Source organism: Phalacrocorax aristotelis, chromosome 1, assembly GCF_949628215.1.
Source record: "Phalacrocorax aristotelis chromosome 1, bGulAri2.1, whole genome shotgun sequence".
Classification (NCBI taxonomy): domain Eukaryota; kingdom Metazoa; phylum Chordata; class Aves; order Suliformes; family Phalacrocoracidae; genus Phalacrocorax; species Phalacrocorax aristotelis.
The window spans coordinates 90,348,520-91,501,952 of record NC_134276.1 but is presented as its reverse complement, the minus strand read 5'-3'; the positions used below and the strand labels follow the sequence as shown (position 1 = coordinate 91,501,952).

The 1,153,433-nt window shown below is 39.3% G+C and overlaps 2 protein-coding genes and 3 long non-coding RNA genes across 8 annotated transcripts; 2 read left to right on the top strand and 3 right to left on the bottom strand.

Moving 5' to 3' along the window:
• Nucleotides 1-38,498: 38,498 nt before the first annotated feature.
• Nucleotides 38,499-71,519, bottom strand: LOC142059106 (uncharacterized). 4 transcript variants are annotated; one of them, XR_012661205.1, is made up of 5 exons: nt 71,320-71,519; nt 71,027-71,231; nt 57,113-57,299; nt 43,681-43,990; nt 38,499-41,876 (listed from the first exon to the last, which is right to left on the bottom strand). It is a non-coding gene; the product is annotated as an uncharacterized LOC142059106 (long non-coding RNA). The 4 variants fall into 4 exon arrangements; XR_012661203.1 differs by having other exon boundaries at nt 38,499-43,990; XR_012661204.1 differs by having other exon boundaries at nt 38,499-43,990; nt 71,039-71,231.
• A 7,436-nt stretch (nt 71,520-78,955) lies between these two features.
• Nucleotides 78,956-81,658, top strand: NR0B1 (nuclear receptor subfamily 0 group B member 1). The gene is made up of 2 exons (XM_075097450.1): nt 78,956-79,836; nt 81,125-81,658. The coding sequence occupies exons 1-2, from the start codon at nt 79,242-79,244 to the stop codon at nt 81,367-81,369; spliced, it is 840 nt and encodes a 279-aa protein (XP_074953551.1). The 5' UTR covers nt 78,956-79,241; the 3' UTR covers nt 81,370-81,658.
• Nucleotides 81,659-82,646: 988 nt separating this feature from the next.
• LOC142052123 (uncharacterized) lies at nt 82,647-97,996 on the top strand. The gene is made up of 3 exons (XR_012658724.1): nt 82,647-82,729; nt 93,629-93,712; nt 97,760-97,996. It is a non-coding gene; the product is annotated as an uncharacterized LOC142052123 (long non-coding RNA).
• Nucleotides 97,997-213,569: 115,573 nt separating this feature from the next.
• On the bottom strand, nt 213,570-984,203 carry IL1RAPL1 (interleukin 1 receptor accessory protein like 1). The gene is made up of 11 exons (XM_075097466.1): nt 983,166-984,203; nt 894,144-894,249; nt 566,120-566,399; nt 497,174-497,360; nt 495,031-495,184; nt 380,899-380,973; nt 243,994-244,126; nt 241,919-242,064; nt 230,864-231,007; nt 217,389-217,559; nt 213,570-216,072 (listed from the first exon to the last, which is right to left on the bottom strand). Exons 2-11 carry the CDS (start codon nt 894,223-894,225, stop codon nt 215,354-215,356), a joined length of 2,091 nt encoding a protein of 696 aa, XP_074953567.1. The 5' UTR covers nt 894,226-894,249; nt 983,166-984,203; the 3' UTR covers nt 213,570-215,353.
• On the bottom strand, nt 675,962-683,166 carry LOC142059113 (uncharacterized). Its single transcript, XR_012661211.1, has 2 exons — nt 678,496-683,166; nt 675,962-677,666 (listed from the first exon to the last, which is right to left on the bottom strand). It is a non-coding gene; the product is annotated as an uncharacterized LOC142059113 (long non-coding RNA).
• Nucleotides 984,204-1,153,433: the final 169,230 nt, after the last annotated feature.

The following is a 1,153,433-nucleotide window of genomic DNA, read 5'->3' as shown; positions in this document are numbered from 1 at the left end:
TAAGAGTTCTCCGTTAATATGAATGCTTAATATGAATGTTCCCCTTTAATATGAATGTTGCGTGCATGCCCTTGACATACTTGCTAGATAATAATAACAATAATGTCTGTATACAGCAGGGTAAAACAGGGTACTTTTTGCCATATTATAAACCTACGCTGCTTTAGTGGTTTCATCTCATTAGATGTAATAATTCTTTTTTCAAAGTCACTTGAGCTATAAAGCACAATAGATTTGGGGGTGTTTCAGGAATTACTGGATTTCTTTACATTCAGAGACACCTCCCCTACCTTCTACATACTTTGTATAGAATCTAGTGGAATAACAGTAGCTGAGGAGAGACAAAGGAGCCCTGAAATGCAGTTGGTATTTCAGATGTATCAATAGTTCAGTCTATGGCTTTACAAACCATATGGCTTTACAAAATTGCATTCCATGGTAAACAAAATGTCCTATGCTATTTCAAAGATGAGAAGCTATTGAGGAATATGCTATGGGGTTGCTAATCCTCATCAAATATTACATTAATAAAAAGATAATGGGAATTTACCTTATATAATCTTTAAAGACAAATTTTTTTTCCAAATTTTTATTTTGTTGTTTTCACCCCTTGGAAGGAACCTATTTGTTTTCAGAAGGGTATAAAAGTCCTGGGATCACTATTTGGACTCTACCATGCACGGGCAATAAGAGACCTTGCTGTTTATTACTCAGTGAGATCTCCTTTTTCTTTCACCGTTCCCTGATGTGTGAGGAGCTGTGACTTTCATTACCTGCTGTCCCTCTGGCTGGGATGCAGAGGTGACCCATTCACAGCTTTTTCTTGGAGACCTTGTTTTCTCACACATCTTGCTGCTACATTCGCTTGTGACCATGCCAGTGCTGTCAGGGAGCTTCCAGCTCCCACCAACTCCTTCAAGGCAGTGGCTGCCTCTCACTGTCCATGGCAAGCCCTGCCTGCCACTGCTCATTCCCCTTCCTGCATAGCTCTGCTATGGACACCTCCAAATTCCTCTGACCCCCCATTTGCCTCTCATGTGGTCACTAAGAGGGTTTTTCACACCAACCAACTTAAGGCATCTAGCGTGCCGTGCTCTCCTTAGGCTCCTCAGAGAGCAACTGCTGCCTCACCTACAGAGATTAGGGAGCTGTGCCTCCAGTGCAGCTGGATACAGGAGGTGCCTAAAACTATTAGAAGGAACAGCTGTCTTTATTAGTTTCCGAGATCTTAGACTACATTATTTCAACTTATCTGACATATGAACATGGCTCTTATTGCTATTATGGCTGCAAGTGTATTGATCATAATAACTGTATAATTTTAATTATCGCAATAATAAGAGTATATAGCAATAACAACAATATTAGTTATTTTTTCCATTTAAGTGAAAGACTTTATATTCTAAATATGGTAATATTTACTTTTCTACCACAGAAGAATGGATTGCTTTCAATATAGGCCAAGATTGTTTCCTAGTTAAACCCCTCAATCCATTTTTAGGAACACAATTACCGATTCTTGCTACTCTTAACTTCTGACAATAGGTTCATTTACGTGCTTACAAGGAGAAAATTTTTATAAATCTTGGTTTTCATTTTTAATGATGGCATAACTATCTCAAATTCATCATAAAGAATTAAAATATAATTTTCTGTTTATAGAGTGCAAGCCATGCATTTTCCTCAAATGAACATTAAATGTATCGCAGCTTTTACTGAAGTGTGACAGAATGCCACTCTGCAGTAAAATTTATGGTTAAATAAATAACAAACAGCACTGGATAGGGGAAAACGAGCAAGACAATCCAAATAGTTCATTCCAGGGACACTGCTTTTTTTCTAGATAAGAATTTCTTATACTTCATACTGATAATCTTTATGCATGGTATTTCACTAATGCAAAGAGAGAGATTAGAAACAGTCTTTCAACCTGCATTAATCTTTCATTACACAAGGAAACAGTATATCGTATCCAAAAAAAGAGCAGAAGATGCTATTGGCCAAAGACCCATTCAGATCTTCAGATTACTAATAAAGGAGAGACACAGATTCAGTAACAAGTTAAAAATTAATAGAATGTGCCTTGCCCCTTTTTTAATACTTTGTTTTAGGCATTCCTAATGGAGAATAAAAATATCTGTTGTATTTGTTTTATCTGTTGTATGCTGGCGAGGGTGTGGCAAGGCTGGTAATCTGGGAAGAATATTCAGTGACAAACACAGCCCTAGCAGGTGGCCAGTGCAGTCCAACTTTCGGCCTTTTGGGAAGATAAAGGTAGGGCCACATTCTCTACACTTCCCCATATTCTTTCAGGAAAGATAATGCTTTGTTCAGTGTTCACCTCAAGTATAATTCAACTCAGATTTCAGACCCTGCTCATAAGGTTATAAGTAAATTAATTGGAAAACCTTCTCCCTGAGAGTTATGGAAGTGAAGACCTCATTGAGATGATACGCTTTACTCATATCCTAGTGAGAGACAATGAGAGACTGAGTGGGATACTAGCAAGCACAGGCTTATCTTTGCAACAGCAGCCAAGGAAAAGCATCATTAAATTCTCTAGCCTTTGCTTCATTAGTAGGTAGTGCTTGTATTGACCACATATAATAATAGCCAGGAATGGGAGCTTGGCCAAACCTCTGTAGAAGTGGGCTGTGATGTGGGAGGCACGGATCACATTGCCGCTGCATGGGTTTCCCTGCAGACACAGCTCCCTCAGCTGCATTTTGTTTCAGTGGTCTCTCTTGCAAGTCCAAATGAGAAGATCCTTAGGAAAATGGCATCAGAGGCAAAGAACTGTTTTCCTGCTAACTCAGGTTGTATCTCGGCTTGAAGCACAAACCTCAGCCATTAAAGTTAAAACCAAGTGGCTGGCAGAGACGGCGCCATCCCTTTTAGGATGGGCTACAGCATGACTACATACGCCTAAACTGAGTTACTAAGCCCTTCGATTAATCAGAAGATTTGCAAATAGCTTTCTTAGCTTTGATCTGCTTGCTTTTATCCTTTTCTTGCTGCTTTGATGGATTGCCCAGACAGGATAAGCAAGTGACAAGACAAATACTTTCAGAGGTGGGAAAGTAACAAGTTCGCAGTGCAGAAGATGCCTGTCCTTTAGTGCTGCAGTCTAAATTTTAATTTAGGAACTCTTTTTTCTGGGAAAGAGCAAAAGGATGTCACCTTTCATCTGGATAACTGGATGTGTTTAAATTAGCATTTTAATTTGGATCTGGAGTAAACTTTTGAAGCAACTCTCTCAACCCTTCTTGCTTGTGGTGCTTTGGTGTGCACCATGGGACAGTCACAGGGTGTGTGGACTGGATTTCCTTCAGCTGGAACCAAACCCCCAGGAGTGATCCAGGAGCACACCTACTGTGCTTCAACCACTAACGGGCATTAATGGGCTCAGCTACAGTTAGACTGAAGAAAGGACACTCTGCCCTCAGAGGGTGAATGCCAAGTCTCCAGCTGTAATGGTTTCACTCTATGAGAAGGTTCCTATTGCCCTATTTGACTTGCTATGTGGTCGTAAGCAGATACAACATTTGTGAATAGTTCAAAGCCCAGACAGAGTAAGCAGTTCTTATTTACACTGCAATAAAGCTGTTGTGCTGCTTCAGTGTATATATATAGAGAGAGCACAAATATATAGAGGCACCTCAGGCTGGAGCTGCTTCTATCAAAGACAGACTTCCGTAAGACCAAAAAATTCTGAAACAAAGAGGAAATCAGGATTCCTGCATGGGGAGAGCAAATCTACTTTGCTTTCCTTGTTTGGAAGTGAGTTGCGTTATTATCAGTTAGACAGGCAGACCTATGCTATTTTCTAGGTGCATCCAAAGACTGCATATAGGCACCAACAGAAAAATCACATTGCTAGAAAGTGATCCCATCTGCTGCTGCAGATTTCACATAACAAACAGAAAGCCAGACTGAAGATCTAGAGCTTGAAATCATGTCAAGTGTGGAGGAGCAGAGGAAGACACTGAAAGTGGAAGTTCAATGGCTTACGAGGGTAAGACATCCAGATAGTAAAACAGAACATTGTGACACTGAGGCACGCAGGAGCTACAGGGCCTTGAGCAGCATTCAGGGAGGCACTGACAGACATTGACAGATGAAAAGATGATCAGGGTTGCTGCAATTGTCTTTAGCAGAAGTACCAGAAGTACCTGTAGCATTGCTCAGACTAGGAGAAGTGTCAACAGCTGACACACATTTCTGTGACTGGTAATGACAAGAGTAACATCCATCTGCTTATCAATCGGGGGAGACTCCTGTTTGAAATCTGAACTTACGCTGTCTGCCTGGTTTTTTTATCTTGGGCCAAGATAATGGAAACAGATGTAAAGGAGAAACGACAAAATATCAGCTTCCTCTGAATACGGTTAATGGGGCAAATGGCTACTCTATGTAAAACTTGATTTACAAGCTCCCTGAGAAGGTGGTAACAAGATCAGTGTGCATGTCTTGAGCCATCAAAGAAGAGATTGTGAAATTTTGCCCAGCTCCTCTTTAGACCCACAAGACGTGCGAGTGCTCAGCACCTTTCTGAAGTCCAGAGGGGATGACACAACCTGCTGTAGACTTTGGTGATTAAATACAAATATGTAAAGTCACTATAAAATGCTTTCCAAAACCTACTTTTACAGTCTTAATAGTTCTGTTCAAGGCTGAAAATAACTCTTGCTCTTTCATATGAAATTCATTAAGATGCTAATTAACAAATCAAACATAGTTCATTTAACAAGGACACAGTAAATTTTATTTTATTCAAAGTTTCACCTTGGAAAAAACCAACAATCTGCTCAAATCACACAGGACTTGCAAGTACTGGAAAATATGATACAAAAGAACTTGTGAAAATCACACAGCTGTACTGTTTCACCACATGCCTTCCCTAACTAGAAAAAAGAGGGTAGAAATTAAGAGTCCTGTTTTCTCTGCCAGTATTAAGCAAGGACTGATGACAAATATTATTGAACTGGATAATAAACAGCACTCTCTGTAATCTTAAAAATAACTACTACAATGTGGTAAAACATTGTGGCTCTATTAATTATTTGAATATAATTATTTGAAAAAAGCTTATTTTCTTTTAATTCTATGGGATTTTTCTAAAAGGTGAAACTATTTTTATACTATTTAATACACTTCAGAGAAAAATTATTCTTTCTCAACAGAAATTTCAGGGGACTAAAAGCTATTCAAACATTAATCTTTCGTATCATGCATCATTAGCAGGGCTCAAAACTCTCACATTCTACAAGGTTTTGGAGCACAGCTGTAGAATACCCAGAGCACACCTTCCAGTAGCAGAAATTAAGTAAGTGGTTGCATGGTTTCATAGAGATCTCAGCTCTATTATGCAAAAGGTTGCTCTCTAGAACAGAATTTTCACCCTTTCTGTTCCAGACATCAGCAGATCAGGTAAGCAAACACTCACTTTAAACCTGTGCTGGCATTGTTTGCTGGATCAGGACTGTAGCTGTGGTGCTTGATCTCTAGCAGAGCATTTCTGCTCAGAGGCACATGGAGATTCAGACAGGGCTGCCAGTGAAGTAGTACTGATTTTGTACCAGCTGTATTTATTTAAAAAAAAAAAGCTGTTAAACTCTTCTGTCATCTTTGAAAAAAAAAAAATCAAGGAACTCCCCCCAAGAGCCTTTTTCTTTGTAGCTCTGGGTACTCTGATTTGAAATAGAGTTTTACAAATGTACTCATCATAGAGAATTCTGAGTATTCCACTGGACATATATAAATAAATAGACAAAAATGTTCCTGTTAGACAATGAGACTTTAAAGACACAAAGAGCATTCAGGACTTTTTATAAGGCTGAGGAAGAAATATGTGAAGGAAAATGCCTACCATGTAACTGGTTTTTCATAGGTCAGAATAACCTCCTGAGTCTTAAATAATTGCTTGCGCAACTGTGTAGCCTGCTTGTGATGGAGGAGAGGGGGAAATGAGGGAACTAGCTGATTCCCTCTTTTCTTTCTCTAGAACTTGCTTACCACACAATCCTAAAATAAACTAAGATGAAAGGGACCTCTGGAGATCACCTGGTCCAGACTCCTGCTTAAAGCAGACTAGTTTTGATGCTAGATCAGGTTCCTCAAGCTTTGTCCAGTCCAATTGTGAGTAGCCATTTCACCACATCCCTGGGCACCCACCTACCAGCAGCACCAGCACTCGGCCTCTGTTAACCATAGCCCCAGGCTGAGTCTGAAGGAGCCTCTCAGGAAATGTATATCCCCTTTTCTCAAAGGATCAGAGAAGTTTAATTCTCCATCCCTTGCAACTCCATGTAGAATAGCTCCCCTGTCTCTGCTGGCTATGTGAAACAGAGATTTGGAGATGCTCAACCTCTTCCCATCCAATACAGTGAGGACCCTGTCCTGCTGCTTGCACACAGACACATTCTTGCTAGCTCAGGTAGCATAGTTTGAAGTGGTAAAAAAATGCGGTCTCCAATGCAGTCATGTCAGCAGGACTTCCTTACACAGCCAAAACTGCATTTTAGAAACATACCTTCCATTCCCCAAAATTCATGGCTTTATTGTGCTGGCTCTTCTAACAGAAACAATCCACAGACCTACCAGTATAACTGCAACTGTTTTCTGCCAGGGGAAGCACCTCCTAAGATAGCTTCCCTAAGATAAAGAGGACAATTTATTCTAGGAAAAGAATGCATACACGAAAATGACACTGATGCAACTGTACAGAGGGAGCAATAAGTTTCCTCAAGACCGATTCTTCATGGTACTTTCAAGACGGGTTGCCTGAAGTTAGAACCCTAAATCTATTTACTGGCACATAGACAAGTGACCTGATTTTCAGGAGTGCTTAGCGCTCAGCAGATTCCCTAGGAAAGAGTTTACTTTTTAGTCACTACTGCCACTTTCAGAAATACTGCAACACAGACAAATCTGGGTTGCAGAGTTTCTTCCAACTATTTACATATGGTAATATTTTTCTCTGCTCATCTTGCCTAAAAACAGAATAAATGCTACCAGTTTCATTGATTTTCATTCCCTTAACTGAAAAGAACCCACCATGCTTAAACAGCATCCCACAGTATGACTCTTCTCTAGCATCTGGGAAATGGTACAATCACAATCCTATCCCATGCAATATATGACTCCTCCAGGGAAAGAAAGTCAAGACCACAGGTAATACATTCTTCTTTTCTAGCTATTATAGACATTATTTAGTGCTGCATGCAACTTTTTGTTCAAGTATTTATAAATGGCTTTGACATGGTTGGGGTCACCAATTTGCTCTTCAGTTGCTAACATGACAGAGCATATACATGTCACTCTTCATTTAGGATTTCTGGCACTGTCTCAGATTAGTCCTAATAAAATATGAAAACAGTGCATTGTAGATTGTTACTGCATGGAGATTTTTGGAATGGTACATTAATATCTTTTCATATAGTTTTACTTGCTGCTACTTGAACACGATGAATAAGTCTGCCTGCTCTAGTAGGCATTTGTTGTGTTTTTTTTTAAAAGTAATTTCTGACCTTGTTCGTGTTGGGTTTTTTTAGCGTCCTTGAGCTTAGCTTTAATCTTAAATAAAAGCACAAGAACTGCTACATTTTCAAAGACAGAGCTGAAAAGCCATTGACAACAAATATTGTAATATTTTTATTCCACTTTACTGAAGTCTTCTACTTGTTAGGAGCTCTGATTCAACCAAGCTAACAAGGTTATCAGATTATATGTCTATTGTCTTGTTATGATTTCCTTGGCTGAGTTCCTGCAGTAAACAATGCTGATGTGATGCTTTGTTCAAGTAGCAGAACTAGAGGGAGCTGATGGGAGGGAACGGTGTGGGGATGAGGGTCACAGAGCTGTCAAGGCCTCCACAGCTGTGGTGCGGCAGGGAGTGCTACCTGTGGTCAATATTAATCAGTCTTTTGCTACATGTGCTCTAGATGTGACTTCTACATGTGACTGCCAGTCCATGACAGCTGGGAAGTCAGGTCTGGGAACCTGCAAAACATCCTCACAGGGTAACAGAGACTCAAGAAAGCAGGACATTGCAGACATTATTTATCCAAGCAGACACATGCCAAAAACCTTTAAAGAGAGGTAACTAAAACCATTTAAAGGCATTAAACCTATGTATTAACTTAAAAATACATTTCCACTCACCTCATCATATACCAGAGTGCTCAAGGTACAAAACCAACCGTTTAAATTACCAGTAAAAAGGAAACAACATTGCACACTACCTTTTCTGCTCTTCTGTATAAATGTCATGTGCATTCAGATTTCTTCTAAGCACTGTCATAAACTTGCTGTCTCCCTGCTGGTGTAATTAATATATGCAACTGTTGCTATCTAAATAACAGAGGATGCCAGGGCAGCAGCTGCACAGTTGGAGAACTCACATTAGCATCATGCCAGTTGGCTTGTCATTCTGGTCGCTTTTGGACTGTCATGATACTTTGAGAAACAGAAAAAATATTAACTCTTTCTACAGTGTCATCTGGTAATATGGAAGTAACAGGAGTACGTCATGGGACTATGGCAGGATTTACTACATTTGGTATTTAATTTTTTCTGGAACTGTGTATGTGGAAGCACATGAGCCATCATGAAAAACCTGGATCCCCTTTCCCCTTCTTCCTGCTCCCAGCAACTTTCAAGCAGCTGATGTTACTGTTCATATTCTTGCTGGTAATTAGTAATTAGTTGAAGACTCCAGGGGGTCCCCTGCCGGTATCAAAAAGAGAAAGGAGGCCTTGAAAATTTTTAGAAGTATTATTCAACACCTATAAATGCTAAAATTTGGGGTGTTTCTTTGAACTTGTTATGACTGAAAGACAAAAAACTCACTGTGTTCAGCTCCACACAGACAAGTAAGTTGTGGCCAGCATCCTGCTTCTGGATGGGATTGTTCAGAAATTGTATTCAAACATGATCACAGTTTTAACACACCCATATTACTGCTGCCTGTGGGAAAAAATGTATGCTGACTAAGACCAACAGCACCATGACTTGAACTGTGTGTGAAGCAATTAGCTTCAGTGGGATTTTAGCAGGTGTGAAGGCAGTGCCTGGCCCCAGCGCCTTGTTCCGTAAGAGTGTGGGCCTATGGCCGTGACCCCAGCACCCTCCCCTCTACATTTCTCCCCTGTTTCTCCTCCACTGGTGGCTGCTACTTGCCTCAGGGGCGCCTGCCTGGCCCCCTGTGCTCCCTAGTGGGTGCTGGCTGCCCCTCCTGTTCTCTGAGCCAGCTGGAATAGGCTGGGATCAGCACAGGGATGGCTCACAGCTTTCTCCTGCCTGGGGACCCCGCAGACCCCAGCTGGCCCTGCTGTCCCATGGGCACATGCAAACTGTGCCATGTGCCTTAGTGTTTTAGCTCCTTTTTCCTCTTTCTTTTTATATATGTGCTGATTTCCTGTAAGTTACCAACATTTTTCTTCACTGGCCTCATTTTCTGAATTATCTTTATCCCTTTTGTAAATGCTTTTTCCAGGGGACACTGCCTCAGTTTGAGCTTGTGACTGCTAAAGTCTTTACATCCTCTGTGGACATTGTTCCTCACTCTTTTAATTAAATTATAGCTCAGACCCCACTCACTCTCTCACATCACTATAGCTCTTGGCTTCCTTTAAAATAAAAAGAACCAAAACAAAAACCTGACATTTAATTTTGGTTGGGTGCTTTCAGAGGAAGCGTAACCTGGGAGAGGCAGGGAGCACGAACAGCCCTGCTGCGTGCTGCCCGCAGACCTCTGCTGCATGCCAACGCACCTCAGAGCTGCTGCCAGAGCACCTGAACTCAAAAACGCCAGCGATTTACCAAAATAAATTACTTCAGTGCCTTCAGTACCAGGGGCAGGCTGGTGTACTCCACACCCTTTCCACTTCTCTGTTGCGTGGTAAGTTTGGAGGCCGAAGGCGGAGTGAACCCAAGGGAAAGGAGGGTTGATTCCTGCTGCCCTACCACCCACAGGGTGCCCTCCTGGGGTGGCACCTGGCCGTCCTCCCCACTTCCCCCAGACAGGACCCATCGCCTGCCCATCCCCTTCTCTCCCTGCGCCTGGGAAAGAGTCACCTGCGCTGGAGCGGTCCACGTCCTCATCCAGGCATGCCTCTTGTTCTCCAGTTAGTATTTTAAAAAAGCCTGCTGTAAAATGCTAATGAGGGCACTTCCAGACTTCTTTTTTGCATAGCAAGGCTCTCACTGTGTGCATACCTTGCACAAGAATAGCTTCATAATTTCAAAAAAAACCTCTGGCTCCTGAAAAAGCCTTGCTGGGTCACACTTGTTTCAGGCCACTGCAGTAAGGTATTTAACTCTGAGGCTGTTTGATGTTGCTTGCTTCCTAACACTTCAAAATCTATTACTCACATGAGGACTTCACCAAAATGTCTTATCCCTATAGGAGCAGATAACTGAGTGATTCAGGAAATGGTGATCTACACAAAGGGCACCAAATGCTTCAGCAAAGCTTTTGAGTCTCCAGTCCCTTTGAAGATTTTATTTTCAAAACACAGGAAAATTGTGGTGTGAAAGAGGCATTACGGTTACAGAGACCTGGGTAAGTACTTTGTGACTGCAGAGTACGGGGACATTTTAGTCATTTGGGTTTCATGGTCTGAAATCCCTTTTGAAGAACCATGCCTCTAACCTTTCAAATCAAACACTGTGGCATCCCCTATGGCCACCTATGAGACACAACCCCACCCGTCCCCCAAAAAAACCCAGCCCAACCAAAACCAAACCAAAACAAAGTGGAGTGAGAGAGAGAGAGAGGAAGAGAAAAGACCATGTTTCATGGGAAATGCTTGGCTAGTAGCAGTCCTTCAAAAAGGATCTGGGGACTACAGTGGGTGACAAATTGAATATGAGTCAGCAATAGTCTGTTGTGAAAAAGGTATACTACCAATTAGGATGCACAAACAAGGGCATTATTTTTAAGGCATGTCAAAGACTCCTTCCTCTTTGCTCAGCATACAGGGACTTGGCTGTATCTGGCTTTGAAAACTCTGCTAGAAGTATGGTGTATGCAGAAGAATAAAAGGATGACCAAAGTGGTTCTTACATTGCTGGTAAAGAAAAACACAACAAGTGGGTGCATTATTCTCCATTCTACAAACGACAGGAAGTCACAAGCTTAATTTGTTACAAAAAAGGTGAAAAGACAAGATGGACAACTGTGTAGTAGTAAAGCAAATTGCCTTGGGAAGTCAAGGGAATTCTGTTCATGTAGGTTTTTAAAAACAGGATAGACATGCCTCTGGGGGGACTGACGTATACAGCTTTGGTTTCTCCAGGCAGAAGAGGAAAACCAATCTGTGTAATTCCCAATTTGCTTGAGAGTTTTAATTACCAAATTTCCAGGTGAAAGGGAACAAGCTGTATTCTGTGAAGTCTCCTTCACCTGTTCAGTTGGGTCTGGAAAGGGAGACAGTTGGGGTATTATTTGTTTGTTGAAGTTAATTTTCAGTTTTCTACTTGGCACTGTCCAACCTAGGTCTTTTTTTCAATACATCCTGAAGTGGTTTCTATGTTCCCGTGAATAAGTATTCATAAAAACTAGTAGTTGTAGATGTCACAGAATCACAGAATCACAGAATCCCAGGTTGGAAGGGACCTCAGGGATCATCTAGTCCAACCTTTCTAGGAAGAGCACGGTCTAGACAAGATGGCCCAGCACCCTGTCCAGACGACTCTTAAAGGTGTCCAACGTGGCCGAGTCAACCACTTCCCTGGGGAGATTATTCTAATGGTGACTGTCCTCAATGTGAAAAATTTCCCTCTGGTGTCCAATCGGAATCTCCCCAAGAGCAACTTGTGTCCATTCCCCCTTGTCCTCTCCATGGGACTCTGTGTCAAAAGGGAATCTCCTTCTTCTTTGTAGCTGCCCCTTAAGTACTCGTACATGGTGATGAGATCCCCTCTGAGCCTCCTTTTCTCAAGGCTGAACAAACCCAGTTCTCCCAGCCTATGCTTGTATGGCAGCCTTCCCAGTCCTTCGATCATCTTGGTGGCCCTTCTCTGGACCCCTTCCAGCCTGTCCACATCCTTTTTGTATAGCGGGGACCAGAACCGGACACAGTACTCAAGGTGTGGCCTGACAAGCGCTGAGTAGAGAGGGGGTAATGACTTCTTTCTCTCTGCTGGCGATGCCCTTTTTGATACAACCCAGCATCCTGTTGGCCTTCTTCGCTGCAGCAGCACACTGTTCGCTCATGTTGAGCTTCCTGTCCACCAGGACCCCCAGGTCCCTTCCCACAGAGCTGCTCTCCAGCCAGGTGGATCCCAGTCTGGGCTGCACTCCCGGATTATGTTTTCCCAGGTGCATGACCTTACACTTCTCCTTGCTGAACTTCATAAGGTTCTTGCTGGCCCACTCTTCCAGCCCGTCCAGATCTCCCTGCAGAGCAGCTCTCCCTTCTGGAGTGTCTACTTCCCCACTCAGTTTGGTGTCATCAGCAAACTTCATCAGGCTACACTTGATCCCATTATCCGATCACTTACAAAGATGTCGAATAACCTTGGGCCCAATATCGATCAGTGGGGTGTCCACTAGTGACAGGTTGCCAGTTTGAGAAAGAGCTATTTACCACCACCCTTTGGGTGCGGCCTGTCAGCCAGTTCCCCACCCACTGCACAGACCACTTGTCTAGACTGTAACACATTTGTTTAGGAGGAGGCTGTGGGAGACCATATCAAAGGCCTTGGAGAAGTCCAGGCAGACAATGTCTACTGCCAGCCCCATGTCAACAAGGCAAGTCACTTTGTCATAGAAGGCCACCAGGTTTGTCAAGCACAAGGAGGTAAGTCGAAAGGGGTAAGTCCTCAGTGGTAAGTTGAAAGCAAGCAGGAATTTTTGAGATCTGAACTTCGGATAAGGATACTTGGCAGCTTTTTGTCTCCCTGCATCCTTTAGAGCAAAGACTGTCTTGGAAAGATGGTGGGCAAGAAGGAAGATCCAGGGAACTACAGGCTGCTCAGCCTGACCTCCATCCTTGGGGAGCCAATCTTCCTGGAAGTCACTTGCAGGCACATGAAGGACAAGAAGGTGACTGGGAGCAGCCAGTATGGATTTACTAAGGGAAGATTGTGCCTGACCAACCTGATTTCCTTCTCTGAGGAGAAGACTGACAGCATGGGTGAGGAGTGGGTGTTTACTTTGCCTTTAGCAACACCTTTGACAGCGTCTTCTATAGTATCCCTAAGTCAGTGAGTTATAGACTGGATGGTAAGGTGAGTTGCAAATTATCTGGACTGTTGGGCTAAAAAGATGGTGATCAGCAGTACGAACTCCAGCTAATAGCAGGTTAATAGTTATGACCCTCGGGGTTCATAATGGAGCCAATATTGTTCAATGTCTTTCTTAATGATCTGAATGTCTGACTCTGGGAGCAGTCAGTATGAAGGAGGAGGGCAGGTTCATTCAGATGAACTCAGACAGGCTGGGGAACTTAATGAAGTCCAGCAGAGGACAAAGACAATGTGCTGCACCTGGCATGGAATAACCCTATGCAGCAGTACATGCTGTGGGTTGACCGACTGAAAAAAAGCTTGGCAGGAAAGGACCTGACAGACAAGAAGTTGAACGTGAACCACCAGCAGGCCCCTGAAGCAAAGAAGACCAACAGCATCCTGGGAACTCTAGTGACATGATCCTTCTCCTCTCTCTGGGCACTTCTGAGACCACAGCTGAAGTCCTATGGACAGTTTTATGAAGTACAACTACAAGAAGGCCACGGTACAAGAAGGACATTGGCACAAGTCCACCTCAGAGCTACTAAAGCAGTGAGGGGGCTGAAGCACACAGTGTGTGAGGAGTGGCTGAGAGATGTGTCTTTGTTCAGTCTGGAGAAGAGATGGCTCGGGGGGGGATCTCACTGCTACCTACAACCACTTGATCAGAAAACATGGAGCCAGACTCTTCCCAGAAGTGCACAGTGGGAGCATGAGAGGCAATGGTGAAAAAGGAAATTCTGACATGATATAAGGAAGAACACTTTCACTATAAGGGTGGTCAGACAGCAGAACAGGGGCCCAGGCAGGTTCTGAAATCATCATCCTCCGAGAGATTCAAAACATGACAGGGCACAGCCCTGACCTCCATCTGTTGGGCCAGATGGCCACCAGCAGTCCCTTCCAGACCACAGGGTCCTGTGATTCTGTGAAAAATGCTGGACTGGAGTATCCTTAAACAATTTGCTTCACACAGGGTTTTGTTTTGTAGATTAGGATGAGTAAAGGACAACAATATCCATGCAATCCTTCTGTTTGAAGCTAGTATTTAAATGAAAACTAAATGGTCAGGCAACTGGGGATTAAGACGCTTTCCTAATATTGAGGCTGCTATCATGTGGTATAAGTAAGTAGAGAATCTACCAGTAAACATCGATCTTAATGACGTTTCACCCTCATATCTGCTCCCTAGCTGTGCCCTTGAGAGGTACAAGGAGAGACAAAAGACATTAGATGTTTTCCTTTTATGTTTGATTAGGCTATACTTGAATTTCTTAGCCTTTTCTATCCTGGGAGCATGTTGGTGTGCATCCTGTTTTGCAGGAGGTGATATATGCCTGCTAAATGTGTATCTTTTCCCCTGCCTCCCTTCCCTTCCTCGCTTCTATTATAAAGCCAGGAATACACAGCATGAGTCCATAATTTATTTAATATTATTACATATGTTTCACAACACAATCTGGCTGGCTTGTGATAACTAAGCTACCAATCTTCAGGATTCAGCAACAATAAAGGGTATCATTTACTTGAAACAAGTTTTAATTTGAATCACAAATTCTTTCATGTCTGATTTATCAGCAGTGTGTTGTACGGTAAGGGCATCCAGGAGTGAATCACTTTCCAATTCAATACTACCGGCTTATTGAAATTATGCATATCATACCCTTTAGGCATTTCAAGTGTACTGCTGAAGTTTCAGTAGACAATTCCACAGCATGCAATATTATTAAGATGAGCTGGTGCTTTATTTGAAGTTCATGCCTATCAGTCGTAAGGCTGTGCCTGGCACATGGCTCTGAATGCAAAAAGATTTTTAGAATAGTTTTTTTTCAAGTTTTTGAAGGATGACTACCAGACAGAGTCATTTGCAGCTGGACACAGATGACACGCCATGACCTGATCAGTGAAGGTAACTTCTTCATATATGCACTATAGAGCCCAACATAATCTCAAATGGGATAACCAAACCTTTAGGAGCAATCACATACAGAGTTTATAAACTGATTAGGAATAAGCTAACAGACTCAGGTGAGATCTGAGCTCCTGTCACATTTTAATTCAAAACTCAAACCAAGGGAAAAATAACCATCGTTCATGACACTAGAGTTTGGTACGTTTTTTAAATTCTCCAGCATAGTTTCCAAGCAAAATGAAGTTTTTGTGAGTTTGCCATCTGTCTGTAAGTCCCCCTTAAATATTTTTGAAATGTTGGACAATTTCAACAATGATAAAGATTTAATGGCCTCAGAGAAGTTATGTTTCTGTCTCTGGCCCGCATATTTTATTGTTCCAAGCTATTACTTCTGATTGGTCTCACGCAGGATGTGCTTCCTGGGCCAGAAATGAAAGAGAAGAAATCCTGTAAGAGATGGCATTCCTATAATATTTCTTCCCAGAATGAGACAGAGGGAAAAAAAAGTCCCACATGTATGCTCTTCTGTGAGACTCTCAGCATAATTTTTTAGACTTCAGACCTTCATACACAGAGACACACAGGTGCGCACTCACACAGATTTTGGTTACTTTCAGTGTTCAGTGAAATCTAAAATATAAGATGTAGTGATTAGTGTTCCTGTTTTTAGACCAGAGCTGCTGTGGGGATTAGCTACCAACAAATAAAATAATAAAACACTGTAAAAAATTCTGCAAAACTCTGGGCAAATAAGTCTTTATTGGCAGACCTCCCCTTCCAATTTCTGTCTTGTCTACCTAAATTGTAAGCTTTTCAAGAAATTCTCAAAATACATTTTTGAACAAATGTTCTTGATATAAAGGAATGGGACAATATGATTTCATGTCATCTCAGTTTTGGGGACCAGGGCTTGGAAGTGCAATATTCAGGTGACCTTCCACGGCAAGTTCAGAAAGAGTATTGTGCTCTTTCACCCTCTCAAGTGGCTAAGAAATGAAATAGGTTCTCTAACTTTGTGTAAGGTATTAAGATATCTTTGGCAGTTATGATGAATTAAAATATAGTGCCCATGTGTACCTTCTGACTTTGGCCTTTCTTCTTTGGAATTTGGCTTGCCGGACCATGACTCAGACTGAGTCTGAGGCATAACTTAAGGTTGTTTTACTTCAGCCCTTTTGCTCTCCCTGAGAAATGTTTAGCATGCTTCAATGTAAAGATTATTTTAGTTCTGGATCTGCAGGTCTCTCCCGCAGCCTTCTGGAAAAGACTCTGAAGTGCTTCCCTGGCTTCAAAGTAGGTACAACAACAACAACAACAACAAAGTACCCAAGCACCCGAGGAAGCAGCACATTTTGATAGTTGTCTGTCTGCCAAGTTAAATCTTCTTCCTTGCAGCACACAAAGTCAAAGGTCGGACGACCTGTGTACATTTGAGAAGGTGTTGAAAATGCCCATGATGTCACTGCACGAGTGGGATGCATTTTTCTGAGATAACATGATGTGGGTTGTGCCGCGCTGTTATACTATCATAGACGTATGTTCTCCTCCTTGCGTATACGCTGTCGTGTCCTATCTTGTCCTTTGTCACTCTGATTGCCGTGTAGGCCAGCAGAGGCAGGTGGGAGACTAAGTGTGTAGTTAGATAATAACAAAATGTTCTTTCTAATTTATCTGTGTGTCCAGTCTTTCTCTGGTGATGGAAATATGATGATGAATTAAGTTGGTTTTGGGTTTTTTTTTTTTCTGTTTGGCACTTCTACTTATGAGTTTTTATGAAGAGGTATAGCCAGACACGGACCTGAAAGTCTTTCCCTTTTCCCAGGTCCAACGCTCCTGAATTTTGTGCATATTTAAAATCAAAGCTGCATCTAAGAATGATAAACAATGCCTATTTTTACAAAAACTCAAATTAAAAAAGGCCTTAAGATGGAACTGTGCATACCACCAATATTGGAAATAATGGAGTCGGGGTGAAAAAAGCTGCCTTATACCATCTGAGGACCTTAATCCCATGCTGAAATCCATCAGACTGCATTTCGAAATCCAGGTTCATATTTAGTGGCTTGTATTTATCCTATGCTTTCTGTGAGTAGAAGTTTTAAAGAACGGAAAGACACTAGGCTATTTATATCAGAAGTTGCTTTAGTTTCTTGTCTGTTATTAAAGTGAACACTAACAGTAATTTTGTGAGATGCGAAGAAATTCTGCATCTGACAATTCAGTCCTGAAGGAAGCTGAACAGAAGCACACGCATATTATCGGTGTTCTTCATGTCACTAGCTATATACGTTTGTGTATCTCCCCTCACCGTATGGCAGATTAACAGCAGCTTCACAGTGTCTTAGTGCTGAAAGCAAAACGACGTTGATGTTAGATTGTCTTTCCTCTTTAATTTTTTTTTAAATTATGATTTAGTGACCTTAAAATTCCTTTAGAATAACATTTGATTTGGTTTGAACTGTGAGTAAAAAGTAAAAGGTTAATGCATTATCAGCTCATTCAACTGCTTATGCTAAGCTTTTCAGTTTTAATTATCTCTTTCTTCTTACAAGATTAACCAGAAATGAATGAACAGAAATGCCAAAGCTGAATACATAACAGTATTAATCAGCTGACTTTTTTGTTTGTTCTGCTTCAGATTTTTATTCATCTTAAGGAAGATGAACAATCATACAGATACAGATGTTTAAGGCACTAGGCTAGCCTGTGATTTGGAGACTCATTCAGTTGCTTGCTCTGAAATACACTTCTTGTATGACCTTAGGCTGTTGTAAAATGAAGACAACAGCACTCTGTAGCTCACAGAATGTTGTGAGGATGAATACATTAGATATTTTGAGCTCCTTCAAATGGATGGGGATTGGATAGGGATTAGATGGGTAATAGAGGTAAACCATCAGGGTGAATTTATATCTTGTTTTCTAAGGAGGAAACTAGCTCTTTAAAAGCACTGAGGTGATCACTTAATTAATCAGTAAACCTCAGTTTCAGTGTCAAGTTCATGCAAACAAATTGGGAGCATAAATTCCATAGAAAGACAACAGGTTTAAGTTTTCAAACCTGTGGAAAAATAGACCTTTTTTCTTTCCCTTGTCCCTATAAAATATGAAAGATGGCTCTATTGCAGTGTAAAAATAATTATCAAGATTTAGAAGGAGCTTAATACAATTTCGGTTTTCTCAAGTAAGATCTTCTGTAACACCACAAGTAATTTAAGTAATTTGGACTTGTGCCCTGATAAAATAAACTCAGGCATATTAGAAAATAAATCCTGGGTTGGATGAATGTGCAGAATGGAATACAAAAGTCAGTTTATTCCTCCAAGTACTAAACAGCAAAGTTTGGATTATCGCAGGAGACTAATGAACAGCAGATTACCTAAAAATGAGAGCTCAGTGCAGAAGCATAAAACAAACGACACACTATACTGAAGAATCATGATTTGTTTTAGAGACAATCTCATTTGAGTTTCTGTTAGTACTTGTAATTGATTAAGTATGGCCTTAGCATACTTGTCAGGAAGAAAAACTAATAAGCTTGTTTTCATGGTATCTAGGTGAACAAGGTCAAACCAAAGCATAAAATAAGATAATACCAATCCTAGTGTAAATATGAGAATACTTTAGAGGCTAGTTAAAATACTATAATGACTTTTCCAAAACACATCTCTCCTATGAGAGGTTTGAATGATATTTTTCTGCTATCCTTAAGGGTATGTGTTATCCACAATAAAACCCAGAAATTGTCCATAATAAAACCAAGAAGATGTAGTTCTAAAAATAATAAGTATTTATTGTTTAAGCAATCAAACCTAGCTTCTCTCCCTTAGAAAGGAGAAATGCTGTTTATTTCAAACCCTCCAAATTCTTAACTAAGCAATGCTGCTGTTGATGCTGTTGCAGGATGTGCCTGCTGTTACTAATGAACAAAATAAGAAAGGAGACAGTGTTTCCTAAAATGTACTGTATTGAGCACTGCTGTCAATTAGGATGGCAGCTGAACTACAGGAACTGCAAAGTGCGGCAACACGCAGCTCTCCCCTTCGTTATCATTGTGCTGGCTCTGATGATAGCTCGCTCCATGAAGTGCTTCGGGTGAAGGTCCAGTGCTTTATTCTGTAACATGGCTAATGTTAGCCTATAATATAACATAGTGAAGAGACTGACTTTTTGGATCATGGCAATTAGTTTATTCCCTAAATTATTAAGATGAACGGTTACTGTAATTGCTGTCTCAGCTATGGCAAGTGCAGATGCTGTTCTTTGTATGTTGGAGCCCTTTAAAAATCTAAGTAATTTGCCTCAAGTATTTTCTATTTTCTGTTTGTTACCTTGTGTTTTCATAAAGTGCCCTCTTGTCCTTCAAAACAGGAAGGCTTGGTTGGCCCTCTCTGTTCTCTTCAGTCTGTTGTATAACTGGCTCATAGATTTTTCATGCTTTCTTCCCCCAAACTGAATAATTATTTTTTTTAATCTTGTTTTAAATGGGAAAACATGCCCCCTTAATTTCTGTTCATCATCCCACAGTCCCATTTTGCCTTTTTTTTTTTTTTTAAGCTTGGTTTCCTGAGGCTTGCACATGCAATCTCTTTCTCTGTAGATATCTGCATACCCTTATATGTCAATTTATAATGGCATTCAATTCGCTGACCAATTTTATTTAAATTTGTCATGGGACAGAGGTCTCAAAGACAATTAGTTTCCTATAAATAACTTTTAAACAAGTGCTTAAGAAAAGGTAGCAATGTGACCTCACTTTAGCAGACATCAGAGAATTCACACCTGACAGGGCTTGAGAGTGCTCCTGGGGAAAGTCTTATACAGAGGAGCTTCGATGTCCATCTGCAGACAGAGCTCATGGAAGTACCTGTTTTTTAATGAGGGGCCCAGCTGAGAAAGAATGAGGAGTTGCCAGCAAGGACTGGAAAAATACTTGTATTTTCCCTCTGCTTAACCTTAAATAGCTTTTGAAGTTTTGTCTTTTAGCTCTCTGCTGTGCAGTAAGGGGCCAAATCCACCTATCGTCCAGTACCTTGTGAATTCCTTTAATCTAACAAGACAACCCACCCGTACCAGCCCCACATGGCCAACCCCCTTGCCTCTAGCAGAAAGTGAGACCAAGGCGACTCTCAGGGGCACTGGATACCTCTGCAGCCCAGCACAGTAATGGCGACAGCTGCAAGGAATTCAGAGCCGTGAAGGTACCCTTCGCCGTTGCGCCTGCTACTGAATTTGCTCCATGTTAGTGCCAGAATCAGGAACCTGCTAGCAGTCATAAAACCTCGCAGCTGCAATGGGGACAATGCCAGTGCAGCAGAAGCACTGTGCTATGAAATAAGCATATGTTTAATGTGTAAGTGTTAGGAGGTGTTAAACCACTTCTGAAAATGAGTGCTACCTTGTAAGCATATACTCACTTTAGATCAAACCAGATCACATTTTTCTTTTTTATACGTAACATACTCTATCTGTTAATTCTGTAATAATAATATTAATTCTGTTCTGTGGGTGCAGGAGAGTAAAAAGGGTCCAAATGGAGAAATCTATATCATTCAACAACAGTCAAACTAGAAATACTAGAGGACGTCAAAGAGGATGATAATGGTCTCTGTGTTGCCTATATGCATCCTTAAGGAATATATTGCACTTCTTTTTTTTATTCTTTTCACCTTTTGTCTGATATTCTTACTACTATGAAATTTCAGCATAGGAAATATTCTTGATTATGCCTGGTACTGCTACATGCTTCTTTGTGTTAACCTTCTACAAGAGACGGCGCTAGAAAAAACGATGCAAGGACAGAGCCTGTGAAACTGAATAATCCTGACTCATCTGAGCAGTCTCAGTAAAGACAATTTTCCTAACAGTATTTTTTGCTATGTATAAAAATAAAATATTTTGTTTGCTTACTCTTTTTTTTTTCATACAAAACCTCTTCTAACTGCACATGCTGTTTGATAAGTAATTTGATGCTTATTGAGAGAGGCTTTACAATACAAGTAGTAAAGAAGATGCCATTTTCATAAATTTTTTTTAAAAAGTTGCCTATTTTCACTTGAAACATACAAACTGCTTTCACCTTTCCAGTCACTAATACTGGTAAGGTAACACGGATCAGGAAACGTATTTCCTTATCTTTCAGGGCCAAAAGGTTTTATCATAGTTAGGAGACAATGTTACATTAACCTAAAACTTCTGCTGTGCTTAACAGAAAACAATTTGAATTATGTTTTAAATGTTTACTACTAATTATACATAAGAATACAGCTTTTATTCTAATTACATCAGCTGTGATAAGGACTTGTAGTATAGGGTGTATTTAAAACTATTACACCCATTTGTAAATATTTATCGATTTTTCTTTAACATTAATTACCTCTGAAAACACATAATCCAGGTATGCATTCAGCTCTTACTGTACAAAATTTGCCAGCTGGGCCCCTCCTCAAATGCCAAGGGATGTTTAGGACTGGTCTGGCAGGATCTGCAAATGGGTAGGGTAGAGCTGTCAGCCATGGCACCAATTTACCCTTCATACAGATGACCTGCTATCTGCTGGGACTCTGCTGAATTCCCAGAGAAGTCAGTCTTACCAGCCTGCTTAAGTAGGTAAGACTGGCCCTGCTAGGAAAACGAAGTCAAGGCTGACTTCTCTAGCAGTAGAATTGAAAAAAATTTCAACATAATTTTTTATTTTGACAACTCCAATAAATGTCTTACATTGCTTACAGAGATGCTTCTGGAGCAACATCCCCTTGAAGAACCATTAGAATGACTATACCTTTCAGAGTACCGTGTAAATACTCCCAAAAGAAAATAACATTTGTAGGAATAAATATAATTATCATGTTAACATCTTTGCAAAAGCTCAACAAATCAAAGGTATTTTATTTGGAAAATAACATTGGGGTCATATATAAAATTAAAGCAATATTTTCACAGTTGGAGAAATTTGAATGAGGGCTTTTTTCTATAACTCAAACAATTTAAGTAATTTTGCCTTATCTCCACAGTATTTAGAAGAGAGTCGCATACGAAAACCATCATACAGCAACAGATTTCTTTGGATCTGTTTCCATAACTTGTGTTCATTTAATGTAATTTTGTAGAGACAAATGCCCTGCTGCTAAAATGGCATAGCCCGCCTAAAGCCAGTGCATCTGCAGTTGACTCCCGTTGAGGAAATACTTTATAGCATAAGAATCTGAGCATCTTCCACATATAGGTAGTAGCTATCTATGTAGACTCCAAGAGGCATGCAGTCCTGAAGCTTTCCTGTGAACAGGAAAACCATTTGTCTGAAGCCAGTACTAAATGAATCAGACAAATTCAGATCTATTACTAAGAACTCATATTTCAAAATGTGTCCATGTGCTTTTTTTGAAATGTATGAAGTCAATGTAATTTTATGTTATAATGATTTAATTATTTCTATTCCATAGATTTTGCTTCAAAAATTAAGATGTTTTAAAAGTTGCTGTAACAGAAAGACTGTCCCTTTCCAGAGACTAAGTGGTAATGCTCATCTGGTCTTTGGGTCAACTCTTCTTCTGGCAAGTTGGAAGTTTTTGCATTAGTGAAAGGTCTAGGGAAGTAGAGCAGGGAAGTACAGTGAAGTGGTGATACTGTTCAGAGTGTCAATGACAGAGCAATGATGTGGATGGATCATCTGTCAGAAACTCAGGTAAGGCTGCACCTGCCCTGCTGAATGGACTGGGACAGTGAGCGTCCTGTTTCCAGAACAAGTACTTGGCCTACCAGAAGCAACATGGCTCCGAGAATAACACCTGCAAGACTCTTGTATCACAACAGAGAAGCTTGCCCAAGTCAGCAGACAAACCACAGAAGAAACAAGGTGAAACATGTAGAAAAGGGAAGTACTGGTCTAATGGCTAGAAAGACTCTGCCTTCAGGAATCTGTGATCATTGGAAAATACTGTTGGTTTATGAGAGGAGGCAAAGTCTGGGATGCTGTATGGAGCAACACTCAGATGTGCTTAGTAATGCCTTAAAATGTCTGTTGGAGTCACAGCCCTCAATTATCTGTGAACTGTGCAGAGCAGTCAGCCTTCTGCCATCTGCTTTGCATGGTCCCGGGTGTGTCATGAGTGGTTTCAGAAGTGGAAGGGTAAATTGAGATTTGGTATTACCCATTCTGCTTCTGACACTGGAACTGGCTTAATATCATTACCTCAGTGGATTGCACAGTGCATGCCTGCCATCAGGCACTGAGTTCAGACTTCTTTTCCTTAGGGGAGAGAAGCATCTTTTGCCATGAAGACGATCAACAGTCAGAGTGTCCACACCCATGATTCTGCTAGTGAAGGCTGCAGGAGGGTGTCATAGCATATCAAATATTCTCTATTCTCCATGAATAGGTAGTGTAAAACAAACAGCTCTGGTGTCTATACTGTCTCCCACAGCATTCTCCTGGAGAAGCTGGCTGCTCACGGCTTGGACAAGTGCACTCTGCGCTGGGTTAAAAACTGTCTGGATGGCCGAGCCCGGAGAGTGGTGGTGAATGGAGTCAAATCCAGTTGGCGGCCGGTCACGAGTGGTGTTCCCCAGGGCTCAGTGTTGGGGCCGGTCCTGTTCAATATCTTCACTGATGATCTGGATGAGGGGATTGAGTGCGCCCTCAGTAAGGTTGCAGACGACACCAAGCTGGGTGGAAGTGTTGATCTGCTGGAGGGCAGGAAGGCCCTACAGAGGGACCTGGACAGGCTGGGTCATTGGGCCGGACCCAACAGTATGAGATTCAACAAGGCCAAGTGCCGGGTCCTGCACTTGGGTCACAACAACCCCATGCAACACCACAGGCTTTGGGAAGAGTGGCTGGGAAGCTGCCTGGAGGAAAAGGACCTGGGGGTGTTGGTTGACAGCCAGCTGAACATGAGCCAGCAGCGTGCCCAGGTGGCCAAGAAGGCCAACAGCATCCTGGCTTGTATCAGGAATAGTGTGGCCAGCAGGAGCAGGGAGGTGATCATGTCCCTGTACTTGGCACTGGTGAGGCCGCACCTCGAGTACTGTGTGCATTTTGGGCCCCTCACTACAGGAAGGACATTGGGGTGCTGGAGCGTGTCCAGAGAAGGGCAACAAAGCTGGTGAAGGGTCTGGAGAGCAGGTATTATGGGGAGAGGTTGAGTGAATTGGGCTTGTTTAGTCTGGAGAAGAGGAGGCTGAGGGGAGACCTTATCGCTCTCTACAACTACCTGAAAGGAGGTTGTAGCGAGGCGGGGTCTGTCTCTTCTCCCTAGTAACAAGCAATAGGACGAGAGGAAATGGCCTTCAAGCTGCGCCAGGGGACGTTTAGGCTGGATATTAGGAAAAACTTCTTCACCGAAAGTGTGGTCAGTCATTGACACAGGCTGCCCAGCAGGTGGTGGAGATTCCATCCCTGGAGGTATTTAAAAGAAGGGTAGATGTGGTGCTTGAGGATATGGTTTAGTGGTAGACTTGGCAGTGATAGGTTAGCGGTTGGGCTCAATGATCTTAAGGGTGTTTTCCAACCTTAATGATTCTATGATTCTATGTGCCAGTGAATATGATCTCCTTCCTGCCTATCCTCAGGAAAAATTTTGGGGGATGGATGTGCCACATGAAGTGCTTAGCACAAAACTTGTGTCTGGAATTTGCTCTTCAAGCAATGCCCTAATGAACTAAAAATGCCATGTTTTCTCTGGAGAACCTGAGCTCGTCCAGAAATTATTTCAACCCTTACTTCTTTTGTGACTGCAATTACATCTAAGTTTTGATTTCTAATCCATGTATTATTATTATAACATAGAATTTATTGAAATTCAGCTGTGGTTACACCCGAAGGGCTACTATTTTTTTTCTGTCTACCTATATCCTGTTTCACATATGTTGCCAAATGGAAATTAAGAAAGCTCAGTATAGTAAGCACAGAGAGAAAATCTATGGCACATGTTGTATAAGAGCTTGCTCTAGGAGGTTACAGTGGTTCATTTTAGCTTCTGTGAACATATGAAGCTATTACTTACAGTTGTAGTACCTGGTAAGACAGCCTTATATTTTCTCTCATTAGCTGTTTTTTAATAAGTATCAATGGTTTCATGATGGATGTTACCTCCCTAAAGAATTAACAATTAGATTTTTCAGTTTCAGGGCAAAAGTCAGGGAAGAAAAAAAGCATATTGTTGTGCTTTTACAGCTGTTCACTTGAGAAGATTTATTGTTTGGGTCTTGGAACAGTGACTTTAAACAGGGCTAGAGGGCAGTTCTGCTGTCAAAGCTCTGCCTACCATGTACAAGCATACTGCAATCTGGAGAAGTTTAAACAAAAGAGAAATCACATGTGTATGTGTTTCAAAGGTATGTTAGCCAAATTGACTTAGAGATTATCAGAGTCTGGTATTTAATTTTTTTTTTTTTTTTAGGTTTCTTTGCGCATGGTCCACTGCTGCCCAGAGATTAGAGCAGAGGCCTTCCTGATAGTGCTTGCCTCTCTATTCAAGCATCCCTCTGCTCTGGATAACAAAACTGGAAAGAGGGTGTATATCTCCATTATGTACTCATCCTTCTCCCTGGCAGGACTCGAACAATATGGAGGAAAAGAAAGAAGCAGTTCCTGATTTTGTAGTGTTTGACTTTGACAAATAGCAAAAGCTGACACTTAAAGTAAGGAACACTAGAAAGGTTTAAAGCTAGTACCATTCCTTCTTTTTCTTTTTGTCTTTTACCAGAAAGCACTAGGAAAGTGCTTCTTGGTTGGTGATATTGCTCATCAATCGCTATTGAAAGTCTGATCAGGTGGTGAAGATACCTTTCAGCCTGCAAGAAGGATTACAGTGACAATGACTGCTTTTGGGACACAAAGTAAAATTAACTTCTAGGTTATCCCCGTCAAGGACCATTAAGTCCTGAACTATGAGGGACACTGTGAACAAGTCATATTTTAACCTCCTGTGAGCACAAAAGCAGGCAGGTTCTTCTCCTCCCCCCAACAAATCTGACCTTCACTGAAATTTATGTGAAAATAAAAAAATAAAGGAAGGCTGCAGCCCTGCCAAACTCTAATGAGGTGACTCATTTTAATTACTGGTATTTGGAAATCAAGTGGCCTGAGTTTTATTTGATAGTTTGTTTCAGGAAGAATGATTTAAGCAAGCTCCAGAGTTGCAGCACCTTTTACAGCAGGTGTGAAGCAAGGCATTCATTTTTCTTTTAACAGTGTCCTTGTAAGCATAATAACAATTAGGAAGCTAGGTCTTCACATCAGAATCTCCTGTTCTCTCTGACATTAACTCCTCAGGCTAGTTCATCACTTCTCATTTTCTCAACAAGTCTCTCAAATACCAGTTTCAGTAAAATGACATTGAACGACATTACATGTACATGATTTCCTTAAAAGCAAAACACGTAAGAGGCATAGACAGCTAAAACACACGCACTGTTAATGTAAGCTTCTTAATTAAGTGAACTTCTTTCCTTTCCTTTGAATGCTTCCCCCTTATCAGCTTCATTAAGCCAGAATTTCCACTACACCAAAATAGTAATTCTTCGTTCTATGTATAGAAGAGCTGAGGAAACAGGAGCTGTCTTCTGAGTGCAGTGGTGGGTTTCCTTGCTATTGCTTTTTTTTACATAGTTTTCTTCAAACAGATAGAAAAAGAGATTGAAAGGATCACAGGAATATGTAGTAGCAGTAGTAACGCTATCAACTAATTCTTCTAGAAGTCACAGTACATTTGCTCTTTTTACAGCTAATCTAGCTGTATTTTAACAGAGTGACTTTTCATACATATAGTCTGTCTTTAAAAGAGCACAAATCAGCTTCAAAAGATATATGAGTTTGCAGTGCTATCTCAAAGAGAGATGATGGACTCTTTTGAAGATAATTTTTCATTACTGTTCAGTGTTTCTGATAATTTTTTTTACAGAAATATAAATTCACATTTTCAAGAATAAGTAAATAAGGCACAGCTTTCAGATTTAGGGTGGGGAGGAGAGCTTAAAATGATAATTAATTTGTGATTCTTAAGTTTACCTAGGACCCTGGAATTATTGTAAATATTTTAAATACATTTACACTATATTTTACACTGATGTTTTCAAATTTGATGGTAATAATTTCTACTATTTCTATCACTGAGGAAATCACACCAATTCAGACCTTTAATGTCAGCTTTTGAAACTATTCTGTACATCATCCAACAACAGTAGGGGATAACCAGCGTATTCCTGTTTGTTTTGTAAAATGTGCTTTAAAAATGATAGGAGAAGTGAAGTTGGCACTTTTTATTAAAACCTATGTTTTCTTCATTGCATATCAGACTGAAGGACAAGACCAGTGGACTGAAGTACATTTTTAGACTGTTCACTAAAAGAACTTCTTAAAAAGAAACGAACAACAAATCAGATTTATAAACACAAAACATGAAAAAATGCTGAGACTCTCTAGATATGAGATGGAAGTGAATGTATATGTGTATGTATGATGTGCGTTGTTATTTCATTTTGGGAATCAGCTGTTGTGAAAAGAACAGAATATATCACAGCAGCAAGCAATATATATTTTGATATGGCTCATCTCAGCTGTGCACTATAGGTAGAGGTTTTGCAAAATAAACTCATTTTCCTTCTTTTCCTGTGTCCTCATTTCCATGAGAACAGGAGGTGAAAAAATGTCATAAAAACTAAAAAACAGGGAAAGATTTAAAAATTAGCTTTGTAAAGAGAGGTATTGAAATAATTTCAGGAAGACATCATTATAGTATATTAGTCTGTATGTTCTTAAACTTACATTTTGAAAACCAGTTAGGGATTATTTATTAAAGGAAAGATTTTATGGCAAATCAAATAATCAAACACATTCTACTGACAATACATAATCATCTCATTATAAAGAAGGACATTTCATCTTCAGTTCCATACAGATTAAAAGTTCTTTTCTTTAAATGCTCTTCAATACTCGAACAATTTCAAGTTACATTCTAAAGAGTTTATGAGGAGTTTACTGGCTCAAGTAGAAGCTGTGGAATACTACACATTGCATATGACTCCAGCTAACTGCAGAATCCTGAAGCATCTTCCTTTAAGATAATTTTTTCCACATATTTTAAAAATATTTTAAGCAATAGTGCCTGGCTGAGAGGCTCCTCTCAGGCTCCCTTCCTTGGTGCTTCTTCATAGTTAGGTTTGAGGAACTGTCATACTTCTGAGCAACAGCAGCTCAAGCTAGGATTTAAAATGGAAATACACGGCTATGTATTGATCAGAAACATATTAACACACACCTACTGTTCTTTTGGATAGGCAAAATTTTTACTGTTATTGTTTCTTTGGGAGATTCTCCTTATAACCCATCTATTTGTAGGCTGATATTACAGGCTACATTTAAAATGTTAATGCTGTAGTTCCAATAGCTATGCTTCAAAAAGCTTCAGAAGTGAAGCTTTCTGAAGAAGGCGGCTGGGTCCAAGAATGGGTCAGTACTCAAGGACCACTTCCTCCAAGCTCAAGATCGGTGCATCTCTAGGAGAAAGAAGTCAAGCAAAGGACCCAGGAGGCCCACATGGATGAGCAAAGAGTTTCTAGAGAAACTCAAATGGAAGAAGGAGGTTCACAGTATGTGGAAAAAGGGACTGGCCACTTGGGAGGAATATAGGAATGATGTCAGGGTATGCAGACAAGGCAGGCCAAGGCCCACTTGGAATTAAATCTGGCAGTGCATGTCAAAGATAACAAGTAGGGCTTCTTCAAAACATCAGCAGTAAAAGGAAGACTGGGAAACTGTGGGCCCACTGCTGAACAAGGAAGTGGCCCTGGTGACGCAGGATGCAGAGAAGGCAGAGTTACTGAATGCCTTCTTTGCTTCAGTCTTTACTGCTAAGGCTGGCCCTCAGGCATCCCAGCCCCCAGAGGTGAGAGAGAAAATCTGGAGAAAGGAAGACCTACCATCAGTTGAGAAGGACTGGGTCAGAGATCACCTAGGCAAACTGGATCCTCGCAAATCCATGGGCCGCGATGGTATGCACTCACGAGTGCTGAGGGAGCTGATGGATGTCCTTGCCAAGCCACTCGCCATCACTTTGAAAAGCCATGGAGGACAGGAGAGGTTCCTGAGGACTGGAGGAAAGCCAATGTCACTCCAATCTTCAAAAAGGGCAAGAAGGAGGACCTGGGAAAGTATAGGCCAGTCAGCCTCACCTCCATCCCCAGAAAGGTGATGGAGGTCATCAGGATGGATGGAGGTCCTGGAGGTCATCTCCAGGCATGTAGAGGAAAAGAAGGTTATCAGAAACAGTCAACATGGATTCACCAAGGGGAGATCATGCTTGACCAACCTGATAGCCTTCTGTGATGGCAAGACTGGCTGAGTCAACGAAGGGAGAGCTGTGGATGTTGTCTATCTTGACTTCAGTAAGGCATTAACACTGTCTGCCATAGCAGCCCCACAGGCAAGCCAAGGAAGTGTGGGTTAGATGAGTAGACAGTGAGGTGGACAGACAACTGGCTCATCAACAGAATTCAGGGGGTCGTGATCAATGGAGCAGGGCCTGGATGGAGGCCTGTCACTAGCGGTGTTCCCCAGGGGTCTGTGTTGGGTCCAGTCCTGGTCAACATGTTCATCAGTGACCTGGACAAAGGGACAGAGTGTACCCTCAGCAAGTTTGCTGATGATACCAAGCTGGGAGGAGTGGTTGATACACCAGAAGGCTGTGCTGCCATCCAGTGAGGCCTGGACAGGCTGGAGAGCTGGGCTGAGGGGAACCTCATGAAATTCAACACAAGCAAGTGCAAGGTCCCCTGCACCTGGGAAGGAACAACCCCATGCACCAGCACAGGCTGGGGTCAGACATGGTGGAAAGTGGATCTGTTGAGAAGGACCTGGGAATGATGGTGGACAGCAGGTTGACCATGAGCCAGCAATGTGCCCTTGTGGCCAAGAAGGCCAACGGTATCCTGGGAGACATTAAAAGGAGTGTGGCCAGCAGGTCGAGAGAGGTTATCCTCCTCCTCTACTCTACCCTGCCCTAGTGAGACCACATTTGGAGTACTGTGTCCAGTTTTGGGCCCCCCAGTTTAAGAAGGATGTGGAACTCCTTGAGCAAGTCCAGCAGAGAGCTACGGAGATGATCAGGAGGCTGGAGCACCTCCCTTATGAGGAAAGGCTGAGAGACCTGGGTTTGTCTAGCCTGGAGAAGAGAAGACTGAGGGGGGATTTTATCAATATTTATAAATATCTAAAGGGTGGGTGTCAGGATGATGGGACTAGGCTCTTTTCAATAGTGCCCAATGCCAGGACAAGGGGCAATGGGCACAGGTTGGAACACAGGAAGTTCCACCTGAATATGAGAAAAATCTTCTTTCCTGTGAGGGTGCCAGAGCAGTGGCACAGGCTGCCCAGGGAGGTTGTGGAGTCTCCTTCCCTGGAGACATTCAAAATCCACCTGGATGCGGTCCTGTGCCCCCTGCTCAAGCACGGGGTTGGACAATATGATCTCCAGAGGTCCCTTCCAACCCCTACCATTCTGTGATTCTGTGAATAATCCTATGTCAGATCTCAGTTACGGAGCTACCCAGTAATTCTATACTGAAATTCTAAGAGACTCCAGATTCATTGATGGTGTAGTTAATCAGAGCAGTGAATGGCTGAAAAACAAATTACACAGGAAGGATATGCAATATGTACAGGTTAAGGTAAGGTGCTAACATTGCTCACTCTGAAATAAGCAAAGCATATTTTACACATTAAAAGGGGGATGAATATTAAATGGTCAACAATTACATAAGTGCCATATTTAACTGAAGTACTCCTGTCCACTATTATAAGAAAAAATATTGGAAGTGAAGATTATAATAGGAAAATGTGGGAAAGAGATGGATATTGCAGCAGTGTTTTCAACTTCTTTAGTTTTGAATTTAAATTATAGTCAAAAATCACCTTATTTTCAGTGAAGTAAAAGCTAGGAAATGGAGCAGCAAAATTATGTTGCAACAGTTTCTAAGAGAGAAGATCTCCACTTTTCTGCAGAATGGTTATTTGCACCGTTATAACTACATTCACATTTCCGTTCCTGCATTTTTGGAGGACTGACATTTTCCTGGTGCACAGTATGAATTTTTGGGAAGGTTAGCAGATAAGCTTAGACGAATACACTGACAAAATAAGGTGAGTCTGTTATATGGTAGATCTTCTGTTGGGTTGATGGCTCTCAACTCTCAGTGAGCACCTAGTGTGCTGCCCATCACTACTGGGCTTTGGAAAAAAAGAAACAAAAAACAAAGGAGGGCATTACTTCATAATCTCTTTGGATGGAGATTGATTAAGTAGGAGCTTAATTTCCCTTATACAAAGGGTAGCTTAATCATTGTTCTGATGACTCTACTTTCTCAGCTACATGCTCCATTGATTCATATTTTACTTGCATTCTTTGGCAGAAAGAATTTGATACTCAGTTTTGAGTTGAGTCTATATTTCAGAAAAAGGGTACTGAGCTAAGTCTGATGACTTTGTTCAGCTAGAGATTCGTTAGTGTCAGGGGTCTTGTGATGTACACACCTGTCCTCTAAAGCTGTAACTCTGCTCTGAAATTGAATAACTGCATAATTCACGAAAACCCACTAATACAAATATTGATGGAGATGATTTCTCCTTTGGTGACGTACAAATTAAGGAATCCTGTTAAAAACCATGCCACCGTGTTTTCTAGCACTGGGAATGTCAAAAGACTGATAAATTTAGCTTTTCCCACATTTTTTGTTGAATTTTGAGAAATACCTAATTCAGTTCTTGTAATACAAATTGTATCAGGAAGAAAAAGTAAGGTAGAGGATTGACCTGTGTTTATTGACATAGTGCTATGATGACATATAGCCTGTCAATGTTAGGTGCATACTTATATGGCCATTCTGATGACATGCACATGAAAAGAATGATTTTTCACATGAGGTAATCACCTTGAATTATTCAAAGTGCAGCCTCTTCCTTCCACATCTATCATATATTACTGCTGGGTCAGATAAGTCAGTGTTAGATGGTGGTGACATATTTCAGTCCAAAGTGGGCTTTTAAAGATGAATTATAAACCCCTAAAAATAAAATAGGAGTTTATCATGGGACCTTCAACTACAGAAGCACTAGTAAGCATAATTAATACTGAGCTCAAGAATGGGCAATCTGCTGCAGTCCTCCACTGGAGAAGGAATACTACATGAATTAGAATGCCTCATGTAATGAAGAGAAAGAGATTTACTATTAACATAAACTCTTTCTGATTCCATTATCTTCACCTCCAAATCTGTATCAACAACCATAGTGATATCTATGGAAGGAATATGATAGTTGCTCAGGAATTCTGAAACAAATACAATCTGTGCTAAGGCTACAATAGGTAGCAAGATACCAGCCTTCAGTTAATGGTCATAAAAGATACAAGCACCAGAAATTAATGGACGGTTAACATCAAGGATGAAATTGGGATAATTCTACCTGTGCTATAGCTTTATGGAGGGATAAAATTGGACTGGCCTTGTCACTCAATCTACATGGACCTGATTAGACAAGCTGAGAACAGGTAATAGGAGAAGCACCCTTAAGATCAGGCTGAATCATAGCTCTTTGGAAAAGCACTTTTAACAACTAAGAACTCTGTACAGCAGGATTTATAAAAGAGGACCACCTTTTATTGGGCTATAATGAAACCCTGAATGTCAAACCGACCTTGATCCTCACCCATGGATTCCTGAACAGTGGATTCCACTCATACTTGACCCATCAAAGCACAGCTCTGAATTTTTTACACACCTTGCATTATTCTTGTATTCATATCCATAGTTGCATGTGTACTATCACATATATTACTTACCAAAGAGAGGCAACATTTTGCTGTATTTCTAAATAAACAGAAGCACAGCTAAAGTTTACTGCCAATTGTATTTAAGCCAACTGTAGATCTTTATTACCATTCACAAATATCAGCACTGGCTAACTGGAATATCTGTCTAAAATATGGGTAAGTTTTCTTTGAAAAACAGCATACATGAAATATGAAATATTTATTTTTAAACATGCCTACATCTTTTTCCTCTTTTCGTCTAAACAGTCTGTAAAAATTAAATATGGGGAAAGGCAATAGGAAATCTTACTATTTGGGAAAAAATATAATACAAAAAATGTTTTAATTTCTTTTTGAAATAGATTCCCACCAGCCTCTTCTTGCTTCTTCTGCAACCTCCACATTACATGGAGCATGCGGTGCAGCTTTCACATATTTGTCTATTTTAAGTGTCCTTTATCCTTTTTTTTGGTTCTCATTTATACTTCCCCTGGCCACAAAACACCAGGATTCCCTCCACTGCACCATATAAAATGATATAGCTTTCTTTGTGTGCATTTTTTGCTTCACTTTTTTTTTGATAGCTATGGGTCTTAACTTTTTAAGTACAACTTGTTTCGCTATACTCTTGTAGTAGAGAAGGGGCAAAGTTTAAAGGGAAAGGGGATATCTTTTACTAGAACAGCTAGAAAAAGTGTATGGATTTCCAAAAATACAAATGTCAAATGTAACATAATTGCAGAAAATTTCCTTAGATTATTTCAGGTGTAACAACTTTATAACTGCAAAACCACAAACATGGCAGTACTAGAATATGCATAATGAACAAAGAATCTGAATCAAGTATCTTATTTCAGAAGGACATATTTTATATTTATGTTATACTGGTTGACAGGGAAATGAACCAGATATCCCAGTCAGTTTTAGTAAAAAATTTTCCTTTAGTACTTATACTATGCCTTGCTGTTATCTATGGTGGCTGTAACAATGCTACTACTATTTGAATATAGCCTTCACCTTGACTGAGCTTCATTTCATTGTTCCTCCTGTTTTCTATATTCTGTATCTCTTACTATACCTGTAACTTTGTAATGTGTTATTGCTATTTCATTTTGCTAAAGCAGCTACCTATTTTTCTCCTTTTCTTTAAGCCACCTAGCACTTGAATGTATAAAGGCTGAGCCTTGAATTTTGGTACAGTTTGGTACACTGTCCTTTTATCAGACAATCATAACCTAGCTATAGGCATATGCAACTCTATTATTGCTGTAATCTGAAATTACACTGAAAAAATACTGAAAATACACTGAAATCTCTGCAGGTCACTGCAAAAGGCTGAATGCCAAAGGACGATTTTGAACATTTAAACACTCTGAAATGTTTAAAAGCTCCATTCAGCAGTCTTGCTCACCTTGCACCTTCGAGAAGAGGGACTTGGAACAGAACTTTCTTTTTTTAGATCTATTTTACCTCCTAAAGTATCTTAGAAGTTTGGTTTAAAAACAAACTAACAAACAAACAAACAAACACAAAAAAAAAGCCTTAAAGCCTCAGGCATATTATTCTGCTTGTGTTTTATTATGTTAGGATGCCTTATTGAGGGCCTCAGAAACAAACAAGGAAGAAAAGACAGATGCATGTTCCGTTCTATCTGCCATTTCATGTCGAAGTGAAACAACTCCATGAAAAGCAGTAACTTCTCTTCTCTGCAGACAACATGATCACTGACACCTCAGCCAGTGCAAAACTTTTGTACTGGCCAGAAATTTAATCTGCCTTTAGAGTTTTAATAAGATGGTTGCCAAGTCCCTAGAACTGCCACTCTGCCACACCTCTGTTAACATCAGCAGCAAACTGAGTTTGTGTAAAGCCTACTGGGGATACCACATTGAGAGAGGTGCTGCTCCACATGCTCTGTCATAAGCCAGTGTAGCCAGAAATTGTTGCGTTTCCAGACAGGTTCTAGAAATCTCCCCTACTGGACAAATGACCTTTAACCTGCTTTTAAAGACAGTTTAAGTCTGTGATGGACAATAAGAACTTTTATTAAATTGCTGCACTGGAAACTTTAAAATCCCTTCTCATTGATGAGATACATGAAGCAATTGGTCATGCCCTCTTACTGTCTGTCAGATGAGATCTGCATGAGTGAGGTTGGAAACTGCAGTAGCAGCTATATCAGCTAAGTTGCCTCTATGAAACAGCAGACTTTACTCCCCTGGCCATCACTTCATTCTCAGAGGCAGTACAAAAATGTAGAGAACAAAAATACTTACGGAATGAGGGAACGGCCAGCAGATCAGGAAACGAGATTACAAGCTCCTAGTGAGAGAAGGAGGGCTGAGTAAGCATGGAACTAGGAAGCACATCTGGTTTGGCAGGGAATAGGGAAGGGGCTTGAAGTGAACTCCTGCAATAGATGGGTGATAGGGGCTTTTAACCTGGACATCTCAGAGGTTGTGGATCTCTGTCTGTGGAGACAGTTTGTCCTTCAAGACCCACCTATAAAAAGCCCTGAAAACCCTGGTCTGAACTCAGTGTTGAACATAATTTGAGCAGGAGATTGAACTAGAGATGTCTCAAGGCTCCTTCCAAAATTAATGTTGCTATGAGTCAATGACAGCTGTACATGTGCAGATCTGTAGTGGGAGTGCTGTAGCACCAATCGGCCTGGGCAAGCTGCGCTAACTGTGCAGGTTAATCTGTTACAACAGATGGAGTCCTACCCTTACCACAATTATCAAGATGGCAGTGAGACTGCCTACACAGTTAGAAAGGAGAATGTTGTGGCACAGGAAACTGAGTATGTTGACGCGCGGTGTGTGTACAAGGTGTTTGACCTATAGAAGCAACAAAATACACAATTTTCTGCTTAGAAACACACATTTAATATGTCTTGGAGAGATTCTGCCCTTTGCTTTCTGTCTCCCTCTGCTGCCTGAGTTTGAGAGGACTGGCCAGACCACCCTCTGCATCGCTGACATGCAGCTGCTTCTTGCCAATGAGCTTATGTATGTTACTATTCCATGGATCCAGCTGTGGACCATTTTCCTATTATCTACTGCTTTTCCCAACATATTTGTGCTGAAGCTACTGGTACCCTTTTATTTGATGTCATGTTTATATTTTGTGACACCTATTTCAACTTCTGGCTACTGTTTCATTTTTCACACCTAACCCATTCTCTTCTCCACCAATCGATGTGTTAGTTAGCATTTACTTTCCTTGCATATATTTCCCCTCTCCAAAATATTTTTGTTAGTTTGTATCAGTTAAAGTTTGTTTAGCTTTCTTTCAAGGATTTTTTCTTTTTCTTCCACTTTTTCTCAGCATGAATCACAACAGGATTCATAGCCAGTTATTCAAAGCCGGTTACATATAAGTGGTACAAATGTAAGAAAGCTGTTTAACTTGTCACCCTTCTGAAAGCCTATCGCCACCTGTGAGAACATAGTGTGTAGACCATATATGGCTGCAATACTGTTCAAATTTCATCATATTGCAGGTAAGATACTGTAGGCCACAGCCTTGACTAGACCATTCATAATGAAATGTGACAGAGGAGATGGAGAACCCTGTCATCCTTGGATTCTATATTACACATTGTCATCCTGTCAAGTCAAATCTAATATAAATGAATCACATTAATCAGAAAATGTGAATTCCTATTTGACAAGCTAAAGGAGCATAACATCTTCAATTAGACTAGCTACCTAAAATTAGCTACTGACACAAGCAAGTATACATGGTCAATTTGCCTGCCTGAAACTGAAAATCAAGTAAGACATATTAGATAATAGATAGCCCCAGAGCGAATGCAAGGCTGTAACTCATCCAATGGGCCATGCTGACGTCACATGAAATCAAAATTAATTCAGCTATATATTCAGTTTGGGGTCATCTGCTGGTGTATGATTTATAGTACATATTTTAACCTTAAATGCTTCAGGCTCTGTTCATCAATAATTCAGTTCTTTGGTTAGAAAAGATGGTAGAAGCTGAGCTCCATCTTGCAGGTGTATTCTTATATCCTGTGCTGCTCTGGGACCCCAACTATGAAAAAATGATCACAGGCTTGATAGGCCTTCTATTTTTGTTGGTGCAGTGTACAGTAGAAACACATTTTCCACAAATTTATTGTGACGAAATAAACGGAGGAAAGAGAAATAGGGAGAATATACTGCAGATACACATGAGCACAGGCATAAGAGGCTTGAGTGTAGAAGATAAGGAAGGATGGTTTCTAGATGCACTCAACCTGAAGCTGAGGCTAGAAATTGCTGAGAACCTCACAAGGTAGGGTGCTAGCTCATGATCAGATGATTGCCCTGTGTCTGCCAAGTACTCTTCAGAGCCCTGTCCTTGGAGAGCTGTAAGTGTGTGTTCCCTTTTCAAACTGACAATACAAGACCAGATTTTGGCACCCCTGTGCTGCACAGGTATCAGTGTTTAGACTATCATTAGCCAATTACTGACTTAGAGATGTGTAAATCTTCTTCTCAAGGCTGTTAATTCTTGCTATCAGTGTGGCAGAAAGAACTTAAACATGCACTAGACTCTTAGCAAAGATTATGAGGCATTTCTAACCTTCTTCACAGGGAACCAGAGCTAAACACAGAGGATAGATTGCTTTTCTAACAGCTTGCCTTCTGGATCTTCAGAAACTAAAAGAAAATGTATGACACTAAAACCCTCTAACATTTCCAGGTTTGGAAAAAAACTATCTTCCTTCCATAAAGGCCAAGCCATAATAATTATGGAAATAATAATTACAGAAATAACAAATATCAATTACAATCCAAATAATAGTCCAGCACTCACAGCATCAGCTTCCTTTAGGCTTGTGCAGCCATGATAGAGTCCAACTGACACAGAAAGCTCTGTACCACAGCTAAATAAATATCTGCTCTCTCCCTTTTCCAGTTGTCTTTATTGTTAGGCTTCTTTTCCCTCTCCCTCATGTATTCCTGGTGGCTGTTTTTCATATTTTTGTTTTCTTTCTTTCTGAGAGTAAATTCCTCAAAGCTGCCACAATCACTTTGATCTAATATAGGCTACTTCCATCTTCAGTAACAGCTTAAACTCCTTGATTAACCTAAACCTCAATTAGTCTGGCAGGTTAATAACTTCTAGAGAAATCCACTTCCGATAGAGAAGAATAAGCAGACTAAAGCTGTATAGATTTGGAGTCCTGAAGGGACCACAATGATCATGTAGTTTGACTTGCTGTGCAATGTAAAACATCATCATCAAGCTTTACACCTCTCACTGTTGTCATGTGTTTTAGAGTGAAGGGTTTTCTCTCTAGTTAGTTTTTCTAATATGTCAGCACCTCTTCTCACTGTGCAAACAGCTACTTATCTTCACTTTAAAAAGGACGTTAATAAATATCAGAACTTGTCCTGTGACTTTTCCAGAATGGCCCTGCTAATACATTAGGAAAAAAGAATGGCCAAAGACAAAGATTAAATACTCTGGATGTGAGGTGGGCAGGCAAAACATTGTTTTCCTTATTGTAATTAGGCAAAGACTAACAGATGAGACAGAAGCTTGATACATGACGAGACAGTGCATGTGTGTTGGGCAGATGAACATCCCCTTTCAAATGTCTGGCTGCATCTACTGCCTAACAGAAATGCAAGATTTTTGGTGACATAACAGGGTAAGGGGCCTCAGGAAGTAACTTCAGATGCCAGAAATAACTCATTAAGCCACCTCTGTCCACCCACCCCAATACAATGTTGAAGGGACACTTTGAGAACAGAGCATCAGACCAGTTGTGTGACAGATCAGTTGTTTCGGTGGAATTTATCCATCCTGCAGGCTGCAGACCAGTCTGAAGAACTGTTTCAGGGCTCAGACACATGAATGACTTACAGTAGCCCACTATGAAATTTTCCAGAGTGACTTCATCGTGCTTATCCTAGGACAGCAGTCTAGGATGAGACGAATGATGGCAAGGGTGCCTGTCTCTCTGCACTGACCCTCTCTGAAGAGAGCCTTAATTACTTTGATTAGGCCTGCCTTTTATTTGAGATAAATTTCACCTTACGCTCACATAAGGTGTGAGCTCATCCCTGTTGTACTGCTCAACTTAAGTATCAGAGGTTTGTCCTGAATAAAGGAACGTATCATGCAGTTATATTGACCCAGATGATGAGCAGTAATGTAATAGGCAGGTACAATCTGTCTGTCGGGTCTTTACAAAACTGAGTTCTTACAGCCCTTTGAGAAGAATTTGGACCTTTGTCTGCTGTGTCATCTTTGCTTTGAGAGTAGAAGTTCTTTATAGATAGCACTTTCAGCCATAACTCATTCAAACAGTGTACTAGCAAAATAGATAATGAAGAGCTTCAAAAATATATTTGTGATAAAAAACGAGGAAAAAAAAAAGGCCTCTAATAACAACACCATTTATTCTTTCTTGGCAGGGATACCCAGTATCTTTGAAAAGCTCCAGAAAATCCCACCACTATGGGAAGAGTTTGACCCAGATTGGATCCCATAGTTAAATCATTCAGCAGGGTTCAGACACTGAAAATCTCACTGGAAAGTTTGCTTTAATCACAGGGATTTTTTTTTTCATGTACTTGACTGAGAAACAAAGATTAACTGTATACATAAAAAAGGAGTGCTGTAATTTTCCATTTCAGTATCTTTACAATTTTCAATCAAATACCTCCAGCAACTTTTGTCAGTTTTGCTTATGGCTTTTAACAAGTTAGTTGAAAACAGAAACAGGCTTAAACTATTTTTTTACTCCTTTAGACTTTATCTTTTGTATTTTTTTTCTCTTGGTATCTCTCATAAATATAAAGATAGCACTATTATTATGAACTTCTTATTTCTAGTGCTTCCTTGGCAGACTGCTCCCCTCTTAGTTTCACTGAAGTTACAAGAAACCCTATGTGGAAGTGCAGAAAGAGATGCCAGAAAGCTAACACAATTTATTTTAATTAATTATGAGCGATGCCATTTAATTGTGAGTTATATAGCAGCTCACTTGAAGAGTAGGCTGTTCAGGACTTCACTGGTGTATTCCATTCTACCACAAAAAATCAGTTCTGGCCAGAACTCTGGGACATTTTCCAGAATCTTAATTACCTGTGTTATTAGCAACTAAAAGGCATTTCTACTGTTTTTATATTAATTTCTATAAGCAGGAGAACTTTGTCACGCCTATTTTCTGACTGACAATGAAATAGTCAGCCATAAACACCTGCAACTCTACGCTGTTTGTATCTGTGAAATGACTGCACCTAATTGCATTTACACACTTTTCTGAAAATGGGATAATATATATGGTAATGTAAATAGGATGCTTTACAAGTTTTCTTGCACTCTTCACTCTTCTTTTATATTAAAAGAAAACAGACATAATTGTTGTCGCACTGTGAGTTCCTAGTTTTGATTTCCATATTTCTTAGACTGATAGTGCGATTAAAATTATATTAAGAAAAGGAACAGTTAACATGAATCAAAGCCAAATGATGTTTGGGGTTCCACTGTTTGATTGTTATACATAGAAAGGAGGCGATACTGTCTTACAATAATTCATTATATTATTAGCATGGATCATTAAAACATACATTCATCATACAATCTCCACAAACTACACTTACATCAGCAAAAAGAATTCCCCACACCAAAGTCAAAATAACATCATGACAACACCAACAAAGGTGGTGTTGTAAAGGTATTATTGTAAGTCAGAGATATTCATAACCTAGCAAATGATGAGAAAATCATAAAGGGTCTAGCAAAAGGGATCTTCAGATTTTCAGCATCCTTGCATTTATCCTTTTCTAATACTTCACAGAACTGGCAATTATAAGGAGGAATGACTATGCAATGTTAATTCCAAATATCTAAAGTGAACATTGAAAAAAAATCAGAAGATATTATTCTGAGGAAGTAACTTATCAGACGTGTCATTTCACATAGTTGCTAGAGCTACTATGAAGACTGGGCAATGGGTCTGTAGAATATCACACTAAACAATAACAATTTCCATAGATTTTCAGCCTCTTAAGTGATACGATCCCACCTGTACCCAGCGTAGAGGATCTACTACTTCTGCTGAAAACAACAGCAATGCAAGGCATGAGCACCTTGCCAAATAAAGCCTCCGAGTCTCTACCTTGTTTGCTTATAAGGAGCAATGGGCAGGCCTGCCCTATTCCAGTGAGCCTCCTATGATTTTGGTTCATGTTTTAGAAACCTCCCCCTCCTGGAGTTTGTGCGGAAGGATTGCTCTTCTACGGATTGCCTCGGTTTCAGAACACTAGGCTTATGTTGTAATAAAAATGGAATTTTTGTATTAAGACAGCTGTTAACATTCAACTCTCTCTTCACAAGTATGGGTTTTTACAACCTTGAGAATAAATATATCAGACTGGAAACAATTAGAAGTTAAACATACATTCCTTTAAAATTGCTAATGACTGTACTGCTCAGAAAGAAAAAAAAGGTATTTTAACTGCCTTTATGCCAATTATGGATTTGAGAAAAAAATAAATACAAGAAAAAATATATTAATTTGACCGGTATTATAGGCACTGAGGAAAAAGGAATTTTATAGGCTTGTTCCAAGATAAGGGAAAGCTTGAAGAATTTGAACTACCGCTTCCATGACCAGTTTTGTTAGATTCTGAGTGCATGGTATTGTGCCAGCATCTGGTCTGAATGAGACAAAATACAGCTATAAAATGTATTAATTGGAGATGTCTGAGTGAGTCAAGAAAATCTCATGTTTACAGAGTGCTTTTATCATGATAATGAAACATCTTTAAGTGTATTGAAACACTATGCTTTCCTTCTCCCTTTTCCTTCTGGAAATTCATCCCCTCTGGATCTCAGATTCCAGGCTTGAAGAAAAAACAATGTTTGGAAAGGAGAACGCAATATATTCTTTCCCCAGAAGAACTGATAAGAGAGAAGAGATAATTCTTAATCAGATACGGTCTCTGGTTTTAATCACAAAGTTCAGAAGATGAGCCTGAATATTTTCAATGACAAAAAAAATCAAATAAGACATTATAAAATAAGATTTTAAAGTCATTTTCTTTCTTCCACTTAGGTACTGACTGTGCCTTAGACTTTCACAGCTGTTTTGGATATTGTCACCTAAAGAAGGAAACACCTAAGGAAAGTGCTGGGCAGTCCTCCAGATTAGCAGTTGTTCCTGTTTCCTGACTATTGTAATATCATTAATATTCTTTTTTACTCCTGCCCAATTAAGCAACCTATGTTTCAATTCCTTTAATTCAAAGGGATTTCCATTACAGCTGTATGCATGTGAGGATCTTCAGTTCTCACACAAACTCTGGAATCCTTTGTCAATGACCTCATGGATTAAAGAAAGAAAAACAAAGACTGAAACCAAAAAGCCAATCATCAACAGCCACCAATATCAAAATAAACTGTCAGAAAAATATAATGGAATGGCAAGCCTCTGAGCTGGAGCCCACAAAAAGCTTCAGAGCTACTGAACTGAAAAATTAATAAAACTCAGTGGATATTTCAAAAAGGATGATGCAGTTTTCACCTATGTAAACGTCTGTGACTTTAACGATGTGACCATTGGTTTTATCTTCACCAAACCAATGACAGATCACTGACTACAGGTAGCCTATAAAACCAGGAAATATTCTGACACCTAGTTCTTTTCCATAAGTGTCTCTCCTCTGTAATATTACCCACTTTTCAGACAACTGTAAAAAGTTTAAACCTCCTTGACCTGTTCATTGATGACTGCAGCTTTGTGCTCAGCCTTTACACTTTGGCAATAAATTTTGTTACGCAGTTTTCTTCCTTTTTTTCAGGCACCTTTTGTACCTATTTAACTCGGCTTACAACAGGGCAAGTGTTGGAGGGCCAAAGCTAAAAGCAGGCACAAAAATCTGTCCACAGTCAGAGGAGACCTGGAACACTGCACACTGATGGAAGATTACAAAGTGAGCTTCACAGACTGGATGCATCTCAGCCACTGATAATGCAGGAAAGATACTGGGCCTGTTTGCTGAATAAACATCACATGGAAGTCATAGAAAACCCTGATACGGCTTATGCAAACGTCCACAGTAGGTTTGACAGGAAATAGATTCATTTAATGAGCTTTCCATTCATTTACAATGTGATTATTAAGGACAAATGAATGTTTCATTTTCTCAGTCTATGTACTTCAGGTAATATATCTCACTGTAGCTGTCAGCTCCACTTAGAATATGACCTTTAATTCATAGGATAACAAATAATGGAGGAAAGGTCTAGGTAACAGGTATAAACTTATTTTTGGAACTGATAGCTTGTCTGTCTCAGGCACTGCAGCTTCTCTCACCTCTTCAGCCCCAGAAAACCCACATATTCTTTAGTCTAGCCTTAGTTTTCTCTTGCTAGCTTTCAAAACAGAGGGCTGCTCAGAAATGGTTCTCCATAGGATGCCAGTCCTTTCTGCAGCTGCCCTACAGCTCGCTCAAACTGTGGCTTCCCTCACCTTTAATACTTCTAATAAAATCTCTCTTGCTGCTCACAGGATCTCAACTACAGGAGGAGAAGCCAAACAATGCTAATTTTTATTTTATCTGCTTTGAGGTAATTCTTGAAAAATGCAGAATGGCTGAACTTCTGCTTTAACTTTGATAAAAGCACTAGGACAGTGACTTTCCTAATGGCAAGGCTATTATTAAAAATCATAGAAGAGGGTTTTACATGAAGTAATTTTATTTACCTGCAGATTAATGAGAACTTTATTGGCAGGTGCTCTCTTCATTCTCTCCAGTGGCTATGAGTGTCTATACAAATAGTATTGACATTGATAGAATTTATTCAGTCTTGCAAAAGCAAAGCAATGAAGTTAAACTACATGGTTAAACCATATCCTTTCTTCTGACCACAACACGTGGTTTATCTTAGAAAATAATAATCTACATATAGTCATATCTCTTTTTACAGAGGCTTCTCATCATACTATCCTTAGCAAGGCATTCTCATCAGTTGCTGAGGAATCTGGCACAGAAGCATGTTGACCTGAGAAAAGACTGAAAGGGAGAGGAAATAACAAAATTTTAATGCTCATATTAAGACTGGTATTGGTATGCGAAGAAAACACGTTGTTATAAGACTTTGGCATTACTGCTCTTTGCAGGTAGGTTTTGTCTCAGTAATTTTGAAAGCTTCAAAATACAGTTTTTCATATATTATTTTTTAGACATTTTTAATGCTTGGTAAAGACTTCAGACCTACTGATGGGAATGGATAAAGCAGGTGCTATGAGTAGCTTGGATAAAAAGCTTAATGGCTCTCTGGAGATGTATGGACCATCATGTCTTGCATATAAAGTCTTTGTGAAGTACTTAAAATGATGTTCTGCTTTTTCTATCCAATGCCATAATTCTGTGTGCAAATTCACAATAAAGTTTTTTTCAAGAAAAGAACTGGGTTTATGTTTCACAGAAAGCCTATTCTGAAATGCAACCTTAGCTGTAGAATCACTCACAGAACTTTTCGATATCTACATATCATTGTCAGTCATCCTCCTCAGCATATTAAAGAACACACACTCGATACCTTTATTTTAAATAGAATTGTACAAGTTCTCACCTCTTGTTTTTTTCTTCTTTTGCAGAAGAAGTTTGGTTCAGAGAAGACAGCAGAAGCAGAGGCTTAGTTGCCTTCTTAGAGCAGAAAGAAATTTAAGAAAAGCTTTTTTGACTAAAACTAACAGTGTAAAGAAAAAAGTATAAAGAAAGTATAAAGAAAAGATTCTCATTTGTTTGTAAGCTGATGTTTTTCCACCGAAATCAATGAAGCTATGTTAGCTTCCTGTTGATCCTAAAGCAATTTCAACTGAAATTTAGAATGAAATGAGATTACATGATGAGATAACATGATGTTATTTCTTTCAAATAAATAATATTTCCTATCCCTAAAATGGAAGGTAATCTGCTTTTATACCCTACCACAGCAGAGAAAGACTTATTTTAAGGTAATTAACAACAGGCAGTACCATAAATAACACAAACTAATCAGGCTAGCACTCTGAGAATGGTACGACCCTGGCAAAATGCATCCTATAGTGTTTGTTGATATTATATATGTGGGTAATGGACGTAGAGAGAGGTGACTTTTGAAGGACACTGCTGCTTGCAGGAATAGTTTATCATATATATCATATTTATATCACATATAACATATTGAAAGATAAGAATATGAAGCCTTTCACAGCAACATATGGGAGCTATTTTGATTAAGGCCTGGGCAAAGTAAAATTACTTCATTATTTACTGATTGAAAGAAAAACAATTGCTGCAACATAATCCTATTGACAAAACCTGCATGGGTGCATGGCCTATCAACAACATAAACAATTACAACACTAAAATAAGTACGCATTCAGGCCTTGAAAAAGACAAACTAATAATTTTGGTTTTAGCATTAACACTATCACACTCTTATGCCAAACAGTCACCAGGTTAACAAGCATTTATTTCAATTAACTGATGAGAATAAAAAGAAGTATGATTAATCTCTGCTGTCCTTCAGAAGTACTCCAAGCTGTGATCAAAGGACTCTTAACACTGGTTCCTCCTTAAAGCAATACTATTGTTGGTATCACTAGTATGTAGGACAGAAAACAGTCAAGGATTTTTTTATTTGGTCCATGCTGAAATAACTAGCACTTTCCACATCAGAGCTGTCATGATCAGCTTCTAGAGTGTCCGACCCGAACCAGCTTGGCAGCACACAGATTTTTTAAGCAAGTTAGGACTTGGACATTACACGTCAGATCCATGAGCTTACACAGTAACATGCTTTACGGTAAAATAATTTTGGCTATTATCCAGGGACAGAGGTGTGTGAAATATTTGATAGTCCATTATCAGCTGTCACTCCAACTGCATTTTAACCTGCTTTCCTAAGGGAAAAAAAATAATTAGGCAATCACCCTAAATTTGCTCTCCAGCCTGCTTGGCAATACCTCATCTCAGTAACTTTTAACTGTTTGTCCAATTTCAACAGAAGCTGACACAAGTCAAAACCACTACATTCCTGTAATATGTGAAGTAAATAAGTGGGAGCAGTGGGAAGGAATGCTATTAATGGTCCTGCTTCAAAAAAGGCTAGTTTGCGTGTTTTTCTCTCTTTAGACATCAGAAAAATCTATACTGGCACCTACTCCTGAGAGCCAAAGGCAGATTTTGTTTTATTTTTAGCTCACACTGAGAACACTGTGTGGGACACATGCTTGTGCCACAAACAGGAAGTATGTAAACACTTATTCTTGGGGCTTTTGTCTCTCCAAACATTTCAGAAGTGCTTTACTCTCTGATCACCCTAAACATGCTTTTGCAGTATTCTGGATGTCCTCCAAGAAACTCCTCAGGCAGTCTTTGAAGCAGTAATCCAGAATTTCGTTTTGCAGGACAGATTCATTATGTTACTGAACAGATTCTTTAATGCATTCATTTAGCAATTCCCAAGAACAGCAATTTCAGAACTAAACACACAGTATTAGAGAAGCTAGAGGAAACGCTGTAACTCCACCCTCACAAGTATAAGACGACTGGAGCAGCACTTTGGGAACTCCACCATCACAGGCCCCTGGAACACATTTGGACCATACAGCACCTCTACAAAGATCAAGCGTGTATGGATTTCAAAACTGTCTTCACTACAGAATTCCTGTTCAAATCCACAATTAAAACATTTCTTGCCTTCAATACAAAGATCACAATTCTTGATAAGACTTCACTGTTCTCTTTAAAGGATTTTGAGAGGGAGTAGAATTAGTTTGGTCACATAAAAATTCATAAAAAATCAGTAGAAGTCCATCAGCATTTGGACAAATGATGTGAAGGAATCAGAAACTCAATCAGCTGTGACGGATTCTTCAAAAGCCTCGTGAGCCATTTAGTGCTATCACAAAGGCAAATTTCTTACAAATAGTAGATTATAAGCACAGCTAAGTCAAACTACAGAATTTACTGTAAGGCTAATACTCATTGTTTCATTTCCTTGTACTACTTGTTCAATGACTACATTTCCTGGATAATTCAAGAAAGCTAAGTATCTCTCCATTTTTCACACAATGAAGGGTTTTTTGAAATATCATACATATGTTCATCTTGCAATACAGTATTACAGCCAAGAGAAAGAATTTTACTTAAATAGAAATTGGAAGTTGGTGTTGCATTCAGCAGTGGTGTCTACAACATCAATAAGAAATATAAAAAGATGAATAGGACAGGTGAGGATGCATGAGCACATGTGCAGTGCTGGATATCAAAAGTTTCAAAGAAGTAACAGTGTGGGTAGTGTAAGAGTGACTTTGAGAGTTAACCTGCTTATTAACTTTTAAAATTAAGCTCTGTTAACTGATTCTTGGAAAAGTTTTTAATGGCTCACAGGTTTAACTAAACTACTTCAACATGCTGTAATAGCAATTTACTTTGTTGCAATTTATTTCACATAAGAAGCCTCTGTAACAAAGACTGTTAGTGACTGTTGTTCAGTCATTGGAGGCATAATATAACCTAGGGGAAGAATCCATTTAGAGAAAATAGTAAGTGACACAAAAATCTGTGCTTCAGGCTACTAAGGGTGTCCTCAGTTTGAATGCAGATGGAGTTGCCACTGCTGTCTTCTCCAGAGCTGAACCTAAATTTGCATGCTACCCAAAATAAAGAGAAGGATGTAGATTAAATTTAGGAAAGATAAAAACAAACTCTAAGCTGACGTTTGGAGTTCTTCAAACCATCTAGCACTGGGCTAATTCTGTTCTCATCATTATAAGGAATGCTGGGGAAAACAGCTGGAAGGGGTCACTCAGGCAGTGAGCTCTGTCCACTCCTGTTGCAGAGAACATTGTTATACAGACCCATAAGTATCTGCTAATGGATGCAGTTAGGACAATGCCAGTGTCAAGAAAATAATTCCTAATGCAGACTGTATATGAATCTTGAGGGAGAAAACGATGCATGTGATTGTCCGGTTCTTCATGGATTTGCTGAAATTAGAGTTTTGTTAAGGCTTTTCACAGTGTCAGCGTCACTGTTGACTTCATATATTACAGATGTCACATATGCCGTGGCTTAACCCCAGCCAGCAACCAAGCCCCACACAGCCCCTCGCTCACTCCCCCCTCAGTGGGATGGGGGAGAGAATCGGAAGGGTAAAAGTGGGAAAACTCATGGGTTGAGATAAAGCCAGTTCAATAGGTAAAGCAAAAGCTGTGCGCACAAGCAAAGCAAAACAAGGAGCTCATTCACTGCTTCCCATGGGCAGGCAGGTGTTCAGCCACCTGCAGGAAAGCAGGGCTCCATCACGTGTAACAGTTACTTGGGAAGACAAACGACATCACTCCGAATGTTCCCCCCTTTCCTTCTCCTTCCCCCAGCTTGATATGCTGAGCATGATGTCATGTGGCGTGGGATATCCCTTTGGTCACTTGGGATCAGCTGTCCTGGCTGTGACCCCTCCCAGCTCCTTGTGCACCCCCAGCCTGCCCGCTGGTGGGGTGGGGTGAGGGGCAGAAAAGCCCTTAACTCTGTGTAAGCACTGCTCAGTGGTAATGGAAACATCCCTGTGTTATCAACATTGTTTTCAGCACAAATCCAAAACAGCCCCATACCAGCTAGTGTGAAGAAAATCAGCTCTGCCCCAGCCAAAACCAGGACAACATACCTGCCCAATTCAGTAAGCTGCTCAAGAAACAGTCTAACTTGTGTTTGCCATTGTGTGCAGATTCCTTATGAATAAGCAGTAACTGTTCATCTTCTTATCTATATTTGTGTAAAATGTGGTTTCAATAGATGGGTTACAAAATATTACATAAATACAAGGGAACGGAAAAAGATTAATTCTCAGTTTGGGAGCAGAAAGAATTTTATTTGCAGAAGATATGTTTTGTTTATGATAGTCTAAATTAGAATACTTTTTTTCATTAGTGTCAAGTAAGAGTGCATCTAGCTGCTGTGTTTAGTTGAGTCTGCCTAGCAGAAAAGAGCATTTCAAAGTTATTTTAATGTAACAGACATGCCCAGTATTGCAGGACAAAGGAACTAAGACATGAGTTGATGACCTGATGAAATCAGTTATCAGATCTAAATCAAGAAAAGTCTACAGATGAAAATTTATCTTAAAAAGCGCGTCTCAAGAAAGGGGTACTGAAAAGACTGCACATCATGTCCTTTCGGGAAAGAAAATCCAAAGACCAGGTCCCTTGTCTGGGGACTATGTAAACTCTCCTTTGTCAGCGGAATTGCAAAGCCTGCAAGGTCAGTGGAACAAAGAAATCACCTTGAAGACACACCAGACTGAAAGAGAACTGTACGATATGTTGACCCACTCTGTGTAATTTGATTTCTTCCCAGGCATAATGACTAATTTCTCATTATTGCATTTTGATAAAATAAACTCCAATTCACTTTCTTCTCTCCCTGGTTTTAATGATTTCAGAATAGCTAGCAAATCACAAGTATCCTATTCTGCAAGTTGCTTTCACCAAACACACTATATAAAACTTAGTGGGGGGAGGATTTAAAACATTTTCAGGATTTTCTGCCATTAAACACTGACTTCTGATTCCTCTCTGGTAAGATACAAGTGCATCACCCAAGCAGAAGTAAGTCAACCCTCTTTCACCTGGCCTCCAAGAGAGATCTTATTTGCCTCCTAAGTTACAAAGCAGGCAAACCTTGAGGCAGGACTTGAACAAGATGGAAATTGCAACACCTGGGATGACATGAAGTAGGTCTGGGGAACATGCTGGATGTTTGGGTGAGAAGCAAGCTACCTGACAGAGAGAATCCTCAGAAGGGACCTTTTCTGCATCCTTCAGCATTACATATCTCTGCATATCACCACAGTATTATGCGAAACCTAATTCTTTACAGGGAAGCCAACCTTTGCACTTTCCCCTCCCACTAGTGTATCAACTGCACCAGTCAGTTTGCTGTCATCTATAACTTGCTAAGGGTGCACTCAATCCCACTACCTGTGGCATTAAAGAAGTTGCTAAATAGTATTGGTCCCTGTAGGGATCCTTGACGGACACCACTCATTACTGGTTTCCACTTTAACATTCAGCTGTTGACTGCATTTCTGGATGCAGCCATCCAGCCAGTTCCTTACCTATTCGAGAGTCCATCCATCAAATCCATCTCTCTCCAAATTAGAGGTAAAAATGTTGTGGTGGATCAAAGGCCATGTAAACAGAAATGCTCCATTCATGTAGTTCCAAACCATCATTGACTTCATGTAGGAATAGGAACGCTACTAAAAAGAGTAATCTTCATATTGAACATTCCATATCTTCAAAATTTACTGCACTTAGCAGAGAGAGATCCAAAGAGAAGTGTTAGATTTCACACTGCAGTCAACTGACGATATTGTGAAGGTCTTTGTGATATTGGCTTTGCTCTCCTGGAGAACTGTTCCATGTTGTTTCTGTCTTGAGGCCCTTGAGTGTAGCAAAAATGCCCTGTGACTGGGCTACGAGCATTTCAGCATATGTGGTACCTGTGGCTTGGTAGGTTACACACAGACTGACTGTCTGCAAATGGTGATACTTTTGTCCTAGCCTTCAATTCAAAATCTCGCTCAGCACAAAGTTATTTTTAACACACACTGAAGAAATATATGAGAAACTATGCATGATGATTGATGCCACTGTGAAAAACTGCATGCAGAGGAAGAAGCACTGCCCTTCTACTATGACTGTCTCTTTCCTCTAACAACTTTATGCTTTCCAAACCCAAAATAGAAAATATTGGAGAAAGCAAAGACGTTGCCAGCTTCTGCTGGCATCAATGCTTTTTCTGCTCAGCCTGTTCCTGAACCCTGCCTGGTCACATAAAAATGTTCCTTTTCTGAAGAGCTGTCTCCCACTGCTGATTTGTTTCCGTTGTGGTTTAGCGGCAGCTCAGCCCCACACAGCCGCTCGCTCACTCCCCACCGGTAGATGGGGGAGAGAATCAGAAGGGTAACGCTCGTGGGTTGGGATAAGAACAGTTTAATAATTAAAATTAAAAGAAACAACAGTAGAAATGCAATGTAAAGGAGAACAACGAGAGGCGCAAAGCCCCGGGGGAGGGGGAAGGGAGGGGAGGGGAGAGGGGGAACGAACCGCCGGAACAAGCCGCACGCGCCGCAGCCGCCCGCCGACCCGACGCCGCGCCGCTCCCGCGCTGCCACTGCCCCCCCTCAATATACTGGCCATGGTGTCACGTGGTATGGAATGAACCTGCCGTTGGCCAGTCGGGGTCAGCCGCCCCCACCATGGCCCTGCCCCTTCCAGCCCCCCCTGCCACGCCACGCGGCAGAGCGCGGGAAGCTGGAAAGGTAGCCGACCCCCACAGTGAGGAGAATTAACCCCTTCTCAGCCAAAACCAGCACAGTTTCTCTTACAGAAATCCAGTTTACTCTCTTTTTCTCCCTGGGTTCTCTATTTAATAGAGTTCCAAGAGCATCCTCTACACTGAGAAATTTTAATTGTTGAAATGTAGCCTTAACCTTTCTTCCCCTGGAAGAATTTTGCTACAACAGCTCTCAGGCAACAGCTGTGTGAGGGGTTGATAGGAAACATACAAAGTAGGAACAGAATCATGCTATATCTACATTAGCAAGTACTGCTAATGTAGCAGCACAGTGGGAGCCAATGTGTAGAATAAAACACTGATGAGGATTCAACATCAATACTATATGCATTTCAGGGGTTTTCCTTTGGGCTAGCTCCAGTTTGGTCTGCAGAACCAATCCCATTAGCAGTTGGAGAGCATCAGGGAAGAATCTTTCAGTTCAGCTCCACTTAGAAGAATCTAGTTTGCACAGTCCAAAATTACTCTGCAATGCAAACCAAAACACAGTCTGCAAGAATAATGAGGAGATGCATTTTGAAAGTGTCCATCTGAGCTGAACCAAAATACTGACTAGACAGCTGTACTAAGTTCCTTCCTTGAACTTCTTTTCTTCCTCCTTCCCCCCATTTTATCCTTCAGAACTGGGTGTGAAGCAAGCTCTCTATGATAAATCAATAGAGTGATCTCTTTAACAATAGCACCTGTGATGGTGGAAGGAACAGCTGAGGTAATATTATTTTCAGCTCTGTTATACTTTTCCTCTCTTGGTTTTCTGTTTAATATTTGCAGAAGCACATAGTACAGCACTGTCTTGAAGAATATTTTTTTTAAAAGTATCGCACAAAGACATATCACAAAAGACCAGAAGAAAACAGCTAAATCATTGTGAAAGACTATGTATACAGGAAAGGAAAATATATTTCAAATACTATATTTAAATTTGATATTTATTGTGCCTATATACTATTCTGAATATTTGTGAACTGTTAAGGATGTCTTGCTCATTGGTATCAGGGAATTAGCTGTTTCTTAAGAAATGTGATCAATAAATTCAAGTAAACTGGCAGAGCTGTCTAAGTTAAAAAGAAAGGAAAATAGTAAACCCATAACTGTCACCAAAATTAAGTTAGGAAGGAATGGAATAGCATCAGCTATTAAATGAAGCTAGATTTTTTAACAAGGAAAGCAAGCCAAAGATGGTAGATACGTATTCATACCTGTTTGCCATCCTGGGCAAGGCAAATGAAGCAAAATTTGCATTTTAGCTGACACACATGGTAAGAAGAAAGTACAGAAGTGAGTGTGACTTGAAACTTGTCACTCAGAAGTTCCAGAAACTTGGAATGTCAATTAATATACAGACAAAGGTGAATTTTAAAGTAACACTCTGTAAACACATGGAAAAACATATTTCCTTCAGAAACAGACTGCTCTGTAGCCTCAAAAAGGGGCATCAAAGCTGGCCCTTGAAAGATGTTTGCTGTTCTTACTGGAACTGCTGCTTTTACTTTTCATCTCGCCTGCACTCAACCGCTGAGGAACCCAATAGGGAGAATGTCACAAGAAAATCTCAGGACACACTACAACTAAAGTGGCCATTTTTCACCTCAAGTCATTGGAAGAAATTCTGAACAAACTAATCAATTAAAAATGAAGTTGATTACTTTTTCCCTCATAAATGTCACCAGTTTTATTACAATGCTTCAAATATTTTTTTATTGATAATGCCATTTATTGGAAGAGAGCTAACCTGGGCACTGACTTGTTTATCTCTGATAGCACTAGACTGAGCAGTATAATTGTATTGATACAGCTCAGCCAAGCAGCAGATTGGAAATCCACACTATCCAAACTATTACCAGTTTCACTATATAAGGTAGTTCACTTAGAGCTTTTTGGGGTATATCTGTGCATAGCACTTCATTCTCCTGTGCTCTAGCATTTCTGAAGAGTTTGACTACATTTTTGTGAAAACAAACAAAACGCCAAAAAAACCTAAGCCAAAACAACCTGCACTCTGACCAACTCTACTAGGCAGTCATTAAAGAGATAGGCTCTATATTGCCCATCAAGGGTCTGCTACAGAAGGAGAACAAAAAGGCAGATGCATTTTCCATAAGGAAAAAATAACCCTTTTCGTACATCTGGTTGCAACCATGTCAGCTGCCTGCTGCTGCCTGCTTCTTCTTTCAGGTTATTTCCCCCAGTAGCCTAGGCCCTCAGCTTCTTGTCCAAGCCCTCCTTCCATGGCTTTAGTCAAGCTGAGCTGAAGCAGTATCACGTGTTTGTGTTTTATGGGGGAAATAACACATCATGAGGCTGAACTGCAGTAGCTTGTCTTAAATTTGCAACCCCCAGTGTCTTCCTCTTCCCTCAAAAAGAAAACAAACCATGAACATTCATTGCAAGACCTCCTTTGGATCATGTAGAAGACACACCAGCAGAGATATGTTATTGAATGTATGCATGATATCTAAACCTATAAAAAGCCAGTAGAGCTTCAAGTTCAAGAGATTTTACACTTATGATTTTTCTGTCCTCCATTACCTTTCCTTTTCAAAATCCATATAAAATCCAAGATTTCCAAGCAAAAGTTTAGAATTTTAAAATTGTGCAGTATCGTAGTTTAAACATGTGGAAGACAATTCAGATTTCAAAATTTTGAAAACCTCATTAAAGTTTTAGATGCATGTTTACTGCTACACTTTTTTATATGCATAAATACAGGCTGACATCAGCATACCCATGACAGGCTGTGCTAAGGAAGTAAAGGGATTCAAGACACAGACATCAGAAAAAATCCAAAATCAGACACACAATGCGTTACTACACATGCATTTCTCAAACAGATAAAAAGTATAAATTGGCAAGAAATTTTCATAAGAAAGATGAGGTCAGCTTGCCCTTCTGTGCTATTGAAAGCTCTCAGTCATGTAAGGCTAAGAATACTCTAATAGATTGAATTTATTGGTTGAAAAACTTTTTCCCTTGATGGAACCAGATTAAGATTTTCCTGGCCTTGAGAGAAAGAAGCAATTAACTAGGAGTTTTCACTCATCTACAGCCAAATTAAGGTTGGTCAGGCATGCCATTTTAGTATATTTGTGAAACAAACATAGCAACAGTAGACTAACTCTTGAAGAAAAAAATTATTGAATGCTGGGAAACTGGCTGTGTAATTCCAAGACCTAGTCCTTCCCATAATGAAGTTCTTTGCCGGCATAAAATTTCATACTTAAAAACTAAAGACTCTACAACTGCATTTGGCCCAAATAATGTCAAGTTATTTTTATGAGTATCAATTTGCTCTGTAAATTCCCTAAAGAAATTAAAGAAACTAAGAATTAAAATTTTTAACTTTTCATCATAATTACTTTTGAAATGGAGAGAATTAAACTAACCACAACCAAGAAAACTTTTAGAAAATGTAAATCCTTATCTACTTGGGCTGTTTACTAATTTAATCAACTAAAAAGTAATTTCCCTCAGCAGTTTTCACACATTTTCATTAGTGTAGATCTTAATTCATATGTCCCTGCATTTTGAGAAGAAAATGTGGTCAAACTCTTCAGAAATGCTAGAGCTATTTGGGGTGTATCTGACCTTATACAGTGAAATCAGTAATAGATTGGATAGAGTGGTTTTCCAATACATGTCTTGACTGAGCCATACCAATACAATTATAGTGCTCAGTGTAGTGCTATCAGAGATAATCAAGTCATTGCGCAGATTAGCTCTGCCCCTGTTAATTTGTGCTATGTAGACTATTTCCCACTGAAAACCATAACTCTATTATTGGAAGTAGTTGGAACCCGAGTTTCGAATTTTGTCCAGTTCTGGGTAATTTCCAAAGTACATTCTGAAACCAAGGTGGATTCAGAGAGACTCCATCTGATTTTCCCTAAAATCTTATTCACTTCATTGTTTTCATTGTTTGATATTTTGCTCAGTCTGGTATGCTCTGCTAATCTTTTTTTTTTCTTTTTTACTTAGATCTATAGCTTTATTAGCAAACAATGATATTTTTGATACTGCCACATAACAGTTTGCTGTGCAAATACTGTCTTCTTTCAACATGTTTCCATGAGAGTCAACAGGTGTGAATTATGAGACTGATAGTAAGAATTTAGGGAATGCCTAGAGCTATTAAAGTAGTAGTAGATCTCATATCTTTTACCTTTGCCTATGATAACATATGAACTCCACCTAGATTTGCTTGTAATGCTTAAAAAGAAAGGTTAATGAAAACCAAATGTTTGTAGAGATCAGTAACTGAATTTTCTATAATTAATATATTTTTTCTTTAGAGATTACTACTGCATATCTTGGAATCATAGTTCCAGTTAGAAACCTGTTCACTATGAAATCTGTGAATATCAGCCTTCAGACAAAGTCCCAGCTGCAAGCAAACTTTCTATTTCATAGTCTGAAAAAATTGACAGAAAAGACTGTAACTGTTCATATCTAATGTCAACAATGTGGAAAATATCTTGAAAAAGATGCATTTCCTTCTTTCCCTCCTTCCTTCCTTCCTTTCTTTCTACTGGGGGTCATTTCTTACCATACTGACAGACCTGCATGTACTTAGAATTTAGTAGTAAGAGATGATTCTTCAGCACTGTTTGGAGGCAATCACTAACCAAACACAAGGTATAACACTTTGTAGTTCCTCTCTGGAGCATACTCTACAAAGACATACTTTTATATTTTGAAGTCCGCACATGAACTGTTACCACAAGACACTGTTAACAGTTGCCCTTTCATGTTCTTTTAAATATAATGCAAATCCTTATCCTATTTGGAACTGTTTTGGTGATCAGGAGATAGCAAGACATCCTGAAAATAAACAAACTTTTGAAGTACCATCTAATTCTGCAGCGTGGTAATATTTAGGTTTAAATCCATTTTTATAGAACACCTGTTTTCAACGGTGTGGTACCAGCTGACCATTTACATTTTATACACCACCACAACTTTCTTACTGCCAACCACAGCATCTGCCATCCCCTTGCAGCTCTTGTTCTACAAGACACTGGTCAGCCAAAACACAAGAAAAAGCAAACAGAGCTGCCAGAAGATGGACTCTGCACAGCAGCTAAAAACTTTGGGATGCTTAGAGAACTGCTCTGAAAACAAGAGAAACCCTGCACGTTAAAAAAGTTGTCATGTTCAGACATCAAAATTTTTGACTGATGTCTATTAAAAGGCAGAGGAATACCTACTCCAAAGCTTATTTTTAGTCACTTGAGTTAGCCACCGCTGTCTTTTATGTATTTCAGAAGCTGGGTGTGATTAGTGTCAAAGCCCAATACTGTCTAGCCAGTTTCTTTTAGATATTCTGCACATGGAGGGTGTCATGTTTGATATCAAATCTACTTATTTAAAGATTATATTACACGGGATTTCTGATTTAGCAGAGTGATACAAAATATATTGTATAATTCAATACAAATACAAGTTACACTTAGCAAAATGTATATACGGCAATTGCAATACACAGTTCAATCACAATACCAATGTGATTCCCATTACCAGTCTCTATAATATGCTCACCATCATGATGCCAGTATGCCCAGTTGCCAGGAAAGCATAAGTCAGTTGAAGCCAGCTCAGGCCCATTGCTCTCTTCAAAATTCTTTTGTTAGTTGTTCAGGTATTATACTCTATGTTAGACTGAGCCAGGCATTCATATCCCCCCAGGCTCGTCTGGCTAATCAGGGACACATTCACACTCTTCTAATGAACACCCAGAGAAACATTTACAACACCAGTTCATCCACTCAACTGCTAATAGCAGCTTACCTAAAACAAAGGCCACTGCCTGGTCCCCTTGGTGTTGAGATAAGCCAGCTTCTTCGCAAAAGCTGTGGTCAGTCACACCCTGCATTGTTTCCTGAGCTTCATGGGCACATCTCCTTGCCCATCTCCTCTAAGCCTTCTCCCACTGCAGGATTTTATTTGTCAGTAACAATCAGTCTTAATTTGTAGGCTTAAAAAGAAAATAATCAGGGGGAGTAAATTCAAATACAACTGGAAAACATGGAACAGAAAGTGCTAGAGTCACTGGATAAGGAAAAAAAATAGTATGAATATAAACGTGATAAAGCTGGAATTTTGCCATGCTCTTTAGGTCCTGTACAGGAGCAACCTGGCCTAGTAGGTGGAATACCTCCTTCTGAGGCACGTTATTCGTAACTTGTGTCACCTCTTGGCATTACAGCTGGTGAAACTATCTAGTGTCTATATAAACCTCACTGAGTAACTGTCTCACTGTCATGAAGAGACATTTTCAAAACATCCCTCTGTGGTAGAAAGATATTAGTCCCCTTTCACAGACGGGAAATTAAAGTCTGAGACAGACTGTTTTATCCAAGGTCAGTCACAGTATCTGCTGTCTGAGCTGGGGTATGAACAGACATCCCCGCTGTCCTACACCCATACAACTCCAACATCCCATCTAATTCTATCAATATGTTTATATTGAATATGACCTTAATTTAGACTTGATGTCAGCTTAAGCTGCTGCTTGCAAGCCCCCTTGCAAGCCTGTAAGGAGTTAACATGGTTGCAGCTAAAACTTTCAGTAAGTGCGAGTTATTTCAATTACAGCCCACAACAGTATGATTTTTTTTTTCTCCAAACAACAAGGACATAAGTCTCTACACAATAACTTTTTCAAATAATTAAAGATAAAACTAGGTCAATGTCAAGGATTAAGTGGTACAGCAACACAAAGTTAATCAAAGTTAATATTCATCAGGAGAATAATCACATTTTGTTGTGTTCCAGACTATACTTTCAAATGAAGTGCTAAAATGGAAATATAATAGTGTTTCACGTTATTTCTTTTCAATTCTTAGCAATTCTGCCATGAGCTCTGCAGCATCACGTCTTCCATTCCATTGCTGTTAAAACACCTAATACCACAGGGGTCCATGATTCCTGTAGTACAGTAGAATATGTTAGGTCTAAAATCTGAAATTTATACTGCCAAATTCACATCATTAAGCCAACTGTATGGAGCTTTTTAATCAAGGTAACAGTTATAGAACTTTCAGTTTGCATATCCATAATTTTCATTTTCTTTGCATTAAGAAAAGTCTTCAGAAATAAAAATAGACAAAATATCTTACTTTGTGCTTTAAGATGGTGATTATCTAGAGTACCATTAACACATAGGAAAAAATACAGCATCTAATGACAAGCAGAAGAAACAGGTGGTAAACAGAAATAAATAAAGGTACCGTTAGGAAAGCACAATAGACAAATTTAATTCACTATTATATTGTGAATTTCTGGAATTCCTTCAATGCAGTGCCAGCATTTTTGTTAAACAATGCCTTTTTTTTTCTTCTCTGAGGAACATTATATTTCTATTGTCCTTGGTATCTTCAGATTTTGTTATTATGAAATAATTTCAGAAGAGTGTTTCTAGTGAAAAGAACACTTGGCTTGTCACTGTTCTTTACTTTCTGAATAATGTATTTCATGTTTTTAAAGGTCATACATGGAACTTTTAATAAAAAAAATGTACTTTAGTCAAAATCCCCTTACTTAGGTGTACAGTCATAAACATTTTTGTTTTTCATTTTTGTTTACCAGACAGTCAAAGCATAGACACTGAGATAGAAGCTGAGCTTTTCTGCTTACGTTTTTGAGCTGACCATAGCAATTTTTAAATCTGAGAAAAATAAACTCAGAAAACTGTCATTACAGTCACTAAGTCAAAGAAATCAAGGAAACTGAACAATAAAAGAAGCTGATACAAGATACCTTTTTGCACTGCTGAGTTACAAGGAAAAAGGCAAATCACAATATTACCAACAATGTCCTAGCCTCTCTTGTTGCTATACATTATGGTGATGCAGCTACTGAAAGCCACAGGATCTTAGGAACTGTTATGCACAACATCCAGGCAAAGCACCATTAATGCTAATGGAGCTCAGAGTAGCCCGGGACACCTGTAACAGAGGCTATGAGCTCCTCTGGAAAGCAGCCTACACTTTTACAATTCCATGAAATACCTCACAAATTCATAACATGATACAAATTAACAGAATCATATTTTAAACATAAAATGCCTCTGCTTTGAGTGATTGCTTTTCCATAAAGCAAGCATATCTGTCTATTCTGTACTTTAAATCTCTGCACCTTTGCTCTTTACCTTCACAGCACATCACAGTTATAATGGCATACAACAATATATGTGTGCTATACTTGAAGCCATTAGACTGACAACTGTGTACCATAAACTGCTGTCTAAAAATATCATTGTTAATGTGCTGAAACATTATCTTGTTGAGGTAATTTAGAGCTATAACACATTTCCCTTTATCTTCCCTGTCTCTAAGCTCTGTGGTGCAGTTCTCAAGCACTGTACTTCTATTGTCCAATGATCATCACAAAAGCAGGTATACAAAAAGGTAAATTTCAAATAAACAGAAATTAAAAATTCACTCAAAGAACTGTGTCATAAAAACAACTGATGTTGTGCAATAGACGTTTATGTGATTCAACAAAGAGCTGTGCAAGCTAATCAGAAAAAAATAGTGATTTTATGCACAGTTCATGCAGTATGGATGGGCATAAAATTGAAGAAGTGGCTCTAACATGTAATAGGAGTTTGCTTTTTTATTCTATTGCTTAAATTCTGACTCCTGAGCTGTTGGATAAATTTCATTTTAATCTCATTCTACAGCAGATACAGTTTAAATTATCTGCTATTATTTTCCAAAGCCAAAAGAGACTATAGTCTTAGCAGTGCAGGATTTGGCATACTTAAGATTTTAATGATCTACTCTGAAACAGTATTTGTGAGTAGTTGGAGGATTTACATACTAAGAAATATGAAACTCTGCTGTATGCTTAATTCTGTTATTGACTTGCTTGGAACAGTAGATAAACCACACGTACCTGTTTCTCTTTCTGTAATTCATTATAAGCAGTAATGAAAAGGACAGCCTTTGTCTGTCCCTAATTTACAACACGTAAATAAGGTATTACAACCAATTAGTAAAATGAGGCTCTCATTTACTGTGGAAAAAAACCCCAAACAAAACCCAACAGAAAAACAGAGGAGTAGAATTCCAGGATATGTTGGTTTGAGTAAGGAGAGACTGATTTTATTTTATCTTTACACAGATACTAAACTACCTGCCCTCTAGTGGCTATGCTGAACTGTTTTTCTAAATATTACTAGCCTCATCACTAAGACCACAAGTTGCTAATTGTATTTTAAGAGACATATTATAGTCTAATCACAAAATCACAGAATGGTAGGGGTTGGAAGGGACCTCCGGAGATCATCTTGTCAAACCCCGTGCTTGAGCAGGCACACCCAGAGCAGGGGGCACAGGACCGCGTTCAGGCGAATTTTGAATATCTCCAGGGAAGGAGACTCCACAAACTCCCTGGGCAGCCTGTGCCACTGCTCTGGCACCCTCACAGGAAAGAAGATTTTTCTCATATTCAGGTGGAACTTCCTGTGTTCCAACCTGTGCCCATTGCCCCTTGTCCTGGCATTGGGCACTATTGAAAAGAGCCTAGTCCCATCATCCTGACACCCACCCTTTTGATATTTATAAATATTGATAAAATCCCCCCTCAGTCTTCTCTTCTCCAGGCTAAACAAACCCAGGTCTCTCAGCCTTTCCTCATAAGGGAGATGCTACTGTCCCCTGATCATCTCTGTAGCTCTCTGCTGGACTTGCTCAAGGAGTTCCACATCCTTCTTAAACTGGGGGGCCCAAAACTGGACACAGTACTCCAAATGTGGTCTCACTAGGGCAGAGTAGAGTAGAGGAGGAGGATAACCTCTCTCGACCTGCTGGCCACACTCCTTTTAATGTCTCCCAGGATACCGTTGGCCTTCTTGGCCACAAGGGCACATTGCTGGCTCATGGTCAACTTGTTGTCCATCAGCACTCCCAGGTCCTTCTCAACAGAGCTGCCTTTCAACACATCAACCCCCAACCTGTACTGGTGCCTGGGGTTGTTCCTCCCCAGGTGCAGGGGACCTTGCACTTGCTTGTGTTGAATTTCATGAGGTTCCCCTTGGCCCAGCTCTCCAGCCTGTCCAGGTCTTGCTGGATGGCAGCACAGCCTTCTGGTGTATCAGCCACTCCTCCCAGCTTGGTAGCATCAAATAATGAATAATGAATCAGCTGCAGCTTTCACTGGAGTATGGACAAATTCTCTACAAATAGAATTTCAACAAGTAACTTACAGACAATAGGTATAGAAGACTGGGTACTCAGAAAAGTTTCAAAGTCATCTACAGCTGCCTATACACTAGTGGCAGGCAGTTTGGTAGTTACATGAACAGAATTTGCCCTTCCTTTGTTGCTGTTTTGAGAATAAGCCTCACAGGCTTGTAGGAAAAGGAAGAGAAAGCCAGCACAGTTTCATAATGTCCTGCTGATAAGAATGTCTGAACTATTACAGTCTGTTTGAAAATGTCCTTGGTGCTTTTACTTAAGGTTCTCTGGGAGAAAGAAAAGTCAAGTCCTAATAAATCATTCTTCTAATAGTAATGATAGCAAATAGAACTGATATCAGTCAGCTTTTGTATATCAGGAAAAATTGCCTCCTGTTTATTTTAAAATGACACAGTTGAACCATATCTGCACTGTCTCGTCTCACACATTTTCTGGAGAAAGGGCTTCTACTGCTCGTTATTTAGTAAGGGAATAATAATAATAATAACAACAACAATAATAATAATAATAATAGTCAGTGGAAAATGGGCACTAGAAGCCTTGCATGTAGATATTCATAGTCTTTCTACCTATGACAACACTAAGTTGTTTGAGACAGTAAGTGAAATGCACGCTGTAGTCCCACTTCAACAGTGACGCATGGTCTAGTCTGCATTTCTCTTTACCCAGCAATGACAGGAACATATTACTGTCTACTAACTGAAAAATGGCCCAAGCATTTTTGTTTACTGATGAAATGTTTTTGAAGGAGTGAAAAAAAATTCACCCTATTGTGGTAAGACAAATGGGTTTGAGTTAGGTTGAGATAGGCCTGGCTGGAACAAAGTAGGGAAAAGCAAGCTTGAATAGTGAAAGCTACAGACAACCCTGAACTAGGAATCACAAGGGAAGAGAAGGCTGAAGATAGGGTTACTGTCTTGCTTTTTTTTCTGATTATCGGTATATATTTGAAGTCAAAATCCAGGAAGCAAATGTGTCAGACACAAGAAAAAGTGGGGCTTTTTCACAATACTTTCTGCAAAGACTATGAACAGTATTTGTGACACACATCATTCTTGCTGAGTTGATACGGTAAAAATGAAGAAATTTAGTTCCACTATAGGTTTTCCAAGAAAATAACTGCATTAACAATAAGAAAGAGGAGTCAGACTTATTTTTTATTTGTTTGAGCATGTAGAGAGGATCTGACTTAAATATAAGCAAAAGATTTAACAAATGAAGCATCATATTAAAAAAGCTGGAAAGGAAAAGACATCCTCTAGGCTTCTATTAAATCCAGAAGAAAAAATGATCAACTGCATCACTACCACAACAGTCCTTGCTCAGAACAGAACTCTGTGACAGAGCCAAACCCTTCCTCATGTGGACACACAGAGGGAAAGAAACACTCTTTGTTATTGAAAAAACACATAACTCTGCCTACATTTTTGGCCAGTGACATGCAACAGTCTTGTCCAGAGATTCATATCCAGTGAGAAGAAAGAGAAGTTAGTTCATTTGCTCTTTGCATGGAGACTAACTAAAGCATACGGCCTTTATCCTCCCCAAACCTGAATGCAGGAGCAACCTGGTTTTACTGTTTACATACTTCATGGCAAAGTCTTGTTCATCTCAGTACATATGTTTCTTCAGAGGGAAGGTTAAAATGAGGAAAAAAAATTATAAACCAAGAAGACAAAAAACCCCAGTGGATTTGCCTCATGAATCCTCTTGGTACAATTTAACCATCAGTTGATCAAAACAAATCGTATGTGTAGACATAAAAGCTAAATACTAATGGTAGAGTATGAAACAGCATAAACAGATTCTTGGGTACCTTCTGCCTCCCTTAGGTCCTTATCAGTAAAAGTAGTATTACAGATTTCAGAAGAAAGATATGGAGCACAGCTTACTAGATGTGACAAAACTCAGCCTTAAAAAAGAGAAAGGAAAATTAATTTGTTGAAATATGAGAATTCTGCTGGACAAAAAGCACACTCAAATTGAATGGATTTAATCTATACACATTTACAAAGTATGTATATCTATAGATCTCTATAATTATGTAAAAAATATATGAATATATTTTAGAAAATTGAAAATCAAGTCTGATCAAAAAATCCTCTAAGAATGAAGTGCTGTGAAGACAGAATGAGAGCAGGATAAGCAAGACTGAACCCTGAGGTGGACAAAACCTGAAAATAAGACAGTTACATTGCCTTTAATAACAACAAGCTGTAAGAGCAAAGAACATGGAGAAACTTGTAGGCTTTGTCATCTGAACTTTGAGATGCCAAGAGTGTTTTCAAGGTCCTTAGTGTGGATGCACACTCCAGCTGCACCCTGAATCCAAGGCGTCATGCAGTTGTATCAAGACATGTTTCAACCCTAAATCATCCCCTCATCTCCAGTGCAGCTACTGAAGCTATCATCACGTTCTTATTTCTAATCTGACCAATGTGCGGCAGAACCAAGGCAATTTGTTTGTCAGACTTTCTGTAACTGCAGGCCTGAATGTCATATGGATGATAAACTTTTGTAGGTAGTAAAAGAACTGTGTGCATGAAACCAGTCTCTGCCAGTGCTGCAACCTGTCAGATATAGAAATGCATCTACTATCAGTTAAAAATCAATACTTCTAACCATCTGGGTGGAGAGCATCCAATTAAAACAAGTGAGAATATACAAGGAAGTACATTATTTCATTTTAGTAAATTACCCTTTCTTTAAAAATGAACTTAATACTCTGGTCAGAGTAAAGATGCACACAGATTATTTAGTATACACGAGACACAGCCTAGTGCCACATAAATGGGGGGGGGGGGGGGGCGGAGAAAGCAAAATTGATTAGATCTCTAGTTTCTCTATTAGTAACCTTGGGTTTTTTCATACACAGCATATTGTAGTGTTTCTACAGTTCCAAATTCTAAGTAACAGAATGGTCTAATGTTGTAATGAGTATACACGCTATGCAGAACATCTCTTCTGCATTCTTTTGCTAGAGCTTCTTTTGCTCTAAGATCCCCTTTGTGCCATTCCTATCTGTTCCCAGTGAATGAAGCCAGGGCAGAAAAAGCCCAATAAGACAGGCAGATTTTCTCTGTTTCACCAGTGAAAATGTCTGTTAGCAGAAATGCAGCTATGAAATTAGGAATAAACCAGGACAAATATTCAAACCTGTTTGAATCTTTTGTTTGCATTTAGGTATTACAGGACTAAATTGCAAGGCTATGATAAAGAGGTGAAGTGAGAGAGAGAGGTTTCATTTAATTTAGTTAAGTCACAAAGGCATGTTCTCCAACATTCAAAGTTTGCAAACATTATGCTCAGACCAGATTTCTTGAATTCACAGAAAATAATCTTATGCCTAAAGTTAAGCTCTGAAAGAACTTTCCATGGGTTTGGGCCTTAAGTAATGTAGCAAAGAATCATGATAAAACACAGAATGTGAAATGGAAAACTAGAGACTAACTTGACCCCATAAAGGTAATATGCAATTAATATGAACACTGGTCAAGCTTCTCTCCCCCGATTATTGGCTGAACACCTTTTATGGCTTGGCTCACCTATGCCCTTTTTTTACTGTACAGGCTCTGAATAAATGAATAAAAAAATGCAATCAGAGGATTAAGTAGAAAATAATTCAAGGACATCAGAACCATTAGCCATAAAATAAAATACTAGATATTGAGGGAAAGGACTGAATGCATAGATGGATCGATGGATGGATGGATGGGTGGGTGGGTGGATGGGTGGGTGGGTGAATGCATGGATGATGGATGTCTCTCAGAGACAAAATAAAGTGAGCTAGAGGCAAATCTTGGTGTTCATAACCTTTCAGAACAACTTTCTGGCACAACTGTTTGTCTGAATCACACTGCAGGTCATGAATTAGTTTTCAGTCACTCCTGTTATCCCAATGTTTTTTTCCATCACTTTCTAAAATAATCCATTTTCTAGGGGTTTGGGTTTTTTTTTTCTTGGTTGTTTGTTTGGGTTTTTTTTTTCCTCCCCCTTCCCCCAGTCAATTTCCAAATCAATGGATTTGATTCAGTGTTCTCATTTTTTAACCAAAAGATTTAGGGCATCCACAGACTGGTAAATTGAACATTGAGCTCCTGGTTCAAACCATTTACCTGTTCATTTTTGAGAATACTACTCCTGTAACACTGGGAAAAGGATTTGCATTCTTATTACACACTTCTGTGATCTAAATAAAAAAGAAAGTCAAGCTGGCAGAGAAGGTTCTATGAAAATCTTTCAATCTGATAGTGAATCAAATGAATCTGTGTTGCTCTGTGATCTGCGCTCTAATTGCTTAGGGTGTTTTAAGAAAGCAAACAACTTTTCATCAGTCATCAGATCTTGATCTTTTCAATTCGTTAATACAGTCATGATCTGCTTCAGAAACACCTGCATTGTTTCAGAATGGTTGAAGTACATCCATATGGTGATATGTTTGAATACATATTTCCGAGGCAAATTTAATATCATACCTGGCTTATAAACCTGAAATTTATGGAAATTGCTTCTTTTCTCTTTGCACAACCAGAAGGAAAAAGCTGGTTTGCTTCTTGGACTAGTTATTTTCCATTGCTTTGGGTTAAGTACTTAATTCTCAGCACCAGGTGAAAAGACTAAGTGTGTGAGACCATATGACCATTGAGGTAATGAAGCTACTTAAAGTGGAGTGTAACTGTACCAGTTCACTGAAAAAAGTCAACAAAAGAATTCAATCAAAAGCACTCATTTAAGGGTGAATGGAATGGAATGCAATGAAAAATTGCATACATTTTTCTGACTATTTGGTGTTCAACAAAAAAAATCACATATCTTTTACATACAATTAAGTACCAAATAAATCTTTTGATATTCAGCAAAGAGTCTTATCTACTGGGAAACTGTGGATATGCTTTGACAATACAAATTTTGGTCTGCCTACTTATTCTATGCATGTTGTTTCCATTCCCTTCTGCATGGCTTTTGGCCTGCAATGAAGAAGCTAAACAAATGTACAGTTGCTAAAGCAAAGAGCAATGTGTTTCTCTCCACATGACTCCAAGGTTCATTATTATTATACCTGTTTCCATGAGTTCACTATGGGACTGTTAAGCTGTACTGTTTCACTGACCAAAATCACTGGGCTGAGTGGTTTTACATGCCCTGATAGTGGATACGCGATATGCAACAAGGTTATCACGCAGGTACAGATTTAAATTGGGAAAATAGCGTCACTCTTTCTTCATCAACTCACTATTTATCACTGAATTAAAACACCGAAGTTTTCAGTCATTTTTAGCAGTGAAATCAAGGATAATAGCATGTAAATGGTCTGTATTAAGTTAGAGTCTCACAATGTTGGCTTTTTTCCTACATAGCATCCTTGAGGATATTACGCATATGCTTAATTTCAGCATAATGCTAGGTTTCTGCATTGGAAAATCTCTGTTGCTTGATCTTCTTGTTTGTTTGTGTTTTCATTTAACTTAAGCAACATAACATAAAGAACTAGAATACTGCTCTGATGGCTGTAGAGGTTTATGAAACAACAGGCTCTCCTATCCGGCTTTTCTAATGATATTTTCTTCGCTCCAGTCCCCCCTTCTCCAGGAACAGTGCATGTTTTCAATAAGTGCGTCATGGATGTGAGAGAGTATCTTCTATGTTTTGGAGAAAACTACTACAGGTATGACTGAATCCTGAAGTTAGGCACCCTGTAATGGCTACAGAAGCATTTTCAGAGAAAAACTCAGGCTTTAGAGAATGAACACCTGCATGAAACCACCATACAAGGAAACAAAGATTAAGGAAAGTGGAAGGGGAAGTTTTGCAGAATTTCATCTGCCCTGGAATATTCACTGGGTGGAAAGGGCTTTGGCATGTCATCAGTGGAGGACAAATAGGCCAATATTCCCAATGGTGGTACTAGAAATGCTGATTACTCCATTGATGTTAACTTCCACTGTTTCTTTGAAAGTGACACTTTGATCCAGAACATTTAATAGCCAGCATGATTCTGACCTTTGTGAATACTGCTCACATTTCTCAATGCTTCATTGATGAGGAAATTGGCTGACCCGTTTCAGCTGATTAGAGGACCTAGCTTCCAATTGCGTTTTGTATGTTCAGCCAAATAAACATACCCTATTGAATATGGCCTGCAATATTTTAAAATTAAGGTGTATGCTAGGCCTGGTGTAGAATGGGGAATGAAGCAGGGAAGCCATAATACATGGGATGAATCTTAGCCTCATTGAATCTAGGGGAAAATTTGCTGCTGGCTTAAACAAAGCCATAATTCCATGGGTAGTTTTGTTTCCCAATTCTATTTTTGATTTGCTAAGTAACCTCAGGCAAATAATTTCACCTCTTTGTTGCTTGTTCTCTCTGGCTTTGATCCTCTTCAGTCAATTGTGATAGTCCCTGTGCCAAACTGTTGACAGTCTCTTACTGCTAGCTACAGAGTTCCTAAGCACAATGGCACTCTTATCTCAGTCTTTAGTTATCGTCATCTTACATAAATGCCAATATAAAAGCAGACTGTATCAGAAAATCCATGAGCACTCTATATTTCGACTGGGGCCAGTTGCAGAATTGCTGGGGATAATGATGAGTACTTACACATGAACCCTCACTGAAGAGAATCTTTTGATAGCTACAGACAACAGAAAACACCTCATACAGAAAACTGCAGTACTCTGAGACGCATGGCATTGAAAACAGTGTATTGATACAGAATACCTATAAGCCAGACAAAGTGAGAGAATTTAGAGTAGGCTTTCTTACTACATTCTTTCCCTTGCACTTATAGCACAGATTACAGACGATATGTCTGTTTCTGTGTCACAAAGCCTACTGCATGTCAACACTTACTCAGCGCAGGGCAATTTAGGGTGACAAGTACTACTTGAAATATGTCCTTTAACTTTCCTTAATTGTCAAACTTCAAGAGTTATCTTAAAATTAATTTTGTTGCATTTAAGGTCCAGCTTTATGATGATATAATTTATTTTGGACATTACCTGTGACATTGTTCTGCCTGTCAATGGAAACATGAAAGAATATCATTATAATGAATATCCATGGACTCACATAAATCACTCAAAGTACTTCTGATATGCATGGAGATTTTCCATTGACCCTGTAATGACTTTAATAAAACTGTTTCAACATGAGCTGTGTCAGCAACAGAGATATGGAATGATGATGTTTCAGCGACATAACCTCAGCTTTTAAATGTTTTGGGAAAACACTGTTAATTTTCTTTTGGTAGTGTATCATCCTTCCTAGATTACAGTCTCACAGTACAGCATAGACACCATATGCCAGGAACACATGGGATTTCCTTTTTACGTTGCTTCATAACATCAGGGAGCTGTGGTTATTACTTGGATCAAATCAAAGATATTAGGAGTATGTCTGGTCATCAAAATAGAGATGTGAAACCACTGTAACTTTAATTTAGCCATAGGAATGAAGGTGATATGACTGACAGCCTGGAGGACTTGGATAGGGACTGTAATTTCCATCGTGTCATAATCAAGACTAAAACTAGTCTTGTTTAATTTTGTGGGGTGGATAAAACCTTAGGGGACTGTCTTTGAACAGTAGGAGGCATCACAGTTTTACATCAATGCTACCACTGGTGTAATTCCAGTAATCAGAGAAGAATGCCATGAATCAGGGGAGGGTTCAGCATCTACCATGGAAGGGAATCAGACTCTTCATATCCTTTGGTAAGTGAGACCTTGGAAAAAAAAACCCACTCACCCAGTTTCAGTTATAGTAAGGTAAATTTTCTCTCTCCTCTTCCCAAATTTTTATAGTCTAACCTGCTTCAAAGTGCTGCTCTTTGCTTACCAGGAAAGACTGGAAAAGATTCAGGCTGGCTATGACATAGAAACTTTTGTAAGAACTGAACTGCTATGAGATTTGGAGGTGGAAGGGAAGACGTCTGTTGAGAGGAAAATGAGGTCTCCAGGGAACTTCTGGGATTAGTGTGTGTAGGGGACTAACCCTTGTCAAGTCTGGTAAAGAAAAGCAGAGAGTTTTGCTTTAGGAGAAGTAAAAAGCTACAAGATATCAGATTAAGTTTTCTGTGCTTTATGTGGGAACTATTATTGTAAAGAACAACACAGCTAAATAAAAGTAAGATGTCATACTTCAAAACAAAAGTAAACATGGCTGTTGTACTCCAAACTATCCCTCATGTAATTTCCAGAAGTTTTAGATAGTAACATCTAAAATCAGCAACATACTCATTTCTCATTCTCAGGTCATGGTCCTGGAGTTCTGAGATTGAAGGTAATTATGTGATTTACTGTGTTACAGGTGTATGGAAAAAAAACTTGTCGTTGAAGAGAATGAAAGATTTAACCTGAATGTGTTTCTGGATGCAAGAAAGAGACAACGAAGTGTAAACAATGACATTTCAGGGTATTTTTTTCCTCTCTCTGACATAGATCCTCTGCCTGGTGCATACTGGTAAGCAAAATAAATGATGAAAGTGTCAAAGAAGGAATTCTCAATCTCCCTCTTCTAAGGTAACTGCATTTTCAAAGCCAAAACCTGAAAGACATGCCTTGAGATGATAGCAAAATTAGTGAAATAGTGAAATAGTCACATTTTACTGAAATTTTACTCCCAATGTTTAATTAATACAAAACAGTAGAGAAAAGGGAGTGTATGCAGTCCAACATGTACAGGATATGAATAAACAAAGGCTTCTAAGTCCTGTCATTTTCTCCTGCGTTGCTTTTGCAGCTAGTGATAATGAAAAGTGAAATTATCTGTGCACGTGACTCTGCTGACCTGGCTAATTTTTTTCCTCAGAAGTGCTGCTTATGATATTCTCTAATGATGCAAGGTCACAGAGTAAGCATTGCAAAGTAGTATCAGTTCAAAGCTTGGGGTGCACATCTGAGATGGAAGTTCGTGGTGCAATAATATCTACAACCACACGTACTAGAAGCTACACAGTAGAAGACACAATGTGTCTTAACAGCTTTGCAAGAGGAATTATACTAAAATCGATGTACGACTGGAAAAGTGAAAGAGGGCATCTGAGAAAAAACATATAGAGCTATTGCCAAGAAGTAATACGAAGGAGGTGATAATAGCTAGAGAAAAAATTTACAAGTCAAACAACTGAAAGATTTGAGAAAATGAAAGAAAATTACTGTAAAAGAAGACATACATTTGACTACTGTAGTAAGTCACTGTGTTCTAGCAACACCATAGAGGCATTTTGAAGAATAATTGGCAAGTGTTGAAGCAATGTTAATGGTTTTGCAATTCTATCCACAGTATCTTAATACTTATTGCCTGTTTAACAGTTGACGATTACCACTTTAAGGTCCTGAAATGGCTCGAGTATCCATACCTTAATACCCAGCACAAACTCGGAAGACGTTTGCAGCTTTGCCTGCATTCTTTACCAAACAAGACTGATTCACAATTCAAGTGCTTCACTATAGGCTTGCAATTCTACTTGTCATTACATTTCTTATTTATACTCTACCTGCAAACCTACCCAGCTGCATCTTTGTTTAGCTGATTCTGAGAATGCCTAAATTGTCAGAGCCAAGAGTACTTCTGAGCTCTTTGACCAGCAATGTCCAGCTCCTGATTTGGGTGAACCTCAAGCATGCTGCACTTCCTCCTCTTCCCTTCTTATTCCTGCGCCTGGCTGTCCATGTGTCAGGAAGCAGCAGGAGCAGCCTTCTCTGCAAGGGAAGGTGAGCCAGAAGCTGAGGATCACAACAGGGCAGACGGGCTGTTTCCTCATCGACAATGTGCGCACTGCCACAGTACCTCAACAAGTAGGGCGGAGCAGTTCCAGTGGCAATGACCAGGGTCAGCTGTGGTCCAGTGATCAGCAGGCAAACCTGTAGCAGGTCCAAGGTCAAGCCAGGAAGTGAAGGCAGAGGGGTCAAAATCAGGATGAGCAAAGTACAGGGCCAGGCATGGGCATATCTGCATCACAGCTCAAAGAGCAAGGGTCTGAGCACAAAAGGAACTCCTGAATAAAGTGGGAGAGACCCCCAACAAGCCTTCTCACAGCTCTGTCTCACACACCTCTGATCTACGGTTACACAAATGCATGGCTTGAAGCACTGGCAGCTAAACCCTACCAGCGGGGAGAGAGATGTTGCAGAACTTCTACACCTCACTTAGGGTCATTGCACCCTGTGTACATGGATTAAAAGAAAAGTAGAGGGTATTGTGGCCAAGTCCCTGATCTGGACAAGGTCAACACGGGGATCATGGAGTACACTATAATACACTGCTCTGTCTAGGTCCAGCCAAAAGCAACCACTCAGGTACAACATTCTTGTACCTGGTAAGACATTTTCCTGAGTGATGTGACATAACAGTTAAAACATCAGCATTATGCAACACCAATAAAGGCCTTAACAAAGTTAAAAATTAAATGGACAAATCACACTTATCAAGAAGAGTATTTCCATCTCGAACTCAAAGGATGCCTAGGCATTCTTGGATGATGATGATCAATGGTGATGAAGGGAAGTAATCCTAGGCCAAAAAAGCTCTCCTCTTGGATTGCTGAACCTGTTTATATAAAATGCATTATAATGCAGCCAAATGCAAAACTGAAACAAGAAAGACAACCTACCTCTGTTAATAAACAGCTGTTGTGGAAAGAGGGAGATCAGACAATCATTTAGGGAGTTGGAACAGACAAGCAATCTAACATGAGTTCCCAGTGCAATAATGACTCAAAAAGGCTAATATGATCCTTTAATGTATGAGGCCTAGAGTAATGAATGTGAGTTGAGGAATGACTAAGGGTGTTAGGAATTGGCAAAACTGTTTGAATGGCCACAAATGATGTCAGTGGAACACATCTTAACAGAAAAAAAAATGTTCAAAGAGCTACTTACAGAAAGAGAAGCTCTGTCTACAAGCTAAAATCTGTTTTACTTGTTAAAACAATGAGTTACTATTGACAGGGACAATTCCTGTGTTCTTAAATTAGTAGGGAAAGGTATATCAGGAGCCTAGAAGTCATAAACTGAATCTGGAAAGTAGTAGCACGGTGTTAATTTTACATAGTGAGAGCGATAAAATCCTAGATAAACAGCTAGTGGGGTGGTAGGCTTTTATCTCTTGGACTGAATTTTCAAATAAAAATTGAAGGGTTTCCTGCAGAGGCACAGAGATGAGAAGAAGTTGCAGGTCAGTTAACAAAAGCTCAGTGTTTAACAGTGCCTTTAGGAAGTCCAACTAAGGGAGTTGATGGTTCCAGCCAGCCTTAAATTCTCAGAATCTCAGACTAGCCAAGTGTGTTGTCTGGCTGCAGCTGATATAGATTAAGATGTTAGCACGTCTCACTGTACTTTGGGCTATCAATGACTGCAAGAACACTAGATGTACTAACATAACTGCCGGGACACTCCCTAATCCAGTTTTGCTGAAATGATCTAGGTTAGCAAAATGCCGTCTTTAAAGAGGTAAGCTAACTTGATTATTTTGTCAAAAGTGAAGATGTAGTCTATCTCGTCTGCCAGCAGAACAGAATGCCAAATGATTTTCCTGCTAGCTACAGAATGTATATACATTTAGAAACCTGGCGGGTTGTGACTGAAGCAAAGAATGTAGCCAAGGAACTGCAGAAGTTATTTAAAGATCATAAATATTTGAGATACAGATTTTAGATGTTAGGGTGAACCTATAAATCATCTATGCATCTGCCAAACTCATGAAGAATGGTAAAAAGGAAATTAATAATTTTCTAATACCATAACATGAACCTGATTTAATGAGAAATTATATCACTGATTCACCAGAAGGAGAGTATTTTTAAATATTCAGCTTGGATGAAATACGTCTGAATTGAAACCTATGGAAAGATGTACAGATTTTAAAAGCCCTCACATTGATTTTCAGATAAAATACATGCTAACTTATAAGCTTATTTAAATATATTTTTTTTTTATTAGCAGCATATCCCATGATATTACTTACAAATGTATTTGTGAACTTGTCAGTCTCAGACAATCAGCTGCAATAACGTATGTATTTATACAGAAATTTCAACTTAAGAATTGGTGTAATGATACTTAGTGTCCTATTGCCACAGAGTGCAAGGATGTGTTTTATTCTTTATGCCACAACCTTGAACAGTGCATGAAAGAGCTTAATTTGTCAGCTTTTTGCCTGTTATTCATCTGTTGTTCTGTATCAACAATGTATTCCTCAAGGCAAACAAATGTAACAAGCTCAGGAATTGAAAGTTATTTCTACATTAATATTTTATAACACAATTCCCTTATCCAAGTGTCATTAGCAAGAGTACAGATCAATTTCAGATGGTATTTAAAAGATTAATTTAAAAACAAAGATTGCTACAAGCTCTCTCCTACCCCTAGTTGTTCTCCTCTCAAGCTTTAGAGTTTTACCTCCCTGAGGGAACATTCATTCCCACATGGTGGCTGAGTGGAACAATGGCTTGCAGCAGTGGTCCTGCTCTTTCCCCTTTCTCCTCCCACCCCGGGAAGGGAGGTCAGGCCACTCCTTTCCACCTGCTCTGGCACTCATCTGATCCCTAGCTGAATGAGTCCTGTTCAGTAAACTGGCAGAAAACGACATGTTCTTCCCTGGTGGGTGAGTTTTTTTGCTGATTCAGTCAAGCAGAATTCTGCCATCTCACATGAGTGTTACAACTTGTCAGGCTGGGCAGAAACTTCAGAAGCATTGCTGGGGCAAATAGCATTTCAATGTATCTCATTTCTCTGCTACCTCTCTTGTAATGACCGTTATAAAAATACTGCCAGCTTAGTAAAAGGGTTTGGCTCACCAAGGAGTCAGGTGAGTGCCAGAGCCGGCACAAGGAAAGGAGTGGCAGCAAGTGCGTCTGTGGGAGTCACCTCATTCAGCTCTGGTGGGCTACTAGATTGGCTCATCTGGTCTTATGGGACTGCACCCCTAAGCATGCCACACTGGCAGGTGTTTGGGAGCTGTATGAAGTCACTTTGGACAAAAAAAAATATTATTCTTATATTTAAACACTGAAATGGCCAACCCCCAAAAGCATACCTAACTGGTTTTAGATTGCTGGGCCAAAGATCAATTAATCTTTTTTAATGGTAAGGAGCTGAATGCCTTTAACTGGAAAAAACTTAGTGTTGCTCTCTTCCCCTAATTTTGCCACTCTGAAATCTAGTTGCATTAGCTAAGTTGAATTAGCATATGGGTGCAAGAAAAAATGGTCTGGGGTATATGAAGGCATCCTTAAATTGGATATCTGCCAGTGGAAATAGGACAGTGAAATGCATGGTCCAATAACAGTAAATTTAAATTCAGGATTCCGACTTCTGTATCCAAAATGCCATGGCCACATGATGCAAAGCACTGATCTGACTGAAAAAAAAAAAATTCCCTTTTGCAGGTTCAGGTTTGTTTAAGGTATGCTGAAGGGTTGATTTTTCATCATTACAGTTTATACCAGATTAGACATCACCTACTTTCAAGCAGCTGGCAGAAAGGTCTAAAACTGTTATAAACTCATCTTTATATACTCTGGCTAATTCTATAGAAATGCCACCGTATGCTCATCCTGATCCAGAACAAACACATACTTCTATGTGATCTGGTGATGGAATACAGTAACGACATTCAAGTCACAGTCTTAGGGCAGCTGCAAAAGCTCTGCAAATTCAGGTCGGCATCCCCTGGCGGGGGGATACACATCAACCATCTTTGGCTCAGGCAGCATCAGTGAAGCTCTCAGTGTGCTCCTCCCAAGGAATCCATTGCCCACCAAGGAAGGAGGCAACAGTGCCATCAGGAATGCATAGTACAGCATATAGGTAGACCGTTTCTCAAGGTGATACTTCTCCCTTAACACCCACTTATTTTCAAGTAAACAGCCCAGTAAAATAGAACTATGAATGGTGGTCAGTCTAACAAATGGACAGTCACGATGAGAAATGCATGAAAACCAGCAATATACTTAAATTCCCAAACCTTGTTTTAATGGAATATTTCTTTTACACAAAAGACATCTTGCTAATCATATCCTCCTAACATATTCCACATTCAACCCTTTTTTTTTTCCAGAGAAGGAGTTACCTTATCTTGTGCTGATCACCAAACTGAGTCTCAGTTTTACATCTGAAGATCTTTATTTTTCAGCACTTATACTGGAAGGAATAGTAGGTATTTAGAGGATATCAGGATCCAGTTCATCACTAGAAAAAAGGCTCTTTCTCAAGCTAATGATGCACTAAAGCACTGATGGCATAAAACCAAATGCTTGTTTGGTCTTGTTCTGAAACTGAAGTCTTGCCCTCTGGCCGAGAACCAAATGTGCTACCAGACGAGTGATACAGAGACACTGAAGAGCAACATGAAACAGTAAGACTGCCAAGACTGCACTGTATCACCTTCATATCCAAGGTTTTTGTCTGAGTTAAAAAAACCCCAACCAAACAAACATGAAAAAAAACCCAAAACAAAACCCAGAACAAAAACAACCAAAAAAGCCACAAATAAATAAACCTTTGTCTGGAAGCATGTAAGTCTATTCATGACTGCACCACAGGGAGCTTGGTAACATGTAATGTTAGATCTTTTAGCAGAAATTGGACACATCCACTTTTTGCTAAAAGTGTTTTCATGCATTTTCCACCAAAACATAATTACCTGTCTGTGAGGGATTTTGTTTTCTGTTTGATTTTAAATAGAAAGCCTTGTTGCCTCTAATCTAGCTTGAATGCTATGGACAGGCAGAACTTAGACTTGAAAATAGAGACTGTTCAAATTGCTAAACATCAATTAGTGAAAAGACTGATAAATATTTCTAGGACATTCTTGATGTTTTAGCTGGGAAGTAGATGATCTACCCTGAATAAAGTGCCATGTACATTAGGATACACTGAGATACATTAAGAGTTGGAAAGAGAGAAATGAGTGCTGAGATACACTTATGAGGGAAGAAGGTATGCTTATAACTACAGTAATGTAATTTCTGGCACTGCATAGTAAATGAAGTTTCAATTTCAGTATGGGATACCCATATTGACATAGTTATCAAAGACAAAGCCTTTCCATGTAAGTTGGCTTAGAAAATGAACTCTGTCATTTTAGGACAGTAGAATTGCATCTATATTTGAGTCGTTGAAAGAGAAATGCCTTGAAAAATCAAACACCTGCAACCAATATTGCTATATCAGGGAAAATTTCTATTGTAGACCTGGTATAAAAGTTAAATATTGCCTTTGTCTATGGCCCTGTGTAAGCTGCATCCTCTCATGAGCAGCGGCACGTTTCCACAATTGGAGTCCAAGGTTGAAACTGCGAAGGTAATGACCCGAGTCTCAATTGTACCATGCTTTTTCATAGATACCTTCCAAGTTACTAACTCATAAAAACCAGTTAGATTCCACAGTCAGTCTAGCATATGTACCTCACAGAAGTGCTACTGAAGCCAACTAAAAGCTTAGGGACACTGACTTTCTAAAACTTGGCAAGATTTATCTCTGAAATTAGTGGATCCCCACCCCCTAAAAAAACCCACAAACCAACACCCAAAAAAAAACCACACAAAACCAACTAAGAAGGAAAAATGCTGAATCAGGCAAAAAGAAAACCTCTAAAATCCTGGCATAACAATGTTGAGAAAACAATGAATATAACAGGAAACAATCTAGAATGGCAAGGAAATGTTCCAGACAAATAAGCGAGTGTTTTCCCATTAGCAGTGATACTTTTTAAATATAATATTTGTTAATATTTGATATTATTACATTTGTTTTGGAATTCTAAGCAATTTTTTTTCCTAAAGGATGTTTGGTAGAATGTCATTGTTTTCTACTCCAGGAACCCAACTGACCCGTCTGCAAACTGCAGACATCACTTCTCTGGTGCAATGTAACAGTTCTCCACTACTGCAAAGCCAATAAAGGGCTTTATTATATTTGGGTCTGTGGAAAAAAAAAATGCATTTCATAGCTAAAAACAAAGGTATAATAATCCAGATTTTGGACAACATGCATTTGGAAAACAAGGTTTACTTGAGGCAGATAACTCACCAGTGCTTTATATAGCTTTATATAAAAATGCCTTTTGTGCCGTTTGCAAAGAATATCCCTTCTGAGTCCAACTGTGAAGAAATACTTAGCGGGAAATGACTATATTACTCTATACCTATGTAAGCTAATAGGGTAGGACTGACTTCACAGGGAAAAGAAATGGCTGATATCCAGCCTAAAGTGATTTTGTTTCTAAGAAATCCAAAGCACTCAATGGTACTCGCTTAAAAAACATGCATACTTTTATTGAAGGAACACATGGCTTTCCAGGGGTGATTCAGACACCCCTTGGTAGCAGATACTGATGGAGCAGGTACAGAAGGTTGCCTGCAACTGGGTATTTTCTCTAAATCTGTGCCAAGGTTCTTCCAGATCCCACGAAATGTAAAATGTTTCTGTTTTAGCCCACGTGCACACAGAAGTAACTCTTTACTTTCTGTAGCGATTTAGTACTCCTCTCTGATGCACCCACTTTTAGTTGGTCCAACTGAGAAAGTAAATGTGCTTATTTTGCACTCGAGTAAAATCACATTTGGACAATCACTATTCCCTTGTCCCTCCTGTGTAAAAGGCCTGGACGGATTATTTCCTTGCTTTGGAGTCTATATGTAACTCAGAGGAGATGGGTCTCATCTCTTAAGTCTAGGAGGCAAGATTCACTTCAGGGCAAACGGAGCCTTAAAGGAAAATTGAAATGTTTTAATCCGATGGATGGAACAACGTGAAATCAAAAAGATGGGCCATGCATTGCAAAGTAGATGAAGGGAACTATTTATGGGGGGTGGTTCCACAGGAGATCCACATAGGTACTGCAGGGGTGTCAGCACCAGGGCACCCTGACGGAGCCTTGCTTTCACCCAGCCTCACAGAGCCACCCTGGTTCGGGCAGGAACACGTCTGCTTCTCCCTCCCCGCACAGCAGCGCTAAGGTGTTAAGGAGGCACATGGGCCAGCATCCCTTAGGACACGCACATGCTAAAGCCCTTGATATCATTAGCTGCGCCTCCTTTTTCCCCTCCTGCGGGAATTTTATTCTTTGGACCAGTTCCGCCCTCCCTGCTCACAGTACGCCTTCCCTCCCTCCTGCCTCAGGCCGCTCGGCTGCGCATCGGGAGGGCAGCGGGGTCGCCGCCATTTTGCGCGGGTCTCTGGGGGCGGTGGCGGGAGCGGCCCCGCACGGTGGCAGCGGCAAAACGAGCGCCCGGCGCCAGCCGCCTTCCTCCTCCCGCCCTGCCTCCCCCAAGGAGCCCGGGATAATACAAACCGGGCCGGGGGCGCGGGAAGCGCGGGAGAGGAAGGCCGCCCCGCCGTCCCGCACTGGGCGAGGGGCGGGGAGCTTGGCCGCCCATCACGCCGCAGCCCATAGGCAGGGGCGGCCGGCGCGCCGCCTCCCTCCAGGCATCGCGGCCTCAGGAAAGGAGAAGGAGGAGGGTTTTCTTTTATTCTATTTCCGCCCCCCCTCCTCTCTCTCTCTTTTTCAGCCAGTGAAGAGTGCCTGCCCCCGTGAACTGCTGGTACAGCGCCTGCGGCTACGCACACAGGCTGCCGCCGCCGCCGCCTATAAATAAGTTCAGAGCCGGGCAGAGGGCGCACAGTGCGCGTCTCCCGCCGGGCCGGGCCGAGGCGGCACGGACACCCGCTGCCCCGCCGAGCCTCCCGGGCGGCTCGGCCCGGTGCGCCATGGCGTGCGTGGAGCGGTGCCGCTGCTGCGCGGAGGGCAGGCGACACGGCAGCATCCTCTACAGCATCCTGAGGAGCGCGGAGCGGGCGGCAGCGCCGCCGGCGGGGCAGGGGCCGATGTGGGGGCAGGCGACCCACGGCTGCCCGTGCAGGGCGCGGCGGCGGGTGTCCCTGAGGAGCCCGCAGGTGGCCTGCAAGGCGGCCTCGGCCGTCCTGGTGAAGACGCTGCGCTTCGTCCAGAACGTGCCCTGCTTCCAGGAGCTGCCCCTGGACGAGCAGCTCCTGCTGGTCCGCAGCTGCTGGGCGCCCCTGCTGGTGCTGGGGCTGGCGCAGGACCGGGTGCACTTCGAGACGGTGGAGAGCGCGGAGCCCAGCATGCTGCAGAGGATCCTCACCACCCGGCGGCTGGGCGAGCAGCCCCCGGCGCCGTGCCGGCCCCACCACGGCCCCGCCGCCGGCGGCGGCGGCGGCGGCCCGTACCCGCCCTCGGCCGGCGAGATTCAGGCTATCAAGGGCTTCCTGGCCAAGTGCTGGAGCTTGGATATCAGCACCAAGGAGTACGCTTACCTCAAGGGGACGGTGCTCTTCAACCCGGGTGAGCGGCCGGCGGGGGTCTCTCTCTCGGGGAGTGGGGGGGGAGCGGGCGGGGAGATCCTCCCCGAATCCCCAGCCAGGCGGGGCGGACCTGGGTCTTCTCCTCAGGGGGAAGGGGGTAATGGAGGAGGGGGACGCGGAGCAAGGTCTCACGCCGCTGTCCCCCTCTTCGGGGCCCCGGCTGGCAGGAGGGAGCCCTGTGCGGCCGCCCCGCCTGCCGTTACCACCAGATCGGGGGTCCCGGGGGCTGGCTCCTTCCACAGAGGTTTTTCACGGACGCGACAAGCCCGAGGCACTCTCTGAGGGGAAGGTCGGAGTCGGCGGCGGCTCCCTGCTGGTTTCCGAGCGGGGCGCCTGGCGGCGTCGTCTCCTCAGGGGGAGACGGTCGGAGCGGGGGGACCCTCCCGCCGGCGGCGGCCCCCGGCCCCCGGGGACGGCGGGACTCAGCCTGCCCGCCCCGGCGGGGCTGCACGCCGTGGAAGGAAAACAAGGCAGGGCTCAGGGCTTCCAGGAGCGAAGTGCTGTTTGGGCTTTGCGGGTGGCATTTATCATGGTGGTGGGGGGGGTGTTTTTGCCATCTTTCATCGTGGAGACTTGCACACATGCAGCTCTGCCGAGTGGCTTACCGGAAAGGCAGCGGGCCGGTTGGGTACGGCACTTCCTAAGTATGCCGCTACCGCCTGAAGGTGGGGTATGGCTCTTCCTGCCCTCGCCCTGGCCAACTGTTGCTTAGGCTTTCAGCCTAATTTCCCTTTCTCAAGGGGAAATTCTGCACTCTCTGTCCTTCAGCGCCCTTCCTATGGCTCAGCAGGAAACGCTATGTCGTACGTTGGAGTTAATGCTTCTTGCCACTTGTAACCTGGAGCCGCTCAGGAACAGTTGTCAAAAGATGCCTTAAACGCGAGTGATGCGTTTTGTAGAAGTGAACAAGTTAAGTTTTTTATTGTGTTTGTCACTGTAAAGGTGTTTCGGAGAGCATTCTTCACGCAAAGTTTTTTGTTTTATCAGCTAATTTATTTAATACTTCAGTGAATGTTTGCAAACTTATTTCAAGTTTGCGTAGTGAAGAATAGTACTGAATGTCCAGAACACCAAAATGATAAGATTCTGAACTGCCCTATAAAATTTGGCATGTTGATTCTGCATACAAGACTTCCTCTGGCAATTTCATTTGCTTCATTTCTTGAGTGATAGATACAATCTGTAAGCTGTTAGTAGTTGCTCTGTAAGAAGAATGTTGTTTTAGTGACAAAACCCATGTAAACAAAATAATCTGTTTTTCTTTTCAGATCTACCTGGACTGCAGTGTACACAGTACATTGAAGGGCTGCAGAGGGAAGCACAACAAGCTCTAAATGAACACGTCAGACTCATTCACAGAGGTGACGAAGCCAGATTTGCCAAGCTGAACGTTGTTCTATCCTTGTTAAGATCTATTAATGCTAATGTGATTGCCGAACTATTCTTTAGGCCCATCATTGGAGCAGTGAACATGGATGACATGCTTTTGGAAATGCTTTGTGCAAAATTATAAAGGTGTGTAAAATGAAGAAAATAAATCCAATGCAAAGAAAGGCCTAGAGCAGAATAGTGTAAAGTACTGTAAATAAACTAACTTATTGTTTTTACATAGATAGTATTTTTGTATTGCATAATAAAAGATTCTTCAAGCTCTGAAATTAATTTTTATTAAACACAGTGGTTTTGGAATAAGATTACATCATCAAAACAAGCTTTAAGGTTGTACAGAATGTTCATATCCAAAGTCAACTGGCTATTCTTTTACCATGTCTCTGAATAAAGATCACACTTACTATATTGTACTTTCAAAGTGAGTAATCCCTTCTTTTTTCAAAATAAGCAGCAGCCTAGGTTTGCATTTTAAACATCATTGGCATACAGAAGGGGGGATGAACAAGACATTTACTTCACAAATTTCAGTAATATTAAAATAGTGTACTGTAGCCAGTTCTGCTCATAGAGCTATTATTTGAACTATCAAAGGCTTACTGCAGTCAGCAAGCTACGTCTATTGACCTTAACAGAGTTGAATTCTGTAAAGACTATTAAAGAAAATATTTACCTAAGGTTTTCTTCCATATGGGGAAGATGTGTTAGGAATATTTTGAGACTGAAAGTAGCTTGGTCAACTCTTAAGACTTGGGGTAAAACATTCCGTTCAACACATGTTGGGCTCCAGGAGAATAAAGTAACAACATGCAAACAAAAACCTCTTAAAAATATCCAAACAGCAAATGCTGGATAGGGTCAGGAGAACTGCGGTGCACTCCATACTTTTCTTTGCTTTTCATTTAGGTAATTGCTAGCTAGGATTTCAAAAGCCAGATTTTTCAGGCTACTTATTCCTATAGAAATACAAAATTATGCTGAACCATGGTGTACTTTTGGTACATCCATCAGGATTTGTCAGCTGACATGAAGGTGTCTTAATTAAGGATAAAGCTTACATATTGGATTTTGGTGGTTTTGTTTTTTTTTTGGTCTTGGACTTGATGCTTTCTCCCAAAGGAGTTGGGATTTCGGGGGGAAAAAAAAAAAAAGCTCTTTTAAAAGGGAAAATCGGTGATTTAAGGGAATTTGTTTCATGGTGTTCCGTTCTCTGTGTGCAGTTTTCTAGTCATTCCCCTGGGAAATATTGGTAAAAAACATGGAAGTGTGACAGTGTTCCCGAAGTAAAAGATATCAGTAACTCTATGTATCATTCACATACATATTAACCACTAGCAATAATAGGTGTTTTTTAAAACACAATTAGTAAAGTTGAGGCAGTTACTTTCCTTAACAGGAGGTGTGGAGAGGAGAGAGGAATGAGTTTGAAGAGCTTTCTCCTGCTGCCACCTCGCGCAAAGGATAATCACAGCTCCTACACTCAGGTGAGGAGCGGGGGGGGACTCTCGTCTTGTACCTACCCTACCTTTGGAGAGGTAGCCAAACCTTTCTAGGGGGGCAAGTTCATCCATAAGTAGTATCGCGGAGGTCTGAATTGCCGTGGCAAAAAGAATCTCATCATGGACTAGGGTACTGCCACTAAGCAAACAAAACAAAGCAAGAAACACAACCTCCCTCCTGCAAAGCAATGGTGTAGCTTAAATGCACACTCTTCAGGTGCTCACATAACTGGATAGAGTTGTGTGCCCTGAGGAACTCCTCAAAAATTCCAGACAACAGAAAGTACATCAGTAAAGTGCTCTTCACCACCAGTTCAGACTTCAGACCAGCTGAGACCATGGTAGAGCAAGCTTCTTTATGCTTTTGTATGTACACACACAAGCATGTAAATGTATATAGCAAATATAAACATACATATGGAGACTATGTACTGAGTATGTATAAATGTTCTGTGAGTTTACAATAGCTTCTGAGTTTATCTAACATCTCGGTAACATAAATATATGTATATGTTTCTCTGTAAACAGCATATGAACTTACAGCTGTTAGTTTTCAAGGATGCCTGACAAAGAAATCTCTTCACAAAAGTACAAAGAACGATGATAAAATATTTAAATAGTGGTTACTGGTGGAAGGTGAATCTTAGGGAAGCCTTAGGTTAAAGCAACTTCATCGCCACTGCGGATTTGTTAATATGCACACTAGTGTTCAGACTTTTCTGCTGAGTGGCAGAAGAGGCTTGTTGGCAGTACTGCTGACAATGAATTGTAGTAGCTGAACCTTGGTCACAGGCGAGGATTTTCAGCTGAGCAGTCACCTTGAGAGAGTTTGGATCTATTGTGCCACTGAATACAGAAGTTTTCTTGACTCAGGTGGACCTGCTTACATCTCCAGGTTTGATAAGCAGGAATATCCCCCTCTGAACCAGTTCTGTATTCTGCTCAATTTTCTGAAGTTGTCATGAAAAGTATTGCTTCTGTGTACAATGAATCCACCTTGAACTTGCTGTACTCTATCATATTCTTTTAGACCTACAATACTGTTAGTAATTTTGCAGTTGTCTACTCAATCGGAAGCACTTGGGTACAGTAACTTGGAAATCTGAATGGGAAAACTGATTTATCAAGGCTTTCTGCGGGGAACTACCAAAAATAGTGTCTCTTCATAGGTCAGAGGAACAGGAATGACAAAGCAAGAAATTAAAGAGACTTGTAGGAAGAACCAAGCTGAAGACTTGGACATCCACACAGGAATGGGACTAGTATGGTTCTGGAACAGGGTGGGGAAGGGTCTGATTTTAGTGTCGGGACAATGTGCCAAGAGCTGACTGGAAGCAGGTGGAGAGAGATTGTAACTCACAGGACAAGCCAGAGCTTGAGCAAAACGGTGCCTGTGGGAGTACTTTGTGTCAAGTCCAGAAAATATTGCAGAGCAGGAAAGAACCTACCCCAGAAGCTGACGCAGAGGAGGACACAGGCATCCTCACCAACCTGACGGGGCTGGATGGCTTGTTCTCTCCTCCACTGGTGCATCAGCTGAAGAAGGGTCGATAGCGGCAGCTGTGCAAGCGCAAAGAGCAAGCTGCTCAGCCTTTGTGAGCTTACGGCGCTCGCAGAAGTAAGCAAAACTACTCCGTTGCCCCAGACTTTTGACCCTGGGTGCCCTACGGCACAGTTTTCCACTGCCTAGAAGTACTGGGCTAGATCCTTTTCTGCCCCTACTCTACCCTGTGCAGGGTAGGTGAACTCTGAATTGGATAGCCTACATGGCCACGGCTGCTGCTCTGACACAAGAGGTGACCTCTCTGGACATCCCTGGCAGCAGGGGTAGGACAACCTGCTGGAGGCCTCAGGCAGGCAGGGGAGAAGGGAAGGCTGGGCATAGGAGAAGGGTGCACCCATGGTAATGTAGCCTTTACTAGGAGGAGTGGGGGTTGAGACCCTCCCACGGCTTCAGGTGCCCAAAGGAGTAGTATATGAGACCTCTGTTTGTCAGCTACTTTGGACTCCTGTGGAGGTAAAAGCCTGCCTCCAGCCCGTCTTCTGCTGAGCAGTGCTGCACTGTGCTGTCAGCTCTGCGCTGTTAGACGCAGCATAACATTTCTCCTCGTGCTCTTAAAAGTACCAGTAAAGTCTGCTTTCCAGTTCAGATATTAACATGATTTCTCATGATTTTTAAGCATTCTCTCTGTTTGCTCTCTATCCCTGGTGTTCTGGGCATGAATCTTCTCATGAGCATGGTTTGGTTTTTTTTCAGCCCTCCAGGGTGTTAGAGGCATTTTAACTAAAAGCAGCCTCCCAGGCAATTTAATCCTGTAATCCCCACAGTGACTGTCTCAGCTCGATAGAAGCAGTGCTGTATGAAAAGCCGTTCCCACCCACCTCAGCGGAGATGCCTATTGCTTGTGGTCAGGACTGCAACACCAGCAGTCCAGACACCGGCTTCCAATCACAAAGCACCATTCGGCAGAGGTTACTGCTGTGTGATATCCTTTTCACCGGAGAGATCTGAGAAAGGATAATTTAGAAACCCACTTTCATTTTTAGTTATTATGGTTATGTGTGTTTCTTTTAGATAAGAAGAAGCATGGCATTTATTTATAACCTTACTTTTCTAATTTAATATATAACCTTTGCTTGGGTAATCTTTCTAATAGTTTATCTTAAACTTTGCAGCAGTTTGCTGTTGTGGATAGACTCTGAATGCTGTTAATGCCTAATAAGCAGTAACTCTGCTCCCAAAGGTGTGGTTCTGCAACTTAAATTTTCTTGTTTTGAAGTGGCCTCATATACTGGCTTGAATTTATTACACTGTCAGTCATTTTAATTTCTCTTCAGACAGAACTTACTCCTCTAGTGGACCTTGTGGGCATTGCAATATATGGCAGAAATTAAAATAAAATAAAATAAATTAAAACAAAATGTCAGAAAGCCAGTTGGTGCTGTTTTCCCTTCATTGAAAAAAAGTCCCAAACAGTGTAAGCAAATATTATATGGAGACGTTTTGAAATTTTGAGATGCAGCTTGAGATCCGCATGCACATATTGCCTTAGCACTCTTAACATTTATTTTAAATTGTGGAAGTCTAGTATTTTAAAACTGAAATGTACACAAGTGAGATTCAATAGCTGAAACCACTAGAAACTGGCAGAGGAACTTTGACAAAAATGTCCTTAAATCAACAAGCACTGTGAAGACACAGGGCTATAACTTATTAGATGGTACTGTGTGCAAATCCACAAATCATTCATGTTGTTGGTATAAATCAGTAGTCATTTCACTGCTTATGTCAGCAATCAGATTGGCCCAGCTTCTTTTAGATATTCACACCATGTCTAGATGTAGGTAAATAACTGCACAGCTGTTAATGCAAGCACTCATGATATACAGACACCTGTTTATACTTAGGTTATTTATTTATTTTATATAAGGAAAATTACACTAGTTTCAGGTTCAGGAAGAAGAATCTGTCCTTTCATTTTATATTACCACTCACTATTTTGTCACATAGGATGAATTTCACCTCGCTTAAACTGAGGAGACTGAAAATTTGAAATCCAGTCTAGTCCCGACAGCTAGGCTCCGTCTGGAGCGAATGGAGAGGCACAGAGACCTCCAGGTGGCGTTTCATCCCAGCATACCTATTGTAGGGTGGAGTTGCTGTTCGTACTTGGCAGAATATGGCTAGATTCAGGTTATACAATGAACTGTCTGTCACTGCAGTTCGGCAAAGTGAGACTTGGAACCTTTGGAGTCACCCTCAGTTCTGGAAAAGCATTAGCCGCCTTCTTTCAGCTGCTGCTGTAGTCCAGCTTCTCACATACACATGTGTCCATGTATGCACACACATACAGTGCAAAATATAGCAGGACAATTCATATCTTCTTTTTCTAGTGGGGCTGGGATAAGAGAAATAACAAAAATGTCAGTAAAGCCTGAAAAAGTAGAAGAGATTGGTATTTGGAAAGGAAATTTTCATGTATGTAACCACATTCATGCCAGGAGCTAGCAGGCCTACTGTTCCAGGTTTTAAATAGAAAACCAATACCTGCCAACTTTAAATAAAAAGTAGGTAAAGAAAATTCATTCATTTCTCAAAGAGAGAGAGAATCCTTTTTTTTTTTTGTCTCAGTTAATAGATCTTTTTCTTATTTTTGAAACTGGAATAATCAATTAGGACTGAGTCACCAAATGACCAAAATGATCAGTACTGGAGTGAGGATGCTTTTTTTCACTTTTTCTTTTTTTCTGGTTTTTTTTTTTTTTTTTTGTCCCTTTTCCTATCTTATCTTTACCAGGTCAGGAAGCCATAGGAAGAGATACAAGTCTGTGTTCAAAATGTTGCAATGTAGCAGGCAGCAGCCATCCGGTATGCTAATCCTTTGTCAAGGATTCTGGTGTCCTGATGAACCAGAGCTGGGGGTGATCTTTAGGGAGGGCTTCTGGGAAGCTGAGGAGCAGCATTGCATTTCTAATGTCTGGAATGATTAGGGTGAAACCCTCCTTCTCTATCAGCTGACTCTCAAATAAGGTAAGGAGAGCAAAATCCTGTTGCAGGTAGGATCTGAGCTGTTCTGGGCTGGGAACATCAGCTGTTCTCAAACAAGGTGAAATGAGTGAGGAAGCCTTTATGACCTGCACTGTCTAAGTTATTTCCATCCAATTTCCAGGCAAGCTAAACTGCGCAGAAATTGAGGGATGTAAGAATGATGGCTGAGCAGGCTCTGATAAAGAGGTTCCAAAGCTCAAGAAGTTGCCACTTTTAAGCTGATTTGCAAGAGCTTCTGTCTATCACTTCTGTGATATCTGAATTGCAAACAGAAAACTTTCACTGGCATTTGCTATGGAAATACAGGAAATATACAGCCCAGTTAACATGCAGTAATTCTTCACATAGGGGTAAGTGGATCATCCAACTGAACTTTGTGATACTTAATGGGAATCTGCTAGAACCACTTGTTATATCTAGAAATTCTGTTCAGGAAGAGCTCAGACATTAGGCCTTCAGCGCAGTCAGAAGAGTGGGGAATGTGTCTGGGCTCCTGTGCCTGGATGCACACCCTGACTACAGCCCAGCTCTGCTCCGGGGTGAAACCACAGCATGTGTGCTAGCAGTTTCCTCTCTCAGTTCTGTCTGTCCTCCTCCTTACCTGACAGTGTTTTTTGTAGGATGGACAACAAATGTGTGGGCCAAAAGTAAGTTGTGACTCCTTCCAGTTAGGTTGCTGAGCTGGACAGCCAGGAAACTAGACTGTTGGAACATGGTGCAGCTTGCACCGCTTACTCAGGTTGTGTTGTGGAAGGGGCAGATGGCTGCTCTTTTCAGTACTGAGTGATACATGATTCTGTTATCCATATCTTTCCCTTTTCGTCACTTCCTCACATATTGGGACAAATATTTGAAAGTATTTGCTACCTTATTTATGGGACAGGCCTGGAGCCTTTATAAATGCAAAGCAGTTACTGATAGCACAAAGTAGGCACTTAAAGTTTTGCCTGGCTCCCAAAGAACTCAGTATGCATGGACTTGGTATGCTCTCAATGTTTCCTTAATATAAACTGTAGAAGGGTAATTCAACAAAGAAACCCTTTTTCTATCAGTTATTTTATTACAGAACAGTAAAGGTGACAAGAAAAAAAAATGAAGAGAAGCAGTAAAGCTGAAACAGGCTATAAATTACAGTGGGTGTATACTCTGTTCTTCTAAATAGTCATATGGCTGGAAGGGATTTCGGGTAGTCTTCTAATCCATCCTCCTGCCCTGAAAGGATGAATTATATAACATGTCATACCTGACAAGAGCTTGCCTAACCTGTCTTTAAAAGTTTCAGTGATGGGGTCTCTAAGGCACCCCCATTCAGTCTACTTCTGTGTCACTACCCTTAAAATTCAAAAGTTGCCCAGGCACCTAAGGCATCTAAGCTGACCCTTCTGTATTGTAACATAATCCCCTGTTTTCCTAACTTATTCACCAACCAGACGGATAAACTTTATGGCAGAAGATCCTTGCATATTTGAATATATTAATCTTAAACAGAATTTTGTGGAAAGCTACTTGCCTGGATTCTTTCAACCACCCCTGTTTCATAGAACTCTTACCTCCTCTGGACACCCATTTGGCCAATACCATTCCTGAACTACAACTTACAGATTTTCTATCGGAATGGAAAAAAAAGAAACTTATGAATTATATTATTTTACAATTAATTTACACTATTTTGTCATAATATTTTTAAAAGCACAGTGAATCCTTTATAGATAATATTTTTATACTCATTTCTTTTGTACCAGTCTAGCACTTTCTGATAGTCAATAAGTAGGGTTAAAACATATTTTCCAGCTGCAGTTCTAAACATTCTGCATAGATACGCATTGCATTTTGGTAAAAGAGAACACTTTTCTAACCTCATGGTTGTACTATTTGATGTTAAAGGGAAATGGATTTGAAATATCTCTTGGATTTTTTTTTCTCAAAGTGGTCTTGACACTTGTGAAATTTAAAAACTAGACTGGTCAAAACACTTAGAAATACCCTAGAGGGACTGTTCTTAAACTGTCAGTGTGGGTGGGTAAACTCGGTGGATGGGTAATTTTCAGTGCCTAATTACCTTGAGCCTATGAAATGCAGCTTGTGACATCAGTTCATTACAATATCAGTATGTGCCATTGTCTCAATGACCGTTATTATGTTTTCCTGAGAGAAACAGGTTCCACTTAACAGTGTATTTTAATTTACTTCTTTAAACTGTCTTAAACAATAGAAGGGAAAGAAAAGGAGAAAGGGAACCAAGTGCTTGTGTAATGTAGCAGTTCTGCTGGAATTAGTATGCAGGGAATATGAAAGGAAAAGAGCTAATGTCATTTGCAACGTGCCCAAAGAAGAATGCTTTACATCAGAAGTTAAACACTATCATTACTGCAGACCTTTTACTTCACAAATAACACAGGCTTTTGTGCATCAGAAATTTTGCTAGAGAGAAGGAAAAATGAAATAAAATAAAAAGAAAGCAGAAAGATTAAAGGAGCATATGACGGCTGCTATAGAGCCTGGCAAAATCTGCAGCACAGCAGGTCCCTCCGTGTCTGCTATGCCATACTCTGTCAAAAGCAGCTCCCAAATGTGGTGAAGGAAATGTTAACATTTCTAATCTTGGAAACATTAAATGGTGCCATCTCAGTTTCATCAAAAGCCTGTAATAAAAAGCATCCAGAATGCTTTCTCTCGTGAGAGCTCAGTGAAACACAGATGTTGCTGCTCCATATTTTCCCAGAGACCCTCACTGACTCCTTTCACAGAGAGTCTGGTCTTCCTGTAATCCCATCACTGCCTCTAACAGCAGCCTGCCATTTCCATCAACATTTTGCTCCGCAGAATTGCTGACATCGTGCAACACTCTGCTTTTCTGCACATTAAACCAGTTAAAACTAAGGCAGTAGTAACATATCATTGCTATTGCTGGGGAAGAAAGCCGATACTGTTCGTATGCATCCTATGAAATGAGAAAACAAACCCCAACTGAAGCCTGTTTCAGAACTTCCTTACAGAAATATAAAAAATCATAGCCCAAAAGGCAAGGAAATTACACTAATCAATATTCAGCTTGTGCCTGTGAAAGAGTGATTGGGATCCGTGCTGACATTTTCAAAAGCTTTCTTTCTTGCTCATGCACTTTTCAATAACAGGCTTATTTTCCCTTTCTCTTGAGACTGGAATAACCACTTAAGGTTTTTAAATATCTATGGATTTTTTCCAATAATCTGCACCGTGAATAGTAATCGTCTTCTATATCTTACAGTGCTGCTTCCTGAAAGTCAGCATTTTTAGCTATTATGTTCTGTGACATCCTTTAGTATTCCTTGAAATCTGATTCTTTTTTTTTGATCTCTGTTGATGTATTATTTTTTCTTCATTTAAATAGTTTTCTCCCTCAAAGTATTTTGCATATGAATATTAATATAAAGCAATGACTCCTGTTGAACAACACTTTCCAGTACTATCATATGCACATGCAATCACATCAATTTTGTGTATCTAAGCAAGTCCTCATTAATGTGCCTAGCTATTAATTTAGAAGAGCAATCACTACTTACACATGGAGTTTTGAAAGGTAGACATACAAGGCAGTCTTTGCCCCTTGAAGAACCTCCTTCCGTTTGTAACTGAGCTCTGTCTGACCTTTCATAATTAACACTTTAGCGGCAGGATGTATTAAGATGTATGGTGGTATTTCAGTAGTTTTAATGGGGAATTTAAAATCTGCACATTATGATTGCCAGCACTGAATGAGGATCTCATGGCTATCATGGTGACCAATGGACTTGTGGGGCAGACATTACTTCTGACAAGTGAAATAAATCTGTCCTGTCAACAGAAAGGACTGCATTCAGGAAACTAAGCAGCAGGCCTGCTCAGACTTGTTAAAAACTGATGTTCGTTCTGTTAGGAATGAATTGGAAGTTCCAAATATATCATGATAAAGTATACCATACCTGATCTGACAGCTCAAGGGAGGCAAGGCTGCTGCCACTCTGTGTTCCCACGTTCAACTAGTAGTGAAGCTGAAAATGTATTCCCAGCAGGTACCTGCGCACAGAGCACACGCATGCACCACACGTATGCATATACAGGCAGACAGCTGGCCGTGCAGGTCACAGACGGACACTCAGGGCATTCACAAAAGAGGGACAGCACCAACAGCCTTGTCGTGGTCCCCCCTCTGGCTGGGCAGGACAGAGGACCATTAGTGGGAGTGTATGTACATACACACAAGGTGGATCCATTCAGCAACTAGTCTTACTCAGTCTCCCCAGCTGATGGCACCTGGACACATGAGCTCCCAAGCCTGCAGCTCCTCTCCAGTTGCTGGCACCACAGAACTCCAGACACAGACACACACACACAGAGGGTAAAGAGACCCTTACTAGAAATCAGTTAAAGGTGGACTTTAATAAGGAGATAGGCAGACTGTGATGATCAAGTGCAGGGCAGGGCCAGACAGCTGCACTCACCAGCCCTGGCTTACATGGACCCTTTTACTCCCTTACCTCTCCATTTGTTCCTCCCCAGATTGCCTAAATCCCTCCCTTTTTCTCAGCTTTGATTCCTCCCTTAAACATGCCATAGTATCCTAAAGCAATCCTAAAATGTTCTTCCCCTGCATCCCATCATGCGTCCCTCCCACAGACAGCAACCGCCCTTAGTCCAAAAAGTGATCCACAGAGCTGCTCCCCATGACTCATGGTCATGGGTTTCACACCTGGACACTGGAGGGACATAAGCAGGGTGCCCTTCCCTTTGAGAATTCAGTTTGGGTTTCCCCATGGCTGCTGTTGTGCCCCTGTGCTCCTCTAGGCGTCGATGGTTGATGGCTCCTGGGATGGGCCTGGCAGTGGCTGGGCAGGGTATTATTTTGGCTCCCCAGATCCATTGTCTCTCTGAGCACTTTTGCGGGTGTGCAGATGAGCTTTTATCAGATAACCAAACACATTCAGTTTGTCTTGTAACTACAGTGACTAGAAACTCAGTAAGACTGAAAAAATACATCATCTGCAAGAGGATAAAAGAGCTAGCCTATCCTAAACACCTGCCTTCTGAGACAAATTTGATAGCCGCATGCTTTTATTTTAGTGGTATACGATAGCTATGGCCATTCTATTAAAGATAAAATTTGCATTATCTCCTGTCTTTCAAAATGCACTCCCATCACTACAGAAAATATTTTTTTCCTGTATTTCTTTGCAAGAATGCAGGATGACAACATCTCTTGAATAAATTTTGGTAAATCATAGATAATTTAATCACCAAAATTACATCAGTTATCATCCTGTCTACATTTGTTAGTTTTGGGGGCGAGTTACTAAGGAGATGTGATGATGGTGTGTCAATGTGTGCAAAGGCAGCTTTTGATTCCTAAGCACTTCATAAAAGTATGTTCCTCCATGTAACTTCAGTGTCATTCTTACCTCCTCCATTGTACTTTGTCCAATTCATTTCACCAGCAGACAATGTGAAGCAGAAAAAATTCAATGATCCACTGTGTAATTTCAAAGCAGTGTCAGTAGGTTAGCAAATTCAGGCTAAGACGAGACCCTTAGTATACATTCATGCAACTCACTGATTTTTCTACAGGCAGGAGAAGTAACTTGAGCAGAACTTGGCCCACAGCGTGACCGACATTTCACACAGCCATGGTTCCACATCACCTACCCCCCATCCTCAGTGGTGTTTCAGCATAGCTTCTGAGCACCAAACTCACTTTCCAGCTTCCGTGCACAGCTGTGGTGTGAGAGAACTCAGTAAAAACCTCCTTCATGTTTGAAGAGATTAACAGAGTTTCCTAAGTGGCAAATGTGTTGGAAGTGGATCTGAGAGACACCTACCCCAGATTGCAAAGTAATGTTAAAAGCAATGGGTAAGACATGCTGTCAAGGACCTCAAAAATGGCCTTTTCTACTCTGCTCCAGAGCAGTCCGTATTAATTCTTGTTCAACACTGTGTCTAGAGGGTGTGCAAATGCTTCATAGAATAGTAAACTGTAAATCATGTTATATTTACCTACATAACATGCTGAAAGTGTTCCCAGCTGCAGTGAATGACTAGTATTCATGTAGTAGACATGTAGTCATGACTAGTACCCAGAACAAAACCCCCTCTCTTCTAATGCAGATAGCCTCATCTTATTCTCTGCAAAATGCAGTCATGGCTGTTTTACATTGACAGCAGTTCTAATTTGCTCCTTTTGAAAATGAAACGGGAAAAAGCAGGCAGAGTATAATGGAATTGCTTGAGCTGGAAGCTAGACAGGATATCAAGGCTAGTACTGGAGAATATATAATAGGATTTTCAACTGATAAGGAACTTGATCTTATCTCTGGTCTTCAAAGGAAATACCTCTAGCAAGCTGGCATTTGCTACCGTGGTGAAAGGCATGGATGTAAGGAGCAGACCCGAGGGAAGCATACTGCCTGGTGAGTTACCAACACCTACACACTGCAGCATTCAGATTTTTTTGGAAGCTTCTCACCCAGATACTATCCAGCCCCATCTGTGCTCAGCTTGAGAGCTCTGCTGTAGCCAGAGCTCAAAGCTACAGGCCAAATTGGAGATGCATGAGCTGATCAAAATTTCCTCTAATCCTACCTCAAGAATAAGTGACTGAAATTAATTCCATCAACTCTATAGGTTTGCAGCAGTGCCCCTGGCACATTCAAGCTGATTGGCTTATTGCCATAATGGTTTCAGAAATATACTGCACTATAAATGCATGAGTTCTTCACAGTAGCGCATTACAATCAAAATTCCTACACATCTATACCTGCTATTATTTAAATCGCTCACTGCAACTCCATTGAACGTGGCACTTTATTACAATGGATTCTTAGCAAGAAAATCAAATAGGAGAGGATAAAGGGATAAAATTGCAAGAAAATGAGAGCACATAATCAAAGAAAAAATTATATAACGCTTTGGGATCTCCACTTTTATCCTCACAATATTAAATCATTCTCTTCTAGTCGGTAGGGGAGAATCTGAATGACTAAGAAGGCTACATGCAAGTTTGCAATGCTGAAATAGACACTAACAGGTGAAAGAAATCATGACTACTTCAAAATCATGATTGAGCCTCCCAGCAAATTCAGCATATCTAGGATTTCATCCCAAGTGACTAAAAATGTCCAAAAAGAATTCCAAATAAGTTTAATACATTTTCTTACTCATAACTTGGAGCACTATGTAAATCATAGCCTGCATCTAGAGAGGGAGAATAGATTAAAAAATATGATCTATATCTACTGTATTTTTCAGGGCTACCCAGAGTAGAATGTCTCTAGGGGACCCATTCAGCAATCCAGCTGCATGAAGTCTTCTGCAGTCTGCAGCTATAGGCAGCACAGGCCTGTGACTCAGCTGATACTTTTGCTTTTTCCTGATATATGGGCCCTAGTGGCTACCTTTCTTAAGATGGAGCTTCTCAGTCAGAAGAGATAAATCCTCTGAGAACGTGCAGTTCTATCAATATTAAAGTTTCAAGAATTGCATGCATTCGACAGTAATTTTATTTGAAAAGGAATCCATTATTTTTTTTGAAAGTCAAACATCCTTCTCAAATCACTGAAACAAGATCCATTTTTGTTTTCAAATTGCTTGTCTAGTTTTGTCTGTAACTTTACATTTTAACTCTGATGAGCACCAATATGAAATAGCAAGAAGTAGGTTTGATTGACAGACAGCATTCTTCCCCTCCCCCCTCAATGAGCTCTTTTGCAGATTGTGTAAAAAAATGCTGTGTTTCATTGCTATTCAAGATAAGGACAACTTTGAAATTCTCTGTGAAACAGACTTTCCATATTTTGTACAGCTTTATAATTAGATTTCTCTTTAATTAATGTCAGGTGAAATGTTTGGACACATTTGGAAAGTATTTCCCGTTGGATATCCTTTCCTGGCTAATGATTCTCCACCTAGTCTACATATGACCTTACCTTGGCCTCTCTCATGCATTCTGATCTTGGAAGAGACTCCTCAAAATCCCACAGCAAGAGAAATTATTTAGTTTAAAACCCATGATGATAAGGTTTCCAATGGCGTATTAATACTTAAATTATAATAACCATCTTTATATTGTCTCTTCATAGTCCATCTGACTGTGCTATTTTCCATTTAATAACCCAGCTGATTTATAAAAAAAGAAATTGTTAGTGAAATCTAAATTCTCTAAATATCTAATTTCAGTGCTTTGTTTACACTAACTAGCAGACAACTGCATGGCTGTGTAATAACCTGCTGTATGCCTCTTTTTTGTTACATTCATTTCCCTCTTTTAAAGATCCATCCATATTCTCAGATATATAATAGGAACACATCCATTTCTTGATATCTTTGTTGCTGTTACATTTCCGTGCCATTTCATTGCTGACTGTTCCTGAAGACTCAAGGGCCAGAATCACTTTATGCCTGTATTATAATTCTTAGGCTCAAAGCACTAAAACTCAAGATTTTGTATATTAAGAAAAACATTTAGTTCCTGTCTGCATATCAAATGCAAACAGCAGAATATGTCAGACTTTTTCTCCATTACTAAATATAAAATCTTTCTATATTGTATCTCAATACTTTCCAACTCTTGCAGGCATTTATGTCTCAGTAATGTTCAAGTAATGGACTTGAAAACTGGAATACTTCTCAGTTTTAGTATAAGCTGAAGTTATGCTGAAGTTGTATTGCAAGAATAAAAAAGAAAAAGTGAGCAGTTGCTCTGTTGTCTTTGTATTCAGTAAAATCTTTGCCATAATCATTTCCCCCCAGCCCTACCCCCCACTTATAAAGCACTTGACATCTGAACTGTTTAAACTTTGCCATGAAAAAAAGTGATATTATTACCTGAACAAATACACTTTGTGACTTTGCAATAAAAAAGGGCTATAACTGAGATCCATGAATTGCTAAACATCATTTGAATTATGCATGCAAACTTTATGGAACATCCTATCAACTGATCATCTCCTTTTTGTCATTTGATGCATATTAATTTTATGCTCTACTGCTTCAGCTGCTATTTCACTAGAATGTTTACTGCTGTTTAAGGTATATTCACAACAGAAATAAAAGTTGTTGTTACATGCACATATTCTTTTCCCCTTCAGCATTGTAACCTGTGTAAAATTTATTTACTTCAAAATTAAATACAAGAAGATAATGACAACAAAGTTGTAGCTTTTGTGATTATACAGGTATATTGTATTCTTTTCTTCCAAGTATTTTTTTTAATTAATTTAAAAATCAGCAATGGAAAAAACCCTTCTTAGGTTATGATCTGATTTTTTTTTTTAAAGATGGGAGGTAGGGGAAAGTTGGGAACCAACAGAATTGACTTGAGCCAGGCAACACATAGACAGATGACATACATATTTCACTCAAAGCTCCTGGATTTTTCAGGCCTAAAGGAGAATTAAATTAGATGTGTGGAATTCATATATATAGACATACCCTACCCAGACAAAGTCCTCCCTCAGTCCATCCTCAGACTAGTTTAAAATATCTGCAGTTTCTAAAGTGATATTGCAAGAAAGATGTAATTTTCCTTTGCACCTAAAAATCTCTATTTCTCTCAATGAGGTGCTGGATGTGCAGTCCTATTTAAAAAAACCCAAACTTTATCTAAGTGTCCCTGTGCCTTCGAACAGCATAAGAGTGGTCAACATTAGCAGTATCATTTGTTGGGAGTGTACTTTTGAAGTGAATTTTCCAGTCACTCCCATTTACCATGCCTTGGCTCACACCGTGGACTGATCTTGAAGAGCAGGAGCTGGATTCCCTCCAGATTAAACTAAGCCAGGAGGTGAGGTCCAGCTGCTTGCAGGCATCCAGTTCATGGGACTAGGCTAGAGTTAGTTCAAAGCAAAATATCTTTAAGGCCTATAGCATTAATAATAGCTCTTTCTTCAGCACAATGTTTCACTCTACAGTTCCTCCTGTGCCGCTCTACTTCTGGTGTAGGATTGGTCTTTGACTTGTCTTAGTTTCTACAACAAGCAGGCTTTGCTGCAGTCCTGGAGCCTTTGTTGTCTCCTGACACACTCTTGTCAGCCATCCCCAGCAATAATCCTAGAAAGCTGGTGGAGAAAACCAAACAAAACCAAACCTGGTGATAATTGGTTAAGTTAATGCTTTACTAAGTCCGTTTTGGAAAAGCTAACATTTCACATACTCATTGGTTGTGGAGATCATTTCCCTCTCTCAGCTTTGATTTTGATGCCATACCAAGGAAAAGGAGAATGAAATATCCTTTGATCTTGGTTATGCCCATTTTGCGAGAAAGGGAAGACACTCTTTGCCCCTCTCTTTTCCTATTGCCTTCTCAGAGTGCATGCACTGAACAAATCTTGCGGTTGATACCATGAATAATCTTCACAACGCTATGGTCCATCTGGCTTTATAAACGGGCTGGGTCAAAGCACTTGCAAATTTGATCCTTTAGTGTAGGTATGATCTCCTCCATTTTGTTATCTTCTTAGCCTGATGGATGGAAGGTGACGCTTCTAACTAACAAACCAACGCTTCCACAGGGAAACGCAACTACAAAGTCTGCATAAAGAGATGACATCTACATTTCCATGATTACCATAAGAAATTAAAAGAGATAACTACGGGCTACAGGAAATACATAAATAAGGTATGTGACCTGGAAACCTGAGATATCCTGGGGAAAGGAGGGAAGGGGACCCAGCTTTTGGTAACTGAGCACCACCAGTTCTGGGTGTTACAGGGCAGGCATGGATGTGGTCAAGGCCAGTGGTCACCTGCAGATCACCCCATGTTAGCCAGAATGGCTGAGTCACAGTGATTCCCTCCCTGGGAGGTCCACTGAAGGTCACTCAGTCTCCAAGATGAATGGAAAGTGATGAGATGCATCTCAGAGTCCTGAGGGAATTGGTTGACATAGTTGCCAGGACACTCTCCATAATATTTGAAAAGTCATGGCAGTCAGGTGAAGTCCCTGGGGACTGGAAGAAGGGAAACATTGTGACCATCTTTAAAAAGGGTAGAAAGGAGGACCTGGGGACCTACCGTCCTGTCAGCCTCACCTCGGTGCCTGGGAAGATCATGGAACAGATACTCCTAGAAGCTATGCTAAGGCACGTGGAGGACAAGGAGGTGATTCAAGGCAGCCAGTGTGGCTTCACCAAAAGCAAGTCCTGCCTGACCAACCTAGAGGCCTTCTATGATGGAGTGACTGCATCAGTGGACAAGGGAACAGCAAAGAATGTCATCTGTCTGGACTTCTGTAAGGCCTTTGACACAGTGCCCTACAGTATCCTTCTCTCTAAACAGGGGAGATTTGGATGTGATGGGTGGACTGTTCAGTGGATAAGGAACTGGTTGGATGGTCGTGTCCAGAGGGTAGTGGTCAATGGCTTGATGTCCAGATGGAGACTGGTGATGGGTGGTGTCCCTCAAGGGTCCTGGGACCAGTACTGTTTAATATCTTCATCGATGACATAGACAGTGGGATTGAGTGCACCCTCAGCAAGTTTGCAGATGGCACCAAGCTGAGTGGTGCAGTTGACATGGCAGAAGGATGGGATGTCATCCAGAGAGACCTAGACAAGATGGAGAGGTGGGCCTGTGAGAACGTCGTGAGGTTCAACAAGGCCAAGTGCAAGGTCCTGCACCTGGGTTGGGGTATCCCCCAGTATCAATACAGGCTGGGGGATGAGGGGTTAAGAACATCCCTGCAGAGAAGGACTTGGGAGTACTGGTGAACGAAAAGCTGGACATGAGCCAACAACGTGCACTTGCAGCCCAGAAAGCCACCCGTAACTTAGGCTGCATCAAAAGAAGCGTGGCCAGCAGGTCGAGGGAGGTGATTCTGCTTCTCTGCTCTGCTCTGGTGAGACCCCACCGGGAGTGCTGCGCCCAGCTCTGGAGCCCTCAGCACAGAAAGGACGTGGACCTGTTGGAGCTGGTCCAGAGGAGGGCCACAAAAATGATCCGAGGGCTGGAGCACCTCCCCTATAAGGACAGGCTGAGAGAGTTGGGGTTGTTCAGCCTGGCGAAGAGAAGGCTGCGGGGAGACCTTATTGCAGCCTTTCAGTATTTAAAGAGGGACTGTAGGAAGGATGGAGGCAATCTCTTTAGAAAGGCCTGTTGTGACAGGACAAGGGGTAATGGTTTTAAAGTACAGGAGGGTAGAGTTAGACTGGATATAAGGATGAAATCTTTACAATGAGGGTGGTGAAACACTGGAACTGGTTGCCCAGAGGTTGTGGAGGTTGTGGAGGCCCCACCCCTAGAAACATTCAAGGTCAGGTTGGACAGGACTCTGAGCAACCTGATCTAGTTGAAGATGTCCCTGCTCACTGCAGTAGGGTTGGACGAGATGACCTTTAAATGTCACTTCCAACCCAAACCATCCTATGATTCTATGATTCTATTTTGTATGGCACACTGAGGCTAAATGTCCTAGGAGAAGTGAAAAAAAGAACCCCAAACCTTTTGAAAACTGTTTTGTTTTGATAGTTATGCATAAATCCAGCGGTTCCCTGTATTGCATGTACTCTTCTTAGAATATTAGGCATATTCCTGTAAGTGAAAGAAGATATGCTGCTGCCATCAAAAGATACAGAAGAAATGAGGAGCATCTTGTTAAACACAATCACTGCCCTCAGAGGAAATTTGTGGTATTTTGCTGTCAGGGTTTAAACCAATATGAGCATGGCTTCTCCTCAAGCAATGTAATTTGTCCCAAGGGGGTTTAACTTTTTATTCTGTTTTCTCATGCAGTATTTCATGTCTGCTGTTTCCCTTACTTCAGTGGAACACTAAATTTCATAGAAGTGTGTCTTTTCCTTTCTAGTGAAGTATTAGACAATGTGCACTTCAGTCTGTTTCAGAAAAATAAGCAAACCAAAGAGCTTGTAATAGTTTCTTTTAAATAAAATACTTTCAATTTTTGAAATAAAACTTGTGTTTTTAATTGGTAAAGGAATAAGGAGTATGAGTCTTCTGCTGTGATAAAAAAAATCTTGAAATGTTTCTTTTTATTCCAATGATGATGTGGGGACCACAAAAGGCATGAAAGACATAATGAATCAAACTGCATACCTGAATTAGGAATACTTCCGTTTTAATTGTCTATCCTGTTGTAAATTGCCCAAACCAGATATGAAATAGTTCTTTCATGCCTGCTTCTAGTACAGGGAAATACCTCAAATACAGTTCATTTGGTAAGTGTCCTCCGGAGTACTGTTTTTTTTAAAGTATATGGAAAACATAGATCTGAAAGTTCAGTTATTTCAGGATAAGCATTTATATTTATATACTTATTTTATTTTTGTAAATACAAATATGTAATTAATTTATGTAAATATAGCTGTATTAAGATACATTTATATAAAGTTATGTGTTTGCATATATTTACATTTATATGATACTCTTGCAGTTACTTTTTATTCCAGACTCAGTTTGGAGTCTAATACCATAGAAACAGTAACTAGCAGGAACAGTAAAATAGCTGAGCTTCTTGTTTTGGCTTTTGCAGCCCTGACCACACGCTGCTGCACTGTGATGAGAAGGTCTGGCCCCTCACAGGAGTATAACTGCAGCACATCCTGCATGCCTCTTTTAATTGCTGAGGATATGCCAGGCCCTGTCCGCTCACTCTCTTCAAGGTCTGACACCTCTCTTTTAGCTGCAGTGTCAATTTGGCTTTGATTTCTTACTGGATCATCACATACATTTTAGTTCTGTGAAATGGTGATGCAGGATAATGTCACCGAACACTTACTCTGCAAGTAAAACTAGAACAAAACTTACTTATCTCCTGCTTTGGGAAACCGAAGCCACTCATTTTGTACACCCACATCCAAAATTTTGATTCATGTCTTACTCTGAATAAAGGGGCTGCCTTACACAGCCAGGAGGGTCTCACAAAAATGTATAAATGAGCTGAATGTATACAGGCATTTGTGTTCAAATTTACAAGAAGGGTAGAATACCATGGCTTTGTAACACAGTTTTACTACATAGTTCTGGTAAGGGTCTGTCGAATGGCACCTTCCTGCAGACAAGCTGCTGAGGAGCAGGGTACTTTATTGTGTGTGCATGGGAAGGGGTTAGAGGGGGTGGTTGGAGGATGCCTTTGAAATCTATGCCTAAACTATCTGAGGACTCATTCTTCTTTGGCATCCATTTAATATCATTATCAAAGCCTCCCTGCTTATGAGACACTGTGCTCTCAAATCCCAGATCTAAATTCCATTGTTTTGCCTTCTTGCCAAATTTCAGACACTAATATACCACTAAGCCACTTTTAAGACATTAATTTTCTTGTAAGCTATCTGTAGCCTACTGAGAAAGTACAGTGATCTTTGCTGCACTTGTAGTAAAGAAAACAAAACGCATTAGAAGGTGGCAGGGGAGAGAACAGATCACTGCTTTTGGGGAGCACAATTAAACAGATTTTCTTCTCCTCTGCTTCGGTGTGGCAGATGTGAAATGTGAAAGTGGCAAAAAGCAGATTTTGTACCTTAGGCAGTGCTTTGAAAACCGAGCAGGTGAAAGAGTCAATGAGGTGCTGCTAAAATATTGGAATGCAGGGCAAGGAGTGGGAGGATTTGCAGTACCAACTTTTGACTGTACTTGAAGGCCCTGTAAGTACAATTTTGAGATAAACAAATAAAGATGTAAACAAATATATCCTGAAACATGAAAATTACTGGGGACTGACAAGAAATGCTCATTAGCATATGGAAATGAGAATTTTGCAGACACATGGGAACAACAGCAGCAGTAAATGGTATTAATAAATGGATTGTTTATCCATCACCTCATCTGTTCACCTTCCTCAATGTTTTCAGATGGCTTACTACAGCAATAAATAAGAGTTCTGTATGCTCAGAAGGATACAAAACACCTCTTTGACTTTCCAATCTTAAGACTTAAAGGTGTTATTTAGTATATATAATAGTATTCAGGTGCTATTATTTGTCAAGCATCAGTAAAATATTTGGCTGCTTACAGGTAACTCTCCAGATTTTATGCTCATTACTGGCTTTAATCTATTTTGTAGGGTAGGCAGGACAATTTTTGCTTTGTATTAGCTTCCTAAATCCTCAGTATTTTTTTTTCCATTTCATTAATTAATCTCATAATTTTTTACAGATTTTCCAAGAAACAGTTATTGCAAATTATTACAAGTAATTTTATTGTCTTCCTTATAATTTTTTTAGGGTAGCTGAATACTTCTGTTACTTTACCTCAAAGTGATCCTGTTTATATTAGTAAGCTCTCCTTCCCCTGAGATAATATTGTTTCCATGTCTACTTTCTAAGCCTATGATTTTTATTTAAACAAACAAAAAAAAGAACTTGCACATTCCAGGAACATTTTCAGAATGCAGTAAGCAAGCACTTCAGAGCAACGAGGGGAAATGTCAAAATGTAACAGAAACTTAAAAATAGCTTACCGTTTAGAAGGAAAGAGAAGCAACCCAACCTACAGCAATGACACAAGGCAATCACCTTGCTAGATGCTAGATTTAAGAGACACCAATGAGAAAAGGACGCTGGAAAAATCCCTGTCAGAATGCAAAGCCATACTGAAACATTCAGTGATACCTGCAGGGAAAACTAATAAAGGAGATGTTACTGGGGCAGAGACAATCTGACAAATTGAAAAAATTGACATGATTCTGTCACTTTGCTTCTAGGTGCTATTATGGTTGTGTGGTAATAAAATACACATTATTTTAAACAACTTTTTTGAACTTAAAATTTAGTAGTATAGTAAGTCCCTTGCTTTAGTATATGAAACTGTCATTCAGCTAAAGAGTTTTTCATTCAGAGTCCTTTCCTACTCCACAATATGCTCAAATATAGCATTAAAAAAACCCCTACTTAAATACTGTATCTACTCAAATACATAATAAAATTGGATTAATTTTCTTGTTTCTGCAAGAATCTTAAAAGACCATTTGAAAGACTTTGCAAAATAATTTAGTCCATTGTAATTAATTAAAATTCAATAATTAAAAAAATCATATCTATATATAATTTACTATAAGTAATTAAAAGCCTGATTTAATCAATTGTAGCTATGATCCTGGGGACCTACGCAGACAAGTCTAAAAGTTTGGTAGCATATTTGAAGAAATATGATAAGCAACAGACCTAAATAAAACTGAATCTTATCATAGGAAGCTTATGTTTTTTCCCCAGTAACAACAGATTTGTAAAGAAAATTAACATTTCTTTCATCGTCTGAACTTTGAACTTTTGTTCCTGAATATTTCACTATTGGTTAATTGCAATTGTATTGTTTGTATAGACTGTAGCGCACAAAAGATTTTCATTACCTATTGCTCCATATATTTAATGAATTCTTGTCTTTTGGCAACTGTAGATACTCTAGCTTTTCAGTTTTATAAGTCCACTATCCTTTGGCAAATTACTGTCAAATACCTAATCTTCTGAAGAAGAAACATAAACAGCCTGCACTGTATATATCATTATAATAACAAGACCTCTATTTGCCAGTTGACCTATTATAAAGGCTTACAGGCTTCATTGGTAAGTCTTTTCATATAGTAAATTACCAAAAAAAAAAAAAAAAAAAAAGAGAAAAGAGAAAAAAAGAAAGGAACAATATCAGCAGTATAAATTTATTGTAGATCGAAAAAATATAAATTATAGTCTACTAAGCTATCCGGAAAGACTGCTGTGTAGGAATATGTAATTTAACAATAAAGATATGTAATAATAAGGGGAACTCCTGTCTCTGTGACCCTGTACTTTTAAAATTTCATCTTCAGTCAATTTTTTATGCACATCTCCCTGGTGCATTCAAAACCTCTTCGTGGCTGGCAGGGGTTCACACTACTTTCTGATTCAGAATGACCCAGCTTCTAGCCTGTGAACCATAGTGAGCTTGTGAAACTGCACCCTTTAACCCCTGCCTAGTTTCCACTTTCAAGTGATGTATAGGCACATGCCAGGGAATAATTATCCACTGCTTAGGTGGGGGCTAAAACCTACTTTTTGAACAGTCTGCTTTCCTCAGCTCTCTTCTACAGGGCTTGGTTACATGAGGCACCACTGCATCCATTTGAGAAGAAAGGATGGTGAGGATAGTCATCATGTGTTTCTGAATGTGTTCCTACTAGTTGTAGTTCCTAGGAGTTCATCCTAAGTGTTCTTCCTAAAAATGGCGCTTAGTTCCTACTAGGTGTAGGTAATTACTGACAGATAACACTGAGTTGTATAACCCCATATTCACAATATGCCTTGTAAAATACAAAGAGTTCTTTGTTCAGTCCTTCGTATCTTTATGTTTCCAGTGCAAGGAGGGCAAAATCCTGATGCTGCTGAAGCCAAATAGCTGTTCTGCTTTTGCTCCAGCAGGGCCAGCTCTTAGGCTCCCTATTTCCCTTAGGAATGCAGCTGCATTCCTGTCTGCAACCAAAAGCAGATTTTCAGCTTAACTTTCAGGTAAAATTTCAGAAGGAACATGCATTGACCCACACACACACTGCAAACACCCTTCCCAAAACTATTGTATATTAAGCATGATGATGGTGTCATTTATTTCTGGATAATGAACAACATTTTAAAGAGAGGGATTTTCTGCTGTAAAAATGAAGTAATAATAATGACAGGGGAATGGAAGTAAAAACTGATGAATAGTCAGGGACATATTTGAGTGTGGTGAAAGGATATTCAGCTACCATTTATTTCAAGGTTAAACTACCAAATGTTAAATGTTCAAATATGACTACAACTGACTCAACAGCATTATAGATGAATAGACATTATGCGATCAGAATTCATTATATGATAGAAGGATGCTGATACACACACCCAGGTTAAAAGGAGTGACAGAAAGACTAAAACTAAAAGGTTTGTGACAATGTAAAAGTGCATTTTTCTAAATATTTTATTGAGAAAGGCCATATTGGATCTACCAGCATAAAGGATTGTATAAAATTCATGACTTTCAAGTTCTGCTTCTTGTTCTGACAAACCATCTGACTAAATTACAGCACCAAGCAAGTATTTCAGGACAGAAATCAGGCCTCAAAAAAGCTTAAATTGTCCTGCAACACTTGGTGTGATTCTTCTCACCCTTCCCCCACTCTTCCACTCATTCCCAAAGAAGTTCAAAGGAAGGCTGTCCAAGGCTTTTTCAGCTGACTGTAGGCAGCTTCCATACGCTCGGGTTTTCTTTCAATCCGAGCTTCCCTGAATGACACCTTGTGCTGCAAAGGCTCAAAAGGGGCAGAACCAACTTCTAAATTTTAATGTTTTCTGAGGCAGATCCAGTGCTGTTATCTCTAGCCTGACAGAGATTATAAAATGAAATATTTATGGGTAGGGTAATTTCGGCTAGTGTTAGCTTTTCTGAAAAGCGCAGCCGGAGGATGGTAAACCCTGTAAATTTTCTATGATTTTTTTTCCATTAATTTCTGCTATAGTTTAGCATCTCATAGTTCACTCATGCGAATTTTACATACACAGAAATGGTATTACAGTTAATTTAGTAGGAAAAAATTATAGGAAAAAAAATAAAAATGGACTAGTCAAAGGAAAGGTATTAGACAGATGAGAATGACAAGAACAAAATGACCAGAACATCAGTGAATATATAAACTCTTGGGATTACATTCTTGGTCTTCAGCATCTGTGAAGTGGGGCTTATACAACAAACAGTTTTTCTCCATTCCAGTTTGGATTCAATTGTGACTGCAACAGTTTTAGTTTCAGTTCCAGTACAAACCTATCAGAACTTTGAAATAGAGTTTGGTTTTTGCTCTTGTCTAATAAAAATAAAAATAGAACTAAAACCCTGCTGTCTGTTCAACTCCCTCCTACCATTGCTCTGAAATTTGACTTTTCAAAACATGCATATTTTTAGATGGACTAGGTGGTGGGGCGCTTTACTTCTTCTAACAATGTTACTTTAAAATTTGAGTCTGTGGATCATGTCTTTCTAAAGAATAATTTGCATGAGAGCCAGTGTGTCCCACCATGGATGAGATTACTAGATAAGTAAAAAACTTCCCATAAAGTAGGTTCTATCATATTTGAAAGTGGCTGGCATATTTGTCAACTTGAAGATAATGGAATATCCATTCACAGCTCCTGTTATATTTCAGATTTTTATTCCTGCAGTACACTGAAACACACCCCTGATTCATCAACAAAAAGTTGAGTTTACGCAAGTTATTTACTGTCAGTTCTAATATTAGGGATTTACCTTTGCATAATACCGACTACTTACGGTGCTACTAATGGTACTATGAACATGGAAAGGTCTAAGTAATAATAAAGGAAAACACTGAGCTTTACTTTGGTCAAATTCAGTAGACTACTAATCCTCTAATTCTGCCCCCACATTCTGATTTCTGAAGAGCTGATTCCCTTGCATATCTCCATGTTTTAGCTGTCTTCACTTAGCATTCCCATCCAGAATGGTTGCTATGCTCCCATTCATAGCAGCAAGAGAATATGTGAACCATATTAAGGACAGCAGCAGGAAATGCAGATATGTTCCTAAACAGAATATGGGCAGAATATTTTCCTCAAAAAGCAGTGTTACTTTTTAAGTAACCAGAAACACACATCAAGAATTGAACAAGCCCATACACAGTGAATAACGTGGCACATCATCTTTATTGATTAACACTTCCAGACCAGATATATGTAGTTCACAATACAAAACATACCTTGCATTAAATTTCAATTTGCTCCTAAAGTCCCTAGCGGGGACAAAACAGTTAGGGAAAAGGAGAGATATATATATATATATAGTCTTTGCAATAAAAATGGTCATTCAGTACTATGACTTTGCAATCTAATAATGTTGAGTCAAACATGAACATTATCAGTGATGATAATAATGAGGAAAGGAGGTAGGGTGGCATCTTACAAACAGCATAAAGCTATAAAATATTTCTACCCTGGAAGAACAAGCTTAGCATAACCCTTGTCCCTAAGTAGTAATCAGTCCTGCTGATGTCAAACTGAGATAGGGCAGTAAAATTTGCATTCTTTTGATTAAGAGAGCTGGGATTAACATTGTAAGTCTCCTCTGATTATATCTGAGAAAAGGGGAAGTTGTATGAGAACTCCAGAGGGAATGTGATAGCCTTTAAATGAACATATTTTAAATGGAAGCTATCAGGTCTCTCATTCCTTTGAAGGCAGAAAAAGGAATAGCTTCAGACCGGTACCATGCGAATCTCATGCAGCTTATCTGATGGTCACTAACCACTTCAGGGCTGCTGCCATTCTAAAGGTCAAAGGAAAATGTAATAGAAGCAAAAGAAAGTGGAAAACACTGGTGGTGGGCAGCACACACGTGGCTGTTCAGAATATGGAAGATTCCTGAACTGAATAAGAGAAAAACATGAAGTCACTTTTATGATTTGTGCTGACGTATTGCATGAGTAACAATGAGAATTAGCTTTTAGGCATAAAACAAAATAAAAGAAAATACAGAAATCCTATCCAACAACTTTGGTGAGAGGGACTGTCTACATTTCTGTCTCTTATAAAGCCAATTACAGACTCCTCACAACTTCAAAGAGTTGGAGTATATGTAGGGACATCTATTTGGGTGTTCCCCGAAAAAAGGTAATAGACTCATTCATGCAATCATGTTTATCAATTCCTTTTATCACTGTGCAATATAAATTCAGATTGACTGAAAAATCTTTTTACTCATGTTCTGATATCTTCTATTGTGGCAGTCTTCTCAGCCTCCAGGCCTGCATGCCTATCTTTTGGGGTTTTTTTGGGAAACATCTAGGAAGATAAACTGTTTCTGCACATTATGGTGGAGAAAATTCTCTGCATAGCCCATTATTTTGCTTAACACTAATTATGGTTTACTAGACCTTTGTTGGGCTTTATTTATTCCTTTGCATTTGAGATTTTAGTATTGTGTTAGAATTAGTTCCTGCAGGCATGCTCACTTTTTCTACAAGTACAGGTGTAATGGGTGCACTGAGTCAGGAGAAAGTCCACTGTACTTGGTTATCACATCCCTATTAGCAGCAAATACAGATGTCTAGAGAATGTGTACAAGAAACAGTGGACAAGAATTCAGAATGGAGCTCGGAAATTTAGGGATTTCCTTAAAAAAATTGCATCCAGACTACCCTTTTTAATAGTGTTTGAGATCAACTGCTCCCATCTGTGCAGTGGTCTAACTCCTTTCTGAACCCATATAACCCTGGCTCCACAGTAGCCTCTGGCAGTAAGTTCCACAAATCAGTTGTGCTTTTTGTTTATTTAAATACTCTTTGTAATAATTTCTTTGGTGCCTAGCAGGGACATTTTTCTTTCCTGGTAGTAAATCATGGATATATGTTACTGATTTGAAGTCTCCTCACCACTGAAGATTTTTTTTTTAAATTTCTATTACAGAAAGAATTATTTTCTTTTCAACATGGAAAACTCTTGCTCTCAGAGCACTGTGCAGCCCTTCAGAGATTTCCATTGAAAAATGCAAAATGAAATACTCCTCCAGAGAAACCCTCAGCTTGTCGGGCATGCTAGAAAGAACCCATAGCCAGAAAAAATAATGGAAAATACAAAATTTATTCTGCGCATCCCCAACAGGTATTCAGATACATACTGCAGGCTGCTGAGAGACGCTGTTTTAGCTATACATGGCTGTGCCCGAAGGAGACGACCGTGATAACTAGCCCTGTTCAGGGATACAGGAACGTAGCCTGTAGATGGCACTGCTCCCTCACTAGTGCTCTTTTCAAGTGAGCTATGACTCCCGGTTTGTACTAAAGACATTATTTTTTCTCCTAGGGACATGTTTACTTTGCGCATCCTGAGCCACAAACAGAAAAAATGAGCTCTCCTTCAATGTGGTATTAGAAATGAAAATCCTGCTAAACCTTTAAAGACCGGTATGGGCCATGTTTCACTTACCTTTTGCATCAGACTGCTCATACAGTTTTCATAAAATTGCTCTTCCTGGTTCAATGGACTAAAGCCCTTGCTTTCTGTCCAATTTAGTGTGGAATTCCTTTGTTTCTTAAAAAAAAAAGGCTTGTCGGACCCCACTTTAAAAACTTACAGATCTTGCAGTAGCAGGAAGACTTGAGTGTTTAAGAAAAATAAAAATAATCTTTCAATTGATGAGCAAACAGATGAATTAATGAAGTAATAAATTTACACACACATAAAAAAGAAATAAAAGTAAACAAATGTGCCCTACTTCAACCAGCAGCCTATGTTTGATCAGAATATCACTGGAGATACAAAGCTAGCAAGTAAATTGGACAAGGAAGAGTTTTCTTCTCTATTGTCTGAAGTGTGGCACATCAGTAAACAATGCTGGGCTAAAACTTTAACACTAGACAGTGGCAAGGGAAGCAGCATACTGTAGTAATTTGGTGGTTGCATGCTCTCCTTTTATTTATCATAAGCAGAGATAGCAGTAGTGCTTGCAGCTAATATTTCGTAATGTTTTCAAGACTAAAGTTAGAGATGGTTTGCCTAAGTTACAGCATCTCCAGTTGTTTCTTTGAAGAGCCCTATTGTCTCTGTTTAAATTTTAAACAGCTGATTTCAGTTTTCGCAGAGGACTAATCTTGAGGACATAAAGGCGGCCATTACTTTTGCTTGCTTATTTACACTGATTTGACCAGCTTATGAAGCCTTTCAAAAACCAGGTTCTTACATTCTTGGCAGGACTCTTTAGAGGCTGTCTGTAAAAATCTTGCAGCATTCAGTTTGCACCAGGCATACACTTAACTCTACAGCAGTCTCTGCAGGTCATCTGTCTTGAGCATAGCTTAAAACAGAGGACTGAAGCTTGCTGCTGCAAGTACAGGTCCTAACACTGCACAGGCAAAACTGCAGAGTCTGCCTGCCTTAAATGGACATGCACGGGGCAGGATACCAGCAAGCGATTTCTATACTACCTCCGGATCTCAAGTGGCTGATAGGAATAGTCGCATTTAAGGGCTCCTAATAAGGCAGTGACAGATAACCCGTTTTATAAGGAGGCATAACTGGGAAGATATGTGCTGGTTTTGGTCCCCACATATGCAGCACTCAGTACGGAGGCTGTAGCCACTTTACCGTGCTGCTTATCACTAGGAGTTTGCCACATCCGGGCAAAACCATCTCCGCTTCTGCTCCTTCAGGTACCCAGAAGAAGAAGGGGAACCCCAAATTCCTGTCTTGTCACATTTCTTTCATACCCAGTAAATTGTAAACCACTGGCAAATTGGGGCCATGTCTCCTATCGAAGACAGAAACTCTTAATGGTTAGTTTGTCCGGACCTTAGCTAGCCATAACTGTCATTGAAGTTAACTAGCAGACTAAAGTTGAAAGCAGATTGAATCTGAGATATTCCTGAGAAGTTGCTATTTCCATCCTTGGACTTTTCTCCTCACACTCCTGCTACTCTGTTTCTTCTCCCTGCTTGATTTCCTTTTTCCTTGTGTTCGCTTAATGATGGCTGCCATCTCCCTAGGTCCCACTCCTCACCACAAACAACTTTACCATTTTCTTTAATGGTCCTATTTGAATTATCTCTGTAAATTCACCAGCATGACAGAAGTGTTATTTTGCTATCTACCCGAACTGTGAGCCTTGCTGATTTGTGCTAAAATGAGTTTTAGATGACAATTCTTTGTTCTATCTTTTCTACAGAATTCACTGTTCTAAATGTGTTACTTTGGGAAGAAAATAAATTTAATATTCTGTGCTTGAGGAACTCTTGGAAAAAGCCAGTACCCCATGTGTATAATAGGGAGATACTAATCCAAACAAGAATATGTCTGTTAGACATATGAAGGCATTCTCTATGCATTCGCCTTTGAAAACCTGTCCTCGTCTCCCCCATCCCACCTTGTTTCCCTCTGGCTCATTCTAATCTGACTTGTCTGAAGTTTCCTTGAGCCTTCCTTACTACCCTCTCTTGACTTTTCCATGTCATGTCTTTATATGGTAGATGAACAGTGTTCTTTGTGCCACTGACAGCTTTTTTTTGTAGCTATCCCTGTGTTTTTGAACAACACTTATCTCCAGGCAAAACGGCTTTTAACTGGATTTTTTAAAAACAGAAAAACAACAAACCAATTTATATGCTGTTGCACACTGAGCTTTTTAAGCAAGAAGGAAAAGGAAAATATTTAGCAGGGCTGAAAGGTAAGCACTTCAGATAATGAAAGGTGATTGAAAATTACCATTTTCTTTTAAAGGGAACAACTGGACTGAGGTGTTGGGAACAACTATTGTGTCAGCTAATATTATAAGGAAGAGTAAAGCTTAACTTACTGATGCGCTAACAAGGGTAAGTGCTAATTGCCTTTTAAAATGAGTAGGCTTTAATACAGAGCAAAAGAATGTTGACAAAGGACTTGAGAAACTATGACTTGCACAGAACTGCGTACACTGTTTTGTCAGTGGTGTATCTAGGGTTGTTTTGTCAAGGGTGTATCTAGGCAGTAGAGTGGGTCAGAAGAGTAAGAATAGGGGAAAAAAGAGAATTGCAAAGTGGCCATGCCCCACTGACTACTCTGCCTTGGTTGACATCCTGCAAAGTAAAGCTGGCTTCTGGCTGTGATTGTGAGAAAGTTTTGGGGATGTGGGGCAGTAGGTGTGGCTGTGGAGAGGTAAAACTCCTCTTGGAAGTATCAGTTGTTCTTTCCATCTCTCCTGCCCTACCTCTGGTCGCAGCAGGAGTGGCAAACCTGGTTCTCCAGGATCCATTCAAATCTGATGCTTTCAGAAAGGAAGAAGTTTTTCTTCCAGCCCTCCACTGAGACCACCCTCATAGCTCTGCCTCTTCCTCTGGCTTCTCCTGTCCCTGTGGCAAAGCAGACCCACCTTGGCTCTGCCTACTTGCAGAAGCAAACCACCAATTCCGCTTGACTCTGGATTTATATCTTTGCAACTGCTGTGAATGCATTACACACTGTATAGAAATAGGTTATCAAAACTAGCAAGTCAAAGGCTGTCAAATGACATAATGAGAATTACTGGCAATTTTTTGACATGAATTGTTCTATGTTAAAGTCCAGAACTTTCTGTAGAATGGGGTTTGGTTCTTTCTTGTCTCAGCCACCACTGCAATGATGTCAACAAAACAACTGTCAAGCACTGAGATACTATAATGGAGATAGCTATACAAAAACCTGTGAGGAAATTAATAATGCTTTATTTTCATAGCAGGGATTTAATAACATGCAGTAAACAAGGCACAAGGCCACTGTTAAACAGCAAAGATAAATATATAGTATAAAAACACATAAAAATGCACACACAGCACATGTAAATAAATACATCTATAAAATAGTTGATTCAGTTAAAGAATCATCTATTGCTGTTAGTGAAGTTGGGTTCCTGTGGAAAAAAAGAAATAGTATGCAACATGTAAATAAAGATAACCATATCTGCAACATCCAGAACTAGCAGTAAGCAAATTAAAATCATACTTGGTACCCAATTCTTACCCAGTCTTTAACAATGATCTTTGGGATTTTTAAGTTTATTGAGCGGAAATTGTCATTTTATAAAAAGAAAAAAAAATCATGTTGCTGTTGCAGTCTGTATCTCTGTTCCAGAGACCTAAGCCCTCTGAGATGACAGAATTTCAGATAGAGGAGATAGCCCCTCCTCAGCAGAGCAACACTCAGCTAGGGGCAAGATGCTTCAAAGCGAGTTTCACAGTTATCAGCTGATAGAAGAGAAACCTAAAACTGGAGTCCCGTTTTCTGTTCCAAGCTCTGGGCATATGTTCTGCTGGGTACTGGTTCCTCTGCTTGTTTTTTCTAGTATCACCACCTCTCCCCTGCCTTCTTCCAAATTTTCCTCCCCCAGTCCTCTCTCCTGAGATGCCTCAGCTTCCCACAAACAGTGCTCACCTTCCCGCTGCTGCCGTGGGCTCCCCACAGTCCCACATCCTGTGAGATTATTCCTCGGTCCAGCCTTGGATGGCTCCCTCCTTCCTGCATGAGACCATTCTGTGTTTTGACTTTGCCACAGTACTTGCCAGGCAAGAGAAGGTTTAGGACAAGAAAGTGCAGGTTTTTAATATGCTCTCACAAAGTTTGAGAGAGAGACAAGAGGATAAGTTTTCTACATTTAATTTAATTGCCCAAGTTTCCTCCAGCATACATGGGAACAGTCCCTGCAGGAAAGACATCCTCAAATCCTCATAGTCCTTTGATGCAAGATGCTTTTCTTCCTGCAGAAAGAGTGCACTTACTGTTTCCCCATCCATCTGGGTTGAGAGGTGAAGAAGTTGTTTCCAGCTGAACAACCTAAGTAATTCTTCATATTTTCAAAAGCTTATGTTAGTCCAGATGTCACCGTATTTTCAGGAGAAGGCTCATAGAAATTACAAAAGCTGATCCTAATATTGCCAAATATGAAACCACAGCAAAGCCACAGCATTTTAAAAAAAAATATTTCCATATTTTTTAACATTGGTTAAATAATGTGTTTGACCTAGCCGAGAATAGACCAAATTTAGAAAGAATCACAGAATCACAGAATCCCAGGTTGGAAGGGACCTCAGGGATCATCTAGTCCAACCTTTCCAGGAAGAGCACAGTCTAGACAAGATGGCCCAGCACCCTGTCCAGATGACTCTTAAAGGTGTCCAACGTGGCCGAGCCAACCACTTCCCTGCGGAGATTATTCCAATGGTGACTGTCCTCACTGTGAAAAATTTTCCTCTGGTGTCCAGTCGGAATCTCCCCAAGAGCAACTTGTGTCCGTTCCCCCTTGTCCTCTCCATGTGACTCTGTGTCAAAAGGGAATCTCCTTCTTCTTTGTAGCTGCCCCTTAAGTACTCGTACATGGTGATGAGATCCCCTCTGAGCCTCCTTTTCTCAAGGCTGAACAAACCCAGTTCTCCCAGCCTACCCTCGTATGGCAGCTTCCCAGTCCTTTGGTCACCTTGGTGGCCCTTCTCTGGACCCCTTCCAGCCTGTCCACATCCTTTTTGTAGAGCGGGGACCAGAACCGGACACAGTGCTCCAGGTGTGGCCTGACAAGTGCTGAGTAGAGCAGGATGATGACTTCTTCATCTCTGCTGGCGATGCCCTTTTTGATGCAACCCAGCATCCTGTTGGCCTCCTTGGCCACAGCAGCACACTGTTCGCTCATGTTGAGCTTCCTGTCCACCAGGACCCCCAGGTCCCTTCCCACAGAGCTGCTCTCCAGCCAGGTGGATCCCAGTCTGTGCTGCACTCCCGGATTATGTTTTCCCAGGTGCATGACCTTACAATTCTCCTTGCTGAACTTCATAACGTTCTTGCTGGCCCACTCCTCCAGCCTATCCAGATCTCCCTGCAGAGCAGCTCTCCCTTCTGGAGTGTCTACTTCCCCACTCAACTTGGTGTCATCAGCAAACTTGATCAGGCTACACTTGATCCCATTATCCAGATCACTTATAAAGCTGCTGAATAACATTGGGCCCAGTATTAATCCCTGGGGGACTCCACCTGTGACAGGTTGCCACTTGGAAAAGGAGCTATTTATCACCAACTGAAAAAGGGCCTTATAAGAAACCCTGGACAAATTTAACACTAGAAGATTTCACCTCCCCTATGTTTGTTAATTAAATAATGATATATTGATTATCTTTACCTGCACATCCTTTAACATTTTCTTTGGATTTGGAAAATACATTTGCAAGCACAGATGTAAAGCTACTGGTGCTGTCCCATGGAAAGAAGAGGGTAGCTTTGTAGTAAAGAACTGGAAAGGAGCATAGCAAATTAAGATTTTGGAGCTCCCACAAAAATAAAATTAAGGATGTCTTTTAATCTTTCCAATATTTGTTTGTCAAAATACAAACATTCTTCTATTTACAGCTTATGCTATTCTTCTAAAATAAAGGCCCCCACTCATAAGGGGAAGGAAAGACAAGTCACTAAAAACTGAGCTTACTAGCTGCAGTTAGATGTTAGCCCCCTTGTTCCTTTAGGCCCCTTTTGAACTCATAGATCTAACTTGCAAGCTTTTAACAGGAGTTACTTTTTGTATTTATTGGGTTTATTGTCCGCTGATTTTTGCATTCACAGTAGTAGAGGAATGCTAAGCTAAGCTTAGACTGACTCCTATTGAAAAATAAACAATAGACAACTTGTAAGTGCAAATGGGCATTTTGATGTATGCCTACACAAAATCTGCCTAAAAATGAAAATGTGTATTTTCTTACAAGAACGTGTATATCTTCAAAATGCTGTCACAGTTTTAAACATTCTGCTTGTAGCTATGTCCTCAATATCTTAGGTCTTTCAGTCTTCCATGTTTCATAATATCTTGCTTTCCTATCTTAAATTACAGTATGAAAGCCAACTGTACAGCATACCAAGAGGGCAATTTTGAAAAATAATTACAAATCAAATTAGCGTCAGAAAAACTGTAGAATTTAAACTATTCAATTTCTGTATTTATCTACCTGTCTGTCTGTATGCCTCAGTAGGTAATACCTGAGTTCCAAGAAAAGCAAAACATTTTTGTCATCTATTCAGTCAGTTATACAATGTCCAACACTGTGATATTGTCCTCTGTAGTTGCATTTCTGTATTATCTGCAAATTACTTTCTTTGCTATGCCTTTAATAAACCCGGTACCAATAATGACACATGCTGTTTCTCTGAGACAGGCTGAGGCTGAGAAATATGCAGAGCATGATTAATTAGCCAAGTGAAAGAGACTACCCAGCTGACAAAAGTAATCATTGGCCCAAATGGCCTTTGATGTCTCAGTGCTTTTGGCCAGAGGGTTTGGCAACAGCATGAGGGGGAATGCTAAAATAAACTACAACTAATGCACATATTAATATTCTGAAGATAGACTATTTTTACTGCAGATAAAGTATGCTTTAAAAGAAGCCAGTTCATCTGTTATAAAGCCTGGTGGATTCAGTATTCTGGGAAAAGAAAGAAGAATCAGTACCTTAATTTTTAATAATTTATGCTCCATTTCTACAGTAAAAAAGAAGCACCTAGACTTTTTAGTAGAGTCAATATATTTCCAGGATCTGACACAATGTTAAGCCCATGTGAGGGTAAGTCCCACCATGTGGCAGTCAGCTGTAAGAGTGATACTTTTTTAGTAGTGATAAACCAGTTTTCGCCGAACTGAAATACCACATACTTCTAGAAACAAGAAAATTGAAAGGCTGGAGCTTTGAAAACTTATATATCAAAAGAGTGATCATTAGCCTCTATGGTTAATGAGAGAAAAAAGCATTTCTGGAGAGTTTCGATATACCTGTCTTAGATACACATTTGAGAACAGACTGAACAGATTTCTGGCAGTGCTTCTTTTCTTCTCCACTGCTACGAAGAGACTAGATGGCTCACCACGACTAGCTACCTGACTTCGTAGAAGTTAAGTTTGGTGAGATGAATCCACAACAAGGACATTGGTGCAGTGGTTTGTAATATGTGCATGTGTATATACGTATATTATATATTAGTGTATTGAGTTAGTATTGCACAAGGCCCTATATAATGGGGTCATGACTCTTAGTTGGATCTCTTGTCACCACAATACAAAGGAACAGAACAAATATACGTAGTATGTAAAGGGGCTAATATTCTGCCAGAACGTCTTAAACGAGTTTGTGGAAACAATGTTGGGAAACTGCTGGAGAATCCCAGGGGCTGCTATTACCACTATAGGCATCTCAAACCACTACCAGGTGCTTCTCATTGGAGTTCAATTTTGGTTTGGGAGTGTGCTTTGGACTTGAATCTTGTGACCAACCCCACCCAGTGTGCTTTCATTTATACCACAGAGCTGTCTCATCACATGAACCGGGTTCCTTTGGGTGAAATTAAAAAGGGAGAGGTGCTCCAGGAGTGCACCTAAGGTGCTCCATCCATTACAGGGTGTTTATTCCACAGGGCTGGGGTAGAGCTATTCTGAAGTAAAACTGCAAAGCACATCCTGCGTGGATGCTACCCATCTGTTTTTCCTTTTGCTCAATAGATCTGCTCTTGTAGGGCTAAGTGAGCTGATAATGTAGGCATAGCCATTACATACTGTAGATTGTGGCTGTTCAGTCATGCCCATCACAAAGTTTTACTCAGAACTGCATGTGTCACTTTTGCTTGTTTTGTTAGAGGAGCCATGGTGAATAGGAAGGTTATCAGTCCAGTGAGCAAAAAGAGCCAGTTTGTATAGCTGAACCAGCCACCTGGATGCAAAGATCCTGCTTGTCTGTAGAAGGATACCTGATCATTTCAATTTAGTCCTGACATGCATTCAATGCTTGGCTTCAAGTATTGGTCACGTATTTCTTAATAAAGTATTTTACTCAGTAATTTGCTTGCATGCAGTCCATCATGTGATTGGTCATGCATGTGCCACATCACTTTGAACACAATTTGGTCGTTCCCTGGTCTGCATATCCCCCTTTAAGTCCCACTCTTTCTGTGGCTTAAAAAAGACATTACAGGTATCCTTACAGGATTGGTATAGACTCAGCAGTTTGCTGTGGTCAGTGTCTTCCCTACTGTCGTTCAGCTGTAAGCATTTAACCACACACATGACTTAAATTCTTTTCCACCCAATGTGTCTCATCCCCTTTCTGCCAGTTCTCTGTTAAATCACAGCTGTGAGAGTAAAGTGCCCTGAGCTGCTCTGAGTCTGTATAGCTCACCCACCGTATTAAATGAGAGTCTTGGCTTTTATGTTGCTACTGGCCTTTGCCTTCTAGCCTGCATGGTGTAATGGAGTGACATCCTAATCTGTAAGTATTGAAAGATGGGAAAATGGTAACGTTTGTGACAAGTGAGATAAAAAGTGAGTCCAGCTTAGGTTTGGACTGTGAGAAACAGGTGGTCTCCGTTAATACTCCAGCACCATCTCCTGTATAAAATTCGACCAGGAATGCATGTACCTAAGTGTATACATAATGACATATATAAAGTACAACAGAGTTAACCCCATATTCCTTAGGAATGGCTGATTTACAAAGTGCAGCTCAGCCTCATCCTTCCCTGTCACAGCTTAGAAACCTTTCTGCTAAAATCAAATGTAGTCCAAGCACCTAAACCAAGCCTGACTGAGTCAAATGGCAGACTTTGAGAGAAGACAGTCAGGCTGTATTTTTACTTTAAAGACTATAATAAGCATCAGCTTTAATCTTTGCACAGTGTATTGAGGGAGCATATCACTGCAATGCCTCCATTTGAGAGTCCTCTGCCACAATTATATACACTGTGACATCTTTGTTTTATCTTCCCCACGGATACAGATGCAGCCTCAAGGCCAGCAGGTCCTGAACGTATGCAAAGCAGGAAATGGTGCCCATTAGCATGCAGCAAAGAGCAGCAACCCTTTTACTTGTTTTGCTGCAGAAGTCACAACTATGTAAGACTGAAAATGTAAATGTCATACTAGAGATTTACTGATAAACATAACATATATTGTTGCTAAGATCCTGAGTAGACCTGCAGGCATAAAAATCAGATGGCATAATAAATCATGACTTGAGAAATTATGTCTTATTTTAATACCATTAACTGCCATTTTGTCTAAGGAGGATTTTTAATTAGGAAATTAGAGAAATTAAAAATGCAGAGCACCAGCTATTGCTGTCCAACACAGACATCTCTGATTCTTTGGAAGCTGACCTTTGTTGGATAACTTACACTTCTCATCTGCTACCAGAAACGACATAGTGACCTCCTTGGGATTTAGATAAAGGCAAAACATTTAAATTTGTATGGTCGTGGTCTTCTCAAAATTAAAACATTTTTATCAATACTTTTGAAACCTGTGGAGTAGCTGTCAGATCAGCACTGTTAAGCCAACAAAGCTGTTTTCTTCTGCCAGCTTGTGTTGTCTTAAAACAACAGCCCTTTTATGCTGCCCTGTCGGCCTTGCTCCTTTTCTCTGTTTCAGAAAACACCTAAAATTTAAATGTGGAAGGTCAGGGAAAGGCCATTGTTTCACTTACCTTAGTTGTGTTCCTGAATGCTTGTTATTAATTCTTTCCCGAAACAAACTGACCCACCCTAATCTACTGTTCAGATTTTTTTTTTCTTTTAAATTGTGAGAAGGTTCTGCAGAACATTTGATGTTTTGCTGGCTAACCAGAGCAATACCTCGGACATTCTTCCTAATACAGCTACAAAGTATCTACCTTGTGACGCAAGTGAGAGACCAGAACAGTAATTAGGATATAAAGAATTCCACTATGCCGGTGTTATTCCAGTCAGCAATGTCTAATGAATGAGAACACAAAGACACGCAGCAGCTGTCAGATGAATGCATGCCACAGTGCAGAGCAGCTCTATAAATGCTTCTGAAAGATTTATAGACTTCTGTTTCTATTCTGGTGTTCTGTGAGCATATTTTATTTGGAGGATAATGTAGGGGGAGATGGGATAAGGGTGGAAGAAAATGAGATCTGAAATTAGATCACAGATTAAGATGAGGGGTAGAACTGCTCATGAATTATCATGGGCTCATAATAGAGCTACTGTATATTCCACACTCCAGAAAAGCACTTAATATGTTCTTCTCAGTGCCACGGTGATTTTGGCTAAAAAAAAAAAAAAAAAGATGGAATTACAGCTCACCTTAGCTAAGTACACATTTGGTAATTAATGCGTATTTGGAAGTGTTGCTCAGAGCTTCGTTACACTTGTGAAGCTGTTGGGCTGTTGTTCTGGAAGCCTTTATACTGGGAAACACATACATGTTGCAGTATGTTCTCTTAAAGATCACAACAGGTGTCTGTGCATGAAGCCGTGCCTGCAGGACGATTAAGGCAGTGACTATGACTGGAGCATATGGCCGTGGAAGATATATTTGCTTCTTTTGAATTGTGTTTCTTCTCATTTCTGTCTGGCATTCTCTGTCAAGTTTCCACGCTTAGCTTTGTCAGTCTTCATTTCCCTATTAAGGCTCGCTGGGAGGAATTCAGGTCTGGAAATCTCTCTCTAAAACTTGCTAAATCAGAGCTCAACTAAATCACATTCATCTGTACCTGATCTTTTTTGTGACAATAATAGCTTAGGAAAGGTTACCAGGAGTTACCTAGTTTATCACTCTGTACCAGGGCAGGATTTGCTCTCAGTGTTAAAAATGTGCATGTTTTATCTAGTCTACTCTGGAGTATTCCTAATGGGGGTCCCCCAGTTACCTCTGTTGGCAAACCTTTCCATTGTCTAATTGTCCTTGCTTTTAGTATTTTTATTCTTTATGTCTAACCTAAATTAATTTTCTTTCTTCAAGTTTCAGCCCATTACTCCTTATTATATTACTCTTAATCACTTGAAGTAATTCCTCCAGATATTATATGTTATTTCTCCTGAAGTAGTTAGACACAGTTATCATATCTGCTCTTTGCCATTTTTCTCTCGCTGTACAGGTTACATTCCTTTCCTGTCACTTCACAGATCATACCTGCTAAGCTATTTATTGTTTTTTTCCACTTTTCTTGCCGCCATTTTCTCTAATTTATTCCTGTCATTTTACAGTCAGGAAGCCCACCATACAAAGCCAAGATAAAACCTGTTAAATAAAGGAAAAGTGAACATGGAATCTTATTTTGTAGCAGCCATTTTAAGAAAATGTTTTGAAGGTTTATCAAGGTATTATGTACCTAATTAGTCACTTTTATGAGTACTGAATCACTTCTGTGTCAGCATAATTAACTTACGTTAATAAATCTAATAAATAGTCTGAATAAACCTTCTTAAAAGTAAATATATCATTTAATACAACGTTTTTGTTTGGTGTCCTGGCAGAATCAGTTAAAAACTAATTTAATCTCATGAATGCTGCTGGATTTGTAATTATTCCAAGTTACACAAATAGTCTTGGAAAGAACAGAAATTTTGAATTAAGAAGGTTGTAGATGACATTCAACAGGAAGAGAGCAAATATCCAGGTGGCAAAAGTCAGCTGATGCCAGTAGAAAGAACTGCGCCTCTGTCAGTGAGGAAGCAGCCCTCATTTATGTCGAGAGTGTCCCTCATTCTGCTTCAAATTGAGAGAGTCATGTGTCACAAAAGTCTTTATTAAGAAATAAATGTACTTAAAAGTAAAGCTTTGATAATCTTGCTTTGTATGACCTTATTTTGCCCTTTCCTTGAACAGGCAATTTCAGTAAGCTGCTTTTTGTTTCAAAATTGGTAGTAGTGTTTTAAAACCACACCAGAACTCTAGCCAGCAAGGTGGCTGATCAGCAGCAGCTTAGACGTGGCCCATAGCAGCACTGAAAGGCTCTGGAGACCAGATGATTATCTCAAATGCTTCTTGAGCAGTTTCCTGTCATCCAGAGTGAACTTGGGAAGGTTTGATCAGGAAAGCTACAGCAGGGAGCAGCCCTTTGGTGTTACCACTGGACACTAACATCAGCACATTCTCTTCACTGAAGAGTTTATAACCTAAATATAAGACAAAGGACAATTGTCAGAAGCACATTTGGAGAAACTGCTGGTTATATCTACTTTGTGTTCCCAGGTTCCGGTGCATGCTGGGTTATGTCTCTGTGATGGGGGAGGAAAGACAGGTGGGTGCACATCTCTTCCACTTATAATCATGGTTTCTACTACCAGAGAGGAGCCATGGTATATTCACAGTATCCTTGTGCTGGAGCATAACAGACCTCAGCCAGAGGAGGAGGTCTGGCCTGTTATCTAGTAGAGTTCAGAAATGCCATCATGAAATTGCAAAGAGCACTTGCTAAATTCTTTTTCACTTTGTGTAAATTGCAGTGAAGTCTGTAAAAGAGACTTCAGGGATTTCTTTTTCTTGTAGTCCAAGAACAAGAATGATAAGAAGAATGAATCACCCAAGCTGTTGCTTCTAGTGACAGGTTTCAGGATGCTTCATTGCATGGCTTTGGTCAGAAGAATGACTGTGTTTTATATTTTAAAGAAGCAAAACCAGAAAGACATACTAAAGTGAGACTGAGTTTTATGAATTTGCATTTTGATGCTAACCATAGATTGTGTTTTTGTAAAAATCATTGCAATGAAAGTGGCTTTTGCATTTGGGATTTTGGTTCTGGTTTGTTTGGGCTTTTTTTGTGGTGTTTTTTTTTTTTTTTTTTTTCAGAGTTAACACACATGAAGGCTCCCACATTGTCTTTCTTTCAGTGGAGTCATGCCCTAACCAACATTGCTTAAATAGGCACCTCTTATAGAGCAGTGCAATTACATGGTCAGTCTTGCAGCTGAAAGCATTTGTATATCCTCATTAGAAAATAAATTTTAGCTTTAATCTCAGGACCATTTCATACTGCATTAGTTACACGGCCCAACCCTTGGAAGGTGCCAACTGTATGTGACTTCTTAATCAAAACCTAGCCTATAGTATTTGCAAATGCTACACATGCCATTATAGCACACTAACCATTTAACTCCTGCTGAAGCGATTAATTCAGGAGACACGTGCCTGTTTGGCTGCTCACTGGAGCTGGCCTGACCTGAAGCATATGTTATGTGGACGAGGGAAACAGGATGAGAATGCGTGGGTGGGAGACCAGACTGAAATTGTCCCAGATTCAGGTCCTTAGAAAAGCAGGGAGACCGTTTCATGTAATTTAATGGCAGCATACCATGCTGGCAGCTTGCAGTGATTTCAGAAAACACAGTTGAGAAAAATGAAAAATCAACAAATATTATTGTGCATTTGAAAGCAACTATAATGCAGACAGAGCTCAGCAAATGGATTGCAGTTATTTAGGATCTGGGGAGAGCTGCTCATAATGCAGAGCTGAGCTATACATGCTGTTATTCTGCAATAGCTGATGTGTTTCACACCTGACCAGATCCAGATTTACTTTCAAGAACAGATATTTCTATCTATAATAATCAGTCTGACTCTCCTTGCACATAAGTCATTAAAAAAATAATGTATTTCATCATCATCATGCTCACTGGAAAACCTTGATTTGACTCAGAAATGTAGATCACAATAGTACCCTAAAAGCATGCCATTTGCCTGATAGGCAAAGTGAACATTCTCAATTAGTCTGAAAGAGAAAAGCTTAAAAAGAGAACAGGAACAAGAATTGCAGTATTCAACAAATAACATAAGTGGAATTTTAATCCGCGCTAAAGTCAGGTTTCAGTAGGGATACTGAAATGGCAGGTATGGCTAGAACAAAATCACTATGTCGTCACACTGTTCTGAAAAAAAATCTCTACATATGCCTCTATATGTAAGTCTAAAATAGCATACATCATGGAAGAGTCTGAAGGAAAACTCCTTGCTGGGGAGGATCTGAATATGGTTTGTGTTTCACCAAGAAATGCTGACATGCCTCCCCTTTGTTAAAAATAACTCATTTGTATAACTGCTTCATAAAATCAATACATGAAAAAGTTTTTAATAACTTTTTTTGTAGATCCATAATTTATGTAAATAATTTTACATGAGAGAACAGACAGTAATTTCTGGACTAAGAAAAAGAAACAAAGTAGGTCTTACTGGAAAATGTTCTCAAAACTTCTTTCATTATTACTGTTAGTTCCTTCTGTCATTGTGATCTGGCGACATATTTCACAGTGTTTCATTGTTTAATTTCTAAGGCATTGGCTCACGTGTATTTCAAACATACAAGCATATTTCCAAAATTTTTATTTGGTAATCAGCTTAAGATTAATTTACTGTGGATTGTGCCACAATTTTTCTAAAATTCACCCTATTTGGAATACAACCTTGACTTAATTGGTGTTCAGGTATTTGAAAATTTAGGATGGTGCTAACTTTTCAGTGCTATCAGTAAAGCCACATTGGATTTTCTGAAATTTCTTCCAAATTTTTGTGCACATATTTATTTACCTTTAGTCAACTGCTGTAGTTCTGATAAGTAACTAAATTTGAGTTTCAAATACTACTTGCTGAAGGCCTTGGGTTGGCAAATGCCATTTATATAATTAACAACTTCTTCAATTTCGTTTTTCATTATTTCTGATGGAAAAGAACTAGTAATACACAGGAACTGTGATGATGCAAATTGAACAGATGGAATTGGATGAAAATGGCATAAAATTCTGTTTAATTATATTTTTTTCCTTTTTATTTCATTTTACATGGAAAGAGCTTAGTTTTTTGTCCTTTAAATGAAAACAATGAAGAGGATTTTGTAGGAGATAATAAAATTTAATAATATTTAATATGAAGTAAGGCGTTGTGAAGTAACTCAGTTGTCACTGAGAATAACTTTTTAGGGAAGTCCTCCACTATACTCTCCCTCAAGGATACAGATAGGGTACAAAAGAAGCAGTCTGTTTTCTTGCAAAATTTGTTGATATTTCCACAATAAATGTTAATGTGTTCATCAGTCTCAGAAAGAAATATTGCTTGTTTTTTTTTTTCATGTTCCACAAACTTGGAAACAGCAATAAACAAAATAATATTTGGATAGTAAACTCTTTCAGAATGATTAAGTCATGATTGTGCTCTCATTTGCACGTTTATAACAGCAAATTTATAAATCCAGATATTCCACTGCATATTATTCCCAGCTTATATTACAGGAGAAAAATTAAAAAGATCATTTATGGGTTTTCTTTTTCATACCACATTAAGTAGAAGCCTTAATGATCTATTCCACGGTAACATCTGGAAGTCTCAGTTAGATAAAACGCTGTTGTGTTAGGTCCCCTACAAACATATGGTTGGAAAAAGTCCAACTCTGAAGGAGCTCTCACTCTCAGAAATGCTTGAGGAAGGAAAAATAATGATTCACTTTTTGTAGCTGCAGACACGAATCACAGAAAGGTGATGTGACTTGCCCAGGGATATACACGCAACCTCTGGCAGAGCTGGGATTTATGCTTTCATCTCCCTGCTCAGTGCCTTAATCAGAAAACCTTCATTCCTCTTGCAGCCTGAAAGTGACCCAGCTTTGCTGCAAAGCATTTCTGGTTTTGAGGAAACAGTATTGTCCAGCCCTTCTGAGCCCTAGTGTTCCTTGCAATCTGTCTGCATGAGCTCCCAGTCCCAAAATCTCCCTTGATGAATTGGGCTGAATTTAAATTTGAGGGTCGATTTGCAGGATTCACAATACACAATATAAGACACTGAGGGGCTTTAGCACAACTGTGAGAATGTATTTACAGTTGCCATCACATACATTAGGTGTAGGCACTGCCTGAGATCTCTCAATCGTTAAATTAGAAAAAAAGTGACCAAGTTTGTTTTAAAAGCATTTCTTTGTTTGTACTCACTTGTATAGTTCTTACCCTGTGTTCTCGGCAAGCTATTCTGTTCTTCTGTAATTAATAAATTTGTATTCTATACAATATAACAGCTGGGTTTAGTTCTTGTTGTTACAGCATTTCCATTGATTACCAGCCATTGCCGTACAATAAGGTTTGATATCATATCAGGGTGAGGGGGCTGAATTTCTCTGTGGTTGACATGCTAACAGCAAGGTTTGAAAGGGCAAATTTTTAAAACAGTGAGCAAAATGATTAACATGAGACTGAAGGGCAAAGTAATAAAACTTTAAAACCACTAACTAAGGCTGGAGGCCATGTAAGAACACTGTAGTAGAGGCACAGATGGTGTGCATACCGATGAGCAGGAAAACATAAAAGAGAGAGCAAAACTGTGTGGCTAAATGGAGAATTATGTAACTTTTACTGGGGCAACAGATGCATTATTTTCTAAAGCAAAAACCTACTGTAGACAGCAAAGAGAAACTCAGATGGAAAGCTATAGTAGATTCACTCCCAAAAGAAAATCAGGGAGTGAAGCTGTGAAAGAACAAATAGCGGAAGATTGAAAACAATGAAGTGGCAATGGGAGATTTTGAGACACAGAAGGGAATTATGCACCTGGTTAGCACTTCTGGGAGGCTACTGCTGAGATTTCAGAACCTCCACTGATGGTGTTGAAAGTGCCTATAGTAATCTCGTTGGGTTGTCTTGGCTGAATGCTGAAGTATTACAGACATCAGCCCACGACCTCTTTTCTTCTCATCTCCTGAAGCCAGTGAGCTTCTTGTCTTCTGCCTTTGGCTCTGAACCAGGTGTGTTGGTCAAATTAATGACACACAGAGTAATCACTCCAGAAGGAAATTTCTAAATAACGCCTTTATTTTCAGTCCAGCTAAAGAATGGATGACTCCATCCACGTTATAACGGTAACAAAGCATTCTGCCCTTCTATTTTCCTAATAGTGGTATCTTCTCTATTTAAAGGTGATAGCTCTTGCCATCTACAAAGATAAAGCTAAGTACAGCAGGGAAATATGCAAATTTTCTGTAATTGCCTTGGAATAACTGCCACTGAACCTGTATTTTCATTCTAAAGGTCGTGGATACCTGCAATATTTACCATCATGAATACTCCCAGGTGATTAATAAAATGGTATTTATTCTGAATCCATGCAGCCAGAAAGTCCTGAGAGCCACATTATTACACAGCACCCTTTTCTACTTGAAAGGCTCAGGTCTGGATGGGAATACACTCCTGGGAGTGTCAGCTGGACATGTGGGAATTAGAGCAATAAGGAAGGTCAGGCAATCACAGAGGTTGCTGAACCAACATTTCCTTGTTTCCAACAGGTCTTCTGAAGCACCTTAAAAACCTCTGCTCATTGGTTAAACTCTTAAATAGTTAGTGTCTCCAGGGAGCACCATCAACAGATGCTAATTACAACTCTCGGGTTGCTATTACTTAATCTAGCCTATCAAATGCACTGCTTCACAGCAATAGTAAAGATTTTCCATAGAAACTGAGAAAGTATTCCCAATCCTTCTGTATAACTTTTTAGACGCAGTGTGGCTTACTTCATAATATTTCTTTGAGGCATCTCATTCTGGTCACCAGCTGTGTTCAGATCCTCAAAGTCACTTCCTAAGTTTCCTTCATTTTTAAGTTTATTGCTCTTCTGCCAAAATTTAATCAGTTCTTTTATCCCCCTCTTTGCTGTTCAGTGCCTACATATGTAGAGCTCTTTTTGCATCTCCAATTTAGAAAACATTAAACATTAGCAATATCACCCCTTCTGTTCTCAAGCTGACACGGTACTCCTTGACCCTCGGGTATTCTCTAAGCCTCTCAGCTCTGCATCTGAACTCAGCATGAGGAAGTGCCATGCACAATGGGAGAAGCAAGGAAAGGTGAAATTAATTCCATTTCACATTTGTCTGATATTATACTGATAGTAATTGACCCATGTCCTTGTGGATGCTGCTCTTGGGAATCTGCAACTGGATCGTTACCTTATAAAGATGACTGCTGTTTTATTATCCCTTTACTATGGTTGCAAAATAAACTGTCTAAGTATATGTATGTGATAAACAGTACTGCTGAAATGATTCAAAAGCTTTACAGATGTCATTGCGGTCTATGTTAATGGGGATGTTTTCAGTAGAATTTTATTTTTATGTGTGGCTTCAAATTTCACAGCACTTTAAAACAGATTAACAATGTTAGAAACATGGGTGAAATATACTTAATGAGGCTATTCTGTGTCAAAATTAAATCTCTGCCCTTAATTCAGTGGCTGCAACTGCTGCATCCTTTCCATATTTTAGGCAGGAGGAATGAGACCCAGTGCCACAACTTGGTCAGTGGCATTTATTGAACTTTATGCTATTGTGAAGCCATGTGCTGGTGTCTGAGGTCTGAACACACTCTCTGACCCCTGTGTTGAGAAAGTCCAGTTATCTATAGGCCTCTACCTTCCACACATAGTGGAGATACAGCTTACTGGACCATGGCATCAGTACCTCTCCGGACGTCGTGGAAGGCTCTCAGCAAAACCAAGGCAGAACCCGGCTATGAGATTTGGTAGACAGCAGTATGACCTGGGCTTAACAGCTGATACTCTTATTAAAATGATAAAAATAACACATAACTTGGTTGGTCCCTGCACATAACAATTCTGAATTCACTAAACTATACTCATTGGGTGCCTTTTAATAGGTAACACATTTCTATCTAAAAGTGCTTAGTTCTAGTAGGAAATACAGAAAACCTTCTTAGGAGACAAAAGCAGCAACAGTATATATGAATGATTGCTAGGTGAATCACTCCGGTACTAAAATATTGACAGCAGTCTCTTTATGTGTTTCTCCACCTTGCAACAGGCTCTTTATCACAGGCTTTCTTTGTTCCATTTATAAATCACCAGATACAAGCCTATCTTAGATGTCTATCATCCCAGCACTTTGGGTAATACTGCTCTGTCAGAGCTTACTTGGCTCTGCTGTTGCAGCGTACAGCTTAGCTTGAGACCCTCCTTCCTGCCATCCTCTGACAGACTGGCCTCTTACCGCTGCAAGGCCATTAAATCAGGGAGAGGGCAATAAGCGGGATACTCAGAGTTACTGAGAGTGGCTTTCTTGTTGCTTTGTCTTTCCCTTCCCAATGTTTTTCTACTCTCTGACCAGTATGCAGTCATTTATGTTGACTCCCAAAATGATTTTGAGAAATGCTGGGTTGAACTCACTCCTGTATGCGTTGACATAGAATCATAGAAAGTTGAGCTGGAAGGGACTCGCAAAGATTGAGTCCAACTCCTGTCCCTGCGCAGGACAAACCCAAATTCACACCATATCTCTGAGGCTTTGTCCAAGTGCTACTTGAATATTGTCAGGCTTGGAGCCATGACTGCGTCCCTGGGGAGCCTGTTCCAGGGCTCCACCACCCTCTGGGGGAAGAACCTTTTCCTAATGTCCAACCTACGCCTCCCCTGGCACATCTTCCTGCTATTCCCTCAGATCCTATCATTGGTCACCAGAGAGAAGAGATCAGTGCCTGGCCCTCCTCTTCCCCTTGTGAGGAAGCTGCAGACCGCGATGAGGTCTCCCTTCAGTCTTCTCTTCTCCAGGTTGAACAAACCAAGTGACTGTAGCTGCTTCTTATATGGTTTCTCCTCCAAACCCTTCATCAACTTCGTGGCCCTCCTCTGGACACTCTCTAGTAGCTTTATATCCTTAATGTACTGTGGCGCCCAAAACTGCACACAGCACAGAGTAGAGAGGGACAATCACCTCCCTTGCCTGGCTAGCACTGCAGTACTTGATGCACCCCAGGGCACAGCTGACCCTCTTGGCTGCTGAGGTACACTGTTGGCTCATGTACAAGACATACGTTCATGACATATGGGAATAGTTCTTGGTGTGCCCTGTCACCACCCCTGGCTCAGCTCTGCTCCTCACAGAAGGACAAGGCTGCTAGGGAAGGTTCTTGCCCCAGTCTGTCTCATGGCCCCTGCTGCTACTGACCCTGGCCATGCTGCACCCTGATAGAAGACTCATGGGTTGCAGGTGGGAATCCAGAATGGATGCTGGTAGCTCTGTGCTGATCATAGACCATGAGGCTCTGTTCGCAGAGGATAGGAAGAATACCCTGTGGGACAGTCATATAGATTTGTTTTGTTTTAGCCTTCCTTTCAGAACTGCTTCATATGGTGAAAGGATGATCTAAGCAGGCTAGCAATCATAAATAACACACAGAAATAAGAGAAAAGCATCAAGGGCATGGCTGCTGGTGGATATTTATGGCAAAGGAATGGTATTTTAGAGTGGATTTTGCTGCTTCGTTCATCCAGCTCATAACCTTCTTTCCCTGCTTGAATATCCTTCCCAAGAGCTCCTCAAAAACCATCTGCAGGCTTGACAAACTGCTCTGCTGGTAATAACATCTCATTCTCTGTCTTTAGTTTTTTCTGGGGGCCTTGTGATTGCTCTTGATTGTACAGCATGCCCAGACAGGTAGTCATAAAGGAGGAAGGAATAAAGGGCCTTTGGAAAGATAAAACCTAGGAAGGAGCTGCCTCTGCCATTGCCAAAGCAATTATTCTGGGTCTTCCCTCCATTGTGTCTCTGAGTAGTTCCCGGGACATTGAGGGGCTTGCTGCAGATCACAGGGATTACTCTGCTGGCTGCAGCTCATTTTTGGTTGACCTTTTCTCTGGTACACCTTAGATGCAGGTAGCGATGAATACCAGGATGAGTGGACTTTGTATGGAAGCTCTGGAAATATTATGGTGTCTGTGTACAGGGTTCTCCATAGAAAATGGTCTGTGTGGCTCTTTCAGATGAAAATTGAGCACCACTTACCTCTAGAAAGCCCCTAAGAGCTATCTCCTGATTAGATCTTTGCAGTGCCAGATCCCAAAGACACAGCCTAAGTTCAATATTTCCTCAATTTGTGAGGGGTCTGCTAAATACTTCTTGTTGAATTCCCTAGCTGAAAAGAAATGACACCCTAAAATGTTTATCTTCCATAAGTTACTTCTAATTGCTTAACTATTTCCCAAGCACATTTTGTTTCTATGAAAATAACTATTGGTTACTTGGCTTTCATAGATTGGCTAAGTGTTGATTCTTACTTGTTAATACAAGTGTTATTTAGCATACATAACATTAAATTCAATGTAACTACAGTAAAAACTGTATCTTGCTGGGGTGCATGTGTCTGTGTATTATGTATGCATCCTGTTATGTTACAGCAGATTGTGTAGTTTAATGGGCAGATACTGTATAGAAGTCTCATATTCATGGTTTCCTTTTTAAATGAAATTAATGAGCCAAATAATAATAATGCTAAACACATAGAGCAAAACAACTCAACAAAAGAAGTTTTCATGATTAAAGCTGGTGAAGATGCAGAACTGTGTCACTTTCGGAAAAAGAAAAAAAAGAGGAGAAAAAAAAAAAGGAAAACAAAAAGAAAAAAGAAAGACTTGGAGTGAAAAATATTCCTGGATCAGAAAAAAGGTACTAAGAAGCATGCTGATTAAAAAATGAAGTGCACTTGCCTTTAGATTGTTCCAAATTCTTTATGAGCCAAAAAACCAAATCCTACACGCCTAAAAGTTCTAAATATTCAGCATTAGATAATATTATCTTCTGCAGAACACAACTACTGTTTCCAGCTGGTTCATACCAGGACTTCCTAAATGTTCAGCTCCCCACATCTTCATTTCCTCCCTGGCCAAACTTGATGAAGTATAGTGAATAAATAGAGTTAATATTTCAAATATTTTAATCTAAGTAAACTAATTACTTTTGCTTAGTTAGAGTCAAGAAATCTATACATAAAGCTGTAACTGTTAGAAACAATATTGTTTCCAGATGGTATACCTTGGAAAGCACTTCACTTAAATTTTATAGGTAACATTAATGAGTTGCTTACTGATTGAGAGAGTTGCCTAAATATACTGCAGCTGTAGAACCGAGAGCCTGAGCCTTCTCAGTTCTTGCGTTCCTTTGAAGAGCGTATCTCTTAAAATATTCTAAGGTTTTGAAAAAGCAGAATAAAATACTTACTGGAAAAAATCTTGAAAAATATTAGTTTATGATAGCAATATTAATAATTCTAATACTAAACCAGATCTTTCAATCATTCATAAAGAATTTATAGGTGAAAGCAACCTTTTTGATTATGGAGTAGTTCTTAGTCCTGCCAATGAAAATTCAGTCTATGCTTTCATGTTTTACAAGGTACAGGTTGTGTATCCAAATATTTGAATACATCTCTTCATCTATTATCTGCATCTATTTTATCTTTATATTTATTTCCAACCTTCACCTGACATTCCTTTTTTATTTTAAACATTGGGGAACCAATAGAAAACATTACCTTCTTCTATATGCTGAAGAACATTATTGTTAACTTCATTAATGCAATTCATAAAATCTTTAGCTTTTTGCCAAGAAGTGAGTTTTTAAATTAATTTGGAAGTATTCACAGAAGAGGAATTGCTTTTCTTTGAATGTTGTTGCAGAAATTCAAGCTCCATTTGCAAAAAGTTGATCGTTATTGTGTAAATTTTTCCATTATCCCTACTTTTAAATCTTGTAATTAGAAAAATCAAGCTCTTGTCCCACTTCACAAGCTAAAACATTATTTTCTTCTGCTTTTGTGATTACCGTGAAAAACATCTTCAACCCACTTCAAAAAGATAAAGTACAGCCACAGCAGGATTGTTGAACAACTGAAAAATCTTGGACACCTATCCTGTGAGGGGGGAAAGTATCATTTACGTCAACATGTTTATTGACTCTTAGTTGCAGAGACAACCATCCCTTTTCGTATTTTTCAAGCTGCAGGGGGACCTGCTTTATAGCGGTTAATGGAGCTGTGGGGTTTGGGAAAGGAGTACCTATTGCTGCACTTCCTTGCAGCTGATGGGAGTGACGCAGAAGACTGTCTCAGACTTGGCCCATCTATGAGTACTGCTCAGCTACAGCTAGCAACCTCCCAGCAATGGTTGCAGCGGTGGGAGGTTAGAAACCCAGCCCACAACAGACCTGTTTGCATTGAAAGTCTGACACAACAAAAGGCTGGGCTCAATGAGTTACATCATACTACCAGACCACAACTTTTAGACAAGAGACTTTCATTGTCGCTTAATCAGTGTATCTAGCAAAAGCTGAAAGATTTATCCCAGTGCTGGCTGAAGATGGAAACTGGTATTTTATCCTGGGTGACAGGATTGTCACAGAATCACAGAATGGCAGGGGTTGGAAGATCCAGAGATCATCTCGTCCAACCCCCCTGCTTGAGCAGGCACGCCCAGAGCAGGGGGCACAGGAGCACGTCCAGGCAGGATATGAATGTCTCCAGGGAAGGAGACTTCACGGCCTCCCTGGGCAGCCTGTGCCCCTGCTCTGGCACCCTCACAGGAAAGGAGTTTGTCCTCATATTCAGGTGGAACTTCCTGTGTTATAATAGATTACTATAATTTCTGCAGATGCTTCCACCTGGGGTTGTGGACTTCACCTGGTGACAGAGCCCATACTGTTATTTGAAATGGCCTACTGCATGTAAAGTTTTGTCAGCACTCAACCCACCAGCCACTGAGGCAGGAGTGGAGCAGCATGGCTGGCTGAATAGGTATATCAGGAAGAAGCATCTTTTGGGAGTCTTGACAAATACATCTAGGAGTATTCAGTCTTTGTCTCCTTTGGAAATGTGGACCTCCTGAGGTAGTATTGTCTCCACGGAAATTATTTTGAGCAGGTTTATGCAGTCCAAATCGGGTCTTTCTAACATAGGCAATTTCATTTAGAAATAAAAGCTGTGGATAATGGTGGATATTTTTGCCTAAGGATTCCACATGCAAACAGACATCAATGGCCAAAAGAATGCCTTGTGCGGACTTTATGGTGTCCTAAAGATGTGAATCCTGGCAGGACTCTGTATTATGAAATTAACAGTTGTGCTGCATACTGCAGGACCTTCAGGCTGAGGAAACTGTGGGATACTTGCAGAAACACAGCGAAGGCCTATTATCACCCATATTCCTATTTGCTTGTAAATGTGGGAAATAACAACAGGACTCAACAGAAATTCCTCCGGTTCATGTCTGACAGCTTTGTAGGCTCATGCTGCTCAGGAAGACCAGTAACAGCTGCACAAGAGGGACTACTCATAAAATGGAATGAACAAGCTTTGATAAAGGTGGCAACTGCCACACAGGTTTTCTGATCTTGCCAGGCAACATTTCTTTGACCCAGTGTCAAATTGAAACTAAGTAAACCCATCTGTGAGGTCCCTCAGAAGGTCAGTGGGCCCTCAGAAGTATTTCTGGAAGAGAAATGAGAGCAGTGCTGGACACGGTGGTGACTGGAGTCAGCTAGTGAATGGCAGGGATCCCATCGCGGATGACTGATGCCAAGACAGTGCGGTACAACTCAGCCCTGACTGAATGCTGATGACACCAGTCCATGCCTCACAAAATCACAGAGTGCATTCAAGTTGGAAGGGCCCTCTGCAAGTCATCTAATCCAAACACCCTGCTCAAAGCATGCTGCAGGGTAGACCTCATATAGGCATATGACTACAGAGAAAATAACTTGTATGCTGAGATTCCTAAGGAATACCTCCTCCTGTATTTTGTTATACACTGTAAGTTTCAAAACAATTTTCACCCTACCTATGGGTGTCTTGGAGGTGGTTAGTGGCATGGAACCATGCCAGGGGGTGTATTGAGAAATAGTTCCCATGTTATAATTAAATCAGAAGCTATTTCTACTTGACAGCAAAACTGATCATATGAGCTCCCAAGAAATCCATGCATGCTGATCACAGATTTTGCATGGTGTTCATGGCTGGATTCCATGAAGGAAGTGAATGACAGAATTATGAGCAGCATATTCATTTATAGTCTGGCAGCAGGCAGGGCAGAAAAACCAGCGCACCCATTATAGCAATTTTTACTCAGAAGAGTTAACCTTACAACCACCTCTATGCTGAAAGTCTGAGTCTTTGTGTGACAAGCCACATCACTCCATGCTGCAGGTTCAAATATTGCTAGATGGATAGCAATTCAGGCTGCAGGTGGTCAGCTGGGCATGCAGCAGGTGAGACTGCCTATAGCATCCCCCAGCCGGGGGGAGCAGCTTCCGTGTGCAATGGACTGACCAAGTCCAGAGCAGAGAGAGAGCTGTTGAACTGAAACGAGAAGTTATGGTAGTTATCCTGGCAGTTCTGATAAAATGACCCATACCAGGATACTAATTTTCAAGTTCTTGTTTATGCCTGTTGTGTTCTTTTACTGACTTGTGGAAAAGTGAGTTGAGATTGTCATCTTAAAAGGCAGCAATAAAATCTGTCACATAGCTTTCTTTCCAAATTTCTGTAGCATATCTTCTGCATTCTCACAGTTTAAATCTGAAAAGTTAAAAAAAAAAAAACCAACCTCAAACAAACAGACTTCTCTTCCAGGAGTATAGCACCTGGGTAGGTAAGCTGATGTAAAAATATCTAAACGTGAGTTGAAGGAACATCCAGGAGTGGAGTGTATTTCATAACCCAAATCATCCCAAACTTCTTGCATAGCATACAAAATTAGTATGCTTATGTCTACACTTTCAGTTTTAGACTGAGGTCTTTCATGACCCTTCTGATGCAGGCCAAATCTTTTCTTTGTTTTGTGTTAGGACCTGAAGTATGCCGGAGTTATGAGGTGAATCCATGCAGACCTTTCCCATACAGAAAGCTATTTTATGTGTTAGTAAAATACGGTATTTTCCTTTATGCTTAAACTAGAATGATTAGCTTTCTGAACAGGCTGGTAAGATTAGCTTTCTGAACTAACTGGTAAGAAAAAGCAGTGAGGAATGTCTTAAACAAAATTCTACCTCTATCCATTATGTCCTTGCTTGTAATCTTATTTTCAGTCAGCTCATTGTCTTGCTGAGTTTCAAGAGGCTCTACATATACAAGCTTCTTCTTGTGCCTAAAGAAATTTGACTCTGAGATCTGGTTTATTTGCTCCTCGATGAGAATTTTATTCTCCTGCCACTCTGCAGCATCTAGAACCGTTTCTCTCCTGAGCAAGTTCATCTACCCTCCAGGGTATACCAGCTGCTGATTTTATATTTCCTTTAAAGGAATGAAGAGCAAACAATCCAGACTCTGTTCATCCTAGTCACATGTTTTTGAATAAAATTTATTATATGGTGACTGCTGAGATTAAGATTATTTGTGTTGTATTATATTCAAGTGACTTCCCTATCAAAACCAAAAATATTCCTGTTTCATTTAAGGCTATAACTACCAAAACAAAAGTGCAGCAATTAAGATTTCAGTAAGTTATCACATTAGAGTGTATCTGTGTTGTATTGAAAAAGTGACAATACCCGACAAATGTACAACCAGGAGTCCAAGTAAGACCCGCTCCCTCAAAACCACTTACAAAGAGCTGAAGACTAAAGAGCAAATGAAACAAAGCAAAACCTTCATTACAACACTCCCAGTCTGAATACAAGCATAAAACCCAATCATCCTGCTTTTTAAATCTGTAGATTTTGGTATCATGCCAAGATAATCAAGATAATTGCCAGCTTGTTTTTTTTTCTAACGTTAAAATAAAATCGTTCAGCAGGCTTCTTCATGGTAATCAGGAACACCTCACATCTGCATTATGAAATGGACAATTTAAAATATTTAGCTTAAAGCCACAATGCAAGACAAATGGCATCCTGTATTTCACTCATCAAAACAACAGGACACCTGACTGCAAAAAAAAAAAAAAAGAGATCATCACATCAAACAGGACAGCTGGCCATCTCATTCTAACATTTGAACTGCAGATATGCTTCTCAGCTTCAGTATTATCAGGTAAAGGCCAGGAATGCCTTCTCTTCCTTACTTTAGTTTTGGAAATGAGAAGGCTTTGTCCAAATTTCTGAGGAGAAATATTTCTTGACTGCTTCAGGACATTGTGTGCTTGTGGCTGTATGGAGGCAGAGGGTGTCCGATTCTACAGAAAGACCAAGTGTAAACTCTCAAAATGAGGGCACCTCCCCCCACTTGGAAGCCACCATCCCAAGCTGAGATGAAAGCTCTAACCTTCTCCTGGCCAGAGGGACATTCCTTGGTACTATTACACAGTGTTAGCTCTCTCTGGGACACTGTCCCATCTGTTTCTGAGGTTGGAGAAGGACGTCTGGGATTTTGTGCTCATCCAGATCCCCTGTCACTAAAGGACAGGTGAAAGGTCCACGTGCGCAGGAAGGCTGTAGAGTCGCTTTAGCACTTTTGCATGCTGCCTAAATACTTAATTATTTCTTGAGTTTGAGAGGAGCTGTCACCTACATGCTCCGTATCCTGATACACAAAATAACCTGAGGATGTGGATGATCTGGGTTCAAATCAACATTCCAGACCAGAAAGAGAGAGCTAGTCCCAACCCCAGTCTTTTACATGAATGAGTGAGAGCCACACTGGAGCTGCCTGAAGGCTTTTTTGACAAATGTTCATCACACCTATAGCTTTCTCATGGAAAGTTTTAAATGTTGAAAATTTCCATGTTTAAGGGACTGTCAAGGTGCAGCATGGCTGGGGCAGGCAGCAGCAGGGTTAGTAGGGGAGGGACCTGCTTCAGTGGCCCCACCCCACCAGAGATGGTAAGCAGAGTTTGGCTCAAGATGGTGATCATGGCAGGAGTGGCAGGGGCAGACAAGGGACTGGGCTGGGTACAGGGTTAGCAGTGACATAGCTCAGGTCAGGACCAGGGAAAGGCCTGAGCTTAGAGGAAGCTCCTGGGCAAACAGGACGAAAGCACATGAAAGGAGGCTACTGGTGAAGCTGGTCAGGGTCGTCCAGACCAATTACTGTGCTCAGGGCCCTGACAGAAAACTTGGTTCAGAAATACTCATTAAAGTCAGCACCAGACTAAACATCCTTTCATCTCCTACCAAAGGGTGATGGTGGTAGGCAAAAGAAGAGTGCAGAAGAAAATCTGAAACCTTTTGCCACAAATGCAAATTAAAATATGTTCAAAGCAAAACATGTGCATTAGTAAAACATATCCTACTGAGATAATTCAGCATATGAGATTACCTATACACAAATGCAGCTGAAAAAATTGTCTTCATCATTTTCATGTAAAATGAAATAGACTAAAATCTTTTCAGACCAGTATGTAAATCAAACCCTAAAAAAAGTCATGCAATTGTTGACCATCTGCTTGCAGGGAATGTTTTTGACTGTGACAAGCTATTTAATGATGTTGCCCACACTAACAATGCCTCTGAATTAGAAGAGTCATGTGCCTTGTAACAGTTTGCTCTTATGTGTCTTTTCCTAAATACCTTTACTGCTGTTGTTAGACCCTGACACTGGAATTTATCCAAAGAAGGGTGTAATTAAAGCTGGCTGAGAGCTCAGTTCTCAGAGCAGAATGTCGAGCTTGGTCAGATGAATGCTGTTTCAAGCTCTGCCAATGACCACTGACTGATATCTCAGTAAAAGGCAACATTTAAAGTAATATTATGTACCTGGTCATGTTTTGCAACACTGTCCAGAGCTTATAAATTCTTACTTGAACCCAATGTGATTTACTTTATCCTCTGTCACATAAAGTATGATTACCCAGCTTATCATGTGTAACTGCGAACATTGCTCATAAGATTATCCACTTCTTTTTAAACTCATCTGTAGTATATGAAGGCTAGAGCTCCTCTAGCAGTGGATTGTAGAAAGCCTATCTAAAATTCATAAGTTATATTCACTTAAAATACACACACTTGTTATTAAATGTATAGCATGGCTTACATGATTGCAAGAGAAGCTGAATAAGAGATTCTGAGTTTTCATTTCAGGACACAACATGAAAGAAGGTGATATTATTGTTGACACATGGCAGCAGCTGAAGCGAGCCCTAGGCTCAGGGATCTAACTCCCGAGGAAAAAGAGTAATGTCAACCCCATGTAGCAGGATTTCTGAACTGGTGGATAGTATGTAGGATGAAATTCTCCAGACTTATCTCGAATCTTCCTGGGATACTTGGGTTTGTACCTTAGAAATCAGATTAGTGGGTTTTACAAAAGGGATGGTTTAGTCACCAAAAGGGAAATAAAACAAAAATGAAGGATCCAGCAAAACTTATCTCTAAAAGGGTTCTGGGGCTAGCACCATCTCATGCATACTACAGTCAAGTCCTTCTGTTGTTAATTACTTGCTTGGCTTGCAGTAGAACTGAACAAAATGTTCCCAGTAATACTCCAAATGATGTGAAATATGCTTGTTTCTTAGGTTTCATTGCAAATGAAATCATTACAGTGGTTTTGTTGAGATTCACAAAAACCTTTTGAGTGAAAACGGGTCTTTGTTGAGAAGAGGGGAATTGGTATTTATAGCAAAGGCATTGAAAAAATGCTAGTCTCTGCCATTCTTACACGAAAGACAGTAAAACTCGCCTGAGCTTTATCGTGTATTCTCTGATCCTCGAGATGAACCTCAGGAGTTATAAGCATAGCTGGAAAAATGAAACATGAGACTCTAAATGATAACTTATCACATCTCACCTTGCTTTATTCCTACTACTTATAGCTAAATTAGTAAGAGAAGAGAATTAACTCATTAAAGGGGTACAGATGATGCTTTACAGAACTTGAAAAATCTCATTACTTGCATGCAAGAGAGAGTAGGCCTAATTTGCATTTATGCAAATCCACTGGAAGAAATGCAATTATACTAGCATAACTTAATGTGAAGATGAATCAAACCTGATGTCTTTCCTTATATCTTTGGGGAAAAAAGCTGGGTTTCACAAAGACCCTTTAAGGTGAAACTTAGGGTTTCTAGTTGATGGGTTATTTCAATGTTTCTGCCTCAGGAAAATGATTAAAAAAACTCATTTTTTTTTAGAGTTAAAGTGGGGGATTTACTGGGTGTTACTTTTAGGTTATGTGCATAGTGGTCATTTATACTTTGTAACTGAGCTAGCTGGTCAGCAAAGCTCAGGTTTGGTTGGGCCACTCTTCAAATTCTGCCCTTTGCAGGGTCTTTTAGCAGGGACTCAGAGATCCCTGGCCTGCCTGATATCCAGCACATGGTATCACCTCAAAGTCCGATGAGAGACTGCACAGTGCTGGGACTCATCCCCACAGTGGATGAGTGTGCCACACACACATAAAACAGGGACCACAATCACAGTTCCACTCACGTACTGCCTATGGCTTAACTGGATCAAACATCACCTCTGAAGGGAAGTAACCAGGACCTAAGTCCACCTTTGGCCTGCTGCAGCCCAGCGGTAGAGCTTCAGCCTTTTTCAGGGGTGATACTGTTTGGAAGACAGAGCAGTGCCATGCCAGCACGGGGATCCTGAGCCAAGGCTCTTGGCTGCAGGCTGCATGCTTCAGAGCCTTTCTCTGTGCTGCCTTGTTTCCCACAGCATATCAGAAAAGCAATGCAGTCAAGGTTTTGGGAGACTGGGGGAGGGAGGAAGGAGGACTAGTTAGTATGCAATTAGTGGGTAGGTACATGTGCTCACCTGATACTAGAGTCCCTGTTTGAAAGACTCACTCACTAGGAGTAGGCAAAGATGGACAGATGCTGTATGCTATCGCAAATGCTCTTGATCCCTCACCCAACATTCCCTCCATCCTTACAATCTCATTTGTCCCCCTGCACAGAGCACCTTCCCTGAGGCTCTTTGCATCTGGAGACCACATAACTATTCATTTCTGTCATTCTGCTTATCTGATCACTGCTTCTCCCACCCCTCTCCATATTTTATATGCTTAAAATAAAATTTTTTTGAGAACAGGTGTTTGAAAACAGTTATCTAGGGAGATGCCTCTCTCTTCCCTAAGTTGTCATTGCTAGGGAACAAAACCCTGGAAACCTTGGTCCCTGTTTACTAGTCTGAATATCACAGACAACTAATTTTTTAAAAAAGCAGTTCTTCAGGACATTCCTCCATATTTTTTCCTTGCTGAAGTTATTATATGATGTTCTTAGTTGCAGCCATTTCTCTGGGGAATTTTTGAGATCGGGGCAGAATCGAAAGAGCTGTCACTCATTGAAATGACTCCTTAGAGTCAGCAAGGAAATAGTTATCTGGAGCTATATTATTTTCTGCATTTCAGACCAGATTTCTAAACCATCATTTTGCAGAACAACTATGTTATCACCCTATGTCAGAAGCAAACATTTCAGCAAGTAAATTGGGCATACTGTATTCTAGAAATAAGGGTCAGAAAAAGGATGCAGTCTCCAAAAGGTCTACCTGAACTGACACTGATGTGTATCTGGCTGCCTTTCTTATATATATATATTATATATTATATATATATAATTTATAAAAAGGTATATATTTCTATATAGAAAATATATAAACAGAGATATATAAACGTATATCAACAAATATATCAACATATATATATGTGCCTATATCAATCTATCAACAGAGATCCAATAGTATGTGAGAATAGAATCAGCTTCTTAGAGTTGGTTATTTTATGCAAACAGCAATTCTAATATATAATTGATTTTAAGATGGGAAAGAAAGGTCATTAAATAATCTCCAGCATAACACAAGAACATTCAGAAGCCACCTGTGAAGCTCAGAAATCATGGTTACAATAACATGCACTAAGAGGCTATGCCTACATTTCAGCGTATTCAGCTTTATATTAGTTTAGCTCAGGTACCAGAAGCAATCTTGTGAGATACCAAACATATTTTGGTGTTTCCTGAGGTGTGTGTTCCTGAAGATATACTATTTTTATGACCCATGCTGGTGTATTTATAAATAGCTCAGCTGCCTCTAGGTGAGGGTGAGGCGTAGACAGGTTCTGTCCTTTGATATGCTTGGTTTAGTACATTAACCCAAGAAAAAGGAAACCTAATGGGCACTCTGACCCAATTGCCACAGCACTGCAACAGCATCCTTGAAGGTGCTGCAGAATCCAATCAAAGGTTCTTGTTTGTATTACTAGTTCAGCCCCATCTTTTTGGCAGGAAAATTTTAACAGGTAGGTAATCCTGTACATGGTTTGTACATAGTGTCAGAGACATAATAATGTGTAAAAACATAACTAGAAGAGTACTGTCATTTGTTGCACTCTGAGAACTAAATAGGGATTAAATTAAGTAACAGCACAAAAATCAGCAATAGGAATGTAGAAGTCACCTTATCATAATTTGATCTTCTTACTACATTACCTCTCAGCATAATCTCATATACAAAATGACAGATTTAACCAAGTTACACTAGTTTAAAACATGCATAAGTTTCATATGTCCTCTTACACTCATTTACCAGCCAAATATAGCAAACATGATTACAAAATTTTCATAGAGACTTTCACGTACTGCCTTAGACAAGTAAACACTCTGTCTCATTGTTTTGACTTGTGAAATAAGAAAATGCAATGCAGAAATCACAGTGGGAGAATAAATGTAGTATCCTTCAATGCCATTTTTACTGCCACTTTTCTGTTACCGAGCTTTAAAGATCCCCTGGTTTTGATCTGTGACAAAAAAACTGTTTTAAAACCAAAATTTCTTTCCCCAATGAAATTATTGTTTTTAAGCAATTCTCCTCTGGCTACCATGCTGGCTGTCCATATGTAACAACATGTGATTAAGGTAACCTGGGAAACCAGTATTAGCAGATGTAAAGGTATACTGTTTTTCATCTTTTCCCATTTCTTGCCTTGTCTCGTCTCAGAACTGTTGATGTTGTACATAATACAATTCCTGCTATTGAACCAACAAATATAAAGATGTTATAATACTCAGGCTACTGGGGCAGAAAGGTTCCTTCTCCAGGTGTGCAGAGAAGATATGAAATGCACCAGGGATTCAGAACACACACATCTATACCGCTGTCTCAGGAATGAATAGGGAAGATGTTTTTAGGATAGCTGCAATCAATGGCAGTTTCAGCTACAACTAAAATGCTGAAAGCAGGGAACAGAAAACGATTGTATGTACCTATACTACCTGCAACTGGGTGTAGGCTGATTAGTTTGATCACCACATACTAAACTTGTGCGTGGGTGAAAAGACCGTCCTCTTGACACAAAGACAAGACTCTGTGGTGTGCAAATTAAGAGCTGACCAGAACATTGGTTCAAATACAACTGCTCTTTTCTAAATAGCTCTACCAAGTTGCTGTTGTCAAAGAAACAAAAATTAAAATAAAATAAATAAATATAATAAAGAAGGAAAGAAAATTATTTTTTCTAGAAGCAATTATAATATTCTAAGTGTATCTGATATCTGTGACATTGTGTTACATTACTCCCCAGCAGAGTTTGTTGCAAATTTGAGTCTACTTGAGTGGGTTTGCAAGAATTATATAGAATTTCATTGAATTATCCAGGCTTACTGAATTTTAAGTCTTGCTCCACACAATTTCATAGTGAAAAAGAGTATGTACTATGGCCATGGTTCTTGTGTGGATTTGATCTCTGTGCCAGTTTTGGCTGTGGTACTGTTAATTTTCTTTATAGTAACTAGTAGGTGGCTGTGTTTTGGAGTTGTCCTGAATACAGTGTTGATAATATGCTGATGCTTTAGGTATTGTTAAGCAGTGCTTACACAGCATCAAGGCCTTTTCTGCTCCTTACTCCACCCCATCAATGAGTAGGCTGGGGGTGCACAAGGAGCTGGGAGGGGGCACAGCTGGGACAGCTGACCCCAACTGACCAAAGGGATATCCCACAGCATATGGCGTCATGCTCAGTATATAGAGCTGGGGGAAGGAGAAGGGAGGGGAGAATGTTCGGGGCGATGGCGTTTGTCTTCCCAAGTTACCGTTACACGTGATGGAGCCCTGCTGTCCTGGATATGGCTGGACACCTGCCTGCCCATGGGAAGCAGTGAATTAATTCCTTCTTTTGCTTTCCTTGTGTGCGCAGCTTTTGCTTTACCTATTAAACTGTCTTTGTCTCAAACCATGAGTTTTCTCACTTTTACTCTTTTGATTTTCTCCCCCATCCCACTGGGGGAGGAGTGACTGAGCAGCTGTGTGGGGCTTCGTTGCTGGCTGGGGTTAAACAACAATATCTCAAGAATCCCTATAGTCCTGTCAACACCTTAGAGGGAAACACCACTGAGTCTTAAATTTATAATTAAGCACATGCATTCCAGTAGTAGCTTTGATCTGCAATCTATCATACTGTACAAACACTATTTGAAACAATTCATGGAAGAGGTAAAATAAGCATATAATGATAGGGTGTCAACTGCATGGTAACATGGTGGATTTGAGGGCTTCCCTTTCTAGGTACTCTGCCTTTCAGGTATGTGTCTCTTCCACTAGCAGTGGTTCCCAAGACTGTGCCACTAGCCCAAGTATGAGCCTTTCCTAAATTCAGTGTCAGTGGTGGATTTTTATTCCATTTTATATGCCTCCTTCCCTCACCCATTGTCTGGATGATTTAAAGACCTAGTTCTCCCTTGCTAGCTTTTCCATTTCCTCAGCTGCCACCTAATCTCCTCAGCTCCTCCTCCCTCCTACAACTTTAGTTTTCTTAGAAGTATGAAGCACACATAACTGATGAAAACGGAATGGGAAAATGGAGATGGAAAACACTAATTTGGTGTTATCTTTTGTCAACCTCAACCTTTTAGAAACTCATCAGGGAAAATCATATTGCTTAGGCAAATTTTAACATAATTTGTGAGCTACTCTAGCACAACTGAGTTGCATGATCTATTCTAATATATCCAGAGCCGGAAAGGACCCAGAAAAATTAAAGGCCCAGATGGAGATCATGGCTTGGTCTCCAGCAGACTGTGGATTGAAATGTGGAACTTTGCAAATTTTTGGATCTTTTCTTCAGCGTGAAACTTGAGAAGAAGGACACCCACCAGCATACTGTTCATATCCCAGAAAAGATCTGAACTTTCCTTGCATCCCACCAGGAAGCTGCTCTGCTCCAAAAAAACTGGATTCCCAAGGTTTTCAGTTCACCTTGGGAGGATAGGCTAGTCAAATATAGGGGGAAAAGTGAGTTTATATAACAGATCCCTGGTGCTTTCAGGTTAAGAGTCTGGCCACAAACATCTGCCAATCCATACCTACAGAGCTGACCAGTGAGATTTGTTAGATGAACGAGAGATAGCACAGGTGGAAAGCTACAGTACTCATGGTACTCCTTTGCAGGAAGAACAAATGGCCAGTACTGGGGCTTGTTACTACAAAGGAGGCTGAAATCCCATTTCTGCTCCTCCAGAAATCAAATACTGCAGACTCAGCAGCAGAGGGTTTCTCTTTTTTCATAAGCAAGGCAGCTGGACCAAGCAATGAAGTGCTGTTGGTGTACTTTATTTGACATAGCAAAAAAACCCTGGGAACTTTGGGAACTTTGTGGTACAGTGCCAAAAGGCAAGCGGGAGCTAGCTTCAGAAAAAATTTCTTTGTCCCCCATCTCAAAAAAAACCCACCCCACAAGGCAGTAAGGGAAGACTGTGGGAGGAAAAAAAGTCTGACTCACAGCTGAAACAAAAAAGTAATGCAAAAAGAACAGCCTCCATATGCCATAATAAAGAGACCCTATATGTCTTTAATTAGCTCATTGTAGAAGGGTGTAAAGCAGGTAGAAGAACCCAGTATGGAATTATTAAATCAAATGGTATTAAAAAAGAAAGCAAGGAGGAAAGAAGCTGCTCATGACACAAGTTGTGCTGTTAGTGTGACTTTCTAAGCAGAAGGGTAAAAGAAAGGGTCTCTAAAGGGTAAGGAGCAAGAAGGATATAATCGAATAAAAAAGTTTGGACATGATTTGTTGTACTGGAAGTGTCCATAGGAAGTGGATGGACATATTATATTACTACAACCATCATTTTGCATACATGTCTGTATTCCTGAAGAGGACTTCTCTTTCCATACCCGTACTCCCTTTCAGCTCTCCAAACACCATAATACCCCACGTTAAAGAAATGTTAAAAAATGATGTGGTGTAGCACAATGTGTCAAAATGTAGACATCAAGTGTAACATTATCCTGACATTTAAAGATAAATGCCACTAATTTCATGCTGTATCTATCTAGCCTCTGCTATTATATGATCTGCAATTCTGTAGCAAATGAAAGGGAATGAGCACTTCAGGTACTGTAAGTGTTCTTGCTGCCGCACGCCATCAGCATAAGTTATACTTTTCAGCTCCACTCTTACAAAAATGACCTGCTAGATATTTTGGCACATGTATGCTTTGTGCTTCTTCATATTCCTTTGAGTTGCCAAAACAAAGGCAAAAGGCAAACAGGTTTTAGAGACCATGGCATAATGCATTTAAACAAGTTCAGCAGCTTTTGGGAAAACAAACAATCACAGAATAGTATAAGAAACACAAAGAGTTGCCTTTGAACTTACTTGTCTCCCCTCAATGCAAATGGAACGGGAGAGTGTTATGGTAACGTCCTCTCTCCCCCTCAGTATGAGCTATTCTAGATAGTACCTGACATGACTTGGACCCTAGATGACAAGTATTTACTGCTTTGGTCCTTTTGTGGGTTTGCAGGGGTTATACTCTTTTACTCCTTTGGCCTGCTGAGCTCTTGCATGGGGGAGAAGTGCAGAAGCTCTTCCTCCAAGCAGAAAATGTCCCACTGGTGAGTAGGTGAAGGACTTCTTGCAAAATCTCTACTCTACAGTATTTTCTGCTGTCTTCATTAGCAATCAGAGTAGCTGAAATTACGAATAATACTGAAAAAAAAGATCTAAAAAGCAGAAGATGTAAACTCTTAGTCTAAGGCAAGGGAGAGCAGTGTAAAAATTGCAGTCCTCTGCTGGCAATACAGCCCTGGGTGCACAAAATCAAGATGGACGATACAGTGCTGATTTATCCCTGTTGTACCCTTTGCTAGCTAAACTACAAAGCTGACACCTTCCTGGAAGGAAACATAGAGCTTGCCAGTTATTTTGGGTGTGCACTTTAAAATAAATAAATGCTGAGGATATTAACAACTCAGAGACTGACTTGTGAGGGCCATCTCCTACCTTTCAGCATCTTTGAGCCTGTCCCTGTGATGCATCCCATCTTGCAGAGGGACAATTTCTGGTTAGTAATTGAGAGAGTAAGCTACATGTGAGCCAAGTGGTTTCTTATGAACATATGGTATCCATATCGGTAGTGCAGGGACTTGGTATACAGTTTGTACTAAGCCACTTAGATCTGCAAGTACGTGACAGCCTAGCACTTCATGTAGATCTCCAAGTACCCTACAGACTAACACTTCACATTTGCTTTGCACCGAATGGTGGGAGCTGGATACGGAATAGGCTGTTGCTGAGAAATGGTGAACTCTGATGCTACCTGTACGTAAATAAGTGAAAGGATGCAATGCAGATGAGAACAGGATCTCACAGTCAGGACTTGTCAGTCCTTTGCAATTCTCTACACACTGCGTATCTAAAGAATTAAGATAGGCAAAGCACCACTTCCCTCCTAGCTTCAGTTGTATTTTGATGTTTCTGTTTCCACACTCCCTAGTCTCTTAGACAATTTACCCAACTGTAAGAAGGCCCAAAAGTGGCAAATTCACCCTAACTTAAAAAGCATAAAAAGTTCACACAGTACATAAAGCTTTTGTTTACATTGTATGTGCAGCAAAATAATTTAAAATTAACTCCAGCTGTGAATTCAAAGTGTTGCAGTTAAAAATAGCATGGGCTTTGTATTTCAGAATTAAAATATCATAAATTTGATTTACACTAATTTACTAAAATTTTAGATCTCTGCATTTTGAATACTGAATTTGAATGTTGTAATATCTTAAAATTCATATCTTTGTTTATTTGAATAGTTTTTTCTGATATTGCCTGGATAAGTCTGGAGTTTTTATTCCTTCCTCGCATAAGCAGTTTAATTTAGCTTTTAACGAAGATGGTTACGCATACTTCATGACTCTCAAGAGGGAAGAAACTCTTCAAACAGTAAAACATAATCTGTGGAGCTGCCTATGAATATGACTTTTTGCTCCCTTCTCTTTCTCCACTCTCATATCTGTCAGAAAATTGAGACAAATGGAACTCTCCCAGTTTGGTCTGTCACTGGGAACTAGTGTTTAACAGGTATCCAGCCACAGCTGAGAGTTTCTGGTGGTTTCACATCTATCACCCTTCAATCTCCCCCATTCATCTTACTGCAGTCAAACACACCAACCCTTCTTATATAGCACATTACGAATTATTGTCCCCAGTTCCTGCAGCTACGGGGCTTGATAAACATAGATGCATTTATTCCTACAATTCAGTGCCAGCAGTGAGGACCCAGCTTTGCTGCAGCCCAAAATGTGGGCAGTGAGCCAGCCCCATTTCCAGACCCCAGTGAATGAGTGGGGGCACAGCCCCATACCTACATCTCTGGTCTGAATGGTGCTAACTTGCATCCTCTTTGTCTGGAGCCTGATAAAAGCTGGCTTGAAACTGTCTACACATGCCTTTTGGGAATAAGCTTGTTATAATTCAGTGGCTCTTACCCATATTCATGGCTTATTCTTCCTTCTGTCAAATAGCATCACAGACCACAGGGTTGGAGGAGCCTGTAGGAGGATGTTTTGCTCACTTCTCACCTGCCCCAGGCTCTAAGGCAATATCTCATTTAACTAAAGAAAAAAAAAAAAAAGAGAGAAGAAGCATAACTGTATAACAGTTACTTTACAAAAAGGAAAAAGACCAGATGCTTTCAGACATTCAGAAGAAAAACAAAAAAACCACCATGTTTTGGTGTGTCAAATTCTAAAAGAGATCTTCTTTTAAAATATCCATTTCCTGGGGAAATGCTAGGAATTTGTAGTGTCTTTTGAAACCATGGCACACAGTTATCCTATTTAACTACCTGTGACATTCAGATCAGCAATATGGAAAATATGAGATAAATATCAAGGGCTTGGTCCTGCCCTTTGGTACAGCAGTTGAGCATCACTTCCAGTTGTTTAAAATCAGCTTCTGACTGCATACGCCCTCGAAAAGCGGGAGGAAAAACAGGAAAAACTCCTTTGGCTGTGCACATCTCAGCACAAATGGTGATGGCATTTTATCTGGGAATTGCTGCAAGTGATTTTACCTTATTTTGTTATGTGAGAAATTTGTTCAGTTTTAATTTACACTGCCAACACAGAACAATAATGCCACCACAATGAAAATATAAGAACAGTCTTTGTAAAGTAAACAAATCCAGCCAGCCAAATGAACAGCACCCACACAACACAGTATCTCTCAAAATCTCTGGCATTGTCCTTATTTTCTCCCAAGCATTTTTCAGAAATGTTGGTTATGCTTTTTTTTTTTTTTTTTAACATGATGCTCGTTCCTCGCACCATTGAGTTTGACAGAGATCTGTATTTTCAGAAAAATGGTTTTAAAATAACTCATAAGCATAGTTTGGAGGCAAAACACATTCATTCATATGTCTGAAGGTGCCTTCTGTGTCTGATTTCATTCACCCCAAAAAATCCAAAAATTACCCTTTTCCTACACATGACCGAAAATCCATAATATCTGCTGTAATGGAAGAAATATAGAGGAAGGAAGAAAAAAAGAATGAGTAAAAGTTGAAGTGAGACAGGATAGATTCAGACAAGTAACACTAATAAAATACATGAAGAAAATAAAGGGGAAGGGCATGAACAGAGTAGAGAGCAGAAAAAATGATGTACTGAAACAAGTTAAGCAAAGAAGTTAAAAATCTGATAAGGGAACAGAGATGACAGAAACACAAAAGAAAAAGGAAAGAATTAAGTAAAAAATATTCCAAAGGAGAATCAGAAATCCAAGTGCCTGTTCCTTCATTTCTGACACAATCACTATTTTTCCATTTACTTTGATGGGAATGAGATAAGACTCTTAATGAAAAGTAGGGAAATAGAAAGTTTTCTTGAAGATGAAGGAAAGGCAAGAAGAAAATGCTCCTAGAGAAAAATAATGAGAATTAATTCAACATTTTGAAGATGAAAAGTACTCTAAACCTGATATATATTATTACGGGAAATTGTAAAGCTCACAGAAATTGGGAAACAGAATTTATCACTCTATTTTAACAACTTACAGTGGTTTCTCTTTCTGTCCTAGAAAAGGTCTCTGAAGAAGTGCTGAAGTCAAAGAATCTCAGCTTACAGTTCTGCCTTTTGTAAATTTTTTGCCTTTTGTCTCTTCTTTCCTCCTCCTCTCCCTGATAAAATGAATTGAAAATGGGTCTCACTCTCTGGAATTCACCTGGTCATTGATCAACAGGGTATGTGGCATTATTGTACTCCTAAAGTATGCTTAGAGGGCACAGGAGAAATACTTGCCAGTTAAAGCTGCTTCTCTGTAGCAAATCTGGAAAAAAGATTAGTCCCTGACATGCCTCTGGGACTGAAAATATTATTTTTATTATTATCCTCCTGTACAACAGTGTGGCATATAAATGTGATGAGGGAAACGCGCTTTGATGCTGTCATTGTACAGGCGCTCCAAGTCTCAGTGGTCCAAACAGAAGGGAGAGTGTAAGGATAGGAGAGGGAAGAAGTAAGTGATATATCCAATTCAATGGTGGAGTTCAAAACACACCCCAGCACAACCCTCCCACTGATTTTGTATGTATTTGTATATGTATATTTACTTATATTTTTATATGTTTATATGTGTTTCTTCTTATATGTGTACGAAATGTCCGTCCTCCCCTTCCCATTGACTTTGCCTCTCCATAATTGCAGTTTCCTCTTTTTTCCTCTTTTGTAGCTACTGAAAGGGTGATAGACCTTCATAAAGGGTGATAGACCCCAAAAAGTAGTGGGTGATATAGGTAACTGACCACACCGGGGAAAACACGAAACCAGTAGTCTGAGAAGCCCTGCAAGATTGCCTTGGGAGGGGAGGAGAGCAATGGGCATCAGCTGAAAAGGCAGAAGCACAGAAGGCAGCAGGGTCTGAGTTGCAGAAGGAGGCAGAGAAGACAAAGGGGAGTTTGGATCAAATCCCTTTGCTGAGAGGAATGAGTATGAGCTGGGCTTAATGACAGCGCTATTAAGTGAAGTGTTTCTGCTGCAGCAAAGAAGCAGAATGTTGTAGGAACACATGTTTTGCTGGTAGGGACAGAGAGGAATGACTGGATTTCTCAGATATGTAAGAAATAGCAGCAGGATTTAATGGCAATACTGAGGGGAAAAGAAATGAAGAGAGAAGTTAAAAAAAAAAGCGCCAACATTGTGACACTGATAACTACGGGAGATGAGAGAGCTGCCAGTGGTGACAAACAAAGCAGAGGATTTATGTGAAAATGTGCAAGTTAACCTCCAGCAAAATGTGAAGTATCAGCAAAATCTGGGAAAGGAAGTCTCTATTGGATTACTTATCTTGCCAAGGATCATCTACATGTTGTGGTAATTAACTTCTGAAGTCCTCAGCTTCAAAACATTTTAGACACCTACATTCCTGGGTTTTGCATTATTCCCTGATTAACCAACAAAACTGCAACTTGACTAATTTTGGTTTTATCTGTGTGACTTCCTGGGAGCTGAATGAATTGATGAAGGGAAAACAGCATTGCATAAGGTTGAACTTGAGAAAGTTCAGTCTTGTAGTGAAAGCAATCACTTTAAAATAACTCCCGCTGTTTTCAGTACATTTTAATCTAACTTCTGGCTAAAAGTCAGCCTCTCCTTAGTGACTCAGTGTTTCTGTGTTTCAAGTGCTCCTTGTTGGCTTCCAGCTGCCGTTACTCCTGTATGAACTGTGCTGTCATGATAGGAGAGGAAAGCAGTTATATGGGAATGCCTCAACATGGCATTTGCCTTTCTTCCAGACACATTTGTGAGAGGGACTTTGTGTTAGGTGTGGGTAACTAGAGTCTCACGGAATGAAAAGACCTCAGATGAGATCAGTGCTTTAGGCTCTGGTCCCTTTCACAGTTTGCAGTGCTGGAGAGGTATGAAAGTAGTCTATATACTACAGTCCTTCCTGGAGAGGATCCCCCTAGAGCAGAAATTGTGGAAATAGTCAGCAGCTCTGTGGAATGAGAAGTTTTAATGACTCCTTCTGCCTCAGTTTGCCATTTGAAAAAAATGAATGCTAATTTACAGAGATATTGTGGGAGGTGACCTACTTAAGTTTGCAAACCATTTTCCTTTATGATTTTTAAACAGTGTTATTTAGCTAGAATGAGGGCACTTGTGAACAATTGTAACCATACCATGGGCTTGAATCCATAATTGTAAGGCATCTTTTGTTTAATAAATTCACACTGAGAGCATTTGTATCACCTTCACTGGTTTCAAGTACCTTAGTGAAGGCACCAAACAAAATACATGCCCCTTCTTAGTGAAAGACCCTTCTTCTCTCATTGTCACTTTACAATCCACACAATAACAGTTAGTAATAGTAACAGTAATAGTAATAGTAATAGTAGTGGCAATACTCATCATCATCATCATAGTAATGAAGCCCTCTGGTTTTTGTGACTAAGAATCTTCCCACTGATTTCTATGGATACTATATATAAGATCAAGTCATCTAAACTTAACCTCCTTGACTGGATTGTCGTATAAAACTTTGTGCAGAACTGTTGATGTCACTGCTGTAGCAGGAATTCACAAACTACAGCTTTAAGAGTCTAATGACCTCTAAAGATACAAAAAGCCATGGAGTCAACTGAGATGTTGGTTTTGTGCAGTTTTTCCCAAGCTGTTTCCCCAATAACTCAGTGTTCCATAGGTGATAAATGCTAATTTCTCTTTTTGTCCCACAGGAACCAGTGACCTTATCATGTCTTCCTTTTCTAACATCCCCCTTTTTCCTGACTGATGCCATCCACATTTTTCTCTCAGATTGTCTAATTGAGTAGCATAATTAAATTAAACTCAGAGCAATTATTTCCAGTCTAGAACTGCTTTAAAATTGCTACTTCTATTTCAGACCTAGAAATTATCTATTATTTTCCTCTGTGTTTTTCTACAAATTTAGCATGTGGTAGCTCAAAAACAGTTATCGCCTTTCTCAAAAAACCTTGACTCACTGAAATTATTATCACCCTAACTGTATAAAAGAAGAAAAAAAAAGAAGACATGTTTCTGTATTTTAGACTGTATACTGATTTTTTGGAAACATTTTCTATAATCCCAGTTGCAATCTGCGCAAAGGATAGAAAGGCCTTGTTCTGTAAATAGTCAGACTATATAATGCTGACAAAAAAGTGAAAATGAAAATACCCGGAGATGGTCAATCTGGGCATCAAGTTTCTGCTGAAGCCTTCAAAACTCTGTATCTGATTGGAATTTTGGCTTTTTTTTTCTCTATATACAAGTACAGTTGTGAAAAGAAAGGAAAATTAGGACATCTATCTAACCCAAAAAATGTAATCACAACAAATGTAAATCCAATGAGCACTTCTGGTAGAAGTCTACATATATAAATGTAGATATCTTCGTAGTATGCTCTATTACATTAGTCATTGTGACCTGAAATAAACATTTGCAAAACTGCCTACTCTGGTTCAGTGTCAGGACCAAAATAAAAGTAGGGAAATAAAAGTCTTATAAAGAAAAACTGTGTTTTGGGGTAGCAACTGTTTGCTTGTTTGTTTGTTTTGTCTAAATCACATAGCATTACTTTTTCTTTTTTTTTTTTTATTTTTGCTACTATCATATATCAAATTCTGAGTTAGTAAATGATTTAGTTTCCAAGCTATGACATTTAGATTTTTGGTTGTTTAAGTTTCCAGGAAATATTCTTTCTCTGCTGTTCCTCAGGGAAGTTAAAGAACAGCAAAAAGAGAAGCTGCAGTCACACTTTCTTATATCAGACCCCACCCCTGCAGCTGGTGGCAAGAGCCTGGCTTGAAGGGAACTTGTGGGAGCAGCACTGGGCCCCAGGGGAGGAATTGCCCAGATGCTGTTTATGCCCTGGGCTTGGTGGCAGTTCACCCCAGCTCGGCAGTGCTGCCATCCTGACAGTTTCTGCTGTCAGCAGATCTCTCAAGACTGAAATACAGCCCCATGATTACTCTCATTATATCTATTATCCCAGATCCAACCAGCTCAACACAGGAATAAAAAATCTGATGCTAATTACTCCCTAGTTATGACTGTTGTGTGGTAACAAATTCTTTCCTATAAGAAGCCATATCAGGAAAGCTAGTGAAAGTTTAAGATAATATAAATGAAGTGCTGACTTGCTTAGCAAAAAAAAAATTGTGTCTCATTCAGCTTTTTAAAGAGCAAAATTGGCAAGAGCAGAGAATCCCTCGCGTGTCTGCATGCCAATTCCACTTGTTTACTTTTCTGGCACAACTGAATACCCACTAACCCTGCTTCTGAAAGATGTTTTATTTTGGGATCAGACTCTAGATCACAGCCCTCATAGTAATTTTTCCAGTGTATCATGAATGACGAGTATGGGCTTGATACGCTAACAGGCAATTCAGATACTAGTAAGCCCACCTATATCAGCTAGGTTATGATTCCCTTCTCCCTTTTAGTTTTATACACTAACACAAGAAAGAAACTGTATTGTAGAGGCATGGGCATGTGAAAAACATGCCACGGTGTATGAATTTACAGAGAAGCAATTAATCTATAACAATTGCCCTGGGCAGACTTCTCTCCTACAATGTGTTTTGGGGTAGCAAATACTGTTTTCACTCAAAGGCAAGCAACTTAACATGAATTTGCATTTACCAATGAGTAATTGTGAAAATGACCTGACTGTAAATTCACTCTCTAGATTGCTTTGTGGTAGGTCGTTCATAATTTCATATATTAAAGCCTGAATACAAATGAATCTTCAGATCTTCACCTCTCTTAGCAGCACAAGAAGTTGCTTATATTGGGAAAGTTTGTATGAAAAAGTGGGCAAGTTATATCAATAGGAAACACTGATACACTGGTATAACTGCGTTTACATTGGCATTGTGACACTATATTATTATCCCCTTTCATGTTGCAATCAACACAGGCTAATGCAAAACTTGTGCATAGATTGGATCTAATATATATGCTAATGTGCAATAGAAAACTACCCCTCCTCTGCTTAAAATGATGGAATAATATGTACACAGACCACCTCTATAAGCAAAAGCCCCAGCATTTGGCTTTTGAGTGGCCCCATGATTACTAAAACAAAGATGGATTGAAGTTAATTTGCACACTGTCACCTTCACAGAATTGACTGCTTGTATTTTATGTGTGCCAGATTTCTTTGTAGATTGAAATACAGACTAATTTCCTAAAAATTGATCCACATTACATGACAGTAGATGAACAAACAGCTAATGAGCAGGTCATTTTTCCTCACTGAAAAGCAAACAAATACAAAATAAATTATTTTCTTTATTATTTGAAGGGTGATTAACAAAGAAGTTCCTTTCAGATTATTTGAAATGCAAACAGTTTTATTTTACATGCCCCAAGTACCAACAATTTAATGGTAGGCATAGTCCTAATTTCAGCCCTGGTGTTTTGTCAGTCTAGCACAATGTTCACTGATGGAGGATTATAACTTTTTTGGGCATCACAAAAAAATGTGAAGACCTGCAAAATGTTAGAAAAAGCAGTACTTGTCTATTTGCCTAACACCTACTTATACCAAGAAGAGGAGATGCTGTTGTCACTGCTAGCCACAGATATTTGTGTAAGGATATGCCATGGGTAAAGCAAAGTGCCTTGGAGTGCTGCCCCTAGTATAGTTCCCACAGGGCAGAGGAATGAACATGTACACCCACGCTGAATAACTGTAGAGGGTTCTCACCTTCTTGCCCTGGGGAATCTGATCTCCAGCTGCCCCAGAGATTAGCTGATAAGGAGATACTCTTCTCAGAAGTCTGAGATGCTCTAGTACATCCAACATAACCTGATACTTAAAAGAGCCAGGTGCGCATAGGAGCAAAAAGTCAATGACAGTGGCAGGGACTTAGCACCTTAGGCAATCAGGCTTGCAGGCGTTCTCTTAATCTTCCCACAGGTGGATTAAGTGGGACACAGGCCTTAAAGAGTTCAAAGCTCTTAGAGGAACCGGTGTACTTTGTCATTTTTTCAGTTCTGCACTCTTTCTCACCTTGCATTTCTGACATCTTTTCTAAATAAAACAGTAAGAGAAACAGCCTGCTCTGTAGCTGGTCTCTCTAGTTTAATTAAAAGCTTTATTTCAGCTTTGTACACATTGTGTGTGCTTACTGGCAGCAGTTTCAGCAAAGAATAATACTGTCTTCAGTCCCACCAGTCATCTCCAGGTCAACAGCAGGGGTCTGGTGGAGGAGCAAGAACAATTGAGAATACTTTCCAGCTCCATTCACTCGCATACTTCTGTTTCATCTTCATCTTTGTTTTATTTCTTCCTTCTCCCTTTCTGTATAGGGTAAGATCTTATGTTCTGCACTTATTTTAACAAGTGTCATGCCTTCTATATAAATAAACACTCGTTTTGCTTGTCACTGCCCAACAGCAGGCTTCCCTTAGACTGAAAATGATGCAGTGGTTAAGTAGAATTACTTCTCCAAATTCTCCCAAATGGCTTGGAGTGGCTACAGTCTTTGATGACTTTACAGCTGTTTCATACTCACCATAACTCTATCATGCAAAGGTGCTGCTTGCTCTTCTGCGTCTCTGAAAGTTTAAAAATAAATTTACTAGGAGCAAATATATATATATGTATAAAGCTCTCTCTCTCTATATATATATATAAAGCTCAGTTGTCCTACAAATTCTGGTCAATCCTAACGGAATCCAGCTGGCATGAGACAATGACCCATATGGACTGCATGTGTTAAGAATATCTGAAATATCTGAAACAATAATATCCCAAATGCCAATGACAGTCCCACATTTCAGCCTCTCACCTTCAATACATTGCTCCACTGCAGCTCCATTCTTTTTTGGGTCATGCCAAAGTGCTCGTTTTGCAATTCCTAAAGCAGGATGCCAAGTATCATGGACTAGCTTTCTGCTTGGATTTGATAGTTTCTCTCTCATAAGCACTTGATGTTCACTGCTAGCTTTGAATGGTAAGCTCAGTATAAAATGGTATTTTCTTTTGGTCCCAAATCTGTTTACTTTCTTAGTTTTAAATATGCAAATTTGGCCTCAATCCCACAGATTAGTTTGAACAGCATTTATCTTCAGACTGAACCTCCAATATGTAAAAAACTTTGATCTTTTTTGGTGCATAATAGATCTTATAACAGGTTCAAGTAGATTAAAAATGAATATTTTTTGCTGGACTAAAAGTAAAATCAATAATATGGTAGTTATGCAAGTCTTTCTGTTTTGTAACCCATTCAAAAGCCATCTAGACATGGTCCTGGGCAATCAGCTCTAGGTGGCCCCACTTAAGCAGGGCGATTGGACCAGATGGCTTCCAGAGGTACCTTCCAACCTCAGGAATCCTGTGATTATGTGATTCTTAAGGATTAAAAGGCAGCACAAGAAATGAAGGGAACATCTCAGCATTCTGAAGATTTTAAAAAGAAATTGTCAAGACCACAAAGATGTTTGGTCGTTCTAACATAATGACACTTTTCTGTTGGTGGGACTCAGATATTGCTGGGTTTTGAGGAGCAGAATGATGTTAAAAACAGGAGGATTAGGGCATGTTTTTGTATTCTTACGAAACAAATTTTTGTTCTTATCTCAAAAACAAATCTTTTAAAGAGTTTCTCCCAGACAACCAGGAAAAGAGGGATTTAGTATCAGGATTTTCAGCTGACATATGAGCATGTGTAAGTTCTATGCAATATTAGGACTTCCCACCTTTCTTATAAGTTGTTATACTAAGGGCTTCTTTTGGATTAGCCATTTCTTTTGCACAAGGCTACAGACTAAAGTGGGTGCTTTCTTGTGATGTGAGGTTAACTTCAGGTAATGGTTCATCCTGTTCTGTTTCCTCATATCCTTCCTGTTATATTTCCTCACATCCTTCCTTTACAGTGAAGGCATTGGCTGATGTACAAAGAGTTCCAGCCAAGAAAGTATTTGATTTTTGTCTCCTGAAAAAGTGAATGGGATTTCTCACTAGCTAAATTGTGTCTTACCTCTGAAGACACTGAGGACATGGGGCACTTTATCATGTAAACTCAGGAACTAAAGGCTGCTCCTGGATTTAGCTAGGTTAAACAGGCATGGAGGGAAGACACTGAGGTTCAAGACCCTGGTCTGAATGATAGAATTAATTTGGAATGTCGAGCTGCATGTTTCCTCCCTTACCACTAAGCTACTGACTACTATGGGGGTGTCTACCGATGGGTGGTTGGGTGAAGGGGAATACCAGGAGTTCAAACACCAAATTGGGAATATTTTCCAAGCACTCTGAAAACAGCTAGGTTGTTTTTGACACATCAACATGTTCTGATTAAAGATTTAGTCAATGTTTTCTAATAGATTGTAAAACTAAACTGTTGGGACTTATGGGATATAATATTAGGAGATTTTTACAATGACCAACAACATTAATTACTATTCTAAAAATCAAATGTATGCAATTACAGTTCAAAACTAAAACAAATAGGGCATTTGTACCACCACGTAATACTTATCTAAGACACCAAGCTGGTTACTTTTGGAAAATATTTGAAAGGATATTCTTTCTAATGACAAATTCTGCAGTTATCAAAAATAAAGAAAAGGATTCTGTGTCAAAGAACAGATTTTAGGGCAGCTGCAAAATGGTTAGGGACAGGGGTAGACACATTTTACAAAATTAAACAATTAGCAGTAATTGTTTAGAATAATTTTGGAGTATCATTTTCTGATTTTTGACTTCAGTAGTGATTTTGTCTAGTGAAGAAAAAAAAATGCAAATAAGGACTGAAGAGTTCTAACCACTTGCTGCCAAAACAGGAGAGACACAAAGATGCCATAATGAGCTGCATCTTATTGGTGCCTTCTTTAATGCAACTGCTATGGCTGAAAGCCTTAAGTGCAACAGATCAACAATCCTATTCTTTTAGCCCTGCTGGCAATAGCTGAAGAAAATCCACAGTCAATACTTCAAACAAGGACATATCTTGGGCTTTCGATGATCTGGTTTATCCAAGTCCTACCTACACTCTATAACAATCTATGTCAACTATGTCAGGAGAAATCCACCGAAATAGTGCTGGTACACGTGGTAGAATATGTCTGTGTCCTTATGTGCAGCACCTTGCAGAGCACAAGGACCATAATGACAGACTCTGCCTTAACTCAAAAAATAAAAAAGTAAGAGCTGCGGCTGTGTGTGAAAAGCAGACATGTTTCTTCGGTAGCAGAGTGAAGAGCAAAGCAATATAAAAATATATTTGTGACTGAGATTTTACCTAACCTCAACAAATTTAGTCACAGATGTATAGATGTGTTTCAGAGAAGTCAGGAAACGAAAAACTGAGATTACAGTTTGTTCTGTCTCCCAGTCACCAGTCTGTCCTCAGCCCTTGTTTCTGCTGAAACCTTGCTGACAGGCCCCATTTTGCCGCTTGAGCTGTGATAATCTGTTTCAGTTCTATATCCAAGACAGTGTTTCTTCTTCAGTTTCAGTAACTCCAGGTGATCAAATCCCTATTTCCTTTCTTTCTCATCTTTCGCCTGTCCATAACACTAATTAGAATCTACCTTGATAGCAGATTTAATGTGGGGCTTCGAAAGCAATTCTCTTCAGCGTACAGACCTCCTCGGGGAGCCTGTGAGAGCTTTTCACTTCCCATTGTCTTTTTATCCCTAATGAAGTCACAATAACATTTATATGTTGTCCCAGACTGATGTACATATTTCATGAGATGGCTAGGGGTGAGGAAACTATTGAAGTCTTCTCTTGTCAGTCCCTGCTCTGCATTGCTAGCATAATCAGATGGTCATGGTGATAAGTTCAGTCTTTTCCTTCCTACAGCACACTTGGTCCCAATATCCCTCTGTTTTCTGGGGGAAAGGTTTAGTAAGTGGTGGATCTGCTCCTGGAAGAAGAACAGCATGGTGACAGCCCTCAGCCAAACCTGTGGAAGCCAGCTGGGGAGCAGGGAAGGAGGATGGCAAGGCTGATGGCCTTGATGCGTCATTCCCAGGGAAGTCCATGTGGGGACACTCTGATTCTGTGAACACACAGATGCTGATGTAATCAGTGACAAAGGAAAGCTGGTAATAACAATTATAATTGCATCAGTACTGTTTTGCTCAAGTGCAGTAGCTTTTAACTTCCCAAAACAATTGCAAATGACTCTGTTTCATTAAGTGATTAAAAAAGCCCCAAAAAGACCTGTGCATAATATGAAACTGTGTGCAGCATGTGCTGTGTTCGGAGTGCTGCCTGCAATCACAGACAGGTTCAATCCAAGACAAACCATACTGAAAAATCATTCTGACGGTGTCTAATACTTCTTACAGTGTTTGAGGAGACAGAAATGACTTTGGACACTGAAATAAAATTTTTTTCTCACTTTGCAATGTATTTTATTATTCTCATCACATAATCAATCTAAAGGCTTGTTTGAATACAAGGAGACGTGCCATTGCTCTGCATTGAGAAAGATTTCTTACTCCAAAACATTCCCTCTTGCTACTCCCCTGCCTGAAGGAAAAAGTAGATAAAGCAGCCTTCTCACTGCTTGCTTTCTCTCTCTCCAGACAATTGTTTCACATGAACCTGCAGACAAATGTTCTGCCTCTTTTCTCTTCTCTCCTTTCCTCCATTTGCTTTTGCTCTGGACTATATTCGGTACCTGAATTACATAAAGAGCCCTAGGATGGGTGAGGAAACACAGCCTGCTGTGGGGCTGCCTCAGACATAGTCCTGGGTCTACTCTCATCATGGGTGCAGAGTCCACGTACCATGTGTGCTCCAAAAGAAATTAGGTTTGGGAATGGAAAGGCAGCAGTCATGTCAAAACAGTACTGCACTGGAGCTAGTGAGCCTTACTCACTGGCTTTTTATCTCATGATTATGCTGCTTCTCCGACACCACTTAATATCTCTGCTTGAATACCAACAAGGCTGCCCTCACAGGGAATTTCTAATGTAATCTGTGTTGGCATGCGAATGTCCTTAGTGACCATAATTGCGATTACTGCAGATACATACATATAGTATATGCATAAATTCACACACACCTGTTTGTACACTTATATGTACATACATATGTATACACCCACACATTCGTACACACATGCATACTCATACCCTCCCTGTCAGCTGTAGCGACACAAGCAAACCAACTTTATGATCAGTGAGGCAGATTAACCATATATGTAACACGAACAGAGGCATTTGCCTGATGAAGTGGAACAAGGAACAAAGGTAAATTTTTTGATTCAAAGAGAGTATCTTACTGCCCACAGTATAATAGATAGGCATGTTGTTCCACCTTCTATAATGCAGCTAAGTCTCTCATTGATTTGTACTTGGAAGTGTCAGAGTTCATTTAAATAATTGTATAGAAGAGGGGGAAACTTTTCAGAAACAGGATTTAAAAGCATTTACAAGATTGAAGCAAGGAAGGGTTGTTAGTGAACAGGATCTTCTACAAGGAACAGTAATTTCAGTTCGAACAACACCTCCCATAACTGTGAAAAGAAAACACTTTACAGAGAGAAAGCTCTTCTATATTCCACAAAATCAGTTCTTAAAATTGAATCTAAGAAGTTAAGTGTTTTGGTCTGGGAAAGTTGCTTGGTAGTGTTTGAGGTTTCCCTGACCTTTACTTGCCTAAGGCAAACTTTAAGTGGAATAAGCACTAACTGTGCATGTGTGCATCACCATATATTAAGAAATAAAATATTCCTTTTATCCTTTTATTTGTGCTTGTGAATTAAATATTTATGAAAAAACATACTACTTGATCTGATGTGTGACTTGTGTTTTGTTTCATGAAGGAGACTGCAGCTCAATTCGTCCTCTGTAAAGCTGCCAGATTTGTTCATAGAATCGGCAAATATAAGACCCTACTACATGCCAGCAGATGTTTTTTACAGTGGCACAGGAATTTGAATGATAAATCGAAAAGAGATCTTCCTGTTCTGCAGACTGAGTAGATATTACAAATAAGCTCCTTAAATGTGAAGACCTGTTTCTCCCAGGAGAACCGGCGGAATCCCCAGTGCTCGACCCATGCCAGACATGGTTAGTAAAACACTGGAAAAGGGTGTAGAGTAGGGAACAAGTCTGCACAGGCCAGGGAATAGAGTGGTCAACTGAATAGTCTTTGCCAATTCTTCTTTGATGAGATACCGTCAAAAGGAGAAATCATGATGAAATTAGCACCAAAATATAATTTTAAAGAAGTTTTCGTGAAGGAAAATGTTAACAATAGAGTCCTTAAATACTCTCTATCTTCCTGGCTTATGGATGAAAATTCAGTGTAACCAATGAAATTCTTCTATTGGACAGGAAGTATATTTGAAAAGGAACAGTTTTATTCCATAATGTTTAGTCACTCCAAAAGTTTCAATATTTTGTACTTCATGTTGCATATCATATCACTTAATCTTTATGAAGATGAGGGTTTTTTTCCCACTTTGCTCATTACTTGGTGAAGAAATGAGAGGGGTGTAGTTTACATACAAGTGCTTGGTGAAATTTGGATTATGCACATGAAAAATAATTACTCAGATCCAGAAATGTTCATGATGACTGTGGGTACTATAATTTTATGAAGGTGTGATTGACTTAACAGCCACCCAACCGGACAAGCAGAATCACAGCTGGAGGAACCACGTTTCCAAGAGCAAAGACAAAAGGTCTCAGGAATAGGGTAGAGGATAGGAATGTAAGCCTGGTCATGGAAGCAAGTAGAAAAGTGTCCTGCTGTGTTTCTACCACAGAAATAACCTGCTGGTTAACATGCTTAGGTGGGAATGCTCATTTTGCCCTAGAGCAACCTCTGTTTCTATATCCAGCCCGCCTCCTGCTACTGCCTCTAAAGTCCATAATCCTTTCCAAAATGCACCCTTTCCCCTCAGAGGCTACCTTCATGACCTGAGTTTGGTCATACCCTCACAGCACCAGAACACCCCTCACACACCGTCCTGTCCTCTTCCCAAAACCCCTCACACTTTCTGTGCTGGTGTTACCATCTGGGGAGTCCCTTCTATTCTTGGTGGCCTGCATCAGACCTCAGCACAACACATGAGGTCGTGGGTGGGTGGTCTTGCGTATTTTATAAAACACACATGCACACACACACACACACAGAGATACTTATGGGGTGAACTGGAGGCTGGGAAGAGGAAGGAATCTGGGTAGGATAAGTGCTAGCCATGCTCTCGATGCTACAAGGCTGCTTATCGAACTCTCTTTCAGTACGCTCAGTGCTGTGGCCTTTAATATTCTGTTATGCTTTTGAAAACTTTCAGTCATGAAAAATATTAGTCTGCATTTTCAGACATTAGTCTGAGAGTCCAATGCAGTTAGACACTGAGGAGAGAAAGGAGGGTAACTGCGAAGCATCAGATACAGTCAATCATCATGTAACGTGTGACACAGTCCAGCGGAGAAGGAACGGTAAATTACAGCTCTTCACACCTTGCATTAAGTTTGTGTCTGCTTCCTGATGAACTGGCACAGCCACTTTGTACCAGGCTTGCAAAACCCATGGGACCTACTCACAGGGAATTTTTCTTCATAATCCAAAAGAATTATCATATAAATTCTACTGTAAGGATAGGGCTTATATCCTCATGTAATGTGATCCTTTTGGGATTCCCCTGTGTTGTGGTTTAACCCCTGCCCACAACTAAACACCACACAGGTGCTCCCTCCCACCCTCCCTTCCAGTGGGATGGGGGAGAGAATCAGAAAAGTAAAAGTGAGAAAACTTGTGGGTTGAGATAAAGACAGTTTAATAGGTAAAGCAAAAGCCACGCACACAAGGAAAGCAAAAGAAGGAATTCATTCACTCCTTCCCATGGGCAGGCAGGTGCTCAGCCATCTCCAGGAAAGCAGGGCTCCATCATGCATAACGGTAACTTGGGAACATGAACACCATCACTCTAAATGTCCCCCCCTTCCTTCTTCTTCCCCCATCTTCATATACTGAGCATGACGTCATATGGTATGCAATATCCCTTTGGTCAGTTGGGGTCAGCTGTCCCGGCTGTGTCCCCTCCCAGTTTCTTGTGCTTCCAGCAGAGCACGGGGAGCTGAAGAAGTCCATGACTAGTGTGAGCACTGCTCAACAACAACTAAGGCATCAGTGTATTATAAACACTGTTTTCAGCACAAATCCAAAACACAGCCCATACTAGGTACTATGAAGAAAATTCACTTTATCTCATTTGAAACAAGGACACCCTGAAAAACTGAAAGGATGTTAAATATTTTCTAGCAATACTTTTCTAAATAAAAGAAAAATTTTCTTTAAGTAAGTTAGTTTTTCTAAAAAGCATGGTGGAACATTTTGGATCAAAACACTTAGCCAAGAAAGCCTACATTTTTTCTGTCTTAAATCTCTGTACTCCAATTTTTTCATTTTTTCACCTTTTGAGTTGAAAGGAAAATAAATAAAATAAAGGTATGAGGAAATAAATGAATAAATAAATAAAATCAGGAAATAATGAGTTGGATAAGTTTGAATTAAACAGTGTTGAAGCATTATTTTTTATTTGGAAACCAACACAAAGTCTTTCTGTTTTAAAAGGAAAACCACTATAAATAGTAAACTTTTCATCAGGTTTGAAAAGTTATTTTACAGCAAAGAAATCATTGACAGAAAAACTATAAGCAATTCTTATTCCACTGAAGTCTATACTACTTAGCTTGAACTACCACATGAATTTTACAGGTTAGCTGTAAATTGTCTAAAATAAACAGTTCCTTTCATCAGTTTAGAATCTGACACTTCGCAGTTGTGTAAGTTGGAATAAAGAAACGTTCCAAAACGATTTGTTTTATTTACCAACTCCCTACATTTTTATCTTGTTCAGTTCATTTCCACTAAACAGTTCAGTTCCAGTAAACAGTCTTAATCTTCTTAATTAATCTCTCTGTGACTTTTTTATGCCTATAATAATTATTATTTCTTGTCACTGAACAGTCTCAGTTTCTATAATGTTATATTTAGTTTGGACAATCAGAGCCAAATACAGTATTCAGTATGTGGTTGTACAATTTTATCTGAAGACTTTATAGTTTCAGGATTATTTCTATACTGCTATTTATGCTTCTTGCGAATTTCCATGAGCATACATGTATTTTTACCACCACAACTACAACTGGAATGTGGTTTATTTTGAATGTGAAATGATCTTTTCTATTTAGCTAAGAGTTCAGTTAACTTAGACCCCTCCAAATTTACTGGGATAAGTCCAGTTATTAAACTACAGCTCTGTATGACATCTAGCTAAGTAAGTAGCTTAGGAGTACCCTTAGCCTTGAGGGGGGTGCTTCACCTTGGACTGGTGCTGCCGTGCTTTCCAGTCCCGTCTCTAACTCACAAGCATTGCTACCTGTATGTTTGTGAACACACCCCACAGTTACCCTTTTGCCCTGCTGAAAATCAACCATTTTTTCTACTTTGTTTTCTGTCTTTAGTTTTTCCTAATCCTTGACAGTACTTTATCTTTCATATCATGACAACTTATGTTCCGTAATAGCTTCTTGTTGTGTACTTTTTCAGAAGCTTATGAATAATATCTGATGAATCACAGATTCAAACTGCTCTGAGTGTGCAGGGGCCATGAAACAAAAAGGGAATCAGTAGATGAAAGTAATTTTGAATTATGTCAGTAAATCCAAAACTGACTAAGCTGCTTCCTTAAAGAAATACTCTGCCCACTGCGGAAGAGACATAGGCTCTGACAAATGAAACAAGGACTGAGGATTTTATTGTGACATGGGCACTAATGCACCTAACAGTTGAAAAGCATCCCACCTACATGTCTAAGTTGAGTCACTGTTCTTAAGGCTGCAGACCTAGGTCTCTGCGTCTGATGGGTGGTGCTGGGAAGGGCACAAAAAAACATGGGAAACTGAAGAAAGATTAAGCACAGTCCTCCTACTGTCTAAAGCTTATCTCCACAGATATTAGTGACCAAAAACCTTTGACAGGAGAAGATTTGTAGAAACACAATGGGAATTATGATTACTGCTGAGGGCAAGCTGTACCTTACTGCCATGTAATGAGCTGTTAATATTTATGTTAATGTAGTGCTTGAGGGGTCCAGTTAGAAGCTAAGTCTGCATTTCACTGTGTGCCTGCACATAGAAAGCAGGCGTCTTGAGGAATATTTCAGCCACCTAAGATTTGGAGCCAAACCCATCGTTTCCTTCTCCCTTGCCACAGAAAGAGGGGCTATGTACATTGCCAGGTTCAGCGAGCCCTTGACGGTCACCAGAAACTAGAGTGATAAATTGGGCTAATTAAGAAACAGTTCTCTCCTTCCTTCATTCACTTCTCCCACATGTCAGAGAAACTGTGGCATTTTGCTAAAAAATACACTTAACAAACCCATGAGGAAGCAAAGTGTATTTTACCATGAGAAGATATCACAGCGTCTTCTGAAAGTTGTAGGTCATGGACTTGAAAGCCTAGGTGTACCTTAAGGGAGCAGCCAAATATTAAGCTGTCTTTTGCCAGATCCACTGTAGTTTCCTTACTGTGGTGACCTCTGAAGCATTTTTACCCCTGGGGTCCTACAACCACCATGTGTGAAGGAGAGGGAAACCCAACCCAGAACAATCTGTACTGGGAATATACTTGTCTTTCTTCTATTTATCCCTCAAGGTAATTTAAAATTTCTTTTAAGCCTTGAAAATAGCATTCATCTGCCTTCCACTTTTCTTTTTAATGTTAATTCTGTAATGAGATCTTTTAATGCTCCAGCTCTCCTCCTAGATTTTTTCCCTTGGTTTCCCTAGTACATATCAATGCAAACTCTTAAATGAGAAAAATACAGAGATGGCTGCCAAAGTATCGTCTGCAGTGGAGAACCTATAGTAGCTGCAGATTACATAGGCATACCCAAAGTAGCTCTAAAACTTGCAAGTTTGGATGGTAATAACAGATGCTTCAGTTGCTAGGACTTATTGGGCAGCTTTTATAACCCCTGTGGAGTCCCTTGCTGCTGCTGCAGACTCACCCTTGTCCAGTGTTAAATCCATAATGAGTATCGAATTAGCCAGTGTGACTCCATTTCTAGGAGATGCAGTGGTACCGTAGACTACAGTGTAGACAGAACCAACAGAGACGATAAATCACTGCAAGTAGTAAAACTGTCTGTAAGTTAAGAATACAGAATTAAGCTGTTCTCACCTGAAAATTTCCATTACAAGGATGAGAGCTTTTCTAAAACATAATATTCTTGAAGGGCAAAAAGACAGTGGTTCCCATGGTGATGAGAAGAAGGATATTGGAATGAAAATGTGGAGGTCTCTCGAAATAACTAGCAAACAAATGATCAGTAATGTTGATGAAATGGTGAGTAAACAGAAGTATGGAAATATGTAGTTGAATCAAAAGAAAGGTACAAGATATGGGCTGCTCTGAGGGTCAGGAAACATTGTTTCATGATGGTTAGATACATATGACTTTTGTGTGTGGAAAAGCTATGTTCACATTAAAATAAAAAGCATAAACCTAATTTTTATTGCTAGATATGGATGTATATTTATCCTGAATTGTTCTGGTTCTAAAGAAAAAAAAAAATCTTAATTTTGTGTGGAAGTGGTTTATATTACGCTATTAAAGTCCTATTTTAACAACCTGTCGGAAATTGCCACAATTATATTGCCTTTTTGAAGGTCATCAAATATACTGAGTCTGAATTTACACGTTGAGATCATAGTAATGGTAAAAAATTTAAGACCAATCTTGAATTCTTGAATCTACAAAAATGTTCGATATAGTACATCCAGACTAATGCAATATCTATCTGTAAGCAAATATGTTGTTAACAGACTATTTCTGTAACATTTCTCCCTCCCTCCTCCCAAGGAGTTAGTGCACGATAGAGACTCTATACATTTGGACTTTTAAATAATACAGTTGCAGCATGGTAAATCACCAGCTAATTTTCAACTCTTCAGACATGTTCAATCACCAGATCTGAGGCATAATGAAAGAATGACAAATCATTCTGTGATTTTGCCAAAGAAACCAGGCACGGAGTCACATGGAGAGGACAAGGGGGAATGGACACAAGTTGCTCTTGGGGAGATTCCGATTGGACACCAGAGGGAAATTTTTCACAGTGAGGACAGTCGCCATTGGCATAATCTCCCCAGGGAAGTGGTTGACTCGACCACGTTGGACACCTTCAAGAGTCAGCTGGACAGGGTGCTGGGCCATCTTGTCTAGACTGTGCTCTTCCTAGAAAGGTTGGACTAGATGATCCCTGAGGTCCCTTCCAACCTGGGATTCTGTGATTCTGTGATTCTGTGATTCCATGAAATCAAATATAGATAGAAAATTATTTGGTAGAAGAAAAAATGTCTTTTAAAGGAAATATAAAATTCCTTCCAGTGTAGGTGGGAAAGTGATTGAGAAAAAATATCAGGGAGCTAGAAGAGAATAACAACCTGATATCACGTATCCGTATCTATAACTGGTCAAGAACTTCATGGATTAATCTGGTTTTGGCTACATGAAAGAGAACTCTTTAAAATGCACCTTTCTTCTTTGAGTCACCAATAACCTGGGGAGAACACTGCAGGGATTTGGGGTAGCATGGGTACCGTAGGATCCACTGAAGCTACATCAAACTGCAGATCAACTTTAAAACATGAGCAACTTTCTTGCTTGCCTCATTGTTCCTCTTCTATGAAAAATCCACCTGACTTTGTCTCAGACTCTGCCAGCTTCTGATGGATTTAACCAGCCAGCCTTATTCACATCTTCCTGCTTGTCTATTTTCCTGCTTTTTAGGATCTCATGCAATTCCCAAGAAAGAGCATTTAGAATGAAATCTATCAAATGACCTCACACAGGAAATAATCCATTTTATTTAATTTCCTTTGCCATGGATTTAACTTGCAGACTATATATACAGAATCCTCATCTTGGTGTACTAAATAAGATCAAAGGTGACTCTGACTATTCCGCATTCCTTTGAAAAACTAATCTGAATGATTATGCTTTAGACAACTTCTCTCCTAGGAGGCTTTTCTTTAATGAATCATTATTCTACATAGCACAGGATCTGTTCAACAAAAATAAACCCAAGCATCTTAGAATTTTACAGCTGCTACAATTAAAGAGACATTGTCAGGTCAAAATTTTCTAAGACCATGTGGCAGAATAGTTTTTGTTAGACATGTATATGTATATGTATTAAATTTAGTGGATCAGTTAAGAACATTTTCAGAAATATTTTAAATCCAGGTATCGTTTTCTGTTACCAATACACAAAAACTGAATAGGGAACCTAATTCAGTGTTCATTATGACCAAAAGCACTTCTGAGTTCATTGCTTTGTTCAAGCAGAATGCAAGAAATGATCTTATGAAATGATAGGGTCTGATCCAGTGGAACTGAATTAAAATGAATTGAAAATTAAAGTGAATTGAAATCTTTAAGCTCTTTGTCCTTCAGCAGGTGATGCCGCAGCTAGTGGTAGCATTAGGAGCATCTGATTTTTTCTGAAAATATCTCTGGTCAAGAATATCCCTTTAGTACTCCAAACATGGTAGATGTAGGTACTAAAACATTCAAAGTATTGTCATGAAAATATTCATAAGACTAGTGCTTGAAAAGACAAGAATCCATTTTCCGTTATCTGATTTCCTTTAAGAAAATATGTGGGTAAGTTTTCATGTTTATTTATAGCTGCTGCTTTCATTGTATCTTGCTTTTTTATGTGCCATTTCATACATTATGCAGGAGCAAAAATGAGACAAGACCCAGTGAAAATTTGGCTACAGAACAGCCCTGAATTTCACTAACTTAAATCTCCTGAAAGGGCCCTGCTTTGAAAAAGTATATACTTGCTGTGGCTGGTGAGAGAGATATGGACAGGGTCAGGGTGGTACCCAGGGGCAGGCTGGGCTCCCCATCGGCCAAGGAGGCCACCATTGCCTGACTTCTGGGGAGACCGCTGAAGAGGCACCACTAGGGGTTTTCACACATAGAAAACCCATGTCTCTGTGGCAATAAAAGGAGAGCCATGTCTGAAATACATCCATTTTTCCCTGCACAAGGGAACAAAGCACAATGGCTTTCACTCTTATTATCCAGAGACCCTTCAAGTATTACTGCAACTAGTCTGATGTACAGAATTTCCAGCTGTAGGTAGTTGATGCTTCCTCAGGCATGCCATTGATACGGCACTATTCATAGGATGCTTTCACAGATTAACAGCACTGGATATGATTGACCAACTCTTACCCCTCCTTTAAAAGTCTAGGGACACCCTTTGTTTTTAACATCTGAACTTCCAGGAATTTAAAAAAAAAATAAAAAACACACACCCTAATTTACATGTCTATTTCTATTCTTTTTTATCCAGCCAGACTTCAACCATGAGAAAGATAATTTTATTCATTTAACATTTGGTTTCACCAGTCTTTTGTAACTTTTTTGCTAGATGAGAAAGTTCCATAAGGCATTTTATTACAGGTATTAATATGACATCTGATTAATACAGCCACCATTATAATTACAAAACCCTTGTTCCAAGAAGATAATTACATTTCATTTTCTTTTGATTCAATTATATTCATATATTACACTTGTATGTTAATTTTCCATTTTAAAATGTTACACTATGATAGGAAAGTTTGATTTCATTGTAATTTGGAATGCTGTTAAAGATTATATTTGATCAACAGAAAACATATAGCTGTGTATAGAATAACCTGCTGTTACCAATACTACTATATTTTTTCTGTAATTTGTTACTTCCAGATTTGGCCAAAATCCACAAGAGTAAATGAAGTGCCCAGTAAAATGTTAAAAATGAGTCACTTTCTGCTGCATGGCAACTGATACTAAGCTGGCCAAGAAAGACATTTTACATCTACATTTTGTGTAGATTCTGTGAACAGAGTGGGTCTAAATAATAATTTGGGTCACTTTCTGACAAATACAAGAACACTATCATTAACATTTTAACCTAAGCAAAGTGATAAAGTTACTGAGAATAGTGTCTTATCTTCAGTTGACCTCTTCGCGCCGTAGTTACCTGTCTTGGGCAAAAGAATGATGCTAATCTCCAAAGGGCATATGCACACACAAGAAGTTCAGGGACAATCCTTAACATAAATAACCTCCCGTGAAAAATGTCATACATGCAACATGCACTCAAATCGCACTCTCAAGGCACTTCCGACTGTGGCAAAGCTTTAAAAGCCAGAGACCTCATGAGAATGTCTCTGGGCAGAATTAACTATGCCAAGATTTATTTAAAGTAGCACAATAGAAGATTGATGAAATCAAGGTTGTAAGCATGCAAGTTAGATTTTTAAAAAATAATTTGAAGGCTTTTCCTTTTCCTTCCTGCCCACACCAATCATTTTTGTTAAAACCCTTTCATAGGGTGTTCTGGAAAAACACCAAACTGACATTTTGGAGACATTATGGTCTCTGCATGTGCACAAAACAAGGAACAGCACAGAAACAAAGTACAAATATCAATGTGCTGCCCCAGAAATGAAGTGTCAGTCTGACTCTGAACATTTATAAATCAAAGAAGTGTGAGATTGCTATCCACTTGGAGTTTTCCCCTCCAGGGTACCCAAAAGCATACCAATTAGTGCCAGTTGTGCTGACAGCTATTCATTAAGTCTATCAGGAAACTGCTCTGAGGTTTAGGGGTTTCATTAATTCCTCTATAAGCATCAGAACGAGTGCTTTATCCATAGTGGTAAATCCAAATGCTTCCTTTTACGATAGCTCATGTATGTTTTAGTGTAGTCAATAGAAATTTTGTTGGGGGTCATAAATGGCAGAATACACCGCTTGCTTTGCTCTTGCCTGCTGAAGTAAAGCAACCAGCACACATTGGCCGTTCTGACCCTAACGGTGAGTCCTTTTTTTGTCTGCACATCGTAGCAGAATCTCAAATCTCACCATGCACATACTGGGCTTGAGCATGTGCTGCAATCTGTAGTTTTCAGGGATAAGTTCAGATCATACAGGCAAGCAAGAAGAATGACAGGAAGGAAATTTCCACTCTCGAGGGTTTTCCTATACTTCAGAGAAAAGCAATAGGGATTTTTGTCCCTCCCTGCTCCCCAGATGGGTGCCCTTAGCTCCAGCTGGCTCACCCTGCAGAGGATCTTCTCTTGTGTGGCAGTATTTATCAGTGCAGACCTCGACTATTTTGTGCTCTGGGATTCAGCTGCCTAAATTCTCCCTAGCAACAGAAATTACTATGGATGATTTTCCTCTTTAGCTTATGACATGAAGGATGAAAGTTTAACACTTGATACTTTTTCCTGACTGACATCATATGGATGTTATTATTTTCCACATAAAGCTCAGTTTTTTGTATGACAAGCTCAAAACTTTTGAGCTTTGAGTCCCAATGATTGCATTTTCCTCCATAAAGAAAGAAACTCTGAACACTGTATCCAATTTTTACTTAATATCTTTCCTTTTTTTCCACCACTTAATCTGTTTTATAAAATATACCAATTTGCAATGGCATCTGCTATTTTGTATATTTTTTAATCATTATATATGACTTGTACATATGTCTATCATACAGTCTTTTTCTCATAAGCACATTAATCATATGTGGCCATTGCAGTCCTTCACAAAAATATTATTCAATTTTTGAAGTTATTTTTGTTTCTTATATCTTAATGACTTCTTTTTCTGTGCTATAACTTAAGGCAGGATGGCAGAACTGAAAATACTGTTGGTTCTACGAAAGCACCAGTAATGGATATAGTCTAACCATCTCCATCTTAGCTCATGTCTATTTTTCTTCTTTATTTCATCATGTTTGTAGAACATTGGAGTTAAGACTTTAGACACAGAAAATAAAGTTTGTCTTGATGCAAATAATGTACGAATGGGCAATATTTTTTCTTCTGAATTTTTTCCTTTTTAACAAAAGCGTTTCAGTTTACTTTTATTCATTCAGATCTCAAGAAGTGTTTATTAAACAAAACAGTTCCCCTATTCTGGTTGTGAATTCTCAACTTTCAAATCTTCCTAAATGGGACGTGCATGTTTATTATTAATAACCCTAATTTCACAGCCTCCTCATTTCCACATTGTCGTGATCTTACATAACTTTAACTGAAATGTGTGTGCATATACATATACACATATGGATTACAGGAAATCAAGAACTACTTAATAAAGTTGTTTGGGGTTTTTTTCCCCTCTTAAAGCATTAAATATTAATATCAAGCCTGATCTCATAATTTCAGAAGTCATTGTGTAACTTTTCAGGATACACTGTGAAATTCCCATTGACAATGATGGGAGCAGAATTAGTTTCATGAACCAAACACTTCTGAAAACTTTGTAAAGACTCCACGTGTACAAATGTTTGCAGGAACTCTAGAAGGGAGCCAAGGCTTTTATTTTCTCCATTTACAATTTGCTAATGCATTAAGCTGTATTAGCTTTGAAATTTTTTCAGATTCTTAATGTTTATGACAGATTTTTCTGTCACTTTTCCTCGGCGCTGGAAAAACAGAAGACTTGAGAAAACATTTCATCATTCAGGTGAGTGTAATTGATATCTTTTTTTGTCTAGCATTTAATAAAGCTTTGAGTTGAGCTGCTGAGCTCCTTCTTAATTTTCTTTGTTATTTTGTAATTGTTATGCCCTTATTTCTTTTAAGCGATTCAGAAGGTGGTCTTGAAAACCAAGAGAATAAGGATTTAGAAAGAAATAAAAGCCCTATATAGGCACTAAAGCCTTGCATTACTATTTTTAAGCTGTGTTACTACCTTGCTGTCACAGGTTTAGATCAGCCTCAGAGGGACAGGATGCCAGGGAGGGCTCGAGCTGCCCATGAACACGTTCCCCCTCCAGAGACCACTGCTTTAACTCTTTATTACCTCTGAATTAGATTGTCCGCACAGGATGCAAAAAACCTCGCTCACCACATAGCCTCAGGGCAATATCTTGGACTATGTCTAAGGCCAGTTAGGGTCTGTTACTGGCATTTCATGCCTTCTGTTCTTCCTCCCCAAGTGTGTTACAGAAATGTGAAGTTAGGGGCAGTTACTCACAAAATTTGTCCATTGCTTCTTTGTTTTTCCAGCTCATTCTGGATTAATCTAGCCAGTAAGACCTGAGCAGATATAATCCAGGGCCCACTTTCATGAGTGGTGTTTTTGGGTAGGCTCTTCCACATGGCAAATGCCTGTAAGCATTTGGTATTTGACTGTGGCCATTTTTATCTAACTAAAGTCCATTTCTCAATGGCGTTTGTTCTATTGCATCTGTGTACTCAGGTGACACCATGTATCCACAAAAGAATTTTTAATTCTTAGAGGAAAACTGTGCTCCTGCAGAGAAATGTAAAAGCAGGAACTAGCCCTGTGACTGGCAATATTTTGTTATAACCCTGATCTTTTCCAGTGCAAAACATTGAGATTCAGCTGATCACTTTATCTGTGAAATTCTTCCTTATGCCAAAAAGTACTATGGGGGGGGGGGGGATGGACTCTCTTCAAACAATACACGGGTACTACTGCCAAAATGTCTTTTACTTAAATAGAATTAGAGTCCACATTTACTGATGAAAGTGCTTACGTGCGATGAAAGAGCTTCTGTAGTTGCCCTGCCTTTCTGATTAACACTTCCCAGCTACAAACCAAACTAACCAGAAGTAATGAATTTTATTTAACAGCTCCAAAACTATGACAGAAAATAAGATTTACAATGCTGGAAATCTTTCTCCTTCTCCTAAAAGAATGAAATTCTTGGTCTAAAAGACAAAAAGCAATAATTTCTTAAGTCCAGTTGATAATAGGCACTTGAACAAAACATAAGTAGGAAAAGAAAAAAAAAAAGGAAAGAAAAAGAAAAAAACCCAAGAGTTGCCATGAGAGATGCAGGTTTCCATTCTTTTAGGAGCCACAGCCCTCGGTCAGGCATCTGTGTACTGAGGCTCCCTTGCCAAAAAGCGTAAAGGAACAAGCAGAGCTGCCCAAGGCAGCTAATAAGAGATTTTGAAAACTGAGCACCTCATTCTTGAATCTGGTTTGAGGTTATGAGCTTATGTTGGTCCTATTTTATAATACACAGAGAGGTGCATGTCTTCTCAGGTAGAGAGAGCAGAAGTGGAGATGGGTGGAGGAATGACAAGTTTAGGAACCCACATCACTGTGGTGCCATTGACTCAAGCAGGGACCCTCTGCCTGCCTGTGTGCATGTGCCTGATGTAGTCACATAAGAACAGCTGAAGCCTTGGCCCCGTTTTAGCCCATGGGAGTTTATGCACTGACTTTAATGGAAATAGGTTTTCAGTCAGAACTAGGGAACTTCTTTCACAAGTACATTTATTAGATTGGAATATAGTTTCCCATAGGAAGTGTCAAAGGCAATAATACTAACTCACTTCAAAAGCTTTTTTCCGTTCAGCTTCTGTGATCCTATGAATATTTTGGTTTCCATTTCATTTACTCTAATATATTTTTAACTTCAGCCTTAAGACTAAGAAATTGCATGTGTTATATGTTCTGTTTGGAGACACTCTTACTAAATAGCACATATTTCACCAGATTAAATGAAGCAACATTTTGTTTAATAATAATGAGACTAATGAGAAAATTGGTAGTGTATATGTTATATGTATATATATGTATAGCCAGAGCGCTAGACCCAGCTGATAGAATAACGTAGTAAAATGGCATTTAAATTTTCAGTCTTACAGGGAATCATGGTGACATTTCCAAACAGATGTTACTAAATGAAGGATTTCAATTTACACACACACACACAAAAAGGAGGAATAGGTCTGATTTTCCAACCAGCACTACTTCAGAAAACTTCAGTTATGAAGACCATTAGTCTGACCTCATTTACCAGCACAGAATTCACTTAAAACTGATCATAGAAGCAACTTATCTGTCATGCTTTTTTTTTACCACAAAGAACAAGAAAAATCAAATCAATATAGTAATGGCACTAAAATATCCTCACTTTTAATAATTGTTTTTATATGGTAACAAGAAAGAATGAAGTAACCAATGAAGTAATTACTTCTTTCTATCTGATCCCCTTTTTTGTAAGAAAAAACATTAAAACCCTGAACTAATTATTTTAAGATTCTTTTACCCTGCCTTACTTTTTACATCTTAGAGACAAAAAATTGATGTGTTCAGTGAAATAATTAACCTAAATGGTCCTCTTTTCTGCCTATATTCATGTGAAGTGTGTTGAAGAGAGAAACAACAAACAAGTCAGTCAATGGACCACTGTAGAAATTGAAACCTTTCTATTCTTTCCCTCTTGGATGACTTACCCTAGGCTGAAAGGAAATAGAGTTTGATGCCTTTTCTAACAAGTTTTTAGGTACGGTTCCAGCTGGGCCTCTACAGCAAGGCACTTAGAGGCGTTTGTATTCTGTTTCCTTCCTTCCTCCTATAAACTGGTTCTATCTGAGTAGAGCAAAACACTGCAGAGAGTGCTCAGACACCAGTGTGAGGATCCATGGAAATGTTGCTCAAGGTAAGTGTCCTCCTGAGCTGGAGTGTTTACAATTTCATAGGCTGTCACTGGTTTAAGCTGCTGTTAAAGTCAGGATTTGCATTAGATGTAGGTTAAGGGAAGAAACCTGTGGAGGATGCAACGTGCAGGGCAGGATTAAAGTCAGCATTTGCATTCGCTGGTTTTTTGAACGGTGTGCCTCTCTTCTGCAGTGAACAGAAGTGCCTAGCTATGGCTAAAAGTGGTGCTGAATTCTACTGCATCTACAGCTGCATACACATGTTTATAGCTGAATGCTGTACATGTTAATGCCAGAGCTATGAGACCCCTCTTTGGCTTCCAAAGTGTACGGAATCTGTTTGTGTCTCAGAGACACGGTAGGACTTCCAGAATTCAGCACAAGTCGTCCATGTTCTGTGAAGGCTGCTGGCTCGAGTCCAAATTCCATGCTTAATAACACAGTCCACCTCAAAACCAGTCCTTTCTTCAAGAATTTAAGGAATTACAGATACGGTACTCACTCAGCTCCTTCCGTTTGGAACTGTTCCTGAAACCTAACTTCGATTCAGTCCTAAGTCAAGATTTAACTGTGTGAATACATACATGTGTATAGATAAATATACCATGCACATATATACATCTTTGCATATACGCACACATGGAAACACATCCTCATGCAGCACCGAGACCACTATTAGCCTGGGAAGGACAATAAAGTATTCAAACTACTGAGAGTTGCCCTCACCCAGTCTGGACTAGCAATGAGCCTAACTCACTCATTAGTGCCTGCTTCTCCAAAATGAATCCCTAATGCTGGATTTACTGTCATTGGGTTGCAACCCCTGTGCCCCTCCCTTAAATATTCCTGTTGTCACTAATCTTCATCCTAGTACTATAATTTAGAGTATTATCCACGTAGGCACTTCTGGCTCCAAGCCTAAGTATAATCCACACTACAGTCAAATTACCATTATAGTAGAGGACCTCACTGTCCCCTTAGTTAACAGTAATACATCTTTACAAATCCTTACTCTTATCCTGTGGTCCTCGGGCAAGAAACCAATCATTTCAGCTTCTGCTGAGTCATAACTCTTGAGTCTAACGCCAACACCAACATGAACTCAATTGCTTCCAGAGGTGCATTAAATCCTGTCTGCTCTCAGAACTGTGACACAACTTTTTGCGCTTTCCAACAGCAGGCTTCATGTCAGTCTCAGGTCTTTGCACTTCCCAATAGGAGAGTGAGGTCTCTTGCCTTTAACCTGAGCCTCACCCATAATGCAGCTATAAACATAATCAGTCTACAACTTTCCACAGATTACTACCACATCTCTGAAAATTAGAACTGATTTTAAATTATTTGCTCCTGCTGATGTCCTTGATCCTAGTATTAGTAGCTTGGTAGGATCTAGAAATTAATGTACCTGATCATCTGCTGCTTTCAGCCTGAGACCTGATCCATAATACTCCAAAAGCATAGTCCAGTTGCACCAACACAAGATAGAACCATAAATCTTAACCTTAGCTCCTGTTGACACCCAGACTCTTAACCCTATAAATTTAGAAGCATACAGTAACAAATCTAATTCCTGAACTGTAATCTGTCTCTGAACACCAAGTACCATCCTTTGCTTATTCATCCTCCAGCAATCCTTTCTTGTTCAGGACTACCTTCAAGTTGCAACTACACTGGTGCAGCTCAGCCCAACCCTGCAAGCGTTGTACCTTACTTCCATCAAGAAGCAAAAAGTTTTTCCTCTAGTCTCTGCACTTACACCAGAGATTATCATATTCCTTGTTACTAAATCTAAACCTTTGTTTGACCATAGCAATAATCCTAGCTCTTCAGTCTTTCCTGCCCTGGAGGTCATCTCCAGGCATGTAGAGGACAAGAAGGTTATCAGGAGCAGCCAACATGGATTCACCAAGGGGAGATCATGCTTGACCACCCTGATATGGTTTAGTGGTGGACTTGGCAGTGATAGGTTAGCGGTTGGACTCGATGATCTTAAGGGTCTTTTCCAACCTTAACAAGTCTATGATTCTATGATAGCCTTCTATGATGGCGTGACTGGCTGAGTCGATGAAGGGAGAGCAGTGGATGTTGTCTATCTCCACCTCAGTAAGGCATTCAACACTGTCTCCCATAGCCTCCTCACAGGCAAGCTAAGGAAGTGTGGGTTGGATGAGTGGACAGTGAGGTGGATTGAGAACTGGCTCAACAACAGAGCTCAGAGGGTCATGATCAATGGAGCAGAGTCTGGATGGAGGCCTGTAACTAGTGGTGTTCCCCAGGGGTCTGTGCTGGGTCCAATCCCGTTCAACATCTTCATCAATGACCTGGATGTTGGGATAGAGTGTCATCAGCAAGTTTGCTGATGAAACAAAGCTGGGAGGAGTGGCTGATACACCAGAAGGCTGTGCTGCCATCCAACGAGACCTGGACAGGCTGGAGAGCTGGTCCGAGGGGAACCTGATGAAATTCAGCAAGAGCAAGTGCAAGGTCCTGCACTTGGGGAGGAACAACCCCATGCACTAGTACAGGTTGGGGACTGAACTACTGGAAAGCAGCTCTGTTGAGAAGGACCTGGGAGGGCTGGTGGACAACAAGCTGACCCTGATCCAGTGATGTGCCCTTGTGGCCCAGAAGGCCAACAATATTCTGGGCTGCATGAAAAGGTGTGTGGCCAGCAGGCCAAGAGGGGTTATCCTCCCTCTCTACTCTGCCCTAGTGCGACCACATCTGGAGTGCTGTGTCCAGTTTTGGGACCCCATTTTAAGAAGGACAGGGAACTCCTTGAGCAAGTCCAGCGGAGAGCTACCAAGATGATCAGGGGACTGGAGCATCTCCCTTGTGAGGAAAGGCTGAGAGACTTGGGTTTGTTTAGCCTGGAGAAGAGAAGCCTGAGGGAGGATTTCATCAATACCTATAAATATCAAAAGGGTGGGTGTCAGGAAGATGGGACTAGGCTCTTTTCAATAGTGCCCAATGACAGTACAAGGGGCAAAGGGCACGAGTTGGAACACAGGAAGTTCCACCTCAATATGAGGAAAAACTTATTTCCTGTGAGGGTGCCAGAGCAGTGGCACAGGCTGCCCAGGGAGGCTGTGGAGTCTCCTTCCCTGGAAATATTCAAAACCTGCCTGGATAAATTCCTGTGCCCCCTGCTCTAGGTGTGAACCCTGAACTGAGCTGAGCCACAACTTCCTCATCCAGAAATTATTGGAGATACATTAAGTTTTTCTGTAAGTTTTCATCATCTTAGCCAAAATAATATGATTTAAGCAGAAACACTATTTCTTTAGACATTGCTGCCTCAAACTCTAATATGCTTTGCTGAAAAATGGACCCTTCCTGGTCCAGACAACGATATGATACTTATTCCTCTCAGCCAGAGCCTTCTCACCAGCCTTGCATGACCTGGTTTATTCGTTATTCTTCTTTCTCTGGATTGGATTCAAGACACAAACCTAACTGCAATATTTAATGTAGCCCAGTGACCTGAATTCTACTAAAATATAAACCAAGCCCAATCCTCACCCAGAAGCAATTTCACATCATCTATGAATGCTCTTCCTTCCAGCTTTGCCAAGCGGATGAGCATGTGGTGAGGTCAGACAAGGTCTTATTGGTGGCATTGGCAAGATTTGAGTTAGAACTAGATTTTGCTTTACAATTTATGCCAGCAGGGGTTGGGAGGGAATGAGGTTTAATATATGAAGGCCCTAACCTTCAAGCTAACCAGCATCAGAGGCTTAGCCAGTGATCGCTCAGAAGACGAACAGGTATAAACATATAATCATGTATAAATTGGAAAGTTGTGTAGATGCTTGGTTTAGTTTGTATGTGAAATAGAAACATTGTAAGTTTTTGCTCTTGGTGGGGGTGTGTGGTTAGATTACTGTTCTTACAGCTATCTATATAAATTATCAGACAAAGTGATGTAAGTGAAAATCCAATGGGGAAAATTTTGAAAAGCTCATCTAACTAGCAGTGTTTGTGGCTTGCTCAGGAGTAAGAATTATGCTTCGATATATCAAACATCAACAAAGTTCAACATTTGTTTAACTTCTGCAGGAAAGAAATCTGAAGTAATCAAGCAGGAGCTAGCTGTTTGACTGGAGGAATAGCTCATTGAGTTCTGGGATTATTTGGGAGGTTGCGACTTGACAATCAAGACACTACTGTTTACTTGACTACTACCTCTATTAAATATGCTTGGCTCCTGCCTTTATGAATGCTACCTGGGTCTTTTCTGAAACTGAAAAACTGAAAGCACATGTTTCTGATTTTGGCAACCTGTTTAATTCTATAATGCCAACACAACGGTCTCCAGGGTAGCTGAAAGCTATGGCCAACATGAAGCCTGGGAACTGGTAGAAAACTGGAGATTTTAATTATAATGCTAGGATTTCATCAGACAGAATTTGTGTTAGAGTTCATAATTAAGACTGGCACTCATGACTGCTGCCCATCAAGGGAGAAGAAGTTGGTTTTCCTGCTGGAGTCTGTAAAAGCTAGGGGAGGGCACCGGTGCTATACACATATAAAAAATACATCCTGACTCTGTGGGTCTGGCATGAAATAGAAGCACTTGGTTCTTTAAATCCTGTTAATTCTAGTCTTAACCCAAATGAAGTTACAGTGCCACCACCCATCAATTCCTAACAGTGTCTTATTACATTCACCTGTGAAAAACTCCTACCCCAGCCTCACAGGAGTAAGAAATAAATCTCCCAGTGCCTTCTTGCTCTCCTGTCCCCTAACTCTAGTCTTAATCTATCCATGACAGTATACAGCAGGATCTGTCAGCAAAAGAATTAACATTAAGACAGCCATATTAGTACTGTGACTGACTTCTCTGAAAACGACCAAGTACTTTTTGTCAGGCTGGGAGCTGGGAGGCGATACCTGCTACCACTGTTAGAGCTGCAATAAGATTTAGAACAGCAGAGCCAGCTGTATATTTTGGTCCTTCTAAGATCAATAAAGGTCGTTGATGACATAGCAAATACCTTAAGCAGAATTTGGGAGAAGGATGAATTATAATGGTTTTCATTATGGACAGGGTTAGGTGAGGAACAATCCCATGCTTCTGCCTGAAAATGCTGCATGTCTAACTATGGTGAGCAATCCTGGAGCAAGGAAGGTTAATCCTGGGGTGTTTGAGGACTTCCATATCATCCCTGGAACAGGAAGGAAGGCTGGCCTGGATCCTGCAGGATACAGGGACCTGTTTTTTTTAACCCAGGGTTTGAACTAAGGATAGCAGAGGCTGAATAACTAGATTAACTCCTGGATTATTACTGCCAGGTTCAGTTTATAATTAAGTCTGAGCGTGTGAGGGGTGAGTGCTTTATTGTGTTAAGGCTATGTTTAGGCTCGTAGTCAGAATTTGGAGCAGTGGAGGTAGGAGAATTAATGTTACATATGAATTCTGCATGGCACACAGAGCTGGTCCTTTTATAAATGTTTTGAGAAAAGTTTTAGGTTAGATGGAGCTAATAAACGACTGTATTATGTGTAAGTTTGGCATTAGGCTTTAGGAATAGAGGGAATAAAAGTTATTGTATTGCATTGGGCTAAATAAGAGTGAATGCCTTCAGAGGTAAATGTGTTGTGATTTCTGCCAAAGGGAGAGTTGCTGGTCGACTTTGTTGAAGGCAGGGTTACCTCTGAGTCAGACTTAATGTCAGTCTTCAGGAAAATAAGCTGAATTTAACTAGGGGTTAGCTTAATTGCTTCACTGTATGAGAATAAGATAGCATCAGGTAAAAAACACATTTGGGCTTAAGATCCAGATAACTGCCACTGGAAGGAGTAGGACTGGAAAGTACTGAATAAAAGTGAGCTATATGTTTGTGATTACTGCCTGGGTTAATCAAGGCCATTATAGTATTATGTTCTTATTCTAATGCCAGAATTTGGCTTAAGGTTAGCATCAAATCTGACCATTGTGGTTCACTGACAGAATCTACAAAACTTGCAGAGCTAAGATGAAGGTCAGTGCCAGCAGTGGCATTTGGCTTTTGATTGATATTGGGACTCAGGAAGGTCACTGTACTTGTGTGTTAATGGTTGTGTTAGGGCAGGCATTTGAAACAACAGAGCTAGGTTTATTGATTGAATTGGCAAGATTACCAGGGCTAGGATGATGTCTTAAATAGGTCATACTTAGTGCAGGGACTAACAAGGATTGCTGCTCTACTGTGTTAAGTTTGTAATTAGAACTTGCTGTGTCAAGGACTAAAGAGCTGAGGCCATCAGGCTGGAGAGGAATCAAACTGAGAAGACAGGCTTGTTGTTTGTTCTGGACGTAATTATCCCTGGGCTGTGGGATGCGTGATAGGAAAACTATGTAGATGAGGCTCCATTTAAAAAGAATAATAATAATAAGGGTGGGATAGTCCAGATGATGGAAAAATTCTAATAACCATGCCCTGAAACTGATTGCGTAAGCTTGTTGCTAGTCTTAAATTTATAAAGCTCTGACTACCCTGAATCCTTTTCACTTCGGAGCTGGAAACGTTGCCTAGCTCAAGCGCAGTACAGCAAACCCACATTTTTCCTGCTCAGGTACAGCACTGAATTCTAGCTAATAAGCCTGAAATTCAGAGCACTGGACAGCTCTGGCTGGGCACAGACTCATTCTGCACCTGAGGCACATCAGGACTTATTATTTCAGATGTAGCTGAGCTTGCCCTGAAATATTTTTGTGTTGTAAAGCCTGAACTTCTGGTGAGTTCTGGAGCAGATCTTGGGGAAAAATAAAACAACACAAACCACCCAAAACCCCCAAAAGTAAAAAAAACCCACCCAAACCACAAAAAAAACATGATACAAAAGTTGAGAACACAACTGCAAATAACTTAAGAATAGGTTATTTTACAGACATAGTGTAAATATTTTAACTAAAATACTGCACGTGTGGTACTCAGTTGCCTTCTACATATATGAATTTGGAAGAGGACTTCTTTCCTAATGTTTGGGTTTTTTTTTGTGAAAGTAAAGCGAACAACAAGAAGAATAAATTATATTCAAAATTCCATTACTGCAAATACTAAGAAAATATTACTCTCTGTCTTTGTTTCAAAATGAACTTTCACTTTAAAAAAATAAAACAAATATTGCTAAAATCCTAGAAACTTTCAGTTTTGCTTTGGCATAAGTATTCTATATGTAGCCATATAGTAGCTGAAAGTATCTGAATTAATGTGTGAAATCATATAAAAGGAAAAGAAAAGGTCCCAAACACTTCGCAAAATGGTTTTAAACACTTGTTTTAAAGAAAGGTAAACTGAAATAAAATTAACTTCTTGCTGATTCTCTCCACATTCAGAAATAACATGATGTAATTTTGGGAAGGATGTACTGCCTTTTGCATATACTGAATAGCTGAAGCCTACTTGAAAACCAGAAGAATTCAACTGGGTAATCATTAGGGATTCTTTGCCTTTGATTCTGTGATGAATGAGAATGGACATTTGTAGCAAGGCAGCACAGAAAATCTTCATTCCTCCCCATGGTGAAATGATAAAAACACTGGGTGATCTCCCACTTAACGTTCCACGTGGGGCAATGAGACCTAGCATGGCGCCCAAGGCAGCAGTGGTTACATTGATTTTACCTTTTCACTTTATCACTGGTACCTACAGTATTGCAAGGAAATTAGCAGAGCAACGAAAGTCATGCAGTGCTCTGGGGATTATTATACTGTAAAAGACACTCTACCTGGTGAGCCACTAGCGGCCCAGAAGACCCTGGTTCTTCGCTGACTCTGCTCTCCTCTGAGCATCAGAAAGCAGCTGATGTGAGCATTTCCAAGCAGCTCAGTCAGATTATAAAACAGCATTGATAATGATGTTTAGTTAATGAGGTTTGGGCTCGTTCTAGTTGCAAATGTCAGGGACGAAGCTGGGAAGGAAGAAAAGCCAATGGTTAATGATGAACAGCATTGACCTGAGCACAGAAATCTGACCAAGCGCCCATTCAAGTCAATGGGGTGATATCATAATATGTACATCCTTAAAAAGTGAAAACGAGGGAAGAATTAGGACTTGAAAAAAGAAGTTAGCACTGATAGAAAGATTTTTAAGGGAATTTTCGTATCTGCCACAAACGTTTTAAGTAGACACTGAGAACAGAAGTTTTCTTACAGAACTATGCTTATCTGACTATTCAGCATATATTACAAGTTATGCTCCCTTTTCAACTAGAAGGGAGAGATGGGCATCCTCAAAATGGGATTAATTTCTCCAGGTTTAGCTGCTGCTTTACATTTGGATGGATTACTCTCTAGAGATACCTTAGCCTCCCAAGTTTGTTTAAAGTAATAATGGAATAGGGAGGAGAGTGTGCATGTTTTTACCTGGCATTACCTGTTTGATTGTTGGAATTGAACCGTAATGTTTCAGTTGCAAGCACTCCAATATTAGTATGGTAACAAGTTCAAAGAGGTCATAATCCTGTCTCAGACAGTTTCCAAATTAAAAAAAAAAAATCTGAGCATCAGGTTATATTGTTTTGATCTTTGCTGTAGGGAGCTAGCTAGATCTTCTACAGAGTGCTTCATTCCTTTCTCACATTATTAGTGCATTCATCATCTTACAAGTGCATGAAAGTACTTTTGAAAATAACATATGAGGGCTGATGCTCCCATGAGGCAGTACCCTTTCATGTGAGGTCAGTGTGTTCCTGTTGCTGTATGGTAAACCTACTCATCTTTCCAAATATGAAATGATTTTCTAAAAAAAGTCAATTGTAAAACAATCTTAACTGGAGTAATGCAGCCCATGGTAATGAAGGTTGTTCCCCAATCAAATTTTTATAATCTTGTTCACTTAAGTGAAAAGTAATGTGCATTTATCAGCTATAATCCTGATCTTTCAAAAATACTAGTCCAACAGATATTAAACAGTGCCCAGTCACACTGATTTTATGATCAGATAGTTGCATTTCATTACATGTACTTTAGTGTAGAATGATTGATACTGATGTTTTCCAGAGTTCATGTTTGCAGGCAATTTTATTTCCATTTCATAACAACTTTATTTTGTAAGCACAATGAAGGAAAAGGAGTGGTTATGTCTCTGTTCCCCAGTCAGGTATAGCAAGGTGAGCAGACCTGGAGAGCAAAGCAGCTGGTGCTGAGCACCCCATGTCCATGGTACGCACATTTCAAGCAAGAGTAGGAGGAGGTTTCAGGCCACGTCTTGTCTGGTTCCATGGACTGACCTCCCACTCACATGTGGGGCGCATTAAGTGAACTCCTGGAGAGTTCACTGAAGTTCAGTTCTATCCAAAGGGAATTCAGATCAAGTGCTCTGAACCACCCCTGTGAAGTGCACCAAAGCATAATAAACAGGGAGCATTGGAGGAACACTCCTGACCCAAGTAACACTAGTGCTGAGGCTCAGTGAGAATAGGCCTCAGGAAAGTACTAATAAGTATAAAACAAACATTGTTTTCACTCACTTTCAATTTTGGAGACATACGAGTCAATTTACCTCTCACTGTCACCAGCTGGCAAGTGAGATGAAGTGAACAGATTCCTTTCCAGTTTGCCTATAAACATCAAATTATCTTAATCTCCTTAAATTCTCCTCAGTGGGATTATCACAGGAGATTTTGAGACTTAGACTAACACTTCTAATTGCAACCATAATACCACATATCCAGACGTGGAAATACTGTCCTTATTAGGCAAACAGCTGTAGAAATAGTCCTTTTCTTACTGAATAAATTGCTGATGCAGAGTCAGGTTATCATTTTTTTTTCTTTATTAGCTAGGGGTAGCTGATAAGTGCTAGGGGTAGCAAGGCATTCTGGTACAAAACTGCCAGGCAGCAAAGGAAAGGTTTTTCCTTTATGAACTATTGAAAAACTAATACCACCTATTCTATCTGTTCTCACAAATCTTTGGTGCAATCATCAAACTGGTAGCAACAGAAAAAATGCATGATATAAGAAGCAGAATGTTATTTGAGTTGGATGTATAACACCTGGTCTGAGGAAAGAATAAAAGATGAGAAAATTAATTAAAAATATGTTCAATTGAATAAATACACACTATGGAGATGTCAATGCGAAAAGGTCTTTTTCTGATTAAAAATTTTACTGAATTTCCAAATTGTCCTTTCCAGACAAATGCTGAGGAACCTCTGTTGTGTATTCACAATTTCCTGGATGTCCTAGAACAGATTGATGGCAGGCATCTTACCATTATGTCACAAGAGATAGTTATATATGAAAAGAAAAAAGAAACATTTTCTCAGCATGAAAACTGCAGGTGTATTTAAAAAGAAACTTATTTTTAATACAGTGTTGTTGCATTTTCTTAATAGGTAAAATATGTGTGATCAATCACTTAGGCCTAAGCACTCAAATAGATTTGGAAATGCTACCATTCACCAGATTAGCCCACAATTACACTGGGAATATGAGTTTAAATGCTCTCATTTAGTTAATAGTAACATATTATGATGCAATCAATACAGAGAAGCAATTGTTTACTGTTTGTGATAGCTAATGATGTTTAATTCTGAGAACTAATGACTTGGATAAAATGAAGAGTAAAAGAAGAAATCTAATCTGTGAGTAAGGCAAGTTTCAGTTTCATAAAACTGCAAACTGTTCAGAGAGTGAAAGACAAAAAATGCCACTACAAATATATAATTTCAAATTAGAGGGAGCTTTTTAAGTATTGCAATAAGCAACAAAGAATGATGAAAAGAAAATTTGTGTTAGCCAAAGCACAAACGAGGTTTTTACCAAAGTGTAACAAAGTCTCATAGAAGCCACTAGAAGGTCATTTAAAATGTGCAGTTTTGGCTAATAAAATTTACAGCTATGAAGGATATTTAGTTCAAAGGATTTCATGTGACTTACAAGCCATGTAGCCATATAGAGTCCATCACAAAATTTTAAGTATTAGCACCTTTAGCAGTTAATATTAGAGACAGAATTGTAGTGTTTATCATCAAAACCCTGGGGTTTTTTTGGTTGGTGGGTGGGGTTTTTTTTTTTCTCTTTTTTTTTTTTTTTCTCTGGGAAGACATGCTGAACAGACCATAACCTCAAATGAAGCAGCAAATACTATTCTTGTTTTTATAGCTAGTGATCATACTTGCTAATCCTCCCATGTCAACTTCCATTTTGTCTTCCACAACCTACTGCATTCACTTGTGATTTGCTCTGAGCTTAATTACCTATCAAAATAAATAAAATGCAATAACTTATTGGTACTAGATTGTCATGGTAAATATCAGTTAAAAGTGAGTTATTTTTTACTTTTAAAGTGGTAAGTCAATAAAAGCCAACTTCATTCCAGAAAAATAAGCAAACCAACAAATTTTTATTTCTAATGCAGAATTAAAATATAAGGTGCCATTGTGGTTAGTGATCTTCTGATGCACACTATGCTTGTGCTTTTCAGGAACTAATGGATCTGAACCTTTTTGCTATTTTTGATTTAAACTTCAGAAGAATAAAATCTGAGGGAACGTAATCAAACACTGAGATTAACAGGATTCTGATTTGTTTTTTTTCTTAACACAGACATTAGCATCTTTTTACAACAGGCGCAGTATTGGAACTTGTCAAGTCAGCTTCCTGTTAGGGAAAAAAATTATCAGTGACATGGTACTGGGGTATGTTCTAAGTATCACTTTTTTTATGTAGATGCTGTGCATGTCCTTTGTAATGTAGACAGTCATAAATGTCAAATTCCATTAGAGGTCACCTCCCAGGTGGGGTAGGCTGCAGAGGAGGATGGGTAGCTGTGGGCAGCCCCAGCCATGACTGCCAGCCAATCTTGCCGTGATACACACAGGGCTTTCTTCAGAGTCCTCAGCTTTGACACAATACCCAAGGGCTGGAAGTAAGTACCTCTAAAATTCACTGTGTTCTAGGAAATTAAGGCAGGTAGCTGTCCGCCTTCCCATATCTGACCTAAAGACCTAGCTATACAAAATCTAGTAATGAGAACACATTTTTTTCTTTCAAAGCCTTAAAAGTAAATGCTATATGCTTACATGTAAATGTCATATAACTATTCCCATTACAGTTTTGTCTTCAGGAGGAAGAATGAAGTTATGAAAATGAGTAAGAAATCACGTGACTGCAAGATTGATTTCCTGATGACCAGGTTGTTCATGTTTTTAAAGACTAGTTGTATCTACAGTGAATGCAAACCTAAGCTGAAGAGGACAGGAGAAGAGGAGAGGAGGGGAGGGCAGAGCCGCACTGTCCCCACTGCTCTTCTTGGAGCTGCCATCAAGGAGTGGCAGAAATAATTCTGATGCCTCTCCAACGCCATTAGGCGAATACACACTGCCTTGGCATACAGGGAGAGCATCCAGACTGCAAGATACTCTTCAGGGACCACAAGGCAATCTAAGCAGACTTCTGTGTTTTCATATTTGGATGCTCCTGCTCTAGTTTGTAAAGATGAAGGCAATGGGTTAAACACATCCTTCTTGTAACTGCTCTGAAACAGAAGAAAATTCTTGTCCAAGGATTTGAAATGACCAAGATTAATCCTTTATTCATAGTCTAAGTTCCTCCAGAAATTTGGAAAGGTATTTTTTACCACAGATTAAAGAGAAGCTAGTCTTGGAGACAAAAATCCAGAGGAGGGGGAGTGAAAGGGGCAAAAGAAATGAAGATTGGCATGGAGCTGGGGGTTCTATCCTCGGCAACATTTTTACTTGCTTTTTTTCATTACTAATGTAGATGTTTCTGTTATTTCTGGCAAAACCTGAAATACTACCTTTGTCTCAGCTTTTTCCTTTCATTAAGGGTTCTTGTGGGATAATTCTCTCCCTGAGCTCTCCATAGCATATAAGTGGAAGGCCACTGCCACTGAAGTGGAATTATTTTTAATTTAAAAAGTCACTTACATTTAATCCAATTATTTCTGTGATATATTAGGATATGTATATTAACCAGCTATATGTATGGGCTGGTTTCCAAAGAGATTAAAGAAAGTACTGATGTATGCCCACTGTTGTTGGGAATATTCCCAAAAAGGCCTGTCGTGTTAGATCATTCATTCATGGCATGCAGCTTGAATTCATCTGAGTTCCAGCTCCTGACAGACATGACATTGCTGCAGCCAATATCAGGGGGTTTCTAGGAAAGGTTATGATAGTCTTCTGTTTTTGATGCCATTGCTGCAAGGGCATTTGGAGGTTTCACAGAACACTCAGAAAATCAATTTCTTAAGCATGTGCTGGAAAATATCCGAAGGGACACAACACGCCAGAGGTTTTCCCAAGGAGGTGCTTGCATGGGTCACTCCAGAATGTGGCCCAAGAATGGCTTTGAAGTTATGCAGAAACACAGCAAACCTGGTAGCTAGATGGCCTCAAGGCAATTCACAGCTTTTCCAAAGTGTGACCATGAAAATAATAATCAATCCCTACTACACACTAGAGACTGCTCTGTTTTAAACCCATGTTATTCCATTTCACCTAATCCACTAGTAACACCATATGTGGAAACCATAGGCAAGACGTGATAAAAATTTACACAATGGAATTATGTAGTTATTTCACCTGAATGATACTCCCTGTTAATTCACCTGTGCATTAGGTTGGACACTGGACAGCTGCATAAGCAGTAAGGTGGTTAAGAATCAGACCCACTGCGTTTTATACATAGTATAATTTTTGCTACTGTTATATATAGCAAAACAGGTGCATCTGATGCTTGACAAGCAGGGAAAGAGCTACTCTTAAAACTGCCAGCAGTTTCCATACAGCTCTTTTAAAAACTGTATGGACAGTGTATGCCAGTAAAAAGCAGAAGTTTCAGCAACTTGGTGGTTGGTACAACCTCACACTGAGGATGACTTTCCATTCCAAATCCTTTGAGTGCTTCTGGCATGGCCCATAACCAGGCTGCTCACATCCCTCCCTCTATTTTTCCCAAAACAAGACCAGAGTGTTTTAATCTAGATGGTGACATGGTTTATGGAAATAGTCTATCACGATGTTCATTGCTTTTCTGAATTTAGGCTCTCAGCAAAGCTATGCCATTATGCTCTAGCAAATGTATATCACATTTCTTAGTAAGGATCATGTCTAGAGTATTATAGTGACTGAAAGGGATGCAAATGCCTGCTGTGCTGGACGCAAACCAAATGACAGCCACAAAGGATAGTTTAGTTTGCTGCTGTTTTCTAAGGGAACGTATGCACATAAACAGATAACATTTAATACTGCTGGTCACTTAAGGCAATAATTTTTAGAGATATGCTATGTTAGTAATATTAAATATAGTCTGGCTTTTGTTCCATTTTCTGCACTCCTCAACTGAAGTTTGGATTCTTTATTGTCATTGGAAACAGATATAAACTCTGATAGAAAGTGATTAAGCTATATGTTTAGGGTAATTTAACATTTCAGAATTTTAGAAGGTTCAGGTTGTAAATAGCTGTAACAACTTCAATTCTTCTTAAAGTTACTTTTAAATTTGAACTTCTACTCATGTTTAAGTTTCAAATGATAAAAGCAATTAAGTTTTATAAATTTAATAAAAGTAATTAAAATAGTATATTTAAAAAGATAATCTTCTAGATAAACTGTAAAAACATGAAGTTTGTTGTTTAGTTAAGTGGGACTACTGAAAATTGCTTAGGTCACATATGTGTTATAATTTGGTAATTGCTGCAAAATTAGTTTGAAACACTGTATTAAAGGTTCTCCAGGAACACAATGTACTCCTCATTCATATGAACACAGGAATGATCACAGAAAGAAATTATGACTTTGTTTATACTGCTTATGAAGGGGCTGGGTTAGGTTATGCTTTATGGTAGCCTGAGAATTACTCTTCCGCTGTTATCAAAATGGATTCGTTCTTACTGGCAAGCAGATGACATTGGCAGATATAGAATAGGGGAACAAGGGACTGATCAGTGTTACATTAAAAAATCATCCACCTCAAAAAGCAATGAACACAGTTCCTAACAACAGTAGCTTCTGAATTACCTTCAAAGTACATAGTCTCTTGTGAAATTTCACTCTGACGACCCTAATTGGCAGACTCTAATGCCAAGCGTGCTCCCAGGAGGTGTGTTCATATTCATTATAGCTGGAGCAAGAACAGTCAGACAGAAGAGGGCATGTGGGTGCTGAGGCTAAATGAGTACTATGAAGACAAGAAAAAAAATACCATTAAAATATATGTACATACACGTTTTTAGATTTAATTTTGCTGCTAATTTCATGTAACAAGAAATTATGTGTCCATTCTTCATGCTACTTGGAGCTACTTCAGAGTTTTCTTTATTATTCGGACACTTACCCAATGATCATTTCATGCTTACAATGCTTTAGGCTGATGCTGCATTTGCTCAGATCAGGATCTATCTGTTCTTTTATTCCCCTGGATTTCATCTTTTTGTGAACCTTTGATATTTGTGCTACAATAAGTTACTTCTTTGCAAGATACGGAATGTATTCTCCATCCAGTAGATACCAGAAAGCTTTAGCTGGATGCTATACTTGGTGTAAACAATTGCTGAAATCACTGTGCCTCACTCACTCTAGATACCTGTCAGATCTGAGCTTGCTCGATAGCACAGAGCTTGGGCAGACTGTTTACAAGGCTGCGTACAAGAGAGATGCAAAACCTAACATGGGGAGCTTAAGTCTGAAGGCAGACTTTACTTGATTTTTACTCCTCTGTTTGTGGGACCAGTATAGTAGTCATCATTAGTGTTGGTACAGTACTATCCAAGAAAACAGGAAGCTAAGGATAGTAAAAATAAAGGGGTTTCTGAAGACAAACATTGAAGTCAGAAGCAAGAATTTTTGTACTATTCTTAATCCATACCATGGTTCTTTTCAGTGCCTATGCTATCTGTGTCACGGTAAGTTTTAATAAGTTATGATTGCTGTTTTTTCTGCATGTATCTGAACCTAATAGCAATTAAAAGCCCATTAAAATATGTATCTATCTGACTCACAATAAGTTAGAAATTATTACATAGTCATCTTCATCCACTTTAATATATGAGTTCTTGTGTTTGTTTGCATTATTATTCCTGTCATATAGTTCTAAATTCTTTGTTCCTGTTGGGCATACTCTTTGCCCTTTAATCTTTCAGGAAATTCAGGAAGGGGGGAAAAAAAACATTAAAACCAACTCACTTTTCTTCTATCCAAAGAAAAGAGCTAGCAACACATTCTGAGGCATTAAAGGCAAGGGCAGGTATGTCAGGCAAGGGAGAACAGGAAAAGATTTTTATTAATGAAAGTGAAACATTCTTAAAGGCAGGTGGACTCAATATATTTTTCCTTTTAATGTCTGAACATCTACAGAATTTTTCTCAACTGTAAAGCCAGTAAATTAATGAATAAGTACATTTGTTAGGTTTTTATGGAAACCCGCTACCTTTTCATAACAACAAATAAATTAAATGGAGAAAAGCACAATAAAGTAGTATAAAAAAGGAGGAGGACCCTAGGGAGATTCTAACCTCTAATCAAAGCTGTAAGAAATCCCTCCTGTTTGAGACAGATTCTCAGACATGCTTCTCAAAAGGCAAAAAAAATCCCACCTACGGGATTTTCTGGATCCTCACCTCCCAGTGAAATCTTTGCATGTTTAAGTACATCTTCTCAGGTATTAATCTTGCAATTTATCCCATTCAGGCATTGTTGCATGGATTTACAATGAAGTCATGAGGGAATTCTAGAAACTCAGCAATTATCTGGTGTCAAATAATTTAAAAAGTTGTGTCTAGGTTTCTTAATCTCCAAATAGAAACAGATTGGAAAAAACTATCAGTTGTATATATTATCTTGTCTTATAGCGCTAAAATTTACTGTTACTAATTTACTTAATGGTTTTGGAAAAGTGCATGTTCTTCAATGAAACAATAACTGAAGACAACAAAGAACATTACAAAGAAATTATCCACAAAACAAACAGAAGGCTAAATTCACTGGAAAAAAAACCCCACATATTCTGGGATCCAATGTCTTTGGCTGTCCCACGTCGCTTGGGAAAAAGTAATAGTTAATTGGCTGGAGAGAGTGAACCTGCAAACTTTAAGCAAAGTGGGAATGGAATGAAGGGAGGAGGGATATGAATTTAGACAGCCTGTTCATAAAGAAGCTCCTCACCCATAGGCTACAAAGTAATTTTTCCTATGCTTTCTTTGGACTATTGAATATTTAATTACTGCATGTGAAGTGGAACAGCTTCAATGGAAGGAATTTAACATCCTGCCTCAAAAATCCTTACCTGATAATACTTAAATCAGTCCCATCATTCTAGGTAGGAACAGAGGAGGAACAGAGCAAAGCTTTCACAACCCTTGCACCAGTCTGAGTCTCAGAGGTAGTTTTCATAGACGGTTAGCTCAGGGACTGGATTTCTGTTGGGGACAGACAAATTTTGCTGGCCTGAAGGGAAATGTCTAACCCTGAGAGAAAGATACACTTTATTATATGTGCTTGTTCTCATTGTTTCGTATCCTCTGGCATAGATGTTCATTACTCCGTGTGCTGTTTTCTGTCATTCACCTTCTTAAACACAAGGTTTTCTTCCTGCACATTGCAAAGAACACAAACCCTTAGGAAGGGCTGTGAATGTCACGTAGGTAACTGTGTACTGTAAAGATGGGCAATGCATGGACAGTCTGCACTCTGAGACTAACTTCTCTTGAGCAGTCCCAAATTCCTCCGTAGGGACACAATATACCACCTGTGTTTTGACAGGAGGTAGTGACCCCGGCATTGAAAGACCTAGTGAAGGGCAGGGCATACTAACAAAATTATTCTTTTTTTTTTTTAACTTATCCATCCAGCTTGAGGTTTCAAAATCAATCTTCTCCAACCTCCTTCTTCATTCTTTGTAGTAAATGTTCTTCAGGTCAAATCATACCCCTGTGTATAGTTTTGTAATCCTGCTGATTTCCCCATTCCCTTGGAGACAGCTGTGTAGTCACATTACCTTCATTTTATGTCAGCTGTGGCACCTGGGCGACCCGAGGACATCAGTAAATTAGATCATTGCCTCAGATTGACTTAGACTGCAGTTTCTGTGGAGAAGCCTCCACTTGTACCCAGCTGTAGCTGGCTCTGCAGGACTGATAACAGCAGAAGCAATAAAATCTTACATTTGTTACCACATTTAACAGGTATTACTCTGAATAAGTATCAGAAATGATGCTGCTTAATAGGAAGAAAGAAACATTTTAAATCTAGGCACTTTGCAGAGCCACCTCCCTGTTTTCTGCCCCAGTACACTTCGAGAATTTGATTTAAGCTGACGGAAGATAAGAAGATTTAAAATAATGCCTGACACTCCATCCATAATCCTCACAGTGGTACCATCTTCTTGTCCTCTTTTTATTTAGTTTAATACAGTGGCAGGTGGCAAGGACATGTTAGGTGCCTTCACTTTAGATTTCCTGATTCTGTTAGACTGCTGCGGTCATTTGCATGTCATTGGTACACTTCATAACAAAAAACATACTTCCTCCTGTGTGAAAAGACAAAAAACAACCACAAAGAACAAAGAAATAAATTCTAAGCTGTGGGCGTGGTGTTAAACTATGCAGGATAATAGATAATTGAAAGGTGCTTCACCCAGGTGAAGCAAGCCAAGATAAATTTGAATGACTTGTGCAGAGATTTTGCAAGTGAAGTATTGAAGAGTTAAAATTCAGTTAAAAGTACCTTAACTAGTTTTTTTTTTGGCTATGATTATTTGGTCAATATAAAATCTAGATAAACAGAGTATGCACATTTTGTGCTTTCTAGAGAACCACAACCATCTTTCAATAAGATGCTGACTGTGTAACCACTGAACCTCACTAAACTGGCACTATTTTCCTTGGTAAAAGGCAAAATGACATCTTACAAAAGAAACGGGAAAGCTTCCAAACAAATGATCACACAGTCTCATTGCAGATCACACTAATGAGTGTACTGCATTTACCTGGCAAGGTTTTGGTAGCAGTGGGGGATGTGAGAAGATGCCAGAAGCTTCCCCCCATGTCTGACAGAGCCATTCTACCTTGTTCCAAGATGGGTCCGCCAAGGGCCAAAGCTAAGCTAATCAGCAATGGTGGTAGTGCCTCTGTGATAAAATATTTAAGAAGGGGTAAAAAATGCTGTGTAACAGCAGCTGGGCGAGAGGAGTGATAATGTGAGAGAAACAACTCTGCATGCACCAAGGTCAGTGAATAAGGAGGGGGAGGAGGTGCTTTGAGTGCCAGAGCAGAGATTCTGCTGCAGCTCGTGGTGAAGACCATGGTGAGTCAGACTGTCCCCCTGCAGCCTGTGGAGGTCCACAGTGGAGCAGATATCCACCTGCAACCTGTGGAGGACCCCATGCCAGAGCAGGTGGATGAGCCCTGAAGGAAGCTGTGACCCTGTGGAGAGTTCACGCTGGAGCAGGTTCCTGGCAGGACCTGTGCCCCACTGGAGAGGACTCCATGCTGGAGCAGGTGGTCTGGCAGAACTTGTGACTCAGCAGGGGACCCACGCTGGAGCAGTCAGTTCCTGAAGGACTGCACCCTGTGGGAAGGACTCATGTTGGAGAAGTTCATGAAGGACTCTCTCCTGTGGGTGGGACCCCATGCTGGATCAGGGGAAGAGTGTGAGAAGGAAGGAGTGGCAGAAATGAAGGAAGAAATGAAGAATGATAACAACCCCCATTCCCTGTCCCCCTGGGCTGCTTGGGGAGATGAGGTAGAGAAGTTGGGAGTTAAGTTGAAAATGGGAAGAAGGGAGATGTGGGGGGAAGGTGTTTTTAGTTTTGTTCTTATTTCTTATTATCTATACTACTCTGTTCTTTTATTGGCAATAATTTAAATCAGTTTCTCGAAGTCAAGTCTGTTTTGCCCATGGTGGTAACTGCTGAGTGATGTCCCTGTTGGTATACTGACCCATGAGCTTTTTATCATATTTTCTCCCTTTGTCCTGTTGAGGAGGGTGAGTGATATAGGGGCTTGGTGGGCACCTGGTGGCCAGCCAAGGTCAACCAACCACATGAAAATGTAAAGAAAATCCAAGATTCTACAGGAATAACTCCACAATAAATAAATAGATAAAATATCTGTAGCAGCATGGATAAAGATATGTGAATCAAGAGAATTTTCAGCAATGCAGCAAATACAGTTCAAATCAGAAGCAAATATCTTCAGTTGTCTGTCCTCAAGTCTTGTCTTGAAAGCTACTAATGTTTGTAAAAATTGCTCAAAGTAGCATCTGAGTATCTCCACTATAGAGGAGTGCCTCAGGTGGAGAAAACACCAAACAGCAACACAAAGGGATAGTTTAATTTTTTGGAAATTCTTTATGTGTTAATCCAGATCCAGAACTTTTTTAAGATACTCAAAATTCTTTTCAACAAAATCAAATAGTGTGACCAGAAAACCATGGTATTTTTATGTAATGGGAAGCAGGGAGGCCTAAATCATGTCTTGGAAAAGCTTGTTGGTTAGAACTAAAAGAAAAGAAAACAACCCAAAAAGCACACTGACTGTTGTTTCAAATACAAAGTGCAAGATTTACTAAGAATTACTAGCCTTTTATCTCTTGGTTTTTTTTTTTTTTATATTACACTACTAATAATGTATTTTTGTTTCAATTTGTGAATTAGCTGGGTCTTATTTTAAGAAGGCACACAGTAGATCTCATGCTTTGCTTTTTGCTTTTTTGCTTGTAGTTGGCTGTTCCTTCAAACACATGAAAAGCACATTTCCAAATATTACTTGCGTTGTTCTTTTGTGCCTTCAGTTAATCCATAACCTGTCATGGTCTGATATTTCACATCAGAAGATGCTGCAGACTTTGAGAAGCATATGTGTAGATTCATGTCCCAGTTCAGTTTTCTCTGGAAAATTTATAGTAAAATTAGGTCAGTAGTTGGACTGAAAATGCAGAATAAACTACTGAAAATGCCTTTCTTATCTCTTTAGTCTCAGTTAAGTCTGCTGATATACAAATAAGGAGAAAATAACAACCAGAGTTCAGAATTCCATTCATGGAAAGTTTTGTGTGTATGTAGTAGTTGATATTTTTTCTTTCTCCACTAGTGAATTAAACAACCAGCCTATCAGTAATATCATACTATTGAGCTGAAGGCAGCTACTTTCTATATACTTCTGAATATAACGTTAATCCTTTCTGTCAAATCAAAATACATTGATATTTTATTGTGATATTATTTCAACTCCTACAATCAAGGAGAGTGCCAAGGGTTCTGCAGGCTGTTCCAAACTCCTTGCTATCTCTTTGAGGACAGAAGATACTACAGCCTTCATACTTGACTGTAAATACACAAGTAGGTTGACTGTCTAAGAACTCATCTGATACCCATTTTGCTGCAAGCCATATGAAGCTAAGCAATGTTGAAGTTGTATGTCTGTAGTCTCAAGTGGCTTGCAGTCTCAACTATTCAAAATTGTAAATTAGGCCCCTCTCATCAAATTCACAAGGCATTTACTGTTAAATAGGGAAACTTTCAGGTCTCTAAACCTTTAGTATTTTCCTACTTAGTGTTTTACAGATGGTTTTTGAAATAATGAAGATTGGGCATTTTTTCCTAAAAAGGATGGTAAAATTATCCCAAAATATTACCCTCTGAGTGCTAAAGCTTTAAGATATACTCAAAAATTTGTGACACTCATTATAAGATGGTGAGAATTAGCACTTTCTGCCCTCGTTTGCAGTGAACTGAAGGAAGAGCTGGGGAACACAGCGACTCATCTACACAAGTTAATTAAACATTGCCTGTAGTGGTCTCTTATCTCACTCTCACATTGTTAAAAGGGTCTCTGGCATGATTTTGCTCTGGGCCACCAAGGGACTGTCAGTGCCTGAGCAAGTCTGCCTGACTGTTCCTAATAGACAATTTGGGTAAGGCTCCTATTTTGGATGCCAAAAGAGTTTAATAGTACCAATGCACTAGTTGGCCCCAGGGCCAAAGAATGGGCCCAGTAACTGTTTGATTTGCTGGTTTCAAGGTGACCAGCGTGTGGAAGACTTGGGAAAACATATGTGGAAAAAGTATAGTGAAGAACAGTAGACATTGGGAACACTACTTCCTCAAAAAGAATAAACAAAGACCTCACTAAGGAATGGAAAAAAAGAGATACATACTTGCAAAGTTAACTTAGAGGTCTCTCTGGTCAGGTAAAATCAACACTGGCAAAAGTCAAGCTGGGTTAGAGCTTGCAAATGAACTTATACCATAAAAATAGTCATATAAAGAAACAAGAACAAGAAAAGACATCCCACCTCCACCCCCGTCCCTGCTACACAATAAGAATGGAGCAAAGATTAAAGGCAGTGTTGGCATGAATCCAACTGTAAATCAAAGCTTTGCTTTTTTTTCTGGTACAATTGATGATGGAGACTAGCAAACTATCCCAAAAGATAATAGGAAAGACAGTCAGCAAATGGAATTACTAAGTCCAAGACTCAGGTAAAACTCAATTTGGAGATACCCATCCAAAGGACTAAAAACCCTGCACATTAAATCTAGGTCAAATAGTAAGCATTGTTACTACATTTATGAGGTTGATAACGGTACCTCTTGGCTAAATAATTGGAATTGCAGTACCTACATTTCAGAAATGGAGAAAAAGCGACAACTGAGTACAGACTCCTTTATCTGACTTCAGCAGTCTGTAGGATTCTGGGATATTTTAGAAGAGACCACTGCAAGTTATGGAGGCAAATAAAAAGGAAGTTGAATAGCATGGGTCTATCATCTATGCATTGTGCAACACCGTTCAGGTAAGGCCTCTGGTTTTCTAGAAAATGGAAATAAAATAGAACTATTCAATCCAGATTTCAGTAAAACATTTAATATGATGCTGCATGGAAAATTGTTAGTCAATAAAGATAAATTGATAAAACAATAGATTAAGGAGATAATGTTGGATTATGTTGAAAAGAAAATCCTTCAGGCAAGACAGACTGGTAATGGAGCTCTTAGATCAGTCTTGTGGACAGTCTTATTATCACCAATGCCTTTGCTTTTAGCTGTGCTAAGGAAAAGTTGTGATTCACAACTTTGGAATGCACTGTTAATAAATAAGTGTAACAATAATGATATGCACAAACATCAGAAGAGTTTAAGACTTAACTAAAGGCTGGAAATTGATGAAAGGTTATAACAACTGCCTCCAAAAAAACCAACAATAATAATCCCCCAATCCCAATTCCTTATGTACAGAGTTCATAGTTCATCATGGGGCAATTCTGAATCATGTTAGATCTCCATAAAAAAAAGATTACTGTAGTCAGGAAAAATATATTCAAAATAGAGATAGATGTACCAGTGATGTTTTACAAAGCTTTGGTGGAAGATTTCTAGCAGATCGTTAACAGGATACTGCAGCCTCAACCATATTCAAGAAAGGTATTTTCAAACCAGAACCATCATGGAGAAACCTGAATTATGCTGAGGGGGAAGACTGTTACGGGAAGACCTGACCAGCTTGTCTTGTTTATCTTAATAAGAACGAAGGCTGAGAAGAACATGGATGCTACCTAATACTTTATTACTTTCTGTATAATCACGCAAAAGAATGAGAGAATTATTGGAGCATAGAAACAACATTGGCACAGAAACAATATAGTTAGAATAAATGTTTAATGACTTCTGAACAGTAGAAAGTGATAGCCTGGAAGAATATATCTAAGAGAGAAATAAGAACAAAAATTATTTGGATTTAAGCTTAGAAGTACCACACTGGGTACTTTAAGTAACGACTGGACTGGACATCCAGTAGTGTTTGTCCTAGTGCAATATTTATAGGAGTACCCTTTATTTCTACTCAGTGGCACCTTCTAAAAGCTACCTTGAAGCAAGCACCAAGCCTTTTTTGGACTTGTCTGGGCTTCTTCTGTGGCATGTCTTTTTCATAACTGATAGAAGAGGTTTACACTTCTACTCCACAGCTTTGCAAACTATTTTCTACTATGGCCACATTCTAAAAGGTATTCTAAGACAACAAGGATCCCAAGAGAGAATATATTTTCCCAGAAATAATTTCCCAGTTGAAGGAAGGGTGGGAAAATTACTTCACACCCACTGTAAATTCATTCTTAGTTCTGGGAAGAGGGAGAAGCTCTCTCCCTCCTATGGTTAAGTCACCTACAAGTACGAGTCAGGTGGAAAACCAAATTTTTTTCTGCTGTTTCTGTGTGGATGTGTTTTTATCAAACCTAGTATAAGGATGAACAGTTGCATAAATTCCTGATCTATGAGCATAATCTCTCCAGGAACAGACCTATCTCTTTCCACGTTGAAATAAAAGCTCTGTAACACTACCACTTGCGTTTCAGATTATGCTGATGTATAAACCATGTCAGACAGCAAATCTTAAAAAGTATCTACTTAAAGTTAAATCAGCTTCAGATCACAACAGTTTTTGTAATGTGGTCCATGTAAGTTTGAAGGCCAGACCTCATTTCTCAGACCCACAGCACAAGCTCTGAAGGGAACCTCCAGCAACTGGCATTTTATTTTAGCAAGAAAACAGAAATCAAGGGTGAAATATCCTTCTCTTTTTCAAGTCTGATGGCTTTTGTCACTTTTGAATCAAATCCTGGATGGTATTTAAATATTTGTTTGAAAGAATTTCCACTTCTCCCATTTTTAATTAAAAGTTATAAAATGCATTATTTATCCAGGAGATTAGATCAGAGCCATTCCATCCTATTTACAACAAAGACAGCCTGTAATAAGTCCTTGAAACCCCTTCTAATCTATTATATAAATATTTATTTAATCAGTTTTAAAATGCTAATTATTTACCAGAGAGACTGAGGCAACTTCTGCAAAGTTACTATGGATGAAAACAGTTTTTGAGGTTTTTTTTGAAAGTATCATGTACTTAATAGCTTGAAACAGATGCTCAAATGTTTTTGGAAGATGCATATTTAGGTTATCTTTTTATTGTATTTCATTTAGCTATAATCTAAGGAGATTTTTTCCAGATATCTATTGATTATATTAATTGTTAATTAACTATTTGCTTAGAAGTGTATGTACTGTGATTTCAGTTATTACAAGATATGCTGCTCTTCACCATTACTTAAAATTTCAAACTAGTCTCTGCTTTCCTACCACCATATCCTCACTTTTGTATACCCAAACAAATATACACTCCTTAACTTCACAACCAATTTTCCATAACGAGAATGTCCTCTTAGATGTATCAAAACAATCAGGATATCTAAAGCAAAAACCATCTTCCCAGAAGACAGAAAATATGTGAAAGCCTATCATTAGTAGTTCCATCCAGATGAGTTTTGGAAGTTAACTTGGAGGAAGCCACCTCTTGCAGCAGGAAGTGTAGAGATAGCTGAGCTAGCACCACTTGAAGGAGTTCAAACGGTGTGGCTCAGCATTGTCTATCTCACCTGTCTGGGGCCAGAAACTGAGGCCAAGCAGGGAGCAGCAAGGTATTTATCATGTGGGATGAGATGTCAACTGGCATAGGAGGAATAGCTCCTTTTCTTGCACCCTCTTTCATGGTATTTCCCTCCTGTAGTGCTTTTGTCTTCTTTCCATTCACTCCAGTACCTGTGGTGCTACTATGGGGTGCAGGATGGCATCTGCCAGAGAACAAAAAGCTTGTGGTTGTTGTTGCCAGTGTATCCAGTGCTGCTGACAGAGAAGCCACAGTATATTGGCAAACCAAATAGTTGGGCTATGTTGCTTCTGACAGCTGTCTTCACCATAGCCAATATTAAATCTGATGACAGTCAACACCCAGTTTCTCAAGACAGAAATGAGAGTGCCATATAAAGTATTCATAAAGGCCACAGGCTTTGTCCTAGCTTTGTCCTAGATGTCCTTGTTTAGTGCATATTCCTCTGCAATATAAGTATGGTGAACATACTAAATTGGTTAAGTTTCATCAGCATTAATAGCCTGGAAGAATAGCTATTTGATTTTGTGGCATGCACATTGATTTAAAAGAAGGAACCCATTCAGAATGTAATGGGAAAGTAAAACACTTTAAAGATCTCTGACTAATTTTCTGGAGCCTATTTTTCAGTCTCTAGACAAAGCATTTAGACATCACTTCTCTGTTACTGTTTTAACTCCTCCGTGTGGATGTTAGTGTTATTCTCAGTACTGTAGTTCCTGTTCTGCTGAAAAATATGCTTGCTGCTCATTTTACTTTTGACGTTTGCTTTCACTAAGCTTTGAAACTACTCTGTCTGTAATCCATGAGTCTATTTCAGGTGAGGATGTGTTTCCCAGACCTTTTGGAGAGACAATGAAAACTTAAACTATAATTACAGGTCTACCTTACATTGTAATGCCTCTTTTTCTTATTGTCAGCATCACCTTTTGTAGTATATGACTATCAGGGTGTCTTTTATGATTCTTAGCAGGTTGTTTAACAGAAGATCTTGTATATAGTCCTCCAGTTGAACTAAACAAGCTCTCTACTTACAAACAACAGCTTTATTTGCAGTTCAGTGGATACCATAAATACCTGAACATTTAATTTTCAGTAATGTATGTATTACTTCAAAAAACATTCTAATCTCCCTGATGCAGTAGGTGTAGGCTCACAAATGTGTGAACAGCTGCATTTCACACTCTGTTCAGAACCTATGTTTCAATTACAGATACCTCACTGAATTCCTAAGAAGGCAAAACTAGTACTTAAAAGACACATTTTTTTTTGTTAACTACCAAATTAAATTATCTGTGCAAAATAAAATAAATATGAAAAAAAGAAGAAATAGAAAAAGCACGTTGGTAAAAAATACAAAGGGGAAATAAGTACTCATGAAGGAGAGGGAAAATCTGTCATCTAATCAATAAATGAAATTTACTATAATAATAATTTGGTGATCCAAAAGACCCTCAAAAGCAGAATTAGTTTCCTACGCTCAGGAACTTTGTTTCCAGTATTTGAGCTACATCATGCTGAAGGGGAGGACTGTGTGAGGATGAGAGCTCACAGCAGAAGAAAAGAAAACAAGAAATTCTGTGGTTTTGTCAGGAAACAGAATTCATGAAATGTAGAGTTCCAGACAATGACTTTACATGGTGCTGGTCAGCAGTCTCCAAGAAAGCTTTCCAGATGTGCTCTAAGTATTTTTATCACTACTGGAGCTTGTTGGTCCTTTTTCTCTTTCTGTTTGTTTGCCTCTGTCTCTGTCTTTCTCTCTCTTTATTTATTTATCTTTTGGAACCAGGACTTCAGAGTGCTTTTCCAAGCAATTTTCTTGTTTACTTTCTTCTACAACTTGTGGTTGTGTCTATTCAAGCATGCAGCCCTACATGGCTTCCCAGTCTGTTTACACATACATAATTTTGGGAAGGAATACCAGCAATTAATAGCATTTCTGCATTTATACTTGTCTCAGTCATGAGTCTAAGAACTGCAAGGAACGCAGAATAATGCAGTAAAGAATACAGCCCTTTGTGTTCCTGATTTTTTAATGTCTGTTTAATATCAATATTTTAAAAATGTAACTAGACATACATAAATATTTTTTTGAATTTACAGTGGATACCATGTTTCTGTGCACTTGACATGCTGGTAGTTGAGTAATCATAACTCTTACAATGTCTAACAGAATGTTAAATATATTTCCTGCCGTCATACCAGGCCAATATTGATATTGGTGAAACCACGATCATTTAATCACATGATCTTATTAATATTTTGGTTAACCAAGATAAAAATCTAATGAGAAGTAGATGCAGTTCAAAGAGGGGCCTGTCTGTAGAAACAATATTTTGTAATAAAGGTCACTTTGACTCCAAACTCAAGCCTGCAGATGCAGAATACAGTGGTTATATTAAAAATTTATTTAAATACATGTTGCCGCAATGATCCAGTTGTCATGTCTTAAAAGTCTTGTGATAGTCATAAGTTACAAAGACACAGGGTGGTCTGTGGCCTGAGCCTCTGGAGGAAGAAGATCACTAGCTCTTTTGCCAACTTAAGCACTAGCTGTGGCATATGATCAGCCTTTGTAAGTGCTGTTGTACCACCCTGTTGCCAGTCTCTTATTGCAAGGCCCCAATTTTTTGTGTCACAGAGGTTTAAATTTGGAGCAATTCCCCTGGAATCTGAGGGGATACACAACGTAAAAAAAATATGAAAGTCTGGAAACAAGTTAAGTGTTTTTCTTGTCTTTCAAAGAGTTGAGGATATAAGGGTCTTAAAAGAAAAGCCAAAAAGAAGGTGATTGCAGTTCATGAGACTAGTATAACATGGGTATAAACCCATTGTATTGGATAACAACACTCCTGTTTTATGACATTGCAGTTGAGAAGAGTAGCCACTGAGCTTACAGTCCGTTTGGAAAACCAAGGAGGGAATTTGTCCTGACTCAGGCATGATGTCGTATTCAACAAATTTAAAAAAGAAAAACATTCATCCAGGTTTTCAGTAATGACTTTTTGGACATTTTTCTTGTTAGCTTTCATTTGTACAATGACAACATTGCTGTGATTTGAGCTACATTCATTCACTATAGTTCCTGTATCAGTCAGGGTCTTCCACTCTGCTCGCACACACCACTGCTAAATAAATTATTCACTACCATGTTTCTCCATTCCTCTGTCACCCTGTGGTTCCAGTGGAGCTAAACAACCATAAAACGGGAGTGATGCAGTAGTAAGTCATATACGTATGTGGACACCCACACATGCATGCCAAGTCTTTCCCTCAGAGAGTTATGAGGCTGCACTACTTGCTTTACTTTGAGTAAATCCATAACCCTTCATGTTTGTAAGAAAAAAGAATACGCACAGAATACACACATCCTAAAGAAATATCCTTAAGAAATAAAACAGCAGAACAAGATGAAACAACAAGAAAGAAAATACTAATAGAGAGATATTTACTGTTAAAAGTATTCTTAAGCAAAAGGTCGGGTTCTCAGCTGGTGTAAGCTGGAGCAGCTCCATTGCCTCCAGTGGAGCTGTGCCAGTTTATCCCATACATATACTCTGGCCCAGTATGTCCTGCAATTCAAATCACTGAACTGAAATCTTCAAAGCCTTCCCTATCATGCTATTAAATTTGTATTGCTATTAGCAACAATTTCTTTTAAAAAAAGTTTGCATACGCAAATTATTCACATTGCTTTATTTTTCCTTTTTCAGTTCACAAAAAAGTATTTCAAGTTGTCATAACCTTGCATTTAGCCAGCGAAAGCGTAATCTTGAAAGGAGAACATTGTTTACAAATTGGACACATACCCTGTTTATTTTTCTCTAAAATTTGCACACCATAAAGCAAGTAGGGTTTTTTGTTTTGTTTTAAAACCTTCTTCAGATATAATTATACAAAAATATTCATATGCAAGTAATAAAGAGGTTTTTTTAAACATCCAACTTTTTTAAACCTAAAGCAAAGTCACACCAAAAGTTTTTTTTTTGTTTTTTTTTTTTTTTTTTGTGTGTGTTTTTTTAATCTAGACAAAGTACACCTTGTGCTTTAACAAACCTACGGCATCATGTGCTCTTTACAAGGATTCTAGTTAATATGATCATGTGTCATTATCCATTAAATAATGCAAAACTTGCCTACTTTTGTGGATTTTATTTCCTTTAATCTTCTTTTTTTTCCCCTCTGTGTGTTATTTGTGTTTGTATATGTGTGTGGAAAAGTTAAGGCAAGTGCAATCAAAGTTACAAAAATCAATATTTCTATTGCTAACATGTGCAGCATTCATATTTAGTGAGTGATGTCTTTTCTCCTGTAAGCATAAAAACTGATGAAAATACAAAAATGTTTAATATGTTATAGTTGTTACAATAAGCTGCTCAGTTTTATATACCAGGCTTGGTGAATTTCCCAAAGGTTAGGATAACATAAAACATGTCCTTTTTAAAGTAACATACACTGAAACTAGGTAACATTTTGATCACAAATCTCTTGCTTCTCAGCAATGTGTATAGTATTACTACAAAAATGCAGTTGCTTTTAGCTATGACCCATCTAAATTTTTTTAAAAAATAAATATAAGTTAATCTCTTTAGGTAAAATATTTAATATACAGTAGGCATAAATATAGGTTGATGCATCTCTACTTAACATTAGTGTTTCTATTTTAGCTTCAGTGATTTTGCATGAAGTGTATAAAGGAAGAGGCATATTCTCCAGTTTTTAGTGATATCTGTAGCCTTAAAGAAAGCCTTGGAAAGAATGCATATGTTAGTCTATTGTTTATATAGCAATAATAATGTGGAAAAGACAATGATGCTGAATCTTCAATGAAATTATAGAATAACCAGAAATCCATGTTTGCAAATTCTGGGCCTGATTCTGCTCTTTTTTGCACCAGTTATACACCTTGTTAATTCTGCTAAAATGAGCAGAATTATATTTTAATTCTATCAGCCATTAAGAAAATTAAGAAGAATGGTCCCAAAGCGTAGCATGGCACTTGTTTGTTTCATTCTATCAATGCAAAATATTTTAAAGTTGGTAAGTATAGATTTATATCTTCAAAGTATGCACATGTATTCAATAGCAGCTACGGAGCATTTCAGCTACGGTTGTTCCCAGAATTACAGAAGGCCAGATGAGAGCTTTCATAATAAAATGCCTTACCGAGGTGTTTATCCAGCTATTAACTTTGAATAGAGCACACCCAAGAAGGGACTGTTACTGCTTGAGTTGTGTTGTGCACTCTGTTTATAGACAGCCAGCTCCTCCTGAGCTGAGTAAAGTAACTAAATAAGATTAAAAAAAACCTAAATCCCCTAGACAAATTGTGGCTGATAAAAAGATACTGCAGCTGACGTTAGAATAAAACTTTTCTCTGCAGACCTTTATTTCTTTATTTGTATTACATTTGCAGCTGTTCTGTAAAAGTGAAGGCAGTGAAATTCTTCTTCTACTATTGCAACTAGGCACATGTTCTTTCTTGTAAAGGTCTTTTTGGTCATTTTGCTTTCTTATCTTCTGAAGAAATCACAGTTATGTACTATATATTAGTAAGATGTTTATCTGTTAAATGATGCATATGTCTAAGTTCATATATTATGAACCACCACAGGACACTAGGAACAGCACAGACCTAATAGTGTGCTTTTCTTGCAAAATCCATACATGACTCAAAATTGCTATGAGTGACAGCAGTGGATATCAGATGTAATGGTGGGAAGATAATGTAATTCCATTTTACTGTAAGAGCTAAGATTGGTGTTTTGCCTTTTAGCATCCTCAACTCACTAAATGTGTTGGCTCTTTCACCACTGCCCAGCACTGGGCAGCTGTCTACTTAAACCTTATTAGCTACTGAACAGGGCTAAAATGAAAATGATTAATGAAACTGTAAACTTCTACAAGGAAACCAAGATGTTATATTAAACTATTTCTGAGTTTACTGACTAATATAATAATAAAACCTAAGACCATATCTTTACAGAACATTTAGAATGTTATAGCTGGTGACTGACTAGGGCAGAAGGACAGGAGGAGGAATGGGAAAAAGGGGCAGATTTGTGTGTTCTAATCAGCTACTTGAAACGATCAATGATGATATTATACATTTCCATTGATTCACCTTGACTTTGAAATATCTGATTTTATTTTTCGAGTCTTAGGATAACCTTAGCAAGCCAACAGATGGCAATCAGAAGTCCAAAATGAGAAGGAAACCTCATGTTTCTCACAGAAACCTGGTCTCTCAGTGAACATATGACATCAGACTCACTGTGTCTAAGACTCCATATATTATGGCACCTGAAAGCACCATTTTCACTTTCTAAACCTCTTTGTTGGAGTGTCTATGAAGTGGAGAACTGACTGAAGTGGGAGCTGAGGAAACCCAGCAGCTCTTTGAACACATGCAATATGCACAGGTAGGAGATTTATTCCTGATGTCTCTATGTTTTTCAAGATCTTGAAAGGAGTGTGGCAGGTAAGATGCCCAAGATGACTGAACAGGGAATTCTTCTTCAAAATTCCATAAAGAACAATTGGCATGTGTCGTTTCAAGCAGATAGGGTATTTCTGCTGCTTCTCACTCCTCAAATACCTAACAGTAAAAAAACCCCAGAGTGTAGGAGTGCTATTTGCTCTATGGCACTGAGAGCTATTCACAGTCTCTTTTGTTTAGGAGAGTGAAGAGGTAAGTGGTGAAAATAAGAGATGAACTGTACTGACACTAATTATTACTTACAATGATAGGAACTCTGGCAGATATTCCTATGATTTGATTCAGGTAGATCCCATCATCTAGAAAAAACATTTCCTACCTCTAACAAGGCTATATAAGTGGCTTGAGATAGCACCCAGGAGGTGAAGAAGTACCTGGCAAATTTGGGTATGTAGAGTCCTACAGGCAAAGGTTGTCCATAATCTCCTGTGGCAGCAGGACTAGCTGAGTGCTAATCATGCACCACTTTACCTTGTCCTGACATGAGTAGGAAACATCTTTGCTCTACTTCTCCCTCCCCTAGCTACGTATCAGTGTCACAGTGCCACCTTGAATTTTTATGAATTTTTATGCTACTTGTTTTGTTGTATTGTACTATGATTAAACGATTACAAGTGAAAGAATCTATGTATAGGCATGAAAAATGTATAAAGTGCTTTTTGTGTAACTAAGATTTGAGAATTTTTCCCCCAGATACCTGCACATTTTGCAAAGATTCACGTGTGTTGCTGAGGTAGGCATAGGTTGGTGATCCCAAAGAAGGAACCTGATGTTACTGAACTATTTTGCTAAGATAGACGGAGAGACAGTTGTGTTGCTGTTTTCCTCTCTGCTTTGTATTTACATAATTGTTCCATTTGAAGTTGTCTGGATTTTAAGAAGACAAATGTACGATGTTCTAATGTGATGCTGAAGGTACACGTATAATAAGAGTTGTTTAAATTTTCTACTGAAATGTCCCTAAGAACTTAACTAGGGCTGCAGTGAGCTGTTCACCAGAGAATATTAGCTCTGGCAAACAATTCCTTCGAAGTCTGTAAATTCATTGCCGCTTGTGTTTTAACCTTACAATGAAGAATGGGACTTTCTAAAAAAAAAAAACCACCAAAATCTCCCTGTGATTTACCTGTCATCTAAAGAATGAAAAGAAAATTTAAAGCAGTTTCTCACATAACTTCCTACAAAACAGCAGGAGAATACAACCTTCCCAGAAAAAACAAGCTCTTAAAAACCAGGTTTAAATAGGGTTTAGTCATTGCATTGCTGTTTTGCTTTTCTTTGTTTATTTTTTTTTTCAGGTGTCTGTGCAGACCCTGCGGCTTAATGGCAGATGCATGGGTGAAAATATTTTGATCCCATGACTGACCTTTTTAAGACTTTCTTTTTACTTCACAGTAAATCAGAAGGTTCAGGACAGTATCAGGATGTTGCTTCACGAGCGCTCTACAGGGATGTGGAAAATGCTGTGCGAACTGAGAACAAAAATAAAAACGTTTTACAAATGAAAGCTTTGCTCCTGTAAGTCTCTTCTCAGGAGAGAAGACATCTACTCACCCTAAGCATCTCTGCAAGAAGTTCTCATATGTACCCCAACCTGAGGGTTCACAGCAAGCTTTGTGTGCTTCTACTTTTAATACAGCCTGCAAGGCAAACGGAGAGGAAAGGGAAGGGGCAGGATGGGATGGGATGGAAGTTCCTGAGAGGGAGCTCAGGTATGGTGCTAGCTGACTGAGGTGGCACTTTCCCGTAACAGTCATTTCGTGGGTTGCACACTAACCCAGTAAGCTAACCTCTTCCTATGCTCAGTGCTGGCTTTTATTTTGCACACTGAACAAATGGGAAACACTGTCAGCTGTTTCTGCTCTTCAGGCCGCTTTGCAGTGGGGGACTTGTACTCGGTCAGCTGAGGGCACACATGTTTACTGTCCCTAACATCAAGGTTTACTGCCCACCTTCTCTGTGTGTTGCCTATAGCAGGTAGAAGAGTAGCGATGTGCTGAGTCTATAGTTCCTTCTGCACCTACCTGACATAGGAGTAACTAAACACGATGGCCAAAGGACCCTGTGTTCTCCCTCTCTCCATGTGGGTGTACATAGTGTCCCCACCGCAGAGCTTCTCAGTCACAGCTGTGTGGTACAGCCCCTGACTCCAGCTTGCACTTCTTTATCTGTCACCAAATGTGTTTGAGAGTATGGGCTTGGTAGGTATTAATTTTCCTGGGATGATTTTTATATTTTTGAGGGGGGGTAGAAAGAGATAATATTTGATAAAAAGAGAAAGAGAAGGTTAAAAAGCACATCCACTTTACTTTTGGAGTGGTTTATGTGTTCATTCTGTCATGTCTTGACGGTTAAGAGAGATGTCTTTATAAAAGATATAAAAAAAAAATCTCTATCAAGTGCTTAGCTCTCAAATTTTTCTTCACATTTTTTTCCTAATACAAGTGACCCAGAAAAGATATATTTGTACTTTCTGTAATCTCAGTACTAGATAAAGATTATCTATTTCATTTAACATTTAGAACCTAGAGAATCATGTTACTCTAAATCCACCAAAATAAAAATATTTTAATTGACTATTGAATATTTCTAAAATTACATTATCTAGTATACTGGCTATTTCATGTAAGAATGCTGATAAGGTTTTGGAATGAGGCTGGTTGTAATAACAAGTAGAATACTTGCCTTCAACAACCCTCAGTCTCAATGTACTCAGTTTTTAGTAACCTGAGCAGCTTCAAAATTTGTAAATTTTCTGAATAAGGTATCAGGACTGCCTTTGTAATTTCTGCTCTAACTACTTCATGAGCCTATGGACTCTTGACCTCCTACCTGCAGAGTTTACTAGTCCAGAGCAAAGGTCAAAGTTTGTCTTAATCAGAATTTAAGCAAACAAAAAGCATAGGAAAACTCTTAATAGCTGAAATATTTCTGTTAGTTTCACTCCCTGGGGCAACAACTCCAAGTTCTGGAAAATCAACACAAGGCCAGCTGGAGAAGTTCGATGCTGCCAACACATCCTCTTGGAGGATATAGTCAGAGTCAATGGAAAATAGCCCAGAAAAATTACATCACAAATGACAGCTCAGTATCCACGCTAAATTCAGTGAATCTCAAATGAAAGACACAATGGTGTTCTCCAACCTCCATTCAGTGGGCTATTTAGGAAGTGAAGAGTTGTGATTATACAGAAAAAATGCAAGGGAACTTGCAGCATTCATTATACAAGAAGACTCATTGTTATGAAATTGCTTGCATTTTTTCTGATGCTAGTCACATTAATCTTTTGCTCAGCTGAGAAATGGGTTAAAAAATGTGTTCTAATAACAGCAAATAGGATAAGGGGTGGGTGTGAAGGAATATAGTTACTCTGGATAATAAATTTAGCCTTTTACAGAGATTTTTTTAGCACTGACAGATTTCTGCCATCCCCTGTATCACAACAGTAGAAGGCAAACCAAAGATTCTCTGTGCCAGACTACCAACAAGTACAAAATCCTTGGGAAGTGTATTAGACGTACAGGGACATATTTGTGTTGCTGATCTGTCTGAATGGGAACCAAAAAAGCCAGTTGCTTTATGAAGGTCAGCCAGAGTACAGAGCTTTACATGAAAAGAAATGCCACAATACAGTCAAAACACAGGTGGGTACTTTGACCTTTCTTCTCCATTGGCCTTTATCTTATTTTTGAGCTTACTTTACTGCCGTGATTTTTATTTCTTCTTTGGATTTTAATTAAACTCTCCTTAGGCTTGCTAGCCTGATATTGTCTTCTTTTTTTTTTTTTTCTTTAAATTTAAAAATGAAGGAAGCCTGTTTACCAGCCAGTTTTCCCCAAACCTCACTGCTTTATCTATAATTTAAATGTGTCATTAATGCACAATATCCAAGTAAAACTTTGTGAATTTTAATCAGGCGGGTACAACAAGCTTTCCAATTATTTTGAAACTGATTATCACCCATTATGTAACATACACATGGTTTTTACAGCTGTGCAGTAATAGAAAAATCTTAGTTTGCATCTAAGCCTAACAGTATTTAGCTCTGAACTAGATCATATTGAAAGTGTTTGATGTTGGCTGCCAGGTGAGAACTGGGTCCCTACTAAAGTGCAGAAGACATTTTGCTGCTGCTTATCTTGCAGCCAAGATTTCAGCTTGTCAGAGACTGCAAACATGAATTTCTTTTTCTCTTTGCTTTTCCAATTTTCTTCTCCCACACAGCTCAATCTTACACTCATTCAACTTTCTTAGTTTTACTCTCAAATCATGCTGCTGCAACTGAGAACAGAATCAGACCCAGCAACACACTTTGCCTTCAAAATAATTAGCTGCATACTGTACAGTCCCCCATTTCTGTCCAGCTATATGTGCTGTCTGGAGAACCTACATACTGAATTTCCACAGGTTGTGCAACAGAGTCCTTTAGCTTTATATCAAGGACTACCCTGATTATAGAGAGCCTTATAAAGACAAAGCACCACACTTGGAAAATTCATGTGCATAGAATCCACGTACAGCCAAAGTTATTGACCAGGCAGAGCAAGTTTTTCCGACCACCACACTGTGCAGTTTTTAAAATAAAGTGCTATTTGTTTATGGCTAAACCTTATATGTGGCTATTGCATGCACACTTCAGGCTGCATTGTCAAAAACGGGAACAACTTCACCAAAAAAGGATGGAGCCTAAACACTAGGGTAATAACAGGTTTAGTTTTTTTTTTTTTTTTTTTTTTATTAATTTTATTTTGTGTTCCAACAGAACTTTTTTCAAACATAGAGCACGTGAGCACACAACAGTTTCCTTCACTGTTCCCCACACAGAGCTGTTCATAGAGGAGGAATACTAAGGAGGAATGTTTCTAAAGCTATAGACAGCTTCTCCATTTATTTCAGGTTTTGTTTTGTGGTTTGGGGTTTTTTTTGTTTGGTTGTTTGTTTTTGTTCTGTTTAATATTATGACAAAACATTATAAGACAAAAATTTTTTAAGTAGTGTGAATATCAAATAATGTCCATCAATCCCTGAATCATGCTATTCAAAGTGCTTAAATCTACACTAAAAATAAAACAACAGAAAAGTACTCCCCATGTGGTTAAGGAAACATCTACTGATCGTCTAAATGTGACTGCGGTCAGATAGTTATGCTCTACATTTATTCCACATCCCAGTCTTTACCCCAGGGCATGTAAAGGGGAGGGAAAGGGGAAAAAATAATGCATTGCTTTCAGAGGATATTGGTGTATTTGGCATCCAGTTGAATAAAGGAAAATGCCATCAGTTCCTGACAGGTGTCTGTAAGAGCAAATAAAAAATAGCTTTCTTACACTATGAAAATAACCGAATGTGCAAATCTCTCTTGAAATTTTATCTGGCCTGGTAGCTTCATTTCCATTTTGTGGATGTATGGCACATGTCCAGAGGGAGACACCGTAATAAAGAACAGATTGTAGAAAAGGACTTGAGCAAATTGTCAGAGAAATAAACATTTTTAAGCAAATAAAAATCATTGCACATCCCAAAGCTCTATTAGCTTGTTATGTAGATACTGAGATTTCTTGACTTTTACAACAGGAGCGTAGTCATTTCCTCCCACACTCTCAGTTCTGGATTACTCCCACAAATGTCCCCCAGACTGCAGCCTGCCCACTTTCTACACATCACTTCTCATTAAGAAGACCAAAATATTATAAGCTGTGCTTTTCTCATTGTGACAATTGGAATGAGCAAACCCCACACATTCATTATATTGGCCAATATCATTCAGCTACCATAAAAATACCTAAAGCTAATTAATTCCATAAATAAACTATAACATCTGTTTGCCAGGATACCAGTAACATTTCTGCCAGGGTAAATCAAACCCATGACTATATGACAGTGTGTTGCAACCGATAACTCTACCCCATTTCCTCTGCTTCTGCTAGCAGAGACTAGCAGAGAGCTTGGCCTGAATATGTTGTAGAGCTACAACACCACTCCTCTTTCTTCCTAAAACCAGAAAGGACTTTTCCATTATTTAAAACATAAGGATGAGTAAGATGCTTATTTCATTTGACTTAAAGATGTCCAGATGTAAACATAGTGTTTCTTTTTTTCTTCCCTGGCAGCCGTGGTACACACATTATTTGCAACTCCTCAAAGATAGAATCATACATAAAAAATACAACTAATTTATTTATTCATTAAAGTGAATAAATTGCTTTTAATACTTCCAGGTCTGATTTAAATATTAATTTTGTATAAATAAAGTTTATTCTGAAAACAATTATATTTGTTGGTATTCATGTCATTTTTTTCTGCCTGAGTTCTTACTTAAATCATGTTGAAATTAATGAAGTTTTACTTATCATTACAAGCTAAAACCAAACGAAAGAAGATTTCTTAATCCTGAATATATCATTTTAAAACAAATACAGTTTTTGGAACATTAAAATACAAGGGGACTCTGTAATCCACAGCAAAATAATGTTTTGCTCTTACTTTTTCAGAAAATAACACTTTCTATAATACAAAGTGACAAACCATCTACAATATTGTCTTTTTATTCCCCTTTGGTTTGGAAGTCATCACTGTAAATATCAGCAGGACTCTCTGCACTTCAGTGCCTATTGCCTCACTTGTTTTACTTGCCTGACATTTGCAAATTATCTTATTTGCAGGATTTTGAAAGGGGGAAAATAAAAAGTTAAGTGCTTAAAAATAAAAGCCACAGCCACATAAATAATTTTCCAGGAAGTGTTAAAAATAGGGTTTGCTTTTATATTTATAAAAGGGATACAATCAACTCATTCTTAAAATCATAATTAATAAACCAAACCCAAGAAAGCAAAAACCAAACCACCTCTAGTTTCTACACACTCTGTAGTGACTACTGTGAAGCAACCGATACAGATTGGGTATATTCAGTTGTTTGACAGGTATCTACCAAGTTACATGTTAGATGATCAGGCTGTAGTGTTACCCCGAATGGGGGTCATTATAAGGGCAGAGAAGGAGCAGTGCACATTACGGGAGTAGAAATGAAACTGGAGCTCAGTGAGGGATGGGGTCCTTCTAAGAACAAATATTCTCCAAAAGAGGTGAACTGCAGCAGGCATGGCCTTCAGGAATCAGGCTAGGCAGGCCAACAAAATGGATGGTGCTTCTGATATCAACATAGCTTTGTCCGAGCATTCCCAAGAGAGGTTAAAAACAAACAAACAAAAAGTCTAAAACTATACTAATGAAGCAAAAAAGTTTCCTATCTATACAGCAGTCTCTTCATTTAAAAAAATGTAAATATACAAATTCCAATGACATATAAAACAAAGTCAAAAATGTGAATGGGAAGAGACATGGGTAAAACAGGAAGACTGATGCTACAAAGAAATTGCAAAAAACATATGTACAAGACCCTGTTTTTCCTCGTATGTTATCGATTGTTATGCATGTTTAACAGCAGCAGTCGAGGATGTAGTTCCAGGCACCGGACTGCAGACTCAGCTCCTACTCAAGGGGGTTGACAGCCCCTTACATTCCGGTCACCAAATGACACTTGATATACTGGTCTCCCGTGGCAAGAGGGGCAGTATCGCACTGTTTGTGTGAGCCTCTTCTGGATTCTGCTCCCTGTTAGTTTTTGTCTGCGGCCGCTGCCCATTTATAAGTGTCATAGGGATGTTGCAGTAGGTATGCTGGTTACCTATTGAGGTAAGCGGCAGGGTGCCGGTAGGAGGTACATCGTATTCACAGCTTCGATAATAGTGTTTCTGGCGCATCTGTGAATGATATGTGTTATGAAAGGTGGAGCGCAGGTCTGGATGGGCAGTGGCAAGAGCAGTGGAGGTGGCAGCAGCCATGGAAATTGCGGAGACTGTCTGCAGTTCCCCAAAGGGCCCCTGCTCACTGACATCTAAAACCTGCTCGTGTGTGATGGGTTCAATCCTCTTAAAAGGCATTTCGTACTGTAAACGTTTCCAGAACTTGGAATTCAACTTGTTGCATTTTGGTCCATGCCATTTAATGACAGTGAGGAGCTTGATGGTATGTTTCAGGGCCTCGACCTCCTGGTAGTTCATAACTCCTCGTAGTTCACTGCATTCAATCAGTATCACTTTGATTTCACCCGTGACTAACATGTTTCGAAGCCTCGTTTCCAGTTCAAAGATGCTCCAGCCTCTTCTTACCACATAATTTGGAGTCATGACGATGATCAGTCGCTTGCTTTGGTCTACACATCTTGCCACATCTTCAATGTAGGCTACAAAATAAAACAAGCACTCAAAAATCAATCTAAGACAACACTCTGCTCCCATAGACTGGGGAGAAACAACAGAGGCAGATCCTTGCTCCCAGAAGACCTCACTGAAATATGCAAACACATCACTTGCAAAAATGCCAGGTTGGCTTGCCAGGACATAGTCTTGGTTAACCTGCTCTAAGTGGCCCTGCTTGTGCCTGGGTATTGGACAAGATGACCTCCAGACTTCCTTCCCTTCCAACCTCAACCATTCTGTGATCCTACAAAACATCTATTCCTCCATGTGCTATGGATTGTGAGTTTCTGTTCATGAGCTCTGGTTTTGTATCAGTATCTATACCTTTATTGGAACAACTGTGCCTATCACCATTTTTTAACTTTAAAAAGGCGAGGTCATCCAGGTAGGCAACAGAGCAGCAACTATGTGCTTCAGGGCCTCAGTCTCAAACCTAAATGATACTCTGAGGTGTATTGTAGGGTTAGATTCTTGTTTTCTTTTCATGCTTCCACCACACACAGTCACAAAAAATGTTGTCTTCTGCAAATTAATGCTTAGTTTGCTGTAGATTTCAAAAATATCCATGCAGTTATGTTTGATGTTGTGCTTTGCCTATACCAAGCATCCTTTTTTATCTTCAGTAAAAGACACTGAACTTAGTAGCTGCCTGTATGTTTACACTAAAGTTATGAAGGATACTACAGCAACTTACAAAAAATTTCTATACATAGGTTGGAATAGGTAAAGGAAACATGAAAAAGGTCTACTTGCACCAGCTGGAACCAATTTTAATTTTCAGTCTCTCAGAATGATTTAGTACCCCCATCTACATTTATCTGCAGTGGACACTAACAGGATTCACTGCTTTGCTCTGCTGTAGATGTTATTATTCAATCCTTGCCTTGGTCCAAACACAACTTCTTCCTCCCTATCTGAATTTCTGTAATAAAACAGAATCATGGATATCATTCCAGGCAAACTCTAAGGACTAGAAAACAAAGGCCTCTCTATTTGTTCCTAGATATGCAAGTGCTCAAAAATCTGTGAAAAAAAATGTTAGTCTCATTCATTTCTTTACTTATGCATGCACTTTCTGCACTCTCACCTTCAATCAATACAATACAATTACTAAAAAAATAATCCTCTTATCTGTTAACAACACATTAAGTATGTTTGGTGGCTTATCTTCATCATTCCCTGAGTTGAGGGAGGAAAGATGACATTCTGAAGGAGTAAGCGTACAAAAGATATCAAAACAATCACTGCAATTACTGCATTTGCTGTTTAGGAAACACACAAGCATAAAGATGTGACTTACTTCCTGTGGGAATCAAATCTCTGTCTGGTATGAACAACTTGTATCCATAATGCTTTTCAAGCATATCTGGTAGGATCTCAAGAGCAAATCTTTCTTCTTCTCCAGTTTCTTGATTCCACTGGTCAGGATCCACTTTGGTATAGGATAGATATGCATCATAGTCTTTGTTGTCTAAAGAAAGAGAGAAAGTAAGTTAGTTTATCCATTATTCTTGCAGATTTCCTAGATAATTCCCCAGGAACTATTTCTGGAAGAATTTCCCAGGAATAGGAAGTTGTTTAGATAAAATGGCAAGATTTTACCCAATCTCCAGTTATGAATCAATTCACCTTTTCTGTTTCACCTGGAAGAGGTAATCCTTATTTACAAACACACAAGGGAGAAAGGACACATATCCATAGACTGAAGTCAGTTTGTACATAAACATTGGTATAAGGCTCCCTATGAAGGAAATCCACTCAACTGTGGGGTGACCGTTTGTGAGCGCAGAAGAAAAAGGTCGCTGAAAAGAATTTGAATTCTTCTCTAGCTTTAAAAGGGAAAAACAAGGAAATACCTAAGCTAATGTACAATTGCCTCTGTTGCGTAGTAAAAGCATTTCAGTCTTAGCCAGATATTTACTATAAATTTAGGGCCTGGGGCTGAAATGTTCTAAGTGTATGTGTATATTTACTTGTAAAACTCATTGGCTTTCCAGCTCTGAAATTATTGCCAAGCTTAAATCTTTGCAGCATCAGCTCCTGATAATGCAGTTTAAATCTCTTGAATTCTATGTGCTTACATTTGCAAATTTAATGTTGCATTAATGTACATTTTGTTACTTAACAGCGTGTTATTTCATCTCAATATGAGAAATAGATGTGCCTGTTTCTTAAATGTGCTTGGTGTACCTACTTGAAAGACTGAATCAAAAGAGCCATCATTAATTTTCATTAGGAGGTCAATAATGCCAAGTGCTCTGGAACTAATTCAGTGGAATAAGAGGTCACGTTTTGACTTTTGTCATGAAGAAAGCAGAAAGAAATCAATGGCAAGAGTAATGAAATGTTAACATCCTCCTAAGTCTCTCGACAACATTATGCACAGCCTATCAAGAATATCAATTGCTTGTAAAAGAGACCTGACTGAATGCTCAACTGTGTGTCATAAGTAACGTTACATTTCTTCAGTGCTGGCTTCAGTTGTTTTGCTGAGCCACTCCTTTCCTCATTTTACACCTTTTTGTACTCTGGTAGCATTATTTGGAAAAGACTGCCAAATGCAGGATGGGTGCAAAGGGTGTAAATCAGGTTAATGAAACAGTGCTAATCTTGAACAGTCCACTCTTCCTTCTGAGGATCCATTCATACCATGCTCATTAACATTTGCAGATGACAAAATTAAAACAGCAAAACTGTAGCTACTTTCAAACTTACCAAACCCATGAAATGACTGTGTGCTCATCCTGTCCCCTGCACGCTTTTTTGTGTAGTATTATCTATTGGATTGTTATATCCACAGAAACCAAACCAAACAAAACCAACAAAAACAACAAAAAAGAAAAATAAGAAAAAGAGAAGCACAGCCTGCTATGGTGCACTCTTTCCGTTACTTTCCTCTAGAGTATTTGTGAAACCATGATCCTTCACAACAGACAAGCACCTAATGCCTTTGACAATGCCTTGAAATAACACTGCATGGATCAAGTATGAGATAGAGGGAGATTACATAGCAGGTTTTTGTTTCTACAGTAGGACTGTGTTAACCCAGCAACCAAGTTAACACACAGAGAGGTCAAGAGATATATGGGGAAATTATGACAACTGACATACGGTGTGACAAATGATGATGCGGTAATAGCATTTTCTGCTGTCACCTTAGTAATGGTCATAACCATAGTACATGCTTGAGAGCAGTGTTGCTCTGTTGAAAGTCGTTGAGGAAACATATCATTTCTCAAAGGGACAAATAATAAGAAATAATGCAGTGTTCAAACTGATTTAAAGGCTCAGAGTATTGTCTGATAAGATGGTTTGCACGTTCATTCTTAGAGGGAAAATTATTCATGCTATGCCACTGTTTTCTTGCATATGTAAATATTGCACCATTGCATTTATTTGAAATACATGTTTTTCATACCATGGAGGCTCCAGCATTTCCACTGACTAAAACTACATTATCCTGTATTGCAGGGAACATTTTTTTCCACCATAGGTCCCTATTTTTCATAGTATTTGAAGGGCCATGAACAGCCAGGGTCTAGGGTATGCCTACACAGATGGGTTCAGGCAGCCATGAATCTATTCAAATTCCAGTCCAGCAAGATGTGCACTCCAGTTTGGGAAACTGTTAGATGCATTAGCACAGTGGTTTCCCTAAGCTATTATACTCCCCATCTGTCAGTTATTTTTAAGCTTGTTTGGTGAAAAGTAAATTAAAGTTCAGTTTACAGCAGAATTACCTTATGTGGTAATTTTGTTATCTGATGGGCTGACATACTGGCATGAGAAGACAATTTGCAAAATGTGAAATGCCTGGGATGATCACATATACCTTTGTTTTACATCTATGATATTTATGTATTAGCTTGCTTTTAGTTAATTAAAATTATTTGGGTTACATTGCCAACTCTGTGAAACATTTTATGAACTACAGCAGGCAGATAGCTACCCAATCATCAGAAGCTCTCTCTTCTTTGATGTGATCAAACAGCAGTGGCATTATTTACTATTTTCTCTAATTGTTATGGATAGTCAAAAAATGTAGAATTTCAGTTGTAATCAAAAACAGGAGAACTCGTAACATTGTTGAAATCTCGCATCTCCAGGAAAATATTTAAACACACAGTAGATAACATATCTCTGTGTGGTTCTTCTCAGTTAAATGGTCCACCAACTCCTGCTTGTAAGGGGTGGGACAGATGCTTACATTCTAAAGAACATTTCTGATCTTAATTAATGTTTTTTAATGCGCTGTCCCAATGGACTGAGAGGGAGAGATGGGAGTCTGCAGGCATCCGGATCTTATGGGTGAGTCAGACTCTGGGAGCTGGGGCTCGCATCTTTCTGGTCTCTTGGCCATGTCACATGGAAGCAGGAGGCTCGTGGCTTTGCTCTCAAGCCCTTTTCTCTTGGGCTGTTTTCCATGTAAGCCTTCCTTCAATCGACACATCCAGGAGTCCCCAGACTCCCAGCAAGCATGCAGGAAGCCCTTCACAGCTTTGTGTTTTCCAGACCATTCACTAGAACAGGTAATTTACCTGTGAAAATATTTGGCGTCAGCACATCTGCTTTTTCCAAAAAAAAACCCGCTTCATCAGAAAATTCCTGATCTGCTCCTAATCATGAATCAAGTCATAAAGGACTTGATATTACTATTTATATTATGTAGTAGTACAATAATTACTGACTTGGCTATGCAATAAGTTCAGATAGAGGCTGGATTTATTATTCAGTGTCAGAAAAAAAAGGCAAAAATCCAAATTAAAAACAAACAAGTCTGGTGGCAAACTAAGCTTTTCTTTAAAATGAGAATTTCCTTATTTCCATTCATCAGCAAACAGTTAAGTCTTCTATCCAAGCACCCTTGGAATGAAAATGTGATTGATTGTTGTTTGCACTTTGACTTTAGATATAGATTATGCCATTTCAAAGATTTGTTTTTGTCAGGCTTCTGTGCATTAGCAATAAACTGGAATATAGTTACTCATTCCCTGTTTCCTCCCACACTTAGGAAGAAAAATACCTGTTAATAACCAAAGGCAGGGATGTTGATCATTTAATCTGAAACTTTTCTTCTTTCCCATGGAGATTAAGAGCAATTATCTACATATACTTTTGTACCTGAAAGCACTGTCATTCCCTTAACCATTTAAAGATTCTTTTTTTAGAAACATATCAGAATAAGTTTATCTTGCATTGCATTGCAAAGCTGTATTATGTAATGGCTGTCCTTTAATTTAGTGAACACAGCTGAGTGTCACATACAATATCATGCAACAACAACGCTTTGAAACGTGTTGGTGTAATAAACTTCCTCTTCCCATTCTTTGTGAATGGATAAGTGATATTCAGTTATGTGGTTTGTTTCAGTTATGTAGTTGGTTCCTGCTGCCTACAGGTAGTGTATAACTAGGATGGAGTTCTTCAGCTCAACATACTCCATTTCTGTGAAGTTTTGTTGTTGAAAATATTGAAATATTGAAACAAAACCTAAAGCAGGCTTTGTACGGCCAAGTTCAACTGACCTGATGCAAAAAATGTCTTTGTTATTATGATGTAGATAACCATGACAGCATGTGGAAGCTCTGGATTATTTCATCACGATGGCATCAAATACAGCCTGTGCTCAACGTACGACGCATTCAGTCTGAAACCACCAGCCTTTGATCAAAACAGACTGTGAGGTACAAACATTGCCATATAATTTTAACCATTTTATAGAGTTGAAAGCAAGGACACTCAGTAATGGTCATGGAGCTCACCACAGGTCTGACAAAACTGTTTGGATCGACCTTAGGGGTAAACACTGAGGGTGAAATGCCAGCTCCATTAATAGCACACGGAAACATTGCTTCATTTAGTTGCCCAGGTTGTTAGCCAAATCATCTGTTGCAACATTGCAACATGCATTCTTTAATGTTGTCCATTCCTTTAGGTACTCAACCAAATGTAGAATAAGTTGTCATACTCTCTGTAACTTTCTAAAGTGCTAATCCAGCGGAAGTGTTATGAACTTTTAGGGGATGAAGTTGCAAACACAGCTTGTTATTCCAAGGACGTGCTCAGCAGCAGTCACTTAAAGGCTCAATGTAAGCATAAAATGAAACCTAGACTCTATATGCATCTACTTTGTCACATGCAAATGAGATCTTTGGGTAAGTAAATTGCTATCAGACGTCCAAGAACTCATCTGTATGCATGCTCTTTTAACAACTCACATGAAGAAATGGTAAGCTGGTGCCTACAGAAAGATAGATAAAACTTCCTCTTCTAAAGGGACCAGCAAACAGATTAAATTTTGAATTTGTATTGCAGATGTTCTTGTTCTCTAACGATTTCCATGTTGCACCCCAAGAAGCCAGCAGTTTGGGCCTTTGAAGGTTTATTGAACCTTAAACATTGTAGATATTTCTTCTAATGGGGAACAGAAAAATTGTATATATGGATGAAAAATTTAAAACAATAATTTAAAAAGCCTTCATAGGGTTAGTGCTTTCTTATCGGCCATGTTCAAGCAGATGAAAACTCTGATTTTCAGCTGGTATGATATGTTTTAGCACAAGACAGATTAATAGATCAAAACAAAGAGAATTCCCACAATGTCATATTTCATAGTGAATCTTATTTTAATTAAGCTGTAAGACCTAGACACGAGGGTCAACCCATGCCTCTGTGCATCCTGAAATCTTCCAGAGTAATTAGCAGTGCCTTCAGAAACATTCAGTGCACTGAAAGCAGCTGACCACTCGCAGGCTGTTCTGCAGCTAGATGTAGGTGGCAACACGTCTGGCTTCGGCAGATCTTCCATTTCTATATCAGCAGGGAACTGGACAGCTGATTCCCCTCCTTTGCCAGAACACATGGCAGCCTAGTGAGGACTGAGATACTCATTACTGGAGCCTAGGAGCAATGTGTTGATTTAACTTGGAGTTTCAGGATTTCAAGTGGGGTTCTTAGAAATGACATACTGGATCCTCCCAGTGCTGCAGGGAGTTGGAGTCAAGCCGATGCAGGAGGCTTTCCTCTTTAAAAAACGTGCTGTGCTCAGGAAAGGTTGCAAAGTACTGAGCGTTGAAAATTTCCCAGAGACTGTAGCTGCTTCAAAATTATAATGACCATGGCATTTCATAATCTGTATTTGTTTCATTATTTGTGGGGCCACATTTAATGTACACATTGCAATAATGTTCATCACCCTTAACGTAATGAAAAATATAATTTAAATGCTTAGTTGAGTAAAATGCCCAAATCCCAAGTCTTTCAAAATGCTTATACTTTTCCTCACACTATTTACTGTTGCTTATGAAGCTCACCGTAACATTTTCTTTTATTTTTAAATGTCAAGCCCTTTTAATGTTAATAATAATTAAGAACTACCAACACTAGCTTTTTTCCATGGCAAATTATTTAAGTGTAGCATTCCGAACCTATCCTTGTGCAGAGCGGGTAATGGTGAACTGGAGGGAGGCTTTGTAAATGCAACACTGTGGAAGAAGTTAAAAAAGTATAATCAATGCTAAATAGGATCTGGAGTATTCTCCATAGCACCATAGACCAGGACACCATAGGCCAGAAAAAAGAAAGGGTCCTTTGTATCTAGTAGGCACATTTATAATAATATTAAAGCAATGAACACACGTTTCTTTTTCCTTCCTTGTTCCCTTTTATTTCTTCTTCCCCCCCCACCTTATTTAATTTTGAAAGTCTAAAGAACAAGAAGAAATAAAAGAAATACCAATTTTAAAGTTGATTTTATACAGACATTTATGAAAACCCCAAGACATCGATGCTGCGTTTGACATTTCTTGAAAATTAGGAGGAATTCCTGGCAGATAAAAATTCAGCCAAAAAATAACACAATGACATGATTTCAAGTATAAAATAAATTCTCTGTGTCAGCTATACTTTCCTTGGTTTTCTATAATTGCAACTATAAATTTTGTCATTGACAGATACACAAGATAGAATATTAGTTATTTAAACTGAATAACCTGTTATTAATTTTTCTCTTACATTTAGTCTAATTCTGTATTCCTAACTAAACAAGAGTGCATCTCAAACGTTTCTCAGTCATTCTCACTAACATGAAAGTTTAAACATTACTACTACTGAAGACATTCTATTTTCAATATAAAAAACTGACAAAGCATTAATCTTAGATGTTGCTCTTGACAGATATGAAAACGCAGAAGCCCGTATAAGAGTTTTAGAATATTAGAAAATTATTAAAGTAAAGAAAGAAAAGATGGTGATAGAAATTATTCTCTTGGTTGCCATGAATTATTTGCAGGTCAGTCACCAAGCTTAGAAAAAAAATATTATGAGTACATATTGAAAGACTGAATGTTGACTATGTAGCTGGAAACACAGCATAGCATAGTAGTTATCTATGAAAGACTGGAAGAAACTAGCTACTGTTTAAAAAAGGAGAAAATAGGAAGAAGCACTAATAGTGTCATGTAAACTCTGAAAATGGAAGAATATAATTTTTTCTATACCAAAGAAATTTCTAAAATAAAAAGTGTCAAGAAGCGATGCTGTTATTATGGTTCTAATTCAATAAAGTAACTAGTTACTGTATAAAATACATGATTAATTTTATCTATATTCCTCAGTTCTGTTGATCTCAGTGACAGTACTTGTATCTCTTCATTGGGTTAAGCATTTTGAAAACTGGAGCTAACAGCCTTCACCTAGGCAAAAACAGTGAAAATTTAAGTAAATCATTATAGATATAAACAAAACTCAAGGGAGAAACGGCTTGGAAACAGGCTGTCAGTCTAAGATTCTTGGAATCAGATGCCAATATGCTGCGTTCATCTCACCTACCTCAGAAATCTGCAACGTGCTTTGGTCTTTGATAAAAAAACTTCAAAGCTTAGAACCATTTGACAGAGCTGCTGATTGAGGAGCAGGAGATATCTCAGTCTTCATTGATTTTATATGTTCGTCTTTTTTTTTTTCTACTTTACATCTGGACTTTCTAACCTATAACAATCTTTCAGTTTGGAATATAAAGATGTTTTTGGTGATACTGTTATTTCACTTTTTTGTATAATGTTATGCATGCACTTTAGATGCTATAAAATAGGAAGAGAGAAGAAAGTAAGAATTTTTCTTTGAATTAGTAAGTTTCAAGGACAGAATCTAGAAAATCCCATATTCAACAGAGACACAAACTGAGATTTTACTGTTTGAATAGTAGATCAGATGTAAATAAATACCATAAACAAGTAGAGTTAAGAGAAGCTCTTCTCCGACAATAAAACTGTAATTAAATAAGAGGAAAATCCCTTTTTGTAACCAGTAATACTTAGAAAGATGAAAGGTGCACTTTTCTAAAGGTGATTTTAATATAATTTGAAATTGATAACCGTAGAGCAGGATTTCTTATTGCCACAGTTTGCCAATAGCCAACAAGAATACATAAGCAGTGGTGAGGCTGCGATTGCAAACTTATTCTCTAGGTCCCCGGGGAAGATTCTGTAATTGCAGTCACTAACTTCAACATAATTTCAGTCCAGCTACACCTGCATAGCATAATCATTAACACAAGAGCTTTGGTGGTGCCTCAACCATTGGTAAAAGTTATGTTTGAAAGTTAGCAGCTAAGGCACGCTGAAACATTAAGAATCTCAAAGCATTGCCTTTCCTTGCTGTGTAAGAGGTTTACTTCATGAAACCCAGGAAAGCACTAATAAGTATATCTTACCTGCTCTTGTACAGTTAATAAGACATTATCTGGGCAATCCCATAGGTCTGTCCATGAACCCTGCTAGTCTTTTGCAGCTAAATAGTAGTAAGGACAAAAATCATGATTACCTGAGGACTCCCAGGTGCAACAGAGACTTCAAAGCAGAAACGGTTTCATCAGTCTTCTAATTTGAGCATTGATTTCCTTCCCCTCAGTGAGCAGTAGAAACTCGTCTCTTAAGAAAGTGCAACCAGCACAGCCAAGAAACAGCCACTACAGATGTCATGTATGAAATCCAAACAAGATTTCCTGAATTTAGACAGCTCAGAAATGACAGATTTTAATCACGCTAGGAGCATTCTGTTTTATTTTAACAGGGGGCTAGGGGCTGGGAAAGCAGCAACCTGCAGAATGGAAAGTGAAGCCCAGAGGAACCCCACAGCCCTGGCTCCCAGGTGCCTGCCCTGCCTGCACCCCAGCTGCACAGAGGCTCTGTCTTCCCTCAATTCATCAAGGTTTCCTTGGCAAAGAAAGCTGAGAATAAGATCGAGGACACCACAGAGAACTCCTGTCCGACGTTGTAGAAACAGCTGATGGGACCTAAAGGTACCAAGAGTCATTGTGAAGGTCATCATATCTGCTCCTAAGCAAAGCTTTCAATCTAGTTATCAGCTGCCTACGGGTTTTTTTTTTGCTCTTGAGCCTAAAGCTTGACTTCTAGTCAGCCTAGCTGTGAGAACGTATATTTATGTAAATTTCGTTAGAAAATTATTAACAGCACATTTGTTCAGACTTCCTTATTAATTTCTAGTTTTTTATTCTTATCAATTTTAATGCCAGCCTCTTAATGTAAAATTTCTTCTTTTTTGTGACAGTGTTCACCTCTTGCTTATTAATTCCTCCATACAAAAACTTCCCCAGTTTAAATGATTACTAATGTACCCAACGGTAACGGTAAGGGTTAGTGCCTGCAGGCTGTTTCTGCCATTAACTGTACCATATGCTCTTTTCTCTGAAACTGAAATCTGGAATGTAAACACATACATCTAAGTTCATGATTTTCAGTAATTTTGCCTGTCTGACCATGCCCAATGGCTTTCAGCCTGTCATCTGTAGACTTGTGGATTTATCCTTAGTATACCTCAAAGTTGGCATACGGACTTCTGCACATCTACTAGAAACTCTCAGGTATTGAAATGGCAAGAAAAAGTTGAAAATAGCTCTTTTGGTGACTTTGAGCCTCCTGGCCGCTTTAAGCTAACATCATAAACGGTGCTGCTTAGAGAAGTGGTCTGACTCCCCTCTCCACCCTCACTGCGGCTGTCATGCCTGGGGACTGATCCTTGCACAACTTGATGAGCAGGAGCAGTCTCGCAAGGGAGAAAGTTGTCCCAGGTAAAATCCTGGGAAAATTTCCATGGATTTTAGGAGGCCCAGCATTCAACTTGTGTGTAAGTGAAGAGCTGGTTTCTGTACAGTGGTGCTCTCTCTTCTGATAAAAATAGCCTTTTAAGGTCACAGAGTGCAAGCTAGAAAGAAGTCAGGGCATGTGTTGATCGCAGGTACTTGTGAACATTTGCTTGCATTTTTACTCCTCTCTGTTGAAGTACGATTGTTTATCAAGTCATTTAAAAACTGGGGAAGGCAGCAAGGGAAGATCCTTCAAAAATAAAAATACATAAACAGTAACTGCTAAAACACTTCTCAGAAGATGAACATGGTATAAAATCTTCTGTGTTGGAGCTCAATGTACAGCAAAATAGAAGAAATCTTCACTTCTAAAAGTGGCTTTCACTAATAATGTGTTAGTCTTTACCACGCATTTTATGGACAAGTTTTTTTTAAAATAAGATTTTCAGTTTAGAGCTGCAAACCTAAAAAAAAAATCGCCTGATACTTAACAATGACTCAGAAGTTCCCCATAAAGTATCTATTTTGAAAAATTTTGTTGTCTTCAGAATAATAGTGGACCTTTTTTTGTTTGCATAGCACTTCAAGGTATCATCTTCATTGTCTGTGTGGAGAGATCTTGAACTGAAATTCTCCACTTAAACAGAGTTGGGAGTTTCTGACCACCAAACTTGTAGGGGTGACTTATATCTTTGAGACACAAGGTCATGTCAAACACCAGCAGGTGAGAAAACTATTGCTTTGCCAAGGGTCAGAGTGTTGTTCTTGCCACTGTGCTCCAGCAGAGCACAGATCAGATCAGTCTAGGGACCAGATCAGTGAGGTCCCTAGACTAAACATCGGCGCATCACGTTGCATCATACCAAAGGACACAACACAGTGTCTGTCACATGGTCCTGTGGTGTGAAGTCAGCTCGCAGGCAGCTGGAAAGTATGGGCAAAGAGCAGGAGGAAAAAGCACTAAATGTGAGCTGCACTTGATTATATTCCAATTTAGTAGGAAAGGTAGGGAATTAACCATGGAAACAAAAAAGAGCACATCAATACCCATTTCCAGGAGACAATAAAGGCGAGGCTGAGCTAAAGGGTTTGCAGGAGAGAGAAAAAAAACAGAGCGTCTGGTCCACAGGATGAGAGAGAAGATGAGAAATTCAAAGCTGCAAGTCAGAGAAATGAGGAATCAGCAGCTGTGATCACTTGCTTAATCTGCAGTACCCCTACAGAAAGTAATATATTAAACTGCCTTAGATGTAAGGGTTAAATACTTTGTTTTCAAAAGTTTCTCACAATTTACCCATTCCTCCCACAGAAATGCGTATAGCCTGAGAAAAAATTGATGTGTCTAAGGCTTGGAAAGGAAAGAGGAACTATGATGAGATTTGACATCCTGAAGGGCTTGTTCTCTGATCAGGGAAGAAATGAAGCATTGCATTTTAAAAGAGATTTTCAGCTGAAAATTTTAATTGGACCTCACTTTTAAAGTGTTTGAAATCCTCTCTAGATACAATATAGTGCACACAAAAAAAGCCTGTGGTATTTTGATGTTTGCTTATCGACATGCTGTCCCAAAGTATGGCAGAACATGGTGTAAATTATGAATAGCATGTGGGAGATCTGCTGTTGCACTCCAGGAGATGTGGTTAGAAGAAGATTTTAGAGTTCAGCATTTTGTGTCTGTCAGTAACAAACTAACCCAAAGGAAAGGATCTGAATGTACGTCTGCAACTTATTTCTGCACAAGCCATGGCTTGGTCTTGGTCTTCTGTGGGGCATTTTCTCCCCGTCTTCTTGCTTTTGCAAGAGTGTAAATGAAAGAGACGGAGTAAAAAGTCCAGCTGCAGTAACTTCATTGGTGCACTGGGTTTTATCCATGTTGCTAGTATATTGAATACAGTAGAAGCTACAGGTTTCCATTAGGAGTCTGCAGGTAGTATTTTTCTTCTTATATTACTATGGTTAAACGCACAAGCTATCAGTGCTTGCATTGATGATCTAAGGAGAATCCATACTTTTTCTTGTTTAATAATAAACTTTGCTCAGAAGAATAAACTGAATAGATATTGGTTGACCTCCTTTTGAATCCCAGTACAGTATCCTTTAGAGGTTGCTTTTTTTGTTGTTTAAAATGTGTGATTAAAGTATTGTTGTTCCCAGGGTGACCAATGTTTGGGATGGGAGGAGGGAGAGGCAAGTGTGTAACACCTGGTAGAGTAAGTTTGCAAATGAATTGGGGTGATTTGAGATAACAATAAATGACAGCTGTAAAAGTAAGAATTACTGATATTGGAGAGAACACATTAAATTGCATCTATTTAAACAATTATTAATTGAGCTATTTCTGCATAACTATTATTAAATTCACACAATTCATGCAAGTAAGTATGCCCATTTAAACTGGGGGCTGCTTTGTGGAGAAGAGAGGATCTCAGCTCCTGGAAAAAAAGGTGCCTGCCAAAATCGTCCATGAGTTACAGTCCCTCTGGGCCTCAGTTTCCTTCTCTGTAGAACAAGTAGAATAACCTGATTTTCTCCCCCGACTGAGCTGCTATATTAATGCATCCTTTCTGTAAATCCAGTAGGATACAAAATGTTCTAATGTTCTTGGGCTTGTTTTTCTGAGCATTTTCTATTTTGAATCCTTGTGCATTTTTAGATGGGAGGCAAAAATGGGTCATTCCCTAGTGATCGTATTATGGAATTCTTTTCCTTATATAAGGACCTCTAATTCTGCTGCTGCTCTTCTCTCTTATCAGTGACAGAATTGGCCAGCACGTTTTTTATCAGTACATATTTATTTTAATATGTCACAGAGGCTTCTGACCACAGGCCAGTACCTTGAACTGTAAAATAACTTTTATTAGTATTTCAGTAAAAAAGAAGGTCCTGTCACCAAAGACGTAGTGGTAGCACAAGACATCAGGAACTCTGACCCAAGAAACCAAACCTAATTAATCAGAGCCTGCAGCTCAACCCAGTTTGCTGTTCAACAGCAGTTTTGATTAGTAGGGCTAGAGGCAAAGACGACGTTTTTCTTCAGTGTTTAAAAAGAGAAGAGAAGAAAAGAAAATGCATGTATACATTTGACACAAACTGGCGCATACATTGCAGATTACTTTTGTTTAGGCTTGGTGTCCTTGAATCACAAAACAACTTTAATGGCCATTAGTTGCTCTCTCAGTGATTAAGTAAATGAACTCAAGAAAATGAACTGCTGGGTACATTCCCAAACACTTGGCACAGTTTATTGAAACTGATCCGTTTAAACAAGAGGTAAATTGAGATTCACTTCAACCTCTACCTGTTTGGCGAATACAATTAGGTAAAACACTCCCTAGCTTATGGAGAAGTGAAACTGGCTTTCAATACTGACAGAAAGTGAAAATCTTTAATGCATCAATGTTGGTAATTTACATTCAGCGTCGGGACTAAAAATCTAAAAGACATGGGTGTCTTCTGGAGCTCCAGAGAGCTGCACGTACATCAGCTCAGCAATCAATGCTGCTAATGTGCTGTATGAGGAATGCATATTCAAGTCAGTGCCTACTGCAGTGAGAAATAAAAATTGCAGTTGTTAACGCATCTTGAACTGAAATGAAATTTGGGCTGTGGTGGAGAGAAGTAAAAGACAGGCACACTTAGAAAGTAGGAAACATACTAAGAAACTGCCTTACCTCCATCTAGTTCTTCTGCTCCAAAATGATTCCTGTAGAACAGCATAATCTCTATCTTGTAACACTTGTAGATAGTCACTAAACAAACAAGCAGCAGCAGAATAGCACCAAGCCCACCAGCAAGCTCAACTGTGTACATCAGCTCTGCAAAGAATTACAAAATGCAATAACATCCACATTCCAAACCAGAGAAAGATTAGCAGCAGACCTCGGACTTACATTAAACATTAAAATAATGACTGATGGATTATTTATGTATTTATTTTGTATAGATCCCTTGAAGAAATAGCTAATTGACAGGATTTTTTCCATTAATAAATCAGTTTTTCCCGTGGCACACCTTCTGAATTGCTCATTTTAAAACTAACAATTACTGGCAATGTGTGTGTTTATATGAGTTTTGCATATATATGAAGAGATATTTGAAAACTCTCTTCCTTCTCTCCCTCTGTAGATAGATCACAGTTTGCTTTACACAGATAAATGTTGACATTCCACTAACAATGAAAGCAGAGGTGACTTTTTCTTTTTGCTGTAATGCAAACACAGCTCCTGCCTTATTCCACACACAAATAAGTTGAGTTTTGGCTTACTGGATAAGATTACATTAACTTGGTTTCTTTTTTTTTTTTTTTCCAAAATAAAAATAATAATAATTAAAAAAAAACACAACAAAAACAAACATGAGAGGTGTGAAGACAAATTATCCAAGGAACCCCACAGCCTCAGATCTCAGTTACATGTTAATATCTCTGACATAGTTTCCCAACAATCTGCAGTTCATCTTTACTCTCCACTTTCCCCAGTTAGGGTTGGCCTATGTGTAGTCACAGCAAACCATCCCGATTTGTCTGTTCTGACATTCTCAGTCAGACCATGACCCCCTGGTGTCTTTTCTGCACTCTGCCACTGGAGACTCACATGATGGATTGAGACCCTTGCCACGTAGCTCTGTTCCTGAGGACAGGGACTCTGGTCAAATGTGGTCACCACTGTCTACCAACAGCAGTATCCTCAGTGGGGCTGCTTATCAGTGCATTAGTAATATGCCATCATGGACTTTCACACCCCCCAGTCATAACCATTGCACACCCAAGGAAGCTCACACAGTTATATGGCATCCATTTTGTTGTTACTTTTTATTTGCTTACTGACTGAAAACTGGCAATGTTAAAAAAGAAGAGTGGGAGGAGGAAGAACATTACTAACAACATTGCAATCTGAAATGAGAAATAGATGGTATATCTTAAGACCACCCATACTTTTCCAATATCACTCAGTTTTGAGGAATGCCAAGAAATCAAATCTTGGAAAACCAAGATATACAGTATCCTTTTCCAGTGGGCAGCTTCTGAGTGAAGCAGGGTAGGCCTGAAGTAACCTTTATTGTGTGTGTGTGTGGCTATGTAGATATGTTACTCCAGCACAATACAATTCAATTAGAGAAATAAAATGTTAGAGGAAAAAGCGACAATCCCATTTATTTTGACTGCGCCTACTGAGAATCACACATTTTTTATTATTTTGAGGCAACTGTAAGAAGATTTCATTGCTCTCCAGAAGACACTAAAAGTGTAATAAAATAAAATAAGAAGGCATTTATATTCCATGTCATTCTCCCCCAAAACTGTGCTGGAAACTCCTTTGTGTTAGATATTTTTAAGACCGGCATGGTTATTTCAGACTTCCAATAATTTTCTGGTCCAGAGAGGGGAATGTTATTAAAAACACCCAACAAAAATTTGTTTGCATAGACAAGTAATACAGTATTTTAGAATATAAATGGAAATGGAAATTACTCTGCACTGGCTTACTATACCCTGTTTATCATTTTGTACTACAGGTGATGCAGCTGTTCAATGGTAACTAGAAGAAAGGCTTTAATATTCCAGGTTGCTAGGCACAAAAATACTCTATTGATGTGCCTGCTGTTATGACTCATTAAAGGCAAGGAAAAACTTTACAGCTGGAAAACAAAACTTTTTCCTAAATTAATGATTTGGAGATTGAATGGAAAAAATAACTGCAGGTAGTCATCTGTTCTCTGTCACTGTGCATGAAATCAGACTAATGCACTGCATCACTGCTGCCATCAGAGTGTCCCTCATAGTCTTCTAACACACACGAAACTGTCCTAAATTAGGCAACCAAAGCAAACAACAACATTCTCTAAGTCACCCTGCAACGTACTAGAAATTGTCTTTTTATGTGCTGCTGCCAAACCCATCTTGATCACTTATGAGCACAAGGATAAGGTGGTTCTTTCTTAAAGAGCTTTGTTTGCAAAGTAAGTTTCGTGCCCTATCCACCAGCAGAGCAAGCTTGTATTTTCCTCCATGCTGGACAATGTCTATCAGCACATATTTGTTCTCTGCCTTTCGTGCTATTTGTCAGGGTGCAGAGGAAGAGAGGAGCAGCGATTAGCCCGGCAGACTGCTGCATCCTTACACCCAGCTCTGCAAATGCCTCAGCTAAACCCCAAAGCACTGGATGTGGGGCACACGCATCTGTGCAGCACCGTGGAAGGTGGAACAGATTGGCCTGGGCACAGCACCACACCGAGCTGATTGCGTTCCGGCCTTGAGTTAGTGTTTCTGCAAGATGCTAAACGATGCCCCATAAGACACTGGCTGGCGTTGACCAGCTGCAGGGATTTTGTGAACAGTGTTACCCTGTGTTGCGCTGCCCTGAAGGTGTGAGGAGCTTGGTCCTGCCTCTGCTGTCAGCCCTTCACGTGACTGAAGCCATTTCAACATTTCTGTGCCTCTGTTTCCCCAATGTGAATTGGGGAGGGTGTGTCTGGCTCCTTCGTAGGAGGGGTTACTCCAGAAAGGTGCTCTGTGAACACCAAGGGTGTTGGTGAAGTATATGTCAACGATAATGCAGTGACTGTTAAAGCTAAGCTGAAGTGTAACAGGCAGGTTAGAGTGTAAGACTACTTTCACAAATTTTTTTTTTCTGCTGCTTTATTCTGCCTTTTGCACTGCGATTTGAGCACAGTTGCTGCAGCAGGCATTGCAATCCCTTTGAAGTGTGATCTGTTTTTCCTGCTGAAATTCAAGTTTCCTGTAGTGGCTCCAAGCTAAAAAGATTCAATTTCAGCACAATTCCGCATCAGAGGGGAGAGACAAAAAGTGCAAACCTTTTAAAATCTATTTAGCCTCTGTATTACGTTGCTCAAATTACAGACCTGGCCCTCCTTAAGGAGCTGAGGCTGAATGTAGAAAACAGTAGAGGAAAATTACTCGGCTAACCCTTAGGGGGACAGGCATTCTGTTAAACACAACAAATGAGCAAGTGCCATGGAGTTACATCCAGAAGCACAGCAATCATTTAGTTACAGGCAATTAACAATAGTCCTCCAGTAGCACAGGAACAGTTCTACTCCAAGGGAAAACACATTGATTACTGCTGCAGTAGTAGATTGGTTTCTGAATAAATAGCTTCAATTTAAAACAAGATTTGTTACAAGCATTTTGACCAATGGCTACAATTTTTTTTTCCTTATCGGGAGGCTTTGGCCAAGCAACCCAGTGAAAGAGATGGCTAATTAAAACAAAGTACGTGTTCTCTCTAAATATCTGGCACAATATGGCTGGTAATGAACACACTTATTTTATACTGATTCTGTCCTAATTACTGGGCATATTTTTAGGATATATCTTTGATCTTCACCTCACTTTAATATTTTATAAAATTCCTTTCACTGTGTCATGCAGGTAATTCACTTACCGTAGCTGGAGTCATAACAAGAAAGTAAATAAAAGCGTGCCTTCAGAGATTCATATCTTTTGACTTATACAACTTGCTTCAGGGACTTTACATTTAATGACTGTGATAATTTAAAATTAATCTTATTCTATTCATTAGTCCAAATACAGCTGAGCTACTATGAAAAATAATTGTATTTCTAACATTCTTTTTTTGTGATTTATAACCCTTCAAGGACATATGATTTATAGCTGTGTATTTGATTTCCGAGCCTTTTTCAAAATCCAATTACAGTCTATCTAAGGTTTCAATTTTGCAATCACTTACGCAGATTGCTTAACTTCATGGACTATAAGTAATCCCTCTGAAGTCAACAGGACTATTCACAGAGCTTCAGGTTAGCACATACATAAATCTCTACAACTTTGTGGCCTAAACTCATTTCCATTCTCTCCTTGTCCTGGACAATTTAACTCACAAAGCTACAAGGTTCGGCTAGAGATAGTTCTCAGTTTGTCTAGGTATACTCTCATAGACATCAATTATTAAGTGAAACATAAAGGTAATGAATATAATTTGGAAGGGGAGCAGTCAAAGACAACACTACAGCTCTCATGGTGACACCTGAGGGAAAGTAAAGAAGGCAGATATTGACAACCAATGCAAGACTGATGTGCCATAACATGCAGCTTTGGTTATAAACAGGTGTGTTTCTTCTAAAGGAAGAAGGAGGCTGGCTAACACAGGAATACTCTTCTGAGTGTCATTTCAGACATCAGCAATAAACAGTTGGTAGAATTTCGGTAAGGAAGAAATAAACTTACAGCTTAAAAAAGGATAAATATATCCTTTTTTTCTCTCTCTCTCTTTTTTTTTTTTTTTTTTTTTGCTGCTTAATGCCGTATTCATTACGGCATGGCTGTGAAACAACTTGTCTTTCCAAAGTATAGCATATTGAACCACTGCTTCATAAATCATATGCATATCCAATGAGCATTGATATATAAAATAAATTCTCTACCTTTTAGGATTTTTTGTTTGTTTGTTTCAACGTGCCAGAGAAAATCTGTTTGTATTTAAGGTACGTAGATTTCTTTATGGATACTGTTGTGAATAATTACTGAAGGATGTTATGGGACAATGATACTTTTGATAGCAGTAGCAACAGATCTGGGATGTCCATTAGCCTGGTTATGAAATCACTTCTTAGCACAAAGTATATGCTTTCTGCCAGCATAAGACATGCATGCCTGTAGATGTCTGCAGAGCTGACTTAAGGTGGCTAAATTTAGTTGCATTTTCTAATATGGTTTACAATGCAATAGTTTCATTTTATTTATTAGAACTATTGAGACCTAATTTTCTCACTTTATTTTTCAGATCAATATATAATATATATCCCTGATTCATCTATAAAAAAGAACCAGTTGGGTTTGGGATTATATGTACATATGTGTATATGTGTGTAAATACAAGACAGGAAACTTGTTAACTTATTCATTAGTATGGCAGGCAGCATATCTGAGCCTTGGTGGTGTTGGATTTCTCAGTGTTATTAGAATAGAGATAGTAAATTATTATAATAGGAGTATATTCTTACTGATGACATTTTTATTTCTTCTGAGAAGTGCGGGATACCTGTTCCCAGCAGGAGAATAATTACACTGAGGATTTCCAACAGTATGTTATCTCAGAAGAGGGTAAGTTGAAAAGAACATAGATGCTGCAATGTTACTGAAGTTTACTACATTTAAATACAGAACACTGCATTTTGAAGGCAGTTAATACTTCAGGTTGAAGGAAAAAAGTCGTCATGGTGCGGAATTGCATTAAACTCTGGTTAGCTTCCCCAAGCAAGCGATTTGCGTATGACACAAAACCTTACTGATTAGGAGAGCTTCTATTTGCTTATTGCACTACAGAAATCAGACAGCCCACACAATTACTTCTTTTAGATCTTCTGAAAGAAATGAATGTAAGAATCACTGGGAGGTGTTAAAATGTGGGGAAAAATGGAGTACCAAGTTCCAAGGATGTAAGATCATAAAACATACTGTTTACATTTTTTCTGAGGATAGCATTAATGAATAATTTAGCTCTGCATGGATTATGGGAACAATTTGTGACATTTTATTTTAAAATATTTTCATCCTTGCCAATCAAGGTTAGAATTGCACTTAGACATTATATAAAAAGTCGAACTATGATAAAAGTGGTACAAAAGCTGTTTTAAAAAGGAATCTGTTAAACAAACCAACTTGTTTGACACCTTGTCAGAGGAAAGTTAGATTTAGGCACATGCCAAGTAATCTGACTAACCTTTTTACTGGAAATGTCTTATTTCAATTTTCTAAAGGATGAGAAAAAACTTACTGGTGAAGAAAAAGGTCTTATGAAGAGTTTCTGTCAGGTGGTAGTCTTTAGTATTCTACTAATTTACTGATTTTAAATGAGATTGAGTGTAAAAAGAACAGCCATTTTTGGTTGGGTTGGGAGAGTAAGGGAGGCGATACTCAACTTTTGGCCCTATGTCATGAACCTTTTGGGCACTGAACCTTTGCACTGCCCAGCACAGTGACAACCTGAAGGCCTCTTCAGTGGCCATAGGGGGATGAAAAATCAATTCCCATCAAATCCAATTTCAATTCCAGTTCTAAAACCTGGTGAGGAACTCGGGAAGGTTTTTCCCGCAGTGCATGATAAAAACTGAATGCTTTATACAATGGAAGATATACACGCGTATGGTCTTAACTGACCAGTGGGTCAGAGTTTTACAATAGTTTTTCTTCTGCTGAGACTCAGAGATTTGCTGGAATATTCAGGTAATTTGGACTAATTAACAGAAGTTAAAATATAAAACTCATTGCTTTTATATCTCACATGATGAGCTCCCATTCAGAAATTTCAGAAGCATCGTGAAGCTTTATGGCAAAGAGAGCTATAACACCCTGGTTTCTTTGCAGAGGTTAGAAAAGAACTAGTTTCTTTTCTCTCTTAAGTCTTAATTGTCACTCATCACTACCACTGTGTGAAGTTGTGTCCTAGTGACTGAAAATGCTCATGAGATCAAAACCTTAACTTATTCAAGTCCTTGAGTAATGAAACAGATTTACACTATTATGTGAAAGACACTGTAATTTAAGGAGCTCGTCAGCAATTCCATTATTTTTAATAACTGTATGAAGAAAATTCAGAATTACTTGCTATTCAGAATTTGCTATTAATTTGTACAGGAAGTTTTAATATGATGTTTATACATTACTATATGATGAGTTTAAAGTATGCCTACATATCTGTAGGTTTCCTCAAGATGTATATCCTATAGGAAATATTAACTTGTTTCTTTTTCAAATGTTATTCTCATGGGCAATTTCAAACAGAATAAATTTCTTCTTCTAAACAATTTATTTCAGTGAAAGTCTTTTTTAGTCCTAAAAGAAAAAAAAAATTGTTTTAACCATCCCTCATTCTCTTCTAGTCAATAAGACCCATATATGTCCACTGAGAACACTTATGACAGAGGAAAAAACACCCAAAACATAGAAGAGGCCCAGAAGAAGAAATTAGGCAGCACTGAGAAAATGGGAAGAATGGAAGGAGATACTTTGACAAAAATGCATAAAGTATGTTACCTGCTCTTATTCTGGTGTCTGCCCATGAAAAATACAGGTACAGTATTAAGGTTTTAAAATAATATCAATAGCACAAAAAAAATAACGTCAAGACAGAATTTGAGATTATTTTTGCTTTAGAGTTTTAGTTGCAGATATACAGACAAGAATTTGCATAAAAATACTCTCATAATTATTTAACAACCTGTATTTACAACATAGTATATGACTGAATGAGACTAAAAAGGTTTTGATCCAGCATGAAAGTCATACTTTTCAATACCTGACATTGTAAAAGAGCATTCTTTCTCCTTATGCATTATATTTTTATCTACTACATTGATAGACGATAGGCTTGTCTGGTTGAATTTAAAACCTGTGAAAAAATAGAATTATAGTGTGTGAGCCACCCCTTATATCATCTGCAATCTGTGGTCTGTCATTAATAAATTTGTGCTTAGCTGCTGTCACTACCACTCTCAAAATTAATTTCTAAAAGGTTCCTCTACCTGGCTGAAGATTAACTTGTAACTGCTAGAGATGATCAATGATAGCTATCACCAATAAGTAACAAAATCAGCCTTAGATTATAACAAGTAGGGTTTTTTTTCCTCACACAAAAGAGAAAATAACTTGATTATTGTAAAGGTGATAGAAAGAGATTTGGCCAACTGCTGGAGGAAGGGAATGAAAGTTAAATCTCCTGGGTTCTGATCCCTCTCTTTTTCTGATTATTTTTGGACAAATTTTGTAGGAATGGACCAGAAAATGAAACAGCATCAGCATTGTCATGCTTAAAATGCTCTACTGCCTTTAGCTCTGAATTAAATGCTCCCTACGCACAGTATCTGAGGGAAGTTAGGAGCCTAAAAATTGTTAGCTGGCTGCACAAAAGCATAGATCACAGGTTTTCTCCACTGACAGTGAGAAAGTAAAAGAAGCTCAGGAGAAAATTGGGGTTTAGCTCCCTGAGATGCAAAGCGCTGGCATCTGGGCAAGAGAGAGGTGTGAGAGGCCTCAGCTTTCTAACAGTGATGGACCCCAACCAGCTTCGCTTTTCCTGCACAAGTTGTGCTGGAGAGCGGGAAGCTGTGTTCTGCTCCCCTCCCAAAGTTCCTCTTGGGAAAGGGGAGGGTCTGGGCTTCCTGTTCCAGTGCCACATCAGGGAAAGAGCAGGAACCTCCTCTCCCTAGCTGAATGTGCCAGGTGTTGGTTTGTGGTGGAGACCACCATCAGACAGACTCTGCTTGCGTTTTCTGCGAGGTAAATGTGTGTGTCCCTATTGGGCTGACCAGCAGGAAATGTGAGGAAGATGTATCCAGGTTTTGCTGGTGATTTGGATGCTGAACTTCTTGCCCTTTCAAAGCCTGTGTAATTGCACACATACCCAAAAGCTCCCCCTGGAAGTTTAAGTTTACAGGGAATATATTGACCAGGGAGAAACAGCAGTTGCAAGGGTGTTTGAAAGGCTTATATTTTGTACTTGAATCCCCACTGCAGCATTTAGCCCTAAATACCTCTTTCCCAGGAATGCTCTTTGTTCAGTAACACAGATTTCTGCTTTCCTGTCCCTTCTGATCCTGGTGATAACGTACCACATACGCAGTTTAAGAAGGATTATAATTTCTTTTTCAGGTATCCAGTGAACATTCCAGATTCAGCATATTTGTTGGCTTATACTGCTGGAAAAAAAGATCACTGACTAGAAAACCTGCCGAAACTAATACATCTGCAAATGCCTTGGTGTTCAGGAAGCAGATTTACCTAATTGTTAGGTCCCAATTGTTCTAAGTGAGTCAATAATCAGAAATTAATAAACAGCTAACTCATTCCTAGCAGAGACCAAGTGTGGATCTAAACAAGGAAACCTAAAATGAAATGTTGTCATGGTGATATACAGGAGACTAAGCAAGCAGCGCAAAGCTCCTCTTCCTAGGAGACCTGAGAGACTAGCTCAAATTTTTATCTGTCATGGTTAATTTATCATTTCAGTGAAACAGTTGTCAACATGCAAAGTATGTAGAAGGCTTGTAACAGGTACTTTTTGTTTTTCAGGGACACAACAGATTTTGTTTCCAAATCACAATTTCAGATTCAGCCTTACTTAAAGAGGAAAAAAATATTTGGGGGAGTTTTTGTGATTTTTAGATTTTTACTATTTATAAGGTAATTAAATATTGATATTACTTCCTCTTAAGCATGTCATCATGAGGCCACCTACGGTGGTGTGTTTGACATTCTGATTTCTCCAAGAAAGGAAGCAAGGAAGATAGACCCTTGCAAAATTTATGCATGCACGCTGTTCCATTAAAAAGCTGGTGGTCACAGAACAGAAAAGACTTGTGTTGTCAGTCTTGGAGCTACATCTTGTACGGAAGGGAAAATAAGGACTCACCATCAGCATATGACTTAATATATGTCAGTTAATGAAGTATTTTTAAGCCTTAAAAATTTTTTCTTTTCAGAGTTCCATGCACTAATTTCATTATTAAAGACAAGCCATTGGGTTTCAGTGTTTGTTGGGTTAAGCACTTGCTCTGTGTTCAGATGTCTCTGAATTAGGACTATATGACTACCAGCTGGTAAATTGTTGAGGTTCAATTACTTAATAAGTTAATTTCCCATCTCAGTAAATTCAAGAAAATATGGCAAATGCCAGGCTAAGCAGAACATCTGGTTATTTACATCTGCATCTCTCAAGAAGGAATGACAAGGGTTCAGGAAAATGGCTACAAATCAGTTCTATTCAATTAATTGGAGGTACAGAAAAAATATATTTAAGTAAATAAGTCACTATCTTGATTTACAGCTTCCTTTTAAACTCAGACAGGCTTTGCATGCCACAAGACTAAAACTGGGGAAAACATCACTGCTTTGATATAAAGAGAGATGCCACAAGTAGTTGAGTACCCCAGTAAGAATCTGGTTTGCTCACCTTTACAAACAGTCCAAAAAAAGCACAGTAATGACAGCAAAGAACAGACACTGCTCCTGATTATTCTTTGCTCTCTTAACCCAGCAGGATGCTGCATGAGGGTGGGGCACGTCAAGCCGAGGCATGCGGAGCACCCTCTGGGAGGTAAAGTGAGCGAAGTGGATCTGGAAACCTCGCTATGCGAGAGATTCTCCACCTCTCTGTAACTATCTCCGTGGGAGGTGGCTGTGGCCATTAAGCAGGCTGGAATCATAGGATGTGAGTGGTGCGTAGAAACAAGAAGGTCCTTAGAAGTTTCTATCATGATACTTCACTCCAGAAATGTTGGTATTAAACAAATGTGTAAGAAGGAAAATGTCCACAGTCAGGCTATGCAGGAACTCCCCTGGCATGGGGTGCAGGTGGCATTTCTGACAGAAGTGGAATGTATTTTTGTTAGCTTTTATAATATTTTATTTTATTTCTTACAAAATCAAAATTAAAATTATTACAGTTGTATTTCCTGTGGCTTCCTATTATTTTTTTCCCTGTTGAGCCTTTATTAGTTTTAAAGTTCATTAATTATTAGATTCATCTTTTATATAAATTTAATTAAAAGGTGTTACTGTATCTTCCCCTGTGACAGCCATAGTTAACAACAACCTCTCTGTTTTAATTTGAAAGTTGTACAAATACCCAGGGAAAAATAATCATTACCTGTTAATATGTCAAGATGCCAAAATTCATGCTTACATCAGAAGAAGCTCTACAAACTGCCCCTATAATGTATCATTTTATGGCAAAAAGCTGCATATTTACCCCTTTTATGTAGAAGAATACTGGCATGTCGGCGTCCATTTCCATTCTCAACGTAGCACGAGTAATTGCCCAGGTCTGCCTCTTCCACAGAGTCAAGAATCAATGAGATTGAAACCTCCTGTTCCCCAAGATGTTCCTTCAGAACCCTGAGAAAAAAGCAACCATCACTGCTATTCTGCTTTTATCATAGCAGAGAATTATCTAATCATGACATAATAGTGTTACTTACAATTCACAAGTCTGTGGCTTCAAATTTGGCTATGGTTTGATGAAATCTTAATTAAATTATATCATGCCCTTTTCTTCCTCACTTCTAATGAGGAGGTTTGTCTTTGTAAATGTTAATGAGAGCTTCAGTTAATTGTCTTCTTTAAGCAGGATGATGTGCATGCTGATAACATACTATTGCACACTCTGATGGAGACCCTGATCAGTACTATGTGAAGTCTTGAAATGTTAGAAGAGAGAAAAGTGAAAACAGTTGTTTTGGGGGTTAGGGTCACACTAGGAGTCTGGGCCAAACACAATATTTGTGCACTTTCTGAGGCTTTTCCAAAAACAGTGTGTTTGTGCCAGGGTCTGAAAAATTGTTGCTTGAATGTATTATAAAATTTGACTGTGTATTATAAATCACTAGAAGGAACTGGCATACCAGAGGCTGCTCATTCACACAAATGATAAATAAAAGACCTGCTGCATACAACTCCACCTGTCTTTGCATTGCTTTCTTTACCTCTTAGCAAGACCATCGGTGGTTTTAGAAACCCAGCAAAGCAAATGACAAACTGCTCTAGGCTGCTCCCTCATGTCACACCTGTCAAAAGAAGTGGAAACCAGTCTTCCTGCTTCTCCCTCCACAAAACAAGAAAGTTGTTAGGAGGTTCTTCTTACCTTTTTATCAGCCTTCAGAGTGCTAAGTCTCTGGCTGAGGGGGTTAGAAAAAGCTTTAAATGTGAAATACAGCTGATCTGTTTCTTGTGTGCCATTTAATGTATTGGTCTTGAGCTTTATAGAATAGACTTGAAATACACTGGGGTGAAATATGCTTCTTTTTTGCCTATATCTGGGACATGGAGATGACCTTGAATGTCCATGTAGCCTTCTTGAGCTTGGTAAAGGAATTATCTCTCTTTGGTTACAAGGTTAAGCTGAAAATGCATGTGACTTCATGGCTTTTGATGAAATAATAAACTTCTATGTAAGAGGTGAAGTGTAAATCAGCTCATTTTGTTCTGCTGTAGACAATCACTGTAGGTAACACATCTGTGATTATTTAGCTTCTTTTGTAATGCACATTTAGATTTGCCTTCATTTCTGGGTTTATTCGAGATAGATAGGCACAGTGACATATACACATACAGAATTATAAATGAAAAGCAATTGCTTCAGATCCAGGTAGATAATTCATATTGGGTAGGAGTTGGTACACTATGTCAAGCATGTAATTCACAATACAAACCCACTTTTTTCTTAATTTCCAAATGAGGCAGCACTTTTAGGAGCAGTACAAGTACATGATGTGAATTGCCAGATCCTCTCTAAAACAAGTATTTCAGCAGATATAAGCAGCCCACATAACAGGATGCTTGGCTCTCACAGGCCAGATAATATCCCAGGAAACTCATGTTTTTTTTCCTTGGAGAAAAGAAATCTAAACATTCCAAAACAGAAGCCAGACTTCAGCATTTATTTAAGGCTCCATGTTTCAAAAGGCTTCTTTTGAGCTGTTTTCTTTGATGTATTTTTTTTCTTTATTTCATCCTAGTAACTGTCTTAATGGTTCTCATTGTAGATTGCCACAGTTTGAAAAAGTCACTATGCAAATTCCAGTCAGTTACGCTATGGTACTTGCCCGGCAGCTATCCTGCTTTTGCAGCTCTCTAACATCAGATCTGGCCGAGACATGCATTTTTCTGTTCTCTACTGGTGGAGTTGAAAAGATAAAGAATGGATGTTGCAAAAACAGGGCTTAGACCCAAAGTGTTCCTGAGTTAGTCTTTGATAACAAGTATTACATTAACTATCAAAAAAAAAAAAAGATATTTACTGAAAAAACAAAATGCTTTTTCTTTTACCTGATGTCACTTTCCCAGACTCGACTATCATCCAAATCTTCAATAAACTTCTCCCCTTTCATCCAGTAGATTAAAGGACTGACATCTCCACTATATCCAAAGAAAGCTCGGCAGGTTAGATTAGCAGAACTGCCTGTTACAAAACATGTAAGAAAATGTGTTATTTCAAAATTTGTAAAAAATGTTTTATTTTTTAATCAGTTGCTTCTGTTGATTTAAGAAGGTTTGTATCTGTATAGACCCTCAGTTTCCAGCTGCTGTTGGAAATGTCCAAAAGTATCTACTTGTCTTGTAACTGTTGTTCAATATATTTTCTGAAAATAAACACAATAAAAATGAAATTAAATGTTACATAAGAACAGGATTCCTTTTGTATTCCTTCACTAAGTTTTATGTTTGGTAAGGAAATGAAAGACTGTTTTTTCAAAAAGAACTAACTTAACCAAAGATTTCCATGTTGTCTCTGAAAACAGATAAAGGTTAGGTAAAATAGACATGCAATCGCATCTGTGCTAGTTCAGCTTTGCAATGGTTTCCGAAATGAGGCTGTTAGATTCCTGTAGAGTACCATTTCCAAGGGAAAGCTGTAGGAAGATGTGTGTTCATTGCTAAACTATCTTTGCTGAAAAGTATTGAACACTGAAACTGAAAAAAAGAAGACGTAAACTCATTCCGTCTTTTGTGGGACACATCTCGCTGTATGAGTGGGAATAACCATTAGGTACACACAGCAAGAAGCAGAAATTCTATATATGTGCAGTGTTACTTATTTAATCATTACAATGAAAATTAAAACATGTAATATGCCTTCACTTCGGTTTACTTTCATTGCGTAGTCTTACCTTGTGTTAGTACCACTTCGCTGTGGGGTTTCAACTAGAGCACATACAGGGATTGAAACTGTACTTCATGTGTGTTTTGTGTGTTGGTTAAGATCAGATAAAACTGTACTGTGGACAGCCACAGAGTTAAAGACCTCCCATTCACTGCTGTAAAGATGTTTGTCTCAACATGCACCAACCCTTCTAAACTGCTATATGGATTTGTTTAGTGGATAATTACACAGTGATTTAAAGAAGTGTTGTGATTTAAAGGATGTTTTTCCCCCTCTGAGGAGAGTATTTTCATGGAGTGTTTATTACTGCTGAGACCAAACTCATATTTTATTTATACTTTCAATTTTTTATCTTAGGATTTTAAAGCTGACTGACCACAGCTCCTGGAAAAAAGAAATAAAAATAAAAAGCACTGTTAACACTACTTCATTCTGTACTGAGATGCCATGAGAAGTCCATCTGGTTCACTGAATTTCCTTAAAAATACACTGCTTTGGGTCAGGACCTGGTCCTTCTCAAACATTAATATTTGAACATCTTACTGTTTAGTATGATAACAAATCCAGGTTGTTGTATAACAAGAAGTTTAATTATTTAATAAATGTCTTATTTATCTGAAAAGATTTGTGGTTTTCTGTAAAAGCATCTGACTCCTCTACCTGGCTTGAACTCTCACATCCATGCCATAAAAGGTGCAGAATCAAAAGTTTGTAATTAAAATATGCAACATCAAGGCAAGTACCATCTATATTGCTTTCACAAGCTGTTTAGGAACTGAGTGGCTTTAAGTCATTACATGAACTTTTGGTTGGTGCAATACACTTTGCCAGCAATGCCTGCTGAGAAAACAGGAGTATCCCAGAACCTGAAACAGGGATGGAGAGAAGAGTCACATTTATAATCAAAAGATATGAAATAAAATCTCTGACTAATGAGACATTTTGTTAATGTCATCTTATTTAGAGCAAAGTTACCAAAATATAAGCTGAAGATCTTCAGCAAGAGGGCAAAAACTTCCTGAAGACAACTGCAGCTCTTGTTTCCACACCCTGGGGAGCAATGATCAAGACACCTCTCCAGAAACCCACCTCTTCAATCTCTACACAGCTCAAAAAGTGCCTTTTGGAAGCACTGGAGAGAAAGAATTTTGCAGTCTTGAAAGGGAATGAGATGAGCATTGGGATACTGCTTAATGTGAGTCAAGTACATGAAAACCTGTAATAGAACATGATAAACTTCCTGGTTGTGTCCAGGACATTTTCAAAGATGCAAAGCCAGTTTCTTATACGAGTTGCATAACTCATAAACTACCTCTTTTGTTTTATTTTTTATTTTTTTTAACAAAACCTTCAAGGATTGTGAATATCTAGTTCAGAGCTATGACATGCCTAGTAACCACAGCACTGGTGGACTACGATCACGCTGAAGACAAGAAAAGGTACCTTCACACCCAAAGCAAAAACATACTCCTGTGATATTGGGATAAACCCTATGGCTTTATATACCAGTCCTAGAGGGAAGAGTGCTACCTAATGCATCACTGCCACTTCTTGGGCTTTTTCTGGAGATTTCCCACCAAGTCAAGGCGTGGCTGAAACTTTTTAGCTTTTGAGAGCTGATAAGATCACAGCTGGAGGGACTGTAGCTTCTGGCCAACTTATCCATGATTCACAGAGATTAGGCACCACAGGTGCTGACCCATCAAAGCTCTCCAGGCTCCTGTAGCTAACAGGTACCCACTGTGAGCTGTTTTTTGCACTGTGCAGGCCTCTCAGCCTTTTACAGGTGAATATCAACATGCATAGGCATGTTTTTTAAAAATAAACGTATTTTGTTAATGGCAAAAAATGTTAGAAAATAAGAGTTTGTAAGATTAGGGCCTTTTTCTTCATTAAATTCTTAAAGGATTTTCTCCCTTAATATGTAAACATATATTTAAACACAGAATCCAAAGTTCCCATTCATCATGAAATACTTACAGCTGAGAAATAAATTAGGAAGGATGTAATGTCTTTTAGTAGTACTGTGTTGATTAGTCGCTGCGCAAAGGCCATTAGCAGGCCAGGTGCTCAGCTATAAATTACCTATACTGTCTACTTTGACCAGTCTTTACAATAAGCCAGTGGGAAGTTCATTCTCGGGTCATCAAGAAAGATTCAGTGACCAGCTAATGACAAGCTGTGACCATTAATGAGGAGGTCTGTTACTCCAGAGCTCTCAGCTCTTTGCAGAGGACAGTGGAGTTCACCTGGTGCAGCAAAGATGCTCACAGAACAGGCACATGTAGGTAATGGACAAAAGCTGTCTGAGTGGACAGAGTATTTTGGGAGCATATCTTGATCTCTGCTCCAGAGCTGCCCTCATGTGAGTGACTGCGTGCTGTAGGATGGGCTGCCTTTTTCCCTAGAAGTGTACTTTTGAAGTGAGCGGTCAGAGGATGCTGAGTTTGGCACAGAGCAGTTGCCCTGCATGGCTGTCTGTTTTTAGGGAGTCTCCATATTTTTAAAAGCATGCAATATTTAAGTAAATAAATAAAAAAGCTGCTTTGCTTCCTGTGTAAGCTAATGTACAAAGCAACCTGTCAGCCAATTAATAAAATCACTCACAGTTAACCCTCTCTGTGTGCTTCCTGTGCTGAGAAAAATTATAGAAGTGATTTGAAAACTGTAAAAGTTTGATGGATGGATATGTAATGCCTTCTGTGCCATTAATTTAAATTTTCTGTAAATGCTGGATTATTACACTTTTATAGTCTACCTTTGAAGGAATTTAGATACACATTTTGAATTAGCTACTAGGGAAATCCATATCTCTCTCTCTCCATCTGTCCCTTTGCTGTGAGATGTTGTAAATTCTTGAGAACATTCTGTCTCAAGTTAGGTCCCGGGTAAACAGCTCTTTTTAAGGACCCTGGAAAAGTCCAAAGGCATGAGATTAGAATTAGTAAGTCTAACTGGTAGTGTTGGGGTTTTTATTAACACCCCCTCAAAAACACAACAAAACCACAAACAAACCAAAGAAATGAAATACCCTTAAGAAAGGATAAAGAGAAGAATGACACTTTTGGCTTCTTAGTATAATTATTTTTACAGTAAAGTAATGCAATAAAGACACTAAAAATTAAGTTTCAGCTGCATATTTCTCCATCACCCTTATTTCTGAAGATGAATATGCTTTTACTGTATTGAGCCAATTTTTGTAAAAACTGGAATATATAGCACTACATGTTCCTGCTGCTTGCTGTGATAAAGTTGCACTGTCAACTCTAGCCAACTGGGTTCAAGCTAAATTAATCAAAAGCTCTTTGCCATCTAAACTGAGAACAATTTTCGTTACACAGTATGCTTTCAAGTACAGCAGAATGCAAGGAGAGACCACAACAAAGTGTACTTCCTTGAAACCAACAAATCCCTTCAGCAGAGCAACACACTGTTTTTGTGTCCATTTTCTCTAATTGGCAACCTTTGGGGCACTTTGCAAACTACTGCTATGGGAGCCTATATCCAGGAGAGGGCACTGTCTAACTTCTAAACATTTAAAAAAAAAATATGAAAGTAAATTCCTATTGTATTAGCTCTAATTAAAAACATCAGCCTGCTAAGAACCTGCTAGTTGTAATTAGCAAATAGTGAAAGTTTTGTGGTTAGTGAAATGTCATCTTGTATGGCCAGTTTAAATTACACTTGCACCATTTGACATATAAGTTAGCATATACCGTGATGTCGCCCATTCTAGTCTTTGATTTAACAGATTCATCAGTGAAAGACAACTATCTTTGTTGCAATCTTTGAAGCAATGATAATTATCAGACATCTTCTGCAACCTCTTTTTAGAAGAATTCTCAAAGATATAGAAGGGAAGTGTTTGAGAATCATGACCAGCATCTAGTAATATGGAGGGCCAAGAGAGTGGAAATGTTAAGTGTACTGAAATATGGAACTTTCTTTTACTGTACAATGTAAACCATTTATAAAACTAATGCACAGGCAATACCTACACTTATAAGTATGTCATTTATTTGTAATGTTAACACTTCAAAATGAAATTATAAAAGGCCAAGGCAGATGCATTCAAAATCTCTCACACCGTTCTTTCTGTTCATGTAGAGAAAAAGTACTAGTAAAATACCAGTCTTCCAAGTGGAGAGATAAAACAGCTGTTAAATTCCTAGGTGTGATGTATAGGTGGCAATTCTTACGAAGTCAATGACCCACTTGTTTTGCCAATGTCATCTGCCAAGCCCAGCAGGGAGGGAGGGTAGAAGCTGCTCATGTTTTCTGAGAAGTCTCACGTCCTAAGACAGTTCTTGAAAGCTTTCATGTAAACATGATTAAGGGGAGAAAAAGAAAACTAAACAGAAAAATAAGGTACCGTATACTTTTCGGTCCTGAGCCTTGATCATATGATCATATTCTAGGGATTTGTAATTCTTCCCTTAGAGTAAGGATGAATTGCAGACATTCCTCTTGATTCCTTCCTTGCCTGCACAAAGCATCACCTACTGCTATGCTGCCCTCTAGTTTATTTACATATTTTCACACCTTGATGTCTTGTACTCTCTTACCAGATCGCAACTGTCTTGCTGTATGTTTCGTATAGCAGGTTATGCTAAATTAAACAAAAAAATAAATAAATGCTGTTTTGTGAAATATAATGGCAAGCTGGGAACTGCTAAATTCTAGTCTCATCACTGAGTGGTATGTTGTGAAGTCTTTGGCAAGGCATCAGGTCTTGCATTTGTACAATTTTGAAGAAGCAGTGTGCAAATTCTCTCTACTTTAAATTCAGTGGATGTAGGTTTGAAAGGGCTGGGTATTATCATTCCACTAAATATTATCATACAAACATCATACAAAGTAGCTGAATGTGATTACACAGCTATATCTCTTCATTAATATATCTGTCTATATTTTGCTATGCTGCGGAGTGGAATGTTGATTGCACAGGGCTGAATTACATATTGAATAATTTCTTCAGGCCATCAATGTGTAAATCCAGAGTACACACACACATTCATCCACAAAAAAAAAAAAAAAAAAAAGACACACAAAAAAACCCCCAAAACTAGCTGAAGATTTGCAACAAGATCAGAGAAAGATTGTAGTTTTTGAACTTTCCCTGAATTTGTAAGTATCATTATTTACAGGAGAGGCTAAAAATATCTTCCTTTAATGTCTGGGTTTTGGGTTGGTTTTTTTTATTGGTTGGTCGGTTTTGTTTGTTTGTTTGTTTAAATTGGAAATAAAAGTCTGCTTCTTACTCATTAGGTTTTTCTTTTTTTTTTTTTTTTGTTTTACTTAGAAGCTGGCCCTCTTCAGCATAGGGCTAAACTTATTTGCCCACATATAGTAATTTACTGCCACGTAAAAATCCCTTAACCCTACAAGGCTTCCAGCTGATGAATTACAGTTCAACAGCAAGACAGTTAATGGAGGTGTCTATATGTTGATGCTTACATATTACCTGCCATTAGCCCTGAGATATTTCAGTCTGCAACACTTAATAAGGTGCTATACTGAAACATACATGGTAAGATCTAAGATTAACCTAAGAGTATTAAAATTTTTCAGTGGACTGCTTCATAGGTTGTGAAGGAAAAGAAACCCAAATCCCTTCTGCTTTGAGTAGGCTCTTTAGCAGCAGGACTGTCAGAGGCAGAGTCAATGAAGACAGCAACCACCACAGCAAACTGCAGAAAAAGAAGTGATGTATGGGACTTTGGGCTCGAAATGCCCAGGACATCTCTCAGGTACATATATTGTTAAACTAACCTTCATTTCACAAGAGGTAACAAAACCCCTGAACCAATAATCTTGATTTTCCTAACAGCAGGCCTCTCCTCTTGATAGATGGTAATGTCAGGCTGATAAATTACTTGTTCAGCAAGTATTTTTCATTCCTTCCTCTTCAGAAGTAGAGGCTAGAGTGGGAGACAACAACTATCACAAGCATAAAGCAAGATTTGCTAAAGAAAAGGAAAGTCACTGAAATTGTTTTACAAGCTTGACTTAACTTTTACTCCAGAAACTCATATTTTCTCATGGGGTTTTTTTAGACAAATGCATTTCTCAAACACATTTTTCCTGTGCCCTCTCTGTCAGATCAAAAAATAATTTCTGTTTTAAAAGCTTAGCTGTTTTTAGATATAAGTCACAAGAAAATATCCGAGGTAACAAAATACCTGCAATAGAAAAAAAAGAAAAAGAGGTGGCTCTGAATGTCAAACTTCACATGTTTTTTAGCTCTTACAGGCTTATGACTTGGGAGCTTTAAATCTGTCCACACCGTTCACAGCTTAATATTATTCAGTGTTTTGTTTCTGGATTCTTTCTTGACCATACTGCTTTTGGCTATGGTGCTTTGGCTTTTGCATTTTAATGATGCTACATGGTTAGAAAACAGGTTTAGCTAGAAGCCTGAAGTTTCCTTTGCATAAAGGAGTCCCATAAGGACTCCCATAAGGAATCCTATATGGGAGACCATACTTCTTATGGTCTCTCTCTGTGTCTTGAAAGTGAGGCAGGTAAGTCACACACCCAGGGATGCCACTGCCCCTCAGCAGTCTCTGACCGCCAGAACGGCCTCTTGTGGCTTTAGCCTTGTGAAGTGCTGCCCCAGGTCATGTTTTGGGAAACTCCTAGAAGAGCAGGAGAGGTTTCCTGTTTACCTTTTCACATTTTAGGGAGGTTAGGTTAGGCAAGAAAATGAAAATAACTCAATGTGTGTCTCTCTGGTAAAGAATATTTATTTATAAGAAATATATTAAGAACTGTAACCTCCTGTAATTCTGTAGATGACTCTGGGCCCCAAGAAACTACAAAGCTGGAATAATTTCTCCATTTATTAAGGAAGAACAGCTCTCACAACATTTTCATCATTCCTATACAAACCCTAGAAGCAAAGCAGCAGCAGACTGAAAGTAAGATGTAGACGGCTTCTCTGGGTTAGAAGGCAGCTGCCACTAGACCTGTTTTGCTAAGGAGCTACTTGAAAGTAATGATAAATGCAGTCCACCAATGCCTACAATCACAGTAATTTTCTAATATAGTACATTTGCAATAACACAGCTCCCTTTTCACTTTGCTTTTGTTTACCTGTGCAAGCTGTAGAAATAACTGACCTTTATTTACTTATTTATTTTTATCCTGTAGAGTGTTGGCCCAACAGATGAAAACATTCAAATCTCTCACCATGGAGGCTTTGCTATAAATCCTGTTTTCTTGTTATTTCTGAAAAGAATGTAGTGGGTTTGCTTTGGTCTCTTGTGGGTGCTAGTCCACGTCAAAAACTACTGCACGTAAATCATGGCAAACAGCTGCAGCCCCAGTACCTTCTCCCAGACTCCCTCTCAGGTGCACTGCACAACGATTTCTGTACAAGGGAAGCGCAGACTTTGTCCTGGATTCTAGATAATGATAAATCGTACATTTTTTTCCAAACAAGGTTAACTCTGGGGAGCTGTAGTAAACAACATACTGTGTCAGATCACACTTAAACAAAAATATCAATAACAGGTTTGGCAATTCAGTTTACATACAAATTGTTGGCTCTTCAACCTCTTGTGGCTATTTCAGCACCTGACTCTTCAGCCAGTTGATTTCTTCAGACATAGCACTTAATGAACAGCATTAGAAACTGTGTTTTACTGTAATGTCTCATAATACCTGCTCTTTAACTGCTTTGGAAAGAGGGATTGTAGTGTTTGTGAAATCACTAGATAATCTGAGTACACATAGCAAATTCTCATCTTTGAGGCCATACATACATACTAAATAATAAGTTGCGGTCTTATTTTCCATTGGTCAGCCTGACTGGTCTTTTCGTCCCTTTGTTCTTTCTTCATGAGCAAGCACACCACAGACTGAGTAGGTTTTAGGGAATTATTTAGGCGCGGAAGTATTCTGAAAAATACTGTAGAGATGGGCTGCATATGCGAGACTTTTTATAAAAGTAGAGCTTTTGGAAAACAGCAGGCACAGTGTCACCTACGCCTGCTAGGAGGGTATTAAGGGAATCGAGACTCCAAATAACAAACAATAGAGAATGAAACACTGTATCTTCCTCTGGTGAACTTTACTCTTCAGCACACACTGGAAACGTTAGCAGTTGTAAGATTTTAATGAATTAACCAGTTCTGTCAGATCACACCATATGATGGAAAATGTCATTTGGAAAAGACCCACGCTAGTTCTGCAAGCATGTGGATGGGGGAAATGACAATTCCCATGAAACAATGTGGCACAACAGAATAAATACAATTGAAAAAAAACACATCTATTGCATGAATCAAAATATTTCAGTTTGATTCGAATGATGTGAGACCACCTCTCTATTTAAATTTTCACCAGGAATGACATTAAGCACCACTGAAATTTGCAACCCTGAAGAGCAGAATCTGTTGATTACTAATAAAACAGATAAGTAAAATCAACACCAACTTTCTCTTTTACTGCAGTAAAACCTATGAGGCTAGGAAGGTATTGCATGCTTATTCATCCTGGGTTTTTCTACATTAAAAAAAAAAAACAACAAACAACAAAGAATGAAAAAGAATTCTATATGTAGAGTTTAGATGTGTTCCAGGTTTAAATCATGGTATCCCCCACCTTATGTCATGAAGATATTGCAATGGACAGAGAAAGTATTAATTCTTATTATATCCTCAGAAATAGCTGATATTTGCCATGTAAGTAAGTATCACATGGACTAATGTCTGTTTATATAATTTAAAAGTCCTAACACATCAAATATTTCTATTGCATAAAAATGTGAATGCATGCTGTTTCTAGCAGCACTAGGTCTTCCAGTTTTATACTGCAGTCATTACACTACCATGTAATCTTTCTATTCTTCTTGCATGTGAGTTAGTCTACTTTCCAAAGAGACTCCTGAAACAAAATCCATGAAAGGAAAACCCTCTTATTCACAAAGATGCAAATGGCAAAACTTGTTTGCTTGCCTGTGACAAATATGCTATACTGCTGGAATCTACTGTTATTGATCAGCTTCCTCTCTACGTGAAAGGCACACGTTTTTTTTCAGTATATACCTCTATGTAATTGCATATTGAGCGACAACACTTAGCAAGGGCAGCTGCACAAATGCCACCAATGGAATAAGAAGAATCCAGCTAGCACTGCATATATGTTACCTGAGATTAAAGGAAAAAAAAATACAGAAATGGGGGCGAGCTTGAATTCTTGATGCTATACCCTGCTTTCTGACCTGCAGGCATACAAGCAGATGCATAAGAGCTTCTGCCCCATGGCAGGGCCTGCCCATTGCTCCAGCCCCAGAAACTTGCCTTCTCTTACTCTGATTTTTGGAATGAGTGAAGACCTGTGATCTCCATCCCCCTCCACAAATAGTAGCTGTTCTTGCACTACATGGGCAAGAGTGAGAGAGTTGTTCTTATACTCCTAAATTACACCTGCCTAAGGGCTTTATGTTGGCTATTACTCTTTAACAAGAAAATGGCCTGGCCGAGCTGGAGGCCAGGAAGAAGCAGAGTCTGATGTTCCCATCTGTGTTTGATGCAGTTCTGGGCATCACAAAATGTGATTCTTCCAAAACAACTTCCTTCTCAATTAATTATAAAATTATTTATCAATTTAACAATTAATTATTGCATTATTTTGGTTTCTTGCTCCTGTTTGTCAAGAGGAGATGTTTTTGAGTAGTGGAAAATCTGGACAACAGCAAGGTTTAAATGATTTATCTTCTTGCAGCAGCCATGAGTACCTCATTTGTCTAGTCCACCCTCATCCTCCTTTAGCTGTAATTTCCATAGTTGCACAGGGTCCTGCCGGCAAAATTCCTGAGAGATTTAGGGTTCCTGTATTCGAAACCAAATACCTGAGGTCAGCAAGCAGGATATCAATCCTTGTAACTACCATAATAGTGAATTTCCTGATCAGTTTACACAACCTCCTGCTGCATGCCCACCAATACTGTAATTTTTGTTTTAATTTCTAGGTGATCTGAGAGGCACAGGAATTGTGACATTTCTTAAAAGCAGAAGAAAGTGAAAGAAAATTTCACCTAGCTCCATTCAAGATCTAGGAACGCAGAATGTTGTCTACAGTGTTGTTTGTGTTTAACAGTTTTTGCAGGTCTCAAATCAAGGACTAAAAGCAGAGTTTGAGTGACAATAGAAATATAAGGTGCGACAGCTGCTGGTTACAGGAACACAGACAAATATTCATTATGCAATGTTTATGATACAAACTGTAAGGAAAGAGGTGACAGGCTGGTGCCGCTGACAGCACAGTTCTCTGCAGAGGTGTGGGATGCCACCCTGATCAGCAGTCCCACAGCTCACCCACTCCTCTGCCCCCACAGAGTTGAGGCTGCCAGTCACCCCAAGATGTGTGATGGCTTTTTAATGTGAACACATGTCCATGAAGGCTCAGGGTAAGTCTGCAAAGCCTCTTTTCAGTTGTGACTTGGAGCTGGAGTTTTAATCCAGGTCTGGGGAAGAAGAAGAAGCTGTGTGAAACTCTTGCATTACCTAGCCCATTATCAGGTCTAAAGAATACTGTTGCAGCTGTAGGCTTTGATTTTTATGATTGCATTGCAATTGCAATTGATGCAATTATTTGTAAGTGCTGTTACAAACTACTGGGTAATAAAAAAATGATGGATTTTTAGAAAGTGCTTAGTACAGTGCTTACTTTCAGTCCTTTGGCATCTAAATGTCATCCCTTTGAAAATATGCTATAATTATAGACATATGAAAATGAGTATTATTTACACAACAGTCCAAAATGAATGGTCTTAGGCATCAAGTATTGCATGACTACATACCCAGCCAGATTCCTAGATGTAGTGTGTACACTCTCAGTGGAGTTTAAATCCATACTTATCTTATATGAAGTCATAAGGTTTATCTGAAGTGAAATTGGGGTGGGGGTGGGGTGGGGGGACCTACCTTAAAAATTCTCCTTCTTTCAAAAACAAATATTTTTTTAAAATGTTATTTTGGGATCCTTAGTCTTCAAATACAAACAGCGGGAAAGAGTAAAACAGCCACCCAGACTGAACCAAAGTAAAGATCCACTATCCCAGCATCTGGAAACTGATAGTATTCAATAGCAGGAGGGCAGAAGTCTAGATATGAGAGTCACAGTCCCTGAAAACAGCCCTAATTTTATGATGAAAATGTTGTCAGACTTTAAACTACAGCAGTACTACTAATAAAAAGCAAGATCATATGGCTGTCCTCTGCAGGCAATTAATCTGTCTGTTCTAACAGGATGCATACATAAAACAGTATCAGTAATCAGCTTCATTAACACTAGGAGACAAGAAAAAAAAGCCTTCTGATAGCAGTTCAACAATGTGCTTTTTAACAAAAGCATGTGCATTTATTTGAGACATTAAAAAATGGAAATTTATTGTTAAGATAAAAAGCAGCTAGGTGAGCTTATCCAGTTGAATACTTTGCCCCTAACTTGCATTTATCCTCTCCAGGTTTCAGGATAATCAGATAGTTATGACTAAAGTTTGGCAGGAGTTATTTGGGTTTTTTAAATTAATTACTTTTCCTCCTGAAAACAAAATCCCACAACACCCCTGTTACCCCATGTTCTCACAGTCACCTTTTCTCACCCCATCCCTCCTTCCCTATAACGAGAGACCTTCTGCAATCGCCAGCACCTCCCTGCCAGGAGACAACTCCAGGACTAGATCTCCAGCACCAAGATGAGGTGAGAGGCAGCCTGAACTCTGTTAACACTGAGACGCATCTTACACCTTTCTCTTCACACATAAAGTTATGAAGGTTGGAATCTGCCAGGACCCTAACATAAGAGATTATCAAATATTACAAAATTACATCATTCGAGGAGTAATCAGAAATTAACAAAACAAAGAAAAACACTGTAAAAGAAGTCTTCAAGAACTGGCTGACAGCATCTGCTTCGCATCATCCATGAGAAAGATTCTTCTGCTATAAGTTTAAGAGTGGCATTATGAATAAGAACTAGCTAAAAGAAGCAGTTTGCCATCTTGAATAAAATGAATCATTCCTAATATGATTAGCACATGTTACATATTAGAATGAAACTGAAATGTAAGTTTGAAAAGAGCATTTGTCGAAAAGGCAGAAGAAAAAGGTTGACATGACATTTTCTGCATAAATGAAGTCTTCAAAGGAAAAAAAAATCTGCTTTTTATGTTCATTTTAGAGATATTTCTATTAAAATGCTATTAGTTACTCAAATGTCACTTTTATGAATAAAAACTTATCCTGGTCACATGGGAGATATTGCAGATGTGCTGTAGTTTGGGTAAAGAGCTGCAAACCCCCAGATTTTCACTAAGAAAGACAAAAAATGCAGAGCTCCTAGCTCACCCTTTCACTAAGCGGGAACATGAAAAGCTCTAATAAATTATTTAAAATTACAAAGTCAAAATGTTGCTTATTGGTTAGGAACAAAAACATATCTCCCATAGAATTTTTAGGGCTTTATTAATGAATCTACCATAAATGAATGGTTCATATACTGGACACACTGGGTTCAATAGAATTAAGTTTCCATAGTTTATACAGTGGAATGGAAAAGCAGAAGTTTCCAGGCATCAGGATTTCTGATAAAAAAGACTTGCCATTCTGTTTTCTTGTTTGTTTTGTGTTTTTTTTTCCTGTCTGTTTATGTAATTTGAATAGAGTATCACTTCAGAGCTGTTAGTCCAGGGCAATCCCAAAAGCAAGGCTGGCCAAGATGCTGGGATCTCTCTCAGGACTTGCAGGCTCTGAATTTTAAGTGCTGCAGGAGGAGTGTTGGAAACCCTGTTGGACCTTGGTCAACCTATTTCCTGAGACTGTTAAAACTCTCTGTTAAGGAGAGGAACTTAGTTGGGGCTGGGGATCCCAAGGTTTTACTGCTAGCAAACTTCAAATCAACAATCTTGAAGCTCTTCCACAGCTTTCTGCCTGGAAACATGGACCTTGGAAATCCAGCTCAAGCTTCTTGAAGCTGTAGTTTCCAGGCTGCCTCCTATTTTGACCATCTCCAGACCAGGGATGCATACTAGTCATGTTGCACAGTAAGGCTGCTTCTGAGATGACAGCTGTAGCCCACAGGAAATTCAGACTTCCAGCTTTACTGCATCAGGCATGAAAGGCCCCATATGACTGTTGATACCCAAGACCAAGGCAGTGTAAGCTTGAGGATCTCCACTGACTTGCCATAAATCTAAGATGGTTGATTTACCAAAAAGCTGTGAAGCCCATTTGTTCTGGGTGAGTCTATCTTTTCTCAAAAATTTCTGACCTTGACATTTAGATGCAGTTCCACCTCTGCTACATGTGTTCTGTATGACTTTGGGATACGTACTGACACATTCTATTCTAATTTACCTGCCATCAGGTCTCATGGAAATTTGTCCTCCCATCCTCTGTTTTGTTTAATTAAACTGCAAGGGCAGCAAGTCAATGAGATTCCACAATCAAGACTCCCCAGCATCAGCTGAATGAATGAGTAGGCCTGGGTACATTACATAGTAAAACAACGTAAGGATATAATAGCTAAAGCCCTGAAAGCAGTATAGCTGTACAAAGCTGTATTAGATAGTCCATACTGCTTCTGTACTAGAGATTACTCATTCTGAACAACATTGGTGATATAAAGGTAAGATGTGTTGCATACTGTAGATCTATCATTACTGTTTCTTCTGTATAAACCAAATTAAAATTGCAATGGATCCTCCTTCTGGTGGAAGCCAGTAAACGTCCCTGTGATAACAACTATTGCTAGTTGCATTTGTGATTGTTCATTTCTTCATTCACTACTTCTTCATCTTTTCCTCTAAGAAGTTACTCATTTTGGCAGACCACATGAAGAAGTGTGAAGGGGAAGATTTATTAATGTATTTATATAAAGGGTGTCAGGTTTAATTCAGTATAATCTGCAGGGCAATATTAGTCTCATCTTAGGAAAAGAATAAATAAAACTTGAATGGCTAGACAGTGGAAAGGGCTCTAAATGACTTGCCAGTGAAACCTTAATAAAAAGCACCCTTGTTATCACTCCGGTCTAGGCTACACTTCTGCAGTGAGGAAACTGCTTAACACTCTGTAAGCTACAAGATGACTCATACGCTTCAAATTAAGCATTTACATAACTGTTTATAGGCTGGGGGCGTTGGATCATAAGCTTCGTGTGGGAAGAAGATAATTTCTCGCATGCTCATCACACACCTAAAACTTCATTCCTTTTTCCAGAAATATTCCTGCTTCTAGTAGGAATATCTTTGCAGTACCTGTTATAACACCCCAGATATCTTTTTACTTCCTTCTCTTTTCACTATTGATCTGTAGCAAACACAGTGCTTTCTGTATGCTTTTGTTTTTCACTGGTAAAGTCAAAAAAGGCAAAGTAGTAAAGATAAAAATCAGGGAAAACATTTTGTAATTTAATTCATTGTATTAGAGAAGGAATTATAAGTGGAAGAAAAATGTGTGTTGGTAACTACTTTGTTAACCTTGTATTGATACTCCATGGCATTCATCTACAATCAAGATAAAATCTAACAGCATATGATATAGAAATAGATGTACGTTCTTACATGGGTGTCCATGTGTTACTTAATTATTTCAACAGATTTCACGTTTCATCAGTCTATGTGTGTAAGCTTCTTAAAATACACCCTGAAAGCATAATTACTGTCGTGAGTGGTATTATAACAGGGATTAATTTGGACCCTAACAATATAGTCCGATTCACTGGTTAGAGAAAATATTTGCTAGGAGATGCAAATGTGAAGAAGTTGAAACATTCACTACCAAGTTAGAACAAACACTTGCCCTGTCCACTTCTAATTAAGATCATTCTCACTTCCATGTTATAGAACCAGTGCGTGCCCACATATTGATCACTGTTTTCCCATTTCTGCAATCCAGTGGGAAAACTTGGGACTCCAATTTACATAAACTTTGACCTGTTTCCTTTCACAAAATGATCCCTCTCACCTTTTATGAATAGAATATTGTCTTTCTATGCTGCCTTCGTATTGACCATCTAAGGTATTCTACAGTGCTGTGAAACAGCACAACTTTTCCAGTACAAATGGCTGACTTTATGCATTCTGCCAAGGCGAGCATAATTAATACACTTCTATGATCGCTAGCATGATGAGAAACCAACTGCTGAAGTATTGTCCAGGCTGACAGCAAAACTCCTGTCCTAGTCTGGGATTTCACCCACTGCCTTCACAGCACCACAGCATTTTGCACAGTAATATGCCATCTGTTGATGGCTGGCAAAATAACCTTCATCATTACTACTGCCCAGCTCAAAAGCTGTAGTAGTGTAATGAAATATAAAACCATTTAAGGCTCCTAGTGCTGTGAAATAAATGCATGAGGACAGTCCATATTACTCCTTCCATGCAAAGGTCTATCACCTTGGAGTCTTTTATTATGGGTGACCAGTAAGCAAATGGAATCTGGGTGTTTATGTGTACTAAAAAGAAAGGGTTTAGTGAATCTTTCATCCATGGGTCACCGAACAATTTTCACTGCTCACAACAATTACTCATGTACTTTTTGTATTTCTGGCTCACGTTACCAAGTAGAACCCTGTCAAATGCTGCCTGTCTTCCTCTCCCAAATGCAATTGTGATGACCGCATGAAGAAAGAGTGTGGTGAACTGGGAAGAGGAATATCAGAGTAGCTCCCCTGAGAGCCAAGATGAAAGGTTAAATTTTAGTCAGCTGGAGAAAGTGACTAACTGTGAGGAAAGGAAAACAAAATCAACCCATACCTTGCAAGAAAGGATTTTATTTCTGGTGCTGGGGGATGAACACTTAATGTTAATAGGAAAGGTAGTCATGGAAACATGGTGGCTGCAGCAGAGACCTTTCCCACCACTGAGTCCACATCCTTAGCACAGGCTACAGTTTTTGTACTTCTAAACTACCAGTAGATATTAGAACTGATGTTTTACTGAAGTTTAGCCAAAAGACAAGCAAAAAGTTGCATAACTATGTGAGAAATTTGGACAGAAATAAGAAAAATGCTTTTGGATTAAATACTATATAATTAGGTTTTATTCACTGTAATGGTTTAAAATTCACTGGAATGTATCCCCTTTATTGGTAGATTGAAATATATTCCCTTTGGGAGAATACTGGAGGGAATATTTGCCCTCATAAAGTAAATACATATTCTCATTTTCTTCTCAGCTCCCTAATAACACAGTTGTGGTAATGGTTCCTTTGCCAGCTTTGCCAGTAATCTCCATGGTTTGTTTGGATTCAAGCTATATCTTCTTGGAGGGGTATGGGTAATAATTAAGTTTAAATATTAATTTTTTCTTCCTCTTCTTCTGAATTCGCAGAGAACATTTCTACCCGCTAAAGATGTGGTAAGAAAAGCCTTTGGTTTTTTATGCATAAAAAGGAGGACTATCCAGAGAATATAACATCATGGGGATTGACCTATTTAGTAACATTTCCTAATGAATTCTTATCCTCCTAAGAAAGGCATCTTAAGTGAATTAAAAGGTTCATGTATATAAATTGCCTGGAACTATTCAAGGATGATAGAAATAAGATGAAATTTCTAATTCTGTTGGTAGAGCGAGATACTTCTTTACAGATGGAAGAGACTGGAGTTGGTAGAAGGAACAAATACATACCACTCATGTAAGGTAAGACTACAGACTTATTTGCAGAGACAGGCAAGGTCTCTCCAGATGCTAAGCAGGGTGCATTAGCTCTCATTCAGAATTGTGACAGTTCCGGTTACTCAGGAGACCTCAAAGAACAAAATTCCCAGTAAGAGACCATATAGACTGTGACTATGACTCCTTCCTCAGGTATACACAAAGCTTTTATACAATTCATTTTGCCTTGACCAAGGCAACGGTTTTTTTCAGTGAATATCTTATTTTAGAAAACAAAGGAAGAAATATGCAAAATTATTTGTGAATTCAGATGTGTTTTGGCTGACAGACTACAGAAAGATATAAAATATCAATAGAGTTCTGACATTTTCAAATAAACTTTTCAATATTTTTTAATCGTATTTATTTTATTTTGAGAAATGTCCTACCCTGACAAAGAAAAGATTTTTCAAAGGGGATCAAAAAACTGGAAAGTAAAGGCAATTTATTGTTTTGTGCTAAATGAAAGACTTGGCTCCTCCAAACTGAAATACTGATGGCATCATTGTTGCACCCAATATTCCTGAAAAGATTATTTAATTTCAACGCTAAAAATTTTGCTCTTATTTCTTATTCAAGTATTGACCCTTGGCAGATTTAAATAAAAAGGGTTGAACTGTGCTTATTAATTTGAGAAGACTTCTTTAAGGCATTAAGTTCCTGTATTTAAATTGTCCTTTCACCATATCCTAGCCTTTCATGGAAATGGTATTTGCTAGAGCAAGAAGGAAGGGAGAGGTATTGCACCTCTAGATATTTGAGTTCTGGCAAGGCATGAGATATGCAAACACAACACAACACTCTACCTGCCTTCAGGTGCCTTAGGCTTGTACAGAAGCATGCAGAAAACATGCAGAACTTCACTAAAAAACTCTGTAGGATTTTTTTCTGCAAGCCTTTATAGCTCCAGATGTAACAGAATGGAAGTGTTATATAACTTAATCTTGCTCAGAATACACTTGCTGGAATTACACGAATCTGACAGTCATTGAGAAATCTGTAGAGCAAGGATTGTCTGGGCTAAACTATCTTCTGTGACTTCAAATTTTCTTTAACATATGCCATGCAAGTGACTCATAACAGATTACATATTTGTATGGTCACTGTCATCCTGCTGGGATGAAGAGCAGCATTAAATTACACAGAGCCTAAGAAATCATGAAGGAGCCTGCACAGATTTTACTTGACTGCTCTAAAAACAACAGACTGAACCAAAAGGCTTGGAAAGACCATACGGAAAGAGATTTTCTATAGGTCCTGATTTTCTCTGAGCAACATATCTCCAGAACAACAACAAATTTCAGCCAAGGGGTGTTTATCTGTTGCTATCTATAATAAAAAAAACCAACAACACCCACAAACCATGAGAAAAAAAGCTTTTTGGTGGTGTATCAAAATTGAAGTGGACTATGTATCCTTAGGCTTGGAACAAAGGGCGCCATCACAGAACATTTTCTATACAGATTACAGTGCTTTCAACATCTCAAGTCAAGGTCATTTTGACCTCTGTTTTAGCACTCTATTCTAATATCAAGCCAGGAGAATTACTTGCGAATGCCATAGGAATAGGAAAAAAGTGTTAAAATTTCCTGAACCATTGAGACAATGGTTTGTATTTGGAGTTTGACTCTCATTTCAAATAAAAAATTATTTTCTTCTCTGTCATTCAGATTTAACCATCTTAAGCAGGGTATTAACTGGCATGAATGACTAATGCTTGCTGTGTGGATCATTCTCTCTGTTTTTCCCCTAAGTACCCACACTATATGGACTACATAGAATGATATTTTTAATAACGTTTTGCTCAGGGACTTTCTGTTTTAATGTTCAGACTACTTTGGATTCATATTACAGAAGCTGGGTTGAAGAATTGTCACAGGCACTTGGAGGGCAATGCTGGAATTTCCACCCTGTGATCCATCAGAAAAGTCTCCACTGCAAAATAAGGCTACAAAGAAGTTATCAGTGTAACTGTAGAACTAACCAAGGACATATCAAAACTCTCACATAATGACATAACCAAAGAGATATTTTATTAAACCAGATGTGCAACTGATTTTTCTGGATTCTGAGGTGCTATGAGGATAACGCAGTGGTCTGGTGAAACTGGCAAGTAACCATAATTAACCACAGATGTAGGACACAACCTGTCACACTGGTCAAACCTAAATGCTCTGGAGACAAATTCTTGTTTTATATCTGGTTGGAGTTTTGATTCGGTGGCATGGTAAAGAACATGTTTTACTTTAAACACCTCAGTCGCATCTCTGCTGCACCCCACAAATGAAGTCAATTAGGCAAAACTCACAGTTTATAAAGGAGAGTACATAATTAAAAGCTGAACTGAACTGGTATCAAACTATCTTTATCTAAGGGGAAAAGATCAGCTCCATCCGCATGTCTCAGTAGTGGTGTAATAAACATCGTAACAACACCACAGAATTATTAAAAATACATTTCACATTTTTATCCTTGCTGGTAACAGTCTTTATTACAGATGTTAAACTCATTCATCAAAAGAGGTAAATTATAGAAAGAGATTAAAGATGTAAACAGATGTATGTATTTGCTTAAATTTAAGTACCCAGCTACCCCTACTGATTTACTCAGATTCTTTAGGTTGAACAAAGTTTTTTTTTTTGTTGGACAAGTATCTCACAGTATTGAATTTTTCCAGAAGAGATTCTTTATAATTAAAGATACACCAGGCTTTTCAGTTTCGCTTGTTCTTAACTTCTGGAAAAATCCTTTTGTCCATTTCTAGAACCTTCCAAGAGCGGTCTCAGTCTCACTGTGACCATTACCATTGCCTAATTAAGAATAAATGAACTTTATACATTAGGAGAAGAAAAGTTAATCCAATAGAAAATTACACTTGGCAAAAACAGTTGTAGGCTATTTCCGACACCATGAGAAGAAAATACTATTTTTACATCAAACTGAAATGTATTTTCACAATCTGGGTAAGATATTGGTTTTATATTGTTATAACAGGAAGCTTAAAATAAAATGAGATACTATGGTACATACTACCCCAATCTTCCTGGGATCAAACACTTGCAGCAATGGTTCTGTTGCTAATGCATGCCGTAATTTCATCTGAACACCAGGTACAGTTTAAGCAGGCACACATGCACTGGTCCCTGCTATGTTGGTACTGCAGCTTTTGACTCCTTGTCTGTTGTTTCTGAGCAACTTCATAAAAGAGTTACCCAGGAAAGAAAGACTACAGGCAGCAGTCCAGAGAAGGAGGCAAGAAAAATATGACTGCCATCTTTCAGTAGAGTAGGAAATGACAGTAACTAACTACTGTGGTCAGATATTGTATAGCTTATGGAAAGAAATAAAAAATAAATCCACTAGTATGGAAAGGAATTTTATTCAAAGTAAATTCTGCATGGGCACATCTTCAACAGTCTTCATTAAAAACCATGTTACTTAAAAAGAAAAACAACCACATATGGACTTAAAAAACATGGACTAACATGGACTTAGAACACAGCAACTCTTTTCCATAGATGCCTGTGCAATCAGGGTCAAATAAAGAGAGACTCCATAAAGATGTGAAATCAATAACTTTACAAGAGCCATTGGACATCACTGTCTCATCATTTGTCGCTAAATGAGATCTAATATTCTGCCCTAGTGGGTGCTCTGGTCCAATTATTGAACATAAATTGCAAATCCTTTGCTAGTCCTAGGTTTCCTTTGAAGTATGATTTAGGAAGAACAGTGATCTGTAGTACCTTGGGATCTGATCTCTTTCAATTAAAATGTTGTAAACACACTACTCATAAAAATGAAAAAAAGAAGATGCTGCAAAGGGTAGATGAGGGGGAGAGTAAAGGGAAATTACATTAAAGAAGTCAAAAGGAAATAACTTAATACCTTCAAAGATTTGGATGTTTAGACATTTCTAAAAATGGGGCAGACAGAAGAGGAAAAACTGAATGAAAATACCACTTGCTTTCTGCATCCACCCAAGGGAAAAGAAAGCATAATATGTCCTTTGACTGATCACAATTGCTTGTGTGTGACAGAAGGAAAGCAACTGTGAACAGATCCAGCTCTTGCTCTTTCCATGCCATGAATGTAAAATGTGTCTATATCTTGTTATTTTCTTCCACTGCATTTGCGATATCTGCCATTTCCTAACATCCCTAACCTCTGAAGATCCACAACATCTCATCTAATTTATACAACAGCTTTCTCTTTAGCAGTCCTGTACAACATTGTCACCCATTGCCATAAAAGCCTGGCTACTAAGATCAGCTTCTTAGAAAGCAACTTTCAAAATCCTTCGTGTTTCCCCCTGTAAGACCATTCAAAAACACTTCTATTCTCTCTTTGTTCAGTCTTCTTATTTTTTGATTACCTAAACAGTTCATCACTACTAAGTTACTCCAGCACAATATTTTCATAAGGTAAACCCTTTGCTGGGAAAAGAAATAAATGTTTTGTTTAAAAATTGAAAAAAAATTTAAAATGGATCAAATCAAAAACTATCTTGAAAAGTTTGGACTGATGTGATTTATCTTGAGGTTTTAGTTCTTAATATCTTTTGTTACTTTGGTTTTTTTAATTCCAGTTTAATAATTGGGGGGGGGGGGGAGGGGGGGAGGAATCTTTGTAGGACATGCAAACTGCCTCTTAGCCAGTACGGCTCCTTGTATAGATACAAGATTTTTAGTGAATATGTACACTGCCACTTGCCAGAAAGTGCTTTTACTACTTCCTTTTCATCTGAATCATTTCTATTAACCAAGTTAGGAGGGGTTACACTGTCAAAAGGGAAATGATTGATATTTTAGCGTGGTTTCAATAGATTCAGGATAAAAGTGTAAATATCTAGGTCATAGCTTTAACTCCCTCCCTCCTGCCTTATATTGCTGGTTTAAGGATTTGTAGTATTAACTAACTTGTATTTCTGGTTAGAAACTTTCTCAGGCAGTGTTAGGCAGGCATAAATAAAGTTTCATAAGGTTCAAGTTTTCAGTAAGGGAAAGACTCCACTAGAGACTTTAAAGAAAAAATAAATTAGAAGCATTATTTCTTCATTGCCTACTACTGGGCTTTAATCTTCATTAGCAAATGGATGAATGGATACAATTTCCATTTATTCATTTATCGATCCAGAAGAAATATTTCAGGACATTTTTATTACCTTTGAAATTTGGGATGTTTACTACAGCTATCTTACAACTAAAATATCCTTTCTGCAAAGGTGCACACGAGATGTATGGTGGTCAGAGCTGGCACCGTGGAGGCACAGGAGCAGAGGGAAAAGCAATGTATTGAGCCTACCATCAAAACTTTTTTCAGAGAGGAGGTGGTAACTCAGGAATTAAGCTAACATGTTCATGTAGGAAATAACCCATGGAAAACTGGCAAAACTTGATTAGCTTTGCTGTGTGGAAATGCCATTTTTCTCAGACTGTGGTGTTGTAAGGGTGCAGGTTTACTGTGCCTTCCAGTCTCTAGGTCATGCAGGGCACTTTGAAAATAATAAGATGTTTTTTACCTAAATTCCCAGTCCTCAAAACTCGCAGTGGGACTCACTACACCATTTTCACATGCTCACCGTTCAAAGTGGAACAATGTTTTAAAGGTTGTCTCGTGGGCTGAAAATTTCACATCAGGAAAACTTCAGCATAATCCCTCAACTGGATGGTGTTTGTCTCTGTCACATCAAATATGTGATGTCTCAGTATTCAGCTTCATGCCAGCATCACTTCACACACCATGGCCCCCTTAAATTAAAATTCATATTTGAACTACTTAACTGTATGGGTATATGGGTAGAATTAGATGACATTTTAATTTTTTCCTTCAAAGAGTAGCTGTATTGGCTCACCATGGAGTTAATCTTACACAAGCTTATCATACGCAAGATAAAATTTGAATCATTTAGACCAATAGTCTTCAAACTGTACTGTTTTAGTTATCCTGAAATAGTTTTTTTTCTTCATAACACAACTCACTCAAGGGATACTAATATTGCCAATTTTTTTAACATCCACTTGCAGTTTGAATAAGATGCAAATAGCTACACCCTGACAAATGAAGAAAACTAGGCTGCCTTTATATTTTGCAGCACGAGGTTGAAATTAAACATGCCATTTTTCACCAAAATATTGTTTCCCATTACTGAAGAGAAGTGATGGGCCTGAGGGCCTCATGCATTACAAATCTCATGTGCTTTAAATTGCTAGTAAATCACTTGCGGTTTTGCCTTTAGTAGTTTCTGCCAAGCTCAGCGTTTATTGCTTACAGCTAAATACAGCCACCTAAATCATCCATCACATTTTTATAACCTACTGTAGCTTTCCATTTCATACAACATGGAACTGGCACATCTTCAGAATGGGAATGGGTGAACACACTCTATATACACTGAATAGTATTACACGTGCAGTTCAATGTGGTGTTTTTAATAGCACGGGAGAAAATACCCTGGAGTTTCAGCCATCAGCAGCCACGGGTGTTTGTGCTCACCCACAGGGACAGAGATCCAGTGCAGACCCATCCCCACAGATTGAAGTTCACACCTCTAGTGCTTGCTGGCATCAAGTTGCTTACCCATACACGAACAATTCTGTCCATCAGTGGCCCCACACAAGAAATAAGATAAAACTTCACCTAGCCATGATAGAGTTGGCAAAGACCATGGAATACTGAACAAACACGCTCAGACCTGGTTTGCATGATGGACCGAGATTTTTCTGTGTTTGTACTTTGGATTCCTTTGGCAGGATTCAAATACTGGCCAAAGTCTCTCACTAGTGTAAAATTCCTTGTAGCCAGAGGTAGCAAAATGTCTCTTGTTAGTGTTTAAATCCCCGAGGAAGTATTACCTTTGAGACCAGTGACCAAATATAGTCAGGGGTAAAATTCAGTTCTGTGCGAGAGGGTGGCACCTCTCTATCCAAATAATGATTTATATGGGAGTTGAGAGGTTCAGAGGCTCTGGGTTTCTGAAGCCTGGTAGAGTAGTAAATAACAAAAATTCAAAAGTTTCAGTGGAACCAGTGTTTTACCAGGTCCAAATGTGATGCCGCTGTGTATTGCTCATAGATCTAATTTGGCTTCACCACTTGCTGTTGAAGGCTCTCTTGCCACATATATTTTTTCCCGGGATCCAGCCATATTAACTCAAAAAACTCTTGATTATGGACTTATTCCAAAAAAGTCTGATCCAAATTCGTAAAATGGATTTTTTCTCTCCTCAAATTGCACGTTATTCTTAGAATTATAGAACGTCCTGAGCTGGAAGGGACCCACATAGATCATCAAGTCCAACTCCTGTCCCTGCACAGGACAACCCCAAATTCACACCATGTGTCTGAGGGTGTTGTGCAGGTGGTTCTTGAATAGCGTCAGGTGCTGTGCCATGACTGCCTCCCTGGGGAGCCTGTTCCAGTGCTCCACCACCCTCTGGGTGTGTAACAGCAGTTGAGTTCAAAACTCTGGGGTTACACCTTATTATTCCAGCTCTGAATTCTTCAATGAACAACTCAGGCTGTAGAATTTTTCAGAAAATTTTGCGAAGAACTTGATTTTACAGTCTCATGTATCACACTGTTTAAAAGCTGTTTTTTCATACTGTGTTGAACTGCCTTTTTTTCCTTGAATGGGAAACTAAATGCATAAATTAATAGACTTTTCCACCCTTCTGTTTTAAGGTAGTATTTTAGATTATTAGAAGCACGTTGCCTCAACAGCAGAATCATGTCCTGCTTTCTTATAGTTGGTGAAAAATTACAATAGGAATTACAGAGACTTCATATCCAAATGGATATTGCAGTCAAACTAAAGGCTCTACCCATTTACCCAACAATTGTAAAGTCACTCAGACACATTCTTAAAGGAACAAGGGGCTTATTTCCCTGTAGTATGAGTGATCTGTCCTTTAGATGCTATGGGGTAGATACTTCCTGGAAAGGGATAAATAGTTTTACTGCAGATATACTGTAAGTGGAATTTATAATTATCATCAATAAAAATTAATAATTGTTATTAATCATTAGCCAGTTACTAATTAGTATCAACTAATCATTATTTAGCAATTAATCACCTTCACCTAAGTATTAATTATTAATTGATCAGTATTAACCAACCAATAGTTTATAATAAATTATTATTAACTACCTAAAAGCAATAAACTCTTCCTTCACATAGGACATTTCACATTTTTAAAACTTCTTTCATATTTATTTTCTTGCTCCTACTTTTATGGGGGGAACCCTTCCTCCCAACAATATCTCCTCTGTACAGTCTGTGTTTGGGTCAGTACCAGCCTGTCACAAAAAGCCCTATATCCTTAATTTGTCCTAGTGAATTAACTCTCTCCAATAGACAGTGGTGTATTAAAAAAAAAAAAAAAGTAGAAGAAAAAAAGCCAGTCACTGAGTTGGTACTTCAGTATTTTAATACAGCTTTTGGCATACTCCAAGTAACTGAGTGTTAATTCAGGAAATTCCAAGACATCTTCAATCAAAGCTCTTCAAAATTCTTTCTTTTTCAGTGTTCTGACATAGACCTTTAGCTTTCTTAATTCTAAGTATCAAAGAAATACCTACAGTGGTCCTAATAGTATATGCCACCCAGGCATTAGAAGCCCCTTTCAACGTGCTGAGTGCTACCCAGTCAGAAGCAATCTGATGCTTAACAGACCCTGAAGATTAGCTTGTGGAGAAGTGAAGAATAGAGTATCTGTTTTTTCTAAGTACTTCTATAGTTTTGCACGTATATCCAAGAGTGCAGAAAGTCTATCAGGAAATACTATCTTAATTTCTTTGAGGATGATAGAAAAATCTGAAATTTGTGGGAGTCATGATGAGCATTCAGGCTGTACAATGCCTATGGAAATCCAGGAGTCTTCATCATGAAGATTTTACTAAGGAAAAATAATATTTACATTAATTTCCATTGTTTAGTTCAAGCTGCTTCTACTCACTACATTCATATAAAACAGGATACAAACAAAAGGAAAATTAATGTAATAAAACTAGGAACTCTGTGATTTCAGAAGCCAACATGTATTATCCAAGGTTAGACTGTGCTCATAAATGCATGCCATTCATCTAGTATGACTAATACAATTTATTGTTACTGAAAAACTTCCAAATTTCGAAAACTAAATTTTCTCAGAAGAAAATCTCATTTTTAATTGGTTTTCTACAAATAATATGAAGGTTTAAATGATCCTGAGCTGAATGTACCTGTTTATATGGTAGATGGTTAAGAACATGTAATGTGAGGGAGATCTCTGAATCTCCAACTAACCAACTTTCAGTTATAGTTCCAGTCTCATCTTTTTCTTCAAGTAATGGAAATGCTATAGCCATGCTGGATCTGTTTCAAACTATGTTTATTCATCTGCTTTTTAGACCATAGTAGCTTTTCTGGCTATAACTTCATTCAAATATAGGAAAAAAATAGAAGGAATAAATAAGCCTGGTCCACAGCTGGTATAAATCAGTGCAGCTTCTCTGTCTTCAGTGGAATGACACCAATTTATAGCAGCTGAGGATTTGGCTCTTGGAGCCAAATTATGAGCCAGATGAGCACAATGGGATGCAAAAAGAAGGCATAATATGGCCATAAATTCGCTCAAAGGCTCTTCACATTTCAATGATAGTCTCTTTGTAGAATTCAATTAGCATTGCTGTTTCTACTCATAAAATATGTGCCCTTCCTGAATAATTTTTTCTTGTTCTTTTACATTATCTAGAGGCCAAATCTTACAGCTGCTACTGAGGTTAAATTTCATTGATTTCACAAGATGCCTTCAGTATGTAGGCTGGACTATTTGAATATCTATGTTAAACAATATGAACTTGGAAAGCAGTCTAGAAAGATTCTTTGGAGTGCAGAATCTAACATTTGTCAGATGTCTCAGGCCCTCACAGGTTCAACCCACAGTGCTGCCTTATTGCAGTCATTTTATTTTTGCAATTTATCAATTACATTTTCTGTCATGTTAGATTTTATGTGCTGTTTTCCTGATGTTGCATTAAAAAAGTGTATTTGTGTGTGTGAAGCGTGTGCTATAAATCAATAAATAACCTAAAGAGTTGGAACCAAGTATCTTATTTAGTGTGTGGTAATATTGTAAAAAAATTGAGAGAAAATTACAGGAATAGCTTTTCTAGTCTTGTTGTACAGCAAGTGAAAAAGTCATTAAAACCAGCCAGTTTCTGTTAGTATGCTATTTACAAACACCACTGCCTTTAAAAGTTCATTAGAATTTTCAATATGTGTAATGTTCAAAACTAAGAAAAACAGAGACAAAACCTAGGAATACATTGTTACTATTTTAATGTATTTTCCTGCCTATTTAATCTTAATAGCTAGCTTGAGCCTTTTGACCGAGTCAACAGCCTAGGAGCAGTAGTTGTGACCAAATTACAGTACCTTCCCTGCCCTTCCTGGGCTGAAAAGTTATGGCAACTGTAAAGGTCAGACTGCTATTCTCCTTCCACGCTGCCACAAGCTGCATTATTTAGGTGTTAAATCTAGACTCCTTTGCCTGTCTGCTGGAGAGTGATATCTGCATCCCCCAAATCTCTGACTTTCTCTAGCTTCTTCTCTGTGCCATCCAGAAAGCTTTGCAAAACCATACTGTAGGCAGGAGAGAAAGCCACTCTTCCTTGTGCCACCCTAATATTCCATTTAAGGTACTTTGTATGTTTGGCCTTTTCCCAGTTACATCTAAAATCTCATCTTTTCAAATTGCCTGTCCAACTTTCTCTTTCGGTCCACTTTTTCAGAGTTATTAATGCAACATGTGCCTGGTCTCTCCCCTTTCCTTTCAAATTCCCCTCAACAACCCTTTTTAGAGATCATCCACAAATTCCAACTGGATGTTTTAATGGTATTACTAAGGAACAGACATGAATGATAAAAATACTAGACTAGCATAGTCCTCAGGTTATGAAACTTTCTAAGAGCATTAGAAAAGAAGATTTATCAACGTTCTTGTGTCTAATGCATATATGCAGTCATTGCACATCTACTTTGTCTGTAAATTTTTAGGGCAAGAGCTATGTCTTCTTTTATGTTTTACAGAACATGGAGCTGGTTGTGAGCGCTTCCTGAAGATGGGTAATCACAATAAATAACAGTGCTCAGACTCCGAAGCAGTCCTTGGGCTGGGAACATATAAAACTTAAGAGCATTCCAAAAGAAACTACAAGAGCTGGAGGAAGTGACTACAGCACTACAACACAGGCCATTGAACTGTTGAAAAGAGAAGAGATCACAGGGTATAACACTCGAGAAAAATACATAATTTAAAGTAAAACTTTATAGTATATTGGAAAATACTTGCCCAACATAGGAAGTGTCAGAAAGCTAATTTTGTAACCAAAACTAAAAAAGATGAAAAAATTGTTGGAAACAATTTAAAACTATGACAGAATTAACAATATTCTTATAGTAAAAATAATTAAAATTTAATACTGCAAGAATTCTTTATCAAAGTCATATCGAGTTTTAAGATGAATTCTACAAGATTTTCTGTTCTATTTTATGTGAGCAACCAAACCTTCTCAGAAACATTTTAATCAATGAATATAAACTTCTCTCTAAAAACATCCCTGATTTGAAGGAGTAAAATAAAATATAACAAAAATTTAAAAAGTAAAATTAGAAGTTCTTTTATATATATATATATTTTATTTTTTAAAGTAAAAATAAAGGCCATTTGCTTTTGTGGTTTGTAATTTTCCATTGTGTCTGATTTTTATTTATTTATTTATTTATTTATTTATACAGTCTTATAGTTCTGCAAACACAGAAAAATCTTGCAAATTTCGCATGCTCATTTATGCTAAACCAGTATTCAAAGTGAACTACAGTTTATGTTTGGTGCTATTCAGTTTGGAAGTGTCCAGGCAGGTCAAAATGAATTACAGCAAGTTTTGGACAGTTTTATCCGGTCAGATAAATTTCGAGCTACTTCTTTAGCCATATACATCAGAAATGGCATTTTTGTTTTCTTATCTGACAATGGCTGTTACGTATATGAGCAAAGAGCTACTTTAACAAACAAGATTGGTTATGTACGTGTTGTCTCACTCCGGCCTTAATTCTTCATCGCCTGTGGCTGTTTAAGTCTGTACAAAATGAGCATAATGAAACTGTTTCATTTTGGCAGTATTTTATTCCCATACTGCTCAGTAAGCATTCTTTAAGCAACAGAGATCTGAGCACATTGTTTCCTCTCACCTACTTTGTGGAGCTAGGGTGCTATTCTCAGGGTTTTTCCTCTTTGACAAACACAAAGTCAATTCTTCTTAAAAAAAAAAAAAACAACTATGAGAACAGGGACTAAATTTCAGTTTCCACTTCTTTTTATTTTCAGTGATACCAGATAGGCTCAGAAAATCCAAACAAAAAACCCCTTCACTTCAGTTTCACAGACTTCAAGCTTTTATCCTGTGCCAGATTCTAAATGAATTTATTCTACTGGCACTGCCTAGATGCCTGGAAAAAAAAATCGCAGGAGAACCTAAGTATTTTCTCTTCATCAGGCAGAAAAATAAAAATTATGTCTTTTCCTCTCATCTTTACTTGAACTCCCTAAACTGCAATGTTTGCCAAAGAATGTCCTCCAATCAATTTGATTTTTAAACCTGATATTACTAATTAACTAAATTTTCTAAATAGTGTGAAAAGACTAAAAGTGGAAAGCAAATTATTCACCAAAAACATCAAAGTCAGGTGAAGATCTGTCTTTCATATTTCACTGGAGGCTAGCAAAGGATATATATAACATATGGTTAAAAAACAATTCAAACGAGCGTAGTAAATAATTGGGATTCACCAACTTTATGTGCTTGGTATGACAGTACATATTCTATGGGTCTGGATTTTGATGATCATATGGCAATTTTAAAACAAGTTTTTCTCTTAGTTTACCAATTTACTTCCCTTTACAAAATTATAAATGAGATTAAATCCAGATTGTGAGCGAAGTTGTCAATTTTCATGTCCGAATTATTAATGTTTGATTAAGAGGAAACATTGATACATAATTGTGACCATCTTTTTCTAGGCTAATGATGGCTATGTCCTGGGATCCCACAACTGACTATAAAAATTAAAATGATTATATTTGAAGGTGTCTCTCACAGAAATATTGAGATAAAATTCTCCTTTTCTTTTCTTGGAGAAGCCATTAGAGGTTTGGAATTTTTTTCTAATTAATCAGATTATGAAGGTTTTTAAAACTTCTTTTTATCTTAAAAGTACGTATTTAAAAAAAGCATTGACAAAGTCAGAATCCACCATTGTTACAGGATAGTTTTTCAAAGAATTCAAGTATGGACTGCTATGCAATTACTACCATCTCCCAGACATTAGAAAGAAATAAATGAAATGTAAATATCAAAAGCTTTTGAGAAACAGTTGCCTCTTAATTGCTTTTATCTGCTCATTATCATCTTGGTATCTCAACCTCTGACCTGAAGGTAATGTGTTGCATCCTTTCTTCACGTTTGCCCAAGAGACCAGCATTTGGAATATACATTCTGAAACCACTTTCTAAAGCTCACCTGAGTACTTTGATTCCTCTGCAAGGCTGAGAAGCAGGAGGAAATCATCCCCTGCATGTCAGAGCCTTTCCCTTCTACCACTGAAATTGGGGTGCCATGATGAACCCCAGATCCCTGAAAAGTCACCCTGGGAAATCTGCAGAGAATCCGTGTCCCCCTTCCCTATCTTTAACAACAAGATTTGGACCTATATATTTGCAGAACAGTTTATGCCTGCAAAACTGCTTGTTTCTAAGTTGTTTTAATAAGCCCAGGATGACTTTAATATTACCAGTCTTGATTAATTTTCTGTTGTTTGAGTGGTATTATTACACGATGTTTCAAAATAATTTTCAAAATAATATAACCACAGGCTGATGTAATTAATTTCTTCACACAGGAGGGGAAGGTTGTCGAGGGAGGTTTCTTTGAAGAAGACCACCCTTGTTCCTGAGGTATACATAATTTTGTATTGTGTGCGATGTGAAAGGAGAACACTGTAGGTCATGTGCATTCTTAAACACGTGCTGTTAAACTCATATTGAGGTGTTCTGCTAGATGGCATCTGAGATTCTTATGGCTATAGTAGTATGGTATTAAAACATATAAAGGAATAACTAAAGAGTATTGGCAAATATTTTGCCATTTAAACAGTTTCCAGCTTTCAAAAATGGAGGAGGAATGAAACCCTGGATTTACACATTGACATTTGAGATTCTTACAAGAACTTTTTAAATAATAGTTTCATGGAAATACAGATATTATTTAGGCAATAGTTGGCTAAACTACAAGTTCAATGAGCTTAATAGATTGATAACTGCTTTAAGACATTTTCTTAAGTTTTTTTACTTTACATTCTTATGCTCTTGTAGTTTTTGTATCCAGTTCCACAAAACAATGTTACTGCCAATGCCAGTGAAATTACTCATTTGTTTAAGGCTAGGTATCTGCTTAAGTGCTCTGCTTCACCAAAGCACTTCATGTACTGCTACAGCCACACATCCTTGTACTTTCTGTGCTTCTTCTGTGCCTTTTTTTCTGTTTTTACTCATAGATCTGTGACGTATTCTGAGATCTGCAATTAGAAAGAGACAGCTCAGTGACTAAGCTCCCTGTATCTGCTCTTTGTCTTATTTTACACTCTTAGCTTTCCTGGAGAATGGTAATATCTCTGAAATGTACTTGTCTGTTGTCTAGTACAATTGCCCTAGGGCACTAACACAATGCAAAGATGTACATAAAGAAATAAACAACTGATACAATATTGCAAGTCTGTTCAGAGTTTTTTGATACGCTCCATTTTTTTAAATGTTGTAGACAATTGGGATTAATAATCTGGTCCTAACATTATGCTTTAGAAATTCAGAGAGTATTCTTGTGCATTGAATTATTTATATATATAATTTGTTCTTGGTTTTGACTCTTGTTGCTTATGTCATCCTGTCTACTTTTCAGACAGCTCACCAGGATGAGAACACTTCTCTAACTCCATGCGTCAGTACGATTATTTCCATTCACTGAGTGCCACATAAACTGTGTCAGCTTGGTGCATTGGACTCACCAAATCTTTAGGACCCCTGTCTTGAAAATCTGTTTCAGAACAGCTGGATTCTATCCACAGGCCACCGATTTCAAACAGGTTTCAGATAAACTCTATGCTTTTTCAACTTTGTCATTATATGACAAGTATCTGCATGAAACACCAGGAACTCTTCCTTACAAGCTATTTCGTAACTATTTTGGCTACTTTAAGTGTGAATGTTGTTCTAGCACTATTTTTTAACTATAAAAGTGGCCTAATTAAAAGACATATGAAACTTTTCTCTGATTGATAGAACTTTTAGGAGATAACTTAAGGTAAAAGGATGTACCTCAGATGCTTAGGAATAGCCTTGAAATAACTGTGATTTCTTTCATTATGCTGTTAAAATTTTTAGTTTCAGGATCTGAACATTTGAAACCATGCTATGCTTGATGTGAGAGTGCTGGATAAACTTCTGTCTGTAATAAGCCAAGATGTTTTTAGGGAGGTATAGACTGGTAATGCAGACTTTTCTTTGATAAATATTTATTACTCTCCTACATAAAGCTATTGATGGATCCTCAAGTGATGCAAGCTGTCTGATCTTTACAGGAGGAATCACATGGTGACGATATGACAAGACCGAGCAGCTGTAGATACGTCCTCCTGACTTATTCTCACATACAATACCTCTAATGGCAAGGGTAGAAAAAATTATGTTAATAAGGTAGAAAACGCTGGTGTTCAGTGAAAAATTCCTGAGAGTTTCTAAATTTTATCATGGGGTGTTTTTTTTGTGTTGCTGCTAGTTCAGATAATCTAATAGGAGTTACTGCTTCTTACCGCTGACCTTGCTTAGTGCTTGATCAGGACACCATGAACACTGTCACATGGTCACATGGGGTCCTGTATTCTGAAGGATTCTGCATGCTGGCAATGCTTGACTGAAAATGGCAACAATGCTACTTTGGGGCTGCAGTGGTGGGCTTGTGAAGGAGGATGAAAATGTACTCCTCTTACCTAAGCAGCAAACTTCTGCCTGGCTTTTCCTAGGCAACTGGGGAGCTGTAGTACCACACTTGCTGTAGGTCTATCTACACACTGCCATGAGTAAGAAACACATACATGCCCCAGAACAAATTAATCCAAATTACTGTGGAGCTTTGTCCAAGCTGTAATCTGTAATTCTCAGCATGGCTACTTCTGCTGCCTGTCCTGGGAGGTGCTGTGACAGCATGTTTGTTTATTTTCTATATCAGCTGTGAAATATCTCTCACCTGTTTTTCAACTGCCACGTCATGAAAAGCTTAGTCTTGAGTTAATCTTTTAAGGCCATTCTAATAACAAGCAAACAACTTGAGACAGTCATTAAAGGTACAGTTTTACACTCATGCTGCAGGGGAGAGGAAAGAAGAGAGTGGTGTGCTACCCAAACAATTTTGGAACTACTAGTTCTCCTTTGGACGATGGTTTTGGTAATAAGAGGTTTTAAATTCAGCTCTTGCTGTGGATGATTGATAAATAGAATGAGCATGCAGAACAGAAGGATTATGGAGACAAATACTGAAATGTGCAAGAGGTCTGAAGGGATTGACCTACAACAGTAGATTAAAATTTTAATATGTGTAGAGTAGCTAAAAAAAAATCTAAGAAGGGATTGATAGTCATGCAGGGAGTAAACACAATAACTTGAGGCAACCAAAGGAAATTAATCAGAATAAAAACTAGTCAGAAGAAGAATTTGGAAAAGTAGAATCGATTAATTTCCCAGAACAAAAGGGGAATTCCCAACACTTCAAGTCTTAAATCCAATATAGAGGAAAAACATAATGGGGTGCTCTCTTGGGAGTATTCCTGCATTGCAAAGAGATATTACTTTCTGACCTACATGGTCCTTTTTATCACTAATTTGTCTGTATATGTAATTAACTTTTGGGGGAATGCCAGAGAAAATACTGCAACAAATCCTGTAGGATGCTATCTCCTTATTTCCATATAGGCAAAGGTGATAGATATTAACCATAACATACTATGGGAAACATGTACTGATTCTGTGATTTTTAAGAAAATGATGGTAGATGGTAAGTCAGGCTGGAGACTTCATGAATATTCAAATTAAATTATCTTTTTTTCTTATCCTCCCTACATTGCCACCTGTACATTGTAATGTCTGTTGCTCAAGAGGTTACTCAGAAACAAGCTTTGGGAATATATTGTCCCTTGAGAAATGTAATTAATTACTATTGTTTCCCCCAAAGGATTTCACTTTCAGATCATTTATTTTCTAGAGTCACTGATGAGCTGACTGGGAAAATGAAACACTTGAGTTTAATTACCAGTTAAAATTACAGCTTTCTAAGCAGGTACTTCATCTCATACCCTTTTTATAATTGTCTCTTCTTATGATATAATATGCAGTTATATCTGCTTCCTTTCACACTGTTAACAATGTCTTACTACCACTTTCAAGACAAAATGAAAATAAGATGATTATAAGATGACTTAAGTGTGGCTTTAGAGTGCACTAAGCATAGCACAGTTTAATCTCTCACAGATGCTTACACATTTTCTGAAGACTGGTGTAGAAATGAAGAAAGGAAATGAAAATTACGTGAAATGACATATTGACATTAAAACCTTAAGGTATTTTCAAATTTTAGTTTATAATATCTTATGCAAATGAGACAATGGACATCAACTGCATTATTAATTTCAGTGATATGCTTCAATGGCTGCTGAATGTAGCACTTGAAGCCAGACTCCCAATGGAGAGACCATACCCTCAGGACCTGAGCTTTGCTCTGCAGTGTGAGCATCTTCAAGGTAGGGCCATTTATAACAAAACACATACCAACACTGGTAGCTGCAAAAAGACTAAAAATGGCAAGAAGTAATATTTTATTTACCACTGGTTTTATAAGATCTGATTTTGTTCCTAAAAAAAGAATAGCTTTCTTCTTCCTTGCTAGCTTGCTCAGGTATTTTCAGACGTGTTATTCTTTACATTGCTTATACTGGATGGTTAAATGGAGTTGAAGCTGATTAATTAGCTGAACTAATACTTCTGCAGCTTTTTGACATCCATCTTCTTATGTTGCCACTCTGATATTCTCTGGTGTGGTCTTTGCAGAATTATTCCTTCTCTAGGAGATGGGAGAAAGGAATTCAGTATAGATGAAAGGATGAAAATCAAATTTAGGAATGGAGCACACCAGAAGTCCGCTTCAAAATGCAACATTTGGTCTGCTCCAAGTAGGAAAATTTTTATTGCTGTGACCTATACCTTATAAATCATAATTAATTCTGGTACATACTTCAGGAATCTTAGCCAGCAATTTTATTTTATTTTACATTGTAGCTATGAATTAGAATTACTGGAGCTAAGCAAGCTGCTAATGGGATGGAGTTATCGTAAAGCTAATAACTGCATATCTTTAAAGATTATAAAGATTTTCTTTTTCAGGCAGGGAGAAAATTTTTTCTTATTAATTCCAGATGTGAATTAATGAGACAAATATTATGATTTGAAACCATGTTGTGTTTTCATCTGTGTTATGTGTTGCCCAGGGAGAGTGATATCTAAGAAAAAGATGTAAGATTATACAAGTATAAGGTCAATTCTTAGGGTGTTGACAAACCATTTGATAGCACAGAGTTTGCTGAGCCCTAACACATGCATACATAAATTAGAACTGAAGATCTCCAATACCATTACTGTTCATTTAACAACACTCATTTCGAATTATTGTAATCCTTCCACAAATAAGAAAAATCTATTATAATCTGTTGTTTGATTATGTACCACTGACTATATATCACTTTACTTCTGTCTCCAACAAGAAAATTATATGTGCTTTGCCTCCTCCAGAATTCTCTGCCTCCTCCACTAAAAAAAACCCAAAACAAATCCACCAAAGGTACAAATATCTCTCCAACATACTGCCTATATATTGCTGCACATTTCTTATTATCCACTTCTGGCTGATATATCTGGTCATAGGTCTTTCTCAGTTACCTCTTGAGTTTTACTTTTGTTGGGTTTGGGCTTGGGCTAATAGGAAAAAAAACCCCAAGCCAGCAACCCAAAAAACAATGAAAAAGTGCTGAAATCAGCTGTAGAGATCACCCAGAGGGAAAAAGTAACACATACACACATCCCCTAGCCCATCTCTTCTTGGTTCTAGGATGTTTATTCCTTTTATTTTGATGGTGTAAACTTACCAGGTTTTTCTCAGTTGGGCTTTTTTGGATTTTGTTTGGTTTTGGGGTTGGGTATTTTTTTATTCTCACACAATATGTTTCTCAAAGTTTTTCACATATAAACTTTTTGTTTCTCATAGTCATTTATTTGCTAGGTTTGAGACAGGGTACAGGTGTTTCAAGTGAGCAAATGCTCAGAACAGAGAACTTGTCATGGTGAGTAAGGGATGTTCTGGAGTGTTTTACTTGTCATCCCCTCCTGCCTCCCCAGTCTCCACTTTGGACTTTATTATATTATGTTTTCAAATATCTGAAGTTTTTATATGTCTTGACTACTCATATTTTTTAAGGCAAAAGTAACATTTTCATTAGCATTTATACTGTTTTACTTTCAGAAGACAGGAGACATAACATTATCCTAGCCGTCAGGAAGGATAATAATATCTTAAAAATACCAGGATCCAGATTAAGATGACAAGAAGAAGCACAGTAGATTTGAATGTATTAAATGAAATAGAATCCTCTGAAACATAAGGTCACAGCATATGATCTATCTTATAGAATATTTTACACAAAGAATGGGTTACGTGTCTGTTATTCAAGTTCTTTATAGACTCTAGCTAGATCAGCAAGGACTTAAGTAGGAGTGAAAGTGCTCAAGAAAAAACTCTACTTAAGATTTCAATAGGGGCAATTTGTGAACAGAAGAACAGAAGAAATGTCTTAGGTTACCAAATTTAATTCTCTCATCTTGTCAGAAAATAAAGCCAATAGTGAAAACATAGCACAGTGTCATTAGGATGTGCAACACCTATATCTTCAGGTTTAGATTAAAAGCTGCACTAAACTACAGAGGCTCAAGAATTCACAGTAACTTTTAACTAAGAGATAGAAATGAAAGGACTGGAAATGTGCTTGCTATCTCTTTCCAGTTAAAATAAAAAACTGGGTTTGTCTCAATAGATCATTACTGACCCTAGTAAAATGGAATATCCCTCCTTCAGAAAGCAAGATTTCTATAAGACCTTTAGATAGCCTAATTTCCAAAGCAGCTTCTCTGCTTTTCCTACTTGCATTACACCTGCAGTGGGTGTGTACTGATCACAAGAATAGTTTAAAAAAAATTTAAAAACCAGATCCAATCATTGCAAACACAGCAAGCTGGGAAATCTTATCATCCTTTTTTTATATGAAGGTGCAACAATTTCACCTGTTAGGCCCAGCTAGAATTGGATAGTTCACATTAACCAAATGAGGAACACCTAACGTGAGGTTTTTTTTCTGCCTCAGGCATTTTCCAGTGTTCGCTCAAAACCCTAAATCTGGGTGTTTATTTCTTAGTCATAATGTGTGCCAGACAGAAATACAGCTGCTTATATTACAAAAAGTATTGTTTTTTTCTTGTTTTCCTGCCATAATGATGGAAAACAGGGTAACATCGATTTTATCGCTATCATTCTTACTGTGGTATCTAGGCAGGAATACTGCCACATTTCTGTTGGCAGTGCATAAGCACAGGGACAAACATATTCCCTACTCTACAATGGCTAAAGTCACAAGCCATTAAGCAGCAATGAGATCCAGCAGCTTCCCATTTTGAAATCACAAGAATTTCAAATCTTAGATAAGAGATTCATTGGCAAAGCCTAGACCTCACAAAGCTTTCCTTTGACTCCTGTTTTCAGGAAGGCAAACTCCCACTTGCTGCAATGTATTTCTGACCTAGCTCAGTACCTGCATGGTTCACAGAGGCCTGCATTTTCCTTAACCCAGCCTACCTCGTTTGAATGTGCTGTTGGCTCAGTGATAGACCATTGTCATTAATTATTAACTGAGGTGGAGTGAGTCAGTGACTTTTCTGTATTATTTTTTCAGCTCAGATCTTGCCCTACAGAGGCAGCTTGTGAGCCATCAAAGGCAGCAAGATGTTATGAGACCTGTTATGCCCCATAACTTTGATATGCAGCTCTCCCTGACACCTCATTCAGGTGTTAAATATTTTAGATGGGAAGCAGACAGACAAGTGAATTACTTCATTGATTCTTATTTACGAAATGCTTGCTCTCAGATTCTGGCAAAAATTTACTTATTAGAGAAATGGAAATTTGCTTTCATGAAATGACCGTCAGTTTCTCCCCACAGCAGAACCGGTACTAGGGCACAATCTTCTTTTGAAGGGAGAATGCTTGCTCTGCATCAGAGATCAAAAGCCCTGACAAAATTGTTCCAGTCCCATCACAACATTTGTGTAAGCAAATATGTCTATCTTTTAAGAATAAAATAGTAATGTATTTTATTTATAGCTTACTCTCCTTGGACTTCAATTAACTTGTAGAGGGTCAGAAATCTCATTTATGCTTCAGACAAAACTGGTCTTTTTCAGCTTCTTCCCTGATAAACATACGGTTGTGTTGAGGCCACCCTTATATGAAATACTCTTTCTTCTTTCTCTGTCTATCTGAGACTTCCCTCACTCGGAAGATACATTTTTCTGCAAAATGTTTATCTATCACTTCATTACTGTTTTTGATGTGTCATGGAAATAGAGTATAATTACATTTCTCAAAATACTTACCAGTGAGACCTAATAAAAGATCTTGATTAGAAGCCAAGATTAACATATTTTAGACTGTTCTGTTACATGAACTGTGTAGGATAGACTGTCTGAGGAATGTCTTCCCCTGCCGCCAACGCAACAGGTATGCCCGCACCATACAATGAGTGAATATATCATTACTTCCAAACAGGAGGATTTATCTGTATGACAGGGCTATGCAGGGATGGCAGCTCTTGTCCTAAATGTGTTATAGGTATGCTAGCAGTATGTATATGAAGTCTTCCACCCTGGATGCAGTTGCTAATGCTACCGCCAGTTCTTGGGCTAGTCCAGGTATGTTCATGCAGATGCTGCAACACATGGTGCAGAGAAATGCCTTTCCTCCCAGCCAAGGCTGTTTGCCTGAACAGTAAGTGGCAGTAACACAAGCGATATGTCTGAACTTTTTAACTGATTTTTTTCCTGGTTTTTTTTTCTTGTCCTCCCTTAACTTTGGATGTTTTAAAATTATTTATAATGGATATTTCCCACTACCACTTCCAATTTCTGAACTATGACTCACTGAGTCAGCTTTAGTCTGTGCCCCATAACATCCTTCTGTTATTAGCTGTCCTACCGTCCCTGTGTTCCACTGATATTTTTTCCCACCTTCTGTTGTCCTTGGGAATCTAACATCTCCCCTGTTTCTCACCACCTTCCCACAACTTGCAATAAATGGGCAGTAAATGAAATACTTTTGGTAGACTTGAGAGCCACAGCTGCTAATCAGGATTTTTCCCATTGAGGTCAGTGCCCTGATCGCATGCCAGAGAATCATGCTCTTTCATTTGCCCTCTTTCTGGCCCAATGAATATTGCATTATTTCTTGAAAGGGGCATATAGTTCCTAGGAGCTTGCAACTAACGTCTTATGGAGACAAAGGCAGACCTGTGTCCTCCTAATCTAAGGATACCTGGACTCCAGCCCTACTCCTTCCAGCATGCAACAGCAGAGGTAACAGCAGAAATGGTCCAACCAACAGGTTTCAAAAGAAGGGACTGAACCTCCATTTTTTTACAAAACAGCTTCAGTTTCAAACTCTGTAACAGAATTTAGATGTATGAATCCCAATCTGACAGGAATGCTTCTCTTCAGACCTGAGTTAAGTAGTAAAGCCTCTGCGAAGAGTGGCTTTTAAGTTAAATCCTGCTTTTCAGTATTCATATGAGGTACTTGCAGTTGCTCTCTGCTGCTGTGAAGCTTATTGCAAGTGTTTAATTTTCCTCAGATAGGCAGTTTACGGGACTATGTTTTCCACTTTGGATTCCAGTAACTAAAAAATAAGATGTAGTTATGTTTATCTTTGCAGTGCTAAAGACACTTTTTGAACTGTTTTTGAATATTCTTTACACTCTTTAATCTTCATATTACAGTCTTAATGTTTTCACTGATTGGTATCACAGTGGACTTGAAAATTTCCTCATTCAGTCAAGCTGCACCTTATTTTTCAAATCAAAATATATACCAGCTTTATCAGGTTGATTAATACAAATAATTAGCCAGAAGAAATATCCATAGAGCTTTCATTGGCCTAATAATTAGGACCATATACTTTAAAAAGAAGAATGAAAGATGAAGGCCTAGCAGGCAAATAAACTTAACAAATTTTTAGCTGAACTACAGTTCGTTATGTTTTTCTCTGTACGAAGCTGAAGACAATAGACTAATTTTCCACTGACTTCTAACATTTTGCACAAGAGCGATGTTAAAGTAGATACACAGGCATTATTTCTGTGACCATAGGTCTCTAAACCAACATTATAATTTAAAAAGAAAATACCAGATGGGATTAAAATTTGGCAGCAGGAAGAAGTAGAAAGCCTTGCATGTTTGCAAAATTGAAGTGGGACTGATGAGAGAATTCTTAGCCAGCTGAAAATATTTGATTTTTATGTGAAAAGCAGGACCATGGACTCATAGCTACTATGATCAAAAGAGAACATCCACATTTTTAGGATAAGTTCTCATTCCTTTTAGCAATATATTGTTATTTAAGTACATGTCAGTCATATCGGATAGGCACTATGCTGAGTTGACTGAATCTGGGGAGACAGACTGTTCTGCTATGTCAAGAGCAGAGCTATAGCCCATTTACCTGTCCTTTTCCTCCACTTTTATAAGTCTCTACTTGAAGCAGTAATGATACTATCACACATTTTGCATAAAATTTAAAAAACGTTCTGCAGATTCCAAATGTATAATGCATAGGTACTCCAAAAAACCTGCACATCAGATGAATATTTAGTGCAAACTCTATACTTTTAAAATAAACCTCTGCAAAAAGCTCTGCTTCCTGTTTCCTATAATACTACAAAGCAAAATAAGCAAGACAGTACAATGCCAAAAAGGAAAATGCCACCTAAAGGCATATAAAAGGCAGAAAATACATCATTGTAAATTCACAGCAATATTTCATGTCAAACAATCTCCAACAATCTTCTTGAGCACTAGAAATGACCCATTGTTGGTGGTGTGAGTGTTCAATGTAAGAATCTGTAAACTCACTTCAATTTTATTTCAGTAATTGCTGAAACGAGCATAAAAGACCATTTTTAAAGATTTAGGTTTTTAAATTTTGTTTTCTGTTTCTTCAATCCACATTTAAGCAGGCCACAAAAATCCTTACTTGTCATCCTCATATGGCACTCTGCACAAATGACACCACTCTGCGGGAGAGCATTAAATTGACAAGTTGCAACTAAAGGTCCCCAAAAATAAACATGTTGCAATTTATTCAGGGATACAAGCATGTCTCACCTTGTCAGCTTTCATACTGTTGAGCTGAGAAGAATAGGTGCAACTTTCCATTAAAGGTCTGTTTTAAGCCTGGTAGTTAAGAACATGAAAACGGTACCTTAAAGACGGTTCCTAAATCCTAACTATGAAGTGCTTAGAGCATTGATTTTCTAAAGTGCTGAGCACTCTGCTCTTCCCTTTAAAGTCGCAGCTTGGTCAGGGCAAGAAAAATGCCTAGCGATTTCTGTGTGTGCAGCTTTAGATGCCCATGTATATGGGTGCTTTTGGTATTTAGGGTACATGTACAGGTGCTTAAATAAAGCCACTCCTCCCTTTTTACTAAAGTTGTTCTACAGGGATTTGTAGGCTACAAACTGGCTTTCCCCACTTTTCAAGATCTCAGATGGTGTGGTCAGCTAAAAAGTCCTGTTAGAAATTTTCAGATGTGAATTCTGGGAGTGTAATCAAGATGAAAATATGCAATAGAAGCATAATGGAGAATGACTGCAATTTGTTTCTCTTGTTTACCTGATGAGTTTACCTGAGCCTGCTGATATTCACAGCGGACCTAGCAGCTTACGTGCAATTTTTCTGAGTGAGCTGTAATAGTGATATAGCGTGCTTGGTGTTTACACAACATTTTACAAATATATTGCAAGGCATTTTCTTAAAAAGCCTGCAGTGACAGTCAGCTCCAGACACTAGGCAATACTGGATGGGATGGTTATTCATGATAACAAGAAATGACTGGCTGAAGGAAGCTTGAGAGTGGTCTCTGAATACTCAGAACAGATGGAAGAGGAGGACTGAGTTAGCCAGGGGATGAGAGGATGATAGGAAGTTAAGTCAAGAGAAGAAAAGGAAGAAACCAAGGGAGAAGGAGTAGGGAATGTTGTAGTTGAAAAGAAACCAGAAATAGACATATAAATAAGATTGTTAAGGGTTTTGTCATCAAGAATTAATAGCTTTACCGTGCTAGGAAGGAGAAAAACTGTCAATAAAGGGATTCAGAAGGGAGAGTGACATGATCAGAGCAACAGATAAGAAAGGAAGATTCCTTTGGCAATGGCATTTAAAACACTTTAAAATGGAAGACTGGCAGGCAGTGGGGATGCATAATTTCAGGGAATCAAATCCAGCTATGCTCAGGTCATAAACATACATGGATTTCAGCAATGCAGTATTGTGGAACCAGTGGCTCCCAGAGATGCTAGAGAAGGGAAGAAATCACATATTCTAGGTTTATGGGTATGTTTGTGTTTTAAAAACACATTAAAAACATACCACCAGTGGGTCTGTACTTCACTGGAAGACACATTTGCATTGCAATATTAAATTTCTTCCAAGAAATCTGAATAAAGGACACACCGCAGTCTGTTATCTTGAACTCTAGCCCTCATTACCTTATTGGGTTTAACTTAGACCCTTAATTGTATATAATACTGTCCATTGCTGTAATGATATTCCTCAGTCATAAGAATAGAAGGAAGTTACATGGTTAGCAGCCTGCTAACAGTACCATTGGCCTCAGTATGTTGTTTTGGCTGGTCCTGAGTTCCTTTGCTGTGGGGTCAGGAGGACACAGCCATCCCCCTCACGAGTCCTGCTATTCAGCAAAGATGATAAGAAGCAAGCTACACTGTTTGGTGGTCTGGTACCTCATTTTGCTATTTGCTAATTCTTTAAGACTGCATTAGGGAAACTCTGGAAGAGTTGTAGCTCTTATCTACAGGAGGTGCTGCTGCTGCTGCTTGGTGCTCCTGTTTTCTAAACGAGCGAGTCCCAGATAACAGCCATCAGTCTTTACACCCCAAATATCTGCAGCCTTGTATTGCTACTATGGTGGGATTTTCCACAAAGGAAAAAGGCACCAGGGGAAAGGGGTTAATTAAGCAGATAAGACTTCTGTCCCTAAACAGTGAAGCAAGTGCAATAATGAAAGTCAGTGTAGTGACGCAGATAGGATGGACTTTGACAAGGTGATCATGTCAGGTGGGTAAAATTACCCTGCTTTCCTTGATAAATAATAAAATATAATTTTCACTAACAAAAGCCTTAGCTTAATGTAAATTTTCACAAACATAGACAAGTTCCTCCTTTCCCTTTTTATTAATTTTTAAGACATTCTCTCCTGTGCTCTAAGGATATGGTCCACAGGTGAAAGGAAGATTGCCATTTATTCACATCACCTGGTAAAATATTTGGCCGTTACTACTGGTGTACAGTGCTTCCTGTTGGTGGTGTAGATAGTTATATTCCAGCCAACAGTTTATGTCTGGGAAACCTTATCTAATTGAAACCGTTTTGCTCAGGTGAGATAGCTCTTTTAGCTCTGTTGATATCTATAAAAGACTTCTCTGTGATAGTCTTACATGTAACTGAGAAATATGATTTAAATCCAGAGAACCTTCTTCCACCTCAGAAAAGTCTCAGTTGCTCCTACAGTGGATGTTATTGATTATTCCAGTACTCAAAAAAATGTCAGTGAGCTATGTAAGGATGTTATTATTTATGCAGTTAAAATAGACTCTCTAATTTTTGAAAGCAAAATCAGCAAAGCACAACAGCAAGGTAATAAAGCAACCAAATTCCACTGCCTTTTTAGAAACAATTGAGAGGAGTCATTTTAGTGTAAGAATAAATGCGGGGGGGAAGTATTTGAAACATCTGAGATAAGTGGCAGTAATGTCAGCTACAACAAACTTATAAAACCAATGTCTTAGAAGAATCTGGCCTTCAGGTGTCATCTCAGTCAGTTCAAGAAATCACAGAACTTGCAGTGACAAAGCACTGGTATGACATGACAGCTTCTGATGTATCTGAACCCCAGTCAGGTTTCAAGGTTAAAACCATATTTGTGCTTTCAGAGTTTTTCTTCATAATTGGTAAGGTTATGTCTATGAATATTATAATATCTAATCTGGCAATTTCTAATAGGTTAAAAAGCACTCTATCATCATCTTTAAAATGTAATGTTAACAGCTTTATAGTTAAATTAGGCCATGAAAAATGGCTAAAGGTTGTCTATGAAAAAGCTCTTTTTTATGACAAAGATAATTGAACCCATAGAGAGGAAAGTATAAGCTGAAAATGATTTAGAAAATTCATCATGAAAGAGTGTCATTATATTAATTTAGAGAGAAATAACTTTTTTTTATTTACCTATCTCTAATGAATTCATCTTTCTCTGCACAGTCAGGGTAAGAGAATGTCAAAATGTTAATGATGAACATGTCAAAAATTAGACTTTAACCTTGCCACATTCTGTGTAAGGCTGAGCAGTTAAGAGCAGTATTTCTGACGTGCTTGTAATGCAACATGAGATGAATCTTTTCTTTTTTTTTTTTTAAATGAGAGAAAGATGTTTGGGAAAAATCGAATTCAATAAATTTCTTAACTTTTTTTTTTTTCTCGTTATCAGTGTATTATGTGATGAAAGAGTGTTCTAAAAGAACTGAAAATTTCACTTCAGCCTGCGTATAAAATGACTTAAATTATTCTCAAAACGTGGTTCTTTATAACCACAAGATAATGAAGATGACAGAATAAAATATGAAGAAGGGCATTTCAAGTCCTATTACTGTTTTTTAGCTCTGAATATTAGTTGCAGTGCACACTGACTGAAAACTTTTCAATATTATCAGTTTTTGTCGAGTAAATTATAGTCAGTGCTATTAATTACCTCAGTAATGAAATGAATGATTGTACCTATAGAGCGAACAATAATGAGGCAGAACATCCAAAATACTAGATGATAACGAAGCTGTGTCAGACCCTGGAATGTGTAACTTCTTTTTAAAATGAGTCTTCAAATATAATTTAACTATTCCTTGGATATTTCTCATAATGAACCTTCATTTTAGTCCTTTTCTTAGTGTTCAAAGACAAAAAAAAAAATTTGAGCATCTTTATCTAGTATTAGGACTTCACGGAATTTTGTGAACTCTCATAAGAGATGGGCTTTTTCTTTTCATGACAAAAGGGGTTGTAAACAATGAGTACAGGCAATATCTCATTTGTTAAAAATAAAAGAAACTAAAAATTTTATTAAACCTACTGGATATTTTAGTGCTGTTCAGTACTCATTAAGTAAAAAATTTGCTATTATTCCTATTTAACTAAAGTACTGATTCAGCCAGGAAAGAAATTGTCCTCCTGAAAATGTAGTTGAAAGATTTTCTCTTTGGACAGGTTTTGTAAAAGAAGAAAGGCATGTATCTGAGGGTATTTAAATTTGAACTTGTATATCTCAAAAACTCCATAAGCATTGCAGTGTATTAAGGTGAACTGCTGACACTTAACAGTAGAAAATTGGGGCTGTTTCTGCTCTCATTTACACTGGCTTCATATGGGTATATGATTATTACTTCTGTTAAATCCATTTTAATGTAAATAAGTGTACATGAATGTAAAAAGGGGTCTCTTTGGGTTACTTTTTTCCCAATTATATGCATATTTCTATACATTTCATTATAACCAAATCACAGCTTAGGAGTTGTTATAATGCACTTGGTCAAAGTTCAGGGCTGTTATGCCTCTGTCCCCTGCTCCCCCAGCCTGCTAAATACAACAGACCAAAAAATAGCTGTTCATAAAAGGGCAGGAAAACAAAATATGTTGTTCTGTCTATGTTTCTGTGGCAGTAGCTGACTGCAGTGTAAAGGAATTACTGTGATGATCCCATAATGTCTTAGTGTCCTTCCACAGAGAAAAAATCAACAATTTGATCAAACCAGCTCTTAGAACAGGAGAGAAGAAGTTCCCAAGACTTAAGGAATAAATTTTTTTTACAATAAGGGTGGGGAAACACTGGCACAGGTTGCCCAGAGAGGTGGCAGATGCCTCATCCCTGGGAACATTCAAGGTCAGGTTGGATGGGGCTCTGAGCAACCTGATCTAGTTGAAGATGTCCCTGCTCACTGCAGGGGGTTGGACTAGGTGACCTCTAAAGGTCCCTTCCAACCCAAACCATTCTATGAAAAGAAATTGGTCTGCAAAAATGGCTACACTTACGCATTGCATCATTTTTGGTGGGGATGGAGTTGTGTATACAGGGGGACAAAAATAAAACTATATGTCTTCCATGCACACTGGATTGAAATCTAATGTTTGTCACTGGGGTGTCTAATTAAAATACATTTTAACCAAGTTAAAGTTCATACAGGAGGCAGTGTATAGAACAGCACACAAAAACTCTGTAAATTTCCTTTACCTGAGAATATAAAAAAACCATGAACTTGATTACTTCAGAGAAGAAATAGTTCAATAAAAGATTTTAATTCATTACCTTTTTTCATAGATGATAAAATTTTGACAGTTGAACAAAATATATTGTCACAAATATAACTTGGGAACACCTTTGATTTATTTCCATAACAAAGAACTATGTATTAGAGATAAATGAGATGTTGTACCTAGTACTTTTAGATGACAGTATCTGTAGAGGAGAGCTAGCTGCAGATACTGAATCAATAGCCCACTGCTTTATGAAGCTGAATTGTAAGTTAATACATGCACTCAGGCATACATTTTGAGATCTCTACATAAACACAATAAAACACATTTCAAAATAATAACTAAGGTGTTTATCATTATTTGATAGAAAACAAAAACATCACTGTTGAAAACAAGCTATGTGTGAAGTACTAGTGACAAAAAAGGGACTCACCACCCTAAATTTAAATCCACAAAAAATGATATAATGAAAGAGAAAGAAGAATCTAGTAGTTCACAGTAATTGTCTTGAATATGTTTTTCCAGAGACATAGAATATTAAATCTGTTTTTAATTATTTTCCTTTTTAATTAAGAAGTAAATAACCTTATTAGAATAATGTTCTTCAACCATTCAAACTAGTTTTCTCCAAGAAACACAATTACTGAATTCTCTGCCTGAGTCACAGACACGATTCCACCAATCAAGTAACAAAGGAAAGGTCGTCTTTTAAATGTCATGTTAGGCATACTTTGTCAGTGCTGTTAAATTACTTTTCTGTGGATTAAATTCCTGTTAACTGGTTGATTTTTGCATTTCATTAACTCAGATCATTATTAATGTCATGATAAGTGTCAACAAAATACAGCTTCCTTCACTAATAGACTGCCATAGTGATGCTCAGATAGATCTTTTCCTTAGTAATCTTTCTCTCAAGTAATCCTGAAATGAGGAATAGCCAAATCAAGACATGAACATGCTAAAATAATTGGAATGTATCCCTTACATCTATGCCTTCTTTCATAAATATCAATACACAGGAGAGCAGGAAAGCTGTGACTTCATCTGTCCTCAGGAAAGAGGAGATAGTACTTAACCTCTCCTTCCTGGGTGCAATTTTGTTGCTAACAGAGAATGACTTGATGTGCTTCAATCTGTTTCTATGGTTTTCCCAAAGATGCTTTTAGGTGGGCAAACTGCATCTTTTGAAATGCAAAGAAACCATACAGACAGAGAATGGTCATAATTCCTCAGATAGTCGGTACACTATGGATTTATGTGTGTTTTGGATATCACGGGTCTCTCTGAAAGGCAACATTGAAGTGTACATACATATATATCCTTGTATGAATTTTAGAATTATTAGCACACCTACTAAGAATGAGCCTGTATCCAAGTAAATTTTTCAGATTTTCTCAAACACTTCAGACATGAAACATGATTATTTAGTAGTCTTTACATCTGGCCATAAGTACAAAAAATCTCACTGGATGACCCAGAATGTTGTGTCGAAAGCAAAATGGCTACAAAGGCTTAGCTTGAAATGTGTCAGTGTGGTAAGCTTCTAGTGAGCACCCATGACAGATCTACCTTTCACAGGCAAAGGACCTGATCATCTAAAACTGTTTTACTGATCAGCAAAAAGGTGAATTATATAATAAGTTCATAGTTAGTTGGTGTCTAATTCAGAATGAGTTTAATAATACTCTGAAAGTCCACTGTGTTGATTATACCTGTACTAACTACACCAGGAATGTAGGAGCCTGGCTCACATCTAGACATGCACAAGTAGGTATCTTAATCTGTAAATTCAATATCAATAAAGAAATTTCAACATCTGAAGAATTATTACGAGGGATTTTACAATTTATGAGATGCTGAGCAAAAATTATTAAGCTGTGTAAGTACTCAAAAAATGAGGTAGTGGGCACAGCATCAGAACTTGAGCAGAATATTTATTTCTGAACCTGCTATATCTCAGGTATTTTGTCACAAAAGCAGGGAAATACAATGCAGGGACAGCATTCTGTTCTCCCAGCTTTTGATTAAAAAAAATGAATGTGGAATAAATTGTTTAATTTTCCCAGGAAGATAAACTGAGTTCATGCCCAGAATAGTCCCAAGAAACTAATGGAAGATATCACAATCTGTAGCATTTCAAACAACTTTTTTAGAAGCACTGCAAAATTACCACAACTTAATTAGGGAAAGAAAAAATAATAGCAATAGCTAATTCATTCTCAATCTAATAAAAGCACATGTCCTGTGCCCTTGTAAAACTAACCCCAAACCTGCTTTTCAGAGGAAGCATTTGGACATTTTGCTTATGAAGATACCTGGGAACTTCCAGGTTCTTAAAAGAGGTAGTATCAAGGTATGTTTTCAAAAGCAAGTTGATGTCAAAAAAAGCAAAGTGTTTCTTTTTGCTTTCTTTCCTTTCTTCCACACACCCCCCACCCCCCCCACACCCACACCCCCCATCCCTGTTCTTCATCACCCAGGCAAAATGCAGGAAAGTTGAATATTATGTTAACTGTAATTACCAATTTTTTCTCAAAGCACTTGTTATTTGAACTCTCAATTACACCTGAAATCACCGTAATCACAGTTCTCCCAAGGGCCTTGCTTTTTTTTGTCTTCTCTTACTCAGACCTCATTGTAACAGTCTAGATAGAGGAAGCATTTTGTAGCACTTATTCGAGCTTTTTCTTCTGCTCTTTACTACTGATCCAAGGGCAGCTCTACCAGTGTTCCCCAGCAACACAAGTGAGAATACATCTTATGAATTTAGTTCATCTTTCTATTTGCTTCAGATTCCTCTTCCCCAAGCTTTGAAGTCTTCAGATGATCCATTTTATTGTCTGCGTTTCAGGTTTCAGACCCTTGGGTTTCTTGTTCCAATCCGAAACCAGTCACAAAGGTTTCAATGCAAACAAATCCTAAAATGCAAATTCTGCTTCTAATTGGGGTAATTAAGAGGAATTAGAGTGAAGTACCATGGATCTAGGCCAAAGTGGTTTTTGTTTTCCACTTGAGAATTTAAGAACCCAGTTCTCCATATCAGTTCTCTATGGCTCTATCAGCAAAGACCAGAGTGATGCTGCCCTGAGATAAAAATATGTTCTGCAGAACAGGGGACAGAGCATAAAATTTCCTGTAAATCTCATATTTCCTACATCCTGTTTACAGCCATGTGGACATTGGAGTAGTTTAATTCTTTCTGCAGGTGACTATGTTCAACCATGAATTACATGAGCGCCATGTTCTCATTCTGCCTTCCCCCTTTTTTTGCACATGGGTCACCCCAAAACTTTTATAATGGTACCATCCTTATGAAGCTTGTATGACAAAAGAAGGTGCTTTTTGGTTTTTTGATAGTTGCACACTCCAATTAAACAACTTTAAGCTGGATATGCTTCACTGAATGACACCATGCTACCACAGAACAACTCTAGCCAAATGATGATCACTTTAAGTGAATAAAAATAAATTTTCCCAAACAGAAATATTTAGTGCTTTTCTGGTGCATTTTATTTACATTAATTATTTCATGTAAAATATTTAAGAGAAAAATAATTAGGTTAAAGTACATCCTTACGTAAGTGATTATTGAAACAGACTTTTTATTGTGTGTTCACATGGTTCAGGCTTACAGAGCATTGAAAGCCCTAAGCATAACCTCGTGCATGCTTAAGGGAAGTGATCCTTCTGGAATCACTAGCTAAACCACTTCTGTGATTTAAGTGACAGTTTGATCTTTTTCACATTCATATTTTACTCATATTTTACTTCATGATCAACACTTGACCTTCGTACATTTCCTGTCTGACTGCAGAGCAATGTTAAGTTGAATAGAGAAGGATCTGAGTATCACAGGTTGATGAAAAGTATCAGTACACAACAATTAGTACTTTGTCCTTTTCAGCATTTGATCATTCCTTCATGGCAGGAGACACTGCCTATGGTCCAGTCCAGATGCTAATGCATACTCGTCGAGTGCCATTTCAGTTGTACTTATACAAGACACTTTGTGGATGGGTGGGTATGACACCAGGTTTGGGAGACCTGTGTCCTTGCAGTTGCAGAATAGATGGGACACCCTAGGTTGTCTTAAACTGAATAAAGGTGATTGAATCCTTCCCTATCTACCTTATAGGTCCATTCACCATCCACAATTTTGCCTTAATGAAGAGTTAGAATTTTAAGCTAGTTCTTCTGTTTATGTTGCAGTAATATTTTGCTAGTTTTAAAAACACACTGTTTTTTAAACCCTCTTTTAGTGGAAACCTTAAAACTTGCCATCACTTATCTCTTCAAGGAAAAGGTTCTACACAATAAACTAGAATGGTGGTTTGGGGATTTTTTTGTTTGGTTGTTTGTTTTTTTTTTTTCCTGAGATATACGAACTACCATATACTGGAAAAAACATCAGTAATTTCTGGAACTTTAGTCACAATGTAAGCACTATGAAAAGAGTACCAGTCTTCACTGTAAAGTACTACATAGTCAGTAGAGAGCTCAGGACACAAATTATATACATCCCACACTGTGGCAAACTTTGGCACCTCTGACAAAGTCCCAGATTTACAAAAAGAGAGTACTAATGAGTCTTTCAGTGGTAACTGGCACTCTTTACATAAAATCATTTTTAAAACATCTGCTTTAACTGTTACTATGACTGACCAGGGCTGAGACTGCTCATACCAGGTCAGGTCAAAGTTTCCTCCGTCCCAAGGCCGTTGGGGGTAAATAGGAGGTACAGAGGTCAAAACTGCAGCAGAAACTATATTTGTTCTGAGATTAAGAAGATATCACAGTGCATGTCAGGACACGTAGGTGCTTGCTTGACCCTGCTCTCTATTTAAGCTTGTGAAAGTCTCCTCTTCCCTTAGCATTTAAATCTCAGTTATTCTGGTTTAGTTCATCTGTTATTTTCTATAGGGTGAATTATTGCAAGGAGGGCCGTATTAATAAACCATGAATCTATAGCCCATTAAATAATTCTTCCTGCAGATTTCATCAAGATGTTCAGAGCTGCAGTTCAGTTCCGCAGGCAATTCTCTGCTTTGTTATATTTATCATGTATAGACAAAGTTTTCAGAGGAGTCTTGACATGGACTAAAGTCCTTTTAAAAAGAACCCCACGTGTGAACCAAATCTGCTCCTTTTGGACAGTTTGAGCCACGTACATGGAGGGGGCACATGCAGTCACAGGGACCAGTCTAAATCTATACTGAAGTAAAACTCCAAAATGTAAAAACTGCCAAAATTCAGGCCTCAGCACAAAACAGGTCAGTCTATTGCACTGCTGGTATTGCACCAAATTGTTTGTCAACGTAGAGATACTCACTGCCTCCAAGCTTCTGATTTCAGTTTATATGTTCCAGTATGAAAGTGATTTTCAGCTTCTTAAATCTCAGAATTCCCCACACTGGAAGGAAAACAATAGGATTGTGTATGTTGTATCTATCTTTCAGCTGTCAGTATTATTAAACCATTCAGGGGCACAAATATAGCTTTATATTTGAGACAAAAAACCCAAAGCAGATAAATGGGACTCCTGATGGCAAGTTGTATGCTAATAAGAAACCAGAAGATGATTTATGAGTTGAAGTCCTTCCCAATCACCTTTTAGATTACTGAATTCACTCTCCATTTTTCAGCTTTGATTTGAGCACAAAACACAATATAATTGTATGGAACAGAACATTAGCTAGGTATAATATCTTTAATGGAAATTGGATAAAGGTAAAATTGATACATAGGAGACACAACGGCACTTGAGGAAAACAAGAAAGCCAGCAGTTTAAAAGCCTACATGTGAACTGATCTATCAAGTTTTGAGAGAAAAAAGAAATTAACTTTTCTTCTGGAATGTGTAATATTCTTCAATGGGGAAAGGACAGGAAATATAGTTATTTAAAAGTATACCAGATGTCAGATCATTGGAAAAGATTATTTTCCTCTGTAGGAAAAAACATTGACAAGAATGGTCGATTACAGGAGCTAATTATTCTTTTTAAATTCTCTAATTCCTATAAGTATATTATGACTAGGAAGTTTTGGAGACGTCGGTTACCAGCTTGCTGAATGGCATGCTGTATTCTAGTAATAGCTGTAGTGCATTCTCCTTTATAAAATTAATTAAGCTTTCTTAAACCTAAAGTAATTTATTTTAGGAAAAGTCATATGGCATCTTGTGAAAGGAATCCATATAGATGTTGGAGGAACTGCAGCTGTGAACAATTATATCGAGTTTAAAATAGAATATCAATATTCCGTGGACATTCTCTGAAAGCATGAAGAGGCTTGCATTCCCATTGTTTTGGCTGGTGCTGCTTCACAGAGCAATAGAGCAAGAGATATTGCAAGAGGATCTTCACATGCCAGGAGGAAAAAGAAATCAATATAAAAGTGACAGAGCAAAAGGCCACCAAGTAGCGGCAGTTATACAATGGCTTTTGAATCTTAAATAGCAGCATGAAGGAGAAAAAACCAAGTCATTGCTGCCCTCAGTCTCAGATTCCATCAGTAACAGAGAAACAGGGAGGGTTAGTAAAAGTGAAAAAATGAACAGCAGTTTCCTTGGCACCATTCAAGTTGACTTAAATGCTATCAATGCAAAGCTGTTTGCTTGTTTATTTTGTTTGTGTTTTGAAGAAAATGTTCAGAAGCAATTAATCCTCCTGTTAAGAATGTGCAGTTTAAGATTTATTGTGTAATGTAGCCAGTGATAAACAGTTTTATATATAACCTGAATATATTAAACCTTAGAAACATTTTTTCAAACTTTTTTCCTCAGAAGAACTCTTTACTTATTTCTCTCCCTTTCCTTTTACTTTCTATTTTAGACCATTTCTTATTCTGTAATTTGGGACAAAAAGAGTGTATAAGATCCCTTAAAGACAAAAGCTGGAGTCAGTTGTCATAAATGTGGCCATTGCTTAAGAGGCACTAACGTGCAATCACATCTAGTCTCAGTTATGAGCCCATAATGAAATAAAATATTAATCTCCTTGATTTGTATAAATGAAGTTTGCAAAAATCATATCTGTTGTTTCATATCTTTCTGTAAAATCTAAAGTTTGACAAATAGAAATAGTTTCCTATTGAAATATCTGTATTGCTGTACTAGGTAAGGAAGAGCATTTTACTTGAAGGTTAATGATTTGCTAATCATTTAAGGAAGAGAGAGAAGATGTCTGCACCAATCCTGTCTAAAGGACATTAGCATGTAGAGAGAAATAAGAGCAACTGGCAGCCCAGGAAGGAAACTTGTTGGTAAATTGACTGTCAGTATTTTCAAGGACAAGAAGAGATTCTGAAGTTAAATAAAAAACATAGGCAAAGACATAAGCATGCAAGTTAGCATTCTCATCTGTCCAAAAGATCTTTCTCGTGAATGCCGTCTGAAGATGTTCGGCTGGTAGGAGGAACAAGTTCCTGACCATGCAGGGTAAATACGTGTCTACAATTTGGTATGAGTCCTAGGGTGAACTCCATCTAGCTTTACAGAGATTTGATTCTGAAATAATCCAAATACTTTGTCTTTTGACAGTTCTGGTTTTATAACCTTTGTTGCTCATTTCTTGGTTTTGTAAAGTAATTTGTTTTCCTAACGGCACAACTTTTATTTAGGACGATTTCAAGATATATGGGTAACACATATCTGTGGGATATTGTATATGTCCAAAACATTCCTATGGCACACCAATTTTCTTCAGAGAATCCACAGCATACTTCTGCACAGATGAGAGTCAGTAGTGCAATGTCTAAATGAATCAAATATGAACTGGCAACTACCCTTAGCTAAGAAATTTCTCTGTTCTGAAGGAGCTTAGTGCAGAGTGAACTTAATTCTTGATAAGCCTACAGTAGTGTATAATACAAGTATGCAAAATGAAAACTAAGATGAAGGAGTCACATAAAGATTAAGCATTTCAAATTTGTTGGGTATTCTCCAGCTAAGTCAGAGGACAAAGATGCCACCTGGACACTCACAAGTCTATGGGGCCAGATGGAATCCACCCAGGGAGCTTGCCAAGGCACTCTTCATCATTTATCAGCAGTCCTGGTTAACAGGGGAGGTCCCAGATGCATGGAGGCTTGCTGATGTGACGCCTATCTAGAAGAAGGGCCAGAAGGAAGCTAGGGGAACTACAGGCCTGGCAGCCTGACCTCGGTACCGGGGAAGGTTATGGAGTGGTTCATCTTGAATGAGCTCACCAAGCATGTGCAGGATAACCAGGGGATTGGGCCCAGCCAGCATGGCTTCATGAAAGGCAGGACCTGCCTGACCAATCTGATCTCCTTCTATAACCAGGTGACCCACCGAGTGGATGAAGGAAAGGCTGTGGATGTTGTATACCTGGACTTTAGCAAAGCATTCAACACTGTCTTCCACAGCATCCTCCAAGAGAAGCTGGTGGCTTGCCCTCTGGATGAGGGGATTGAGTGCACCCTCAGTAAGTTTGCAAATAACACTAAATTGGGCAGGAGTCTCAATCTGCTTGAGGGTAGGAAGGGTCTGCAGAGGAATCTGAACAGGCTGGATCAATGGGCCAAGGTCAATCCTATGAGGTTCAACAAGGCCAAGTGTTGAGTCCTGCACTTGGGTCACAACAACCACATGCAACGCTACAGGCTTGGGGAGGAGTGGTTGGAAAAGTTGGCTGGTGGAAAAGGACCTGGGGGTGCAGGTTGACAGCTGGCTGAACATGAGCCAGCAGCGTGCCCAGGCGGCCAAGAAGGCCAACAGCATCCTGGCTTGTATGAGGAATAGTGCGGCCAGCAGGAGCAGGGAGGTGATCGTGCCCCTGTACTTGGCACTGGTGAAGCTGCACCTCAAATACTGTGTGCAGTTTTGGGCCCCTCACTACAAGAAGGACATTGAGGTGCTGGAGCGTGTCCAGAGAAGGGCAGCAAAGCTGGTGAAGGGTCCGGAGAGCAAATCTTATGAGGAGCAGCTGAGGGAACTGGGGTTGTTTAGCCTGGAAAAGAGGAGGCTGAAGGGAGACCTTCTCGCTCTCTACAACTACCTGAAAGGAGGTTGCAGTGAGATGGCTGCTGGTCTCTTCTCCCAAGTAACTAGTGACAGGATGAAAGGAGGAGGCCTTAAGTTGTGTCAGGAGTGGTTTATATTGGATATTAGGAAAAATTTCTTTACTGAAAGAGTGGTCATGCATTGGAAGAGTCTGCCCAGAGAGGTGGTGGAGTGACCATCCCTGGAGGTGTTCAAAAAACATGTAGACATGGTACTTCAGGGCATGGTTTAGGAGACATGGTAGTGTTGGGTTGACAGATGGAGTTGATGATCTTAGAGGTCTTTTCCAACCTTAGGCTATTGAAAGGTAGAATAAGTGTACTATAGAAAGGAAAAGAAAGGGCAGCAATATTACTGTGTGCACTGACTCTAAAGTTACGGAAGGCTGTATGACACAGACTGCTTTGGAGACAGAGTGAGATTGTCTGCGCAGAGGGACTGGTCAAGGTGGAGCCAGCTGGGCTGCCTTGTACGTGCAACACATCTAAACTGCAACATAGATCACCCTTCCATGGATAACTGAGAGTTAACTGCTTTGTGCATCCTTGTTATCACTACAGTTAGCTCACTTTCTTTTATAATTATATGAGCTAGATACGGGCAAAGAACAGTTTGGCATTCAGGAGATTTAAATTAGGCTGTATTGCTGATTTGTCTATGACTGTCTAATGCATGGGATGAGAGTGGGTTTATAGCAATCACTTTCAGAAAATGACTAAGGATTAAGTCACTTTTAGTTAGGAAACCCTGGGCATTGTCTCCCTAGATATTTTTAGGTTTCTGCTGTTTGATACAAAGGGAAGTACTGAATGTATATGGCATGAGGCAGATCTATTATCGTAAAAATCAATGTTTAAGAGCACTAGATAGTTTGAGTGCCTACGCATTTGCATATCTAACTTGCTACCAGTTTTTCTAAAAGGCACCTTGTCAAGACTTTCTGTAAGCAGCCCTCCCCTTCCCTTAAGTTACCTTAGCAGAACCTCAGTGTAGACAAAGAGCACATAATAGTTCCTTTTGAACATCAGCCACAAATCTATATGAACTTTGAAGCATAAGAGTGAGTAGGGATGATAGCTCTAAAGTCATTGAATCCTATGAAACCAAATGTCCTTCTCTATCTTCTTATTTTTCGCCAAGAACTCCCAGTGTCCTAAGGGGGGAGACAATGGAAAAATAATAGGTCACTTTTAATCCTAGAAAACAGGGGAAAACCTATTCAAAATTTAAGGTCATAAAAAGAAAAAAAATTTTTAAAAAGGGAAACGATTAAATTGAGAGTGGCATCTTGTTGCTTCTGATTGCTTTAACTCTCAGTAAAAGTACCACTGGTAGACATCACAAAAGAACAAGAGAATACGAGGACAGGAAGAAAGACTGGTACAAGTCCTAGAGCAAAAAAAACACTGTATGTAAGAATGAATGGCTCAGACAACAGAAAAAATCATTATTATTGGCAGCAGGTTTCCTAGCAGCATCAGGCTCTAAAGCAGGTGAATTTGGAAAAGTGACAGTAGTAAATGGCCTGCAAAGGTGCTAGTGACAGGAGGTCTTCCAGGCTGGAAGGTGCCACGTCAAAATAAACCTTATCTATCAAGAATTTCTATTTCAGAGGTCTCAAAATTTTAAATTATAACATAAACCTTCTGTATACACATAAATCTTCCATAATCTCATATACCAGCATTAAGCTTACAATTTCTTGAACCTCTGTCATTTCTTGCCCTTTTGCAGCTCTGTGTTATAGAGATGTGGACAAATCTCCCCTTCACATCCCCATGACTGAGATTTGAGTCAAGAGCTGCAGTGGAACCTAGTCACCATCACCTCTTGATCGAAAAGACTCAAAGGATCTTTAAAAAAAGGTTTAAAAACATGCTGTATATGAGAACTACTGCTCTGGATCATACCCAACCCAGAGTAAGAATAAGTAACGTGTAGAGCATTACTCCCCACCTGTAATTCCAGTTTCTAAGTATCATCAGATTAGAAACTTGCTCAAATAGCTCTCATATCTGTTGAGCTCTTCCATTAATTTTCTTCTCCTTTCTCGAAACCATTAGTATTTTTGGTTTCAGCCACATCCCAACACACCAATCTTGGAGCTGTTGAAAGCTGATCAATAAGGAATACTGAGGACAGAAGTACATTATAGTATCCAGCAGGATTCAGATATTAACTATGTGCTGTGGCTTGTTCCCTCCCAGTACGCCAAAATCAGTTACGTTTGCTCTTTTTTTAAAAAACAAGAAACTTAAAAGCAAACACATCACCACCTCCATCCCCCCTCGATTTCTCTTATCTTTAAAAATAAGGACACTATAAAATATTTAGAAGTTAAATGAGATCATGGCTCAATCCACTAATTTCCAAAGAAATTCTTTTGTCTCTCTTTTTGTCTCCTTGATATGTAGGCTAAACCACTACTGGTTTTCTGCCTTGAAAAAAACTCCAGGTACAGGAAAAAAAAAAATTCCTCGGACATTTACTTGAAAATTTTGCATGTGGGGGAGAGGAGAGAGGGACTTCGGAGTACTTGCGACTGTTTAATGAAAAACACTGTCAAGAGCCAGGCAATGTGAATTTCAAGTCCTTTCATAGCAAAGGAATACTTAAGACAGGATCTTACTTTTTCAACATTTGCAAAGTCTACATTCACACAGTACCTTGAAGCTAGCTGACCCTTAGTCAATGGAATTAAACACTTGTAAGATGCAGTTCATCTGACCTATTTTGGACACCACTTGTGTTCACTCCAAAGGACATCCTGACCAACAGATCAGAGAAAAATATTTACATTGCAGATTCCTTCATTTGTTCAGATGATTTTCGTCCCTTCTTCTGATCCTGAAGGACTTGACTTCACTGTATGTCAGAGACAGTTCTGGGCACGTGTGGAGTCACAGATGTGGCTGGTAACTAAAACAAGTAACTGCTCTTGCTGTAAAGCTGAGGCATTCCTGCTTAAGGTAGCAATGAATTGCCATTTCAAATATTATAATTGTTTGTATAGAAGGCCTGAAGATCTCCTACGGCTTTCAGTGGCTAAATTCTTGTACCTGACTCTCTTCTGTAGGAGGCAGATCTAGGTTTTAGAAGGATTTTTTGTTTATTATACCTTCTTTTCTATCTCAGTGTCAGAAACGGTGGCTACTGGAGAGAATCACATTTGGTAATGTGTCAATACATTGCAGGCAAAATACTCAGAGGTTAATGATTTGACCCTTTCTCCATCCCAAATTATCTTCTGAGACTGATCTACAACTGAGTTTTTTGTTACATAATCTACTTCTAAAAACTATATTGCTTAGTTTTAAGAGCCAAGCTGAAGAACTATAAAAATCCTTCAGCAACCTGTGTATTTCCTGCTACTGAGCAGAATTCAATTTTTTATTATTTTAATTTTAATAGGCAATAAAGATTAGAAAAACATATTCCCACAGGGATGAGCACACTGAAATTGTCACAGCCAGGGTTTGATGTATATTCTAAAGAAGACAGACCTGCCTCATTTGCTTTTAAAATGGATACATTGAATATAGCACATGTAGGGAAGAATTAACTAACTGTAGCAAAATAGTTTTCTCAACTGCTTATCTCTGTTGGAACTCCCCTATCATACTTAAAATCTAAGATAATGAGAAAGACTCTAAGCTGAGAACACACTACATCTAACAATTTCCATCCCAGTTTAATATACAGTTTTATAAAACAGAACAGCCTTCCTTATCCCAAATTCAGATTGAGATATTTATTTTTCAAATTTTAATATCTTATTTTGTTGCCGATTCTTACGCTGCACTGCTACCCACACTGGCATCTGAGTAACAACAAACAGACTCTTGTTACACTTGGAAGACAAAAGTTGGTGTAAATGTACAACAGCCCAGTGAAAAAAGCTGGAGGTAAGATGTGGAGTACATGTTGAAGTGTGGCAACAAACAATACAGCTTGCCAGCAACAGGCAATTAAATGATCACATGGATATACACATTAGCAGGATCTGATCTGAAATAGCAGGGGTAAGTGAGAAATATTGCTAACCCCAGTAAGAGTTTTATTTAGTTGAGAGGAATTTCATTCAGCCCAGGCATGTAATACTCCAGTATTGCAGAGGTGGTGACCTTCCTTTTCTGCTTTTGGCACTGTGGGGTATGAGGGACAAGTACAAAGAGTATAGGATTTTGCAGGTGTGCATCTATAGTGCCTAACACCAGCCATTTAAAGATAGGGTGTCCAGTTAAAAGAAATCTAGGTTCCTTCTGTTATCATATGTAAAGGTCTGCTCCTTCAGGGGAACTTAGACTTTCCGGGTTCCTGTTTAAGATGGGGTAATCCTCCTTTGGGAGATGTCCCTCTCTTGCCCTTAAGCATATAGCAATTCTAGATGCTTAACTTTCAGATAGTCAAAGCTAGGGAACTGAATCCTGTCAAGTTTGGGGAGGAGGAGCAGGGAAGCAGAAGGAGGGATGGAAGAGAGAAGGAGGTTTCTCATTACTTTTTTTTTCCTGTAGTTTTCAATACCCAACTAGTAAAGATTAATACTCATTCCTGCCAATAGCACATACGGCACATGAAATAAATAGTATCTTGTTTGCAAAAAAAACCCCTCCAAACATATTGAGAAACATTAATATTTCAAAGTGACGAAGAACTGCATGCCTGAAAAACTTGGAAGCCACTTCATTTGTAAGTCTATTAACTGAAAGTAAAAATAACTTTCACAATCTGTTTCCGTTCCACATGTTTTGTCCTATAAAGTGGCAAAATGGAAAGGGGAGTGTATTTCAATGATGCAGATGAAGCTTCTGCGTGAAGCCAAGGCTTTTTGCACACTGTGCCTCCCTGCTCCCCCTCCCACTGAGGTACCATGCCAGAAGCCTGGTCGCCATACTGGGATGTGGACTGGAAGTTTAATTATATGCAAAGTAGATGAACTTGACCCTCTACCAGACATGCAATTATACCTAAACTGCTTTCAAAGTTGGTGAAAAGGGAACTGAATGCCAGATGCATTGGTCTTCATTGATGGGCTTGAAAGATATAGCTTTTCTTGCTTGAAGGATATAGCTTTCCTTTCCTTCTGTCACCAAAGGGTCAGCGTTTATAAAAGTTTGATTTCACACTGTATTTGCAGAAATTGTACCACTAAACTGAATTATTTTGTTAATATAAATTTAGGCAAAAGTATGTTTTCTCATTGTTTTTGTTGGGATGGAGTTAATTTTCTTCTTAACAGCCCATGTGTTGCTGTAGTTTGGATTTATGACCAAAACAGGGTGGATAATACAGGGATTTTTTTGCTGAGTGGTGCTTACACAGAGCCAAGGCCTTTTCTGCCCCTCACCCCACCCGACCAGCGGGCAGGCTGGGGGTGCACAAGAAGCTGGGAGGGGGCACAGCTGGGACAGCTGACCCCAACTGACCAAAGGGATATCCCACAGCATACGACATCACACTCAGCATATAAAGCTGGGGGAAGGAGAAGGGAGGGGGGAACATTCGGAGTGATGACATTTCTCTTCCCAAGTAACCGTTGCACGTGATGGAGCCCTGCTGTCCTGGAGATGGCTGAACACCCGCCTGCCCATGGGAAGGAGTGAATGAACCCTCTATTTTGCTTTGCTTGCGTGTGGGGCTTTTGCTTTAACTGTTAAACTGTCTTTATTCCACAAGTTTTCTCACTTTTATCCTCCTGTCCCACTGCAGGGGGAGTGAGCAAGCAGCTGTGTGGTGCTTATCTGCCTACCAGGGTTTAACCACAACACTGTATACTGTCTCATTACCACCTTTACAGAGGCAGAAGTTTTACATCCAAACATACTTTATGGAGTGTAATTTCTAGTGCGAATGTACCCAGGGTTTTAATGGATAGATTCTTCTAGTCACCTGTTTGCAGAACATTCAAACACAAGTTCGTGTAATATTTTTATAATTATGTAATGGTATCCAAATCTGGGGGTATTATCATTGAACTGCAAAACAAATATTTAATACGATCAGATCTTTATGTAATAGTTTGACTCTTCACGTTTAGAAAATAAAATAAGGAAACATTAAGTAAACACAAAACATTAAAATATTGATTTAAATTAAGAATAAAAGAGATATCATCTGCACATATGAATATATTGCATACATAGACTGCAGTTATGTGCTGGTTTTAACATTACAAGCTTTAGATAGAGCAGCATTATAATGCAAGCATAAAACACAGGCAAGTTAATAATGTTTGTACAGTAAATTCTTTTAGAGAGAAGTATATGAGCTATTTCAAAAGCATGTTGGCAGTTTGCTAGTTACTGCTTCTGGAAATAGTCCCATAAAATGTGTGCAAGCTGCCCTCTAAATTATAATGTAATTTTCTTATTTTAGTGGAAGGTAAGCATTTGGAATACCATTTTGTTGATCACAAACAGGGAGAACCACCTTTGCTCAATGGAAAATTTTAATCAGTTAAGTGAAGTTTGTGGATTCAATTTAACCTTTGTTAGGAGTCTGTTTTAAGTATTATACTACAAAACATGCTCCTGTTCAATTGATGAAAGTGACCTGTCCACAGAATTATCATTATTGCACTTGTGAAGTTATGTGTTGCATGAGGATTTTTGTAGACTGTTGTATCAGCTCTCCCTACTGGACTTATTTTAATCAGTTACAAGGAGAACATTCCAGAATATAATAAAATAGGCTCCCATAAAGGATAAATTGTATCCCTAGACCCAAGACAAAGTCTTGTCTTCCATCTAGTTTTCTTTCTTTTGTCTTAGGGAGAGAAGCAGGGACCTTGCCATTTCTCCAGGGCTGGTTGCTGCACATTTATTTACTTGTCTAAGATGTGTCTAAGATATGTTGGACCTACTGTACTCGCATGACACAGATTAAATATTATGAACAATTATTCATATGCAGTTAATCCAATATATCTGCCAAAGCAAACTTCATAAGCATGGTAAAATTACTTTCTTTGAACATAAACAACAGCTACAAATCTCCCCAGGTGTGTCAGAGTGCAGAGATATGTCAGGGCTCTATATTTTATGCATGTTTTGCACATAAGGCCTTGTATGTCCCAGCACAGCAAGCTATATGAGCTACATTCACGTATATGTGATCAAGGCAGAAATATGGCAATCCTATCTAGGGAAGATGAATCACTACTCTGGGCAGTCATGTTTGGGTCCATTGTAAGAGGACCACAAAAGGTGCCACTGTCCAGGTCTTGTAGCACTAAAGCCCAGAGCAAAGGAGAGGTTTCCCTGTAAAAGGGATGTTCCAGTGGCTTCACTCAGTGGTACTCAGGATGATACTCAATACTTAACCCTGGGTAATCAGGGTTAAAAATCTCCAAGGGATTTCTTTTCAGTAAGCAGAGGTGAAACATTACCCTGCACAAAGGCATGCCAGACTGTAACATACGTGAGCAAACAATGACCTAACACTAAGGACAGTACAATGGTTTCAGTCACAATCACAATACATATGGGGACTATATGTCTTACAAATTTTAATGTTATTACAGATTTTTATTTGTAATGTTATTACAAATTTTTAATGTTATTACAAATTTTAATGTTATTTTGCTTACTGGTGCTAAAACAGAATAAGTATTCCTGAGAGCCAGAATCTGTTACACATATTGGGCATACAGTGCCAATGGTTTAAAAAAAGATTAATTGCAAAGGAAAATAATGTTCAGTATGAGAAAGGACAACAGAATATAAACCGCAGAAATTTCACAGGTTTTTATCCAGAGGGAACCATTATGATGATCCAAATCTGATTTCCAGCAAAACAGCCCCAAAAGCTTCCACCACTAAATTCCTTCACTGAACCCACAGTTCTGGTGGAGTTTGAACGTATCTTTTAAAAAGACAGCTAATCTTAATTTAAAGACTTTCAATGATGGAAAGTGGACCACAACCCTCAGCAAATTGTTACACAATTTAGTTACATTTTACTGCTGAAGAATTCTACCTCCTTTCAACTCTGAATTTATTAAGCTTCTAATTCCAGCCACTGGGTCTCATTCTCCCTTCATCTGTAAGATTAAAGAGCCTCCTACTACCAGAAAACTTTCCTCATGTGGGCAGCTGCAGACTACAAACAATTCACCTCTTAACCTTTGTTTTGTTTAGTTAATCTATTTAACTTTTTTTAGTCTTTTACAGCTGAGACAGGTTTTTCAACCCTACATTATTCTTTGAGTTCTTTTCTAAATAATTTCCAAACTGCTGACGTCCCTGTTACACTCTTGAAGTGAGAACTGTGCAAAGAATTTCAATAAGTTCTCGTTAATATTGTGGATAGCGCTGACCACCTTACGTCTACTTGTTACTCTCACCATTATAAAAACAATGTCTATGTTTGGCTTCAGAGCCACAACAACCCTTTGTGACCTCAGGTTCAAATGCTTGTGCCCTGTGGCCTCCAATGGCTCTAGGGGAGTGGGTACAGGTCCCCTTCAAATTCTTTCATTTTAGATAGAGATGTTATAAAGCTATACTTCTGAATAACTTCCAGACAGAACCGTATTAAGAAATTTTTATATATATATGTGTGTGTATATATATATAAAAACCTGTGAGACATGGAAAAAGCCATCTGCTCTTTTGCGTGTATTATCTCAGGAATAAAGCCATTCATTAGCTGAATAAGCAATAATATAGTCCTATAGTGCTATAATGAATATTTTATTCTTTATAAATATTTGCTTAATTAATTAGAAAAAAATCAAGCAGCTATAAATCATTGCTTACTAGAAAGTGTTTCCACTTGGGTAATATTAAGTCTAAAATCAGGGGCTTTAGCTGAAGCTGTTATCCATTAAACGTATCAAGCATTCTATGCTTACTAAGCTAGACATTGAAGTACATCCTGAATAGCTTTGATGAACAGAGGTTTTAAACTACAAATGCCTGCCCAACAAATCAGTTTATGATTTTAAATGTCTTCTCTGTATCTCAAAATTTTCCACTTACACTCAGACTGAAAGGAAAGCATTAGTCCTCCTCCAAGTGACAAAGAAAGCCAAAAGGAAAGCACATATTTTCAGATTTTCTCTTATAACATTTTTACCACCCATGTTTTGGCCCCCAAGCAACAGAAGGATACTAGTTATAGTGGTTACTCACAGCAGGGCTGTTTAGAGGAGAGTTTCTGTCTTCACCGAATTTTGATGATTTATGCTACAAGACAACTTCTAACTGTGAATTAATGTATAAAGCAGTGGCTGAATTGGTTTTGTTCCAATGCAAACAGTTTTAAACATTATTTTACAGTTCTTAGTTCTAGGGATAAAGAAACATTGTTCTTGGCTTCTGCTTCAATGATTGTCCATTTTCCTGAGTGCTAGACTGACCCTCTCCTCAGCACTGTTTTGGGGTTTCCTTCTTGTGAATGAGAACCTAGGGAACATATTTTCCTCTGTATGATACTTCTGTCTTTGTAGGATTGTCAAAAAACAGTAGTTAGTTCCTGCTACTTATTTGTAGCCTACAAATTCTCTGTCTGTGGGACTTTAAGTTTGTCAAGAACTCAGAAAAGAGCCATCTCCCTTATATTCCTTCAGATTCCCTATGGACACACACCCACACAAACCAGTCCAAGAGCCACCAGGAATGAACATTATTACTTTCCTATTCCTACTTGCCCTCCTATTGTAGACATACAAGGAGAACCTATGGGTCAGAACAGCCAGGCTTGTGCTGCTCCATTCTCCATGCACCCAGACTGGTCCTTATAAAGCAGTCTACCATATTTCTTCAATATAATTGCTGACTTTTTTATATTCTGAGGTAACCTCTTATTTTAAACAGGTGAGAGAAACTGCTGCACATCTAGGGACCAGTGACTTTTGGTAACTGAGCTGTGGTTTTTTCTATTCTGCTTCTAAAGAAAATACTAGAAATTGCTTCAATACCACAAAACTGGGGGTATTTTCCTTCATTTCCCATGACTTTTGGCAAATATTTAGAAAAATTATTATCTGCTTTCTCAACAGTTTGTAGAGCTGTGTGAAACTGAATTCCTCTGAAATTGCTGGAAGCAAAGTTTTCAGTTTTTCTTTGATTTTTTTCATTGGTGTTCTGCTTGCATATGTTGAGATCTTCTGTGAAAGCCAGACTATAACAGAACCTAAACCTCAAATAAGATTGAAAATTTCAGTGGCCTTTGCATATAAAAAAAAACCCATATGTAAAGCCCCAGATTCCTCACAGAATTGCAAACAGCATCTTAGTACACAGCTCACAGGCTTTGCAGAGCACAGCCAAATCTGGATGAATTCCCAGGGCCTGTGCAGCCCTCCAGCTCCCTGAAACTTTGTGAAATTACGCTTGGCTTAAAGGTCCACATGGTGCTAACAGGTAAACTTTTTCATAGACAAATATGAGATTTGCAACCCTGTAGAGTTTTAAGTTACTCCCTGTGGGGCCTATTTTGCAAATATCAATTGCAGTAAATGACATAAATCATAATTATAAGCAATGCTGTAATTAGATATCTTGCTCCTGGGTCCTAATTTTAGTAATAGAAAACAAAGCATTTCTGTTAATAAACATTCAAAATCACTCAACGAATTGCAAGTACAAATATTTGCTGCTATTTCTAAGGATTACTTATCAAAACATCACAGGATGCTCATATCTTTTGTTGACCCAGAGCAGTATCCTATACTGAATACAAGTTCTGTGCTGCTCCATGCTGAGATATGCATAATGCTTGTCAGGCTCAAAATAAAGTTTTGTTAGCCTTCTGAGCACCTGTATTACATGGTAGATTGACTTCACCCACTGTCCATCATTAAGGTCTCTGGAATAAATGTTAGAATGTTGCTAGAGTTTGCTTCATGTCTTTAACTAATAATGTGTTATTTTGCTGGAAGTGTATTTGTTCACATTTTTTTCAAGTTGATATTTTTAGGCTAAATTTCTAATCTCCATATAAATACTAAATCTCAATATATCTTTTATTACTTCTTTGTAGTAATGTTACCACTGATACTCATTCTCTCTCCTGTTTTATATATCATCAGTAAAGACCATTCATGTGAGAATCATTCCAACTACCACAGAAAAAATTAAGATATTAATCAAGATGGATAATAAAATCTATTCCTGTGGAACGTCACTAGACATCTCCAGCCAACAAAATGTTATTAATCCTAACGATTAGCTTAGCTGTCTTCTGAACAACGTAAAGAAATTTGTTGACATTTCCTGCGCAGAATCTTGCCCTCCATAAAAGAACCAGCATCTATTGTCAGGAAAGAAAAAGGAAAAAACATTTGTGAGAGTACCACAATTAGGTATTTATAGTTACTATGGAAACAAAGCAGAATCAGATAAGCACCAGGGCTTGTGTGATTATACTTTTGTTCATTTGACAGTGTATTGAACCATAGCCCTGCTTTTAATACCATTTTCTTTCAAATATTAATATCAATTTGTGTGATGGTTTTCACATTTGGGAGTACCCTGTTTGATGATAATAAGTGGAGAGATGGGAAGGCTTTAATACTGGTAACCAATAAACACGAGCAATGTGCAATGTAGGACGTTTTACATGTCCAAAAGAAAAAAATCCCAAAGTGGGTCGTTGAACAGAAAATGTTGCTGTTCTTTGCCAGATATACTTTGCTACAAAAAAAGGAAAAGGTCTTGCTTTTTGAGTTCATGAAGATGATCTCACTATCATGAAAAAAAAGTATATATGTAGTCCTTGTTGGGCTGCATGGATTAACCATGTCACAGGTAAGAAGTTGGAAACTTCTCAAGCTATGCTGAATCTGAAGAATACTTTTATGATTGCAAGAACTTAATCAAAATGCTTTATCCCTTTTTAGCTTCTTCTTGCTAGTAATACAAATATCATAAAGACAATGATATACAGGGGAAAGATTCCAGACAATTCTTGTGTTCCAGAGCACAGTTTTGCCTGATAATGAATACAAATCTGATCATTGCCAAGTCTTATTGCAGATGCTTATGAAATTAACTCCTTAGCTGTGTAAAAAATTAACTGAGAAAATAAACTCAGCTGTGTAAGAAATGCATAGCAACACCAACATAAAAAATTGCTTTCTTCATACCTACCTATTTACCCACTTTTAAACTAAAAAAATTGGTTTTAGATTTCACATGGTTTTGAGACAGACAACATACAAAATATATATAGACATACAAATAAAGATCACATAAACAATTTGCTTTGTAGTCCAATTTATAAATAATTTTTGCTTTCTCAGCAATATTCTTTGCTTGTACTATATTTTTATATTGTATTAATATATTATATTATTTACATATATAATTAATGTGCAGCAATAATATATGTGGAGGTAACCAAAGAAAAGTTTATCGAAGAGCTCCATCACTCTTACTGATACCACTATTTGTCTCTGATACTTCTGTCCTGTGTTGATTATTTGACTGGGGCAGTTATTTAACAATAGACAATATTTAAAAATAGAACAATAGTACTTCTAAAACTGTGAAGGATACTAGGGAGATTTGTACGCAAGAATCTTCCCTGCAAACTGCAGAAATTGTTACCTAGTAAGGAAATTAAGGTTTATTGGCTTTGATTTTTTGCATGCAGTAAGTTCACTGTCAGAATGTTAAGATTATCATTGCACATCATTGCACAATCTTTATTAATGAAGAAGTTAGATTCTATCATTTCTGGTTTGAATCCTAAAAGATTTCAAACATCACTTTACTGATATAAGCCCATAAACAATACATAAATCTTTTTGTTGAATGGAAATTTTTTGTGATATAATGTTTTCAGCTATTATTTTGGAAGGAATTTTGCCATCTAATAGCTTCACAAAAATTTTTTTAATATTCTGGTAACAACTATGATCTTAATTTCATCTGGTTATGTAAAATGTAGTCATGAATATGATAATAGCTTAATTTTTGGTTTAACATTTTTTCCCCTACTGAATATTGTCTGAACAATGCATGGATATTTTATTTAAATGTAACAAAAGGTTGAGGGTTCATTTCCATAATAATAAATGGTCTGTTTTTTTCAATTCAAACCCCTCATACAGCTCCTGGAAAAAGTAACCCCATAAAGAACCAGGAAGACTGGAACTGTTCCAGAAAATTAATGCTATTTCAGAAGAATGCTATGGTTTTATCTATGGCATATTTCTGTATGTCCTGCTTTTCCATATTTTAATACATTGACTTCATTATCAGTATGATTAGAAGTCCTAAATTTTCTCACTTTAGAAGTATTATAAAATCCTGTGATGTACTTAGATAGCTTCCAAAGAACAACAGCTTCTTGAATCTCTACTTAAATTCTTTTTTGGACTGAGAACACACTTACATGTGTTATTATGCCACTAATTGTTGCATCAGTCAAATCCATGCTTGAAAAATATTTCTGTTGTTTTGGTGATGAACTTGCTTTGGAAGTGTTTTTAATACCCTAATAAATACATCACTTAATATCAGATTATTTTAATTTTTTTTTTTCTAACTGGAACAGACATACACATAAAGGTCTTTGAAGGCCTGAAATTCAGTAAAAATAACTGCATTTCTTAGCCTCTCTTTCAGGTCTTTTTTACATTGGGTTCTCATTTTTTCTGCCATCTTTCTCCTCTAATTTCTGGCAACATCATGTTTGATGAAATTGAGTGAGTCAGTGAGAATGTGTTGCAGACTTCTGTTTATAACCCAACATCTGACTGATTTATAATATTAGAACATCTTGTCAGCTATGCAGGGAAGTATAATGTGTTTGTTAGCTGGATTCTTCATTTAGAATGTTTCTGGTTTTGTTGATAAAATGATTATTTGTCCAAATACTGTATCATCAAGGAAAGGAAAGAGAAATGTTTCCTCATCCTAGTAGAATTAAAGAAGGCCTTCTGCTGCCAACAAATGTACATGTATTGGCTTCTAAAGGCACAGGCCTTATTAAAGAATTACAATAAATACATTTTGGTTGGTTTAAACAACAGATGGCTGATGTCTTTTACACTTTCATTTTTCCAGTGGTATTTTACCACCATCTGAAAAGCTTGAATTGTAGCACTTCTTGCATTTTTGTTGATTTTGCAATAGAAATCAATCTGGGATGGAGTAATGACATCTCTGTGAAGGGTAAATGTTTTACAGTAGTTTTCTGCACATAAAGTCTGAGAAAGTGAAAAAAATAACAGGTAATCTGAAGGTTTTAGCCTTGGTTATGAAGATTAGTTGGTGAGAGATTGGAGTGAAGAAAAAATACATTGGCAAGAAATTTCTAGAAATGGTAGTGTGCTTCCTTTCTCCTTATTGATAAGAAATTGTTGTAAAGGTCCAGTTCTTATTGCTAGACCAAGACCTTTGACTTTGGAAATAATTGACATTTTAAAAGCTCCTTTTTTCCTCTCTAAGCAATTAGAAAGTGGAAAATGTGGTGGAAAGTGGAACAGGGACAGAAAAACTAAAAGGTCTCTAGATGAAACAGAAACATTTGATCTGAACTCAGAAACTCCTTAGATACAATTTCCCCAGTGAAAACATTTGGATCAGTAATTAAAAGCAAAAATCTAAAACTTTTTCCTTGTAAACAAATCTTAATATGACTGACCTTCCCATGGAAGGAAGAAGGTCATGGTACACAGGACTACTTTCCTCTCATGCTTTGAGTCAAGCAGTGTTGTTCTTAGGTGTAGCTCCCCAGTGAGCAGAGCTCATGTCTCACCATGAAATACGGGCAGCAGAGACGTGCTGAGCCAGGCTGCCTGCACAGGCAGGACAAGGCACCCCACCGCCTCCATGTCCACCCACACCTTACCTTCTCCTTCCTCTCCACCTCACCCAAAGTATCTTTCACACTTCTGTAGGCTTTAATCTGCCATGGGTTATTCAAATGGATCCTGGGGAGGCTTACACAAAGCAAAAGCATTGGCAAAAGCAGACCAAGTTGCTTTAAAGCAGAGTTAGTAAAATATTTTTGGCAAGTCAAATTTCATCAAAATGTTTTTTTTTTATAAAGCTGAGAAGCTGCCCAGAGATGTGACAGTTTAGACAAAGATGAACTTCCTTAATAAGAAGTGTGTGATGGGAGACAGAGAGACAATTCAAGATACAGTCATAAATGTACCTATATTCTCACCCAAAATGCTCAGCCAGCATAATTCCATTCTCTGAAAAAGTTGCTTTGTTTACCTTCCAACAGCAATTTCAAAAGAAAGAAAAGAACAAAACCAAAAAAACCCAACACCTTAAAATTTGACACAAACTAGAATTGAGACTGATCAATTTTGGACAACTCTAGGTTAAGGTAAGACAACTGAAGAGAAAAAAAGATTAAGAATTTTCTGGCAGATTTCAAAAAACCCTGTAGTAGTTTACCTGTAGCAGTACTGAAATAGAACTTTTTAAGCTCAATTATTGCAGCCTTTAAAACTGCAGTTTGAAAAAAATCTTAATTATGTTATTTTCTTACAATAAATAATGCAGGGAAAAATATCCAAGTATTTCCTACCTGTATGTGAAAATTAATTTAAGAATGTCCTAATTTGAAAAATCATGTAAAGGGGTAGGAAGACATATTATTGCGTTTGAACACAGTAATATGTAGCTTCTTTCTTTTATTATTTTTTCCTCCTGTTTCTTGAGCAGTGTTCCTTATCAAAAGTATATCATGTTATCTGAGCTAAAGAACAAGCTGGAAAAGAGCTACATATATATCATCCTTTGTGTAAGTTGTCACCCTCCTTTGGGGGAAGGAAAACAAGAAGATTGAAGCACTGTGAAGTGCTTCGGTATCCAAAATATCCATATTGATACAATGTAAAGATGTGCTAGGAACTATGGTAAGTGATCTGAACTAACAACTCACTCAGCAAAGGAGGAATTACCTTAGAGACGAACATTTCCACTGCCCATTTTTCCACTGCGCTGAGGTGTACATTGACATTTTAAAATGAAAACCAATTGGCTTTAAGGACATTGGGTAAAGGAGAGGAATATAGTGCACTAATCTCTGAGATATACATTTTGCAGAAGCTTTTGGGAAAAGCAGTCAACCATATTGATTTGGAAGACAAAGAAAGGAACTTCCCAAAGGCAGAAAAGGATAAAGAACTTGTATACTGCTTTTAGGGACCAGGGTAGAACCTGGGCTGCCCTATACATATGCACAGTCATGCATATATACCATTTTCCCAGCAAGAATTCATGGTAGCTCCTAATGTTTAGTTAAAACAGAGATAAATTTTAGAATTCGGTTTGAGTTAGTGCTATTTTGTACAACGCTGGTTTGCAGCTCTTGATAGAAATGAAGAGAGTGAAATAATGGTTGTAGAAGCTCTCTAGAGCTGTATCCTGAGTGAGATTTGGTGGAGCGGTAACTAAGACAGCTACAAGGAGGTCATGAAAAAGTCTGTCTTCATACCAGATGAGCTGTACCAATGCGAATTGACCATCACAGCGATGGAGAAATGAAACGGAGTGGGACACAGCTTCTTCTCTCTTTCCATGGCATACAGAACATATGCCACTTTGGAGGTCCTACCTGGAGCCCCAGAGCACTCCCCTTCTCCCTTTTTTATTTAGCTGATGTATACCTCTCCAGATCAGACTCACAAATGCCCAATGGAGGGGAAGGATCACTTTCACGGACATGCTGGCTCCACCACTGCCAATGCAGCCCAGAGCACTGAGGCTGTCTTTGCTGCAGGGCTCACTGCTGGCTCACATCAACATTGATGAACATCTGGGCTCCCCGGACCTTTCCTGCAGAGTGGTTTCTGAGCAGTCATGCCCCCCCTGCCCCCCATGCTGCCTCATGCCATTATTCCTTTCCAGCTGCAAGGTTTTGCATTTAGCTTTGTTGAACTTCTTGAGGTCTTCTCCCGTTCATTTCCCCAGTTTGTCAAGTGCCACATCCCAGCCCTGCCCTCCAGCAGGCCAACTGCTCCCCAAAAGAGAGGTGGAATTAACAAATCTTCGAGCCTGATAGGGATGTATTTTCCAGACTAGGTCCTGAGTCTCAAGGCTATGAGCTTGTGTTATATACCATTTACATGTGTGCTATTGCTAATTAGTTTGATGCTTTGTGCTAGGAGAATGATCACGCACTAGGAGCATATATTTAGAGTATTTGTAACAAGGAATTTATTAAAGTATAGTCTTCTGTTTGGTTATGATGGAAGACTTGGTAACTTTTTTGAACACTGAATGCTGTCATTGCCCTTTCCTGACTATAATAAAGGAGGGTAATGCATTCTCCATAGTGACTGATGCAAAGTGATGACAAGAGCCGTTTATGTAGTTAGAAGAAAATAACCCATAAACTTTGTGAAAAAATGACATTAAGCAAACAAATATTAAAACAATGGCAGCTAGAGGCTCTTGAAATTCATATCAATAATATCCTTGTTTTCCCCTAGAACTAAGAAAAAAGGAAGAAACACACTAGGTAGAATTACACAAAAGGTCCCTTTAAACCTTTGGTTCCAGGGAAGGATGCTGTCACCAGGAGGGTGAAGTTGGGCTGGTATATTCAAGACACTCCTCTGGATGTAGGCTAAATCCAGACAACTGTTTGAAAACATTAAGAAGATATACAAAAACATCATGCTGCCATTAAAGAGTTTTCAATCTACTTTCAGTTTGGCAGAAAGCAGGTTAGCATTAAATTAAATCTACATGTTTGCTATTACTTTGAATAAGGAATTTATTATTGTTGCATTTAATATTTTAATAACATTCATGCAGTAAACACTGCAAAGAACATTACAGCAAACTTATTCATTTTAATTAGTTGTTATAAATTATGCGAGTGACACTGCTCAGCTGCCTAGCAGTAAGTAAAATGCCATTTCTGTATTCACATGTAAATAACTGTGGGTGACATTTCAGAAAATGTTGATAAAGGAGTATATAATTACTGCTATTACCATTACACCTTAAAAACAATCGAGGACTAAGTTATACCTATAAAATAGAAAGCTCCTTTGAAGACAAAACCCAAAAAGATTCTTTTCATGTGCTTGTTTTAATCCAGTTGATCGTTATATGTTTAATGAATGCACAATACAAACCAGTATGGAAGACAAAGCAATAAGGAACAAAGAAAAATATTTTCATTTTTCTGGTTATTGCATGGAATAAAGTCCAATTTACAGTAATACAGTTCTTAATTACTCTGTTTGATACAAGATGAGGATGAAGGGCAAATGCCTTTTATTTAAGTTTTGCTTTTCTGTTGACATATTTGATTCACTAATTGTAGAGGCTTGTGAATAGATATGGGCCCAAATTCTGTAACCATGAATTTTTTTAATTTATTTTGCAGCAAAAAACTGCTTAGATTTAAAAAGTATGTATTTATTAATAATAAAGTCAAAATATTAAAACATATTTTAAGAGTTTAAATTGTTTTGTTTTGCAGTTTCTTCATATCTTATTTTAAGAAATGTAAACAGAATTTATTAAAATGGACTAATTTTCGTGCAACTCTCTTGTTTTATGCTTCAATTGATCAAAAAATAGTAGTTTTTAATTGTCAACAAATTAAGGATTTTGTACATCCTTATTTATATATTAACAACCCCAAGCTTTTACTGGTGCTTAGGTAAAGACATGGGACTGCCTGCATCAGTGTCACATCGGTCATGTTTATTAAGTCAAGTCATCATATGTGTTAACAAGATATTGACAAATGTTAAATAATTATTTTGCTCATGATTTGGCTGGGAAAAAATTGCCAGTAATAGTGTCAACCAGTCTTGGGGTTTTGTTTTAATTGTAGTGTAAGTTGTTTAATTTCCATTGATCACATAATTCACATGGTAAGTAATTCTATGTCATGGGATGAATTAATCCTATGTGCTCAGAAGAGTGAAAAAAAAAATACATTGGTAGCATGTCCTATCTACAGTGGCCTTTTCTGGTTCTTTCTGTACTGTGTCGTATGACATATCTATTAATTTTCCCCTTTCCTCTCTCCCCCTAAAAAATCAAAATAAGATGAAGCCATGGTTCTTTCCAAAGCACGCTAAGCCCATCTGCATCTGGGAGGTCCTAATTGCTTCTCACCGTACCAACAATGCCATCATGACTCACATGTTATTTATACTCCAACACTTCTGCCCCTAACCTCTGCCAAATTTTCTTCATCGCATCAAGTCACAAAAATACACGGAGATATTTCTCTTGATGTGTAGCAAGGATAGATTCAGCTGTGTTGTACATGGAACACTGTACCACTAGTGCATTTCACTTACCTCTTAGTGTATAGTACACTGAACTAGCCTTGTTAGTATGGGTCCACTCTCACGGGTCATAAAGCTATGCCCAGTCACTACATTAAACCTGATCTCTAACTATTCCTGAATACTTAAAATGTTCTGTCTGAAATATTTTTAGAAATACAGTCATTCAGTCGTTTTCAAATTGCCTTATGTTTATTTAGTTGTCCTTAAAATCTGACATCAAATTGCCTTTACGGATAGAAGTGTAGAGGAAGAAAGTCTGTGCATAGCAGTTCTAAATGAAAGCACTTCGAGTAGAAAGATATGAGAGCTGCTGGGACCACTTGCAGCAGTGACTGAGCTGGTTATAGATTGATCTCCTTTGTGCAAGCCAAGCCTGCTGTCAGCAGCAGCGTGTCTCTTTTTTGGCTGATTTCAAAATCATCATGCAGAAAATTAGGTAAAATGAAAGGTGATGCTTCTTTTTAATAAATCCCACACCATGCATGATACAGAACTTTGCATGGTTTGGGAAATGAATGCAAAGCAATGAACTTGCAGGTAAAATTCAAGAGTGCACATTGACTCCTAGCTGGGAAGCAGTGTTAGAAACTGTGTGTAGAAACAAAACATGATTGCCTATAGTCCCTGGAAATGGGGGAAGGAGTAGTTCAGGGAGGGTTACAGTAGTCCCTGGAGAGTGAATGATGACCAAGTTAAGAGAAATGCAGGAAAGATAGTCTAATATCTGCTTTTGAGGACAGAGTGACAATGACAAGGTCCTGGTGGATCATTAAGCTCTAAATCTAAATATCAATTGCAACGGAAGAAGATTTTTATTAGCCTTACCTTACTTTTTGATATGTAAAAGCCAAGTTTGTTGGAAGACATTCTGAAAATTATTTCTTAGCTGTTCTTTCAGTTTCCTTCTGTTTTTTTAGAATTCAGAAACTTTGGGAGTGGGCTTGAATAACAAAGTAAATAAGTAATTTGGTCAGTAATGCTCATTTGCCTTCTCTCTTTGTTAACAAATGATACAAACAGTAACACCAAGACATATACTGTAGCAGTATACTATCAAACTTCATTGTAGAGTCAAATGAAATGAAAAAGAAAATCAGAATAAATTATCCTTGTAAAATTTCTTTAAAAAACAGATGAGATGTCATCCTAAAAAGTATTATTTCTGTGTTCTTTTTTTTCCTACAGAGATGGAAAGGGATCATTAAGAATATATATAATCAGCAAGCAAGGGACTGTAAGACACCTCTGCAAATAGCTCATATAAATCAGTGAATAAAACCCGTGAAGACTCCACTGTTCAGAATATTTTTTTTTTAAATCCCTACCCCTGCTAAGACAGATGTGACTGGGTGGTCTAGCCTAAAAAAAAAATACCCGAAACAAACAAAAAAGTTATTCCCAGCAGCAGAGTCCTCTCACTATTTCAGAACTCAAGTTTGAGGCTTGAAGAAGCAGCAGTAGGATTATTATTCTCTGTAAGATTCAGTCTCCTGTGACAATTTTTTGACAAACTCTAACAAGGTATGCAGGGCTGACACAGGAGGATGATAATGCACTTGAGATTACCTTTTGAGTAATTATGTGATCCCAATTAAATCACTCTAGTTTAGAATGTCTTAAAAGACAGGCCAAAACTTGGTATTCATTGTCCATCTTTCTCCGGGAGTTGAAGTCCTGCTCAGTACACTGCATAATTGCCATGAAAATAATGATTAAAGCCTCATTGTCAGGCTTCGTTACTGAGCTTCCTTTGCAGCACTCACAGCTTAGGTTGCTCCCCAGTTTTTCTTGTATTTGAATGCATGAGGCTGTGATCATAAATGTCATTTAGAATATATATATAAAGGTACTGTCACCCCAGAGATAATTTCAATCCTAATTAAGCATTTGCTGTATTTCTAGAAAAGAAGGTTGCTATTTTTGCTTGTTCTTTTAATAACTTATGAGTCTTGGCTCTATACAGTAAAATACACCTTCTGATCATAATCAGAATGTGGATGTACTTTGGGAAAAGATATCCTTTGGTTAAAAAGGAATTGTTTCACCAATTTTGTCTCAGAAGGGTTTTTGCAATAGTATTCCAGAAGTAATCTTTTAAAGAAACACATTTCATCATGCAGGCATTTGTGATTACTTTTCTGCATGAAGTACATAGATTATTTGTCCTAAAGGACACAACTGACAGTAGAGAGACTGTTTCATTTACTTTAAAGAGAAGGATTAGCATTCAAAGTATCATGGGATCTTGGGTGTTCTCTCTTTTTAGTGAGACAGCAAATGACTTGTGTTTGAATATATACATAACTGCTATGTAAGTATTTTGATCAGTGAAAAATAACTAATTCAGGTCTAAATGAAATGTAGGCCAGAAATGGTCAGTTAATTTGTTTTCTGTAATTAACTATACCCTCATATGGTTCTCTCTTCTTGCTTCTACAGCCCAAAAATATCCTTGTATTTAGCATCAGTTATATAGCTCATTATTCAAGTAGAAGACACCAGTCTGTCTAACAGCAGTGCATTTTCAGCTCAGATGTCAGAGGATGAGATGGCCCCCAGCTATTCAATGGCAGATTGGATGCAACTCCCACTAGGCATGCAGTGTCAAATTGGTCAAGGCCCAACAATTATTACTTCACTTAAATGATACCTTTCTATAATTTGAATTAAAACCACCAAAAGCTTCAGCAGCCTGCCTGTATACACGATGGTGAACAATGTTTACCACTTAGAAAACCCTGAAACCATATCCGAGCTAATAAGAGAGGAATGTGAAAAAGTCACTGAACAAAACCTATGAAGGCAATCAAAAAGTATTTATTAAAATTTGCATTAAATATTGATATTGATATTTATTCTTTCTCAAATACAAAATGTTGCAAAATTATTTGTCTTATCGGCTGAGATGCCTTCTTCCGGAAGGAAAGGCTGCTGACCCATTTTGTGAATAACATTGTAATGCTGACTATTTTAAAGTACCAGCTTCTCATAAAATAGATTTCAGCAATTTCTTTTGTGTGCACATATATATAAAGTCTTACATTACAAACATAATTTAGCAACGCGCTATACTGTTTAAGCAATAACTGCCTACAATCGTTCACACTCCTTAAAAATCTTTCATAATCACAAGTATCCCATTAGACCAAATGAAATAATCACAACAGTGTTTAACCAAAAGATTTTTCTGAATATAGAGATTTGGGCTGCACAACTGGAAGCTTACGTCAAACTCAGAGACAGTGAGGGGAAAGTGCTCCAGGGTCTTGGGATATGGTTTGCTACAACCTTTGATAATGAATTACCACCATTAATTTTATAACTCACTTGTGAGTTGAAATCCAGAGATGAAGCCAAGGGCATCTTCTAACTAAAAAGATGTTAATGGTTAGAAAGCCAAGTGTTGTAAGCTAGTGTTTTTTCCTTAAAAAAACCCACAATTCTATTAAAAATAAACAAAATCCATCTTTTTAGGAGTGCATCCAGTGTGTGCAGCTGGAATTTTGTGATGGAAAGAGTACGGTGTAACATTTGAGTTGATACAAGATTGGCATTTCACCAAGAGAAAATTATAGATTTTTCTACCAATCACAACGTAACACACAGTTTGCCAGGCTTAAAGTGCTTAGCAATATTCTTGGCAAAGGATGGCATATAATAATCTGTCAATTACACTACTGCTGTGTGTGGAAAAAGAATACATTTTGACAACATTAAAATCTGAGCTCCTTAATCCAGGCCCTGATATCTTTGTTCTAGAGGAGTATATTTTTCTATGCAACGTTAAGATAGAGGTTTCAAGCTTTTCAGATTATTCCCACCCTGCATTACCTGGAGTAAACATGAAAAGCAAGAGGAATACTTTGCCATTCAAGTTACAATAAAGCAAACTACTCGAAGCATAATTTGAATTTTCTTTCAACAGGAAACTGTATCAGTTTTGGTCGTAGCCTGGGACAAAGAAGGAAATGCAAGATCATCCAAAGGTTGGGGGAAAAAAAGCTGTAGTTCACAGTATCGCTTCACAGGCAACAGAGAATTGTATTTTGCAAAAATAATTATTTCTCCTAGAATTAAATAATGGTTCCTTAATGTAATTTATGTCCTTTGGTAGCTGTAGAAAGCATTGTGTTTTTCTGGTTTTGTGCCTACACATGTGAGCATTCCTCTGTACTCAACTCTAATAAACTAAACTTGTTTCTATTTTATGCCTGAGCTTCATGCAGCTGAAGACTTGTGACTCAGCCATGGTGGTTGCTTGTTGAACTTCTGATCAACTTTCTGCATTGAAAAATATTAATGTGACCTCTAATATAATGTCATTAAGGATTTCTGAACTCTCCCGAGACTCCCTTTTTTCAAGATTTAGATTTACCTCTTCTAATCTAACATACCAATCCTTGGAGCTTTAAGTTTTCTTTCTTTAAGCTTATTGTCCCTGTTGTGATGTCCTTTCTCCTTTTTCCTTTGAGTATCACGAGGCCTCACGAGTCCATGGTCAGAGTCAACTAATTTATTTCAGTGGTCAGAGTCATGCTGAAAACATCTTCCTGCCCTTGCTTTTGCAATAAAAACCCAATAATTTCAAGCATTATAAGACACTTTGTGCTTTGCTGCATTCTTCACCTGGTGGCTGTCTGAGTATGTCAAATCCCCTCTTACTATCAAACCATGTATTTCTTCAATTGCTGGGGAATATGATCTTCATCCCTACATATGATTCTCCCTCTTAACATAAACATACTTCTTTCTTCTGTTGTACAAATGAAATGAGAATTCGGTGTTACTTATGGGTTGGTTGTTTTTTGGCGCACACAAAAAAATAAGTCAATAGGTAATTAGTATATCAAAAGATTTTAAGTAAACTTTAAATGGAAACCTCATATTTTTATCTTAGAGCTGGAAAAAAAAAGCATAAGTTGTGAATTCTGTTTCATTTTAATCTTATAGAATCATAGAATCATTAAGGTTGGAAAAGATCTCTAAGATCAGCAACTCCAGCCGTCAGCCCAACACTACCACATCTCCTAAACCATGCCCTGAAGTGCCGTGCCTATACATTTTTTGAACACCTCCAGGGATGGTCACTCCACCACCTCTCCGGGCAGTCTCTTCCAATGCATGACCACTCCTTCAGTAAAGACATTTTTCCTAATATCGAATATAAACCACCCCTGACACAACTTAAGGCCTTCTCCTTGGGAGAAGAGACCAACACCCACCTTACTGCAACTCCTTTCAGGTAGTTGTAGAGAGCGAGAAGGTCTCCCTTCAGCCTCCTCTTTTCCAGGCTAAACAACCCCAGTTCCCTCAGCTGCTCCTCATAAGACTTGCTCTCTGGACCCTTCACCAGCTTTGTTGCCCTTCTCTGGACATGCTCCAGCACCTCAATGTCCTTCTTGTAGAGAGGGGCCCAAAACTGCACACAGTATTTGAGGTGTGGCCTCACCAGTGCCGAGTACAGGGGCACGATCACCTCCCTGCTCCTGCTGGCCGCACTATTCCTCATACAAGCCAGGATGCCATTGGCCTTCTTGGCCGCCTGGGCACACTGATGGCTCATGTTCAGCCAGCTGTCAACAGGCACCCCCAGGTCCTTTTCCACCAAGGAGTTTTCCAGCCACTCCTCCCCAAGCCTCTAGCGTTGCATGTGGTTGTTGTGACCCAAGTGCAGGACTCAACACTTGGCCTTGTTGAACCTCATAGGATTGACCTTGGCCCATTGATCCAGCCTGTTCAGATCCCTCTGCAGACCCTTCCTACCCTCAAGCAGATTGAGACTCCTGCCCAATTTGGTGTCATCTGCAAACTTACTGAGGGTGCACTCAACCCCCTCATCCAGGTCATTGATAAAGATTTTAGACAAGACTGGCCCCAACACTGAACCCTGGGGAACACCACGTGTGACCGGCTGCCAACTTGATTTAATTCTGTTCACCACAATCTTGCAGACTATTAACAGTCTTTGCATAAATATTACTTTAAATCCTGGAAATTTATTTGCTTGATCACTATTCCCTACAATGCTGACTTCCACAGACTATTTACATGTTGTTTAGTGTAGAACCTCTCATTTTAAATGTGTTGTATTTTAATTTTGAATGGCCTCTTCTCCTTCTGGTACTGATAAGTGTTAATAGTATTTAGTTTATATCATTCATTATTTTATATATCAGACCATGTAAAGTTTTGCTGTTCTTCCTACAGTAAATAGGATTAGTCTACATATTCTCATAAAATAAAAGCTTCTGCTGTTCCTGCCTCCAAACATATTTTTGTAGTACTTTCCTGAACTTTTCAATTCTACTTATTTGTGATATTACCTACAATCAAACATATTTTATAATCAATATATTTTAGAAGAAGCCATCCTACTATTTGCAAGATGTTTCTGATTGTTGTTAGTTCAAGGTAGGTTATATTGGAAAATTTTGCTAGTAATAATTTTAAACCAGAAACTAATTTTTAAAAGTCCTTTTTTGTGATGGTTATTTAACGGACTGACTTGTAAATCTAAATCCCATTGCAAATCACTGAGGCTAGGTATTATTGAATTAAGCATAGGAAGCCTTGCTGGAGGGGTGGAGGAAGGAACGGAGGGAGTGAGGGAGGGAGGGAGGGAGGGAGGGAGGGAAAGCAAGAGAGGGCCTTCCACTCTCATTGCACAGGATTTTATTTTTCCAAGGTAAGTGGTTGCCAGGAAACAGTAAATACAGCTGAAGAAACGGATTCATTTGACGTGAATCCCATGAGCAGGACGAGGGAGCAGAACACTATGCAATGACTAAGCTGAGGATCAGTTAGAGAAATCCACATTTGTTCAGGTGATTACTGAGCGAGCTACACACAATAATTTATTTTCAAATCCTTTCTTACCCTGTGTCTGTCCCTGCAAAAAGGAAGATGAGTGTAGCACTGTCAGCCCAATGGGCTTTGAGGGCAGCTTTGCTGGGGTGGTGCCTGGCACCCAAGGAGCACCTCTATTGTTCTCAAGTGCCAGTGGAGACCCTGGGAGAGAGGAGCTCCCTGGCAGTGCCAGTCAGGCACCAGGTTGCTCCCCGGAGCCCCAGCTCCACTTCCACCTCTCTGACTACTCTCCTTCCTACCCTGCTCTTACCTCCTCCTTTATCTCTTCCTCCTCTCCCGCTTAAAACCATAGAATTAACATCACATTTGCTTCCAGCTTTGCTTACACAACATTAATTTCCTATGCATGTATTTCATCCAGACTGAAATCTGCTGGATGCAAAGCCCATACCCTCGTTGGTACTTTTTTTTTTTTGGTTTGGTACAATCAGGCGCTATTGTTGTTTGTTTCTGTGCATCATCACTGCAATAAATGTCAATAATAATAGTGTGCGCAAATTATCCATGATTAACTGTTTCTGGGGTGAGATTATCAGTTCTCTGGGATACAGCCCTCCCATAAGAAGTCTGTAATCTTATAGTAACAGTAAATCACTGAAATGATTCAGAAATGTTAAAGCAGGAAGACTTCAGCAAGGAAAGTTGAAATCTGCAACCCCCTAATAAGTGCTCTGACATTTTTATGTAAAGATATTTTTCAAAATACATTTTAATTGACAATTTTTGTTACAACACTTGCATATATCATAGCCTGGTAATTTTATGTACAATTAATTTGGAAGTGTGCTGTAGAACTGAATTAGTGCAATTAATTTCACTGTAAAAACAGGTATCTTTAGAAAGACTTATAATTTAAGACCCCGTTCAAAAATATTCCACTTTCTTTTCTATCTGTTCATTTGTGAAGATGATAACAGGTGAGAAATTCTCGTGTCATGGCTCATGTTTCTGGTTTGTCTTTGTTGTAGTGTTTTAGACACATAATATTCTAGGAAAGATGTTTTGAGTCGGGTAAAACGATATGTCTATCTAAGCAGCTAAAGTTAAAATTACTGTTTTTCCCAGTTACCATCTTTTATTCAAAGATTCTCAAAAGTTTAGTTAATAAATTTGGTCTAAGTAGGGGTAATATCCTTCATCTATTCAACGCATACCTGTAATTTTTACAGATTTGAGGACAGTAGGAATTTCTTGACCTTGAATCATTTAATCTCAGAAATATCAGGTTTAGGGGGTAGTAAAAGAGAAGATTTTTCTCCAGTTAAACAGAAAAGCTATATTACATCTATAAGAAACCAACTTTTCAGAGAAATTGGAAATTCAAAAGTGTAAATATATTTTGCACTCTGTAAACTTCTGCATCAGAATTAACATTAATGCATGCCTTCTTAATGTACAGATTTTGCAGAGTTTAAGACTTGGAAATAAAAATCAAAGCATAAAATCTAGTCGGTACTTATACAACCCAGGCCCATGAGAAAAGGAAGTGAAAAAGTATAACTCCTCATGAAGTCTGGATAAGAACTGGTGAGCTGGCTGGATGTTTTTGGTGGCTTATGGAGCTGAAAAAGACCATTTCCTGGAAGGGGTACCTGCCTTGCTAACATGGGAGTATGTGCTATGGAAATCTGGCATATGCTTACCTTAAGTAATGTGGATGTCCACCAAAATAAAGAGATGTCATAGATGTATGACTTACCCCAGGGGACTTTCCTCATGTTGGCACATATACTGTCAGGAGCACAATGACTAGAAATAAAAATTTCCTGAATTTCAACCCTGTATTACTTTTCTCAAATCACATTGCCGTAAGTGTTTACAATCTTTACAGTAAGATTTGCCATAGGGAACTACTATCAAGGTAGGTCACACTTCAAGCCTAACAGCTTTGATGGTATCCTTTCATTATGTTTCTTTTTTCAAAGGATCAGTGCGAACGACTGCCACTTCTTATCATGTAAGTACACTTGCTTATCTTACTGCTTATCTTACTATAACCATCTTCTTCATTTCATTACTTACTGAAAAGGTGGTGACAAGGTAGAGCTGTCAGGAAACCATGTCCTCTAAAAATATCTGGCTTTAGCAACGTACTAATTCATACGATATCCATAGTATAGTTGTATTATATAAATATATATGTTCCAATGCATACACCATAGTCAAAACTATTCTTTACACAATACATACAACCAGGGAAAAATTGTTAAAGTTTCACAATGTACATACATATTTGCACAAAATAAATCTTTATGTTTTTTCTTTATTATTGTTGTTTTTGCTGTTGTTTTTCTGCTTTTGTTGTTCTTATTGTTATGAAATCCTACCTTGAATTAAATAAAACCACCCAGTACACGAATCCCTGGAATGATGAAGACAAGAACCTAAAAATAATGTTTTCCCTGTTTCGGTACCTTTGATGTCCTCCTCTGTTTACCATTGTATTCACCATGCTTTTCAGAATACCACCCATATTTAATTTAATTTTTAATTTTTAATCTTTAAATATGAAAGTACTTTTAAAAAGTCAGTGTTATTATTGCCATTTTGTTGACAGGAAAAATGAGGCAAAGGAAGATGAACTGATCTATTAATGGTCATACAATGTAAAACATGGATGGCATTTGTGATGCCAGAGGTTCACTTTCAGTCTTCTGCTCATGACAAAGTGTTGCCCTCCTCTCTAGCTCTGTCCTCAAGAGGCATCTTTTCTGGACTGTCCAGCAAAGTAATTTCTTAAAAATATTTAGAACAAGAATCACACTGAAAATCCTGATCTAAGCAAATTCCATAGGAGTTTTAGTGATGATTTTGGTATTTTGGGGTTTTTTTTTCAACCTGTTTCTAAGGTCCAGATGCCTTCTAAAAGCAATGTTTAATAGCTATTTAGAACACAGAAGGTGTTTTCTTCCAGAGGCGATAATTCATCCAAATTTGCATGTGTTTCCTTGTTTAGACAGGAAGCTTTATGATGGCCTTATAGTTAGGCTTTAGGCAGTTAGAGGTACATTCATTCCCCGCTTCCTGATATTGCTCTTTTCCTAGCACATGTCACAAGAACAATGCTGTGCATTCTTTCACTCATTTTCTTGTTCCTGCAATATAGGAAATGCAGTGTCACAGCTGTGCAAAATAATTTGATCAGTCTGCCTGTACTGGAAAAGGCTGGATAGATTTTACTTCAATAATCCGGAGATGGGGGTGTGCTGAAGTGAAGCAGATGTGGGATGGTGGAAATGCATTGGAGGGAATGTGAAGGGAGTGAAGCAGAAGAATAGGAATCCTCATTTACTCCGATATTTTCTTCTCACTGCTAATCCCAAGGCTACAGATGTGAATAGCATTCTTAGTCTGTTCAAGCCAGAAATCTGTTACCTGCTGCCCTGCCAGATCCACTTAGAGACAGGACAAACTGTTCCTATAGTTATTCCCATTCGTAATTAAAATCAGACCTTTATTTATATAAACAGCCAGATACCATAGGATGGTTGATGGCAGTAGTTTCATTTACTGCTGGTATAACCTAATAAAGGAATCAGGGTTTTTTCCAACTCCCCTTTACAAATTTCTGGTTTTCTTTGTATTTTGGAAACTGTGAAATCAAGAGTGTCTCTAGGTCAGGACTGACAAGCCTGCTGCAGTTCAGCTTGCTTAATTATATAATATGAAGAAGAAGACAAAGCCCAATCTATGTACATTTCATGTTCATGAACCTTTTCTATAGTTAAACTATGTCACTTGTTCTTACTTCAAAGGTTTTTGTAGAAAAGCCAGATAACGTCATCCACCACTGAAATTCGACACAAACATCAAATGTTTCTGACAGCACGTACTGACCTTGCATGTTACTTTTACTCTTTGCAATATAGTATATAATCAATGGCTGTAGCATGGTTCCAAAGCAATTTAAGCTACAGCTTGATTTTAATTAACCAGGGAAAAAAACCCAAACAAAACCCTCTCAACAATTTTTTGGCTGAAATTATCAATTTCTGTCTCAGTAATAAGGGATTAGGAACATAAAATAATTCAATTATTTTAAATATTTATGGAAAATTAAGAAGTAAAATTTGCTTCCTTTAAATGAATGCTTGACACAAGATTACAGAAGAAAATAACAGGTCTCTGGACTAAATATAAACACACAGATAAATATATTTGCATATATTTCAAAACATCTTTAAAAGCAGCAGTAAATGTGTAATCTCAGCATTCCAGAAACACACCTAGTAAGGCTCCATTTACATCTAGCTTTCCTCTTTATTATTGGCTTAAACCACTTATGATACTGTAGTGTAGTTTGCAGAGAAAGTATAAAACATCAAGACTACTCGCAAAAATACATTGTGCTTCTGAACTCTGCTGAGAATTTATTCTGGAAAGGATATTGCAGGCTGCCCTTTGGCAGTTCCATACTACCAGCTTCATGTGATATAAGTCCAATTAATGGTCTCACTAGCGTAAATATTTGTGTCTCACCCATTGACACTGGTACACGGAAAACTCAAATAAAAAACATGCTGATATAAATCTGGGAAGTGATATTAGTATTATTGTTATTGGTACAATGTGAAATAAGGATTACAATGACTTTTTTTCTCCCCATATCAGTTAAGTTTAAAGTATTGGCTTGTGTGGTGGGTTGATCCCAGCCAGCAGCTAATCACTCACACAACTGCTCACTCACTCCTCTCCCATGGTGGGATAGGGAAGAGAACAGAAAGACAAAAAGCAAGAAAAGTTGTGAATTGAGATAAAGACAGTTTAAGAAGTCAAGGAAAGAGAAAAACCCATAAGCAATACAAGCTGCAAAAGCTGAAAGCAGCCACTAACAATCCCTTGAACTGAATGTACAGCAAGAAAGGGAGTGAGCATAGGGTCAGGTGGAGGAGCAAGTAAGTCAACACTGGGACCAACAACAGAATATAACAGCCTGCCAAGTAACAGCTAAACAGGTATAACAGCTATAAATTCAGTCTAGCACACTTTGATCAGATCTGTCATTATCTTGAACTGCTTTAGCCCTGCTTAGGGTGCCAAAAAGAATAGTGGTGGGTTGACATTAACCAGCAGCCAAGCACCCTCTCAGCTGCTCACTCACTCTCTGCTCCAGCAGAACACAGGAGAGAATAGGAAGGAAAAACACTAAGAAAAGTCGTGGGTCAGGATAAGACAGTTTAACAAGTAAAGGAAAGAGAAAAATACATGAGTAAGGCAAAGGAAATCACTCACCACCTTCCATAAACAGACTGATGCCCAACCAGTTCTGAGCAAAGGCCACTGTGGAAGCCAAAACAAAAATCCCTTCCTTTTCCTCTACCTCAGCTTTTGTTGCTGAGCATGATGTTATATGGCATTCAATATCCCTTCAGTCTGGATGAGCTGTTCAGGCTGCGCCCCTTCCCAACTTCTTACCCACCCTCAGCCTGCCTACTTGCCTGGGAGGAAGGGGACAGAAAGGGGAAAAGAGAGAGCCTCAACATTGTGCAAGCACAATTCAGTGAGAGCCAAAACATTTGTGACCAATACTGTTCTAGTTGCAAATCCAAAACATAGCACCATATGGATTGCAATGAAGAAAGTTACCTCCATCCCAGTCAGAGCAAGTACAAGTTGCTCCAGATGATACTTAATCACTTATATTGCAAAAGCAGCAAAAAGATTAGCAATTAGCAAAGGGGACTGTTACACATGTCCATCAATACAACAGAGTTTGTAGGGAATGACCAAACAAAGTCCTTCCTGGACAAGCCCCAGGATGTTCTTGGACAAGCCCTGAAGGCCACATCACCTGCAAAGGAGGTTGTTTGAAGGAAGTACTTTCCCACATGGCAGATGCTTGGGTGACTACAGCATTAGTTGACCAGATCTGACTCACATCCTGCTACACAAATATCTGACTTGAAACAAAGGCTGGACTCTGGGCTTTCTTGAATTTGAGAGGATTACACCAGTCTGTTTAAATGGGAAATATCGTGCTGACATCACCTGACTTTAAGTGCCATTTTAAAGCTAGCCTATCAAGGACCCCTCTGTAGTCACTGAAGAGTATAATGTATTTCCTGAGGGAATTCAGCCAACTACTTTACAGAGGTGTCTTAGGATGGGATGAATCATCCACTTTAGGTACTTATTGCTCTCCAGGTATTGATGTATCTGACTAAGTGCCAAAATGCAGTATCAGAAAGAGAAACTGTGAATATCACGAACTGAAGAACTATCTTGAAACAATGGTACAGCTCCAAAATATAACATTTAGCAAATCTGCTCAATGTAGTCACAGTTTACAACTGAGGAGGGTTTATTTGCTGTTACTGACTGGCTTTAATACATGTTCTCCAAAGGGGAAATAAAATCCAAACAACAAAACCAAAACCAAACTGAAACTGTCATCAAGAAAGGTATATAAATGCAAAACTAGACAACAGTTGGACTTCTGCAGCTGTAAAGTAAATTTTGATTGCCATTTTCTGTCAGTTGAAAGTGGTTTTGCACCACTAGCAAAATGTAGACCAGTTACTTCAAACAAGCTGAATTGACAAATTGTACAAAATGTTATCAAAACCAGGTAAAAAAATATTTTAGGCTTATTACCCAAGACTTATATTTCTAAATATTGAGTTAACATTTCTAAAAATGAATTAACTCATTTTCCTTAGGTTGAATAAAGAAATAGACAACAAAAACTCACTTTGATGTTCCTATCAGATTCCTTTACTCCAAACTCTTCAGGGCATTTATTGCCACTAATTAGTATGTTGCAATACTGTCAGAATAGTAATTAACTTACACGAAATACAAGCAAGTCTGGTAAATAAAATCACTGGCTATGACAATCATGTATGCTATAATCATTAAAGGTGAGCTGGCAAACAAAATTGTGACGGTTTCGTCCACTTAACGCATACTCACATGACCCTGGTGAAGACATCCATTCAAGCACATAACTGAGACAGACTGTTCTTTCCTCAGGCTTAGGAGATTTTTTTTCACTACATTAAACCCTTGTTCTGTTTGGAATGGTATTAAAGATCATAGCAGTATCACATGGTTGTAAAAATAATTTGAATTATTCTAAGGGATCTAGGATACAACTGGGATTGATGGAGGATGGAGAACAACTATTAAGAGTTTATTAATATTACCTCAATGACCACTCCTTAAAAACGTGGGCAACTTCAACCTAGCTCCAGTCTCCTTTCTTAATTCAAGATAACATGGAAATCATCACAGGAGTATATACTGAGAGGATTCTGGCCCTTGCACCAAGGCTAAATGGAAGTATAAACTTTTGTAGTCAGCCCTTACAACAGGGGAGAGCACCTATCTGTAAGCTGTGAGGCAGGAACCATACAGACTTCCCAACTAGCCCGCTCTGCTCTTTTTTTTTGGTCTGTATCTTGCTAACCTGAATGGAGGGCTCCAGTAGACATGACGGGTATGGGCAAGGTTTCTTCTACCAGCTCTGGTTTTTATATCAACAACATTAAAATACATCTTGATAATTAACCTGGATTGTTTTTGTGGCACTTTCTCATTTTTGAAGAAAATTAATAATTCACCACTGCAATTCTAGTAAAAAATAGCATTAAAGAGGGGATAACAACATTTTTAAAAATTAGAGCTGTAATTTTTTCAGATGATAGTGACAATGGAAAGATATCTTGCTGCTTGTAAAAAAAAAATAAATCACAGCATAGAACTAAGACTTTTTTCTTAAGTGGTAGATTGCTCATAGTATTGTGTTTTCAATTATAACCTCATCAATTTTATTTTTATTTTCATTTTTGATGTTATTTTTTGGGAAAAATATTCAGTAAAACGTACAATGAAGAAATTAACAAGTTATGATTTCACTAGTATGTGGTGTTGTAAATACTTAAATCTGGAAAAATAGTCTGTAGTCACTAAAATAAGAGACAATTGGGAAAATAAACAAAATATAACCTATACTGTTTCTATAATGTTTTCCATAGTTGTTCTAGAAGTGTTACATGATCTGCAAGAACCTGCAGAAGTCGCAGACAAAGTGTAAATGGTCTAGTAAATCCCAAACCTTTCATTTCACAGACTAACAATTGTCAAATATGTGGGTTGAAATATAAGCTTTACAAGGCAATAATTCCACTGCAGAGTGGTTTTTTTTGAGATGTGACATTATCACCTGTTGCCTTTTTTTGCTTCGGGTAGCATGTAAAAGCCTTTTCCATGATGCAGCCTTTATGAAGACAATTTTTCATAAAGCGGTTAGTATTATATCTAAAATTAATTATTCTTTTCTATGCAAATACAGAAGTGATGTTTTTATGATGAGCATAGAAGATAATAAAATACTTAAAAATTATGTGACTGAGAAACTACACAAGGCTCATCATACTCCCAGAGAAGCTGTTCAGCAACCACTAAAATGAAAAATCAGTCCTCTCCATCTTGAAATTTATGGCCCACTGCTTCTGCTGTCTTTGAACATGCCATCCTCAAGGGTCAACATATTTCCACGCAATGTTGGCACTTGTCTGAGAATAGACTATACCGCAACTCCTAAAACAGACATTCATCCCATGTGAGCCCCAAACTTTCCTTTGTTCTTCACTTTTCACTACCTGGAAATACTGAACAGAATGTAGGATTTTAACAGCTGTTTGACAATTATTTATGACAAAATAGATAAGATTTGGCAATTAGATGTACTTTATTTTCAAGAGCAGATTTCTGAAAGATTTTATGGATGTTCTTCCTTTTCATCAAGTTTGTAGATAAAAAAGTCTGTGGCTAAACTAAAATCATCTTTAAATTGCTGAGCTCTCTCTTCAACTCTTGATGAGATTTAATGGACAAGATTGGCTTTAGAATCCTAAAAAGAACAGCAATTAGTATTTCAGTGACTATTCATTTTCTTCCAATGAAAGATACAGCTCAACCACAGTCAGTCTAGACTAAGCATGAAGTGGATGGCACATGAACAAGAAAATTTATTCCTAGTCAATCAGAATTAAACCAATAAGATTCTATGGGAAGTTAACAAACCACTACCAGTTTACCCAGGAGTAGTATCCTCTGCATAGAATTTTTGAATCATCCTGTAGAGTGTATACATGTCTATAAAAGGGATGTAATTTTTAAGTGAATGCTACAGGATCATAAAAAATTTTTAAAATACTTTTGAAAATCTCCTGGATGTCTGTTGGGCTTCTACATGGAATAATACAGCTCTTTTCTAGAGAGAACATGCCTTTGGATCCAATTGTTTCAATATAATTAATGAACATGACCTTGTTTAACACCCTATTAGTACTTAGGATATCAAGGTATATTTGGTACTTATCTGCAAACAAGACACATGCCAAGACATTCTGGCAGGTGCAGAGCCCTGCCCTATGTTCTCTTCATTAAGGCAAAACAAGACAAAGGAAACTAATTGATGCAGGCATCATGACATCACTGCACTGGTTTTGTACATTTTCTATCTACTAAAAGACAAACCTAGTAGATCATTAAGATACTGTTTTTAATAGGTCTAGTAAAGAGTTTGATGAACTATTGTTTTTATTTAGAAGAGCTTTTTTATTTCAGTAAAAGCATTAGATATATTCCAAAATGAGGTTGTTATTCTCATCCTATAACTCAAAAAGAACTGCAGCAACAAGTTTCTTGGCAAGATTCGTCTTAAATTTATATATAATGCAAACACCACAGGCACAGTAATTATCCAAAACTCAAAATTTCATTAGTATCTCACATCCACCTCTGAGCTTATTGAAACTCTCATGGTTTTTGCAGGTCCTGTCATGCCAGATTCTCAAGACCGAGGAGCTGAAGGGTTTCTGGGAACATAATCCTAAATGCTCATCCCTCACAAATAGGATTTCTGAACCTCTACACATTCCTGAACGTATCAAAACATTTGGAACTTTGTAAAGGAAAAGGAATCAGAGCTGTAAGCAGGTAATACTGGCATAATTCTGGCTGACAGCATAGGGAAGCGCTTGTGAGCTAAGAAAAGTAAAATAACATATTCTGAATCTAAATTCAGAATTCCACAGGAGGGAATGAGTGGTGGAATCCTGCATCTGCAAAACGTTAGTGGCACGGGCCCCTGCAAGGGCTCTAGGTAAGTTCTGTAGTCCTGAAACCAGAAGAAGAAAGGGCAAGGGACCAGAGAAAAGTCTCTAGGAGAAAGACATATGTGTCCATGTCAGGGAGATCCAGACAGTCACCAGTCTTGACTATTATCCGCTCACCAAGCTAGAACAAAACATTGGCTCAAAGGAAAACAGAGGAGTTCTGTTCAGGAGACAAACGCTGGAGTTAATGTTATCTAACATTAGCTGGTCACACTGCAGACATTTACACCTGAGCTGATAATCCCATTTTCTCTCTACCATGAATTGAAATGATCACATTTAAGCTATCAGTCATCTGACTTCTATTTTTCATCTGTATTAGGATGAAACATGTATTCCTTTCTGTTGTCCATACAGAGTTCACACAAGTCAAAACTCTGCTTTGCAGCAGTCCATATTTGGCCAAATGAATGATATCCTTTATTTCTAAGGTCACTTTCTATTTGGTGCAGTTACAGGAACTAGACATGCGAAGTTCAGAATCTGGCATAAAGTGATTTCCTTATAGAAGGCAATGAAGGGGGAACGTTTGTAGAGATACTCTGGCATGTCACAAACTCACGAGAAATGTAGAGTTAGAGAATACAGTACTTTTTTCATACTTTGACTTTTGAACAACATATTGAACATGTTGGAATTCTGTTCAGATTCCATCTATTATTTTACAAATTTTGTAGTTCCTAGAGTCATTTTGCAAACTTCAGAATTTGTCAGTAATATTTATATTATTTCATTTGTTTACTTTTCTTTACACTTTTCACTATATATTTATTTTAATATGCTTTTATAAAAATAGGTTTTATCACATGATTTTCTGGGTTTCACAAATGTCTGTCATGTTTTAGCTCCAGTCAGCCCCAACTAAGCACCTCTTTTGTTAAATACACTGATTGATAAAAAAATCTCAGCATTCACCAAAAATTAAGGATGTTCACACAGTTTGTGATAAAGCAATATTATATATTTCAGACAACTGAAACAGAGATCACAGTTTAGGATACAAAAATGTATTAATAAGATAACTTAGGTAAAAAAAGATATGGAATATTTTGATTAGTTGAGTGATTTCTGTGAAAGGCCATTAAAAATCAGACCCCATTTTGTAAGTTGATCAGAAGGATAACGTCTTTGTTCTAAAAATTACATATCTGTGGAATACATATATTAACCCTTCTTTACTTTGTGTGAGTCCGAGGAGTCTTCTGTGCTCAGAAAATATTAGGATTCTTGGGTAAGTAGTAAGAGAGCAGTGTAAAGCATTTTTCCTAACCAGAATAATGTGACAAATTATTTACTCTTTAGAGCATTTTAAGAGTTTCAGTGAACTGCAACAGAGGGTGAAGAGACACCCCAATGTCCAACCTGTATATCTCAGGGATAGACATCAGCACGATCTATTACAAGATCTTGAACTGAGCCTGCAGCAAAGGAGCAGCAGTTTCTGATCACTAGGGAGGGCTGGGCTGACTAACAACTTCGCTGAAGTTGATTACTCTTACACAAAGCATCTGTCAGGACTCTGTTACTAGACATTTATAAATCGTGGATCATGACAAGTACAGAATGTTCTGTGCTTCTACTGTTTTTTTGCCTGGTTGAAGTTAGCAGTAAGATTTGTATTCAATACTCTTGTTTTTCACCATGTTATACCCTATTTTGCTTTAAGTACAGTTCAGTATTTCTCACCACAGCATAGCCAAGTTAATTCAAGTTCTCCCCTGATTTTGCTTATGTAAAGGTACTATAGGAGGTACCGCTGGGAACATACGCGGTACACTGGTTCAAAGGAGCAAAGACAAAAGTTCTTTTCTCCGCCATTTCCTATGCCATCTCCTGTAAACTGATTTCGGTGTATCTCCTGAAGCCAAACTCTGCCATGGAGCTGACTTTATAGGTCGTGGTTAGAGGAGAAACATACTATATGGTACCAGTTTCTTAGCTTCTCACTAAAAAATATCATCATTTTGACATCCACATTTGCCGAATCCTCTGCTCCTCCATGCTTTTATCTAGTCTTCCTTTTCTTTTAGCAACTTCTGAATATGATAAAATATAATTATACATAATGAGATAAAGTACAACACTATTAGTTTGTGATGGTTCTAAAAATCGCATTTAGAAAACCTTATGGGCTGCCTATATGAATGAACCTCCATTGCTGCTCCAGTGAATTTGACATCAAATTTTGCTAATGATGCTTTAATGGAAAATCAGGAGATTAGGTATCAAAATATAAGAATTTGTATGACCCCCAAGTGTTTTTAAATGAAAGATTGGGAGCAAGCCAGAGACTTTCATGCCTAAAGTAAAAAAAAAAAAAAAGAAAAAATTATAATTAATCCATTTAAACTGTGCTATACTTCTAGTATTTTAACCATAGGTTTTTTTCTGTTTATTTGAATGAAAAACAGTAGGAAGGGAATTGGTAGGGCACTTCCATCATAATTCAAAATGTGGTATATATTTTATAATGCAATGTACCATATATTTGATATGCTAAATGAGAGATAAATGCCTATGTGTAGAATGATTCATGCTGGATATCATATTATTGGTGCAAGAAATCAGAATGTTTTGACAATTATTAAAGCAACAAAATCAAATTACATTTTCTGAAAGAATATCTTTGCACCAGAATGAGTATGAAAAGGACCCTTAATTTCTACAATTCTTATACTGGAAGATAAAAAAGACCAAGAAAACTAGGTACAAAAGAATTCTGTATTATTGATGGATTCATAAATAGGTGTAAACAAGTGTGAACCTGGCTGGATTACAGAACACAGACCAGAGTTCATTCAGTGTCGATGACAGCACCTTTACTCATTCTGACTTTGTAAAGAACTGGAAAAAGCGACAATTGTCAGTACTTATGCAACACTTTGTCAAACATGAAATGTGCTCCCTGCTAGGAAGTGTCTTTTCAGTTTAACCTCAAAATGTCAAAATCTCTCTGTTTGCCAAGTTTCCTGATCACCCCTTTTCCCAGTGAAGCCTCTCTGTAGCACAAGAAAGTAAGGAAGGGTTTTAGTCTGCAGCAGAATGTGACTAAGAACAAATATTCTGACACTGATTTCAAAAGCTTAGTTACTGGCTGCCGTACACTGATTTTATAGTCCCATGTTATGTTCAGCAGTGATCTTCGGGCCATTAAGCATGAGAACACTGAAACTTAAAATACATACCAAAAAAAAAGTTGCCAAAAAGTAAGCTCATGGATGGAATACCGTATAACTCTTGCCCAAGAGCTGATGAAGAAGAGCAGAAGTTTTTGGTGGTTTTGTGCTCTAATTGGCAAAAGCACAAAGTATGCACTCCAATTTCAAGAACTGCATCCTGATTTCATCTAAGACATCATGTTAGTTCAAGACAATTACCTAATTAACCTTCTTCCAGTGCAGCCAACAGACGAAGTATTCTTCCCAAACTTAGACACAGGGGAAGGCTGACAGCCAATAATGCTGTTTAAGTTTTTTTTTTTTGTTTTCATTCTTGTCCTTAGTAATGAGACTTGCTTTCCTTCTGTTCATTCTTTAGTACACAGGTTACATCGCAGTTAATCTTCTGCACTGACACATTGAAAGACTAGGAACTACAAGAACTATGTTCTCAGATGTGAGCCCAGAAGTCATTCTGCATAAGATCTTAGCTAGAAAGAAATAAAGATTATGGACATTTCAATAGTTGAAACAGCTTTTCTAAATAATATGGTTTCACCTATATTAAACAAAGACACAGTGTATTATTCCTTGTGAAAAAAATAACACATTGAAAGAATTTGTCTTTGTTCGTCTCTCATGTACAAGTTTCGGAATTAACATAGCAGAAAGAGAGGTAATTTTAGAAAGGAGGTTTGGATTTTTCTACTGCAAAGCTAATGCCAGTAAGGACACAGTAAAATCTAACCAGGATATCAGTAATCAGTCTTGTACAATGGAGCCAAACTTTTTTGCTCTGAACTAGAAAACAGGCTGCAGTTGAAAAACACTGAAGTCACTGCAGTTGCACAGATTTATACCAGCTGGGAATATCTACCAGCTTTTATTAGGCTGGCAGTATTAGAGCTTTCAGTATGTCCATTTCAGGCTTGAATATGGGTCTTCCTACAAAGAAAAATCTCTCCTAAATCTGCTCCTAAACTGATCTTTTTAGATAGGATTTTTTAGAGACTTTTGAATGGGTGAAACATCATGTATATTTTTCCTGATGGGGTGTTTGTAGAATAAACTATATTGGTTGATACACCATAAAACATCATTATTTTTAGTGTATTATTAATGTAATAGTTGTATTGCCACTAATGCATATTTGTAAATATTTGTATTTATTTACATATACACAAACAGGAGGAACGAGAGGTCTGTGTGCGGTTGCAGGGTCATGATCTCATTGCAATCACAGAGACGTGGTGGGATAGCTCGCATGACTGGAATGCGGTCATAGATGGCTGCAGGTTTTCCAGGAAAGACAGAACAGCAAGGCAAGGTGGGGGAGTGGCTCTTTATGTGAGGGAGCAACTGGAATGCATCGAGCTCTGCCTTGAAGTGGAAGGAGAACAAGTTGAGAGCTTGTGGGTAAAAATTAAGGGACAGGCAAATATGGGTGACACTGTTGTGGGCATTTGCTACAGGCCACTTGATCAAGAAGAGGACATTGATGAAGCCTTCTACAGACAGCTGGAAGTAGCCTCGCAATTGCAGGCCCTGGTCCTCATGGAGGCCTTCAACCACCCTGATATTTGCTGAAAAAGCAACACAGTGAGTCATGCATGATCCAGAAGGTTCCTGCAAAGCATTGAGGACAACTTTTTGATGCAAGTAGTGGAGAAGCCCATGAGGCGAGATGTGCTGCTCGACCTTATCCTAACAAACAAGGAAGGGCTGGTTGAGGATGTGAGAGTTGGGGGTAGCCGTGGCTGCAGTGACCATGATGTGGTTGAGTTCAGGATCCAGTGTGGCAGAAGCAGGGCTATGAGTTAGGTTGCAACCTTGGACTTCAAGAGGGACAACTTTGGCCTCTTCAAAGACCTGCTAGGAGGAATCCCATGGGCTAGGGCTCTGGAAGGCAGGGGGGTCCAAGATTGCTGGACAGTATTCAAGGACCACTTCCTCCGAGCTCAAGATTGGTGCGTCCCTAGGAGGAAGAATTCAGGCAGAGGAGCCAGGAGACCCACATGGATGATCAAAGAGCTTCTAGAGAAACTCAAATGGAAGAAGGAGGTTCACAGTATGTGGAAAAAGGGACTGGCCACTTGGGAGGAATATAGGAATGTTGTCAGGGTGTGCAGAGATGCAACGAGGAACACCAAGGCCCACTGGGAATTAAATCTGGCAGTGCATGTCACAGACAACAAGAAGGGCTTCTTCAAATACATCAGCAGTAAAAGGAAGACTGGGGATACAGTGGGGCCACTGCTGAACAAGGAAGGGGCCCTGGTGAGGCAGGATGTAGAGAAGGCGGAGTTACTGAATGCCTTCTTTGCCTTGTTCTTTACTGCTAAGGCTGGCCCTCAGGCATCTCAGCCCCCAGGGAAGAGAGGAAAAATCTGGAGAAAGGAAGACCTACCATCAGTTGAGGAGGACTGGATCAGAGATCACCTAGGCAAACTGGATCCTTGCAAATCCATGGGCTCTGATGGGATGCACCCATGAGTACTGAGGAAGCTGGCAGATGTTCTTGCCGAGCCACTCGCCATCATCTTTGAAAGGTCATGGAGGACAGGAGAGGCGCCCGAGGACTGCAGAAAAGCAAATGTCTTTCCAGTCTTCAAAAAGGGCAAGAAGGAGGACCCAGGAAACTATAGGCCAGTCAGCCTCACTTCCATCCCCGGAAAGGTGATGGAGCAGTTCATCCTGGAGGTCATCTCCAGGCATGTAGAGGAAAAGAAGGTTATCAGAAACAGTCAGCATGCATTCACCAAGGGGAGGTCATCCTTGACCAACCTGATAGCATTCTATGATGGCGTGACTGGCTGGGTCGATGAAGGGAGAGCAGTGAATGTTGTTTATCTTGACTTCGGTAAGACATTCGACACTGTTTCCCATAGCATCCTCATAGTCAAGCTAAGGAAGTGTGGGTTGGATGAATGGACAGTGGTGTGGATTGAGAACTGGCTCAACAACAGAGCTCAGAGGGTTGTGATCAATGGAGCAGAGTCTGGATGGAGGCCTGTAACTAGCGGTGTTCCCCAGGGGTCTGTGCTGGGTCCAGTCCTGGTCAACATATTCCTCAGTGACCTGGATGTTGGGATAGAGCGTCATCAGCAAGTTTGCTGATGAAACCAAGCTGGGAGGAGTGGCTGATACACCAGAAGGCTGCCATCCAACGAGACCTGGACAGGCTGGAGAGCTGGGCCGAAGGGAACCTGATGAAATTCAACAAGAGCAAGTGCAAGGTCCTGGACCTGGTGAGGAACAACCCCATGCACCAGTACAGGTTGGGGGCTGAACTACTGGAAAGCAGCTCTGTTGAGAAGGACCTGGGAGGGCTGGTGGACAACAAGCTGACCCTGATCCAGTGATGTGCCCTTGTGGCCCAGAAGGCCAACAATATTCTGGGCTGCATGAAAAGGAGTGTGGCCAGCAGGTCGAGAGAGGTTATCCTCCCTCTCTACTCTGCCCTAGTGAGACCACATCTGGAGTGCTGTGTCCAGTTTTGGGACCCCATTTTAAGAAGGACAGGGAACTCCTTGAGCAAGTCCAGCAGAGATCTATGAAGATGGTCAGGGGACTGGAGCCCTTTATGAGGAAAGGCTGAGAGACTTGGGTTTGTTTAGCCTGGAGAAAAGAAGCCTGAGGGAGGATTTCATCAATACCTATAAATATCTAAAGGGTGGGTGTCAGGAAGATGGGACTAGGCTCTTTTCAATAGTGCCCAATGACAAGACATGGGACGATGGGCACAAGTTGGAACACAGGAAGTTCCACCTAAATATGAGAAAAATCTTCTTTCCTGTGATGGTGCCAGAGCAGGGGCACAGGCTGCCCAGGGAGGTTGTGGAGTCTCCTTCCCTGGAGACATTCAGAACCCACCTGGACATGTTCCTGTGCCCCCTGCTGTAGGTGTCCCTGCTGAAGTAGTGGGGTTGGACAAGATGATCTCCAGAGGTCCCTTCTAACCCCCACCATTCAGTGATTCTGTGAAACATATATGTAAATATACAGATATACACACATGTATATGTATATGTATACATATACGTATACGTATGCACTTATATTTACATATCTAGAAAAGCAACTATACATATAACCATATATATACAGACAGATCCCAGAAGCCAAAGTCCTTAATCTGAGAAAGCATGTGAAAGCAGACATATAATCCCTATAGCAGCCTAAATTATACACCATGCATTATAAGAGAGTCAGTATTACATGCATCCATGACATGCAAGATCACAGCTTCCTGGGACTTTGAAAGAAAAACCCAAGCCTTTCTTATTTTGTGTGGTCACTGTATTTAAGAGTAAGTGTATAGTATTTCTCAAAAATGTGTCAACATTAGAAACTAAAAGAGCCTCCTGACTTTTATGGAAGAAGGTTATTTTCATCAATAAAATATTTCATTTTCTTCCATTTTCATTTCTAAATGAATAATACCATAAAATATTAGTAACTTTTGACATAATCATAATACTGACATGCAGTGTAAACCCTGATGGAAAATACATTTTATACATAAAATTTCCCATCAGAGAGACTTCAAAACTTACATAATGAGTAGTTTTACATTTTGTCTTTTCATGTGATTTATAATTGTTTTTCTTAGAGAAATGAAAAAAATCCCTGAAAATTAATTTATGTTAATAAACACTGGTTTGAGTAAATGTTATTCCTCTGTTATTTGTACATACATGCTTATCTGAGAATTAATTATAATATTATATTAACCAGATAAAAAGCCATAATAAAAAAAAACTGAATAAGATACAATATAGTTCTTTATTTAAAATGTTCCTTGAAGATAAGAATATACTAGATACCTCATGCTCTTTCCTTATAAATTGGCTTTTCTGTCCAAGGAGATGGAAACTCTACCACAGTGAAAAAAAAATAAAAAAAGAAAAGGGGACGCATCTTCAAACATGATTTCCTAAATTTAATTCCAAAAGGTATCTCTTTTTCCACAACTCCATAAACTCTAGCGGGAATTTAAAACTGCCGATTAACACCAATTTTGAGTCAGAAGGACCTCTGATTTGCTCCAACATGGCAATTACCAAAGTGCTACACACTGAAAGTCTCCATAGCCAAGAAGCTCTCTAATAGAAGCACAAACAGCGGAATACATATTTTTGCTAACATCCTGCTCAATGGACAGCCTGAAAGAAGGTAGAATATCTTCTGGAAGAGCATGGAAAAACTGCTGGATCACTAATGCAGGCCAGCCCACGCTTCATGTGTGGCTTTTCTGTGATCATGCCACGTGAGCTATTTCTTCCTGCTCCTACCATAGCGCATGTGGTTACACAACACGTCGGTACGGCTGCGGGCATGGTTTCTGTGTCAACAGGCAGAGCTGATGAGCCCTGAGAGCTACATTGTTTCACTTATCATCTTTCCCCTCAGCTGTTTGCTCCTCAACTTCACAGATGTCAACCCCTAGTTGTGGCTTTTTTCCCACCGTCTATAGGTGTCCACAGGACTTTGCTCAGTCACGACGTTACACAGTGAGTGCAAGCGCTCAGGGAGCTTACTGTGCTGATTTACTGTGCACACCAGCCTGTCACACTGGCCTTGCCCTGCACAGACTTTGCAGGGGTGATTTATCTCCATGACGTCATCCTCTGAAGTCTTTAATCTGCCATTGACACAAGGAAAGACTCTTTACTCTATTAGAAAGTCCTCCTATTAAAAATAATATTACTGTTAAAAATAGCTTTCTTCCACTATAGTGCTATAGGGCTTCAACTTTCACCATCTAATGCAACAGAATTTTGTTTTCATTGTTCTTTGACTCTTCTTTGGTGGAACAGGGAGTTCCTCTGAATGCTCAGCTGGGCCTGAAAGTCTTCTCTGTAGGCACCTCAGGAGACAGAGTCACCTTAAGGCAACTAAATATTCCTCAATTTAAAACTTATAACAGTCTTCCTATACTGGTATATCTATAGGTTACTGCAATAGTCAAGGCAAGTCTAGACAAGGTCTAGGCAAATATATGCAAACCCAAAATATTCAGTTCCTTTTAGCTTAAAGACCCCCAAAAATATGATTAAGTATTAGCCACCTAGACCATGGCCCTTCCTCTGCCTCTGCCTGCAGGCTTGATTTGCTTTTTACCCTCAGTAAGAAACAGAGGCTTTGGAGCAAGGAAAAGTATCTATCCTAAGGCTGCATCAATTTTCCAGTGGTTTCTCTTCCTCCTAACAAGTTGAATCTTCTTTGTGGGCAACAGCTGCTAAAGGAGTCCCACTTGCTGTGTTGGAAAACAGGACACCTAAGTAAAGAGCTAATCCTGGCTTCCACCCTGTCTCTGGGGGAACTGAGGACCAGTCCTGTCAGTAGTGAGCAAGGTGGAAAAGACAGCAGATAACAATAACATGCTGAAGAGAAAATCCTTGATGCCACTATCAGAACACTGTGTTACACTGTATAGGGCTGCAATCTCTAATACCACATCAAGGATGGAGTGCTGAAGGGGAAGTGAAAGAAGGATATTGGTCACTGCAGAGAAAGTTACCTCAGAGGTGCTTTTGGGCATAGTAAACCTCTTGGTCTTAGATTATTGATAAGCTATTTTTGTACATTCTGATAAACTAAGTAATAGCTATTAGTTCTGTAGGAAAAATTTTGTTCCCTGCAGAAGCAGAGAGTTTATAAATCAACAGGGAAAGTGTTGCAAGAAGCAGTTCTCTACTGTTTTTCAGAGTTCTGTATTTTCATTTGACAAGAGCACTGATTAGAAGTAAATAAAAAAAAATTTCCTTCACATAAAATAGCAATATAGTATTGTCATGTATGCCTAACTCCTTTTTTGGTGCAGCATCAATGCAAGGATGCCTCTTGTTCTGGATGGTGGTTATAACAGGAATGCAGAGATAACTATGGTTATTATAAAACTGACCTATCTTTCAGAAAAAAAAAAAAGTTGAAAATGTTTTGTTTCATGTTTCAGAAATACACTTGTTATTCTGAAACAAAAATATAGGCATTTCCTTACTGACTGTTAAACACAACCCACTCCAACTGCTTCAGGGAACGACTATCAAATATGTAAGAGATCATCTGCCATATAATATACCTCTTATCTTTTTTTGAATGAGTGGTTTGACACCTGAAGTATAAAATTAACATCTTCTTTTCTAAAATTCTACTTCTCTAAAATTCAAATTATCTTTTAACTACTGAAACTCTGGATATTTCATGTCATAAACATTTCCCATTGTTCTTCAATTACACAGCATTAAATTTTACAGATATGTTCATTATTCTAACCACAGTTTGATTAAACCGGATTTCAGTTTGTGAGTTACCTCAAATATTTGATTCTCCTCTTACTGCTTATTTCACTGACTTTGGATCTTGCTGATTACCTGAATCAATATGTTTATATTCCTTTCTGTGATCAGAGCTGCTAACTGATATACCACTTTTCAACTATTAGCTTCACAATAGGCAAGTGCTTAAGCAATAAATAAAACTGGTCATTATATTTATCTGGAAGTGGAGTAGTCTTCTCTGTGGGAAATGTGGCAAGCAACCTGTGTGGAGAATGAGTGCTAATGTGAGAGGTATCCTGAGGTTGGAGAAAGCATATTCCCTGGTGCCATTCAGGACACTTGTAGATCCCAGCCTTTGCTCCTTGGAGGAGCAAGCACCTCCCTAGTGCAGGGAAAGCAGTCACCAGCACTGTTAGGAATTATTTTCTAAACTGTCATTTCACTTGTAGATATTATCTTTTATGAGCTTCTTACATCTGTCTGGTTAACAATTTATAGTGAAAAGCCAAAATTCCTGATCTGATTAAAGATCTTTTCTAAGCATAAGCTGATAGTAAAATACAGAAAATTAAACACATTTCACAAATATTTTAACCTGAACATGCATATTAGTTATCTGTGTATAAACATTAGGGTATCTATTCTGCAATAATAATTTGAAATAAAACCATCAAATTATACAAAGGAAAGTTTGTACATAACAAGAAAAATGCAAATGTAAGTTTTTAACTGAACATGTGTTCGTGCCTTTTTTTTCCCCCTCAATATTCATTGAACTCTGCTCCAAGCTTTAGAAAACTTTGCAGAAATATAAAAAGAAACAAAACCAATTCCTCTGTGTAATTCATCCCTCCCAAGATTTTGTATACATCGCTTAGATTTCTGTACACTGTGTAGAAGCATGTTGCTGGAGGGTTTTCTGTAGCTCTTTTTAAATTAAGAACCTTTCAAAACACAGTGAAACATTTCCTGACTGCTGGGTTGCAAAATTTGTTGATTTTGGAATATATTATATAAGCTTATACTCAATTTATATAGCCACGAAAACCATAATAAAATGATAAAGAAAAGTATTATTTTGCACTTATTAAAATAACTAAATATTAATTATATGTATTTTAATAAGTTTGAGTGTATGTGATGACCTTTAAGTGCTTTTCAGACTTCAAGGTTTTCTCACAACACTGCAACAGAGATAGCAAATTATTTTCCTCATTTTGTCATAGAGAACAAACATTAAAAAAAACACCAGATACATTTTATTAGGCAACTGAACCATTGTATAAGTTTTTGATTAAAGTTTTCTTCAGCAGAACAGAAGCTTTTTATTTAAATTATTGCTTTTTTAAAAAAAATACTATTTTTTATCTTTTTTTTTACGTTCACCTGGAAGGATGGATTTCTGGTCAAATAAACTTCTGGTACTCTATAGGTTTGCATATAGAAATAGCATAGATAGACACAGCTTCATGTTTCTGTTTGATGCAGGTTCCCTCATGTCTCTTTTAAAGACATTTTACTATGTTTGTATAACAATACTTTTTTTTTTCTTTTTTTTTAACGCAGAAACAGGACATCAGACAAGGCTTTTCCAGATGAGGCACTGTGATTAGGCATGATCTTTCCTCATTGCTGTTTTCTCCACAATGTAATAAACAGCTTTCCTCCCCAGTTGATGAAAACTTAAAACATTTTATGAAACAGAATTCTCATTTTATATTTTCGAGTAAGTGCAGGAAAAAAATTCTTATCTCTGAGCTATAACAAATAATGATAATTGACATTACCATAATGTGTAAGAATTCCAGTCATGTAGCAAAGCATTTTGATGGCAGATACTCTACAACACTTATAGATGGTCTTAAGCTTAATGGAGGCTCATGGCTTAGACAGGTGTACTCTTTGCTGGGTAAAAACCGGCTGGATGGTGAGTCCAGAGAGTTGTGGTGAATGGAGCTAAATCCACTAGGTGGCTGGTCACAATAGGTGCTCCCCTGGGCTCAGTGTTGGGGCCGGTCTTGTCTAAAATCTTTATCAATGATCTGGATGAGGGGATTGAGTGCACCCTCAGTAAGTTTGCAGATGACACCAAATTGGGCAGGAGTCTCAATCTGCTTGAGGGTAGGAAGGCTCCACAGAGGGATCTGGACAGGCTGGATCAATGGGCCAAGGTCAATCCTATGAGGTTCAACAAGGCCAAGTGTTGAGTCCTGCACTTGGGTCACAACAACCCCATGCAACGCTACAGGCTGGGGGAAGAGTGGTTGGAATGCTGCCCAGTGGAAAAGGACCTGGGGGTGCCTGTTGACAGCTGGCTGAACATGAGCCATCAGTGTGCCCAGGCAGCCAAGAAGGCCAATGGCATCCTGGCTTGTATCAGGAATAGTGTGGCCAGCAGGAGCGGGGAAGTGATAGTGCCCCTGTACTCGGCACTGGTGAAGCTGCACCTCAAATACTGTGTGCAGTTTTGGGCCCCTCTCTACAAGAAGGACATTGAGGTGCTGGAGCGTGTCCAGAGAAGGGCAGCAAAGCTGGTGAAGGGTCCAGAGAGCAAGTCTTATGAGGAGTAGCTGAGGGAACTGGGATTGTTTAGCCTGGAAAAGAGGAGGCTGAGGGGAGACCTTCTAGCTCTCTACAACTACCTGAAAGGAGATTGCAGTGAGGTGGCTGCTGGTCTCTTCTCCCAAGCAAGTGATGATTAGACAAGAGGAGGAGGCCTTAAGTTGTGTCAGGAGCAGTTTAGATTGGGTATGAGGTAAAATTTCTTTACTGAAGGAGTGGTCATGCATTGGAAGAGACTGCCCAGAGAGGTGGTAGGGTCACCATCCCTGGAGGTATTCCAAAAACGTGTAGACATGGTACTTTAGGACATGGTTTAGGAGACATGGTAGTGTTGGGCTGATGGTTGGAGTTGATGATCTTAAAGGTCTTTTCCAGCCTTAATGATTCTATGATTCTGTGATTCTATGATTCTCCAAACTTCATCATAGCATCGTAGTAAATGAGATCTTTAAAGAGGATTTTGAAGAATAACATGGACCTCTGGACACTCTTCTTAGCAATGGGGATGCCACAAAAGAAAACAGAAAGTTTGTTCTTGATAATTTACACCAGGTTAGTGAAGCATGCAGCTGAGGGAAGAAGAAAAGATCTGAAGTCAGGGCAAGTGTGGACTAGCTTACAAGTCTAGATGGGGATAGCCATAGATGAGAATCGAGAATGAGACTTGCAAAAGAAATCAAGAGGAAAGAAGTAATAACGAGGATTTAAAGGGCAGCACAAAAGGATCAGCTTACAACTGAGGAGATAAAGGATCCTATGATCACCACATACCATCCTACTCCAGAGTCTAAAAATGACAACTCCATCCCATGTCACCTGCACATTCCCCATATTTGTTTACAGTATTTCCAGGCAGATGCAGACTTGATTTGCCCATGGTCTTCACCAGCCAGATAGAAATCTACTCTGAATTGAAAGGAAAGATATATTAGCTTGCTTACTGTGCCAAGTGCAGCTGCATTTCTGGCTAAGCTGACATTCAAGTAAGTAATGTTGGCATCCATTTAGAGGGTGGAGGAGGTGGCATTATGCTTCTTGTGAAAAGACATAGATATGTCATAGAAGTCCTGACTACCTACAGTCCAGACTACATTGTTTGTGTTTGGGATGTAATTTGCCTCAAAAAACAGCTGAATAGTATCATTCTTTTTTTTCTTCCAACGGCATGCAACAGCAACATGGCTGTCACCACCTGGGAGAAAGGTGTTGGGTTTGACTTGACTTAGAGGTGGGAAGATGGATCATTGCAGGTGAATCATTACTACTTCTCCTTAGTAAGTGTCAAGGTACTTTCTTGACTCCCTATGGCCTTCCAGTTTGATCTGAACATGGGATCCAACTGCCAAAAGGTAACTAGAGGTTTCCATAGAAAATATCATATGTCCTGCTTAATAGCTGAAAAAAACATTTGCTTTTCCTTCTCACAGCACTAATAAATACACTTTGTACGTCTTTGTCTCTGTCACCCTTTTTCACTTATTTCATTGAGTTACTTAGTCTGAGGATCTAGAAAATATTGAGTTCTCAAAGATCACTGTAAGGAATGGAAGAACGTTTGGGCAACCTGAGAGCATTATCCAGTGAGAGACCAACTGTGTGTTAGAAGCAGAGCAGAGGATGCTTTGACTCTGAAGCATTGTACTATAACAGCAGGTGCTGCCATGAAGTGAAGAGCAGATTAGGTGAAGCTGTAGAAGCTTACAGAGAGAGAGAGATGATTATGTGCAGAATTGTAAAGGAAGCGATCACATTAACCCATAAAGATAACCCACAAGTATTAGACTGTTTAGGATGTTTAATCAGTTCTGTTCTTCTAATAAAATAACTATACAGAGCAACATAACTTTCAGATTTAAACCTGTGTATGCACACAGAAGCACACCAGAAAAGGCAGCACATGAGGGTGCAGAGTTTTCACAATATTTTTCTGCAGACTCTTTATTGGTCTACACGAGACAAAAGATGCCTTGTCAGCAGCATGAAGTTTATGTATATACATATTTTTCAAACACTGTGTGTATAATTTAATTGTAATTGCAAAGTATATATTTGGTAGAAATATTGATGGAATTGACTTACAGCAGAAAACATGAAGCAAAGTTTTAAAAAAATTATAATTTATGGTTATCACTATCACTGAGGTCCTTATTTACTTTGGCATTTATATTTATCATTTGACTTAAATGTATCATAATATAAGGCAAAGAAAAAAATATATATGGTTAATACTAAGCGCTCATGGTACTGCTAATATTTAAAAGGCCTCACCCACCTGTACATTTGACCAACTTCAAATTTTGTTTGCTTTTCCTGGAAACTCTTTTAGATGTCAGAGAAAACAGAAGCGTAACCCAATAACTCACACTATGGTACTCTGACTAATTCAGAGAACGTAAAAAATATCTGTGGTTTTTGTAACTAGTTCCACTTGTATCTTAAAAAGATGGGATTATTCTTATATTCCAGAGGGTCACAGATGTTAAAGAATACTTCCTTGTTCTTTCTTTATTGAAACTTTTAGTCAGAAAGCTTTCACAGAATTGAAGCTTTTACAATTTTAGTTATGAAAATATAGATTCTGAAAGAAAAAAAGAAATGCTTTGTTACTGTGTTTGTTCCTTTGAATAATAAATCTGGAATCCTTGAATTCTTCTTTAAAATGGCTAATTTTATTATTTAAAGCCCGAAGGTGTCTATTACTGCCTTGCTGTGCAAGTGAAGGTCCTGTAAACATGAATTTACGTTGTGCATGTATCATGGTGAGAACAGATTCTTCTTATATTTGGAGTGGCTAAGCAAATTACTTACACCTTCTTGCATTAATACTAATAGGAGAAATGTATGAAATGCATAAATTGAAGCCTGCAGGTGGAGCTGCAGAAATCATATGAATTCAAAGGTGTAATTTATGTGAACAGCTTGTTCTTGATACTAAAGCGAAAGTTTGTCATCCACTCCCACGGACTCCTACTAAGAAAGGTGGCTCGATTTAAGCTTATCTCCTCTCAGCATGATTCTGTATTCCTACACACTGGACTTCTTCCATCTCCTTTTCTAGTATTTCAAAGCTGACATCAACCCTTCTTGATAAAAGGTGCTCTACTGGATTCTCACATGTGACTCCTTTTCCACCCTTTTCCACCCTGTAGTCCTTATCTCCCTTTCACAGTATGAGACTGGTGTGAGCTCTTTTAAGAGAAGTGAATTTTACCTTGAGTGAGTTCCTTCTAGTATAAAGTGATGTTAACATTGCTATAAGGCTTATCTATGAGCCGCTACACTCCACTGTGAGAATGTGCTAATCTTTTTACTCTGACTGCGACATTGTTTTGTTCACACACATACTTCCAGAACTCTGACATACAGGGCTGGATTTCAGTCCATGGTTTCCTAGTACAAGCTTTATTTTCCTATTGGAACCTTGCTTAATCTTTACTTCACAAGGCCAGTTAAAGGAGTCATGGTGTCTGCACGGCCTTTCTCGTGAATCTAGCCCCTACCTGTGAACCCTGTGCAGAGAGTGATAAACTCCCTCCAACAGGTTACATTTCTTTATCCCACTGGTCACCATGTGGTTTGTACAGGTTGGGCAGGTAATGGACAGGTAACATAGGAAGGAGTAGGTTTTCAGATTCTTAATATGAGGTAGATAAATAACTGCAATTTATCAGCCTAATCTCCCAGGTTACCTACATAACCAGGGGAGAGAATCAGGTATTTCCAGAGAGTGACAGAGAGTAAGAACCTACTTAAAATGCTCTGTGCTGCCTTTTGAAATTTTTTGGTTCTCAAGGGAGGTGAGGCACCTAAAAAGTTGCACAGAGGAGGAAACAACAGATATCCAAATTCTTTCTGAACTTTGAAGAAACAGCCCACAGCATATCCATGGGTGAGAGGGATAGCTGAAAAGGTCATATGCAAAGTACCTGGTAAAAAGAGTTGTGGGCTTTCCTTATAATAATGCAGTTCATTACTGACCTAGAATAAACTGTCCTCTTGTTATCTTCCCTAAGAACGAGACACTAATGTGTAATATGATTCTGTACATTACGAAAAGAAGGTATGTAGGCAGTCAGGGCTTGTGGGCTGTTTCATCTGCTGTGCTGATGTCTCTGGCTTTTTTTTTGAACTGTGAAAGAAGAGATAATCCCCCTTGCAGTGTCAGCACATCCTATAAAACTCATTATAGAAAGCTTATGTTCTTGAACATTAAGCATGAAAAATCATTTAAATGCTAAACAACAACAGAGTTTGACCTCAAAGTTAAAAAATCAATTTAAAGTACAGTGTTTATCAGATGTCAGAATACTGCATGTTTTCAGTGGTAAAACTATGTTATTCTCTAATTGATGTAATCTAAGAGTAAATATTTTACTGATGACTGAAATTTATAAAGCAAAATCCCATGAAAGCAAATTTCAGGCCCTAATTAGCAGATAAAATGAAATCTGAAACCTATTTGGTTATGTTGTCACAGTAACAAGCAGGGATTTTTCTTTTGTCATTCTCTATTGTGTTGCAGGGCAATGCATCATCTAGCCTAGAGCTGAGAACAACAACAAAGTGAGAAACTGTGTTTTGTTGTAAACTCTAGTTGTCTCTATGTCTCTTCTGGCTTCATTGTTGATTTCCAGAGTACAAGGCATTCTTATTCTTCCTCCCTGAGAGGCAGCAATGTAATTTCTTGAAAATAAATCAAATATGCCCCCATAAAATCTACTTTAGTTTTGCTGGCCTTCTTTCCAGACTTGAAGGCTGCAGGTTTGTCAACATTTTCCAGTCCCCCTGCAGGAAACAGAGAAAGGGTGATCGAAACATTTCTACTGCCCTTTTTGTTCTCTCAAGGGAAAAAATTCTTTAGAATTCCCAGATGTTCAGGTAGACCTATTCACTGATCTCATGTCCTCTGAAAAGCAGCAGCAGCACAGTCCAAAGATTCAAGCAGACATTGATCTTGTTTCATTACTATTCAGCTCTGATAACTCTGGGTCAGAATAAATTCCAGCATGATTTGAAGATGCACTTTCATTTATATCTTCCAGTTCTGAAACTTCTGCAATATAACATTCAATAAAGCCAGAATCTAGCCACTGAAATCAACAGCAGTATGTGAAGGACAGTGAACTTGGCCTGTAAGTCTTTCTAGTTAAGGAGATCATCATCCACTGACTGACTGCCATGGCCTACAGTGCTAACACTGAGGTGGAATACACACAGGCTCCTCGAACATTTATTTGGGTACATGGTCAAAGGCTTAGTTTTACCAGTAGAGGTACAGTCTCTAATACCATGGAGACTATAGCTACAGTGTGAACACATGTACACATGATTTAAAGATTACTCTGTCTCTTACTGATTGCTCTGAATTACTTAAATGCAATTAATAGATTACATAATCTGCTCAGGTGTTTGTATTTCTGTCTACACTAGAATAACTAATCTTCTAGAATAATCATATATAAATGTATTATATTAATGCTGAAATAATTGTAAAGCAGTTTGCCCAACAAGGGCACACCTGAACTTTGAAAATCCCATTCCTATTAGAAAATAGACAGTACTTCAGTCTCAAAAATGAGGCAAAAAAGACTGTCTCTGAAGACAATTGGCCACAAAAAGTGGTTACACAAAAATGGTTACATATTTTATGTCTAAACCTAGGACAACTGAAACTTTTCCTTAATCTATCAATGCTAGTCAGATAATATAACTATGCCTAGCTCATGGCTGCATGTCTAAGTAAATAACAATAAATCAAGGAAATAATTGCTCTGCAAAAAGAATTAGGTATTACTGACTCAGTTTTCAAATCTACTGTCTTAAGTAGGGAAATATTCATTAATATTGCATTCGAACTTCATAGATCTTAAATTAATTTTTCAATTATCTTCATACATTAAGAGCATGGGAAGATTTTACAAGAAAGAAGACCCCTCAGGAAAATAAATTTTATGTATTTAGAAAATGTATCTGAGAGTTACATTTCATTTTTTTCAATTCATGCTTGTGATATGTGTCATTACATCTGCTTAGACAGCAATTAAAATTTAATTAATTTATCATCGCAATTATACAGAGAAATTAGAAAGTTTAACCTGTTTGGCCAATGATGGCTTTCTGTCAACTTTAGGTATGAATCTGTTTTAATGGGTTTGTTGTTGCTTATTTAATCTGTTGTCCTATTCTTTCTCTTGAAAAATTATCTCACCAACCTGTGAAAAGCTCCTATGTCCCTCCTCTTTTCTTCCCTCTGTATTTTAGTTACATTGGGTTTGCTAGCAAATACATATGGACTGTATGCAGGTAAGAGCCTTCTCTGCTGTTGTACAATACTTTTCAGCACACAGAACACAGGAAACAAGCGGTTTCACAGAATAATCTATATTTTCTTGTTATCCACTGAGACAATGTGTTTAATTTCCATGACATCTCTGATTTGAAGTAAAACCTGTTGTTATATCCTCATCCATTCATCATTTTTCCCCCAGGTTTAAAATCAAATGGATTTTGGAAAGGACACAGTACTTGATATTGGATAATTTGTTGTTGTTGTTGTTATTTAAAGCAAAAAAATAATTTTTGTAGAATGCAATGAAATGAGGAATAACCCTTATACCAAAAGATGATATGTAGCTACAACATATTGGGTATTTATTTCTTCAACCTTCAAACATTGATCTGGTGCTATAATGAATTCCCGAAAACGTAAATACAATGGAAGAAAGTGAAGCATGGTTGTTGGTAATTCAAAATCAATATTTCGATAGCTCTTGTAAAAGTTCTATTGGATTTTCTTCTAGCCATGATTTCGTTTCTTTCTTTTAAATGCAATAATTTTATCTCCGTGCATGCTCCCATTAACAACTTGCTAGCACCTGTAGCAACATCAGCAAGTACTGCAACTGTTAAGTCCAGTGAATTGTAAGCTAACACATATGCACAAGAGCCATGCTAGTACTGCTGTTCAAAGACAAGCTATTATAGCACAGGCAAGAGACACACAACAGTTACACAAATGTGAACTCAGAGAATGAGCTTTGAAAAAATACTTTTTTTCAACTGGCCTGAATAACAACAGTAAAAATCTTATGTATCTGCCAAATATTATGCATTTCAATAAGCAGCAATGTAAACAAACAAAAAATTTAAATGGTTATCTCTTCTTAAGAAATGTGTTAGGTCAAAGAAACAAAAAAAGGATGAGGTATCTCATAGTCCAAAAAATGCTGAAAATGGAATGACTCATCATATTTTGGTAGACAGGCAAACCAAGAAAGAGCAATAAGAAGGGAAGAGTTAACCATACTCTCACAAATGAGTCTCCTTTTACAATACAGCTCTGTATTTGTTTCAAGGATGTGACAGAGCTTCTGAAAAGAAAAATCTCATCTAAATTCAATTTGACGCCACTGGAAGTTAGTCTGGAAGGAGGGGATGAAGAGCTTTACAATTTTTGCAAGTAAATCTAAGTTTCTTTATCTTGTTTAAAGGGGATGGTGCAGTAGTTTACCTCATCATAACAGAATGCAGAAAGAGCCCAAATAATCAATAGCCCAGTGAGAAACCTGACTGTGCCCTTATGGTAATGAACTTTCAAGTGTGTACTTATATTTTTTTAATTCATGCATCAGTATGTACAGTTCTCCCTATTGTCAACCTGCTAATAGTTTTAGTTTAGTTTTTGTTTTTCTTAAAGTTATCCAGAACAGGGAAAGCTCATCACAGCCACTGCTGGCAGGTAGATGGAGATGCTTCTACCTGTGCTTGGTGCTGACCCTCAGCCCATTTGACCTTTACCAGCATCACAGTGGTATCACCTGGTGTCTTCTATGCCATCCCCTCCCCATCATTGCACAGTAATCACAGTGTCTTCACAGTGACCAAAGGCTATGGATTAATGAAGATACAGTCCTCAGAAGCACCCTTCTGCATCTTACACCACAACATAAGGCTGAGGCCCATGCTTCTCCATTGGGCTGTCTGAGGAGACTTGTTTTTGCCTCTGGACCCTGAAAAATGCATGACTTTTAGACAGATTTCCCAAGAAGGACACCTTAAAAGCAGCTTTTCCTGACCTGAAAATCAAGACTCTTCAAAAAATCCAATGTATACACTAGAAATGTGAGCTCTGCTTTTGGGGATTTCAATCAGTTGGTTGTAAGTCACAAAGCTCAAGCTTCCTGCCAGGGCTGTTTAGTCACGTGTGCAAGAACCTCCAAACCTGGGCCTTAATACAGGCTGGCCAGTACAGGGTGAAGCCTGGTATGTGCAATGACCACAAAAGCCTCATCAGCCACTCGGTCATTTTTAAGTCCTTTTTTTGCTTGTTTGTGGACAGTCTGAGGGTACACACATGTGGTCATTAGGGTATAAGCGCATGTCTACAGTTTAGGTGTGCTCATGGTAGTGATAGAGTGTTACCACAGAGATGTTTCATGACTTTCAAACCCTCCCAAATACCTATCACCACCACCACCACCACCACTCATGCTGTCAACATTATTTCGTATTGAACTTCTTGCACAAAGGACTAAGATAGGCCAGGGAATGAAGGTGTACTGTGGCCAAGGCCATGTCTGTCTCATCCCTAATGTCCTTGAGAGTCGAAGATGCCCCAGGGGTAAATTTCTCCCAAAGCCTATGATGGCACTGGGGGTCCCTCCTTCCCTACCCTTTGTTCAAGTTATTGCACTCTACCCAAAGCATCCTCAGCACACAGAATCTCCCCCTTTGTGTAACAGTTCCAGGATTTTGCTGAGGAGCAGCATTATTGCAGCAAAGGGGAAACAGCAAATCTAGCTTCTGCATCCCCCACTCCTGATATGGGGTGGAGTGAGAGGGTTATTGCTCTGGATCTAGGAAGAGAAAAGAGGCACAGGATAAGGCTAGCCTGCATGGTAGAGTATGGGACACAAGCTGAGTGGAACACAAACTTGCTTTAGCAATGAGCAAGTCTGGTGTCTTTCAGCTAATTCAAATTTAAAATCACCATACCATCACCTTGTTGAGAGATTGCCTGTCATCATTTTAACAGCACTTTGAGACAAACCATAAAACAAATAATAAAAGAACAGCTTCAGAAGAAGCCATAAAGCCAAAGAAAGTAATAGGAGAGGAAATAGGAAAAGAAATCTCTCCAGGATGGTGACAAAACACAGTATGAACAATATGGTGGAATAATCCACCCCCTCATTGTTACTGAGCAGCTTATATAAACAGAGCATGTGACTACAGCATACTATTCGAGGAAGTCAGTAACACAATTCATCTGACACAAACACTCAGAGATGCAAATGGTGGCAGGCAGAAATATTAAATCGTTTTGAAGAAAAAATGGACTACAAAGCAATTGTTGATTCTATTAATTTACAATATTAACTTTTTGAACACTTTGAATGCATATCTCCCCTATAAAAATGGAAAGACGTTATTATATGTTAACTACTGAATTATGATTTGTTGACCCTTTCAGGTGCCAGACAGTTTCTATAGCTGTTACTCATGAATGGCCACATTGGACTTGTCTTACTCAGGCCACTCTGACAGATGACACTCTGACAGATCCTCTGGTCCTTTACAGAGCAGGTGGATTTAATGGAGCAAAGGGATACTATTTGCTAGTATAAGAGAAACACTGACATCAGGTTCAATGAGAGTATCAGCAGGTAGGCTTGCACGGATAGTGGTTTAACAAAAAACCTCCGTTATTCCAACATGCACAAATATAGGCATTAGCACAACACATGTGGTGATTGAAACTAAGGAGACATTATATTAAAGAGGGCTAGCCATGTTTACCCATGTGGATGGCAACCCAAGATAAGCAACAGAAACAATCAGATTAGGGTAGATCTACAATGAATTATTTTCCCATGTTTTCTGGTTAGTTTCTTTCACTCCTTCATCTGGAATTAGGCATAGAACTCAAGAAACTATTTCTATTACAGAATTTAAAATATCTATGGGGTTTCACAATATCCTTGTGAACACAACACATGAAAATGATCCTTCAAATCAAAATGCTTTATTTAGGTTCTCTAGAGAAAATTTTGCTAGAAGTTGGAGGCTTTAAGGTTTTATTTAACTTTTAAAAAAGAACTTAATATGAATTGTCTTTGCTACGCTAGGTGCAAAAAGTAATTTATATCCCCATAATTCAGGACATAGGATTTAGAAAATGCCTAAACTTTTCTGTTAGAAGGGAAGGAATTTTGTCAATGCATCTGGGGAAGCATTGTTTCAAATGCTGAAGACAAAGCGAATAGTGATTTATTTTTCCATGGGGAGGCAGCATGCCCACAGCTTCTCTAATGTCTTTCCATGCTGCATGTGTAATAGACCTTCATGTCTCAAGTTTTCCCAGCACCAGCAAGACAAGCGAGCTTTCTATCTCCCTTTGACTCAGATTTTTACTCTGTCTAAAGAAGAACACATCTTTCACATACTGTGAATCAACAGAGAGAATGCCATTGCCCCTTTTTTTGTTGTCTTTAGATCATGTTTTAAGAATTCATTGCTCATCCTCTGAAAACCATGGAAGATCACAGAAAATATAGCATATGGACAAACTACCTGATAGTTATTCTACCTACACACATGCACAGGAACCCATAAAAGCCATGTGTTAAAAATAAAAAGAAATTATAAATATTTAATTAAAACTTATTTTCTAAAAGCATTTTTAAAAGAACTTTTTACTGTCTGGGGACATCATACAATAAGTAGCCACACTGAAATAACTGAGGCTTGCCATTGTGCTTCTGCACTGTACTTCTCTGATGTTAGCCTTTTATCCCTGTAAAGGTGCTTTCCTGGCAACACAGTGATTAATGGAAAAGAGGTGAGTTGTTAAATATTTAGCTTTCATGTCTTACGTTCTCTTGACAGAGAGCCACACAGACTAAAATACCCTTTAAAATGTTGCATTTATAAAATAACTTTCTAAACACTTTTTGCAATTAAAAATGAAAAAAAAAACCCAGTATTGTTCTATAATGTGAGAATGTCAGTGAAGGTTAGGAACTTATAATTATTTATTCAGTTATATTTAAATCAGGTGGATAAAGTGCTACCAGTAAATGCAATATGCCCAACACTATCTCCTGTAGCTTTTAAGGGACAAAAATTTCCCAGCTATCAAACCCTGCAGACATAAGAGGAAACGACTACTTAAGCATGATTTTTTTAGTATTTTCTTCTTCTATCCTCTTTTAAAATATATATTTTTATCTAAAACGTATGATTTTTATAGTGCTTGTCCATTAACACCATATTCTATTTAACTGTTTAGACACAAGCAGCATCATTGTTTCCCTTTCTGATATGTCTCTACCATTATGTCTCATATGCGTATCGCCACAACCAAACCTAGTGCTACAGGGCACATTTTCATAAGTATTTTTCAAAATAGATTATTCCAGGGAGACTGAGGAAACCCCTCCCAACTGATGACACCACTCACCCTAAAGACACTGCTCGATGCAAGGAATTGATCAGTTGCTAGTAGCTCTGGAATGGCTCTGTCTGCTCTACCCTACCTTCGGACAAGGAGATAGACCTGAATGTGTACAGTGAAAGTAGAAGTGTGGCAGGGAAGGGAAAGCCACTTGCCTGCGGTCAGCCACCAGCCTCGCTGTGCAAGCATCCACAGCTCCTGACCCTGACCCACCTCAGTAGGTGACAGTAATTAATTTTCTCTAACTAACCTAAGCCTTTGCCTTTCCATGAGGACTGCAAAATGAATGCTGATGGCTTAGTTAGACCTCATGTAAAAGCCTTCAGTTATTGCCTGTTGAGTTACTGAGCTGGATTCATATAAGTGACTCCCAGGAAAAAAGGTCATATATTTCTCAGCTGTTCCAGTCAGCTGAACCAAACCTTTAATGAAGAATTAGCTCCTGGAAATTCCAGGACTCAGGTTATCAAAGCTTCACTTAAAGTGAGGATTAACATGACAAATTGCCTGACAAAATTCCTCTTTATTTAAGAATTCTTTGTGTCTGTCAGTGGGTGAATGCATATATACAAAGGGGCAGGGGTGGATACTGAAATGTCAGAAACAGACTCTCTACCTCATGATAATTTCAAAATTGCTCTGTCCTCTAAAGGCATTCCTGGCTTGCATGGATTTGATGATTGCACAGAATTTGTCAGCCAACACGGAAGAAAGTGTGAGTAACATAAATAATGTAGCACAGGCTGTCACAGATCAATACAATACAAAATGCAATTTCCCATGGTCAATGTCCAGAGAGGCACACAGTCACTAGAAGGCAAGCGTACCCTTGTTAAAGCAAGTGCAGAGTTAACCTGGACAGGGTCTACATCATCCTCCATAGTTGGTTTTGTTAATGAGCAGTCTTTCTCACAAATCTTACATGACAATAATAAGCTTAAAACTAGAAATGAATAGTTAAGGTAAAAGGATATGGAAGTGCTGGAGCTTCAAAGGCCAAATGAAGAGTGCCAAATCAAACATTCTCAAAAGACAGAGCACTTCCTGACCATCTTTTCCATCTTTTTTCCTGTTTTTCTTCTTTTTTTTTCCCCAGCCAGGAAATAGAAGAATCATTCTTCCCGATAGATACATCACATTTTCTGATACTTATACTTACTGAAATCTGCTTTTATGTATAAGTATTCAGGAGAAACAAAACTAGATAATTATAACCCAGCATGGCCTAATATAACTAGAAAATTAATGTATTTTCTGCAACAGAAGTTGTTTACATTTCTTTCAGTTTTCATTTAACAAACAGAAGGAACTGGTATTAGCCTTGCAGGCTGACATTAACCCAATTAGAAGATTATTAAGGAATCACTCACTTGATATCTATTGTAATCCTGGCAGCATGAAGAAGACAGACTCTTTCTGCTATGCCCTTATGCCCTTCCATTACAGTAATAACACAGTTGCCCAATACATATCCTCCTTCCCTTCTGTATTTAGCTGCTTCTGGTAGCACACTACGCTGCCCCAATGACAAGGTTTGTGGATTTCCTTTTCCTCTGTCTCACAGTGGGGCCCGTGTGTTTTCCTAATGATATTCTCTGTAAAGGGCTGGGGCTATGCTGTATCTCATGACTCCCTCCTCCTTTTCTGCTGTTTCCCAGTCTTTGCTTGTTTTGCCCTCAACCCCTCATAGAACATTTTTCCTTGTTAGCAGATGCTTTGCATGCTTCCTGCATTCTCACCGCCTGATGCCTGAACTTCTGGTTTTGAATAGCCTGGATTTTTCATTCGGCCGGAGGCTTTCTGGTTATGCCCATTATACCTAGTCTCCCTATCTACTTCGTATTTCTTACGCTAATTACCATACAGATCTTTGCTGCTTACTCAGGGCCAGATGTTTGGTTAGAGGTCTTTGAAGGATACCCTGAATACCTTTAAAGTTATTTCTAAAGTTTAAGCTGTTTATTGAAATCTGAACAGAACACAAGACAGGACATATCAGAAGATTTCAATTCTAAATATCATACCTATCATTAAAAATCAGCATCTGATAACAGAGATAAGAAATGCAAGAAGCACTTAAGAGAAAAATCTGACATGGATATGGAACACAGCAAAAGATGCTGGGAGCATGTAAAAAGCTCTTTCATGTTTCATTAAGCATTTCTACACAATGATTCTTTCCATAACTACGTAAACTGCTAATGAGGAAGTTTGTGATGTCTCACAAGCTCAGGCATGCATAGCTCATTAAGTCACTGAAACTACATTGCTGATACAAAGTGGTCTAACAAAAGGCAAGCAGGTGTGTTGAATTGAATAGTGTGCATTTTAGAATTTCTCACCAGTTTAGTATGTTCCAGAGGTAAGGTAGTGCCAGAAACAGGAACAGGTTTTCTGTATTACTGAAACATGAATAGGCTTCTGTCTGCAAATAATGATCATTTGGGATCAGTAAGGAGAAGAGTACTAATAAATACCGCCTTGAAATCTGTAATTACTACACATAGTTTTTACTCCACATATGCATGCAAAAGATTTTCTTTACAGTTATTTCCCATTAAAAATGTCAGTGTGGATAGATGGTGGACGCACACAAACACATGGTCTGATTTCTTGCAACGCTGCTGAAATAACAAACGAAAGCTGTGCTAAACAGCATAATTTTGGATCTCAGTACAAGGACTCCTGAGATTATACCATGACCTGACAGAGTTTTCAGTAGCCAGAAATGTCAAATGAATGCTAAAAGGATCACTGGTGGCTTCTGTCTTTACCATAGAGTCCTGTGGGGTGCCTGGCAGATGTAAAATGTCTTCTAATAAGAAGAGTATTGAATAGACTGTGTAGAATTTTTTATTTACCTAGTTTAATTTGCAGAGATATTTGTACTGTATGGAATAAGTTTTGCCCTTCTTTTCTTCTTTGCCTTTCTTTCTATTCTTGACTGGGAAGACAGTGGTAAAGAAAAAAAGAGAAGACAGTGTCTTTTACAGGGTTGAGACCTTTATAAGGTTCATGGAGGGGCCAGCACACTGGAGGAAGAGGGGCCGAGTAGCAATAACTGTAATCTAAATCTCGTTCCCAGAAAAGAGCAAAACAGTCATCGCCGTTGTGGTAACAACTACTATGACTAGGTATCACCAGTTGGGGATTGCTCTTGACAGTCCATATATGGTAGAATAGAAGTCTTTCCTCCAAAAGCTTACAGTTTTCGCTTGTGACAAAACAAAGACATGGAAAAACATGTGGAGACAAGTTTTAATAATTTCAGGCACAGTGGACTCTGTCTAGTCATCACCAGTAAACGTATTTCAGTAACAAGTGGTCTGAAAGAGGATGATACCTGCCTTAGCTATTTCTGCCATGTATGAAATGAACAGGTATCTGAGTGAATGTTAGAGGATTTTTGATGCTCTTTTGGTGAATTCAGGTAAGGATGTGGGAAGATGAAGAGGTTTCTGAGATAATGACTTCCTCTTGTTCAGTGACTTATCTGTCCCTTTTATGGAGCATCCTGGGGAAGGAGAAAGTCTCTTCTACTCTCAGGGTATTTGGGTGAAACTTCAGCAGGAGAGGAATCCCCTTTCATTACAGGAACTGCCACTTACGAAGAAAAAAATCCTCTTTCACACAAAACTTTCTCGCTTTACTGCTTCAAGAAGTGTCTGTCCCACCTCTGTTAGCTGGCAGTGTAGCCAAAGACTAACTGGAAGCTGAATACTTCTCTGTTAAATATCTCTCAGATAGACAAGTGGAGAGCCATCCATCACTGGCAGGTATTCCAGCTCTGCAAAAAGGTAGTGTTTGAATGCCAGATAGTCCTTTGCAGTTACACTAGAATAACTCTCAGGAAATAATAACAGTAAAAGAAGGCAGCCCAGACTAGAAAATCATCATCATTCATCACAAGAGAAGAATATTTATGATAAGGGTGGGTAGGCAGTATCTAAATAGAGAACGTCTATTGTAAGAAACAGAACCGGAACTGAGGGAAAATTTGATAGCTTTGGCCTTTATGTGAAGGATATGCATGGTAGCAGTATTGCATGTAAAAGTCTCTATCTCCAGCAGACAGGGAAGATTATTAAAGAGAAAAGTGTGCAACCCTCTAGAGAGTGAAGCCTGGCAAGGAGAGAGGCACATTTTACATGTAGATAGCATAAAATGTTGAGAGTGCTTTTTAAGTCTTTTTAAAGAAACAATTATATTGTTTTTCCAATGCAGAATTGATTCAATTGTCCTCAGGCTTCTGAATCATTTACATCCATAGGGAAATGCAAAATCTTGAACCCCTATTTATCTTACGTAACTGGAAAGGCTTTAAATTGGAAAAACATCTGAAGCTGATTGGCTAAAGAGAATCAGAAAAAGTTTAGAACTGGAGAAAATCTTATAATTCCTTTCAGTGGCATACTTCTGAAAATAGTTTTATCATTACTTACGTATGCCAGACTTCTACATCACTATTTTTTTTTAACCTACTTACTACTCCAAGAAGTATGTTTTTCAAAAGTAACATTTTAAAAGAAACATATATACTTTAAACATCCTTTGTAATATTATCCACTTCAGTCAAAATTCACATGAAGATTCTGCCAGAGACACTTTTCCCCAGCATTAGTCATTATTAGAAAAATCCCTAAGATTAATGCCACACAAATTATTTCCTTTAGCTACATGTTAGAGATTGTCCCTCAAGCCACCAGCTTCCAGCTTATTTCTGTTATTGTCTTATGTTTTCAAAGAGGTAAGGCAGACCTTTACAAGTGTAAAGGTCTTCCTTTCTTCCTTCCTTCCTTCCTTCCTTTCTTTCTTTCTTTCTTTCTTCTTTCTTTCTTTCTTTCTTTCTTCCTTTCTTTCTTTCTTTCTTTCTTTCTTTCTTTCTTTCTTTCTTTCTTTCTTTCTTTCTTTCTTTCTTTCTTTCTTTCTTTCTTTCTTTCTTTCTTTCTTTCTTTCTTTCTTTCTTTCTTTCTTTCTTTCTTTCTTTCTTTCTTTCTTTCTTTCTTTCTCTCTTTCTCTCTTTCTTTCTCTCTTTCTCTCTTTCTCTCTTTCTCTCTTTCTCTTTCTCTCTTTCTCTCTTTCTCTCTTTCTCTCTTTCTTTCTCTCTCTCTTTCTCTCTTTCTCTCTTTCTCTCTCTCTTTCTCTCTTTCTCTCTTTCTCTCTCTCTTTCTCTCTTTCTCTCTTTCTCTCTTTCTCTCTTTCTCTTTTCTCTCTTCTTTCTCTCTCTCTCTTTCTCTCTCTCTTTCTTTCTTTCTCTCTTTCTTTCTCTCTTTCTTTCTCTCTTTCTTTCTCTCTTTCTTTCTCTTTTTCTCTCTTCCTTTCTTTCTCCCTTTCTCTCTTTCTCTCTTTCTTTCTTTCTTTCTTTCTTTCTTTCTTTCTTTCTTTCTTTCTTTCTTTCTTTCTTTCTTTCTTTCTTTCTTTCTTTCTTTCTTTCTTTCTTTCTTTCTTTCTTTCTTTCTTTCTTTCTTTCTTTCTTTCTTTCCTTTTCTTTCTCTTTTCTTCACCAATCTTTGCTTAGAGCAAAATAAATATTCTCTGAGTCAATGTTTTAAATACGCAGAACTCAGTAGCAGAGGTGCATAAGGAAGAATGAAACCTACTGAAAAAATATTTCTTTTGTTGTCGTTCTCCAGATTAAGTTCCCATATTAAACCCCAAATATAACAACATATTTTTAATCCTTTTTTTTCTTGTTTATTAGAAAACAGCCAATAGATAAAAACCAGCTTCTTCTTGTCTGTTAAAACACTTTTATGGCTTACTACTATAAAGACAATGACACAGGATGTGGTTTTCCATATATGTGTAAGTTAACATGGTTTTTATGGATTTATTGTTATTCCACACAGCCTGTAAAATCCACAGTTACTGTAATCTGGTCCTACCTGTGCCTGTAATGTACATAGGCAACATGTGGATGCCAGAATCCAACATTTTCCCTTTAAAAAGCTACATTTAAAGGTAGACTACTGGCTTTAAAGCAATACATCCTTCTATATCTTTCATTAAAAGAATTAAAAGTATTCTTTTTATGTATAGAATTTACTAGGGAATAAAACTGATTATACTTACATATCATGTTGCCTTTTCATTATTCAGATTGTATAGTTTTGCATTTCCTCTAGTCTGAACTGTAAAATTATAACATTAGGAAATCATAATTTTTTTTTACTTTTGTTCAGGTTTTGTTTCATTTGTCTTCTGACCTAGCTGAGTATATTTCAGTGCTGCAAAATATGAGGTGCAAAAACAGCTGGCGATAACTTTTAGTTTATTGTATTTGATTGGTGGTTTTTCTAATTAATTTGAAAATAAATCCAAAAGTTCAGTTCAAATAAAATATCATATTTTATTTTAATAAACTAAGTAAATCTAAGTACATATATTTACCTGTGCATATAATGCATTTGTGGGTAGGTAAATTACAGATGTTTAATGTATGGAAATATGCCCTTCAAATCTGACATATCATTCTTTATGCAAGGGTCACAAAAATGCAGATAAACATCCTCCTCTATTGAATGTGTTTATAAGAGAGAAAGACTTAACGGTATGTCCCTGCTTTCAGAAGAGCTAAGGAAAAAATGGGACTCCCTAGAAATGGCATTCATGTATGATAAATTGCTGTACTGCTAGCAGATAACAGAAATTAATATGAAAAATTTTTGAGGTTGTAAAATAGAATATAACTTCTGATGTACTTTTGATGTACACAGCAGCGTATGTGCGCTTAAAAATCAGTGCTTTTCAGTAGAAGTTAAAAAGGTCCAGTCATTTCAACTAACATCGTTACTAGTTCTGAAAGAGCTGTATTATGTTATATTCTGAATAGACAAAATAGATATTAGACAGATAATTTAGTAAGGATTCAGTATTGTTCTTTAACTCACAAATGTGTTGTCACAGTTTAAGGAATTATATATCTGTGCCACAGTAAATGATAACGTGTACTGTTACCATTTTTAAAAGCAAAGAAAATCCTGCTCTCTTAAACTTCAGCAATGCTCTACCTTGCATTTACAACGTACTAAATGCATATTTCAGCAAATGCTGCTAGAGGTCAATTACTGGGGCTCAGCTGACCTACACCAACTCAGTCACTCCTGAGACCCCAATTAAGTGACTTGGAAATAACTAGCAATTATACATACACCACAGTTTCCACCTTCAGTCATCTCCAAGTAGTGAAGTCCTCCTTTTCATCTGTGCATTGCCTGTAAACTGCTACCGGCAGTCCAACACTTTTCTCTGTGTATGTGGGTTGAGGAGTTGTAGAAGTAGCACCTAACATACCAAGCACTTGTACTGAAGTGGAATCAGCTCCACTCCCAAATCTCTTTGTCATCCCATACCTGGGATCAAGATTATCAAGGAATCTCACACTCGTGAACCACCACAGTCAGCAGTCTGGTAGTTAAGGCTTTTCTTATAGTGCGTTAGAATGGTCTGCAGTCTCTCTCAGCTTTGCCTTTCTACTTCCTCTTCATCTGCCTGAAAAATCTACTGTCCTGAGGATTTAGACAACTCCTTGAAAAGTTCAGACATGCTGAATAGACACCCGCAAAAAAGATGCTTTAAATTGTCTTCTTTCCAAGAAGTTAGACTCATTTCATCCCTAGAGTATGGGCTGCCACCTGGAGGGTAATCCAGTCCCCAGCTTAATACAATCTTTATGTAAACCATGCTCTAGATCCAGTGGAGCTGCCTCCCCTGTGGCAGTTTGGAGCTGCTTCCAGGCACAGCAGTGAAATATCTGCCCAGTGGGGCGACTGCCAAACGCCCGCATAGATCCCCTCATCCATCAGAATAATTCTGAACGAAGCATAGTGAATTTAGGACACAAGAACTCATGAATTACATTTCATGCCTTGGGATGTTATGACAGCTTAGAGGAGTTGGTCCACACCCACACTTGTTAACAGATTGCAACAAACCAAAACAGGAGATGGGGCAGCGATATTGCAGAGCAGTAGGTGATAGATCGATCAGTGGCACCATCTTGCCATAATAAGGATAAAACTTCTAAATGACAAGCAAAGTTCAAAGGAGGAGATGTTCAAGCTCTGAGAGGTACTGACTTCTCTTGGTACAGTCTTCTCTTTTGATCTGTTTCAGGCTGGAACTTCTAATTACATAAAAAGCTTAAGCAAAATGGAGTTGAGGAAAAGAATGTGTCCAGACACTCGCTGAATGCAATGAGGGTGGGGGTTTGGTAATTTTACACGTGATGCGGACCACAGCAGCTCAGTATTCTTACAGAAAACTCTGGTTTCCATTGTAAAGAAAAAAAGGGAAGAATTTCAAAAGCAAAGTGATTTGCTTTTAAAATTATTAACTTGGAACCATTTTCGTTGATGATTGCCTATAACATAAAGTCAGCCCAAAGTAAAAATAAGATGTCCCACAATCCTAAGATTGGTCATACGTTACCTTTTCAGTGTATTGTATAGAAAAGATTGAGTCAATAACCTTACTTGTGCAGGCTGTATTAAACCCAGTATATTTTTTCCATAGCAAAGCAATATTTCAAAGGCAGGAACAATCTTAAGATTATTTTTTTTCATGCCATTAAGAGAAGCAAATAAAGAAGTCTGAAAAATAAATCTTCTGACATGACAATACTAAAAGACTGAAAACTTACCAATGAAAATATCATTTGCTAAGATTAAAATTGTCTTTGAAGTTTGATGAGCTGTATGACTAAAATCAACCCTTCAAAACTACTTGTTACGTTGTTCTCAGTATCACTAATCTATCAGGTATACTTGTGCTGAAAAACAAGAACCATCAATGATTATGCTTTTTACTCATATAAATGAGTACAAAGGAGATGAAGAAAGAACAACAAAATTAACTTCAGGTCTAATTAAAGAGTTCATATGACTAATATTTTTTTTTTTCTTTTATCACAGTAAAATGTGTTCCTTGCTCTCAAGTTTCTGTAAATGGATACCAGATAGCCAATTAAGTAACAGTGTGATTCATGTATACCTTTAAATAACATCAAAATAACAACGGAATTATCTCTTGTGTTTAGTCATGGTAAACTACTAACACATCTCAGTTTACAGAGTTACATGCCAATGAATTTAACAGTCAAAAATACAAACACATTAGAAGACCTGGGCTATAAATTTCTATGTTATACCATACCTATGACATTTCCAGTTATAAAATTCAAGATGTTAAATGGTTCAATGTTAAATGTTTCTGAAAGCTCTGTTTTAAATATTTTTGAAATCCTAGCATTCACCTGCTGTATATAGGTATCATGAAGGAAGATATTCACACACTCCTACTTCAGGGATGTCAACTCAGATATCTAAACAAAGTACCTAAAATCCTATACAGTGAATTGAGTGTGCTGTCAGTGTGCCAAAGACCAGACAAAAGCTACCTTGATGGGTAGCTAAAGGTAGCTGCACAGCAGTTTCACTCTAATATGATATGATGTACGCCGTACAGGTGCCTCTTGATCTACACCAACCCTATGAGGCACCTACTGTGACCAAGTATTGACTTAGAGTGATATTTCATAATCAGTTCAAGCCAAAACACCTCTATGGTGTCTTCTCCTGACTTGTCTCCCTGACTATATACTCCCACTCTCACCATGTCTTGGCACTAGGGTTTGTTGCATCCATGTATGCAACCACCAGCATAGCTAGCCATCTAGCAAAAATAGGTTTTCTTTCCTTTGGGATTACTTTGCAGCCATCCCAGAGACCCAGTGAACATGAGTGATGAAGCTGGCTGAAAGAAGAGTGACAGGGTGCAGGTGTCAGAGCAGCACAGATTTACACTGCATTAAAGCAATCATGAAACATCACAGCATTAATGGCTAACCTAGCTGCCAGGTAAAATTGTGTGCCCTCAAGAGGCTCCACTGACTAATTCGAGAACCTATTTGAGTCAGAGGTCTCCAGCTGGACAAAGTGAACACTCTTCATAGTATATAAATAGCGGTAACACAAAGGTATTGTTAGCAATGGAATTTAGACATCTAAACATATTTTGTGCATCTGTCTCTAAATAGATTTTTATGTTTTTCATTACTTCCTTTTTCAGAGTGACTGTGTCAGAAGCATTTTAAACAAATAAAAACCAACAACAACAATAAAAGGAGTTTGTATGTCCAGAGATTCCAGGAAACAGTTAGTAGCAAATTTTGCCTTCTCCACAGAGTTCTCTCTTCCCTAATAGCAGAAGCTAGTACACTCCCTTCCCTCTTGAACTGGTGGTATCCTTGCTCAGACTGCCCTGGAAGCCAAACTCCATTTTCTACCTGCCTTGTTCTCTTTAACTCAAGGAAAGACTGATATAAGGAACTCCCAAAATAAAATAACTCTGAAACAGGATGCAGTCTTCATAAAACTAAACCAGCAGTCAGGGAATAGTAACAGGTACCAATGCTCTTAGAGAAGTCTTTCAAGTGTACTGAGGGTTGGTTTTTTTTGGATGTGTCTATCCAGTAAATACTACAATAGCATTTTAATCCTTATTTTAATTTTTGACTTAATCTACGTTGAGCCACGATTGTTGTTAATGCATTTGCGTATGTGTCGTCTATAGTAAGTAAATTATTCTGAATAACACTCTGCACAAACTAAAGATCATTAACTCTTCAATAGTAATTCCAAATAATTTCAGTCTTGGACTTTGCTCTCATAAATGTAACTTTTGTTTGCTTGTTTGTTTGTTTGTTGTTTTTTACAAAGAAGAATAATCTCATTGATTTGAGTAGTCACATGATGGGAAGCATTCACATTTATAAGCTTTTTAAAATACCTGACCTTTCCAAAGCATTGGGAAACTAAAAATGGCACCTCAGATACTCTATCTATGATAACATGTCTGTTTTGACATTCATTACCATTTGACAAAGAAAAAAAAAACAGAAAAAGAAAGAAAGATTGTACAATATTGGCTGATCTATTTGTATATCCTCTTTCTTCATATGGGAATTGAATCTCCATATTAAAAGTTGAAAATGTCTTCCAAAAAGAAATCCTCTAATTTTGATATAAGTGGGATGAATGGTCTGTTTAAAAGAAACTATTGAGAGGTTAAAAACACACACAACAAACCCACAAAAACTGTCTACTAATGTTTAAACTATAATGAACCTGTAGATATGTTTAGCATCAATCTCTAAAAGTATTGTAAAATCAGCACCAAGAATGTACTCCTCCTTGATTTTTAATGAGCAGAAATGTACCATGCATGCTTTTACAAATCCCATGAAAAATCTGACCCTGAATGAATTATTTAAAAATATAAGCATTTATTACTTGAAATGAATTGCCTAGAAAGAGCTGTGAAAGAAACAAAACATATGGCCCTATAGCATCACATCTCCAATCTATTCATTACATTAGTGTAGAGAGAGGTAATTTTGTAATGTTTGTTGTAATTTTTTCTTAAGAACCCTGATGTGGGTTAACTGAAGCAGACAGTTCACTTGTTTCTGTAGTTATTATGAGTAGTCACTTGATATGTTTTATTACTCGGTATGGCATTTTTGTAATATTTCCATTCCTACAATTATTTTCCATTACTATAAACTAGCTATTGGAATGAGACGAGTATATTTGTAATATAGCACATATCTATTTCAAGGATACTTTAAGCAGTTGAAATGACTGATAGACTAGAAGGTGACATTTACTGCAGAAATCAAGGTAGATACCTAAGAGAGGCCTCGCAAGTAACTAGATCTTGAGATGTAAATTTAAATTATGGTTTTACTGAACTGGATTACTTCTTTCTGTTTTAACTTCCTAGCTCCATGGTTCTCAAGAGTGACTTCTCTGTTCAGAGAAATAAATATTTAACACTGGTTTCTTTGTATTTGGACTTTTTTTGTGTGTATACTTTCAGATTGGCATGAAAACTAAGCGCTGAATAAATCTCGTTTCAGGTGATATTTTACTTTCCTGTGTGGAAACAAGAAAAAGTAACTAAGTAATCCCTTGTCAGAATTTTACCTTAGGCAAAAGGACAAGAAATTAAAAGAGGACAGATTGTGGAAATACTGTTGTATAATCTTTTGCTTATAGCTGCCTTGTGCAGTCTGTGAGGGATATAGGGCACAAATTATGTTTGGCATGTGAGTGTTAAACCCATTGCTGGTAATTTGTTGTCAAAGATGAAATTTGTACTAATAACTATATCTGTCCTATTATTCTCAAGCCTAATCCAAAGCAAAGGGGTTCACTGACCTATAGTTCTTGATCATGTATTCATCACTAACAAAGTGTTACATGAAGGTTTGCAGTACCTGCTATAAATAAACTATTGCTGGGTATTTTTTTAATTAATTATGCTATGTAGCATCAAACTGAATTTCTACGAGTCTTTGTTTGCAAGCTCCTCAGATATTAAATATAATGTAAAGTTAAATAGCTAGTGAATTGGCCATTTATAACAAATGAGTGTTGAATGTATCTAGGGTTACGATATCCTGTGTATTCATCCATAATATGCTACGTAAAGAGACAAGAATAGCACCTAGATATGAACAATCGGAACTTTAAGTGTTGCACATCTGTTAACAAATATAAAAAAGATCCTGTTCAACTAATTGTTTCAAAATATTCATACTATTATGACGTTCTAAACTGCAGGAATTTATCACAAGTATTTAAGCATCTCAACCCCTTGGTGTTCCTCCAATTAACTTTCCATTTTCTATTGACATGACAAACTGTCAAATCCCCAATAATTATTGCCGTTAAGAATGCATGCAGATTTAGATGGATTTTTCAGAATGAAACCTCTGTACAGCACTAAACCTTAACGCAACCTACAAATCCATAGTACCTCTAAAATGTTCAATGCAGTTTCTTGTAAAACAACTCCTAATCAGGACTACATGAGCATATGCTCACTTCACCAGTAATGTTGGAAAGCATTTATTCTAGACAGGAAAGCAGACTAATTTCTGGGAGAAAAAAGTCTGTGCTAGTGTTTGTTGTTCCACCAATAGCCCAAAGACATCCTTACTGAGATCAGCTTTACCTGTGAAGACTATTGTTGCTCACAAGAGGTCTGTATCTCTAAATCAAAATAGTCTGGAGGAGTTAATGAATTTAAAATTGTTATCAATGGTAAGTACTGAGGACACAGTATTAAATTTTTATTTTGATATTCACTACTTAATATTTTAATGCTTTTCCATAGTACCATTAAGTGTTGTTTTATTTTTTTGTATGCAAGGAAACACTTGTGTGTCTTTCAACATTAGGCATGATGAAGCACCTACATACAATTTAGAAACACAAAGTATAGCTTGAAACCAAAACTCTGGCAAAAATGATCACAGAACAGTCTTAGGTAGGAAACCAAACTTTTGGATGATTATCCAACTGATATGGAAAATCTTTTGAGGTTCCACAGTCTTCTCTCATATTATAAAAATACACTGCATATTTACATTTTTCATAGGAAATGTGAAAAATTTCACAAACAAACTGAAATATAAATTTCTCATATACCTAATCTGTACACAAAGACTGAAATGTACATAGTTGCAGAGGGATTGGACAGACACATTTTATTGCATTAAATCCTATTTAGATGCATAACACAGAAAGTAGCTCGGATAAGTATGGTATGTACCCTCTAGAGCAGTCATTTCTCCATGGATTATAATCTAACAGGAATAGTTTTATTATTCCATCATTAATTCAAATAAGTGTTTCCCAGACAAAGCATTAATAAGATAAAATTTGTACAAATGCATTGACAAGTTTTATTTATATATGTGTGTGTATATATATATGTTATATATATAGGCAGAGATTAGGTGTACAGGTATATATCTATTTATTCCCAGATGCACACACAGATGGAGAGAGAAAAATAAACTTTTAAAATACATAGATATGATATTTCTGATTTTTGTAATTATGACCTTTTAGAGTTTGATTAAATTTGGAAAAAGAGTGGAAGGAAAATCAGTTGACATGTTGTCACTGGGCTCTTACTGCACTTTTCCTTAGTGCAGCTGAATGTTTCTGACTCACTTATTGTTTCATTTTAGTAAACTATGTTTGGCCCATCATGGACAGCCTCAGCTGCAGAATAGTTGGATTAATGTAATCTGAAGGTTGAAAGTCTAAAGAAGGGACTATAGGGTACCTAGGAAACTTTTTTTTTTTTAAATAATCTGTTCTTAGTGATTAAAATTTCCCTTACTATCATGTGATGTTCTTCTTCACTAGATTTCTCCCCCCACCCCCCGCCGCATCAAGACTTTGTAAGTCCTCAGTCCATTTTTACCTTGGGAATGTACTTCTACGCTGTACTTCTCCATTTGTATTTGGAAAGTTGAGCTTAAAATGCCAAGAAAAAAAGTGAACATTATTTTCTTTCTTCCCTGGTAGAACAGCATGTATGAGATTTTGGTCAGTTTGTATCTGGTTAAATTAAAATACTACATTCCAAACTTTCAAACATTTGAGTTTTCATGAACCAGTCTTCAGTTAAATAATTAACTGTGCAAGTGACTTTTTAAGCAAAGCTTTTTCCATTGAAATTCATACTATTTGACTAGGTGAGTATACTAAACTGAACTTCAGACCACAAATTATTCGACTAAACAAATTTTGGTAAACCAAAACATATTAGAACAGTGATGCTAGGAATTTACCAGTGAAAACTTACTTCTAAAAGATTAGTTTGTTGAAAATGAACTTTTTTCAATAAATATTTCAGACACAAGAAAAGGACTTTTAAAATTTTTTAATTTTTTTTTTAACCTTTACAAAACACCCCTAGTTGTTTTCTGAACAGAAAACCCCAGCTCTCAAGTAAATAATAAAACAGATTATATGTGTGAAGAAAAATTTGAATGTAGAGTTTTGATTATTCTCACGTGAAACTGTTGCCCATATTCTGTTATTCTAATCATAGAATATATCAAAGAACCAAGCGTCCATCTGAATCACATGATTGAAAAAAAGATCAATTTGGTTTTAAGAATATTGGTGTAATCAAATAAAGTTAAAAATTCCTATATCATAATGAAAAAGTTCTGGTCCTGTTAGAGTGAATATAGAGTTTAGATGAAATGTGTAGAGATAAAAACTAATAATTTTATATATTCTTTCATTTTAATTTTCATCCTGAAAAGAGGCACAGGTTGCTAGTTATTTCATATCACTTTAGTTAATTTATTTATACAGTTACTGATTATGGTAGTTAAGGATGGCTTTTATCACTATCAAGGTTAATATGTGTGGAAGATTTTTAAGACAATATGGTGCTACAAATGAAGTAGCATTCTCCTCTCCCTGATGATTTACCTCTGACACTACTTTGTATTCTTACTTTAGAAATAATATATTAAAAGCAGTATTAGTGGCCATTTTTCTTGAATATGTGTGGGGAAAGGGGAGAAAGAAGCAAGCCCCAATTCACTAGGAAATAGTCAATTTAATTTTATTGAAATAATGCCCTAAAAACAAAATATGATTTACTGCATCTTAGGTCACAAGAGTAATTTTTTGTGTGTAGGACAAAATTCAAGAAAACTCATTTCATTCCGATGACAGAGAAAGTGTTTAGCTGCCTGTCCAAATTTATCTTTTAGTCTTATTTATGTAGTGCTGGAAATTCTTTATTCCTTTTTTCTTTTCTCTAGTATCAAGCCTAGCTAAAAATAATTCAAGAGTTGCTTTATTTTTCTAGGCGAATTTTGGCATTTAAAATTACAGCCTTGTGCAGAACAGGAAATACACTGAAAAATGGGGAGGACACAGGCTACCTAGCTTGGGAGATGTTTAAAATAATTACTGAGTTTGGTGTTTTTCACTTGAGATCCATTACTGCCTGTTGTGGAGACACACCTGTCTTTAGTAACATGAAGATGGACTAGCTGGATACTAAAATCAGATTTTCTCAAGTCACACTAAAAGTATTCATCCTGTTTCCTTGAGGAGGACAGATATTTGACAGTCCTGGTGGAAAAAACCAATGTTACCTGAAGGACAGGTAAAACTGAAAAGACTCATAATTTACCAATATAGAAAACAAGAACATAATCTTTAGATAAATATACATATTGTGTCATGGATATTATATATTTAGATCATAAATATGTAACATCTACATTAATCTAGAATTAAAAATTCAGACATGAAGTTTTAGGACTTTTCATATATAAGAAACAATTATTTTCTGAACAGGTCTGAACTGAAAGGTTTGTATTTTTATTATTATTACAAGTTTGATTTTATGTTAGCAGGGATTTGTTTGTTTGATTTTGTCAGTGTGTTGAGGGCAAGAGGAAGAATATTGTAGGATAAAGTTCCTTGGGTCATTATGTTGTTCTTCATTACCTGTGCATTGCCTCTCTTTGCATCCCATTCATTGCCTGCTTTTCTCCCCTCCCCGGCATATGCTGCTGCCAGCCCACAGACTGGCTCAGAGCTGAGTGGGAGACACTTCTCATCTTGTTATAGCTCCAAGCTTCTTGCAGCTTTCATACTTTTGAAGACTGTATTTGACATAATATTTCATCTGGAATAGTTTCCAGGGAAGCAGTTTATATTGAGGTCACCAGAGCTACCTAAGAACCCTTTTAACAGGAGAAAAGCTTAAAAAGAAAACAGTATTTTTACCTTTGCAGCAGGATTAAGTTATCGATCACAAAATTGAAAGTGAAGCTACAAACAAAAAAAAAAATTACATGCAGAATAGGATAAGCTGGGAACAAATTTTTCTTTCCTCGTCTAGGATTTCTCTGCTTCATGCTTTGGCTGTCTCATGCTGCCTTTTAAGAAAAAACTTTGAGAAATTAATTTCTCCTTCAATATCAACCCTGTGCTTCCATCTTGTGCTTCTCTGGTTACTATTCAGTGTGATAAAAAGATATTTCAGATGAGGTCTCAAGATTCCTGTCACTCTCTAAGGTTACTCATTGCAGTGCAGCCATGCTTAACACTCCCAAAACCAGGTGAATAGCGGGACATATTTCCCATGACCAACTGAGGATAGCTTGAGCTTGATGGGAACGTGTAGATTGATAGGATTTGAGGAGTGCAGATTCTCCAGCTCTGGTTTCTTTCCTTTTGTCTTAGCAAGTCAAACTGCAGTTGCTAACTTATGCCATAACAGTCCCTCAGTCAGCCCTTAGAGAAACTCCTTCTTTAACATGCAGTCATCTTTTGGTCTGATGTTGTTTTATGGAAGGCATACAACACAATAATACAACAGGTTTGTGGTCCTATGATGTTAATTTTAATTGTTGGTGTATAGAAGGGACCAATATATCTCAGCAATAAATGTCAGATATCTCTGCCACTCAGAAGTGCTGGAGCCAAATCAATGAGAAATGCCTGGAGTCTTCCTACCTTGATTTAGACACTGAAAGCAAGCTCCCTGTTAAAGAATTGAACTCCCTTAGCTCCTTCAGCAGCAAACACACTTGGGGTTACTGAGGGCTTCCTCAAAAGTGTGCCAGCACCACTCCCCAGAGGTCTGCCAGCAGGGGAAGATTTTGAGGTGAACCATCACTACGGACAATGTTTCAGCACACCATGTGCACCTGCAGAAGCACACACATCCCTGTAAATTATGTATGAACCCCCCAGGGCATGCCCTGACACTTGCAACCTGCTTCATTTCCAACTCATGGTGGAGGGCTGTGAGGTGAGAACCACAGAAATGTGGGGGGAGAATGGGGACTACCCCAGCTCCCCACCACACTGACTGGTGACCTGCTAGTGAAATCCTGGACTATCTCAAACTCCTAGTTCCTTGCTCTCCCTTTTCTGTGCCACCCATTCCACTCCTCCCCCTTCCACCAACATGTTTCTTTTCCAAATAAGGGACAAGCGCACCATCCCAAACACATTCAGAAGGACTAACATGTTTTCTGCCAGTGTCTAGACCAGTCTGCAACATGTGGTCACCCCAAGCCTCAGGTGGGTAGGAGGTTGCTGGCTTAGGTAACTATCTAAGGTTTGGCTAAGTGAATCTCGATATTATTCCAACGTTAAAATATTTTGGTTTTTTTTTTTTCAGGATAAGAACTGGCCCCCTGAAATGAATGCTAGCTTCCTCAGTGAAAGTGAAACATAGACCTTTTGAATGTTATCCAGCAGGACCAAGACATTAAATCTGAGTGGAACAACATAATTTTTGTATCAGGAAACTATCATCACGGTTTTGCACTTGCTCCAGTTCTCACAGGCTTTTAAACAGCAGATTAATACTTGTAGTTTCTTGATATAAGGCTAAGTTATAGCTTCAAATCCATTTATGGTCAGACTTTCTCATCTGGGTCTGAAAGTGATGTTTTCAGATTAACTCTTCATATTCATCAGTAGCTATTTAGTTTTCTGAAAGTGTCTTTTCCAAGCCAGCATTTCTCAAATTATTTAATCTGTTTCTTAGAACTATGAGAAATCAAAGATACGATTAATTCTAAAAATCAAAGAAAAAAGCCTCTAGCTAGCCATTAATAATTACACTTTTATTGAAATAGTCTCACCTCTACAAGTATATTTAGCAACACAACATCAAAGCCCAAAAAGGTTCTGCCTTTTGTATTCTTCATCAAAAATATCTCAATAAACAACATTAGGTAGGAAAAAATGTGGAGTCACTTTGCTTTTTGTTCCCTAGGCTTGTGTTCAAATGAAAAAGTAAAATCATCTAGGACTGCCATATAGGAAAAGTTTTCTGAGTTGGTATATCACAAACAAAACTTTCAGAACAACAAAAATTAACTCTAGAAGGAAATACATTACATGTCCCATTTTCTACATAATTGTTTCTGAAAACATGAATATCACTATTTCAGAATATTATCTGAATAGCATGAATACTGTAAAGTAATATTTTATGAATATCAAAGCAAAGATGATTTATTCTCTGGCCAGTATTAGGCATAGGCTGGTAAGCACTATAAAATGTTCTGCCAATGACTATCAGAATTAATCTAAAATCCTTCTGCTTTTTCTGGTGTTGTGCTGCAGAATGTACTGAGTTTTGCTTGCTTTATTTCTCTTTTTCTTTTTTTCTATGAGGTTTAGACAACCACCAGATTTGTTTCCATTTGTTTCTGTAGCTAACATGCTAGAAGATCTATAAATAGGTTACTGTTCTGACACCAAAGCATAATTCCAATGTAACCTACTGGGGACTGTTTGTTTCTTACAAGTTGCCCTCTGTGCCAATCCACAAAGGAGATGGATTGTTATATCCTGCAAACTGTAGTAACTCATGCACTTAGCTCTGGAGCCTTAATTACCTGTATGGCAGTAGGAGACTAAAGTGATAAAATATACCCACCATCCACTAGCCTAGAAAAAAGTGAAACAAAATGGTTTCTTCATGAATCAATTTCTCTCCATTCATCTTTACATATATATTCATACATTCAGAATAACCAGATGTTATTATATTAACTTCTCACTCTTTGCTGGATGGTTTTAGACCAGCACAACATTTATAATTACAGAACATCTTTACAATTCTGTAAGTAATCACCAAAGCAAAGAGGTCTTGCAAGCAGAATTTAAACCACAAAACCCCACTGAATGCCCCAGTAAATATATATAAATATACAGAAAAGGGGAAGTTTAGAAAGAAAAGCTCTTATAATCATAGACTTTCAGCAAAGGTAAAAACCAGTATCAGTAATATTCAAAAGCTTAGTGCTCACTATTAATTATTACCAATTTTTTTGTGAACAACAATCTTCTAGATAGTATATAATACATGGAAACAAAGTACGCTTAATGTCTTTTCAATGAAATCATTAATGCCAACATACCATCACGTTACCATTATGCATTAACACATTAAATATGTTCATACAATTTGAATAGAAATCATGTGTTTGCTACTTACCTAACTGGGTCTCCTGAATTGTTAGCTTACTCTCCAAGGGGTGTAAAAGCTTTGGTGGTTTATCTGTTAGAGGTGCTAGAAAAGAAAGAAATTCACATATATAGTTTGCTAATTATTATTGGGTAGAATAAGACTTGAGTTTATACCTATTGTTTCAGGAATGCTTCAGTTTTTCTTTTGTTTAAATAATGTTCATGCCTTCAGTAGCTGTAAATGTTTTTGCTTAAAGAGTAAATATAGCACCAAAATTTAGAATCATTCACATCCTAAGGTATTGAAGGCACTTGTGTTAATAAAAGTAATAACTTCAAACCCTCACAAAAATCACGCACCGACATGTTACAATTTTGTATTTTCATAAATATTTCCCAGCATTTCAGAGTTTATTATAACATTTAATTACCTTTTTATCAAATATAGTCATAAACAGAGAAATAATATAATCTAAGTTACTGTAAAACAATTTTGATTCTTTGATGAAAATTTTATTTAAAAAGATATTACTACCACTGAAACTTTTGAAAGTAGAATACTAGAAAAAGGCTCGGTTTTCAAAATCCAAGGGATGAATACAATGAAATAATGTCAAGATTCATAAAAGGATTACTTCCCATCTTCGTTTTGATCTAGCATGAAATAATATTAGTAGACTTATGCAAATTCCGGAATAGGAAGGGTTGTGTAGTGGTCAAAAACCTCCTGAAGGTTGTTGAAGCATGTTCAAGCCATGCAGCTAAATAGTACAGCTATTCCACTAGATTCATCATCTATATACTTAATTCATAGAAGTGACATTGATTATTACTATTTTTGTTGTTGTTAGCAAGTGTCCTCTTTACTCACCTCTCACAGATGAGTGCATGCTATATGAAAAAAACATTTATTTTTTTCTTTATAATTGATAGTAAAAGTTCATGGAAAAGCTCCAACTTTTGTAGTCACCTGGAACATTTTGATATTTTGCTTTTCAACAGTAATTCATGCTTCAGTTTTTAACACAGATTACGGGCTGTCAGAAGTTTAAAACACATTTGACACTTTGATGTAACTCTATAATATTTGTTCTCTCTAACTTGTCAAAATCACCGTTCCCTTTCTTACTGACACAGACACATCCACATGTATAAGGGTTTAATCTACTAAACATTCTCCTCTCCTGTCAGTTGAATTGCAGGAGAGGTTTAGTTACATTCTCTTTACTGTATTTCCTCTGCTCTTTGATTAAATTATCAATACCCATTAAAATCTACAGGATTAATTTCAACTTTGCAGGATTTACAGAATGGATCCATTATCAACTCATATGTTTCTCCTTTACAGAGGTTTTCGTTTATCTGACCAGAGCATAAACCCACCCAATTGGTGTCTGGGATGTTGACCCATCAGATCCGGGACGGAATCAAAATTTCTTCAAGGAAGGGAAAAGAACTGGATTTGTTCCAAAGACCCTCTTTCAGTTCATTCTTCCAACAACAGCTTCTACTCTCTACAGGAAATCATTCTGCACTACAGACTTTGAAGAGAGCCACAGCTGTGAAGGAGTTTTCAGCAACATCTCTGGGTTGTTACTTTTCTTAACACTGATTTGAATGCTTTTTAGCTCTCTTTGTCTCTTGTCGCTTTTTTTTTTTTTCCCTTTTTTTCTTGGGGGCTAAAGTGAGTGGAAGGGAAATGGATTCAAAATATACTTTTTCTTAAACTGAAAAATTAGTCATTCCCATTTCTTAACTTCTCTGTAAAGGCTCATAATTTATCAGCACATTGCCATTTTTTAAACATCATCCACTATGAATTTAAATATAGTTTCCAGTTCTGTCATTCTCAACTCAATTACCATTCATCAGATAATGTCTTCTGAGTCACTGTTGTTCTAAATCTGTTTTGAAACTCTTGAAGCAAACAAAGTTCTCTCATTGTAAGTAAAGATAAAGCAACTGCTGGAGTTAATCTGAATGCAACAAATAAATGTATTAGAAAACAGTATTTTCCTCAGTTTAAGCAAAGATTGACATTACTTTTGTGGTCCCATACTTCAGGTCTCTAAAAGGCTTCCTACTTTTAAATGCATAGGCACAGGATGTTAATATATGCAGATAAATAATCTTTCAACAACAGTATGAAGTTGTTATAAAATTTGTGCAAAATTTAATTTTCCCATAACTTGTGATATTCAATAGATAATTTAACAGAGAAAATGTTACTGAAAATAATAAGTTAGTGTCCTGATTTCAGCTGGGATAGAGTTAAATTTCTTTGTAGTAGCCAGTATGAGGCTATGTTTTAGATTTTTGCTGGAAACAGTGGTGAAATGTGGAGATGTTTTAGTTGTTGCTAAGTAGCACTTAAACTGGTCAAGGACTTTTTCAGCTCCCCATGCTCTGCTGGGTGTGCAAGAAGCTGGGAGGGAACAGCCGGGACAGCTGACCCCAACTGACCAAAGGGATATCCCACACCACATGACATCATGCTCAGTATATAAAGCTGGGGGAAGAAGAAGGAAGGGGGGGACATTTGGAGTGATGGTGTTTGTCTTCCCAAGTAATGGTTACACGTGATGGAGCCCTGCTTTCCTGGAGATGGCTGAGCACCTGCCTGCGCGTGGGAAGCAGTGAATGAATTCCTTGTTTTGCTTTGCTTGCATGCACAGCTTTTGCTTCACCTATTAAACTGTCTTTATCTCAACCCATGAGTTGCCTCACTTTTACTCTTCTGATTTTCTCCCCTATCCTACCAGAGGGGAGTAAGTGAGCGGCTGCGTGGTGCTTGGTTGCTGACTGGGGCTAAACCATGACACAGGAGCATGTAGGCTGGAAAGACCCTCTGCAAACCAAGTGGTTCAAAGCAGCTCCAGTAGAGCAGGCTGTCAGCACGTCATCCAGTCATGTTTTGAACATCTCTGTGGGTGGAGATTTCACCACTTCAGGTGTTCCAGCCACCAACCACCTTGTGGTCCTGCAGCAGACTCAATCCTGTACACGCATGTCTTTTGGTACACTGGGGAGCCAAAAATTTGACACATTCCAGATGTGCCCTCGCAGAGGCTAAACAGATATGAAGGAACACCCTCCTAGACCTGCTAGATAAATTCTTGCCTTTGCCAACTCATGCTGAACTTACCGTCCACCTGGGCTGCCAGGACCTTTCCTGCAAAGCTTTTCCCTACTCAGTCAGTCCCCCATTCTGCACTGCCACAGGAGATTATTCCACTCCTAGAGCAAGACATTGTGTTTGCCTTTGTGGGACTCCATGACTTTCTCCGACTTGACAAGGTGTCCCTAAACAGCAGCCCTGCTCTCCCCTTGATCACCCATTCCTCCCATTTTGCTGAGAGTGGACTCTGTCCCATCATCCAGGAGTACATAAAAACTGTAATCAACATTAAAACAAAGATATACCGGAGGTTAACTGTGTTGTACACTCATTTTAAAGTGATAGTTACCAATATTTGTGGCCAGGAAGAATTAATGCTTAATAAGGCAGCGCAATTCTAAGCTCTCTAAATTGGGGCAAACATCAGTATTTCAGTGTTGCATTTCCTATTGATACCTGCCAACCTAGCACTGTTCTGGGTATGCCTATACTAAAAGCAATCACATCTCCAAGGGTCAATTTCTTCACCATCTGGAAAAGCAAAAGCATCCCTGGGTATTCTGCACTCCAGAGTTTTAGGCTGTAGGGAAATACTGTGAATGGGAGTAATATGGGCAAGGAAAAGTATTTTAATAACTTAGTATACTTAAAATACCAGATTTTCAAAGGTGATTTGAAATGTGCCCTCAGTCAGTCAAAACCTTTACTGTCTGTTATTTTATCTATTTATTAGCCTGCAAATGTATGTGTGTTTTCCTGACAATTAATCCATGTGGACTGAGGCAGGGGAGGAAATTTCTCTAGCCACCTCTCCCTTTCAAGTTTACACTCGCCACAGATAGATAGCAACATTAATGGACAGCACAGAGTTTCTGCAATCCTTGTTTAGCTTAGAAGCTCTGAAGTAGACCTATGCATGTCCTATAAGCTGTTTCATATCCTTCAGACCATGGGGTGTGGCTTCTGAACTGGTTTAATGGACCATGCAACAGGTTATTCAGAATTAATGCAATTTTCAGATAGATAGATATTGAGGCACAGTTATGTACTAAATTGAACAGCAAAACCAGAATTTAACACTTTCTTCCTAAACTTTTACTAAATAGCAAGAATCAAACAAAAATTACAAAACTCACAACTACAGCTGATCTCTTAAACAAGTTAAATACCTTTTTTCTTTATTATGAATAGATGTAGGAAGGCAATAATTTTCACATCCTACAAAAACACCCATGATTTCAAAGCACTTTCTGTTCTGTACTTCATGCAAAGAACCAGAATTCTTTTGAATGTATTTTAAAAAATAAAGAGAGTGTCCTCTTCACACCAGGTAGTAGTTATCAACATGGTTGTCATACAGAAGGAACAGTGTGTTCAGGTCCCTATTCTTACATGAAAGAATTCTCAAGTCTCTTGGCAAGAATCAGTTCCTGTATATTATTATCTACTGATGCATGGGTACACTTCTCCCTCCCTCTCTCCCTCCTCTTTTTCTTTCTTCCTCTCTTTCCCTATTGATGTCTGGGGGTTTTTTCCTTTTTTTTTTTTTTCTTTCCCACTTTAGAGTCAAGAACCTTATCCCAGAAAAAGTTAATCAAAACTGGTATATTCCTTTCAAAAAAAAAAATGGGTTTGACAGGTCAGATTCTTTCAAAGAAAAGCTGTTGAATCATAAATCAAGTTTACAGCCCATCTTATGTTTGATTTCTGCCCCATCACTGATCAATGGTTTGAAAACAAATATGTCAAACTTGTTTTTCATTAAAAACAAACTAAAGTAAAAAAAAAGACCAAATCATAAGTGAAGTAACCAATTCTGAAGCTGTATTAAAAAGTAATATTTAGCTTCAGAGGTACAGATACCATGCAGCAGCAGACATATTGATCCTGCTCAAACAGAAAGTCCCTAAATTCACATTCCATGTCTATCAGATTGGATATACATTTAAAACATATTGAACAATTTGTCTTGTGCTGATGAAACTGAGAGCCACCACAATCCATCATCCAACTGGAAACTAGCCAGAATATAATATTTTTACATCAGCCAACTACTTCCATACTCCCTTTTCTAGGCTGCCTCTTTAGCTTTAGATCTTTATGGTCACATGACACATACACATGCCCGATGCAAAATTCTGTTATTTGAAGAGACCAGCCACCTGTTAGAATTTAACACAGCTAATGAAGAAAAGCTTAATCTAAACTGTACATCAAAATATCACTAATCTGGACATAAAAAAATGGAACCACCTCAAAACCCACAAGCTTTATAATAGAATAACAATAATTCTGAAGATCTACATTTATGTCTGTCTTACAAGGTGCTCTCAGATTCCTCCTTGTATATTGAAATGATTACAAATACTCTTAGTTTCTTAGAGGCAGACAGGGCTGTCTGGAGTTATCTGCAACTCAGAAAGGCAGTTTCTTGTCTGGACACTTCATGCAAGAGCAAAAATTCACAGGAATGGCTGCCTTATCTGACGAGTCTGAGTTATCTATATTTTAGAACATTTCTTCTTCAACTTTTTTATTGAAATAAAACTTACTTTCTGAGGATGAAAACCTTTCTGATCTTCTGAGATCTGAGATAATACAATGAGATTAAGCCTCTCATGTTTATGAACTTAGACCAGTTTTAGAAAAAATGACTGACATGTTCCTGGAAGATATTGCAACTATAGCACAGGATTAAATTGAGGAAAGAATTCATTACCATGCTAAGGCAAAATATTCCTACACTTTGAAATCAGAGGAAACCAGAGATATACCAAAGAAACACTGTTTCTTTGAATTTACCCCACAGTTCAGAAAGATACCTCGTCTCTTAGCTTGCCTCTAGAAACTAAGAGAATTCCTCATTAAAATTTAGTTTCCTGCTGATTTTCTGAGCCTGGGTTTCTTTTTGTCCTGTTTCATTTTGCTGTTTTTGGCACAGGCAAATGGCCTCAGGGACAAGGCACCTCTGTCAAGGAGGGATATTAGGGCTGATTGACTATAAAGCTGAACCTTCAGGCACTTCTCAGTACAGTGCCTGGCACTGCTACATGCTCCTTGTGCCCTCAGAGTTGGCCAGTGCCTGGTTATGAAGCGCATGTGGTATGCTTACCCCTTTAACTACTCCATCTCAACATTTAACCTACCATTGTCAAGAATGATAATCTTATATCAATAGCAGTGGAGAAGATTTAAACTGAGGTTAAAGTAACAGATATATTTTTTAGATTGCTATGTTAAAGTGTCCACTTCATGAGAGGGGTCTTGAAATAAAGCACTGTCAATGGAAAGCCATCATTTATGAAAAGCTGCTGTAGATGGCAATATTTAGGAATCACAGGTAGTTACAAGAATAGGAGGAAAAACGATAGCACTTCTGTTGATAACTGTAGTACCTTGGAAAACACTGGTGTATGCTTTTGGATTTGTTGTTTGGTTTTTTTTTTTTGGTTTTTTTTTTTTCAATAGTGATGTCTGTAAAAGAAATAATGCAGTAGCAGTAGTCTACAGTAAGTTGCAAAAAAAATTAATTATGTGCAGCCTGAACCTGCAATCTTGAAAGACTAATGTACACAGTCGCTGCCCAGGTGAATATAATATTGAGAACTCTGAGGTTTCTCAGAGCAATTGTGAGCAGAGCAAAACTTAAGTAATGCAATGCAAGGACGTTGGGTTTCTTCTTTATTGCTCCCAACATAGGTATAGCCCTATGTATTCAGATATATCACTAGAGAAATCATTGCCATTTAAAAAATAAATATAAGTCAAGGTCTTTCATAAAAAGGGAATTCTTTATACCTGCTTGAGACTTTGAACAATCTCAAATCTTGTTTCTCAGTTACAGCCAGATTATTTTTCATTCACAAGGGCATAATTTAAAATCATGTATGTAATGAATTGCGCAGCAGCCCTGTAAGAATATTCTACCTCACTGAGTGAACAAAATTGGTTATATCCTGAAGCAAGTAGTTCAAACTGAGGGCAGAAACATATAAGAATGCTAAAGATATGTGTGTGAAGCCATAGGCATATGACCGTAAATGAGCTGCCTAATGTGACTTAATTATCACTATGACTGATTGAAGATCAGCTTTTATCTTCTGAAACATTCCCATAAATCTTGCACTGAGAGACAAAAAATCTGCTTCTTCTTTCAGTCTATGTCTTTCTTATTGTCTTTTCTTCACTACATATTTTAAAAAAACCAAATCCTATTGCATACAAATGGAAATGGTCTTTATTTCTCATAACAAATCCTTTCTTCTGATGTTTTTCCCAAATTGAAGTTACAATCTTATATCTTTACGTAAGAAAATTTTCCTAAATGAACTATGTGATGCATTATTTAATAGAATATTAGCACTTCCTGCAAGAAACTGCAGAAGCAGATAAAATGGTAACTAATAAAGAGGCCATTATTATTCAGAAGTTTCAATGATGCATATTGAGAAACTGAAATCTTAGAAGACGGAAAGAATACTTCCAAAGTCTTTTAAAATGTTTCAAGCTTGTGAGTCCCCTGTGATTAACAACAGGTTGAATACTGGAGGAGAAGAACAAATGCACACAGAAGTTGGGGTTTTCATTATCTGCTTATCTCTAATTGAATCTGATGTGACACTTGTGCTACTCCTATGACTTCAGAGAAGTTTTATATTGCTCTTTTTTTCTGTTAGTTTTCTTGAACACACAGTGACATTTCCCAGTGGTCTCCAAGGGAAAAGTATAAATAATCAAAATGCTGTCATCACAGATGTTAATGCAGTCTTAACATACAAAAAAGAGTATATGTATTTAAAACTACTAAGTGAAATATCAGCCTAACATCTTGACAGTATCATTCTCTTTGTGCAGCAGATTTAGAATTTATATTTTGATCTTACAAAGAGGACAGGAAGGAATAAAGCAAGGTTTTGATCCTAAAAGAATTTTTATTATAGGGACAGGATTCTCCACATACACACACAAAAAAAGAAGACACCCAAAATACAAAAAGTCAAATAAAAATATTAAAGGATCTGAAATATCAAAAATATTTTTTTCTTGCTTGTGTAGAGTTCCTCTGCATTACACCATTGTTTCTGTACAAAACCAAACACTAAGCAAGATAAAGGAAAAGAGATTTTCTATGTAGGTCTTCAAAAAGGATGTCATGCTAAAGCCTGGTCTGTCTGCGTAGTCTGTTAAATTTGTCCCTGCACTTCCATCTAAGAGACATTAGATCAGCTGAAATAAAACCCTGAGAAATGGTTGCTGCTGATGTTGCTATAAAGAAGTGTGTGTTATATTATCTGTGTGTTTAATTAAAATAAAAGTTCTAGTTAACAAAAAAATGAAACCATACATCTGGGAGCACTTAGACTAGGAGATTCTCTGATTTTCAGCTTAAGAGTGAAGCTCACCAGCATTTCATTCAGCAGGAGTTTTGTCTGTTTTGCCATGTTTATATTACTGGCTCATATGAGTCCTCTAGGCAAAAACAGTCATCTCTCTTCCTGCCAGAACGCCATAATTGGATGCTTTGCATAACCATTTTTATACTTCTGGAGGAGGGTGCCCACACCTGTTGCTTGCCACATATAAAACACGTCACTAGGATCTGGCATTTTATGTGGTCTCTAACTTTTCCTTCTGCCCTTATAGTGACAACAACTAGCAGACAAAATAAGCCAAGGACAGAGAAGACCACTACAGTTGGCACCTTTTAGTATTCATGCACTATGCTGTTGGTTTGAGTTCAGCTTATTCTCCAATTTTAACTACATTGAGCTTTCCTTAAAACATCCTTGCCTTTACCACTGCGTGAGAACAGGATTAAGCAAATCTAATTCACCTCAGTTAAACTGTATACGCTGCAGTTTCTGTTATTGTTTCTATTCCATGAAAAATGAAAAGATTCGGGAGGTTTTTCCATAACACTTTTTAAGTCTGGAAGCCCATACTAATGATTTTGGAGGAATCTATATGGACCGTGACCCTTACTATAGCTACTACATATTTATTGGCAGTAAGAACCCATAAGAGTATGTTTTTTCTCCTATATCAAAGTTTTAGGTTACACATTTGTTTAGAAGAGTCTTCAGTGAAGTGGTGTGTTGTATAAATCTTGTATAATGCTTGTGAAACAAACAGAAACATATGCAGTATTCTTAATACTGTGCTACCTAAGTAGATTACATATTCATGAAGCAAAATAGAGTTATATAAATCATGAAGTTTAGGGAAACAAGTAAGAAGCCAGACTTACATGTTTCACATCAAGTAAGCTTTCTCCAACACACACTATTAAAATTTCTTTGCATATCATCATAGGTTCCCTTCTCACATTGTTCCCTTAATCTAGTCTCTTTCAATTTTTCTCTAGGTTAAAATATAGGATATATAGTGGGGGTAAGGTATCATAAGTTTACGTTCCCTTTGACTAGAGCAACAATTCTTAACAATTACCCTATTATTCTTATGAGATGACCCCAGAACACCTCATTTATATTGTCCAATTAATTAGGGATACCTACATTTTCTTGTTTAGCCTCACTTTCATGCTTGCCAGATCAATTTTAGTATCCATTATTATTTCTTTTCCTCAATCTTTTCACAATGATTAAAATTCTCCACTGAAATTCTCATTAGTTTCCATTTTTGTATTATTATTTTATACACTGTCTCAGATTTAGATTTCAAACCCAAGTAACTGAAGTGTAATTTCCCTCATTTAAGGTAATTTATTGTAGGACACTGATTTTAGGTACTAAACAGTAATATGTGTGAATCTGTTCCTGCCTTGCTTTTATTATTCTCTCCTTTTTTGAGAATTAGGGCAGAGAATTCTTGGAAATACTGTAGCTCATGACCTTTGAACATGAATTCTAGATACACTATGCTTTTTTTTTTCATAATTAAATATTTCTACTGATAATGCTGACATTTCAGAATAAGATTTCTCAGCCTCTAAGGAGGCCTTGTAAATGGAATAAGACCCTATGTACCCTGACCACTTCAACTCTTCCAAAAAGCTGACATTTAAAGGCCTTGCAATTAAAGTTTTTACATATTGCATAGCGTTTCCTCTTTCAGGATTTGTAGTCAACCTTTTAATTCTGTTGCTCTATTTCAAAATCATCTGATTTAAAAGGTGACCTGCTTTACTTCTCTCTGTTCCAGTTCTGTCATAGACCTGTACACCTCTTTCATGTGTTCTCCAAGGCATTTCAGTGATTTAGTCTTCTGAATGTGTCTGCTCTGCTAGAAATTTGGACATACTATCATTTCTTGCAGCCCAAAAATCAAGTGAGAAAAATCCATAATGTCTACTTCCATGAACAGTGTAAGGGCTTTTTATTCTTTCTGTACATCTCTTTGAGTGAACATTAACTTTTCTGTCCTATCAGGCAGTTATTTTGCCCCATTCAAGAGGCGTTTTTGCTTTTAAGTTGAGATTTTGGACTGTAAGAAAGCAAAGGTCACTCCCATCTTTAAGAAAGGCAAGAAGGATGATCTTGAGAACACAGGCTGGCCAGCCTCACCTTGACCTCTAGGAAAGTGATGGAATAAATAGTCCTGGAAACCATTTCCAAACACATGAAGGACAAGATGATGGTTGGGAGAGTCAGAATGGATTTACAAAGGAGAAATTGTGCTTAACCAACCTGATAGCTTTCAGTGATGAGATGACTGGCTCAGTGGACCCAAAGACAGCAGCTGATGCTGTTTATCCTGACATTAGCAAGGCATTTGACCCTGCCTTGCGTTAACATCTTCACTGACAAACCGACGAACTATGGGCTAAGCACATGGACAGTGAGACGGGTTGAAAACTGGGTGAACTGCTGGACTCAGGAGTTCGCAACGAGCAGCACAAAGTCCATCTGGAGGTCTGTACCAGCCCAGTACTCCAAGGACCAGTGCTGGGGCCAACACTGTTTAACTGCTTCATTAGTCACCTGGATGATGGAACACAAAACTGGGAAGAGTGGCTGATGAACGAGAGGTGTGTGCTTCCACTCAGAAGGACCTTGAAAGGTCAGAGAAGTGGTCTGACAGGAGCCTTATGAAGTTCAACAAGGGGACAGGCCAAGTCCTGTCTCTGTTGAGGAGTAACCCCAGGGTCCCAGTACAGGCTGGGAGCCAATCAGCTGAAAATCGATTGGCAGAGAAGAAACTTGGGATCATAAAGAACAAATTAGACATGAGCCAGCAATGTGTTCTTGCAGCAAGGAAGACCAACATCACCCTGGGCTGTATTAGGCAGAGCATGGCTAGCAGACTGAAGGAGGTGACCTTTCCCCTTTACTCAGCTGTGATGAGACACATCTGGAGCACTGGGTCCAGTGTTGTGCTTACCAATAAAAGAGAGATATAGACATACTGGGATAAGGACACTGAAGGGCCACAATGATGGTTAAAGGATTGGAGCATTTGATAAAAGAGGAGGCTGAGAGAGCTAGGACTTCTCAGCCTGGAGAAGAGAAGGCTTAGGGCGGTCTTGTCCATGTGTAAAAAAACTTAATGAGGGAAGCAACGACAACAAGACTCTTCTCAGACAGGATAAGAGGCAATGGCAGAAAGTGAAACACAGGAATTTCCACTTAAACATAATAAAAATATTCATCACTATGAGGGTGGTCACACACAAGTACAGGTTACCCAGAGATTTTGTGGAGTCTCCACCCTTGGAGATGTTCAAAACCCAATTAGACATGACCCTCAGCAACCTGCCCTTACAGACCCTGCTCTGAGCAGGGGATTGGACAAAAAAATCTCCAGCAGGTCTCCACCTGCTTTTTAATTTTTAGCAAATATTTGCACTTACAATCAGGTTTAGAAAGTCTGGGGAATTCCCAGGATGTTCTGAGTAGTTAGTGTCCACACAGCAGATGGGATGGGGGTGGAGCTGGGGTATATGCCACACAGATTGCACTGTACAACTCTACAGTTTATCATACAGATGTTCTGCTGGTTCTATACTGTGTGTACAGACCCTCGTCTTATAACAGCAGACATCCTGGCACAGGGAACTTCAGGTTTGCATTATCTGTATACAAATCTTGTCTGAAGTCTGAGCCCTGAAGCTTTAGTTTCCATAGTTTTTCTGTTTTGTAACATGGTAGGAAACCAAGGTCAAACCATCGGACATTAAAACCAACAAAGTGACACAGTCCCTGTGAAGGAAGGGAGGGGAACACGACTGAGAACAATAATATTGGGCACTTATTGTCCATTTGATGTACCAAGCTTTAAATAAAGCTCACTATACAAACCCAGCATGGCAGATGTTATATTAGCACAAATCATACGGTTACTTGGCAACAGACAGAGATTAGACATCATAAACATTTGGTCTGCAGAAATGTTACCAGAGCTGGTGGTTACACAACCATAATTTAATGCTTGGTGCATAAAAAAACACCCTAGTTTTAAAAAATTTGTATATACTTATATACTAAAACGTCTGTAAAGCAAGCTCCAAAACCAGAAATTCTTGTTGAAAATAATATTCCTATTACATATTTTTTTAAAAAAAACCCAACACTACCCCCACTCTTTTAGTTACAAACAAGTTGATAAAAAGCACTGGCAAACAATGTAGATCACACTGGATTGTTTCTTTTTCAGATACCATAACTGGAAAATTATGACAGACTTTGGTCTTTTCAGTTGTCTCCTTTTTAAAGAAATCTCTTGCTTTCCTTTGGAAACAGAAAACAGTCGTTGGGCAAAGTTCATTTTATTAATTAAGGAAATTAATGCCTATTAAAACATTTGCACAACTTTTTTTCTTTGGCCAGAAACATGTGTTTTCTTTGGCAAGAGATCTATGTCATTCTATTCCTTTGCAGAATCTTTAAGATCATAAATTTACAAGAAGTCTCTTGATTGCTATTACTCAGTTCTCTTCATAATCAAATATCTTAGCCAGAAGTGGAATTGGAAGGCTTTCCTTTAGTTTTCCCCAAACTTGTTATTCCTTCCAAAAGTAAGAAGGAACTTGTAATGGAATGTACAGATTGCTTACACAGAAAAGTAAGGGTTATGCAGGAGTTTTCTGATTCTGAAATTTTCAGTAGAAGTGTCTATTTTTCTTGACAGAAATATCTAAAAAACCTCACAACACATTGTTTTGGGGTTTCTGGGGTTAAAATGGAAGTGTTCCTTTTGGATACAAAATTTAGAGTAAGGTCTCCTCAATCTTATGCTTTGTCTGCCTAGGTTTCTTCTTCTTGGTTCTTGCGTTACAAACACTTCATATTTCGTAATATTTTGGTCTGAATCAAGGCTGGAGTTAGAAGATCAGAAACTCAAATACTACAACTCAAATTTCAATGTTAGAATTGCCTAGTCTATCTTGGAGTTTGTCTACAAGACACTATCCAGTGTCATACAGAGCTGTATGAGCCCCGTTAGAAAGAACACATTAGGAGGCCATTATGTCTGGGCTGACATACTCTTATTTCAGAAGTTCAATAATCTGTGCTAGTGAGCAAGGGAAGAGTGACCTGCTAACAAATCTGTGCTGAGCTAACCGAGTGCCACTGCACGATACTTCACTATAACATATCATTAGAGATTTAGGAACCTTAAACTAGTTTTCAAAAATGGTATAGGTACTTAGGAGGCTGGGTGTCATGCCAGTTCTCAAAAACTTATGACTTGACACAGATCCCATTTGTTTAATTCCTATGATTTTGTGAATCCTGCTTGGTACCATATTCCTTGTGTAAATCTAGGAGCCAGAAACTGAATCCCTGGAAAGCAAGTGACTTGCCTGAAAAGCTTTCTTTGGCTGAAACCCCAATTTTCCAGAAAATTAGGCTCTTTCCCAATGGATAAGAAATCTGTAATGAAGATGCTGTGTAGAAAGTATCAGCATAACTCATTTTGCATGCAAATACTCTTTGCTTCTGGTTTATATGGCTGACTTTCTTCACATGTTTGAAGTGTATAACCTGATATGCTAGAGAAATGAGAAAAATACTTGTCACTTCAGCCACAAGATAATAAAAAAATCCTATTTAGAACCTAAAAATGTGGAGCTGTAACAACCTCATAACAATTGAAGTTGTTTTTACTGAGAAATAGAGGGAAAAAAATGATTAAAGCACAAATATTGCAGCTTTTACAGATGCCAAATATAATTATAGAGAGAATAGGAAAAGTTTGTTATCATGAGAAAAACCTTCTTCTTCTATTGATTGGAAGATTGCTGCTTGGAAATATTTCATCCTGTGGCTTTTGTGTCCAGTTTTGATAGCAAAGAACAAATTTTTCATCCCACAAACAGCTATGAGAAGTAGCTGTTCCATTACATGGCTCCGGCTCCTTTAAGCAGAGAAAGAAGGCAAACAAAAGTTACTATCCAGCAGTAGTAGCCATAGTTTTACTATGCGGTGCACTGGCTAGGAGCCATCTGCCCAAAGACTGGCATCTCTGTTTAATGCTTTTAAATTCTAAGTAATTAAACAGGCTCTATGTTACTAATAATATTTAGGCAATAAACATTAGGACACAATGTCTCCCCAGACAGGATAGCAAGTTACCCTATCAGAGGGAGAAAACAGGAACTTCTGAGTCAAATGAACAACAGATGATACTTTCTGCTCCTACATTACCTTCCAAGACAAAGTAAACTAAACTCAGAAAGAAACAATGCAGCCAACAAAACCAAAAAGACCAGCTTCTCCACTTTTTCTTAGATTTTAAATAAAAACAGGTATGCACCAATTTAAGTATGATTTTATGGATGTTTGTATTCATAGTAATTATATTAGTAACTTCTATGTATTAACAAGGGTGAGGGGCAAGAAACAAGCATTTAAAAGGTTTATATTTTAATTACTAAAATATGCAGATAGACACCTAAATGGATTTTCAAAGTCTCTGGATATCTGGTACATTCCTGCTGTACCCCACAAGTACCGAGCATTTAGAAAAAATAGGCACTCTACATCATATACCAAGGGACAGAATGTGTGTCAAAAGCATAAAGACTATTCTAAATTTTTCTAACTCAGTTATATCTCAGTTACATATAGTCATAATTATGGTTGTTTTCTTCCATGTAACTTAACCCACAGAAGATGCAGAAATTATTGTCTCCCTCAGAAGTTTAATTTACCTGTAACACTTGCTGGTGCCACATATGCAAGTTTTCTCCTGTATTGTGTTGTACTACCATCCAGCTAAGATGGCATAGGTTTTACTGTTATCTGTGGGTTTCACTTGGACTTCAAAAGCTGTCATAGGCCCTTCTGGTTCATAATATATAACCCTGGGAAGAAACACTGAAAGCCTCAAATCAGTGCCAAAATTAAATAATGGCACTATTTTTCAAATAAACTAAAAAAGAAAAAGGTAATTATTCTCTGCTTCCTTCTCTATTTGTCTAATACAAACCTAGTTAAAGCCTCATTGTAGTTGTTTAGATCTGATCACTGGGGAACACACAATAAAAAGTGATGTAACAAGGAATGGTACCTCAGCTAGGATGCAGGCAAGCTTAATAGGCTGTAGTGCACTAACTTAAATTGGTCATTAAGTGGGCTAATTGCAAGTTGCAAACGTGGAGACCACCACAATGGAGGCTCCAAAGAAAGTAAAAAAAGCGCTCCAGAAAAAGGAAACCTGGGGGTACTTTCTTTGTTAGGAATAAGTATCATTTTCAAGCATACTCAGTGACAGAGCGGAAGAGAATGAGAATTGAAATGAAATCACTTCCCAATTCACTTTGCATAAGGAAGAGTGAAGGAAGGCATGACAAAGTCACACATTTCTACTGAAATTAGCTGCTTCATGTATAAATGCAAAGCTTCAAGTTCTTGCAGCACTTGAAGCTTTCTTCCCTATCATTACTTTGCTACTTATTTTGATAGAACTGAATTTATCAAATGTTTGTGGGGTCCCAAACCAATTACATATGTATATATTTAGCTTTCAAGTGTATTTCAAAAACATTCATCAATATGCTACAAGTTAAGCATTGTTCAGCCAGACTCACTTCTGATAAATTTGAAATGATTATATTTCATTTATGACACCAGCAGGAAAACAAGTAAAGAAACATAATAAAAATGGTATGAAGTCAGATATATTATTCTGTTTCAGTTCTGAGAGTACAACTAGCTTTAAAGTACAAGGTGGATTCAAGCTATTAGAAATCAATAAGCAAGAAATTGGAAAAATTAGTGGTGTGGAAGAACCCTGGAGCCGTGCCATAGTCATTTTCCTGGGGAAAACCTTATGCTAGGAAGCAATGTAGAAGGCAAAAGAAGTTACAGTGAATGTGTGTCCCTTGATATATGTACATCTTTTCTGCTTCCCCCTCCTTTCTTAAAAAAAAAAAGGTGATAAAGGAGGAGATTTAACTTTAATACATACTTCAAACCAAACCAAACCAAGCTATATACGCCAGAGAACAAATAATGCAGTGCAAGGAAAAGAAAAAAAAATTATGAGTATATAGCAAATCATGCTAGAAATTATCATGTGCAACATTGGACAGCTTTTAAAAAGACATTTTACAAATGAATATTGTAAAGGTATTTAAAGCAGGCTGCAAGAAGTCTTTCTGAACAAAATGTATTGCTGAAGAATTTGTAATTTTTCTAAGTATTTGGTGCCTTATTCATATATTAATCAGAATGCCTCATCAATATGTGGATATTTCAAAAGTTTCTAAGATTCATGGTGTGAAGTATCAGAATCACAGAATGGATGAGACTGGAAAGGACCTGAACCTGGAGGTCATCTAGTCCAAAACCCCTGCTCAAGCAGGGTAAAATAACCAACTCATATTCAAGGGATCATAAAGAAATAATTGTTGTTTTGTTAAAAAATTTTTATCTTCCTAATTATCTTGCTGTATTTTCTATAATAAAGATGTTTTGGATGAAGAAGGGAGACCATTTTGTTCACATCCGCCTCTGCTTTGCCCATGACAGAACACCCTGGAGCTCTGACACAAGAACTCACATGAGAATGAGACTTTTTCAAACTTTTCTAAAACAGATTTTTGATTGCTAAACTTTTTACAAAGAAAATAAGGGCCAATTTCTCTGCCAAGTGTTGTCATTTTGTGAAAAAACAGACTTACTAAAAGCTGCTTGTAAGTGATAGCCAAGTTATTAATAGCTGAGCATTGGCAGCAGACTTAGGAACGTCTAAAATATGTGTTTAATCTCAAGAACTACTTTATACAATAGACTTTCTTATTTTATGAATCAACATCAGAAAAAGGTACTTTGAAGTTAAGAACAATCAGATATTCTACGATCATTTGCACGCATGTTAGCATTTTTATTATTGCAAAGGCACTTTAAGATGTACTTACTAAAATGGATTTACTTCATTAATAGTAATTTCCACTTTTGTACTTTTCTGTTTAAACAGTTGCCTCCACAGTTTGCATATATGTTTTAGGTTCTCCATCCCCCATCCTCCCCAGATATTTAAGTAGCTATAATTCTGGTGTTTTGGAAATACTAAAATGGAAAAATAGAGAAGTTGAACACAGAAAAGATAGACAGATGCCTGTGTGCTAATTGTAAAATAAATAATAAACTCTTAAAATAAATAAAAGATGATCACATAGGGTTAAGAACTACAATGCCACATTCCTGTAATCAAAAGATGGCTAAAAGTTGGAACAATTAGACAAATCCTACTGACCTCTAATGAAAGTAGGAGATTCAAGGAAGTAAAATACTGTTTAATAGCTTCTGTTTATTAACAGAATAAACAGTTGTTTTTGAGAAGTTAAAATTAAAATGTGCAAAATCCCCATTGTCTTTCTATCTGCTGAGAATTATTTGCTTGTAGAAATATTAAAATACTCGGTCATAAGGTAACTGCTTAAATATATCAATTTTTATTAAAGAGTTTCCTGCTGGCCAGCACTTTTGTCTTTATTTTATATTCAACCTTATAAATATTCATAGCAGTCCACATTGAACTCCTCAGCAGAAATCATTTCCACAGATTTTTACAGTGGATCTATACGCAGAACCCACAGCCCCAGTTGTGGCTCTTTAGGCAGACCTAGAAGACTTTGTACTAAAATCATGAGCAGCGCTTACAGCTGGTGCAAACCCAGTGGTCTGGTTTTCCTCTGCGTCATCTACAGGTGACAGGACCGTTGAACAAACTAACTCTTCAGCATGGAGCTCCTCCTAAGTTAGTTGTTTCATTAGGAATGGAGGTCCAAGGTCCCAGAACAAAAAATAAAGGGAAATAAAAAGTTGAGAGATGTAGATACACACTCAAAACTTCTTTTCCTAGATATACTGCAGAGGCAATAGTTGAGGGGGTGGATGGAGGAGGGGAAAAGTCTTAAAACCACATCAGTGACATCAGAAGTGATTGCCTGAAGTTAGCCTCATTTTTAGTTTTCTGCTAGCTGTCATTGGCTTAGGGATTTTGGAAAAAAAACCCAAACAAACCTACATAATAAATGAAAACCAAATATTTAATTGAAATTTGGAGTGAAGAAGAATCGTCAAGAGATCCACATTTCCAAAAACTGAGCAATACTGGGCACAAAATTAAAAAAAACCAAACACCCAATGTTCCCATTTCGGACTCACAGTGAGAATATGGGAAATATTTTATAGGTCTTAACTACAAATTTCTGGATCTTTTTTTCAAGCAATTAACATGATTAAGTAGAGTTTTCCATCTGATTTAATTAACTGTAATCATACGGAACTATTGTAAGTTGGGTACCAAAGATGTACGACACATCTTTTCAAATACATGTACAATTATTGTGAAAATGAGTGTAAGAGTAGCATTCACTAGCCCAAGGCAATTACAATTATGAGAAGTGCTTGTTTGGTAAAAGGTCACCATGTGATGTCTTGCATTTGCCTGAAATAATCTTGTTACTTTACAAGCTCTAACAATGAAAGCATATTTTTAACAACCATGATTTGGTAATTTAACTTTAGAAGTAATTCCATGTGCTTCTGAATATTTTAACACTGAAAATTTAAAATATATTATCTTGAAAGAAATTACATTAAACTTTTAAACTGGTTTTTATTTTTGTACTCAAGCAGTTCATACCTTTACTTATGGGCATACTGCTGGATAAAGTATGCCAGTTTTACAATACAGCAATGCTATGACCATAATAATTCCTTAACGTTATGAGAATTGCTAAGAACTTTTCAAATGTCCCTTTCAATATTACATTAATCTTCAAGTTTCTCCCCACTGCCTCCTGATTAATTAAGTTGCATTTTGCTGGAGGCTACTTGCATAGAGCCTTTTCCTTCAGCTGAAAGGCAGGGGAGGCTGCTTTCAGTACAGTTCACATCACATCACTCAAGCACCAGTGCTCTTCCTCCATCCAGCCACTGTGTATTACTGACCTGGTTCCTGAAGCCAGAACACTTTGCCAGAAAACAGTTTTCTAGCCTGCATTGTAGCACACTACAGCCATAGAGGATGTAACGTAATTAGTCACTTTAACATTTACTGCCAGCAAGTTGTCAAACAGCATTTGGGGAGAGAGGAAGGGGAATAGTATAGAAGCTGAACGAAATCTTAAAGTAGACTATTATGAAGATAATTATTTTTTAAGCATTATGTGCCTCAAGAAGGAAATGGAATTAAAATTAAAACTAAGCTGGCTCCTGTTTGAAAAACATGCAGAAAATGAGAATGCATAAAGTTCCTGGTTCACATTACAAATTAACCACAGTAAACCTACTAAACCTATTCAATATGCAAAGTCTATTTGTGGGGAAAAAGAAAAGATATAATGCTAAAATGATATCAAATTGAAGAAGCATCCCTACTAGAGTAAATAATTATTTGTAATAGGTTTTGCCAAATCTGTAGTAAACTACAAACTTCTTAGGAGATGGTTTCATTGCTTGGGCTTTTTTGCCTTTTGATTTATGAACAAAAAGCCAAATAATACCCATCACTTAAAGATGTCATTACAACCTGCTAGCAAAACGTGCTGCAATATAGGTGCGTACTGAAAAAGTACGGTTTCTCTCTTGTTGCCTACACATACAGGTGAAATATAACAGATGCTGTGTTTAAACAAGGCATAGTATACCAAGGCACAGTATGGATATTTGGAATGACAAAGTATCTTAACTGCACAAACAAGCAGAAGAGAAGAAAGAGAATACAGTTAGACAATTTACAAATTAAAAGAAAGAAAGGAATCAGCAACTTACAGAATTAGAAGTCTATTACCTTGAATAACCTGTCACACATGGTGACCTGTGTCATTGTTTTAAGGACACTCTGTTTCATCTGTTTCACCTCCTCCTTCATCTCTCTCCAGACGTGTAACAAGTATATTGACTACCACCTGCCTTCCTATGAAATCCTGTACCCTTTCAAACATGTTTTGATGAAAACCCATACACTTCATTTTCCTTTGGAAAAACAATTCATCACTATCTGAAACACCTCTGCAGTCTTAAAGCCTAAATATATCCAACATTTAATACATAAAATCCTTTATCTTGTATAACAGAACAAACAGCAAAATATATTAAAAAATCATATGTCAAAGTTTCCCAGCTATTGCCCACATAAGTTCCCTGGGAATTTTCACACAAAGGAAGAGGCGCTTTTAGCAACAAAACTAAACTGTGAATTTTGTTTACATCTACATTTTCTGAAATTGAATCAAACTGTAGACTATTTGACATTAAACTAATATAAGTGTCTAGTTAATTTTCTCTATGATTGAACTATGCATTGATTCACAGACAGATATATTTTAACTAATAATAGCCATCTACTTCCCTCTGTACTTTCCTGTAAGCAAAAACAAAATCAGGAAAAGTACTCAATCTTCTTATAAAAATAATTGGCACTGATATCTGAATGCTTTAGTGCCTCCAAAAAAAAAATCTTTTTCCATATTCTTCTGCATAAGAATCTATAATCTCTGTTTTCTCTAAAACCAGACTCACTTTATGAATGACTTCTAAAACTGGGTTTGTATTTTGAAATTATTTATCTTGCTTAGACACCCAGGACAAACAGTGATTAGTGTCAATGCACTTCTTATTCATATATATGTATGGCAAGTATTATAAGGCTATGTAAGTGATAGCAAGTTTGTGAGCGATACAGGAACTTCAGAACAAAGCTACATCAAATCAGTTATTTATTCAACTTCTTTATGTGATATCCAAACATCTGGTCTCATCTGGAATTCCTGGAAGTGGAGTTGTTCAAAACTCTATTTATTTAAATTAAAGGCAGTTGCAGTTTGTCTATATTTGCAACATTTCCTTAGTCATATATACTTTACTGGGCTCAATATTCACAAGAACATACCTTAAGCTTACATGTTTGTTTACTAATTAAAGTTAAGCAATAGTTGAAGATGTGATTCTCCCATCTTCATCAGGTAATTAATCTGAGCACAAATAAACCCTCTCCAAACAGATTTTAGATAAAAATGTTATCAGACTGGCCTTTCTAAGTAGAAGTAGCCAGGTTATGACCTTGAACATAAGGTTGCTTTTCTTCTGTTGCTCAGAGAAGAAAGAAAAAACTGCCACTCAAGAGTTTTGTCTTTTCTTCTTGGGGGTGGGGGTGGGGTAGGAAAGTCTCCTAACTAATATCTAACACTGAAATGTCAAAGCTTACCAGATTGCTGCTTACCAGTATTAAAAAAATTGAACTTATTGTCATAGATATAACAGAAATGTTAAATGTAAATGTAAAAAGTAAGTCAAAGCGAGTAAGCAACAGGATGGCGAACAAAGGAGGACAAAATCCTAATACACTTCCTGTTCCACACAATATCCAAGTTCCATATTAGTGTTGAAATTTATAGCAATGGCAGTGCTGGAAAATATCATAATGCACATGCACAAACGTGTTCCTGGGGCACATGACAAGCTTAGTACAAAAGCCATAGATGCTTTCATCTGCTTAGTAATAACCATGTGATTATAAAATGGAAAGGACTCACGAATCCTTAACGTAGACAACTACCTTCACCTTATTACAGAGAGCGTTTTGGAGAGTTGTATTTTTAGTACTTTCTTTATTTTACTGCTAGATAATTAAAAAGCAGACAAACATATATTTCAAAACTGAATTACAATATCTAAATTTCAGGTGGACTGTTGCTTGAATGCAATCCCTGTTTTTCTTTAAAGAGACACTAATTGAGAGGAGAGCATGAAGAAGACTAGAAAAAAACAAAACCAAACCAGTACTTTTAGTACCCATGGTGGGAGCACCCTTTCCCTGGAGTGGTGGGGAAGCAAAGACCAGAAATTGTGGTAAGGAAGTATGTAGGCACACGCACCAGCTACTAAAGCAGATATTTTATGGGAGGGATATCACGAACGGGTCACTGGGAGGTTCTGAAAGCTGGTTAAATACTCATTCTGAAAGAAACGTGGCTTTCTATCATTGGCCACATGTTTTGAAAAGCAGTCACTATACAGACATTCATAGGAACTCTCTATCACAAGAGTGAGCAGGAATCTATGAAGATTTGTTCCACTGCACAATATATATAAACATGCATATATGTAGATATATGTGTGTATATATATATGTTCAAAAATACATTTGCAAAAGAAGTTCAGTGCAACTCAGATAAACCATTTTCTGAACAACTGAGGGTCAGAGAGATTTCTGAGCACTGGAACTGCTCTGGATAAAGTCCCAAACAAGGGTTACTCTAAACTACTGACCTTGTGAAAGACACAAAGTGCATTTTAAAAATATGACTTTTCTATACAAAGAAGATTATCAAATTAAGATGGGGATACCTGGCACAAGGATGCTTCAACATGTTTGCCTTTACAAATTTTCCTCTATGCATCCCCATCCTTTGAAATAAACATGCTCCTAAAGTGCAAGATTTCTTTTAGAAGAGAAAGAACGTTCACTTTCTTGCAATTCTGAAATAACGTATGATATGAATCAGAAGTAAACAGAGCAACAAAAGCAGTCATGCCTCTAACTGCCTGAAATTATAAATGCTGAAAGTATTATGTGCTCTGATTCATCACAATGAATTTTACCAGGAATCTGAAAAAGGTCATTCAAATATTAATCATGCTACTATTTCACTGAAGATCACCTCAACTACAAGCACAATGTACACCTATTCTATAACCCTAAAAGGGCATCTCAGCTGCTAAATGCCCCTGATGTCCCCAGCTGCAGCTTAACTAATGCTAAGCTGATGAAAATTAGTTTTCTTCTCTACTGCCTAAACTACAGCTAAATGTTATGAGCCTGTCAGTGGTTAATAAACCTGACAGAAACAACTTACACAGTAATATCTAGGCAGTTATTTCTAACCAAGAACTAGAAACACATAGGCTGAGGTGTATCTTGCTCCTGCCAGGGCCAGGAGGGTAAACCTTTAAAGCAGCAGTCTCTTAAATGGTTCACTCCCCACAAAGTGACCACCGGTCACCCTGTATAAACAGGAATTAATTACGCTCTGGGCTAAGGAAGCTTTTTCCAAGTTTTATAGGATTACAGTATTCAAAACTGTACATGGTGCAATAGATGTCTGGTGGCAGGAGCTGTACCCGTGGCATCTGGCCTGAGTCCCACAGCCCTCTCTGCCCAAGGACTGCAGGCAGTACACATGCATGTGAAAAGCTCAGTCGCCTTTCCAGCTTTGAGCAGGTCTGCCTGAAGATGACGGCCACACAGACCTGAAGTGTCCTGTTGACCAGGTTGTATTGCCAGTTCCTGTCTTATACAGAAGACTGATTTCTAATCACAGCCACACTGTATTAAACTTTTAAAAGGTTTAAAACGGATGAGCTTGAGTAGTTTCAACTTGATGAGACGTTCTTCAGATCATTATGTCCTCATCAAAAAGCCAGGGAGCATTATACTGTCATTCATTCATCAGCAGGTCCGGATGGAGACAATAGCAAATGTCTTGGATACAATTTCCTTGATTGCTTTCAAATTTGCTACCATATACTACACATAGATCACATTCATTTAATCAGCTAATTAGATGCCAGCAACCTTTGATCCCTGCTACAGATTATAAATTATTAAAAATATATTTGTTAGTGGAATCTGCCTTTAATACAGCTCTTTGGAATGATTCAGAATATCTAAAAGAAAAGCATGATGTTTTTTATCAAGTTTACCATGGAGACTAAATTTCTACAGTTGTAACGCTACTATGTCCTATATTAAAGCCCAACTGATCACCATTGCCATGGTAACCAAAAAGCTTCAGAGAGCTTCTAAGAGTTCTTATATGACAATTTCATAATAACAACTTCATACTTTCCTTTTTTTTTCCCCAAAAGTCAATCAGCTCTAAGCAAAGGGTTGATTTACATATGTATATGTATTAATAAATATATTGAAATATGAAAGTGTCTTGCAAAAGTAATTATATACATGCATTTATTGGTAAAGTAGGTAGCTAGGTAAATTATTCTTTGCAAGAAATCTAGATTTTGCAATAAAGTTAGAAGATTGATTCTCTCATTTAATCCAATAAGAACATGCTTATAATTAGCTCAAAGCTATCTTCCACCATTGGTCACGGGCAGTTAACAATACATATATTATACAATGATATTTGACTTACATGGTTGTACTCTGTCAGCAATTTTATCAGCAGACTGAGGTTTTTTAGGTTATCAAAAATTATTAAGGCATGCAGTACCAAACCAAATGGGATGAAGATGTATGTCTTTGCTGCAAACACCTGGATTCCCATTGCTTTACTGCTTAATGTGACTCCAGTTGGGAATAAGAAAACTTCCATAATTTGATATAAGGTTGGCTAGGTCTATAAATCATGAAATTCATTATTTAACATTTCCTATTGAAGCAATTTCAGACTCTCAGCTATGACAAATAAAGGAATAGACTGGTTCCAGCCTCTGTTTAACTTCAGAGAATATGTGAGCCATAGATATAGTTTCAAAAATTCTTTTCTCCTCCATGAGTTTTTCTAATATTCTAGACTTCACAAAGGTAATCATTTTCAAAAATCAGCAAAATAATATATATATTTTATATAAAACCAAGTATTTTAGCTAAAATCAACCTTGCATTTGTTATCTATGATGTTTACAGCTGTAATAATACATCTCCTGTAAAGTATGTGGAATACATTAGATGCATTATATTTATATCCCATACAACATTCCCTGTACTACAGGTATACATTCTGATATGTGATATATTCTGAAAAGTGATATACATTCTCAAATGTGGTAGTTTCAAAATCATAACTACGAAGGCATGATAATTTATATTAAAGTTCAAATGGATACAATAAAAAATTCACTGTCATACAGTGGTTATAGATTATCTTACCAAATATCTATAAAATGTATTGTTATTATGCATAGGTAAACAAACTGAATAAAGCAAAATATGGAATTTCCCTTGAATGACAAACCAATGTTCAAAATACTTGAATAGAATAAAAAAAAGAATTTCTTTTAATATTTTAAGTTCTTCCTTGTTCCAGTCTAATGAGAAGTGAAGAGAAAATTGTTCTTCAAGGATTTCCACAGTCATGATGTAGAAGTAGTGGTTTAGGATAATATTCAATACACATGCAATATTTTAGATGTGTATTGAATCAGAAAGATGTCTGAACTCTGTGAAAAGCACTGTAACAATAATTTCTAAATATGCAATAACTTAGAGCATGCAGATGAATACAGACACTTTCTTTATTCTAAAGCCAACACTCTCAGTCAACGGTGTTAAAAGAGTTGATACAGGGAAAAATCATTTAACTGCTCTGCTCCTGTACTTCAAGTTTTTCATATTTGTTAAAAATAAGAGCTATTTCAATTAGGTGGTTTTGATGACTTTTTAGATAAAGAGTTGAACACTCATGCTCTGAAATGGTACGGTAAAAAACATAATGAAAGCCTGAAGTATTACAAAATTATGACTCATTTAAGGAGTAATAAGCTGAAATCACACCGTCATGTGTGGCAACCAAATCTGGAGATCTCCTGTATTTTGCTTATAAAAACCTAATGCTGTGTGACATTAGGAGTCTAATATAAATGGACTCCTTGCATATTCATTAGCTATCATATATGCAAGTGGAAATGAGAAGCATTTTAAAATATGACTATCTATAATTTTCTGCTAGAGACTCACGGAGGTTTCCCTCCAAAGTAGACATGGAGGATTACCTGGTTCTTGGCCTCATGAACCCCCAGTAAAAATCTTACAGCTACCAAATCATGATTGCCAAGGAAATCTTGGCCCATCTCAGAATACAGTTTTCCAGGGGCTGTCTTCACATTGGACAAGACATACAGATCAATGTTTTTCTAAACTTGCCCCCTCCATTAATCTTGTGTGCATTTGACTGTGCAAGAAGGCTCAGTGCCTAATATGGATACTCAATCACGATGTCAGTACTTAGGGGCTATTTTTAGGTGTAGGAACACCTGGATTAGCTGCTCAAATCAGCTATAGTCTGACAGAACTCTCAGTGCAAAGACAAAGTCAGTAAGGTGCCTTCTTCTCAACTCCTCTGATAAACAGAAATGAAACATAGCCCTTAAGATGAATTTTTTCTTAGGTCATTGAAATGATAGGTCCATGAACAAGCTAACTCAAAAAGGCATACAAATGAAAGATGAGAGAAAACAGAAGCAAAGAGAAACCCAGCTTTCTTTAATTCGGGGAGATGTTACAAATACACAATCAAACAAACAGGCAAGCAAAGATAATTTTTTTTCAGAGATGGTTGGACCCAAATAAAGTATTAAAAAGCTGTATTTTAAAAGTAATAGGATTTACCAGAGTGTATGTTCGTAAGTCAATATATGTTTATGTTGTGCCGAAAAGCAAAACATCCTTGAGTGGCTCAACACACTGTCATTATGTTTGTGTAGTGCTGCTCTTTGTAACTATTCAGCTAATTAGCTAATGATTCTGAAGTATTTTTAAGTGTTATGGAAGACCCAATTACCAGTATAGTTATAGTCTTATATTATAGATGACTTAAAATACACATGTGTACATGTTTTTCTTTGTTTAAAAATATGTAGTGGTTTAATTTTCAGGTTCTGATTTGCAACAGGAGAATGAAAGAAAGTTGAAGTCCCTCTGAAAACCAATGAACCCAGTCTGTGTTGGCAACAAACTTAGTGATGCTTTTCCCAATATGTTTGTTTAATCCAGATTGATGTAACAAACGTATTTCAAGGGGGATGATATCCTTCTCTACCATGTCCTGTATAAGGTTGAAAGCACTACTATATCTGAAATTTTATATTATAATAATGCTTATGCTAAGAGCAAAGATACATAGTTAGACCTATCTGAAGAGTAATATATTTAATAACTGGTAACATATCTTACAAGGAATTACAGACAACAGTTAAAAAGAGGGCATTCTAGTCCTAAATGCTGTCCTGCTAGAAGCAGATTTATCACTTATACCTCCAATCATCGTGGAAACATGAATTATTAATTACTCTTCGCTATAATTCCCAAAATAATTGACTTTTCTTACACATTGGTATCTTTGCTTTTAGCAAAATATCACTGCTATTAGAGTCTTGAAAGTGTGAAACTATCTCTGACCATATAATTTAATATATATGAAATGAGATAAGTTTCTTGTACTGAAGTATTTGAAAAATCAGATGTTTTACACTTTTGGAATGCTACTGTCAGAGTCACCAAACCTATATCAGGGTACAGGACTGTGCGTGGATAGGCACAATGTGCAAAGGTGTAGCAGTATGCAAGCTGGTATCCAACCCAAAGAAAAATGGAACTTTGTGACTGTCACCACTTAAACCAAACAGTTGTAGTCAATAAAATCCCTGCCAATGTGGGACTAACTCTCTGTGGAGACACCAGGATACACAAATCTCCCAAGTTCCCCCCAAACCAAACTACTTCAAAAGTTATTATCAGTATGAAATCAGATAACATATTATTTTTACTTTTATGTATTCTGTTTTTAGTTCTAGACAGAGTAAATGACAAGACTTACTTTTGCTCTATGGCTTCTCAATTTTCAGCTTGTTTTTCAAACTAGTTCTACTCGTGAACATTGCCTGCCAGAGTTCAAATGAACATCAATAATAGCAGAAACAACAATCCTTGTCATGGTTTTGGCTGGGATAGAGATAATTTTCTTCACTGTAGCTGGCATAGTGCTGTGCTTTGGATTTAGTATGAGAATAATGTTGATAACACACAGATGTTTTGGTTGTTGCTGGGTAGGGCTTGTACTAGTCAAGGACTTTTCCAGCTTCCCATGATCTGCCGGGTGCATGAGAAGCCGGGAGGGGAGGGGGCACAGCCAAGAGAGCTGATCCAAACTGGCCAAAGGGGTATTCTGTATCACATGGAATGACATCATGCTTAGAATAGTTACTGGGGGGAGTTGGCTGGGGGAAGCAGCGATTGCGGCTCAGGGACTGGCGGCATTGGTCAGCAGGTGGTGAGCCATTGCATCCCTTGGTTTTTTTTGACCCCGGGTTTCACCTCTCTCTCTCTCTCGTTATTTTCCTTTTCATTATATTATTGTTGTTGTTGTTGTTGTTGTTGTAATTATTATTTTGTTTTAATTATTAAACTGTTCTTATCTCAACCCATGAGTTTTCTTACTTTTGCTCTTCCGATTCTGTCCCCCATCCCACTGGGGTGAGGGGAGTGAGTGAGTGGCTGTGTGGTGTTTAGTTGTTGAATGGGGCTCCGTCATGACAATCCTATATTTAGATTTTACAAAGGTTATCATTCCACATTTACTGATGCTTGGAAGAAGCATCCTGCTTTTGAAATACATAAAAAATTGAAAACATGGTGGCAGTCATAATCATGGCAATCTGTAATTTTTATTTTACAATTCATTATTTAAGGAACTCTTCTAGTACAGTCACAGTAATTAGTGGTCACACAGTGTTGTTAGCATATCATCCACCTTGTTCTGAATACCCTGTAGCAGGTTTTCTGTGTATCATCTGCTGAGATGATTAACCTGGGATTTTTCCTTCTTTGTACTAGACTTTCCAGCATATGTGTAAAATGAAAGTAGCTCAAACAGTAGGAAAAGCACAGGATTTTCCTACTGTTTGAGCCAGTTTGATCTTAATCCCTTGAAATGTTCACCAAATCTACAGGGAAAAAAGTACAAAGCTAGCTTTTTTATGCTGGAAGACCACTGATACATTAAGCAGCTGTCTACCTCTCAGGATGAGCATTTGCAGCAAAGTTGCTTCCACTTCCTTCCTGGTCCTTTCATAATTTCTGGTCTTCCCATCCCGATGCCTAGGAAATCTTCTCTGAGTTTAGAAAGCCAGATATAAAATCTTCCTCAGAGAGGGTCACTCACTCTATCAACAGTTCATTATTCTCCTCCCAGACAAAAGTAAATCTGTACATCCTGCACCAACAGATTCTCCACATTTTTTTAGTTTGAAGGCATACTTAAGCTCCATCCAGAAGCAAGAAAGATGGACTGTTACAAAAGCTATGAAATGTTCAAATGTTGGCTTTCAACATCTAAATGAAATAGGTATTGATTTAAAATAAAGCTTTAATGCCAGATTGCCATTTGTACTGAAGAAGGGCATCCAACAATAATATTCTGTACTCAGACAAATGTTATAGGTGAAGATGTTTTATTAGAGAATATGTATGTCATTTCCTGTTTCCTACTCACATGGCCAAATCACTCCCACCTAATAAAATCTTTTCTGAAATTTTGGGAGAATTGCTAAATGATATTTCCTCCCATGCAGTTTCTCCCTAAGTAGAAGTGATGCTCCTTTGAACAGCTATTTTAAAGCATAGTATGCTCTTACATGAAATGAACCAAATAACCCAATTTTGTGGTTTTTTTTTAAGTTGCCAGTTGCCAACAAAAACTTTATAATGTAACCACAATCATTGTACAGCTCTGGTTTACACTGAAGAAAGTGCATTAGAAAGACATCTAATTAAATACTTTTGCTTATTAAAATTAATATTTTTTTTGCATTAACACAATAGCATTTGCTTGGTTGCTGAAAAACTAGTTGATATATCGTTTAGGTATCATTGTGAATGATTTGGCACAATAAGATATGATTTGAAACTAATAATTTGCAGATCAAAGGTAAAGACTTGTACAGCAGCATTGCTGGATTTTCTTTATGCAAAAACAATACTGAAAATAGGATATATAGCTAGGATATATCTCAAACCTCCTATGACAAATTCATATCTTGTTTCTTACAGCTTACAGTGACAGGAGCTTGTGTCATGAACCACGTGTTCTGCCTGCTAAAAGCCTATGTAACTTGTCAGTTGATGTCTCCTAGACGCAACTGTCTCCTATGTCAAATACTCAATAAATCAGATGAAGTATTTTCAGAGTGCACTATTCATCTTGTGGAAGTCTTGTAGAAAATAAATTGCAATTTCTGAATTGTACTTCTAGCTCTCTCATGCAAAGGAGCTCTAAATAGATTTAATACAGCTTTTCCTATTTACTTGGATTGAAGCTTTTGATACCAACTGTGAATTAATAAAGCCAGGAGACATAGGACAGCTACCTGTAACGTTCATCACAAGGCACATATTTCAACTGTACCAATGTCCCATTGGTTATTCATCAACGGTGGCTATTCTTAAGTAAACGTAACTCTGCAAGACTGGTAGAGAAGTAGCAGAAGAAATTCTACACAACACTTTTACTGATAAGGAATAACATCTGCCTGCATGACAGATATAATGGCAATATTACTTTTATCTGACATTTGTGTCTGAATTAATGATTTTTTTATTCAGGAACTTGCTGAACACTGCTTGTTGTTTTAATTACATACCTTAAGCAAATATAGTGAATTCCAGCCTTTGAGTAATTGAAGACAAATATTTTAAAAACCTAGAATTTACAATGGACAAATTTAGGAATAAAGGTCTCGCCAATACTGTGCTGGACAAGGTTATGTTAGCAATCCTGCCATTTTCTTTTCACTGTGAATCAGTGAATCAGTGAAAAGAAGGGAAACAATAAATCAGACATGTAAGAGACTGTCCCCATCATCACAAAACCTAATGCTGCATAAGCTGCACTGCTCTATAATGAGTGAAAAGATTAAAGACGAACAATAAGCAAACAGCCAAACACAGTGAGATGGCAGAAAAACATGTGCAGTAGCAAATTGCTTAAAAAGGCTAGCTTGAAACTGAAGAACAAAACCTGAGCATTGCCTATGGTTTCTACTTACATTCCTATCTGAGCTTCTAAATGACCTCAGACTTTTCTTTCTGACCCATGCATTTCACTGAGCAGTATGTCATACGAGTAAACCAGGTCTGAGAGCACATTCTTTCATGGAACAGTAAAAAAATTAGGATGTTTTCAAAGAATGAATAATCATTGTAAAAATAAGTATCTGACATTCCAGATCGGGAATGTTTCTGTGTTTTTCTCAGCTTTCTTCAAGGAGGTCGATTTTCACAGGATGATCAGCATAGAGAAAATACATTTTAAAAGCTTTCTGAGAGCTAAATCCTGCCTTCTCACCTGCATTGACTTTTGCGTATATTTGCCTTGCAGGAAATGCAAATGAAACTAGTGTGTACTTTTTTTTTTTTTTTGAAGGAGGTAATATAAACCCAGAAACATAAATGAACAAGTCTGCTTGAGACCCTACCTCAAAGAATATATTTAGGATTCTTTGTCTTTGAAGGACTTCTACAATTGAATGCTCTCACTGAGATTCACATAAAGGATGCTTATTTATGCCATGATTTTAAAGATTCAAATACACCTCAAAAATGCTGACTGAGATAGGCATCCAGTTTTAATTTATGTGTGACCCTATCTTACTTGGACTTTGTTACTATCTGTATTCAGACCTGCAGCATATATGACGTGCAGGAGGTGAATCAGGGAACGTGTAAGTCACAATTTTATTCAGTTAATGCAACATATTTTTCAGAACTTTGTCTATGATGATCCCATGGAATTTTGTACCATCCTACTTTCTTCTCATTGCTATGCCAACGACAAAAGGAATGAGCCTGCCTAGAACAATTGTTATAACAGCAACAGAAAAATCCCTCAGGTATTTTGGTACATTGGAACTACAGCAGAGAGTAATCACTCTGTGTGCACATGTGTGTATACATTTATACATACATTACTGTGCCTCATGGACTTAAGATTTATTGTGCTCTTTATAAAAGACAAAACGTAATTCTACTTTAATTTTCATTTGTGAATTCACTGCCGTATAACAAGTTATTACAGAAACGATGTAATAGATTCTATAAATGCTACCAGTTCTCTCTAGCCTTTTTCCCATTTGTAGCTTGTTCCTACAATACTCTCCAGATGAAGTCTTGCTAGGAAATTGAGGGGAACAGGGTGACTAATTTCAGAAGGGTAAGTGATAAACAAAGGGGGTCACAGTCACAGCTCTCTGCTCCTGTTACAGCTAAACAATAAAATTTTATGCTAACAGTTGATGGTACAAGTATGGCAAAAGTTTACCACATAATAACCTTATTTTGATAGTAAATTTTTCTGATTGTAGTATATCTAGACAAAACTATGTTGTAAGGCTCCCCAGCTCCTGTACCATAAAACAACCTTCAGCACGTGTTGCAAGGCAGAATCTTTGGATAATCTGTTCTGAAGAATGTGTATAAAATGCATCCTTTTCAAGTTGCATTACCACATCATTAATAAAATCCCACAACCATGTTGCACTGTAATCAACTTCGTTATGATGGGCTGCTATTAAACAAAGTTACTATGCCTGCTTTCTTTGTTTCATCCCTCAAGTCAATTACATCATTAGGATACTTAAGAGCACCTCACAGTTCATCACAGCTTTCCATTCAGATTGAAGTAGTTGAAAGACCTGAATGTGACCAGAATAGAAATCCATGGAAAAAAAGTATGTAACTTAATAGGGTTTCTCTGTTAGAGCTAACAAAGTTGCTATCAAGAAGTGTCATATTACATGCATAACAGGTATTTTTTTTGTTATTGTTTTCTGCGGTGTTTCAAAATCACTTACTCAGAATTTGAAGGGCCCACCGCACTACAGAGGGGAGCAGGAGGGGCCGAAAAGAACATTGCAGAGAGGACATCAAAGACAGAGGTCTCCTACTGAGTCTGTAGAACCTACAGTACCTGGTAAACCCTCCAGAAGTACAGCTGGGGACATAAAAGGAAAATTGTCATGTGGGGAGAGACAGAGATGTTGTCCTACACAGTAAGGAGGATGTAGAATCATAGAATCATAGAATCATTAAGGTTGGAAAAGACCCTTAAGATCATCGAGCCCAACCACTAACCTATCACCGCCAAGTCCACCACTAAACCATATCCTCAAGCACCACATCTACCCTTCTTTTAAATACCTCCAGGGATGGAGACTCCACCACCTCTCTGGGAAGCCTGATCCAATGTTTGACAACCCTTTCGGTGAAGAAGTTTTTCCTAATATCCAATCTAAACCTCCCCTGGTGCAGCTTGAGGCCATTTCCTCTTGTCCTATCGCTTGTTACTAGGGAGAAGAGACAGACCCCGCCTAGCTACAACCTCCTTTCAGGTAGTTGTAGAGAGCGATAAGGTCTCCCCGCAGCCTCCTGTTCTCCAGGCTAAACAAACCCAATTCCCTCAGCCACTCCTCATAAGACTTGTTCTCTAGACCCTTCACCAACTTTGTTGCCCTTCTCTGGACACACTCCAGCACCCTGATGTCCTTCTTGTAGTGAGGGGCCCAAAACTGAACACAGTACTCGAGGTGCGGCCTCACCAGTGCCAAGGACAGGGGCACCATCCCTGCCCCACTCCTGCTGGCCGCACTATTCCTCATACAAGCCAGGATGCTGTTGGCCTTCTTGGATGCCTGGGCACGCTGCTGGCTCATGTTCAGCCGCCTGTCAACCCGCACCCCCAGGTCCTTTTCCTCCAGGCATCTCTCCAGCCACTCCTCCCCAAGCATGTAGCGATGCATGGGGTTGTTGTGACTTAATTTATAACCAGTATAATATTGATTTAGCCAGTATTAACTCTTGCAGAGGAAAAATGTGTGGGAAGTTGTGGGGACACAGGGAGTATATGAAAATGTAAAAAAAAGTTTTATTTTAAAACACAATTATTATAAAAATTAAAATCCACCTCCTGCTGCCAGATTATGCCATGCATCTTGTGGATCTGTACCTCACTACAAACTCTGGAGAAAGAGACAAGCTTAAACTACATATATTTTCAGAGTGTTGGCGCACACCTTGGGGTGGTCAGCACCAGGTGGGTGATTCTGTACCACCTATTATCTCCTGAAAGTAGGCAAAATATAAAGGCAAGTTATCCAACATCATGTACTAACAACTAGGGCCAAAGCAGCTCTTTGACTATGTTCTGTGTTGTGGTTTGAAACTAGAAAAATCAGAGTGTATGCTGAAAACAGCAGTCTGATGTGTCCGGTAAGGGTATGATTCATTAAGGTATTGATGGAAACATAATGAGATAATGAATATGCAACCTCCATAGCAGGTTCAAAGACTGTCCTCATGCTAGCTTATGTGCTAACCACCAATGAAGAAAGATGAGTCCACATACAGCATTGTAGCTTCTCTTTGTAATAACAATAAGCTATTAATTCAGTTTTAAATGAGAAATAAATTGTACTGGTACAAACTATCTGAGAAAATTAAAATAATCAAGCATATTATCAAGACTCACATAATTTTCAGTGAAATGAAAAAGCAAACAAAATGCTATGACATTTTTTCCTCACAAAAGAATCAGAGAACACAAAATATGGGTTTATCTGATTTATTTTTCATTTGTAAAAAGAACTTGAGATGCACTGAATTCTGCATGTTACAAGAACTTCAGTAAACAAATAAATTCTCTCCTCAATAAAATTACTCAGCATATGAGTTGGATAACATATGAACTTACGGACAAAAGTAATGATTCTTTGTTTCTACTTAAAAACAATTCACATTATGTCTGAAACTCTCTGATGACATAAATAAGCGTATATTTTATACAGGCACACAGTGTATCATAAGATATAGCATATGAGGCTGATAGCTGCATTACTTCGTCTTTGTAATGGCAACAATGAAATAAGCACACAATTATGATTACTGCATTAAAAAAAATGCACTAGATTGATTAAATTGATTTTTAATGGCAAATCTCTTCATTTTCCTCTCTGATGGCATCACTGCAGGGTGGAATTTAGATATGTCTCCATTCCTTCACATACTTTAGGTTTTTTTTCATTTATTCTATGCAATGGATTTTCTCACTTTACAAGTAGAGTTCTACTAATAACTGCTTTACAGGTTTCCCTTTTAATTCATAAGCAGTTCCGTCCATAAAATGAAGGAGATGATGAAGATGCTGTGCAGCCCAATATTCATAGCAGTCATAAAAAAGTGGGAGGATGAGAAGGATTCCAGGCACTGTGACTGGAACATCTGGCATGGGCTGGAGCATATCAGGATCCCAAACCCTGTCATGTTAATAACTGGACACTAGCAGTAACAAGAACACTGTGTCTGAGAGACAGTGAGACTAATTTTAGTTTAAATTGAAGGAGGTTTTGCCCCTCAATGCTGGGGAAATTGCTATTGACAACTACTTTAATATGTATGTAGATCTAGACTGATAACTCGAAAATCTTTCTAATCTTTTAGGAATGCCTAAATGACATTTAATAGCTTAAAAACCATCGGGAGGAGCGCAGTCATTGCCATTATATAGAGCAATATAAATATATAATTTTTTTCAGTAACCAGTATTTATATACAACTAAGTAATTAAGCAAAGATCCTACTAGGCAGTAGTTTCGAAGAATTGTTTGTTCACACACGTTATTTTTAAGTGGTTCATCTAAAAGCAGAATTGGAATTACTGATACATGATTTTAAATCAAACTTTCTCTCAATATAATTTTTTCCTTTAAATGTAATGTTAAACTATTGAATATATCTGCAATCCACACAAAGTTGAAACAAATGTTAAACCTTCCCCTCAGAAGACGTTATGCACTTCAGTGAATAAATAGCTTTTTACGAACTGTTTGGATATTAGTAAATTATTTCAAAATAACTTAAATGTATGTTCAAAATTTCCTAATCACTTCATTTTAAAGATCTATTTCTAGCTGTCAGAACTGAGTAATTTATATCTTCTGTCTAAATGTAGAGTTACAGTTGATTATTCAGTAACGTAACAAATTTCCTGCTGAATGGGAAATAAACTGCCATATGCAAGAATAATGCACTATTGCAATATGACAGTGATGAGAGACACAAGTTGTTTTACTCTGCTTATAATCAGCTTCAAGGCTTCATATTTTCCATACTAGTACTTCACCATTCTCACCTGTTTCTGTTTAAATTATTCACCTGAAAATGGTATCACTGAGACAAACATATCAGGGCATGTATCTCAGGATGAGTAAAAGTGTGAAAACTGAAACAAAAGCTTCATGTTGCTGTTTTAAAAAACAGAAAAAAATTTTAGGAGACTTAATATTAAGAACGCTACGGAGATCATAATACTTTGACTGAGAGTAATGGATTGACGGCTACAGTAGGATAAAAAGGAAATTTCTTTTTCAGTTTGAACTGCAGGTATGGAATACACCCAGGTGCAGCAAATAAGAACATCGATTTACATTTGCTTGGATGAACTAATTGAAATTCTGATCAAGGCACTGATATTGCCAGCTTCTATTTGACAATACAACTTTACATGTCTTGAGAAGGCCTAGAAAAAGGCAAATAAAAATGATGGCATGTTCAGAGCCAGAGATAAACTATAAAAATCTTTGTAGCTATATAATTAAATGAGAAAGCTCCCTTTTGTTAGACTAATTGCTGAAAAACTGCACTGCTTTTTTACCATCTTCCAAAGGCTGAGATTACCATGTACATTATAACCTCTAGAGGTTGGATGGCCAATTTTTACAAGACACTTACAAAACCCCCTGTTCCTATAGAATTCATAGCAAATCAATCCCTATAGCAACTGGGAAGAACACTTGCCACTCTGTTTCTGTAAGACAAGGAAATAAGACATCAAGTAAAAGCTTAAGGAACAAAAGGTAAAATAAAATCAAGAAGCTTTTGAGGATGACCACGGCTAAAAGACTTAAGCAAAGATAATTCATACTTCAGTGCAGTTAGTTTATAACATATTGTCTTCATTTCACCAAAATGCTGTAGTTCATTTAACAGGACTTAGAAAACAGGACAAAGACTGGCAAGCCAATGTAACAAGAAAGCTGATGAATGAAGCTGGCATATTACATGTCTTCAGTTATTAGATCCTTTCAACTTTTTAATTTGTGTGTGAGCAAATGTCTTGATGCAGACTAGAAAGAACCAATTTAGAGAGAACAGAAAACACTTAATTCTTTATGAAAATTCTGGCCCCATCAATAAAACCAAATCAAGATTGTCTGCTTTAATCATGGAGCCCTTTATTTGGACCTGACCAAAATAAAGGTAGTAGAACAGACAAAAAGAGAAAGCTACACGAAATCAAGCTAAAAGGAAAAAAGAAATAAATGTACAATATAATTGTTTTTTTCATTTAATAAAATGAAGTTTTAATCTTAATACAGGTTTTACTGCCAAAAACTTGACTGATTCATTACACATTCACACCGCAAGTGTTTCTTTGTTTCATTTCTAGTCATGATGGAGGTGCTTGGAAGCATCTGCACTCAACAATCGTCTTAAATGAAAAGCCACAGCCTAATAAGATAGATTGCACTGCACCTTTAAATAAAGATTATACTATTATAAACACTTACTCACTGCACATATTACAGTGTTGCAATGCTACAATGAGTAAGAGGGTGCAGATTTCATTTGCATATATTTCAGATCTGTTCAGTACAATCAAATATTCCTGGTTTATTGTTCTACACTGCAACACACCAAAATAGCATGAAAATAACTAGCAAAAAGAAAGCTTCACCTCTTGGATAATTTCCAACCTATACTTTTCAGCATGTTTCTCTGAGTGTTTATCAGACATGAGTATTCACCAGACAGTATTCTTTGTCCTATGTTGTATACAATATGTGGATTTTCTATCACAATTTCATAACCTTGAAAAATATATTTTGCACAGAAGAAAGTCTTCATGCTGAAAAGGAGTGTGGCCAGCAGGCCAAGAGAGGTTATCCTCCCCCTCTACTCTGCCCTAGTTAGACCACATCTGGAGTGCTGTGTCCAGTTTTGGGCCCCCCAGTTTAAGAAGGACAGGGAACTCCTTGAGCAAGTCCAGCGGAGAGCTACCAAGATGATCAGGGGGCTGGAGCACCTCCCTTATGAAGAAAGGCTGAGAGACCTGGGTTTGTTCAGCCTGGGGAAGAGAAGACTGAGGGGGGATCTTATAAATGCTTATAAATATCTGAAGAGGGACTGTCAGAACGATGGGTCTAGACTCTTTTCAGTGGTGCCCAAGGATAGGACAGGGGGCAATAGGCACAAGTTGGAACACAGGAAGCTCCACCTAAACATGAGAAACACAGTAACCTTCTTTCAGCCTACATTCATTACTACCAGAACCCAGTATTACTAGATTCCTGTATTTTAATGGCACACTTTCTGTTTATAAGATGTCCAACATAAAAAATCTAAGAGCTACCAGAAAAGGTGGAGATTACATTTACACATTGATACTGTGCCAGCCTGCAAGAAAATGAAAAAGGGGTGGCAATGTACATTCCTGCATGAAAAAGACATTAAGCCAACCTAAAGAGGTAAAGAATAATTGAGACACCCAGTCATGTGAAACTGTAATAAAAGTAAAATGCCGAAAATAGTTCTCCTCTGCCTTCTTAGGTTGAAAGATAATTGCAAGAACAATACCAAGGATCAAACAAGATTATTTTGTCTAGAGCTCAAATTGTGTATCCTAAAAAATAACAGGAAAATCATGATCAAGGTCAAGAACATTTTCTTCACAAATTTAAGCAGGCAGTAGTTTCATAGCATCAAATACAATTTATATGCCATTTGGTACCAAATACTTTTTGACAGGGATTATATCATTGTTTCTAAAAGAAACAGGCAATATGAGAATTTTGAGATTGAAGTAATTAACTGTTTACCAAAACAAAAAGATCTTTGTACTTTGTTTTTGGATTTTTATTCCATTTTCCTAATCAAGTACTCTCCTTGGAGCTATAGGAATAATAGTTCAGTGCATTTTTTAAAGATGTCTCACTTAAAAATGTTTTCAGCACACATATCTTGATGATTTATTAGAAATATGATTCATGATTTCCTTAGATGGGTACTGGGATTAGAGTGATATAGATACCATCAGATGCAACTAATTATAGAGCCTGTACATAATATCAGATCATTCTGTGGTACCCTCATGAATATAGTTATAACACACAAAAAAAATCTCACATGAATTATGTCAGGTGCCCACGCCACCTCAGAGTGTGTCCAGGAAGACCAAATTTCTGCCTCAGCGGGGTGGTGAGATCAGTATGTACTACAGTACTCAACCAATTAATCTCTCCTGCTGATTCATGTAGAAGAAATTTTGCAGTTGTTTAGAACTTTTAATCTTTTTTTTCCTTTGCTGTTGTGCAGTTTGGGAAGTTGTAATACAAAAGAAATCTGGCAACAATATAGAAATTAAAAATAGAAATTAAAAGGAAAGAACAAACAATACCTTTAATTGGAATAACCACAGGCCTCATAAATTCAGATGGTCTAAATAACTGTCCTTTAAGAAATGTTTTAGTTGCTTGTTGGTTGGTTTGGGTTTTTTTCCCTCCTTTAATCTGATAAGTATCGATAAACCTTACTAAGATAAAGATACTTATCTTATAAGTATCTCACACCTTATATATATGTAAGTTTACATATAAACTTTATATATTTATGCTTTTTAAATCTATCCCATTTTTTTTGCCGCTAGAGTAATGCTGTTCAAATAAGATATGGCCTGAACATAAGAATTCTTCTAAGAATTCTCTCAGCCCAGTTTCTCATAGGCAGAACCGTAAGTCACAACATTTAACCATGTTTCAGTACTATAAATTTTGAAGTATCTCGACTCAGGAGAGACAAGTCTAAAGTGGCATGAAAATAAGATTGCCACTCAGTAATATCTGGAACACGTCTGCTTCTTCTCCTCAGGACTGTGATCCCAGGACAGAAAATTTAAAGGTGCTCACCCCTAACTAATCAGAACAAAATAAATAGCAACAGAATATTTTTGCCAATTTCATGCTTTAGTCTTTGAAAATAGAATTGCTTGTACGTAATATGGAAGTCATGGAAAACCAAACTGAAGTCTTTTTCTGTACAAAATTGTAAAGGAAAGGTATAAATGAAAGACAGGACTTGATACAGGAAGAACAGCATGTAGTAACATAAATGGATTTAAATTCTCCACTTCAGGTTTTATACTTATTGAACATCTGCTGTCCACAAATATTAAAATGAATCTTTTTCAATGACTCTCTCTTACATAATGATTTGAAAACATATGAAAGGGAAGTAGGATTTAAGGAAGAATACACAAAATGTTCCAAACCAAGATTTCTAGATAATTAAAGAGAACAAAATTTCACTGAAGGATTCTTGCCCTGTGAATAAGTAGAATTTTTCCAATACATAAATCTCACAGATTTTTGACATGAACTGTAATTTTTCAAGTTCTAGTCTAATTTATCTTGTGATAATTATACATGGGTCTGGTAAATAACAACCATTAAATTCTCTGACAAGATAGTGACATTGCTATGTCCTCAATGGAAGTTCTCAATGCCTTCAAACACAGATTTGATGGATCTTGCTGTAAAGTTAGTTACATGCCCATATATAACCATGGTAACAATGAACATATTTATCTAGCTAACAATTTCAAAATTAGAAAACTGTTGTTGTGGGAGAAAATTTTACCCTTAACCCACTAGCCTGATGTATTATTGGAATAAGCTAATGAGGAAAATGTTAATATTCAAATTGGAGCACCATTTACATATGCATTCCATAGATAAAAATATCAAAAAAGTATTTGTAGAAGTGTTATAAGACAATTGCAAACTGTCTGGTGTTCTTCTAGGAAGTAAAGATAATTTTTTAAATTATTTATTTAAAAAGTTTTTGAATTAAAAATACTTTACAGTATAGCAGTAGTCTATAGTATAATAGCACTTTAAAGTAAAAAGTACTTTTGAAAAGTATTTTCATTTAATAAATGAGATAGTAGCCTTAAAACTAATACTAAAGTATTGAAAAAGCACTATTCAAGGTGACAGGATCTTATCCTTACATTATGAAGCTCAAGAAGGCATTTCAGTGCTCTGAACTTATAACTTCCTTTTACCGTTGAGTTATACAGAGAGTTGTGGTGAAATAACTTGGGTGTTACATTTAGTTCTTAGATTTTCCTCAGTCCTCTTCAATGGAAATTATAGAAGTGAAACTGGTCTCAGTACTTGTCCCGGTTTCAGCTGGGATAGAGTTAAATTTCTTCGTAGTAGCTAGTAAGAGGCTATGTTTTGGAATTTTTGCTGGAAACAGTGGTGATAATGCAGAGATGTTTTAGTTGTAGCTAAGTAGCACTTACACTAGTCAAGGACTTTTTCAGCTCCCCGTGCTCTGCCGGGTGCACAAGAAGCTGGGAGGGGGCACAGCCAGGACAGCTGACCCCAACTGACCAATGGGATATTCCATACCATATGACGTCATGCTCAGTATATAAAGCTGGGGGAAGAAGAAGGAAGGGGACGGGACGTTTGGAGTGATGGCGTTTGTCTTCCCAAGTAACCGTTATGCATGACGGAGCCCTGCTTTCCTGGGGATGGCTGAACACCTGCCTGCCCATGGGAAGCAGTGAATGAATTCCTTGTTTTGCTTTGCTTGCATGCACAGCTTTTGCTTCACCTATTAAACTGTCTTTATCTCAAACCATGAGTTGCCTCATTTTGACTCTTCTGATTCTCTTCCGTGTCCCACTGGGGGGGGGCGAGCAAGCAGCTGCGTGGTGCTTGGTTGCTGACTGGGGCTAAACCACGAGAGTACTTATAATGCTTCTGTGACAAAATGTTAGATGACTGATGATTTCACATCTGTCAGAGACTATAAATTTGTGATTAAGTAGAATAAAAATGATGGGTTATCCATAGTTAGATGGTATTTCTCCACACTTGTCTTCAAAAAGATCTTGGAGGATGACAATGATCACTTGCTGACAAGCAGTATCTCCTTAAGTTTGGAAGCTGTAGAGATTGTGTCACCTTCCTGGTTTTTTCCTATATGAGGCTGTCATTTTCTAATGCCCCTGTGTGTCAGCTAAATTTGGGCTTTCTTAAGTGTTGAACTGGAACGGAATCTGAATAGGGCTGAATTGAATGATAAACCAGTAAATCATTATGAAAATATGGAGGAAGGTTTTTTTGGCCATTTTGTTCAAAAGAACCATTCTCCTTTTGAACACACATCAAAAGTAGTGTTAGACCTTGGGATGCACCTTTTGGCATCTGTGGACATCTCTCTCTTTTATCAGTTTTGCTTGATGAAATTGCTTGAAAAATTTGCTCATGTTGAAGGCTTTTTACCAAAGCCTACTAATACAAACATGACAAAGCAGACATGATAATACAACTCAGTGTCATGGCTCTGTCTACCAACAGCCAGGGAAACACTGTGAGCAGGGCTGTTCCAAAGCAGATTTCAAATATAGGTAATGAATTTCAGTTACTCCAAATCTGAGAGTAGTTCTGAAAGCAGCTTGCCTGGCTCTAATCCTTGAGCCCAAAGTGCAAAGCACATAGTGGAGAGACGAGATCAAGCAAATCTCACAAAATTACATTATTCTCATGCTACACCAGAGAAACTCCCTTTGGTTAGAGGGCTTCACTTCAGACCTCCAGTGTTTTTGATGGGCAATGCACTCTTCCACTTACTGCCCAATCTCATATACATTGATCACACCTAATCACTAATTTTCCAATACCAAAATTCCTGTCAGATCCTCCCAAAATTTGCTTTGATCAGCATTACTTTCTGCATCTTAAAATACAAGAGATACTGGCAAAGAAGGAGAGGATTACATCTTTTTACAAATTACTACACAACACTGCTGATTTCCAGGATCTGAAATACTGAACAGCTGGATTATTATGATTTCTCACTGAGATGGACAAAAAAGGTCTCTGGAACATATACCCATCCCTGTACAAATTTGGAAGGAACTTGGAAAGGAACGTGAAAAAGATAGCAAATTCATACATAGAATCGTAGAATCATAGACTCATTAAGGTTGGAAAAGAACTCTAGGACCAAGTCCAACCATCAACCCAAAACTACCATGCTTCCTAAACCATGTTCCGAAGTGCCATGTCTACATGTTTTTACAACACCTCCAGGGATGGTGACTCCACCACCTCTCTGGGAAGCCTGTTCCAACACCTGACCACTCTTTCAGTAAAGAAATTTTTCTTAATATCCAATCTAAACCTCCCCTGATGCAGCTTGAGGCCATTTCCTCTCATCCTATCACTAGTCACTTGGGAGAAGAGACTAACACCCACCTCACTACAACCTCCTTTCAGGTAGTTGTAGAGAACGAGAAGGTCTCCCTTCAGCCTCCTCTTCTCCAGGCTAAACAAGCCCAGTTCCCTCAGCCGCTCCTCATAAGACTTGTTCTCTAGACCCTTCACCAACTTTGTTGCCCTTCTCTGGACACGCTCCAGCACCTCAATGTCCTTCTTGTAGTGAGGGGCCCAAAACTGAACACAGTGTTCAAGGTGCGGCCTCACCAGTGCCGAGTACAAGGGCACCATCCCTGCCCTGCTCCTGCTGGCCGCAGTATTCCTCATACAAGCCAGGATGCTGTTGGCCACCTTGGCCGCCTGAGCACAATGCTGGCTAACTGCTGCAGGCTGTTGAAAGAAGGAAAGACAGTGGAGGCAGAGCTGTAGCAGTACTAGCTCATTATTTCCTTCCTGAAGTGTCCCTCTGTCACATACCATCCATTTAAAACAGAGAAGAGGTTATCAAAAACTTACTAAGGATGAACAGCAATTACTGTTTTGACAAAAACCAATCACCTCTGATAATACTTTGTGAAAATTACTCACTGCTCTTTCATATCTTAAAAAAAGTATAGACACAAAGGTCTTTTTTTGTTGAGACTATTTCTATTTTGAGCAGGTTCATACACAAAAGAATAATTCTGCTCAAAGGGCTATACTGAGTCCTGTTCACAGTTTCTTCCCAGTTAATAAAAATTCACACAACAAAAAACCAACCGAAAACACAGAAATATCCCATGAAAATGAAGATCTACAGGGGCATCAATCCACTCCTAATTGTAAAATATCTACAACCCTGATTCAAAACAATATTGTAAAACTCAAACTCATGTGTACCTTTATGCATTTACAGTAGACTGAAAGAATTTAGAATTTGCCCAGCCATACAAAGAACAGTGATGTTTAGCAGACATTTGTACACTCAGGTTGAATGTAGCTGAATGGTCTTTCCTAGATAACTGACAACATGAGAATAACGACAGGAGAATAGAGAGGAAAACAAAATTCCCTGTCAGTCCCAAGTCATAAAAAGCATAAGTATTTCTTTTACAGTGCTGCATGCAGACAGAAGAGGCTCCCATGGTCTGCTCTCCAAGTGCAGAGCAGGGAGAAAGCTACTTTTGTTCATGTTCCCTGATATCAAAAAGGATCAAAAGAAGGACATAAGGCATCTGTGAAAGCATAAAGAGTTGTCGGGAGGGCAGCAGCAAAGTGACATGTATATCTGCAAGGCTGAAGGGCAGAAAATATATCACCATTTGTAGGGCAGCACGCACAGCACTGACAGCTGGGGACAGGTGGGACTGGGAAGGCAGTGGCAGAGGGTGGGATACCCTCAGGTGGTCAGAAACACTGTGAGATGCTGCAAAAGAGAAGTTCAGGGGGGATGTAGGGATGAAGGGGAGAGAACAGGCAACCTAAGAAATGGAAAAGAAGGAGGCAGAGATAAGTTTTCTAAAAATGACTGTCTAGTATGTAAACAGGTTTAGCACTGTCTGTATGGTTTGTATAACCCCCAGCTATAGATGATTAAACAGTGTGACAGCACCAGGTAGTGACCAGTATTTTTTCCATGCTAGATCTCAATGCAGAGCTACCACTACAATGCTTTTAGCCCACCAGACTTAGAAAATGGATGAACAGTTCATATTTAAAACAGAATCAGATAATAATGTTACTCTATGACCAGGGAAATTCACAATGCAATATTCCCTTATCTCATGCATGAGGTGTGAATATCTCACTTTGTAAGTAAAGACTGAGGTTCAGAGACACTAACTCATGTACCCAAGGTGCTACAGAAAGTCTTTGGTAATACTGGAAAGCAAAATATGTCACACTCCTGCACTACTGTCGTAACTACTAACCAAGCATTCAGAATAAACACAGTGCAAATTCACTAATACACTTGTGTTTTTTCCTCCATGCTGCGGAGACATACAATGTACCTTCTTATTTATGTCATAATGTAATGTAATGTATGTGTAAACACAAATCTTAAATGGAAATTTGTCAAGTAAATTTTGAGAGAAGAAAAGGAATGAAAAAAGAAAAAATAAAGATGCATTCTCATGCAGTTGGCTTACACTTAAGCTGACCTTACGGTTTGTATGTCAGAAAAAAAAAAAAAAGTAACTAGGAATTTTCTGACAGCACATTCTATAATGAAGCCCTTGTTGGAAAACACTTTTCCTATCAAATACCTTGCAATAAATTCTGTGGCCAGAAACAAGCACAAATTTGGCACTAATCAAAGATGTTAGAGATGCTGTTTGAACTGTCAGTAGATTTTATCACAAGAAGAATGTTTAAAAAAAACCCAACACAACAAACAAACAAACAAAAAACCCCAACATAACAACCTAATTGTAAAATTCAGTGAGGATGGTCTCCAGAATTCCTTCTCGTGTCCTCCTGTCACAGACACAGGCAGAAAAGACGTGTACCAGAAAAGGTTATGCACCTTCCTCCAGCTACAAGGCTGCATGCACACAGTGCTACTTACCTATGCAGCTCATGGAACTGCAGCAAAGGAAAGGTGGACTGGGGATATGAAGTGACATCAGCAGGCAGAATAAAATGACAGAAGGAAAAGGATCTTACTGTCACATTGAATCAGGATAAAACTGTGGCATATGGTAACTGCACATATGTTATACCCTGTTGGCATGGACCCTGGATACAGAAGTGGAAAGGGAGGGTCTGTGTTTAGTTATCGGGCCCTGCTCCATATTAGGGAAAGAGAATTGGGTTGGAAAATAATAGCTAGCAGAAGTAGTAGTATTGAAATATACTTTTTAAATCACTTGTCAGAAAAACCTAAAGAACTCTTGTAACAAAATCCCTCTCTATTTCCTTTTTATTTCAACTAAGGAAAATTTTACTATTGGATTCTCCCAGGCATTCCACCTCATTAGAGCTTGAAAAGGAGGGGAAAAAAAGGTAATCGTCTTTTGCTCTGCTTTCCCCATGGGTGTATCCATACCAACATAGCTCTTGCAGGCAGAGTATCACTGCACCTGAGACTCCTGAAATTAGGCACAGTTGGGTGACAGAAGTCAGCTTTAAAGAAGTGGCTGGTAGAGTGGGTCTCTTTAGGCTAAGGAGGGAAGGAGCAAGTGAGATGAGAAGTGAACTAAGCCAAAGTTTCACTGAAAAGCCTGGCTTCTCCATCTGTCTTTTGCTTAGCTAGAGCTATACATTCACATTCACTTCAGTAATTATGGACACAAATATACTTTCCTTTAAGAAATAACTCCAGTTTCTGTAGTGGTACTAAGATTCTAGCAAGCTTATCTTATTTCCAATGGCCTGTGTGTTACTCAGTTTTGGCATGTGTTTAATATAAAATATTCAAGATTCACATTAATAAAGTAATTTATTAAGAAAAATTAAAAATCAAAACAAAACTGCAAAATTAGCAAAAAATCTTACTAATGTAAAATACCTGAAGATGAAAGAAATAAAAAAAATTTACACAGTAAGAATATAACTAGTACTATGTGACATGGTGAGACTTCTGATTTTGATTGTTAGTATTCCTACAGCTTTGTCAGCCCAGGAATAATGAGGGTAATGGGGTCCTTTTCTCTAACTGCAGTCATAAGGTATGGAAATTAAAGAAACCTCCACAGAGTCTGAAATCTGAAACTATAAATAATCATGAAAGTCATTCTGGACCCTGGAATTAACTAATGACACATGCACTTTTTCTGAGAGGATAAAAAGCAGTGCCCAGCACCACGCCAAGCATCTTGGGACTGGTGTGTAACACACTCTCCAGCTCCCCATCTCTGGGAATCTCTATGGAATGAGCAATAGCACTTTGATGCAAAAGGATCCAAGATTTTACATGGCAAGCCTATCTAATTCATATATTCTGCTCCACAATTTTTTCTTCCATGTACATTCTCTTGTTTAGGTCATTTGAACTGAGGGGCCCAGCTTTACAGGGGACAGACAGAAAAGCATGGACCCCAAAGGTGATACTGACCAGGCTGTAAATGTGAGAAGAGGGTGCTACTGAATCCTGTCCTTAAATCTCTGAGGTGGGATGACTCATTAAGGAATCATTTCAAGATTAGTCTGAGAGCAGGGAAGAGGCACTTGTGGCTCAGTGGCAGGAAGACTGGAGAGATTCTAATAGGCTTTCTGGTTGGAGACCATGAAAAGAACAATCTTTCTGATGTACAATGTAATTTTTCTATTTACTTTCTAGGAATTCCAGCAGCTGTCTTCCCAGTACTGTTATATACCATTTATTTTAATACATCTTTTCATTTCTGAAGTGAATTATTTGCTATAAAAGACTTTGTAATGACATTTTTGCATCTCTCTGTAAGAAAAAAGGCAAACATATCATTGCATTCATGACATATAAAATATAATTTTCAGTGGACTTCCAGAGTGACTTCATCTGTGTATTAATAATCTTTTCCTATGAATAACAGCAGAAATTTAACATTTTCTCACCAAGGTTCTTATGAACCCATTTTTAAAAGTAGTATCTTAGCAAATAAACTGCAGATTAACAGTGTAGTTTGGAAATTAAAAGAAAAGGAAAAAGAAACTTAAAAGTACATTTAGGTGAAAACAATTATAAGTTTCTCTTTTCAGGCAAAAATAAAAGAAAATTAGGGGATTCTAAAACAATGCCATAAATAGCTTTCCTTTTCTATTTTTTCCCTTAAGAAAGAATCACAGAATCACAGAATCTCAGAATGGTAGTGGTCGGAAGGGACCTCTGGAGTTCATCTTGTCCAACCCCAGGGACACCTACAGCAGGGGGCAAAGTAGAATCAAAAAGTTCCCTTCAGTCAACACTAAGATTCTGAAGGGTTTTATTTGTGGAGAGATTTTTGGGAAAACTCCTAGTTGCAGAGATGGAGAAAGTAAAAGGTTGAAAAACAGGCACCTCACTCAATGCACTTTTTACTCTTTTATTTCTCATGTCTAGGAAATGCTTAGAAATGCAAATATACATCATACCTGGTCATCTAACATTATTTCTTACTATCTGAATTATGAATATTCCCTCAATTTACATATATTTCACAAGACACAGCTCACTTTAACCAGGCTAAACCATCATTTGAAAAACTTATAAACAGGAATTGGGAGTAATTTTTAAAAGAGTAAAATTAGCTTAAATAAATTACTCCCAAAGATTATTTGAGAAAATAGCTCTTGTTCTCATAAGTTTTGCTCAGCTTTGTTTGAACAGTGGCAGAAGGGATTCCCACATAACCCTCAGAAGTCTCAGGCTTTCTGTTGAAAGACCATCTTTAAGTACAAGAATATATGTTCTTAGAAACAAACCTAGTGAAATGGGACAGAATATGAGGTAAAAATGGTACGTGGGAGTAGTACCCCAGGTGGCAGCTTGCCCACTGGGCGCCCTGGGGAAACCATTCACCTCAGTCCACATATGGCTAATGCATCTCTGCAAAGGTTCCTCAAACTAATTGGTGCATGGGCATTTTGATTGCAAATATTGTTGTGGGCAAACCTGCATTTTTACAGGGTTTCTGTTTAAATAGGTCTCAAAATAGGGCATGTAATTTGTCCATTTTTTTATAACCTTGGTTAAAAAAGATCATATCAGCAGTGAAGGGAGTGCAAAGAGCCAGTGAAATAAAGTGATAATCCAGAAAAACCTTGTAAGAACTACAAGACAGAAAAACCTCTGAAATACTTGTAATGAATGCCTGTTACTTTAAAGGACAAGTTATGTTATAGCGCAGTGTGTGATTTCAGTTGAAACTGCAAAACAAAAAATAAAGTCAGAGCAAATATTTGTGTATATTTGTGCAACAGATACATAACTGACATATAACTGTATGTATACATAACTGCATAGATACATAAATATGAGGTCAGTTCTGACATCCAGACTCACCTTGATTTTTTCCTGATTTTACTCTTCTCATAAATCAACTTATATTGGTGGAATCTGACATATTAAGCATATACCTCAGATTAAATTAATTGAATACGTACCATTTTAGGTGTACATTGCTCAAGTTCATGTTTGTATGCTTACATCCCTAAAAGAGTTAAACAAGTCTCAATATTAAGATTTTTGAAAAATACTGAAAACAATGGGATTTTAGTTAAAAAATTAGAGGACAAAGTTGTTTTAACTAGACATATTTTATGTGGAAATTACACAAGGTGTAGATGAACTGGAACAGTTTTCATTATATTTTATTTTTTAATTAAGACTTATTATTATTATTTATTCTTTCCCCTATCTTCCCTATTCTAATTGTGGAGTGTTTGGATACTAATAAATTTCAGAAGTCTGGACACTGTGGTAATATTTAGATTGCATCTTCTAACTTTATTAACTAAAAATAATCACGATATTCTGAAAATACATAATTAATCTAAAAATATTTTTATATGGATGTTGAAGATCCATAAAGTAATATAAATTATTAAAAAGTTGTTTTATACTGAAGAACAAAGAATAGAAAGCAGGGTTGGCTAAGCATTTATAACAGTGCTAATGGAAGGAAGGTTTTCCACTTAATTTCTTGTTTGATAAGGAGTGGAAATAAAGATTTGAGTATACTACAGATGAAGCAAATTTAACAGGTACTAAAAGAATTTGAAGTTTTTTCTTAGTTTGTCCTTCTTCGTTGTATTGTCTTTGTGAATAAAATAATTCACAGAAATTAATGTAGAAGATTACTTTTGTGCAACAAGGATTTAATCATGTAATATCACTGAATTGGAACTAAGTTTGTTAAAATAGATGTATAGCATAGAGAAACAGAAAGAAGGCAGAATGAAAGAGGAAATGAATCCTTTCTGTGAAGGCCTTGTACAATATTTCAATGAATACAAAAAAATAATGTTTTGCTGCACTAATAATTTGTATTACTGGCCTGAGAAGCATTTAGAAAGGTCAGAATAGTTCTATACACCATCCTAGTTATCCTCTACTGATACAAAACAGAAGAAAATTCTTTGACATGCTGTTTTCTCAAGAGTTAACATTTACACCCATTTTGAACCATTTAGAATAACATATCTTGTCTGAGGCATCCCAAGATATCTTCACTGAGCCTAGTACTTTCAAATTTGGGTGTAAAAGTGGCCAGAAAAGAATACTGCACAATAGATAGGTAATTATTATTAAAATTTGAATAACAAGAATAAAGACATAGTAGGTAGGCAATGTAATAACACCTAGTGGATTGAGTTAAAAGAAAAGCCTTGTCATCCAGAGGAGCTACATAATTCAATATCATTCCAAGTAATTCCATGACTTCATTATGAAGATACACCATCCAGAAAGCTGGTTGATGAGGTTGCTATATGTACCATAGCAATTATAACCTGAAATCCATAATAAAGTCTTTGGATTCATTCTGGAGATAGTTTGTATTAAAAGGACAAAACCTGTAACTACAAAGCAATTAACAACAGCTCAACAGACAAGAAAAAATCTTTTTTCAGGAGTGCTGGGTGTCTCTACCATAGCTTCTTTGCTGTATGTCTTGAAAAGTGCATTGGCATAATTTTCACTTTAAAAGTAAGTTTAACAATTACATAAAATATCATTATCAGTAGTTCAGTTCAACTATTCACTGCATGTTTGGGTTGTTGGGGTTTTTTTTAACATCTTTATTCAGCTTAGTCAGTTGATTTTATTATGCTTATGGTTTTGATTTGGTTTTATATTATTTTGTTGACAGTTTTTAACATGACAAAGCATGCTAAAAATACAGTGTGGACTGAAGTGTGTTTCAGAAAGTGGTGGAACTGGCTCAAAGTAGGTGGCTGCAGTGCTAGAGCAGTCTAAAAACAGCTGTGCAGCACTAACTACAGGCAAAATTTGCCTTCTGAAGTTAGTACAGAGATATAAGGCGGTTTAACTGAGCTTGGAACAATTTGCCTGGGCCTGAACATATAAATGGAAATTCCTGAAGGTATATAGCCTTGTCTTTAGATGCTAAAATGTGTTAAAAATGCAATTCTAGCAGACTATTCCAGGACATCTGACAGAAAGCTTGTGGCAGACCATGGCATTGTGCCCAAACCCCTCATACATCTTTGCCTTGTCTGTCTGGCAGCCTGAAATTCTTCTTGAAGTTATGGGGTTTGTACATTTTATCAAAACTATTACATAAGGTAAAACTTAGTGATCTAGACATGTCTTCACAGCTGTGTAAATATAGTTGTCTATGAGCAAATATAGACTATTCTCCATATTCAGACTCTTGATTGACTACATGAATCAGTGTTAAAAATAGTTAATCACTTTCTACTCTTCTGCAACTGACAGACCAAATGTGACAAAAATTAGCCATCATAATGTGTTAAACATGCTCTAAAGTTCCCACTGAAATGTATGATTCAGCTGCTTTGATATACATATTTTGCTGAAACAGCACAATTAGTTATCTTCAGAAAAGTGTACAAGTGAGAGAGCAAAGTCTCCTTTTGATCACCGCTTTGAAAGCTTCATTAGCAAAATTTTATTCAGAGCTGCAGCTGCTTCTCTTTGGTGGTGGAAACTAATCAATCAAACTGCAAACTTATACTTCTGAAAAACTACAAAGCAGCATCCAAGTATCAGTATATTTTTGGTGTGGCTATAAAGCACGCTAATAAGGGACAGAATGCGTAATACTCTTTATACTAAATACACTATTGACAGCAATGACAGTTAATTAGCAAGTAAAACACAAAAAGTAAATATTTGGCAAGATTACAACTTTTAAGAGAAGGAGTAGAAATGAACTACTTGGGTAAGTAACAGATGTTTCTATATTGTATACCTGACAGGAGGACTTTTTAAATGAGATCAGTGACAAATTCTTTAAATTATGTTTTTTTGTTTTAATTCAGGTCAGAAAGGATTATTAACTTGTCCCCTGTGATAGTCTGTAATTTATTAACTGGAAGCTGCTTTGTAGTTGTTGGTTTTTATCTCTTGACTGCCTCAGGCTACAGGCATAATTGAGACTGCCAAAAACCAGAATTAACTGGAAGGAAGTTGTGAAGAAATTTGTCTGGTTTTCCATCAGCAAATGTCTATGTACTAGTATGATGGAAAATTCTAGTGTGATCTTTGGCTGGACAAAGTTGCCTTCCATCACTTATCAGGAAGATGATAAACCTTTACACAACTTTGTTGAGGATTTATGAATATATAGCAAGCAGCAAATTCTATTTTGGATACTCCTTTGCACAAAAATGTTATATGATCTCAATTAGTTCAATGGAACAGTGCAGATGTCAACTCTAGCTGTATATTAATTGGTTATAATATAGTTATGGGGAAGGTACAGGTGTCTCTATATGTCCATGGGGTGCACAGGGGAAACACAGTCCTTGCTGGAAAGAAAAGGGCTGGAAGTAGAGACCATTTTGCTGGACACAGCATCCTCAGAAAAGGGAATTATAAATTATTCAGGGGGGAAAGTGCTGTAATTTTGGTATAATTAAGAGGGATAGAATTAGCTTGATGAAGCAGGGTTCAGCTAACTCTTCTGCAGCACTCAATAAACACTGCTTTACCAGTAGAAAGGCGAACATGGCCACAAAGGTAATTTAGTTTGATACAGATCCCAAGCTGCACCTGGCTGTGCATAGAACAGACTTGGGTGGGCCTGCCAGGCGTCCCGCAATGCAGGGCATACCATCACTCAGGGCCCTGCAGCAGAAAGGGCCTGTAGGGTGAGGTTGATTCCATGATGACTTGCTTGGGGTGCCACTGCCTCATACATATCTGTGTCATCTGGGCATCTCATCCCCTCTGACTACACAGCCAAATTTGAACAAATGAAAAACAGCAATAAGAGGGAAATTTTGCGGTGCTAACAAAGTATGAAACACTGTCGATAATCAGTGCAAAGCTATTGTTGCATGGAAATTCAACATAATGTAGATGTCTCCTTGCTTTCATTACATGCATTCAGAATAGGTACAGTAAGACTGAAGACAGCTGAGACATGTCATATTCCTTGTTCTAAAGCATCTTTAAAGATGCAAAAGAAGCAGGTATATGAATTCATCAGTTTTAGGCTGGTGACTGAGAAGTTGTAGTGATGTTAGCAAAATCCTTAACATTCTGCAGTCATTAGCCAGTTGATAGTGTCAATGCACTGTGAAATAAAGTAACATGACCATAAGTTCTTTTGTAGACCTGCAGGTCAAAATCACTGTTTATCCTTGCCTCTATTCTCTGAAAACGAACTGTCTACTGATGAGATTTCCATTATGATAATCTGTTTTATGGTACCAAACCCACAAACTTGTAGTGATTTGTGGCATTCTTTTCTCAACTTCGGTAAAGAAGCCATAATCACCTGAACCTAAAAACCTTGGCCTGCACATATTAGGAAGTTAGAAGCCACTGAAAAAAGTCTTTCAAAAAGGAAGCAACCAACAGGAAATCCAATAATCTTTCTTTGAAGAACTTATGGAAGTGAATAATCCTTGTTCTTATATGTAGTTCCGCTAGCCCCTGGGATAAGTAAATGCTATGTGAATGAAGAAAAATCTGTAGTTTCTCAAATAGTGATTTTTATTAACATAACAGGTGTATGAATAATGAGGTAAAGTCCTCACTTCTATTTCCCTCTCCAAGACTGTTTTCTAACAGCTATTTGGTTCTGTCATAGAAAATCTAATAAAAGAAGATATATTTTTCTTCAGATACTATTAAAGTAGCCTGTATGATTTTTTAAAAGCAATTTGCAATGGACATTTTATTGTTCCAGAATTTACATAGATGCCAGCAACCCTAAAATAATGGGCATGTTGCTCACAAACACAGGCTGCAGACAAACAGTTTTCCCAGAAATCCTGATCTCATTCTGTCATTCAGAAAGAACTCCCATTTTTCTAATATGTAGAAATCTTCACATTTAACACAACATGTACACCTATGATCAGAAGATGTGTTAATTTAAATGAACAGCAAGAGGTCCAGCAGACTTTGACCCTTTTCACTGATATTCCTCTGAGGATAACATAAGTAATGAATGGGGGGTGATGTAATTTAAAAATGAACTCTTTCTGGTTACACATGATTAAGTTCACAGACCAATAAAGATTAACACTTAACATTTGCTTGTTTTAACAATGCTCCACGGGCCTGTGGAACTGTGTGAGGACAGCATTTTCTCCTGTAAGAGCTAACAGTATTACAAGTGGTGGATCCAGGCTGACTCTGAAAAAGGCTGGTATGTAGAGAAGATTTTTAGGTGAGAAGTTATCATGGGCATTAAAAACCATTATAAGACTTTAGAAAATTTCTTTTTAGATTTCAGGTGAGAAAACCAAAATGAAAACCAGCCAGGCTTTTGATGTCATCCTTTCCATAACACATCTTACCACCAAAGTTACGGCATATGTAACTATGGCAACAGGGTAGGGTTTCTTAATCTTTCTTATTTATGTGCAATTTCATATGTATGCTAGCAATTCTGCATTAACAAATGAAACCCACATTTTTTTCATGTATATTCAGGGTACATGTGATCCAGATACAGAAAAAAACAGATTGTCCCTGTTGCTGGAAATTAGTTTAACTGTTAATGGTTAACAGAAATATGATATTGTTCTGTTTTAGTTTTTTAAACATATATAAGGTTAGATAATGCTGTCCTCAACAGATCCAAACAAGAAAGACATTCTACCCATGTGAAATTAAGTAGTGTTTATAACCTCTTGAAACACTACATTGACACAGAATTCTAAAACTGTAGCAAAAATCCCTAAATTTGATGCAGATTTTGTGCCCTTCAGCTTCAGGGATATGAAAGATAAGGAACAGACTTAATGTAACCAGCTTCTTCTTCTGAAGAAGTATCAAACTACTTCTGGAGTTCCTAGCATCTTAACATCCTAACATGTAACAGATGTAATGAAGCCCTTGTAGAGATGCTTATTTGCCTTTTGTGAATATTGCAGGACTTATACACCAGATTTTTGTGCGTTCAGCTCCCATCACAGAAACATAGTCCTTATGACTCCTCAAACATATTAGAGTATTAGACTGTCAAATTTCTTTTAGTACATATCAGACTACAGTACACTAATAAACAAATATTTGTAGAGCTTACAGATTTTAGGGAAAGCCTGAGTTACTGTCCCCAATCTATACTTTTGTCAGAAGTATTTTGCTTTCCAATAAACTGAAGCTGGACCTACAGATAGCTCACAGGCTAACTGTATACTTACAGAAGGATTTTTCCATGCTGGACTTTAAAATCTTAACATCCAATTCACACACCTTAAATGAAGAACAAAATGTACACTGAATACCTGGGAGAAGTTCAGTTCTAGATGAAGCCTTATTACGATTACAAAGCTCCTTACTGGTGCATCTCATAGTGTTGAAAGACTCTTCACATGCAGCACCAATGAAAAAAGTATTTGTGTAGGAAGGGGCTTCTCCCTGGTAATCTGCTCTCAGGATTCACTTCCATTGTATTCAGCTATTGATAATTTTGCCAGTGCAACCTCCCTTGGCAACATGATCTCTTGCCAAAGTATTTTCATTGTTATGAAGACATTCTTAGTACTAAATCTAACATTGAACTGAAGCTCAACCATAATACTTCTTCAGTGCATTAAGTGGAGAATTAGAATGACTGATCCCTCTCCTATTTTTCACGAATCTCTTAGATATACAACCCCTGAAGGGTATCAGTTCCTTTAAGCATCAAAACAATTTTTTTTTCGTTAATCAGGTGTTCAACCATTTTGCTGCTCAACTCCCTTTTTTTTTACACACCTAAAATGTGGCAATCAGAACTGGATATAGTGATACAGTGGATGTTTGATATAAAATACAGAGATGCACACAATATGTAAAGTTATTCATTAGCTAAGATTTAGATTTAAACCAGGTTTATCAAGTATGTTGAACTGGAGAAAAACAAAACAAAGCAGCAAAAAAATAATTAATCTAAAATTCAGTGCAACTTACTGAAAATCTGTGTGAAAATGATACTAAAATTAGACTAAAATGTATATTTTTTCAAATGCTGTCATATAACTTTTTTTTAAACCAGAGAAAACAAGACAATACGGCAACCAATTTCATGGACTCATAGAATCATTTAGGTTGGAAAAGACCTTTAAGATCATTGAGTCCAACTGTAAACCTAACACTGCCAAGTCCCACAAAACCACATCCCTAAGTGCCACATCTACACATCTTTTAAATACCTCCAGGGATGGTGACTCAACCGCTTGCCTTGGCAGCCTGTTCTAATGCCTGACCACTCTTTCAGTGAAGAAATGTTTCCTAATATCGAATCTAAACCTCCCCTGGTGCAACTTGAGGCTGTTTCCTCTTATTCTAGCACTTGTTACCTGGGAAAAGAGACTGCCACCCACAAAAGCTTTTCACAACATTTTCATATCCCTGTCTTTGCCCTACAGCAGTATGGCAGAGGTTTCTTTTGACAGACTGAACATCTCTGTCCACATATCCTCAGTGGAATAATGCTAGGTTAAGTGGGCTAAACCAATTTACACGTACTAAATATCTTGCACCATTTGTGCTGATGGAGAGTCAATTTTGGACTCTGAGTCTTCCTAATCTAATAGAAAAAGAAGTCTATAACTCTTTTTATCTAACAATCACAAAAGGTACATGTGGTCATCAATTATCTGTTTGCTTGCCTATCTGGTGAAACAAATTGTGATCCTAAACTTACACATCAGAAATCCATCATACCTCTGAGCTGCTGTGGCCATTTGTGTTGTTCATGATGACCACGAGACAGTAATCCAGGAAAGCAGTTAGCTTCTTGCCTAACTGGGTAACAGTCAGATACACTATGCACTTGTTTGATGGTGAAAGTATTTTCAATGGTGATTTTCACATCTCCACATATTTAAATGAGCACACAACCCTGAATATTCAGTGCTGTTGGCATGGACACTCCTCTGTCTTCTTTCTTCATTGCTTGATGTGATAGCAATTCAAAGGTTAAAGTAAGACAGGGAAGTCAAGGGACAACCAAAACCAAGTTGACCCTCTCTTTTTCTGCAGATTTGTTTATGTTTAATATGCTGGTCCGCCTTCCAGTTTGTGTATTCATTTCTCTCTGCCATCTAGTGCTCCTACCTCAAAAGATATTTTTCAAGATAATGTCAGCTAAAAGATAGCTGGGGTTAAAACCAAAAAGATCCAAACCACAACTGGAAATGTTAACAGGAAGGAAAGAATTTGTGTTACTCCAAGCAGGAGTCTGTCTGTAGGCACTCCTGTGCAGGCACTCCTGTCTGTAGACGCAGCAGTAACTACTCTTCAACATGCCATTGCCTTCCAGAACTTCGCTTTGTCTTCCAGGAATATTTCCTTTTCTGGATTTAAGAAGCAACCAGGACTCAGAGTCCTGAGTAAGAATAATCTATTAGCCACATCAGTCTCAACTCTGGATGCCACAAGTCTGTATTCCATTCCTCCTATCCTCCCTCTCCCACCAGCCTGGTGTGAATTTGAGTGACCCAGACTTCTCTTTTAGTTTCAAAATTCTGCTAACTCTTTTTAGGCTGTCCCTCATCTATCTTTACAGCTGCTAATCCTTATTTTCTCCTTGTCTTTGTACTGAAAGCAGAATACAAAAATTCAGTTCATCCATTGTCAAAGCTTTCCCTTTACAACCTGTTCCTTAAGTTTTCAGTGGTAAAACAGGAGCACCTCATTCATTCATATTACGTTGGCATATAAATCCTTTGAGGATGACAAAGAAAACCAGGATCTTCTTGCCCTCCATAGCCTGTAAGAGTGACTAGTGGAGATGTAACATGTTTTCCCGTCACTTTATGCCACCAGTGGTATCCACAAACAAAATATATACATATATTGTATATAAAAATAACAGAGGGTAGGGATGCATTTCACATTCATTTACTTAAAAGTTCTCTACAGTGATTGTGTGAAGAGGTGAACAAATCTGAGAGTTTAATCCTTGGGGAGATTTTTTGCTGGATCTTTTCAGGAAACAAGAGTTATTGGTTTGGCTTAGTACAGACCTATGCATGTCAGCTGGGTACAAATTTTTTGGTTGGAACTAGAGAATTACCTTCCAAGCTTAATGCACAGTAAACTTCACAGCTGGATGCAGACTTTGTGTGTTGAAAGACAAAAAGCAAGTGCAAGAATTGTGTAAAATGTCTGTGCAGACACCACTAATTATGCAACATAAAGTTAGTTGTACGGGCTCCATACCAGCCTTAAACTGTATAAAGAATTTTAAAAGAGCTGCCAAATTTGATATGCCACTAAGCGAAAGTTCTGACCTTCTGCAAATTCCTACTAACAATCAAAGATGCAGCTACCAAACCAAAGAGGGAAACCCCAATGAAGGCAAGCCATCACAGTGTCAGAGACCTGCAGGGTGGGGCTGGGCTCCTCTGGACAGGGAGCACTCAGAGGAACCCAAGCAGTGAGCCTCACCTGCTGAGCTTTGCTCTGATACAGCAGCTGAGCAGAGCTGCCAGTGATGTCTGGGGAAAGAAGACCATAAGGAGCTGGGCTACAAATGGTTTTCCAATAAATCAGCAAAACAAGTACCATACCTAAGTTCTGATGAGCTAATGGAAGAAAATGAGCACTCTAGGCAAACTTAAAGACTCAAATACTTAGTATTAGTTTAAAAGAATATCTAACAAGAATTAGCATCGTAATTTTTACAGATTATGCTCTTTAGAGGGTCATCTCTGTATCAATTATATATCATGCACACACAGAGAGGTTGTTGCGTACTTAAGTTCACCATATTCTCTTTCATCGATACACACATGCTCATGGATGAAATGGGGAGGGAAAACGGCTGACTGCTTCCTCATAAGAAGAGATGCCATAGCAACAGCAAATTAAATTTTGCTGACTTGGCAGGAAATTCAGGAAAACATTTTGCTGAAACACAACCAATAATTTTGACAGGAAAGTTGACAAGCCCAGTTACACTAACAGCCTCCCTCTCTCTTGTGTGTTGAGAGAAAGAGAGGAACTATTACTTTCCAAAGAAACCAGTAAATATTAAAGTTACAATATTAAAACAGAAGTATCGCTTTTCCAACTTAGATTATTTACAGAAAGAAAAATGTATAAATTGGTCCAATGTTGCTTATAAAGGTTTAGATGTGTACAAGTGTACCAGCACTAAATACAGTGATGGGGCTGTTTTCTTTTCCCTCTGAGCTGGGATGTACAATGCCTGTTATAATTCTAATTTACTCCCAATATATAATTCATGATCTCAAAATATGACTCAGAAGCCCTTTTAGTCTCCTGCTACAGTGCCTTTACAGATAAAGTTAAAACTCTGCAGATTTAAAACTGACAGAAAGTTAAAACAATACATATTAACCATTCACTACATTTTTTTAGGATTATCTTTTGGGACCAGACCACTGTTATCAAAATGTGTTGTTCAAGAGAATATATTACTTTTTTGATCAAGCCCAAACAAATTTCTGGAAGCACAGAGTATTCATTACACATCTGAAACCACTTACGTAAGAGCAAAACTCCTCCCCATAAAATAACTAAAACAGTTGACTGATCTATATCTCCAGAGCATATCTTTCTGTGGATTAATTTGACAACTGTTCCTATGATAAGGGAAGATGGTCTGTTTACATATGTACAGATTTTACATACTCAACAAGATAATTTTCACTTTTAGCTTGTTCTTCCACTGGAAATGTTGAAACTGATGAGAAAAAAAGCTGTAAAAAAAAATCCCTGTAGGAAACATGAAAGAAAGTTCACTGCCTGCAATATGTAACAACTGCAGAGGGCACAACACTAAAAGCTACAACCAAAATAACCCTCTCTATAGATTATTTTGATCTTGCATTCCTTTAAATAAGTGTCTACTGACTAAGAAAAATATTCTCCAGCTCAAGCACATATTCAGAAAGGTGATTAGACAAACAAGCTAACATGTTAGAGTATCCAAATCCCATAGAGACTTTATCTACTTAGCATGTTATACTGAATTATACCTTTATCTTCCTCTCAGCTTCTAAGGCAATTCTAGTAAATTAACAACCAGAAGAATGCTTGTTAAAACTTAAGCAAGCTGCAGTTGCACTGATGTTTGTGGAGAGATTAGTAAACACTATGGCAATGGCTTAACTTTCAAAGATGATTATGGCTACGCCTGCCCTGTGACATCTTCAGGATAAGTTGAGGGTTTTGATTCTCAGTTCTGCACTGGTAAAGGCTACTCAGGTATCAAAGAGAACAAATCAGCAGCCCAGGCCTGGCCAAGACCTTCTCACATCCAAGTCCTGAGGAGACCATGTACTTTGTGCCATAAGGCTTGATTACTCCAGCTCAGCACACCACAGTACGAAAGCACCCATCCAGAAGAAAAAAATAATTAGCACAAAATGCAGAAGGCATCTGCTTAGCAACCATGAGAACATATTGTCCCTCCTCCTGTACACTTTCTCCCTGAAGAATTGAGAGATCAGCTCAATCTATCTATTTTAGTATCTAAAGTCATCTCTAGTAGTTGCCTTCCCGTGGCAGCTATCACCTCTCCCCTTGTAACCTTCTGCTGCGTTTTCCCATAATAATCAAACGTTTCTATTGCTAAGGTGTGAGGAGGCCATAAAATAGCACAATTTCAGAACAAAACATTCAATATTTCCAAAATGCATCTGTCCTTTCCAAATCCTCACATAGAATAAAACCCAGACTCATCCTCCCTGACATAAAGGATCAAACAATGAACTAATAAAGCTAATTTTATAGGCTAGAGATATTTCTATTATAAATCCAGACAGCAGAACTGACCTCTTGCACAATGCAGGCCAGGAGACTTCATTGTATTTCTTTCCATTTGAAATAAAAATTATCTTCTGCCCATATTAAAAAAATGAAACCCTCATTTAAATGGTATTTGAAAAAAAGCTCTAATTGCTATTCTTTGCAGTCAAAAATTCATACATATTATGGGAATTCAATGTTTTGATAAAGCTTAGATTCACTTTATTCTCCGTGCCACTGCTCTTACGTTAAATAGTCTCTGCCAATTAAGAAAAGTATTAAAAAATGATTACTTGGTAAAATCAATTTTCTATATGCTAGACTTCTAATCTACACCCCTCCTGAACTGAAGGTTCAGAAAGCGTGTGGAAACAATACTAAGCTAGTTGCAAATTCAGTTTACTTCTTTACCAGGCAGAGAACAAAATTTTTAATTACATATGTCAGTACGAAGGTAATGACGTAGCCATTTATAGTGAGGTACAGCCAGCAAATCTGAAACTATTTTAATTTAAATACATTAAGTCAAGAACTACATCTGTCTTAAACCTTTAAACAATAAATAAAAAGGTTATAGTAAATGCCCGGACCCAAATACATTAAGCTCTCAAAAAACCACTGACATGCCCTCCTCCAAATCCCCCTCCTACCCCCCCATTTTTAGTTTTAAAAGTTCTTTGCTTTATTATATTAAAACTAGAAGTTTTAGCTTTTTCCATATAGAAACTTAAAGTCAATAGAGAAGACAGAGCTGCAACAAGCAGTTTTCATCCACCTGTGCCTTCCTGCATGGCAGAAAGCCCTCTATTTCACAGAATCACACAATCACAGTATCACAGGTTGGAAGGGACCTCAGGGATCATCTAGTCCAACCTTTCCCTGTCTTGGTCCAAGGAAACTCCTACCAAAAGCTGGGGGATGGATGTCCTGCTCCCCACGGCCCCGGGGTTGTGCTGGTGGCTGCCTTGGCTGTGGCTTGGCCCCTTCCTCTGCCCAGTCTGCAGCAGGGACAACAGCAAAGCCACCGGTAGCTCCCCAGACTTTTTAGACAGAGGTGAAACAAACATGCATCCACTGTCATTCACATGATAAATGAGAAGTCTGAGCTTGTCTTTTTTGAAATACTATGCTACTGAGAATTAAAGCCCATCTTTCATCTTATCTATTTTTCTGTGGATTTTTTTCAGAACACTAGTATATGGTGTAGCTCAACCTAAATGTATTAGAGTAAGTATATAAATAGAGGACAAAGTAAAACTGTTTCTAGGTTTTCTTTGTGAGGATTTAAAACTATGGAAACATATATTCAAGAAAAGAAGTCTTATAACCTTAGTATATTTATATTGATACAGTTTTATTGTCTTACAAAGACTTTAACCATAAATACAAATGGGCCATGCTATTAATGATTTACTGAAGTTCTTTTTTATTATAGTATCCCTGTTTTCAATTTGAGGAGTTTCATGACTCATTAAATCAGCCAACAGTGTGCACACAATAGAATGTCAAGTAAGAGGAAATTATTTAAAAGCGATATAGGTTTGTTAATAACAGCAACAACAACAGAAAATTCACTATAAATGTTAACTTCTCATTAAAAATTGATTTTGTGTTTATGCTGACTATTAAATAATTTTCTATGCACTGCATAGTCCCTTCTTCATGTCAGCATAAGATGCTGTACTTCTGATGGTTGGCCCATTTACAACCCACGCTATACTAAAATGCAATCCCATTTTAACTAAGGAGGAAACAATTTTAACACAAATACAGAAATATTGTGCAAACCTGAGAACATTTTTATTTAATTCCTTAGACAATTAATCCACACAAAATGATTTGATCTACATGTTAGCAATTTGATATAATAAAGATTATAAATGCAAATTGCTTAGATTAACGTAAAGCCTGGATGCTGGCAGTGCAATTATCTTCTGCAATCAGCCATTATTCTCATTTCATTTGAGATAAGTAGTAAAACCTCTAATAATTTTAATTTCCATACAGAACTTTGGAAGAAAAAAGGCAAGAGCAAAGTTACATAACAAAATACACAAATAAAACTCTGTTGTATTAATAGTAGTAACTATTTCTTTTCTCACAAATTTTAGCAATATTTGGCATTGCAAATATTGATACTATGAATATCAGAACTCAGTAGTTTGTTTCCTTAATCATATATATATTTTAAATACAATTGGAAAAAAACCCAAATTATCTACTTGGTATTCAGAAGGATATATTCCTAAAAGAGTGTTAATGCTAAATATCCAACCTTCCAATAATTATTCTATACATTTTTTGAGGGTCCTTTCAACATTTCGTGAAGGTTACATTAAAAACTCCTTGTGATTTTATAATTCATTCTTCATTTAATTCATATAATTCATTCTTTTCTATAGAATCAAGAATCTGGCAAGCATACAATGATGTGGAAATATAAAACAGATCAATCATAGTAGGAATTTATGCAGACGGATAAGTGTAATATAGTCAAGTGTAATATGGTCTTGGGGAAAACTTTGCAGTGTGATAGATAAGACCACAGAGATATTCAGCGAAGACTAAAATCATTGTTATATGTAAGGATGCATTTATTGTCATTAGTGCGCCCTTGAAGAAGTGGGTGTTAAATAGAGCACACCCGTGTATATCAGCTTAGGAGAAACATTCTGTATGCAGAGGATGACTTGGAAGAGAGTGTTTTGCATTTCCAGGCTGATGCTGTGCCTAGAATTCAGAAAGGGGGATAAATGATACTATGAGACACAAACTAAGTGCATTTTGAAGAGTTTCCAATGAAAATATCTTAAAAAAAAAGATTGTTAAATACACTATTATGTGTGGCAGACAATTGTTGTTAGAGTGGATTTGTCTATACTAGAGTAATTTCTGTTTAAATGGTATATACAAGGGTTTGTGTAGGTCATAGCCTTTTTAAACCTTTTTTTATTTTTTTCCTAATACAAAGATCTGGATTTATCTGTATGTGAATTCTCAATTTGTTGGTACATATCTAAGATATAACCAAATGCTCCATAAACACTTCCAGTCTGTGTAGTTTGGTCTAACTTTTCACAGATTAATAACGTCAATTAAAATCTTAGGGACTATAGATATTTTCCCTAATTTCCATTATCATGAAATAATCAATGTGTAATTGATGTATGGTGAACAAAAATAAAGAGGCAGTCATTACATCTGTACTACAGTAAAGTAGTACAGAGAGATAGGAGACGAGCTGTTAAATAAAGCAGTTGCTGCTGAAGACCTGACGTACACACACACACACACAAACACACACACACAAATATTTCAGGGTTTGGTTTAGTACCCAAGGATGACTGCCTTTTACAAAAAACAAACAAGACCCCTTCAGATTAGTCCAATTCTGATCCCATAGATTGAACGACCATTTAAGCTTTTACAACTGCAATGCATTACCATGTGCAATGTAATGTGAGAATTGATGTTTATTGGTTGAAAGACTACTTAAACTCAAAGCTCCACAGGTATTTTTTGTAATCTTTCTCTCATCAGTGTAGCAATTAAACTTGGTAGAAAACAGCAGGATTCTTTTTTGGCTTACTTAGACTAAGATGTTTCAGACACTTTTGCCATAATTCTGTGTGATGTCCCAGACTTCAAGGTTACTGCTTGATCAGTCACTGTTTAACAACCCCAGCGTAAAGACAGTAATGGCAACACGTTGTGAAAAGGGGCTGCTCACACCGTCTCTGCTTCTTCAGACTTACACAGACCATAAAGAGTTATGAAAACTTTTAGGGTGCTGTAGTTTAAATATGGAAATCCATTATGGCATTTGTATTTGCATGACACTTTTAGTTCAGTGCATACTTCGTGAATTATCAATGTGTGAATTTCTACTTTCAGTTTGGAAAACTAGCAAACAACTTTAGTATGATATACTTTCAACCAGCTTTATATTTCACAGGAATAAATTAAATAATTTGTTTACTATGTTTATTGTGTAATAATATTGCAGTGGTATAGGTTTATTCCCAAATACATTACCAGACTTAGGAGTTAATTAAAAAAAAAAAAAAGGAAAAAGAAAAAAGATGGATAATATAAACAAATTATTACAGAACAAAAAACCCGGAATAAATAGAAACAACATCAATTGTTTATAAAGAGCCAAGAGCTATTTAAATATGAGCTGCAGGTGGTAGTTAAAAAACGTATAACAAATACCACTCTACAACATGTGAAAGATACTTATGGAGAAAATTACCCCTAAACCTGCTCTTTTAATTGTAATATATTTGAACTGTCATGCATATTAGCTAGTTTCCACAGTATATTGTAAAGCTAACATTGTAAAGTGTTTGAAAAAAAAATAAATTATAAAGTTTTTAAAAATAATAAAAAAAATAGATGGAAAGAGCTTTAATACTCTTTTGAATATTTTGCACTATATCTATATTCATTATAGCTTTTTTGTTCTTACTGGGTTGTATAGGCACACAACAAAATAATAAGTAATATCAATCTAAAAGCCAGCACCTAATACTTTAAATTACTTTCCCTCCTTTCTTTCCTAAGAGACTGTTTTAATGTAGTATCTAAATCTTCCCTCCATCTCATCTAAAACCCTTAGGATAATCCAGCAGACAGTGACGTTGAAGCTGATAGTATACTCTACCCTGGGTTTACAGGTCCCTAATAGTCCATTTTGTTGAAAAGGAAGAAAAAGAGAGCTTTAGCAAATGTCATATTTTGAAATGGCACTGATTGCTTACCCAGTGAGCGCTGCACTAGAGGCATGAATGTTATAACTCATATATAACATAATTACCCCAAAACCAAATAGTTTTCTGAATACATAAATAAAACTACTGGACAGATGCAGACAAGTTTAAGACAAGCCACATATGAGAAAAAAAGGGCAAAACCTCTGACTTATAAAGGAAAACATCTGAAAGATTGCAGTATACAGTACTCGACAAAAAAAATTTGCCCCCTTCCCTCCAACCCACTTCCCCAGCAGCCACATCTCTGGCTTTCATCAAGTTTCTACTCATAGTGGCACTGACTGCCCACAGCTGTTGTGAGACCTGTATTGCACCACCAGAAGAAAAGACTGCTCAATGATTTTAGCATTTTAAATTATTTTGCTCTAAATTCATTGTAATGTTTGTGCTGCACAATGAATGGACAAGGTCCATGCACTACGGCACTCAATTAAAAATGTTAACAGAAATGATCATACTAAATAGGAAAAATATATTTAAAAGCAGTATTTCAAAACAGTGAAACTTCTCCAAAAGCTACTGAAAGGATGTATTTGAGACACAGTTCCCTCTTACAATGTGTTTTTAAACTTCAAGTTTTAAAGTTTAATTATTTGCCTTGGCTTGATCACTCAATAACCCTGTTGTCACTAGCTGTGACCATTATTATTACCAAATAACACTAAAATATCATTATTTCAGATAGCTTAATTTAATTAAATCATATTATTTCTTCATGTGGAGAGTAGTGGGGAATGGATTTTTTTTAAAATCCTGACAACATATAATAAATATTTTATGTCAAAATGCAAATGTGACTTGATCTTATCTCATTACAAGCTGTATTGTCACAGAAGTGACTGCTTATAATTTGTTCCAAATTGGATCCATTCATCAAGTGATCAATTCTGACATCTCAGGAATCACAAAATGTTAGCAGTATACTCCAAAATCATTCTTGCTGCAATTTCTAAAAGTTATTGCAGCCAGCTACAACTTTTAGGCTGAATTGCTTGACAAGCACTGCACATCAGCACCTAAGAAAATCACAAAAGCAATGATAACTGTATTTTACAAACAAAAAGTATTTTTGAAAATTATTAAATGTTTATACTTAATTTTAATTTCAACAATTTAACTATAAATGTGTTTCTCATAAGTTATGAAAAACTATGTACTTAGTTTTCCAAAAATGAAATGAAAATTCAGGTGTACATTTTAAGACTTCAAGTACAGTAGAAACTACCCTTCAAACTTTATGAACCTGGATAAGCTTTTTTGCAGTTTCCTGACTGAATTATATAAAGCACTTAGCCAAGAGCAGATGTGTAGTGTTGCAATGGCAGTGGGGGCAGGGGAGCTGAGAAGTAGCATTATTTAGTTGGTTTTCTTGTTCATAGTCTAAAGAATAAAGTCTTTCATTGACTGCAGTACTCATGACTCCTTCAGAATTTCCAAGGCTAATTATTTCACAAATGTTTTAATAAGTTATTCAGACATTAGGCTGAAAAATACATTCAAAACCAGAATTCAGACATGGAAGAAACTAAATATTCTATAAGATAGAAAATGTTATAACTAACAGCATCACAGTTTCAATGTGATTCCATGAAAATGTGTTTTTTATGTGTACATTTAGGAATCCATATCCAGAGAAGTACAACAGCCCTCATTAAAAAAACCACAAAAAATCTGCATATATTGCAAATTTTATTCCTGAGACAGTAGTTTACCGAAGCATACAGAAATTGTTCTAGGGAAAAAAAATAGCATCCTTGCCTTAAGTATGAACATTTTAAAATTTAACTTTAAAGGTAACAGAGCCTCCATTCAGGGTTACAGTAGTTCATCCACCAGCAGGTGTTATCTGTTTGACAGGATGCTTATACTCCAAATACAACTGCTAGAGAAAATGAGAGAATACACAGTCCTTTAGTGCATCTGAAGACTGGAAGCCAAATGAAATTCATATGGGTTCATGCCTGATTAGGAGAAGTATTTTTAAAGGGGAATTGGAAATAACTAATAGGATCTTGAAAGACAACAAACTGTATGCCACCACTGAATAATGAATTATTTGATAACCTGATACTCTAAAAGACTGTAAGTTATATAGCCTAGATGAAGCTTGAGCTGGCAGGGCGTTTTGGTGCTGCGCTGTGTGGGTGTGGGTGCGGGTGCGTGTGCATGAAGGAAGTGGGGACATCCCAGCAAAGGCAAAGGCTCATGCCGAAACCCTGTGCCATGGTGTGACAAATTCTAGTAGACATTGCAGGAAAAATTAATCTTTCCATTTTAGTATTTCTGGTCAAAACCAGGAGAGAATTTAAAACAATCTCAGAAAACAAAACAAGTGGGTTTGGGTTTCTTGGGGGTGAAAAACCTCCAAGAGCCACAAATAAAACGTGGAAGACATTAAATCATACTCTGCCTGGCACACTTTACATCACTCAGCTTGGGTCTGCGAGAGCACAGGTTCATGCTGTTGCCCACACAGTTCATTGATGAATTTTGAGGGATTTTTTTTAATGAGAGGTTTTTGGGGGTGTTTTTTTGGTCAAAGTTTTTAAGAATTGATTGTATTACTAAGTTTGCTGTGCAAGAAAAGGAGAGACCTATAATTTGCTGGTTAAGATATCTCACTAAAGAAGGTACAATATCAGGTAAATACCCTATATATATACACACATACACACACACACACGTATATATAACCATTGAAGAAGGAATGAGACACACCCATTCCAGAACCGCAAATCCTTTGTGTTTACTGTAGGAAACTTTTCCTGACCCTGGGCTTCCCCAGCACGGTTACTTTCCAGGGAGTACTAAACAGAAATTAAACATTTTCAGCCTTCCCCAGGTTTAATTTTCTAATCCTTTTCCTGATACGTTTCTAAGTTTTCAATCTATCTTGAAGCATAAACCCACTCCTGGACTTTGTCTGTTATTTTTTCTTCCCTGTCTACTTTTAAAAGAATACAAAGGCAGCAGACAGTAATACTTTCATTACCTGTCCATATCTTGTGATCCTGAGAAAGCTTTTTTGGCTCCCATTGACTTTTCTTCTCCCAGTGTGGGGATTAAGTACTCAATCCCTTTCACTGCAATACATATTGCTTCTGCTTTTACAAAGAAAAATGTTTCAACCTTATTATTATATTTTTTTAACATTTGCTAACAGCAAAATCAATAAAAAAAGGGACACGGAAAAGGTTCTAAAATAGCTGGGTTTAAACAAATTTGTACATATCATCTTTATCTTTTGGAGGTGTAAAGCCTATAATAAAACATACCTGCAGGGCTGGTAAAATGCTGAGACTACAAACTGTTTATGATGATAACTTGTTATACAAAATGCATTTTGCCATCACCCCTTGTAAACAGCCACCATGCTGATTCATTGGACTTTTTGTCTAACCTTTATATCAGGAAAAAAAAAACATTTCAGTAATGGTATGTTTTCTCAGGTGCTTTCCAGAATAAATGCACCCTGCTGAATAAAGAACCTGCTACAAGATCAGTGAACAACAGCAGAGGAAAAGGAAATAAAGCATACTTGACTAAATACATTTGCTTAGTCAGAATCTTGTCTCTTTTCTAGAAAGCTCACTGGAAAATAAGGTAAGTGCACACTGTAATCTCAACATAGCTGTAATATGAAGATAGCTACATATTTTGTACATGTAAATGTGCCTCTTACAAGTTATTAAAATATATTCTTTCCACTTGAACTTTTGAAAAATTTGTCTATATAGAAATTCAGTTTTATAGACTAGATTGCACTATAGCTAGACCAAGTTAGCCAGAATTTCTGGGCCCATCAACTGTATCAAATTGCATTTCAGAAAGATGATGGTCACCAGTAAGCTATGAATTCTCATCCTTCCAATTTTGATGATACATTAGATAAGGAAATTTCTTAGGTAATTTCTGTGAGACCAAGGAATTGTACCCAGCTCAAGGAGCAGTTAAACTATTGCAATACAACTGTGTGCATACTGCTATGTACTGCACATATGTTTACTCCAACTGTCATTATGATTGCCACTCATGTCAATCAGAATGTCTGCTTTCCTATCTCTTTCCTATCTTTCTGCCAGTTTCATCCACCAAACCTGATTCTTCTGTTTCCCACTTTTCATTATGACCTCTGACTCATGTTTACTGCATGTTTCTTTGTCCTCAGAATGTGTTTCAGTTATCCTACCTGCCACAAGAACCTTAATGAAACTTGATCTTACCACTAATCTTTACATAGCTTCTAAAATATCAGTCTTGAAAAAAATCTTCTTTGCTGTCACGAGTGTTCCATGGCAACATATACTGACCCAACTGCCGGCTTTGTCTCTCCTTTCTCCCATTCTCACATCATATTCTCTTTAAAGAGCATGACTCCTTTATACTCCATTCACATATGGTTTATTCCTAACAAAGCATTTTAGTTTTTCAAGTTTAAGTCCCTTCTGTTATACCCCTTAACACCTGTAACATCCAGTTCTGTTCATAAGCTGCTTTTGTTTATTTAGTATTCCCTTAACGTTTTTCTACAGACAGGTTCACCCTATTTTTTTTGTGTGTGTGTGTTTAAAAACAAGAAAAGGATGTTTGACATTATCATTCCTCTTAGTTTGCTTTCTTCCCATCTATTTCCCATCCAGAGACACAGAATGTTCTCCCTTCATATCATGCTTGTCTCAATCACTCAATTTTTACTCTATCATCTCTTAATGTTGATAGTGAGGAAGTAGTTTACAGCTGTTTAAGGAACAAAAAGTCTGCACAGATGAAGCATATGCATAGTAGAGTGCAACACACAAGCATGGCAATAGCAGATATATCAACTTTTTCTTTAAATTTCACAATCTGTGACTGTGGTATGACTATGATATCACAATTGGCAGTGGATAACTCTAATAAACTCAGTGGCATACAGTCATGGTAAGTATTAACAACATAGAGTTGTGGTTACTGCAAGCACTCCCAGATCCCTTTTGATGAGCGTTCTTAGTTTCCTGAGTTTGCCGCACCCTGCAAAGGTCTGCAGGATCTCTCAGTTGGCCCTCAAGCCACATTCAGGCACAGGGCATCAGGGCATCCTGCTGGTGTACAAAGGCTGCCAGGAGAAGGTGATCACCCACCCCTGTGTTAGTGGATGCTCAGAGCCTGAGGTCTGCAAGACTCAATCTCCCCTGCTCTTCCCCACTCTACTTCAGTCTTTGCGCTGCCTGTCTAGCTTGTCCCCCTTCTGGGACCTACATTTTTTTGTCCTTCCCCAGTTTCTCCTGACAAAACTTTCACCATCCCCATGGAGCTAGCTCTGAATCTGATCCAAAGCAAATTGATCACTCAGTCCTTGGTTGCAGCTCTCCGTCCTGGCATTGCAGCTCCAAGAGTGACCCATAGGTATTTAGTTCTGCAGTTGTCTTAGCCATGATGGTGTCACGTTATTGGCCCAATAAATTGGTAGCTGTGTTCATGCAGTAATTCAGCAATGAATGGTCAGCTTTTGTCTTGGCAAGATCAATCCCAAGTTTGTGCTGGGTTGACAATTTTTTTGCAGACCCTCTGCATGTCAGTGACTGCCATTCCCCCTAACTGTGGGTCAGAGGCCTTTCCTGACATCCAAGTAGATTTAAATTTCCTATTGCAGGTTATCATGCCAAATCTGAATCCCTCCCTACATTTCTCCTTTAATTTTCACTCTCCTCAATTGCATCTTACTCTAAGAGCATAAGAAATGTCCAACTGCACCAGAACAAAGTTGCATCTAGCTCAGCAGCAGCAACAGGAGACATTTTTCAGAGCCTTGCCACTTTCTGTAAACCATTCTCCCACAGAGTTTATCGCCCTTTGTCTCCTTTCACATCACGGCACAAACATGCTCAAGTCCCCTCCATTTTCTAAAGAAAAGGGCATTCAACTTTCCTCTCCAGCAACTCTTTGTCCTTTCTCTTCTATTTCTATCGGCACAAAATATTACAATGACTACCCTTAACTGGGTTTCCATATATTTTTCAGAAACTATTAAAAAAAGTCCTCAGTATCTTCTGTATATTCTAATATTAAGACAAGTAACCCATTTCCCTTTTTTTTTTTCATTTACTAACTTCCTGAAGCCAGCTTTATTCTGCTGTGCTTTTTATTTTTGCTATTCCATCCTTTTTTAACTTTCTTTTTACCACACCTGAATCACTATTTCAGTCTATCCAAAACATAAAAATATTGTCTCAAATCCTGTGGCAATTTTCTCCATGGTTACCAGAGTCCTTTTGGCCTTGTATATTTTCTGTTTAAATTATTTCTTTCATTAAACCTCTCCATAGAAAACAAATTTACATTCTATTGTTACATGGCAACATATCCCAGCACTGTATTCATGCCAAAAATTTGCCACATGTAAATTCAGGCGTTTGTGGTTTACATATCTTGTACTGGTAAACCACATCTCTGCTTACAGTCATTTCTAGGGAGAAAAAAAACAAAACCAAACAAAACCAAAACAAAAAACCTACAATGTTTTTAGGCACTGATCTGTTTCTGATTACTATTTTAGAAAAAATGGTTTCCTAGTTGTGTCCTACTTCTCTCAGCTAAAAAGGTTTCTGTGATTAGCTCAGATGTTAATGTCAGATAGTCCCACTCAGACTGTCAAAGCTAAGATCTCATGCTGACTTTTTGATGCGTGTTTTACTGGATGCCCAGCTGTAAGCTTAGGTTCAGATGCCCAAACCACTCTTGCTCCTTGCTAACTTGTTCTTGTCATCAGAAATCTCTCTCCATCTCCATCAATCCAGGCTTATAACTTGGATATCACCTTCAAACCATATTCCTTACTTGAGTCATCACATCTAGGCTATCTATGTCTTAACAAGTTTTATTTTTACAACTAAGACAATTTTAAATTTTTATGATTTTAGTCTTTCTTAACATAAACCTGTTTTTCCATCTCAAATGCAGATATTCAAAATGCTTGTGACAAACTTATAATTTGCCTTTACAACTTCGATGATATGATTTCCCTCTTTTTATTTCTTTACTGAATTCCCCTCTCTATCATATAATAAATGAAAGTGGAGACAAAAGGCTTCACATTATATCAACAGTCTTATCATTTCTCCTTCAGTATCAAGGATTCACCTTGCACTTCCCTCTCCGTGTCCCCAAGGGAAATTAACTATTTATAGTTAACCATGTCTTACTGTATCCTTCTGATCTATTCCTTATTAATCATAATGCTATTATGGATTCTTTTTCTCCCTTACATAGCAAGCTGTTTGGGGAAAGAAGAGATTTTCTTCGTTATGCAAACCCCTCCTTCTACTGTGAGAATAGAAATGTAAAATTATGTAATTATAACAAAATATTTTTTGGTTTGATGCATCATTTTTGGGGCATACTTTGTACAACAGGAAAGATTCATACCAAAAGGTCATTACAAAACAAGGGAAGCCATTAGCTCTCTTCCTCATTGCATGTTCTGTGGCTCATTGTTAAGTGGATTAGCTTCACTAAATTCATATTGCCCAGTCCTATATATTAAATTCTCAACTGCTATCTAAAAATTACTTTAGTTGTAGTAATACTTCCAAAATACAGTCCATAGGTATTCTGTGAGTTGTACTATCATATTATGGCAATTACTTCAGTTTAAATGTCATGAAAAGGACTTAATTATTTTCTAACACTAATGCAGCATTTTTACTTTCTAGTGTTCTTTTGCAGGAAATTAAGTAATTCCAGTGTTCTGATGGTAAAATGAAATAGAAGTTCTTTGGGGGGGTTTTCCCAATAATTGTGATGTAATTTTGAATTCTAAAGCAAAGAGTAAACTAGGTGGAAAACACTTAATTATATGATCCATTTAATGAAACCAGAGGAACAATCCAGAAGTCACAAAACACTACCTCAGAGTGAAGAAACTTTATAATCTGTTTCTTTCCTATCATTGGAAGAGTATGGTAAGGACTGTGATACCAATAGGCTGAAATCATGGGAAGCTACAAAACCATTGCACAGGGCATTATCTGAAACATTTGTACAAGGAATAACTCTACCATGGTATGGTGCAATTCATGGGATTTGCATGCAAAAACACAGAAAGGGTAAGTCACTGAACGTTTAGATCCCCCTTCTCACCAAATTGACCTCCTTGAGGGTTGACATCAAAAAGCTGTCATACACAGGTCAATTATTGGTGTTCTGAGAGGAACTTCATTTCTGGTAACTAGCGTTAAATTCACAACTGGACGGAGTGTCAAGGTGCTTAATACAGCCTATGAGAAAACACCCACAAGATTGCCAGTCTGGCCATCAGTATGAGGGAGACTCCATTCATATATGGCTAGTGTCAAATAGCTGCATGAGGCACACGTACATGAAGCACAGCCATCTTTCACGGCAACACAGCGGGATAAGAAATTTTAACTGAGACCTCAGGTCTTGATGGAAGTTTTTATTTTCTGAATCCTGGTTAGAAAAATTATCTGCTAAGAGCTGAGGAAGAGGGCACGTATGGAAATCGAATCAATCTCTATACTTACGTTCTGTGGGAGATATCATTAATGAATCAACCGATTTCCGCCCCCCCCATTTCCTGAGTAATTTGTATAATGTACAAAAGCTGGCTCTGTGGATAGAGGGTGGCAGGAGGTATACCAATTTTAACATACAAGTCTCTGAGCTTTCAGAAAAACTGAAAAATAAAACTGATGATTGACGACAGATGTTTCATTGTGGCTTGCAGTTCAAAACACCTTAGTATATTAAAAGTATGAGGACATTCCTTAAAACTTTTGCCTGTTATCAACCTAAGGTTGAAATTAAGAAAATTATTAGTTTCTTCAGAATGTTTTTCACTATACATACAAATTAACTTTTATCCCCATCACAATTTCTTTTCACAGCTGGTCTTCTGACTCCTAATCCTCAGTTTGGCTCCTGAACAGAATATACACTTCAGGTTTTTTATTTAATATTCAATCCCCTTCCCTAACCCCTATAAGAAACCAACTTTTGAAAACTAGGATTGGAAAGTATATAAAAGAGTATTTTAATTGTTCATTAAAAGCCTTCTGAGCAATTTTTTGAGTACTAGGAGACCAGCAAGAAAAACACGGACATCCATATTGTTTTCCATGAATTTGTGGATTATCACACAAAAGTAACTTTGCAATCTTTTCTATTTCAGTTTTCAGAAACAATTGCCAACTGTAATAGTCTACACTAAAGACAACATATAAATGAAAAGGTTTTCTTCATAAGTACTTCATTTATATAAGCTGCATCTTTCTCTCTCAAGATGTATTAATGTGGGTAGACAAGTAAGAGATGATAAAATGCTCAACAATATTTATATGCAAAGTTCATAAAACAAAGAGAGATTTGCAAGAAATTTTCACTATTTTCTTTTTATCACAGCTCAGTTATCAATATTTATAAACAAACTCTAATAATAGCCATTCTGTAAAATCCTGTTGTGGTATTGCAGGGAAAGGACTTCAAAATTTCAGATTTCAAAATAAAAAATAGGCTCTAATTATAAACATTCTTCCTTAGTGAAAAAGAGAGACTCACAAGAAATAAAATAAGAACAATGTATGTGATATTGATTCACAGACTTATCCAAAATTATTTGGATTTTAACTATATGTTCTTTCATCATTATTTTCCAGTTGTCCTGTTTAGTTGGCTTTTTTATTTTTGTTTATTTGCTTGGTTGCTTGGTTGATTGGGTTTTTTAAATGTAGCTACTGAATAAGCATAATGCCTACAGCATTTCATGCTTTGCTCCTCCAAAGGAAGCTGAAATTTATTAATCATGAAGGGGCTGTGCTTTACATTGTGACATTGGACATGCTAGCCCCTAACTGACCAAAAACACTGTAGGGACATTTAACTCAGTTTGAGGTCTAGAAAGGAAAACCATACATTATTCAGAAATGTCTGGAACTCAAGGGTCAGAAAGACAAATTGCATGAAGAAGTGCAAAATTAATGGAGTCTTAGGTTCTGACATGGATGCAATAACTTCAGAGAAGATGAAAAGTGTGGAATAACAGTAATGGAAAATTTATTTATTGACCAAAACCACTGTAGTACAAGCTTCATATCTTAGTGAGCAATCAGACAATACTGATCTTCAGATGCAATTGACCTAGGTGAATTTAAACTCATGACCTGAAGGTGACAGACTGTATCCCACTATGACTTCTCGAAGACTTTGGGAATTACTTTTTTGAAATAGGTAAATGCATAATAATCTTTGCATGGCATAAACAGGGATCACACAATAAATGTTAAAAGCTTTGTAAAATAATGTTGATTTTCAGCAACTTTTTCTGATAAAGAGAAAATATTAACAAATGGGTAGATGGCAATCATATCACAGAAGTATTAGATATCTGGTCATGTAAGTTTTGGGGAGGACAGAAGTTGAGGTGCATTCATAAAGCCACCAGCTAAATTCCAATTATTTCTATTATACAGCTACTCAGAAATACTTTAAAAAGTCAATGAAAGATATTTTTTTAAAAATACAATGCAAACAGTCTGAATGAGAGGCATTTTGATAAACCATCATTTGAGACTTCCTATATTTTATACTTCTGTAAGCCCTAAAAAAGATTCATGGAAGAAGGCTAGCTTCCCTTTCTTCTATTTTTTTCCTTGTTACTTCTTTTTTTACCTTTTCGTTGCCATTATTTCCTGTATTTCCCTGTCTGCAAGTCTATGCAGATCCCTGCTTCACCCAGATTACAGCTACATCATTCTAGTACTAATTCTACTCAAAATAATTGTAGAGATTATAAGAAAAGAAGCAAACTGGGATTCCTGTTTGAACTGAATTATAGGAGTAGCATTTCTAACCTTATTGGACAAATAAAGATGTCTCTCCCAAGCGTCTTTAATATGATGTAGAAAAAGTGTAATGCAAAAAAATACTCCAAACGACAAAACTTCCAGTTATGACCCATTCATTTCTGTCTACTTTTCTAAATGTCTATGTAGAAATACTTATGATTATGTTATATATCTATTTTAATAAGTAAAAGTACTTATATTTATAGGGTGATTGCAGAAAAAGCTTCAAACTTAAGGATCCTTAAAGGCATAAGATTTTTTGGCTCTGTTTTTCTTTTAACATAAAGGCACTTCCAGCATAATTACTTGCAGGACCTTAAAGAGGGTAATGAAATTTTTTGGAGGTGGGTAGGCATCAGGGTTCAGGACTTTCTCAAACTCATGGGTTAACTCTGTATTTTGACCTGGTAATACCCAGTCTTCTACTGGGAAAGCTTAGACAGTGTCTCACAGAGGCAGACAAGGTCTACTCCCTTACAAGGTATAGCAGTACCTCGACCAGTGTTGCCAAAATCATAGATCATAGAATGATTTTGATTGGAAGGGACCTTAAAGACCATCTAGTTCCGACTCCCCTGTCATGGGCAGAGATACCTTCCACTAGACCATGTTGCTCAAAGCTCCAGCCAGTCTGGCCTTGAATGCTTCCAGGGAGGAGGTATCCACAGCTTCTCTGGGCAACATGTTCAGGTGTATCACCACCCTCACAGTAAATCATTTCTTCCTAATATCCAATCTTAATCTACTCTCTTTCAGTTTAAAACCTTTACCCCTTGTCCTATCCCCACACTCCCTGACAAATAGTCCCTCACCATCTTTCTTATAAGCCTCATTTAAGTACTGGAAGGCTGCTATAAGGTCTCCCTGGAGAAACAACCCCAACTCTTTTGCCCTGTCCTCATAGGAGAGGTGTTCCAGCCCACTGATCATCTTCATTACAAATCCTCTGTTTACATGTAGTTATGAGAATGACTTCTGTGGGACTGGTCCGCCACATCACTAATGGGATGTGAGAGAGAGTTAGAGGGTGGTTGCTTACCAGGATTCACATCCAAGGGGCCATTGGGAGGGCAGGTGGCCAGCTAGGCACTGCCAACATGATGAAACACTCTGATGGGCCTTGCAAGGCCAAGCCATTGCCATGGTGATCACAGTCAATGCAGGTCATGACAGTCTAATATCCCTCTTACAAAGCAGCTTTCAAAACCAAGGCTCATTTAAAGTATAGCTCCATAATGGCATTAGGTAACTTGTCCAACTTGAAAGCACAAACAAGATCGATGCATTACAAAATAATTTTGGGTCCTCTACAGTTTTAGTGAGTAAAGAAAAACAATGTAAGTAATTTTATATAATTTTTCCTATTGAATGTTCTGTAGATGTGTGTCAAAAATAACCCCTAAAATATAACTAGTCAGTTTGTATATATATACAAAAATCTAGGCCTCCCCTCATCTTTCTCATCACCTATTTTGACTTACCAGGCCTCTTCTTATAACTATACCTCCAATGCTTCACTATGCTACACATCCAGATGAGCTTTACAGGAGCAGTTTTACAGAAGTAACTAACTCTATATTCCAGACTCCTTGGTTGTTGTATAGTACGGAAAGTTCCACCAGTGCAAACAAGCATTTCAGAAAGTCATGCTGCTACCTTCCTTCCAAGATTAAAGATGATCATTTTCTCTTCTTGTGGAATCCTCATTTTTTACCAAATTTCAGTGCTTGACCTCTCATGTCATGGGTGACAGGCTTGCCAGAATTTTTTCAATGTGTTTTATTGAAGGGTTAGCTGAGGTGATCATTATTTTGGTCTGATTATATTGAATTAGTCTACTTCAGCATGAAGAACTTTTCTGCAATGCCAGTTATTATACTCCTACATCCAATTTCTTTAATTGGCTAAAACGGACAGAAAGTGACCTTTTCAGCCTCCAGAGAATATTTAGCACTCCAAATGACTTAGTCTTCTTTCTTACTGAAAAATTGATGGTACCAGCTGACCAGTCATCTGTGATCAGGTAGCTCATATTTAAATAAACAAACAAACAAAGTTTTCTTCAGGAAGATTTGCATTTACAACAAATAAGAATACCAGATAAAACTGAAATGGAAGCATACATATAGTAAATATGTAGGGCATAATACAGTGTAACTATTAATTTGTCTTTAGAAAATGTTTACTAATTACTCACATGCGTTTGAAAATTACCACTTAGCCTCTCCAGATTGTCTCAGATACTCTGCTTGTTCTTGTTTATATATTTCTATCTGTATTGCCAGTTTTCATTGATAAGGAAATAGAACATCCTTTTCAAGGTCACACTTCAATATCACAAGCAGCATGTAAATCATGGATACCAAATAGTTTTCGTCTACCCTTCAAAAATGCAGGTTTTCCTATTCAATTTTTAAAAGAAACTTCAGCTGAAAAACTTCAGGTGTTTATTTTCATCTAATTTCATTTCTAATTTGACAGACAATGACTGACTTTGTTGCTGCTAAAAACCCTGATCAAACCTGATCCAAGATGGCTGGACCCCTTCCTGTGGTGCAAACATATGCATAATAACACAAAACTTGATGCCTTCCAGCATTTTCCTGTAACTCATCCTTTTAATTAGCTGTCATAAATTGTCTTGGTAATGAATTGTCACTCTTTCAATTTACAAAACAGTAAAATAGCAAGTGTCCTTTCTGTTGGTGACTACATGTGAAATGCCACCCTAGGATGATCCAAACACTTCACTGAAAGCTTCTGATAGATCTTCAGTGAGAAACAGATTTTGGGTAGGCCTTTGCTTTCAGCAAGCATTTCATTTGACAAACCAGTAAACTGTCTCCCATGAAATCATCATTCCCTGTAAACTCCCCAAATAAAACCCAGTTGGCTTTTCAGCCAGCTTTCAAAGCACATTTTTACCCAGAAAGTCCTCTGGCTTTACCAAAGCTCTGGAAGTCACACAAGGTACCTCTAGGTATCTTCTGCTCTGCCTGTGCTTTACAAGAACCAAGCACTCTTTTAGTGCACAGCAAGCAATTGTAAAAGAAAAAGTTAAAAACTCTCCACACAGTTAGCACTTGTTTTTCTGGTCTACATTTCATCAGTCCCTTCTGGATTAGGAAACTTTCACAAAAGTTTAATAATCACTGCATTAAAACAGGCCTTCTATGGTAGCATGACATTTTTCTTCCAGAATTTCTTGCAGCTTGCAAGGTGTCTCCAATATTCTTAATATTTCGTTTCCATTTAAGTCAGTGAGGATATAGAAATAGATACACAAGTACTGAGAAAATCTCCTTCTCAAATAAACTATCTTTACATGAGAAATTGATGAACGTTTACAGAGTTCAGCCAAAGCTCAAGAGTTTTAACATCCATTAATTAAGCTGTGCTAAAAATTAGTAAATTAGTAACTGCTTCACCTTCCCAATTCTTGGGAGATTTTTCATAAAGCAACATCTCATATATATATATATATGGTATATATCCCTGAATTAATTCCAAAGTTAAAATCTTTCAGCAACTGCTCACACGAAGACAAAGATTTACTTAATGTTTACTGTCACATTAATGCGTTTTACAAACCACCAACAAAGGGGACACACTGTCATACAGAGAGAGAAAACATGTTCCTTGAGTTATTACTAATTAAAGGTCAAATGAAGAGCATGTCCAAGTTCTTGTTTGTGTGGGACTGAAGAATATGGGATATGTATCTCCATTTATTATAGCGTGTGGCTTATAGTGTATTTGTTTAAAAGACTTATTACTTCTTTGTTTAAAAAACAAGTGTTTCTTAAAAAAGACATTATATGATATTTTATTATTTAAAGGGTTCTAGTTCAGAGAACATGAATGGTACCAAATTCATCAATGTATCCCTATCATCTTTAAGCAGAAGGATTATAGCAAAGAAATATTTTTTCTGTGCCTTATCTGCAGTCTCACAGGGAGAGGACTATGGCAGACCTAATTACATTCACAATGAACTCAGAAGAAGTGGTTCAGAGGTGAAATTTTCATTAAAACAATTACTCACATCTCCATATGCTAATTCATATACAGATGCTGACTGTAGAATGAGTTTCTAAAATATGTATCAACTGTATTTGAGTGTTAATGAGCCTTCTGAATACTTGTCATGAGAAGTCATGTACTCAGAAATTTGATAAATCCCAGTGACAGAGAGGAATAGACCCATTCAGACAGTGAACCTTCAAATTATATTCAAAGCATGACATTTTCCTCCATGATGTATTGGAATTACCCATTAACCAAAGTAAGTGGAAACAATCTGACACCAAATGTCATCAGCAACACGCGTAAAGGTCATTAGCTTGTTAATGTTATACTCAGCACTTGTGCAGCATAGGATGATATTACTTGCATTACATGCCACAAGAAGGTTTTTTTTTTTAAAAAAAATGTTCGTATGAAATGATACAGAACAATAAAATATCATTTGAGGAGACCTGCAAGTGAGTGTTTAATAGTAGAATAGACAATGACAATACTTGTCCTTCATGTTCAGAAATTAAAATTTAAGACACAATTTTTGACACTAAAAACCCCCTGCATCTTGAAGTTAAACAATTTTTAGCATTTTCTTCGTTGTCATTGAAGAGTATTTAGTGCTACCTAATATTCCATGGCAGCATGTATATATTTTTTATCACATTTGAAGTCCAGGTCTAATAGTTATTTCTCATTGACATGACTAGGACATTACAAACTTTAGCATCTCTCTTCAAATCAAGTAATCCCTTCAGCACGGTTGATATTGCAAAATCTGCTCCAGGCATTTTCTTTTTAGCACAATAAATGAGATAGTGTTTGGCTCTCTTGCATACTTATGCTGCATAAGAAAGTGAGGAGCATTTATAACTATTGCTGAAATAAAGTAATGCTAAAAAGTTTAAATTTAACCTCAAGAAAAGTGAAAAGCGATGCATCTATTTCTATATTTTCACTCAGATTAAAGATGTTTCCAAAATACAGAGGATCTGCAAATGTCTGGGTGAGTTCAAAGAAACATTAAAGAGACTTGATGTCCTTAGCTACATATCTATGACCAAAATCATAAATGAGATTATGTTACCAAGAGGCAGGAAAGTAAATTGTTCATACACTTTTATATCCTTTGGTTATTCTTAAATGCATATAAAATTATTGAAAAATATGCCATTTCTTTTAAAACAAAATAATAGTTTATTAGTTTTATTTCTTATATAACCATTTATGCCCAGATCCTCAAATGCAATAGGCATCTAATATTAAACTCAGTTTAAGCAACTGACTCACAGTAAATATAGACTGAAGTGGAAGTTAGGCATCTCAGTATCTTTGGGGATCTGAGTCATGGTAAGCAATAACAAAGCAAACTAAATGAGGTTCACAATGTCAGTCAGAGACAGCTATTTCAGAGGAATTTTAAAAAATAAAAACAAGAAAACCACTGTGCATTGTGATAAATACCGTTATTTTTTCTGCTAAAATCAGTGTTTTTATTTTAGGGATTCTATTGTGAGCACTTATGCACAAGCTCAAGTGAAAACATGTGGTTTCCATGAGTGATTTATATCTTTGGGAGGAAGCATACAGGCAAAATTCAGAACAGGCCTGCAGACTCAAGCTACATAATAAATTTTCTCTATACTCATCTGTTTTGGAAGTATATAGCTTTGATCTTGTTTAAAAAGACAAACTACTTTTTCCCCACCAACCTCCCCTAGATTTACTGTGCAGAACAGTGGCTGATATGTATGCCCTCCCTGCTATTTTGATTTAATTTTCTCTTGTATTAAAAATTTGCTTTTTCTGAAAGTGTTCTATAGAGGTACGCAGGTATCCTAGATTTCTGCCGTATAGCTAAGGCTGTGCCCTTTAAATATCAGTTTCATCAGCACAGACTTAAAAGACTTTGAAGTGGCCAGTGAGATACACAGATGATGCAACACATTATTTGCATTTTTCAACAAAACCGCTATAACTGTGATACACCTAAGGTATATCTCTCATATCACTAAATGTAACTGAAACATGCCATGTTTCCACTTCTAGAGAGCTGAGACATTAGCTATTCTGCTTGCCACTCTCTAATGCTCTTTGAAATACTTGGGAAAGCAGAAAATCTGAAAAAGATTAAACTATGTATCATAAATAACTAATAAGCTATATTACAGTTTTTATTTAGCAACGGCTTGTAATGAGTAGCCAATTGTGTTAATAAATATGCACACATGTACAACCAGAGAGCGAGGAGAGGGGAAAGGGAGGAAGGGAGGGAAGAATCATTTGATTTTCTACTGAAATGCATCATTCTCTGGAATAAAATGAAGCAATTAACAACAGTTCATAGAACTACACAAGACCGGAAGTGAATACTGCAGCAAATTACAAGTGCAGGGGATAATGACATTCAGCAGACTGTAATTACCCCTACTGGAATCTGTCCAGAATGAAGGGGCCAACCCAGCAGCTCAGTCAGACTGAAAGCTGTCTCCAAAGAGCAAGTGCCCAGGGTGACTGCGCTGAACACTGGCTTTCACACGGGTGGCTGCTTGCGCATGAGCATAGAGGTGGCCCCATAAAACCTGGCCAGTGAAGCCTGTCGCAAGAATGGTGCAGCAAAAACACACCATCCGCGTCTATCAGGCGATGCTAAAAACTTGTCTCTTTATTTTTTCAGGCACATACTTCCTTTCTGTGTATCAGCTGACTAAATAATAACTGTCACAATTAAAAATTGCTTAAATTAATGGACATTGCAGCTGTTTGATAATTTCTTTCAACTTACAAAAAGCTGCCACTGACATAACTTCCTCTTCTTCTGACTAGTATCACCTACATTCTGGAAGCTATTATATTGACAACCAAGTTTAACCTGATATTTTTTGAATGCAACTGTCAGGCACTTATTTTTTTGTTATGACATTTGCATCTTATTTGCCCTGGCTACCTAATGTCTGTAAAGAACTCACTAAGTAAAAAAGGAACATAAAAAGTTCAGACATAACCTAAAGTCAGAAGTCCTGTGCTTTTCTACCTCCTTTTGCATTTGCTTGTACCTGACCTCAGCAGCCTCTCATTAAATAAATGAAAAGGATGAGGCACAGTGCAATCCTTAAAAAAGACATTATTCTTGGCTTGAGGCTTCTTATCCTCATCTATTCATTTTGCTATGTTTTGTTCACAGACTATCTAGGCCTGGGAGGAACCTCTGGAGATTGCCTGGTCCAAGCCTCTGCTCAGAGTAGGGTCCACGACAGCAGGTTGTTCAAGGCTGTGTCTGGTTGGGTTTTGAGTATCTCCAAGGACAGAGACTCTACAATGTCTCTGGGCAACCTGTACCTCTGTGAGACCACCTGTGTAGTGAAGCATTTTTTTCCTTATTTTTAAGTGGAATTTCCTGTGTTTCAGTTTGTGCCCATTGCCTTTTGTCCTGTCACTGGCCACCACTGAGAAGAGCCTGCCTCTGTTGTCCTTATCCCTCAGTCAGGTATTTATGCACAGGGATGAACCCCCCTGAGCCTTCTCTTCTCCAGGCAGAGCAGTCCCAGTTCTGTCAGCCTCTCCTCATATGTTAGGTGCTCCAGACACTGAAACTGTGGTCCTTCACTGGGCTTGCTCTAGTAAGTCCATGCCTCTCTTGTACTGGCAAGCCCAGCACTGGCTTTATTTTCTAAGAAAAGCAGTAAGGCTGCTCTGTCACAGCCATTTGAGAAGTAGCTACAACCTAATATTATGGTCTGAAAACAACAACAACACACCTAAAATACTGGTGCCAAATTTTCTTCTCAATGTCAGTAAAAACACCATAACATTTTACTAAGGAGTTTTCTAAATAAAAGTATGAACATATTTTGTACATGACTAAGTTCGGTAACTGAATTTCTAGTTTTGTTATCCACAATTACTCGCTTTACTATGAATCTCCCTTAATTTTGTAACTTTCTTTTCGTTTGCTCCTTAATGGAAAAGGTATTTTTGGTACAGCTGATTTTGTGTATGCCACTATATATGTAATAAGTTATTCAGACTTCCCTGATTCATTCTTTTATGTAAAAAAAAAATCTTTATAAAAAAAGGCTTAAAGGTTATTAAGTCTCAAAGTATATTAAACTGTGACAGTTTTATGAGTTTTCCTCCAATTTGTTGCTGAGGTAAAAGAATATTTGTAATGAACAATGACTGGGTTTGTCACTGTAAAAATATATTGCTTATGTGATACCTGAGTGTTTATTAATGTGTTTAGAGCTTACATTGACTAGTTAATATATAAAATCATAAAAGTGCCTATATCATTTTCTCGTCTAAGCCCCAGTGTTTGGTTTGCCTTTAACCTCAGAAGTTTCAGTGTTTCCAGAAAAAGAAATGGATTTGAGGAGGAATGAGAAAGGTAAAGGGATACAAATGCTCGGTATAGAGTAATACTGATGTGTTCTAAAATATGTAAGAACAACATAATTATAGTCATGTCTCTTTTTTTCATCATTTTTATTCAAAAAACCTTGGCAGAATGAATTACCATAAGACTTATAAGTGCCTGTAAGAATTACGATAAATGCCTATAAGAAAGTAGGTCATTAACTGAATGAACAATGTAAAGATTTTATTTCCATTCAAGGATGGATCTGGCAGAGGGTATTTTGGAAAACACAGTAGGTATAAGGGTATGTGGTGCCCTGTGTGAACCCCTTTGACCTACATACAGGAATGTATTTAGGAGAAGATGCAGTGTTGCAGAAGTGGAACAAAAGTGCCCATTTCATGACCTTCTGAATGTCCTCATCAGTATGACAAAGGATAAGGAAAGCGTTCCACCAAAGGATTTCAAACACTTTCAGTCACCAGCCTCAGGGAGAGGTGCTGCAGACTGGAATTCCTTTTTGTGAGGGAGTTAAGTGAGAAAGATGAAGAAAAAACGGGGGAGGGGCAAGATTAAAAAAAAGCAGAAGGCAAAAATAAATTAAGAGTTTGAAAACTAGTATTAGGATTTTGCTGCTACACACATCTGTAACATTTATGGAAAATCTCTTTGCTGCAGTAAAAATTATTTCACATGGCAAATTCAGGCAGGACTACTGAAGATTTTATATAATGTTTCAGGATGGCATGGAAACAGTTTAAAAATATGCCAGAGAGCTCTGGGTGGATTTCACCCCTGCTGCATTTTATGACCATCTGGGAGCTGTTGTAGTATTTATCAAGTCATCATACGAATTACAGACTCTTGCTGGAGACTACATGCCCTCTGTGAGAGCAGGAACAGAGTTATGCTGCTCTGTATAAACAAAAACCAATTTTCTGCAGGTGGTTCTAGAGTATCATCAAAAAAGGGTCACAACTTCCATCTAAAAATGCCAAAATAACTCACATTCTTATGCATGTATTACAATGGATCCACATAAACCTAATGTTGTTCTACCTAATCTATTGAATTCACTGTTACCTTCTCTGAAAATCAGGTACAATTCCATTTGGTATTGCTAATTTGATTGTATTGTCAGTCACCTGGTATTTCAGCTTTCTTGTAAAGGTTAACAAGGACATAAACTGTAATCATAATGATAAATCAACTATCAGGAAAAATATTTAAACTGTCTTTAAGACAGCACTAGTATTTTGGAAATACTTTTTAATTCATTGCGCTTCTACTTAAAATATCTTCACAATTTCATTTGAGTAATTAATGACAGTAGGGAAATTGTAGCATAGGAGCTTAACAATATGAAATATATTGTATACTGAACAAATAATAGTATCCCTCAAATCCCATTTTTTTGGTCTTTCATACCAAAAAATGACTGTCAACCCCAAACTACTTCTGTACTTCTGCAAAGTTATCTGAGAAAGAGAACCATCTTGGCAGCATTCAAACCCTTCATAGGCTCTTACATTATCAAAATGTACTCTTTGTTCAGTACTTTGCAGTTCATTCAGAATATGCTCCTCCTACCCACTTAAACAGTAAAAAGCACTGGGAAGGTATAGAATATCTTTTCTAGTTCCTGTAATATGGAGCTAGATCCTTAAGAAAACTTACTAATCTCACATCAGGAACTATGTATGCAGGGATGACAGTTTGGAAATGTAGACTATATATGTTGGATTGCAAGCACCTGTAGGCTGCTGCATGTTAATGGGCACAATGAGTTTTAAAAAGTGCTGCATAGAAACATACCAGGGATCTTGTACGGGAAGCTAATGAGGAGTTTGTGGGATTCTGCCATTGGTGTGTTATTGTATCACAAATTAGGAGCATCTAAACTAATTATTTTGTCTCAGGAAGCCCAGCTGTTAATATCCACTTTGTTTTCAAATATTATTGCATGGAGAAACCAAATAAGAGACCTCAAAACCCTTTTTTCCTGACAATGCTTTGTACTTTATTGGGAAAAAGGAAAATGTGTATACTGCTTAACTGACTTCAACATGTAAGAGTTCAAAAGAATTCAGCAAATGACTGACAGTTGCTATAAACTTGTAAGACAGTCTTTTTCTTATAAGCGTGATGCTCAAACATTCATGCAGTACCTGAACTCAGTTTTTGCAATTTGATTTATGCTACTAAGAGATATACTCTGTTTAGTCTTCCAGGAGGTAGATATATGGGAAGCAATATTTGAAAATATGAAATAGGAGTTCAGTGGTTAACCACAGAAACTAATGACAATTAGATAAAATTAACATTTTGTGTTCATGTGATCGTCACCAGATGACTATTAAGGAGTAATGACTAAAATTCATGTTGTTTTTCAGATATCTTGATTCTACTGAATTCTATTATTTTATTCTAGTGAAAAAAATCAAAGTTTTATATATCATCCGATCACTATAAAAGAGGATAAATTATATTTTAATAAAAAATTGCTTATAGTGGTAAACTCTAAACACCTTTAAGAGTGACAAAGGTAAATGGCAGCATTCACAACAAAGATAATTTGAAATCTTCATATATACTTTATTTTCTGCTCTTAGCAAGTCTTCAAAGCCAATTCTCCATTGACTTTTTTATAGATCAAAAAATCCATCCCATGCAACCAACCACAGCAAAGGAAAATGGTAGAGAGATGAATTTGAGCACCATTCACAACACCACCTTTGATTTTTGAAAGCTACTGAGCTTCCAACAAGTCTGCGTATTTCAATACAGATTAAAGTTTTGTAGCTGGAAGACACTGAGAGATACAGTGTTATAGTCTGAAGGGATGATCAGTGAAAGCTGGTAAGAAAATATTCATTCTCTGGTCCCAACTGCAATTTTTATTCTTCATGCTATATGAACTAATCAGCAAAGCTAATATAAGAAATTTATTAGGAATATCAAGAATTAAAATGTGAAATATGCCACAGTTTTAATCCTTGAAATTCTTATTATTGTCTCTACTTTTATTTGGAACAGATTTAAGGTTCCAATACAGAAATCCTCCAGTATTAGTTGCACTAAGTAACATTTTTGTAGGCATCAGTGTTTAATTTTCAGACATAAGCCTTAGCTCCATTCACTGAATGTTTAATGATGTTAAGATACATATTGCCAGATGGGAGTATTTCTTATTAGCATTCTCCTCATAATAACTGTGTTGTACAACAGCAACACTGTGAATTGTTGATCGGTTTCAAATCCTGGGCTAATATATTCTTTTTGAGTAGCCATCTTACGTGACAAGATCTTGATAAAGCTTCAATTACTATATGCCATGGCACCACTACATAGGAAATACATGGCCTACACATCTCAAGGGTGCTACTATAATTACTTTATGCTGGTATAGATATATGAATGGCAGTAAGCATAGAGTGGAAAAAGGAGGAAATTGATGAAATTGAAAAATTTGTTCCAGTTTTACTACAAGCTGCATCTCTTCTGTCTTGCTTAGTGAAAGCTATACATCAGTCTTTTCTACTAAATAAAAAAAAAAAAGGTGCTTCATTTGTCTTCATTTGATGCTGACTACTGTGAAATCCTTTCATGAGGGCAGCACTGAAAACTTACTATATTGTGGATTTGGACATTCAACTATCTGAATAATTCACTGTGAGCAACTTGGTATTTAGTTTGCTGTCCTGCCTATTTCTGGGTTGGAAGCAACAAGGAAGGAGGATTAGATGAAATACTAATAACTTCTGAGAAAGGTGATATATCTTAAATCCAGCATATCTGATAGGGAACACTGTCATTTAGCAATTAGGTTGCAGAACTTGCAAGAGACTTCAAAACACAGTAAAAAAGTAAAGGACAACCTAAAGCGATACACTGTCTGACAAGCAGGACTAGGAAAGTACAGTTGTGCCCTTCTTTCAAAGGGGAACCGAGGTACAAGGAAGGTAAATGCCAGAATGAAAAACAGTAGCGCAAAGTTGAGAGCACCAGAGCACTTCAGCCATGAGTCTGCTCTTTATCTTATAAACAAGAATTGAGTTACTATCGGTTCTAAGTGACTGATGGTTTCTGCTTACCCTGGATGGATATAATTTCACTAATCGCAGCCATGTAAAGTGCATACAGTCTCCCCTAACCGAGCTAAGAGAGAAAGGGACACCTCTAAGTGTGATCCAGTCAACCACAAGATATTCTCCATGATCCTTTGATGTTCTCCACTGATTATGGCAAGAGCCTAGATGACTACCTCACACAAAATGCCTAGTGTTTTTCTACCCTAGTGGCTAGAAAAAGATGAGACAAAACTACACACTGACTACCACCACACACCTTATGTCTGTTTGTCTGCACTTTTGTGGAGTTTACTTCTCCTGTAAGGTTTCAGGACAACTTCGGCTTTGGGATCATATCTAGGTGACTATCTTATACTATTGGTATTTTAAATTGATAGCTATTTTATCTGTATGCTTTAACTTCTGTAAAACTGAGCATAAATGCCGACAGGTTGAAGAAACCCAAACCAGCCAAACAAATACTGCTTTCACTTCCTTCTTGAACCCTAGTTTATAACTCAGATAATTAGAAAGTATTTTCATTGGTTTCAGCATGTTTTACACTAACGTTTAGTTGAAGACATTTGGAATGACATACTTTTAGATTTGAGAACCAGAATATTCTATAGCATGACAACAGCATCTTTTCAAAGCCTCTGTGTTACAACTGTAAAATCAACTTTGTTCATGATTTTCAGCAAAATAAATTAGAATAGAATCAGTCACTGTCAATAACTATTGACAAATATTACACTGCCTCTGAACGGCTTGTACTGATTGTAAATATCAGTTTTACAGCTAGCATGCCTCCAACACGTCTTAAGCTTTAAGCACTAAAACTGACCTGTCAAGATATTCAGCTAGACAGAATAGGCAGTTATGACCACGTGTATACACTATGTTCTTATCTTATCCTATCCTAAAGATGATACTGGAATCTCATGTTGAGAAGAAAAAAGATTTAGATTTTTCTAGGTTAATTATCTTCACCATCAAAAAAATCCTAAACCACACAAAACATATGAAGAAATTAATTAAGAAATAGATCAGAAATAATTTCAAGTATTTATTTAATCACCAAAAAATTAAGAAAATATAGACAATTAAAAAGAAAAAGAAGGCACAGGTAAAAGAAGAAATTACAAATTTCAAGTAACATGTTTGATCTTACTTAATATCTTCCTCAAATATTTGTTTTCAAATTTTTATACCTAAATATTGTTTTACAAACATATATTCTTATCGCTTCAATGTAAGAAGCAATGTTCGTATGAGGAATAAGTAGATAATCTGAGACATCACTCAGAAGAGAGAGCTGAAGGCAGATAACAGAGGGCTATAATAAAAACATGAGTGGCCAGGAGAGCTGGGAAAGACCATTCACTAGATTTCCTATACAAGAACTGAAGAGCATCAAATAAAACCAACAGAACAAGGTTTCAAAACGAACAAAAATATTGCTTTTCAGACAATACTTGTTAAAATAGTGGAATTTCTTCCTGCAAGATATTGTGGAGGCTTAAAGGGTACATAGGACTGGACAAATAAATAAAATAGAAATCAGAAAAAGACTAGTAGGTACAGTTAGGTAGGCAGAAGTGGGAGAATTCCCTGAACTGCAAGTAAGAGGAAACTGGAAAATATTCTCAGGAAATATCACAGTTGTGCTTACCTTGTTCTTTCATTTCTTCTTATGCAACTACTATAGTCCCCATATGGAGATAGGGGTTAATTCAGCCAGAATTAGTATCTGAAGCCTCTGGAGCCTCTGAAAAGTTTTGTAGTTATATCCCAGAATCCTCTAACTGAAAAACCTTTTCCCAAGACCAAAAATGAGAAGAAAGCTTACTTCCATAAGCTACAGTACATGATAAAAGGAGTTTTAAATATTAAATGTTATATGCAACCAAGTATAAACACATTCTGTATGACTGTGTGTCCTGTTTAAATTTCTTAGCATTTGCCTTCCATGCAGAATTCAGTAGCTACTCCATTTGTCTACGAGGAAACTTAAACACACACTGTAACTGCTTTCTTATTACTTCAATGAAAAATTCATGTCTTAGACTACAAATCTATGTTTTGTTCATGAAGTTTGTTATCTATTGGGAACTTAGAGTATTGCAGCTATACATTTTGAAATTATTTGCATATTCAGGAAGAAGGTTAAGAAAGAACATGAAAAAAGGTGATTAGTCATCTTGTTTTACATATATTTAATCCAATACCACTTGAATATACTATTTATTTATAGCTCTACAGGCAGTACCTCTGGTCAATATTGCCAGTTTTAATACGAAATCTCACATTATTTAGTTACCACTGAAGCACAGGATATAATTCTTTTTTGGTTTGGGTTTTTGTTGGTTTGTTTTATTTTTTTAATTCAAATTGTTCTGAGTTATTCAAAGACTCTTAACCATGCTAAAAATGCAGCAATCAGGACTTCTGTCGAATTAAAAATTGATAGAGGTGCACATGAAAAAAATTAGTTACATTCCTCAAAACACTATTATGTTAGAGTCATAAATAAGTCAGGAAAACGTTATAAAAATAAAATATTTAATAAAGAAGTTTTTGGCATTACTATGAATTAGTATCAGCATTAAATATAGATATATACTTGGGTTTGTAATAGAATGTATTGGGTTTGTAAGTCATGTCATACCTACTAGTCTAGAAGCTACTAATTTAATACAGATGTACAACATTACAATATATCAATTTTTATCCTATAAATTACTTATTTAAAAGTAAAATTCAGGCTGGCTGCCTTGTATTTCTCTTTTATACTACTTTGCACCCTACAACCATTTTGCAAGCAGAACACATATCCGCGTTGTCATTAAAATAATTCTGATTTAACTAAAAGAATAGAGTGGATGGCAACAGGTAAAATAAGGAACATAAAAAGGTAAATATACGATGTACAGAGTAAATACAAATATTATGCACCATTAGAAGTTACACTGCACACCTTTCCAAACAAGCGCTTGTGGTTTTATAAAAGCTTATGTAAAGATCATTAATGCTCTTTCTTTATTAATAAAATTACTTAAGAGCCCTTTCATACTGTATGATCTATACTGACAATACTATTATATCTATGTGTTACACACTTTCTGGTCGAACTCAAAACCTAGAAATTAGTAACAGCTCAAACTGATGCTAAGCTATTGGCAGCAGACTTTGTGATAACAGGGACTTTTACTCAGTTGGATCATAGATTTATTTCCCCAGAGAGAATCAAGATATTCTGAAAGTAACTGATGCAAATATCAGTCAGTTCCAGTGCCAACTAACAAATAAAATAGTCTCACATCAATACAAACCTTCAAAGATTCTTTTGCAAAACTACGGTTTTTTTTTTCTGATGGAAGTTTAACAAAGAACAGAATTTATCATGGACATAAATGCCTCATGAAGGAAGCTGGTAATTGTAGTGTGGATATCAGTATAAACAGGCAATTTATGACATTTTTTTTCTCTTCTTATAGCTAAACCTTATCTAAAATCACAATTAGGGCCTGGCTAGAGGTCTTATGCTTTGAAACATAATTCTGATAAATAGAAAGTAGTAATTTCAGTGCTTACAAGCAGGCAGCCACCAATCAGTCACGCCAGTGAGGTCTGGCTTGGCAAACCATGGCCCTACTATCTAAATTGACTTTTCTTCCATAAAATGCGGTACTAATACTAACATACACTGATCTGAAAGGCAGTATCTTTCCGTTCTTGTCAGAGAGGAAATGCCCTACTGACTTCCATCTCTCACGATGAGGAAAGAACCATGATTTCTCAGATATTGTGAAAAAGTAATAGGGAGGAAGCTGCTGTTAAAGGGACCTTTCATGCCATCCTATCTTTGTCAGCACAAAATTATCTTCTTTGAGAATACAGTTAAGATTATATAAGATACAGGTAATATTATATTATAGAGGTTACATTATATTATATATAATAAGGAGGTAAGATTCATGCTCTTTCTTTTCCCCTCTATTGGCCACTATCATTACTACTTTAACGTCTATACCTATTTAGAAACAACAATTTCAGCAGTAGCTTAATATCTCTAATTAGCTGCAGCCTATCATATTAGGAATGTCTTTTGCCAATCTAAGACCTATTTTAAATACCAAATACAGAGGAAATATCCCTTGTACATTCAAGCAGTCACTTCTGCTTCATATTTTCACAGTTAATTATATTTCATTGCAATTTTTGTGTAGGGACCAGAAACAAAAATATTCCTCCTTTAAGGAACTGAAGAAAATGGTAAAGAAATTGTATTTACCCCAACATCATGTCCTTTTTCCCTCTGTTGCTCTATATTTTTTATCATTTTTCTTGTTCTTCCTTTTTTTCCTTTGCAAAGAACAGGAAACTATTACAGATGGATAAAAGATGCACTGTTTTGAGACAATAAGACTGTCATTCTAAGGCTATTTTGCTGCACAGCCTCTTTTGAAATTGATTATTTTTTAATCACTTCTTTCCATGTTTATAAAGCTTATTTATTTACTTTATTGCAGTGCAAATTTTAAATGTTCACTGCCTTTTTCAGTTCAATTGATAGCGCTACTCCACTTTTATTATGTTCTGCTCTTTCAGGTGAACACAGTTATAAACTGATTCAATGAAAAATTATTTAAGTTAAATCATAAGAAAATACAGGAGCCAATTTTCTGGTTTTAATTTTTATTTTGCTGGTAGGTGATTCTATACAAGCCAGCAATGTTGTAGTGAAGGGAATGACTAGAACCAGCTGGGTATTTATAGTTAATATCCTAAATGTGAGAATTGTTGGCGATTAAAAATGGCTGCTAAGAGGCCAAAGTACCATGACTAGCACCAGAGATGACCAAGAAAGAAATAGCCTTTCCAGTCTGGGTCAAAATTAGGGGAAAAATTGGATTCATAGGAAGCATGTTTTTGATTTAACAACCATATAATTTATTCTTGCTTCCTTGTATCCGTGTGTGTGCCTATGTATGCATACATGGATCTACGAATCTTGTGCCTATTTTTCACTTCATAAGGTATCTATTTCCTTGAGAAGCAAGAGTCAGAGAGGAAAGGATTATATGAAGAAAAGTCAGAGCTAACAGTCAGTTTGGTCTTGATCCAAGGTCATCTTTTGCTTGCCCCAAAGCAGCACTAATGGCAGAGAGAGATATATTTTTTTAATGCTAAGCCTTGACCTCCTGGGGAAGAAGAATGACAGTGCCATTTGACCAACCTTTTCATTTCCATGTGAGGGAAAGGGAAGGTGTTTCTAGAAATGGTCTGAGTGTCAGTGAGGGGCTAATGAAAGTTTTCTATGAAGGATCATTATCCAGGAAGGAACTGTAGACTGCACTAGTACACAGGCAATACCTACTGAGTAAATAAAGTTGTAACTGACTATCCTGTAGCTTTTCATATTTCATATCTTTCCTTTTCTATGACTGCAGTTCTGAAGCTAAGAACAGTATTAATTCAAAATGCATTAATTTTTGAATTAGTTGGCTTAACTTAAAAAAAAAATGTTCTTTCTATAAATAATTCAGGATGAACGCTACATTACTTTGATGTCCACCTGCTGTTTGGAACATAATAAAGTTATGAACCTAGCTTGACTTACAGAATCTGAAGTCAATATCTGAAGACCTTTCTTTCCCTCAGAATCTGATCAGAAGAATTTGTGACAAGCACACAAAATGTTGCATGTGTCTATTTGTAATAAAGCAATTGAAAGATGCCTTGGAGAAAATTTTCTGCATTTTATTGAGTACAAAGCTAATGTTTAGTCCTAGCACTGTCATGTCCAGCCTGACTTCATAAAAGCCTGCAGCTGACTGGAAAAATCTAGACTAGCTAGAAATGAGCGGCTTCTACCTGCCAGTACAACTCGTTGAGGTTTACCTGTTGCATCAACAGCATAAGGTTTGACAGTTGTAGGCAACTGTCCTGTGCAGTTTTCACTGTCAGTTTGACATGTTGCCTAGTCTAGAAGCACTGGCATCTTTAGACAGAGGAACAATTACCAAGTGGGTGCTGCTGGAAAGCATGTTGCACAGCTCGCCTCTGAGGAGCAGCCTGAGAGCCAGTGGGGAGAGAGACTGGGAGCCGCACAGGAATATTTCAGCTGACCTTTCTGGAAAATTTCGATGTCTGTCTCAGCTCTCACAGCAAAGTTCAGTGTTTTGTTTTGAAGTAGTGTTGATGAGATAGAAGCATTAGAAGTGCAATGCAGCTGTGAACTTAAAGGCAACAGCTTTAAATTTGGGCAGAACACTGACAGCAGCTTACAGCAGCGTACAAATGTTCTGCCTTCCCTTCACATTTTGGGGTAGGCAGGACAGGCTATCACTAACAGTTGTCCTGTTAGTTGGTAGTGTTTTGTTTGTTTTGAAGTAATACTGCCTTTCTGAATGCTAATACTGATTTTCACCCTATAAATTGCTCTTTGAAAACAGTTATCTAAAAATTGAGTAAAAGGATTAACAATTTAACCAGTTTATAAAATCAATACCATTAAAAATATGTATATACTCACACTGGTTTCATAGCAACTGTCTCCAACGTCATTTTAATTCTACAAACTTATTTTGTGAAGTAACACATTGCAGAGCCTCCAGAGAATACCAAGTGGACTCCAGGATCCTGATTACAGCAATGATGAGTTTCAAATACAAATAGCAAAGACTGATCATCTCTTCAGGCCATTGTCAAGAGTTAGTGCACAAACTAATACCTACACTCAGCTTCTGAATTATGTGGTTGCAAAATACAGGTGGGCTGAAGGAATCTTGTAATGACATAATGGAACAGTACTATTTTCTTCCTTTCCGTGTCAAAAAAAAGAATTTGAACCTAGGCAACATTTTATAAAACATCTTGATTTGAAATTCAAAAGTTATTTTTCCATTTCTATAACAACTGAAGGCAAAGTATTGAAAAAAGTTTAGAACTAAGACATAGCCCATTTAACTTCAAACGAAGTTATTTGTCCCAAGTAATGAATGATCACAATATCATGAAACAAATTCTTTTATTTATCTACAAACCGGAGCAGAAGAGAAGGTTTCTCCACCCCTCCTTGGCTAATGTACTTTTGGGACTCCACCTAATAGTGAGGCTGGTAGCTCAGCCTCCAAAACAATTCAAGTCTCTTTTTCTCTTCTGAGATTCCCAGTGAGGGTGCCAATTATTGCTGATTGCAATGACGTTTTTTGAGACGTAAACACGTGTCAGACAGGAATCACAATGAGACAAGCCTGTTAATTTATAAACAGAATTTTAGTTTCTCTCCTTCTGAATTTGCTGCAGACTGAGACATGACAAGAGATTTTGAGTTTTGAGTCTTTGAATTAATCAGCAGTGAAACTAGAGGAAATTTTTTAAAAGATCTCCAAACCTGGAACTTTCTAGACACATCCAGGAAGCTCCTGCCTATGATCGCTCTTGTAATGCAGGAGCCACTTAGAACATGTTTTTTGTTCGTTTTGTTGGTAACAGGTAACAAAACGCTGTTTTTAAAGAATGATTGCCAGACAGGGGTGACACATAACTGACTCTAGCAGTGTCACGGAAATCATCATTTGATGATACCACTGTGCAAGTAACCGAATTATGTCACTCGGAAAGACTTTGTGAACACTGTGATCTTTCAAGTAGCACATCCTAATAATTAATCACCAGTAGTATTACTAAGATTTTTGAGCCTCATTTGCTGCAGTATCTATCTGCCTTCTCTAACATATGACCACCTCCCAAATTTCCTCACTTCCACACGATATGTTCTCAATTATAAATTTTTTTCTTTTACTTCTGCATTCGTATTTCATTGACCATTAAGACTTGAGTGGTCATGATTCTGGAAGAAAAAGAAACTACATAATCTTAGCTAATTTTTCCTGCTGCATTAGGCAGAAATAAATCTCCTAGAAAGAAAACAAGGCATTAGCAAGCAATGTTTAAAAGCATGATTTATAATGTAAGCACTCACATTCTTACAGATGACATATGAAAAAAAGATTAGAAGAATTCTAAGTGCTTGTCTAGTTGTCAAGCTGGTACAGACTTACATTTACAATTTTTGCAGCTTGCAGTCTAACCCCTATAACAATGTCTGAGTGGAATACCAGACACGTGGAATCAAGTTCCAAAGGCCAGTCAAGGTTATTTTAAAACAATGTGATATGTGGATGCAAAAATCCTGCTTTATTTTTACCATACAAAATTATTTCTCATTTTGCCTAGCTGAAGTGTTGGGCTTTTTTTTCAGTGCAGCAGGGGGAGGGTGGAGAAGGGATTACAGGCTGTGACAGGTTTTTTTGTGTAATAAACCCACATTAAACATTAATTTCATATTTTAAAAACCTATTCTGGTATTCTTTATGCATTTACATTACAATATTATTTAACATTTGTGCATAAGATGCACAGGTATTTCTCAAATATCTGTATAGGTAGTTAGCATAATCTTAGGGAGGGAGAAAAATATGTTGATATATTTGATGGTATTGTTTGTTTTGCCATAATGCCTTTTCTAGATTAAAAGCAACTAAGCAAGAAAACAAAAATCATGCAGCGTATTACATAGTAAGCGTTTCAAAGACAATTCGGAGCCTCTAACCTGTAATGTTACTTAGAATGAGGGCAACAAATACAGAGCTTTTTAAACAGGAAAAGGCTGCATAATGCAGTTGAAATATTTCATGATGACAGGTAAAGGCAAAGCTGACAGGTAAAGGCAAAACTCTTAAATGGATTTAATAGAAATTCTAAAATTACTGTGAAAACTACCCTTTGGGGGGGGGAATAATTATTTATTAAGTAAATGATGCCTAGCCCTGCTTTTAACTGATGTTTTTGTTGGATCAATACGTACAAACCTTGGGCAGTAAACTTACATAGAAGCATCATTTCAGTGAGATTCACGTAGGGTACATTCTTCACCAGCTGAATGCAGAAATACATAATGTAAAAAAAATTAACTAAATATCCATCAGCTTTGAATGTCTCCCAGAATCTAACTACTCATAATTTCAACTGACCAAATCTTGTAAAATAGCTGTTATACAGCCTCTTGGGACATAAACAATAAATTAAAAGCCTTACATAACCTTTTTTTTTGTTTAACAGAAATTAGAATCAAAATTCAGTGTGCTATCTCTTCTAATCATAACAATATCTCAATATACAACCTTAAAAACCAAAATCCATGTAATAGCTTAAGGAATTTCAAACAGTTTTCACTGTAGCTGTAGAAGTAGCTTACCCTTCCCAAGTATTCATATCTCTCATTATTTTTCACCGTGGTTTGTCCTCTTGTTTTTCTCTCTCTGCTATTTCTTTTATAAATCAGTTTTACAGAGCAAAAAAAAATCTAAGCATATTCATTCCACTTATATTGTTTTCTTTAATGGTATGTCAGCAACTATTGTCTTCTGAAGAGCTCCATTGTACCATGGACTGTTGAAACCTACAATGGGTTTTAGAAGCTCTGATTACAGCAGCCATTCACAATGGCAGATACAACTGTATTCACTTGAATATATTCCCACCTTCTGACTAGCTCACCCCAATCTTCAGTGACAATACTATTTTGTGAAAAATGGTACAAATACCAACAGTAGGGAAAATCATAGACACATTTACAGCAGGCCTTCTTTAGAAAAAAAATAATTGTCTTTGTGTTTGTTATTCTCATCTCTACTACCGGAAGATTTTTACTCCTTCCGTCTTCACGTATTCATTTTCTCTCATAGCCACCGAATCTTTTACAGTGTGATAGTCTTCCTGAGCTCCTGTTCTGTGGTAGAAGGAAAGATATGTTCGTCTCAAACAAATACTCTGTTTATCCACTCGTGTACTACTGTCATGGTCTGAATTCACAGCAACGCTTTCCCCTGCCCCCAGAAAAATGGTCATCTTGTTTAGGAAAAAGAGTTTGTGCATCACTATAGGCATGAAAATCTGCCTCTTAGCTTATAGAAGAGCTTTCTAATAATATATTCCAAGCAAGATTTAAAAAATATCTTTCTCCTGTTTAAGGTGTCTTTTTCTCCCAGAGCAGAAAGTCCCATACATTTCTTCAAAAAATTGTTACTCAAAATTTCGTAAAGGTTAAATGCAGCTAAATACTTTTTAAAATACATAATTTTTTCCTCCCCACAAAACCAAACAAAAACACAAGCAACTTATTCTCCTCTCTCCTCCCCTCCCCTCCCCCCTCCTACCCTCTCCTCCCAGATGAAAAACTCGGCAAAGATTTGGGAGATGGAAAGGAGGATTTGTTTGAACTGGGAATGTTTTCTGTTGACTGATAATCAGTGTGCTCCATTCAGTTTTAGTAAATGGGTGTGCGTATGTTTAATTATAGGCACTTATTTAAAACAATTAAAAGTACAACAGGTAAAACTAATTTTTAAAAAATCATGTGAATATGCTTTATATTTGAATAAGTAAAAAATCATCAAATGTCTCTTAGCTGTAGATGAATGTGCTTTTCAGCCTTTTAAGATAACAGCCCACCACTGCAGTGTGAATGACTGGGTTTTTTTTCAAAATCCTATACAGATGACAATAAAGCAGGAAAATGCAAATAGTGTCAATGCAAACCTGCTTCATTATTTTGATTCTATGACAGACCTATTCCTGCACTGGTCTAGCTTCTATGTTAATAGCTGAAATTGCAGAAAACAACTTTTTTCTATCTGAACATGCTGATAATGATGGAAGGCCTCTAACAAAATAAATACCCTTTTGCTATGCATGGTGAAGAAACAATCCATATCCTGAAAATTTAACAGCATTTCATTTAATGTAACTAGATGTTTTCAACTGCAACAAACAAACATGAATTAAGACTCCCTCCAAGTCAGTTCTTGAGCCAGAATTGCATTTCATACTCTACTCATTTCATTTACTCTTCTGTAATGTACATGAGTAGGAACTATAAGGACCTTCTACACATGTAGCTATTCATTCTGTAACAATTTACTTATTAAAAAAGTCTCCTTTCTGCTCACAAAATCCTTTTAAAATCCCAAGAGTAGATTCATCATTTTTCTATTGACTCAGTATAGTATTTTTAATCAAGTTAATGCAACTTTTCTGTCCTTTGATACCATGCGGCACTCAGTTTAATAACGAAACTAGGTCAGCTGGAATGTTTTTTTAGAAGAGTTACTTTGCCATACATTCAAAAATAGAAAGAAAATTTTCAAGTCGTGAAAGACTTAATTTGGTCTATAAGGCCTAAAAGAATAATTTATATTGTTTGGGTTTGTTTTATCTTTGTTGAACTAAGTAACATTTATTAGAATTGATGTTTTTAAAAGACAGGTCAGAAAAAAACAAGTAACACTGACAACTGAAAAAAAATCACATTTCTTACTGAATTATCACGTAATAACAGGACCTTGAACTCATATTAAAGATAATATTTTCTTCCATCTTACATAAACTACAGCATAAAATAAGACATTCTCAGTGGTTTATGCTTCCTGCCTACCCCATAGAAAGCATGTATATCTGTATGTCTTTCTGAGTTGAATTTATAAATCATTGTTCCCTCAACTTTATGTGCATATCAAATCTGCTATGACAGCTTATGAGGTTGTTCATGAACCACATCATAGACAAGAAGACACCTAGAGCAGAACAGTACAGGGTTTATCTTTTGAAAATATGAGATGTAATCTGCCAACTAACATTTATAATATATTAGAATAAGCCATTACAGAGCACATGTAAAAGTATTTCAAAATGTCCTTCACTTTTCAGAAGCCAGAATAGCTCTTTCAAATATTTTTCTCCTTCAATCTTTTGAAACTGTCTTTGTCAGAATAGTAGCAGCATAGGACTATTTCCTATTAAGTGTACAGCTTTTTATTTGTGCACAAGAGTAGGGAAAAATAAATGTTCTTCTTGTTATGATCATATAATTTCCAGTAAATGTGACATTACCCACATTTTACCAGTGTCTTTTCTTCCTTAATCTCTCTTCCTACCCTCCAATTCATCCTAAGAAAGTCATTCCTCAAATGTGACCAGAAGTCTAGATATTGCTAGCTGTACAAAAATGACAAACCATTCACCTAGCCTTATTTTTCTTTTTTCCTGAAGGTGTCGGGGTAGCTCCTCCGAAAACTGAATTTGCCCAAAAAAATCTAGATTTTTGTCTTTAAAAAACATTTGAAACCCACACAAAGGAATGAGCTTATTTCTATTTAAATTAGCTTATCACAATGCATTTTTTGCCCTTTGCCAAGTTATTCATGAGTGACTTTTTGAATTCCGAATGCTAGCTCAAAAATTCCAAAAAACTAATGGAATTGTTTTGAAGGAACAAAACACCTGAAAAATCAAAACAGGATTTCAGTAAGGCTCTGCCACTGCATGGAGGGGTGGCTGCTCAGCCAGAGGCTGTGGCTCCTCTGTTGCTCAGATGGGGGTGGCTAGGTGATCCCTTCAGCCCCGCAGAGGCAGTGGTCCTTGCAGCCTCCATCCGCAGTGGATTATTTTTGCACTGCCTTCCTATCAAGCCTTGGCTTGCGCACTGCCACTGTCCGAGTTTCACACAGGGGAGGAGGCACAGACGGGTGGTTTGCAGGAGGGCAGGAACAACTGCCACAGTGGTTTTGGGGAGAAAAGGTGGCCCCTTTAGAGGTCCCCACTGCTGCTGCCACTGAAGCACATCTTGGAAGCAAATCCAGGGCCCAAAGCGCATTGCCGGTCTGTGCTTCCAAAGGGCAGGCTTGACAAAGAGAGAGGCCTGTTTTGGTCCTTGAAATCACAAATTGTGTCAGATTCAGGGCAGCTGGTATGTTAGGACAGGTCCAGCATGTGTTGCTATAAGGCAGCTGGTGCCTGGGCTCTGTGGCTGGACACAAAGCTAAGGAGGAAGCAGGAGGTGTTCACAGTGAGTAACGCTTCCCTCCTGTGCTGTGCATGGAAGAGACAAGGTTTCCTGGCAGAGCTGTATGACAACAAAATAAAAATCACATCTTTCCTCAAATTCTTTACCCATCTGGGCATTAATGCCAGATGATATCAATGTTAAAGATTCCCCATTAGAAGACACAGGTAAGTAAGGAACAGAAATAATTTTAAATAAATTTACCATCCCTACACTGAAATATTGTAACCCACCTACTTACGAATAAAACATTTCTTCTGTTTACTGCAGCTCTCAAATCAGAACCTTTGTTTTCAGAGAGGACTCTATTTTCTTTATGTTTAGTTTGAGTTGTATTCAGAAGAGTGAAATATAAAAGGAAAGCTTTCAGTTGGCTTGTAACCACAGTCATCACTTTCAAAGCAAGCACAGAATAGAAAAGGGTACACCACTCTGTGTTACATGTGAAGCACAGTTTATTCTAGCTGCTAATATGAATCAAAACACTAATATTTTAATAAAAACCCCTATACTTATTTTGCACAATGCAGCTAGCTTAAAGAAATGCATGCTGTGATTCCATCCTAAGAAAACATAAATACCACGAAAAACAATAATAGTAATGTTGTTGTAGACACGGTGACTTAGACAAAACGAGGTAGAAGCAATATATTTTATTAGACCAGCTGGTATATTAAGGCCCTGAGATCTGAAGACAGCCTTGTACACCCAAAAGCTGGCTTATTTTTTTCAGCCGTACATCTCAGTCTAAAAGACAAATCACACTTTCACTACAGATTTGTTCTTGTCTGCTTCAAAAAGCTGTCATTACTTTTTGGACTTGTTTTATAACAACAAAATATTATGTAGAGCCAGCTTAGCATTTCCAAAGATTATAAACATAAGAACTCTGAAAACTTAAATTAGGATTCATATAATTTAGATGCCTATATTATAAATCTACATCAGAGTTTGTCACCTAGAGCTCCTTTGATAGTCAATAGATGGAAGCGGGACTTTGTATAACACAACTCATCTGATGTTTCACTCATTGGCACTTGGAGGAGACAAGTCATGCCATGGAGTTGCTATAAAAAGCAACTAGCTCATATGCCCATGACTGTAAGTATTAAAGGTAGGTGAGGGGAATCTTACCTCTAGAGAAAAAAAACACACAACAGATCATATACTCACCAATAACTAAACCTCCCACTACTTGAGTACAATTATGCTGTGCAAATGTTTACTCCATAAAGGGCTTATTAAGGACTGAGAATGTTTCTTGTCATCTTCTGTGTCTGGAGAAATATCATCAACTTGTTTAACATGGGAAGGATGCAGTGAAGAGAGACAGAATGATTTAGAAAGGGAGAAAACTCACAGGATTTTTCTATTCTAGGTCCTCCCTCTCCACTTTGTTTAAAGAATATGGAGGAAATCTGCCGATTTATATCACTCCTCAATCTTGTTTCTATGAAGTTATATCTCATATTTTTTTAATTAATGCAGTTCTGCTTGTGAATATAATACTCCAAAGTGAAAAGAAAAACTGTATTAAAGAAATGAAAAATGTCATTGCTGGTTCCAATTTCTTTCTCATATTCAAACAATTACCGTCTGTTATCAACTTCCCACAGAAAAAAAATAAGTTGGTGAAATTGTTTTCCTATATTAAGCTCTCATACAGATAAGTAAAACATCAGAAGTTAAATTATGATATAATTTTGATTTATTCATTCCTATTGCTTTCCACATATCTCTCATTTTTCAACTTTTAGATAAAGTACCCTAGAATAGAAAATTTGTTCTCTTGAATACTTTAAACCTGTACTTTTTCCAGTAAGCCAGTAGGTGTTTTATCCGTACTGATTCCAGTAAGAATAGGATCAAACTATTCATGAAGTGAGTAAATTAGGAAGAACTATAGTTACAGCCAGATCCAAAATTAAAACCTGTATTTTAGAGTCATGTGGCAATAGATGGGCAGGTTTTCCCCTTTTATTATGGTAAAAAAGATTTCACCTACTGTTCATCCTGGTTTGGACGGTCGCTATGCAGCTATCATGCATTTTTCCCTGTTACTAAAACATGATGAAGGGATTTTTAAATTTCTTTTAAAAACACCTAATTGATTAATTAATTGAAAGAAATTATATGAGAGAGTAACCAATAAAGCACCAAGGTGAATTGCAGGGTTGGGGTTTTTTTAAGATCTGATTTTGTTTTTTTAAACGAACTTGAGTTCTGATCTTTCTTAACAAGAAAGTCAAAAGATGAAATACTGGCTCTGTTAAGTCAATGGGTAAATGGCCACTGATCTCAAACAAACCAAGATTTCACTATTGATTCACACTTGTAAAAGAAATCCAAGTAAAACTTGCTTCTTAAATTTGACATGCACTGTTTATTCCATTGTTTATATACTATGATATTTTAGATGGCTAATTAATACTTTGAAGCAACAACAAGAAAAAAAGCCCAATCACACCTTTTCTGGGGGACAGTGAAGGGCAGAGGACAATATTTCTGAGGTCATCTCAAGACATGAACACCCTTTAAGGTAAGTTTACTTTTGATGTGGTGGAATACATCTCAGGTACTTTTACGTGGTTCTGATATTACTATTCTCTTAATGCTGTACCCAAGCAGGTAATGCTGCAGTAAACATTAGGTGTCTTTCTTCTTCTTTAAACCAAGATTTTCTACCTGTAATAACAACTGCAATTATTTCAGATACATGTATTATTTGAAATGTCCTGCTGAACCTATGCACCACCAATATCATTTCACTTAGTACCTCTGAGTTAAGAATTTGGCTAAGCCGATTGAAAGATATTGGAAACATTGGAAAATTGCCCACCATTTTAAATCTAAGTATTCAGTTAATATAATTGTGTACAGACTGTTTTTAGGGATGGAGGCAAGTCAAGGTCCATATGTTATCATACTTGTACATTTTATACTCTAGTTTATTAAAATACCATCCTGGAAGACTCCACTTTTATCTAAAGCTTTCAAAGAAAAGCTAGGGAAATGATAAATGCTCAGTTAGGACAATGTTGTTGGATTTAACATACTCTAGGGGAACGTAAAAGTAAAATGAAGGCTTCTGATTCCATTGCAATAATGCAAAACATTAACATTCAATGTCATTTAACTACATTTTAAAAGGTTGCGTAGCAAGCATCTTGGGTGCCTTAAGAACAGATTTATATAATTTTTGTAACATCTTATTGAACTATGGGTTTATAAGTCTTTTATGTCTTTAGTAGTCACTAAGACTTACAGTTTTGTGAGAAATATTTTTGTCTACAGCTTCCTCTGTAGAATGCAGCTCATTTTAACCACTTCACCACCTCTAAACTGAAACAATGAGAAGCAGCACCATGGTAACAACATCTACTCAGAATGTTTATATTTCAGTGTTCTGATATGAAGAAAGGGAAACTGACTCACACAAACAAACTTCTGTCACACCAAGAAATGGCATTTCCCTAATTTTTTCTCCAGTGATGTAAAAACCATATTTGTTTGGGATTATTATTTTTTACATTGGTTTTAAACCTTACCTGAAAAGCCACAATAAAAAAAAAGCCCGCAAAGAAATAAAAGCCTAATACAAGTTTGAAAGGTCATCAGTTTCCTAATAACAACACTATGGATAGAAATAAGCAAAAGGTCATAATTTTAACAAGGTATACACAGCAACATGCTGCACTTGTTACGTAGTATCTAACTTAAGGAGAATTCTTTGGTTTTGTCAGGGAATAAGATTTCTTCTACTGATAACGACATGTTAAAATGTCCCCTTAACTTTCACTGACGCCATATTGTCTACAGGGAGTACAGAAATCCAACAGAAATCATGACTTCATCATCAGTTACATTGTGTCATGGCATCTGCCCAAGTAACTATCACAAGTCGTACGTACTTCTTCCATTCATTAACATTGTATGAAGTAAGCATAGGCATCAACAGGCATGACACACAATGAACAACAATGATCAAAATAAGCTTGTAAATACTAAAACTTACTTCAATGTACTAAACAAAAAACTTTCTAATATGTCTTAGGGTTTTGTAACTAATGTTCTGTTTTTATATTATCCACACAAAAAGCCAAAAGACACTGATCACTTCTCCTCTTCTGAAGATACACTATCAGGTAGAGACTAGGTTAGAGCAAGGGAAGCGAAAAATAAGGTGTACTTATATAAAAAGCATTAGTAAAATAAGAAAAGTCAGTAATAGTGGCCATGTCCTGGAGGAATTTTTGACAAATAACAGAAAAATATAGCAACTGAGATGGAGAGGATATTATAGAAGGAACATTATGCATGTATTAGGACTTTGTCCAGAATGACAAGCGTGTAAATGTATCACCCCAAAGGAACAAGTTATCCATCATATCTAATTTTAGGCAAAGGAAACTCTATTCTTTCTACAGCCCATAGAGACTGTCTTACAAGTTCTGACCACCCAACTCTGTCTACTTCTCTGGATTAATGTCTAGAGGAGCTTCTCTCTCTAGGGACCTAGACTCAGTGATCATGGATGGGAATAATCTCCAATTATTAAAGTTGGCTTTTGTGAACACCCCAATTTGGCACAACACAAAGGTAGAAATGTCAGAAGGCCACCAGCAGCAACATTCAAAATAGAGTTGGGAGTCTGTCTCCCTTTAACTTATGCATCCATTCTTTTGCTAATTTGCCAAAGTTGAATTTCTAATCCACATTTTCAACCTCTAACATAGAGTACATCACATTATTTGCACTTACTTTGAAGTAAAATACATAAATCTTTGCTCATTGCTGTCTTCATATAAGTCTGGCTTTGAATAACTCGCTAAACCCATTTACAATGAATATATTAAATGAACATTTATAAAGAATATTTTAATCAAATGTCTACATAACATTCTGATTATTATTACTCAAATGCACACAGGAGATTAATTTAGACCCTTATTTTCAGCCACACAAAAATGATTGCACTATAAAAGAAGATCACTCATTTCTAATTAAAAAATAACCATACAACCTACTCTTCAGCCATGAATTTGTTAGATCTACGGGATTTTATGTATTATAAAACTGCTAGGTTGGTATTTTGAACATGCTGCTTTCATGATGAGTCTATTGTTTGCTTTATATTTTATTAGTCTTTGCACAGAATAATAGTAAATAGAATTTCTATCTGAATATGTTCTGGAGTTGAATTAAATTCATGATAAACTAAAGGAATGAGCATCATCTCTGATAATTATTAGGATCAGCTAAAGCAAGGAGGGGCTGGTTGCATTCAAAATGGTTCATCCCTGTTATTAACCACAGAAACCAAGCAAAGTCTGTTCTGAATCTCTAAATGCTTGGAAAAAAACCTGTCTTTGTTCTTTAACACTTTTCTTACTTAGCACCTGCTAAAAAAAAGAAGAGGTACATGCTTATTGCAGCACCTCTCTGCAGTCCAGTGTATTGAGGGAGAAAGAGCAGCAGAACTGGAAAGAATTAATGCCAACATTTGGGGGAAAAAAGGGTGTACATTTTGTCATACACAGGTAGAATGCAGACCACTTAAAGCAGAGTTAAACCTTCAAAGTCCCCCCCCTTTTTCTTTCCCCCCACAAAATATGGTGACTGCCATGTGTATAAGGTCCAAATGCAGTGAGCTGTGATGCTAGGTATACAATTATTATTTATTTAAAAATATATTATATATATTATTTATAATATAAATTATCTTCATACTATATTCTTCATAGCATTTATTTTCACACTGGACTTTTCAACAGTAAAAATTCATATGTACATATAGTTATTTAAAATTTTCTACTGTGCTAATGACAATTAACTAGAACCTTTAAGCAACACTAACAGAGTCAACTACTGTGTAACTGTGAAGCAGACAAATTACATTACTTTTCTTGCCTTCAAAATCTAAAGATGAAAAACGTTATGGGTAGCAGACGGAAAAGAGTAAACGGGAACTTTCAAGATTATTACAGAAATATTTTAAATCAAGCAGACTAAATTTAAATAAGAAAAATACTTGTATGAATTTACATTAAATTTAGCATTGCTAAAGCTTGATTGCAAACACGCTCAAACCTCTAAATCTAAAACCAGTCTCATTCCAGTAGGAGTTATTTTCAAGGGGACTTTCAGGGAACTAATCAACTAATAAAGACAATAAAGGGTATCTCTGAGGAAAGGTTTCAGGAGTAAGAACATACTGATTAGCTCTGATTCCATCTGTGAGGTATAAGGGCTTCTCACTTTTAACAGAATAGAAAAAAATATTTTAATATTTAAAATTAGAAGAGCCATGGAGGAACTGAATAAGTAATGCTCCAACTGCAAGGTTGATGGGGTCTGTTTGTTTTATGATGTTCATCAGGGAAAGCTATTTGGTATTGCTCTCTCTTAGATGCAAGCTGGACTTCATTTAACTGGAATGAAATTCTGCAAAAGTGGAAAGAGTTTGTGCTTTCAAATGCCTTGGTAGTATAAGTTACAGAAAGAATATTATTAAACCTAATGCTTAATTAAAAGAAACCACTGCTGGAAAATATTTTTGACCCATGTTGTACACTAGGACTAAATTAATACTATGCTGTTAAAATATGATTCTTTCCCAAGACTGAACATACACTTAATAAAGTATGTCACAGAGATCAGGTATGCCTTAATTAAAATTCCACATTAAAAGAGAAAATTGCTAATCTCACCAATCTGAAGGTAAAAATGTCTACAAATGTTTTAGTACATTGCAGGACATTTTAGAATGTGTAATCACATAACCAGAAACCAAGAACCACCAATTATGCTGTTTATGTGAATATTTTCATTAGTTACAAGTGAGAATAATCAGTGCCTAGTTTGTATTTTGCAAAGCAGATAATTTCTAAGTTAGATCTCACAACAGTAAGGAAATTGACTCAAAACCCTTGGATAATATATTTTCAGTGTGAGATACAGATCTTCCAAAAAACATTAAAATCAAAGCCAAAAGAATTATCCTAATAAAAACCTGAAAGATACATCCATATTATAAGAATAAATCATATTCTGGATCGGAAGAGAAGTATATACTTATTCTTGGTAAGGAATAGGTACGTGACATTTAAAGATTTTGTGTATTATTTACAAATGTTAGTGCAATGTCACTGCCATTAACAACACTTTTTTTTCATAAAATCAAAAATGTGAGCACTAAATATAGTTGTTACTTTAAAGGTGTACCTAAGGTGGCATTCAGGGCTTATAATTTAAGCTAAGAAAGGGCAATTTCTTTTCTCATTCTTTAAATGAGGGAAAATAATCTTTTTCCATGGCTTAGGGATTTTCAACTACCATAGTTAGATGAGATGAATATCACCTATAAAGTGAGTTTGGCCTTTTTAAAAATGTGTGATTTTCCTTCTTTTTTTTTTTTTTTTTTTCCCCCCAACTTTTATTCTAACTCAGAATACAAGTCATTCCATATTTCACTGTGAGGTGCATAGGTATGTAAGGTATGAAACACTGAGGTTATCACAAGCTTATACAGCATCAATATTGAAAAGAATGTGACTATATAATTATATCCATAGTTTAATAGTTTGTAACAGCAACAATGGTTTATGTATAGGAGACAGCAAGGCTGCCAAAGTGCACTGTGTGGAAAAATTAAGGGGATCATGAAGTTAATGATCTTCCACAGTTGTCCAGAGAGAAGGAGAGGTGAGGAAGTTAGGCTGCTGCCACGTCCCACCAGTGTTGTTTCTGGCTCACCCTGTCTGCCTTAAGAAATCCAGGAGCTGTTACTTAATTTACAGTATTGCAGTCACTTATACATATGGCCCTGTTCTTCCAACAAACTTTTGTGAAGATGTTCTACCTTCTACTCTAATTCCTATGTGCAATACTAGAAAGAGAGTTTTTTATGACTGTTTATAAGGTCAAGAAAACTGTTTCTATCCTTACTCTTATTGTCTGAAGACATCTTTTCTTATCCAATAAGATTTACGTTATTCTTCCTTTTTTTATTAAGAGAGCAACGCAGTCCTGTCTCAAAAATCACCAGGAACTTCAGGTTACTCTGAATGTCAGTGTACTTTCAACACACTTACAGGATACATTCCCATATGTAGTTATGCACTCTTGGCACCTCAGTATTAGGTCTGTCATTCTAATTTAGGTAGATCTATGGTTGCCTTGACTTTAGAATTGGAGATTCAAACTTGTGTGTATTTGAAACAAAGAACAGATATATTATTTGCATAAAGTAGCACAAGAAGCCTGAGTGAGAAAGGTTTAGCATATCTTCTATTGCACAAATTCAGCAAAGGATCATTCTCAGGAGGTCTTAATAGATTTTTCTTTCGATTTCATTTGTAGAATGTTAAATTAGCATTTGCAAAAAAGAGTGTTTACAATAAATAACTTTGAGATGTTTGTACAAATCACTGCCTGGGCCCAAATTTAGTTTCCAGTCTGAAGTTCTCAGTAAAAATTGGTCAGAGAGAGGCTATCCACTGAAATAGTACTACTTTCCCCAATCAACATTTTTGTCTTGTTCATTTCATTTTGAGTTTTGGAGACCAAAGGAATAAGAAAATTTTAGGTAACTGAAGAGTATCCCTATGACTGTGTAACTCTGGATATTCTGCTTGTTTCTCCTTGCCTCTGCTAGGTAGAAAGAAGGACAAGAATGTTGCTTTAATCCAGTTCTACTCTCTGCTTAACACACTGAATCCTCTTACGTCAACAACCAGATACTTATGATTTCTTAGCAAAATAATTAACCATTTGATTTCTTACTGGGCAAAGGTAATGAACAAAGACAGATCCTCAGCTTCTACAGAATACTACAAATATATACATATATAACATCTGGCTCATGGATTTCTTGCGGCATATGTGGGGGGGGTTTCTGGTTTTAGAGGAAAGACAGTATACTCCAGGAAAGAAATGTAGAAAGTCCAAATTCAATCTTACTTAAGCACATACATGGAAACATAGCACACAGAAAATGGAAAAAAATAAATTACTGTGTTTTCTAATGATGGGTATATAATGGTGGTACACACACCATTACCACACAAGCTAATGCTAATAAGTGCAGAGTTATTTTTCATGAATCTCATTTTGTTAAACACATTACAAATTGACAAACACATTACAACTTCCCATATGTTCTGGAAAGTCTGAGGCAAACTCATAATTCTTACTCATACTTTTGAAAATCTTTTATTCTAACTAAAAAGTATGTTTGGCAGAGAAATTTCAAATATCTTAGAAATAATTTGTTCACTCCTTGTGGAGCTGGGCTTTATTGATGGATTTTTTTCTTAGCAATGGTTCACACAAACGTCATCATTTATTGATACTGCCTGGAGACATGTTGGAGAGTGTGTGTCAGAAGATACATCATTCCTTTGTTTCAGCTAATTATGTTTTCATTAATACAGTAGAGCAATAAACTATCAATTTTCTACTTTTAATTCATCATTTACAATATTTATTTCTCAGTTCCTGAATTAAAGTTGAATTCCTTTTTCAAAGCAAAAAACCAGTCCCTTCTAGCCCCCCATTTATTCTATATATTCCTCAATGTATGTCCAGCACAACACAAACTGTTTTTCGGCTCACAGAGAAAGCATAAGACAGGCACCCAAAGCGTGAATATCTTCCTAAAAAGCATTGATAAAAGTCTTATCAAGACATCAATACAGAGGTAGCATAAAATTAGTAGTACTGTATCTGTTTGTTCTGTTTAGTCACATAATATTATAAAGATGGTATGAAGACCGACAGTACTACCCAAGCAGTTTACTAATTTGGAGGTTGTCTTTACATCTGCTGGCTTTTGCAGAGGTGGAAACTGAATAATTCCCTCCATACACATTCATTCATTTTTAGCTCATCAAAATCAGCCAAGTCTCTCTCTGTCTCTGTCTAGTTAAACATTAAATACTGAACTCCTACCTACACCACAAGTGATGAACTAGATTTTTTAAACTATTACTACAAATAGTAACATGCATCTGGTTCCAATGCTTTTTTCTTTCTCCTCTGAGTTAGTCTGAGTCTGTTTGAAATACCGCTGTGCAGTGGAGCACCTATCATAGGGACAGAAGGGATTACCTGAGGACTGAGGGAATATGTACTCTTTGAATCCATACATCAGATATTGCAAAAGATAATTGACAACCCCCTTCTGGTATAAATCAAATTCTTGAAGACTCTGTCTCTGCTTTCTTCACATGAAAGTCAATCAAAAGAGTATATGGATGTTTACTGTGAGGTTAGTCACTAGACAGTAATTGCCTTTCTGTACTGACCAAATAAATCAATTCCATACAAAGGAAAAATTATTAAGAGATCCTGGATATTGAGCTTAAATAAATATGATTGATTACTTGAATTCTCTAAAAACAACATGAACAATATGATTTCCAGACTGACCTACTGGAAGAAAAGTACAAACCTTAATTCACTATAATTTCTGGTAATGTGGAGGGCAAATGGGTTGCATGAAAATAGAAAGCAAACTTTTAACCACAAAAGGAAACTGTTACAATTCAACCTAATGCACAACATAAGCACTGTTACTAATTGTTGGTGTGCAATGTATCTATACATTAGATACTAAAAAGGAACATGAAAAGGCCACAGAAATCCTTCTCTAAGATTTGTTTCCTGGTTCATTTGATGTAAGAACTTACATATGTAAACATCTTTGTCAAACATATGAAACTAGCTCACCTCCAGTTTGCCAGGAAAATCCTGTTTCTGCCTTCTTTTAGGGAATATACTGTGGAACTACAGCGTATTACACAGACTGTAATATACTTCTGTCTTCCAATGTCATCCTATAATTCTAGAGGTTAATTTTCTACCTTAGGTGTATGTTCAGCTATATCCTTTACATGTTTGTAAAACAGAAGTCAAAGATCTGGTGAGGAACTGAAAAGTTAACAGACCATTCTTCATATTGTTCTGCCACTGTGGACATTACTATTATGGTATATATTTTGTTTTAATCTATGATGGATTTTACATATTGATATGGTAGTTTTAAATGCAGATTATATTAAATGCACCTTCTTCAACTGCTGTTTGCTAAATTATAGAGTTCATTTATGTTACATAATTACTCTGTGGAACTTGATACTTCAAAAAGTTTTTGAAGCTAGGAATATATAGATTAAAAAAATAATCAGATGAATGGAAAATAGGTTAATTGGTAACCACGGCACATGACAACTTAGATCAGCATGTTCTTGAACTATAAACTACAGAAAGCTGGGAGACAATATGAAAGGAAGAATGCTACCATGCTTCATCCATGTGCTCTTTGAACACTACCCCTTACATACCAATTACCCAGTTGCAAAGGTCTCACTGGGCTACAGCTACTGCTGTTGGGTTGTAGCTACAGCTATTCTTTTTCCCAAGGTATTTAACCACATGAAGAAGTATGAGAGACTTAATGATCTTATTTTCTGTTAAAGGTAGTGCTTGCTGAAGATACCTGTTCCTTGTCCACCTTTTCAATTCAAAAACAATACCTACTCACAAGCTTTTGCAATAGACCAAAACTCAGACTTGTTTAAAATGTTACACATATTACAGTGAACTATTGAGGGCAGCTTTGATGTATCAGCCATACATACCTGGGCACACAGCAAAGTTTTGTGTAAAAGTGGTTTATGTAGGTATAATGACTGAAATAAGCACAATTCAAATCAAAATATTCAATGTTGTTTTCTAAATGTAAGAGATAGCAAAAGCCTGTAATTACCTGTAACTGTTAATTCCGTAGTTCTTCTGACAATGAAGAATCCATATTTTAACTCACAAGTGTAATTTCCAATGTCATCCTCTCTAACTTCCCGAATAACTAGAGTGTCCTTTTTAAACACAATACTTGATCTCCATGTCTTTGACTTGCATTCCTGTTTAAAGATAATACAACACTCCAGTGACTATGTTTTCACACTTAAATTGGACCACTGTTGACAATGCTTCTCAAAGCCAAGAAGGTTAGGCAAGAGCTTAGGCTAGTTATGAGCTTTACATACACTAAGTATCTAAAAATCCAGTTCAGTTAAGTGTTGATCAAAAAGAGAAACAACTAGACAATTTTATCAGCTGATTTAATGTTTGCCCTCTGACAAGAAAAAGAAGAGGAGTTGATTCCTCTGGTGGTTTTCTTTTGACATTAGATTGTTGAGGGGCTCCTATTTCATTTACTTATTTGCCATTACATTTATATCTGTGAACCATGACTGTTACATTGCCAGTGCCTACAGGTTGCAAGGGAGAATTATTTTTTATTTATTTTTAAAGAATATTATAATTAAAAACAGTAGAGAAACAGAAGAAAATGAGAATGAGAAATGAGGTTGTTATACATGCCTTCCTAAAAACATCTCAGAATCAAAGATTACTGAAGTTTTGTACCTACAAAAATGAGTTAACATTTCAATCTTTACTACCTAAACATTCCTTTTTATGCTATAATAGAGAGTATACATTTTTGCATGCAAAAGATTAACCTTAAAATGTTTAATCTATTTTCTCCTAATTAACCTAGGTACTACTTGAAATAGCTTTGAATATTTTTCGTGTTTCTAGGTTTTCTAATTTTTTTAATTGTAAACCAGTATATTTATAAGCTATTAGAAAAAGAGATTGGTGCTTTCCATAAGAAAAATATCTTCTGATGACCTGTCACAAAATATTTTACTTGATTATCTTAGCATAATCATTGTTTATACAGAAAGGGCTTTTTTTAAATGTTGAAGTATAAGAGGTTGTTTGAGCTCATTCACACAAATACTGTCAATGACTCTTAAAAAGCTCTTGTTTAAGAAGCCAGCCATAGTTTTAAATTTTATAAAACTTCAGGTACATATTGTATTACAAACACAAAATCCAAGATGAGTATAAGCAAATAATTGGTTACATACCTCCCATCTTAGACATACCATCAGTTAATTCTGCCACAATCCTTCTAGACCAGAAGTTTTTACTTATTAGAGAGCATAGTCATGTGTACCATATTTAAATGCATGTGTGTAATCAAATAAATTATCAGGCTTTTAAAAAATAATTAGAATTCATACCAACACATAGATAAACTAGGATTTCCTGTATACACAGGCATCTGTAGACACCTGTGTAGACAAAATACACAGAATCTAAATTTTTTATTTACTTAACTCTTTTGGGACTTTAAATTGCGTGCATTACAGTACTGAGGTACTGAGTATTTCCTGCAGATGGTAAGAATCCCAGAATTCAAGCTGCTCTTTATGGAAGCTCTAGTGAGCTGCCCACAGGCAGCACTGTTTGCAAGAACTTCGCCCTTAAGTAACGATCTATCAGTCAGTAGTTATTGATCAAAACAATTAAATCACTGATATTTGCAGGTAAAAGCCAAATGTAAAGACCAAAGACTTAGAAGTCTTTCCTGAATTTTATGATGTAAAATTAAGCCATTCATTCAGATAACAGCATGCATAGCTATCCTATTTATATTTTTCCAAATAGATTTTATGTCTGAGTTTTTAGAAACACAATTTTTAGGCTGGTATAGCACAAGCAGTTGTGGTATAAGCAGCTCACATGGCTTTACTTTAGCATATCAAATCAGCCCAGACTGGTGACACTTTTCCTTTTCAGCCCTCTTGTTAGCAGAAAGCTGCCAATTCTTTGTGACATCCATAAATGGATATTAAGAAAACACCAGCCCTAAAGTTTACTAAAGGAAGAATTTAAATCTCTCTTTCACTTAGTTCATTCTCTTCTGTCCTTGATTCTGTTGTCTGTTCTTAACAAATCTTAAAACAATTCAAGCTTCATATCAGATTTAGATCATGAAAATCATCAGAACATTGTGTAAGGCTTTGTTAAAGGTGAAAATCTTTTGCATTCCTTACCTTATACCACAGAATTTCAGGCTCCCTAAATGGAAATAAAAAATCCTCAATTTCAGGGCATGAGATTTCCTTGCTTTTGCTAAGTTCAGCTTTTTCAAAATATTTCATCTTTGAATTGTAGCAGAGTCCAGTGTCATTTTCACCCACCGTCAGCGAGATGGACACTTTCATACAGTAAGTTGAGTTTCTGCAATGTAATAAAAATAGAAATAAAAGTCTAATATATAAAAAAAGCCAGTGTATTTGACATGGGGTTTAAGTCATTATTTTCATCTCAAGCAAAAGATAGAAATGCAGACATTGTACTTTGTTCATGTTTTATAGCTGTTCAGGATAATATTATTTTTCTCAGCCATTAACTACAATATTTAGAAGGTGTGGGCCTTACTCTGTGACTAAAGGTTTATCTCTCTGCTTTGTCAAACTCTAACATTACTGTCCTTATCATGCATTTGAGGACAATTTCCCCCAAAACAAAAATGCAATAAAAGCTCCATGTATTTACCAGTGAAATCAACCAGCTTGCTGACAGACACCATTATGACAGCTGTCAGGGGTGAACAGATCATGCTGTAGTACCACAAGCGAATGCCAAACTGGAACATGGACACCACACCGAGAGCAACCTACTCATCATATCTGATCATGCTTTGAAGTGGAAGTGGTAACCTTTTTTCAGCCTTTAATTAAAATGAGTCTTGTGACCCTTCCAATTATAGAATAAAGGATGTTTTAACCTAATGGACTGCTATTTTGTTTACCTTAGCCTTCAGTACCCATACTCCCAGGCCAAAATGTTGCTTCTGCATTACCTACAGTCTTCATTAGTTTGGACCTTCTCCTGAAACTTGTTAACTTCCTCTGCTGCTGGATGTTGATAAGCCAGGCATCCAGAGACTAGGGAACATTGTCTTCCTTCCCACATTTCACTATGCACTTTAATTAGGCTCAAAGGCAAAATTACTTGAATTATTTTTTTTTTCATTTGAATTTCCAGGTGGGCAGCAAATGAGTGTGTAAAGTTGAGTACTTCCCAGGAACACACTGTGACAATGCAATATTTCTCTCCCGCTGTTTTGTAAATGCATTTGACCTCTGATCTGCTGAAAGAGGATCCTGCAGAAAGCACTGAGGAAACATTTATTTTCTTATTTCCATTCTCAGACTCTATGAGCTGATTGCTGATTTACAACAGCCTTGTGTGTATCGGACAAAGCAGAGTCTCAAAGGTGGCTACATTTTCTCCTTCTTAGCAGTTTTCTTAATATTTGTTTCCTTTTTCTGTACAAGAAGAGGGGATAGGAATGCTTATGAACAAAGAATAAAAGGAACTAATACAAACAACTCTATAGTCCAATTTTCTAGAAAAAATGTAAACCTGAAAAGGAAGACATTAGAATTAGAGAATACTCTTAGGAACATAAATTCTGGAATGGAATGACCCTTAGCTATTCAGCTAGTTCATGGACTTGTAAGGAAAAAAAACCCACAAAATTACTTCTTTATAGTGAAGCTAGAAGTATAATTTATTACCCCATTCAAGAACCTGGCTGTATAAAGCAAATAAAGTTGTTTAAAATTTATGCAAAGCAAAGAATGCATCCACTGAACCTGGATCACTCCTGCTGCTTTTAAGCTGTTTGAGAGCTGATCGCTATCCTTACCTGTACGTGCAATTTAAAAAAATTCAGTATGTTAAGGAATACATTTTCATTATTGTACATTATGTTTTTCTTCCAATAAGGTGCTACTTGGAATATTTATTTATTATGTAGCTCGAGAACACCATTAAAAGTTACCTAAGTCAGTTTTTCAAAATTGTTATATTCTTTTTCTCTGTTCTTGAGATACCTACCCCTTGGAAACAGGGAGAAGGTCGAAACAGTCCATCAAGTTCTAAGGGTCAAGAGTGCATAAACTAAATGAGAGGACTCCCCTGTTGGATGACAGGGAGCAATATGTGGTGAGGTATTGGCTGTTTAATTTGCACATTTAAGTATTCTGTTTTATTCCTTTCCATGTGCTTGAGCATTATGTGGTGTTCTTATTACTGAATCTCATTATTTTAAAATATCTAGGAGGAGCTTGGAGAAAACAAACAAACAAACAAAACCCCGAAACACTCAACTGGCATCCCATTCTCTGAAGAAGCAAGCTAAGTAAAATTGTCATATATAATTTTTTGTCTTCCTTTAGTATTCACAGTGAATTTGCCAAAAAATCTCATTTATGTTTTGGTCTACTAGGATCTCTGTTCTGCAACAGTGACAATGTCAATTGCCAGAGCTGGAATTCCTTCTAAGGCACATCCAGGTTTCCATCGCAACAGCAGATCCTTTACCAGTTGCAGCTTAGGCTTCCTGTGCCATAAGAAGATAGTTATTTTGGAAATATCTCAGAATGTTTAAACCCATTGTTTGAAGAGGATGTTGGTATTTAATGACTCAAAGTTGTGCATGTCTGTGATTTGATTCATATGGATATAAACCTCCTGCAGACAGAAGCACAAATTCACTGGGCTTTAAGGCAATTTTGTTCTAAAATGTCAGATATAAGGTACTGAAATATTTTGGGTAGATACTTTGTCAGTTGAGTTCCATAACAGAATTTTATCTCAAAAGCCCAAAATAACATCAAAAGAACTTAAAACTCCAGATGTCCCCCAGTGACACAGACTTTCTTATTGCAAATCTAAGTACTAACTGTACTGTCGGTCTGACTCATCTTGTACACTGCATTGGAAACCAAGGCTGTTGGGATGAAACAAAACTCAAAAATTATATAAAAGGCAGAGCAACACAAACAGTATGAGCAAAGGAAACCAAGTTAATGGCCTCACAGAACAGAAAAAGAGAAAGAAAATTAAACTGTCCCCAGGTGGGAATGAAGAAGAAAGACGAAATGGTTTGCTGATTACAGCTGGAGCATGATGGATACAGTATATGGGGACGCCCTCAGCTAGCAGAAAGTGTAGCAGGCAGCAGAGTCTTCCAGCAAGCATACATATACTGCAGAGGGTAAAAAAATGTTCAAGTGTTAGAGCTAAGAAAATTGTCTATATATCTCTTACTGGAGGCACCAGATCAAACAAACAAACAAACAAACAAACAGATGTTGTGAGTTCAAGAAAATATTATAAGCCAACGGAAGTTCAACGTTACATTAATTATTAAGAGAAAATGCTACAAACAGTTTTTCTCCTTTTATTCTCCCGTATGGTCCACACTGTGAACCTTTATCACTAGGCAGCTACACTTCAAAGCAGTACCAGACTAAAACTTCAAATCTGCAACAGCTACTTAAATAAAATTCAGGCCATGAAAATCACACAGGTTATGAATACATTGTAGAAGGTTTACTAGAACTGTATGAGGTTCCTCTTGTCCACAAGACTAACTTGCATATTAGGACTAGGAAAATAGTAATCCATCTGCTACCACGGATGAACAAAAATTTTTTCATATGGTATGACATAGTTTGCTCCAGTGTTTGACATGGATCAATGAGGCCGTCTTCACCCTAACATGTCATCCATACACTAGTTGTCTATAAATGTTAAAAAAAAAATAATGGCAATAGTATCTACTTAATATTTGATTCTATTATAGTTCTTTTGTTTTTGTAGCCATCTATCCTCCTTAAAATTTTAGGGCCCAGTAGCAATGGATGTGTGATTGAATCCTATGATAACAATAGGACAGAAAAATATATGAAAGTCTTACATTCTCAATAACTTCTATATCCCAGGAGTAGTTGCTCTAAAGACCAGCTTCCCATGGTTCCCTTGAATCAACGGTTCACCTTTCGTTATCTGATATTATTTAACTTCTTGGTTGTACAGCAGCCATGTGAAAGCATATAGAGCACTGACTAAAAAGAGCCAGTTTAAACAAAGAACAGAAGACTTCTGCTTTTCACCCTTTTCTGTACCAGAAATGACATCCACCTTACCAGTTCGTCAGTATCTATTTCACCTTAATGTCAGTTGATCTGCAAATGTCATAGGTGTACATTATTCATACAGGATATCCATCTATGGAATACCTTGAAAGTCAGACCCTGCGATACAGAAGAGTGTGACAGAGTGAAGAGTGGAAAAGTTCTATGTAAAGAACTAAAAGAATATGGTTAAGTTTGAGGAAAAGAGCATGAAGTGTGGAAAAGTCTTGCAAAGAAAAGAAAAGTACCGTTGAGTAAAGAGAAGATCTTGATGAAAAGCAGAAAAATGTAGGTTAAACAACCACAAATACAGCCACATTACAAAATCTCTTCCTTCGTCAGTGACCCAGAACTCATGGCAACACCCTGAAGACTCTGCTCAATTAATGACCCAAATAAGTGTTTTCTAAAATAAGATCAATGGTTATTTACAGTCCTCTGAGATTCTCAGTTACTATGTACATGTATATCTTCCTTAAATTAAATGGAATTACAGTAACTTGTAATAGATGGGTCTATGCCATACTTTACTCTTACAACCAAATTCATTAGATAGTGATTTTTTAAAATCTTAGGATTACAATTAACTCTTTCTACAAAACAAACTTAAAACCTGAAATAATTATTAGCACTGAAACTCTTTTATGACTATCACTCATTCATCAGCTCAAGGAATTGCAGTACTTGCTGCTATTTAAAAACTTCATTCTTCATATTATGCAATTAGAAATTAGAGTGGGCCAGTAGAGTAAAACTTGTCATCCACCTACATAAGCCATGCTTTAACACCAGTTACCAACATAACATTATTAAAAGATTTTCTTCAGCTGAACTTTTTTGCTGAAGAACCTCCTAACATTTTGACGAAAAATATTTCATTTTCTTTGTCTGTTCCTTTTCTCTGCTTGAATTTCAGGATGTTTTGAGATGTAGGCTAGAAAATATATTCAATACAATACACATGCATTTCATGTTTCTTTCTAATCGAAGAGAGGATGATCAAAGTATAAAAAAACCAGAGGAATACAACCTGCATTTTATCTAGTCTAGAAGCATGTCCCACATTATTCATGTGGATGTCTACACAAAGGTAAAAAAAAAAAACAAACAAAGAAAAAAAAAACACAACACCAAACAAACAAAAAACAACACAACAACAAAAAATCACCCAAAGGAAAGACTGTACGGAAAACTGTGGGATTGTCCTGCTAAAGTATCTGTCTCCATTGTTGTTCATGTCTAGCAAAACAAGGAGTCTTGTGCAGTTTATCATGCAATACCTATGAAATCAATGGTGCCCAAAGATCTACAGACTACCGGGATGCATAAGTAAAATTCTCTGAATTTTGTCAAGGTCTTAGCTTTTGAGTATTTTTCATATCTGGAAAGGCAGAGACACGTGTATTTCACATCTAGGTATTTTTCTTTTGATCAAGCATTGTGATTATAAGAATATCCCAGAGTATACACTTTTGATCAGTACCAGTCAATCAAGTAGCAAAGAAAATATGAGCTGTTCACAAGAATCATGAATGGTGAATGGACCCACAAATACAGAACTTTCACTGACTAATATAAGGCTGATATCTTGTCTATTAAAATACTTGTGAAGTGATTCCTTATTGAGTAGAAATGACAAAAGTGTACAAATGGTAACAGCATACATCTGAAAATCATATTTCCAATGGATTTTTTTTTCAGGAAAAAAGGCAGAAGTTTGTACTGTAATTCAAAATATCCATGCATGGGCGTAGATCAACTTGTCAAACTTCAGACAAACGTCTTTACAAAGAATAACTTTGAGAAGCTTAAAGAAGGCAGAACTTTAGGAGTAGAAAGCTAGAGAATGAGTTTGCTTTAGTAAGATTAGCTTATCTTTGTTGGTTGTTTTCATTTCTTTGGGGGTTTCCAAAAGCTTTGCATTTACAAATACACAACAAAAACATCCTTCTGTTTCATAAAATATGGCTATTAGTCTTCTCCTCTAATACTAAACATCTGACATAAACATTAATTCAGTCTTAGAAGCAAGAATTGAAAAACAATTTGACTAATAAATAACGCAGGACACTGGAAAACTCTTCAGAGCAGCCTGTGAAGACAAAGTCCACACACAGCTGAAAATTAACTTTGCCCCATTGTGCTCCATGTGAAAGAATACAAGGAATATGGATTAACCATATTTTTCTAGAATAACAGGAAACTTTCCTTCATGTTTACAGCATCAATATATATCTTCCTTCTCCATTTAAAGGTAATTATACAGAAATCTCTTGTACCTGATTTACAATTTTTTTTTTCCATTTGGTGTTTCACAATAGGCTTCGTGTCTTTTTTTCCCCTGTGTTTTTCATTCTATCCGATAGTTACAGAACTCAGAGGGTTGTGATCAACAAAGCAGAGTCTGGATGGAGGCCTGTCACTAGTGGTGTGCCCCAGGGGTCTGAGCTGGGTCCAGTCCCGTTCAACATATTCATCAATGACCTGGATGAAGGAACAGAGTGTAACCTCAGCAAGGTCACTGATGATACCAAGCTGGGAGGAGTGGCTGATACACCAGAAGGCTGTGCTGCCATCCAGCGAGACCTGGACAGGCTGGAGAGCTGGGCCGAGGGGAACCTCATGAAATTCAACAAGAGCAAGTGTCAGGTCCTGCACTTGGGAAGCAACAACCCCAGGCACCAGTACAGGCTGGGGGCTGAACTACTGGAAAGCGGCTCTGTTGAGAACGACCTGGGAGTGCTGGTGGACAGCAGGTTGACCCTGAGCCACCACTGTGTCCTTGTGGCCAAGAAGGCCAATGGTATCCTGATGGGGATGATGGTGCCCAATGACAGGACAAGGGGCAATGGGCAGAAGTTGGAACACAGAAATTTCCAACTAAACATGAAAAAAAGCTTCTTTCCTGTGAGGGTGCCAGAGCACCGGCTCCTGGCACCTGGCACAGGCTGCCCAGGGGGTTGTGGAGTCTCTTTCTCTGGAAGTATTCAAAACCCTCCTGGACGTGCTCCTGTGCCCCCAGCTGTAGGTGTGCCTGCTCAAGCAGGGGGGGTTGATTCTGATCCACTCTGATTCTGTGATTCTGTACTTTCACCTGTTAAACAAGAAACTGGTTACATGGAAAGCATCTCCTTTATACTTGGTGAAACACCAAACAGAAGAGAGAAGAAAAAGTGACGCATTTATCACTTCGGAGAGAAAAAAATATAAATCTCTGAAAAATGGCATTTGACTAAGGAAGCTGTAATTTAACAGTAGTAGGGAGGAAAAAACATACACACCAAACCACACAAATTAAATTTTGAGCCACTGAAAAAAATTACCAATTTTTTAAAAATTAAAAATTAATATAAAATATATGCATATTTTTTTCATTTGCCTTTTCCTTGAATTTTTGTGTTACGTGTGAGCCCACTGAACAGATATGATCAGGAACATTCTGCACATCACCTTCATACTTTACTTTTTGTCAGGCTACTGAGGTTTCCATGCCACTGGAAGATACAGATTCCCAGAACACTGGATGTGGGATGTATGTATATATATTTTTTTTTCTGTCTTATAGAAACCCTCTAGGGGCAGCAACTTATGCATCATCACAAGAAAAATCAGGGAAGGAAATTATTCCAATATTTCTAAATTCTACCATGTCAAGTGTCTTTTGACCTTCATATAAGATATTATATTTTCATACACTTACATATGCTTAAGTAAGGTCTAAAATAACTCTTGAAAATAAACACTGGTCAGAACTGACAGTTGCAGTAGTGCCAACACCATTTTGAAATTAATACCTTCATAGGCCTGCCACCACACACAAAAACCCCTGTTTCTGCTTTCCGTATCTTTCTAGTAAGCAAGCTATTAAGAACAAAGAAAGAAAAATTACACACAGGCACAGACGAGAAATTTGTAGGCAGTAACATCAAAAAGCTTGATGTTTTTTATATAATATGTTACCTCCAGACTTTTTTTAGTATTACTGTACATAGTCCAATGTGGTACCAGTTAATCCAATACAGAAGTTATTCTTTAGAATATTATGCATTATTTAGAATTTAGAATGACTAATCTGCACAACATGAAAATACATCAAATTATATCATCAGGAAATTAAAAAAAGATACATGTATTTTAACTCCCAGTGTTATATTCAATTTTGTATGTAACACTGTTATAACTTGTAGGACATATAAAAGAAAAGTCGGTGCAACTTTTATGTAAAAACAAACTAAAGAAAAGGGGGAGGTGACAAAACATACACAGAGCAAGAACAGTTTCTCTAAACTTTAGCAGTTACAATACTGACATCTACATTTGAAGGACCTGCAATAGAGAATTAGGCACTTAAACCATATTTCTTTATAAAATAGAATTCTAAAATGGGACATATGGGTTATTGTTATGAAACTCCACTTTTTTCCTGTATTGAATAAAACCTGGAAATTGTCAATCTCCTCTTCTGCCTCACAAGAGGAAACTCAGTGGTGGAATTATACAGCTCAGTGCTCCTCAGGCAGCATCCCTAATTGTCCCTTATCATGATAGAAAGAGGGAAACTAAGGCTCTGTCCATTACTTGTCCACTCCAGTGCTTTGCCATGTATACCTTTCACCAGCAGGTTAGTTCAGAGGTGTGTAGCATATAGCTTGTACAGAAGACACGCTGTCTTTAGGACTAGAAAGAAGTACCCTTTGGGAAGTCCTCACCCAACCCCAGGAGGAGGTAATTTTAACAGAAACCTTGTTTTGTTTTGTTCTGGTTTGGTTTGGTTTGGTTTTGTTGAGTGCAGCCAACTTGCTTTCTGTGTGAAGAAGCAGTTCCTCTCATCAAAGGTGTTAAGGATAAGACTAGCTTCATCTAGTACATAAAGGCAGCATTCGAAGGAGGGATGAGCAGGGCAAATAGACCTCTGTTGATCCTGGCACTGATCACCAGGCACAAGATCTTTCTACAGTTCTAAATAAGGTGCAACAGAACCAGAGTACAATAATGATACCTGCTGAATGCAGCAAGACCCATTAACAATGTTTTTCATAAAAGACAGGACTCTGAAGTATTTGCGTTCCTCAGCATACCCTTTATTTCTCCTTCATTTTCAAGGGATGTAATACTTGTAGTGCACAGCCTGTCACAGCATTGGATTTTTGCAGGGTTTATTAAACACGATGACTAATCAGGAAGTTAACTGGCAGCACAGCAGACATGTTCTTTCAGTGTCTATCATGACAGCAAATTCATTTTTTATCTTTCCAGTAGCATTACTAGAAAAACTACAAAAGAAACGTGGCCAGCAGGTCAAGGGAGGCGATTCTGTCCCTCTTCTCCACTCTGGTGAGACCCCACCTGTGGTGCTGCGTCCAGCTCTGGGATCCTCAACAGAAGAAGGACATGGACCTGTTGGAGCGGGTCCAGAGGAGGGGCACAGAAATGATCTGAGGGCAGAAGCACCTCTCCTATGAGGACAGGCTGAGACAGTTGGGGTTGTTCAGCCTGGGGAAGAGAAGGCTCCGGGGGATCTAATTGCAGCCTTTCAGTACTTAAAGGGGGACTATAGGAAGGATGAGGGCAATCTCTTTAGCCAGGCCTGTTGAGGAAGTAATTTTATTTCCAACCCCTCCTAAACTGGACATTAAAAAAGAAAGTCTGGGAAATGTCTTTTCTTCATAAAATTTTAAATTTTAATATCTAAAATTGACCACTGATGTTAATACCCACTTTCTATACATGATTCATCCAATTTCAGGGAAAAACTTGTGTTGACTTCATTAGTTAGTTTTTCGTGTTTTGTAGACACAATTCAGTCCATTTTCAGTCCAAGTGACTTCTATTAGAGTTATTAGGATGCCTGAAAGCCGGAGAGAAAAGCATTCATTCAAGAGAAAAACAAAAACACATTATTGATCAGCTACTTGTGCTCTTTGCTACTGGCTCCAAAGGCTCTTTGTGAGCTTTAAAACTTTTGCATAAAAAATATTTAAAACTTTTTGATGGTAGTGGTTTGTTTGAGGACATGCCTGAGGCCTTGGGCGGCATGGTTAGGGAAGAAAGCCAGCGTACCCTACTGCAGCCAGAATAGCTGCAGTGTAGTGAGGTCCCCTTGGTGGTAGGGTCTGATGCCCTCAGCAGTCTGTGGCTTCTGGACCATTTGTTCAGGATAGCAGTTTTCAGTTTTCAAATTTTTTATGCAAGGTTCCCTTTTGTTATTTTTTTTTCCTTTTCCCCAAACTCTGGGATGACTGGCTCCCACACTCCCTGGCTCTGACATCTGAAATCACAGATTGCCTCTTCCACAAAGCTTCCAGAGCCAACAGAGCTGCAAGTGCTGGGGCAGTGCTGCAGGAGCGGGGGAAGAGAGAAGAAAAGTGGAGGGAGATGGACAGAAGCCGGATGGAATTTTCCTCTGTGCCTTGGAAATTATCTTTTGCTTCCACACCCCAGGGGGCCAACCCAGTTTGAAAACTGCATTTGACCTCAGTTGAATTACATAAGCACTGATTTCTTCCCTCAAGGGTTATCTAATTATGCGCATGATACTATGAAATAACCCACTGCACACTAGCCTCCAGGACTATTTGAATATCAGTGTTCCGCAAGATACTTGTTTTAATATGTTTGAATTAGTCACACCAGAAAATATTGATCAGTTTTAGTGCCCACTTCCACCCTCGGAAGCCAAAACTTTGGCATTTTATCTTCTTCTGACACAACTGGTACATGCTGCCATGTTCCCCCTTCTCCTCTCCAACCCAGCTAGAAGAGAATGTCAAAGTCTAACTGCATTAGAGTAACGGTTTCCTTGTGTTAAAGAGAGCTACTGACTGATGTGAAAGGCCTTTTATTGGTGTTCTGGACAATAAAAATGAAATACAAATTAGTCTTTAGAAAGGGAATTGAATTTTCTCATCCTTATAATACCTTAAAGATTCTTTTGTGAGTAAGCTAGAAAAAAATATATATGTGTACACTTTTATGCTATTGACTTTTCTGTACAATCTCGGTCTTTTTTTAGAGTCTAAGTGAAGCTTATCGCTTTGTGAGAGCTGGAATCAATCTGACATTGACTTCCACATTTTAATAAAACTTCACTTTCTTAGTACAAAATACTTGAACAAAATTCTGACAATAATCTTAATTAACAACTTGTACTGCCAATTACATGGAAGGCACAATTGCATAAAATTAACTAATTTTCCCCTGAAACATTTTCTTAAAAGTAAAGCTTCCTTTCAGATAAATTTTTTTAAAAAATTACCAAAACTAAAAAGCCATACTCTTACAGTACAGGAATATAAAAATATTCATATAGTGTAACTCTATGCAGAATAGGAATATATATCTAAATACATTTTATTTTAAGTTAAAGCTTTTTTTTCAAATAGCTTTAAAACAAAACTCCCATATTCTTACAACATACATTTCTGTTCGTGTCTATACATACATATATGTATAAATCAGTCATATGGGTATATTATGCATTCCAGTAATTGTAAAACTAATCAAAGACAATACATGATTTAAAGTTATGATACAAAGGTTTGTAAAGCATATGAATACTATACCTGTAATTATTCATTGTGAGGAAGGCCCAATTTTTAAAACAAACTTCTTTTAAAAAATTTGGTATGTGAACTCCTTCAGAGAATAGCACTTACAGATGGTTTGCAGGTAAAAATGTTGGAGGTGGTTAAAAGGATGGGAATCAATTAAAAAAATAAAAAATTGTACTGCACAAACTATATAGGGTGAGTACAATATGGGTTACCATTAGTCTGAATTTAATAGTACATTTAATATTTTAGTGCTACTTACAAATTTAGTGCTAAATTACCTACCCATTTCAGTGAGGCTTCCCAGGATGGTTAGTGAAGAAATTTTAGGCCAGTGAGTCATAAAGTGCTAAAATGGAGACAAGTCAGAATGATACTAAATGGTTTCTCTGCAGCAGATCAATGTATATTCCCAAAGGAGGCAGAGGTATGAAGAGCTGTGTGAGTATACTCTTATAGATGAAAATCCCTTTAGCTTTCTACAAACTGCAGTAGGGAGATAATACTGAAACATGAAATGCCTCTAGGTAGATTATCTCTTCATAATTTAGGAGATGATGGCGCTTGTTTTTTCGTTTGTTTTTTTTTTTTTTTTTAACCAATCATCATGGACAGTAAATTTTAAATCTTACATAGCACCATATGCCAGAATAGCAGAAATGCAGTACTAGGGTTTCTTCAGAAAATGACAAGTTAACAGAGTTTTATTATTACTCCTATTTCTTCCATTTATAGAATTACAGAATCACAAAATAGTTGAAGCTGAAAGGGACTTCTGGAGGTCATCTGATCCACAGCCCCTGTTCAAGCAGGGCCACTTAGACCTGCTTGCCCAGGAACATGTTCAGACAGCTTTTGAATATCAACAAGGATGAAGACTCCACAACCTCCCTGAGCAACCCATGCCAGGGGTCTGCCACCCTCACAGTAAAAAGTGTTTCCTGATGTTCAGACAGAACCTTCTGTGTTTCAGTTTAGGCCCTTTGCCTCTGGTCCTGTCACCAGGCAACACTGAAATGAGCCTGGCTTTGCACCCTCCCTGCAGATAACTATGTACATTGATGAGATCCCCCTGTGCCTTCTCTTCTGTAGGCTAAACAGTCCCAGCTCCCTCAGCCTGTGATCATAGGAGAGATGCTCCAATACATTAATCATCTTCATGTGCCTTCATTGGACTCTATCCAGTCTGTCCATGCCTCTCTTGTACTGGGGAGTCCAGAGCTGGACACTGTACTCCAGGTGTGGCCTCACCAATGATGAGTAGAGGGGACGGATCACCTCTCTCAATCTGCTGGCAATACTTTGTCTAATGCAGTCCAGGTTGTCATTAACCTTCTTTGCTGCAAGGGCACATTGCTGGCTCATGTTCAACTTGGTTTCCACCAGGACCCCCGGTCCTCTTCTGCAAAGCTGCATAGATAGTTATTCATGGAACACCTGTTTTCTAGGGTTTTTTATTAGCATGGAGTAGAGGGGAACTGTTAAAGGAAAGTACTTTTTCCAAGGATTTATAAAAAAGGGGAGGAAAAAAAAATAGCAGTTGGTATGAGAATAAATGGAAAAAACTTGCTTACTCATTGAAACCAAAGGCCCTTAAAATGATGTCTACCATTTGGTGCAACAGTGCATGCGAAGCAGCTGTGCCTACGCAGGGTTCTGTATTCAGGAAGAACTGGGTGTAATCCATCCTAATGACTCAGAAAGTCATCAAATACTGGAACACCTTTACCACCAAATCATCCCTTTTGCAAATGCAATCCACCTTCTTTTCTACTATTAAAACTGAAAGCATTATTGGAAACAAAGGAGATGCTGAACGGCTTCTCCCTTGTTCCCTCTCTTGACGCTTGATGAGGTAGCACAAGTACATCCTACAGTTCTCAACTAGAGCTAGAGGAGGACAGGTCCTACTGTTCAGTCTCAAATGCTAAGTTAGATTCTTCTCTTTAGCTGCTAAGCAGCTGCATAAAGAATATTCCTTGAAGGTTTCTGTCTTGTTTCTGAATGATCAGATATTTATCTCTTGCTAACTCTGCATGAGCATGTTCTTTCCTGAATAGAGATTCCTCATGTTCCTTTATAAGACTTACTCATTAAAGGTAGATATGGACAGAGATATCCAACAATTACAGTATTTAGTATAGATATTAGAAGAATTACATTTGCACATGGATAAGATTCCTTTGAAATCCTCCCCATAACTCTTTCCCCTATATACCCAATAAAAATAGGAATAAGTATGACATGCTTTGAAAGCAGACACTAAACAAGAGAAAAATCATCATATTTATTAGGTTACTGCTTCAAGGCTAACTGTTTCCTGGCATACTGATGACACTTTTCCAGAGTCCTGGAAATTCTCAAATGACATTGCATTACAAATATCAATTTAAAAAATAAATAATTCCAATACTTAGGACTGCTACATTTGTTAAGAAACACTTTTAGTTATTCTTATTATACATTTACTTTCCTATGAATAAACAACAGTTCAGAAATCAATCAGTATTCTCTACCAGATGCAGAATTAGAGACAAGGTCTCAGAAGTAGTATGACATCCCATAGATGAATATAAGAGCATTGCTGTGTGCAGATTGAACCAGAGCTCAAAAGAAAGTACCACATTTCTGCAGAAAAGTCAGTCTTTGGCAATGCCTAACCTGCTACCAAAGCAGAACTTTAGAAAGGTGCAAGAGCTTGATGGAATTTATACAACTGAGTACCTCAGAGTCCTGAATTCCCAAAAAAGAAATATATGAAAAAAGAGAAGGATTTGAAGAAACAGATCCAGCAACAAAGGACTATAATACAATTTGGATGTGTCTTTCACCTAAGGACCATAAAGTACATGGGATATTTATCCATTAACTATTTTTGGCTGTGTTCATATGAACAGCTTTACCCCAAATTAGGTTCCAGAATTGCTTTAGTGTGATCTGTATCAACACAATAAATATTTTTAGTCCACTGTAATTTTGTATTCTAAAACGGGATCCTGATTCGCTTCAGGTTGTTGGTAAAGATCAGTGCCATGGAAGCTCAGGAAACAAAACCAGAACTCAAACTGTATTCATATTATGTTCATATCAACAGCATCCCTAAAGCCAAATAAAGGCAAGCAAGCACTTCAACCCACCCCAGCTACCTACTTTGCCCAGTGTTGAAAGTGTTCTCAGTCCAGCCTCTAGAGCTTCCTTCCAGTCTGCCTGTGTGCCCTTAAATGTACTAAAAGCCATCTTTATGTCCACACATTCAAAACAAAGCATAGAAATGCAAGCTTTACACAGCATCAAAGCACTCTCTCAGTAGTCAAAGCCATAAAATCTCTTTTGCCAAAGAGACAGCGTGTCAACTATTTCTTCTCACACTGACACCAAGAGGAACTGTTGTCCGACAGAGTGCCTCCTGAATATGTGATGCATGTATCTGCATGTTGTCCATGGTCTCCAAGACTGTAAGCATAAAAATAATCAACTTCACAGAGAAGAAAACAGAGTGCAGTGGGCTGTTTTGGGTAAACATTATTCAAAGTTCCCTTGGAACTCTTTTCCTTAAGTGGCTAGGACAGCCAGAGGGGGACATTTTGTTGGCTCTCAAAGGCTCTCAAAGCACAAGTGAGTTGAGACTCGTGTTAAAGAATGAGTAATTCCTTTCTTCTGCAGCATCCCCAAATACATTTATTCTTGTTTTCCTGATATTCTTGACATAGTGTAAAAAACTAAGAGCTGTGCACCTTCACTCCTCTCAATGGTAGGTTTCCATCTCCAGTGGCCAGCCCCAAGAAGAACGCAACACATCTGAGGATTCAGCAGAGCCTCGAGTTTCAAATATGCAGAGCCTCAAGTTTCAAATATACAGAACCATACTATTCTTTGTCTCATACTATTATCGGCCACCACAGTAAATAACTCTGAGGTGAAAAATGAAAATGATACAGAGACTTCAGCTGCCCCAACAAACAGAGAGGTATGAGGATAAAGCACAGACAGATGCCAGACTCCATAACTGTATATTTTCATTTCTGCTTTTATTTTTCAAGCCTGCTGCTGCCTCTCATCCTCAGAAGCATGAATCATCCAGAATAACCAGACATGAAAATCCAAAGTCATGTGAACAGTGGAAATATGAATGTATGAAAGCATCTCTGCACAAACAGCTTTGAATAATTTTACCTAATTCAAGCATGCCTGTGTAAGCTATTTTAGTTTGACAAAAATGAGATTTGCTTTGTGCATTTTAATTCACATCTCAAATGTAGAAGGTAAACTGAAGAAGTCTAAATACATTTCAGATAATTGAAAGTCACTCGCTTTTCTTTTTCACCTGGGCCCTGGCCCAACCTTTATGTATCAGTGTCTTTGTACAATGCCTTTCAGCACAGATATCTGAGGGACAGTAGCAGAGACCTCTCACATATTGTTTCTTGGTGGTAGTCTCACAGAAAAGTCTACTTCACTTGTAAGAAATGCAGAATCTCTACTTTGGCTTGTCTGGCTGCTTCTTCCTGTAGTAGGACACAGCTTCCAGCTGGGCTGGTGCTGCCAGCTTAATCATCTGCTGTTCCTTGTGACCTAGCTTCACCCCCAAATTGCCCACTATCTAAATATAGGAATAGCTGTATGGCACAATTTAGTTCAGTTTATAAATATACGATGGCTCAAACCCCTGCTATTGGTTTGTATAATCGGTAGAGAATTGAATGAATATATAAACTCCTTCTAAATAGAAAATTTAACCAATATCATCATTTATGTACCACATTTTCTGTTTTATATTTTTATTTCTGCAGTCTATTTCAGTCATAATTTCTTTCTTCAGATTGGGAAAGAACAAAGAGAACCTGTAAATTCCTGTATTGATCAAATATTTTTTTCACATTTTTCATGGATGAATTAATATCTATTTGCAAGTATTTTAATATTCAGAACAATTTGGTTTAGATAGTTGTTTTTTTGCCATTTGTTCAGAACCATGACTTCTGTTTGCCCTCTTGATGTCTTCATCAGATGCAACTGAATCCAGTAACCAGACAGATGAGAAGATACTGCAGCTCTGTGCACCAGATTCAGCCACCAACCAGGATAAGCATGCGCGCGTGATAGGTGATCATTCACACAGACACATGCACACGCACAACCCCCTGGTCAGTGACACAGACAGAGACCTACACAGACGCACAGTGCTCACAGAAATGTGAACTGCAGAGCTACTGCAGAGTTACTTCCCTCCAGCTGATCAAGTTGAAGTCAACTAGTGGAATATACATATACATGCACACAATGTGGGTGCCTCCAGGAGCTGGCCTTAGACACCCAGCCCAGAAGCTGGCCCCAGGTCCACTGCTCTCCCCAGCTGCTGGCACTGCCACATGACGTTCACAGCCCTCACCAGCTGCTGGAGCTCAGACATCTTATCCTACTCTCCAGCCAGGCCAGCTTGAAGTTCACTAGCATGCACCAACACCTGCTTAGCATAGACAATACAGCCACATGGAAAATAGAAATGCCCTTTAATGAGAAGATGGGACAGACTACAGGGGTCAGACAAGAGTACTCACCATCAGCCTATTTACACTGGACAGCCTTTTGTCTCCTATACCCCCTCTACCTTTGCCTTTTATCCTCTACTCCACCAATTTCCCACACTTGTTCTCAATGTACCTTAGTCTCCCACCTATGGACCTTCTCCTAAACATCCCAAAATAAGTTCCCTGCATCCCCAAAATCCCTTCAAAACATCATTAAGCAAGATTTTTTCTATAAGCAAAAAATGCTTTTCCTCCCTGCATCCCATACTAAGTCCCACATAACCTTCAGCCTTCAGGCTTTTTCCAAGAGGAAGCCTCTCCAAGTGGTTTCTCTGTGTGGGTTTTCACTCACAGATCATGGGGGTTTCTTACCCATCACTGCTCCTTTGACCCTCATTGAACCTTTTTGTTTTCCACTATCATCTTTCGGCACTAAACAGTCTGACTAACTTGATTCTACACGTATGATGGCAGACAAGGTGTCAGTAGATTATTTTAAAACTGAAGTCTGTCAACCAGTTCTCAGAGACAAAACAGGGTGACATTGTTGAGAGGCCACATACATCTTCCAGGTCGTCTTTGTTTTCCCAGCTGGGTCTTTCCCTGCCTCTCTTTTTAACTGGTCTCCTCTGCTCGCTTGGACACTCTCCTGGGCAAAACTCCTATCAGGTTTCTCTTTAAGATTATGTTACTATAAAGTGTTCACGGACCCTTCTGTGCTATTTCGTCTAAAGACTTTCAAATCATGGTATCTTGCGGTAAAAGTAGCCACAGTTTGTGAGTGTGATCATAACTACTTTTGAATGCATCATATTCTGGTAATCCTGTTTAACAATTTTCTGAAACTTTCCAAAATCCAAAGCAAATGCACACAAAATATCTAAACAAGCCCCAAGTTGCTCAAACAGATTTTTCTACCTGATTTTCTTTTTCTTACCATTTTTACCCACACTCTAACCTATTTCAAAAATTTATTTCTTTACACTATGAATCTCATTATAAATATATAATGTATCAATATAACTTCCTTAAGGCCAAAAAATTCTCAAAACATTTATTTTTTACTGGCCAAGAAAATAACAGAAATATTTATCTTCTAAGCTAACCAGTTTTGGAGCCATTACAAACAAAACAAATATAGAGTAGTAGCAAAAATGCCAGATAACATTTCAGGATAGCATAATTATAAATGTCACCAAAAAAAAATTGTACTGTGAGGAGAGAGAACATATTAAAAAATCAGAAAAATCTGTTTCTTTCTGAGCAATTTAGGGGTTGTTTGTTTTTTAACAGAGCTTGTTATGGGAAATCTTCCATTGTAATTATGGATCAGCAACTGCTACTCCATAATACTGAAGCTTTCTGCATTTCTCTCTCTTTCCTCTTTTTTTTTGGAGGAGAAAAATAACTCATAAATATTTCAATTCCTAATTACTGAAAGATAAAGAGCAACACTGAAATGCTGAGATCTTGAATAAGAACACAAATTGTATTACAGCAAAGAAAATACGCAAGGAAAGGGTTTTGTTGAACTGTGCAAAGCACTGATGCCACACAAATGTTTTGAGGAAAACAATTTTGAATCCTTCATATTATATTCTGCTTCCTTCCTCTTCTGGTTGAAATTTATGAGAGACTTTTCTTACTATCAGGATCAATAGCAGAAGTCCTACAGTCTTCAATATACAGAGGCAGATTTTTCCTTTAAAATGTATGCATTGGTGTTATTAACAAGAATAACTCAGTAATTTCAAAATATCAATGGCTAAGTACACCTATTAAACAAATAAATATATGTATATTGAAATGTAAATTACCTCAGAAATGAAGGACATGTTATCAAAGATGGAACAATAACGGAAGTTTTCTACATTTAATGTATATTTTAATCAAAGAATGAATGAGCTCATTCCTCACAACACAGTCAAAACATCTGGAACATGGCAGCTTTGTATAAGAAGGCTAGAACTCCAAAATATGTTCAAATATATTGCAGTATAAAAGGAAGCATCAATTTTAACATACAATAGCTCTGACAAACATCAGTATTACACCAAGAGCCCTTTAGCATGACAACAACCCAGTCTGTTATTGTGGGAAGAAAAATAGTCATAAAACTAAAGTTGTTTTCACACAATAAAAAACATTCACAGGAAAACACTATGAGAATAGCTTTCCTGGTTTCATACGTGTTTTTTTAGCTTCTACAGCTACTTTGCAATGAGTGTTAATGATATTACTCTTTCACAACAAACATAGGAAACTGGAAAAAAAGTAATAAACCAAAACCAAACTGCACCTATAAGTACAATTCGTACATGAGTATTATTTGTTACAGCAAGATGGAGGTTCAGTAGAAATAGAGTATTTGATTATTCCTGCAGCTTCTCCTTGTAGTCTACCTAGCTAAACCAAACTACTAGAATGACTTAATGCCACAAATTGTGGCTTTTGGGAGGTGTTCCTTTAGAGCATCATCACACGCAATTATTCAAACAAGATGTATGTTTGAAGGGAAAGCCATATCCCATGGTTATAACTTTTAGAAACTGTTGAGGCTACCTCAGTTGTCAGTATTTATCCCAGAAGGTTCTTGAATTTCAGGGGACTCTCCTTCCTTTTTAAATTAATTGTAATCTATCTTTTCCAGAAACCGAGGCTAAACACAGAAACAGAAGTCTTGTTGGGTAGATTTTACTTATTTGAGCAGCTTTTCTCAATTTTGGTGCAAGCTAGTACAGCTTCATATCAAGAGTTATGAATCTCCCTGCAGAGATCAGAATTGAAATTTTTTTTTTTTTTTTCAAAAAGCTGTGTAACGGAGTTCTGTTTCCCATATCAGGTCAGTGACAGCTCATCATTACTTTGTGACTGAAGGCTGCACTGAACACTCAGCAGAACTGGGGTTATTCTGTTGACAAATCAGAATTTTGCCGCAATCTGCTGAAATGCCTAACCAGAGGAAGGATCAGCCACCTCTTCCAGCACACAGGTTCCTCTAACGCGGCCTCCTGCTGTAGTTTCCCAGCACAGCTAGACTCGTGGCTTTACTGAAAATATAATCTGTGGTGGTTTCAGGCAGCAAGACGGTGTGTGATATTCTGAAGCAGATGAGGGAAGCCCCTACAGTGGCATGCAGCATATGCACAGTTATATATAGAGAGATATTTAATGTTTTAAAACCAGGAGAAGTTTTACAAAATTATTTATAACAGTATTGCCTCGATTATATTGTCATTAATGCAAAAAATAAGAAGGCCCTTACTTAAGTGATTACTAAATATCTTTAGCTCTACCTCTCTGGTACTTACAGTATGAATCAGTTATTAGTTATATGATTTTTCACTGTGAACTTAGCTCATATACATGCCCAGTATAGAACAGTGTTTCCTAACTTTCTAATGCTTAACATTTCAAACAACGAGACATTCCTTTTAACACTTTCTCTAAAAACATAATTCTCAATTACTAAATCTCATTGGACGTATTGGAATTCAGAGATATGGCTATGAGCCATGCCATGGTGGGGCTCAAGGAGCCCTTACATATAGATTGGTTTATCCTGAGAGGGGAAAAATAAAAAAGAAAAAGGAAAAAAGTAAAACAGAAAAGAAAAAAAGAAGAAAGAAAAAAAGAAAAAGGAAGCTACTTCAGGGCAGAGAGAAAAATCACATTATTCTCCAGAAGGTCCCCTGGGCAACTGAGCCCCCCAAGTTAAAATACAGGTATGGAGAGATCCTGGATATTAAGTGTAGCTTAAAAGAAAAGAGAGTGGTTATATAAACCGTACATCCGCTCTCCCCACCAAAAAAACTAAGAAAAAGATTGTTTTTGTGGGGAGAGTGACAGATTTGACTGCAGCACCACTAAAATATCGTTCTTTTATCACTTGCCCTCATTTCAGTTTTAATAAGCTCTCTTGGCTCTTTTATCTTTTTATGTTCACTCCACAGCAATTAAACAGAAATGCAAATGCCATACCATTTTTATAACAGTGCCTCTTATAAAACTGCAATAAAGTCAGCAAATTATATATTTGTTAAATGGTCTATCATGGTTTTGTCAACAAAATCTAGTTCATATGAGGATAATGCTTGTATATGTACCATATGTGTATTTGCATGTTGTATAAACATGGGAAGATTATTAGTTAGAATTCTAGCACAACTTCCGAGGAAGTATTAGACTTTGAAAGCTCAAATCAGTAAAATAAGGCAGGAAAAGTTTATGAATATTCAGTCTGGATTTCAAAACAGCTGTTCTATTTGACCATTAAAAAAAAAATTACCCCTTTTTTATTCACCATATGCAAACATCCAGTAAAGTGAGATTGAGTTCACACAAATACCTGGTAACTACTTTAATTTAGACACGTTTTCATACAACCCTCTTCCCCCTTTAAAGGGAAGCCCCATCATAGAATAAGCAAGATAATTCAGTTTTGGTTTTCCCCGTTTTTCTCAGAAACCAAACTAGCAGTCCAATCAAGAAACGGAGTATAGCACACAAAATAATTCAATAATCATCCATCTTGAATAATAAACAACATGCTGTCACAGGGATGACAGCTGATCACCACCACCAGTAGAAAAGACCTCACCCAAAGTACGAGGGGTGTGCTTTGCTGCTAGACATATTCTGACAAAAAAAACCCATCAGTCTCCAGCTCAGGTATTTGCCTGTGACCTCAACCAAAGGCAGCCAAGTGTTTAACACTCTGTAATACATTTGCCTCATCATCCGTGAAGTGTAAAAGTGTTATTTTGCAGAGAAGGAACTGACATGGAAAGACTACTTCCCTACTCCTCCCAAACAGTAATATGACTAAATATCACAAAAATAATTTAAATCCAATTCTGAACACTTACCGTTTGTAATCAACTCCATTTCTGAATTAGTGTGTTACAGGATGAAGGAGCAGGAGCCGGAAAGAACATATGAAAGAAAAAAACTACATTGCTATTTTATTTGTAGCATATAAATACAACCCTTCCTTGTGACTCTATCATTTTTTCTTCCACTTATTCAGCCTTCACACAAACTATTCATAGCCATGTGTAACAGCAGGGTGGTAACATCAGGAAAATGACAGGAGTGAAATCAAGATGCAGGTAACCTAAATAGCAGTGACTCAGCCTGTGTCAAAGAGCAACATGTCAGGGTAGATTAGAAGAACCAGGCAAAATAAAGGGCTGTATTGGGTTTACATGGGAAGGCGTTGGCAGTGGAGGGCTGCAGAGGAGGCCTGTGTGAGAAGAGGTCAGGCACTGCCCCATGCCAAACAGACCCTGTTCCAGACGGCTCCAATAGATCTACCTCAGGACAAAAATAAGCCCAGCAGCTAAGCTGGCTGTGCCCCTGGGAAAGCATATTTAAGAACACATTTAAGAAAAAACACTGTGCAGCAGCTGTGAGGAGAGGAATGAGAAAAAACTGTGAGTAACAGCCCTGCAGACACTAAGCTTGCTGAGAAAGGAGGGGGAGATAGTGCTCCAGGGTGCTGGGCAGAGATTCCCCTGCAGCCCATGGAGAAGACCATGGTGATGCAGGTTGTCCTCCTGTAGCCCATGGAGGATCATGGTGGAGCAGACACCCACACCGCAGCCCATGGAGGACACCATGCTGGAGCAGGTGGACATGCCATGAAGGAAGCTGTACCCTGTGAAGAACCTGCGCAGGAGCAGGTTTTCTGTCAGGAGCTGCGTCCCATGGGGGACCCATGTTAGAACAGTCTGTTCCTAAAGGATCGTACCCTATGGAAAGGACCCATGCTGGAGCAAATCCTGGAGAACTGCAACCCATGCAAAGGACCCGAATTGGAGCAGCTCATGAAGGACTGTACCATGTGGGGGGGACCCCACACTGGAACAGGGTAAACGTGTGAGTAGGAAAGAGTAGCAGAGATGAACTGTTATGAACTGGCTGCAACCCTTATTCCACATCCCCCTGTGCCACTCAGGGTTGGCAGGGAGGAGGTAGAGTTGAGAATGAAGAAGTAAAGCTGAGCCTGGGGAGAAGGAGGAGACGGGGGGAAGCTGTTCTTAGTTTTGTCTTTGTTTCTCACAATCCTACTCTATTTTTTTTTAAATTGGCAATCAATTAAATTAACTTTCCCCAAGTCAAAACTGTTTTATCCATGAAGGCAATTGGTAAGTGATCTCTCTGTATTTATCTTAACCCTCAAGCTTTTTCATCTTATTTTTTCCCCCTTTCCTCTTGAGAAGGGGAAGTGAGAGAGCAGCTGGGTGGCCATCTGGCAGCCAGCCAAGGCCAGTGTACCATGAGGGCAAATCATTAATTCCTACTGGCACTCAAAGTAATTTTGAATCCCAAATGTACAAGAAAAAATTTTGGTTTAATTTTTACTGCCGCTTATTCTCTAACCATATTTTGTTAGTCTTCCTATCCTCCTCAGCAATATCAAAGTCATATTAAAAAATGACTTTGTTTTAGATAGGCTATTATATATTGCAGTCTTCAAAAAGTATATTCATTAGACAGGAGTTGCATGGTTTTCTGCAGAGTTACAGAAAAAGGAGACAGAACCAACACAAAGATGACATGGTAGGCAGAAGCATCACTTGTTTAAACATTACTTCTGAAGATTAGACAAGAACACCCCTTTGATGTACCACAACAAGTATTCTGTTATAATTTTTAATACTAAAAGGCAGAAAAAGACCATAAAATGTAGCATGACTGAAAAGCTGTCTTTAGAAATACCGGAATAACACTGCATTGCAAAAGAAATGTTTTGAATCAAATGTGGGGGCCAGTATGCACTGTGAAAGGACTATAAAATACAACATAACCTACAGCTGGCCCAAGCCAGAGTTCATCTTTTCTAAATTTGAAGCAATTTATTTTGTTTATGAAATTTTAAAGGTGTGTTTGCTACTTTCTCTTGATCTTGACTATGACTTGGCATTTTAACTTTGTCTTCCTAAAAAGCAACAGTCTTCTCTGTTTTGCTCACTTTTATCTTTTTTTAATCTACTCTGCATCAATAGCAAAAACATCTTGAATGTAATACTCATCTGATGTATTATGTGATGAACAGAAAAATAAATGCAGAATCACACAAATTTTCAATAGTACTTCTCAAATGTTTTCCAAAACACTGGTAGAACAAGCTCAAAGAACTCTGTGCCTTGAGGTAGGGGAGTAGCTGTAGGTACAAAGCCATGTCTCCAGTATGCAACAATAATAGCTCATTAACAGATGTAGTTAAAAAATGTGGGTTTTGATAGCATATTTGATGTTTCTCATAATAGACTTTCAACCTTCATTTCTGTAATTAGTAAATATTATAACAATAAAAAAATAATAGACACAAAAATAATTCTAATCAATGCATTGTCCAAAATAAATCACCTCAAAAAAATTGAGTAATCCTCCTTAGGCATACTTCAGTGTTGCTGTTCAAACACATTGCGTCTGTCTGTGAAACTTCTACTTCATTTCATGTTATATTCTAATTGACACATAAGAGTAACTGAAAAGGATGCCGAGCAGCATTCCTGTACAGCAGAACTAGCACAGAACGGTTACTGCTTTAGGTCCTGAGAGGCAGCAGTGTTATGCTGCATGCAAACAATCTGGCCTGCTCCCTAGAGAAGACTGAATGGGACATATCATTCAGTACTGAAACGAGTAGTAAGATTTCTAAAAGGTTGAACCAAGGGTTTGGATACTTTCATTGTCTAGCCAATTGAAGCAACTTGAATGCAGCTGCTATTTACTAAGTGGGCTGGCCTTTATGATCTGTCTAATAGGTCACAGTTAGATACTCAGTGGTAAAGGCATATAAATGTTTACAACGAAACATATATTTTACAAATCTATATCTCTCTCTACACATCAATTTTAAACCCACTCTTACAACTGCCTTTATACTGAAAATAAACTGAAATCCAATATGTTTCTCTTGTAGTTCAAGTCTTAGAATTGTAATGTATTATTTGTATTCTAGTAGCGTCAAAATGCTCTGGTCAAAATGAATGCCTCCCTGTTTTAGGTGTTGTGTATAAACACTCAAGAAGGAAGGCCATGACTGAAAATCTTATGTTTGAAAAGAATCGATCTTTCAAAAAGAGGGGGAAGAGTGTTTAAGATATAAAGCCACATGGTTTTTTACTTCTTGTTTCTGAAATTTTAATTCTTTTTTTTTTTCTAAAATTGTAAAATAAGTAAGGACGAGTGTGCTTAGACTACAACTGGTGACAGGTAGATCACTAAGAAAAAACCTGAACTTTTAAAGAAGTCATTGAAACTGTTTGTATCTTGAGGAGAAGCAGAATGTAGGCAGGGCAGAGAGAACGGCTGGCAGGAAGGGAGGCCTGGAGGAAGCCTGGCACTAAGATGAGTGATCTCTTAAGCATCACAGAAAAGGATTAAGGTCACTTTATTCCTGATCTAAAGTCAGTTGCAGTGAACAGGAATTTTTCCACTTAGTTCAACGGACTTGAAGCTGAGCTGTTTTTTGTAAGTTTCCTTCCTGTCTGAGGAGGAAGAAAAGGTGGAATAAATTCTTTAAGAAGTCAGTCAGCTCAAAACCATGTGTCTTCACAAGGGCTTAATTAGACTTCAGGTGTCCTCAGCTTACCCTGCAAGTGCCGACATTGGAAACAGGAGTGTAAAGTCTAGAGTCACCTCTGTGGTAGTCGTCGTGAGATGCCGTAACGTAGGTGCACTGGCACTGCTCTGAGACAGGCTCCTACCGGCACGCACCATGCAAAGGAGCTGGCACTGCTTCATGTAAACATGACCTAGGACTGCTGCCTGAGGCTATTTCTCAGATTGCCTTTCTGAGGTTTTCAATATCCTGACGTTAAATAAATCTTGTTACAATTGGTACAGTGGTAGGGAATTGGATTCTTAAGGAAACTATTTCTCTAAACCAAGTAGTCAGGAGAAGCTGGTACATAATATTGTCCTTTCCAACAGCATTTTTGTCTAAAGAGCTGAGGACAGAAAAATAAAAACTCTTAAAATAATATTAAATTGGTTTATAAAACAAATTCATGAGAAGTTGCTGCAGAGCATAGAGACCCGTATTCCATTTACATATTTTAAGTAGACAGGAACATGATCAGTTGCAACATGAAGCGGAAAATGTGTTCCAGAAACAAGGAGGAAAATATGTGTTTGTCTGGGTGTTTAAGTTATAATTAAGTCAGCATCTCATAAGCCACAGGTTAAAGAGGTGTTAACACTTCCAGATAGTATATTTATAAAATGGGAAAGAGAATACAGAGAAGATATGGCAAAGACATCCTATGATAGCCTACTTATGTGGAATACGTTTTTAAATACCTTTGCATATCACATTAGTAAAAATGCTGTGACTATACAATTTCTTGTTTTCAGAGAAATGAAACAAAACAGCTTTGAAAGCAGAGAGGAAAAACTCACTTTGAGAATTATTGCCTGTGTCAGCAGCTGTTACTCAAATTTGTTACATATGGTGCCAAGAAAAAATATGCTTCTTCGGATATATTATAGTACATTGCATCATTGTGTAATTTTGACAGTCTGAGAGATAGTTATATCTTGAATTATGTTTAGAAGAGTATAATATAAAAACAGAGCAGTATTTAAAATTATTTAAAACAGGCAAAGCTAACAGAGTAAAGACCCATACGCCAATGTACAGTCCCACCCCAAAAAATAGTAGTTGTGTGCACAGACACAAAACCATAGAGGGCATACTATAAAAAACAAGTCTTGTATGACTGCAGACAGACACTTTTCCAAGGAAAATCAAAGAGTAAAAAGAAAACTATTTTAAATGAGAAAAAAAATATCTGGAATTACTCTGAGGAAAAATAAATATTTCCAATAATTAAAAACCCTCAGACTGATTTGCCAGTAGTCCACTCTAGTATATTACTTGTGTGAAGACTGTTCCTATGATTTGCAGCAGAATGTACCCTCTGTAGAGAAGGTGGATAATTTCATTAACTGGGATTACAGCATTAACTAGGACCATGAAGCTCAGCTATGGAACTACTCAGAAATTAATACAGACTATGGAACAAAAATTCAAGGTATAACCAAGCAGACAAATGGTGCAGGAAGCACTACGGCTTTAGGTCATAAGATACAGACTCACTAGGTCTGGGGATTTTATATTTTTTTTTTCCACTGCATTTACTGTTTGTCCTATAGTAAACTGTTTTTCAGTTTTCCCATGAATAGATGGGTAATATTAACACCTATATTTTTAAGAAAATAGAAAATAATAAATAAGATAATAAAAATATACAATACTTTTGTCTATTCAGTCTTAATCTTCCAAAGACATTACAGGATGGTTTATATTGAAAGAAAACCAACTTAAAACCTTGCCAAATGCAGAAGGAAAAGGAAACTTTTTAGCTTTAACAATTGCTTGATCACCTAACAACATAATGCTAATTAAAAAAATGCATCAAAGCATTTTCTTTGGTGACAAAAATTTTTTTGCAAAACTTACTTAAATATTCCTATTTTTAAAATTAAACAGGATTCCTAGGCTTTGCTGAGTCTTGAGTAAAGTAATCAGAAATAATGAAAACTACACAGAAAAATGATCACTAGTTATTAGAAGTCTATTTTTCTTTGACAGACCTATGGTGTTAAAAACCTATGGTACTGGGAATGCAACACTAATCATCAGGTAGAAACGTTTTATTACTGTTCAAATATATACAACCCAAATGCTTTGTGAATCTCTGTGCCTAATATTTCTTAAAGGCAGTTAATACATGCTTTTCAAAGATACCAAGCTATAGGAAATACTGTCTCACAGACCTCTCTGGGAATCCTAGCAATTAAATATAGTTCTAGAATATGTTAGAGTCAGAAACGTAAAAAAGTTACTACTTATAATAAATTTCAGTAGATGAAATTGTAATACATGCCTCAAGTTCATTGATAAATTTAATTTAAGATTTTAAATATCTTCTACATTTTTCAGGCTGTAAACTCAGGGTATTGCTGTTATACCCTACTGACACAAAATACAAATTGTAAATAACATTTCATTATTTGCCTTTCAAAGAAACGCTTAAAAAGAAATTATTAGGTGGGTTGTTTTTGTTTGTTTGTTTGTTTTCTGTAACATATGAAACAGTGTAATTAATATGGGTGTGCCAATACATCTTCTTCCTTTCACAACCAGACTTCATAATCTCCAAAATTTTCCATGGAGAAGCAGTGTGAATATCTTTAAAATGCATTTCCATGCATAGAAACACTGAAAGACATACTCCACTACAATGATATAAGCACGGTCACCGCTGTTGAGCCACAGGTGGGGAAAGGCACCTCATTTGCCACTATACATGTTTCCTTGTTTTGTATTGTTGTTTTCTCATTGCCTCAACTGCCCATCACTTCAAGTGGAAAGAACTTATTACATTTCTTGACACTAATCTGAGAGTACTAGGGGTCTTGCACCATCATCTATTAGCACTGTTTGTCGCACCTTGTGCAGTTTAATAATAAATATGAAGTTTAATACCTCTCAGTATAATAGTGACTTTGCCTGTGCTCAAAGTGACTAGCACACCAGTTTTTTCAACAAATGTCTAACAGTACAGTGCAACGGCATCATGATGCATGTATGAAATAGGACTAATCTTACGTAATAAACCATAACAAATGAGACAATACAACATAGACTTTAAAAAGGAGTATGGGCATAAAATTTACATGATGCATAGAATCATTGTAGTTTATGGCATAAATAATAGAACATTTTTAATTGTGTTTACATGTTGTTCTCAAAAAAAGAAGAATAATTGTTCTGAAGATCACTAGCCTTTCTAAGCCATAACCATGCACCTCAGATTGGTGACTTCTTAAATGAACAGAAAGCTTCCATTTGTTTAAGTATCTACCTGAACAATAAAGGAGATCAAATTATCTTGTTACTAAATAATACCCACATATATGACTAATAAACTATACTTCTGGAATTCTTTTAAATATTACCTAAGTGTTAGGCATCTTACACATATTAACATCTAAGTATACACACACACACAAACACACACACCCTTGTCCTAGAAATAAATATGCTTTAATGAAATTTTTAATCTTAAAGAAAATTTCAGAAATTTTTAAATTGCAGCTGGCAAATGACACTCAGTATTTCAATACTTAAGGACCATCATGCCCTTCGCAATGTAGCACTTGAAGATTATTTAACTTATTCTGATATGCTTTCTTCAAGCCAGGTTAAGCTAAAACCAAATAATACTTGATATTAAATAGAAATATATTCACAAAATACTATTAATAGAGAGATTTACAGGACTGAAAAGACAATTAGACATAAATCTAGCTTGTACTTATGTAATTTCCAAGCAATCCTTTCACTTTTTACCTGTTCAGCTGACATTCAAGGAAGCAATGCTTCATAGTACCTTGACTGAGGAGGCTGTTGTTCTGCAGTCCTCTGTCTTCATGTTACTCTCATTAATAATGTCTATTTTGCAGATAAATACAGCTTTTCAAAGCCTAGGTTAATCTTTGATGTTATTCAGATACTAGATCTGTACATTTCTATACCAGACTTCCTGCTCCTTAACTTTATAACCAGGAATTTCTACCTGTAGATAGAATGTTATTTGCTCATTCCAGCTTTAGAAGTCAGCATGCTTTTATACGACAATGTGCAATTGTTAACTGGTCAGAGAATAGTAAGCAAAAATGCTACGGCTGGGGGACTATTAAAAATCATTAAAGAAGTGAGACTCACATTCTCATCAAGGCAGTATTAAAAACTCACTCTGAAACCTTTCAGAATTTAATTTGATATTTTGTATAATGAAGGAAACTGATATTTTATAAGCATAAAAATGAAATTAATGTCCATAGTTAATTTATACAGAATATGTTAAATTCAGTACAGTGATGAGTGAGCATCTGAGAGGTGAGGGACTTGGATAAGTTGACCCAAGATGAGCTAACAATAAGAATAGTTTGGCCTTTCCTGAACATTTCCATGCATATGTATTTTCAATGTTAAAACTACAACAGCTGAACTATGAATTAAATACCCTTTTGGACAATGAAATCCTTATTCCTCTCCCAAAAAGAAATTAAATCAAAAGAGTGCCTATAAAGCAAAATGCTCAGTCATTTAAGGTCTGTATCAGGGAGCTGAAATTCCCTTTAGTAGCTTTTTGAGTGTTATTAGATGGAGAAATTTCAGACAGAGCTTCTTATTGCAAACTTTTTTTTCCCTGATTTCAGAGGACATTTTTGAAAACTATTCCTCCATTTTTGTCCAGAATAAAAATGTTAAAATATTGACAGTTTATTTGAAACAGAAATCACAGCTTTGGAATTCATCAAGTTTGGATTTTAGTATTGTTTAATTCAAATTACTTAGTCTTACGGCTGAAGAGTTTAAGAATAGCTATCTGAATAAAGTAACTCAGTTTATCAGAAGGAATGGTGTAATAGGAGTCCTCAAAGGTAGCTGAAACACATTATTTTTCTAGCTATGAATATTCCCCACTGGCATCTGAATCCCTTCCAGGGGAAATTAGGTATATCGATAATGTTACACAGTACTTCACTAGCATAGTCTGAATTTTATGTTTTGCTTGCAGTTCCCTGCCATCCTCAGACCAGGGATTCAACTGCCTAATCCATAGCCAAATGTGTGCAGTGCAGCTTTAGCTTTGAGCCTTTGGCTTAGTTCTGCTGAGAGAATTGTTTTATGATGTGAGAGTATATGTAATCTAAAGCCATACAGGATTGGAAAAGTAACTGTAACTGTTGAGAAAATAATAGGTAAAGAATTCCAGAGGAAGCATGCTACCTTGAAAGTAGTGATATGTTGAAAAAAATACAAAAACAAAAACAAACAAACAAACAAACAAAAAAAAACCACAACAGAAAACCCAGGAGCAGAGCAACTCAACTTGCCTGAGGATCAGCCCACCTCAAGGAGCGACAAAGGCCAACTTTTCCCTAACTGATGGCTGCCTCCCCATCAGCACCTCTCACACATCTGGGGTCTCATTCATGGTGCGGATATATTAAAGCTTAACACATTACTGCCAGTTGTCTACTGTATGCATTGGTCAATAAATAACTGCTGAACTTCTCTGTACTCTTAACTTGTGCATACACTGTATGCAGAGCCTGCACACAGCAGTTGTCTTACCAAATGTGACCCACTGACAGGTAATTTCTCACCCCTCAGTGAAAGCTTCTCTGGAAAACTGAGTGTTATTATTTGCAAAATATAATTAACCAGACTATTAGATAAATAAAGGTGTTTTGAAGAACTGGTCTTTAGTCTGAAAAGTGGTATCTGTGTGGTTTTGTAGTCTTGTCTTAAAAGTTAAGCTCCTCAGTAAATGTTTTTTGAGAGAGAGGAAAATACCACACTATAAATAAGGGTGCTGGTCTAGGGATTCAGCAGAGGCAGTTTCAACTTCCTCTGCCACCATACATTTTCTCTATAATTTTGAGCTAGTTCAGTTAGGTACTTTTAAGTGTTTAATTACTTGAGGTTCATACAAAGCAACGGGATTTAGGACTGTAAATATCTAAATGCAACCTGGTTTTTCTGTGGGTCAGGTCCCTCTTCGCTCCCTCTGCCTCAACAGAGTGTTGAAACGTGAAAGATCAAAAGCTGTTCAGGTAATGTACAATACTCTGTACTACATTAAAGGTACTTAAAATCAACAGACTTGTGTCAGGCTCTGTTTTGAATGGTATTTCAGAAAATAGCAAGGTCTTTAAAACCATTGGGGGAAAAAATAAGTATCTAAATACTGTGATTCAGAAAAAGGTTGTCAAAGGAACTCAGACAAGATTTATGAGCATAACAAATATGATCAGGCAAAATATAGTAAAGTGACTGAGGAAAGTCACTTCCCATGTGAATTTTAGACTTGCTTATTCACCTTCTCATTCCAGCCACTTACAAATGTTTTCATTCATAAAAGTTTGTCAAGTATCCTAGTTTGGCACCTGTGGGATAAGTTCTTTTGATTTATTTCCAAAAGGTATCTGGTCTTTATTGAAAGTTATGATCCACATATGGAATCATAGTTACCAACTCCATACAGCCATTAAAAAATTATTCTGGTGTTTTACTTGACCACAGCAAACATAGAACCACAGAATCATAGAACCATGGAATCATTTATATTGGAAAAGACTCTTAGGATTATCAAGTCCAACCATTAACCTAACACTATCAACTCCACCACTAAACCATATCCCTAAGTACCATGTCTACACATCTTTTAAATACTTCCAGGGATGGTGACTCAACCACTTCCCTGGGCAGCCTGTTCTAATGCTTGACATCCCTTTTGGTGAATAAATTTTCCTGATATTGAATCTAAACCTTCCCTGTTGCAACTTTAGGCCATTTCCTCTTGTCCTATCACTTGCTACCTGGGAAAAGAGACCAGCACCCACCTTGCTATGACCTCCTTTCAGGTAGTTGTAGAGAACAATAAGGTCTCCCCTCAGCCTCCTCTTTTCCAGGCTAAACAAGCCCAGTTCCCTCAACACCTCCTCATAAGACTTGTTCTCCAGACCCTTCACCACCTTCATTGCCCTTCTCTGGACACACTCCAGCAACTCATTGTCCTTCTTGTACTGAGGGGCCCAAAACTGAACACAATATTTGAGGGTGCGGCCTCACCAGTGCCAAGCACAAAGGGAGCAATCACATACAGTGAAAGAAACTCTTTAAATGTTATATATAAAAACTGTAAATGGACTAAAAAACCAAGAAGACCTGATTAGAGAGAAGCCACAAAGTTCAGCAGGCGGGACATCAGAATCACTTAACTTTCATAATGTGAAACTCATTCACAAAACATAGACCTCAAATGAGAATATAGTGAATGAGAGTACTATTTCTTTGCAGTTTAAAGAAGACAAGATTCTTGCAGACATCAGAACAGAGAATTTGAGTATTTTATAAAGGGGAATCATACATGTCACTGTTGTCTTTTTTTTATATATATTATTACTTGCTATTTGCATATTTTGAGAACACATACTTTAAAAAATTTTGAAGTATACAATTATAATAAAATTTCTTCATGAAAATATGTAACATTTACAGGAAAAATATCTCAATACTCTTTCTTTTTAAACTATCAGGAAGAATCATAGAAACTCAGCAAAAGGTAAGTGTTAATTAATTTCTGCTATTTCTCCAGCTTAAATCACATCAGGCCATTTTGTACATTGCATTTTGAAGTTTCATGGTATTTAAAAATGGAGACTTGGCATCTAGTCTCACTTTTCATTGTGTTTTCTCTAAGAAAATAAGGAGACTTTATCATATGCCTCTGTTTATCCTAGCCTATCTACTTCATGCACAAGTGAAGTTTGTCTGTGAAAGACTTGCAGATCCTTATCTGCGAGGTACTGTATAGCACAAATTACTATTACTAATGATAATTGGTGCTGAGAGTATTTGTTCACTGCACTACCAAACAAAATTTTTAAGAAAGTTTTGCTATAGTGTTAAAACCATTAGCAATTTAGGATTCTTCAACTACTAAATACAAAATGCGGGCAGTTCTGAGCACTCTTCACATTGCTTTTTTGAACTAAAAGTCTTTAAAGATGGCTTAAATGAAGATAAGATGTTCCTTTTTTAAAAAAAAAATAAAATTTTGATAATTTATTGTATCAGACTGCCTAGAAAACTAAGCAACAAAATCACTAGCATCTGAATAACTTTTGTCCACTACATACTTCTGTTTCATTTTCTTTGTTTCTTTTTCTTAAATAATAATAATAATTACAAAATCTTGAGAACTACTCACTGGTTCTTTCCATTAGGACAGGAGAAAGTCACAGTTAGAACTAACTAAAATCATAAAAGATATCCTGCAAAGCAACAGAATTTAATAAGCACTAGAAAAAGCTTTGCTTGCTGGGCTGCTGTCTGCTTTTGCAGAAGTCTACGCTCACTATATATATAAAACGCTGTGCTTGTGTATGGTGCTCCACGAAAACTGTTTCTTCTGCCATTATTCCTCCCTGAGCATACACTTGTGACTGCAGCTCCTGTTGATTTTCCCAGTTAGGGACAGGAATCAGGCTGTACACAGTAGTTCTGTATTATCTCCCCTCATTCCTCAAACTGGGAATGGAAAAGCAGCTTGGAGAAACGGAATCATTGTAGGAGGTAAAATAGGAAAAAATAAGAGGGGTGAGAGTGAAAAATGAAATATTAGTGATGCCCAAGGACATGACATGAGAAGAGAACGGAAGTGAGACTGTGGGATCTCCCCACTCCTGCCCCCCTACCCCAAGTTTCCTCCTTTTTGTCCTATTGTGGGCCAGCTTTTTAAGGCAAGAAGGAGATGCAAGAGGTGATAGTCTTTCAAAGGGAAATGAAAAATAAAAAAAAAAAAAAGGAGAAAAGCACAACCAGCAACCCAACAAGAGCTCCCAGAGGAAACTGGAAGGAAATACAAAGCAGAGTACTCAATACATGTGTGTCCCAGGGTTGTCTTCTTCCTGCAGGACAGGCATAAGACAGGCGATCCTGTGAGCAATGCCATGAGTTTACAGCTACTGCTCCAAGCAGATTTTCTATTTTATACTCCTGAGCTAATAAAGCCATTACCTAAGCCATGGTATTCACAGGCAGGAGAAGCTTGCCCACCAAAGTGATGAGGAGGGCAGGATCCAGGAGTGATAAAACAGAACCTATCAACACAGGTGTGCAGAGGGGTTTCCAAAGGGCCATTTGGGATCTGACCAAGTGGGTGTCATACTACTAGCTAAGGTAGTCTGGGGGCTTTGAGGGCTCCAAACAGATGCCTCATTGGTGTGGATGGGCACTGCTCTCCCCCAGAAAACCCCAGGCACAGAGGGGGATTGCAAATTCAAGGAGGTCCTCACATCCCAGAGCAAAGGGTGGGGAGCTTGTCAGGGTCTTTAGTGCCCATAGCCTCCATCTGTGGTGGGAAAATCTAGCAAAAGGATGCTCTGTGGCTGCTGCTGTCCAGGTTTCTTTGCAGTAAGAGAAAAGAAAAATGGTCTGAAACTCATATAGGAAATGAGGTAACTCTTCACACTTCTCATTCATTCTTAGTTGTCTGACCCCATTTATGGATAGGGAGGAAGAGGAAGAATGAATAGATAAATAGCTAGATCATAGATGTATCATTACCTACTAAGTCTTTTTAAGGCACCGTCATCTCAAATGCATGTCATGAAGTGAGTCTATAAACTGGTGGGGAATTAACTAAGTTTCCTATTCCATCTTTGATATAGCCATCCAGTGAAACATTCATCCTCACCCACCCTTGCACACACTTCTCAGTGCAGGACAGTCAGATTCTGGATAATTCTCTAACTCCTTCCAATAATTTCCATCACTCAGAAGAGAAAAATAATCAAAAGCAAAATGTTACAAGAAGTGTCCATGCAGAGCATAGATTCATAGATGTACTGATTTTCTCTATTTTGTGTCCCTTTGGAACTGCTGTATAGTTTTGGCTCTACATAAGTGGCTTTGTACAAATAATTAATTCAGGCCAAATTAAGCTTCATTTTATTAACTATTTGGTAATCAGATATTTCTATTTTTTCAGATTACCTGAAGCAGTCTGTATTGCCAGACACAGAATAGTATAATCTTGAACTTTTTGTTGCCAAAGGGCCATATTGTTCTTCTGCCCTATTCTAGATTTACTAATTATTGTTTTGTTTACGTTACTAAATACAAGTTATTTTTAAGATTCCTGTACTGAGATTTCAGAAATCTTTTTTCCACGTACCCATTATATCAAGGATACTGTGCACAGTGGGTTTTTTTGCATGAGAAGAGACCAAATGCCAAATACTTAACTTCTTTTACAGTTAACATAAAGGCTGATTACCAAGTCCTATCAGGAATATATTTTTATTTTTGTTAATATGATATGGCTGTGACTACATTAGTGATTAGTAAATACAGTAGAACAGAATATAACGTTGAAAAATTGAACTTGTACACAGGCAGGTGTATGCTGTACCTTTGACTTTCATAATTAGACATTTTATTTAACTTTTAGAACATAAAAAGGTATTTGACCTCTCTGCTGCTATATAGGTAAGCAGATCGTTGATGGGAAACAACAATAAAATTGTTTTTCACACAAAGGCAGTTCCACACAATAAAGCTGGCTCCATGCTGAAACAAACATAATATTTCCCTCATGTGATTGCTTTTACAAAATATATTGAGTGACAATAATTGACCGATAACCTCAGAAGATCTGTGACCTGTAGAAGATCTGTGACCTGTGATGAAAAGACAAAGTATATATTTTTGATTGTATGAAATAAAATTTTCTATAGGTTATCAAGTGACTCACAAAATCATGAATTTCACAAAGGTCCTGATGATAACTCAAAGACAATATATAGAGTGGGAAATAGTAAAGTTTGGTGTTAAATGTGTATTGCCTATACAGCTGCTACTGTGTGGACTGGCACTTGAGAATATGCATTACATATGGATAAAAGATAATGAGTGTATTCATTATAATGAGTGATTCACAAGAAAAGGTAATTAGGAGGCAAAAATCATTATGCAATGCTTAAGAGTATACCAATAATAGAAAAAAGGAGGATTCTGGGCATGTTGGATAGTTTGACTTCACCTAGCACTACTAATTTCATCATGAGAAAAAAAGATAACATGTATGTTTGTTATTAGCCATTGTGTCTGGATAAAGTGTCCTGTGTGACAAATCCAGATTTAAACCTGTCTTTAAGGTTTACTGAGTAAGTTAAGGGTCTCTTTTTAGTGGCAGAGAGGAATACAGGAGTGATCATTATTAATAGCAATTATTTTCCAAGTGGCTGATCCTGAAAGATCCCAGAGTAGCACAGGATCTTCAGTATGCTGAGGGAAGTAGTGGCCAAAATCCTAGATTACACTCTTATGGAAGGACTGTATGAGACAGACAAGCCTGAATACATATTTTTAAAAAAATAAATCAGAATTTAAAATTCAATACAATAAAAAAAAATTTCCTTTAGGATGTTAACTCAGGTCCTGTCAAAACATTGTTACTGCTTGTGCCAGGAGAGAAAACACCCAGGCCATTCGTGACTTCAGAAGTGTGGGCTCCACCATTACTGGAAAAAAGCTGCAGTCATACTCCAGCTACAGCCTTTTATTATAGGTTTCATGGAACAGCTCAAGTGAAGAACATCTCACCTTGCCTAAAAAATACTTGAAGGAACAGATATTACAAACTGGAAAAGAAGCATGTTCAAATCAAGGGGAAAAGCAATAACTGTCATGGAATATTTCCCAAGATTGAGCCATTCATTTTTCAAAAACTCATAAAACTTCTTTTAATCTTCATGTTTTCTAGGTTGCCCTTAAGATCAATCAATTTCTTAAGGTTGCATGATGAATTAAAGATGAAATTGCTGCTATCTGATCCAAAATTATTAAAACACACTTGCAAGGGGTTGCAAGTAAATATACCTACAAATGGTTATGACAAAATTTGAAAATGTAAGAAAAATTTATCATAGTCACTTTATAGATTTGCTCTAAATGCCCCCATTGACTATACAGGCAATGTCATTGTAAAACTATGGAGACATCATTATTTGCTCGCTTTATAGGGCCATTTTCATGTAGCATTATGACTGAAAAACAATTAAAATTCAGGTCTTCAGAGACCCAGTGGCAATGCTGTCACAATGCAATTTTAGACAATTCAATTTAGATGCAGCAGCTGCTTTTCAATGAGATTTTGATGTTTACCCAATTTTGCTGCTGGGTTAATTGAGTCATATTGAGGTCAAGTGGCTTGTCTGCAATCACCCAGATGTAGGCTCAGTGAGAATTACAGCTCAGGTCTATCACAGCTATAAACCTCTGGTTTTTTCCAATAGACCAAAAATACAAACAGAAACAAAATAATCAATGAAGCACTGTTAGTATAAAACTATGTCAACTGCCACAGCAGAAGATTACTTGTGTTAGTTGTATTGCTAAAGAATAACCATTAAGTAAAATTGGAAGAAAATATATTAACATGAAAATGAGAATAAAAGAAGAGCTAAATACTTTAGCATTTATCTCATCTTAACAAACAGACTTATTTTAAAACATGCCAACAAGTTAAACTTGAGTAATAACCCAAGCAGTAGAGCTTAAATAAAATCTCTTCCTTTTGCCACAGGACACAACAATTTCTTACTGAAGTCATTACATAAACTGACTGCTTCTCTGTCTGAAAGCAATATCCAACATTGTAGGCAATGTGAAAAAGCACATGCTCAAAGAATATCTTGAGCTTCTCAAACTCATTGCTGAATTGAGGTTAGCTGAAACTATTCTGGAAAAAGGTGTTACAGGAAATGGTCCTATGTGCAGCTGCAATCTCAGCTGCAGCAATAAATAATTAAAAATTGTAAGTTTTACGATGGCACACATAAATAATTAAAATTAGCATATTTTCACTCTGAATATCATATTCCTCTCACAAAACCATGTTTTAAACTGTTAAGTAATCCTAGTTTGGAACTTATCTAGCCATGATTAAGATGCAAGTTACAGTATGCATTAATGGAGTTTTATGAGTTTTAATAGGGTTTTGGAGTGAGGGGGGAAATTTTGAATGATTGTGTTCCTATGCACAAGCACAGGTAAACAAGTACTCCAGGACAGAACTGATAAAAAATTAATAGCAAAAGTAATAGATATAACATGGCTAAAAAGTGCAAGGTCAGAGAAGTATAACTAGTATATTATTTAGAGGAGGAAAAGATAAGTAGGTGGTGGTGTCATCAAGACAACAAACTAGCAGCAGTAGTATTTCAAAAGTCTTCAGATAGGTGACGTAGTTAACATCAAAATGAGGAAAAGGAGTTCCAGAGATGAGGGAAGGAGAAGAAGAGCACACCTATGTTAGAATTCTAATTTGGATCAAGAGTGCAGTTTCAAAGATAACTTTTTGATCATGCCTATTGCAGTCTCAGAGGGTACAAACTAGGCTCTTCCAGAGAAAACCCAAACTGAAAGATTGCTCCAAGATCACACTTAATGTGATCTGACCACCACCAACAGAAGTTCAGTCCAAGGTGCCAGACTGCATTTAGGCTAAAATCGAGGCCCAGAAGTACATGTATTAACATGTACATGTACATGTCAGATCCACACAACCCACTGCTTTGCTCTACATTAAACCCTACTGCCCTGCATTATTTGTAGTCAGAAGCAATCCTTTAAGAGCATTTAGGAGTAGGCAGAACCTGAAATAGTTTCATTTTGGGGAAACTAGAGAAAAGCAAGTCAAAATTCTTTGCAGCTTGGGGTGAGCATCACCTTTTTAAAAAACAGAAAAGGAGCGATATTCACTCTGTCAATGGATTAATGTAATCATAATTTATGTCAGCCCTCAGAGGTCATCAAATCCAAACCGCTGCTCAAAGCGAAATTTAATAATGGATAAATTTGCAAGGATTTGACCATCTCATTTATTTCTGAGTACAATAGAAGACTATTAGCCCATTGCAGCCTATTCGAACAGTGTGATTTTTCATGAGTAATGTTCATGTTATGTATATTATCAGTCTATCATACACCTATAAGTACATTCCTCATCACTTATTGAAAGCTATGGGGTTTGTGTTTTTTTAAGAAACCATATAAACAATTATCCAGTCACCCCAAAGATGCGTTAACCTGCATAATTCTGTAAATAATGACTAAAAATGTACAAGAAAAGTTTCTCTCAAAAATCCATTAACAGCCTTCCATAACAAAGCAAATACATATCAATATTCTTTTGGTATTTCCTACTTTTCTTGCAATAGTTCTCAGAAAGAGTGCTGAACCATAAAATTATGCTATTCCTTAAAGACCTAGTTGTAACACCAAAACATTAAAAAAGTTATAATAGCAATTATATTTTGACATAATAACACCTACTTTTTTTTTGTTGTTGCAAATCAATAGTTAATACACAGATTAATACAAAGCTATGCTTGAGAAGCAAGGAACAAACTAATAAAGAAGCCACTACCTAATGTATTCTTTTCACACATACACATGTATCTATATTAACATGCATGTATAAAAACACGCACATATATATACATGCATACATATATAAAAGATATTGCTGGTATTTCATTTCAATAAAATTATTTTTTCCCATGTAAAACATTTTTCTTAAGGGTAAAGACATCGAATATGCCAATATGTTTCATTTTTTGGCTGAAGAAAGAAAGAAGTACTGATTTCAGATGACGCATTCTTCAAACACTCACTCATCTTGAAACTCATCTATTGGAACTTATATTTGTGGCAGAATCCTTTAATTTGAGCTCATACTTTCATGAAAAATCCTAAGAGACCAGTATTAAATTTCCCTCTGTTTTTAATTATCAGCTGTTGACAATTACTGAAAGTTGTCCCACTCAAAAAATATTTTTACAATATAGATCATAGCTCTGTTTTTATAATCCTTTGAGAATACTAACTCAAAGGTGATATATGGAAGTAAAACTTAACACCATACAGAACCAGGTAAGGACCAAAATAGTTCTTGTATGTAACTAAAAAAAAAACCCAAACTTTTTTACACTGACACTTTGCAGAGCTAAAACGTACAAAGATTTTTAATTTTATTTCAGGTCTAATAATATTAAAGCTGTTAGAACCATTCGTTTAGAATTTGGTCATGTTGTCATGAGGAGAACACATTTTAGGAGTTGTTCTCTCTAGTCTTAAAGATGGTCTTTCTCTACAAAATTTCAACTTGTTCACCAACTTATTTCTCTGGAGTTATTTTGAACCAGAGACATCACGGAAAAACCTGAACATTCTCTGGTTTCCAAATAAAGTTTTAAAAGTGACAAGAGCAAAATTCTTCACAGTGAGGACGGTCACCATTGGAATAATCTCCCCAGGGAAGTGGCTGACTCGGCCACGCTGGACACTTTCAAAATTCGTCTGGACAGGGTGCTGGGCCATCTTGTCTAGACTCTGCTCTTCCCAGAAAGGTTGGACTAGATGATCCCTGAGGTCCCTTCCAACCTGTGATTCTGTAATTTTATGTTGCATTTAATGATTATGTGCAGATTTGGTAAATACCACCTTGTAGTTCTCTTGGAAAAGCAGAACTACTATATTTAAAACAACCCATTTTTTGCCATTTATATATTTGGCAAAAAATGGGATAGGAAGGTGACAGCTATAGGACAGATAAAAAAGAAAGTGATTTAGTCTGGTCACATTAAAGTCAAAGAGGGACTATAAGGCTTAAAATTAATTAATTAGACCAAAAAGTAGTCATTAATAAAATAAATGCGGTTTCTGTTTTATTTCCTGGTTTAGAATGTTTCATCAGTTGAAATATTCTTAATCACAGTTTTTAACATTTACTTGTAAGCATGAACAATAAAGGCAAACAAGAAATCATTGTATTTTTTGTCTTTTCTACTTTATTTTAGAAGATACTTTGAGGGTTACTTTAATGATTTTTGGGGTGAAATTGGTGCACATGAGAACTGGCAACTGACAGAACCAAGTTCAACTATTTCTAAATTTTCAAAAAAACCATATGTGCAAAGAATCATTAACAATTTGTTATTGAAATATGCTTTTAACTAATTTACATTATTAAACAATTTCAGGAATTTTAGAAATTGTAACCTTTGGAACTATTAAAACTCTAAAATGCTTCTATCACAGAAATAGATGCCGTAATATCACACAATTAGAAAATATCACTTAGATTGATAGTATAATGACTGTATATATTGGGGAGAAAAAGTTTCAAAACTCTCCTCCCCATTTTCACCCTTTTTGGTTAGTGTTAGCTTTAGTAGCTTAGTGATTAGTTTTCTTGAACCACTGAAGTGTTGCCTAAAGTAATTCTGAAATTTCTCGGTGTTCTTCTGAAGACAAAATTTCTCTTTTTCATGTTTGCTACTGTTGAAACACCTTCCAAAAAGCTTTTTAGTAAGGTAATGAAAGTCCTTATTGGGAAACACAGACCAAAGATTAGAGAGGCAAGATGATCAGAGAAGGTGTTACAGACTTTAGATCAGAGACTGATGATGCACAGGCAGAACTATAAGTGTGTGATCATTATTTCACCAGAAGGTTATGACTGCAAAACAGATAATCAAACTTTTAAACGTGATGTGGCCCTGTTTCATGTTTCAAAATCATCTGTGTTTCTTTAGTGATTTTAATTACTGACAGAGAAGAGTTTGAAACTTTGTAGGAAAAAAATAAAAGTACTTGCACAGGAAGGCCTTTTTGATTGATAGGGTGCTGTTTACTTCATTCTTTGGCACAGAATTAAGCTTTCGTGACAGAGGGAAAGAAGAGGAATAAAAAGAACAGAGCTCCTTTGATAAACAACTGAGTGAAGCAGAGCCCCTTAAGAACATATTGGGAAACTGCAGAATAAAATAACAGGCAGATGTTAGGAGAAGGACAATAAGCTTTTAGTTATTTTGTTTAACAAATGGGCAATCTGCAGGAATACTTTCGTTCCATTAAAACTCCAACCAAATCAAAGATCCTTTCATTCTAGGCAAACTTGTGCTGCTTTGAGTGGAGATTACAGCAAATAATTCCCAAGCACTTAACCCTGCGACATGTCTTCCTTTTCTTTTAAGGTGGGAACCCTGTCCTTAACTATGTTCTAGAACATGACAGAAAAAAAATGCCTAATTTTTTCTTTAAATCTGTACGTCCCATTTTATCTCTTCGTTTGGTAGAGGAGGGAAGAGAGGCAACCACAAATTTGTTTTATTCAGAGAACACTTAGCCATAGTAATTGAATATTTTCTTTAAAAAATAGCAACAACCAAAACCAAAACAAACGACCCCCACAATAAACAAAAACTACCCATATCTCCATAATAATCTTATTCATATCAGGTCTACATTATCTAGTCCAACAAGGAGAATTGCAAAGTCCTGCACCTGGGGAGGAACAACCGCATGCACCAAGATGTCTGGGGGGAATACCCAGCTGAAAAGCATCTTGGCAGAAAAGGGCCTGATGGTCCTGCGGAACACCAAGTTGTATATGAACCAGCAATGCGCCCTTGGGGCAAAAAAAGGCCAATTTTATCCTCAGCAGCATTAGACAAAGTATTGCCAGCAGGCTGAGGAAGGTGATCCTTCCCCTCTACTCAGCACTGGTGAGGCCACACCTGGAGTACTGTGTCCAGTTCTGGGCTCCCCAGTACAAGACAGACATGAACACACTGGAGATGGTCCAGCAAAGGTCTGTTAAGATGATTAAGGGATTACAGCACCTCACATAGGAGGAAAGGCTGAGAGAGCTGGGACTGTTTAGCTTGGAGAAGAGAAGGCTCAGGGGGATCTCACTGATGTATGCAAATACCTGAAGGGAGGGTGAGAAGAGGATAGAGGCAGGCTCTTTCAGTGATGCCCAGTCACAGGAAAAGAGATAATGGATACAAACTGAAACACAGGAGGTTCTGTCTGAACATCAGGAAACAGTTTTCTACTGTGAGGGTGACAGAATCCTGGCATGGATTGCTCAGGAAGGTAGTGGAGACTTCATCCTTGGAGATAATTTTAAGTGATATGGACATGGTCCTGGGCAACAAGCTCTAGGTGGCCCAGCTTGAGCAAGGAGTATGGACCAGATGACCTCCAGAGATTCCTCGAAGCTCAGCCATTCTGTGATTCTGAATCTGTTATTCTGTGATCTAATCTAAACTGATGACAAATCAGAGGCAGGAAAACCACACTCACATTATAGCCTGCATTGCTAGACATGCTCTTAGGAGTCTTCAGAACATCTCCTATATTAATAGAACAAGAACTTTACACTCTGTTTTCTTTTCTGGTGCAATTGCACCATTTTATGCAGCATACCAAGGTGCATCAGGACCCAGGAAACATGGCTTCTATTAACCCTTCTCCACCTGCTCTCTCATCCTGCAAAAGTCAGTGTACTTTTGCTCTTAACGGTAACCTTTATCTATCTCATTTTTTTTGTGTCCTAAGCTCTTAAGATCAAGGCTGTCATTACAAGTCATATCCCCATTTGGTATAACATGTCAGCTGCCACAGAGTTTAGTTATAGTGGATTAGGATCTTTTGCTTGCGAACACCTCAATGTCAACAGTTTATAAGTGTAACTGCAAGAGACACAAAGCCTAACACTAATTTCTTGTTCTTAGCACAACACATACACTAATTTCCATGGTACATGCTTTATATCTTTTTTGGGGTACTCCAGTATGTTCAAGGGGATCTTCAAGTCCAGTGTTATGTAGGGTGTACTGTGATTTTTTTAACTTTTCAGCTACAAACATTGAACATTGCTAATGAGAAATATGATAACAGAAGTAGAGAATTGCTCTTAAGGAGCGCAATTTTCTTTATTGAAGCATCATGATAGCACAAACTTATCTTGACTTTTATGTACACAGACAAATGTATGTATACACACACTATAAATATATATACTAAAACACTCGAGTTTTTCAGCTTGGTGACTCCAGAAATTTTAGAATTTGTTTTGTCTGTACTAGTAAGATGAAAGGATAATATTCATGTTGTTTGGGTATGCTAGGCAATAAATTGTTTTGGAATTTGATTAAGTACTAGACCAAAGCCAAGACATTTAATCAATGCATAAAGCCCTTTGTTCCCTACACATTCCATCGTCATGAATTTTACTGCTACTCTGACAGAAATAAAATACTTATGGGCAACATGATCTTATAAGCTTTCTCTTTTTAGAAGCTCCCTTTCTTATTTTCAAAGCTTTAAATGTGATGTGGTAGTGACACAATCCATAATCTGCAATGTTCTCCACAATCCAATCTCAAAAGATTAATCTATCTGCATACATAAGATTTCTTCATTGATTTCACATTATTTTTGTCCCTTGCACTTACTTTCACATGTGGAAGAAAAAAGAGTAAATTTTCAGATAAAATCACAATGAATTAACCTCATTCATTCTATCTGTATTATTTGTTTCATTTCAAAACTCCATAGGCTACCTTACATATAACACTACGTGGGACAAATGCGTACAGTTCAGGATCTGGTAAATATTTGCAAGGATTTGCCTTAGAACTCCTGAAGTTGTTCAGACGATGTATGGAAATATATTCTATGTCCCAGAATTCTTTGGAACATTTCCTTTTTGCTGTTTATAATTTTTTTTCTTTCTTCATCCTGTATAACTAGACTTTTAGATGTTATCATACATACATCATGTCCTCCTTCACTGCACTATTAAAAAACAGATTGAATGAAAAAGCAATGAAGAATGAATAATAAGGCTACTGGTCACACATTAATATTCATTTAGCACAAGAACACAAAAGAACTATTCCACAGCATCATGCTTGTTCACTTTCTTCAGGCCTATCAAAGTTCTTTGTTAGGTTTCCTAGATACACATATTTTAGGCTTCTTCTCAGGGAAGGATCTGTTTCCTAATAAGGTGCATTTTGAGAAATAAAAGCTGTTGTTCCATTTTCAAAGATTTTATATTTTTTAACATCAGAAGGGATCATACTATAATCCTGTAGTCTAACCACCTGCATGATCTACACTATGAAATGCATTATTTCAGTACTGGAATGTAGCTTCTGTTTGAGATTTAGCGTGCATTTTACAAAGACAATTTTACTCAATTTAAATGTTCCAGCAAATGAACAATTTACCAAAACAGTAAGCAAACTCCAAATATAATAGTCGTAAATGAGTCATTGTTCCTAGCCTGAGTGCACATAGCTCAAATTTCCTATCACTGAACCTCATCCTGCCTTTTGCTGAGCCATCCTACTTGATGTTTCCATCCTCTGTCACGTATTTCAGGTAATAGATGCAGAAATAAAACAGGAGCTTATGTCTGAGCATTGTTTACAATGACTCCATAGACCTTTTTAGTCACTGCACTCCTAGGCAGAGTTCCTTACCCTGTACATGTGATGCATGCTCTGTTCTAGAAGTTTTAATGCATATAGGATGAGATTAAATATTCAATTTCTGGAAGAGGCTCTGCATATGAGAATTAAAATCAGTGTTTACAACTACTTAATTTATCATCTGCCAAATGTCTCACTTCCTAAATCTGCCAGGAATAATTATATACTTTCTCTAGAAAATAGAAACCTGTAATGGCTAGAAAAAGGATTGAAATGTTTAAACAACCAGTTACAAATACACAGTGCTAACACAGTAGGGTTATCTCTGACTGCTATCTATCAAGGTTCTCAACCTTATCCCCATGTTTTCCAGGAGGTAATTTAGTTTATTAATTACCCCAGCTGGATATTACATAATTGGTGCACTTCAACATATACTTTCTTTCAGCTGAGCTCCTAATATTTCATCATTAAAAATTATATATATAATAATAATCAAGTAACTACATATTTATAGACTTGAATACACACTTAAACTTTCTGGAAAACAAAAGTTTTAAAATTCACTGCAAGTTTCTCAAGTGTGTAATAGTGGCAACTATAGAAGTGTTTGCACCATAAAGGAAAGCAGAAAAACTTGGATCACAGTATGGTCTTGTGAAATAGCTGTTTTCATATTACACTACTTTGAACTTAATATATCACATTCTTGATTTCACTTGGACTCAAAACAGCAGTGAATAAATGATCAGACTTTGTTTTCCACAATATATTACTAGACGTTTAGCCAGATATTTTTGTTTTGTTTCCTTTATTTAAAATAAAATTATTTTGAAGGCGTGATTAAGATACGGTTAAAATATGTTTTCACATTCCCCAAAGCTCATTCAAAATTATTACAATTAAATAAGAAAATAATCTCCAATCTTCTTAAATCACTGCTTAAATCACTTCAATCATTGCTTGAACCATCTTTCTTCTATGAGAGTACTACATGCTAGAAGAACTAATGGGCTCTGGAGTAGAAGAGAATACCTGTAACTGTCCCTATTTCAGTGTGTGTTAAGAACATATACACTCTACCGAGAATTCTAAACATATGTATACTCCTCTCCCTCCTTCCCTATACATAACCCAGAGAACGGGAAACATTTTATGTTACTATTTGAAGAGGTTGGTCAGTTCTCCAAATGAAGCCATTTATTGCTAGCAAGAAGCTAACTTGTCAGATTTACAGATGATAATAATACCTGCTCATACCGTCTATTCTCTGAGTCTTAAAAGAGTGAAAAGGGGAGGCATCATTTTAATTGTCTCTGAGGAGAAAATATGTACCTTCAAGGCTATAGGAAGAAAATTCCGCAGAGATCAGAATATCTCAAGTTGGAAGGGACCCATAAGGATGGAGTCCAGCTCCCTGCTTCTCACAGGACTACCTAAATCTAAATCATATAGAGATACAGTGGTAAACATAGGAATTCTCAGTACATATAAATAAAATTAATTATATATCCCTATTTGTTGTGATCTTTGGAGTTGTGGCTCATTTTGAAGAAGATGTGGTAGCCTTGGCTGCAGTGATCATAATATTGTGGAGTACAGGATGCTGCTGAGTGTGCTGAAGGTCAGTGCTAAGACAAGGGTTCTGGATTTTAGAAGAACAAACTTCAGTTCACTCAGAGCTTAGTTAGGAGAGATTCCATGGGATGCTTCCATAGAAGACAAAGGAGCTGGCGAGTGCAGGGAGTTCTTCAAGAACTCTCTATGGGAAGCACAAAACCAGTTTATCCCCTATAAAGGAAAGGGAAGTAATTGGAGCAAGAGGCTCCCTTGGCTCAACCATGACCTCCTGGGTCTACTCAAATCCAAAAGGGAAGCAAACAGAGGTGGAGAAGTGGGCAATTATCCATTGAGAGCTATAAGGGCATAGCCAGAGTGTGCAGAGATGCAATTAGAAAAGCAAAAGCCCAGCTTGAATTGAAACTGGCTGTAGATGTGAAAAATAACAAGAAAGGTTGCTTCAGACATGTCAACCACAAGCAGAAAAAGAAGGAAAATATAGGCCCACTGTTAAACAGAATAGGAGAGTCAATCACGAACAGTGCTGAAAAGGCAAAGGTCCTCAACACTTTCTTCACCTCTGTCTTTACCAGCACTGTTGGGTCCCAGGCTTTGGGAATGAAATTGCCAGTTGATCCAAACACCGACCCACCATCAGTGAAAGAAGAGTTGGTACATGAATTACTACGGGAGCTTGACCCCTACAAATCAATGGGCCCTGATGCCATCCACCCAAGGGTGGATGACATCATCGGAAGACCACTCTCCATAATCTTTGAAAAGTAATGGAGAACGGGGGATGTCCCAGAGGACTGGAGAAAGTTAAATGTTACCCCTATCTACAAGAAGGACTCAAGGGAGGATCCAGGTAACTATAGGCCCATCAGCCTTAATTCAATCCCTAGGAAAGTTATGGAACAAATCCTCCTGGGGGCCATCACAAGTCAATTGAAGCACGTGATTGGGAAAAGCCAACATGGCTTCACTAAAGGCAGACTGTGCTTGACAAACCTGGTGGCCTTCTATGACAAAGTGACTTGCCTGGTTGACATGGGGCAGGCAGTGGACATTGTTTACCTGGACTTCTCCAAGGCCTTTGATACTGTCCCCCACAGTCTCCTCCTGGAGAAATTAATGCGTTATGGCCTAGACAAGTGGTCTGTGCAGTGGGTGGGGAACTGGCTGACAGGCCGCACCCAAAGGGTGGTGGTAAAGAGCTCTTTCTCAAGCTGGCAACCTGTCACTAGTGGAGACCCCACTGATCGATATTGGGCCCAAGGTTATTCAACATCTTTATAAGTGATCGGATAACGGCATCATGTGTAGCCTGATAAATTTTGCTGACGACACCAAGTTGAGTGGGGAAGTAGACACTCCAGAAGGGAGAGCTGCTCTGCAGGGAGATTTGTATAGGCTGGAGGAGTGGGCCCGCAAGAACTTTATGAAGTTCAACAAGGAAAAGTGTAAGATCATGCACCTGGGAAAATATAATCCAGGAGTGCAGCACAGACTGGGATCCACCTGGCTGGAGAGCAGCTCTGTGGGAAGGGGCCTGGGGGTCCTGGTGGACAGAAAGCTCAACATGAGCGAACAGTGTGCTGCTGCAGCCAAGAAGGCCAACAAGATGCTGGGTTGCATCAAAAAGGGCATCACCAGCAGAGACAAAGAAGTCATCATCCCGCTCTACTCAGCGCTTGTCAGGCCACATCTGGAGCACTGTGTCCAGTTCTGGTCCCCGCTATACAAAAAGGATGTGACAGGCTGGAAGGGGTCCAGAGAAGGGCCACCAAGACGGTCAAAGGACTGGGAAGGCTGCCATATGAGGACAGGCTGGGAGAACTGGGTTTGTTCAGCCTTGAGGAAAGGAGGCTTAGAGGGGATCCCATTACAATGTACCAGTACTTAAGGGGCAGCTACAAAGAAGATGGACACTCCCTTTTGACACGGAGTCACATGGAGAGGACAAGGGGGAATGGACACAAGTTGCTCTTGGGGAGATTCTGATTGGACATGAGAGGAAAATTCTTCACAGTGAGGAGAGTCAACCATTGGAATAATCTCCCCAGGGAAGTGGTTGACTCAGCCACGCTGGACACTTTCAAAATTCATCTGGACAGGGTGCTGGGCCATCTTGTCTAGACTCTGCTCTTCCTAGAAAGGTTGGACTAGATGATCCCTGAGGTCCCTTCCAACCTGTGATTCTGTGAGGATATAGATTTTTTTCTATAATTTCAACTTCCATAATTTATCTAGATGCATTAATTCATATAAAGTTCATGACCTAGCTAGGATCACAAATACTGTAAATACTGAAAGACCTTTTTGACATACTCTGCATGTCAAACCCCTTAAATTTCTGTTAACTGAAGGGGTAATTTGCTAATTAATGAAGCTGAAATGACTGAAAAAATAGACCTTGTAAACACTTAAAATGAGAATAGAAAAATAAATTGCAACAATTCTGAGAGTGTAGCACAGGTTGAGTAAATCACCCACATTTGATTGTGATTGCTAACTATATTGCAACATCAAAATCACTCTCAACACACAAAAATTACTTCCTTACCAATTTCTATCAATTGTTGCATAATAGTTTTTCAGTAGCAGATTATGGTCCCCTTACACTAAATATTTTCTCCTTTTTTTGGTGACAGAAAAATAAAAATCATCATCCCACTCACAGTGATTACCTGTACTTTTAAAAGAAATAATTTCCATCATGCAATTCAAATTTACAAGTACCAATATATATTGTTTCTTTATTTTAATTTACAAAATTTGCAAATTTGATATACGGTGCTTCAACAAACATAAATTTGGTTCTTACACCTCTTCCAGATAGAACTATTGAAAAATCAGAGAGAGTTAGATGTTAGTGCATATAAAATGCTTAAAACTTTACGACTTATGTAGCTGTTCACTCAAAAACATTACCTCCCCTTCAGCAGACCTCACATTGCTAAAACAAGAGAGTCTATAATAGTTATTCTGTCACTCATTAAATTTCTTTGATGCATTTTTTAAACACCAAAGAGTAAAACATGGTGGTCAAAGTACCACATACTGATGATCTCAGTGGCAGCAAAGGACTGAAACACAAGCAGACTGGTCATTTAAAGTCACAGTTCAGAGATTTTGAGAAGAGTGACTGACAGTAGGATTCACTGTAGTTTCCCAAAGTTAAGGTTTTCATGCAATATTTGCTGCTTTGTTACATGCAACAATGTTATGCTGCTATGTTACAGTCTGCTATAGAGCCTCATCCACATTTTTAGTCCCCCATCCCATCACTTTAGAGGGAAGACATACATGCTTGGACACCCCCCAAATCCCACGTAAGACAACACCTGCTGTCCTGTGTAGATCACTTTATGTCAAGTCTTATATGTGAGACACAGCAGGGACCCACTGTTCAGCACAGCTTAACTTGTCCAGGAAACAGCCATGCCTGTTCTGCCGTGGTGGGACTGGAGGACTCTGATTTGCGGTGCTTGAAGAATGCCTCAGAAAAGTCTGGATCATAACATATTTTTCTCATATTATTTGGTCCGTGCAATTTTATCTTACTTTTTTTCACTGACAGAACATTACTGTCATGAAAGCTGGTGCAAGTAATATTTTCAGAACATATCAAGTCTACAGAAACAGTATTTACTGATTAATCTCATTGGTCATCTTATTTTGAATAAAGGCTCATGTTAGAAAAAGGGAGAAAAAATTCTTCCAAACTCCTCTATTTTAGCTGATTTCATTTCATTTGACCTTTGCCAATTTTCCTCATGCACTGAACACCCACAAGATTTGAGGACGTGGGAGGATTTTTCTCATAAAGAATAAGAAAGTACAGCTTAAAAGTACCACTCTAAACAAATTGTATATTATTACATATGCTGCTGGTTTATTGCTCTAATTAACAACTAGGTATTTTTCTCTCTGGTGAACAATATGAGAGGTTAACAGTGTCCCTGGTTTCATTTATCCCCTGCTGAAAACTCCCTGTGACCAAAAATTCTAATGCTGGGGCCTGTACAGTTTTAGAATTATTTCTTAAATAAATAAACATTCCCACAAAAAAAAAAACCAACAAAAATCTACTGTGATAAGGGAAACTATTCTTAGTGGAAAAACTGAACAGTTTTTCAAAAGCAAGGGGCAATACTTCAGGCCAGACAACTGTTCTAATATATCACCCCTTAAATAATGAACAAACTTGAGCTTGAGAAGGTGTTCCTGGGAGCCTGCAGGCTGTTTTGGTTTCAGCATTTGAGATACAAATGGAAAAATTAGCAATTTCAATAAGAACAAATAACTATTTACTGTCAGTGTATCATAATAGTCCAGTAGATCGCCCACTTATCTGAAGCCGTTCTTCTCATTTTAACTGATGACTGGATCAATACAACATTGCTGTCAGCAGGAAAAGGGACTGTCACTTTCCAAACCTGAAAGCAATTTTACTGTGAAGGAACTCTTGCGGGGAGAAGGTATTTCACCATGTAGCAGTCAGTGCTCTGCAGTGGGGAGATCCCCTCAGTGTCACTACTGGTCTTGACTGTGCCTGCCCCAGGGCACCTGCCCCACTCATTCTTACGTGGTGGCCTAAGACAATACAACTTAGAAATGGGAAAGCTGCATGTGTCGCTATTAGATTTCATCACCATTGTAGGGAACTTTTTAAGAAGGACAAGGACTCAATATCATTTTGGATAACATTAAAGCTATACGATTTTTTTATAATTTTTCTATCTATAGTGCTATAGAGCCTAGGGCAAAATTCACAGGACAGAAGTCTGAGATGACGTATTAATTTTAACAAAGTATACACAGCCCATTAAAATTAAAACCATACAATTCTACTATGATGCAATCTGTAGATTTAAAATGCGTGAACAAAAAATTTGAAGTAAAAAAATTAGATGTAAAGGAATGCAGTAATTAAAGTTTCCTTAATGCTGCCATCCTGTGTGCCTATATTACAATCTTATCTTTAAATAGCATGAGCACATTTCTTTTTCCCCTGTCTTTCCTCCACTCAGCTATCTCCTTTTCTTATTTGGTACTCTGGATGTACAGTGGATGTACAATCCCCAGTAAATGTGCTCTAATCTCATCTTTCTTTCTATCTTACCACTCAGTATGCAGGTCTTGATTTTACTCACTGCATATCCTGAACTGAATACCAAAGATTTCATTCCTTATAAGCTCATAGTTTTATCACTGCACTATCCAAGTTTTTCATTAATCTTTCACCTTTCAAACTAGAATATTTGACTGCAGTCTTACAGGGAAATTTTTTCCTTTTTCTGCCCTGTCCTGAAAACTTGAGCCAAACAATTAAAAAAGAGATAGTTGTTTTCACTGGAGAGTTACCTGAAATTTTCTATTCTTAGATTAACTCCTCTCAAATAAACCTTGACCAACTGAACATGACCATTAAATGACATGTACTTGAAATGACTGCATGAGCAGCTAAAAAATCTTAGCTTACTCCATGTATATGGTAATACAGTAAGTTATTGCATATACCTTATGTAGACTCAATTCCTGAGTTCCAGCTGCTTAACTGAGTACCTCTACATTCACGTTAAGACTCTATGTGGTTAACAAGGGCATTACCAGCAACACTTGAATTATGCTTCAAATGAAAACACATTAGTGATTATAAAAGAAAATAATATTTTTGCAAAGAATATGTATGTATTTTTAGCAGCTCTACAGCTTATAATATGAGCTGATAACTGCAAATCTAGCTCCCACTGGAGTTATCAGCTGATTTCCATTGACCAAGAAGACAGAATCTCAGTCATACCTCAGATATTTTCAGAGGGAACAGTTTTCTATTGAAAAGTGCTCATATTTTCTACATTTTGGTAATAGCATAGCCCCTTGCTTATTGGGGAAAATTATTCCTAAAGTAAAGGAGATTCAGGGGCCTTGAAGCCAGAACAGCAGATACAGTTGTTAAACTAACGCTGCACCAAAAAAAAAGGCTTTAAGTGCACACTCTCAAGATACTCCTTTCCAGCTCATCGGGGAGACGTGGTGAAAACTAATGCCTGTCAGTCCTGGGATATTGCATATCCAGTGCTCCTGTAGTGAATTAAGTAAAGATGTTTGTTCAGAATCCTCATCTTCTGATTTTTACACTTTATTATTAATGTTATGCAGCAACATACTGCAGGATGCTGCACCCCATGCATCCCTTATCTGCATTCCAGTAGAAAGACCTGGTGTTTGCTGAGACTGGGGACCTGTTCTGTTCAGGTCCTAAACAGATACAAAGCCAGGAGGTCTAGGCACCTTACCTTTCTTTCCCCCAGCACTGAGGGAAAAGCATATCTGAAAGCACATTTTCATTAAAAGGTGAGGTTTTGGTTTTTATTTTTCATTTGCCTTAATTGTAAATATTATGCTGAAATAAAATTAATTTTATAAGACCTTGTATTTTGCCAAGAAGCCACAAAAAGGAAAAGATACAAGAAATCTGTAGCCAAAAGCAAAGATGTTATTAGCAAACCTGCTTTTAGTATGTAACACTATTAATGAACACAAGTTTGAATGCCTTGTGTGAATATTAATAGTTGTACTTTAAATACTGAAGATACAATGAACCAGAGTTATTTTAGCAGATATAATGTCACACATACAGAAACTGCCTCTGACTGTCATTTACATATTCTCTATAAAGACACAACCGTGAGGGTGTATTTGACAATGTGCTCTCATTTAATAACATATAACAGCTGGGGGTTACTGGCTGCTACTTGTACCATGTAAGAATAATTTTCACAACATCTAGATTGAGAGTAGCTGTGAACCTGGGCCTTAAAGTTATTAATCCTATTATTAGCTGCATATACATATGCATACATGTATATTATATATATTTATCTTCATATTCTAATCTCTGCATGAAGGAGAAGAGTTCCAGTTATTAAGGCAGCAAAAATGCAGAAGCACCTTTACTAGAAATTGGGGGGGAGGGGGGGGAAATAGCTCTTGCAGCATCAAGAAACAGTAACCAAAGCCCACTTTTGAATGAGGGAGCACAACGTTAAATATGACAATGCAGAATAACAGATGAAGTAAGAAGAACTGGAAATGAGGTCAATGGCAGCTCCTCTGCACAGGTGAAAACCTACAGTTTCTTAAATGTTGCCCTTAAGCATTGAAAAGGCCTCTCTTGGAGTGCCAAAACACCTCCACACTCCTCTTTCCAACAGTTGATACCTGTGGCACACTTTCCCTTCCTGGATCACTCCTCTGTCTTCTCCCCCACGTCCTGGCTGAGGCTGACCTGCCTACTATAGAAAAATCGCTTCTATCTTTCCTAATATCTTACAACTGCCAACACTTCTCCCTGCAGTGCTCGACCAGCCTTTATTGAAACATTGTCCCATCTATTATTAGGATATGTTTTGGGTGCTACAACACATAGTAAGACCAAGAGATAAACTGCTGATGTCTCGTCTATTGGACATTTTTTTCCCCCTTCATGTAGTTGTGGTAGGCATCTTATTTGGGCATTGATTTTGAAATCTGAAGCCTGACTAATACCATACAAAAATCCTCAACCTGCCTGGCCTTGGCCTAAAGCTGGGTGCCACACATTGGAAAGAATTCCCTTCGCTTGTCATGTTGTCATAAAACTTCACAAAAACACAGTAGAGTTAGAATGAATGTTGGAGGCAGACCTACACCTGGGACAAAAAACTGAACCAAGCTGATTATACTGAATGGCGTTAATTGCAATATCTAGAAAAGAGAGACAGACATTTCAGGAGGAAAAAAAATTAACCCCACAACAAAAACATGTCATGGAAATGTCACTTAAAAGGCATTAGCACTTGTGCTCATTTGAGCAATCTCTCTGTCACTTTAATAAGCCAGAGTTGAAGGTGATGAACTTTACTCTGTACTCTCTGCCCTTAGAAGCCAGCCAACTTGATCTTAAATCTCAAGAACGTCACAGAAATGAAGCTGACTATGTAGTTGATTATTCCTCGCTGCTAAATCTATCCAGTTCACCTTGTGCTTGAAAGTGGAAGGACTTGTTTGAAAGGGGAAAAAAAAACCCATAACTGTCCACTACTTGTTCATTTCACTAGATATTGTAAATAACTGAAAAAGGAGTACATAAAAACCATTTTCCATTCTCCAAAGCTATCATAAAGCAACTTAACGTCAGGCAAAACCCTATCATTTTAAATTTCCTTTTTAGAGTACTTTTTAAAAAGTTTATTTATTTTTTACATACAAACTTCTAATTAAATTTCATTACACGATTGCATGAAATATAAAACTTTGAGTTCTTTTTTTACTCTCACACAACAGGTATATGTATGAAAAAGAATCCAGATAAAACAGCTAAACCAAAAAGGCCACTTTATCTCCTTATATGTTGCCATGTAATTTAAATAGTTTATGTCAAGATTTAGCATGCAAGGCTGAAAAATAAATGCCAAAATCATTGAAAGGTCATATTATAAAGATTTAATGCTGACTGACAAATTTAATTTGATTAATTGTTATCATTATCTTTGTATCAAAGCTATCTTATAGGTGTTCATTTCAGTGCAGCCTGGAAAAAAGACAGCCCAAACCCACAGTGCAGTCCCCAAAAGAGAAAGGCCAAAGCCATTCCAATGACTTGGCCATATTCACATAAGCAGCCTAAGTGAGAGACAAAAACTAAATCCAGTTTATTAGCATGTCCTCATCGACTGCATTCTGACCATTCCATCTTACATTTAATTTTCTTTCTTGGTTGACTACAAATATATATATATATGCTGGTGTGCAGCTATGGATATATGTGTGTGTGTATTTACACGCACACACTCACGTTTCCAATAAGTGAAAACAGGAGCCCTCCTCACCGCCCAGTCTTGATTAATTTTCTAAAAAAAGTCCAAATTTGACACTCAAGGCTAATCAAAGGCTATATCATAATGCTTCCTGTATTAAAAGGCTGAATTAAGATTATAGGGACAAACTTGACCTTTGATCATCTTCTCAGCATCTGCAATTAAATACCTCAAGATCTGCTGAGTCAGTCTCGTCACCTTTGTAATTAGCAGCACCAGGCTATGTTACTTTGACAGATGGTAGCACTAAGCAAGCACCAAGCATGAAAATGTCATTTGTTTTCCTCTATAGTGGGAATATCTGCACAATATTATTTTCACTGCACAATATTATTTTCAGTATTACAAATAATTTTTACTTGCTAAGTCTGCTTGTAAGCTTTATGTCTAGAAGACACTAAAAAGATAATTTGTAAATTCACCGATTGAAGGCTACCAGCAATTCTGGATATATTACTGCAAAAGAGTTAAACTTTAGTCATTCTACAGTCAACACTGGAACTGATGAAACAATTCATTATGAAATATGGTCATTGCAAACATGGATCTTTATTTATGCTTACATGTGAACTCTGACTTTATCATGTTAGAACAAGAAAGATAAAAATTCTTTGAATCAAAATGGTTTAGGTGTTACAAGATCTCATTTTATTACTCTAGCAAACAAAACCTGAAGTCACTTTGAGGTCTCTCATGACTTCTCCAAGTACTCTACCCTTTCCGCACTAGACTATTGATTCATGTGCATCAGCACTTCTATGGAAAATCTGCTATTTGACATTGCCAGACTCAGTAAGCAACTTGCTTCCCCTCATGCCCTATGTTTCCAAAGCTATATTTCATTAACATACAGACTGCATAAATGAGTATCCATTGCTTTTTCCCTCCAGTTCCCTCCATGGTCAGCAGCTATCAGCTATCTTATAATGAGATCATGAACTGTTTGGGTCAAATATCTTATCTATATATACTTTACTGGACATGAACATTTGAGAATGGATGTTACTAAAACAAATTATTATTGACCAAAATATTTTAAAGAAATATTTAATCCAAATCCCTCTCTTTCTCATTGCCAGGAATATACAAATGTAATAACATCCATTAACTGTTTTTGCAAGACATTTACTATCTTGAGTGTCTGGTTCCTCATTTTTCTTCAGCAAGAGTGTTAATAATGAACTATATAATTTCAGAGAGATGGGCAGCATGTAATTTACATTTTGAATAGGAAACAAAAAACCCCACATAAATGCTAAATGTCATTTTTAGCAGAACAGTGATGCATCGTCTTTCCACTACTAATAGTTTATTATTACATATATTATTTTAATATTTTATGTATACAGTTAATTTCAAAATGTGTATATAACAGAGACTTGCCTTAGCACCTGTTCTGTGACTATTGGAAGATACCCTTACAAACGAGGATAATGCATGTTAATAGCCTTTACTGTTTAAAATAATTCTATATAAGAAAACCTTGCTATGGTGAAAATAGATAAATTCACAGGCTTCATCAATATAATCCACTCAAAAATTGTTTAGAGACATGATTAGAAAAACAGAGGGATTTCTTTATTATTTTAAGACTTTAGAGACTGAAAAAAAACCAAGCAAAACAAAATTAAGTCAGAACAAGGCCTTTGAACAAAAGAATATTTATACCTTGCCTTCAAGATTCTACAGGCTAATACACTTATTCTTAAATGTCTTCTTCACTTTTTTAGCCCACTCCTTGTAACTCATGCTGCTCTAGCTTTGTGATGAGAGACATTATTTTTCTTCCAAAAAGATAGGGACAAGATTTTTGATGTTCCAAATCAGTGAGGTAAGTCCTCAAAATAAACAGCAGCTTTTAAATTTCCCAGTTATTCCCTTTATTATTTTTTTGGTCTTACATTTAGAACTTTGTATTTTGCTCATGTAGCATAGCTAATTAGTTTATTAATTTTCCTCATATGTCTTGCAAATGAGAACCTGGTACTTCTCACCCCCTCACCAAAAAAAGAACCCCAGAACAAAACCATGCAGAGAAATCTGGAGCCATGCGTATGAGTTGAGAGATATCTTATAAGCCTTCTCGAGTTCTTGGATTTTTTTTAATGATTCACTGATTTCAAGATTTTCTCTGGAATAATAATATTACCATTATAATATAAATAATAATAAATTATTATAAATAATTGATAAATTATTAATTTATAAATAATTTATAAATTTATAAATAATAAAATAAATATAATATAAAAATCAAACCTATAAGCAAAAAATTCCCAAAACACACTACACCTGAAAATTTCTGACTAGGAGCCAGAATTTCAGTAAAACTATTTACTGGACTGACAAAAAAAGAATCTGTTAGACATACTGGAAAACATAACTGAAAATATAAATTTTATTTCAATACAGTCTACTTATTTTTCACTGATACTTTTACCACTGTTTTCACCCTCAGTGACTTTGCTTTGTCTGTAACAAGTTTCCAAATGTCCACCTGGTTTGCATCTAAATTTTCTTGGAATATCTCTCCGCATAGGTAAGAAATAAAATAAAACCACCAAACCTTTTTCTCTTTTTAAAATTTTTATCACCATGCCATGCTCTTACATTTACTGAATTTTCCATAGCACACATGAACACCTCCTTATCAAATAATAAAGCCCCGTCCTGAAGACTTGCAAAAAAGATGTTTCTCCTTTTTTCCTATATCAGATAAAGTCACAGGACTTTTTTGTGATTTGATCAAAACAGAGGAGAAGCTTGAAGGGAAGAGAAAAAGGGGCAGAGGCCTCCACCTTCCCAATCTTCTATATACTGGGGCCACAAAACCTCTTCTTCATTTCTGGTAGTATTGGGTGCCTTTCTCTGAATAATGAAGGGACAAGAGAGAGAAGCAAGGATCAGAACGAGGATCATGAAGGAACTTCTGAGTGCTGCTAGGACTGCCTTAGGTCAGTCTTTGGGGGAAATAGTCTAACTGCTGTGGGAAGCAAAGGCTGATCGAAAGACATCCTGAAAACATAGCATCTTCTTTCCATCTTTACTCATTCCTACCGTAGTGGCACCAGAAAGTAGTCAGTACGAAGTTTCTCTTCAGTCTCTCTGCAGTATTTGTAACCTTTCTGGCTTACGGCACACACACCCTTTTCAGATTCAACCCTTCTGAAAGAGCCATGCAAGACTTCACCACAGATCATCTAATATTTGATGCTTCTTGGAGTCTGACTAAAGAATCTCAGCTGCTGCTTTTCCTTCCCTTTTCTAAAGGAGCATTTGTAATATTTATTTGTGGAAACCTTGGAAATGTTAATCTAATTACCGAGAAAGAGTCTTGTTTGTTGAGCTGATGGCTTTTAAGTCAGTTTGATTAATTTTGGGAGCCTCAACCACTATTTTAGATTTGCATTTCAGAAGAATTTAGATTATAAATTAATTCAATCACATTTCATTCTTACATTATAGACTCTTCAGATAAGTTTAATATTTTAAAATGTCAGTCTCAAGACATAGCTCTAAGTACAGAGATATGTCCCTTAACTTTCACATCAGCCAGTGCATTTCAGTGTATGTGATATGAATACACAAATGAAGTTAATTTAGTTGGGGATTCAGTTTAAGACATTTCAGTTCTGTGATCCACTTGCATTCACACACCTGTGTGCTGTGTCTAAACTCCTACTGTACCAATCAGTCCAGCTGGTAAAGCCTAGCAAATGGTTTAGCTGAAAAGCCACAAAAAGCTAATTTTATTTATCTAAGAGCGGGTGTGTAGTGCATGTGGCTTGCCCAAATGTATCTCACGTTCCACCTCCTCCAGATCCAGTGCCATATATGTCATTCCCTTGTAAAAGTCTGAAAATTTTCCTAGTGCCTCTAAAATAGTATTAGACACCTATTCTTGTGTAACTGAATCAAGCTTTAGCTATATTTTAACATCAGCTAAATTGCTCTCTGGCCCGAGAGCAATGGGAATTAAAAAGGAAACAAATCCCATGCAGCTATTTAGCATCTAGATGCTTAAACTGATTTTGAAGCCCGCAGGCTGTTTTTGTACACAGAGGTAAGCATTTGCAGGACAGAGATTCAAAATACAATTTGAAATAAGATGTTAGAAGCAAACTTAAACAGACATATAAAAGGTAGGAGATCCATGTTATTGCTATCTGTACAGCTCGTTCGTTTTGAAATCTCTTAGAGGAAACAATAATAAAAAAATATAAACAAACTTTGGGGACAAAGAAAAAATTGAAGCCATTGTTTTGAAAATATGTGCAACTCATTCTAGTTCTTTACCTTTGTCTTCTATTTTCTCTAGTGCCTGAAGAAAATTTTCTACCTATGACTTAAGTATCTGTTATATGGAATTAGCTTTATCTGTATTTTCTCCTTCTCCTATACGCTAAGATGGATGAAGTTAGCAGGAGAACGTAAAACAGGCAAAATACTGCCTACTCTTTAACAAAAGAGAAGCTGAGTTTCTTACTGCAAACATGCATATTAATGCAACCTGACTACATGTTAGGACTTTTCCTTCTTAAATTACAGCTGCAAAAACAAACATCACAGTCATATTTTAGTATTATGCAGAAATGAAATCTGAAGTGTTACTTTTTTGGTCAGAATTATTAATTTAATTGTGACAAGAAGAACCTTGACAATCAAAGGTCAAGTGAAACTGGTTTGCTAAAAGTACTCTTAGGGGAAAAAAACAAAACACCAAACAAACCTCTAATAAAATAGTGGAAGCAATAATCAGATTAAATTATTTGTTACATCGCTGTATTTCAAGAAATATCTCAACAACAAAAGAACTAGTAGTAAAAGAAACTTGATATCACATAGAAGGCTTTTCTTCAAACCATTCTCTCCTCAAGCATTGTCTATGTCATTCCTGTAAGTTCAGAGCTGCCAAAATCTGATATTAACAAAGCCTTCTGCTCAGTCAAATACACAAATTTCTTCTTTTCCAATATCAACATCCTTCTCCTATTCTGCAGAAGTACAAGCATTACTTATTTCCCCTCAGTATAATTAATATATCCTTTAATGAAGTCTTACCTAAAAATTCTCTAGACTAACTCTTTTAGTCCTCAGCCTTGCTTGCATCTACTCCACCAAGACTCTTCACTTAAAATCATAACTTTACCCACTGTAAAGGTCATAATGCTCTTTTATCTACTCACCATGTTTCCTTGTCTGTTTTTCAGTGTGATATTCTTACCGAGCCAAGCAAATAGCAAACACACACTGTGATTTCGCATTATGCATAGCTTATATCAACTTACAATGAGAAGAGGTACCCTACACTCACCTGTTTATGTCTTCAGTATTAGGCACTTTTTTTGTCCTAATACATGTGAAAGGTATTTATCATGTACAATAAAGATGTTAATGTCAGACAGCTGACCTCCTGCAGGGTCAGAAGGACAGGGGGAATGGAAAATTAGTAGATTTCAATTGCCTGACTTCCAACAAGCATCAACTTCAAGAAAATCCCAGATGTCATTTATTTCTAGGAACTAGCAACTGCTTTTTCCATCTGTACAGGACACTTAATGTAAGCTCCAGCAGCCCAACCTGCATAAATTCCTAATGTTAGGCTTTTTCTTCTCATCAAGGCATCCCTAAGTCGCAATGAAAAAATTCATGGATGTCTGGCTAGTCTACCAAGTCTATATTTGAAAAGGAGATGGATCAAACCTTGATCAACACAATTCCTTGTTATGGTTACCGAACATTTTCACAGAACAAAAAGACCTTGGAAAAAGCTCAGTCAAGGTTACAAATGTGTAAGAATAATGAAGGCACAGTCAGTTGCCTCACCTGCTCTCTACAAACCAAATCAACATGAAGGAGGGAACTAAGAAAAGTCTATCTCCTGTGTGCAATAAATGTTCTGCTGAACTTGCACACCACTTCAAGAGGCTGTCAGATTTGTTGACTTGTGTACGAAGACCTGTAATGGTGTTTCAAACATTTAAATAACTCAAATGGTGCAGACATCTCCATCCTTATTTTTTTTCTGTTTTCCTTTCCCATCCCCTCAGTTTTCTTGCCATATGGCTATAAATGCTTATATATAAGCTAAAAGCTTACAGAACTTCTTTCTTTGGGTGGGCCAATGCTCTAAACTAGGACTTGGTGACTTCACTCAAAAGCATCCCAGTAAACACAAATCATGAAATCTGTGAAACTGCATTCCAAACTACTTTGGAGTACTTTTAAATCTGTTTCTAGTGCTCTTTTTCTGTTATTACTTTACCACTGTGACGGTACTTAACGCAATTAATAGAATAGCAAGCTCTTCTGACAGTTATTTCTGTGTATTGCTAGCACATTTGCTCTTCCTTTAAGGAAGCTTATTTCTCTCATCCATTGGCAGATATTTTTTTGCCAGTTACACAATGAATTGTAACCAGGGATGCCATGTAGATCTAGGTAACACCATGTTTTTGAACTTGTAAGATAAACTACTGTAAGGCTTAATTTTCAGATGCTTTCTCTTTTTTGTTGGTTTGGGTTTTGGTTGTTTTTTTTTAATTCAGATTTAACATCTGCACACTTACTCTTTTCTTAAGATAACAATTGGTAAAAACTGCATAAAGAAATAGAAATATTTCGAAGTATATATGATCAAGGTAAAAGCCCTTCCTACAGTCAGGTTTGAAAAATGGTTGGTACCAAGAAATGGTAATTCCCATTTGTAAACATGTTTTACATTATTCAAGATGATGAAGAAATGGTGCTTGCGCAAGGTTTATTAAAAATTAATTGTATTTCTTTTTTGTTCACTGTTTCCTTCACTAAAGCAAAGATTTCCTTATACATTCTGTATTCAGGATTTCTGATAATATATTAAAAAATTATGTGCATACATACTATGAAGATGTGCCAAGTATGGTTTCTAGGAACCAATAGAATGATATATATATAGAAATAGATAGTCTTCTCAAAATGAATAGAACAAGACTTTGTAATAGCTGAAAGAATGCTGGTAATTCAACAAGTTACTGCCAGGGATGGTTGGGCTCCATAGCCTCTTTAAAAACAAACAAACAAAGTCTAAGGGAATTTTCTCTAAAAATAAATTGTTTGTGCTGTTATTTTAAACTTCATATTTATTGTCTCATGTTTATTTCACAAAATAGCTATGTGCTGATTGATGATAATGCATCATTCATCCAAGTGCAATTATTTTAACTAGCCATACATAAACAAACAGTTAAATAGTTACATTGGTTAAGCTACAATTGACATGATCTGTCAAAACTAGATCTGTTAAACTACAGAAAATCAATATTTTTGTATTTGAAGATGATCAGCACAGGAACACATCCTACCTAACAGAAGAAATTGATGCTATCTAAAATGAAAATTAATTTTCTTATGACAAAGATAAAGGAATATTTTGCATAAATTCACAGCAATCTCAGGTTTCTAACCATGCCTAGGGGGAAAAAAAAAAAAGTATTTCATATTCTCCTACACTCTGATGCTTTTCAAAGAAAAACTGAAGCAGTTTGAGTTGAAATTTTAAAGGAGAAAATTAATGTTATTTTATTTAAAATATCTCTAAAGGTATTCTATTTTATTTCTGTCTCAAATATAAAATTATATACTAACTGAACTGTATGGCAGGGAAGTTATGTTATTCAGAACATAATGTCTGTATGTGTGGATGCATGTGTATATCTATGTGTAAACAAAAACAAAACCCACAGCTGCTATGAAGTTGAGCAAAGATATTTAAAACAGCAAAGTTAAAGAGTGAAGTTTAAAATCTCACCTTAAAAAATTAGTTAGAAACACTGTTGTATTTGAAGCCACTACCTTCAGGTGTGCAATGCCATAGCAAGGGCAATGGAGCTAAATACAGGACTGAACAATAATCTGACTCCTCCCTCCGTCCGTCCCTCCGTCCCTTCCTCCCTCCCTCCCTTCCTCCCTCCCTTCCTTCCTCCCTTCCTCCCTGCCTGCCTTCCTGCCTTCCTGCCTTCCTTCCTTCCTTCCACCAGAAAATTCTATATGCTTCACTATATTTCAGTCTTCATCTCTGTCTAAAATGATAGATTCTGTGTGATCAATAGAAACAGTTGAAGCTTCTCAAGCAGATGCTCAGGTTTGTTACTGATGGGGCTGCAAATAGATTTGAACCATCTCCATAGTTGCTGTTATTCCCAGTTTGAACCTGGCAGTCAGATCTGAATTTGAAACTTCACAGATGAACATAATTGAATGAACTATAGGCAGTATTTTTATGGCTAAAACATAATGAATTTATTTCAAGTGTTAAAGTTGGAGAAGGTTTTTCATCTGTAATGTAATTCATAATGCATTATTTAAACTTCTGTTGTTACCTATTTCTGTCTGGATCTTATGCTTATTTTATAGGTGCTCTCATGTTTTTGAACAAGACTTCGTTGCTTGTATGCATTTTTCTCCAGTAAATATTTCAGCTTACCAAAGCAATTAATGTTCATAAACATCCAAACACATAAGTCTGCAGAAAGACTCACCTACAGAAAAGTAAATGGTCTTCTACCACCATCATTATTAAGGACAAATGGAGGACAAAGGAAGATGTCTGATTTCTACAAGGGAAAATACATTACTTCTAGCTCTAAAGTGAGAATTTCTAGTTAGAGATGTAAAGGCAACCTCATTTTAAAACATGAGTTTTAAAACAACAAAGTCATTAGTAAGAGCATATTCAGCTTCAGAAACATGTCTGAATTGCTACATACACTATATGTGGTGATAAAGATCATTTCTGAACACCATTTAGTTGACATAGCAATACAAAACTCTGACTGAATGTATCATAAAATCCTATTTCGTCTTTTGTAATACACCGCATTTTAGCACTTCAGCATAAATCCCAGCCCAGCCTTCCTCTTGGGCCCCATTGACCTGAGCTGATATTAGGTTGGGCTATTACTGGAGATACGGTAATAGAAGTTTCGAGGCAGGGAAGGAAAAGATGGAAACATGCAGGAAATGCCAGTTTGAACAGAACAATGTTTCAGCTTTTTTGCAACATCGAAGGAGGGAGAAAGTTTGACAGAAACTACTCAGTACTTACTGTTATGCCAGGTATATACATATACATAATTTCTGGGAGTTTGAGTTGAATATATACACTAACCCTTTGTGCAACTTGTCTAGTTATATTTACTGTCCATATATGATAAACAACAAGCAACCATATGATGGATGTGAAAGACTTAATATACATTGCGCTTCCTTAAAATTGCAGCATGAAGAATGCAGCAGTGCTGTGCCTGAAACAAACTATTTCCTTCCTCGAAAGCAGGGCATAAGCCCATACATTTCCCACTGATCAGCTCATAGTCCTTGTATTGACCATAGTAATCTGAAAGCTATTTCTAGCTGACTATCTCCATTTCTCCAGCTATGGGTGTGCAGCAGTGCCTTGAAAATAAGGCTCAGTCTTGATTTTCTCAATTCGTTTATGGCAGCCAGCTTCCCATAGGAAGAAAAGCAGGAAAAGAAATTAAAGGCAAGAGTATTGCGAACAGTAATGAATGAGGATGAAGGTCATTTCTTTGCCTCTGAAGGAAAAAGAGCCAGCCTTCACTATCATCCCTAGGTTAATTTCACTGAAAATGTGAATGTTTTTACTCAATGAAACTCCATGTTTCTACTGCAATGTAGTCACTGTATAAATTAGTTTGGTCCACTAACTACTGTTTTAATATTGTTCATTTAGTGCCATACAGTCTGTTCCAGTATGTTGTTCTGTACATATCCCATGCAATAGTTATAATTTTTCTTCCTTGCTGTTGGCACAGGTAGCAAAGGCACAGAACTATGAAGTAAGGAGCTTCTGAGCAAAGAAAATAGTAAGTACTGATCTGGTCCACCCCTTCAAATAAGCTTGAAATAAAAGCTAGGCAGAGCCATTTATTCGAAGCGCAGTTCTGCTTTTGCCCATTTACCCTTTACTGCTTGCCCTCATTACCTCATAGGTACATCTCCCTGCTTTCCTACTCAAGTTATTGCAAGCATCACATTGAACATGTTTGCTACTACATAATTTTAAGCCTCTTAACTGAGCTTCTCAATTGGGTCTTCGAAACTAAAATAGCTTATAACACAATTCTGAAGGCATTCAAAGCCCTGATCATTAAAATAAACAAAAATTTTAAATCTGTAAGAAAAAACTCCTAAATCCCATCCCTGCAATCTTCACTTTGTTCCTTGAAAGAAATTACAGTTCTTGTTCACTAATCTCTCTCCAGATTCTTTGGTATATTCTACCAGTATCCAAACATAGAGTGGCAGTGGGGCTGAGTATTCTGATTTTAGTGATAAGACTAAAGAGCTGTAAAGAGCAGTAGACAGCTACTTGATGTGAGAGGTTTTCCTAGATATTTCTGTAACAATAACTGTGGAAGTACAGTTAGATTACACAGTTTTGACAGATGGCGTCAGTTCAGCCCTTATATTTTTTGTCAGATGATCACTTTATAGTGTAAGAATCTGAAGGAACAAGGGAAAAAAAGGGAACCGTTATATTGCTGAGTAATTCAGTTTATCTATTTCAGTTTAAAATACCAAATACATGTTTATCTTGGGAACAAAAAGTATTACGTTTTAAACTTGCTTCTAAATGGGCATTCAAAACTAGTTGGAAGTAACTTTTGACTGTATGCACAAAACAGGCATAAAAGAATATATTCCTCTGATACTGAAGTGAGGATTGTGTCTTCTACCAATAACCATCTTAATCATACATTTGAAAGGTTCCATCCAACAAGTCTAAAACTGAAGCACTAATATAACAAGCACAGACTCCTTAGTACCAACCCTTTAACCAATACTTGCTTATTTTAGTGGGTCTTCTCAAGGTGAAAGGTTCATAAGAGTATGCAGAATCACAAACTAATTAGCACTGTATTTTTTAAAATCTATAATCAATCTGCATGTATAAGCGCTGACAACTTGAAATTGTGTGCTAAGAAAGCAGAATGTAGTTTAAAGCAATTAGAATATGCCCTCACCTACCTCCAGATTAGAAAGAAATCCATTTAGAAAACGCAAGAATACAGGTTGACACAATAAACACATTTTAAAGTACGTCTGATTATCTAAATTCAACATTTATCTATACTTGCTGGAAAGTGCAATGTCAAATATTTAAGGTATTCTTTTTCTAAACAGAGGGGATTAATTATGGTATTTTAATTAGCACTATGAAATAATTGACAAAACTTGCCATTTTCATGGCTACTGTTGCACACTTGTCCGAAAAAATATTAAGCTAAACATAACTAAATATTTTCTTTAAGTAGCTTAGCATGTAGTTTTTTGTTTTTCTTTTAATTAAAACCATAATCAGAAGATGAACCATGTTCAAAATGTTATTGAACAAATGATGTGATATAAAATGTCTTACAGGTTATGTAAAGAGCTCAAAGAACATATGTTTTTAAAAACACATAATCAGGTAAAAATATCCTTCACCACACAAAACAGAGAACATTCCATGTCTGACCCCTGCCTCCAAAAAAAAGTAGTAGACACTAAATACCTCCAGGTGCTGGTAAAACAATTTCCTTATTTTCCTTGCAACATTGGAATAGCTTCATCGTGCTTTCCCTTTCTAGCCACTCAGTTGCTTTACCCTTTCTTTTTGATTTTTTTTCTGTTGTGTATGAGTAGCAAGACCATTTTTATAGAAATGCATAAAGAGAGGAACACTGCTTCATCTGTTCAATTAGCTGCAATAACCAATTGTCTCAAACCTTTGAACAATTAGTAGCAACACTTCTCTGTACTTTCTGTGTACAGATTCAAATTTGCATAATTTCACATCAAATGAAAATCTAGTATAAGGCTGTGAGAATATGAAAGTGCCTGGATGATCTTTTTGACCGCAAAGGGCTGGAAATGATATCTCAGTGCAAACCATTTTAAAGATGCAGAATGAAGCTGAACACCTGTTTCAGAAAGGAGGAAGCAGAATCTAGTCCAATTTATGGTGATAAAGTTTGATGCATCAGAAGGTTATATACCTTTGGAAGATATCTGGCACACAGCCTCTATTATCAGGTTAAGCCAGATGTGATTCTAGAGGATGTATATCTGTAAAAATGCTGAAATTTCACCTTCCATTTTCCTTGATGCAACTACATCAAATTTTTTACAGAAGTAAGTGAATTAAATTAAACCATTTAATAAAATCCATAAAAAATTAAATCTGAATGAGAAAAATCCCCACTTTTTACTCTAGGATAGTGACTGTAAGAGTTAAACCAGAATCAGAAGCAGGAACACATGACTTATGCATCCAGTCCCACCTATCTTAAAAATTATAAATTTTGCTATAAATGACCTAAATTTATTTAAAAAAACCAAAAACAAACAAAAAAAAACCCAAAACACCCAACATTTTAAAATGTTCAAGACATTCAGTAGTAATTTCTACTTAAGCATGAAATGCTTCAGGGAAGGGAATAGCGGAAAGAGATGAAAAAGGAACATGCTCAGAAAACATTTTTCTTTGGCACAAAAGTCTCACTATTAAGAGACTTGCTTCATTTCTGGTTCATTAAAATGCAGTATATTAAAATATAATACCTTATAACACATGCATAGAGCCCGCTGTCTTGTACCACTGTCGGTCGGAACCAAATGGAGTCTTCTTCTTTGCTCATTCTAGTTCCATCAAAAGCTATAGGTTCCTCAAAATCTCCAGGTCCGGAGCTTTTGTACCACATCAAACTAAGTCCAGCACTTTGGGCTAGGGAGTAATTAGCTCTAATATATCCATAAAAGAGTGCACATTTTATACGAACAGGTTCTCCCACTAGAACTTGATATTTCTTGTAATCCACAGACCAGTCAGTGCATCCATCAGCTAAAAGAGAAGAGAAAACAACAAGAGATTATCAAAGGTGTCAGCACTGTTCACACAGCAACCTTTATCGTGGGGAAGCATTGCATTTGAGAAAAGGTCCATTGAGTGACTAGCACTATTCTTTTGATCCCTGAAAAATTAACTGCATTTTCACACCATTAATGTCATGTACTTGTCTATGCAGAACAGAGTTATGAGATTTTGTGTTAAATGTAGATAATTTCTGAGATAACTGAACAATTGCTCTCTTTTCTTTTGTGGAACTCCAGCATGACTGGTTATAAAATACTGGAGTAAAATTAGTGCAACACAGAGGCCATGTGGTACACAGGGTGTCATAATCTGTAAATTGCATCAATCAAATACCTTCAGGATAACCATGTAACTGAAAGGTGTTACTCAGCCTCAGAAGATGTTAGGACAAGGAACTGTGGCCTGAACCGAAAAGTGTGAAAGTCTAGATTATATTTGAAGGAGGAGAAGCAACTATCTTAACAATAAGAGCAAAAAGAGAGAATGTGCAAAAAAATACTGCCAGGAAAATACCTGTCAGTATTTTTAATGGATTATTCAAGAGCAAGTTAAGCAGACTTTACTTGGATTTCCTGGTTTTCTAGAAGTGCATTACAAACTAATTTAAATTAATAATATTTTTGTTTTTTCCTGTTCTGATTAGCAAAATTTCTAGAATAATTTTCATATTCGCCACCAGTTGAATAATGTCAATCACTATCAATACTATCCCACATTATTTATTGCACAGTATTATATCCTAACAGTTATTACTGTTTACCAGAAAGAAATACTAGATTTGTTTGACTTTCTCAACCCCACCAACAAATCCAAATGCCAAAACCAAAAAACCACTCAAATTCCTTCCCTCTTCCCCATTATTTTGAGCTAAGAATACAAAAATGACAAATGAGAACAGATACCTTCTACAACGACTTCCTTAACAAAAGGCTATGGATTTTTTCTTAAGGAATTTCAACCATGGAAATTTACCATGAGGTTCATTCACTTAAAAGCTTGGTGTCCAGCCTGAGATAGTTAATCAGGCCCCCGATCCAGTCAGTAGAACGCAGTCATTACATCCAAAGGACAATTTATTTCATCTTAAAATTCATATCTGCGACTCATATAAATATTTGGTCTTTGAATTTGTCACTTCTTTTTATTAACTTTAAAAGAGCTTGGACAGCTAGCTAGCTTAGAAAATCAATTTTCAAAAAGCTGAAGTCACATCAAATGCCTTTCACCCTAGAGTTGGTTGAATACTGACTTTAGCAGAGAATTCAAGCTTCTATGCAAGATAAAGCAGTACTAGCACTTTAAACATAGGCATTGTTTTCATCCCTTATTTGGGAGAATAGCATGCCAGTCAGTGATTTTTGAGATTTACATTTGGATAATACCACAGTACTTATGCATAGCAAAATAAGAAAGACACAAATATCTCCACACACCACTATGTAAGTAATAAGCTAAATTGATACAACACTGAAAGATGGAGGAAAAAAGAAAAAAACCTTTAGAATCAATTTGCGTTGTGAACAGAATTCACATAGGGAAATATTTAATATATCTTTGGATTGTCTCCTCCTGCATTTACTTGTAAAACCAGGAAGGGACAATAATATGACCCTGTTCCAATTTTCCTACCCAACATTCCCTAAAAATTAGTAACCTTTACAAGGCCCTCATAAGATATAGATGTACTCTTACAGAAACTGAAGTGAATGGAGACAAGGCTACGCTATTAGCTTCCCCATAGGACTCAAGAAACTAACTTCCATTTATTTCAGAATTCATTTAAATCTTTGATCATTTCATTTTTTACCTTTCTGAAAGAGCATTCTCTCTCTGATCTGATTCTATTTCTCTCTGCTTCTAAATCCCCGTGCCAAAAATGAATTAACAGGCACTTCTAAGCAGTGTTAATTCCATTACGTAAGTTACCAGGTAATAGCTTCTTCATCATACTTTATTATCAAGCTGTAATCTTGCCTTTCAATGCTTAATTAAGTTAGTACACTTTGGTTTATAATATTAGTCTGCTAGTCATGTTTTCTCTCTCAGGATATTCAGTTCTAAGTGTTCCCGGTTCCTTGAGCTTGATGAATCCATGAGAACATATTGCAGAATAACACCAATTCTGTTCCAAGCCTTTGTACTGACTGAAGGATTATCTATGCAGAGCAAATATCCTTGACTTACTTTATTTCAGCATGTTATTCCTCATAAAAAAGTGCTAAGTGTAGTCGAGTTTAGTAGGGTTAGGCAAACATGCTAGTAGGTATTCTATACCCACATGCAAAAACAGAGACAACATTACCAAGCTTCTGAAAATTATCATTATCAAAGTTCAGTTCCTGAGTTTTCAGGAGAATGTCAACAATAGATCGAATATGTTGGCTTTGTATTTACATTAATGCTCTGTGAAGTAATTATTTCAAATACATAAATTGGATGCCATTTCTGTGGAAAAAAATACAAATAAAAACCTCCTAAATTCCTAAATTGTCTAAAATTTCTCATTAAGACTTCATTTCGCAATGTACAACCAATATTGCATTTTAAGGTAACTATCTGCTGAACTATTTGGTCGTTTGTTGACAGTAACCACATCAGTATGTCCCCCCAAATAGCTTAAAAGAGTATCAACTCAAGCAGATATAAATACTGGCATGCTCATAATATTATGGCTATGTATTATGTTTTATCTAGTGGTATACCCCAGGGGTCAATACTGGGTCCAGTCCTGTTTAACATCTTCAGTAATGATCTGGATAATGGGGCAGACTGTACCTTCAGCAAGTTTGCTGATGACACAAAACTGAAAGGAGTGGCTGATACACCCGCCAGTCACACTGCCATCCAGAGGGTCCTAAACAGGGTAAAGAAATGGGCTGACAGGAACCTCATTAAGCTCAACAAGGAGAAGTGCAAAGTCCTGCACCTGGGGAGGAACAACCGCATGCACCAAGATGTGCTGGGGGATACCCAGCTGGAAAGCAACTTGGCAGAAAAGGACCTGACGGTCCTGAGGAACACCAAGTTGAATACAAACCAGAAATGTGCCCTTGCGGCAAAAAGAAAGGTATGCTGAGCTACATTAGTCACAGTACTGCATTAGTCAAAGTACTGCCAGCAGGTCAAGGGAGGTGATCCTTCCTCTCAGGACCAGTGAGGCCACACCTGGAGTACTGTGTCCAGTTCTGGGCTCCTAAATACGAGAGAGACATGGACAGACTGGAGAGAGTCCAACAAAGGGCCACAAAGATGATTAAGGGACTGGAGCTTCTCTCCTATGAGCACAGGCTGGGACCTGAGACTGTTTAGCCTAGTGAAGAGAAGGGATCTTATTAATGAACATAAATAACTGAAGGGAGGGTGCAAAGAGGACAGAGCCAGGCTCTTTTCACTGGTGCCCAGAGACAGGACAAGTGGCCATGGGCACAATTGAAACACAGGAGGCTATTTCTGAACATTGGGAAGCACTTTTTTATTCTAAGCGTGACTCAGGATTGGAACAGGTTTCCTAGGCAGGTTGTGGAGTATATCTTTATATTTTTATTATATTATCTCTGTATATTATAGATAGCTATATGGAATGTTGATAATAGAGATAATATAATGTAAGTATAATATAATGTACAATATAAAATATAATGTATATAATATATATAATTTATATGAATATATTATATCCTTGAACATATTCAAAAGCCAGCTAAACATGGGCTGGACAACCGTTTCTAGGCGGCCCTGCTTGAGCAGGGTGGTTAGACCAGATGATCTCCAGAGATCCCCTCCAAACTCAACCATTCTGTAATTCTGTGATTTATTACAGTTACATTCAGTGATAATCTTAAGGAAACGTGTCCTCTTCTCAACCTAGTCTTTCAATGAAGTGAACATGATAGTGTTTCTTTTCCTGCTTACAGAAATATTATAGCAGTTAAACTCTGCCAACGCTGACGTTCAAGTTACTTACAACTGTATTAACCTTATTACAGCTGGAAGGTTTAATACCTTAAAAATCTTCCAGGAAATACCTCATACTACTGCTCAGCCAATGTGCCTTCATCCAGGAAAAGGTGATAATGCAATTTTGACAGATATAACAGAAGTTCATCATTCTCATCACAAGACACAGACACCCTTCTGTGATATTTTGTGATAACAGTGATATTTCAGGAGATAACTGTCTTTCTGTGCTTAAAATGCTCCTATTCCACTGTAACTGAGGAATATAAACAGGCGCTTAAAACCAAATAATGGAAAGAAAAGTAGACTGTCATATCCTTAAAAATGAGATTACTGTGAACACTCAGAGAGATGACAGCATGCATGCACTGTAACTGACATTTCCTGTGTTCACTCTGCATGTGGTATATAGAGCACACACGCATTTTTCAGTCTCAGGAAACTTGGACAGGTCAGAAACCTAATTAAAATCCCGATTTCCAAATTCCTTGAAGCACATAAAGTTACATTTTCAAAGACTTAAGGACTAATTATATTCATAATGCCTTTTACATTCATAGAAGTCTAGATTTTTCTACTGACATTGGCACCTTAAAAATATTACATATTTGCATATTAAACACTTGTGTTACGGCCTTCATAAATATAAACAGAGGAGAGCAAAGGCTTAATGTTCATTCAGACTTGTTAATGTTAAATAGATTAGAGATTTCTATTCAGTTTTGTATTCTAACTGTGGTCTATTTCTCTTTTGACTGGATTTTCTTTCTTTTCTTTGTGTATAGGTCATTATTGTAAGGAACTGACCATGGAAAACACCTAGTGTTTTCTTAGTTATGGCTGCTACCAACACACAATCATCTTCTATATTTATGCTGGTTCACAACAACTGTGGGGAAAAAAAAATATACTCTAGACTTTTCAATGTTTTTAATTCTATTGTCACATCATCAAGCAGTCAATCATCTTTTATTTTATTTTATAAATTGGAAAATACTTGAATAATTCAACAGCTTTGATATTTCAGAACTGCCTTCAAATGAATGGTTGTAGTCTCTGATCTCTATTTTAATATGCTGCCAGTTATTGCTACACATAATAGCACAATACGGCGTCCAGGAGGAATATCATTCATTCATTTATTTCCTTGAGTGATTCCAGGGTATGAAACAAACCACACTACATCACTGTCCTAATAATGAGACAGTTCTGCTGGATAAACAAGCTTCTTGCAGGCTGTACCTGCTGATAGGATCCAGCACTCAGAATATTTAACTTTACTGAGAAGGTCTTCCCCTTCATTTTTCAGGATCATACGTATTGCTTTCAAGGCACAATTCAGTGCTGAAAATGACAAAAAATTAAAGCTAATAGCTCCTGGGTCCACTGCTACAGCCTGGCATTATGCAAAAGCTTCAATTCAATTTATAGGTTTCAGAGTTAGTAGAGCTCTTTAAGTTTCCAATACATTGGTGGAAATCTGAATTCCAGGCATCTAAACAATTTAGATCTGACAGATGAAAACAGTTCCAAAACATTTATAATAATAACAGTAAATTCTCCTGAATTTATTGCACTTAATATTTAATAAAATAAAAAAAATCAGATTTTTTCCTGTTTATCTGTGGTTTTCTTTCTGTTCTTAATGTAATTACCTACAGAGAAGTTTATGCAATGTCATTGTGCCTTCTGTTTATTTGTCAGACACTTCAGGGTTTTCAAATGCATAGGCATTTGCAACCAAATCTGACAAAGAACTGATCTTATAAATTGTGTAAAGTGGGTACGTAAGCGAGGAAGCACCAGTTTTTGTTCCTAAAGCTGGGAACTTGTCAAGGAGGGCATTAGTGGATACAGAAATAAGATGTAGTATGTAGGGAGTGTAAATATGGTGGGTAGAGAAAGCAAACAAAGGATATGTTAGCAGTGCAGCTAAGACTTTTGGGTAGGGCGACAAAGTATGGGGCATAATCTGTCAAGAAAACAGGCTTCCCTTCACTGGTTGTTCATAAGACAACTTTTCCAACATTTATCAAGTGATGCATGACTCAAGATTATTTTCTTTGAAACAGTTTTCACAACAATATTTTACTATCAAAATCACGGTCTCTTCTGGATTATCAATTTTTACGCTGGTTGTTTCTTCTTGCTTTTTGCTTGGACTAGCTAGCGTTAGACAAAGAAAAAAAAAAACCCAAGATTTTATACTTTATAACACACTCATTACAGTGCCTGAGCCAATTAACTCTATGGAACAAAACACACGCTCTTCTAGTGTGTGTTCTCATTATGAGGAAATGTGAAGATTGTCTATTTTTGGTTTGCATATCCTTTTATTTGCTTAAAAAATGAACTCTGACAGGAATGAAGAGCAGAGCTTAGAAATGTAACACACTATGGAGATGAGAAAGAAACCATGGTCAGTTCTATTCTTAGACCACTTAGATTTTGTACTTTCAAAAAAGTATGAGTATAAAATTGGAAACATGAAAAGAATATGGATTTATCATTAGTACTAATGTCTTCAAATGACCACATCAAGTATATTTTATACATGTTTAAATTTCCTTTTTCACTAAGGATTGCTATTACAGCTTTGCACATTACAATGCTGCACTTCTGTTTGAGATAGCATTTTCATTTTGAAATACCATTTTTCAGGCTCTTGGAAACTCTTGTAAAAAATATGTTGTACGCTACAAACTTTTTCATTCTCAGTCTAGAAGTGGGTAGCTGCTGGTATGAGGGGGTGCCAGTAAGGGAAAAAGACGTTGAAGGACATTTGAGGGAGACAGAAAAATTGTTTTGGATACCATCATACATTAAAAAAAATTAGTTCCTAAAAATTGCAATTTTCCTAGCCCCAGGTCAGAGAAGTTTTAAAAGTGGCAGATTTGGTAGTTGAAGAATCTTGGCAAATGCACTCAGCCACAGGAGGAAGAGGAGTAATAGGAAAAGAAAGCTATGGTTTGTCATAAATTGATTAAAATTATTATCCTTCACTAAAAATAATTGAACTAATGCTGTATTTCTTGGCTTTAGAATACTGCACTAACATGAAACAGCAGAACAATACCTACCTAGTCTCTGAGCAATGGCTACCTTGAAAGACAAAACCTCCTAATTTTTATTTCTAAGCATGATGCTATTTGGTGTGAAATATCCCTTTGGCCAATTCGGGTCAGCTGCTCTGACAGTGTCCTCTCCCAGCCTCTAGCCCCCACCCTCAAGCATAGTTGTCTTGAAGAGTAGAATAGGAAGAAGAGAAGCCTTGATGTGGTGCAAGCACTGATCAGCAATAGTCAGAACACCGGTGTGTTATCAACACTGTTCTAGTCACAGCTCCAAAACATGGGAACATACAGGCTTCTATGAATAAAAATAACTCCATCCCAGCCAGACCCAGTACACAGGTCCCTAATCTTTTGTGTGCTTCTGTGCGCTACCTTCTTTCAATTATTCATTTTCAACTCGGCAACCACCTGTATGCTTACAGATACAGCATAGAGGTGGCAGCATAATGTAATCAACAGCCACAAAGCACAAGAGTTTGTTTACTAGATAAATTTCCAAAGCCTGATATTAAACTGTATTAATGATCAGTGCCGATTTGAAATTACTTGTCTCATGTTTGTTATATTTACTACACATCTTTACTTAAGGACAGTTCTACATCCTCTTATGCGGCTATACTAGAGTATCTGCAGTTCTTTCTGGACCTTAAGAATACAAGTCTCTTTTCTTCCTGCTCCCCAAACGTAGTATTATTTATTTTGAAAGATAACTTCTACTCAGTGCCACTGTCATCCAATTTTTATTATTCACTATATGGTTTAGGTATGGAATCTCAACCTTACTATGTGAGGAAACGAAGTCTGGTATGTATTGGTCTTAGATTTCCCTCTGGAACTGCAAATTACTAAAACAAAATAGTAACCTACCCTGAAGAGAAACCACCATGGGAAGTGGTTACACTAATTTCTAAAAACTGAACAAGCACACATAAGGATGTCTCTTAGAAATAAGATTTCCAAGAAAACAGAATCTCTGGGCCATACTGGTGTATCCTGTTAGATAGCAGATGGCAAATTATTTAATCTTTTCCATGAAATTTTATTACTGAAACTGTTTTTGAAAAAATCATTATGTTCTCCAGTAGCTTCATTTTGGAGATTATGAGGAAGAGCAAGGAATTCTTCATGTTGGAATTTCAGTAGCACTTGAGTAGCAGCTGCACTTTATACTCTTAAACTTTTTTTCTATGAAGAACAAAACTGCTGAATATCACAAACATGTTACTGAATATCAGCTGAACTGTGATAACTAAATATGTGAAGACTCTCCACTTGGACTAAATATGCTAAAATCCAGTGAGATTAGTTCGTAATACAAAAGGATTAAAATTAATCAAATTGCAACATGTGCACAGGAGAGTGCAAACACCTTGTTGCTGTGACTTAACTGGTGGAAATTTCTTCAGCTGCATTATCATGTCTATGTGGCTTGGACTGTGCAGAAATAAAAAGAATTGCAGTGAGTAGTACAGAAGAGCTGAGACCCAAAGAAAGACTATTTGTTTCAAACAGACTTTGAATCAAAGGATTATTTTTTACTTTAAAGTTTCAAAGATTAAAAGTTCTAACCATATAATTAAGTATACATAGGCCATGAGGTTGCCAGCAATAGTACATATTAAAAAAATAATTACATATTTCTGTTTATTATTCTGTTCTGCTTTGCTTTAACTCTTAAAATACTGGGAGAGACTTAATATATTGAAACTGTGATCTTGGATTGACAATATCAATATTATTTGTCAAAGTATACGTTAACTGCACACGACTCCTAGTGATTTTGATTACTATTTATTGCCTCAGGCAGTCTTACTAGAATCAAACTGTAGACACATGTGTCTGATAGACATTTGTATCTATAACTGCAATTAAATAGAAGTTAAAATACAGTATAACATTTAAAAGCCTAAAGCAGTTCTAGGAAGGTTTTTTTCTTTATTCCTTACGACAAAGTTATTTATTTCTCCCAAAGTTGACAAGAATTTTTAAATAATCTTCAGTGCACATCACTGCTTCAATTTGATCAACTGGGTGTGGACTTACATGCAAAAGAGCTGACCTAGTAATTACAGTGTTCTTGGCCAGGGATATGATGTCAATATTTATACCAATAAGTTTATACAAATGTATGGTGCCATCAGGAATCCATCAAGTAAGGCTCCGCTAATCATCAGTGGTTTTGAGACACTCCAAAAACATTTTAAACACTTGAGGAGAGAACAACGTCTTCTCCCCACAGATGTTCTCGGGCAGGTAAGTAGAGCAGAGGTGGACCCAAAGGCTGAGCCTGGCAGGAGGGAGGGAGGTATGGGGGCAGGGAGGTCTGGAAGGGCAGGTTCTTTATGGCCTGGTTGTGGCTGTCATGGCTGCAATGTGTGGCCTGGCAATGAGCACCGTTGCATTGGGGGACAAGAGGATTTTCCCACAGAATAGGTCAGACCAGGATCTGCATTGCCCTACGACTGGAGAGGGATAAATAATGCTTAACAATGGGAAAAAAACACCACAAACTGCACCCTCCTTGTAGCTGTCCCTTCAGTAGGTGACACAGTTTAAAACAGTTGTCCTTCTTAACAGAGGTAAGTCTATTCTATCTTGTGCAATTACATATCTTAAAAAATTGCAAAAAGTATACGCTGATAACAGGTATTGCTAAATTTTCAGTATACATGTATATTTTTGTGTATATGTATAGAAGTAACCAAGGTTCAGAAAGGGACACATTTTCCTTCTCTTTTGCATTTCTTTTTAATCCCAAGACCTCTTTATAATTTTAAGTGTGAATGGCTCAATGGAAAAATAAATTTTTGACATTACCCTGAAGCTTACTACCAGCACACAATACAGCACCCAGTACCATAACAATTAGAAAACACATACTAGCCAAAGTAAGAAACTTAGCCATTGTTGTTTTGGGACCTGATAATTAAAATAAGTCCCCTTTTATATTAAAAATACTGTTATTTAATGACTACCAAAAGTGGAATATAATGGGGTGGGGTGGGGGGGCAGGGAGGGAAACGTATGCATGTTCCACGAAACTACAAGAAAAGTTTCTATATATGTGCAACACTGGGACAGTTTATCATCAAACCACTAAAGAAAGAACATATTTTCTTATGAAATAGAAATTAATTTTAATTGAAGACATTTTTATGATATATGCTCTTTTCCTGCAGATGTTACCAAGTACAAAGCATGGTAGTTTAAAGCCAATAGGAACCTCATGAAAGACTTAGCAAGGAACAACAATGTTAACTGAACTTTAAAGAGAAAATATTAACTACAGTAAATCTGCACTCCATGGATTACAAAAAGTCGTTATAAATCTGTTTGTACACTTTTTTCTCTGTTTTAGAAGAACTCATATTTTTATAGCATCTGGCATTTTCAGTGCTTTTCTTTTTTTTTTTGTCCATATTAAGTCTAGAAGCTAAGCTTATGAAAGATATTAAATTTTGTAAATCTTTGCTCCCCAGTTTGACATTTCCTCTGCTCCCATATGCCACATGTTTGCAACACTTGAGACAGCTTACCAAAGAGAAAGAGGTCACCAGAGTAATACAGTAGTTCAGTACTTTAATCTCATTAGGCAAAGGAAATGAAAATCATTACTATTTGAGTTTGAGAAGAAAACTTTGCTCCTTTCACCAAAGCTTACTTTAAAGCTTAACATGAATATTTTAGATGAAACAAATCTAAAGAAATAGAATGGATTTAATTGAGTTAAGAATCCAAATCCCACAAGACTCGGATGAAAAGCTACCTCAGGTACCTTTGTGGATTAGGTAAACACACTGATGTGTCTAGATGCATTGAGTTTCAAAGGTGAAATAAAAATATTTTCTCCTAATACTATATCCTAGAATACATCCAAAACAAAATTAAGACTTGCTAGATAAAGCAAACAAAATACATTCTTATATTCAATTACATTTTTGCATCCTGACTCAATGAATACAATGGAACTATTTTTGGAATGAAATACTGAGAACATTTTCAGTTAGAAAAAAATTGTCATCTTCAACTGAAAGACAAATTTTTGATACATTATAAAACAATTTTTTCATTCAGGTTTAATGAACATACACAGAATATTTATTTGATCATGGAACTGTTTTTTTCCCTACAGTGCCATTGGGACTCATGCTCAGGTCAGATGGCTCATATTTGCCCTAGCTGTCACACTTCTTATTGGCCATCTCATATAAAATCCTTGCAGCCATAAAACCTCTTGATGAATGATGAAAACTGAATTATACCACTAGATGTATAATACAGCATGAAAGTTGCACAGGAGAAAGGATTTGGACTTCGGACATCCAAATCACAACTTCCAAGGTAAAAAAGAAAAAAAAAAAACAAACGGCAATTTAATGCTGATTTACTTCAATAGTTGTTTCAATAGCCCCATACTAGCTCATGTGAAGAGAACTAACTCTATCCCAGCCAAAACCAGCACATCAAAATGAAATTCCACAGATTGTGTCAAAACAATTTCAAAAGGTATGTTTCAACTGCTCTTCACTCTAAAGCTATGTAATGTAGCAGACACTTATTGAAAACTTAAACCTTATAAATTCCACTGAACAGAAAATAAATCTATATATTAAAAAAATAATCTTGTACTGTCTCTATAGTTATAAATTCACATGCCAGACAGACAGACAAAGTGCGTACTGAATGCTTATTGAAATTTCTTAAGGCAGGTTCAGTCCACCTGTGTTCTCCAATTTCAGACTTTTTTCTGGGTGTTTAACCCACATAATCAACATTTGTGTGACATTTATGTGGTACTCATTAACTTCCTATATTTGTTGATAAACATCAAGATACTAAAGGGAAGGTTTTTCTTTTTTGGTGTAACAATTTGGCTAGGAGAAGGGACAGAATTTGCTAGGAAAGAAGTGGTAACTAACCATAGACAGAAACAACATAGGGCAAGAAGCACCAATATCTCTAGAGAGAGTAAAGTTCTGTAGATAGTAATTCATGTGCCAAAACTGAGATTAAATTCATAGATAAAGTTGACATCAAGACAAAAATCTCTGATTAAGGCTGGGGGATCTTTTTGTTATTGCTGTCATCGTTGTTTATGCTGTTCAGCATAGTTACCTTCATCAACAGACAGCAACAACAAAATCCCTGTTTTAACTGTTTTTATCTGTCCTAAATCTTAACTTTTCCTTAAAAATGCTTTCAAGAGTAAAAATTACAACTCTGATCTTCAGATCACTATCCCTTTGCTTAGAATAAAATTGAATCTCATGGTTCATTCTTTTCCACAGACTAGAGACATTCCTTAGCTGACCTGTAACTATTTTCTAGGAGACATTAGTCTGCTCTTTCTTAGTCATTAGATGGATCCTTATGGGACATATTGTCCAAAGAAGCCTGGCACACAAGACCAACAGGACTAGGAATTATAGCATCATATAAATGGTAGCAATATTCCACGCACATCCCCATCCTGTCTTTTTTATCTTTAAAGGAAGAAATTTTTTTTTCCTGTGAAATGCAAAACACCCTAAAATAAACAAAACTAAGTATAATAAACTATGCTTTCAGTTAAGCCTAATACATGTCTAAGGATGAAGATGTTTCTTTAGTCCAGAGTAGGCACTAGGTGTGACTGCACTGGATAAACATCATAAGAAATTTCTTTCTACACCTTTAGTTAATTGTATAACATATGGTCATACTTGAGTTACATGAAAAACTGAGCTATTTTTAAAAAGTGAACACTTTTTCTGATATGTTTAAAACTCCACTAGTATAGAAAATTACATAGAAATGTCTATGTTTAAAACTAAAGAAACTGGCCTACAAACTCATACTGTGCCTTTCCAGTCACTGAAGGAATGAACATTTTTATAAATTAATTCAATGAAATTAGAAAAGGTTGTAATAGCACCTTATAACCCAAATATTCCACTGAGAGTAACTTTTATTGAATGATGCTTCATTCTGTTTGATCTCTGTGCAGCCTTTTTGCTACCTAAAATGAACTGAGGTGAAGAAAACACCAGTATATTTTCCAAGATAAGGTCACAGAGCTGAAATAGATTTTGATCTGTGATTATTTAAAATTTCTTCAGGGATTGTTCAATGTAGTAACTAATTGACATTCTAGCTATTCTCACTGTCCTCCTCTGTACATATACGTACACTTAAATACACAATTTAATTATTAATGGTGACTTTTGCTGCACAGTGTAAGGAATACTGATGAGAGTGAAATCTGAGTGCAAACGGAAGTTGTGCAATTTGAGGGTCACTGGTGTCATAGCCTGCTGCTAATACCATAGGAAGGCAACATGTGGAATGTACAAACGTAGGCTGATAGTTATGCCAGAAAAGAGGAGACGTGACTGAAGTAGACAAATAGACATAGATCCCATCATCCATACAGCCAAAGATGAATTTGTGTTTATATGTCTAGACTGAGAGGAAAAAAGGACTAGGGACTTTTTCTGTCAGAAAAAGGAAACCGCTTCCCTCTTTTTCTCTCCCCAACTAAAAGGAATAAAACTAAGGGGAATAAAGTACAAAAAAGAGTATATTAAAAGTATCAGAGAGAACCAAGACTGGATAATCCTGCAAGGCAGAGAAGACATATGAAAAAACAACATAGTTAATAAAGTTTGCATGTTTGTTTATGAACACCAGTGCTTGAACTGCTCCTCATTGTTTTGTTTTGTTTTTTTTTCTCCTCAGCATCCAAGTATTTTTTATATAAATTCAAAAAAACCAAATAAAGTTCCTCAGAGTTCATAATATCTCCACAAATTTCCTTTTCTGTGGCAAATAAAACACATCAATTTAGAAAATGTTCTAACACTAAGTTTATGCATCAACATATTTGACTGCTTTATGATGTGTTAAGCTTAAGGTCTCTCCCTTATTTTCCTTCTGGAGAGGACTGCAATTTCTGATAGAAAGATGTAAGAAGATACAGAAGAGCCTAAAATTGCAACAGTCACTTCTGAATTTCTAGCAATTCAAATATGGGGAGGAAATTTCACATGGGTACAAGATTCTTTTGGATATTCAAGGTATTCACTTTGCTTGGACTTCCTGCAGTTTCTATGCCTTCAAATTAAAATACTTGGGACATTGTAGTTGCTTCAACCAGTGTTTAAACACCAGAGTAACTGCCTGAAATGGGGATACAGCAGGAGAAGAACAGTCTACCAGGACTCTCAAAGAAACCAGGGAAAAAAACCAAACATATGTAAACATACATATATATATATACATGCTTTCTTTTCTTTTCTTTTCATTTCTTTTCCCTGTGTAAATATTCATACCTATCCCGACTGAAAAAAAAACCACAACAGTACATAGATTTATAAGCCAGGGTGAAATTGGCTCACTTCAGCCTGGCCTGAGTTGACTGGACATGAAACAGCCCAATATTAGCACAGTAGAGTGCACAAGCTGTTAAGTTTTGTACTTCAGGTTGGGAGCCACTCTGTGCTAATGAGACTGCACAGCTTCCAGTCTGAGAGCTGCAAAGCTCACAACTGTCAGCACAGGCATCTCCAAGTAATGCATAATTTCTACTTCCCTTTCGAAGATCAGCTCAGTCTCTGAAAGCAGAGAAGTTACATCAACTCCTCATTCATTTTTTCACACACCTCCCCCAGGATTTTGTGACTAGTGCCATTCATTGTTCCATTTTATGGTAATAAATTAGTGCTGCTCCAGTAGCTCAGGGTGGCTGTTCACATAGTATTTTTTGGCACATTAGCCAAACAGTAGGAGAAGTCATATGTGTCTCCAATTTGACACTGGAGTCTCATTTTACACTTGGGTTTGTAAACAGACTGAGAAATAATATTTATCAAGCTCTCCTCAATACAGTCTTCTTAATATCAAGGGAAACTTGTCTTTGAAAGTAAAATTATCTCCAGCTGAGCAATGTTTTCTACACTGCTATGCTGCAGGCTGTAAGTAAACTTAGCTCTTATACGTTGTGGTAGGTGCACCTGCCCTGATAAAGACCGGGGCTTTCCAACTGTTGAAACAAAGCAGCTGCTGATACTTTTTGCACCCTTATGTTCATGAACTTACTTTCATGCCCTTGCTGCCTTCCTGACGCTGCTGTCACATACACAGTTGCCAGTAGACAGAACCCTCAGCTAATATGACATGGTCATGACCATATATAACCACAGGTCAGATTCAACAAGGGTATAAATGGAGTCCTGCCAGGGGGCAAATGGAGTCGGCCCTCCTTGGAGCAGCAGGTCTGCAGTCAGGGACTCTCCCCTTGGGTCAGGATGGAGCCCAAGGTAACTCCTCGAGGTTGAGAGCCCTTGCTTTATTGGGGGGGTGACTGCACATCTTAGGTCACCATTCTAAAGCTTACGAATTCTTAAGTTGGCTGTGTAGTATTAATTCCCACTGGCACCCTCAACCTGTGGTTTACTGATGTTCATCAGAGTACTAGACCACTTTTGATTAGAATAAATACTATTTTGGGTTACATCACCTGGCTAATTTGGCTTTGTGCATCTCCACAACATAAGGGTCATCAGCAGTGTAACTACCACCTTTCTCTAAGGCTTTATCTTTAATGGAAATAAACATGCCTGAGGAAAAGGTTTAATTTTGTTTGTGGCTCAACCATAGCAAACAAAGCCTTCCACCAGCATGAATAAAAAGATTATAGCTTTACAGAAAAGAGCTGATTAATATGAATGACCCTGATGTGGAAGATTTTCATACTAATCTCTTTTTCTTTCAGCTAACCTTTGAAATTAAGGCCAACATTTTTCTAAAGGATTATTTTTATTTAGAAAAATTCATATTATGACACCCAGAGCTCCAAACAGCAAGACAAAATAAAAAAAATCTGAGCTAAGATTATATGCCTCCTGAAATGGCAATTGCAAATCAGTTCTTTAACATGTCACTAACCAAGAAAGGTAGGCAAGGAAATAAAAACAAAACTGAAACACGTTCCCTGTGTAGTACATGTGAAATTTAATAGGATTAAACCTCACTGTACGGCATATGTTGTATCTTTTCACATATGTAATAGAGCAAATAAATGGGAGCCTTCATCCTCAGGAGTCTTGTTTTCTCTTTCCTCAGAAGTGATTTTGTAAATGGTAACAGAAGAAAGAAGGAAAGGCTATTTTTAACTGTAGGAATTGAATGATCAATATTAAAATCCAGGTGTCATAATTAATTTCGAACACTTTACATGATTAGATATAAACTCTAGATTATATGACTTTTTATTATTATAAAAATGTTATTAGTAACCCCATACTTAAGGCCACATTGAGATTGGTACTGAGAGCAGGATTAAAATCCTTTTGTTTCATACTTCATTGATTAGATATCTTTTCCAGTGTTAACAGAATATCTGCAGAGCAGAACTGATATTTTTCCTGGAAAATACCATCTCTCAGAGGAAAAAACATAGTACTAAACTGATCCCTTCTGGATTTCTCTTTCATCTTCTAGATGCCTGCTAATAACAATAATCACGCAGTTCAAACTTATATATGCATGTATAAAGCTATGTTTTAGATGGGTCACATTTTCAAAAAACATTTTATTCCATTTATGCATTATAGCCCCCACATAAAAGTGGAATTAGCAACCTAAAAGCTTCTTTTCTACTTTCTGCTATTCAGCATCTCACCCTATCTCTACGAGTAGCTAGTTTCTTCAGCTTTTTGAAGAAGAGGTAACTGCAGGAACTTCAGCAGAATTACCTGTTCAATTCACTGAAATCAGGCTGCTTGTGAAATTGGATCAATCTTAATCAAAATTTTTTTTTAAAAAAAGTTGGAAAATAAAAGAAACGCACAATATTAAACATTAAACTCAAAAATATTTTCACTTTTCCTTTTGAAATAATTATATTTTTTATTCATAATACTGCACAACAACATAGAATTTAATGTCAAATATCAGCGCTTGAAACAAAACATTTACTAGACTTGAAGTTTTTCTCTTTTTTTTTTTGCAACAAAATGGTCATTGTTATTCATAACAAATCCTGATATTAAAATGAACCCTCCTCCACAAAATTGTATTACCAGCCTATGGACTTGCCTTATCCGGTAAAAATCCCTGCTTTCCTCTCATTTGAAAGCTCCTCCTCTATAAAGAAGTTCCCCGACTCAACGCTCAGTCTGGAGTCACTCGACTACCTGCATACAGACTGCACAAGAAACCGGCTGGCCTCTGAAGGAATGTTTTCCTCCTTCCCTCTCAGCACACTGCTTTTGACTGTTCTGTCTGTATTGGAGTGTGGCTTCTGATTAGTGGGAAAGAGGACATTCAGATTTTGCATCTAATCCATTACAGAGATGCCAGGTATACAACTCTCCACTGCTGTCTTACATATTGCCTGTTCTGATGTTGCTGGAGGGGATCAGCACTACAGATGAAATACAGTCCAGCTAGCTGTCAAAAGTATTAAGATATGTGTTTGTCTAAAAAAGAGAGGAGCCCACTGCAGCCAAGTATAGTAAAACTGTCAGAAAAGGGCAAATTACTAAGTGCCAGGCACACTCATGTGAGAGCGGGGATTCACTTTGGCAAAAAGGTCTTAGAAATATAATGGTTTTCTGTTCTTTGTTTTCCAGGCATATCAGAAATTTTCAGCTTGACAAGAAAATTAATTCATATAACAGGTTTTCACTTCATCTTTGGCTTCTCCACTTTCTTTTTAAGGGATTCTTATGCTTGGTTTCTCCCTTTCCCCCAGATATCCAACAAAGCACTATAAAGTTACTAAATATTGTCTGCAATGAAAAATTTTCATTAGAATATCAGATAATTCTTAGTATGATACAAGTAAATACCTTGACAAGGAAATAGAAAAAAGTTTTTAGAACTAACTGTGTTATGTGCCAGATATTTTGTTTCCAGCCTGAAATATCCTGAAGGTCTATTGTGGAAAGCATGTTTAAAAGAACTATTTGAATATCTTGTCCCATCAAGGCATTCAAACATGGAGAATTATTAATTCCTTTGTGAACTAGGCCCTATTGTAAAGATGACTCTGTAATGTAACAGTAAAATAATTAACCACTGCAGATAAAAGACATCAAAATTAAACTCTAAAATGTTAGAATGTAAAAAGTTACATAGTAAACATATGGTAATGAAAAATCACCCAAACAATAAATAAGAAACCGAAGATTTCATAAATTAATATTTCAGTCTCTTTCTTGAGCTCCCTACAGCTGCTTAGCTTTTAATTTAATCTGCATATAAATGCATTTTTAATCTTTTATTAGACGACTCTTGACATCATAAGGTCCATTTCACCAAAACGAACATGTAGAGATACTGGAGGGTAATGAAAATAACATTTCACATGAAAATATGCAATATCTACTCAAATACTAAATAAAAAGAAGCATACACAAATTAAAATTAAATCCATCAAGTTGTATCAGAGAGTAAAACTACACCTAGACACTTTGTAAATTGTGCTTACTAGGTACAGATTTTGAAAAAAGAAAAAAAAGCCCACTTTTTCTCTTCCTTAATAAAATTCTGTTCTTAGCAGCAGGACTGGGCCATGTCTTCTGGGTCAATGGTTCTAGTGGTCTATCAGCTCAAGCAGTGGAGGAAGTAGAGATTCTTATACCAATTCCTGTCTCAAGACCACTTAAATACTTTTTTTCTGAAACTCCTGCTGTAAAATACTTTATAATCTCCTTCCTCTAGTGTTTAGAAACTATCCTGTAATTCATAGCCCAAATTTAATTTATACTTTATATTTATCTGTGGTCAGTTTATATTTGCACTTCTTTGTGCAAGTGAACCTCATTTATTTTCTCTTTTTTGTGACTAACAATTTGTAAAAGCCCTACAGCCACTTTATGGTCATCTCTTACACTCTGAAATGCAGAAGAGAAAAAAACCAATTTGACTCATCAATGTATATCTTGATCACTGTAGTACAAGGAACACTCCCATTTGAACATGTGGGATATTACTAGTAGTAACAAAAAGCATATTTGTAGCATAAAATTGTATTAACAGAACAATGCTTTATCTTTTGAAGATACATTTAAAACCTTGGAACAAGTGTACTTTAAAGATGAAATTACAAAACAGCAGCAATGAAAATAATTGCTTCAGCAACTGATGCTACAAGTTGGCCTCTATCAGATGGGTATAGCTTTGTCGGAAGAAAAACACAACCTTCCTAATTTTAATAAATCCTGAAAGAATTTTTTATCAGTATCTTTATCGATCCTCAATATGGTCACATCAGACTATATTCAGTTATTTCCTTTAAGGGATTCTCCAGTTTGATTAAAACAATTCAAGTTTATACTACAGTCTGTACAGTCTATAGAAAAATGTTATTATGTTTCCTTTGCTTGGTTTTTCCCTTGTGTTCCTAACTAAACATATTCGCAACTACAGATACATAACTGAAAATCTGATATGCTGCCTAGCAGAATTTGAGATCACTTCGAGAGTATAATTACATATATGATTTTCATTCTCTGTTTGAGCATTAGGATATATTAGTGACATTTTAGACCTACTGCAAAAGTACACCCACAGAAGCAGTGAATCCCAATACAGCAATTTGAAAGAAACGAGAGATGCACTTGTAAGAGAGAGACAACAATGTTTTTGGCAGTATATTTCCTTCATTTTACCAAGGTATGGTTCTTAAGAATGATCCAATTCATATATTGTAAAACATATGGAAAATTAATACTTTGGGGACTACTCAGACTGTCTCCTTTAGGTATGTAATTTGGGTGCCTAACAGAAGCTTGGTTTCCTGTCGACTCATTAGAGAAAGAGGATCTGTGAGGGGACAAACCTGGAACACAAAAATTAAACACTTAAAATTAGGTGGTGACTAAATTGCCTCTGTATGCAGATGGAGACCCTAAGCACTGAATCCTGGGAGGGGAGACCTCACCTTGAGGTGGCAACAGCACCACCTGCCCCTGCTGTGATGTGCACCTCTGCTGCAGGGACTGATCGTCTGCCTGCACAGAAGCTAATGAACAAAGACAAATTACAGAACAGATGGGTGAATACCAAGCTTGTTGCCAGTTTATCCAATGATACTAGGTTATGAACTGCGATGGGTCCTGCAACAAGAGTAGGAAAACACAAAGGGGTGTTGTGCTGCATAGCCACAGATAATAATCACTACAATTTCTAAGACAGACAGTCAGCACTTGTATAGCAGAGCACATACTCATGTTTGCGAACAGACTTTTCCTTTTTGCTGAAAGGAAAGAGTAATCCCCAGTTTCCCAGTGAAAGAAAATCATATCTCAGCTTTTTAGTTTTGTGTTTCATACATACTCACTAACAATATACCTCCTCATCCCTTTGCCCACACCCCTGCCAAGAGGAGAGTTGGAGGGGAAGAGACAAAACCAAGGTGGCATTGCTTCTGAGAACCACTGGTTGAGCATGTTCCCTCTCCTTTCTGCAAAACATGAAATGACTGCCCCCCCATCCCATGAGTACAAGTGTCCAAAAATCAGTTCTCAACAGCTGTCAAGCAGGAGTCAAGCTAGCTAGCCTGTGTGAAGAAATCACACAATGGTACCAACCCAGAGGCTGGAGTCAACCCTCAGTGCTTCACAGATATTCTGCTCAAAAACACTCCAAAATCCACACACAAATACATTACAGCAGATCGGTTTCACCTAGTGAGAAACAAATTAACATCTGTCTAGAAAACGATACTCTGTTGTACACTTTGTCCTTCTCTGCAACTCCCCCTCCAGTTTTCATTCAATTTTAATTCCTGCTCAATTCTGTTTTTCTGAAGAGTGAACAACTCAGGGACTGCAACTCTGAACTGCACGCTTTCTAGCTAGTGAAAAATGTATGTGTTCTAGTAGGTGTTCCTGCCAAGACAAATACAAGGTAAAAACAGAGTGATTTTCATTATTAAGCCTGCTTTGTCAGGTACTGGATTTTCAGAGTCCCTGAATTCAGTAATAATATTTCTGCTATAAGAGATTAGGTAAGCAAGTGCTAATTAAATTGCTGGACAACAGCCAAGCTATCACTGCTAAACAAGTTACTTGAACAGATGCATCTCAAACAAAGACAAGAGATGCTGCTTTAAATATGTCTGGTTTTTCAGTTCACCAGACCTTTCAGATGATACAGTCATCAAGCTTGCAAAGATAATGGATTTTGTCTTTTGGTTTTGGAAACAATTAATGAAAGAATTGAACTTAAAAAAAACACAAAACAATACCCTTAATGGCATAAAAATGGCAACGGAACAAATGTGTGATCTCCATAAATTCTAGTAAGTTTCTGCAAGACAATCCCAGTACCTTGCCCCTTTCAGTGGCAGGAAAACTCTATCTTTCACCCACTCGTAGATCAATGAAGTATAATTAGCTAGAGACTCAGGATGTTACCTGTTAATTCTAGTACATTACAATAATATAATAGTAATAACAACAATAATCGAAATATAATAAATTAGAAGAAATACTGTAGGATGGTGAAAGCAAAAAAATCGCGCTTTCACAGACATACAAGCTAATTCACTGTATCTCACTGACCGTTTTACAAGGATCATTAGCTTACATGAATTCAGAATCTGAAGATACCTGTGAGTGAAGTGTTACAGGCAGTTTGCTGTTACCCAGTATGAAAATCAGAAATTGGTTTTCAGCAGTAGGATCATTTCAAGTCTTTTAAAGGTCTTTACAATATTCAGCTGGATCCTCACTTTGATAGCTGTATCAGTTCAGCACTTTTAACATGCTTTTTATAAATGTGAGGCAATGCCTGTATTGATAAAAAGTACTTCATATGTGTGATACCCTTTCTCAAAGAGTAAATCTGCTACATATATTTTTTTAAGATCAAGCCATTATTTACCATTCCATCAATCTCATCTGTACCCAAAGTATAAAATAATATTTAATAAAAATGAATGGGAGATATCACTGATGATACCAAGCTGGGAGGAGTGGCTGATACACCAGAAGGCTGTGCTGCTACCCAATGAGACGTCGACAGGCTGGAGAGATGAGCCGAGGGGAACCTGATGAAATTCAACAAGAGCAAGCGCAAGGTCCTGCACTTGGGAGGGAACAACCCCATGCACCAGTACGGGCTGAACTACTGGAAAGCAGCTCTGTTGAGAAGGACCTGGGAGTGCTGGTGGACAAAAAGCTGACCATGAGCCAGCACTGTGCCCTTGTGGCCAAGAAGGCTAACAGTATCCTGGGGCACATAAAAAGGAGTGTGGCCAGCAGGTCGAGGGGGGTTATCCTACCTCTGCCTAGTGAGACCACATTTGGAGTACTGTGTCCAGTTTTGGGCCCACCAGTTTAAGAAGGACATGGAACTGCTTGAGCAAGTCCAGTGGAGAACTACAAAGATGATCAGGGGACAGGAGCATCTCCCTTACGAGGAAAGGCTGAGAGACCTGGGTTTGTTCAGCCTGGAGAAGAGAGAAGACTAAGGGAGTATCTTATCAGTGCTTATATATATATGAAGGGTGGGTGTCAAGAGGATGAGGCCGGACTCTTCAGTTTTGCCCAATGACAGGACAAGGGGCGATGGGCACAAGCTGGAACACAGGAAGTTCCACCTGAATATGAGGACAAACTTCTTTCCTGTGAGGGTGCCAGAGCAGTGGCACAGGCTGCCCAGGGAGGCTGTGGAGTCTCCTTCCCTGGAGACATTCAAAACCTGCCTGGATGCGTTCCTGTGCCCCGTGCTCTGGGTGTGCCTGCTCAAGCAGGGGGTTGGACAAGATGATCTCCAGAGGTCCCTTCCAATCCCTGCTGTTCTGTGATTCTGTTATTCTGTGATATTAATTAGGTGGGTTTGAATACCTGCTCCAAATGTGTAAATACAGATACATCAAAAAGTCATAAAACCAAAGTGTAAAAAAACCCAGCACAATAACCAAAGTTGTTCTGAAGGGTACTGCCTGACAATTTCTTGAACTAATGAAATACAAATTGCAAAAAAATGAAAGTAATCTGAAACCAGGCCAAAAATTAACAGAGAGGTAAAAATGTGTGCCAAAGTGGATATTTCTCAGTGTTCTAGGCGGCAACCATCAGTGGAGAAGAAGTACAGGGTTGGCAAAAAAGAATCTCAAAACTTTTATACTAACCAACATTATTTTAAAGTGCCAACTTTTATTCTCCATTGGCAATGCTAAGTTTTACCTTTTTTAATATATATACTGTAGCTAGTATTTTTCTTTTTATACTTGGAGAGAATGACAAAGGGTAATTTAAAAGTTTTCAATTAAGTAATTAAAGAAATTAAAGTAATTGAGTTTCAGTTACTACTGAAGTGTTCTTTTAACCTTCACCTATGCTTTTTGACCTTTATTGGAATAACATAATAGCAGAGTAAGAACTAGCACATGGTTTTCAGTTCCTCAGTTCCTTGGTATCTTAAAACATGTCTGTGACAATTTAAAGTTTTCAGGAAACAAGTATGTTGAATATCTTAATTTCCTACTGAATATATATCCACTTCATGACATTCCCAGGTATTAGGAATTAATGATGTAACAAGTCCTTTATAAGGGAATGTAAAAGGAAAAATAAGATCATGCATGGAGTCATTAGCATTCACAGGCTACAAATGGAATAAGTTATTCTTACAGTTATTCTGTAAGTTATTCTACAGTTATTCTCCATTCATTGTAGAATTAAACATCTTAAGATAAACATAAGAGACAATCTTTGGTTTTGGACAAGAAAGTTTTAAAATCAAATATTTTTCTTAAAACAATACCACTGAAGTTGTCAGTGTAGATGTGAAGCTTAGTAAATCACAAAATCACAGATGAGCTGGGTCTGGAGGGCATTTCCAGAGATCACCTAGTCCAACCCCTTGCTCAGAGCAGGGTGAGTGAGAGCAGGTTGCTTACAATCATGTGCAGCTGAGTTTTTAATAACTCCAAGGATGAACACTCCACAACTTTGATGAGCAACCTGTTGCAGTATGTGACCATCCTCATGGCAAAGAATTTTTTTCTTATGTTTAAGTGGTATTTTCTGTGTTTCATTTTGTGTCCATTGATTTCTGTTCTGTCACTGGGCACCACTAGAAGAGCCTGGTTCTGTTGCCTGTACTTCCGCCATCACGTATTTACACACAAGGACAAGATTCACATGTGAGCCTTCTCTCTCCAGACTGAGCAGTCCCAGCTCTGTCTCTTTTCTATGACACATGCTCCAGTCCCCAGATGGTCTTTGTGGCCCTTCACTGGACTCAGACCCATATGTCCTTGCCTCTTTTGTACTGGGGAGCCTAGCACTGGACCCAGAACTTCAGCTATGTCTCAGTAGGGCTCAGTAGAGAGACAGGATCACCTATGTCACCTTGCTGGCAACCCACTGGCTCGTATAATCTGGGACACTACTGGCCTTCTTTGCTACAAGGGCATGCTGGTACCTCATGTCCAACTTGGAGTGCACCAGGATTCTACAGTGTTTCTCTTGAGAGATGCTTTCCGGCTGGTTAGCCCTGGCCTGTGCCAGTGACTATGGGTATTCCTCCCCAGGGGCAGGGCTTGGCATTTCCCGTTGCTGAACTGCACAAGGCTCCTCTCGACGCATTTCTTCAGCCTGTTGAGGTCCCTGTGCATAGAAGTACAACCACCTGGCGTAGCAGCCACTCTCCACAATTTTGTGTCTTCTGCAAGCTCACTGAAGGTGCCCTCTGAGCCACCATCCAGGTCACTACTTAAGATCTTGAACAGTATTGGCCCCAGTATTAACTCCTGGGGTGCCTCACTAGTAACTGTCCTCCAATTGGACTTTGCATTGTCAGTCACAAACTTTGAAATCAGTAGTTCAACCAGTTTTCAACTCACCACAGTTATATAGTCTTTGGTCACCTTGTCTATGAGGACATTATGGGAGTGTTGAAAGCCTTACTAAAGGCAAGGTAAACACCATTCACCGCTCTCCCCTTGTGGTGGGTTGATCCTGGCTGGATGCCAGGTACTTACCAAGCCACTCTATCACTCCCCCTCTTCAGGTGGACAGGAAGATAAAAAAATATGACAAAAGACTCATGGGTCTAGATAAGGACAGCAATTACCTTCACAGGCAAAACAGACTCAACGTAGGGAAATTAATTTAATTTACAACAAATAAAATCAAAGTATGGTGAGGAGAAATAAAACCAAATCTTCATACACTTTCCCCCCAACCCTCCCTTCTTCATGAGCTCAACTTCACTCCTGATTTTCTCTACCTTCTCCCCTTGCAGCCGAACAGGAATGGGTGCTGTGGTCAGTTCATCACACTTCTCTGCCACTCCTTCCTCCTCAGTGGGAGGACTCTTCACACTCTTCCCCTGCTCCAATCTAGGGTCCTACGTGAGTCCTTCCCACTGGCTGCAGTTCTTCGCGAACTGCTCTAGCATGATTCCTTTCCATGGACTGCAGTCCTTCAGGGAAAGACTGATCCAGCGGGGGTCTCCCATAGGGTCACAAGTTCTGCCAGAAAACTTGCTCCAGCATGGAGTCCTCTATGGGTCCACAGGTCCTGCCAGGAGCCTGCTCCAGCATAGGCTTCCCACAGGGTCACAGCCTCCTTTGGGTGTATGTCCCTCTGCTGGCATGTGGACCTCCATGGGCTGCAGAGGGACAGCCTCCCTTACCATGGTCTTCAACATGGGCTGCAGGGGAATCTCTGCTCTGGCACCTGGAGCACCTCCTCCCCCTCCTTCTTCACTGACCTTGATGTCTACATAGTTGTTTCTCTCACTTATTATCACTCCTCTCTCCATTGTTATTGTGCAGGTTTTTTTGTTCCCCGTTCTTAAATATGTTATCACAGAGGCGATACCACCATTGCTAATGGGCTCAGCTTTGATCAGTGGCTGGTCCATCTTGGAGCCGGCTGGCACTGTCTCTGTTGGACACACAGGAAGCTTCTAGCAGCTTCTCACAGAAGCCCCTCCTGTAGCCCCTCCTGCCACCAAAACCTTGCCACACAAACCCAGTACACCCTTTCATCTACCAAGCCAGCCAACTCAACGAAGACTAGCAGGTTGGTAGAACACTATAAGACTGGTAAATAGCACAGTATCGCCATTGCTAGTAAAAGGTCACAAGCTTTCTGCTAGTTATGCAAGGTCTCAGGACTTTCCAGCTTTTTTTTGGGTTTCTCATGGCCTGCCTGGAGCTTCGTTTTCATCTGTTTAGCAGTAACAGCAGTTTTTTCTACAGAGGAGGTGGCTATTGTCTAATTTATTTTACTTTTCTTTAATACCGTGCAATTGTATGAAGTAATATTAAATATAATTTTTATATTGATCAACAAATAGCTGTGATCAATGAGAAGGGACTCACCCAGTGCTGCAGCAAACAGGGTTCCCAGCAGGTATGAAAGATAGCTGCCCTCTTTTCTACTACTTCTATTATTTATACAATAAACTAGTTAACTAGTTTCAGTGTCAGTGCCTTTCCTACTGTGATCCCAAAAGAAATGTCATCTCCACAGTACCAAATAGTGACAACAAAACTCCCCTACCTCTCCACTTGCACTGAAATCAATGGCCTTATAACTCAGAGGATCAGTGGAAGGATGAGCATAAAAGCAAAGAAAGGCATGGATGCAAGAATGTATGTGTAGAGCGATTTTAATGACATTGTTTAAATTATAATTTTTTCCTGCACTGACTGGCATTATCCTCTCTTTTTTTTCCTATGCATTTCTGCAGCAATCAGATATGGACTAAAAATAATTCCTTGACTTTGATATCTGGTGGTTAAGATTTTAACTGTTCTCTGCTTTGTTCTTGGCTTACATATGATGAGTGTTCCCCTTTTTGTCCATAACAAGACTGAGTGTAACAGATCACTGGAGAAGGCAGAAAGAATTTGAGTTCAAAAACAGATGGGTTTAAAACTGAAAATTGGTTAAAGCATGGACCATGCATTGTCATATCCATACATATTTTAGTTGTGGTATTAAATTAGTTCTTCCTCTTGGTCACCTCCAGGCATCTAGTCCAGTGACAATCAAATATACTGTTAACCAAGAAATAAAAATGTATAATAGCTAGCATTTAAAAAACAACATTGATCCAATGTATGCAAATATTACAGTATTAATTAATAATTTTATTAATTAAAATTAATAACTGCAATATATTAAATGTATGGCAGATGAAGTATCACAAAGTAGTGGTAATACCAAAATATACTTTCTTTCCTTTGGCAGAGACATTGAACTTCACAGGTGTGGTATTTTAGAAGGACAAATAAAAGGACTCTAAACCTTATCACTTTTCCTTATTACCCACACTTACTTCATAATTCCTTTTGTCTTCTGTGGGTTCAGAAATCCCTAAACTAAGCATTTCTAATCCTTCATATACAATATCTTATTACTTCAAGGTAAGTGACCATTTACAGCTTGGGCTACTTACATAGTTTTTAAAGAACAAAGAAAATAACAGTGCATGTAAATAAGCTTTTATGTGTATTCAGTTCCCTTTTGACACAGGAATTATTAGCTCGATTTTCATAATTTCAGATGACAAGCTGTCAAAAACATGCTTTTCCCCCTCCTGATTTATCTTGAAAAAGCACTATCTCTCTCCTATTAAATTATTCAAAATCACTAACCACAATATTTAGTGGTTAGTTAAAAAAAAAAAAAAGCAAAAACATGCAAAACTGCAAGACAAAGCTGTATATGATGTATGAGTTTACACAAAAGTGCCATTTTTCTTTTCCCAGGCACCTGATCAAGTACTGCGTATATATATCAAAAATCTCAGAGGGTATTAATAGAGTATCTACAGAGAACAGGTAAATTAATGTTTAAAAACCCTAAGTATTGATTTATAAATCCAGTAAAACAAATCAGTGAAACAGCTATTTCTTGAAATAATTCTGATCTCGCTTCTTTTCCACAAACGCTAAAAAGTCATTTTTGTTATTAGATGACGCACTGTGCATTGCTAATATTCATGCAGGGGAAAAAACCCCATCTATTCCTACTACAACTGTACTATTCTGGTAGTTCAGGAGGCATCCAAAATTTTCATTTCTTTTCCTCTCCAAATTTCTTTCAGTTCACTAGAAAGTGAATTTCTCCTTATTGAGTTCTGTTCTTAGTTATATACATTTTTATTAAGGTTTGTAGCCTGGTTTTGCCACTTTAAGGGTTTGTTGAGGCCTCTCCCAGTGAGATCTGAACCTGACTAGGAAAAGGAGGAAGAGATGGACGTGCAACTGTCAGCGAACGCCACTTTATGCTAACTGCCATAGTCTTGGCAGATTTGCTGTAGGTATTAAAACTTTGATCCTGAAATACTTACACAAAAGTTTATTTTAAAGAATTTGAATGGCTAAAGTTAATAAGACCTCCCACATGCTGAGGGTCATTCAGGTGACTGTTAAGTCTGCAAAACTGAGACCTAACAGACTCGTCTCAGCCTCTTTTTCTTTCTTGCTATTCGACTCTTCTACCTTCTCAAGCAGGTAAGAAGCTGGGAAGCAGCTTTGATGCAGTAAAGCACACAAACACTGAGAGCATGTTCGTGGATAGTATGTACAATTTAAATTTCATAGGCAGAAGGTGGTCTTCCTCTATTGTATCTTTGGCTTACTGAAACCCACACTGTGCTTCAGTATGCCTTCCTGCACGGTGGTGAGGAGTCTCATTTTCTGAAGCTTTTGCCAGAATAGGCACAAATGAGCCAGCATCACACAGCATAGAGGCTCTCAAAATCTTTCAATGCCTCAGACATCAGTAATTATTTAGTCAGGAAGCACACAGAGGAATTAATCCCTACCTGAGAACCATTTGTTGTTGCGGCAATAAAACCCCTTATATCAGCATGAGTTGTCCATACTTTCATAATAGAGCTCTTTTTTTACCTCTAATCTTCATGTAATTACATATTTATAAAAATTCAGTGCAGCAGACTTCAGATTTACCTATTATGTGTCTTACAGACTTCATTAGGAAATTGCGTAAAAAACCTAATTCATTTAATGTTTCAAACACATTATATTTGCAGGAGGTTGTTGGAATTTTGTACCATTTCTCTCTGGCATATATATTCATTGTGTCTAAGTGTAAGTATATGTATGACATAGCTTAAAGAGTGTTAAGAATGCTTCTAATCTGGTAATAATGAACACTAAAGCTAGCACAATTTTTCTATTTTCTTCTATTTACTTTGTGATTTCAAAGAAGGCCTCCTTTACCCCTTGTTTGCAAAGGAACTAGGAAAACTATTCTCAGAAAAACAAACAAATACATACACAAAAACCCCATAATCACTAGGTCTGAGATTTGGAAATTAAATCTCCCCCCAAGACCATGAAATGGAAAACATATATTCATATATAAGCTTTTCCTTTCCTGGTGCTGTTACAGACACATGCATTGGGTTTGAGACTTGCATTATGATTATGTAAGTACATACATATCATTTAACTACATTTTTCCCTTTCTCTGTTTTTCTTCCTCCTATTATATTTAAACTGATCCTCATTTTGTACTGTTATTTTTAATCACAGTCATGAAAAATACACAGCATTCGCATAGTCTAAAAAGCATGGTCAAAAAAAATAATTCATTGAGTTTGAAATGCTTGATTCATCCAACTTGTCCAGCAGCTTTTGTGACATATATTACAGAGGTATCAATAGCAACGCCACAGTTAATGCTGTACTGAGATGCACACTTAAAGAAGGATTAAAATTAGTCTCCAAATGATGTAGCAACTCTTCAAAATATAAGTATGTATCAGGCAATTTACAGATGAATATTTGAAAATAATTCCCTATTAAAAATTTTCCCCAAGAGACTTAATGTGCTAGCATCACCTTAATATCATAAATATAATGATTTTTCACAAATATACCCTCGTCTTAGAAACTTTCAAATTCAAAATGCTTGTTAGGTAAGTGTTTAAACGTTGTTATTGACCATGTTTCTCTTTTTTCTTGTAAAAGTCAAACAAGATCATGTGCTGAATCTTTCAGCTGTCCCCAGGCCATGTAAATAACTCTGTGCTTTATCTGCAGTAGTCCCTGGTCACCTCCACAGCTCTGATTAGTTTTTACTGTGGTCTTGCTCCAGATTCATTATGAAAAGACGAAATCCATGTCAGCACTGAGAAGTCCTTAGACGTTCCCAAAAATTTTTTTACTTGGAAACCCCAGAAAATTAATGCAATTCCTTAGGCTAAGGAAAAAAATATCATGACAGGCAGCCTCCAATTAAAAATAATAATAGTCGTGCATTTTATATTGTCTTCCTTAAGTACTTCTTCGTTTCTCAGATGAGGGGTGTTCTGAGGTAGCTACATGTGTGCAAAGAAGAGCTGCAATAGCACAGTGGGACCTGCAGGCTGCCATAACAAACCAGAACAACTGCAATTCACCTCAGCCATCAGATCATACACTTCACATATCACAATATTTTCAAAATCAATTCTGACATATTTTAAAAAACAAGCAAATACAGTATTCCATAACAGTATTGAAATCTTTTAACTAGTTACATGGGTTTTCTGTTTCAGAGTGATGGTATCTTTTGTATTGTGTTCAAGTAAAGAAGCAAGGAATACTGGATAAAAGCAAAGTTTTTACACTGACAATATTCAAAATAATTAGAGGTACTGAATAGATCATTGTAAAATACTTAAGCATAACCACTGCATTGATAAAATAATTACAAATAAGATATTTTTAAAAACCTTATTGCGTTCTACAGCAGAAGGCCTTTTTCCTACAGAAAAATGTTATTAGTTTTACAAAATTACTGTGAAGCACATTTTAATGTGATTATAGCTTCCATCCATGGATACCAACATAATTCAAATGATACAAGTACAGTATTAGGTTTGTACTGTCCTTTATGTGGAAGCCGCATGGTGTTTGCCAAAATGATCAAAAATTAATACGAAAGTAATATATTCCTGCAAAACTGATAAGATCTTACCTAGTAGAGCTACCAGTGGCTCCTTGAACGTAAATCCTAAGTGGAGTTACGCTGCGCAAACTGGCATTTTAATCTCCTTAGTTTCCTTTAAAAACTCACCAAGCCTATTTTATTTGTTGAAATATCAACAAGTTTCTCTCTGGGTGGTGTGCAAGATCACATAAAAAAGTCTTCATAGTAGCATCTTACCATTTAACAGATGGATTGCTAGCACGGAGTGCAATATCTTTTTTCCAATATACAATGCCTTGTATGCAAACATTAAAGCCATCAAAAAACCTGTGACTTTTATATTGTTATTTTGTCATAAAAGAAATTTTTAGTCAGTTTAGACACTCTTACAGTGTGTCAGGGTGAAAATTACCAATAGAATGCACAAAAGCCCAGGGTAAATATTTGCAAGACCACAGGTATGCAGCATTTTAAGAGAAGGACGGTGGTGCCTACTCAACGGTTGGAAAAAACCAATCATTTAACAGTCAGTATTTGGCTTCACTCTGAGGGAAACCCATTGACAAGACTGAAAAAGCTAACTGGGAAGAACCTGACTGTTGTCAGATCCAGCTTTGTGTTTTACATGAAGAGTCACAAATTGAGCTTTGGACTTCTCAAGGTGATCTCATACTTAGCTTTCCCTAGACAGATGGTTCTGGTTCAAGACCTTCTGAAGGAAGATTACACAAGCTGACAGACATTTCATTTTATACACTTCATTTAATTTGTAATTGATTTGTGACCTGTAGAGGTAGTTGGATCATCTCTCTCTCTGAGATAAAGTTCCTGAGTATAAATTCATCAGAATACCATGCTATTCTTTCCAAGGGTTTTAAATTTTGCACCCTGCTCTAGGTCTGCTTAAGTTTTGCATTATCCCAAAGCAGTTACAAAATCTAGTTTTAAGCAATGTGACATCAAAGCAAACAAGGATGTGCTTGACTCGACCAGTATCAGAAAGGACCCCAAAGTGTATCTCCTATAGCTGTTCCCCAACAGTGATGCCAGATACTTCATTGACGGGTCTTTCGTGAAACTTTCCAGTACCCCAGTCTGCCTCCCAACCTATTCATATGCCATTGATTTTGACTACAGTAAAGAAAGTCCACTCTGAAATACTATCATGAATTGGCCTTACATGATTACCGAAGTACTTAGCCATAACAAAATTTTTTTGTTTTATTTTGCTGCACCCAGGCATTCATGCTGCCAAAAAACAAATGACTGTTCTGGAAATCATATAACGTTCCATAGAGATGGCAGGCATTTTTTATTTTATTTAGAGAGAAGTAATTGCAGAGGCTGCTTTGCTTTCCAAAAATAGGTATCTGCAAAACAAATTAATTTTACATTTGCATTTTATAGCCTCTTTACTGAAGTTTTTTCCCTCAAAATGTGTGAGTTCAAGAAAAGTAACACATTATTAGTCACTTTTTCAAAAACACCAAACATGCAATATATATTATCTAAAAGTCTCGGCTTTATTTCATAGCATACATTTCTTCTTTGAAATGTTTTACATTAAATACATGACAGAATTGACACCTTATTTGGGAGTTTATGGTATAAAAAAGGTCACTGTATAATTCAGAGCTTAAAACTTGTTTTCTGATGGGGAAAAAAATTGAGTCTTAGTGCCACACTATAAAGCTAATTGGACCAATGGGAAAAGATATTTTAGGTAAGTATCTGCAGTAGATATTTCTTTGCCACCATGTATAGATATTTTTCCCTGAAAAATCAGTTTGGTTACATTTTCTCTAAGGGAGTAATTTAAATTATCCATAAAGCTTTTCTCTAACCTATTTTATACTAATATCGATACATTATGCAAATCTTCAGCAAGATGGTCTTGCTGGAAACTGAAGTTCACTGCAAAGGGTTAAGTTTACAGGGAGTTGTGAAGGCCTGCTTCTTATTTTCTGGAGCTGTTCTCAGCACTGATTGCTTGAATCTTTGGGGTTTTTTCAGCATGCTGGTCAGGTTAACTGGTATAGCATGCTGACATGAAATGCTTTGCACTTATTCTAAGCAGAAGTACGGAAGTTACAACCCAGAGTAATTTCTCCCCTCATTTATTATTTTCAGTAATAATAAGATTCCATTTTAAGAAGAACTATTGATTATTGGTCACATCTTTTGGTAAAGTTGAAAACAGCAAGAATTAACTCAGGCTAAGAAAATAGGTGACTGAACCATTACTAGGTATGATTTACCCATGAATGACTCTTGTGACTAGGATTATAACTTACAGTAATGTCATCATCAGACTCTGACGTTTCTTGTGATATATATTTAAAATCAGAAATGCTAGCTGAGGCTGGGGACACATAGCCAAGCTTTATAGTCCTTTTAGACATGCTGGACTGACCTTAGCTTTAGCTGACTTGTTTAACTTGTCAGCCTCCAGATGTAAATAACTTCCTGAAGAATGGAAAGAAACACATGCTTTATGTTTTCAGCAGAGTAAAGAAGAAGATGGAGATAAGGACAACAGATTTTACACATCCTGTAAGAGAACAGGAAGGATAGATTGCGCAAAAGGATTTTTTCCATAGCACTGACATAGTTCTTAGAGCTTTTGCCCAAATACACCTTTGAGCAGGGTTAAAAAATATTTATACTATTCTTTAAGAAAGCATGCGACAATCAGTACAAATACAAATAACTGTTATGTATGCAGCATTTCTGGTGCTAATTTTTTCGACTAGATGTTTCAATTATAATATTGGTGTAATATTATAAGGCACGATCTAGAGTAAAATGAATGACTGTATGAGTGAATAGGAAGGTGCATGAAAAATTACTTCCAGCTGCCAATGCTTTGCCTTAAGTGACTCCTTGAAAATGCAATGTAAATTAGAGGCCAGCTTGTGTAACAGACATTGATATTCGTTCATTTACTATGTTTTTTAATAGAAAAATTCCTGTCTACAAAAGCTCTTATGTAGAAATTTATTTTTTAGGCAAATAAAATGATGCATCTTTACAGCAATACAAATTAAAGAGGAAAACAAAACATTGTAATAGTGGATAAAGATTTAATTTACATTCCATTTTCTACAACATATGGGAAAACCACAAATCATTTTGTATGTATGTATGTATAAGAATAGACTCTTAACGTCCTTCCAGTTGTTTTTCCCTTCTTTACTCAAATTACATCTTTCAATGTTAAGACTAAAATATCAGGCAGTGATGGTCTAACTGTATTGCTAGGATAATCATACATGAAACCCACAGATGAGCTGCAAACATCTTCTGGATATATAATCTGCATTATAATCATCAGTATACCTTCCCCTCCCCCCTCAATTATTTTAACAATACCAGCCTCTCTGCATCTGTCAGAAAGCATCCTATTACCAACCCATTTTGCTTTTTCTCTTCCAAATGTTGATTTTTCCCCCCACCAGTTCACATACTGTGAGATCTAGGGTAGGCATCAGTCAGTGCTGAGCCTGAGAAAAACTAGAGGATCTCTTGATCCTGCTGAGTCAGAAAAGGTGTCTTTATGCCACAGGAAGGGAGTAACTAACAGCTTTATAATAGGATTCACTGCAGGAGGTAAACACAAAGCAGTTACTTCGTGCAAGGTACACTAGTTTGCTGATTTTGATTATATAATGTTACTGGCACATAAAGAAAGAAACTCAAAGGTGAAACAAATCCTTTCAAGATTATTGGACAATATATTTGTAGAATTAATTATCTGATTACTAAAATTACATTCACATAAGGAAAATTCACAATTAGTCCCCTGCTGTGAGGCAATATAAATCACGTAACATCAGGCACCTCAAGGTTGGGGCACAGACAAAAATTTTCATGTTTTATGGTAAGTACTTACATTACATGGTAAGTAAATTGAATAGCAAAGGTACTTCTGGTCTTACTACCTTGCGAAGGATGTCACTGGTGGCATTCAGTAGAGTCCAACTACTACAAGCTTACATTGCAACCTTTAGCAAATTCTGTCCTTCATCAGTTCTTCATGTGGAAAATCCTTCACTCATAACTTTGTTTCATTTTGTTCCATGTGATTTGCAAGGTATTTAGGGCTGCCTTTATGTGCACATGCACAGTGCTGACCACTGTCAGCTTCTGAGCTGTACCAGACACTGTAGCAATACTATGATTATGACTTATCCTATTTCTTTCATCCATGAACTGTGCTAAAAAATGACTTAAAGTTCTCATTGGTTTTGATACCCTATTTTTTTATTATGACAAATATGGGAAGACACTTGTAACTTGGTAACAGCCTTTTGAGACTTAAAAAAAACCAACCCAAAAGACACAATGAAAAGCTGTTTTATAATAAGAATACAAGTAGAGGATTATGTGGAATAGATCACTCCTTTGAAACATCCCTCTGTCAAACCTGAGAATTATTTTCTTTTTATTTAGGGTATACAGCTGAGAACTGTTACTCCAAGGAGGGTGGAATTCCTATAAATGGTATTTCTGTGAAAAGAAAGCCCAGCTAAAAAGAACGGTACTGGAAGAAAAGTTGCATAACGTGGTTTTTTTAAAAAGTAAGTTTTATTGTCTAAATCCTTAATTTCCAGTAATGTACAAAATCAGTCTACAGGCTTCAGCACTAACAGGGTTGGTAAATTTGACCTAGAACTTGTTTCCAAGTGACAAATAATGTTGGATAAAAACCTTCATATTGCTCTCTTCTTACCCACAGAGATGATCTATTTCCTCAAGTCAAGCTGTACATAATCTATGCTGTCAGAAAATGCACTCATGCACTCACAATGTGCCACAAAAGTAAACAAAAGCAGTTATAATAACAATAATGCAAGACACTGCCACTCACTAATATTTCAGCTTCTCCCTTGATTTGCCTCAAAGGAAGGGGAAAAAGCCACATCAGTTATTAGCTCTTACTGTGGTCATTTGACATAAGACATTTACTCAGATTCAGCAACATCTTCGCAAGTAGATTTTACTGTTATATATCCCTTATCAAGACCATCAGTGTTGTAAAAATTTCACAGCATGTATTTCTGTAATAGCTGACCTCTTTGTGCTCTGAGCCCAGAATATTCCCATACCCTTCAGCAGCAATTCTGTACTTTCTTTCACCAGGTATGACTGTGATATACCTTTCTGTCAGCTCCTGGCAGGCTGCTTGGTTGCAATTTTCATTTGAACAATAAATCTTTTTCTAAGTAGGTATTTGTTTCGCTTATGTACTCAGCAAGTTGGTTTGGTTTTTTTTTTCTACACAAAGTTAATCTTACCAGCACAAAAATTAAGGTCAAAAGGAAACTGCCTTCCCTCCTTAAGTCTCAGACTGCTAGAAAACACAAAGTTTACAGTGCATTCTCCACTTCAGCTGACTACAACGCCTTCCAATACAAATCCTGTATTTTTACCAGAACGTTAACCCTGCAAACTATAAAGTCACACAGCTCAGTAAATATCTCTACTACAATACAGTGATGTAGTACAATTCCCCAGATTCCCAATTCTTCTTGTTACCCAAGGCTAAGAGGTAACGTTACAATAAATTTTCTATGTAGCTTCTAAGAGGCCCACTGGACTCAATGATAATTTCTCTTTTTATATAAGAATAATATGTACTGGGGAAAAAACCATGGTAGGTTTAGGATTTTAAGATGCAGCTTAGTTATAACTTGTTACCTACTTGTAAAGGATCCTTCCCAAATAAATAAAGGCATTGGGTTTATTCAATTCATGTATTTTGCTTTCTTTTCCTGATCATTTGAACTCTTTTAGCTAGTTACTTTGCAATTTATCTACTGCATTTATTTTTGCCTGTATACAATTCCTCCCTTCCCTAGGCTCCCTTCACAAGGCACCAACACTTTTTCAATACAACATACCATACTACATCTTATCTAAGCATTGTACCTATGACTTTCAAAATTAACAGCCAGGAGAAAAATAGATTGGTGATGCAAAACATAGATTTGCAATGCATACAGGGATACCTGTATAGTCCACTCAAGGCCTATCTATTACTCAATCGAAATTCTATAAAAAATTCAGAGAGACAATATTACTGCCCATCATCTTCTTACATAAAACTTAATGGCCTGCTAATCTGTTAAAAGTTACCAAAATTTTACACAGAGGCTAAATCTAAATAATGAATTTTCCATACTGTATCCATAAACTAAATGATCACTCTTTTAAAATCAGTGTGGGTAAATGAAATTTTTAGTAATAAAAACGGGGCTTTCTTTTCCACAACAATGTGAAATCGTAAGATACATGCCTAGAAACTATCCAGTAGTGTGCTACAGGGAAGAAAAAGAAAAAACATTTTTATGCTCCTGTATAAACTTATTGTGGGCACACTCCCAAAAAAAAAAAAAAAAAGTCCTTACTCTCAAACCTAGCCTGCAAACGGAAGGACAATTTGTTATCTTCAAAACCAAATTATCTTATACACAGATCTAAAAACCTGATAACCAGCTGTTGAGATGTGAGTTGCAGCAACCAACAGGTTTCTTCATTGTAAATAGCAGAAGACTGAGTGTTATGTTCCATAAAGAAAGACTAGGACAATGAAATCATCTTACCAGAAAACTGTGAAAACATCTAGTGCAGGTTTAGGGGGCTCGATTTTTCCTTTTCCCCTGGGGGAGGAAAAAAAGGTCTAGGAAACAATGTGCCATTCTGCATGCATAGAAGTATCCAATGGGATGCTCAGAAAAGAACTGTTAAAGAACAACTTGTCCTACGCAGCTAAATAAAAGAGCATAAATAGGCTTTCATGATGAGTCACAGCCATCTGTGCAGGCCAATGTATGTAGAAATAAAAGGTGGTTCTGGAACTATTATAATAACCCATCTTCAGTCTATGGAAAAAAGGCAGTGACCTACTTCAGTGTCTCCCTAGGTGGTTTAGATGGTGTTTTCCTTGAAAAACATGAAAAAAAAAAAGATATTTGAATTACTGCTAGACAAATGTTGTTCTGATTTTTAAGATCTTGTACGAAAGAGCATAATTCTATCCCTTCACCCATATAAGCCTGGATAACTGCAAATTTGACCTGGTCTTTTTAATACACTTGCAGAAAACCTTCCAGTCTGCATGTTGCTGGATAACCTTGACCCAAGACTGCTTTGACCAGGGAAAAGCACAAAGGCTTTGAAGAAAACATTTTTATATTTATATTTATATTTGCATTTATTTAACTATGTTGGAGCAAAAATCAGCTTTCATTCATTATTTTTCATCAATTATGTTAGGCTAAGACAGAATTACATTCTTTCCCATTTGAGAAAAAACTCACAGGTGTTTTTTTAATTTATTTATTTAAGTAAAATACTTAAGTCCTGGTAGATTGTATGACTGCCATGGGAAGCTACTTAGAAAAGATGAGCAGATCAGAAGTCTGGCAACTCAGAAATGAGCTATAATTTAAGTTGAAGCACCTGTTCATAGCTCAAGCTTACTAGCACTAGTTTGGGGGCCAATTTTCCTTTTCTTCTTCGAACTCAACCTCTTCAATGCTCAGAAGTCTCCACATGATGGCACCGTAAATATCTGAAACTCAAATATCTTGACTCTGAAATAAGGCGGAAAGCCTGGTGCCAGTGCACCGAAGTGCTAAAATCATTGTTATACTGTACCTGTACTCCACAACATTATATCCAGCTACTGGTTAATCCCTAATATTCTTAAACATTTTTGACTGTTTGTCTCTAGTCAAGAAACAGAGTATGATCTTGTTCACGATTTTTTGTTCTTTGACCAATATAGTTGACAACCAAACATTTTTCCTCTTCAAAGACAAATAATCTAACTTCAGTAGTTAATCTGAAGATTCTTTTTTTCAATAACTGTTATTAGCCACAAGATTTTTGATAAAATGAACCAGGCAGGATAACTTACAGGTGAAGTTGTTATTTGAATTATGCAGTAGGACTGTTTTATGGTTTTTTAAGATAAAGAAGTTGCTAAAATATTTAATTCCCTCCAAACCACTGAAGTCAGCTGTAAGCTGACAAATAGCTTTGTAACTATTTCAACAATAAGGAGGAACTGGTTACCCTACCTGACAGTCAGGAAAACTTTTTGTTTGTTTGTTATATTTGCCTTACCTAAACTATATTTAGAAGTTCCATGAGTCAGACCTTATCTGAAGAAAATTTTTTATTGAAAGTTTCAGAATTTCAATTCAGGAAATTGAATTCTTGTCTAGAGACAAGATTTTCAAAATAAAGCATGGAAGGTTCATGTATTTACAGCAGGCTCTAGACAACTTCAGAGAACTTTCATCCAAACAATGGAAGAGGGTAACTTTCACTGAAGTTAGTCAGTCACTTTCCCTTCCTTCATTCTCCCAAATACAGCCCACCTTCCACACTTGTCTTAGAGAAGTTGAAGGTGATTAAGTAAAACAATTTTTAAGATGGCACCAGAAGAATGTAATCAATGGCTTAAAGAATTTATAATATGCTACTGCAACAATGGTTGGCTCCATCAGAAAAGAAAAGCATGCACTTTACTGTGGTACCTTCATAGGGCTGTATGAAATTCCCTGTCAGGAAGACTAGCTTTATTTAGCATCATTAGGTCTTTCAAGAAAGGAGCGACTTATAAACAAGTTGAATAAAATGTTGATCATACAGTCCATCAAGCTTACCCACATGTGTGATCTCCAAAATCAAACTACTCTGCCGCCTCTCTCAAGGTTCAGAGCATAAATCTCTTACTGACCTTTAAATCTCAAATCTTTTAGTCCTATTTTTTGTCGAATTATTTAAGTACTGTAGGAGTGCCTCACAGAACAAAGTATATTATAGAATTTATCATCACTGAGGACCATGTCAGCACTAAGAGAAGGGTTCTGTGTACACCTAGCTTGTTTTCTGAAAACTAACCTACAGTTGTTTCCATCAGAGCAGCAGAGTTGTTGGAGAATGTTCACACCATGAGATCTAGCATTGTTTTGCCCTAATTTATGACATAACTCAGGGCCTTTTATCATAGCCTACAAACACAAACCACTAGAATTTCCACCCTGAAAATATTTATACAGACATATAATAGCCAGAACTAAACCGTGATCTGACATTTACAGATTCACAGAACTGCAATAGCTCCATGGCTCCAGCTGCAAGAAGCACTAGCTCTCTTTGCTAACGAGCTATACATCTTCTCCTACTGAAAGGAATGTGTGAAAACAGGAAAGACTTTCATTCTGTTCCAATAAGTTATTCAATTGTTTTAATCACCTCCAGTGTGTCCGCAGGGCAGTAAGTAATTTGTTTAAATGCTTGCAATGATTTGGAATATAAGAGGAAAAAGCAAAATAGGATATTCATTAACTTGTTGAATATATTTACATTAACATCAATTTGAAGGCATGTAAAGTGTAGTTCTCTAACTCAATGTAACCGGAATTATCACAAGATATCAGTATAGAAAGCACAGTGACAAAAAGTTAATGTCAGTAAAACCCAGTACAGCTTATTATAAACTCAAGCAATTTAGAACATGACTTTAAAACAGACTTTCTCAAATAGAGTTGCTCTTGAGTGACATATTTTATTTTTGCTAATAGAACAAGGTTAAAATGACATGATGATAAGAAGTCTCAACTTTTTAATTATGTATATCCTCTCATTTTAAGCCTTCATTCCCATGTAATTTCTCTTCACTCATATATAGGCTCTGGCTAGACCGATGAAAGCAGACTCCATCTGCCAGTATTCACCAGCTGCACATTTACTGCATGTGCCTGGGCACAGGAAGGCTGATGCCATGGGGATTAGGCAGCGTGGCTCAGTTCTGGAAATAGAGACTTGTTTCAGTCATGCTGGGTCTTCTCTAGGGGTATCATGGTCTTCCTCCCCCTCCTCCTCTTTCTCCCCCCTCCTCCTCCTTCTCCTTCTCCTCCTCCTTCGCCCTTTCCTTTTCCTCCTCTTCAGTGGACCTGAAAGAAGCAGCTAATGTACTCCCTTAGGTAGAAACCTCACACAGTGCTCCTTGCTAGAGGGTTTATATGAGATCATCAGATATTAAAAATAGAAAGGGTTAAAGCAGTGATACTTTTATGTAAAATGCAAGCATTTAATCATTATATATAGTGCCAGGACAACCCTGATTTTGTACCTAAGTAAACTGGCATATTTCCTAACCATTTTTATTAAAGAAATACTTTCTAATTTTTATGATTTATGCATAGAATTCCTCATTTATGATCAATTCTCACTGAAATACCTCCCTTGACAAGTGGCAAAAGGCATATTTAAATTGAAAAAAAGGTTAATTCACACACATTTCTGTCCTTTCCCTCAAGAAGTTGAAGGAGGGAGGGATAACAAGGGTGTCCTTACATTCCACATTTTCCCTCTCACATTTTAGGTCCCTTGGTCCCCCTGCAATGACAAAATGTTTTCTTAAGTCATCCTTAGGGAAGTTCCTAAGTGTGGGAATGTAGAAATTCTGGTAAAAGGTAGTGGGAATCAAGTGCTGTACCTTACAGAGGCTTGAGTTACCCAGGGGTAGTTAATTCTAACACAGGACATAAAACAGCTCTGAGCAGCCAAGTGAAGGCATGTGGGAATCCTGAGCTCCCCCCACTTCATGCCCTACAGGGACTGTGCTGATTTTGACAGGCCACACCACGGACTACCTTGCCAAGTCAGTCTGTCAAAATGTCTCCTAGGATGTTGTTCTACCTTGCATAAATGGGAACAATCTGTGACCTAGAAACAGCAAAAATGACTTCTCTCATCCCACCCAAGACAACTGCGAGCTTGCAATATGCTATTGACATATTAGCTGCTAGAATATATGTTCCAATTGTGTATTCCTTGAAATAATATCTGCTGACTCATGTTTCAGTCCTCTGTTGCAAATGCTTTCAGCATGGTTTCTCTAGAAATCAATTCATATTCATATCTGAGAAAGTCAGAGGAGCTAAATGAAATGCCACTTTCATGACTCGAAGCCCTATCTCCTTTCTTTATAACATGATGAAATTAGTTATTAGTGCTTGTCAAAGGATGGTCCCACTTCCCTTTCATCTGCTCCACAGAAAATGTTTTCCTTTCTGTGAATAAAGAGAAAAGCAGAAATATTGGGTTTGTGATGTTACTGCTATGGTTCATGGGAGAAGCAGTTCAGAAAACAGCCACAGAGCTGCAGACGGTTGTTTTCCAGATGGGCAAGCGTCTCTTGATTTACAATGAGTTATGGGAGGTACACTGGATTCCAATGCTAGAATAAAACTGAAGTAGCTCTGTACGATAACATGAAGATCAGCATAAATACATACATTACATTTACTTACATACATATAAACATTGTTTTCCCCAATCAGCAAAATTTGCATTTGATTTTGTGATTTGTTTTGATGATTTGGGTTTCCTTTTTGTTTATGCTCGTGTTTTCCTTTAATAAAAGTTTATCTCTGAATCTAGTTCTTTGTCAAATATCACTGCAACATTAAAAAAAAAAATCAGCTCTACTTTAAACATTTTATCTTTCATTCAGACTTTTTATTCTTCCGTGCACTTCTAAATATCATAATGATTTAATGATTTATTTATCATGTACATGAGAATTAAGTGACTGGTGTAAAAATACCCAACATATCATATCACTTCTGATTTGTAAAATATAAACTCAATTTAATTTTCCTTCAGTCAATATATTTACAGCTTTTAGGAAAAGTTATTATATTTTAAAAGTTTTCTCCTATGAAAGAGTAATCTTAATCTTGACAGGGAAAAAGACTCCCCTAATAACTGCAGTAGCAGTAGTTCCACTGACGTCAACATTCACTTTTCATTATTAGCTGGATATATAATTTCAGTTATTTAAATTCAGATGTTCTTGACCTAGTTGCCTTTTATTTTTAACCTAAATAACTCAAATATCTAGGAAAAGGCTGAAATATTTCTGTAAAGATTGACAGTTTTGAGCAAATGATGAGTGTTACATGCATATATCTACTTACATGTTACCACCCTGCTTGAATATAGAAAGCTGAATCAAATGAGGAAGGTAAGAAAAAGGCAAAGCAATGTCAACAATGACATTCCTCACACTGTTTCATGAAGGACAGTTAAATAAACCTCAAAGTGACACCTGCTCAGGTGGTAAATTTTACAGAAACACCACAGACGCTGGTCTGGAAAGCAGCAGAACAAAACAGAGGTGCACTAGGGCTGACTTACAAACAGCCTACTGCAAGACAAAGTCAGTCTATCCAAGGAAGAGGTGAGGTTAATTGGGCTAAAAGGAACTGTCAAAAGCAGACAAGGAAGGATCTCATTTTAGGTAAAATTTGTAAGTAATCTGTGCTTTTTGGTTTTAATTTCTTTTTTCCACAGGTTATATAACTTGGGGATGAATGAATGAACAACACTTTCTATGGGAAAATCTTGTAGTTCATTGTCGAGAAACTGTTTCATCTCACATTTATTTTTTGAAGGCTCATGGGTCAAAACTGATTTGCCCTCAAGCTAACAGGTTTTAAAACCAGCAAGATTTCAGCCTAATGATAAATTCAAAAGCAGCTAGGTACCGCTTTTGATATGGCTTCTACTCAGAATGAGGAGTGAAAAACAAGATCTGTCATTAGAAGGTGCACTCAAGAATAATTAAAATTAATTTGAAACATAGCCCTCTCTGGTACTATAACATCTGTTTTGTATTACCACATATTTGGATTAACAGTTGGTCTTTGCTCTTTACGGCTTTCATAATGAAGTGAACCTTAAGAACTAATTCCTAAACATCACTGGTTTAGATTCCCAAGCATGCCCAATTATAAGCCTTCTCATGTCTAGAAAGGATTACTATTTTCTTATTATGAGTAAAATATAAATGTGGAGGACACTGCCACTTTTTGCCAAGAAAGACTATTTTAAAAGAGAGATTCAGATATAATTTGTACTGCATGCTACAGCTGCAACTGTAAAGCAGCAATAAACACTTAAATCTTAAACTCCCTGTCTTTTGCATGGTTCCTTGTAGAAAGGTTTACGGTTTTAGAATATGCTTGACACCCATCCGTATAACTTAAATACAATGTTTCACACAACATTTTGAAAACTAATGAAACGCAAATGTGATCTCTCGAAATACAGAGGACAGTATGATGTTTCTCTTTAAGGAGTTACAGTCCAGTTTTCAAAACCTGATGTCCGTATGGGGACCACTGATGGATGGTGTCCCTCAGGGGCCCGTATTAGGACCACTGTTATTTAGCAGCTTTGTTGGGGACATGGACAGTGGGATTGAATGCATCCTCAGCAAGTTTACAGATGACACCAAGCTGAGTAGGGTGGCTGATACTCTAGAGTAAAGGATGTCACCCAGAGGGACCCTGACAGGCTAGAGAGGTGGGCCCATGTGAACCTCATGAAGTTCAACAAGGCCAAGTGTAAGGTCCTGTATTTGTGTCAGGGAAATCTCAAACATGGATACAGGCTGGGCAATGACTGCATTGAAAGCAGCCCTGTGGAGAGGACTTGGATGTACTGGTGGATTGAAAACTAAATATGAGCAGGCTGTGTGCCCCAGCAGCCCAGAAAGCCAATCGCATCCTGGGCTGCATCAAAAGAAGCATGGCTAGCAGGTTGAGGGAGGTGATTCTCTGCATCTGCTCCGCTCTGGTGACACCCCACCTGGACTAATGTGTCCAACTCTGGAGCCCCCAGCATAAGAAAGACATGAACCTTCTTGAGCAGGTCGAGAGGAGGGCCATGAAGATGACCAGGGTGCTGGAGCACCTCCCCTGTGATGGCAGGCTGAGAGAGTTTGGGTTTTTTATCCTAGAGAAGAGAAGGCTCCAGGGACACCTTACAGCAGCTTTCCATTACTTAAAGCGGGCCTAGAGGAAAGATGTTGAGGCACTCTTTTTCAGGGAGTGCAGTGATATGAGATGGGGTAGTGGTTTTAAACTGAACGAGGGTAGATTGAGATTAGATATTAGGCAGAAAATCTTTAATGTGAGGGTGGTGAGACACTGCAACAGGTTGCCCAGAGAAGTTGTGGATGCCCCCTCCCTGGAAGTGTTCAAGTGAGCAACCTGATCTAGTGGAAGGTGTCCCTGCCCATGACAGGGGGATTGGAACTAGATAATCTTTAAGGTCCCTTCTAACCCAAACCATTTTAGAATTCTATGATTCCATGATCCTCCTTTTGTTCTGCTCCCTCAGAAACACACTACAAGTGGCCAACAGAAAAGAGAACACAAGAAAATTTAAGCTATATCTGAAACGACTCCAGAAATTACTCCAGAATCTTAGCTGGACCTAGATGCTGTCACCTTTTTAGGTAGATAAAATTGGCTAAAAATCTAACTTCTGTGGCATATGTAACATTAAGGCAATGCATATCAATGCTGTTTCAAAAGAGCGTGCTGATTTAATATAAATACATGGTCTTAGGTAAGTGACAAAAATGTGGCAGTTAGCAGGTTAAAGGGCACTGGTTGAAGTTTCATTTAATTTACATCTTTCTGTATTGGTAACATGCTGGTCCAAAACAGTTGCATGAGGTGAAGTTAAATGCTTTTACTTTCTGATATAAAAACACAGCATTAGCACAATGTCCTTTGAAGTCTCAACCTCTCTCCCAATGGTATGAGATCACTGATGTTTGAAAAGTATAAGAGAGGAAAGAAATCAAACAGGCATGTTACAATTATTGTGCCACAGTATTTTATTCATTGTAATGTCTTTATACCTAAACACCCTGTAATGCTGGTGTTAAAATATGGAATCATCTTTGCAATTACTTTCTCTGAAAAATCGAATTGCAAACTTGATACGATCATTCAGTCTTCCCTGTGGTCGTTAATGACAGCATAAGAGTTCTTAGGAGGAACACATTTTAATTACATTTTTGTCTTTTCCTGAGGGAAAAGACAATATTGTGTTTTGTTGTGTCAGGAATGGTCATAGTGGTAGAGTTCAGCATAGAAATAAAAGTTTTTCTTAAAATTCAAAAGGAAAAACCATGACTGATCAATCATCGAGTTTGAAGAAAACAGGCATTGGGGGATATGACAATGACAAAAACAGGTTAGGAAAGGTTTCAAAATGTCTTTCATGAAAAAATAATTCTTGATTGCTGCTCTGACTCTTCAGATCTCAACCACAGCCTTTTTAACATTCCTGAATGTTCAGCTATTTGTTGGAAAAAATCATAGTGAGATCAAATTCGGCTTTTAAATCAGCAGATTATTATTTTTAACCCCAATTTGATTTAATTTTTAGAAAAGAGAGAATACTTATGTTATCTTTTTAAGGCTACCATTACTTTGATTTTGTTTTGAACATAGAACAAAATGGCACATCTCTAGTTTTAAAAAGGATTATGAAACACTTCCATAAAGCAAAATGACCAAGCTTCAAACCCTGTTGTTACATGAAAAGGAATAAATATGAAAGTGGCAGTAAAGGTCCTCCTGCTTTAATTGTTTTGCCTAAAAGTATAGGCAAATAATAAAATTTATTAGACAGCACAAATGGGTGTGAATAACTTCTCAGACTGCTGTACATAAAAATGTTCCTTTAAGGATAATTCTGGAAAGGAAATTTGAAAGGACAACACAAAACTTCAGTGATATCTGGATGGATATTCAATATACCTGTGTCTAACTTGTATTTTAAATTGTAGAATAAATGAGCAGCTTAGGCAATGTTATAAAAATGATGGCCAAAGACATGCAGGCTCTTAAATACCATTGACACATGTGCGATAATGAATTATGATAGATAGGATTTTCCCCTACAGTGCAGAACATCTGAATTCAGTACAGCAATAGCTACTATTTTGAGAAAAGCACAAACACTGCTCTAGAAACAAAACAGATCGTTATTTCTGAGGACATGAAAAATAATTTATCAATATTTTATAGACAAAAAACATTATGGAATCAAAAATCATCACAGGAAAACACACCAACAGTATTGCTGCTGCTGTTGAATAGTTTTATGTTTAAAGATGTTGCAGAAGATTGGTATTAAAAAAGTCCTTACTACACTTTAGTAAATACCAAAAACATTTTTCTTCTGCATTATCAGTTGAATTTCCTTCTATATTTTCTCCAGGATGAGTATAGATTTGATCACATACCCAAAACCAAACTCTAAGGAAGTAATAGTGGAGATAAACCCTCATATTAAAGAAAGTCAGTTTCACTTTTCTTAAACGATAATGAAGTGAGTGAAGAAATCCTGAGAAGAATTTCTTGGAAAAGGGTTTATAAATAGGAGTGCATCTTCTTAACAGGCATAAATGAAGATTTTCAATAAAAGAAGCCACCTCACTGAACACATTTTTTGTTAGCAGATTTCTGCATGTTTTATTGAAAAAAAAAAGTGCTTAAAATCTAAATACAACTTTTGGTTTTATTTTCACACCAAACCGCCCCCCCCCCACAAAATAGATAATTCACTGCCTGTTCCCAGTGTAGGCAGCCCAGAGAACTTGGCAAGCCCTACAAACATGCAGCACAATGGAGCCATCAGCTTTGGAGTCAGCCAGCTGAAGACACAGGCCTTCAGGGACCCACAGCTCAACAACCCAGGTGGCTGAGTCACTTTGAAGCTCAGTGAGACTGCAGCTGTGTGTGCCTGGGGACCCTTAGTCTCCACGATGCTGGGAACGGAGACAGGTAAGCTATTTGCTTCCCAGCTGGGAATCAATACTTCTTGTGGAAATGAGTCATGGTGAGGCATTTGGCTTGGGGTGCACGTTTTCCTGCCTGAGAGCAAGTGGATGAGGCTGGAATCAAAATTCATGTCTGTGACAGAAACCTTAGATGGAGACAACATGGGGTGGGAGGACTTCTTGACTGAAGTGACTGTTTTCTGTGGGGATGATCTTTTCTTTCTCCAGATATTCTGATTACTTCTTTGTAGAGTAAATCCAGATACCTTGCATTTCATATGTGATCAAGCATTCTGCTCTAGCTCCAGCCCCTGACACAGGCACCACTGGCTCTACTGCTCTTAACACTCCAAGATCTTCTTTAGGTATGACTGTATAGCCCCCAGTAACTAATTTACCAGTACCTTATGACACATACTTAGTTTATACATTAATTTCTTTCCTTGCCACTTTGTGCAAAGTTGACAACATATTATTAAACATGAGTTAAACTGCTAGAGAAAAGCCAACCTGGAAACATGCATTTCACAAGGTTGTACAGATAGATACACTGAGTGCCCTAGGAAGAGCTCTGACATATATATACCTCTGCTTTTCAATTCAGAGAAGGTAACATTTTCAACAGACAGCTGGGCAATTTTACAATCTGAATACCAGAAGGACACCTTGAATGAGATTCTTTGAGATAGGAAAATAAATAATAAAACCTGCAGACTAGATGGTCCAACAGACCTTACCAAACAGAAAACTCAAAATGTTCAGTTTAATTAAAAAAAAAAGAACAAAAATAGAAAAAAAGAAGTTGCAGTGACTAAGACTGGAGCGATGATATAATCACATTATCCTACCATAATTTTAGTATGAATGAAATGGCTCAATCGTAAATTCAGAAAATAATAGTAGTTACTATAGATGAGGAAAGAAAGGCGCACTTCTTCTATCCCTCAAAAAAAACGTTTTGTTTTTTGCGGGGCTTTTTAAACATAAGTTTTCAATACTTTGCAATGCTATATTATGACATAGATGAGATTCATCATTTGCCCTGATAAATATATTTGTGAAAAAAATCAAGCTTCCATTAGTTTCACAAATTCTGTGGCAGAGAAAAATCCAAATGCAAAATGAAAGCACATATTGCATTTCATCTCTAGAAACAATTTCAAACAAATGAAAGTACAAGACTTTGTTGCTATAGTTCTAATTTTAAAGCTAGAATTACAGCTTGAATACAGCTGCTGTTACAGAAGTCACAGAAAGCTGCCTTAGAATATATCATAAAGAAAGAAGAGAACCAAATATATTAATGCTAAATTAAGAGATTTTGTAATCTTTTAAAAGACAGAAAAGCTATTCTTGAAGGTTAACTTCAGTGAATAAAAAATTGTAAGCCTTTTTTTATTTTTTAATAAAAACCAAATAGTACAGTAATTGCTTATCACAGTTTTTCTAGCTTTCTAATTTCTGCGCCTCCCTCTGAAATATGCTATTAGGACTTATATATGCACCAACAGCAATAAACACTGCAATACTCATTTTAGTAACAAAGCTAGAGGTTTCCTATGATCACAACTTCCAAAATAGTATTAGGAGTCTATGACATGAATAAAATCACAAAACTAGAATATAGTTGTTCACTACTAGCCATTGCTGCCTAAATGAAATCTGTCTGCTTACCAGCAACTCATTAGTTGTAATTTATGACTTTGCAAGGGCTCAGAACTTTTCTCCACAGGATACTAGAAAGATGATACACAGACCAATGCTACTGATGGTACTGAAAAAGAGATCACTTGACTGAGGAATAGAAGATTCAAACAAGTCATTCATTTCACCATCACCAATAAAACAAAAAAATTAGACTTCCCTGATTTTCAGTTTCCTTGCAATTTTCCTCTAAAAATGACACACAGTCCATCAACACCAAAAAATATGGAGGAAAGTAAAGAGGACCAGAAGACTTTAATGCCTCAGGGATATTTTAAGAAAACTGGAGAGAACAAAAGCACAGGCACAACCCTTACCTACATACATATGCAAGTTCATCCCATGAGGATGGAAAGTTCAAAAGACAATTGGGTTCCATTTCTTAGTCCTTGATAGCCAAGGCCCCAGTTTAATAATACATAATTTTCCTACTGAAAGCATTTTTATCGTATAGAAAGTATTCTGTCTGGTACACAGTATTTAGTAAATATTTTTCTGCATGTTAAATATTCTTTAGAAACTGACAAAAATCAGTTTTCAGATAACGTTTGAAACATGAGGAGACAATCCAGATTTTAGACATATAAAATATAAAAACAATCCAGGATTTAAGTGTTCCCAAAGCCAAGAATATAAAAAATAACACAAAATCTAAATTATTATGTTTATTAACATAAACTTTATGGAAACTTAATCTATAATAGAATCTAACTATAGTCCATGTCAGCAGATTAAGATATTTTAATGCAAATTGAACTGACAATAAATCTGTCTGATAAAGAATTAAAATTAAAATTGTAATCTTAGCAATAGTCGCATGCAATTTGCATACACATTATTCATTTCCCAAGCATGTTTCATTAAGTGACTAAAAGTAGAGGGTTTTTTAATGTAAATGTGTGTGTATATGTATATGTGTGTGTGTACACATAAAACTCCCTTAATAGAAATATGTTAGTAAAGACTATACGAAAATTTGTTTAGTATTAGGAATATAATTATGTATCAAATCCCTAGAAGTAATATTACAAGTATCATTAAACAGGAATCTCTAATTATCTGAAAGAGACAGGTTAGCTATAATTGCAAGGTTGCTAATTAATATATTCTGGTAATGTTGTATTATCATAGAATCACAGAATCATAGAAGAGTTTGGGTTGGAAGGGACTTTTAAAGGTCATCTAGTCCAACACCATTGCAATGAGCAGGGACATCTTCAACTAGATCAGGTTGCTCAGATCCCCGTCCAAACTGACCTTGAATGTTTCCAGGAATGGGATATCTACTACTTTGGGCAACCTGTGCCAGTGTTTCACCACCCTCATCACAAAAAAAAAAATAATTTCCTCATGTCCAATCTAAACCTACCCTCTTTCTGTTTAAAACCTTTACTCCTTGCCCTATCATAACAGGCCCTGCTATAAAGTTTGTCCCCATCTTTCTTACAGGTCCCCTTTAAGTACTGAACTGTTGCAATAAGGTCTGTCCGGAGCCTTCTCTTCTCCAGGCTGAACAGCCCCAACTCTCTCAGCCTTTCTTCATAGGAGAGTTGTTCCAGGCCTCAGGTCTTTTTTGCAGCCCTCCTCTTGACCCTCTCCAACATGTCCATGTCTTTCTTACAAGGTGGGGCTCCAGAGCTGGATGTAGTTCTCCTGGTGCAATCTCACCAGAGGCAAGTAGAGGGGCAGAATCACCCCTCTCAACCATGCGTCCTTTGATGCAGACCAGTATACGGTCAGCATTCTGGGCTGTAAGCACACATTGCCAGCTCCTGTCCAGCTTTTCCAAAATGCTTCTCTGTAGGGCTACTCTCAGTCCTTTTATCAGTATCCTAAGTCATTCTCTGCAGGGCTGGCCTCAATCCCTTCATCCCCCAGCCTGTACTGATATCAGGGATTACCCCAACCCGGGTGCAGGACCTTGCACTTGCCTTTGTTGAACCTCATGAGGTTCACATGGGCCCATTCATAGAGCTTGTCCAGGTCACTCTGGATGGCATCCTGTCCCTCAGTCATGTCAACTGCACCACTCAGCTTGGTGTCATCTACAAACTGGCTGAGTGTGCACTCAGTCCCACTGTCTATGTCACTGGTGAAGATATTAAACAGTACTGGTACCAATACAGACCCCTGAGGGACACTACTTGCCACTGATCTCCATCTGGACATTGAGCCGTTGGCCACTACCTTCTGGATGCAACCACCCAATCAATTCCTCTGAACAGTCCACCCATCAAATCCATATTTCTCAAATTTATAGAGAAGGATGTTGTGGGGAACCATGACAAAGGCCTTACAGAAGTGCAGATAATGGACAGCCATAGCTCTTCCCTTGTCCACTGATGAGTCACTCCATCACAGAAGGCCACTAGGTTGGTCAGGAAGGACTTGCCCTTGGTGAAGCCATGCTGGCTGCCTCAGATCACCCCCCTGTCCTGCATGTGCTTTAGCATAGCTTGTAGGAGGATCCATTCTACGATCTTCCCAGGCACAGAGTGGAGGCTGACAGGATGGTAGGTCTCCTTTTCTACCCTTTTTAAAAATGGGTGCAATATTTCTCTTCTTCCAGTCCCCAGGGACTTCACGTGACTGCCATGTCTTCTCAAATATCATGGAGAGTGGTTGGGCCAATTCCCTCAGGACTCTGGGGTGCATCTCATCATGAACTTAGGTGTGTTCAGTTTCCTCAGGTGGTCATGAACCTGATCTTTTCTTACAGTGGGAAGGACTTTGTTCCCCCAGTCCCCATCTTGTGATCCATCCACTCAAGAGGTGTGGGAAGAGAGGCAGCCAGTGAAGACTGAGGCAAAGAAATTAAGTACATCAGCCTTCTCCTCTTCCGTTGTTACCAGTTTCCTAGTCTTGCTCATCAGAGGGTGTATACTTTTTTTTACCTTCCTTTTCTGGCTGACATACCTGTAGAAGCACTTCCCAGTATACCCATCCCTGCTTCCACTGCCTGTGTATTTCCTTCCTGCCCTTTAGTTTGACCAGCAGGTCTCGACTCAGCCATCCTGGTCTCTTCCCTTCCTTTCCTGATTTCTTACACGTGGGGATCAAGAGCTTTTGCAGTCTATAGAAAGCAACCTTAAAGGTCTGCCAGCTCTGTTCTGCTGCCTTGTCCCTGAGGGCAATTTTCCTGACTAATTCCTTGAACAGCTGAAAGTTTGCTTTCCTAAAATTCAGGGTCCTGACTTTACTCTTCACCTGACCCATATCCCTCAGGACTACGAACTCCACCAATGTGTGATCACTGCAGCCCAGGTTGTCTCCAAACTTAACATCACCGATTACCTCACTTTCGTTGGTGACCAACAGGTCCAGTATCACATCCCCTATGGCAGGGCTGCCTACTTCTTGGCTTAAGAAGCTATCCTCAATGCATTCCAGGAGTCTCCTGGATTACCTACAGCTTGACATGCTACTTTTCCAGCAGATGTCAGGGTGGTTGAAGTCCCCCAGCAGAATGAAAGCCTGTGAGCATGATGTTTCCTGCAGCTGGAGGGGAGCTCCTTGTTTTCCCCTATAATTTTCATAGGGAAGAAAAAAGTTATTTGTATTTTTTGAGAACAAAAATGGAGCAAAGTTGTTGAATTGGCTATGCTCTATTCTTCCCCTTCCTGTACTAGATCTCACTTCTTGTAATATTCTAGCTAATCCTCCAAGATACAGACCTCTATGCAATTACAAACAGTGTCAGTTGGCAGTTATCTGAGAGAAGCAGATAATCCTGGTTCACTTCTATTACAGCTAAAATCTACTTTTTCTTTTTTTCAGTCTGATGCTCTGTGTCATCTAAAGAAAACAATTTGATCACATAGGAATGAAAATCACTATGAAACACAAGGCATGGCAAATGAAACAGACAACTTCCTCATTTCTGAATATTCTAAAACAGCATGACTATCCAACCTGTGCCTTTCACAATTTCCATGACTTTTCACATTTCTCACTTTTCTTTTTTTCCTCTGTGTTTTCTTCTCTACTATGTCTTTATTAGTAAAACAAAAATCATTTAAAGAACAACAACAAAAAAATCCCAACCCAGAACCAAAACAGTATTTTTGTAAGAAGAGTTGCTGTTTAATGCCAGTCGTACATTCTGCTTAATAGTACTGGGTGCTTGTTGGCAAGTTATTTTCATAAGGCAACATTTGCATATGCCAAATACAGCTAAGAGAACTCCCACAATTAATCATCTTCTGAAATGCTGCCTTTGTAAGCCAAATTCTTTAGGCATTGTCCAAATCTGTGCCTCTTATAGAAGATACCGAAAGCAAAAGCTATGCAAGAAGGTAGGTTAAGGAGCATCAGGGAGGCTGAGAAGAGATAGACTGGTGGTGCCATGCACTGCCCTCCCTGACACAGAAACAGGGATCAAGGGCTTCCTGTATCCCTTTCCCACCAAGCTGGAGGCAGTAGCTCAAAACAAAAGAGTTAATGGAGGCAAGTTCACGCTTGGGGTGGCAGGCGAACACCCTTCTTGCCCACCTCACCTTCCCAGGTGCCTCTGTATAACAGGTATGAGGCTTTGCAGGTGGAAGATAGGTCCACAGAAGATGAGAATAACAGTCCATCTATACCAGTGACATTGCCAGGCTCAGAAAGGCCTACGCACTATAGGGCCTGCCCAACCATCTCCATGAGGAAGAGAAGATGGGTTATAGCTGTAGGCAACTCCCTTCTGAGGGGGACAGAGAGTTCAGTATGCCAGACAGACCCTCCTCTTAGGAAAGTCTGCTGCTTCCCTGGGGCCCAGGGCAAGGACATTGCTAGGAAACATCCCAGCCTGGTACAGCCCTTAGACTATTACCTATTACTACTCTTCCATGTGGTAGGTGATGAAGCTGCAACACATAGTCCAAGGGCAATCAAAAAAGACTTCAGGGCCTTGGGATGCCTAGGAAGGGAGTCTGGAGCACAGGTTATTTTCTCCTCTCTCCTTCCAGTTGTGGGCAGCAGCACTGGAAGGAACAGATGCACCCAGCCTATTAATGCATGGCTCTATGGCTGGTGTCATCACCACATTTTTGGATTTTTTTGATAATGGGATGGCCTACACAGCATCAGGCTTGCTGTCATCTGATGGGATTCACCTTTCGCAAAGGGGAAAGACAGTCTTTGCTCATGAGCTTGCAGGGCTTATTGACAGTCCTTTAAACTACAGTTGAAGGGGGAGGGGGTTAACATCATGCCTGAGACAAGCTGAGGGACACCACACCAAGGTTAGAGGGACAGGGTGCTTGCAAATGCATTCAGCCTGTGTCTCTGAGATGTGCTGGGCTCACTGGAGCACTGTTGAAGTTGTACAGAGATGACCTAGGGGCTACTGAGGTAATAGGAGCCAAGGGGGGAATGCTGATGAAACACCTCAAAGGAATTAAGGTGTGTTTCTCTAAGAAGGTGATGTGGATGACAGCCCAGCTGAAGTGCCTCTACACCAATACACACAGTATGGGCAACAAGCAGGAGGAGCCTGAAGCCATTGTATAGCAGGAAAACTATGATATAGTTGCCATCACGGAAACATGGTGGGATGACTTGCACAACTAGATTGCTGCAATGGATGGCTATAAACACCTCAGAAGGGATCGGCAAGGCAGGAGAGGCGTTGGGGTATCTCTGTATGTTAGAGAGTGTTTGGATTGTCTAGGGATCCATGACGGTGATGATAGGGTTGAGCGTTTATGGGTAAGAATCAGGGCAAAGGCCAACAAGACAGATATCATGGTGGGAGTCTGTTACAGACTACCCAACCAGGATGAAGAGGCAGATTAATTATTCTACAAGCACCTGGGAGAAGCATCACGATCACTAGCACTTGTCCTCGTGGGGGACTTCAATGTACCAGATTATACTGGAAATACAAGACAGCAGAGAGGAAACAGTCTAAGAGGTTCCTGGAGTGTGTGGAAGATAACTTCCTGACATAGCTGGTGAGTGAGCCAACTAGGGGAAGCACCCTGCTGGACCTGTTGTTCATGAATAGAGAAGGACTTGTGGGTAATGTAATGGTTGGAGCCTGTCTTGGGCAAACCAATCATGAAATGATAGTTTTTGATTCTCGGAGAAGTAAGGAGGGGGGTCAGCAGAACAACTACCTTGGACTTCCAGAGGGCAGACTTTGGCCTGTTTAGGAGGTTGATCAATAGAGTCTCCTGGGAGGCAGCCCTGAAGGGCAAAGGAGTCCAGGAAGGCTGGACATTCTTCAAGGAGGAAGTCTTGAAAGTGCAAAAGTAGGCTGTCCCCATGGGCCAAAAGACAAAGTGGCGAGGAAGACCAGTCTGGCTGAACAGAGAGCTTTGGCTGGAACTCAGGAAAAAAAAAAAAACAACAGTTTATGACCTTTGGAAGAAGGGGCAGGCAAGTCAGGAGAACTACAAAGGTGTAGCAAGTTTATGCAGGGAGAAAATTAGAAGGGCTGAAGCTCAGCTAGAGCTTAATCTGGCTACTGCCGTAAAAGACAATAAAAAAACTTTTATAAATACATTAGCAGTAAAAGGAGGGCTGAGGAGAATCTCCAGCCTTTATTAAATGTGGGAGGAAACAATGACAAAGGATGAAGAAAAGGCTGAGGTACTTAATGCCTTCTTTGCCTCAGACTTTAATAGTAAGACCAGTTGTTCTCTGGGTACCCAGCCCCCTGAGCTGGAAGACAGGGATGGGGAGCAGAATGGAGCCCCCATAATCCAAGGTGAAACGCTTAGCAACTTGCTATACCACTTAGACATGCACAAGTCTGTAAGGCCAGATGAGATCCACCCAAGAGTACTGAAGGAACTGGTGGAAGTGCTCACCAAGTTGCTTTCCATCATTTATCAGCAGTCCTGGGTAACTGGGGAGGTCCCAGTTGACTGGAGATTAGCAAATGTGCTGCCCATTTACAAGAAGGGTCAGAAGGAGGATCCAGGGAACTACAGGCCTGTCAGCTTGACCTCAGTGCCAGGGAAGATTATGGAGCAGATCATCTTGAGTGCCATCATACAGCATGTACAGGATAACCAAGTGATCAAGCCCAGTCAGTATGAGTTTAGGAAAGGCAGGTCCTGCTTAACTAACCTGATCTTCTATGACAAAGTGTCCTGTTTAGTAGATGAGGGAAAGGCTGTGGATGTTGTCTACCTGGACTTTACTAAAGCCTTTGATGTTATTTCCCACAGCATTCTCCTGGAGAAACTGGCTGCTCATGGCTTGGACAAGTGTACTCTTCATTGGGTAAAAAACTGGCTGGATGGCTGGGCCCGGAGAGTTGTGGTGAATGGAGTTAAATCCAGTTGGCTGCTGGTCACAGGTGGTATTCCCCAGGGCTCACTGTTTGCACCAGTTCTGTTTAATGTCTTTATCAATGATCTGGACAAGGGGATCAAGTGCACCCTCAGTACGTTTGCAGATGACACCAAGATGTGTGGGTGTGTTGATCTGGTTGAGGGAAGGAAGGCTTTACAGAGGGATCCGAACAGGCTGGATCAATGGTCTGAGGCCACCTGTATGGGTTTCAACAAGGCCAAGTGCCGGATCCAGCACTTGGGCCACCACAACCCCATGCAACACCACAGGCTTGAGGACAAATGGCTGGAAAGCTGCATGGTGGAAAAGGACCCAGGGGTGTTGATCGACAGGTGGCTGAATATGAGCCAGCAGTGTGCCCAGGCGGCCAAGAAGGCCAACAGCATCCTGGCTTGTATCAGAAATAGTGTGTCCAGCAGAAGTAGGGAAGTGATCATCCCCCTGTACCTGACACTACTGAGGCTGCACTCTCAAATATTGTGTTCAGTTTTGGGCTCCTCACTACAAGAAGGACATTGAGGTGCTGGAGTGTGTCCAGAGAAGGGCAATGAAGCTAGTGAAGGGTCTACAGAGCAAGCCTTATGAGGAGTGGCTGAGGGAACTGGGGTTGTTTAGGCTGGAGAAAAGGAAGCTGAGTGGAGACTTTATTGCTCTCTACAACTACCTGAAAGGAGGTTGTAGCAAGGTGGGGGTCAGTCTCTTCTCCCAAGTAAGAGTGATTGGATGAGAGGAAATGGCCTCAAGCTGTGCCAGGGGAGGTTTAGATTGGATATTAGGAAACACTACTTCACTGAAAGGGCTGTCAGGGGTTGGAACAGGCTCAACAGATGGTTGATTTACCACCCCTGGAGGTATTTAAAAGATGTTTGGATGTGGCGCTTAGGGATATGGTTTAATGGTGAACTGGCAGTGTTAGGTTTATGGCTGGACTCAATGCTCTTTTCCAACCTATACGATTCTGTGTGTATCTTTCCTGAGTATCAAAAGTTTGCTGGGAATGAAACCAGTTGCTTATGTCCTCCTAATGTTAGGATAGACACATTGTTGTCTGCGGCTATTGCATAGGTTGAAGATGCTGATTAAAAGTTTAACTCCATTGAAGTCACAATAGGATTTCCAATATGAAATATCCAATAACTTAACCATTCTACTTTCATCTGCTGTCTTTGAGATGGAAAATAATCATGAGACCCTCACACACATCATCACTGAAGATATCAGAATAGGTCTGGTATTGCAAGACCAGCGTATCTACACAACAGAAGAGAAGCACATTCTGTTTCTTCTGTAAAGTTACTTTAGCACATGATTCCTAAGTACTTGGAGCCAGGTTTTCTCTGTTAATGTATATTACTTTTCTGAAGCACTTTTCTACAAAACTGAAAGATATTTTAAACAGTAAATGTTGTAATAGTGCAAGTACATTGCAAATAACAACATAATAGCATGTGTTGATAGCAACGAGATTAATAAAAAAAATCTTGCAGTTCTCCAGTCGAACACAACTAGCTATAAACCTTCAACAAATAACTGAGATGACATAACACCCAACTGGGAAAGCACTCAATTTTTATTTTAAATTTCCCAGCAATGAATAAACAGAAAATTTTGGAAAGTATTCTAGTATGAAAAGTAGATGTTATTGACTTTAACCCTCTTATCAAGTGTCTCTAAAATGTACAATGTGCAAAGGTGTCAGGTAAGGAAGCAACCAGAAACAGCAATTTAAAGTTCATTACAGCCTAATTCACCATATTTCTGAGGGTGAGTTTTCAAGTAAATTGGGAAGCCTGGTAAGTTGGTACGCACAGAAATCAGTGTAATCATGGATCATTTACTTTTATGTAAGCTAATACATATGTGATTGGTTTAAGGACCACACATCATGAAAACTTTATCAAGGGTGTACAAATTTTAAAAATCAAGAAATATCCTGTCATAGTGCATTCAATAGCACAGAAACTGGATTTAGTAGTATACATCCAATACAGAGAGAATTCTGGAAATAATAAATCAGTTTTCTTAAATGTTTAAGAGACAGGTATGATACAGAGGATTTGTTTCCTTAACTCAAGACTGTTTAAGGGAATCTACGGATATCAAGCCTTCCACAACAGAGAATACAGATTTCTTCCCCTCCCCACCACCATAACCAAGGAAATGTTAAGGCCAAGGAGTATAACATTAATGCTACAATCTAAATGTTTTTCAGTTACTTTCTGCCACTGCCAAAATATACTGAGATGACGTTTATCTAGAGGACAGATATAAATGTAGGTTGAATACAGTGTGTTTCAGAAATAAACCTGAAGTTCAGTGTGGGATAATTCAATAAAAAAAAGTATGTCTGAAGCAGTAAGAATAAGCGAAAATATTTTATGTGGTTGATCAATGGGAAAATGCAAAAGAAGTGTTCAAATGGTAACATCAGCCTATTTTTAGAGCATACTTATAATCTTTGTTTCATTTACATTGTGTTTTATACCTGAAAACCCTTGTTTTGAGCTAGCTATCTGACAGTTGTGATTCTTACTGATGAATATGTCTGACGAAAGGAGACCTGAAGATTCAGTAGAAACTTTTTTCTTAATATAGAGGAATTATATAAATTCTTCAAGTTTGACTTTAAGTTCAGTAAATTTGGCCTATAATTCTTCTCAGAAAACGGTTCCAAAACTTTTAATGCTTAGAAAATTTGTCAGTTCTTACACATGATCAATTTATAGCCACTTGATCCTGTTCCAGCATTGCCTTTTAAAATTATTTCCTTCTTCCTTGATGTTTACAACATGCAAATATCTGTCTTGTAATTTTGTTTTCATCTTAACACAGAAGCTGCAGGAGATGTTATGAAAAGAAATAATTTCTTTTTTTTTTTTTTGAACTGTCAAAAAAGTATTTGGCTGCAATTTATAATCTTACCATAATGCGTTCCATGTTATAATTATGCATCATTCATGTTCAGAAACAGCATTCAGTTTCTTGACACTTACAAGGTTAAGTTCTCAAGTTTTTGTATCACAAGAATATGAAATTAAGAGAACTAATCTCGTACTGCAGATTAGCCATTTGTCTCCAGATATTAATAATAGATCTATTAGTGTTTGATTACTTACTTATGACATAGTATGTAGTTACAAACTTAAGATATGGGGAAGGCTTTCCTAAGTTACCAATCTATTTTGTTTTCAAACAAAGCACATTTTCATAGGCAGACCATAGCAGAACACACAATACAAATGAAATAATCAATTGGTAATATTTAACATCATGTACACTCATGAAAAAAGTGTAGAAAGTTTTTAATTCCCTTGTATTTCTTTAACATTGTTATCATTAAAACCAAATGGATACTTAAGGCTTATAATGTGTTTTTACTAACCCAGCTTTTTCTGGATTGATTAAAAAAAAAACCATAAAATTAACAGGAAGGACCAGAGAAAGTGAGAGAAAATAAAATTTATTTTTAATGTAGTGAGTTAGAGATATGCAATGTATATGCACTTTTCTTTTTAACATGCTGCTCACAGAAATATGTCTCTATTATGATCATGAAAATAAATATAAAACTGAAATCTACAAAATTAAAAAATATTTCTGTAGGTTAATAATTTTATTTCCAACACTAACAGATTTAAAACTCTTTCGATTTTTTAAACATATTTTACAATTTCAGATTTTTTTCTTCAACTCCATGTTGCTGATAAAGGCTCAGCTAAACACTAGTTTCTGTATTATTTCCATGACCTGAGGCTTTCACATATGTTATCTTGATATCTTGTTTAACATATTTCCAATTCCTTCTAAACACATATCTAAAAAAATTTATAAATTGCATGGGGATATCAATACCAAAATTTCCATACTAAAATTTAAAACTGAGAGTTACAAAATTCTTTCAAGTTTCCACCCAAGTAAAATTATGTAAAATAAATAACTAGACACACATTACTGACCAATATTCTACATTACATTCCCAGATCTCTACTACGACATAGATCATATACTCTCTTCTCTTCTCTTCTCTTCTCACTTTCCTATACTTTTCTTTCCCAGTCATACTCATGTTATGCAAAACATTTTCTAGAGAAAAAAATTTTAGGGCCACTTTTACAAGACCCAAGTACTTCTGTAGTGTGGAAAAAAAAACCCCAACAAAACAAATAAACCAAAACAAAAAAAGTATTACTGTTTCATGTATTCGTACAAATAAAATGTTGTTAAGTGTGATTTCTCTTGTTTATTCTGATACAAGAGCAAATCAAAGAAACAGAGCTTCTGAAAGGAAAACTTTCATGAAGTGAAGTAGATCAGTATGACTCCATTAAATTTACAAATTAGTAACAACATATAATTGTGATATTGAACTAAGACAAAAATTTCTCCACTATCTCTGAGAGAGGAATATAACTAATCTTTTCAAATAACTGCAAGAATTTGTTACAGAATTATGGTAGGCTTATCCAAAGCTTTGGTTAAGCTATTCTTTAGCTTAATAATATTGTAATGCAGTGCAATGCAAACGGCTGAATATGATCAGATTAAAAGATAAATGCGTCCAAGACCTTTTTGTTTTTCTTTGGGTTTTTTTTGTTTGTTTGGGAGTTATGGAGTATGAGAGACTATTATTTTCTGTTTTGTGACTAGGTATGTTAAAGAAGATAATCTGAAAGATAAGGAGTGTAAAAAAAGGGAATATGAAAAAGAATTTAAAAGTAAATGGGGTAAAAAGAAACTGCAAATCTTGTTTATATTTTCAAAGCCACAAAAAAGCATTAATGATTTAATAAAAAGAATTAAAAATGCTAGCACAAATTACTGAAAAAAGTTAATCTAATACAGATACTTTCTTCAAGATATCATTCAACAAATATTGGAACAAGGTGTCCAAGAAATCCATATAATCCAGTAAGTGTTGTTAAAGCTGGAGGTCCACTGAGTAACTACCTACATACTATCTCAAAACGCTAGTTAAAGCTATGCCTTTCTGAGTTGTGAAAACACAGTGAACAAATTTCTGATGTAAAGGAGTAGTCAGTCACTTTCACCATCCCTGCAAGGTTCCTTATTCCAAAACATGACATTATTATTAATAAAGAAAAAAAAATATCACAAATATTTATTTTGCATCAGAAATTTGACCAGGTTAGTTTGTCACTTAAAATTATCACTTAGCAGATCTCTGGTTTTTAGGATTTCTGATTCTATGGTCAGGTTTTTTAAAACATTTAAGGAAGCATTTTACTTTCTTTAACAATAGTCATGACATATTGTGCATATGTATAGCTTTCCCTTTTCTTGTACAAATAAATGATTTATAATCATAGTTAAAGATGAAAATAAATATTTCAGTCAAAAAGAAATGCAAAACCCAAAGGACTTGGCTTGTATTATAATATTAGGCACTGTGAATTAAAATCTTTTTGTTGATACTTCCTAACTTAAAACTAATTGTTTACAATTCTGCCTTCTAAATGCCTCGCACAGAACACAGATTGATCTGTGGACACCTGAGGTTTGTGACAAATATCTAATGAGAATAAATACACCAGGCTAAATCATGCTGAGAGGCCACTGTATTTACTGCAGCTTCTGTCAAGATCTGAAAAACAACTGTGGACACAGTTCATACATTTTAGGCCACAAAAATTACTTCAATTGTAAATGTGCAATTAATTAAAAAATATTTTGCCAAAGTTATAAGCAACCCTTTCCGAAAAAATTTTAGCAACGTTTATATGCCATAAGCAATCATCATGCACTGTCCTTCTAGTTCTCTAGGGAGCTTCCTTTATTTTTTTTCCAATTGGGTAAAGAAAGGTAAACATATTTTTGAAGTGTATGTGAAAACAAACCAAATGTTTTGTTTTGAGTGAGCTGATTTACCATCATCATAAGGTATCAACATGTTAGTATTTATTCTCCAGATATCAAGGTACTAAACTGAACAGTTAAAAAATTACTATCCCCCGGTTGTAAAAAAAGGCATTTATTACTGAAATTTAAAACCTTCTTATGTTTTTTTAGTGCTAGGTTTCAGATTTGGTTTTGGTTTTTTTTTTACTTTTTCTTTCCTAATCAGAATTTTATCAATCAGAACACTCCTTACCTGTAGAAAGAAAGGACTTTTTTTAGAGATTATCAAATATTCCTTTGTACCTCAGGGCACTTTAATGGACCTACACACTCAGGACCTTTATTAACAAGGCTACACAAACACAAATGCTCCACATAAACAAAGAGTTTAATAAATCTTTGTGTTTGTACCTGTGCTTATGAAAAATCTGGAGTAAAGCTCTACCTGGGCAGTAGGCTTGCCGTGAAGCTCTATATGACCCATAGTTTCGCCTGTTTTCATAGTCTTAATCATTTCAAAGTACAAAATAATTATTTAAGGGAGTTTCATACAAACCTTATGGACTATAACTTCATAAATCTAAAAGTGAGATGAGAAACATTTCTCTACTTTGATAGCTACCTTTGAAATATAAAATTCTGAACCCCATTTTTGTAAGAATCAGTTTCTTCAGGACAGCCATGAACACGTCTTATATAAATGAGCCATAAAGTGACCAATATCCATTATCAGGTATCACTTCAAAGACGGTGTAGATCCTGCTGCATTCAGTTAAAATGCGTGAAAGATCTTCTTTATATACACTTAGGAAAAAAGCTGTCCTCTATCTCTTTAGCTGTTTGTGACAAAATCAGTATCTTCTTGACTCAACCCCCAAGATCAACACTTCTCTCAAAGATTATTCAATTACAACCTTCTAAAAAACATTAAAAATAAAACTTTGCCATAACACAGTCCTCTTCAGAACCACCAAAATAAATCATTGAAATATATGATGAAATTAAATATTCTCTTACACGCAAGAAAAAACCTACTGGTATTTTTGACAAGGAAGTGCAAACGGGAGGTGAGCTGAACAAGAACAGGAACCTCCTACTGTACATCTTCACATGTTTGTGATTACTGTGCAAGTATGTTTGGCAAAAAAAAAAAAATAAAAAAATTTTGCCCTTTGAATTTCCGTTCTGGCTGCTCAAATGTCCCTACAGTCTTTTTGACAGATTCACTTTCCATTGCTCAGCGTAGGGGTCATGCACTATTTCTTTATTTTTTTACTATTATAATAGAAATTAAATAGATGAAACCCAGATGGTGGTATTCCTGGCACCCCCACCTTTAACTGCCCAACTGGACTGACCTGCAAAGAGTAAAAGTGAGCTCTGGGAGCTGCCAGTGATGAGAGTTACAAAAAGGAGATGAAGATGGTCATGGCAAATTTCTGTGGGTGCAGACACTAGATTAACTTTCTTACATGATAAAGGTGGTACATTTCATTTTAAATGGGTAAACATAATTATGTGCATGCTTGCTAATTTACTTTTATTTCAGTTCATTGATATGGATGAAAAAATGGCTTGATGCTGTACAAAAATTACACTTATTAACTATCCTTCTATTGACCTACTGTTTTCTCACTGGGTGAGGTCCATTCTACCCATTAGCTTGAACACCTGAGTATGACCTATCATACATTTTATCCACTCAGAACAGTTAGACTGTGAAAAGCAGATCCAAAAATCATACTACAGGTGTAAAGCAGAGATGTATAAGATGACTATATATTCATCACAAAGTAATAACCCAGCAATTGTTAAAGACCAGTTCACATCCAAGTGAATTCAGTGGAAATTTCCTAATTGTTTTCATTTTGGAGTGGGTTTTAAAACCAGGTATTTAAAGATTGGTCATGCTTTCAGTTTGGGGATATCAACATTAAAGGAAATACTCAATTTTATTTCAAATTGTGCAATGATTTCAATTGAAAATTGGCAGCTGCTAGCATTCCAGAAAATGAGATTGCTAATTTATGTGCCAAAATAGGAGCATTTAGCTGCTGAGAGACTTGATAAATCTATCTCTAAATGACTATTTGCTAAATCAAGTACATATTTATAATTGTGTAAGATTATATGATTTTTCTCAGCATGAAACTAGAAATGAGAAGTTCTGCTTAGAAACAGGTCCACTGGATTTAATCTGATCCCTTGCTTAATGCTATATTGCTCTAAATATTCTAATGAAAAGATCCAGCCCGAAGTTACCTAGATCTTGTCTCCCTATCAAAATTGCCAAGGAACACTTTATTATAACATTCAAGGATACTATTTAATGAGGCAAGATTTAATTTAGAGTTTAGGTTTAAGGAATAATGCTAATAATATTATCTATTGTCCTTAATGATACCCAACATTAATAACCAACAACATGTCGAAAGACATTAGAACGTATTCACCATAGAAGTTACTGTAAAATTTATCTGGAGGTTTCACAGGTAAGATTTTACATTGTAACAAATTCAAATCAAGGCACTGCAGTTACTTTGGAAATATAAACAGTGACAGAAAACATATAATGTACTGGATTAGAGTCCCTAAACATAAAACAACTTTTTTCATATTATGTCTCCTAGTGATTAGTGTCTGCAGAATAAATTGAAGTTAACAGGATAAACATACAAAACCCAATTCAATTTTCATGCATGTAATAATTTTGTATCAAATTACAGTGGTAATCATGAATGTTAAAACTCTAATGAAATTAAGTTAGTTTTTATAAATTAAATATGTTTAAGTTGCCTAACAATAATGCCCAAATATTTCATATCTTACAGCTGGAGATGAGATAGTATTCTGCTAGATTTCTCTAGTCATATTTTTAAGCGACATCTGGTTTAAATGCTAGTTGTTATAGGAACCTTAAAATGAACTTTTCAACAAGTTGATACTGAAATGATTTTCATTTGCCGTTAAGTTAGAATATTATTTTATTTTTATTTTTATGTTCCTGGCTTAACTGTAGTCCTTGAAAGATACTTGTACCTAAGACCTGAGTTGCACAATATTCCTTTCACCTCAGATCATTCTATACTTATAAGAATGGAATTAAAATCAAACATGAAATGGTCTGCTTATAGTAAAGCCTAAGTTGCTATAGGAAGTCAGGGATAATAGCTTTACAGTAGTTTACCCTGAAAACTTTTATCACCAAGCTTCACTACAGCAATAGTTTCTGTCAGCGTCAGAAAACACAGATGGTGTAGTGGAGTGCCTTGATATAAATAAGTTACCTTGCCTTTCTGCATTGAATTTGCCAGGTTTCCAGAATTTCAGTTCCTTCGTGAAAGCTATAAATAAATGGTCTCTGGTGATCCTACGATTTCACCAATTTGCACAACTAAAGGTGCAGTCAAGCCTAATAATCTTGACTGGGAGTTGGTCGTTTGATATCCTTTCCTGTAATAACTATTATCACATAGAAAAAAAAAGCCCTGCATGCTATTCCCTCTCTCTCTTTCCAGATGGATCCCTCATTGGCCCATTAATTTTACTCAGGGTTGTAAGATCACAACTCATATTGTACAACAGAGAACTAGGAGTTCATAATTCCAGTATCAAACATGTAACACCTTCAATAAATATATACACACACACACATTCAAGCATAAGAAATACACAACTTATTAAAGAGAATGCAAGAAAATGCAAATAGAATGTTGCATGTGTATACAAACATATTTCACCCTTCTACAGATGATTTATGGAGCCTTTCTGATGGCATAAACCCACTTGATAATAATCTATTGAACATCTAGGCTAAGATAAGGCTTAAAAAGATAAAGGCAGTTGTGAACTTATCTACATTCTGAGTATTTTAGTGAATTCATGCAAATGGTTTAAGTTGGAAGAGGACAAGAAGATTTCATTCAATTAAATTAATGAATTTAGACCGACAAAGGTTTACTTTTCATAAATAATTCAGAATTCATACTAGATATTTTTATTTCACTCCAGTGCCAGCTCTTGACATTGCAGCAAATAGAATGGCAACTGCTAAAGTCAGTGCATGACATGAGGCAATTGTTTTTGGTTATTTCAGGGACAGCATAAAACTGAATATTGATACTTAAGGTAGAATTTCAGTAGGACTTTTCTTTAAAGTGTTTAAATTTAAGGTCATTACAATGTTTCTCAGGCAAATTCATTTTATTCATATATAATTTCAGACAAATTTTAGATTTTTTGTTGTTGCTTTGACTTACCATTTTCTATACAACTTATCTATGTAATTTTTTTTTATCTTGGGAATACCTGTCCTACTTCTAACATATTCTATTCCTGTTTTTCCTTCTGTTTTCATTATCGAACTTTGCAGGATTTTGTGTGATCTGATTAGATGTTATTCGCAGTGCCAAGCTTTTGCTTAAAAGAGCTTTCTCTTTCCAGTCTCCATAACCCTAGAAAGCCACTGAAAGGTATCTTACAAATATAGTCTCAAATATTTGACTTTCTCATCTTACACAGGCCAGTCTCCTCAAAAATTTTATCTAGCAGTCTCTATTTCTTGCCCTTCCTGCCACATTGACTGCATTTTATGCCTTCCCAGTTTTTCTTAAACCAGCATTTCAAAAGATACAACTTTCAGTTCGACAGCCTATGAAAATTCTCAGATTTATAATTTCTCAAAGAACTGAGTGTTCTCTTAACTAAGTTGACCTAATTATGACAAAAATTAAAAAGAAAATGCTTCACTTTTTGAAGTGAATTTAAGGCACTTTACCATTGAGCTGGTATTTAACTAAAGCATTACTGATGAATTCAGGTATTTAAGCCCACCCCAACAGTTCCGGATGTTTTAGGAGCTTAACACCTAGGCACAAGCTAGGTAATTCTCATGAAATTAATCCTTTTATGAAAACCCTTTAGCTAATATTGTTTCAGTTTAAGGCATTAAGGAATCTGTTTTGATTTAAATTAAATGAGTTCTTGAGTATTTAAAGTAGATTATATGTTATTTTTCAGCATTTGGGAATTCCAAACTTCAGACTTTTTTAACAACAGTTATTATAAATTGCAGAAAAGGCTTGATATATAGTTCAAATTATTTACACCTCAAGTCCTATCAATGTTAAATAAAAGAAATATAAATTTGCCCTGCCTCACCCCATGATTAAATTTGATCTTTGCCCACAAATGCAAGGTCTGTTGATGTCGGGCAATCCTCTCTACACCTGTGGAACCACAGAAAATTCTTTCAGCAGCACCACACAGGAATAACCCGCAAATACACAAACTTCTTAACAATGCTAACAGGAATTGGACGGTTCATGAGTGAAAACAAAATGCTTCTTACCATGCCTGAGCTAAGCTGTATCTATAGAGTTGATTAAGTGACAACTAATAGTAACATTTTATTTCTTTCTCAAAGAAATGAGATGTGATAGATAATGTACAAGGAGCAGATCTGATACTGCTTATGCAGGACTTTCTTAATTAGGTCCCGGACTGCGCATCAGCTTAATTTAACATGGTGAAACTCAATTTAGCTGTTTTAATTCAGCTAAGCTCTTGAACCAGTTTAAGTCCTTAAAATGGTGTACAATTTGCTTTAAAAGTTTAATGAGTTCAACTCCTAAAATGTGTCTATTGACATTTGACATTTTTCTTTTAAATAGGTCTTACAAATATAGAATCATCATTTATCTACTCATTTAACTGACTAAGCTAGTTTTACTTTTTTTTCCTGTTTATTTCTGATGGTCCTGCATAGCTAATTTGCTGATGGGAAAGCCAGCTGGAGCCTCTTATGTTTTACGAACGGTAAGGCAAAACTGACCTCAGTTTCAGCTGTGCAGGATCACCAATACCAACAAGAAAACTGGGAACATAATTTAAAGACAAGTGTTCTGCAGTTGAAACAGCATAGATAATTTGGATTGGTTATCTACTTCTGTCACAACATTTCATATTTTTCCATGCACAAGGACCAACTCCACAATTTATTTTGAATTATGCCCCCCCAACAAAACCCCAAACCCAGAAGAAAAGTGAAGCTCTTGGAGGAGAACACAAACTAGTTTGAACAAAAAAGTCTGCATTCATAGACAGTTTTTAAACATCATACCAGCAGTTTCAGGTTTGTAGTGAAATGCTTTGCAAATCAAGTGAGAACACAGCAGGATTCTTTTATTGGTTCCTCCACAGGGAAAACAGTTAAAAAACTTCATAATATCAAGTGCAAATTCAGACAGCTTTGAGCTGAAAGTCAATGACATGCAGCAAATATGCAATCCCAAAAACGCTGAATTAGGAAACACGTTCTGATGAGAGCCACTTGTGAGCAGGAAATGCTGTCTTAGTAGCTAAAAAAGAAGTACAGCTTGTATTCAAAATCATTAATTTCTTCTGAGGACCTAACAAAAGTTGGGACCACAGGACTTAAAAATATAATTCAAAATATCCGTGCATAAAAAGACTGAACGGAATTTCTTCAGTCTTTATTTTTTCCCCTTCAAAACTCAGATTTTTCTCATTTATTTTTTTCTTTCTAACTTTTCCACTTGTAAACCTCAGGTGTACCTTGTATATCGTTCACATATTAATACATGGAGAAGACTATGAAACCTATGGTCATTAAAGACTAATTTGTGCTGTCTGTCTCCGTCCTCCTCTCCTGCTCTCTTCTTAGTCCACTGAGAACCTTCCACCCAAGTGAGAAAAAAGAGGACTGGGGAGCTAAGCACAGGAATGCATACAATTCTTCTAGTCTCATTAAGAAATTTCAGTGAAAGCCACAGCTTGCATAAACTCCATTTGCAGCTGAAGAAATACAGCAGTCAAGTCTCTTAACAACACCGTTTCACTAAAATTGTAGCACTGAGAAGGCCCAATCACATCTACAACCTTCCACATTTGTCAGTCTCATGAAAAGCCGTAAGTCCTTCCTAAAACCATCATGCTCAACAGAGCTCTGTAGGAAATAGTAGGAAGGTTTCTTAACCATCCCTTGTCACACTTCAGGCAACGTCTAGGAGGTTTTACTGATTTTCCTAGCTGAGGATAAGAAAAATCAGACATGGGCTGAGGGTTCACGGTATGAACGAGTAAAGTATTGGCATGTTTTAATAAAGACTTACAGTGATGAGGGTTTTAAGTCACAGAATTTAGAAAAGTTCTTGAGCTTTAAATAAATTTTTCATGTAGTTTTGAGTTAGAACACAACACTGAGTGTACACAATGTCTTACAAAACTTAACCACCTACAGCAAAATCCAAATTTATTTCCTCCATTGTGAACACATTTTTACTGAATATGCTGTATAGCTAAATACCGTGTTCTCTGAGGGAAATTAACAATTTTAGAGGGCAATTTTTCTAGATGCAGAAATAGAAGAGAAAATGAAAATTGCATTAGAAGAGTCCAATAAAAATAAATCTGCTTTATTATTTGGATAATCCCTTTATTTTGTGGCATGATCATGGGAGAGAAGAAAATATCTTCAGGACTTCACTAACATCCAGATTGCTTCTCAGTTTACTTTTGTAATTAACAGTCCTATGGACAAATTCCTAATACGCAAAAACTCCCATGTCTCACTAACCCAATAGGAAGTTCCAGCCAGAAATTTAATTTTATCATATAAAAATTTTGTACCTTGAAAAATGAGAGTCGGGAAAGTAAGTCATGCTATAGTAAAGCCTACAAGAAATGGGTGGCACTCACAGGAATTGTATAGACTCATGACTTGAGAGCATTTTAGCTACCGACTTTACATGATAAAAGTGTCAAACAAGAAGATGTTAGTGGTTCACACACTTGTACTAAGTATTTAACCTGTGTAAGTATAGCAAATCTAATAATAAAAGGATTGGCCTACCGAGGAGGAAGACCTACAGTCACACTAAATATTAGCCCCTCACACTCCTATCATGCGTGCTGCTTCTTCTGAGTTGTTTTTTTTTTTAATAACTCAGAGGAATAATACTCCAATAAAAGATCTCATTTTCAAGCCTTATCCCATACTCTGTGATGGTTAAAACATTCTGAGGGACATTAAAGGAGGTTGAAGAGCCCTTTTTACAGATAAGAACAACAAAATATAGCCTTCAGTTTAGCTGCCATGAGGCAACTGTAATTGAGATTTTTGAGGTATTTTGGATCCTTCAACAAAAGAAGCTCTACAAACATATAGTTAAATTGCTGAAGTAGATAGCTTTCTACCTGCAAAGGGAAGGATGCATTCCCTTTGCAAGTAATCACTCATATTTAAGACGTACTGAGGCAGCTTGAATGGAATTTTAGGCCAAACTAACAAAACATAAAGGAGCAGTGATGGTAACAAAAATTACGTGTATTATTAAATGTAAGAATGATAAAACAGATGTTTTCTAAAACTCAGCTATTTCTTTCTGTTCACTTCTTCCCATTCTGGTCATTTGTGAGCCTTCCCCCAAACCAAAAAAGTTTTACCTGTCATCTTAAACTGTGTTTATGCTGAGCTAAGGTGCAGAAGAGAGAGAAGACAAACTGCAAATGTTGGACATATTGTTTTAAAGTCTATAAAATGCTTGCAGCAATTACTTTTAAAAGGGTGACTGCTTTGGGTTTTTTTTAAGTAAACTAGCAAGTGCTATGCCAGGAGTTACGGTATTCTTTGAACACCCAGGTGTGCAATAAGGGATTGAAAAGGGTGGAGAATGTTTGGGGTCCACCACCAGGAGGCTGGTGAAGGAGGAGGGAGCCGCAGCCACCACCCACTTCTTGGTGCTCCAGCATTCTACCTGCTCTAGTGGAAACTGAAAAGGTTTCTTTTCCCATCAGCTACTTTGCCTGCTAATAAGATCCCACCAGATTCCAGTCAGTACAGAGCATCCTTTTACTGGTATTACTCACATTCCCTTACCTGAGCTTCTGCCAGAGCTCACCGACATGAGTCTCTAGAAACCATGTTCATTTTCTGTTTGGGAAGGACTGTGCCTGTGTATTTCCTTTCCCCCAACATATTTGAGGGCAGGTGTTATAGCCAACATGTAGTATATTCTCATGGATTCCCAAACCACCACAAACACCAGAGACAAAATGGCTTTTTGTGTGGTGTCTGGTCTGAGAAATCACTGGAAACTGCAGAAAAACAATACAGCAAATTTTTTCTTCAAGTTGCATTTCAAAAATCCTACATATTGAATGAATTAAGCCTTACTTGTGTTCTCTATTTCTCCTCTGTTTATGTGGCAATGAGGCATACAAAAAAAAAAAAAGGGGAAATGGACCAATGCTGGCCTACTAAAGAAAATGTAATTGCATTATATAAGTCAGGTGTAGAAAAGTTCTAAAACTGGAGATTAAAACTAAATTGTATAAAGGTCAATTTGAAAAGGGCAGCTATGTTTTTGTACATTTTTTGTTTTATAGAGAAAATAGTTACTAAAATTCTGCAGTTAAGCTGGTTTCAAATATTTTTCACCTGGTTCAGGCCAGAGCTTTAAGCTATATGTGCTCTGACCAAATTCCAAAGCAACATGGTTTTTCTCTGCATTCAAAATACATGCAAAAATCCCACAGGATAGGTATTACTTGATATTAGCAATGTTATTTTCTATTTCCAAGTTAAAAATGCCTTAAAAAAACTAGCTGATAAAGAAATACCCAGAGTTTTTTTGTCCAGTCCATTAAATTACCACCTTATGATTTTATGGGTGATAAATATGAAGTTTTATTTTAGACACACTTTTAGGAAGATGCTTATTTATAAATTTATATTGATACATGCATTTATTGAATAGTAGATTCCAAAATGATGGTGCATGCTGCCCATAGTTTAATTAGATAACCTTGTGTTTGTGCTCTCTGAAGGGACAAAATGTAAAAGTTTGCATTTTAAGCTGGGAAAAATATAAAATATGGTTCCAATACAGTTCCACTTAACTTATTGTAAAAGTTCTTCACACTTAGAAAATTATAGAATTTTCTACACATTTGAGTATTACTTTCTTACACCTTGCTTGTGCACTGTATGATTTGTAAGAGAGGAAAGAGAATTTGTTCTCTGTCCTGTACTCACCAGCATTACAGGGCATGAGGAAAGATCACTTTTGCTTTTGTCCTTATATAGGGGCATCACAATACCCATTTTGGAGAGTTTTCAATGACAAACTTCACCACTACTGCAGACAGGACAAGTAAGCACTTTAAGCTCCTTTCACTGCCACTACAGGCATTCTTGATCCTTGTGCTCTTCCTCCAGACAGCTCCAACCAGCTCACGTTTTTTTTCCAGTACCACCTTAGTTACACCTTAAACGCAATGCAAGCCTAAATGCTTAAGGGAATTACTTGTTTATTTATTTATTTTATTTGTCTTTGGCATGGCCAGTGCATACATTCAATTCAGCCACCACAGTCTGCATTCAACATGCTTAAACAAAGAAAAGAAATCAATTTCTGTCTGATGAGAAGGTCAAATCCTTTCATTACGTTATGCGATAAAATGAAGGAGGACAGAGGCACATGGCCAAGGGGGGATTCTTGCCCTGGCCTACACTGAGGATGTTACAGGAGATGACCAGCCCCATGGCTGGGGTAACACTCGCCACTGTCAGGCTAGGGAAAGGCTCTCAGGTACCTTTGAGACTGAGGGTACTCTGAGGGGCTCTCTATCTGTGTGCACGTAGGTGTGGAGGTGTCTGGAGTGGAGCAACTGGAGTGGCATCAGGGCTTACAGGGTCTATGTACCTGTGGGTCACCACTGGTGCACGTGAGGGTGCATGTGTCAGCGCACGTCATCAGCGAACACCAGGCTGGACTGGCTGGTGAGTTGCATAAGTGGCCCAGGAGCCAGGGATCAAAGAGGTCATAAGTCTAGGTAAAGAGGTGGAAGGACCAGAGTCTGAAAGGTGACTACTACTACTGCAGGGGCCAGAGACTCTGCGCGAGCTACTGAGGAGACCTGGGAGAGAGGTGGGGGTGTGTGTATGTGCATGTGCACATGCACACATGTGAGGCAACTTGTATTGAGAAGGCTCAGGGCCCACTGCTAGGTGGAGTGAGTCTGATACTACATCTAAGGCCAGTTACTGGGTGTACACATGTATTTATGTGTGTGCTTATCTTTGGTAGTGGCTGGACCTGGGGGCATGGAGCTGTGGCACCTTCACCTCTACCAGATTCAGCTTTCACACAATTTATACACATCATCTCTGTGTTTAAGACATCTTTGCTATTACAGCCTTGGAAGATTATCTTTGTTTTTAAATCTTTTAAAACAAAAAGCTTCTACTTGGCACACAAATAATTGAAATAATTCATTAACCTCTTGACATCAATCAAGGCAATATTTTTCCTACTTCCTCCTCAATATAGCTTTTCTAATCTTCAGACATTTCACTAGATCATATGTTCCACAGAGGAATGAAGATGAATAAGCTCAGTAAGACACAACACCAATCTTGACTAACACATCTTAAAAAAAAAGCACAGACAGCCTTCCAGAACACAGGATACTCAATTTTCTCTCACAGTTTTTATTTGTGAAAAAAACTCAAGGCTCATGAACAAGTATAGAAGTTTATCTTTCTAAAGCACCCAGGTATCTATTAAAAATTCATTTTTTTCTTTAAAATCATACTGTCTCAGTAAAGAATAAAAACTAATAACTACATAAGAGGCATCTTACCTCACAGGGTAAATTTTATGTTACTGCTGTTCTGCTGCTTCCATAACCTAATTTTCTCACTTGCAACACAGTCATCCAAAACAAATGAAAAATCATCCCTTGCTTTTAAAAAGCTGTAACATACCAAAAACCCCATTCTCCAAGCAATTAAGGTATTTTATCTGTTCTGGCAATGCTTCCATAGCTCCTGAGCTGTTCTTTACCCAGAAAATGATCCAGAATGGAGAACAGAAATGTTATAAAATTAAAGCCTTTTATGAGAAAGGGCTCTGCTAATTACAGACACAGCTAGGTCGAGTAAATGCAGCTACAACCAGTCTAGAGTAAGTTTGAAGAACACCAGGATCATTAGACTGCTTCAAGTGTTGTAAAAGTCTGAGTATAGATAGATGGATTTTATTTATACACACACACATACACAGAGAATAAGTTTGCAGGTAATCTATGGGAAAATTGCTAGTAAGTCTATTAAGGGCTAAATATACATTTTTAGATTTTTAACATCAATGTTTACATTTCTGCCTCTGGTTAATAAGTAGCAGCATGTATTCTCTTTTCATAATGAACCCTTTTTGCCTTTTTATTTTCTGCTTGTTCACATCAAATTCTTAGATCCTTCTAATGACAAGCCAATGCACTGAATTTGAGATCACAAAAATACAACACAATGAAATTGGTCCCAGCAGGAAGAAAACATTTAAACTGCCTTACAAATGGTCGGTCAGATGCATATTAAACTTTCTGTGCTAGGGAGAAGGGCAATGATCTGAGGAGGGTGAGAACCTCCAAGGGACCTGAACAAAGATTGCAGTTAATTAGAAGTTAGTACTCCCTTCAGCTCCTGTCTTTCTACTGTTGACAAATAAAAATGTGAGAATCCATCGCAAATTGAAGAAAGAAGAATACATGGTCTCCTTCCCTTTGGCAGAGACTCTCCAGTATCTCCAGGTCTCCAAAGTTCTTATTAGACCAAGTCAGATAGGAACAGGAGTCTCTTCCTCTTCTGGACAGCTTTTGTTCATCATTAGCAACTGCACAAACTACTTTTCCCCCTTATTCACCCCCCCAAATGGCTTTCACATGCTGATTAGGCGCTTTCAGCATTTATTCTTCCCTTCATCATGGGAAAAAATAATGGGATATCAAACATTCATAATGGGATAACCTGACAATGGAATATCTAAATATTCATAAATGGTAAACAGAGCTTGGGTCTGACAAAATATAAGTGCCTGCATATGCAACACAAAAAGTTTAAAAGTGAAGCTGTTTTTACTGTGAATTCATTCAAAAGGGCAAAGGAGATAATATAACCAGCTGAATATTGAGTACATTTTAGACTTCTCCTATTATTAAAACAATTACATATAATGTAATGGTAGCACTCAAATCACCAATCCCTTTTAAATAAAATTACATATTACCACAGCAATTTAAAGCAGACAGTTGTTTTGCATATCTCTTGAGATCTCTAATGTTTTAACTGTGTTTGTCTTGAGCAGATACTGTGAGCTGACTGCTTTGAACTTTTTCTGGTTTACAGCATGTCATGCTGCAACAAGTCTACTCCAGTAATCTGGTTTTTTAACTTTAAAAGCAGGGTCTTCAGACTGTATTTAAGACCAATAAAATTCCACATCCTTACAAAAATTTTTTTAAAAATCTTACATATAAAATATTTGAGTATATCTAGTAACTGCAAAGCATGAGATATTGCTTTTGTTTACTTAGCTTAAGAAGGACCTGCTTAATGAAAGCCAAGAAGAGTTTCAGACTGCTGTAAAGGGAAAAAGCACAGGAGATCACTGAGCAGAGAATGTGTGGGGCTTTTGTTTTACCACAGCAGAGCCAGTTCTCAGTGTGAAGCCTGGAACAGCAATGGTTGTTGAACAACTGCCTAGATGTAGTGGTTCAGACCCAGTCAACTCCAGGAAAGCAGAAACAATTACTGGTTTGACATGAAAGTTTCTATCTATCTGAATTATTTTTTTTAAATCTAGAAGCAAACCATATAAGAAGTAGCAATAAGAGCAATCACAATGTTTTATCTGCTCTAGGAGGCACAATTTCAAATGCATCTTGCTTAAGTCATTCTTATAGAGAAGAGATTGTACGTTTTCCCCCATAAAATACTACCTACTTTCATTTCTAGCATTCTTTTCTCCAGTAATACTTACGCAGTAATGTTCAAATGGATATGCATTTTTAGCCAGGGTATAAAGTTTCCTACAGTATCTTTCCAAGAGAGAAACAGAGTGAGTAAGCGAGTGTGTGTGCGTGTGTACTGTGTATATATCTGTGTGTGTATATATGTATGTATTGAGTGCCCTTAACATGGTCTCATTTCTGGACCACCACTATGTGTGGTGTCACCTTCAAGATCTACCATAGTTTGGAAGGTCCCACCAGAGCCTTTCTAACAGAAGACTGGGCAGAGCTACGGCTGAGAAAGACAGTAAATTCTAGTCATCCTTCAGGTGGCTACCACCTCACAAGTGGAGGAGCAGAGGGAGAATTTTCCAAAGATGAGTTAAAACTTCCTTTGCTATTCATAACCTTCTTTATCATATCACACTAACTCCTTCTCTGTGAAGGAACAGAATGAATCCCCTGCCTCTGCCATTGTTAGTACAGGCCCCTAATTTACAGAAATATTGTCGATGGTCAAAATCCATGCCAATAAACGTGGGATTAAAAAGAAGTTGAATTTCTAAATGGACGGGCACTGCAGATGGCACATGTGTGCATCATAACGGAGATTGTTTTAGAAATTATGTTCTGCTTTAGAGTACAGGTAGGTTTTGTTGCTGTCCCAGATGACCTGCTAGAATTTCCTTTATGCATTTTTTATATACAAAATTATTGTACAGTAGATTTTCAAAAGCAGACTACAAATTGAGTTTTATGGATGTAAAATTTCTTTTCACAAATACCTACGTGACTGTTTTTTGCAATTGTTGCTTGTTAATATCATATACATATTTAGTGACTTGATTTACATGCATCAATAGCCATCCTGAAATGACCTGACTATAAATTTGGAGGGAGGCTATGAAGTTTGTTTTTCCAAAATATAGATCAGTTTTTCTCTCTTCAATCTTTTCAACTTTTTGACAGCAGGAATGCTTAAAAACGTAGTGCTTTTATTCTCTAACAGCTTTATTAGTCTATTTCTCTGCAAAGTACTTTCACTCAGATTTTGTGTAAATCAGAAAAAAATTTATTCTGTCCTATCAGAGTTAACAGCATTTTTCCCTTTTGTTGAAACTCTGCATTAAAAAAAAAAAAGAAGAGCTGCATTATCACCACTCAGTTTTCTTTCTGTCTCCACTTCAGAGATGTTTTGTTATCAACATCTGCCTGTGCAGTCATTATATATTTGTAAACTATAATTTCCTGATCATATCTCTATATATGTGTATGCACAGAAATGGAGAAATAATTATTAAAGAAAACTGACAAATTAAGATGGAGAAGTAGTATTCCAGGAGTAAAAATACATGTGTCTTCTAACATGCCAGCCTTGTTATACATCTACGCTGCAGCTGGACTGTAAAAGGTGTACGGTCACACAGTTGACAAATTAGACTTGCCAACAGCTACAAAGAGAGGAAAATGGAGGGGATTTCACTACACAAGAAAACCACATACTTTCTTCTTTGCACTGAATTTGCATAGAAACGTAGTGTGTAGTTTAAAACAAACATATGTAAATAGAGTACTTTACAGAAAACAGTCCTCATACAGAAGCCCTTAATAACAATGGCCTAGTGAAGGGAAATTGAAGCTACCTGAGTACAAAAAGCCTACTATCACTCTTTCTTTCTTTTCCTCTGGATCCAGCGAAGCAGAATAATACTTTACCACCAGTACAGTCTTTCCATTCTAGGCTAGGAAAAACATATAGTACCTGACAGAGCACCAGATTCCCTGGTGCCAACCTTCAATTTAATTATACAGACAGAAAGGATTCTGAAAAGACCGATGTGTCAGTAGCTATCAAGATCATTAAATCCAATCCCTATGAACAAAATGTTGAGTCATTTTCAAGAGGCTGAAATGGAATGGCTCCTGGCCTTTATCAAACTCATTTTGAATCAGCGCCCAGTCTAACTCTGCTTATCGCATATAGAATCTGCTTTTTTAAAAATCTGAGCTGAAGAAAAGTGTTTGAGCCCCTGTAAAGAAAAGGCTCTGGGGCAGCAGCCTGCACGCTGGCAAGTTATTTGCCAGGTTCGCTCTATTTGCATCCCACACTTAGATGAGCTCATTTGGTAGCAGAGCTCCCAGGTGTACTTTACTTTGATTTCTGGACCCTATGACTAACCCACATGCATCTTCTAAAATAAATTGAAGTCTGATTCCATTCCTGACTTTAACTTTTCCAAAACTAATGCAAATTCATTATTGATTAAGTTAAGGTCATGAAAAAATTTTAATTCCTGATTATAGTTTCATTCGGGTGTTTCTCCAGTAGATGCCCATTAAGACTGTTGGAGTCACTCCTGATTTATACAGACACATATAGCAAGATTTCTGACACTACATTAAGAGCAGATATAAGTATTGGCCAGAAAAAAGACTATTTAATGCACAAAATTTAATTGAAAGCATCCAGGAACCTACTGGCATTTAGTCATTGATTCAAATATATGTATCCACAAGCCTGAGAATGTATAGGGTTTTAAGTGAAAAAATGAGTACCTCACAGTATCACAGAATTCAGTAGACCATGTCTTTATTTCAAAGCTTTACTTAAACCTTGGAAATATATATATTTCTACTATGCATAGCAATAAAGAAAGAGTATAAGGAAGAGCACAGGCATATTTTTTGAAACATGAGAAAGAGAAGACACTAATAATCAGATAAATTCTAAAGTTGACATTTTCTTACAGCTTTTAAAATAGTTTTGCTGCAGTTTCCTTTCACGCATTTTAAAGAGAATGACCCTGAATAGATTTGAATGCATGGCTTTCTGTCATAATTATCCTAACCAAAATTTCATGGTTCTCAGCTTGAAACCTATAGACTTAAATGAAGTATGTGCCTAACTTGAAAGAAATATCTCCAGAATGATATAGAAGACTTAGAGAGCTGAGTCAGTATAATATAAGCAATATTCACACATATTACTTGAGGCCATAAATGGTCAGCCTTATTCATCCCTCTTCTCTAACATGTGAAGACAACAAAGAAAGGAAAGACCATGATCAGATCATGCCCTCTTTCTCCTTCTCTTGTGAAATACCTAACTCCAGTAACAAACCATTGACATGAACTAAAATGGAAATTAGATAGTCTTTCTTTCCTGTCGTACCCTTAAGGGAAACTGAGATAATTAGTCTAATAGAACAAGATAACTTTTTGAAATGTTAATCTACCTATAAAAATAATTTTTAAAATTATAATTAAAAGGGGAAGACAGTTAAGTGAATGCATCTCGCTTCTATGATTTTTGTAACGTGTTTGTATCCACAACCTTTGATCTATCTTTGCAATTGTCGTGGTTTAGCCCCAGTCAGCGACCAAGCACCACGCAGCCGTTCGCTCACTCCCCCCTGGTGGGATGGGGGAGAGAATCAGAAGAGTAAAAGTGAGGCAACTCATGGTTTGAGATAAAGACGGTTTAATAGGGAAAGCAAAAGCTGCGCACAGAAACAAAGCAAAACAAGGAATTCATTCACTGCTTCCCATGGGCAGGCAGGTGTTCAGCCATCCCCAGGAAAGCAGGGCTCCATCACGCATAACGGTTACTTGGGAAGACAGCCACCATCACTCCCAATGTCCCCCCTTCCTTCTTCTTCCCCAGCTTTATATACTGAGCGTGACATCATCTGGTATGGAATATCCCTTTGGTCAGTTGGGGTCAGCTGTCCCGGCTGTGTCCCCTCCCAGGTGCTTGTGCACCCGGCAGAGCACGGGGAGCTGAAAAAGTCCTTGACCAGTGTAAGCGCTACTGAGCAACAACTAAAACATCTCCACATTATCACCGCTGTTTCCAGCAAAAATCCAAAACATAGTCCCATACTAGCTACTATGAAGAAATTTAACTCTATCCCAGCTGAAACCGGGACAGCAATGAAAGCACAAGATGATTTTCCTATTTTATGAACACTATATGAGGTATAGAAATTACATCTGAACTTCAGGATTTGGGAGTTTTCATTCACATTCTGTTTCCATGTCAGAGTAAGGCCATGCATGCACAAATGCACAAGCTCCTCTACCTCTCAGCTAAACCACAGTTTCTATGGAAAGGAAGTACAAGTGTGTGCCTTGGAAAGAAATCTCAGAGGCTACATGCAGATGCAGCTAAAGATGTTAAATAGCTTTCCATAAGTGTCTGGAAGTGATGGAAAAGGAAGTTGGTCACATGTAATGCAAGTTGAAAGAACATTCTTTTGTACGAATTAAGAGCAACTTGGAGCAATTAGAGAGTGGAATTTCTCCAGAATTAGAAATGTGTGAGAGCACACTTAGATTTTTTTGTTCTCTGTAGTGAGTTACCAAAATAAAAACTGTAAATATAGCTTTCATTTTAAATGCAGCCAGTTGAGATTACAAAGTATGCCAATCTTTTTCCCCCTACAGAACAGCATCACACTTTAATGGAAATTAGGTCAGGAAAGTACTTTGCATATCGAGTCAAATCGCATATGTTACAGGACATTACATTTCAACAATTTCTTTATGTCTTAAATTTAATAAATGGTGGGTACTTTTCTCATGTAGGTAAATACTCTTAGTATTAAAAATAGAGGCCTCACTTACTGTTTGAATTTGATGCCGCCTATTCAGAAAAAGCTGAATAGACAGTGCCCTTTCTCATTGGCATTTTGACCAGGTTTGCTGACCTCCTACGTGTGGGTTTGTTTATCCTCCAGTTTTCTAAATTCTTCAAGCAACCTGCTGGTCATAAATGCAGAAATATTGGCCACACTTGTGCTCTGCAGAGACAGAGAACAGAGTGTGGATTGGGAAGTTTTCTTTCGCTCCAAAGTTTACTTTTAGCCTGAGGTTGAAAATGTTCTTTTCAAACTTTGTTCACCCATATATTTAGATATGTTAGTTATTATTTTGTTTTTCTATTATTCTAGGATGTAATAATATATATTGCAAAAGGATATCCTATCAGGGTTGTATAATATGACATAATAGTCAAAATATTATTTATTTAAAAAAATAAAGTAACTTCCAACTGGGGTGATTCTCCCCATATTTTCTACTTCAAATTATCTAGAATTTTAAAGTAATTAAAATTTTCAACGGTCAAAAAAATAATCCAGGTTAACACAGGTATATTGACAACATCTGTTTTTCTAATTAGTGTATTTCGTGAGTCTTCAGTTTCACTGTGGCAAGTGTCAAGATGTCAGAACAATTTCACACCCAGTTCCAGTAGCTAAATGCCTGACATTTCATGTCTGTCACTCCACTCTTCCATTACCTGCCTCCAGATGCTTCTTGGTCTTCACCTCTTCCCATAAGAAGCTGTGACCAATGAGACCTCTTTGTATTTCTTACCAGACTGGTGGAAGTACACTTGAATTCACTGTGGAAAGGAAGATCCTAATATGCAGAATTTGAGTTCTACTGTCTGCCTATCTGCCTTCCATGTCAGGTTTTCTCAATGGATGAGTCCCTTTCTGAAAGCAAAATATTATGCCCTGGCTAATCCATGTTAAAAGGAGAGCTTCAGAATCAAATGCACTATTAACATGACAGGAGGCATTTGTTTATGCTTATTGACCTCAAATCAAGCATCTCCAAACAGTTAAATCAGTGAAGTAAAAAAAGGTTAAGGCAGGGCCTAAATTTCCAGCTATACTGTAGAAGAACTGCTGATCTAGATATTAACGTCTCTTGTCCAACTGCTGACTAATAAGAAGTTTTCCACCTATAGCATTCTTATACAGCATTGTTATTCCCATACTTTAAATACGTTTTACACGTGGCTGTGAAAAAGATATATGAGTAATGGACCACTGTTTGAGCCAGTAAAAAGATTCCCTATCCATCAGGTTTTTGTCTTTTTAACATTCTTTGTTATTCATTTTGCTACACATTATAGAATCAATGGAAATGAATAAAATAAAAAAATGCAAACAACTTTGTTGTTGCATGAATTTATTTCATTATACTCAGGCTATTAAGAAAGTAACAGATAAAGTATCTTTTGTGATATGGCCTCTTGCAGTGATGCCTCAAGAGGCCTATACTCACCCAGTTTTCAGGACTTCGTAACTTGCTTTACTCTCACGACTGCAAAATAAAGGTTTACCTTCTGCTTTACCTTATTTAAAATTATCTTTTGAGTCTAGCAAATTTGTTTTTCATTAAACTGGAATCTTGGAATAAAAGTTTCAAGGAATTGCCTTTCCTTAACGGCAAAAAGATCTATGGGAAAAATAAGAAACTGGGAAGTTTCTGAAAATAAATGGCAAAACCAAGGCTACTTCAGTGGTTTTAAGAGTTGGGAAATTATTCCATTATAAAGAGGCAGAGAATACAGCAATATCCTGAAAAAGGTGGTTAAAGCCAGGTACGGTTTCTCCCTCTGACACAGGGAAGAACCGGTGATATTAATTTTGTAATCTATGTATTAGTGATCCAATTTCTAAAACAAACTTATAAACTAATTTAATGAACACTACAGACCTAGTCTTCATTCTGTGTTAAGTTCTCTTTCTTCATACTCAAATAATTCTATCTGGTGCCACATGCTGATCAAAGACCTTTGGGCAATCTTGGACAACCTGACTAGAATATTACAGCTTCCTAAGTAAGATAAAACATGTAATGACTTTTTCTTTTTATTCACTACATTTTTCAGCTTAAGTATAGTTCTATTTGAACTCCCACATACCTCTCTTTTCCAAACATGAACAAGATAAAATATGTCTAATTTTATGTCTTTTATGTTTCAGGCAAAAGTACCTATTTCTTCCTTTTTTATTTTGCCGGGGGGTGGGGGGGTGGGGGGGGTAGGGATGGGAGGGTGACAGGCTGAATAAATCTTTATTTTATCTCTCCTTTTCTTGTGATGGATTGGAGCAAGTAGGTACAAGTAGCAACAGCACTGTCTCATTTCTTTTCTCCTGGACAATATAGCTAATTTTCTATTGTCTGTTGCTATAACAAAGATCATTTTCATATTGACCTGTTTGATAAACATACCAAAGAAAAACTGAAGCTATTTGTCATCTGTATTGATATAAACTAGTTTGCACTTATCCCACAGATAGATAAATAAGTAGATAACAGAGATTAAAAAAAAAAACAACCAGAAACCCAAAAAACCAGAGGGGGGAGAAAATTGTTTAGGCTTTATCACAGGAACTGTGAAAATAGTACAGCCATAGTATGTCTCTTAGAAATTATATCTCTGGTTTGGACATTACCGTGTTGTTTTAAAATGTACTAACCTTTTGCTTGTATTTCATATGAGATACTTAGCTGCTGCAGTGATCTTATATAACATCACTGTTTGATGAATGGAAAAGAACTTATGCTTGGAAGATGCTACAAAAAAAAAAGGTTGCTAATCAAATATGGTTTGATTACACTATGGCTAGCTATATGTAATATGTTAAAAAGAAACTATCCTGGAAGAATCTTCATTTTATGATGTTTTGACAGCATTGCACATTCCCAGCTGAGGTTCTCAACTGAACTATACTATGGGTAAGTGTGGGTTTTAACCAATTCATGCAGTAAGTGTTTCATTTTTATGTTTTCAAATAAATTATTTTCTTGGAGCCATCAATACACATAACATTAATATCACCTTACTTTCAGATAAAATTCTAAGCATGAGGATAAACAGTTTTTTAAAGGAATAGCCCACTTTCCTAATGAAAAATTACTTTACATACTATGAAATTATTATAATTTTGTAAGTTGCTACCAAACTATTAACATAATAATAGCAATCGTTATTAAAATGTCGATAATAAATTAATAATACATAAATTATTTAAAATTGCAAGTTATTTAAAATTAATAAAGCAAGGATCTGAAGTTCATATACATAAGGGCAATCTTATGCATGCTCCTCCCCACCTCACAAAATAAGAATCTTTTAGAGAAGCACATCCTTCTAAAATGTTTAAAATACAAGTTCTCCCCTCATTTTAGCACAAATATTCCTGGATCCCAAGGACTAATTTTACTGTTTAATAGATAGATAACTTTATTGCAGCACACTCCCAAAACAAGAGATTTCAGCTAATTTAGTCTGCCATTCAAGGTCCTCATGAGGTCTGATGCATTTTACCCACATGGCAAATTACTTTGTGTTTCAGATTATGGCAAACTCGTGCACCTAACAAAATAACTTTCTACCTACAAATTGTCTGCTTACAGCAAAAGTATTCCTTTGAGTAACTTCAGTGAATAATTTATTCTATATTAACAGGAAGCTCCTTCATGGCTTCTGACATTTATACTGACCATGTTCTCTTGATCCACCTGCTCCAAGAAGCCAAGAGGGTGCGTCATGAACTTCCCTCTACTGTCGTAACATGATATGTATATTATAAAACTATCTTCAGCAATACTTATTTCTGTTACTAGCGTTTTATCTAATTTTCTGAACAAGCTTTGGTGAAGGTATTTGGCTTAATCTGCTCCTGTCTCCACAAAGCCCATCTTACAGATGAAGAAAAGAATAACATTATTCTGAGAAACACCTGGTTATGGGTTTTTTGCTCACATTCTGGTTTCATCCTGCTGGGTTTCTTTCCGTCAAAGCTTTTAATCCTTTTTGTTTATCTGTAGGGGACATTTTTTACCATCTTCCCTTAAAAGTCCTTCATCGGATGGAAGGGGTCAAATTCCAGCGACAAATGGACCAACACACAACTCTAATTTGAGACCAGAGCTTTGCTGACCCTCATTACTTTTCCACACATAAATGCTTTGCTTTCCTTCACTCTCATTCCCCTCTATCTGCCCCTTCATGTCAGAAGGAGGATGTTCTCTTATCTCTCTCATTAATCATCTCCGACACTCAGCTAGAAGCTTTATCCACAGCAATCTTTCTGTAGTATGCTATAAGCTGGGTTCACCTTAATGTAGAAGAGGACATGGAGTCTTTGACACTGTGAACTACAGACATAGTCTAGGTGCACTCTTTTGCTCTTTCAGTGTTTTTTTATGTAAAGTCGTCATCATACAGTGTCTTGGAAACATATATTGCTTAAGCGTGACAAAATTAAATATCAGCCTTGAGTATGATGGACAGGAAAAACTTTCACACTGTGGTGTGATGACAGTGACTGATACAACTGCTGTAATGAAATTTATCGAGCTTTCCTCAAAGTAATTTCAAGAAAAATCTTATTGCATCTTTAAGTGTGCTTGCATACATTTTTGCTGCTTATAGATAGGTAAAGAAGGTGCAATAAAAATCTTATTATATATCGCATACACAGCTGCTTATGTGTATTTATATGCATAAATATACATATTTATGTATGTTAATATATGTATATTTGTGTATATAAGTATATAAGTACACATCCTATATGTATATACTTGTATTTATGAACATACACATTTGTATAAATGTCACCTACCAAACTTCTAATACTAATATAAACAGCTTTACATACTTAAAATGCTTTTTTGTCTTATGTGGGATGAAGTCTTACACAATCTCTGTCCATGAAAATGTCATAACTAATATAAGTTTGAAATAAAATCTGGTTTGGATTGTCAGAAGAACACAAACATTCTTAATGTGTACTAACAGAAGAAAAATGTGACTAACCTGTGAAACTCAGGGACATAATCTAACCTGTAGCAAAGGATACAATTAATTGTGTTAATACCACTTATTATACTAAAAAAATATTGCATATTTAACATGTTAATTAGATTTTCTTTACCAATTTACTTTGTTCATGTTGCAGGAGAATACTACTGAGTTGGTTAATTAGTCTGAATGTTTGCAACAACAAAAGGATTAATGCCCCTGAGTGGCAAAGAATACTCATTGGAAAGCTATGTTATAATTTTTATTACTTTACAGTGCTTCAGTTACTTTTATTAGACTTAAAGAGCAGCACATCATATCATCTACATATCTTTTATATCAAAACAGAATTATGATATTTTTCTAATATAACTATTTAACTATTAAACAATTTTTAGAAAAAAAAAGTAAAAATGCATTTTCAAATAATGTTGAGAAGATAAATTTTCAAAATAAAGATATGTTCACGATTACTGTGCACAGAAAGATGTGCAGGAGAACTTATGATCAGTAATAATGAGAACCTTCCCCGGTATATGTTTAGCAGCTGTTTGAAGGACTAATCTACAGAGTCATTATTTAAATATAACAAATTTTGTAATATTCATATCTAATATTTCAACATTAAGAAATAATATAATGAACATACTCAGAAATTGTGTATGATTTTTATCATGGCCATTGCTCCAATGTGTTTTTCGCTCTTGCCACAATTGAGCCATAGACCACAGCCTGTGAAAGGCAAAACTCAAAAAAATAGCCTGTAAAACAGTGCCTTCTGAGAAGAGTCTGAGCTCTGGAAGGGAGGTTCACTGTAAATCAGTGACGTTTAAGGCCCTAGTGAATGAAGGTAACCTGCACCAAGCATGTAAAGACCCAAGCTAGCTCTGTGTGAGCTAAAGCTGAAAGCTGGCAATGAGATGCAGATCCCCTCAGCCAGCTCCCCTTGAACCTGGAAGCAGGCCAGGTGTGCCCATGCAATACTGACCAGATCCCCCCAAAACTAGATGGCTTCCAGAGAGATAAAGCCATCTCTACAGGATGATGTGCTGGGTGGTGTTATTCTAGCTATAGATCAGCAGGTATTTAATCCAGTCTCTTGCATATGCACTGGAGAAAAGCAGCAATGCTTACCCAGCCCATTAATCAGACTCCCCTATGGGACTGGTAGTGTACAACAATGAAAATAATTTTTCGACGCGCAGCATTGTGCTTTTGCATGTTTGGTGGACAACTGCAAATTCATTGTTAGCCCCAGGAGAAAGAGGAAGTATAGGATCACCTGACTTTGGCAATCTTGAGTCAATACACCTCCTGGACATCATAAGAACTAATATTGTTCATATCTGTGTAATCAATTTCTAGTGGAAAGTAGGAATTGCTGCATCAACCAACCTATTACTATGCTCTGAAACAGAAAGCATACTATTTTTGTACAGACCTAACTGTAATGGCATCATATCGACAATATTCCTAGAAGTATAAACCAGCAATGTTTAAAGATTTTTTTGTAAGTATATTTTTCAGGAAATATCCTTAGATTAATTACTAATTTTTTAATGTATCTCATGTTAGTCCTTCAGGATATGCAAGGCAGGTGAAAATTAGTATCAAATGGCTGTTAATAGTAGCATTTACACTGACTCAAAGATGGAATACACTTTTGGTGCACCTTGAAAAAGACATAATTTTCTTTTCTTTTTTCTAGAATAAAAAAAATATTAAATTAAACTTTTTCTTTCTCTGTGCTTCACGACCCTGCCATAGTCCACGCAGAGTCCTTAGCAAAAAAAAAAACCAAAAAACAACAAAACCACAAAAAAACCCAAAACCAGTTGAGTCATTTCATTCATTTCATGATAACACAAGTCATAATCTTTCTGAAAACACTAGTCCAAAAACTGACCTAAAAATCTTTTACTCTCAGGCCCTAAAGCACCAAATTAATATGACTAGTAGCCCATACTGAAAACAAGCAAACAACCAACCACAGCAACAAAAAAAACAACCTCATGATATTCTGTACTGGCAAAGACAACTCAGGGAAGGCATTGTAACTCACACCAATATTATGACTGTTGATTTCTAAAATATATCACATCAGAGCAGCCAGACAACTATATTTATCCCTTGGAAAGAGCAAAAGACATAGTTTATAACAAAAAATTCTGACTCATTATGGAACTATCAAAATGTCATTAAGAACTGCAATATAAATAAAAAATGTGGCCCACAAGTGTTGCAGAAGAACTCCTCGTGGACCATATTAAATGTAAAAATAATGCTAAACAGTGACAGGGAATCTGAAAAACCAGTTTCCCACCAAGGACATAGCAAAAGAAATATATATTGCCTAAACCCCATAACTCATGATTCAAAGCATTTCTGAAGTCTGTGTTTTCCCAAACTAGCTGAAGTGTTGTCAGTTCCTAAAATATATTTCAGAACGAGGCATCATTTAGGAAATATGCAGTCATTTCGAAATGTAGTGACCTATGGCATATTGAATCATGAACATTTTGACCTTTGGTCTATTAAATAATGTATCCTTTGTGTAATGCTTTTGGACAGTGTCTCCAAAAACTATGTATACAAGGGCCTAAGTTTAAGACTAGAAAACAGAGAGGCTTTTAAAATATAAGCAGTTATTATGGAATCTATCAAATAATTAAGAAAAGGATGGGGACAAGTAAAACTGCTAGAGATTTTATTGCCTGTAGTATAGACATATTCTAATACATTACAATCCGTTTACCAAATTGAAGAATATAGAAATGAATATGATGCATTCAGCTTGAGAATAATAAGTGGCAGAAGGATAGGATTCAGACTTCACTTTTGAACTATTGCAACATGTGCCTGAGCTACAGAAACAGCTCAAGAGTCTTTAGTTTCAGTAGGTCAGACAAAACTTTCTATTCATTTAATATTTTGACAAAGCACCTTTTCTCTGAATGACACTTACTGACAATAAAATCCTGTATAATATTAACTGCTTGTATCTAACAGTCTTAGATTACTTCAAAATTTCCAGCCATTCTCAAATGCTACACAAATTAGTCACTTGACATGAATGGACCAAGTAACAGGATCAAGCTGGAAGAAGATGTCTTCAGAAATGCTTTCCCTCCATTGGCCTGGTTCAGCTGTGAGTCTGGCCAACAGGAACATTCCCAAATGCTGTGGTCTCCCAGAAAATGCCCCAGATTCCTACAGAATCTTCAGATAATGTAATCAAAACCAGATAAGAGAGATATTCCCAGCAAAGTGTTTCTGGTGGGCATATCGCCAGTGATCCCCTACTGCAGCCTGTGAGAACTGTGGCTTGCGCACAGCCACGCTCCCAGTGACTGCTGTTCTCAGAAATCCTCTTAAAATAAAGGGTTCTCACACAATTACTCCCAGTCTGACCCCAGGCTTTATTCATATCAGTTTCCTTTGTTTCTCATGTGAAGTAGTTCTATGGGAAAATCAGTACGAAGTCCAAGATAAGACAAGGTAGGATGAAGGAATTTTGCCTTCTCTACTTGAAAAAGAGTGTATACAATATATATATATAACTGTGTAAATGGAATTGCAATCTGGTTTAAAACGTATAGAGGATTCACAAATAACTCAGTAGAAATACACTTTTGTACACTGATTTTTCTACTGTTAAACTGATTTTGTTCCTTTAAAGAGGACAATTTAAAGTGTTTACATTACTGTATCTTAATATTTCCCATGTACTTCTGGTAACAGTGATGAAAGGAGTAGCAAAGTGTGAATTGCGTTGCAGATATCAGTTAGATGTGATTTCAGTATCAGAATTTTTTTAACAAGAGAGTTGCATTTCCCAGGAAATGGAGGCAGGAGAAAAATTCAGTTAAGTTAGGTTTAATACATGAGTCATCTAAGCAAATTAACTATTTCTCCTGTATATAAAACATTACTCACTTAAAGCCATAAATATGTCATTAAAAATAGAACAGTCTAGAAGTACAAATGCAAACACATGAAGTTTTCTCAGATAGCTCCAACACCTTACCTTAAAAATTTCAGCAAGCCTCTTCAGTAACTTCAAAGTCTGTTTTGTGTGAGTATCACAATTACTGTATGGAAATCCATTCAGGTTATTACATGGCCAGTAGCTTAATTAATGTGAACAAGTCTATTCATTTGGCAGAAACCAAAGAAATCCCAGAAAGCACCTGTGTTTCAGTATGAAAATGTAATTCTGTAGTGATAAGAGTAAGTTTATATTACATTCACTGAGTTACGAAACCACAGAAAGGGGATAGAAAACTCGAGCCTTTCACGTGAAGGGGCCACGCAGTGACACGGCATCAGGACCTCTCCGTCAACGCTGAGTTTTCAAAATTAAATTCCCCTGGGGTGGTATGCCATGCAGTCACAGGGCATGACAGTCCTCTGGTCAAAGAGAACCAAACCTGGATTACAAGAGGTAACACAGGAGAAAGCAGAGTGGCACTGGGTATAGAGACAGATACGTTTCTTCGCCCAAAAGTCTCTGTGCTGCTCCCTGTTTTCAAGCAGAGAGTGGGGAGGGTGGAGAGGGAAAGTCAGTGTCTTGCTCTGCTGTTCCTCCTCTTCCTTGACTAACAGAGGTGTCAGACATGCTGGCAGAGCATACTGCACCACACTAAAAGATAAATGATGCTCCTTGTGTACCCTGAGTAGATCAGGAAGATGTTCTGTGCTTTCAGAAATTAGTAAAAGTAGTAACTCCTGGTGGCCCCACAAGGCAGAGATCTGCATCACCCTGACTTGATCCATCCCCACACAGGCACAGTCTGGCACCCCAACAACCAAGGGACTTCCAGAATGTGACAGAAGCACTTTACTTCAGTGAAAGTAACACATTTATCTAATCGATACAGAGAAAATAAGGTGAAAGGTTCCCACAGAAGAGGGTTTCACTCCAAAAGGCACTACCCTCTGCTCTCTGTAAGCCAATCCACCCCATGGAAATGATGTCCAAGTCTTGTTAAAGAAAATTTATTTGAACAGCTTAGTTGCTATTATGAACCTTACAGTGGGAGTTTGGCTTTTAGCATTACCACATATGCAAAGGTAAGCATGGTGTGCTCTGCTTTATGCATATAAGCAATTTCTCCATAATAACACAGTAAACGTTGCAGAAACTAGATATGACCATGAAGCCCAAGCACCTCCTTTCAGTGGCTAGTGCTTTTGAATGACTCTCCTTGTTGATCAAGTTTTGAAACAAAAAATCTCTCAATAAATTGCTGTTAAAGTTATTGTGGGTATAGAAAGGGTGGGTATACTTGGGGTATAAAAGGGGAAGGCAAGAAAACATGAGACATATCTGTATCTTGTTGTGACTTAAGCAAAAGACAGACTGTTGATGAGGGGAATAAACAGACCACACTGTAGGATCCAGAATATTTATATAGCCTTGATATGTAAGGACACTTGTGCAGAAAGACTTCTATGCTGGGAAAGAGCCAGAACGGTGTGCTTCTCATGCTGCAACATAAAAGCTTGAACAGAGAGTACTGTACAGGTTGGTGAAGAAAGCTGCACTTCTTTTTTGGAAAGTATGTAGTACCTCAAAGTTATTATGCAATGCAGGACACCCTGGTGCACAGACGGCTATAGAAGAAAAATCGAAAGATATGTTTTTAAGCATTTTTTGGGTCTGCCAACCTACATATTTCAGAAATGTTAGAAGATTGTCATAAGTGTCAAAAATTCCTGTTCTGAGTTACTGGAGTGCGCTCAGAAAAGGGCAAGGAAAGTGATCTCCATTGGCAGTGTCAAAGTAAGCAGGGATGGATCACAGCTCAAGGCTCTGAGGATATGAATGCTTATCCATGATTGAACATGACTTTGATGTGAGTTAGGAACAGAAAATTTTTTTTAATAACTGAGTAGGCATCTATTCAACCCTTGGATGGCTAAATATCTTGTAAAATGTGTTCCACTCTACCAGAAAAAAAAACCACAACACCAAAAACAAAAACAAAAGATAACTTACAGGTTATTTCACTGCTAGCTACAAAATTGCTCTGAGATGATGGAAACCTTCATACCCCTACACATAGAGGATGGGCCTTCTGGGGTTTGCCAGCTGTCTACAAAGCCTTCTTGAAAAAGGCTGCTTACAAAGGATTAACAGACTCAGCCTGAAGACAAGATAACTTTATTATTTGAGTTGTAGGAACAATCATTCACTGCTACATATAATGCCCCGTGTATCACCTTTCTCTTTTTCATGCTTTTATTTACTACACAAACTTCTTTTCCTTTTCTTCTGCCTTTTTCTTCTTTAATAGGATAGAATGGCTGAAAAGGATCTAAACAGGTCACCTAGTCCATCCTGTTGGGTCAGTGTCAACTAGCCAGCCCCTGTGGGTCACTTTTTCTTCCTTTAACTCCTTTTCCTTAAAACTGCTTCTTCCTTCTCCAGATTAACTAGGTAATTTCACAGCTTTCTAAAACATAATAAAGCTTTTCAATCACTTGTCTGAATATTATGAAAAGACACTAAAAATTAGGTTATCAAAAAATTCATCATCCAAACACATACATGGATTGTATTTCAGTAAACTGAAAAAACCCAGAAATATCTCTGAAATAAGTATCAGTATGCTTAATGTATTTTGTACACATTCTTTCAGTAACAAAGACATATTCGTTAACGTGCATCTCTGTGTTCCTAAGCATAGATCCTACAGGCATTGCAAAAAAAAGATTTTGAATGTGCTGTCTTGCCCCAGGATCTTCAAGCAGTGGAATAACCAATGATTTATGGACTGAGAGAGTCTGAAGAACTTCCACAGAAAACAGAGGAGAATAAACAATGGCAGAAAAGGTTGACAATGATGTATCAGTCAAGGCAGTTTTTTTCTCAGTAGACAAGGTACAACCATTTTTCTTGTAAATAGGAATTTCATCATATCTCTGGTCAACCTGGTGATATCACCCTAGCCTTGATAAAAAGTATATAATATGTCTGAAGAGTAAGTATCAGACACTAAATCAAGGCCCCTTTGCGGGTGCACTGTAAGGCAATGAAATATCATCAGAGCAACATTTCCCAGTTTCCTTTCCCATTTCTAGTTCTTTGAAACAGAGTAATTCAGATTTGTTTTTAAAAAAGTCTGACTTTATAATACCTGGAAGTTTCCAACAACTAAAAATCAGAATAAAATAAACTTTGTTCTATATTTTGTATAAGTCTTTGTTTTAGTTGTCCTATATTTTGTACAAGTTTCAACTTTGTACTAGTTTATACAAGTACAGGGAAATTCTAAAAACTCACCCTAAACTTTACTTTTACTTCTACACTGAGATGAACTCACTTCCACATGCCTAAAATCTTGGTATATGCATAAGCATTATGATGGATTAAGTCTGTGACTAATTAAAGTTGCAGGTTTAGCTAATCATCTCAAAATTTCATATTCTTCAAAATCCTTCAACTTTAATATTAGTATTGGAAAGAAAAGCTGAAGTGACATCTTTTTGTTTATTTTCCAATCATCCAGAACAAGAGACTTCCTCCAGCACTTTTCAGGTAGGGAAAACTGATGAAACAGGGACAGTTCGGAGCAACATCAGAAATGTAAGAGAGTCAGATTTTGTTAGACAAGCCCATAGAGATGATGCTATCCAAAGATGCAGAGAGGCAGATAAAATGGGATGTTTCTGTCCTTCAAGGTTCTTGGAGCAATGCCTTACTCTTCAGTCAAACAAGTAGCACCAACTAACGCCCCTAATCTGTCGGTGTGCGAGCAGTGGTCAGCCTTAGTGGACAAGGTGAACATTCTTTGGAACAAAAGAAAAAATTAATATCTCTAGAAATTGTATCTATTTGTCACATACAATAGTTCTGAAATCAATGAAAAGCTTCATTATGTGTTTTTCATTTCACAGGTATGTCTGTATTCTATGCCAGGTTAGATATATGACTATGTATTAAAAAGATAACGTTTTGATAGATCAATTATTATTACAATTTTAGAAGATTATGCAAAATATGTCTTTTCAAAAGTGAGCAAAACGTCAAAGTTACACAAAACCTTGATTCCAATTTTGCATAGGATTTAATAAAAAATTTTGATTTATTTAAAGTGAACATATAATTAAAAGGTATTCATTTGTTTTTGTGTTGAAGGCTGTTATACAAAGCAAAAATAGGGTGAGCTTTTTATCTAACACACAAAAATAAACAAGAGCAAGTTCAGTGATAATCTAGTATAATAATATTAGGGTTAACAGTCTAAAACTGACTGTTTTCCAACTTAATAAGGTAGTTGTAAGTTTAAAGTAGGACCAGAGAAAAATATTTTGAACTAAAGCTTTAGTTAGGTTTGATTAGTCCAGTGGGTAAAGAACACAACCTTTCTATTTTTGGTATACAGAAAATGACACTAGAGAATGCACTGGCTCTAAAGGAAAAAGGGCCTATTTGATTACTGCTGCATTCTTTATTTCCTGAGTCCAAACATGACTATAATTTAGGTGTCAAGTGAAATTATGTTAGAGAGGTTCTCCTTGTCCTTGTTGGTTCACGTCACAAAATTGGCATGTTTTTCCAGTTCAGCTGGAAAGAAACGAGAGACTTGGACTAAGGGACTCAGGTTTGAAATGATGACAGCAAAAGGAGAAGTCTGAGCAATATTTTTTGGCACCATACTTAACATTTTTGTAAGTACCTTGCAAAAATATCTACTTTAGGGACAAATGGCTGGCTCGGAGTGGCCAATAACCACCCCTGAATCCTTGCATGAGAGAAAACATGAACTAAATGCTTTAACTTTGACCCCATATGGTAAAAAAGTACAGAAAAGCCAGGATTGTTTCCCCCCCAACCAGATCCTACAGATATACAGTAGAAAGCAGGCAATGCTTGCCAGTGGCTCAATACAACATATGGTTTCTCATTCCACCTCCAAGCAGGCAGTTTGGCAGAATTCTGGCATGTTACAGTTTTGAGATGTTTCTTACAGAGAAGTGAAACTTTAATAAACTTTAATCTCTCTCTAATAATCCCTAAGTAATCAATCCTTGCCTATTCTTTTCCTTGTCTTCTTTTCTTTTCTTCCTAACAAATTTATTTTCATTTAGGTTTCTAGAACAGCCTAAAAGGAATTTATCTGAGTTTCCAGGGCTTGTTACCCCCTTGAAAGTACCCAAGCAGCAGCAGTTTAGCATCATTCTCCTGCCACATATTTCCAATGTGAGGATCTGCTGGAGGATATATCTAGAGATATTGAGATGTATCTAGAGCTGTTTAGATGTATCTAGATAAATGTAGAGATAAACCCAGGAGAGGTGGGAGAGAGGAAACCTAGAAGGACAAAGTGGCATCAATTTCTACTTCTCATCACTCTCAAAGGACCTTCCTGTCTCTTTTCTCTCTGGAAACACATATGTAATGATACTGACATAAGAGTTATCTTAAAAAGACAGATTCTACATATATATCTTTAAGAGTTCATACCTCTCATTGCACTGCCTTCAGTAGTAAACCTTGAACTGGTGCACACCAACCCAAAGTGATATAAATTAGAAAACTATTGCATTCACAGCTTTCAGTACCTCCTCTAAAGCATGAGTGAAATCCTTACTTTTGTAAAGTTTAGTGAACTTCATTCACTAGCAACATGACTTTCCACCCCCTAAAGTCAGAATGCTATTGCATATATTTAAAAAATATTATTTTACTATCCTGATGATGAACATTCTCATCTGCTTCTACCCCGCAACCCACAGGGGATAATATTGGAAAATATGTTCTGATGTAAAACAGTTTCCATCACCTGTGGGGGAAACAAAGGCTTATAAATCATAAATATGCTCTCTGATTAAGCAATTTCTTCACTTGACCAGTGCCTTTTGTTTGTCATTGCTGAAGGTTGACTTGGATTCTCACCTACAACATTATCTGTAAACGTTTTTGAAGGATATTTCAGTAATTAATGTTTTGTTTATAGACAATGTTAGTTCACAGACACATTAAGTAAAAACAGAGTGTTTTATTACCCCTACACTAGTGGGGTGATTGATTTTTTCAATATAATCCTGAAAATCTTTAAGTGTTATCACACACAATATTGATGTCTCCTTTATGAGTTTGAATTTGTTGTGTAGAAATGGCATTATCATTTCCATTTTCAATGGAAAATTCAGAGACTATCAAGATCAACTGTTTTATCTTATCTCATAAATATCCCATCGATGATCCAGTCACTTCAGAGGACGTTTCCCTGTATTAGACAATGACAGAGCAGCTGTGAGGAAAGTTTTCTCTTAAATCTGCAAAACCAGAGAAAGTCTGACTTATGCCCTACAGCTTGTTTTATACATTTAAACATCAATGGTATAATTTCTTAACAACAAATAGTTTTGCAATCTATATCAATGATTAATCCTTTTTCTAAACACCTGATAAGACACAGTGGTCATGAATTGCACATTTTGGGGGAAAAATGCCTTAAAAAATATTTGTTCTTTCAATTACTATTTTTTCTGTTATCATTGTGGGAAAAATATTACTCTTTACCTTTCAATTTTACCTTTCTCTATCTAATGTAAAATAATATATTCTTTCCAACCTTTATTTAATGTGTTCTTTTCTTTCTAATAATTTTATTCTCATTTCTCTATTTCTTCTATGCCTTTTTAAAGTGAAAGATTTAATAACTACGAAATATTTGAAGTGTGGACTACTGATTCAGTGTTTATCCCCAACTGTTCCGTGTGTCTCTCATGTCGTGCATCTTGTGGATGACTGTAACATTAATTAAATTTCTTTCAGCCTGATGAAGGTTCTTTTCCTAGCCTCTAGTCAAACAGACTCTAGATGATGGGGAGAATTTTCTGTGTTTGATTCACAGATTCTTCATTTTCCAAAATTACTATTTAACATGGAAAGTAAACTTTTGAAGTATCTGTTTATTAAGAGGAAACTGAAATACTAAAATGATATTACAGGAAGGAATGAGTAATTTGCACTGAAACACATTATCTGAAAGACACCATAGGGGTTTGGGGCTACATCGACGTTGCTGTTGATGATACTGAGATAAGTAGTGGAGATGGAAAGAAATAATTTAACTGAAATGTTTGAAGTGTATTTTTCAGTTTGATTGTTGATGTTTTTTGAAGTTTGAAAACATAAATAATAATTTTTAAATTCTAACACAAAAGTATGTAAATTCTTTGTTCCTGTTCAGTTTTCATCTATCAAGAGTGAAGCTTTGCACTCGGCATTGCTAATTTCGTAAGTCAAAGACCTTACATCTGGGTATCTGTGCCTTACGGATTGTTATGAAGGGCATGGAATTAACTGTGACTCTGAAAAGACCTGAAGAGTAGATATTAAGGAAACTACTGCTCCAAGAGTAGTTCTGAGAACTGCTGTCCCTCTTAGACAGCATGTAGGTCACGATTCTTCCATTTTGCCCAGCTTCAAATTATGATGTGCAAATTTGGATTCAACTGTTCGAAGCAGCTGTAAGATGGGTTAAAGCCAAACATACCCTGTGTGTATATGCTGGAGGAGATCTCCGAGGGCATGTGCCTGAGACATAGAGACAAAGTTGTGATCTAGATCTTGGAATGCATCAGAAATTAGTGAGTGAAAACAGAAGACAAAATTTTGGTTCTAATTCTTTCAATCAGCTTCTTCCAATGGCTTACTGCATAGGCTTTTGCACATATTTTAACTTTCTCTAATTTATTTTCCCTATCTGTGAAACACAAATAGCAGCACATGTAGCACAGTCTGAATACAAATCAAATTCTTCTGAAGAACTTTTTGAGAACTTGAGGTTCAAGGCATCTTGTAAGTGCCAGACATTATTATAATTACAGCACAATTATACATAGTAATATTATCCTATTGTCATTATGAAATGACCTTACCACAGCAGAATTTTCTTAATTGCCATATACCCTCGTGGAGTCATGAATGTGCCATTTGACCAATTTTCCTAATTATTTTCACCTGGGAAATATGTCACGGTGAGATTTTTTTTTAAGTACTATAAAAACAGGCTTAGGTGATGCACAAGTACTGTTTTCTATGTTCACACCTGGTAACACTGTAAAAACAAATCACATCAAAAAAAGAAGTCAGAAACAGTAATGCATTTTAAAAACCTGAGTTGAAGTATGTTTTATTTGATAATCTTCTCAACAGAGTAGGGAAAAGCTGAAGTAAAATAAAAGGCCAACAAAGTAGGGTACCTATGACTATGTAGAAAGTTGTTCCTGTTAACTTCAGTGAATTAACTTTTGCACTAGACCAACTCTTCTGCCATTTAATCAGACCAACTGTCACCTTCATCCATTGCTTTTAATTAAAATACCCACTGCACTGTTATTTCATTTTGCTTCTCCGCTTTTACCTGTTTCTTCCGAGTGTTTTGCCTGGACTGGGAGCTTTCTCATTTACGTATCTTTAAAGCACTGACAGTTGCAAAATCCTGGTATATTATGTATAAGCAGTTGCAATGCAATACATGTAATACCAGACTACCTTACTCTCTTCAAAATAGTTCTCTTTATTAGGTATTGCATGAGCTTAATTATTTTATACCGAAGGACTGATATATTACCCTACATAGAAGTAATACCATTTTGGTTTATTACTATCTTGCTTCTAATATACTGGTAGCATTCTCCATACCTATCGCCCTCCTTCCCTTTCCCCCGCCCCCCTTCATGGCTTCTTTAGAAGTACAGTGGTACAGAAAGGAAATTAATACAAGAAGAAGAATGAGCACCTCAGAAATTTGTTCTGATGCTGAGACTTTGAAATGAGAGCCATGTAGACTAAGTCTAAAACCTCAGATTCATGCTCCCATTATGAAGAAGAAAAAACCAAGTTTTGGTTTTGTAGTGTTACAGACATAAAGAGTCCCAAAGAACTCATCAAAGTAGGGCATAAGCTACTGCACTCCCTATGATGGGTAAGCAAATAGAGAAACAGTTTTCCTTCACACAAATGGGGACACTCAAAATCTTTTTAAGAATACAAATGCTAGATAATGTATACGGACCTTCCTTGGGCTTCCCCTCCCCCCCCCCCCTTAAAATTAAATACTTAATTATTAGTAGTAGTAGTATTAGTATTATGGACAGTCATTTAGAAGCAAGGAAACACATTCTTGTGTCATACTTTAAATTACACAGTTTCCTAAATTCTACTTGGCATGAGGTGACCTCTTCATAAGAGATGGGATGAGTGCCCCTCTACTAGTTGCAGATATCAGAAAAATACAGAAGTGAAGGCCTGTAATATGGTTTCTATAAATCATTCAAAAAGAATAATTAGTTTAACATTATATTTTACTAAGAATGAAAAAACCACCTGTGTTCGTAATAAAAAGAAGAAAGCTAAAACCCAGTAGGTCCCATACAAGTTTCAAACAGTATCACAAACAGCTTCCAATGCTGCTTTACATGTCAGAGTATGATTATCAAAGAAAGCAGGCAAAGGGCCGTCTAGGAATGAAGCTTCTTATCTTTGCTCAGTGATGGGGCTTCTCTCTTCCACCACAGGATATGTTGTTATTAATTTCTATTTCCCCTTTAGGAGTCATGCTGCAGTCTCCATCACAAATTTGCATAATGTGTTATGGTACCTGTTCTCACAGACTAAAGGGAACATCATCCTTGAAAATTATCCAGAAAATCCAGGTACAATCACATATGCTCCACAGTCTGAATCTTTAAGCTCCCAGCTTTAGGGGAAAGCCCCAGAGCCCTGAGGTCAGCCTAACATGCAATAAAGGATTCAAGAGTCACATCGTCCCTGTGCTGAGGAGGAAGACACGTACCGAGGCAGCTTCCTAAGCCAGCAGCTTCCTGAAAGAGGAAATCCCTTCTCCAGACACTGTGATTTTTTTTGCTAGACACTGCTGTTTAACAAAAATAATTGGGACCATGATCAAAACACCCAAAGCGGACTTCAGTCATCCCTCTATCTAGGCTTTTAGCCTGTCCTAGTCTGAAAGCAAATATATTGCTAGAAAATATGCTTTGGTCCAAGTCTCTGTACTTCATTAGGTTAGGCTCCAAGATCAGTGTAAAAAATCCTGTGATTTCAGTCACACCTCAGGTAAGAGAAGACAACCCTTTTCCTGGCTTTAAAGACACATTACTTTGGAGCCTGTACATATAGAATTAGGTGCTTATGTGTTGGCAGTTTTTTTGAGAAAAAGAATCTGTAATGTCTGCAAAGAAAATTCCTTCTATTAGATGTTTGCTGTTGCTTACTTGCCACAAAAAGTGTGCAAGCCCAGTACCAATCTCTCTCTGGCATTTTAGGAAAGAGGAATATGGAATTTCATGCCAGTTACTTAGAATAAAGACAAAACTTTCCTGACGCATAAAGAAAATATATAATTATTCCTTCGACCTGAAAATAGGACATGAAAATAATGAAGCTAAGCAAGTTTATAAAATCACCTGTTGCTTGTTAGGAAACCCAAGAACAAGAGCCCCTGGAGCTGTATTACAAGACATTTGTACATTACCTAGCAGAAGCCTGTTTTCCTTTTATTTCTTTTTTTTTCCATTCTTTTTCTTCTTGTAAATCTGAATTTTAGCTCAATTTCTCTCTGTTTGCCTAAAGTATATATTAAGGATTAAGCAGATCTTCCGAAAAGCTGCACAAAATAATCGCTTTTGATTAGGAATTATTTCGTGAATTGGCTAGTTATATTTCTTCTATTCTAAACATTAGCTAAAATATGCAACTAGTTGGTTAATTCTAATCTACTATTTCATATAGTTAATGAATTATTCATAGGTTCATGCAGCTGCTGAAGTACTGCAAAAGCTTAAATTTAGCACTTAGATGGTACACGTGGCAACTTGGCAGCTATTATTTTTTTAATATGGCTTTTATTTTAAATTCATATGTGATTGACGTGATATGACATGCTGAGAGTACAACAGATAGTTTAATCAACAAATGGTCCTTATGCATATTGTTGATGGTAAAAGTTCTATTCAATTTCAAGTCACCTTCCTCATCCTAAAAATGAATTTCAGTTCGTATTCAGCTCTTGACATTCAATAGGTTGTTTTCTTTCATTATAAAACATCTTAAAATACTGAGGGAAGATGGACAGAAATGCAAATAGGAAATAGATTATGATAACATTTAGCGTTTTCTATGAGTTTCATTTCCATTTCTACTTATTTATCTTTACTGGCTTGGACTTGGTTCAACATTTTCCACCAATTACAGTAAGGCTTTAGATCAGACCCTATGATCTATCAATATATATAAAAATATGGAAAAGAGTTGCCTTAACTGGCATGAATATTTTTATTTATCAGAAGAGATTCTAAAGATGGTCAGTAAAGTTCCTTAATTCATAATGGTTGAAATATCATGAAGAGACAGAACACTTATTTTCATGACTCTGGAGAGGGGATTGCTCTGAAGACATTATGGCAGAAAGATCAGAATTCTTAATATGCTAGATACTTCCATGGAAACGTAGAAGTGGCAAACATCTTTCACACTGAATTTCATAAACCTTTATTTTGTAAAAGCTAAAACCCAAGTGTCTATTTCTTCAAAAAGTAGAGCAGAAAATGGCAGGATTATGCTTCTTAGCTTATGGTCTAGGAAAGGTAGAAACCCGTGTATGATATTCACATATGTGTGTTGTTGAAGATGCAAAATGTTACCTCCAGTCTAAATGTTACGCTGTCATTTATAAGTCAATAAATAACTGGAAAACGTCAAAAAATATTACTCTAAAAATGAAGATGAATACAGATCTCAGAAAAAAAAAATCACAGAAAGTGATTGACTGCTACTATGTAAAGACATTGGGTAAAAGATACAGTAGGCTTACTTTCCCCTTTGGATGCCGCCCTGAAGCTGTGCTCCCTCCTTCTGAGACGCAGTCCCCCAAGTGGGAAGGGAGCTTCCCAGAAGCTTGCATCTGTACCTGCTTCTGACCCCTGCTGCAGGTAGGAGCATGCAGTCCTCTCACCTCCCCTCTTACCCCACCCCTGTCATGGCACTGAAGCATGTGACTGGCGCCTCTCTCTAAGAATGAGAACTAGTGTCCAAATATGTGATTGGTTTGTTGCTTATGTTTGTGCTTGTGTTTCTCTGTAAGCACCTAGATTAATAAGCCTATTTTACGAAGATCTTATTTTTCTTCAGTAACAATGCTGATGGAAATTTTGGTTTTGCCTAGAGATAGGTAAAAGACAAGTATGTCAAGCACTTGTAGAAGCTAAATATTTTTTGAAAATCTGAACCTTAGTCTGCCCAAAACAAGGTAATCAGGGGTAAGAATTATCTTGAAATCTTAATAGCCACCGTCAAGTACCATTATTTTGTAGCAACACATTAAAAAAGTGCAGAAAGACGTTGAACTCTGTTGTTGTCTACCCATTTGGGAGCAGGCACTTAGAGCATGGATGTTCTCCCTACCCCTAAGAAAAAAGTACTTTTTCAAGATATTGAAAAGTGCAATGCCATAATTTGTTAAACAGACTTAGTCAGAATTCACACTTGAATAGGTTGATCAATTGTTCTGCATGGGAAGTCTCTCTGAGACACAGAGACTCCTCAAGAGCGTGAGCAGATGGCACGATCTATGCTTCAACGCAGGGGCTGCATTCTCTGCAGAAGAAACTTAAGGTGCACTTGTCATGCTCAAAACCTTTCTATTGACAAAAGGAAAATAAATCCCACCTTTTATACAATGTCAGGAATTTATTGGTTGTGTAATTGAAGTGTCCATTCAGATAATTATTAGTAGTCCAGAACTGCTCATCACAGAAGGAAAAAAAAAAAAAAAAAGAAGAAGAAGGGAAAAAAAGAAAGTAAAGAACATTATCTCAGGGGAAAGAAGTCTCAATAAAAATAGAGTTATAATTGTTATCCAAAATTTCTTAGTTTGTATCCCTTTCTGTGAGGTTATTGTAACCCTTCCACTGCTTCTATAGGTCCTACAGTCTGCAGCATCAGTCTGGGAGTGAGGGACTGTACAATTTAATCAGCACTCCGTGTCCTTCCCTGAGGAGTGTCACGTTGATGTTGATAGCTTCTTGCTCCACATTCCAGGGTCAATTATATATGTTTCTAACAAAGTTTTTTGTACCTGGTTTGTTTTTTGGTTTATGTTTTTATGGAAAGCCCTACTATATCTGAATTCACTATACGTCAAACTTCTTTCATATCTTGTATACTTGTTCTTTGTTCTAATTGTTTCCAATAACCAGTTTTGCCCAGCTCTGAAGGATACATTTCTTTATCAATAGTAGTTGACCACTGATGAGTAGTTTATAACCCTGGGACTTCTAATATCACTGTGTGCCATCTCTGTTATCATGCCATCCCTCTACTCTACACTGCATGCTGTTTCCCCACTTTTAAGGGATCTGCTTCACTCCCATCCTTTTATTCCATTATAGTACATCATTATGGTAGTGTCATAAATAGTTAATTCTACACAGAATAATTGCTTAGTAGTACTATGTATATAAAAATTATGGTTATACTACACAGTTACACAAAGCTCAGCAAAAGCAAAACAAATTAAGAAATAGCCATCCAGTCATTATAATATTGTTTTTACAGCTAAACAATGTGAAACATAGCTCTGGGCAGGCCAAGAGAAGGTTTGACAAAGCCTTAAAAGTCCTGAGGCTTTGCAGAGCTACTATGAAGCCTGAAACCTGTTATTAACAAGGTCAATATTATATTTAAAGGGTTAGGGCGCTCTATTGTTGGGTTGTCTCATATACATTCAGAATAGCAAGACTTGCCTGAGCATATGACAGATTTTTGTAGATTAATATAAATACATATTAATTGCCTTGGCAATGCAATGGAATACTACACAGAAAATAATTACTGAAGGTTTACAATTTATGATATGCTACTGAGAAAGAGAGATAACTGAATGGCTCATCTACAGTATAAACTGAATAATCATAACTGGACATTTTTGCAGCAGAAAATGATTTTGATTAAAGGCCAAGCCTTGCCCTTAGTTTCATATGCACAGCTGCTACTGATGTGTGTGTATCTGAGGGAAGGGTCTGCTTCTGAATAGGGATGGAAATTGTATTATTATTTGCTTTCAAGAAGTAATAGCATCCTGGAACGTCAGATATTTCATATTAAACAAAAGGAATTGCTTGGTAGGGCTAAAAGTCAATTGGAACAGATTCTATCACTTTTGTGGAGTAGCACCTATCTACCTATCTGATAAACAATCTTTCTGTTTCAGTAGAATTTCATCCCATATAAGAACTATTCAACATGAATAACAGAAAGGAAAAAATTGATCTTAGTAGCTATAAATATTTCCCAAAGTTTAAGATGTATTATTATACAGAAAAAACAGAGCACTTTAAAAGAACTCATTTCTGAAACTCTTTTTATAAATGATGTAAAAGCAGATTCAATCATTTTAGATTCAGGTAGAGCTCCAATGAATCTAAAGCGTTTCAAATTTGAAACAAAACCACTTTCCCGCACTCATTACATAAAATTACCAATACATATCTGAGTTATATATTGACAAATTAGACATTAGAAACTCAGATGACCAGAAAAACAAGAGCACAAATAACCCAAAAGATCTTTCAATTAAAAACACATGAACTTGTTCTTACTTGCATTTCTGTGATAGAAATAATACACAAAAATATTTGGGTTTATACCAGCGTATTTTTTCTTTTGTGTGTAAAACTAAAGAAGCAGCTATGGAAAATACATTTAATTCACATTATAGTAATTTCAAGTCACATTTGGCCGTTGAAAAATAAACTAGAAATTTAACAGTCCTCCTGTTGAACATATGTTGACATATATAGAAAGCAAGTATTAACATTTTTCCTCTCCTATTAAGTTTTCTGGTAGCTACTAGGAAGAGAAAACCACAACTCCTCTACCTTTCTTTTAAAACTATTCTCTGCTTAATGTTTGCCAAAAGTCTGAACTTTTCATATCTCACCTGAAAAGTTCATCCACTCATGCAATTTGATAAAAACAGACACATTCTAATGTGCAGCCTGCATCTCTATTTTCTCATAACTCAACTTACAATGTCAGCAATATAAGATTGCCTATTTGCAAGGCATTGTAATAAAAGCTGTTTAATACAAACAAATCAAACACTCATTTTTCTTCAAATATAGACAAGATCTTCATGGACCACCACCGTAATAATTTAAATCCAAGCATTTTGGAAAATGGTCACTATATTGCTAAGTGTACTGCCTTTATGCAAAAAAATCATTTATTTTGGTCGCTGAGCAGGAAGTTGCCCACAGATGCACTTCATAATTCAAAGGTTCTCAGGTACAATTTGTGCTTCGTTACCTTTCTAAAATATACCTATTCTTCTTTTACATGTACTTTTGCAATGAAAGCGTGGGCCTCGGAATCCACTGGAAGTCTTTCTACAGAACTGAGATGGTAAATGTGGAGAGGTAGAGAGTAAGGTTCTGTGATGCTCTGCCAGTTTGCACAGTTGCACATGTTGTCCTTGTGCTTCTCCTACGTATAGTGTAGTAAATACATGTGTGTAATAATTTGCTGTACTCATAGTAAAAAAAAAAAAGGAGGTATATTTTTAGTTTGTTTTTAGACTGGTCATGAGAATGTGAAAGACCTGTCTGTATTCTCAGCCTAGACAATTGTAGCGTTGTCACATGAAAAGGGGCAGGCTGCTGCCGTCTCCCTTCAGTTTCCTAGGGCTATGACAGAAGCAAATGTAGAACAGTTTTATGGTCTTTGCCTGGCCCTTTGTTGCAATCCCAAGTTATTTTTATGTCCTGTCTTTATGAATGGGAATGTATTTTAATGGTGGTGTCATACTGGTAGAAATGAAGCAGCACTTTGGGGCCAATACCAGTGAAGACAGAAGGAGCAATAAGAGTTCAATAGTGGCGGTGAGCAGTTGCAATAGCTCGGTTGTTTGTGGAGCTAAGGTCTGAGTCAGTAATATGCCTTGGTTGACATGAAATTTGATGGAAATAATAAAAACAAAGAGTACTTGTCAAGCTGACTGACACAGCTCATTCCAGAGCTACAGCTCTTATGTCCCATTGGGCCTCCAATACTTACGGTGTGCAGAGTCACGCATGTTAGCATCCACCTTTGTCTGCATTCTTAACTCTTTTTCTCTGAATTAATTAACAAAGGGAAGGAGACGTGACTTTAGGTCAAATGCCTGATTCGTCTGTAATTACAGCGAAAATCTGTCCTTTGATCTTCAGCATGTGCTGACCGTAGAGGAGCAATAGGCTTGGTGTGTGTGCTAGCATTAGATATGCAGACAGGGATCCAGACTGACAACTACTTAAAAAAAAAAAGAAAGCATTTGAAGGAGTGTCTCTGTGAAAGGGGGGGAAGGGGAAAGCTAAAAAGAACATGCAAAACAAGTTTGCCACATTATTATGGAAATATCGTTTCTATGGTAATACCTTGCTGAATTGATCTGCAGCGCTAGACTTCAGAGACAGTGCATAGCCAAGGACAGGGCAGTTAATTATATACCCAGTAATGGTTTGGTTTATCCCTGTCTCCTCTGTGCTTTCAGACATGCTTCCACACAGGCACAACCTAAATACTTTGCAACCTGTCAACTGACAATCCCAAAACCAAAAATTCATATTTTGTCAAGTCCCTCAGCTGAAGTTTGTATCAGCCAAAGCTGGTATAGTCTTTCAAGGCTTTAAATCATAAAGTAACAGTCTAAGTTTGGGTATTTGGTTGTTAGATTTCTACTTTCTGTCTAAGCAACCTAGATTTAAGTATGATCTATCCTATTTTGGAGAAGGAAAAAAAGAAAAAATGTGAAACTGTGGCCAGTTGTACCCAGCTACCCAGAGGGAAAAATAAAAAGCAGACATTAGGCACTCAATAACTTTCTAGCCTAGCTACTAGAACCAGTGTTTCAACCATGTGAATGTGTATGTAACCTCAGAATCTGGGAGCTACACAGCTCGCTACTAGCATGTCGCTTTGCAAACAATTAATTTCTTCTGGGCTTTGCTACGCTTTGCCAAAAAAATGTATATTAGTACTCCGTGGCCTACTGCATCAGGCTGCTGGGAACGTTTGCTGAAATATGTAAGAGGACTTTAAAAATAGACAAAGATAGACAAAAGTTAGTGTTTTAGCTGAACACATAAACAGGATTTTGAAAAACAGAAGGGAAGTTTACCACCCAGAAGCCCGTGGGCTGCTTCTAAAATTCGCCTTAATATTAATTTGTCCCCTTACTCTGCTGTAGATAGCTAAGAAATAGGAAAAGCAAAGCTCTGTAGTTTAGTTTTTTGCTTGTTTTGGTTTGGGTTTGTTTGGTTTTTTAGCCTGCCATACCTCCTTGAGCTTTTAGAGCAAATAATTCCAAAGCCAAAGTGAGGACCTTTGTCTACTTCTAATACTTTGAAGCACCGACCTTAATAAATCCACAATAGAATAAATGCAGATGTTATAAAATAAGCTATTATTACTGTAATCTCACACACACACAAAAAGATTCCCATATATATTCCTAATAAAATCCAAAGCTCAAAAATAACAACATTATATTCCTGCTTAGAAAATTGGACAGAGATATATCAAGTTGAGAGTCCTGTGGCAAAAGTTACTTATTTCTCTGATCCTGAGAGGATAAGACTACCCAAAAAAAAGCAAAAATAGACATTAGAAAATATTCATAGTAGCTGATTACAGGTTTTATTTTTTTTTGTATACTATTAAGAGTTAAGGGTGCAAACAGAATTTTTTTTAGGAAAACTTATACTCTGAAGAGAGCTGATGTCATTCTGTTAAAACAGTAGAGGATAATCAGGCCAACATCCCACTTGGTAGTAAGCCACTTAGAGGTGTCAACAAATATGTCTATCCTGTTAGGAAAATTGCTTTGAACAACTGCAGTCCTGAGATACAGAGAACAATCTCTCTGGACTAAGCTGCTTTTAAAGATCCAGAAGTCATCTACACACCAGCACATCTAAGTGAAGAGTGAGTAAAGACATATTGGACAAGCTTCTATTTAGTAGTATAGCTTTAAAAGACAGATGCTGAAGGATGAAGATAAACAACAGCTGCTGGTTTTGCAGACTGATACTAAAATGCTTTAAGCAGAAGAAATAGAAATACATTGTGCTGGTCTGTCTGTGCAGTCGAATAGGGAAAAAAACCCTGCACATCCAGAAGTTCCTGCTTCTGGAGGAGCAACATAAAATTTCAGCATGGCTCAAATCAGTCAATGACTGCAACAGTAATCACAACTGGTAAAGCATTTTGAGAGTGTTTATCTGAGGAATTCTAATCAAAATAATAAATTAGGGTAGCTTTTTAAATTTATATCTTCTCCTGATGGAACAAAAGCAAACTGTATGTATGTTACCTGTTGGAGAAGAGTAACAAAGTAGAAGTAGGAGAAAGGGACAGAGAGAAAGAGGGGTAAAATGAACAGTTACGGGTTTGCTTTAGTAACAGCCTGAAGTTTACCTCCCTCCATCCTCTGTGTTCAGTCCATAAGTTTTTGCAATAGCCAGATGATAAACTGCATTTCATTTTGCTTTATTCTGTTCCAGTAATCTGGCCTATTTAGTCGTCACAGTAAGAAAACACCAGTCCATCATTCAGAAGCCACTGAAATTATTCTATTTGTGTAATTACAGAATCACACAGAGAAAAAAAATCTAAAAATAAGACCAACCATCATGACTTTATTGTGATAATTCAGAATAATGTATTTAAACTAATCTGCTGGAATACCTTCTTGGGTTTTATTATGCTGGAGTTTAGAATGTCAAGATTTTCCATGTTTCTTGAACAACTAGTAAAATAAAAAAATTCTTTTGTAAAACTCTGCAAATCAAATTAAGAACTCAGGAAAAAATTTTAATGTTATTTCATATTGTTTTGCTTTATGCATTTTTTAAATAAAAATAGATTCTAAGTGCAATGCTTTATAGTTTTTATAATAATAAATAATAAGTCAGGCTTCCAAGACAAACCAAAAATTGGCAGTTGCTATTGAAAGCAGTCATTATCTTATTCCGAACTTTAACAGGTAGTTTACCATTCCTAAGGCCAAGAAACTTAAAAAACATTCTTTCTCTTGTATAAGATTATTTTTATCTACGTAGTTTACACAAGTTCTTTACACCTTTATAGCTTTTAAGTATGGAAAAAATTTTAGATGAGATAAGCAGAACCTATTTTCAAGGTACAATATGAAAGCTAAGCGTTCAATGCCTATCATGCTTTTGCTTTCTTTAAATTCAGTGAGCAAACCCCATATGATCTTTTTGTACCAATAAAACTGTATATGTGTCTCTATCCTTTGATGATTTGTATCAATAGGCAAATAAGCAGGTACTATTTCTGTATATATAAAGGTTCTATGGACCAATCTCAATCAAAATGCAAGACCACAAAAATGGCATGTGTGGAGTGTGTTAATGTTGCGATTTTTTTTTTCTGTACTTGAAAGCATCTCTTAGAAAACAATAAAAAAAATTATTTCTCTAAACACAGCTATATACTAAGTTCTGTTCCATATACAAAAAGTCAGGAAGGTATAGCAGTGAGGAAATCTTTAGCCAAAAGAGATGAAGCTTCTTGCTCTGATAAACAACAAAGAAAAAAAAGAAACAATGTTTCAGAAACAATTTATTGGAAAAAAAAAAAGCTTTCTTTACAAAGGTTTGTACATAAACAATGATGAATATGTAATTCTTTCAATTTTTGTAGATTTCCTATATTTTCAGGCTGACAAAATTCCTTTGACATAGTGAAGAATGAGCATCAGAAAATTACACTGAATTACTTAAATTTTTTAAGATTCTAGCCAGCTAATCAGTACAATGATGCCAATATTAATACAGAGTCAGGCTGACTTTCTCCCTTGGAAAGAATAGACTGAGTGCTAAGATGTATCTAAGCCACCTTAACAATGCACAAACCTAATCCAGGTCTTAATGGCATTTAGACACAATGGTCCCGGAGGACCTACAGCACAAAAAAAGCTTATCAATGTTTAACAGACCTCAGTACAATGTTGAATATAGGATTAGAGACAAACAGGAACACACATCACAAGATCCTTAGGGTTTCTGGCCACCAGCAGGTAAATTTGTCTGTAATTGGTGCATATGGAACAAAACAGAAATATAAAACATGTTTATTCTCCTCATTTGTCTTTCTCTTTTCTGTAATCGAAAAGAAAATTTCTTCTACAAATTATTTCATTCTTCACTCATTTTTCACACATTTCAGCAATATGGGTGTCAGGCAAGAGTGGACAATGGCAGAACACTTCTTGCTTTAGGAAAAAAAAATGATTTGTCATTGTTCAGGCTCGATTTCAAAGTAGCATTTATTAAAGGCTCTCTTTAATAAAGGTATTTTCAGTATAGCTGTATAGTACAAAGCAGAAGATTATGCCTTTGACAGCTAAGAATGTATTTTCAAAAGATATAGGACTCTCGAAAAAACTAATAAAGCTGAATGAAGCTATTTGCTTCAAAAAAAAAAAGTTGTAAAGTAGTTTTTGGTTTATTTGTAGCACTTTGCAAATGCTCTACGCTATGTTGTCCTGCCCCTAACTGTGCCAAAACTAGGTTTTATTTTTGTATTTGAAATTGAAACACAAAAAGTTATGTGTTTCTTTCATTAAATATAGCCAGTCTATGTAGATTTCCTAAATGCAGATCTACATACTTAGTATTTGACACTTACAAAAGGATATGATCGCAAAGCAGAAAGAGTTCAAGAAGTAAAAAGGTTGAAATTACAGCAGAATTATTTCAAACTCGAATGATATCTGGAGGGCAATATGATAATAAAATAAATTTCTGAACACAAGAGAGGGGACTGAAGTTCCAGGAAATTTGCTTAATTCTCTTAATATAAATATTTTTTCTCTTTAGGCTTTATACACTTTCCACTTTTGGCAGGAGGCAAAAGTGCTGCCTTTGCTGTAAAAAGCATTTCTACAGTGTTTCAAACTTGACCCTAAGGGGGGAACACTATAGATCACATCAATTGTTCCTCCTAACATTTTAGGATAGTTTTGAAAACTTCATCGACCTGCAACATTTGGGCATAATTAGTTGAATCTCTAAGCTTTGGATCAATAGTCTGAACTGCCATGCATTTGAGATTTGTTAAATCATTGTCTTAAAATGCCATAAAAACTCTGAAGTTCCTGGTAAATAATTTATCCAAAGTACCTTCAGCAAGTCACAGTATAGTAAGTCTTATTGTCTTGACAGCATTGCATGAAACATATTTTGATTCAGCTGAACTGTTCTAAAGGACATCTCAGAAGCCTGGAGGTTTCTCCTTCCCACTCTTCTCTGTTTGAGAAAGAGATGATCTGTGTTAGGTTCAATTTTTGAGAGTGACTTTTAACATATTCCTGTTTGCATATTTTAAAACAGAAATTCTATGTTAAAGGCAAAGCTAAACATTTATTTTACTAATGCAATTAAGTATCTTAGAGTGAAGAAACTTAGGAAGTACATCAGTGCTTATCCTTTTATCTCTTCAAGGTTACTGTCAAGTATTATAATTATCAAACTGGAAACCTATTTAGGAAAAAAAAATCTTTTCACAAAATGAAGATTTAAGATTTCACTTAACATCTCCCTTTTTAATCTTTTCTTGGATTATTCCTTTACATTGGTTGCCTGTTTAAAAAACCTGAACTGTTGGATATAATTTAATTTTAATTTGAGAAATCACTCAAAAGCATTTCTATTTATTTTAGTTAGGCTTAGGAAGACTGGGCATTTTTGGTTATTATGTTTGGCTGCAGGCCAGAAGAACAGGCAAGAATATTCTCTGTTGATAAACATGAAGAATTTTTCAAACTAGCTTAATCCCTTATAAGTTTTGAATTTTTTGAAGTCTGTATGTTCATCATTAAGCACTTAACTAATCTTACTAACCTTATTCTTAAGAGTCTAAATTCCAGATAGAGGATGCCAGCCAAATACTAAAATCCTGTTTATAACAGGAGATAGTCTAATAAATCACTGACATGCTATTGAAAATATTGCCCTGATGAATAGGTTTAAAAGGAATTTTCTCCTATGGGCACAGTATGCAGAATTATCGACTACAAGATTTTTCTCTTTCTTCAAAAGAATCACCTCTGACTCCTGTTCCAGTTTTTTCACTTACATCTCCTTGGAAGTGAAGGTATTTGAGATCTTTTTGATACATAGAATAATTTATGTGAGAAGATCAACTGGATGTCAGAATATCATCTGGTACAGCCTCCTCTCAAGGCAGAGCTCATTTCAAGGTAGAACAGGTTGCTTTCAGCTTGTCCAGTTGAGACTTGAGTAAGTCCAAGAATGGAGATTTCACAAGCCTTTTGGGACAACGGAGGGACAATTTAATGTATTACTACATTAGAAACGATCTACATTAGTCAAACAGTCCCCTTATGCCATGATTAGTGGAAGTGCTTCTGCATCATCACATCTTAGATTATAGTTTGAACCCAGACAATGATCACTAAACTTTCAACTATTTCAAATTATCGGCTGTGTTCCAAGAACTGTACTTAAACTCTTCTTCATATTCCTTAGTGCCTAAGCCTATTCCGGTCATTTCATTCCAGAGTTATCTCACTGAAACAACAGTATCAGCTTTATACATAAAAGAAGCTCATGCCCTGCCCTTTCTGAAGCCCAGATCTATGGGCGCTTATCTTAACCTACACACAAAGAACCTACACAAAGAGAACTTAGTCTATAAAACTTTAATGTATAAGGGCATCTAATTCCCTTAAGCAATGAATATATGTTCGGAACTATTACTAACCATATTCTTATAAATTTAGTATTCACATACGCAATTTCATTGGCTCTTATTTGGACGGAAAATGTCCCATACTGATTTAAGCTATGTATTCACAGGTAGAGAATGATCAAGTCAAACTTCTGATATTTTTTACAGAAATGTATTTTCTTCCTTCCATCTGTAATGCCAATACAATGTTGATAACACTAGTATATATGGATCAGATATGGTAAAAAATATGCATTTGTTGTATATTCTGAAATGGTTTACTGATGGCTTTATTAAGAATGACTGCTGTTCTCAGGAGGTGTGTTTTTAAAAAAAATAAAAATTGAATTTTTTATTTCACCTTTTATTGCTATGTCACTTTACATAGTATTAGTTATAAAACTATTTAATGCAAGACGAATATTGCTAGTCCCACAGCCATGATGTAAAGCATTGGGTCTGGTAAAAACCTGCAACTTCATTACAAATTAATTACTGTTCATGAAATATGCTGGATTGATAGAACCTGGAAGCCAGTTTTTATGTTTATCAAACGAAGACCTTTCACAACAGCTGTTAACAGGCCTGTAGTCTTATACATTTAGTCTGCAAGCCACGTACCAGAGATTCAATTCTGTCTCCAACTTCCACGCATAAGGTACAAAAGATGGTTCATCTAAAACCTTATGGTCCACTAATAAGAATACCACAAGGACACTGAATAGAAACATCTGTGATGATGGTTTTTATAGCATGCATCAGGAAAATACTGGATTTCAAATGATGATAGGATTGCAATCAGATAGTAGCAACATTCAATTATAATTTACAATGCATCTGAACACGATTTAATATGTGAAGTCCCTTAACATATTTTAAATAGAGTTTCTTAACTCTGTTTATTCAATCCACTTTAGAGATTTCAGGAATTTAATTTAAAAAAAAAAAAAAAACAAACAAAAAACTCTCAGTATAATTCTGCACATAGCTCTATTGCACTAAACACTGCAATGTACATAGGATGGAGAGATATTACACATAAAAGTATAAAAGAATACATTAACAATAAAAAGTGAATGTTATCATTATTGTGTGACCTTTTGCCCTAAGAATTTGCATAAATTATCTTCATATAATTTTAATACTTGGAGGAATATACTCCCATCATAGAACAATAGAGTGAAGAAAAAGCCCAAGAGAATGTGTTTTAGTCATTTGAGTTAGAGGGTGGAGTGAAGGGAAGAGGAAAGCTAGACTACTTTTTAATGTCTTCTGGGCTTAATTGAGTCTCATAAACAGAAATACTTTTGAAATTTTTCTTTCTAAAAACTTATGATCCAAGTAGAAAACCAAAACAAATATGTTTTGCTAAAAATTAAAGACACTTACACAGGGTCCTTTCTTAACATTGGGAAAAAAACCCTTTGTGGGTAAAGTTTATCAATTATTTGTGACCTATAAATGAGGAGAAATCATTGGTCATAATGGCTGTCAACATGTTTCAAACCTGGCCCAAAAAGATGCCATTTGGGAATGCAGGAATATCTTTGTTCTAACTTTCTAAAAGGAAAAAGAAAGAATAAGCACAGTGCCTGGAAAGGCATCTTCTCACATCTACTGCCATTCAAGATTATCCGTTCTCTTGGACCAGTTTTTGACCTGATGAAAAGAAGAGATGAGGACTCAGACAAACTGTATGAATTCCTCAGCGTTGATATTGCTTGTGGCATGCACAGTCTAGAGTTTCTTCATTACAGCACTTGCATGCTGTGATAGAGATGGAAGGAATAATTAGGAACATCTAGTTTGGTTTTCACTCTTCAGTTTTGAGGGATACCTAGTTTAAATATAGAAACATAGACACATAGAAATATAGTACATGTGTGCAGACACGCACACATGCAAACACACACATACAAACATCCATCCATAATATGAAATAGTGCGACAAAAGGTTTTAATTACTACTGTGCTGAATACAGGTTACATTTTCAGCGTTCCTGTACTTCTTCAATATCCCTGTTGCTTCATTTATCCATCTTTGTAAAAGTATATTATGTACTGGAAAAAAAAAAAAAAGAAAAAAAAAAGGCATTTTCCTGCACTCCTTCTGAAAGCTTATAGACCACCATTGGTCCAGAAATCGCAACCCAGTAAACATTGCTCTACACAGTTTGATGAAAGTAGTTCAGTTCTTTTCCTCTATGAAGCCAGTACTGCGCTATTTATATACATCCTTCATAACAAATATTTCAGTTGCCATTGCTGAATGGTATTTCTATGGTTTAATCCAAAATGTAATCCTACCAAAGTGCTTGGAAACAGAATTATTATGCAAGACCTGCATTATGCAAGACCTGCATTTGAAAGACATTTTGAAAATGTCTTTTGAAGTTTACAGACAAATGCTGAGTGACTACCACTTAATTTCCAGGAAATATAGAAATTCTGGTACTATGTCTATGAAAACAGAGCTAAATGGCTACAGTGAACTATGCTGGGTTTAACTGGTACTTCATTTGATAACAAGTTTATAATAATTGCAGATATTCTGAGCAAAGACATTCATGAAGTGTATAAACGTGAGTCTCTTCCTCTCTCCTTTTTTCTCTATGCTGTTCATCATCTTCTTAGATCAGGAACCTAACTGTTAGCTCACATGTCTTTTAAGAACTTGACTATATAAAAATTTATATTAGTAATGATATTACAGTGTCTGTACTTCCCTGTCTGCACGCTACCCATGTCCAGAGCCACTGGCACAGTACAGAGGAGGACTTGTAGGTTGATTAAAGAACCGGAAAATACTATTATATGAAAGAAGACTAATAATGTGGCTAGAAGGCTAATGTGTGGCTAGGTTAGGCTATGAAACCAATGGGGAAAGATGGCAGGGACTGGAAATGATGGAGAAAGGCTGAAGACCCAATAAATGCCGAACGCTCCGTCCTCCCAGGTCCTCAGGGAACTCGTCACTTCATCAGAATGCCCACAGCACTTTGTAGAACTGAGCAAGTAAATATAAATGCCTTCTGAAATAAAAATAGGGTGACCACTGAGCTCTGAAAAGGAAGACTAACATAAACTATAATAACCTCTTTATCGTTTGACAATGTCCCTTTTAGATGACCATCTAGTGAAAAGCCACTGAAAGTTGCATGCTGCTGAGCTAAAAGGTATTGTGCTAGTTTTGGCTGCGATAGACTAAATTTTCTTCAGAGAAGCTAGTGTGAGGCTATGTCTTGGTTTTGTGCTGGGAATAGTGTTGATAACACAGGGATGTTTTCATTACTGCTGAGCAGTGCTTACACAGAGTCAAGTCCTTTTCTGGCCCTCACCCCACCCCACCAGTGAGCAGGCTGGGGGGGCACAAGAGGCTGGGAGGGGACACAGTTGGGACAGCTGACCCCCAACTGACCAAAGGGATATCCCACAGCATATGATGTTGTGCTCAGTATATAATGCTGGGGGAAGAAGAAGGAAAGGGGGGACGTTCAGAGTGATGGTGTTTGTCTTCCCAAGTAACCACTACATGTGGTGGAGCCCTGCTTTCCTGGAGGTGGCTGAGCACCTGCCTGCCCATGGGAAGCAGTGAATGAATTCTGGGCTTTGCTTTGCTTGTGCGCACAGCTTTTGCTTGAGCTATTAAACTGCCTTAATCTCAACCCATGACTTTTCTCACTTTTACTCTTCTGCTTCTCTCCCCCATCCCACTGGGGTGGGTAGTGTGCAAGTGGCTGTGTGGTGCTTGGTGCCAGCTGGGGTTAAATAATAACAGGGATCGAGGTCAAATTGATACGGAAGAAAAGAAGAAGAAACAAAATCCTAAAATCAATCAGTGCAGTCTAGAACCAGGGGAAGAAAAGGAATCCCACATAAAACAATCTGTGAACAAAATAATGCGTTTTACTTGTTCCACTGATGTCAATAACTATCATTTTATGAGCTCAATTTTTTTTTTTTTGCTTTTGGTGGGGTTTTTTTATTCTTAAAAAAAAAAAAACCCAAACACAGAAACTGAAACTATGAGAATCTGAGTCTCTATTTTCAAGGCTAAATTTTTATAGCTTTGGGTAAAAGTTTGAAATAAAGAAAACATAAATCCTAGAAGCTCAAAACAATGTCCAACACAAAGAGTATGAACAATATTACTTAAAATTTTAATAGTTTAAGATCAATTTTATGATAATTAGTTTAAAAATTACTAGTTTGTGATTTTTGGACAGGTTTTTTTTTCATCCTTGACGAAGAAGCGCTTTCTCAAACATGGCAGAAATGGAAAAGACACCTCAAAAAAAAAACTCATGGAAGCATCTGTATCTGATAAGCAAGATGGCAGGCAGACTTTTTGTAGTAAAATGGTCTGAACATAATTTTTTTCATAAGCAATGAATTTTATTTCTACAGCATCACACAGGTCTTCTCTCAGGAAAATATACTTGCATGTATACTGTTCAGCATTATTATTAATGATCTGGTTGATGAGACAGAGAACACTCTTGGTGAGTTTACAGATGATAGAAATCTGGCAAGAGTGGGTGTTGCATCCAGTCGGTGTGCTGCTATTTAGGGGGACCTCAACAGGCTGGAGAAATGGGCCAACAAGAGCTTCATGAAGCTCAACAAAGGGAAATGTGAAATCCTGAACATGGAAGGAATAACGCCAGGTCCAGCTGCCCATCTGGAAAGCAGCTTGGCAGGAAAGGCCCTGGGTGTCCTGGTGGACACCAAGTCGGACATGAGCCAGCAGTGTGCCCTTGTGGCAAAGAAGGCTAATGGTATCCCAGGCTGCATTAGGCAGAGTGCCAACACCACATTGAGGGAGGTGATCCTTCTTCGCTACTCAGCACTGGCAAGACACATCTGGAGTGCTGGGTCTACTGCTGGGCTCCCCAGTACAAAAGAGACAAGGACATATGGGACTGAGTCCCATGAAGGGATACATGGACTGGAGCATCTCACATACAAGGAGGGGCTGAGGGAGCTGGGACTGCTCAGCCTGGAGAAGAGAAGGCTCAAGGGGATCATAAGTACCTGATGGGAGGAGTAAAGAGGCTCAAGCCAGACTCCTCTCAGTGGTGCCCAGTGACAGGACAAGAGGCAATGGCCATAAACTGAAACATAGGAAATTCCATTTAAACATACGAAAACACTTTTTTACTGTCAGGTGGTCCAACATTGGAGCAGGTTGCCCAGAGAGGCTGTGGAGTCTTCATCCCTGGAGATATTCAAACCTCCGCTGGACATGGCCCTGAGCAATCTGCTCTCCCTGGCTCTTCCCTGTGCAGGGGGTTGGACCAGATGATCTCTGGAGGTGCTTTCCTGCCTCAGCCAATCCGTGAGTCTGTGATTCTGTGTTTTAATGAACAAGGTATACAACTCTTAAATTTCTTTTCCAGAGGACTAATTGTATCTCTAAATTGCTATCTCTTCTTCCATGCTTCCCTCTCATTAAACATCAGTATGTCGTATGTTTCTGTATTGCTGACAACAAATTTCTACCTACCTAATGCAGACAGATCTGCCTATGTCCAGATAACCAAATCTGCTAAGCAGTGGCAGCTCCACAGCAACTACGTTCTTCCTGTTTTCTATCATAAAAATTAATTCTGATGACTTATTATCTAGAAGAACATGAAATTAATCTTTTCAACCCTCTTTCCTTTACGCCTGTGTTTCAGTATTTTGACACTATGTCTTCAGTGGTCACTGGCAATGTAAGTGCACATAGTAGAGGGAATGCTCAGGTAGGCACTAAGGGAGGCTTATATGGACATGAGTCTGATCTTTCTCAACACATTTAGTTGCTAGTGTAATACGAGCACACAATGAGTTATTGTTCCTCTAAGGAGTTGTAATATAAAAAAAAGAGTTTGGAAGAAGAAAACCTTTATACTTTTAGAGAAATTTTTGAATACCTAAACAATTAAAAATAGTTTACAATCAATTCACAGCTAGAGAGAAGAAATAAATATATGCACACACACACACACACATATAAATATATGTGTGTAAAATATAACAAAGATATGGAAAACTCTTGGAAGTGTAATTGGGAATTTGAGCACCACAGCTGGTGGAAGAGTTGAAAGAGATTTTTATTGTAGCATCACGTTCTGGTATTTCTGGTTTTTTTTTGTTTGGTTGTAGTTTTTTGTTGTTGTTGTTGTTTTTTCTTTATTTGAATATGGTATGATTATGAAGCACTTTATTCAAGATTTAAGCTAGGTTGTTTTGTGTCCATCTGACTGATATGGGTAGCCAGGATGCTAGGCTTGAGAGCAGAGGTGTTATTCCCAGAGGAGGAGGTGAACCTAGCTTGATCTGACTAAAGACTTCATGCTGACTTGGACAATGGCAAGGTATGTTGCTCGTGTGGACATGGTCCAAGTCTCAGATCAATATGAATTATCTTGTCCATGTACCCGTTAAAATAAAATCACCTTGTCCAACATTTGGAAACAGCTGTTGCAAGCGAACAAGTGAGGTTTGAATGTCTGTCTTCTGCAACAAGCTCTAAAATCCGAGAAAGGAAAAGGACAACCTAGCCACTGTGTATGAGGCAAACATAGAGACAAGTTGTGAGAAACCCAGGTTAGTCAGGACATGATGATTCCAACTAGTATGAAGCTGTTCATAAGTTTACCTGATTGAAGAACTGCTCACAGCTTGTCAGAACTTCAGAGCTCTGTAACAGAATTGAAATGAATATGTAGCAGCTTTCATTACACAGAAGCAAAAAATAATTGACATCGACCACCTGCTGAGAGAACATCAGCACTAATGTAATGAACTTCAATTTGCAGAAGACAAAAAATGCTTCGTCACAGTGATGAACAGATACTACTATGCACTTGACTTCCGAACGTGCCATGAAGAGCTGGAGTCCTTGAAAAGAGCACAGAAGGAAAATATGCTCCTTGGTAGTTTTACAGAGCTAGCTACCCTGGCAGCTGAGGTCTGTGTGCCTCCTTATATACCTGTTATGAATATCCCTAAATCCATATTCTAAATGTTTTATGCATATAAACATGAGTGTGTATAAATACCCATACATATGCCTACAGTCATATACGTGTGCATATACACACATACACTTGTATATTGACACACAAACTTATGTAGTCACAGTATACATTCATCCAAGAGGGCAAGCTAGAAAGCACAATGAATGGTCATGAAGAATCATCAAAAAGAGTTCATGGTTCCTAGAAAATCCTTGAAGAAGAACCACAATATACATGAAAATTTTCAAAATAGATGAATACAATTATGTGGCAATCTCCAAGTGCATGAGGAGTTCCAGTAATAAACATAAAAAGAGAAAAATAACATCAATGTTTGAAAAACTTGGTATGCCCTGGTAAAGGAGGGAAGAATCATGAGGAAGAGTGCATTCTGTATATCTCCCAAGAACCACCAACCAAATGCAAAACTAACAAACTTACAAATCATTCTGTGGAAGATATCGAAAGAAATTGCTCCAGAGCATAAAAGGCCACTAAATTGTTTAAAAGTCAGTCATTCCTTAAACCAATGGCAATTAGAAGAGAGAAAGTATTTCAATATTTGTCTACAGAGGTCTACGGGCTAAATTCTTTAGAACTGTAGATGATGCTGATAAATAAATCCAAGTCACAGGAGCATCGCCTTTAAACCAAATAAGGATTTGACCCACTAATGCTGAAAATGTCTCACTGGGGATAAATCTGGATAATTATACTTGCTAAAACCAGTGGATTACAGTCTGTGTCCTTAACAGTGTATTCTCAAAAAAAGCATCCCTGCAGTTCTGACTCTGGGCTCTAATGCACAAGATGCTAAGAGCCACCAGCATTCTGGTAAGCACTTCTAAAAAAGATTTGGTCTGAAGCAGCATGACAAAATTTTATTTTTATTTTATTATATACCAGTGGGTTTTTTCCTTCATCTGACGTGTTTCTTACTCAAGCTGTGTTGCTTATTCTGCTCTACGCATTGAAGCACATCACAGCAGAGACCCTTTTTTAACAGGAATTTCATACAGATGTGTTCTGTCCTTGTACAAATGCAGGTGAGAGCAGAATTTGTATGCGTTTCTTCACTGACAAGGAAGTTTATACAATTTTTGGTATTCTGTGCACACAATGTTCATTTACAAGTTGGATATGGTTTTTTTTTCTCTGCACTCCATATGGAAGAACTAAGTCCAGAGATTTGTGTCTTTGGTGGTATCACAGGATACTTTGAAAACTAGAGAACACAGATAAGGCTAATGAAGGTACATTACATAAGAATGTACTCTTAAAATAATAACAACAGCATGTAATCAAAACTGAAGACAGTCACCTCTGAGCATAGGGGTTTTCTAACAGAAAAAAAAATCACAGTTTAGAATTATATGAGCACTAATATTCTAAGTGACACCATACAGATGGTCAAGAGAGACGCACCTTATTTATGGGAGAGTAGTGGTGTCCTTCACAAGCATACCCAATTCTGTATGGCAATGAGATTTGGGAATGGCATTTGTTCAAATTCCCATATTATCTAATATTCAAGATAAATTACAGAATTAAAAATATGTGATGCGGCAGTTAGGTGAATATCTATGTAGAAATAAGCTGACCATTCCATGAATCCACACAGCTTTATAAAAGGAGTCAATAGTCTCAAAAGTTCAACCCAGAATTGGACTGCTCCACCCTGCCCTAACCTGTCTCCTAAGTTATTTTGAACTTTCATTATTATAAGGACACCAAATTTAATTAACTGCAGATTAATCTACAAGAGGTATGAAGATACTTTGCAGGGCTCTGGAAGAACATGTTTTGAAATATATATATATATGAGTATATAAACAGCTGAATATTCAAACGCAATAGGAAAAAAAAAAATCTTTTCCAATTTTCCAGTTCAGACAGAAGGAAGGTATTCAGGTTTGGAAGCTGTGTATTATACATGTATTTCCAGAATAAGAGAAACAGAACTGATGGTCTTTTAATTAAAAAAATAATCTATATTCCTTACAAATACAACCCTAAGTGTCTCATGTTGTTCTGAATGTAGACATGTTGCCGTGTAAAGCTAGGACTACATTTTGCATGGTACTCCCTCCTATTCATTAGTCACACTGGGCATTTTGAAGTAATGGTAGCCATGTCAATCCCCTTTTCCTGCCACAAAAGTTGCAGCGTGCCTGTTTTAAATGTTGTCACACTGCGCAAAAAAGAAACCCCATATTAAAAAAAAATCCTTCCTTGAATCCTGTAATTCACATCTGTCCCATGGAAAATGGTAAATTATCTCCCAGTGGCTTTAAATTCAAACTAGAGGGTTTTTTGAAAACGCATGCTGGTGTCGTGGTTCAGCCCCAGTTGGCAACTAAACGCCACACAGCCGCTCACTCTCTCCCCCACCCCTGTGGGATGGGGGAGAGAATCGTAAGAGAAAAAGCAAAAGAAGAAACAACTTGTGGGTTGAGATAAGAACAGTTTAATAATTAAAATAAAGTAATAATGATAATAATAATGATTATGATAAGAATAACAATCATGATAATATAATAAAAAGGGAAAGGGAAAGTGGGGAAAAACCCAGAAACACAAACAGTACAACCGCTCACCACCCGCTGACCGACGCTGCTGGTCCCCGAGCTGCGATTGCTGCCTCCCTCCCCCGGCCAGCCCCTCCCAGGTAACATACTGGGCATGACGTTACATGATATGGAATATCCCTTTGGCCAGTTTGAATCCGCTCTCTCAGCTGTGCCCCCTCCCCTCCCGGCTTCTTGTGCACCCGCCAGAGCATGGGAAGCTGGAAAAGTCCTTGGCTAGTACAAGCCCTACCCAGCAACAACTAAAACATTGGTGTGTTATCAACATTGTTTTCATACTAAGTCCAAAGCACAGCACTCTGCCAGCTGCAGTGAAGAAAATTAACTCTATCCCAGCTAAAACCATGAGTCCTCCTGTAGTCATACAAAATTTAAAGGATTCTCTGGAGTATCTTGATATAGGGTTTATAGGCAGTTAGATGAAGTGACCTAATGGTCTTTTCTGGACTTTGCTCTCTAAGACTATGAATACTATAAAACAATTTTAAAAGTCAACAGAGAAGTCAAGATGATTTCAGACACTTTGAATCTGATTCATAGTACAGCCCCAAATACATCCCAGCTATCAATATCTATTTGATTTTTCTGGCGGAAGAAGTTTAAGTAAAGGACAGTTGAGTAGTTTGACTGAAGAAACCATGCTGCACTAGGATGATCACTGGTCTCAGGTCTTTAATCAGATAATCAGATTAGTGGCTTTAGTGTATCTATCACACCATCTCTGTGATTTACAAAGATATCGTCCCCATTTTTAGTTGGCAAGCAGGTGCTATATGATTTAGTGAACAGAGAACAGAGATTTACTCAAAATGGAACAGGAAACGGAACTGTTCCAATTTTTATTTGTTTGTTGAAAATATTTTGTATTTTGTATTTTCAGTTGTTAGACTGGCATTTTTAATTTAAAGAAATGGTGTCAGTGATCTGCAATTGCAGTCTGCAGTTGTCTTCTCCATTCCACACATAGAAAGTATTTATCATCATAATAATAAATGTAAAGTGTATTCTTATAACAAAGCTGTGTGAAAATAGAGGAAACAACAAACGTGACATTGAGCAAACAAATTATTGAAGAACACCTGCAAATCTTGCATCAAGGGTATGAAATCTAACATTATATAACTGTATAAGGTATAAAGTGACTTGCAAGTACAGTCAGTTGGCTTTTTGATATGCATTATCATGTATTTTCAGCTGGAATTAAATTCTCATGTACTGTAGACAGGAAGTGCTGTGCATATACTGGAACATCTGCCATCTTATAGGAACTGCTATGCTAGAGCAGGCCTGTGATTACTTCAGCACTCTGTCTTTAAAACTGGACAGGGCCACATACATCAGAGAAAGATGCAACATACCCATGGTGGAAAATGATGGAGTAATCTGCCTCCTTAAAATATATCTTTGTGCTCTCGTCAGTTAAAGATTACTTTGTGCCCTGAAGAGCAATGGTAATGACTTGAAGGATGAAGGACTGAAGCTTCTTGTTGCAGGCTGTAAAGTGTGACAAATATAAAAAGAAACATACTCTCCAAGTGGGTTGTTGTGAATATGCCTGCTACAGTACTCTCTGAAACATATTATCTTCAACAGGTTCAGAGAGAAAACACTAGACGAGATGGACTACTAGTCTGGTCTTGTCTGCATTCTGTTTCATTCAAAAGATGGATAAATACTTACTATCCTTCTGTTATTTTACTATAAGACTTTATACTTATAAGGGTAGCCAACAGTGGTGAGGATTAATATTTTGTAGACTGTTATCTCCTAGGAACAGGGATAAGATATGCGACGTTGCTTTACTGACCAGCACTAAAAACTTGCCAATGGCAGTGTTCCGCCATTGGCAGCACTGAACAGAAATGCTTCTGCTTATTTTTTAATGCAGAAGCACATATTCAAACCTTAAATGAACAAGAAGAATTTTTATTAAATGAGTAGTCAGAATGTTGAAGAAAGTGTCAAAAGGTGCAGAAGAGTGACATGATAATACTTGATAGAATGATAGATAATACTGAAAATAATAAAATAATGCACACTGGAGAAAACGATCATGGGGGTTTTTTTTGATGTAAACACTGAAGAGGAGTTGCTACTGGTAGTTAATAACTGGTAGTTATTAACTTCACTACTTAGACAAAAATCTTGCAATTGCAATGAAGTTTTCTATGAAAATGTTAGCTAAAGTGTAAAAAAACCTACAGAGTGAAAAATAAAAACAAAATGTTTAAGAATGATAAGGAAAGGAAGAGAGAAAAAAATAGTTCTGCTCTTCATATCCCCAAAAGGATAATACTTGAAAAGAAGCAACGAAGAGCAGCAAGGATTCTCAAGGGCATACAAACACTTCCATATGAGAACTGACCTTTAAACTTTCAGGCATCTAAGTGTGTAAAATCATGGATGCCAAGAAGATGAATAAGGAATGAGTGTTTATTGTTTGTCATAAAACAAATATGGAGTTAAAGGACTGAAATAATCAGACTGGAATTTCAAAACAGGAGATATGCTATCACTTTGCTCATAGTTAAACTCTGTGCATGCAGGTAAGAGATTGCCTCAGTTTGCACAGGCAATAGACAATAGACAAAGGACAATACAAGACAATAACACTGGCTAATGGAGAGTATGAGTATACCTGGAAAATATAATAATATGGTTTCCCCTTGCCTCTACCCTGTCTACCACAGACTGGTGTCAAAATTAAGGTACTGAACTAGATGCAATTTTTTTCTGACCTGATATGGCTAATCTCATACAATATTATTGTAAGTTTAAGCTAATGCAATGCCATTTCCCAGTCTGTTTCCAGGACTGCTTCCTGTTATCTTGTCCTCTACTAATGTATCATCATCCTTGCTTTATTTCCTTCTTATTTTCTTAAGATACTCTATTTAATTCAATCTTTGGGACTGTGTCATTTTCAAATGTTACCATACATTTACTAATATAAATATATATGTTTTATACATATATATGAACACACACATATATATCTCAAACATATATGCATGTAATACATACACACACATTGTATATACACTACAGTGTGTTGAAGTTTATACAAGTACAATTATTCTCAGGAATCTTCTGCTTGGTTTGAAGGACATTTTCCTGTCATTAGGAACCAATAGGTAGGTTAGTGGTAAAGATGATATGGTTATAGGGTTCAGTCCTGAACTTTAATGAGGAATTCATATCCCTGGTATATCAACTACTGAAATTCCAAGTCTCAGAAAAATAACAGAGAAAAACAAATTCTTCAGTCACAAGACAGTTTTGGATTCAGTTAAAACACTTGGCACTGATTTGAAGCAAAGCATTTTCCCTTCTGGCAAAATATTGCTGCTCCAAAATAACAACCATGAATGTTAAGGAGATTCTTCCAATTTCCTGTAACAGATTTTGTCCTAAATTCCAATAACACATGCAGCAGATTTGGTTTATGACTTTCCTGTCTTATGATATAGTCATATCTACAATTGCTACTCTAGGCCAATATTTTAAAAGATACATATGCATTTTTCTGGCTCAAATTATTTTTATATATAATCTGTAGGTAGGATGAAAGAAAATGTACCTGTTCCATTGACTCTACACTTCAAAACAAGCCAAAAAGTTTTTTGTGAAATTTCCCCTTTCAGGTAGCAGTTTCCAGCTTTGTCGATTGCTCTTTTGGAATAAGAGCTCATTTTTAAATTAGAAACAGCATACAGCTTTAATGAGGTAACACAAACATCTCATTTTCCTTGTGATTTCTCTGGTTTATGTCTTAAAATGAATATGGTACTTATAAACGTTGCCTGATACATTGCTCTGGAGACTGTGTTAGAAGGTATGACTTCAGTGTGCTCTTTATCCTATTTGTGGTAATCCAAGACATACTGTTCCTTACTGCTTTGGCAATTTGAAGAAGCAGCAATGCATACTTATTTAAAAGCCATCAATGCAATCTCTTCATTATAGGCAGTGAAATTATGATCTTTAGAGAACCTTATGTTTTCTGAAAGTCTTCTCTATCCAGATGTTTATTATACTTATACAGGGTAATACTTCTTGTTTCAGTTACATAAACACACAAGTATATATGTCTTAGTCACTGTTAAACAATAACGATACCTGACAATCCGAATTCACTTAAAAGTTCTATGGAAAAAAAACCACTGCCATTCTCAAGATGATACCATTCTCAAATATACTAAAGTGCAAGCTAGATTAGGTGAGCAAAACACATACACATTCAGAAGTGACAAGCTATACAGAAAAACGTGTTTTCAGTTGAGACTTTAATTATGACCCAAACTCAAATGTTGAAAACTATGATGAGCAAAATGATTGCAAAGACTATTACTTGAATTCCGCTTTATTCATACTGGAACATAATTAGATATGGGTAACATACGCATGTTTTACAAAATTTAAATTTTAAACTTAAACCTAGATTTTCTACATGGAACAAAGCAAAACTTTGGTCCAATAATGCAATTATGTAAGAAAGACGTTTATTACATGCTTAGGCAGCTAGCCTGAGCTCAGCTCCATCCTACCATCCTCATCAGGAATACTAGGAACATCCTACACTAGGAACAAAACCAGCCAGCTGATAAAAACCTAGCCAAGCTGGGTCTACACTTCAGTGTAAGAATTCTTCCCTCATTCTCCCCTTTCCACCTCTTCCACTTACATCCTCAGAGTATACCAATTAGTTCCAATCAAAAGCCTTTTAGAAATTCTTAAACTTAATCCAGCAGCACAGCGCTGCCCGGCCCGGGAGCCAACAGATAGTGACCGCGCCCCCTCTGAGCAGCTGCGCCAGCCCCAGCCCAGAGCCAGCGGCCACTGGGCAGCCGCTGGTCTCGACACTACCTGTGCCTGGGTGAGCACACACGAAAAAAGGGCTCCTGTGAAAATTCCCACGCATTCTGCTTGCCACTCCTTCCCCCACTTTTGCCTTTGAATGCACCACTTCCTTGCAACCGCTTTTCAGTGGCACAGTATAAATGTTTTCTTTTTTCTTTTTTTTTTTTCCTTCTTTTTTCTTTTTAGTCTTAAGGAAATAGAAAGCATAAAATTGGATAAGATTATAAAAAAGTAACTTCCCCTGTTCTTCCTGAGAATATGCAAGAACACATGAAGAGTCTACAGCAGGACTGTTTTTCCCTGTAGATATACAGATGAAGTATTGCCAAAAATAAACAAAAACCCCTCACAAAACAAAACAAATAGCAAGGAAAAAAGACACCCCAGAACCCTCCTGAAGAGATTTGTTTTTCAATATGTTTATATTTATATAATGGTTTCTACATTGCTGTTTTGTTTTGTTTACTTTCAAAAATAAATTTAAGCAGTGCATCTGTTTAGTTACCTGGATGGTCTCTTCCCGGATTTGATTCAACTAAATATCATTTTCCAAGGAAATTCATATTTCACTTTCTTCTCAGTAAAGATCGACTGATGTTTTTTCCTCAACCCTGACAACCCAACATGACACCTCAGTGCCTGCTGCAGCAGAAGAAATGACCATTGTTTATTTGCCAGGTGTCCTTAGCTTTCCAATTCTCTTTACCAGCTCCAACTTAGCACTGAGCTGTGCTCAACCTGCATGCCATAAATGGCTCTGTAAAAACTCCTTTCAAATCCATCAACCTCTTCTTCTTTGAGAAATATCATAGTTTGGTGGGTGTGGTCTCCCAAAGGCCATCCTAGAGTAGATATTATGGTCAGCCACTTCAGTTTTTGAGTTCATTTATGCAGGCTGGGTGAAAGTGCTTAATGCAGCATAGTAGAGCAATGAGAAATAGCCAATGCATATTTTCCAGCTCTAAAGATTTATTTTTAAATTGATGTTTGCAGTTTTGCCAATTCAGTGGGTCTACGTTTGAATGCAATAAAGAAGGAAAGGTAAGCCTGTCAGTGGTGGGTGGTTTGATAATGCCAAAACTTAGCTTCCCTATCAGAATTTTGCAGCTTTTTCTCCAGTTGAAAGCCTGACTTTCCATTTAGAGGTAAATAGCTTATATTTGACACTGTTAATAAAGCACTTGCTTTATTCTGAAGTAACTTATAGCAACAGTATTTCCAATACCGTAGAATTGATGTCTCATGAAAACCCCCAAAACCAACTGAAAATACAGTAACATAGTGATTAATTTTTTTCTTTAAGTTAGAAAACCATGTATAGAATTCCAATCTAATGGATTTATTGGTGGTAAAGTGAGAAGGTAAAGGGTTAAGAAATTGTAATCCCTTCCTCTTCTGTTACCCATGCTGAACGCAGCATATATACTTTTATATTAACTGTTATATTCTCTACTCCTCATGATCCACAGCCTAACATATGTCATCATATAACAACTTTTACCTTACATTTAGCTTTATTCATCTTGATCTTCTGCTGGGCAGTTGAGGACATCAGCATTCCCAGGGCAAAACAAGCTTTCACTCTAGAAGCTTTGGTCACCACAAAATCAGCTGCCACGATGGCTGTGTTATACTGCTTGGCAGACTGAATTTTTTGTCTGATTGTTTGCATGGCACTGAGGTAGAGTGGCAAAAGATTTTATCATTGCAAGTCCTATTTCTAGGCCTTGCACAAAGCCAAAATATGTTTTTCATTATCACAAAGCTAACAGCAGGAGAGAAAGGACTATTAACCAGAGAAATATATTGATGAAATATGAATTTGAGGGTTACGTTTGAACCTTCTCAGTTCTGTCAGTGCAGCAGTTTCAAGCACAAAAATTTTTGTTATTTAGTACTTGTAAGTATCTGCTGCTAAGGGTCTAATAAAAGCCACTGATTAGAGTGTCATGAAGGAAAAGATTAAACACCATTTCTTTGATTCCTCACTTCCAACATAATCTCAGCATTTATACTACAATTTTCATTTCTAAAGTTCAACATATGGCTCAGAATGAGAGCCATGGGGAACACATTTGTATCTCCTGTCTATTTGAAAGTAATTGGTAGCCTGCTATGTTGTAATTCACCATTTTAAATCTCAATAGACACTACAATTTTTTTTTTCTTATTATTAGTAGTAGTAGCCAAAGGAATATATACATAGAGTCAGGTAGCTTGGCAATAACAAGGAATAAACTGCAGGTGATGGCATATTTTTGAAACAGCTGGGAAGCTTACTTATTCAAACACTCTCAAAAATATAACAAGTAAGAGATAATAACTTAACTATGCACTTACAGTAAATTACTTCTGGGAAATGAGTATGAGCAACTTACTTCAAAGATCTATAATTCTTATTTTCATAATTCAACCTGCAAGTTTTTCAACTGGAGACAAATACACTCAAAGAGCAGAATGGGATTTCCGCATTGGAAGGTGACCATTATTCTTTGCATTCTGGTCCTTGGGATATTACTTATATTAAAATTCCACCTTCAACAAACAGAAGTACACACATAAAAAAGACAAACTCTTATTTCCTCATGGCAGCTATACCCACTCTCAAAAAATAACTGGGACCCAACAGCTACAGTTTGTCCTTCAGTTTATGCACCTCCATCTCTGCCAGTCTGTTGGGAATAGGCACTACTGTTGCTGCTACTGGGAGACAGGAAGCTCCACTCTCCTCTTCAGTCACAGGACAGATCATATATATGATAGTGACAGTTAATTACAAGCTATTGATGATCAGATGGTAATTAATTAGAAAAGTGGGTTACTTGACCTTCTGGAAGCATCCAGGGGATTTTCAACAATGTGATTAAAAGCATCCTGTGGAATCAGAAGCAACTTCTAGGCTGCTATTTTTTCATAAGAAAGACTGTGTTAGTTATATACATTAATAAATAACTAGAATTCTATAGACAATCTTAAGAGGAAGATAAACAACTTTTTTACAAATATTCAGAAAAATTCATTAAATTACCCCCAAAATAACAAAGCCATATCCGAAAACACATTTCTTCTTAACTGAGATAGGTAAACATTGCTACATCTACTTTTGTTGATTAACTTCAACCATACTTAAGTGAACAGAAATAACTTTTGATGGAGGGATAGGTGAAAATTCTAATGATGATAAAATGTATTAGCATTTATTTATTTTTACATTTTAATACAGAAATTATCTCTAGTAACGTAGAAATATTATAGCATGAAAAACTATCATTGCTGGTGATAGCATTTTTTTTCAGCATCTAATAATTTAAAGGACATATCACTAGACTATAGTGTATTTCAGAGTTACTTATTAAAAGATTCTGTAATTATTTCTTGGATTTAAAGACTTTACTCTGGAGAATGCTATTTCTTTTCCTTAACAAGCGTATCAGTCTGCTTCAGTGACTTGTGATACCCAAGCAGTTATAGATAAAATTGATAGACTTAAGGTCATGGTATTTTGATGTAAAATAGCCAGGCAATTTTCCCCCCAAATTTACTATTGTAGAAGAAAATCGGACATTTTTTTTTTCTCTTAAGTTTTCCTGTGTGCCTTTCTGCTAGAAAGTCTTTTTATGTCCTGAAAGTTGAAAAAGACTTTTTTTACCTCATTAGCCCTTCATATTTTTATCATGTTAATGTGAATGAATTGACTTCAAACTGTCCTGAGTTTTCTTTCCAGAACTCTTTAACTACATATTGCTTCTTCACTTACTACATGGTTCAGATACATTCAGGACTCTATTCAGTATACCGAACAAAAGAAAAACAAAGGCTATGTTTATAAGAAAGTATCTAATTTTCTAATGCTAATTGTGGGTGGGGATTAAGTTCATGCATAGAAAGACCACAGTCAAAATTCTGCCTAAATACCAAAAGATTTAAAGCTAATTTGTAGAAAGAAGCATAGCTAGAGATACACCAAAAATTCTGGAAGTTGCATAGTGAGTCTGCAATGATGTTGGAAATGCCAGCTGAATTCTGCGTGAAACACATACCAAATAAAATATCCACCACAAACACCCACTAATGCATTACCCATTCTGTGAAAGAGCTTTCAGGGCTGAGGACGGTACCAGGAATTTGTTATCCCGTCTCCTTCACTGCTTACTGCCCATACAGTCACACTGCGGAGGCAAAACTGCCACAGCCTCCTGAGGGACTTCAACCTGCAGCTGGGGCAATGCTCTGAGGAAGCAAGAAAGGAGAAAAGATCCCCCTTCTATTTTCTTGCTTTTCAGCACTTTGGAAAAACTCCACAAGAATGAGTTCCTTCTTTGTGCAGGATTCTCTTTAGGACTCCCTGAAGCCCAAGTCACAGCATCTCTGCCCAACACAGTCCTCCAAGATTAGCACTGTGTATACAACAGTCATATTCGTACTTAAGAGTTCTGCCATTGCGTATAATGTCATGTACACCTAAAATACATTATATTTTATCTCAGAATCACATCTTTAAAAGTTTTACACCAATATCCCAGCATAACTTGCTGTCTTATAACCAACATAGTTGGTTAAAAAAAACCCTCACAGTTCAACATTTTAGGAAGGGCTGTTACCAGTAATACTTTTATTGATGTGAGAGCTCAGCAATTTTAGAGGTGGATGAGGGGAAAGAAAACAGACTGACCAGCAAAATAAACCAGAAAATAGGTGCCTTTTTGCAACTATCGTCTTCATTGCTCTTCAACACTTATTTACATATTCTTTCCCTCTCTCCATGTATTCTCTATGCTCCATGAATTTTCCACTTCCTGATTTTTTTATTCCTCCCATGTTTCCTGTCCCCTATATTTGCCTCTTTATCTTTTTTTTTTTTTTTGCCACGACTCTTCTTTCATTTGCAGTTAACCTCAAAGCCTTCTTTAAGACCAGCTCCTTCCCGTGTGTCAGCTCCCCTGACATTGCTGAATTATCAGGCAACAGAGACAGGAGGAGCAACAAATGCCACCCAATCTAGCATGAAAAGGATGGGTGAGACCTTTTAGTTATCAAATGCACAGAAACACCTTCAAACAACCAGAAAGATGCAAAGAAACAATTTTCCTTAACCACAGATAAATATTAGTTAATATTAAGTTATATGTAGCAAAATAATTTTATTCTTTGTTCAGCTCTAAATATGATTTCAACCTGATGGTGCTCTTTTCAACTGAATGTCACCCCACATGCTCTTGGCCCTACTAGTTTATGTATGTTCAGTGTTTCCAAATCTAATTATCATTATTATTTAAAGTTAAACTTGTGTTTGCTCTTTATCTCCTTATGATTTAAGCCGACTCAAAAAATATTACTCTAAATTATGTATTGCCTTTTTTTCTACTATTATTGCATTCAGAAAGTACTAGTTTGTTCTAAAAATGTGAGTGGTGAAACCTTACTAAGATTACAAGCATCAGACAAAAATGCTCATCTCCCTCTTAACACGAGCTATTCACTATTCCACCCTGTGCCATCAACTGTTAACAAGGTTTTTGCAACCTGGTCTGTGCTAGTGCATGAAGAACGGTTGACTGGTTGAGAAAATAATTTTATTGCTGTTTTGAATCAAATTATACTGTTAGTAGAGGGGAACTGAGTGTTTCCAGATCCCTTCCCTGTAAAATATTCTCCTTTCTCTTTTTGGTCTAGTATGATGACATGATTATTTCAGGCATGACTTTTCTCTGTTAGTCGTTTTATTAAGTGTAGGCTTTATATAGATGTATATATACATATTTGTATGTATATATAAAAATAAAAATCACTAACTTTTGTCATAAGAGTTTGAAAAAGCAGAGATTGTAATGAAATGTGTAGTCATGCCCCAGTTTTACCTTTCCTGTGCTGATGTCAGCACATAATAGCTCATACAGTGGAAAATGCTGAGATGCCAACTTGTCAAAGACTAAATCAGGGATTATCTCGGTGATGCTTCTGTTTCTTTGAACAAGACTCTCTTGGTGCTTAGCCAAGTAGTTGTTTAGTTACATTTTTCCATGTCTATCTGTTGGTCTCTTTTAGAACATAATGCATTATGGAGTTTTGTGAGATTTTGAGAACTGGGATTTTTTGCATCTTTCCCTACATATTAGGGAAATCATAACTGCATCTTGACACAAGGTATGCAGCCTAGGCTCTTTTTTGTTTTTAATTATTATTTTAGTAGTGATTTTAAATACTACAGAGTAAAATGTGAACTCATTTTTCCTCTCTACTTTATACACTAGTAATTGTAAATCTGCAGTGCTTAACAGCTCTACCACAGAGTTTCGTCTACACCACATATCAATATATATTGTCAGGATCAAGCTTAATAATAAAGGTAGTGTCTCCTCCTGGTCATGGGAACAAATAGATCTGCAAACAAAATGGCATTATTCCGCAATCATTCTACACCCAGGAAACTCTCCTTCTAAACTTGAGTTGTACCTTCATACAAACCACACCCTCCTCTGTTACCACACCCTATTATATCTGATATGATTTTTAGACTAGTTTCCTTCTGCATGGTTTGATTGTTTTTGCAGAGGAAAGAAAACCATTGTACTTCACAGAAGTACAATACAATGAGTTTCTATGCAAGATAGGGTCAATGCTATTTTTCTTACTTATGCACTATATAGATTTTTCAAATACATACAGATCTAGATGACATTCCCCTATCAAAATTGTAATCATGTGGGTTTCAGTACTTTTTTGCTTGAATTATAATGGCCTTGCCAGTGAATCCTATGCTTTAGTAGACAAAATGTCATCCAAGTACATTGGAGAATAAATCATACCAGCCTACCCTTCTGAAGAGTAGATGGAAAGTCAGTGGATTTAACAATACATTGATTAAAATGTCCTTCTGATGGAAAAGGCGTAATATAATATATCACAAAAACACACCAATTTTTCACATACCCTGATATCTCAAGGAAAGCTCAGTTTCTATCACAGTGTTGTGGGGTTTTTGTGGTGTTTTTTGTTGTTTCTTTTTTTTTCTAGGGAATAGGTGTTGAGAAAGGCCAGTGCTGAATAAACTGCATTCATTCCTGTTAACCCTCATTTTACTGTCATTCTAAGGTGGGAAAACATATGCATTGTCCTTAAGGGATAATGCAGAGAGAGTGAAAAAAAAATTGTAATTTTTCAAACACTATTTATATTTTAAAAGCAACCAAGGAAATGAAGTCTTGTTTTTTTTACATCATACCTACCTAAATGTATAAACTGAAACAGGGGAGTTTTCAACCATACTGAAGTCAAAAAAATTCCCTGTAAGGATAATGAATCACTGGATCAGGTTGTCCAGAGAGGCTGTGCAATATCCATCCTTGGAGGTTTCCAAGACCTGACATGACAAAGTCCTGAGTGACCTGGTCTGGATTCAGTATTGTCATTGCTTCGAGCTCCTGGCTGAGCAAAGGTTGGGCTAGAGAATTCTGTGGTCTGATCTCTCCTGAGTGATCCTGTGACTTGTCAATAAAGTAAGATGTTCAGATCATTATTCATATCATTATACAGCAAGAGGTCAGCAGTTCAGCATGACACCAGGGATGAGCTGCTGTAAGTTTGGACTGTAAGAAAGAAAGCTTTTATGAATAACATCATTTTCACATTTCCATCATTCTGCATTTGTAAATTCTTGTTCAATTTTCCTACTGCTTTGATTCCAGCCTCACCTCCACGAGTAAAATCAGTACGATTTTAAGGACATGTACTCTCTGGACCAGATGATTATTTGCCTATGTTCATATGACTTTCTAACCCATAAAATTTATACATGTCTTTAAAGCTTTTTTTGGAAAACAGAACAAAACAAAACACTTCAAAATAAAGAGAGTACAGAAATACATTAGGTACTTATCTAGTATGATGCTTTTTGTGATGATTTAAAATAAGTTGGGAAGATTCCTGAGATCTGAGGGACACATTTTTGCAGACACTTAAGAGGACTAAAACACAGTGAGATACTGGGCTGTTTTCCAACGTGCCTAATTACTAAGATTTAATGGGAGTTATTTGCTCATCTTATTTCACTTCTTCTGAAAAAGAAAACTATCCACTTACCTTGGTTTTAATGAATGCATACATATTTCAAATTAGCCTTAAAGTAACTAGCGTTTCAACTAAAGGCTTAAATTTTTCATTACTTTTCATTACTTCTTGTCACACAATCATCATATATATCTTGTCATCACAAGACACAAGAATGAATCTGAAGAGAGGAGTTTGCCTGCTTACACACAGATTAGGCATGTCTGATGCTGTTTAGATTTGCTGAGGTATCTGGCAGACATGGCACTGTAGTATGAGTATGTCACCTTCTGGGCAGGCAACTATATAGTGTCTAATACAAGGATAGTGCTTACATTCAGGCAAATGAATTGCTCCCTAATAGCCCTTTTGCAAGATTAACTCATCAAATATAGCGGAAAACAGTGGGATGTGAGTTGACAGACAACGTCTGTGACTTCACAACAATTTTATTTTAATTACAGGACAAAAACCTGACTTCTCATACCACCTGTGTATGTTCACTACAAAACAAGTAATATACCTTAATAAAATACTTCTTACTAGTTTATATCATCTCCTTGAAAAATTAACATATTAAATAGAAAATGATGAGACTCTAGACAGAGGCTATTCAGTGACCCCCCCAATTGATACTAGATATTCCACCTACTGGTCTCCCATACAAGCCATCTTTTATAACTCCAGTGGGTTTGTAAGTGATTAATTTGAGATGGCCTCTTAAAGACCACATTTATTTCAAAATTCCTGTAGTTACACAGAATTAGGTAACACTCCACAATTGCTCCAAGGCACTATTACGTTTAATTGAGTCAGTTTTATCACAGATTTTGTTTCTTTTTGACAACACTTTGCACACAAAAACTTAATCAGCAAATGCAACCACTGTGGGTTCATCCAACGGATAAAAATACATCAAGCTCCATCTTTTCCGAGGTGGAAGATGCAGCAAGGCGCTCTTTTGTTAATAATTCCTTCAGTGCTTCATGGATTTGTGGCACATGAACAGCAATGGAGGATCTGTCCTGTAGCAGCATTCGGAGACATGCCACACATTTTTTTCAACACTTATTACCACAGAACATAGTATCATAACTAGTTTGCATCCCTGTTATGAATTTTATATGTCACATATTTATGTGGGTCCATCCCACAGGACAGAATATTACATAAAATGAAATGTTACATCCTACTTCTGAAGGACACAGAGGCACTGAGTGAGGTTCATCTCCCACTCAAGTAAGGCATCCAGGTCTGAGCTTTCTTTTGTAATTAATAAGGTGAGGAACACCAGTCAGTGGCTCCGCTGACCTCTCTGTCTGTGGGTGGCATGATCCTTCTAGAGGTGCTTTCTTTTCCACGAACTATATAGTGAGCATCAGGTGGCTACATCATATTTCTAGATGATTAAATTTGGCCAAATGAATCCTACCCATACCTTCCATACCACCAGGAAGGCATCACAAAAATGGCTTCTTACATTAAATGTTATATTGAAGTAGGAATAAAATATCAAACACACTTTGATCGAACCTGATGGTAATCAAATCCACATTTGAGTATGTCTCCTTTTCTTTCTCTTTTTTTTTTTTTTTCCTTATTGTTGTTGTCCCTACCTTGAATTGTTTGCTGTGGTTGACAACCCTGGAATATACTGCAGATTAATTACTTCCAATTTTTTCAACTAATGAGGAGCACTGATGGTGAGGAAATGAGGGAAAATAAAAAAAGAAATTCCAGCCAGTTGCGTGCAGGGTGCACACTCTTCACACACTCATCATTGAGATATGTGTGTGAATGTTTCTCTGATATTCAAGAACATGGACAATGATGAATTCATTTCAGAAAATGAAGTCAACAATGTCTGGTAAAATTATTACCTGTGCCTTTCAAATAAGAGTTATCTTTCTTTATCAATTAATCTTGAGACTCTTATTTCCAACAAATCTATCATATATTAATTTATTATTCCACATACTACTGGTCGCTACAAAACCTAGCAAAACATCCCATGACAGTCATGCAAATTTTTAATGTCCCTTTTGTGTTTATTGTTCCATGAACCACCAACAAATAATAAATAAAGTTGACTCAGGGAAAGTCGATTTCTGCTGTCTGCAAGGAAGACACAGCTGCATGAAATTATATGGGCTTAATAAATAAAAATGTAAGTATGTCCTTCCAAATATATAGCGATAAAACCCCAACAAACTGAAGAAGCCATTGCTTAAGCAAATGCCTAATTATTTCTATCCAGATTTAGAAATGTTTTAATTATTCTTCAAGGAAATATAATTTAACTGTATGATCTACCTGGTTTTGTTGTTGTTGGTGGTGATCATAGTGATGGTGATTTTTTTCCTAACAAAGTAATATACTTTTTCTTCTAAATGGTGATTTTTAACATTCGATTCTGTAAACAGGAGGACTATTGATTTCTTTTTCTGTGATGCCATTTTGTGTTGTATTTTAATTGATTTCACTTTCCTTTAAATAAATAAACTGCATTCATTTTAAGTTTAATCTGTATGCAAATCCATTTTATCATTTGCTTAGATGTCAGAAGCTTTATTTACGTTAACATTGAGGTCTGGCCTTTAGTTCTTTGTGCTATAAAAGTTGCATTTCCTTGTAACTTTTTGCAAGTTCCTAAGTACTCCTAACAAGAAACTTGTTTTGAAAAATCTAAATGCCTAAATATTTATGTCCACTGCTTAAAAGAATGAGTTCAAAATCTGTTCCTGATCAGCTTATCGGAAAAAAGTACTAATCATTAATCATGCCTTTGAATCTGAATATTTTATTTACGCTTTAAAGACAAACCTGAAATAAAATAAGAGGGGGAAAAAGTGTTAATAAACATTTTTAACAACAAAATAATTACATTAGCATAGGGAGGAGCAACACCTCTGTATTTAATACAGAACTATTTTTGTCATGACTCCATCTACCTAACACAATAGATATGATGTAGTTATTGGATAAGGTTAGGTAAGACACTACATCTTTAAATACACATGACATATTTAGGCAGAAATCTATGGTTTTAGAAATGAATTACAAGTGAATGTGTAGTTTATTAAAATAAATATTTAATAAATTGTCAATTTTTCAAGGTTTTCGTAATTTCTTTTTAATTGATCTGCTTCTTCCTATAAGACGTACCATAGATCATACCACATTTTCTAGGTGAACAAGGAAAATTAATTTTCTAGCTCACCGTGGGCACAAACACTAACTATTCTAACAGCAACCAAATGCATTAGTGTGCAGATTCAAAAAAACCCATCAAACTCAGGTGCTGTCTCTGGCAGATATTGGAATAACTTTATAGACAATGACAAGAGATGTATATCCTCCTACTGTATTCTGAACTACAGCAAATTCTCCTTTCTGCAGACATTTCAATAATCAGAAAATATTTCTGTGATGTTCTTTTTATTTTAGTTTTTTTTTTCCTTGATTGCTCAAATAGATCTTAACAATAGTAACAAAGGATTTTTTTTGTCAGGTAAAATATAATTTGGAATTTGTATTTTCAAATTTTTGAATCAGGAAAGGAATGTACAAGTTTGGAAATGATCACTAAATGGCATAAAAAAGAAATATTTCAAATTAAGTCAATGCTCTTGATAAATTTAGCAATTTTAAAGATTTATTTGGATTGACTTAACATCATCTTTTACAGTACATAAGGATGACTGCTAATGTGTATGTTCCACAATAAGAGTCACTGGAGCAGTGGATTTTACATATACTTGCAAACCCCCATAACTGAAAAAAGCCACAATTTTTACAAAATACAGAATAAAGGGGGATCTGCTTTGGTTGTAGCATGCAAATAGGACTTAAATTCTAAGCACATAATTTCAATTGCCACCATTGACTTCTGAAAGTACCCAGCCCCTGTCGCCTCACTGGGAAACAATAGCCAAAATGTTATTATGGGAATACTTTTTTACCCTAACTGTGCAAATTGCTCATGCACGAGAGAGTCTACAAGGTGTATTGGCAACAATGCCAAGTGCAAGAGTCCAGAGAAGCCATTTTAACAGATGACAGATTCCTGAAGTTGTTTCTATGGAGCCAGATCTACATCCATACACCTAAGTTCAAATGTGTCTGCTGCAGAAAGCTGGGTAGACCCTGTGACTAGTTATGTTGTGCTCCATTTTAACTCTTCTTCTGGAAAATACACCTTGCTAAAGCTAATGTAAAAGGAGCTCTGGCCCTTTTACATAACAAATTAGACATGCTATACACATATGATCACTGCACATGGATGCTTTTCCAGCTGGGTAGCTACTATAGCAGAGTGCCAATTAATCAATTAACTTTAATTAACTCAGAGACAAAAGGAAAGACAGCAGAGTAATGAAATCACAGTTCCTGCAAAATCAATCAGAAGATGCAAAACCAGGGGTAAGCAGAGGATTTTTAGTTTCTTTGTGTATGCCTGCTTGGGGTATATAAGGGGTCTGGAGAGTGAGGGAGGCTGTGGGCACAAACCAGGCAGATCACATCATGAAGCACACCAGCCTGGGAATAATAAGACTTGCTGAGGTGTATGTGAACATTGGAATGGAGGAATTCCTTACAGGGCATATATCTACTGCCACAGTGATGGAAAAGTTGGAAGAGGAGACAGAGATAAATAAAAGGGAGGCAAATCAAGTGATGTAAGCTAGTAGGACAGAGCTAGATACAGGGAAGGGAAGTGAGAGCAGATGATCAAAAGACCATTTGGAAACTCCTCTGACAGGAGTTGCTCCTATTGCTTCTTTCTGTTCCACCATCTGCAATGGCTTGTCCTTGTGAGAAGTGTCAATGTTTTCATGAGTTAAAACATGCAAAAAACAGATTCTGCCCCTTTGTCGGTGTGAATACAAAAAGCACCACACAAGCCATTGGGAGTGAATCCTGTACACCCACAGGGAACCTGTTGTTCCTCACTCATAGTTAAAAAAAGAAAAAGAAGAAACCATGAGGTGTTGGGCCTTCTCCGTAAGTTAGAGAAGAGTTAACTCCATAAGTTAACCCAACTGGTTAAAAGGTAGCAAAGAAAATAAATATAACCATCAAGAAAAAGTTAAAACATATGAGGGGAAATGACCACTGAACTCCAATAGGGCAGAGAATAGCAATGAGATTCTCATACCTGCTAGGAGATGAAGGAACGAGTGGAGTCCTCCAAAGTACCCTTCATGTTCACACTGTGTGTGAACCTTTTGTGTGTTCATAAGGTGCAGAGCTTACACACCAGCCAGAAGCTCTTAGGAATGGAATAATAACCTAAACAAGTTCTCAATTTAAATACACATCAGATGATGCAACATTTTATTACTTTGTGAGGGTTATCGTAGGAGTAACATCTTGTAAAGGATTACGTTATCTTGATTAGCTTTTTTCTCAGTTTTAGCACCAACAAATAATCAGATAATTTGGTATTTAACAGAATGAAATGAAGCTTATCAGAAGTAAATAACCCTATTTTAAATAATAGGAAGTTATCTCCATCACTTGCATTAAGAGCAAAATTATTAAATTGAAATATATATCTACTAAAATGCCTGTCTCCACTTTTGTCTCATTCTCTTCGGATGGTTGGCTTATCTTATGTTGTACCAAATTTGCTCTAAGGACCTGTCTGTCTTATTTTTAAAGAAACTCCCAGAACCTCCTGTGATATCAGATGAAAACAGTACTTTACTGCACTGAATGTCCTTCTCCTCACCAGCAAAAAATGGTAAGAAGTAGTTGCACCAGCATTTCAGCCCAGGTAAGCTTACCAACAACAGGGTGTGTAAAAGTAAGAGCTTGTCATTCACTGATGTGACTCAGATGCAATTTATGTATGCCTAATTTCAAACAAGAAAAATGTCTATAGACAGAGAAAAACCATCAGCTGCAGAAAGCTCTGAAGGACTTTTAATGGGCAAACGCAATCAATAAAGGAAAAAAGAATGTTTGTCTTGAATATCCATTGTTACATAGAATCATAGAATCATTAATGTTGGAAAAGACCTCTAGGATCATCAAGTCCAACCGTCAACCCAACACCACCATGCCTCCTAAACCATGCCCTGAAGTGCCACATCTACACATCTTCTAAACACCTCCAGGGATGGTGACTCCACCACCTCTCTGCGTAGCCTGTTCCAATGCCTGACCCCTCCTTCAGTAAAGAAATTGTTCCTAATATCCAATCTAAACCTCCCTTGACATAGCTTGAAGCCATTTCCTCTCATTCTGTCGCTAGTGACCTGGGAGAAGAGACCATAACATTACTATATCTGAAATTAGTTGCAATTATTTGTATACATCTTGTTAGTATACCGAAACCAGGGAGTTTTATACCATGCAAATCTTTCTGTAAAGCTTATGGAATAATGAATATCTAGGACTCTCCCTTTGATGTCAGAATTTCTACTCCTTTCTACTCATAAACCTTGCATTTCCTATAAGGTAGGTGGAATGATAGCTATGGAAGTGTCATTTCCACTCCTAAAAGAAACCAAACTATTTGAGGGGTTCCTTAGCTGACAGCAGGCTTTTTCATTCTGTAAGGTTTGGATTAAACATCTAAGAAACATTCTTTCTTAGTTTCATATAAACCCATTGAGATTTGATGAAGCTGTAGTATTTTTCACTGTCATGGATGGGGAAAGTACATGATCATGCAATTAAAGATTACATTATAATGCAGCTATTAAAGAAATAAAAATTTTCAAGAAATGCTTTACTTTTAAGGATTTATCTTTGTCACAATATTATCTTTTTTTTTTTTTTTAACCTCACCCATCCTAAAAACAAATGTCTGTGCTTGTACTACCTCCTCCTGACTGGATCTAGAGATCCAGTGACAGAAGAATACCTTGTCATTTCATAGCTGGGATGAAAGACTGTTCCAGTGTGCTGCTCAACCAAACAAAATGGGAATGGGAAAGCCTGCAAATGTATTACAGAAGAAATTTGAGGTCTATGAATGCAGGAGCAAAGACTATGACCCTAGAAAGAAGGAGAGCTGTTTGGCAAACAGTTATTTGAAAAAGAACACAATACAAAGTCTATGGGTAGTAACGTAAATTCTCATCTTTAAAAGCATGGTATCCATGCTGTTTCATTTTCCTGTGTCCAGATAACTTTGTGGAGGAATATTTATGCATGCATACACGCACACACACCTATAAGGCCCCGTAAAAGTGATTATTTCCAACCGGTAATTTTAATTTTAGATCCCTGAGATAAAGGATCTTTGGTCTCTTCTTCCACCTTAGTTCACTTATGGTTGGAGTACTGGTGGTTCTTCTTGTATAAAATTATAGTGCTCTGTGTAACAGCTGGGATTTTTTTTTCAGATTTGCTAAAAATAGTGCTGAAGAAGTGCCACCGTCCCTGAATTTAGTCACAAAGATGAGGGAGAATTTTGTAAACTGTGTTTACAAAAATCAGTATCATTCTAAAAGACCTCACTCTAATTTGTGTTGTGACAAGCAGAAAACAGTCTACACCACAATAGTTTTTGTACTTTACTCACAAGAAAGACAGAAAGAGAGGGAAAGTCCACAGAACTGTAGAGAGGATCTCAAATATAAGTTTACAGCTGCAAGTTGTCAGATAGGCTAGAACTGAGAGAAGAGGTATTTTGATAAATGAAACATTTTATACCTCAAGATGCTCTTGAATAAAGATGACTCTGCAGCCCTGTTGCCAAAATTGGCATATAGGCAACAAAGTTCTGTGGGAGCTCACGTATGCTAATGACAAGCAAACATAATTTAATGCTGGAGAAATGTCAGTACCTATATTTGGCCCACAGTCCAAAAAAGATGTTGAGTAATTATTTTAAAATTTAACATGCATTGGCAATGATCTGATCCTTTCAAATATTTTGCTTTCCCCACCGTATATGTTCCTAAATCATTTACATTTGGTGGAGGTTTTCAAAGATTTAATATAAAAATAGTAGAGATTTAGACATACCAATAATGACCAAATTTCACTTTAACTCCTTTCAAAACAGTGTATAATGATGTAATAGTAATAGCAATATAAGAACAATATTTTTATTGTACTCTAACTCAATTGCAGAAAAACTGTCATGAAGTTAAGGTTATCCAACAATTCCTTATGCACAATCTATTTCTGAAATGAAAAGCTATAGCAAGGCAAGCTGACATTTCTCAGTTTAATTTGCCTAATATCTCTTCAGTAGTACTCTATGGGCAAGGCCCCAACTTCCCTAAATCTGAACACTCATCTGACGTATACTGCTCAATAATTTCAGTACAGAATGCATGAGCTTCTGAAATTCATGAGTCAGCATAAGTCCTGAAATTCAGGCTTATTCCTGACTGCATCTGGCCTATGCAACCTCCACATAAACCACCCAAACTTAAATATTAGTACTCTTCCCCTAGTGTACTGAGAGTTGCTGCTGGATTTTAGTCTTTTATTTATATATATATATACACACACACTGAATATATTCTATTCAGTGCTCACTAAATCCTGGATAATGTCAATCTCCATGGTTAGATCCTTATATTTATAGTAGCCAGCACCAAAATAGGTCACATATACTTCCATAATATATGTTTGAGCTAACTGCAGCAAAAGCTCTTCTCTTCTGTCTCTAGCAAGCCCATCATTCAGTATGGTTTCACCTCAGAGTAACACATCTATAATACATGTTACTATCAGTTTGAAGATTGCCTTTCTTTGAATTTCCTTTGTATATTTTTCACATTACTTCATAATTTTTTCTAGCTGGAAAGCACGACTAGTTCATGCTATCCCTTAGCAGAGGCTGTTTAATTATTACTGCTTGAGTGTGTTAAACTTACCACTTTCTGACAGCTACCTTCTCAATACGAAGGCTGCCAGAGATGAAGAACCTGTTATCACATGGCAGCGCTTTAGCGTTTGAACCTCTTCTTGTTCCCAGTACCAGTTTCAGAGGACATAGGGGAAGGAGCAATGTTTTCCCTAGTTTTATATTCTTGGAGATTTACATTTGTGTTGCCTGAACTGAGGTACAAATAGTGCTCAGGGAAGAAGAGCATAGTGAAGCTGTGTGGCCATGAAGATATTCCCACAGTAGGTAAGAAAGAACATAGGTAATTGAGCAATACTAATGGTGGGGAAAGATGTAAGTCCAGATATATAAATCTGTACTTGTGTTAATATTTAATTTTCTGGTTTTTAGAAGTTTAAATTTAATAACTTTTTGCCCTCTAAGTGTGCAAGACACGACTGAGCAATTTTTATTGTGTCAACAGCATTTTAAAGTAATGATCAAAACAACAAGCTTTTATTGGGGTTTTAATCCACAATGTACTGTAGAAGTGATTAAAGAAGAGCATCATGAAGTTAGTATTACAATTTCTTCATATTGCAAGATATATCTATTTTTGGAGTGTGTTACAGAACACTTGACTACGTGATCCATATTAAATGGTTATAATCCCCTCCCTTGTAACCAAGCAAACCACTAAACAGAGTCCTTAGATGGATCTGAGAAAATCTGCAATTCTGAAATTGTGATTTGCAGAATGAGAATAAGTGGGGAAAAAAACCCTGTAGCTGAGAATACCCATCACCCAGGAAAAGGAAAAACAAGGTTCCCGGTTCCTTGCTAATATGATGACAGGAAGCAGGGACCGGTTTTGTTCTGGAGGTAAAAAGCTGTCTTGTCATATACACAGGGATGGGGATGATTCCTGATACTGGCAAACACCTGTGGAGCTGGATGAACCAGCCACCCTGCGGAACAGCAGCTAGAAGGGAATTAAGAGAGAGCAGAGAAGGGAATTCATTTGTCAGGTATAATAATTATGTTTCTAGGAGATTCTTGAACATTAGTATTTTCCTTTTTTGGCATACCGAATCACAGAATCACAGAATCCCAGGTTGGAAGGGACCTCAGGGATCATCTAGTCCAACCTTTCTGGGAAGAGCAGAGTCTAGACAAGATGGACCAGCACCCTGTCCAGATGTCTCTTGAAGGTGTCCAACGTGGCCGAGTCAACCACTTCCCTGGGGAGATTATTCCAATGGGTGACTGTCCTCACTTGTGAAAAATTTCCCTCTCGTGTCCAATCGGAATCTCCCCAAGAGCAACTTGTGTCCATTCCCCCTTGTCCTCTCCGTGGGACTCCGTGTAAAAAGGGAGTCTCCATCTTCTTTGTAGCTGCCCCTTAAGTACTGGTACATGGTGATGAGATCCCCTCTGAGCCTCCTTTTCTCAAGGCTGAACAAACCCAGTTCTCCCAGCCTATCCTGATTTTGAATAGTTTAGCTCAAGCTTTCTGTAAGTGTGGTTCCCCTTTAACTTACCATTTTTTTTGTAACCTCCTAACGGCTCAAATTTATAAAATGTCACTGTCAAATAAATAAGGGAGAAAAAACCCCAAACAATGTTTTGAACTAACTTGCTTTAGGGTTTCATACACATTTTACTTATAGATATAGATAGAAGTTCTATATTTTTATTCTTTAAAAAAACTGAGCTTTCCAAATATGTGTAAAGCACTTTTGAACCCTATTATGACCTTGTCAAAGAAACACTGAAGTGAGGTCACCTCTCTGAGACCACCTCTTTGCAGTCTAGCAGGAGGGTCAACAGATATTTCAGACTTAGTAGGCAAAGCAGAAATAGAATATGCCAAAAGCAAATACACAGGGTAGGAGATGTATTTTGCTCAAATGAGGGTTGACTTTATGTGTCTTACGTTTCTTCCTGACAAATTATTTTTATTTAACAAATGTATTGTGAGTATTCAATGAGAGGTCAAAGGCTGCTCGATGAGGTAAAACCTTGCAGATTTTTAGCTTGCCAGGGCACAATATGCCAGGAACAACATTCTCAGAACACAGGAGCCCTATTTTAACGTGATTCATTCTGACAAACTTGCTTAAATACAGCATTTTTCTTATATTAAGATCAGAAAAAAATCTTAAGATACAGAGTTTAATCCAAAGTTTTCTGACAAATGTAATTTTTTAAATATTTGCTTGCAAACTCTAAGCAAGTTTCAGAGACCTTTTACACAGCGAACAAATATTTCATGATGTTACTTATTTTATAACACCCTGATCACAGAGACTGCTCATCAAAAACTGACCTATTATTTTATCTTAGCTTTTCTAATATCCCTCAGATATAATGCCCTAACCAAAAGGCTGGGAAGGTCGTCTATCCTAAAAGAGTTTGAGATCAGCTATCCCAAACTGTAAGAAAAAATGAACAAAATTAATTTGGTAATTTATAATTTTTCTGTTACCAAAATTCAGAAATGTTTCCCATAGTTATTAATCTATTTTAATTCTTTATTTAAGCATGCAGTAACTATACTACCACATTAAAAGGGATCTGGAAAATGTGAACCTTTCATTCTGAAAAAGAAAAGTTCTCATTTTCATGACTCTGAGACTTAAAAATGGTTGCTTCAGTTGCAAGTTAAAAAAAATGCCTTTTTGAAAGAATGGTATATCTTTTCTGATGAAAAAAAAAAAACGTGAAAAACTCCTAACCATCCCTTTCACCCAGTGTTCTCTCCTTTTCCTTGGCCTGTTAATTTGTAATGTTTCCCCCACTAGAACGAAATTCCTGTTCTATGGTAATTGTTTCAGACTAACAAGGAAGACAAACAGCAGGACAATACTCAGAATACTGAAAGAAGAATGCATGGTTCAAAGAGTTCATGCAGCTTTTCACAGCTAATTCCTAGACCTGACTCCAGCTCTGACATTGCAAAATGGTCTGCTTCCAGGCTCTATATCTATGTTCCACTTACTTAAATATCACATTTTAATTTTATGTAAATGGTAAACGGAAATATAAAGCAATATAAAATAAATAAAAAGCCACTAATTTCAATAGGAAAAAAAGAGAAGACTCAAGGAATGAATACAAGAACAACTGTAGAAATGAACGGTAGATTTTGCATCAGTTGTTTATATAAGCGTAGCAAGGGCAGGGAAGAGCTTCTAGGAGGAGGAGCTTCTGCTCTGCAATCTTAGGTTAGCAGACAAGTAGAAATAGCAAGATTAGTGGCAGGATGATAGGAGTCATGCAAAGCTCACACTGGCATTTACAACAGAAATATCAGAAATGTCTAGAATTACAGTAATAAAAACAAAGGGGATTTTTTTTTACTTTTAAAAGAACAGTCTTTTTTTTTTTTTTTTTAAACTGATAACTGACAAGAAAGACAACTTCCCTAAAAGAAGTTGTCTCCTGATCGGCTACAAAAAGGCTGTACTGGGAAGATGTGATTCTCACTCTGACAAGGCCAGTAGGGGATGGTGAGGACACCGAGCTAGAGAGGCCATCGGTCAGGTGGCAAGGTCCATGTTTGTAGGCTCTACAGTAAGGTTGAGACCAAAATGAAAAAGAGATTATTTTTAATGGTCCCAAAGGGGAACTCCCTTTGGACCATGTGAAGAACATCAGCAGGGTAAGCTCTCTTCTTGACTGTTGCAGATGAACTTGTTTTGGGAATAGAGATGAAATACTGGTCTCTTGGACTGCCACCTGCTTGGAAATTTCCAGTATCTTTCTATTCATTAGCATTAGGTTCACACCACTAGATTTGCTTTGCTTGTTTACCCTCTTCTCTCTTACTTTCTTTTTCCTTGCAGATGCATTTTACATATGACATAAACAAGATCAGTCTCATAAAGAGGTACTTTCTGAGATATATTTCAAAAATACTATAGGTCTTATGAAAAAGAATGTATTTGCCATTGAAAATCTATTAGATATTATTTTAAAAGACCAAAAGAAATTAGAGGTTTCACTAGTCATGAGAATTCTGTTCTAAACAGAGGTTTCTAGCTTATTTTCAACACATGAACTCCCACTAATGCAATAAACTTTTTTATAGAGTTCATACTCAAAGCCAAGTATCTTCACTGTTACTCTTCCAAAATCTCCTTTGTGCAGCTAAGCTATTTTTCAAAATCCAACCAAAGCCTTAGAGAGCACTTTTGAACTCCAAAACGTCTAGTTTCTTATCAGCTTTTTTCTTCTTGGTACAGGCTTGCACCAATTTTTACTCTCAGCTTGTTCCTTAGACAACCTACTGTTTTAGAAGATTCTGGCATAAAATACAGCTCAGGAGAAAATAACGTACACTAAAAATAGCAGGGATTTACCAGACATGAAAGGCCTGCACTCACTTGTATTTACTTGGATTTACTTTTAAAGTCTTCATTCCAAGCCATAGATGCTTTTATAAAACACAGAATAACAAAATCATCACATCCAAACTTACCACGCACCTTTAACTGAATGCTCCCCCGCTATGTTTCATATAAAGCTATTTCCTACAGAGACTAACTGGATTTTTTCTTCTATATTTTCCTTAATACCTCATTCATCCCACCATGGGAAAAATGAACAATGTTATACTATTACCTCAAAGTCATCAGAGCTGTCTGTCACAGCAGAATAGTAAATTCCTAAATCTAGGGTACCTGATAGAAAAAAACAAGCCATCCTGTAAAGCAAATTAATATCACATTACTTGTATTTCATCTTGAATGCAGGATTGAAATAATGAGGAACTTACGCCGTGAATAACACAATTTGTACTGAAGGGAGTTTCAGCGTGAGACTTTTAATATTGTGATTTCTTTGACATTTTGTCTTCCTCTACAAGTCAAGTTTAGCAAAAGGGTTTTTGCTTTGTTGTGCTTTAACTTCTTTGCTCTAATGTATCTTTGGATGCATTATTTTTTCTGCTCTGACGGGCAGTAGTCATTGGCCTTGTGATTATGAATAGTCATGAGAGATGTGGGATGGTCACAAAGTAAGTGCCAGGGTTATGTGTAGGCCTGGACATAATGCTGAAGCCATACAGCAGTTTAACATTTTGTAATGAATGTCTTTCTGAAAATTTTTCAAAACAATTTATAGGGAAAGACTACTGTCGACACCTATACTTTTTAAAAATTACTGAGAAATGAAAAGTTGTTTAAAATCTTATCAAGACACTTCCAAAACAGAAAGTTAAATTGCAAGATAATGAGTAAATGGAAAAAATAAAAGAACACTGTTAAAAGAAAAATGCTTGGCTCAGTTTAATGCTGAATTAAGATACAATGAAATATTTTGACTTGTCCAAAATATTTTAAATTTGGCAGTTTATAATGCATAAGGTTAAAACTGTAAATTTTTTATATCTCTGAAACACTTAAAAACATTTAAAAAAAACCCTGAGTTGTATGTGTTTTTCACTGGGTTTCTCTATTGTAGCAACAGGTACAAGCTTTTAGAAACACATTTTCATTATAAAGAACTGTGGTTCTAAAGGTCATGGTAGTCCCAGCAGCCTCGTTCTCTCTTCTTCCCAGTGTCGGGGAGGAAAAGGTAAAACCGTATAGTTTAATATAATGGTTATAGAAATCTTGTAGCTAGACACTCCTGACTGTTTTTGTTTTGGGAGTGTCACACCACCAAAAAGGACCAGCTGACCTATTAGAGCATGGCTTTGGGCAATCGGTGTCCCCAGCAGACAGTGAGATGGCATAAAGCAGATTCTCTAAGCTCAGATCTCACCCCTCTTTTATTTCTCAGTCACTTTGATTAAAATAAGCTTTTGATCACTACTATCCTGACTAGCAGAATGCATATTATGCCGCAGCTTCGGCAGCACAAGATAGCCACAGCGGTGTAGCACCAGCCACAACATCTGAGAAACAAATCTGTCACCTGGTCACCTTCTGACTCTTCTTAAGCGCTCCTCTCTTACTTAGTACACCAGCTCCCCCAGTGCCTTTCTATAATCAGTGACTGAATTATCCTACTACCTGCCCTAATTAGCAAAGATTGACCAGCATTAAAATGTGGAAGTTTCATTATTATTAACACAAATCATTTGGTACCCTCAAATTTAATCAAATTAAACAGAGAACCAGATTGACCCGTGATTAAATTAGGCAAAAAGCAAAACACACAATAGAAATTCACACTTTATACTTAGTTTTTTACACTGAGGGAAAAAAATATACTGTAATTGCACAGCTGCTTGATTTTCAGTAGTTCTTACTAGAACTAAAAGCAATATGATAAGATTTCAAGAGAGTTGAAAAGTTTTCACTGGTGATAAAACATATATACACACATATATATTCACCTCAGTTCAACAAAGCCATAAGTCTGGACTTAAATTTCTCCCTGCTTGGTGAAGTACATAAAAATGCATTTAACTTTTAAGGCATGTAGAAGAGCTATTTCCTTTGTTTCTGGCTCATTTGCTGCTCACAGAAATAGCAATTAAATGACTGCTAAATCTCACAGTTCCCACTCATTCAGTGCCAGTTAAAAGTATGTCCAAGACACATGAAATGGGAGTGATCAGCAATGATTTACATGGGAGTGTCTGTGTGCTGGGAAAGCTGGTTTGAGTCTAGCCATCGCTGCACTTAAAAAAAATTACAAAAATCCCTGACAAATAGCAAAGTGGCACATCCTATTTGTATTTCAAGAACTTTCTACAACCAAGAAAATGGGGGTGGGGTGGTTATACCCTTATCCTTTGCCAGGTGACCTCTGCTACTAGGATAGAGGCATTATCAAGTTTTAATTCTGAAAAGAATTACATTCTTCTAATTTGGACAATAGAGGTTATCCATCTTCCACTGCTTGAGACCTGGAGTGCCAAAAGTGCTCATCATCAGATTATTGTGTTTATGCCTCTTTGCACTATTTTAACCTAGTCACACAGCCATGCTGACATACTGTTTGTGGTTGTGCATCCCGCATTCCCTCTGAATACTTCCTTCACCTTTTCTTGCTCTGCAAGTTTGCCCAGCATCTTAGGAAATGTTGTACCTGACCTTATCAAAAGGGCAAGGCTATAGTTTTGTTCATACCACAGATCTGAGACAACATGTCCACCTCTGTTTCAACAGAAATAGAAATAAATGTCTTACAAACTTTATCAACTCTGTTCTCCCAGCTAACAATCAAACTGGTAAGGCTGTGGTGGTCAGAATTTTCTTCTCTTCACACAGAACATGCTTTGCAAAAAACAAAAGACGTTCTTCCACTACACAAGAATCTCTTCAACTTTGTCAACTAAACTCTACCCTGCAGTTCTTCCTGTCATTTCTGCTCTTTTTACCACTTTAAGTATTTGTTTATATTGTATCTGCAAGAATTCTGCAAGTATTTGCCATCTGAAGGCATAGGAAATTTACAGCCTATACTTATATCCAAATATGAACTTTAGTGAAAAAAACAACATGCACATTCCCTTCAGTCTTCCTTCCCCTAAAATGTTCACAGATCCAAGAGTCTTTGTCAGGTGGGTTTCCTTTTCTGTCCTTCATGTGCTGAAGATGGCAATGCATAATTTGAAAGTCTTTTAAATTCAACTGGAGTTGAAGTGTGTGTGTGTGTGTGTGCACACGCATGCATGTGTATAGATATGCATATCAAGTGAGGAAATAAAACCCAATATTTATCTTCATAGAAGATTGCAGCTAATTAGATACTAATAGTGTTGAGGAGGCAGTCAGATCAGAAACCCATGAACTGCAGGGTTAGGCCAAATATATAATAATAAAACAGAGTAAAAGGCACATCTAATCTTGCTGATTAATAATTAAATAGGTGATTGTCCTCTCTGTTTTTTTACTTTATCTCACTCGATACATAATCATAAATGCAAAAAGGGAAAACTCCCTGCCCCCAGACATTCCAAATGATATTCAAGGAAATTAACTTGCTTACCTGATTTATTTTATATTTCTTGTTCCCAGCATTAAATAGGTTATGACACTGTAGGGGAAAAAAACCCCTTCAATAAATTTCACAAGAACTATTAGTGTTGAGTCTTTTCTGGAATGGTAGAAGACTAAAATACACTTACAACAGAGGTATACATAGTGATCCTACCTGGAGGACCATTGGACATTGTGGAGTTAGTGTTCCACATAGCAGTTGACCCCAGCAGGCGTTTCACAGGGGATAGTGTTCTATAGCTAAGAGTGAAAGACATGCCTGTACATTCTCCCACTTGGCACCTGGCAATGATGCCAACATCATACCTTTGTTCTTATCTCAGATTTGTGTACATTTAAGAAAATACTATAAAAAGTCCAGAGACCACAATGTTCTGCATGCCTTCCTGGGCAGGATTTGCGCAGTGTGCTATGCCCTGACTGTACAGCCCCAAAGCTGCACAGCTTGGGGTTCCCAGCATCTGAAGGGACATAAGTTACTATCCCCTTTCTCATGACAGCTGCAACAAACAGCAGTTTAATCCAATCCCTTCTGGAGTACCTTTTCGACTGGGATCCATAAGGAACACTAGCATTGGTACAGTACAGCATCAGTCCTCTTATTGCAAGTCTTACCTCACAGAAGGAGAAGGAATGATTTTCATATATCCAGTAAGCAATGTGTGCATGTTTGCTCATGCATTAACAGCTCGTTTTGTATGTTCAATAATATCCATTCCTACATAATATATGCACATATTTATAAAATATATAAGGCAAATAGATAAAAGATAGATACTAACAAATACATATTGTGAAGGAATTGAAGTATTGCCAGTTCAGCTCAGCAAACCAGGTTTCCAGGAAGTTATTTGCTTCCATTTTAAAACTTATCAGATCACCTCTCAGTCAAAATGTACAGGACTTCGTAAGTCACGCAGAGTACACTCTATTAACTAAGGAAATGGGGCAAGCAATGTCTGATTTAAATTAAGACAACCAAAATAGAAATAAAAAACCCCATGAATTAGGCTACTGTTGACTGTGGGCTGTGAGACACATCTGCAGGATGAGCAGGTAATAACTGAAATAAAGGAATTCCAAGGAAAAAGGATATTGCCTCAAACAGTATCCCAAAGTGATAATTTTTATACATTTAAGTATATGCTGCTACATTCATATTGAAACATAGTATATCTTTCAGCAAAGGTTAGCAAATAGGGATTTATAAGATGATTAAACTTTTTTTAAAAATTTCTATGTTCATATACAATGACACTACCTTTAAGCCTCAAGGAACTTTGTCAGCTATCAAAAAATCTGGCATCTGGATAAAAAAAAAGTCAACTAAATGTGGTATCAAATAAGCTGTTCTATTTGCTAAAAGAAAAAAAAATGGTTGAAAAAATGGGTTAGTCTTTATTTGCATGAATAGATGGAGATACAGGCCAATTACCATGCTAATCTAAATATTACTGGACAGATCTCTGAGCACATCTGGAGACTTTTTTGTCAGAACCAAAACAGAAAATAGAGAAAAAAGTGACTACCTTTGTATTGTCTAGATCTGTTTCGTAAACCAGAGCAACCACAGAACGGCTCCAAATCATTTTGCCTAGTAGTTGTCTCATGAGCTGTTACATTGCCCTCACCTACCAAAGCACACAGGACATTAGCTGTAATGCCTTTACTTTAGCCTAGTACTCTGTGACATCTAAGGAATTCTTAGTTTTCCTGTTTAGGAAAATTTCTGGCTTCATATGCCATCAAGGATTGGTACAATTTTGGCCTATTTGACATAATGTCTCTTTTAAACTTTAATTTCTGCTTGCAAAAACAGAAATAGGGCAAAGGAGAAAACTCATTCTTCTGTGTCATACTGAACAATATAATTTTACATGCTTAACCTTTCATAATATGCTTAAAGCAACAAATAATAAATAGTTGCTGTTCTTGTTTTAACCATTCCTTAATTAGCACACTGTACACAAAACCAGATTTTATATGAGATTACATCAGATTAAATGACTCCGAATTCTACTGCAGATATTTTAAAACTATTTTTACTTAAAAGGAAGCATTTGTCAGCAAGTTCAACGTATACTTAGCAAAAGCATTCAGTGTGCACATTTATTTGAAGCCTGGATTGTGTGTATCAAACCTGTTGGATGAAATCCATTTGCAGTCTCCAAAACTCACTTCTAATGTGATAAATCTAAAGGTTGGCCTAGGGTGTCAAATGTTTCTTTGTGCCTCTTCTCTTTGGCACATGGTACCTTGCATGCTTGCCCTTAAAGAAAAAAACCATCATGGGTGAATGTCCATCTCAGAGCAGAGAGAGAGCAGATTTGGGCTTCAACTCTTGTACTTCAGAGGGCAGAGTCCATGTCTCAGGGTGGGTTACTGTAATGCAGCAGGAAGCTTTCAGATAATAGCACAGGGACAGAGGACCAAAGGAAAACAGTACTAAATTCCCATTGCAGTTTAGAAGGGGCACGTAATCTCTGTTCCATTTTTAAAAGAAGTTACTTGGGTGCCTAAATAGAGACAACTGCCCAACCACGCAGGGTGTTTCTACACTCACAAGTTCTATACCGAAGTCCCTCAAAGACCAAAAAGCATTAAGACATACCTCTGTATTTGATATTTCCTGTTGACTGAAAAATTGGTATACAAGCTGTTATGTCTTTCTCCCTGAAATAACACTCTCCAGACCTTATACAAGAAAAGAGCCCAACTAGCCTAACCAGTTCATAGATGCAGAACCCAGTCTCTCAGGGGACAGGATGCAACCTAGACATTGTTTTAAGAGAGAGAAGCTGGAAACTGGAAACTCTTCCAATATATACAGTTGAAACGTAATCTTAAAGAATCAGATTTTTAAAAAATATTATTGAAATATGGCTTTATTAATAGGCTAATATGTCAAAAATTTCAGTAAGGAGAATTACCAGGTGAAAGTTCAGAATTTCAGCTTAGCTAAACATTTTTCTTAGCCAGTTTATGTAATGTAATTCTAAATTAAATGTTCTGCACAGGCTGAAAGCTAGAAACTGATTTGTACGCTATCAGCTTCTGCTAAAAAGGAAAGTATTAATACATTTATCACTTCTATCTAACTGACATTTCAGCCCCAAACTGTGAGATTACAGTTTTCTTAAGAAATCTAAGTATGATCTAATACAAAATGAGGAAATTAGCAAATACAGAAAGAAAAAAACTGGGTCCAGTCATAACATGAAAACAGACTTTACTAATAACATTCCTACAAATCCTTCTAGGCAATGACAAGCTCAGTAATTAGATATCTGACCTTTCCTATCATTCAAACTATTGAGCGTTAAACTTCCCACATTACACGTTACTGTTATTTTTAATGATTAGGACATCCAGATGTACAGCAGATTAACATTCTGCCCAGGAATCAAAACGTTCGTTCTTTCACCCACTCTATTTTTGGTAGTTTATCAATTTGCATATGACAATATTCCCATTTTACATGAAATGTCCCCCATTTTTGGCTCAAATCTGCAATCATTCAAAACAAATATCATGTTTGCATTATTTCATTGCTGCAAGTTGTTGCATCAGAGAAGAATAATGAATTTAAGATCAGTAGAAAACATTATAAAATAATAAATCATTTATTTCACTTTAAGCTTCTCTTGTTATGACTAATTTAGCTATGCAGTATACAAAGTTTTCTTCCTCAGATATTTTTTTTAGCTGAAAAGATGTTCAGTACAAATAGGAAAGTATTATTATTATGCACAGTAATAAGTATTATTCAGAAAGTAGGAACTGCAATAACAAATTTTGTATGAGTCACTACATAAGTTTGATGGACCATTTATAGCAAGGCAGTACAAGTGTGGTACACTTCTAATTGTGCTGAAAATGTGACTTGCAATTTGCACAATGAAGTAAAGTTTTCAGCAGGAAAAGCTGGAAAGGGAATATATACTGCAAATGAAACAGGAAATTAAAAATAAACAGGAGGCTATAAACATTTTGCAATCTATTTTGCCCTTGTACCTCAACTCCTTATCCCCTCTCATTTTCCCCAGCTAATTTTCTCCAACTGAAGATGTAGCTGCAGCACTGAGGACAGATTATGCCTTATGTAAGGTATAGTATATATATGACATATTGGTCAAGTTCAATTTTATTTTTATTTATTTGTTTGTTTGTTTATTTATTGTGTACAGTGCTACCTTGTTGAAGGTTTTCTGCAGAGACCATTACTCATGTTGCCTCTGTGGTCTAACATACCTATCAAAGGGAGCAGGAAGCTTAATGAGATTGATCCACAAACAAAAGTTAATAATATTTTCCTGCATACACTATGAGCTCAAAAGTTCATTATTCTTAGAGACCCAGTATCTCTGGAAACATGGCAGTCTTTTATCTTGACCACTTCTATGTTTCTGAACATTTAATCAGTATACTCTCTGGAATGGAAAATGTAACTGAACAAAGTTATATTTTATTAATTTTATTGTATATCTTTGAGATTCTGTATACATTCACTCACACATACAGACATGCACCTTTGCATGTCTTGCTTTCATGGCCACCCATAAAGATCAATCAGAATCAACTTTTAAAATGGTTTTGTTAAACTATATTAAACTCCTGCCTGGACACTCTTGTTCAGAATTAGAAAGGCTTGCATTTGGCTTAATTTAATTTATTCAGGATGTGAATCCACTAATCTACTTTAATTACGATGCTCTGAATTCACAACTTCAGTCAATTTGGGTTAACCTTCCTGATCACCTTTATGTAGACAAGTCCTAACGCAATTTCAAATTTAAAGCAGGATTACCTTATAACCAGTTTACATATTCTCACTGTACATCCAAAGCCAAGATATATTTCATAGGTTCCTTCATAAGTTTCATGGGATTGTGCAGCTAGCAAGGCCAAGACACAATCTAAATTCACACAAGGCACAGCATTTCTCTTGAGTTCACAAAAAAAAAACACCTGTCCAAACAAACTGGATTGAGGTAAATGCGTCTAGCTGGGAGATAGGTGTGATGGACACTTTAACCATGAGGGTCACTAAGTATCCCGTAACACTTTTCACAAGATTAAAAGTGTTATTCCCAAGATACCCTGAGTAATTACCTTCTGTGTTCCTAACTCCCCTTGCAATCTCAATTGGATGCAGTATTCTCTGCTCGACAGTGTAAGAAAAGAAATACTGCTGTGTGCTCCTGAGCAGCTGCCACTTTGCATTTCAGTGATAGATGGAGCGACCTGTATAACTGGCTGAAATAGGGCTAGCAACCTCAGGATCTTCAGAAAGTGAAAAATATATAATTCTTTATACACTTTTTTTTTTTTTTTTTGCACTTCTTATTTTCCCTGAACTGAAGAGCACTACATATTGGCATTTCAGTAATGGGGAGATTTGACAGGGATTCTGTGTTTTACAGTATATCAAATACTTACCTAGATATGAAAAGAAGCTTAAATAGGCATTAAGAAAGTCCCTATTAATATTGGTTGATTAAATATCAATTAATTAATTAAAAATTTTAGGGTGTTATTTGGAAATTTAATTATTATTTTAAATAACATTTTAATTACATCAGTATCAATGCTTAAATTTGTTACACACAAACTTTAAGAAACTTCAGAAGTTTAAACAGTGTTTATAAATTCTACCAGCCTAAAAAGAACTGATTTCCTCTCCAACCACTGAAAATAAACATTTTTCTTTCATGCCTGCATTTTTCTTTCTGTCTGTCACTTTAACACCAGATTTTGATGTTTTCTTAGGCCAAAGCCTTAGCTAACACTGTAGACGTTACACCTAAAGTAGCACATGTAATTGTTTCAAAGTGAAAAGGTATTTTTGTTCTTGCATCTAATCACTTCAACTGATAAAAGATATATAATGTTATACAGCTAAGCATAATGTCTAAATGACTGGACAAAACTACTAAAACATTAACTGTATTTACAGATAAAGTTATTTAAAAAATGAATTACTGTTTACACCCTGAAAGCCCCAGGATGACAACCCCCATACACAGACAAACATTTTGGCATTGTTTTCTAAAAAACACTCAAAACAGTAGAATATCTGTTTTCTCCTTTTAAATAAAGTGTAACTATTGCAGTACACTGTACGTGTTGGAAAATTTGTAAAGACTGTAACAGTCTCTAAGTAGATAGACAACATAATGAATTTCAGATATATTTCTGTTTTAATCAAGAAACAGGCCAAAACGTTTTTTTTTTTAATTTAAAAGAAAGGCATATTGGAGTTTATACTTTCAAAAACTCTTGCGTGTTGCCTGTAAAAATAGGTTATTATTTTCTTCACATGGAAACAACTAAAAGCAGCAAGGACACTGAAGGTAAAGTTCTGGAAAGAAAAAAACATCAAGTTTGGTGATTTTTCTCTTTTCTTGCCTCCTAAGTATTTAACCTATTGCCACTAGAGTAGCTTTTCTGATTTTCATCCAAGAAACAGACAGGTATTTTTTGATTTGCAGCTAACATTATTAATAATGTATAGTATAGCAATTTTTTCAAAAATGTATTACATGATGACAGGGACATCACAGTATGCTAATGTTTAGAAAATTGGTTAGGTAGTAGGCAAATGGAAAACGTGATCTCCTAAAAGCCTAATATAGGCACTACCTACCTTTGAAATTGCTACTGTGAACATCTTTTCATTATACGTGCCATGATGGTAAATGTAATGCTTCTACTCATACAGCACATTTTAGACCAGAGATCTGAATATACTGTACAACAATGGGTAAGTAATCTGTATTCTCGTTTTAAGTACAGAGTAACTGCTGCATGGAGAGATTAAACATTTGATCCACAGTCACACTAAATGGCTTATGCTCAGAGTCATCACCGAACGGCTCAGTGGAGGTTGTAGAACAGGACACAGTATTTCATACACCAATAATGTTCATTTTCCTGCATAAGTTGTTATCATCTACCTGTCACACAGAGATGCTACTGGGAAAATTATTCCAGTCTAAAAAGTTTAGGATGCAAGCACCTTTGAGTTAAAGACTTGTGTGGAAACTGCTCTATCAGCAAAAGCTCAGAAAGACTATTAGCAGTAGCACTTGAGCAGGTCAGCTCTGCTAGGAACACGACAAACCCTGTGCAGAACAACTAAATAGGTCCCTTGTGAGAGATCGGGAGGGGTCCATGAACATAGTGAAGAGATAACTGAGGATTTGCAATTGGACCACTGTGAAGTATTAAGAAATTACGAAAGTATTGCTTCACATATAGGGTCTCTATACAGGTCTCGCTGAGGAAGCCACTGAGACAAAACAATGTTTAAGAACGGATATTTTGAGCGTAAATTCCCCAGACATGATACTGACCTTGTATTTTTAAAAATAACAAGAGGACCTTTTGCCTGCTTTTGTCACTCTACCACTTATCATTTCTTGTAGCATTTGAGTGATTTACAAGAAGGTTCTTTTAAACACTTTTTTTTTTTTTAAGTCATCTGAAGCCTCTGAGCTCTGCTGCGTCTCTGGGCATTGTGTGCTGCCTGGTTAGGCATCTGATCCAAATGTTTGGAGGAAGACAAGCTACCATAAAGTACAGCTGTAACTACCAGGCAGTGAACAGGACTTCTTAGGAGTAGCAGGTGGGATTTTTTCTGATATAAACCCTAAGCATATAATCCTCTGAGAATATATTTTATAGATATATTTGTATTTATATGAAATGCCACTTACTTTAATTGCAACTGCTCAGGACCTTGATCATAACAAGCAGTGGTAATATGGCTTTTGGTCTATAAGACCCTAGGAACAGGGACCATTTTTTCCACTTGGTGTAATAAACAACAATGAGGCATCAACACTTTACAGAAAGTTTGGATGCTTCTGTAATTATCTACCCAAGCAACCATAATTCCTACAAGTGGTCAAAGAAAAAGCTTAGTAAGTAAACATATAGGCATTGAATTTTTTTAAAAAACTTAATTTTTCTTTAAATTCCAAATTTTATTGGTATAAATTGGCTTTAGCAAACTACATATTTACATATTTCTTAAAAACACTTGTATTTCTGATACATATGTGCATATGTGTGAGGCAAGGAATTAACTGACCTGAGAAAAAGTTTAACAAAAAATGTCACTGTCACTATAATATTTTTTTCCTATTATTTTAATTTTCACCAATAGAAATTAATTTTTCCTACTGAACTATTGGTGACACACAAAGAGAAGGAGAGAAATAGTAAGAAGAGCTGTTTGGTGCAATACCTGATTTATGTTGTCAGGAAAGCTTAGATTTGTCCTTTTGTCCACCTATTTTTGCATCTGTTATTCAATGTATAGCAGATCTTCAAAACAGTCATATACAAAATAATTTGTAAGTAAGGAACAATGGGAAATTCTAAGTTCTTACTTCCAGGAAGGGAAAATAACTGATTGCCCTCTGAAAATAGTCTGTGTGCTTATTTTTGGCTGGCTCAGTCCTTTCTGGAGAAGGTCCATTAACAGCTGGAACTATTTATAAAGTGAAAATGCCTTAAAGTGCAAGGTAAACAGGGAAATAAGTTTCTGTAACAGTCATATCTTTGTAGTGGCTCTCTAGACAATACATTGAGATTGTAGTGCAAACTCACATATATCTACATACAATAAAATCAGTCAACCCATTTACAGTCTCAAAATAGCATAGATCACTCTGATGATAAAACTTAAAGCCACTCAAGATTATTGTTCTATTCATTAAAATTACCAAGAGGCAGGTGAAGCGAGCTTGTTGAACCAGTGCTTGGGATACCTCAACAATATTGTTAAAGTGTTAATTCTAATACTGTGCCACCAATTATTCTCAAAAAGGCCTATGACTGAAGCCCTCCTAGACTGACCAAAAGGACTTCTCAGGAGAAATACAATTTCATGCAGCTCTAATAAGTACACTTTTCACTAGAGCAGCAGGCTGGAGGAACCGGTTGCTTAGCAATAGTAATGTGGAAGGAAAAGTGTCTGGTCCTTTAAATGTATATAGGGATATGTGTGCATTTGTGTGGGTGCACTGACAGATAGATCTCTCCCTCTATCCCCTGTTGAAATATGTATGGTATTCATACTTATTTTTAAAGAGATATGCTAATGGGAGAAAAAAAGAAAAAAAAAGCAAAGAAAGCATCTTAGTTCGGACATGATTTACAGTAATTTTCCTAACTAAAAATTTATTATGTTCAAGAATATAAAAAGGGATCTTTTTTCCCATAAATGCTTGTGTAATTTAGTATTGTTGAAAGATGGTGGGTTTCCTTCATTTTTAAGGTTTTAAACTATTTTTGTAATATAAACATGAGGGCATGGACTCTATGGAATCATTTTTTCTTTTTCCCCAAAAATGGGAAGTTTTGTTACAGCAAGGTGCATTCAGTCTAGTGCTCATAAACCCAAAATAACAGGTACAAACTATACTCAAAAAATACTCACTGGTTTTGATATAGGTATATATAAGATATTAGGGCTGGGTTGTTTGTGGTTTTTTAATTGTTGTTGCTGCTGCAGTGAGGACCCCTAAATCATCACTGAAGCAGCACTAACCAAATGAATTTAGGATGATCACCTACAGCAATGCTGCAGTCTACAACAGGAAGCACAGCAGCTTTAAGAAGCAGGAAAAGTAACAGAATATGCACCAAATTGAAATACTAGGAAAAAGGTTTTCTCATTCGCAATGACCTTAGGCAAGGCACTTACTCGTTTGTCACAAAGAGTTTTATCAATAGTGAATTTAACAAAATTATAGCTAGCGCGGATGGCTTTTCCAATCAGTGATTGTAGAAATCCATGTTTGTTAGTGACTGGCTGCAAAATCTGAATCTGTTTATCTATTTTCCTTTGTCAGGCAGTTTATGGCTCTGTACTAGGAAAAAAAGTACAGAAAAAACTCTTCCTTTACATTTTGAGAGTGAAAAATATCATTCTTCACCAAATTTTAAAATTTCAGAACAGAAGCGATCTCAAAGGTTAGCAGCCTCAGATTAAATTATTTTGGTTAGTGTTTTGCAAAATGGCTTTGCCTGATCAGCATCGGCACTCAGTTTTGTATTTGCTTATTCCTTGTAGACAGTCACTCATTAGCAGTCATGATGCTGTTTAATCTCACAGGTTTTATAGCAAACTGTTAAATGTTTACCAGCTTGCTGCAGCTGGGACTGAAGACAGCAAGCTTTACAGCTTCGTTACTTAAATCCAGAGTCGATATTCAGGCACAATTTTGAAATCGAGTCTGCAAAGGAGCTCCAGGTACTTCCTCTTCACCTGCCCTGTAACAAATATTTTTTCTTCCAGAAGCATGAATGAATGACCTTAAAACAGCTAGTGAAGAAGACCCTATAAGAAAAACCCAGACAACAAACTACCATCCATCTTAATGCCACATGCACTGATTAGGCTCAGAAATTTATTTGAGATTGATCTAGATATTCAGACCCATTCTTCTAGTTTGTCCAAGCATTGGTCAGTGTCCAGTTCTTTAACCAAAAGGGCTTTCAGGTGACACAGGAATCCAAAGACGTAGAGAATTGTCTAGCAGTAGAGAAATTTCTCCTGTCATTTCCTATGGGTTTCATCTCGACTTCAAAGTACATGATTTAAGAGAAGGGAGGTTTAGGTTGGATATTAGGAAAAAGTTCTTCATGCAGAGGGTGGCGGAGCACTGGAACTCCAGGGAGGCTCCCCAGGGAGGCAGTCATGGCACCAAGCCTGACAATATTCAAGAAGCACTTGGACAACACCCTCCCTCAGAGACATGGTGTGAATTTGGGGCTGTCCTGTGCAGGGACAGGAGCAGGACTCGATGATCCTTGTGGGTCCCTTCCAGCTCAGGGCATTCTATCATTCTATGATTCTATGATTCTAAGGCAATTAGCATGATATGTGGAAAGCAGTGTATAGTATAATGCATATGCATACACAGTTCCCAGTATAAAATAGAATTTGAAACTGGAATGCAGACAGATTCCTCAAGTCATTATGCAAAATCAGTATTATTCTTCATTACATTAATATAATAATATGGAAAATCTTGTTCTTTACAAATAGTAAGGAAAATATTAATGAGTATTACATGCAATTACCCAGGTTGGAAGGGACTTCAAAGGATCATCTGGTCCAACCTTTCATGGGAAGGGGAGCCTAGATGAGATTATTTAGCACCCTGTCCAATCGCATCTTGCAAACCTCCAGTGATGGGGACTCTACCACATCCCCTGGAAGGCTGTTCCAGCTCCTACTATAAAAATTTCTTTCTTACATTGAGATAAAACCTGTCCTGGTGCAACTTGTACCCATTGCCCCTTTTCCTGTCCATGTGGCTCCTTGTGAAGACATAGCCTCCATGCTCTTTGTAGCCATTCTTTAAGTATTTTGCTTTTGCTCCTCAGTGCACTGGTCCAACACACTACGTTTCATTTATTTTACAAGAATTTTGTACCAAATGCATCTACACAGAACAAGATTAAGTGACATCAATGCCCTTGAATATCTTAGCATGTTAATTTTTAATTTTCAAATCAGTTAGAATAATTTGTTTTTTCAACCATATCTGCACCTTTGTCTGTTAAAGTTCATCTCTTTTTTAGCTTGAGAGACCAGAATATACACAGTTCTGTCAATGAGGACTTTTCGGTGCCCTAAATCATGACAGACTGTTCAAGAGGTATATTATAGTTGCAGTTTGGTCATCCATAAGCAACTGATTCAACTAGAACTGTTTCCTGAACTGCCACCTCTAAATGATGTGCTTTTGGTTTGTATAGGTTTTTTTCCTGATTATTAGCTACGAACTGCCTCAGTTCTCTTCAGTATTACCAAAGTCCCCATCGGCATATTTCTTGTTCTTTCTGTAATGTCATTAATCAACATACTAATGAGGATGAATCTGAAAAATTATCCTTGAAAAATCTCATTACTAATCCCTATCTGCAGAACTCTTCTTTTAATATAAACCCTGTGCAGTCTCTTGCTTAGCCAGTTCTTTATCTCCTTTATAGCTCTTGTCTTTATTTCCATCAGCTACACCTTAAGTCACTCTACTGTGGCAATTAAGTAAATTATCTATTTAAATCTAGGTGAATTAGAAACCCCACATCATATTTGGCTCAGAGGTTATTTTTGTTAGTATAAAAGCATATTTAAATAATTATATATCATTTACCTTTGATATAATCTTGCATACTTTATCACACTTTCTATGTTTCTGTGTTCATCTGTTAAAAGATGTTTGAAAATTGAGCACCTAAATCAATGTGTTTTTCAGATTCCTAAGTAAATTACCAATGTCTTCATATGATAATCATCCACTTCAAATAAAATTAAGTCTGTTCTGAATTTTCAAATGAAAATTGTGTGCTCAAATGTAACACAGTTTTTTTGCTTGATAAAGTCTTATTCTGAAAAATACTTTAATAATAAATAATATAACCCATTGAATCAACTCTATTTGCAAATACTTTATTTACATTTTTCTACCATTTGACTTGTTTCTGATCAGTGTTCTATAACAAACTGGCTGGGAGAAACTGTGAAAAATATTAACCTGTTTTTTGCTCTCTTTCCTCCTGTAAAATTCTATTATATTTGCCAATAGTTCTTTGCAAGTCTCTTCTAAACAATAGTCATAAGTGACTATAAAAAAAGGTTTTGTTCCCATGATATATGACATAATAATCCAAGTTAAAGAAGCAGCAGGAAAAGAACTAATGGGCTTCTAATGACCTTATTCTGAAGAACTTAAAATATTTTAAAAGTTCTAATTGGATTTTTTTCATTTTTACATATTTTTAAATTAGTAATATGGGGGGATGAAAAATACATCTAATTAGTATATTTCGGTTTTTAATCATTTTCAAAATTGATAGCATTTTAAAAATAAAATTTTATATAAAGTAGACTTGTTTCAGTAGTAGTCTCTGTGAAAAATGGGCAATTCGAGTCTTTACTTTCTTTCTAAGATTCTATAAAATGAGATTAATAATTATAATTTTGAAAATAATTTCTTTTTTTTTTGGTGGGGGGAAGCACAAAACAGGGGATACAAAAGCTCTATTTGGGGGTCTTCTTTAATAAGCTCATAAATGATTTGACCATGAGATGATGTGACCAATTCAGATATGAACTGAAATTTATTTTCAAGTTCTTCAGCTGACTGTAATTATTTAAGCAGTAATATGTCATTTGCAAGTTAATTTTTTCCAAACTTACAGTGGCTGAGCTGACGTGTTGCAGAAGGGCTTGCAGAAGCAGCAAAATATTTTTGTATATTGTTGCCTTTGTGTAAGACCTTATACTCAAATACTGATCAAAGTAAATTGAATGTTAAGTAATAAAGCATAATTACATATCTAGAGAGCTTATAATAAAGAATAAAGTAAAACAACTGTAATCCAATCACAAAGGCAAAGCATGCAAATGAAACAATCAGGTTAAAGATGCTGAATTGGCAGTGTTAACAAAGATTTATAGAGAAAGAACATCATTTAGCATAGCAGGAAAAAAATCTATTAGCAAATATAATCTCCCTGATGCACTTACTTTTTGGTACATGTTAATTCTTCTATTAACACATCTCCAAAGATTTTGCATTGAGTATTCAAGGCAACTGAATCAATATTGGGGTATCATATTATTCCCTGCCAGAAAGGAAAGGATTCATTACTGCTATTGAGAGTTTATTTAAACATTAAACACTAAAAATAAAAAATTGCCAAGACACACTATCAAGTGATACAGGATCCAAGTGCTTGAGACCTAGGTAGTTCTCATGGTAACCACCACCCCTGAACCTAGGATGTATGATGTTTAATCCGGAAGAAGTCTGCCTCATTGCTCCTGTCTGTCTTAATTTAGATTTTTGTTTCATTCAAATATTATGTTACAAAGTACAGCCAAGCTTTATGTATACAATAAATCCAAGAAATCAATATATTATATATTAGATCCTAATGAAGAACCACTTTAGTCAGCTGTTGTGCAGCAGGGAATACCATGCTCCATTTCTGGTCTGGAAAGATTTAAAAGCCCCTTAACTAATATAAAATGACATCCCCACCTCTTAAAATGAGTGCAGCTGAAGCACTTTGTTGGGTAAAGTATGAGTGACTGATTGTGCACAGATAAGATGAGTATAAGCTTACTTTTAAATTAATTTTACTTTTGTATTTAAGAAAAGACAAATATAAGAACTCAATATACATGCATAGACTATCCACATTTTAGAAATCTGGCAGAAAATCCTTCCTCTTTTTTTTATGTCTCTATGACTAGATTTTGACTCACTGCAATTAAAACATACCTAACAGCACCTAGAGTAGAATACAGGCAAATTGATTTTTAATTGGCAAAAATGACCAGATAACATTTAGATTCTACCGTCATGTCTAGAATTATTCATACACGTTGCAATATATTTCTCACTGTTGATGATTTTTAGCCAAAATAAGCATTAATTAGATTCTGAGAACGTTTATCATCCAGCTACTGGGATTCTCCACTAACAAGTGATACACAGTGTCTATTGCTTCCAAAATGCTCTTCAGTCTGAGTTCGGGAAGCGGTCTGCTCTGTAAGGTGTTAGCATTTGAGGTCCAAGCTAGTAACCACAACTGGCTTACAAAATATGATTTCCTAATATCATTTATGTCACAGTTACAGAGGGAATGTAGTTTTAGCTAGAATTTAAATGCTTGAATCTGGAACACAAACTGGTTTATAGTTGGCAGAAATCTGTAAGCATTTAATCTTCCTGAGGGACCAGAAATTACATTAGCTTTTCGCATTGTGTCCAACAGTGCCAGGCCACAGTTACTGTTGAAAGACTCAACATAGGACCCGAGTCCCTTGAAACCCATAGGTGAGAGTGGGCACCAGTTCTTTGCCATTCCCCAGACAGGCTTTTGCCCACTCCTTGGCACTTCCAACATGTTTTCACTCCTCCCATTTCCTATTCCACACATAAGCAGCAAGAGCCCTCACTTTAGCACTTAATGACTAGGGAAAGGGGCAGGTGAGGAGTAGAGAGCACAACTGATAATTTTTATAGCTCTAATAAAGCTAAACATGTCCATCTGCTAATTCAGTTATTAAAAAATGTTCCCTCTATAACCTTGTTCAGAAAGCACTTAAACAATCAAGACGTCTCTCTGACATCTGTGGTGTTATTCACACTTTAAAGCTAAGTGCTTTGTTGGACAAGGGTATTCATACAGATAATAAATTTACTTGTCCTATTCCCATCCAGCAGCTTAGGAACTTTCCTATCAGAATAGCTAAAAAAAAAATTTTTAGAAAGCCTTTTTACTACAGCAACAAAAAAATCTTTTGGCTTAGAAATAGGGTAGAAAATATCGGCCTTCAGCAAAAAGGCTAAGCATTTAATCAGGAAATTGAAAACCAAAACCCAACTACCATCGTCTTCTGTTTTTAGGTGCCTTTCTTCTGTACATTAAAACATAGAAAAATATTTTTTTTTTTTTTTATATTCAGCCAAAAATTACATTTCATGGGAAGGAGGGAACAAAGCTATCTGACAAAGACCTACTTTAATCAATTAGAGATTGTAGACAGTGCTTTTGTACTCTCAGAAAGAGAGCTGTCTTAGAAGGTTTTTGGAGGATTTTGCATTGATCTAGTTTTATTATAACACCACTGTTAGCTCCTGTAAGAATCATTGTATTGCTACCATGGTGCATGTGTTGGAGAGCCTGCATGCGTTTTCTGCTTTTCTTTCTTGGTAGGAGAGAGGAAGTTTCTGTGCTGTGACAGCTCAACTGCTTACAGTAATCCTGAAGTCACACACAGAGAACATGGCAGTGTGAGGAACAACTTGCCTCTCCAGCAACTGGGTTGCTACAACTGGAGTGGTAATGTGGAATCACAGAGGTAGAGGATATTCTGATATTAAAGTAATTTTTGACACCTCCAGTATAGTGAATACATTACATTCATTCATCTGTGGCAGACCTTATTTGTCAACCTGCATTTGTGGGCTCACAGGGCTTTTAAAAATACTTGTCACCTGAACACATGCACTAGTACAAGTTTCATTAAAAGCACATTTAAGATACACCAAATTGGGTTTTTGGTCAGCAAGATTTGATGGCCCATTGCATATTTATGTGGGGAGCCAGCTATTCAAATGCAAGAGTGACACAGCAATGCCTAGTTGGTGAACAAATACATGTGTTTTTAGGATTAATAAAATCCTTACAGTGCTGACTACTGTTAGACTTAGCCAGTGATCAGAAATTAAAAAATTCAGCTCTCCTTACTGATGTAGAGTTATATTCGCATACATGTATGTTTTAATAACTTGAGTTCTCATTATTTCTTAGATGTAACAAAAATGTAGTGAGTTATGATTTTCAAGGTGTCTTTCATGGAAATATTCATGCAAATAGAGATGAATCTCCTAGATGGTACAATCTTTGCACTGCGTTTAGTGTACTATAGTAGTCGTTCACTGTACTATAGTATGTAGTTCTACATACTGCCTTAGCACAAGACAAAAAAATATAAATCAACAAAACCAATATATTTTCCCAAGCCAAAAACCATAAAAATTGTAAAAAAAACCCTCAGAATATTTCATGTTTATGGCTATTAAGAAACTAGTCTGCAGCTGATAGTAGTCTTCTATCATTGGGTCCATATTAAAAGTCTCCCTGGAGTAACCTTTCTAGCAATAAATCTTCTTTCACCTGATATTCAAACACTGCTGTGGGAACAAACCTTGATAGTGTGTGATTTCCAGAGTCATAGTTATGTAAATATAATGCAGATACAGTTTCATGTATGTTTTTGTAGGCAGGTATAGTCTAACTGTAGGACAGATTTCAAGCCACTTGATTTCAAGGCAAATCAAAGCAGAGGATAATAATTTCCTGCCTCTTTGTCAGGGACACAAACTCTGAACAGAGTACAGTCACATTCTGCCTGGGAACTGTAACAGCTGCAGCAAACATATGGAGCTGCCATGGAAGAAAAGCTGTTCAGTTTGTGGAGTGAGACCCTAATCAAAGTGATTGATGCTGGATATGATGCAGAAATGCAGCAGATATCCCTTTTGAAGGAAGGTACTCGAGAGATAAATACAAAATGCTCTAATAAATGGGACAGGCTGAAACACCTGTAGTACCTCTAGGATAGATGTTAAAATCACTTAGAGTTATATTAGCAATGAATCAAAGTAAAAATTAATCACTGTCCAATACTAACCACAAGATCTCGATTACAGTCATTCTACCTTTGTGCTGTGCATATCTGATTTTTTCCACTATTATTTTGTCCTTTTGTGGTAGTTGGAACCTTTACGTTGCTTACATATTGGAAAAAGGTGTGATATAGCAATTTATTTTTAACAGGATGAAAAAGTAGGGTGTACTCGGTGAATCTCGTGTTAAAGGCCGGATTCTGGTAAACTTGCTTGCACTGAATAATACCATCTAAGAGTAACTATATTAAAGTCATTGGACCTTTGCCATTGCTGTTGAGGGAACCGTCCTTTTCTTTTTGAGTAATTAGAGCAGGATTCTGAAGAGACAAGGCAAGATTTCCTCCTAATGGATCAACTATACAAAGGTATGATCAGTCATTATACCTTTCATCTTTGTTAAATAGACAGCAGGAGGAGAGATAGCAGTTGCAGTTTCAGAATTTCATTAGAGACTAACAGAAAAGCTGAGAAAGATATTACTGTCAATTACTTTCATGAAGAGTTGGTAAACTCAGGGTCCCTCTGCTCCACACATAAGTAAACTGAAAATATTTTTGGGTGAAAATGGCATGTGCCTGTATTCTAAAACACTTCTGACTGCCTTTCATGATGCTTTTTTTTCCCTCCATCCTTTATTTATTATCATATCTAAGGAAAATAATAATCCGTTCTTATTAAATGTTCATTCAACTGGATAGGATGCTATTAAAACAATATTTGGGAAAGTAATATTCAGGCAATACTATTCTTTAGTTTCAAATATTATTTAACATACTTATAAACTGCTAGAACTATAACTATAAAGAAAATTAGTTTAAGTAAATGATTAAATAAAATATCAAGTCCAACAGAAGTATTTTACTGTGTCATCAGCTCTGAGGCCAACAGGTGGGTCTGGAGCCAAGCAGACAATATTCTGTGCATCCTCAGACCCTCAGAAAGTGCCACCTTAACGACATACCTGTTGTTCTGCTAGAAACATTAGAAAAGGCATTTAGAAACTACTGTGAAACTGGACAAGCATTGCAAGGAATGTGTCTGTATGAATGCTAGGATGCCAGAATAACTCAAAATTAAAAGTATTTTATTTAATTAAGGTGAAAACTGTCTGTTATATTCCAGGCAGGAAAAAAAGTAACATGGCTACCAGTAAAAGTTATCCAAGCATTATTAGAATTTCATGACAAGACTCCCTACACCATAAATTTTCTGTTTCTGTGTTGCCTTTATCTAACTTCTGATCCTTGCTTTTGTGATATGATATGGAAATGAGCTTCTCAAAAAAAAAAAATCCTCAAACTTTATTCATATGTATTAGATCACGCATATGCACTGAGCCATAAAATACAACAAGCACATAACTACAAATACATGCTGTAATTATGGAATTTTAAAAGAATGTTTTCTTAATAAAAATGCAGAGTAATGTATGTTTCAGGGTAAATAATCACAGAATCACAGCATGATAAGGGTTGGAAGGGACCTCTGGGGATCATCTTGTCCAACCCCCTGCTTGACCAGGCACACTTAGAGCAGGGGGCACAGGACTGTGTCCAGGCAGGTTCTGAATATTTCAAGAGAAGGAGACTCCACAACCTCCCTGGGCAGCCTGTGCCACTGCTCTGTCACCCTCACAGGAAAGAAACTTTCCCCCATATTCAGGTGGAACTTGCTGTGCTCCAATTCGTGCACAGTACCCCTTGTCCTGTCGTTGGGCACCACTGAAAAGACTCTGGCCCCATCCTCTTGACAACCACCCTTTTGATATTTATAAGCATTGGTAAGATCCCCCCTCAGTCTTTTCTTCTCCAGGCTGAACAAACCCAGGTGTCTCAGCCTTTCGTCATAAGGGAGATGCTCCCATCCCCTGATCACCTCCGCAGCTCTCCGCTGGACTCTTTCCAGTGGTTCCCTGTCTTTCTTGAACTGGGGAGCCCAGAACTGAACACAATACTCCAGATGTGGCCTCACTAGGGCAGAGTAGAGGGGGAGGATAACCTTCCTCAACCTGCCGGCAATGCTGTTTTTAATGCAACACAGGATATTGTTGGCCTGCTTGGCCACAAGGGCACAGTGCTGGCTCAGGACCAACTTGCAGCCCACCAGCACTCCCAGGTCCTTCTCAGCAGAGCTGCTTTCCTGCAGGTCAGCCCCAACCATGTACTGATGCATGGGGTTGTTCCTCCCCAGGCGCAGGACCTGGCACTTGCTCTTGTTGAATTTCATGAGGTTCCCCTCAGCCCAGCTCTCCAGCCTGTCCGGGTCTCATTGGGTGGCAGCACAGCCTTCTGGTGTATCAGCCACTCCTCCCAGCTTGGTTTCATCAGTAACCTTGCTGAGAGTACACTCTGTTCCTTCAGCCAGGTCATTGATGGACATGTTGAACAGGATTGGACCCAGCTCAGACCCCTGGGGCATACTGCTAGTTACAGGCCTCCAACCAGACTCTACGCCATTGACCATGGCCCTCTGAGCTCTGCCATTCAGCCAATTCTCTATCCACCTCACTGTCCACTCATCTAACCCACACTTCCTAAACTTACCTATGAGGATGTTATGGGAGACAGTGCCAAAAGCCTTGCTGATGTTGGGGTAAACAACATCCACTGCTTGCTCTCCCTTCATCCACTCAGCCACTCAGGCCATCATAAAAGGCTATCAGGTTGGTGAAGCATGATCTCCCCTTGGTGAATCCATACTGACTGCTTCTGATAACCTTCTTTTCCTGTACACATCTGGAGATGAACATCCAGAATGAACAGTTCCACCACCTTTCCAGGGATGGAGGTGAAGACTGGAGTGACATTGGCTACCCTCCAGTCCTCAGGCACACTTGTGCCTTTCAAAGACGATGGAGAGTGGCTTAGCGGCAGCATCTACCAGCTTCCTCGGGACTCGTGGGTGCATCCTTTCAGGGCCCATGGACTTCTGAGGAATCAGTTTGCCTAGGTGATGTCCAATCCAATCCTCCTCAATCAAAGGGAAGCTCTCCTTTCTCCAGATTTTCTCTCTCACCTCTGGGGGCTGGGATGCCTGAGGGCCAGCCTTAGCAGTAAAGACTGAAGCAAAGGCGGCATTCAGTAACTCTGCCTTCCCTGCATCCTGCGTCACCAGGGCACCCACCTTGTTCAGCAGCTGGCCCACAGTTTCCCCAGTCTTCCTTTTACTGCTGATGTATTCAAAGAAGCCCTTCTTGTTATCTTTGACATCCCTTGCCAGATTTAGTTCCAAGTGGGCCGTGGCCTTCCTTGTTGCATCTCTGCATACCCTGACAATGTTCCTAATTCCGTATATTTTAATGTGGATAAAAGTCCCTTTTTCCACATACTGTAAACCTTCTTCTTCCATTTGAGTTTTTCCAGAAGCTCTTTGCTCATCCATGTTGGTCTCCTGGCTCCTTTGCTTGACTTCTTAATAATTCAAGTGAATTCCAACAGTTAATATAATCTATAATAGATGCAAAATCATGTGTGCAGAGATCAGTAAACTTGTAAGAAATCTTCCAGTCAAATGAGTCTCACCTCCTTTTAGATCACTCTAGCGTACTGTACATTGAGTTTCAAATTAAAATCGTCAGCTACCATAGATAAAAATAGACTTATAGTAAACATTAATGCTTCTTTAATGCTACTATTGTTTCATTTGGATCAATTTTCTTAAATTACAATCCTATTGGGCCATCTTTTCTAGAGTGTGCTTTTGCTAAGAAAGATTGGACGAGATGATCCTTGAGGTCCCTTCCAACCTAGTATTCTCCGATTCTATTTGGATTACCAATGAAGAAAAATACCCTTTTTATAAATCTGATGTTAGCTTGTATCACTGAGGTAGAAGCTAACAAAGAAAAGTATGCGTGTGTAGCTTGGGGAGATACAGTTAGACAGACACATTCAGATTTAACCAACTTTTAGGCTGCTAACTTAGCTTAGTTCACTTTGTCTTACTTTGACTATTTTGTTAAGCATTTAGTATAAACTGTTTTTTAAGTATTCCAGCTCTTTAATGAGGACCAAAAAGTCAAGATAAACAGAGTCCAGGTTTCTATAGTGCATGAAATAAATTTGCCTTTTGGAAGTTATCCTCTCTCTCTCTGATTTTAAAAAATGTCTACACAGCTAACCTATAATAGAGAGTTAACTTCTAAATAGCTCAGTTCAGGGGAGATATTTCCCAGTCACTATACTAGAGTTTTCAGCTGTCTTCAGGGAGCTTCCTATATGGATGAACATGCGTTCTGTTAAGATAGTGTGGCTGGTAAAGTGATTGGCAATAAAAACTAGTGCTTCCAGATACAGTAAGCCTGTTTTATATTTTTATGATATTTGGCAAGTGTACTGCTCTTAAAATCCTGAGTGCATTTACCTCCCACTGAAGTAATTGAAAGCCAACAATTCCCAGGATCAGTACAGTCAGGATCAGTAACTATAGGACTCCATAAAATTATTTCAGTTAAGTCCTTTCTTGTATAAGCAGGCTTTATCATATAAAAAATGAGTTTTCTTTCATAAATATTTTAATCGCATAGCAATCTGACTGTTATCAAGACGTCTTTGCAATCAAAAGTGGCAAAGGCTTTTTCAGCAACCAGCAAAGGCTTCAATTTTCCCTTGCAATACTTCACTGTATGCTTCAAGCAATTATATATAATTTAACATATATTACATTCTAGAGGAAAGTCAATAGCTTGCCTATCTTCTGAACCTTTAAAATCTGATGAAAAATACCCATGACAGTGGCAATAATCCTATATTTGGCCAACCATATATTTAGTGAAGAGACTACAAAAAGGTTTATATTATAATTTTCCTCTGCCCCATTCCTATGAAGTGAATGATTTATTTAGTTAGGGGTATGCAATTGCTAGTATGGCTTCACTGTACACACCCTCACACTCTATCCTTACCTGAGCAGAGAGCAGAGAGAATAGCTTACACCCAACTCCTCCCCTCACATCCTAAAAGCAAGGGGAGCCCAATTTCATAACTGCTAGAACTGACTCATGACTGCAGGACCCTTGTCGTGTCCTTTCACTAGGAGGAATGTAAACATTGGCTAGTAAATAGTACCTAATTTTTCAAGTAATATTAAAAAAAAACACAAAAAACCCCACCAACAAAACGCAGCCCCATTGCACTCAAGGGTAGTTCTCTAAATATTTCTTCTCTCACACATGTAGTTTCTCACTTTCAAAAACTGTGCCGAGACTCTTACTGATGAATGCTGTATTAAAAGCTTGTCTTCCATACACTTATTCTAGATACACTTTAGACTTCAGATATACTAGAGGCTCTTGAAGTACTGGTTGCAGTATAGCCCTGTGCCATGGGAGGGGAGTTGCCTCTTGGATCACTAGTTCTCAAGTAACTTAGTAATATGAAGGACACTTTCTTTGTTTATAAGCAAAAACAACCCTTCATGGTTTTCAGTTCCTGAACCTCTGAGGACAAAGAATACAGCAGAAATCACAGTAATCTCAGGAACAAAATACTAGATTCTCCAAATGAATAAATACCTACTGGCATCAACAGAAGTATTTCACAATGCCTACTTCAGATCATTAGAGACTTTCATCAACACAGTTATAAATGCAATAGCTTTAGAATAAATAGACAAAATAAAAGAGGTTATATGGGTTGCCAGAGGTAGACTGTGAGGAATTAAAACATTTGGTTTCAGTTCATTTAAAAATGTCCACTTTCTCCACCAACAAACATTATATAAATGCTTTCCTCAATGTTTTATTAAAAAAAGTGTTTTCAAAAACCTCTGTGCCCTGAATTAATCTGAAAAAAAAGAACAAATAAAGGACAGCCAACCAGTACTAATTAAGTTCAGTATGACATTGACAGCTTGATTTATCTTGATTGTCCTTAAGAACATTAATTACCTTTAAGGTAAAGACACAGGCATACAATGCCATATCTTTTAAAACAGAACATGTACTTTCTAAAGACGTAAGTTGAAAAATATTTCACTGTGTTCTGACTGTATACTTACAGACATGACTAGCAACATGAATTTGTAAACTGATGACTAAGCAGGTGGTGGACATGATTTTGAAATTAAAGATTCATTCTTGTTTATCAAAGAAAAAGAGATCATGTTACCTCAAGAGACAGTGTTTCATTAAAATGCTAGTTGAAAAGGCAGCTTTTAATTTAAAGAATTCAGATTTTAGGGGGCGGATGTGCAAGAACTAAGTACCAACTAAGTATTGGTAGGAGTACTGGTATTAGCAGTAAGCGTAGTAGGTGACTGGTATTCTTTCAATACAAGACAAATATTCATAGTATTTACAAGATAATCAAGCCATGTTTAATCTTTCTTTCCAAAGGAAATTATTTTCTGTCTTCTTCACGCAGACAACAGTTGCTACTAATCTCCATAATAGTTCATAACTCTTACAAGTCTCCCTAATTCAAGGTGCGTTTCTTGCCGTCTGACTCTGTTGAAGATTTAACAGAAAGTGGTTTGCTTGTTCTTGTAGGATTTGGGTTTGTTAAATATATTTTGTTTCATTCTAGCAAATAGAAGAAAACTACTGTATTGAAATTTAGTCAAAGTTCTGTATGAATCAGCCAAGGGAATTCTGCAAGATGATGGAAAGTTAGACAGTCTAACTCTATGATATTTAACTTTATATTTAATAGTCCTTATTGTTTTTAGGGTAATATGTCTGCAGTATGTTGTTACAGACAAATGAGTTTTTAGGGAGCTGAATCAAATTCATTGACAGGTAGAAATTACATTTGTGACCCTATCTAAAGCCTAATTGCTTCCTAAGACAGTTCCTTCTCTCCCTCCTCTTATCTTTCAGCTTCTTATACAAGCTCCTATTGCTTGCATTGGACTGATTTCCTACATCATCCAAGGCTTCCCAGTTTTGCAATACAGCTTTTTTTCTAAGTCCTGTAGGTGTGCCATCTTGAGCTGTCCTCATTGCCCTCGAAATGTTATTCATTAAGATCCTTAGCAAGGTTCCTATCTTCAGTCAGACTTTCAGTCCCTTCAGACGTTATACATCCCTGTCCCTCAAGTATCATTTCCTCTCCCAAATCAACATAGCTAAAACATAAGATCTTGTCAGCTCTTCTTCTTTCCATCATGACTAGTCTTTGGATCATTCTCCTCCATGGTTTTATGAAATTTAAAGACAGACAAACCTGGACTTACAGAAGTTTAGAAACTGCTTTCAACTAAATACTGTTCTTTTTTAAGTACTGACATATGATAAATATAATTCTCTGATATGTATCAATATCTCAAAGCTTGTGAATATTTTGGTGCTAAAAATCCCAGTGGATATATTTAAAATGTGCTAGGATATTGACTGTTTGAAGGAAAGTTAAATATGGTGACAGTTCTGAATCTTTAATTCTCGTCTATTCTTTTTCTATGAGATGTAAACTCCCAAGAAAGTCTAAACCTGAGTTAGAGTCTCTTTTTCCTCTCTGCTTCTATTTCAACAGCTTCCTATTCAATCTCTTTCTCCTAAATCCTTATATATTCCTGTTAAGTAGACTTTTTATTTGTGAATGGTTAAATGTCAGATATATGATTGAACCTTCAAGACAATATATGCTTGTCTCTCATGACTCACTCAGGTTCTAGAAAATTAGAAAGCTGATGAATTATACCAAGAAGTGAACTACATTACCTCTGTCTAAGAAAATAATGTACTACTGTCATACATAGTTTTATGTATATACTTTATGTATGATTATTATGTGCAATTAAAAAGATGTTTGAGATCATTGTAAAAAACAAATGTAATTATGTCTTGCCTATACTCCTGTAGAAAACAAAAGTTATTGGTTAATCTTCAAGGGAGTTATCATTAAGAGAAGAAAGGAATGTAAAACTCATAACCAGCATAATAAACAAGGAAATTGATATTAATTTCAGTACAAGTACAGCTGGACCTAAATTTGATAAACTAGTAAATACAATATAAGATCGTATAAAGGGTTCTCAAAGAACATTGAAGTTGAATGTCCATTTTCTTCTGTTTTATTTACCTGGCTTCATTAGTAATTCATCCTCTTGAACCAGAAAGCAAAATCAAACTACAAAATCTTCCAACCTGGTCAAGAAACTCATATGAAAAGTAACACATGAAAACAGCCACACTTTGATTTGGAAATATGTTTCCGCACACATAAGTTAGAGGATAATTACTTATTTGAGAATTACAGCTGTATTTGTTTGTCCTTACAGATTTTGCGCAAATGAGACTTTACATTTACAACATTTTTTGACAATGTGCTATCTGTAATTGTAACACTACACAGATCATTAGAATTCATTTTTAGCCACAAACACAAGTCGTACCGCTGAATATATCAAAACCTGTAAAGCCTATTAATTAACACTGGCAGTTGTGTGATATCTTATTGTCATTCATCAAACAGCTTTACTTTGGTTTAAAATGATATAACTAAAGGCCTTTTTTTCTCTGTCATTCTTCATTTACAAGCTCATGCAGGGACAAACCCACACATAATATGGCCTTATTAATTGAAAGCAAATGCATCTGAAACAAACAATCTCTGCTCATAAAATAATATTTTAGCAATTTTTGACAACACAATAGGCAAATTGCTAATCCAGCAAATCAAGATGACGCACATCCTAGAAATAAGTGACTTTAGCTGATAACACTGTAAATCCTAAATTTCTTTTGAAGTAACATTTATAGGAGTTCTTATTATCTGTACATAAATCCCAGTAATACTGCCTGCCTGAATGCTGACTGCAATAAAATAAGACATTTCTTTTTGCATCTGTTAGAAAAGTTTCCATCTGTTTTATTTACTTGACTTCATTAGTAATTTATGTTCTTACCTGCGAAACAGAAAGCAAAAACAAAGTCCAAAATATTCTAAACCTAGTCAAATAACTTAGTGGTTGTACTGAAAGAAAACCCAGATAGGTTGTGAAGTAAGTCCTCAATTTTAGCTTAAAGCTGGGAACACAAAACCATGCAAATGTAAGAAACCAACATTTACAGATGCTGCAGTATGCGTTTCTAAAGTCACAAACCTCCTTCACTTGGAGAGGAATAATCTTGTTTAACTAGAACGACAGAAGCTTCTACCACAAAACAGTCACATACCTTTAAACAGTAGCAATAGTAACCAGTGGATCAAGCATTGCATTGGTAGCCAGGAAACCCTAAACAGTAATTTGATTCAACTGCCAAAGCATATGCATCTATTGCCAGACAAGAGGTATCCCTCCTTGACATCACCTGTTGCTCCCGGAGAGGTGCAAGTCTCTGGGAGGCTGTGTGTCACACTTGCTGGCATCAGGATGTCTCAGACATCCCAGCACATCTCAAATGGCAGTAGATGTCTACATGAAAATCCTACCCCTTGTCAACAGAGGCAGTGGACTGAGGCAAAGGTTCACTTTCCTACTCAACATGACCACCTCAGAAGGAGGTACTGCTCTTTAAATACACTTATTTTATTTAGCAGGTCTCCATTTATGATAATGAAATTTTGAGCACATGGCAGAGCTGTAGTTACTCGTGTAGACACCTGAAGATAAATATCCTGTTCTTGAACGGTATCCCTGCTTCAGACATCTAGTATCTCAGCAGCCTGCCTAGAGTCCCCAAAATAAATACCAGTAACAGCCAATGAATCATAAATGCAGTAAAGATTAATGAAATGTTTACAAAGAGGTGTCAAAAAGAAAAGTGCAATTCTATAAATTGGAATCTCCATTAATACCAAGTATGGATATGAAAGCCTAAGTGAAATGAACAGAAAATTAAAAGCTCGAAGAATGAATGACTTACAGACTATGGAAGAAAAATCTGCTGAAAATTATCAATATAGTAGCTGAATTGTGAAAAGGCTGGGAAAAATTACTCTTTTGAGAGGTAGAAAAAGAGATGTTATTTTATTCTATTTATCTTCAAAAGACTTACAAAATGTAAGCATTTAGAATTTGAAAGGTCAAAAGTACTCTCCAGTGCCTTTTTCTTCCTTATGAAGGAGAAGACAGAAGCTGTATTTACCATTTTAAGTCTAAAGAACAACTTAATTTTGAAATATCACATCAGAAGTTCATTAGAGAAGCTCAATTTCAGAAATGTCTTCTTGCTGCAATATATCACTAGCATTTCTCAAAATAACTCTCTTCAAAAGAAGGAAAAATTCTTTCTTCTAATGAGTAGAAACACATAAACTATGCATAAAATTAATTTGATACAAATCCAAATGGTGGTTTATAGCTAAACTTCAGGTTTTTGACACAAAACAAAACATTTGGTGACAACATACCAGCACCTAAAACAAGCACCTCCATATTGAGACAGAAGTTATAACTGTTCTCGCTCTGTAGTGCTAAGAAAAAAAAAAAACGTTATTGTTTCCTGGTAGAAATTAAATATTTGGTTTTACCGAGTAGTTGAAATACCCCAGGAAAAAGAGCCTTGTATTATTCAAAAATTTGTACTTAGACACAGACGGGAAAAAATCTGCCCTAATTTACTTGTCCTCAATGATTTGTATAATAGTTCAGTAACTACCAAACTAATATTTGAGGTTTCATCTCACAAAATCTGTTTTCTATCAGATAGTTTTTATATTTTATAGAATACAAATAATGCCTTGTGAATCCCTACTTTACCACCTTGTGCACAATCTCTAATTTCCTTATGACCTGTTAAGTGTCAGTACGTAAGAAGTGAAAACACACTCGTTATGACAAGGATTGCCTGTGGGCTGTGGAGTACCCCACTTTCTGCATAAGTTTTGTCACTGTGTATAATTTTTAATATTTGACTGGGAGTTATCATAGAAAAAGATTGAATGTGTGATCTTACAGAGTGACATTATACTGGCTTATTTTCAAAGATGAATATCTTGAAATCTATTTAAAATGAGATGATGTTCCATGGCAATATATAACAGCAAGTCTACCGGACAGGTGGGGAAAAACAAAGGCATTCATCACAAAGAGATCTGATTGCTTAAAGAGAAAAAGGAAAAGCAGCACTGATACATGGATTTACGTCCACTGGTCCAGAAGCAGCAGCATTTTTGCTCAAGTCACAGACTTTGAATTTGAGTTATTCCTAAAATGGAATGATGAAGTGGAATCATGATCCAGTGCTCTCTAAGCCTGAAGTACTTCACTGCTCCAAAATATCTGCATTTTCTCAGGAATCACTCCAGTGTATCAGTCTATTTTTGAGAGAGGAGAGAGCAGAGAAGAGATTACTCTCTAAAAATTTGATCTTTATCTTTCTACTCAAAACCACTTTAGTGAACTGAAATTATGAACATTAAAAAAGAGCAGACTGAGACTATATTCTGTTGCAGCTCTGCAGAGGAAAAACCTAGTGAAGAAGACTAGAGACACTGTCATGACACACCATAGCATGAATTCAGAACTGATTTTCTTTACTTGCTGGACAAGAGCACATTTTTATACAAAGATCTGTTCATGTCCCATAGCTATTTAGGGTCTGTAGGAGGAAATGTTGACAGTCTCTTTCTTAAGCCTTCTTGTAGCTAATACTGGAGCCACTGCCAACTTGGCATTGCTAGGCTTCTATTGGACTCTGTGTAGGATTTGTAAAGCCCAACAAATCGAGAAAAATGCTTGCCTCACAGCAACTACAGGATTTTCTCTTAGGAGATAAGCATTATGAAATATATTTTGCTTTAATTATTAAAATTTTCTAGCATTTAGATTGGCCACAAATCTCTGGACTTACAGTGATTAAAATCTATACTTAAAAATACATCTTTGTGTTGGAAAAATCAATTTTATACCTTTTAATACTCTGCAGTGAAAATAGGTGAAGATCTGCAGTGACTCTCAAACAACAAAGAAACAAGTACTATTTCAAGATGCTAAACTATTTATTGTTTTAATTAAATTTACAATTAACAGTATAGCATGGTTTATAGAGGTTTAACTTTTTCCTCTTTTCAGTAATACCGGTCAAATGGGCCCTTGCAACACAGAGTGGGTGACTCCAGACCATTTTAAACATTTTAAACATTAACCTATAGTAGAAATACAATTTACAAATATTGCCACTAACAGCCAATGTTCTGCATGCATTGCTGAGCTCCAGGATGGTTAAGTATTTTGCATTTTGAATAGGCACAAGGTTCATAAAGAAGAAGAAAGTGGGGAGAAGTTACTGATATTTTTGCTACAGAACTTTATTAGGTAATTCTGGATTCTCTTTTGTCTCATGAAAGATGGTCATGAAAGATCTGTTCATACTGTACTTAATACATTTTCTGAAGGTATAGAATAACAGAGAAATGGCTGTGCTGAGTCAGATCAAAAGCTTATGAAGCCCATTTTCCTTCCCAGGGTGACCAACAGCAGATGCCTAAATAAGAAAAAAGGCACCACAGCATGGTATGTGCCAGCTCTGCTCTTCTGCAAACAAACCTTTGGTTCAGGTTTCATGAGAAAAGAATATATGTCTAGGCTGAGCATCTGAAGCCACTTAAGTATTTGCTCTCACAAAGCAGTTGTCGGCCTCCTTTAACTAACAAGCTGGAATCAAACCAACAGGTGATAAGAACAACGTTATCTACTATAAAGGGGAAGGAACACAGTCAGGATAAAAGCTGTCTCTTAACTTCACATTGGAGCAGTGTTATGTCTGCAGGTTTTCATTTACCTGTAAAAATCCTGAGGAAGGAGCCGCAGCACTGAAGGAAGAAGAATACTGGTGCTGGTGGCAGTGCTAACTGTGAAGACCCTTGTGGCTTTCCAGGCACTGCATGTTCATTCAGATGAACTTTTAATGTAATGCAGTACCTCTGCTGATATAGTTAAGAATGGACTTAAATCAAATCACTGAAAACTGTGGCATATGGTTAGGCCATTGATCCCCCTCCTGGTACTCCAGTGAATACTAGGATACAACTCTAATCCTATGCTGTATTTTCAGCTATGAAACTGTTATTTTAAAGTATTCGTCTATTGTCATTCAGAGAGTGGCAAGAATTTACCTTGATATGCACGTCTATTTTCTCAGCAACACAGTTGTTTAAAAATGTAAAATGGCAATGATTTGCGAACAGCACCAATAAGTGGAATTAATAATGGAAATATCTCCTTTAAAAGCTCTCTAACCACTCCTGTCTCTCTATGCATCTTCTGTAAAGTTGATACTCTTTCTCTCAGGTGTTAGGTAAATGTTTCACATTTGCAGCATTTGGTGAGGAGGAAGAAGACAGCTTATCATCACCCTTAACTAGGTGCCTGAATTAAGAAACTAAACTGAATCATCCACTTCCATCACTTCAGTCACAGAAGTGATTCTTTTTTTTCCATTTTATATAGAAAGTCTGAAGTGACTTTAGACTCATAGTTCAATTTCCAGGAGCTGGCCAGTTCAAATACGTGACACACTGAAACCTGCTCAAACAACCACGATGATGCTGAGTAGACCCTGTGAAGTTCTGTGCACCTTACATCCCATTAATGTTTCTGGGCACCCAATAATCTTGCTCATTTGTACATATATGTTTACAGATGATGATAGTCATAAAAAAACAGGAAGGAGAGATTTAGTGTCTGCACTATTCTAAAATGCAAGGTATGACTCTGACCTCTAAATTTACTTTTATGTATATAAGATTTATATATACATATGTACATATAAGAAGACATGACTACAGAAATATAAAAATGTATGAGATAATAATGTTTAGGCATACCCCAGAAATTTATCCAGTGAAATAGTTATCTCATTGTTTCCAATATAAGCTTTCACATGTAATCTGCTCTCCAATGACTCTACTTATATTATGGAATGCTTGTTTCATCACTGTAAATACAAGTAATTTAAGAAATCATAAGTTCCAAAGGCCTAGTACACTGTCACTAATATATGAGTGTTTTCTTAATAATATCTACCTAATGCAGTAATTTGATTTACTGCTTTACTCTTTGTGTGGGCAGGAACAGATTTAATTGTAAAAACACAAAAAGAGACAGCTTTTATCAAATTGATATTTTCATTCATTAAAGAAAAAATAAAATGTAGGCCAAACACTCTTGAAATCACATACCCCCGTTTTCTTAATGTTACAAGAAATGAACACAGTACTTAATATACACCTACATCTACATGTCCATTAGAAATTGGTGTGGATGGTAAAACAGTTTGTGTTGTGCACCTGATGCCTATGATGTATGCTTTTTTGTGGGTTTTAGTTTAGAATGGTTCCAGTCTAGCTCCACGGGTGGAACACACAATCATGACTGGAGATTTTGGTTTAGTTTCATGCACAAAGAAGCCCAACTGTTCATTCGAAGGCTGTCCTAATATATGAATCAAAGTACAGTGAGTAGGGAAAATAAGGATATTCACTTAAAAGGATCCCTCCTAACTGGGACTAAAACACTAAGGTATATGCAGACTAATCAACATAACAACTACTATACTTATTGCTGCTTTAGTACTACTGTAAATTGAAATGTCCTCGGTAAGCTATTTCATTTAGTTTTGGCATGCATTTAACGAAAGGGGAATTATTCTAATCAATTCAGTTTATAGCATTTGGTTAAACAGCTCTTGGCTATTTATGCCTCTTTGAATGTGACACTTAAATTATCAGAGCAAAGGCTCAAAGCCACAATACCTGAGTAAACATCGCCTACTTCAAGAATAAATAAGATCCATACTCTATAAATCTGGAGTGTCTAAAGACTTGCAAATTTGGACAGAAGAAAATTGCAATTACTTTGAAAAAAATATGTTGAATTTTATTTGTAATTTATAATTCTGCCTTTAAGCACCAATCAGCTAAGCATGAGACTAAATAAAGACAGTATATGAAAAGACATTTTTCATTCAAAGTTTAAGAAAAGGAAGTTTTAAATTTCTTAGAACAATTTCTGAAACCATTTTTCTATTTTCAAGTCTATGTATAAAAAATTGAAATGCTCATCTGCTACTGAAAATACCACCAAATTTTCTGGAACAGTCTCTTCAGTCAAGCATATGCCCCAAGGCCCAGAGTATATTCCTATGATGCACCATCACCTCCAAAGTGCACCCATGTCGTCGGTTAAGCTGCGCAGGCCTCTAATGGTGTGCATATGCCCTTATAACTGGAAAGAGTAATTTGACATTCCTTTTTTTATTCCACTGCCAAAACACATCCAACCCCCTAATATTCTTGTACTAAGCAAGAGGTCTTTTTAGCGGAGTAAAATCATATAAATGTCCAGTTCAGCAGGACAAAAGCAAATTAGTGTCCAAACAGTGAAATGAGTCATCATTATCTGCATCCTAAGTCATATCAAAGACTGAAGAAAATGTTTACACTTTCATTTTGCTGTCTATTTTCTACAGACTTCAGGAGATGATCATTTAAAAAATTCAACCACAATCTCATATAATCAAGTATGTGTGATTGCTTGGGTAAGGGGAGAAAAAGAGAACTTCTTTCCTGTTTGAGAACGCTAAATTGAACAGACTGTATATGTTGGTAGCACTGAGAGAGACAAGCCTGCCACGGGTAGTAGTAGGGTTCTGATTCTTCTCCATGTCCGGGAAACTTTTAATGGCATGTAATTAAATGTTGGTTGGAGGGATGGAAAACTGAGATCAGGTGTTTTTTTTGACTGTGAATCTTTTCTATTGTTTACAGGTTAGCATATCATTTGGGGTAACTGATACAGAGAAAAAAAATGTTATCAACTATAGTTATTCTCATGATGCCATGAAACTGTGTAAATTAGAGTGATAGGAGACTTTCAAATGAAAACAGAGGCCCCAGTTAGTTAGGAGCCTTGATACAGGATTTTTGGGATCTCTGCAATGGAGCCAGGTACTCAGCCAAGCCTCTAGAATTTTAATATTTGACATCTTATTTGCACATGCCCTGAAGTGCAGCCATAATGGACTTCCAAACGCCATGCTATGACATGGGAAAAACTTCCCCCTGGCCCAAGATTCTAAGAGACTGAAGCCAAAATTTTGAAAGCCTTGAACCCATTTCTAGTGACCCCAGATCTTGGGAAGCCTTGCCATGCATGTCCCCTTGGCATTTTAGACTTACAGTACAGCTCTATCCTTTCTCTCTTCGCTTTGGCTGTGAAAAAAAAAAAAAACAATCTGCTGTTTTCATAACCAGTTTCCCTTTCCAGAATGAGGATGATCAGTCAGACTGTTCAAGCAAAGTAGAAAAGGTAGCATGAAACTACTTCTGAAAAATTACCTAAAATATCCCCTATTTTTTTTTAATTACAAAATACTATAGATTGTGTAGATTTTACTGTCTGCAACTTCGGACTACAATATATAAGACTGTGATATGAAGAATCTGGTTTGTTATTTTCTATTTTCCAAGTGGAAGTACTAATAGTATTATTCAAATTTAAATAGACATAAACAGTATAAAGGTAGTGCACACAGTAAAACATCCATAAGGAACTAGAGCTACATTTTCCTTGAAAGTTACATGTTAGTAATATAACTCTGCAACAATAATTTCTTCCAGAATATAAATACGCCATTCATACACACATAAATCTTTTAATAATATTGGTTTCTTTTTATTCAACCAATCTTCCTGGTAAAGACTTATATATGTGACTCATTGTTAATGGGTAAAAAAGTACTAAATATAACTCTATTTCATAGTCAGATTATAACTAGGGAGAAATTACCATATATTAATGTCACAACAAAATGTAACAAACTACAAAACTGAACTTTTATTTTCATGCAATGTTGAATCACTATTTTTTCTGTCTTTTAGCTATATTCTATAAAAGATATTCTATCCCTATATTAGACTGTGATTTAAAGAGAGAGAAAGGACTTATGAAATTTTGCCATTAAGAGTAATGCATAGATTTGAAAGATTTTATGAAGGTACCATTATGGCAATCTTTTCTGATTTTCTGTCTAAAATTTATATTTAAAATGTAACATACCATTCAGAAAGTTTCGGAGAAATAAACAAACAAAAAAATCTAGTGCCCTCCCAAGTTTAGCTGTCCAAGTATTTTATTATTATTACTTGGGGAAAAAAAAAAGTGTTTTATCTGGCCTGATAATGCTTTAATTTCAGTTCAGATTATTAGATATTCTTTTATTCCTATTTGAAGTGCCATTACTCTCAGACATCTCTTTCATCTGGGTGCTTACCTTCCTTGTGCAAGGCTGCTATCTTGTGTATCTTTTAGATGCTTTAAATAGTCTCTTTAGTCTCATGCTGTTTCATTCTTTTCACTTTTGTCTGATACCTATGTAGACATGCAAGTTTTTTTAGAGTAGCCTGACTTTTATTATATTTTCTTGCATACGTTGTTATATGATGAGTAGTTTCTTTGAATTTGTATGATGTGACTTAAAAGCCTCAAACTCACGGCAAATAATACTTTTTAACACAATGAATTATGAAGAATTAAGTCTGCAGTAAGTATTAATGACCACACACTGCATTTTGCACTACTCTGTTAAGTACCCACAAAAGCTAACTTATAAGCAGGAATTGCATGGGAAGATAATTTGTTCTTTTTTTTTCTGAGATGGTACTTGTCTTTAAAGTACCTGCCTATTTGGGATAGTTTTGAAACAGACAATTGCCAAGAAGCCTATACTTGTCTTTAAACTCAGTCACCTTATGCGCTAACAGCAATTGATATACAACCTAGTGATCCTGTTCCATTCCAGTTAGTAGGATTATTATTAGCACCTTGAACTGGAAATGGATTGAATCCCAAATAAACATACTGTAGAAAGAGATTTTACATGCACCATTGAAACTTATATACTGTTCTTCTTATATAATATTCTACCCCACACAGTCACATACAGAAATTTACAGAACATTACAATCCAGTGATTTCTGCCACAATATTTAGAAAAATGTTATGGAAAGTTAAAAAACCAAAGATTTATTTTTTATAGAAGGTGCATAATACAGAAATCTTACATCATCTCCTCTTTTTTGTGCATTGTACTCTGTTCTAGTACCTAATAAAAATAATATTGCTTTGAAGATGTTAAATGAAGACATTCAGTACTTCAGTTTTTATTTGTGTCAAAAAAATTAAGAGCTTGATGCTCTATTTCTCTCCATTTGCAGATGCATAAAGCAGTCACTTTAGAAAATGAACCCTGTTAAATTTATAGCTAGGGTGTTCACATTTAGTCTAATCTCTGCTTGCTCAGCATAACATGCTGCCTTTACACCGTGCCTACTAGTAAACACACCCTAACAAATTTTCTAACAGCTAGGAAAGAAAAGGAAAACCCTCCCTTTAAATGTTAGTATAGTTTATAGAAATAAAAAGGTGTAATATTTGCATAATAAAAGTGCCACAAGAAATAAAATAAATAAAGGTATAATGCATCTTTTCAGTAGCTGAGCACCTGGATACAGAATTATTTCATAGAAGGTTGATGACAATGTTTACCTTCTTATATTAACAAGGATGTAGTTAATTTTGACCAAATCATTAAAGAGCCAGAAAGTATGCTGTCAATTGTCCTTTGTTCTCAGATAAAGTAAACTGCAAGCTTACATCAGCTGTAGTCCTTGGACACTCCTTTCATCGTTCTACACTGCAATGCTAGAAAATTATCTTCAATACTTGATTGAGATAACTAGATGTTGGATGCCACTGTTAGATGTTTAATCCGCAAAACAAAGTTTCTTCCAGTCTCAGAACATGAACAACGTTTACAGTCTGAACACCTCTGAAAAACTTTTGTATTTTAGATAATTTTTGCGTACTGGAATGTTCACCTTGCTCATCAGGCAGCAATGACATTTCAAAATAATGTCATCGGTTGGATCAAAAGCAGGTATTAGTACAAATGTCCTTAGATCACTGTTGCATGGAGATAAAAAGCTCAGTAAACGTTAAGTATGGAATTGGCTTGAACTTCAAAGTTTTCTGACTCCTGCCTGTGTGTTTCAGACTGTACAATTAAGAACCCTTTTTAATATAAGTTGCTATGAGCATCCTGGACTCCAGCCCTAGCTAAAATCATATTTCCTTCTTTATGCCCCAAGCACCTTAAAGAGTCTTGGAATCTTTCTCCTTCATAAAACAACCCTTCTAAGATCTGATGGGGATAGCAGATCTGATAAGGTCAGGTCTCTTATCACTAACAAAAATGTAGGTCAGAGGAAAGTTTGGCCCCCTGTATGAGAACAGTTTCCACTTATTCATTTGAACATTAATGATGTATTTACTGTTCTGATGATTCGCTTATATGAATCAGAAAATACAGTTTAAACTCTTCACGTACTTTGCAACAAAAATGTCAAAAGATTATATTCTAGTTTCCACACATGTGGGTAGAGAAAAAGGTTAAACCACTTTATCTGAATAGATCATGGCTATAAAAACAATACCAAAAGAAAGACGAAAAAAATTAACTACTTCAGCTAGAAGAGAAAATGCTGGGTGGTTTTCTTAGAGGACACAGACTATGAAATACATGGTTTCATTTATCCTCACATTATGTACAATTGCAGGTCTAGAAGGTAACCATGGAGTGCTGGGTATATAAGTAAGTAACCAAGCCCTCTTCCTCATCAAGAGATTCACCTAAGGGGTATTTTTCTTTGTTAAAAAAAAGCTACAAGAACAAAAACAAAACCCACCTTTCTGCACTACAGAATTTCAACCTTATAAAATAACATGTTCTCAGACATACTTTCCTGTTATTTTCCACATTTCTGTATCTAAACTACATACTAAAAACATGATCAGTCTTTGTAAAGCTATGGAAGGGATGCTTGACTAGGAATGGGAATATCTGGTATCACTTTTCCATTCCTTTCAATAGACCTTGTTTCTGTAATAATTAAGTTGAATTATCATCTCTGTTAACTAAAACATTAAAATAATTCTCTGATTTTGGAGGCTATCCACACTAACCAATCTATGAACACTGAAACCAATTAATTTTTTTCCTCCTCTTAGCTTTATATTTTTGAAATCTGTAATAATCAGACAATGCCTGATTAAAAATACAATATTTAATAGATGTATTATCACTAGATCTTTGCTCTTACATAATCACAATTATTTAAGCCCAGGAAAAATGCATGACAAATGGTAGTCTGCTATGCACATTCTAAGTAGTAGCATAAAGAAATCTAATTTGATGTTCAATGGAGTTCAGTAAGTTTAAGAGAAAATATATACAGCTGTAGCAAATTGAACTAGATGACTCCTTTGGAAGGGGTTTTATATCAGCTTCAGACTTTTTGTCCCCATCTCTCTCTCCTTCACAGGGTTAGTTAAAACTATTGTAACAAAAAAGCACTAGAGGTTTGGGGTGATAACAGGAGACATATCAAGCAAATCCTTAAAACCTTACAATTCTCTAAGCAGGACCAAAATACATTTTACTTCACTGGGGTTGTGTGGTTTCCTATTCTGTGCAACAGCCATGCAACTGTAGGGAAAGAAGAGGCAGCACCTTAAGGTGGAAAGAGCAACTCTACACACACATGTATGCACACTACCCCTCAGCCCCAAACAAATCAAACATGAAGGAAGACGAATGCTGAGTCATCTTTGTCATTTTCTCTTAATTTGCTTGTCTATTGCAGGGAACATTCTGTACATATTTCTATTAACTTATCTCTGAAACAGCTTCCCCATGCCTCCAGTACAGAAAATTGATGTTGAATTCTGTTTTACTTAATTTAAACTTAAGTATACAGATTGAGTTTTAAATGGTCTCCCAACATATTTTTTTAAGAGAAGCACTATTGATGCAGGCTTTTAGGATGTGGTATGTTCTTTTGCTTTTAAGCAGATAAATTTTGAACACAAGTGATATAGGAAGACTATCTCACCTTTTGCATAGTTAGGAAGGTTGAATTTTGGCAATGCTTTTGGATAATGCATTTGGATAATGCATAAGTTCTAGAATGAAACTGTCTCAAAGAACAAGTTCAGAAAACCATTTGATGAGAGTGGATGGATACTATGGTGGGATTGTACCAAGACAGAACTAAATAATGCTAAATCACTTTTCAAAGCAAACAAAAAAGTACATGTATGGTGCTTTTAGATTACATTCTAGCTCCTCAGACTTGGCAATAAAGAAAAATTGAAGTGATACTCATAGTATAGGTATCTTATTTGGTTCTTCTTACCTTCCAAAAAGGATTAGAAAGAGGGAAGGAAAGAAGGAAAGGCAAGAAGAATGAAAGAAGCAAAGCTTAACAGATGGAAAATATCTCACCTCAGTAATTTGCCTCTCAAAATAACTTCATTCAATTTTTTTAATAGGGTCTGCCTACCAATATATGACGTCTTTGTTTTGTCATGGATACTAATATAGCCATCTGTAATGTGCATTGGGGATTGTTTCCATCCTGTATGTCCATTATTTCTTTTTAATATTACATTATTTAAATCCGTAGCTGAAACAGAAAACAAAAAATACTAGATATATCTGTGACAGCAGACAAAGAATAAAAATCTACTATCGTTATTCAGGAGAGATGTAACTCTCATCTTATTTACCTGATTTAGATGAAACAAGCCCTTTGAATCTGAAAATCTAAGTTACAAATCTAAGTTTCCATAGTAATTATAATCTCACCTCAAATAATGAGGCTGGTGACATAAAAAGCTTTAACAGTAAAGAAAACACAATCTTATGGTTTTGGCCAGTACACTTTGGAATATAAAAAATTTAGGAATATTGATTCCAACATCAGTGGCCAACACATCATGATCTGGGGTTCTATCAGATTTATCATACTTGCTGCATGAAATAGATATCTTGATTCATAAATCTAGAAGAAATACTGAAGAAACTACATTATCTTTTACAAATAGATTACCCTTCTTCTTAATTATACTAAAATGCTAAATGGTTTGGGAAGAAAGATTTCTATTCTGTAACAACTTGCCTCCCAGCTACCTGGGTACACCTGATGATGACCAACAGTTGATCTACAAACAATCAAATTAATGATCAATAGATGATAACCAAAACTTTCTGTGATGTTGGTTTAGGTCATGCACAATTCATTCTATCTCTTAAGAGTTCAGTAATCACAAAGCTCTTAGCAAAAGTATGTGTTTACATTTAAAAATATGGGTCAGAGTCTGCTGATTTGTGCCTCAGCACTTTTGTGAAATATGGCAGTAGTTTTGATCCAGTTCACAATATGTAAGTATTCAAGCTATGATATTGGGATTGGCAAATACTGTGATGACTGAAACAAAGTTCGCACTTGTACAAAAGAGAGCTTTCTCTCTTCACTATTAATTAGTCTGCATTCATAAGTTTTAGATGGTAGTAAATACTTATGATCTTTTATAAGTTAGTGCTTGGAAAAAATAGGCTAATAAAATGTTTATTATTGTTGTGGCAGAGTTAATTAAATACAGCTTCTCTTATATGAAAGCTTATTTCTTTAAAGTACATAGTAGTATATTTACCAAAAGACAATGTGTAGCTCTTTAAAAATTTTGATGAAAGCCTCTTACCTTTGAAAGCACAAATAATATGTATAGACTCATGTACAACTTTATCCTTCTATTTCTCCTGCAAGACAAACAGGTCTTGACCTCTAACAGTTCAAAGAGTGACATATGGAAATACTTATTTAGTTTCACACCTGAATTTCAGGAAGTAATTTATTTAGATATTCAAGGGTAAGTGCACCAGAGATGATGTGGCACTCACAGCAGCAACATGGAAACTGTATTTGTGCAAGATACTAAGGATCAAGACGACTGGCTTCTGTTGTTGGTTTTGACTTCTGTATAGCCTTGGGCAAGTAACTTCATTGCTTTACATTATGTTTACAATAAATGAAAAAAAACCAAACCTGCTGAGTTGAAATAATATAGGATTCTGAGAGAGCTGAATTGTTCAGGTTGCATTCCCAAACTACCACAGTTGGGATAGAAATCAACTGAATCCAGAAATCATGTGTTAGATTTAAAGTAAGTTGTGGAAAAGGTATTCTGTCAACTAGCATCAGGTATGAATTCTGTGGAAAATCTGTGGTATTGATGGATTCCGAGGCTTTTTACAGCATTAACTCAGTAGAAGGTGGTGTTAAGTGCTGGTTTTAGTCTCCTAGGATTTGCAAGACATCTGTGGGGGTCTGGCAGATACAAATCTGTGAGAGACCTGCACTGCTCTGGAGAAAAAACAAAATCCAGAATCCTAGACACTGCCCAAGGGCAGAGCTAATTATCTCCTTCTTTTACACTAATATTTACTATATTACTTCTAAAAATTTCATTTAACACTAATTTGTTTTAGCAAACCATTTGTTTTAGCAAATATGAAAGGTAAACTCACCTAGAAAAAATGTATTTACTCTGAATTTTCTGTCTTCTTCCTGGACAATTTGTATGGCCATCAGCACCCATGCTGCAGGTTATTATAATGTTCAATGTAAATCTGAGAGTGAAAGGCAGCAAATAACATCATGGATGAAAACTAATTTTCTCTAAGCCCAACTGATGCACATACACAAAAAAAAAGCCCAAACAAAAAAACCAAAGTGGTACATATAACTCTAACCAGGAATAAGCACTGGTATGTTCCATTTAGGTACAGCAGCCAGAGGTTACTGGGCATAACTTCTGCAGAATGTGTCTTCACAAGGAAAAATAAAAAAATGAACATGACCTGGGAATTTCAAGTTTCATTATTTATCCTATCTTTATGGTATGAATTTCTTCCCATTGATTGCATTGGACTGAGATACGTTTTGTAAAAAGGCAAAATGAAAATAAAATCTAAATACAATAAGGCCTTTAAAAGGGCACCAAGACATGAAAAAATAGTGTTAGAAATAGACATGTATTTCTGCTTCCAGATTTCAATACCACTGAAGTTTGAGGCAAAGCTTGGATCTGACTTTAATGATAGGATGATTCTTTTAATTTGATTGCAAAACTTATTCTTGGGGATCCAAATTTCTGAAGAGTGAGTTGGTTTGGATTGCAAAAATTGGTCTCATTATTAATATTTTACTCTACTTCTACCTGCTTATGATAGCTTTAGTTTGAAGGAAATTATGTAGCTGTACCATATAAATCTGTAGCTATTCCAGTGGAAGCTTTAATTATTTAAATCCTGTTCTTTAATTTATTTTAGAAGTCATTATTTAAACTGAAATCTCTGAAGTCAATACAATACCATTACATTTTGATTTTTACTTCTAAAATTTTAGAAACTTCAGGTCTTCATATTACACTAGCAGTACACAAATGTGCCCTTAGACTCACATCATCTCATTTTCTCACCTCCAGGCTTGCAGATAGCCTTGCAAGGTGGAGCAGGCACAGGAACAGGGAGCAGTGGGATGAATTTAGGGCATTCACACCTAAACCTTCCACAGTTCTGCTTTGTGGCAGCTTCTTTCCTTAGGGGCTGGAGCAAAAGAAACAGCTAGAAACAGAACCAGATGATTTACGAATCCAGGATGCTACAGCTATTAATGGCCTTAACAGGATTTTTTCCAGCTTTGGCATTGCTGCAGGGGTCACAGATTATTTACTTTTATCATCATTCCTCTTGGAAGGACACATTCTCAGTTTGGCTGCAGGAACTGGAGAAATGTATAGACACTGAACTCCTTGGAATATGTTGGAAGAACACAGTTTCCACAAATATGTGTCTAAATGTTATACTTTTTGGGAATCCTGCCATTAGTTTGAGCTATATGGATATTAGACCTAGCAAAATCAGAGAGTATTTCAACAGACAGTTACCCCAAGCAGTTTCTAGGAATTGAGTTTGTTCTCAAGCACATAAACAAAATCCCTGAAAAAAAAGGAGGTAGAATATGTGTTAATATATGGGGAGGAAAAGAATGTCTTTATGCCACTGGAAGAAACAAAGAGGGACAACTGAATCTTTAAATACTCCATTTTATTCTAGATAAAAGGAAAGGACATTCTCTAGCTACCACAAAATAAAAATTACCATAGGAAGAAACACCTAGCCAAATGGACACTGGGAAATTAATGTTTAGTGTAAGCAGCCGGAGCTGGATGAAAGAAGGGTCTGTGTATGGCACCTAGCTAAGGCATTACACCTGCTTCAGGTCTTATACCTGTCATTACTTTTTATATGAAAGTAGCATTGTAAGAGCCATTTTTCCATGAAAGCTTATTATACTTAAATTTTTGTTTCAGAAATTTAAAAATCAATCATGGATTGATGGGAACTTCTCCTTCACTTAAATATTTCCTAAGTTAACCACTATTTTCCACTTTGATAAAAGAAGTTAAATTATATTCAGTTCTAACATGTACACGATGAATGCATGTGAGTTCTGAAACAAGAAAACTTCTTAAACTTCTTAGGGTATTCCACAAATATTTCTTCATATGACATTTCAATATGTCTTCTGAGAAGAAAAAATTAGTAATACAGATATTGTTAATTTTGCTTCTCAGTTGAACTGTAGAACTTTAGTAGGGCCTGTAGCAATAGGACAAGGGGTAATGGTTTTAAGCTAAAGGAGGGTAGATTCAGACTAGATGAAAGGAAGAAATTTTTTATTGTGAAGGTGGTGAAACACTGGAACAGGTTGCCCAGACAGGCAGCAGATGCCTCATCCCTGGAACAATTCAAGGTCAGGTTGGACGGGGCTCTGAGCAACCTGACCTGGTTGAAGATGTCCCTGCTCACTGCAGGGGGGTTGGACTGGATGACCTTTAAAGGTCCCTTCCAACCCAACCCATTCTGTAATACTTTGATTCTATGAAAACAGTATTAAATGCATAGCAAGTTAGAATTTTAAGAAAAGCTACTCTGGTTTCCAAAAGTGAAGGTGAGACACAAGAAGTGTGAAGTTTTCCTAAAACTGAAGAGCAGATAAGTTAAGATATCAGACTTGCACCTACAACCAAAGCTGCCAGCTGCTTCCCACACCAACCTCCTCATTTTAGCACTGCATATGAGAAAAAGAAATATATTTAATAATTGAAGGAGTAAAATGGGTGGTTACTTGATCAAACAAGTAGCAGTATTTAACACATTTATGTTAGTGCATTTATACATGTATAGTAACATTAGCTGTTATAGCTCTTTTTCAAAAAGATACTTAATGTAAAATGGAAAGTATCACCAGAATGATCCCCAAACATTTATCTTTTTCCAGGACTGTATTAAGTCTGACAGACTACAAAAGATTGCAGATGGAACATTGTAAATGTACTTAACACTTCATTATAAAGAAAAGAAGGACATGCTCATCTGAAAAGTTTGCAATGTCTGTGAAGGTTATCTAAATTGATAAAATGAGAAGAAATAAAAACCGGTAACTAATGATATCTTCCCTAAGGACTGAGTAAGCTTCATTAGTAAGTTCAAAGTTATACTTATCATTTAGTGGAAAGATTATTTTATTGTATAGAATTGTAATATAATTTTCTCTGATTGATGTAGTATTAAAAAAAAAGAAAAAAGGAAATAATAAAATATTTACTAGATAAACACTTATGTATTATCTGGAACTATACTCTATCACAAAAATACTCAATGTAAAACTCTGAAGCTGTAACAATTGCTTGCATTTTGAAAAGTAAAACGTATGAAAAGAATGTTGGTAACCTAACCAAAATGGGCAGGATATTTAAGGCTTATAAAAAAAGAAAAACCTGGGATCTTTCAGAAAATAAAATGAATCCTCATTAGAAGATTTAATCAAGAAATTACTAGCTTTGTACTCAAGACTTTTAGTGTAAGTTACAGGTGGATAAATAAAATATAATAGACTACATAATGTGACTTTGTCGACTGCTATTCTCTCAGCTGTGAAACAGAAAGTCAAGGAGTTCAATGTACAAAGTCTTAAAAATAATAAGTATCATTAGCAATGTAGTGACATCATTCCTTTCACTTCTCAGAACAAGCTCCTGCATTTCAAAACATGACTATCTATCAAATTATTTACTGAGATATTATGATGATGGTTCCAACTCTCTCCTGTGCCCACAATGCACAAGAACGGTACTGCTAACACAGCTGAAAGTTCATGGGCAGCTCCTCCCCTGCAGATAACAAAGGTACCCCAGTTTATGGCAGCTAATTATCTGGCAAGAAGAAAGCCAGGCTCTGATAACTATATCAAGAGAATGATCTGGAGCGCCTTTTCACAGACACATCTTAAAAGATATGATTCTGAGAAATTTAACTCACAGGCTCTCATCCTACTGGGGGACTTGAAACACCCCAACATCTGCTGGAACAGTAGCACAGTGAGCTATAGGCAATCCAGGAGATTCCTAGAATGCGTTGAGGATAAATTCTTGAGCCAGGTAATAGACAGCCCTACCCGAGGGGATTCAATACTAGACCTGATGGTCACCAGTGCAAGTGAGCTCATCAGTGACTTCAAGATTGGAGGCAGCCTGGGCTGCAGTGGTTACACATCGGTGGAATTCACACTCCTGAGGGATATGGGTCAGGTGAAGAGTAAAGTCAGGACCCTGAATTTTAGGAGAGCAGACTTCCAGCTCTTTCAGGAGTTAGTCAGCAGGACCCCCTGAGAAACAGTCCTCAGGGACAAGGGAAGAAAAGAGAGCTGGCAGATCTTTAAGGACACATTCCATACAGCACAAGAGCTCTCAGTTCCCAGGTGTAAGAAATCAGGCAAGGAAGGGAAGAGGCCAGCATGGCTGAGTCGAGACATGCTGGTCAAAGTAAAGAGCAAGAGGGAACTGCACAGGCAGTGGAAGCAGGGACAGGTATCCTGGGAAGAGTATAGGGACGCTGCCCAGTTGTGTAGGGATGGGGTCAGGAGGTCCAAGGCGTGGCTGGAGCTGAATTTGGCAAGGGATGCAAAGAATAACAACAAGGGCTTCTAGAGGTGCATCAACCAGAAAAGGAAAGTCAAAGAAAGCGTACCCCACTGTGTGTGAGGGATTTTAGATGATGGTCTGAGTAGGGCCACAATGGAAAGATTACAAGCTGAACACAGCTGTAAGAATGCAACCTTGAAGAAGGGAACTGGGAAGATTGTTATTGAACAACATGTTGTTGCAATCCGGGAGCCACTGTTAGCTGGCAGAGCATGCACCTGGCAGGCCTCATAGCATGTGCTGGCCATGTGTGCGGCAATGTCTAGTCAGTACTTTTCCACTGATTCTGCTGAGGGTATAAATAAGCACGGCTCAAAGTGGAGAGAGGAGAGGGGACACAGAGCACGCTCTATAAACCACAGAGGACACCCTGAAGGTGCCGCGCCTACCTCCCTTCTCCATGATGACCCCACTAATGGTCACCCTTCTGCTCAGCTGTGTCTCACGCATAGTCGGGTTGGTAAGACTCTCATAAAGTGAAAACAATATGCTAGTAACTGCTTATGCCACGCTATAATAGAGAAATATGCTAGCAACTGCTTATGCAAGGCTATAATAGAGCAATAAATATTGTTGTGCTTTTTAAATATCATGTGTTGGGTGAACTTTGTGCATAGAAATCCTGCAAACCTGTTACACCCTGATGAACAAGAATCATGGCCTAATATCAACAGACGACGAGAAGGCTGATGTACTCAACAAATTCTTTGCCTCAGTCATCACTGGTAACCTCTCTCCTCACCCTTGCCAAGTTGATGGACTGTTGGATGGAGACCAGGGGGATAAAGCCCCTCCCTCTGTAAGGGAAGATCAGGTTCGTGATCACCTGAGGAACCTGGATATACACAAGTCTATGGGACCTTATGAGATGCATCCCAGAGTCCTGGAGGAATTGGCTGATGTAGTTGCTAAGCCACTCTCCATAATATTTGAAAAGTCATGGCAGTCAGGTGAAGTCCCTGCGGCCTTCATTGTGCCCATCTTTAAAAAGGGTAGAAAGAAGGACCTGGGGAACTACTGTCCTGTCAGCCTCACCTCTGTGCCTGGGAAGATCATGGAACAGATACTCCTTGAAGCCACGCGAAGGCACACGGAGGACAGGGAGGTGATTCGAGGCAGCCAGAAATGCTTCACCAAGAGCAAGTCCTTCCTGACCAACTTAGTGGCCTCCTATGGTGGAATGACTACATCAGTGGACAAGGGAAGAGCTATGGATGTCATCCATCTGGATTTTTGTAAGGCTTTTGACATGGTCCCCCACAGCATCCTTCTCTCTAAATTGGCAAAATATGGATTTGATGGGTGGACTGTTCAGTGGATAAGGAACTAGCTAGATATTCGCATCCAGAGGGTAGTGGTCAATGGCTCGATGTCCAGATGGAGACCAGTGACAAGTGGTGTCCCTCAGCGGTCCATACTGGGACCAGTACTATTTAATATCTTCACCAATGACAGTGGGATTGAGTGCACCCTCAGCAAGTTTGCAGATGACATGAAGCTGAGCGGTGCAGTTAACATGTCAGAAGGATGGGTTGTCATCCAGAAAGACCTAGACAAGATGGAGAGGTGGGCCTGTGAAAACCTCATGAGGTTCAACAAGGCCAAGTGCAAGGTCCTGCACCTGGGTCGGGACAACCCCCGATATCAGTACAGGCTGGGGGATGAAGAGATTGAGAGCAGCCCTGTGGAGAAGGATTAGGGGGTACTGGTACATGAAAAGCTAGACACTGTCCAACAATATGTGCAAGCAGCCCAGAAGGCCAACCATATCCTCGGCTGCATCAAAAGAATTGTGGCCAGCAGGTCGAGGGAGGTGATTCTGCCCCTCTACTCTGCTCTGGTGAGACCCCACCTGGATGTTCCTTCTACATTTGAACTTGTTCAGAAATACCTTGGTCCTAGACCAGGAATAAAATTAGAATAAGATCAAGGAACCTACATTCTTAATCCTGAGGGAATGTGGTATGGTATTATGACAATTTGCTATGTTATCCATGGTTATATTTTAAAGCAAAGCTATAAGAAATGTCTATAAATACTAATTAGGATTGTACTATAGAGAAAATCCATATCACTCCTCTGTCTGAAATTAGAGGTGGGTCACCTTGCTGAAAGGAACTCATTGTATTAGGGTTACAAATAGCAAACAGGAATTTGACTTTGCTGCTTACTGGTAAATCTTTATCTGGGAGGAGGGAGACATGGAATCTGATTCCTAGCCCCTTGGACTAGTTTCAAATTAAACAACTAAATTTGTATAAATGTCCCTGGAAGCAACGAGTAGAACTGATAACTCTCCTAATCACCTGAAAGATCCAACCATTATGCTACTGTGAAAATGACCGTCTTTCGTATTCTCTTCCTAGACTAATTAATCTTTCTTTCTTCTCCAGCACAAGAGAGCTGCACAGAGGAGGTGCAGAGCACCCCTTTTTGACAGAGGTGTGGGATGAAATCCCTCCCAAATGTGTCAGACATATAATCTGAGCCTCCTGGATGAATGCTCAAGCCACAAAAAGGTGCTAGATAGACTTTGAAAAAAGGAATTACAGAAACTCATACCACATTTGTGTTTTACTGAATAATTCTAATACACACACTCATTTCAGATGGTTCTCAGTTAGCTTTTTGGTGCTTTATGAATCTACTAGAACACACCTAACAATACCTGTGCAACATATGGAATCATAGAATCATTAAGGTTGGAAAAGACCTCTAGGATCATCAAGTCTAACTGTCGACCCAACAAAACCATGTCTCCTAAACCATGCCCTGAAGTCTACATGGCTTTTAAATACCTTCAGGGATGCTGACTCCACCACCTCTCTGGGAAGCCTGTTTCAATGACTGACCACTGGATATTTCCTAATATCCAATCTAAACCTCCTCTGATGCAGCTTGAAGACATTTCCTCTCTTTCTATCACTAGTAACTTGGGTGATATGGCACAGTTCTCTAAAATAGAGCTCTGAATTTTGTCCTAGTGATTAGACTCTATTTATATTATCACTAGCTTTAAGGAACACAGAATACAGAATCTTTAATGGATGTAATCCTAGTTATTGCTGTACCAAATGGCATCACGGTCTGTCCTACCAGAACTGCAGTGGTCCTACAGCTGTCTAGTTAACAGTCATTGGGATACATCAGCCCAGTGGGATAGGATGTCACCCATTCTATTACCTTTTGGGTACAGGACAGAAAGGTTGGGAAATCGAACAGCTGAATATCTCCCTTATGCCTCATATTTACCAGTGTATTCATGTAGCCCTTAGCTGGGATCTGGCGCTTCTTGATGAACCGATTGGACTTCCTAATAAAGGATGGCGATGTACTTTCTGAAGCTACTGATACTTTCTCAAAAAAAATGAACATTATTTTTGTATAACTCTGTTGCTGATTTCTGCCACATTATAGATAGAAATACAATAAATATCAAAAACCACCTGGATAGTTGCATTCTTTACTTTGTTTAGGACATCCAGAAAATGTATAAGGCCTTCCCACGCACATAAGCTTAAAAGTATGAATGCATGAGAAAAAATTATTTTGTTTTCCAGCCTTAATGTTGTTTTAACATATTTAGGGGTTTTGAAGTTAATTCCCAAGTTTACAGTCTGCTGTTAAGAGAGTGCTTGGAATAGCACACGCTTTGTCTTCCACACTGTAAATCTTAACAGTGCAGAGCACTCCATGTTTCACACACAACGTAAAAGATACATCATAGCCATTAACCTACCCCTTAGTTGCTGATAAAGTAAAATAGGCCCATTCTTTACAGTAACAGTAATGTATCTGTTCAGATGAATATTCCTCTTCCTGCAATAAACTGTGGTATTTTACAGCTGCATACCATCTTTGCAAACTATAAAGTGGCAATTAAAATTGAATATGAGCAGAATACTAAATGAAGATTTGAAGGCAAAAGGGGATAAAAGAGCTCTTCCTAAAACCTCCCTCAGCAAAAACTGAAGTTCAACATATAAATCAACTAATGTTTGCATATGTGATATTTTTGAATCTACAGCAAACATTAAATGAATTCCTGGTAATCACTTTCTGGAGGCTGTTAATTCGATAGAGTTAAGCGTGCAACATTTATATGCCTGGTACTTTTTTTATTGCTCACAAGCTTGTTACATCAGGAGGCTGTAACTGAAGCACTGGTATAACTTAAACTTTAAGAAGCTGTTTTGTAAATATATAAACACAGTTGTACTTAACAATATCAATAATTTAATAAAATGTATTTGATTTTATAATTGTTCAGAATTTAACTAGCAAGTTAAAATTGCAACCACTAGCAAGCAGTTGAAATTCAGGAGCTCTAACTAACTTTTTCTTATTTACCAAATAGCCTTGTGCAAATCACTAACAGTCAGTTTCTCTAGGTTTCCCACAACAACAAGATGTAGTTTAGCATCTCCAACCAAGAAGCATATTTAGGGGCAGATTAACACTCACTGTGAGGATCACTGTGAGGAACTGACACACAAAAGTCAGTTGGTGGCATAAATTTTTTACTGGGTGTGGCATGAAGACAGCCACATTACCTGCCTCCTTGCTGATTTTCCTCATTACTATAACACTGAAAGACTTTTCTGACTCAATTGTATTAGGTAAAAGTTAAAAGATATGCTGGAAAAGAAAACATTAGCTTCAGAAACAGAGTAGCATAAGGAGACATGCCAGCTTACCAGTTTGTGAAAACACTGGGAAATAAATACTCAAATACTGTTTTCAGATTCTTTTCTATTCTGATATCACTGTCAGTATAATTTTAATCTCACATATCAAAATCCACCTGAATCAGCCAGAAGACTTTTCAAAACAATTTCCCATAAATTATGTGATCAAAGTAAGAAGACAAATTCCTTATTCTATGGCTATCTAGTTGCTTCTCGTATAGGGCCACAGACCTAATGGCACACAGAAACTCATAGCAAGACATTTTACCTAAATACATGAACCAAGAGAAATTTATAGGATTAGAGGCTAACAATTCAACTATTTCTCCAAACTGATTCACAGATATGAATACGGTGCCACTTTGGAGCTGCATGAAAATGAGTACAGAGGGTTGTAGGGTTCTTTCTTTCACCCTGGGATTTGTTGCAATTACAGAGTACTGCATACACAGCAGAATTTTAGGAGGGGATGTTGATTTTATTAAAGTATGTACAAATACTCTGAGACATCGGTGTGGTCATTATTAAACTGTAGATCTTGAAATACTAAAAGTGCTTGGAGTACTTATTTATGGCTTCACCTGAAGTTTTTCTTCTTGCTGTGCTTTGCAGGTGCCACACATTCTTTTCTGTTTTAACCGTCCCTAAATGTGGATATTTATCTGAAAATACAAAAAAAGAAAAAACCCTACAACTCCACACCACCCACAACCAACCAACCACATATTTTATTTAAAAAAGAAAAAAAAAGTACTCTTGTACACAATAGGCATCAGTGGCCCTGACTGCCAGAGCTTTTCACCACATCTCTCTCTCTCTCTGACTATATCACATGTGAGTGCTGTGGGAAAAACTGCATATTTTTTGACCAGTTCAGAGTTTAGTTAATTATTGTTCTTGCAATTTCAGAAATAAGAGAAAATATAAAATGTGAATGCTACTGGAACAGCTAGGAACAACTTCCAGCTTCTCTGTGTCAACTGTTACTTTTTCTTTAAACCTTAAACTATTAACTATTATTAAACTATTATACTAACAGCTTTCTGTTAATCATCTCCCAGCACTGTGATGGAGATTAGAGTGTTTAGCTATTAGCTGTTGTGAATTACACTGGAAATTAAAGGTGCCCAGAATTATAAAAACTGTCATTCAAAATCTCATGTTTTGACTATGTTATACTCATGATTCACATTAATTCAATTCGAGACGATTTTCTTGCAGCCAGTCAGCTTTGAGAACTTATTGACAGGGGCTGCCCTATTGTTTTAACGTGATCTCCACTTACAGCATTGACAGAAAGGTAAAATCTGACTTCGTCCCCTGTGCTGGCACAGGCACTTGCACATCAGCCCACTAAGTCAGTTGAGAGACTTGACGGTACCGAATAATCTTAATTTCTTTTCCTTCTTTAGTTTCCCATTTAGTTTTTCTAATAAGGTCTCTATGGACAAATTAAAGTTAAAATGATGCCTAAGAATAAAACAAAACTCAGCCATAAGGCCTAAGCTGTTTTTCTTTCATGATTTGCAAGTAGTTATACGTGTTAATCCCAGACAAAAATGTACCCCAAAGAGTTAGAGAGCATCACCACTTATGAAATTTTTCTAATGTTTTTATGAAAGCAGCCAAAAAGAATGAAAAAGCTTCACAAACTGGTAAAATGCTTTGGGATGTATTGTTTTATGTAATTACTGTGGAAACCCTGGACAACTGATTGCTAAAAAACAACCTTTTAAAAATGACAGCTGCTGCAATCATAGAAGGAAAGAGAACAAAGGAATTGTGAGCACTGAAATGGAAAACAAAATAGCCATTTCTGTGGTTAGCACAGCATTTTTGATAAATGCTACCAGCACATAAAAAGCTTTTTTTGTTTTGTTTTGTTTGTTTGTTTGTTTGTTTAAGACACGTTATTTAACTAATGTTCAAGAAAAGAAAATGCATATATGGGATAATAATTTAATAGTTGTACTGTTAATCAATTTTACTTCATTTTATTCTTCTGCATATTCTGGCATAAGCAGGCCTAAATTGCAACAGATCCTTCAGATGCAAATTGTTAATCACTGATTCAGTACCTACTGCACTGCAGTTACTTATAACACCATCTTAGAAAGGGTCAAGACGAAAGGCTAATTACAAAAGGGAGGCATCAGAACAACTCGGTAGTGAGGCTCCGCAGCATTCAGCCCCTTAGCAGACACATGACAAAACAATGTGTAAATTCTTATGTTAGATTTTGCTTCTTGTAGCATTTTGCGCCTCTGTCATTTCTTCACTTTTACACTTACACATAACAATTCTGTAAGACTATGTGGCTGAAGTAAAGATCTAAATACTCATCTCTGCTTGAATCACAGTTACAACTTGATGTTAGTATCTCACAAGTATGCACATCAGCCTATAACAATAGTATCACTAAGACAGTTGAAATACAAGATTCAAGAAAATCTTTTAAAAAAGAACTTTTTACATATTTGTAAAAACTGGTAGGAATCTGATTTTGGTTTGGGTTTTTTGTTTGTTTGTTTTGGGTTTGTTTGGGGTTTTTTACAGCAGAGATATGGAAAGAGAAGAGTTGGGAAGGAAGAAGGAAAAAAAAGCCAAAAAATGAAAAACACATTCTGTTTTCTGTTTTCTGTATCTGTCATTTCCAAGAAGCCTCCCACCTAAATGCCAGAAGATGACGGACTGATTAAGTTCAAATATCAGATGCGTTTAGTTTGGTCCAGCAAGGCAATCCTCTGATCTTTCAAAAATAAATACAAATATAGAGTAACCATGTTTGATTTAGGATAAATTGTAGCTCAACTAGAATGGAAAGGTTCAATATAGAAAGATTTTCAAGAAACTCTATTGGTGGCATTGCTTTTTGTATGCTATTCCATTCTTGTGTAAGGGAAGTCTGATTAAATGTAACCACCTCTCAGTTTAAATGTTATGTATACATACTTACCTGACTGTTTTACTACATCTGTATTAAAGGCTAGATCTAACTCCACTCCTCAATTCCACTAATTTCTCTTTGTCAGCCTGTAAAAGGCAGGGTCCTGATGCTGAAATTACTTAAGAATCATCCTATTTCAAGATAGACTCAAGAATTTCATGCTAAGGAAGACAGCCACTTGTATGAATGAGGAATTTTTAGCCTAGAATATTACATTCCATACTCCTCAGGCATGCTAGAGTCAGCTCTCCACTAACCTATTTGAACAATCTTTTTTCAACTTGTTTGAACTGTATTATTTAAAAATTTTATCACAATGTATTTAATGTAAGTTATAAAATGTGCTTTCATTACTGAGCAAGCAGGAACATCTAACCTAACATTATTTCAATGCTCAAAGAAAAAGGAAATTACAGGTTATTTTAGACCTATGCTAATTCCATAATCAACTTTTCTGAAATAAATGTGTAAAAATAGTTATAAGAATCTGTGAAAATATTCTAATTTATAATGGCCAATTTTTAATATTTAATGTGTTAGTCACAGTTTATTTCATGTCTTTCTTAAGGCATAAAGAGAACTGAGGTACGCCTTATTTTTAATAATCTGACTATTTTGAGTCTACCTCTATGAACAAAAAATCTTCAACAAAGTGATCCTTTTACTGATAATGATCAATTGTACATGCTATCAGAAGGCAATTTAGGAAAAAATGGGAAAAAATCTTTGTTTATAAAGATTTACAAGACTGCATCTTTAGTCACAACTTGTGGAGAAAATAATGAATGATAAAAGATAGCTTTTAATCTGAATTAAATGTTTAGTCAGAATTTGTAAGCAGTACTCATAATCTTGTAGCAGCTTGGATGCTTAGTCATTTCTGTAGTTTAACAAGATCCTTTCCTACACTTCAAAACAAAATAATAATAAAACAACCCTTAACATAAGGTCTGCAATCCCCTTTTGCTCCTCTTACCATTGCCTGGAAACATCCTAACTGTCCATTGCAAGCTGTTTTTGGAAGCATTCCTAAGACTGTACAACAGTAAGACTGCACAGGGGAGGGGGACATGACCAGTGACTGATAGTTGAACAATTACCTAGTGAAAGATCTGTGCTCTGCAAATCTGTTCAAGAAAAGCAGAGGTTTTCATTTAACAAAGTCCAGATTAGATTTGCAGAAAACAGAAATTAAAAAATGGCAGATAGGATATACATTCCTGTGGGAAGGTGAAGAAGCTTCATGCTTACTTGTTCTGCTGTGTGAAGGTTTATGGAGTTCACATAAATATGGACTCCACTACATTCTCTGTTTATTTGTGAAAGTGGTATTATTAGGAGCATGTTAATTTATTTTACTGAACAACCTTTTTTAATCTCATTCAGTCAAAGCATTTAGATTTATGAGAATTTTTAATTCTCATGATAATTATATTTACACTGTTCTTATTGTTAGGTATACTTTCTTATATATCACATATTTATGTGGATTTTGATTTACCTTGCAAAACGTTTATGATTCTGATTGTACAAGCCACTATAGAGATAGTGAATTTTAGCAAACACTAAACATCCAAGTAAACAATACATCATAAACTAGGAATATGTCTTTCCCCTGTCAGATACTTCTACCATTCTTTATCTCTAAATCACCATTTTTCTTTCTAAATCATCCCAAGGTTTATTTCCTATGACAAAAATCTGATTCTAGAAATCCGGATCAATAGTGATGGCTATTTGCTTCAGTTTGTGCTGATTTCTCCTCTTTTGCTTTCTCTTGTTGTTGAAAAATGGCTTTCTTTGCCAAAGTTTGTTCTCTCAATAGTATTATAAAAAATCTATTACTATAGTTGTCAGTTTACTTTGCTGCAGAAGATAAGGAATGGCATAACTGTTCCAAGAGTTCCCTATTTGAAGGAAAGAAAAAAAAAAACCCAAAACAAAAAAACCCAACCAAACTTTAGCCAAGATTGACTGACAGTGTAGTGTCTGTTAAGAAAGCAAAGAAAATATGAAAATATCAGTAGCACATACCACGTTGCAAAGCTAATAGAACACGGATAATGGGACTATCATGAAGTACAAGACACAGATGCTGTAAATTATTTCTGATACAGAACCCTGGTCATTCAAAGTGACCATAACGTATTAATCTTCAAAAAGAAGTATCAATTCTGAATAAATAATATGCCCTTAATAACATTTTTCATGAAGGATGATGAATAACCATTCCAAAGATAATTAAGATATGTAGGGAACAATAGGGATTTTGTAACAAAAGAAAAAATACATTTACGAAGACATACAATTCTAGTTTGTAAATAAAAACTGAAGTACTGGCGGGGAAGGTTCCATTTCATGTCTATTGTTGAAGAACTGTGATTTACGTAATGTCAGGAGAAACCCAGAGCTAGGTTTCTGCCCTAGAGCAGGGAAACCTAGAACAGCAGATAAAGCGGATACCTGAAGGAGTAACTGGCCCAGCTGATGTATTACCCGCTAAAGGCCTGACAGCATTGCCACTGCAGAGCAGAAGTCCCATTTTGCAATTTTTAATCCATAGGTAACAAACAAAACTACGGGAAATTCTCTCAGTATTGGGAATAAAGTACCCACAGTCTTGTTCTTAAGCGTTAGAAGTATTTTTTTCAATTCATTAAAACCGTAAAATGGTTTGTTGAGAAGAATGACATATGCAGAGATTGAAAATGAAAAATCCACAAATCTGACCTTTATCACCGCAGAAAGCAGAAAATACTTAAAGGAGCATCTTCCTACCTGATTTGTGAATAATGGGAACATTTGCATTGTATTTATTGTTATTGTGTGCCTTTATCACTTTTATTGTTGTGCTGCAGTATAGCCCTTTGAAGGTCTGCCAAACCACTGCGGCTTGTTCAAACGCAGGGCTGAATTTTAATTAAGCTTAGCAAAATACTCATTGAATTTGCTGAGCCTGATTAGGCCAGTCATCCTGATAGATGTGCAGAGGGCATCTTGCTTACTTGTTTTAATAACTGACAGAGGCAATTAATAGATTTTTGTAAAATAGTTAAACATGAAAAATACAGGCTGTCATCACCTCTTTTCACTGAGAATCTTAGAGTTTTTTGTATTTACCATGGCTACAAAAGATTTCTTGGAATTATGAATTATGTAGTACTGAAGAGTAATTCAGTATTCGTATTTGTGAAGAGTGACACAATATCAGAGTCCAGTCAAGAGTAGTTTCCATGCTCTCTCCAGAGTAAAATTAAATATGCATGCAAGTGGATGATTTCTTACAGACTACTTTTTACTTTTTCATGGAAGCGATACTAGGACTTCCCTCTGGCTTATGCAGTTAGAGCATCCTCTCTATATATCAGTATCTTCAATATTTGCGGTGCAGCATGACTACCAATTGCAAAACCAAATATTCTTCTTTATCGCTTTTCTCTGTGACAGTGACAACTTCACTTCTTTAGAAGTTTAAGAGCCAGGTGGGTTTTGACATAGCAGCAACATCCTTAGGACACTGCTTAGGAATGTTGGGTTTGCTGTTTTCTCCTTCCTATTCCCACAGTGAGTTTAGGAGAAAAAGCCTGTGATGTATTAAAAACAAATGTCTAATAGCTGCCTGGCCAACCAGCCAGTTACCCCTAAAACATTGTAGGAAACGAATAATACTAGACAAAAAAAAGCAAAGAATACGTAGAAGAATGACATGTGACAGCATTCACAGTAAGATTTTCTAAGTCCTAACTCAGGTGTGGAACATTATTAGGGTACTTTAGTACCCTAACCTTTTGTATGGTGAACAAGACCATTGATACTCTTTGAATTTAATTTCAGTATTGTTGTCATGAAAGGATATGAGAAGTAAACCAGAAGTAACAGACAGAATTTGTATTCACTTCGAGGGGCTTGGTATGAGGCTGTAAGTAAACAAATATTTAACTAGAAAACTAAAGATGCCTTTTTCAGTGACTGAACTTACCAGTGATGAAAAAATCCCAGAAAAAGAAAGAGTTACATGCAGCTGAACCACAAGTAGTCAATAAAGTACCACAAACCACAACACTCAAAGACTGAATTACAGAGACCTAAAAACTGTCTTCCCTCTAAATGAAAAGGTAGGAAAAACAGAAATGGGGAAGATGTACAGTTGAATGGGACCATATGTACAGTTAAAAGCAGGGCAGTAAATTACTGTTTTAATGTCCTTCAGTGCATATTGTTCATTACACGCCTTTCCCCTGCCTCTTATAATTAATCTCTCTCTGTTATTAATCCAGTTAAGAGACAAACCTATGTTATCCTTAATATTATCTTATTAATTGGAATGTTTGTAGGCAAAGGATTTGCTGACTTTTTTTTCTTTTCATACCAGAATTGGACTAAAAAAAAAAATCAGAAAACAAATGCACCAAAAAATGAACCCAACAACACAAAGCCCTTTTACTGATTACTCAGACTGCTGATTGAGAGAAGCTACATGGCAAAGGGTCGTGTGAATTATACAGAAATTTTTCAGAAACATTAGCTGACAGAAAATTTTGCTTGGGGTAGAAGTATTTAAACTTATTTTCTGCAATTCTCTTGCCACATGAAAGAGGAAAAGAACACTTCAATGTACTGTCATCACCCTGTTCACTGCTGCTATCCATGGGATCTTCACTTTGTCACACTTACAAGGGTCAGCCTTATCCCCAGGGTGGTGTCTTAATTGGGGTGAAGTGTTTATTGTTCAAAGGACTGATGAAGTGTAGAAAATAATTAGCATATTCCAAACTCCCACTTTAGTATGTTGTTTACAGAAATTTCCCTTTGAAAGCTATATCAATGATATGCTAATTCTTCACTGATATCAATCCAAACTTATAAAGCAAAACCCACCATTATGGTTCTTTTATCAAAACATATAAGCTTTCTTGAGTTTAATGCGGCTCATTATTTCAATTTTTCATCTTCTGCCTCCTTGCCATAGAGGTATTATGTATTTTTATTTAAAAATCTATAAGATTAAGATAAATATTATACTATATTGTTCAGTAGACAGATCAGGGTCACACAATAATTAAGGAAAGTAGAAGTAACATTTACCTTCTCAAGAGGCTGCAAATAGATAATTGTTTAATCTTATGGTTTTGGGTTTTTTTTTAATATCTGAAAATTGCCAGTATTTTTGGTCTATGTCTAGAAGAATGATGGCATTATCCAACAAAATTAGGAATCATTCATGTTAAAATTAGTCTGATACAGTTGTAGATGCCTTTGCCAATAGTGCCAATAGCTGTGTTTTTCCACAAGTACAATTAAACTTTTTTTTCAAGAGATGTTGTGAATTAGTCTAGTAGGTTATCTTTGAACATCAAAATACTCTTGTTTTCCTAAAGCAGCACTGTTTATTGCAAATTTTGTCAAATCTAGGCAGCTATAAAGCTATTTGTTCACAGTAAGTGTCTGCCCATCACCATCATTATAATTTTGGCAGGCTTCCAAGACAGATACCCTCCATCTGTTACTGTTTCATAGAAATGGTTCCTTGAGGTCCACTTGACCTAGAACCCCTCAGACTCTCCAACAATTTAATAACAATTTTTTCTCAGTCAATTAAGTTGACAAAAAAATCCTGCACAGAAAAAACTCAGGCTCTAGATTTTATACATGCACCTGATCCTAGGGTTTTCAGGACTTCTCTGTCAAGCTAAGACTTTCTGACTGTCCCATGTGGCAAGAGTACCAGAAATCCCCATCAAAAGAAGGTGCCAAAATTCTCCCAGAACCCTGAAAGAAATTAATTCAAGTGTTGTGAAGCCTGGGGCTCTCATGATCCAGGGCTGTGGTCTCTAGTGAGAGAGCACGGAAGTGCTGAGATTGACAGACTCATCTGGAGGCTTAGGGCTTCTGGGGTCTTTCCTTTAGAATCATAGAATCCTCTGAGCTAGAAGGGACCCACAAGGATCATTGAGTCCAACTCCTGTCCCCGCACAGGACAGCCCCAAAATTCACACCATGTCTCTGAGGGCCTTGTCCAAGTGCTTCCTGAATATTGCCAGGCTTGGTGCTGTGACTGCCTCCCTGGGGTGCTCCACCACCCTCTGGGTGAAGAGCCTTTTCCTAATATCCAACCTAAACCTCCCCTGGCACATCTTCCTGCCATTCCCTCAGCTCCTGCCATTGGAGACCAGAGAGAAGACATCAGTAACTGCCCCTCCTCCTCCCCGTGTGAGGAAGCTGCAGACCTCAATGAGGTCTGCCCTCAGTCTCCTCTTCTCCAGGCTGAACAAACCAAGTGACTGTAGCCGCTCCTCATATGGTTTCTCCTCTAAACCCTTCACAAACTTCACAGCCCTCCTCTGGACACTCTCTAAGTGCTTTGTAACCCTAATACACTGTGGCGCCCAAAACTGCACACAGTACTCAAGGTGAGGCCGCACCAGCGCAGAGCGGAGCAGGACAATCACCTCCCTCGACCAGATGCAATGCAGGGCTTGATGCACCCCAGGGCACAGTTGGCCCTCTTGGCTACCAGGGCACACTGTTGGCTCACGTTCAATTTCCTGTCTACCAGAACCCCCAGGTCCCTCTCTGCAGAGCCGCTCTCCAGCCTCTTGTTCCCCAGTCTGTATGTACCTCCAGGGTTGCCATGCCCGAGGTGCAAAATCTGTCACTTGCCCTTGTTAAACCTCATACAGTTGGTGATTGCCCAGGTCTCCAGTCGGTCCAGGTCGCTCTGAAGGGCCTCTCTGCTCTTGAGCCTGTCAACAGCTCCTCCCAGCTTTGTGTCATCAGCAAACTTAATTAGTATTACTTCCAGTCCTGCATCCAAGTAATTTCCGAAGAGATTAAAGAGTACTGGCCCCAAGATGGATCCCTGTGGATCACCACTAGTGACTGGCCGCCAGCCCGATGTAACCCCATTTACGGTGACCCTTTGAGCTTGACCCATCAGACAATTGCTCACTCACTGCACTACATGTTTTTCCAGCTGCATGATGGACAGTTTGTCCAGGAGGGTACTGTAAGAGACAGTAGCAAAAGCTTTACTGAAGCCCAAAAACATTACATCAACTGTCTTCCTTTGGTCACCTAGGTGGGTGACCTTGTCATAGAAGGAAATTAAGGTTGTTAAACAGGACTTTCCCCTTGTGAACCAGACAGAAGCTTGAAGATCGCCTTTGACAAGGGGAATAAATGTCTTCGTTGGGACTACTTGAAAATTACAAACTTAAGAAAACTAGCATAAAAAATTCTGTTACAAAAGCAGAATAATTCACAAGTGTGATGGGATGTTCTGCTTCCCAATGTTTAACAGAGCATCAGAATTAACTTTCATTCAAAAAGACAAATTGTACTGATATATAACAAGAGATTTAAGACGTGAGACTACAGAAAATGTGCTTTTATTGTACTGATAACAAAATGCATAAGGCTTCTGCATGCATGACACATTTTCTGGTCATCATTTCTTTTGTATTTATAATAGATGAATTTTGATGAACATATAGTGCAAAACTCTTCTTATTTTCAGAGGAATCATGTCAGATTCAACTAAGAAATTCTAAAAACTGACACTTTTGATTTGGGATATCCTTGTGTTAGATTTCTGATTTGTTGGCAGCAGCTAATTGTTTGGTTCTGGCATCATTTGTCAAAGATTATGCCCTGTGTTGTCTGGTTATCTAATGAACCTTAAAACTTCCAGTTACCCTAGAGCAAAATTCTAGGAAGAGAAAGAGAATAGTAGGTATGAAGGCTGATTATTTAATTCTTGTATTTTCTCTGCTCAACTGTTAAGGCCTGGGCAAACACATTAGATGGGGAAGTGAATAAAAAGTGAAGGGAAATAAAACATGAGAAAGAGAGGGGAAATAAGCTAAGTGTTTAATCTTATAATTTGGAAATATTCTACATTCCCACCATTAGAGAGAATTTCTGAAAATAGAATGTGTATTTTTCAGCATGTCTGCTCTGTGTCTTGAGAGTATCTGATGTAGCCTAGTTCCAGTTATATTAATGAGAAGAGAAGCAGTCGCTGTCATCCTGATACAGCTCGGTATCATCAGACTTCTTTGCAAACAAGCAAAGAGAATTTGCATTCTTTCAAGATAGCAAGAAACCTCAAGAAAGGAAAGGCTTACATACACATGCACCCATAGATGCACACACTGAGTACCTGCAGTCAGAACCAGTATTATCAGAATCTTTGCTTCACAAGTATTAAATACACATCTTCATAGAGAGTACATTATCTATTGCCAATTGTTCAAAAAAAGGAAGCCTTAAAGCTATGAAACCAACTTTTTCTTAAAGTCACTCTTCTTAAAAAGTCACATGTAACTGTAACCAGGGTGATGGAATTAACCAACCAGGGATGTTGCTATACACCTTGTACAGCCCTATCCAACTGGACATTAAGTCTGGGGACATGGAGTATACAAATCAGTGTATTCTTTGATCTGTATTTTAGTCTCTATGTAATCATTAATGTGAACAAAACAATAGCCGATATGTTTCTGTCAGAAAAGGATGACAAAATGTGGTTTTGTGTAGTGGACTGAGAAAACTGGCCAGGACTGCCAAGATTAAGAACTCATCAGAAGAGTGTGAATGTCTCCCTGCGTTAGCCAGACCAGCATGGGGGTGTGTGAATACCTGGTTCAGTCCAATATAGACTATAACAAATGAAAAACTAACAAAAGAATTTTGAAGAGGGCAATGGGCTTGAGCTGGCTACAACGCACATGTATGCCTTCCTGGCAAGAGGGGATGCCCTGCATTGTGATGGTGAGCATGTTATAGAGACTGGTAACGGGAATCACATTGCTATTGTGATAGAACTGTTTATATGCCTAAATTTTGCTAAATGTAACTTACAATTGTATTGTGTTGTACAATATATTTTGTATTGTTCCACTAAATCAGAAATCTCGTGTAACATCAACTATCTTCATATAAGTAAATTTGATACCTCCCAAACATATGGAATACCTAAAAGAACCTGGTCAGAGAGTATTGGACTCTGAGATAAACATACATGAAGAAGGTAACGCTCAAAGGAGTCAGGCAATTATTTACAAAAAAATTAATCCCCCAATTTGTCATGCAGAACAATTACAGCACATCCAGTTTTCTTAGGGAAGTGTCATGGACAAGACAAACTCATTGCTTCAAGAACATAAATCATAGACGAGAGAAAGCATTTCTGTACTGAATAATGGAAACCTATGTCAGTCTCTGGATATGGCTTAAACAATACACAGCAAAGTTTTGTTCATGCTATCATCACAGAGCTAAACGTACCTACAGGGGAGGGTATGGAACAGTTCTATCCTTTTGGAAAGCCCATAGTGAATACTCTGATGCTTGCTTGTTACTAGCTTGGAAAACAAGCAAACAAAACCTACTGTAATAGTAAAGTGCCAATATAGAAACACCTTTTTGTTTGTTTTTTTTTCTCGGCACTATGGTAATTACTGTATGGTCATGTAGAGGGTGAAAAAAACGTGTTTGAGGCCTTTCAAAATGAGGGCTCCATTTTATTTCCACTGGAATTAGATTACAATATTGCATTGGACATTAATATGAATGGTACCAGTTCCTAAAACAAAAAGGGTCTTGGGATGTCTCAGGATATTAGTGTATCGCAATAGCCTTACTCCTTTCTATTGATAAACCTTTCCTCAGATTTACTTCTATTTTATATAACAGTTTGAATTAAACATAAAATAAACAAATCACAGAGAAATCATGGTCATGACTAAATTGTAGGAACAATGCTGATTGACTTCAAGTAGACACTAATATTTTCTTATCTCTCGTCTCCCTTTTACCTCCTTGGGATAAATGTTAAGTTTCAGGAAAATTTTGCTGCAGACTTTTTTTTAATGACTTAAAAAAGAATACTTTTTAGGAAAATATTCATGCTTACACTGAGCATTAGAAAAGAAATTTGCAAAACTGATAGTGTCCTGTAATTCGAAATCTCAAGCAACATAGCATAAACAAAAGTCTAAATCTCCTAACATTTCATCAATTTTCTAATCTAAAGTTATTGATTTTTAAACAAGAAACTCAACAATATGTCAGTAACCTGAATTCTAACCATATATGTATTTCACCTGATCTTTCTTTTATGATTACTGCTCCCTAACCTCCTATAACTTCCAAGAGTCCTGTCGGTATCAACTATGGTAGACTTTTTCTAACAATTTCAGCACTACAGTACCTGAAATACTACTTCTATTTCTTATTTTAGCTATTGAGAAATGCTGCAAGTATGATGCTGGGGTAATTGATAGCAAATGTTGACATTTTAATAGCAGCTACAAAAACAGGTGAGATTAAGGCCAGAATGGATGAGCTATTACTTCTGAACCCTAGATATAAATGGCATTCTTATGATTTATGAATAAACTTAATGCCTTTCCTCTTTACTGTGCTCTACAAGTAATGAAAAGAAATTAAAACAGAAAAAAAAATCAAAATTCACACAATACAATGCTTTCAAAAAATCTAAAGCTAGAATATTTTCATATCCTTTTAAGAAGAATAGAAAGTAGGATTAAACATTAATTTTTATTGCAGGTTAAAATAAGGATTGCTTGACAACTTGTTCATAACATAAAATGGGGCAAAACGTTCTTGATTTTTGTTTTTCTAGAAATAAGACTTAATGAGTGCATTCCGTTAACTGTTCAGTAGATGGTCTGAAAACCTCTTGACTCTTCTGTATTTAAATACAAAACACCCTCAGGAAACCTCTCAGGAAAACTGCTTAAAAATGAAGAAGTAATACCCAGTGTCATACTTGCCTGTGGCACACTCAGTTTCTGTCCTAATGCTTGCAAAATGCACGCTCAATGCATGTCTGTGAATGCAGAGTTAGAATTGCATTTTCTTCCTCCCTCCAGTATTTCTTCTGTGCCTTGAGCTTCTGACATGATAATAAATGTAATGAAAATTAATAGCATACCCTACTCCCCTTTCCAAGAAAGCTTTACTTACTGGTACATATAGCAATTCAAAGGCAAATAAAAACTAAATCTATTGTCTTCACCAGGTAGGGGACAATTCAGTGATGAACTAACTGGTAATAAAGTAACATATGGTCTCCAAACACAACCAGTTGATTAGGTCTTCTACGGTCATTTGAAAATCTGAGGCCATTTTTTCTTTGACTGTAGGTAGCAACAAGAACACTACAAGAAAAACAAGCAAACAAAAATCACACAGGTGTAATCTTCCAGACACTTAGGATGGGACCAAAGTATGGAAAAGGAAGCAGTGTGTGTCAGAAGAGAGAGAAATTTATAACAGGGACAGGAATCTGCCTCAGTCCTTACCAATCTTTCACAGAGATGTACTACAAGCCTTATCTGAAGTCCCTGCCACAGACTCATAGACCAGCTGAGTCTGGAAGGTACCTCTGGAGGTTGCTTAGTCCAACGTCCTGCTCAGAGCAGGGTCAGTGAGACCAGGTTGCTCAGAGCTGTGTTCAGTCAGGTTTTGAGTATCTCCAGGGATGGAGACTCCACAGCAAATCTGGGAAACCTGTGGCCCTTCACTGAACTCACTCCAGTATGTCCATGCCTCTCTCATACTAGGGAGCCCTGCACTGGACCCAGCACTTCAGCTGTGGCCTCACCAGGGCCAGGACAGGAAGGATGACCTCCCTTGACCTGCTGGCAGCACTCAGCCTCATGCAACCCAGGAGGCTGTTGGTATTTTTTGCTGCAAGGGCACATGGCAACTTTATGTCCAACTTGGCATCCACCAGGAACCCATGTCATTCTCTGCAGAGTTGCTTTCTAGCCACCCCTGGTCTGTACTGGTGGCTGGGGTTATTCCCTCCCACAGGCAGGACTTGGCAATTCCTTTTGTTGAACTTTGTACCACTCTTCACAACACTCTGGGCCCAGATGCTCAGCTATTTTCAATCTACCTGCTTGTCCACTCATTTAAGCCATACTTCATCAGCCTGCCTATGATGATGTTATGAGAGACAGTCTCAAAAGCCTTACTAAAGCTGAGATAAATAATATCCACTGCTCTCCCCTCATCCTTAAGCCTGTCATCTCACTGTTGAAAGCTGTCAGACCATGTAAATGAGAAGATTCAGACTAATTACATACTTTGCAAAGCGAATTTTGTATTGTTAGATTAGTGACCAATATTTTGAATTCAAAGGAGCGAAACTGGCATCCTCTCCTCTCCTCTCCTCTCCTCTCCTCTCCTCTCCTCTCCTCTCCTCTCCTCTCCTCTCCTCTCCTCTCCTCTCCTCTCCTCTCCTCTCCTCTCCTCTCCTCTCCTCTCCTCTCCTCTCCTCTCCTCTCCTCCCCCTCTTGCTCTCCCCTTCCCTCTCCCCCTCCTCCTCCCCCCCTCCCCCTCCTTCTCCTCCTCCTCCTCTTCCTCTTAGATAATTAAGCAGGACATTGAAATGTTGAATAAATACAATTCCAAAAATCAATACTGAACAATGGAAGAAAAATGTCTCCCTATATGTTAATGTAAGTACATAGGTAGCTGTTCTCTCCCAGATCAAAAAAATTCAAGCATTTCGGTTAAAAAAAATAGCACTGTCTGTAGTTTTCTAAAAAGAAAACAACTAGTGTAATGTCACTGTCAAAGGTTTTTGAAAGGGAGTAGCTTTTAAGTAAAACAAATATATGTACCTTAAATATTTAGAGTGCTTCTTAATCAATTAATAATGAAATGCTAGTTTTGCCAGACATTACCAGCACTGTAAAGAAAAAAAGTTGACCTCCCTGTAGCAAGAAGGTAAATTCAGCTTTACTATTCTGTATAATCAGTGGCCGCCTCTGAAAGAGCAAGTATGTCAGAGTGCAATGAGAAATCTCTTGGGTAGCAGATAGCTAGACTCAGATTTGGAAAAAGATTTGTCCAATTACTTTAGTTGGTGACTTCTCTGCTGAAGGGCTTGGACCATGTGTTTAAGAGCTGTGCTGAGCAAGAGAGTAACAATCTTGTTTTTTGCTTGTGTGTTTGACTGGTTAATTGATTTTGTTTCTTTACATGTATCAGTTGCAAAATTTAAATATCTGTCTAGTTCTGATCTGATACTATGATCACCATCATATCTGAATGCTAGCTACTTTCCATGTTGAAGCAGATCATGGCTTAATGTTGTATCCTTACGAATTCCTCTGGTTTTCACCTGCTTCACAAGTATTAATATAAGCAACTGTTTAGTATATTATCTTTCACTAAATGAGAATTAATCATTAAACAAAAAAATTAATGCAGAAAAATTTAGATAGATTTCTCTTTCTTGTTTGTCTTCTCAGCCTTGAGACCTCCATCCTGCATTCTTTGTTCTCAGGATCACAAATCTTACTAGAACTGGAAAAAGTTTTTCACCTTTGGAGGCACAGTGGAGATAGGCTTCATCAGGTGTCAAGGTCGCTGGAGAGAGGGAATTGCATTGATATTGTTTTAGAAAAAATAAGATTGTAGATGTGAAGAAAAGAGAATTAAGTAAGAGAATGTATTTGCTGGAATATTTTACTCTGCAAAAAAGCAAAGATGGGAATCACACACACACAAAAAAGTATTTTAAGTTAGGAAAATTATTTTTAATAGCAAATCTGTAAGCTTTTATTTATTTACTGGCAATATACTAGAATGAAAATAGTAAATTTTACCTCAGCTTAGGCATTTCAAGGTACTTTAAGGAGGCATTCCCTTATAGGGCAAATCATCTGTCCCACACCTATAATGTAGATCTTTTTCCTTTACTGTCTTTATACTTGAGATACATTTGAAATATACTGATGCATATATATTTAAAATTTTAACTGAAACTTGGCTAAAGCATAACAATGTTAAAAATACAAGGATGTACTGGAGGAGTGATTAGAGAAGGGGAAAAACATGAGGAGAACAAAAGCACAGAAGCTATGAAAACAAGGTTCAAGACAAGAAGTATGCTCAGGTGTGCTGAAGGCCCAGGAATGATGAGGCTGAAGTAATGGTTCTGCTACCTGGTGAGGAAGAAGTCATTTGAGTGGAATGCCAGGGACAAAAGGTAGACTGGAGAGGGACTGGGTGGGGCTGAAAGGAGTGGAGCTCCAGATAGCCATTAAAACAATTTTGCATGAAATTAAGAGAGTAAAGCAATAAAAGAGATGTTGCCATCACTGGAGAGATAAGTCAGGTCAAGAGTGTTTCCTTTTCAGCCAAGGCAACTAGGACATGTTTTCCTTGTGAGAGAAAAGCACCAGGAGAAACTGAAATATTGAGGGCTTAGCAGGAAGAAAAGTGTGGCTATATATTTATATCATTGTGATTCCATGATTTGTAACTCCCTAGCTGGAATGAGAATGATCAAAACTCTAATTTCAGACATTATAAATTTTTGCTTATCTTTACCATCATTCAGAATAAGAAAGGCACCCGGGGACCTCCATATAACTTTGCATTGTCACTCTATTTTTTCAATTCACAAGCCTTTAATGTTATTTCTGTTTTCAGTTTTGATATGCACAATCTAAGTCTATTGAGATTGGACAAAAAGAAGAGGGAATTATGAAACTTTAAAATGGAAGCTCAAAATTCAACACACAAAAACATGTAATAAAGACAGATATTCTGACAACCAAATAGTATTTTTAAGAAAATATATTTTCAGTATGCGTTTTCAGTATGGCAAATATCAAATCTTCAGTATGAATCCAGAAATCTTTTTGGGTTTTTTTAATGACTCTCTTCATAAACTACTAGTTATATTTCAATACATACAGTGGGCAAAAGACAGGGATTCCACTGTGTGTGTGTATGTTTCAGCTTATTGGATGAAGTCTTCTTAATTTTGTGAATTTTTTCTTCTGCATTATTCTAATTTTTATTCTGCTGTTTGCCTGGCTCAGGCATTTGTTGTTTTGTTATGCACAAGAAAGCAAAAAAGTTTTCTTTCAGTATTTGAGTATTATTTCAGGAAAGTTGGTACAATTTAAAATCTGAGAACATAGATGCAAGACTGTCAAACGTGAAAAGTGTTTCACATTAGTTTATCAAATATGTGTGATCAAATTATTTACAAGCAAAATTTAAATATTTTTGTATATTTTCAGCTATAAATACTGAGAAAGAAAAGTTGCCAATAAAGATAAGAATTGGTAGAACTTTAAAAATTCCACAATTACTTTTTAACCTCAAACAAACATTAAGACCTCCAGTGAATTCAGCAGAGTATTTCCAACTTATGTCAGTCAGTGCTCTGCCTATGAAAATAATAATTTTGTCTTCCATCTAAAACAAGCATGGAAGTATTTAATATTGATAACAGTCTTAAAATTACTTTAATAATTATTCCAAGAACAATGTACTGTGTACACAATATCATCTAAATTTCAGGAAGAGTGCCAGTGTTTTGTGGACTCTGTTGGTTCTTTATTCATACCCAGTGATATGCTGGTTCTCAAAATGTTTCATAAAGTTCTTTTATTTCCGTTAAATTCTAAGGCAGCATAAAAATGTAAGAAAACCCAAAATAAGTAAGTAGTAAAGAGTCAACTAAGAGAATTCTGAGTACCTATAAACCCTCCTAAATATTCATTAACTGCTCCTGATCTCCTATTGTAATAAATACCTGTAAGAAAAAATGATGATATTTTATATGGACGCACTCACGTTGAAATGCTGAGGAAGTAAGCAATCACCTTAGACAAAGGCCTTTTAATTTGGTTTTCATAGAAATGTTCATGGCTTCCTCAATGAATAGAAGAAAATACAATTATTGCACTGTATTGTGAAGAGGACATCAAAACAGTATGTTCTTTTGGTATTTAGATCAAACCAATTGTTAAAAATAAGACCTGATGTAAACATAACATTATTCTTTAGTAAGAGAGAGTTACATTGTCATGTTAAAGCAGTCATCGATTTTCTTCATAGAAAAGGATTTTTAAAATATATTTATGACAGTTTGTGGCCTAATAGCAACCATGTTTGTTTATTCTGTATTTCACAGTGTGGACAAAAACCTCATTTAAATAACTGACTCCATAATTTTCCTATTTAAGAATAAATATCCAAGCCTGAATAAACCCACTGAGGGTTTTAAACTATATCATTATTTGGTCGTAAATATGTCTCACTGAACAGTAAACAAATATATTGATGCATGAGAAATGCTTAGCCAGTATTTGCATACTCTGAAAATATTGGCTTTTTGTTTTGCTTTTTTTACTAACATGTATTTTAACACCTCTACATTTAAAATAGGGAAAAAACTAAAAACATGACAGAAGTCTATTCTCCTTATCTTATCACAATGGTTTACAGGAATATACAGTGGTGATGAACATAACTTCTTCTCATGAAGGTTCCTCCCAGGTGTCACCTCACAGTATAGATGTCAGTGCTGCTCTACAGGTCTCACATAAATTTTTGCTTACAGTGTTGCCTCAGAGTAGCACAGGCACTTGAAAAAGCATTGCACTTTGCTTCAGAAGCCTTTCATTGCATTTTGATTACGTTTGCTTAAAAGTCAGAGGTTGAAAATGCCATGGTTACACATCAGTTTGTATTAAGAACTGGTATTCCCAGTGAGGTTGAGTATCCTCAAGCTTGAGTGTAGAGATTGAGGATTTGGGGCTTTTTTTTCCTGAATTTTATGAAGTTTAAGTCTTACTTTGTGATGCCTGGATGCACAGTTTAGAACAACTACAGAAGAGTTAAATAAAATACAAAAAATAGCAACCAAAAAGGATAAAGAGGATAAAATATGTGAAGAAAACTGAGACATAAAGGAACAGAGTGTAGTCTACAAAACCTGATGGATCATATCTTCCGGGTAAGAGTACCAATGAAGGAAATAAATTTTCCCATTTCTGAAGCAGTGAAATAAAGAACAATCACTCACAGAAGACAAAGTGTGAACTGGGATGAATTTAAAAAATAAGTACATCATACATGAAAGTGAATGAGAAGCATCATACAGAAATATTTGCATACAGTATGGATGCAGTCACTTAACTAACAATGTTAGCTGTCCTGCAGTGGCCAGGACCATAGACAAGAGACCTTCTCTCTTATGTTCTAGAGTCAATAGATCACTCCTCCATAGGCACGATAACCTTCAAACCACGACAGCTCTCACTGGGAACAACAGCATCTCTATGGAATGAGGCACTACAGCTGAGTCAGAAATACTTGCTTGTTAGTTGAATCAACTCACACAGAAAAAAGAAAGAAAAATCAAAATAAAATATGCTTTCCCAAATAGTAATGACAGTTCATGACCCTTTTCAGAAAATCACCTGAAAGCATTTTGATGTAATTAATTAAACTGTGGCCTCTTTTGGAGCCTACAGCAAAACAAATCTTAATTTTACCATTTAAAAATCTTGGAAAAATAAGTTTTCTAAAGACTTTTCAAAGACTAAATACTTAAATATGCTGCTGAATCCCTCTCTTATTTCATCATTAGATAGTATAATATTACCTTTTAAACAAAACTGATGCACAGAATGTGCTATTACGGACTGCATGCTAATTTATCATGATGTCAGTATTTAAATTATGAGGGCTACGGGAAATAGGGGGGAAAAAAAAGAAAAACAACCCAATTTTTGCATACCTGTCTTTTCTGGAGCTAAACTTTCTCAAAGTGATACCTCAAAGGCAGCTTAGTTCTAAAAAACCCCTGACATTGCAGATTTATCTGCTTATATTCTTTCTTCAACTTTATATTGAATTTTCTTATTTTCCCTTGGAAAAGATATTGAGCTTTTCAGACCTTTAAATAATATGGCAAACAACAAAGAACCACAATACCTCTCCTTACAAGAAATAAAGTTTTAACTTAAGTCATACCTCTTACAATACTTGTACAGTCTCATTCTACCATGACATCTCACCTGGACAATCTTCCAGAACATAACGGGTACTGATGACTAAGGAACAAAAAATCAGTATTAAAGGAGACCCTTGTGAAAGGCAAAAAATAATCCTCGGGTTAATTTACAGCTGACTGATAGTTATCTGTCAGGAAGCAGAAAAGACCAGCTTACAGCCTCACTACAACCGCCCTTAGGGAACGGGAGCAGCAGCTACACTGTGCAGGCAGGATGTCAGAGAACAAAGCGTGAAGCGGCCTGAGAGCTCTGCTTTGCTTCCTTCAGCTCCCTGTGCACCCACACCAGCACCTCTACTTATAAAAGAGATATTTATTAGGTAAAGTAACTGCCCAGCTGCTGTTCACTCTGTTGAATAATAAAGTAGAGCCTTCTAAAGTCACTTTAATTCTGAATGAGATAGTCTGCATATGTTTAAATATGCTTAATTTATGCATGTTCACTTCACATCTTGAGTGTTTAAGATAATTTGAATTAGGCTTATTGACTTTACCCCTGCAAGTGATTCATCTGACTTCTCTGAATCTTGGTCTGCGTAAGACCAAGCAGTAAGGTATGTTTATGTTTATTCTCCTCGCAAGGGAATAAGTGCTAAAATAGTTAATCCTATAATTAGTCTCATAGGTGTTGAATAAGATACAGAAAACCCAGAAGACTGGATCTGAAGAACTGTCATGAAAAGCAGTGTAAACCAGTATCAATAGAAATAAATGTATAGAAAGAAAAGGGCATAATTTTAGAATACAATCGAGCATGCATACACTTTATGGGAGGGGAAAATTTTATGCATCAAAGATCCTGTTTTTCAGGAAAATATTTCCTTCACAGTTTTTGGAATAAAATATTTATTATTATTTCTTCAAGCTGCAATTACTATATGTGTCAACTATACTGAGGAAAAAAAAAATCTATTTGCTTGAGATTTAACTAATATAATTTTCTATTATTTAATATTCTCAATTTATTCTGAAAATAACACAAAACATATAAACTCTTTCCTGTGTCAACTTCTTTGATAAAATGAAGCATTTGATTGACAAGCAAAGGGAGAGATGGTGATGTTTTGGCTTAAGAATTCCTCTGACAATATAAACAATGTTCAGCTGGCTATTTCAAGAGATTGCATAAACAGAGCTCAGTGCAGATGTTCCCACCGTATCATCTATTGAAAGTATAAGAATTGTCTGCAAAGCGAGTAACATCTCAAAAAAGCCCTGGTATTTTACTTATTACCAGTAAGTGGACTACCACTCAATTTTATGAATACTATGAGTATTTGAAATATGTCACCATTCCAATAACAGTAATAGGGAGAAAAGGACCTGTGATCCACTTCCTAAGTACATCTTGCTAATCACCACACCGAAGGATTATGGAGTATTGTGACTCTCAGTCAATTCCTTAGTCTCGCTCCACATCCTTTTTAACATTTAAGTTACAGATTCCATCTTGGACCCAAGAAGTGATCCTAGCATAAAAATAAACGTTTATATAAAATAAATTGTTTGATAAAATGGAAGTATGGAATTCCTTGTTTAATTCCTTGCTTAATTCTTCACAGTCCTGCTTCCAACCTCAAATAACGTCTCATAACCATTCAGTAAAGTTTAAATAAATGCAAAGTAAATGGATAGTTCCTTTCCCAAACAGTTTACAGTTTAATGATTTCTACATAATTTATAATTTGCAGTGTTTTATTATGATAACTCTAGTTTTCACCAACTCTACAAAAAAGAATAGGATGTGAGAAATGAAGATGAGGAACTGTGGGAAAAAAACAATAAATAAAGGAACAACTTCCCAGTGATTCTGCCCTTTTATTTCATAGAGGAAACTGCATACCTATTTAAAGACTAGCCCATGGTTAGATCATAGCTCTCCACAATTTTCAGTATCCTGCTTTTCAATTATTAATGTCTAAACAGTGTCAGGGCTAAGTCTTTGAAGTATACACCTGAAAGAAAGAAGGGAGAGATTGTGCTTGGCGATTTGTTAATTATACTGGTATTATGGATCATTCCCTTTTGAATTTTCTTTTGGGATAGGCACCATTAAAGAACTCTAATGCTGGCTCCGATGTGAGTAGCTGAAATGTTTAAAATTTATATATCAATATCTGCATGGTCCATTGGAATAAATTAATCTTTGAAGTATTTGCAAGCGAGATTGGACTCAAAGATAGGAATATTCTATTTATTTTGTAAGAAGCACAGCATGTTAGCAATAAATATGGCAGAAAAAGTATGCCAACTGACCTTTTGTTTAACATAAATTTTAACATAAAATATGTTTTTGTATATTCTTCCCTGACATTTTGATGCATTTATTAAATATCAATATTTTAATCTGTTAGGGTTTTTTATATAGGAGGATGTACATATTGCATCAAGTATAGTTATACTAATCCTGGAACGTGTACACTGATGCTCATTTAGCTGTGTAAAACACTTCCTTTCATGTATTGCTCCTTCTTTATAATTTGCCCAGTAGCCAGCCATCAGCAGCAGGAAGAAAGAGGAACTCATTTCACAATTAAACACTAGGTTACAAAACATTGCTAGGGATTTCCCCTAAGGTTCGTATTCCTTTTAATCTTGGCCTTGATCTTACTCTTACAAATAATTCCATAATTACAGGAATTTGTCTACTCCGTGTACCATAATTTTCAAGGTTTCTGAATTTAGTTCCTACAGTGAAAGTCCTTTTTATGCAGTATCTTCTAAAATGCTTATCACCATAGTATTTGAACGCTTTCATTAAACCAGTGTCTTTAACCAAAATAATGTATAGCTAAGGGAAAAAGTTTTTTAAAAGTCTACATTTGATCATAATCTCATTACGGAAACTAACCTTCTGGAAAGCAAAGATTTTCTATTTACTTGCTGGTTTTTTTAAAACCAGGCTCTGGCTTATTCCGGTTCAATTCCCAGACATATGTTGAAAGTTCTTTTAAGCTGTATATTGTTGTAAAAATACATTGCTCTATGTCCCAGAGGAGACATAGCCTTAAAGAATAAGTTTTTGGGGAACTTTTTATATCTACTCTCAGTTGTGCCACTGATCTACTCTTTGGCTTTGGGCAAGTAAAACCTGTCTGCCTTGGAAGTCCCCATACGTACACTGGATTACAAGCAACCACGGGAATGTAGTTTTGATTTTTCTTTAGAATTTTGTGCTATTTTAATCATGAGAAGTCTATTTCTGTATCTAGTTTCTATAGCTCTCTTATTTTACACTGTACATACTGCTGTAATACATAAGCAGGTCTAACTGTAATTTTAACAGTTATGTATTTCTAGACCTTTCAGAAATATATTTTTTTTTTTCTTCTTTTTAACTAAGTCAGAGATGATATAAACTTAAACACTGGTATGTGACTTCAGCAACAAAAGGAGATTCACTACAAAGTTATGTTTACTGGTACTTTCATTTTTCAAGCTAGATCAATGTGGAAAAAAGTAAGTTACTGTCATTTATAAGTGTTCCAGGAGCATGTCTCTGGCCCCTCCAGAAAGAAAGTATCTGCAGCAGCTACATTGCAATCACGGTCAAAAACGCAATAGAAAACAACAGAAATAGGGCAGAATCAGTGCGAGTGGGAGATCCTATTGCTAGCCTTTCTGAATTTTGCTTTGCTTTCTAAATCTTATCCATGGAAAAAATGTGATTTTGATCAAAGGAAAAAACATCAACATGATTTTAAATTCATATTCTGTTTTCAGTCTTGGATTACAAATAGCTGCAGTTAGTATATGTTCTACTACTGATGTTCACAGGGAGGTTTTTATTATATTTATGCATTTGATTATTACTAAGTCCAAGACAACTGCACACTGCAATAAAATCACTCATAAAATATGGCTCAGAAGTACATGAGCAGAGGTTGCCAAAACCAAGTTCTATCAGTTTATTGACAGATAACTCTTAAACATTGCTGTTTTTCCTTTGTTTCACCAAGGCAATGGAGATCTATACAAGATTAGCAGATAAAGTACAAGCAAATCCCCAGAGGAAAGGAATATGCTTGTTTCCCAGTTTCACAGAAAATTAGTATCCTTAAATAAAAGTATTTTCCAAACTGTATTTTGTTTGAAAATGTACAATGGTTCAAGTATTGAGGATATAAACTGAATCACAGATTATAAAGTAACTCCAATGTTACCAGTGTCTCGGTTTAATGTGTATGTAATACCAGAGTGCTCTTATACATAACTCTGCTTATTTAAAGCCTTTTTGCTGTGCATTGGGCAGTGCGAGTTTTTTGGTTTTGTTCTGGTTGGTTGGTTTGGGGGTTTTTTTCATTGCTTTTTAATGAACCATCATCAGGCTTCCTTCCTAAGATGAAGTTTCCAGAAGCTCATGCTTATTCACAAACTTTACAACATTGAAAAAAACCTCATGTATGTACTGACTAGAGGTAAGAAAACCGAGTGCTTTTTAATGTCATTTTAACATCTACTGCATATATAATGGGCACTGAACATAATTCTAAAGGAAGAGAAAAAATAAGGTTTTCTTATAGGCTTTGAAACAGAAACAAACTCTTGAAAGGTACATTTGCTTACTAAAAGCTTTGTTTTTATACTTCTTTTTGCCTAGTGATGGACAAACACGCTAACAACTTAAGAAAAATGCAACATATTCTAATATGTTTTCCTTCTTAGTTCCCTCTCTTTTTTTAAATTTTAACCTTGCTGGCTCAAGGTTGATTTCTTTTTATTGTTTTTGTCGCTACGTAATATATAGGAGTACCCATGCATGCTTATATTTGTTTCTCTAGGATGGTTCTGAAGTGCCTACAGGCTGTACATTTACTTTCTATTTGACCTCATGCCTCACTTGTTAATTTGCTTTTCTTCAGGGGCTTTCTTCTGCTTTTATTTCTAGTTTATCGTAAACTAATTGAAATGTAAATTACATCAAGGATATGAAGTCTGGAAAAAGAAATCTGCCTTAAAAATAATAATACATTCACATGCCATGGATGATCTGTGCACATGGAACAGCAAAATTTAGTGAAGGAACTATTTTTCCCATGTGCCCACTCCTGTAAAATAAGCTCACTTTAAAGAGACCCTAGGAAGACCAATCCAGGAAGGGCAGAAGAAGAAAGATATTCATAAAATATGTGTTTCTGCCAATAGCTATCTGAATAACTTGATACTGAAGTTATCTGCAAAATTTAACAACTACTTCACTGTACATAAAAATTAAGAGATTCTGAAACAGATAATTTATGAAAAGAAGTAGCACATGGAGTAGTCTGCAACAGATACAAGTTAGAGAAATCATTTTTCAGTTTGCAACACTTTGAAGAAGAGTCATTATCATAGCTGAATCTCGAAAAAAATCTCAGAAAAAAAGAATGGATGAACTGAAAATAATCATATAAAGTTTTACATAGGAATTTTCTGAGTAAAATAAGCCACCACTTCTAGAACAAAGTTCATGCAGGGCGTTTTGTTCTCTGACAGCTTTGTAAATTTGTTAGGATTCAAAACTCAGCAAGGGCCCTCTGGAATTCCAATATGCAAAGTTTTCAGTTGAATCACAAAAGCATAGCTCATGGATATGCCTGTGATGTGGCAAACCATGCGAACAAATATTCATGCATTTGGAAAAGCATGCTAGGGCTGCATGGGATTAAATTGCTTCGCAAAGGTTTGCAAGCTTCAGCAAATTCTGTGTATCACTGGTGAAGAGTATGACAACAATGTTTCTGGGTTAAAGACCTGTCCACAGAAAGAATGGAATGGACAGGGGTTCAGCAAAGGTGAGGATATGGCAAATCAACCACACACATCCCGGTATGGAATAGGTTACAGGTGCCATATAATGAAAGTAGATATATCACTAGTGTATAGGGATAATAATACCAAGAAAAAAAAACACATAGTGAAAGGTAACTGAGTTATACATGTATAGAGGTGTCAGCTGGGGAAAATAGATTGAGAATCTGCAAATTGCAAGCATACATAATACGAACATATTACCAAGAGAAAATTATGTCTAATTCTTTGCTTCACAAAAAGGATGGTTTCTCTTTGGAAGATGCTTATAAAATGAATGAGATAGGAGGAGGGATTTCCAGCTATCAGACGGTAAGTCAGGAAATTTCAGCACAGTATCACGCAGAACTGGAAAGGTCCACCTACCTGACCTGAAGTCAAATGTTGTTTGCAGTGAAACAACATTAACACTGCCTGTTTCTCTTACACGAATTGTTATGTTTAAGTGACTATGAACCACTTAGCGCTATTACTAGAATAGCAAACCCGTTTTAAGGCTTGAGACCAGTACTTATTTGGAACTACAGATTCACGGCTGAATTCTGGCGAGATATGGCAGGAATAAGCAATCTCACAAAAGAGTGTTTGGCAGAAGAGCAAATTTAGAGCTAGGCTTTGGACACTTCCAACATAAAGGGAAAAAGAAAACCTCTTTGCTTTGACTGTGATTGCCTGTAATATCAGTTAGGACAAAACTCTGAATAAAATAACTAGGGATAGCAGTAAAGAATGCCTGGTCACTCCATTCTCAACCCTTTTATCAATTTAACAGAGAGAGCAAAATATAAGATAGAATTTTACCTAAAGGCACCACGTTATTGATTCTTAAAGTGCTACAGAAAAAAAAAAAACAAACTTAAAAGAATTATGAAATTCACTTGAATACTGAGAAATACAGGAGATACCATTCCATAATGGCCTCAGAAAAAAGTATTGCTTTTTAAGAAATATACTGATGCTTGTTTCATGTAAGCAGAATTCAATTCACATTAAGCAAAGGAATCCATGCTCCTGGCGCACAGCAGTTGGGGTTTTACAACACTGTTCCTTCACAGCAAGCTCTTCTAAATGACATAAGGAAGGAGTTGAAAATTAGTGTCCTTTCTTTCTTCTGGTCATTATCTTTTATTATAAAGCTGTCTCCCAGTTAATAGACACTCTGATTAATACATTGCACATATGATTCTCAAGGATTCATAGAGTCTCCAAATTATTTGTTTCCTATTTTAAAATACTGTTAAATATAAGGTGAGGCTTCAAAAAAGAAAAATAGTAGTTAGGCTGAAACTTTCAATGAAAGTCAGACATCTGCATTTTATGATTCAGAAGCATCCCCCAGATCCAGTTTCGAATGAGTTTGATTATTTAAAATGCATGCTATAGCAGTACTTCATTTCCCACATCAGAAACTGCTCCCTATAGAGTAGCTAGTATAAAAATGCTAAAATGACAGTCTTTATCCCAAACAGATTCTAATCTACTAATGAACATTGCAGGACTCAAAATAGATAGTTTACAATAAACAAATACAGTTAAGAACTGGTATGGCAAGGGAAAAAGGTAGAAGAGGTCTGAGATTAGTTTGAAGTGTGCAATTCTTTACTACCTGCCAGAAGAATGTTATGAAAACCAAATGCATTGCAGTACTTAATCAAACTGACAACAAATTGCCGGAACTATATGGTCTTCACCAAAAAAAGTGTGAGGGTTTTTTTTTTTTTAATGAGGACTTCTATGTCAACCTATAACTTATACAGTCTTAAGCTAATTTCTGATAAACTCTGGCAAATGTTAAATTTAACCCCCAGGATGGTGGAGACACCTCGCTATACATGAACGTGTGGGGCTGTGACTCTCAGAAGCATGATGAAGAACACCCAGACTAAATATTAACATACTGTGAATACTAAAAAGACATGTCTCTACCCAACTCTGGTACACTGCCTCTTTGAGAGGATGTTTTGGCTAGACAGTACAATTACTTTCTTATGACTGCCTGCCTGTGATTTATAGTTTTGACTAATCTCTGTTGAAACTTCTAGAACAAGGAAATGAGCAGAAGGAAAAGCTGTATTTTGTTTGGACAGTCTTGGTTTAGGCAGAATTGAAGATTATTTTGCTGAAAGAATCAAGCTAATATAACTTGAACCATTTCAATTTCAAAGGAAGGGAGTTTACCAGTAGCTACCAGTTGCTATAGCTAGAAATGATAGCCTCCTTACCACCATGTCAAGTGATATGCCTCACCTGATAAGCAGCTAGGACTTCATAGTATCTGTAACCAAAATATCTGCTAGTCTGAAGTTTTTAAATATTTTTAAACACTTGGCCATCATTTATCTTTTAGGATTAATTCAAAATTATTTGCTAAATAACTTAAATCCTGTGCCCAGCCTTGTAGCTAGTTTGGAGCACTTGCTTTGGAACAGTAGCTTTAACTAGACACCTAATAATCAACAAACCACAGACAGTTCGAAGCATGTGGCAAATTGAACTGCAGAGAACATGGGCAATAAGTCTGGATGTCCTGGAAACTTTTAGCTTAAATTTGACCAAATACTTAACATATTGGGTACATGCATTGCTGTCCAGAAAATCTCAACAGCAATATGATACAGCCAAAAATCCCTGTACTCCCTGACTTCTCAGACAGCAGTACTTAACGTCCTACCACACATACTAAAGTGTATTCTCACAACTTTCACCTCCTCTGCTTCTTCCTGCTGGATACCCAACACCTCACATCAAAAACCTCCAGGCCCACTCCTTCCTCTGGCTTGGAAAAATCCAGCCCCATGCCTCACATCCCATCCTACCTCTCACATGATGAATTAGAAGTTCAGGCCCCAGAAAGGGATATGAAAGGCAAAAAGTATATCCATTCAAATAAAATGTGAAAAGAAAGGACCAAAGTTTTACACCCAGCCATCATCTTATCCCTGCTCTCCATACGTATATGAATATGAATACACATCTTCCTTTTTCTCCAGCTAAATTTTATCAGAAAGTAATTATTTCTCATCTTAGTTTTTGAAAATGTTCATAAAAAGCTATATAAAATCAGTGTTCCTAGTTTAACAAAAATATTTATCTGAATATAATTCAATTTATAATAGACAATGGTGTCTGTCTTTTCCCCCTTTTTTGTTTTTGGAAGGTGAAAAATATATTCTGATCAAAGGAATGCTTCCTTTCACAGTTTTTCCTCAAATATTCTGGAGTACAGAAGTTAGTTTTACCCTAATCAATGCATACAATTGCACCTTTCAAATGCCTTGAGAGGAAAAAAGTCTGATCTCTTGTTGCAAATACAGAACAACTCCATGATGAGAGCAAATGGTTATCATCAGACTCTCTACTGAGTTATTGCTGATTAAATTCATGTTTTGAGTACAGATGCTTTGTCCCCAAGTTCACAGTTAATGCAGAAATATAGAATGAAGATTCTGAGCTGTTACAAATCAAGAGAGCCCCAAACACCAGGGCAGTATCAGTAAGTGGCTGAGAGCTGGACTTCTCTCCCCGTGGGTAAGACCGTGACAGCAAGGGCTCAGCTGGCGGAGCACCCAGTCTGCATCGCTGGCAAGTGGCCTGTGCCCAGCAAACGCTGTGAGAACAGCCATAACCCAGCACGTCTCCAGTTAAACCTGTCAGCTTCCAGCCATTGGTGGCTCAAGGTCTTCCCAAGGCAATGTTATATCATTTGGTTTTAATATCCCTTAATGGACTGCTCTTTTGTGTGCTAATCTCTTTGCACACAGGCAAACTTTAACAACGCTTTGTAATGAAATGCTTCCTGTACCTTTGCTCTGTGATAAAAGACCTCTGAGGATGATGATGAGTGGTCTTACAGACCTCAAAGAATATAATATTTTTGGATCAAGGATCTAAGCACAACCTTTATAAAAGCATAAAAACTTAATTTGTTAGTGTAGGAAAGCAGCGTGAAATGAATGGAAAACCAAAGAAGACTTTGGCATCAAATTCAATTATTATGAAATGGTGAAGTTTTACTAGTACTATTTCAGTTTTATATAGCTACACATTCTGTGATGTGGGAATTACATAGAAAATATTTACGATGTGGAAAAGCATTACATTAATTTAAAGATACTTTATGTTCAATGTAACAGTGAAGAAACACCATGCTTTATTCTAGGAGAAAAAAAAAGAAGTAACTTGATTATTCATTTTTGCCTAAATGTATGCAATATCAGTTAGTACTTAAAGCTATCTTAAGGATTTTTTAATTGAAAAATAATTCTAAATTATTTAAAAGGTGACAGTGATTTTAGCTGACATTTATATTAACACCAAATCGTTGCACTCCTTCTTTAAGACTGACTTGACAATTTTGATTACTAAGACTTCCTAAGCAAGGATTGACATGAGTGATATGATATAACAATACACATTTTAAAAACTGTCTAACATGTCTGGATCAATGTATGAATTTTACTTCTTTAAATCTTTATTAAGTATGTATTGCTGCATATAACCTTAAAATATAGTAAAGCATGTGCAAAGGAAAGATTCAATTTCAATCTCTGTCTCCAAAGACAGATAAATCAATATATAAAAGAAGGTAGAGGTGAGGAGAAAAATGAAATAGCACTGCAAACTGTCCTCTGAATTTCAATATGCTTACTAAAGGACTCCTCTGTATTTTGATGGGATTGCTTCAAGGACAGGTGCTTCCTATTAAAAGCAAACAAAATTCTCTGTTTTAATATGTTACTTCACAGCAGCTAATCTGAGATAACTGACAGAACATGCTTAACCCACATTGTAATTCTGATAGTGCACCAGTGTTACGGTTGTAACTACTAGATATGAATAACACGATGTTACCAAAACATTCACAGAATCACAGATTGACTGAGGTTGGAAGGGATCTCTGGAGGTCATCTGATCCAACCCCCTGCTCAAGCAGAGTCACCTAGAGCCGACTGCCCAGGATCATGCCCACATGGCTTTTAAATACCTCCAAGCAGGGAGGCTTCACAACCTCCCTGGGCAATCTCTGCCAGGGCTTGGTCACCCTCATGTTCAGACAGTACCCCCTGTGTTTCAATTCATGCCTGTTGCCTTTTATTGTGTCACTGGGCACCAGTGGAAAGAGCCTGAATCCATCATCTTTGCATCCTCCCTTCAGGTATTTATATATATTGATAAGATCCCCTCTGAGCCTTTTCTTCTCCAGGCTAAACAGTCCCAGCTCTCTCAGCTTTTCCTCATATATGAGGTGCTGTAATCCCTTAATCATTTTAGTGGATCTTTGTTGGACTCTCCCCTGTTTGTCCAGACCTCTCTTGTACTGGGGAGCCCAGAACTCAATACAGTACTGCAGGTGTGGCTTCTCCAGTGCTGAGTAGAGGGGAAGATCTCTTCCCTTGACCTGCTGGCAATACTTTGCCTAATGGAGCCGAGGATATCATTGGTTGCCTTTGCCGTAAAGGCACATTGCTGGCTCATGTTCAACCTGGTGTTCATCAGGGCTGCCAGGTCCTTTTCTGCCTAGATGTTTTCCAGCTGGGCATCCCGCAGCATATCTTGGTGCTGGGGGTTGTTCCTCTCCAGGTGAAGGACTTTGCACTTCTCCTTGCTGAACTTATTGTACCTATAAGTTTCTATGTGTCCCTAAAAGTATGAGCACAAGATACAGGCAAAGGCTTTGAACTTGTCAATATGAACAAGATCAAATCAGAGGCCCCAGATCTATAAAAACAAATCATAAATGGTCAATTAGTGGTTAAAAAGGACCTCAAATGCCTTGGTAAAGATGGTTTCAGTGACAACTGTTAAAGAAAGATCAAGCAACCGGGCTGTGTTATCAAAAGTATAAGCATGACCCCAGGCATATTTGCAACACCTCGCAGTCACATCATGCCTTTACTGCTGAAGGACTGGGGACACAGACCACTTGCTGAAACCCTTCCTTTTTGCAATTCTGCTTCTCCATGGAGAAGGCTGTTGCCATTGAATTTGGGACCCAGAGGATCAGAAGAAGGGTAAGCATAACATTGACTTAAAGCAGAACTGCACACAGCAAGCACATTTCGTACGTTCAACAGTTCAAATCTGTTTTCCTGTTTGGTGTTAACCACCAGCAGAAGAACACAAGAAATCAGATTATGTATTGAGAAGCAATGAGAAGATGGTGACCACTTATGAACAAAGCAAAGGAGCAAATAAAGGAGGAAGAAACTTCAGCCAGGTCAAGTCTGGGTTGATATAAATCCTTGTCTACACAATGTGCAGGGCTCGCACTGTGCTGAGGCTCTGCTTTCCCACAGAGCTGAGAAGGATCAAGGGATTCTGGAGTGCAGACAAACAAGATCAGAACATCAGAAAAATCATGAATTGGAGATGGCAACATCTCCTTTCTTCCTGAAGTAAAGAGCATCCTCATGCCCTAAGAGCCTAGTCTATTCAAATTATCACTGCTTGGAGCAATTTGTACTAATAGTAATTCTTTGTTTAGAGTAACATTAAATTCTTTGCTTTGCACACAAGGTATGCTTTTTTAGTTCTCATAAATTAGACAAGATACTTGGTTTGGTACCCTGTCCACAAGGACCAGTTGTTAAATCTGAAAGCAACACCAAACCACATAGCAAATCACAATAGCTTGCACTCCTTTTCACTCCAGCGGGGTCTAGATCTAATCTAAACTGCCTGGATCTTAATTTAAAAATCACTTACAGTCTTGAACATATTTTCTTCAACAAATTTATAATGCATCGTTATTATAACGTGCATGCGTGCACGAATTCCTTAATCAGAAATAACTGCACTGAAGTCCATACAAATGCAGGCAGGTATAATTCAAAGTGAAAAGTTGTCCTACTTTTTTAACAATAACAGCATCACTATATCCTTTATCAAGACAATAAATACTGTTTTTTAGCAAATATATTACAGGAAATTGGAATTTTAAAATTTAAGGCAACCTATAGTACTAGTGGCTGGCACAATTTCTGGATATACAACTGACAGTGAACACGTGTTAAATACTGCATACCTGACAATTTTCAAAGGTAATAATGATGTGACTACCAGCATTTCAAGGATTTGAAAGTCCCTGAACAGGAACCTGTTTTTAAGACATATATATGAGACTGAGATTATTATTTACATTTATATAAATATGTGTGTATTTATATACACATTTAACTTAGGAAAAAATCTGTATTCCCAGTGAAATTCAAAGTTGGCTTCAAGAAATAAACGATAGGGCCTTTGTTATAAGTATTTTGTATAATACAATATTTTGCAAGACATATCAGACTCAGATATATGTGTACATGGCTCTGAAACTCCACTGCATGCTTCTGTAATCAATTTGCGTACTTCTGTAATCAATTCACATACTAAAAATAATGCACAGAATAATTTTAAATTTCCCACTTCTTCTCTGAGTTATAAATATTCACACAGTCCATTTAAGTCCATCTAAGACAGGAACATGAGGGGGTAAGCTAAAAAATACATTCCAACAATATTATTTTTTTTCCAGCAATATTTATTTTTGCAAAGGGGAATAGTAAAGAAGTGTGGGGATATTGTTTCTTAGGCTTTATATGTCTTTGTTTTCTTAAATGACTGAGAAGACAGAGAATAAGTATGACAGGATTCCAGCAGACTTGCCAGGGTAGTTTAACTCACACTTACATGAAAGTTGAAGCTCTAAGCTATAACTCCTGCAATGAACTAAAAAGACCTTGTTTTTTTCACTGGTTTTGGGCAGAAAGTTTACTCAGAGAACCTGAGAAGCTTCATCATGGAAATATCAAAATTCTTTCTCAGGAAATTTTAATTTTAATAAAATCATTGGTGAAAATTCTTAATATAAAGAACAAAAGAAAACATTTCCATCAAAGTCTACTCAATAGTTTAAAGGAGTAGCCCTCAACATACACTATTTCCTCAACTGCCACCAATTATAATACAAAGGCAAAGAAATACAAGACTATTTGTATCATTTAAACAGAAACTACAAAATAAAAGCATACTTAATGGTAGAGAGGGCTTTGCACAGGCCAACTCAAATTTAGTCTTGTGTATTTTGCCAGACCTTTAATTGGCTTTCCTCATGGACAATGAAATATGGCACGTACGACATCTTCTTAATTGCTCCTTGGGCTTAGATTAGTTATTTTATTATGTAAAGTGTTGTACTGTTAAGTTGTGTTTCATATAGATTTATAGATCATTAGCTAATTATATCTAATATGAAACATGGTAATTAAATTCTCATTAATGACAGTTAATTTGATGTTATTAAAAAAAGTGATAATTTTATTCTACTTAATTTTAATGTACGAATGAAGAGCACTATAGTTTAATTACAGCTATGCAAATAATCAAAATAAACTAAGAAGTCATAAGTATTCTAATAATAGCATCTTTTCCCCTCTTAAAGACACATTTATTTTATTTTGGTCTTCCTCTGAAATTCAATAACTTGCATTATACTTCCTTAATTCATGAATAATTCAAGAAATCACAGAGCAGGTAGTACTGAAAGCACTGGAGAAAAAGTGTTCTGGTATAAGGTATTGCTTTAAGCATTTCCATATAGTAGGGAACACAACTGCTCTCTCTCTGATACTTCAATTCTATAATTTGTTATTTGGAAAGGTGTATTTCAAGCAACTCTCTACCACTTAGATGAATGAATATATAATAAATACAACAAACCTAATGCAATGTAGATAGCACTTAAGACATTCTACATTGTCATTGATTATTCTGGGAACCTTTTGACATTCCCTAAAAGATCATATTTATTTGTTTAGGATCTGATTCTGTACTCTTCTGAGGAGCGATGCACTGATCCTCGAGTTATTTTCCTAATTTCTCAACTAAATCTCTCTCTTAATCTGAATGTAAAAATCAACTTTACCTAAATGAAACTAACAAAACAAAATCTCCCCCTATATTTACTATGTATTTTTTCTGCTATTTATAAGGCCATGACATTACAGATCTGCAGAGCTCTGTATGCACCTTATGAAATCAATGAGTCTGGCTGTGTGCATGCCTGCTCCAAACACTATTTCTCAGAATTCCACTTTGTAACTCACTAATTCACTTTTTTTTTTTTTTTTTGCAAAAACAGAGATTGAAATACCACCCCAGATGATCAAATGAAGGAGAAATCAATGGCCCTACTTTGGCTACTTATACCTATGTTCACATGTAACATTAACAGCCAAATCTCATTACGGGGAGTTCACCCATGAGGAATCCAAACAAAAAGAGTTCCTACACAAAAAGTGATATTTCATATTAATAGTGAATATACATGATTAATATGATCTGTCAAGGTGACCTCTCCAATACAAAGAGTTTCATAATGAAAGGGGCACATGTATAATGAAATCTCACTATGTCCCTTAAATTCAGTAAAATATGCATATAAACAATGAACAGGACTCAATAGTATAATTAATTATTTCTTAGTAATCATGGATGAGTGTACAATAATCACATTAAAACAAACTTTTTACTATGATGCGTAATCAAGCAGCCATGCATGATTTTTCCCTTCTCTCAAATTCATCTTGTTTATTTTTCTTGTTTACAGTTTCAGTTTGCCCATCCAAAGAGTTTTAGGGCTTTCAGAAACACTCTTGATCTTTAAAGATTCAGTTTTGTGACAATCAGATTACATTAGGAAAAAATAGAACTTACTACATTTATGGAAAATTGAAAAAACTCAAACATATGGCAGCTGCAGTTCAAAATCTCTCATTACTCAAAATCTATCTGAACTAAAAAAAAAGTAATCTCATAAGTAATGCTTTATCCAAAAGTTAGGCTAAGGACTTTAGTTCTGCTATCAATGCCAAAGAGCAGAAATTTCTGATAAAAACTAAAGCAAATAGAGTTGTTTTTTTTAAAAAAAACCAAACCCACAACATTTTTTTCAATGTTAAATAGGCACAAGAGATCCATATGAGAGTACAGACTGCAATTCAAATATTCTTACCTAAGTTTTGAGCAACAGAGGGGAAACTGTATTTGCTGGGGGAATACACTTGAAGCACTTGAAAATGAAATCTTTTGGAAAATTCCACTTAAATCTTTTTAAATGAGAGAAAGCATATATCTTTAGTGATTGCCCATAACTAAGGATGTAGTGTTTCCCTTTTTCAGAAAATAATTTTTTACAAGCTGTTTAACAAATACAAACATTTCAGTGCTTAATATTAAATAAAGTATTTTGGTTTTATCAATTATTTTTTCATTGTTCTTCAATTACAGCTGAACATTTTCAGATAATACAATTCAACAGCAAAGACTAAGTAAGCCTGCTATAGCATAGCTCTCATCCCAAACCAAAATGGTCAGGTTGTGGGCTGGCAGAGGGGATATTTTTCTCCCTGAATCAGTGACAGAAGTTATTTTTGCATTTTCAGTGTTCAGGACCTGTGGGCTGCAGCTTTTCTTTCATAATGCAAGTCAAATACCTAATAATTTTCTGCTGGACAGCTTGAAGCCATGAACTGTACTTAAGCCAGCTAAAGAATGGTGAACAGCAGTATTGCAAACTTATCAACAAATCAAGCAAGAAGAGGTCCTCCACGTAAAGAACTTGGTCATCATGACAGCTGAAATTGGAGAATAAACTTTATACTGTTGTAACTGTGTTATGTTGAAATGTATTTTAAAGTAGAACCAAATCCAATTTCTGGAAACTTAATTGGCAAAGCAGTAATGGCTTAGTTAATTTTGCAACTCTATCAAAAGCTCTTATCTACTGTGAAAGCAAAAACATTTTCAAACACAAAAACCCCACTGGTTATGCAGAAATATGTATGCTGGGTATACAGCAGGTCTTAATGACACATCAGCATCAAAGCTTCTCTGAGATCAAGAAGGCTCTGGTTCAGAATATTAAATAAAGGTAGATCATTTCAGATTATACCATGTAATACAAACTAATCCTAGGGTAACCAGTGAAGCAATATTGCTGTTGCTAATATTTTCAAAAGCACGGGTTGTATTTTGGTAAATCCATTTTACTGATCAGATTTATGGACACATTTTACAGCTAGTTCTTAGAAGAAAAAATATTTTAAAAACTGGAAGCACATTAATAATGTGGTAAGCAAAGGAGAAACAGAAATTGAAGACGCTTCTATTTTCTTGATTTTTACCTATTTCTTTCCCAATATAATTTGAATCAAAAATAGTTGGCCAGATCCTCATGCACTTCAAATGAGCATAAAATCTGTTATCATCAACAGGGCTATGCTACAGAAAGATCCTCCTTCCTTACTATGGCCGTTCAAGAAAAAGAAGACACAAATGGCACCTTCCCTTGCACATTTGCCTCCAGAAGCCAGTGAGATGCCACTCTGCAATACTGGGAAGCTATGAATTGTAAGCACTGCAAGTACACAATAGGAAAGGAGGAGTTCAAAATTCATGGGGCTTGATAGGGTTGAGCTACATGATCTGTACCGTAAATACTGCAGAAATCTGTAGATAACTTCTTGGGAAAACAAAGTTACCTACGGAAGGAATCTGGACTACTTCTTTCTTTCCTGGACTGAATTCAGTCTACTGTGTGACTACCAGCAGACAAGGAAGATAAAAAATAATGTATTCAATAAATGTCTGTGTTCTCATCCCCTGTTCCTTTGTAGGAGCAAAGAAGTCAATAAGAGATTTTTGTATACAAATCTGGGATGCACAGTTTAGGACTGTGTTTAAAGAGTACACTCAGGTCCAGAAATATAAGAATATACAATACTCTTCTGAAATGCCTTGTTTGTCTTCCTGTATTTACTTTTACAGCTATTCTCACTTTTGAGTCAAAGATCAATAATCACATTTTAAATAATTAAGACTAATTTAATGTTTTTATCATGTCATTGCAATCTTTTTTGTGCACTGTTCATGTTAATTTAGTAACTTAAAAGAGAAACTCATTAACTTATCATAATACGAAAACTAGATTTGTCACAGTGTAATATTTTCTATAGCTAGTTATGTACTCAGGAAATGTACTACTGAAGGCCATCTAAGAGATGAGCTCATGAGTGTTTAAGTGGCTTTGGAATCTTCAGCTTACATGCCATAATGGTTTTGTCCTTAAACTGACAGAAGAATCATACACCTCTAAATAAATGCATGCACCTTTATATAATTTTTGTACACATTAACATACACTTACTTCTTGAGTCATTTCACTGCACCTATTTCTCTCATTAGATAGATTCTGGAGGAACAAGGGCAAGACTGTCAAGAACATTTAGGCACTTAATGATGCAGTTCAGCCATTGTTAGGTTTTTGAAAGTATGAAAGTCAGATTCCTACAGGTAGATGCCTACAGGAAATTGGTTCCTAATAGACTATAGTAATTTTACCGTTTTCATGTGAAGCTTCAGGTGTCTAAATCCTCCTGCAAATCTACGATTCAGTGAGCCTCTGGTGATTTTTAAGTGCCTAAGATTTTGGTTTTGTTATTCTAGTTGTTTCCACAGCATACCAGAAAGCAGCACTGTATTAGAAGAAAGGCACAGTGTCAGGTATAGACTCTGACACATGGTACTTATCTCTTTTTTCTCGTTTCTGTTTGAAGTCTAACATCTTGTAGTGGCAACATAAACTTGAACCTTGACAAGGTATTACCTGAGTGTGAGGTTCTAAACCAAATATAAACCTTCTACAGGAAAGTAGAAGTAGTTGACATAAATGAAAAGAAACACCGATATAAAGAAAAAGGCACAGTCCATAGCTACTTATGAGTAGAAAACATTGCTCTGAGATATAAATAGATACTTTGTCTTGAAATGAATGATCTTGACACGGTATTGCCATAACTAAGAGAAAAAATGAAACACAAAATGTGGCGAAAAAATCTCAGACAGCGAAGTTCTTGTTTGAATGGAGTGTACTGGATTCTATCCGTATTCATGAATTCATAGAATTTCACAACTGCTCACTCAGATTTGACCAAATGAACACTTGTCATCATGCATTTATTTTCTACTTCTTCCATTCTTAAAAATAAGCATAAAGCTGAAGTACTTTGCAAATCCTCAGTGTATTGAGTTTATACTGATATTCTTCAAATGCTTTCTCAACCAGAGATGCATGAGCAAAAATTCACTAATAATCAAAAAGCTTAATAAGCGAGGGTAGGATGGAAGTGGGAAGAATGTAAAGAGGAAACTGGCAAGCATTATATTTTGCTAAAGACTAGCTCATATGGTTTTGTTTCTGTATGTGTGCATTTGATCGTCTGTTCAAGATATATCCCTTATATCCAGATACTGTACTAAGCCAGTTACACTTTACAGAAATCATAAGATATTCAGATCCTCATAAATCCTTTAGAAATTTTCTGTTGGTGCTTTTATAAGTAGAAATTGAAAGAAATAAAGATAACTCATATTTTTAATGCCATATTTATGATGAAAAGAATACTGGGGATGTATGAACCAGTAATTTTCATTATACCAGACTGTCCTGGCGCAAATATATGCCCCTAATCAGCTGTGAAAACATGCATAGGCAAACAGGTGAACTAGAGCTTTTACTGGCCTGACCACCAATCATAAATCAACTCACTCGTAGGGTTTTACAGATCAGTGGAACAAAGGCTACTTAACCTTATTTAAACATGTTCGATTAATACAAAGAAATACTGAAGATGCAGAGGAAGGAGTCGAACTGTTTTCAGTAAGAAGCCCAAATCAAAGTAATTTTGCAGATATAATGTTGTTTGCTGATTCAGGAGTAAATGATGGAATCACTAGGGGAAAAATGAAGAAGCAACAAATATAATATACAAAAGATGATATAAAAGACTACTCTAAAATGGTACATTATATATAAAACATTATTTGGGCATTACAATTACATGAGTATGCTTTTGTTTTCGTATTAAAAAAATACCTGGATAATGCAGTTTGTCTCAGGATAGCCAACTAATTTCATAACATTGTCAAGCAGCTCCAGAATAATTAGAAACTATGAAATTTGTCGGCCAGAGAGATTATGAAATGATACTTTAGTTGAGAATTTTACTGAGTATGTAATGGGCTAAGAGCTATTGTGCACCATTTGCAGTATAAACACGTTCTGTCTAAAAGGTACACTTTATAAAATAATAGTGGTCATCAGTGGGATTGGAGTACTTTAATTACCATTTACAGTTCTAGAAGTTCTGCTTTCGAATTCAGTGTTCATTTTATTTCTCAAACTATTGTCTGGAATGTATATATACATTAAGTAATTTTTCATATGGTTTGTCATGTATTTTTTAAATTTACTTATTTTAATATAACTATACCTAGGAAGTCTACTTTACAGAAAAAAAAAAGTGTATACATTTTTACACCTATCTAGACTTTATGCACTGGTAATGTTTCAAATGCAGATTAATTTAAAAAGGGGCATAACTGAAGATCATGAATTACAGAGATGAAATTGGAGAAACAGCACTTGGTTTCTGGAGTAGAATTATTTTCAGTTTTCCTTTCCCTCCCTCCCCCAAAGTTGTCTGTGGTTTAATCTCCTTCTATGTATTTGTCATTGGAGAATGACATTTTAGAAGATACATTTATTCTTTACAGGAATGAATCATAGCAAGTCTCTTGGTAATTAAAGTCAGTGTTATTTTATCTATATTCAATGAATCTATTACCTTTTCTTTCTCTTCTTCTTTTTTTTAATTTTAATATTAATTATTGGCAAAAGCCCAGTAAGAGAATGTGGCAGCTCTGCATTGGTAGTATGAATACATGAGAAAATGCAGTCAATATAGCAATATAACTGCTGTTCTAAACTCTAATCTACAATACAAATTCTATGGTATGATTGGGACCACGCCGTGCTCTGAAAAACATTATAGAAAATAAGATTTATTTTCATAAAAATATACATCGTATATATTTCATAGCTTCGTTAAACTTATCAACCTGTACACCATTGCAACATAGACACCATATCTTGTCATCAGTGATAATGAAAAAGGTTTTTATTCCTCATCCATTACTTGTATGGATTCATCACCTGGATGACAATCATTACTGAGAGACAAAATGTATTTCACAGTTCTAGAAGCCGTAGCACAATTCTGGACATGATTCATAGAGTTCTGGTGGTTTAGCATATTCCAGGATTAGTCCTGTGTGGAAAGAGCCCAGGTCTTCCTGTAGGCACTAGCATTTTTTCCTTCAGAATTAATTCTGCCTTATGGAAATTCTGAACAGGAAAATGAAGTCTTTTGTTATTCTAAATATGTTCAAGGGGCTGCACTAAACACATGACTTCTCATTCAGTGGATGGGAATTCATGCGTATTTGTTCAAGTGTCAGTAGTTCTACTGTTTCCACCTACATGATTTAATTCTGATCAGGTGAAATTTTGGCTATATGGACAAAACATAATCATGTTCATCTGTCAGGAAACTTCTTTCTAATTTATGCAGCTATCAGAAATTAATTACATTCTTCTTGAATTTGTTCATCTTTTGCAGGTGCATGCTGCTCTGTATTACTGATGGGACTTCAGCATTTCCCTAATAGGGTGAAATGTTATTCTTTAAATAGGCAGACCTTTTCATGGCCTTAAAAATGGAAAGGATACAGTAGAGACTTTTAAAAAGTTATTGTTCTTTGAGATACTAATAAATGATACATCAGCAAGGCTACATACACTGACAGTCCTTGGCCCTGACAGCAGAATTTAATTAATCCATCTAATTTATTGATCAATTTAGATGTAAAAATCCTTCAGAGCTAAAATTAGCCTTTCAGCCAGTCTGAGTTATGAAGTACAATTTATTACATAACTTCAGTAAGAGGGAAATTAAAAAATAAAAACCCCAAAAGGTGCTACCCAGGCTGGTAAATTTGTTTCTGAAAGCTATACTGGACTCTTAAATTTACAGTAGTTTGTACTTCATGCCAATTTGTACTGGAAACAAATCTGCAAGATTAATTACTTTCTACACCTTCTAAGTTGTATGAATAATAGGTAGCTGTAGTGTTACCTATGTTTTCCAGTCAGGAGACTAAACAGTCTCTTAGAGACTTACAAAAGAAAAATCCCTGAGTTATCTAAAGTTTTAAATTGCATAATGACATAAATGATTTATGATACTTTCTCTGATATGCAAAAATTCTCAACAGAAACAATGAAGCCACGTTCCAATACACCTTGACACTTAAAATAGGACAGTTCATAGTTTAAGAGAACCTGAGCCCCAGCAGTTTCACATACAGATTAGTCAAATAAATTGCTATGTCATGACTCTTTAGCAAAAATAAGACATTTTCAAAGCATGCCTTTTATCATAAACACTTATCTGTGATTCAGTTCCAATGTCCATTCCACCAGAACAAGATAGCTTAAAGTATCATAAGCAATCTTAATGATATATATGAAGATGCAATATAAATGTTTAACACACGCACACCCTTACATATTAGATTAACAGAAACATAGGTAGATAGCATTTTTTAAAAATATACGTATAACTTTCAGCACTTCAATTTAATTCATGGAATTATTTCAGCCCTCACTAGCATCTTAGTCTCCAACCTTCCTCATACTCTCATAGCAACACCAGAATCTCTGCAAGGCCACTAGCAGAAACTTGAGTCTGAATTGCACTTTGTCTTGTTTTTTTATGCCTTTCTGTGCTGAAATAGCAAAAGAGGAGTCATGTTACTTAGTCCTCTCACAGGTATCCTCTAAAAGATACATAAATACTTCTTTAAGTATGAATTTACCCTGTGTCAAGACATGACTCTAGTACCAGTAATGACTCATTCCTTTAAAATAAAGCTCATATTTCTCCCACACCTAGAAAGAAAATAACTTTTTTAAAGCACTGGATTTTTCAGTGAGGTTGGTATTCTAGAAATGCAGAACTGTAGATACATTATTCTCCATTTGATGTGAAACATTATTGGGATTTCTTTTATCCCAGCAGACCATTCAGCTTGAAGAAAATGTGTCAGAAATATAGCATAGTATAGAAAAATCATCTCTCTCCATATATTGTCTTAATTACTTCACTATTATTTTCAAGATCTATGAACAAAAAGGAAATTGATATGTTGCATATTTGAAAATATGACGGCAATAAGTGTTGTGAACACAAAGTGAAAGACTGGTAGCATGTAACAATTGTAACAATGAAGAGCATCCAAGTCAGCAAAATGTCAGGTGAAAAAAACAGAAAATATAGCATAAAAGTATGAATGCATGCAAGCGTAATTTTGCTTTGCATGGTGAAAAAACCAGTCAACAAGAGCCGTCTACAGATTCAAGCTCCGTTAACATTATTAGATGAAACAATGCAGAATTATAATAGGATTAACTGAAATAACATATAAGAGAATCATATATATCCACTTATTTTCCCAGTGGTGGGATTTAAAGCAGCCTGGCTAGATATTGCTCAGCACAATCCCACCTTACTTCCCTACAAGTCAATCAGATCATCTGAGAGTCAGGAAAGGATATAACTTCCAGTGTCCATGCATGAGCAAGGCAATCTCTTTCATTTCAGACCATCAGTATGCAGCCCTTTTTTTATTCCTTTGGAAGCCATTTTATGTAAGTTTCCTTAAGAAGACCAGAAGAAGGAGGAATGCTGTTCACTTGATAGAATAACACAAATTGAAGACAATTCAAACTGAGTTTAAGCTTGCTTTTTTTTTTTTTTTAATGAAACTTAAAGTAACTTGAATTGTTCAGAAAAACATATTTCCCTTACTTATAATCATTTGCATTTGGAAAGTGAGGAAGTGGGAAGGGCATGGTTAAGTAATCGTTTAAGTAAGTATATCTTTTACTTAACTGAACATAAAGTAGAGCCCTGAATCATAAGCTGTTCTGTCTGTCCCTGCTTTTTACTGGGACCATCTTAAATAATCATTTGGATTTATTTAACATTTAAAGTGAGAAATAAAAGTGTGTTTTTTTCTTAGTAACTATGCTCTGACACACAATTTCAGTTAAAGCAAGATAAGCAACATCTTCGATACACCAGTGAGCACTCTTCGCATAACAGGTAGAGAGACCTTTAGCACTGTGCAGATTGTTAAAGGATTTCTTCTGCTCTAGGAAAGATGTAGTTATATGACAGAAAGTAAAGGCCAGAGGTAGCTTTCAAAGGCATCCCTAAAAGAACTAGATGACGTTGTACTTCTGGTTATATAACAGATTTACTTAACAGCCTTGAGCATGTGAGATTGGATGAAATTCTGCTTTCTTTGAGGCATTTTCCTTCACTGAATTCTTTCCACAGAAGCTAGGAAGAAACTGTGGGACGGATCCTTTTGAAAGGGAGCCTACAAGGTAAAAAGGAAAATCATTCCAATAGAAAAGGTAGCCAGGAAGAAGGGAGGAACTTTATCTTCTGAAGGAGGGTCCTGCTCAGAGCAAAGCCAGAGGAGTGCCTGCATGGTTCTGTGCAGCCAGGTCCCAGATGTATTTGGTGTGCTCCAAGGTTGCCTAGACTCGTACCAGTCTCCAGTGGTAGACTGCCATTGGCATTACACTGGCCTTAAGTTACAGGTCCTTCACATATCAATATGTGTATAATCTACTACACACTGATAACATAAATGCTCAAGTCAGCAAAAACTGCTGGGGCTGTGGGGGACAGAAAAACCCAGAGCAAAATGTCAGAGGCTGGGGTTCAGACGTGTGTAAAGCAAAGCAAAGGTAGATTTACATCTGAAACCTTGCCGTCACAGGTGAATCTTCTAATAATTTATCTTTTGTTGTGTCTTTCCCTTTTCTTCTTTTATGTCATGCTTTTCTTTCTCTAGCCCTTGACTTCCAACCATTGCCAAATATCTGTTCAAAACGTATGCATTTCTATATGAAGTATCAGGAAAAGCAGAACTTGCCTACAGAAGTTGGTCAATAAGAAGACATTCTAGACCAGTTAATGAAACAAAACAATAACAGCAATCAGGTATAGTTGCACTATTCCATAAAACATTATTTAGTTGTTACAGTTGTTTGGATATCCTCTGAACTCAAACTACTACACCTGTGTCCTTTTGTACAACATGGAGAGATTATCACGGCCCTTTAAAAAGGGATTCTGTGATAAGAGACGGAGGGAAACAATTCTTGATCTTACCATACTTTATATATATAAGCTATGAATATCATATGTGCCAAATAGATTTGCTATGCTCTTTGTAGTCACTCTGTTAATAAAAGCAATAAATTGTAGACTAATAAATGAATCTTTAGAATTAAAGTACTTTATCTTAAATAGTCAGTGTGTCTTCCAGGATGCAATGATACAAGCCTTTGCTCACTTTTGCTCTTTTCCTTGGAATAAGAAGGATATAATGGAAGGAGAAGAGGAGGCAGAAAAGAGAGCCAAAGGCAGGGAGAAAGTACAATCCCATTTTGGTTTCAGAATCCTTAGGGGATTGCATTCTCTCAAAAACACAAGACTAATAACAACAACTACTGAGTAACTACCACCTTCTATTATTGTTAACATATTACAAACCTAAGGTAAAAATACTGTTATTTTTTGTTGTAAGAGATCATCTTAGGAATATTTTAAGGCAGAGGAGGAATCCTACTAGCCCTATCATGCTTACCAAAACTAGAAGATTGGATGATAAATATGCAAGATATTAAATTATTACAATGATATCGTCCAACAGATATTCTTCTTGATATGGAGAAGAAAGCTATTTAAGGTCTAAAGGAAAACTGGAAACTGAATTTCCATTTTAGAATAAACTATAAGTACCACTAAAACATTTTTAAAGTGGCAATAAAGAAATAAAATTTTAAAATTCTGTGTTACACAACATAAACTATTTGCACTAGTTCATTAATATATAACAGATTGCAAAAATATACTATTTTTCTATTTTTTGTTATATTGAATATTAGCGTTAGGAAAGAGGTACTCAAATTAATATTTAATCCAAACATTTCTGTTTGACCTGTAAAACCCCAAACCATAATTTTTCCACAAATTGGATCCAGTCTTTCAAGTTAATTCTGTTGTTGATATTCTCATTTTTGACAATGAAGTCATAAGCTAGTGGAATAGCTTATATCCAAGAGAAAATCAAAATTTCTTTTTATGAACAGCATATTTATTTAACCACTGCCTTAGGTCTTGTTTAACTTTTATTTCCTGTTTAATTTTTTATTACTGATCCGCACACATATAAACACATTTTATGTGTCCCCTCACAATATACTGCCTCCTGCTACCAGCTCTCAATTGTGAGCTTTGGTAATACATTTTTGGCTGGTAGCAACATTCTGCTTCTTTTGCTTGTTGATACTTATAAACTACTTATGGAAATAACAAAACCAAACCCAAAAACCAACGAACCAAAAAATCCCAAACACACAACCTCCCTCACCCCCCACCCCTCACCCCCCAAAAAATTTGAACAGTTTCTGTAAAAGGTGCTGAGAAAAAAATGATGAGAATGGGATAATCAAAGGTATAGTTCATAAAGAGTTTTATACATGTTCTTAATTTTAAGTAACTAAAAAAGAGAAAAAAACTATTAAAGAAAAGAAGAAATGGAGATCAAATTAACAAGAAATCCAATACTTTTCCTCCATATAACCATCATTATGTCACAAATACCTAGACATGGGAGAATATTAACTCCAGAAAATAACCAAGAAGCTTCATTATTTTATTCGTATGCTAGAACAGTAGCTTTAAGAAGAATTACTGACTAAGGAGCAGCACAGTGAGTATTAAGCAGAGCTACTCCCCACATTAAGGAAAATACAGTCAAGGGAATTGTGAAGATAAGCAAATGCATCCTTTTATGATGGCAGGCATCCACAGCAACCTATATATCAGGATTAAAACAGTCAGTGTCCTTGGAGTAGCTCAGATGACAGTTATCAAGAACAGCGGAGAAAGCGATAAGCCTTCAGTTGCTTACAGAGAAGTCTAAGAGGAACGAAAAATGACGTGGTGAAAAAAGCTGGTGTTTTCTTCTTCATTTTTGATGTTTCAGTTGGCATAATGGAATCCTTTTTTCATAAGGCATGACATGAGATACATACATATCTATATATAAAGACACATGTATATAATATATGTATAATATGTATGCATTTACATAAAATGCATGTTATATAGTACATATAATCCATACCTATATATTTTAGATACATTTTTCTCATTATTGTTTTACTCCCACATGTTAGCTTGTAAATTCCAGGGTCTCTATTGACTAGGTGCAACTTTTTATGTAAAAAAAAAGGAAAAAGGTTACTGTTTTGAGGTAAGAAAATGTAAGGCTCATTACCAGTCTGTGTAGATTAAAGAGAAACAATCAACATATGACTTCCTATACAGATAAAATGAAATTATAATTTCCATTTTTTTTGTGTGTGTTAGAAAGAAAAAAAATAATGTATACGTTAATATATACATAAAATGCTTTTGAAAGATCAAGAAAAGTGTCATCAAACAGCCTCTACATAAAGACATTCCACAGAAAAAAAATTAATTGAAGGTGGGTTTTCCTTTGTCAGGTGAAAAGTCCTTCAGAAAAAAAAAAAAAAGAGTTAGATATTTGTTGCGTGAAAGACCTGGTTTCACTGCTACCACCTGACGGAATTAATTGAAATGTCATTTTTGGGCCTTTGACCTTGAATCTTTACTTGAAGGCTCAGTCTTCATGACTTTGGTGTACAGTCTAAACAACAGGGGCCCTCTAATTGTTAAACTTGGTTAAAGTTGGGATAAGTACGTACTAGGGGTAATTATTTCTTCTTCGGTAATGTCTAATTGGGATTTGAACTATTTTTCATTAAAATAAATTTGGTAATTCATCGAACATACTAGAGCATTAGAAATACATATATATAGACACATTCATGTACAGTATAAAACATATCTACTGATTCTCCATATACAATTGCTTTACCAAATTTAGTATCAATTAATTCTTCATAATACAATGCCTTTAGTTACATACCAGGCCGATTCCACAGGGAAATCTGCTGCCTTCCTGGGGCCTGGGTCAAAGATGTTACTAGGAAACTCCCTGGTCTGGTACAGCCCTCTGATTACTACCCGCTATTGGTTATGCAGGCGGGCAGTGATGAGATTGCAGAGAGAAGCCCAAGAGTGAGCAAAGGGACTTCAGGGCACTGGGGTGCTTGGCTGAAGGATTGGGAGTGCAGGTATTGTCTTCTTCTAACCCATCAGTGGCAGGGAAAAATAATACTGAAAGGAACAGGAAAACTCATCTGATTAACACATGGCTTGGAGGCCGGTGCCATCAGTGGAATTTTGGTTTTTTTGATCGTGGGGAGGTTTACATGGCACCGGGCCTGCTGGCAGCAGATGGAGATCACCTTTCTCAAACGGGGAAAGGAATTCTTGGACATGAGTTGGTGGGGTCATCGAGAGGGCTTTAAACTAGGTTTGAAGGGGGAGGGGGACGTAGCCAGGCCCACTAGAGAGGAGCCTAGGAGTGGCGTGCTGAGGTTAGGGGTGAAATTGGTAGCCCAGCTCAAGTGCATCTACGCCAATGCACGCAGCATGGGAAACAAACAAGAAGAGCTGGAAGCCATTGTGCAGTGGGATAGCTATGACTTAGTCGCCATCACAGAGACACAGTGGGATGACTTTTACAACTGGAGTGCTGCAATGGATGGCTATAAGCTCTTCAGATGGGATAGGCAAAGAAGGAGAGGCAGTGGGATGGTTCTGTACGTAAGGGAGTGTTTGGATTGCATAGAGCTTAGTAATTGTGATTATAAGGTCAAGTGCTTATGGTTGAGGATGAGGGGGAAGGCCAACAAGGCAGATATCCTGCTGAGGATCTGTTACAGACTACCCAACCAGGATAAAGAGGTGGATGAAGTGTTCTATAAGCAGCTGGCAGAAGTCTCACAATCAGTTGCCCTTCTTCTAGAGGTGGATTTCAACTTACCAGATGTCTGCCGGAAACACAACAGAGCAGAGAAGAAACAGTCTAGGATGTTCCTGGAGTATGTGGAAGTTAACTTCCACCACATCTGGTGGATGTGGTAAGCTGGTAAGTGAGCCTACCAGGGGAGGTGCCTCGCTTGACCTCCTGTTCACAAACAGAGAAGGACTAGTGGGAGATGTGATGGTCGGAGGCCATCCTGGGCTTAGCAACCATGACACGATTGAGTTCTAAATTCTTGGTGTAGTAAGGAGGGTGGCCAGCAGAACCACTACCATGGACTTCCGGAGGGCAGACTTTGGCCTATACAGGGCACTGGTTGGGAGAGTCCCTTGGGAGGCAGTCCTGAAGGGCAAAGATATCCAGGAATGCTGGGCATTGTTCAAAAAGGAAGTCTTGAAGGTGCAGGATCAGGCTGTCCCCCTGTGCTGCAAGACGAACCGGCGGGGAAGACAACCAGCCTGGCTGAACAGGCAGCTTCTGCTGGCACTCGGGAAAAAAGGAGAGTTCACCACGTTCGGAAAAAGGGGCAGGCAACTTAAGAAGAGTACCGAGACCTCGTTAGGTCATGCAGAGAGAAAATAAAAGCCCATCTAGAACTCAGTCTGGCCACTGTTGTAAGGGATAACAAAAAATAATTTTACAAATACATCAACAACAAAAAGAGAACCGAAGAGAATCTCCATCCTCTATTGGACGTGGAGGGGAACATAGACACCGAGGATGAGGAAAAGGCTGAGGTACTAAATGCCTTCTTTGCCTCAGTCTTTAATAGTCCGACCAGTTATCCCCAGGCTATTCAGCCCCCTGAACTGGAAGACAGGGATGGATCGCAGAATAAACCCCCCATAAACCAGGAGGAAGCAGTTTATGACCTGCTGAGCAACCTGAATGCTCACAAGTCTATGGGGCCAGATGGGCCCCACCCAAGAGTACTGAGAGAGTTGGAGGAGGAGCTTGCCAACACACTCTCCATCATTTATCAGCAGTCCTGGTTATCAGGGGAGGTCCCAGATGACTGGAGGCTTGCTGTTGTGAGGCTCACCTAAAAGAAGGGCCGGAAGGAGGATCTGGTTAACTACAGGTCAGTCAGCCTGATCTTGGTACCAGGGAAGATTATGGAGCAATACATCTTGAGTGCGTTCACCAGGCAAGTGCAGGACAACAAGGGTGATCCCAGCCAGCATGGCTTCATGAAAGGCAGGTCCTTCCTGACCAACCTGATCGCCTTCTATCACATTGTGACCCGCCTAGTGGATGAGGGAAAGGCTGTGGATATTGTCTACCTGGACTTTAGCAAAGCCTTTGACACTGTATCCCACAGCATCCTCGTAGAGAAGCTGGTGGCTCATGGCTTAGACAGGTGTACTCTTCACTGAGTAAAAAACTGGCTGGATGGCTGAGCCCAGAGAGTTGTGGTGAACGAAGCTAAATCCAGTTGGTGGTCGGTCACAAGTGGTGTTCCCCAGGGGTCAGTGTTGGGGCCAGCCTTGTTTAATATCTTTATCAATGATCTGGATGAGGGTATTGAGTGCATCCTCAGTAAGTTTGCAGATAACACGAAATTGGGCAGGAGTCTCAATCTGCTCGAGGGTAGGAAGGCTCTGCAGAGGGATCTGGACAGGCTGGATTGATGGGCCGGGTCCAACTGTATGAGGTTTAACAAGGCCAAGTGCCAGGTCTTGCACTTGGGTCACTACAACCTCATGCAACGCTACAGGCGTGGGGAGGAGTGGCTGGAGAGCTGCCTGGCAGAGAAGGACCTGGGGGTGCTGGTTGACAGCCAGCTGAACATGAGCCATCAGTGTGCTCAGGTGGCCACGAAGGCCAACAGCATCCTGGCTTGTGTCAGGAATAGTGTGGCCAGCAGGAGCAGGGAGGTGATTGTGCCCCTGTACTCAGCACTGGTGAGGCCGCACCTCGAGTACTGTGTGCAGTTTTGGGCCCCTCACTACAAGAAGGACTTGGAGTTACTGGAGTGTGTCCAGAGAAGGGCAACAAAGCTGGCAAAGGGTCTGGAGAGCAGGTCTTATGAGGAGTGGCTGAGGGATCTGGGGTTGTTTAGCCTGGAGAAGAGGAGGCTGAGGGGAGACCTTATGGCTCTCTACAACTACCTGAAAGGAAGTTGTAGTGAGGTGGGTGTCGGTCTTTTCTGCCAAGTTACAAGAGGAAATGGCCTCAAGCTGTGTCAGGGGAAGTTTAGATTGGATGTTAGGAGAAATTTGTTTACTGAAAGTGTGGTCAGTCATTGACACAGGCTGCCCAGAGAGGTGGTGGAGTCACCATCTGTGGTAGTGTTCAAAAACACGTAGAGCTGGCACTGCAGGGCATGGTTTAGAAGACATGGTAGTGTTGGGTTGATGGTTGGACTTGATGATCCCAGGGGTCTTTTCCAACCTTAATAATTCTAGGATTCTATATATTCCTGGGGTATTTTTCAATTTTTTTTGGAGATTGGCCTACCCTAAGAGGAGTTTATAATGAAATTATAATTAATATTTAAGAAACTTTATTACTGTTAGACACAAACTCCTAACATTTACCGGACAAACACTTTATTTTCAATTAATCTCATTTTCGTTGGAGCGACTATGAAATTCTGTAGTAATTTTTGTATTGGAGACTGGCCATTTAATATATTCAAAACATAGGCCAATGAGTAATCAGAATTTCTATAAAGGAGGATTTCTTCATATTAAGGTGATTTTTTGAAAAAGGCAGGTAACATGTTAGAGAAATGAGATTGCAGTAATACTAGATTAAGTGAAAATATGGAATAAATACTTATAAAGAAAAAATAATGATAGTCTGGTTTTTATAGATTCAGAAAGCATATGTGCCTGTGCTATATAAGACTAAAATGGAAAAGGTAGGGTCAAATGAAGGAAAACGTATCACATTCACTTCTAAAAATGTAGTGTAATGTAATGTAATGTAATATTTTATTTTATTTTATTTTATTTTATTTTATTTTATTTTATTTTATTTTATTTTATTTTATTTTATTTGTGAAGGAAAACTACCCAACTTCCAATAACCCATTTTTTGCAGAATATAGTATGGTATGAGTTTGAAATGTGAAAGCATCAAAGTTCTGAGTTTCTCCTTTTCACCTCAAGCATTAATTGCAATGACTAACATATATAAAAAATCTGGTGTTAGTAAGTATCTGAAAGTCAATCTTAGCTCCAGAAATATTCAAGTGGGGTTGTGTGTGTGTATTTTGTTTGTTTTTTTTCTGTTTTTTCCCCCTCAGCTATTTGGAATAAAATAACTTTCTAATCATAAGTAACAAAGTTGTTATGAAGCATCTTCTGCACAGGCATCTCACCAAACATGTTTCTGGAGTATTGCTGTCATTGCAGGAGATTGCCATAGATCATCGTCACTAACATTTCTGGAAAGGCTTCTGTTGAGTGTGCATGAAGCAAAATGAATAGCAGAACTACAAGCGGCAACTTAAGTTTATTTTTTTCTGAAGAGATATATATTTTGTTTGCATATTTTACCAGATGGTAGCAACAGACAACTTAAAAGGAGAGAAAATTATACATAAATAACTTGGAGGAATATAAAATCCATTCTCAACATGGTCTTGAGTTATTTGTTTCTTCCTAACAGTGTTAATGAATAAATCATGATGCCAGACATACATACCATCTAACCTGGTGCAAAACAGCAAAGGCAGCTATAATGAAACATATTCTATCACTATGAACTAGCAAAATGCAAGAGATAATCAGTGTTTGATAGGCATGCTGCCTAGAATCTAGTTTACATTAGATATTCTTTTGTCAGTGTATCTGAGTCCATAACTGCATGAATATAAATCACTTTGGGTGAAACATCGACAGCAGTGATAGGTCCCTAGAGCTCTGATTCTTGTATCAAGCCAAATCATCAGTTGTTCTGTATAGGCTTAGCCCACTTTCAAGAACAGGTCCCTACACCAAGAGACTACTGTACTTTCTCATTCTCTTCATAACATAGCTCTCTACATACATTTTTTTCCCCAATATCAACCTGAAATAGAATTTATTTCCCTGCAGATAATTTCTCTTAGCAGGCTCGTACATATATAGAAACAGGATACATTATTTGCTCTTAATGTATGTAGAACCTAGCACAATGAAGTTGTTACACTTGACTATGACAGTAGTACAATAACACTAAGGAAGTATTTTTCCAATTTCTTATCCCATGAGAGAGCAGCAAAATCAAAGCAAAAATTGTACAATCCATTAAAAATTTAAGGTTTTTATTTGTTCCTAAAAAACCTTTCATATCTGTTTGAATATCACATTATTTTTCTCCTACATTACTTCTTCTAATTCAGAATATATTTACGGTAATATTTAACAACTGAAGAAAAATACTAATAAAATATTCCTCTGTTATTATTTGAGGATGCTTATCAGCAACTATAGATGCTTGTACACAGTATAAGAATGGTTCCATTGTATAGTCGAAAACGACAAAAAAAATTAATCTTGAAACCAAATGAATTTTCTGGCTTTGGTGGGGTTTTTTGTTTTGTTTATTTGTTTTACTTTTTGACACTCCACATGATAAAATCAAAAAAGATAATGATAAAATATGGGTAGGAAAAAAATGTTTTCAGTATGCTTTTGTTTGGCCATGATAAGCTATACTGGAACAATGATAGATTAGTCTTACGCCTATCACATCTAAGAAGCAACGACTATCAGAATTACTCATCTGTTGCATTTCCAATTTTCAAGGTTTCAATGCTATAACAAGCAAATGCTAGACTGACCTTTTCAAAACCTCTTGGAAATCCCTCTCCCTTGCAGCTGAATCTGCCTCTTTTTTTTTCCTCAGCTACGTCATACGGAGATCCCTGGCATTTTGTTTACAAAAAAAGAAACACATCACATGTTAAATACAGGAACTGAAAGAAACTGAAGTAAACTGAATCATAAGTAGCGAATTAAAATAATATTCAAGACCATCAGGAAAAACATAGTCCTGTCTCAGAGAAGCTTGCACGAACAATGATAACCTTTCTCTTCATGCTGGGGTGTTTTGTCATACAGCAGAATACCACCCTGTGCTATTGCAGGTTTCCAGTTTTCATTGTTTGTTTTCCAGATTAAGGTAATGTGTTTGCCCTGGTGGTGATGCATCAGGGTTGCAGTTCTGGACTCAGTTAATTTCAGCAGTTATTGAGCCCAACCCTATGTCTCTGGAATTTTCTTTTTGGTATGTTCCCGTCTATAAAATGGGTAAGAATTTAATTTCAGGAAAGAATGCTAGCCAGAGAAATAAAAAATGACTGTCATTAGAGAAGAGACAAAACCCAAAGATCTACTGGTGAGGAAGAAAGGAAAGGCAGAATAAAGAGAAACAACTGCAGATCCCAAGGACATATCAGGTCACTCAGGAAAACTAAATATGTGGAAGAGAGGGTTCGAAATTTTCATTTATTTTTTGCATTATTCAAGTGAATATAGACCCCCATTATAATGTGGTGGAGGAGGTTAAGGAAAAGGTACTCCCTACCCCAAAGACTCTGCAGAATATATAGAATGAAAGATTTCAATTAACAAATTTAATGTAAACATCACACAAAATTTTGAATTATCTATTTAGAGGGCTAACAATAGTTCTGCAAAAACTTTCCAATACAAACAAAAAAGAGTTTGCACAAAACACAGAATCTCCTGACACTGAAAGAATATGAGGATGAAGAGCTTTTCTGTTCATTAGCTTGTTTTTTTGCCTAGGACATCTGTGTCTAGTATAATAAGCTGTATTGAAGAGACTCCTTACAGTAACAGAAATTTTATAGATATTAATGAAGTCCCAGGCTTCTGTGTTATGTATATACTTACACAGGGTGCTAATCTGTTACCAGCCCACACACACACATCACACACAAGCTCGTCACCAAGATGGTGATTAATAGAGTGCTTCTTATTAGCATTGGACCGCTAACTTTTTCTGACTCATGTTGGCAGGTGTGCCTCTATTGCTGGAAGCAACTGGGATAAAGACAGGGAGATCTAGAAGGAATCATTGCAACAGCCAGGTTTGGGAATGAAATCAGAGATTTGCAATCTGTTATTATGATTTTAGTGATGAAGGAAATAAATCCAAAGATGTGAGTTTGAGCTTTTGCACCATTCATAGCTCTTATCAGTATGAGAATGCAACCCGCTCAGAGTGTGGTGTTTTCACACACAGGCATTGTGAAGCTTTATTGTTGCTTTTGATAGCACAGGGACTGTGAGACTCCATGTGGCTCTGCCCCAGAGGCAGCTCTCAAAAGCCCTACTGTCTCAGCTGTGAGTCATTCAGACTGCCTCTGGCACTCAGAAAGGCTCAGCGGTGCTGACGATACCATGACTTTTTGCCATCCAGATGAGATCAGTCCTTCAGCCTGATGCAAAATGGAAAGAATGAAATATGTATTTGCTACCATCCTCCTTACATCTCACTGTACGCATTATGCACCTAGGCAGGAAAAGCCAGAAACTGGTCTGGATGAGGAAATGAAAAGCAGAAAAACAACCACTTTTAACATGAAGAATTAAATCATGATAGAAACATATGACCTACCTACAAACCACAACATATAAGCTATTCATATTATTCTACTCTTATAAATATGTAGGAAAGAGACTCCTGATGCACACAGAGAAAGTGTCTGAATAATTCAAATTGGTCTTTTAAATGCCAAGTTTACACACACTTGCCCTAGCTGGACACAGGAAGCACTCATCTGGCAACTTGCAAGACCAATCACATGAACAACAGCTGGAATTTACATGGGGTGTTAATCCTACAAATAGTAACAGATACCACCAGTCTGGTGGCTTTTCCTGCAAGATGCAGCAGACTGTTGGCACAGTAGACAAAGATGGTCACACTTCTCTCGCATGCTCAAGCTGTGCTTCACAAGCCATATTGCTATTTCACAAGAAAAAATAAACTGACATTACATAGAGTGCTGTGCAACCAAAGACATTAATTATTGTTATTCTTTTTCTGAATTTTAAATTTTACATGGCAACACACAGTGATATAGGCCTTTATTTGCTTAGATATCTGAGGAAGTGCCGCTGCATCTTTAGAAACGTTATCCCAATTAGTAAACTCCAAATGTCAGAGGACTAAAAGAAAACTGTGAAACTCTAGTATGTATAAACAATGCACAGTTTGAGCTCATAAAAAAAAACCCAAAGTCCATCAAGTTCATGTGTAAAAAGGTGACTGAGATAGGAAGACTCCCAATTAACATACCTCGCTGGTAGACCATTATAGTCTTGTAGTAAAAGAAGTTTTTTACTGTTCAGAATGACTTTGGGATTTCATGTGCAAAATATGTTCAACAGAAACAGTTTTTACACACATACAAAATTTTAAACTGTATATTTAACATGTATGTCAATTTTAACCTAGGAAAAAGTTTTAATAAAAACTTTATTTTTTTTATTAATTAGTTTTTGTCAACATACCGGAAGGCTAGCGTAAGCTACTATTTTTTTTTGTCCTCACCCAAAGACAAAGAAATAATCAGGAGCACTGGATGGATAGACTTCCATTTACAACCATCAGTAAAAGCCACTAACAGTTGCTTGCAGGCACGAAAGACACCTCTGGGATTAGCACTTTATAAAATTCTTTTGGCTTAATAGACAAATGGCTGTTTATATACAATATATAAGTTCCTATTCCTCAGACAGTTAAATCCTCTTACTCAGAGAAAAGTACATGCTTTGTGATTACATATCCATTGGCACACTTGCCAAGCAAACAGTCATAAATAAAAGCAGGAGAGAAGGAAAGCTGTACTTCATGCTTGCAGATGTTACCCAAAATTAGGGCTAGATTTCAGCCACAGTTACTCATACACTTCCCCTCAAATATCTATTTGTTTTACATAAATTGATTGCATATCCTATATGGTGGAAACTTCTTTCCACTGTTTGCAACACTAGAGCAAAGCAAAAAGGGAAAACACCACGAACTTCAATGGTTAGGGTTTTATCTGAATCTCAGACCTTGAGTTCCTGAAGCCAAATGACCTGTAAAGAAAAGGAAGAAAAAAAGATGACACACCTCTAATCTGGCTGAAAACGAGAGAGAGAAGGGGGTGGCAGGGAAAAGGATGAGCCCTTAGTCCAAGTCTAACAATGCATTTAGTCACTTGCATTTGGAAATATGGGGGAATGTAGGGATGAAGATGAAAAAAGGAGAGAGAGATTAAATTAAACCAGTCAAAAATCCAATAGAATAAATAGGAAAGGGCAGATTTATTTTAAGCTTGATATGTTTAATAAAAACTTTGATTTCCAGACTTCTGTAAGAAAATCACAGAGCTTTGAAAAAATACTGAGAGCCCATCAGTGCAGTATTTATTATGCATCTTATTTATACGTATACTTTTTCAAAAGATTATCAGACCAAATTGCGAAAGAAAAAATGTTCTTTGACAATTAGAAATATTCACATTGAAAATACAGAAATACAGAAACTCTTCCTTGCATCTTGTGCAGAGTAGACAAAGCAAGGCTGTACTCATTCTACTTTTTAAAAAACTAACATATAATAAAACTGTATTAGGGATTAAATTATACTGGAAGAAATGTGTAAATGTAGTTTTGTAATACTGTGGAGTATCATCTTCAGCTATGACAACAACCTAAACCTGTCAAAGTGTACTGTTATGCTGCATTTATCAACAACTCATAAATCCTGAAACAGAAATGGACCATTAATATGGCAACATATACATAAAACTAGCTACAGGACAGTTTTGAAATCATTCTTATTTGAACTGGAAAATATTTTTCGGAGGAAAAAATTCCTTCTGGTGGGTTGACCTTGGCTGCCAGACACCCACGCAGCCATCTCTATTAAAAAAGAGAAACCATCACAATCATTCTTCCAAAGGTTAAGCACTCATTCTGTAAAAAAGCCTGCCTGATACCTAATCTGGTTTTCCAGCTTCAACCTTCAGCCATGTTGGAACTTTAAGTACTCATGATTTTTACTGCTACATCATGGATATTTGTATTAATAAATGTCAGGGCATATTAGAAAGAATGATGCTTTTAAGCATTCATTTTCATAAATTCATTTGGTATTCACTGCAGTAACAGTAGTCGGAAGAAATCTGTTTTGTAGTAATGTGGATGTCATATCTATTTTTAAAAAAACTTTGTTCCAATCTAGCATTATTATACTATTAAAATTAGGTGCCAGAGGACACTTCAATAAAGATTTATGATGCAGATGTGTAATATAAGCAAATCATTGCCTGATTATTAGTTAAAAATTATACCACAGAGGCTGTGTAGGCCATCTCAAAATTTACCATCAGGAAGGTTTAACTGATTAAATTCTGGAATAATTTCCTGTAAGAAATAAACTACGTTCAGCACTCAAAAATCCACCTGACTGTTCAGCTTCTGCCTAACAAATCTGTAAGTCTGCAAAACATACATATAGAATTAGCAGCCTGTCAGCTTTGAAATACTAAAATGCAATACAGCATCTGCCCTTTCCTCTGAGGCTGTAATGAACTCCAAAGATCCCTTCTCACAATGATCACATCCTCTTTAATGAAGAAAGTACTGTTTTGCCACACAAACATATTTTTAAACACAACAAAACAAGCAGACAAGCAAAAATGCAATTTCTTTAAGAAAAAATGTTAATGAAAATGAAGGAATAAGGATCATTAAAACTCCTGTTTTAAATACCATGGAAAAGTGATGACAGATCTCTGGGATGCATTTTTTGGAGACTTTTCAGTCTTGAAATTTCTCCCAGTACTTCAACATATTTTTTCAAATTTTGTCACTTTTTTTAAAAACAGTTAAGACTGATTAAATGCTAACGGCATAGAAGGTTTTGGTTTGGTGTTTGTTTTTTTTTTTTAAATACATAATTACCAGCTCTTCAGAATGATTTAAATGTCAATGTCATGCTTGTTTTAACTAATCACTAATCCTTTCACCATCACACAGTCAGTGAAGTAGAAATCAGGTTGTAAAATAAATGAGGAAAAAACTGCCCTCTACCAGCTGTTTCAGGGATTCACTGATTAAAGGTCTTTTAAAAAAAGAACAAACCAGAATTTCATGCCAGATTGCTCTGGTTAACTAGTTTCTCTGAAGAATCAGAGTGTAACCTGAGTGACAACGGTTAGAAGGATGAGTTATCTCTTTACCACAGTAATCATTAGGGTACAAAAATATACAAATCTTATGCATGATTAACACTGACAAGAAGTGGCAATAATTCCACAAAAGGATCAATCAGTTCTGCATCTCCATGCACCAAGCAGTGTAGCAGAATAAACCATAATGTACGTCAGTGACCCGAATGACTTCTGAGATTAGATATTGAGGGTAGAGGAAGGAATAGAACAACCAGAAAATTTCTCACATTCAAAACAGTGAAAGAAGTGAGTTTTTACAACGGTGAGGTTGTGGATCTACTTTCATGGGAGGTTTCCAAAGACAAGAACATCTCCACTGAGCAGGAAAGCTACTACAACTGGCTGGAAGCAGAGCCTTATCCAACAGCCTCCAGGAACCCTTCTTTACTACAACCTGCTTGGATGGGTTAACTGAAGATTTTTCTAAGCAAGCAACTTGACTGTGTCTCAGAAGGACCTCTCTGGTTCTTTCAGTACTTAGGAACATCATATATAATTACAGAATTTAGATTTAATGCAGCCTGTGTGTCTGAAGTTGTTAATAACCAATGAACTTCATAAATGTCTAAAATCTGAGTTGCATAACTTTGTTTCCACTGTTTTAGTATATTAGCTATTGTGCATTGTCATTCAGAAGTTTCATAAACAATTCAGTAGCTTTTAAAAGGATGAAATACAGAATTGAAGGGTCAGACTGAAAAATTTTGGTTGTCTTCGAGATATTGATGATTTAGGGTTTTTGTTAATGGCAAAAGCATCAGGCTTCCCACACCTGGCACTTTATTCTCTGCCAAAGCATGGCAAATGATAAAATAAGATGTTCTGAAGACTAACATACCCCACGTCCCAGATCACCTCAGAGTATTGTCAAGCCAACAGGAACACCTGCTTAAAGATTACTATATGCTTATTGCAAGAGCTCAGGATTTTGAGTCACAGTTGATTACCTTTCTTTAGAGTTGAATCAGATTAAAAGTTAGGGGCTTTGGGGCTTGGGTTTTGTATTGTTGTTTGTGCTTTTAAGTTTTTTTACAAGCACATAGCTGTACATAGGGAAAGTTTCTCCTTCATGGCGCACAGATCTAAAGCCAAGCTGCTAAGATGTGGGAACTTAAAGGGTTTGAACAGAACACATGCCAAAAAAACCCTAACTAATTTCTGCATAATGAAAAATATTGACAAATTGAAAAACTACTGGTTTAGTGCAAAGTGTTGAAACAAGACCATATTAATCATACTAATAGGACAGACATTATACAACCAAAAATTATTAAAAAATTGAAGGTATTCCTATTAGGACCCTACATACAACAACTGTATGTTGTTAGAAAGGTAAATACAGAATACAAATTTATTACCTTTAATAAAGATAAGTGCTCTCATGTTGCAATGCATTTTTACGAGAAGGGGATCTATTTGATATGTGCCTACTTTTCAGATTTCCACTGGATTTCTAAATAGCAGAATTTCTGCTGAATCTATTGAATCATTGCGAATGAAACAAAGAAGCCAGAATATATTGTATCAACTGTTTATTTGGATCACGGTCTCGTCATTTCTGCAAAAAAGAAATCTACCAAATTCCATATATAATTCTTTCCCAAGGAAAATTAAGCCAAAAAAAACCCAAACTTAGATTTTACACTCTCTGCTTAAAGGTAATTCTAATGTTAAAGTAAAATGGAGGTATTGGATAAAAAGATGCTTGCCTAGTTTCCTTTAGAAATGAAGTACTGTTTGAGGAGAGAGATGAGACAACTTTTGAACGCGGAACTCATCACAGATATAATGACAAATAATTATTTGAATAAAGGATCATTAACAACATACCTATTTGGATTTTGTTTTTCTTTTTCCTTTTATTTTGTTTCCCATCCGATAAAAAATAATTTCCATGAATCATTCAATTTATATAAGCCAGAGTATCTTTCAAGGATTTTGTTACGGGTGACACAAACCTCACTTAAATTCACAAACACGCTGTTGCAATATGAAAGCCTTCTGCTTAAAAATCACTAATCAATAGCAATGCTTTCAGCTTGTCTGAAAAAGTGAAGAAATTTCAGCAAACACAAATGAAACCTGACCAGATGAGGTGTCAAACCTTGATGCATTTGTCACAGGGAGTGCATGATTTGGCTTCATAATTGACAGACCTTATAACGATCTGGAAAACTTGAAGGAAAAGGTGAAAAACTGGGATCTGAGCACATATTCCCTTTGCATTCTGTTTTTCCTCCAATGGAAGCTAATATTTGATGAAAAACTACCTCCTTCTAGTGAAACAATACACCACAGAATTGCTGAGTGGTTTCTGATAATGAAATGTCTTACAGTAAAGGCATTTGTTGCAAGGTGAGATGCCTGGAATTTTTTTTTTTACTATTTTTCTCCTGTATTTTTAGTGCTGCAGAAGGTGTTCTATCTCTGATGAGGTGCTTTTTGTAAAATGCCTCTTCAGCACCTCAGGGATGGGAAAAAAAACAAATTAGGAGTGTGTTGGAGGGACAAAGCTGTGGTTCCATTTAGGATTTACTCCTTAACTTTGGGGAATAAAATTGGAAAAGAGAGAGGCATGACCTAAACCACTGGGCCAGTTGGCGCGACTCAAAAACTCAGGGAAGCTGTGGGATTTTGACTCATGGACAAGCAAGAATTAGCAAGAGAACTTTGGGCATGGGAATAATTCTTAGGTTGCCTTAGATAAATTTATTTTGAAGAATGAGAAAAATGAATTTCAGAAATAGATATGTTCAGAATATGTTCTAGGTTTATCTAGGTTTATCAGACTGTGCTGAGTTATGTTATTTAAAAATCTGGATAGTTGGTGTAATCAAATATGACCTACCACGTAGCTACAGAGAAAGCTAAATTAAATCTAAATGTGAATGGACTTCAAGAATGTGAAATGCAGTACAAATCCAGGGGGCAAAATATATTATTATGAGCAATCTGATAATATCTCAATAACTAGTCCTCCTACTTGCTCAAAACTGAATTGTGCTAGCATGAGTTATACTGATAAATGTTCACAGTTTATCACATCAGCAATGATGCTGAAAAGTTGTCATAACCCTTTTGAAAATGTTCACATTACTGTTTTTGATTTACTCTAAAGAGCTATATTGCTACCACATTTATAGAATCAGTTTAGTGCTTAATAGGTTTTGTTTTAATGCATTTCAGAGGAAAGAAAGCTTGTCTATGATTTGTCCTATTTTTCAGGAATAATACTTGACTGTAAACTGTCATTGCACAGACAATCTCCAAGCAGTTACTGACTGGATCTAGGTTATCCAAAAATCTGGCTGACATGCATTTAACCTTGTCTTCGGTTCAGGTGTTTCTGAAAAGAAAGCTTTAGGGAAGATGCAGAAATATTTTTTTTTAATTTTGTATGCCTGTATGTAAAAAAATAATAATAATGTTCAGTGGCACACTGTCATGGGAACAAGTGGAGTGGGTGCAGGGTCAGTAGGGAACTCTGTTCTGCTACTACTAAATTGAGGTAACCAATCCTGTGGCATGATGCAGTAAATAAACCCAGAGGGTTTGCCAGTTCTCTCATAACAAGGATTTCGAAGTCAGCATTGTCAGAAAGCAGAGAAAGTCCGAAGATAAAAATTTTAGTCTAGTAAAGACACTTCTCTCTTCCTCAACCCTTAATCTTAAAATAAAGAAAAGGGAATGCGTGCATGAACATGCAGGGACTTAGGCTCTTATGTTTTCTTTTGGGGTGTAAGACTATTTTAGCTATGATTTCTGAGAGTACCTAGGCATGTGCTTTATAACATCAAGTCTGAATGCAAACGCTATGCAGGCAGAAAAAAAATTATGATGTACCTCTGGTAGTGTGTGAGTTATTGTCAGACGGGTCCTGGGTGAGAGAAGGCAATAATATTCTGACCAGACTGTGAATCCTAACTTTCTTCACAATTTTCTAGTCAAAAAAAAAGAGTCCTTGTCCCAAAGAATCTACACTCTAATCAGTGTTTTTTATAGCACTATTTTACATTTCCCTGTAATTGCATTAGTTGCAAGCTGATAATAATTCTGTTCAAAGCCCAAGGTTTCCGGTAGGACTTGCTCACTCAGCAATATTGATACCTTTAGAATTGCCATCTTCACAGCAGCAATTCTATGCACAGATAATCGAATCAATATTCATAGGAGAAAATCATTAACACAAAACCAGAACTCTACACAGACACACATTATGTTGCAAAACATAATAAGATATGAGGAAAGACAGCGAATACCAGAAAAAGATGCAGATTTCCATTTGACTGGAGTTCTACAGAGAGTAGAAATAAGAAACAAGGGTTATGTCACTGTTTAGCAAAAGCAATTTTTTGGCCCATTAGCTCAGTATATTTTATTGCAGAGTTCAAAAATAAACCCTATAAATTTTTCCTCCTTTTTAGGCTGCCTTAATTTAATTTTTTTGTCTTGGTTTTTATGTCTAAGTAAAATGGGTTGGTAATTATTAGTAATGGAAGAAATAATTATATGTTCACAATTACTTCAGTGAATAAACTGTAATCATTGAGCCTTCTATGACAACACGTTGGACATTAAATTCTTCAACTGTAAGTTATACCATGTACTCTTAAACACATGATTATATTTCCTTCTGAACAGGTAAAGGGAAGTGTTGGTTGGATTTACAGTCTATATCTTATATTATTTTGGTCTATTTCTTATATTTACAGCTGGAAGAAAGCTTGTTGTCCCGACCTTTAGTAATAAAAATTGTCAACATTTATTGCAGCCAATAGGGGTAGTGGATTCATACCAACTGAAGATGCATTCTACCTTTTTTAAATGTTGACTTATAATGTAATGCATAAAGGAATTAAGATAATCTACTTGTAAACTTTTAATGCTTTGAAAATATACTAGATTCCTCTGTGAGAAAAGAGCAAGGAAAACTAACAGGAAAAACAAAATAGAAATAGTGATTGATATTTATAAACTTTTTCAGCTGAACCATAACGCAGTAAAAGACAGGTACCATTTTAGGAATTTAACTTTTTAGTAAAAAATTTCCTTTTAAATAGCCAGATTCAAAGGAATATAATTTTTCACCAATTTCTTTTGTTTCCTACACTCTCCTTACTTCAAAAATACTTTGTAAATGAGCTAGTATCTTAGGTGTGCTCTGCAAGCCTATTCTTTTCCCATTCTGCAAAGTGAATAAAAAGAATCCGCTTAAATGCATTCATCTCATAAATACATCCTCTATTACCACCTAGGAAATGGTACTTCTTGAGTAAGTTTCTGTAAAGCATGTGCTCTGATAAACCACTTTACAAAGTGGGAAATATGACACGTATGGAAAGTGGATAGTATAAGACCTTGGTTTAATAAATAGAAAAACCTTAGTTAAAAGTTTAAATTATGGGAAACTTTTTGCTGCATTAGGAATGAGGTTTTTAGACTAGGTTGCAATGACATAACAGCAGTACACTGTAAGTATTATTCATTTCATAAACCGTGTTTTCTTTGATCCTTACCAAACAGAAGCCCTAAAACCCAAACATCCTGATCATGTTCATACTTAACCCTGCAGTTTGACATTAGAAGCTCTTTCTCCTTCTCCTTTCTCCATTCTTCAGAGAGAGAAAAAATGCAGGAAATAATAGAAAATTTGACCTCTAGAAAGACTCTGCTTCACCATAGAGAAAGCATAGTTTGCTTTGGTGACAGCTTTATTCACAGAGCAGGCTGGAAAGGGGGCAACATGTATCCTAGGCTGGGTGAGGTTTCCTCTGAAGGTTATTCTTTTATTGTATATGCATCAGGTGTACCTGGCAAGGTTTTGGTAGCAAGGGGGCTACAAGAGTGGATTGTGTGAGAAGGTTCCAGAAGCTTCCCCCATGTCTGACAGAGCTAGTTCTAGCTGGCTCCAAGATGCATGTGCCACTGACCAAGGACGAGTCCACCAGTGGAATTGGTATCACCTCTGTGATAACGTATTTAAAAAGGGGTAAAAACCGCTGCGCAACAACAGCTGGGAGAGAAACAGTAAGAGAAAAACGTAAGAGAAACAGCCCTGCAGACACCAAGGTCAGTGAAGGAGGGGGAGATTCCCCTGCAGCCCATGGTGAAGACCATGGTGATGCAGGTTGTCCCCCTGCAGCTTATGGAGGTCCACGGTAGAGGAGATATGCACCCGGCAGCCCATGAAGGACTGAGTGCCAGAGCAGGTGGACGTCCCCTGAAGGAAGCTGTGACCCCATGGAAAGGCCACGCCAGAACAGGCTCCTGGCAGCACCTGTGGCTCCATGGAGAGGAGCCCATGCAGGAGCAGGTTTTTCTGGCAGGAGCTGAGACCTGTGGGGGACCCACACTGGAGCAGTCCCATCCCTGAAGGACTACACCCCATGGAAAGGACCCATGCTGGAGCAGTTAATGAAAAACTGCAGCCCAATGGAAGGACCCATGTTGGGGAGGTTCATGAAGGACCGTCTTCCATACATGGGACCCCATGCTGGAGCAGGGGAAGAGTGTGAGGAGGAAGGAGCAGCAGAGACAATGTGTAATAAACCGTGCTGCTTGCGGGGAGGAGATAGAGAAGTCAGGAGTGAAGTTGAGCCTGGGAAGAAAGAAAGGGTGGGAGGAAGGTGTTTTTTAGATTTGTTCTTATTTCTTATTATCCTACTCTTTCATTAATTAGAAATAAAATAAATTAATTTCTCCAAGCCAAGTCTGTTTTGCCCATGATGGTAATTGCTGAGTGATCTTCTTGTCCTTATGTCAACCCCCAAGCTTTTTGTTGTATTTTCTCCCCCTGTCCAGCTGAGGTTGGGGAGTGATAGAGCTGCTCGGTGGGAACCTGGCATCCAGCCAAGGTTAGCCCACCACAATATCATATTGTTAATTTTTTACATTTTCCTATTCTGTGTTCAATTATTTCATCTGTTTTCATGAGACACTTTCCACATCAAACACACATTCTTTTGTCTCCACTTGTCAGCATACAAACTATCATCTCTGAGAAAGTATTGAAAATTCAGGTTCTGTGTCTAATATTCTGAATTTCAAACTTGACTGCTATGTTTTGAAATCAGATCCTTTGTGGATGTTTTGCTATGATAAAGAGGAGTTTCCCACAAAGCTCAAAGTGCACACTGTAAATACAGCACACACACACACAAAAAATCCCTCAAGCCCCACAGCCAGAAGACAGGAAAAGAGCCAATTACATTAGAGTATTAATAGTAAACATTAGTCAAGAAGCAGTGAAATATGGACATAAACTAGTCATATTCACAATGAATTACTCATTCTGCTATTCCACCTCATGCTGCACTGGGTCTTAGTTAATAAGTATTGCCACCAAGATGAATTCACTAAACACTTAGAAAGACTGTTAATAAGACTGAATTTTCTTGGCAGTAGAAAAGACTTGGCTTACATTCCTCTGCTTGTCCAGAACCAAAGGAAACAGAAAGCACTGCTTTTTTCCCCCATCTCTTTTTCTAATATTATTCTTACATACTTTTATTTCTACTAGTTCAAATAAAATTCTTCGGATATTTTATGCTTTGTTGATTTGCTAACTTTCCCAAAGAACACACACAGGGAGTGTTTGTGTTCCTTACTACACATGATGCACTCTAATGCTACAAAGAAAAGTATAGACTGCTCACGATAGCAGGCATATTTTTTGGTTCTCGTACTTGTCCTAGGTCTACATCACTGATTATACAACAAAATTCTATCTTTGTGTTTTTTAGAACCTGTTTCATTCAGTTATGTACAAAATTACACAGATGATAGCAACAAGCTTTTAGAGGAAATTTTATGTTCTCTTTCCCTTAAATATAAAATGGACTTAATCCATTGGTATGGTATGTATGCATATTGCACCAGGAACTAACTGCACTTAGTGGCATTTTAGAGAACACACCAAGAAGACACTGATACAATAAAAAAAAAAACAACAAACAACCTGTGATGGTGATTAGCTTTTTTTCACCAAAAATCTTTCATCAAGTAACCTATTAGAGGCCTGCCATTTCTTTTTCTTTCTTACTGTTAATATTGAGGAATTCTTTGGGAAAAAAAAATCTACACAACTATAGATAGTGGTAGATCAAAACAATGTAAAATTCATAGAGAAGTTAGTAATTTTAAGGTCTAAACCTGAATATGAAATTAATCAAAGGTTAAAAGCCCAGTTTTGCCCTCTGATTTTACAAAGGAATGTATTTTATAATCCATTTGCACCTATTGATTAAGATAGGAAATGCACAATACTCAAGGAATCATCCTTAGGCTGAAATGCTGGAAGGCCCTTTTTAGCTTCAGAACTGCAGTGACTGAAAAATCTTCACATCACTTTTGCATAAAATAGTGAGAATAAAATATGTATAAAAGTCATCTTGCCTCTTTGATCAGCAGCGAAGGAATGGAGGATATAGAAGACACACTAAGATTTCTTCAGTTCATCAAATTAAATAAAGCCAAACCCACAGCAGGGCTTGATGTTTTTGATTTTTGGAAAAGTCATCAAAGTTACACGGATCAAACTATAAAACACAAAGTGCAAACCCTCTTTGTTATGGATGAACTGCCCACTCATTTGGTACTGGTGAAACAACACTTGAGTGGAAGTTTATCTCACTGACGTTTCACTGAGTTGGAACATGGATCTGCTTTCTTTTTTCGACATTAATTCTGTAAGTACTGATTTTGTTTTTCTTTTTAAGGGTGAGGCTGGACACCAGAAAGGCAAACTCCTTTATCCTGACTGCTGCCCTGTGGCTCCAGTGGGACACTTCTCAGGGAAAAGGGCAGGGTTCTGTTCTTGACAGAAACTAAGTGTGCTGGGAAATAATTTCTGAGTGCAGCTGCACAGCACAGAGTAAGAAGGACCATAAAGATGGATCAGTAGAGTCAGTGCAGGTGAGAAGTGTGTGAAGGCCAACAGTCTCAGAAGTCTCAAAAGTAATGAAGACAATACAATTTTCCTAGGGATCCAGAGGAGACTACAAAGTTTTTGTAAAGTAGTGAGCCACTGAAAACTACTGGAATGAGAAGGACCCCTCCTGAAAGGACACAGTGGATTGGGAAGGTTTATTTTCAAACACCTTATATTAAATTGCCAGATCCAGAAGATCTAGGATTCGTCTGTTGACAAAATTGCCTTTTGCAGCTGAATTCTAACAAAGATTTACTCTTGGCAATTAGCCCCTTTCACAGTGTTATTGGGCCCCATACTTAAGGAAAAGGATAGGGCTCTTTCACCTCAAAATTTCATGATTCATGATCCCATCACACATCAATATTAGTAGGATAAGAAGTTTCTTAATGAACTGGAAGCTTTGGTAACAGTTAACAGTTGCTCACACTGGTATAAGAACCCTTTCCAGAAAAGGACTGTGGGAAATTAAGTGGAAGAATCTATTCTTTTGAAAACAGAATTTTTCCCTATATTATCGTTAATTTTTATTTTTTAACTAAACAAAACTATGTCTCTTTCTTTCCAAGAAAAATAATATCAATTTATGCCTTTAAACTTTACCCATTACACAAGAAGATCACTACTTTGTAATGAAGGAGTTGCAAAGAGGCTTGATGCCAAGCTGAGGACATTAAGGCCAATATGACAAAATCAGAGGCTGAAAAGTCAATGGATAATCAATGTGAAAGCTGGGAATTCACAGTAGGAAAGCAGAGAATTGGGTGAGGGAAAAGCTTGGGAAAGCAATAACCTCTATGAATACTGCAGTTGGTCAAGAGTCTGCTTTGTGATGTGCTTCATCCTTAGATAAAAATACTTATATAGCCTTTTATATAAACATCTCTGTAACTTTTTAAAAACAAGTCCTATTCTATCTCAACACGGAAACAAACAACTTGACACACTGCTGAATAAAAGACTTTCCTCATATGTAAGTATAGAATGTTGACTTCATCCTAACCTAAAGACAAAAGTAATTATTTTCATAGGAGTTCTATTACATCCAAATTGTGTTGAGACGACCATGGAAAGAAATCAAACTCATGAAGTAGACACATTTTTTTTGAATCAGATCTCCTTGTCCACAGCAGTCATGAGATGGCCAGACACCATCTGTCATCCAACAGTGAGGAACAGCAACTCAGTATGACCCCTTTTTACTAGGAAATCTACCACACTTGCCTTCTGTGCAAGAACAGTAATAGACTGATCTATGGAACAGATTTCTTCAAATGGGCTTCCAATCTCTCAAAAAAAATATCGTAAAATAACTGCATGAAGTTTTTCATACAAGTGGTTTACATAATAAAATTTTTCATGTCTATGATGCAGCAATGTGCTGCAATGTACTGCAACATAAGCCAAATATGAATAAACTCTTGAGCAAACCTTTGCAAATGTAAGGCCTTCCTGGATATTGATGTCTTAGTTGATACATAATATACTAGCAAACACTGTGGTCTGGACTGGAAGATCATGAAATGAACAATAAGAGCAGTCTGCAGGCACCACTATCCCCACCAGTTACATTCTTCAATTATTCAAACAAAGGCTGATAAGCCTAGGGTGAATCTTCCTTGCAGTTTGTTTTATGGGCATAATAATATGCACGCAAGTCTTACAAGGAGTGATCTCCTACTAGGATGTGTTAACAGGATCTGTCTCTTTCCACTTTTGTTAGCACTCCTTTTTTCATAGACAAGTCTGTATTTTCCAAGTATTCACCTGTACTAAACTTGGCCTGCAAGCAGCATAAGGAAAGAGACAAGCACTAAGGAACGGTTTGCTTCATACTAAGAGCAGGGAAGTCTCCACCTCCGTATATAATTTTCTCTTTCCATACTTCAAACAGGAAGCTGGAATGACTTGCTTAAACCAAAACTGGGGATCAGTATCACCACTCAAAAACATGTTTCCATGGGCTGGTCAAGCCAGTCATGAGATATCTTGATTTAGGTATAGTTTCAAATACAGGTACACAATTTCAAATACATATTTTGCAACATTATTCCTCTGTACTTTCTTGAAATTTTTATTTTCATTTCAGGCCTTTCCACGATGTGTGCAAAACAACCTTCCTGACCAAACTCTCAGCACACAAAACCTCTCTGGAAAAGGAAAAAAAGAAAACCACACCATTGCTGATACACCTTAGGGTTCATTCATACCAGCCCAATCTGGGAGGAATGTGTGCATCAGTGTATTTGATATAAGATTCCTGTATCCTTTTAGAAGCTGCTTTTAGGATGCCCATTTGCTGGGAAGTGGGCTCTACTCATTTTATAAATGCAGTAAACAGTTGTCAGTTCTGAGGCATCAATAACCCAGCCACATCTGAGGTTGAATTTTCTGTGAAATATTTAACCTATGTTTATAATATTGAAGTTAACCAACACTACTTTTAAATATTATTTTTCAGACAACCTGAAAGGAAAAATAATCTTTTGAGCATTATCCCATGCATTTCAGTGATACAGTCCAACCTATTAGGAAGTAAATATTCATGGCTAACTCCCACATCCTCTTTGTGCCAAGACAGTGAGAAAAAATATATGTACATTACTGCTACAGTTGTCTTGCTTGAGAAGTGATTCATGGATGAATGAGGAAGAAAATATAAGATACCCAAAAAATGCAGCATGTAATGAGGGGTAAGATAAAATCCCAAGCGCTATTATCTCATTATTCTAGCAACATCTGTACAATGTCCTTGCATTTCTCCTAGTACAAAATGAGTAAAAAATTCCTTGAAGGCTTAGGGTCACATACATAAGCAACCTTAGTAGCAGTATGCATTACTGAAAAACTGAACAGTTGGCTTTATTTTCTTTCTTTGGCCATGTACATATTTGATATCAGCATGTTGTGCATTTGTTTCATGTCCAGTGTATAAACAAATCAGTACAACATACATAATTTACATGTGTCCTTTCAGCTATTTACCTGTGATAAACAACAGCTCAAGCGACGCTTGAAGCTGTTCTTGATATTAAATGAATGGTCTGTCAGAGATAAAATGAAAGAAACTACATTTCGGAGTTCAAGCAGGAGAGTCTAACACAAGAAGATATTTATTCACTAATGTTGCCAAGACAATTTCCTTTAGTAAATGGGAGTACTGCTATTTTTCTTCTTCCAACCTTCTCACACACCTCATTGCTCTTCTGCACAATCTGCCTCAGATGGTAAAACAATATAAGCACAACACACATTTCCTCTTAAAGATCATTTTGGCACACACAAAGACACTTGCCAAATGCAGGCTGCAAAGTTACATTATATGTTAATAAAGGGTTACAGAAATGTATTTACTCATCAACACAACAAAGTAAGGGGCTCCACATACCAGGGGTATCTTTAAGTATGTAAACCTTGTGGTGAAATATATTTCACCTGGTGGTGAAATTCAAGGCAATATCACGTTCGTTTGTTAAATACTGTATTTTCATTAATGTTGGTAAAGATGCCAGTAAACATTTTGACAGTCTCATCCCTAAATACAGCCCTCAGAAGTATTATGAAAACTTGAAGGCTCTTTAAAAACTAGAAATCTTCCAACAGGCCTCTCTTATTTTTTTGATCCATACTCCCAAAGGTTTTGGCACAGTGACTGCCAACTGCCAATATCCAGCTTATGAAAACAAAGGAAAAATAGTTTAATTGAAGTACTTGTTTTTTCAAAAAACAAAGCAAATCTGCATGAAAAGAAATCCCTACTTGTTTAATGAATACACTCCCCAGGACTCCATTTAGCAGGTAATCCTGAACCTTGATTTATCATTAAGGAGTCATGTTAAACATATTAATTTTGTCCAAGTCAATGTCAATATTAGTATTCCAGTACGTATCAACATCAAAGCAGGATGCAGAAAACAACTTGCAAAGGAAAAGAAGAGACACAAAGGTTGGCTATTTTAACTGCTGGCACACCCATCAGCACCTACTATTTTTTTATCTTGAATATCTCTTTCTAGCAATTAAATGTTATTTCTATCAATTAAAATGTTATTTCTTTCACAGGTATCTATAAAGAAGAATAAAGATAGAGAATTTATTTTAGCCAAGATCTTTTCAGTGGGAAAATTTCTTCTTATATTTACCTTAAGATGCCATGTTTACTTCAAAGGACCTGACCAAGCATCCACCATAGTGTACTACATTGATTTTCAGCAGACTTGAGTTTAGCCTCTACAAAATGAGCAACTTTTACTCAGAAAATGAGCGCATTGTTGTATTTGACTTTCTGACTTTGACTGTTTTTTAATTCTCAAAATGTTTCTTCATTACTTTTCCTTTCTCAACTCAAAGCTTTTTAACCTGCTCTATAACCATTCAGTATCAGAAAATATCAGTTTCAGAATAAATTTGGCAAACTGAACTCTTTTTTCAGGTTTAGCATAAATTCTCCTTAAAAATTTTAGAAGCAGTAAATAACAAGACAGATTATAAGAACTTACTGGAACCTGTGAAGTACATCAGTTTGTTTGCACCTTATTTAGAGACAGAATTTCCAAAATATTCCTTTGTAGAAATAAATACTTAAAGATTTATAACTGATTAATTTAGCAACAAAGGTGGAGATAAAAACGACAGCTATTACAGTTCAACAATTCCTTTCAAACAGCTGTGATTATCTTAAAAGCCAATTCACCTGCTTGTGTCTTAGAATAGAAAAACTAAGGTCTGGAAAACTATATATTTCTCTTTTAATAAGTTACCTTAGAGGCTCTGTGCTGCACATTTCAACATACACGTTAACACTAACATTACTGCATTGACCAAACGCAATGAGACAATTGCCCTGTAATGTCCGCTGCCAGTACTGAATGAGCGGCAAGTGCTAACTGCACAGTTTCATGGAATACTGTACACCTTAACTCTATGAAGTAAATGTAGTAGGGAGGTAGCTTACTCTTAAGTATTTTAATTTAGGAGAGAATTTGCATAAACAGCACTTGAAACTAGAAAGAATGTAATGACCTATAGATACAGACATGAAACTATATAAAAGCACATAAAACTCTGTGTCCGTTCCCATTACTTCTTTTTTTTCCCCCAGAAGCAAGCATCTGAAAGTTAGATATTGGCCCCTATTTAGGAACCTCAGTAACGTACATGATTTTCAGAAAAGTGCAAAGAGCACTTCTAAGATGAAATTAGCTTTCAAGCTGAAGAGGTATTTTAGTACCAAATTTAATTTACTAAAAACTTCGACGGAACTCTCTTCAAAATTAAGCACAGATCTTCAACATTACTTTAAAAAATGGAATTTTATCATGGAATTAAGTTTCATAGGTAACTCAAGCAAAGTCCATTAACATCTTTTTATTGACCTCAGAGAATACCGAAGCAAATATTTAGAGTGGACTGATTTTAACATTTGTCTTAAAAAAGTCAAGACACGTAAATATCAGGCAATATTTTAATTATCATTTAGTGTGTACAATTTGATAACATCTACCAAAAACCCTCTTCTAATTATAGGTAGCAGTCACACTTATATTGGATAGGAAATAAAATTAACAGCTATTAAAGCTCTAGGATCTAGCAGCACCCCCATTTTAACTTGGATAGAAGGAACTGAACTGATTCGGAATGAGCCCCTCCATGGGAACTCCTGTTGGTTAACACTAACTGGGTAAGTCGCAATTGATCAAGATTAATATAGAGAATGTGGAGACCGGATCAACACTGAAAGCACTGAAAAGTTATCTGAAGAAAAAATATCATGATCCAGAAACTGAAGCCAGCAGAATTCTGTCTCTAATAATACATTCATACACTGTTGGAGAGTGTGAACACTGATAACAGCAGGGAAAAAAAAAAAAAGAAAATATTAATCAGGTTACAGAAAGGGTCTCCGAACACTTTGAACTGACACTATAAACTACCCTCCATAAAAAAAAGTTCCATGTTCATCATTGAATTGAATACTACAGGAGGTACCAGGGTCTGTATGTTGAAGACACATGTGGTACAAAACTATACGAGTCAGGTGTCATTTCTGGCATCATAATGATCCCAAAATAGTATATTCAGACCTGTAGATGTTCTACCTAGACTATGCTGAACTTCCAGCGCCATTGACCTTTAAGATCTTCCCATCCGCTTAAGAGCTTCAGGGTAGTACTGTAACTTTGTCTTGTTTGTTTGCCATTCCCTACATAGCTTCATGCAAAAGCCAAAAAATCTAGTCCACAGTCCCATATAAATATTAGACTGATTTTTTTTTTCTTTTTTGCCTTTTGAAATTTCCATTTCTAATGTCAAAGGTAAGACTATCTCTTTCACAACTGGCAAAGGGGATATGAGTTTCCTTTGGAAAATATAGGGTATGAAGAAATTTATTTTTACACAACGACATAGAATCCTGGAAAGAAGCATGTTGTATTTTTCTTTTAATGATTAGAATTTTACCAGGGAGTTTAAAAAGGAAATGGCTTGTTTAGCTCAAAAAAATTGAGATGATCTCTGTCCATTTATGAGCAGGGAAGAGCCTTTACCACAGAAGTTAGAGGCAGTAATTGATTCTAACTGAAAATGCTTTGGACAGCTTCAGCAAACTGCCCAAGCAGTAAGCAGGAATAGAAATTAAACAGTTCATCAATCATGCCAGAGCAGTCTTGAATACTTTGATATGATAGAGCTTCCTACAAGCTATCTATTCAGAAAACAGAAAACTATAGGTTTTGCATTTTTAATTCCTATTTTTCAAAAAATATGTTTCATCTCATCTTTTCTCTTGTGAAACTGTAGCAATATTTCTTCAAAACATGAATGTGATACTGTCATGTCGACTCTCACAAGGTAAAGATTGAACCCATGGCATGTAGATGATATGTGTTTTGCTTCAGGAATTAAAGTACACAGGCACAGGTGTACTTATGAAGGAATTATTCAACTGGAAAGTCTTAATGATTAGGCTTGTACGGGAAATATATTAAACTTGTATTTCAGTGAAAATATGTATATTGAATTATTAAATTCTATTTCTTTTAAAATATTCTATTAGAGTATTAAAATATTCTATTATGTTCTAAAACATAACAGTACTATGCATATGACATTAGATAGCTCATTATATACATGTAATATGCTCTTAGACATAATTCATTTGGAATTCTATTTTCCCTTTTCTTCCCCACCACCACCCCCCCAAACATTTCTTCGGCAGTTCTTTTGACTGGAGGATGGAAATTACGGCAGCCTCCTTAACTGATCAATATAAAAAAAACTTCCTGGCTTCATGGGAACCTCTTCTGTGAGTACATTCACTGTAGGGAGTGCCAGACACTGAATGTTTTACTATGACGTGTTAACTTCCTGTGGTCACTCTATCGTGACTAATCGATAAAGCATGTATACATGCTTTAGGTACCCTATACATGCACAGGGTACAAGCAGTTAAAAAAAAAAAGAGTTGTAAATAAAATTGTAAACGTTAAAAAACCTTCTGGGAAAAAATAAGCTCACAATCTGAGATTGGTCAAAAACTGAACAGTAGTCACCAACTAATTACCATGAATGATACTGATGTCGGGATTATACTGCTTAACGTGTAATGCTGTAGTCATCTCAGGTTTTCTTCTCCAATTCTTTTGTTGGCTAAACACAATTAACAAGATTTATTTCCCTGCCTTTTTTTTTTCCTTTCAACTTTCATATAAATTACATCCTTGTTTTCATTATTCAATCTCTTAACTTTCTTAAGATGTACTCAGAGCTGAGAAAATGGCATCATGGGCAAGAAAAAGGCAATCTGACTAGATGTACTTTGTGCCATAGATCCTACATTGCAATAGCTCTTAATTATAATTCACACTTTAAAAATGCATTGCTTTACTTGCTTCCAACAAGTAGTATTCTAAAAAAGTTGAGTGTTCAATCATCTGTAAGGATACTGCCACAGCAAAATGTACCACCAGTATTCAGGTACCTGTTTCAGCAAATAAATCTTGCATTTACTTGTTGATTTTTTATTGCTGGTTTTTTTTTTCTTCTTCCATTTACAAATATTGCTACCATAATCTATAATAAGGTGAAGCATGACATCCATCAGAAAGAAATTGCCTGTCTTTTGAAAAGATTTTTATTAATACATGAAAATGAATTTCTTTCAGAGAAGTATTTTAAAATATTAGTGTAGAAATTTCAGTCTGCCTTTAGAACTAGAAACATGATAATACTGCTTCACACTCAACCTAGGTCTTCAAACATTTCAGAACTTTCTAATACTTGGACAGAAATAAACGCTGTTTTGAATGAGCTCAAAATGTTCTCTTTTTAGCTTACCACTTGTCTAATTTCCTCTTTACAACTTGGAACAAATTCTATCTGTCCTAGTTGAGAAGGGGGAGTGGGGAAAGGAGGACCAAAAAAGTTAATAATTTTATTGAATCTTGATAAAGAAAACTGTATGCCAGAAATAGTAAAGATTTTAATTTCAATCATTTTATGCAACCTTCCTGAAACGAAAGGATAAGCATCTGAGGGTACGCTTAATTAAGATTTTGGCTTCAAGAAATTTTTTTTTTCCTATCTTCAAAGCTGTGACTCATGTCATAAATTTGACAACGTTTTCAAAATCTTTATACAGAAAAGCCTGTATTTTCTTTTCTCTTTCAGCATTGTGAACATGGCCTTGGATTCTTTATTCCCAACATGATGACAGCAAAGGTAAAATGAGTAATCAGGAATGATGTGAAGATAATTGTAAAATTGAAAGTGAAACTGCAGCTGCTTTAAGGAAGAAAATGGCACCTTATGGCCATTTCTTCAGCATACTCTACTCTCAAGGGAAATGGCTTCTTTCTACCTTTTTTGCCATAAGAAAAGACTTCTGTTAGAAATGTAACAAAATCTTCACATCCAAATTGCAGCTTATGTAATGTACATTATAGTCAAAAGGAAATACCTACTTATCTATTCAATGGAAGATTAAACAACTTTATAATGAATTTAAGTAATTAGTAGAAGGGTTTAATCAAAGTGATAATTATTTTTGTACACTATTCTTAGGATCTTAGCCTCTTGGTCCAATGCCTGCTGAAGTGTCCTAGAGAAACCCATAGCTATAAAATGCTAGAGACTAATAATAGATAATTATCATTCCAAAGCATAGAACTGTCAGCAGGATATTCACTACTTGTCACTGACACAGCTTTGGACCATGTGGTCAAGTTAATTCAGGATATACAGTTTCAGAAAGTACCTTTAGTATTCTTACACTAAAGAGTAGAAGCTTACTGGAATTTCTTGGTAGAGCTTGCCAGCCATGTTTACTAAGTAGAAGACTGGTGTAGCTGAACAGTAAGAAAATGCACGCACACTATTCAGATTCCTAGCTGGAATTTAGCAATGCATGCAAGAAAGTCTTCAGCAGTTAAAGTTTATTTCCTTCAAGCACAGACAGCCCAGTTCAAGTTAAACAGGTGTCCTCTTGACCCAATTTTCTGAAAAAGATAGCTAATGAAGGCTTTGGGAATATTCTAGAGACCTCCGATCTAAAGGAATGGAAAAAGGTTCAAGAGCAAACCTAATAGTTTTAAATTATTCCTTCTGCCATGCTCAGAAGAATCAGGGGATCTTTATGTGCACAGATATTACTCCACTGCAAAAAATTAAAACCATCATATTCTCAGAGTTTGTAGAACGTTAGCATCCTTTCCTTTCCTGTTTTTCCTTGGAAATTTTAACCTAGAAAGCCCTTCCACAATGACAAACCAAAATAATATTTGTAATTCACAGTTACCACTAAAGTTAGCAAAGACTGCATTCCCATGCCACACAGCTAAATATTAGGATTTTTCTGATAATCATTAGCTTTTATTTTCACCTCTTTCTTTCTCTGAAACCACATAGCATTTCCTTTTCTCTTGGAATCAAATTGAGACAAATAAATCATTACTTAGTTTCTGTAGCAATAGCAAAACCACACCGAAACACTGAGAGTGTAGTAATTCCTGTATTGCTCTTATTTCCAACAGTTTTGAAATTCTCCTCTATTTCACTAGTATGTCTAGGATTTAAATATTTTATGTAAATTAGAAGTTAGGAAAAGAGCAAAAACAATCTAATTCACAAATTAGCCAGTCCCAATATCTCTCTCATTATGCACTTACAAGAAAACGGATTTTGGTTTTTTTTGAGTGCTCCCTTCTACTCCTGCTTTCCCCTAATCCAGGAATGGGTAATAGGAAAAAAAAAAACCACTGGAGCTACAGTCCTGCATATATGTAGCTTTTCAGTATCCTTAAACTTATTTGTAAATTAAACTAGTCGGGGATGTGAAACTTTGTAGGCTCAAAGTCCGTAACATTTGCTGAAGTTATCTAGATCACTAAGAGCTATCAAGATTAAGGAGGGAAGTTTAAATATTTTCTTTTAAATGAATTTATTCCCATTGCCACTATCCTAAGAATAAGAACATCTTGTCTCTCTCAAAAAACATACATTAAAAAAAAAGAAAAAGGTTTTGTTAAAACTGTTTGCATACTAGCTGATAACAAAGCACAGGCAAACTTGGGTTGTTTTTTTTCACGGAACGATGACTATGAAATGTAGATAGTCTTCCAACCATCATTTCAAACAGGTCTCCTATTAATAACACTGAATCTTCATTAGTTTGTTTCATTGTCGATTAAAAAGTTGATCCAAATCAAATAACTTATTCAGTTAAAAGAATTTTGTAGTATAGAAAGTTTTCTTATAATGTTTGTTTCAGTAATTGTTGGCTTTGCAAAAATCAAAAATACATATAAATATCAACCATTACTTAAGGTAATCTCAATCACTTGGTAGTCAACATGTGACCATCCATTGTTTCATTTATATTCATTCCCGCTGGCGTAAACTAACACAGAGATACCATAGGGGATAGTGCAATGGTATTGATGGATGGACCTTTTCTTTAAAAACCCAGTTTGCTTTTAGGCATAAAGTGGGTGAACACATGCAGAGGTTGCAATATTAATATGCCATACAAAACACCCAGAGAGAATAAATGTCATAATATTTTCAATGTGCATCACTAATGTATTAAAATATTTACTATATTCCAAATTAAGTCCAGTTAAATCAGCATAAGGCAACAACTAAAATGAGTGTAAAAATGACAGAAGGTGAAAGCTTTTTTTTTTTTGTTAAGTTTGTAAATCCAGAAAAGTTAAAATTTTTGACGAGTATGAGTAGTGAATCACCATGCAAAAGTGATTCAAACTGTTCCTGACTCTCAGAAGATTTTCAAGACCTTGTGATTTTATTCCTTGCATTTTTCACATCAGTATCCACTGGTACTGCAGCTTATCTATACGTACAGCAGTGAAAATTTACCCGAACTTAGAATTCCAATCATTATAAATTATTTTAGTTGGTGGATTTATGAAAGAATTAATACACTAAAATAATATTTAGTCAACGTTAAGGATGTCTGACTAAGAATAAAACACTACCCACATATCGAGTCAGCAGTTCTATTACCCTGAGGTAAACTGCAAGTAAATATTGTATTATGCAGCCATCAGTAATCTACGGGTCTGAAATGCCGTTTCAAAGTGCATAATATTTTTTTCTAATTTTAGTGTCTTCACAGTACGTCTTGGTGAAATCTCTAGGTTTTGACAGTAAAATTACTGAATGTAGATTGATATTCTCATGGGTGATTCATGCTTGCGTTACATTTTTCATTATTTCTCAAATATGGTGGTTACAGGCTGACTGTGACTTTTTCAGTTTTCCTTCTAAGAAAGTTAACTGGGTTTTACAGAGGCTTCCGTGTGAAAGATATATATTTAATGAATACCTGTACTTTCTTAGACCTTTACTGAAAAGAACTGACATTAAAAAAACCCCATATTTGTCAGCACAAGAAATATCGGATAGCTCCTCAGATGATTGCACTGGGCTAAGGGAAGTATTACATGCTACACCACAGTGAGTTCGCATCCAGAAATAAAGCTAGATCCTAATTTTAACTATACACATCCTTCAGAGGTATGTCCAAAGTGTGGATGTAGGGTCTACTCCACACCTCATAGCCATACTATCTGATTCACAGAGGAAAGCTGTGCACTTAATTTACTCCATCCTTGTCCATTCACCTCTCAAACTCACAGTTTGGAGAGAGAAGGTTTGGCAGAGCCTCCTTTCCCCACTCACCAATGGTCCGGGCAGCTCAGATCTGCCTTTGAGGTAGGGAGAAGCAAAGGTCAGAACTTGCTCCTGAAAATTATTATTATTCTCTTAATAGGTAATTAAAAGGGAGTATTGCAGGGGCAAAGAAGGGCTTTGAAAGATGAAACTTTCACATCTGTCCTTACTGTAGGATTGCATAATGTGAGCCTTTTGGCCTTGAGCATCTTCAGGGCATCCTTGCCTCTGACACGTTCATCGCAAATTTTAAATAGGTAATTCTATCGTCCAAAAGAAAGGAGTTTTGCTTTGTGGACACTGGCTTTTTTCTTCCCAGAAGTAACATGGACACCCAATGTGCAACAAGAAAAATATTTTTGTAGGATGAAAGCTAATACCCAAGTCTCTGACAATTTGCTAGCAAAATCAGAGTAATATTCCAGGTGGATTTAGATAGCAGTTTCCATCATCTACAGTCAAACACATTTGTTACAATTTTAGGTCTTACCGGTCTAAGGACACTCCAGCAAACCAGACATTAATTTGAGCAGGACTGAAATATCTTAACCTGCTTCAAGACAAAGGCACAAATCCATGACATGCAGCTACTATGTTACAAAGTCGTCAAGATCCCTGCACTGGTGAATCCCATTACTTCGAATGGCCCTCTACTGGGAGGAGGAGTGTCTGCATGCCGCGAGTGAAACTCAGGAGAAAGCCAGTTCTAGGCCAGAGTGGTCAACTATTAGCTGGAACGCATCTTAGCAAGGATGCTGCTGTTACCATGCAGTCACTGTTGCCAAAGGGAAATTCTGTCACAGACGACTAAGCACTCAGTGGATTTCTACCACTAAGTAAGCACGAGTTAAGTCACAAGATGAGAAAGCCAGTATTTTCTTACAGCTGAGACAATGAAACTCCTGTGTTTCCAAAACAATGGTATCCAGATCTTTCTTTTCTGTTTTAAGATGAGATTACATAAGAGCCTAATCATTGGCTCATACAGATGAGGCTGTAGTGTGAGCGTCTATATAGAAGATATTATAAAGGTCACCTGTAAAACAGTCTTCTTTTAGCTTAGATCACAGATACTTGTAATTAAAAAGCAAGATCAAAACATCAGCTCTACCAATTGTTTTCCCACAAATATTGGTGTAATAATTACATCCAACTAGAAAAAAATCAGATCACCACACTAGCAAAGCAAGCCTCACCTTTGCAGTAGTAGAGTACGAAAACGGGATTTTTATTGCATCAGAAATTGCAGTGAGCATTTGTTCTCAAGGTAAAATATGCCTAGTGTTTAAATCCTACAGTACAATATAGTAGTTATAAAGCCTTCACAGCCTCCAACTTCATCAAATGCTCAAGGGTGAACTGAGTAACTGTAGATGTATCTGCTTTACAGTCTACTGGAATATTAAGCATCACAGTAGACATCAATGCAATAGATACTGAAAAAAAAGATACGTAAGGAAAAGCAGAAGGAAAAAATAAAAGTCCTTCTCCTTAGAAGCTTGAAGCATCAGAAATATTCAAATAGCCGCATTTTGACTAGAACTCCAAACATTATTTTCTATTTTATTGAAAAGTTGTCCTTCCCCTAAATATCTCTGATAATCTTCTGGCATATCACATGCAACTTAATAAACACAATGGAAATAGAAAGTAATTTAATACAAGAATACGACAGCATATGCAACAAGACAGCATGCTTGAAATACACAAGCCTCTGACACAAATTGCGTTAATAACATGTATAATAAAAAAAAGGAAAGAATCACATTTGTTTGCACATCTATTCAGAGTTTTATCTAACTCATCAATATTCCTTTTAATAATAGCAATATCTCTGCCGGATAAGTGGTGGCTATGAATACATCATTTATGAAGGGCTTCTTTGCCATAGCCGAATGAATTTCATCTTTTTTAATTGGAATGAAGAACAACAAATTCTACTTATGCCTTCTATTTTTAAATGCCTTTGTGCTCATTTTCTATTACAACGGCAATTTTATCCATTTGTTACAGAGTAGATTTCTTTCATAGTGAAAGAAGTATAGTGTAGTTACTTTGGATGATGTGCATCCTATCCAGAGTCCTCCAGCAACTTCTTCTTTGACCTTGGGAGTCACAAATTCTCTGCATAGGGATTTCCAAACAGCTATGATTTACAAATTAAAAATTGGCTAATCCCCTCCCCACTAGTTTTCTAATTATTTGTTTTAACAGCAAGTATCTAGTTCACTCAGAAATGTCCAAGCTATTTTTTTTCTTAGTATTTATATTTTAATACATTGCTGTAGAGTTTCAGATAACAACATATTTGCTATTCCATTCTTCTGTATATAGTAAGCTTCCTAGGTAATCTGCATTTTATCCCTTAATGAATCCTGGAGTTGTACAATTTTCCATTTTGAGGAAAGAAGATGATGGGTTCAGCATAAAAGACAGGGACTATGTACATGACGAATATGGAATTACAGATCCTATAAACTGCCAAACATCCACAAGGAGTTCTTTTCAAGCTTTGACTGGCATATTCTAGTAGATGAACATTTAAACACAAATGTTTATATATACACAGATGTACAGATACACAGTTCAGCGGAAAGTTAGATCTCACAAGCTTTATTAGAAACATGTGAATTAAAAAAAAAAACCTAGATGTAGAACTGACCAGAAACTGATATTCTGTTACATACGAAATATCAATGTTATAAATTGCTAGTAAGAGAAAACAAGAGAGAGATTTGTGGGTTTTGCTTGGCTTTGAATTTATCCTTCTGTAAAAGGGCTACTGCCTACTGCCTCAACCATTTACATAAACCATAGGAGACTCATATTCATGTATCCTTTCTATATTAGCCAATTAAAAATGTCATGCATCCTGAATAAGTGCCATATAGTACTAAGGTATTGGCTATTCTGTGCCATACTTCTTTCCTTTGACCTAATATCCTTTTTCAGTTCTGAAAATATTTCCAGTCAAAATTTTAAATATTTATAGTAGTATTTCCTGCCAAAAAAAAAAAAGAAAACCAAACAACTCAGAACAAACCCCCAACTGAATAAAGTATTCCCAATTTTCCTTTTTTTTGTTTTTTCCCTCTCTTTCAGGACCTTAGTCTCTAATCATAAGCTATATGAATATGCATCCTATTTAGGGTGCTGGAGGCTTTGCGATTTTATATTCGTTGGAATTTTTCTTTTGCTTGCCTCTTTCTAACAGAAAAGATGCCCAGTGGGGATTACGTTTGTATTGTGATTAAACAGTAAGGGTTTTTCTGAAGCTTTTTTTTTTACCCCCACAAATAATTCTGTTTCCCGAGAAAGATATTATTCATACTCATGCTCTATTATATGTGACTACAACACCTATTTACCAATTCTTAAACAGGGACACCAAAGGTTTGGGTAACAATTGTGTCTTAAATTCATAGTTAATACATATAAAACTGATGATTCCTTTTTGCAATGGAATTTGCAAGAAAGGGGCCAGAGACTGCAGAAGTTCATGTACCTAATATTATTTTTCTTTCCACTAAGTTAAATGGATCTAGTCTTGTGCATAAATTTACTTACATGCTTCTAATCCATCTATAAGGATCTAAGTTCAAGCATTAATAAACTGGAAGAAATTAGACTAGTAGGAGAGGGCAATGGATTATTCCCTATTCTTTCACCTCTTCCTGCTCTCTCCACAATAGTACATTTATGTAGCACTTAATATTTTCAAAGACCTTTACAACTTTAATCCTTCCTACAACATTGCTTTCAAGAACGTCTGTATGTTGGATATTTCTGCTTTAGATTCAAGGTGCTGAATTTGAACTTTAAATCCAAGGAGAGAAGTAATACGGAAATACTTTCCTCAGTACTTTACTTCAGAGACCATGGCTCTTAAAAAAAAAGATTGCCTCCCTTCTTGTGTTTCATATGTAACAGAAGTTAGCTAAGGCAGGTGTGCACAAAATAGATCAGGATGTTATCTGAATGGTGTCTTGATGATGGGGGTATATCTAAGGTTGAAAAGGCTAGAACTGAATACTAGAGTGAACAAGACTGTTGACTTATACAGAGAATTATGTTAGAGAAACACACAAAATATTGCTACATTAGTTAATTGGCAAATCTGTTCTGATTTAAGAGTATTGTACAACCACAAGAACCACAAAAATGGCTCAGTCCTAGGCTTTAACTTAGAGGTTGCTTAAATCACAAAATCACACAGAATCTCAGGTTGGAAGGGACCTCAGGGATCATTTAGTCCAACCTCTCTGGGAAGAGCACAGTCTTGACAAGATGGCCCAGCACCCTGTCCAGATGACTCTTAAAGGTGTCCACCGTGGCCGAGTCAACCACTTCCCTGGGGAGATTATTCCAATGGGTGACTGTCCTCACTGTGAAAAATTTTCCTCTCATGTCCAATCGGAATCTCTCCAAGAGCAACTTGTGTCCATTCCCCCTTGTCCTCTCCGTGGGACTCCACGTAAAAAGGGAGTCTCCATCTCCTTTGTAGCTGCCCCTTAAGTACTGGTACATGGTGATGAGATCCCCTCTGAGCCTCCTTTTCTCAAGGCTGAACAAACCCAGTTCTCCCAGCCTATCCTCATTTGGCAGGCTTCCCAGTCCTTTGGTCATCCTTGTGGCCCTTCTCTGGACCCCTTCCAGCCTGTCACATCCTTTTTGTATAGCGGGGACCAGAACCGGACACAGTGCTCCAGGTGTGGCCTGACAAGCGCTGAGTAGAGTGGGATGATGACTTCTTTATCTCTGCTGGCGATGCCCTTTTTGATGCAACCCAGCATCCCCTTGGCCTTCTTGGCCGCAGCAGCACACTGTTCACTCATGTTGAGCTTTCTGTCCACCAGGACCCCCAGGCCTCTTCCCACAGAGCTGCTCTCCAGCCAGGTGGATCTCAGTCTGTGCTGCACTCCTGGATTATGTTTTCCCAGGTGCATGACCTTACACTTCTCCTTGTTGAACTTCATAAGGTTAATGAATATCATGAAATTCTATCCTGGATATAAAGATGAAACTGCAAATACTTTTTCTTTTTTATTAGTTGCCTCAAGATTTGTTATTAAATGGAAAATGTCAGAATTCTTACACCTTCAAGTATTAGCTTTTCCACTATAAAACTACTAGATAATCTTACTGGAAATACACTCTGAGTTCCAAATATTCTATATGTATTTAGATCCATTTCTGTTTCACTCAGAAAGAAATATAAATCATTACAGCAAAGTATATATTCTCTGTTCTTATTTGTAGAGGTGCATTTCAAGATGTGCATTACTCTAGTCTTATATCTCCCATCATTTAACCAAAGATTCTGGTATTCAGATAATGGAAAAGTACAGTGATATTAATCTATCAAGTAACATGCAAAAATACCATCTTGCTAAGCTATGGCAGGTCCTAAGAAGACACTTTTTTGTTTCTGTACATTTTGAGATAAAGTTTTACAAATGGTTTGATATTATCTACTTGTGAGCTTTCTTCTCCCTATTCTCAGTCCTTGGCCCTGTATTCCCATCCATCCCTCATGTTATATTTTGGGTTCTTCCCTCCTGTCAGATTAGTCATCCTATGCGACCCTCTGCATGAACATGTAATTGCCAGTGCTGATAGCAGCAGTGGTGGGTGAGGCAGAACCTCCTCTTTTCAGTAGCAGCCTAAGATCAACAAAAATCCTGACCTTAGCTGTGGCATCAGGCCTAAAGGAATGAGTCAGAAGAAACACTGCATTCTCCAGGGCATTTGTACAATCTAACGCCAGGCAGTATGACCAATGGCCATTATAATGTCTTGGCTATACAACAAAATAATGAATCAATCTACAAGATTATTTTCTTCAGAAAAAAGTGAGATATATGCCAGAAAAACCAATTTTTATAACCAACTTTCTTACACACAAATTATAAACATAAACCTGAACTCTGAAAAGCTTATGAACACCTACAAATACAAAATTACATGTAAAAGTTACACCCACTCACACACATATGCACACATATGCATACACATATATGTAAGCTCCTTATATAAAAACAATGGTAACTTTCCTACCAGCTGTATTTGTTACTTGGAAGCTAATTAAAATGTTAACAGAATATAATACAAAAATTACCAGGCTTATCTATATCAACTTTCTCCCAACATATTTATTCTCCACTATGGCATCTCAAATGGTCAGGCAGAGGCTCACACATTTACAGTCACTCAAAATATTCCACTTCCATGTGGCTGGCAGAACTGAAACAGTGCTACATGTTAATATTTAGGCACCTAAGTAGAGCCCTGAGAGACTGTTCCAACAGTAACATCAACTGAAAAAAGTTCTTAGACTTACTTAAATAAGAAAGGTCCAAGAGACCTCTTGTTTGGCCACCAGTTGAAATACTCAAACTTCATTTTCTTTATGGAGTACCATTATCACTAACATCAACACATCCACAAGAAAGAGGGAAAGTAACAGCACATTCTTCTAAAAGGTATTTTAACACCACTAATTACTATTAGTTCCAGGTGTCTGAACAGCTTTGACAAAAATCATACAATCAGCCTAGAAAGAGGATTAATCATAGAATCATAGAATCATTAAGGTTGGAAAAGACCTCTAGGGTCGACAAGTCCAACTGTCAACCCAGCACTACCATGTCTCCTAAACCATGACCTGAAGGGCCACGTATACACATTTTTTCAACACCTCCAGGGATGGTGACTCCACCACCTCTCTGGGCAGCCTCTTCCAAACCCTGACCATTCTTTCAGTAAAGAAATTTGTCCTAACATCCAATCTAAACTTCCCTTGATGCAGCTTGACGCCATTTCCTCTCATTCTGTCACTACTAACTTGGGAGAAGAGACCAACACCCACATCCCTACAACCTCCTTTCAGGTAGTCGTAAAGAGCAATAAGGTCTCCCCTCAGCCTCCTCTTCTCCAGACTAAATAAATCCAGTTCCCTCAACCCCTCCTCATTAGACCTGCTCTCCAGACCCTTCACCAGATTCACTATTCCTGATACAAGCCAGGATGCTGTTGGCCTTCTTGGCCACCTGGCCACACTGATGGCTCATATTTAGCCGCTGTCAACCAGCATCCCCAGGTCCTTCTCCACCAGCCAATTTTCCAGCCACTCCTCCCCAAGCATGTAGCGTTGCATGGGGTTATTGTGACCCAAGTGCAAGACCTGGCACTTGGCCTTGTTCAACTCATACAGTGGGCCCTGGCCCATCAATCCAGCCTGTCCAGATCCCTCTGCAAAGCCTTCCTACCCTTGAGCAGATTGAGACTCCTGCCCAACCTGGTGTCATCTCAAACTTACTGAGGGTGCACTCTAATCCCCTCATCCAGCTCATCAGTTAAGATATGAACAGGACCGGCCCCAACACTGAGCCCTGGGGAACACCACTTGTGACCGACCGCCAACTGGATTTAGCTCCATTCACCACAACTCTCTGGGCTCAGCCAAACAGCCAGTTTTTTACTCAGTGAAGAGTATACCTGTCTAAGCCATGAGCCACCAGCTTCTCTACGAGGATGCTGTGGGATACAGTGTCAAAGGCTTTGCTAACGTCCAGGTAGACGATATCCACAGCCTTTCCCTCATCCACCAGGGAGGTCACCTGGTGATAGAAGGAGATCGGGAGGCAATCAGTTCCAAGTCTCCCCATATGCCAGGCTGGTTCCCAGCTGCAGGTTCCCTCATTCCACTCCAAAACCTAGTGCCAATGAATTGGTACACCTAACTCACCAGTGCTGATTCTCAGTGGCTGTGCTGATGACTTATCAATGAGCAAAGGAAATGGAAACCTATCCCTAAACAACTTCTGGTTTGATAGGTGGCTGACAATGAAGTTTGTTTGGTTTTAGAAAAGGATTTTTTAAGGAGAATATTCTTTTCATTTTTAAAATCTGGAGGTAAAAAAATGGCTCAGCGTCACAAGTGCATTACAATTTATCCTTATCCCTACTTTAGTATTTCTTTGGTTAGACATATAGCTTCAGAAGTTTGTAAAATACTTTTTTTAAATTGTAACTTTTCAATTATTCATTTCCCTATTAGTAAATGCAAATATTCATCTGTATACGCAGTGTTTACACTAGTGCATTATTCAGCCTATGTACTTAAATGCCAACTAATACTAATAGTTACGAATGTACACATATATTGATAGGAATACATCAACAGATGATTCAGCATATCCACTAAAAGATAAGAGGCTGTAAATTAGGAAAGCAGAAGAAAGTTTTACAACATTCCACCCTTTTGCCATACTTCCTGGCAGTCTTAGTAATGACTATACTTATTCTGAATTGCCTTCACCACACTCATGAGAGTTACATTCAGCTTCCTGGATTCTCTCTAATCAATTGGAAAGCAGCTTTAAGCACCCTGCTGATTCTTAGCTGCAAGACACCTAAATGCTTTTTTTAAAAAAGTACTTTTAGACTCAAATACCTATGTGCTTATAGTTGTTACCCTCATAGCAGCATTTCTAGAAGAAAGCTATTTGTTTCAGGGTTTTCTTAAAAACTTATTTATCCTGAAGTATTCCACTTATAAGAGTATCATCCCAATTTTTATCTTGCAATATATCACATAGTATTCTAAATTACATTGTGAAAGCTCAAGAAAATGGCTAACATGTTTAACTAAAGAGTTAACAGACTGGATGGCATGAAATTATTATATTTTACTTTTTCATAGTCAGACCACCATTGGCCATTGTCCTCCTGCACTGGGTCCAATCCCACAGAATTATTTTATGACACTGAAAAGCTCAATAGGTGATAACAGGAATGGGCTATTAAGAAACAATATATTGAAAAGCAGAAAAATCTACATAGGATTGAATATACATAGAGATAAAGAAACTTTTGTATTAAATTATTAAAGTATTATATTCAATATAACTATTGATGGGAGAGAGATTACAATATTTCTAAAACATCTGCTTTAGTGACCTGAGTGTTCTTTGTGTACAACTGCAATGCAAACATTACATTATAAATGCATTGTGAAGAAATAATTGCTGGGTGAAACTAATGTTTATGATACCTGCTTATAATTTGTTTGGGTTTGGTTTTTTTTCTTTTTTTTCCTAAATAGATGTGGCTTCAGAATATAGCATATTCATGGTTTTTTGTTTAAAATTATGATTGTTCCTGCTCTTTATGTTACTGAAAATAGCCTCTAAATGTATATGCTGTCTATTTAGACTGATCAAAAAACTGAGCCTGAAATTCTTGCATGGCTTTTCTTTTTATTCCTCCAGAACGCTGAAAAGCATATTTCAATTATAGAATTTTGAATATGTTGAACTACAGCAAGAAATTTCACCTCCATGAATCAAGATCAAACAGTTACATGCTGGGGGGGGGGGGGAAAGACATATATAGAAAAGTAGATGGTACTATGTACAGGATTCTTGGTGGGAATTCCCAGTACTAGTTGATCTGCTTCATCCAGCAAGGTTTTTACATTATTACTTCCTTTAACTTTATTAGTCAGTGACTGCCTATTTGGTTTTTGTTTGTTTGTTTCAGAAGAAGCATTTGTCTTCCACTCTGTCTGAGATGACAGGCTCCCTGTTCTCCTATTTAGCTCTTCAGCTCCAGCCTCAACACTGCTGGGCTCCTTTCGAGGGGACTCTATCATCTCAGTGCCTCCTCCTGCAAGGGAGGTGCAGCCTGCTTTAGCACTGCCATTTAACTGTGTGAATTAGAGAGCAAGGAAGAGACTGGTAATCGGTCAGCATGGTATTTTGGCAAAGAATTTCATTCATTCCATTGGCACAAGGTGAAGGAAGAAAGAGACAGTTGTGCATCCATCTCTTCTATGGCTTTGCATGCTAAAATGTACCATTGCTTTGTCTTTGCCAGTACACTTACACTTCCTAGGGCGATTAACATATTATTAAATGGTGCTTTATGAAAGCATATTTTCATATGGGAACAGGAATTATGCTGGAACACAACACACTTACTTATGAAAATCCTTCTATGTTAAGGCTCTTTGAGCATGGAGGAAAATTAAATTACACCACTGTTTAAATTAAATAGCAGTACTTCAAATACAGACACTTAATTTAACACAAGAAAAGGAGTTCATATGTGAACTAAGCATTATTACTAGGATTTACACAAGAGCAAGAATTTTTTACCAGGTCATTTGATTATCTGAATTATACTATCTTCGTAAATGTGTAATCTTATTAACTGAAATGCACCATAAATAACAATGCAGCAATAAATCTTTGCTTTATGTTTTGAAGATATCTGATAAAACATCCTTCCTTGGCCCAAAAGAATATTCTTGGCCTAGAAAAGAAATCTTGTACAACAGGTGAAAAACAACTCTCTTTGGCTCTGGAAAATCTGTTGGAGGCACAGATTACTTCAGCTCTACAATTTCACACAGATTACTTAAAACACCCTCAAATTGATTGTGAATATTTTTAATGCTTTCAGTCTTTGAATTGTGTTCACAGAAAGCTATGTCTCATTGCCCTAACCTGCATAGTCTTCAAGGCAGAAAAAGTTACAAATTGAGGTTAGTTTCAAGGAGCCTAATCAAAAGGGAAAAAAAAAACCAACTGAAAAAAAGACTGATAACAATATGTCTACAAATAACATCAATCTTTATGCATTTGGTACTGAGTTAGGCTTGTAAATTCCCAATCTTTCTTGAAACACTCAGATCTTATTCCTCTTTATGGCAATGGCACCCTTCTAGATAGAAATTTTCACAAACATGCTGGAAAATATCCACAAGAACTCAAAAGTACTGAAAGATAAAACCATAATTTGGCCCAAGCAACCCTGAAGCACTTTTGTGAGTAGAATGACACTAGCAGTGAAATCTTTTCGGCACAATATGCATAACATGAATTAAAGCATCTTTACTATAATTTCTTGAGACAAAAACATTCATCTTGTACAACTTCTGGATAAGACCACTTCGGCTGAACATAAAGTTTATAATTTTGCCTTCTTTTGCTTAAAAAAAGAACATAATTAGGCAGCATATCCTATGCTTTCTGGATCTATTAAAACACCATCATAATCTGGAATGTTTTGTTTTACAATATAGAAGTAATTATTACCTAACCAAGACTGCTATGGCAGCACACACTGAGGACAGAACAACAGTTCTCAATCAAAACAGCTATTTGCAGAAGTTAGGTCTGAATGAAATTCAGTCTTTACTCTTTCACAAAAAACCCTGTTTATTTATGTTGCCCTTTCATGGCCACCTCAGCTATACTCATAGCTTGTTACTTCAAGAAGCTGTAATAGAAATAATTCATTACAATCTTTGTGAGTGAAGTAATGCATGTTTCATGAAAAAGAGCACATAAATTAAACAAGCTCAGTTACATTCTTTAATTTAACTCAAATCAAAATATCACCATATGGCAGATTTAAAAACTTTTGAGAGCCTCAGAAGTGGAGCATGGAGGACATCCCACAGCTCCCAAGCACTGCCAAATGTGTAACTGCGCTGCAGAAAAGGCCCAGTTAAAGGATACTCAATCAATTATCAGCAGTTCTCTCAAAATAAGTCTAGTTTGAGTCTGGGAGAAAATAGTAATCCAGAATTAAGCATGAAATACACCAAAACAATGCTGTCTATTGGAGTGAAAGGTAAAGAAATAAATAATTTAGTCTTGCTGAAGAGCATGAGAACTGATGCAAAGGTGAATGCTGCAAAAAGCTTTGTGTCTTTTGGGAATGCTGCAAGTAACTTATTGTCTGTAACTCTTTTTACTTTGGTGGTATACATGTGTATGTCATTTTGCTCCGGAAGTCATACCCTGACACACAGTCATACTCCGAGAGTACATTCGAAACAGGTGTACTATAGTGGGTCTGGAACTGCCTCAAGTAATTGCAATGAAAGAAAATGAAAAACTTCTCTTTGTGACAGCTGGTGGTAAAGGTTTGTGAACTATGAGTGAATTTTGGGGATTTAAAAAAAAATAGTTTCGGCTCCTCAGCTTGGTCAATTTGGTTTAAAGCTACTGATTCCACTATTTCAGAGTATGTTAGCATCATACACCGTTCCCTAAAGCTGTACTCAAACCAAGAGAAAATATTAAGGAAGGCACAGTTTTAGAGTGTTAAGTAAGTACACCTCTCACCAATAAAGCAGTGCCTTGGTCCTAGCGATATATTCTGGAAATTTTATATGTTAAAATAATTTGACTAAACTGCAACCCTACATCTTTTTAGAACATTTTTTGATTCTCTTATGGATTTCTGTGTTTGAAAAAATTAACTGATACTGCTAAAGAATTTGGTTTTGACAAGCTGACAAGTTTATAGTTTTAATTGATTTCACAAGGAAAGGAGGTGGTTTGGAGTTGGGAATGTAGCAGGCTGAACAGCATATTGGTTATAATATGTTCTTAAAACAATTAGAATTTTAGGTTTTTTAGATTTCTAAGTGACAAATACAAACTCCCTATTGCACATAGAGGAAAAGTGCTTTTTTCTTTTAAGAAAAAAGAAAAAATAATGCAAAGAGAAAGACAGAAGTGCCTAAGTAGACTCATTAACAACTCTACAATAGAAGTTAAATCCTCATACATTGACCTATGTATAGACATATTGCAATTTAAAACACAGTGCATTTGTTTTTCGAGTGGGAAAAACCAACAGTTTATTAGTTGAAAAGATTACTGACTAGAAACTAATGTATTCAGAAAGCAGTAACTTACTTTAACTTTCTGCTACTATTCATACAAGACATGACTGCACCAAAAGCTGCAGATGTGTCCTCTCATCATAATAAACAGAACTTAAAACTTTTTTTGTTATGATGTTTTGTGACTTTTTTTATTTTATTCTTTTTTAACTTGTTAGTGGGGCATTAAAAGATTAAGAGCATACTTTCCTCATCCCTAGATTCATCAGTTCATTGTTTTTCTTTTTCTCAAAGCTCAGCATTTTTAAGAAAAAAATGCTTTTGTCTTATTTTTTTTTCTTTTCTTAAAAAATGCAAATAACTAACTTGTGTGATTACAGAGAAGAACTTAAAAATTGAAAGCTGAAAATTCAGAACCAAAGGAAGACAAAACAGTAGCTATAATTCTGGAAAATGCATTCTTATTACACAAGTATGCAACTGAGTGCAGAACTGACTACATGGATTTTTACAGTTTGTACCACAAAAATCAGGTAATATAATATTCCCCTTCAGACTTTAATTTCATAGATTTTATTAAAACAAATCTTTTAACTAAAACATTTTTTCCAGTCTCAAACTGATCACTGAGATTTCACACAATTATCTAGGGAAAGTTATTTTTTGATTATTGCATATAAAGTTTTATTATTAAGAGCAAAGCATCAGTTGAGGACTCCATTTTCAAAAAACATCTTTGCCTGAATCCATTTCTCTGCACTACTAGATTAAAAAAAATACCAACAAAAAATGTATTTTGATCATCACACAATGTGACAGCAGTCTAATTAGCAGGATCAGGCAGGAAAAGTTGACACCACAAGAATATTTTTTCCACATGCAAAAAGAAAAGAAAAAACACAGTCATTACTGGGTTTATTACTACTTAATGAAATTTTAATTACTGAATCTGACAAACATTGCTTAAGTGAGTTACTTTTAATTAAGCTAGGAAAAAAAAGAGAAGATATGCTAAAATGTTAACGTTATTCAATATTTCTAGTAAGAGATTGTAGAGTCTGCATTGTAATTACTTCCATAACTTTATCCTAGCTGCACTTATCAATAAATAAGTCTTTTCAATACTGCTGACAGGAAGATTTAATTAAATGTATGTATAGCTAGAGCATAATATAAAATGTTTTCAAAGACCTTGCCAGTAAATGTAAAGTTATGGGATTATTATTTTTTTTACCAGATTTCAGGGAAGTGATGAAAAAAGATAAAGACATCTTTATACCCTTTGATTTTAACAAATGATTGAATACGCTAATTAGGTCACGCAACCTCTCTGCATGCCTTCTTGAATCTATTCTTACTGCACATTAAATCCTGAAACAGAGCTCTTAAAATCTAAGTAAACAGTCTTTAGTTATTAATCACATGCATAGCTAACTTTGTATTATAGTGACAAAGTCTAAAACAACGGGGAACAGTAAATTCTGAAAAGTCAATCTCACCAAGTGAACTGTATCAGACTAGTAATACATAAATGGATTCCTATATCATTTCTTGCAAAGACAGAGCCCAAACTAAGTGTTAAAAATTGCATTATGTTATAATGTATAATATTCAATTTATACTAGGATAAATTTTTATGCAAATCTACTGTGATTCATTCCTTAAGTATTTCTGGACAAACTTGTTTACCTCCTGAACTGAATGTATTTAAAAATATGGATTTCAACAAGTATTGGCTGCAATTTAGCTTATTTATAGACTAGCCCAGGGTATCAGGCCTTATATAGGAATAATGCTTAGACCATGCAAAAATGTATTGGTAGAATGAGAATCTTAGACAATAATTCACCTTCTTAGACCAAATCTTGCTGAGCTATTCCTTTTCCAACAGACTTAAATGCATTATCTGTTTTCTGGCAGAAAAAAGAGCTTTTTACAGTAGTAAGGGTTTGCAGTGCAATACTCATGAAATATATTCTTTAAATCTCAGGAGAGGTTATAAGGATCACATAGCAACACCGAACTGGCTACATATCATTTGAGATGCTGCTAAAGAGGATGTGAATTTTAATTTTGCAAAGAATTGTTGTTTTAAATCCCCCCTACCTTCAAGTTACCTAACATTTTAAATTACTCTTTTACTATTCATTAAGCATAAAAGCACAAAATATTTTAAAACATGACCAAACACTGACTCCCTATTTTTATTTCCACTGAATATAACTATAAATATCTGAAATATTTCCATTATCAGAAAAGTGTATACCAACTAATTTGACACAGCAATACCATGGGTAACATCCATATAGTAAACACTGTAAGTTAAATGAATCTATTTTCTTGAGTATCATCTGAAGTATATTATACTACCCAGCATCAATGAAAATCTTCCGCGTGATTTGGAAGTGGCCTAGGGTCCAATGAAAAAAAAACCCCTACCCTCCCCCAACAACTACAAAACAAACAGAAATGCCACAAGTAGTTTATACTGTACTTTTTCTCTCATATAGTAGGGGTCAGAATCCATAAATCTGGTAGCAGGAGTTCACACTATTGTCCTAGTTGTTCTAAAGCCGAAAAAAAAGCCCATGCCTCACTTCTTTCCATGAAATGATTTCCCCATTACTAGTGCTCATCATTCTCTGAAAACTAGAGGCCTAAAAACTGATACACCTGAATCACTCAAAACCATAGAATTAAGCAATATCTCCGATAAGTACACAGCCTATATTTTTATTGTGGCACCTCCAGCAGTTCCTTAGGAGTTTGAGGAAATGTCTGTCTTTGCTATAATTGCATTTTCAGTGTGCTTTACTGTGAGCTAATGAAAATTCATATAGCATGTTAAAAAAAAAAATAATTTTATAGTACAATTTAAAATAATTTTTATAGTAAAATTATGTTCAGGTAAGCCATTTCCAGAAAAAGAAAAGAATTGGTTTCTTTAAAGGTTTTGCTTTACAGTCTGAAAAAGAAGAGAAGAAAGCCAGATAACTAATGTATTCTCATTTAATGACTGTTTTATAACAACTTTGATATAAGCCATACTGTCTGGTACAGTTTATTTAACCTCGGTATTCATGTACACGTGTCATACTATTTTTTTTTCGCCCATTAAATGTTCTTTATCTTAACTGAAACCCTTCAGAAGCTAACATACATTGAATTATATCTTTTTTTTCTTTTTTTTTTTTTTTCCCTTTCTTTCTTTGCGTAGTCCCTGTCATCTAGGTAAAATAACCCAAGTAAAAGTTACAAGGTGCACTGGTAGTGTCCATTAATTTTGAGTCAGCTGCAAATAACAGAATTGTATACTACAAGGAAAAGGCTAAGTAAGTCTCTTTTGAAAAGTAAAAAAGGATACAAATGTGTTAGGCTTTCATATTTGGCAACGTAATACTTTAAGACTTAGGAAGAGTTTTATCTTCCTTATTTTCTCCTTTTCACTACTGAGCAGCAGCATGAGTAAGATCATAGTCAATTTTCTGTTGTGTACTTCAGTGGAGCAGTGCTTTCTTTACCTCCAAGCCTTTATTCAGCAATTTCCTCTTCCCCCTTTTAAAGTTAAGAAGCAAATAGCTGTGGTCAAAAAAAAAAAAAAAAGTTTTGTTCTGTGCTCATGCACAGTCAGCAGTAAAAGCTCATGCCCTATTCCCAGCGCTATATTACCAGGGTGTAAAAAAGGAAAAAAAGCAATTCTAAGTGATTGTTGATTTGTGTTCCCTCAGAAGAAAATGAGATTTAAAAGATCAAAGTTTACCATATCTGGAAGTACAATATTGACAAGAATAAAAAATATCTTCAGAAGTTAAAAAGAAGGTACTGTCACTAACAAAGTGCCGTCTTACAAATAGTTGTAAGACAGTTGTAAGTTGTAACAAAAAGTTGTAAGCAATGATTGTTTTTCTCTAAGATATTGAATAACCACTTAAGCTTTCAGAAATCAGGAGTCACTAGTAATGTATAAAACAGAAAAATAAAGACACTATAATAAAGACTACAGAAAAAATATATTTCTCGTATTATACCTAACTGACAGAGACATGTAACTGACAAAGAAGGTGAGAAAAATGTAGACCATGTATGGGTCCTGCAGTGAATTTTTTCCATTTAAACTATACAAAACGGAAATTGCCCTCTGATGAGAAGTTAAATCACCAACCAGTTATCTAGCCAGTTTTGAGCTGTGCAAATGGGCTTCACAGTTTTATTTTACTGCATGCACTGATTCACCTAAAGATAATAAGGAGATATCATATATTCTATGGAAAAAATAAGGAAGAAAATGTGTGGGTTTTTTTAAGTGAAGATTTGCTATTTTCAGTGTAGAACCTTCAAATTATGCAAAATTTCACTCATGTCTGTGGATTATTGTGGTGGAATTACCTGAATATAAAAAGTCATTGTGGGAAAGTGGGATCTAGCAGGCCAGAGATCCATATATGCACAAAAATACATGCAGAAAGATAAAGATTGTTTGAATTCAAACTCCTTGATAGAACAAGTACAAATTATAACTATGTATTATATAATGTTCTATTTTAAGTCTGTTTCTACACTTATGAAAATCATAGTAGGAACAAATGAAAACAGGTAATAGTATTAGATTCTCTATATACTTTCAAACAGGTCTTTGCTTGCTCAACGAGACTGCAGTAGGGCTGTTATTATTATTATTATCATCATCATCGTCATCATCATCTTATTAACAGACGGGCAACAGTTCCATGGGGGACAAATTAAGCTAAGCTGTATTTTTATGGCTTCCTTAAAGTAGTTTCCTAGGCCTAAGTCTTAATATCTAAACACACAGCCTGACTTCTTGAGAAGTGGTCAATGACTAACTTCTTCTTACTTCCAATTCAGTTGCTGACCACAAGCAAAATGGTGAAAATTAAGTGATTTACATACCTCCCCACACATCTTAGTCTACACATCTGCACAAGTTTGGGGTGAGGGAAACAGCCAGAACATTTTATCCCATTTTTCTATGTTGTTCTTCAATATCATGACTAGTATCCAGAACAAAACAACAACAAAAAAAGTGTTGATAGTTACACACTGCAATGCTAACAAAAAAATGAAGATACTTTTCTGAGCAGAGATTTTAACAGTAGATAAATATGTACCTTGAAAATGTACTCAGTAAAGAAGGATCTTTCCCATTAAAAAGATAAAGCTGAAACTGTAAGTCCTACTAGTTTCATATTCCACAAACGGCACCTCCAGGTCAGGTATAAGGCTCACATTTAATTGCATTTACTATATTTTTCAGTTTCCTTCCACTTCCCAAATGCTTTCACTTTCAGTGAGACAAAGAGCTGAATTTTGCTCTGAAACATGAACATTAATTACTGACACAAGCGAAGACCATGCCTCCATCAAAACCTGTTCAGCCAAGTCCTGAATTGTCCTACAACTATTGCAAAGCTTTATAGTTGTAGGCAAGGAAGAAAGAAATTCCGATTTTTTAAAAAATATAATTAAGACTCTCATTTTGACACCAAATTATTAATATGCCTTTTTTTTCCAAAGACAGCACTAATTTATTTGTTTTCATAAATTAACTGTAAAAACAATTATGCTGAAAATAAACAGAAACTGCTTTACTCTTCTCCTTAACCCCCCTTTTAATTTAATCCTTGAGCGGAAACATTGCTATGAAACAGTTTGTTATTTATACAAATAAAAGAGTGACAATCTCAACTGCAATGATCTCTTTAAAAGCACTAAAAGAACAGAAATATCATAGTCTGGATTTGTTCTCAGATTCTTTAAAATTCCACAAATATTTCTGCTTCACTCAGGTGGGCAAGACTACAGTACTTTTCATTCCAGTCCTCAGTTAAGGAGATCTCTGAGACTGTTTATCAGATATAGAGCAACCTGGATTTATTGCAATACTGTTTCTACAGTTATGAAGATCAAATTATCTCTAGTGTCAACATTAAAACCAGAATTGACTATCACAGAAAAAAAATTAAATCGGACGTACACATTAGTGGATGGCTGAAATAGTACTGGTTGTGTGACATACCACATTTCTAGAAGAGGAACTTTGAAATAAAATAAATAATCTTATCATATAATAACCTTCGGAAAATAAATTAAATTAAGAAATTATTAGAGCAAAACGTGATATTTTTTTTCCTGTAAATTTGAATTGGTCTTCGCGTTAAATGATAGCACATAAAGATGCTGCAGCATTTTGTTTTCCAATTTCTACTAGCTTTGAAAGCCTTTCAAAAAACCCAGTAATTCTACTGTAAAAAAAAGTAATGATGCATATTGACTATGCATATTTCACTGAAACATGAGCAACTTAAGAGCTGAGAATTGCGTTATCTCTAGAGTTACACACTGAGTGCACATTACCTAAATCTGCTGGAAACAACAAATGTCATACTACCAAAGATTTCTTTTCTTGTATAGTAAGAAAGTATTTATATTAAAGTATCCTTTACAGATTATTTTTTTTTCCTAACCACTATCCTGCTTTCAAAATTCCACAGAATTTGTTGTTTGCTATTTGTCTTAAATTTATCCCTGTTAAAAGGATATTCACAAGTGTGTACACAGATGTTCAGAGTTTGATTTTGCAAGAACCCAAAGCTCCTACAAACTTATAACAGACACACCGATTAATTTTATCCTGAATGTGTGGACTGGAATGCAGCTTTGTAAATGTTTCTGAACACATTGAATCTAATATCAAAAGGCATTTTTTAAAAAAAGTAGTTTAATGAATTTGATGAAAAGTGTAATCCAGTTCTATTTAGAAAACTACTCTATAAAATCCATTCATATTGTTCAGCACAGGAATTGCCGATATTTTATGTGCTAAAGAGGGTATACGTGAGAAACAAAAGCTCTGGAAAAATAAGGTAAAGACCCATATAAAGAGTGGATTAAGCAGGACTGAATCCGCTCACCACAAGTCAAAGTTGTGCCAGGGATCATGCTGTAAATGATAACACTTGATGATGATACTAAAACAGCAGTCATACCAAGAAGAGAAAGGAGGCAGTAAAACAAAGAATGATTTACATAGCACAGGAAAATATGCAACTTACACAAATCATCACAAAGAAATTAATGGAGACTGGAGGAAAAAGGGGAAGGAGGTGCATGCATTGTTCATGCTACAGACAGATACCAGAAGTCAGAAAAAAAGGATCTGAGAATAGAAGCAAAATTCACACTGTTTAGCACAGTGCATAACATCAGTAAATAAAATTACTAAAAAATTCTAGCATGACTAAAAAATAATATTGCATTTATCCTTGCCCATTCTATTATAGGACTGTAAGAAAGAGTAGCCAAACAGGAAATACTATGTTCCAGTTTTGGCATGTGTGTTTGTGCACATTAAGGTGAACATCATAGAAATAAATAGCATAGAAGACAGAAAGTAGAGGCTTTTAACTCAAGTTTAAGAAGGACATAGGGTATTTTAGTGAGATTTTCCAGTTTTTATTGAAATCTTGGAAACTGAATGTAGTTACTAGAATATGCTTATAAGAAATCCCAGGGATTACCACTGATGAATAGAAAAATGAGAACACTGGAAGTGCCCTGGTATCCTACCAGTGTTGTATCTGCTGGTTAATAGAGATTTTAAGATATTTTGCATGCACCGTGAAAAAAAGAAGTAAAAGAAATAGCCTAATAATTCAAGATTTTCTTGCCAAGACACAGGCTAGAACTATGCAACACGAAGTACAGAGAACGCAAGATACAGAGAGAGGAGCTCCAACCTATGCCACCTTGCAACCATAACTAAGCCTGTATGTAGCAGAAAAGTTATTGTGCTTTTATAAAAGGTCTTTTATGGTTGCACACAGTTATGAAGAACTACCTCCAGCCTGTCCCATCGAGAGCGAACTACAGCACACAAACACAGGATGAGCCTTCATGTACCTTTGAAAGCTTGATAATACGCAGTAGAACTGTGCTGATTTGATTACCCTTAATGTCTTTTATCGTGTTTGCTCAGGGCACAGGATGAGTCCTCAGTGTTAGGATAAGTTTTTGGATATGCAGCAGATAAATGCCAGGAATCAAGCACTGAGGTGTCAAAACAATGAAATAATGGTAACAGTTTCCCAAAGGATTTATAGAAGCATCCAAAGGAGGAAAATCAGGCCTGAGTTAAACTACAAAATAGGGTAGCTGAGTAATCCTCAGACTGTTTCTATTAAAACACACTTTAAAAGTAGCAATAATAAGAAGAAATTTATGTCTATGTTAAAAAATCTCATTCTTTCTTTGAAGGCCACATCTTAGACATGCATATTCCATTTCACTATTCTATTTCTGGTATCATTTGCTACTCTCAATCTCAGACAAACCCTTGAAATGCATGATGGAATGCTCTAAATCACAAATGCTCTAAATTACACTTGCTTGAACATAATTTGATTGCAAGCCATTCCAATTCATTTAAAAACCCTAAAGATACAGGTTAGATTTTTTTTTAAACCAAATCACTGGTATCACAGTAATTTCCATTGACTTGTCTCTAGCACTTATTAAAATACAGAATATAACAATTTAGTTTCCTATTAGCATTGCCATATCAGACCTTTGTCTGAAGGTCTGACTCATGAGTAATCAGCAGATAATAACTCTACAAAAGTCAGGAAGACCCTGTTAAATTGGTGCAGATTAGGAGAAGCAGCCTACACCAGGCTGGTCTTTTAAAACAAGTCTCAATTATTTTTCTTTCCAACTCTCTGAAGCTCGAGGGAAAGCAGAAATCAGAAGACTAAAACTGGCTTCCATTATAGCATAATAAACACGAAAAATCTCCCTGTGTTGAAGGAAAAGAAAACATAGGAAAATAAAAATTGCCCGAAATGAAAGTGGAAATGATTAATACTTGAGTATGTTTAGACATGTAAGTAATCTGCGTAACTGAAAAACAGTGTGTTCCATTATTTTCAGTGAATGTACTGAAGTGAAAGGGTATGCTAATACTCACTGATTCCAGAATGTACAATTGAATACTGCAGTGTGTAGAATCAAACATCATATAAAGTAAAACTCCATTTCCATAATGTCAACATAGTCAAGGAACAAAAATTAAACCTAAAGAAATCATAATTCTGTGAACTTCTGTACACTGATTTTGACATCAGTGGGAGAAATGTGTACCATGTCCCCTTCAGCATTTGGTTTACAGCATAAGTATTTTTCCAAGATTGAAAGGATTTTTCCATGAATTTTTCAGTGTCTACAAAATGAACTAGGAAGAAGAGGGTTAATGTATTGATTAACGGTTAAGCCAATAAACTTTGTGCTTTCTACTGGCTAGTAGCTACTGAATGCCTAATTATCTGTAAAAAATCATCCCCACAGGAATGATTCAGATTAACATTGGCCTTGTAATGAAGCTAAGTTGGCTGAAGATAAATTTAAAGAATTAAATAAGATTCACAAGAAGTTAGTGGAAATTAGAAAGTGTGGTGTCCTCCGTTCTAAAACTGAATGGGAGGTTTCTGTGGAGAATGCGACAGAGTATGTTGTAACTGAATCAATCATAAATTTTTACTTCTGACTAAAATAATGTGCCAAGAGGTTCTCTGACGAATCCATATGTAGCTTCAAGTATTTATCTCTGTTATTCACAGCAGTGCTCAGATGTTGTTTTTTTGCCTTTGATCTAGCTTCTACCAAATTCTTTGGAAATATTCTTGCACAAAATGCCTGTGATTGTTCAAGTGTATTCCCTATGTTCTCAGGTTAAACAAGCAACTTACTGAAAAGAATGTTTTTTGCTTTCATTCATATACATGGGGAAATACACAATCATAGATAGGTGTATTCTTCTGGAAACTTTAAGGTAAATGTCTACCTTAATATGATTAAATACAAATTAAAAACAAAAATATTGTTTCCAGAATTTGGCATTTTATTACCTTGAGATGTCACTAAAGCTTATGTTGGGAAAATGAAGTTAAACACGTGCTTCGTTTTCTAAGGGACAGGACTGAATTAAAGGCATCCTATTTCTTCCAAAAGCAGTGAGAGGGGACTGGACAGATAGTCCCAAAATACACAAAAATAGACATGATTAGGCAACCTAATGCTAAGGACACACAAGTGATAGAAATCTGGATGGACTCTAAACCTACTGTATTTTATATATAGTAGCGCCCTGTGAAGCTGCTTACAGTGCTTGGAAGTAGAGAGATAACTGTAAGCATCAATCTTTCCAAAAAATAAAAGATACTTTTTGTGGAGGTGATTTGTTTTCTGTTTCAGATGCAGAATTTTAAAACTGATGTGGATAGAAAGATATAGCTTTTAAAGACAGTTGTGCAGGCATGCTTACTTCAAACATAGATGAAATAATCGAAGAAATAAAAATATTGACTTAATTTCTTAATCTTTTAAAGAAAGCCTGGATTTTGAAATTTTAAAGTCAACTTCTGAGGGTTTGAATAACTGGTAGTTAAAACTGAAATGAGATATTTTCACTGATTTTGATCTTCTCTTCACTCTGTGCATACTTCAATTAAGCAAGTAGGAATGGATGTAGTTATTATATAATTACATTCCAGGAAAAGTTTTTAAAATAATATCATACATAAATAGTAAGCAATCTCTGAGAACTGTAGCTGAACAAAGAGAGACAAATGTATTTAATAGTCAGTTCCAGCCTGGGGAAAAGATACATGAAGCAATGCGCAATGCAGTCAGGAGGTCAGAGGAAAAAAAAAAAGTCTTTTTTTTCTTGGAACATTGAAATGAAGTATTACATCATATTACTCAGTGAAACATCACCTTCATTAAACCACTCAAGGTTCTTATTTGCAATGAGACATATGTTAAATCCTTTAGAAATGGTGGTAGGGCTCACATTGCTGATGAAAGATGAAAAATAAGTTTTAATAAATAGCATTGGTTTCTGCTCTGTACATACATCATGGAAGAAATATGTCTTTTTTGCAGACAATCAGATGGTTATATCAGCTGACTAAGTATTGGAGGAAGGAAGGGAGGGAAGTGCCTCAAACCATTCATGGGAGTGTATGATACTGGCATCAATGAAGTGTAGATTTGTTATGGGATGTTGTGAAGCCCCTATGGCTAAAGATCCATAGAGGTGTTCTGTCATGTTCCCTTCTCAACGCGGTGCCTCTTGCAGGGCACCTCTTAGCCTTTGTGGAATTGAACGTTAGTGTCTAAACTGGTCCTATGCTTTTGGTGGTAAAAATCAAGAGTTTTCACAAAACCACCATTGCTTAGACCTCAGTCACTTTTCTCTCAATTGCTGAACATTCTCTGTTAAATGAGGACAACATTTTGAAGGGTCTCCAAACAGTTTCATATATATGATAGCCACATGCATTATAAAACAGTTCATCACATCCAGACCTAAAAATTAAATCATTGCCTTTAAGCCGAGTAATCTTTAACTCTTCTCTCAAAAAATGAAAAATGCTCCCTTGTGTATGAAGCCTCTTACTTAAATATGTTACAGTGGTTTTAGTACAACATTGTAAATGAAAATCTGCTACAACACTACCTGATTAACTTCTTAAAATTAGGACTGATAAAATTTATCTCTAGACCAAAAATAGTCCATATCCCCAAATTCTAGCAATAACACACAGAGAAGTAAGAGAATTCTGCAGTACATAAAAAAAGGTGGAGTTTAACAAGATTTTTTCCTTCATACATTAATTAACTCAATACAGTAACGTTGTCTATTGGTTTTAGGAGAGCTTTTAATATTTCAGTTTCATATCTGCTTTATGTGGACTGTGTTACTCACAGCAAGTTTTTATAAAACTGCACGTTTATGCCCAAATCCAAGTTCCAATCTCTCCTTCCCTGCTCTGTTGAATACAAAGTCTAAATTGACTGCCATGTTTATTTTTAAAAATTACTATGAGTCAATTCTTTAGCTAATGTTAAATGGCAGGATCTCTACCAAATGAGCTCCCACACCAGAAGAGGATCAGAAATAGTTGAGAGGCATGTTCCATCTCAGTTATTTAAACTCAGAAGCACCTGACTCCAAAATGCTACGTAACATGTAGCTTTTAATATTAAAATTTTAACTCAAAGTATTTTGCAGAACCTGCCTTTAGCTGAAGGGTGATTGCTTAACTTCACCCCTTAGTAATCTAATGCTGCATGGTCACAGCTTTGAATTATGGTACATTTATAAAAGTCAAACATCAGAAAAGAAAATTACTCCTCCCTGTGATCATAACATAAATTTAAAAGTGGAGCCAAATTTTATGGCATTGAAAATGATGTGGCTATTAATTTAATAGAACAGTTTTGTAGAAATGCCAAACATACCACGCGGTCTGCCTGACTGCAACTCTGCCGGTCCTCTCCACCACCTATCGAACAGGTTATCCCACTGTGTTATTTTTGATCTGCTAACATATTTCAGACTAGAAGGCACAAATATACGCTACACTAAACAGAAGAAATAAATGTGATGCCATCTAATAGAATCTCTCCTAGAACCATAACATTACAGGAAATGTTTTATTACTTTAGAAAAAGTTCTCAGTCAGCATATCAAGGACGTGCAGTGCAACACAGTTAAATAAATTAAAAGGCATATAGCCATGCTAGAGAAACAAACAAATAGAAAAAATCCTCCTCGATGGACAAAAAGAGAATTTCAGAAGTCGAATACTGACTTCTGACTTTTGATACCTAAAACAACATTTTGGTTTTAAAGCAGTGAGTTGGACTCAGTCCATAGTTCCACCATTTTAAATCTGGATGTGCTGTTTTGCAAACACTGAAGGATACCTAGCCCCTCCCTAAAGACTAGAAACTGTCTTTAAAACATTAAATAAACACATGAAAAGTGCAGAAGTTGAACATTCATCCATAATCTACTTGAACTGCAGGCAAAACTAATTTAACTCCAACTTCACCACTTTATTATTTGACCTTTTTTGGATATGCACTTAAAAATGTCAAAACACAACAGAGCTCCTACTGGAAAGTGATGAAAATTGAAGTGGTCAACTGTTACTGAACAAGGCACTTTCTCAGGACTAATGCAGTGGAACATCTCCCCTCATTCTTTTTTCTGTTTGTCAAAAACTTGGATTAGGGAGCAATACCTGTCCACAGAATTGAATCTACACATACAGGAAGAGACGGTAGAGGAGAAACTGGAAAATTTGTGCAATAAAATTAGGCCAGCAGCAAATTACTACCCTCCTTGCCCAGAGCATGAATGACACAGGAGCTCAGATGGCACAATGACTCAGATATGGGTCTGAATTTTGATGTCTCTAGGGCATCTCATGAAATAATGCCACTCAATTATTGCCCTTTCTGTGATTAAGACAGGCAATACAATGCTAGAATCAATTATCAGGAGAAAGTATATAAAAGTTCAGGCTTTTTTAAAATATACGGATGATCCCTAAGGGCTATAATTGACTAGTAATTTGCCATTTTGTTTCTTTTTCTGAAGTAAAAGAACAAAGTGGCATACAATTCACTGGAAATCTACTGAGTTTCTTGAAACTGGAAAGATTTACATCTGTTGTGAAGCTATTCTACAGATTTTTGAGGAATTTGATTGTCAAGAGCAGTGATCTTGAAAAGCAACTGAGGAAGTACTTTCTATTCACAGATATTGTCAAGTTAAGAAGCTCAACAACAACTCAAATGAAGAGGAAATCTTGCCGAAAGAGCAGGATCATTGGATAGAGCTATTGTTGGATAGAAATAAGTGAGTATCCAGAAAGGAAGAAAGAGTACATTTGAAACGGTAAAGAATATTAGCATGCATGTAATTAAAATCTAAGAAATTATCTTGGTAGACTAAAGATTGAGAATTTTATGTATTCTGCTTTTTTTTATCTTTTTTTTTTTCTTTAAATACAAATTCTTCGTGGAATTACCTAATTTGTAAGTTAACATTTTCCTTATAAAAGATTTCATGTGGGAATATATTTGCCATGCCTAACTATACTAAAGTCAAAATGTAAGTTACATCTTTTACTTGTTCAGGATAAATAATGTTTCCCAGATCTTCCAACACCTGAAATAAACTAACATAGCTGGCTGTAGATAAGGATGGCTTGGCTGTTATACACAACTGATTGGAAGACTCCAAATCATTGTATTTGGAGATTTCTTCAAACTGACACTGCACCTTTCTTTCTCTCTAAAAAGTTGCAGCTGGTTCATTACATAGATACTTCTCGTGCACAAAGCAGACTCATGCCGCTGATGGTCTGTGTGGGACTTGCCATCCAGTACAAGCTGAGTTTGAAGTTGCTTATCCAGATATTGTTTTAAAAATATCAGAGTGCTCCACCTCTGCAAATCCCATGCCAGCTACATTCAGCCAAGACTGAGAGAAAGTCAGTAAGCGCACACTTCTAAAACCGAGTTCGAAGTCTCAGCTTTACATGTGACCAACTCTGCTTTAGGACTGCTTTGTTTATCACATTTGTATTTTAGTTTAAAGTGTCTTTCCAGACACAGCTCTGTAACTGTCTTGGGAACTGAAGAAAATAGAATGTTACACAAAACAAAATGAATGCAGAATTTGCTTTTTCATTTTGGTTTGTCTTCTTGTTTTTAAATTGCCTCCTCTCCTACCTCTGGACAGAGCTTTATCTCTTTTTTTTTTTCAGTGGAAGCAATTCAGCCCTTTAAGACTCTGAGTTTAGCTGTATATGGATCAATTTAATTACCTGTGATTAGCTTTGGAGCTGATACACTAATTAATCCCTTTGGATGTCAACCTCAGAAGGAAAGTAAAACTAAAAAACAAAGCAAACCCCAGAGAATCTGACCACTGTCTCAGTGGCCCATCCTTGAGCATGATACCCAGCAGGGTCCTGAGGAAGGCATTAGGAGCCAGAACATCCCATTGAGAAGACCCAAAAAGTGCTCTTCTTACCCTTTAAAACAAAATATAAATTATAGATTAAAATGCTGTTGAAAAGTCAGTTGTGGCCAGGGAGATTTATCTACAAATATTTTAGTGCTTACCATGAAAAAAAGCATCCATTGATCCCATCTAAAACAGACAACATCCCTAACCATGCTGGAACTTCTCTGTCCCCCCACCTCTGCACAATTTCCATCAGTATGCATAATTCTATAGTTTTAAGTCATGTTTTGGAAAACAGGAGCCTATACATGTAGGTAGAGACAAATTTTTATTAGAAAAACTAGGATATTAAAAAATAAAATATGCAGAAAAATAACATTCAGAAATATTTACTCTCTGTATACAGGAGATGCACTCCATTCACTCACTCCCCCTGCCCAGTGGGATGGAGGAGAGATTTGGGGGAAAAAAAGTAAAAGCCAAAACCAGGACACAGTAATAACATTCTCTTAAGGAACTGTAAACTTGACCGTGGTTACTTTTGAATTATAAAGCCCAATAGAAATGGAATAGTTTCATGACAGTCCAGCTTAAGTATTGTCTCCATGGAATTTGGGTTAACTCCTTAACAGTTTATTTTATCCTTCAGTTATACGTTATATATATGCGTTATATACACTCTCCTCCAGGTGATCTGCTACCCCACATGACCTGACAGTGTCAAAGATGACCCTCTTCAACAAAGCACCCATTCATCTAATAAAAGATACTGTGCTTCCTAACAAACCTATCCTTGTCTATATTCTTAAACAACCTGTGCTACAACAGTATAACTACAAGTTACTAAAATTTACCTTATTTTTTTACATATTTCATTAAGAGATATAATGGATTGCTCAAAACAATAACTGGTATTGTTGTTCTGTTAAAAACTATGAACAGAACCTTTACTGAAACAATAGTAACAAATGCTGTAATTCAGCTCCAGGGTCGTCTTATAACTGGGTATTTTATTGACAGCATCATTCCTGGATACCTATAATGATAAGGATGGGTCCTTTTGAATGATTAAAATTGCGTGATTTAGGAATTTTTTTGCCTATTTCCTAACTAAAAGGAGTAATATGAGTTAAGATTTCTCTCTCATACAAAAATTGTTTTTGATTTTGTAATTATTAAGGTCAGGTTTTATTTTCCAAAGGACAAAGTATAACGATGCTTATTACTGCCCTCTTTCAGAAAGTCTTATCAGCTAGCAAATGAAAACCTAAGCTTGTTACTCAATAATTAGTGTCATTCATTGTTTCAATGATGTATTCTAATATGCTAGATATGTATCAACTTAAAAATAGTTTTCTGATAGCAGAGGTTTTATTGACTTCATGGAATTAGAAAGAACATATTAATTCCAGTCATCAAAAGAATTATGAAATTTAAAGCATTTTTGAAAATTATCTAAAATTCTTCCCAATCATACACTGTATTTCAAAGGCCTTACTCTAACCACTAATATATTAGAGAAATCAGAACTGTGATTTATTAAAAAGTCCCACATTTCATATAATAAATTTTGAAGATATTGCAATGAAGTTAAATATATTTATACGTCAACAAAATAAAAAATGGAGTGGCCCATCAGGTTCTTATTCACATCAGGAACTTAATTTCAACTAGCCTTTTACAGAAACAATAAATTGCCTTGAGAAAAAGAAAGAAAAAAGCTTAGATAAAAGAAAAGCATACATATGGAAACAAATTATGCAGAAAGCTGAACTAATGAAATATTAAATTTTCTCTTTGGGTTTCATTGCAGGGCTTTTAAAATGTTGATTTACTTATATTTATTTATATTAATTACTTTTTTGGTATTTTACTGCAGATGGGTTTTGTCAGTCAAAACTGTTATCAACTAACCAATTTTGCATGTTTTATTGTTTTTTTAGGGTTTTTTTATTATTATTTTGGGGTCTACATCAGGCATAGTTTTTAATTCATGTATTAGAACATTCTGAACTATGAGAGAATATTTTGTAATAGGAGGGCCCTAGCAAGAGGCAAGAGTCCAAAAGTAACCAAGTCAGTTGCCCAGAGAATTTGTGCAAGCTCTATCCCTGGAGGTGTTAAAAGACTCATGGATAAAGCCCTGAGAAACCTGGGCTGATCTCAGAGCTGACCCTGCTTTAAACTTGAGACCTCCAAAGGTCTCTTCCAACCTGAATTATTCTGAAAAATCAAGTGTGTTACTTGACTTGGCCAACTCCAGCTCATGACTAAATCTTTGTGCCAACAAAACCACCTGATTTTGAGAAAAATCTTCTATAGTGGTCAAAAAGCACTTCAATATTATTCTACTAACAACTGCAGCACAGGAAAACCACATCAGTTATGTATCTTACATTTAGCTGCATTTCCTCAGAGGCCTATCTTTAAATCATGCTGTTTAACCATATCCTTATGACAAAAATATAAAGATGCATTGTGCATAACAGTAATATAACAAACCACTTCTTCTTTCATTATATGATAAATTACTTTTCTGTAAACAACTCTTGCTGATGTTTTCAAAATTTGATATATTCTACTTAAAATCATTATTTTGGGAAATATTCCTATATAGTCAACATCATTACATTATCTTGTTTCTGAAAAGTTTTCCAAAGTGCATTCCAGTAGTTTATTTATGCATCAAGTTGGTTTTCTCTTTAACACCATTGTGACTCATACTAAAAAGACAGATAAAAAGAATAAAAAGAAATGTGGCCGACACATTGAGGGAGGTTATCTGTCCCCTCTACTCCACTCTGGTGAGACCCCACCAGGAGTACTGTGTCCAGCTTTGATGTCCCCAGCACAAGAAAGACACTGTTGGACCGGGTCCAGAGAAAGGCCTCAAAAATGATCAGATGGCTGGAGCACCTCTCCTAAGAAGAAAGGCTGAGAGAGTTGGGGTGGTTTAGCCTGGAGAAGAGAAGGCTCCGGGGAGACCTTACTGCAGCCTTTCAGCCCTTAAAGGGGGCCTGAAGAAAGAGAGACTTTTTACCAGGGCCTGCAATGACAGGATAAGGGAGAACAGTATTAAACCAAAAGAATGCAGGTTTAGATTGGACTTAAGGAATCTTTTTTACCATGAGGGTGGTGAGATACTGGAACAGGTTGGCCAGAGAAGTTGTGGGTGCCCCCTCCCGGGAATTGTTCAAGGTCAGGTTGGGCAGGGCTTAGAGCAACTTGATCTAGTGAAAGGTGCCCCTGCCCATGGCAGGGGGGTTGGACTAGATGCTCTTTGAAGGTCCCTTCCAACCCAAACCGTTTTATAATTCGAAGATTCTAATTAAAATTAATATTTTTATTTCAATTAAAGAGCTGTGCATAAGTATAAAACATGTAAGTCATAGCATATATAGATACATAACTCCTTTTAGTCTGGAATACTAAAAGCTGTACAGTTTTCCACCAACAAAAAACTTAATATTTTTTTATTCTACTTTTTCTTATTTAAAAGGAGGCATAATTACAGTTGCAGTCTTTCAAAATGTTGAAAGATGTTTTCAACTTCATTAGGTTTCAAAATATTGAAAAACATTTTCAGCTTCATTAGGTTGAATATTGGACTGCATTGAATAGGGAATAATGTGTCAATGTAAAATTCCTAACAAGTACGAGAGAAAAAGTCCTCAGAGTCAGAATGTGGATCTCCTGCTGAGGTTAAGTAACAAACGATAAGCGATCCTACTGAAATTAAGTTATACTTTAAAAATTATCTAATCTTAATAAAGAGATCAGACTTATTGCAGTAAAAGCAGTCCTGAGTAAAAAGGTTAATGGTAATTAAATGAGTCTGCATCTATTAAAATAAAAAGCTAAATAGCTAAAGATGTGTGCAAAAAGGGTAACGGATAATCTACTGTTCTGTCTGCAAAAAAAATTAAAGAAACAATTATCTTGGTGAACTCCCTTTCTCAGAATATTTGCTATTTGTTTATCTTATCTTTTTGTCCTAAAGCTTGCTGTGTGAATTTTTGTTACTCGTGACTTCAGGTTCAGGATTGAAAGCTACACAGTATGCATAATTTATGAATCCGTATAACATGACTGTCTTCCTATGTGTTTTGAAGGGAAGTTGCATCTTAAAGTGGAACTAACCATCACAAGTACAAAATGTACAAAATAAAAAATGTAAATACACAAGAACCTGTCATGCCAGTAAAGTTATAAAATTTCAAACTTCAGATTTAAAGTAGCTAAAATTAAATAATTTGTGGCAGATTAAATATTTTCTCCATTTTTATCTCATTCAGATGGAAATTATCACATCACCATATTTGTTCATTTTTCATATATGCAGGCAACTTTAATAACTCATATCTAGATTAGGTTATTATGCTCCTGTAGGTCAGAGACTTGTTCAGCAAGTATTACAATTTCCCCCTAAAATGAACAAAATATACAGCACTGTACTACTTATACCAAAACTAACTGTAATAAAAAAGAAATCCAGACCCCAAAATAATCCACAAACACACAATAAAGCCCAGCAAGAAAGAAACAGGTCTTCAAGAAGGGGGGAAAAAGCAAGAAGTTCACCTTTGTTTTGACTGAAGGAAATGTAAACTCTCACATGTGACTTATTATTGAGAATTCATCACAGCAGTGAAGGACTGTGAACAAAGCATACATAACACATTATTCTGCTCTCTGGAGCATGATGGAACTTGATGCCTGACCTTTTCCATAAGAGAGAGACAAGATTTAAAGCCTTCATACTAAATTTGGCCTAGAAATTAAGACCAGGCAGATGGGACAGAAAATAAAAAGCTATTTTCAATGAACATATTAATGAAATAAACCTAATAACACATAAATTAAATTAAATTATTTTTAACAATTACTGGTAGAAGAAGAAAGGAACTGCAAAGTGTTCAGAGTGTAACACAGCAGCTTTGATGTAAGTAAACAACTACAGAATCGGATACTTTTAAAATTGCATGGCACAGTATGTCACAGTAATTCACTTCCAAGAGTTCTTACATATTACTAACAGTTGCAACTGCCTCTATCAGAAAACTATATTCCCGTGATTTTCAGTTTAAATAAAACTAAAGCTCTGCTTGACAGAATTCAGAACTTGGACATAAAATCCTCACCAGCAACGTTTCTGAGGAGGACTGTTGCGCTGTCTACAGCTATGTAGGAAATTACATGCAGGAGACAGAGGCCTCTTTCTCTTTGTTGATCACGACTGCCAGTACCTTGAAGCTGATGCCATCTTGGCAGAGAAAACCAGTTTCTAAACCCTTTCTTGAGTTTCTCAGCCCACAAACATCTAACAATTTGCTGTTCAGTGATGGGCAACTACCATAACTTGTTACATCTTTCACCTTGTGTATCTATACTGAAGGAAGGAAATGGGGTAGTCTTAAAAGTACCATGGAACATGCATTTCTTCCTCATCTAGCTTTTAGAGAAAGACCGGGTCACAGAGAACAACTACAACCAACCAACCAACCAACCAACCAAACAAACAAACGAAAAATCAAGCCTCCTCTCCCCCCAAAGTTATTAATTCTGCAGACTTACCACAAGACTTCATATCTTCTTTGGATCTCATGGCTAGACTTACCAGAAGGGAAAATTTTAGATGTTTCAAATACACAACACATTGGTAGTGAGAAAGCAACTCTGCTGAATGGTCTTGTTCAAGCACAGTTTGAAATGAATGACCAATTCTTCATACTGAAAACAACAGCATTTGTAGGTATGAGCTATCATGAATCCTAAGTACTGCACTTACTCCAGATTTGGTATCAACAGCACCATTTTAATATGAGTGCAATACCAAACATGTACAAAACATGCTGGCTCAGTACACATATGAGAATAGCATGAGCTACTTTGAAATGCAGGTTTATTACACATGCATTACTTAATAGTGACAAAGTGAAACAAAGTAATGAATGAATAAAGCAGTCCACCTAGTTAAACATCAATAAAATTTCAATTCTTTTAAGTTTGCCCTGGACTACAGATAGCATGACACTAGTCAGACGATAGCAAGGACAGCTGCTTTTTAGTGCAATCTTATTACGAAGGAGAGCTCACAGCTTCTCTAGACACTGTAAAAGTGTAATCACACTGGAATTCTCTCACTGCATTACCTCCTAAAAATTATCCTCAGCTTTTCATAGCAGATTCAGTCTTTTTTTTTTTTTTTTTTTTTTTGGGGGGGGGGGCAATGACCTCTTGCATTTTGGTGTTCCATTGTTGTAAACCTTTATACTGATAAATTTTTAGGTTGTTAAATGACACCCTGACCAAACAATATTTGCTATATCATCTTATTATTTTTATGGACAGACCTCTGATAATTTAACTAGGAATTGTAAAAAAAATAGTTCAGATAATAGTAACAGTTGGTGGCTATGTCAAGAGAATCAATAAAATTTCTTAATAGACTGAACTATGTTTGCCATGGATTTTTTTTCTCTGAAAATTTGAGAAAAAGAAATAATAGATGTTTTCCTTATCTCAAATTTTATATATGAATTATTTTCAAGTGGTTTGTCTGGAATGTATTTCAAATATGTATAGAAAAATTATTACAATTGAAAAATATAAGCCATCATATTGTACCATTCCTAATAACTAGAAAGAATTTGTCCCTCCTCTCCTTGACATGATAGCTACTTTTCCCATTAAAAATGAATTTTCTAACAAACATGGTTTGCCATGATTTCTTCCCAGACTTTCTGTCTGTTTTAAGCTTCCTACTTCATCCATCAATAGTCCCATTTTTCTAAAACTTCACAGGAAGTAGTATAATATAAAATGAATGCATGCCTATTTGCCAACTTACAGCAGTTTGCAATTCTGCTGAATAATTATTCAAAAAAAGTTTACTGACCGACTAGAATGTTCTGTTACTGACCCTTATTCAATTTCCTAGAAAAAATACAAAGCTTATGATTTGATTTTGTCTCTCAAATTATAAAAATATAAATTATATTTAAAGCACTGCCAATAGCAAAGCTAAACCTATGACACAAAAAAGTGATTTTCTTGCAGAGTGCTTGAAGTGGCCTGGTGCAGTCAGCAGAATGCAGGCAGGGCATTCGCTGGCCTCCAGGAGGCCCCCTGTGAAATCACAAGGTATGCATTAGTCACTTCTAGAAAAGGCAACTTGACCCCTTGTCATACTTGGTTCAGCCTGTTTGATCAGAAAGGGCTCAGAGTTTGACAGTATTGCTCCATATTTTCCCTCCTCCTTTGCTGTGCTACACCCAGGCAATCACCTATGCAACAGCTTAACAGCATCTCTATAGGCTCTGTTATCCCTAGGAAGGAATTGAGCTTCCCCTCATAGCACAGATATCTATCCATACATATATATAGATTTTACATTGTTCCTTGCGCCGCTCTCTGTTTTGCCTTCAGGATTCACTCTGGGTTATATGGCCAATGACATTCGGCATAAAATTTGGAGTTTCAGATAAGGCAAACTTGTACTTTTAAAAAAAATAGTATTAACAACAGCTTTACTTCAGGCTGCACTCTTTGTGTCTGGAGAACCACGTGTGTTGCTGGTTTTTTTGAAAGTTGTTGACTTTACAGCCTGCTCTTTCATTTTTAATATCCCAAGTCACTCTCTTTGTTCTACCTACTACAACAAACCTCATTAAAAGAAAGATCATAGTAAATTATATAGAAGTGCATGAAGGTAGCATGCCTAGTATTAGCTAATTACTTTTCTCATAAGAAAATACTATGTTTCTTGTATTATCAAGGGTATTAACTACAGTTAAAGTGACACAGGAAGGGAATGGTAAAACACACATTACATAGGCTCATTTTTGCATGTAGCTTAATACATGCCTCATTTATTGGCTTATGCTTCAATAGAGTTTGAACACATTTGTAATTTCCAAGGAATAAATAATCTCACTGTGAAAGAAACTGAATGTCCTGAACAGGTACTAAATAATTTTAACTATCAAATTTTAGAACCTGACATGACAATAACTACAGGTGTTTCCTTGGTACGTTGCAACTCCACATTAGAGCAATTCAGAGCTACCATCCTAAACATGCCACAGTTTCCACTGGGAGATGAGGCAACCCACGATGAGACAGATGTTTAGGGAAGTTCTAATCTGGAGAAATCGATGGTCAGGGACTACAGCATGTACATATGTCCTCTAACAGGTTTGCCTAAATTCCTTAAAAAAACAGTTTAAAGAACAGTCCTGAAGTCACTTAATTCAGCTGCACACTGTCTTGAGCCACCTGCTGTAGACGACATTGCTTGAACCAGGGGCGTTGTACTAGATGATCTTAAGAGGTGCCTTCCAACCTAAATGACTCTGTAATTAAAACTGGAATTATCAGTTGGAACTATTTTAATTGGAATGAAAATTGATTTAAGAGAATAAAAATTTCTCCTTTTGCCAAGGATGAAAAAAGAGTCATTTGTGGAAGTGGGCTACGCCAAATGAATTTGCAGATTGCTTCAACACAATTGTCTGCTTTGCATATGAACACCCGACAGCTTCCTGAAATGAGTTAAGCATTCAGAGCAAGGCGATAAAATTACAGGAGCACTCATCTTTCAACTAACGTGACTGCCTCATAATTTACCATTATAGCACTCTGATAATTCTCCTTATAATTGCAAAAAACTGTCTTGAAAAACAGATAAAAAGATAAATCTTAAAGTAACAATGGACAATGGGCATTTTGCATTTAAAATAAAGACCATAACAACAAAAACAAGTCTGAGCAAGAATGGCTGAAGATTTCAGTACTGCAATCTAAAGGATGACCTTCTCTTTTCATGCTAAGTTGCTTCCCATGTATCTGTGTATTCAGCACTGTGTATGGAGCACTTTCTGCCTTCATCTTCCAGAAAGAACAGGGCAGTAAGTATTTTAATCTAAGATAGTTTTCATAAATTTTAATTTGCTTTAAGTGTAGCAACAAAACATACTCTACTGGGCAAGGCATTATCACAGCTCATATTTCTATATTTTAATACTATTTCACAACTGAGTACACTGAAATAAAAAAGACAAATCTATCAGATGGACACTACTTGTCCTTGAGGTTTTCTTGTCTCCTTATTCTCCACAGTCATTATTCTACATAAAATTGACAGCATAATTTTCAAATAAATAAATCTTTTGCAACAGCTATTTCTAATCAAAGGTCACTTGTTCTTTTACATCTTTTAGACCATTTGCCAACAGATGCCAATCAGTGAAAGAACTGCTAACCATCCCCCAGGGAAAATAGGGACTGTGGAAGCAGAGAGTCATTCTAAACAGCTACTAAAACTCAATGACCGAACTATGTAAGAATATCTATTACTGTCCTTTTGGCTTTAGATTTTGTTTTGTCTCCTTTACTATCATTAGTCATTTTTTTAATATGTATTGCACACTATAAAACATTGACCCTTTGCTACTGCACAGACAGTCTTTTCACATACTGTGGTATTATTCACCATCTCCCAGGACTCTGAAAAGTATCAGTATGGATCCTAGCAACAACAAAAGGTCATATAACTATTTTTAAAATGCCAGCCATCCTGTTTATAAATGCTTACAGGACAAGTAACAGTTACTGCTTTCATTGTGTCTCCAAAATAAGTAATGTGTCACAAAGGATTTATGCTTGCAATGCAATTGTTCCCTATTGACCAAATTCTCTAGCGGCACAGAACTGGGGGTCTTTCTTTCCTTATAATCTAGCCCCCACCCCACCCCCATAGTAAACAATCCACATCATTGCTGTTCATCTGACATACTGAACAGTGTCCTTAGCTTAAAAAAATAGAGACCATTAGAGCTGAACCGTCCCCGTGGCCAAGCATCTGTATAAGCTCACTAACAAAACTAGTGTTCTTTCCAACAAGATTCGGGGTTTTTCCAATGAAAACTATATGTTGAAAATTACTCCATAGCAATGCAATACATACAATATTCTGTAGCTAAAGAAACATTTGGTATTAAAAAGGATCATTCTCTTAAAGAAAAAAGTTGGCATTAACAAAAAACTGTGTCAAAACCATATACTAAAGGAACCCTCTAATTTCCTGAATATGCAAAATGTTACTAAACAAATTCTACTTCCTTCCAGTATTCCTTGATTCTCAAAAAGAAAATCATACCTTTTCTCCTAAACAATAATCAGGTGGGGTTTTCCCTTCATAAATTAAGAAAGAAGATGAGGATCATATCAAAACTGGCGTAAATGGCTTTGCCAGATCTTTCTGCAGGGTGGGGATATGGATACTTTTGCTGTCTAAATAAGGTGCTCAAGGACATTAATGACTCTATTAACATCCTGGTGCTATGTAGAAATCCCAAGCTGTAAAACTTTCCTGTGGGCTATAGTAATTCCAGAAGGCCTCACGGTTCTGTCAGACAGCAAAAGTTCAGGACAGACAGTGAAAGCGTTGAAGGAGGCAGAGCATTTACACAGTCTTCGCATCTCTAGATCATCTAGACCTCCCCGCAAGCAGGCATAAGCAATCATTCATCTCAGTTGACCCCACAATTATATATTTAAGTGTATTGGTGTTGAAGATTTTCTATCTTTAAAAGTGCAAGTAAGAAAACAAATAACACCCTCTCCCACCAACACACACTATACAAGGCATATACCTTATAAAGTAACTAGGCAAAATCCAAGAAAGTGGATACACCCAGTTAATTCATTCTTCAGCTATGAAGAGGTTTTAACACTAAAAATAAAACTTACTGATTTCTACTACACATTAAAATGGGGAGGAAAAACCATCTTTAAATTGGAACAGAAAAGTTGCAAAAAGTAAACTAAAACATCTTTTATTCTCAGGATAAAAAGCAGAATACTATTAGTGTTATCAAATCAATATGGAACAAATGAATAGATCAAGACATAAGAAAGTTGCTTGAGAACGAACAACAGGGATTTCTCTTTATCTCCGTTGTGGTTTTAACAATAATGGTTTCCCCTCATCTTCCTCTCTCTTCTCCCTCAAAAAGAAAAATGCTTCATAGAGTTTTCTTCATTCAGTCCCACAGCTACAACCACAAACAAGGCTGTGTATATATATGCCAATTTAAAATGAGTCTTTTGAAACAATCCTCATATCAAATAAGGTTTACTTCTTAATCAGGTCATGATGCAAAAATATTCCTGTCTCCCCAGTGCAATAAGAAAGGTACATATGTCTTTTCTTAGGACTGACTTTCACTATACTTTTGCTTGTTTTCACCAAACAGAGAAACAGAAAAAGGTTTTCATAGTCATAACAGTAGTCTTAATTGTTCCAACTGAAAAAATCCTTGCTCATATAAGTTAATCTTGAACATCAGATAGACAGACTAAATATTATTTCAGGTTCTGTGTAACCACCCAACAAGCCACAAGCCTCATCAATTAATAACGGGAAACTAACATTCTGTAACAGAGTGAAAACAACAGCTAGGGGCCATTAATATCAATTGACACAAACTCCTATGGCTTACAAGAAGCGTGTCCTTTAATTGCTGTAAATACTTTGCTCTAAGCTCAGTGTACTTGGAGTGCTGTATATGTGAGTGTTCTGCCTGTAAATTTTATAAGAAAAAGAACAACAGATATGTACCTATTAATTTATTTTTTGAACCATCTGATTACTATTCAGTGCATATCAGACCCAATATGGCATTCATCGACTAATCACCTTCTGACAACAATCCAAAAAAAAAAATACTTAGGCAATCAAAATACAGGCAGAATGAAAAAGAGAATGGCACCACTGAAAGAAAGACACTAAGAATAGGATGATCTGTGTAGTACTATGCACTTAGGACACCAAGTCTCAGCCAGAAAGGTTATAAAAAATAAATAAATAAAATCTACATATACTCAAATATCGCATACCAGACCTCTACTAAGCCTCAGCATTTAATTGTGTGCAATTTCTCAAATTGTCATGTAAGCAATGGTGTGTTTTTGCCATGTAAGCTGGTTTCTAGACATATATATATTAAATTGTTTTCTGTAGAATACAGACAATTCAATTACTAGATACAAAGGAGTAAACTAAATTCAACAATTCTTCCTATCTGAAAAGAGTTCTCAAACTGTCTTGACTTCTGCAGACATATTCCTCACATACAGCACAGGTGAAGAATTTTCATTCCACTGATTTTTTTTTTTTTAATAAATTGTTGAGTTCTCATAATGACATTTGTCATGAGGTGTAAAATCTTGGCTTTGTTGATGTTAAGGCCTTCTTTGCACAGAACATGTGTCCCTTTTCCAGTTAAATGAAATGTTTCTGAAAAAGAAAAACTGTCTTTGTGCAGAGATGTCCTTTATACATCTGATATTATTCTCTTAAATATACTTATTCTTACATGCAAAATAATTCATAAAAATTCATAGAGGGCCATAGTTTAGAAAAATGTCTGCTTATAGTTCTTGAAGAGTATGGAATTTGTCAAACAGAAAAAGTACTTGGAATTTTTGGTATATCTTTCCTGTCTGTTCCCCAGAATTCCACTAGTTACAGAACCAAAAAAAAATCTTGAATTATTTTTACCTAGTTAAAATTCATATTTGCTCCTACAAAACAAACTAAAATTCAAAAATACCAACATTGCAATGTCAAAGCTATTTAGTGCCTTTTTTCGTAATGTTGACTTTCCATACAAACACAACAACTAGAACTACTTATATTCATTCACGATTGCTAAGGCACAGAAATACTAGACCTTAAAAAGAGAAGTAATCTTCTGCTACATGACAAAATACATCTATAGACTTTAATCTCATCATATGATGTGGTATGTGACGTGAATGATAACCCATCATTGGTTAGAATGTCCCTCCAGTAAAATTATTCCATCATAGAATAAATTTGACCTAGAAAAGAAAATTTCCATTCACAATAGCAGAACTGAACAGAGAATATTAATTAATTAACTCATAATACATAATCATCTGTGGAAAAACAGAGCACTACAGACAGTAATAACAACTCTCACCTTTTGTGATACAAGGCAACGCTAGATTACTGTTAGGCAATGTGAGTGTATAAAATGCCACTACACCAATACTGTCTAATTATACTGATCAAGTTATAATTCTTTACGTAATGATGTCTTTTTACATACTTTTCCCCCCATTCTCCCTTTTAACAGGTTTGGTTTTTAACAACAAGACTTTATTTCCTTTGTCTATTCAGCATCCTTGGAAAGAACCACCAGATGGCAATGCAGTGTTCAAGTATTTTATTTAACATGCATGTTATAGGGAAGAAAACCTGTACAGATCAGCATGAGGTGCTCTTTCCTAACCTACTTCCTCTTTGATGAGTATTAAATAATTCATAAGCAAAAACTCTATTCACCACAAGCGAGTGATCAAATGCCACTCAACCTGAAAAGAACAGACTTTAAGAAAACTAAGTTTCTAAGGATGTAAAGCCACATGGTTAAAAAAAAAAATCTACAGCTTACTTCAAACTACGAAACAGGATAATTTCAGGAAAAATCCCTGAAAGGAAGACATTTAGAAATGCATTATCATAAAGTTCTCAAAATGCTATCAAGGAATGCATTGAGCAACAGACACTCAGTGCACTGCACAAAAAGCAAATCTATGCAATTTTTAGGCATACTGTAAATTTATATGAAGTTCAGCATCATGCTAAAAAACAGGCATTATCTCCTATGCTTTGGAGGTTTAAGCTAATTCCAGTAAAACCATGTGCTGAACGAATCAAAATATGTAGGCTTTAAGTATTTATTATTTCTGTGCATCAACCAGGACATGGTGATCAGAGAAATTGTTTCATGAAGCAAGAATCTTTGAGATATTTCAAAAAGATGACAAGTAGTGCAAGAGTCAGCTTCCCATTTAGCCTATCACATCTGATATCCATTATGTGCCACATGAAAGTTCATCTTTGCAGTTACTATTGCAGGCTCTGAAGCCTCTCCAGAAGTCATGGGAACTTCACTGAATACCTAAAATACCCAGTTAACAAACACTACATCTACTCTGAAGTCAATGGTTAGAACGGCAAAGCTAAAGGCAAAGGATCTTTCTTGCTTGAGAAGGCATTACAACTTGTAGGTGTTGTGCATTCAACTATAATTGACAGGAATAGTTTAGGTGTGCTTAAATCTAGTTTAGTTTTTGCATACATGGATATAGGAAGATGTTTCTTGCATCATTTCTATTTATTAATGGAATTGTTACTGGCACTGTTTATCCAGCCATTCTTATGTAACAGAGTTATTACCTGCCCTAAATGTAAAATAAAGCCTTGATATGTTAAAGAGCATTTGGAAACTGTTCATTGTATTACAGAAATTATTTAAAATATTAACTGGAAAAAAAAGATGTATATATCTCCTGTCAGATAGAAACAGAATCATACATGCAAGATAAAGTGTTAAACAGGTACGTCACACAGCTGTGAGTAAGATGATTTAAAGCACGTTTTCCTGCTAATATAATAAATATTTGATTAATACTCTTCCCTTTATACCCTATATTATTATATTTAACTAATGAATAGCATACAGTGGTAGAAAGATTCAAGGACTGCCTTTAAGTAATGTCATTTCAGTGCTTTGCATAATGACAGCTGTCATGATCAGAGATTTAATCCAACACAGCAGAACCTAAGCTTTCTCTTGCAGTGTATTTTAACCTGCTTTTCAATCAACACAAAGACAGGAATACTATATTGATCCTAGCTGTTTACATATATAGCTAATTATTTTATATCACTTCAGTCCTGAAAGCCAATAGATGGTCAGAATTGTTAACCATTTTTAGAAATAAAACCAGAATTTGAGCCTACATATTATTCTGCATTTTTGGCATGATATGAATCCTCACTGACTTTCTGAAGGTAGGTTTTCATGAACCTGACAGATCAGGGAAGTGGTTGGAAATGTATTTTTGCCAAATAGAGAAACTAAAACTTTTATTAATCACTATCTTTTTAGCACAGCTGATAAAATACTTATAGAAGAAGAGAGCTGAAGTACTCTAGCAGGAAAAATCCAACTGACAGTGTAGAAAAGACATATTTCCAAGGATAGATTTCTTTTTACATAAAAAGCTGAAGTTAAATATATAAAGAACACAAGATTTGTGTTTTCAGGTTTGTTACTAAGATATAAGCTCAACAAAAGCAAATAAGAAGGAATAAGTCACAATTAGGACAACAACTATTTAGCATATTAATGCAGCAACTTCTTCACTTCTAATACACTTCTTTAATTCATAACAGAGAAGGAAGTACATAAAAGCAACACATCTCTAAAGGGTGGATATACTACTCCATATTTATAACATCTCATAAGTATAAAAATACACCATATTTATTTTGCTATTCATTTTACTTTATTGCTGATATTTCAAGGACAGGGTGAACTCACAAGAAGAGCTGACTAAAGAGACAGAAACTGTGTCCTCACCATCCTCTCTGCCTCTGGTTAACATGTTCACATAAAACCACAGTTTGATTTTCCAGGTTGATGTTTTTTCTACTTCCAATTAGGAAGCCATTTCTATTTTCACAGTACAGATAAGTGAATCTTATTTTGCTAAAACTTCTGTTGAAATAAATACAGTTTTCTTTGTAGAAACACTTCAGTATTGCAAAATAGGCCTCCTGAGCACCAAGGGAAGAAAAAAACCCAACCCAACCCAACCCAAAGAACAACAGAAACAAACCAGGCAGCATCACACATGTTATTACATTCCACCAACTTACATGGAAGTTCTTCAAGTCTAGAGTCACTAAACAACATGACCAAAGGCCACAGGATCTGCGACTTCAGTAAATCAGAGAGTTTTCCTTTGCACATACAGTGTGACAAACAGACCTTTTGGTGATACAGATAATTGAAACTATATACAGGATAAGAAGATTTCCCATTAAAACATCAAGAACCCCATGTTACAGTAAGGTATGATCCAAATATTTCCATTACAGTTTTTCCTTTTTATTACAGCATCAGAATGAGAACATATTCTGTACATCGTAAAAATTATTGTATGCCCTTTCTTTTGTCAGACAGCAATTATATTACTTTCCCAAACAGAAATGAAAATGTGTATTTACCACTTTTCCTTGCATTGGTTGATCAGAGGAAGAGGATACAGGCAAAAATGATGAAATAAAATGCAAAGACAGCCCATATTCTTATTGTCACATTCAAGAAACAGGTATCAGATAGCAGGCTATTTTTTTAGTTCCTTAAAAATAGAGGTCATTGTAAAAGTTACTTTAAGAGGATCAATAATGTTTATACTAAATTTGGATTAAGGGGCCTCGACTTAAAGCTTACAAGTATTAAATCTTAATCAAACAGAACAACCTCACCAGACACATTCAAAGGCTATCTATGATATCTGTTTAGGCTTCAACATCATATTACATACACATCAACCCACCACCCACTCCTTTGCTCTGCACACAGTCTGTTTATTCCAGGTTTCTTGAGTTTAAATAAACCCAAATATATTTTAATCTCAAATCTTCATTGAGGAATACCTTACTTTACAGTGGTACTCTTTATTTGCCTTACCTCCATCTACATTTCCAGTCACTAAAATACTGGAGACATATTCAGTTTCATAATGTTTTTACAAATATGATCCATTGAAAATACAAGGTGTGATTTAAGCTCTTGCCCAAAATGTGTAAAGATCTGTGTCCTCCCTAAGTACCACTTTACAACAACTACCAACCAACTACAGCTGGAAACAGATTTAAAATATACAAGAAGCAATCAGAGCTGGACTTCTGGAACAGTACAACAAAAGCTACCTAAAATATTACAATGCCAAAAGGAAAATTACTAATAACAACACACCTAATTAATGAATTCCATCAACATGGGATTATGACTTCCATTAAGGATTTAGTTTCCTTTAGTCCATAGAGCAAGACAGTTTGCAAAAGTATCTTATCATTTTTCTCATTATCCAATAAAAGGTCAAAGAGGGGAAAACTAGAATTTCAGGGTGACAGACAAAAAATGCACCCAAACCCACCCAACTGTCTCAGCACTGGTGTTCCTTTTATTTACATATTAAGATAATTCATCTATAGTGACAGTATGAAAGATGTTTGGTAACCATGTCACCCTCTGCTTGGTTTCTGAAAAACTGCTTGTATTTTCTTTGCCAAATTAAACTCTTCAACCATGTATCAGGTAGCCCTTTCAAAAACACATTTTGCTGTTCACTTTTCATGGTTATTAAATTTAATGTGCTTGATCTATTTGTTGTATTACAAAAATCACTACCCTAAACTAACACTGCATGATCTTCATTTCCAAGAGATTCTTCACCATACAGTCAAACAGATAAATCTAGTAGTTTACATTAAGAACACTGACTGCAACAAAATCTTTTAAGTTAAATAGTTCTGGGAATAACTTTACTTCAGCAGGTGAATTGTTACATTGATTTCACATTACATATCTGATTTTAACATTTTTATTTTTCACCAAGTTCACATGGCCAAATAGTCTGAAAATATACAGAAGCTACTAACTTTTTTTGCTGCAGAATTTGAAATCCTCTTAACTAAGTTCCAAACCACCATTCCAACATCTTAGTATACATTTCCAAATATTAAGCACTTCTTTCCAAACCACATCGTAACCACAGAGGTAAAGATTTACTTACCTGATCCCCTTTTGGTCACAACCTTCAAGCTCTGAGTTAGAGTAGCATACAAGAGAACCAAGTTGGGAATAGGAGCTTTCATCTTCTGTCTTTCCGTGGCTTCTTCCTAGAGTACCAAAAAGAAGAAAGAAACACTGATTTTATATTGGTGCTGAAACAACCTTGAAGTAACTAATCATAATATTGACACTGTGGAAAAGCTGAATATGGTGTTTGTGAACAATTTAATGCACCAAAAATGATCTATTGTTCCTGAAAAAAAATAGGTAAACTAAAATCACCATAAACCAAACACATGCATACATTTCATTTAACCGTGGAGCTTAAGTTCCAATTTTGTCTACACATTGAAAATCCACTGGGTCCCTGTTAAAACTTTCTAATAGATCTCCTGAATGGAACAACTTTGATCAATTTATTCTAAGAAAAAAAGTGTGATCTGATCTTTTCACTAAATCTGCAAAATAACATCTAGTTCTTTCTTTTTATCACAGAATCTCTTTCTCCCCACACCAGGAAAAAGAAAATAATGCCTTTCTTCAGTAGTTTTGCTTCCATTTATTAATTCCACAGATTGAGCACAAGATTCACAATGCAATGAACAATTAAGTAAAAACTAATCTGGTCATCTTAGGAACAGCGAGTGCACCAGAGGAACGAGAAGACACTCCTGTAACTTCCTTTTAGATGAGGTGAAATCCCACGAGCAAGTTCAAACATACCTATTCACTGCACTGAATCAGAAGTGCATCCCACTGGGATGGGACAGAGGTCGATCACAGGCTGTGGCTCAGCCTCCACCTCTCAGATGTGAATAAAAGTTTTGCATTTCTATTACTTGTGTCCCTAGGGATTAAGTGGTATGAGCAGCTGGTGAAAGCAGGGACCAAACATTCTGTTAATTCCCCATATAACTAAGAGGGTGTCCCATAGTCATGATCATTATCAGCTTTGCTCTGGTTGATGGGACTAGCATCTCACTTTTCAATGCGTTAAGAGGGGAAAGGGAGGGCAAATCTTCTGCTAGTCAAGCTAGACAGTAGAGTCTGTCTATGCTATCTATATTCATTATAGCATTTTATGCAAAAATATTCTTATCTAATGCCAGCGGTGGGGAAGGGCCATGATCAATGGTTCTTTAACATTACAAATAAAGACCCAGATGAAACCAATGTGGTTTTGATATTGACCTCTGTTAATCACAGCACTGTACAGCAACTGAAAAAATTCTTAAAAGGAACCACATTGTACAAGCTTTGATTTCAAAAAAGACCATGAATCTTTTGCACTTTCATTGACAGTTAGGTTACTGAGTACCCAAGACATTTTTTGAAAGCAGTATCTAAAAATATCTCCATCTTAGAAGACAACAGGTTAGAAATAAGAAATAGTGGGGGTGTAAAAGAGCACATTATGGTAAGAATTATTTAAACAATGATGACTTCATATAGAATCCATCTTATAGCTTTATGTTTCAGACATTTGCGAACTAAGTGCAAACCTACTGCATTCATGATTATGACTTTATTAAGGATGAAGGAGTGAGAAAATACAGTTTGACAAGAACAGTTTGCGATATTTTTTATAACAATATTTACACTCACAGAGAAACACACAAGATTTAATGTTTGCTCATTCATTGGCTGTGAACAAACTTTAGCATTTTAGCATCACAGCTGAAGGACTATCATTTATCTACATTTACATGCAACTTCAGAAAAGTTAGCAATAAACTGCTTATCAACATAGAAATTAAAATATGAAATATGGGATATCTGTGAGTTAAATTATGTGCAGTGCTAACGTTTTTAGTTAAGTTTAAAATTTAACTAAGTACCATGACCACTGGCAGTTATAAATAATATAGAACCTTAGAATTTTAGAAGCTAGAAATGAAGGTTAATTTTCCAGGGGCACAGTGAGTAGATATCCCAAAGCGTTATGCCACATTTTATTGCAGACCTGAGTTAAGTTTTCTGAAATCAAAATCTCATTTCTCAGCCACCTCACTAACTGATGCTGCAGGAAATCCTGAAGCTGATACCTTCAGCCTCCAGGGTACTAGGGAGAGTCAGCTTCTTGCATTACATCAGCCTAATAAATACTGTCCAAAGAACCACAGGATCTTACTACGCAATTACAAATTCACTACACAGGTTCTGACTGTGAAAGCAGATCCAAACACATCTTTTTTGACCATACATCAAAAGCTGATATTGCTGATTACTGTGAAAGAAATGCAAATATATACATGCATACATTTGCATATATGTATGTATATATGTATGCAGGTCTTCATATTTATTTATACATGTTTTTGTAGGCAAACCATGCAGTAGGTACAATGCTTGAAGTTAAGAAAGAAAGCCTCAGTAAACAAATAATATGAATAAGAAACAGCTCAGTCAACACGTCCTTCTTTTGGTCTATACATATATCACTCATTTAAGTTGTCAAGTCAACAAGGAGAACCATATTTATTACAATGGTATAGCAAGGATTGCATTTTAAACATGTGATGCCACTGTGGAAGCCATTCTCATGTACATTTATTCTCAGAGATTCAGGTCTAGCTTAAAGGCATGTTGCCTACATTGCTTGTGGTACATCCCTAGAAAGTGAAGTCTGCTACTGCCTTTGAGATACCAGAAAGCACTTACTGCTAGAGGGGAAAAAAAAGGGAGGAGTGGCTCCCAGAAGCAGCCACTGCCTCCTTGAAGCAATATGAGCAACAGATGAGATCTTACATGGGCTCTCCCAGAGTTTTCCAACCCTTCTTTTCTGTTTCTACTCCCTTTTCTGCAGGAGGATAAGTTTTACTGGCCATCTCTTCATTTTAAAAATCAAAAGCTCAGACAAAGAAAATGGAAAGAGTTAAAGATCAGTATAGTGGAGCTGGTGCCTTATGGCTTAAGAAGTCGTTTGGGAGGTTGGAAAATCAGCCTCACGTCATTCATATGACTGAATCAAAACAGATCCTTAGCATCTCATGTCCCCTGTTCCAGGTCAATGCCTCAGTAACTGACTACTCTAGAAAATGTCACCATAGTGAAATTAGTTGTAAAAACGAAATAAGCAGGTCAGAAGAATATAAAGAAGGAACATCCCAAGGGGGATCCAAGAAGTCCTCAGAAAATGCCTTCACTGCTGCAATGAGTATGCCTGAGGCCTAGATGCTGCAACATATTCAGTTAGGTTTTAAACTGAAAAACAAAATAAAAGGCTTCTTCTGAGAAGTCAAATTCTTAACACTAACTGGACTGTGATATGTCATTAATCAGAAACAGCCTTCTTTCAGGAATGAATTTTTTAAGGAAGAGACTATTTTGCTAGTCACTTAACTGTAGTTTAGACTTTTTAAATTACATTAAGAAACTCTGATCTTAACAAGTAGAGCAAGTTGGCCGTTTCTTTAAGCAATAGGCAGATAAACAGCTTACATACACATCTATAAAAGTCCTTTTTACTTTGTTTTTTTCCCCTGGTTTTCAGTTAACTCCACTAAAAAGCTAAGACAATGTATGGTAGTTATAAACTTAATTGCTGCATTTTAAGTTGTATCAATGTTAGCATGTTTTACATACTCTTTGGCTATAAGACTGATAGACTCTATGGGTTAATAGTATACTAACAAAATGTTTTAGAACCAGGGATTTTGGGTTGCTCTTTCTTTCAATGATAGCAAGAATGCAAATATTTTTCATCTTTAAGCAGTATTCACAACTTCAGATTTTTAGTAGTGGGTTGTTTGTTTGGATGAACCACAACACTGAAAACATGTTGAATATTCCTGGATAAATATATTCCACACAAATTTTAACTGGGCATATTATTAATTTTTTAAAAAGTCTTTTCTGTAGAAGGTGTCATTACGTGACACAAAAATGACATAGAAAGCCTCTAGCATCCATTTCACCAAGTAATTTTCCAGTTGAGACAGAAATAGAAATACAGCTGTATCTCAACACCAACATTCTTTGGGGAAATGCCAAGGATGTTTTTTTTCTTAAATTGTCATAAATACGCACTATGAGGAAAACGCATACACATACACACATGCTTCCCAAAACAGCTCAGCAGAGATTAAATTAACAATAGTAAGGCAATTCCTGATAAGAAAAAGAAAATTCTCATTTCCTAATTTTACTTATGTTCATTTTGGGCCTTTCCCAAAACTTGAATTAAACTTAATTGAAGTAAGAAATTTTCCATTGGCTCAGTCCCTTATAATAATTTTAAGGGGTTGATTCTCAGTTAGCCTATAAATGCTAGCTAGCTTCCATTACCTAATTATCTGTAAATCATTTTTCTTCCCATGCTGCCTTTCTAACTTTGAATAATGTTCTTTTATGCATGTTCAAAACTACTTCATTGTCTTCCTCCATCATATCCCCTTCAAAGAAAAAAAAAAATTTAAAAATTGCAGGATCCTGTGAACCCCGCAAAATACTTCGTGACTGTTCTGTAGCGACATCATGAAAGTGCTGTGTTAGCTAACAAGATCAGTGTGCTTTAAACAAGCAAACAAACAAAACCCCAAAGAAAACAAAACTAACTCTTCACTTAAGCCTGTGTATTTTCATGTAGCCGAAAGGCCTTTAAACAGTAGTAAAAGTCTCACAGTTTTCAATTTCTCTTCTTGACAACTGATAACTGGGGTACACACTGAAAGTTTCTTTCTTGGTGCCAGTATTGTGGAATAAGGCATAAAACTGTCCCAGGTAAAGTATGAACAAGTAACAAAATTACAAAGAAACATCACCTGAATACATAAGAAACAAACAAACAAACATGCCTGTTCAATAACAGTCTCTTTTTTATGTGGCAGTCCTTTAGAAATCCCTGAACAGCACGTCATTAGCGCTCACAAAGTGTGAAGGACAGTACAAAATATCAGTATAGAATTGTTAAGCATCTTTGGTACGTCCAGAACACAACTCAAACAGCTTGAAAACAATTGCTTTAAATTCTTAAAATGCAAAGAAAAATTAGAATTAGAATCAGGGTGATTTCATAAGCAAGTGTCAATTAATTCTCATGATCTGCTATGTAACTGTCCTAGAACAGAAGGAGCCCTAAGAATACTTAAAATGTTAGTTAGAGGAAAATACACCTGTTCCAAAGACAAAAGTCAATAAAAATAGTCCTTTCCAGAGTCCCCAAAAATAAAAAGATTCTGTAATCAAATTTTTAAGAACTCATGAGAAACCAGTCATAAGCACTAGGAAGGCAATAAGGTACTGGGTTCCCTTTGCAAATCACACATTTCTCTATGCTAAGCAGCATTCCTAAGTTCACGAAAGTTATGACTTTCATGACAAAAAAACAAAAGGCGATACTTTAAAAAGCAGTAAGGGCTGAAGGAATGGTGACAGTATTTTAAGCAGTGACAACTAAAAGCCAATATGCCACCTCTCCAGCAGAGGAGGCTGTGAATAGGAACCCAGCAGTGTCCTTTGGAGAGGTTTCCAACCAACTGCATCATCACATTTCCCATTAAACCTGGCACTCTTTACTGCCTTCTTTTAAAGACACTTTTTATATTGCTAAGATTTTCATCTCCTTAAGACTCCATCCATCATGTAAGGTACAGTACACATGGCAATTTGGCTGCAGAAATTTAAGATCATTCCATATATCTCTCTATATAAAAATATCATCTGCCATTCCCAAAAGTTTCCGTTAAGAAACATGCATCACTTAAACATATAAAGTAGTTAAAAATTATTCTACAAGCAAGAAGCCTTCTGTCAGAACTAGAAGAATTCTGATGCCTGGCTCAATATTTATTCTCCCAGTCTCGTGTAAAACAGTAATGTCAAAAATAGCATTTGCACTTAACGTGATGGACTAGCAAGCATTCATATTTTGCACACTGTTTACATTGCTTACTGTATTCCTAATTGTTTCATTAAGTGACTTTTTGGTATGGTAGGTAATGGATAAGATTTCTGGATAGTACTTTTTCTATTAAAAGGCAAATAAATTGCAGCAGATTGCAGATACCTGAAATGTAACACATCATATGCTTGACAATCCTCTATTGAAGAAACAGTTGAACATCTTGTCCCTCTGAACCATAGATTAAAACAGTTACATAGCTGAAAACTATCTGACACATACTTTGGGGAACTGCTGTGGCTAAGAAGAGAGAGTACAACATCAGGAGAGACATAAAAAAGTGAGATGACAGTGGCTTTCCAATGGTCTCACAGCACCTTGTGGGATCCAGTTCAGCAGGGTGTTTTTCTCTGTTCCAGATAATTCACCACGGTTGGCTAAATCAGTCAGAAGTGCTGGTACAAAAAGGGCAGGAAAGGAAAGCCTTGGATAGTGTGCCAGTGAGTTATTTACTCTCCGGGTAAGGGAACAATGGATGGACAGGGGTCTCTGTTCATTCCTAGGAGCTATGAGATAAAGAAATATATCAGCCTAAATTTAAAACAAACTAGTATTATCAGTACAAGTAGATGCCTCCCTCTTAATAGTTCACAACTTATCATAGAATCATAGAATCGTTAAGGTTGGAAAAGACCCTTAAGATCATCGAGTCCAACCACTAACCTATCACTGCCAAGTCCACCACTAAACCACATCCTCAAGGACCACATCTACCCTTCTTTTAAATACCTCCAGGGATGGAGACTCAACCACCTCCCTGGGCAGCCTGTTCCAATGCCTGACAACCCTTTCGGTGAAGTTTTTCCTAATATCCAACCTAAACTTCCCCTGGCACAGCTTAAGGCCGTTTCCTCTCGTCCTATCACTTGTTACTAGGGAGAAGAAACCGACCCCGCCTCGCTACACCTCCTGTCAGGTAGTTGTAGAGAGCGATAAGGTCTCCCCGCAGCCTCCTCTTCTCCAGGCTAAACAATCCCAGCTCCCTCAGCCACTCCTCATAAGACTTGTTCTCCAGACCCTTCACCAACTTTGTTGCCCTTCTCTGGACACGCTCCAGCACCCTGATGTCCTTCTTGTAGTGAGGGGCCCAAAACTGCACACAGTACTCGAGCTGTGGCCTCACCAGTGCCGAGTACAGGGGCACAATCACCTCCCTGCTCCTGCTGGCCGCGCTATTCCTGATACAAGCCAGGATGCTGTTGGCCTTCTTGGTTGTCTGAGCGCACTGCTGGCCCATGTTCAGCCGGCTACCAACCAACACCCCCAGGTCCTTTTCCTCCAGACAGCTCTCCAGCCACTCCTGGATGCATGGAGTTGTTGTGACCCAAGTGCAGGACCCAGCACTTGGCCTTGTTGAATCTCATACCATTGGCTCTGGTCCAATGACCCAGCCTGTCCAGGTCCCTCTGTAGGGCCTTCCTGCCCTCCAGCAGATCGACACTTCCACTCAGCTTGGTGTCATCTGCAAACTTACTGAGGGTGCACTCAATCCCCTCATCCAGATCATCAGTGAAGATATTGAACAGGACCAGCCCCAACACTGAGCCCTGGGGAACACCACTTGTGACTGGCTGCCAGCTGGATTTGACTCCACTCTCTGGGCTCGGCCATCCAGCCAGTTTTTTACTTGGTGAAGAGTACACCTGTCTAAGCCATGAGCCACCAGCTTCTCTACGAGGATGCTGTGGGATACAGTGTCAAAGGCCTTACTAAAGTCCAAGTAGAAAACGTCCACAGCCTTCCCCTCATCCACTGAGCAGGTCACCTTATCATAGAAGGAGACCAGGTTAGTGAGGCAGGACCTCCCTTTCATAAACCCATGCTGGCTGAGCCCAATCCCCCGGGTGTCCTGCATATGCTGCATAATGTCATTAAAGATGATCTTTTCCATGACCTTTCCTGGCACCGAGGTCAGGCTGACAGGCCTGTAGTTCCCTGTAGCCTCCTTCCAACCCTTCTTGTATAGGGGCGTCACATTCGCTAGTTTCCAGTCTTGTGGGACCTCCCTGGTTGATCAGAACTGCTGATAAATGATGGACAGTGGCTTGGCGAGCTCCTCTGCCTGCTCCCTCAGTATCCTGGGGTGGATCCCATCCGGCCCCATGAACTTGTGAACATCCAGGTGGAGGAGCAGGTCAGTGACTGCCACCTCTTCAACAACTGGGACTTCATTCTGCATACTAGCTCCATCTCCCAGCACAGGGGCCTGAAAACCCTGAGGATGACCAGTCTGACTATTAAAGACTGAGGCAAAGAAAGCATTAAGTACCTCAGCCTTCTCCTCATCTTTCCTGAAAAGGTTACCTTCCACATCCAACAAAGTAGGGAGATTCTCCCTGGCCCTCCTTTTGTCACTGATGTATTTATAAAAACATTTTTTGTTATCTTTAATGGTGGCAGCTGGTTTAAGTTCCAGCTGGGTCTTCGTCTTCCTGATCTTTTCCCTGCATAACCTCACAACATCCTCGTAGTCCTCCTGAGTCACCTGCCCCTTCTCCAAAGGCAGTAAGCTCTTCTTTTTTTCCTGAGTTCCAGCCAAAGCTCCCTATTCAGCCAAGCCGGTCTTCTCCCCGACCTGCTCGACTTACAGCACATGGGGACCGCCTGCTCCTGTGCCTTTGAGACGTCCTTCTTTAATAACATCCAGCCTTCCTGGACTCCTTTGCCCTTCAGGACTACCTCCTACGGGACTCTCTTAACCAGACTCCTTAACAAGCCAAAGTCTGCCCTTCTGAAGTTCAGGGTAGCGGTTTTGCTGACCCTCTTCCTTACTTCTCCAAGAATCAAAAACTCTATCACGTCATGGTCGCTGAGCCCAAGACAGCCTCCGACCACCACATCAACCACCAGGCCTTCTCTGTTCGTAAACAGCAGGTCCAGCGAGGCACCTCCCCTGGTTGGATCGCTTACCAGCTGCATCAGGAAGCTATCTCCCACACACTCCAGGAACCTCTGAGACTACGTTCTCTCTGCTGTGTTGTATTTCCAGCAGATATCTGGTAAGTTGAAGTCTCCCACAAGAACAAGGACTAGAGATTCTGAGACTTCAGCCAACCGCTTGTAGAGTACTTCATCTGTCTCCTCATCCTGGTTGGGTGGTCTGTAACAGACTCCCACCAGGATGTCTGCCCTATTAGCCTTCCCTCTGATCCTTACCCATAAGCCCTCAACCTTATCATTACGGTCGTTGAGTTCTAGACAGTCAAAACACTGTCTAACGTACAAGGCTACCCCTCCACCTCTCCTTCCCTGCACGTCCCTTCTAAAGAGCTTGTAGCCATCCATTGCAATCCTCCAGTTGTGCAAGTCATCCCACCATGTTTCCATGATGGCGACCACATCATAGTTTCCCTGACGTGTGATGGCTTCCAGCTCCTCCTGTTTATTGCCCATGCTGCGTGCGTTGGTGTAAATGCCCTTCAGTTGATCTATTGATCTCTTTTCCAACACAGGCGTGCCACCCCCAGGCTCATTCCTAGCAAGTCTGGTTTTATCCCCTTCCCCCTTCGTATCTAGTTTAAAGCTCTCTCAACGAGGCCTGCTAACTCCTGAGCCAGAATCCTTTTCCCCCTTTGTGACAGGTGAACCCCATCTGTCTCCAGCAGGCCTGGTGCCATGTAAACTTCCCCATGATCAAAAAGAAATAAGAATCTGAAACCAAGGAAGGTTTTTACAACAAAACATGTGCAACCAAACTGGACTGAAATACTTGATGGAAACAGGTCAATGGGTTAATGGAAAATTGGAAACCATAACTTCTTTTTCTGGAAAGAAAACAAAAAAAATGAGAGCAACCTGGCAGCAAAATTACAGACAATACTCAGAAAGTTAGCTCAACAGCAATGTTTAAAGAAAGCTAGCTGGAAAATGGTTGTACTATTAGTTATTTTCTAAAGGGAGATAGACTAGCAGAAGAGAATAAATAAAGCACTTCTCCCTTTTTATAGTCTTAAGTATGTAAAGCTAGTTGAAGAGGAAAAATTCAAATAAGATCTTCAGTGTGGCTTTGAAACGCTGTCCTTCCAAAAGGGAAAAAAAGCCTTCCTTCCAAATCAGTGTTATGGGTAACCAGCACTCAACTTGTGGCATGGTTTTGGCATGTGAAATATCTAACTGTAACTATCTGCTCTTGCACTGGTTCCTTGACCACTCCGTATCTTTGCTTTTTGGGTATGGGTAGCCTTGTTCTTGTATCAAGAGGAAATTCCATCTCTTCCAAAACTAACAAAACAAAGTTTTAATACTGCAAATAGCATTTTATTGGATAATTCTGCCTGGCTGTGTTTTCAGGCAACTAAATGACTCCCTAAAATAATTACAATAGGAGTAAAATAAAAGTCTTGCTCTGCTAGGTATATTCACTATATATGTTTGTGGAATTCAAACTCCTTTTCTACATACAGCAAATGTTCAAAGCCTAGCTGTTTGCAGCAAAACGAACAGCAGAAAAGCTAGAAAAGCTGTACTTTCTTATACGAATAGTTTTCTCCCATATTCTACTTACTGAAAAGTAACAGTTACATAACAACATATTATGTTTGAAAAATAAATTTGTAAGATGTAACTTAAAGTAAGAACCCTAATTTTGAGCTTAAGTTAGGATAAAAGCACTTGTTAAAAAGTTCAGTCTTCTTGAAATTTTCTGAATAGATACTTTATAAAATAAGCATGATGTTCCTCAGACATTGACAGAAGATTCTAGGTACTTTGACTAGCAATAAGCATTACAAGAATGATTTCATTCCAAAAATTCTCTAAATATCTCCCATCTGATTCACTAATGAGAGAGATATTTTCCCTCAAAATGAAGAAGGACAGAAGGATGTGGAGGATGAAGATCCACTGTGGATATTCTGACAGAATGTTTACACGCAGGATAATAAACCCCCTCACCGTCACTAAGATTATTGGTTTACATAACACTAACATCAATGGTTTTCTTTTATGTTATATACAGTAGGTTATATATTTTCCTTTTTCCACAGTTGATACTTGTAACAAAACCTTACTAATGCAATGTAGTCTTAGACCCTTAGAGCATGATCTGTTTCTAATTTAATGCTTACTCTACCCTGCCATATTAGATGCCAGGAAAGCGGTCTGTAATTTACATTACACTTCATACTGTATGAGCTCACCTTGTACTTTTAGAGTTGTGAAAAGAGAGAAGTGTTTCATATATCCCTTCATTTTCACAGGCTAACTGACAAGGCCTTTACAGTTGTCCAAACCAGATTTTGATAACCTGCTGCCAGACCCTGAGAGCACTGCTAGGCCTGACTGTCCCTGCCCAGCTTCCCCTGGGGCTTCCCCACAAGGGCCCAGGACCCCATTTCAGCTCGTCCCAGGGCTGTCAGTCTCTGCCTCAGTGATGCTGTAGGAGTGCTGGTCTCCAGCTTCGTCTATGGCCCTGCCTCCTGGTATCAACACTGGAGGTAGCCATCTCAGCATGGGCCCCTCCTACATATGCTGTTTCCAGGCCTGCCTCCGGCATCATCTCCTTGTGCTCCCGGCTAGAGCCCCTGGATGGACCCTGGCCCTGGCTCACCACTTGCCATGCCAGGGGCTGGTGACAGACCCCACAACCAACCCCCGTGCTGAGAGCCTGTGGAATGGCACCCCCTGGGTGAGGGCATGGGCTACGCCAGTGTTGCCCTTGGGGCCCTTCTCCCTGTGGCGGGGGGCAGTCAGCCCTCTCTGCGCCCTGACACCTTGCTCCTCAATAGGGTCTGACATCCAGAATAACCATTCACCAATGCCTGTCTCAAACCTGCTTGTTTCCAATGGGAGAATACTTATCACATTTTAATGCTACAAAGAACCTGGGAAGAGTCACTACTTCGCCTTGGAAATGCAAGGATTGTAAATAGTTTTGTGTTTACAGAAATGATAATAAAAAGCTTTAGAAGTTCACAATTTTACTCATTTCTTTATCTATGATAAAATTATTTTAAGATGACAGCCCACTTTAAGAAAGATAGTCATGTACAAAAGCATTCAGGTAGCAGTAATTCAACATCTCTATGGGATTTCACAGGGAAGCTACTGCCTGATAAAGACAAAAGAATCCATACAATGAATTTACCATTCGTACAAGAACAACAAGGACCTGAAGAGAAATACACATACAAAAGATAAGTTAGCTTTACCATTCAGATACAGCACCTTTTGTATAATAATTAAAAGCAGAACAATTTCTACACAGATTATTATAATTAAATTGGTTCGTAAAAGATTCAAGCATTGATGTTATATAATTATAATATATACCTTTGCAGTTTATTAAAGTTGTAGAGAGAAAACTTCAAGACTGGATATGACTAAAATTTGTTACATCTACATGACAGCTCATTAGGCCATGTAGGACTTCCCAACACAGGGGCTGGGAGATGATATATAATTATTTCACAGGAGAGGGAGTCCTCAATTTTGTTTTATATTCCTACAACAATGGTGGGTACAGTCATCATCATGGCAGCTCTTTCTGCTCTGTTCTGCACCCCATCACTGTGAGCCAGCTTGCGTACAACACTGACAACTGCATCACAGTTTCTTTTATTATAAAAAAGAACAGAAGGGTAAAAGGAAGAAAGGATTGTAAATGGTGCTAAAGCTTCTCCCATTAAAACTGGAGAGGTTTTAGCTGCACCGAGCGAGATAACTTTGAAACTGCCCAGACCCATCATTCAGTTTAGAATGACATTCCTTAATCCTACTTCATTTTTAGTGTTGATGTTGTTGCTTTTTTTGGCTAGGCTTTGAAAAGCATGTCTTGATGTCTTTCATTTCTTAGCCAAACTCTGCTCGCTACTTCACTGCCCTAGCACCAACCAGCTACCTAATAATCCCAATGCTAAAGAAACTTTCATTGCTTGAGTAGAAATTAGCAGACTTATGACTCTATTGCTTACCTTCAGCTGTGATCTAAAACTGTACTGAGATCCAAGGTCAGAAAGGGGGTGTCGTTGGCCTAACCAACTACAGCTTTTAAGTGCTGCTGAACAATACTGCTTATTAATAGCTGCAATTTGTTATTTGACACTAAGAAGAAGAGGACATTTTCAGAAAAGGCAGAGATTCCTGTTTACCAATGATGTATTACCAACGTGTAGCCATGACATCTATGATATTCAAACTTAAAGCTGCAACAGCCTTATGGATAACAACGGCTGTTCCAAAGCCTTCCAAAATTAATTTCAGAATATAACAATGGAGAATATAAATCAAGTAAAGATTTACATATATCCAGGTCACAGGCTGAGTATTACACTGTAATTGCAGTATATTCAGTATGTTTCTGGCAATTGTCATAGCTGGGAGCTATTATATAATGACATTCTTCAAAATCTTGATGTGACAATAACGATCAGAAATAAAAAATCCTCTCAAAAATAACCTTCCTCTGGGAATTAGGAACACTATCTTCCACCATGACAGGTACTCATCTACCCCTTCAAAACTGGGATTTCAAATACTCATGGATCAGGAGGAGACTGAAAACCACTCTGGTCTCAGCTGTGGTAGATCAAACTTGGGATTCCAAGCACCTAAATCAAAGCTTTTTTTCTTAAAATGAATGAGATGCATATCAGAAATAAGAAAAGAGAAGACTGGAAAGCTGGGACTCTTCATTTCCTACAGAAGTGTTACAACTATTAAGCTAGAATTTGTCTGGTTTTGCTTCTTTTTCCAGGCCTCTGAATTTAGTATGCGCAGCTGCACAGCGCCTTGTTTTCCCCCAAAATTATGGAGATTGCTGTTCTTAAAATAATTGGATGAGGCATTTGGGAAATGTGGGTTCAAATCCTTCAGATCAAGAAGACTTACAAAATAATGTTCCCATTTCCTGAGCATGTGCTGTAACTCCCTAACACATATACACATTTTGTGCTTTCAGAGGAGTAGTTTGTGGCGAGTAAAATGTTATCATGTAAAATAAATGCAGCAAATGTTTATGGGTAGCTCATTCAAAACTGTTCAGTTAATTTCTATCCTGTTTTACAGGGTAGAATAATTCTTATCGTATTTACTAAACATAGAAGTAGAGCGTTCCACAAAACTTTATCAGCTCCTGTTGTGAAAGCCCCCAGAAAGTTTTAAAAGCTCACTAGAAAGGCATCTAGTTTCCAGAGAATTCAAAACTGAGCATAAATGTATTTGTCCATAAAGTCATGCTATTTATTGACTGACTATTATTATAACAATAAATGACGCATACAAATCTGTATTTAGGATAACACTGCTGAGGTTTTACCTCTTTGAAAAATGGATGTCTAAAATATAAGGTTTTAGGTACATTATAAAAATATATGCATCAACAGCTGATGCTTACATTATTTCCACAGAATTTTGATTTCAAGCACATACTCCGCCCATGCACACTAAGAAAGAACATGATCTCTCACTCTCTAATACAGCCATACCAGCCTCAGACAATGAACTGGAAGGCAATATTTTTGGGGTTGCTGCAGAAGTAGCAGGAGACCCACAAGAAGTGACAGTCACCTGTCTGTTCCTGTCTCTCGATTGTTCAAGGCTGTTGGGCTCACACGTTAATTGGGGGATTAGAAGTGCATGCATATGCAAGGTAAATTTAGTTCACAGGCAGTGAATTTGATACCAAGCATGCAAATCTTATTAACTCTTCATTGGTTATAATGTCAGGATATTAATAAGAGCTATTACATGTATTAAGTAAGCTAGAAGTAGATTAGTTTATGGGGTTCCAGTCCTTTCTGTTTCTTTCTTCTTTTTTTTCTCATTTGTTTTTACATTTATTTAAAGGAGGTTATTCTGGGGAATGAGTTTGACCTAGGGCTTCCAAAAACCAATTCTGGTGTGAGAGTCTCCCATTGTTTCATTGGGATGACCAAAGGACGATAGTTTGGAAGGCCAGATACCAAGTGGACCTCTACGCAGCCTGTCGTTAGCTCGGTATTATTCACTGATTGTTTACATGATGTTAAAAATATTTTGTTCATTACATTTCCAGATTAAACAAGGTGGGATGAATTGCGTAACTGTTTGAGGTCAGGGACAGTACTGAAAATTATCTTGACAGACCACAGAACTAATGTGAAAAAAATAGATAAAACTCTAGAGAAACAAGTGTAAATTATCAAATTAAGCAGATGCAATCAATCAAATACAGAAAGGATGAAGAACAGCTGGCTAGGTATTGGTTCTGTAGAACAGGATCTATCAATTAGAGTAGATTAGAAGCAGAGTACCACTCATACCGCATTTCCTAAAAAAGTTAATTGTCATCCTGGGATATGCACAAAGCAGGGTAATTGTGCCATCTTTACCTTTAAAGATCTAAGGATCTTTTAAAAACTACATTTAATGTTTACACACACTGCGTCAGTACAGCTGACCTTGACATTGGGCAGCGGAATAGTTTTATTATATACTTTTGATTCTATGAACCTTGGGATTCTATGAAAGTTGGGATGCCTATGAAATTAACACGCTCTGGAAGAACCTTCTTCAAAACAAACAGGGAATAAAGGAGTTGTGAAGAGAGAAAACAAAGAGTGTGGAGCATAGATAACCGTCAGTTCACCAGTACTGGCAATAGCCACTGCTCAGAATGTATCATTTAGAAACAAATGATGATCCTATAAGGACTCATTCAACAGACAGTGAAGCCAACACGGGTGGAAATACTGGTGTTGTCTGGCCTGTTCAACATTATTCAAAGGCAATAAGCATTCCTAGAATAAATATTGGCATTGCTGATGTTTGCCCACAGTTTTGGGACAAGAAATTCTGGGGTGGATCTAAAAGCTACATGTGTGTTTCATTTGTTATGACTCATGACAGTGTCAAGATTAAAGAAAAAAAAGGGGGGGGGAATCCTAGTAATTATTTGTTTTGAAAATAAAGAATCAAAGAACATGGAAATAAATGAAGTCTTCAATTCCTGGCCTATCTGTGAAATTAAAGTCAGTGAACTATGCAGCTTAGCTAGCACACCACACCTCAGCAATATCCAGACTTTTAGCTCATCTTTTATTTTGTAGTAGGATGATGACCTTCACAGGGTTTTGAAAAAGGGAAGAGGGAAGAGGGAGGAGGAGGAGGGGAGGAGGGGGAAGGGGGAAGGGGGAAGGGGGAAGGGGGAAGGGGGAAGGGGGAAGGGGGAAGGGGGAAGGGGGAAGGGGGAAGGGGGAAGGGAAGGAGATGGCAAGATGCTCAAGGAAGGTCATTGCACCAGTGTCATCGGTTTATGGCAAAGCACAGGAACATGTGGCACTGTGGGTCAAGGCATCATAGAGTGTAAGGGGTGTAACTGGTTGGTGAAGAAGTAGGCATTTAACTCTGGAACTGTGAATCAGGCAAAAATTAGCAAGGAGGAAATGTGAATTTGCAGAGTGAAAAAATGAAAAGTTAAAGATCTGCTAAATTACAGATAAAGAAAACATGAGGTTTTTACTTGAGGGTATTGTGTCTGTAAGAGACCATCATGCTTTAAATGCTCCCACAGTAACTTCCATTCTTAGCTATGCTGGAGACAATATAGGAAAAATTCAAGAATTCAGGGTAAGGTTCTTTGCAGATCTGCATTAGATCTATTTTAAACAAAAGGTGTTGCTCCTTGTTAAATTACAGGTTTTACCTTGATATTTACATCTATCCATTGCCTATTGTTCATTGCCTTATATGCCCTGCTCACAGTTGTACACACTTTACTGTGTAATGCCTAATAGCTGCAATCATTACATACAGCGGGGCTGAGCTAAAGAAGTCAGGAGAGTACACTCCTTACTGATTTTTGCCCATTTAGGACAGAAACCTATTTTCTGTTTAATGTGCATGCATTGTTAGTAATTATGTGCAAATGAACTGTCGATGGAGACAAGAGTAATAAGATCCTGAAGTAAGCAGAGGTTGTAGCAAGTGCAGAATATTAGCACAGCTCTAATGGAACAAGTATTAGATACTTACCAAGAAGCTTTTAGCTCTATTACATATAAGCCACTAGATACTCTCAAAGTTTTGACTATCCTCTTTTATCAAGCTTGAACTTCAATTTTTAATACAAATATTTAATTAGACATGTTTCAGTCCCATATGAATCAATTCGTCTCCCACTTTCAAAGCAGGGGACATAAGGGTTTAGCATTCTCCGGTGTACTGTTTTCTGTATCTGCTGTCAGATAGTTACTGAAACTTTATATTTTATACAGAATCTTCTCAGCACATGCAGTATTTCAAGATATTTCAAACAGTCTACAATATTTAAAAGATATTAATCTGCCATATTTTTGTCTTTGAAGTATATATATTTGGACATGCAAGGTAATTCTCTTAGTTTTATACTGTGTACAAGTTTTAGCCTTTCTTGTGAACTTTTTCAATGAACAGAATGTCAAAAACTTTGCTGAAACACATACTAGCATGAGCAGAGGACTATTCCCAAAGAAATGGAGAAGCTGTCTACCCTGACAACAAAACCTTTGTTATAAGGTTATTTTTAAGCAAGTATAGGTTCTAAGCATGTTCAATATTACCGAGGCAGAATACACCCCTTTCATGCTACTGATTTTAGGGCTTGCCAATACTAATTACTTTGTCCTGAGAGTGCAGGAGTGGAGGGAGAGCTTTTGCCTCCTACTCACCGAGAGAGCTGATGGCTTATTCTGGGCACTGCTACTAATTCTGATGCCCACACAGATGCGTGACAGTAATTTCATTAGCTATGAATTATCAAAGCTTCTTAATCATTTACTTACTGCAGGTCAGGCAACTAATAAAAATGCTGCCTCCTGTACAAAAATCCCTGCTGTTTTGAAGAAAGAACCCTTTTTTACTTTTTTTCTCAGGAGAACTTGTTTAAGGTATAGCTAACATAGGGTAAAGTGACAGTTTCTGTGATGAAACAAGCATCCCAGATTGTGTCAAGATAGAAATCCTCATTTTCTCCTTCTGAGTTTTATGATATGATGACACAAAGACTAGAGGAACATACATGACAGTAAAGGAGTAAGGAACATCAAAATAACCTTTAAATAATTTACTAAACTGTATTTCCTTACTTCTTTAAAAACATTAAGCAGATTGTGTGAAACAGTATCTTCTGCTTTGACTGAGCAGATTTACCCAAGTCTCGGGGCAGGCACCGTGAGGGCTGCAGCTCCCCATGGGCCAGGACCACAGGGCTCCCTCCCCATGCGGGGAGCGTCAGGGCAGGGTCAGGCAGCCGGGGCCCATCCCGCTGCCCCAGCCGGCAGCTGGGGGCACCAGGGCAGCCCCAGCCCCAGGCACTGGGCACCCCCCTGGGGCATGGGCCGTGGGTAGGCCATGCCTAGCAGGGCCCAAGGCCGGGCAGGGCTGAGGCACAGCAGGGCCAGTAGCTCAGGCCCCGCTGGCCCTGCGATGGAGCCTCACCTGGAAGCAGCTCCCATGGGCCGGGGATCTCCCTGGGCTCCCTGTGGCAAGCTGGGGAGCCTGTCCCTGCAGTCACCGTGGGAAGGGGCCGCCCCAAGGAGTCTGTGGGGCCACGGGGCTGCTCCCAGGCCCAGGCCCGGGAAGAGGAGGCTGGGTCCATTACTCAGTATCTCCATGAATTTGGACACGTCACTGTGCAAGCCTGCATATAGGGTAGTTGCCCCATATAGACAGTATAGAGTCAAGCCTCTTATTTAAGGCTTTTTAGAGCAACACCAAAATGTTATGGAAATTTACAACCCACTACACTATTCTAGTAAGAGTTAATATTTTCAATATTGGATCATTAGTTTGTGGATACTTCTGGATAAAAATCCAGTGTAAAAGGTAGATGGGTGTATGCGCCAAGGAAAATCTATTTCCAAATTTTGGTTAGATTTAACCAATTGATAAGGTCCTTATTTCTAAGACTGTTTTTGCTCTGTCCTCCATCACGCTCTGTAAGATGAGACAGGAGTTGTACCAAGGGTCTTGTCAAGTACTAGCCTGACAGTATATTATTTTGTACTGAAAAGTGTACGCATTACTTAGGAGCTAGGAGAATAAAAGTAGTAACCACATTCCAGAGAAAATATATTTTCTCCAGCCTGTGTCTGCAGGTATGCTCCAAAGGACATCATTCCCCCAAAGCAGAATTAAAAACTGCTCTTCTGAAGAAAAAGACATGTCCCCCTCCCCAAAAAGTATAGGACTTGTAAAGACTGAGAGAAAGGACACTAACATTGTAAGGACGAACATGGCAGAATCAGAGGAGGTGTGGATATAGGCTTAAGGCACTGATGCAAACAGTGCACAGTTAAGCAGGAGTCTTAAAAACGTGTCTTGCTTCAACACCCTTGCCTCTGGTTCCCTTCATCATGTATATGCATTTTGTGCTAGTTAAGAAGTTCTAAACACTAGAAAATATTGTCTTTGCTAGCATTCTGGTGCATCCCCAAAGACATGTCAAGTCTCCACCAGATGCAACAGGGATAAATATGGTGGTGTGGTAGGTAATTAAGAAGCTTTGCAGAGAGGTCTGAAGAGAGGGTGGAAGGCAGGAAAGTCAGGTTGCAAGATCACACTTCACATGAAGTAGCTAATTAGCATTGCATGTGACAGCAGGCACAGCAGAAGCTAACACCAGATGCCACTCAGACTCACAAAGTTTGAAGAAAAGAGACTTAATATGATAAAACTCTACTGCAGTTTGACAGGTGTCCACCAAAAGAAATTTCACTTAAATTGTCACAGGTAGATTAAAAGATTGATTTGTTAGAGTAAAACAAGTCAGATTCAACATCAAGATCATAGTGAAGGTCCCTATGCTTGCTTTATTAGACATTTGTCTTCCAAGTATGTTGTTGAAGGGACCCAAAGCTTCTGTTGATTTTACCTCTTTTTTTCCTCATTTGATTCTACAGTTGAAAAGTATCTATTTAGCAGTTCTACTTCCATTTTTGCCCCCACCCTCTTTTGTGCCAACATTTAGCATATATTTGACTGAACTGTGTGAGCGTGCTATTGAATTTTGCTGTGAACAAGGAATCTTCAAGGAAGCGCCAGATGATGTGGGAAGGAAAGAGGAGATGGATGTAGCTACATAGCAATATAGCTACAGCCATCAGCGCTTAAGTCTGCTTAGACTGTCACTGTACCCCTGGCTTAACTTACCTACAAAGTCCACGATGCCATCCTTTTATCTTGCTGACTAACCTAACCTATTGCAATGTCTGAGTATAGCTTTGCATCAGCAAAGCAAGTTAGGTTAGTGTGCAATGCATTTGTTAATTCTGGATGAATACCCTGTGATATCAGGCAGCAATGAACTGTCTATATAGTTCACAACCATTAAGTTAGCTTCAGACAAGAGTCACAGAACTACATTTTCAGCTTGCTGAGAGGCCCAGACCACCTACATAAACAAAAAAGACCTCTTCCCAAGCATCTAGTAAGTGTTTGTGAAGTGCAGTTTCTGAAACTAAAAGACTTGTCTTTGGACTGACCGAGCAAAGCCCTTTAGCATGAATTTGAGGGCATGCTTAATTAGACCATTATTAAAAAATTTAAATAATCTTAGTTCGACTAGTCTGCAGTATTTCCATTTTGTAAGTAGATGAGACAAAGTATTTTTCAATAGATGTGGCTCAAAGAAATTTTATAGTGATATGAATCAGATAAATCAGAATGCTTCTCAAAGTAAGATTTCTTTATTGAACTTTTACTTTTCAATAAGATATACAATTTGAGTAGGACATTTAACAATTAGTTCCTTATAATTATAAACATTTATTTAGATGGAGAAAAAATTGTGACCTGTATCTAAACTTACTACTGTTGTAAGAAGCCTTGTAAGACTATTGCACACTCTCTTGCAATGCCAATAAACTACAAAAACTTTACTGGAATAATTTAATGGAATAATTCCTTTATTGGAATAATTGTTACTGAAGTATTAAATATACATATTAGTATTAAAATATACAAGCTTTTTGTTGTCTTAGGTTTACCTTAGCTGGAATGTTTTGTACATCTCTTCCTCTAAACTCCACACATTAAATGGAAGCTTTGCATATTTTAAGTATACTGAGCATATGCAGCTTGTATGTTAAGGATGTTCAGTTAAATATGCCAGTTAAAGATCAGCTAAGATTTGGGTTGAGTGGCTTATTGTGAGAGTTTTCTGCCACTGTAAGTCTGTCATCAGTAAAGGTTAGTTCTGCTTTTTGCCAAGAAGAGTTAAAAATCGCATCCATAGTACCTTCTCTGGTTTATCTTACACACTGTTTTACTAACAATTTTGTCTCCCCCCTGCGAAAAAAATCAGTATTACAGCCAAGGAAGTCCATCCTTTCACTGCTGCTAGTTTAAAATTATTTGGTTTACAATGTTCTCAACATGGCTAATTCTCCTTTCTTTGTGAATATGTCTAACCTTCAATGGGCATTCTAGAGATAAAAGGGATGACTTGCCTCAAACTGTAGTCTCTGTTCATCACAGTTAGTTGAAAGTTTGGACTGGAGAAGTGCAGGCTGCAGCTCTCATTTAAATTCATTAATACTGTTATGAACTCATTTAGCTGTTTTATGTATTACAGCATCTGCTAGTGTAGCTTAAAATAAAATGGGAAGGGACCATTCTGCTTTCAACAGAACAGTCTTTACGGGCTTGAATTTGGAAAAGACATCATGCTATCTTTTGATGACTGTTCCCTGGATGACTATCTCCCTAACAACAGATGATGCTTGTGTAATATTGTCTGAAACAAAAGGGCTTCAGTTTGTAATCCTACTCTCAGCACAGTCTGATTACCAAAACAGGCAAGACAAAGAGCCAGATTACTTAGAAGTATCACCCTCTCACAACCACCACCAAAAAATATCTTAGGTTCTTACTCAGAAGACTGTACCTCAGTTTAACCACATCACTTCTTAGAATACAACAGAACAGTTTTAGGAATAACAAATCTCTCTTCTTGCCTTCCGTTACCCTTTTTTTAACAGAAAATTGTCTCCAAGAAGACGAGAACTCCTGTTTAATTCCTACAATCTCCATGCTTACCAAAGACTCTGAAGACAATTATCTGTATAAACTCCCCAGAAAACACTCACCCACTTTGGGTGAGAGCATAGACAAAAATCTCAAGAACTTTTTCACAATTTATTTTCTTGTCATGATCACCTTTTGGAATTCTTATGTTTTCAAATGCATCTGTTTTCCAGATTTCTTACCCTTCATTTAATTAGGGAATCTGGTATGGAAAAAAAGCTTTTAGAATATAAATGGTACACATTAATGTTTTTCTGAAAATCTAGACATTTCCTTCACTGATTATGGTTCATATATATCCAAAGATGTACCCTCAGGCCACTAGGTCATAGGTCTGCTCCTGAGTAATGCTCCCCAGAATATAACTACATCCATAATGTTTATTATTTAATATTTTTAAATCATTTTTCATTTCTATAAGGGTTGTACACCCTTGTCTTTATTATAAATAGTAGCCTTTATGCAGAACACAAAGGGCAGACTTGAAAAGAGGATGGAAATGCTCTCTGAGAGCTAAAATAAAAATGGTAAATTAAAAAGATGGAAAAGAATCCTAACAAAAAAACCCTAACAACAATATTTGCCAGCTTCACATTCATTTAAAGGTTGGAAAATAAAAGCAAGGCTTATTTGAATACATTCTGAATGACAGCCCTTATGAGGGTCTGAAAGAAGTTCATGAGATTTAATAATTAACCTTCACAGAGGATGTATACCATGCCAGAATATTTTTACCATTCCCATTCTCTGTCTTGTGCCTCTAGATTTTTATACTTTAGGCAAAAAGTCGATGAGGTACAGACTTCTCTGAGAACCCACTTAGAGACCGCATTTTAATAGAAAAATAAATTTGCCAAACGGCATCAATTATTCCTAAGCAAAGAACAATGAGCCATTTAGGAGTCTAAATTAGAAAAGATCAGAGTAATAAAACCTTTACAAGCTGTCAGATGGTTCAGTGTTTGGGCATATGACTTCTGTGAGGTTAAACTTGGAAAATCCTGAGTAATTCTGCTATAATGCTGTTTGGAACAATCTCTGACCTTTCAACCAAATCAATTATTTATGAAAGAGTGAATGCTTGGTTTACAGTTGCATCCATATTTTTAGGAAGTGCTGGAGTAAACATGATTTTGGTGTTTAATACCAGCCTAATAAATTCTGAGTGCTACAGCAGAGTGGCCAAGAGAGAGAATAAATTCTCTGAAGTTTTAATTAAACACTAATGTGTTTTAAGATTATAAAAGCATTTGATAAATTAATGATTACAAAACAAAGGATTCAATTACCCATTCTTGCTTAGATTTTAGAAATGCAATAAGTGTGTGTGGAATGAAAAGGAATTAAATAACAAAAGGATGTCATCTGTCAGATCTACTAGGGACCTAAGGGGAGGGATGTGCTGAGCCTTGCAGTGAATCTCCATTATAGAGCATCATTCCCTGCAGGCTGTGCTATGGCATCTGCAAGAACGCACTCTGAACTTCTCTTTTGTACCTAGCATAGTTCCGAGTACACGTTCTCTTCTACAAATGGAAGAGGATTTTTAGATTCATGTTAAATTGCCAAATCCTGACCTGACTTTAGGAAAGACGCTCTACATTTAGAATAATAACAACAAAAAAGCAAGTTTCTTTTCAAACTTTTTATTCCCTGTTCCTGTGTGTTCAAATGAAAATAAGTAAATGGTGAACTCAGTTTCATGTTTAGGATCACAGAAGGATTTAGTTTCTGGTTAAATTGTTCATGTGCACCCATCAGTTATTAATTTTAGCATTGACTGTTTCCCTCAATGTTTCTCTACGTCCTTAAAAATTTTTCCTGTGCTTTAAGATTTATTGAACATCTCTCCAATGACAGACTACATACACTTTGGCCATTTTTAAATGGAAAATATTTACTATTTAGGTGTAAAAAGGGAAGTACATGAGCTAAGTACTAGTCTCTCTATTCTGTCAATACTCAGCGATAAAAGACATAGTCAATAGTAGAAATGGAGTGAACACAGGAACTCTGTAATCAGGAGTGGCTTGATGCAACAGAGAAACCATGTCCTTTTAATCTGCTCCTTAACCATTACAACGGGCAGAATGGTGGGCTGACGAAGTATATATTTGTCAACTCACAGTAACCGTCCTCATGGGAATTAAGAATGACCTCCTTAGCATGCCTTATTCTTAGACAGTCCCGGCTAAACTGAAATAACTTTATGCCATTTTAACAACCCAAATCACATATGGTATTTCTTCTTGTACAAAGCAATAAAGAGAATACAAAAATCACCAGGGTAAGCTTTCAGAAAATCACCAATGACCCATTTTATAAAAGAATGCTACCACATTGTCTTGAAATGATTGCTGGACTCAGAATTTTGAACAAGTGCGGTGATTTTTGTAAGGAAGTGTTAGTTTAAATTGCTAAGCCCACTGAATAGCCAGCAATCATTAAAAGGTTTTCTAGTTTAATGGCATTATTTATCTTCATGCTGTGAACTGTACTTGGCAGCAGATTTCTAATGTTTAAAAGACACATAACTTCTCATAAAAGCAGAGAATAATCTTCTAACATAGGAGATGTCTAACTCATTTATATTAGCAGCTGTGTACTCTTTCAAGGGCTATAGCAGAAGGATGAGACTGGAGAAATCTAGTCTAATAACAGGAACAAGGGAGATTGGCTGGAATTGCGATATTCCACAGACTTTTTCAAAGTGCTTCTTCCCACAGGACTGTATTTAAAGAAAAAAAAAATAAAGCAATGCATAGAGGAAATGCTACTCTTTTTAAGGTATAACCTCTTTGGCAGCACTAACAATAACTGTTCATTTCAAACAATAAATAGTTTCTAGACCAATCTGGTTTTGTTCATTCCTTCTCCCAAAGAAGACCATTATGTCTTTAACTCCTGCAGCACAATAAAAACACTAAAAAAACAGGTCCTGCATACACCACAGTAGGTGTGAAGGAGCAGAGTAAGGTAATGGTCTGATAGGGTAGTTTAGATGTTCCACCATGAACACCTCTTTGGTGACCTCTGGATAATATATTCTTCTAGGATAGATACCAATCTCAATATATTTCTCTGCAGAAAGCCATACAGCAAATTGCTTGAGTGGGTTCCCATTTCTTTCATTTACATGGGAATTTGACCAGAAAGATTTGGTTTTCCTCTCTGTGTATTGTCCCAAGGAGACAAGAAAATTAAAATAATGTTGAACTAGTCAGACCTCCTTGCCCTCCTTTAAAAAAATGGAATTTTTTGATGGGGGGTGGGTATTTTTGAAGGTCAATACAGTATGACATTCTCCAATAATTTACTTGGTTCATAACCTAGAGGAATAAACTGTACACATTTCTGTCATAATTTTGCAAATGAAGAGCTGCTTCCCAGCTCCTGGACTAGCAGTTGTCTTCCTGACTTCTGGCTATCTTACATAGAGGTTGTTTATATAAAATACAGTCATTCCTGTCCTCTGAAACCCTTTCAGTTCCCAGACCGATATCCCTGATAGCGTGTGCCCCATGTGTTAGTGCAAAGTAATCATACTGCGTCATGAAATAGTGATGAAATGGAAGTGGACCGGAAGAAAAAGATCCTGTCAGAAGGGATATACTCGTCATAGATGCAGGAGGCTTGGAAACTGTATTTAACTATCTGGTGTATAGGTAAGAAGAGCTACATCAGGAAGCACAGAATCAAGTATTTAAGCCCCTTGCTCTGTGCTACGGGTCTCTGTACTACGTTACATGTCTACATGTTGTTTAACGTCCTGTGCATATGGGATTCTAGTCCACGTAATATAACTTTGTCTATCATTGACTGACTTCTCACTGAATAGGCTGATATTCTGAGATTTGTATTTTGATGCTCATTTTTCTCAGTAGAAACCTGAAGAATTACATTATTGGAATGTTTTCTTTCCTATTCACTCCCCCTTCAAGCACTGAGAGGCAGGACTGCAACATCAACTGCCATGTAAGGTATGACATAGCACCAGGTCTTAGCACCACAGTTTAGACCAGAAAATCACCTCTGTCAAGCTGTAGACCTAAAGAAGATATTAGGGGGTTGCACAAGTGGAGATACAGCAGGAGACACCTGAGCTGATACAGACCCGAAAGGGACTGTGGTTGGTGGAGGAACCCATGCTGGTGTTGAGTGATAAACAGGGAGCAGCAAAAAGCAAAGGGAACACAACACACTGACCCCCACCTCCTGTGCTGCCCATTGCCTCACTGAGGGGATGGAGCATAAAGTTCAGCAAGAGCAATGGAGACCAGGAAGTGAGGAAGAGGGGTGTCTGGAGTGAAGCTGAGGTAGTTTGCTCTGAATGTTTAATGGTTCATCTATTTATTAATACCAGAATCAGTAATTAAAAGTTTATGCTAACTGGAATAAATTAAAATAAATTACATGAAATTCCCCAACTTGAGATTGATTTTGGCCTATGAGAGGTACTGCGAAGACAAATGTGGAAGACTATTAATGTACATGACTTTTTACATTGGAAGAAAAGATAGTTAGCTTCAGAAAACTTGTTGCGTTCGGTTGTACAAAACCCTCCCCCCCCAAGTTCCTCAAACCAAATTAAAACTGTTCTTAAATATCTGGAAAAAAACAATCACCATCCTTTATTAAGCACTCTAAAAACTTCTTGCTCTTGCACTTCAAAGGTTATAGGGTCAACCCCACAAATGCTGATATTTGAAACAATGACCTTTTAACTTCTTGTCTTAACTTCTATGCAGTCTATTCCTATTTAGTAGCCACACCTACCTTCTTTAAAAAAGGAAAATAGAGACAGAAGAGAATGGTAAGAGTAGATAATCTTTCTCAAATTATTCTTGCAGGCCTATGACATTTACTGAAGTTTTAAAGGCAACGAGAGATCAACTTCCCAACCATTAAAAAGATAAGAGTATTTTTTAGGTGAAGCTAGGTGACTGGCATTCATTTAAAAAATATGCTACGACTGCCTAAGCAATTCTGCTGGTCACAGAGCTCTGCAAATTACATCCTACAAGCTGTCTAGTGCAGATGAGCCAGAAAAAGCTATATCAAATGATTTTTAATACACATGAAGGACTCATATTGAACAAACAATAAATGAATCCAAGTGAATGAGACCTGATCTGTGTAAACAGTGTAGTTCAACTGTCCTTACACAGTATTTCTTTCCTATATTATAGTCAATTTTCTGACTATCATAATAAATTCTTCATGAAGTAAATAAATGGGTAGAAGCTTTTCATTTATTTGTCAAATTATTTTTAAAAAAGTGTTTAAAACAATAAAACTCACATTTCTGAACTGCAGAGCATAGTACATTGCATCTTAATTCAGATGGGCTTTATCACGCCAAGAAAACTAAGTTAGTTTTGTGGGTCGGAGAACAGGAGAGGAGAGGAAGAGATGGGTAATAGCATTGCATGTGACATGGAGCAGGAGGGCGCATTTTTTCATGATTGTCATTATTTGTAAGATGGCAATTTCACCTTAGGAAGGTTGTTCCTGATATGTATCAGTATGAGATAAGGATAACACCAAGCTTCACTGTTTAGCATTTACACACACACATGCACACACATAGACAAAGAAAAGGTAGTTTAACAGAATTCAATAGTACAGCAGCCATACTTAATACAGACTAGCAAGGATAGATTATGATAGCTGAAAAATAAAATTACGCTATGTCAAAAGTTTCGTGCTTGCCTGAACAACACAAATCAAGGATCACAATGTTCCCTATGCTCCCTGCCATTAAAACTTTTTTTTTTTTTTTTTGTAGGGGGAAATAGGGGGAAACGGAGTAGGGGAACAAGATATTATCACCTTAGGACAGTCTTGACAATATATAGCCTGCTAAATAGATACATGGGCTAAATAGCAGAAAACATGCTGCAGCCAGCTGATATTAAAAATCCACAGTAGAAAGTGTACATTTAATGAGGTGGCATGTGCTAGCTTAAAAAATATTTGGGTCATAGTGTTACTGGTATAATTCTGCACTATTTTGCTATTTTGCTGACTTGCATGGAGCTGCTGAAATTTGCGTGAGCTAGAGCATGAGGTACATTCTGATTTTACAGTGAAGTAATACACATTTGATTCAAACAGCTATGCAAAGATAACAGACACTCCAGAAGCTGACTTTACAGAATATAAACAGATAATAAAACAATTAAATCCACTGCCACAACATTTTGTCTGATGCACTTCTATATAATTTCTTTGGAACTGACCAAATCGGGAATGGTGTTTAGATACCGCAAGGTAACTCCCATGCATCATAAGATATCCTTGCAAGGTAAAGGCACAATGCTTTCTTCCACCAGCAGTACATCTCTGTCTAATACTGAGATCCCATATGCTCCTTGATAGCTCCTGCCAAAAATCCCACTGTACTGTGGAGAGAAATTCAGCACGGAGAATTGGAATTCCCGAAAGACAATGCTTATTACAACAATACTCTGAGGGGAAATGCTTTGTAGGTTTGGCTGGTAGAACTGGATATTTGTGGGAAACCACTCGTTAACTCAGTTTGCTCAAATAACAAAAATGACACCCCCACTCCCAGCATCACCCCCTCTCTGTCTCACACACGCATATGCTAACACACTCACAAGCATAACTGTGTTCCAAAGACTTCTTGACTTAATGATTTTCTAAGAATCATTTAATTACATTCAGTAGAAGATGAGGATAAGGGCATGTAGATAAGTAATTTAAAGGAGAGAAAAAAAAGGAAACTCCATTTCTTCTTCAGTTGGCAGCTTTGTCTAAAAGCAAGACTGCATGTGAAGCATATAAAAAAGCCAGATTATATAATTAGCTAATAGCCACTATTGACATGTAAAATCAATTTATGCCAGCTATCCTCGCAAAGCCAAGCCAAATTAATGCAACAGATTGTGCACCATTCACTTCTAAGTTTAATCACTGTTAGTATCATAAGGAAGATATATTATGCATATACACCCAGTGTGCATATGTACAGCAAGTGCCCAGAAGTCATGACACAATATAACCCAGAATGCACCTAGAAAATGCAGCTTTGGCACTGCTGTTTTGCAAAGAGTTGTCTCCCGCTTTGAGAGCTGAACTCTTTGGTAAAGTCTATGCTGGGACTGAGCATTGTTGCAGAAGAGTCTGGGGCTAAGTGCCAAATATGACCTCAGTTCTTGCCCCAACAATGAAGGTCATTGTTAAGGCTAGTATTGACAATATTCACATTTTCTTTCTTCTTTCTCCTACCATCAGCAAGAAATCTATGATCAGCCATGTCCCTCTTGAGAACAAATGCTGTAAAGTAAGGTAAACAGCAATGTTCTAAAATGTTGAAAAGAGTTATAATATTAAAAGCAAGCTAGATCTGCTTTTTCATAAAAATTGTTTGTCAGTTTGTAATTGGCTCTCTACTTCTTAAGCCATATACTTGTCAGCTTTCAAAATACATATTCACAGCAGGGAAGCATTCAGCTGGAAGGTTTTATCAGATGAAACTGAAGTCAGCCTTTAGCTGGGGGGCAGAATACAATTGCAAAGATCCATGCAACCTTAAAGCATGTGGGTAATTGCATCTGGGAGTTTTAACTTCAACAGGATTGCCTGTGCAAGTAAAGATTATACAAGTGAATAAGCATTAGTAAGTCAGTCCCAGTATGTATATTCTTTGAAGTGTATACATTTCTAGAATATAACTGGAAATACAACTCTTGCATGCAGAAGCATACTCTAGGTTTTTATTTCGCAATATTAAAGATGTGTAAAGCCAAAAGTTTTACATAAAATTATTGTTATCAGAAATTGTATCACAGAAATATTTTTTCAAGCATGTTAAAAATATTCTCTGACACTTTACTGTTACAGAAGTTGTTCGGACAGATTTAGTACTGGTATATGATCTCCAGAATTCCACCTATTTCAGTGAGATAGCAAACAGTGGACATAAACCAGCACAGGAAATGTTCCTTCTGCATTCAGTAGGCACGAAATTATAGTATCAAGGAGAGAGGAATTAAGTTTTTGAAAGCAATCAGGAGACAGAAATAGACATGTATCTGCTTTGTATGTTATGAGTCTTTATGAGACTAGTAACATTCAATGAGCACTGAGTAAACAATTTTCTGTGTACACTGATTTTACTCACCCTTCAGATTAGTGTTGATAACAAAGCAAAAGATTGCAATGAAACTTAAAATAAAGATATGGTGTCCCTCTAGCGAATTAGTGCCTTCACTCAGAAAAGCTATATAGCATTCAACGGAAAGCAAACTCTTCACCTTAAAACAGCAATACAAGGTGAGTATACAGAAAGGTAAAAAATAAGAATTGCTACAGTCAGACAGAAGAATTAGAACTAAAAGCTAGTATGCATTGGGGTAGAACTCTTATCTTTTCCAGTGTTTTCCACAAACTCATTATTTTCCCTTTCTGTTGAGAAATAAAGTTTGCCTGTGTTTTAGGACTCATGACGTAACAGTTTGCATTCTCTCCTCAGAGGTTAAATATTTTCATGAAGCATTTCTACAAAGGCAAGTGAAACAAATATTTTTCTGTTAATGACAATTGTTCTTCCTGTGACCAGGAACATCTCAAAGGACAGAAGTACTTACCCCAGTTCTCCCTGATATGAACAAAAGGCAAATAAAAGAATATCTCCTAAGTGAATTCTTACAAATCGTGGGGAAATTCTCTCTCAAGACAACCACAAGTTTTAAATTCATGTTCTCTCTACCATTTCATGTCTGCATGACCCATCATTTTCCCAGACCTCTCCCTCTCTCGTATGTCCCTGTGATACATGTCTTGTTACCTCCATGGCACCTCCTGTTCCATCTTGAAGCAGCTGAGAAACAGAAAGGCCCACAGTGTCACAATATCCCTTAATCTTGTAGGTGAATCTGTGTGATAGGGTGGAATACACTTCAGACTTAGTATTCCCTAAGTTTGGCTGAGCTGAGCTGAGCTGAGCTATGGCTGTCTGAGAAATTCAATAAAGCCTAAATATGTGTTCTGTATCCTAAGGACTGGAATAACCTAGAGTTTATCAGGTCATTCACAGATGGCTTTATCAACATGTATCAAAGATGCCCATTACTTATAATCCATCAACACAAGCCCTGAAATGAAAATTAAAAAAAAAAAAAAGTCAAAGACAAGAGAACATACTTCTATACTTTGTTTAATTTTTATCTGACCTTGCTGTTTCAGCATCACTGCTTGCAACTACCTGGCCTCCCTACAGTACCCCTCAAGCTCCCACCAGAGTACCCCTGCAAGTACTCCCTCCAAAGCTCTCAAGCAGTAAGGCAGATTGGAGGCACTATACAAAATGTGGCCTCCTTACTTGAACAGCTAGGCTTTCTAAAACTGTGTAAATGGAGCTTGTAAAACAAACTTTAGATCTTATCCAAGAATAGTTTGGAATCATGTAACGGAATTTTTTTCATTACGGGTATAGATACTAGATACAAATGAGGATTGCACAACTGGCTGTATTCTAGAATAGTGTAAGATTTCAGGTATTCATGCTGAAAAAAAGACTTTTGGTACATAAAATTTATATTCTTTCTTTGTTTTAGGCAAAATGAAGCGATGACTTTGTTAACACAGAAACATCCTAACCTTCAATAATCAGGTCAGTGGACTTTATGTAAAAAAGGCAGTAAAAGGTAGAAGTACAAAGTTGCTAACGTATTTCATAGAGATCTGCTGGAGTGGCAACATGAGTTTTGCCAGTACATATGACAGCTCTTTAATGGAGCTATTCACAGCTCCACGTTTCCAGGACTCACGAGTATCAGTGCTTTATTATTTATAGAAAGCTCTTCTTCAGTTTCCTTCTTCCCTAACCTTTTCTGACATCCATAGCACTTGCTTAGTCTGTGTCATCTGTACTTCTCAGTCTTCTGCACTTCTCTCCATATTCCCAGAAGCACTTGCTACTAATCCCATTTCTGGCTCCATCTACCATAGTATTCATATTTCCTCCCTTTCTTCTGCCACTAGAGAATTTTTTTTTTTTTCTGCATGACCACAAATAAGAGTTTGAGTTACAGAAGTCAGTGTAGCTCTGTAGCGTGTGCAGTCTGATTAAACATTATACGCACTTGAACATAGCACATGTTATATATGAGGAAACTACACTTACAAATTTCAGATTCCTCTTCCAAAGCACAGAAGTATTAGAACATTTAAAAACACATGCAGTTTTTAACTTTTTTTTTTTTTTTTAAACTTTGAGGGTCGCATAACCTTACTAAAGGTGATTGTCATTATCAAGATAGTATAAATACAGGTAATTTTATAGCTACTTGTTTCCAGGCTCTCAAATATGACTCTGTAGCATAAACTTGAGATAAAAGTCACACTAACTAAGCAGTCATATTCATAGGTGACATGCAAGCAATATCAATAATTCATTAATGTCTTCCATTGTCCCCTGAATCTAAACCTAGTGTTTTAATATAGTAAAACTATAAAGAGTTTTCTCTCCTTTAGTATAAGCAGCAACGGAGAGATCAAAGCAATACCAAGCATTAGAGTTTCACTCAGTTCCTGGAAGTAGAACAAATTTTTGTAGAGGCACGTGTGCTCTAAGCATTTTCTTTAGCATATTTGATGTTATAGCTCAAAACACAAACCCTGGAATCTGAAACCATGAACCTGCAGTGGCTGATGGAGACAGAAGTAGTTGAAATCACATATATACAAAATATATTTCATATACATATAAAATCTGTTTCCTGTATGAGAAGTCATCCACATATAGACTAGTATTGTTTAAGGATAAGTTTACTGAAAAGTAAATAAATGAATGCAATTAGCTTTCTTTCCTTACAGCTTGCGAGCTATTACCAGATTTTCATAAACATAGTTTGGCCTCCGAGTAGGCTTTACAAATCTTGTCCTTTTGAGGATGATGCTTGTTCTGTCCATACTGTTTTCCCTCTTTCAGAGCATCACAGCATTTCAAGAGCCACAGGCGTGAGCTCATTCAGTGAGCTCCAAAAACATGTTTAGACCATCTTTCCCTTCTCCTCCAGTTCCTTATTCTTGGTTGTGGGGGAGGGAGCTGGATGGGAGGAGGAAGAAGGAGGAAGGCAGAGGATTTAAATGTAATGCCTTTTTTTCCAGGTCAGTCACCACTTAGGGTCTTTCTCAGTCATCAGCTCATGATTCACTGATGACTTTTTAGCCAACTTTTTTCCCTGAAGGGAAGTACATTGTCTCCTTACCTTTGCCATTACATCCGTGCTTTTTTTACACTAAAAAATGCTTTTTCTTGTAACTAAGCTAAAGGTTATTACAATCTGCCATGCTCATCATCAACAACAAAAGGAGCTAAGTAAGGCCAGCCATAAGGCTTCCCATAGGCCTTCTCGCACTCTTTAATAACTTGCATAGGTGTTTGCACACACCTGGATAGATTTGCAAACTTAATTCTTACAGATAAGGCTTGTTTAAAACAATTCCTTCTTTTGCATTTCCCTGCTGTACTGTGTCACTCTCTTTTTATTTGAATGATTTAGAATAATTGAGCTTTATCTTAAACTGGGGCAGTTCAGCACACATTGCAGAAGGATGAGTTCTGGCAAGGATCAGTAGGCAGTAATAGGAACAGTGCAGCCTTCATTCATTACTAGAGCCATTTCTGTGATTCAGTACAAAATGGTTATGAGACGGGGAGCTTACACACATGCCAGAGAATTAAGTTCTTTGAGAACAGATAACACATCACCCCAACAACAGCACTAAAGGCAAGCAAGGAGAGGGCTTGTTATTATCTGTCAGGTTTTTTTCGCCCAACAAATATTCACAAAGATGAAGGACTGTATTTCATTCCTTCCTCTGCCTCTGAAAGGCCTGAGTCATTGCACTTCCTAAACCTTTACCCTCTTTCCTGGTGACTTCCACCTGTCTGAAAAGCTGCCTTTGTTTCTGAGGTTCAGGAAGGAGAGAAGAGCAGGAACCCAGCAAGCCTTTAAACTTATTATTTACCATCATACACACAGAACAGAGCATCCCCAATTCCCAGTGAACCTCTACTTTTTGAAGTACTTTCTCACAGTTTAAGATATCCACCCCAGTAGGAATGTAAGATATTTAGTTCCACAGGTTCTACAAGCCCTTCATCAGGAAACACGGTCAGCTCACAGTGGAGCCTGGTAAATGGGCAGTGTTGGCAGCCTCTGGACCTGCTCAGTCTTTGAAAAGCTTAGCCATACCTGTGCAGTGGCACAGGCATTTGAAGTGTTAAGTCTTGCAAGATGTCAGTGGGGAGGTTTAGTTCGGAGGTGATACATCAATCAGCATTATAAACAACAATCCACAGTGAATTGAACTGGGCATGTAATCTAGATCAGATGGTACAGCAATTGGTCCAACAAAGCTGCTTGCTTACAGTTCGTCATACCTCTGTTGTATGTAGCATACAACTGGAAAAGACGGCTGGCCGTTGGTTTGCTCCTTTCATTCTGCTCCAGTGCCAAAGAGGAGAGTTTGCCACCCTGAGGGCAACTTTGCACGTCTGTGCATCCTTCCTTTGGAGGAACCGGCTTGGGAGGTGCAATAAGCAGATGGCCTGTACCGGAGGTGCGGACAGTACTACAGTGCTACAGGAGCTAAGTAAACCCATGTGTGTACTGCTCTTTTCTTACACTTACTGGTGCTTATCTGAACTGGGAGGCTTTTGAGGGAAACAGAGTACTGCTTGCAATAGGGAGCAGACCCACAGCAAATTTTCAGAGGCAAGGGAAAGAAGGTGTGATCCTTACGGAGCTGGAGGCATGGCACAGCATTCCTTCAAACTAGAAACCCACAGCAAGGTTTCAGGCTGAGGCCAAGACTGAAGGAATGGATTTTCCTTGCCATGAAAAAGTTGACGTGGGACTGGCTGGTTTTCAGACTTGCTGTTATACACAACAAAAGGAGAAAACCATCCTTCAGTAATTTCCCTATTCAAGCAAAATTTTAAAACTAAAGCAAATGGAATGTGTTGCTGCGGTACTACCCACCTCACTGCTATTTAGGTAACACAGTGCCAGAAGAAAACCTTGTCTGATTCACCTTCAAGTTCAGACCTTGCAAAGAATTGAAGAAACAGAAGCAGTACTGTATTTTCCTTCCCAGAGACTGAAAAATCCATGATTTAATTATGGAAGTGGCAGAATTACTTATTGTGTCAAAAAAAAGTCATTGTTTTTTCTTAATGATAGTAAAATGTTGTTCACTGTGGTCCTGATTATAAACAGGTATGATATGCTAAACTACTCTTTTCTCCTAATTAAATTGCAACTATTTCAGCTTACAGTTTTGAAGAAAAAGAGCAATCAGAAGTCTGCTACACTCCTTTATATCATTCCAAATCACAGTTCTGTAACAGCACATTTACTGTTTTGGTTGACTTAGGAAAAGACAAAGGAAGACAAAATAATTCATGATTAATTCTCAATAATCAGGCAGTTAATAAACTGTAAAATGTTTCCCAAGAAAACATGATGTCTGTGGAACATGGCAAAAGCAGTGCGGTGTTTTCACACTATTTTATACATTAGTATTTTGTACCCTTACATTAATTAGTTGCAGGTTCATTAGTCATTTTTGCAGCTAGAGTGTTAAACTTAAATTATGCCAAAAGTGAAAATGAAATAATTAAAGATAAACTGTTACAGGCCTTTTGTGAAGAAAACAACTTAAAAATGGTGCTATCCATATCTTCAGTAAATTGGCTATTTTGTTAATTTATTGATATGGTCCACCCTGTGAACTATATTTTACAGTTCCGTGAACTATGTATTACAGTTACATCCAATGGATAACTACAGTTCATTTCTGAATCTCTATAGTACCCCTGTGAGACAGGTGCTTGCTGTTCTACCTGATAAATAGAGTTGCTGCAGATGACTTAATTTTTTTTATTTTAAGTCTGAGTGGTTTAAGCAGTACAAGTAACCTATATGCAGCAACACCACAGAAGAAGACGAGAATTTATGATTCAGCGTTCCAGGGTCAAACCCATCAGATTATGTTCTTCTAGGCAGACTTCACAGGTCTGGTCTGTTCAGGGTTACTTACAGCTGGCCGTACAGTGTTGGTCATGTAATTTAACAGAGCTCAGCCCAGGTATACAGGACAGCTGGAAAGCTACTGGGAAAGAATAATGATTTTTATTTGGTTTAGGGGTTGTGGGTTTTTTTTCATTTTTCCATAAATGAACTATTTTAAATGAAAAGGCTGAGGGGGGGGGAAAAACCCTTTATATAATGGTGGGTTTAAAGTTACTGTTTTAACCACTTCAATGAAAAATTATGAAGTCATAAAAACTGTAGCCAAATACACAGACAAATACAAAGTCAGAGATAAGCCTGAGAAGTTTTGCATTTCTGCATTCCATTAACTTCAATGACGTATCCAATTACTCTGAATATACCTTATATAACAGTATGTACATTTTTCTCTTTTTGAAACAGTTTAATATTCTTTGTTTACCAGAAATAAAAAAGCATTATAAACTTCCCCTATGGGTACAGTAAATTATAATATGTTCTAAAAGATTGAAATACTATACGTATTTCAAACTGAACTAAAATTTACCACCTACTTAGTAGTAGGACACTTGTCATAAACTGGTGATGGAATCTTTCTCCGATAATTTTAATATTTTCAGAATACTTTCAAGGAGGCAAAGGGAGGAGATAAATATGTTGGCCAAGAAAGACACATCCCTAAGGTAAAACAACCTTGCCTCAGAGAAAACAGATTTGAATACTTCCTCTTATGTGATAAAGATCTGCGTCCCCTATTATGCTTTTGTAATACTAGCCAAAGACTTGTACACCAAATTAGCACTTTGATCAATTCAGATCCATTCAGTTTACAAAATTATAGATTAAAATGCTCTACCCTCAGTGATCCTACATTTCAATACGTAATATCTCTGCAGGACATCATGATGTTTATTAACCAACAATGCTATGCAGGAGGGGTCGTCTCTTCATTTATCTTGATTTTTAATCCCCAATAATTCTCCTGTTCCCCTCGTTCTCTTTCTGGTTAACCATAACACCTGAATCTTGCCAGCTCTTTTATACAGAATGCACTATTATTAAAAGATATCAAATGTTTGAAAACACTTGCTCAGAGATAATGACTTGAGTAATGTTATCAGTATATGACACATGTAGTCTTCACAGAGGCAGAACAGATTAATTCATATTTCTTACAGACATTTTCAAAAGTTCTATGCTGTTACTCCCTATTGCTACAGAAATAAAGAATTTTTTTTAAAAAAAAAAAAGAGACCCTTGCCCAACTTTGAACTTTGAAACACAAACTAGGCCAAATCCTGATGGGTACTGAGCTCTTCTGTCTCTTGACTGGAGCTACTGTTAGTATTGAATCCTCAGAACCTCTCAAAAGCTTCAGAAGGATTGGGAAAATTTTGGCTGAGAGGTTAGGTATTCTCCAAGTAGCGTACTGCAAATCCAAACCCATTATTATTCTGTTTCTGCATTAAATAGCACATTTGTATGTGTTGTTTTCTGATTGGATGATGTTAAAAATCTTTCAATAAAGATATTGTATCTGATTTCATAAACACAGAATAACCAGAGTGCTGAGTGCTATGACCTCAAGACAAAATATAAGGGAATCAACCGCAGGAAGTCAGCTGTAGCAGTAGACTTGTTTGGTTTTGTCTTATAACAACTTCTGAGCTACATGCAGGTATTAATGGGCTTTTGATTCCTATCTGTCAATTTCTTGTCTAAATTTTCCACCAACAGGAGATTTATGAGGTTCAGGCTTATTTTTTTCTTTTCTACAGCTATATCTTTCTATAAATCTTGGTTACATTTTTTAATGTTTGATTTACATTAAAAAAAAAAAAAAAAACAAACTAACAACCGTTGCTTTCATTTGAAACTAACCCTTATGCTTAGACATGCTACAGTCTGTCTTCTTGTGGAAATGCGGTTGTTCACCACAGTTCTCTCCCTTTCTCTCCCCATGCAGACTTATTTGTTATAGAAATTATTCCTGATCGTCTAAAATTCATACATCTCTGTTATCACCTTGCTGCCTGGTAATACACCTATCTCTTTCCCTCCCACTTCTCCCCCTCCATATGTTCCTTTTTTGAATAATGTACGACAAAATTGTTCCAGAGATGACTTCACTCATACCTATTGTTGTGTGAGAAGAATGGCAATCTATAGCTAGTAGCTTATAATGGTGATGGAAATCTAGTTTGGTTTTCAAATCTACTGAAGACACTTGCATAGTGGAGAAGCTTAAATTATACTCAAAACCTGGAACATACTAATCCTTTGTAAGAATAACACCAAGACTGTATTCCTTTCTTTTTGTTAGTTGTTAATATTTCAATCTAACCGAGCCTAACCTGTATTTCAGTTGCCAACCATGCTTGTTTAGCTATTCTGAAGTACAAAGCTTTTCTTGCTTTTCTTCTGAAAGGTAAGTGATGACCATAATATTCATTCTTTTGACATTTCACAAGCCACCTAGTATTTCTCTGCACTTGCAATCCAATTAAGTTTTATTTAGAACTATGAATGAAATATGCCTCTGCTAAGTTGTCCTAGGTGTATAACAGTTCATCCTTGATATGATAGTTACTGGCCTGGCACACAAGCCTTTGCGCAGCACTGTATCAGTGCTTTTTAAAGTCCATGTACGTTCTGTCCATGCTCCCTTTTCACACACACATGTACACACACAGGGACCCAAGGTTTGCTAAACATGAGTCTTTCTGTTCATTTTGTACCTCGTCACCTTAATTATATCCTACCTTAGGGGTGGGTGGGTGGAATACTGTGGTCTCAGACTATTTCTTTATTTCTTCCACTGTACTGCAGGTAAGGGTCTTTGTATCCCTGCAAACTGTTTAGTTCCAGTGAAGTGTTGTATATGATGGTAACTCCCAAAGGTTGCTGCAACTTTGTTAGCATTCTGGACGCACCTCATCTCTCTTTGTCAGTCATTAGATATTTTCTTGATCACCTTTTTTCTTCCATGAACCTGATTACTGTAATTAGTTCCCCACACTTTCTTGAGTCAGGTATTACCTCTTTTAGTATATGCCATTCATCACCAAAATTTTGAAATACCACAGCAAATAACTTGCTATTTTTATTCCAATAAGTAGATGTTATATTTACATCCAGAGAAAATCATTCACCTGCTGCTCATTCTCTTTTCTCTCAAAGACTCATTTTATTGCAAAAATACTTTAATATAAGATCACTGCATCAGTCATGACCTTTCGCCTGACACGATTCCTACACAGTAATATTTTTACTATTATCTGCCTAACACACTTGCTTTGTCTCCTCCTCTACTCCTTCTTACCCCGCATCCAGAACAGCTATGTGCTTAATTTTAACTGCTTAATTTTAACTGCTTAAATTTAACTGCTTAATTTTAACTGCTATGTGCTTAATTTTAAGCTCCTTCCTGAATCAAGATCCACATGAGGAGTATTTAATTGATAAGTATAACAACTGAAGGAAAATCTGAAAATTCTTAATTTTCAGAGGAAATTTGAAAGTTGAAAATCAGAATCCAGATTTTGTAGTGGTTTCACAATGTATGCTATCAGAAATGAACCAGAATTTTGCAGATCACTAATGTCAGGCTCATTTTTTCTGACTTAATGGAATTTAAGTGAATCAGAGATACTTAGATGATAAGTGTTTTAAGGAACATAGGAAAGACATTAACTTTGTCAAGTTACAAAGAGAAAAATGCACTAAATGATTGAAACTAGGAGACAATTTAGCAAGGCCGAATATAATTAACAGTGTGACTAGGACCTTCTTTGAAAACTGCCTGGAGTTGTCTAGTAGTTTGGATCAAGCAGCCTTTTCCTCCTTATGCTGTATTAACCCTGAATATTATTTCTGTCAGAAATCCCACTGACTTATTGCAATAAGATAAGCTATAGAATTTGAATAGTTCTAACTTTTTATAGCTGAACATCTTTTTCTTAACATGCTTGCTTAAATGTATGTTGAATACCAACTACTTTGAACTGCAGTTTCAAATAATATTTGCCCTTCCATCTTCTGCATGACAGTCATGGGAATTCAAGTAATGGTCTGCCTGGTTTGGACAGGTAAAAGATAATTCTAAATCTTTGTAGTAAGATATTTATAGTTGACTGTGACTGGCCAAGAAGGATGAATTAGTTGAAATCTCTAACAAAAGGGAGTCGAAACCCCCTATGTTTGCCTACTTCCTGTGAAGTTACTTTTGTCTGGTGTGGTGGGTTGACCTCAGCTAACTGCCAGGTGCCCACCAAGCCACAATATCACACCCCCTCCTCAACAGAGCAGGGGGAGAAAACACAACAAAAAGCTCATGGGTTGAAATAAAGACAGGGAGATTACTTAGCAATTACCATCGTGGGCAAAACTGACTCGAGTTGGAGAAATTAATTTAATTTATTGCCAATTAATAAGAGAATAGGATAATGAGAAACAAGAACACAACTAAAAACACCCTCCCTTCTTCCGGGGCTCAACTTCACTCCTGACTTCTCTACTTCCTTACCCCAAACAGTACAGGGTGACAGGGAATGCGGGTTGCGGTCAATCCATTACGCGTTGCCTCTGCTGCTCTTTCCTCCTCACACTCTTCCCCTGCTCCAGCATGGGGTCCCACCCATGGGAGACAGTCCTTCATGAATTGCCCCAACATGGGTCCTTCCATTGGGCTGCAGTTCTTCATTAACTGCTCCAGCATGGGGTGCTGTCCTTCAGGAACAGACTACTCCAGCGTGGGTCCCGCCCAGGGTCACAAGTCCTGCCAGAAATCCTGCTCCAGTGTGGGCTCCTCTCTTCATGGGGCCACAGGTCCTGCCAGGAGCCTGCTCTGGGGCGGGCTTCCCACAGGATCACAGCTTCTTTCAGGGCACATGCACCTTCTCTGGCATTTCATCCTCCATGGGCTGCAGAACGGATATTTGCTCCACTGGTGACCTCCCTGGGCTGCAGGGGGACAGCCTGACTCACCATGGTCTTCACCATGGGCCACAGGGGAATCTGTGCTCTGGCGCCTGGAGCACCTCCTCCCCCTTCTTCTTCGCTGACCTTGGTGTCTGCAGGGCTGTTTCTCTCACATATTCTCACTCCTCTTGCCCAGCTGCTGTTCCCCAGTGGTTTTTACCCTTTCCCAAATATGTTATCACAGAGGCGCTACCACCATTGTTGATCAGCTCAGGCTGAGGCAGGTCTGTCTTGGATCTGGATGGAATGGCTCTGTCAGACATGGAGGAACCTTCTGGCATCTTCTCACAGAAGCCACCCCTGTAGCCCCCTTGCTGCCACAACCTTGCGAGGTACACCCAATACATTTGGTTTAACAGCTATAAAAGCTTTGGCCTTCTAGTTACTACAGCCTTCAGAAAATACAGGTTTCAGGATGGAAGTACTAGTCACTAGTCAGTACTAGTCAGTCCATCATGAATTCACCAGAATTCACTGGCTTTTGCATTATCTGTATATCTGGCTAAATAGCTATCTATTTCTGTGTTACATGAAAGGATGTTTTCTTCATATCTCCAGGAACAAAGTTTTACCTTGAGAGGATGGTATATTAATGCAAATAATGCCAGATTAGTCTATCCTGATAATCTTCTGGAATCATTTATTGGAATCTTTCAGACTGTTTAAGGCGATCCCTGATCATCTTTCAGAACTTGGCAAATGAAGTTCTCTATTTTCAGTGACAAGGGTAGGAGTAATTTTGTTACATTTTTTGTTTGTTATCAGGTAAAATAAACCAGCTTATTGTTATCTTGTAGACACTTCTGTCAGTTCCATCCTGCCCTCAAAGGAGGATGAATCAGAGATGGATATCTTCCCTGAACCGTCATTTCTCCAGCCCTCATACAGAGACCAAAATAAGTCATTTTTCCTGTACACTAATCCAGGAAAAATAGTTCTGCATTATAGCACTGCACCTCAAATGTAGAATTCTAAATTATTTTGTGATTTGTATCTTGTGATTAAATTTCATCTCCAGAACCCCCACACAGAAGTTAGAGAGTTTCTTGCTTACCAAGTTTCAAAGCAGTTCAAAGTCAGGCAATGCAAAGCTGCCCATACAAGCAAAAAAACAAACACAGAAAAATTTCAGCCCATTGTTCCAAAGAACTGATGTCAGCAGTTGGGAGTCTAAGAGAGTAATTTACCACTGACCAAAGCATCAGAAATCTTTGTATGACTTCTAGCAAGCAATATGGATCTAATTGTCTCACCTTTTTTCTCTACTAATAAAAACAATCTTCCCACCTGATACAATTTATCCTGTATGTTATAGCTCTGAGGCTTTAATCTATGGACCGAGTATCATTTAATTACTTCATCTGTTAACCTTTACTGCTCTGAAACACTCCACTGAGGTAGGTTTGCTTTCAAATACTCTTACTTATTCTTGAGTTGAATAACACATTAAAGAGTTTTCTCTAAATGTCTCTATCCAGGGAGCACTTCTGTTTTCTAGAACTTTATAAAGCATATATTATAAAGATTCTATATACCCAGTTCCATAAATACTTTGTGATAATCAAGCTACAGCCATGGGATGTGTAAAATACATACTAAGCATTTATTAAAATTTTGATATGTAGAGATGGAGAAGATACACCCAAGCGTTTATCTAATCTTTTCGAAATTACTCATTTGATTATGTTACAAATATTCCTTGCTTTATCAATACCTAAAATGGGCAGGTTGACATGTTGATTAACACTAAGATGTTACTAGTTTTGAAATGTAATAAAGATGGGCAAAAATATAGATAGAACATCTATATTCTTTGGGGGGAAAAAAAACAAACCAAAACAACACTGACTTAACTTCTGTGCTATTTATGATACTGTCCAATCACTGAATATATTCCCATAGATGATTTACTCATATAGGAACAAGTGCTGAATTCAAAAACAGTCTAGTGAGAAATGAGTATCTGTATGAAGTTTTGCACCAGAGGACACTTTGCTTTCTGTCCTCATAAATACTCCTCTTGCTGGCATTCCCAACCTTGTATTCCATAAGCAGAAAAAATATGAGACGTTACATGAGGCTACGCAGATTACAAGTAATAGTAGTTTAGAATTATACCTGAGGTAGCATCACATTTTCCAAGCTGAAATACATTCATACAAAATATTTAGATACCGGTTTTCAATGCATTAAAAATCTGATTGTGTGTACTTATCTCCACAATTGTTTATTATATGACAAAAATATTTCCTCTCTCCAGGACTTTCAAAAGTATGACTTGACCAAGTTCAGGCATTGTGAACATTGTTTGTGTTTGCTCTTAAAGGCTTTTTCAATATATTGCCTTCAGAACCCCGTCCTTTGGGTTTGTCAGGAGGAATAGCCAATTTATTACTGAAACTTTCTGTTTGTCACAATAAAAAAGCTGTACTTACCTCACGTTTTCTGTAGATCTTTCAAAGGTTTAAAATTGTAAAACACCTGGAATTAAATTCCAAGGGAATGAAGTAGTGTGTGAAGCATTTCACACTTCTTAAAACCATCCCCAATCATATGAAGAAACCGATTATAGTCCAGTTCCTTTTCCTTGCATTCACTGTGCATTCATTTTACACCTTGTATTTTACAATCTACCTGTATAGCGCCACAAGTGCTAAGAATGTTAAATAGTTAACTTATGTTGAATTTAATAAAAGCTTAACATTAACTTCTCGTATTACTCCTGAAGCCTAAAGTGAGCACCTAATTGAATCTGTTTGATCTGAACAGGTATTCAAGGATGCATATATTTGAGCTTTGAGAAAATAGAGAAATTATTATGAGATGAAGACGTGTGTGTCAAACATCTGACGTCATGCCACCAGCTGGACAAAAATCTGGGTCTGTCTCTAAGGTATATTGCTTCGCATCAGTCAAACAAATACCAAAGGGAGGAACTGCTTCATTCGGAATGGGTGGAGTTCAGTGTCATCACTAAGATTTCCAGGCTCACTGAGGAGCTGATCAGCAGTGCAGCGAAGTCAGTAAGAAGCCCTCTCAAACAGCTGGCACCAGACCAGAGGGGACACACAGTCTGGGGAGTTTTGAGTTGTTGGTTTTTTCAAACTAAAGAAAAAAAACCCAACATAATTTACTTGTGCCTTCAGGACAGAGAGATATAATCCTTTCCTTTTAAAAAAGGTAAGAGAAAATAATAATACTATTGACATAGCACGCGTGGTATTGCAAAATATATTACCACACTGAATCTGAAAATCTGAATCCAGACTACTGCTAACACTGTACTATCCAGATTGTTGCTCATGCTTCAAGTCATCCAGAGGTAATAAATCCACCTGAGAGCTATCTAAGATTTCTCTTTCTGTAGCGGCTTATTCCAGGAACTAAATATTTAAAACACAAGAATGTCACCTACTTTAAATTCAGAATTTTCAACATACCTACATGAAAGAATCAATGATTCTGGCTTTTATGAATTGAGATATTGTGCAAGAAGTGTCAAACTATTCCAGATGTGATACCTGATAGGAAAGGGTGCTTAGTATTCTTTTTAATTAATCCTTGTAATCTTTGCACATCCTCAAAGATTTGGAAGTTATCCTCAGTTGATTTAGAAGTTAAATGTAGAAATTAGCACACAGTGGTTTCACTTCAGAAAACACAAATTCAGCTTTTAATTTAGGTCACTTTACCTCTGCTTCCTTCCCATGTATTTCACTTTCAGAAGATTGGAACGTAATGTGACTCAGCTTGACTCTTCTGGCAGTATCTCCTCAACAGAGGATCAATGTTAAGACATTTGCAGGTCAGGGCTGATGAATAGTGGTGGAGTATTGCAAGCATCAGTGTGCCTATCTGCTTGCAGTCAGAGCTGTTAGCGCTTTGCTTTTTACCAGGAAAAAATTAGTTCCTTTTCCTATTTATATATTGTTCCAATAATTAACTTCATACTGACATTTCTATTTGCTTAATGGCCCTTTTTTTGACCCAATTCCTAATATTTCTGCAGTCATTAACCCTTAGTCTATGTTCCAAATTAGTGGGGAAAAGACTTCCTGCAGCTTATACCTTTAACACTTCACCAGTCAAATATATTTGACTGTTAACCGGCTTTTTAGCCTAAAAGCGGGTCAACAGCATCTACCAACCTAAACTGGTTATACACAAACATGCAGGCACAAATGCAGGTGGATTTGTGTGCCTCTGACTTATTTGCGGAGCAACGGGTTTTGGATAGTTAAACAGCGATTCAGGTTACTTCAAGAGCATGCTCTTCTGTGGCAGGAATATAAGCAAATATCCAGCATGACACTTTTCACAGCCTTTTCTTTTTAACTTTTTCTGACATGTGCCTAAAGGAGTGATCAAGATACAAGTGTCTCGTTGAGAAGAAAAGTAGTAAAATGACATAAGTGAGAAGAGGGAAAAGAGACATCAGATAATACATCAAATAGAAGCTGAAAAGCCACACAGACTCCAGCAGCATGAAGCAACATCAGTACATGGTCACCCTACACTGAAAAAAGAAAGCTTCAATAGAACAGTGACAGCATGAAGTAACAAAACAGAGTTTGCAGAGTAATGATTTTATGATTTCCTTTCAAGTTCACTCAGGGACAGGAGAGAGCGCTCTCCAGCTTTTCATAACTGAGCACTCTGCATCATCAAGAACTTGCCATTTTTTTCCAACAAATTCATTCAGTTTCTCATTCTGAAAGATAAACTCAGCAAGACTTGTATTTTTTTAATCTTTTTTTTTTTCAGTTCTGTTCCTATCACGTTCTTTATCTGTTTGTAAAGTTGAAATTTATCTTCTTGCCTAAATGTACTAAAACTTCACCAAGAAAAGAATGTTCATGCCAGTAGGTGTACAAAAGCCTAATTGAAAGTTTTCCAAGTAAAGCCTTGAATGTTACTTATTTTTTCTTAATTTTGAGATAATTTAGTTATAATAGTTTGATAGTTTCCCTTGGGATTCGTCTGCTAGCTGGGTTTTTTTAATATTTTCTGTGTTTTTACTTATTATTGCAAGTTACATCAAACAAGAAAGGCCTTCAGTTACATATTACATGACTCATCTGCAGTGCGGCAGCAGGGCTACAATGTAAAGAATTAATACAGGGCCTAAACCACCATTGTACCACTGCTGAAACAATCCATCTAATTTCTCTACAGTGCCTCAGGACTTCTAACTGCTGGGAGTCAACACAATGAACCTACACATTGAAAGCTGCTGCACTGGGCCTTTATAGCACTGCCTCTCTTCACTGACAATTTCCCTTTCTAGATCTCACTAGGTTCACACTATTACTCATCATTCTCACTAGCATATAACTATTACTCTTCAAGTTATCCTCCCTATATTTCTAAAGCAAATGCTATGTTCTACATGTCTTACTCCGAATTTAGTTACTGACTCTATGAATTCTACAGAATTAATACCTCTGTGTGTGAAGTATGCTATCCAAACTAGTTTCATAAACTCTTGTTGAAACCAAAATGTGTTAGAATTGTCTCAAAATATATCTATAACAGTGTGCTAATTGTCACAACAGTTGACATGCAATGCCCTGAGATCATAAGAAAGATCTTACCAAAGGACCCCTGTGTGATAATTTAAGTTTATTTACTAAACACAATTAAGTTGAAGGTGTATTTTGGCAAAAGAATCTGCAGATTGGAGATACGTCCATATAACCAGTGCTGCTGAAGAACACTTCAATAATTGCAGTATAAAATCAACATCACACAGAGCAATTAGTTTCAATGAAAATAAAATGTTAGTGAAATTCTAAAACATATACTCAGATCCTTAAAAAAAAAATACCAACCAACCACAAAAAAAAATCCAAACCATAGAGAACCAGAAAAAATAGCATGGCCTGTTAGTGAGCACTGTCACATCACTTAGGTACTTTTCCTTTGAAATACTAGTCCAGCGGAATTCACATCTCTTCTGCTCTTCGGGCAGGTGTTACCTCACTTCATCTCTTTAAGGTTTATTGCGTACTCTCTTCTATGTTCAATCACTTTCCTTCCAGTGTAGAGACCAAGAGGTGAGAAAAGCATAGGGAGAATCTTCCCAAACACTCTGATAGCAACAGTAGCCTTAAATCAGGCTGGCATTCAGGTAAGTGGAACAAAAAATAAGACAACACTAATCCCTGAGGTATGAATATAAATTAAAGAAGAGAAGACTATGTTTGTAAGAACATTTACTGTTGCTTTTAAGGATATTATAACTTGTTAAATAGGCAAATTAAAGCTCATTTCCTTTGAGCTTGAAGTCCTGCTTGCAGGGATCTCCGCAAAAAGTTAGAGCCTCAATTTCTACATGAACAATTTGCAGTTGGCACTGTTCTGACAGACCTAGTTTGGAGAAGGTACTTCCCTGTCACTTTCTGTTTGCATGTGCTTAAGCCTCGTGGGTTTCAGGTTGTTTAAAATGCTGGTGAAGTTTGCACAGTTGGGAACAGCTGAAATTCTAAGTGTTTCACTGAAACTCATTACACACCCCTTATTGCCTGAAGGAGATCGTTCAAGTTCAAATTTATTATACTTTAATGTTAAAACAGTTTCTACTTCTACTCTACTTTCCCCAAGCTGACCCAAAAGATAATTTGCATATAAAGATTTTATAGGCAATATAGTAAGATTTTCACCTTAGTCAGAGATTGTGTTTACTGACAGTTGTGCTCAACATGTATGGTATATTCTGGGTTTTTTTTAATATACGTGATTGGTGTATGTTGGTATTTGGTTTTCAGTGCTTTGGCCACGTGCGGCTGTAATGGAAAACCACAATTTGCACACTGAGCATTAGCTTTTTAAGAAAAAGTAACAATGAAGAGTCTAATCACTTCAGCACTTTAATTGAGTCTTTCTGGTAGGCATGGATATCTCTTACTATCAGAGTTCATTGTAAATATGTAAGAGCTTTTGTTTAATTGTTTGTTTGTTTGTTTTTCCAGGTCTATTAATATGTGTAATAAAGAGGAACAGTTTAAAAATATTTTTTAACCAGTTTAGCCAGTTTGAAATGACAAGTGTATAAAAATCTCATTCGAAAATTGATTGAGGAAAATACACATTTCTATATGACTAGATTTAAGCCTACACAGACATTGACTCAGACATTCAAACACTGAATGACAGAAACTAAGGTATGACTATATTGCAGTCGGCAGCTATATAATCATACATATGTAGTCAAGCATTCATGTGCCTTGTGGAATGAGTATAGGTGATGAACAGAGCTGAAAAGCTGGTCTGTGTGTCTCTTGAGGTTTCTCTCCTCTCCTTCGAGCAAAATTTAAAGTCCACTACCAAGTTTCCCAACATTTTATTCTATTGTCTGTATCTTCGCTCATAGGCCTACTACTGAATCTCTTACTACTTTGGCTGTCCCTTTGCCATTCAGCTGAAATGCACTGTATACTGCACAGAAAGACCTCCTTATTGATATTATGCTTGGACAACCTTAATTTTTTTTCCCTTATATTTAGTAAGTTCAGTTGGTCATTACACAATTTAAAGAGATTTTTTTTTGCTTAATCTTTCTTTAGCTGATAGATTAACTCCATCATTACTAAATTTATTCAGTCAACCACAGTGTACTTCTTTGCACACAATTTTTGTACTCTCATCCATGTTCACAAGCTAGTGTTCTGTGTTTGTCTCACTCTGATGATGAATCCTTGTCATCCAGCAAGTATGTACCTCTCTCAACAGCATCATTGACTAGATCAGATACTACAGCACTAATGTAACCCATCCAGAACAATCCAGGAAACTTCTTTCCCACTTAATTCCATACCAGTTAGCTTTCTGAAGTTTTTCTCATCCCACTGAAAATTTATGTCAGTTATAGGACTTCATGGCAGTAAATACTGATATTGGCCCTCTCACCCCATGAGGGAGATACAGCTGTCAGCTCACCAGCCCCATGCAGCCATATAGCCATTATTGTCTATTTTACATTTAAGGAAAAAGAGGGCTTTTTTTTTTTTTAATCCAGTTCTTCCTACCAAGGCATAGCTGCTGTCGAATGGAGAAAAAAATCTCTAGTTCACTTGCTTACTGATGGCTTTTTATGAGCACGCCATTCCTCTTCAGAAATTTACAGTCCAGCTTGACCTGAAATTCCATATCCCCACCAAAATATGACCATAACTTTTATTACACAAAAGAATATTATATTATAATGACAATGCTATTATACTGACTCAGGAGGAACCTCATGCTTCCTTGTCATCCATCACAGGTGGGATTTATCCAGTGTTCACTGCAGTCCTGTTCCTGCATATCTGCTTCTGTGCTGGTGCCTCAAAGTTGTCATCTTCTTTCCCTGGTTTTCTTCCTTCTCTTCCAGAAGTGCTCTGACAGCACCAAGCCCAGCCCTTCTCCCAGGATGCTAACTGGAGGTCTGACATGCAAACAGAATAAAAGCCTGAACCATGTTTGACTTCTGTACGAAGAACAGAGACTTAGCACTGCACTCCACCAGGACCCCAATTCCTGATTGTAACTACAGCCAAGAGAATGATGAGTAATAATCTTAAGCAGTTGTGAATCAATGCTATCATTTACTGAGGATCTATAGAGGTAAAAAATGGATATGGGCTGCCCTGGCAGTGTGATTCTGGAAACCAGAGCCTTGTAACTTTAAGCATTGACTAATTTCCCTCCCCACAGATACCTCTCACCACACTCTCTCAGTGTCCCATTGTCTTTAGCCCTTCCAGTAACTGCAAATCTCTAGCCATAATGTGGTGTCTGACCTCTTCTTGTTACCCTATAGAAGCCTGCCTCAAAGCCTGCCAAGAGAGAAGATTTGCATATGTTTTTGATGGCAAATTTTTAAGAGACTTTTCCTTTCAGCACATTGTTGGTTTTGTCTTATATTCTCCTGACTGTTATCCCTTCCAAACCCTAAGCAACTGCCATTCACTCTGACTTTCCCGCATGCTCGACTGTTCACTTTTTTTCTTCCTGGTGGTTGTCATCCTATCAGCCCCCAGGGAGAGCTCTGAAACTGAGCCCTACCTGCACTTGCTCAGCACCTTATTCCCCACCCGATGTTTTAACTTCCTGTTTATTGTCCTGGCTACTAGTTGGGGCAGAAAATCATACCCTCTCACCCTGAGGAGGAATGGTTTGACTGCTTGACAAACAGCCATCCCACTAAAGGCCTGGGAGCATGGGGGAGGCACATTCAGTTGGTTATACACCATACCATTTTACTGTGCTAAATTCTACAGTTATTATTAACAGAAACTGCAATAACCACAACTAAAATGCCATTGGAAGAACATCCTTCTAGTGTTCTGGTCAGCTGAATCTCAGTTGCTGTGCTGACCAAGTCAGAAAGATTTGCAAGTCTTGCTCCCAAGGTCTTACAGTGTCAAATGAGACTGCTAATACTGATGGTCTTGATCTCCGTATTCCTCAAGGCACCTTGTGTCAGCTACTTTGACAGGGCTGACCTTGGCATTAACCCTAGTGAAATACTGCTACATACCAGCGGTTTGCTTATCCTCATACAAGTATCACTACAGAGGGTTACGCCTGTAAAGTCTCCTGAAGAAATAAGGAGTAGCATTAGTAGCCATGCAGCAAACATATGGCGCCTCAGAGCAGCTGGGAAAACACTGTGCTCCAGCTTTCTTGATGGAAAGCACTTTTCCTCTGCCAACTGCATTTTGTAAAACAGTTCAAAGCCTTTTACCAGCTTTCAGGGAGCTGTTTGCCACAGGGAAATGCTTGTGAAAGGAGTGGGCAGGCAGGCACCCAAACAGCAGAAGTCATAAGATATCTAGCTACATCTCCCTATCTTCCAGCTTCTTCAGAGAGTGCTGGGAATAACTGCTGAGAATTAAATTACTTAAGGTACTTGGATACATGTAAGCCCCCTACAGCCACAGGATGGCCAGTTCACATCATCAGACTGAGCATCAGCCTTATAAATATCCATTCACTAGGAATGGCACTGCTAAGTCCTTTCCTGCCATCCACTTCTTTTGACTATGCCCCATCAGCATCTTAACCTCTATCCAAAATCTAATCGGCAGTCAGTGAAAGCTACACAGCATTATATGAAGTAGACCTTAGAAACTGGCCTTCTGTATTCTCAACTAGTTCTATTTCCCAGACAGCACCAAGATGTTATCTAACCACTTTGTACAAAGAGACAAAGGCACTACAAGTATATTCAACTGAATTCTTACAGTATGAAAGCAGCTATTTTCCCTCAGTACTTCACAGATCATATAGTGTATATTAATACATTTATTCTGAAAAAAATCTGGTTTCTACAGTTATAAATTGTAGTCAGAAGATCAAGTGGCATCCTTTCCTGCTGGAACAACTACTACTAGGAGTAAAAATAGACTAACCCAGCTTCTACATTTATTAAATTCAATGTAATCCTTCTCTTCTCCTAAATGTTCATATGAAGGGAAAAAAATTAGATCTTGGTATGGAAATTTAGTTAATATAACATTAACTGCATAAGAGAAGGAGTAATATCTCACTTCAAACCATATTGTCTCTGGAAAGGTAGCATGAAAAAAAATAAATATTTGTCCTTTGAATGAAATGATAGGACTGAAAATCAAGGTAACAGGGAGCCATCTTTACAACATGAATTTTAGAGAAAAAGTGCTCTTCAACAGAAAAATTATGCCAATGCCTACAGGAGTAAAAGAGAAGTGAGCATATAATGAACCTCATTCTCACTTCAGCACTATTAGTATAGGAGTTGTAATTCAGGTAAGCTGCAATAGGAACACCATAAGGGAATGCCATGGCAAATCTGCAGAAGTTTTTGTCATGGATGAGCATGCCTGATAGTCACATTTAGTCTTTGCGTGCTGCCAACTACCAGGAGAGCTTGACTGAGAGATACACAAGACCCATGCTGGAAACATGATTACGCTGTATACTGACATTTCATGTATAACCTGGTATGTTTCTGCGCTCCTCCTGGAGCACTCCATTGGGTCGCACCTTATCCCAGAGTGCATCGTTGCAGGAAAACTGTATGTTTCTTGTTTCTGTTACCACTGGTGAATATATGAAAAGTAAAATCATGCAGACGAACAGACAAAAGATAACAAAACTTAATGGTTGATATTTCAAAGCTGTATGTGCATTCACTTCTAAGAACACACATATCACCTAGTGCTGGTGGCATTAAAGATTTGTCTGTCTGATTTGGCCAGTCCCAAATATCTTGTGTTTATACTCATACTGTCTTTCACATCTTGTTAGTTAAATAAGAATACAAATTGTCTACAGAGAGTTTGGGTCTGTAAAATAGGCCTGATTTTCTGTTAGTTACCAGAAGAAGAGTTTCTCAACTCCTAAAATGTAAAGTATCACTCTGATTAGAGGCAAACACCCTTTCTTGCTAAGAAAAGGGGAATCGAGGTTGTACCACCCCTAGCCAGACAGAAAGACCATGCTTTTGTAACTCATTGTTCTGTGAGCCTAAAACCAGCCAATACACAGCCTTATAACTACCGTGTTGCAAAGACCTGCATTTTCTTAAATTCATTGCAACAACTGTGTTGACAGATAATGCCATTGTTTCAAAGACAATTAAAATGCTCTAAATTTTGGAAAAGGAATGATACACGATTGACATAACTGAGGAAATGAAAGTCAATAGAATATAATTTTCTGACATAATAATTGGTTAGGGCAAGCACTGTTCTTCTAAAGCATCCCATACAATCTATAATAACCACTTGAGGGCACCTCTTTATTTTAAGGTCCTTTTTAAAGACAACAGCTTTCAGAAGCAACTTAAGAGATTTTGGTGTGGAAAATATTCAAAGGAAAGACTGCCACCTACTGAATCTTTTTGTCCCTATTCCTTTAAGTCCTGAGAATATCTCCCATCCTTCAAGCACTGGGAAGGCCAACCTTTTTTTTCGCTAAACTTATTCATCAGGCAGGATAACATCACCACCAGAAGAAAAAAGAAGTAACTGATTTATATTTATCCTATTGAAACTCCTACAAAGAGTTCAAAATTAAGTACTGGACATGTGACCTTGGTTTTTAATCAGTTTCTCTTTCATGATTAAAAGATACTACTTCAGGATGTAGATACATTATGTGCTAAGTATACATACTCTTAGTCACATGAAGCTAAAAAAGCCTTCCAAAACCATAGCACTTCTAGAATAACTTCAAAGACTATCTTACCAAATAACTCATTTAACGTCTGTAGTTGTTTGCCTTGATTTAGTTATCAAAATTAGCCCAAGGTCGTTTTTCAAATAGTGGTTTGGCATATTCTTCACCTTACATTCTTAAAAAAACCCCACAGTTCCAATAGAAATTATTACATCATGGCTCCTTAGCAGTAAAGGCAACAGCAAGATTATCAGAAGAAAAACACATTAGATTGGCTTTTGCCATTACATAAATAGTGATTATCAAAGGAGATTAAAACTGGAAGTACAAAATACATGACATGTTTGTAAGGTATTAGATAATACTCCCAATCTAGAGATTACTGCTCATTTCTCAGTTTTAGATAGTATCCAGGGCTGTTACTGGGTTGAATGAATATAACTTGACCTACCAAATTGGGGAAGCTTTTTATTTCAGTCTGTCAGCCCTCAGGCAGATATACTGAAATATTCAGATCTCCATGAATTACAATCATTTCTTCATTATCTAACATACAACCAAAAAGCTGTAAAATTGCTTGAAACTGTTTCACATCAAATTCTATAACATATTTTCAGGGAAAACACAGGATTTGTCCGAGCAAATCTGTAATGCAGGCTCTTTGTTTCTACCCCCTATTTCATATCTCGGATATATCCATATTTAAAGGACTAATTAAATGTTTCTTTTATAATCTAATCTGAACTGAAAAATTATGAAGCTTTTCTTAGCATCTTTCATTTGTTTCTACTAGTGTCTAGACAACATAGATCAAATTAAAGAATTTAAAGCACCCTGTTCAGTCAAAACAAACTAAATAGCTCTTTTGTTACTCACCCTTTCTCTAGTTTGCACTATAGACATTAATGAGAAGACCACAGAATAGGTTTCACAGCTGAGGAACAACTAACATTACTGTTTTCTTTTTTTTCACCTTGCACTCATGCTTGTCATCAATGCATAGTTCCTTTACTTAAATACAGGCTGTATGAGGCAATGTTTATACAGAATAAAAGCTATCATCTTTTTCTATGGAGATTGCATCTCACGAATAGATGTGGTAAAACAATTTTACCATTTGTGATTATGACAACTTTATCTTCAAAATATTAAATGGTGCCAAGGAAAGGGTAGACAGTATGCCCAAAGGAAATTTTAAATATGAATAAGGATGGAAGACCAGAGAGGGCAACCCTCCACATAATTTTTAGAATCAGTGATGGTTTAGCAGCATTTCTACTGATACATTCACTGCAGAAGAGCTTTAAATTGTAATTTCCCTTTCAGTAATTACTGCGGCAAACCTAGTCAAGGTGTGTAGAACAATAAATGTATTACTTGAGAGATGTGATCTGATAGCTAGGAACTGTTTCTAATAATCCAAGAAGTCACTTCAAGTCATTTCTACCTAGAAACTACGCCTTCAGAGTCAGTGAAAGCCAGAGGTTTATTTCGAGGCAATCAAACCAAGAGGTAGGTACCGTGATGTGCTCCTTTCTGTGTTCCCACAGGATTCACTGGTAGCAAGACCTTGTGACTTAGTAGCTCTGAAAGTAATATCATCTAATGGGATGATTGTACATGGAATGAAGACATCTATCTGCACCAAAAATCTGATTTAATAATACAATAATATTTCATGGATACTATTCTACCACATGGACCAATATATCCTAAACCTATCTGATTATAAATAATTCTCTTTTTTTAGGGGCTGGGGTATCTTTCCCTTAATTTTAGAGTCCTTCCCCTTAGAGAAGCCCAGTCCATCAAAGACTTCTGAAAACATGGGAAAAAAAGAAATTTCTGAATGTTCTGATAGAAATGGACTTGCAAGTTTGAGTTATTTTTCTACATAAGAAGACATCCTTTAAGATTCTACTTCATTACAGACCCACATGTTGCAGAATACAATGATTTTGAACTGAAGCACATTACTGTAGCTTTGTTTACACAAAACTGTATTAGTAAGGCCCACTTTCTCCAGATTCCTGATCGGGTAGCATGTGTTAAGTTTTTACATGAGAAATATTCTGTGAAGTATTCTGAAAATAATTTCTGTGCTGAGCTAGCCTTCTCTTCATATCAGTCCTTTTTTTCATAGCTCCCTTTACAGGACAATTCTTGGATGTTCAGACCAGCTGCAGATCTATGTTCAGCTCACCCAGATGCAGACACTTTCATCCAAGCACCAACTTGATCTCTTCTGACTAAACTGGAAGCATAGATTTTCAACCTACCTAAATCTGGAGTTGAATCCCATACCTATTATCTTTTCTTTAGACAGCTTATCACAGTTTTTATACCAGCAGGGGGTGTGTAAGGAGTAAAGGGAAGGGGTCTGACTGGCAACCTCTTAGTCACCATGAAGATCACTCGACTTAGTTAAACCTTTTCAAAAAGTTAGCATATTGGTATATATTCCTTGTCATAACAACATACATCGCTTAATCTAGAAAGTCTAAAATATCATAAATATCAGGTGTCCGCAAAATTGGGCATTGCAATACTATAAATGACTTGTAGATAAAAGAATGTGGTTCCATTAATTGATAGATCCTATAAACTTCTACATAAGTACACCAACATATCATCAACAACCCCAACAACTCTGACAAAAGGCCATAAAATTTATGTAAAATGGAAAAAATTCTATGGTAAATTCTATACACATACACATGATCAGCTCATTAAAATTGCTCCAGACTTATCACACTCTACATCTAAAGGGGACTAAGCAAGGTACATACTTTATATTGCACCTAGCAAATGCTTTGTTCATGAGGTCAGAGTTGGTATCTAGAGACTGACTGGTAAGAGCTGGGAGGTGTTAAGAGATGGAAAGGATTTTAGCACTGTATACTCGGAAAGAAGGTAATCATCTTTAGGTGGCAACATATTGAAAGGCAGAACCAAATCAGATGGAAAGATCAGTCAACAAAGGTATTCAGTCACTGCAAACCAAGCCTTACAGTGTTTCCTATTTGGCAACCTCCTGCCAAGCAGAGTTTGCATGCCTGATTTAAATGAACAGGTTCCGCATGGACATAAGGAGATACGTTCTGAATCTTAAGCCTTGCATGCAGGAAAAGTTAAGAGGAAGGCAGTATTCTTAGTCTGATCTTGGATTTAGAGACCACAATGAAGGTAAAATATTAAAGTTGAGATATGGAAGCAGCAGTTAAAACATGAGAAGAATGAGGGTTAGAGCCCATCTCTGCTTAAACTGGAAGACAGACTTTGAGTTTACATGACTCTCCTGCCAAATTAATGATTGAAGCACCAAATTGTTAGTGTATTCTGACCATTTTCCCCCAAAATACTTTCATATTGTTTAAAATATTCCATATCTGACCCATTGGGCCTCACAGATAATAAGTATCCTTTAGTCATGTAACACATCTGCAAGCCCTGAATTTCAGTTCTTGCTACAAGCAATACTTAAGTATTTTATCCAATGGAGATTAAATTTAACAGGTGACACTAAGGAATTACTACCCAGAATACCCTGCTATGCAGGCAACCATTTAGGATATCAGCGATCAAATTCAGGCATTTGTTTCACAGTACTTGCCCCTTTACCTATGCAGAAGGGATATGAAATGTTCACTGCCTGAAGCACAACGTGAAGAAATTCACCATCTGCATCTCCTGAATGTTTGTGACTCTCATTAAGGAGAGTCATGCTCTCCTTAAGGGGCATGCCACAGGAACAAACTGAAACACGGGAGGTTCTCTCTGAACATCAGGAAACACTTCTTTACTGTGAGGGTGACTAAGCCCTGGCGCAGGTTGCCCAGGGAGGTTGTGGAGTCCCCATCCTCACAGATATTCAAAAGCTGTCTGGACACAGCTCCAGCTAACACTGGTTGAGCCAGAGGGTTGGACCCCACGACCTCCAGAGGTCGCTTCCAAACTCAACATTCTGTGATTGTGTGATTCACTACTACTGAATTTGCCTTCTCTACAGCTTAGGTGAAGTGGAATGTCTATTTTGGGAATTTTGACACTGGGCTTCAATGGCAGGAACATAAGCTTCAAGATCTTCTGTTACTTCCAAACTACCATGCTACTTTGAAACTATCACCACTAGGTTAATGTTTTGAAAAATCTTAGAAATATGTAACGTTGCATTAAGGGGTTTAATGTGACTGTTATCTGTAGAGTTTGTAGTGGTCTGATCCCAAAATGAATGACAAAAACATCAGAAATATTTATTAGACTTCAGTCTACACAACCAAAGCATGTATAAGGAAATATAAAAGGTCTGGATGGAGATAAAAGAAATGGGAATTTTACCTTCAAGGATTCATTTCTAGAGTCATTTCTATATTAGGAAATACCTTAAAAGTTACAATGGGGATTTAAAATGAATTTTCAAGCCAGACTGTTGTAAGGAATGGTGACACTATGGCTTTGGTCATTCCCCAGGCAGTGAAAGGGCATAGCACTTCTACAGCTGTGAAAAGCTGCTGCAGACCTGTTAGCTTTTCACTGTCTCAATAATCCTATCCCATACAAGTTAAGCAGAACCTGGAATTATCAAGGATTGAATGTAATTGCCTATTGTTATTTTCTGTCCCCTTTGCATTACAAGACACACAAACTATGTCTGGAACTTGAGGATAGATGATATAAGTGCTGGAGAGTGGTAATGTCATTGCTGCTCAATGTTCCAACAGTTACTTGACTTGCTGAAGCTTCTTTCCTTTTCTTGCTTTCTTGCTCTTCTTTCTTTGTCTCCTTTTACTTATTTCTTCCTTCCTTTCTCTCTGTACACCTTGATTACATAAAGGATCTGCAAAATCACTGCATCGAGCACTAAATGCTGCATGAAAAAGGAACGGAAATATACTTCCCCTCTGTGTGGTGCTATGCAATCACTGCTCTGCTGCTAGGCACCACTTCATATGTGTATCTGCACTATTAAGCTCAGATTCATGTAGAAAAATACCTGTAACTATTTCCTCATCTCTCACAAGCAGCCAGTCCAAGCTCACTCTGAAGTGGTCTAAGCAACACATGAGTGTAAGGCCAAAATGCCCTTCACTTTTGAGGGAAGCGATTAAGTACATAAAGACAAGAGATCCTTCTTACAGGTAAAGAAGGCAGAGCTACTTTCTACTTCCTGGTTAAACATTCTGAAAAGAATTTTTCACATTTCTATTTTGAATTTGATTCCATTTCTAACAAATGCTAGAAACAACACACTCGGTTGCTTACGAGCTAAACGGTGACACAGACAAATTGTTTGGCTAGTCTGCAAAAAGGGAGCTTTTACATGTTCCTTTCTTGTCACACCCATCCATGGCTGGCTGATCTGTTTGATGAGCATAAACTAAAAAAAGACTAGGATTTTTTTTCTTTTGTTTTTCTTTACTAGCCTTGATTCTGACTACAGTCAGTACTATAAAATTATTCATTATTACAGCACTAATGACTTCTATAAATTCTCTAACAGATGTGGGAATCTAGTTTTTTCCTTGTCTTCTTTAGTTTAATGTGACGGCATTTCTTATACTTGTACTAAGAAAACTTAATTTAATCCAGGATAGTAAGAATCATGAGTAAATATTTAAAAGTTTATGTGTGACACAAAAAAAAAAGGTTTATGTGTGACACAGTCCTACTGGATGGAAAAATTAAAATTTTATCTCTTGATTCAAACAATACCTTTCCAATTCATGTGTGTGTTTGCTTTTTAGCATTCACCAGGACACAGTCTACTTTTCAGAACATGCTCATTCTGTGCTTCTTGCTTTAGCTTCAACCTGAAGTACAAAATACCAGAGGTGTACATTTCTTATTTGCTAACTAGACCAACAGAAGCAGAATGCATTAGTAATCTGGTGATATCCTCACGCCAACTGGCTGGTCTGAAAGGCTTTTGATAGACTTTGGCAATCAGCTTCCCAAAGATGTGAATGAATAAACACAACCTTTGGAAGTTCAACTATATCTCAGATACGCAACATCCATTACACATACTTGATAAATGAAGTCAATTTGTAACAAGCACTTAGAGGAAGAGAATAATATATGTGTGGGGAAAAAACACACTTTGTAAACTTAGAGAAACCACAGAAATAACCTCTCTGGGGTGATATTTAGATAGCTGTTCTGATTTGTGTCCACACAGTGAGACATGAAAAACAATGAGTGTTTCTGTCATCTCTTTCAGGAAGAAAAAGAAACAATAATCAGGTAATATATTTTTATCATGAGGGAAGAAGGGGGAAAGAGGTGTTGGTTGGTTTTTGCAGTAGGTTGTTGCAGTTGTTGTTTTTCTCCGGAATCACCTCTTAAAACAAATGCTGAAAGTTCAGTACATTCATAAAGAATGTGTCTGTATAGCATAGACTGTATTTCTTAAGGTCTTGCCAGGAATTTCTTTAAACATGCAATAGAGCATCCATTTCCAGAATGATATGTACACTGGAAAATCCTTCTGGGAGAAAAAGAAAACAATGGTCCATAAAGCTCCTCTTGCTATGTGAAAATAAAAGCACCTGGTAGTATGATGAGTGTATTGTTGACTCAGTGCAGTTGATCACCTCTGTTCTCACAAGCACATGCACTCCAACCAATGGAAATTACTGCAGGAAGTACCTGGAGACACAATGATAATTTGTCCACTCAAAATGTGTTTTTTATTCAATCAAAGGTAAGTGTTACAAGAAAATATTGTAACCCTAGCTAGCAAGAGTGTATCAAAGAAATTCTAAATAACTCTGAAAGCAGGAATAATTGATATCTCCACAACTATTCCTATTGATAGAAAACTGAGAAGCTGAGTTTTAAATGTTTTTAAAATAAGCAAACAAATTAATGGAAAAGTAAATGAATGAAGGTCATAAATCAGATGAGTCACCTTTACCCTAAACCTTGGAACTCTGTACAGAAAGCTGTAGCTGTGGGATTAGATGAACATCCTTATCAGTTTAGATGTAGTTTACTTTTTTCTTCTTCTAATTTAGTGTAACCAGGTAATAGCTGCTTGTATTTGCAATTTAAATATATCTCTAGTCTGAAAAGACATTAAAATGGTGTAATTTTCTTACCAATTATTTCCAGGTGAAAAACTCTCAGATTTAAACTAAAAATATGCCTTTTTTTAATTGCTACACCTGCATATACATTCCTGAGTATGCAAGTCAGACTGTTCCTCTCCTCCACATCTCCCAAACCTACTTTTTCCTTTCCTTACTTACCATCTTCTGCAGGTTTTGTAATAGTATCTTGTCCAGAAGTCCGTTTCAGTGGCCTAGAATAGAACCTCATGGTTTTGCCTGAAATGTACTGAATCCGTAGTGCGAGTAGAAGTGAAAAATAGTCAAAATTATCTTCAGCAAAGTCAGCAGAGGTAACACGCATAAACACAAAGGACAGCCCTGTTATAGAAGATGCACTTTTTGTACAGTATCTGTCTAAGGGAAGATTAAAATACTTCCCCAGAAAAACATTTCCTGCTCAAAGAGAAGCAAAACATTGTTGCTCATATGTCCTCAGAAAAAAAAAGAAAAAGATGTTATTAGAAAAAAATACTATTGCTACTGTCTTAATCAGTATCAACATGATATTTGTAGTACCAAATGACTGACAGCTCTACAAAGTAAATGCATGTAGATAGGAGATTTTAAGCTTGCACAACAAAAACAGTTTGATCCAACATTTAAGAATAAGACCAAACTGATTTGGCTTAAAGATTTCTGGAAAAGCTACACACTACTGAAATTCCTCTGCTATCTAAGCAGTCCTTCTTTACAGCAGGAGATCTGAGCCAGAACAGTCAATAACCAGCAAGGACCAGTTTGATATATTCCTGAGCATAAGCCTTGCTTACTAATAGAAAAACCACATTAATTTATTTTCAGATCCTCTAACTTATCTGTAAGAGGACAGGACATGCTGCTACTTGGAACAAAAGATACAAAGGGGCAACAGATTTAAACTAAAAGAGCGTATGTTTAGATTGGATGCAAGGATGAAATTTCTTATGATGAGGGTGTTGAGGCACTGGCACAGGTTGCCCAGAGAAGCTGTGGATGCCCCCTCCCTGGAAACATTCAAGGTCAGGCTGGATGGGGCTTTGAGCAATCTGATCTAAAGATGTCTCTGCCCACAGCAGGGGGGTTGGCCTAGAAAATCCTTGAAGCTGTCTTCCAACCCAGACCATCGTACAATCCTATGATAAAGTGGGATTTATCAGGATCTTACCTTTCCCCAAAATGTTGTCTCTGCAAACACTATGTATATACATTGGTTTTCATATACTTTTAATTTTACCATCTACCTACATCCACATTTTCCTTCACATAGTTGCTTCAGAAAGTTAGGCATACACTTTGCTGGATCCTAGCTGTAACTCTTTCAGATGACTACATGAAAATAAGCCTTTATGCTAGAGAAAGTTTTTGATCAATAGAGGTCAAAAATGTTATCCTTATACCAGCTCTCAAAGTGGAGTTCTCACCTAGAGTTGCAATATGATGTTTGATGTTTATAGGTTCAAGCCCCAATGGCCATCAAGACAGCTGTGGTGGGAGAAAGGGATCCTCTATGATGTCTACCAAGCTATGGGGATCCTATCCTTGGAGAGCTGCCTTTCTGTAGAGAAGCATGCGGTCCACTGGCTCTTCTGAACACACAACAGTTGGGTCTGATAGACTTAGGAAGCTTTATTCCTTAATGCAAGCTGTAGAAATTGCACTAAAAGCCTGATGTCCCCATGTTAGCAATCACATTTGCTCTGTGTAAAACAATACCAAGGAGGGCATTTTAATATGTTGCAGCCACAATTAGCCATAGTATGGCAGACAGGAAAATGTTAACAAATGCTGAAATGGAAGTTTATCTGATGGAAGATAGTCCAATATTTGCAACTGATGTGTTCTTGCATGGAAAGGTACATATTTTTCATAACGGCAATAATTAGAAAGCTCAAAATAAATAGCAAGCTGATTAAAAAAGCGGTGAGAGAGGGAAACAAACAGCAAAAATGAAGCAACACATGCACAACATGTATGCAAATAATAAAAGTTGCATTATCTCCTGGAAAACCAGTCTATAAATGTTTGCATTTGGGGGAGGCTAATTCCCACCTTATCTATGCATCTCTTGAAAATCATGCTGTAACTGCTGGTGCTTAGCACTGGGAAAAGGATCTCAGTGTTTTTGTTCTCTTGTGGTTTTGACATGATCTTTGTAATCCAGAGCAGCTTGGAGAATACACCTTCCTTTCTAAAATTCCTGAATGCTGGAGGAAATTATTATCTTACTAATGTGGGGAACAAGTCCCTGCTATTACTTGCACTATTTCTATGAAATTAATACCTATCAGTACCTAGGAGTGCTAGGTACATTCTTTTGGTATTTTTTAGGAAGATGTAAGAGATCCTCTCTGCCCCCAGAAACCTATTCAAAATATACATGGTCGTCAAAGAACAGGAGATTATGTAAATCCTGATAAACTGTATGTCATATATGCCAGTTAAAGTACCGCTGCGGAGCAAAATCCATTAACAAAAGACACATCTCGCTCTTTCCACACCTTTGCATCATCAATTTCACAATACTTTGTCTTGGCATGTACGGTTGCTTTGCTTTATATGTTTACAGCAAAACATATGAAAGACTATAGCTTGTAATATTTCACACTGGATGCTTTGAAAACATTAGCATAAATATCCAAGTACGGGAATAATAAAGAGATTTCTCTAAAAATCAATAAACATTTAGAAAAGATTATGCGATAGCATACTTCAGTACTGTTTGTAAAGTACCTTTTAAAAATGACATGATTGCATGCCTTCTTAAAAAAAGTAAGGCTGAAGACCCATGTTGGCCATGAAACACTAGATGTTTTAAATCAGTTGCTAAATATTGATCATATTTTAGATGAACTTGTATTTAAGATAGGATAAATATGCATATTCCTGGACAGGAAACACTGCTAAGCAGCAGTATAATAAAGTTGGAACCAATGAAGCATCATGATTCATTATTATTTTAGTGTATGTTACTATAATTTCTCTGCTATAGCACAGATATCTTGACCTGTTCTGCTTTTTTTGCTACAAATTTTCATTGCTAACTCAGCTGTAAACATACGCTGTAGAGAAAAAATACTCTGGAGATCATTGTTCAGACTCCTTGCATTTTCCTTATTAGAAATTTTCAATAAGCATATTTGAACATTCGAGCATCTCAGTTAAAGGTGTTCAAGTTTTTAAATCATAACTTTTCCTATTTTCAATAAATACCAATAACAAAACAATAGTATAAAAACATACATAAAAACACTCTCTTTCTTCAAATATTATTATTTGCATTGTTAGTGCGTAAGGTTCTTCCCCACCATGACAGGCTCTATACAAGCAGTTTGTCCTTATCCTCAGATACCTTTCATTCTGAGCATTACGAATTTAGGCGTAAATAAAAGAAACCTAACTTTCAGTGAATTTCAATTAAGCTGTTTTGGGAACCCAGCCTATAATATTAAAAAAAAAGCCAAACCAAAACAAAAAACTTGTAGAACTCTACCATACTGTTGCACTGTTTGCAGCCCAGTTAAATTACTGGGAAGAAGAAACTGCTATCTTTTTGTTTCTTCTTTTAACTTTCTTCTTTTACCATTGATGCAAGCTAAACAGAAGCTCACTGAATACAAATCCTGAACGTTATACTCTTGCTGATTTCTACCGCATGAAAATAAAGGGTAATTTCTCATTTACTAAATGTCATCGGTTGCCAAATATCTTCAGCTACACAGGTAACTCCTAAAGCACTTAGACTGGAGGCACTGCGTCTCTGAGTCATGCCATTAATTCTCTTTTGGAAGGCCTTAGGTGTTTGTAAAGAGACCAGGGCTTGGCCCTATAACCGCTTATCTGCAGGAATAACCTGTTACATGAGAGAACCTGATGAACTTGGCAACATCATTAAAAACTCATAACACTGGCTCTGAGCCAACACATGAAAGTCAAGCTGATATTCATGTTAATAGTAATGATCCTCACTGTTTTTCAAAGACATTAAATTAAAAGATGAACATATTTACCTAATATATAAATAGATGATGTAATAGACACTGTCTTTTGTTTTAATTAAAACACATTTGAAAAAATAAACTTTTTCCAAAATCACCTGCCATACTAAGAGAGAGTACCAAGGAGTTCCTTGGGATGCTCCTGCTGGGGTGGGAGGAGGAGTGAGCCTGGGCTTCTTCCAGCTCCCACCACAGCAGTTTGCCCTCAGCCCTTCCTCTGTCACACTGTCAAGTGGGTTGAAGGAGGCACACACAGCATGGTCCTCGCTTCTCTACCACCCGTTTTGCCTTCTATTACCTTCTTCCACTGCCTCACTATCTCTCTGGAAAGAGATATGTCAACTTAGAAAATGCAATAGCAAATATAGATACACCTGTAAGACTTATATGTTTGGCAAATTGTGTTGCAATGTAGAGATGCTAAAACCAGCACGAAGAACTAATCGCAAGTATCTTTAAACATTTTAATAACAGGATATCCAAGTGAAAAGAAACTTTCTACAACAGTAAGTAAATAAAAGTTTCAGTGCTATTTAAATAAAGGTATCCTGTTCATCTCTTAAAGGTCATACATCAAAGTAGACTTTCTTAAGGGGCCAGAGGCAAAATAAAGTCATTTGACATATCTGTAATAGTAACATGGGTTATACACAATTGCAAAACTTTCAAATGAAGTAAAACTGATTAGGTTTGCTAGTTCCTAATCAGCATTACCCTCCACTAGTGTGCAAAAGAGTGTGATACACTCAGACTCCATAAATGAGCACAAAAGCAAGCCCAGACATCCTTCCCATCTAAAACACTTTAGCTGCAGTTTGCGTGAAGGTAGATTGTACCCTAAAAAGTATAATCTCACATTACCATTTTGCCTCGAATTGACTAATCACGACACTATGGATTGCACTTTATGATTAAATGCTCTGTTTCTTTACCACCTGAACCATCTCAATGTCCAGTGAAATGAAAAGCTAAGGTTAAAAAAAATTCACCCTTAAAAAATTATCACAATCAGATGCAGATTGAAAAAATATCAGGACATACAAATATGTGAACCTGTGGCCTCTGAACCCATCAGCCACAAAAGCATTCATTTATTCCATCTTCCAACAGTAAATCTTGACATTCATACTCTTCCCATTGCAAAAAAAAGTTCTTTTTTTCTTTTGTCTGGGCCTACTCTTCAAAACTTACTTTCAATCTTATTTCATTTTAAGTTGGATTACATTTTCTTTCTCAATGATCTGTTTATAGCAGATACTTCAATGCACTGAAAAAAAGTCATAGCAGATTAAATCAGCAAAACTGTCACCTTTTGAGGTCCAGAAACAAAATTTACAATAAACTCTGTAGTACTGCAAATACAAGTCTCACATGTTTCATCAAGAGTGATGTATTTTCATTGACCATTATCTACACAAAGAACAATTAAACTTGTAAAATAATATATATTGAAACATTTTCAGCAAGAGGTTAGTTTTTGAGAGCATAAAAGGACCATCTTCAACATAAAATACATCTCAAAAATAAAATGCCAGAACTACTTGAGAAGATCTTTTACAAGGTATTTCCAGCCTGAATACAGAAAAAAAGTGTTCTTCAGGATCAGATATTGCAAGTCACTTGCTCTGCTTTGTGATAGTAACAGGAAACCACCGAGCGTATCCCCGTGCTTGACTAATTAACGTCAAAGAAGACAAAGTGATTCTGTCAAAGGGCTCATCCTGAGGCAAAAAAGTAAATAAAACAAGCTTGTTCTAGTATACTAACTATACAAAGAAATATTTTAGGATTATGATTTTTGAGAACTTTATTCATACCTCTGTCCAGCAAAATTCTTCTTCATCTGCTTAACTCTAATGGCAAAGAACGCCTCAAGGCTTGAGTGAAGCCATTTAATGACCTGAGGATGTGCTTTGTTGCATGAAAGCGAGAGCACTTGGCAACCTGTAGAATCACTCTTTCAATAGTTACAGTCAACCTCAATTACAGTTAAAAATCAAAAAGAGTTAACTAGGAATTATTAACCAAGACATGCTGGCTAAGTTCAGACTGCTACAGTATTAGCTTTTGTTTCAGGACTGCAACCTATAACACCTCTTTTTAGATTGGCCACATTCAAGCATAATGAATATTCATCAACCTTCTTCAAGAATATTGATCAAGGTCAGCATAGCTTTCTCTGAATGGCTATTAAATAGGTAAGCACAGATTCTATATTTTTCACTTGTGAACTAGACTAAAAAAACTATTCACGAGAGCTATTTTGAATATTTTGTAGAATACTCAAATACATTTTCATGTTTACACTACATGAATTTCACACAGTTCAATATTTTCCTTACTTTTGTCTAAAATGTTCTTTAAAAAATACTTTTGTTGATGTTACCATGAATTAGCATTCTTTAACACATTAAAACAGTTGTCATGATAAAGTTTCCTAGTTGGAAATGTATCATACTGGCAATCCCAAGACCCTGAGAGTACTAAACAATGAATGAAGACAGTACAAAAAAGGCACGAGAGCTTATCATCCAAGTAAAGTTACTTATTTTTGGCCAATGTAAATACAGCTTAGGTAATGCAAAATCTTCTTTAGAAACCAAACAAAAAGAAATACACAGAGAATCAGTCTTGCAGCTTTTTTAGCTCCTGGAGCTATCCCACGCACGTGCAAATTTGATTTCCAGCAAGAGGCAGTAGGGCGTGCAGTGCTAAACCCATGCCTGCTCAGATAAGCTCCTGCCTGTTCCCGCAACGTGCTGTGTGCACCCCTTTCCTGCTGGGCTGCATGGGAATTCAGGCTGCTCAGTACCAGGCAGGAGCAGGATGCACCTTCTAGATATTTTTGCTCTTTTGGAAGAGTTTTATAGTAGTTGCTTAGGAATTTGTTTAGTGAGACTACAGCATGGCTGGAAAGGAACGAAAAATGGGCTGAAGAAATCAAGTGTAACTGAACAGACCACTTAACGGGAGACTCGGATGTTCCATGCACACAGGGTATGAGGTGCCAAGAAGCTACTATGTACTCAGGGCTCAATAGCTTTTATTAAGGCAATAATAAAGTAAGCCTTGTTTGTCTATGCAGCTGGCGAAGTCTCCTCAAGTCGCCGCCTTCCAGTTTCTACTCCAACAACTCCCCCCAGCTTCCCTTCAGTAAAGGAATGACCGTCAACTAACCTTATTAAGACAAATGGCATTTTAGAGTTAAGTAGTGAAGTGAATTTATGTCAATAAATTCTTCTGCATAAAATACCACTAAATTAATGTATCTGCATCTGGACTCAGTTTATGACATTCAATAAGGCAATTACTGCAATTAAAATAACAGTGACAACTGCCATTTGAAAAAAGCATATCTGTAATATGTGTTTATTGGAGAAAAGTTAATGTTTAATACATGCTTTGTATTTTTACTATTAAGAACACATTTGCTATTAAGACATCATTGACTATTGACTAATTCTTAAACTCATGTGGACCTAATCTACAGACCAGTTTAGGACATCAAATTTAAATTTGGATATGAAAAGTATAATGCAAATAAATGCAAATTTATTATATGCATCTCTAGAATTTCTTAGGTCTTTGTAGGTTCGAGTAAGTGGTGCTACTTGAAAAAGAGTCCGAAATGAAAACAACCAGACGCAATTTCGCAGGTAACATATTAATTCCAAATATCATAGTTCAGCTGTACACAGTTTACAGCTGCCAAAATCTGTTGCCTTTGTAGTGCTGTTATTCCAACGTTGCAGGTCAAAACCAGCAAACAGCTGTTCAATATCTGAGGATTTTACTAAATAATGCAAGACTACACAAACAATGGGATATGTACTGAACTAGCCTCAGAGGAAAGCAGAAAATGGGAAAATAATTATTTTTAATCCTGTTATGGATTAAAGGCCCGTATTATATAATGAATTTCTTACAAAACCTGACAAAATAGTGCTGTGGAATGTGTAAATCTCCTCTTCCTTTCTTTTTTTTTTTTCTTTTCTTCTTGTGCCAAAGTGTGATTTCAGCTGTTTTAAAACTATTTGCAAAACTGGGTCACATTTGGTAACCAGTTTCTGCTCAAAAAAGTTTGGCTGTCAGATTTACAAACCAGCCAAGGAAGTGGAAACCTGCTTTAACCCAGAAGGGCAGGAGAGGGAGGCTGGAACATGCACACAGACAGTTGATGCTCCTGGTTTAACAGGACCAATGGCAGCTCTAGAAACAAACTTCAGGCTGAGCGCTTTAAACAGACTAGCCCACATGGCAGTACTTTGTTAAATGTGATTTAATTTGTTGGCAGATGGTTTTACAGGATTATGCAAATGGTAAAAGCACTTACTAATTATTACTCATTTTGATTTTTTACTAGGAAACTAATTTCTTCCATAAAGGTAAAGATGGTTCTTCATTCGACTCACTTCACTTTATTTTACCAGCCCCCATATGATACTCTTCATGCATTTACCACTATCCCCATAAATAGCCTTTACTTTACTTATTCAGATTTCATATCATTCAGCTCTTCCCCCTTTTCACAAAAAAAAAAAAAAAGTCCCATATTGTCAGCTAATTCATGGCAACAGAAGTGAAACAACAATTACATTCAATCACGTGGCACAGAAGCCCCAGTTTCTACACTGTGCAGTAGACTGCATTTCAGAACAGATTTCATCTGGTCCTTGAAACCAGCTCGAGGCTGTCAGGGGTTCAGTCGGGGTTTCAATCTGCGTGTGCCCGAGGTGCAGAGGTGGAGGGAGCTGCCACTGGGCTCTGTCCTCAAGGCAACCTGCTTCGCACGCTCCAAAAGCTGCCCTGGAAACTGAACCAATATGCGGGAAGCAGGAACAGCCAAGGGATTTGTTTCATGATTGTGCTACTGCTTAACAGCAAAGTGCTAAGGCAGATAGAGCCCGATGCAACAGATGTGATTGAGAAATTTTGTGTGACATTCAGCTTAATTACCATTCAGCCTATAGCAACAAGCCTATAGCTCTGACCCAGCACAAGAACAGGCAGGTTTGTTTGTTGTTGGCTTTTTTCCTTCGTTGTTCTTCGGTGCGCTCTTGTTCTTTGATTTTATAAATTTTGAAGAAATTATCCCTGAGTGAGAAGTGCATTAATTCTCCTTAGAATCCCATGTAGACAAAACATCATACTTCATCTATGATATAGCAACTCACTTTTTCTTGTATACAAGAGTGGTTTAAACTTTACTTCTTTGAACCATACAAATCCTGTCTCATCTTTGCAAACTGGAAAAGAAATATCGTGAAACTACTACTTGGGGAAACATACTCATTTCCTATATTCTCCATGTAGCTTGTTTCCTCTAGTGATATGGAAATGTGGATGTTGTTTACCTTCAAAATAATCAAATTGATGTGTAAATGCCGTGAATACGATAACCTCGCATTTGTTAACTTGACTAAATACACAATATTAATTTCTGCTGTGGAAAGTACAATGAAAAGAAAACAAAATTTAACAAACATCTCTCTATTTTATTCCTGTAATTTTTCTTCAGGTGGTGTCTGGGGCGATTAATTTGGCACGGCTCTATTACTACTAGCAAGAGACAAAAGAGTTTTATCTAAGGGGAGGGGGAGAAGACATAAGCCTGAAAAATTACTGGCTTTCCCCTTCTGGAAATACTATTTCACCCCTGGCTAGCTCTTCCACACTTCTGCAGTAGCAGCCTTAAAGCAATCCTTCCTTCCCCTGCTGTATCCTTGGGCAATTACTATAGCTTGTGCCAGGATGAATACACCTTTGCCTAGCTGATTAAATATACCTGAGAGTAGTTAGAAAAGCAATTTTTGCTCTGTGCCCAGTAGTGAGACAGAAGGGCCTGTGAAGGTGCTTCCCATCTAGATGTGTCTCATTTGGCTCTCCTCCGTCTGATGTAGGTAAGAACATATTGCTTCTGGATTGCTTTTTCCTATCTGTCCTTTCCCATCTCACACATTAATGAAGAAAAATTATACCATTTCTATGCAACATGGGACTCGTCCCTATATTATATCTTTAGTAATTTCTTCTTTAAAACTTCCTCATTTACTCTAATAAAGGATGTTACGTCAGTATTCTCACTGCTGCACCATACATATATATTAGGACACCCCTAATGCCCTTGGCTTCTCTTGCTCTCTTTCTGTGGCACATTGTAATTTCTGGGGCTTTTTTAATTCTAATTAATTATAGGATGTTGGGAGTTATTAGCTTGGAGCTTGTGACATGTAAGTCATGTGGGGTTGGTGCTCTGTAGTCCTTTTTAAACTACACTGTGTATTCCATTTTTGCAGCCAACTAGACTCCCTGGCTAGACCAGTGCTAAATGAAATAAAGCCAGAAAGAAAGATCCAGTGCAGGTCTACAGCTACCCCCACTGCTTCCCTGCTGGCATGGTCCCAGGCATGGCATCAGTCTGGGGGAACTGATGCTACGTGCCCAGACGTGCAGGGAGGGTGCAGGGGGTAGCACCAGGTGGGTGCCAGTCACAACAAGAGTCCCTCTGCCCTGCAGACTCCCCGACCGACACCCCGCAAAAGCTTTGTATACAAACATCCCTGCACGTCGTCCCATTAAACACCACAATTCTTCCATTTATGCTTTGGAAACACCACTCAGGTAGACTGCAACAATGCCCTCACATCACGTCCAACATCTTCCACTGAAAAAAAAGCCCCTCACAAATGATGCTTTAGGCAACAGGAGCTTTCCTCACAGAGCATAAACGCGGCCTGGCCTAGTCATTTGATCTCATGGCCAGGGGATGGTCTGTGGCTCTGTTTTGTTCAGCAGTACAGGCACGGCCACTTCTCCAGATGGGTTTCTGGCATCTTAATCCTACTATTTAGAATTATGATAGCCCTCTCTGTCTTATTCCTGTACTTAAAAGCCATTCTAAAACACTAAGTGCCTAACATAACTGGTTATGCAAATCTGAGATGATACAATCAAGGTTGGGGGTTCCTAAAGTAGTTTTATTCTTGTGTGTGACAGATGTCTCTGTCGTTGATGATCCTAACTCACATTGGGTATACTGTAATTCTACATCCTCAGTAAAGCTTAATTGTATGTAAGATAGAATTGTTTAGTGAAAACTGGGTACATGATAACGCCATGAGGCTGAGGAACTGCAAATGAAATATTTAGGCAACCAAACACAGTGTTCGCCACAAATACTCTATAAAAGCTAACTTACATTATTCCTATCTAAAATTAGTGAAAACCTGATTTTTATACTTAAAATCATGCTGATATTACGCTTCACCACCTCATGACTTTCCTAGAATCCCTTCTCTTAGAAGCTAATACTCTTCCTACACCACCTGCATCATGCTTCCATTTCTTTTTAATAATGAGGTGTCAGAGTGTTGCCTGTCCTAAGCTTATGCCATGTGAAGTTTCTGCAAGTCTGAAAGAAAAAAATCAAAATTTTTCTTAGCTGCATTTGTGACTTGCATTGGAATGCCAGATCTGCTGGCATGGTTTTAGAGCTGAGAGGAGGGGATTTTTAAATAGTATCTGATAGCTATAGGAACCAATGAGAAATACAGAGTCTCGTTATGGTAAGGTAAGAAATATCCTACAAGGTCTCTGCCTCATGCATATATAATTTCTGATGATTTGGTGAATGTGGTCAGACTCCGTAAAACTGACCTGTTCAGTGTTACTTGCCTATATATTAGTAGTTACTGTGATATCCTGTATAATACATCTGCAAAATAGCACTGAAATAGGCAATCCTTCTGGTGCCAGGAAGAATTTTTAAGCAGGCTTAAGCTATGAACAATTAATGCCATTTCCCTCATTGCCAGAAGAAAGACCACCGTTAAGAACGCTTACAAGAGCAGAGTGAGCAACACTTTTGGCTACTGTTCAGATTCTAGGCAGATTCTCAGCATTAAAAACATACTTAAGAGTGGTAAAGCGTTACAGACTGCCTGGGGCAGCCACAGACTCCCAGTAAAGCAGAACGTCGCTATACACCGGATGTCAGAAAAACCATATGGGATAGGTACAATCTCCTAAATGACAAATCAGAATGATAGATCACTGAATAGCTGCAAATTTAGCATCTGTATTTTAAGACAGGTATGTGGGAGAGCTACTGCATACAGCACTAGCAAGACCTATTCTTGCATAATGCGGAGGCTTCTGGCCGGTATTCTCCAAAAGATGAACTCAGATCACAAGAAGTCCAAAGACAGCTGGTAAAGGACATAAGGGGAATGGGAAATCTAACTAGAATAAAAAATTTTAGCTTGTTGTGATAAATATCAGAGAAGTTATGACTGCTTTCTGTACACCATCAGGGAATTGACATGAGTGAGAAGAAAAGCAATGTCAGCTACAGGACACTAAACCTGAGCTGTCCAGCAATTATTTTGGCCTTGAAAGCAGAAACGAGAGTAGAAGGACAAACCCAAAAGAAAACTGTTTTAAGAGGGAGTCGGGACAGCATAACAATAAAGACCTCTCCTCTGTTCCTAAGATTGGGTACAGATTCAGAATTCAGAACTAGAATATATCCTGAACAGCAAATGATAGAATTTAAAAAACAATTCACAGTTAAAGTTCATGAATCATTGTAAAATAGATCTTAAAAAATAAATACAAAGATAGCTTTTTCCACGGAATCATTCATCTGCTGAACAATTTACTGAATTTTGGGTAAAAATTAATGTGGCACCAGGAACATGTATCTATAAATTCACGTGGTGGTTAGTACGTGTTCTACCAGTGTCCTGTCTTACACGGAAATAACTAAAGAAAAAGAAATTAAATAGATCTCATATGTGGATTATGTTAATTCATACTAGAAATAGAAAACTGTAATTTTCTTTTTAAAGATCTAACAAAAAGCTTTAAAATGGGGCTTTGAATAGCTGCCTTCTTACTCAGCTTTACTGTGCAAACACCCATCATTCAGAAGACATCTTTCTACAGATTTCTTTTAGTAACTCCTGTCTAGTCTGGGGATGGCTATTGGAGAACAATTTATAGGTCAATGTATTTTTCAGAAGCAGACATCATGATCTATGAGCAATACTCACAATTCAATTAATTCTTTCTGACTGATAAGAGTAATAATGATAATATACTCAATTTAGATTGTCATAAGGTGTTTCATTTGGTACCATGTAACCTTCTGATTATTGAGAAAGTAAAATGACAAAAAGTCTGCATTAGAAATTAAATATCCTTCAAATTCAAAGAGATTAAAACTTGCTTATTTATCAGAGGTCAAAAGTCCAAATTAAAACTAAAAGCCAAAATATTTTATTTAAATACTCGTAAAACTGTGTAATATGAAATTATGCTTACCTCCCCTCAGTGATAGTTCACTGAGTTTTTGCTTTTTTAAACTTAAAATGCTGGGATTTCATCAATGGGAAAATGATTTATGCTACAGAGTTCTGAAAGGCTCACAGGAATTCGTGCGGAAATTTCTTCTTCCGTATGTAAAAGCACCTTACGGAATCAACATGATTTTGAGCAAGTTAATTGTTTTGATAGCTGGGCTGTTGGTCGTTTTTTCTTAGGTGACATCTGCAGTAGGCCTGGCGTCATAGAAGCTTTGTGCTGTTCCTACAGACAGACCTCACCCTTTGTGAGAACTGGCTGCTATGAAATTAAGCCTGAGGTGGCTTTTTATAGCCTTCCCCAATCATTCAGGCAGACTAAAAAGACAGTGAACTCCAACCTCTGTTCCTTCAAATCCCTTCTCTACTGTGATGCCTACGAAAAATTGAGAAGGAAGTGGTAGCTGACGGCTACTGTCAATAGGGTTGCCAATATGGTTTTGTTATTACCTTGTGCTCCCCAGCTGCCCCTGTCCAATTTCTCTCATGTAAGCTGTATGGAATGGGTTCTGAGCGTGCACAACGCAGAGGGAAATGGAAACTGGGAGATTATGGGCAATCCTGTAATAGAACGAAATAATGATAATTCCTCCGCCAACATTAAAATCCCTATTCCCATCCAAACCCCAGGCACAATGCCTGCCTCTTCCCACAGCAGACATTACTGCCAGTTCAGACAGGGCAAGGTAAAAGAAATTTTTCCACAACTCCATCATAAAAGCTTTCTACAGATGTAGGCTGATGCACATTTTGTATGTATAAAGTCATTGTATGGAGTTACGTATGGAGAGGAAAGAAAAACTCTGCTGTGGAAAAAGTCCAGCTTGGACTTTAAAGGCAGTACACCCTTAATTGAAATCCGCTGAACAAACAAGATCTGCTGGAGTGCCGAGTGCATTTCAGTTCTCCTACACATGGCGAATTTGTCTGTGGCAAATTATGTTTCTCAAGGGAATTGTTTCACCAAACCTTTGTTTCACCAGCCCTTTTTTGGCAGGACAATTTGTGGAAAGGAGCGTACAAGACCAAGAAGGGTTGTAGCTTCCTTCTGAAGAGTAGCTGTGTTACAGAGTGGTGCCCCAAATGGGACCTGCACTGGAGACCCATTTGTCTTCCCAGCCCCGATTCGGGGAGCAGTAGGCGCACACCTGCGCGTCCTGATGGGGGTGAAACAGGCAGAGGGAAAGGTGCACGGCTCTGCACTGACCTGTCTCGACAGAGTGTTAATGATGGGAATCAGGTTTCTGAGGCTTTTCAAAGGACAATAAAAAACAGAGGCATGGGCACCCTACAAACACAGACGTAGCTGGACAGAGCTCCAAAGTGTAAGGCTAAGAGTGAGCTAATTTATTCTCGGAAAAAAAATAACTGTTTATAACTATGCTTTTCATATTTAGTTAGATTACCCCCGTCTGCTTCACTCTTCCCTTTCATGTGTGCATGAGTTTTACAAAGTAATAATTAGGAAGTACCATCTGCATTAAAAAATCGCCAGAAACAACTACAGAGCCTGTGATTATTAGCTCGCATTTCAGAGGAAGAATACAGCAGCTTTACCGAAGAAACCCCATCCGTCTTCTCAGACAGGAGTCTGTCTTTTGTGCTCTCCTCACACTGCAAAACACTGTATCTTACCATATCTTAACATCTCACAGTCTCTAATGTGTCTATTCCCTCAGTGAGCCAGTGAGGTGAGAAGTGCTATCACCCTCTTCTGCTCGTGGGAATTGAAGTCAGGCAACACGTCTGCACTGCCAAGTAATGCAGTCCTTGAGTAAACTCCCTCACAGGGTTCCTAGACCATCTACACTGCATAATGCGAGCTCATTGCTGCTGTCTGTCTGGAGTCAACAGATGGGGGAGGAAAGCTGACTCCAAAGACTGCCTCTAATACCCAGGTGGCAGGCCTGGTGCAGCCTGTATTGAACTGCCCTCTGATATTACCCCATCCCTAAGCTTATCTCCGCACGTAGTCTAGGGCATGCAACATCTACTACCAGTTTTGTGTGTGAGTAAAGTATCATGCTGGGGGGCGCTGCACTTGGCACAATCGAAAGTAAAAATATCCCCAAAACCTACAGTAAACAACAGTAACAGTAATAACTAAGTGTTGGGGCCACCACAGGTGGCTGAGAAGAGACCCAAGGCCAAATGATAAATACTGTGGCCCTGGCCAACCTGCCTGAACAAGGATGGGCACTGGACCGTATGCCTGCGTACTACTCTCCACCACTGGGCTGTCACTGCCTGGAGTATGCTGTCCCCCTTCTCGGCACCTGGCCAGCTGGCCCCAGAGAGCTGCCATGGAAGGACAGCGCCCCCAGCCAAGCCCCCTCCTTCACTTGGGAGCTGATGTCAAGCCAAGGCTTAACATTGGCCTAGGAGGCACGGACAATGCATACAACAGAAAAGGTTATGTGATCAATCTGAAGTCATGCCAGAGGCCACTGACCAACACTCAGGATTTCTCAATTTCTTGATTATTAATAGCCTTTTTTTAATATCCATCCTAGAGAAACCTTCCCCATGCCTGTCAGCCATTACATAGCAGATGTGGTAACTACGGGGCTGAACGAGACAGGGAGGCATTGCTCTGCTGACTACTGCCTGTGGCTCTCCAAGCACCACACGCATCGCCTGCAGACCCCGTGCCTACCTGTCTGGGGCACCCGATGTGCTCCCCATCAGCAAGGCACTGCCAGTGCAGTTTGCCTCTAGAAAGAGGTTGAACTTTGTGAAAGGTGGCCACACGATCTAATTGCAGAGCTCCCATTATTTTAACTGGCAGGTATACAGCTGATTTTCCATTTGGGTTATGAAATCTTAGGAACAATGTACTACATAAATACAGTATTATCATATAACGTAAGTGATGTGTGCAGAAGGGAGTCACAACCACTGTCAGTGACTTATGACAGCCGGAATGTCTCAGCTAATAGAGTTAAATAAATTCCACATTGCTGAAGATAATTAATGTATTTCTGTATCACAGAACATAAAATATAGGATCCTTTAGGGATATTTACACCCCTATGGCTTTGTCTTCAAATAAAATTAAAAAGAGGTGTGGACTGCCAGAGAAAGTGAAGTCCCCATTCACTCATGGAAACTGATAAAACAGGTCTTGTTTCATCCAGGTATTATAGACTGTGGTCACATTAAAAGCTATGCGCTCCGCATATCATGTAACAGTAGAAGTGGGCTAGATTTCCAGACATCAACAAATTATAACCTCCTGATGAAACCAGTGATTCCATATATCAGATACCAACAATTCTGCGTGTTATAAAACTTTTGAGTTCCATAAGCTGAGTTTTATGGCACTCCCTAGAAGTTTATACTGTTTTGATACTGAAATCGCTGATGGTGCTCCCTTCTGTGTTTCAACTATTTCTGAACATCTACAGGAAAGTGAGTGTTGCTGGACAATGTGTTTTATTTACTTTATTCTTTGATAAGGACTGAGCAAAAATTAGGCCCCTTCATAATGAAGCTATTTTAAAAATAACTTTCAAATAGTAAGAGGGATGGTCCGCTCTCTAAGATAAGCAGAAAGACAATTTGCACTTTAAAACGAGTTATGGACTTAAAGAAACGTGTATCTAAATTTAATTTCAAATCTACTTATAAAAACATCTCTTTTCTGGCATGGCCCTTTTCCTTGACTTCAGGGATTTTTTGTGTGGGTTTTTTTTAAGTCTTAATAGATAATCTTTAAAACAAAATAAAAAATTTCTGTTTGTAAATAAAAATTGTGTTATTTGAACATAACCTTACTCTATTATTTTTCTTCCATTCTGCAATAACTCTTAGACTAAAAGTTTTCAGAAAAAGAAAAAAAAAAACACTTCCTTTTTAAGCTAAGAATATTGTGGCAATTCTGATAGGAAAAGAAAACCCAAGATAATGCTATAGGAAACTGTCTCTAGCTGAAAATTCAGTCATCCTCATTCATCACAATGAAGCACGAGGTTAAAAGCTTATTTGAGAGCACACTGCGGGGTTAAAACCACAGCACCAAAAATAATAATAAAAGCAAAGATTGTGGAACTACAGCTCCTGCTAAACAACCAATTAATTTACTTCTTTCCGTGTTTCAGCTGGCGCAGATACACCTGATACACTTCGGACTACGTTACTTTTACATTTCTGTTTTTTGTGTCCAAGTTGCATTATTAGATAAACCGCAGTCTGACTATATATATTGCTTTCAAGCAACGATTTTCATAGTCTGCGTGAGCATGGGATTAAGCACACCAAAACACGTGTTAAAATCTTGACTCCTACTGTAATCTAAACCCACCTAGGCAGCAGGCAGCCCCTGCCAATCTGAGAGACACACTGCCCACAGTCTCCCCTATTATACGAAACACAGACTCCCTCCGAGTTATGAATTCAGGACTAACACAGAGCCAGCGGCCTATCTTCCACATGTCAAGATACTGTCATTCAGCTGACTGGTGGCCTCCTGACTCCCTGACTTTCAGAAACTTTGAACCAGGTCATGCGATAATGAATAAAGGAGCTCAGATGGAAAAACACATGTAGGTCTAAACTAGGCACACAGGCGGGACTTTGTGCAGTGGGTCTTGGTCAAGTATTGAAATGTCCAACTCAGTGCTCTTCAACTCCATGAGTAGAGATTAAAGGAGCGTTTTTCTGTCTAACAGAGAGCTGGACCAGGTAGGAAAGCTCAACTAAAGTGAAACTGTTGTGGTTAAACAGCCCTTAAGTGTATAACTACAAAGATAAAAATAATGGTAAAGGTAACATATGAAAATGGACATTACGGTTGTATTTTTCAATATTAACACCTACAATTTTATAATAAAAGACACATATACATGTATATCTCTGCTTATATTTTTATACACACATCAGCGTTATTTGAAAGATGTCAAAATAAACACAGATTAAAGCTAAAAGATTGATTTTGACAGGAGGCATTTGAGATGGCTGGCAAACCTTATTTACACATTTCCTGTGTTTTTATATATTTAGAGAAACATCAAAGGTTTTTAACACGAAAATTATATTCTCACAGCCATAAAGTATACTGTTGTGATTGCATTAGAGTGGCTGTACAATATAACTTCTTTGCTTGCTGACAATGGGGTTTGCTATGTTAATTAAATAAGTAATGTGTCTGTGATCTTTATTCATTAAAATTAATGCAATAATATCTATGTTGAAGGTTCATATTGGACTCAGTCTGGCAAGCTGAATGAAATGGCTTCACTGGAGTTAGTTACTCTAAGCTTATTCTTGATGTAACACAGAGCTCTGACAGGAGTTTCTGTGTGAAATCGGTTTACCCTTGCTTCGCTTAATATTTTTCCCCATCAGCAAACACGAGCATCTTAAGAGCAGACAAAAATGTCTTGTATTAAACACAGCTACAGAGACCCTGAGTCTCCAGCTGTCAGGTCGTGCCACGCGCAGAGCCCGCTGGCCAGGTGGATTCCTGCGGCCGGCTGGGATGGGGGAAAGGCTGCCAGCGTCACTGCTGAGCTCTGTGGTCCGGCCGCGGGCAAAAGCCATCAACTGGAATTAGCCCAAAGGATGGCACTGAGCACGCCTTGTCATTTAATCAACGAGACTTGAAACAAAGGGCAGAGGTTTAATGTATGAAACCTGAGATCATCTCGCCTCTGGGATTATCTCCTGGAGAAATGGGAACTGTCCTGCTTTGGCTTTCCCTTTGGAAAAGCTGCCCTTCACAAAGGCTGTACCTGTGAGCAGGTGATGGTCCTGCACTGATGGGCAAACACACCACATGAAATGAGAGATACTTCCTGCTAAGATATTAGGATTCCCAAATCTAATTCACTATACACTGAGACCAAGGACAGTCTTCAGCAACTCCCAGGGCACTGGATTAAGATTTGATGAATAGGAGCAAATACGGGGTTAAAGTTCAGCATCTAAACAAGGAAGACCTCTTACTGTTAGTATTTGAGTTCTGCTAACTAACACCTGAACCCTGGCAAAAAAAGAAAAACACAAGCTACCTTTGATTGATGCCCATGCATACTTTATACACAATTAATTCAGGCAACATGGAAAAAGAAGAAGATGAATAGTGAGGTAATCTTAAATTAAAAACACTGATTAGTATTTAGGAAACAGGCAGCTGACCCAGCCACCCCCAGTAGTATGACTCACAGTACTATTTTCATATTTGTATTATTTAGCATCTAAAGACCTTAGCTGAGAGTCCTGTTCTGCTAGGAACTTGCATTAAGTACTCTGAAATTATCTTCCCCGATTAGTTTTCTACAGAAAATAAAATGTTTTCATTAAAAGTTTATGTGTAATATGTCATTTTTTGATTCAATCCTCCCAAAATGTAAGTACTAAATTTAAAAGAAAAAAAAAAGCCCACCCTCTAACTAACGTGAAAATTACATTTTTCTGAAGGAAGGCAAATACTTGCATGATGTTCAAGGGCTGGCAGAAAATTGAATTTCCACTGAGGTACAGAGAAGAAATTGACATTAACTCTTCCTGTAACCCTACTCCATATAAAATAAAATAGAAATCTTAAACAAAGAGTTTATAATATAAACAGATCAAACACTTAAGAGAAGGCAGGAGGTGTTTTTGTCTTCCAGAGTTTAGAGACAGGAAACTGAAACATGGATAAATTTTACATGGATAAGTTTTACAGGGAAGAAATATTTGGAACTAGTGAAAGGGACTGATTTCAGGCCTTGGAGGTCCAATACCTTCAAGTTAATTTTATTAAATATCAACAGTCCTGGGAAAGTAGTATGGTAAAGCTGTAACTGGAATTCAGTGTCACTCATCTTTACTTTTATTTTTATTTGTCTTATGTTAAAGTATTCAAAATTCATTGCTAAGGACTCGTTTCTTTGTTGCTATCAGGAACATTCAAAAAGGGGAAAAGTTTATAGTTATACCACAGATCCTAAAGTCAGCACCTGGCTCTCGGTTGCCCCCGGAAGCATGTCTCCCTTCAGTAACAACAGAGAGAGCCTCAAGTTTTGTGAGCCCAAACCCATCTTCCTTCGCTACCGACCCTAATTATTTATATCTTTGTTCCAAACCTGCAAAACTAGTTTTAGGATGCCAAAGAAATAAAAACCATACATTCCATTAGCTAAGACAAAGTCTTAAGCATCAAGTACTACTACGAACAGACACAATCCAGAGAAAACACTAATTAAGGAAGGTTCCTTGTATGTGAACAGCCATAAAGAGATATACAATGTCTGTCCATTGAGCCATGTGATTGTCCTTTAATAGAATATACATTATAAAACAATAAAGAGGCAATAGGAAGGCACATATGTTAATCCAACTAAAGATTAAAACATATCTATAATTTGATCAACCTGCCAAATCTTTAGGAAGCACTAGCTCAGGGTGTACACCAGTACTGCAGATATTTTTTTGTGATTATTTTTACAGGGCTTTATGATTTTCCCATCAGAGCAACTGAAAGCACTGGAGACCAGCAATGGCCTAACCACCTTTCAAGAATCCAGACATTCCTTTCTACTAAGAGATAAAATATAAGAGTTGCATATCTTTTAATGATGGAAATTGAGGGGACCGACCACGCTGTCAATAACATAGTGCAGCTTTATTTAATTCTATTAAAGTTTACAAGATTTTATTTTTCTAATCAATATTAACCTATTAAAGATAAGAAGCAGCATGAGTTTTTCACAGAAACTAACACAAATGAGAAAAATTAGATGATAAAGCTGGAGATTGATCAAAAACCTACTAAGTGGAGTGGGCACCTTTCCGTTTCCTTTAGTGGATTTTGGACTAGGACTTTAGTAATGAGGACTTAAATGGCCAAATGAGATTGCCCAGACAGCCCTAATGAAGTCCTTATTAAGCAGTATCGCAACTGCTGGATTTGTAGACTGAATAGGTAGTGAAGAACTATGATCACAGGACCACACTTACAGTCCATCTAGTCAGACAGCAGACCTCTGAGGGAAGCCAATACCAAATCCTTTGGAAGAAGCATCCTTTAACATTTTCGCAATCACAGGTGCACAAATCCATTGATTACAGAATAACTGAAAGTTAGCAGGTGGTCCGTGGGGTACCCAAGGTGATGGCCTTCTTATCGAACTGTAACACACGCTGATAATCTGCTTATCTAGCTATATATTACAATGTAAAATTTTAAAATTTTGGTTTTATTCATGGACTCACTTAAGCTATTCTATTCTACTAGACCTTTTTCTTCACTGTACCCTCGCCAATAAGAGACGAAGAATTTGAAAGAACTATGCAAAGGAGTCCTTCCCTTTACTCATTTTAGATTTGTCACAATTGAATTTTATTGGTCATCAGGAAGACAATATATATGAGAACCCAAAGTGTCTTTCAGTAGCCTTCAGTATTCCTCTCTGCATCCCCTGTTCTCCCAGATCATATCTTCCTCTTTTTTTTCTGAATAATACAAAACCTTCATCTCTTTCTTTAGATGGGAATCTTTTCATGTAGAAGTCTTTTATTTTTGCTGTCATTCTCTGGTCCTTTCTTCTTTCATTAATAGCTTTCTGGGTAAGAAGTGACCAAAGGCAGACACATTAGTCATATTGAATATGAGAGTCAACAGTTGGTAAAGCAAGTGTTACACAAGAAATACAAAGTTTTGCATTCCTTTTCTAATATATATAGCTTTCTTCCACTATGAACTGAGAAAATACTCTGACCAAGCTTTTCTGTAATAATGAACAAGAGATTTTCAATAGTCTCTGTTGTTCTATTGGAGAGGTATACAGGAAACATTCAGATTGTACCTTCCAAAGTGTTACTACGTATATTTCTAAAATAACAGATGATACCATATAGCCCTGACTGGTGATCTTTGATAGTCCTTTCAAACTAAGTTTTAGTTTTGGCATTCCAAAATAAATTTGTGTTGTCTTCAAATAAGCTGCATTTACAGATCATTAAAAAATAAATTCATACTAAATCAACCTTCAGAAACCACTGCCGTCTCATGGTATGTTTGAATCATGTTATGTTTCCTACGTTTAGCATAAAAAATGGCTAGAGTACTTTCTCTTTGCTTGTTCTCGGTCTTCCTCTGTGTATGTATATGACTAAATCCATCTCTATCTGTGTAAATGCAAATGTATGCATACACATACGTAGGCATATGTATTTGTGCACATGTGCGTGTACATGACTGGAGAGAAAGGGGCGGGGGGGGCAGTCAGTGAACCTGATTTAACACTGGTGTAAACACACCAACTTCAGCTATGGGACCCACCCAAAGAAATGTCTAGTAGAAAGCTGACATGCCTTCTCTGTTTTGTAAGAGGAGATGTTGAATAAAATAAACTCTATGCGTAATAAATATGCAGGTATTATTGATAGATTGATATACAGACATACACACACACCTCCATTACGCATACAACTTGCCAGAAAGGAAATGCCACGCATTTCCAGTTATGTTATTCTAAAATGAGAAAAGGTAAGATTTCCTAAAAAAAAAATTTCAGTATGGGAGGACACAGCCAGAAAGCATTGAAGAGAAGTTGAGGATGCAGGAATGGCGGGGTGCTACATGGTAACAGCTGTGCTCTGCTGCCATCCTGAAACTCTGTGCAGTGAACAGCAACCTGACAGACACAGGGCTAAAATTGTTGCCAGGGATCAGTGCCACACAAAAGCACCCAAGCCAAACACATCCCCCTGCAGGCATAGTGGCTCCATCCCAAGGTTTCCATCATACCAACAGATCTTCTTGGTGTAGGAATTATCCTTGAGGCATATGATTCACTGAGCTCAGAGTCAAATCCAGTAGAGATGCGCTGCCAAATGGATGTAGGCAGGGATGAATGTACACGCAGGTCCCTTACACCGTTCAGGCACAGCAATTCTCAGTCTGAGGCCACTGCTCTGAGAACCCAGACAGGTCACTGCTGGTTAAACTCACTCCTAACCTCACCAACAGAAGCCTCTCTCTGTGCGTTACAATGATGCATGTTACTATGACTTCATTTTCCTTGAACCAGTCTAAAGTTTTGGCTGGGACTGAGTTTACTGGAATTGCTGCTGACAGTCCATGCACACATTGTTAAGTGGAACTTAATAGGTGAAACTGAGGTATTGAGGCTTTAGGCAGCAGTTGCACAAGCTTTGTAAGAGGCAATCTCGTAGGAGCACTGGGAGATTTTAGCTGGAAATTCCAATTATTTGTGGTTTGTCAGAGGAAAATTCGATTTATGTAAAGTATCTGTCTTTTCTAAAATAGCCAAAGGAAACATTTTTTCTCTCACGTTCCTGCCACTGATTTACTATTTTATGGAGAAGCGGCTCAAGTTCCCTCAACTGAGAGATCAGAGTCTCATTGTGCGACTGGAAACATGCATGAAAATGAAAAGGGGATGGCCCTCGCACTGAGGAGCCTAAGAATTCCCAAAAAAATTAGAGCAGTGGGAGTTGGTTACTGCCGTAACTTTAAGCATCTCTGTCACACTAGTGAAGAACAGACAAAAGGAATATAGAAGTATACCGCATCTCTGAAGCGACAGGTGCTACCTCACCAATGTGTATATATATATATATATATATATATGCTTTCTGCCCCTTTTTTTAACCCATTCCACTAGTCTCCATCTTCTTCTTCTTTTACAATGCACAATTCATTGAGGACAGCTGTGAAGGACCAGAGACCACTAGCCATCCAGTCACCAAGTAGTACTACCCCTTGTCTGCCTGCCGATTGTATGGATTTGTATAGATTCTATCAGTCTTCTCAATGCATTAATTAGGTTTCCATGTTTCTTTTCAGAAGCTACACTGAGCACTCCCTAAATTATGCCCAAAACTAAAACCAAATTGGAAATAATACCTCTTGCATTGGCAAAAATCTAAATGTTTTTATTTCCCCCCTTTCTCCTTCTTCATCCCCATCAAAAAATCTTTGTGGGTAATTGGTTAGTTGATGCTACGACCATTGAAGGACTATTGTATGTCTGTGTGCTGTGCTTATAAGCATGGAATTTCTAAGCACAGAAAGCAGTAAGACCGATGTCCTTGGTTCGTTTGTTCAGACCTAGTTATTGAGGCATAAATAGTGTGCTGTGTAACATCATGAAACGACCTAGGAGTACCTGCCTATAATACACAGGTACAGTGAGTCCTAGAAAAACAGAGTACCCAACGTTAAAACAGAGAACCAGCACTACCTGATTTCTTTGCCCTGGTCTTACATAGCTTCGGCAAATAACACAGGATCTTTACCTTTTGCAACAGAACGGAGTTTCATATGTGACTACCTTAGAGGCACATGCAAAGCTTCAATATTAACATTAAAACCCCACAATGCTTCCTCTTCATTTTTCCCTCTTCACCCCCTCCAAAAGAGCTTTCTTCCAAATGTGCATTAATTTTAAGCTATCACAAGTAAAATCCATCGCTGCATTTGATCTCTTTTTGTTTTAAGGATACAAAAACAACACAAAAGTGCATGAAAAATGATAGGTTAAATGATCCCTCCTGAGTCACTGTGGTCCATCATCTCATGTTTAATTACATTTTAAAATAAAACAAGCGTACACTTGAACTGATAGAGCATAATGGCTGCTTTGGTGCTGCTGTAGATGTGCATGTAAAGACTTAAAGAAACCCATGGACTACTGACCTGACAGGCCATGACAATAATCCAAAATAGCCGTTATGGTCTCTACTGTAAATTCTTCTTATTTCACAGACCCCTGACACAACGGATGGCAACAAGATAGAGGTTTATAACAGAAATGCTGACACAACCTTATCTATAGCTGAGCAAATGGTGCCGCTATAATTAAACTTTACAACTTGAGCACCGCTAGATAAGTTGCTAGTTTTTAATCATATTAATCAGAGCTTGGATGTTTCAATTGCCATATATTACCATGCAGCGTGCACTATAAAAATAAGAAGATTCCCAGCCGCTAAAGATCATAGCTGTTATGAAACACAGAAGTATATCCAAACACTTCTGGGTAAATGCAAATACACTGAATGAAAACCTCAGTCGGTTACCCATTTTTTGCTTCGTTTCCCAATACATGGTTTCAACATAATAGCCACAGAAAGTGCTCTGAATACATTACAAGAATATCACTGAATAGTAAAAAAAGCTTCGTTAAGATCTGCCACAATGTTTCAAATTTTCCTATGAGCAGTAAAACAAGTCTACTGTCTCAGTGATAACGACACTCAGAAGCCTGCTCTTTCAGAGCAAGGCATTGAGATTATTCTTCATGCACTGCTATTTTCTTTAAAAGCCGACTTCCCAGCACTAGCGAGGAGTGGGTGGCAAAACTCTCACTGCTTTCAGTGGTCTGAGATTTGGAGCCTGGGAATGTTTTATGTAAATATTTCCCTTCACATTTTCTCTTCATTTGTCCGAGTGATTTACAGTTTTACTTCAGCAAGGAAAGTTTCCTCTCGAAGAAGCTATATTTGGTGCAAACTGAACAAATACTGTGTTGGAGCTGAAACCCTCTATTTTTACCTAGTGGGTATTGTTAACTACAACAATGAAATTAATCTATAAATAAAACTCGGTTGCTTACCACTTTCTATTACCCTAAATCTGCAAATCCTTGCATGCTGCATGCCATTTTACACGTATCATGTGACATATTCCCACTCTGTCAATGCCTACTCTTTTACAGCACCAGTTTTATAACACTTTCTGTAGGCAACTGTGCTTTCCTTTAAGATGGGTGGTACAGGTATGCAGCCTGTATGTCACAAGAAGTCCTGCAAGGAATTAAAGGGAAAGAGCCTGCCTGTAATCGCGTGTGGCAGAACAAGAGTATGCCATGGACATTTCTGAAAATTATAAGAGCTGTAGCAATTCACAGGAGTTGCCATAGTGTTATTCTGACCCCTGAAGGATGGAAACAGCCTTAACTTCATATCCTTTTTTTCCAATTTACTCAGTATACTCTATGAATGTCAAACGCTAAACAACATTAGCAGGATTTATTAGCGCTTGCCCAGACTTATCCTCAGAAATATGAAAATAGTCATGAACTAATGGTAAACCAACTTTAAAATAGTGATGTTTTCAGGGAAGCAGAGGAAAAAATGATCTCTCAGGCTGGTTCCATGGTAAAATTACTGAGAGTTTGATAGTGCATTAAATCTAGTAGGTCTGTGAAGATCATGTTTATCAAGAGATTTAAAACTCACTCTGCCCTCACCTCTCCCTAACTGAGAAGTATTTTAGTGAAATTTTGCTAGAACGAATTCAGAGTAAAGTGGGGAAGGACGTAGGCCAGTGATGATAAGATCACTCATTTCAGCTGAGTTAAGATTTCATCAGGCTTACATTTTTCAGAAAATGCATCCATTACAGGTACGGGGCCTCAGCAGTACCTTTGCAAGCTTATCTGTCTTCAAGAAGTACTCTACAACAGTGTGCCCCAAACCCCTGAACAGACAGGAATAGTGATTTATGATTCTAACATGGGTATTAAAGTAAAGTATACCCTGACACTACTATCTTTGTGGACAATTGGCTAAAAAAGTCCATCTGAGTTAAACCGATGGGACTCCTGTCAAACCTTTGCTCTTTACCTACTCACTTCTGAGATGCTTGAAATGTATTAATGGACCACCTTTTAACTGCCCTGTAAGCGTAACAGGTAGACCACACTGTTACATCTGACAATACTTTTTCCTAAAGTCAGTCGTGCCGTACTCTCAAATACAGAAGCAGCACACTGCTAAAGCTGAAAGGCAGTCATTGCACACACCGAGAGAGACAACCCTATCTACGTTAAGCGCCACACATACTGGGGCGAAACAGCACCAGCTCTGCCCCGAGTGCTGGAAGACGGGTCAGCTGAACCCTGTGTTTGGAGGTAGGCGATGGCGAGGGGGGGAGGAAGATCAATTTTAATTTCGGTTTTGTTCCTCCTCCGCTCAGCTGTTGCCACGCACTTAAGTCCCAGGTTGCCGTGTGACCTTGCCGAGGAGCACACAGCCAGATCTGCTCAATGGGACCGTTGTGCAGCCTTACAGGGGCTTTTCTGGAGCCCTCTCCATGGGTGTGGCTGAATTAGCAACTAGGCAGCCTCCTCCTTCATCAACTCCCTGTCCCGGGGAAACTCCGCTAGGAGCACACTGATGCAAAAGGCAGCCTACAAGAGGCAAACCCCTTGCCGAGAGCTGAGCAAGGATCTCCCCTCCTCTGCCTAGGTCTCCATCCCCTGCTGCCCGGAGCGCTACAAAGTTAACCCAAGTGATCGATACGCCATATGAGCATATTATTCCACTATCGGCGACTGATGCCACTGATGTAATCAAGTTACATAATCACCGTCTTTGCACAAATACATCCATCTTCCTACAGACAGATCTGCATATCGTCTTCCATCCATTATGCATGAACCCACTAGCAGTACATAAGGGTATATATTTTCGCACACGCTATATAACTTTAGCATTGCAGTGCATTGCACTGCACAACGTCATCACTATCAATTCCCTCAACCTTCCCCCCATTCCCTCTATCAGAATTGATTTTGCAGAGAAAGATTACCTATGTGCATTGCTTGGATCCCTTTAAATCTTTAAAGGCTGAAGTGCTTCCCTTTCTCGCTTCTGTTCTTAAGACGATCCTTTCTGTGCTTTTTCTCCCTGTCTCGCTTCACACCACAACTAACAGAGGAATTAATTCACACACAGTCCCTCAGCCAGATGCACATATGTATGAAATACCAAAGATAGCATCTCTGTTTGCAAATCTTCAACTCTCATACACGTGGTCTGAGGTTTCAGTAGGTAAGTTATCGGGTGAAAATAAAATATTTTATAAGAGCAGGTGGATGAGAGATTTGCAGGCTAGCGACATTTACGATATTTCTCTACTATAGAGATTTTTTTTTTTCCTTACCGTCCCTCAGTTTATAATTTCCATGCGGGATTTACAAGAACGGTTGTAATCCCAAATTACCAGTGTTATTTAACCCCCTTAGCACCAGAGCACTGTACCACGATTAACAGGGATCGCCACCTTAAAGTTTAACAACTTGAAAAGCAGGATTTCTCTACCTCCATTGCAGCTATGAAATGCAGCAGAATGCTGCACAGAGTTGGAAACATTTGTTTTAACCAGCGGATGGAATCCAATCTCACATTAAATAGATTCCATCACGGAGAGCTTCTTTACTATCACATACCCTTTCCAGTCAAAAATATTGGGGGGGGGGGGGGGGGGGGAGGTGGAGAAAAAGAGGGAAAATGAAAGACTCCTTGCTTTTACGGTACTCTGCCAAATCCAGAGGGTGCAAGAATAGAGAGGGGGGAGGAGATTTTTAATAATTTTTTTTAATTTATTTATCGCAAAAAGCACTCACCAGAAGACCTACTGCAGTTATTCCACTCAACTGCCAATAACGGCTGGAGCCCCTGGCATCAGGGTAATGCAGCAATCCCGCAAGTGCCCATTTCAATCACACGCCACCAAGTTTAGCAACGCCGGGCTTTTGCCTGGATAAAATGACCTTACCCACAGGAGTCTCCCGAAATATCCCTCCGATGCGATCCGTCAGCGAGGCGAGCGCTGGGCACCACACTGCGCACTCGGCCGGAGAAGCTCCGTGTTTACTCCTGGGGCTGAGCTGGCCGGGAGTGCCGCGGTCGCGGCGCCCATCCATCCACCGCTGCCAGCTCCGCCGCGGGCGCAGGTAATTCCATACAGACTCCGGCGCCCCCCCGCCCCCCCGAGTCGCCCCTTCCTTCCTAGTTCAGAAAGTGCCCGCGTCGCCGGCGGGAGGTACCATCCAGGTGCGGCGGAAGGGGGGGGGGGGGGGGAGGTGAGGAGGAGGGGGCGGCCGGCCAGCCCCGGGGCCCCCGCGGGCAGCTCCGCGCCCAGCGCCGCCGCCGCGGCCGGGGGCCGGGTCCGGGGTACCGCGCACAAGTATCCGGCGAGCGGCGGTCCGGAGGGATTCCTGGTGCTGGGCGGCTGCGGGGACGGGGGCAGGGAGAGGGTGCGTGCCGGGTCCTAGCACCCTCACCGCCGCGCCAAAAAAAAAAAGAAAATAACCAAAAAGGGGGTGGCGGGGAAGGGGGGCTGGAGGGGGCGGAAATCTCCACAGAGAAAAGAAGAAAGGAAAAAAAAAAACCAAAAACAATTGGTTGTCCGCTTGCCCCGAACGGTACTAATCCCCGGTGAAAATGACAAGTAATCGGCAAAGAAGAGGAGGTCTTGACTGATAACCACAATCCACCCAAAATATCCTAACGAGCAGAGGAAGAGGGAGAGAGGGAGAGAGGCGAGAGAAACTGCGGCGCGTACACGGTCCCCGCGTTCCTACGAGGCGGGCTGGCGCGGCTGCAGGCGTCCCCCGCCGGGCCCCCAGCCGGCCGGGCGCTGCCGCCGCTGCTGCTGCCGCCGCCGCTGCCGGTGCCGGTGCCGGTGCTGCCACCCCATGGACGCGCCGCGCTCGCCCGGCCGCGCTCCCGCCGCCGCCCCCCCCCCCCCCCCCCGCGCCGCGGGCGGGGGAAGGCGCTTGGGTTTTTTTTTTTTTTAGGGGGGGGTGATGGGGTGGGGAGAGGAGAGAGCGAGGTGGGAGGCCCTTCGGAAGGGATCCCGGAGAAACTCCCAGGCGGCGGGCGGACCTGCCTCCCTCCGCCCCGCCGCGCCGCGCCGCGCCGCGCCTGCCCGGGGCCGGGCGGGAGGCTGAAGGCCGGCCGCGCAACATGCGCGGGTGTCGGGCTGCTTCTCTTTTCCCCTTGTGGTTTATTCCCCTCCCCCCACCCCCCTTCCCCTCCGGTTTCCGAAGCGAAGTGTTGTTTTAGGAGAGATGATACATTATCTATTCTTGGATTTTTTATAAGGCAAACTGTGGGCCTCGCTGTTGCCATGGGATCTTCTTTGTGCGAACTCTCTGAACTGTGTGGGAACAGTTTTATTTCCTTCCCTTCAGATTTTTATTTTTTTTCCCCTCTCCTTCTCTGTAACTCTTCTGAAGATATGTATCAAAATGTAACTGCATTATTGCCAATTAAGATTAACAGCAGCTGCAAGGTGCATCTAATTAGGAATGTTAATTACTTCATGAAATAAATAGTCATTTGCAGATGTTGATAATACTAAACAAATGTACTATAAAATGTAACTCTGTAAAATTCTGATGCTCCCCCACCCCCCCCTGGAAAAATTTGATCCCATTCCTGCAGAAAGGGCAGGGGGGCAGACACCCCCTCTTCCACAGCACTAGCCCTGCAGGCTGCTCTTACGGGAACAGATACACAGAGCCACCTGTACATAGGCAGACGGTGAGGTCACAGGCATTTCACAGTCTTACAACCCATCGTGTGGGGTAGGAGGGTGGAGGAGGGAGAAATAGCTGAGCAATGCGAGCTAAACGCACGCAGTTACGTGTACGTTTATGTCCACGTAAATGGTGCTTCCCAAAACCAGGACAAAGAGATAAGGCAACGTTCAGTTACCGCCAAGTCCATCCTGGCTTCCTTGTAGGGCCATGGAGAAGAGTCCAAACTGCTACAGTTGTTAAACCCCCAACATGTTACAAGAGAAGAAAAGAGAGGAAAGAAAAAAACAGCACACGGGAAAGTGTGGTTTTGTTACAGATCACGATAAAGGATTATCGATGGGCAGATCATGTACCGTGCAGAGTCAGTGGGCTGTGGGAGACGTGGGAGCCGTTGCAGAACTTGTGGAGCTTGCTCACACCTCACCCCACTTCTCCCAATGATAACAGAACAGCATTCTTCATGTTGGACAAAAAATGACAGAAACTAGAAATGAATGCAACAACCAGGAGTCAAAATTTTATTTTAAAACACAGAAATTAATGTGCCTGGTTAAACCCGGCGTTCAGATACTTCTGTGGTGGGTGATCCATATGCGTGGGTCGGTAGAAGAGATACGAAAAACTTTATGGGATTCTCTTTGTGGATCAGTACAGGGCATTTTAAGTTAGCTAAATGACTCATACTATCTACTTTAGGAAGCTCATTTGGGTGCTTGATTTAGAAGCCCAGGCGTCCTAACTAGTTGAGAGAAGGAGAGAGAAGGAAAGAGAGGTGGACTCCCAACTTTGATTCTCACTGTTACCCTTTGAGAGCTGCTTTCCCACCGCTGAGGAGCGGTCCCAGATCGCAGGCACCTCTGTTGCATGACACAGAATCAAGAGTCTTCTTCACGCCTGGTCAGAATGACGAGTGCTTGAGGCTGTTCGCGCTCTGCAACAGGCAGGCAGGAGGAAGGAGGGACTAGGGGTTAACATGTCAGCCAGGCCCTCGGCACATTTGCATTCAGTTCCTGATGTTTTACAGATCTCTCTTCCACTGATAGGCAAGTCATTTAATCTGTCTGTGCTTTTGTTCCTTCTCTGTATAATGTGAGTTAACACTGTTCTTATTCACAAGGGTGCAGTGAAGATAAAAAGGCATTAATGTTTGTGAGATGTTCATATACAGTGGTCATGGGAGCTATATAAGTTCCCGGAGAGGCTGATTAAGGGTCTGGCAGGAGAAAGGGAAAATGAAAGAGGGTGGAAGCCAAAAGATGTGAATAAAATACAATGTAATTGCTAAAATGGCTGAAACCAGAGTAATAACGCAGAAAAGCTGTAGACCGTTCACACGTGTAGAATACAAACTGCCTGCGTTCTTGGGTTAAATTCATCCCTGGGTTAAGGAAACTGGATTCACTTCGTTTCTCAGTTACTGAATTGCTATGAATAGCAATGCAGTTGTACGGATGCAAGTAAAAGAGATTTTAGATTTAGCCTTTTTTTTTTTTTTTTCTGCAGCCACATACTGAATCTCTCTTTGACTTTGTCCTCCCGATAGTAAGTATGGCAGGTATAAAATAACAGGGAATCTGCTTTGTCCTCATGATGGCTTGAGTGTTTTCAAGATATTACGCCAAAGATATAAGCCAAATCTTACCTGTTTTCTAAACCTTGTTTTAATTCTGTGGCATTCAATGAATACTGAATGAGTTAATATGAAGGAGTAGTGTACCTTGTACCTGTGCTGTGTGTATGATCTTGAGGCATTGTGTCCCTTGAAGTAAGGAAGAGGTGCAAACCGCATCCTCATCTCTACTTCAGTAAGTGACTTTAAAAGGATTTTTCCATTTAATGTGTATTATGGAAAGCGAAACAGTGCAGTCAAAGTAAACTTCCTTTTCTAAAAGTAATACATATTTAAAATGAAAGGGCTGACACAGTATATGGCTCTGAAGAGCGCTAACATCATGCAGAGTGCTTTTGGTTAGTAAATTCAATCTGCTCGAATGGGTAGTACCCAAGAGCTAATACTATCCCTCAGCGGCATGGTGTCCTTCAAAATTCCTGGCCTTGTGCTCACCTTGCTGGCAAGTCTGTCCAGAGGGTCCAAAGACCGGGCAAAACCAGGACACGGGTCTCAATTTCTTGCTACCTACCTGTGGACTTCAGGTACTAAATAATGTTTCCATTTGTATATTTGTTTCCCACTTTTCAACAAATGCAGTAGGAGAAACAGGCTAATGCAAAACACCGGCACTTGCGCGTTCTCTGGCTTAGTAAGCATACATAATAGAACTATGACATGATATAAATGTAACAGTATGGAAAACAAGCATGGGATTTTCTAGATGAGAAAAAATAATGAAATCAAACCTTAACCCTTCACCCACAACCAACACCACCAAATAGAAGCCCTGCTCATGTAAAAACCTACATCTGAGCCCTGTAAACTGCAGTCTCAATCTAATTACTAAACAGTCTCAGTAAAGCAAAAAGGTCAGCATTTTATCTATCGTTGTTTTCTTTTCCCCTTTTCAAAATACAATTGCATTGACCTTATTAAAAAACAGCTTCCCTTTTTGTCCACTTTTGGCATGACTAAGTAGTCTGGAATGCTTCAGAGAGAACAAGGTAAAACCTGAAAACTGCTATCTGGTTAACTTTTCCGATTCTCCTTGAATTCTTGGATATTTTTTATATTTTCAATTTATGTATACATTACATTTTATTTATGTTGTGTGATTTATATATTGCATACTAGATATTACATATTTTTTAACAAGTCCAGGCAAGATTGTTCAAGAGAGCAGGTATTTTAAAGAGCATAATCTGTAATTCCATGTCATGTGAAAATTTCAAAAGCTATTTCCTTAACAGAGGAGCCTGACTCTAAAGAGGACATATCTAGTCAGGGAATAATACTGATCTCATAACTAAGACATTTAATCACAGCAATTCTTGCTTATAGTCTTAACTGCAAAATATATTTTTCTCTGCCTGAATTACAAATACCTGCCCATAAGTGTAAGCATGCTGTCTGAGCTATGTTGTCCCAGATGCTCCAGTTCTACCACGCTTTTCTTGTTGGTACCATTTTTGTGTGACTAATCCAGCACCTTTGTGCAGAGCGTGTCAGACAGCTCAGGCTATTTGAAACACAGCTCTGCCAGGGCCTTGCTGTCTCTATATGCAGCTGAGACAAGCCTTCCTATGTTGGGTAGGTATCAGCTGTAGGTGGCCTGAACAAAGCACTACGACACCTATAGATGAAAAGTGACATTACATAAAAGCTAAATATCTTGTTACTACTTGAGTGGGAGGATACTTTCATTCAGAAAGCCATTCCTTCAAAACACGCATTTCGTTGATTCTTAATGTTTAAGGAAGATGGAATTAGATATATAAGAGCTTTGTTGTCCTGCAACTTACTGCATTAACCTAATTTAGCAAAGGATAATGTCAGGATAATTAAATGTTCATCTCTTGCACATTTTTAATTTTGTAGAATAAATGGTTACTCGCTGTTCCTCTATTTCTCATTTGGGTATCTCAAATGAAGATAATATCCATCAGTAAGCTACTTAGAACATATACCTCCTCTATTTAATTACATAGTACTCTACCACAAGATGAGAAAAATAAAAAGATGGGGTGCATTCATGCATTAAAAAAAGATTTGTATGTTTTATTTCAGAGTTGCTTTTTTTTTTCCCCAAAGACCTAACAGAGGCATTAATGAGGGATTACTTTCCTTTGAAGGTCTGTTTACTTTTAGAATATTCAGCAGTATAAAGCTCATCTGGTTCCTATATAGTCAATAGAAAGGCTCCTGCTACTTCAATAGCAGTTACATCAGGTCTTGCACTACTGTTATCCATTCAAAGATCATAAATTGGAGATTTTAAACACAAGCATTATTTGGAAAAAAGTTGCATAAGAACGATTGACTGGAGCTAGGAGGGCAATCGACCTCGGCCAGCGAGGGACGCCCAGCAGCAGCCAGGACTGAAGGACAGCGGGTAAGAAAGGCTGCACTGATGAAAAGCAAAAGCAATACTTGCATAATATATTTCCCACTTCTGAGAACCATCAGTTCAGGGATTTTCACTTTTTTTTCATGAGAAAATGCCAGTCACGGATATGAAAAGTGGAAATTAAGAGACAAATTGATCTGAATTGCAGAAAAAGAAACAAGAAAAAGAAAAAGCAAGAAAGCAAGCAAAACCTTGTTGAATCATCCAGCTGCTTTGTGAAAAACTGACTTTTAGTCTTTTTTTTTTCTGTTCATTCTAAAAATTGCCAGAAGGTGGAAAATGTGCGAGGAGAGCAGATCCCCTGGGCAGCAGCTCCCTTCCGGCTGTGCTGTTTCCTACCTGGGACACTGCCTCCTGTCACCTCCTCCGCCACCCACCCCGGTCCTGTGAACGTCTCTGTCACCGAAAGATTTTCTCAGGAGGAAAGGGATGTTTTTCACGGCCTCCTGCCCGCCTGCGGGCTGGCCGGGGCAGGCAGCAGCGGGGCAAGCCCGGGCAGGCCTGGCCGGGCGGTGGCAGAGCGGGCCGGGACTGGCCAGGGCAGGCAGCGCAGGGCAGCAGGGCAGGGCCGGCCGCCAGCAGCCCCGTCCCGCCGAGCTCGGAGGCAGGGAGCAGAGCCAGGACCGGGCCGGTGACCCGGGCTGCCGGCTCTCTGGTGAGCACCAGGCGCAGGCGACGGCTGGAGCCAGGCACAAGGTGAGTCTGGGACCTATGAGGCTGGGCCCCTAGGGACCGTCGGGCCTGCTGGTGTTCTCAGGGCCTGGCAGCGTAGGTGCCTGGGTATGCACAGTGATTGTTATACACAATTAAATAAATATCTGTTATGGAGTCCTGGATCCCTCACTACAAGAAGGACATCGAGGTACTGGAGTGTGTCCAGAGAAGGACAAAGAAGCTGGTGAAGGGTCTGGAGAATAAGTCTTATGAGGAGCAGCTGAGGGAACTGAGGTTGTTTATTCTGGAGAAGAGGAGGCTGAGGGGAGACCTTATTGCTCTGTACAACTATCTGAAAGGAGGTTGTAGTGAGGTGAGTGTTGGTCTCTCCTCCCAAGTAGCAAGTGATAGGACGAGAGGAAATGGCCTCAAGCTGTGTCAGAGGAGGTTTGGATTGGGTATTAGGAAAAATTTCTTTACTGAAAGAGTGGTCAGGCATTGGAAGAGGCTGCCCAGAGAGGTGGTAGAGTCACCATTCCTGGAGGTGTTAAAAAAACATGTATACGTGGCACGTAGGGACATGGTTTAGGAGGCATGGTGGTGTTGGGTTGATGGTTGGAGTTGATGATCTTAGAGATCTTTTCCAACCTTAACGATTCCATGATTCTATATCTATCAAAACCTGCCCGTTGTCACTCTGAGATGCAGTATTGATACTGTTTCCACGAACGAGGTTCAGGTGCTCATCATGTAATTAATGGGTGCATAATACACATTTTCTTCCTGTGACTACAGGGTCTTCTGCTGGAGCACTCGCTCAGCACTAAGATGACTTCTGAAGCCTCAGTGCAGACAGACCAACCAAAACGTGAAGTCATGTAGGTCGTTGTGGTGGTGGGACTGCCATAAGCAGGGCAGTAAGGGCAGTAAGGTTCACTTGGGTGCAGCTCCCTATGAGCGAATTCCCAAAGTATGGTTACTGCCATCCTGAAGTACATTAAGTACTAAACTTCCATATATCAGAGAGTTTGACTGACAAAAACATAGTCAAATCCAGATACTGCCAGTGTAGATATAAACCACTTTGATAGGTCCAGAGTGAAGTTTAACAGGTTCATGAGTAAAATTATCCTTTGGAAAGTTATGAAGCAGAATAAGAGAGTGCTAAAATCAAAGCCGTGTGAATTACCTACCTGACAGAGCTCATGTGTCAATTACAATATAGCTATGCATGTCAAAATTAATTAACCTAAGAAATGTTTGTTATTTGGTATTGCTGATTTTCTGTCTCCCTTCTACACATGCACATGTGTGCATACAGAGGCACTTGATTTTCTGCTTACCAATGCACCTGATTTAGCACCTGCAAAAATTTATTAATATAAATTATTAGGATTTATCTGCAGTCAGTATGCTTTGTAGCTTCATTTTGCCATTTGGATGCCATGGGGAAAGCTAGACTTCTACATTCAGATATGGCTGGCACATGTGGGAGTAACTTACCTGAGGGCAAGACAGGGACAATGCCCACAGTGGAAAAAAAGGGGAAAATCAAGGTCTTCATTAGATGTATGACAGATCTTGATTAAAATACCTGGACAGGAAGAATGTACTGGTACAGCTCTACTATGGACCACCTATCTAAGATGGTGACAGTGACTGTAAGGAAGATTAGAAAGATTATGAAGGAAAAAAAAATATAGTGATACAAAACTTCAGTTACTGTAGAATAGGTAAGTGTTATGGTGGAACATGATGTGATGATTATAGTTTAGGACATAATAAATAGTTGCTCTTTGGAACAGCTAAACAGAAAACACAAAAAGAGAAGCAGCTTTGTAGTTTTGAAGAGTGCACAGGACTCAGTTCAAGAGCCAATTATTTAAGTGCCTCTGTACAACAGTCACTGTGAAATATTCAAATTCCCAGAGCAAATCTCCCCAGATCCCTCCAAAAAGATATCAAAACAATCTCACCTCCTCCTACTGGAGTGTTGCTTTACTGTAAAGAGGGGCAATACTTAAAAACATGGAAGTTTAGTTAAAAAGAAGTTAAAAAAAACCCACCCAAAAGGGTAAAATGTTAGTTGGCGCAAAGGAGACTGTTCCAAGTCACGCTCAGTGAATGAACCCATCAGATCATTAAAAAGGGGCTAGTTTGATTCAGCATAAGAGTACAGGGTCTGTTAGAAATGAGAAAAAAAAAAATCTTTGAAATATGAGTCACAGCCCAATGACTGAAAATTGTATGTAGTAAATTAAATATAAAGCTATAGCAACTCAGCCCAGAAAAAAAATGTTGAGAATCAGCCCACTAACAGCATACAGCGTAAAGAAAATATATTTTCAAACTCATTAGAAGATGAAGCTTGTCATCATTGGTACGAGGAGATGATCCAGTAGGATGAGAATTAGTAGAAGAAATAAATCAGCGAACAGAGCAGTAACAAGCTGCAAAATATTAAATTTATAGATAATAGTTTTATTGTTTTGTTATGTATGAATCAAATAACTCTAAGGATGTTTAAACAATTACTGATACTATAATTTGGTTCCACAAAAATCTAGTAATACTCACAAAGGAAACTATCAATATCACTATCAAAGTTTCTCAAAAATGTCAACTTAATGTTTAACAGCCTTCAATAAACAAACAAAACATGGAGAATGACTGGGACAGGAACAGAAAGCAAAAATGGAGAGAAACATTATGCCACTGTCTTAATCCATAATGCGCTTTGATCTTGATTATGACATATGATTAGGTCACCCTTTCTCAAAAAAGTCATAATTAGCATCAAGCAAAGTAATTTACACGGGAGTAGATAAATACAACATGTTTACTCAGAAAGATGGAGAAACACTGAACTGAGTAGATCTGTTTGGTTTGCAGAAGATGATAGAGGGGGAAATACAAGTGAGATCTGTAAAGTTACAAGCAGTGTAAGCACCAGTGGTTTGATTATACAAGAATGAGGAGGCAGCCAGTGAAATTATGATGTGGCATGTTCAAAACAGATGCATAACAAATATGTAAATTGTATAATTCATTCATTGCCTCGACATGTTTTGAAGGCCAAAGTATAAATCAGTTCTGAAAGATTCAATACATTGTTGCTGGAAAGGCCCCTCTTTTTGTATTAACCAACAATCTGACTGTGTCTTCCTGGTCAGAAAATGCATAAACTACATATGGCAAGGTGGAAGTATGTACCAGAGAAGGATCTCAGCCTGCTTCACTTGTTTCTTTCACCCTTTGCCCAGGCATCTTCTACTAGTCATTGTGAAAGACAAGGCAGTGGGGAGCTAGTTCTTTGTGCTGACTCCCTGTGGACATTTTTTTTTCCTTTTACGGTATATGGACTGTGAAGGTTTTGCATCATTGAAAGAGTTAATGCACATTATGCAGGGTTAATGCAACAAAGAATCTGGAAACAAATGACAAAGAATGTAGCTTGCTTGGGTTTAGTGTACAGGAATTTAATTTTCCATCAATGTTTACTTCTAGCTAAAAAGGGAGTAAAAAACTGCTACCAGGTAAGAATACCTCCATTGGTTCCATTATCATTTTTACAGATGTGAGTAAGCTGATATTATGAATGCAATAGGAAGAGGGTCAAGAGATCCTGAGAAAGCAGGAAGTTTAGGCTGAATTTCAGTTCAGTCTGTCAGGCACTGTTAATAAAGATATTGAGCTCTATTAGGTACACCAGTCAGTTCAAAATAGTTAAAGTTACACTTTTACATGTTGTTGGGTTTTTTTTGTTGGTTTTTTTTTTTTAATCCTTTATTCCTATTCTGCAACCTGTAACCTTACTAGCAGCGTTATTTCAGAGAGGTTAAAAATGCTGTTTGTAGGACCAAAAAATTCCTAACATTCCCTCAGGTTTGGAGTGACTAAAAAATAAGTTTATGAGCGATGCCAGCATGGCAGGGCCTCTGTGGTATCAACAGCAAAGGAGTTAAAGAAAACTGGTTTTAACATAGCTATGGGGGGTTCTGTTGCTATCTGAATCTTTCTTCAAGTCTGCAGAGAAACAGAAGAGCCTTGGTGGGAGAGTATTGTATGCTACTGAAATGCTATGTGGCTACAGGACAACTTTATAGCATAAACAAATTTGAGGCTTCATACAGCTTAAAAATGGGACCAGCTTTTCCTGATGTGAATCTATAGGCAATTTTGTCAAACTTTGATTATCCATATTCTGAAATTCAGATTTCCCACATCCAACATTTTCTTTCTTCTGTCTGTATTTAAGTTAAATATTCTCATGAAATAATAAGCAGCATAAAGAAATGCTACAATTTTAGTATCATTGTTACAGAAGATCTGTGACAGCACAGAAAGCAAACTGCAGGCAATGAAAATGGAGGATGAGCAATTACTAAGGTTTACAAGAACACTCCTCTGTGACTTTGTTCTGTGGCCATGGAAGAAACACAACTTCCATTTCAATGTGTAGTGTTGCCTGGCTTTATCTTAAAAATGCCAGTTTGTTTCAAAGGCCAGCGTTCTTTCTTCTTACAGGGGGCAACAAGCTGCTCCTTATGAGAGCAACAGTGACGGTGTAGCATTTCCTGAAAGAAGAGAGATGACGGTCAATGCAAAGGAGAAAGTTTTGTTTTCAGCAGTGGAAACAGATGAATCAGAACGAGAAAGAAGAATAAAGGCAGAGGAGAGTGGTGGGGTCTGAAATGAAGGCAGTGTGATACGAATGTTGATGAAGAGGCATTGACAAGATGAAAGATCTCTCTCTATCACACTCTCGCCCTCTCATTTCCAGTGTGTAAAATCTGTCCTGTTGACACACTCTTGCGCTCTTTTTATATCACAAAACTGAAACAAACAAGATTCACAATCAGTGGTGGTGGCACAGCCCCATGACAGATACATGCCCAGGGGAAGGGCTCAGCAGCTGCCTCCTATTCTCCCCACACTTTCTGAGACCCTTCAGTCCATGGAACTGGACTTTATCAAGTTTTGAGAATTATTCTCTTGAGTAATTTAGGCTGATTACAAATAAGGGATGTCTATGAGGCTATGGGCTGACAATTCACATCCACTCTCCATGGAAACATACAGTATAGTTAAATACATTACGTATTTTATTCCTATGTAATTGAAGTTATTCATAATGTAGTATAGTTCTCCATTGGATTTCAGCACTCAGGAAATCCAGTTTTGGAAAAAAACCCAAACAAACAGACATGTCACGTTTGAAAATAAAAGATTGACAAACTTTAAGAAAACACAAAGCACCTTTATACTAGGTACACCAAGAACTGCTAAATTTCTTGCTTCAACATATGCTGCTGCATTGGGGAAAATGTCACCTTTCAGCCATTAAGCCATTGGCTTTGATGGCAGTTCCTTTCAAATAATTGGGGTCTTCCAGGTGAGCATGGCTGTTGCTCGGAGTAGTGTGTATTCTCCCAGTAAATATTTTTTCACAGCATAGGTCCAAATGTAGCAACATATATCAGTATGTGTATAACATGGACCTATATGGATTGTCAGATTGTGAAGTATGCAATATACAGGCCACAAAATTGTACAGTGAGGTAAAAAATTTCTAAAGTTTACATGCTATCTGAGGCAGTACCATCTTAATTGTCCTAATGTGTAATGTCTTTTTGTAGTACATCTGAAGCTTTTTAGTTTTCCCCCCTCTGTAGTACAGCTAAAGGGAAACCGTGATTTCACTGGAATCAATCATGAAAATCAAGGCAACCAAGGTGCTCTTTCAAAATCTGCACTCTTCTGTTAAAGGCATGTTCACTTTTGTGGCTAATTTGCCTGACTAAGACGTAAAGAGTAAAAATTAAATTATATATTTATCTGCATGATATATGGAAGTCATGAGGTTCAGTTAGTTAATACTCCTGTAGCTTTTCATAAAGGCAAAGTACATTTGATAATTGTTGCATATTTAACAGTAAGGAGTAGGCAGAACAGCTTAAAATTTTTCAAAGGCACTTATGGTAGGTTTCCCTGAAATTCAGTAGATCTTGGATGCAGTAAAGTCTGATATACTGAGATGCCTGAATCAAAGCAATTAAATTGGTTTTAATTAGCAGATTTGTTACCTTGATATATAACCATGTGTAAACTGTTATTTCAGCATTAAAAAAAAATGTTTAAATTTGCCTAAGAGCACTTTCAAAGAATAAATATGACTGCTGTGGATGCAAAATTGTTAGGAAAACCCAGACACAATTGTTAGCTTGTAGGCAGCTGCCTGGAGCATCAGACTTTTGGGTACTGTAAAGTGGATGTAGCCTTGCTTCCTCCTTTGCCATGTTAGAGCCTTGGAAAGGTGGTTTTGTGGCTGATAGTGACTGCGTGGTAATGTGGATGTGTGGAAATGCTTTGAGTGTGGGCCCTCATTTTCTGGGGAATAACATTCAAAATTAACTGTTCCACTGAGAAGCATAAATTTGCTTTAGCAGAAACTATAACTGCCTAACTTAACCTCCTTCTTTCACACTTAAGATTGTTATAGTACTATTAGTGCAGCCTCTTATCCAAGTCACATCTTAATCTGAACACACCTGTGCTGAGCAAAGGCATGAATTACAAAAGAAGCCCTTAATTTTAATGCAACCCTTAATCTACTAGAGTAATTAGGAAATTTTAATCTTTATTATTAAATGTGTTTTGAAGACAGGGAAACACAGCAAAAGAAGCCGCAAACCAAACCCAGTTTCTTTGGATTAATGCGTATTCACATTTTCAATGCTGAACTGAATAACTCTCAGGTGTGGAAGGACAAATTCAAATATTAGTGTTAAAAGGCAGAATGTCGTCAAATTGGCTGTTGTTGTGTCTTCTATATCAAATGATAATATGGATAATTAAAATTTCTGCCAGGCTGAGCACACTTAATAGTGATATCCCTTTTTTAAAAAAATAAACAAACAGGTGTAAATCACAAAAAGATCAAAAAGAGAAAATATATATTTTTTTATAACTGCACCTAGTATTAGGGTTTGGTACAAAAAGCAGTTAACTAGCAATGCATTTTCTCGGGACATGGCAGTCTGGAATTCATGTGTCAATGAACACTTCATATATTTGCAGTATTTTTACCATCTCTGGTAAGTACATTCACACTAGATCACACACATTTTCATATTGTGTAGTAGGGATCTCTTTTTGCTGATACACAGAGCTACAATAGAGAATGACTTAGTATTAATGTGTTGTGGTTTAGCCCCAGTCAGCAACCAAGCACCACGCAGCCGCTCGCTCACTCCCCCCTGGTGGGACAGGGGAGAGAATCAGAAGAGTAAAAGTGAGGCAACTCATGATTTGAGATAAAGACAGTTTAACACGTAAAGCAGAAACTGCGTGCGGAAGCAAAGCAAAACAAGGAATTCATTCACCACTCCCGATGGGCAGGCAGCTCAGCCATCCCCAGGAAAGCAGGGCTCCGTCACATGTAACAGTTACTTGGGAAGACAAACACCATCACTCCAAATGTTATTCATTCCCCCCCCTTCCTTCTTCTTCCCCCAGCTTTATATACTGACCATGGCACCATATGATGTGGGATATCCCTTTGGTCAGTTGGGGTCAGCTGTCCCAGCTGTGCCCCCTCCCAGCTCCTTGTGCACCCGGCAGAGCACGGGGAGCTGAACAAGTCCTTGACCAGTGTAAGCGCTACTGAGCAACAACTAAAACATCTCCACATTATCACCGCTGTTTCCAGCAAAAATCCAAAACATAGTCCCATACTAGCTACTGCAAAGAAATTTAACTCAATCCCAGCTGAAACCAGGACATAATGATAAACTGAAGGATTATAGACTGAGAGTTGGTTTCAGGTCATTTGTTTCCTCTCCCCTGTTTAATTTCCCTGCAGTTCTTCCCCACTATGCCTTATCTCACATATTTATATTGTGTGGTCTGACATTACATTAAAAATAAAACCACTGAAATAAATGACCAAATGACCAACTGCCTGGTTGTTCTGAATCTATGTTTGACCGCATCTCTATGAATTTTTAAAACAGAAGTACTTATATTAAAACCACCAAACAAAATTAAAAAGGAAAAAAACCCAACCCAAACCAACTCCGAAGTCCAACTTCTCCACAAATCTAAATCTAGTTTACTGCTGTATCAGCAATAATGGAAACAGTTTCAGGTGTTTCCAGAAGGGCTTATAGTGTAATCCATATATATATATATAAAATAAATTTAAAAAAAATTATAAGGGAGCTGCTTAAGAGAAAAACTGAAATGTTCTGAAGCAAGTCTTGAATTTTAAATAGAGACATCACAATCGTTAATGACAGTGAAAATATTAAACTATTTTGTCAGAGGATCACAAACAGAACATTTACTTAAATTGGTTTTAAAATATTTGTTAAAATTAATACCAAGAAAACTTTACAATGTATTGTAACCAATTAAAACAAATTTTCCACCACTGCAATTTGTGATGCTAACCCTGGTAATTAGGGCAGAACTAATTTTCTATAACTTTAGGCACTCAGTGTGTCGTCGTCATCCTAAACTCATCATCCAGATTACCTTTGTAGGCACTGGGGAGAAATAGGAGCTGTTTTAAAATTATTCAGCTCTTTCTAGTGTAGATATCTTAAGTGAATTTCACCTTTGAAGGATCTATTTCACTCTCTCAGCTAGACAGGAAAAGAGATTAAAAGCTTGGAAATAGAAGGTATATGACAGATGCCTAGGTCTGTGTGAGGTTATTCTTGTCATAAATATGTAAAGAAGATGTAAAATAATAAGTGGAGGTGAACTTGTCAATTTAGAAAGTAAGGCATTACAAAGAAGAAATTTATTTTCCAGTAGTTCTTGGTACCTTATAGTGTTTGAAGAGGTTTTTTACATGACATTTAAAGGCATAGACTTTTGAGTCAGAAATTGAATCCACTGTGAACCAGTGCTTCCACACACAATCTGATCAAAATAGAACTGCTGCTTTATATGGCCAGCTGCCACCTGTGCATGCAGCTATAGCTCAGCCTCTGTTAGGGCATGGCCCTAAACCGTTTTGATGTGAATGTCTTTAGGCAATGACCACCAATTCCACCGCTTTTTCTTATTTACTCTGTTTGTCCCATATGCAATGCAACAGATATATCTCAGAGACAAAACCCAAAGTGTTAGCAAGAAATACCAATAAAATTTATGGAGAGTATAAAAAAAAAATAGAATTTGTCCTATATTTATGCCCTTGCACAAGAAATGTTGTTCTACTGGATTCAAAAGGATTGCTAAAAAAGGTACTCACAGAAATAACTTCTTTTATGCCTACAAACATAGAAAAAGATAAACATAATTTTTCATTACTGTTTTTTATGATGCTTAATGATAGCATCCTTATACAGGCATTCAACAACTTTTGCAAACCAGCAACTCGATGCTGATATCCTGAAATTTCGAAACACTTGAAGAGAGAATAGGCAATTGTGGCTAATGGCCATCAGGTCTCAAAATCAACCTAAAAGCACTATTTTTTTTTTAATCCACAAATAGATCTCTTCCTATACCTTCTGATTACATCTGACATGGTGCTCAAAGTTTTATAGGAGAAACCTATGTGTTCCTTAAAAAAAGGAGAAGAAAGTAAAGATTATAAACTCTTTGTAAGGAGTCTCACAGTTGAAGTGTTCTCCAGCACCTACTGTGCTCTGTCAGTGGCATCACTGAAACACAGGGAAGCATTTTCACTTATTTCAGTGCTTACTGCATCTCCAAATGGGAAACAATTGAAGTCACTCTCTTTTCAGGAACAAGGTGTTTGATGCCCTTCCCTGATTTTGTTTTATTTAATTATCCTGTGGCCAGGGAACATCATTAATTCTGCCCTCAGCTCCTCTACAGAGATTCCATTCATGGGCACTCCGTTAACAGCTTGTTTAGATGGAGCATGCAAGAAAGTTAAGACAAACCAGCTTAAGATATATATTTTAAATTATATTTATGCTGAAGCATATTGTATGGATGGTTTCCATCAGAAAGTAGGTATTAATTATGACATACTTCTGGTTTTATATGGAATTATTCCTCAGCATATTTAACTCATTTCCTTGAAATTTACAACTTAAGTTGCTTTACCCTTTACCAGTGATTCTAAACATTTATCTAAACTATGTCAGAGATGATAGAAAATAGACCCAGAATGGGTGAAAAACAAATGCACCTCTTCTTTATGCCTACTTCTCAGGACATAGTCAGATAATCAACAGCCATTACTTTTCATCAGGGTTATGTCACTTTGGCTGGTATATTTTAATTACTTTTAATAAATTTTAATGTCTTTTTCTCTTTTAAGTGGCAAGGTGCTGTAGTCTTCAATGGGACAAAAGAACAAAATTGGAAACTTTCAACAATAAGGATTATTTATCGAGTCACTTTTTCTTTTCCCTCTTTTCCAGACTGAACTTGCATTTGTGTTCAGAACATTTACCTAGCTTCAGAGGTGATGACTACTTGATGTTATAATGCAATATTAAGAGTGTGATGAGCTGATAGAAATCTGCACATGTAAACAAGGTATGATATTGGAGATTATAGTTCCATATGATATAATACTGGCATCTAATGGCATCTATGGCTACTGTTTTACTGTAAAGAAATTAGCAATCTTTAAAACTGTTTTGCTACTTGAGATTATTAATTCTGACACTTGTCACTGTAATTTTTCCCTGCAGCCATATTTGCAGATATTCTCAAAGGTAATTAGAAGAGAGAAGGATCTCACTTTTTAGGGGGAATGTCACCCTTGTCCATAAGAGCCAAGAAAAAAAAAGTAACCTAAGTAAAAATCTTTCCCCAAATTTCCCTCCTCGCCAAAAGGACAACATGACATAGCATGAATAAATTCTCAACTAAGTTATAGTCTGCCAATAAACTTCCAATTTAATGGATACTGGAGAAAAAACATATCAAAGCTAAGGTTGTAACTCATTTGTTTTGTCAAGAAGCAGTTGAAAAAGCGCAAAATATCTTTGAATTGTAATCAATCTGCTTTTTTTCCCACAACTGCACTTTTTTTTCTTGTGATCACAACTACTGGGTCATTAATTGATTTTTTAAAGCTTGGTTAATTATAATTTGCCTGTAAAAGTAGCAAGTTTAGACTAAGGTAGAGGGAGGCTCTTCTCTTATGCTTATCATCAGTAGCAGAGGTCTAGAAAGACAAAAAGGAAAGAAGGAAATTCCTATTTCACATCTGAATTTTTTATAAGTCAGGCCTTCCTCCTTACGTTCTGAACTCAAAACACAGACACACACATACAGACACACACAGACACACACTTTGTCTCTCTCTCTCCCCCAGATTGATTTTGATTTTTCACCCACTTAGTGGTAAAAAGTGGTGGGAAGGACACTCTTAGGAAGAAATTCTGCATTTCTTTGTGGGAGAAGCTGATAGAAAATGACATGTGAAACATGACTATAACATAGATGTATTGTGAGGGTACAGGTCATCTGCTGGCAATGTCTCTCAAAGTATTTAAGTCTTATATCACCTGGCCAAAAAAGAAGCTAAACTGGAGACATAAATGTAAGGCCTTATGTCAGAATGTGGTTTGTAAGGTGTTGTTCCAAGTTATTCAAAGCTGAAGTGACACAATAACTAGGACAAAGTGACAACAATTTTGCAGTTTGGTCTTCCCAATTAATTGTATTTAGAGCAGACATATTTGTGTCCATTTCCTTCTCAGGTTGCTGAACCTTCCGACTTCTCTGGAATCTAAATGTCCAGCAGTCTGGGAGTCCTGAGAGTGCTGACGTTTTCTGTTCGTATCCATAAGGACACATAGTAAAATTTGCACATATTCTGCCCTGGTATTTTTCAATAATGACTGTGTGCTGTTCAGAAACTCCAAGTGTAGGCATGATGTGCAGTGCTCTAACACCACCACGGTGAGTATTGACTCTGTTTCTGACAGTACTGAATCTATTACAATGTGCTGAACAGTTTTTCAGTCTCTTCTCCATATTGAAGGAAGATTTAGGACTTCAGTTTGGGAAACAGCACCCTCAACAGGCTCACGAGAGTTTACTAACTATCTAGCTTTGGGCTAAATGAGATCCTGGAAAATGGGAAGCCCCACTTAAGCCAATGCCAGGGAAAAGAGAAAAACTCCATAGGAATCCTTGCAGCCTTTTGTCCCTGTTTGTTTTATTGCAAATGGAAAGGTCCAGACTGAAGCAACAACTGCTGTCCTTGGGGATGTCCCATGTTCAGCTCTCTATACTTAAAATGGAGCTGAAATCTGTTCAGAGACCTCTTAGAGTTCACTACCTTTACTTAGAACCCCTTTGAGAGCTTCTGAATGGGAGAGAGGCTAGGGGGTGACACCAATATCCTTGTTTGTACACCCAAGAGGATGAAAGAATTTGATGGCAGCAGTGTAGAACCAAGTATTCCCTATGCCAGTGAAACCCTGAGTAGGCAATCTCTGTTTTTAAGAAAAAGATTCAGCCAAATCATTATTGCTGTCCAGCAAGGACAGTGTAACTCAGGATGTTCTTGGCCCAGTTAAGCAGTCATACCTGCCCTAGATAAGTGGGAAGGCTGAAGCCCAAATGGGTCTTCTCAATTTTATAATATTTTAAATAAGCTCCATTTTGAGAAGAGTTGTAGCATTTGTTAAAAGGCTATATTTGAACTGCTGAAAAGCGAAGGCCTTTTAATCCTCTTTCTTCTCATCTTTCCCTTGGAATTGTTAGCTAAGAACACACAACGAAGAGAAGATATAAAACATCCTTCAGCTTTTCTGTGAAGCAGCAGGGTTGCCAAAAATTCATGCTCAATCCATCTCCATATAATCCTCAGTAGAGCGGTTTTATTATCACCCATCCCTGAGGACAAGGTAGCTGAGAGTAAGGTAGCTACATAGTAGCTCTCCCTCCCTCAAGGTGTCTTTAGAAATTTCTCACTCAAGAGAACTAGACCTGTGTGACCAGGGGATCAAGACAAAATGCATGGCTTCGTTTGGCTCCATGCTATGGATCGTCCTAGCCCCAGGATTTGTTCCACAGCCATTTCAATTAACATAGCTTTAAAATATGACAGGATTATGTTCTACGGACTCATTAACACATTCCTCTGGTGCAATGGGAGACAAGGAGTGCTTGAACATTCAACCACCCAAGGCATGTATTAATGTGACTGACACCCCGTGCAATGTCTCAATACATTAAAATACGACTCTCATTGAATACAACTTTGCAATTTACATGCAGTTTTTCAAATGTACTGTGAAAGTATTTATCTTTTCCCTCCACCAAGTAATTCTCAGTTTTGTAACAGGGAAGAAGCACTTTTCTCTATGAAACTGCTATTAGATTGTAGTATTTTCCTCATTTGTGTGCCCTACCCTTCTGTCACAATTTTCTTGCCTAACTCCGACTAATTTAGCAAAACAAACTATGATACTTCAGGATTTTTTTCCCTTGATGCCTTTGCCTGGCTGCTGCACTCAACAGCCCTTCAAAGGCAGGCTGAGATCCTTTCAAGCTTGTTTGTAGTCAGAAAGCTAAAGGGAAAGCTGATCACTGTTCTCCATTCAGCTTTTACATAAAAACAGCCCCATATTTGTGTTTGCAAATACAAACAATTGTGAAATCAACTAGCCACCTCTGAATCTCTATTAAGCCTACAGGCAGTGGAGGATGCAAAAAATTGGAACCAAAAGATACCAGCTGTAACCTGCACTTACCTAGAGATCATTAGGTGGCACTCTTCCCTCTGGCTTAGCACTGAATTCAGAAGGGCATAAAATGCAGTCTAGCGTTGGAGCAGCCATTGTTTTAAAAATATTAAGATACAAAACTGAGATTATTAAGATGTGTAGTCATTAAAGATGTCCAACCATTTCGAAAAGAATAAGGTTGTTGGGCGCAGTTATTTTGACTACATTCAATTAGAAAGTTTCTCTATACCTGGACATACCATTTTGGCCTCAAGTCTTGTGGATGCTACCACAGGTGATCACATATCAAACAAACAAGCAAACAAATATACGAAATGTGAAAATGCATGGTTGTAACTTAAAACCTAAGTACTAATTGTTTCATATGCCTACTATGACATTCATTTTCAATTTATATTGTTACAAAGAGGCAAGAGTCCCCCAAACAAAAAAGAGCTGCTTTCTAAAAAACCAAAGACATTTGAAAACCAAAAGAGAGTTGAATATATTTCAGAGAACAGTTTAACACACTTGTGCATGCTTTTTTCTCTACACACGTATGTACACACATAGCACATCAATTACTATAAGTCATAATTTTCCCTCAGTATAGCATATTTTAAAGCCTAAGGAATGCATCAACCTATCTTTTCCTCATCCTTAAGAAGTAAGATGGATTATCCACAGTTTCTGAACGTTTAAGCACATTGCCAGTGGTCAATCAGATAGTTTGTAGCAAGACCAGGAGTTGATGCAGGCCCAGATGTTCAGGTCTCTCCTTTCCTTATCTGTTATTCCCTATGACAAGAAAGTCTGCAGTGCCCTCTGTAAGATGTTATCCAGCTTGATACTGGTTGGACCTTAAATCTATGTTTGAGGCCCTGGGTATCTACTGAGCTGTTATCCAAGACTAAGAAGGAGAGTTCTCCTGCTGTCTTTTACTGTAAATATTGTCATTTACAGCTGTGACCGAAGTCTAAAATTTATCAATGGAAGATGGTGACTCTTTATTTTGTTGGACTAAATCTTTTCCTGCACCACTACCTGTGACTACAGAAGGCAGGAGACCTTGAGCTTTCTGGTAAATTCTAGTCCTTACATTTTCTATGTGAAAAAAGTTTTGTCAATTGGTTTGTCTTCCACAATCACTTTTTATCCTGCTCTGCAACATGGTCTGCATCTAGAAGAGTGTGTGGCAGACAGCATCATACTTAGGTCTTCCTTTGGGTTCACTTTGACCCTTTTTAACCTTGTGGGGCTGTAAATTACACTGGAGGGTTCATGGGTTGAGAATTGTTACCTGATGGAAAAAAGGTACCTGGAACGTCTCTTTACAGCACAGTCAGAAAGCTATGAGTTAAGCTTCTCAGAGAGAAATTGGATAGGACAGCAAAAATTAAATGGGCCCTATAGTATGAGTGAATAAAAAATTGAAGAATGTCCTGAGTTGGTGATATTTTTGCACTTGGTTTTCCTCATCCTAAAGTATTAACTGTAATACAAATACATAAAGAAGCATAAAGTCTGTGATAAAATTGATGTCTTGCTTTGCTTTTGAATTTTTTGATTCCACCATGTGTATGTTTTATTTTAAAATCATACTCATTGACTTCATTCTGTGCATGAAGTCAAAAAGCTCTGGGATTGTTTGCAAGTTTGAGCCAAATATAGAGCTTAAAGATTTCTAGCTTTCATTATACACTGAAATTTTTTAGCTACTTCTCTCTACATTTCAAAAGAATGAAGGTGAGAACCTACCCTTTTGCCATCAACAGGTGCACATTTTGCAAACAGCTCCTTTGGTTAAAGTCTTTAACACCATCCATATGCCTATCATCTTCAGCTGTGGTGGTAGAAGGATCACATGAGCAGTCTGTAACCTCATTTACGTGAAGTCAGCCAGCTAAGTTTATACACCAAAAAGCTAATTTGACTAATTTACTTGACTTTGTCTGAACTACTCACAAAAGATTTTATGCTAATGAAGGTATAGAAGTATAACATCCTGTAGTGCATGGTGTATACAAATAGAAGTAATATCTTTAATCAGCTCTGTATCTTCAGTAAGATATTTGTCTCCTGAATTATTTATCCTTTATTATTATTTATCTGAATGTAAATGGGGAAAGTAAAAACTTATCTTGCCTTAAAATTTAACTTTTTACTTCAAGGATAAGGTACTAAGTATATGTTACGAAATGTGAATACATCACTTTAACCCTTATGAAGTTTAAAGAGAAGAGCTTTGCTTGGCTTCTATTTCACCACTCCATACAATGCTTGATGTTTTTATTTTGTTTTCAATGGAGAAATTTAATCAATTTTTAGATTTAAACAAATATAAATAAGCCTTTATGTAACAGCGAAACTTCAGCAAGCTGGATTGCCCACCTGTTATCTCTGTAGGCTTTTCTTTGACAACACGTCTTCCCGCAAATATATAAAAGTATGCATGATAAAGCAAGCTTTTCAGAACAAAGCCATGTAGACTTAGCGGTTCTTTATTCGTAAATCTTAACTTGCTTGTTGTTTTGTTTGGGGTTTTTTATTATTTTTGATAGTATCAAATATTGGTTCCTTGCAGTTATAGTACACCCAATATCCAAGGGCAAACCCACTCCATTGGTTCTAATGCTTCTTGAAATGAAGTGATATAGACTTATGCTAAAAGGCTGAAATAAAGTCTGAAAAGAGTGAGTCAAAAGTATGCATATAATGAAATACTAGATGCCTTTTCTTTTTACATTGCCTGCTTTTAGGCCTTGAGCTGTTACGCATAAATTCAATGAGTTGTAGTTTCAAAAGTCAGTTGTACTTCCTGTCAGCAACATAGAACCGTAAGCAGGAATTTTTTTTCTGATTAGTTAAATTAATCAGAATTAGCCTGATTAAAATATCTGTTTGGCAATACGGATACATACACAGCTTGTACTATGCCATGTTGGGAACTGATGCATGATCAAACATCATGGCTGTGGTCCTTTATTGGATTCAGTACCATAAGACTCTAGCTATTCAGTGCATACCTGCAGTTTTAGTGGGATTCCTCCTGCAAGAATTGCAATCTTATTTTTGCTGATAGAAGAAACAAACAGTGTTGAGAAAAAAAACTGTTTGTGTTGGGGGACAAACCATTAAGTTTCTTTATATGTTGTAAATATTTCACTTTAATTTTTTTTTAAGAACATATAACATATATTCCTGTATTTCTGTGCTGTCTTTCCATAAAGACACTTCAAGTTATATTCTAAATCAAATTAAGCTTCAGGGTATCTTGAACATTCTCTGTAATCTGACTGGAGATACTACATCCATGATGTTTGATGCATGGACAAAAAGGCTTTTCCCCATTCATATTAAAAAGGAAAATAAAAATTTAAAAAAAAGGTTTTCAGAAATAGTCACAAAGACAGATTCTTCACTAAAATATTATTACCTAAGTACTAAAGGTAAAAAATTGGTCTTCTCATAGATTTGTGTGTGTGTGTATATATATGTGTATATATATGTGTATGTACATGTGTATATATAAATATGTAGAGTTGTGTATATATATATGCACACACACGCAGAGATATGTAAGTCTTTGGTTTGTATATATGCACAAGCTTATCCCCTTCTTTTGTAAGCAATGAAGGAAAAGAAAAAAGAAAAGGAATGAAAAAAAACCCAGAAGAAAATAAGAAAAGAGAAAAGAAAAGAAGAGAAAAGGAACGAGAAAAGTAATGCCTGCCTGTCATGTCATCTTTTCTCCCAACTTACATAGTATGATCCTTCCTGTGTTTGCCATGCATTATTTTTGAGTATGATAAAAAGCATTCTGAAGATTGCGGTAAGAAAAAACCTGGATATTATTTTGTGAATATAAGAGAAACAGTCTGTAGCAGAAAGGTAATTATACCTTGCCCTGACTGACCTGGCTTTTTAAATAGTCCATTTAACTATATTTAGTAGAAGTACTGTAGCACAAAGAATCCTGACTAGCAAGATATCATTTAGACATTCCTGTGCTTTTATTGACTTTAAACCAATGCTGGTTTAATTCTGAAAGAAGTACTTCTCTGGTTCTTTATTCATCAGATTGTTTCTCTGAGAGTGGTTTGATCCCCCATCTCCCAAAATTTCCATAAAACATTTGTATCTCTAACATTGAAAATAGCCTTTCAAATAATCATGCTTTAAGGAAACCACAAAAGGCAAGATTTGGCTACCATCAGGTGGCTGAATAGTTATCCTATAACACATTCCTGTAAATTTGATGAAATTATACATTGACCAACATTATTTGCTGGGAACAGAGGTTGTAGAAACTCACACTGTAAAAAAGGTGTTTGGAAATTTAAGTATAAAATATCACAGTGTTCACAAGTGGCCTTTTTCATCATTCTTATTGCACCTGAGAGAGAGAAAATAGAAAATATTGTTATAGAAATACAGAAATACAGAAAGAAAATGTTGATTACTTAATTATACATTTAAACTGGAAAAAAACCAAAGACAATTGTGATATATTTTCATGTATTAGAAATGCAGTATTGCTTCCCACCTGACCCTCCACCCCCCAGCACCGGAAAAGAGGATCTGGCTTCCAGCTCAGAATTAATTTTATTCCTGTGCTTTTTGTTTGTATCCAGACATGAAAGAGTAAAAGAAGAATAATATAGTTCATTCCTTATATACTATTTAACAGAGGAATATGATAATTCTGTTTCTCTGAAAATTTTCTTGGAGCAATCTTCAGTTCTGTTATCATATATTACTTCTCATTAATCATGGGTAGCCCTCAATACTTCCTATTCCTTCCATGTTTAAAGAATAAAATGCCAGAATGTCTTACTACACAGCATCATTTCTTAAAGCAATCATGGTAAATTATGGAACTCTTCAGTCTTCCACCAAAGAAAAAAAAATAGAGAAAGGAAAGATTACAGTTCCTGGCAGGGATCTGACTAAGTTTCCAGCTGTTAGGAGAGATGGAAAAGTCTGTAAGTCTTTGCATGGTAGCCTTAAGAATTGTGAATTTATAGTACACTTTTCATTTTCTTTATTCAGCCATCCTTGACTGAAAATATGACTAAGAGGAACAGAGGCAAAAAGAATACTTAGTATTGTTATTCCATGCCATTGTGGCAGATGAAAAAGAAAAGTAAGACTGGCTACTGATAAATCCTTTACCTTAAAATGCCTACTGTTAATTTTGAATTTAAAAAAAAAAAAAAGCAGGAAAGCTCATTTTGGCTCCACATATAGCAAGCAGAAATTGGCCAGTTTCATCAACTTCGAGTTATATGGATTTTTATCAGATGAGAATATAACACATTGCAAAGAGGTCTGGTCTAATGCATCAACAATGTGTTCCTAGTAACTATTTCTCCTGAAAAACAGGAGAAATAACAGAAACATAACAGGAGATATAAGAGAAAAATGAAAGAACTTCTACATTCCATCTCTCTGGAGAATATTAATTGTGTATTGATCTGCAAGTCATATTGTATGAACATCCAACAACACTTGGCATCTAATATCAGCTACTGTTTATAGTTCTCATCCCATGTTAGCTATTCTAAAAAGACTCTTATTGACTTAGTAAAACTGAAAATAAAAGAAGGAGAATGTATATTGTTGTCAGATAAAATGCAGAAACTCTTCCAGTTAGTGGATTGTGACATGCTAGCAAGGAAGCTGCTCTATTGCTCTTCTGAATGTGTTTTTATTGGAACAGTGATTTATAGTTGGGGTTTTTTTTGTGGAAAAGAGGAAAAGATCTTATGACTAGAAGTTGATAAATTCACAAAGGACTTAAAATGTTATCTGTTTAGTATATAAACATGTCCTTGATTTATGCTTATGAATTTCTGAATGCTTTTTTATGACCCTTTCACTCCCAGATATCTTCCTTATTAGCCAAATTCACTGAAAGTTTACTTTGGACAAAGAAGGTTTACTTTATGACCATGTTTTCAATCTAACTGGTAGAAGTATTTAATTTTAGACCATCAGTTCACAAACTGGGCACTTAAAGCAGATGACTCTTTGGTTAGCTATTTTGCCCCACTCTGATAAAGGAAATAACCACACTTGTTTGTATTTGGTTTTGATTTAAAAATCTCAGTGTGGCTCCCATGTTCCTAAGAACCTTTAAAAAAGGTTCATTTCTGCCTTTTTTTGTGTAGTGTTTTACCTCTTTGTTTCACGGGAAATTGTTACCATGCAATCACTAAGCATAAGAATTAGTAATACCATTTTAGAATAGCTGTAAAATTGGTCAGCCTACTCTGAGGAATTCCAGATCTATTACAAAAATATTACTGTGGATACACAGTGTCTGTCTGTGCTGCTTTGTGGTAGTGAACACTCTTTCTTTAAATCACTTTGCCTTAATCATTTTTCTTCCCAGTTTTATAATATGTGCTACATCTGCCCTGCTCCTTTTCTCATTTTTCTCCAAAGACGGGTGGATAGATTTTATCACAACAGGATGTAAGAGGGAGAAGTGCACTCGTACAAAAATCCACCCACTAGATTGGACTTCTTTCACTGTGCATAATCCATTCCTAATTTCCACAGGTCAAATATACAACCTTCAAATTCTTTAACTGTTAAGGAAGAGCAAACCTCAGTTGATAACTCCTGAGCAAACCTAAGTGCAAAATGGGCTCCTGGAGGTCACCGGCTCTCCGTGCTCAAGCAGGGCCACCTAGAGCTGGTTGCCCAGGTCTCTGTCCAGAGAGCATTTGAATATCTCCAATGACGGAGACTCCACAACCTCGCTGAGCAACCTGTTCCAGTGCTCAGTCATCCTCACAGGGTGAAGGGCTGACTACTAGTTGTCTATTAATTGAATGCTGAAGACTTAGATGTAAATTAATAAAAACACATAGAGAATGTCATCAATTAATAAAAATACATAGATTGAAATAATAAGAAAGAACATGCCAATTCAATAACTGCTTTAGTATATTAAAATTTATTCAAGGGCAATCAACCTTGGGTCCCATGTGGTTAGTTTGTTTCATACATAACACTGTGCAAAAATAACCACATTTACCCTAATAATTTACATAATTCAAGAAAAAAAAAGAAATAACAAAAGCCAGAAATAATAATAAAGTTACTGCAATCTCTTTGTATATGTCTCCAGAGCGTAAGTCTACCTCACTGTCAGATTTAGTAGACTGTAATTCAAATCATTATGTATGGAAATAAACAAATTTTCAAATACTGAGTTTGAGCATGTCACTACTGAAAAGTCTTTTGGACTATCTGAAGTAACCTGAAAACCTATAATCCATAAGTAATCTTATTCAATGGTATAAAACCATCAAGGGTGTATAAACTGAGGTAAAGTCACATAGAGCATTGCCTTGAGATGATGAGAGGGGAAGAAAATAAATAATTTCGAATTAAAATCTTACCATTTCTTTTCTTCCAAATTTACTTTATATACCTTCTCCAAGATTACAAAATGTAAAGCAACCTCTTTTTTTGAAACATTAAAACCTTCTCTATTAAATTACAGTAACATTTCTGTATTTAATTAGTTATTATAGGCAAGAAAAAAATCAGTGCTATGGAAATGCACTGCAACCTCATCTTAAGCAGCACCATTGAAGTCCCAGCAATGCTCTGAATCAGCAAGTTGCTTTCCCTTGATGCTGAAATGTACCTTTTTTTTATTCTCTTTACCTTTCTTGTTGTTGCTTGCTGACCAGTGAATATGATGAGCTTTGATAAATGTAGAGTATAAAGTAGGAGCAGAGGGAAGATTTCCTGTGGAATTCAGAGTTTTCATAGCCTCTTTCCAACCTGTTTGTCTTTTACAGAGGAGAAAGAAAGGCACACCTGTGTCATACTAGACTAGCTGCAGAATTAGTTTTTTTCACACTCTCGTTAGCTCAACACCTTCTTAGGGCTTAACATTTTTTCAGTAGCACATGCATATTTTCAGGAAAATACGTAATTGTGGTAGAAATATGTGAGAAGAAGGGGGAAAAATAATTCTTTTCAGTTCTAATAAGATCCCCAGCATTTGAAAGAATGTATAGCTTGCTTAACGATGCCCTAGCTGATTTTTAATAGGCATTGTTCTCACAGAAAGTTTTCAAGGTATTCTCAAAAGTGAAAGGAATGAAAGAAAATAAAGTCTTTCTTAGCCATTTCTTACTCTCAAGACTTCAGTAGGAACTGAAAATCTATTTCCAGGGAGTCTAAACAAACTTATATAGAATCTTTTATCTTTGTGGAAAAAAGTCCTTGAGATTGAAGGAGAATACAGTACTTAAAACATTTATTTAAAGTATCTGTCTTCACATTAAGTAGAGATGACTGAAATTTTTCTAAGGGAAGTAAGAGGCTTAAGTGTTGTCATATTTTTTATCATTAGGAATTAATAATGTAGTTTGGTATCTAAATGTCTCCATAAAACCACCTGTTGTGACTGTATGTGAACATACATAAACCAAATCATTTTTATCACAGATGATGAGAAGACTAAAATTTGAATGTTGATGTGATGGAATACCATTATTTATACATTTTAAATAAAGGGTGCTATCTTGCACAAAGAAAGAAGTGCTGTGAACTACACCATGGCTCAGAGATACCAACATCTGCAACAGATTTCTCACCACAGATTTCCTGTTTGCAAATTAAAGATGCTTAGGTGCTTCATTCCTAACTGGAATATATATATATATATATTTATTGGAAATGTCCTGTATAGTTTAGTGACTTGATTATACATTATTCTTTTAAAAGACAATATTTTATAATAAGAGGCTTGTTCTTTAAAGATTATAAAGTTGGTTATTTGCATATTCATATTATTTAGTTATTTAGTTTTTATTTAACAATCTATATATGTGGCATAAGTTTTAGCCAGTGTGTTTATACATTTCTTTCCTAAACTGAAAGTAGTTTATACATTAGTGAAGAAAAAAATAATTAAGATAGAACTTAACAAAACCTGATTTCACTGCTTGCATAAATAGATTTGGGTGTTTTATGGCACTTGGGACTGTGTTTGGGTAACAAAGCAGAACTCTTCTAGAATGTGTTCAATTTGCTGTAACATTTACTACTACATTTTGCGAGCATTCTATATATAAGAATACTGTTTGCATCCTCACTGAACCTGAACAGCAGTTTGTGGTTATTTTAATGTGTGTGCATGTGTGTATATTTTTTAAAAAGCAACATTTTTATAAAAACATTGATCTTTTTATCCTAAAACTTAATCAAGAGCTTTCAAATCCCTTAAGATCAGTGGAAAAGTAAAATGATTAATCATACTTACTCTACTTGAATACATTTAATATAATTAATCCCCTTCGTGCTAGATATATTTTTTGGTGGGATTTATTGGGTAGGTTATTTAGCATAACTGAAATGGTACAGTGTTATTTTAAAGATCATTAAGACCACACCTATTCCATTTACCTTACAGTTTACCTTACCATTACAGTGTATTAAAAAATTGTGAAAGTGACAGGAAGGATAGTGAAACAATATTTTAAAAAAGACAGAAAAAAGGACTGAAGAAGAAACCAAGAAATGAAGAACAAACCAAGAAATTTCTCTTGTTTGTTCTCAGTATACGAAACAATCTGAAATACCCGTTTTAAGGTGAGAGGCAAATAAGACTGAAGACAGAGCTTAAGACAGTACGGGACTTGATTACTGTATAGAGAAAAAGCTAGTCTGTTGAAAGAAGAGTGAGGATTGACCAAATGCCAAGTAATTCTAATGCTGAAAAAGACTTGCAAACATGTTCAGCAGACCTGAAAAAAGGGCTTTCTGCCCAAGAAGTGTGGGTTGTTTTTTTTTTTCCCTTTCTTTCCGATTACCTTAACTGAACTCATAAAAAACGTTTTTGCTGACATTTCAATATTTAGTTTCATGTGTTCCCATGCCACTAGGTACAGTTAATCAGGGTGAGGACACTCTTAAATATATGCTAGACTATGGCCTATTATGTGAGAAAAGGGTCAGCATAAAAATAATTTCAAATGTATTTCAAAGAGCCATTTCTAATTCTCTGCAGCAGAACTGCAGAGACTAACATGAAGAAGTAAACAGTTAACATAAAAAAATGCAAGTTATCAAATCCTTTAAAGAAATCACTTTCCCGCTCTCCCCCCCGCCCCCCGTCTGTGATCACTAAAGTAATTAGAAAATTTCTTTGGCTTTTAAAGCAGTTCAGATTTGGGTAGTACTTCTCCAGCGCTCAGGGAGATCTTTGTCACTCCAGTGTGTAAATCCACTGTGGATAAAGGATGTAAGACTGCACTGGGAAAAAATTTTATGTGGTTCTGTAGCTCTGTTCTTCATCTCTGGTTCATACTGGTATACAGTAATGCAGATATTATCTGACTTAGGAAGCACATTCACTGGGAATGGATTAGAGATTGATGTCAAACCAAGTGAAAGGGAGCTGTATAAAGAAGTATTCACATGTGAGTTTAGAACGCACTGGCTGCTCACAAATTTTGGGAAATTCCTTTCAATGCTTGTTATTGAAAGCGTATTGGTAAATTGTGATCATGACTGGGAAAGATGATACAAGCTTTTTTTAAATTCAAGCCATAATGGCTGAAACAAGGTGCTATTGCTAGTATCAGTATGTCTGAATGCATTATTACCATGATGTATCAATGCTGTGAAATTCACACACCAAAATTGCAAATTGTTTCATTGAAATGAATAATTTCAAGTATAAAACATTGATCTAATTGCAATATTATATCCTCTCAAACTACATCATGATATGTTCATAGAGTCAGTGACTGCTGTGTCTCTGCTGAACTATATACATAGGCATATAACAATGGCAACCAAATGTGTTACACACCCACTAGAAGCAAACAAAGGTTTGTAGACAACTCCTGTTTCCATTGGCTGGCTTCCTGGTTAAATGCCATTTGAGAACCACATTTATTCCATTTTGTGTGATCAGTTCTTTAGAGCTTAAATTGAGCTTATTTAAGAAGGACAAACTGTCTTATTTAATGAGGACAATCTCCAAATTCAGGATTTTTATCCTCTCATAGGGAAGTCTGCCTTTATTTCACAATTTGTTTCACCTGCCTTTGTGTGGCCTACTTAGCAAAGGATGCTGTGGAATGATGCAGACATCCAAAGTGACTAACTTGAGACAAGAGTCCTGAATTAATAATTCCAAGCATTAAGTGTCTTACCAATGTTGAATATTCCGACTTCCAATGAAGCCCAAGTTGTCATGTAGAAAAAAATACAGCAACCAAAACCACAGAGGTTGCTTCCCGTAGGTAAAAAAAAAAAGGTTTAATTTTGTTTAATGTTCTGTGGGGCCAAAAGCCTCGAATAAACAATTTTTAATGTAATTTATATGCAAATAAGCAAGCTGTCTGTGCCTTGATTTCCTAAACTAAGAAATAGTTTAAACTACATTCATTCAAAATGTCATTAACCTAAGCACCTTTGCAATATTGAAATATGGTTTTGATGTTTAGCTTCTACAGCCATACTAAAAGCAGCAGAGAAATGTATTGCTCCACATTGCAAGAATGCACAGACTGATATTTCAAAGCCCAGACAATTCTTATGTAGACAACAGTTACCAAAACCTGCAGATGAAGACAGGTTTTGCCAACAGAGTCCCAGTACCTTTGCCTTGAGATCAGTTAATCTGTCTCAAAATGTTCATTCCGTTCCGTGAAAAAAAGAATAAGTCTTGTTCTGGATGAATCCTGGCTTTTTTCTTTTTTTTTTTTCTCCGTAGGATTTGTTTTAGTAACCCTGTATTTTTTACCTTTTGAAGGGCTTTCACTTGGTGGGAGCATGAGACACAGCTCTGTGTTGTAGTCCTCACTAAGAACTCCATTTTACCCACTGTAGTCCTATTTATTTCGGTCTTGGAGAAAGTCTGAATCTTAGAACTCTTTCCTTTCCCAGAGGTGTCCCCTGAATCACTAGGCTGCAGTTTTACTCATAGGTTGTCTCTCCTCCTTTCACCACCAGCTTTGCTTAATGAATCCTTGACTAGTAGGCACTTTTACAAGTGGCAGCCACAAGTGCACATCCCTTTTCTTATTGCTGTGCTATGACCTCTTGTTATCCAGACATTTTCGGTGAATGCATAAACCTCTTCCTGATGCGTTCTTCCTATAGCAGATAAACTGGATTGTTCTGTACTGACTACATATGTACGTCTTGATCACTTTATTACTGTCGTTGCATTAACATTTCTGAGCAAGAAATAACAAGAAATATCTCCCTGATTATTTTTTGGATGGTATTTAAAAATAAAGGAAAATTAAAAAGCTGCCATTCAAGAGGATGTTCCAGGTTCTGAACCTGACAACTGCATATGAGCCAACCTGCATTACAGTGACTGACTGCAACAGAGCATTCACTGGCAAACAAAAGATGCTACAACATGATATTCAGGATTTGGGCTAATTTGAATAATCGCTGAAGTCTTTGGATGTATTTCTAGACCATAGTTGAATAAGTCAGTGTAACTGGCCCAATTTTATTTTAAGAACATTTCCTCCCCTGCCTCCGTAAAGGCATCATGTGGTCTCTAGTTCTTTTTAGAAAGCAGATATATTCTTGGTAAGGTTTCCATTTAGCTGTTAATGTTTCTGAGATTGCAAAAATCTTCTATTTTTGCAACTTCTTTCCATTATAAGATTTTAAGGCAGAAAAACTTTGCATTGGAATATTAAAAAAAATTATCCTGATTTTAATTAAAATACCATTTTAGGTACTAGATCAGAAAACTAAATGTTGAAGCCCTTACAATACCTGTTTTCAAGCAGGTAATTTCTGAAAAGAATTTGGCTGTGTTCCTGTTCGCTGAAATGCTGAACTCATACACCATGAAACAGTTAGTTGGGATACAAATTAAGTAAGAATCTTTTTCCATTATTGTAGTTAATTCCTGAATGCCAGCTCAACAGGAATTAAATGGGCTGGTAGTGTACCTGTTACAGACAGTGATAAACTGTCTTTCAGCCTTTTGCCTAACAGAGTTAAGATTTAAGCAGCTGATCTGGCCAAGCGTGTTTAAAGCAATAACATCTTTTTTGTAGGTGAAACAGTACTTCATTCCACACGAGCAATGAACTGTTTCACTGATTGTGAAAAAGAGAATACCAATTAGTATTAAAAATAAATCAGAAATAGTTTGCTAGTCCTTAAAACACAACACTAAACCCAAGATTTACAATTTGCTTCCTTTTGCATGTTCATTCAGATAGATGGTAAGAAGCTATTTTTGTGTGTAAAATGCTAATTAATGTGTATAGAGGTTATACACACCAGGTCCTCATAGAATACATACCCTCCCAAATATTAATAAATTATGCACCATTTGACAAGAATGGGAACCTGTTCCCTCTCTAAAATGTTAATCTTACTGTGGTTTTGTAACTAGATAACAAAATACAGGAATAAATACAACCATGAGGTGGGCTGTTGCTTATAGTTACATGCTGAAACGTTGACTTGTAAATCCAAAATCATTCCCTCTAATCCCCAGCCTCCCTGGAATTTTATCTTAAACCACAATATTCCTTTTGTATGGTTCAGTTTATGAGGTGCTATGGTTCAGTTGTTTACTATGCACCTTTCCTCCTCCTAAAAGGCATTTCTCCAATATGACAGACATAAATGCAAAGACGACTCAGAATATTAATATCTGAATTTACTTTAAGCTTTAATTTATACCTGGGTCCCATGAAGCTGGATGGAAAGGCAGTGGTGAAGAACCTTTTCTCATGGTGGCTTTTGGAGTCACGTCTCTTGTAAATGAAAAGCTTTGGTACGAAGTGGATTTGTACCAGAAGGGCAATACTGAGTATGGTTAGTGTACTGGATCTCAGAAATAAACGTCAGGTCCAGTCTAGCTCTCATAAATGTGAATGGAAAGCTTCCACTTTTATTTCAGGAGGAGATGTATCAGGCCCATGCTGCTAATTTCATTTTAGCCTCAAGCAACGTTGGCCTGAAATTCAGCCCTGGGCACTGCAGAGCTCCACTGTGTAGCTGTAGGAGTTCAGAGACTTAGATGAACACATTCTTATCTGTTTTGACACAGATGCATTTATGATTAGCCTCATACAGAAAATAGTTTATCTGTAGGCCTTAGAGACCTGAATTCTTCACTAGTCAGGGTTGTATCCCTCGGCAGGGAAATTTACTCCCCTTGTCTTTGGCATTTGTTACCTCTTGGTCACAGTTTTATGTCAATTTTTACCTCTGATCTAGTGATTTTTAACTGCTCTTCATCTATGCTTCTGACTTTGTCCAGATGTCATTTTTTGTGATTAGGTAATGAAAGCTCAGCTGCCAGCTTTTGTGACAAGAATAGTGCGCTCTCATATGTATTCTAGTATCCTGCATCAAAGCAGACTTTCATTTCAGCACCACAGTAAGATGCACTTATTTTTTGTCTCCATCTCCGTAAGTCAAGGAAGTATCCCACACACCTTTCTGACAAAAAAAAACCTATTAGACAAAGTCAAATATACACACCTATAAGCAGTGGTTGCTGCTTTAAGAAAATCTAAGCTAGTACTCAGTGAGGATAAATCATACAAAGTCTTTGTTATTGAGCAGGTATTAATGAAATAGAAGTTCAAATGAAGAGGAAAAAAATCTCAAATTACTTACGATTTTAAAAGCTTAATGTTAAAGCTATAGGAAAAAATCTGCAAGAAACTTAAAAAGGGAAATAAGAGGGAAGGACACACCGCGCCCCCCCCACCCCGGTGCTACATCAAAGGAAATACCTCTTCAAAAATCATGTGATTAAGTCTCCTTTTACTCTAATCTGCATTCTTGTCACTCAGTGTATAATAATTTTTATCACCTGATTTAACCTGCTGTGAACTGGGGAAAAATCAGGTCCATCTGTCCACACAAGAAGGTTTTGATTAAGGATTAAAAGACTTATTCAAACTGAAAAAAAAAAGAAAAATAGAAAATTGCAGAAAAAAGTTTCCATCCTCCATGCCTCTCTCACATCACTAGCAGTTCTGCCATTAATACATAAAATAATCTGTTTCCTTTCTCTAACAGATACTGAAAAATGCAGGGCTCCTCCAGTTTCAGTAGACTTCTTATCTAGTAGGTACTTATTTCACAGCAGCCAGAAGAATAAATCATTACTACTTTTTCTCCAGAGGTTAAAGCACTCATCTTGGGTCATTTTCCTCTTTCACCTCATAAAATTGAGGCAAATCATAACATTTACCTATAAAATAGTGCTTTAATGAGGTGATCAAATGAAGCTAAACTGCTAGGTAAACAGACACACTTTCTGCTTTTTCTGGTGTTGTAAGATAAACAGGCAGAAGAATCTTTCTGAACTGAGTTCTGAAGGGGCTGCAGAGGGAAAACTAATTTAGCAAACCCAAAATTAATTGAGAATGAACTAGACTGGAACATGACAGCATCTGTGAAGACTGTATCATGTTTCTGGGCTCATGCAGAAGCAGAAATCGAAGTATCTGGAAATTTTGTAGAAAACTTGAATGCATCAAGCTGACTGCTCAAAGTTACTGCCTTCTTTGTGTTATGAAGTGTCACGTGTCTTCTGTCATGCTGATGCCTGTTGGTGTCATAGGTGGTGCATTTCTGTTCTCCAGGTGCAAAGTATCTGTAAACTCAGCCTAACTTTAAGACACACTTTTCCAATGGCTTCTACATCACAAGAACAATGGATTCCTGCTGGCAAGATCTAGCAAATTTGATCCTTTTGCAAGCAATAGGAGCTGTTTTGGGCAATATGTTTCACCTTTCTGTGTGATTAATTTGATAATTTGAGTTGTTTTGCTCTGCCTCAGTGGAGCTTGGATTAAGTCAATTCACCACATAAAGGGAGGAAGACTTCTTGTCCCCGGCACTCGAGGAACTCTGACTGGTACTGATGATGCTGTCATCTATACGTACCATACTCTAGTCTTGATGTCTATGCCCCCGCTTAAAAAGAAAAAAAAAAAGTTCTCGTTTCCATGTTAGGTTTTGGAGTTGATGATTGGCTTCCTTGTTTTTGCAAAGCACAGTGAGATCTCCTGATGAAAAATCAACCTAAATAAGACTGTGTGAGTAAGTCTAGTTGCCTGAGATACTGACGAAGGTAGCCTTTTTGTCAAAACTAAAACCAAAAGTCTATTCTGGCTGACTCAGCAAACGACAAAAGTACATACTCAGATTTCTAAAATATCTATTGCAATAGGCAGTGGTTACTACATGCCAATAAAAAACATTAGTATGTTCAGCTAGGATACAGGAAGCCTAGATTCTCGTTTCATTTTTACTTAATTATTCATTTGTGTTTTCCTAATGAGCAGGAGTAACCTCAAACCACTCTGTAAAAGACTATGGCACCACAGAGCTCTCCATTGCGACTCTGTTCCATACAGATTAAAAGTGTTTATTGAAGAGATGCTTCTTCTGTTGTCAGCATGCACAGTATAATGTAATTAAACTGGGAATTCAAGAGGTAGAGATACCTTATGTCCCCCAGTTTCAAAAATCTAATCTCAGTGTAGTTTTTCAGATGAGTCTTGGCCCATTGAAGCCAAATTTACTAATAGATTCCAGGGAAACATACTAACTTGTTTTTAATAGCAGAAGGCTGGAAATGAGTTGATATATGCATAGACACATGGTTCTTGTGCATATAAATACATGCATATGTACATGATTCTTGAGTAATTCAAGTCTATGTGATGCTTGAACGCATCTTTAATTGTATAAAGTTTACATAAAAAGTATCATGACAGAGCCATGAAAAAAAAGGTTACTGGTGTTTTATCCTTAATTCTGCATTCGCTTTGCAAAACTTAATGTGACTGTCATGCCAGGCAGTCAAGTCCTCATCCCTAAACCAGGGCCAGATGCATTGTAAATGTTCACAGCTTCTCTGAAGAGCCACAATGAGTTCACCCTAACTAGAATTTATCCCTCCGTTGGTCCCATGTACTTTACACATGGGAACCAAGTACTCTTTTTTATGCATGTGAAAATGAAGACTTGATCCCTAGGAGTCAGAAATGTTAGATTCATGTAAAATGGACGAGGTTTTGTATTGCCTCTTTTTTCCTTCTTTTTGTTACTCTGTGGTTATGCCATTGATCACTTTTGATGGTGCTCAAAGTTATGTTTACTAGTAACAGCAGAGCAGCAACTCCACTGCAGGCTCTGTATAAAAGAGTACAGTTTGTGTCAACTATTATTTCTTTAGCTGTCATCAGCTGAGTTAGTGGCTGAGGCTTGAGAACACTCCTCACTATGGGTAGTTGCTTGAAAGAACACTCCTCATACATATCAAGTTTCAAAGTTGAAGTGATCTTCAGCTATTTTTGGCTTCTGACTAGAATTCTACAAATTAATCTGCTGCCTTTCAAGTGCATTGGCCTGTATGTGCTGACTCTGACTGAACAACCTTTTGTCATTTGTGCTGGTTCATTTAAGATCCTCAATACAGTGCAGGAGCAGAAAGAAAAGGTTCCTTTTAGCAGCTTTTATTTGGGAGGTACATAGCCTCTTAAGAGTGAACTTGGCAGCTTGCATGTAATGTAAAATGACTGAATTTAAGTAATACAGTGAGAGTAACTGAAGTCTTTGAAGCTTTCTATTTCATATTGAATCAAGGATGATTCCAACCATGAAAAATTGATCTGTAGAGATCCTGTACTTATTGTTAAAGCAAACATCTAAACCCTGCATCTTGTTAGGTTACAAAGTACTTAGACTGAGATTTATGAGGTAGGGGAATCACTCACTTCTTTAAAGCTCAGATTGGAAAAAAAATGTATAATTAGTTTTAGTGGTAAATGTGGTTTTTAAAAACTACACAACATCAGTATACAAAACCAGAGAAACTGCTAGTGCCATTTATTAAATTAATAATCAAAAATTCAGCATGGGCTGAACTTGTGCATGTACACACACACACTACTGAAGAAAGGGATAAATTATCAGTAAATGTTCAGAATATATTTTTTCCTGTTATACTGGTGCAAGAAATAATTTACATCTAGGATAGGTTGTCACAATTTAAAGTAGGTCTCAGTAAGCACAAGTCAGGTACTTCCAGTGATGTCCATGAAGCTGTGCAAGTTAAAGCAGCTGAAAATCTAGCCCTTGTAAGGATGAACACTCCAAATTTATAAAGGTAAGCTTGGTGCTCTAACTTGCTAGCAACTTCAAAGGAATATTACATGACAGAATAGTTATCACATGCTTGACGCTGCACTGTCAACTGTTCCTCATCTCTGGTATTTGATGGTGCAGTTGCTGATATTTTCTTGGTGGCTTTCAGCTGCTCTCTATATTATAGAAACTAGCAATGATTCCACTGCCTTAGTTTCTCAAATTATGTCCTGTTACATTAGCAAAATACAGAGGCAAAAAATACTCAATAAAAGCCACCAAAGCAGTATAGAATGTCATTAGTGCTATAGTCTGTGACTTTCAGTTTGTATTTAAAAAGTGCTTAAAAGCCACAATTTTCTTTTATGAATCTACTATGTGCTACCCTCCGACAAATCCCAGTTTCTGAGGCCACTGACAAGGTCCTAGCCATATAATTGGGACAGGAAAACAGTGCAGAGCCAGTGTCCTCTATATGTCTATACTGCACATTCTTCATTGCTTAAAAAAGTCAATAATAAATGGATCTCTTTTAATTCTCTGTAGAATTAAAATCGGAGGCTTTGAAAAGCCTTTTTTTATCTTACCTAATGAAAAAGTCCTTTTGCTTTTCTATCACACAACACACATCTTCAATTATTGCTTTTACATACTATCGTAGTGTGTTCTTTCGTGGTAGCAATGTGATTCTGCTGCTATCTCAAAAGTAAAAACAAAGGTATGTGTTCTCTGCTGAAGAGCATTAAACACACACATACTCATGCAAAGGCATATTACTAAACGACATCTTGCTGGTTTTTTTCCTGTGGTTCTTTGTCTTAAATAGAAATCCCTTCCAAATATACTTGTATTCACATTCTGTGTCAGTGAGAATCACCTTGGGATTTTTGCTATGGTTGCAGCTTCTGCCTGGTAGGGTGGTGGCTGACAAAAGATACTGTTATTACTTGCCTTTTTTCCTTAGAGCAAAATTTATTCCTTTTCCCTGGCTTATTTAAATTATCAATAGACAATACTACAAAGATTAACATAACTTTTCTTCCAAAAGCACATTAATCTCTGACCTAAATCTTTTCCAATATTCAGAAGGGGTGCTCACAATGTGTTTGTCCAGATTGGGAGTATGTAAGAGGTGTAAATGATGTCAGACAGAAGGCAAAATTCCTGACAATATGGAAGACCAGTGACTCTTAATTTACCAAAGTGCTAATATTGTGCAACTATTTGCCTTTCTCGTATTCTTATATATTTTACAGAAAACTTCTATGATGATAGTTTGCTAGTGTAGACTGGGAGTAAATATATATGCACTGCTATCTCTTTTGCCTAACATAGGTTCCTAAACCACCTCATATATACAGTGGACAGAGCAAAGAATGCCACCATCTACAAAAGTCAGAGCATGAATATCTACTAAATTAAGCATTAGGTTCACATCTAAGTAGCATGGAGGCATCCTCTGAAGTTACCTCCTTCTGTTGACTCCGTAGGATGGCTAAGAAATTATAGTCCTAAATAAACACATGGGTGAAGTTAGGAAGTGCAAGTGTTTACCTGTAGTACAAGAGTGCTTCTACCATTAACCCCAAAGGTGAAGAAAAGGTAAAGGAAACTATGAAGAGAAAGAGCATAACTGCTAGGTTATCTGATGAAAGGCTATGCAGATCAGACACAGAGACCCTGCAAGGATCAGGGGAAGAGTGATAGGTGGAGGACCTCTAATAACCTCATCAGTGAAAATTACAGAACACTGAATCAACAGTTCCTAAAGCTATCAAAGTAGAGGGACTGGACCTGGTGTGTAAGCCACCAATATGAATCAGTGAAAGAAATTCTCTTTGCAGTACCACGTAAACTAAAGTGGACTATTGCCTATGGGACGCAGAAGGGAAGAGCATTTTGGGATTGTATAAAACTTTTTATGGGTTGTTTTAAAGGGATTGTTTGGGAGAAGGAGCCAGGTAGACAAGAGGCGAAAAAATGAGAGGAAAAGGAAATCAGAAGGGGCTGGTGATGTGCAAACAGGTGACTGGTCAGCATGTTTTTCTGACTGATGCAGCACAGTTTATCCTTTCACTAAATCCTATTTCCAACTGTTTTCAGTACATGTGCACTCTGTGTTATGGGTCTGTGTGCCTAAGCACTGATTAGCACCAAACCAGCTTAGCAGTGGGGTGGGAGGTTAAGCTGAGCGCCAGCCCTGGGAAGAGGCATGAGGCTGAGTGAGCTGTGGGGCCCAGGCCAGCAGATGAAGACACCTAGCTCTGGGGTCAGCAACTGGGCATACTGTGTGTTCAAGACCAGAGAGTCCTCTGTGTGAGAGAGAGAGAGAGAGAGAGAGAGAGAGAGTGTGTGTGTCTGTGTCTGTGTCTGTCTGTCTGTCTGTCTGTCTGTCCCTGTGTGTATCTGTCTGTCTGTCTGTCTGTCTCTGTGTGTGTGTGTGTGTGTGTCTGTGTCTGTGTGTCTGTGTGTCTCTGTGTGTGTGTGTGTGTGTCTGTGTGAGTGTGTGTGAGTGTGTGTGTGTGTGTCTCTGTGTGTGTCTGTGTGTCTGTCTGTGTGTGTGTGTCTGTGTGTGTCTGTGTGTGTCTGTGTCTGTGTGTGTCTCTGTGTGTCTCTGTGTGTCTCTGTGTGTCTGTGTGTGTGTCAGATGGGGATGGGAAAAAGTCTACATTCTGGAGTCCAGTGGGTCTGGGCACCTCTAGCAGCAACAAGCCTGTGCAGTTCCTTCAAGAGCAGTGTTGAGGAAAACTGAACTGACTAATGTCCTTCTGATTCACACCATTATCCAGTATCTTTGTATTTCTCTTTTCTGAAAGTAAGAGTCAAACTATATCTCGAAAGAGTAGGAAGCCAAAAGTTCTAGTGTTCAGACCACAAAAATGTGTCTATTTACAAGAAAAAAAAACAATATACGTTGACTAACATACCTAGCATAGATGACTGTGAAATCTGCACTCATTAGTTTTATTTTAATTGCTTAAATATTCCACTTAACTTCTTTTACCCTTGCCTTCAGGCTTCCAGCTGATATAACTCAAATGCCATCAGTGTAATTATTCTGCTTGAGGCACAGGTTCAGCAATGTACTTAAATATACTGCAAAAATTAAGCAAATGTTAAACTGTGATGTGTATTGAGGGAGAATCTGGTTTTGTGAATCATAAATAAAGTATTTATCTTATAATAGCTTATATATATATTTGTAATTTGTGTGGACATTCAGCTTGCCTCCAGCAAAGCATCATCAAGTGGGGTATCTATCCTTTATGGTGTTAAATCCGGGATGTTATTTACAGAGTAGTGAGATGTGTTCCTTATATGAAAAAAATGGTGAATTGCATCTAGATGACATTTAGGCACTGCAGTTAAAATACCTAAGACAGTTCTCAACTGCCAGGTCTATTGTCCTGTCTCACTGCAGCTTAGCATCTTGTTGACATTTTGTAACACACATTTTGGGTTTATATTTGAAAGGGATTTTTTGCAGTTCTTACAACTAAAAAAATACTATAGCATAATGAAAGGTAAGATTTGGGAGAGCATACAGAGCTTTCAAATATGAGCCTAATAAGAATACTTTTGTAATGTTTCAGAGGTTTTCTTTTATATGTGCAAGTCAGAGATTCCGGTGAAGTCGTTGAGATTATGTGTGTGCTTAAAGATGTGACGCTAAATAGTTCCCGAAGGAAATATTCCCCAAAGATGTTTCAGTGAAAGAAGTCTTGGTTCTGAGATATGATATATTAATACATAAAGGTACTAAAATTTGACACTGATGAGGTGGTTATCCAGTTTGGAAAAAAAATATTGCAATTTAGAAATAATAACCAACATTATTTGAAATTAGAAATAAGACCTCTGTCATTTTTCAAGGACCAGATCTGAAGTGTAGGTAGTACCCCTCTCCAAAACATAAAATCCTACAAGTGTGTTGTGTCCTTTCCTGAACTACAGATGTTAACTGCAATGCTCTCACTCTCTTCCTCTCCACCTGCATATATACACTCACATACACCCACAATGTCACTTTTTTAAAAAAACAGACCATTATTAAATGCACCCAAGTAATACCTCTGCTTATGCTTCTGCAATATACTTACATTATATTTCTATACTTTAAGCGTAGACTCTATCCCTATTCAGTAGGATGCTCTATAACTTTACAAAAAGGTAACAAATAGACAGAGCTTGAAGTACATATCAATACAAAGAACATCTCATACACTGATTACAAGATAAAATATCATTAAGAGGTGGGAGACCTGCATAGGAGTTGACTGATTAAAACCAAAAGACAAAACAGTTCTAAGACGTAATTGCTTTCAATTAATTTCATAAAATAAGCAGAAGTCAGTAGAGGTGGCCATTTAATGGAAACAATTCAGTACCCTAGAGATTAGCTTTAATTAAATGTTTTTTATTCAATATTCTGTCCTAGGGGCCAGGAGGAAAAAGATATTGCTTCTTATTCAACTTCAAATGATTTCCAGGCATCTAATCTGTCGTAACAGAATTTTTCAATTTGTGATTATGAGATGGCCTTGGCCTTTTGCAATTGCCTTGATTTTTCAGACACAATGAATACTTGCCGCTCACATTAATACAGTGTTTCAGAAAAGGAAAACAAAAACAGAAAAATCAAACTTGCTGGAGTATTTAATAGCATAATCTCTTGATTAAGCAATAAAACCTGTCCACAGCCATTCGGTCAGATTAGAAACAGTTTACTAGTGCAGTTGCTGTGACGAACACTCAGGACACGTACCCAAGACAGTACTTAGCTGATGGATTGTAGGAGTGCTAGAAGTCTGACAAAAACATTAATAGCAGAATCCATCTGTAGCAAGGCAGCTCCTAAGAGAGTTATTGTAACAGTTCATGTTGTCACCTTCCGCTCTTACTTTTAAAGCTACTCAGGGCATTCTGGAAACACCCATATTCCTCTTAAAAGCAGCATGATTTCAAGGGCAGATCAAAGTTAGGTTATTTATTCTCCTGTCATTTCTCATTTAATGCAATGTAACTGTTTACACAGAAGCAATAGGATGGAGACATATAAATGTCCCAATGTAGGAACAAATAAAATAAAAACTAAGGTGATAAGTTTATCTTTTCCTCTGAAACTGCAGAGTGACATATGCATAATTCAATAACAACTTCCAAAGTGAAGACTTTCACACGGTATGGCTTAGCTGCTAAACGGAAATGAAACAGGCACTGCCAGGGTGTTCTTAAAATGCTGCTCTGTTTTAAACTTGACTGTTAGTACAGAAATAAGTAGCTCAAATTTTGTCTTGCTTCATTTTCTTCATAGAAAAAAAGATGGCAATGAATTTGCTTCCTGTAAATACAGGCTGTGCAGCTATCTCTTGTTATCAGAAGGGGAAACAACTGGCTTTGTTACTTACTAACCCACTTTCCTGTGAGGTACCTTTTGCTCCTTTATTTTTCCATTAATGACTGCTGGGACCCATGAGCCTAAAGAAAGGAGAAGTGTTATATCTTTGGTTTTGTTTTCTCCTATTCAGTTGAGTCCTTTAATTCTGTCTCCCTTTTTTTAGGTAAACTCTGTGGATAATAATAAGAAAAAAACCTCACTGTATGCTTGTTCTTAGAGATAAGGTTAGTGCTGTAGAAGCCTCTTTAAAGACAGGAGGAGAAGGACTGGAAGATCTATATATACTCAGATATTATTTTTATGAACACATCACTGTCCTGGTAGTATTGTTTTACTATTCTTATAAAGTACTTTTCACAAGTTCCTATTTCTTTGAATCAACTGAAAAACAAATCTCTACAACTGGAGAAACTGGTTTCCCTCCTAGCAGAAAACATTAGGCAGGTGCATATCGCTAGGGCTATCTGAAAGAAGATCCCTTCCTGGCATCTTTGCACCTTTTAGTGGACACAGGTTCTCTGTCCTCTTTGTCCTTGTAGTGAGACACAGGCAGTAGTGCAGAGTGGAAATACTCAGCACTGAGGCATATGTAAAGGCAAAGGATCGCTGAAGTGTCTTTAGAAAAACTTGAGTGCAACAGCTGTTTGCCTCTTCAGGCCTGCTTAAGTCAGGTCCATGCTACCCGAAGGGGTAGTGAACTAGCCCTCCAGCACATGCAGGTTCCTCTGCCATGAGAAGCTGCTGGTGTAAGCTGAAGCAGAGGCCAAGCACACACTATCAGATAGATGGTATGCATGACTGGAAGAACAGGGATGATGCAGATGTTTTGAGGAGAAAAGTCAAGTCCTAATGTCATACTATAAAACCAGACTATAAATACTTCTGTCCTGAAAGGTACCATCTCTATTACATCTAACCAGATAAGGAAGTAATTTGTATCTGAAAACATTACCTCAAATCCTGTGTTGTTACTGGAAAGAGTCTCCAAATCTTCAGTGTGTTTCACTCCTTGTAATTCTTAAAGGTTCAGGCATGTCTTTGACCCCCAAGATCTTTCTGAAGTTGAAGATAATAGTTGAGCTGAAGACAATGTTTGCTCCGTAATTCAAAATGGACTTTGAATCGTCTCTTCTCCTGTCCCCCAAGCGTTTTCTGTACATGTGAATGTTGAAGGTCAGAACTTGTTTTTTGAACTTAACACATCAAGTGCTTTCTGATGCTTACTTTGTGAAACACAGAACTCCTCAGTTACACATTACGTTATTTCATAGCTATTTACATGGTAATTGGCATTGTATAATGCATGAAAAATCCGTTAACTGAGCTGAAATCTAGTTTGCAGTATGGTTCTGTCATATTTTATTATTAAAATGACTTTAAAATCCCATTGTGTACTTTTGCAACAGCTTTTTTTCACAGAGGCAATCTGAGAATCTGCACTGCAATGGAATCCATGGCTTTGTGGCATCCTGCATGATTTTGTTTTTCCCCATTGACCTCATCTTTCCTCACGGCGGCACGTAATCCAGCATAACAGAGGAGTCACAGACCAAGATTTAAACACTGCATAACACAGATTGTTGCTATCTGCACAGGCCTTTCCTTTCCACCTGAGAACTGAATACAGAAGAGCTATATAATGCCTGACTTTGAGAAGATTCTCATAGCTTCTGAACACTGAATGCAGTGCATAGATGTTTTTTCTCTATTGGAATTTGAAAGGTTGACTGTACTGATATAGGTATAAAGTCAAGCCTCTGAAATTTTTTTATATTTTAAAATTATTCAAACTGCGGTAAATCAAGTAGGTGCCAAATATTCTTGGTACCTTCCTTTTTCTACAGTTAAAAAGTATATCTTGTCAAATAAATTAATAAGCTTGTTTTCCCAGGCTTCTGTCTTAACATGAAAGTGAATGTGGTTGCCATCTTTCCTGGAGAGATATATACCAGTAAGGAAAAGGAACCTGAGAAATTTGTGTGGATTCAAGGAAATGGCCTCTCAGACTTTTCCTTATACTTCAGTCTCCATTGCGTACAAAACTCTGAAGAAGATGATATTTGAATATTGGATGGTGAAAGGAAAAAGCGTTTCTGCACCGTCCCCTGATACTGCTAACTGTGCTGGGGAAAGAGCACAGATACGCAGTCCCTTGTATATCTGCCTTTCTGAGAATGAAGGTCTCTTGAGTTGTGGAGCAGCCTTACTGCCCTTCATTTGGAAAATATTTTGAATTATATTTTTGGTATATCGCAGTGCTGGCCAGCTCTGAGATCCCAGACTCAGGACAGAATTCTCTGAAAGCAGCATGTGTAAGATTTCCAGTGCTTTTATTTATGTATATATTTATTTGTACTTTCCTCCCACTCTTCTCAAAGCCTGTCTCAGGTTACTCAGGAGTAGGAGTTGAACTGAAAGTTTGTGATCCTGGCAAAAGCTGTTGGATTTCAATCAAACTGATGTATTGGGTCCTCAAGCACTGAAACTTTGTATGTTTGCCTAGATCAGTAAGCAGTTCCTCTGGCTCCATTCCTAGGTATGAGCTTTGTTTTTCTGATCCCTTTATGAAAATGAGACTCTAGAGCTGACTCCTCAGGCCTTTGTGGAGCATGCTGACTCTCTTTCCCCAGCTCACTTTAGTTAATGTTGTTTATGTAGAATCTCTTCAGCGATTCCAGCCATAAGGATATTCTGGATTTATAGTTTAGGAAGAGGTTCACAACCTAAAAAGAATCCTCAAATGGAATTACTTTCCCAGCTTTACTTTTACAGAGAGCTATAACAGACTTTACATCTGAATCATTGGTTGGAGTTGTACCACTAAATAAATGGATTCTTCTCTGTTTCTGAGCCCGAGAGACATAAACTGGCACACATCCACAGTACATAGCATTCAAGTCTAAGTCAGGACCCCACGTGCTGCCCCATGGCCCTAAGATACATGTAATTTTTTGAGCAGTTTTTTTCAGTCCAGAGTACCTACAGTGATGGGAGGACAATGTTTCAGCTTAGCAGAATATTGAAACAAAAGGGAGGGCATGCAGTGGTGTGCTAAGATACGGGAATACTGTTAGAAGACACTATAGAGCAAAGGGAGACCAACTGGGTGCACGTTTGTCCACTAAGCCTAGTGAGAACTGGTATCCAACCCATTGGCCCCTACTGGTGTACACTTTTCAGTGAATTATGTCCAGGCAGCTTGTTTGCAGAGAGCTTGTTTGCTTCAACCACACTTGTGCTTTGTGAATGTGTTACTAATTAAGCTATAGGGATGATCAGCCCCACAGCATTCAGCTTGCTCCTGTGTTAAATGTAACCTCTGAGCCTGTCACCTGTCTCAGTACTGCAGCATCTTCATTTGATGGCAGCTGGCTCCTCAGGCATGTGTGCCACTGCTCACCCTGGGATCCTGGCCTTCACAGTGCCCTCCTTATAGTAAATTATGGCCAGTGCGTGCCCGGAGGAAGGCTGGATTTCCCTTACGTGGAAACCAGAGTACAAAGAGAGAAGGCAAGGTGCTAGACTCTCTCCCTGCCATGGGAGCAGATACAGCCAGGGTATGCCCCTAGAACCAACAACTCAAAAACACATCCAAGCCCAGAAGTGCAGACCCTGTCACAGTTAATCAGCATGAAGTTGTGTAGGCTTCTTCCTTGCCCAAAGCTTCCTGTCTTACTCTGTCAGCCCCTTGGGTTTATGTCCTATCATGCACATTTGTTTCCTTGCTTTGCTTTTGCATTCTCTGGTGTTGTTTCCTTTCCCTGGAGAGAAACAAGGGGAACAGCATCTCCTAAATTAAGCTGACTCATTACTCCAAGGTGTTTCTACTGAACAATGTTGCATTATTCTTTGTCTGACAGATAAATGACACACCTATGATGCACAAAGACTGACAACCCTCTGAGACCTTCTGTCTTGTAGCATTATCTCTAACAGCAGCAAGTCTCTATAAGCTGCTAATAGGTGGGTTATGCAAAGCATTCAAGTTCCAAAAAGCATTAAAATAATTTCTCCACAGGTTGTGCTGCATGCTTAGTACAAATACAAATGCCACAAGGTGCTACAGAAGTCTTTGCAGGATAGACCACTTCTTTCATTTTCTGTAATAATATATAAACTTAAAATACCGAAACTTTGCACTTTTAAATCCACTTCTGTGCCTGCATTTCAATTTCTTTCATGCTGGTCGAAATCATTGTTTTGTTTACTCAGAACAGCACATGGCCACAGTTCACTGTCTCTCCCCATCTCTGACACGGCCAGCTCATACACCACCGGCATGTAACTCTCTCAGGGGCAACTCCTTCTTGGCATCCCATCACTCATTTTGGATGAATTGTCATCATTGCTTAACTGTGAGCAGATACTTCTTTAAAAAAAGAAACCTTTCAGCAGGGCTTATTAACTAAGTTCTTGAACATTTTGAACCTATCAATTTCTCCATCATTTCATTCCACCAAAGTCAGTCTAACATGATTTCTGACTGTACAGCTGCTGAACAGGAAATTACACAGGAACAACATTTTGTCTTTTCTCATCATGAGGTGTGCTGTTGTACTACTTTTCAGACCAGGATTTGTCTTCATTGCTTTGGGATTTTTTTCATGTGAATAGTATTTTTGGATTGACTGATCACACTCACTGTTTCTTAAGTCCTGGGATAACTGCCATTCTGTGCTTACATAACCTTCTGATGCATCTCTTTAAAGATAAAAATTACATTAAGGCAATATGAGAAAGTCTAAAGATATGAAAAGGGTCCTTATAATGTTTAGTGATGACTAGCATAAAATATTTTCTGGAGTCGTGTAGTAGTTTTCTTTCTTTATAAGAGAGAAGAAATTTTTCCCCAGAAATAATTATCCGTAATATACTCTCTTCTCTACTGTGAAAAAAAGAAGAGCAGCAACAGCAACAGCAGCAGCAGCATGAAGTCTTGAAAGCAATTAGTACAGGATATTCTCCAAATTGTATTCTTGGTTGCAGAGTCTCCTTTTTCTTAATATCTTGGTGGCAAGGATGTTAAGGTGAGTAATTCTAAGCATTATTTATTTCTTCTTGATTTTCTCACACTTCCATGCTAAAGTTTGCTCTACAATTGTTAAACTAGAAATGATGTTTGACCAGCTATATGTCCAGACAAAACAGTTCCCAATGTGTGACATACTTGCCTGAAAAAGGATATTTAGAATTACACCTGTTTATTTACATTAATCTAGAAAGTTGTTGGGTATTCAGTTATCTGGATAAACAGAGAACCTGAGAGTAGTAACTCTAGCCTATTCTATGAGAAGTTGCAATTTTCAGAAGTAAACTCTGCCTATTATGGGTACTACTGGTAAATTCATTGCCCAATACTTATATCCTGTAGTCAGCAAATCCTTGTTAAAATCTTTAATGGGGCTGAGAGGATAGATAAGGTGAGGTAGCAATAGACTGAGCAATTTAGTGAGTGAATCTTATTAAAGTTTTCTCTGACTGGAAATTAAATGCCAAATGAGTGAACGGAAATGTATGATGAAGAGAAGTCAGAAGCAAAACTGTATAAACAATTTGGCTGTGCCTACACTTATAATTTCTAATACTTTTCTCAGTGTGGTTTTAACAGTATTAGAGTTGAGAAAATTTTCAAATAAAACAAAAAATCCAGGCACACCTGCAGAAAGTTAGTGAAGACAGCAGTGAAAAGACACAAGTGTCTAAGAACTTGAAAGGCTTTTATGCCGGAGGTTTTAATGAGAAGCAATTATTTTTTTTTTAATTTGGAGAATCTGTATGTAGAAAAACATTTCTGAGCTTGTAGTTTTCTAGTTTTTGGTGGAGGGGAGACAGACAGGTTTTAAAGCCACTTGAGCAAGAATATAGCAACTTCCAAAGTTGAAGAATCTTTGGAGTACAAAGCAGATTACCTAAATTTTAGGCTTGTATTTCTTGTATGCTGGACCACATTCTTAGCTGCTGTATTTCAGTTAGACAATGATCTTGGCCTGTAAGGGTCATAGAATCTGATTTATTGAAAGATATAGGTGCAAATAATTACCAAAGGAAGCCGATGTTGGCTGCCAGGCATCCCAGGGGCAACACTGAAGCTCCTGATTCCAAACAAAACATGTTACAGCGCCTGTTGGATAGCAGGTGCTTCAGCATGTGATCAAGCTAGGCACCGTGGACTTCTCCAGCTCATACTTTAAAATCTATTTTTGCAAGTGCAGGAGGGGTAAGAACAGTGAGTTTTTCTCTGTGTGAATTTCTTCCTTTTCTGTCAGCAAAGCTGTGGGTGATACCCCTGCATAGTAAATACAATCAACTGTTATTAACATTTCAGTCATTGCCAAGGCCAGAGGCAGCTGTATAACCATTTCTCCGCCAACTGGAGGAAACTACAACACCACACCCTTGCTTCTCTCCTCTGTTAATTCAGTGGCGTATTATCTGCTTCTTAATAAGGGCATTTACTTTAAGGTAGGCTAATTGCTATAACAATGCCATAACTGATTATAAATGGGACTTTTATGTTAGATTAGTTATGTATACTCTGGTTTTATTCTGTTTTCTATATCATTAATCTACTATTATCTTTTACATGGAAGAATAGTTTTCATAGGTCTAAAATCCTGCCTGATGCTTTCAAATTGTCTTCAGATGCTTCCATGCTGTTTCTTCAAATTTACTGTATAATTGTTGTTTATTCTCTTTGCTCACATTTTCCTGATTGCAAAACATTTAGTATGAGTACTTTTTTCTTTAGACTTTCAAATCTCAACCATGTTGGGTAAGTAGAACTGGTGATGTAGCTTGACTTCTGTTCCATGAATAGGTGACTAGACACCAACCTAGGAGAAGAAGTGGATACTTCAGAAGGAAGAGCCATCATACAGGACTACATTGACAAGCTAGAAAGTCTGCAAATAATGCAAATACATGATGTCTAGCAAAGAGAAATGCAAAGTGCGTCACCTGGTATGGAATAACACCAAGAAGCACTAATGGCTGAGGGGTCAATGTCTGGGATGTATATCTGCTGGTAAATACATGGAGGGCTGGTGGAGAGCAAGCTGAACATGAGTCAGCTGTATGTCCTTGCAGCTATGAAGGCAAACTATATGTTTAGCTGCGTGTATTGGTAAGGATATATCCAGCAGGTGAAGAGGTATGATTATTTCGGCTACACGTCAAATAGAACATCCAGTTTTAGTCCATCCTCGGTTCAAGAGACATGGAAAAATTGGAGAGAGTGCGACAGAGGGCCATCAAGATGCTGGAGAAGTAGTCATATGAGGAAAGTTTTCAAAAATTGGGACTGTTAAGCATAGAGAAGAGAAGACTCAGGGGGATATAAACACAGCCTTCCAATACCTGAAAAGTAGCTACAGAGAAGGAGGAGCTACTTCCTTAACAAGGATGCACAGGACAAGCAGCTACTGGCACAGGGAGAAATTCTGTCTGTATACATTAAAAAAGTTCTTCACAGTGAGAACAATTAAACATGTGAATAAGTTATGCAGAGAACAGGTAGGATCTCCTTCACTGGAAGGATTTGTACATGGCTTGCCAGGGCCACAGATAACCTGGTCTAAGACCCTGCATTTGACAAACAAGCTGGCCAGATGTTCTCCAGGTATCCCCACTGTCCTGGGCTGTTCTGTGATTCTGGGGCTCAAAGTAAAGCTCTGGCATAGAAGAGGAGGGTTGAAGAATCCTCTTGGGCCTTTATATGGGGAGATACCAGATAATAAGGATTAATTAATTTTTTTAATGATCAGAAACTTTTCCGATCTGAATCACACAAGCCTTGCCTGTGGCACCAGTCCTAGAAAAAATGATGCTATGTTTATTGGCAGCAGAGTTTAAATGTAATTTTCTCTTGTCACATTGAGATAAAATTGTTTGCACATTCCCTGGTTACAAAAGGTTCAGTAGCATTCTTGTCTGGCTCATTTGTTTCATTCTGTGCTAATCCTTTGGCAATGAATATAGCAATGTTGTCAGGTTGTGCAGAGACGCAACAAGGAAGGCCAAGGCCCACTTGGGACTAAATCTGGCAAGGGATGTCAAGGATAACAAGAAGGGCTTCTTCAGATACATCAGCAGTAAAAGGAAGACTGGGGAAACTGTGGGCCCACTGCTGAACAAGGTGGGTGCCCTGGTGACACAGGATGCAGGGAAGGCAGAGTTACTGAATGCCGCCTTTGCTTCAGTCTTTACTGCTAACTAAGGCTGACTTTCAGGTATCCCAGCCCCCAGAGGTGAGAGAGAAAATCTGGAGAAAGGAAGGCTTCCCCTTGGTTGAAGAGGGTTGCGTTATAGCTCATTTAGGCAAATTGGGTCCTCACAAGTCCATGGGCCCTGAAGGGATGCACCCAGAAGTTCTGAGCGAGCTGGCAGATGCTGTTGCTAAGCCACTCTTCATCATCTTTGAAAAGTCATGGAGGACAGGAGATGTGCCTGAGGACTGGAGGGTAGCCAATGTCACTCCAGTCTTTAGAAAGGGCAAGAAGGAGGACCCAGGAAACTATAGGCCAATCAGCCCCTCTTCCAACCTAGAAAGGCGACAGAGCAGTTCATTCTGGAGGTCATCTCCAGGCATGTAGAGGAAAAGAAGGTTATCAGAAGCAATCAACATGGATTCACCAAGGGGAGATCATGCTTGACCAACCTGATAGTCTTCTATGATGGTATGACTGGCTGGGTTGACAAAGGGAGAGCAGTGGATGTTGTCTATCTCAACTTCAGTAAGGCATTCGACACTGTCTCCCACAGCACCCTCATAGTCAAGCTAAGGAAGTGTGGTTTGGATGAGTGGACAGTGAGGTGGACAGAGAACTGGCTGAATGGCAGAGCTCAGAGGGTCATGATCAATGGTGCAGAGTCTGGATGGAGGCCTGTGACTAGCAGTGTGCCCCAGGGGTCTGTGCTGGGTCCAGTCCTGTTTAATATATTCATCAATGACTTGGATGAAAGAACAGAGTGTACCCTCAGTAAGTTTGATGATGATACAAAACTGGGAGGAGTGGCTGATAGACTAGAAGTCTGTGCTTCCATCCAACGAGACCTGGACAGGCTGGAGAGCTGGGCCGAGGGGAACCTCATTAAATTCAACAAGAGCAATTGTCAGGTCCTGCACCTGGGGAGGAACAACCCCATGCATCAGTATAGGTTGGGGGCTGACCTGCTGGAAAACAGCTGTGCTGAGAATGACCTGGGAGTGCTGGTGGACAACAAGTTGACCCTGAGCCAGCACTGTGCCCTTGTGGCCAGGAAGGCAGGTGGTATCCTGTGGTGCATTAAAAGGTTATCCTCCCCCTCTGCTCCATCCTAGTAAGGCCACGTCTGGAGTACTGCATCCCGTTCTGGGCTCCCCAGTTCAAGAAACACAGGGAACTACTGGAGAGAGTTCAGCAGAGAACTATGAAGATGATCAGGGGACGGGAACATCTCTCTTATGAGGAAGGACTGAGAGACTTGGGTTTGTTTACCCTGGAAAGAGAAGACTGAGGGGGGATTTTATCAATACCTATAAATATCTGAAGGGTGGGTGTCAAGAGAATGGGGCCAGACTCTTTTCAGTGGTGCCCAACGACAGGACAAGGGACAATGGGCACAAGCTGGAACACAGGAAGTTCCACCTACATATGAGGAAAAGCTTCTTCCCTGTGAGGGTGCCAGAGCAGTGGCACAGGCTGCCCAGGGAGGTTGTGGAGTCTCCTTCCTTGGAGACATTCAAAACGCACCTGGATGCGCTCCTGTGCCCCCTGCTGTAGGTGTGCCTGCTCAGGCAGGGGGCTTAGACGAGATGATCTCCAGAGGTCCCTTCCAACCCCTACTATTCTGTGATTCTGTGACAACAGGACCATATCTGCAGTTTGTACAGTACGTAAAGCATTTTTCCATCCAATGGAAAATATATCAAGGGTGTTTCATTAGTTGGATCATAATTTTTTGTCTTTATCACAATCATTGATCCAAAGTAATTGCATGAGATTTTGAGAACCCAGTTGTTCTGGATGTGGCTGGTTCTTTGCTCAATTTAATCGATGCTGCATAAAACAAAATCTAGTAGTTTTAAAATCTAATTTAAAACCAATGTTTTCAGAGGGGCAATATGTGTTATTTTGGGATAAATAAGAATTTTAAAAAGTTTGATTTGAAAAATCATACTAAAATCTCTCTCATTTTGCGAGGCTCTCTTCCTATGCATTTGTGTTTTACAATATAAAACATTTTGGAAAGGAGCCTTGGTTTTCCATGTCAAGATTTTCTTATAGTTCTTTTTTCTCTTTTTACCATCCATTCTACTTCTCACCTTTTATTCCAAGTGAAAAATAGGAGAAAAAAGAAACAACAGAAACGCCAAAAACCCAGAAGCATTGAAAGTGTGGAAACTCGTCTTTTTTTCCTCACTTTAATGTTTGAGGAAACAACTTTAAAAGAAGTGCAATAAGAAAAAAAGGAACAAGAAGGGATCCATCCTGCTTGATACCTCTGTCAGCAACCTGGATGGTGGCACAGAGTACACACTTCCCAAGTTTGCAGGTGACACCAAATTGAAGGGGGCAGGAGGAACAATGGATATGCTCAAGGGCAGGGTTGCTGTTTAGAGAAAATTCAGTAAGTCAGAGGAATGGGTCCACAAAAACCTTATGCAGTTCAACAAGGACAGACGCTAAGTCCTGCCCCTGGGAAGGAAGACCCCCTGGCACTACAGACTGGGGGCTTGGAGCTGAGGAGCAGCTCTGTGGAAAAGGCTGTGGGGTCCTGGCCAGCACCAAGCAGGACATGAGCCAGCAGCATGCCCTGGCAGCAAGGGCACCCAGCAGCACCCTGGGCCTCATTAGCAACAGCACCATCTGCAGATCAAGGGAAGAGACCATTCCTCTTTAGACCCCACCTGGAGTGCTGCCTCCCATCGGGTCTCCCAGTAGAGACTCTGACAAACCAAGGGAAATCCAGAAGAAACCCCAGGATAGTCAGGGTGGGAGCAGGTGGCCTCATGAGAAGGTGCCAGGGCTTGCTGCAGGGCCCCAACAGACACCTGCTCCTGCCCACAGGGAGGCTGCTGACACCAAGGACCCCAGCTTTACTCAGGAGGATGAGGGACAGTGGGCAGAGAGCACAGGAGGTTCAAGCTAATCCAAGTGGTCAAGAAGTGAAGCAGGTGGTCCAGAGAAATCGTGCAGTCTCCATCCTTGGAGGTCTTTCAAGAAAAAGCCCTGAGCATCCTGGTCTGATCTCATACCTGATGATGCTTTGAACATGAGCCTGGACTAGAGACCTTCTGAGGCCTCTTCCCATCTGAGTTATTCTGTAATGTAATGATATGCAAAAAAAGGGACCGCATTAAAAGTGAAAAAAAGAGAAGAATTGAGTTTAAAACATATGCACATATGCCCCCACCTCACAAAGGAAATAGAAATTCACTTCTGCTTTAAACTTTAAAGAAATGAAACAAAGCTTTGTATTCTAATAAAAATGGAGCAAAATTTTCCATCACAATATTGTGTTTTAAATTAACTCCTGGAGAAAAAAAATGCTTCAGTTCTGAGTGCTTACTAAAACCACAGAAAATCTTATTGGACTCTTGTCTTGCAGTTAGACTAATCATACACAGCTGAGCTGATAATGAATAATCTGGGACAGGATCAGACCCTTACAACTTGGTGCCCCTGTGTGTTCCGGCTGTGGACCACGTTCTGCTTTTCCTAAAGCTGTAAGTGGCTTCTTTGAGCATTTATACTGCAACACATGGATTTACACCAAATGAAATCCTGTACTTCTGAATCTTTTTGCAAGGAGTTGTATTTGCAAATCCCAGTAAGCTAAATATTTTGAGTGAAGTGGAACAAGCCCCAGCTTTCCAAAATAAACATACTGAATCTTTGAGTGAAGAGAGTCAGGTTTTCTTTTAATATTTTTGTTTGCTTGTTTGTTGGAATGAATGATAAGATTCAGCTGCCCAGTGGAAATTGATAACATTTAAGATGATTTCATAGATTTCATAGATTTTTCACAGCTGGAAAACATTGAAAAAAACAAATTGAACAAAGGGTGAAGAAAATGCTCCAATTTTTGAGTGATCAACCATTCACTTGAGCTCATTCCACTGTAGAGTGCATCAGACATTGGAAAGTTAGACAGATGGCATTGAAATGATATCTTGATGATTACTTTTCACAACTTTTTTTAGATACTTCAAGATTTTTTTTTAACAGCGTATGATTTTTATGGAAACCTCCCTTACTGAGTCATTTGCAAGCAAATTATTTCATTCCTGCAAGAAAAGTGTGGTGCTCCTAAGACAATTACCTGAATATGTGATACTGCTTTCAGTTTATGCAAGGATTTCACACAGACTTCTGTAGACATATGAGCTCCTTTTCTTCTTTCATATGAAAATGTCGTCCAAGAGTATCTCCTATTTTAAGTAATTTGCAAACAAGACTCTTCTAAAATCACTACATACAGTCAAAAGCTAGAGAAAATGGAAAAATGAATTTCCCAGTGGAATTCTTTAGATGAATGATTTGATATTTTTACAATTTATCATACAAAATCTTAGCATAAAAGTTCACAGGATGGTGTGAAATGACACTAGACTTCATTTAGTAGGGGCCAATTTAGATTGACAGAAAGTGGTCCTGAGACTGCTTGTGAACTCATGTATCCTCGTATAAGTCTTATGATTTACATTTTCACTCTGCAGAAGTCTATAAAAAAAAGATTGAAAGAAAATATCTAATTTTTTGTGACCATAGAATTTAAACCCATTTTCCATTTCTGTCATTTGAGTTAGGGAGGAACTCATCTGAACGCATACAATAGAACATTGGTGTCTTTTAACATCACATGCCTCATATTGTGTCTGTGAGTAAACATGTACCTTTGCAAAAAACTGATGGATTGTTACTTTTTGCATTCACAAGTCAATATCTCCCAGGAAAAAGCCTCAAAAACGGTTAGAGAGAAAGTAATATAAAACTATTTTATATATCCTAAGATAGTTTTTTTTGTTTTTATCTGTCATTTTCTGAGACTGTTAACAGGAATAATATGATGCAAATTAATATTTGTTTGTGCCATTAAGAATATCTTTTTTAAGTCTTCAAATTATCCAAGTTTCCTTTTGGCCAGTAGCAATTAATGCTTTCTGACAGTCACAGGGAAAAACTGCTCATTTCACAGAGTCTAAATCAAATCAGGTTCAAAGCAGTTGATTTCTTAACAACATATAAATAATTGGCAGTCAGTGATCTATACATTCAGGACAGGTATCAGTAATACAGTAAATATCTGCAATATTAGACACTTGCAAAATAAATAATATCAATATAATTAATAGAATAGAATAGAATAGTTTTAATATAGTATTATTGTTATTGTTGTAATGGTTATTGTTTTTTTCCTAAACTACCTTCTATAACTAATCCCCAGAAGTTCTTATCACATGCACATACACACTATTATGTTCACAGCTCACTTCCCCCAGGTCACCAGTAAACCCCACCCTCCTGGGCATGGGGGCTGCCCTGTGGGAGACATGGAAGCCCCAACTCTGTGTGTACCCCGGCTGCCCGCTACAACCTGCTAACACGCACACCCCTGCGGTGCGTCCCCACTTGCTGTCCCTACCCCACGTCAGGGAGCAGCCACTCGCTGGGACAGGACTCTCACGGCATGGGCAGGGAGGCTGTTCCCTCTGGCCTGGGTAGGCACTGTGATACCACAGGGCAGCTTCTGGCCAAATCAGGTTTCACTCCTGTTCTTTCCACTGTAAGGTCTCTCCCTCCAGTTATGAATTTTCGTGCTTCTTTTATACTACTTCCAGTGACCCTTTCTTTGTATCAGAAGGCTTTTTACAATTCCCCCATTACTATTTAATCCAGCTGATAACAATTTTCTTCTTGAGCAAGATCAGTTTTGGGCAAATGTTCCGAAAAACAGGTTTCTGTACTCAGTATGTACACATGCACACTCACATACGTGCACACACACATGCCCACTGCTCACACTCACGTTCTCACCAGAACAGGTCATTTTCCAAAAGTGGGCTGTACAGGCCCCCCCCACCCAACCCTGATCACCACAGGAACAGTGTGTGACTTCTCACTCTGTTGAGGTTATCAGGATGGGCACTTGTGGCATTTGTATTAAGTAGTCGAGTAGCTAAATTTGTGAATTGGTTAAAATATTTCATTTGAAACCATCATTTTCATCTCTTTTCTTCTTCCTAGGAGGACAAGAATCCTTTTTAACTCCACCTATTTCTGTTATTTTCCCAAGGTCACCCAAAATTTCAGCAAAACGGCTAGGAAAATATTTATTTCTTTACTTTCACGAAAGCCTGGGGAAAACACATTTCATGACTGGCTCTCCAGTCAGTTTTACCATGTAGCTGGAACAAGAGCTTGAAGGATGAGCAGCAATACCTTGCTGCAATCTGGCCAGTACGAATTGCATGAGGAGGGGTCATCAGGGCAGCCCAGACTCCTGAAGGGGCTGCACAGACCTCTGTGGAGCCCTGAACGTACTGAAACTTGTGCTGGTTGGGTTTCATCCCTAATAGTTCTGGACCAGGTGGATTATGGTTATTTAAATGAACAATGTGAGTGTTTCAAGTTTTGTAACTGACTTGCCGCTCTTTTCCTGCAGTGACTACAGGCATATCCAGGACAATTTCACTGCAGAAAGGAGGCCAACTGCAGCTGCAGGGTAGAGTAATTTATACTGCCCAGTGGGCCCTTTAGGTTGCTGGTAGGATAACCACATAAACCTGTTCATCTGTCCATATCATTTTGTTTCTGATCCGAGTGGTAACTCTGGCATCACATAAAAGTCACTTCCGTTATATCTGTATCAAGAACTGAACAGTGAAGCAGATATCACACTTGACTGGAAGGCATAAATGTAAAAAAAAAAAACTTCTTCAGGTCTTCAAAGTACAGTGTAATGACTCACAAATTTCTTTCTAGCACACATCAAATACCATTTAAAACTCATTTCCATGTACATTGCTAAAGTGAGAGGCTTTCCATCACTTCCCTAAGAGAACATTCCACTGTCTTAAAGGCCTTATTGTTAAGAAGATTATTTTCTTCATGTTTAGCTTAAATTTGCCACTGCATTTTACCATTAAATCCTAGTTACATTTGTTCCATTTAATTTAGTCCCAAAATATAATTGTCCTTTTCCTTCTTTGGGTTTTCAGGCATGTAGGAGGTATAGCTTGAGGACTAACACATTTACCTGTAGGATTTTCTAATTTAACTGGAATGAGGTCCATCTGTGAACTAGTGCTTATCTTATTCCAGTTTAAGATGTATCATGGCGTCTTAGATTTGATATGTCAGGGAGGTCATTTGTCTCAAGGTCATCTCTCATTCTAGAGACTCTCCTGTTAATGGGTAAGTCTCCATCTCTAAAGCAAAAGCTAGACCTAGTATCACAGAATCATAGAATGGTTTGAGTTGGAAGGGACCTTTAAAGGTCATCTAGTCCAACCCTCTTGCGATGGGGAGGGACATCTTTCACTAGATGAGGTTGCTCAGAGCCCTGTCCAGTGCAGGGACGGGGCATCCACAACTGGGAAACTCTGGGAAACTCATCATCCTCACTGTAAAGAATTTCTTCCTTATATCCACCCTCTTATACCTTTATATCTACCCTCTTTTAAGTTAAAACTGCAACTCCTTGTCCAGTCACTACAGGCCTTGGTCCAAGTGTCTCTCCAACCTGCTTGTAAGCCCTTTTTATATGCTGAAAAGTCATAATAAGGTCTCCCTGGAGCCTTCCTCAGGCTGAACAACCAAACTCTCTCAGCCTTTCTTTGTAGGAGAGGTGTTCCAGCTCTCTGGTATTTTTTGTGGCCCTCCTCTGGACTTCCTCTAACATGTTCATGACTTTCTTGTACTGGGAGCCCCAGAGCTGGATTCAGTACTCCAGGTGGGGTCTCATGAGAGCAGAGGCAGCAAATCACCAGCAACTGACCTGCTGAACATGCTTCTTTTTATGCAGCCCAGGATATGATTTGCTTTCTGGGCTGCAAGCTCACACACTGGCTCATATCTAATTTTTCATCCACCAGTATCTACAAGTCCTTATCTGCAGGGCTGTTCTCAACCCATTCATCCCCCAGTCTGTACTGATACTGGGGATTGCCCTGATACAGAAGCAGGACCTTGCACTTGGCCTTGTTGAACTTCATGAGGTCTGCATGGGCCCACTCCTCAAGCCTGTCAAGGTCTGCTCTGAAGGCTACAGTCTTTCACTGTTTTTGACACTCTTCTCTTTCACTTCTCTTATTTTCCAGGGTAGAAGGGAGTTTGGATAAGTTATAGGAAGAAGGTGGTCTGAGTTTTGATTCTGTGTATATTAATAGCCATTGCACTTGAAGTATGGAGCTGGAGGCTGAAATGGGGGAAACACACCAAGAACGCGGGGCATAAACAATGGTGTCCCTTTAACAGACCTTGACTGTACATCCAAATCTGCTTTTACATTTACAATGGCTAAAGAAGAAAGGAAAAAGTACATTAGATAATATGTGCTGATTAAAGTGAAAGATCACACAACTACTTACTGTGTTTTCCTTTAGTAAATAACTGTTCTCTGGAAACCACATTTTTCATTCATTTTCACAATGATAGCCAGATTCCAAACATATTTCATTTCCTGAGGCCTAAATCTCATAATATTTTGATGTTTATAATTGCATTACTAAAAGTAGACTAAGTGCTGGAGCCACCATTCCCCACAAGAGTAAAGGAAAAATGAGCCCACAGTATAAACATCACAAGAATATCAAACTTAGTGCCCCAATGAGCAAAACACTAATATACAAATAAGATTTGTCCAGATGCTTCCAATTCTGAAGCCACAGGGGACTGGTTGAAATACCAGCTGATGTTTGCTGCACCTGCTAATTGCCATACATACTCTTGAACACTGTGTTGTTTCATTTTCCCTGAAAGATCTGTAGTAGCTAGCTGTAGTCTCAGAGGGGATCAGGTTCCTCCCAGATTTTCCTTGAACACAGCTGGATCCTGCAATGCACTGTGTCCCCCCACCATGCCCTGTTTAGCATTAGACTTCCATTCACTACAATATTTCAATAACTTTGCCAAACATGCAAGCTGCTCTGGACATGCTGTTTTGATTTTTCCACTTGGCTGGACGTGTGAAATGGGGGCAGTGGGATGGTGGAGGCAGAATCCAAGGGCTGGGGGTGGGAGCTTTATCATTGTGGCCTTGCAGAGAGTTCCAGGGCTGTCATGGTCACCCCATGGCCAGGAAGGTCATCAGCATCCTAGCAGTGCATCACCAGCAGGTTGATGGAGGTGATTCCTCACCTCTACTCAGCCCTGGTAAGACACATCTGGAGTTCTGCATTCAATGCTGGGCTCCCCAGTATGAGACATGGATATACTGGAGTGAGTCCAGCAAAAGATGATTCAGGGACTGGAGCATCTGCCATATGAGGAGAGACTGAGAGAGCTGGGGCTGTTCAGCCTAGAGAAGAGAAGGCTCGGGGGGGATTCATCCATTTGCATAAACACCCAATGGGGAAAGTAAAGGCAACAGATCTAGGCTCTTCTCAGAGGCACCCAGTGACAGGACGAGAGGCAATGGGCACAAACAAACACAGAAAATTCCACTTAAACATAAGAAAAATACATTTTTACTGTGAGGCTGATCAAACACTGGAGCAGGTTGCCCAGAGAGGCTGTGGAGTCTCCATCCTTGGAGATATTAAAAACTGACTGAACATGGTCCTGAGTAACCTGCTCTCGCTGACCCTGCTCTGAGCAGGGGGATGGACCAGACGATCTCCAGAGGTGCCTTCCTGCCTCAGGTGTTCTAGGAGTTGTTAAAACATTTGTTTAAAATATGGGCAAAAACCTTGGCTAGTGTAAATGAATATCAGTCCATGGAGGTGAATGCTTCTATGTGATTTTATACACCAGAGATGTATTCTTTTAGGAAAACATTGGGTAAATAGTTGTGTAAGCAAGATTTTGAAATCTATTAATATTGTATCCATTGTTCTGGAGATATATACAGACTTTTCTTAGCATTTCTGCCTCTACAACCAGACCTACTGAGAAGAGGCAATATTGGGTTTTTTTGTTTTTAAACAAAAAATGCCCTTGGATAGAGTTTGAGAAAAAACCAAAAAAGACTAAAATTAAAACTAGGTATTAAAACTTGCACTGAAAATTTAATCACTCAATTAACTGTGTTTGTTCAAGAAAAGAAGCAAGATTGCAGCAAGACTACCAAATTTTGAAGAAAAAAAGCTGTATCTACAAAATGTTTCACCTTTTTTACAGACATAGATAGGATTTTATGCCATCCATATGGTTAAAATCTCATACACCTTATAGTTATTTTATTTTCTAAAGGTATTTTATCATCTCTATATATCTTTGTATGGTTTCCTTTTTTTTATTTTCAGTGTGGGTAATATCATAAAACCCCTAAAGAATGCTATTTTTCCATGTAAAAGAAAGCGCAACTGTGTCAGTCCCATTCAATTTATTTTATGCAGAGAAGCAGCCTTTCGTATCATACTAGCACGGCAAGATTAGAGCTCTAAATTGGTGGACTATAGCCCAGTCACTAACACCCAGTGGTAAAACAATAATGTGTTGTACATGCTCCTGTTTCTTTGCTTCTCGTCTACGCACATTAAGTTGATCAAAATGTAAGAGCTACTTTGTTGACGCCATGAAAGAAAGTAAAAAAACCAAAGAAAGTTATGTTACAAACAATTATGTGATAATAGAGGTTAATCCACTTGACTCGGTCTAACCTTGAAAATAAATGGGGAAAACAGAAACACAATTTACATAGTTTTTTCCAGAAAAAAAAATAGCTGATGTGACACTTAATATGTATTACGTAATTACAGTTTTACAGGAAGGTCAGTCAAAAGTGGCTCAAGAGGTAGCTGTGTATAGGGCCCATGGACATATTTCCCATAGCACAATAGCTCTCTCTTTTTTGTTCTTCTGTACATTGCAGGTTTCTCATCTACTAATCTCCTCCATTGCAAGATTGTAACTTTTGTAACGATGACTTGGCTTACAGGGAACTTCTGGGGATCTGTTCATATGACAAGAAGTTGCTAGAAATTTATTGTTTACCCCAGATGTGCTTTAATTTTAGCAGTAGATGCCTTCAAGTTAGTCAAGGACAATTTTTTCTCAGAATGGGTCTGCAGAGGCGGTCTCCTGAACATCCTTCAGTGTTGCATAGGTTTTCCAGTTACTGCTAGAGCGCTAATTATGGGAGATGAATATAAAAGTCTATATGGATTCCCAAGAACTTGCACAGAGGTCACACAGCATTTGGTAAGGAAGGTTTGGAAAGGTGGTATGAGAGTAGAGTCATGGCATGTCTTGTGCTGAGTCACTAAGAGTTAGACATGAAAGGCAGCTTTGGGAAGTTAGTAGATCCAGGCACACAGATAGCATGAAAATTGATGAATGTGGGTTTAACATTTTCACTCACTATTTCATGAATGTGTACCACTTTTCCCCTTAGTAAGAGAGAAATATTTTCTGTGCCATAGGGAAGTGCTCAAGGTGTCCTAGGAAATGTCAGCTAGTTCAGCAGTCTCATGTGTTCCCTGTGGAGAAATGATGGCCTTTCTCCCTGTCTCCTTCTCTCTCCTTTCCTTTGTGCTCAATCTCAAAAGGAATTCTATTGCTGCACCAAATATGAAAGAGTAATTTAAAAGGAATGATTCCCCCACGTGTAAGATGAAGGACTAGATGACCTAGTAAGTGCTTCTTATTTCTCTTCCAGGAGGGAAAAAAATATAAAGATATCTTCCACTGTTTCTTCTTGAAAAAGAGACCAAAATTCTTTATTGTCAATGTTGAATATATTTATTTAATGTGTTTTACTGTTTTTTTTCCAGATTTTATGTGTATGTGAATGTCCAGACATACACTACTTGTTTGTCTCTAGTCATGAACACAGATGAATCACTTTTCTTTTACAAATTCAACCTGCTATTTACTGGTTTTTTTTTTGCTGTTTCCCAATTTGATTTAATATAGTGGAAAGGTAGAAGAATAACAGAAATGAAAATAAGTCATTTAATGCTGCACTTTTCCCGTACTTTTTAAGAATACACTCCTTTCCTGAAGGTTTAGGGAAGGTGAGAAGTTATGTATGATAAAAATCTCTTGTGTAAGCTGTTCATATTCACTGTGCTCTGTGAATTCACCTCTGATACTGCAGCTCCAATGTTACACACAGAAGGGTTCAGCTTCCTGCAGCCAATATTGAGCTCATCATACCTCTTTAAATAAGTCTGGAAAAATTCCTCATTTATGCATATGCCTGCTTTTCTAACCCATACACCAGAGGGGTGGGTCCATGTATTCCTTGAGAACTGACTTATCTCTCTCCCTCTCTCTCTCTCCCCCCATCTTCCTGCTGAAACATCTGCGTGTGATTTCGATTTGTCAGCTGGCAAAAGGAACCTGAAATACCTCTATGACACTTATTCATAGACACACAGTTTGCATTATCCATCTGTAAAAAGTACAACGTGTCATCTACTTTCCGCTGAGGACCTAGGACTAGATGTGCAAAACTGTGTAGGTATCTAGCTTGCACTGTAATCAACCACTGTTGGGGTTACCAATAACTGTGCCAAATCTCTTCAGTTTGTACTTGATCGCTATTTAGATTTCTACTGAAATTGCTGTGTAAATATTGCAGGATTTTAATTTCTTCAAACTAAAGAAGAAAATAGAGCAAGAGACACAGAAAGGGGGAAAGCACGTATCTGATAAGAAGTGACACTCATGAGAACTAAAATGTGTTGATGGTCATGGAGCATAAGTAGTTCTGAAATAAACTAATGTTTTTCAAAAACAAAGCTCAGGGTCTAATATTTGTTTTGACTAATATTAAGGTGAACATTATGGGAACAGATTTTTCTTGACAACACGCTCTATGACAGTTTCTATAACCTCATGCTCACAGGATACAGTGAATGCAAAAGTTTTTGTGAAGCTCACTGTATGATGGGTGAGGACGATAATCTACAAAAAATCACACTGAGCAGGCTCTTCCCCACATAGGCTCATTGAATGAGATACAGTTCCTGTTTTAAGAGCCTGAACTGGGTTTAAAAATTGTGTGTGATAAATAACTGTGAATAATAATTTAAAAAGAAAAAGGTATAAGGAAGCAGAGGGATTGTAGTTATCTAATGTGAGAGTTCTGACTGGACTGAGATGGTGAAATTGAGAAAGAGTTGAAGGATGCATGTATGAAGGTCAGAGTAAAGAAGTTAGAACAATGCATGGAAGGGAAGTGTCCTGGGAGTGGATGATGAGGAAGCAGCTTACCCGAGTGACAAGGCTGCATAGCTGATTGTTACTGGGTTCATCTGGTTCCATCTGGTTCCATCTGGTATGTTAGTATAAATCTATAATAAAAGCACTAATATGTTGTCCTAAAGCATATTATATCTGAAATAAATATTAAGCTGTGTGCTGGTTTTGGCTGAGAAGGGGTTAATTCTCCTCACTGTGGGGGTCGGCTACCTTTCCAGCTTCCCGCGCTCTGCCGCGTGGCGTGGCAGGGGGGGCTGGGAGGGGCAGGGCCGTGGTGGGGGCGGCTGACCCCGACTGGCCAATGGCAGGTTCATTCCATACCACGTGACACCATGACCAGTATATTGAGGGGGGGCAGTGGCAGCGCGGGGGCGGCGCGGCGGCGGGCCGGAGGGCGCCGGGCGGCTGCGGCGCGTGCGGCTCGTTTCGGCGGTTCGTTCCCCCTCTCCCCTCCCTTCCTTTCCCCCTCCCCCGGGGCTTTGCGCCTCTCGTTGTTCTCCTTTACATTGCATTTCTGTTGTTGTTTCTTTTAATTTTAATTATTAAACTGTTCTTATCCCAACCCACGAGCGTTACCCTTCTGATTCTCTCCCCCATCTACCGGTGGGGGAGTGAGCGAGCGGCTGTGTGGGGCTGAGCTGCCGCTAAACCACGACAGGCTGTCTTCTAACTTAGGTGCAGATCATTATTCCACCCAAAAAGATCGTGCTGAAGTCAATTCTCAGTGGACATAATTGGTCATAATTTTACTCCCTGACTCATGCTATGGGAAAGGCTTGTGAGTGGCACAAATAATGACAACACTAAACACAGTACTGAACACGACTGAACTTCGCTCAACTCATTTTCTAACTGGATGTTTCTAAGCCATTAAAATTACCTAGCTTAAAGGAAACAATAGCAAAAGTGACTACATACACTTTAAATTTTATTAATCTGGACTAGGTACTTGATCTTCAATTTTTGTACATCTTGATTTTATGTTAGTGCAATCTAGGTGTATTAAACCTTTCATCCATGTCCGATGTTTTAATTTTTTGACTCTTAGTTTCTTTGATTGCCTGAGGACCACAGTGGATTTTTTTGTTGTAACAGAAATGTAAAAGAGAAAGAACTGCTTGAAGCAAGCCTCTCAAAAGTTAGTATCTGCTGTACAATAAAATTAAAAATTGCCACATTAAAATACACTTTCTAAGTATAATCTGTTTTCCATGATTCATTAATATATACTGTCAGAATTTTGACGTATGCACATTAACTTTCAGAATCAGGTATTTTGCTCTGATTTATGTATGATGCATATAGAACTTATTTAAAAATCTTAAACTTTAGAGTACTGATTTAGTATGTGAGTATATAAATCTTCCTGTTAAACTTTCAGTTTAGTTTCCTGATTTATATACACAAGATTTCATGCTATGTATGGATCATAATGTTAAAACTCTAATTTAATACTGTAGTTACTGTAAGAAGCATTAGTACAATAAAATATGCAATAGTCAAGAGACTAGGGTAAAAGTAATCAATGATTTCTGCAGACTGCACCTCTGGCCCAACTTTAGCTGGTGTAAATCAAAATAACAACTTCTCTTCAGGAACTTTCTCTGGCTCACAGCATTTATGAATCTTGCTCGTTAGTCGTAATACACAAATACATTTAGAAGCATTACATTTGGAGTGGTTTAATGAAAGGATATGTTATACCATAGAAATACATTTTCTCTTTGATCTCAATTCTTTATAATCTTCATTTGCTAGTCATCAAGGAAAATATACCTAGCAGAGATGTGGTGTTACAGATGCTCTCAAGAATGTTTTGGTACATTAGCATATACTCCATTTCAGATAAATGAGATGTTTTGATATTCATCAACTCAAAAAAAAATCATAATACAATTCTAGGTCATAATTCACTGTTGAGTTTGCCCATGAGTTCAACTGCTATATTGCTAATCTTTCCTACATAACATAATACAGTATAATAAACTATAATTTTTTGTTTTAAATAGGCAATATAAGTTAGTCAAAAAACAAGACATGAAATCATCCTTCTGTGCAAGAGGAGATATCAAAAGAGTTCAGGCTGAAACACTGGTAAGAATAATTTCTGAAAAAGCAACTATCTCCTTTTACAAATCCATTTCACAGCCTGAGAGCCCAAATAGCTGACTGTGTGATGGACAGCTGTAAGGTCCGCTAGGCTAGAAGGGCTCTCCTCTCTCTAACAATAATGTGCTCAGAGATTGATGTAGAATCAAAGTACCTCCCACTCCCGAACAACTGTGTCTTATATAAAATGGTCAAGGAAACTAGGCTATATTCCTGACCCATAAAGGGTCATATGACCTCAGCTTACTCCTACTTTTTGTGTATTATATGTCTGGAGTACTTGTCGTCTCTAAACACCAGTTTTACACAACAGAATTTACATATGTGTATAATCAGTTTCTTTATAAATGAAAATACCTCTTATCATTCAAATCAGAGAGCTGAACATACTCAAAAAGAAAGAGTATAACGTTCCTCTGTATACCACTGAAAAGCATCACAGAATAGTAGGGAAAATGTGTTTCAACAAATTAGCGCTTCTGTAGGGGAATAGACAGAGATCGGCGACTGGAAGATCACGGGATGTGACGGATAGACTCCTCCCCATAGGAGTGGCAGGAACAGGAAGCGCAAGAGCTATATAAGCGTGTGACGCAGCTAAATAAACGGACATTTTGTATCCATCACATTGATGCCTGTGCATCACTGTCCCCAGGGTGGGTAGAGCCCTGTGTCCCGGAGATATGCGGCCCAAGATAAGTTCTCCCGTAGAAGCGTACAGCTACAAGTGGTGACCCCGACGTGATCGGCGGGGCGGCTTGGCAAGTTCGCCGGGTGGAAAAGATAGCTTGAGGCACGCAGGGGTGGGACGGGGAGCCGCAGGTTGGCGGGCGCGCCATGGAATCAGTCGTAAAGGTACTGAAGGGATTGGGGAAGGAATATGGCACTTCGATATCGAAGGCGCCTACCTCAAAGGCCATCCAATGGATGATTACGCAGGGGCTCATACGAAGTCCCGCAGACATATTTAATAAGGATAATTGGGTGAGAATTAAAGAGGAGTTAGCCGAAAGGGCTATGATGGGAAAAACCCAGTACATACAGCTCTGGGGAAAGATACACCGATTACTATTGGAAGCTCGGGATGATCAGGAGAGGTGGCGGCAGGCGCGGCGGTGCCTGCACGGTGCTACAGGCGACTGTAGCCCGGAAATAGACCCAGGAGGGGCAGTGGGGACGCAGACAGGGGCAAGCATCGCGGGGGATGGGAAAGAAGGGGAGAGTTCGGACGGAGTAGCCTGGCCAGCGACTCAGTCTGAGGCTCCCAAAGAGGTGGATCGGGAAGCGGCGGTGTTCCCTGTTGAGCCAGCAGGACCCTTGGAATGCCCCCCCCCCCGCATACCCCTGGGATGATTTGGCACAGGCGCGGGTACCCGCGCGCGGGGAGGGTGCCGTGGCAGCGGACGCAGCGGGAGTGACGGAGCGGAAGGGGAAAGATGACCAGCGCCGGAAGCAGCGCCGGCAGCGGTACCGCCCTCTGCCCGACCCTCGAGACTGGCTCCCGGGGCAACCCTTGAGATGGGAGTCGGACGAGGAGGGGGGTTGGGGTGCCTGGAGGGGAGGGCAGGGGGGGTATAGAACAACCTCGAGTAGCAGCGAATCAGAAGTTGGGGGAGAAACCGATGCCCACATGTGGGAAGAGGGGGCAGCTTGCCTGCAGCGCGCAAAAAAGAGGCATAAGGCAGCGGGGCCTCGGAGGACCAATCAGAAGGAGGGAGGAGAGGGACCGCCAAAAGGGGACGTCCGGGGCGCTGCAGCTCCGGAGGGGTCCGCGGAGGACGTGCTGCGGCAGCTGCAGCAGGCTATGCGCGCACTAAGGGAAGTAACTCGGCGGCAGGCAGGACTCTTAACGAAGGGGGCGCCCCAGCGACAGTCAGTCGAGTTACCTAACTGGCGGCTGATAGCTAGAGATTGTAGCCTCGATGGAGTAAGGATAGAGATGCCCGGGATCTTCCCTGTCCGGATAGCTCCAGGAGGAGGGGTGGAGTGGACGCCGATAGATGCCAAGCTAGTGCGAAGTTTATGGCGAGAAATTAGAGAAAAGGGGCTGAAAGACGAAGGAGTAGGATTGCTGCTGGACGCTGCGCATGCAGCGCCGTTGACCCCCTCTGATGCTAAGCAGTTGGTGAAAGCAATATTGGCTCCCACAATGTACATACTTTGGAAGGAGGCAATGCACAGTGCCTGCCATGCCCTCGTACAGCAAGCGGCGGCAGTTCCGGGCCACCCGCTGAGAGGGACCACCCTTGACCGGCTCACTGGCAGAAGTCAAGGACTGGAAACCCCGCAGTTGCAAGCAGCAGAATTAAGGGGCAGGGAGCTGCAAGCGGTAACGGAGAGTTCCCGCAGAGCGTATAGCGAAGTGGGCAGGTATGAGAAAAAAGCAGAACCTTGGCAAAAGATACAGCAAGGACTAGCAGAGCCATTTACAACGTTTTGTGAGAGGTTGCAGAAGGCTATTATAGAATCAGAATTGCCACCAGCAGCCAAGGAGGCAGTCCTTATGGATTGCCTCCGAAATCAAGCAAATCCGCAAACACAAGATGTCCTCCGCACCCTGGCGGTAGGGGCGCCATTGGGTCAAACCATTAGGCATGTCTTGCGCCAGGAGGCGTTGAATCAGCATGGCGGTGCGGGAGCGCACGTCTGCCAGAACCCTGACTGTGGAAGCGAAGAAAGGGTGATGGTGCAAGTGGCCGGGGTGGGGCCGAGATGTCACTTGTGTGGACGGCAAGGGCACTTTAAAGCTGGGTGCCCGCTAGCGGAAAGGGGAGGACGTAATGGAGGAGGAGCGTGCCCAGTAGGGAGGTGCTGGGTGTGTGGGAAGCCAGGACACCTGGCAAGAGATTGTCCAACCACAAAGCCGGGAAACGGCCAAAGGAGGGTGAAGCGAGGGGGATTCGCGCCTCCTGTGAGTCAAATGGCCCCCATCATGGTGCCAGTGCCAGGAGCTTGGCCCACCATAGCGGGCCAAGGGGGAGTGAAACTTCAGGCAGGGGAGCAGAACCAGCAAGATTTGCAGGTTACAGCCCCCGCGTGGCCTTGGTCATAGGCTGTAACGAGAGACCCATGGCAGCAGTGATGATTACCCCGCAAGAGCCGAGTTGCCCGGCACGGATATGCCTGGGAATGTTAGTGGATACCGGGGCAGATGTCACAGTGATGCCACTCGAACGGTGGCCACGAACTTGGCCCCTTGCCATGGGAAAGCGTATAATAGGGGTAGGAGGAGAACAACAAACGAGGACTAGTACTTGCCCTGTGAAACTCGAAGTCATGGACGAGGAGGCAGGGAAGCTCCTCGCGGCCGTAGTGACCATACTAGTAGCAGATGGGGTAGCAAGCCCCTTGTTAGGGCGAGACGCCCTTGCCCAGATGGGGATCGGGTTGAAAAATTTAGCATAAGGGCCACTGCCTCAGCGGGGTTTCGTCACCACAAGTTAGTGTGGAAAACCGAACAGCCCGTCTGGGTGGAGCAGTGGCCCCTGACAACAGAGAAAACCGAGGCTGTAAGAGCTATAGTAAAACGAGAGCACGAAGCAGGGCACCTAGAGCCCTCGATGAGCCCGTGGAACACCCCTATATTTGCTATAAAAAAGAAAGATAAAAAACAATGGAGGATGCTGCATGACCTTAGAGCAGTAAATCAGCAAATGGAGGACATGGGGCCTCTCCAACCTGGCCTACCAGATCTGAGTGCTGTCCCGAAAGGATGGCGAGTCATTGTTTTAGATATCAAAGACTGCTTCTTCAGTATTCCGCTACATCCAGATGATAGAAAGAGATTTGCCTTTACTCTGCCCGCGGTGAACCGCGCAGAACCAGGTAGTAGGTGGCAGTGGACAGTAGTTTCGCAGGGGATGAAAAATTCTCCAGCGATCTGCCAGAGGTATGTGGCTTCTGCATTGCAGCAAGTAAGGCAACAGTATCAGGACAGAATCTACATGATCCACTATATGGATGACGTCCTCATAGCTGCGCCCACCGAGGCGTTGTGTGAACAAGTCTTTTCAGACACCCAAAGGGGCCTTGCGGGACAGGGCCTCAAGGTAGCTGAGGCAAAGGTACAGCGAGGACCAGTGTGTGGATTTCTGGGTGCTAGAATACAAGGGGATTGCATACAAGCTCAGCCTATTAAACTTACACCTAAGGTTAAAAATTTACACGATGTACAGAAGCTGGTAGGAGCACTGCAGTGGTTGCGGACATTCGTGCGCGTCACCGGTGAGGAGATGCAACCTTTCTATGCGTTGCTGAAAGGGACCGACCCATGGGAGCCCAGGACTTTAGACGCTGAGGCAGTCCAGCAGTTGCAGATGATAGAACGTCGAATGCAAAAGGAAGGAGTATGGCGGTGGGACCCCCAGGAGGAATTAATTGCAGGTTGGATTCTGACCGCCAGTGGAGGATTAGGATTGCTCTATCAAATACGGACAGGGGAAGAAAAACCACTGCGATGGGTATATCAGAAGGTTCCCAAAGATGCGTTCTCCACAAAAGTCAAGGTAGCCGGGGGAATGATTTGGCGTCTGCGACGGGAAAGCAAGGGAATCTTTGGGAAGGAGCTAGATAAGCTGACAGTGCCGTGGAATGGGGAGAAATGGCGGAAGGTGGTAGAGAGTGAAGAGGATATACAATTGGCAGTATACTCATACCCAGGGAAAATCGTCACAGGCACGGTACAGAGGTGGGCCGAGACAGCCAAAGTGGTGGATTTAAGTGTGGATAGTAGAGTTTTGGATACCCCTCACCCAGGACCAATGTATTTCACAGACGCTTCCCCGAAGACGAACAGAGCGGCAGTAGTGTGGAAACAAGAGAATAGTTGGATGCGCCAGACGTATGAGGAGCAGGGTAAAAGTGTGCAGTGGCTGGAGGCGAAAGCGCTAGAGGTGGCCCTGCGAAAGGATATAGATCGGCATATAAATGTGTGCACAGACTCCTTATACGTGTATAAATTAGTCATGTCCATGAAACGAGAGGGTGTACCACACACGGAAATTGCCTTGATGCTAGAGGTTGCTTTATCGCAGCGAGGAGCAACTGTGACAGTAATTCACGTTCGCAGTCATTAGACGGGGCCTGGACCACTGATTGAGGGGAATCGCATGGCTGATGAGGCAGCCGCGGGAGTCTGGACATTGACGGAGGCAAAGAAACTGCATGAAAAACTGCACCTGGGTGCTAAAGCCTTGGCAGAGGAGTGTGGCATCTCAATAAGAGCAGCAAGAGAAGTAGTAGCCACCTGTCCTTACTGTCAGCACTCGCCATTGTGGAGGCAGGAGTCAACCCTCGAGGACTGGAAGCAAATGCTATCTGGCAGACTGACTTTACTGAATGTCCACAGTTGGCCCCCGGACGGCACCTGGCAATTACAATTGATACATATAGTGGAGTCATCATGGCTACTCAACATCGGAAGCAGACCGCAACGCAGTTGACTGCGCATTGGACCATGGTGATGGCGTGGCTTGGAAAGCCCACCGAGATAAAAACAGACAATGGACCATGCTTTCGGGCTCGAAGTACCGAAGAATGGTGTAAAGCTTGGAATATTGTATTAAAACACGGCATTGCTTACAATAGCACAGGGCAGGCAATAGTAGAACGCGCTCATCGCACCTTGAAAGCAAAAATAATACAGCTTGGGGAGGGGGAGGGGTGTAAGGGAGCTATACCCATAGCAGCTCAGCAAACTGTTTTAATGCGTGCATTATATTTGCTTAATCATTTTATACGCGGGCAGGAGCAAGTTACAGCAGTGGAGAAGCACTTTGGCAAAGCTCAAGCAGGCGAGCGCTATCCGCAGGTACGCGTAAGGTTCCCAGGCAGTGAGCAATGGGAGAGAGGATGGAAACTGAGATGCCTGGGGAGGGGCTACGCTGCGGTTGAGAATGAAGGGCGCATAGAGTGGGTGCCTGCAAAGTGTGTGAAAGCAGAACTGTGCAAGGATGTACAATGAATAATCCCTTTCTGAGTTGTCTCTTTGCAGGGTCTGCTGACATGGATCCTCATGCTAGCCGTACCATTGGGAAAAGAAATGAGCTCCTTGACAAGATCGCAAGCAATATTGCAACGAGAGCGACACTGGGAAAGGGCGGCAAAAGAGAGATATGAACTGGAACTGGATAGTAATAATTGGGGGGATCTTGTTGTGTGTAGTAACCATGGTTACTTGTGGGCTGCCATTGTTATGCTGTGTTATAAGACAAATCAAAGAGCGCCTGCGAGAGTTACATGAATATAGACCTGACCGCAATATGTATCCGCTTACGCAAGTAGCTTTGTAGAATTTTTGGTAGCATGGGGAGGGGGAGATGTAGGGGAATAGACAGGGATCGGCGACCGGAAGATCACGGGATGTGACGGAAAGATAGACTCCTCCCCATAGGAGTGGCAGGAACAGGAAGCGCAAGAGCTATATAAGCGTGTGACGCAGCTAAATAAACGGACATTTTGTATCCATCATATTGATGTCTGTGCATCACTGTCCCCAGGGTGGGTAGAGCCCTGTGTCCCGGAGATATGCGGCCCAAGATAAGTTCTCCCGTAGAAGCGTACAGCTACACAGGAGCAGAAGAATGGACGAGCACGTTCTGAACACTTCTAGACAGATTAATTTCTGGGAAATATGATGACGATAAAGAGACTGTAGGAAGCCAAGAAGTACCCCGGTCTGAGAAACTAATGGTGCTATACTTATATGTGTAAGCAACAAGAACAAAACATTTGCTGGAGTTTGGAGGGTGGGGGTAGGGGGTTGAATGGGGCTTATTGACCCCTGTGAAACACTTTGTAAGGAAAAGAGAAAAGAAAATCAAATACATATAAGTAATGTATATAAATCATAGCTTAAAGTCATGTGGACAACAACAGAAGATGCTAAAATGCATGGTGACCCAAAACTGAAAATATGATATTTAAAGATTTGCTTCTGGTTTCTGATTATTATTTATAATGATTTCACTTTTCCTTTGAAGATATGTAATTCAATTTTCAGTTTCATTCTTATTTTTAAGAAAGTGTAAGGCAAAATATGATTTACACACACAGCTTTTGATTTATAAGTTGTCCTATGTCAGAAGCATTCACAAACACTTCACAGGCTTTATATAAGGACTATTCTTTTTCAAAAAGGCAGTGATGAGATGAAATATATTGCAACACTTTCCAAGAAGACACTGATTTACATCTTCAGGGAATTTTTAACAGGTCAGGTTTATATACTATGAGCTATGATGAAATCAGAAACCACAGCTGGATGTAAAATGTTTGACCTTGTTACTCTTTTTATGAAAAAGGTATAAAAGTGTCTGTCAGCAGAATGAAAAGACTTCCTTTAGCTTCAGTGAGGTTGGGCTCAACTTTAGGTCTTGATTTCCTGTGGTGTTCCAGCAGCAACAGAAAGAAAGAGGAGGGCTGCAAAATCAATCGAGGTGGTTGATATCTTTATATAATACTTAAACATTGGCGTAAGACTATAAGTACAGTTCACCTGTTGTGTTTCACTTTTAAGTAGAAGAGTGAATTATCTTTTTTCCATACTTAAGGAGAAAAAGAATATCAACTTATATGAGTTTTCTGAATATCACATTAATGAAAAGAAAGCAGAGTACTTTCTTTGACTATTATTCTCTAGTTTACTTTCCCCCACATTTGTCAATGAGATGAAAACTTTCTCCTACATTTGGACAGACAATGCTGAAAAGGCGGGGAAAAAAAAATGCTTCTGTTTGTTCCAGCATGTCTGTCAATCTTCCTTCCTTCCTTCCTTCCTTCCTTCCTTCCTTCCTTCCTTCCTTCCTTCCTTCCTTCCTTCCTTCCTTCCTTCCTTCCTTCCTTCCTTCCTTCCTTCCTTCCTTCCTTCCTCCCTCCCTCCCTCCCTCCCTCCCTCCCTCCCTCCCTCCCTTCCTTCCTTCCTCCCTCCCTCCCTCCCTTCCTTCCAATTCTAGATATTTATATTGTAAAAATAGCACCAAGTTTTCATTTAGAATGACAACAAAATGGCAAAATATAAATGATGTTTCTTCTCATAGCACCATTTAAATGATACTTTTTCTTTGTAATGTACAGTATCCTACCTCTAAACAAATAATCTTATGATGGAGATTCTGTATGATAACTGCATGATGCAGATAAATGCATGATGCAGATAACTACATGAACATTCCCATAATCATGTTTTATCCTGTACATCTCAATTTAATTCTTATTTCAAATAATCAGGTTCATTCATATTGTGAGTTAAAGTTGAAATATGCTTTTAAATATATTCCTTTTTAGTGATATGTGCATTCAAAATTACTTTTAGACTTTCAGTGATTGAAAAAATGTGGGGGGTTTATACACTTTGAAAAAATATTTTCTTTTGAAATGAAATTTACTGACTTTTCAATTCCCCCCCCAACTCATAGTTTACACTGGACATAATTAAAAATGAACAGAAATTAGCTATCTCAGAATTAGGGCCCAAACCATTGAGAGAAAGATCACTAAAAACCAGTGAACTCAAATTACAAGCTCCAAGTTCCAAGTCAAAGAGACAGCTCTGAAAACACATTACTATGACATTTGTGCCAAACAATTAAACAGAATTTACTCCTTATATTGTGAGTACAGTCACTAGTATAATAATGCCAATGCATTTACATATCCACTATACTTTTGAACTGCAGTGTTCATTCTCTAGTCTGAGAACATTTGGATTCATGAGTCACAAAGACAGGCACCAAAATTACAGAAAAAACAAAACATACTATGACTAGTTTTAAATGTAATACATTGGAGATTGTACCTCTGCTGTAAAATCATTAGTTGTTCACATATTTTAAAAAAGTCATAAGGTAGACAGCAAGGGGTGATATTAATCTTTCCTATATTATCTGTGCAAAAGTTTGTCTAATCTAGACATCTGATGTTCTGCCTGTAGTTAACGGAGAGAATCTGCTGTTTTCATAAGCTTACTCACTCTGTTGGTTTAGGCATTTGTCTTAACGGAAGATGAAAAACTTTTCAGACTTGTATATCTGACCTCTGTTGTCTAGATTGTGTTGGACATTGTCTTAGCCTGGACCGCGTTTGCAAAGAAAGTGCCACCACAGTTTCACATCGGGCCTGCATCACAATGTCCAACTGCTTTTCCACTTTACGGAGACTCTATTCACGATAGTGTGCTTAAAAATTCTTGTAAAATTCAGAGAACCTAGATATATGTATACTAAGTTCTTAAATATTTGATTGGGTGTTGGTATGAACCACCAAAAGGGAGACAACACCAGGGCAGCTGCAGAATTAGAACTTTCAGAGAAGAGGGGAGAGAGGGACTGAAGCTTCTGGGATTTGGGGTTTGTTTGACATGCCCTTATGGACTAAATTGCTTGGGTTTTTTTATATAAGTTATTGGGTTTGTTTGTGTAAGGCAATGTTCCTGCGGGGAACTGATTATCACTACACTGTACGGACACTCAACTACCTCATGACTGTAGCTGTAGGACAAACCTGGATTTCATTCTTAGATTACAATTATTATTTACATTCCAAAGATTTAGTCACAAGGAAGGCTAGGGCATAGGTAGTACCTGATTAACAATTTTCAGGATTGCAGTACTAAGCATAGGTGGCTAAACTCTGTCCATATCAATAGGCTTTTGTTATGTTTTTTAGATCTTGGTTTTAAATTTCATCTACCCAATATGAACCGTGATCAGAAAATCAATTTGGGGCAGGTAAGAATTCAAAGCATTAAACATTCTTAATTTTAGTATACCTTCCAAAAACATCTAGTAATTTTTTAGAAATTATATACAGATATATGAAAGTTGCTGGTGAGAAATAGGTGAGAAACTTCTTGAAAAATAAGCTTTAAATTATTTGGTATGTGGAATTATCTTCCAAGTAGGAACTAAGCAGTGAATTTACAAAATGAGCATTTTACCAGCAGCCATATTTATTTAAAAGAAAACACCAAAGTCTGAGTCACTAAAAATGGGAAAATATCCCTGAAATTACTGACAGACTCCTGAGAAGAGACGATTCGTTTTGGTTCCCATTGAAGTTCAAAATTACCAACCATGAAGTCTGCCTTGTTTTGTAATTTTTCTGAGAAGATGAATTCAAAGGTCTCAGTTGTTATCCTCTGTAAGTTGCTGTACTCTTGCAACGAGTTGTGCTTTGACTCAATGAATTGAGCAACATCCGTTCTCCATTTTTTTTGCCATTTCTAAAGGACTTTACCTTGAACCAAAAAAGCATTTTTAATATTGCGTTTCATTAACATGGAATTAAAACATAATTCATGCTACTCTTGGTGCAATTTCTGCTCCAAGCCCTGAATTCATCTTTTATGGGATACTGGGCAACTACTTGGCCTCTTCAGTACTAACTCACCCTAAATCAACAATGCTTATGTGGATTTTATGGTCCAATCAGATTCACTGGTGTCCTGGTTTCAGCTGGGATAGAGTTAATTTTCTTCATAGTAGCTGGTGTTTTGGATTTGTGCTAAAAACAGTGTTGATAATGTGAACATGTTTCAGTTGTTGCTAAGTCATGCTTAGAGTAGTCAAGGACTTTTTCAGCTCCCTGTGCTCTGCCAGGTGTACAGGAAGCTGGGAGGGGCCATGGCCAGGATGGCTAACCTGGACTGACCAATGGGATATTCCACACCATGTGGTGTCATGCTCAGTATATAAAGCTGGGGGAAGAAGAAGGGAGGGGGGACATTCAGACTTATGGCGTTTGTCTTCCCAAGTAACCATTACGCTTGTTGGAGCCCTGCTTTCCTGGAGATGGCTGAGCACCTGCCTGCCCATGGGAAGTGGTGAATGAATCCTTTGTTTTGCTTTGCTTGCACATATGGCTTTTGCTTTACCTATTAAACTGCCTTTATCTCAACCCATGAGTTTCCTCACTTTTCTGATTCTCTCCCCCATCCCACCAGGGAGGGGAGTGAGTGAGCAGCTGTGTGGTGCTTAGTTGCTGACTGGGGCTAAACCGCAACAATTGGGCAGCTGATTTTGGATTGCTCCATTCTGTTTGCTGCCCAGGAACGGATTCCACCATGAGTTGTATAAATTCTTGATCTGACCAGAGCCCTGCATATAACTGACAGGACTCTGTCAATTTATTCAATTCCACTATATGCTTAGAAGTAGTTTCTCTTTTTATTTTTACTCCATTTAAAAATGTAGAAACACTCTTCAGCCAACAGTTGCTGTGGAAATAGATTGTTTTTGTAAAATTTCTACATGCCTAAAAATTTTGTTGGCTGGTTTATTAGGAGCTGCTAGGCTACACAGCAGGTTGTAAGTTTTAGCTGCCCTTACATTTCACAGAACTACTACCTTTTTTCTCATGGGTTGTACCAATAACCATTCCTTATTATTTCAGTCTTTCACTTATAGGTGATCCTCTCTCGAGTTATCAGAAAAAAAACATTTTCCCCAGGTGCTAAAAAATTTAATCCCTATTTTTTAAATGGAACAATCACAGTACCTGAATTTTGCAGCTTCCTTTTACTCCCTGTGTCATTACATCAACTTTCAATAGTCACTTCCGTTCCACATCCCTGGTGAAGATCCTATCCTGTCTCGCCTTCTCATGCCTTTTGCAGAACAAAATTATGTCAATAACTCTATGTGGCAGATCAGAACCCAAACCATTACAAACTCCACTGGTGTTCATTTATCTCGGGACTTAGAGAAAAAAATAGGAGGACTCACAGCTACACAAGGAGATGCTAAAAATGTCTGCAGTCGCCCATGTAAATACTTATTTTCCGAAGTTACTATGGTTTGATTTGGAAGAGGTATGTAAAACATTAGTTTACATACAATATGTAACTTCATTGGGTGAACAAATGAATAACATTTTTTTTCTCTGTTTAGCAGAACAAAAATAAGAACATTATAAAATAGAAATACAGTTTTTGATGCACCCCTTCATGATGAGGTTGGAAATCCATGCACTTAAAAGTAGTCTCATGGCATGCTATGTTCTACAGATAAGCACAATACAGTCATTTACATTGGCTGGAGATCAGATGAGATGACCAAGAGTTTATTATAGGAATGAAATAAAATACTGTAGGAGCAGTATGCAACTGAAAAATCTTCAATCCCTAAATGCTCAGCAGTTCTCTCAAGAATATATCCCTTTTTTATTCAGCCCCCTTGAAGGCAAGGTAAAAATTGTCTGTGCTCTAGAAGGTTGACAGTTAACTAAGACTAGGCACTACAGCAAGGGTACAAATTGTTCAGAAGAAATAGGCCAAGAAGTCAACTAAATACTGAAGTTTTATGACGTATATAAGCCTAAGTCACAGTGTAAATAATTGAAACAATATGCTAAATCACTTAATCTGGATCTAAACTTTTTGCAGTTGGTGGGTCAAAACAGTGAGAATCATGCTGATTTTTGTTGAAAAGTGATCCATAGTAACACTTAGAAAACATACTGGAAAAGAAGTACCAATGATGCAAATGCAAGTCCAGATATAAGAATATAATGGCATTGTTAACAAGAAGATTCAAGTAGAAATAATACCTTGAATGGTGTGATTGGAGGGTTTCTTCCTTGACTTTGCCTTTTTAGCTAATTTATTTATTAGTTTATTTATTTGTTTGTTAATTTATTGTTTTTGTACAGAATGGTATTGGGTTTTTTTCATTGGTTTTATGAGTGCTATCTTGAGCTGCTGCTTGGACACATTTCACCATCACGGCTGGATAGATTTTGCTTTACTGGCAAGGAGGGAATTGGTGTTGGTTAGCTGAATCATGCTACGACTTTTATCAACATCAATGTCTGCAACATTGTTGCTCAATGCAACAATACGTAACATCACTGCACAGCTATTTGGTTTTAGATTACTAGACATAAGGTTACTGTATGAATAATTGTTTGGTAAAGAGCTCTTATCACAAAGATAGCATTATAACTAAAGTCAGATATACCATTCCTTTCATCTTTCACTGTCAGTGTTCACTACTTTCATTATAAATACTACACTTCTTGCTTTTGGTAGGAGAAGCAAGACATTTAATCTTTCTCACTATGTAAAACTGACATGAATTTAAAACTTATATTACTGGAACTGAGACAATCTGTAGATATTGTAGCATGCTATTCTGTCTTTTTTTGTTTGGTTGTTTTTTCAGTGTTTGTTGAAACTGATGCTAAACAGGCCTCCTAAATATTAGTACACTGAATAAATGCTTATTGTAAGTATATGCCTAAGCTTGCAAAAGGTTTCAATTTCCTAATAGTTATTTGTTTAAAACACTTCAGAGAATGTTCTCAATTTTAAACAGAAATCATAACTTTACATATCACATTTGAGAAATGAGATTGATTTTATTATGAACCAACTACCCAGTAGGCACACAGTATGCTAGCTAGCAATCAAACAAGAAACTGAATATTTATACATGCTTCATTAAGCAACTATCACTGCAAAAGTAGAGTGATTTATTTTATTTTTTAAAGGTAGAAAGGAATTTCAGGGAGGAATGTTTACTTAGGTGTGTATAAGTGCATCATGTAAAATATATGGTTCTAGCACTGTGCAATGTTATTATGTTTTTAAATCAATAACATTTATTAATTGACTAGTCATATTTGCTCAGGCTTTTAGCCTGGAGTTAATTATTTAAGGCCATGGAAAATGTCAAGCCGCAAAATCTGTTGTTCAAGTGATAGGTGTGTCAAATATAATAATCAAATCTTTGTTTTCCTGTTCCTTTTCCTCTCCCTTTCTTTTGTTGAAACTATGCATTCTATAGGTAGAAATAAAGTTGTAGGACAGAAAGCATTTTGAAACAAGAAAACAACCTACACACATATCTCATATTTAATGCTTAATCATTTCTTAATGGCAATTTGACAGACAGTGGTTTGAGTCTCCAAAACTTTGTTGTCTTATTTGTAGCAGAGAGTCAGTTTTAATTCCTCCTTCCACTATTGTCCTGGATATAAAAAATCTGATCTTTTTAATCAAAACCCATTTTTTACAGTTGGTTGGAGAAGAGAATAAGTCAGTGTTGTTTCCTTTTTTTTTTATTTCTACTTTTTTTATTAAAAAGATTGTTTCTATTATTGTTTTTAGAAATATCTGAAGCGTTTGATGAAAAGTGATAACCATTAGTCATTCCTTTCTTTCATGCTGGTTTTCTTAACCAAGTTTCCACTGGTTAATAATAGATCTATGTATTAAATATTTCATTAGCCATTACATTAATTCAATTTTTATTATAAAATGATACTAAATATGACAGAAAAGACCCCAAACTATCATCAGCCATTGCTGGAGAATGGTCATTTTTAGGGCTATTCACCAAGATTACTTTGTTTGAGTTTCTTTCTTAACAATTTTTGTATTTGCTTCTTGACAACCTGTTTCTAATTTTGCTGGCAACATTAATACCTGTAGTTTTGATTGATGGTCATGCTTTGGGAAGGCATTTATAATTTATGTCATGTCCCGTAAGTGAGTACCTCACTGCCAGCACGATATTGCTGTAATTTAAGACATATCACTTAATAATTACATAAGTGTTAAGTACATGTAATAAATGCTGAGATACATCCCTAATTACACTATTATAAATGTTTTAAACTATGTGCTAATTTGACATTTACATTGAATATGAAAAAGCATGGATCCAGTTTCGTACATGACTGCAGACTATGCTAGGAGAAAGAATATTATTTATACTTCAGGAAAGTGGTTGTGACTTCCGATAAGGGCCATGAGAGAAACATTGTCATTGTATCTGAAAGGACTTGACAGAGCTCTTCAGAGGTCAAGTCAGTCCAGCCTTTATGAAAGTGTAGGGGTTTTAACTGAAGATATCCATAGAGAATAAAGAAAAAAAAAGTGCTGTGAGGCAAAAAGTAAGTCTTTTACAGAAGTAAAAGAAGGTTCTGAAACAGTAGTATTTGATAAATGACTTGAGTGTGCTCAGAAAAGATGACAATTCATTGATTTTTTTTTTACTTTGAGGAAAAGCAGAAGAGTATATGAAGGAAACTGAAATGTTATGCAGTATAATATGAGGTACTAGATACAGCTTTAGCACATAGAAAAAAAAGGAAAAGAATTATTTTAGGTATGAAGAATGAAACATATCTCTCAGTTCTGTAGCAGTAAAATTTATGCATGTTTTTTCTGTCATTTGTCAGCAGTCTGGAAAAGCAGCTGGCTAGTGACACAGTCAATGAAACAAAAGAAAAAAACTAACTGGACGGGTAACAAAGGGACCCATCAAAATGAAATTAGTAAGCACCATCATGGCATGTAAAAGTGTGTGCTTAGTCAGGCCAGATAATTCATACTGAAAAGAATACTTTATTATAAGTTGCAAATTAACAGAAACTGGAGAAATACAAGAGACTTGGACATCATTTTAGAAGCTGATTTAAAATTGCTCTGTATGTCTAGCAAAAATTATGACAGTGATGTCATAATAGATAAGACAGATGTAGAAAAGAATAGAAAATAGTATTAATAATGATGCAAGTTTGTCTGTTATGAGGCATCTGCATCTGAAATAGATTGCTTGGTCCTCATTCTATTTAAGGAAAAGTGGTTGGTGAAACGAAAATGGTTTAGGATCATGTGACAATATGAATAAAGGCCTAGAAGATCTCCAGAAAATTATGCTGTTTGAAATGTTTATCATAGAGAAAGGGATATGCTCATGCAGGCTGTTTGTATTAGCAGTTCATTGAAATCAGTTAGTCCTGATACAATAGAGGCAGATCAATAGGTAAATGTTGATGGTTCTGTGGTTCCTCATGTTTCTATTGTATGTGGTTCATGGAGTTTACATCAGATAAAGCTGGATATGTGGACCAAATTCCTCTTCACACATATGGTTTGAAGTCCTCTGATGGAAATTTATCCTGCAAACCTTTGTTTCCTTGACCGCACACACTTCCTCATATCTGCTAAGGAAACAGAGTGTCTTTTCATCTGTTTCATATGGATGACTAGCATATCAGCGCATCTGAGTGTTCCCACCACCTGCACCTTTATAATCCATATAGAACTAAAACCTCATTTCATGCTCTTGCTGTTGCTAATCAGCATTTCAAAAGGTGAGTGTATGGTGGCTGCTGCCCGACATGACTGTCCTCTTCTACATTTGTCAGTGTCCAAAGAGAAGAGTCGGAGGGCAGCTTTCATCCTTCAACTGCAGCAACTAAAGCAGGACACTGAGTTATTTGATGCCAGCTCTGTTGTACTTCCTTTAGTTTAAAAAGCGAAACAAGTGCTGCTAGATCTGCCTTTCTAGTAATTTAGTGGAAGTACTGGTCCAGTTGGTGCAGAAATGTTTGGCAGTAAGGGAGCAGTTGAGGTCCCCTGCCATGAACGGGTCTTTGGCATCCTCCCTTTCAATTTCCAGAGTCTAAATTTATCTTCAAGAGTGGGGGGCTGCTATCCTGGTGAGTTTTGCAGCCTATGGCTCTTATTACTCAATGACAAGGCAGCTCAGAGTGGGCAACTCTATCACAGTCCAAGTGATGACCAAGCTTTCTGAGATGGCAGGGCAGCTGGAAGGGCAGTCCCAGGCTCATAAATGAGCTGAAGGCTGAAAGAAGATGAACATAGTACTTGCCCCCTTTATAAAGTACAAGAACCACTTCTGGTTGTCACAGCATCTCAAGAGCCTTGTACTGGCTTGTGCACAAATTCTACATCGGAGTACCCAGTGGCTGTGTGGCCGTGACCCAGTTCACAGCCTGATGTCCCCACTAAGCAGTAGAGAACATTTGGATTGATTTTTTGTGGTGAGATTCCTGTTTAGCTTATTCACAAGGGAATATGTGCCATAGAGGAAAGCTGCTCTGCATGCACACTCTGCAAACCAAATGCAGAAAATGGAGATAACAACGGGATTCTTTTTAAAACCATACTATTGCCCCATTCCCAATTGTTAATGTAGACAGCTCTATAAAGCTATAGAGGTTCAGAAATGACAGGTAAATCTTAATCTAGTTCTTTTAACCTTTTTCATTATACAATGAAAAAAAGTAATTAAGTTAAAATGGAAGGTAATACATTGAAAACTCATTGTCTCGCAATATAATTGAGGCCAAGAGCTTAGCAAGATTCAGTGAAGGATTAGACACGTGTGGCTAATAACCACATTCACAGTTACTTCACATCAAATAATTTTCTTTTTTTTTTAGAAGGGATTTAAACATTGCAAATTCTATTAACTGATAGGGATTAGGAAGAAGAAACTTCACCTCTTGGCACTTTCATTATTGGCCACTACAGAGTTTATTTTTGCATATTCCTTTCATGACTTTGCCACAGATCACTCAGAGACAGAATACTGGATTTGACTGGTTACGCACCCAGTGTAGTACAAGATTTGGTATTCCAATGTGCACTTTACTATGTCAATTTTCTATCAATACTGAAAATTTTAATTCCAAACTGAAACATACTTTGTTTGCAATATATTGAGACACACAGAATAAAATGTGAATCTTGCTCTCAGTATTCTGAAATAGTTGTTATATGATTCCTCCCTTTTCCTCCCCAGTTCTCTAAACATCATATAAATTACTCTTGTGTACAAATCAAAAAAGGATAAAACCCACTAATTTTCTAATTCTGCAGGAATTACATTAGCAAGGCATAAAATTCTACCAAATACTTTTCTGCAAGTTTAAAAATACATTTTTATCTGATCTCTTAATTTTATTTTGCAGAGTTCTCTATCTTGAGAATTCTAAATACTTTAGAGTTAGTGCCCTGAAAACTATACTGCTAGTGGTTTTATTTTCACAAATTATTTTTGATCTAAGTAAAGAATTGTGAGTTTAAAGCTGTAGGTAAATGATCTCCCAGAACAGCAAATTAATGTAGTTCAATATATTTAAGTCCATCATAATTTGGGACTTTTTTTGTTAGAATCATAGATCAGATATATTCTAATTCATTCAGTAGTATTCTACATGAGTGCAATCTGTTGTGTATACCATTTTTAGCTTTTTATTCCTGAATTAAAGCGCATAACAGTTTTACGATGAAGTTTCATCATGACCTGTCCAAGGAATGAGGTATAAACAAATGACAGAGGGCAAGAGCTTGCTACTCAGTAAAAAAATAAAAGGAGGCGTTGAGAAACTGAGTCCCTTTTTCTCCTTCTTTTGTGGGAATATGAAACAATCCATAGATATCTTTTTGGGGGCTGGAAAAGAAGTAAAATCATCCAGTGCTGGATTTAAGGTGGTAATCTGTAGTGAGAATTTTTCTCTCAGTTTTCATCATGAAAAAATCTATTTTTAGGAATATTGCATTGCTGTGAGCCTCAAAAGATCAGTCAGAACTCACAATTCTGTTTAGCAATATGTAAGGGTTAAGTCTTTGCTTCAGGATACAGACCATCTTGAGAGTGAAAACTGTTTCATGAAAGTCACGTGAAGTTTTGGAGTTTGGAGCATGGATAGAATTTAAAGATTTACGGCCTTTTAAATATAAATATATATTTCTCAGTGAATCTTGCTTTTTGAGCACTCAGGAATAAAATGATAAACAGAAGTCCTTTGAGTTTTGTTATTACACTCCTACCTGGTAGGTCAGTTGGCCTACTTACACTGTATCATCACTGCAAAGCATTTGCATTCATTAAAAGCATATACTTGAATTTAGTGCAAATGACTATACGTTATTGGGAAGGAGAATGCACAGATGACGATAACATTATGTTTAATTTTCCATTAACTCTGAGATATGAGAAACTGGCTGGACATTTCTGCTACTGATCTACACCAAAATGTCAAAAAGCAAAACCTTGCTATGTGATGAAAACCAGGAACACACAGTGAACCTACTCGTATTGAACAACTGGCCACAAATATATTAGCCACTGATACTAATTTCTGAGCCTAGATAGTGAATTTTTTTAACAAATATCTTAAAAAAACCAAGTGTGATATCAAAGTTAGGCTGAAAAATAAAAAATAATAATAATTTTGGCTTAAAAACCAGGGGGAGCAATCAGGTCAGCTTTGGTTTTGGTTTGGGGGGGCCAGGTTAACCAAAAACATAAGAAAATAAGTACAGGTTTTATTTTTTAAAATTATGTAGGTATCCACAGATATCTCAAAAGTCATGCCTATCTTTAAATCCCGACATCAGACACAATGTTTTTGCCTATAACATTAAGACTATATAATTAAGGATCTCTAAGTGAGACGATTTAATTTTCAGGTTAGGTTAGTAAATTGTGAACATTGATCCCAAAACTCAGCGGTTGACTAATCCTGGAGTGGGACTCATTTAATTCAGGTTTTTAAAGGTTGTGCATCTGGTTTAAGCTTTTTAGTCAGTAGAAAGAAGTGTCCCCTCAAAGGCTGATTATTTCCCTCCTAAAACAGTTTAAATTAAACGCCTTCTGGGTTACCTAGATATGCTTTTAATCCCAAACAACTTGCCTAGCATCACCCAAGAAACTGTTGACATAGCAAGGTTTTAAACAGATTTCACAATTCTTCAGTTTTGGATTGTCCATATACTTTTATTTAGAGGTTGGTTTTTTTTGGTAAATGTAGCCAGACTTATCTCTATATACTTAGATACACAGAGATCTTTATAAAACTAGTCTTAATTTAGTAAGGATTTATTCCTTTTTCTTTCCTCCTCCGATTAATCTAACAGTTTTCAGTGCCTCTGTTTCATCATGCATACAAAAGTAATTAAAATTTGTTAGGGTTTGCTTGGGGTTGTTTTTTTTTTTAGTGTTTGCTTGATTGTTTTCATTACGCAAAAGGCACATTTTCAGATTGGTCAGGTGCAGGACTAACTACTATGTTAGCTTGATATATATGACTGTCCTTAAATGGATAGACTTCATCATTACGAAAAAAAAATACATTAATTGAAACCTATGGAAGATTGTCTTCCTGTCTGTGCTGTAAAGCCACCATTGATTTTTATTATGATTATTAGGTGCTTTTGAGAATCTCATCCGATAACTGCAGTTTCAAGGTATTGAATATTTAGTTGACTGAAAGCAAAGTTTCGTATGTATCATTCTTGTCTCAGGAATTTTATATTAACTTATTTTCATTAATCTACTCTCTGGAAAAAAATCATAATGAATAAATATAATGAATAAGACATGTCATCTGCCTTTATTGGAGAAGGATTTGTGGTGAGTGAAATAAAATTGCAGTGTGTAAGAAAACAAATGATGCTAATGGATCTAATTAATCATAAATCTTAGTGAACCCTTGGTCTTGCCTCTTCTTATTCACGTTATTAATCTGTGAGTCCCGCCATCATCACTATCAAAAGGTAGCAGTGTTTATTATTATTATTACTGTATTATGGTCACTGCAAAACTGGAACTGATGTAATCGTTCTTCTGATGTAATTTCTGCCCAAATTAGGGGGAAAGAGCACAGAAAGTGCTAAATAGCATAGCAGTAAATTAATCCATCAGCAAAATTAACAACTTTGTTAACTAGAGTTTAGTTTGGCCAAAGAAGGGCAAAAGGAAAAGAAAAATAAGATTTTACTGTACCTATCTATGACTCTTTTCCTGCTTTTTCCCATTTCATGAAAGATTCTCAAGATCTAACTGCAAAACTGGGGACTTAGACTGCAAGTGCCTTGGGAAACTGCTTTCTGTCAGTCAGGGTTCCATTACACTTTCTGTTGTAGTATAATCCATACTTAATTGCAACACTAAATGTAATGTCAGTCTCTTGGAAGAAGTGCACATCACAAAGAAACACAAAGAAAAGGAATGAAGCAGAATGAATCAGTGTAAAGAAGAGAGAGCTCAGAGATGTCAGAATGCGGGCATCATATGGCCTCTAACTCAAAGAAAGGCCGATAAGTAAATGTAGCCAATATTATTATTGTTGTTGTTTTTATTATTATTATTAATAATAATCTCTGAATGCATATCTGTAATTTCTATTTATATTCTATAGAATATGTTCAAAGGACAGAGAATACATGTCAATTGTGAATGGATTGTGGAAGTTCTCTTATTTGCTGACAAGGAATTTATTCACTACTTCCCATGGGCAGGCAGCTGTTCAGCCATCTCCAGAAATGCAGGGCTCCATCAAGTGTAATGGTTACTTGGGAAGGCAAACACTATAACTTGAATTTCTACAATTCTCCATCTGGAACAGATAATATCACAGAATTTTGTATTGCAACAGTATGTAGAATGTTTTCTGCCTGCCAGCTAGTAATAGAAGTATAGATTAACAATATATAGTCAGTAGTGTAAGCTTATAAACAAAAAAAACCTCTAAAAACACATTTCAGACGATCAAAACCAAATTTTCTTTGTATTTCAGTCCCATTTAGAGCATTTCCTGAAGATTATATCCTGAAACAGCCATAGATTTAACTTATCTTACATCTTTTGACTTTTGACAGAGGCAATGTAAGACATGTAGTTCTACAGATATTTGCATAAAGCCTTCTGGATTTTATTTTTTTGTGTGTGTGTGATCAAAACCAGTAAGCATATTACTGAAAAATATCCTTTATTTACAAATAAATACATACTCCCTGAATAATTTCTATAGTTATTGCACAATTCATTATCATAACTTACTATATAATTCTTTTATGCTGAAACATGAAAATTTGATACTAATTTTCCTTTCTGCACTTGCCTCCGGAAAAAAACAAATTGGAAAACTTTTTAAAATGTATTTCCAAACATAGTTTTGATACATTCATGTAGGTCTGCATGCATTTAATATACAGAACTACTTGTTTTTCTCTTTGGTGTAATATGACTTACAGTTGCTAGGGAATAGAAAGCTCAAAATGAAAACTCAAGAACTGCACCGGCTGTTTTGCAAACATGTTATTCAGATCTAGTTTCTGATTTGTCTGTCTTTAATGATTGACAAAGACTTCTTTCAAATATGGAATGTACTAGCTCTCATACATACATTCCAGTCATTATAGGAAGCATAAAAATAAAAGGGCATACATGTATTTTAATTATATAGTCAATGCTATTTAACATGCTGATTAGTTTTTCTCCTATTTAGTGGTCAAAGGAGAGGGATGTGTCAAATTATTGTCATAGGACATCGTATTAAGAGTAGTTATTTTGTGTCAGCTTGATGAGACTCCATTATAGTGATACTGTTATCAAGTCAAGATAAAGATTAACAGCAAAATCCACACATTGGCATGTCAGAGAATAGCCAAGCAAACAAACACAAAGTCTAAGCTTCTACAAAATAAAGACTGAAATCCAGTTGAAATACAGTCGCCTGTATTGAAATATGGCTGTGCCTTTCAGCATGACTCTTTTGTTTATCTGGTGGATAAGGATCATGTAAAATAAAAATAGTTGAAAAGCTGGGAAACTGCTAATCATATGGTATGGTCTACTTGCTGCAGCATCTAAAAACAATGATCTAGGAGGAAAGGAACTCCAGTTGTTTAGTCTGGAGAAGAGGAAATGGAACATGGATATGATAAGAACAGGTGTAAGGAAGAAAGAAAGAAATTGCTGGCCATGAACCCTTCTGAAAAAAATAAGCAGTAGCAGCCAGACTTACACCAAGGAAGATTTTGAATATAACATAACAAAATGTTTCCAAATCTAAGAATAGTTAAGCATTTTACAGTCCAAGGGAGTCCATAGAAATTCATTCTCGCAGAAACTTCTAAGAGCAAATTAGATAAGTGCCAGCTCCATCCAGTCATCTCAACAGTTACTTGATACAGTTCTATTACAATTTTGAGTACTATACAGTTACCTTAAGTATTTCTCTTAAACTATTTGTCCATAGGTGTGGGTTGATACCAAATAAATAGTTTCTAACCATCTGCAACTTTGGTGAAAATTACCTGTGACCAATTCTGGAAAAAACAGAAATGAGTGACTGTCACAAATGTAACACAGTCACATGTTTTATTCTGTTCTGAATTTCAGTGACACTTTCCTTTATTTGATTTTATTCCATTTACATAAGCTCAAAAGATAATGGTTTTATAAAATAAAACGGTACATGGTTTCCACAACTAGTAAAAAATGTAAATAAACTGAGTGTTTGTCAGCAGTACAAGCAGTATTAGTTAAGTTCCACAGAGATACTGTTATAATAAAAAAGAGATTGTTGGAACTGACATCCTCACTGCTGGAGCTTCCCTGCTGGCTGCCGCTGTGAGAGTCAGCGCTCCCCTGCCTGCTCAGCCAGTAGAGCCCAAACACCACGAGCAGGGTTTCGGCAGAGGCCCAGAACCACCAGTGCTGGCAGGCGGCGAGGAGCATGCCTGCCGGGGCGAGCCCGCGAGGCTCCTGGCTCCTCTGCTCCATCTGCTCCTGCAGCCAAGCCATCTCCTGACTCTGCTGCTCCTCATGCTGCCGCAGGAGGTCTTGCGTGGCCGCGTCGGGCTGGTTGCCCACCCTCAGCGCGTACTGCACGATGCTCAGCACGGTCAGGACGTGGGTGATGCCCACAGCCATGGCCTGGAGGAGGAAGGAGAGAAGGGGCTCAGCGGGGCTGGCTGGGAGGGAGATGGTGGCTGGGGCAGGCGGGGCAGGAGGCGCAGGGGCCCGCCTGGGATGGTGGGAGAGGGGGCGAGGGAGCTCGGGGGCAGCAAGGGGAAGGTTGGTGAGCACTGCAGGGACGGGGGCACATCCCCGCAGCCCCACGGGCACGGCCGTGCCTGGCAGACCCGCGCACCTCTGTGCCCAGCCCCGAGGGCTGCCCCTTCCCCTTCCCAAGGCGCTCCCCGCAGTGCCTGCGCCCTCGCCCCAGCCTCCCAAACCCCTCCGGGGCCCGGCCCTTCTGCCCCGGCCCTTGCCCAGCCCGGCCTTCCCCCGGCCTGCCCCACTCACCGCTCATTCGAGCCGTACTGCAGCTGACGGCAGCGGCGCTGACAGCTGCCACCCCTGGTGATGACACCCCTGTGTGACTTGTCCTCTGTGCTGTCACGGGTGCCAGCGTCCCACGGCAACACCCCACCCAGCCGGCCATGGCCAATGCCTCTGGCTCTCCGGCCCCTGCAACGTCCAAAGCACAACCCCACCGGCAGCACAGAGCTCCCAGGGTCCCAAAACCTCCCCAGAAAGAGCAGAGGCATCCGCACAAGGGCGGCCCTGGCTTGCACAGGCAGCTCCACGCCCGCCTGAGCCCCGTGCTCGGCCTCCTGGCTCCTCCCACGGCACCGGCACCGGCAGCAAGGAGCCTTTGGGGAGAAGTTATTTGTCATGCTTTCATACGTGTGCATGTAGCAGCACGTGCACTCACACCTCTGCTACTCCAACCTGTTTTGGAGAATTGGATACCTGCGCTGCACCCAGAGACTTCTGACTGCCCGGCCTGACATGAAATCAGATAGCCAGTTATTGGAAGAGTGATGGAGGCGTACCTACCGGTGCTCATATGGCTCATGTCTCCAACAAGAAGGAAAAGGAAAGGCAAAGTAATGATAAAAGCAGGTCATTTCCCCCAGGGAGCAACCTGGCTGAGCCCCGTGGTCAGGCTCCCACTCCCAGCTCCCTTCGCAGCTGCAGCAGCAGAGAGGAGCCCTTGGCAGGGACAGAGCAGAGCAGGTTCTGCTCACACCTCCCTGAGGCCTCCGCTCCTTGTCGCCCCTGCAAGCCGCCTCCCCTCCTTCCCTCTCCTCCCCTCGCACCCCTCCTGCTGGGCCCTGCAAGCCCCAAGAATCAAGGGCAAGGAAAAGCGTGTCCCCTGGGCAAGCAGAGACTCTCCTGCAGCTCCTGCCTGCAGGTGCCCGCTTTCCCCCTGCAAGGGCAGGCCGGCGGCTGGAGAGACCGTGACAGGGCACCTGGCTCTGCACCAGGCGGAGGGTTTTGTGGTGGCTGGAAGCCGGAGGCTCCCAGGTGCCCACCCAGGTACTCGCTCCTTCCCGCTTCTCCGTCGGACAGGAGGAGAAAAGACGGCAGAACCTTTTTGGCATTATTGAGCCGTATTTAGCGCTGCTGCAGACTCACCTTGAGTCTGTGTGCAGCTGTGGGCGCCACCGTCAAAGAAGGATGTAGAGGTGCTTGAATGCATGCGGAGGAGGACAACAAAGCCGATCCAAGGGCTGGGAGGCGCGTCCTGTGAGCAGCAGCTAAGGACTTTGGGCTTGTCTGCTTTGGAGCAAAGGAGGCTGAGGGGCAACTTCATTGCTCCCCACCGCTTCCTGAGGAGGGGAAGTGGAGCGGTGGTGCTGATCTCTTCTCCCTGGTGCCCAGGGACAGGACACGAGGGAATGTTCCGTTCTGTTCTATCGGTCACGTACCAGTGACCGAAAGAGACTGGACTTGGGGGAAATGGGTTTAATCTGTTGCCTGTTTAAAAACCAGGGAGGTGAGGAACAGAGGCAAAAGCGAAAGCACCTCTCCCTCCAGCACCCTTCTTCCCCAGGCTCAGCTTCACTCCTCCGCTCCTGATTCCTCTCCCCATGCCCCGCAGGGGCGCAGAGGGATGGAGAACGGGGGCTGTGCTCAGGCCGTACCAGCTCCTCTCTGCTGCTCCGTCCTCCTCACACTTTCCCCCTGCTCCAGCGTGCGGTCCCTCCAAAGGGCTGCAGTCCTCCACAATAAACGTGCTGCCGCATGGGCTCCGCGCAGGCCGTGCTTTCTTCAGGAAATACCCACGTGCTCCAATGCGGCGTCCTGCGTGGCTGGCAGTGTGGATACCTGCTGTGGCGTGGCCCTCTCCAAGGGCTGCTCCTCTTGGCTCCTGCCCACGGCCTGCAGGGGAATCTCTGCTCCGGTGGCGGGAGCGCCTCCGCCCTTCCTCGTCCTCCTCTCACCTTGCTGTCCGCAGGGCTCTTCCTCACACTTCGTGCCTCGCTCCTCACTCTGCCGGGAAGCTGCCAAAACCTGGGCACCTGCGCCAAATACACAGGGTACCTCTGGTAGCAAGAGTTACCTCCTCCGCTGCCTGACAGGCGCAGGCAATACTCCTGCTTTGGAGGAGGAGTGCAGGATGTAAAGCAGTACGTCTGTGCACACGAGCCGTCTCCCAGCAGCCATCAAACTGCGCCCAGAGGTGCAGCAGCCTCCAGCTGCGGGTGAAGATCTGCTGGTCAGAAAGAGAGTAACTCGCTGGCCTCCGTAAGCCTGTGGGGGTTTGCTTTGCGCGAGCACCCTCCGCAGAGAAACAGCTCGAGGAGAAGCAGCAAGACCCCGGCATGAAAGTGCTGATTTCAGCAGCGTCTTCTGAAGCAAGCCTGCAAGTCCCGAGGGGGTGCGGGAAGGGCTATCCGGCAGGCCAGAAGAAGAGACAGGAGAAAAGGAGGCGCAAAAGACCTGACCTGCGCGTAAACAGAACCGCTGCTAGTGTAAATCTGAGCACAGAGTCCGTCTCTCTGTTCCAGAGGAGAGGCGGACCCGAGGGGTAGGAAGCGCTGGCTGGTAGCAAAGACAAAGAGGTTCTTCTCTTGGCTGAAGAAGAGCTGTTCAGGAGCGGCTGCAGCTGGCCTTCCTGCAAGAAGGGAGTGCAAAAGTCCCCGAGTACACCTTGCAGGAACATCTGCAGCGAAAGGAAGAGGGCAAAAGGTCCGGGAGCCACCTGCAAGGGGTCTCCATCTGCAGACCCGAGGAAGCCTGTATCTCTCAGGGGAGGGTGGACGTCCCCTCTGCCACGTAAGCTTTCCAGAGCAGGGCTGGGGCCTCCCAATGTGCCCGATGCCACTTACCAGGACTCTTCTTGTGTCGCTGGCTGGCAGCGGCATGCTCTCGGCCAGAAGAAGAGCAAAGACGACCACCGTGCCCTAAGCTGCCCCGAAAAAGCCCGATTGCCCTCTGGGTGCCCCAGGTGACTCCATCTCCGTGCTTCTTCCCTGGCCACCTCAGGGCACCGGGGAAGTTAGTACTCCCTTGAAAGCGTCTCTCAGAGGCCCTTGCCAGCCTTAGCTCCCATCTCCCGAGGCAGATTCCCAGATTTAGGCTTTCCTAGGTTTCTCATGTCCAGTGGGAGTTTGGCAGTTGCTCTCTGACCTCCAAGGCAATTCCAGCATGTACGTCCCAGGAGAAAAGGAAGCTGAGGCAACAGTGTGGCCGTGGTACTTTCCCACAGTCGTAGCCCTTCTCGTTCAGGGCAAAGGCTATTGACAGGGGTGGAACTGGCCAAAGGTCCTAAGGAGGTGTGAAGGATGAGGATGGGCGCATAGGGTGGCCGGAGGCTACCTGAGGCGTGCCGTCCCACCAGGGAGAGGGGAAACGGAGCTCTGACAGAGCTCTGCAGTGTTTCACGACCTGCACAGCCATGGGAGGGGAAGGGAGCGTGTGCCTAGAGACGGCTCTTTGCTCCCGCAGAGCCGCAGCCCTGAGCAGCAAGAAGGGCTCGAGGAGGAGAAGCGGGGCAGTGGGAGCCCCAGGGAGCCAAGGAGGAGGAGGCTTTCCCCTCCCAGCGCCGCCCGGCAGAGCCCTGGCAGGCGGGCGAGATCACACGCTGCCAGCTCCCAGGGAGAAGCGCTGCCAGCTCCCGGGACGTGCCAGTGCCGGCCTCTGGCACCCAGCTTTGCCCCCTGACGGAGGAGCCAGGGCAGGCGAGAACCTGAGCTACAGAGGGGGTGAAAAGAGGGCCCCCCCGAACCCGCTTCCCCACAAAACACTCGCCCGATTCGTCGGCAGCTGAGCGCGGAAGCATCTCAGAGGGGCCCACGGTCCCCGACAAAGCCTTACCCAGACATGCACAGGCAGAGCATTGCTTCAAACCAGCTCCTTTATTGGCGTCTTTGTGGTGGCTCTCACGGCAGGCACAGGAGGGGGTCAGCACCGTCCCTTGGCAATGGAGTGACTGAGGAAGTAACACCCAGGCTGCCCTCAGCAAGAGCTGCGACCCGCAGGCCGGTTCCCCGCGTCGAGGCAGGGGCGGCTGCCCAGGTCGCGCAGGAACCAGGAGCCCCGTCTTCTCTTCAGCTCATCCTCAAGGTGTAGGAGGAATCAAAGCTGCTCCGTCTTGCACGTGCACGCCAGCTCGACGCAGATGCAGGAGTGCCTCCCCAGCAGCTCCCCCACGGTGCCCAGCTCCGGTGGAAGAAGTGCCCGACGGGTGCTCTCAGGGGCACGAGCAGCAGGCGGTCAATGATGTTGTCCTGGTGGGCGCTCAGGCCTGTGTAGGCGCTGCCCGCTGCCGTGGCTGGACGCAGCCCCGTCAGAAAGCTCTTCTGGAAAAGGGCTTGGCAAACACAGCGGAGGCCCGCCCCTTATCCCTAGGCTTCTTGGGACCCAAAGCGCCATAGGGGCCTGCTTTCTCCTCACAGGCATCCTCCTCCCTCTGCTCCTCCTCACTGCTGGAGCTTCCCTGCTGGCTGCCGCTGTGAGAGTCAGCGCTCCCCTGCCTGCTCAGCCAGTAGAGCCCAAACACCACGAGCAGGGTTTCGGCAGAGGCCCAGAACCACCAGTGCTGGCAGGCGGCGAGGAGCATGCCTGCCGGGGCGAGCCCGCGAGGCTCCTGGCTCCTCTGCTCCATCTGCTCCTGCAGCCAAGCCATCTCCTGACTCTGCTGCTCCTCATGCTGCCGCAGGAGGTCTTGCGTGGCCGCGTCGGGCTGGTTGCCCACCCTCAGCGCGTACTGCACGATGCTCAGCACGGTCAGGACGTGGGTGATGCCCACAGCCATGGCCTGGAGGAGGAAGGAGAGAAGGGGCTCAGCGGGGCTGGCTGGGAGGGAGATGGCGGCTGGGGCAGGCGGGGCAGGAGGCGCAGGGGCCCGCCTGGGATGGTGGGAGAGGGGGCGAGGGAGCTCGGGGGCAGCAAGGGGAAGGTTGGTGAGCACTGCAGGGACGGGGGCACATCCCCGCAGCCCCACGGGCACTGCCGTGCCTGGCAGACCCGCGCACCTCTGTGCCCAGCCCCGAGGGCTGCCCCTTCCCCTTCCCAAGGCGCTCCCCGCAGTGCCTGCGCCCTCACCCCAGCCTCCCAAACCCCTCCGGGGCCCGGCCCTTCTGCCCCGGCCCTTGCCCAGCCCGGCCTTCCCCCGGCCTGCCCCACTCACCGCTCATTCGAGCCGTACTGCAGCTGACGGCAGCGGCGCTGACAGCTGCCACCCCTGGTGATGACACCCCTGTGTGACTTGTCCTCTGTGCTGTCACGGGTGCCAGCGTCCCACGGCAACACCCCACCCGGCCGGCCATGGCCAATGCCTCTGGCTCTCCGGCCCCTGCAACGTCCAAAGCACAACCCCACCGGCAGCACAGAGCTCCCAGGGTCCCAAAACCTCCCCAGAAAGAGCAGAGGCATCCGCACAAGGGCGGCCCTGGCTTGCACAGGCAGCTCCACGCCCGCCTGAGCCCCGTGCTCGGCCTCCTGGCTCCTCCCACGGCACCGGCACCGGCAGCAAGGAGCCTTTGGGGAGAAGTTATTTGTCATGCTTTCATACGTGTACATGTAGCAGCACGTGCACTCACACCTCTGCTACTCCAACCTGTTTTGGAGAATTGGATACCTGCGCTGCACCCAGAGACTTCTGACTGCCCGGCCTGACATGAAATCAGGTAGCCAGTTATTGGAAGAGTGATGGAGGCGTACCTACCGGTGCTCATATGGCTCATGTCTCCAACAAGAAGGAAAAGGAAAGGCAAAGTAATGATAAAAGCAGGTCATTTCCCCCAGGGAGCAACCTGGCTGAGCCCCGTGGTCAGGCTCCCACTCCCAGCTCCCTTCGCAGCTGCAGCAGCAGAGAGGAGCCCTTGGCAGGGACAGAGCAGAGCAGGTTCTGCTCACACCTCCCTGAGGCCTCTGCTCCTTGTCGCCCCTGCAAGCCGCCTCCCCTCCTTCCCTCTCCTCCCCTCGCACCCCTCCTGCTGGGCCCTGCAAGCCCCAAGAATCAAGGGCAAGGAAAAGCGTGTCCCCTGGGCAAGCAGAGACTCTCCTGCAGCTCCTGCCTGCAGGTGCCCGCTTTCCCCCTGCAAGGGCAGGCCGGCGGCTGGAGAGACCGTGACAGGGCACCTGGCTCTGCACCAGGCGGAGGGTTTTGTGGTGGCTGGAAGCCGGAGGCTCCCAGGTGCCCACCCAGGTACTCGCTCCTTCCCGCTTCTCCGTCGGACAGGAGGAGAAAAGACGGCAGAACCTTTTTGGCATTATCGAGCCGTATTTAGCGCTGCTGCAGACTCACCTTGAGTCTGTGTGCAGCTGTGGGCGCCACCGTCAAAGAAGGATGTAGAGGTGCTTGAATGCATGCGGAGGAGGACAACAAAGCCGATCCAAGGGCTGGGAGGCGCGTCCTGTGAGCAGCAGCTAAGGACTTTGGGCTTGTCTGCTTTGGAGCAAAGGAGGCTGAGGGGCAACTTCATTGCTCCCCACCGCTTCCTGAGGAGGGGAAGTGGAGCGGTGGTGCTGATCTCTTCTCCCTGGTGCCCAGGGACAGGACACGAGGGAATGTTCCGTTCTGTTCTATCGGTCACGTACCAGTGACCGAAAGAGACTGGACTTGGGGGAAATGGGTTTAATCTGTTGCCGGTTTAAAAACCAGGGAGGTGAGGAACAGAGGCAAAAGCGAAAGCACCTCTCCCTCCAGCACCCTTTTTCCCCAGGCTCAGCTTCACTCCTCCGCTCCTGATTCCTCTCCCCACGCCCCTCAGGGGCGCAGAGGGACGGAGAACGGGGGCTGTGCTCAGGCCGTACCAGCTCCTCTCTGCTGCTCCGTCCTCCTCACACTTTCCCCCTGCTCCAGCGTGCGGTCCCTCCAAAGGGCTGCAGTCCTCCACAATAAACGTGCTGCCGCATGGGCTCCGCGCAGGCCGTGCTTTCTTCAGGAAATACCCACGTGCTCCAATGCGGCGTCCTGCGTGGCTGGCAGTGTGGATACCTGCTGTGGCGTGGCCCTCTCCAAGGGCTGCTCCTCTTGGCTCCTGCCCACGGCCTGCAGGGGAATCTCTGCTCCGGTGGCGGGAGCGCCTCCGCCCTTCCTCGTCCTCCTCTCACCTTGCTGTCCGCAGGGCTCTTCCTCACACTTCGCGCCTCGCTCCTCACTCTGCCGGGAAGCTGCCAAAACCTGGGCACCTGCGCCAAATACACAGGGTACCTCTGGTAGCAAGAGTTACCTCCTCCGCTGCCTGACAGGCGCAGGCAATACTCCTGCTTTGGAGGAGGAGTGCAGGATGTAAAGCAGTACGTCTGTGCACACGAGCCGTCTCCCAGCAGCCATCAAACTGCGCCCAGAGGTGCAGCAGCCTCCAGCTGCGGGTGAAGATCTGCTGGTCAGAAAGAGAGTAACTCGCTGGCCTCCGTAAGCCTGTGGGGGTTTGCTTTGCGCGAGCACCCTCCGCAGAGAAACAGCTCGAGGAGAAGCAGCAAGACCCCGGCATGGAAGTGCTGATTTCAGCAGCGTCTTCTGAAGCAAGCCTGCAAGTCCCGAGGGGGTGCGGGAAGGGCTATCCGGCAGGCCAGAAGAAGAGACAGGAGAAAAGGAGGCGCAAAAGACCTGACCTGCGCGTAAACAGAACCGCTGCTAGTGTAAATCTGAGCACAGAGTCCGTCTCTCTGTTCCAGAGGAGAGGCGGACCCGAGGGGTAGGAAGCGCTGGCTGGTAGCAAAGACAAAGAGGTTCTTCTCTTGGCTGAAGAAGAGCTGTTCAGGAGCGGCTGCAGCTGGCCTTCCTGCAAGAAGGGAGTGCAAAAGTTCCCGAGTACACCTTGCAGGAACGTCTGCAGCGAAAGGAAGAGGGCAAAGGGTCCGGGAGCCACCTGCAAGGGGTCTCCATCTGCAGACCCGAGGAAGCCTGTATCTCTCAGGGGAGGGTGGACGTCCCCTCTGCCACGTAAGCTTTCCAGAGCAGGGCTGGGGCCTCCCAATGTGCCCGATGCCACTTACCAGGACTCTTCTTGTGTCGCTGGCTGGCAGCGGCATGCTCTCGGCCAGAAGAAGAGCAAAGACGACCACCGTGCCCTAAGCTGCCCCGAAAAAGCCCGATTGCCCTCTGGGTGCCCCAGGTGACTCCATCTCCGTGCTTCTTCCCTGGCCACCTCAGGGCACCGGGGAAGTTAGTACTCCCTTGAAAGCGTCTCTCAGAGGCCCTTGCCAGCCTTAGCTCCCATCTCCCGAGGCAGATTCCCAGATTTAGGCTTTCCTAGGTTTCTCATGTCCAGTGGGAGTTTGGCAGTTGCTGTCTGACCTCCAAGGCAATTCCAGCATGTACGTCCCAGGAGAAAAGGAAGCTGAGGCAACAGTGTGGCCGTGGTACTTTCCCACAGTCGTAGCCCTTCTCGTTCAGGGCAAAGGCTATTGACAGGGGTGGAACTGGCCAAAGGTCCTAAGGAGGTGTGAAGGATGAGGATGGGCGCATAGGGTGGCCGGAGGCTACCTGAGGCGTGCCGTCCCACCAGGGAGAGGGGAAACGGAGCTCTGACAGAGCTCTGCAGTGTTTCACGACCTGCACAGCCATGGGAGGGGAAGGGAGCGTGTGCCTAGAGACGGCTCTTTGCTCCCGCAGAGCCGCAGCCCTGAGCAGCAAGAAGGGCTCGAGGAGGAGAAGCAGGGCAGTGGGAGCCCCAGGGAGCCAAGGAGGAGGAGGCTTTCCCCTCCCAGCGCCGCCCGGCAGAGCCCTGGCAGGCGGGCGAGATCACACGCTGCCAGCTCCCAGGGAGAAGCGCTGCCAGCTCCCGGGACGTGCCAGTGCCGGCCTCTGGCACCCAGCTTTGCCCCCTGACGGAGGAGCCAGGGCAGGCGAGAACCTGAGCTACAGAGGGGGTGAAAAGAGGGCCCCCCCGAACCCGCTTCCCCACAAAACACTCGCCCGATTCGTCGGCAGCTGAGCGCGGAAGCATCTCAGAGGGGCCCACGGTCCCCGACAAAGCCTTACCCAGACATGCACAGGCAGAGCATTGCTTCAAACCAGCTCCTTTATTGGCGTCTTTGTGGTGGCTCTCACGGCAGGCACAGGAGGGGGTCAGCACCGTCCCTTGGCAATGGAGTGACTGAGGAAGTAACACCCAGGCTGCCCTCAGCAAGAGCTGCGACCCGCAGGCCGGTTCCCCGCGTCGAGGCAGGGGCGGCTGCCCAGGTCGCGCAGGAACCAGGAGCCCCGTCTTCTCTTCAGCTCATCCTCAAGGTGTAGGAGGAATCAAAGCTGCTCCGTCTTGCACGTGCACGCCAGCTCGACGCAGATGCAGGAGTGCCTCCCCAGCAGCTCCCCCACGGTGCCCAGCTCCGGTGGAAGAAGTGCCCGACGGGTGCTCTCAGGGGCACGAGCAGCAGGCGGTCAATGATGTTGTCCTGGTGGGCGCTCAGGCCTGTGTAGGCGCTGCCCGCTGCCGTGGCTGGACGCAGCCCCGTCAGAAAGCTCTTCTGGAAAAGGGCTTGGCAAACACAGCGGAGGCCCGCCCCTTATCCCTAGGCTTCTTGGGACCCAAAGCGCCATAGGGGCCTGCTTTCTCCTCACAGGCATCCTCCTCCCTCTGCTCCTCCTCACTGCTGGAGCTTCCCTGCTGGCTGCCGCTGTGAGAGTCAGCGCTCCCCTGCCTGCTCAGCCAGTAGAGCCCAAACACCACGAGCAGGGTTTCGGCAGAGGCCCAGAACTACCAGTGCTGGCAGGCGGCGAGGAGCATGCCTGCCGGGGCGAGCCCGCGAGGCTCCTGGCTCCTCTGCTCCATCTGCTCCTGCAGCCAAGCCATCTCCTGACTCTGCTGCTCCTCATGCTGCCGCAGGAGGTCTTGCGTGGCCGCGTCGGGCTGGTTGCCCACCCTCAGCGCGTACTGCACGATGCTCAGCACGGTCAGGACGTGGGTGATGCCCACAGCCATGGCCTGGAGGAGGAAGGAGAGAAGGGGCTCAGCGGGGCTGGCTGGGAGGGAGATGGCGGCTGGGGCAGGCGGGGCAGGAGGCGCAGGGGCCCGCCTGGGATGGTGGGAGAGGGGGCGAGGGAGCTCGGGGGCAGCAAGGGGAAGGTTGGTGAGCACTGCAGGGACGGGGGCACATCCCCGCAGCCCCACGGGCACTGCCGTGCCTGGCAGACCCGCGCACCTCTGTGCCCAGCCCCGAGGGCTGCCCCTTCCCCTTCCCAAGGCGCTCCCCGCAGTGCCTGCGCCCTCACCCCAGCCTCCCAAACCCCTCCGGGGCCCGGCCCTTCTGCCCCGGCCCTTGCCCAGCCCGGCCTTCCCCCGGCCTGCCCCACTCACCGCTCATTCGAGCCGTACTGCAGCTGACGGCAGCGGCGCTGACAGCTGCCACCCCTGGTGATGACACCCCTGTGTGACTTGTCCTCTGTGCTGTCACGGGTGCCAGCGTCCCACGGCAACACCCCACCCGGCCGGCCATGGCCAATGCCTCTGGCTCTCCGGCCCCTGCAACGTCCAAAGCACAACCCCACCGGCAGCACAGAGCTCCCAGGGTCCCAAAACCTCCCCAGAAAGAGCAGAGACATCCGCACAAGGGCGGCCCTGGCTTGCACAGGCAGCTCCACGCCCGCCTGAGCCCCGTGCTCGGCCTCCTGGCTCCTCCCACGGCACCGGCACCGGCAGCAAGGAGCCTTTGGGGAGAAGTTATTTGTCATGCTTTCATACGTGTACATGTAGCAGCACGTGCACTCACACCTCTGCTACTCCAACCTGTTTTGGAGAATTGGATACCTGCGCTGCACCCAGAGACTTCTGACTGCCCGGCCTGACATGAAATCAGATAGCCAGTTATTGGAAGAGTGATGGAGGCGTACCTACCGGTGCTCATATGGCTCATGTCTCCAACAAGAAGGAAAAGGAAAGGCAAAGTAATGATAAAAGCAGGTCATTTCCCCCAGGGAGCAACCTGGCTGAGCCCCGTGGTCAGGCTCCCACTCCCAGCTCCCTTCGCAGCTGCAGCAGCAGAGAGGAGCCCTTGGCAGGGACAGAGCAGAGCAGGTTCTGCTCACACCTCCCTGAGGCCTCTGCTCCTTGTCGCCCCTGCAAGCCGCCTCCCCTCCTTCCCTCTCCTCCCCTCGCACCCCTCCTGCTGGGCCCTGCAAGCCCCAAGAATCAAGGGCAAGGAAAAGCGTGTCCCCTGGGCAAGCAGAGACTCTCCTGCAGCTCCTGCCTGCAGGTGCCCGCTTTCCCCCTGCAAGGGCAGGCCGGCGGCTGGAGAGACCGTGACAGGGCACCTGGCTCTGCACCAGGCGGAGGGTTTTGTGGTGGCTGGAAGCCGGAGGCTCCCAGGTGCCCACCCAGGTACTCGCTCCTTCCCGCTTCTCCGTCGGACAGGAGGAGAAAAGACGGCAGAACCTTTTTGGCATTATCGAGCCGTATTTAGCGCTGCTGCAGACTCACCTTGAGTCTGTGTGCAGCTGTGGGCGCCACCGTCAAAGAAGGATGTAGAGGTGCTTGAATGCATGCGGAGGAGGACAACAAAGCCGATCCAAGGGCTGGGAGGCGCGTCCTGTGAGCAGCAGCTAAGGACTTTGGGCTTGTCTGCTTTGGAGCAAAGGAGGCTGAGGGGCAACTTCATTGCTCCCCACCGCTTCCTGAGGAGGGGAAGTGGAGCGGTGGTGCTGATCTCTTCTCCCTGGTGCCCAGGGACAGGACACGAGGGAATGTTCCGTTCTGTTCTATCGGTCACGTACCAGTGACCGAAAGAGACTGGACTTGGGGGAAATGGGTTTAATCTGTTGCCGGTTTAAAAACCAGGGAGGTGAGGAACAGAGGCAAAAGCGAAAGCACCTCTCCCTCCAGCACCCTTTTTCCCCAGGCTCAGCTTCACTCCTCCGCTCCTGATTCCTCTCCCCACGCCCCTCAGGGGCGCAGAGGGACGGAGAACGGGGGCTGTGCTCAGGCCGTACCAGCTCCTCTCTGCTGCTCCGTCCTCCTCACACTTTCCCCCTGCTCCAGCGTGCGGTCCCTCCAAAGGGCTGCAGTCCTCCACAATAAACGTGCTGCCGCATGGGCTCCGCGCAGGCCGTGCTTTCTTCAGGAAATACCCACGTGCTCCAATGCGGCGTCCTGCGTGGCTGGCAGTGTGGATACCTGCTGTGGCGTGGCCCTCTCCAAGGGCTGCTCCTCTTGGCTCCTGCCCACGGCCTGCAGGGGAATCTCTGCTCCGGTGGCGGGAGCGCCTCCGCCCTTCCTCGTCCTCCTCTCACCTTGCTGTCCGCAGGGCTCTTCCTCACACTTCGCGCCTCGCTCCTCACTCTGCCGGGAAGCTGCCAAAACCTGGGCACCTGCGCCAAATACACAGGGTACCTCTGGTAGCAAGAGTTACCTCCTCCGCTGCCTGACAGGCGCAGGCAATACTCCTGCTTTGGAGGAGGAGTGCAGGATGTAAAGCAGTACGTCTGTGCACACGAGCCGTCTCCCAGCAGCCATCAAACTGCGCCCAGAGGTGCAGCAGCCTCCAGCTGCGGGTGAAGATCTGCTGGTCAGAAAGAGAGTAACTCGCTGGCCTCCGTAAGCCTGTGGGGGTTTGCTTTGCGCGAGCACCCTCCGCAGAGAAACAGCTCGAGGAGAAGCAGCAAGACCCCGGCATGGAAGTGCTGATTTCAGCAGCGTCTTCTGAAGCAAGCCTGCAAGTCCCGAGGGGGTGCGGGAAGGGCTATCCGGCAGGCCAGAAGAAGAGACAGGAGAAAAGGAGGCGCAAAAGACCTGACCTGCGCGTAAACAGAACCGCTGCTAGTGTAAATCTGAGCACAGAGTCCGTCTCTCTGTTCCAGAGGAGAGGCGGACCCGAGGGGTAGGAAGCGCTGGCTGGTAGCAAAGACAAAGAGGTTCTTCTCTTGGCTGAAGAAGAGCTGTTCAGGAGCGGCTGCAGCTGGCCTTCCTGCAAGAAGGGAGTGCAAAAGTTCCCGAGTACACCTTGCAGGAACGTCTGCAGCGAAAGGAAGAGGGCAAAGGGTCCGGGAGCCACCTGCAAGGGGTCTCCATCTGCAGACCCGAGGAAGCCTGTATCTCTCAGGGGAGGGTGGACGTCCCCTCTGCCACGTAAGCTTTCCAGAGCAGGGCTGGGGCCTCCCAATGTGCCCGATGCCACTTACCAGGACTCTTCTTGTGTCGCTGGCTGGCAGCGGCATGCTCTCGGCCAGAAGAAGAGCAAAGACGACCACCGTGCCCTAAGCTGCCCCGAAAAAGCCCGATTGCCCTCTGGGTGCCCCAGGTGACTCCATCTCCGTGCTTCTTCCCTGGCCACCTCAGGGCACCGGGGAAGTTAGTACTCCCTTGAAAGCGTCTCTCAGAGGCCCTTGCCAGCCTTAGCTCCCATCTCCCGAGGCAGATTCCCAGATTTAGGCTTTCCTAGGTTTCTCATGTCCAGTGGGAGTTTGGCAGTTGCTGTCTGACCTCCAAGGCAATTCCAGCATGTACGTCCCAGGAGAAAAGGAAGCTGAGGCAACAGTGTGGCCGTGGTACTTTCCCACAGTCGTAGCCCTTCTCGTTCAGGGCAAAGGCTATTGACAGGGGTGGAACTGGCCAAAGGTCCTAAGGAGGTGTGAAGGATGAGGATGGGCGCATAGGGTGGCCGGAGGCTACCTGAGGCGTGCCGTCCCACCAGGGAGAGGGGAAACGGAGCTCTGACAGAGCTCTGCAGTGTTTCACGACCTGCACAGCCATGGGAGGGGAAGGGAGCGTGTGCCTAGAGACGGCTCTTTGCTCCCGCAGAGCCGCAGCCCTGAGCAGCAAGAAGGGCTCGAGGAGGAGAAGCGGGGCAGTGGGAGCCCCAGGGAGCCAAGGAGGAGGAGGCTTTCCCCTCCCAGCGCCGCCCGGCAGAGCCCTGGCAGGCGGGCGAGATCACACGCTGCCAGCTCCCAGGGAGAAGCGCTGCCAGCTCCCGGGACGTGCCAGTGCCGGCCTCTGGCACCCAGCTTTGCCCCCTGACGGAGGAGCCAGGGCAGGCGAGAACCTGAGCTACAGAGGGGGTGAAAAGAGGGCCCCCCCGAACCCGCTTCCCCACAAAACACTCGCCCGATTCGTCGGCAGCTGAGCGCGGAAGCATCTCAGAGGGGCCCACGGTCCCCGACAAAGCCTTACCCAGACATGCACAGGCAGAGCATTGCTTCAAACCAGCTCCTTTATTGGCGTCTTTGTGGTGGCTCTCACGGCAGGCACAGGAGGGGGTCAGCACCGTCCCTTGGCAATGGAGTGACTGAGGAAGTAACACCCAGGCTGCCCTCAGCAAGAGCTGCGACCCGCAGGCCGGTTCCCCGCGTCGAGGCAGGGGCGGCTGCCCAGGTCGCGCAGGAACCAGGAGCCCCGTCTTCTCTTCAGCTCATCCTCAAGGTGTAGGAGGAATCAAAGCTGCTCCGTCTTGCACGTGCACGCCAGCTCGACGCAGATGCAGGAGTGCCTCCCCAGCAGCTCCCCCACGGTGCCCAGCTCCGGTGGAAGAAGTGCCCGACGGGTGCTCTCAGGGGCACGAGCAGCAGGCGGTCAATGATGTTGTCCTGGTGGGCGCTCAGGCCTGTGTAGGCGCTGCCCGCTGCCGTGGCTGGACGCAGCCCCGTCAGAAAGCTCTTCTGGAAAAGGGCTTGGCAAACACAGCGGAGGCCCGCCCCTTATCCCTAGGCTTCTTGGGACCCAAAGCGCCATAGGGGCCTGCTTTCTCCTCACAGGCATCCTCCTCCCTCTGCTCCTCCTCACTGCTGGAGCTTCCCTGCTGGCTGCCGCTGTGAGAGTCAGCGCTCCCCTGCCTGCTCAGCCAGTAGAGCCCAAACACCACGAGCAGGGTTTCGGCAGAGGCCCAGAACTACCAGTGCTGGCAGGCGGCGAGGAGCATGCCTGCCGGGGCGAGCCCGCGAGGCTCCTGGCTCCTCTGCTCCATCTGCTCCTGCAGCCAAGCCATCTCCTGACTCTGCTGCTCCTCATGCTGCCGCAGGAGGTCTTGCGTGGCCGCGTCGGGCTGGTTGCCCACCCTCAGCGCGTACTGCACGATGCTCAGCACGGTCAGGACGTGGGTGATGCCCACAGCCATGGCCTGGAGGAGGAAGGAGAGAAGGGGCTCAGCGGGGCTGGCTGGGAGGGAGATGGCGGCTGGGGCAGGCGGGGCAGGAGGCGCAGGGGCCCGCCTGGGATGGTGGGAGAGGGGGCGAGGGAGCTCGGGGGCAGCAAGGGGAAGGTTGGTGAGCACTGCAGGGACGGGGGCACATCCCCGCAGCCCCACGGGCACTGCCGTGCCTGGCAGACCCGCGCACCTCTGTGCCCAGCCCCGAGGGCTGCCCCTTCCCCTTCCCAAGGCGCTCCCCGCAGTGCCTGCGCCCTCACCCCAGCCTCCCAAACCCCTCCGGGGCCCGGCCCTTCTGCCCCGGCCCTTGCCCAGCCCGGCCTTCCCCCGGCCTGCCCCACTCACCGCTCATTCGAGCCGTACTGCAGCTGACGGCAGCGGCGCTGACAGCTGCCACCCCTGGTGATGACACCCCTGTGTGACTTGTCCTCTGTGCTGTCACGGGTGCCAGCGTCCCACGGCAACACCCCACCCGGCCGGCCATGGCCAATGCCTCTGGCTCTCCGGCCCCTGCAACGTCCAAAGCACAACCCCACCGGCAGCACAGAGCTCCCAGGGTCCCAAAACCTCCCCAGAAAGAGCAGAGACATCCGCACAAGGGCGGCCCTGGCTTGCACAGGCAGCTCCACGCCCGCCTGAGCCCCGTGCTCGGCCTCCTGGCTCCTCCCACGGCACCGGCACCGGCAGCAAGGAGCCTTTGGGGAGAAGTTATTTGTCATGCTTTCATACGTGTACATGTAGCAGCACGTGCACTCACACCTCTGCTACTCCAACCTGTTTTGGAGAATTGGATACCTGCGCTGCACCCAGAGACTTCTGACTGCCCGGCCTGACATGAAATCAGATAGCCAGTTATTGGAAGAGTGATGGAGGCGTACCTACCGGTGCTCATATGGCTCATGTCTCCAACAAGAAGGAAAAGGAAAGGCAAAGTAATGATAAAAGCAGGTCATTTCCCCCAGGGAGCAACCTGGCTGAGCCCCGTGGTCAGGCTCCCACTCCCAGCTCCCTTCGCAGCTGCAGCAGCAGAGAGGAGCCCTTGGCAGGGACAGAGCAGAGCAGGTTCTGCTCACACCTCCCTGAGGCCTCCGCTCCTTGTCGCCCCTGCAAGCCGCCTCCCCTCCTTCCCTCTCCTCCCCTCGCACCCCTCCTGCTGGGCCCTGCAAGCCCCAAGAATCAAGGGCAAGGAAAAGCGTGTCCCCTGGGCAAGCAGAGACTCTCCTGCAGCTCCTGCCTGCAGGTGCCCGCTTTCCCCCTGCAAGGGCAGGCCGGCGGCTGGAGAGACCGTGACAGGGCACCTGGCTCTGCACCAGGCGGAGGGTTTTGTGGTGGCTGGAAGCCGGAGGCTCCCAGGTGCCCACCCAGGTACTCGCTCCTTCCCGCTTCTCCGTCGGACAGGAGGAGAAAAGACGGCAGAACCTTTTTGGCATTATCGAGCCGTATTTAGCGCTGCTGCAGACTCACCTTGAGTCTGTGTGCAGCTGTGGGCGCCACCGTCAAAGAAGGATGTAGAGGTGCTTGAATGCATGCGGAGGAGGACAACAAAGCCGATCCAAGGGCTGGGAGGCGCGTCCTGTGAGCAGCAGCTAAGGACTTTGGGCTTGTCTGCTTTGGAGCAAAGGAGGCTGAGGGGCAACTTCATTGCTCCCCACCGCTTCCTGAGGAGGGGAAGTGGAGCGGTGGTGCTGATCTCTTCTCCCTGGTGCCCAGGGACAGGACACGAGGGAATGTTCCGTTCTGTTCTATCGGTCACGTACCAGTGACCGAAAGAGACTGGACTTGGGGGAAATGGGTTTAATCTGTTGCCGGTTTAAAAACCAGGGAGGTGAGGAACAGAGGCAAAAGCGAAAGCACCTCTCCCTCCAGCACCCTTTTTCCCCAGGCTCAGCTTCACTCCTCCGCTCCTGATTCCTCTCCCCACGCCCCTCAGGGGCGCAGAGGGACGGAGAACGGGGGCTGTGCTCAGGCCGTACCAGCTCCTCTCTGCTGCTCCGTCCTCCTCACACTTTCCCCCTGCTCCAGCGTGCGGTCCCTCCAAAGGGCTGCAGTCCTCCACAATAAACATGCTGCCGCATGGGCTCCGCGCAGGCCGTGCTTTCTTCAGGAAATACCCACGTGCTCCAATGCGGCGTCCTGCGTGGCTGGCAGTGTGGATACCTGCTGTGGCGTGGCCCTCTCCAAGGGCTGCTCCTCTTGGCTCCTGCCCACGGCCTGCAGGGGAATCTCTGCTCCGGTGGCGGGAGCGCCTCCGCCCTTCCTCGTCCTCCTCTCACCTTGCTGTCCGCAGGGCTCTTCCTCACACTTCGCGCCTCGCTCCTCACTCTGCCGGGAAGCTGCCAAAACCTGGGCACCTGCGCCAAATACACAGGGTACCTCTGGTAGCAAGAGTTACCTCCTCCGCTGCCTGACAGGCGCAGGCAATACTCCTGCTTTGGAGGAGGAGTGCAGGATGTAAAGCAGTACGTCTGTGCACACGAGCCGTCTCCCAGCAGCCATCAAACTGCGCCCAGAGGTGCAGCAGCCTCCAGCTGCGGGTGAAGATCTGCTGGTCAGAAAGAGAGTAACTCGCTGGCCTCCGTAAGCCTGTGGGGGTTTGCTTTGCGCGAGCACCCTCCGCAGAGAAACAGCTCGAGGAGAAGCAGCAAGACCCCGGCATGGAAGTGCTGATTTCAGCAGCGTCTTCTGAAGCAAGCCTGCAAGTCCCGAGGGGGTGCGGGAAGGGCTATCCGGCAGGCCAGAAGAAGAGACAGGAGAAAAGGAGGCGCAAAAGACCTGACCTGCGCGTAAACAGAACCGCTGCTAGTGTAAATCTGAGCACAGAGTCCGTCTCTCTGTTCCAGAGGAGAGGCGGACCCGAGGGGTAGGAAGCGCTGGCTGGTAGCAAAGACAAAGAGGTTCTTCTCTTGGCTGAAGAAGAGCTGTTCAGGAGCGGCTGCAGCTGGCCTTCCTGCAAGAAGGGAGTGCAAAAGTTCCCGAGTACACCTTGCAGGAACGTCTGCAGCGAAAGGAAGAGGGCAAAGGGTCCGGGAGCCACCTGCAAGGGGTCTCCATCTGCAGACCCGAGGAAGCCTGTATCTCTCGGGAGGGTGGACGTCCCCTCTGCCACGTAAGCTTTCCAGAGCAGGGCTGGGGCCTCCCAATGTGCCCGATGCCACTTACCAGGACTCTTCTTGTGTCGCTGGCTGGCAGCGGCATGCTCTCGGCCAGAAGAAGAGCAAAGACGACCACCGTGCCCTAAGCTGCCCCGAAAAAGCCCGATTGCCCTCTGGGTGCCCCAGGTGACTCCATCTCCGTGCTTCTTCCCTGGCCACCTCAGGGCACCGGGGAAGTTAGTACTCCCTTGAAAGCGTCTCTCAGAGGCCCTTGCCAGCCTTAGCTCCCATCTCCCGAGGCAGATTCCCAGATTTAGGCTTTCCTAGGTTTCTCATGTCCAGTGGGAGTTTGGCAGTTGCTCTCTGACCTCCAAGGCAATTCCAGCATGTACGTCCCAGGAGAAAAGGAAGCTGAGGCAACAGTGTGGCCGTGGTACTTTCCCACAGTCGTAGCCCTTCTCGTTCAGGGCAAAGGCTATTGACAGGGGTGGAACTGGCCAAAGGTCCTAAGGAGGTGTGAAGGATGAGGATGGGCGCATAGGGTGGCCGGAGGCTACCTGAGGCGTGCCGTCCCACCAGGGAGAGGGGAAACGGAGCTCTGACAGAGCTCTGCAGTGTTTCACGACCTGCACAGCCATGGGAGGGGAAGGGAGCGTGTGCCTAGAGACGGCTCTTTGCTCCCGCAGAGCCGCAGCCCTGAGCAGCAAGAAGGGCTCGAGGAGGAGAAGCGGGGCAGTGGGAGCCCCAGGGAGCCAAGGAGGAGGAGGCTTTCCCCTCCCAGCGCCGCCCGGCAGAGCCCTGGCAGGCGGGCGAGATCACACGCTGCCAGCTCCCAGGGAGAAGCGCTGCCAGCTCCCGGGACGTGCCAGTGCCGGCCTCTGGCACCCAGCTTTGCCCCCTGACGGAGGAGCCAGGGCAGGCGAGAACCTGAGCTACAGAGGGGGTGAAAAGAGGGCCCCCCCGAACCCGCTTCCCCACAAAACACTCGCCCGATTCGTCGGCAGCTGAGCGCGGAAGCATCTCAGAGGGGCCCACGGTCCCCGACAAAGCCTTACCCAGACATGCACAGGCAGAGCATTGCTTCAAACCAGCTCCTTTATTGGCGTCTTTGTGGTGGCTCTCACGGCAGGCACAGGAGGGGGTCAGCACCGTCCCTTGGCAATGGAGTGACTGAGGAAGTAACACCCAGGCTGCCCTCAGCAAGAGCTGCGACCCGCAGGCCGGTTCCCCGCGTCGAGGCAGGGGCGGCTGCCCAGGTCGCGCAGGAACCAGGAGCCCCGTCTTCTCTTCAGCTCATCCTCAAGGTGTAGGAGGAATCAAAGCTGCTCCGTCTTGCACGTGCACGCCAGCTCGACGCAGATGCAGGAGTGCCTCCCCAGCAGCTCCCCCACGGTGCCCAGCTCCGGTGGAAGAAGTGCCCGACGGGTGCTCTCAGGGGCACGAGCAGCAGGCGGTCAATGATGTTGTCCTGGTGGGCGCTCAGGCCTGTGTAGGCGCTGCCCGCTGCCGTGGCTGGACGCAGCCCCGTCAGAAAGCTCTTCTGGAAAAGGGCTTGGCAAACACAGCGGAGGCCCGCCCCTTATCCCTAGGCTTCTTGGGACCCAAAGCGCCATAGGGGCCTGCTTTCTCCTCACAGGCATCCTCCTCCCTCTGCTCCTCCTCACTGCTGGAGCTTCCCTGCTGGCTGCCGCTGTGAGAGTCAGCGCTCCCCTGCCTGCTCAGCCAGTAGAGCCCAAACACCACGAGCAGGGTTTCGGCAGAGGCCCAGAACCACCAGTGCTGGCAGGCGGCGAGGAGCATGCCTGCCGGGGCGAGCCCGCGAGGCTCCTGGCTCCTCTGCTCCATCTGCTCCTGCAGCCAAGCCATCTCCTGACTCTGCTGCTCCTCATGCTGCCGCAGGAGGTCTTGCGTGGCCGCGTCGGGCTGGTTGCCCACCCTCAGCGCGTACTGCACGATGCTCAGCACGGTCAGGACGTGGGTGATGCCCACAGCCATGGCCTGGAGGAGGAAGGAGAGAAGGGGCTCAGCGGGGCTGGCTGGGAGGGAGATGGCGGCTGGGGCAGGCGGGGCAGGAGGCGCAGGGGCCCGCCTGGGATGGTGGGAGAGGGGGCGAGGGAGCTCGGGGGCAGCAAGGGGAAGGTTGGTGAGCACTGCAGGGACGGGGGCACATCCCCGCAGCCCCACGGGCACTGCCGTGCCTGGCAGACCCGCGCACCTCTGTGCCCAGCCCCGAGGGCTGCCCCTTCCCCTTCCCAAGGCGCTCCCCGCAGTGCCTGCGCCCTCACCCCAGCCTCCCAAACCCCTCCGGGGCCCGGCCCTTCTGCCCCGGCCCTTGCCCAGCCCGGCCTTCCCCCGGCCTGCCCCACTCACCGCTCATTCGAGCCGTACTGCAGCTGACGGCAGCGGCGCTGACAGCTGCCACCCCTGGTGATGACACCCCTGTGTGACTTGTCCTCTGTGCTGTCACGGGTGCCAGCGTCCCACGGCAACACCCCACCCGGCCGGCCATGGCCAATGCCTCTGGCTCTCCGGCCCCTGCAACGTCCAAAGCACAACCCCACCGGCAGCACAGAGCTCCCAGGGTCCCAAAACCTCCCCAGAAAGAGCAGAGGCATCCGCACAAGGGCGGCCCTGGCTTGCACAGGCAGCTCCACGCCCGCCTGAGCCCCGTGCTCGGCCTCCTGGCTCCTCCCACGGCACCGGCACCGGCAGCAAGGAGCCTTTGGGGAGAAGTTATTTGTCATGCTTTCATACGTGTACATGTAGCAGCACGTGCACTCACACCTCTGCTACTCCAACCTGTTTTGGAGAATTGGATACCTGCGCTGCACCCAGAGACTTCTGACTGCCCGGCCTGACATGAAATCAGATAGCCAGTTATTGGAAGAGTGATGGAGGCGTACCTACCGGTGCTCATATGGCTCATGTCTCCAACAAGAAGGAAAAGGAAAGGCAAAGTAATGATAAAAGCAGGTCATTTCCCCCAGGGAGCAACCTGGCTGAGCCCCGTGGTCAGGCTCCCACTCCCAGCTCCCTTCGCAGCTGCAGCAGCAGAGAGGAGCCCTTGGCAGGGACAGAGCAGAGCAGGTTCTGCTCACACCTCCCTGAGGCCTCTGCTCCTTGTCGCCCCTGCAAGCCGCCTCCCCTCCTTCCCTCTCCTCCCCTCGCACCCCTCCTGCTGGGCCCTGCAAGCCCCAAGAATCAAGGGCAAGGAAAAGCGTGTCCCCTGGGCAAGCAGAGACTCTCCTGCAGCTCCTGCCTGCAGGTGCCCGCTTTCCCCCTGCAAGGGCAGGCCGGCGGCTGGAGAGACCGTGACAGGGCACCTGGCTCTGCACCAGGCGGAGGGTTTTGTGGTGGCTGGAAGCCGGAGGCTCCCAGGTGCCCACCCAGGTACTCGCTCCTTCCCGCTTCTCCGTCGGACAGGAGGAGAAAAGACGGCAGAACCTTTTTGGCATTATCGAGCCGTATTTAGCGCTGCTGCAGACTCACCTTGAGTCTGTGTGCAGCTGTGGGCGCCACCGTCAAAGAAGGATGTAGAGGTGCTTGAATGCATGCGGAGGAGGACAACAAAGCCGATCCAAGGGCTGGGAGGCGCGTCCTGTGAGCAGCAGCTAAGGACTTTGGGCTTGTCTGCTTTGGAGCAAAGGAGGCTGAGGGGCAACTTCATTGCTCCCCACCGCTTCCTGAGGAGGGGAAGTGGAGCGGTGGTGCTGATCTCTTCTCCCTGGTGCCCAGGGACAGGACACGAGGGAATGTTCCGTTCTGTTCTATCGGTCACGTACCAGTGACCGAAAGAGACTGGACTTGGGGGAAATGGGTTTAATCTGTTGCCGGTTTAAAAACCAGGGAGGTGAGGAACAGAGGCAAAAGCGAAAGCACCTCTCCCTCCAGCACCCTTTTTCCCCAGGCTCAGCTTCACTCCTCCGCTCCTGATTCCTCTCCCCACGCCCCGCAGGGGCGCAGAGGGACGGAGAACGGGGGCTGTGCTCAGGCCGTACCAGCTCCTCTCTGCTGCTCCGTCCTCCTCACACTTTCCCCCTGCTCCAGCGTGCGGTCCCTCCAAAGGGCTGCAGTCCTCCACAATAAACGTGCTGCCGCATGGGCTCCGCGCAGGCCGTGCTTTCTTCAGGAAATACCCACGTGCTCCAATGCGGCGTCCTGCGTGGCTGGCAGTGTGGATACCTGCTGTGGCGTGGCCCTCTCCAAGGGCTGCTCCTCTTGGCTCCTGCCCACGGCCTGCAGGGGAATCTCTGCTCCGGTGGCGGGAGCGCCTCCGCCCTTCCTCGTCCTCCTCTCACCTTGCTGTCCGCAGGGCTCTTCCTCACACTTCGCGCCTCGCTCCTCACTCTGCCGGGAAGCTGCCAAAACCTGGGCACCTGCGCCAAATATACAGGGTACCTCTGGTAGCAAGAGTTACCTCCTCCGCTGCCTGACAGGCGCAGGCAATACTCCTGCTTTGGAGGAGGAGTGCAGGATGTAAAGCAGTACGTCTGTGCACACGAGCCGTCTCCCAGCAGCCATCAAACTGCGCCCAGAGGTGCAGCAGCCTCCAGCTGCGGGTGAAGATCTGCTGGTCAGAAAGAGAGTAACTCGCTGGCCTCCGTAAGCCTGTGGGGGTTTGCTTTGCGCGAGCACCCTCCGCAGAGAAACAGCTCGAGGAGAAGCAGCAAGACCCCGGCATGGAAGTGCTGATTTCAGCAGCGTCTTCTGAAGCAAGCCTGCAAGTCCCGAGGGGGTGCGGGAAGGGCTATCCGGCAGGCCAGAAGAAGAGACAGGAGAAAAGGAGGCGCAAAAGACCTGACCTGCGCGTAAACAGAACCGCTGCTAGTGTAAATCTGAGCACAGAGTCCGTCTCTCTGTTCCAGAGGAGAGGCGGACCCGAGGGGTAGGAAGCGCTGGCTGGTAGCAAAGACAAAGAGGTTCTTCTCTTGGCTGAAGAAGAGCTGTTCAGGAGCGGCTGCAGCTGGCCTTCCTGCAAGAAGGGAGTGCAAAAGTTCCCGAGTACACCTTGCAGGAACGTCTGCAGCGAAAGGAAGAGGGCAAAGGGTCCGGGAGCCACCTGCAAGGGGTCTCCATCTGCAGACCCGAGGAAGCCTGTATCTCTCAGGGGAGGGTGGACGTCCCCTCTGCCACGTAAGCTTTCCAGAGCAGGGCTGGGGCCTCCCAATGTGCCCGATGCCACTTACCAGGACTCTTCTTGTGTCGCTGGCTGGCAGCGGCATGCTCTCGGCCAGAAGAAGAGCAAAGACGACCACCGTGCCCTAAGCTGCCCCGAAAAAGCCCGATTGCCCTCTGGGTGCCCCAGGTGACTCCATCTCCGTGCTTCTTCCCTGGCCACCTCAGGGCACCGGGGAAGTTAGTACTCCCTTGAAAGCGTCTCTCAGAGGCCCTTGCCAGCCTTAGCTCCCATCTCCCGAGGCAGATTCCCAGATTTAGGCTTTCCTAGGTTTCTCATGTCCAGTGGGAGTTTGGCAGTTGCTCTCTGACCTCCAAGGCAATTCCAGCATGTACGTCCCAGGAGAAAAGGAAGCTGAGGCAACAGTGTGGCCGTGGTACTTTCCCACAGTCGTAGCCCTTCTCGTTCAGGGCAAAGGCTATTGACAGGGGTGGAACTGGCCAAAGGTCCTAAGGAGGTGTGAAGGATGAGGATGGGCGCATAGGGTGGCCGGAGGCTACCTGAGGCGTGCCGTCCCACCAGGGAGAGGGGAAACGGAGCTCTGACAGAGCTCTGCAGTGTTTCACGACCTGCACAGCCATGGGAGGGGAAGGGAGCGTGTGCCTAGAGACGGCTCTTTGCTCCTGCAGAGCCGCAGCCCTGAGCAGCAAGAAGGGCTCGAGGAGGAGAAGCAGGGCAGTGGGAGCCCCAGGGAGCCAAGGAGGAGGAGGCTTTCCCCTCCCAGCGCCGCCCGGCAGAGCCCTGGCAGGCGGGCGAGATCACACGCTGCCAGCTCCCAGGGAGAAGCGCTGCCAGCTCCCGGGACGTGCCAGTGCCGGCCTCTGGCACCCAGCTTTGCCCCCTGACGGAGGAGCCAGGGCAGGTGAGAACCTGAGCTACAGAGGGGGTGAAAAGAGGGCCCCCCCGAACCCGCTTCCCCACAAAACACTCGCCCGATTCGTCGGCAGCTGAGCGCGGAAGCATCTCAGAGGGGCCCACGGTCCCCGACAAAGCCTTACCCAGACATGCACAGGCAGAGCATTGCTTCAAACCAGCTCCTTTATTGGCGTCTTTGTGGTGGCTCTCACAGCAGGCACAGGAGGGGGTCAGCACCGTCCCTTGGCAATGGAGTGACTGAGGAAGTAACACCCAGGCTGCCCTCAGCAAGAGCTGCGACCCGCAGGCCGGTTCCCTGCGTCGAGGCAGGGGCGGCTGCCCAGGTCGCGCAGGAACCAGGAGCCCCGTCTTCTCTTCAGCTCATCCTCAAGGTGTAGGAGGAATCAAAGCTGCTCCGTCTTGCACGTGCACGCCAGCTCGACGCAGATGCAGGAGTGCCTCCCCAGCAGCTCCCCCACGGTGCCCAGCTCCGGTGGAAGAAGTGCCCGACGGGTGCTCTCAGGGGCACGAGCAGCAGGCGGTCAATGATGTTGTCCTGGTGGGCGCTCAGGCCTGTGTAGGCGCTGCCCACTGCCGTGGCTGGACGCAGCCCCGTCAGAAAGCTCTTCTGGAAAAGGGCTTGGCAAACACAGCGGAGGCCCGCCCCTTATCCCTAGGCTTCTTGGGACCCAAAGCGCCATAGGGGCCTGCTTTCTCCTCACAGGCATCCTCCTCCCTCTGCTCCTCCTCACTGCTGGAGCTTCCCTGCTGGCTGCCGCTGTGAGAGTCAGCGCTCCCCTGCCTGCTCAGCCAGTAGAGCCCAAACACCACGAGCAGGGTTTCGGCAGAGGCCCAGAACCACCAGTGCTGGCAGGCGGCGAGGAGCATGCCTGCCGGGGCGAGCCCGCGAGGCTCCTGGCTCCTCTGCTCCATCTGCTCCTGCAGCCAAGCCATCTCCTGACTCTGCTGCTCCTCATGCTGCCGCAGGAGGTCTTGCGTGGCCGCGTCGGGCTGGTTGCCCACCCTCAGCGCGTACTGCACGATGCTCAGCACGGTCAGGACGTGGGTGATGCCCACAGCCATGGCCTGGAGGAGGAAGGAGAGAAGGGGCTCAGCGGGGCTGGCTGGGAGGGAGATGGCGGCTGGGGCAGGCGGGGCAGGAGGCGCAGGGGCCCGCCTGGGATGGTGGGAGAGGGGGCGAGGGAGCTCGGGGGCAGCAAGGGGAAGGTTGGTGAGCACTGCAGGGACGGGGGCACATCCCCGCAGCCCCACGGGCACTGCCGTGCCTGGCAGACCCGCGCACCTCTGTGCCCAGCCCCGAGGGCTGCCCCTTCCCCTTCCCAAGGCGCTCCCCGCAGTGCCTGCGCCCTCACCCCAGCCTCCCAAACCCCTCCGGGGCCCGGCCCTTCTGCCCCGGCCCTTGCCCAGCCCGGCCTTCCCCCGGCCTGCCCCACTCACCGCTCATTCGAGCCGTACTGCAGCTGACGGCAGCGGCGCTGACAGCTGCCACCCCTGGTGATGACACCCCTGTGTGACTTGTCCTCTGTGCTGTCACGGGTGCCAGCGTCCCACGGCAACACCCCACCCGGCCGGCCATGGCCAATGCCTCTGGCTCTCCGGCCCCTGCAACGTCCAAAGCACAACCCCACCGGCAGCACAGAGCTCCCAGGGTCCCAAAACCTCCCCAGAAAGAGCAGAGGCATCCGCACAAGGGCGGCCCTGGCTTGCACAGGCAGCTCCACGCCCGCCTGAGCCCCGTGCTCGGCCTCCTGGCTCCTCCCACGGCACCGGCACCGGCAGCAAGGAGCCTTTGGGGAGAAGTTATTTGTCATGCTTTCATACGTGTACATGTAGCAGCACGTGCACTCACACCTCTGCTACTCCAACCTGTTTTGGAGAATTGGATACCTGCGCTGCACCCAGAGACTTCTGACTGCCCGGCCTGACATGAAATCAGATAGCCAGTTATTGGAAGAGTGATGGAGGCGTACCTACCGGTGCTCATATGGCTCATGTCTCCAACAAGAAGGAAAAGGAAAGGCAAAGTAATGATAAAAGCAGGTCATTTCCCCCAGGGAGCAACCTGGCTGAGCCCCGTGGTCAGGCTCCCACTCCCAGCTCCCTTCGCAGCTGCAGCAGCAGAGAGGAGCCCTTGGCAGGGACAGAGCAGAGCAGGTTCTGCTCACACCTCCCTGAGGCCTCTGCTCCTTGTCGCCCCTGCAAGCCGCCTCCCCTCCTTCCCTCTCCTCCCCTCGCACCCCTCCTGCTGGGCCCTGCAAGCCCCAAGAATCAAGGGCAAGGAAAAGCGTGTCCCCTGGGCAAGCAGAGACTCTCCTGCAGCTCCTGCCTGCAGGTGCCCGCTTTCCCCCTGCAAGGGCAGGCCGGCGGCTGGAGAGACCGTGACAGGGCACCTGGCTCTGCACCAGGCGGAGGGTTTTGTGGTGGCTGGAAGCCGGAGGCTCCCAGGTGCCCACCCAGGTACTCGCTCCTTCCCGCTTCTCCGTCGGACAGGAGGAGAAAAGACGGCAGAACCTTTTTGGCATTATCGAGCCGTATTTAGCGCTGCTGCAGACTCACCTTGAGTCTGTGTGCAGCTGTGGGCGCCACCGTCAAAGAAGGATGTAGAGGTGCTTGAATGCATGCGGAGGAGGACAACAAAGCCGATCCAAGGGCTGGGAGGCGCGTCCTGTGAGCAGCAGCTAAGGACTTTGGGCTTGTCTGCTTTGGAGCAAAGGAGGCTGAGGGGCAACTTCATTGCTCCCCACCGCTTCCTGAGGAGGGGAAGTGGAGCGGTGGTGCTGATCTCTTCTCCCTGGTGCCCAGGGACAGGACACGAGGGAATGTTCCGTTCTGTTCTATCGGTCACGTACCAGTGACCGAAAGAGACTGGACTTGGGGGAAATGGGTTTAATCTGTTGCCGGTTTAAAAACCAGGGAGGTGAGGAACAGAGGCAAAAGCGAAAGCACCTCTCCCTCCAGCACCCTTTTTCCCCAGGCTCAGCTTCACTCCTCCGCTCCTGATTCCTCTCCCCACGCCCCGCAGGGGCGCAGAGGGACGGAGAACGGGGGCTGTGCTCAGGCCGTACCAGCTCCTCTCTGCTGCTCCGTCCTCCTCACACTTTCCCCCTGCTCCAGCGTGCGGTCCCTCCAAAGGGCTGCAGTCCTCCACAATAAACGTGCTGCCGCATGGGCTCCGCGCAGGCCGTGCTTTCTTCAGGAAATACCCACGTGCTCCAATGCGGCGTCCTGCGTGGCTGGCAGTGTGGATACCTGCTGTGGCGTGGCCCTCTCCAAGGGCTGCTCCTCTTGGCTCCTGCCCACGGCCTGCAGGGGAATCTCTGCTCCGGTGGCGGGAGCGCCTCCGCCCTTCCTCGTCCTCCTCTCACCTTGCTGTCCGCAGGGCTCTTCCTCACACTTCACGCCTCGCTCCTCACTCTGCCGGGAAGCTGCCAAAACCTGGGCACCTGCGCCAAATACACAGGGTACCTCTGGTAGCAAGAGTTACCTCCTCCGCTGCCTGACAGGCGCAGGCAATACTCCTGCTTTGGAGGAGGAGTGCAGGATGTAAAGCAGTACGTCTGTGCACACGAGCCGTCTCCCAGCAGCCATCAAACTGCGCCCAGAGGTGCAGCAGCCTCCAGCTGCGGGTGAAGATCTGCTGGTCAGAAAGAGAGTAACTCGCTGGCCTCCGTAAGCCTGTGGGGGTTTGCTTTGCGCGAGCACCCTCCGCAGAGAAACAGCTCGAGGAGAAGCAGCAAGACCCCGGCATGAAAGTGCTGATTTCAGCAGCGTCTTCTGAAGCAAGCCTGCAAGTCCCGAGGGGGTGCGGGAAGGGCTATCCGGCAGGCCAGAAGAAGAGACAGGAGAAAAGGAGGCGCAAAAGACCTGACCTGCGCGTAAACAGAACCGCTGCTAGTGTAAATCTGAGCACAGAGTCCGTCTCTCTGTTCCAGAGGAGAGGCGGACCCGAGGGGTAGGAAGCGCTGGCTGGTAGCAAAGACAAAGAGGTTCTTCTCTTGGCTGAAGAAGAGCTGTTCAGGAGCGGCTGCAGCTGGCCTTCCTGCAAGAAGGGAGTGCAAAAGTCCCCGAGTACACCTTGCAGGAACATCTGCAGCGAAAGGAAGAGGGCAAAGGGTCCGGGAGCCACCTGCAAGGGGTCTCCATCTGCAGACCCGAGGAAGCCTGTATCTCTCAGGGGAGGGTGGACGTCCCCTCTGCCACGTAAGCTTTCCAGAGCAGGGCTGGGGCCTCCCAATGTGCCCGATGCCACTTACCAGGACTCTTCTTGTGTCGCTGGCTGGCAGCGGCATGCTCTCGGCCAGAAGAAGAGCAAAGACGACCACCGTGCCCTAAGCTGCCCCGAAAAAGCCCGATTGCCCTCTGGGTGCCCCAGGTGACTCCATCTCCGTGCTTCTTCCCTGGCCACCTCAGGGCACCGGGGAAGTTAGTACTCCCTTGAAAGCGTCTCTCAGAGGCCCTTGCCAGCCTTAGCTCCCATCTCCCGAGGCAGATTCCCAGATTTAGGCTTTCCTAGGTTTCTCATGTCCAGTGGGAGTTTGGCAGTTGCTCTCTGACCTCCAAGGCAATTCCAGCATGTACGTCCCAGGAGAAAAGGAAGCTGAGGCAACAGTGTGGCCGTGGTACTTTCCCACAGTCGTAGCCCTTCTCGTTCAGGGCAAAGGCTATTGACAGGGGTGGAACTGGCCAAAGGTCCTAAGGAGGTGTGAAGGATGAGGATGGGCACATAGGGTGGCCGGAGGCTACCTGAGGCGTGCCGTCCCACCAGGGAGAGGGGAAACGGAGCTCTGACAGAGCTCTGCAGTGTTTCACGACCTGCACAGCCATGGGAGGGGAAGGGAGCGTGTGCCTAGAGACGGCTCTTTGCTCCCGCAGAGCCGCAGCCCTGAGCAGCAAGAAGGGCTCGAGGAGGAGAAGCGGGGCAGTGGGAGCCCCAGGGAGCCAAGGAGGAGGAGGCTTTCCCCTCCCAGCGCCGCCCGGCAGAGCTCTGGCAGGCGGGCGAGATCACACGCTGCCAGCTCCCAGGGAGAAGCGCTGCCAGCTCCCGGGACGTGCCAGTGCCGGCCTCTGGCACCCAGCTTTGCCCCCTGACGGAGGAGCCAGGGCAGGCGAGAACCTGAGCTACAGAGGGGGTGAAAAGAGGGCCCCCCCGAACCCGCTTCCCCACAAAACACTCGCCCGATTCGTCGGCAGCTGAGCGCGGAAGCATCTCAGAGGGGCCCACGGTCCCCGACAAAGCCTTACCCAGACATGCACAGGCAGAGCATTGCTTCAAACCAGCTCCTTTATTGGCGTCTTTGTGGTGGCTCTCACGGCAGGCACAGGAGGGGGTCAGCACTGTCCCTTGGCAATGGAGTGACTGAGGAAGTAACACCCAGGCTGCCCTCAGCAAGAGCTGCGACCCGCAGGCCGGTTCCCCGCGTCGAGGCAGGGGCGGCTGCCCAGGTCGCGCAGGAACCAGGAGCCCCGTCTTCTCTTCAGCTCATCCTCAAGGTGTAGGAGGAATCAAAGCTGCTCCGTCTTGCACGTGCACGCCAGCTCGACGCAGATGCAGGAGTGCCTCCCCAGCAGCTCCCCCACGGTGCCCAGCTCCGGTGGAAGAAGTGCCCGACGGGTGCTCTCAGGGGCATGAGCAGCAGGCGGTCAATGATGTTGTCCTGGTGGGCGCTCAGGCCTGTGTAGGCGCTGCCCGCTGCCGTGGCTGGACGCAGCCCCGTCAGAAAGCTCTTCTGGAAAAGGGCTTGGCAAACACAGCGGAGGCCCGCCCCTTATCCCTAGGCTTCTTGGGACCCAAAGCGCCATAGGGGCCTGCTTTCTCCTCACAGGCATCCTCCTCCCTCTGCTCCTCCTCACTGCTGGAGCTTCCCTGCTGGCTGCCGCTGTGAGAGTCAGCGCTCCCCTGCCTGCTCAGCCAGTAGAGCCCAAACACCACGAGCAGGGTTTCGGCAGAGGCCCAGAACCACCAGTGCTGGCAGGCGGCGAGGAGCATGCCTGCCGGGGCGAGCCCGCGAGGCTCCTGGCTCCTCTGCTCCATCTGCTCCTGCAGCCAAGCCATCTCCTGACTCTGCTGCTCCTCATGCTGCCGCAGGAGGTCTTGCGTGGCCGCGTCGGGCTGGTTGCCCACCCTCAGCGCGTACTGCACGATGCTCAGCACGGTCAGGACGTGGGTGATGCCCACAGCCATGGCCTGGAGGAGGAAGGAGAGAAGGGGCTCAGCGGGGCTGGCTGGGAGGGAGATGGCGGCTGGGGCAGGCGGGGCAGGAGGCGCAGGGGCCCGCCTGGGATGGTGGGAGAGGGGGCGAGGGAGCTCGGGGGCAGCAAGGGGAAGGTTGGTGAGCACTGCAGGGACGGGGGCACATCCCCGCAGCCCCACGGGCACTGCCGTGCCTGGCAGACCCGCGCACCTCTGTGCCCAGCCCCGAGGGCTGCCCCTTCCCCTTCCCAAGACGCTCCCCGCAGTGCCTGCGCCCTCACCCCAGCCTCCCAAACCCCTCCGGGGCCCGGCCCTTCTGCCCCGGCCCTTGCCCAGCCCGGCCTTCCCCCGGCCTGCCCCACTCACCGCTCATTCGAGCCGTACTGCAGCTGACGGCAGCGGCGCTGACAGCTGCCACCCCTGGTGATGACACCCCTGTGTGACTTGTCCTCTGTGCTGTCACGGGTGCCAGCGTCCCACGGCAACACCCCACCCGGCCGGCCATGGCCAATGCCTCTGGCTCTCCGGCCCCTGCAACGTCCAAAGCACAACCCCACCGGCAGCACAGAGCTCCCAGGGTCCCAAAACCTCCCCAGAAAGAGCAGAGGCATCCGCACAAGGGCGGCCCTGGCTTGCACAGGCAGCTCCACGCCCGCCTGAGCCCCGTGCTCGGCCTCCTGGCTCCTCCCACGGCACCGGCACCGGCAGCAAGGAGCCTTTGGGGAGAAGTTATTTGTCATGCTTTCATACGTGTGCATGTAGCAGCACGTGCACTCACACCTCTGCTACTCCAACCTGTTTTGGAGAATTGGATACCTGCGCTGCACCCAGAGACTTCTGACTGCCCGGCCTGACATGAAATCAGATAGCCAGTTATTGGAAGAGTGATGGAGGCGTACCTACCGGTGCTCATATGGCTCATGTCTCCAACAAGAAGGAAAAGGAAAGGCAAAGTAATGATAAAAGCAGGTCATTTCCCCCAGGGAGCAACCTGGCTGAGCCCCGTGGTCAGGCTCCCACTCCCAGCTCCCTTCGCAGCTGCAGCAGCAGAGAGGAGCCCTTGGCAGGGACAGAGCAGAGCAGGTTCTGCTCACACCTCCCTGAGGCCTCTGCTCCTTGTCGCCCCTGCAAGCCGCCTCCCCTCCTTCCCTCTCCTCCCCTCGCACCCCTCCTGCTGGGCCCTGCAAGCCCCAAGAATCAAGGGCAAGGAAAAGCGTGTCCCCTGGGCAAGCAGAGACTCTCCTGCAGCTCCTGCCTGCAGGTGCCCGCTTTCCCCCTGCAAGGGCAGGCCGGCGGCTGGAGAGACCGTGACAGGGCACCTGGCTCTGCACCAGGCGGAGGGTTTTGTGGTGGCTGGAAGCCGGAGGCTCCCAGGTGCCCACCCAGGTACTCGCTCCTTCCCGCTTCTCCGTCGGACAGGAGGAGAAAAGACGGCAGAACCTTTTTGGCATTATCGAGCCGTATTTAGCGCTGCTGCAGACTCACCTTGAGTCTGTGTGCAGCTGTGGGCGCCACCGTCAAAGAAGGATGTAGAGGTGCTTGAATGCATGCGGAGGAGGACAACAAAGCCGATCCAAGGGCTGGGAGGCGCGTCCTGTGAGCAGCAGCTAAGGACTTTGGGCTTGTCTGCTTTGGAGCAAAGGAGGCTGAGGGGCAACTTCATTGCTCCCCACCGCTTCCTGAGGAGGGGAAGTGGAGCGGTGGTGCTGATCTCTTCTCCCTGGTGCCCAGGGACAGGACACGAGGGAATGTTCCGTTCTGTTCTATCGGTCACGTACCAGTGACCGAAAGAGACTGGACTTGGGGGAAATGGGTTTAATCTGTTGCCGGTTTAAAAACCAGGGAGGTGAGGAACAGAGGCAAAAGCGAAAGCACCTCTCCCTCCAGCACCCTTTTTCCCCAGGCTCAGCTTCACTCCTCCGCTCCTGATTCCTCTCCCCACGCCCCGCAGGGGCGCAGAGGGACGGAGAACGGGGGCTGTGCTCAGGCCGTACCAGCTCCTCTCTGCTGCTCCGTCCTCCTCACACTTTCCCCCTGCTCCAGCGTGCGGTCCCTCCAAAGGGCTGCAGTCCTCCACAATAAACGTGCTGCCGCATGGGCTCCGCGCAGGCCGTGCTTTCTTCAGGAAATACCCACGTGCTCCAATGCGGCGTCCTGCGTGGCTGGCAGTGTGGATACCTGCTGTGGCGTGGCCCTCTCCAAGGGCTGCTCCTCTTGGCTCCTGCCCACGGCCTGCAGGGGAATCTCTGCTCCGGTGGCGGGAGCGCCTCCGCCCTTCCTCGTCCTCCTCTCACCTTGCTGTCCGCAGGGCTCTTCCTCACACTTCACGCCTCGCTCCTCACTCTGCCGGGAAGCTGCCAAAACCTGGGCACCTGCGCCAAATACACAGGGTACCTCTGGTAGCAAGAGTTACCTCCTCCGCTGCCTGACAGGCGCAGGCAATACTCCTGCTTTGGAGGAGGAGTGCAGGATGTAAAGCAGTACGTCTGTGCACACGAGCCGTCTCCCAGCAGCCATCAAACTGCGCCCAGAGGTGCAGCAGCCTCCAGCTGCGGGTGAAGATCTGCTGGTCAGAAAGAGAGTAACTCGCTGGCCTCCGTAAGCCTGTGGGGGTTTGCTTTGCGCGAGCACCCTCCGCAGAGAAACAGCTCGAGGAGAAGCAGCAAGACCCCGGCATGAAAGTGCTGATTTCAGCAGCGTCTTCTGAAGCAAGCCTGCAAGTCCCGAGGGGGTGCGGGAAGGGCTATCCGGCAGGCCAGAAGAAGAGACAGGAGAAAAGGAGGCGCAAAAGACCTGACCTGCGCGTAAACAGAACCGCTGCTAGTGTAAATCTGAGCACAGAGTCCGTCTCTCTGTTCCAGAGGAGAGGCGGACCCGAGGGGTAGGAAGCGCTGGCTGGTAGCAAAGACAAAGAGGTTCTTCTCTTGGCTGAAGAAGAGCTGTTCAGGAGCGGCTGCAGCTGGCCTTCCTGCAAGAAGGGAGTGCAAAAGTCCCCGAGTACACCTTGCAGGAACATCTGCAGCGAAAGGAAGAGGGCAAAAGGTCCGGGAGCCACCTGCAAGGGGTCTCCATCTGCAGACCCGAGGAAGCCTGTATCTCTCAGGGGAGGGTGGACGTCCCCTCTGCCACGTAAGCTTTCCAGAGCAGGGCTGGGGCCTCCCAATGTGCCCGATGCCACTTACCAGGACTCTTCTTGTGTCGCTGGCTGGCAGCGGCATGCTCTCGGCCAGAAGAAGAGCAAAGACGACCACCGTGCCCTAAGCTGCCCCGAAAAAGCCCGATTGCCCTCTGGGTGCCCCAGGTGACTCCATCTCCGTGCTTCTTCCCTGGCCACCTCAGGGCACCGGGGAAGTTAGTACTCCCTTGAAAGCGTCTCTCAGAGGCCCTTGCCAGCCTTAGCTCCCATCTCCCGAGGCAGATTCCCAGATTTAGGCTTTCCTAGGTTTCTCATGTCCAGTGGGAGTTTGGCAGTTGCTCTCTGACCTCCAAGGCAATTCCAGCATGTACGTCCCAGGAGAAAAGGAAGCTGAGGCAACAGTGTGGCCGTGGTACTTTCCCACAGTCGTAGCCCTTCTCGTTCAGGGCAAAGGCTATTGACAGGGGTGGAACTGGCCAAAGGTCCTAAGGAGGTGTGAAGGATGAGGATGGGCGCATAGGGTGGCCGGAGGCTACCTGAGGCGTGCCGTCCCACCAGGGAGAGGGGAAACGGAGCTCTGACAGAGCTCTGCAGTGTTTCACGACCTGCACAGCCATGGGAGGGGAAGGGAGCGTGTGCCTAGAGACGGCTCTTTGCTCCCGCAGAGCCGCAGCCCTGAGCAGCAAGAAGGGCTCGAGGAGGAGAAGCGGGGCAGTGGGAGCCCCAGGGAGCCAAGGAGGAGGAGGCTTTCCCCTCCCAGCGCCGCCCGGCAGAGCTCTGGCAGGCGGGCGAGATCACACGCTGCCAGCTCCCAGGGAGAAGCGCTGCCAGCTCCCGGGACGTGCCAGTGCCGGCCTCTGGCACCCAGCTTTGCCCCCTGACGGAGGAGCCAGGGCAGGCGAGAACCTGAGCTACAGAGGGGGTGAAAAGAGGGCCCCCCCGAACCCGCTTCCCCACAAAACACTCGCCCGATTCGTCGGCAGCTGAGCGCGGAAGCATCTCAGAGGGGCCCACGGTCCCCGACAAAGCCTTACCCAGACATGCACAGGCAGAGCATTGCTTCAAACCAGCTCCTTTATTGGCGTCTTTGTGGTGGCTCTCACGGCAGGCACAGGAGGGGGTCAGCACCGTCCCTTGGCAATGGAGTGACTGAGGAAGTAACACCCAGGCTGCCCTCAGCAAGAGCTGCGACCCGCAGGCCGGTTCCCCGCGTCGAGGCAGGGGCGGCTGCCCAGGTCGCGCAGGAACCAGGAGCCCCGTCTTCTCTTCAGCTCATCCTCAAGGTGTAGGAGGAATCAAAGCTGCTCCGTCTTGCACGTGCACGCCAGCTCGACGCAGATGCAGGAGTGCCTCCCCAGCAGCTCCCCCACGGTGCCCAGCTCCGGTGGAAGAAGTGCCCGACGGGTGCTCTCAGGGGCATGAGCAGCAGGCGGTCAATGATGTTGTCCTGGTGGGCGCTCAGGCCTGTGTAGGCGCTGCCCGCTGCCGTGGCTGGACGCAGCCCCGTCAGAAAGCTCTTCTGGAAAAGGGCTTGGCAAACACAGCGGAGGCCCGCCCCTTATCCCTAGGCTTCTTGGGACCCAAAGCGCCATAGGGGCCTGCTTTCTCCTCACAGGCATCCTCCTCCCTCTGCTCCTCCTCACTGCTGGAGCTTCCCTGCTGGCTGCCGCTGTGAGAGTCAGCGCTCCCCTGCCTGCTCAGCCAGTAGAGCCCAAACACCACGAGCAGGGTTTCGGCAGAGGCCCAGAACCACCAGTGCTGGCAGGCGGCGAGGAGCATGCCTGCCGGGGCGAGCCCGCGAGGCTCCTGGCTCCTCTGCTCCATCTGCTCCTGCAGCCAAGCCATCTCCTGACTCTGCTGCTCCTCATGCTGCCGCAGGAGGTCTTGCGTGGCCGCGTCGGGCTGGTTGCCCACCCTCAGCGCGTACTGCACGATGCTCAGCACGGTCAGGACGTGGGTGATGCCCACAGCCATGGCCTGGAGGAGGAAGGAGAGAAGGGGCTCAGCGGGGCTGGCTGGGAGGGAGATGGCGGCTGGGGCAGGCGGGGCAGGAGGCGCAGGGGCCCGCCTGGGATGGTGGGAGAGGGGGCGAGGGAGCTCGGGGGCAGCAAGGGGAAGGTTGGTGAGCACTGCAGGGACGGGGGCACATCCCCGCAGCCCCACGGGCACTGCCGTGCCTGGCAGACCCGCGCACCTCTGTGCCCAGCCCCGAGGGCTGCCCCTTCCCCTTCCCAAGACGCTCCCCGCAGTGCCTGCGCCCTCACCCCAGCCTCCCAAACCCCTCCGGGGCCCGGCCCTTCTGCCCCGGCCCTTGCCCAGCCCGGCCTTCCCCCGGCCTGCCCCACTCACCGCTCATTCGAGCCGTACTGCAGCTGACGGCAGCGGCGCTGACAGCTGCCACCCCTGGTGATGACACCCCTGTGTGACTTGTCCTCTGTGCTGTCACGGGTGCCAGCGTCCCACGGCAACACCCCACCCGGCCGGCCATGGCCAATGCCTCTGGCTCTCCGGCCCCTGCAACGTCCAAAGCACAACCCCACCGGCAGCACAGAGCTCCCAGGGTCCCAAAACCTCCCCAGAAAGAGCAGAGGCATCCGCACAAGGGCGGCCCTGGCTTGCACAGGCAGCTCCACGCCCGCCTGAGCCCCGTGCTCGGCCTCCTGGCTCCTCCCACGGCACCGGCACCGGCAGCAAGGAGCCTTTGGGGAGAAGTTATTTGTCATGCTTTCATACGTGTGCATGTAGCAGCACGTGCACTCACACCTCTGCTACTCCAACCTGTTTTGGAGAATTGGATACCTGCGCTGCACCCAGAGACTTCTGACTGCCCGGCCTGACATGAAATCAGATAGCCAGTTATTGGAAGAGTGATGGAGGCGTACCTACCGGTGCTCATATGGCTCATGTCTCCAACAAGAAGGAAAAGGAAAGGCAAAGTAATGATAAAAGCAGGTCATTTCCCCCAGGGAGCAACCTGGCTGAGCCCCGTGGTCAGGCTCCCACTCCCAGCTCCCTTCGCAGCTGCAGCAGCAGAGAGGAGCCCTTGGCAGGGACAGAGCAGAGCAGGTTCTGCTCACACCTCCCTGAGGCCTCTGCTCCTTGTCGCCCCTGCAAGCCGCCTCCCCTCCTTCCCTCTCCTCCCCTCGCACCCCTCCTGCTGGGCCCTGCAAGCCCCAAGAATCAAGGGCAAGGAAAAGCGTGTCCCCTGGGCAAGCAGAGACTCTCCTGCAGCTCCTGCCTGCAGGTGCCCGCTTTCCCCCTGCAAGGGCAGGCCGGCGGCTGGAGAGACCGTGGCAGGGCACCTGGCTCTGCACCAGGCGGAGGGTTTTGTGGTGGCTGGAAGCCGGAGGCTCCCAGGTGCCCACCCAGGTACTCGCTCCTTCCCGCTTCTCCGTCGGACAGGAGGAGAAAAGACGGCAGAACCTTTTTGGCATTATCGAGCCGTATTTAGCGCTGCTGCAGACTCACCTTGAGTCTGTGTGCAGCTGTGGGCGCCACCGTCAAAGAAGGATGTAGAGGTGCTTGAATGCATGCGGAGGAGGACAACAAAGCCGATCCAAGGGCTGGGAGGCGCGTCCTGTGAGCAGCAGCTAAGGACTTTGGGCTTGTCTGCTTTGGAGCAAAGGAGGCTGAGGGGCAACTTCATTGCTCCCCACCGCTTCCTGAGGAGGGGAAGTGGAGCGGTGGTGCTGATCTCTTCTCCCTGGTGCCCAGGGACAGGACACGAGGGAATGTTCCGTTCTGTTCTATTGGTCACGTACCAGTGACCGAAAGAGACTGGACTTGGGGGAAATGGGTTTAATCTGTTGCCGGTTTAAAAACCAGGGAGGTGAGGAACAGAGGCAAAAGCGAAAGCACCTCTCCCTCCAGCACCCTTTTTCCCCAGGCTCAGCTTCACTCCTCCGCTCCTGATTCCTCTCCCCACGCCCCGCAGGGGCGCAGAGGGACGGAGAACGGGGGCTGTGCTCAGGCCGTACCAGCTCCTCTCTGCTGCTCCGTCCTCCTCACACTTTCCCCCTGCTCCAGCGTGCGGTCCCTCCAAAGGGCTGCAGTCCTCCACAATAAACGTGCTGCCGCATGGGCTCCGCGCAGGCCGTGCTTTCTTCAGGAAATACCCACGTGCTCCAATGCGGCGTCCTGCGTGGCTGGCAGTGTGGATACCTGCTGTGGCGTGGCCCTCTCCAAGGGCTGCTCCTCTTGGCTCCTGCCCACGGCCTGCAGGGGAATCTCTGCTCCGGTGGCGGGAGCGCCTCCGCCCTTCCTCGTCCTCCTCTCACCTTGCTGTCCGCAGGGCTCTTCCTCACACTTCGCGCCTCGCTCCTCACTCTGCCGGGAAGCTGCCAAAACCTGGGCACCTGCGCCAAATACACAGGGTACCTCTGGTAGCAAGAGTTACCTCCTCCGCTGCCTGACAGGCGCAGGCAATACTCCTGCTTTGGAGGAGGAGTGCAGGATGTAAAGCAGTACGTCTGTGCACACGAGCCGTCTCCCAGCAGCCATCAAACTGCGCCCAGAGGTGCAGCAGCCTCCAGCTGCGGGTGAAGATCTGCTGGTCAGAAAGAGAGTAACTCGCTGGCCTCCGTAAGCCTGTGGGGGTTTGCTTTGCGCGAGCACCCTCCGCAGAGAAACAGCTCGAGGAGAAGCAGCAAGACCCCGGCATGGAAGTGCTGATTTCAGCAGCGTCTTCTGAAGCAAGCCTGCAAGTCCCGAGGGGGTGCGGGAAGGGCTATCCGGCAGGCCAGAAGAAGAGACAGGAGAAAAGGAGGCGCAAAAGACCTGACCTGCGCGTAAACAGAACCGCTGCTAGTGTAAATCTGAGCACAGAGTCCGTCTCTCTGTTCCAGAGGAGAGGCGGACCCGAGGGGTAGGAAGCGCTGGCTGGTAGCAAAGACAAAGAGGTTCTTCTCTTGGCTGAAGAAGAGCTGTTCAGGAGCGGCTGCAGCTGGCCTTCCTGCAAGAAGGGAGTGCAAAAGTTCCCGAGTACACCTTGCAGGAACGTCTGCAGCGAAAGGAAGAGGGCAAAGGGTCCGGGAGCCACCTGCAAGGGGTCTCCATCTGCAGACCCGAGGAAGCCTGTATCTCTCAGGGGAGGGTGGACGTCCCCTCTGCCACGTAAGCTTTCCAGAGCAGGGCTGGGGCCTCCCAATGTGCCCGATGCCACTTACCAGGACTCTTCTTGTGTCGCTGGCTGGCAGCGGCATGCTCTCGGCCAGAAGAAGAGCAAAGACGACCACCGTGCCCTAAGCTGCCCCGAAAAAGCCCGATTGCCCTCTGGGTGCCCCAGGTGACTCCATCTCCGTGCTTCTTCCCTGGCCACCTCAGGGCACCGGGGAAGTTAGTACTCCCTTGAAAGCGTCTCTCAGAGGCCCTTGCCAGCCTTAGCTCCCATCTCCCGAGGCAGATTCCCAGATTTAGGCTTTCCTAGGTTTCTCATGTCCAGTGGGAGTTTGGCAGTTGCTCTCTGACCTCCAAGGCAATTCCAGCATGTACGTCCCAGGAGAAAAGGAAGCTGAGGCAACAGTGTGGCCGTGGTACTTTCCCACAGTCGTAGCCCTTCTCGTTCAGGGCAAAGGCTATTGACAGGGGTGGAACTGGCCAAAGGTCCTAAGGAGGTGTGAAGGATGAGGATGGGCGCATAGGGTGGCCGGAGGCTACCTGAGGCGTGCCGTCCCACCAGGGAGAGGGGAAACGGAGCTCTGACAGAGCTCTGCAGTGTTTCACGACCTGCACAGCCATGGGAGGGGAAGGGAGCGTGTGCCTAGAGACGGCTCTTTGCTCCCGCAGAGCCGCAGCCCTGAGCAGCAAGAAGGGCTCGAGGAGGAGAAGCGGGGCAGTGGGAGCCCCAGGGAGCCAAGGAGGAGGAGGCTTTCCCCTCCCAGCGCCGCCCGGCAGAGCTCTGGCAGGCGGGCGAGATCACACGCTGCCAGCTCCCAGGGAGAAGCGCTGCCAGCTCCCGGGACGTGCCAGTGCCGGCCTCTGGCACCCAGCTTTGCCCCCTGACGGAGGAGCCAGGGCAGGCGAGAACCTGAGCTACAGAGGGGGTGAAAAGAGGCCCCCCCGAACCCGCTTCCCCACAAAACACTCGCCCGATTCGTCGGCAGCTGAGCGCGGAAGCATCTCAGAGGGGCCCACGGTCCCCGACAAAGCCTTACCCAGACATGCACAGGCAGAGCATTGCTTCAAACCAGCTCCTTTATTGGCGTCTTTGTGGTGGCTCTCACGGCAGGCACAGGAGGGGGTCAGCACCGTCCCTTGGCAATGGAGTGACTGAGGAAGTAACACCCAGGCTGCCCTCAGCAAGAGCTGCGACCCGCAGGCCGGTTCCCCGCGTCGAGGCAGGGGCGGCTGCCCAGGTCGCGCAGGAACCAGGAGCCCCGTCTTCTCTTCAGCTCATCCTCAAGGTGTAGGAGGAATCAAAGCTGCTCCGTCTTGCACGTGCACGCCAGCTCGACGCAGATGCAGGAGTGCCTCCCCAGCAGCTCCCCCACGGTGCCCAGCTCCGGTGGAAGAAGTGCCCGACGGGTGCTCTCAGGGGCACGAGCAGCAGGCGGTCAATGATGTTGTCCTGGTGGGCGCTCAGGCCTGTGTAGGCGCTGCCCGCTGCCGTGGCTGGACGCAGCCCCGTCAGAAAGCTCTTCTGGAAAAGGGCTTGGCAAACACAGCGGAGGCCCGCCCCTTATCCCTAGGCTTCTTGGGACCCAAAGCGCCATAGGGGCCTGCTTTCTCCTCACAGGCATCCTCCTCCCTCTGCTCCTCCTCACTGCTGGAGCTTCCCTGCTGGCTGCCGCTGTGAGAGTCAGCGCTCCCCTGCCTGCTCAGCCAGTAGAGCCCAAACACCACGAGCAGGGTTTCGGCAGAGGCCCAGAACCACCAGTGCTGGCAGGCGGCGAGGAGCATGCCTGCCGGGGCGAGCCCGCGAGGCTCCTGGCTCCTCTGCTCCATCTGCTCCTGCAGCCAAGCCATCTCCTGACTCTGCTGCTCCTCATGCTGCCGCAGGAGGTCTTGCGTGGCCGCGTCGGGCTGGTTGCCCACCCTCAGCGCGTACTGCACGATGCTCAGCACGGTCAGGACGTGGGTGATGCCCACAGCCATGGCCTGGAGGAGGAAGGAGAGAAGGGGCTCAGCGGGGCTGGCTGGGAGGGAGATGGCGGCTGGGGCAGGCGGGGCAGGAGGCGCAGGGGCCCGCCTGGGATGGTGGGAGAGGGGGCGAGGGAGCTCGGGGGCAGCAAGGGGAAGGTTGGTGAGCACTGCAGGGACGGGGGCACATCCCCGCAGCCCCACGGGCACTGCCGTGCCTGGCAGACCCGCGCACCTCTGTGCCCAGCCCCGAGGGCTGCCCCTTCCCCTTCCCAAGGCGCTCCCCGCAGCGCCTGCGCCCTCACCCCAGCCTCCCAAACCCCTCCGGGGCCCGGCCCTTCTGCCCCGGCCCTTGCCCAGCCCGGCCTTCCCCCGGCCTGCCCCACTCACCGCTCATTCGAGCCGTACTGCAGCTGACGGCAGCGGCGCTGACAGCTGCCACCCCTGGTGATGACACCCCTGTGTGACTTGTCCTCTGTGCTGTCACGGGTGCCAGCGTCCCACGGCAACACCCCACCCGGCCGGCCATGGCCAATGCCTCTGGCTCTCCGGCCCCTGCAACGTCCAAAGCACAACCCCACCGGCAGCACAGAGCTCCCAGGGTCCCAAAACCTCCCCAGAAAGAGCAGAGGCATCCGCACAAGGGCGGCCCTGGCTTGCACAGGCAGCTCCACGCCCGCCTGAGCCCCGTGCTCGGCCTCCTGGCTCCTCCCACGGCACCGGCACCGGCAGCAAGGAGCCTTTGGGGAGAAGTTATTTGTCATGCTTTCATACGTGTGCATGTAGCAGCACGTGCACTCACACCTCTGCTACTCCAACCTGTTTTGGAGAATTGGATACCTGCGCTGCACCCAGAGACTTCTGACTGCCCGGCCTGACATGAAATCAGATAGCCAGTTATTGGAAGAGTGATGGAGGCGTACCTACCGGTGCTCATATGGCTCATGTCTCCAACAAGAAGGAAAAGGAAAGGCAAAGTAATGATAAAAGCAGGTCATTTCCCCCAGGGAGCAACCTGGCTGAGCCCCGTGGTCAGGCTCCCACTCCCAGCTCCCTTCGCAGCTGCAGCAGCAGAGAGGAGCCCTTGGCAGGGACAGAGCAGAGCAGGTTCTGCTCACACCTCCCTGAGGCCTCCGCTCCTTGTCGCCCCTGCAAGCCGCCTCCCCTCCTTCCCTCTCCTCCCCTCGCACCCCTCCTGCTGGGCCCTGCAAGCCCCAAGAATCAAGGGCAAGGAAAAGCGTGTCCCCTGGGCAAGCAGAGACTCTCCTGCAGCTCCTGCCTGCAGGTGCCCGCTTTCCCCCTGCAAGGGCAGGCCGGCGGCTGGAGAGACCGTGACAGGGCACCTGGCTCTGCACCAGGCGGAGGGTTTTGTGGTGGCTGGAAGCCGGAGGCTCCCAGGTGCCCACCCAGGTACTCGCTCCTTCCCGCTTCTCCGTCGGACAGGAGGAGAAAAGACGGCAGAACCTTTTTGGCATTATCGAGCCGTATTTAGCGCTGCTGCAGACTCACCTTGAGTCTGTGTGCAGCTGTGGGCGCCACCGTCAAAGAAGGATGTAGAGGTGCTTGAATGCATGCGGAGGAGGACAACAAAGCCGATCCAAGGGCTGGGAGGCGCGTCCTGTGAGCAGCAGCTAAGGACTTTGGGCTTGTCTGCTTTGGAGCAAAGGAGGCTGAGGGGCAACTTCATTGCTCCCCACCGCTTCCTGAGGAGGGGAAGTGGAGCGGTGGTGCTGATCTCTTCTCCCTGGTGCCCAGGGACAGGACACGAGGGAATGTTCCGTTCTGTTCTATCGGTCACGTACCAGTGACCGAAAGAGACTGGACTTGGGGGAAATGGGTTTAATCTGTTGCCGGTTTAAAAACCAGGGAGGTGAGGAACAGAGGCAAAAGCGAAAGCACCTCTCCCTCCAGCACCCTTTTTCCCCAGGCTCAGCTTCACTCCTCCGCTCCTGATTCCTCTCCCCACGCCCCGCAGGGGCGCAGAGGGACGGAGAACGGGGGCTGTGCTCAGGCCGTACCAGCTCCTCTCTGCTGCTCCGTCCTCCTCACACTTTCCCCCTGCTCCAGCGTGCGGTCCCTCCAAAGGGCTGCAGTCCTCCACAATAAACGTGCTGCCGCATGGGCTCCGCGCAGGCCGTGCTTTCTTCAGGAAATACCCACGTGCTCCAATGCGGCGTCCTGCGTGGCTGGCAGTGTGGATACCTGCTGTGGCGTGGCCCTCTCCAAGGGCTGCTCCTCTTGGCTCCTGCCCACGGCCTGCAGGGGAATCTCTGCTCCGGTGGCGGGAGCGCCTCCGCCCTTCCTCGTCCTCCTCTCACCTTGCTGTCCGCAGGGCTCTTCCTCACACTTCGCGCCTCGCTCCTCACTCTGCCGGGAAGCTGCCAAAACCTGGGCACCTGCGCCAAATACACAGGGTACCTCTGGTAGCAAGAGTTACCTCCTCCGCTGCCTGACAGGCGCAGGCAATACTCCTGCTTTGGAGGAGGAGTGCAGGATGTAAAGCAGTACGTCTGTGCACACGAGCCGTCTCCCAGCAGCCATCAAACTGCGCCCAGAGGTGCAGCAGCCTCCAGCTGCGGGTGAAGATCTGCTGGTCAGAAAGAGAGTAACTCGCTGGCCTCCGTAAGCCTGTGGGGGTTTGCTTTGCGCGAGCACCCTCCGCAGAGAAACAGCTCGAGGAGAAGCAGCAAGACCCCGGCATGGAAGTGCTGATTTCAGCAGCGTCTTCTGAAGCAAGCCTGCAAGTCCCGAGGGGGTGCGGGAAGGGCTATCCGGCAGGCCAGAAGAAGAGACAGGAGAAAAGGAGGCGCAAAAGACCTGACCTGCGCGTAAACAGAACCGCTGCTAGTGTAAATCTGAGCACAGAGTCCGTCTCTCTGTTCCAGAGGAGAGGCGGACCCGAGGGGTAGGAAGCGCTGGCTGGTAGCAAAGACAAAGAGGTTCTTCTCTTGGCTGAAGAAGAGCTGTTCAGGAGCGGCTGCAGCTGGCCTTCCTGCAAGAAGGGAGTGCAAAAGTTCCCGAGTACACCTTGCAGGAACGTCTGCAGCGAAAGGAAGAGGGCAAAGGGTCCGGGAGCCACCTGCAAGGGGTCTCCATCTGCAGACCCGAGGAAGCCTGTATCTCTCAGGGGAGGGTGGACGTCCCCTCTGCCACGTAAGCTTTCCAGAGCAGGGCTGGGGCCTCCCAATGTGCCCGATGCCACTTACCAGGACTCTTCTTGTGTCGCTGGCTGGCAGCGGCATGCTCTCGGCCAGAAGAAGAGCAAAGACGACCACCGTGCCCTAAGCTGCCCCGAAAAAGCCCGATTGCCCTCTGGGTGCCCCAGGTGACTCCATCTCCGTGCTTCTTCCCTGGCCACCTCAGGGCACCGGGGAAGTTAGTACTCCCTTGAAAGCGTCTCTCAGAGGCCCTTGCCAGCCTTAGCTCCCATCTCCCGAGGCAGATTCCCAGATTTAGGCTTTCCTAGGTTTCTCATGTCCAGTGGGAGTTTGGCAGTTGCTGTCTGACCTCCAAGGCAATTCCAGCATGTACGTCCCAGGAGAAAAGGAAGCTGAGGCAACAGTGTGGCCGTGGTACTTTCCCACAGTCGTAGCCCTTCTCGTTCAGGGCAAAGGCTATTGACAGGGGTGGAACTGGCCAAAGGTCCTAAGGAGGTGTGAAGGATGAGGATGGGCGCATAGGGTGGCCGGAGGCTACCTGAGGCGTGCCGTCCCACCAGGGAGAGGGGAAACGGAGCTCTGACAGAGCTCTGCAGTGTTTCACGACCTGCACAGCCATGGGAGGGGAAGGGAGCGTGTGCCTAGAGACGGCTTTTTGCTCCCGCAGAGCCGCAGCCCTGAGCAGCAAGAAGGGCTCGAGGAGGAGAAGCAGGGCAGTGGGAGCCCCAGGGAGCCAAGGAGGAGGAGGCTTTCCCCTCCCAGCGCCGCCCGGCAGAGCCCTGGCAGGCGGGCGAGATCACACGCTGCCAGCTCCCAGGGAGAAGCGCTGCCAGCTCCCGGGACGTGCCAGTGCCGGCCTCTGGCACCCAGCTTTGCCCCCTGACGGAGGAGCCAGGGCAGGCGAGAACCCGAGCTACAGAGGGGGTGAAAAGAGGGCCCCCCCGAACCCGCTTCCCCACAAAACACTCGCCCGATTCGTCGGCAGCTGAGCGCGGAAGCATCTCAGAGGGGCCCACGGTCCCCGACAAAGCCTTACCCAGACATGCACAGGCAGAGCATTGCTTCAAACCAGCTCCTTTATTGGCGTCTTTGTGGTGGCTCTCACGGCAGGCACAGGAGGGGGTCAGCACCGTCCCTTGGCAATGGAGTGACTGAGGAAGTAACACCCAGGCTGCCCTCAGCAAGAGCTGCGACCCGCAGGCCGGTTCCCCGCGTCGAGGCAGGGGCGGCTGCCCAGGTCGCGCAGGAACCAGGAGCCCCGTCTTCTCTTCAGCTCATCCTCAAGGTGTAGGAGGAATCAAAGCTGCTCCGTCTTGCACGTGCACGCCAGCTCGACGCAGATGCAGGAGTGCCTCCCCAGCAGCTCCCCCACGGTGCCCAGCTCCGGTGGAAGAAGTGCCCGACGGGTGCTCTCAGGGGCACGAGCAGCAGGCGGTCAATGATGTTGTCCTGGTGGGCGCTCAGGCCTGTGTAGGCGCTGCCCGCTGCCGTGGCTGGACGCAGCCCCGTCAGAAAGCTCTTCTGGAAAAGGGCTTGGCAAACACAGCGGAGGCCCGCCCCTTATCCCTAGGCTTCTTGGGACCCAAAGCGCCATAGGGGCCTGCTTTCTCCTCACAGGCATCCTCCTCCCTCTGCTCCTCCTCACTGCTGGAGCTTCCCTGCTGGCTGCCGCTGTGAGAGTCAGCGCTCCCCTGCCTGCTCAGCCAGTAGAGCCCAAACACCACGAGCAGGGTTTCGGCAGAGGCCCAGAACCACCAGTGCTGGCAGGCGGCGAGGAGCATGCCTGCCGGGGCGAGCCCGCGAGGCTCCTGGCTCCTCTGCTCCATCTGCTCCTGCAGCCAAGCCATCTCCTGACTCTGCTGCTCCTCATGCTGCCGCAGGAGGTCTTGCGTGGCCGCGTCGGGCTGGTTGCCCACCCTCAGCGCGTACTGCACGATGCTCAGCACGGTCAGGACGTGGGTGATGCCCACAGCCATGGCCTGGAGGAGGAAGGAGAGAAGGGGCTCAGCGGGGCTGGCTGGGAGGGAGATGGCGGCTGGGGCAGGCGGGGCAGGAGGCGCAGGGGCCCGCCTGGGATGGTGGGAGAGGGGGCGAGGGAGCTCGGGGGCAGCAAGGGGAAGGTTGGTGAGCACTGCAGGGACGGGGGCACATCCCCGCAGCCCCACGGGCACTGCCGTGCCTGGCAGACCCGCGCACCTCTGTGCCCAGCCCCGAGGGCTGCCCCTTCCCCTTCCCAAGGCGCTCCCCGCAGTGCCTGCGCCCTCACCCCAGCCTCCCAAACCCCTCCGGGGCCCGGCCCTTCTGCCCCGGCCCTTGCCCAGCCCGGCCTTCCCCCGGCCTGCCCCACTCACCGCTCATTCGAGCCGTACTGCAGCTGACGGCAGCGGCGCTGACAGCTGCCACCCCTGGTGATGACACCCCTGTGTGACTTGTCCTCTGTGCTGTCACGGGTGCCAGCGTCCCACGGCAACACCCCACCCGGCCGGCCATGGCCAATGCCTCTGGCTCTCCGGCCCCTGCAACGTCCAAAGCACAACCCCACCGGCAGCACAGAGCTCCCAGGGTCCCAAAACCTCCCCAGAAAGAGCAGAGGCATCCGCACAAGGGCGGCCCTGGCTTGCACAGGCAGCTCCACGCCCGCCTGAGCCCCGTGCTCGGCCTCCTGGCTCCTCCCACGGCACCGGCACCGGCAGCAAGGAGCCTTTGGGGAGAAGTTATTTGTCATGCTTTCATACGTGTGCATGTAGCAGCACGTGCACTCACACCTCTGCTACTCCAACCTGTTTTGGAGAATTGGATACCTGCGCTGCACCCAGAGACTTCTGACTGCCCGGCCTGACATGAAATCAGATAGCCAGTTATTGGAAGAGTGATGGAGGCGTACCTACCGGTGCTCATATGGCTCATGTCTCCAACAAGAAGGAAAAGGAAAGGCAAAGTAATGATAAAAGCAGGTCATTTCCCCCAGGGAGCAACCTGGCTGAGCCCCGTGGTCAGGCTCCCACTCCCAGCTCCCTTCGCAGCTGCAGCAGCAGAGAGGAGCCCTTGGCAGGGACAGAGCAGAGCAGGTTCTGCTCACACCTCCCTGAGGCCTCCGCTCCTTGTCGCCCCTGCAAGCCGCCTCCCCTCCTTCCCTCTCCTCCCCTCGCACCCCTCCTGCTGGGCCCTGCAAGCCCCAAGAATCAAGGGCAAGGAAAAGCGTGTCCCCTGGGCAAGCAGAGACTCTCCTGCAGCTCCTGCCTGCAGGTGCCCGCTTTCCCCCTGCAAGGGCAGGCCGGCGGCTGGAGAGACCGTGGCAGGGCACCTGGCTCTGCACCAGGCGGAGGGTTTTGTGGTGGCTGGAAGCCGGAGGCTCCCAGGTGCCCACCCAGGTACTCGCTCCTTCCCGCTTCTCCGTCGGACAGGAGGAGAAAAGACGGCAGAACCTTTTTGGCATTATCGAGCCGTATTTAGCGCTGCTGCAGACTCACCTTGAGTCTGTGTGCAGCTGTGGGCGCCACCGTCAAAGAAGGATGTAGAGGTGCTTGAATGCATGCGGAGGAGGACAACAAAGCCGATCCAAGGGCTGGGAGGCGCGTCCTGTGAGCAGCAGCTAAGGACTTTGGGCTTGTCTGCTTTGGAGCAAAGGAGGCTGAGGGGCAACTTCATTGCTCCCCACCGCTTCCTGAGGAGGGGAAGTGGAGCGGTGGTGCTGATCTCTTCTCCCTGGTGCCCAGGGACAGGACACGAGGGAATGTTCCGTTCTGTTCTATCGGTCACGTACCAGTGACCGAAAGAGACTGGACTTGGGGGAAATGGGTTTAATCTGTTGCCGGTTTAAAAACCAGGGAGGTGAGGAACAGAGGCAAAAGCGAAAGCACCTCTCCCTCCAGCACCCTTCTTCCCCAGGCTCAGCTTCACTCCTCCGCTCCTGATTCCTCTCCCCACGCCCCGCAGGGGCGCAGAGGGACGGAGAACGGGGGCTGTGCTCAGGCCGTACCAGCTCCTCTCTGCTGCTCCGTCCTCCTCACACTTTCCCCCTGCTCCAGCGTGCGGTCCCTCCAAAGGGCTGCAGTCCTCCACAATAAACGTGCTGCCGCATGGGCTCCGCGCAGGCCGTGCTTTCTTCAGGAAATACCCACGTGCTCCAATGCGGCGTCCTGCGTGGCTGGCAGTGTGGATACCTGCTGTGGCGTGGCCCTCTCCAAGGGCTGCTCCTCTTGGCTCCTGCCCACGGCCTGCAGGGGAATCTCTGCTCCGGTGGCGGGAGCGCCTCCGCCCTTCCTCGTCCTCCTCTCACCTTGCTGTCCGCAGGGCTCTTCCTCACACTTCGCGCCTCGCTCCTCACTCTGCCGGGAAGCTGCCAAAACCTGGGCACCTGCGCCAAATACACAGGGTACCTCTGGTAGCAAGAGTTACCTCCTCCGCTGCCTGACAGGCGCAGGCAATACTCCTGCTTTGGAGGAGGAGTGCAGGATGTAAAGCAGTACGTCTGTGCACACGAGCCGTCTCCCAGCAGCCATCAAACTGCGCCCAGAGGTGCAGCAGCCTCCAGCTGCGGGTGAAGATCTGCTGGTCAGAAAGAGAGTAACTCGCTGGCCTCCGTAAGCCTGTGGGGGTTTGCTTTGCGCGAGCACCCTCCGCAGAGAAACAGCTCGAGGAGAAGCAGCAAGACCCCGGCATGGAAGTGCTGATTTCAGCAGCGTCTTCTGAAGCAAGCCTGCAAGTCCCGAGGGGGTGCGGGAAGGGCTATCCGGCAGGCCAGAAGAAGAGACAGGAGAAAAGGAGGCGCAAAAGACCTGACCTGCGCGTAAACAGAACCGCTGCTAGTGTAAATCTGAGCACAGAGTCCGTCTCTCTGTTCCAGAGGAGAGGCGGACCCGAGGGGTAGGAAGCGCTGGCTGGTAGCAAAGACAAAGAGGTTCTTCTCTTGGCTGAAGAAGAGCTGTTCAGGAGCGGCTGCAGCTGGCCTTCCTGCAAGAAGGGAGTGCAAAAGTTCCCGAGTACACCTTGCAGGAACGTCTGCAGCGAAAGGAAGAGGGCAAAGGGTCCGGGAGCCACCTGCAAGGGGTCTCCATCTGCAGACCCGAGGAAGCCTGTATCTCTCAGGGGAGGGTGGACGTCCCCTCTGCCACGTAAGCTTTCCAGAGCAGGGCTGGGGCCTCCCAATGTGCCCGATGCCACTTACCAGGACTCTTCTTGTGTCGCTGGCTGGCAGCGGCATGCTCTCGGCCAGAAGAAGAGCAAAGACGACCACCGTGCCCTAAGCTGCCCCGAAAAAGCCCGATTGCCCTCTGGGTGCCCCAGGTGACTCCATCTCCGTGCTTCTTCCCTGGCCACCTCAGGGCACCGGGGAAGTTAGTACTCCCTTGAAAGCGTCTCTCAGAGGCCCTTGCCAGCCTTAGCTCCCATCTCCCGAGGCAGATTCCCAGATTTAGGCTTTCCTAGGTTTCTCATGTCCAGTGGGAGTTTGGCAGTTGCTCTCTGACCTCCAAGGCAATTCCAGCATGTACGTCCCAGGAGAAAAGGAAGCTGAGGCAACAGTGTGGCCGTGGTACTTTCCCACAGTCGTAGCCCTTCTCGTTCAGGGCAAAGGCTATTGACAGGGGTGGAACTGGCCAAAGGTCCTAAGGAGGTGTGAAGGATGAGGATGGGCGCATAGGGTGGCCGGAGGCTACCTGAGGCGTGCCGTCCCACCAGGGAGAGGGGAAACGGAGCTCTGACAGAGCTCTGCAGTGTTTCACGACCTGCACAGCCATGGGAGGGGAAGGGAGCGTGTGCCTAGAGACGGCTCTTTGCTCCCGCAGAGCCGCAGCCCTGAGCAGCAAGAAGGGCTCGAGGAGGAGAAGCGGGGCAGTGGGAGCCCCAGGGAGCCAAGGAGGAGGAGGCTTTCCCCTCCCAGCGCCGCCCGGCAGAGCTCTGGCAGGCGGGCGAGATCACACGCTGCCAGCTCCCAGGGAGAAGCGCTGCCAGCTCCCGGGACGTGCCAGTGCCGGCCTCTGGCACCCAGCTTTGCCCCCTGACGGAGGAGCCAGGGCAGGCGAGAACCTGAGCTACAGAGGGGGTGAAAAGAGGGCCCCCCCGAACCCGCTTCCCCACAAAACACTCGCCCGATTCGTCGGCAGCTGAGCGCGGAAGCATCTCAGAGGGGCCCACGGTCCCCGACAAAGCCTTACCCAGACATGCACAGGCAGAGCATTGCTTCAAACCAGCTCCTTTATTGGCGTCTTTGTGGTGGCTCTCACGGCAGGCACAGGAGGGGGTCAGCACCGTCCCTTGGCAATGGAGTGACTGAGGAAGTAACACCCAGGCTGCCCTCAGCAAGAGCTGCGACCCGCAGGCCGGTTCCCCGCGTCGAGGCAGGGGCGGCTGCCCAGGTCGCGCAGGAACCAGGAGCCCCGTCTTCTCTTCAGCTCATCCTCAAGGTGTAGGAGGAATCAAAGCTGCTCCGTCTTGCACGTGCACGCCAGCTCGACGCAGATGCAGGAGTGCCTCCCCAGCAGCTCCCCCACGGTGCCCAGCTCCGGTGGAAGAAGTGCCCGACGGGTGCTCTCAGGGGCACGAGCAGCAGGCGGTCAATGATGTTGTCCTGGTGGGCGCTCAGGCCTGTGTAGGCGCTGCCCGCTGCCGTGGCTGGACGCAGCCCCGTCAGAAAGCTCTTCTGGAAAAGGGCTTGGCAAACACAGCGGAGGCCCGCCCCTTATCCCTAGGCTTCTTGGGACCCAAAGCGCCATAGGGGCCTGCTTTCTCCTCACAGGCATCCTCCTCCCTCTGCTCCTCCTCACTGCTGGAGCTTCCCTGCTGGCTGCCGCTGTGAGAGTCAGCGCTCCCCTGCCTGCTCAGCCAGTAGAGCCCAAACACCACGAGCAGGGTTTCGGCAGAGGCCCAGAACCACCAGTGCTGGCAGGCGGCGAGGAGCATGCCTGCCGGGGCGAGCCCGCGAGGCTCCTGGCTCCTCTGCTCCATCTGCTCCTGCAGCCAAGCCATCTCCTGACTCTGCTGCTCCTCATGCTGCCGCAGGAGGTCTTGCGTGGCCGCGTCGGGCTGGTTGCCCACCCTCAGCGCGTACTGCACGATGCTCAGCACGGTCAGGACGTGGGTGATGCCCACAGCCATGGCCTGGAGGAGGAAGGAGAGAAGGGGCTCAGCGGGGCTGGCTGGGAGGGAGATGGCGGCTGGGGCAGGCGGGGCAGGAGGCGCAGGGGCCCGCCTGGGATGGTGGGAGAGGGGGCGAGGGAGCTCGGGGGCAGCAAGAGGAAGGTTGGTGAGCACTGCAGGGACGGGGGCACATCCCCGCAGCCCCACGGGCACTGCCGTGCCTGGCAGACCCGCGCACCTCTGTGCCCAGCCCCGAGGGCTGCCCCTTCCCCTTCCCAAGGCGCTCCCCGCAGTGCCTGCGCCCTCACCCCAGCCTCCCAAACCCCTCCGGGGCCCGGCCCTTCTGCCCCGGCCCTTGCCCAGCCCGGCCTTCCCCCGGCCTGCCCCACTCACCGCTCATTCGAGCCGTACTGCAGCTGACGGCAGCGGCGCTGACAGCTGCCACCCCTGGTGATGACACCCCTGTGTGACTTGTCCTCTGTGCTGTCACGGGTGCCAGCGTCCCACGGCAACACCCCACCCGGCCGGCCATGGCCAATGCCTCTGGCTCTCCGGCCCCTGCAACGTCCAAAGCACAACCCCACCGGCAGCACAGAGCTCCCAGGGTCCCAAAACCTCCCCAGAAAGAGCAGAGGCATCCGCACAAGGGCGGCCCTGGCTTGCACAGGCAGCTCCACGCCCGCCTGAGCCCCGTGCTCGGCCTCCTGGCTCCTCCCACGGCACCGGCACCGGCAGCAAGGAGCCTTTGGGGAGAAGTTATTTGTCATGCTTTCATACGTGTGCATGTAGCAGCACGTGCACTCACACCTCTGCTACTCCAGCCTGTTTTGGAGAATTGGATACCTGCGCTGCACCCAGAGACTTCTGACTGCCCGGCCTGACATGAAATCAGATAGCCAGTTATTGGAAGAGTGATGGAGGCGTACCTACCGGTGCTCATATGGCTCATGTCTCCAACAAGAAGGAAAAGGAAAGGCAAAGTAATGATAAAAGCAGGTCATTTCCCCCAGGGAGCAACCTGGCTGAGCCCCGTGGTCAGGCTCCCACTCCCAGCTCCCTTCGCAGCTGCAGCAGCAGAGAGGAGCCCTTGGCAGGGACAGAGCAGAGCAGGTTCTGCTCACACCTCCCTGAGGCCTCCGCTCCTTGTCGCCCCTGCAAGCCGCCTCCCCTCCTTCCCTCTCCTCCCCTCGCACCCCTCCTGCTGGGCCCTGCAAGCCCCAAGAATCAAGGGCAAGGAAAAGCGTGTCCCCTGGGCAAGCAGAGACTCTCCTGCAGCTCCTGCCTGCAGGTGCCCGCTTTCCCCCTGCAAGGGCAGGCCGGCGGCTGGAGAGACCGTGGCAGGGCACCTGGCTCTGCACCAGGCGGAGGGTTTTGTGGTGGCTGGAAGCCGGAGGCTCCCAGGTGCCCACCCAGGTACTCGCTCCTTCCCGCTTCTCCGTCGGACAGGAGGAGAAAAGACGGCAGAACCTTTTTGGCATTATCGAGCCGTATTTAGCGCTGCTGCAGACTCACCTTGAGTCTGTGTGCAGCTGTGGGCGCCACCGTCAAAGAAGGATGTAGAGGTGCTTGAATGCATGCGGAGGAGGACAACAAAGCCGATCCAAGGGCTGGGAGGCGCGTCCTGTGAGCAGCAGCTAAGGACTTTGGGCTTGTCTGCTTTGGAGCAAAGGAGGCTGAGGGGCAACTTCATTGCTCCCCACCGCTTCCTGAGGAGGGGAAGTGGAGCGGTGGTGCTGATCTCTTCTCCCTGGTGCCCAGGGACAGGACACGAGGGAAGGTTCCGTTCTGTTCTATCGGTCACGTACCAGTGACCGAAAGAGACTGGACTTGGGGGAAATGGGTTTAATCTGTTGCCGGTTTAAAAACCAGGGAGGTGAGGAACAGAGGCAAAAGCGAAAGCACCTCTCCCTCCAGCACCCTTCTTCCCCAGGCTCAGCTTCACTCCTCCGCTCCTGATTCCTCTCCCCACGCCCCGCAGGGGCGCAGAGGGACGGAGAACGGGGGCTGTGCTCAGGCCGTACCAGCTCCTCTCTGCTGCTCCGTCCTCCTCACACTTTCCCCCTGCTCCAGCGTGCGGTCCCTCCAAAGGGCTGCAGTCCTCCACAATAAACGTGCTGCCGCATGGGCTCCGCGCAGGCCGTGCTTTCTTCAGGAAATACCCACGTGCTCCAATGCGGCGTCCTGCGTGGCTGGCAGTGTGGATACCTGCTGTGGCGTGGCCCTCTCCAAGGGCTGCTCCTCTTGGCTCCTGCCCACGGCCTGCAGGGGAATCTCTGCTCCGGTGGCGGGAGCGCCTCCGCCCTTCCTCGTCCTCCTCTCACCTTGCTGTCCGCAGGGCTCTTCCTCACACTTCGCGCCTCGCTCCTCACTCTGCCGGGAAGCTGCCAAAACCTGGGCACCTGCGCCAAATACACAGGGTACCTCTGGTAGCAAGAGTTACCTCCTCCGCTGCCTGACAGGCGCAGGCAATACTCCTGCTTTGGAGGAGGAGTGCAGGATGTAAAGCAGTACGTCTGTGCACACGAGCCGTCTCCCAGCAGCCATCAAACTGCGCCCAGAGGTGCAGCAGCCTCCAGCTGCGGGTGAAGATCTGCTGGTCAGAAAGAGAGTAACTCGCTGGCCTCCGTAAGCCTGTGGGGGTTTGCTTTGCGCGAGCACCCTCCGCAGAGAAACAGCTCGAGGAGAAGCAGCAAGACCCCGGCATGGAAGTGCTGATTTCAGCAGCGTCTTCTGAAGCAAGCCTGCAAGTCCCGAGGGGGTGCGGGAAGGGCTATCCGGCAGGCCAGAAGAAGAGACAGGAGAAAAGGAGGCGCAAAAGACCTGACCTGCGCGTAAACAGAACCGCTGCTAGTGTAAATCTGAGCACAGAGTCCGTCTCTCTGTTCCAGAGGAGAGGCGGACCCGAGGGGTAGGAAGCGCTGGCTGGTAGCAAAGACAAAGAGGTTCTTCTCTTGGCTGAAGAAGAGCTGTTCAGGAGCGGCTGCAGCTGGCCTTCCTGCAAGAAGGGAGTGCAAAAGTTCCCGAGTACACCTTGCAGGAACGTCTGCAGCGAAAGGAAGAGGGCAAAGGGTCCGGGAGCCACCTGCAAGGGGTCTCCATCTGCAGACCCGAGGAAGCCTGTATCTCTCAGGGGAGGGTGGACGTCCCCTCTGCCACGTAAGCTTTCCAGAGCAGGGCTGGGGCCTCCCAATGTGCCCGATGCCACTTACCAGGACTCTTCTTGTGTCGCTGGCTGGCAGCGGCATGCTCTCGGCCAGAAGAAGAGCAAAGACGACCACCGTGCCCTAAGCTGCCCCGAAAAAGCCCGATTGCCCTCTGGGTGCCCCAGGTGACTCCATCTCCGTGCTTCTTCCCTGGCCACCTCAGGGCACCGGGGAAGTTAGTACTCCCTTGAAAGCGTCTCTCAGAGGCCCTTGCCAGCCTTAGCTCCCATCTCCCGAGGCAGATTCCCAGATTTAGGCTTTCCTAGGTTTCTCATGTCCAGTGGGAGTTTGGCAGTTGCTCTCTGACCTCCAAGGCAATTCCAGCATGTACGTCCCAGGAGAAAAGGAAGCTGAGGCAACAGTGTGGCCGTGGTACTTTCCCACAGTCGTAGCCCTTCTCGTTCAGGGCAAAGGCTATTGACAGGGGTGGAACTGGCCAAAGGTCCTAAGGAGGTGTGAAGGATGAGGATGGGCGCATAGGGTGGCCGGAGGCTACCTGAGGCGTGCCGTCCCACCAGGGAGAGGGGAAACGGAGCTCTGACAGAGCTCTGCAGTGTTTCACGACCTGCACAGCCATGGGAGGGGAAGGGAGCGTGTGCCTAGAGACGGCTCTTTGCTCCCGCAGAGCCGCAGCCCTGAGCAGCAAGAAGGGCTCGAGGAGGAGAAGCGGGGCAGTGGGAGCCCCAGGGAGCCAAGGAGGAGGAGGCTTTCCCCTCCCAGCGCCGCCCGGCAGAGCCCTGGCAGGCGGGCGAGATCACACGCTGCCAGCTCCCAGGGAGAAGCGCTGCCAGCTCCCGGGACGTGCCAGTGCCGGCCTCTGGCACCCAGCTTTGCCCCCTGACGGAGGAGCCAGGGCAGGCGAGAACCTGAGCTACAGAGGGGGTGAAAAGAGGGCCCCCCCGAACCCGCTTCCCCACAAAACACTCGCCCGATTCGTCGGCAGCTGAGCGCGGAAGCATCTCAGAGGGGCCCACGGTCCCCGACAAAGCCTTACCCAGACATGCACAGGCAGAGCATTGCTTCAAACCAGCTCCTTTATTGGCGTCTTTGTGGTGGCTCTCACGGCAGGCACAGGAGGGGGTCAGCACCGTCCCTTGGCAATGGAGTGACTGAGGAAGTAACACCCAGGCTGCCCTCAGCAAGAGCTGCGACCCGCAGGCCGGTTCCCTGCGTCGAGGCAGGGGCGGCTGCCCAGGTCGCGCAGGAACCAGGAGCCCCGTCTTCTCTTCAGCTCATCCTCAAGGTGTAGGAGGAATCAAAGCTGCTCCGTCTTGCACGTGCACGCCAGCTCGACGCAGATGCAGGAGTGCCTCCCCAGCAGCTCCCCCACGGTGCCCAGCTCCGGTGGAAGAAGTGCCCGACGGGTGCTCTCAGGGGCACGAGCAGCAGGCGGTCAATGATGTTGTCCTGGTGGGCGCTCAGGCCTGTGTAGGCGCTGCCCGCTGCCGTGGCTGGACGCAGCCCCGTCAGAAAGCTCTTCTGGAAAAGGGCTTGGCAAACACAGCGGAGGCCCGCCCCTTATCCCTAGGCTTCTTGGGACCCAAAGCGCCATAGGGGCCTGCTTTCTCCTCACAGGCATCCTCCTCCCTCTGCTCCTCCTCACTGCTGGAGCTTCCCTGCTGGCTGCCGCTGTGAGAGTCAGCGCTCCCCTGCCTGCTCAGCCAGTAGAGCCCAAACACCACGAGCAGGGTTTCGGCAGAGGCCCAGAACCACCAGTGCTGGCAGGCGGCGAGGAGCATGCCTGCCGGGGCGAGCCCGCGAGGCTCCTGGCTCCTCTGCTCCATCTGCTCCTGCAGCCAAGCCATCTCCTGACTCTGCTGCTCCTCATGCTGCCGCAGGAGGTCTTGCGTGGCCGCGTCGGGCTGGTTGCCCACCCTCAGCGCGTACTGCACGATGCTCAGCACGGTCAGGACGTGGGTGATGCCCACAGCCATGGCCTGGAGGAGGAAGGAGAGAAGGGGCTCAGCGGGGCTGGCTGGGAGGGAGATGGCGGCTGGGGCAGGCGGGGCAGGAGGCGCAGGGGCCCGCCTGGGATGGTGGGAGAGGGGGCGAGGGAGCTCGGGGGCAGCAAGGGGAAGGTTGGTGAGCACTGCAGGGACGGGGGCACATCCCCGCAGCCCCACGGGCACTGCCGTGCCTGGCAGACCCGCGCACCTCTGTGCCCAGCCCCGAGGGCTGCCCCTTCCCCTTCCCAAGGCGCTCCCCGCAGCGCCTGCGCCCTCACCCCAGCCTCCCAAACCCCTCCGGGGCCCGGCCCTTCTGCCCCGGCCCTTGCCCAGCCCGGCCTTCCCCCGGCCTGCCCCACTCACCGCTCATTCGAGCCGTACTGCAGCTGACGGCAGCGGCGCTGACAGCTGCCACCCCTGGTGATGACACCCCTGTGTGACTTGTCCTCTGTGCTGTCACGGGTGCCAGCGTCCCACGGCAACACCCCACCCGGCCGGCCATGGCCAATGCCTCTGGCTCTCCGGCCCCTGCAACGTCCAAAGCACAACCCCACCGGCAGCACAGAGCTCCCAGGGTCCCAAAACCTCCCCAGAAAGAGCAGAGGCATCCGCACAAGGGCGGCCCTGGCTTGCACAGGCAGCTCCACGCCCGCCTGAGCCCCGTGCTCGGCCTCCTGGCTCCTCCCACGGCACCGGCACCGGCAGCAAGGAGCCTTTGGGGAGAAGTTATTTGTCATGCTTTCATACGTGTGCATGTAGCAGCACGTGCACTCACACCTCTGCTACTCCAGCCTGTTTTGGAGAATTGGATACCTGCGCTGCACCCAGAGACTTCTGACTGCCCGGCCTGACATGAAATCAGATAGCCAGTTATTGGAAGAGTGATGGAGGCGTACCTACCGGTGCTCATATGGCTCATGTCTCCAACAAGAAGGAAAAGGAAAGGCAAAGTAATGATAAAAGCAGGTCATTTCCCCCAGGGAGCAACCTGGCTGAGCCCTGTGGTCAGGCTCCCACTCCCAGCTCCCTTCGCAGCTGCAGCAGCAGAGAGGAGCCCTTGGCAGGGACAGAGCAGAGCAGGTTCTGCTCACACCTCCCTGAGGCCTCCGCTCCTTGTCGCCCCTGCAAGCCGCCTCCCCTCCTTCCCTCTCCTCCCCTCGCACCCCTCCTGCTGGGCCCTGCAAGCCCCAAGAATCAAGGGCAAGGAAAAGCGTGTCCCCTGGGCAAGCAGAGACTCTCCTGCAGCTCCTGCCTGCAGGTGCCCGCTTTCCCCCTGCAAGGGCAGGCCGGCGGCTGGAGAGACCGTGACAGGGCACCTGGCTCTGCACCAGGCGGAGGGTTTTGTGGTGGCTGGAAGCCGGAGGCTCCCAGGTGCCCACCCAGGTACTCGCTCCTTCCCGCTTCTCCGTCGGACAGGAGGAGAAAAGACGGCAGAACCTTTTTGGCATTATCGAGCCGTATTTAGCGCTGCTGCAGACTCACCTTGAGTCTGTGTGCAGCTGTGGGCGCCACCGTCAAAGAAGGATGTAGAGGTGCTTGAATGCATGCGGAGGAGGACAACAAAGCCGATCCAAGGGCTGGGAGGCGCGTCCTGTGAGCAGCAGCTAAGGACTTTGGGCTTGTCTGCTTTGGAGCAAAGGAGGCTGAGGGGCAACTTCATTGCTCCCCACCGCTTCCTGAGGAGGGGAAGTGGAGCGGTGGTGCTGATCTCTTCTCCCTGGTGCCCAGGGACAGGACACGAGGGAATGTTCCGTTCTGTTCTATCGGTCACGTACCAGTGACCGAAAGAGACTGGACTTGGGGGAAATGGGTTTAATCTGTTGCCTGTTTAAAAACCAGGGAGGTGAGGAACAGAGGCAAAAGCGAAAGCACCTCTCCCTCCAGCACCCTTCTTCCCCAGGCTCAGCTTCACTCCTCCGCTCCTGATTCCTCTCCCCATGCCCCGCAGGGGCGCAGAGGGATGGAGAACGGGGGCTGTGCTCAGGCCGTACCAGCTCCTCTCTGCTGCTCCGTCCTCCTCACACTTTCCCCCTGCTCCAGCGTGCGGTCCCTCCAAAGGGCTGCAGTCCTCCACAATAAACGTGCTGCCGCATGGGCTCCGCGCAGGCCGTGCTTTCTTCAGGAAATACCCACGTGCTCCAATGCGGCGTCCTGCGTGGCTGGCAGTGTGGATACCTGCTGTGGCGTGGCCCTCTCCAAGGGCTGCTCCTCTTGGCTCCTGCCCACGGCCTGCAGGGGAATCTCTGCTCCGGTGGCGGGAGCGCCTCCGCCCTTCCTCGTCCTCCTCTCACCTTGCTGTCCGCAGGGCTCTTCCTCACACTTCGTGCCTCGCTCCTCACTCTGCCGGGAAGCTGCCAAAACCTGGGCACCTGCGCCAAATACACAGGGTACCTCTGGTAGCAAGAGTTACCTCCTCCGCTGCCTGACAGGCGCAGGCAATACTCCTGCTTTGGAGGAGGAGTGCAGGATGTAAAGCAGTACGTCTGTGCACACGAGCCGTCTCCCAGCAGCCATCAAACTGCGCCCAGAGGTGCAGCAGCCTCCAGCTGCGGGTGAAGATCTGCTGGTCAGAAAGAGAGTAACTCGCTGGCCTCCGTAAGCCTGTGGGGGTTTGCTTTGCGCGAGCACCCTCCGCAGAGAAACAGCTCGAGGAGAAGCAGCAAGACCCCGGCATGAAAGTGCTGATTTCAGCAGCGTCTTCTGAAGCAAGCCTGCAAGTCCCGAGGGGGTGCGGGAAGGGCTATCCGGCAGGCCAGAAGAAGAGACAGGAGAAAAGGAGGCGCAAAAGACCTGACCTGCGCGTAAACAGAACCGCTGCTAGTGTAAATCTGAGCACAGAGTCCGTCTCTCTGTTCCAGAGGAGAGGCGGACCCGAGGGGTAGGAAGCGCTGGCTGGTAGCAAAGACAAAGAGGTTCTTCTCTTGGCTGAAGAAGAGCTGTTCAGGAGCGGCTGCAGCTGGCCTTCCTGCAAGAAGGGAGTGCAAAAGTCCCCGAGTACACCTTGCAGGAACATCTGCAGCGAAAGGAAGAGGGCAAAAGGTCCGGGAGCCACCTGCAAGGGGTCTCCATCTGCAGACCCGAGGAAGCCTGTATCTCTCAGGGGAGGGTGGACGTCCCCTCTGCCACGTAAGCTTTCCAGAGCAGGGCTGGGGCCTCCCAATGTGCCCGATGCCACTTACCAGGACTCTTCTTGTGTCGCTGGCTGGCAGCGGCATGCTCTCGGCCAGAAGAAGAGCAAAGACGACCACCGTGCCCTAAGCTGCCCCGAAAAAGCCCGATTGCCCTCTGGGTGCCCCAGGTGACTCCATCTCCGTGCTTCTTCCCTGGCCACCTCAGGGCACCGGGGAAGTTAGTACTCCCTTGAAAGCGTCTCTCAGAGGCCCTTGCCAGCCTTAGCTCCCATCTCCCGAGGCAGATTCCCAGATTTAGGCTTTCCTAGGTTTCTCATGTCCAGTGGGAGTTTGGCAGTTGCTCTCTGACCTCCAAGGCAATTCCAGCATGTACGTCCCAGGAGAAAAGGAAGCTGAGGCAACAGTGTGGCCGTGGTACTTTCCCACAGTCGTAGCCCTTCTCGTTCAGGGCAAAGGCTATTGACAGGGGTGGAACTGGCCAAAGGTCCTAAGGAGGTGTGAAGGATGAGGATGGGCGCATAGGGTGGCCGGAGGCTACCTGAGGCGTGCCGTCCCACCAGGGAGAGGGGAAACGGAGCTCTGACAGAGCTCTGCAGTGTTTCACGACCTGCACAGCCATGGGAGGGGAAGGGAGCGTGTGCCTAGAGACGGCTCTTTGCTCCCGCAGAGCCGCAGCCCTGAGCAGCAAGAAGGGCTCGAGGAGGAGAAGCGGGGCAGTGGGAGCCCCAGGGAGCCAAGGAGGAGGAGGCTTTCCCCTCCCAGCGCCGCCCGGCAGAGCCCTGGCAGGCGGGCGAGATCACACGCTGCCAGCTCCCAGGGAGAAGCGCTGCCAGCTCCCGGGACGTGCCAGTGCCGGCCTCTGGCACCCAGCTTTGCCCCCTGACGGAGGAGCCAGGGCAGGCGAGAACCTGAGCTACAGAGGGGGTGAAAAGAGGGCCCCCCCGAACCCGCTTCCCCACAAAACACTCGCCCGATTCGTCGGCAGCTGAGCGCGGAAGCATCTCAGAGGGGCCCACGGTCCCCGACAAAGCCTTACCCAGACATGCACAGGCAGAGCATTGCTTCAAACCAGCTCCTTTATTGGCGTCTTTGTGGTGGCTCTCACGGCAGGCACAGGAGGGGGTCAGCACCGTCCCTTGGCAATGGAGTGACTGAGGAAGTAACACCCAGGCTGCCCTCAGCAAGAGCTGCGACCCGCAGGCCGGTTCCCTGCGTCGAGGCAGGGGCGGCTGCCCAGGTCGCGCAGGAACCAGGAGCCCCGTCTTCTCTTCAGCTCATCCTCAAGGTGTAGGAGGAATCAAAGCTGCTCCGTCTTGCACGTGCACGCCAGCTCGACGCAGATGCAGGAGTGCCTCCCCAGCAGCTCCCCCACGGTGCCCAGCTCCGGTGGAAGAAGTGCCCGACGGGTGCTCTCAGGGGCACGAGCAGCAGGCGGTCAATGATGTTGTCCTGGTGGGCGCTCAGGCCTGTGTAGGCGCTGCCCGCTGCCGTGGCTGGACGCAGCCCCGTCAGAAAGCTCTTCTGGAAAAGGGCTTGGCAAACACAGCGGAGGCCCGCCCCTTATCCCTAGGCTTCTTGGGACCCAAAGCGCCATAGGGGCCTGCTTTCTCCTCACAGGCATCCTCCTCCCTCTGCTCCTCCTCACTGCTGGAGCTTCCCTGCTGGCTGCCGCTGTGAGAGTCAGCGCTCCCCTGCCTGCTCAGCCAGTAGAGCCCAAACACCACGAGCAGGGTTTCGGCAGAGGCCCAGAACCACCAGTGCTGGCAGGCGGCGAGGAGCATGCCTGCCGGGGCGAGCCCGCGAGGCTCCTGGCTCCTCTGCTCCATCTGCTCCTGCAGCCAAGCCATCTCCTGACTCTGCTGCTCCTCATGCTGCCGCAGGAGGTCTTGCGTGGCCGCGTCGGGCTGGTTGCCCACCCTCAGCGCGTACTGCACGATGCTCAGCACGGTCAGGACGTGGGTGATGCCCACAGCCATGGCCTGGAGGAGGAAGGAGAGAAGGGGCTCAGCGGGGCTGGCTGGGAGGGAGATGGCGGCTGGGGCAGGCGGGGCAGGAGGCGCAGGGGCCCGCCTGGGATGGTGGGAGAGGGGGCGAGGGAGCTCGGGGGCAGCAAGGGGAAGGTTGGTGAGCACTGCAGGGACGGGGGCACATCCCCGCAGCCCCACGGGCACTGCCGTGCCTGGCAGACCCGCGCACCTCTGTGCCCAGCCCCGAGGGCTGCCCCTTCCCCTTCCCAAGGCGCTCCCCGCAGCGCCTGCGCCCTCACCCCAGCCTCCCAAACCCCTCCGGGGCCCGGCCCTTCTGCCCCGGCCCTTGCCCAGCCCGGCCTTCCCCCGGCCTGCCCCACTCACCGCTCATTCGAGCCGTACTGCAGCTGACGGCAGCGGCGCTGACAGCTGCCACCCCTGGTGATGACACCCCTGTGTGACTTGTCCTCTGTGCTGTCACGGGTGCCAGCGTCCCACGGCAACACCCCACCCGGCCGGCCATGGCCAATGCCTCTGGCTCTCCGGCCCCTGCAACGTCCAAAGCACAACCCCACCGGCAGCACAGAGCTCCCAGGGTCCCAAAACCTCCCCAGAAAGAGCAGAGGCATCCGCACAAGGGCGGCCCTGGCTTGCACAGGCAGCTCCACGCCCGCCTGAGCCCCGTGCTCGGCCTCCTGGCTCCTCCCACGGCACCGGCACCGGCAGCAAGGAGCCTTTGGGGAGAAGTTATTTGTCATGCTTTCATACGTGTGCATGTAGCAGCACGTGCACTCACACCTCTGCTACTCCAGCCTGTTTTGGAGAATTGGATACCTGCGCTGCACCCAGAGACTTCTGACTGCCCGGCCTGACATGAAATCAGGTAGCCAGTTATTGGAAGAGTGATGGAGGCGTACCTACCGGTGCTCATATGGCTCATGTCTCCAACAAGAAGGAAAAGGAAAGGCAAAGTAATGATAAAAGCAGGTCATTTCCCCCAGGGAGCAACCTGGCTGAGCCCCGTGGTCAGGCTCCCACTCCCAGCTCCCTTCGCAGCTGCAGCAGCAGAGAGGAGCCCTTGGCAGGGACAGAGCAGAGCAGGTTCTGCTCACACCTCCCTGAGGCCTCCGCTCCTTGTCGCCCCTGCAAGCCGCCTCCCCTCCTTCCCTCTCCTCCCCTCGCACCCCTCCTGCTGGGCCCTGCAAGCCCCAAGAATCAAGGGCAAGGAAAAGCGTGTCCCCTGGGCAAGCAGAGACTCTCCTGCAGCTCCTGCCTGCAGGTGCCCGCTTTCCCCCTGCAAGGGCAGGCCGGCGGCTGGAGAGACCGTGACAGGGCACCTGGCTCTGCACCAGGCGGAGGGTTTTGTGGTGGCTGGAAGCCGGAGGCTCCCAGGTGCCCACCCAGGTACTCGCTCCTTCCCGCTTCTCCGTCGGACAGGAGGAGAAAAGACAGCAGAACCTTTTTGGCATTATCGAGCCGTATTTAGCGCTGCTGCAGACTCACCTTGAGTCTGTGTGCAGCTGTGGGCGCCACCGTCAAAGAAGGATGTAGAGGTGCTTGAATGCATGCGGAGGAGGACAACAAAGCCTATCCAAGGGCTGGGAGGCGCGTCCTGTGAGCAGCAGCTAAGGACTTTGGGCTTGTCTGCTTTGGAGCAAAGGAGGCTGAGGGGCAACTTCATTGCTCCCCACCGCTTCCTGAGGAGGGGAAGTGGAGCGGTGGTGCTGATCTCTTCTCCCTGGTGCCCAGGGACAGGACACGAGGGAATGTTCCGTTCTGTTCTATCGGTCACGTACCAGTGACCGAAAGAGACTGGACTTGGGGGAAATGGGTTTAATCTGTTGCCGGTTTAAAAACCAGGGAGGTGAGGAACAGAGGCAAAAGCGAAAGCACCTCTCCCTCCAGCACCCTTTTTCCCCAGGCTCAGCTTCACTCCTCCGCTCCTGATTCCTCTCCCCACGCCCCGCAGGGGCGCAGAGGGACGGAGAACGGGGGCTGTGCTCAGGCCGTACCAGCTCCTCTCTGCTGCTCCGTCCTCCTCACACTTTCCCCCTGCTCCAGCGTGCGGTCCCTCCAAAGGGCTGCAGTCCTCCACAATAAACGTGCTGCCGCATGGGCTCCGCGCAGGCCGTGCTTTCTTCAGGAAATACCCACGTGCTCCAATGCGGCGTCCTGCGTGGCTGGCAGTGTGGATACCTGCTGTGGCGTGGCCCTCTCCAAGGGCTGCTCCTCTTGGCTCCTGCCCACGGCCTGCAGGGGAATCTCTGCTCCGGTGGCGGGAGCGCCTCCGCCCTTCCTCGTCCTCCTCTCACCTTGCTGTCCGCAGGGCTCTTCCTCACACTTCGCGCCTCGCTCCTCACTCTGCCGGGAAGCTGCCAAAACCTGGGCACCTGCGCCAAATACACAGGGTACCTCTGGTAGCAAGAGTTACCTCCTCCGCTGCCTGACAGGCGCAGGCAATACTCCTGCTTTGGAGGAGGAGTGCAGGATGTAAAGCAGTACGTCTGTGCACACGAGCCGTCTCCCAGCAGCCATCAAACTGCGCCCAGAGGTGCAGCAGCCTCCAGCTGCGGGTGAAGATCTGCTGGTCAGAAAGAGAGTAACTCGCTGGCCTCCGTAAGCCTGTGGGGGTTTGCTTTGCGCGAGCACCCTCCGCAGAGAAACAGCTCGAGGAGAAGCAGCAAGACCCCGGCATGGAAGTGCTGATTTCAGCAGCGTCTTCTGAAGCAAGCCTGCAAGTCCCGAGGGGGTGCGGGAAGGGCTATCCGGCAGGCCAGAAGAAGAGACAGGAGAAAAGGAGGCGCAAAAGACCTGACCTGCGCGTAAACAGAACCGCTGCTAGTGTAAATCTGAGCACAGAGTCCGTCTCTCTGTTCCAGAGGAGAGGCGGACCCGAGGGGTAGGAAGCGCTGGCTGGTAGCAAAGACAAAGAGGTTCTTCTCTTGGCTGAAGAAGAGCTGTTCAGGAGCGGCTGCAGCTGGCCTTCCTGCAAGAAGGGAGTGCAAAAGTTCCCGAGTACACCTTGCAGGAACGTCTGCAGCGAAAGGAAGAGGGCAAAGGGTCCGGGAGCCACCTGCAAGGGGTCTCCATCTGCAGACCCGAGGAAGCCTGTATCTCTCAGGGGAGGGTGGACGTCCCCTCTGCCACGTAAGCTTTCCAGAGCAGGGCTGGGGCCTCCCAATGTGCCCGATGCCACTTACCAGGACTCTTCTTGTGTCGCTGGCTGGCAGCGGCATGCTCTCGGCCAGAAGAAGAGCAAAGACGACCACCGTGCCCTAAGCTGCCCCGAAAAAGCCCGATTGCCCTCTGGGTGCCCCAGGTGACTCCATCTCCGTGCTTCTTCCCTGGCCACCTCAGGGCACCGGGGAAGTTAGTACTCCCTTGAAAGCGTCTCTCAGAGGCCCTTGCCAGCCTTAGCTCCCATCTCCCGAGGCAGATTCCCAGATTTAGGCTTTCCTAGGTTTCTCATGTCCAGTGGGAGTTTGGCAGTTGCTCTCTGACCTCCAAGGCAATTCCAGCATGTACGTCCCAGGAGAAAAGGAAGCTGAGGCAACAGTGTGGCCGTGGTACTTTCCCACAGTCGTAGCCCTTCTCGTTCAGGGCAAAGGCTATTGACAGGGGTGGAACTGGCCAAAGGTCCTAAGGAGGTGTGAAGGATGAGGATGGGCGCATAGGGTGGCCGGAGGCTACCTGAGGCGTGCCGTCCCACCAGGGAGAGGGGAAACGGAGCTCTGACAGAGCTCTGCAGTGTTTCACGACCTGCACAGCCATGGGAGGGGAAGGGAGCGTGTGCCTAGAGACGGCTCTTTGCTCCCGCAGAGCCGCAGCCCTGAGCAGCAAGAAGGGCTCGAGGAGGAGAAGCAGGGCAGTGGGAGCCCCAGGGAGCCAAGGAGGAGGAGGCTTTCCCCTCCCAGCGCCGCCCGGCAGAGCCCTGGCAGGCGGGCGAGATCACACGCTGCCAGCTCCCAGGGAGAAGCGCTGCCAGCTCCCGGGACGTGCCAGTGCCGGCCTCTGGCACCCAGCTTTGCCCCCTGACGGAGGAGCCAGGGCAGGCGAGAACCTGAGCTACAGAGGGGGTGAAAAGAGGGCCCCCCCGAACCCGCTTCCCCACAAAACACTCGCCCGATTCGTCGGCAGCTGAGCGCGGAAGCATCTCAGAGGGGCCCACGGTCCCCGACAAAGCCTTACCCAGACATGCACAGGCAGAGCATTGCTTCAAACCAGCTCCTTTATTGGCGTCTTTGTGGTGGCTCTCACGGCAGGCACAGGAGGGGGTCAGCACCGTCCCTTGGCAATGGAGTGACTGAGGAAGTAACACCCAGGCTGCCCTCAGCAAGAGCTGCGACCCGCAGGCCGGTTCCCCGCGTCGAGGCAGGGGCGGCTGCCCAGGTCGCGCAGGAACCAGGAGCCCCGTCTTCTCTTCAGCTCATCCTCAAGGTGTAGGAGGAATCAAAGCTGCTCCGTCTTGCACGTGCACGCCAGCTCGACGCAGATGCAGGAGTGCCTCCCCAGCAGCTCCCCCACGGTGCCCAGCTCCGGTGGAAGAAGTGCCCGACGGGTGCTCTCAGGGGCACGAGCAGCAGGCGGTCAATGATGTTGTCCTGGTGGGCGCTCAGGCCTGTGTAGGCGCTGCCCGCTGCCGTGGCTGGACGCAGCCCCGTCAGAAAGCTCTTCTGGAAAAGGGCTTGGCAAACACAGCGGAGGCCCGCCCCTTATCCCTAGGCTTCTTGGGACCCAAAGCGCCATAGGGGCCTGCTTTCTCCTCACAGGCATCCTCCTCCCTCTGCTCCTCCTCACTGCTGGAGCTTCCCTGCTGGCTGCCGCTGTGAGAGTCAGCGCTCCCCTGCCTGCTCAGCCAGTAGAGCCCAAACACCACGAGCAGGGTTTCGGCAGAGGCCCAGAACCACCAGTGCTGGCAGGCGGCGAGGAGCATGCCTGCCGGGGCGAGCCCGCGAGGCTCCTGGCTCCTCTGCTCCATCTGCTCCTGCAGCCAAGCCATCTCCTGACTCTGCTGCTCCTCATGCTGCCGCAGGAGGTCTTGCGTGGCCGCGTCGGGCTGGTTGCCCACCCTCAGCGCGTACTGCACGATGCTCAGCACGGTCAGGACGTGGGTGATGCCCACAGCCATGGCCTGGAGGAGGAAGGAGAGAAGGGGCTCAGCGGGGCTGGCTGGGAGGGAGATGGCGGCTGGGGCAGGCGGGGCAGGAGGCGCAGGGGCCCGCCTGGGATGGTGGGAGAGGGGGCGAGGGAGCTCGGGGGCAGCAAGGGGAAGGTTGGTGAGCACTGCAGGGACGGGGGCACATCCCCGCAGCCCCACGGGCACTGCCGTGCCTGGCAGACCCGCGCACCTCTGTGCCCAGCCCCGAGGGCTGCCCCTTCCCCTTCCCAAGGCGCTCCCCGCAGCGCCTGCGCCCTCACCCCAGCCTCCCAAACCCCTCCGGGGCCCGGCCCTTCTGCCCCGGCCCTTGCCCAGCCCGGCCTTCCCCCGGCCTGCCCCACTCACCGCTCATTCGAGCCGTACTGCAGCTGACGGCAGCGGCGCTGACAGCTGCCACCCCTGGTGATGACACCCCTGTGTGACTTGTCCTCTGTGCTGTCACGGGTGCCAGCGTCCCACGGCAACACCCCACCCGGCCGGCCATGGCCAATGCCTCTGGCTCTCCGGCCCCTGCAACGTCCAAAGCACAACCCCACCGGCAGCACAGAGCTCCCAGGGTCCCAAAACCTCCCCAGAAAGAGCAGAGGCATCCGCACAAGGGCGGCCCTGGCTTGCACAGGCAGCTCCACGCCCGCCTGAGCCCCGTGCTCGGCCTCCTGGCTCCTCCCACGGCACCGGCACCGGCAGCAAGGAGCCTTTGGGGAGAAGTTATTTGTCATGCTTTCATACGTGTGCATGTAGCAGCACGTGCACTCACACCTCTGCTACTCCAGCCTGTTTTGGAGAATTGGATACCTGCGCTGCACCCAGAGACTTCTGACTGCCCGGCCTGACATGAAATCAGGTAGCCAGTTATTGGAAGAGTGATGGAGGCGTACCTACCGGTGCTCATATGGCTCATGTCTCCAACAAGAAGGAAAAGGAAAGGCAAAGTAATGATAAAAGCAGGTCATTTCCCCCAGGGAGCAACCTGGCTGAGCCCTGTGGTCAGGCTCCCACTCCCAGCTCCCTTCGCAGCTGCAGCAGCAGAGAGGAGCCCTTGGCAGGGACAGAGCAGAGCAGGTTCTGCTCACACCTCCCTGAGGCCTCCGCTCCTTGTCGCCCCTGCAAGCCGCCTCCCCTCCTTCCCTCTCCTCCCCTCGCACCCCTCCTGCTGGGCCCTGCAAGCCCCAAGAATCAAGGGCAAGGAAAAGCGTGTCCCCTGGGCAAGCAGAGACTCTCCTGCAGCTCCTGCCTGCAGGTGCCCGCTTTCCCCCTGCAAGGGCAGGCCGGCGGCTGGAGAGACCGTGACAGGGCACCTGGCTCTGCACCAGGCGGAGGGTTTTGTGGTGGCTGGAAGCCGGAGGCTCCCAGGTGCCCACCCAGGTACTCGCTCCTTCCCGCTTCTCCGTCGGACAGGAGGAGAAAAGGGCAGAACCTTTTTGGCATTATCGAGCCGTATTTAGCGCTGCTGCAGACTCACCTTGAGTCTGTGTGCAGCTGTGGGCGCCACCGTCAAAGAAGGATGTAGAGGTGCTTGAATGCATGCGGAGGAGGACAACAAAGCCGATCCAAGGGCTGGGAGGCGCGTCCTGTGAGCAGCAGCTAAGGACTTTGGGCTTGTCTGCTTTGGAGCAAAGGAGGCTGAGGGGCAACTTCATTGCTCCCCACCGCGTCCTGAGGAGGGGAAGTGGAGCGGTGGTGCTGATCTCTTCTCCCTTGTGCCCAGGGACAGGACACGAGGGAATGTTCCGTTCTGTTCTATCGGTCACGTACCAGTGACCGAAAGAGACTGGACTTGGGGGAAATGGGTTTAATCTGTTGCCGGTTTAAAAACCAGGGAGGTGAGGAACAGAGGCAAAAGCGAAAGCACCTCTCCCTCCAGCACCCTTTTTCCCCAGGCTCAGCTTCACTCCTCCGCTCCTGATTCCTCTCCCCACGCCCCGCAGGGGCGCAGAGGGACGGAGAACGGGGGCTGTGCTCAGGCCGTACCAGCTCCTCTCTGCTGCTCCGTCCTCCTCACACTTTCCCCCTGCTCCAGCGTGCGGTCCCTCCAAAGGGCTGCAGTCCTCCACAATAAACGTGCTGCCGCATGGGCTCCGCGCAGGCCGTGCTTTCTTCAGGAAATACCCACGTGCTCCAATGCGGCGTCCTGCGTGGCTGGCAGTGTGGATACCTGCTGTGGCGTGGCCCTCTCCAAGGGCTGCTCCTCTTGGCTCCTGCCCACGGCCTGCAGGGGAATCTCTGCTCTGGTGGCGGGAGCGCCTCCGCCCTTCCTCGTCCTCCTCTCACCTTGCTGTCCGCAGGGCTCTTCCTCACACTTCGCGCCTCGCTCCTCACTCTGCCGGGAAGCTGCCAAAACCTGGGCACCTGCGCCAAATACACAGGGTACCTCTGGTAGCAAGAGTTACCTCCTCCGCTGCCTGACAGGCGCAGGCAATACTCCTGCTTTGGAGGAGGAGTGCAGGATGTAAAGCAGTACGTCTGTGCACACGAGCCGTCTCCCAGCAGCCATCAAACTGCGCCCAGAGGTGCAGCAGCCTCCAGCTGCGGGTGAAGATCTGCTGGTCAGAAAGAGAGTAACTCGCTGGCCTCCGTAAGCCTGTGGGGGTTTGCTTTGCGCGAGCACCCTCCGCAGAGAAACAGCTCGAGGAGAAGCAGCAAGACCCCGGCATGAAAGTGCTGATTTCAGCAGCGTCTTCTGAAGCAAGCCTGCAAGTCCCGAGGGGGTGCGGGAAGGGCTATCCGGCAGGCCAGAAGAAGAGACAGGAGAAAAGCAGGCGCAAAAGACCTGACCTGCGCGTAAACAGAACCGCTGCTAGTGTAAATCTGAGCACAGAGTCCGTCTCTCTGTTCCAGAGGAGAGGCGGACCCGAGGGGTAGGAAGCGCTGGCTGGTAGCAAAGACAAAGAGGTTCTTCTCTTGGCTGAAGAAGAGCTGTTCAGGAGCGGCTGCAGCTGGCCTTCCTGCAAGAAGGGAGTGCAAAAGTTCCCGAGTACACCTTGCAGGAACGTCTGCAGCGAAAGGAAGAGGGCAAAGGGTCCGGGAGCCACCTGCAAGGTGTCTCCATCTGCAGACCCGAGGAAGCCTGTATCTCTCAGGGGAGGGTGGACGTCCCCTCTGCCACGTAAGCTTTCCAGAGCAGGGCTGGGGCCTCCCAATGTGCCCGATGCCACTTACCAGGACTCTTCTTGTGTCGCTGGCTGGCAGCGGCATGCTCTCGGCCAGAAGAAGAGCAAAGACGACCACCGTGCCCTAAGCTGCCCCGAAAAAGCCCGATTGCCCTCTGGGTGCCCCAGGTGACTCCATCTCCGTGCTTCTTCCCTGGCCACCTCAGGGCACCGGGGAAGTTAGTACTCCCTTGAAAGCGTCTCTCAGAGGCCCTTGCCAGCCTTAGCTCCCATCTCCCGAGGCAGATTCCCAGATTTAGGCTTTCCTAGGTTTCTCATGTCCAGTGGGAGTTTGGCAGTTGCTCTCTGACCTCCAAGGCAATTCCAGCATGTACGTCCCAGGAGAAAAGGAAGCTGAGGCAACAGTGTGGCCGTGGTACTTTCCCACAGTCGTAGCCCTTCTCGTTCAGGGCAAAGGCTATTGACAGGGGTGGAACTGGCCAAAGGTCCTAAGGAGGTGTGAAGGATGAGGATGGGCGCATAGGGTGGCCGGAGGCTACCTGAGGCGTGCCGTCCCACCAGGGAGAGGGGAAACGGAGCTCTGACAGAGCTCTGCAGTGTTTCACGACCTGCACAGCCATGGGAGGGGAAGGGAGCGTGTGCCTAGAGACGGCTCTTTGCTCCCGCAGAGCCGCAGCCCTGAGCAGCAAGAAGGGCTCGAGGAGGAGAAGCGGGGCAGTGGGAGCCCCAGGGAGCCAAGGAGGAGGAGGCTTTCCCCTCCCAGCGCCGCCCGGCAGAGCCCTGGCAGGCGGGCGAGATCACACGCTGCCAGCTCCCAGGGAGAAGCGCTGCCAGCTCCCGGGACGTGCCAGTGCCGGCCTCTGGCACCCAGCTTTGCCCCCTGACGGAGGAGCCAGGGCAGGCGAGAACCTGAGCTACAGAGGGGGTGAAAAGAGGGCCCCCCCGAACCCGCTTCCCCACAAAACACTCGCCCGATTCGTCGGCAGCTGAGCGCGGAAGCATCTCAGAGGGGCCCACGGTCCCCGACAAAGCCTTACCCAGACATGCACAGGCAGAGCATTGCTTCAAACCAGCTCCTTTATTGGCGTCTTTGTGGTGGCTCTCACGGCAGGCACAGGAGGGGGTCAGCACCGTCCCTTGGCAATGGAGTGACTGAGGAAGTAACACCCAGGCTGCCCTCAGCAAGAGCTGCGACCCGCAGGCCGGTTCCCCGTGTCGAGGCAGGGGCGGCTGCCCAGGTCGCGCAGGAACCAGGAGCCCCGTCTTCTCTTCAGCTCATCCTCAAGGTGTAGGAGGAATCAAAGCTGCTCCGTCTTGCACGTGCACGCCAGCTCGACGCAGATGCAGGAGTGCCTCCCCAGCAGCTCCCCCACGGTGCCCAGCTCCGGTGGAAGAAGTGCCCGACGGGTGCTCTCAGGGGCACGAGCAGCAGGCGGTCAATGATGTTGTCCTGGTGGGCGCTCAGGCCTGTGTAGGCGCTGCCCGCTGCCGTGGCTGGACGCAGCCCCGTCAGAAAGCTCTTCTGGAAAAGGGCTTGGCAAACACAGCGGAGGCCCGCCCCTTATCCCTAGGCTTCTTGGGACCCAAAGCGCCATAGGGGCCTGCTTTCTCCTCACAGGCATCCTCCTCCCTCTGCTCCTCCTCACTGCTGGAGCTTCCCTGCTGGCTGCCGCTGTGAGAGTCAGCGCTCCCCTGCCTGCTCAGCCAGTAGAGCCCAAACACCACGAGCAGGGTTTCGGCAGAGGCCCAGAACCACCAGTGCTGGCAGGCGGCGAGGAGCATGCCTGCCGGGGTGAGCCCGCGAGGCTCCTGGCTCCTCTGCTCCATCTGCTCCTGCAGCCAAGCCATCTCCTGACTCTGCTGCTCCTCATGCTGCCGCAGGAGGTCTTGCGTGGCCGCGTCGGGCTGGTTGCCCACCCTCAGCGCGTACTGCACGATGCTCAGCACGGTCAGGACGTGGGTGATGCCCACAGCCATGGCCTGGAGGAGGAAGGAGAGAAGGGGCTCAGCGGGGCTGGCTGGGAGGGAGATGGCGGCTGGGGCAGGCGGGGCAGGAGGCGCAGGGGCCCGCCTGGGATGGTGGGAGAGGGGGCGAGGGAGCTCGGGGGCAGCAAGGGGAAGGTTGGTGAGCACTGCAGGGACGGGGGCACATCCCCGCAGCCCCACGGGCACTGCCGTGCCTGGCAGACCCGCGCACCTCTGTGCCCAGCCCCGAGGGCTGCCCCTTCCCCTTCCCAAGGCGCTCCCCGCAGCGCCTGCGCCCTCGCCCCAGCCTCCCAAACCCCTCCGGGGCCCGGCCCTTCTGCCCCGGCCCTTGCCCAGCCCGGCCTTCCCCCGGCCTGCCCCACTCACCGCTCATTCGAGCCGTACTGCAGCTGACGGCAGCGGCGCTGACAGCTGCCACCCCTGGTGATGACACCCCTGTGTGACTTGTCCTCTGTGCTGTCACGGGTGCCAGCGTCCCACGGCAACACCCCACCCGGCCGGCCATGGCCAATGCCTCTGGCTCTCCGGCCCCTGCAACGTCCAAAGCACAACCCCACCGGCAGCACAGAGCTCCCAGGGTCCCAAAACCTCCCCAGAAAGAGCAGAGGCATCCGCACAAGGGCGGCCCTGGCTTGCACAGGCAGCTCCACGCCCGCCTGAGGCCCGTGCTCGGCCTCCTGGCTCCTCCCACGGCACCGGCACCGGCAGCAAGGAGCCTTTGGGGAGAAGTTATTTGTCATGCTTTCATACGTGTGCATGTAGCAGCACGTGCACTCACACCTCTGCTACTCCAGCCTGTTTTGGAGAATTGGATACCTGCGCTGCACCCAGAGACTTCTGACTGCCCGGCCTGACATGAAATCAGATAGCCAGTTATTGGAAGAGTGATGGAGGCGTACCTACCGGTGCTCATATGGCTCATGTCTCCAACAAGAAGGAAAAGGAAAGGCAAAGTAATGATAAAAGCAGGTCATTTCCCCCAGGGAGCAACCTGGCTGAGCCCCGTGGTCAGGCTCCCACTCCCAGCTCCCTTCGCAGCTGCAGCAGCAGAGAGGAGCCCTTGGCAGGGACAGAGCAGAGCAGGTTCTGCTCACACCTCCCTGAGGCCTCCGCTCCTTGTCGCCCCTGCAAGCCGCCTCCCCTCCTTCCCTCTCCTCCCCTCGCACCCCTCCTGCTGGGCCCTGCAAGCCCCAAGAATCAAGGGCAAGGAAAAGCGTGTCCCCTGGGCAAGCAGAGACTCTCCTGCAGCTCCTGCCTGCAGGTGCCCGCTTTCCCCCTGCAAGGGCAGGCCGGCGGCTGGAGAGACCGTGACAGGGCACCTGGCTCTGCACCAGGCGGAGGGTTTTGTGGTGGCTGGAAGCCGGAGGCTCCCAGGTGCCCACCCAGGTACTCGCTCCTTCCCGCTTCTCCGTCGGACAGGAGGAGAAAAGGGCAGAACCTTTTTGGCATTATCGAGCCGTATTTAGCGCTGCTGCAGACTCACCTTGAGTCTGTGTGCAGCTGTGGGCGCCACCGTCAAAGAAGGATGTAGAGGTGCTTGAATGCATGCGGAGGAGGACAACAAAGCCGATCCAAGGGCTGGGAGGCGCGTCCTGTGAGCAGCAGCTAAGGACTTTGGGCTTGTCTGCTTTGGAGCAAAGGAGGCTGAGGGGCAACTTCATTGCTCCCCACCGCGTCCTGAGGAGGGGAAGTGGAGCGGTGGTGCTGATCTCTTCTCCCTGGTGCCCAGGGACAGGACACGAGGGAATGTTCCGTTCTGTTCTATCGGTCACGTACCAGTGACCGAAAGAGACTGGACTTGGGGGAAATGGGTTTAATCTGTTGCCGGTTTAAAAACCAGGGAGGTGAGGAACAGAGGCAAAAGCGAAAGCACCTCTCCCTCCAGCACCCTTTTTCCCCAGGCTCAGCTTCACTCCTCCACTCCTGATTCCTCTCCCCACGCCCCGCAGGGGCGCAGAGGGACGGAGAACGGGGGCTGTGCTCAGGCCGTACCAGCTCCTCTCTGCTGCTCCGTCCTCCTCACACTTTCCCCCTGCTCCAGCGTGCGGTCCCTCCAAAGGGCTGCAGTCCTCCACAATAAACGTGCTGCCGCATGGGCTCCGCGCAGGCCGTGCTTTCTTCAGGAAATACCCACGTGCTCCAATGCGGCGTCCTGCGTGGCTGGCAGTGTGGATACCTGCTGTGGCGTGGCCCTCTCCAAGGGCTGCTCCTCTTGGCTCCTGCCCACGGCCTGCAGGGGAATCTCTGCTCCGGTGGCGGGAGCGCCTCCGCCCTTCCTCGTCCTCCTCTCACCTTGCTGTCCGCAGGGCTCTTCCTCACACTTCGCGCCTCGCTCCTCACTCTGCCGGGAAGCTGCCAAAACCTGGGCACCTGCGCCAAATACACAGGGTACCTCTGGTAGCAAGAGTTACCTCCTCCGCTGCCTGACAGGCGCAGGCAATACTCCTGCTTTGGAGGAGGAGTGCAGGATGTAAAGCAGTACGTCTGTGCACACGAGCCGTCTCCCAGCAGCCATCAAACTGCGCCCAGAGGTGCAGCAGCCTCCAGCTGCGGGTGAAGATCTGCTGGTCAGAAAGAGAGTAACTCGCTGGCCTCCGTAAGCCTGTGGGGGTTTGGTTTGCGCGAGCACCCTCCGCAGAGAAACAGCTCGAGGAGAAGCAGCAAGACCCCGGCATGAAAGTGCTGATTTCAGCAGCGTCTTCTGAAGCAAGCCTGCAAGTCCCGAGGGGGTGCGGGAAGGGCTATCCGGCAGGCCAGAAGAAGAGACAGGAGAAAAGGAGGCACAAAAGACCTGACCTGCGCGTAAACAGAACCGCTGCTAGTGTAAATCTGAGCACAGAGTCCGTCTCTCTGTTCCAGAGGAGAGGCGGACCCGAGGGGTAGGAAGCGCTGGCTGGTAGCAAAGACAAAGAGGTTCTTCTCTTGGCTGAAGAAGAGCTGTTCAGGAGCGGCTGCAGCTGGCCTTCCTGCAAGAAGGGAGTGCAAAAGTTCCCGAGTACACCTTGCAGGAACGTCTGCAGCGAAAGGAAGAGGGCAAAGGGTCCGGGAGCCACCTGCAAGGGGTCTCCATCTGCAGACCCGAGGAAGCCTGTATCTCTCAGGGGAGGGTGGACGTCCCCTCTGCCACGTAAGCTTTCCAGAGCAGGGCTGGGGCCTCCCAATGTGCCCGATGCCACTTACCAGGACTCTTCTTGTGTCGCTGGCTGGCAGCGGCATGCTCTCGGCCAGAAGAAGAGCAAAGACGACCACCGTGCCCTAAGCTGCCCCGAAAAAGCCCGATTGCCCTCTGGGTGCCCCAGGTGACTCCATCTCCGTGCTTCTTCCCTGGCCACCTCAGGGCACCGGGGAAGTTAGTACTCCCTTGAAAGCGTCTCTCAGAGGCCCTTGCCAGCCTTAGCTCCCATCTCCCGAGGCAGATTCCCAGATTTAGGCTTTCCTAGGTTTCTCATGTCCAGTGGGAGTTTGGCAGTTGCTCTCTGACCTCCAAGGCAATTCCAGCATGTACGTCCCAGGAGAAAAGGAAGCTGAGGCAACAGTGTGGCCGTGGTACTTTCCCACAGTCGTAGCCCTTCTCGTTCAGGGCAAAGGCTATTGACAGGGGTGGAACTGGCCAAAGGTCCTAAGGAGGTGTGAAGGATGAGGATGGGCGCATAGGGTGGCCGGAGGCTACCTGAGGCGTGCCGTCCCACCAGGGAGAGGGGAAACGGAGCTCTGACAGAGCTCTGCAGTGTTTCACGACCTGCACAGCCATGGGAGGGGAAGGGAGCGTGTGCCTAGAGACGGCTCTTTGCTCCCGCAGAGCCGCAGCCCTGAGCAGCAAGAAGGGCTCGAGGAGGAGAAGCGGGGCAGTGGGAGCCCCAGGGAGCCAAGGAGGAGGAGGCTTTCCCCTCCCAGCGCCGCCCGGCAGAGCCCTGGCAGGCGGGCGAGATCACACGCTGCCAGCTCCCAGGGAGAAGCGCTGCCAGCTCCCGGGACGTGCCAGTGCCGGCCTCTGGCACCCAGCTTTGCCCCCTGACGGAGGAGCCAGGGCAGGCGAGAACCTGAGCTACAGAGGGGGTGAAAAGAGGGCCCCCCCGAACCCGCTTCCCCACAAAACACTCGCCCGATTCGTCGGCAGCTGAGCGCGGAAGCATCTCAGAGGGGCCCACGGTCCCCGACAAAGCCTTACCCAGACATGCACAGGCAGAGCATTGCTTCAAACCAGCTCCTTTATTGGCGTCTTTGTGGTGGCTCTCACGGCAGGCACAGGAGGGGGTCAGCACCGTCCCTTGGCAATGGAGTGACTGAGGAAGTAACACCCAGGCTGCCCTCAGCAAGAGCTGCGACCCGCAGGCCGGTTCCCCGTGTCGAGGCAGGGGCGGCTGCCCAGGTCGCGCAGGAACCAGGAGCCCCGTCTTCTCTTCAGCTCATCCTCAAGGTGTAGGAGGAATCAAAGCTGCTCCGTCTTGCACGTGCACGCCAGCTCGACGCAGATGCAGGAGTGCCTCCCCAGCAGCTCCCCCACGGTGCCCAGCTCCGGTGGAAGAAGTGCCCGACGGGTGCTCTCAGGGGCACGAGCAGCAGGCGGTCAATGATGTTGTCCTGGTGGGCGCTCAGGCCTGTGTAGGCGCTGCCCGCTGCCGTGGCTGGACGCAGCCCCGTCAGAAAGCTCTTCTGGAAAAGGGCTTGGCAAACACAGCGGAGGCCCGCCCCTTATCCCTAGGCTTCTTGGGACCCAAAGCGCCATAGGGGCCTGCTTTCTCCTCACAGGCATCCTCCTCCCTCTGCTCCTCCTCACTGCTGGAGCTTCCCTGCTGGCTGCCGCTGTGAGAGTCAGCGCTCCCCTGCCTGCTCAGCCAGTAGAGCCCAAACACCACGAGCAGGGTTTCGGCAGAGGCCCAGAACCACCAGTGCTGGCAGGCGGCGAGGAGCATGCCTGCCGGGGTGAGCCCGCGAGGCTCCTGGCTCCTCTGCTCCATCTGCTCCTGCAGCCAAGCCATCTCCTGACTCTGCTGCTCCTCATGCTGCCGCAGGAGGTCTTGCGTGGCCGCGTCGGGCTGGTTGCCCACCCTCAGCGCGTACTGCACGATGCTCAGCACGGTCAGGACGTGGGTGATGCCCACAGCCATGGCCTGGAGGAGGAAGGAGAGAAGGGGCTCAGCGGGGCTGGCTGGGAGGGAGATGGCGGCTGGGGCAGGCGGGGCAGGAGGCGCAGGGGCCCGCCTGGGATGGTGGGAGAGGGGGCGAGGGAGCTCGGGGGCAGCAAGGGGAAGGTTGGTGAGCACTGCAGGGACGGGGGCACATCCCCGCAGCCCCACGGGCACTGCCGTGCCTGGCAGACCCGCGCACCTCTGTGCCCAGCCCCGAGGGCTGCCCCTTCCCCTTCCCAAGGCGCTCCCCGCAGCGCCTGCGCCCTCGCCCCAGCCTCCCAAACCCCTCCGGGGCCTGGCCCTTCTGCCCCGGCCCTTGCCCAGCCCGGCCTTCCCCCGGCCTGCCCCACTCACCGCTCATTCGAGCCGTACTGCAGCTGACGGCAGCGGCGCTGACAGCTGCCACCCCTGGTGATGACACCCCTGTGTGACTTGTCCTCTGTGCTGTCACGGGTGCCAGCGTCCCACGGCAACACCCCACCCGGCCGGCCATGGCCAATGCCTCTGGCTCTCCGGCCCCTGCAACGTCCAAAGCACAACCCCACCGGCAGCACAGAGCTCCCAGGGTCCCAAAACCTCCCCAGAAAGAGCAGAGGCATCCGCACAAGGGCGGCCCTGGCTTGCACAGGCAGCTCCACGCCCGCCTGAGCCCCGTGCTCGGCCTCCTGGCTCCTCCCACGGCACCGGCACCGGCAGCAAGGAGCCTTTGGGGAGAAGTTATTTGTCATGCTTTCATACGTGTGCATGTAGCAGCACGTGCACTCACACCTCTGCTACTCCAGCCTGTTTTGGAGAATTGGATACCTGCGCTGCACCCAGAGACTTCTGACTGCCCGGCCTGACATGAAATCAGATAGCCAGTTATTGGAAGAGTGATGGAGGCGTACCTACCGGTGCTCATATGGCTCATGTCTCCAACAAGAAGGAAAAGGAAAGGCAAAGTAATGATAAAAGCAGGTCATTTCCCCCAGGGAGCAACCTGGCTGAGCCCCGTGGTCAGGCTCCCACTCCCAGCTCCCTTCGCAGCTGCAGCAGCAGAGAGGAGCCCTTGGCAGGGACAGAGCAGAGCAGGTTCTGCTCACACCTCCCTGAGGCCTCCGCTCCTTGTCGCCCCTGCAAGCCGCCTCCCCTCCTTCCCTCTCCTCCCCTCGCACCCCTCCTGCTGGGCCCTGCAAGCCCCAAGAATCAAGGGCAAGGAAAAGCGTGTCCCCTGGGCAAGCAGAGACTCTCCTGCAGCTCCTGCCTGCAGGTGCCCGCTTTCCCCCTGCAAGGGCAGGCCGGCGGCTGGAGAGACCGTGACAGGGCACCTGGCTCTGCACCAGGTGGAGGGTTTTGTGGTGGCTGGAAGCCGGAGGCTCCCAGGTGCCCACCCAGGTACTCGCTCCTTCCCGCTTCTCCGTCGGACAGGAGGAGAAAAGGGCAGAACCTTTTTGGCATTATCGAGCCGTATTTAGCGCTGCTGCAGACTCACCTTGAGTCTGTGTGCAGCTGTGGGCGCCACCGTCAAAGAAGGATGTAGAGGTGCTTGAATGCATGCGGAGGAGGACAACAAAGCCGATCCAAGGGCTGGGAGGCGCGTCCTGTGAGCAGCAGCTAAGGACTTTGGGCTTGTCTGCTTTGGAGCAAAGGAGGCTGAGGGGCAACTTCATTGCTCCCCACCGCGTCCTGAGGAGGGGAAGTGGAGCGGTGGTGCTGATCTCTTCTCCCTGGTGCCCAGGGACAGGACACGAGGGAATGTTCCGTTCTGTTCTATCGGTCACGTACCAGTGACCGAAAGAGACTGGACTTGGGGGAAATGGGTTTAATCTGTTGCCGGTTTAAAAACCAGGGAGGTGAGGAACAGAGGCAAAAGCGAAAGCACCTCTCCGTCCAGCACCCTTTTTCCCCAGGCTCAGCTTCACTCCTCCGCTCCTGATTCCTCTCCCCACGCCCCGCAGGGGCGCAGAGGGACGGAGAACGGGGGCTGTGCTCAGGCCGTACCAGCTCCTCTCTGCTGCTCCGTCCTCCTCACACTTTCCCCCTGCTCCAGCGTGCGGTCCCTCCAAAGGGCTGCAGTCCTCCACAATAAACGTGCTGCCGCATGGGCTCCGCGCAGGCCGTGCTTTCTTCAGGAAATACCCACGTGCTCCAATGCGGCGTCCTGCGTGGCTGGCAGTGTGGATACCTGCTGTGGCGTGGCCCTCTCCAAGGGCTGCTCCTCTTGGCTCCTGCCCACGGCCTGCAGGGGAATCTCTGCTCCGGTGGCGGGAGCGCCTCCGCCCTTCCTCGTCCTCCTCTCACCTTGCTGTCCGCAGGGCTCTTCCTCACACTTCGCGCCTCGCTCCTCACTCTGCCGGGAAGCTGCCAAAACCTGGGCACCTGCGCCAAATACACAGGGTACCTCTGGTAGCAAGAGTTACCTCCTCCGCTGCCTGACAGGCGCAGGCAATACTCCTGCTTTGGAGGAGGAGTGCAGGATGTAAAGCAGTACGTCTGTGCACACGAGCCGTCTCCCAGCAGCCATCAAACTGCGCCCAGAGGTGCAGCAGCCTCCAGCTGCGGGTGAAGATCTGCTGGTCAGAAAGAGAGTAACTCGCTGGCCTCCGTAAGCCTGTGGGGGTTTGGTTTGCGCGAGCACCCTCCGCAGAGAAACAGCTCGAGGAGAAGCAGCAAGACCCCGGCATGAAAGTGCTGATTTCAGCAGCGTCTTCTGAAGCAAGCCTGCAAGTCCCGAGGGGGTGCGGGAAGGGCTATCCGGCAGGCCAGAAGAAGAGACAGGAGAAAAGGAGGCGCAAAAGACCTGACCTGCGCGTAAACAGAACCGCTGCTAGTGTAAATCTGAGCACAGAGTCCGTCTCTCTGTTCCAGAGGAGAGGCGGACCC

Coding starts and splice junctions, on each gene's coding strand:
- IL1RAPL1 (XM_075097466.1), bottom strand. CDS start 894,225: ATGAAAGCTCCTATTCCCAACTTGGTTCTCTTGTATGCTACTCTAACT. Junction 244,127..380,898: donor AATTCAGGAGACCCAGTTAG/GTAAGTAGCAAA, acceptor GTTTTGTAACAG/GCAGTTCTGCTAATCTAACC. Junction 216,073..217,388: donor AGATTTGATTCCCACAGGAA/GTAAGTCACATC, acceptor TTTATTTTGTAG/CCTACATTGAAGATGTGGCA.
- NR0B1 (XM_075097450.1), top strand. CDS start 79,242: ATGGCGTGCGTGGAGCGGTGCCGCTGCTGCGCGGAGGGCAGGCGACAC. Junction 79,837..81,124: donor GACGGTGCTCTTCAACCCGG/GTGAGCGGCCGG, acceptor TTTTCTTTTCAG/ATCTACCTGGACTGCAGTGT.